This window comes from Diabrotica undecimpunctata, chromosome 4 (assembly GCF_040954645.1).
Source record: "Diabrotica undecimpunctata isolate CICGRU chromosome 4, icDiaUnde3, whole genome shotgun sequence".
Lineage (NCBI taxonomy): Eukaryota > Metazoa > Arthropoda > Insecta > Coleoptera > Chrysomelidae > Diabrotica > Diabrotica undecimpunctata.
This window is the reverse complement of record NC_092806.1, coordinates 105,006,427-106,159,859: the sequence shown is the minus strand read 5'-3', so window position 1 is coordinate 106,159,859 and position 1,153,433 is coordinate 105,006,427. Positions and strand designations below refer to the sequence as shown.

At 32.7% G+C, this 1,153,433-nt stretch overlaps 8 protein-coding genes across 9 annotated transcripts; 3 read left to right on the top strand and 5 right to left on the bottom strand.

The window, feature by feature from the left end:
- Positions 1-118,203: 118,203 nt before the first annotated feature.
- On the top strand, positions 118,204-120,843 carry LOC140438878 (uncharacterized). The gene has a single exon (XM_072528516.1). It carries the CDS (start codon positions 118,204-118,206, stop codon positions 120,841-120,843), a length of 2,640 nt encoding a protein of 879 aa, XP_072384617.1.
- Positions 120,844-338,331: 217,488 nt separating this feature from the next.
- On the bottom strand, positions 338,332-341,094 carry LOC140438876 (uncharacterized). Its single transcript, XM_072528515.1, has one exon. The coding sequence runs from the start codon at positions 341,092-341,094 to the stop codon at positions 338,332-338,334; it is 2,763 nt and encodes a 920-aa protein (XP_072384616.1).
- Positions 341,095-341,184: 90 nt separating this feature from the next.
- On the bottom strand, positions 341,185-343,383 carry LOC140438875 (uncharacterized). Its single transcript, XM_072528514.1, has one exon. The coding sequence runs from the start codon at positions 343,381-343,383 to the stop codon at positions 341,185-341,187; it is 2,199 nt and encodes a 732-aa protein (XP_072384615.1).
- A 37,168-nt stretch (positions 343,384-380,551) lies between these two features.
- Positions 380,552-381,355, bottom strand: LOC140438874 (activity-regulated cytoskeleton associated protein 2-like). The gene has a single exon (XM_072528513.1). It carries the CDS (start codon positions 381,353-381,355, stop codon positions 380,552-380,554), a length of 804 nt encoding a protein of 267 aa, XP_072384614.1.
- Positions 381,356-452,735: 71,380 nt separating this feature from the next.
- LOC140438873 (uncharacterized) lies at positions 452,736-453,119 on the top strand. Its single transcript, XM_072528512.1, has one exon. It carries the CDS (start codon positions 452,736-452,738, stop codon positions 453,117-453,119), a length of 384 nt encoding a protein of 127 aa, XP_072384613.1.
- Positions 453,120-472,853: 19,734 nt separating this feature from the next.
- On the top strand, positions 472,854-1,109,078 carry LOC140439834 (protein O-mannosyl-transferase Tmtc3-like). Its single transcript, XM_072529987.1, has 11 exons — positions 472,854-473,430; positions 593,590-593,726; positions 718,518-718,599; positions 789,532-789,631; positions 822,541-822,656; positions 856,036-856,461; positions 889,101-889,488; positions 943,692-944,056; positions 984,223-984,485; positions 999,527-999,731; positions 1,102,852-1,109,078. Exons 1-11 carry the CDS (start codon positions 473,245-473,247, stop codon positions 1,103,347-1,103,349), a joined length of 2,766 nt encoding a protein of 921 aa, XP_072386088.1. The 5' UTR covers positions 472,854-473,244; the 3' UTR covers positions 1,103,350-1,109,078.
- LOC140439835 (uncharacterized) lies at positions 539,069-540,713 on the bottom strand. Of its 2 annotated transcripts, XM_072529989.1 has the most exons (4): positions 540,455-540,713; positions 539,969-540,397; positions 539,261-539,497; positions 539,072-539,194 (listed from the first exon to the last, which is right to left on the bottom strand). In XM_072529989.1, the coding sequence occupies exons 1-4, from the start codon at positions 540,549-540,551 to the stop codon at positions 539,112-539,114; spliced, it is 846 nt and encodes a 281-aa protein (XP_072386090.1). In that variant the 5' UTR covers positions 540,552-540,713; the 3' UTR covers positions 539,072-539,111. The 2 variants fall into 2 exon arrangements, with proteins under 2 accessions (XP_072386089.1, XP_072386090.1); XM_072529988.1 differs by having other exon boundaries at positions 539,069-539,194; positions 539,969-540,713.
- LOC140438025 (uncharacterized) lies at positions 701,924-705,046 on the bottom strand. Its single transcript, XM_072527743.1, has 2 exons — positions 704,855-705,046; positions 701,924-704,428 (listed from the first exon to the last, which is right to left on the bottom strand). Exons 1-2 carry the CDS (start codon positions 705,044-705,046, stop codon positions 703,169-703,171), a joined length of 1,452 nt encoding a protein of 483 aa, XP_072383844.1. The 3' UTR covers positions 701,924-703,168.
- Positions 1,109,079-1,153,433: the final 44,355 nt, after the last annotated feature.

Sequence of the window (1,153,433 nt, the reverse complement as noted above, 5' to 3'; positions counted from 1 at the left end):
TATATATATATATTGTTATGATGTATTGTTTGTTTGAATGATGAGCAATGAGTATTTTTAATAATATAGGGTTTTTATCGCGGTTCTCAAAGAATTAGTTTGTAAGTACTTTTTTAAATTATCTTTATTATAACTATTATGAAACACACATATATATCTAACCTAGCCAATGTAAATTTAAAATAAACTACCTTTAAATTGATATTCTTATAAAACTAATTAAATTCTATAGACAATGTAAAATTTTAACAAACTATCTTCAGAATTGAAACTGTTATGACACTAACTAAATTATATTAACAAAATTTTGTACCTTTCTTTCACTGAATGCCTAAATGAACTGTTTTCCACTATATATATTCTAATCACCACTGAATGTCTTCGTACTTCGGTTATCCTTGTTTTTGTGAAATTACTTTTTCCAATTATCAGCTTCTACCAATTTAAGATATATTTTTCTTCACCAGCATTTATAAACCACCAAGCAAACCAGCAAACAGCATTTATATTTATTCTTCTTTTCAATATACCAATATCCAATTATTATAAGTTGATTTATACTAATCTCCAATCATAATATAATTTTAATTCCTTCCAATATCCATCCAATATTCTTCTAATATACTTTTATAATCTTCAATAATTATTTGTGTATAATTATAAATGTGCATTAAAATATATGCATAATTTTTAATCTTCATTTAACTCACTATATTAAACAATTGGACTATTTGTAGCTGATTGACTGACTCCAACTAACTTTCATATTTCTTACTAAACTTTCTGACTGACTGACTTCTTGAAAATTCTGAACAATTGACTTCACTAACTAAATGAGTCTATCTTCTACTAACTTTCCTAATAAACTGGCCATCTTGAAACCAAATCACCGGGTATTTATATCTTTTTTGATGTTCCAGAACCATCTGGTAAGAGATCATGTTCCATTTGTTCTATTACTTCTATATGGATGTTCTCGAAAAAAGCATATGTTCGTTCCACAGACATAACCATTATTTCGAGAATGTTCGACCGTAAACAATGGTCAAATTCTGCATTCTGGAGAATTCGTTAATTTTCTATTGATAATTTTGTTGACATTTAGGCTTTTCAGATCAGAATATACACTTAAATCATTAAATATAAATATATAAATTAAACATTTTAAACTAACATTATTATTATAACCCCACTTTATATTCGTAATTTATTTAAAATGTCACTTGGAGAGTATGTATATCTGTCTATCACTCACATGTATAGTTGGTTGCCTATACACATGGCTCACTTAAATATATTTACAACATTAAACTACAACTTTTTACAATTATTATATGCTAATTTCTTAAAATTGCCCTCACATAAATAATTTTTATTAAATTCTCTAGTATATAACTTATTAAAATAACCAAATACTTTTAATATCTAATATTATCTAGTATATAACTTATAAATTAATTTTTTTAAACAATATCATTTCAACACCCCAAAATTAAATTTAAAATAAATAATTTACTTATTATTTTTTTAAATATTAATTTTCTTATCCACATACCTTAGTAATTATAATAAATGAAATAATTTAATTTCCTATTTTAATTGTTCTATCAAATACATCCCTGTTCGCTGTCTTTGTCAAACTGTCATGTCAAATGGAAGTTTGTGTGTTGTATTATTGTGTTTACATTTTACAATGGATGTTAGGATACAAATCTAGGAATTATTTCCATTCAAAAGGCTTTCATCCATATAAATTGGTAAGTTCTACACTTTATTATATTAGAAAGACATTTTTAGCAAATTATTTATAGAATCTATTTAGTATCTAACCCCAAATTATGATTTTTAGGGTACAAAATAATTTCCATATGTACAAGACAACAAGTATAATGTCAAATTGATTCAAAATAATGAAATCTACCATCTATTTAACAAATCAAGTCTATTGAATAAAATGGATATATCAGTAAGCTGTTAGTGTTTTTATAATTAGTGTTAAGTTTATAATATATTACTTCTTTTTGAAAAAATGTACATTTTTCTTGATTTATTTTTAGTCCAACTTTATCTAATCTGTTTATTATAATTTTTAGATGTTTCTCATGATCTTCAGCCGTTTTAGAAAAAATTAATATATCACCAATGTAGTGAATTACAAAATGTTCATATTGATCCAAAATATCATGAAGACATCTACATAGAGCACTGCAAGATGATTGAAGTCCAAATGGTACTACTTTGAATTGATATACTACTCCATCTATCTGAAATCCTGTATACTGTCTACTTTTTCTTTCTAGAGGTATTAACCAAAAGCTATGCTGTAAATCAATTTTAGTGAAAAATGACATTCCTGTAATTCTTCCTAGTATTCCATCTATACTCATATTATTAATCGTTCTGTTTACTTCTTCTCTGTATTTATATGGTATTGGGTATGATTTTGTTTTAAAATCTTTTTCTTCTTTAACTTTTATACTATGGATATAATTTTGTGCAATTCTATTTTCTTTATTGACAAGTCCCTTGTGTTGCTGCAATATGGAAACGACTATTGATTTATATTCTTCAGGGCAATTAACTTTTATCACATCTTCTTTACAAATAAAATTATTCTTCATTATGTACTCATTATTCCTTGCTTCCAATTTTACGCACTCCACCTCGTAGGCATCCATCTGCTTAAAATTTCCATTCCTTAAATATTCACTACAATAATTATTCTTTACATTCTTTTGGGACATTTCCCTATCATCAAAATACATTTCTTCTTCATAAACATCATTATTTTCTTTTAATAATATCCTATCAACTCTTATTCCTTCTTCCACCTCATCTTTCTGCATAAATTTAATTATTTGCCCTTCCAAAGTTACCATTTTTTTTTTAAATCTATCTTTACTTTCTTCTTTTCCAATTCATCATTTCCCATTAATATATCAACACATAAATCCTTGACAATAAATCCTTGCATATTAATTTCTTTATTAAGAATATTAATTTTAAAATTGGCTAGTTTATCAATTTCACCCAACTTCTTATTATTTGCACCAATAATTTTAATTTTTGGAATCTTTATTATATCTGATAGTTTTAATGTATTAAAAATAAAATTCTCCGAGACTAAAGTACTTTCTGAACCAGTATCTATCATAATTTTAATCATTTTATTGTTGGCCAAAGCATTTATATAAATTAAATTAATAGATTCAATAATTTTATCTTCATCTAGAGAAATAAAGTCAGAAGGTTTTTCATAATAGCAATGGCCTAACTTGTAATTCAGAAAGTTTACTGAACAAAATTTTGATTATTAGAATTGTCAGATTGTATCTGACCACTTGGATCTGATGTCCTATGTCTTTCCCTACTATGACTTCTACTCACATTTTCTTGCCTTGTATTATTTCGTTCCCTGTCTTCGCAGCTTCTATTCCTTCGAACACAATTTACCTGTCTGTTATAGTTAGGTCGCTCTGTATTTCTTCTATTGTTAAAATCTTGTCTATTATTATTAGTACTGTTATTAAAATGTTGTCTATTATAACTAGTATTGTTATTACAATTCTGTCTATTTTGATTACTGTTATTATTATTAACATTTTGTAAACTATCAACATATCTATAATTATTATATGATTGTCAGTATTGTTGATTATCATTTTTATTATATTGAAAGTTATTATTGTTTTTTCTGTTGTTATTATTACTTGTCATATTACCTCTTTGTATTCTTTGAATAAAATTAATAAAACTATCTATTGTTTGAATATTTTGTACAGTTACTGTTTGCACCACATCAGCATCAAAATGTCTAGATACATTTAAGACTGTTTCATCCTCTCTAAGTGGTGGTTCTAAATATTTTGCAACTGTTATCAGTTTTAATGCATAATCTACCATCTTTGATTTTAAATTGTGATTATACTTTCCAAAATATAGAATTTCTCTAAACTTGGCTTGCTCTAATTCACCCCAATAATAATTTAAAAATTTATTTTCAAATGTTTGAAAGTTATCTAAATCATTTTCAATACTAGCAAACCAAGTTGCTGCATTGTCATTTAATGTCATTCTAATATAATCTTTAATATCATTAATATTATTCACAAATCTTAATTTATGTTTTAAACTATTTATGTATACTCTAGGATGCAAATTTTTTATATTACCAGAGAATTTAATCCCAGTCTCATTTGTTAAATTTAAGTAAGGTCTCCCTATGTCTCTCATTTGTGAAATATCATCTATTCTCTGTTCCACATTTCTTATTTGATTACTATTTATTTGGATATTTTGTTGTATATCGTCTAATTTTTCCTCTGTGTTTCTCCTGTCTTCGTTAATTTTTACTTCTAAGTTACATTTCTGCAACTCTATTTTCTGTTCTATATCTATCTTATTATCTTGAATAATCCTCTTTACTTCTGTCCTCTCATTGTCTATCCTTTTCTTGTAGTCATTCCGTATACTTTTTATTTCATTTGCTACTTTTTTCTCTGCAGTTTCAAGTTTTTTATCCATTTGTTTTTCTATTTGCTTTACAATTTTATTATTATTATCTTTTATTTTCTTTTCTAATTTTCTATAATTCTCTTCCAATTTCTGTTCCATTTTTTTCATGTCCTCTTTGACTTCTTTTGAATTCTCTTCCATTTTTTTTGTATTCTCTTCCATTTTCTGTTCTATTTTTTTATGTCTTCTTTGACTTCTTTTGAATTCTCTTCCATTTTTTTCGTATTCTCTTCCATTTTTTTCGTATTCTCTTCCATTGTCTTGTTCATCTGCATCATTAATGACATCAAAGCTGCCATATTGACATTCTCCTCTCTTTCTGGATTCATTTCTGCAGTATCTTGTGGAACTTGAACTAAACTCTCCTCTTGTATAGGTTGTGTTTCTACTTCCACATCTTCTTCATTCTTTTTGCTTCTTGTACCTTTCTTTCCTTGAGACATTTTGAGACTTTCCTTGTTCAAATATAATTAAAATAAAATCTATAATTTTTCCTTTCTACTGATAATTAATTTAATTATATGAGAGCACTTATCTTCCCAAACTAATTCTTTTAAATAGAGAGCCACCGCGTTGGGTGTCAAATTGTTATGATGTATTGTTTGTTTGAATGATGAGCAATGAGTATTTTTAATAATATAGGGTTTTTATCGCGGTTCTCAAAGAATTAGTTTGTAAGTACTTTTTTAAATTATCTTTATTATAACTATTATGAAACACACATATATATATATATATATATATATATATATATATATATATATATATATATATATATATATCTAACCTAGCCAATGTAAATTTAAAATAAACTATCTTTAAATTGATATTCTTATAAAACTAATTAAATTCTATAGACAATGTAAAATTTAAACAAACTATCTTCAGAATTGAAACTGTTATGACACTAACTAAATTATATTAACAAAATTTTGTACCTTTCTTTCACTGAATGCCTAAATGAACTGTTTTCCACTATATATTCTAATCACCACTGAATGTCTTCGTACTTCGGTTATCCTTGTTTTTGTGAAATTACTTTTTCCAATTATCAGCTTCTACCAATTTAAGATATATTTTTCTTCACCAGCATTTATAAACCACCAAGCAAACCAGCAAACAGCATTTATATTTATTCTTCTTTTCAATATACCAATATCCAATTATTATAAGTTGATTTATACTAATCTCCAATCATAATATAATTTTAATTCCTTCCAATATCCATCCAATATTCTTCTAATATACTTTTATAATCTTCAATAATTATTTGTGTATAATTATAAATGTGCATTAAAATATATGCATAAGTTTTAATCTTCATTTAACTCACTATATTAAACAATTGGACTATTTGTAACTGATTGACTGACTCCAACTAACTTTCATATTTCTTACTAAACTTTCTGACTGACTGACTTCTTGAAAATTCTGAACAATTGACTTCACTAACTAAATGAGTCTATCTTCTACTAACTTTCATAATAAACTGGCCATCTTGAAACCAAATCACCGAGTATTTATATCTTTTTCGATGTTCCAGAACCATCTGGTAAGAGATCATGTTCCATTTGTTCTATTACTTCTATATGGATGTTCTCGAAAAAAGTATATGTTCGTTCCACAGACATAACCATTATTTCGAGAATGTTCGACCGTAAACAATGGTCAAATTCTGCATTCTGGAGAATTCGTTAATTTTCTATTGATAATTTTGTTGACATTTAGGCTTTTCAGATCAGAATATACACTTAAATCATTAAATATATATAAATTAAACATTTTAAACTAACATTATTATTATAACCCCACTTTATATTCGTAATTTATTTAAAATGTCACTTGGAGAGTATGTATATCTGTCTATCACTCACATGTATAGTTGGTTGCCCATCCACATGGCTCACTTAAATATATTTACAACATTAAACTACAACTTTTTACAATTATTATATGCTAATTTCTTAAAATTGCCCTCACATAAATAATTTTTATTAAATTCTCTAGTATATAACTTATTAAAATAACCAAATACTTTTAATATCTAATATTATCTAGTATATAACTTATAAATTAATTTTTTTAAACAATATCATTTCAATATATATATACATATATATATATATATATATATATATATATATATATATATATATATATATATATATATATATATATTTAAAATATGCGGTACTTCTACGCGTATTGGATGGTCGGTATAACAAATGCAAAATCCACTTTTTTCACTTTTGGACCCATCTGTATAAATGTAAATATCACTGCTAGCGCATTCTTTTAATAGGACTTTAACATTAACAATATTTATACGTTGATAATTAGAATAATTGGTAAATATAATATGCCATTTATATAACATAGCCTGAAGCTGTTACTGATAGAATTGGTATTTGTTACATTGTTTGATATATTTATTATACAAATTGGTATCAAAAAAGGCATTAACCAACGAGAAAGAATTCTTTTTTTAATCCGGATTTGTAAGGTTCACGAGATTAATTGCTGCAATTTTATTTAACAGAAATGCATTACATGTTCTGTATTTTATTAACCATTTATTTGCTATATATTGTCTTCGTACAGATTAAGGAGGATCTTGTTGCATGATTTGGTGACGATTTTATTGCCCCTAAAGATATTGTGACCAATTTACCTGGCATTCCATCTAATTTACATAAGTTAGTATTTCAGTGTGAACCATATAGTATAAACCCATGAGTGTGAATAGTGAATATAAGTTTTGTAAAACAAGGATGATTGATGTATTTACGTCAAATTCCCATTTTTGTTTAGATATATTTTTAAAGTGTATTCATGCCTTTCTCACATTTTGCTTGTAGGTAGTAGATATGTTTCTAGATCATTTTTTGTCTAACACAATATCCAAATATTTGTAATGATTAACAATAGGTACAGTATAGCCATCACTGATGATATAATCGGATAAGCTTAACCTGCGTCTGCTGAAACACAGGGCAGCTGATTTTTCTATAGCTACACTTACGCCTTAATCGACCAACCAAAGTTTAATACAGTACATAATATATCGTAATTCATTTAAGAATTTATCGTATGACTCATGGCTTACATAAAAACAAATATCATCAGCGTATTTAATAGCATTAATATTGTCATCAAACAATGCAAGTTTGCCGTATAGTTTTTTAGAAGACTGGGACTAAAATGGAGCCCTGTGGTAGATCGTTATTGACAGCGTAAGGACCATGTAATGCATTTTTATTATTTCTGATATAAACTTTTCTGTTCACAAATGAATTAACAATGTTAGTTGATACTTTCTCGTTAATTTAGATATTTACTATGCATTCTTGGAGAATATTCAGATTTATGGCATCATAAGCGCACTTTAAATCAATAAAGACACATAACACTTATTACTAATTTTTTTAAAAACCAGTCTGAATGTCCAGAACCAACTGAGAAACCGCATTGACTATGCTATGCCATAGCAGAATCCGTACTGAGTGTGGGACAGAAGAAAATGTGGTTTTATAAAATGTTTTAGTCTAAATTTGATTACCATTTCGAAAGTTTTAGTAATGCAGGATAAAAACCGAATGGGTCTATAAGGTGACGGAGGTAATGGAGTTTTGAGGGGTTTTAATATTACACAAACAACTATATATTTTAAATTATCTGTGTATTACTGATTCACCCACAACTCGTTATAGATATTCAGAATTGACACATTCGCTATTATTGATAGATTATACAATATTTTGTATGTAAAACCATCCAACCCGGGGGACGAACTCCGAAAATATTTTAATGCTACTTCCAGTTCGCTGTAACAAAAAGGTTTAAGTAAATCTTCAGACTGAGTATGAAATACAGACTACTTGCCATTATTACAAGGCGGATGACCAGGAACATGTGGAGGTGCTAGTTTAGTTAAGAATACCATCCAACTCTGCTTTTGTTTTTGTTTGAAGATATGTTTCTTTTTAACGGCAATGTTTTCGTATGCACAAATGTTTTCGTAATTGGCTTGATGTTTATATTCATGTAAGGAATTCTTTCTTAAACTAACTAGGTGTGAACATTCCTCATCATACCAAATAAGTCTAGGAGTCAATGGTTTTTAGTTGACATTGATTTTAAAGCACAGGAAGCAATAGTAAAAACTATGAATTTAGCCTTATCTTTAATAGTCCATGAATTAAATTCTGAAACAAGTTCTAACAAGATAACATAACAAGAGTTCTAAAACAGGAATCCATATTTTCTTGAAATTCGTTTCAATATGATCTAAGATCGTTCAGCTTAATAGACAAGTTTATAAAAAAAAAGAGGATATTATTTTTATTTCAATACATATAGGAAAGTAATCGGATCTAAGTGAATCTGAAAGAACCTGCTATAAAACCTAATCAACTAAAGAAAAATGCATTATTATGTGATCAACAAAAAAACCACCACCATTAAAAGAAATTCTGGTAATACAGCCATTATTTAATGTAACCAAATCAAGTTCATCCAAAGCATTCATTAATTTTTTCCATTTATCTCTTCTGGGAGTGGAGTTCATGAAGAATGATGAAAATTAAAATCTCCTTAAAATATTGTACACACAACGAACAATTTAAAGATATTTTCCCAATCCCTATGAGAATACTTGACAGAAGGAGGTTTATACACCGAAGCTATTGTAAATTAAGGATAGTTAATTTCCACAGCACAAATTTCTTTCGCAGTATTGGAATAATTTTAAATTGGAACTTCTGTGTAATCAATGGCTTTACAGATGAGTATGCCGCTCCTCCATAGCCATCATCTCTTCTTTTTCTTCATGTGCCATCTCCTCTAAGAAGTTTGGTAACCATCATGGCAACTCGCGCTTTCGGTAACGCTGCTCTAAAGAGGTCAGCAGAAGTGCAGTTAAACCAAGCTTTCAAATTGTTTAACAAGGAGATGCGTCTTCTTTTGCGACTCCTTCTACCCTGTATTCTTTCTTGCATTATTAATTGCAACAAGTTATAATACTCGACCCTCATGACATGTGCCAGATATTGCAGTTTTTTTACTTGAATTGTATTTAAAACATCTTCATCATCTCTACATATTTTAATAAAGCTATAACCTTTTATATTATAATTTTAAATATGGTTTAATCATATTTCGGATTAAACTATAATATAGTAAGATGATCGAGAAATAAAATTTAAAAATTATAATAATTTCCTTGAAGCGATCAACGATTCCATTGCAAAATTTTAAAATTATTTCTACTAAATATTATTTTTATCTTCGCGTTTGGATTTATCTTCGTATTCTATACTCAATGTATCTGGACTTTTGTAATTATCTAAAAATAAGCCTAAATAATTTTTGATTTTCGTATTACTGTATTACTTCTCTTTAAATCAAAATTGATAAAACTTTTGACATTTAACCAATTATTTTTTCTTTAAATTGCATAAACTCGTCCCTACAAGGATTTAGTTTCTACAAGATTTACATGTGGATAAGCTTGTTGGCAATGAATATTTACCTTTCTTATTTGGTGCCTGTCTTTGTGGTTTGTTTAGCATATATAGTGTTGCCCAAAATCGGTCTTGGTCTTGCAGTCTTGGTCTTGTTCTTGCGTCTTCGCAAGACCAAGACCAAGACTGGCAGTGCAAGATTTACGCAAGAACAAGACTAAGCCTGCGAGACTCTTGCATCTTGCAGTTAGGACAGAGTGTCGATTTAGCGAGTATTGTAGTTCGGGTATATGTTTAAATACTCTATGAGACGCAAAAAAATATGTAATAAAAATTTAAAAAACTGGACTTATGAGCATTACGAACAATACCATAAACATACATCAAAATATTCATTAAAAACAACACATTTGACACGTGCTTAGAGATCATAATTACAATGTAAAAATAAAATATTTTGTACATTCTTTTCCAGCATACGACTTCTTCGCTCTGAAATTAATTGTCCAGATATATAGCCGCCCTCTAATCATAAAATAATCTTGCATTGATACGTCGACAGTAATATCGTATCGAAATTTTTTAAAAATATGTCACCTTAGCTATAAAAAATATAACACTTATTATTACGGACACCCACTTCCCACTTAATAATTCAATTTTTTTCCCATTATAATTTAGTTCTAGGAGGAATCTAAATAAACAAATCTTATCGGCCTAAGACTAAACATTGTTTCTGCTGAGTGTGCGATGAGATCATTCGGTTAAACCAAATTTGCCGAAAGAGCGATAATATTCAAAAGTTTATTAATAACAGATAATGTAGCTTACCGTGTAAACAAAATACCGAAGTAAGGATATATTATAATATTCGGTTTGTTATTAGATACTTAGGGTATTGAATAGTAATGGACATTTATAGTAGTAGGTACTTTTTCGACATCACTAAACTTCATTTGACAAGTTTACAATTTGACATGGGGGACAAAGATTCAAATAGTTGTAAAATAGTCGGAGTAGTGAGCGTTGGAATTATAGATATAAAAGACCTAAAAGCAAATTTGATGAGTTTTTCGAAATAATTTATGCATCCCAAATTGCTTTGTTTGAATTTGTTAAAATGAAAATGAAAAACAGAAACACTTCAGGTTTAAGGAAGCATATAATATCTTTTCTCAAAAAAGAATCACCTACAAATATTTCTTCCTGAAAAACCAAAATTCTGGTTCCTAAAAAAATATTACTACTACTTTATTTTGGTAAATTAATATATTTATTAAGTAGATATCTCCTTAATTTAAAATAACTTCTTTTGATTATCATTACTAACTTTCTTACCCATTCTTTATTTTTTCAAGTTAGTTTTTTATATAAAAGTAGAGCTAAGATTGTTAATAACATTTATGTTGCTATAATAAGTGGATTATAGTTTGTTATCTTATCACCTAAAGAATATGTGCCCTTGATACCTGTATTTGGAATTTTGCCACGTACCAATCTTTTTTAAGATTTCCATTTCATATATGGTGGAGGTCCATCAATACCTTTCTAGACAGAAAATGTTCTTTAAAGTACAGTAAAGTTTGTGTCATTAATTTGGGTTTTTTTGTGTTTTAACCATGTTTGATTGACTTTCATGGGGCATGGTAGATAGCTGGGTTAGTTAGAGCATAGGCACGGATCGCTTAGATCGTGGCTTCAAACTTCCCCAGTAACGTTTAATAAATAGCAATAGGCTAATAGGTAACTGCAAGACTTGCAAGACTCTTGCTGCAAGACCAAGACCAAGACCAAGACCGGGAGGGCAATACCAAGACCAAGACCAAGACCAGGTGTATTGGCGCAAGACCAAGACCAAGACTGTCTAAGTCTCGTCTTGTTCTTGCATTTGGGCAACACTAAGCATATATAAGGGTATTACACTTTGAGATGTTAATTGTTAAAGATCAGGGTAATTTTTATCATTATTAAATAAATTAAACCTATTGTTTGTATCTATTTTCGAATAAGATGGATTCCTAGCAATAATTTCTGCTTTTTTAAATGTTATATTCCGAACATATATTTCTTTTTTTATATTATATTGCTGATTATACAATTTTTAGATATTTTTCTGTGGTCCTCATTGTGACAATCAAAAAAAATTACTAATGGTGTGTTCTCGTTCCGAGTGTTGGTACACCTTTGACATTATTTGGATTTAGATTTACACAGTTTGGCAGTGTGCCTATATCTTAAACAAGTGTGACATTGTATCACTGGATGGATCTACCATAAATGAGGACAAATTTATTTTAATTTTATTTGTCGCTATTTTGCCTTCAAATGTAACTACAATGATTTGTCTATCGACCAATTTCATACTGCCATCATTTTCATTTACTTTTTATTAAGTGTCTAACTTCTGCGACGTTAGTGTTGTCATATTCGATATTTTTCAGTAAATAATTTTTACTAAAGTAAGTATCAACCATTCTTATAATACTTGTGATACTGTGATACTAAACAATACTTTTACCCTACTTACACCTACCGATACAATGTTTTGCATATCTCGTTTAAATGAATCATCTTTTAATAAATAATAATCAATTTTAACAGGAAAAAGTCGATTTATGCTTTTATTGATGTGTTCTATAATAACATAGTAAGCATTAGAATCGTTTTTGAATATTTAATATTGAAATTACATGTACTTAAATCTTTTATTGAATCATCGGAATTCAAACTGCTTGAAATATCAGGTGGTTTATTCCCACCTGAATCAACAAAAATGATTAGTATTTAACAAAAACTGTACTCAAGCAAAAATTAATTAAAACAAAAAGTTTTAACAGATTAATTAACTTCTCTTTGTATTTTTAAATAATAAATTTATCTAAGAATGCTAAATAGTATTTATAACTAAAATAAATCTCGCGAATACTTCCCAAGTAAATATCCGTAATCTCCAACACAACCACTTCACTATAGGTGTACATAGTTTGACTATGGATACGAGAATGAATATTTAAGTTACTTGGCAAACTTGTATTTAACTTATTTGGTCATAAAAATTAATACGAATACCTTTAAAATAATCATTATGATAGATGTAACTTTTACATTCAGTTAATTATGAACTCTCTCCTTCGAGTCGGATTTAAAATTAGCTAAAGTAATTTTTAAAACAATCAAAATACGAGTATTTAATTTAATTTTTTTTTATCGGTACCTCATCTTACTTATTTAAAGTACGCCTCAGCGTGTTTAAATTCAACTTTTAAAACGCGCGTGTTTTTGAAAATGAAATAAATAAATATGAATAAAATATTACGAACAAATTTATCAAAAAGTTTATTTAAATATTTTAAAATCTTAATGTTTTAAATCAATGTAAAAAGTACTGTTGGTATTTTTTAAAATATTCATACTTCCGTTTTTTAAATCAGATGAAAATCTGTTCCAATTAATACTATCGATATTCTCGGAAGTCAATGGGGTACTTCTATTAATGGACGGCTTGTACTGTTACGACATTTTCTGAAGGTAACCAATCACAACTCTTTCATCTGTATTTGTTACCTTTTTGTCTTCCATCCATTTAATGAACTTGTCATATTCTTTTTTATAAGAGTTTTCAGATTTTTGTGTTATTAACTGCGATTCTGCTTTACCATTAAAGTAATTAATGTTAGAAGTCATCTTTAAGTATTATGCAACCAGTAATAACAATGTTAATCTTATGTGACATTATTATTACATTATTAGCTCTTATTTAAATTTTTTGCAGTAATAATACATGATTTCAAAGTGTACCAATAAAAAATAGCGTAAAGTATTCGTGAATAACTGGTCTTTAAAAGCCTTTCTCTATTTCGAGCACTCCGGTTCGATCGCGCGTGTTTAAAGACCTCAATATCCACTTATACTTTAATATACTATTTACATCTCTTTACTAATCTTAAAGTCATTTAAGGCCGCTGCTAAATAGTTGCTTTTGCCCTTTTTATCTCAAGTGGGTAGGTGTTTTTTTAAAAGTATTATTATGAAGCGATTGTACATGTCAAACATATCAGATGAAATTGTACAAGTGTTAAATATTTACGGTTTTTAGAAAAAAACATTTTTTAACGACGTTTTGGCAAGGTCGCACTTGCCATTGCCACGCCAGTTAGTGCTGTGCGAATAAAGGTATGAGGTAGGAGGGGTCGTACTCGTCGATCTTCTTGATTGTTGAAAGTCTTTGGTCATCATCCCTTTGGTATAGATTTTTTTTTTATTTTTATTGATTTTCTGATATCACGTCTTTTTTTTATCTCAATGTTAGCTAGCATCGTCGTTTATTGTACGTACATTATTGTATATCCTGTATTTAGGACATGCTGTGTAAGGGTAGACAGTTTTCCTCTTTTATTAATGCCATTTCGGTGTTCTGCTCATCTAACGTGGATTCTTCGATTGGTCTCTCCGATGTACGATTTGTTACAGTCCCTGCATAATTTTCTAACAATATTTTTGTTTTTGTGAATAATAAGATATTTCTGTTTGTTTTAAGTATCATTTATATTTTGTATTTTATCCTGTTTTCTCTGTTGTGCCTTTTACATATGGTAGAATAATTTTTGCAATCGGTTTTTCGTCGTTTCTAGGTATCGTAATTCCTCTTTGACATTCTAAGCTTTTCCGATGATATATGTTGAGAAGCCGTTTTTTCTTCTTAATTCTGTTTTTACATTCTCCATTTCTTCCATCTTGATTTTCTCTGTCTGTCAGTCTTTTGGATCTTGTAATCAGGGTTTTAATGGCAGAATGTAATTTTGTAGGATGGTGATGTGAATCTGCTTGTCGGTATCTGTCAGTATGTGTTAGTTTTGGGTATACTGCATACCTATCCTATGCGTCTGTCCTTTTTCTTTATTATAAATTTAATTAAAAACGGTAGTTGTTGGTTTTTTCCAGTACCATAGATAACTTGATTTTATGTTGAATATTATTTGTGTGTTCTAAAAATACCCTGAGTTTTTCTTCTCCGTGTGTTCAGATAATAAAACCAATTATTTACATACTTAAGCCAAAGTATGGCTCGGTGATCGGCTGTTCCTATTGCTCGCTATTCTATTCTTGCATAAACAAATTTTCTTTTACCGGTAACAATGGTAAACCCATCGGTGCTCTTTCAACTTGTTTATATCTTACGAATCAGCTTTGTCTGGATGAAAAGCTCCGTAGCTTTTATCCAAAAATTTTGTTGGGCTTTGTAGACGATATCCGATAGAACTTACTTCTGGCCACAATGGTAATCTTGCCGTATGTACCTTGGGTAAACCGTAAAGGTTTAGATATTTAGCGCCTTCTCTCTAGGTATGATATGGAACTATTGTTGACTATGTCGTTTATTTTTGCTTCGTAGTTTTAAGTAATCATTGCTAACGTAGCGTTGTTTTTGTCAGCTTGAAGCACGATGATTTCTTTTGTTATTTTTTAAATTAATTGTGGAGTTCTTATTTTTTTTACACGTTAATTTTTTTGTTTATTGGCCGTTCATAATATTTTTAATAGATCTTAGTGTATGATCTTGGCTGTTTCTGCTGGGATATTGGTAATAGAGGTCTCTATCTCGGTAACGATATTTTCTACGCAAATCCGTGTAGGTACAACAGCAAAATTAAAACGTTTTGAGATGACACTGTTTGTGGATTCGTCCTATGTCAGCTTTTAAATTTATAACTTAGTTTGTTAATTTCTGGTAGGTAGTGGGTTTTCTTTCTTTCTTTGCCACTCTTGTAGCAATAAATTCTTAAACTTTGTATCCTGTTTTTTATTAGTGATAAGTCAGTTTATGCTTAAAACTTTGTGAGCTTATTATAAAAATTCCACGGTGTCAGATAAATTGTATTGCTCTATTAGAGTAGCAGAGACTTCTATTGCCAATCTCCCAGTAGAAACGGCCAAGATCATATGGCAAGACGTATCAAAAATATTAAAAACGGTCAAACTGCCAAAAAGAAATTTAACACGCGAAGAAAGAGAAGCTTCACATAATTTAAATAGCAGACATGAAATCATCGCACTTTTAGCTGTCAAAGGCATCGCTATAAAATATACAAATATTCAAGGCATTGAGGCAAAAACAAACTGCATAAACATATCTAGAGAAAATATCAAAGTCGAGGAATTAAGCCACAGACATCAAGAAAGTACAACAATTTTATCTCATACCTAGAGAAAAGTCGTCAAGATGTCCAAAACTTTACAGTCTACCCAAGGTTCAATAAGGCAGGATGATTACTATTGCGGCTAGTAGTTGATTATATTGGATCTCTAGTAAAAATACTGGCAAAGTTTCTGGCCAAATAGCTACAATTATATGCCGAAGAATCTGACTCTTATGTCAAAATGCAAGCTATTTCATTAAACATACAAGAAATGTGACTTTTGTGCCAAAACATTTGTAAGTCAGCTTTAATGTAATTTAACGTTTCACGAAAGTTAAAGTAATATACTTAAATAAAGCTATATAGTTATACATAATAAAGCTCGTGTAGTGATCCTTCGTAGTGTTGAGAGGTGAAGCAGTTTCCAAAGCTACAATTACCATTTAAGTCGCTAATCTTCAAAAGGAGATGGCGCAATAAGAAGAAGAAGTAATCCTTTTTCAAGTTAATATGCTTTTTTTCTAACTTGACTGCACCGTACTAAAGACTACCAGTAGTCAGAAATACGTATATCGAGGGGTTCGAGCGAAAACCCGATAACTAACAAAATCATTGTTCGGAGATAATCGCGATTAAAGATTTTCATAACATTGAAGAGGCTTTAAAATCGTCATAGGAAGCTATTTCAAATATTAGTTAAAGCCAAACAGTAGAGAATTTAATGTTTAGTTAGAATAATTTATTTCTAGTTTAACTTATTAAAAGGTATTTACAAAAAAAAATAAAACATGATTTTTATCGGGTTTTTCCTCGCTGAATGAGTACAACATTTGATTTTATTGGTTTTTATTTTTAATTTTGTTAATTATAAAATAAAAATAAACTGTATTTTGTTCAAATAAAACAAATAATAATCTACATTCTTTTTAGGAAATTAAAAGGTAATATCTTCTTCTTCCGATTCTTCTCCCATCATTGTGTTTGGAATTCGATCTACGACATTATTCCCTATTTTTAAACTTGATATCCAAGCATGCAGCTCTTCCGGAAAAATGTTTTCTTGGCACATCTTCATTAAATCCTTTTTTTGCTTCGCTTATTGGAAGAGTACTTTTGTATACCTTTGGTAAATTACCCGGAGTTGGTAAGTCTAGGGTTGCTTTTTGGGATAAAATTTGTTTTGGTCTTTTAGACCGTAGAGTAGGAGTTTTTTTTTTGAATTCAAATCAATATCTTCTGATATGTTTAAACACTTTAATTCTTCTGAGAGATCGTAGTTGAAAAAAATTTTCCTTCTTTCACCTTTAATATATTTTAGTCTCTTGATTTTTAACCACTGTATTACCGTCAGAATCTACTGTTCTGTTTTGCAATATATTTGCTGCAAGTGACTTTAAATTTAAAAATTCATTATATTTTATTTCTTTTACCTTGTATGGGCCTATATTATGTTTCACATTGTCTACTGTCTTCATTTTCTATTTTCTTGCTTTGAAATATATTTTTCCAGTCATTCATGCAAGTTACATTTACATGTTTACTTGCAGATTCTATTGCCGAGTGCATAGAATCCACTTCCATATAAGTATGTCCTGCTTCTAAGAACGTTTGTTCTATAATTTCCAATTGGTCAATATTTTGTACGATCCACAACAGTAGTACGGCTATAAACTGATTACGGTTTTGACCGCCACAAGTATCTGAAAAAATTGTTACATGCTGAACCTCAGGTCTTAAGCATTCACTTAAATAGTAATACATACACGTTCCGATTTCAGAACTACCCTTTTTGCCATTGATTTCATTCCAGCACAAGCAATATGCGTTATTGGGTAGCGGTGATTCCCAAATAGTAAGATTGTATACTACCAATTTTCTACGATAGTATAATTGACTAATAGATTCTTTGGGTATTTGTAAAATTGCTTGTAAATCCAATGTTACAGATATAAATGTCTTGTCTTTATTTGCTTTGTCTTTATCTATTCTTTTAGCGGCCTGACAAATTTTGTTTCATTTTCTATGTTCTTCGTAGATTATTTCCAGGTTTTTCTCTGCTCTAGATCAACCTTAGCATATTTGGCACAGATAAGACACTGGTCCTTTTTGGGCGTGAAAAAACTTAGATTATACTCTTCACAAAAAATAGATCGATATTTACGTAAAGCAACAGGGTCTCGATTATTTTCGATGCAGATATCTAAGTAAAGCTGGTACATTTTTTTGATATTGTTACGAACATACTTTTGGCATGGCCCAGGTAACGGTTGCATTGCATCTCTAATACTCTCGAAATTTCGCGGCGTATCGAGTGCGAGAGAGAATAACCGGTCACGTAGGCGAATTAGAGGTGGGACAACGCCAGAATATTCTCGAACCTAGTAACTGTAGTATATATATAGGTAACAATGTTAGAAGTAGAGTTTAGTTGATAATAGAGTACCGAACTGTAAACTTATAAATAAATATATGTATATAAATTTGAACCGCTCGTTTTATTTAATCACGCTACAGTTGGTGTTACGGTGTGAGTAAAAGAAAATATAAATTCAACAGTGACTTTTAAAAAAGACTTTAAAAAAAAAGTATTATTCGTCGGGAACATCCGCGTAGTGATCTTTATATAAAAGAACATTTAAAAAGTACGTGTGTGCCTGACCAAAGATGCTGCTAGTAGAACTTTCAGTAAAACAGTTGCGTGAGCAGCTAGAAGAACGCGATGAAGACTGCAGTGGGTCCAAGAAGATACTCCAAGAACGACTGAAGACTGTTCTCAACAAGAATGGAGAAGACCCAGAGACATTCCAGTTCCAGTCAGCAGACGAAGCCGTTTTAACTAAAATAATTGATGGAAAATTCGAGAATGTTTCCAAAAGATTCGATGAAACGTCTCAAATGATAGAAACAACTTCTAAAAAAACTGATGACAAATTCGAGACTGTTTCCAAAAGATTCGATGAAACGTCTCAAATGATAGAAGAATCTTCTCGAAAGAATGATGAAAGATTCAATGAAACGTCTCAAATTATTAAAGAAATAGCTAGACAAAATGACGAGAAATTTGAAAATGTGTCTAGAAGATTCGATGAGACTTCTCAAATAATTAAAGAAGTATGTAATCAAAACAATGAGAAATTTGAAGAAGTCTCGAGAACATTCGATAAGATACAGAAAAATGTAAACGACAAGATAGAAGACGTAGAAGAGAAGATCAAACAATTAGAGACCATGATAACTAATACAAAAGTACTATTACCAGTTAATACAATAGCCTTAGATCCGGTAGTGAAAGAAGAATCACCTAGAGACGAAACGACACATAATATGAGATTCAAATTGCCACCATTTGATGGAAAGTCTTCTTGGTCCATATACCTTAGACAATTTGAAGCTATTTCGACAGCCAATCATTGGACAGAACAAGAAAAAGCTGTTTCCTTGACTGCTGCTTTACGAGGTGATGCTGCAGATATCCTAAGATCGATTCCTAAGGGTCAAGAAAAATGTTACCAGACCTTGTTCACTCGACTAGACAAACGTTACGGAGATGCCCATCTACAACAAGTCTACAAGGCGCAACTAAGAAGTAGAATTCAACGAGCAAGTGAAAATTTGCAAGAGTTTGAAGCAGATGTTGCTCGTATAGTGCGGTTGGCTTATCCGGAGGTACCAGACAACATTTTGGAAGAAATTGCTGTAGATACCTTCGTCAATGGGTTAAGAGAAAGTGAATTACAGAAAGCTTTACGACTAGCAAGACCGAAAGTTCTAGATGAAGCGCTCGCTATTGCCTTGGAACATGAAACAGCTAGTCAAACTTCACGGAGTCATCGGGTAAGAACCATTGAAGAAGGCGACGAACCAAACAATGAACGTCTGGAAGAAATGGTACGAAAAGTAGTTCGTAATACGATGCCGAAGAGACGCGAGCCCAGATGTTGGAATTGCGGTGACGTAGGTCATATTCGCCGTAATTGCAAGAAAATGATACAACAGTCGGAAAACTAGAACGGGTCGACAACAAGGGGCAACTGCCGACCTCGAGAAACACAGCCCCCATAGTAACTGTGAACATTACGTCCTCAGGTGGAATTCATAGCTTGTACATAGAGGGTCGTATCAATAATAAATGTAGATCGTTTTTGGTAGATACAGGTGCAACGAGAACTATTGCACGGCCAGAAGTAGTACGAGGCCATCTTAAATTATTGCCTGCAACAGTAAAGCTTAGAACAGCAACTGGTGAGATAATTAATACATATGGCGAGGCTAATATGTCAGTATCCATTGGCCAGACCACAGTGGAACATACAGTATTAATTGCAGAGATCTCCGATGAGTTCATATTGGGAATGAATTTGCTAAGGAAAGTTGGGACTGTATTGAATGTCAAAGATGGAGTTCTCGAGATCAGTGGTGAAGAGTTGCCGTTTCATGAAGACAAAGAAGATGTTATCAGCTTAATAACTACTTGTGACGTAACAATACCCGGTAATAGTGAGAAAATTTTGATGACCAGACCTGATGGTTACTGCCGAGAGGGAAGTTTAAGGATGGTCGAAGATGTGAATAATGCCGAGTTCCTAACGGCAAAAGCTTTGGTGAGAATTCGAGATGTCGTTCCTGTAAGAGTTATGAATTTAATATACGAGTTTGTTCCATGAATACTAATGAGAAACCGTCGAAATCTAAGTATCCAAAGGAGCTTGTTGAGACGATGATTAAAACGTGCCAAGATCTTCATGATGAACGAACTAAAAAAGTGAAGTCTATGCTGATAGAATTTCAAGATGTTTTTGCCATGGATAAGAAGGATAATGGCAAAACAAGCATAGTAAAGCATAAAATTAATACCGGAGACGCTTAGCCAATCAGACAACAACCTAGACGACTTCCATTTGCGAAAAGAGATGAAGCCGAAGACATCATCAAAGATATGAACAAACAAGGGGTAATTGAACCATCAAACAGTCCATGGAGATCACCAGTAGTCCTAGTGAAGAAGAAAGATGGTTCAACACGTTTTTGTATTGACTACCGACAACTCAATGCAGTAACTAAAAAAGATAGTTATCCTTTGCCCAGAATAGACGATACTTTGGATACACTTTCTGGTTCTCGTTGGTTCTCTACACTCGATCTGAAAAGTGGATATTGGCAAGTAGACATGGAGCCAGCCGATCGTGAAAAAACCGCATTCTCGATAGGATCAGGGCTTTGGCAGTTCACAGTTATGCCCTTTGGTTTATGTAATGCCCCGGCCACATTTGAAAGATTAATGGATGCAGTTTTAAGAGGTCTAACATGGAAAACATGCCTGGTTTATTTGGATGATGTAATTGTAGTTGGAAGATCCTTCGATGAACATGCCAATAATCTAACAGAAGTCTTTCAACGATTGCGGGCAGCGAATCTGAAGTTGAGTCCGAAGAAATGTCACTTGTTTCGACGAGAAGTGAAGTACTTGGGACATATTGTAGCAAGTAATGGTGTAACAGCTGATCCTAAAAAACTTGCAGCAATTAAGAAGTGGCCAGTACCAAGAGATAAACACGAAATTAGAAGTTTTCTTGGCCTATGTACGTATTACCGACGTTTTGTCAAAGGATTTGCCAACATCTCCAAGCCATTAACAAAGTTGACAGAAGAAGGCAAAGAATATACATGGAGCGAAGAGTGTCAAAGAGCTTTCGAACACTTACAAATGGCTCTGATCAGCGCACCGATTTTAAGCTACCCTAGACAGACAGGAAAATTTGTGTTGGACACCGATGCAAGCAACAGTTCAATAGGAGCTGTTCTTTCCCAAATCCAAGATGGGCAGGAGAAAGTCATCGCTTACTTTAGCAAAGTCTTGTCAAAACCAGAAAGAAACTATTGCGTTACCAGGAGAGAATTGCTTGGCGTAGTGAAGGCTTGTGAGCATTTCCATAAATACTTGTATGGCAGAAAGTTTCTTCTTCGCACGGATCACGCTGCTCTAAAATGGCTCCTACAATTTCGTAATCCAGAGGGCCAGATGGCAAGATGGTTAGAACGATTACAAGAATATGATTACGAGATCGAACACAGGGCTGGCAGAGTTCATTCAAATGCTGATGCCCTTTCGAGACGGCCGTGCAGTGCAAATTGTAATCACTGTCTTAAATTAGAAGAACGACTTTGCCCCGTGAGACGAACCACAGTCATTAATGAGCAATGGCAGCCTCAATAGCTACAAGACGCTCAAGCAGATGATCCATGTATAAAAAGAGTATTGGATTGGATGCGTAGAAGTGAAAGACCTTCTTGGCAAGACATTAGTGCATGTAGTCCAGAGGTCAAGTGTTACTGGAGCCAATGGAATTGCCTAGTGCTGAAAGATGATCTTCTGTATAGAACCTTTGAGAACTATGATGGTACAGAAACTAAGTTTCAGTTAATTGTACCTAAAAGTAAAGTGTCAGAAGTATTGCGTCAGTTGCATGACGGTGCATCAGGTGGACACTTTGGTATCACGAAGACTCTGCAAAAGGTTCGAGAACGGTTCTATTGGGTGAACTGTAAAGATGATGTAAGAAGATGGTGCCGGAAATGTGAACTGTGTGCAACCAGTAATGGTCCAGCTGGTAAAAAGAGGGCACCCATGAGACAATACAATGTTGGTGGTCCTATGGAAAGAGTAGCAATCGACATTGCAGGTCCACTTCCAGAGACAAATGATGGAAATAAATATATCCTGGTAGCCATGGATTATTTTACGAAATGGACTAAGGCTTATGCGATACCAAATCAAGAAGCTGCTACCGTTGCAGAGGTACTTGTTAAAGAATTCTTTAGCCGATTTGGTGTTCCCTTGGAGATCCACTCCGACCAAGGGCGAAACTTCGAGTCAACCCTTTTCACAAACGTTTGTAAATTGATTGGTGTCAATAAGACCAGAACGACACCCCTGCATCCTCAATCGGATGGAATGGTCGAGAGAATGAACCGAACAATGGGTAAACACCTGTCCAAGGTTGTATCAGAACATCAAAGAGATTGGGACCAGCATATTCATTTATTCCTAATGGCCTACCGCTCGGCCGTGAATGAAACTACAGGCCAGACTCCAACCTGCCTGATGTTAGGTCGTGAAGTTCGTTTACCCTGCGACCTAGAGTTTGGCTGCAGACCTTCCGAAGAACATGTTGCAAGCGAAGATTATGTCGACCGCCTGAAGTTAAGAATGAACAACATTCATGAACTTGCCCGACAACACATCCAGATAGCCAGTGACAGAATGAAAGATCAATATGATTCTCGATGCAAGAGTGAAAGCTACGAAGCAGGTGATCTTGTTTGGCTTTATAATCCACAACGTCGTCGAGGCTTGTCTCCCAAACTGCAAAGACAATGGGAAGGTCCATATGAAATTAAAAAGAAAATAAATGACGTAATATACCGAATTAAGAAGTTGCCGAAAGGTAAAAGAAAAGTAGTTCACATAAATCGTCTTGCACCATATGCTGGCTCAAATGAAACAGAGGAAGCACGAACCCTTCAACATGAGATCAAAGATGACCGGCGACCAAGCTTTAATGAATTTATGTCAAATTACGCAGAGAGAAAGAGTGCTAGATTCGGCGTGACCACAGAAGTTCAGCAGGATCTTTTTAGTGTTCCGCATAACGTCTCTCTAGCCCACTGTGTTGCCCAAGATCTTGAGATGACTAAAGGAATCTCATCCGTATTTTATAAGAAATTCGGTCGTTTGGACGAGTTAAAAAACCAGCAGCCTAAAGTTGGAAGAGTACTGAGATTAGAAGATGGTTCTCGATCTTTGCTGTATATGGTGACCAGGAAGTCGTATACAGACAGGGCAAGCTACGAGGATGTATGGCGTGCTCTAACTAATTTGAAGAAAATTGTGTGCAATTACGACATCAAGAATTTGGCCTTACCCAAGATAGGCCATGCACTAGATAATCTGGACTGGAAGATTGTCAGAAGCATGCTTGAAGTGATCTTCCAAAACACCGGCGTACGAATTACTGTGTGTTGCATTAACCCGATGAGATCGTATCCTTCAAAGTCAGTAGACTGTTATTTCTTTCTAAAGGGTTCATGCAGAGCTGGAGAGTCCTGTAGATTCCGCCATGCTGTGCCTACCTATAGAGTTGCTGATCGGGACGATCAGATTTAAGAGGGAGCAGTGTTACGAACATACTTTTGGCATGGCCCAGGTAACGGTTGCATTGCATCTCTAATACTCTCGAAATTTCGCGGCGTATCGAGTGAGAGAGAGAATAACCGGTCACGTAGGCAAATTAGATGTGGGACAACGCCAGAATATTCTCGAACCTAGTAACTGTAGTATATATAGGTAACAATGTTAGAAGTAGAGTTTAGTTGATAATAGAGTACCGAACTGTAAACTTATAAATAAATATATGTATATAAATTTGAGCCGCTCGTTTTATTTAATCACGCTACAATATTTAGAGTGGGATCTAAGTATTTTCTAATGGTATCCTTTCGGGTATAATGAGATTCTATAACCGGAAAGGATTTAATATGACTTTTAACAAATAGAACATCTTCAGCCTTTGTTTTGTTAACTGGTTCCTGTTTTCCGCGATTTTCTTCTTTAGAATAGCAACCAGTAGAATCACTGTTAGTTCCATCATTTATTATAACATCTGGGGATATACACAGCGTTTTTGTAAAAAACTTTTGGCACACTGGAATCCTTTCGTTGTTAGCTAGTGGAAAGAAACATTTCTTGCTAAATTTCCGTTCCTTTCTTTTGGAAGTTTTAAGGACAAGTCTAGTCCTAATTTGTTTTACAGTTATATTGTGCAAAATAAAATTTTTTCTAGATTTAAAATCTAGGCTCCAGTAATTTCTACAGAGTTTGTTTCTATAATTTTCAGAAAACTTTTCAGTACACTTAAATTTACATTTATCACAATTGGCTTGCTGGGGTACCTTGGGAGCTCTGATTTTGTTTTTCGTTATATATGTTTATGTTATATATGACCTTCTGACCGTCTATTTTTCGCAATATTCAATTTCCATTCAGCGGGATTACTTTTACGCCACCTTTTTGGCTTTGTTGCCTTACGCAGTACTGTTTTTAAAATGCCTTCAATTATTAATATCACTAAAGATGTAGACGTCTCAGAGTATAAAATTTTCTTACGTTGAACTTTTTTTTGGTTTACGAGATCATTTTCAGATACACCAATATCTTCAGAATCCAAAGATTCTGTGCAGTAGTTTGGATCCACGTCAGAATAATCACCTCCAAATAAAGAAGTAGTATCGTCAAATTCATCAATTTTGTCGATGGACAAAATTCTGAAATAAAAACCAAAATAGAATACTAATACATTAACTAAAATGAAGTCACCTGTGTTAAAATCATCATCTTCCATTATATTTTCCATATACTCGGCTATCCGGCATTGATTTTCGTCTAGCGTAGAAGAAGTTTCAGATATGTTCTCATCCTCGGTATTGGAGGCTAAAACAATAAAAAAAGCATTTAAACGATTATACTTTACAATAATTACATGATTACATTTTAATAAAAACTAGGTAAAAATGTATGTAGCTTTTTAGGTCTTGATATCGAAAATGAATTTATTAAGATAAAGTGGATTTAAAATAAAACATCTCAATTTCACCTAATTACTCTTAAATTTAATGGATGACAATTCAAATAACTAAGAACTGTATAATTATACACATAACAAATAATATTACTTACCAGTCTTTAATAATGGTTTTTTGGTGACCATTTCCACTAACATCTTACTTCGATTACTCATTTTACTAATTTATAAAAATCAAACTGTTTATTTCGAAAACAAGCACAAATCACAATCACAATTCAACATCAAACTATACTTGTTGGAGAACGCAACGTCCGTAATCATGTCCAGACATGAGTGAACTAATCAGAACTACCGACCCAAAAAGGTAAATTATTGTACTTCGTGTAACCTAAAATTTATTTACTGGCTTCTCGCAGGACAAAAATGTGCCGAAATTTAATAATGTATCATAGTATACAATTCTTTATTGGATTTTCGCCTGAATATATTTTGTTAAAATTAACAGCTTTGTAATCTTCATATCCGATAAATGTATTTATATATTTTTAAAATCTTAACTTGTAAATTTCTTTTAAAAACAAAGCAGTTAAGTTGTTCTAGCTTATTTTTCCTAGAACTGATTTTATAGTTCAGACATTTATTATGAATTTCAATCTCCGATAAAATTAATTATCTGTTTTTTACTCAGAAATATTTCTAATAAAACTAGTAACTTTACACAGGAAAAGAAGATAAATGATTCTACCGGATTATCATATTATAAATATGTTTACTTCAAAGTATTTTTATTAGTAAAGTTATATTATCGGGTTGGTGTTATTTAAAAATATGAGTTAACGGTTTTTAACATGTTTGGTTTTTATCAATTATTGTGCTTAAAAATGTTAATATCAATTTAAAAAAATTTTCAGTGATAGAAGACGTGTTTTTAATACAGAAGAAATAAAAATACCGGATGTCATAATTTTGTCATTTATCGGGTTTTCGATCGAACCCCTCGATATATGGTGGTCTTCCACTTTTTCCTTGCGTATTCGCTATGGAGCGCCACATATATAACAGTCTAATATGGGTTTTAAAGTATGGGTTTGTGACTACTGCACTTTGTTCGTGGCTGAACTTTATTAGCAGATCTTCTCTATCGTTACGTTTCCCTAGTGACTGATCTGCCACTAATATTCCAGCCCTTCCTTTGTCAACTTTTGATTTTGTTGCTCTTTTTTATTTTCAGGTTCTCTTATATTATTTGATATATATTCTATGTTAGAAGAATGTTTTTACTTTGATATTGAATTCGTCATTGGCACATATACTTGGATCAAATTTAGTTTTGTGTGATAGGATATTCTTATTTGTACAAACATATAGAACGACAAAAACCTCTATTGCTCTGTTGGGTTCCGTATCGACAATAATTACGACTCCTCGTATATAATGGTTTTTAATGTTTTCAATATTTTAATGGTTAATATAAGGTAACGGTTTTTGTCAAATGTATCCTGAGTTAGGCCACCATATTTTGCTTATTCTTAATATATTTATATTGAGTCTGTCCATTTTCTGAGTTTTCCCATTTCCCATTTTACTTATGTTTCTTTCCTTGTTTGTTGACGCCCTTTTCAGTTTTTCCCCTACTGGATCTTGGGTTTTGATTCTTATAATCAATACCTTTCATTTTTTCGGTGCTCATTGCCATGATGATTTTACTAGAAATATCCAATTGGATTATTAATTCAGTGGTTTCTGCTTATCTTATACATCCCTATTCCGTTCACCAAATCTTTTGTTCATATGCCTTCGGGGCTGATTTCTCAACCCCAGAACAAAAGGGTGCCCTACTACTTTTCTACTTATCCACCCAAAGTCGTTAGTCAGTAAATGGGGATTGCTTCTATCGGCAATCACTTGGTGAATGAATCACCAGTCTGGTAAAACAGATCAGCAAGTAGTGGAGGAGAAAAGCAGACTTACTTTAACCCTTTAACACGCACATAATTTTTTCTTGTTTTTTTATTTTAAAGTAAAATCTAGTTTAAACAGAATGCTATTTTATGAAAAGTAACAAATTATTATTAAATTTTTATTACAAAGTGTTTTTGAGGTAGCTTTTATATGTGTAACTAACCGTCCTGATAAACCAATATCATGCAAAGTTGGTGGCTAGCCATATAGCCACTTTTTTTATATAAATAAATCACAGAAAGGTTTAAAAATATATTTATTTGAAAAGGAAAGAAACGAAAAAGGGAAATTTTAGAAACATAAGATTACTACAAATTCTAAATAGTAACTGTTCAAAATAAAAATCTACCCAGTCTTATAAAATTCTCTGAAACATTCTGAACACAGACCATTACTCTTACTACATGGTATTTTTTATTTCTTTACATTTGTTTTGGTGGAGCAATGTGCGCATCGCCTGTACTTCCCCTTTACTGCTAAATGCACCACAACTAACATTCGTTTTTCTAGTAACGTTTATTGGTGGAAATAGAACGTCCACCAATTTTGCGCATTTTTTGCTTGTAGTAGTTGGCTCTTTGTTTTCTGCCGTAAAAAGTGACCAATAACTTCATCAGCTAGTATGGATCAAAATCATAAATAAGACATTTTTTTTGTTTTAGCGGCGCTTAAAGCTTTGCGCATTATACATGTACATGTATATGCGTTTATAATCGCGCAATCTAAAAGGTAGAAAAAAATTGTCATCCAACCTAACGACTTTTCCGTGAGCTGGAGTTCTTATGTAGCAAATTGGACAGCAAGCAATTCGTTTATAAAAAAAATTATCAAAGTATAACCCTTAAAATAGTATAGCTTGCTTAAAGGCGCAACATTTCTTTTTCCCAATGTAACCCGAATGTAACTGGTTCCTTTTCTTCATACACTTTAAATAAAAGCGTATAACCTGTTCGTGCACAGGTCATTACCCAAATTTTGAAGCCCTGTTTAACAAGCTATATGGTCATGTTGTAACGAGTCCGTTACTTAAAGAACCATTTACCTTTTTGTCACTGGGATCCTTTAATTTAATTATAAATTAAATTCATTTTTGAAATATTCTTAAACCAAATATTTAAAACTCCAGTAAAATATAATTTTCGAAAGTTGGCATTAAATCCCGCCCTCTGTCTAAGACTCTGAAAGTACATCGTTTGTGACAGCGTAGCGTCAAATCGGCACTTGTTGCTGGGATCTCGTGGAGTGAACATCGTTTGTTCAAGGCGGCTGTAGGTGCCATTTTCATGAATTGGGTTTAAGTTTATTTTTTATTTTTTTTTGTGGAAAAGCTGTTGTGTTGGAAGAAGCCATTTGTTATTTAGTTTTTTTGGGAAAGTACTTTAATTTTGGACCACCTCAGCCGGTAAGTTTAAAGTTATAAATAAATTATGTGTAAAAACATGTCATATCATCCGCCATTGTTAGTGAAATTCAAATCTATTTTAATCCGCTCTCGATATATATTCTTAGCTATCTAGCTATCTATTCTATCTTATATATGTCCTATTTCACTTATTTCATTAATACCTAAATATATTACAAGTATTAGATTTTATCATTATCTCAAACTTTATTTCTTTCCAAAGATGAAAACCAACAATTATCTATTTCAATTCCATACCGTTAAACCGGCTAATATTTCCTTTTTTTTCTATTCTATAATATATATAGACCATGCTTTCTGAAAACCTATCTATTTAATATATCCTATAAAACATTGTCATACCATCCCAAGGTTATTTTTTACAGAAAAACAATATAGTTTTTATTTTAATTTAAAGCAACCTGTTGACCTTCTTGGTTTTTCTTTACTTTCTTTTATGAACAAAGGACTTGGAGTAACACAACTGTTTTTTTAGCCTACTTACGGATTCCAGTGCAAGTCAGGGAAGAATAACTATTTTTTTTTGTAAAGAAAATTTATTAAGACAAGGGGAAGAAGAATTTTAAGTTTATGGTTTTTTTTTTAAGAAGAATTTAATGGACTTGGTTTAAAGTACCTCCTTTTTTTTATATGGAACCCAGGTTTGGAGTAAATTTACCCACCTGCAGCTAGTTCTTCACCAGAGGACCTTCCAGGGAAACCTACGGAAACTGGCCGGAAGAACTTAGTTTTATCTTTTTGTTTCTTATTTAAATATCTTTAATAACATTACGTCCTCTTCAAGGTTTTAACTTTTACATCATTAATAATAATTACATTCAATTTTCCTAAAACAATAGTACAATTTAATTAAATTATTTATTGTCTACCAAGGGATGAGATTTTGACTCTCCCTTGAATCTCTCTTCATCAGGTTATCGTGTGCACACTTATCCGGAGAGGTTCATTTCATTTCAAACTTAAACATTTATTAAACGAAAACTAAACTATTATATTAGTGAGTAGTATTTTATATTTATATTATCTTATATTTTATTTTATATTATTTATACATAATTATTGAGTATAACCTCTGTCAAAATTTAACATTAATAGGTACGTTAGGGGGGGGAAATTGTTTATCATTACATTCTGGGATTTTACTGTAAATATAGATAAGTTAATTGTATATAAGAGGTGATGGGTCATATATAAGTGTTAAAATAGTCTGTACATAAAATTGGTATTTATTAAAGTTGGGTTAAAAATTTAATATTTCAATTAGTACCTATCTTTCTTATTTTCAGCAATACAAGATATCTCGGAAGAAAACATTTAACTTCCTGGCGCCCAAGCATTCACTAGAGCAGCTTTTATTTTTTTTCATCTGTTTATTTCTTGGTGGTTTTCTTGTCATTAATTCTTATATCTTACGGTCTCTGTAGGGCATGCAAATTGGCCGAATCCTTCTTTGAGTGTCAAGTGGTCATTCTCCTGCATAGTCGCTAGCCAACACTTAATTCTGTTATATTTTAAAATTCATATTTACTTCATAAAATTCATATTTATTTCTTTTACATAATTTATTTCTATCTAATCCCTTCCATCTTCCGTTATTCCCCATAGTAGTTCGTTGGTGTATCAACGTGCATTTTAGAGTTCACCCTTTTGCTACACTGCACATTTTTGCCCCACATTCCTCATTTTTGTTACATTGGCGAGCCCAACGTGGTGCCTTTTCTCAGTTCAGACCGTACATTCTGTAGTATATTTCTCTTTGCAAAATATTCTTTATTATTTCTAATTTGTTCCTGTTGCTCTTTGTTCATTTTTTTTTAACTTCCTTATTTATTTATCTTTTCTTATTAGATTTATATTTATAGGTATACTTGTATTGCTGCAGTTTACTTATATTCATATTTAAACCCTCACCTTCTTAATCATTGTGTACAGTTAACAATCTATTTTACTATCATTGAACCATAAGAATTTAATAATTTAGATATTACTATTTTTATATATATATATTAGCCAATATTGGTGGGTTTTTTATATTCAATTATTTGTTAATCATATACTTGTTGAAACCATTGTGTGTTGCTTCAAGGATTGTGTTATATTTACTTAACTTTACTTAACCATTTTAAAATTTTTGTGAATAACTTTATTCTTGGATTGATTTTGTGGTGTGTTGTTACATATTTATTTAGATATATATATATTTTTTTTAAACCTTAGATTATTCTTCGATTGATTTTGTGGAGTGGTAATACATTATTTCCTTTGTCTATTCATCTATTCATCTATTTTTTTTTTTTTCACAATGTCTGCATTCAAGGTAGAACATTTATTAGTCAAGGAATTAGATTATGAGTTGAGAATTAGGGACATCAATATTGATGAGTCTTCCAATGTGGATTTAAAACGCAAACTATTGCGTGGAGCTTTAAGGCAAGAAGAAGGAAACAGAAGCTTTCGACAAATTTCTGCCACAAGTATTCCTTTTCTAGAGCAGCAAGAAGAGATTGATGAGACTGTGGATGATTTGGCTAAAAGGATATCCGATTTTAGAGGGACTGTCCAAGATAGCCTATACTCCAGGCTGATATCACGTCTAGCTCATGTCTCAGGCCGTGTTCATTTATTGTCGTGTTCGAATGAGGAGCAGCAATCTTATAAACGCTCAATTTCAATCCGAATTCTTAGCCTAGAGGGTGAACTTGATTCACGAGTAAATCCAATTGCTACTTCAACTCCTATTTCTTCTGTCCAAGCAGCTAACTCATTTCTACACCCCAAACCTGTTCAGGTACATAAATGGGGCATTACATTTTCTGGTGAAGGTCATTATGACCAAGTAATTTCTTTTTTGGATAGGGTGGAATGTCTTCGAGTATCGAGAGGAGTAAGTGAAGATGATCTTTTTGCAGCTTCTGCTGAATTGTTTACAGGCGCAGCTTTTACGTGGTTTAGAAACAACCGCAATAATTTTTCTAATTGGTCTGATTTGGCTCAGAAACTTAAATCTGATTTTCTACCATATTCTTTTCAAGATGACCTTCTAGACCAAATCAAAAATCGTAAACAGAAGCCAAATGAGTCTGTTACGATGTTTATCAATAACATTTTGGGTATGTGTAGTCGCCTTGAGACTCCTCTAACAGATTCTGCAAAAATTAAGATTATTCTAAAATGTCTATTGCCTTTTTATCACCAGCAATTAGCTTTAGTAGACATCACCAGTATAGCAGACATCACCGAGAAATGTAAACGTTTGGAGGAAACTTTATCTTGGTCTTCTCAACCTCCCACCACTTCCAAACACTCTTCTGACTCTTTCGGTCACCAAAATCCTTTTAGGCACCGTTCTTGGCAATCTAAGGGCCCTGAGCGTAATATCTCAGTTGTAAGTTCTGTAGTGTGCTGGAATTGTCGTGAGTCTGGCCACACTTTTTATGATTGCGGCATCCCTCGTACCCGTATTTTCTGCCACGGTTGTGGTAGGGAAAATACCCTCAAACGAAATTGCTTTAAGTGTTCGGGAAACGAACGATCGGAGGTCCGTCCCCTGAGCGTTTCTCCGTCCACACCCCCATCAGGGAATCAAACCGTTACATCAAACGAAATCACTGGTCCAACCACGTCAAGCCACCCAAACCCATCTTCCAGTCGGAAAGGGAAAGGGGTTGTCCCCAAAAAAACAAACACACACCACACCAAGTCATTCCAAGAAGTAACTTCTCAATATAATACATTTGATTCTCATAGATTATCTTCCCCAAATATCTTCCCAAATTTTAGTAATAAACATAATAGTAGCAGTGTAGTAGTTCCAGTATCTATACCAGAGTCTACCACAATTCAGGAGGATTCTTTTATTTCTGATTCTTCTTGTTTGCCTATTGCATCCTCTGATTGTGTAGGTAGAGATAATAAGTTTAGTTTAGTACCACTTAAAATTTTTGATCAATCAGATAATAATTGTTTTGATTTGAATTCGTTATTAGTGAGAAAACATAATGATAATAGACCTTATCTTCCTATTAAGATTTTAGGACAATCTTGTTTAGCTCTTTTAGATAGTGGCTCGAACATTTCTGTGATAGGTTCACATTCATTAGCTTTACTGAAAAATGCTGAGATCTCTATTATGCCCATTTCTTCTCTGCAAGTGTCTACTGCAGATGGTACAGTTCAGTCTATTACAGGCAAATTTGAAACTGAAATCACAGTAGCAGATTTATGTAAACAAATTACATTCTATATTATTCCTTCAGTTCAGAATTCTATAATTTTAGGTATGGACTTCTTAAATGCTTTTAATAGCACACTAAATTGTTCTAATTTTTCCTTTTCTATTTCTCAATTTAATCTGTCCTTACTTAGTGCTATTCAGGATTTTACTAGTTTATCTAGTTCAGAACAAAGTCAATTAGAGAATATGATCTCTAAATTTACAACCCTTTCGTCAAAAGACAAATTAGGTCGTACATCCTTAATATCTCACACTATCGAAGTGGGAGATACCACACCTTTTAGACAATATCAGTATCCTATTCCTCAGGCTTGGCAAGTTGACTTGGAAAAGGAAATTGATTCCATGTTAGAGTTGAAGATCATTGAACCTTCCACGTCTTCTTACTGTAGTCCTTTGTGGTTAACCAAGAAAAAAGATGGATCTTTTAGGGTTTGCTTCGATGGTCGAAAGTTGAATAATATTACTACAAATCGGGATGCGTATCCTATTCCCCGAATAGACGTCATTCTAAGTAAACTCCAGAATGCTAGGTATATTTCTTCTATCGATCTATCTAAAGCTTTTTTACAGATTCCTTTGAGTGAGGAAAGTAAAAAGTATACAGCTTTTGCAGTTAGTGGGAAAGGATTATTTCAGTTTGTCACTATGCCTTTTGGTCTTGTTTCAGCTCCTCAGACAATGTGTCGTCTGATGGACTTAGTCATTGGTCCTCAGTTAGAGCCCTATGTTTTTTATTATTTGGATGACATTTTGGTTGTCACTCCTGATTTTTCTCTTCATATGGAAATTTTGGATAAGTTGTTTTTACGTCTCAAAGAGGCTAATTTAACTATTAATTTAGATAAATGTCAGTTTTGTCGTCCTAGTCTTAAATTTTTAGGATATGTAGTCGATAGTAAAGGTTTAAGGACTGACCCAGATAAAGTTACAGCTATCAAAGATTTTCCTATACCTAAGACTACTACTCAAGTCCGTAGGATATTAGGCATGTGTAGATATTATCGTCGGTTTGTGCCGTCTTATTCTACTTTGTTGTCTCCACTTACAGATCTCCTTAAAAATAGGAAAAAAGGCCAAACTATTACATGGACCTCAGAAGCCGATGATGCTTTCCGGCGTATAAAAGAAGCTCTTACTAGTGCACCTGTCATGACATCTCCGAATTTTAAAGAGCATTTCTATCTCATGACAGATTGTTCCAACACTGCTTCAGGTGGTGTACTGTTTCAAATGAAGGATGGTTCGGAACATCCAATAGCTTATACCAGCAAAAAGCTCAATAAAGCACAGAAAAATTATTCCACCACAGAGAGAGAACTTCTTGCAATTATCCATGGTCTTGATGCCTTTCGGTACTATCTTGAGGGTCGTAAGTTTACTATCATCACAGATCATAGTTCTTTATTATGGTTACATTCCATGAAAAATCCGTCACAACGTTTGTCCCGTTGGATTTGTAGGCTTTCTGTCTTTGATTATAATATTGTTCATCGCAAAGCCAATGGTGTTGTGGTTGCAGACGCGTTGTCACGTACATTCGATATCAATCTTTTAGATCTGTCCACTTTATCTCCAGATAATTGGTATCGAAAGATGATTCATAATGTCACCCAAGAACCTACTAGATATCCTGATTTCAAGGTAGAGAATAATATCCTGTATAAACATGTAATCAGTCCAGTTGAGTCTTTATCGAATATGTCTGATTGGAAAATAGTAGTCCCAACAGCAAATAGGGATGAAGTCTTGAGAACTTTTCATGATGATGTGACATCAGGTCACTTTGGTTTTTATAAAACATTTAGTAAAATAGCTGAGTTATATTACTGGCCTGGTCTGCGCAACTCAGTTAAGAAATACATCTCTAGATGTAGAGTTTGTGCAACATGCAAGCCGAGTAACCTACCTCAAGCTGGATTAATGGGTTCGTTTAGGAACATTAATTTTCCTTGGCAAATGATCTCTTTAGACCTTATTGGACCATATCCACGTAGTTATTCAGGTAATACGTATTGTTTGGTAGTTGTAGATTACTTCACCAAATTTCCTTTAGTTTGCCCTCTTCGTAAGGCTACAACTCCAGCTATTTTGAAGTTCTTAGAGGAGCAAGTGTTCTTACTATTTGGTATTCCCCAGATAGTATCATGTGATAATGGTCCACAATTTATTTCTAAAGCCTTTAAAGATCTTTTAAGTAAATATAAGGTCCAAAAGATATTCTACAATGCAGCTTATCATCCGCAAGCTAACCACACTGAACGTGTAAATCGTAGCATTGTTACTGCTCTTCGATCTTACACTTACACTGATCATAGAGCTTGGGATCAGTACATTCATTCAGTTGCTCAAGCCATTCGAACTTCTGTTCATGAAACCACTCAGTGCTCTCCAGCTTATGTTAATTTTGGTAGGCATGTTGCATTGTCAGGTGATTATTTCGGTTTAATTTCTGAAAATTCAACAACTCTTCCTCAAATTTCTGAGAAACTTCACCGTATGGAAGATCTCCAAAACTTACCTCCAATATTCGCTGACATTAGGAAGAAGTTGAAAGCTTCTTACCATAGAAATCAGCATCAGTATAATTTGAGGAAACGAGATTTGCGATTTTTTGTGGGCGATCGAGTTTTGAAACGGAATTTTGTAAAATCAAATAAAGGTGATGCCATTTCTGCTAAATTTTGTCAGAAATATGTTCCCTGTACTGTCGTTAGGGTAATATCTCCTTTAGTATATGAATTAAAAGACAATTCGACAAATAGACGAATTGGTCAATTTCATATAAAGGATTTACTCCCTGATAATACAACAGATGAGGCAACATCTTCATCTTCAGAGGAAGATTAACTTAATGTCTATTAAGTTAACTTATTCCTATGAGTGTTATTGTTTTGGCTCAGTTTGGTTACGATTTGATATTTTCTTAGATTTTTGTTATTAATCACCAGATTTGATATATCTACAGCTTATACTTTGATTAGTATCTGTTTATAATTAGGTAAAATTATTAAGGCCATTAGAGTGTTTACGTATATTAGATGTTGCATTGGTATGGAACTAAATATTGTAATGCTACTATACTGTGCTATATGTTTATGTGTGTATAATTTATATTCTCATTTTGCTTACTTGTTTTGCCAGGTTGGAAAGAATGTTGTAATTTTTTTTATGGATTTGATTCCGTTTATTGGTCATGATCAAGTTATATAAGAACATGTATCTGGATTTGCTATGGGGGATGGTTTTTTTTTATGTCATTAGGAATTTATATAGATAATCAGTATGCATAATTTTAGTACACTTCTATATTGTATAGACTATTCTGCCTGTGTATATGTGACTGAATATGTGGGTTCGAAGTTTTAGTTCAATTGTTGGCCTCAGTTGTGCAATGAATTTCGGAATTCACCATTTTCATGACAAGTTGTACAGTTATCTAGGCAGTAGAACGTCTTAGGATTTGAACATTTAGCTTTAATCCTTAATATTTTCAGACTTTGGTCTAATATAAGAATTGTTGTTCCTTAGCTGATTTATTATTCTTACTTATAAAATAGTTTATTCAAGTCATGGATTGCTCCCTTTACAGCTAGCATGTTTAGATTACAGTTATGGATAGTGATTCCATATTTTGGCAACAAATGACCATTTATAGTTATTTTCACTTCTTTCCTCAGGCACTTATCTATATTTTGGTATATTGAATTAGGAATTATCCTGTTCTCTTTTATTAGTATCAGAACGAATTATAAATTTGCAGTTTCTTCAGAAATTGGTCTACTCGTTCTTGATGTTCTGTTTTGTTATTACTTCTACCTTACTCTTACTATTTTGCTATGGTTGTTAGAGTTTACTGGCACATTAAACTCTTTTTAGTGCTCTTATGCTAGATATTCTTATAAATTTGTAGTAGCTACATGCTATAGTTATCGAGTATCAGCATAAGTTAATTTTGTTGTAAGAAGTTACCAGAGCAGTTCACATGCTTTGGTACTTTACCTTTTTGAGCTCAAGTTGTTCAGCTTGGCATTTGCTAGGATGATTGAGTTTATAACACCTCCTAGTTTTATTTCTGGTCTTTATTTTGGATCCCAAATGTACTGATGGCAGATCATCAGGATGGAATCGATTTTATGGCTGTCCTTTTGTTCAAGCCGTTAGTCCCACATTTTGATCCAATAATTTATTTGATGAATTTTTAGGTTAGGCACATATTACCGGATGTGGGTATATGTGGACCTACCCTATTTGGTTTATTTGGTTATAGTGTGAATTGGGTCATTATTTGCCTGATTGATTATCTTTGGATATGCTACTTTATAAATCTGTTGTCCACTGTATGGTCAATTTTGGATTTACCATCCAATTCGACACTTATATTGTTGTCTATACATTTGGTATTTTTATTGTTACTTATATTGTTTTATATAAGTACGTTGGTATTTTTATTATTACTTATTATTGTGTATCGGTCCACCTATTTGCCTGATTGATTATTCCTTGGATATGCTCTTCTATAAATCTGTTGTCCATTGATGAGTCAATTTTGGAACCAGGGTCCGATTTCACATTATTTTGGATTATTTGTATTGAGTATTTGTATTACTAGTCTATACTATGCTATGTTGGAGTTTTACCTTACTTTAACTTTACTCTAAATAGCATGACTTTGTACTTAGTTACATGTGGGTCTCTTTAGATGAAACCATATCTTTATTTCTACATCACTCATAATCTGTGGTTAATGATAATCGTGTGAATCGATGTAGATTGTTTTGGAAGTATTTTAGTGAGTTAATATAGTTTATAGCTGTACTTGGCAAATTGTTGCCATGGCTATAATTTTTTATATATAAGTTTATTTATTTTTTTTTTCTCGATTCTTGATTGCTCCACATATGGTTGAAGTATTGGTTAACCTACATCTAACCCATCAGTCAAGTAAAAAGAAAAAAAATTTTTCACTTAAAAATTTTTTTTCTCCAAGTAAGAGGGGAATGTAACGAGTCCGTTACTTAAAGAACCATTTACCTTTTTGTCACTGGGATCCTTTAATTTAATTATAAATTAAATTCATTTTTGAAATATTCTTAAACCAAATATTTAAAACTCCAGTAAAATATAATTTTCGAAAGTTGGCATTAAATCCCGCCCTCTGTCTAAGACTCTGAAAGTACATCGTTTGTGACAGCGTAGCGTCAAATCGGCACTTGTTGCTGGGATCTCGTGGAGTGAACATCGTTTGTTCAAGGCGGCTGTAGGTGCCATTTTCATGAATTGGGTTTAAGTTTATTTTTTATTTTTTTTTGTGGAAAAGCTGTTGTGTTGGAAGAAGCCATTTGTTATTTAGTTTTTTTGGGAAAGTACTTTAATTTTGGACCACCTCAGCCGGTAAGTTTAAAGTTATAAATAAATTATGTGTAAAAACATGTCATATCATCCGCCATTGTTAGTGAAATTCAAATCTATTTTAATCCGCTCTCGATATATATTCTTAGCTATCTAGCTATCTATTCTATCTTATATATGTCCTATTTCACTTATTTCATTAATACCTAAATATATTACAAGTATTAGATTTTATCATTATCTCAAACTTTATTTCTTTCCAAAGATGAAAACCAACAATTATCTATTTCAATTCCATACCGTTAAACCGGCTAATATTTCCTTTTTTTTCTATTCTATAATATATATAGACCATGCTTTCTGAAAACCTATCTATTTAATATATCCTATAAAACATTGTCATACCATCCCAAGGTTATTTTTTACAGAAAAACAATATAGTTTTTATTTTAATTTAAAGCAACCTGTTGACCTTCTTGGTTTTTCTTTACTTTCTTTTATGAACAAAGGACTTGGAGTAACACAACTGTTTTTTTAGCCTACTTACGGATTCCAGTGCAAGTCAGGGAAGAATAACTATTTTTTTTTGTAAAGAAAATTTATTAAGACAAGGGGAAGAAGAATTTTAAGTTTATGGTTTTTTTTTTAAGAAGAATTTAATGGACTTGGTTTAAAGTACCTCCTTTTTTTTATATGGAACCCAGGTTTGGAGTAAATTTACCCACCTGCAGCTAGTTCTTCACCAGAGGACCTTCCAGGGAAACCTACGGAAACTGGCCGGAAGAACTTAGTTTTATCTTTTTGTTTCTTATTTAAATATCTTTAATAACATTACGTCCTCTTCAAGGTTTTAACTTTTACATCATTAATAATAATTACATTCAATTTTCCTAAAACAATAGTACAATTTAATTAAATTATTTATTGTCTACCAAGGGATGAGATTTTGACTCTCCCTTGAATCTCTCTTCATCAGGTTATCGTGTGCACACTTATCCGGAGAGGTTCATTTCATTTCAAACTTAAACATTTATTAAACGAAAACTAAACTATTATATTAGTGAGTAGTATTTTATATTTATATTATCTTATATTTTATTTTATATTATTTATACATAATTATTGAGTATAACCTCTGTCAAAATTTAACATTAATAGGTACGTTAGGGGGGGGAAATTGTTTATCATTACATTCTGGGATTTTACTGTAAATATAGATAAGTTAATTGTATATAAGAGGTGATGGGTCATATATAAGTGTTAAAATAGTCTGTACATAAAATTGGTATTTATTAAAGTTGGGTTAAAAATTTAATATTTCAATTAGTACCTATCTTTCTTATTTTCAGCAATACAAGATATCTCGGAAGAAAACATTTAACTTCCTGGCGCCCAAGCATTCACTAGAGCAGCTTTTATTTTTTTTCATCTGTTTATTTCTTGGTGGTTTTCTTGTCATTAATTCTTATATCTTACGGTCTCTGTAGGGCATGCAAATTGGCCGAATCCTTCTTTGAGTGTCAAGTGGTCATTCTCCTGCATAGTCGCTAGCCAACACTTAATTCTGTTATATTTTAAAATTCATATTTACTTCATAAAATTCATATTTATTTCTTTTACATAATTTATTTCTATCTAATCCCTTCCATCTTCCGTTATTCCCCATAGTAGTTCGTTGGTGTATCAAGGTGCATTTTAGAGTTCACCCTTTTGCTACACTGCACATTTTTGCCCCACATTCCTCATTTTTGTTACAATGTATTGCTTCAAAGTGGAGCACCTCCTAACGCCCACCATGCTTTCATCTATTGAAAGCTTTGAAATAAAAGTTTAAATTCCTTATGTAGAAGATAAATAAATGACCTTAATTTATAAAGTTTGTCAAAGTTGTTTTTACCTCTTTTGGACATTGTTTATTGTCATTCTAATGGATATGACATAAAATCGCTAAAAAGTTATTTATACTTACCAGTTATATATACAAAACCAGTACATTCTTATCCCAAAAAGTTGATGAAATATCATGATTATCAAATTTCCAAAAAAGCTTGGAGTTCGTTTTTCTTAATTTAAAAATTACGCCTATTTTGCCTTGTATATAGATTAGTTTCCTTAACAACCTTGTTTAGTATCTTATCCGAAAACATTTTTTTTTAATTTTTACGGTTGCTTCTATGTTAAAAAAACTTAATCCAAAATTTTGATCAAAATAAAAAATTTTAAATTTGTTCTGGAATCGTGGGTTATGTTTTTATTTCTACGAAAATCACGAAAATTAATTGCCAAATTAGTAGTGTCAGGTAACATATATCATCTTGATCATCCTCGGGTTGAGCTTTTGAAACTATGGTATGGCTTTGCATCACTACTTTGACACGACTATACAAAATTCATTATCCCATCCTACGCAACATAAACTGGCAGCCTATTATAGCATATTACACAGATTAATAGAAATTTCAATGTTAAAATACAACTTTGAGAAAGAATTGAATATCATTACGCAAATAGCAGTAAACGATGGGTACAACGAACAAACAATGAATAAAATTTTAAATCAAAAACTACACAAAAAAGTCCTAAAATTAGTATTTCCACTACCAGAGAAAAACCCAGTATCTCCTGCTCGATTAAAAACAACAGGAGCCAAAATAAAAAGCACTTACACAGTGGTGTATACAAACTTTAATGTGACTTAACTTAACTGAATGTAACTGCCCAAAAACTTATATTGGGCAAACTGGTAGAACTTTTAACAAACGTACAGTAGAACATAAAAGGGTTTTCAATAATAGGAAAACAGTTTCTTCATCCGCACTTCACTTTTTAATTCATATTTATTCTTTTCATGACGAATTTCGAATTCTTTAGATCCAAAATAAAGGCCTTAAGCTATCTTTATTAGAATTTATGGAAATTAACAAATTAAAAAACACAGACATAATTCTGAATGACCAACTTGTGACAAACAGTTCTCCCCTCCTCAACCTATTTCGGTAAAGCCTATAAATTCTAAACACATCCAAAAATAGATAACATCAGAAAGGCACTCTGCCGAAACAGCTGTGGTGATAAAATGTTATAATAAATTTTGTGGAAATTTTGAAAACAAAGTTGTCAATGTTTTATTATTATATAAAATGAATTTCCATCAAGTAGTGGTATAATCCATCACTTCATTATCTAATCCTTATTTCTCAAAATCTAATAAACTTTTATTTCTTACTATCTGCCTGGAAGGACGAAGCGGCGTCAAAGAACTAGATGGATTAGTTGTGGAAACATTAGAAGAATGGGATATACCAGAACCTTTAAATGTAGAGATTAACAGATTGTCTTCGGCGTCGCTATCCCCCAAATATGAGATACTTCAGCCATATTACCTGTAATGCTATCAATAAACTCATACAGTTGATTAGCAGATAATTGTTTTAGTTTCTCTATAATGATGTTGTCTAAATTTAAAGTTATTTTCTGGGACAAAAATTAAATAACCTCACAAGTTCTCAGAACACAAAACATAACCTGTACTACGAGTGACTTATATTACTGCCACTAACTTTTAAAGGGTTAATTTACACCAGAAAAGCATTATTTTTTTGTTAATGACCTATAAAAATGTACATATGAGTATACAAACATAAGTAATATGCATCCATAAAACCGGGAACTCTTATTGATTTGATTATTAAATATTGTACAAACATAAATTATTCAAGTTTTCCCAACAACTATTAGCGCATTAGTGAATCGGCGTTTTATTTTTTCGTTACTTTATAAAACAAAATATATGTAATAGCATTTGTGCGTTATCGTCAAATTATGTTTAACAATGGTTGACAAATTGCTTAATTTGAGTTTGTAATCAAAATTTGAAATTGCTGTTTTTGTAATCACAGCTTAATTGCACATTGGTATCCACAAAATTATGGACTATGTAAAGATTGGACAATATATTATCAACATTAACAGAAATTCATTTAAATATTGAGGGATTTAAAAACTAAATACCTATTTAGAAATAAAGTTTAAATCATAATGTAGAGTACATAATACAAAATTATATTTATTTGTTAATCTATTTATTGTATGTATTCAAAATATGTCATAGACGTCAACAACCTTAACAACGATTTGGAAAACTATTGTGTATATATCACAGGCCAAGGGTGAAAAAATACGCATTTATTAGCGAATTTTGAAACCTCCTCTGTGCAATAAACGGCGATATCATAAACAGCTATCTGGTCCGTGCAATTTTTTAATTTATTTATGAGACTTAAAAAAGATAAACTATGCACTTTTTATTTAAAATACTACAAAGCATAAGGTATGCGACTTTATAAAATATCGCCATAAAATTATAGAAGTACATTGAAGAAGCTTTAATTTAAGCTTTATCTAGTATTATTGTAATCAATTATTATTGCATAAGTAGGGCTTAAAGTTGAAAATGGTGCTTTATTAAAATAAACATATTTTTTGTAAAAATGCTTTTATAATAGGTAATTTTTAATATACTAAATTAAAGCCCTAATAACAATTAACAACATGAATTTTTTTTTTTTATTTAAACACAAAACCACATCAACCGCACTATTAGTGGATATAACAAATACATGAAATATTACATTAAATAAAATTGAATAACTTGATGTCTTTTAAATAGCTTAATACTGTCGAAATTATTTTGTCTGTCTTGAGATCATCATCTGTGAATCCGTGGGATCTTCTTTTTTCCTTGAATTGAGGACAATCAAGCAGGATGTGTTTCACAGTCAGTGGGTTAGAGCATGAAGATAGCTACTCCGCCACTGGCCTGTTGTGCTACTCTGTTTTTTGGAAAACATTGATAATTTCGAATATTTATATTAACTTGTTTAAAATGAGTTTTTTGAAGACATAAGATCTTTGGGCATAATTCATTTATTAATAGTTTTAACTGTTCCAAATAGGTATAAAACTTATTAAGATTCCACTGTAAAATAAAGGAATTGGACATGTTAGAATTCTGCCTGAGATAATTGTTCATCTGTTTCTTCTGAGGAAGAGATATTATTGGACTTTAGTTTCTTTTTTTATCTAGTTATATTATTTTTTAATTTTGAATTGTGGGTATAAGCGTGAATAAAATTAAGGATCTCAATTAGCTCGGTAGTTTCATTCGAGTAATCTTTTGAAATTATTTCAGGGTGTTTGGCATATATTGTATTTTCTAGAAAGTCACATATTTCATTATAATTTAGGATAAACGGTGTTTAGTGATCTGTTTTCTATTTTGTCTTTAATTGACTCTAGTGAAAGTAAAAGTTCTTCGCGGGAATTCCTGGTTGACGTTTTTGACTGTTTTGACTTTTTTTTTGGTTTTCTTCCTACAGGAGAAGTAAATATCTGTGAATCGGTCTGTGGGATATTTTCGTTAGTGTCTGGAGAAGATGAGATGAATCTTTTTAGTTGATTAGGAACGTTTGTATTAATTAGATTTGATGTTATTTCTACTGGAGTAGGATTTCTGATGTTGTTTGAGGTTGATGATGTTGGAGTTTTTAAGGAAGATGTTTCACTTCTATTACTTATGGATCCTGTCAGGTTATTGTCAGTTTCCATAATTTGTCCTGTTTGGTTATTAAATGATTTTATTATAATTAATGTGTTTTGAAAAGTTTCTGGGTGTGCACTAGCAGTGGATGAATTAGCATTGTCAGAACTTTGTAGTTCTTTTTGGTTATTAGATGTATTTACTGTAGGTAATATGTTTTGAGAAGTTTCTGAGTATACATCAGAAGTAGTGGGGTTTGCTTGGTTAGAGCATTCAGCTTCCTGATGACCAATAGTCTTGCATTTTGTACAGTTAAATCCATCTATAGAAAGGTATAAAAGATAATTGGTATTATCATAAGAGATAATGAAAGAAGAATCAGGTCAATATCTATCTATCAATATATATATATATATATATTGTCTAAAGGTGTAATAAATATTTGCTTTCTAAAACTCAAGACATGATTGTATTCGCTTTCAGGCATACCTTCTCTTAAAAAAGTCATTTTTGTTCAATTAACGAGTTTGGAACAGTAGGACAAGCATTTGATATACCTAATCTTTGAGCTGAAGAGATAAGTCTTCTTATTTCTACTTGAGTTTCTTTTATATTAACATATTTGTGTGAATGTAGTAGTCAATCGACTGCATTTTTAGATGATAGATATAGACATATTCTATTGTTAGCAATTCTGGAAGCGAAGGATACGTTACGTGGACCAACTAGTGAACCAACGGCGATGATATAGTAATGAACTTTAGTTCCTTCAATACTGGAAAGTATTATAACTTGTTCTTTTGTTAGATCTTTAAATGTGTTGACAACACTGGAATATGAGACGTGAGATGAAGTGTGAGTAGTATTCATAGTTTCATTCCAAGTCATGGTTGATTAATTATAAGTCCGGCCCTATCACCGGTTCTAAAACCGGTGTGGATTTTGACCCAAAACTGGATTTGTTTCTATTTCTTCGGAACGTTATAGGTTATATTAATATTAATATAAATACTATGAAGTGATTTTTGGTACTCACGTAACGTTTACTCGGTTGACTTAAAGGTACAATAAAGATTTTCTCCAATAAGTTTACTACCTTTTTACTGCCGAAGTTTACACACTAATTAGTTTTTAACCAGTTTTACTAAATGAAACTGTGAAAAATACTTTAATATTAATTAATATTGAGTATTGTTAAAAGAGTTCTAAAATGAAATTTGTTAAATCGTATCGGTCCATTTGTTGCTATATATAATTATTTATTTATTTAAAGACAAAAAAGTAAAAGGTTATATTTTTTTGAATCACAGAGACCTGATCTAACATACATTCTCTTCTTAAAGACCTATATTTTATAATGATAATGTAAAAAAGAACTAAAAAATGCTTTAACCCCTTATTAATAACAATAAAAATATTGTTAACTTTATATACATTTGGAGATTTTTTTTAATTACCGCATTGCCAGAGTCAAGACACCCTCGCATCTATTGGTCGAGTAAAATGCTAGGCCAGAAGATTTCAGGGTAGTGCCAGATTAACCGTGTTCTGGCTACAACCTTAACCACCGTTCGAGAGTAGTGGTCTTGCTGCTAATAAACAACTTAAATCCTTATAATAACCGTTACTTTTAAAGAAGAATAACTATATTATATTAAAGAAAAAATTACAAATAACCGTACTTATCACCGTAAATCAGAAAAAAAGGTGTTTAAGAATCGCCGATTGCCAAAAGAAATAAAAAAGGCCATAAAAGTACTTATTGATTCTTGACTCCAGAGAAAACAGAAACAAGATTTCAGATATATATATATATATATATATATATATATATATATATATATATATATATATATATATATATGTTACGAGCAAAGCCCGAAATTGAACAATCCTAGCATTGTACGGAAATGATTGTCCACTTCTAGCATTGTACCACCAAACTGTACTCAGAAATGATCAAAATTAAAAATGATTATCGAAACACTCATCGATTCGAATCGATTATTATGACAAGCGACACACCAAATTAAAAATCGAACACTTCTTGTTAATTATTTGATATTTTTATATTCTCTATTTATATTATAGAGTTGTTCTTTTTCGAACAATGTGATAAAATGCTGTGTCAAACTAAAATATAAATAATAAGAAGAAATTGTTCTACAATAGAGTGATAATGTTAGTGAAACATTTCAGATTTTTAAGAGATGTGTATGATAATTTAAAATAATTGAATCCTACAATTCAGAAGTCAGAAGCCCTAATTAGTTATGGATTTATAACCTCATTGATGTTTGTTTGTCTTTACTAACAAATGGGGAATAATCGTAAAAATCGATATCCGTCATATTCCCAAACTTTGACGTATGGCTATTTATTGAAATTCGAACATTGTACAGCAATTCTTTTATACAAAGTCCGATGATTAGGTCTATTTCGGAGATTGTACAATAAAGGGGTACAATTCTAGAAGTGGACAAGATTTTCCGTACAATGCTAGGATTGTCCAATTTCGGGCATTGCTCGTAACATATATATATATATATATATATATATATATATATATATATATATATATATATATATATATATATATATATATATATATATATATATATATATTTATATATATATATATATATATATATATATATATATATATATATATATATATATATATATCCGCCCCCAATTTCCATCTTTGTCTGTCATATGCAGTTGCCTCTTCTAAGTCTCTTGCCGCCATTGCTTCATCAATATCGTTGCGCCAACTTCTCCGTGGTCGTCCTCTCTTACTTCTTTCAAGAGGGATTTATTTCAGTACTCTTCTTGGCGATCTGTACTCTGGCATTCTTTTAACATGTCCGAACCAGATTAATTATTTTCTTTCTATATCATCATTGATATTTCTCTCAATTTTCATTTCGTTTCTTATTTGTTCGTTTCTAACTCTCTCCAGTTTCGATCTACCGCAGCTTCGTCTCAGATAATCTATTTCTGTCGTTATAAGTTTGTTTCTATTAGCTTTGGTGACGTCCCATACTTCCGAAACGTAAAGTGTAATACTTTGGACTATACTACCGTAAATGTGTTTTTTGGTTTCTCGTCAAATTGTTTTTTGACAGAGAAGAGAGTTTAAGGCACGGGTCGCTGCTCTGCCCTTATTTATTCTTTTCCTGATTTCATCTGCGCTATTTCCCTTCTTGTTAAAAATGACCCCCAAATATTTGCAGGATTGCACGCCTTTGATTTTGTCGTCTTCCAAGACTAGGTCACATATTTCATCTGTTCCCACTGAGAGATATTTACATTTTGTCATATTCATGTTTAGACCTGCCACCTCATATTGTTCTTGCAGTTTTCTTACCATATAGCTAAGATCGTAGCTGTCTTCGGCAATTACTACCTGGTCATCTGCAAAGAAAAGTGTATATAGTTTGTTTTCTTCGAGATTTCAGATCACTTGTTTTTTTTAGATTTGTTGTCTATAATTATATATTTAAGAATACACCATTTTCTATTCTTCCAAGCTTTATTCGTTTAATTAAAATATACAATGTTGAATACCTCTTTACCTCGTGTACTACATTCTACTTAACCTATATCTCTCTAAAAACTAAATATTCGTCTTTTTGTATTATTATTATCCATATAATATACCCACTATCTAATAAAGGTTTTAACGTAGAGTCGATATATATTTTAACACCCCTCTTAATTGTTAACTTCCTAACATTTAAATGAAAAGCATTTAACAGTTTTTAAACAATAATCCTTCACTCACTGCTGCACAAAGAGCAACTATTTCCGCCTCTGTTGTCGAAAACGAAACACAGTTTTGCTTTTTAGTCACCCACATAAAAGTACAATCAAAAATCCTGAATAAAAAACCTGTGACTGACTTTCTGTCATAACAATCTCCTGCCCAGTCAGCATCAACATAACAAAGAAAGTTTGTTTTAAAATTATCACAACGTTTAAATTTCAGAAATATATCTTTTGTACCATTCAAGTACCTAAGAACTCTTTTAATATAAGTCCAAGCTATGTCTGATGCCTTATCTTGATATCGGCTAAAATAGTTCACTGAATAGCAAATGTCAGGTCTAGTACCTAAAACTAGATACATCAAGCATCCTACTAGTTCACGAAAAGGTTTCTCAGTTATAACTTTCTCAGTTATACTTTTCTATCAATATATAAATCAAATTTTCATTTTGAATCTATAGGTATTAATGATGTTTTGCAGTTTTCCATTTCAAATCGTTTGATTAAAGTTTTAATAAATTTATTTTGATTTATCTCTAAAATACTCCTTTCACGATCATATCAAATTTCAAGTCCCAAAAATATTTTAATTCACCTTTATCTTTCCATTTAATTTTTTTCATTATTACCCTTTTTATTTTTGTTATCAGTTCAAAATTTGGACCAGCCAATATAATATCATCAACATAAATCAGTAGATATAATATTTTGTTTTCCAATTTCAATATGTAAAGACAAACATGATATTCATTCGCCCTAGCATGTTATACACATATTCGATTGGGTTAACGTCTAAACTTAAAGCTGGTCAATCCATTACTAGAATGTTTACTTCATTTAAAACTGTTAAGTGATTTTCGCACTGTTAGGCTTGGCATTATCATGCATGAAGACCAAAGTCATTTCCAACAAAACTTGTATAAGGCACAATAAAATCTAGAAGAATTTCATTAACGTACCTCCCAGCTGTTATGGAGCCTCTCGGAACGATGTACAATCCTGTACGTGCCTTTAGAAAAATTCCAGCTCACACCATAATTGATAGCTTACCGTAGGACTAAAGTTACATACTGCAAAACGCTCAGGTGGTCTTCGCCATACTCTCTCACGGCTATTTAGAGACCGCAAGGTACACCTGGACACATCGGTAAATAAAACGTGCCTCCAATTATTTACAGTAAAATGAGCAGGGTTTCTGGTAAACTGAAGCCACACAACTCGATGGTGCCTGAGAAACTGTCTGCGACTACTTAAATTTGCTTCTCCAAGCCTCCGTCTAATTGTTCGTTCACTTACATTAGTAGTATTCCGGACGTACTGAAGTTGATTAATATTGATTATTTTTATCATTGTATATATGTATATATATATATATATATATATATATATATATATATATATATATATATATATATATATATATCACCATCATTATTTAACTTCAAAAGTTCACCACTGAACATCGGCCTCTTCCTCGTGTTTCCAACACCAGTGTTTATTTTGTCTTCTTAAATTGTCAGCCCATCGTGTAGTTAGTTGACCGAAGCTTCTATTATCTTCCTTGGTCTTCATTACAAAAACATTTTTGTCCATCGCCCATATGTTATTCTAGCTATGTGTATTGCCCATCTCAATTTCAGACTGACAATCCTTTCGATGACGTCAGTCACCCTGGTTCTTCTCCTGACTTTTTATTTTGTAGCGTAGTATTTCTATAGAATTTTTCATATAACAATCAATGCATGTTATTCAAGGTTTACGACGTTAGAACTCCACAAGATTGCCAAAATCATCTTAATAAGTGAGGCATTTTTACAAATGTCAATTATTTAAAAATACAATACATTAGTCAATTGAATTTTTAAAATGAAGAAAATAATCACATTTTTCAAATCTTTTTTTTGCTTTTTCAATAATGTGGAAAACGAGATAAGTTTAATCCATAATATTATAAAAATCCTATAAAAATATATCATTTTTAATACATTTTAATACTCAACTAGTGAGGCATTAAATAAATCAATAAGTTTTATTATGTATTATTGCATCTAAATTAGGGAAAATTCAGTTTGACATTAAAAAGGACAGGAGAGCCTGTGTGACAAAAAAGAAAATTGAAAGTGGTATATTAAAAGAAGAAAGGAGTATTGTCTGTATAAGATTAACCTAATCGAATTGCATTATGAAGAGGCCCTCCAAAAGAATCTGAAGTGTGCACCAGAAGCTAGTATTCAGTCTTTAGGTCTTGATGTGTAAACTATCATTTTTAAGTTATCTCAACTTTAAAAATAAATAGAAATGTTAAAACTTATTCTTCAATATCCGCATTATCCAGATACATCCACAAGGTAAGCAAACACCATAATAAATATACATTTATTATAAAAGAATAAAATTACACAGGCCTACATTTTTATTTTCATGAAAAAGTGTTTTAAGCTGAATAGGTGTCCTATAGTAAATGGGATGTGCTGATCACGAATATGTACTTAGTTTTTTTTTCAGCACGTCAGGTTTTCAAGAAAAGTGTGTTTAAAATTTTAATAGAAACTGCCAAAAATACTGAGAAAATATTTATTAAAACCTTATTTAATATAAAATTACACTGCAAAATTGAGTTGTTCTTAAAAAAAAAGAATTCAGTATAACCTACGTTAGATAATTTAGTTTTTTTTAATAAAATCGTTCTCGTTTTCCATGAAAACTGCATTTTGTGGTCTTCTTTTTATGGATTTCTGTAATCGGGTACCTCTTCAAGGTCCAGCAGTAATCAGCCATCATTCTTATATCCCATCTTTCTTGGTAACGTCTCTCCATCTCCTTTATATCTTGATGGAACCTCTCTTCCATCTCCTCGCTGACAACTCCAAGATTTTCGGAAAAATAGTCAACGTAGAAATTCAAAAAATGAAGTTTGACGGTCATATTGCATCCCAGTTCTTCTGCATTACTGTAATTTTCTCCATAGGAATGCCGAAGGGTAAAGAGTTACGTGTACCTTTTGTCTATTTTCTCAGTAGTTCGACACATTAAAAGCATACTTTGTGTAGAGCCCAAAGTATGCTTTTAGCCCAGACATCGAAAGAGAAGTTAAAACATGTGTGTTACCTCAAAAAGACATGTAGCAAGCAACGATATTAAATTTGTAAAAAAGCTTCCAATGATGGAACATTGTTAATGTAACAATGTCCCTTCTGGAACAAGTTAATGTAATCTATCATATACCTTGTGCTGAGTGTGACTCATGTTACATCGGTCAGACAGGGAGATCACTGAGAGGGCGTCTTACGACACACCGCAGTGATATCAACTTATCTAAGCATACTTGTGCTCTTGCCCAACATGCTATTAACTCTAACAAAGTGAACTTTGATGAAGTTAAAATTCTTGGCACTGAACGCAATCTCGTCAAAAGACAGTTTTTGGAAATGTGTTCAATACTAAAACACCCAAATACTCTTAATAGGAGAACCGACATTAGTAACTTGAGCCAAATTTATCATGCATTAATTCTAAATAATTAGGCTTAATATGTTATTTATTTTGAATTGAAAATTCAAGAAATTTTTCTTTTTCTTCCTTTAATTAACTTGGATTTTTTACAATTTTTTTAAATATTTTGTCAATATCACATTTACATATATTAAGTAATTATTTTTGTTGGCTGACTTGTTTAATAAAACCTTTTATTGAAAATGATTCAAAGAATCTTTTTCATTCACAGTTCTAAATGCTATGAACCTTGGACTGTAGAAGTTAAATCAATCTTCACCTGTTGGCTGGCTAACCAGTCACAACGTAGATATTATATTATATGATATTTTGGATTGACATCGCTTGCTTTGTTTTTGAGTTTTTAAACCAATCACTGGGGGGAAAATGGTGTTTTTAACCACCTTTTCCTTTCATTTTTTGTCTTTTTGACTTATAATGACAAGTTGTCACCCAAATTTACTATCATCTTTAAATATACCGCTCTACTACATTAGAGGTTGGTATTTCGCCTTGCTGTTCTGTCACTTGTTGACCTCAAGGCCATTGTATTTTCACGTTGTTAGCGTGGGTGTTATACCTGTGGATTCATTTACCTGCTGCATTCAGTAAGCTAAAGACTGGTAACTTCATTTTACTTTTAAATATTATATTTTAATCTCAACTAATTTATAATGTTACCTAAAGTCAAATTTAAATTTTACTGATAATACATTGTTGGAAGTGCATCTCATGATCTTTCTAGTTCTTTACACATCAAATTTTAATGTTTTTTACTTAAGTTTTTTATAAAAAAAAATTATATACATGTATTATTATCACATGTTCTTTTGCTGTGCTAAGTTTGTTAATTTGTAAACTGTACCTAGTTTCAATTAATTGTTTATACAACTTTATCTCTGAATGTTCCATCATTGGAAGCTTTTTTACAAATTTAATATCGTTGACTACTACATGTCTTTTTGAGGTAACACACATGTTTTAACTTGTCTTTGGATGTCTGGTTTTTTCACATTGTTCTTTTTAGATGAACTGATGATGCTTTCTAAACAGAAAGCGAAACGTCTTTAATAAATAGATGAAGTAGCCACCTTTCATTGTCTTTTATTTCTCCACTTTGACCGAAAAACCCACCACTCTTCGAGTGTATCTTAGCTTATTATATATATATATATATATATATATATATATATATATATATATATATATATATATATATATATATATATATATATATATATATATTGTTATGATTGTTTATTTTGAGTTCAAACTTAGTTTATTAAGCCAATAAAAAAGAATTATAACTTATTTGTTATCAAAAGTAAAATAATCCTTATATTACCTGTGTTCGATGGATTCAAAAGATTTTCTAGTTGTCTTTTATCGGGAGAGAAGAAAAGGATAATAATACAAATATATTATATTACAAAGATTTACGTTTCTTTATTTTATAAGAACGAATAAAACAATTATTAAATTCTGTCGTTATCTTATCAATCAGCATACAAGAAAATAAATCAAATTATTATGATAATAAGATTAGAAAATTACATACATTTATATTACGTGAAAAAACCAATTTTACTTAAAATTTTCTTTACTTGAAAAAAAAAGAAACCACAAAACTTTAAACTTTTGATTAGCCTAACAAAACCTCAGTTCTTAAATTTTAATGATAATGACCATGATGTCCAAACGATCCTTCACAGATATAAAATTCAATTGTACGAACACTTACAGTTTATCTTCTTCTTGAGTTGTATGTTGGAACATACCCAGAAAAGTCCAGTCTCCTCAAAGATGTGATCTCCCCTCTTTGGCACCTCGGCTCCTTCTTTACGTCTCTGCAAACCTCCTTCAGACTACACAAAAAAACACCTGATTCACTTCTCCAAAACTCCGCTACTTATTTATGACACCAGGACCTCCTTTTGTCAACTTGATGCCGTAAGAATACTTTTACATATACTTTATAAAATGCCCACGGTAGATACAAGGACCTCTTTTAATCTACTTGTTATCTCCTTCTTCAAACTATTCACTTCTTTTCGTTACGCCGGTATCCAAACTCACGAACCACACCCTATCTTGAGACACACGACTGTTTCCTTTCGATGACCAAAATATGACTATCTTCTCCTGTCTCATCATCGACTCCCAAATTCCCATTTAAAAACGACCGTCCAATCAAAAAGCTTAAATTGTGTTTACTATGATATTGGAAAAGCCTAATTTCGGTTTCAGAGAAAACTAGATAGCTTACTTTAAAATTGGTTTTTTTCAATAAATCATTTATACATATTTCAAAAGATTAGAATATGGTCATTTAATACTCGACTCTACAAACAATGAAGAGATTAACTTACAGGTAAAATGTCTTCTAATTCTAAACAAAGGTTTTTTGATAATTTTGTTTGCAACGGAAACAGGTCGTTTGCCAAACAAATTTCTATTCTTATCTACACTAAATCTTATCTTAAATTACTATATACAATTTGTTTATATTGATTTCTTAAAAATTTATTCCGATGGATATTTTTATTTGTTTTTCTTTGGTTGGGAAAGAAAAAGTATGACAAATCCCCGCCTTTGCATATGATAAAAATTACTGAATTATGCAGGGATTTTTCTCTATGCAAAAACAATACCAGCATTTTATTCATAATATTTGTAAACATCGTTGATATTATAAATTCCCCTAATCTTGTCTGATTCTATGTGCTTCAACTCATAACTATTTATCCCATTCTCATTGTTTACTATGTACGGACCCTCAAAAACAGGCATTAACTTTCCGCACACATTGCTAGGTATGTTGAACTGGTCTTCTTTTTCTATTTTGGTCTTGCCTCTGGATATATTTTTCGTTTGCTTTCCGCAATCTCCTCTGCACATTTTCCATTATCTGTGTGTATTCCTTTTGTTCTCTATCTTCCCATGGTCTTAGTGGCATTATACCCTTCATTATATATTCTGGGGTCTCTTTCGTTACAGTGCTCGGGATGGTATTTAGATACGTTTCTAACTTCGGCGACTTTCCTATCCCATCGTCGATGTTGACCCTCTGTTGTAATCCGTAGAAACTTCGTCACTTCCTGTATAAAACGTTCCGAAGGATTACTCTGTGGATGTCTGATGCTAACAAAATTTGTCTTTATTCCCCGTTTTTGAAGTTGTCCCTTGAAACGATCATTTCTAAAATATGTTGCATTGTCTAGAAGAATCCTTCTTGGTGTTCCTACGGTGGCTATAAAATTGTCGATTTTTCTCATTATTTCTTCCCCTTTCGTGGTACGGCAACTGTATAATTTTACATATTTGGAAAACACATCTACCATGACTAAAATATGTTTATTCCTCTTCGTCGTCATAATTAGATCGCTTAACATATCTATTGCTACAATATCTAATTTGTTCCGGGATATAATATTTTTTGTAACGTTTTCATTTTTAAAATTTCTAATTTTATATTTTTGACAGATCTGGCACTTTTGTGTAATTTCTTTTGCGATGCGGTAATCTTGTCGGCAAATATAATTTTCTCGAAAAACCAGCCAGACTTTTCTGCTACCGATATGTCCATTGTCTTCGTGTAATTTCTGTATGATCCTTTCTGCCAATGTATTTGTTACCACGTATAGTTCCTTTCCATCAATTCGTTTGAAAAATATACCGTTTTCCCTCTCCGCTCTTCTTTTTTCTCTTTCTTCCAGGTCTTCTTGATTTGTTCTAATTTCGTTTTACGAAAATACCCCTTCCTCTTGTGTCAAAATGTTCAATCCTACATGAAAAGCAATTGCTTCCTTTTTCCCCGAGTCTTCATCCCTTGTGAGAGCGTCGGCTATAATGTTGTCTTTTCCTTTTATATATCGAAACTCAAAGTCATACTCCTGTAGTAACAAAATACCTCTATGTATACGATTGTTAACCAGACGATTTTTCATTATATGTACCAAAGCTGCATGATCAGTTTCGATTGTGAATTTTGCTCCCAACAGATAAAATCTTAACTTATTTACACAGAAAAGTACGCTAGCAAACTCTAGTTCAGTCACACTGTATTTTCTTTCGTGTGTTCTTGTCACCCAAATCGGCACTTCTTGATTGTTTTGTATTTGTGACAAAACTCCCGCAAATTTTTGTATGGATGCATCAGTTCGTAGTATGAAAGGCAAATTGTACATGGGATGATATATTTTCGTTCCTTTCCTGCATTTTGCTTTGACTCCTTGTGGTCGACATGTTCGTTAGATTATTTATCCCCGCCAAATATTGAGCTTTGAAATTTGTGCAATAATATCCCCGCCAAATATGAAATTCGAGTAATGTTGCAAAGACGAAAACTTTTCCTCTTATCCCAAATGCAATAAATTCACATAAATGCAATAAAATTTTAAAACTTTTGTCGGTTGTAAAAATCAATCAAATATCATAAATTATATCATGTAAAAATTTGTACCTAGAGAAATTTGAAATGTAATGTCATAAAAGCAAATATTATAAACTTTAACCATCGGCAAATAAATTTTCAATCAATCTGCTTTCTTTCTCTATCCGTTTAAATTTTAACTAGAAATACTTTCTACGCCTTACACGTTGGGGGCCATTTGTTATGATTGTTTATTTTGAGTTCAAACTTAGTTTATTAAGCCAATAAAAAAGAATTATAACTTATTTGTTATCAAAAGTAAAATAATCCTTATATTACCTGTGTTCGATGGATTCAAAAGATTTTCTAGTTGTCTTTTATCGGGCTGGAGAAGAAAAGGATAATAATACAAATATATTATATTACAAAGATTTACGTTTCTTTATTTTATATGAACGAATAAAACAATTATTAAATTCTGTCGTTATCTTATCAATCAGCATACAAGAAAATAAATCAAATTATTATGATAATAAGATTAGAAAGTTACATACATTTATATTACGTGAAAAAACCAATTTTACTTAAAATTCTCTTTACTTGAAAAAAAAAAAGAAACCACATAACTTTAAACTTTTGATTAGCCTAACAAAACCTCAGTTCTTAAATTTTAATGATAATGACCATGATGTCCAAACGATCCTTCACAGATATAAAATTCAATTGTACAAACACTTACAGTTTATCTTCTTCTTGAGTTGTATGTTGGAACATACCCAGAAAAGTCCAGTCTCCTCAAAGATGTGATCTCCCCTCTTTGGCACCTCGGCTCCTTCTTTACGTCTCTGCAAACCTCCTTCAGACTACACAAAAAAAACACTTGATTCACTTCTCCAAAACTCCGCTACTTATTTATGACACCAGGACCTCCTTTTGTCAACTTGATGCCGTAAGAATACTTTCACATATACTTTATAAAATGCCCACGGTAGATACAAGGACCTCTTTTAATCTACTTGTTATCTCCTTCTTCAAACTATTCACTTCTTTTCGTTACGCCGGTATCCAAACTCACGAACCACACCCTATCTTGAGACACACGACTGTTTCCTTTCGATGACCAAAATATGACTATCTTCTCCTGTCTCATCATCGACTCCCAACTTCCCATTTAAAAACGACCGTCCAATCAAAAAGCTTAAATTGTGTTTACTATGATATTGGAAAAGCCTAATTTCGGTTTCAGAGAAAACTAAATAGCTTACTTTAAAATTGGTTTTTTTCAATACATCATTTATACATATTTCAAAAGATTAGAATATGGTCATTTAATACTCGACTCTACAAACAATGAAGAGATTAACTTACAGGTAAAATGTCTTCTAATTCTAAACAAAGGTTTTTTGATAATTTTGTTTGCAACGGAAACAGGTCGTTTGCCAAACAAATTTCTATTCTTATCTACACTAAATCTTATCTTAAATTACTATATACAATTTGTTTATATTGATTTCTTAAAAATTTATTCCGATGGATATTTTTATTTGTTTTTCTTTGGTTGGGAAAGAAAAAGCATGACAATATATATATATATATATATATATATATATATATATATATATATATATATATATATATATATATATATATATATATATATAAATTTGTGCTTTTTTTAAGCTATAATCGTTGTTTTTAACTTGTCATATTCTACTATTTCATTTGAATGGTATAAATTATATTATATAACTACTGTTTCTAACTAATTTAGTAAGTTTCACAATAAAAAACTTTTTAATACGCCTTTTATATTTTCGATCTATAAATTTATTTAGAATGCTTTTACAAAAATATAATGAAATAAATCTTTGAAAAACTCCCTTCTTCTGTTTATTACTTTGTGGGCAGGTAATTTATGGCGGTTCCTTTGGAACTTTTAAAAACGTCGAAGGAAATCTGAGTGAAATGTTTTCTTTTATAGCATTCGGTTAGGGAAATGGTGGAAATATTTTAGCGGCAATCACCATTACTCCATCGTTGTATATATATCGTTGTCACATTAGTCTCAGGAAAAGCACCGCCATTGATTTTGTGCGGTCTCAAAAGGGTTTTTGGGAGTTTCTGAATATTAAGTTTAAACTTTTAGATTTAGTATAGAGGATTGAGGAACACATATACTTACTTGGGTAATTGTATTATTTTGAAAGCAAATACGTGTAAAATTAAAGAATAAGAATAAAATATCATTTTTTGAAAGATAGTAACCTAATTTTATTAATATTCATTTACTATACAAACGATATATTCTTTTTATACCCTTTAATTTATATATCAATCTTGAATTATCTTGAGTTAGGGAAAGCTGTCAGTAGGCTATTCTTTGACTTTTGTCATCTCAGCTGTATTTCAAAATAGAAAGGGAAATATTTTTTATAAATAAACTTTACCTATAAAAAGGCATGTTTCTATTAAAAATTCATTTACATCGTTAAAACTTCTCTGGAGTTAGTTAAATTCTTTATATTTAATATTTAACCAATCTTCATAGTGTTTTTTTGGTCTCTTTTTATAATATTCTGTTTGACTTAACCTAAAGCTATACACCACCATTCATTTTTATGTATTTGTAATCTTTAATATAGTTAAGCTAATTTGTTTAATAATAATTTTATTTATCTTATACTTGCCAATTTACTACTTTTATTTTAATGTTGTCTTAAAATTTGCAATTCTTTATATGGCAAGAAAGTATTTAAAAAGTTCTGATGTTGCTAACACAAGGTTTATTATTTTAATTTTTTGGCCCTATTATTTTGTTGTTTTCCTTTTGGTCGGATATATCGAAGCCATATTGGTGGAACTCTCTGAGCCTCATGAAGAAATTTCCACAGCACATCGCCGACCATGCAATAACAATTCCAGCTGTTATGCAGAACTCAATGGCACCTGAAGATACATACATGCAAGTATCTAGATTCAGCTACATCTAAAATCATCAGCTACATTCTACAATCCTGTGTAACTACTTTAAGACAAAAATATTTGCCATACGTATCATTTTAAAATCTTTTTTTAAATCTGTAGCCAAGATTTGCTCTGGTTTTTTTAATTTAATATTAAAAGTTTGGTTTTATATTTTATTTATGTACAATAAATATTATTGAATAATATCTTTGCTTATGTTGTTCCAGTCAAGTTCAGTTTTCAGACTTACTTTTAACATAAGACGTTCTGATATATTAGAATCTGAACTAGGCGAGGCGTAACAATTGGCTTCCAACAAAAGTTGTTCGGTATTATCTTCCAACTTTTGGAGATAGTTTTAGTGTTACCCATTGTTACTTACCGTTTCTGATGGGTCTTTCGATAGTTACAATATAAAGGTTGTTTTATTTAAAATGTCATTGATTTTCTTTTTTGGTTAGGTTTTGATTCTTATTATAGAACAATCTCTATCTCATTCTTATGAGCCCGATAGACAACCTAACGAAAATGTGTTGTTTGACAACAAGTGTTGTTTTATTTATTGCAGAAAAAGTTTGTGTGCTCTTAGACTTAAAAGAACGAAAAAAGCTGACAGTCTGTAAATAAATAAAAATATTGCTTCGTAAGTGATGCCGACCTTACAGCGGCCATTCCGCTTCCAAATCGATGGATGACGGATGAGAGTCTGGTTTAGCAGGTAGGCGTTTATCGTAGACTCGTCGTCGACAAGGATGCGTTTTAAACTACCTCGACAACTATCGCCGAAAGTATGAAGAACGAATTCTGCACACAGTTAGCAAGCGTCTTGGATTGAGATGTCTTTTGAATATTTTAGACCCCCCTCTTTAAAGACAAAAATAAAAGACTTAAATGAACAAAATTATCAACAAATTTTGTAGTATTATGTTTAGTTGGAATATGATTCTGTTAATAAAATAATTTTTAAGGTATCATCTGTAAAATGCATTTAATTAAATAAAAAAGTAAAGATACAAAGTACAGATAAGAACATTTATCAATGTCCACCACTTAACCAACGTTTACCACTTTAACACAAAGTTCAAATATAATTAATTCCGCACATATAATAACTAATAAAAGTCCATAATTTTTGCAAATATAATATTGTAAATAAAGTTCAGAAATCCAAGCTAATGCAAAAGTAATATTTAATTTTTTCTGAAACAAATTATTATGTGTATATATTTTTGCATACAGAATTAAAAAAAAATTTAGACTTCAATAATCCAAGACAAATTTTTAGTAAAAAGGACGCAACAATTATAAACCTAACATTTATGCTGTTTAAAAAATATAAAAATTTTCATATGCTGATATTGTAGTATTTGTTATACCACGGTTAAATTACTCTAAATTTTTTGATATCCTTTTTCATTTTTCAATTTTATGATCAGTTATAATCTTTTTACTTAATTCTTTAATATAGAATAAAATACCATTTTTGAATCTCTTTAACTTTTAACACAAAAAGCTTTTAAGTTACTAGCAAACAAGATTAAGGCTCAGCAGTTGGACAGCTCTTGAACAAAAAAGTAGAAGTACTAAAGAGGTGTTACAAAGTAAAAATACAAAATACGAAATAATAAACACATTAAAATAAAAAAGTTATAATATCTTGAAGAGGTAATAAGGAGACAGCGATATGAAATGCTAAGATTGACAATACAGGAAAGATAAAAGGAGAAAGAAGCGTAGAAATAAGCAGAATGCTATAGGTAAAACATTTAAGGTACTAGTTTAGATGTAGTTCAATGAAACTCTTCAAAGCAGTGGTAGATATAGTAAAGATAGTAATGATGATATCCAACCTGATATGGGTGAAGAACCTATAGATCTTAAGCACGAGGAGATTCAATTCTTAACTATAAAAGAAGTAAACAGAGCAATTCAATATATAGTTAAAAACAAATCACCTAGATGAGAAAAATTGTTAGCAAAATTTTGCAGAAAAAAATCAAAAAAATATGCTGATCATCTAGGAACGTAGTGTTTTAAGAAAGATATTTGGGGAAATAAAATACTTTAAAGATGTTTGGAGAAGACGAACAAATGCAGAGATCGGAGAGCTGTACGGGAAACCAGAAATTAGCCAGATGGCTTCAGGGAAAACAAAGAAGAGAAGACAATAACCACGAAAACATTGGTTAGAGGTATGTAAGGAAGACCTAACAACAATTTGGATCACAAATTGGAGAATTGGAGAATATGGGCTGTTATATATATATATATATATATATATATATATATATATATATATATATATATATATATATATATATATATATATATATATATATATATATATATAAATTAAGGTTCACTCAAAGAGTGGTGGGTTTTTCGGTCAAAAGTTGGAGAAAAAAGACAAAGAAGTTGGCTACTTCATCTATCTATTTGAAGACGTTTCGCTTTTTAATCAGAAATCATCATAGAACAGTATGAAAAACCAAACATCCATAGAAAAGTCAATATAAATGTGTTACCTCCAAAAGACATGTAGCAGTCAATGGTATAATATGTAAAGAAGTTTAAGATATTAGACATAAAATAGTTAGGTTCTATAAACAATCAATTGAAACTAAATACAGTTTACAATTTGATTCGAACATAGCACAGCAAAAGACCATGTGGTTATTGAACATGTAATTTAAAAAAGTATGTACAAAAAACTTATTTAAAAAATAAGTATTTGCCGAGAATTAACATTTATATTGACCTTTCTATGGATGTTTGATTTTTCATATTGTTCTTTTTAGATGAACTGATGATGCTTTCTGATTAGAGAGCGAAACGTCTTTAAATAAATAGATGAAGTAGCCAACTTCTTTCTGATTTTTTCATTTTTTCTCCTGTGTGATCCTTAATTTATATTGGATTAATGGTCGTACTCCTTTTTTCAATATATATATATATATATATATATATATATATATATATATATATATATATATATATATATATATATATATATTTTATTTCCCAACCTGAATGACCGATTAAACCTCTGAATTCACTAGTCGAATACCTTTGATATATATATATATATATATATATATATATATATATATATATATATATATATATATATATATATATATATATATATATATATATATATATATATATATATATTGAGTGATAAATGCCATCTCGAGGAAGATGGATAATTATCAAATGGATAATTTAATAAATAAGAAATCAGATGTTGAACATCTGAGTGAGATTTATGCTTATTTATTACACATCGAAAAACAAACATTATAAATAGACACATGTAACTATTAAATAATTAATACAACACATAATGTAATTTCAATAAATTTTTCAACTATAACACACCTTACAGTAAATATTAATCAAATAAACAACTACTACGTCAACACCATGGAACTAATCATCTTCACAAAAGTCAATTAATAACATTCGATATTTGATAGTTCTAGTACTTAACCTTAATGACATTTACCGAACTAAACGTTGTGTCTGTTATATTTTTTATTTTTAATTTGAATTGTATTTGTTTCCTATATTTTAATTTGTAATCAACATCAACTACAATCAACATTATTCCAACAAAAAAATTTTTACTTGATGGTATTAAAATAAATCGCACTGCCATTCACCTCAATTAAGTAAGTATATAAACAACAAACTATTATTAAATTGTATTTTATCATGTTTTAAATAATTGTAGCTCTCATCTGATGATGCCAATGAAAATTGGCGAAATATAATGAATTGTTAAACAGAGTACACTTGGCTTTTAATCAGCTGTATACCCAATTAACCTCAACCCCCCTTTTTCATCTACCAGTTCAGCTGTTATTTTAGAGGATATATATATATATATATATATATATATATATATATATATATATATATATATATATATATATATATATAAACTAAGGTACACTCGACGAGTGGTGGGTTTTTCGGTCAAAGTGGAGAAATAAAAGACAAAGAAGGTGGCTACTTCATCTATTTATTGAAGACGTTTCGCTTTCTGCTCAGCAAGCATCATCAGTTCATCTAAAAAGAACAATATGAAACCAAACATCCATAGAGAAGTTACAATAAAAGTGTGTTACCTTACAAAGACATGTAGCAGTCAATGATGTTAAAAATATGAAAAAGCTTACGAAACTGGACATTTAGAGTTAAAGTTGTATAAAACAATTAACTGAAATTAGGTATAGTTTGCAATTTAACAAAATTAGCACAGCAAAAGAATATGTGGTAAACATACATGTATATAAAAAAGTTATTATAAAAACTTAAGTAAAAAACATTAAGGTTTATTTTAAAGTGTAAAGAACTAGAAATATCATGAGAATGCACTTCCAACAATTTATTTAATCAATTAGATTTTAATTTTAACTTTAGGTAACATTATAAGTTATTTTAGATTAATATAGTAATAAAGATAAAATGAAGTTACCAGTCTTAAGCTTACTGAATCTCGCAGGTAAATGAATTTACAGGTTTAACACCCATGCACACAACGTGAATGGATATGGCCTTGAGGTCAAAATGACAAAAACAGCAAGGCAAAATACCAACCTCTATATAATAGGGCGATATATTCAAAGAATGTGATAAATTTGGTTGACAACTTGTCGTTAAAAAACCAAACAATGAAAGGAAAAGGTGGTTAAGATCACCATTTACCCTACAGTGGTTAATCTGTCAACAAAGAACAAAGCATGCGAAGTCAATCCAAAATATCATATATTATAATATTATGACGTCACTGGTTAGCCAGCCAACAGGTGAAGATTAATACAACTTCCACAGTCCAAAGGTTCAAAACATTTGGAACCGTAATGAAAAAGATTCTATGAATCAATTTCAGTTTAAAATTTTATCAAACAAGTTCATCAAAAGGAACAATTACTTAATTATGTAAAAGTGATATTGACAAATAGTTAATAAAATGTAAGTTGATAAATCTAAGTTAAGGAAAGAATAATTTATTTTATTTTATTTTTATTTAAATTTATTATATGAAAATGTAATAAAAAAAACCCATTGTGGGACAAAATTTAAGTAAACAACATATCAAGCCTAATTCTGCAAAATTAATGCATGATAAATTTGGCTCAAATTACTAATGTCGGTTCTCTTATTAAGGGTATTTGGATGTTTTAATATTGAACACATTTCTAAAAACGTAAGTGTGTCGTAAGACGCCCTCTCAGTGATCACCCTGTCTGACCGATGTAACATGAGTCACACTCAGCACAAGGTATATGATATATTACATTAACTTGTTCCAGAAGGGACAGAGGTGTTCTAGTTTTAGAAAACAAATTCCTGACAGTCTTAGCATTCTTAATTGCAATTATAACCGGTACGTTGTTATGTTTGTACAGTTTAACGAGTTTCTCAGTAACTTGAGGAAAATAAGGTGACGATGAGTAATGGGTAGTTGGATTCCCAAGTACAGTATTAGGCAGAACAGTGTTGTTAATTGAATTATTTGATATTATTCTAAGTTGGTCACCATTGAGTATGTCATTTAAAGAAGAACCATAGCTTTGAACGAAAAGGTATTTATTAATAAGGGAGGATGGATAGGAATTCTTAATCAGAATATTCTTAAGTAATTGAAGGGATTCCCTTCGATTAATCGGATGTGTCAGTCTATTTAGCCTGCAGCTTAAAGCTTTAATAAGGTTTAATTTATATTTAAAGGGATGACAAGAGTGGTAGTTGAGAAACCTATTAGAGGCCATTGGTTTCCTGTACCAACTTGTAGTTAGGGTGTTATCTCCCATTCTAATGACACGCATGTCTAAGAAGGGAATACTATTTGTGTTAGAGTCCTCAAGTTCAACAGTGAACTGTAAATGTGTATCAAACTCATTGAATAAAGACAAGGTGGCCTGATTCTTGTCTGGAGGTAAGGCTAGTAATAGGTCATCAACATACCGTTTAATAAAAGGGATTTGGAAATCTAAAAGACCCAAACGGTCAGATACTAAATTATCCAGTACATAATTAACCAGGATGGGAGAGATTGAGGAACCCATAGGTGTCCCAAAAATTCGAAGGTAATATTTGTCATTGAAGACCAAAAAATTAGTGTCAAATATTAATTGTAAAAGTTCTGCAAATACATCCCAGGATACAGGACAGTTTGGTTGGATGGAGTTCCAATGATTTTTTAAGGAGGTAATAACGCTAGAAAGAGGTAAATTAGTGAAAAGATATACCACATCAAAACTCACTAAAATGTAGCCTTGTGGAAGTTCAAAATTATTAATAAATTCACTAAAATGAAAAGAATCAACAATATTAAAGTTGTTATTATAATTATAAGATTTAGATAAGATGTCAGTTAAAAATTTTGCAATATGCCTTGCAATTTTGCCTTGCTGTTTTTGTCATTTTGACCTCAAGGCCATATCCATTCACGTTGTGTGCGTGGGTGTTAAACCTGTAAATTCATTTACCTGCGAGATTCAGTAAGCTTAAGACTGGTAACTTCATTTTATCTTTATTACTATATTAATCTTAATTAACTTATAATGTTACCTAAAGTTAAAATTAAAATCTAATTGATTAAATAAATTGTTGGAAGTGCATTCTCATGATCTTTCTAGTTCTTTACACTTTAAAATAAACCTTAATGTTTTTTACTTAAGTTTTTATAATAACTTTTTTATATACATGTATGTTTACCACATGTTCTTTTGCTGTGCTAATTTTGTTAAATTGCAAACTATACCTAGTTTCAATTAATTGTTTTATACAACTTTAACTCTAAATGTCCAGTTTCGTAAGCTTTTTCATATTTTTAACATCATTGACTGCTACATGTCTTTGTAAGGTAACACACTTTTATTGTAACTTCTCTATGGATGTTTGGTTTCATATTGTTCTTTTAAGATGAACTGATGATGCTTTCTGAGCAGAAAGCGAAACGTCTTTAATAAATAGATTATGTAGCCACCTTCTTTGTCTTTTATTTCTCCACTTTGACCTAAAAACCCACCACTCTTCGAGTGTACCTTAGTTTATTTTGGATTGACGGTCGTACTCCTTTTCTCTCTCTCTCTCTCTCTCTCTATATATATATATATATATATATATATATATATATATATATATATATATATATATATATATATATATATATATATATATTCGTCGCCTGAGAATTATACTGTTCTATATCCACTTTTTGGCAGTTTGGAGTTATATACATAGAAATTTTTGTAAAAATTAGCTTGTTCTATATCCATTGAAATGATGATAATATTCAGAACCAATTAAAAGTTTTCAGTAACATTTAGTTCTATATCCCGTATGCCTCAAAATATTTTTAAAATTATTTTGTTCTATATCCTCTTTAACTTTTAGAATAAATACGTTACTAGAATTATAGTGTTCTATATCCATTACGCATAATGTGCTTAATACCGGACTGTACGTGTATGTACATCATGGCATGTTGGTAAATGATCTATTGTTTTTTGTAAAAAGTGAATAGTAAGAAAATGTATTTAAACTAAATAGTAGTGGGTATTCCTGAAACAATTTAAGTAAGTACGTTTAATATTATTGTGTTGATTTAATCATCCTTATTAAACGAATTTGCAATATTACCTAACCTCAAAATTTTCATAGACACGGATATTTTATTGAATAAAATGTAATTAAACCTATTCAAATCAATAAAAAATCTTGATAATTATTATAAAAAGAAATATGTTACACATTATTATGTATTTGTAACTATTAAATTACTAATACGGGTTGTATGTGTTTTGATATGAATAGAGTAGTACAGGGGTGGATTAGCAATGGATTAGCATGAATGTTTCAGAAAGTAATGTGGTCATATTTCAAATTCGTTCCTTTTAATTTTGTAAATTTGATTCGAATTGCATGTGTTTCTTACTACATTGATATTTAAATCAATTTCTTATTGCAGTTTATAATGAGTGCAAAACTTTCACCGTCGCCAACAAGGCCTTCTTCATGTCCAGTGACGTTTGGAAGTAAGCTTACATTAAATTTTTTGAGAAATAATACCACTAAATAATATCTTATTTTAGCTCTTTGTGGCATATTATCGAAGAGGATGTCGAAAACGACAAAGAAAACATTAGTAAAGAAACATCTCAAGATAAGCACGGACCTAAAGCGACACCAAATGAAGGAAAAGTTGTTGTTTTACAAATGGTTACTTTAAACACTATGGATACACAAAATTTACAATTTAGCACACTGCAAGAAGTAGACGCATTGGCACAAAACTATGAAGAAAAAGAAAATAATCTTCAATTACAAAAGTTACCTGAGAGTCAAATTGAGATGGCAGAGAAAGAAGAGTATCTTAACGAAGAAGTTAATAAACCTGCGGTGATTAGTCGAAAACGAAAAAGAAGACCATCAGATTGGAAACAAAATATAAGAAAACATAAACGACAATCTGGACAAGAATATGTTGATACAATGAAGCGGACCAGGGAAAAGAAATCTGTGAAAATAGAGACATGTCGATCTGAAAATTGTGTACTACAGTGTACTGCTAAAGTTACTCCTGACGAAAGAGATACAATTCATAGACAGTTTTGGTCTCTTAATGATGACAAAAAGAATCAGTTCTACTCAAAACATGTGAAGCGTATTTTGGCAGTAAGAAAAAGAACAAACAATGAAACCAGCAAAAAAACATTTTCATATCAATATTTTTTTTATGTATGTGGAGTTAAAATAAGAGTTTGCCAACATTACTTTTTTAATACATTAAATATTAGTAAACAGAGGATTTACTACTTTTTTAAAAGTGTAAAAGATGATGTTAGATGCATTGTTCGTTCCCCTATTCGTGGCAGGCATCGGAAGAAAACTATCTCCGAGGGAAAAAAACAAAAAGTACGAGAACATATTAACTCTTTTCAAAGAGTCGACTCTCACTATTGTCGACAGAGTTCTACCAGACAATATTTGGAAAGAAATTTAAATTTACAAAAAATGTATGATCTATACAAAACTCAAGAATCAGAACCAGTCAAATATCATATGTATCGGACAATATTCATTACTAAATTTAATTTGACATTCTTTTGTCCCAAGAAAGATATATGTGATAAGTGTGCAGCATATAATTCTCTTACTAATCCGACTGAAGCAGATATTTTAAAATTTGAAACTCACAAGAAAAATAAAGATTTGGTACATCAGGAAAAAAACCGAGACAAATTTATATCCTCCGAGGGCAAATGTGTTGGTGTTTTATGTTTTGATCTGCAAAAAGTTTTTTTCGCTACCAAAATCTAACGTAAGCAATTTTTATTATAAAACAAAATTTTCTTGTTATAATTTAACTGCTCATTTCGACAAAACTAAGATCGTATATAATGCCTTATGGCATGAAATGATTTCTGGTAGAAGCGGACTTCATATTTCTTGTGCTTTGATTAAAATACTTAAAAAAGTAGTACTAGACAATTCTGCACTTGAAAAATTAATTTTATGGTCAGACAGCTGTGTACCTCAAAATAAAAATTCAATAATGACATTTGCTTTGCAACATTTTTTGCAATCCAATTCTTCAGGTCAGATAAAAATAATAGAACAGAAATTTGGTGAACCGGGTCACAGCTGTGTACAAGAAGTCGATGCAGCTCATAGTTGTATAGAAAGATTTGTAAAAAATGTAGATATTTGGAGCCCCGTAAGTTTGTTAAAAATTTTAACGAAGATTCCAAACTCGTGGAAAATGAAATTTAAATTTTTTCAAATGATCACTGCAGATTATAAAAATTACCAAGCAGAATCAGAAAAATTATCCTATCGAAACGTACCTTACACTAAAGTGAAACATCTGATATACGAAAAAGAATTTCCTTTAATCATAAAATATGGTGAACTATATGAAGGGCCACTTATGGAAATTAAACTGGAAAACGTTAAAAAAACGCGATGTCAAATACATAATAATTTACCAGAAGTGCTGCAACTCGTTAATTTAACACCAAAATTACCTGAATTAAAGAAAAAGCATCTCAAAGAGATGATACCGTTCATGCCGGAAGTTGATAAAGAGTTTTACAATGTTGTTTTGAAGCACAATTCAAGTATCATGTGCAACAAAGAAAAACAAAAGAAATAGACAAATAAGGAAAGTAGCGAGAAATAGAAGATTATTGTTTTTTTAGTACACCTAATAATTGTATTTTTGTTTAAGTTACGGTCATATATTTAATAAATTTTGGTTTTTATTTGATAATTTGTCGTTACCACCAATAAAACATTTTAAGAATTGGTTAGTTCTATATCCACTATACATGTTCTATATCCCAAATATTTCAGTTAAATGTTCCTTTTGTTCTATATCCAAATAAATTTTTCCGTATTACATGTTAATGTTGTTTTAATTGGCAATAATAAAGCACTATAACAAAAAGTAATTTAATATGCAAACAGTGATCATGATCTGTAAAACAATTTTTCAATAATATCAAAAATATTTTACATTAAATTTAAAAACGCTCTCCTGTAAAATTGAGTTTTAGGAGATGGAACAGTATAATTCTCAGGCGACGATATGTTAAACAAATCGCTCGGAAGAGAAGGAGGAGATGACGTAAGTTCAGATTATCGGTGGTGTATTAATATATTGTGCTATGAAGGTAAATGAACTATTATATAAAATTTGCAAAAAGTACTAGATAGTTGCCAGATCATGATAAAAATTATGAAACTATCGCCAATAAATGGAATTGCGCGACGGGTTTTGTTTTTCAAATAAAACTTTGCAGTAAGTTCCTGTACTATAGCAAAATAGTTTCGATGCGGCGACGATTTGCAAGTCAAATGACTGTTTCGTTTTTCGTTTCGGATGAGTTGCTCCAAACGGAGCGAATTAAAATTTTATTCCAATGTTTACGGAAACATGAAAATACTCCAGATCCTAAGAATTTTATTCTGATCTTAAAAATGCTCAAACTGTAAGAACAAGAAATAACAAAATGCATGCAAATGCTAATATTATAAAATTTCAATAACCGGAATCGTATAAAATATGCTGCGGACTGAAGCCGTTTTGCTTGACAAAAAACTCAGCCCAGTGTGACACTGCATGTATAAGCGATTTACAGACCACAAAAAGCTACTCAAAATCAGTTCGCTCAAAATTTTAAATTCTGAATGTAGATAGTCAGAATATATGGTAAATATTTGATCACGTTTTGTAAAATACTAAAGTGAGGGATTAGAGATAAGCACTATTGGAAAATATTATTGATTATAACATTATTGATTATTTTAAGAAGCACGTTTTTGCAGAAAAAACTCGAGAACTAACTAATCCTGTATAATAAATAAATGATGAATAATCTCTTTAAAAATAATACTAAAAATGCTAACATTTTTTAAACACACAAAACTTAAGGTATAGCTAAAATATATAACTATAGTAAATGATAACATTTATGGTATCCGTTTACACTTTAAAGTGTTTAACTGAATAAGTTGAGGAGGGGAGAATAGTTTGTCTTAAATTCAGAATTATGTCTGTATTTTTTAATTTGTTAATTTCCATAGATTCTAATAAAAATAGCTTAATGCCTTTATTTTACAAACAGCGAAGTCCTTCTAATAATTTAATTTTATCTTCCACAAGGAAACAAAGTTCCTTTATTTGGCTGTATACCATATATTAAAAAATTTTGAATAAAATCCTTTATAAAAAGGTATATAAAAAACCCAGTTGGGCTATGTTGCATTGACAAAACGTTTTCGGAATAAATATTCCATCATCAGTGTCCTAAAATAGTATTTAACCACTTAATTAAAAAGAACATGAAAAGATTTAAGTTTTGACTAAGGTTAATGTAAAAGTGTGGTTAATACTTACAAGTTAATACATGGATGTAGCCACTAAATATGTGGGTAAAAACCCTTTAATGTATTATATGTATTAACTTCTTATTAACTTCGTATTAACTATTATATGTATATATTAACTATAAACCAAAAAAATTTCCTCAAATTAGATTTATACGAAGATCTTGAAATTCTTAAAGAAAAACAAAAAAGCCCAAATTGAGTTAATCGTCATGTTTCATTCAATCGAGATTTTCTCCCTCTCCATCGCCAACTATTCTCCTAACTTACATCCCCAATTTACTTCTACAATTAAATTCCATATTAATTATTAGTTCACCTAATACTCATCTCCCTTAGTTCACTCTAAAAACCTTTCTTCCAATACATCTTACTTTCTATCTATCCCACTCTTTTCTTTTCAACCCAAACTTCATGTTTTAATCACTATAACCAATACTTTCCATGCTTCTATTTCGACACTCCCAAATTCAGATCAGATCATCCATCATCCACCACCCATTCCATATTATTAAATTCTTATTTTACTTCTCTACACAATTCCCTCAGGGTTTGGCTTCGGTTCTCTGGGGACCTCAGCCTTTCGTAGTCTATCCGTTTATCACAATTTTCTCAAAACACCTTAATTTTCATTCTCTTTACTCAAATTTAACAGAGCCACATACAACAATTTCATTTTACTATTATAGTCAATATAGACCAATAGTTCATTCAACTTACCAACTTATAACTTAATCTTTTATCTTCCTATGTACCTAGTGTTGCTTTATAACAGATAGGGCTTTTTGTCAAGTTATAAGTTAAGTACTTTACGACCAATATATTACAAAACCACTTTCAACCATAAAATTTTGTCCATTTCATACTAGTCAACACACAAAATATAACCACTTCACTCAGTTTGTCAACATTCAATCAGATATTTATATTCATGAACTTACAACTCAAGAAGTTTTACATTTTCCAGGTACCAAATGTTGTTTTTTGACATACAGGGCCTAATATAATTGAGTTGTAAGTTAATTTTTACATGAACTTTATATCATAATAGTTTTATTTCATTCATTGAACAACATCCTCACATATTAAATATATCAATTCCTATATTTTTCAAGAACCCAACTTTCCACCAGTGTCTAGTTTCCATTTTCCAGGTACCAAATGTTATTAAAACATAAAGGGCCTTATATAAGAATCTTTTCATCACACCACTCGACACTGTATAGTTGGTTGCCTAACTATAATCACATAATTTTCTCACCACAATTTCATTTCACATACATAATTTAAAACAACAACATTGATGGTTGATACTGTTATAATTTTATTTTATTTCAACTTTCACAATTTTTAAACAACGTTGGCTTCTGTCTTAAATAGACATATACAGTTACACTGACTGCTCTGTCATAACTTCCGTCTTAACCTGCCAAGATTGTCATTTCAATCAGTTGCTTTGACAAAGTCCTCGTAGACATACCGTCTCAGGACTCACAACTAATGTAGAGTCATATGTCGCCCTGTTACCAATCCAACGGTAACTTTAACATCTTAACTGTAAATTAGACATAATGTAAATCAAATCTTATTTAATAATTTTTAAAGGGTTTTTACCCACATATTTTGTGGCTACATCCATGTATTAACTTGTAAGTATTAACCACACTTTTACATTAACCTTAGTCAAAACTTAAATCTTTTCATGTTCTTTTTAATTAAGTGGTTAAATACTATTTTAGGACACCGATGATGGAATATTTATTACGAAAACGTTTTGTCAATGCAACATAGCCCAACTGGGTTTTTTATATACCTTTTTAGAAAGGATTTTATTCAAAATTTTTTAATTTTATCTGACTTCCATTCTGTTTTCTTCTACTATCCATCTGCTGCACTCTAATATCGTATGTGTCACAGATGTTCCATTCTTTTTGCCATCTTTTAATTGACCTTTCTCTTTCCTGTCTTCTCACGGCCATAATAAGGTTTGGGTCTCTTCTCTCATACATCTCTTTTCTTTCCACTGCCAAAACATGCAGCGGAGCACATCCTGTGGTGGTCCAAAAGCTGTCGCAGACACAGTCATGTAGGCGCATGTCACTCGTAACAGACTTGTTCTGTCCACTCGTGTCATGAGCGTCCTGTAGGCCGTTATCTCTCCGGCCCCACTCCAGACTGGTGCTGAATAGAGGACGATCGACTGTACAACACCGTGTACGGGCATCACCCTCCCCATTTATTTGCAGCCTTCCGGGCTACCTCCCGCACGTACTGCCCCAATTTTTTATTCACGTGCTGCGTCACTCCTAGGTACTTCCTGTAAGCGCCATCTTGCACTCTAAATAGGCCTACTTTACGGTACATTTCAGCTCTATCTTCATTGAATCTATTACATTTAAATACACAATGCTTGGTTGAATGACTAACTACATAGTCCGCACATTTACCATCCATTACTTTACCTACTCTCTGGAGATAGACTCTAAACGATCCATGATCCGTTAATTGTGTAAAGAAGTAGTTCTTGATCTTGTAGTGTCAATTGATCCACTCCTCCATATCCAGGAGTAGCATCCTTGTCCACGTAGCATACCTTTATTTTCCCATTCTTCTTGTCACATATTTTTCCCTTCTTTCTGTTTTCTTTTCCTGGTTATTCTTGCCATATTTTCTCGATCATTCTTTCGCTTGTACATAAATTGGTGGTACTAGCGCTATGATCTGTAGAACTACAGTCCAGGCCATCCGATAGGCGCAGACGACTCTTAACAAAGCTAAATATTATAAGTTATACTTTTGTTTCAAATGAGCCCCAAATTCCTCAATGTGTATTCTATAGCGTTCCTATAGTTTTTCCATTTAGCTTCTTCACTTAATATACAGAATAAATTTCTGGATTTCGTTTACTTTATTTTAGATCTCCTTTGTCGCTTTAGCCAAACCTGTTGCTGCTTCAAAATGTTCTTTGTCAATTTCTGATATTGTTTTTATTTCCTCCCTAACGTATCAATGACAAAGTTTATGCTTCATATGCATTTTTTTTATTTTTTTTTTTTTTTAGTATGATATGATTCCATTTTTCTCTTCTCCTACTGAGACTATTACGTCTTTGTCTCCTCTTGGAAATATTTCTATTCTTTCTGTAAGTTTAGTAATTATATATACTGTCTTGAGTCATTTCTCCCCAGCATAATTCATAAATTTTTCCTCTACCAATTCCTTATCTGATAGTTTATTGATTTCTAATTCTTTTTTTGTTTTTTTGGTTTTTATTTCTTCTACTTTATCTTGTTTATTGGCTTGTATTCCCATTTCTTCTTTAGGTACTACTTCTTAATCTTTTGCTTTTTCTTTGTATTACTGTATTTTTTCGTGCAATCATTTAGATGATTTATACAGTTTTTTGTATCAACAACTTTTTCAGCTCTATTTTTGTATTAGCACACTTTTTAGTCATGCCTAGTAGCGTTTCCAATGCCTCTAAACCTCTCATTATTTCTGAGATTTATTATTTTTATTAACTTGAGTTTTTATATTTGAAATTTGTCCACTTCTTCAAAGACCTTCCTCATTGCCGCTTTGGTCATTTATTTCTTTTCTTGTACTAAGAATAACCAATTCCTTGCCATTTTCATCTTCGTGTATAGTTATTTGTTTGTTTGTTGGCTCCTTGTCTTTCATCATATCAGTTTCAAGATTTAAAAAGTCTTATGTCCAGCTAGGCAGTGCTTCCTAAACTAGTTAAGGCTGTTTTAGCAGTTCAAGCCAACTGCGATTTGAAATGGGCGTATCACTTACTTTTCTACACTGCTTACGCGAGACCATCTTTACTCAGTGCCGCCGGCCGACGGGTAGTTTAATGACAACAAATACATTATTCTCCATTCAAATTAGTTTTAACACGAACTAACTGACCGTACGTTCATGAGATTTGACGTCACGAAGGCGATAACGATGAAACTAAGCCCAATGATGAGTAACACGTTTCACTATTAGATTTCAGTATTTTTAGGCAATTTTCTTTAAAGTTGGAACACGCTTTTCTCGATTATTACTGGACACAGAAAGGTGAAACAAAAATCAACGATTACAGAAAAAAAAACTCTTTCGAGTGATTGGCGTAAAAAGTTTTGTTATAATAGAACGTTAAACAGTATATTCCAATTTTTCAACAGAAGTTTCAAAAAAATAAAAAAAGTAAAACCATCAGTTTAAAGGCAACATAATTTCGAATAACGTGTCCAAATTTCGAGACATTTTGTCAGTAAATAACAGAGAAAACACTGTCTCTAGGTTTTGATGCACCGATAAAACAGCCTTAAGGCTGACTACTGCCACTAGTCACACACATACATGCACACTTACTTTTTTGAATTTTTTTTAATATCGTATTAATATTATTTTGCTTTTCTTTTGTAAATTATTGTTTTTTTGTAATAATATTACCATTTTTTTTAAGTTCTACTTCTATACACGCGCTCCACGTTGGAAATTTATATGGGAATGAATCTGTGAAATCATTACATGTAAGATAATGAGTAAGAGAGAGACAGAAGATATATTTTCTCTCTCTTCCTCTCTCGAATATAAAAATGTTTCTTTTGTATATATAATTTAATATTATATATATTGTATAAAGATATATATACATATAATATTATATATATCTAATAAAATATTTATTAATGTTATTATTTATGTATGTTTATGTTTTGTATTATTTATTAAATGTTCATAATTAGATTAGTCTTTTGTATTTCAAAATAATAATCTCAATAAATCACTGTATGATTCGGAACTGTCAATTTTGAAATACGTTTGTGTCATGTCCTCGGTAGTATAGTGGTCAGTATCGCCGCCTCTCACGCGGGAGACCGGGGTTCGATTCCCAGTCGTGAAGGATTTTTTTAATAATATTATTACATGGTAAATGTATAATGGTAAAACATATATGCGTCAGTAGAAAAGTTATGTATAATATTGTCATTTTTAAATACTTATGAATGTTTAATTTTAATTTGTATTGTATTATTATATTAATAACAAAATAAACAATGAATTTTACTGCAGAGTATGTGTAAAAAAATTTTTGCATTTAACTCCTTTCATACACATATGAAAATAAAAATATACATTTTCATAAAAATATTGATTCAATCCTTCATTTACTTATTACAGGTCAAAAGTTGTTTATTAATTGTTAGTAAGTTGTTATTACTTCTGTTTCTCTTTCTGCTATATCTTACCTATATCACTACATATGTAATGATTGTGCAGATTGACTCCCAAATAAATTTGTAACGGCGAATGCGTGTATAGAAGTGCAACTTCCACCGGCAGTCCCACTGGACTGCCACACCCGTTTTTAGTATTGATGTGATAATATGAAATGCTGAATTAGAGTATCTTTTAATCATATATGAAAGACCACATTAATAATAATTAAAATAAACTTAATTAACATTCTAAATTTCAAATAAAACAAATTATGTTAGTTTATTATTTTGAAACAATCCAATTAATTTTATCCATCCTATCGTAATGTAACGATATTAAAATTTAGACTGTATAGCTAATAGAGTGCTTTAAGCAACAATAAATTTCTTTTCTTTATAGTTTCAGTAAATAAAGTACTATATTATTATTTTCTTATAATAATTAAGAGTTACGTTTCGCTATCTTTTGGGAATTACTACGTAGATGTGAACTGGAAAGTTATTAGAGGATTACGAATAGAAAATAAAGACAATACAGGACTAGATCTTATTTGCATTTAAGAATGTAAAAAGTATTAGCAGAAGCTTCTAACGAAAAATTGAATCGAATTTCAGGCAGATACTTCAGATAAAATCTACGAAGGGAATTTTCAACAAGGAGCAATAGTACCTGTAGCAAAAGTTCTAAAACTATGATGTAGCTAGTTTCATTAGTAAACATCGCTTCTGGTCTGGAAAATATAAATTATAAACTACTCAAAACAGCTGTGGATAAATTAATGGAGATCCTTGCAGTTATCTTTTAATAAGTGCCTAAACGAAGACGAGCCGCCACCCAAAGAATGGAATAGAGATATAATATCTTCCATTTATAAGCAAGGAATCCGAAAAGACTGCAAAAATTACAAAATAATTAATGTAATCTCTTGTGCAGCAAGGCTTTATGAACGAGCACTAAAACGCCAAATTGCAGAACCAGTTAAAAAACAAAAGATCAAAACAATTTTAGAACTGGCTGAAATTTTAATTTATATAGTATATAGCATTAATTTTTGAAGGTTCACGTACGTAGAACAAAATTTTAATAATCATTGTATGAGATATTTTTTATTTAAGATATTTGAGTGTGAATTTTATTTCAATATATAATTTTGTATTATATATGTTTATTATTCTGGTATTCCTCAGACCTTACCTATCATATGTAAAGCATAGACATTGAAGCACGAATATAACCCTGAGATAACAGAATTAAATAGTGTGATAAAATCATAATTGCATCATTTAAATAAGTTCAATTAATTAATTAATTAGCTAATTAATTGCTTGGCGCATCTCTGACTTTTAATATCACATTAATATATATATATATATATATATATATATATATATATATATATATATATATATATATAATATGTACATATATATATATATATATATATATATATATATATATAACATTTTATTTGCAGTATAATTTACTTTTACAAGTTTTTATGATATCTATAGCACAATAATTTCACAGATTCGTAATCGAAAATTTCATTGCTACTCAGCTCTTCTAATTTTTCACGTAAAACGCCTTTAGCCTGCTTGACTTTCCTAATGAGTGTACGGACAGGTAGCTGTAAACTCTGAGGATTTATGTACACCGTTGTTTAGTACTGTAAAAGCGTAGGTACAAAAGTGAGGATATTGGGATGAGAATAGTGAAAACAATTGGAAAAATGGGAATGAAAGGATTCGCATATATTTGTGATGAAATGTATATGGTTAGACTGGGATGCCCAAACAGTTAAAGGGAAAAGAGACTCATTACTTATGTAGTTCTCTACCATACAATTACCTATTTTCATAAATGAAGGCAGGTTACGGATATCCGCATGAAATCGTTGACAAAACAATCGCCGACTCGTTCTGGGTCCAAAAATGGCAAGCCAAATAAGTGGTAAAATGTAAATACATACTGGTCATTTTCAGACAAATGAACTTAATTCCATAAAATAAAGTCTTCTTTAATTTTAAAATTTTAATATTTTTAGGTTTCATGTGAAAAATTACTTTATTGAATTATAAAAAACAACTCATTTGAGGTTAAGTCAAAAAAATATTTGGATCTTTAGCTGGTATTGCAAAACTTATTATAAGAGTACAATTGCAATTATACACAGAAATTAGTTACTTACACTAAATGATTTTCCAATCCTAGCACTTCAAAAATATCTAGCAAGAGAAATGTAAAATATTTCTTAACAAACTTTAAAGAACAATATTGATATACATTTGTGTTTAGATTTAAACTTCTAAATATGCAGGGTTTTTCACTCCACGAAACATGAAAATTGTGTCAAGTAAGAAAAATAGCGATGTTCTCTACAATTAAGTGGTCTGTCACCAAAAATTATTTTCAGCATGTGGCATGATTTAGTTTGTTTCTCTTAGACCACCATCTTCAATATTACACTGATTCGCACTTATTATATGTTATATTATTATTATCCAGATTTACTCTCACACCCCCACAATCCCTCTGTATCAAATGGATTGTGTTCTGGTGGGACTCTTTCCGTATTATCGAGTCATAGGTGACTTGGTACGTCGGTGTATCTCCCAAAAATTTTCGCACGCATCTGGACGTCGATAATTATTATTATATTATTATTACCGTACTTTTCTTAAATGAATAAGGGATAAGTAACATATTTTATATACATACTTTGATTTGTATCTAACAGTTTTGTAAATAGTAATTTTCTTATTCTTATTGGAATTAAAATCCAGAAAATTTAACCAACAATCAAACTTAATTAATTAAATTGTGTCTGATGTAAAACTGTCATAATACAAAAAAAAAACAAAAATCTTTTGCGTCACATTCATAGGTTAAAAGTCAACGTAATGTCTGGCATACTTTTTGAGATATTCAATGTTTTATAATGATCTACCTAAAATCTAAAACTGTGACAATGTGACTTTACCAATTTAATTAAAAATCTAAAAATGTAATATCAGAAAAGGTAATCTACTTAAAGCAACAAAGTAATATTATGTCTTGTCTATACGAAACGTCTTGTACAGTTGACTTAAAGAACTTAATTAGGCTACTTTTTTCTGTTTGATCAGAATGATCCGCCACCAATTCAAAACAACTAAAAAACGGTATAAAATCTACTCACCAGTTGTAAAACATTTAGCCTTACACCCTTTCGTCGCACAAGTCCACCAAAGGCAATTCGATTTTAGAGTCTTTAGCAATTTAAATTTGAAATTATTGATAACTATTATTTTTCGTCCGCGTTGGCTTAAAACGTAATCAATGAGTAGTTCAATATCCATATTAAAGGAACAAGTGCCAATGAAGAGAAATTTTTCTTTTCGCATAGTTTTAGGTATTATAACGTTTTATTATATTCCACTATGCACCATGGTGACCACGTTGATCCTGTAACTAGAAAACCGGAATCATATCATTATAGCATATAACAGCACAAAAAGCAGTGTTGATTCCGTAAATAAATTATGCGCACAATATGTGGCAAGTTGTAGTAGAAGATGGCCTATGGTTGTTTTGTACAGCCTTTTAAATGTTACAGCAATAAATTCCTTTGTCATTTACAATTGTAACATTACAAATTCCACAAAGAACCAACGATAAGTTTTGACAAATTTAGCATTTAGCTATTTGTACAACCACTAGAAGAATCGAAGCCAAAATTTCTGTATATCCAAGATAATAATGATTTGACTAAAGGAGACCTGTCAGTTTGATAAAGATGTCGTGACAGTTTAAAGAACTCAGGAAGCAATTGGGAGGTGCGGTGACTGTGCATAAAAAAAAATCGAAGAACGAAATAATTTTGTTCAATTTGTAAAAATTAGTTTTGTTTGGAACATTTAAATCCAATTTACAATGAATGTAACAATATTCCGGCTTAATTCTATAATGTTTTCTGCCATCTCTTATATTTTTGTATAATAAGTCTTAGTGAAATATTGTTTTAAATATAAGGTTGAATGCTCGAATAAATGAACTTTGATCAGATAAAAGGCATATATCAAGCACAGTATAATTTAATCTTGCCCAAGTACTTTCGATCCCTAGATCATCTTCAGGGGCATTTCGTCAATTGCGGCCTATCCGACAAGAAGAAAATGTCATAAACATATAAATGTACATCACACTACACTACAAAAGGACAAACAAACACTTTAAAATTATTTAAGAAAGGCTACATTACTTGCAGATCATTGCATTCATTCTGTCTCCGGCTTCTGCAAGTAATGTAGCCTTTCTTAAATAATTTTAAAGTGTTTGTTTGTCCTTTTGTAGTGTAGTGTGATGTACATTTATATGTTTATGATATTTTGTTCTTGTCGGATAGGCCGCAATTGATGAAATGCCCCTGAAGGTGATCTAGGGATCGAAAGTACTTGGGCAAGATTAAATTAAACTGTTCTCGATATATGCCTTTTATCTGATCAAATATTGTTTTATTTTTGTTTAATTGGTTTTCGCGTCTTAATATATTAGTCTAATATATTAATACCAATTAAATAAAAGAGAATTCTTAGAAATGGTATGCATAAATAAATATCAATGCGTTAATAAAAAAACTGATATTGATAAACTAAGCAATATCTATAATTACATTCTATCTTACGAAAATTAATACTATAATTTTCCAATATTAGATTTTCTGACTATAAATATTAGAATTTCAAAAAATTTAAATATTCATATTTGGCGCCACTTTGTACGTAACCATAATAACAATCAAGAGCTAGTTATCAACAACAAAAATTATAATAAACAGAAACGAGTGTCTTTCTGACATAAATCAAACAATCAATGTCAAAATGAATTTTTACAAAATTAAATTAAATTGGAATATTGTACTTACATAACTATATATTTTTTAAAATAAGTTAAGTTTTAATGTTTTGCAAATTTGAAAATTTAATGAATTAACCTCATGTTGTAAGTTTTTTTTTTTTTTTTTTACTAGTTTTATACAATGCTATTTAGTTCTAATTTCGTTGTATTTACTGTTACCATATTTTAGCATATCCTGAAGAAGCAAATAAATTTTGCGAAAGCTTGATTAAAGAACAAAGAGTTTTACTTTCCTGCCCTATTAATGACTGCAACCTCAAAATAAAACTTTATTTTATATATATATATATATATATATATATATATATATATATATATATATATATATATATACATATATATATTGTTATGATTTTACGATACACAAGGCAAATCACAATAATTAGAAGAATAAATATAATGTGATAATTCACAATGCCCGAGGTATTCAACAATGATAATGAAAAATATCTTAATAATTGGTGGTGTTCAAGATATGTCATGATTTAAAAAGATGAGTATGATAACAATATTAAATAAATGTAGTGTAATTAAGGCACATTATAGTAATTAAATAGTTTGAAGACGGTTTTATAAAGTTATGCAATTCAAATGACTTAACTTTCAAAACAAGTGACCCTGTATAAAGTATTTTGATTAAATAATATTATAACTTGTAAATTTGTTTACTAGACATATCTTTATTTAAAATTTGACCAATCTCAAGAAGTTTATTTTCAATTTAATGCATAAGAGTTATATCTTTGAAAGATGATTGTTTAAACATTCAAAGTTTCTCGATGTAGTTTGGGGAGACATTTTCATTGGCAGGATACATACTATATTTTTGAATTTAGTTTGTATGTATATAAAATTAAGTTATACCAGACTTCAATCTTATAATACAAAACAATAGGTATATCCAAATTAGAATTAATTAGCTAAAATTTAAGAAATCATCATCAAATAATTTGTTAAAGTCATAATTTTGGGTAGCTATTAAAAGTCTATATAAGTTTGAACTTATAAAAATAAAGTTTCAGGCAAATAATTAATGCAAAATCAATTGATAGAATCTTTATAAACAATGTAACAGTTATATCAATACTCTACTTATTGTTTAAATATCTGAATTTTAATTTGTAGAAGTAAGAACAAAAACTATAAATTTTGGTGACATGATGAAGTTTAAATGTGTGTAAAATTTAAAAAAAGCATCCTCAAAAATGAGACACATGGAAAATTAATGCAGATTATGTAATGCTTGTAATAAATATAATTTCACTATTTAATTTTACTCAAATAATAAAATTTAGGCATATATATTTCGAAATTTTATATAAAAAGTAAATTTCTTATATAAAAACAGTGCATTTGAAGGAATAGAGGAGAGTCCTTTGTGAAACGTGTAAGGATGTACACCCTTTTTTTAAAGCTGCTTTCAAAAAATTGCCAAAATATGGAAAATTTTGTAAATTAAATATGAAAATATATCGCAATACTTATTCTTAACATTCATCCTCCATTTAAACACATTTGTGACATGTGACATGTGACATTTCAGTGGAAAAAAGTATAAAAAAGTGTTTCGGAAAACTGCAAACTAGTGTAGATAAACAAAATTGCTCCAGAGACTTAATATTTAGCTGTTTCCTGACTCCAAGGAAGTTCACCAGTAATGTAACATTCTGCTACCAGGTGATATCACTTTATTTAAAAATTTTGTACAAAATTTGTTTTCAACAGTTCACAAATAACTCACAGTGCCCTTTTAAAGAAAATATAACCGTATTAAATACAGATTCTAATAATGAAAGTAATAGTTTTGAATATATTCAATTTGAAATTCTTTTGTGTTGTTTTTAATCAAAAGTACCATAATTCTTTACTTGTTTTAGGCCCATTATCCTTTCATTGAGTTCATTATAATATCTTCAAAGAATATTTTCAAAGATAACCTAAAAATTTAAACGTTTTTTAAAATAAATCTTATCAAACATAAACAAATATATATTTAGTATGTAGAAATCGTAATTACGTATTTACGTATTACGTATTTACGTATTTACGTATTACACTACACAAAAGTGATTCTCGACTTCACCCTGACCGTTGTGCATTAGCCAAACATGTCCATTCCACTGGTCATCTCATGGACTATACTAACACCACAATTCTCCACCGTGAGAACAATAAATCTAAAAGAGAGTTCATTGAAATGTCTTATATTTTCCTTAACGATTTCTCCATTAATGTTAAGAGTGACATCAAGAATCTAAGCGATATATACCACCTGTTACTTAAATCAGATACCAAGAACAATACTATATCTCAGGTAACTAACTTGACTGATATATCCATTAACAACTAACATACCTTTATAATTACTTTTCATTAACAAAAAATATATAACATTCCCTTGCTTTTCTTAGATACGTCTCAATAAGATTCAATAATACATGAACAATATAATATAATTAAATAAAGAAAATCAAAATAATATTTCCCCTTACTGGGATTTAAATTCATTCGTTTTTTACCAATGAACCTTAACGACATAAAGATTCATACGACCTACTGAAGTTGTCAGCGCTTGCGTTCTGGCTTAAACAGAACCTCACTTTTAACTATTTTAAAATCAAAAATTTAGTTATTGCCGACAATTCAAAGAATTACCTCCTTTTAAATGTAGTTGCATTGGGTTTTTCGATTAACCTTGGGTAAGCCTTTACGTGTCAAGTTCGAAGCTACCATACATTTCAATCCTTATAAAAAATTTTTGTTGTACATAGTAACAAAAAACACCACTATGTTACTAGCAAAGTTTTTTAATATTCTAACTCTACAATTCTAAGTTACGGTAAGATCAATAATGTTTTAATAGATAATATATGGTAGCTAATTATAATTTATTCTCTTTCAGCCCTAAAGAAGCCAAATTAATTCTCTTTGGCGAAAACGTTCGGCGAAACAATTGATACACATTAGAGTATTTCTTGCAGATTTCCCCAATATTTAAGAGTTTACTATTTAACTAATCTGCAAAGATTAAATTTCTTTTCTATATATATATATATATATATATATATATATATATATATATATATATATATATATATATATCCTCTAAAATAACAGCTGAACTGGTAGATGAAAAAGGGGGGTTGAGGTTAATTGGGTATACAGCTGATTAAAAGCCAAGTGTACTCTGTTTAACAATTCATTATATTTCGCCAATTTTCATTGGCATCATCAGATGAGAGCTACAATTATTTAAAACATGGTAAAATACAATTTAATAATAGTTTGTTGTTTATATACTTACTTAATTGAGGTTAATGGCAGTGCGATTTATTTTAATACCATCAAGTAAAAATTTTTTTGTTGGAATAATGTTGATTGTAGTTGATGTTGATTATAAATTAAAATATAGGAAACAAATACAATTTAAATTAAAAATAAAACAGATATAATGTTTAGTTCGGTAAATGTCATTAAGGTTAAGTACTAGAACTATCAAATATCGAATGTTATTAATTGACTTTTGTGAAGATGATTAGTTCCATGGTGTTGACGTAGTAGTTGTTTATTTGATTAATATTTACTGTAAGGTGTGTTATAGTTGAAAAATTTTTGAAATTACATTATGTGTTGTATTAATTATTTAATAGTTATATGTGTCTATTTATAATGTTTGTTTTTCGATGTGTAATAAATAAGCATAAATCTCACTCAGATGTTCAACATCTGATTTCTTATTTATTAAATTATCCATTTGAGTGATAAATGCCATCTCGAGGAAGAGTCTTTTATTGAGATTATTTTCCATTGCAAGAATCTTTGTTTCACTGTATTTCATTATGTGGTGTTCATCATGTACGTGTTTTGCAAGGGAACATCTATCAGGATATAATCTGCTGTCACTCTTGTGGGAAGTGATGCGACTTTTTAGGTGTCTGTTGGTTTGGCCAATATATTGTTTGTTACAACTTCCGCACGGGATACGATAGACTATATTAGATAATTGATCAGTAGGTGTTTTATCTTTTAGTTTTGTGAATATTGAATTAATGTTTAACACTGTGTAATTAGCGATTTTTATGTTGTCGTCAACTGATTTGAAAATTCGTGTAAGTTTCGGTGTTAAGTCTTGTATGAAGGGTAATTTAAAGTATTTAAAAGGAGTTAAATTAGTGTTAGGGGTTGTGTCTAGTGTAGGTGTAGTGTTTTGTGGTGTGTGGTTAGAGATGGTTTGTGTTACAGATAATGTATCATTTGTTGTGTTGAATAGTATTTTAGTAAGTAATGTGTTTGGGTATGAATTGTCTAGAAAGAGCTGATGAAGGATTTTTAGATTTTTATAATAGAGTGATTGATCTGCAATCTGTAAAATTCTGTTTTTCATTTGTTTTATAAGATTAATTTACCAAAAGACATGATTAATGAACTCTTATACATTTTTAACGACTTCGACCGACATATAAAATTTACAGTTGAAACAGAAGACAAACATCAGTCAATCCCATTCCTTGACACCAAACTAATACGTAACAATAACAACATAATAACAACAGATTGGTATATGAAACCTATTAGTTCCGGAAGATACATTAACTATTGGTCATATCATAAGCATAGCACAAAAATTAATCTTATAAAACAAATGAAAAACAGAATTTTACAGATTGCAGATCAATCACTCTATTATAAAAACCTAAAAATCCTTCATCAGCTCTTTCTAGACAATTCATACCCAAACACATTACTTACTAAAATACTATTCAACACAACAAATGATACATTATCTGTAACACAAACCATCTCTAACCACACACCACAAAACACTACACCTACACTAGACACAACCCCTAACACTAATTTAACTCCTTTTAAATACTTTAAATTACCCTTCATACAAGACTTAACACCGAAACTTACACGAATTTTCAAATCAGTTGACGACAACATAAAAATCGCTAATTACACAGTGTTAAACATTAATTCAATATTCACCAAACTAAAAGATAAAACACCTACTGATCAATTATCTAATATAGTCTATCGTATCCCGTGCGGAAGTTGTAACAAACAATATATTGGCCAAACCAACAGACACCTAAAAAGTCGCATCACTTCCCACAAGAGTGACAGCAGATTATATCCTGATAGATGTTCCCTTGCAAAACACGTACATGATGAACACCACATAATGAAATACAGTGAAACAAAGATTCTTGCAATGGAAAATAATCTCAATAAAAGACTCTTCCTCGAGATGGCATTTATCACTCAAATGGATAATTTAATAAATAAGAAATCAGATGTTGAACATCTGAGTGAGATTTATGCTTATTTATTACACATCGAAAAACAAACATTATAAATAGACACATATAACTATTAAATAATTAATACAACACATAATGTAATTTCAAAAATTTTTCAACTATAACACACCTTACAGTAAATATTAATCAAATAAACAACTACTACGTCAACACCATGGAACTCTTCACAAAAGTCAATTAATAACATTCGATATTTGATAGTTCTAGTACTTAACCTTAATGACATTTACCGAACTAAACATTATATCTGTTTTATTTTTAATTTAAATTGTATTTGTTTCCTATATTTTAATTTATAATCAACATCAACTACAATCAACATTATTCCAACAAAAAAAATTTTACTTGATGGTATTAAAATAAATCGCACTGCCATTAACCTCAATTAAGTAAGTATATAAACAACAAACTATTATTAAATTGTATTTTACCATGTTTTAAATAATTGTAGCTCTCATCTGATGATGCCAATGAAAATTGGCGAAATATAATGAATTGTTAAACAGAGTACACTTGGCTTTTAATCAGCTGTATACCCAATTAACCTCAACCCCCCTTTTTCATATATATATATATATATATATATATATATATATATATATATATATATATATATATATACGTATATATAATAAAGGTAAAAGATATCGGCATAGTTCGCAACAAAGAAAAAAAAATATAATAAAATGATAAAATATGTGTATAAGATGGAAGGCAACCATATTTCTGACTACTATGTACTAAAGTACATCTTATTGTTAGAACTTCAAATTCTAATTAAAATTATCAACATAACAATGTTCCACAGGATGCATAACACAAAAATTGAACACAACTAAAACACAGAATTCTGGAAGAAATACCTTCGGGACTCGATTAAAGTTACTGAAATTGTAATTGTCATATTAAAATACGGTAGTTAAAAAATACACTAAATGAGATCCAAATACCATCGACATTGCTAAATTATGTAATTATATTTCTCACCAGACTACGAGATGGAGCCATCGAGATATTTATGAATAAATGTCGTTTCCTCCGGCGAATAAAAGAGATTTCATCTCTGATAATAATTAATACAAGTCGAGATAACGTCCTGGAATTGCTAAATATTTCAGAGTTTCTAATTGAATTCTGCCAGACCAATTAGTAAGTTGGGAGAAAATTTGTATGTAACATTCATTCGGTCTCACTAATGCAGACTAGATTTAAATCGCCATTTGTTTCACAATTTGTGGATTCCAAACTATTAACTTCAGAACTAGATTCCGGTTTATACTAGTCAATGAGATTGAAAAATAAACTTCGCTGATTTATGTGAATATTACAAATTATCTATGGATTAATGTTGAATTATTAATTATATTAAAACTTGTAATTATACAAAGAAGCAAAGCATTTTAAAATATTGGTAATAATACCCCGTATTACCTATCACTGGGATGAATTTCGAATAAAAAGACATTAGTATAGCATCAACATACTAAAACCAGACAGCTTGAATTACTGAAAGATGTGGGAAAAAAATAATAAGAAGAATTGGTTAATTTTAACTGCTGGTTAAGATAGTACCATAAAAAAAATTGGGTGAGTGCTTCATAGCTGTATTTCCTTTTTTATGGTAGAAATCTAACCAATCCCTTCCTAGCATAAATCGCAGACCTTTTATTCCGGTACATGGATTTATACGCCACAACTTTTAGATTAATATCTATAGGCGGTATCCGTAATAAAAAGAAGCTGTGAGAGTATTCCGAAGGACCCCTGAGATAATTATGCACGCCAATTTTTCCACTTTTTGGAGAGACTTTTAAAAATCTCCTAAATTAATTGCATTAGTCCAAATACACTAAACTCAGGCACAAGCGCGACAATAAATTTTTAAATCCAACGTTTTTTACATCCAACGTGTTTATTTTTGGTTGATATCCCAGGCCCTACCAATCATTCTTCTGAATTGCATCAGAATCGCTATGATAGTGCGAGTCCTGCTTTTCACATGTGGTTTTCATGATAGTCTACTCTCTGTCATTACTCCCAGATATATAATTGACCTTTTTGCACCGCGCAACATCATCTTACAAATATTTATCCTGCTTCCACTTAAGCAGGGTTAAAATATTTATAATTAGTTCTCTAAGACTAGGGGTATATGTTTTAATTAACATATTTAGCTTAGATATATCATTAAATAGTCAATAAATTAACATCTAAATAAAATAATTCCAAACACAGTACTCAAAGATACAAATGTGTGGATACATGAACGTAGGAATAGCCAGCAAATTGATTAAACAGATTATCAAAATGGTGGAGATCAAATAAAGAACCAAGCATATATGTAAAAAAACTTTCAATGAAGCAAAAACTTCTTTTTGTAAAATGGTGTAAATATTTTATTAAAATTTTTTAAAAATTTTCCAAAATTGATTTAAAAATTTTTAGAACATTTTCGATCCTATCAGATCATAATCAGTTGAAACTAGCCACCTAATGAGGTCAGATGACCCTTAAATTATATATATAATCGAACACCTCTCTACACTAAGGTGTGAGGTAACTACAAATACAGGTTACAGATATATACATTACATCTCAAATCCAATGAAAATACAGAATTTTTTTTTATTCTATTCTGTGCACGAATTTTGTCCATTCTTTCTTGTTTTTTGCCTTATTTTGAGCTTCTGACCATTCCATTCCCCTACTTTTCAAAATCTGCCCTACTTCGTCATCGCACGTTTTCCGTGGTCTGCCTTTGGTTTTAAACTTTTTCACTTTAGCCTTCCAGACTTGCTTAACGGGTCGGTTGTCGCTCATTCGGCACAGATGACCAAACCATTTTATTTGTTGTGTTTCAATAGCGTGTAGTACACATTCTATGCCCAGTTCTTCTCTAACATCTTCATTTCTTATTTTGTCTCGTCGTGTTATTCCTTTGACTCGTCTTAGATATTTCATATCAATGGCTTGTATCTTGCTTTTTAATTGCTTTGTTAAAACCCAGCTCTCGCTTCCATATATCAAGATTGGTCGGAATACTGTCATATAAACTGTCATTTTGGTTCTTGTGCTGATTTCAGGTTTACCTATGAATGCTCTACTAAGATTATGGTACTTTTGAAGCACTACTTATTCTTTCTGTTATTTCATTCTGCATGGTACCTTCTCTGTCTATTGTAACCCCTAGGTATTTGAATGCATCTACTTGTTCTATGAGTTGTTGTTTAATTTCTATGTTAACATTTTGGTTAGTTTTCGATATTAGCATCACCTTGGTTTTCTTAACATTAATCTTCATGTTTCTAATTGCCAGCTCATTATTCCATCTATCTATATTTTTCTGGAGGTCCCTCTCGTTGGAAGCGCATAACATGAAATCATCTGCGAATGCACACTCAGCTATACCAACCGGTCGTAGTTTACTATATCCGATATGTACTTTGTGTATACTTGCTTTTGTTTCCTTAATTATGTCGTCAATAATCAATATGAACAGTGTGGGGCTCATAACACCTCCTTGTCTTAGACCCTTGTTTATTGCAAACATCTCTGATTCCAAGTTATCCTTACGTACACAACTCTTGTTATTTTGTCAGACTTTTGATAGCACCTGTTAGTTGATGGTCAATATTTCTATTTTGCAGACTTTTTCAAACTGCTTCCTGGGACACTCTGTCAAATGCTTTCTCAATATCTAGAAATGCCATATATATTTCTGTGTTCTTTATTCTAGCTTTCTCAATTATTTGTTTCAACGTAAATATATGGTCTTGCGTACTGTGTCCCTTCCTAAACCCACTTTGTACTCCATCCAGATGTGGTTTGTATTATTAATTGCTTCTTTGACTTCTTCTATTTGAATATCATTTTCTTGTCCATGTTCTCCTTCTACTTCTATCATTACAGTTTCCTCTTTCGGTTGTCTTGGTGTTAGGAGTTCGCTGAAGTATTGTCTCCATCTTTTTATAATCTCATTTAGTCTGATAATCAGTGTGCCGTCTTTACGTTTCACCTGTTTCATCGTTGTTTCTTTACCTTTTCTTAGCGTCTTTAGTGCCTTGTAAAACAATTTTTCGTTACCTCGACTATCTGCCTCCATCTTAATTCCAAACTCATCCCAGGCTTTCTTCTTCTTCTTCAGTACCATTTCTTTCACCACCTTTCTTAGTCATTTATATTCTTCGTAACTATTTTCTGTTTTCTTGTCTAAGTATATTTTCCATTTCTTTTTTTTATATTTTATTTGGGCTTTTAATTCATCGTCCCACCATCGTGTTTGCTTCTTATTTCTGTTTACATGGTTTATTCCACACGTTTCTTTTGCTGTCGTCACGATGGTTTCTTTAAATTGTTTCCAAGTTTCCTGTAAGTTGTCAGTACTATGTGCATTCGTTAATTTGGCTAGTTTTTCTTCTATTTTACTTTTGAACATGGCCGCGACTTTTTGGTCATTTAGTTTATAGTTTTTAATATTCTCGTTCACTTTATTATTTTTCGTTTTTTGTTTAGTGGTTTTAGGGGTTTTTTGAGGTAATCTTATCTTTGCCATTACCAGATAGTGGTCACTATAGATTTCCGGTCCTCTTTTAACTCTGACATCAGTGACCTCTTTCCTAAATTCTTTATTAATGAGAACATAATCTAGAATTGATTTTTCATTTCTGCTCCTGACTTCTCTCGTGAACTTGTGTATATCCTTGTGTTCAAAAAAGGTGTTGGTGATAATCAAATTATTCTCCATGCAAAAGTCTATCATCCTTCTTCCATTATCGTTTCTTGTATCTTCCCCCTGCATACCCAAAATATCTATGTTATCATCGTCTATTTTACCAACTCTGCTATTCATATCGCCTAGAATGACTATTCTACCTTTCACATTTTCTATAGCATCCTTGAGCTCTTTCCAATATTCTTCTTTAACTTTCAATGGTTCGTCATTATTAGGGCCATACGTGACTAATATAGTTGATATTTCTGAATTATCTAGTGTTATCTCTATCTTTAAATTTCTTTGTGATATAAATTTCCAATTTTTAACATATGACATACAGCTTGCTCTCATTAGGCATCCTACACCTTCTGCCGCTCTACTATCGGTACTGACTCCACTGTACATAAATACATGTTCTTTATCCAATTCATCCATTCCTTGACCTTTCTTCTTAGTTTCCGTGATTGCCAAAAAATCTAATTGTGCTTTGTCAAATTCATCTATTAATTCTTTCTCTTTTCCATTGAGGGTTCTGACGTTCCACGTAGCCATTTTTATGTACGTTTGTAATCTATTTTCACCTTGATCTTGTATTAAATTTTCTTTGTTATAGTTTTTTTTTTGTTCAATTCAATTATATCGTTAAACCTTATTCTCGCCTTGTTTGTTATTCCATGTTGATCAGTTCTATTTGGCTGATGGTCTGCTATTTCCTCCTGGATTTGTTAAGAGCCTTTATCTCCCTGTTCTACGTCCATACTTCTCCATTTATAATAAGTTTTTGAAACTTCATTTGGACTGTATTTCCTTTACTCTTTTCTTCCTTAGCTTTAGTTCTAATTTCTTTTTGAATAATTCTCTGCTGTTCGCTCATATCATCATTTATATATACTTTGTGTTCTCTAATATTTCTTAGTTTGGCTTTATTGTTCATAAGTGTGTATTTCTGGTTACTATCTTTTACTTCTAATAAACAGGTCTTTTCTCCTATTTTAATTGCTCTTTCTATTTCAATCTCAATGTTCAGGTGCGTACTTATAAATCTTTGCATATTGCTGTTCACTGTTTCTACGTTATTTGTTTCTATTGGTAGTCCCTGAATTATTACATTATTTCTTCTTTTCTCGTTCTCAAGTCTTTTAATTCTGTCCATTGCTTGTATAAGATCTTTCTTGATCTCTTGATTTTCTTTCCTGATTTGCGTATTTTCCTTTTTCAGCTCTTGAATTTCTGTTAGACATTTTTTTTTGTTCTTGTTTTATTTCCTTCATTTCTGCTTCTATAAATCGTTGCAAGCCTTTGATCATATCCATTATTTTTCCTGAGTTATCTTCTTTTTTCTCTTTCATGTCTGGAGATCGTTTAGTTTTTGCGCACTTTCCAAAACCAAATGTTTGTGAGCTTTTCCTTCTTTTGACCTCATCCGTGGTGTACTCGTCTTCACTACTCATTGCTTTATAATTGTGCTCGTGATATTCGCTCAGTTCAACTACCCAATCGCGTAAAAAGTAGTTATTACGTAATTACGTAATTACTAGTAATTTAAGTAACTAACACTCAAAATTTGAAGACACTAGGTCGATGATAAAGGGTTACAGAGTAAATTGAGCGAAGAATAAACATCTATTTTGTTAGCATTGGACATCAATTTCAGTCTGTTTGCAACGTTGTCAAAAAAGTTCGTAATTCGTGAAATAGTTATTTGTAGAGTTTTTGTATAAAAAACTAATATGTGAAATAATTTTTTAATAAAATGAATAACGTAAGTGCCGTAAAAACTTGGATTCGGAGTTCACAGGCTCGTGAAATCATATACTCGGTAAATTAATGATATATTTATATTATAAAAAATATGTTACAACTTTTGAGCAACTTGCCTCTAGTTAGTGTAAAAGTGTTGTATAATGCACCGTACCATAATACACAGGAAGATAATAAATGTCCCACATCCTCATCGAAGAAGGCTTTAAGGAAAAATATTACATTTACTGCTTCTATATTGAAGCCTGATCTGTATAACATAATAAAATTGCATGAAATTCATTATGTAAAATACGCAATCGATAAAATTATACGAACATCAGGATATGATGTATTTAGACTCCCACCATACCATCCCGATTTAAACCCTATTGAAATGGTTTGGACAGCTTGGAAAATTGGAAAAAATAACTCAAAAAGTGACCACAACTGAACGAGAATTGTTATCAAAAGAGCTATTAATTGATGTTGTCGTAAATAATATGGTTATCAATGTAGACGAAGGTTCAGACAACGAAGATTTTCAATCAAATTCTGACAGCGAAAACAGCTATTTTGGAATATTTGAATAAACACTGGTAAGTAAATTTTTATAAGCTTTTACTAGTACCGTTAAAAACAATTTATTTTACCTTAATCCTTAATAGCATATTATTAGCTTTCTAATTTAATAGACTTTTGTTCATTTAAATAATTATGACGAGTACTTCACCTAATAACATATTTTATCAATTGCGTCAAACAACTTCGATAGTAGTGCTCTGATAATAAATTTATTACCAAATATATTATATCAAAACCATTACTGTAATTATGGAGTATTAATTATTTGAAAGTTCAAACACAAACCTCTAAAATAATAATCGATTAGGCAACGCCGCATAAATGACCCTTTATATCGCTTTTCTTGCTCGCGGTTTCAGATTAATATTTTCTGCTCAACGTTCCCTTAAAAAATGTAATCCTTTATCATCGACGTAGTGTCTTAAAAACTATAGTTTTTTAAATTTTATTGATAACAGCATTAATCACTTTTGGTTATTAGCTGTACTATAGTTATATAGTAGTTTATTACATAGATACTTAAATCTAAAACAGTATTTTTGATTAATTGCTTGGTTTACAATAAGGTTAAAATATCATATTTTACAATTTTTGATTGGGGTTTACACAACAATAATAGTTACAGTTTGTTTAAAACATTATTATCTTTCAGGTAGTTAAATGTATTTGTAAATTTACAATGTGCTCTTAAGACTGCTTTTATATTGTTAGGTAGTGAGTGTTTTTGTCTTTCACTGATATATTTAGGACACTCTATTAAGATATGTTATACATTAATGTCGCAGTTACATAAGTCACAAATAGGGAGATTTGATTTGGAGATTAGGTAGCTGTGAGTTAGTCTGCTACGACCTATACGTAAACGGGTTAGCTTAACAAACAGCTGGGGATTTAATTTTACCTCACACCAAGATTCGGTTGAGGGCTTTATGATGTGTAGAGTCGATTGTGAAAGATTCCATTCGTTTTTCCATTCATTTATCACTTTTTCTTTAAGAAACGATTTGTAATCGGAAACAGATACTAAGTTCACTAACACTAAAGAGGCACTGTATATTGCTTCCCTGGCATGAAAATCTGCTTGTTCGTTTCCTTGAAGTCCAATGTGCGATGGATCCCATATAAAGCGTGCTTGCTGCCTTGCATTGTTTAGCAAATGTAATTGTTCCTTTATTAAAATACCTATGGAATTACTTGTATATAACTGTTCTATCGAATATATCGCACTGAGAGAGTAGGTAATTATGACAAAATTTGAGGGCTTGCAGAATTGAGTATAGTTCTCCAGAGTAAATACTGTAACTAGTAGATAATTTAAACTATAATACAATGTTCGGACTTATAACTGCTGATCCTACACCATCAATAGTTTTGGATAAATCTGTAAAGATATGACAATGATCTGGGAAAGAATCAAGTATGCTTATAGTATTTAAAAACAGTTAGAATACAATAGATTGCTGAAGAAAATGTCCAGTGGGGAGGTGTGACTGTAGTTGTTTGATCAAAAAATTTTGGGAATTGAATACTATGGAGAGAGAGATATCTTCTGATTCGTTCGTTAAATGAAGGGTGTGTCCTTTTTTTATTTATATAAGTTTCTTTGAGACGTTCAGCGATAGTATTATGGAAAGTTGGATGCGATTTTATTGCAAATATGGATGATGCGTATGATAAGGATAAGTACATTCTTCTAAAATTTAAAGGTGTTTCTCTGGTGAAGCATTGTAGAGTTTTAATGGGGCTAGTACAAAATGCTAGCTATTCTTAGTTCTGTATTTTGTATGACTTCTATTTGCGCAAGAAGAGTCTTCTTTGCAGATAAGTATACAATTGATTCCTAATCGAGTACTAGTGATTTTTTAATATGAACTAGACTTTTAAAATCTGAGCCCCAATTACGATTGTCCAGTGTTCGCAATAAATTAAGACCAGATTGACAAGACTGCTTAATTTGCATATATTGTATTTCCAAGATAGTTTCTTATCAAAGATCATTTCTAAAAATTTTAAGTGTTCGTTATAAGTTGTTTCCATATACCTGAAGACCTGGATTTAAAGAGTGCCGTTTTTTTTTAAATAAAATATATTTGGTGTTGGTTGTAGAAAATTTCAATCCCAGAGCGTTTGACCTGTTTTCTAGGTGATTTATTGCACATTGTAAGTTTTTCTGTATAGAAAGAATATTTTTTCCTCTTGAATATATAACCAAATCATCGGCGTGTAATCTCGCCTTAACAAGTTTTATAAATGTAACAATAAAACACTGAAAACTTTGTTTTCAAAACTTCCACAAAATTTACTTTAAATTCTTATCACTACAGCTGTTTCGGCTGATTGCCTTTCTCAAGTGATCTGTTTTTGGCATGGGTTTACACTTTATAGTCTCTAATGAAATAGGTTGAGGAGGGGAGAACTGTTTGTCTCAAGCTGGTCATTCAGAATTATATCTGTGTTTTTTAATTTTTTGATTTCCATAGATTCTAACAAAGATAGCTTAAGGCCTTTATTTTGAATGTGTAGAATTTTAAATTCGTCATTAAAGAGATTATAATCATTATTTTAATGACGAATTTAAAATTCTACACATTCAAAATAAAGGCCTTAAGCTATCTTTGTTAGAATCTATGGAAATCAACAAATTAAAAAACACAGATATAATTCTGAATGACCAGCTTGAGACAAACAGTTCTCCCCTCCTCAACCTATTTCATTAGAGACTATAAAGTGTAAACTCATGCCAAAAACAGATCACTTGAGAAAGGCAATCAGCCGAAACAGCTGTAGTGATAAGAATTTAAAATAAATTTTGTGGAAGTTTTGAAAACAAAGTTTTCAGTGTTTTATTGTTACATAAAATGAATTTCCATCAAGTAACGGTCGAATCCATCAACTTTTAAAAAGTTTTCTAAGATTTTGTTAATCGCTACTAGGAATAGTGTTGAACTAATAACGAATCCTTGAGGTGTTTCATTTGTTTGATCTTTAGTGCTGGATATTGTACCATTTATCTTAACTTTAAATTGCCTCCTGTTAAGAAAATTATAAATTAAATATATCATGTTACCTTTGACACCCCAATGACTAAGTGTGTTAAGAATGTCGAAAAAGTTTTGACATTTTGACTTTTGTTATATCGAAAAAGACAGCAAAAAGACAATTGCATATGATTCATGTATTTTGGACTCTAGGTCTATTAAATTTATCTATGGTGGATCTGTTTCTACGAAAGCCGCTTTGTTCATTGATTACTAATTTATTATGATCCAGAAACCATCTTAGTCTATAATTCACTATTTTTTCTAAGATTTTGCATATTGTATTGGTAAGAGAAATTAGCCTATATTATACCTATGTTTATCGCACTTAAAAAGAATATGGTTGATGTCACATTGTGATATATTATCGCATTAGCATACCTCAGAAGACAATTTAACTTAGCCAAGTGAGCTGGGAATGCACCGTGATTAGTTTTCAGTCGTGTAATTGTGGATGTCAACTTCTTTGGCATTGCATATTTGAAAATATAGTCAACATCTTGTGGTAAGGTAGGGTGGATAGTATAATATTGATTATTTGAATTCGTTGCTATGTTTTTCCATTTTTCTTTCCAATTTATAAAAATTTTGTTATAATAATGTTGTTGTAAGTCCTCCAATGTCAATATGGGAATATAAAGTCCAACATGGGTCGCATCTTTAGCAAGCTGGTCAACCAGTTCATTTCTCTCGATACCAATGTTACTTTTAACCCAAATAACTGTAATATCTTTACTATATGTTTTATTTTTAATAGCACAAAGAATATTATTTCTTTTATGTTGAGTCATATCTGAGTTTAATCCCTTAATGACCGATAATGAATCCGATAATATTCCTGCTTTATTTAAATTGTGTTAATCTAGCCAATCTAATGCTTTTTTGATAGCTACCGCTTCAGCAATATATAGTGAACAATGTGATGGAAGTTTAATTTTCAAAGATTCGCTTTTATGTGGAATGTAAACTGCGCAACCTGTGGCACCATCCTCTTTTTTGGAACCATCGGTATACATTATTACGTTATCATTATAGTCACTCAATATGGATCTAAGTAAGACAAAGTTTATTTGTGGGGATTCTGTGTACTTTGGTATAATGACTTTTGGTTTATTTAATGTTACCTGAAAATTAGCTTTATATATTGGTAATCTTTTTTCTTTGCCATAGATATTAGGATACTCATTAGTTTCTAAGAGAGCATCAGCAAGTGGAGGAGAATTTTTTATGCGCCAGTATTTATTTGAGAGGTTTTCAATAGATAATTCATACAGTTGACTAAGTAGATTATTATTAATTAATCTTAGATTCAGGATATGTTTAATTGCCATAATTTCTCGACGATTTTGAAGAGGTATTTCATTACTTTCAGCAAGTAGTACAGGGCAAGGAGTAGACTTCATGGTGCCCAAGCATATTCTTAGACATTTAAACTGAATGCGGTCTACAGTTAATAAGTGTGTGTTACTGGCGGCACCATACAGAATGCAACCATAGTCTACAATAGATCGCACGTAGGCTCTGTAAAACATCAATGCAACTTTAGGGTCAGCACCCCATCTTCGATTAGTGACACATTTAAGAATGTTAATACCTTTTTCACACCTACTTTTTATATATTTCACATGTTTTGACCATAAGAGTTTGGGATCAAGAAGAATGCCAAGATATTTGTATTCTTTGACAATAGGTATATCATATCCAGACAACTTTATTTTGTCAGGCATACGAATCCTATGTCTAGTGAATATCATTGTGGCTGATTTGTCAGGGGAAATGGTCAGTCCATGATTTTTTACCCAGTTATTAACGTTTTGCATGATGAATTCCAGAGCCTCCAGGCAGTCAGTATACGAGTTACGCTCTGTATAGATGCATATGTCATCAGCGTATTGGATGCAATTGATTGTGTTGTCAAAAATGCCATGAATACTTGCTGAAAATATGTTGAACAATAACGGACTTAAAACTGGTCCTTGTGGAAGACCTGTATGAGCAATTTTAGGACCGTGTAGTTGGTTTAAATGATCTTTAATATATATAACATGATTATTATAAAGATGAACAATATTAGTCGCTATATTTTGAGGTAATCCGCTATATTTTGAGGTAATCCTATATCATATAGTTTTTTGTGTAAAATGGTTAAATTAACAGAATCATATGCCCCTTTTAGGTCTAAAAACAAACAAGCAAGATAATTGTTTCTGGAAAACGTTATTTGAATGTCGGTAACTAAATGTGATATTGCATCCAGTGTACCAACACTGGCCCTAAATCCATATTGTGTACTTGGAAGGATACTATAATGTTCTATAAGCCATTCTAATCGAGTCTTAATAAGTCTTTCAAATGTCTTGCATATGCAAGACATTAATGATATCGGTCTGTAAGAAGAGAAGAGTGTTTTATCTTTATTAGGTTTAAGAATTAAACAAATAACTATTTCTTTCATATGATCCACATATCTTCCATTAAAAAGCCAATCGTTGAAAATTGTTAGTAAACTTTGTTTAGCTATAAGAGGTAATTCATATATTATGTTATAAGTAATTTGATCGCGCCCCGGAGCCGAGGACTTTGAAGACTTGAGTGCAGCCTCAAATTCTTTCATATCAAAACTTTCCTGGAAAATATTATATTTACAAGTTTTACTGTTATCCTGAATAGGAAGGTCAACATATGGCGGAGCAAATTTGTCGTGCAACTCTTCTATTAGTTCATTTGGCAGGGGATATCGTCTTGTACGGTAATTTTTATTCACTAGTTTATTAACAAAATTCCAAATTTTACTGATGGGAGTGTTTTTATTTAAAGTATTTACAAAGTTAATCCACGAACTTTTTTGTTTGTTTGTAAAGAGGAGTTTACTTTTGGCTTGAATTTGTTTGTATTTAATATAGTTTTCAAAATTTGATGCTTCAATTTATCTTTTGTATGCAACTTTTCGTGAAATGATCATATTTTTGCATTCATAATCCCACCAGACTGGAATTCGAGATTTTGGCTGAAAGGAATTTTTGATATTCATAGAAAATGAGGCAGCATCGTCAATTGTCTTTAACAAAAAGTCAAAACGTTCCGCTGAAGTGATATTATCGGTTATATTTTCGGATAATGTTTTTTCTATATGACCTTTAAAGATATTCCAGTTTGCTGAAGACTCTTTCCATTTAGATGAAGGAATTATTGTACATGGGTGATAGTCCAAGTCGATGGTGATTACTATGGGTAAGTGAGTTGAATTCAGAGTATCGGGAACAGGATCCCATGTGGTGTATCCAATTAGTTTTGGTGTAACAAGGGATAGATCCACCATTAATGGAAGTTCATTAGGTCTTGTTACTTTGGTCGGTCTACAGTCGTTTAGCAGAACTAAATTACTGTTATCTAGCGCGTCTACTATACACTTGCCCTGAGCGGAATTCTTCAAGGAACCCCACCTACTGTGGTGTCCATTGAAATCTCCACCAATGACAACCCTACCACTAAATTGAGTTAAAAGCTTTTCCCAATCTCTATTATCGACTATTACTTTGGGTGGTTTATAAATACAAACGATTACCAATTTTATTTGTTCTATAAAAACTGCACACGTTTCAATACCTTTATTAAAGTTTTTCGTTACATTAATTTCAGTAAAACAAAGGTTATTTGATATGAGGATGGCTACACCACCGTAACCATCAGGTCTATCGCTTCTGATAACGTTGTAACCTGTTAAACCAAAATTTATATTTTTAGAAAGCCATGTTTCATTACGCAGAATGACATCAACAACATTGTTCTCGAGATAATTAAGTAAACTAGGTTTATGTTTATTTATAGATTGACAGTTCCACTGCAGTATGTTAAATGTCCTGTTGTTCCCCATCGCTTTCAATATCTGTTAGGTTGTTCAACACTTTTTCAATTTCTTCTTTTGTATTTTTTTGTAAGTTAGGTAAAAATATTTTAGGGTTAATCTTCTTGATAATATTTTCTATCAAGGCTGGAATTTGGCAATGAATTTCTTTTATGTAGAGTTTGTGTTTTACTTATATGTCTTTCACCAGCAAGATGGATTAGTGATATAAACGAATTTAGAAGTTCATCTATGTGATGATTTCCGGTGACTTCTTTTAAGGTATGGCAGTTATGTTGGATATACTTTTTGAACAAATAACAATCGGCTTTCTTTAGATTCCATTTTGGAATTGGGGTTGTATTAATATCTCCATAATTATAATTGAACGAGATTTTGATATAATAATGATCACTTCCATATAAAAACGGGATTACATCCTATGAAAACTTTGGTAACAGTACAGGATCACATATTGACACGTCGATAGGTCTCTCTATCTAATTAGCCTTTTTCGGTCCATCTTTGGACATAGGCCTCCCCAATCCTTTTTTATTCTTCTCTGACTGTAGCTACAGTCATCCACCTAGAGCTGATGAGGTAACTGTGTGAATATTATATCGTGTTAATTGTTCATCATTCAGCAAGTTTAGGTATTTTAAGGTAATTATGTTTCCTAAAATTTTTCCTTTGGAATTTTTCCGAGATATCCCCATATTGGATTGTGCCTATTAAAATCACCAACAATTATTCTGGGAGTGAAAATTTGTTTAAATACGTATGAAATGTCTGCTTCTGTGATTGGTAAGTTAGGTGGAATATATATATATATATATATATTACAGATATTTAGTAAGAGTATTATATTAGGTAGTATTACAGATAAGTAGTAGGAGTATCAGTGTCTTTTACTCCTACTACTTCTAATTTAATATTGATTAATAATTCTTTCGATTCATATTTTTGGTTAACATACTAAACAACTCCTCCACTAGCAATATTTGCGTCGTTTCGATTTTTATGGAAACAATAATATTTCCTCATATCATAACTATGCTGTTCTTTAAAGTTTGTTTCTTGTAAACCAATAATTAATGGCGAGATTATTGAACATAAATGTTTAAGCATTTCTAAACAGATACAGAACCCGTTAACTTTCCATTGAAGAATTGGATCGAAGATATTAGTTTATTTCTTGAGATGAATTTGTTGTAGTATCACTGTCTTGATTAGCGACATCATCTGAGTCTAGAATTTTTTTATTTTGTTTATTATTTTAGTGAATTTGAACTTGATGCTTTTTTTCTTTAAAATATGGCTTAGTTGTTGTTATCATATTCATAAAGTTGGGTATATCCTATGTGTTTGTTTGTAGTAAGCTGAGGGGATCAGACGAGCAAGAATATTTTTCAAAAAAACCAAATGCTTGTTCAAATGTTGAGTTAAAATTATTTGACATATCATGAAATATTATTTTTGTTGGCATCATCTTTTTCTGAATTGATATGGTCATTTAAGGTTGCTTGTTTTTGTTTCTTTTTGGTTGGTGTTGGGATTTTAAATTCTTTATTTAATTCTTCAGTTTTAGATGGAGTAGTATTGATTTCTGAAATTGGTTTCTTGTTTATAGTTGACTGATCTTTAGATATACAATTAGTTTCTATAAGTACGGGAGGTATTAAATTCGTATCTGTTTCTTGGTTAGATGTAGGTTCGGTACTAAAAATACTGACGAGAACATCTGGTTCCATTTCCAAGGGTGATTTGTTAGACTGGGAGGATTCTTGTGGTTGTTGTTGTATTGGCTGTTGCGGTTGGTGGACAATAAAAGTGGAATAATTTTGTAGATTATGACTAGAACAATTTGCTGCAATCTGATCTGTTTGTTTACAAATAAAACATGACGGTTTATCTAAACTTAAAAATGTGCGATGCGAAGTTTGTTCATACGTAATTAAGGAGGAAGAAGGTAGGTCTATATCTACCAATGGTTGAATATACGTTTGTCTTCTAAAACTGAAGACGTGTTGAAATTCTGGGAGCTGACTACCTATTCTAAGGAAGGTTAAAGTTGACAATAATTTAAGACCCAATTTAATTATCTTATTTTCTATTAGAGTGTATGGAATAGAAGGGCAAACATTAGATAGTAACAGTCTTTCGTTCGGAGTTATTAATCTTCGTGCTTTTAGATTTCCGCCTTTATTTTTATTTCTGCTGAATTGGACATAAAATTCTTAACCAAGGATTCGCTGAAGAGATAGGTACCTACATGTTCTGTTATTTGATAGTCTTGATGAAAATAAAATATTTAGTGGATGAACAACTTCACCAAGAGCTATTAAGTACTCTTCTATTTTAGTATCAGGTAGCGCATTAACTAAAATTGCTTGATTCTTAGAAGTAAACTGAATTGAAGTATTATTAAGCAGAGTATGATGTTTTGTTTTGAGATTGTTGATCGTCAGTCATGGTTGTTGACAAGTTTTTAGGTCGGATCTGATATTATTGGATAAATTCATTAGTACCTAATTAAACTAGTTATAGAACCAGAAATGATTCTGATAATATGCCTTTCGGTCGCCACTTCACCTTACAAACAGTATGCTTTGAAATGTTTTTGATATATAAAATAAGAATAACTCACTGTTGTACTCCGTAACGTAGATGCACTGTATACGATCACTTATTGTATTTCGATATAGATTATTTTAGAAAAGACAATTTTTCGCGACTGAAATGAAAACACAATTTGTATTACCATGTTCAGGACCGGTCTCCCCCAATTATAATGTTCGTTACTTAAATTATGTAATTTAAGGGTCATCTAACCTCATTATGTGGCTAGTTCAAAAAATTTGATTAAAAATTTTATACAAAATACACATTTTACAAAAATAAGTTTTTACTTCATTGTAAGTTTTTTTTAACTATGGTATACTGCCAACCACTGGAAATTTCCCTTTAAAATATATGTAAAACTTTTATAAAATTTCGGTGAATCTTAAATAATTGCAGTGTACTAATAAAATATCAGACTGTTATATAAATGTGATGCATAAGCGCTCAAAACAGAAACTTAAAAACAAACAAACGTCGCTGTTAAGATGACTTAGAAAGACATACAACAATTTATGAAGCCGCTATCTTTCGTATAGTTTATTTCACGAAAAATGGTTGAGTGCTTAATGATTGCAATAAAACCCGACCGCAACTACCCCAGCTTAGTCAACATTAGTTGAGCAGGTAAGTATTCAGGTAAAATTGAAACTACTGTGGAGTGTCGTTATCTTGTTTGTATAATAAATTCCTGGTAATATAAAAACCATTAAAAAATCGTATAAAATTATAAAAACGATTAGAATACATTTTATTTCATAAAGTTGTAAACATTTTAACAGTGAGTTTCACTATCAATGGTTGATCTTTTAATGACGATAATAAATTTGTTGATCGTTAAGTATTTCCTGGAATAAATAAACAGGTTCCCTCTATTCTGTATCATTTGTAAAAGTATATAAAACCGATGAGAAATTTTTAAATATACATTTCGTTTCATTTAGTTGAAAGTTTTACGAGTGGTACCAGTGTTATACCTATAAAACAGCATTATGTAGCGTCCGTGGAAAAACATTGATGGTGCTTGTTCCAGTTTTCCAGCAAAGAAAAAGCATTTATCTGCTGACGCTAGAGAAATTGTAAAAACAATATATAGTTCTTTACTTACAAGAGGACTTACTGCTAATACTGCTGCCAGTGAAATATCTGATTTAACGAAAATACCTCTAACCACAGTGAAAAGAATTACATCAAATCCCATTAAGTCAAGAAGGAAGCGTAAGGATGCCGGTTCTACCAAATGTATTGACGAAAGTGAAAAGGACTTAATAAGACGACAAATTTACACAATGTACGAAGAGCAACGGATACCTACATTGGATGCTTTAAAACAACGGCTTACTAATGATGATACACAAATAAACTGTAGCCGCATTAGTCTTTGGAGGATTTTGTCTAAAACGGGCTTCAGATATCGTACAATTAACAAAAAGCAAGTGCTTATGGAGTCCCATCGTTTACAAAAGTGGCGTACTGAATATATAACTTCCATAAGAAAGTACCGTACAGAAGATCGACTAATAATTTATCTGGACGAGACATGGTTTGACACTCATGAAACACCATCCAAAGGATGGTCCGATTCTTCCAACAGGTGTCAAACAAAAGCTCCATCAAACAAAGGGAAAAAATAACAATTTTACATGCAGGATCAGAAAATGGTTGGGCCCCAAATGCCTTATGGATTTCTGCAAAGAACATTAAAGACTCCTGCGTGGATTACCATGAGGATACAATTGCAGAGCTTTTTGAGCAATGGTTTAAGAATTGTCTTATACCTAACCTTCCTCAAAATAGTATGATAGTAATGGACAATGCAAGTTATCACAGTCGTCAATTACATAAGTCTCCAAGTGCAAATAACACGAAAATTTAAATTCAAAACTACCTGTTAGAAAACGATATATATTTTGAAGAAAGTTATTTAAAAAATGAACTGTTAGAAGTGTTAAAATCATTTTCTATTAAAAAAGTATATGTTTGTGACGCATTGGCCGAGGACATGGGACATACAGTGTTACGGCTTCCGCCCTACTATTGTTTATTTAATCCCATAGAGTATATGTGGCACCAACTAAAGTCAATTGTTAGGTCACAAAATGTTTCTCCGACTTTTAGTGGCAGTGCAGTCGAATTAATAAGGAAATGTGTTGATGATATCTCCCCAGAAAGTTGGAAAAATTCAGTACGCCATGTAATGAACGTAGAAAATTCATATGTTACTTTGAATTACATAATTACACCAATTGTTATTAATCTTGAAGAGGATAGCGACAGCGAAACAGAATTAGGTATTTAGGAATTCATCAATATATTTTGGTTATTTTGGGTATTTTTTTTTGTAAATGTTAACTTGTATATATTTTTCTATATTTTTTTTTAATTCATACATATTTTGTACATTATGTATTCGTTTGTATGTATATACTGTAAATAGAACTATTATTACTGTACATTTTTAACGATATCCGATTAGGAACAGCAAAAACTTTTAAACACGCCAGTTGTTTGCTGATAGTCCTAAGCCTGTAAAAAGTGTGAAGGAAAGTACCTTTCTGAATTTAGATCCATATACTACAATTATTCACGTTAAACAAAAAAACTACTTTCTTCATGTTAAAAATTGTTTAATTATCAAGTATATTCACTTGAACAACCTGAAAATACCATATGAAATAATTTAATAAATTTTTATAATCGTATATTACACAGCTACCAATCAAATATATTAAATAACAAATTTTCTGAAGTGCGACCATGTGTACTTCGGTAGTTTATTCAGAGACTCTTGTATACACAATAGGATCAACTCAGGTAACCATTAAGCACTCAACCATTTTTCGTGAAACAAACTATACATTAATAGTCAATTGATTCTACAGCTTTTGTTGGGATAGGGGTTTGTGGTTTTATTGTTCTTCAAATTATTTAACTTTTTTTAAGAATTTATTTTTAAAAAGACTATTTATTGGTATTTATATCTTATAGCTTTGCACCTCTAATGGAGAGTTATTTAATGTCATGTAACATGAGCACAAAAGCATTTTAAAATGCTTTAATGGCCGCCTTCGGGTTACTTGTTAATGCCTGTTAATGTAAATGAGTACAATTTGTCCTATTTTAACAGCTAAAATGACCGGCCTCATGAGAAATAAGATTCCTTATTCGTTTCCGCTACAGTTGAAACTAGCACACATATAAATCACGTTTATCTGGAAAGGTAAGTGCAACACTTTGCATGTTTATTACCAACGTTTCGTTTGTAAAAAATACGCATTTTTATTAGATGTTAAATATTGTGATTTATGCGCTAAGATAATCTGGTGAAGGTTTCCCCAAAGTCCTGATTTATATTTGCCAAAGAAAGTTTTTGTCGCACATGTGTCCAAAGGATTATAAAATTTAAAATTTACGGTCGAACATAAAGAAAATAAGAAACGCTTGAAAATTTATAACTTAATTTCGTACTGGTTTATACGCGTAGTTGTACTACATAATTTAGACCTTATTTCTTGCGAAATATGAGCAGGTAAAAATAAACTACGCCATAGACTCGCCGGTACTTAATTCCAATTTATTTAAGAGTAATATATGCTGCGAAGATTTGTAATAAACTTCTACAAAACAAATTATACATGAGGCATTAATGAAAAAATTGAAGATTTAAGAATTAGTCGACAACTGCAATCAATGAATATTATTATTTTTAATCGAATCAAATTAAGTAACATTTTTTTCTTTTTTTTTTATTTAAAATTAACGTGTCTCGACAGCTTATGGTCATTGACACGGGTACAGTTTACAACATAATACTATTTTATATAGGTACAAGAATTTGATATGAACATTTTTTTAATGGTTAAAACGATAAAGCTTATCACTGTGCACTGTTTATATTAGCTGAATTAAACTTGTTTCTTTTAAAAATCTAAGAACACTGTCAAAACGGTTTGGAACACTGAGAATGTCTTTTAGATTTCCTTTAAGGCTGTGCTTGTTTCTGGAAGAATCATACTGGCAGCAGTCCACTATTACGTGTTTGATGGAAATGAGACTATTACAGTGGTGGCATACTGGAGGGTTTTCTGATGCCATAAGGTATCCATGTGTGAGACGTGTATGCCCTATTCGTAGTCGGCGAATAACTGATTTTTCTTTCCTGTTCATAGAGGAGATATTGACGCGAGATAAGTTGGGTTGAACGTCATGCAGCTTAGTTTTTGTTTTACTCCACAGGTCCGCCCATGAGCTGAGGATTTTTTGTTTTATTAATATTTTAAGATCCGTATGGATTTGGACCTCTTTGAAGGCTATGTCAGAAGAACATGCTGCTTTAGCGGCTTGGTCTGCTTTTTCGTTTCCCAATATACCAACATGAGATGGAGTCCAGATCATTATGACTTTTATGTTAGCAGAATATAGTTGGTTACAGATGATGTGGATTTCCTGCACCAGTGGGTTTTTTGAGAAAATGCATCTTATGGAATAAATCGAGGAAAGAGAATCAGTGCAAATAACGATTTGTATGCTTTCATTTGAAGTAGGATGGATTGAAGTCTTTAATGCTTGGAGTATTCCATATAATTCTGCGGTATAGATACTACAACTTTTAGGCAATCGTACAGAGCTTATTGTCGTCGTCAGTGTGGACACAGCCGAGCCACAACAGTCTTCATTCTTGGACGCATTGGTGTATAAAATCTCATCAAATTGTGTTAAGTTGAGGATGTTTTGGAAGGATTTTCTAAGAATTGAGTTTGGGGTTTCTGTTTTGTTGAATCTGCATAAATCAGTATTGAATATTGGAAGATTGGGCATCCATGAAGCTGTCTTGGGGTATAAATAGAAGTAGTATTGGAAAGGTTGATGGAATCTAATAAAGGAGATAATATTTGTGGTAATGTGAGAGACTGATTGGATGCGTTTGCTGGAGGAGGTTCTATGGGATTGATTAGATTTATTACCGAGTTACTTGGGTTTGCTGATATTCTTACAAAGTATGAAAGTAGAAGCTGCTGCCTTCTTAGATGGAGTGGTGGCTCTGAAAATTCAATGCACACACTTTCAGCGGGGCTAAAAAAACATTAAAGTATTAAAGTAACATTTAATAATAATATATTAATGCATATTGATGCTGCTGTGAGACTTTTTCAGGTCAATAAAGCAAATTTCCTTATTTACCTTTATATCTAAAGCAAATATGTCTGTTATCATCCATAGTGTCATAAGATATGTCGTTTGTCGCTATACGTTCATTAATAACGAAGACTGTGTGAAGTGTTCTGTTGGTATTCTCTTTGTTTGTTTTTTCAATCTAAATATATTCGTTACGTCCTCCTCTTTTATGTGCTATGTCGCATGTTAAAATTTGATCAATTTTTTATTTTGTACTCAGCCTGAGGACTTCTGTAAATCAATATATTAAAATTTGTCTTATGGTAAATCTATTTTTATCCATAATAAACATGATGATAGACTTCTCCAAAAGAAAATTAAAGAAATGTGTGGGATTAGAAACGCTAGGCAGTGTGGCACAATAACAAGTACAGATGATAGAATCCTGACCACAATAGAAGAAATAAGCGTTGAATGGCGAACATACATACAAAACCTATTCTCAGACGATAGAACAATAAATATTGATAGACAAACAAACATCGAAAATAACGCCTTGCCCATCTTAACATCAGAAATAAAATACGCCTTAAAAAATATGAAACCCGGAAAAGCCTCTAAACCTGACTACGTTCATAGTGAAATTATACAACTTTTGGAAGAAGACAATTTAGAACTATTATCAAGACTCTTCAACAGTATATACAAGACTGGTACAATTACACAAGATTGGTTAACGTCTACGTTTGTGCCTATACCCAACTCAAACTACGCAAAAAAATGTAACGACTTTCGATTAATAAGTCTCATGCCCCATATTCTGAACCGATTTCTAAAAATTATCCATAACAGAATTTACAAAAAATGCGAAGAAGATATTGGTACAATATCAGGTATGCCGATAATACAGTAGTGTAACTACTGTTAACCAAAGTAGTGCGAGAAGGAGAACTATACGGCCTTAAGGTGAATGTAAAAAAAACCAAAACAATGGTAATTTCAAAAAAACACACACCAGTTATAAACATACTAGTCAACAACAATCTAGTTGAACAGGTGAAAAAGTTAAAGTATCTAGGCTGTTGGATACATCAAACCTTAGACCAAGAACAAGAGGTTAAATGTAAAATAGAACAGGCAAGAAACACCTTCTTAAAGATGCGACAGTTACTCACTACCCGTAATCTTGATTTGTCCCTACGATACCGCATGATAAAGTGTAATGTATATAGTATACTATTACAAGGCGTGGAAGCTTGGACGTTAACAGTTAGCTCGTTACGACGTTTAGAGAGCTTTGAGATGTGGGTATTTTGTCGTGTGCTGAAAATTCCATGGACCGACCGCGTTAGAAATGAAGAAGGCGTATGAATAGAGAACGTAAACTTACAGAAATTATCAAAAAGCGTAAAACGTTTTATATTGGACACATATTTAGACACGACAGGTATAACTTCCTTCAGCTTATTATAGAAGGGAAAATAGAAGGCAGACGCGGCCCGGGTAGTCGACAAATGACCTGGCTGCACAACATCAAAGATTGGACAGGATTAGACTTTCAAGGTTTAATAAGGAAAGCCCAAAATATAAAAAAAGGGAAGACTTTGCAGAGGTCATCGCCAACCTTCGCTAAGAGGACGGCACCTAAAGAAGAAGAAGATTTTATTTAAAATGTACGACGAACTGGTGTTCCTTTTGCACCATACTATTTGAATTAATTTTTACATTTTAGTGAGGTGGAAACTTTTAAAAATGTTGACTTGTTGTTTAGAAATGTTGTAAAGAATAAATCCGTTTGATTGCCGTCGCATTTAGGTATCTCTTCCTGCTCGAAGTCCAGACTAAAAGCTGGTATAATAATATCTACATATTCAGTCTCGTCTTAAGAACCTTGGAACCAGAATCATAAAGTACATTGTGGTAAGCCATTTCTTGCTTGTTCTGAAAATAAGGTATTCAAAAATAACATGGTGTACCAGATTATAATTATAAAAATTTCAATAGTTTAGCAAAATATTAAACATGTATGTCAGCACAAAAAAAGTATTTTATTCTGCTACGCTGAAGTACACGTATACCCCTTAATTCAATATCTCAACGATTAAAAATGCACAGCGCCTTATCAATATCACACCTAAACTTCCATCACGAAGGATGAAACCACCGAGGTGCACATTACCGCAGCTCCCACTACCTAATATTGGTGTAACTTTCAAACAAGGTTGGGGTAAAGAGTACTTTAATAGTATTCTAGGGTTAATATGCTTCTGTTAGTCTTAATGTGAATGATGACATAAACATTTTTTTCCGAACGAACCAATCGCTCAGCGCGCGCACATACTAATTCATTTGGTCAGGAAATGTCTCCGTTCCACACAGAATGCGCCGAACATTTTCTGTTTGCAGGAGATGCAGTTAAAAATAAGTGATAGAACGAAGTGGTGTGGAGAGAAATGTTTAAAAGTAATTGATCAATATGAAAAGTGTACAGTATTATGGAGTACTAAACATGGTTTATATTATAATAAAATCAAGAAAATTTTGACTGGGCCTGGCAGATACTGACAAAATAATGCAATATTCTAAGAGAGAAGCAAACTAGAAAATAGACAACATAATATCTAGTTTCTAAATAAAAAATACCAAGAGAAAGAAATCTGTAGGGTCTGGAAAGAAATGAAAACAAGGAGTAATAGAACACATATACATTAATTATTACAATTTTGTACAGTTCATAAAGTCAATTGAAACGATGAACATGGTTTATATTATAACGAAATGAAGAAAAATTTAACCTGGGCCTGGCAAGTGATGACAAAATATTGCAAAACTCCAGTCATCAGAGACGAAACTGCCACTAAACCCTCAAAAGCATACGAACAGTCTGAATTTTTCCAAATATATTAATTTTGGGACCACAAAAAAGATGCAAAAAAGTATATCACTTTTACCCCCGGGTTTCTCCCTAAAACCTCCCCTCATACGGGGGTAAAACCCCAAAAAAATCAATTTAACAAGAATCTGTAGACTGTAGATAAAAATGTTTTAAATAAAAAATGTAGCTAAGACCATTATAAAAAAAAATGTTTACAAGCGTTTTTTGTATAAAATGAACCGTTCTCTTAAAAACCACGTTTAAAACGACCGTCGATTGTTCAATAAAATTTGTATCAGGTCGACGGTAAAAATTCGATATCTTTTGATTCAAGAGACCTATCGACAAATATCAAGATGCTTTTTAAAGGTTAAAAGTTGAGCTTTCGTATACAGTTTTTGTATTTTGTCGCAAATATACTCAGATTTTATACAGGTGTTAAATAAATAAACGTGGCGCGATTTTTGCCATTTTGTATGATTCTCACGAGACCAATACAACCTACTGATTTCTTTGACTAGTCACTAAAAAGTTTTAATTAACAGAGCCTAACCTTTAAAAGCTGTAGCATGAAATTTTAGTGTTAAGTTTTGGCAACAAATGTGATGCATTTGAAATATGCTTAAAAAACACTGGATTTAAACTTTCACACAACAAACGATCCAAAACATATAAAACTTCTTTTTGTTGTTTCAAGAACAACACTTCTGCAAAAAAACTACACTTAAAACCATTTTCTTAAATGTATTTCCCGTGACGTGTGATCTTTTGTAATGTAAAACATTAAATTCGCCGTTTTTTACTGTTAAGTTACTTTAATGTTACCACAACTCAAAATTTAAATTTCATGTCATATGTTTTAAAGAGTAATCTCGAAAAATAAAAATTTTACTACAACTGATCAATGAAAGGGAATAATTTCATTGATCTCAAGAGAATCGAAAAAAATGCAAAAATCGCGTCACGTTAATTTAGTAAACTCCTTTATAAAAACTGAGCTCGACAAAAAAAAATTTCATACGAAAGCCGCACTCCTCTCCTTTAAAATATATCTTGATTTTTGTCGATAGGACATTTGGATCAAAATATATCGAATGTTTACCGTCGAGCTGATATAAATTTTATTGAACATTGATTTCGCACAAGTAACTGACATGCAAAATCGACGATCGCTTTAAGCGTTATTTCTAAGAGAACGGTTTATTCTACACAAAAAATGCTTATAATAATTTTTGTTTAAAATTATCTCAGCTACATTTTTTACTAAAAAATTCTCTGCAAAATTTAGCTCGTTTGTATGATTTTTAGGGACTATCTGGCAACTGGGCTATAATGTTGTAAGAGAGAAGCAAAGTAGAAAATGGACAGCATAATATCTAGTTTTTAAATAAAAAAGACCAAGAGAAAGAAATCTATGGAGACAGGAAAGAAATTAAACAAAACGAGTAATTAAAACATATATACATTAATTATTACAATTTTTTACAGTGCATAAAGTCTATTGAAATGACGAAAAGGTTGCTGATGTAAGCACATATTCATGAATGTTAGGTATTAACGTGTTGTACTCACAATCCGTATTAGGTTGTAGATTTTTATTAAACAAAATATTGTACAAGCGGTTTCGCTGTTTACAAGTAATACAGCATCATCAGGCCCTCAAGAAACTAAAACCTGAAATAGACGATATGTGTAAGCCAATATTGTATACAACCAAAGAACCAAAAATTGTTCAATAAAAGTAATACTTATACTATAGTAGTACTAAGAATAAATAGGACTTAGTCAACAGTCAGTTACATAAAAAACAACGAACATAAAAAAAATATAAAATATATTAAGATTTAAAATAGTCGTGAATATTCACTTTTACGTTGACGAAAATCTCATTTTCAAGCGGCCGTCTAGTCACTTCCTAATTTTTATTCCGTAGTCGTGACGTTAACTGCGTTTTCGGGTATAACCATTTTGCATATTTTGTTAGCGAACGCTGAAAATTTGTATTATCCATCTTATTTTCAACAATGGGATTATGATGTGTATACCCAATAAGCGCCGAAATTGCTATTTCGGATACTAAATTATGTTAGCTATGGTTAGGGCCGTGCTTCAGACGGCCGTGATAATTTTGTCTGAAATTTGAATATCAAAATTTTAAATTTATATTTACAATAAAAAGTTACAAAGTTCGCGTTTCAAATATAAACAAAACTTACCAACATGGCAATTTTAGATAATATAACGGCACAAGTCTGAAATCTATTTAACTAGCGACAATGAAGAAACCACACGTAGAAAGATAATAATATTAAAATAAAATGAATGAGAAAAACCCCGTAGTTGGCTGTATACCATCGTTTAAAAAAACACAGAAGTTAAAACACTTCACACTTGTATTGTGGTATAAAAAACATAGTTAAAACTTTATAAAAAGTGTCGTCAAAATTTAAGTATTAGCATAACGTTTTCGATCTGGACAGATCATCCTCAATGCCTTGTGTAATTGTAGCTAACAATAAAGTTATATGTGAGACCTCCTATATGGCTTTACATTATTCCAAATGTTACATTTTGATTATGTTGTGACTCTAGGTCGATGACAATGGATCAATTTTAATTACTATAGGGACTACATGTCTCCCTGCTCGATTTTTAACAAGTGGTACTTGTCAGTTACTTGTCAGCCAGTTGGTCTGTGTCGTTTTAACTGACAAGTACCACTTGTTAAAAATAGAGCAGGGAGACATGTAGTCCCTAAAGTAATTAAAATTTATCCATTGTCATTGACCTATAGTCACAACATAATCAAAATGTAACATTTGGAATAATGTAAACCCATAAAGGAGGTCTCACATATAACTTTATTGTTAGCTACAATTACACAAGGCACTGAGGATGATCTATTCAAATCGAAAACGTTATGCTAGTACTTAAATGTTGACGACACTTTTTATAAAGTTTTAACTATGTTTTTTATACCACAATACAAGTGTGAAGTGTTTTAACTTCTGTGTTTTCTTTTAAATATTAAAAACAAATGTTACACAGGGAGGCAAAATTAAGAAAGAAAGTCAAAAATATTAATAAACGTTTTAACATTGATTCGGAGAAATACCTAAAAAATATGCATTACCCAGAAATTTAAATAAAAAATTGTACGGAAATAGTAATATCTAACTTTTGATGAAAGCCCAAAGTGTGTCTTGGTAAAAAATAGATAGCACAGAGTCTGACAGATAAAGGACCCTTAAGCTAGCGGGGACAAATGAGCGAAATCCAATTTAACCTACGTAATATTTTTTCACCCATTTTTCACTAATTTATTTTGCTGGCTTACGGTTAAAACTAGTACAATTCCAAAAATAATATTTATGATATACCACAGTGCTCTGCTAGATTTTTATAAATTTATTATCACACTTGTAATTATTCACCGCTCCACTACTCCTTATGATAAGACACTAATTCTGTTGGGTTAATATTTAAGGTAATAAAAAATCTATTTTTACAATTTTACTGTACTCTTCTTGTAACTGAAAGTATAAGTTGCTTGCCAGGTTTTTACTGAATTTTATCCACCCTCATAATTTTTGACCCTTAAGCCACAGTTAATGGGAAACATTCAACAAGCTATGCATTAATAATTATTGTAATACGGAAATTGTAATGTAATTTTGGAAATACAAAAGTCCTCTGCTTGATTTTTACTATATTTTTACCAGCCTAGTCATTGTTTTCGTAACTATTCTAATTAAAAACATTCTGAAATGTTACTCTGTGCTAACTAATATTTATTTTTTAAATGTTTAAATATTGAAAATAGGAAAATACTTTATTACAAAAATGATAAATTTTAAAATTTTTAAAAAAATTACTCTGATTTTAGTAGTGTGTGCATTGCTAAGAGAAATCGAATCGTAAGCCCCTTTTAGGAATATAAAATAACTGAAATCAAGTTGAGTTTTAGTAAATACAATGGAATTGTTATATTTCACAGAATTATTACCAGGTAAGAAATATTCAAATTGAAATAAATTTATTGTGTCTATTATATTAATTATCTAATTGTAAAGGACGGTCGGTACACCTTGCGCACCTATTGTTAAAATATTAAAAGATTTGTATTTATTGGGTACATCTATAGACCTGAGCGAAATGTACCGCCAATTAAGGAGTGGGGGCAGCAGTCTTAAGATTTTAGATTGATACCGCATTTTCACTGTTATTTAACTTTGGCAATAAATTGCAAATATAGCGTCTCTGTACTATCCCTCAGTGTGTTTTCTGCTGAGTACAATAGTTTTTGAGTAGTAAACACCAGTGTACATTCATCTACGCACGATCACGTCTATAGTTAATTTTTAACTCTTGAAATGTGAAAACGTGCCTTTTTTATACCGCACGAAATAGTACGACTTTACGCCCCCAAAATTAAAACGTAAAGTGCAAAATTTCTGCCGTGTGTATTAGGTGAAAAATATGAAGATAGCAAAAAATAGTAAAAGGTTGAAGTAAAAGTACAATACAAAAAAATTACTAAAAATACCATTTATAATTTTGTTTAGTAAGTTCAAAATTCAACCTAGCAGAATTATTGGCTTCTTATAGAAAGGTAAACAATTGTGAAGGTGGTAAATGTATTGAAAAAGCTTTGTAGCATACAAGTGGTATTAAAAAATTTCTTTTTTTATTATAACGTAAGGTACCACGGGTTAGTCGAGAGGCGAAAAAATAGTGAAAATCGAGCAGAATCATGTGGTATTTCAAAATTTTTATTTGAATTAGCTAGCTTAATATTCGAGCTTAGGCTTAATAGCTTTATATTGACTTACCACAAGGAGTATTTAAGAAGTGAAAAATTAATAGGGTGGTAATAAATTTTTAAAAACCTATCAAAACTGTGGTACTACAAAAATATATATTTATTTTCTAATTCTGTTGGCTCGAATATTTAGTTAGCGGGAACCTTTGCAAATAAAATTGCTTTAGTGGTGGAAATTTATCAGGGTGGTGAAAGTGTTGCAAAAACTTACCGGAACACTTTTTTATTTCAATTCTAAGTAGAGTAAAGTGGAATATAAAAGAAATCGCCATAAATTTTAACCTAACAGAAATATTTATTGATAGAGTACAGTACAATTGTAAAAATACAGTTTTCATCACCTTAAATTTTAACATAATAATTGTTGACTTTTCACATGGGTTAGTTGAGGGTTAAAAATTACTAGGGTGGTAATAAATTCCTAAAAACCAAGCAGAACACTGTGGTATTTCAAAAATAATATTTAATAATTCTGCTGGCTCGAATATTAAGCTATCAGGAACGTTTCCAAATTATATTGGTTTATTGGTGAAAAATTATCATGGTGATCAAAGTTTATTCTAAACTTATCAGAACAGTTTTTTATTTCAGTTATAAATAAAGGAGAGTGAAATTGTAAAAAAATATTTTTTCACCTTTCCCGTGGAAGTTAAGTGGCGCAGTGTTTCTATCTTATCTTATTTTTGGTAATTTTACCCATCTATTTTTTTGTTTATTTCTGTATCTTTTTTAATATATCTTATCCTGTCCTATCTTTACGTATTTCGTACATTGGACCCATTCGCGCTTAAAAAAAACTAGTTTCGAACCCACGACTCGCTCTCCACCAACCATCTGGCTGGCGTCCGCAGTGTCTCCATTGGTGACCTTTCTAGCACCATCCAAAAAATATTTCCGAGGTTACACTCTCTCATCATACAGAACAAATAAAAAACCACCATGCAGGACAAATGCGAACTTCATATCTATATTCTTCTTGTTTTTTAATAATAGTCTAAATTGGTCCATTCTCCATCGAATATAATATAAAAACAATTTAAATCCTTTTCTAAAAAACTGCACTCTCTGCATTCCAAATAAACATATGTACGAAATCAAACCACATGTGAGACTATGACATTCATCAACAAATAACAAACAACCGAAAGTATATTAGTGTGGTATGACCCTTGAAAGAGCTTTAAAAATACATCCAAATGAAGCCATGGATCAAAATAAAAAATCACCTAAATATTAAATAAAGGAACAATGGTGCTTGCATACAGTTTTTCTTGTGTTTTTTTTTCTCGTTTGTTTTGTATGAAAGTGTTTTGTAAATATGAACCCTGTTCGATTTTTACTTATATTCTAATATCATTACTTTTTGCAGAGAACTGAGGATGCTTTAAACTAATAAAGTAGTTGACGTCTTTCATTTGCCAATAATTGACCAATCAATCCTCTGCGATTCACCTGTTGTACCTGTTGTAATTAACGGTCCTACTAATTGCAATATATATATATATATATATATATATATATATATATATATATATATATATATATATATATATATATATATATATATATATTATATTATATGTTACGGAGAATTAAAACATAAGTGCAGTTGCCGTGAGAGTAGGTGCAGTTGTCCACACCTTTAGTTGAGAAGTGACAGCAGATGAAAAAAAGAAGAAATAAATGAAGTTAGAAACAGATTTAATTTGAGCGTAACAATAGCTTTTGCAATGAGATTTTTGTAAGTTACTTTAATAAAAATAAAGTCTATACTAGTGTATCAGTTTTACGCAAGCGATTTATCAAACAAGCGATTTACCCCAACATTTTTTGGTCCAACGAGACGAATAGTGAGAAAAACCAGTGCAAGCGATTAGAAACACGTGTACATTAACCTCAACAACGGTGAGTTTTTCCTTATAATTTCCATTTAATTTACCGTTACCATACATTTCCTATATTTCGAATTGAGTTTTATTTGAGTTGAATTAGTACTAAGATGAATTCTGAAATTAACAGATTAATAAGAGAAAGGGGCATATTAAAAGGTCAACCGCCAAAGAATTAGAAGTAAGGTTAGACAAGGTCGAAGGTTTATACGTAGAATTTAATATTAAACAAGAAGCAATAGAATTAGCTGAGACAACAGAAACTGGATTACAAGAGCACGAGGACGAGAGGGAATGCTTTGAAAAATTATACTTTGGACTAATAAGTAATATGAAGTCAAAACTGGATAAATTTTATACTAGCAATAATGCAGTCTCTTCAGGTTATAATTTATGCGATGCTCCGATTCAACAAAATCGCTCAAGAGCTGTCGATTTGCCCGCGATAAAATTGCCAAAATTCAGTGGCAGTTTTCAACAATGGATAGAGTTCAGAGCTTCATTTAAAGGCTTAGTTGACGATAACAGTACATTGTCTAATATTCAAAAATTTTATTATTTATGATCATGTTTGAGTGATGAAGCATTAGGGCTGATAGAATCAATTTCAGTTTCCGAGAATAATTATATAATAGCCTGGGATTTGTTAAAAGATAGGTATGATCAAACGAGTTTATTAATCCATAGTCATCTAAAAGAATTATTTGAATATCCTGTTATACAAAAAGAAAGTCATGTAAGTTTGAGATCATTTTATGATAGCTTTACTAAGAATTTGCGAGCATTGCAAGTTTTAGGAGAAAATGTAAACATGTGGGATAGGTTATTGATTTATTTGTTTACTAACAAGTTAGATAAATATACTCGTAGAGAATGGGAACTATTTAGAATTGAAGGCGATTTGCCGACAATTAGTGATTTTAATAAATTCTTAAAACAAAGATGTGAATTATTAAAGAAGCTTGAAGTTTCAAATGTAGTTCATGATAATACAAAAGAAAAAGTTCAATTTAAAGGTTTTAATAACAAATTCAATAACAATAAAAGGAATGCATTTGTAAGTACTTATCAAGCAGGATCAGGTGCGCTAACTTGTTATTTTTGTAAAGGAAAACATACTATTTTTCGATGTGAAAAGTTTTTAAACTTATCCCCAGCTATACGGTTACCTGAGATTCGTAAATTAAGTTTATGTAAGAATTGTTTGAGACCAGGACATGACATTATGAGTTGTAGGCATTCAGGTTGTAAAGCTTGCGGAGGTCGACATAACAGTCTTCTACATGTCAATAGTTCTAGGGATACTAGGGCATCTAGCGATAATACAAGGGAAAATAATAATCATAAACAATCTAGCGATAATTGTAGAACTATTAACAATGACAATCGAACATTACAAAGTACATGTGAAAATCATAACAATACACAGGTAGAAAGTAGTCATACTTGTTTTAGCGAGAAAATTATGACATCACAAGTGCTTCTGTCAACAGCCTTGGTAAATATTAAGGACAGCCAAGGCAATGTACATGAGTGTAGGGCTCTGTTAGACAATGGATCACAAAGCAACTTTGTAACAAGTAGATTTTGTGAAAAATTAAATATAAGTATGGAGTCGGTTAATTTTAAAATAATAGGAGTAGGGCAAGCGGTATCCAAGTTAAATAATCGAGTGAAACTAAATATATCATCTTGTACAAGCGATTTCAATTCAATTATTGATTGTTTAGTGTTAGAAAATATTACCGACAAGCTACCTACCACCTCATTTAATAAAAACATTTTAAAACTACCAAAGGATATTAAATTGGCTGGCCATACTTACAATCGAGCGAGAGAAATTGATCTGTTAATAGGATCATCTGTATTCTGGGAAATATTACAATTGGACAGGATTCAATTAGAAGATAGCAAAATTGTTCTACAAGAGACAAAATTAGGATGGATCTTGGGCGGCGTGATAAGCTCAACGTCTAGCCAGGTAGAAAAGCATGCTAGCAATTTTTCCAGCGAGTTGAGCCAGGAGCAGGCTATTGATAAAATATTGTTGAAATTCTGGGAAATAGAAGATGTTCATTCTAGTGTAAAAACGATTCTTTCAGAAGAAGAGCAATATTGCGAAAATTATTTCAAAAATACATTCAAGCGATCAGCGGACAATAAATTCATTGTATCGATTCCATTTAAGGAAAATTTAACAGATCTAGGTGATTCACGTAAGAGTGCTTTACAAAGATATTTTTCACAAGAAAGTAGGCTCTTAAAAAATCCCGAGCTAAAACGCGATTATGATATGGTTATGCAAGAGTACTTACAATCGGGACATATGAGTGCGATTGATGAAGAAGGAGAGCACCAATTAGCTTACTATATGCCTCATCATGCAGTTGTTCACGAAACAAGTAAAACTACACGTGTTCGAGTAGTATTTGATGCTTCAATGAAATCGGAATCCGGTCTGTCTCTTAATGAGGTACAATGTGTAGGACCGACCTTGCAAGATGATCTTTTTTCAATAGTTCTCCGGTTTCGAAAGTATCAATTTGTTATGACTGCAGACATATCAAAGATGTATCGAATGATTCAAGTATCTCCCGAACAACGTAAACTACAGAGAATATTTTGGAGACAAAACGCAGCCGATGACTTAAAATGTTATCAGCTGAACACAGTGACGTACGGTACGGCTTCAGCTCCTTATTTAGCTGTACGCTGTCTAACACAATTAGCAAGTGAACATGAAAAGGATAATCCTAAAGCGAGTGAATCGATAAAAAGGTCTTTATATATGGATGATTATCTAGAAGGAGCAGATAGTGAGCATAAATTACTGACTTTACAAGCACAAGTGACATCCATTTTAGCGAGTGCAGGATTTCAACTCAGAAAATGGCTATGTAACAAAAGACGATTATTGACAAAATTCCAAGTAGATACAAGCTTGGAATCAAGTGTCTTAAATATAAACAATGGAGAGACGAACAAGACATTAGGGATATTATGGGACTCTAAATCTGATTCCATAAAATATTCCTTGCCAGTATTTAAAACTTACCAAGCTATCACGAAACGCGTTATATTGTCGTCTATTTCGCAGATTTTTTACCCTCTAGTCGGTCCTATTGTAATAGTTTTGAAATTATTAATGCAATCACTATGGCAAGGGCGGTTCGATTGGGATGAGAATCTTCCCGAAGAGATAGTTAATGTATGGTTGAATTTCAAGGACGACTTAATGAAGATTACTTATCTTACCATACCCAGAATGGTCACAGTATCTACGTATGTATCTGTGGAATTGCATGAATTTGGCGATGCTAGCCAAAAGGCTTATGGTTGTTGTATATATATTAGGTGTAAAGTTCAATCAGGCCAATATATATCCAAACTTTTATGTTCAAAATCCAGAGTAGCACCAGTTAAAACGTTATTAACTATACCGCGTCAATAGTCTCGTTCCAACCTTTGCTGGAGACGGTCGCATAAATTTGTTTTTCTAGTACAAAAATATCTATTATTATAGTAACCAGTTCTTATTGGAAACTATATCGTTAATTACTAATATTAATTATCAGTGTTGTAAAAACGCAAACAAAATAAAACAAGTGCTATTTCCAAACGCCAAATACCGGCAAATAAAAGTCATAGGCGTATCATAAATAATTGTTCGTGATGTATAAAATATTTAATCGTGATACAGGATGGACATAGACAATCCGTTCTTAAATTCAAACAAAGTGAGCAGATCTCCGCCGAGAAGTTCAACTTCAGAAAAACACATTGCTAATCTGCAAATAACTACCATGCAACAACCATCGAGCAACAGAACCTTGTCTAGCGAACAACAAAGGAATGAAAATTGCTCAACCAATATAGTACCCCAAGAGACAGAGTCAACTGAGAATCAACATGAACAACCAGGTAACTCTTTTCTTTCTAATCATGCTTCTTCTTCTTCTTATCTACCGTCACAAATATACATCGCTAATCCACAAGATAGCCAAGAAAACAGAGATCTAGAATGGAAAACTGTTCAAGCCCACAAACGAGCAAGAAATGACAGCCCTGGAGGTGATAAACAACTAAAACAAACAATAATGAGCGATTACTGGCTCAAAGCACCCACACCAACGTCTAATAGATTTGCTAGCTTAGATGAAGTACCTGATGAGACCAACCAAACCAGAACTGATGCAGTTAAAGAAAGTATTCAACCCCCACCCATATTCGTTTCAGATGTAGGTGATATACAACCTCTTCGACAATTGTTAGAAACAATATCCCCTCTGGGATATTCCATCAAATGTCTCTATAACAACCAAGTAAAGATCCAGCCCTCAACTTCTGAATATTACCGAAACATAACCAAAGCACTCAATGAGAAAAATACACATTATTACACCTACCAAACAAAGGAAGAAAGAACATTCCGAGTTGTGCTTCGTAATATGCATCAGACAACAGATAAAGACGCTTTAGTACATGAGCTAGGATTAATGGGACACGAAGTAACCAACATAGCTAATATATATAAGAATGGATCCAAAATAGCGCTTCCGCTCTTTTATATAGAATTAAAAACTAAGCCAAATAATAAAGACATATATGATGTGAGAGCACTCCAGAACATGATTGTGTCCTTCGAACCACCATATCCCAAACGTCAGGTTCCCCAATGTACCAAATGTCAACGCTACGGTCACACACAAAAATTCTGCCATATGCCTCCAAGATGCGTAAAGTGTGCAAGTAATCATCTTACTTTACACTGTCCACGAAAAGAACGCAGCAATAACGTAAAATGTGTACTTTGTATGGGAAACCATCCGGCCAACTATAAGGGCTGCAGCGTATACAAACAAATACAAAAAGAAAAATTCCCCCAACTCAGCAAGAATCAAGAGACCCACAGAACAGACACCCATGAAACCAATAGTCAAAGAGTAACCCCTGGTGTTTCTTATGCTCAAAAAACTTCAGGAAATAGTCAAGCGGATGAAATCACAAATCAACAAACTAATGTCGGCTCAAACCATTCAACGAAAATTGCCAACCTTGAAAACCTGATGACAAAACTAGTAGAGAGAATGGACACTATGCTTAACCTTCTTATGACTATGATTTCCAAAATGCACTAATGCAACACAGACTTAAAATAGCCGTCTGGAACTCAAATGGCCTAACGAACCACATCCAAGAAATAAAAATTTTTCTCGACGAGAAGAAAATTGATGTTATGCTTGTATCAGAAGCTCATCTAACAGACAAAAACTATATCAAAATTCCCAAGTACATTGTCCACTACACAAAACATCCAAATGACAAGGCACACGGTGGCACAGCTATTATTATCAAATCTAATATAAAACACCATGAGTTAAATAAGCTCAGTGAAAAGTACCTGCAATCAACTAGCATTGTCATCGAAGACTGGCTAGGCAACCTTACCTTATCTGCGGTCTACTGTCCTCCTGGTCAACCAATCAACGAAAACAACTTTAGCACCTATTTCAGTTCTCTTGGACACAAATTCATAGCAGGAGGAGACTTTAACTGTAAACATCATCACTGGGGCTCTAGGGTAATTACAACAAGGGGTAGACAACTGCTGAAGTCAATAACAGGAAACAACCTACAACACATATCTACAGGAGAACCAACTTATTGGCCTACAGATCCAAATAAAACACCAGATCTCTTAGACTTCTGTGTGATTAAAGGTATCTCTCTTAACTATTTAGCAATAGAATCATGCTGGGACCTCTCTTCAGATCATTCTCCCATTCTAATTGACCTAGACTCCAAAATCATACTCAAAAATAAGCCTCCAGTCCTAACCAATAATAAAACAAATTGGAAAATATTCCGAAGCGCACTAGCAGAACAAATACCAACGAACTTGCCACTTAAAACAGAATTACAAATTGAAAATGCGGTACAACAACTTACTACCTCGATACAAAAGGCAGGTTGGATTTCTACTCCTGAACAAACAACATGGAAGGAAAGCATAAACTGTTCGCAAAGTGCAAAAAACCTGATCGATGAGAAAAGAAAACTTAGGAAAAAGTGGCAAAACACACACGCTCCTATTGACAAACAAAATTTAAACAGAATTACCAGAAGACTTAAAAATCTATTAAAAGAAGAGAAAAACAGGGGGATCCAAACTTACTTAGAAAATTTGACTCCGTCCAAAGACACCAATTATTCTTTATGGAAGGCGACGAGAAAGGTAAAAGGTCCACAAGACGCCATACCTCCTCTAAAAAATGTCAAAGGTAAATGGGCAAGAACAGACACAGAAAAATCTGAGACATTCGCTGAACACCTTTCTACAGTATTTAGTACATTTAACAGAGTAGTGCCATTAGAACAAGAAGAACCATTTAATTCTTTTCTTGAGGCTCCATATCAAATGGATCTACCAATCACCAAGTTTAATATTAAAGAAGTAAAACAGATAATAAAGAATGAAATACAACCCAATAAGGCTCCGGGATTCGACCTCATAACGGGTAAGATCCTCCAGGAACTAACCAATGACTATTACAGAATAATCACTATGATCTTCAATGCTATGCTTAGTCTGCATTACTTACCTCTGCAATGGAAAGTGGCACAGATTATACTCATTCAAAAACCTGGTAAAGATCCAAAAGATGTCAACTCATACCGACCGATTAGTCTACTCCCAGTCATCTCTAAGGTCTTCGAAAAACTTCTACTACGAAAAATCAAACCAATATTGGACGAAAAGTGTCTCATACCTGACCATCAATTCGGTTTTCGTAACCAACATGGTACAATAGAACAAGTTCACAGACTATACACAACAATAAGAAGTAGTCTCGAGAACAAGCAATATTGCACTGCAGCCTTTTTAGACGCCTCTCAAGCTTTTGACAAGGTGTGGCATACAGGACTTCTGTACAAATTAAAGAAAAATTTACCTTACCCTTACTTTAAACTGCTTCAATCATACCTTACAGAAAGGAGATATCTGGTAAAATATAGTGAAGCCTATACAAAACTCTACCCCATCCTATCTGGTGTACCTCAGGGTAGTGTGCTCGGACCGATTCTGTACCTGATATATACGGCTGACTTGCCAATAAGCAATAATCTAACGCTTGCAACATTCGCAGATGATACTGCTTTCTTGTCCTCTCATAGCAACCCAATAATAGCATCAGAGAGACTGCAACTACATCTGAACAAAACAAATGAATGGCTTAAACTCTGGAGAATTAGAGTAAACCCCTCAAAATCTACACAAATTACATTCACTCTAAGAAGAGGTACATGTCCACAAGTTAACCTCAATGGACATCCTTTGCCCCAAAAGCATGACGTAAAATACTTAGGTATTCACCTTGACAAACGTCTAACTTGGACCAAACATATATGGACGAAAAGGCTTCAATTGGGAATTTTATACAGAAAACTTTACTGGATGTTGGGAAAAAACTCTCACCTATCGATTGACAACAAGCTGCTGATATACAATACAATAATAAAACCCATTTGGACATATGGCTCACAGCTCTGGGGTTCAGCTAGCAAATCTAATATTATGATAATACAAAGATTCCAATCCAAAACTCTGAGAACAATCGCTAATGCACCTTGGTATATCCAGAATGATGCAATACATAGAGATCTTCAGGTACTAACAGTCTCTGAAGAGTGCAAAAAAACTTCTGAACAATATCAAAACAGGTTGCGGGTGCATCCTAATACCCTGGCACACAATCTTCTCAACAACCAACAAGCGAAGAGATTGAAGCGACATGACCCCTTGGACCTACCTCACCTATCCTGACAGAGCCTACAGCAGTGGGAGTTACGCCTTCAACAGCACCCAGCCATTGTGATCAGTGCCGCTTTTAGTGCTCGCGTATCAGTGTATGTGCGCATCCTACCGGTAATAAGCCAATTTGTGTCGTGATGATTTGGTCACTGGACCTTACATCTCTCTGTCATCTAAAGACAAAAAATTTTACTTATTGTTTTCACTGCAAAACAGATTGTAAAAATCTTAAATGTTAATAAAAAAAAAAAAAAACTATACCGCGATTAGAGCTATGTGCTTCGTTGTTATTAGCACAGCTGGCACAGAGAACAATAAAGGATTTACAAATTAAGTTTGATAAGTGCTATTTTTATTCGGATTCACAGATAGCATTATCATGGATAAAAGGTCCAGCTAGTAAGTGGAAATTATTTGTAGCAAATCGTGTAAATGAAATTCAACAACTAACAGATGTGAGTGATTGGTATTATGTAGCGACTGATCAAAATCCCGCGGATCTCGTCTCTAGGGGTATGAGCGTTGATGAGATACTTATGTCAAATTTGTGGTGGAATGGTCCAAGTTGGCTAACTACAAATGATCTAAAAGAATTTATATCTAGTAAAATCCTAAATTTTGAAGGCTTACCAGAGCAAAAGGCTACTGCTCGTCACTCAATATTAATTGATAATTTTAATTTGTTCACACGTTTTTCAAATTTGAATAAACTTATTCGAGTAACAGCATATATTGCGAGATTTATATTCAATTGTCAATTAAGGCTAAAGGTGAAAGATTTATGCGATAAGGAAAAAAGAGTGGGCTTATTTACTAGTAATGAATTAAGAGACGCACTCGACATATTAGTTACCTTGACACAAAAGGAGTCTTTTCCTGAAGACTTTGAAAGATTAAGTAAGGGTTTAAGATTGAAACGCAATAGTACCATATTATCTTTGAACCCATTTTTAGAGAATGGTATTATCCGAGTGGGTGGCCGGTTGCAGAAGTCAACCTACGAATACGATAAAAAATATCCAATAATTTTGTCACCTAAACATGTACTAACACGATTAATTTTAAAATCTGAGCATCAACGATTGATGCATTGTGGGCCAACTATGTTGTTGGCTTCGATTCGAGAAAGGTTTTGGCCAATATCTAGACGTAATATTTGCAATATTTGCAAGGGAATTGTCAGGAACTGTATCTCATGCATTAGAGCAAAACCTATACCTGGTAATTACAGTATGGGAGAATTACCAGCTACACGAATAACACAATATTTACCTTTCATTAATATAGGAACGGATTTCGCTGGTCCGTTTTTGTTAAAAGTTCGATTGACAAGAGGTTCTAAATTAATAAAAAGCTATGTATGTATATTTGTATGTTTGTCGACAAAGGCTGTGCACCTAGAGGTTACATCTGATCTAACCACTGCTTGTTTTCTAGCTGCTTTTAGACGATTTGTGAGCAGACGTGCAACACCAAGTAAGGTTTATTCAGATAATGGAAAAACATATGTAGGTGCAAAAAGGGAACTACAAAGTCTTAATAACTTTCTTAAAAATCAAGCGATATCGGAAGAATTCAATAGTTACTTCACCTAGCAAGGAATAGATTGGCATTTCATACCTTCCAGAGCGCCAAATTTCGGAGGGATCTGGGAAGCCGGGGTTAAGAGTTTTAAATTTCATTTTAAGAGGGTTGTGGGAGAAGCACATTTAAATCTAGAAGAATTTCACACAGTACTGGTTCAAGTCGAATCAATTCTTAATTCACGTCCTTTATGCCCTATAACATCCTCTCCTGATCAGTTAAATCCTTTGACTCCCGCTCACCTTCTTCTGGGAAGAAGTTTAGTTTCGCTGCCAGACAGAGATGTCAGTCAGATACCAGAAAATCGTCTCAAGCGTTTCGAGCGATTACAAAAAATTCTCCAGCATTTTTGGAGAAGATGGAAGAGAGAATATCTTGCTGAACTACAAATCAGAAGCAAGTGGAAACAACATTCCGAGCGAACCATCCAACCAGGAGATATTGTCCTAGTGATAGATGAACAGACTCCAACCCTAAGTTGGCCAATGGCTAAGGTCGAACAAGTTCATCCAGGAACTGATGGAGTAGTGCGAGTGGTAACAGTCCGCATAAACAAGAAAATGTTTAAACGACCCGTATCAAAACTTTGTATATTACCGACTGAAGCACAGGACATAGTTGAAAGTGTTAACACGTTTCAAGGCGGCCGGTATGTTACGGAGAATTAAAACATAAGTGCAGTTGCCGTGAAAGTAGGTGCAGTTGTCCACACCTTTAGTTGAGAAGTGACAGCAGATGAAAAAAGAAGAAATGAATGAAGTTAGAAACAGATTTAATTTGAGCGTAACAATAGCTTTTGCAATGAGATTTTTGTAAGTTACTTTAATAAAAATAAAGTCTATACTAGTGTATCAGTTTTACGCAAGCGATTTATCAAACAAGCGATTTACCCCAACAATATATATATATATATATATATATATATATATATATATATATATATATATATATATATATATATATATATATATATATATATATTGTTATGATATGTAAAATCAAGAAAAATATTGGTTTGTTTAAAAATATTTCAAAGTTCAAAAACATTAAAATAATTCAGATAAGTAGGATAATATCCAACAAACATTTCGGAGAAGGAAAGTTATTAAATCCTTGGATTTCCTGTACTAAACAAAGTGTAAGCTTTGCATTTATTTCTTTGTTATACTTGAGTGACCCGCATAATTTTAAGTGAAAACAAAAAGACAATTGAACGGGGTTTTCCAAAATACATTAATGCAGTGATTAGAGACAAATAGAAGAGATTTTAGAAAGTGGTTTTTGTTAGTTTTAAGAATTATAGAAAATATTATTTGTAAATAAGTTTTAGGAAATTTTATAATTATAGGTAAAAATTTGTTTGTTATCGAAATGAAAAAATGGGGGAATTGTGACGAGTTTTGATTGGCGGAGATTGAAAAAGGTTGGATAAGTATGTAGAAAAAAGTTTAGCGAGATTGAGGAGAGAGAAAAGATAGAATCAGTTGGTTTTCCAAATCTGTAAGAGGAACAGGGATTGTTCTCTGGCGGTTCCTGAAATGTAGCAAGCAGTAGTGTTGAATGTTAGTGAGTTTTTGTGGAGTTAGTGTATCTGACAGAAGCTGAAGCAGCAAAATATTGTAAGTCATATTTCTCTACTTATATTCCAAGAGTCACTGTTCAGGCCAACAAGAGATTCAGTTTATCGTAAAGAGAAGATATTCCAAGAGTCATTTTTCACTCGGGCCAACGAGAGATTCAGTTTATCGAGAGGAGAAAGGCTATCTATCAATTTGAATGATTTGTGCTTTTGAAGGAGATCATTAAGGACGATATACTTGCAACAATCTGTGTAAGATTGCTAATTACATAGGGAGCGGTTGAGAGGAGATAATATAGTCTACAAGGAACAAGGATTTGGACCACTCATCATCAGAGAGAGATATTTTGTTTCTGCAGTTTTTTCTTTTATTGATAACACAATTTTTACACGTAATTTAGAAAGGATATAAATATTTTGATTAGGAGAGTTAGACTAGTTTGGGATTTTGAGTTTTCAATTAATATTGTTTGTACCATAAATTTTGATTGTTCACGTACGGAGAACAAAATTTTGAGAATCCTTATATGAGATTTGTTTATTGAAAACTTTTGAGTGTGATTTATTTCATTATTTTTATTTCAATATATAGTGTTAGATCATATGTGTTTTTTATTATTCCGGTATTCTCTGGACCTTACTTTTCACATGTAATAGCATAGATATTGAAGCACGAATTTTAACCCTGAGATAAAAGAATTAAAAATTGTGATAGAGTCATAATCATATCATTTAAATAATTTTAATTAATCAAAAAAATTAATTAGCTAATTATTGCTTGGCGCACCAAGACTTTAAATATCACAATAACTGGCGCCCAACGTGGGGCTTAAAAATATCGCAGCTTTACATTTGAAGGAAGGGAAAGAGATCTGGAATAAGTACAGGTGATCCAGAGATAAAAACATATAACATTGAGGGAATTTGAATTTGAAAGTATTTTGACAATTTTTCCAGGGAATATAAATTTGATTTATTGATTGATCGTAGTTAGTGGATATTTACTGCTATTGAATTATTTGATTTTATTTTCTTTACCAATCGTACATTTGATATTTATTTTGAATTATTTGAATTTTACTGATTGCATATTTGATATTTGTCGTGAAAATTTAATACATTTGGGGAGAAATATTGTCGTGTTCTGAAACATATAGAGTGTTGTAAAATTTCACATTTGGCGGGGACAAAAACAGTAACGAAAAGAAACAACATGTCGACCACAAGGAGTCAAAGCAAAATGCAAGAAAGGAAGGAGGATGACAGAGAAGAGGAAACAATTGTTGAAGAAGGATCGGATAATGAAGGAAATGTTACAATAGTTGAGGAGAAAAAAGAATTATCAGGAATAGATAAAATATTACAACTAATGCAACTCCAGTCACAAAAAATGGATAAAATGGATAGAAATCAACAAGAAACATCACAAAAAATGGATGAAACAAAACAAACAATGGAAGAAAACCAACGGGAAACAAGGCAAGCAATAGAACTAAATAACAGGAATATAGAGCAGCGTTTGGAAAACTATGAACAGGAAATTAAAGGATGTGTTGAGGGGATAAAGAAAGAACTAATACAACAGATAGAAGAAATAACCCTAAAGAATGCAAAACAAGAGACAGAGATTAAAGATATCCAAGATACAATGAAGGAGATACGAAATTTCCAGAAAAAGGAAATAGAACAGTTGGAAAAAAAATTTGAAATGGCGCTACAAGAAGACAAGAAAGAAATAGAAAAACAAATTGAGGATATCAGAAAACAACGAGAGATGGGAGACAGGAGAGAAGTACTCATCCAAAGTCCGGGTGACATAAAAATACAGTTTGGCGGGGATATTCGGAAAACACACCCAGTACCGTTTGTTAAAAATTTGAAAACCAAATTACAACATATTAGATATTTTGACGATTGCAAAGAAACAATTAGAAACCATTTGAAAGAAGGAGCAGCGTTATGATATGAAAGCAAGGAAGATGAGTTTGAAAATTGGACAGATTTTGAAAATAAATTTCTCAACTATTTCTGGGGGAAAAATAAACAGAGAGAAATCAACCAAGAGCTACAGAATGGAAAATATCACGAAAAAATGGGAATATCTGAAGAAAGACATGCTTTGCAGATATATAACAATTCAAAATATCTAGAATACAAATATTCTACCGAACAGCTGGTAGAAATGATCAGCAGACATTTTGAGGAAACGTTGGAAGATCACGTGATTTTGAGAAACTATCAAGATATTGATAGTTTGTGCCAATTCCTTCAATTAAAAGAAGCGAAAAGAAAAGAAATGAGAAATAGAAGACAACATGACCAATATAATGGACCGGAAAGAAGGTATTCATCAAATTATGACCAGAGAAACCGACATCCCAGATCAACAAACGAATATAGGCCGAGAAATTACAATAATTACAATAGACAACAAAATTACGATAACAGGAATGACACACAACAGAGAACATATGAAAATCACAACAGGAATAGAGATGCACAAAATCCTCCGAATAGGAATACTAACGAACAAAGGGACGATAGAAATAACCAGAGCTTTTAACAACAAAATAGAAGGGAGATGAATCATGTAGCAATAGGAAACGACAGACAAATTTCTAATTCTAATCTAATATTTTTAGATGCATTTATAAAACATAAAGCGATTAAAATTGTGATTGATTCTGGATCGGAGATATCGCTAATCAATAAAAAACTAGTAAAAGAATTAAATTTGGACAGATTTGTGTATAAGATTCCTAGGGTTGATTTAGTGGGTGCAAACAATAAAAATTTGACGACAGTAAACGAAGGCTTGGGAGTACAGATAAGAGTGGGAAACAAATTCCATATTATGAAATGTGTGGTGATTGAAGATTTAAATCATGATATGATAGCGGGAATTGATGAATTGAGGAAAAAAGATATCACCATAAATTTTTCGGAAAATAAACTGGAAATCAGAGCAGAACCAGACAACACAGGAGAAGAAAATCAAACAGATAGGAAAACAAATTCTGGAAGGATCAATGCACAGGAAACACGCAAAGAAATCGATATGACTGTAGAGGATAAACCGAAAATACAAGAACAAGATCTAACAGAAAAGAAAAAGAGAAGGAAGAAAAAGAAGAAGAGTTCGAAAAGAAAGCAGGAAAATAAGATGGAGACCAGAGAAAAACAGGAAATAGAAGGTACAGAAGAATTGTTGGCAACCGACGATAAAACAGAATGGAAGCAGGAAGAAAAAGAAGGTATCATCAGAGAAATGAAAGGAATAGAAACATGGTGCTCGGAATACCAAAGGGAATTAGAGGATAAAAATAAAACAGAAGAAAAAATGGCACTGATGGACGAGAATCCAGAATTTTGTGAAGAAGTATTATGGACAGTGAACACATGTGAACAAAAGGTGGATGAAAGAAAAATAAATTGTAGAAAAAACATGGAGAAGGAAATAGAGAAGATTTTAGGAAACCATGGAGATTTTGTTAATAAAGTAAATCAAGTGGTTAAAAATTATGAACTTTCTTCTAAGGGAAAATACTTGGAAAAATTTAAAACGAAAATATATCCAATCCCGTATAAAGACAGGCAATATACGGGGTATTTTAATATTCACGACATTTGTCAGTATCATAAGTAGATTTTAATAACATAGTGAAATAATTTGATCCTAGAAAACTTTTGTCATTTTTAAAATTTAACAAAGAGTTTTCGGCAGATCAAATGGCGGGGATTTGTTATGATATGTAAAATCAAGAAAAATATTGGTTTGTTTAAAAATATTTCAAAGTTCAAAAACATTAAAATAATTCAGATAAGTAGGATAATATCCAACAAACATTTCGGAGAAGGAAAGTTATTAAATCCTTGGATTTCCTGTACTAAACAAAGTGTAAGCTTTGCATTTATTTCTTTGTTATACTTGAGTGACCCGCATAATTTTAAGTGAAAACAAAAAGACAATTGAACGGGGTTTTCCAAAATACATTAATGCAGTGATTAGAGACAAATAGAAGAGATTTTAGAAAGTGGTTTTTGTTAGTTTTAAGAATTATAGAAAATATTATTTGTAAATAAGTTTTAGGAAATTTTATAATTATAGGTAAAAATTTGTTTGTTATCGAAATGAAAAAATGGGGGAATTGTGACGAGTTTTGATTGGCGGAGATTGAAAAAGGTTGGATAAGTATGTAGAAAAAAGTTTAGCGAGATTGAGGAGAGAGAAAAGATAGAATCAGTTGGTTTTCCAAATCTGTAAGAGGAACAGGGATTGTTCTCTGGCGGTTCCTGAAATGTAGCAAGCAGTAGTGTTGAATGTTAGTGAGTTTTTGTGGAGTTAGTGTATCTGACAGAGGCTGAAGCAGCAAAATATTGTAAGTCATATTTCTCTACTTATATTCCAAGAGTCACTGTTCAGGCCAACGAGAGATTCAGTTTATCGAGAGGAGAAAGGCTATCATAATTTGAATGATTTGTGCTTTTGAAGGAGATCATTAAGGACGATATACTTGCAACAATCTGTGTAAGATTGCTGATTACATAGGGAGCGGTTGAGAGGAGATAATATAGTCTACAAGGAACAAGGATTTGGACCACTCATCATCAGAGAGAGATATTTTGTTTCTGCAGTTTTTTCTTTTATTGATAACACAATTTTTACACGTAATTTAGAAAGGATATAAATATTTTGATTAGGAGAGTTAGACTAGTTTGGGATTTTGAGTTTTCAATTAATATTGTTTGTACCATAAATTTTGATTGTTCACGTACGGAGAACAAAATTTTGAGAATCCTTATATGAGATTTGTTTATTGAAAACTTTTGAGTGTGATTTATTTCATTATTTTTATTTCAATATATAGTGTTAGATCATATGTGTTTTTTATTATTCCGGTATTCTCTGGACCTTACTTTTCACATGTAATAGCATAGATATTGAAGCACGAATTTTAACCCTGAGATAAAAGAATTAAAAATTGTGATAGAGTCATAATCATATCATTTAAATAATTTTAATTAATCAAAAAAATTAATTAGCTAATTATTGCTTGGCGCACCAAGACTTTAAATATCACAATAACTGGCGCCCAACGTGGGGCTTAAAAATATCGCAGCTTTACATTTGAAGGAAGGGAAAGAGATCTGGAATAAGTACAGGTGATCCAGAGATAAAAACATATAACATTGAGGGAATTTGAATTTGAAAGTATTTTGACAATTTTTCCAGGGAATATAAATTTGATTTATTGATTGATCGTAGTTAGTGGATATTTACTGCTATTGAATTATTTGATTTTATTTTCTTTACCAATCGTACATTTGATATTTATTTTGAATTATTTGAATTTTACTGATTGCATATTTGATATTTGTCGTGAAAATTTAATACATTTGGGGAGAAATATTGTCGTGTTCTGAAACATATAGAGTGTTGTAAAATTTCACATTTGGCGGGGACAAAAACAGTAACGAAAAGAAACAACATGTCGACCACAAGGAGTCAAAGCAAAATGCAAGAAAGGAAGGAGGATGACAGAGAAGAGGAAACAATTGTTGAAGAAGGATCGGATAATGAAGGAAATGTTACAATAGTTGAGGAGAAAAAAGAATTATCAGGAATAGATAAAATATTACAACTAATGCAACTCCAGTCACAAAAAATGGATAAAATGGATAGAAATCAACAAGAAACATCACAAAAAATGGATGAAACAAAACAAACAATGGAAGAAAACCAACGGGAAACAAGGCAAGCAATAGAACTAAATAACAGGAATATAGAGCAGCGTTTGGAAAACTATGAACAGGAAATTAAAGGATGTGTTGAGGGGATAAAGAAAGAACTAATACAACAGATAGAAGAAATAACCCTAAAGAATGCAAAACAAGAGACAGAGATTAAAGATATCCAAGATACAATGAAGGAGATACGAAATTTCCAGAAAAAGGAAATAGAACAGTTGGAAGAAAAATTTGAAATGGCGCTACAAGAAGACAATTGTATTTCCTCATTAGTTTGTCCTCTTAAAAAGAAAAGACTCATACTACAAATAAACAAATCATCAGATAAGAAAAGTAAGATTGATTTAATAGCTATTGGACTTCCAAATTATATAGCTGATAGAATTGATCGAGACACTTTGAAAGAAACGGAAGATCTCTTCAATGAAATAAGAGGCTTAGAACACTTAATTAAAATTAAGACTTCAGAAAAGAAAAGAAAAATGTTACTTTGAAAAAAAGTCTGCAAAATTTGCGAAAAAGAAAGAAAAGGTTTACGCTACCACCTGGAATCAAGTTGCTGGTTCAGAAGCAAAAGTGATATTTCGAAAAATCAGCAGATAAGAACTGTCAACAACCATAAATTAGAATTAGAATTAAATGAAACAAATCCAAAGAACTGTTAATACCACCACTAATTAAATCAAGTTACTACTGAATGACACTTTAGAGATCTATAAAATATATGATTCAGGAGCAAACGTGTCATTGATTAATGCAAAATTATTACAGATAAAAGCACATAATAGAGGTGACCTTCAAATAGTAAACTTGAGGACAATTAATGGTGTAAAAAAAACAAATGGTATAGTAACACTTAAGATAAAAATCTATGACATTGAAAAATAAATGGATGTATTTATTGAAGATAATGAAAATCTCACTTATGATTTTTTAGTTGTGTTAGATTGTATTAAGAATTTCAGATTAATTCAAAATGATCTAAGTATCACACAATACAACAACTCGAAAAAATTTAAAAATTTGTCAATTATTGATAGTGTGAGCATTCCTGAGTATCCAGGTAACATATATTTAAATGCATCTAAAGAAAATATTAGTGATATATACACATATGAAATAAATTTTAATGAGAGTATAAATACTGACAATTTTGAAATAGCAATTAATCATTTAGATTTAAATCAGCAATCAGAAATTGAACAACTGATTAATAAATATAAATCAGCATTTGCTAAAGACAAATATGATGTAGGTACTATAAGAGAGTATGAAGTTCATATTGACTTAATTGTAGATAAATACTGCTCCAAACGTCCATCTAGATATACCATAGAAGATAGAAAGGGGATAGAAAGTCAGGTAGCAGAACTTTTAAAGAATAATTTAATTAAAGAATCATATAGTCCATTTTCGGCTCCAGTGACACTAGTATACAAAAAAGGAAAGGACAGAAAGACAAGACTGTGCATAGATTTCAGGGAACTAAATAAAATTGTTGTTCATCAATCGCCACCTTTTCCATTTACCGAGGACTTAATGGTAAAAACTAACAATTGTAAATATTTTTCTACTTTAGACATAAATTCAGCATTCTGGTCAATTCCAGTGAGAGTACAAGATAAAAAAAACAGCATTTGTGACACAAGAAGGTCATTTTCAGTGGACTTGCCATTTGGTTTGAAGACGGCTCTAGCAATTTTTCAACGGATTTTAAGCACCATTATAAGAAAATATAAACTCTCCGACTTTACAGTAAATTATATAGATGTGTTGCGATAGATAATGACGCTTCATATGACTCAAAACTGTAAACATGTTTTTCTAATAAGTATTTTTTAGTAGGCAATATCCAAGGGATCCCTAAGCTAAAACCAGTTTGATAACATTTTTTTAATACAAAAATGTTTTCAAAATTATAAAAATTTTCAGAGAAACATTTATTAGATTAAAACATTTTTATATTAATTATTTTTAAGATGTATTAGCAGCAATTTTTACTTACTAAACTAATTTTTATTTGGTATTTTATTAACAAAAATTGTTTTTTCTTTTTAGTTCAACCTTGTAAGATATTTTGTCTTTTTTAGCTCTTGGTAATAATTGTAAACACAATTGAAAGCTCGAGATTAAAAAAATAGTTAACCAATAGCCCTTTTATTGACTCCAACCCATCCAAAACAGTTATATATTTGTTCCAAACGAGTCACAAGTACTTCTTTTTTCTTATATATATATATCTTATATATATATATATATATATATATATATATATATATATATATATATATATATATATATATTTATATATATATTGTCGTACAGCCTTAGCGTCTTCCTGGTTTTCAGGGGTTTCTGGACGATCTACGACCGCCGCTCTCGAAGAGGATCTCAAGTTTCGAGAGTCCATCTTCGTATTTAAGGAGTTGATTGAGATACCGACCGTTACGGGCAAGAAGTTTCGCCGAGCCTTTGTGGTAGGTGAGGGGACACCGGCAATCAGAATTCTCTAACAGCTCGAGCTTTCTTACAGACAAAATATTCTTACACTGACTTTATGTATTAGGATTCTGATGCATGGTGTATATCTCAAGTTCCACAAAGATGTCGGCCTCCTCGCTTCGTGTAGCCGCGTTCCCTCTCCTCGAGAGAGGTACAAGAATGCCGGCAATATCGACTCTTCCTGCTGCCAATCGCTTCGTAAGCTACCTTTTTGTTAACAGTAATTCCTATAGTTACTATTTACATAAGGTTTCGGAGACGAAGTGTTATTGCAGCTCAACCTGATCGGAAAAGCAATTACAAGTCCCCGTCGGGGCTTTTATTCGCTCTTTACCGTGACAGGCCCAAATAACGCTGTGGTCAGTTCGACACGATTTGAAGTAGTTCTAAGACCAATGTCTTTTCCAACCAAATTACGAAAAGGTAAATTCCAAGACATTATTGGTGAATTCGGACTAGGATTAAGAAATGAAAGAAATGAAAGACTGACGGAATTCTGTCAGGAATTTGAAATGATAGCGACAAATACATTCTTTCAGTTACCACCATGTAGATTATATACATGGAAATCACCTATGGATAGCAAAGAAAAATATACCAGAAACCAGATAGATTATATCCTTATCAATAAGAGATATCGTAACTCCATCAAATCGGCAAAGACATATCCAGGAACAGATGTATCATCAGACCACAATCCAGTGATCGAAAAAAGTCGAAATCCACTTAAAGAAAATAAAAAATCAACAAAAGACACAACAAATAAGTACTCTGCTAAAACACCCGAATATAAAAGGAGAACTAACGTTGAAAATTAACGAAGAGTTAAATAAAACAATAATCAATGATAATGCAGATTTCAACGAAAAATGGGAAACATTTAACAACACATTAATAAAGCCAATTAAAGATAGGCTGAGTAGTCACAAAATCGATGAAGCTAAGACTCCATGGATGACAGATGAGATTCGGCAACTAATGGATAAAAGAAGATCATACAAAAGCAAAAATGTAAACGAATACAAAGCCACACACAAGGAGATCAGGATAAAAATACGGGCAGCTAAAGAGAAGTGGTACAACGACAAATGTTTAGAGATAGAAGAACTACAGAGAAATCATGACAGTTTTGAATTACACAAAAAAATTAAAGAATTAGCAGGTATAAGACGGCCCAACAATAGTAACACCCTGGTTGATACGAATGGTAAAATAATATCTAATATCAAAGGCAAACTAAACAGATGGAGAGAATACATACAAAAATTGTTTGAGGATGACAGGACACAACAAGATAGCATGAACAATTGGGATGAACATGATATAGGTCCAAATATAACTAAAGATGTAATACATGCAATAAATCTGGCAAACTCTAATAAAACTGCGGGGCTTGACACAATTCCAACTGGAATAATTAAACTAATATCAGAAGATCAGATCAATGTATTAGTAGACTTATATAATACTATATATAACACGGGTACTATTCCGAGAGATTAGCTCAAATCAACATTTATTACATTACCAATAAAAACCTAATGCAAAGGAATGTAATGACCACCGTATAATTAGTCTTATGAGTCACACACTAAAAATATTCTTAAAAATTATCCATTTAAGAATTTTCAAAAAAGTGAAACAACCTCACTGAAATCCAATTTGGATTTAGGAATGCCATGGGTACACGAGAGGCATTATTTGGATTTAAAGTCCTCATGCAAAGATGTATGGATGTAAACCCACCACTCTATGTTTGTTTTATTGATTACAATAAGGCGTTCGATAAGGTCCAACACAACCGTCTTATACAGTTACTGAAAGATAAACACATTGACAAAAAAGACTTAAGAATAATAACCCATCTTTACTTTAACCAAACAGCAAAAGTCAGGGTAGGCAAAGAACTTTCGGAGGAAGTAGAGATAAAAAGAGGCGTAAGGCAAGGTTGCATACTCTCCTCCTTATTGTTTAATCTATATTCGGAAGAAATAATTAAAAAATCACTCTAAAATGTAACAATTGGAATAAAAGTCAACGGCAGACCCATTAACAATATCAGATATACCGATTATACTATACAAATTGCAGAGAATATACAAGATCTACAGACACTTTCAGCTAATGTAGTAAATGCTAGTGAGGAAAGCGGACTAACGCTTAATGCTAATAAAACAAAATTTATGACAATTTCCAAAATACAACAAGACATTTTAAACATAAGAGGGGTTCTGATAGAGAAAGTAAAAAAATACAGATATCTTGGTACAATTATTAATGAAAATAACGAGTATACACAAGAAATAAAAATGAGAATTGGACAAGCTAGAGCAACATTTAATAAGATGAGTCAAGTATTATGAAGTAGAGACCTTAGTTTACAACTTAAAATAAGAATATACCGTTCATATGTGTTTTCGGTGCTGCTGTATGGGGTGTAGGCCTGGACGTTAAAGAAAGAGGTGTGCGATCGACTTGAAGCATTCGAGATGAGGACCTACCGAAGAATATTAAAAATTAGTTGAGTAGACCGAATAACAAATGTTTAGGTCCTCAGAAAGATGACAAAGGAAATGGAAATCATAAATACGATCAAGATAAGAAAGTTACGATATCTCGGCCACGTTATGAGAGAGGATAAATATGTGTTGCTACAAACCATAATGCAGGGAAAAATACAGGGAAAACGAAGTATTGGAAGAAGATGCATCTCTTGACTCAACAATCTGAGAAAGTGGTATAATTGCAGTTCCGTCGACTTGTTCAGAGCTGCAATCTCAAAAGTGAAAATGGCTGTGATGATTACCAACCTCCTTAGAGGAGACGGTACCTACAGAAGAAGAAGATAATTGCCATACGAATAGGTACGTTTTGATTCAGATTAGTCTCCTCATAAGTCTCTCTGATGATAGGTGAAGCTTGAAATATGTATAAGAGGGTGTTGAGAGACTTAAATTGAATCGAAGCGCAACCGTCTGTATATAATTAGTATATTTAGTTTAATATAAATAATATTTCAATTACAATTATAATTTTGGGCGTATTCCATATATAAAATTTTTTAATAGATAATAGATAATAAATATTCATCAAAGCTTGATAATTATATCAATTTAGTATAATTAGCATCGTTGAGTTTCAGTCAAAAGTTTTTAAACGACAGCAGATATTCCGCAAACTATTTGTGCTGTCGGTCCCAAATTATTTCAAATTATTTCAGCGAAACTTTAGACATTTCATGAGGGACTCTAATTCAACAGTGTTTTGATAAGTAACAGCCAGCGCCGGTCTGTATCTAGGTAATTTTGTAATTGCAAATTCCACTGAAATATCAGTCCAGCCAACTTTCAGAAACAACTATTGAATCATTCGATGGCAATACAGTTCCAGTTACAGGGCCCTAATCAAATTTGGTTAACCGTTGTCGCTTAAGCTGAGTAGTAACGCTAACAAGCAATTAGATCGGGAAAATCTCTATAGCCGATTAATCGAAATCGATAGTCACAGATATTTCTCTATGATATGTCCAATATAATTGACGAGCTCGTAGTACATATGGTGTAAATAATCAGAAACGGTATTAAAACTCTGAATTTGAGGTACATAAATTATTTCTTGTATATAGATATTATGGGTAATACATTTTCAAATTAGAAAGAAGTACATTAATAATAGTTATAGTGCCCGTCGGCAAAAAGGATTATAATAAATACTCTCTCCAAACTTTGGGTATCGCTTCATTAGAAAGAGTCTAACACGATTTTATTGGTTATGGGGCGTTTTTCCTTTAATTTTCCCGAAATTTACGGAGTGTAAGAAGTTTGATCTTCAGACATGTCATCATTATCATCATCATCATCATCACTGGCTCGACAACCCTTCTTGAGTCTTGGCCTGTTCCAGGATTCTTCTCCATTCTGATCTGTTTCGTGCTTATTTTTCTCCAGCTTTTTATTTTTAAGGTTGTTATATCATTTTCTATTTGTTGTAAGTATCTCAGCTTCGGTCTTCCTCTTGTTCTTTTTCCTACTGGCATCTGTTTGAATATTTTGTTTGGTATTTCGCCTTCTTCCATTCTTTCTACATGTCCTATCCAATGCAGCCGTCCTATTTAAATGAATGTTATAATATCCGGATCCTGATATATTTTGTATAGTTCAGAGTTGTATCTTCTTCGACATATTCCGTTTTCTTTTGTGTCCTTATATATGTTTCACAAGATTTTTCTTTCGAAGGTGGCTAACAACGTTTCCTCTCTTTTAGTGAGTGTCCAGGTTCCTGAGCCGTATGTGAGTACCGGCCTTATTAGGGTTTTATATATTTGGCATTTTGTTTTTCTTGCCACGTTATCTGATCTTAGTTGCCCAATTAAGCCATGGTAACATTTATTTGCAATAAATATTCGCCTCTTCACTTCCTTCGTAACCTTATTATCAGAAGTGACTAGGGATCCCAAGTATATAAAGTTTTTTACCCCCTCAATGTTGTTTTCTCCTATTGTTATATTTTGTGGCTACCTTATATCAATATCATCTGCAAATGCTAGTATTTGCACGCTTTTATTATTGATTGTTCCTCGTGTATTGAGTGTTGTGTCTCTCAGTATTCTCTTGAGTACGATGGATGTATCCGGATTCTACTTTCTACTTTTAGATACTCTTATCTAGTTATATATAGAAATATACTTTTATCAGTTCTCTTATTTGTGTTGGTATATTAAATTCTTTCATTGCTTTTATTAGGAATTTTTGGTTTATATTGTCATATGCGCTTTTAAAGTCTATGAATAGATGATGTGTGTCGATGTCGATGATATCTGGTCTATTGTTGACCACTTTGGTATTTACCAACTATTTTGTCAGCGTGTGGTCTAAGTCTTTCTTAAATGATTGTTTCTTTCTTGAACATTATTTTGTATGCTGCATTCAGCAGCGTGATTCCACGGTAGTTTCCACATTCTAACTGATTTCCTTTTTTATGTATGGGTACAATTATACCGCTATTCTATATCTTTGTTATCAATTCATGTATTGTTTTTTGTAGTGCGTCTCCTCCTTCCTTCAGTAACTCCGATGCTATTTGATCCGATCCCGGTGCTTTATTGTTCTTTAATTTGTCTACTGCTGCTCTAATCTCGGCTATTGTTGGTGGAGTATTTTCTCTGTTGTCTGCTTGGTCTAATGGTATGTCAGGGTTCGTCTCTCTCAGATCTCCTTCAAGCTTTTGAAGGAGAAAATGAACGAATCTTTGTCTCAAATACAGAATCAGATTTAAACTCTGAATTTGGACGACATGAACCCATCTCTGAACTTTTCAGAATAGAATTTTCTCTGAGCCCTCTTCTTGCTGTGAACTCTAAAAACCTGTATTATATAAAAGACGCATCAAATACATTTAAATTACTTATCGATACCGGAGCTTGTATCCCTATATTTAAAGAAAATACCGCGAAAAATTTCAAACCACGTTTTCCCGAAAAAATTATCATACAGGGTATTACAGATCAAAAGTTTTTTTATTACTGAATCTTAGGCCTCGATTTTTAAGAACATTACAAAGATACAATAGACCTCAAAAACAAACAACCAATCACAAACTTTAAAATATTACCTATTTAAAAAGTAGAAACTTATTCGCTTATCAATGAACCCCCTAATCAAATTAAAATAGATCCCAGATCTGAGCAAATATTCAAGTTAACATGTCATCTCTCGAATACAGATGCAATTTTGCACAAAAAAAGGAAAAGATAAAGTCCATATCCCCAACGCGTTAGTACACGTAAATGAAAAAGGAGAATTTCTGACATCTGTAGTAAATTCAAACGCAATTCCCAAAATTGTCGATTTTTCCGATATCGTAATTAAACCCTATTATCTAAATTTCCAGTCAAACGATAACTTGGTAAATTAATGTTCTGACAAAATTGACCGCACCAACAAAATCAATTCTCGACTTTGAACAGAACATCTTAACGAGGAAGAACAAGAACTAGTTACAAATCTTTGCTTAAATTATGAAGACATATTTTACTTGGAGGGAGACAACCTCACTTTCACCAGTAAGATTAAACATCAAATTGAGACTAATAACGCCAAACCCATTTTTACGAAATCATAGGGATATCCTTAGGTCCACAAAGAGGAAGTAAAATCTTAAGTGAATAAGATGGTCAACGAAGTTATCATCCGGCTCTCTACTTCTCCTTGGTCATCTTCTGTTTGGGTCGTTCCCAAAAAAATGGACTCTTCTGGAGAACAAAAATGGCGAGTAGTAATAGACTACCGCAAGCTCAATAAATGTCGAAAAATTCATAGTGTCGAAAACGGACACTATGAATTTACTCGCAGGCTTTTTGGACTTAAAAATACACCGTCCACATTCCAGCGTGTCATGAACAATATTCTTTTAGGTATTTTAAACGAACGATGTCTTGTCTACATGAACAAGATTGTAGTATACTCCCCTACCATTCATGAGCACATTTTTCATCTTACTGAAGTCTTCAAACGTCTTCGAAAGGCTAATCTTAAAGTCCAGCCTGATAAATGTGAATTTCTCAGGAAAGAGGTGGCGTATCTCGGACATCTCATTACCCAAGATGGCGTCAAGCCTCACCCTTCAAAAGTCGATTGTATCCAACGATTTCCGGAACCAAAACACCAAATGAAATAAAATCTTTACCAGGTCTAGCCGGTTACTATCGTCGTTTGATTCCAAATTTTGCCATACTTTCCAAACCCCTCACTAGACTACTCCAAAAAGATGTTGCTTTTAATTTTGATCCAGATTGCAGGCAAGCTTTTGAAGATTTGAAACACGCTTTAATTTCTGACCCGATCCTGACCTATCCAAACTTTGAGGAACCTTTTGTTCTTACAACAGATGCGAGTGCATTTGTCATCGGCGCTATATTATCCGAAACCCATTGGAAAGGATCTACCTATAGCATATGCTTCACGTACCCTGTGTTATGCTTGAACACGATATTCGACCATTGAGCGAGAGCTCCTTGCCATCGAATGGGCTGTAAAACATTTCCGATCCTATCCGTTCGGAAGAAAATTCACCCTAGTAACTGATCACCGCCCACTTACATGGCTATTTCTATAAAAGACCCTGGAAGCAGACTAGCTTGATGACGCCTCGTGTTTGAGGAGTACAATTATAAAATCATTCATAAACTGGGAAAACCAGAAAAATGCAGATGCCCTTTCTCAAATAAAAATCAATCATTTTAAAAAATGTGCGAATTTTTATAAGAAAATATCAATATTAGCTTCGAATGATACGGAATCTGGCAAACACTAAATGAAATCGATCAAGAAAAAATCACTGAATATTTTAATAGATTTAACGAAATGTACAAAACTAAATCACTCATTGATTATTCCAAAATTGAAATATCTAATGATGAATTACTAGACAAATCGCATAAGAACATCATCACCTTTCTTAGACAAAATAAAATGGAAGAGATACATCACAAAATATTAGACGACGTCTTCGACGAAGACAATATACATTTTAACTTGTCAAATATTAATATATTGGGTAGTAAAACTGTTAAAAATCGGAAATATTTTATCATTCCCCTTCCTTTTAATCCCGAAACGGTAGTACAACACCTATTCTATATCGTTTATGTGGCTTAAAATGAATTTAACCAGTCGCAAATCTATTACGTCGAAAATCAACTCGAATTCTAGAAATATTTTCATTTATCTTTGCCGATAAACAAAATAAAACTGAGAAACTGTCGAATGTTATTAAAACTCCAGAACAGGATTAAATATCCCAAATACTAGATCATTATCACCGTCGTAAAAGCAATCTCCATCGGGATATAAATGAGACTATACGAAGAATAAAAGAAAGGTATAATTGGCAAGGCATCACAAAAAATGTAGAACATTTTATAAAAAACTGCGAAATCTGTCAAGACGTAAAGTTTCGTAGAAAAAACTTAAGTTACCCGTTAGTCATCACCGAAACACCTAAAACACCATTCGAAAGTCAATAATAGATATCCCTGACCAATTAAAATTCTATCAGTTTCAAATCGATATGCTAAACTTCTGTGAATTAGTAATGGAAAGCTATTCGTGTATCGAAGTTCATCACCCCGTTTGATTTAATTGAATCGCTTAGGCATATATCACAATCATTACAAAAAAAATCTTTCATTATCACTCTATACTTCGACTCTAACTCAATATCTCGATATTATCGAATTACAAGCCTATCAACTAGACAAAAGAATTGTGTTTGTCTCAAATATTTCTTTCACTGATGCAGAACAATATACTTTATATGGTCTCTATCCAATACCAATACTGAATAATCTAAGGTCCTTATTTAATATTAACAACAACACATAAATACATTGCGCGAAAGATGATTCATTGTTATACCTTACAATAAATAGTCTTGAGTCATGTAAAACTTTGCGAGCTCGAACCAAGATCTGTTACAACACACTTCCATATCCGATCGACAGCAATGCCATATGCGAAGCCCAACTTAACGACAAGAACGCCTTCCCAGAACATGCCAGACTTCCGCGGTATTCACCAAAGATTAGAACGCCCAGAAGATCAACATGAACCTCATAACAGTTTCTGTTAGATTATCCACACCAACCCTGTACTTAAACTACAACCCATGTGCGATGCCTTTATTGGTAGTACAAGAGTACACTCTCAGAAATTGATCGACGTCCACGACAATGTTACTTACAGAAGTCACCCAGTCCAAATACCATTCAACTGATGCAAATACTTCCCAGATAAGATTCATCTTCCCGACTTAAAACCACTGAAGCTTAGCATGATCAATACTAAAGATCTGGACAAACTAATCAATAAACCATTCGTCAACAAACAATTGAGCTGACTCTTGTTGTTCTTTATGTCATATGTAAATGCAGATCCAAGAGAAGATACAACATACTCTCCATCAAGACACCCAGAGACAGCCTTCGCCAGGAATTGGAGAGAGATCCTTCCAAGATAAAGACCGAGAATCCACCTAAGCGACTTCATAGACAAAGAAGAGCAGATCCAACTGAATACCAATAATATCAGACAGTGTAAAAGTTGCTCCAACGCATCAACTTACATCTAAAAGAAGAGCTGTTATATGCATTGTACCAATAAATGTTCCTTATCACAACGACTCCCAGGTTTTAACTTCCTACTACAAGAGCCGATAAGGATCCCTGCACATGCAGTCAGCGAGATCCAACCTTTTTACAAGTTCCCACTGAGTCAGCAGTTACTAATAATATAAAACCACTTGTCGATCTTTATTCTTGTTCAGTATATTTAATATTTTAAGTTCAGTAATTGCTAATTGTATTTTCGAAATAAAATAATTTTTTAAAAAGTCAAAAAAGTATATATATATATATATATATATATATATATATATATATATATATATATATATATATATATATATATATATATATATATATATATATATATATTCATTTATAAAAAGGTCTGACTTTTATAGTAAATTAATAAAGTAATTTTAAAGGGTATTTGGTACATCTGCTTTTTGGGATTCGTTAAGTGTAATTTCTGAAGATTATTTGTTTTTCCCCACAGACTCTTTCCCTAATTTTGTTATAAAGCATTCAGTGCTTATAAATATATACACATATTCAACTTTTTATCCCTCTTAACATCTAGCACATATCATATCTCTTAATATAGGGTAGGACTTTTTTTTGAGATTCCTTTTAATTAAAAAATAATGATACATAATATGAAGCAAAAAATTTGCGTGGCAACATATTATTATTACATCAATGTCTACTATATCAGAACATGTAATTTAAAATTCACTTAATTCCATTTTCATAACAACCCCTAATTGATCAATTTGGCTTTTCGCTTGATTTGTTTATTCAGGAAAAATAGCTCATACATCTGTCCTTACAGACCCGAATACCGCCTTCTCAGCATTCACTTAGCTAAATTAGCTTTTCTTTGCTGGAAAGAAGAAGACGAAAACATAGCAATTGACTTGCTATTTATTAGAATGCCCAAACCAAAAAATTGGAGACAGAATATGTGTTTGTATTCGAGTTCTTTCATTACGTTCCAGCCATTCTTTATTTCATCTTTCTTAAATTTTAAAATCCTGTGGGTTTTGGCTTTTACCGGTTAGTCTGATAGTCAAGTCAATTTTAATAAAATTTGGTAAATTGTGGGGTATTTGAAATATTAATTTAATATTTTAAATTTATGGCAAAATATGATATCAATATTGGAAAACAATCGTTAAAAACATCCAGAAAAATATTTGCCAAAATTGAAACAAATGCTAGTCAAGATCATTAGTCGAATTTCATTTATAAATTTATTATAAATATAAAGATTGCAATTTAACATATATTGTGCAAAAATACCAATATCTGTATAGAAGGGTCGTTGCACACAAACATAGTGTATAGTTTGTTTCACGAAAAATGGTTGAGTGCTTAATGGTTACCTGAGTTAATCCTATTGTGTATACAAGAGTCTCTCAATAAACTACCGAAATACACAGGGTCGCACTTCAGAAAGTTTGTTATTTAATATATTTCATTGGTAGCTGTTTAATACACGATTATAAAAATTTAATAAATTATTTCATATGGTATTTTCAGGTTGTTCAAGTAAATATACTTGATAATTGAAAAATTTTTAACATGAAGAAAGTAGTTTTTTTGTTCTACGTAAATAATTGTAGTATATGGATCTAAATTCAGAAAGGTACTTTCCTTCACGCTTTTTACAGGCTTAGGACTGTCAGCAAACAACTGGCGTGTTTAAAAGTTTTTGCTCTTCCTAATCGGATATCGTTAAAAATGTACAGTAATAATAGTTGTTTTTACAGTATATACATACAAACGACTACATAATGTACAAAAAATAGATGAGTTAAAAAAATATATATATACAAGTTAATATTTACAAAAAAAAATACCCAAAATAACCAAAATATATTTATGAATTCCTAAATACCTAATTCTGTTTCGCTGTCGCTATCCTCTTCAAGATTCATAACAATTAGTTTAATTATGTGATTCAAAGTAACATATAAGTTTTCTACGTTCATTACATGGCGTACTGAATTTTTCCAACTTGCTGGGAAGGTATCATCAACACATTTCCTTATTAATTCGACTACACTACCACTAAAAGTCGGAGAAACATTTTGTGACCTAACAATTGACTTTAGTTGGTGCCACATATGCCCTATGGGGTTAAATAAACAATAGTAGGACGGAAGCTGTAACACTGTATGTCCCATGTCCTCGGCCAATGCGTCACAAATATATACTTTTTTAATAGAAAATGATTTTAACACTTCTAACAGTTCATTTTTTAAATAACTTTCTTCAAAATATATATCGTTTTCTAACATATGGTTTTGAATTTCAAATTTCGTGTTATTTGCACTTGGAGACTTATATAATTGACGACTGTGGTAACTTGCATTGTTCATTACTATTACACTATTTTAAGGACGGTTACGTATAAGACAATTCTTAAACCATTGCTCAAAAAGCTCTGGCGTTGTATCCTCATGGTAGTCCACGCAGGAGTCTTTAATGTTCTTTGCAGAAAGCCATAAGGCATTTGGGACCCAACTATTTTTTGATCCTGCATGTAAAATTGTTATTCTTATCCCTTTGTTTGATGGAGCTTTTGTTTGACACCTGTTGGAAGAATCGGACCATCCTTTGGATGGTGTTTCATGAGTGTCAAACCATGTCTCGTCCAGATAAATTATTGGTTGATCTTCTGTATGGTACTTTTTTATGAAAGTTATATATTCAGTATGCCACTTTTGTAAACGATGGGACTCCATAAGCACTTGCCTTTTGTCAATTGTACGATATCTGAAGCCCATTTTAGACAAAATCCTCCAAAGACTAGTGCGGCTAGAGTTTATTTGTGTATCATCACTGGTAAGCCGTTGTTTTAAAGCATCTAATGTAGGTATCCGTTGCTCTGGATACATTGTATACATTTTTCGTCTTATAAAGTCCTTATCACTTTCGTCAATAAATTTGGTAGAACCGGGATCCTTACGATTCCTTCTTGACTTAATGGGATTTGATGTAATTCTTTTCACTGTGGTTAGAGGTATTTTCTTTAAATCAGATATTTTACTGGCAGCAGTATTAGCAGTAAGTCCTCTTGTAAGTAAAGAACTATATATTGTTTTTACGATTTCTCTAGCGTCAGCAGATAAATACTTTTTCTTTGCTGGAACACTGGAAGAAGCACCATCAATGTTTTTCCACGGACGCCACATAATGCTGTTTTATAGGTATAAATAGATATAACACTGGTAACACTTGTAACACTTTCAACTAAATGACACAAAATGTATATTTAAAAATTTGTCATCGGTATTATATACTTTTACAAATTATACAGAATAGAGGGAACCTGTATAATTATTCCAGGAAATACTTAACGATCAACAAATTTATTGTGGTCATTAAAAGATCAACCATTGATAGTGAAACTTACAGTTAAAATGTTTACAACTTTATGAAATAAAATGTATTCTAACCGTTTTTATAATTTTATACGTTTTTTTAATCGTTTTTATATTACCAGGAATTTATAATGTAAACAAGATAACGACACTCCACAGTAACTTCTATTTTACCTGAATACTTACCTGCTCAACTAATGTGGACTAAGCTGAGGTACTTGCGGTCGGGTTTTATTGCAATAATTAAGCACTCAACCATTTTTCGTGAAATAAACTATACAAACCAACAAATTAAACACAACAGCATTGGACAAGGATTCTCTAGAAAATAGACATTCTTTTGATTTTAAAAATGTACAGATTTTGTGGAAAAGAACAAAACTACCACAAAAGGTAATGATTGGAAATGATTTACTTTAAAATAGATCTAAAATCTATCAATAATAAGACTGATATCAAAGATCTTTCCAACATGTATTACAATTTAATAAATTGTAAACTAATACAAAGGAAAATATTTGAATGTTTGTGAACTGAATAAAAAAATAATTGTTTTTTTTTGGTCAACAATAGTGTAGGCAAAACATCCACTTTGATCCATCTTGCGACTGGCAACACAATGAAAAATATAGGACGCAACAAGGTCCTCTAAATAATCAACACAAGTGCAGCCCATTTAGAAAAAGGTAACTTTAATGTCATGATAATTAGTTGGTTTTTAATCAACTTAATTTAATCATCTTAATTAAATTGATTTTTGTTTAAAAAAAATGATATAACTTAATTTGTCATTAAACAAAACATCTAATAATTCTAACGCGGTACAAAGTTTGCCGAATAAGCTAGTGATATTAAAATCATCTTCTCTTCTCTTCTTATTTTTGTGCACACATATTCTGTCTGTTTTTTAATGTGCCTCCAGTAAGTTGTCATTCCATTCGTTTCGTAGCCTTCCTACTGATCTTCTTCCTATTGGGAAACCGTCTCCCGCCATCTTAACTACTCTATTTGTTGTCATTCAGCTTATATAATCGTTCTATTCTACTCTTCTATTCTTTATCCAGTCCTTTATGCTCTTCACTTTGCATCGTCGTATATCTGTACTTATATCTCGGTCTCATAGTCTCTTACCATCGATTTTTCTAAGGGTTTTCATCTTTGCTGTTTCTAGCATTATTTTTGTTCTCTTTGTGTCAGGTTGTGTTTCTGCTAAGTATGTCATTGTTGGTCTGATGACTGTTTTGTAAATTCTGCCTTTTGTTTCTTTCCTGATATTTTCATTTTTCCATAGTGTTTCATTTAGCCCACCTGCGGTTTTGTTCGCTATTTTCACTTTATCTTTCACTTCTGTTTCAAGCTTTCCGTAGCTAGATAACGATGCCTAAATATTTAAACTCCATCACTAGTTCTATTATCTGATCCTTCAGCTCCAATTTACATCTTAGTTAATTTTGATTTTATAACCATGCATTTTGTTTTGTTTTTGGAAAATTAACATGTTAAATTTTTTGGCTGTCATAGTAAAATGGTGCAACATACGTTGCAAATAATCTCTACCTTGAGAGATTAATATTATTGAGTCGTCGTATAGCAGTTTCTTTTAAGTTGTTTATCTCCCATTTGGTGGCCGTTTTTTGTTCTTACTTTCCTTATTTTTTAACACATGATCGGCTTAAACTTTAGAGAACTCAAAGAATTTCCCTGTATTATTCCATTGCCAGCTTCAATTGGATTAGTTAGTTTTTCTTCTACTTTCACTTTTATTGAATTGTTCTAGTAGATATTTTCGATCGTTTTGATTATTCCTAGAAGTATCACTCTTGCGTACAATAAATGAATAACTAATAAATAACTTTAATTTGACCCTGTCAAATGCCTTCTTAAGGTCCATGATACATAAATATGGTGGTTTGTTATAATCTGTTGATTTCTCTTACACTTACCTCATTATAAATATATCGTCGATGCATAATCTTCCCGAACTTGTTGTTCTTTTGCCATTGTTGTAATTTTATTTAGTTTATTTGAATCAGTTATTTATGAAACATAGTAAGTCATAAAACTTAAACTTTATAGAAGAAACAAAAAACCGTTTCCAGGAGATTAGATGTTATAAATTATTTTAAATATATAAGAATAATTTTTCAGTTAAATGCTATGACTTAGTATGATTCATAAATAAACATGATTGTTGATTTATATTTTTTATCTAAAACATAAAAATAAGCTACTAAACGTGAAAAAATAACAAAAAATTATTGCCAAAAACATTTACTTATGTGCTTTTATAAACTTAAATTACATATTATTATGATGATATAAGAACATCTATTGTGCCCTATTGGCGAGTTAGCCTGTCTTGTAACTTATTATAAAATTATTTGTGCTCTTCTGGTAAGTACTGAAGTGTCCTCTTTTAATCTTCTATCTTCTCTTCGCATGACGCCAAAATGGGACACTTCAATTGATAAGCTTGAGTAGTAGGTAGTTGAACATCATACCGCCCTGGCTTTTTTAAAGTAAACGTACTCCTTATAGCGCCACCATTAAAATTACTAACAGTAACAGTACCTTTTGTTTTTGAGTCAAATACAAATTTGTTGTATTCTGAAATTTTAAAAGGCTCTGTCCTTTAAGCTTTGTTAGCCATACATTCAACAAAATTGGTTTTGTAGAAAGTGGTCCACCATTTTTGAAAATCAAGAATGTATGTAGTATCAACTAGCTTCACTAAAAACTTATTTTCTTTCCAGGACGTAGTATTAGTTCCATGACTTCTTTGACAGTATAATAGCAATGTATTCGATGTAATACACGCTTAATAAGACCAAATTGTCTATCTCATTCGAGAGGAATAAATGACCTCTAAAAGGATATAGAAATTTTTTTTAATCATCCCATATCTGTCAATGCCAAGAGGAAACGTATCACCAAATAACATTTGACATTTTATTTTTGTCCTGCACAGTTATCACTGTAGAGGTACAAATTTTCAACACTGGGACAAGCATAAATATTCAAGTAATCCAATAGGAAGGAGAAAACTTTGTTTGGTCCTTTATTAGCAAGGCCTTCATGGTATAAGTAAAACATGGCAGTTCCATCACCAACATTATGAATTGAGAATGGAAGCACGAATAATTGCCTAAAATAGTACATTTCCTGGATAGCAATGTATGAAAGTGAAATATTTTGTATATAGTCGAATATTAAACAAAGTGATGTGTCCTTACTCGCTTTACATAGTTCTATTGTATCTAGTGTTGTATCAATCGCGATTGATTCGTTCAAAGTATTTAACGACCGAATCCTGCTAATTCATAACGATCGAATTGTATGGTGACAAAAATCTATTGATCGACCGCTGACGGCGCCGATCGAGATCGAACCAAAACAAAATCCCACAGCCAATACTCCCATTAATTTCGGTCCTTGGTCCTCGGTCGTTCCTCACCTGCGACCAGGGTCGATATATGTCATGCGGCTGAATGATTGAGTTCGTTTAAATGATTATAATTGAAAACTTAAAATATTAAGGCAGCGACTTAGCTACAGACCGGGAATATTAGAGTTGTAAAATATTCTATCGGGCCCAAGCGATAGCTTTCGCTTATGTTGTCAATAGTTATTAGGTAGTTCAAAATTAGCAGGTATCGCAAAATTAAAATCTGCACAATGATAATAAATATTTATATTTGAATGTCGCACGTACTTTTAGATGTTAGTTACATGAAGAACCTAAAATGAAAAACATAATAAATTCTAGCTACTCGAATATTTCTTCTAAAGTCTAAGCTAAGCCCTACTCGCACTAACGTAAACGTATAAAGGACAATGAAGGTGAGTACACATACATATGAAATACGGTAAGCAATACTACCAATTTTAAATCGATTCAGCTCAATTAATCGGTTATTGTTATATGTTTTAAACGGCAACGAGAAGTATTGAGACGAACGAACGATTGAAATGATTTGACGTTTTCAGAGTCGGTCAGAGTCGATTGATTCGGTCCTTGTAAAATAAACGATTGACACAACACTAGTATCCCCTATAGATTTGTAAAATTTGTCACTCCATTAGTCGAATTCGATAAAATTGAACGACTTCGCAGTATCGTGAGTGACCGGCTTAACGTTAGTCTTGCACATTCACAGCACGTGTCAACTTGTGGCCGTCCAAAACAGTAGTTAAACCTCTCTCTTAAATTTTGTAATAGAATTGATATCCTTCTTTTTTGTCAGGGTACCTAATTTTAAAAAGATCGTACATAATTTTTATGTTTAAGGTTGAACAAAGATATTCTACTTTTTGCGTAAAATAATAACTTTTTGTAAGGGAAAACATTGAATGTGGTCTATTATTTGAGCAACAGTGTTGGACGTAATGGTTTTCCTGTTATTCTGCTGCCCTCTCTTATCTTCAGGAGTTTTTCCCAAAAGTAGTTAATTTTGTAAGCCATTAATTTTGATTGATGTTACGTCATGGAACCTTTCAAATGCTTCCTTGCAGATCATTATTTCACAATCTCTTAAATTAACGTTATAAACAAATGAACTGATCTCTCTTTAAATGATCTTTTGTTCCTTGTTGATCCTTTTGTTCACTAATTTTCTTGGTCTTTGATTGTTTGATTGTTTATAGGTATGACTATAGTAGACTCTGTAGGTAAATATCTTGTTCGTTTTTGGTCTTGAAGGAATATATTTTCTTTAAAATATCCTGATGTTGTTCTTCCGTAATTTTATAAGAGAATTTCATCTCGCAGCTAAAATATAACCTAATTTAACATAACTTACCTATATATATTAGTTACAACTATTTACCTGCACGGTTTTCCGGTTTTTCTTGCACGTACTATATTGCCTTTGTAATTAACATACTCTACTCCTCTACTACTAAAGCAACAATAATGCTTTAGAAACGACAGAGGACAAACAAATAAAAGTTAGGTTAGAGGTTGTATGTATTCTGTCAAATTGGTAGATGAACGTTTATTTATGAAACATATTAAGTCGGAGACTTAAAATCTTTCATAAATAAACTGAATGAAATACGGTCTGATAGTGAGGAACCTGTAATAGTATGTACTTAATAATGTTTTATCAGAAAATGATGCGCCTATATGTAAACATTGGCTTTCTGTCAAAATGTCAATTTCTGGAAATGGGTGATTTATTATGTTTCATAAATAACTAATTCATTTGTAATTACTTTGCTTTTTTAATTTAGGTTACATTAAAGTTAAAAGAAAAAATTTTGAAAAATGAACAAGATTTATAATTTTTTAACTGAAGAACTAGAATCGTATCCCAAATTGTATCCCAAAACCGAATCGGTAGTCTGTAGGCTTTCAGTTTTTACAAACAAATTAAAGCTGCTTGTAGTAGATTGATACAATATTTGGCACATATAGGGATGAGTTTCGGAAAGTTTTAATTATAAAAGTAACATAATTCAAAAACATACTAGAACAAAATTTTGTCAGTAAATTTAAGAAGAAAGAAGGATTAACCGGGATCGATATGTATTACAACGAACTTACGTATCATTTTTATTCCTCATAAATTGTAATGTGATCACGTCTCCTAAGGTCCCATTTAAAAGGGCAAAATTTCTGAGTTTTTGAAATCCTAAATTATATAGAGTACTACTACTTCAGATAATCCATCGCAACATTGTTTGCGGATATTTGTGCAGATATGTAGCAAAAATGTAAACAAGAGCGGAGAGATACATAGAGGAATTACTTGCAAGCAAACTCATTGTTGCAAAACAAATGGTACAACCTAAAGAAAATTTGAATTTTAATATAACACAGACCAACAAAAGTTACCGATCAAGAAGTAGAATTAAAAAATATTTTAATAATATATATGGGACAAGTTAATTTTTTTTATTTTAATAATATTGGTGCAAATAAACTTGATGAATTAATGAATGCTAATCAATAGTGCTAATTACCTGTTAAATATTTTGCTATTAATATGCGCCTTTTGGTTTTCTTACACCTAAACTGAACATTTTTTTTTGTTTTTTGTATTAACATACAAAAAGAATACAACTTGTTCAAAAAATGATTATTGCATATGTCATGAAATTTTACGAACCAACACCTGCAATTTTTGCGATAATTTCTACAACAAAATATGCTAATTTTTAGAAATTCAAAAAAGGATTACTGTAGAGGTAAGAAGAACTAAGGGGTCAGTCATGTTGAATATGTATTGCAAAGTTATAAAAATCGCATGATTTTTTATAGTTAAGTGAACTAATAACATTTTAACCGTATGCTTTCACCACTTTTACTTTATGTTCTCGTGTATTTATTTACCACTTCACCATTAACCTCCTATTAAAACGACAAAAATATCTGTGTGTGTGTTTGTGAGTTTTTTTAAATACATTTACTATCATCAGGACTAGACAAAATGCCTGGCATATTGGGGACAATTTATCTGTCATTGCTACTCTCCTTCTAACTGTCTCCATTTTTAGCCCGCCTCCTTTTAATGCCACGAAGATCCTGGAGGACTTCCATGGCGAATGTCTTAATTGCGTCCCAAGCTGCCTTTGATAAAATAATTTTTCCTACTATGGTCTTTGGTCGATTTTATGTCTGATAGGTGCTCCCAGAGTATTGCACAGTGGACTCACAAAGAACACGTGCTTTGTGTCTTTACTGACCCCGAAACAGGATGGGCACTCTGGAGAATCGTTATGTTTAAAGCGATAAAGACATGATCGAAAGCAGCCATGTCCTGAGAGCATCTGCATCAGATAGTAGTTGACCTCGCCATGTTTGCGGTTTAGCCAAACATTCATCTGTAGTAAGACGTCCACCTGCCCGTTGTTGCGGAATCCCATTGTAATTGCCATTGACGCATACTGTTTTTCCGTTCTCTTGTTTTAAGTTCATCAAGGCATATTGTAGTTGTGGTTGACTCTTCTTTTTTTATATAGGGTCTTCCTTTTTTCAGCTAGTACTTCAATGGGTCATAGCAATCCCAGCTATAACGTATATTATGTATAACTGGCTGTGTGTGTATGTGGTTGTGTGTGTGTATGTGTGCGTGTGTGTGTGTCTGTGTGTGTATGTGTGTGTATATGGTTGTGTGTTTTCGTGTTTATGTGTGTGTACGTGTATGTGATTGGGTGATTATTGACTTTGGAATCAATGTCCATTCGCCATCTTATCTTCATGGGATTATTTTTCTATTTTATGCGAAAGCTCTGAAGGAGTGCTTCTTAGGTATGTATACAATCATATCTCTGCTTTACTCTTTCAAAGATTAATAATTAGTTTTTTTTTCCTTATTTCATCGAACCAAATTTTTGATTATTTCTTTTTGTTATGTTTTTTCTTCTTTTAATTTATATTTTTTTCACATACCTATAGCTTTTGTGTGTTATATTTTTCTTTTGGTACAGTCGATTAGAGCTTTGAATTCCAAAAGTTCACGTCCAAAATGTTTGAAAAATCATGTCAAAAATCTATGATTGCCTTTAACTTCTTAGTTTAAACCATTTGTTAATCAGAAGTTAATCAGAAGAAGAACAGGCAAGTTTTTGCTTGTATTTGATGACTGTATTTTCCTTTAAACAAACTTAGTGATCAGTTCTATGTTTGGATAATAATGGTACAATTTTTGGATATGCTTTAGTCCAATTGTTTCAATTTGAACTTTTACATTGCTTATTACTTAAGCACTGACGCATAGTATACCAGAGTACGGCTGTTTTTAAAACTCTAACATCTACTTCTTCTTCTTCGGCTTTTACCATTATGAGTTTGCCGTTTTCGTCCTCCACACCACTCTATTCTCTCAGTCTGAGGTCTCTATTTATCATAGCATTACGTATGTTTTTCATTTTGTAGCAGGTCTTCATGTCCGTCCCATTCCCGGCGGGTCCCAGTTTAATATTTTTTTCGGCCACCTATGCTCTGGCATTCTTTGTACATGCCCGTACCACTGCAGGGCTCTGTTTTCCAACTTTTTTGTAATTGAGCATTTTACTTCCATTCTGTTCCATATTTCCTCCGTTCTTATTCTATTTGCTCTTGTGATTTGTAGAGATCTTCTCATAAAGTCCAGTTCAACTGTTCTTATTTTATTTCGTATTGTTGTTGTCATTGGCTATACTTCCGCTTCTTATAGGGTAATATTCATCACTATGCTTTGAAAGATCCTCTTTTTGTTTTCTTTGGTTAGAGCGTTGTTCTATATCACTCCACGAAGTGCTCTTGTGGCTTGTTTTCCCCGTGCTATTTTCATTTCTATATCTGTCATACAAGTACCATCTCGGCTAATCATTGACCCTAAATACTTAAAAGCCTTACAACTCTTAATAGTCTCTTCTTCTAAACTTAAGTTCAAATCTGCAACCTCGGGTCCAATACATAAGTATTCGGTCTTGCACATATTTATCTTGAGTCCCCAAAGTTCATATTCTTCCTTTAATTTTTTTATCATTTATTCCATATCCTCTCTGTCTTGTGCAAAAATGACTTGATCATCTGCGAAAAGTAGTGAATGTAATATATTTCCTTGTACTGGTATGCCCATTGTTCCGCATTTTCCATACCATCTTTTTAAAGCCTGATCTATATATAGATATGTAAAAAAGTGTAGGTGAGAGACAACAACATTTTTGCTATTTCATTACCTAACTTTATTTGCACTTGTGTTTCTTTATACAGTATTTGTGTTATATTTACCCATTTCTCTCTAACGCACATTCTTCTCATTGCTTCCCATAGTTGTTTCCTGGGCACGCTATCGTATGCTTTCTCTAAGTCGATAAAGGTCATATGTGTTTTAATGTTTTTTTCTTTGTTTTTTTTTTAATCACCTGTCTCATAATGAATATACTATCTAAACATGATCTGGCTTTTCGGAATCCGGCTTGTTTTTCGCTATAATGGTCTATGTGTTGTTCTAGCTTTTCTTTTATAACTGATGAAAAGATTCTTGCTATTGAAGGCATTACACTGATCCCTTTGTAGTTATTTGGTGACCTTTTGTCACCTTTTTGAAAATGGAGAACATGTATGATAAATTCCACTCATCGGAAAACTTCTCTCCTGCTTCGATTTTATTGAACAACATTCGTATAAAGGATATTATCCTTGCGCCTCCATATTTCAGCAGTTCCATTTTCATGTTCCCTGGTCCTGACGCTTTATTGTTTTTGGATTTCTTTAGTGTTTTATTTATATCTTCCTCTGTGATTTCTGCTTCCTTAGTTATTATTATCACAGGGTCGTATGAGATATACTCCGGCCTATTCTCCTGCAATAATTTTGTGTAATGCTTTGTCCACTCTTTTGATGTAATTATCTGTATGGTATTTTTACTTCGTTTATTATTTCTGATGTTTTTTATTTTTTTCCATGCTTCCGTTGATCTGTTATACCCTATCGTGTTGTCTATGTCTCTGCACATTCTCTCCCAGTATTCGTTTTTATCGAGCTTTATTCTTTGTTTGACTTGTTGTCTGAGGGTAACATATTCTCCCCGTGTTTCTGGGGTTCTGTCGTTTAGCCATTTATGAAATGCACTTTTTTTCTTTTAATCATCTCTTCTAAGTCGTCGCTGTATTTTTCCAAATATGTATTCTTATGTTGTTCAATACCCAGCACTTCGTTTGCCGCTTTGTTTATTTTTTCCTTTGGGTGTTGATACATTTCTGTTGGGGTCCATTCTTCGTTCATCTCTAGCCTATTCTGAAGCCTATTCTGATATAGTGTTCGAGTACTGAATTGTTGTAGAAGTTCTACCTTACACCTCGTATTTGCGATTTTTTGCATCTCCTCATCTTTCTGGATATTGTCTTTTTGTCGTCTTCCCGTGACTATGAATTTTAATATCACTAATCGGTTACTTGCACATTCTGCTCGTCTTTATACTCTTACATCTTGTATTATTGTTTTGCTGAGTTTTCTTACTATCATTAAATCAATAATTGATCTTTGGTTTCTACTAGGTTCTTCACATGTGTATCTATGTATATTTTTATGCTGGAATCTTGTGTTGGTTATGGCTAAATCGTATTCTCGACATATTTCGATTAGCCGACTTCCATTGTCGTTTCTTATTTCGTCTTCTCCGAATCGTCCCACTATATCTTCATCATCCTTTCCTATGTGGCTGTTAAAATCTCCAGTTAGTAGCATATCTTCTTTTTCTTTGTTCTGTCTAATACATCTTTTAGTGCGTTGAAAAAATCTTCCTTTTCCCTTATGGTCGCATTATAATTTATTGCATATACTCCAACAATTATTGTTGGTTGTTTAAATATGTTCATCCTAATTTCCATTATTCGTTCATTTATTTGCTGGTAATCTTGTATGTATTTTCTCTTTTCTCCATTTATTTTTTATTAATATTAATACTCCTTTTGCGGCTGTTTCATGTTTGCAAACTCCGCTCCATATGTGTGTATATTTTTCTATCATTTCCTCTTTTTGACCTTTTTTTTTGTTTCGCTTAAGACTATTATAAAAGAAAAAGAAACCAACGCTCGCATGGGCAGGGGCGCATCCCTGAAGTAGATCTGTCACCTATTGGGATCATAGATGAGTATCTACCCGCTACCGCTGTAATATCTAACGTAAATAATAAAATGTTTGGCTTTTCGTCAGTATACTCTCAAATAGCATTAAAACAAACGTATTTAAAATGGACCTCGAACTAAACCGAAGTTATCCGACAATAAAAGACCAACTCTAAAATCTGTAGTTATCGGGAAAAATGCAAAATAATTGATAAAATGAAATTCGTGACACGGATTTGATTAAAATAAAAGCATTTTTGAATATGCTAATTTAGTCCGCCGTTTTTAACTCAAATCATGAGTGTATTTGCACCATTTTTGCTAGGGACGGTACCGAAAGAGACATTTTTCGGTGTGTTATGAGTAAAGATCGGTTTGCGGTCGTCTTAGCATGTCTTCGTTTTAATAATTTTAACGACCTAAAACAGTGTCAACAAACTGATCTAACTGCTTAAATATCAGAAATATTTAATAAGTTTGTAATAAATTGTCAAAACGTATATTCAGTTGGCCAGACTGTATGTGTCGATGATATACTAGTTAGTTTTTGGGACAGATGGAAATTTAAAATGTTCATGCCGATACCGACAAATAATATGGTCTCAAACTAATGTGTCTCAGATGTAAAAGAACAGGTATTTTTATAATATATATATATATATATATATATATATATATATATATATATATATATATATATATATATATATACATACATATATATATATATATATATATATATATATATATATATATATATATATATATATATATATAACAATTCTAGCTACAATTCTTATATCCTTAATGCAACTTTGATTCGCAAACGAACAGAAATTGTATCATTCTACAATATGTCCAAAGGAGAAGTTGACTCACTAAATGAGATGCGCTCCAAAAGTACTTGCAGATGTTTTAGCGAAAGATGGCCAATAGAAATAATTTTCAGATTTGTAGGTATATCTTGCAGCAATGAATACATAGTTCATCAGGCATACAAAGACAATCTTGCAATATCTGAAAAATCTAATTTTCTAAAACAATTGACAAATCATTTAGTAGAACTACTTATGCCAAGACGGGAAATCATGAATCATATTCCAATGAAATAAAAATTTGTATACGTCGGGTATTAAGTATTCAAGAAACAACAGTTATTTATTATAAACATATTAACATTACACATTAAAGATTAAACAATATTATTATTATTTTTGACATTTATTAAAAATAGGTTATTACAAATGAATGTAATGAAGACGCTTAAAATATATTTTACTGAATTTCACAAAAACATGCAAAAATTGTTTTTCTTTAGGGAAGTCTCACAGACGACATGTCACTCATTGTGTTCCAATATTTATGTTAGTATGTTAGAACTTAAGGGTTATACTTAGTTTTATATTTACAATTCACGATATAATTATAAATATGGTTAACGAATAAATGTACGACTAAAACCACTTACTATATTTCTTAATACCTCATGTACTGAACTAACTAGTTTGTGTTTATTTCTTTTTCGAGCTTTATAACATTAGCTTTGCTAAATTAAAAATAGCATAGCGGACTTTTAGGAAATCAAAAACCTGTAGGATAAATGTGTGGGTGTTTAATAGAGCACAGCGAAAACAATTTCCTTGAAAAATGGAACGGTTATGAGGAAGAAAATTGTCTTCTATTAGGTCTTTAACCCTCAACAAGGGTAATATTATGAATTTTTCTTTTATCGTGTTGCTTTCGGACGCTGTTTGCCATGAAAAACTTTTTATAGTAGAAAATGTGATAACTTGAAACTTTTATTATTATTTAAATTCTGTACAAAATTTATAGTATCTCGTTTAAAAGAAATCCAGCTAATATTTAACATAACAGACATTACTAAATTAATTCAATCTGCTGCTGGATCAATAATGCCTGTAGCGCTTATAAATAGCAATATTATTAACAATGTAATAATAGGTACATAATCCATCCATTTTAAATAATAAATGTTAATATTATTCACTCAGAGAACGTTGGAACTGAAGTAAAGTTTATAGTGAGTGTTACAAAATTAACTAAAGATACTAAACAGATATAATATCATTATGTTTTCACTTAATAGAGATGAGTAAGCTGTAACAATTATTTGTTAAAGGAAATTTGTAATACGGCTTAAAGCGTGGGGCTTGACCTCGTAATTCATTTATAAAAGCATGTAACAGATCAGAGGGAGTAGCCGGTAAAAACCAAGCCAGAGGTCCTAACGTTTCAAGTCGTTAAAACCGAGTTCGTGTCAATAAAACGGTCAATATTGGGTTTGGTTTAATGGTTTTACTTCATCTCTCTTCAGATCAAAGATGTGCATAGTCTATCGAGCAAAAGAAAAACATCCTTTGTAGTAAGCCTCTTAGAGAAGAAAAGACAAGCCGCATAGCGACCATAAACTACAGTCCACTTCAATCATCAGCACCAAGACACAGACCAGACACTTAAGTACCTGGAAAAGAAAATAAATGCAGACACTCGATACATTTATTGGCAGCCACTCAATCCAGTTATTAGCAGCATTTAATCCAGAAGGAGCATCCAGCCAAATTAAAACTTATAGCATTTCAAATCACCTTGTATAAGTTAAAATACCGAAAAAGTATTTTCAATTTTTTGCATCGCTGGAGTTGATAATAAACACACTTTAAAGTTCTTTTATATATCACAGATGGGTATTTCTTCGGTATTCTTTGATCGAGAGCCACTTTAGGATATTATGGGCTTCAAATAAATAGGAATTTAAGAGTATACGTTTTGTTTATATCGAGTTGTGCGAATGAATCTTAAAGATAATTACACCACTCTCCGTAAAGCCGCTGTCAAGGGCAGTTGGTTTGGTTGTACACCGAATTCTTATCAAATTCGTAGTTTTTTCCGTTTTTCGTCTTTTATTGTGAAAAAAAGGAATAGTATTGTAGCAGTTCAATGTGTAGTTACAGTTTTAAGTGAGGTTTGACAGAGATTTTGATGAGAAAAGACGCGGTGAGTGTCGGCGTTAAGAAGCCGGCAAATTTGTTGAAAAAATTGAATTATACTCAATGTAATGTGTAACTTTTGAAAAGGTAATCACTGTTTATATATTTCTAAGTATCTAAGAGATTTGCGGCGTTTACAACTACTTTGAAAAATACCCACATGTGTTCCAGTTTTTAAAGACGTCCCAGTGAACAGCTTCCATCCTCATTTTGTTTGTTCCTGGTTGCGATTCCAGGCTATTTTGCAGTTTATGCATTGTTTGTGTGACAGAGAATCTAAATCCAGTTCTAACCCCAGAAATTTCAAGAAAAAAAAATTAACATTTAGTGAAATACCAGGTACCAGTTTATAGTTCAACTTTTTTCATGTAAAAATAAACAGTGGTTCATTTGTAACATTATAACATTTGTAAATTATAACCACATAAATTTTAACCTGTTTTGTTAAATAACTGCTTTCATAACAGGTTAGGAAATTGTAATAATTAAAATTTTTTATGTTAGTTTTTGGACTAGCTGTCATATTAATTATTTCCAAAGTTTCGAATTTAATATTGACATCTGACAGCTACTTTTATTTTTTGACATTAGGTTGTTTGTGTTTTTAAAAAAAGGTTAATCTCCATGTAAAATTTTATTTAAAAAGCTATCTTTGTAGATGGAGTTTGTAAATGGATAGTAATATAGTAAGTTTGTCATTGATATTTTGTATTTAATTGTTAATATTTATATTTGTAACTGTTTGTGGTGAGACAACAAAAAATATTAAATTTTTTTCCCTAAACCTTTTTCTTAATTTCTTTTAAAAAGTTTCTAACCCCTTTTTGTATTTTTTTAGGAAGGAAGAGCCTTTTCTTCCATCCAGTAGGAAGATTTTTCTAAGAGCGTCCCATTTTAAATAGCTTGAGAACCTTCTTGTGTTTTGTTTGTCCAGGAAACTCGTGTAAGTACCCATTTTGTTTCACTTTTTTTAGTTGACCCAATTCAATCCCATCTTGTTATTTACTTATCCACCATCCAGTTCTCAAGAGAAATCCTGAGTAGCCATTCGCAACGTTTTGGTTTTTGTTGCTTAACCTATCTCCACCCCAATAATTTCTGTCCCCACTTTTTAACCCCTTATATTAATAATCCATGTGGTAGGCAAAATAATCGTTACATACTGTCTTGGAATATTTTGTTTATACCCATAACAATGCATATTATTAATAATGCGTATATATGTATGATTATACCTTTGCTTACAAACATAAATAACCTACACAAGAATAAATAGGTCAAAGTCGGGGAAGTGCGGAATTTGTTTTCTGTACTTTGCATTTCAAAATCAGTAATATAATATTTAAAAATAATTTTGACGTCAGTACGAGCAATGCAATATATTTTTTTTCGTATCAACTATTAACACCAAATTTTATTGATAATATCTTTTAAATATTTAAACTTTAAATAATTAAAAATTAGTTCAACTAAACGATATATTTATAATAACAAGCAAATTTTTATTTACAAAATAAAGCAATAGCAATTTTTCATAAGTCGACATTGAATAAAGCACTAAATAATCAGAATAACAACGAATATGAAAAAGGAATCTAAAAAAAGGAAGAAAAGAGAATAAATACATTCAGGATAGGTCAGAAATTGGGAGAAATTTGAGAACAATCACGGGAAATTACTAGATGGGGTGCAACAGAAGATGAAGATTTTAAATTGAAATACCAGGAACAGATTTATAAACTATACATCTAAGAAAAAACGTTGTTAGAACAAACGGTAGGAGCTTGAAAAAAGGTAAACCACCTATAGATAAATTCACATTCAGATGGCAGCGTTCCAGAGATAGGCCTGTACTTTATATATGCCAGAAATAACTACATTGTTGTCAGTTTTTAATCGTACCTACAATCGTACGTTATGGGCCGGCTCCTATAAAAGAATTATAATTTCGGAAATATTTATGAATGTGAAACGGAAAAATACTACATTTTTTTAATTATATAATTTTTCTGTTGGTATTTTAAAAATAGAAAGTTACATTTCGGAAATCTGGTCTTTTCGGAATTATATCTTCTGTTCAAAATTGTTTACAATTCGTGGAAATGAAATAATTATTTGTATAATCCGTTTTTGATCTTAATGTCCTTTTAATGACACACTTTCTCTACCTGCATTTACAGTTACAGACATTAAAAAATAATTTAGAATTAAAAAAATATACCTATTTATAAATTCAAAATTATTGTCTAATGCCAGCAATTATAAATTCAGGTAAATACTTGAGAGTCATTAAAAGAATTTTCAGTTGATATCAGACGTTTGTGTCGTGTCAGTGTCAAAATGGCCGCGAGTGTAATAAAATTCAAAAACGGTAATTTGTTAGATAGTGAATGCAAAAAAATAGTGTTAAATGTTTTTAACTATTTATCAAACAGTAATAATGATAAAAGTGTATCAACAATAGTGCGGGAAGTTTCTGCTATGACTGGAGTCTCTGAGCGAACGATATTCCGATATAGAAGTGAAAGTAAAAATGGTCCACTCGTAACTCCTATAAGAAAAAAAAGAACCGGTTATTTGAATAGTCGTGAGAATAGATATGATGAAGCAACTCGGTCTAGAATAAGACAAGTAGTGCACGGTTTTTTTATGGACAATATTCCTCCAACCCCTGACGTAGTACTAGAAAAAATTAAGCAAATGGAGCATCTTCCGAATTTTTCCAAGAGTACGTTGAGAAGACTATTGCACGACATGGGTTTTATATATGGCAAACAAGGGAGAAATTCAATATTAATAGAAAAACAAGAAATAGTCGCTTGGAGGCGTCACTATCTCCGGGAAATAAAGAAACTGAGGAACGAAGGAGCCAATATCATTTATATGGACGAATCATGGGTTAATACTGGAATAACCAATGGGCAAGTATGGCAAGATACAACAATAAAAAATAGCCGACAGGCTTTCGTAAATGGACTTACCACAGGTTTAAAAACTCCGACCGGAAAAGGACCAAGATTTGTTTTAGTCCATGCAGGAAACAAAGACGGATTTGTTGAAGGTGCTGACATCACTTTTCTTGCCAAAAAAGGTGCTGAAGATTACCATGAAGAGATGGACGGAGATCTATTTGAAAAATGTTTTGAAGAGATGTTAATACCGAATCTCCCAAAAAATAAAAAGAATGTCATTATCTTGGACAATGCATCTTATCACTCTAGGAAATTAAATTTTCCCAAACAATATTGGGTGAAACGTCAAATTAAGGAGTGGCTCTATGAAAAGGACATTTATTTTGAAGAAGATTACTTAAAAAATGAACTTCTGGAAACTGCTAATGTATTTAAAAATATTTATGACAAATACAAAATTGATTGTATTGGTGAAAAATACAGGAATCACAGTGACGAACAATGCCGCGTAGATGTACATATCTTAAGACTTCCGTCTTATCACTGTGAACTGAACCCAATAGAAATGGTGTGGAGTGAAGTGAAACGGTACGTGTCCTCTAAGAATTCAAGTTTCAAACAAAACGACGTTAAAACATTGATTTATGAAGGTTATGATAAAGTGCAGAACAATGGACATTGGAAAAATTACGTCAACCATGTTATAAAATTGGAGAATAATTTTTGGACAGTAGACAACATTCAAGATGACATTGAACCTATTAGAATTTCATTAAACGATGACTCTGAAGATGAACTAGATTATGAAAATGAAGATGATTGAAAATTGTTTTTCGGGGGTATTCTTTTCTCAGTAAAGGTAATAAAATATTTAGTTGATCTGGTTGAAATGTAGCACACTTAAATAACTCATTAATCGACATAATTTCAAGTAGTTATATTAGACGTCATTATGCAAAAAATAAAGTTATGAATATTTAATAAATTAGTGCACAATTGAGGCCCCTAGAACACAAGGGGTGTAAGTGCCAAAAACAAAGTTTTGAAAAATCTTTGTTCAAAGTTCGATATAAATTTAAAAACCTAGGTAGCACTTTTTCAGTTTTCAGCATGTTTTCAATGACATGTAATTTTTGATGGTGTTATTGTTGTTAATGTAGAAAGTTTGAAGCCAAAAGTACGTGCCTGTTGTTAGATATCAGTTGCTAAGTGATAAGCAACTGCACTTACACCCTTGTGTTCTAGGGGCCTCAATTAGGGGTTTTTTGAAATTATCTCAGTCATTTGTTTATGTATTTTAATTTACAAACTAAAAATTTAAAAAACTGTTTAAGATCTGAAACATTTATTTGAAACATTTTTCCCTAAAATGCACGAGGAACAAAATAGGCAAAAAACCTCATCCATTTTTTCCAAACTTCATCTTTCTTTAAAAAATAAACAAAGCAAAATTGGCTGTAATTCTTCAAGGAATTATCATCAGTTATCCCTTATCTACCGTTTAGAACATTAAAAAACCTGTAGAATATTTTTCATATTTTTTTCCCTATTAACTGCGGTATTATGTATAAAAGCATTTTAGGAATTATTACCATTTATTTCATTCACGAATTTTCTATTAACAACTTTAGCTTACCTAAACATATCTTAGTTTACCGTGAGTTTGGCCCTGCTTATTTTACAAAAGTAGCAAAACTTACAATGGCAGTAGAATTGGCAACGCTGTTATCCTATATCCGTACACTGCCATCTCAACGTGACTTTTAGTATAGAATAATACAAATACAAGTAAGAAAACAAAAAATGAAAGAAATATTCCAAAAAAACATACAAGGAATATGGGAGAATGAAGAAATGCAGTCGAAATTAAACGAATATATGAAGGAAATAAATACATTTTTAATGGATGCAACCATAAATGACGAACTAAATGTTTTGGGGCTTACGCTAAATGCTTACGAATAGAAACAAGGAAAACGTTGAAAATGGGACGGCGGAAACTGACCGGCCGGAAACTATACAAAGAAGAGAAGTTCTAACTCTGCCACAAGTGGAAATATCTATATTTAATGAAAAATATGAGACATAGACAACGTTTCATTATTTATTTATAAAGTAAGTTCATGAAAATAATCAACTATCTGACGCGGAAAAAACTCAGTCTCTCAAAACACAATTAAAGGAAAAGACAACAGAACGAAACCCAAAGATGATATTGTTTAAATTAATTCACAGGATGCTTCAAGCACAAGAAGTAAAGGAACCATCATCTAGAGCCCTAACAATACACGGCGTATTGCATAAATGCCTAGAGGCAATTGGAGGTCTAGGAATTAACACGGCCTTCTGGAGCCCATTATTAGCCAGAATAAGTAGGTATAACAAAATGGGATAATAAAAGCAGGAGACTTTATGAAAATTACATTAAAGATAGTACACAGACACCGACAAATGCAAGCCTTTCTACAAAGAAGAATTAAAATGTTAGAGTTGTTGGAATCAGAAAAGAACCTAAGAATTCAAGGAGAAAAATTAGGGAAATAAGAAATATATCGTATAATGTGCAACGGGAACCACAACGTAACACAATGTAAGGAGTTTCTGAAGTAATAATGGAAAAAACGGTGCACAAATTGTCTATCGGATAGGAAAGAGTCACAATGTTTCTAATATCAGAGTTGAAGACAATGTAGTGGAGAATACCACACACTAATACATTTGAAACTTTAAAATTTAGGCAACAAAAGAAATTCAAATAAGAGAAAAAAAGAAAATATCTCTGAAAGAAACGAAAGGGAATTCAGAAGTTCGGGCAATGGAAAAGATCCAAAGAAAGGAAATCTATATTACTCTGATAGAAACAGGGAAGAAAATGGTTAGTCAGGCAATAAAAATGATCTAAATAACGGAAGGCGAGAATATGCTCAATTAAAAAAATATTTGGAACACACAGCACCAAGAACAGAACTCAGTAAACTGTGTAACCCACAACGATGGAAAAGCCTTACTTGCTACGGCAGTCGTGCGCATAAAGAATTTCAAAGGAGGCTCTTAATGAGAGCACTAATAGACCAAGGTTTGTAATGCTTATTCATTACGGAACAAGCGGTGACAATCTTGGGGGGAAAATAAAGAAAACCAATACATACTAGAATCTCAGGAATCTGTTCTGTAGGGGAAAAATATCGAAAATAGCATAAAGTAATCATTGAAACATATTTTCAGAGTGAATTTGACTTGCCAGAATAGGATATACAATGAATTGTATGCACCGAATAATTAACGGGCTACTAATTCAAACACACAAAATTAAGAGGAATATGAATAGTGTCAGCAATTACACAAGAAAAAAAAACAAGAAATTTCAAAGTGGGCAGTATTATATCCCGACAGAAAATGGACTCATCAATACAGAAATTTTGGGAACTAAAAAAAGTCGAGCAAGAAAACAAAACACTCATTCGAAGAGCAAGAATATAAGAAACACTATCGAGAGGCAGTTAAAAGAAATAATGAAAAAAGATACGAAGTAAAAATATAATTTAGAGATAATATAAGAAAATAAGGAGAAACAGAGCAACAGGCATTTGCCCGGTTGATGCACTTAGAGAGAACATTCGTAAAAGATTGTAACGTTATAAACATCACACCTCTATTAATTTATATTTAAATAATAATTTCATTTTTATTCTTTATTAATTTAATAATTTCTTTATCTTCAGTTTAATTTTTGCTATCTTTTATTTAAAAAGTAGTTGGCGCCCTCTGATTTTCTTTTATTTCTCTGTCTTTCTTTATTTCTCTTTCTGCCATGTAGAATAAATATTCGCCCTCTCTACTGTCCGGAAGACTAAAATATTTTGTTCCGTGTTGACAGACAAGCTATTTCTATCCCAGGCTTACGTCCTATGTCATCTGTGCTAACTTTATTTCAATCTCCTACTTAGTTTCTGTCAGTTAACTTTCTAACGTAGTGGGAATATAATTTTTTGCCTCTTTTTGAAATTTCTAAAAAAAGGCAAACATTATTATAAGCCTCATTTTATGGTCTACGAAATTCTCTTGGGGTAAGTACTTTCATTGTAATCTTTATTCTATAATTCTAACAGCGTTTCCGATATTTATAACCCTACTTCTTTCGAAACCACGCTTCTTGAATTGATTATGATTTTTTCTTAATTTTGTGCAGTAGAAATCTTAACAGAATTTAACTAAGTAGTAACAATTATTTTTCATTTTATCCTTGCCATACGCTATTTGTTTAATTGTAATTTTGTGAAATGGCAAGGAAGTTAAACCTTTTTTATGTGTCTCTAATGCAAGCTGTTTCTGGTATTTTAGTTTATTGGATTTATTGGGTTTATTGACCACATCGAGTTTATTGACCACATTCAAAATCATGAAAATTTATTGACCAGATCGAATTTATTGGCCATATTGGACATTCATTAACAACTTGGTCAAGACCTATATACACATATTACTGTAGCTCTCCAGAAGACACATCATTTAATTGGAAGACCTAACATCTACAACACACAAGAAGCCCATCGAAGCAATAAGTATCACTTATTAATTGTGAAGCTTTGGCAGGGTTAATTATTGTTTTTTATTCTTTTTAATAAATATGTTTAGTTAAAATTTGTCTTATTTGCTATCAGCTGAGAGTTCAGGTTTAATCTCTAGTTTAAGACAAGACGAACTCACACTTGAGATACTGAGCTATGCAAGGCATTAAAGATTAGCTCCCATGGTTGATTGAGGTATTATTTTTATAATAGTACTTCAATTCTCTTTGGTAGTCTTATCGTTACAGGATAGAAGACTACAATTGGATTACAGACAGTTTATGAAAGACTATAAAAAACAGGGACACATGGAGATAATAGAAATTCATGAGGGTGGTCCCGTTAAAAAGCAGGATAGTAAAATGAATAAAATAAGAGCAATATTTGACATTTGACGCATGGAGTAAAATATAGGTGGTTAAAGGCTGGTAAGGGGTCTTGGGGGCGACATGAAGCTGCCGATGCTTTTGTCGTAACAAAACGCTAAGAAATGCCCACTGTTTTCCAACGAATGAGTTGGAGGTTTTAGGAATAAAACTCAGCTCTGCCAGCAAATCCTACTCTCACGTCCACGAAGACATACCATGTCGCGTAACCACTGGGTGCATGGCGTACAATGGGAGTACGTTATGTAGCAGACGAGAGAGGGTAAAAGGCGAGTTTCTGGCGCCTAAAAACTGGAACATATCGGCTAGGGGAATAAACCCCAACAGAAAATTCGGTCCTCCAAGGATGGGGGTTAAGTCGTAAGGCCAGCGACCTTACACTTGTGAAAATTCTACAGTGCTAAAATACCCAATGAGCCTCGGTTACCGGACGGAAATTACAGTAGACGAAAACAGCAACGAAAATGGACCATGAATTACGGAATCTGGAATATACAGGGAATCCGGAACAAACAACAAGAAATTATGCAGGAATTTGTAAATCGAAAATTAGATATAGCCATTCTCTCTGAGACCAAGAAAAAAGGAAATGGAAGCGAAAAATTAAAAGACTATGTACATTTCTTCTCAGGAGTGGGAAAGGATCAAAGAGCAAGAGCAGGGATATCAATATTTGTACACAAGAAATTTGAAAAATATATTAAATCTTGGGAAGCATACAATGAACGTTTTATTAAAGTGACGGTTCTCCTAAGAGGAAAACAAATAACAATTCTGGGGGTATATGCCGTAAATGATGACTACTCAGTGCAAGAAAAGGAAGCTTTTGAAGAAGACTTTAGAAAAATCCTGAACGAAATTCCTAACAGCCATGAGATTATATGCGGAGGATACAAGTGAATGAAGCAGTTAAGGGAATGAAATTAAAAAAATCTCCAGGCCCAGGCGGAATACATCCAGAGTTGATTAGATATGGATCATCAAAACTGTTTGAGATGATCCGAAAATTATTCGAAAGATGCTTAAACGGAGAAGAAGTTCCAGAAGAATGGAGACAATCGTATATCTCTCCAATACACAAGAAAGGCACAAAGATGGATCCTAAAAACTATAGAGGGATCGCAGTGATTGCTACTATAGGCCGACTATACTCAAAAGTACTACGAAACCTGATAGAAAATGATATCAAAGACAAACAATCCGAAGAACAAGCGGGATTTAGGGCCGGACGCTCCACTATGGATAATATCTTCACATTAAAAATTGCAATGGAAAAACAAGTGCAGAGAAATAGAGAAACTCATATAGCTTTAATAGATTTGGAAAAAGCATATGACAGTGTACCGATCTCCCAACTATGGATAGAAATGGGTAACTTGAAAATAAACCCAATTCTTATTAACGCCACTCAAAAATATTACGAACAAAACTTTGCGAGAATTAAAATGGGACAAGAAATCACCTCTCCTTTTCAAACAACAAAAGGACTACGACAAGGCTGCTGTCTGTCACCCACCTTATTTAAAATCTATTTGGACAGATCCTTAGTGAAATGGGTAAAAAAATGTAGAAACATGGGAATAACGGTGGAAGAAAACAAGCTATATACACTTTTCTTTGCGGATGACCAGGTAGTAATTGCCGAAGACAGCTACGATCTTAGCTATATGGTAAGAAAACTGCAAGAAGAATATGAGGTGGCAGGTCTAAACATGAATATGACAAAATGTGAATATCTCTCAGTGGGAACAGATGAAATATGTGACCTAGTCTTGGAAGACGACAAAATCAAAGGCGTGCAATCCTGCAAATATTTGGGGGTCATTTTCAACAAGAAGGGAAATAGCGCAGATGAAATCAGGGAAAGAATAAACAAGGGCAGAGCAGCGACCCGTGCCTTAAACTCTCTTTTCTGGCAAAAAACAATTCGACGAGAAACCAAAAAACACATTTACGGTAGTATAGTTCAAAGTATTACACTTTACGGTTCGGAAGTATGGGACGTCACCAAAGCTAATAAAAACAAACTTATGACGACAGAAATGGATTATCTGAGACGAAGCTGCGGTAGATCGAAACTGGAGAGAGTTAGAAACGAACAAATAAGAAACGAAATGAAAATGGAGAGAAATATCAATGATGACATAGAAAGAAAACAATTAATCTGGTTCGGACATGTTAAAAGAATGCCAGAGTACAGATGGCCTAGGAGAGTACTGGAATGGATCCCTCCTGAAAGAAGAAAGAGAGGACGACCACGGAGAAGTTGGCGCAACGATATTGATGAAGCAATGGCGGCAAGAGACTTAGAGGAGGCAACTGCATATGACAGAAAAAGATGGAAATTGGGGGCGGAGAAGCGGCGACAGCCGTAATAAATCCGTTATTATATATAGTAAAATATCAACAGCAGTGAGTCCAAGTGACATTATGCACATAGGACCGAAACTGCAACAAGAACTAACAAATATACTTTTAAAATGGAAATCCAACAGATTGGCATATTCAGCGGATTTGGGAAAGATGTTTAGACAAATTAAGATGGCGGAGGAAGATCGACTATGGAAACACGACGTCAGCACGCCAGCCAAAGAATATCAATTAACGACAATGACATACGCAGCTGCAGCACCCTTTTAGTATTAATATTGGTACAATAACTGCAACAGGATGAAGAGACGAAATTTTCAAAGACTGCAAAATAAAAAGAGAAAACATGTATTTAGACAAAATATTAGCAGGTGCTCAAACCATGAAAGAATCAGAAGAAACCCAGAAAGAGCTCATACAATTATTTAAGAAAAGAAGATTTACCTTAAGAAAGTGGTTAAGTAACGAAGAATAATTAATGGGAAATGTATCGAAAGAAATGCGGAAAATGGATCCGAAATCATCAAGTCTACAAGAATTACGGAAAACTTTAAGGAATTTACTAGTCATCGAAGGAAGATACGATCAAGTTCAAAATAGAACGGGCGAAAAAAAAGAAAAAAACAAAGAGACAAATTTAGTCTAAAGCAAAAATATCTCAAATGAATGCAGGGAAATTAAGCCAGTTCATTTCTTATTTTTACTTTTATAGTAAGTTTTTTTCTATGTAGATTATTATGTATATTACTGTAGGTATACCGCAAGACCGTATGCTGTATTTATATACGCCATCTTTTTCTGTTTGTACACGCCAAATACTTTATTTCTTATTGTTTCCTACTTATTTTACCTTTCTCTATATTTCTGATTATTTAATTAAATCTTGAGGTTTTTTGTTAAATATATTAACCCTTTATGACCTATTGTTACTTTTATGTAACGCTTGCAAAGGTACTTAGAAAACTGTACATGAAGTTTCAATTTGGCTATAATCACGTATATGGCGGTGTAAGACATTCAAAACAAACATAAAAAGCATTCTGTGCAAAGCCACGCTGTTATTTGTTTTAGTTAGTGAGTAACTGCAGTCTGAATCAGATATAATTTATCAACTATCATGGAGCATAACATTCGTTTCGAGTAAGTGTTACAAAAATCTTATTTCTCAAGAACTCTGTTAAATAATGCTTTTTTGTTGTTGTCTGTGAAAATTTATAAAATACTTTGTGTATGTTTGAAAAAAAGGAGCTTTGAATTGTAGAGTTACATATATGTATGTAACTCTAGGCTCTTTGGAGTACGTTTCGTTTTTAACCTTGAAGTAAGTATACTCACTCTTTATTTCTTTATACACGAGGTTTAACTCTACAAGGAGCAATAGAATTAGCATATAGAGATGATGCAGATGAAATCTTCATTGATCCTCCGGATGCCAGTGAATTAACGGATGAGGATTCTGAAAATGAGGATGAGGGAGGCACATTAGACAATCTAATTGGCCGTCAACTTCTGTCCAAAGTGGAAATAAGATTTAAAAAATATAGAGATGGTGATGATGACGAAGTTTTTTTAGATGATGCATACGAACAAAATACAGACAAAGAAACTATAGAAAATGAGAATTTTAAAAAGCAGGAAGAGAGGGGCAATATCCCAAAAAAAAAAAAATTAACTATAACAGTAAAATCAACTGAAACGAGAATTGTGATTAAGTTCCGTTACATGCACGACCTTTTCTTGTGCAGAGTAATAAAAAAGACATCGAAGATCCTGTGGCTCTGTTCGAAAAAATGTTAGATGATAATATTATCCAGATGTTAGTAACAGAAACAAGAAAGTACGCCGAAGAAATCCGATGTTTCATTGCCATTCTAATCGTTAGTGGATACGACTGCAAACCTAGCAAGCGACATTTTTGGGACAGCCAGCCTGACATGCGAAATGAAGCAGTTCATAATTCCATGGGACCTGAAAGATTCCCTTAGATAATGCGATTTTCACACTGCGCAGATATCTCCAAAGTAAATGCTAATGACAAACTCTTTAAACTCCGACCGCTTGCAAATATAATAAAAAATAATTTTCATAAACATTTTTTTCCCGTTAAGCACCTGTCTTATGATGAGTCAATAATTCGATACTTTGGCAAGCATGAGTGCAAGCAATTTATAAAAGCAAAGCCAATTAGATTTGGTTTCTCGTCTAGTCTCGTTGCATCTTTTTTGGGGTTCCAAAATTTATATTTTCGACGTAATTGTTTGAGGTAAAATCTCTGACGACTGGACTAATATTTACATGTTTATAAATTCAATGTTTACATATTTTTTCAAATACTTCAGCAAAACATGTATATACTACATAAATGAGGCTAATAACAAAATAAATCTTATTTACCGAATTATAGTAGGTACTTGATACTACCCGTTGACATTTCACTAAGAACAATTTCTAATTGCTTCTACTATAAATAACTAAAAAGTCATCGAAGGTAAGTCTAAGACAACTGAAAGGTGAAGGTGACTTCGTCGTGCACGAAAGTTTCATATAAAACCCTTTTTATACAGGTCGACGTTGTTGAATACATATTGATTATTTAAATAATTTCGGTTCTTTGCAAGAATACAAAATCTTATTATAAAAATGAAAACTAAAGAGATAGAAACTGTTGAGAAATTGCAGTAGAATTTCTCTGCATGCACTAAAACGGATAAAAAATTCTAGTGGTGCTATCCAAAAATCTAGGTAGAAAAATTTTAACATACACCAATATATTATTTTTAAATTGCGAGAATTATAACACTGCACACAACGCAACAGAGGTGGATTAAATAAAAAAAAAACAATACATAACATATTTTTAAAGCACAAAAAGTAAACGTAATGAACGAGACGTGATGTGGACGCTCAATTCCTACAATGGACATCTTCTAGATTTTGAATTATACTTCTAGATTTTGAATTTGAATTATTTGGAAAACTTACTACTCCGCTGATAAAAATGTTGGAGCAGATACCACATAAAGAATATCCTTATCATTTCTATGTGGGTAATCTGTTCACCAATATAAACGTATTTAATTACTTGAAATTAAAAGGATATATATATAATATTACGGGAACCTTTAGGGATGACAGAATTCCTAAAATTTGTTCATTACTGAGAAAAAAATAATTAAAAAATTTGGACCGTGGTAGCTTTGCTTCATGTATCGACAGTAATCATGGTATTTATAAAGTGGGTAGAAAATAACGTTGTGGCTGCTGTATCTACAGCTCATGGTGCTGCGCCTATGGGAACTGTGCGTAGATATAGCAAAAAAGAAAAAAAAATATGTGCAAATTCCAAGACCGCAAATCATTGCCAAATATAATAATACAGCATAGCCCAAAATAAACAGTACTGAACTTGTAATTATTTTATTGTTTTAAAAAATATATAATATTGACACTTTATTACATGTTCTAAATGAGCTTCTCCTCTCTCAAGATAGAATTCATACCGATATTCCAGATTTCTCGTAATATTATGAAATACATAAAGGTTATCTCAAGTCCGCGAAGAAGGCTCTAACGGCATCCTTTAACTCATTGTTGGTTTGTAGTGCCCGTTTAAAAACGGCATTTTTAGCCATGCCCCAAATGTATGCGTCTAGAGATGTTAATTTTGGAGAATGTGCAGGATAGGGGTAGTCAGTAAAACGTGAAATGAATTTGTTTAAAAAAAGTCCCTGAAGAAATTGACGAACTGCGACAGCAGTATGGCAAGTTGCCCCAACCTGTTGGAAAATTGTTCTCGAAATGCCAAATTACGTGCACGGCAAAATTGACGTAGATCAGGGATAAAGCGTGTTAAAATTTGAATGTACCTTTGTTGCTTAAGTGTGATTTTCATACCATTTTCTTCGATAAAGTATGGACCAATGATTCCGTGTGCCGAAACTGCACACCAGACACTCACTTTTGCGCTATGTAAAGGAACTTCTTGAACTTCATCTGATCTGACAAAGCCCAGAAATCGATTTGTGCGACGATTTACATGGCCTAACAAATGAAATTGTGCTTCGTCTGAAAACCACACATTTTTCAAAAATTTAGGATTTTCATACTGTAATGCAAGAGTTCTAGCACAATATTCCACTCTACTGTGATAATCCCTAGGATGTAATTGTTGATGTACCTGAATCACATACATGCATCCAGCTTCTTCAGAATTCTTTGCAAGGAAGTTCGCCAAAATGCAACGCTGTTTTTGTCTGGCTGGCTTTCGGATTTTCCAAGATTCGCTCAAAAACACGTTGATGGCTATCGTTGTTGTTAACTGTCCTGGTACGCCCTGAGGTTTACGCCCTCATAATACATTACCCGTATTTCTAACCTTTTCAACAACCTTCAAAACTCACAGCATTACTTGGAAAATGTTTATTAAACCGTTCTGTCGATTGATCACACACGTATTGCAGACTTGCACGATACGTCGCCGATTCCGTATGAGCGAAAATAATGTTCCACAAGAAACACTTTCTCCTCTGCACTTAACACAATTTGTAACAATTAAGCCTTAATAATTAATTGTTTAAGGATTACTTGACAGGTCTATACTAGTTAATTTGAATATGACAGCGCACACGAAGTTACAGTTTCAGTACTGTTTATTTTTGGCAATACTGTAATATGAGAGAACGGATTTATTGGACCAAAAAATCTCTACATATAGAATTGGGATCCGTTCAAAGAAGGTGGTGGTGTATCTTCACATGGCTTATTGATGCAAGTATTAGTAGCAGCTCGTTACTCTACAAGCACCACTACCTCAAGATTTCCCAATTAGATTTCGAAAGATGTATTGCTCAGTCATATCTAAAAAATATACAAATGCTCCGATGCATGGAGGAAGATCCAGTTCTTCGAAATTTAGGGTCTCACTTAATATAATTTCAGACAATCTAAAGTACGATGGAAACAATCACCTTTTATTATGTATAACAACAAAAGACGTCGCTGTGCAGGAGAGGGGTGTAGCAGTAGTACTCGAACAATGTGTAGGAAATGTGATGTCAGCATGTGTATTAACTGCAATTATATTTTTTATATGAAGACATTCTGGTATAATATAAATTTCATTGTGTTTCTTAAGAATTTATTTTATTTTAGTTACGGTACTGTAATGGCCTGCATTACATTTATGTAACACATATTCTTTGGTAGTTAATAAGTTTTTGGGTTAAAAAATTGTTTATTTGTCTCTGATACATTTTGAATAAAAATATATTAGTTTATTTAATAAATTACAAAAAGAAATACTCGGGTAATATTGGGTTAATAACATGTTTTATTATATATTTTTTTTTGTCAATTGTCGTCGTTTTTATATTTTTAGTATGTTTTTTAGCTGCTGTTGTTTCACAAACTCTAATTCTTTTTTTTTTTATAAAAGTAATTACCTTTCGTGATTTTCCCATTCAATCAATCAATCAATATTCTTTATTTCATCTGACTTTTACAAATATTGAAATGCGGCAAATACAATCTATGCTCAGTAAAAAACTGTAAGTACATAAATGCAGTTAACATAAAAGCATATAAAATATACACAAAAACATACAAATTGTTAAAAAGATGCCGGCAAGTATTGCTCTATCGAATAGAAAGTGTTTACCAGAAGTAAATCCTTAACTGTTCTCTTAAATACATAAATATTTGACTCTTTAATATAATTAGGTAATTTATTATACAAACGAACGCATGTTGGGTAAGGACCCTTGCCTACAACGGAAAAGTGACGAACAGGGGTCACCAAATAACTTAATAATAACCACTCATTAAGGAAACATTTTTGTGACTTTACATAAACAACACAACTGAAAATAAACAGCGAAATTACAGTTAAAATATTTAATTGTTTAAAAACTGGTCTACAGGAATCTGAGAGACTTCGAAACGTCATGGTACGAATAATTTTTTTTTTGAAGAACAAGCACCTCATCAATTCGCGAGCAATTTCTCCAACCAACTAAACAATATTGCAAAATTGACTGTACATGAGCAAAAAGTCAAGTTTTAAGATATCTAGGGAGACAAAATTCCTAAGTTGCCATAGAGCATAACAGTAGACAGATAATCTTCCCACTAAATAATCAACGTGAGAGCTCCAAGACAAATTAGAATCCAGGTAAATACCAAACAACTTAGTGGAGTGGCTATTTACTACTGACCCATTGTCAAGTTTTACCAATGAACTCATCTGCATAGTAGAAGGTGAAAAGGTTACCATATTGGTCTTTGATCCATCTAAGATTAGGGCATTATTTAAACAGTAATGAGTCATACTTTTTACAAGACAGTTTGCTTTTTGTACTACATGAAAGAAATTATTGAAATTTAGTACAACTGTGGTATCATCAGCAAATTGAGTAACATAACAGCCTGATTGCTGTTTCACGTTTTCTACTCAAACGCTTGCATCAGAAAAATTATCTAATGGATTCCGAACCAAACATGTTGAGCTATCGTTTATCAGTTGATTTAAATCATTGACGAAAATCAAAAATAAAAGAGGGTCAATGATACTTCCCTGTGAAACTCCGGAGGGGACACTTTATTCTGAAGAAAATATTATATTCCCATTTACATTGACCTCAATTTTATGAAACCTTTTCGATAAAACACAGTTAACGAACTCGATTATAAAAAGCTCTGGTTTATTTTTAAGCTTCAGATTTTACAGTGAATCATCGACCAGCTTTTATTTTTTATTGCTGCTATACTGTTACATAATAAAAAAAGAACAAACAGTAGTAAACTTTCACGCGATTGATGTAATATGTTCTTTATTACCGACAATAAAAATAATTGAAGATAGTTTTGTAGGAAGAAGAAAGGAAACTATATCATGTTATAGCAAGTGTTGTTAAATGAAGAAATAAATATGTACCTAAGAAAAATAATAATGAATACGTTTTATTTCTTCAAACATTTTTCAATTGCTGAACACTTCTCGTGAAGTAGGGTTTAGAAATGCCTTAATAGTCTCATTTTGCTCCTTATATCACCTTTTTATTCGACATAAGATTTTTTAGTAGCAAATGTTTGGTTTGGGTAATTTCAGAAATATCTAAGGTTTCGATTATTCCCAATCTGTTTTATTGTTTTCTTTCTCTTAATATCTTAATACTCATCCATTTTCGGAATTGCTAACTATCTTCTTCTTTATGTATTATTTCTCTAAGAAGGTTGATAATCATCCATATAGGCATTTCTTATTTAGATGCCTCTCGTTTTCTAAGCATGTCACAAAAATTATATTCAAAACAGTTTTTGAAATTGTTTAACACAGAAATACTATTTTTTGGACTGTCCCCTTTTCTTTTGTTCTTCTTTGAATTATTATTTAAAGCAAGTTCTAATATTGGCCGCTCTTAATATCAAAAATTTCTATTTTTAATGGTTTTCAAAACTCCCTTTTAGGTTGCTCATTTTTCCAATACCTTGATTTTTGTCATTCCATAGCAAGTTTATAGTTGAAAGACTTCCAATCTATCTATAATATCTCTCTTTAGGCCGCGGCAACGCACATTCAACGCCTGGCAAGCGCGCACCATGTGAAGACTATACAAAAATTGACCACGCGTTTAACGCACGTCAGGGCTTCTCATGTGAAACTCCCCTAAATACACATTTACATATATGTACGTCACACAACAGAATCAGCCAATCACTAGACAGCCGCTCGACAACCGCCTCATCATAAAGTGAGGTTTGTGCTCCGGCTACTTCTTCTTCTAAAGGTCTATCTTTTTATGATATCGACGACCACATTGACTCATCTTATTCTATTCACAGCAGCCCGAAATAGAACAGTTGCCGTTAGACCAGTCCACTTCCTAATGTTGACCAACCAGGATATACGTCTGCGTTCAGGGCCTATCTTGCCCTCAATCTTGCCTTGTAGAATTAATTGTAAATGTGATTATGTATTATTACACATAATGTCACCAAAGTAAGCTAATTTACTGTTCTTTACGGTGTTAATACTATAGCGTGTTTCAATAAAACGAGCGGTTCAAATTTATATAAATATATTTTTTTGTAAGTTTACAGCACGATTATCTCTTATCAACTAAAAACTACTCCTAGAAAATACGCTAATATATAAAAGTCACTATGTACTAGAACATTCGGGAGTAGCCCACCTCTAATTCGCCCATTTGACGGGTTGATCTCTCTAAAGTTCTAGTCGTTTTCGAGATGCAACCGTTACACGGGCCACGCCGAATGCATGTTCGTAACGCAGTTTAATGCGCAATTCCTCTAACACCACTATGTTAAAGTTTTTCCAGCAGTATTGGAAGTGTTACAGTGTCAAAAGCTCGTGCTAAGTCAAAAAAAAAACAGATAACTTTATTACCCTTATCAAAGTTCGATAAAATATGATTGCACAACGCTAGTAGTGCATCTTGCACACTTATACCTTCTAGGAAACCAAATTGAGACCTTTCTATAATATTGTTCTTGTTAATATACGAGAGGAGACGTGTATGAAATGCCTTCTCATATATTTTTGAAAACACAGATAAAAGTGACAGGTCTCGATAGTTATCAAATTTTGATTTGTCGCCTTTTTTATGTATTGGCTCAACTAAAGCAGTATTTAGAATTTGAGGAAGATTTACTAGAAATGTTAATTGTTTATATATGTTATGAGATACGTGTGTTAACATAGAATACGGGATCTCATCCAGTCCAGCCGAGAATTTTTTTGAGATCTCTTTAATTATACTTTTAATTTCTTCATTACTAACAGGATAAAGGAAAAGGGAGTGTATAGGCGAAGAAAGATTCTTAGGATTGTAGTTAGGTGAAGTTTGACTAATTAAATTTTTTACGGAATTCGAAAAATGTTGACTGAAAAATTCTGCTATGTCATGAGGGTCGTCCACAGAAATTTCCAAATTATTTTTAAATTTACTTGGGTATTTACGAGAATTTCGATTTTTACCTCGGAGAGTGTTTCGATTTATGATGCGCCAAGCCTCAGCCGTACTATTCTCAGCGTTTATCATTTTATTATTAACATAAGTTTGCTTGGCTAACTTAGCTTTCTATTCATGATTTTTTTTTAGAAGGTTATACCGTATTCTGAGGTCATGACTTTCTAAATATTTTATAGATCTAAAAATGCCTCTAATAAAATTTCCCTCATTTATTAAAATAGAAGTCAACCAGCCCGTATTTTTAGACTGTTTAGAAAATCGTCTAGTATCCACCGTTTGTTAATGAAATGCTTTATCGAATAGTTCCATAATTTTTTTATAAAATATGCAAAACTTATTATTCGAAGATAGATGTGAGTCTAGAAAGCACCAAGATTCCCTAGAGACCAATTGATTAAAATAATTAATATTAAGAGCGCTATTAAAATCACGTTTATAAACAATATTATCTCCCGAAAAGGAAGTATTCAAGTTGAATTCTACTTTCTGTAAAAAATGATCACTCACATCGTTATATACCACAGAACAAGATAAAACTTGATATTTACATTGCAGAAAATATTATCAATCACAGTTTTAGAGTCATTATGTATTCTAGTATATTCAAAAATACATTGATTTAAACCATAAGAGGTAAAAACATTTTTTATCTTAGTGCATCTATATTATGCACCTTTGGAACAAAATTTATATTGAATGTTTCTTTATTTCATTTGAATACACTGGATTTTGTGATGTCGTATTTTGTTACTTATAAGCCCATCATTTTTGATATAATTACGTTGGGTTTGGTGTCTTTGTATACAATCTTTGTACGATCTTTATGACGATGTTGTATTTTGGAACATTTAAATTTTGTTGTAAGGCATTAAAACAATAAACAGTATCAATTATATAGAGACAGAGAACGGGAAGACAAAAACAAATTTTCTATTTTATTATAAATATTTATTACGGTTAATAAAAATAGAGATAGTGAGTACAATATTATAAAACCGAATTTTTAGTAAAACTTCTAACTTAAAAGTACCTACTTTCCTAATCTATTTTATTTTTAAATTCAACTAGTTTAATGTTGACCTCCTTTTCCTTCTACTTTATAAAATTGTACCACAAAATATAAATATTTGCTTTACTCGTTAAACAGAAGATTATATAGAGACTCAGAGAAATGCTACAACTTTTTTAAAGAGCTGGAAGAAAAACGTTAATCTAAATAATCCTTTTAAAAAACAGATACCGCAAAGCCCCGAGTCTTATACACATGCAGCTTCTCAGTATTTTTAAAAAATAAAACATTTCTGTATTCGGGAGAATATGAAAAGCAGATTGAAACGTTTTCAATTGAGAAAACCATTTATATGTTTCCTCTAGGTGAACGTGAAAAAAGTAAAAAGTCTTTGTCAGCGTCCAGTAGAGCTGTGCCGTTTGTGATTACAAAATTTTGTCAAAGAACTTGTATTGAAAGTATATCAAAGGGATATTTCTAAAAAATAAGGGTGTATCAAAAGGAGCGGATAAGGTAGTTTAAAGTGTTTCTTGTTAAAAGTGAGGCTCGTTAAAAGAGATTTTATAAAGAGTTCTTTTATTTCGTATTTTTTTCTGGTATTGACTTCCTAGAATTGGATTTTTACTAAAGTTGACACGTGTTGAGGGTAAGGATATATTCAGTCAGTAAATTTAATGAATAAATTTTTCTTTTACTCTTATCAGCATTATTTGCACAGTGTATTTCCTACGGATTCTACGGCATATTATAGTATATAACTAAAACAGAGTAAATATGGCCTCCTTTAAGGGTGTTAGAATAATGGTCAGCGCAATTTTAGTCCTCCACCTCCTTCACCCCCTACACAAAAACGTCAATTTTTCGTTTTTTTAGGTGGGATGAAATCATTTTTTTCTCCATTTTAGAAACTTCTAAAAGATCAAATCAAGCTTGTTTGTAGGTTATTATATTTTCTATATTAAACGAGACCTTTAGTACATTCAAAAATTAAGCGACACACCTTTAAAGCTACTCCCCCCTGAAAACCATGTTTTTTTTTCAAGTTTTTTAAGGGTGTTTTGCGGGTTAAATAATATTTTAACAACCAAAAGAGATTTATACAACCTAAAACAATTTTTTCATTTCTTACGTGTTATTTTTTCATTTCTTACGTGTTATGTATTTAAAACATAAGACCAATTTTAGTGCAATTTTAGCTCGCCATCTTCTCCCCCTCTTCTAAAAACTTTACTTTATCGTTTTTTTTTTGTAGGTTGCAATTCCCTTAAAAATTAATAAAAATGGACACGTATACTTGAGACTTTTAGTCTTTTCTAGTTTTTATAGTATCGTAGGTTGAGTATACGTAACCTCAAAATGCATTTATTTTAAAGAGCTCCAAACTCCTAAAACTCCATAAAAAGTCAAATTTTTGTGTATTTAACCAAGTTTTTTTTTTAATTTTTTTCGCAATTCTGTAGACTTCAAAATATATTAAATCCACTAAAAAATAGATTTCCCGATTTTTGAAGATGTCGCACCATACAGAATAATCTGAAAAAAATCAGAAATATAGTTTTTAATTAAATATACAAAATAAAAAAAAATTGTGTGTGTTTTCCTGTGCTGATGCCTTTGTTTCACGCACCAGTCATAGGACACTGGTTTTTCAATTGGGGAACAAGTTTTGTCCTTGGGGAAATAGGTTTACTTTGTACACTTCTTTAAAGTACCACCCAGAAAACTGGGACAAATTTTATTTTGGACGCCGATAACTTGCTTACGTTAGCTGATTTATGAAATTGAGTTTGAATTTATGTGCAAAAAACTAGATAATTTGTCGGTGATACAATATTAACACGAACTGAGTAAACTTATTAATATACCGACTGTGTTAAACCTTATAAGTTGCGGCTAGCGCGAACAAGAGCTTCGCGCTCATCTGGATTCGAACTGATGTCCACTCACCCCCTTGAATCACTCCGCTCGTAATCGTTTCTTAAATTTCAGAAATCGCCCCCCTGGCCCTCGACGTAGGATATGTTTACATTTAAATTACCTTCGAGTCGCCTTGGATTGGTGAAACTACCTAAGAAGGGTATTTTTCAATTTTCCTTACTGCTGGGAATTTTCGAATTACTCAAACCGATAATTTGGAAATTATTAATCTTTTCATTGTTATGATTCTTTGACGATTTTAGAAGCTTATGTCAACTAAGTTATTTAAATGCAAGCTTTCGGCGCCATAGAAATTACTAGATGGTACACAAGAATTTTATAAATCCAAAACTAATATACAGTGTGATATGATTATATGATACAAAATTAAATAAAAATATTAAATGTTGTTGTTACGCAACAGCCACCTCCAAAGAGTTATACGTTTTTTTCAAAAAAAAAAAAATGCGGATTGATAAAAATAGACTAATTGCGTTTAGCCTTATTTTCTTATTACATAAAAACTAAAAACATAAGAAAATTAATTTAGGTTGTGTCGTTGTCAAAAGCTATGGTTAACCCTGCCAGAACCTTTAAAAATCGTGAAAAGCATGGTTTTTTGAGGGGTTAAAAGGCGTTTTGTCCAATTTTTTAATATCCTAAAGGCCTCATTTAACTTAGAATATACAACCTTTAAAAAACCTTGATTTGGTCTGTTTTGTAGTACATAAAATAAATAAAACCTCCCAAACCCCTAAAGAAACAGTTTTTTTAAATTTTTGAAGATGGCGTATCATACAGAAAAACCTGAAAAAATCAGATAAATAGTTTTTAATCAAATTTAAAAAATAAAAAAAAAATGGACCTGCAGTAGCCTCCAAAAAAAGTTATATGCTTTTCTCAACAAAAAAAAAATGCATTTTTGGATTATGTACGCTCAACCTACTGGTCTATGAAAATAGACATTTTGTAAAAGCCTCAAATATGAGTGTGAATTTTTTGAAATTCTTAAATTAATTGCACCTCATATAAAAAAAACGGAAAACTGACGTTGTTGGTGGTGGGGAGTGTGGGGAGTGTGGGGAGAGGGTGCCTATCTGAACAGGGGGTACACTTTTTTAAACATATATGTAAATATGCAAACATTAATTATTATAGTCTTATTCATAAATTTTCCATTAAAAACCAATTATTATAATAATAATCTAAAATGCATTACTGCTAGTATTTAGAAAGTCGTATTTTTTATATAGAATAAAACTGCAGTGAGAATAAAGTACAATTTTACCATTTATTTATTTTATTATATACAAAAAACAATATTTCAGTAAATACAGTAACCATACCTAGTTATAGTAGATAGGTCATTTTACGAAATAGTGTTAGCATTAATGCAACAATGCGCTATAATTTGTTTTTCAAAATTTGTAATTAAAATATGCTTCTTATCTGTGTATAAATAATTTTTTAAACCAAAAAAACTTCTTTCAATAGCATCAGAGGTTATTAATACATTTTTAAACTTGTAAAGTTCGAAGGCAGTAGGTTAAGATCTGGTACAAAACCACATTTATGAACTTCTCAACTTTTTTCAAAATAGAAAATTAAAAAGTTTCATATCCCTTAAACGCCCGTTGTATACCCAAAGATAGACTAGAATATAATGTTTATAATGGAAAATATGTGCAGGTTAAGCGCGTAGAGTGCAATGCGTACTGAAAGACACATTCACTCTTTACGAATAAAAGAAGGTGACGCTAGGGAAATCAATTATTCGTATTTAAGAAATATTGAGTGAGTGTTGTTAGTGACATAGCGGACGCACAGCCTATTGATGAAGTAAGTAAAAAATAATCATATTTTTATTTTCATTATAAATTTGTGTTTTGTTATTTTAAACTATACTAGTACATAGTATTGCGAATAAATATTTTGAAGCGATAATTTTATTTTCGAGTGAAAAAATAACACTTGTCTTTTATATGTATCCTGTAGTACACATTGATCATTCAATTTCCTTTTAAATTATTGTTTAACCAAATAGATACTTAAAAACTCTAACTAAGTGAATCAATCAAATCATGGTAAGATGTGATTGGAATTAATTATTGTTTTTTTTTTACAATTTCCAGATATCAGTTACTACTTTCTACGGTCCACGTAAAAAGGTAATTGTCGTACTTCCTCCTAATAATCCATATATATCTGATATATGAGAGTCATCAGACAAAGAGGAAATTTATGGTAATAATGCTAACGATTTTGATCCAAACTATAAAGATCCTTTCTCTAAATTAAATAAGCTTCCAATTGCTTCGTTTAGTGATACAGAATCAGAAGACGACCAGCCGCTACCTTCACGATCTAAAACTGCGAAAAACAGGTCTAAACAATACAGATGAAAACAAACTGATTTTCAACACATTAAATTTTCAATAAAACCATCTTTCTATGCTCGGAAGACGAGTATGCATCTCTAAAATATTTTCAGTGAGTTTTTGATGACGATTTGTTTGCATATATATCAAATCAAACTAATGTATAGTCTACACTATCAACAGGTGTATCTATCAATACGGCCCCATTGGAACTAAAAACTTTTGTAGGCATGGAGATGCTAATGGGTGTGGTACAAATGCCTACTTTTAAAGATAATTGGAGTCTTAAAACTCGACATAAAACAATCGCTGAAGTCAGTGCCGGATTTAGTTCATGGACCGCCGGGGGCTAAGTCATACTATACCGCCACTGAAAGAGAAAGAAATCACGTTATCATCTGAAAGGGGTAGAGAAAATAAAAATGAGAAAGTGATGGCAAGATCTTCATAAGCTTTTGCTCTAGATTTCAGATTTTTTGCTAAATAATCAATTGTTTTATACAGAACTTGAATTCTAATCTTATTTTGGGGTGTAAGGATCTCTTTTGTATCTGCTTCGTCAAACTGTAATTTTCTTTTGCGACTTCTAATTTCTTTGCTGTATTCCGTTTGTTGTGATAAGAGCTGTCCCTTTTGTTCAAATAAATTATATTTATCATGAAGAGACTCGTAAAAATGTTGCAATGAGCTATACAAAGACGAACATGTATGTAAGTCCATATTTGCGCTTTGTAAATATTTACTCGCTAGGTAAGTTCTTTCTAGTATTTCGAACCAAAAGGCAACATAAATACCAAATTCTAACGTAGCCATTTTTTCGTGTAAATTGTTTGCTTGACAGCCAACTGGCATCTTCTTGTCGTCATTAGAGGATAATTCTAAAAGTGCTTGCTTTATATCTTGATAGCATAAATTAAGAGCTTTTAATGCATTAAATCGTCCTGACCATCGAGTCACATTATCTCTTTTTGGAACAAATGTTGTATGGCCACAATTTTTCAATAGATCAGTGAGTCGTTTCTATCTGTAAGTTGAAGCTGAGAAAATCAAATTTCTTCAGCAACAAAAAAAAAGTACTTTCAATAGTGCATTCTGTTGCATAATCAAATTTAGTGGAAGCACATGGTACGTATTTTGCCAAACTATTCCTAGATTTTATTCGGGCTTGAAGACCGCTATAAACGCCAGACATGTTATTCGCATTGTCATCTGCAGTCATCGATATTTATATTCAGGTTGGACAAAATTTTTACAATGCTAGCCGAAGATATGGAAATATCTTTGGCTTTGTGGTCAGTTTTGTCTAAAAACTGTATGAACCTGTATGACAGGTGTTTCGGTGTCCGAGAAATACCTAATAATGAATGTCAGTATGTGTTATATTAGGTGTAGAGTTAACACTGATTGAATAATATTTACCACAATGAATATGTTTTACAATTTCTTCTAATATGTGGTTCGAAAGCACCTGCAAACATTAAAAAAAAATCGTTTTTGATAAATAAAATACTGAACCACAGCCTTTTGAAGCATATTTTCTTTTAAACGAGGATCATATTCCGCCAACAACTCTAGTTATCCAAGGTAGTTGCCACTGCTAGTAGAACCAAAATTTTCGGTTCCTCTAAAAGGTAGTCCCCTACTAGCTACGAATTTTATTGCAATAACGACTCTTTGTAATATGTTTCGCCAATATGTGGTCTCATATTTAATCTGTTGCCACAGAGAATCATCGATCTTCCTCATACTCAATGAATTTCTTGAAATAAAATTTTTAAGATGTTCTAAATGAACGACTGACCTTTCGTGACTGTCACATTTTTCTTTAGCCTTTTTTCAGTCGTCAAATCCAGTAAAAAAGGAAAAAGTACAATTTCCACTTAAAAAGAGTCGACAATATAAGCAAAATAAAGAGCCTGTACTTTTGGAATAAACTAACCACTCACGCCGAATTTTTTCACCATTCTTTAAAACTTTATAGAATAATGATTTAGTGCAGTACCTGTTTTGTTTTCCTATTTTTCTTTTTAAGTTATGGAGAATCGTTGGGGCTCGGGGCTTAGGTAGTTATATACTTATGTAGAACAATTGCAGAACCAAACGAATCTGTAGTTTATTTTGATAACTTTTTCTGCTCTTTGAAGCTAATAGAATACCTAAAGAAAGAGAAATAGTTGTCGAATCTTGGCACTATTCGTAGTAGCTAGAACACATAAAGCAGTCCTCAAAAAAAGGTAGAGTAAGTTTCGATTACAAAGTTGACAACACAAACGGTATCGCAGTGTTTAAGTGAGCTGACTTTAAATGTGTCACTTTAACTAGCTCATATATTTCTTACAGTCCCGTACTTCAAGTAAAACGATATAGTAAGGAACATAAACAAAAAAGTGATGTGCAGTGCCCTTAAGTAGTAAAGCAATATAATATACATATGGGTAATGTTAATCTATCTGATACTCTGATGTCACTATATAAAATACCATTCAAATCGAGAACGTGGTATCTTTCCATATTCAGCCAGCTTATAGATATAGTAGTGAACAATGCTTGGTTGCTATATCATTGAGATATGGAGGCATTGGGAAACAGACATAAAAAACTAAAAAAATTTCGCGTCAATATTAGAAGATTCCTCATTTTCTTACAGCCAAAGAAAATAATTAAATATCCGGTAGCTCCTCGCCCAACAGATGACGTTCGATTTGACAACATATGTCACTTTCCAAGTTTAGTAGATAAGGGTAGATGTAAATTATGTACAGATGGACAAACTACAGTTTATTGTAAAAAATGTAAAACTCGTTTATGTCTGGCGTCAGGACAAAAGCCTAGAAATTGTTTCATACTCGTATCATAAGAAATGATCATTGTATCTTGTGAGATACAACTCGTAAGTTTTTCGTGTATAATTAAATAAAAAAAATGTTGTTTTCTTGTGTTCTCTGTCCGACAGAACAAAAACACAATCCTATAAATAAAATAAACGGCTATCAAGTTTATTTTTAAAGATGTTAACACTAGTTGCCGATATGGTGTCTTGATCCAAATTGTTCCAGATATTAAAGATTCTGTTTGGCAAGAAGTTCACCCTGGAGCTTGCAGTAGTTTGTTCCCTCTTTAATTTGTATCGATGGCCTCTTAATCTTTCGTCTTGACTCAAAGTGAATATGGAGCTTAGGTTCCCAAAATTATGTTTTAAAATACGAAAGGACATATTTAGATCACCTCGAAGACTTCGCTGCTCGAATGTCGTAAGATGAGCCATGGATAATATATCTTCATAGTTAGGTCTTACACGGCCGTATGCCAGTCTTGTGGCTTTACGCTGAACATTTTCAAGTAGGATCTTATCGCGAATGAGATCTGGATTCCACACTGGTCCGGCAAACTCAAGAATAGGTCTAACGTATATTGAGTAAAGTTTACTGACAGAAGTTAGAGATATACGTGTAAAACATTTACGGATCAAAAACAGTTTCGAGTTTGCACGTTTACACACTGACACTATATGATCAGACCAATTTGTCACTATTAATTATCACTCCGAGATCATTGTGGGAGGTTACCGAGTTTAAGGGATGTCCATTAATAAAGTACGGTAGTGATGGGTTATTTTTGCCGATATGTAAAACAACGCAGTTTTCAATGTTAAGCGGAAGTAACCATTCTAAGACCATTTGAATATTGCGTCAAGATCTTGTTGAAGAACATGTTGGTTAATAGTTGGATTCACATATAATTTCGTGTCATCAGCGTAAATGGAAACCTTACTGGATACGATGAGCGGAAGATCACTAGTGTAGACACAAAATAGTAGCGGTCCAAGTACTGATCCTTATGGGACTCCACTCTTGACTGGCTTATCTAGTGAGTGGTCTTTCCCAACACGAACCCTGAAGTATCTTCTTCTTCTTTGGGTGCCGTGTCCGTATTCAGACGTTGGCCGTCATCATGTTTACAATTTCCTGAAACCTTTCTCTGTCGGCTGCTGCGCGAAATAATTCTTCTACTGTGGAACCACAGCATTGTCTAATATTACGCCATGAAAGTTTCTTTCGACCAATCCATCTCTTTCCTTCCACTTTTCCTTGTATTATAAGGCGAAGTAGATGGTATTTAGGTCCTGTAATTATATGGCCGAAGTATTCTGTTTTTCTCCTCTTTATGGTGTTTATGAGCAGACGTTCTGAATTGATCATTTGAAGAATATCTTCATTGGAAGTGTGCGAAACCCACGATATCTTTAGGATTCGTCTGTAGCACCACAATTCGAATGCTTCTAACTTGTTTAGCATTGTGGTTTTTAACGTCCTTGTCTCACAACCATACAATAGGATGGACCACACATAACATTTCAGGACCTTCTTACGAATATTCATCGACAGGTTTCTGTTGCATAAAACTGGTTTCCAGGTCATAAAAGCCTTACGTGATATTTCGATCCTGGTTATTATCTCTTCATCAGAGTCACAATTTACATTTAACCAGCTGCCAAGGTATTTGAAATGATTTACCCTTTTGATCTCCTCTTCATTAAGAGAAATCAGACTTTGATCTATATTGATATTTTCAACTGCCATCCACTTTGTCTTTGAAATGTTGATTTTTAGGCCTCTCCGATAACTTGCTTCACTGATTAGATTTAGTAATGTTTGGAGATCTTGTAAATTTTCTGCAAGAATGGCTGTATCGTCAGAGTATCTAATATTGTTGATTACTTCTCCACCTAGTCTTACTCCCTCTGGTCTAAAGATTTCTTCACAGTACAGATTAAAAAGAGTTGCTGACAAAACACAACCTTGCCGTACTCCACGTTTGATGGATATTTTTTCAGTCGGACTATCTTCAATTTGGATAGAGGCTACTTGATTGTAATATAAGTATTTCAGCAGTCTTATATCATAGTGGTCAAGTCCTGCTGCCCGTAGGTAATCGAAAAGTGTATCGTGTTGTACTCTGTCGAAGGCCTTGTCGAAGTCGATGAAACAAACATAAACATTCTTTCGGAATTCACAACTTTTTTGTAATAGAACGCGCATACAGAATAGTGCCTCTCTAGTTCCTAGACCGTTTCTAAATCCAAATTGCTTATTACCCATCCTACTTTTGCATAGAAGGACTACTCGGTTTTGTATAATTCGTAAGAGTATCTTCAGTGGATGACTCATCAAACTGATTAGTCTAAAATCGCTGCATTTGGTGGGCCTGTTTTTCTTTGGTAATCTTATAAACAGTGACTCTAACCAGTCATCTGGTATTTTTCCTTCGTAGTAAATTTTGTTGAAGAAAATGGTTAAGCAGGCAATGCTTTCCTCATCCAAAAGTTTAAGTAGCTCAGCAGGGATTTAATCTGGTCCAGGTGCTTTATTGTTTTTGGCTGATGTATCTGTCGGATAGAAAATCTTTAATCCAAATGTTCGACTTTCCGCGGATACCATATGATCCAATTTAGCTAGTAATCGACGTTTTGGAAAACGGTCAAAAGCTTTGGAGAAGTCTAAGTAGACTACATCGAGAGAATTCCGATTGTTTAATGATAATGACCAATCATTTACACAATGAAGTAAGTTTGTGATCGTTGAACGACCTTTGATAAAACCATGTTTTTTTTGAGGGGTGACATTTTCTTGAAGAAGAAACTCAGACATAGCTTCCGAAATAATCGATTCCATGACCTTGCCGACAATAGAAACCAGGCCGATTGGACGATAATTATTGCAATCAAATTTATTTCCTTTCTTGAATATAGGAGTAACCGAAGCCAATTTCCAGGACGAGGGGAGAGAACCTTGATTAAAAGAAGCATTCATTATAAGAGATATATTGATGGCTACAGATTTTGCACATTGTTTGAGGAAAAAAGTGGTGAGTCCGTCTAATCCAGGTGATGAATTATTTCGTAGTTTCCTTAAATGATGTTTAGTTTCATCCGGTGTGAAAGATATATTGTCAATAGTTTTAGACAAACGTGGGCACATTATTTGAGGGATGGTATCATTAGGTTCATTTGTAAAAACCTAAGAAAAGAATAACGATAAACATTCCGAAAATTCGTTATTCGAAAAACATAAAGACCCGTCAGCTTTTTGAAGTAACGGTATGGAGACTTTAGAAGATAAAGATGTACGAATGTACCGATAAACTTTTTTACTATTACCACTAGCAATGATAGATTCTTCAGATTCTGTTCTTAACTTTAGCAAAGATTGTTTGATTCGGTTAGAAAAATTACGGTGGGCGAGAAAATCATCAAGGGATCCAGTAAGTTTATATCTTCGCCAAAGCTTTCGCTTATGTCGAATTAAATGGGTAGCTGAGAGGTTAATCCAAGGTTTTAGTCGGTTTCTGTATAGCTGCCGTTTGGTTGTATGATCAGAAATTGTTATAATAGCAGTATGAAAAAAAGAGTCTTACATTGACGATGGATCAGAGTGATTAAGAAAAATAGATTGCCAGTTTAACTATAAAACTGAATTTACATTAAAGAAATCAGTAGTGGCATACGCTACGAAATTATTTTTGCAAGGCGGTGTTAAACTAAATTGAATGTAAGCAGTAATAAGCGAGTGGTCAGAAAGACCCACAGGAGAGGACACTTCAAGTGTAAAAATTAGTTGATCGTTATTTGTTAAAAATAAGTCTAAAATTGAAGGATTATTGTTCGCTCTAAACCTTGTAGGTTCAGTTATCAGTTGTAATAAATTTGAGTTCATGACAAAGTTTTTAAACGAATTTTGGGAATTGATAGTATCAGTTTTGGAAATAATGGGCCAGCTTATGTCTGGAAAATTGAAATCTCCAACAACAATAAGATTTTCAAGGGATGATAATTCCTCAAGTTTGTTAATAAGCATATTGTCCTGAGTAAGTACTGTATCCGGAGGTCGGTATATGCAAACTGTATTAAATATGAAAGAGTTATTAGTAATAAGTAAGTGGATAATTTCTATACCGGGTACGTCTATTGTTTTATTACTGATGGAAAAAGTATTGGTAATTTCATTTGCTAAATAGATGCATACTCCTCCCCCACGACGAGTACCTCTATCTCTACGAAATATAGTGAAATTATCAATGTTTACAACAGCATCGGGAATAGAAAAATTAAGCCACCTTTCTGTTAGGAGAATAATGTGAGGTTTTAAAAGTTGAACAGTACTTATAAATTCATTAAATTTGGACATAAGTGAGTTTAGATTCGTATACATAAGAAGCCAATCCGTAAATTTTGGTGCAGAAGAATTATGAACGAAATTTCATTATCTTTGGACAGCCATTCACATATTTAATCGTAACGTTATTTTCTCCATTATTTTTACGAGTTTCAAGCTCAGTACGAAGTTCCTTTAAACGAAGTTGTTGCATAGGTGTCTTGTCATCAATAACAGAATAAGTTTCAGTAGATTTGTTTTCCAAAAGTTTATTTTTGTTACGAAGAATTTTTTGAGTGTGGTGTTCAGAACTCATTATCACTTTTATCATGCGGGTATAACGTTTATTTTGATCTGGTTTACTGACTTTATAAAATGTAACAGGACTTTCTTGACATCCAATGACTTCTAGGGCTAAATTTATTTTATTCTTATCGTGATCTTTTTTATTAAAGTTGTGTTTTGTCCTCGTATTGGACTCGAAATAGCGGTATTATACCGCCACTTTTTTGACATTATTTATCGAATCATTGACATGTGGACAATTTCGTCTTATTTTTTCTTTATATTATTATATTTTAAGCCTATGAGCTATACATGTTACATGAATTAAATTGATATAGAATATCTTTAAGTTATATGATCCTTTTACGATATAGCTTGCATTGTCGCTTAACATTAACACTTTATCGCATGATATATTTTCCGATAGAAAAAAAACGAGACAACTAATCTTGAACAAAATTATCCCTTCTCCTATCATTAAGTGCGCCCTTAGCAGTTAGCTCTCCATGAATGAATACTTTCATCCACTATATAATAAATCAAGTTACCGTCAACAATTTTACTAATTTTTCTTATAGTCTCATCTTAACAAACTTTGATATATTTTTTTAAAGCGAAGCTTATATATTACCTTTGTATTTATTTATTTTTCTCTACAGTAAAATGCTGAGGTGAGCGTCACGAAACTACCACCACAAGATGGCGTCGTGAAGGGTAGCTTTATAAAATAGCGGTTCTTGACATCGATTCACTACTCTCGATCAATTCGTTTCTAGTGATCACGTCATCATATATTTACTTTAAGCCAGTTTAAATTAAAAATTGCATGAAAAATAAATGACAAAATATAGACATTACCATTTTTTACTGCCGGACCCCTCAATTATTGAATAAAAAGTCCCGCAATTTGTTTTAGCATTTAACAAAAAAGTCAATAGAAAGGCTCAACTTTAAAGCGACAGGGTAGATTGAGAATAATAAGAATATTAGTCCAACTTTTATTTTCAATAAGGACTAAATTTTACAGTCAATTTACTATTTGTTTTTATTTATTTATTGTCCTGTTTCTTGGTTATTTTATAATATATAATTTATACAAAAAAGGCAATAAAAATACAATATTAAAAGGTAATTTCCAAAATCATCTCCCCACCGATCGACATACCGAAACAAGTATTTACAATTTAAAAAAAGTATTGATTTAAGAGATAATGTAAAACGTGGAATAAAAATATTAAATTATTGCTATCACCACGTAAAACTGGTTCCTCCAAAAATCTTTTATAGCAGTAAAAAATCATACTTGTAGATAAGCCAAGGATACCATGTATCCAGCCTCAATCCGAAAGAAATAACTGCATAGCTCTTTGAAGCTCGCGTGATATTAATGTATATGAAACCAAAAATCCACCAAACTTCCGATTCTGAATGGGGCGGCATTTACATCTTTTCGGTATTACGAAGGGAGTTGAAAAGTTCGGGTCAATGAGCAAACGGAGGTTAAATTTTGGACCACGTTCATGGCTCTGGTTTTTTGATATCTTGTAAAGATGGGAAGTTTGATCGTGGAAAGTAGATAATCAGATCTTAACAGTAATAAATATAGAAATTACTTTGTAGAAATTTTATTTTTTTTTTATTAGAGAAAAGGGTCGCATCCACCAAAAGGTTATTAGCGACGGAACAAAATATAACTAACAAGATTAAATAACTATAGATTATAGAAAATGTTTAAAGATCTTAGATATTTAATTATACTATCATAGGAACACTCCCGAGTTAGAGCTTTTGTTAGAGAGTTCGAGATATTGTAACGATGTTTTTCTTGTTCATATTTACAACAATTTGTTAAAAAGTGTTCAATTGTTAATCGAACCTTACACTGATCACATATGGGTGTGTTATTGTTTGTGAAAAGGTAAGAGTGTGTTAACTTGGTATGTCCTAGACGTAGACGCGTAAGTAGAAATTTTATGAAATTAAATAATATATTCGATATAGAGAAACTAAAATACCTACATCTAGTTTTGTTTAATTTAGGAACATAAAATCCACATCAACCATGCAGGGTTATTAGTGGAGTAACTTAGACAAGAGTTTAATTTATTTACAATCAATAGATGTATATAAACATTAATCTTTTAAATAATTTAATACATATATATATATATATATATATATATATATATATATATATATATATATATATATATATATATATATATATATATTCGGTATTTACAATTAAGGTATTTTTGATGTCATCTGAGATTCATCTGAGTTATATTTTCTTTTCGTACAATTCGTAGTCGGTTAATTGTTACTTGCTCAATTCTATTTAATCGATTATTCAAGATGGTCTTCATAAGAGATATTTCATTTAGTTTGGTTCCTGCAACTTTCCAGTCATCATTTAGCCTTTATTTATCACGTTCACTGCCAGATATAGGCCTCCCCTAAAATCTTCCATTCTGCACGATCTTTGTGTTCTTTGTTGCCAATTTTTGGTAATACGCCTGATATCGTCAGCCAACATGTAGGTGGTCTTCCTCTACTACGTTTGTCTGCTCTTGGCCTCCAATTTGTAATTTTGCTCGTCCATCGTGAATCATGCATTCTCGGTACATGGCCTGCCCAGTTCCATTTAAGTTCCGCTATGCGTTCCACAACATCAGCAATACTCATCCTTCTTCGCAGATCTTCTTTTCTTATTCGGTCTCGCAACGTCACCCCCAGCATAAATCGTTCCATTCATCTCTGTGTCACTCTCAATTTCGAAGCCGTAGTCTTGGTTAGAGTCATAATTTCCGCCTCATAGGTCATGACCGGTAATACGCAATGGTCAAATACTTTTCTTTTGATGCTAATTGGTATGTTGACCCTAAGTGTGTCTCGTAATTTTCTAAAGCTGCCCACGCTAAAGATATCCCTGCTTATTCTTATTTCATGACCCAAATACATATATTTCTCCACCATAGTTTTACCACTTTGTCTTAAATGGTTATTGGAGACCATATTTGTCATAAACTTAGTTTTGGTCAAGTGCCTTCTGAGGCTTACTTTCGAACATGCAAAGTAAAATTGATTTATAATATATGTGGCTTCTCCTAAATTATCTGTGATAAGAACAATGTCATCTGCAAAAGGGAGATGGTTAAGCTTTTTTCAGTCTATTGTTACTCTTCTGTGGTCCCAATTGACCATCTTAAAGGCATACTCTATTACCGGTATAAATAATTTTGGTTATAATGTATCTCCTTGCCTTATCCCACGTTTTATATTTATTAGTCGGGTTTATTCGTGTATCCTAAAAGTCGTAGTGGCATTTTTGTAAATATTTTGTAAATAAGTTCACTATATCTATGGTCAATCCTGCTGCCATTCATTCCTTCTATAAGGGATGTATAATGTATGGTGTATATTTATTCGACTTGTTTGCTAGGTTGTCCACTTTCTCATTTCCAGCTATTCTTACATGCGACGGTACGAAATTCTTTATGCGACGACGTTCTTTTTAAGATGATTGAATTATTTTTAACTTATTTTTTTATTGGCCGAAACATTGGATTTGTAAGGTATATTTGTTTTACGGCTAATAGGACATTTAATAAGTCTGTGATAGAACATATTTGAATCGTTTATGTCAGAAACCCGTCAAGTGCAATTTTTCATATTTTCGACAAATAATGAAGAAAAACTATTTATCCCACAAAACTAAAAATTGGTTCTTTTAATTTTTATGAATAATACCTAATACCTTTCCAAAACAGATGCCATAGTCGGTAGATACTTTAAACGGTATTGTTTGTTTCTTTGGATACATCTTCCACGTGTTTCACCAGAGATCACAGTCTTCTTGTAATCTTGTGTCCACTAAGCACTAAAATAAAATATCATATCAGTGTTTACCTTGTGGACAGTAAAGCAACAAGTTTTACTAGCTTTGAGGATCATTTCGGCATTGTGATTTGGTGTGTATACTCTATCAGCACGTCGTACAACACGTTTTATATTCCCAAAGTCACGGTCTCATGGTAAATACGAGTGTCCCCTGACTGAAAAATAATGCGTTACAGTCTCAAACAAATTCCTATGACACAGATTCATAAGAAACATCCCAACGCAGTGATTTTTATTCTGGTCAGATGGACCGTCACTCAAGAATACAAGATATTTTACTTTATTTGAAAAACTTCTGTTTGTAGATAAAGCAAGAGCATAGAACAAACCTCATCAGGAGACATTCGCTTCGCCTTCATAATATATATGTATATATATATATATATATATATATATATATATATATATATATATATATATACGGACCAAAAACTACCAAAAACTCTTTAGGAAACATGTCGAATTATAAAATAAACGGAATAGGACCCCAAGTCGGTAGAGTTACTAACTCGGAATCCCAAGCCGGGAAACCGCTCCGCCTCAAGGATTCTGGGGAGGCAAATATTCGACAAAAATAAATGTAGGAACGTATAACATCAGATCCTTGAACGAAGACACTAAAATCTACGAACTAGAGGAAGAACTGACTAAAATACATTGGGATATTATCTGCATATCCGAAGTGAGTAGAAAAGGCGAACAAAAAATACAGCTAAAATCAAGAAATTTGCTATACTATAAAGGTAATAAAGAAAATACCAACAATGAAGTAGGATTTATAATAAATAAAAAAGTAGTTAAACACATACAATCTAAAAGGGCATATCAGATAGAGGAGCATACACGACGCTTAAATTAAAAAGAACGTCCTTAAAAATCATATAGGTCTACGCTCCAACAAGTACCTACAGCGATGAAGATATTAAACATTTCTACGACGATGGAAGCTATGGAAGCTATGGAAGCTTCCATCAACAACAAGCTTTCTAACGACAGCTATGGAAGAAAGGAAATCAAAATTAACGCCAATAATCGGGGACTTCGATGCCAAAATAGGAGAACAACTATATAAATAAGATGACAAAGTAGGACACCATGAATACGGCAAAAGAAATGATAGAGGACACACATTAATGAATTACTTGGAGGAGAAGCAACTATATGCAATGAATACATTCTTTAAGAAAAAACCCCAAAGAAAATGGACATGGATTAGTCCCAATGGTAAAACTAAAAACAAAATTGATTATTTTCTTTCAACGCAAAAATCCGTGATTAAAAACATAACAGCCCTAAATCGCTTCTCAACTGGTAGCGACCATAGACTAGTCCGAGCCAAGCTGATCATTGATAGTAGATTTAAAACAGGAAAGAAAATAGAAAATTATCAGAAATTAAACATGGAAAAACTAAAACAAGAAAAACAAACGTACGAAGAGAGAATAAAGGAAATATTGCCGACACAGGAAGATATAGAATACAAATATATCGATGAAATAAACATCATATTTACTGAAACCCTAATGAAAGTGGGTAAAGAAATAGCACAGACAACAAAATAAAGAAAGTTTCATATCCCAGGAAACAAGAAGAACATTACTAGAACAAGGGGACAGAAATAAAATAGAATACAAAGAAATAAACAAAACTATTAGAAAAATATCAAGGAGTGTAAACAGAGAGTACAGGAAGAAAAGATAAAGAAAACAATTGAGAAAAATAGAAACATGAAGTGCTTAAAGCAGAACCTTGGAAATATACAAATTAATAGCATAAAGAACAAAGAAGGAGTGAAGATCAACAATATAAAAGAAATGTTACAGATAACGCACGAATTCAATATTATACAAATCTCTATAAAACAGAACGAAAACTAACTCAAGAAATCCGTATTCAGTTACAACTGAAAATATAGAACGTTAACTCTGACCTACAACCAGAAATCAGTAAAAATGAAATAAAAAAGGCACTCAAAGAAATGACGAATAACAAATCTTTTGGGAAACATGGAATAACTGTGGAAATGCTAAAAAAAATGGAAAACAAATACCCACCACATGGAACGAGGCAATAACATTATTACTATTTAAGAAAGGATAGAAGAATAGAATAGAAAGAAGATAGAAAAGATCTGAAAAACTATAGGCCCATAACGCAACTTAATGTAATGTATAACCTGTTAACTAAACTACTAACAAACAGATTAACAACTAAGTTAGATAATTACCAGTCAAGATAGCAAGCCGGATTTAGAAAAGGATTCAGTACAAGCGACCATCTGTTTACGATAAAAATATTAATTGAAAAGGCAAACGAATATCAAATCCTAATGTATATGGCATTTGTAGACTTTGAAAAAGCATCCGATAAGATAATTTGTATAAAAATATTTTTGCAAATTGGTGTAATAACACCATTTATTTTTATGTTATCTATATACAAAAGACGTATTTTTTATTCGTGAGGTTGGAGTTTTATCTAAGCCTAAGTTAGGCCTATTATTTTGATTTGGATTTTTGTTCACTCTACGCTTTATTTTAGTGGCTCCTATTAGGGTCTGTAAATATAAATCTTGCTCTTTCTTGTTATTCATAAAATAAAAAGCTTTCCAGATCTGATTTTAAATTAAAATATCAATAGATAAATAACATTTCTGTGGACATTTGCATATTAGGTTATCGGAAACAGATTTACATGGAACAATATAACCTTTATAGTTTGTGTATTTCACAACTCTTACTCTTGATTTACGTATTACATTACGTTTATATTTTACTTCATTAGTAATACCACGTTTTCTTTTTACTTCAGGTTCATCGTCAGAACTTCCACTATGCATTTTTTTAAGAAACTATTATTTATGTAACAAAATATAAAGTAAGAATGCAAAACACCAACTCTAACCTCAACCTAAAAAACAATTGACTGTTGCTGTCTGTCTAAATAAAAATAAACTCAATTCTACTAGCTGTGGAAATAGATTTCTACAAACCAGTGCTGTCAAAGTATCAAAGTAGAAAACTGAAATTTACTGAAGAAACCCGTTAAGTGAGGTCGCTTGACAGGTTTCTGCATAAACTCAATATTATTGTTAATATATAAACCACTCAGAGTCATGCCTTTTGACGGGTTTCTGCACTAAAATATGTATTTATACTTGAAGAATCAGAATCTGTATTAAACTCATTTTTAATAAAAGTGTCATGACAGGTTTCTGAAATAAACAATTCATTTATTGGCACCACGTATTTTGAATAAAATTAAGGCATACATTCCAAAATAGCTATGGTTTCCTGTGAGGATGCAGCAGTTTGCAGGTATGGATATAATGTTAGTAGTTTAATTGCAGTAGTATACAGCAGCATGTCCGTTACGAGTTTTAGAGGTATCATTGAAGATTTGAAAGTGAAAGTGTCATGATGATCGGATTTGTACTTTATTTGGGGTATTTTGTGAGGGTAGGTCAATGGTAAGTAGTAGATTGTCCATGGAAGAAAATTAACAGTTACTTGTAGAGATTAGCTGATCCATATTAAAGTAAGATTTTATTCGTTCTAGGAGGGGAGTGCTACTTTTATTTTGTGTCATAGAATATTTTTGTGCTATTTTCCTATATAGTTTAAAGATAGTTGTTGGTGTCTTATATATATATATATATATATATATATATATATATATATATATATATATATATATATAAGTGGTTATTTCGCTAAAACTTCTAAGCTACTTAAAGGACTAGTTCTGAAGGCACCCAGTGCTAATCTTAAAGCTGCAGTTTGTATGCTGCTTAGAATTTTTTATAAAGCGGTTTTGCTTGCGGCAGCATAACATATGCAACAGTAATCGAATTTACTTCTAATAAGTAATTTGTAAAGGTTAATTAATGTTTTACAGTCGGCACCCCACACTTTATTAGATAGTATTTTAAGTAGAGAAAAGGATGCAAATATGGCCTACCCATTTTGTATTTCTTTATAAAAAAGAATAAAGATTCTATTTCAATTCCAAAGGTACATAAGAATATCTATATTTAGTTACTTATAACCTGCCCAAAGTCCAAATTGATTAAAAAATATATAAGTGTTTTAAATGTACAAATAATGAAAAATTGTACTTTTGCATCGTTTGAATAATGATCCTAAGTATGGGCTACGACGAAAACTGTGTCTTAAATTTATGTGAAATGAGATAAATGCGTGATAAATATATTTTAATATCTTAAATACAAACAATATTATATCAAATAACGCATAAGCAATGACGTATGTGTTTTATTTTCTCATGTTTTCTTTTTTTTTACTAGGGGAAAAACTATTTGCAAAAGTCACACACATATTTTTTTTTCGTCCCCAGCGCATTCATTATGTGGCCACAAATAGCACATGAAGCACTTGACCCATATTTCACCAAGATTATCAAAATAAGTGCTTCGCAAAACATACACGTTACGTCAGCTGCGTCGTGTGGAGGCTGCGTAGAAGAAACCTCATTGTAATCGCTCTCATCATCTGCAGGCACATATTCCTCCTCATCTTCGCTACTACAACCCGATTTCTTTTTTTGGTTCTTTGTGACTTTGGTGAGGTATTACCAGCACAACACCAAGCTGTATAACAATTTGCTGACTACTTGGTGGACAACTATATTTCTGAAGAGGAAGACTTCCACCTGAGATGTGGGCGAAATCAATTCATCTAAACAAGTCACCATTCTAGGAAATTTCCATTCTTATTTCTGATAAAAGTCTTCATTCTAAATTTAATTCATTCCATCTCTCTCTCAAATTCTCAAGAAAATAAATATATTACAATAATTTTGCCGATCAAAATTTCTAATAAAATTTCTAAATCAATTACTAAAATTTTTCAAATTATGGACAAAAATGAAGTAAGTATAATCTAAATATGTAATCTAATTCTACTGTCTCGTATATACTAGATAAGTATTTAATCAATTTAATTAAAAGGTTTTTGATCAGATAAAAGGCATATATCGAGCACAGTTTAATTTAATTTTGCCCAAGTACTTTCGATCCCTAGATCATCTTCAGTGGCATTTCGTCAATTGCGGCCTATCCGACAAGAACAAAATGTCATAAACATATAAATGTACATCTCCGGCTTCTGCAAGTAATGACGCCTTTCTTAAATAATTTTAAAGTGTTTGTTTGTCCTTTTGTAGTGTAGTGTGATGTACATTTATATGTTTATGACATTTTTGTTCTTGTCGGATAGGCCGCAATTGACGAAATGCCCCTAAAAATGATCTAAGGATCGAAAGTACTTGGGCAAGATTAAATTAAACTGTGCTCGATATATGCCTTTTATCTGATCAAAGTTCATTTATTCGAGCATTCAACCTTATATTTATTAAAAGGTTTTTATTTTACCTCGAGAGAGAACTATTCACGTTTCAAAAATATGAGAAGGACAGTTAGTAGTTAAGGTTGCGTGTAATATGTCAAACCAGTTTACAGATAATAATGATCTTAGACACAGTTGATATATTTTTAGAAGGAAAGAGAAAATAGGATAGTTGAAGAATTTAAAATTTAAACAGAAACATAAAAGATTTAATATCCTAATTAATAGCAACAAAATTAAACCATATGCATTACTCTATAATTACGATTTCATCTGAAAACTCACACAAAAAACTTCTAGCAAACAATCTGGGACAGCTACTTTCGGTCTAATCGAATCACCCCTTGTCACACAAATAGTATATCCCTTTCAATTTATTGGCGAAGGGTTAACACCACGCCAAGTCATCCCCGCCGGTCGACTCTACAAATATTACACCTATAACCAATTACATCTCATTTGATAAGGGCCTCGCTGTATCTACACAAAAGTGGACAAAGGATTTTGGGGTCTAATAGTGTTCCTTCCTTGAGCAAATTAATTAAGGAGAGTTTTAGCAGAATCGGATTTAGGTGTCACTTATTAAAAGTTATTATTTCCCTGCGGTATGACGATAAGTTATTTCAGTAAAAATCAAAGTAAAAAATATAAAGATTTATCTATTTACTTAACAGTTTACAGGTTAAATTGACAAATATATAAGTTGATGTTGCTGGTGGTGTAAAACCGATTAATCCATTGAATGATTGATCTATTGATCCCTATTATTTGCTTTGAATATCAGTTGGCTCAGATATCATTAGCTTATCTTTTTTGGGAAACGCTTTTGTCTCTTATCATTTCTCTTGCCCTTCATTATGTCAATGTATGGGCCTGTTGTCAGATTGTCTTGACAGGTGCGCAGCCCAATTCAAATTTTTGTTACTTTTATTACATCTGTGACTTTGCTTATATTTATGATCTCTTTGTTTGTAATTTCTAATCGTTTGCAGTAATATTTTTAGAGTGGCTCTAAAGTTTTTTGTAATTCCGGACCTACTACTTCTCCTTCTACTTTTGTGTAGATATGGCTGTCTGTTTGTCAATGTGCCTCCAGTAAGTTGTCGATCCATCGTTTTCGTGGTCTTATTATGATCGTCTTCCTATTGAGGAACTGTCTCTTGCCGTCTTTACTACTCTATTTATTGTCATTCGGCTTATAGGATCGTTTCATACGACTCTTCTATTTCTTACCCAGTGCTTGATGTTCTCCACCTTGCATCTATCTTGTATATCTGTACTTCTGATGATATACCATAGTGTTTTTCCAACAATTTTTCTGTTTTCATCCCTGCTGTCTCATTTTTTTTATCCTCTTAGTGTGAGGTCGTGTTTTGGCCGCGCATGTCATTATTGGTCTGATAACTGTTCAGTAAATTCTGCCCTTCTATTAATTCACGATATGTTTATTTCTTCATATTGTTTTATTTGTTCTTCATACTGTTTGCACTATTTACTTGATTTTCCACTTCTGTTTTGAGCTTTCTGTAGGTAGATAATGTGATGCCTGGATATTTCAACTCCATCACTTGTTCTAATATCTAATCTTCCAGCTTCAATTTAGTCAATTCAACTTAGTAAATTTTGATTTTATAAACATGCATTTTGTTTTTTTGGGGGAAATTTATATGTTAAAGTTTTTGGCGGTTGTATTAAATTGGTACAACATACGTTATTAATCATCTAAACTTTAAAGAGCCGTTCACACGGGTGAAGTAATGATGCAAGTACTTGGTAGAGTAGAATAACTCTACCGTAAAAAACGCTTAGCGCAGTAGAGTAGCAAGTAGAGTGCATAGTAGGTAGTAAAGTAGAGTGACTAGTAACATGTGACAAAGTAACTCTACTCTACTACCACCACCACCGCCAAAATGTCCACTCGCCTGCGCACTCTACTCATGGAACGCGGTTAATTCTGGTAGAGTAGAGTCTGTAGGAGAGTGTAAATTTTGTGTAAATAGTGAAAATGAAGTTCATTGAAGATGAAACTTGAAAAGTTGTAGAGATGTATGGCGAATACCAGTGTTTATGGAATTTAGTTAGTGTATACTGCATAACTAAACACTGCCAGAATTGGGAGGTGCCTTAATTAAAACGTGTTTGCCGTCTATAGCCCCACAGCAATTTAAAAAGTTCTAATGCTCCTTTAAACCCTCAGCCACAGTGTTTTATTCGTTTCTGGAAGGAAGCTGAAACCAAAATTTTAAATTCCCTCTTAACATTTACTAATTTAGTTTTTGTTTTATTTTTTGTTTGTTTCGGGAAACAACCATTTCACACAATACAGAGTCGCAGGATCCACTTAACACAGAATCGCAAGAAGAGGAAGGGACTATCGATGATCCGGATCAATCAGTGGAAAATATAACTCTACCACAAACATCGAGCTCCCAACAAACACCATCTCGCGAGCAATCGGCATCGGAAATATTTAAACGACAGCCTGCAGGTAAAAAGAAGAGACTTGATAATCTAACACAAGCAGTGAAGGACCTTCAACACGTTAGCCAAAATATCCATGACGACCGGATGGACAGCAATGAGAACGAAGCATTTGTAAATTTTGTTTCAGCGAGCTTGAATAATTTACCACCGGAACAAGCTGTGGTGGCCCAACATGAGATTCAGGTAATTCTGATGAAGCACAAACTAAGCGTTTTATCCTCAGCAAACTGCTCAGTACTCCAACTCAACACACTACCAAGTTTACCACTGCACATGTCTCACAGCACCCCTGCATACTCCGTTCCATCAGGATGCAACTCTCAACATTCATTATACACCAATTCTCCACTTGGCAGTCCTACGAGTAGCAGTGCTCAGCAAATGGCGTCTTCGTCATGGAGAGTTACTCAACAGCAACAATATCCACATGGTAACAGTATCCATCTACAAGATGCAGCTGTGAATCCTGAAGATTCAGATATTCTGACACGTGCTATGCAAATGACTGATGGTTTACCACAGGTTTAATATTTGAGCGGGACTTGTTTCACCGAAGTTTCTGTGGTGTACCTCTTTCAACATTTATCTGAAGTACTGTTTTGTTATTTTACGAATTTTCAATTAAAAACTATTTTTTGTAATGCGTGTATCTGTTTATTTACCCTGTTAATGAAACTTACCTTTATTGACTCCCCCAATACTTCGGAGATGGCATCACACACTTAGTGGACCAATTTTGAAACTGCAGGTCTTGAGGCCCTAAAAAAATGAGAAAGGCTTCGATAGCTGTTCCCTGTAGCTAAAAAATTCAATGTAATCTCAAGCTTTACTCTTGGTTTTATTGCATCCCTCATAAACGGGTCTTGTCGTTTGATTTTGTCATGCGCCATATTCAGAAGTTCTTTGAATTGTCCTGGGGTCATCCTTAGACACATCTTATATTCCAACTCATCTTCTAAGGCTAGTTCTCTTAGCAGACGAGCTGAGGCCCCGTGTGTATTCCTTCTTTTAAGCCACTATCTCATCCACTTCTTTCTTTGTTTGTTTACCTCATCATCGATAGCTTCGGCGACTTCAGTTACAAATACATTTGCAACTGTGAATTCATTTTGCACTAAACAAACACCCACTCCACACTATACTAGCATCAGTACTATACTTGTAACTCTCCTCGTGTGAACGGTATCAAGCCATTTTTGGTAGAGTAGCGAGTAGAGTCGACTGTACTCGCTACTCTACTCTCCTCACAACTCTAATTGTGTAAACAAGTTTTAAGAGATTATTATTGCGTCGTCTTCATAGCAGATTATTTTAAGTTGTTTTTGTTTCATTTGGTATCCTTTTTTAGTTCTTACTTTTTTTTATTATTTCATTTATAATTGAGTTGAACAATAGAGTACTCTTCCTGTCTTATTCCTGAGAATCTTCTTGTCTTCTTGTTTTACTTTTATTGTGTTGTTTTGGAAGATATTTTTGATCGTTTTGATTATTCCTAAAAGTGCCACTCTTGCATACAATAAGTTTATTACAGTGTTATGCCTTGTTTAGGTCCACGAAACATAGATATACCGGTTTGTTGTATTCTAATAATTTCTCTTGTACATGCCTCATTATAAATATAGCGTCGGTGCATAATTTTCTCGACCTAGAACCTCGTTGTTCTTTTGTTAGTGTTATAATTTCAGTGTTGTATTTAATAAGTTAATTCTTTTGTAATTTCTGGATCCGATTTGTCTCTTGTTTTGAAGAGAGATATTAGGATGCTTGATCTTCATTCTTGAGGAATTCTGTTTTGTTCTATTATTTTTTTGGATTAGTTTTATTATTGTTTGGTCAGATTTGATACTCATTAGAAGTTCTTTTTTTCTATTTTTATTTTGCTTAATGGTTTCTTTACCTTTCTCCTTAATATTTATTTCTTCATCTGTCGTCATCTCTGCTGGTGATGGTTCATTATTGTCACCTTTAGCAAATAGTAATCGACTTTAGTAATCGTAAGTATATAATCCTTCTAAATGTGTTTTATTTTTATCAGTTTATCTCTTTTCTTTAATCCCTGATCATTTTCCTTAGATTCTTCATCAAAGTTATTCATCTTCTTCCAATAAACCTTCTATGATGTTATTTTCTTCACCCATAATATATTGCAGTTTTCTTTGTTTCATGTCCTTTTAACTTCTATTTGTTTCATAATTACTTTTACTTATTTTTTTATTTCTACCATAGTACAAATAATCTTGGACTATGCAAACCAAAAATTTCTCTCTTTCTGGTATTGGTTCCTGCGAACAACCGACGTATTTTTGCGTGGTCTCTGAGGTTAGTTGCGTAACCAACAGACGCTTTTTCTGCCACTTATTAAACTTTTCAGGCTATCAAAAGAGGTCTCCCGACTTTTTGTTACTTCTCGTATATATATATATATATATATATATATATATATATATATATATATATATATATATATATAATATATATATATATTATATATATATATATATATATATATATATATATATAAATTTCTGGCCATTTGTTCATCATCAGTACGGTGCAGCCAAGTTATACAAAGAGCATGCTTCAGAAATGATCACTACAGGGTCAATGCGACCAATTTTTGGAGCACTAGAGTTAAAAGACCCTAATTGTTTCCAGAGCAATAACTAACAAAACCCACGGAGGAAGCTACAGCTACCTAAAAAAAGGAATGTCAACTAAAATACAGGTTAAATGCAATGGCATGTCTCGTAAACAGGAAAACAAAAAAAAATAGGTACATCGATGGAAGGTAACGTAAATCGTAAATATTGGACATCGTAAATACGTATTTCTGACTATTTGGTCGTCATCAGTGTGATGCGGCCAAGTTATAAAAGGGTCTAACTAACTTGAGAAAGGATCACTACAGAAGTAATAAGACGAACTTGTAATATCCAAAGTTAGAAGACCCCGATAAATAACAATTACCACAGAGGAAGAAAGCTGAAGCTACCCGAAGATTCCTTTCCGTATTTTATAAATCCTTCTCGAGCTATTTAAATTCTGACATTTATTTCCTCATCTTGGTCTATTTGTGAGTTTATAAATGAGGTATTTATACTTATAGACCTACGTTTTTTCCTGCAATGTCAGATTTATGTTGTCAACAGGAGTTTTTGAGATCGCCATGTATTTGGTTTTATCTATATTCATTAATAGTCCCATCTTTTTGTTAATGGTTTCTGCCAGAATTTGTAAATCGTCTATATTTTCTGCCATTATTGCGGTATCGTCTGTAAGTCTTATGTTAGTAATGCTAGATGCTCCATAAATATTAGTTAAGAATACGCAATAATTAATTTTGGTGAATGCACACATCCCTATATATATATATATATATATATATATATATATATATATATATATATATATATATATATATATATATATATATATATATATATAGATTTTTAATTCAATTATTATCCTTGGGATATAGGTGTATGTGTTACCATGCATTATGAGTTTACCATATTAAACTCTGTCAAATGCTTTTTAAAAATGTACATAATATATGAATACGTTTTTATTACTGCCTGCATTTTTGTAATACTACCGTCATTGCGCACAATGCCTCTCTTGTTCCCATTGCACCTCTAAATCCAAACTGTGTGTCGTCTAAATTAATTCTCTACACATTTTTTTATATACACGCTGTTGAATAACTTCGAGTAGTATTCTAATATTATTCGAATAGTGTTGAATAACTTTAAGTACTTTGTGGTGTAGTAAGTCTGGCTCATGAGGCTAATTAATCGGTATTTCTCGCAAGATTTAGGAATATTTTTCTTGGGTACGGATAAAAAGATAGATTTTAACCATTCGTCAGGCATTTAACCGTCGTGGTATATTTTGTTAAATAATTAAGATAGACACTTTTTATTTTCGTCATTTAGAATTTTTAATATTTCTACTGGAATTTTTTAACTTTTCCGCTTTTACACTTTTCCACTTACTAAAATTTTAAACTCTGTCATCTAGTATTCCTATACCATAATTCTCTACAATATCTTCTACTTTCACTTTACCGATTTTGGCGTTAAAGTTTTTTATGTTTTTTTTTTAGTTGTTGTAAACCTGAATAGAATAAATCTATGTCATTGTCGGTGCTGCTTGATATTGAAGCAATAATTTAAATTATATTTATGTTTATTTTAGGTCTTTTCAACTGTAACATTAATATTCTTTAATTATAGGGAATAAAGTTACCGACATATAGTTATGGGTCTTTTTAATCATGATTTCTACAATTTTTGTGATCATCAGTATTGGTACCTGAGTAAAAAAGAACAATGTTATGATAATATTGTTCAACACTGCCTGCTGCTTTTGCAATTAGCCAGACTATTTGTGGTAGCAGGAAGTAATATGTTCGTATACACATTCAATTTTTGATATATTGACAATTTTTAATTTGAATACCTAAAACTACTTATAATTTAAATTTACAGGATGTTATGTATTCGTAGTTACATTTTAATATCTGCTTATTATTTGAAAAAATAATTTTATTTAAATTGACAGGCAATGAACAATCAATTTAGCCCAATTAGTTTTTCATACATCATGTTGATACTTTGTTTGTACTGTCTACACTCCAGTATAAAGTGCTGCAGATCTCCCACTTTACCACAGGAGCAATAAGGGTTATCAGTAATACCTATGCTGTGTTTGTATGCAGGAGTGAGTGCGTGGTTTGATCTTATTCTGTTTATTGTTTTTATAAATAACCTATTTGTCTCATATTTGAACCATCTCTCATTGGGTATTAGTGGTTGGCAAGCTCTAAAGTTTATTCCAGTTGTACTTTGGTTGTATAAACGTTGTAATCTTTGTTTGCAGTTATTTCTACTGATATTATCTATGTCTGCTACTGGAAGAAGTATGTTGTTTATATTATGTTTGGTTAAAGCTGCAGATTTGGCTAATTTGTCGACTTCTTCATTTCCTAATATTCCAGAGTGTCCTTTTACCCAACAAATAATAATCGAGCTACCTGCGCAAATAGTATCATAATGTAACTTCTTTATTTCTATCTCAATATGGTTTAGGTTTTTTGTGGTTTTAATAGAAGTGAGTTTGTCCATAATGCTTCTACAATCAGTCAGAATGATATAATTATTTATACCAATAGAGGCTATATATTTTAACGCAAGAAATAAAGCTGATAGTTCGGCAGTATATATTAAAGCTTCATTGAGCAAACGATATGATTCTTTTAATCAGAATTCCAGTGATATATTGCACAACCCGTTTTATTTTGAATTTTGGAGCCGTCAGTAAAAATATATTGAAATGCAGGCCACTTATCTTTAATTATTTTATTGATCATACTTCCTGGAAGATTTGAATCCACATAATATGTTTCTATTATCTTAGAGAAGAGAGTCTTAGGAGGTTGTGTATAAATTGGTGGTATTTTATTTTGATACAATTGTTCTTCAAATATTGTTAGTTTCCTTTAACTTTCAACGTATATGGGAGTTTTTTTGTTTCGCCAATATTTATGACTTAATTCTAATATATTCAAGTAAGGAATATTTTTTAAATAGCTGGAGTTTTTTGATATAGCTCTAGCTACAAACTTATCTGTACACTGTGGCAAGTTGTAAAGTTTTATATAATATTCGTATATTCCACGTTGCAATACGATTTATTTTGTTTTCCCGTCCGAAAATTCTTTGCACTTTTGTCCTATTTAACAGACGCCAGTTAGTCGGCGCCGTTTTGTAACTTTTCATTAATGTACCCTTAGTGTACTTTTCAGCCCATCCGCCCGAAGCCATTGACCAGTAAGCTCACTTAATTTATAGCCAGGAACCTACCTTTCACTGGCGTTGGTCACCCAATCTCCAGTACGGTTTTTCAGGTTACCACAGTTCACCTATATGACGATGATCACGCTCACTGAAGGTAAGGATAAAAATTGGGTAGGAGAGGTGCTATCTGGAAGCAAAACCTTATGACGCACATCACTTCCCAGGCGTGCTGGATACAATGGATACCCTGGCGTTGTATGAACGTAAACAAATATTGAAACAACAATTTGGATTACAAATAGGAAAATCAGCAGTTGATGCAATAAAATTGGTATCAAAACAGGTTAAAAATAATAAAAGAAAATAAGTAGCAATGCTAACTCGATAAAGTACAGCAAAAAATAAATTAATTCAGATGCTTAAAAATATAGGAATAGATGCAAAAAATATTAGTGTCATTGAATATCTGTACTGAAATTAAACTGCTATCGTAAAAATTGAAGAAAATTACACCGACGAAATCTCCATACAACGAGGAGTCAGACAAGGTTTCATTATGTCCCCAACATTGTTTAATATCTACTTGGACCAGCTATTTAAAAAGGCACTTGAGTGACAGCCATATGGAATTAATATCAACGGGAAACTAGTTAATGTAATTAGATAGGTGGACGATATAATAATTCTGTCAGAAAACATCGGTCTCCAAATTTTGCTTGATCGTATGTACGAGGTAGGAGAGGAAATGGGCATTAAAATAAACTTAAATCAAACCAAAGTTTTAGTCGTAATTACATCCACATGTAGGGCTTTAATTAAATGAAGTCCATGATAAAAAATTTACAAAATTACATATTTGGAAACTGTCGGACCAACGGACCAACTAGTTCCAGACATAGACACAAAGAATAGCAATTACTAAAACTACTTTTATGAAAATAAAGACATTTCTTTGAAATAATCATCTCAGTTTAGAACTAAGGCAAATAATGGTTAAGTGCTATGTTTTGTATGTACTTTTGTAAAAAGCAGAAGTGTGGACACTAAAGGTATCAAGCATGAATATAATTGAAGCATTGGAAACATGTATTTCATAGACGGATGCTGAAGATACTTTGAACAGCAAGAAAAACTAATGAGGAAGTACTAAGTAGGGTCAACAAAGACAGATAATTACTAAAGGCTGTTAAACATCGGAATATGTCTTATCTGGAACATATAGTGAGGGGATATCGATATAGGATATTACAACTGATCCTTAAAGTCAAAATATCAACTCTGATATGGCACGTGAAGAAGAAGAAGAAGCAATGCTAAATAATATTAAAAATACAGGATAAGCGAAATAATGAAAGACATGAATATACCTACATATCTAACAGACATTATGTATGACTATTTATGAAACAGAAGAATAAAAGCACCCAGTAAAAAATGGTTTGACACAACGTAGGGAGTTCTTCGGGGATCAATGTGGGGACAGATACTGTGGAACATCAATTAAAACAGGGTGTTGGAGTTAATCTTTTAAAAAGGTATGAAAATAGTAGCTCTTGCATTTTGATCTACTCATTATATTGGAAATAAAAATAATACTAATTAGAGACTCTAAATAAGGCAATACAGCACTACGCAACGTTTCGAGAACAAGTCAGGTAAGCTTGTGAACAAAATTCATGGTGGTAAAGTAAAAATGTTATATTGTGCATGAGGAAAATTTATTTCCAAAGTGCATAGTGTGATCAATTGTAAGTGAATGTGTTCAATTTTGTTACGCGGGAGTTTTTGAGTTCTCTAAATACAAATATGATAATGACGATAGTCCTCGAGCACCAAGCTTAGGGTGGACCTCGCCTCCTAGAGTTTCATGTTAATTTTATCTTAAATTAGATATCCTCCAAGGTACACAGCTAACGTACGTTTTTTTCTGCTTGATATATTTTAAATTATAAAAATTACCATTTTTTTGTATAAAATTGGAGAAAAGAGTAAGTCAGAAAAAAATTATTTATTAGTTCTTATTAGATTTATTGTGTTTACATTTACAAGTGTTAAATTTTTCTGCGTGTTTACCGACTTAACCAAATGAAGCCAAAAAAGTATATTATTTAAAAAGTTTAAAACATATCCAATCTGGTTTGTATCATATTTTATGTTTACATACCTCTAAAGGTTACGATACATAGCTTCTTTTAAGGGAAAACTAAATTTTTAAATCGTTTAAAAAATAAACCCATTTTAAACAAGTTGGTCTTTTTGTTGAGACGTTGGTTGAGCGTGGCTCACAATTACTTTTAGTCATGTATGGAGTCTCACTTAACTTCAGAAAGCCTAACATACCGGATGAATATAGACCATAAAATGTTCAGTTGATTGAAACGTATCGGTACAGGATGTATCTCATAACTATTTCCACAAATAAAAGGGATTGGTAAAATTCTGACAACTAGCTACCTGGGTTTTAACCTTGTTTAGGCCCGAGCCTCTTCAAGGAATATGGTACTCCTTTTTTTTTGTCAGAGTAGTGGGGGTGTGGTAAACGTCGATTTCTGAATTGTGAGTGTTGAGGAGTAGTGGACTACTAAGGAACAGGGGAAAGTAGAAGGTAGTGTGTGTGTGTGTGTGTGTGTAGACGACAGGGGCGCACAAAAGGAAGTGGGGAGTTTTTGCCCCTAGCATGCCAGTTCAGGTACTTCAGGGGTTACAGGCCATACAGTAGGAACGGGTCTTTATTGGTGTTTTTGCGCGCGATTTTTAACTGCGATATTTGATGGGGAATGATTCTAAGATATCAAAATACTCATCAGGAAGTTCATGTCCAGTGTTGTGGAGAAGTTTTGCTGGAGGAAACGAAACTTTTCTTGTGGGAAGCCTGGTGAGTATTTGCCCTCGGTGATTGCAAGGCGTCTTTAGTGTTTGTTTGGCTCTGTTGTTTGAGCCAGCTATGGTTCTTAGGACATACTTCCTGCTGAGGGATAGGATTCTGTCTTTTATTGGTGTCATGTTGGCCAATATATATATGTGGGCTGATGGATACGACCAGTCCTTCCTCATGCAGTATCTTAGGATACCACGTTTCGTTGTTATTATGGCATTAAGCTGGTGGGGTTTCAGAGAGACATAGACGCATGCCTTGTATTCGACGATTGGTCTAACAAATGTTTTGCAGGTGTGCAATAATGTTTTTGAAGATGTTTCACCCATGCCAACAGCAGATGAATTCACATAGCATATGAAAGAGTATATTTACAACTTCACACTTGATTGTACATAGAAGGTGATTTGAATGTAACAGACTGAAGAAGGGATATCCAAGAATATTTCTTTATCCAGTGAAGACGACATAGCTTCCTGGTTAACCAAACGATTATTAACCAAATTTGAATGATACGATTATTTTTTAATTATTTTTTTAATTGCTATTTTTTGTATTTATATTTAAAAAATCATATTTTAACTCTAATAACAAATTAACATAAAATTACAGAAGACAAGGTCCTTAGGCAGCTGATACCTTGGAGAGCATAGCCGTCGTAATATTAGTAATTGTAGTAGTAGTAGTAGTAACTGTTGACTGATTTCGAATCAAAGTAATATAAACCTTTTGGAGACGAGGTCCATCCTGGATACCAGGTACATCGAGGACTATCGCTTTAACAATATTTACGTTCAGCGACCTCAAAAACCTTGTGTTATGACCTTCGAGTGATTTCGAATGAAAATAACATAAAACTTCAGGAAAGAAGGACCAACCTGGACACCATATAACTCGAGGACCATCGCCTCTCATACCATTCGCGTATAGCGACCTCTTAAACCCATGAGTAATGACTTTTGACTATTGCGAATGAAACTGACATAGAACTTCAAGAGGAAAAACTCCATCCTGGGCACCAGGTAACTCGAAGAAAATCGTCGTTGTTCGTGTTCAGCGACCTCGAAAACCTCCCAGTAATAAAATTGAACTCATTTCTGTCGATTATTTTATAGCTGCAAATTTTTTATTTTCTATTCTCTTTGGAAATGTATTTTCTTTATGCACAAGCTGCAATTTTCATTTTATCAGCATGAATTTTTACAAACTTTCCTGCCACTTTCCTGAATAGATTGAAAAAAGTTACATTCTTCTTACTGTGTAAAATTATAGGCTCATTATTTCATTGCCTTCTCTAATCATATAGAAGATAAACAAGGCTCTGAACAAAGCATCTATATGAGTTAAAGAAAGTAAAAGTAAAAAAAGTAAATTGATCTTAGCAGCGGAGAATACAAAAGTGGTCTTACTAAAAGAAAAAAAGAGGTACTTTATGAAGTCCTGTAAGTGTAAGCGAGGTGTCTGGGAGTTCAATTCGGTGACCGATTTAATTTCATAAAATATATAGAGAGGGCTGTCAAGATAGCTGAATAGAAGACTGACGATTTATCATAGATAATGCCAAATGTAGGGGACATAGGTCATATAGAAGAAAAATATATTTACAAGTACTACACTCTACAGTTTTATATGCGGTCCGAGTCTAGGAGGAAGTACTAAAGAAAAAAAATACAAGGAAATTGTGATAAGGGCGTGTTTCTATAAAACAAATTCAGAGCACTGGTTTAATAATTAAAATATGAACGAAAAAATGTAGTGTGTGATTGTGAATAAAATTAGCAATTAACTGAACATAAGAAACATATCTGACATAATTTATTAATGTTATCTCTACAATGAAATCACTTACCATTTATTGAAATGTGTTAATCGGCAGGGTAAAAAATTAAGGTCGGCCCGTTTCGACGTGAGGAATGGATGCGTCCTAGTTAAACTGGAGATGTGCATATTCGGATTTTTCCGAAAACGGAAAAAATCGATTTACCAAGAATATGTACGCCGTCGACAAAAATGTTTCTAATAAAAAATGTAGCTAAGATAATTTTGAACAAAACTATTTTTATTAGTTATTTTCATTCAATAGTTGTTTCAATAGTTAAATCAATCTTAAATTAAATTGGTATCAACTCGACGGTAAAAATTCGATATCTTTTGATTAAAGTATCTTATTAACAAAAATCTAAATGAGTTTTAAAGGTGAAAAGTGCAGCTTACATATGCACACTTTTGGATTTTGCCGCAAATAAATTCAGTTTTTATAAAAGTATAAAATAAATATACATTGCGCGATTTTTGCCATTTTTTACGATTCTTATGAGATCAATAAAATTTAATTTTATTTTTAGAGCCTAATCTTCAGAACTTATAACATTCAATTTTGATTTTAAGTATTTGAGATATGCCTAAAAAATGTAGAATTTAAAACTTTTAAAGTACAAACAATCACACGTCACGGGAAACACCTCCTTCTTCTTTATGTTCCTCTCCTATCGGAGATTGGAAATCATTCTGGCAATTATAATTTCGTTGGTTACGCGCCTGAATAGTTCAATTGAACTGCATCCAAACCATTCACGGAGATTGCGTAGCCACGAGATTTTACGTCTACCTACGCTTCTTCACCTTTATTTTACCCTGCATTATATTCCTTAGTAGTTCGTATTTTTCACCTCTCATGATGTGCCCCAAGTATTCCAATTTCCTGATTTTTATGGAATTTAGAACTTTGCATTGTTTTCCTAGTTGTTCGAGAACTTGTTCGTTTGTTTTGCGATCCATCCATGATATTTTCAAAATACGTCAGTAACACCACATTTCGAATGCTTCTAGGTTTTAATGTTGGATTTTTTAAGTGTCCAAGCTTTAACCCCATACAAAAGGGTAGAGAAAATATAACATCGAAGCATTCTTATTCGGAGCGATATATTGATATCGCGATTACAAAAAAGTTTTCTCATTCTATTAAAAGTTAACAGTGCAATTTCAATGCGGCATCTTATCTCCTTTGTCTGATCAGTATCTTCTGTGATCCATGCTTCAAGGTATTTGTACAAAGATATTTGTTGAATTTCTGTATTACCTAGTACTAGCTTAACTTTGATGTTTTGTGCTTTTGTAAATATCATGAACTTGGTTTTCTTCAAATTTATTTTTAGTCCATAATCGTTGCAATATATATTTAGTTGTTCAGCAAGGTGTTGCAGTTCTTCTAGTGTTCCTGCCAGAAGGACGGTGTCGTCAGCATATCTTATGTTATTAAGTGGCTCACTATTTATTATAAGGCCCTCACTGACTTCGACAAGTGCTAATTCTGAGATGGCTTCACTGTATAAATTGAATAACAAGGGTGATAAAATACACCCTTGGCGGACCCACGGTGAATCTGGATATCCTCGGTTAGTTCGTTTTCAACTTTCACTTTTGCTGTTTGGTTCCAATAGAGGTTACATATGATTCTAATGTTTCTACTGTCTATGTTTTTATTTAATAAAATTTCTTTAAGCCGATTATGCTGCACTCTGTCAAATGCCTTTACAAAATCAATGAAACAGGCATATACTTTCTGATTTATATCTAAGCATCTCTGTGAAAGAACACTTACTGCAAACAGTGCATCTCGTGTTCCCAGTCCTTTCCTAAATCCCATTTGTATATTACTTATGCCTTCATCTAATTTCTTATGTATTGGGTATATAGTGGTATATACATAGTGGTATATATAGTGGTATATAAGCACCTCCACCAAGGCGATATTGGGTGAAGTTTGTATCTGAAATTGTGCAGTTTTGAAACACATACTTGAGCATTAAATAAAACGCAGTTTTAAACTTTTTAGATCGTTTAAAATGTGAAAGTTTAAATTCAGCGTTTTCTATTTATATTTCAAACGCCACACATTTTTAGCCAAATTTAAAACAAAAAATTGATACTATAGGTTTTGAAGAATATGATCTAACAATGGAAATTCGGTGGTGACCGATCAATGATAGTAATAAATGTTATTGATATTATAAGAATCATATGAAATCGCAAAAATCGCGCAACGTTTAGTTATTTAACACCTTTATAAAAACTGACTTTATTTGCAGCAAAATACAAAAAAATGCATAGCAAAGCTGCACTCTCTACCTTTTAAACTTATTTTAATTTTTGTCGATACGAGACTCTGCGCTCGTAACTGGCATTCAAAATTGCCAGTCGCTTCAAGCTTTGTTTCTGAGAAAACGGTTTATTCTACACAAAAAGTGCAATTAAACATATTTTTGATTAAAATTATCTCAACTACATTTTTAATTTAAAACTTGTTTTTTTATGGCGTGCAGATTTTTGTTAAATCAATCGTTTCCGTTTTTCTTCACCTTTGAGGCAGCATTTTACAGAGAAGCCAAGGACTAAAAGTTGTAAACCTTCTTTTGTCGAGTTTGGAATCCCGAAGTCCACATTCTCAGCAAAATTTAGCTTGTTCGTATGATTTTTAGAGCTTCAGTGGCATTTTCTTTTATTACGACTGAAGTATGGTAAGAGGCTTTGTATTTTAAAGCGTTTTCTGTGCTTGCAAGGCAAATAACCACAAGTATAAATCTTTGAACTTGCAAACAGATACCAATATGTATTATCCAGTTTGAAAATGAGAATTAAAAAACAATACACTGTAATCGTTTAAAGTAAATAAGTAAAAATATATAATTAAATAATATTATAGTATAAAACAATAATATAAATATAAGAACAAAATTTGTAAATAAATACTAAATACTTTTTCAAACAAGGCGCAAAGAAAACCACTACAAAGAGTTGTTAGTGCATATAGGACAACCTTAATAATTGCTTTACAAGTGACAGCAAGTGTTATACCAATCTAGCTAATGACAAAGGAGAGGGTAACAATAAGAGAGCTAAAAAAAAAGATCAAGAAGAAAATGAGAAAAAACTAGTATGAGACAGTGGCAGAGAGAGTAGTCCGATAAACGAAAAAATCTTTCACTTACGTAAGGCGGAAGCCGTAAGAACAGCAAAATATGAGTGTCATGACCTAAATGATTCTAGCAAAGTTGCGATCATCTTAGACTTGCAAAAAACTATGCCGACTTCTAATGTGTCAACTTCTAAAGCATATTATTTAAGGCAACTCTAGACGTATAGCTTAGGGGTCCACAACCTACAGATTGAAACGACCCATTTCTTTATGTGACACGAAGGCCAGGCGTAATATGGATGTCAGAAAATATCATCTTGTCTTCTAAAATATATCAGAAGCCTTCTCCCATCTGTAAAACACATAACTGCATTTAGCCAGAACTGTGAAGTTCAAAATAAGAGTAATCTGACAGTTAAATTTGTCAGAATTTGTCAGAAAAACTAATATTCAAACAGTGGATCATCACTTTTTCATAAGAGCCATTATTATAATGAGTGTGACCAAGACTGTGGTTTGATAGAGTCTAAAAAGAAAAAAAACTTATATATACCTCAACATTGGATGAAGCTGATAACTTCTTCAAGTAGAAAGTTCTTTACAGTGCAGATGGAAAATGTCGATTTTTTAGACTTTCAAACATTTACGCCATATTTTAAGAAAAGCGTAAGTGTCATACAGAGCATGCAATAGTTTCATTTTCAACAGAAGAAGCCTTTAAACCCTGTTTTACAATAAAACAGCTGGTGTTATCAAAGAAGAGTTTAGAGAGCTATCTATAAAACCCATTCGACCTGGAAAAAACTCTGCCCTTTTGCTAGATCTCTTGCCAGTACCGATTGACAAAAGACCTGTCATTAAGCAAGCTAAATATTCAAATCTTTAATAGTTACTCAACTACGTACCTCCAATTTGCCATGAGTTTTTGATAGATCTGCGACATGATGGTCAACAACGACACTGATGTCGATGAATCATAAGTTAATTGTGTATTAGCGTTGTGGTGAAAAATAAATTTGTACAAAAACTTTATTAAAATCCTTTATAAAGGATTTTATTAATTTTTTTGTGACTTATGGTATACAGCCAGCTACAGGAATTTAGTTTCCTTGTGGATTATAAAAACTTTATGATCTTTTTACATTTTTTACCTTTATGTTGCATTTCTTAAAAGTGAAAGGGTACAAGTGCTACTTAGCAACATAAAAATAGCTCCGAAATAAGTAAAGTCAATAAAATTGTTATTTTTTTTACCAATAATAATAATAAATAATGCCTACAGTTACTAAACCGGAGAAGAAAAACTAGCATTAAAAAAGCATGGCAATTACAGTGAAGGCTCAACTTTAAACTGCATTTACTCAAAATTTGCTTTTTGTCACTTATACCCCTTTACTTTTAGGGTCCTTAATTGGAATAACGAATATTAAAAAGTGGCAAATAAGGCCCTGGTTTTATAGTTAACAACAAGGGCTAACCTAGACCTGGAAACCGATTCCAACCCCACCGTGTTTTAGCTATTATTCCAGCTGACCAAAATCATGATTTATATTTGTTTTTGTCTGGAATTTACACCTGTCACCATGAATTATTACTTAAAAGGTAATTTTGCCGAGAACCGCGCCGCAACACGGACCGTCGTATAAAGATATCAAAAACGGCAGTAACAAATATCCCGCGTTATCAGCAATTGTGGTTAGTTTTTTGTTCTGATAACTGCGCATATAAATATATGCTTGGGGAAGTTAAGGGAAAACGCAGCTCGAGGAAAAATGGAGAACTAATTTGAAACAGAGCACGGGAAGCTATTGCGAAGATTGTATCTGCACTGTTGTATGTTTTAAAGTTCCTGATTAGGGAGCACCTATGGTTAAAATGTTTAAATGATTTAGGTAAAAACTTTTATGTGCCTATTGGGATTTAAATTTAATATTGTATAACAAAAACTAGAAATATATATTTCTCGATATACTATATATTAAAATACTACGCATTACTCATACTAATGTAAAAAACATATAAACTTAATAGATACTGTATGTAAAAAATGTTAAAATTTTAAAACAATATTGAGAATATCTGCACATCAATAACAATAAAATTAACAAACATATTTTACAAGTCATTGGAAAAGAAAAAGGAATTATGACAACTTAGAGAATGAAATGTGTCCATGTGAGTAAGTGTGAATAAGTGTCCATTATTCAATCAAATGTCGATTTGGTCAATGACACCTGTTATGATATTAGGATTTTCTTGAATGATCACAAAGAGACATTGATCTGAAAACAAGGGTATTAACGACTAAATTAATTTGTGAAGGTAGTTGATGGAAGATGGCATGCAAGTAGCGGTTGGTATGTGTGGGTTTTCTGTAAACTGGCTGATAAAAAATTTGAAATTAAATTTTCTTTATGAGAACGTCGAGTAACAGTAGGAATGAATAAGTTTCAATCTCCATCTTAAACGGTATAGTAGGATATACTGTATACTATTTAGATCGGTATGAAAAAACTACCAAAACTCCTCTGCAGTGGAGCCAAATTACGAATGTATCGTCAACATTTCGTAGCCAACATGTGCATTTAAGCATTGATGCGGACAGTTCTCGAGTCTCGAAATGTTTCATAAAGATATTGATAATTCCTGGAGAGGGGAGCACCATTTATTTGTATATAAAATTAACTGAGGAAGATTGTCGAATAATTAGTGTTTTCTCTATTGCATGTTTCTAAAGAGTAAAACGATGTTCTTAAATAGTTCGATAAAATAAAAAGAATTCTTGACAAAGAATGAAGCATTTTCCACAAGTTTGGAAATGATTGCGTAGGCAGTTACATGCACTCCGGGAGAACAAGGGATGAAAAGACGAGGGAGACCACGAAGGAAGTGGTTTAAGGTCATTTTCGGACCAACATAGGATATGGAAAGTAGAGACTAGAAAGTACAAGTGAAGGTCCGTAAAAGTTGAAGAAAACTAGTCAACTATCGAACGTCTAGGGCCTGTAAGGCTGTATATATATATATATATATATATATATATATATATATATATATATATATATATATATATATATATATATATATATACAAGTAATACTGGATATTATTGACTGTCAATATAAACAAACAACACAGTTTATTAGGGCTGCAGTCAGAAGGTTTGGCCGGGATGTTACAGAAACATTCTTTTGACTTTTGGTCTAGCTTTCGGAATTGTTTTATTTCTTCTTCAAGAAGTGTCTTGAAGACTATATCATGGATTTTGATAACATTAAAATTTTATGTAGTGAAAGTAATAAATTTAAAAGGACTGTTTTTGAAATGGTTTGTATTAGCAAAAGTGATAATAATTTAAACAAAAGATCAGAAATTCAAAATCTAAGCAAAATTTATAATTATATTATTTCTTTATAATTTATGTATAAAACTTATAAAATATCACATTTTGATTTAATTTTCCCTATATCTGTTACATTTTTTCAGATATCTATCAATGGTGAATAAATCTTCTTCTTTTTTGTTACTAAACAAAAAAGAATTTTTAAACAAACTTTTATTTTTGGCAATATAATTGTCAAAAATAAAAATTTTAAGTTGGCATTTATGACATTGAGGCTTATTTGTAATTGGTCGCTATTTTAACTTATTTATAGATTCAATTTTTTTTGTGTTAAGAAAAGGTTTTTAAAATTATATTAAAATTTCAGAGAACCATTTATTAGATTAAGACATTTTTGTATTTTTAATTTTTGAGATGTATTAGCAGCAATTTTATTTACCAAACTAATTTTATTTGGTGAGTTAACAAAAATTTTTTTCTTTCTAGTTCAACTTTGTAAGATATTTTGTCTTTTTTAGCAGCTCTTGATAATAATTGTAAACACAATTGAAAGCTCGAGATAATAAATATTTAACCAATAGAGCCTTTTATTGAACTCCAACCCATCCAAAATATTTATATATTTTTTCCAAACGAGTCACAAGTACTTCTTTTTTCTTACTCTTTTTTATACATATATATATATATATATATATATATATATATATATATATATATATATATGTATATATATATATATATATATATATATATATGTATATATATATATATGTATATATATATATATATATATATATATATATATATATATATATATATAATATTAAATATATATACGAAAGGAACATTTTTATTCCCGATAGAGAAAGAGAGAGAAAATATATCTTCTGTCTCTCTCTTACTCATATCTTACATATGTAATGATTTCACCGATTCAGTTCCGTGCAAATTTCCAACGTTGACCGCGCCTATAGAAGTATAACTTCAAAATACGTTAACAAATCTCAAAGGTAAAGTTATCAATAATAGTCAATTAAAATTGAAATAGAAGCAGATAGTACAACCAACTATTATTTATAATTGTTTTTTTATTTCCCCTGCGTTACTACTTTATTAAAATTTATATAATTAGTAAGACAAAATGTTGTTGAAAATGATGCTTAAATTATTAATGACAGATCTCTTGTTATTATAATTTGAGTTTTTTATCCACACAGTTTTTTTATTTAATTTGAGTTTTAAATTCTCTTTTACAAACATAATTGTCCTTTACCAAAATTGTTGCTTCTTTAAAAGTGACAACATGATACTTATTGATCACATGCTCTGCTTTAAAAATCTTCAAAGTGAACGGATGTAATTTTCAACACGAGCTGTAAGTTTTATCTAAATGTTAACATTTACAACGATAGATTTTTAGAATGTCTTAATAAAGGAAATAAAATTTCAGAAAGCTCGACTATGATCAAAAAGTTTTACTTCTTCTTCTTCTTCTTCTTAACATGCCATACACCAAAGTGCGTAGGCGACTATCTCATTACTAGAATTCTGTTCTTGGCGGCGTGACACAGCTCGCCTGTATTGTGTATTCCTGTCCATTCTTTAATATTCCTTAACCAGGATAATTGTTTGCGACCGGCTCCTCTCCTACCTTCGATCTTCCCTTGTAGGATTAACTGTGGTATTTAAGTATTTTACTTAGATTAGTCCAATCAATTGACAATTACTGTCAAACTCAATAAGCAGTGATAAAACAATGGTAAACGGGTGGAACCCCTTTCACACTGTAACTTTTAAAAATCTGTCAAATAAGGGGAAAAGAAAAAAGCAAGATATTACTATTCCATATATTAGCGGCAACGTTTTGTTTTGTACTTACAAAAACAGTATCAGTCCAAATCAGAAGGATAATAATATTTTAGATGGAATAGTGAAGCTCTTTAAATTAAAAGAGAAGACCAAAAAGTGATCTCTTATGTTGACTAAAATAATAATGTAAAATGTGACTTACATGAGCAGTAATACAATATCGATGGTAATTACATCTACCAGTGTTACAAAGACTTGGTGAAAAAATCAAAAATTCACATAGTGTAATCGTATTGGTAGAATTACAATCACTTACTTAATCCATGTAAATCAGATTTAAACAAGTATAGGTAAATAAAATGCCAGTAGCTAGGAGCGATCTAAACAAATGGCACAGATCAATTTTAACCTGGAGACCATACCAACACAAAAGACCCAGAGGCAGACCTCCTATGAGATGGACAGATGATCTGAAAAGGACTGCCGGGAAAAATTGGCTACAAGTAGCGTACAATAAAAAACCATGGAAAGGAAGACTTGAAGAGGCTTATGTTCAGATGTGGACGTGAATGGCTAGACGAAGAAGACGAAGAAGAAGGTAAATTATAAAAGTAGCCTTCATTGCTAAATGAAACTCGGAAAATAGCCGCCTGGCAACTAATTTCAATTATGGGAGCAGCTGGTAAAAATGCGAGGTATCAAAGATTAAGTAAAAGAGATCCGCAACGCCACTGGTTTGAAATGCCAGTTGTGTGAGATTTTAAATCATGCAGAAAAAAATTAGCTTTAATTTGATATACCAAACATGCATGTGCGTCACGAGTAGCGTATTTTATTTAAAAATAAGGGAATTAAATAAATATTGGTGTTCAAAAATTAATTACTATTAACTAAATTAAAAATATTTGCTGCCAATTTTTGACTGTTAAACTATTATCAATGTATTATCCTAATAAATCTATGAAAAAATGTGAGTTTGATTAACTACGGTATGAACGTAGTCATCTTGCAGTGGGATATTTAACCATAATAATTAATAAAACAAAATCAACATATATGAAACAAATTTTGTTAAAATTCTTAAGGGCCATTAGGTTGGAAAAAAATTAAAGGAATTTTAACCACTTTATTGGATTACCCCTCGTATGCAAGGTCACCTAATAGTTTGATTACGATCTCTTATTATTCATAATCGATAAAAAGCCGCCGAAACAAACATAATTTTAAAATTATCGCATCTGGTTACATTGAGATAAAATAAGGCCATTAATTTTCATGCTTATATATTTATGGGGTGCTTTTAGTGACGTACGGGTACTAACCACCGAGTCCTTCAGCCGATATCATTTGTTGAGTTGCGTGAGTTTCAGCTATCAACGTCGAGCAACTTTTGCCAACACTCCCCTATTGTACCGCCATTACTTGGATGCGGAATTTTGTCACAAATAATTAATTTTAAGTGTATAATAACTGTCTGAAATTCCAGCCAAGCGTGTCAGTCGATAACAGTGAAAAATGGAAGAACACATGCATGCAGGGATCATGCTACTACGTCAACATGTAGTCTAAAATGTTATCAGTAAGAATTATTGTGTAAAACTACACCGCAGTCAAGACTGTTTTATTGTTATCGTTATATACGAATCAGCGAAAGGTTGACTAAATGTTGCAGGCATAAATTTTTTTGCTTTGCATATTTTTAATTTTAAATACTGCTTAAAACTATAGGCACATATTCGTCATTTAATGTTTCTTGTATATTTTTATATACCTTTAAAAAACTATAATAATTTAAATGGAGTAATATTCTGTTTGTTTTTTTTTTTGTTTTCCCTATAAAGAATGCTAGACACTTAGAGAAATCGATATAATGATCATTAGACATAGGCGAATATGCAAAATGCATTATTAATTATATATGTTGCTTATTTTATGCAAATATCTGCAAATTTTGCATAATAATACAAAAAATTGCATAAAATTCATAAAAGTAAATTTATTTCGAATTGCAGATTTTAAATATTATTTAACTAACATTAGATAATGTTAATTGCAATGTTCATTTTATTTAGTATTTTGGTCTTCAATATTACCGATAGTACCCATATTCCCTTCTATGCTTGCTATTGTTGTAGCAAGTAACCGATTATAAACCCGTAATAAAAGGGTGTTTCAAAAGTTTATTGCCTGGGGTATGAATGGAATTGTCCTTTGGCAAACTATTTTGTTCTCAAAAGTGAAAGTGAAAACCTAATCATCGTCAGTCGAGCTTGTTTAATTTGTCAACTATTTTGATTTTAAAATGCTACTTCTACTAAAGCCCTAAATAATAAATATTTTCTCGACAACTCTTTTTGGGTTTTGGCCTGTTTCAGGATTCTTCTCCATTCTTATCTGTTTCGTGCTTTTTTCGTCTTAATCTTGTTCTTTTTCCTACTGGCATCTGTTCGAATATTTTGTTTGGTATTTCGCCTTCTTCCATTCTTTATACATCTACTATCCAACGCAGCCGTCTTGTATAGTTCAGAGTTGTATCTTCTTCGCCATATTCCGTTTTCTTTTTTGCCCTTATATATGTGTCGCAAGATTTTTCTTTCGAAGGCGGCTAACAACGTTTCCTCTCTTTTAGTGAGTGTCCAGCTTTCTGAGCCGTATGTGAGTACCGGTCTTATTAGGGTTTTATATATTTGGCATTTTGTTTTTCTTGCGATGTTATCTGATCTTAGTTGCCTAATTAAGCCATGGTAACATTTATTTGCAATAAATATTCGCCTCTTCACTTCCTTCGTAACGTTATTATCAGATGTGACTAGGGATCCCAAATATATAAAGATTTTTACCCCCTCAATGTTGTATTCTCCTATTGTTATATTTTGTGGCTGCCTTATTTCTGTGTTTTTACTTACTTGCATATATTTTGTTTTGGTCTGATTGATTTTAAGACCACTATTTTGTGCAGTTCGTTCTATTTGGTAGTATGCCTCTATCATTTCTCTTCTTGATCTTGCGATTATGTCAACATGATCTGCAAATGCTAGTATTTGCACACTTTTATTAATGATTGTTCCTCGTGTATTGACTGTTGTGTGCCTCAGTATTTTCTCGAGTACGATGTTGAACAAGATGCATGATAAAGCGTCTCCCTGGCGTAGTCCCTTTTTCACATCTATTGTTTCCGTTAATTCATTTTGTATCCGGATTCTACTTTATAGTTTTAGGGATTCTTTTATCAGTTCTATTAGTTGTGTTGATATATTAAATTCTTTCAATACTTTTATTAAGAGTTCTCGGTTTATATTGTCATATGCGCTTTCAAAGTCTATGAAGAGATGATGTGTGTTGATATTATATTCACTTATTTTTTCGAGGATCTGTCGCAGAACAAATATCTGGTCTATTGTTGACATCTGTCTACAGAAGCCACTTTGGTATTTGCCAACTATTTTTTCAGCATGTGGTCTAAGTCTTTCATAAATAACGTTGGACATTATTTTGTACGCTGCATTCAGCAGCGTGATTCCACGATAGTTTCCACATTCTAACCGATTTTCTATTTTATGTAATGGTAAAAATTGTACCGCTATTCCACTCTGCTGCTTGCTGTATATTCGAACATATATTTTATTATCAATTCATGTACTGTTTTTTATAATGCGTCTCCTCCTTCCTTCAGTACCTCCGATGCTATTTGATCAAATCCCGGTGCTTTATTGTTCTTTAATTTGTGTACTGCTGCTCTAATCTCGGCTATTGTTGGTGGAGTCTTTTCTCTGTTTTCTGCTTGGTCTAATGGTATGTCAGGGTTCGTCTCTCTCCTATCTCCTTCAAGCTTTTGAAGGCTCCGATTGCATAAATTAAGGTTAATAAAACGGGAATAGTATATTAAAATTTAATATAATATCTACCAATACCTATTTATGTATATTTAATTATAATATAAATATTTTAATTACCTGGAAATTTTGGAATTTCTTCTATTGATTTTAGTTTAAGGTTATAAACAAATCGATTCTAACTGTAGTTATTTATATTAAAAATCTATTACAGATTGTACAAAAAAGACAGAACCAAAAAAGTATTTTTGGTCAATTTCGAAAGAAGGAAACACACAAGATACTTTTAACCTTCCTTTATTAACGCACGGTGTGTGAGACCCGCCCTGTAAACAATTTCCAGTAATTTTGATTGTAGTGGCGATTTGCAATTGCTGCTTCATGTACTTCTTCAGTCCTCGGTCACTTATCGTTGAAGTCTGTGTGTAGTGTAAAAAGGAGCATTATAATTTTATATTAGGCAACACGGTCCGGTACACCGGGTTCGAGTATTGTGGACACATTGTTGTGCTTTGGATTAGACATTGAAAGTTTTACTCTGCAAGGTGATATAAATTATTTTTATTATTTTCAATGTTTATATATTTGTATATTTATCGGTATATGGATATGGATTACGAGAAGAAGAAAAAGATTATTAAAATTATTTGAGGAAGTATCGACTGACGAGGAAACGTATGAAGATGATGATCAACAAAATAAAATTAACCATGTAGAAGAACGATCTGAATGTAGTTATACTGAACAGGAATTTAAAGCCGATCAAACAGAGAAAGAAAATATTAGTTTCAGAAGGGAGCCGCACTTTATGGATAAAGATAAATTAACAAAGTGGAAAAAACATTGTCCACCGAAGAATGTAAGCACAAGCAGTACCAATATATTTGTACGATTGCCAGCTATAAAACAATTTGTTTAAACTCACTCAATACCTATTGACATCTGGAATTGCATATTTGATGAAGAAATGCTTAATCTAGTTGTTATCTGTACAAATATAAAAATTCAGAGTGTTACAAATGACTATAGTAGACAAAGAGATGCGAAACCTACCGACATTGTCGAAATCAAAGCCCTAATTGGTTTCCTTTATTTTGCTGGAATTAGAAAAGCAAATTACATGAATTTAGAGGATCTCTGGAGAACAGATGGCATGGCATTGAAACTTTTCGACTTGTAATGAGTAAGCCTCGATTTCAATTTTTTTTGCTATGTCTGCGATTTTATAACATTCACACGAGATATAAAAGAATACAAGTAGATAAACTGGCTCCAATACAAACATTGTTAGAAAAATTTAACAGCAACATTAAAAAATGCTATTCTTATTCTGGTTATGTTACCATAGATGAAGCTTTTAGAGTCATCATCATCCAGCCTCAAGAGTCCACTGCTGAACATAGGCCTCTTCCTCATGTTTCCAACCCCGTCTATCTTGCGCCGCTCCCATCCAGTTTTTATTGAGTCTTCTTAAATCGTCAGTCCATCTTGTAGGTGGTCGACCGACGCTTCTATTGTCTTCCCTTGGCCTCCATTCCAATAACCTCTTTGTCCATCGCCCATCTGTAATTCTGGCTATGTGTCCTGCCCATCTCCATTTTAGTCTGGCTATCTTCTCGATGATGTCAGTCACTCCGGTTCTTCTCCTGATGTCTTCGTTGGTTATTCTGTCTCGCAGAGTTATTCCTAACATGGACCGTTCCATTCTTCTCTGCGTGACTCTCAGTTTGGTAGCTGCTGCTTTTGTTAAGGTAAGTGTTTCTGCTCCGTACGTCAAGACTGGGAGGACGCACTGATCAAATACCTTTCTCTTTAGGCATGTGGGCAGCTCACTTTTAAAAGTTTCTCTCAGTTTTCCAAATGCTGCCCACCCAAGGCCGCTTTTAGAGTAGTTTCAGACAATATATTCCTAGCAAGCCGAATAAATATGGTATAAAAATGTTTGCTATTTTCGATGCAAAAGAATTCTATACCAGACAATTTACGTGAAGTTTACATCGGAAAATATCCAAATGGCCCTTTTCAGGTTAGTACAGCGACGCAAGACGTAGTAGAAAGACTTTATGTACACATTTATGGGAGTTATAGAAATGTTACTGTAGATAATTGGTTTTGCAGAGTGCCTTTAGCTGATAGCCTTAAATCAAACAAAATTAATTTATGAGGTACTATTCGTATAAACGAGTAGAGTCAACAGTACGGACTAAACATTAATACCCACAAAACGAAACAAATGATTATCAGCAAGGAGAATATAAATGGAGCTCATCTATACATTAATGGGACGCAGATAGAGCGAGTAAAACAGTATTGCTACCTGGGAACTATTATTAACGAACAGTGGAGCAATGTACAGGAAATAAAGTGCCGCATAGGAAAGGCAAGAGCGGTCTTTAACAAAATGAGCGCCATCTTCAAAAGTCGCAACATATCCCTAGATACAAAAATGAGATATTTGAGATGCTATGTTTTCTCTGTGTTGTTGTACGGGGCGGAGGCATGGACGCTTATAGACACCACTATTAAAAAGCTTGAAGCATTTGAGATGTGGCTTTATAGAAAAATGCTGAGGATATCATGGACAGCAAGGATCACGAACAAGGAAGTTCTAGAAAAAATGAACAAGGAACCAGAGATTGTGTTTACGATCAAACGCATAAAATTGCAATATCTGGGACACGTTATGAGAAATCAGCACCGTTACTTCCTGCTGCAGTCTATATTGCAAGGTAAAGTCAAAGGTAAGCGTGGACCCGGTAGAAGGAGAATATCATGGCTGCCAAATTTAAGAACATGGTTTAAGAAAACCTCAACGGAGCTGTTTCGAGCCACAGCGAGCAATGTCATGATTGCCAATATGATTTCCAACATCCGAAACGGATAGGAACCAGAAGAAGAAGAAGATTCGACAAAAAAAAACAGTTGCCATTAGAATTTATACAAAATTATGGCAGGTGCATTGGCTCTTCAATGTTTGGGTTTAATGACGGAATCACCTAGGTTTTGCATATTCCAAAAAAAAATCGAAACATCCTACATATCTCTATTTTTTCAACTTTTATTGATTAAATCAAATTTTAGTTTGCTTCTTAATAAGAATCATTAAATTTATGCTTGTTAGAAAGTATAGCCTTAAAAAAATCAGCTTGCCAAAAATGTTAAAGGTTACAACGAAAAATATATTTTTTTACAATTAGAAACGATAATTTAAAAAAACAAGGGTTTTTCGAAACTTACTGACGTTCTTGTTGATAATTTTTGAGAAGAAATAGAACCAAATATTTTTGTGAATTTAAAATATACTCTAAGTTTCTAAATTTACAAATATATGTACACAGATGAGCCATAAGTTTTTTTTGTACAATTTTGAAAAACATTTGGTTATTTATTGTTTAAAATAATTGATGGATTCGACCGTTACTTGATGGAAATTTATTTTGTTAGAATCTATGGAAATCAACAAATTAAAAAACACAGATATAATTCTGAATGACCAGCTTGAGACAAACAGTTCTCCCCTCCTCAACCTATTTCATTAGAGACTATAAAGTGTAAACCCATGCCAAAAACAGATCACTTGAGAAAGGCACTCTGACGAAACAGCTGTAGTGATAGGAATTTAAAATAAATTTTGTGGAAGTTTTGAAAACAAAGTTTTCAGTGTTTTATTGTTACATTTATTGTTTCCATAATTATAAGAAAGAGTATTTTAATTGTTTATTAAATTCATTACAATTAATTACAATTATCTACTTAGTTTTTAAATCTATTTATATTGTTTTCTAATTATTAAAACGAAGATAAATAATACACCATTATTATAGACCAGGTAAATAAGCAAAAAAAGTACCCTGCTTGTGAGACAAAAGTACCTTGATGTTTTTATCGAGAATATTTTAAAATAATACTAAAGAGTATTTACTGAAATTTTTCGTTTTATCTAAATCTGGTCAAAACTACCGGTCTCTAATCGCCAAACTGGTTAATAAAACAGGATTGTCCTCAGTTTTGTCAGAAATGGTAAAATTTTTATTTATTAATGGACCAAAACCATACTCATCAGTTACCAGTCAACAAAAGTAATCATCATACCCTTCAAAGAAACAAGCAGTAATCGTAACGTCAATCAATGAAGTCAAATTAGAAGACTATCTTATAACAATTGGATCCATCATCAAACCGGAAGACATCATATTTGCATCCAGAATCACAAACAACATAATATGTGTATATTTATCCAGCGAAGATTGCGTAAACAAATTTCTGATCAAATGCAACGGAACAATAAAAATCAACGATGAACAATCCGCAGACTAATCACACCCAACGAAAGATTATTACTGTCTAACGTGAGTCCATCAATACCAGATCAGTTTATAGAAGAGGAACTTACGAAATTAGAATTAAAAGTAACTTCTCTCATAACTTGTCTAAAAATAGGAACATAGCACCCCAGTCTTAAGCATGTTTTAAGTTTTAGGCCTACTATGTACATTTATCCTATAGAAAATGTTGTTCCTACTTCTATTATTATTACTCATGAAAACACTCATTATCGTATTTTCCTATCACACGAAAGTCAAGCATGTTATAATTGTAATCAACATGGTCATACCTCTACTAATTGTTCAAATCGCACTACAATCGTGCATAACAACACACAATCAATTTGTGAAGAACAAATTACTTCACTCACCCAACCCGTACCAAAAGAAATTCAACCAAATCCATTTCCTCCAGTAGTCCTTGACAGCTCTAAAACTTCCGAAAATTTAAAACTTTCAGTAAACACAAATCCTCAAAATATCATTACACACATCCTCATTCCATCTTCACAGAAAAGCTAGAAGATAACACGGGAAAAACACATACAAAAAGGACAGCTTCCGAAATAACTACTCCCACAAGTATATCGCAAATAGAAGATGCGTTCACTTTACCGAAAAATCCTGTAAATAAAAAAATCAAGAAATCGTCTAAACAAAAACAGAGCACTGATTTCTTAGAATTAATAAGGACCAACGAAAAACTCTTACAAGATGAAAGTCAGCCAGTAACATTCAATCAAGTCGTAGACTTTTTCGAAAATGCGCTGCGATTAATGATATATCTATGTAGTCTTCTGTTTTTAGTTGAATTGCTAAGTCAGATAAATTTAGCTGTGACATCAGTGTTCTTCTTATTCTTGTACTTAAACTTTTCATACGTTTACTTTGATAATATGGGTGCATGTTTGACAACATTTTAAAAAATTGAGATGTATTTTCTGTATATACTTTGGATAAGCTTAAAGGATCTGTTAATAGAATCATCATAAGAATAAAATGACGCATGTAGACACAATTCTGCAATGGTATATATTATTATAATAATACATGAACAATATAATATAATTATAAAAAAAACAAAATTTTCAATTAAGAAAATCTAAAATAATATTTCCCTATACTGGGATTTAACTTCATTCGGTTTTACCAATAAACCTTAACGACATAAAGATTCAAAAGAACTACTTGAATTGTCAGCACATGCGTTCTGGTAAAACAGACCTCACATTTAAACTTTCTAACAATTAAAACTTTAGTTATTGCCGACAATTTAAAGAATTACCTCCTTTTAAATGTAGTTACATTGGGATTTTCGATTAACCTTGGGTAAACCTTTGCGTTTTAAGTTCAAAGCTACCATAAATTTCCAACGTTAAAAAAAAACTTTTTTTGCACATAGTAACAAAAAACACCACTATGTTGTTACTAGCTAAGTTTTTTAACATTCTATCTCTACAATTCTATACTCTATACTCAATACAAAGTTACGGTAAGATCAATATTGTTTTTAATAGATAATATATGGTAGCTAATTATAATTTATTCTCTTTCAGCCCTAAAGAAGCCAAATTAATTCTCTTTGGCGAAAACGTTCGGCGAAACAATTGATACCCATTAGAGTCTTTCTCGCAGATTTCCCCAATATTTAAGAGTTTACTATTTAACTTATGATATATATATATATATATATATATATATATATATATATATATATATATTGTTATGATGTGTTTTTTGTTTGAATGATGAGCAATGAGTATTTTAATAATATATAGGGTTTTTATCGCGGTTCTCAAAGAATTAGCTTGTAAGTACTTTTTTAAATTATCTTTATTATAACTATTATGAAACACACATATATATCTAACCTAGTCAATGTAAATTTAAAATAAACTATCTTTAAACTGATATTCTTATAAAACTAATTAAATTCTATAGACAATCTAAAATTTAAACAAACTATCTTCAAAATTGAAATTGTTATGACACTAACTAAATTATATTAACAAAATTTTGTACCTTTCTTTCACTGAATGCCTAAATGAACTATTTTCCACTAAGTATATAGATTCTAATCACCACTGAATGTCTTCGTACTTCAGTTATCCTTGTTTTTTTTTTTGAAATTACTTTTTTCAATTATCAGCTTCTACCAATTTAAGATATATTTTTCTTCACCAGCATCTATACACCACCAACCAAACCAGCAAACAGCATTTATATTTATTCTTCTTTTCAATATACCAATATCCAATTATTATAAGTTGATTTATACTAATCTCCAACCATAATATAATTTAATTTCTTCCAATATACCTTTTTTTATCTTCGATAATTATTTGTGTATAATTATAAATGTGCATTAAATTATATGCATAATTTTTAATCTTCATTTAACTCACTATATTAAACAATTGGACTATCTCCAACTAACTTTCATATTTCTTATAAACTGCTTGACTGATTTACTAAAACTGTGAACAATTGACTTCACTAATTAATTGTGTCTATCTTCTACTAACTTTCAGAATAAACTGCTTGACTTCTAACTAAAAACTCTAAAAACTTCTTAAAACTCTTCTGACTGCACTATCTAAAACTGTTCTGACTAAAAACTTTCAAAAACTGCCATCTTGAATCCAAATCACGGGTATTTATATGTTTTTGGATTTCTAGAACCATCTCGTAAGATATCATGTTCTATTTTGTTCTATTAACTACTTGTCTGAATTTTCTGGAACAAACCATTTCGCAAACATGGCCATCTCCGGAGATCCAGAGAATTCCATTCTTTTCTATTAATAATTTTGTTTACATTTAGGCTTTTCAGATCAGAATATTTAATTAAATTAGTAACTTAACATTCTAATTTAATAAAATGCACATTTCAAACAATATATTATTATAATCCACTTTATATTCGTAAATATTCTTAAACGTCACTTCAGAGTATAAATATCTGTCAATCTCCGAGAGTATTTTTGGTTGCCTAAGCACATGGCTCACTTATATATATTTACAATATTAAAATACAACTTTTTACAATTATTATATGCTAATTTATTAAAAATGCCCTCACATAAATATATTTTTATTAAATTCTCTAGTATATAACTTATTTAAAACAACCAAATATCTAATATTATGTAGTATATAACTTATAAATTATTTTCTATAAACCCTAATCGTCACAATACCCCAAAAATAATATTTAAAATAAATAATTTACTTATTATTTTTTTAAATATTAATTTTCTCATACCTTATTAAATTTAATAAATTAATAATTCAATTTTTTTTTATTATTTAAAGTGTGTTAAATACATCCCTGTTCGCTGTCTATGTCAAAACAGAGAACAACGGATCACAGTTCAGCTATTCTATGGTCAAACTGTCATGTCAAATAAGAGAATAAAATATAACCTTAATTACAATATAATCGATATGGTGTTCTGTTTGTTTATAGACAAAATCTAGGAATTATTTCCATTCAAAATAACTTCATCAATATAAATTGGTAAGTTTTTCCACTTTATTATATTAGAAAGACATTTTTATAGCAATTATAGTATCAATTTTGTGTCTAACCCCAAATTATGATTTTTAGGGTACCAAACAATTTCCATATGTACAAAATTCAACAAGTATGATGTCAAATTTATTCACAACAAAGAAATCTACCATCTATCTATGAAATGGATCTATCAGTAAGTTACTAGTGTTATTATATTTGTGTTAAAGGTATAGAAATCATTATTCAATCTCTTCATGATATTGAAAAATGTCGTTGATATGAAATATGCCTCTTAGTCTGTTCTCTGCATCTATTAACACATAACTATTTAGTCCATTCTGATTTTCAATTGTATATGGACCTTCAAACATTGGTTGTAATTTCTTACAACGGTTTTCTTTAACATTACTTTTTCTAAGTGAACGAATTAACACTAGGTCTCCTTTTTGAAATGTGATTGGTTTTTTTATATTTCGATTTTGTCTTCTGATATATTTTTCAGCTTTCCTCCTAATTCGGTTATTCACTTTCTGCATTACTTGTTCTAACATATCCTGATTATATTCACTAATCCACTTTCTGTTTCCTATATGGCCAAACATTAAATATTCTGGTACTTCCTCTGTATTCAAATTATGTGTATTATTTAAAAAATACTCTACTTGTGGTATATGTTGCTGCCAAGTTTCGTGTTGATTTTGGCACAGTATCCTTAAATATTTTATAACTTCTTTAATATATCTTTCTGCAGGATTTGCCTGAGGATGTCTGATACTTGTAAAATGAATGTTGATTCCCTTTTTCTCACAAAATGCCCGAAATTTTTGGTTGTTAAAATATGTAGCATTATCTATTATGCAATTTCTAAATGGTCCTATTTCTTCGAAAAATTGATTAATATATAATTTTAATGTTTTAACATTTGTTCTAGAGCAGGGATATAGTTTAATAAATTTTGTATATAAATCAACTATCACTAGTATATGCTTTTTTCCTGTTGGACTGAGAACTAAATTTGAAATAAAATCCATGGAAACTGTATTTAGTTTTTCATATACAACATTAGATTTATATGTGTTCTGGTTTTTGAAATTCTTTTCTTTGTTTAGTTGACATATTGGGCATTGGGTAGTAATTTCCTTTGCTATACTTATGTCATTCTTTGCAAAATAATTGTCCCTAAATAGCATCCATAGCTTTCTTGAACCAATATGCATATAATTGTTATGTAAATTTTTCAATATTTTCTTTGCTAAAGTTCTAGTTATTACATATACTTCTATGCCATTTATTATTTTATAATATACCCCATCTTTCCTAAGGACTTTTTGTTTTTCACTCAAATTGATCTGATCTCTTATAATTTCTTCTTTAGAATATAATCCAGTACTTTCTACTAATTGATTTAATCCAATTTTTATTGTTCGCTGCCCTTTTTGTGGTGTATTTTCTAACCTTGATAAAGCATCTGCCACTATATTGGATTTTCCAGAAATGTATTTGATTTCAAAGCAGTATTCACTAAGTATTAGACTCCACCGATGTATTCTACTGTTTCCATATTTGTTATTTAATATAGACGTTAAAGCTTGGTGATCTGTTTCTATTGTAAATTCATTACCCAACAAATAAAATCTTAATTTTGTGACACAGTGTATTATACTTGCTAGTTCTAATTCTGAAACTGAGTAACCCTTTTCATGTGGCTTTGTAATTCTTGAAATGAATTGTATTGGGTATTCGACCCCATCATGTATTTGTAATAATACCCCTGATAATCTCTCTATTGATGCATCTGTTCTTAGTATGAATGGCTGTGTATAGTCAGGATAGTATATTTTCAAATTTGACAGAAAAATGTTTTTAATTTCTTGGAATGCTAGTTCTCTTCTCTGATCCCATCTCCATTTTACACCTTTTCTCAGTAGTTCAAGTAATGGAATTTCTTTTATACTTAGATCTGGTATCATCCTTTTATAATAATTAATTATTCCAATAAATCCTCTTAAAGTTCTTAAATTGTGTGGTGTTTTATATTCCTGAATGACTTGTGTCCGTTCTGGATCCATTTCGATTCCCTTAGTGTTAAGTTTATAACCTAGATATATGACTTCTTTTTGAAAAAATGTACATTTTTCTTGATTTATTTTTAGTCCAACTTTGTCTAATCTATTTATTATAATTTTTAGGTGTTTCTCGTGATCTTCAGCCGTTTTAGAAAAAATTTATATATCATCAATGTAGTGAATTACAAAATGTTCATATTGATCCAAAATATCATGAAGACATCTACATAGAGCACTGCAAGATGATTGAAGTCCAAATGGTACTACTTTGAATTGATATACTACTCCATCTATCTGAAATCTTGTATACTGTCTACTTTTTCTTTCTAGAGGTATTAACCAAAAACTATGCTGTAAATCGATTTTAGTGAAAAATGACATTCCTGTAATTCTTCCTAATATTCCATCTATACTCATTGGTGCTTCAAATTGCTTTTCAGTAATCTTGTTAATATTCCTTGCATCCAAACATAACCTGATTTCACCTGATCTTTTTCGTACTACTACTATGGGGTTAATAAAACGTGTGTCTGCCTTCTCAATGATCCCATCTTCTAACATATTATTAATTGTTTTGTTTACTTCTTCTCTGTATTTATATGGTATTTGGTATGATTTTGTTTTAAAATCTTTTTCCTCCTTAACTCTTATACTATGGATATAATTCTGTGCAATTCTATTTTCTTTATTGACAAGTCCCTTGTGTTGCTGCAATATGGAAATGACTATTGATTTATATTCTTCAGGGCAATTTAAAACTTTTATCATATCTTCTTCTTTACAAATAAAATTATTCTTCATTATGTACTCATTATTCCTTGCTTCCAATTTTACGCACTCCGCCTCGTAGGCATCCATCTGCTTAAAATTTCCATTCCTTAAATATTCACTACAATAATTATTCTTTACATTCTTTTGGGACATTTCCCTATCATCAAAATACATTTCTTCTTCATAAACATCATTATTTTCTTCTAATAATATCCTATCAACTCTTATTCCTTCTTCTACCTCATCTTTCTGCATAAATTTAATTATTTGCCCTTCCAAAGTTACCATTTTTTCTTCAAAATCTATCTTTTGTTTCTTCTTTTCCAATTCATCATTTCCCATTAATATATCAACACATAAATCCTTGACAATAAATCCTTGCATATTAATTTCTTTATTAAGAATATTAATTTTAAAATTGGCTAGTTTATCAATTTCACCCAACTTCTTATTATTTGCACCAATAATTTTAATTTTTGGAATCTTTATTATATCTGATAGTTTTAATGTATTAACAATAAAATTCTCCGAGACTAAAGTACTTTCTGAACCAGTATCTATCATAATCTTAATCATTTTATTTTTGGCCAAAGCATTTATATAAATTAAATTAATAGATTCAATAATTTTATCCTCATCTAAAGAAATAAATTCAGAAGGTTTTTCATAATAGCAATGGCCTAACTTGTAATTCAGAAAGTTTACTGCACAAAATTTTGATTATTAGAATTGTCAGATTGTATCTGACCACTTGGATCTGATGTCCTATGTCTTTCCCTACTATGACTTCTACTCACATTTTCCTGCCTTGTACTACTTCGTTCCCTGTCTTCGCAGCTTCTATTCCTTCGAACACAATTTACCTGTCTGTTATAGTTAGGTCGCTCTGTATTTCTTCTATTGTTAAAATCTTGTCTATTATTATTAGTACTGTTATTAAAATGTTGTCTATTATAATTAGTATTATTATTAAAATTTTGTCTATTATAACTAGTATTATTATTAAAGTTCTGTCTATTTGGATTACTGTTATTATTATTAAAATCTTGTAAATTATCACCATACCTAGTGTTATTGTTATATGATTGTCTATATTGTTGATTATGATTTTTATTATATTGAAAGTTATTGTTGTTTTTTCTGTTGTTATTATTACTTGTCATATTGCCTCTTTGTATTCTTTGAATAAAATTAATAAAACTATCTATTGTTTGAATATTTTGTACAGTTACGGTTTGCACAACATCAGCATCAAAATGTCTAGATACATTTAAGACTGTTTCATCCTCTCTAAGTGGTGGTTCTAAATATTTTGCAACTGTTATCAATTTCAATGCATAATCTACCATATTTGATTTTAAATTTTGATTATACTTTCCAAAATATAGAATTTCTCTAAACTTGGCTTGCTCTAATTCACCCCAATAATAATTTAAAAATTTATTTTCAAATGTTTGAAAATTATCTAAATCATTCTCAATACTAGCAAACCAAGTTGCTGCATTGTCATTTAATGTCACTCTAATATAATCTTTAATATCATTAATATTATTCACAAATCTTAATTTATGTTTTAAACTATTTATGTATACTCTAGGATGCAAATTTTTTATATTACCAGAGAATTTAATCCCAGTCTCATTTGTTAAATTTAAGTAAGGTCTCCCTATGTCTCTCATTTGTGAAATATCATCTATTCTCTGTTCCACATTTCTTATTTGATTACTATTTATTTGGATATATTGTTGTATATCGTCTAATTTTTCTTCTGCGTTTCTCCTGTCTTCGTTAATTTTTACTTCTAAGTTACATTTCTGTAACTCTATTTTCTGTTCTATATCTATTTTATTATCTTGAATAATCCTCTTTACTTCTGTCCTCTCATTGTCTATCCTTTTCTTGTAGTCATTCCGTATACTTTTTATTTCATTTGCAACTTTTTTCTCTGCAGCTTCAAGTTTTTTATCCATTTGTTTTTCCATTTGTTTTACAATTTTATTATTATTATCTTCTATTTTCTTTTCTAATTTTCTATAATTCTCTTCCAATTTCTGTTCCATTTTTTTCATGTCTTCTTTGACTTCTTTTGAATTCTCTTCCAATTTTTTTATGTCTTCTTTGATTTCTTTTGAATTCTCTTCTATTGTCTTGTTCATCTGCATCATTAATGACATCAAAGCTGCCATATTGACATTTTCCTCTCTTTCTGGATTCATTTCTGCAGTATCTTGTGGAACTTGAACTAAACTCTCCTCTTGTATAGGTTGTGTTTCTACTTCCACATCTTCTTCATTCTTTTTGCTTCTTGTACCTTTCTTTCCTTGAGACATTTTGAGACTTTACTTGTTCAAATATAATTAAAATTAAAATCTATACTTTTTCTTTCTACTGATAATTAATTTAATTATATGAGAGCACTTATCTTCCCAAACTAATTCTTTTAAATAGAGAGCCACCGCGTTGGGTGCCAAATTGTTATGATGTGTTTTTTGTTTGAATGATGAGCAATGAGTATTTTAATAATATATAGGGTTTTTATCGCGGTTCTCAAAGAATTAGCTTGTAAGTACTTTTTTAAATTATCTTTATTATAACTATTATGAAACACACATATATATCTAACCTAGTCAATGTAAATTTAAAATAAACTATCTTTAAACTGATATTCTTATAAAACTAATTAAATTCTATAGACAATCTAAAATTTAAACAAACTATCTTCAAAATTGAAATTGTTATGACACTAACTAAATTATATTAACAAAATTTTGTACCTTTCTTTCACTGAATGCCTAAATGAACTATTTTCCACTAAGTATATAGATTCTAATCACCACTGAATGTCTTCGTACTTCAGTTATCCTTGTTTTTTTTTTGAAATTACTTTTTTCAATTATCAGCTTCTACCAATTTAAGATATATTTTTCTTCACCAGCATCTATACACCACCAACCAAACCAGCAAACAGCATTTATATTTATTCTTCTTTTCAATATACCAATATCCAATTATTATAAGTTGATTTATACTAATCTCCAACCATAATATAATTTAATTTCTTCCAATATACCTTTTTTTATCTTCGATAATTATTTGTGTATAATTATAAATGTGCATTAAATTATATGCATAATTTTTAATCTTCATTTAACTCACTATATTAAACAATTGGACTATCTCCAACTAACTTTCATATTTCTTATAAACTGCTTGACTGATTTACTAAAACTGTGAACAATTGACTTCACTAATTAATTGTGTCTATCTTCTACTAACTTTCAGAATAAACTGCTTGACTTCTAACTAAAAACTCTAAAAACTTCTTAAAACTCTTCTGACTGCACTATCTAAAACTTTTCTGACTAAAAACTTTCAAAAACTGCCATCTTGAATCCAAATCACGGGTATTTATATGTTTTTGGATTTCTAGAACCATCTCGTAAGATATCATGTTCTATTTTGTTCTATTAACTACTTGTCTGAATTTTCTGGAACAAACCATTTCGCAAACATGGCCATCTCCGGAGATCCAGAGAATTCCATTCTTTTCTATTAATAATTTTGTTTACATTTAGGCTTTTCAGATCAGAATATATAATTAAATTAGTAACTTAACATTCTAATTTAATAAAATGCACATTTCAAACAATATATTATTATAACCCACTTTATATTCGTAAATATTCTTAAACGTCACTTCAGAGTATAAATATCTGTCAATCTCCGAGAGTATTTTTGGTTGCCTAAGCACTTGGCTCACTTATATATATTTACAATATTAAAATACAACTTTTTACAATTATTATATGCTAATTTATTAAAAATGCCCTCACATAAATATATTTTTATTAAATTCTCTAGTATATAACTTATTTAAAACAACCAAATATCTAATATTATGTAGTATATAACTTATAAATTATTTTCTATAAACCCTAATCGTCACAATATATATATATATATTATATATAAGTATATATATTTATGTATACTTACATAACGTTTATATTTGCCATCAGCCACGCCAATTTTTTAAAGAACTTCATTATAAAATATTACCTCAGGACTGTACTAACCAGAAGATTACAGGAATGTATAACCAACATCTGCCAACATAATTTCCTTTTGTACTAAACACATCATTACCCATGCAGCATCAAGGACACTCATTAACAAAGTTTCAGGTGAACATTGTTTTCTCACGGAAACCCTTGAAGGTAGAACGTTCGTAAAGTTAGTCTAAGTATATGTACGTAATATATGTAACTATCGTATAGAGTATTCCTTGCAGCTATCAGAATATGCTCAGTTTGAATTATTGCAAATGCAGGATAATAAAGTGAGCCGAATCTAATAGTAACTAGTAGGAAGTAGATGTTCCGCATTAAATCGGCTTACCTCTGTTTTCTTAACTCCTTCTCCCTGTCTCAAAGTTTGTTATGACAGTTTCGAGCAAAACGGCTCAATATTATTCCAAGAAGCTGATTATAACGGTGACATAATTTTGTGCAATATGCAAATATGTATTTGCATTGCTAAAAGGGAAAACTTAACAGGCAAATGTTAACTGAAAATATGTTGTTTTCGTGATATGCATATCTACCATATTTATCATTAAAATGATGAAAGTAATAAGAATTAAAATATACGATGATTTATTTACAGGTTAAACAGTACTTTTTATAACAAATTACTTGTTATTGTAAAAATTTACTCTACATATACCAATAAAATTTTGATGGATAAGATCCTATGATGCCTATATATAAAGGATAAAAACTGTATTTTACATGGTGTCTTAACTCTTTTTATTACTGTTTTCATTATAGCAAAATAAAATAGTTTAAAACTGTTTAACCCGTTATTGTTCGCGTATCAGGAAATGACGCTATTGTTCGCCTATGAGAGCTGCGCTCAGTCGCCATTTTCTTCTCATTTAATTATGTTTTGTTGTTGCTGCTTCTTTAAAAATTTTATTAGTAATAAATAACATGAATGTATATACTTTTAATTAATGAGATAATACATTAAGAAAAAATTGTATAACATAAAAGAAATGTAAACACTTTATTTACTCTTATAGCATTTATTGCAGCATATTGACATATTGTAATTATATGTTCAGCACAAATAGGTTTTGAACAATCTGTACACCTTTAAGTGGTTTTTCCATTTTTACTTCGAGGGCAGTAAAAACATTTGACTCTATCTTTAGTTTCTGCAGTTGCTACTGAAATTCCTTCATCAATAAGACCTGCTTCTTATCTTATTTGAATAATATTGATAATATTGGCAATGTTATTATTGATGCACGACTGTTCAGGTGGGGTCTGATGAAGTCTGTCCTAATTTCTCTTAGATATTTAAGACGTTCTAATTTAGTATTAGTATTGCTATAATAAATACTTACCTATAAAAAAATACCTGACTATTTATTTCTGCAATATCGATCAACGAAAAAAAGACTAAGAGAATATCGGTAATTTATTCGAGAAACAGACTAATTAAATTTCATCTGGTCCACACATCAATTTTGTCATCATCATGAAACGTAGATAGCATTAAAACATTTCTTGGGAACGTATAATAGTAAAAGGTAGTCTTTACCAATACCAATAATGCTGCTGTTTGGTAACCTTTTTTTTAACTAGAAAAAGAGGAGGAATTTGTGATCTATTCTTTCTCAGGGTTCCTACTAGAGCTATCCTGTCATTATGTAGCAAGTCAGTAGCCAGTGGAATGGACGTAAACCAGTTGTTGCAAGTAATGTTGCACCCAGTATGGGCAATTGGTTCTATCATACATTTATCCACACTACTAGGAGTATTATCTATCTCAAAAGGACCATTTCCAGTATATACTTCCAGCTTTGCTGTATAAAAAGTTCGGGAATCAATAAGTGCGACGTTTTGTATCCCATATTTTGCCGGCTCACTGGGTATATAATATATATAATATTATCGACAAAAGCTATTTCTCCGAAAATCTTCAAGCATCTCGATGCATCTTCAATGCAGCAATACATTCCAACTGTATAGCAAGCCATGCACTTTTCCAAAAACTCATAAAAACTTTTCTAATGGGTACAAGTTTGTCATGCTTTCGTAATTTTGTTATGGACTGGATATCGTCAAAGCGTACTGTACAAAGGATTATATAGAATCGCTTTTTTGACATAACTGTCCGAAAACATTCAGGAGCTGTTCCATTTGTAGCCAGAAGATTGTTTAGATTTACATAAAAAGCTTTGAAAGTACTAGCTAACTACAACAAGCCAAATAGTGCTCTAATTTCATTACCTATTTCTTATGTGTCCTTAGTGTATCGTTCTGTTTTATTCTAAAATTGCCTAGTCTTTTTTCTATTTTTATAGTATGTAATGTGCTATACTTTTCTATTTAAAATGTCTCCCTTTTTCCTTCATGACATTCTCCTTGCATATATTCTTAGTTTTTCATATATCCTTATATTCAAGCGGGAATTCATTTGTAGACATTCTAGCTGTATTTTTGCTTTGTATCTGTTGTTGAAAATCTTGGTCAAACCATTCCTCGTTTCTATTGCTTGAGATTCCATTCGTCTTCGATATTATTTTCTTCTCATCTTCTATGTAATATTACCTTTATTTTTTTGCTGGTACTTATTTTTCTTCTTAAGATATATTCCAAATTGCAATTGCGCCTTTATAAGGTCTAACATCTATTACGGAGGTCGATTATCACTTAAATAATAATATATGATCAATTTGATTGAATTTATTGTTACCTGTTATCACTCAGGTTCTTTTATGAATATGTTTGTGGAGAAAACATGCACTGATCACTCTGAGTTTATTTGCCATTGCCAACTGTGCCACGTTTATATCGATGTTGCTGGTAATATTATGTTGACTATGTCTACCAAAGGATTCTGTATATATTGGTTCTTTTCCCAATTTGGCGTTCTAATCACCCATCTATTACCCACTATAACTGCTCCCTTTTGTACGTTATCACATTCCACTTGTAGTTGGTCGTTGAATTAATAGGTTACTAGTTCATTTCCTGTTTCTGTTGGACATGGATATAAATTATTCTTTTATTAACTGGAGTGAAAACTAATAACGACGTGCGGCATTTATGTTTTACCATAAAATCGGGTAGGTCAATTCCTCCCATATATAATTAATATATATATATATATATATATATATATATATATATATATAATTTGCTTATTTTGTCTGTCTATCTATGTCTAGCTGTCCGTAACGTAAACCCTAGCGCCACCTATTCACAAAAACTACTACTATCTCTGCTCCAGGTCACGACCTCTGCAACGTGTAATATTTATTTACCTGAACCTGTGTAATTTTTTATTGTCGATTAACAGTTGTAATATTTTTGTACTGCAATTTCTAAAAATTTTTCGAGTTAGCCAAGAATCTTTTAAAAGAAAACATAATCCAAAAGACGTTACACAAAAAACACTAGTCAAAGGCGAAGTCATTGCAAAATAAAGAGATGGTGTAATATAATTGGAAAGTGAAAGGATACAAGGGACGTTTTTTAAAATCCGACCAAAAAAATAATAGAAACAAGAGTGAAAGAGGAAGAATTATGCGAAAATGGTGTGCAAAATGTGCTGAAAAGTGATCATGTGTAGAAACAGTGTTGAAACATGTTATGAAACATATGTTTATGAAAATATTTGTTTTCTGTTTGTATTCAGATATAAAGTTTTTTTTTAATTTTGAGTTTTTTACATTTCTTTGTGAAGGTAATTAAGTAAGTTCAGTTTCCTGAGATTTTTAACTCCATTCGGCGTCAGGTGGCATATAAGAATTATCACACAGTAGTCAAGTGCCAGTGCCGCTTTTATGCGTTTAATTGTTTTTCTCCTACCTCAAGCTTAAATTTAAATTTGCACTAACCTTGAAGATAATTGAGATATAATAATATACAGTCTTCAAATTTCGTACTGGCTTCCTACTAGTGTTACTGAATATGTACGTGGCATCAATAGTGAGTAATTAATAAATAGGTAACAGCGAATTTGCTAGGAGAATATACACATGAAATTCATAGGTAGTATAGAATGGAAAAAACAACTGGAAACCCATATTAAAAGAGAATAGAAGTCAATTAAAAAAAGAAATTATGCGAAAGCAGATTGATAGAAGAAGAATAAACGGAGAAAATAACGGTAGATGAGATAAAGTGATTTTATTAAAAAAACAAAAAATAACATTTTAATGGACATTGTAGCAGATTTCAGCTGTTACACGCGTCTTCTATTTTAACATAGTTGCACGAGTATGAGCGTAACTCTCACCTACAACAATTCCATTTATTTCGAAGAACAATGATTGCCAACATGTATAAAATTACATTTAATTTTAAATTAATATTTCTTGGGCTTAGGTTCAATAAGTGTTATTAAATTTGGAACTAGATTTTATTGTCCATTGAAATCAACGTTTTGGCAGGAAACCCTTGCCTTTGTCAAGATTCTAAAATGTACAAGATTAGGAACAAAAAGTTATTGTAAAATATATAAAACTTACTAAAACGTAAAACGGGACACTGACATTAATAAATTGTCAAGTAAAAATTAATATCTGATATCTCATGGTTTACTGTCATTATTGTATAATTATTTTTATATGGACATATCGTTACTGTTTTCGAAAACGATAAAGTGGGGATATATTATGACTTTAAGAGTTTTTTATGGTGTTATATTTATTATTATTTTAATCAGATTGAAATATCAACATCATTTAGGTTCTGTGTATCTTTTTTGTCATTGACTGCGTTGGTATTTCTTTTTAGATCACACTTAGAGTAAATAAACCTAAAGAAGAAAATGAAAGGGAGAAAGTAATACAGAAGAGGAATAACCTAATCAGCTTAGAACAAGAAAGCGTGAGAGAATTATACAGAAATAGATTAAATCAAAAGTTGGAAAATAAACAATTTAATAATAATAAAGAACATTACACTCACATAAAAAGGTGTCTCAGGAGGCAGCAACTGAAGCAATTGGATACCAAATCCAGTATCAAAGAAAACATCCATATTGGTTTGACGAAAAAATATAACAAGAAATAAAGAAGACCAATATTAAAAATTCTTAAATACAAAGAATATAACAGATAAAATAATCTACAAAGAGTCTCAAGCTAAAGTACGAAAAATGATATGTCGGAAGAAAAATGAAGCATGGCAACAAAAGTATAACATGATAAATTCACATCCAAGAGGACGAAGAGCACATAAAGTTGGAGAGTCTTAAAATCTTTACGACAAGGTAAGAAGAGAAACATAGTGTCAATAATAACAATGAATGACTGGAATCAATATTTTGAGAAACTCCTAAGGGAAGATAGACCACAGTTTAAAGACAACATCGAAACACAAAATATAAATATTTTAACTTCGCCCATGCGAATAACAACGAAAGAAGTGGAAACTTTATGTAGATCTCTAAGAAAATAACAAAACACCGGGTCCAGGTAACATCCCTGTAGAGTTAATTAAACACCGTACAACCAAACTATATGAGTCCGCTAGATGCAAAACTTTGTATTTACTGTATAAGTCAAACTGAGTTATTTGCAAAAAACTGATAAATTTTGCAAAAAACCTTAGACATAATAAATGGCACTTTTCTGTTATAGATAAATGCTTTATTAGGTAAAATATAATGATTTTTTTCTTAGAAAAGTTATTGGGTTTGCTAGAAAAGGAAGAAAAATTTGAAAATACCGAGTTTTGCAAGTGAACTATGTAAATACAGATTTATGCAACTAACATTTGCAAATACATGATAATAGTCAACCATTAACGATATTAGTGGTTGTTATATTAGTCTGTTTTCCAAACCTAGTGTGTTAGGAATAAGGAAGGAAGCATGTGGAAGTAAACTTTTAGTGAAGTTTATTTTTATCCAAATACAAAAGGTATTACAAATTATAATATGTATATATTTATATATATATATATATATATATATTGAAATGATTTCAATATGTTAAAAAGGATACAACTTAAATAGATTTTTATATGAGTTTGTTGTACATGAATTTCATGAAGCCATCACAATGTGGGTTCGACTCTGAAATAAAAGAGAGAAAAAGATTAGTAAATTGTTAAATAAATTAATTTTGACTTACCTGGTATAGTGTTAATAATTTCTGAATAGTATAGTTGCCTAGTGTATAGGTGAATCGTCTAAACCTTAAAAAGAACAAAAAAAAGAAGAATTCTTAAAAAATATTTAAACATAGAAATTTTGAAAACGTCAGAAAATAAACTGTCAAGCAAGTCTATGGGAGCTAAATTAATAGGGGTTTTGTTAAATAAGAAATTACAATGATGTGGAGATGAAAAGAATAAATTGTATTAGCATTGTAATAGAATAAGTTTTATATCTGAACATTTTTTTTATAAATTCCCAAATTAGATGTGATTAAAGTGATTATGAGAAATTAATGTGGATTGACAAATGTGTCAGAACAGGACAGTTTTATGGTTTAAAAAAAAATAGAAGACGAAAAGAAAAAAGAACGTTGGTTGCTGTTAGCAACGAATGATAGATTTGGCGAGGCCGACAAGAAATTTGGAAAGGAGAGTCCTGAAATTGTGGAATAGGTCGGGAGTGTTTTTTTAACTCGTCTAAAGAGAATTTAAGTTTTTCCACAGTTTCCACAGCAGAGATATCCAGAATTTGTTCCAGAGAGTAAGAGAAACAATTTAACTTATAAATTATTATTGGAGTACAGAAATGTCATTTAAATTGAGAAAATTAAAATTCATGAATTAACATAATTGCGATAGGCCTTAAAAAAATTGAAATATTAATGATCATTAAATTAAAAATAGAATAGTACGTACCTTAACTTCCGAAGAGAGGATTGATATTCCAGTTTCACCAATTATTTTGCGAGTAGTTAGTTTTCTTTAAATAAATCAGAACTGTTTTAAAGTAAGGTTGGATAATAATTTTGGGGATCATTTGAAATTTTGATTATATTTGAATGCAAGTTAAAAGTCAGCGGAATAAAGTGTTCATTTTCTTTTCTTTATAGTTCATTTAAACACTTTATAAAGTTGCAATATTTATTTAGTTTTTAGGTACTTGTATAGAGTCTCCACATTTTGTAATAAATTTTTATTGTCACGACTCTAAACCACATTAAGATTTATACGATTCCTATTTTTGTAAATTTTTAAAGGCAACCCAAGTTGCAGACGAATTTTATTGTTTATATTAAATTTGTTCAATATTAATAAATAACGTGCTTCATTTGGGTTAATTTATCAAAGGTCTAAAGTAAATTTTGGTTTAATTTCTTTTTGAACTCTACCAGGAGACTACAGAGTCGACGTCACACAGTGACAGATTGCTTAGAACACATAATTGAGCTAGCTGAGGTATATATTAAATTAAACAACGAACCACAGATTTTAAAAATTACAACATTTATTATAAATAAAAATAAAATTAATAAAATACAACTTTTTCAATATATATATATATATATATATATATATATATATATATATATATATATATATATATATATATATACCCGGTATTTAGGCGGCACACGCCCTTCCGGTAGGGATCTATGAAGGAGTATCACCAAGCCGCAAGCCCTTATCTCTTGCCGCACTGCTCCACCATAGGCCGATCAGATACCAGCTTATTCTAGACTAAGCCGCAGATTCATTTAGAATTTTAAACTGCTGCGTTAGCCTTTTTGTTCTCTGTACACCGAGCTGGGGATTGAACTGACATCTCTCGCAGTGAAGCGAAGGAGAAGCCAGCCGCCCAGCCCGCTTGGCTATCCGATCGACGGATATATTTATATTAATTCCTAAACTCTAAGTTCCTCTGGGTCCTCATCATCAATATGATCATTTTCTGCAGCACTCTCGTTATTATTTGCTTGTACGCCAGTATCTATAATTTTATAAAATTTGAGATCCGGCTGGTCTCTCCAATTTTCACCAAAATGGTTTCTAAGGAGAGTGCCTATGGACGATTTATCTCCTTTCAATGAACATCCAATCTGTTGTAACTTTGGTTTCAATAAAGAAATCTTTTTCCCTTTTCGTATTATAGACTTGCTGAACCCTATGTCAGAACAATAAAATATTTCTCCCCTTATCGTAGCCATATAATCTTTGTCCTTAGAAAATATAAATCGTTTCGTTGCATTACATTTAAAATGCCACGGAAGGTTTTTTAACAACAACGTCACTCGTCTTTCTCCAGTCTGATATCTGCCAGTCTTTACCAAGTCTCAGCACCTTTGAGTGTTTTCCAATTATGTCTTCATATTCTTTTCTGTTTATTACAACGTTCTTCTTTTTTATCTCCCTTTCTATCATACCGAAAATCCTATCTGGTGGCAAAAAGGAATGACCAACAACAGGAAACGTAAACTCCACTTCCTTGATGTGACCAGGTGCTTCATAAACCAACCAGTAGATTATCATAGACATCATCGTGCTATTTTTGTTCTGTCCACCACATCCATCTGCAAATAGGTGAACTTTTTCGATTTGATTTTTAAAGTTAAATTTTATGAGAGTATCATGTACAGCAGAGGCAACAGCATTTGAATCTTTTGGATGTTCAAACTCCAGCCACACATATGACGTCACATTTGCAGAAGAAAGATGGGATTTCGAATTTCCAGCCACGATGGTGAAATTATAAAAATTTATTTGCTGTGAGAAATAAGCCGCCTGGTCGGGAAGCTTTGGCAAAGAAAGATTTTTTGACGATCAAAAGAAAATATTTGTATGTTATGATTTGATTCATTTTTTAACAAAGAATAAAAGGCTTTAGCTCTTAACGTATGAACTCTCTGCTCTGTTATAAGTTATAACCTTTAACTTTTCTTCTTCTGAATTTTCTTTTCTCAAAATTTCCTTCGCTCTGAAACACGCAGAACAAGCGTCTACTAATGGAGTGCCGAATGATATGTTGTAGTGTTCATTAACGTATGTTCGGAAATATGATAACTTTACGGATTGATGTGGATGACGTTGACAATACATTCTGTAAAGCTTTGTAAAATTTAGATCACATGGTAAATACAATCTAGTCGATCGTCCTCTATTATAATGACTCTCTGCACTATTCAAATGCCCCATAAATGTTGGGATAGATAATTTTATTGAATCAAATCTATCTTTTGTTGTATCTCCCCCTCTTCTCTCTTTTGGTATTTCACCCCGGATAACAAACGTTCTTACAACACGCTCTATTCTTTCAGAACTTAAATGAGTTATTCCAAGAAATGCTGTCTTGCATGCTCTTAAAAGTCCACCCTCTACTGTAGGAACAAAATATTTAATTGAAATTCCATGTAGGTTTGTACCTGATCTCTTGGGCTTTTGACCTTCACAAAATTTCAGCAAAAAAAATATCTTGTTTTATTTTGTCAGTTGTTGAATACAGATTATTATGGAAACGCTGAATATCTCGCATCTTTAAATCTATACAACAATACACTTTCTTTGTATGGAAAACCGGGTAAATCCTTAGGTTTATGCCTAAAAATATTGACAATAAGTCCCAAACCTATCTAGTTAATTGTAGACACCTCTTACCTCTTAAGTTTCATTACATTTCGTTTCCATTTTTCTGTTTGTACAACTCGTTTTTTCCCTTTTCCTTTTTCACAAGGTCTAATATGGACATGAAGATCCATAATGTTAATTATTTGCAATAAACTTGGTGTTTTTAGTACTCAAATAACAAACAGTGAAACCGGTAATGGCGAATGATGGAATAATTGACATGTGCACATGAGACGTGTCATGTGACTCAAACAATGTAAGCGATTGGCCAATTGCAATTACACAGTTATGCAACTGGCATAGGCTGACAAATACAGAGTTTTGCGTCTGATTCAAGATTTCTAATGCCTTTTTCTTAGTAAATACCTTACTTTGCTGCTGAATTTTTACATCAGCAGATAGCTATAACATGTGACAAATAACTGTCAGCTAAAACTCAATTTTTTGCATCTAGCGGACTCATATACAAGTTTAGCAAAACTGTTCCAAAACTGCATTAATGGAATGACAACCCCATAGAAATGGAAGACATCATTCATATCCACTATTCACAAAAAAGGCAGAAGGGATGAATGTGACAATTACAAAGGCAATGTCGTGACAAACTCGGTCAGTAGAATATACGGAACAGTAATTAACAACAGAATAGGAAGCGAATATAAAGACTTAGAGTCTAAGGAACATGCAGGATTTAGGGCAGGTAGATCTACTGTTGACCATTTGATTTACATTACACAGATTATTGAAGAGAAAATAGCCGTTAATCAAGAAGTACATTTATTGTATGTAGTCCTACGAAAGGCTTATGATAGCATACCACATTATAAATTGTGCGAAGCGTTAGAGAAAACAAACATAAGCATAAATTTAATAAATGCGACAAAGGAACTGTAAGCTAATGCTAACTCCAAGTTAGAGGTTAGACATAATCTGTCAAGTGGATTGCAAATAAATAAAAACCTTAAACAGGGCTGCTGTCTCTCCCCAACATTATTTAAAATTTATCTGGAACTGGCTTTAAAACTGTGGAAGCGCAATTAACAACAATAGCATGTACACTTTGTCATTTGCAGATTATCAACTACTGACAGCACAAGATTATGAAGATATTGAGTATATGACTTGAAAATTAATCGAGGAGTATCAAAAATGGGGACTTGAAATCAATATCCAAAAAACCGAGTATACGTGTATCGGTGGGAAACAAGATGACCTCATATTGGAAGATGGAGAAGTTATCAAACATGGCAACACATTAATATTTAGGTATGATCAGCACAAAACAAGGCAACGTAAACGACACAATCGGGGAGAAAAACAACCAAGTAAGAAAAGCAATTTCCCTTCTCAATAGTATCCTTTGGGATCAATAAATCTCTAATAATAACAAGCACAAGATATATAATACAATCATTAAAAGTATAATTACCTACAGTAGTGAAGTATAGCAAATAAAGGAAAGGTACAAGAGCAAACTTGAGGCAACGGAAATGGATTTCTGGATTTCCCCAACAATTCTTAATCTGGACCCCTCACGGTAGATAAAAAAAGGGGAAGACCCCGCCTTAGTTGGAGAGAAGGTATCAATAGATAAATGAAAGACAGATACATAGAAGAAGACTTATGGATGAATCGAGAGGAGTGGCAACCGGGTATCGGAAGACGTAGGAGAACGTTTTAACCGTTTATTATATATATATATATATATATATATATATATATATATATATATATATATATATATATATATATATATATGTAAAAGATATAATCTTTTAGCGAAAGCCGCTATCGCTTTATTAAATTAAATGGCCAAATATATAGCCTAGGAGGACAAATTCGTTAAACTTCCCGTGCTCGAATCGGTATCAATAAAGTGTTATGATCATTTCGGCCTAGCCCAGCCTCATCAAACACTTTGGGCTGATACAAATTCAAACTCGGAAAGTCCAACGAATGTCTCCCTTAACTTCACTACAACAGTAGTTAGCTACAAAGGCGCCACCTGCTTTGGCGGCCGTGTTAGTTAGCTAACTAGTTAGCTAACTACTGTTGTAGTGAAGTTTTGGGAGACATTCGTTGGACTTTCCGAGTTTGAATTTGTATCAGCCCAAAGTGTCTGATGAGGCTGGGCTAGGCCGAAATGATCATAACACTTTATTGATACCGATTCGAGCACGGGAAGTTTAACGAATTTGTCCTCCTAGGCTATATATTTGGCCATTTAATTTTATATATATATATATTATTAGAATTATATATATATATATATATATATATATATATATATATATATATATAAATATATATATATATATATATATATATATATATATATATATATATATCTTGGTGCCTGAAGAGGCACCTCACTGAAGTAAGGCAAAACGCCTTTTGACGACAGTGACACCTGATTCACGCACGCAAAACGTCTTTACGTCTTTTGGCGACGAGGTGGCAGCGAATATGATTAATCTTATTTCGCCTATTTCTTCTTTAAATTGACTTATATTCTCTGTTAATAGGGATTTTTAGTTGCTGTTTCCATTCTACTTATGAATTCTCTGTGTATATATTTTATTTCCTTTTTTAGATTAGGTATTGTCTTCCACGTTTTTAAAACCTTAGACTCACCTTTCTCCAAGAGATCTCATCACATTTTTCTTATTATTTTTTTTTGTTATCTTACTGTTAACTTCTTTATTAAATCTTACATCTAATCATCTATTTTCAGAGTCTTTAGTAAGTAAATGGGCACGTTTTAAAAGCTTTCTTTCTTTTTTTTTAATTCTTTTATTTCTTTTTCAACACTTTTTATCAAGTGCAAATTTTATTGACATTATTATATCACCCATTTTTACAGCTTCCATTATTTATCTAATTATCTATTTTTAGTTTTCTTTTGATATTTGTCTTAATATATTTTCTCTAACAAAGAATTTATATTTTATGACGTAAGTTTCATTTGATTGAGCCCATACTAAAATTCAATAAAAAAGTTGTAATCCTAAGAGATACAGTTCTATTTTTTAATAATACACTACGTGATGTCTTTATGGTCTTTTTACGTCAATTTCCATGACATTTTAACGCTCAAGCGAAGTAATCGAAAAGTAGTTTCACCTAATATAGAATTTTTATGTTTAATAAAGAGCCACTGACCAAAAGAGAGCTTTGTTTTATTCGCTTTTGATGTTCATTTATACACAGATAACCTGCATTGGCTATTTTCCAAAGAGACAATTATTATGTCAATTGAACCTCACATGGAGCGGCTCCTATGGATATCCCATACAAGTAACTGCGAAATTGTATGCATGGAATACATAAAGTGACAATTACTTGCGAAGTGCACAAATTGCTGGTTGCCCAAGATGATTTTGCACATTTTGTCTGAAGTTGACATTATCAAAATATTAATAGATTTCTGCCAAATACGCCCTTAAAAACTATCGAGAAAATAATTTACTGTAATTTGTTTTATGTTAAGTCAACATGTCGTCATTAAAATGTTACCTAATAAAATAACTATTTTTTAAAACGTTTCTACTAGTGTAATTAATAATTGTTTTATATGTTTTTCTTTAAATGCTAACTAAGATTAATTTTAATAATATTACCATTATCTGCAACCACTGATAGCCCATGGAGAGCCATGGTCGCCCGTTGGGGTTTCCAGGCTCAAAAAGTCCAGCGGTTTATATTTATAATGGTTACTTTTTAGTTTTTCTTTGAGGAGATCATTTCTTGTGAATAAGAATTCTCCAGTGTCTTTTTGTGTATATTTTAGTTTCTCGACTATAGTTGACTATTGTTTCTTTCCTTTACTTATTTTCCAGTCTCCTAGTTCTTTTAAATCCTGGTTAATACCATCGATTCATCTTTTTCTAGGCCTACCTCTCTATCTGTTCCCATTTAATTCTTTTCTAAATACTGTTTTTTTATTTCTCTTATCATATATTCTTTCTACGTGTTCCAATCAACTTATTCGTTTACTTCGTATTTCTTTTGTCATAGATTAAGTATTCTATTTATTTCGTGGTTCATTCTCATACGCCATTCCCCATTCTCCTGTATAGTTATATATTTTCCTTAAATTTTTTTCTTTCCCATCTTAAAAGTTGTTCCTCTTGTTCACTAGTCAAAGTCTACGTTTCTGATGCATACGTTACTACGGGTCTCATAACAGTTGTGTATATTTTTATTTTTAAGTTAATAGATACTAATTTTGACTTTATGATATTCTGTAGGCAATAGAAACCTTTGTTTGGAAAAGTTGCCTCTTCTACTCAAATACGACTCACTTTCACGCTGGTGTCCCCTGTAGACCGAGCAACCGAACTGGAGATCCGGTATCCAACCTGTGTGGAAAGTTTATTCGGGAACTGACGAGAGCGGGTGAAATGGCCCTCCGAAAAGGGGGTTTGGCGTTTGCGAAATAAGGATAATGATTTAAAAATTTGCACGTGGAATGTCAGAAGCCTCTATCAGCCCAATAAAGCTAAAGCAGATATCATTGCTTTACAGAAAATAAGGTGGATTAGCTCAGGCATCCTCGAAAAATATAACTGCAATATTTACCACAGTGAACATCCTACCCGACACGAATTTGGTACCGGATTTATTGTAAGCACCAAGGTCAAACATAGTGTAATCGATTTTAAAGCTATTAATTATAGGATAAGTCGAATAACACTTAAAGGGAAGTTCGCTAATATTAGCATTATTACCATGCATGCTCCAATGGAAGAAAAAGAGGATGATGAAAAAGACATGTTCTATGAGGCACTTGACCGAGAGTACGACGAGTGCCCAAAAAATGACATCAAAATAATAGCAGGAGACTTTAATGCCAAAGTCAAAAAACAGAATATATTTTCGCCCCCCATCAGACAAGAAAGCCTACACGTAGTCTCTAATGATAACGATCTCAGAATCATAAACTTTGCGATGTGTAAGAACATGGTAATAGCTGGGACGTGATTTCCCCATAAAGATATACATAAGGGAACTTGGAAATCTCCTGATAATGAAACGATTAACCAAATAGATAATTTAATCATCGATGCAAGACACTGCTCTGACTTATTAGATCTTAGGTCTTTTAGATGAGCAAATATAGATAGTGATCACGATTTAGTTAAAGCACGATTTAAAGAGAGAATATCCATTTTAAAAAAGGAGATTGGGAGAAGGAGAAAAAAATCGACATTAATAAACTAAAAGATTCCGACATTACAAATATATACAGACAGCAAATAGAAGATCAAATAAGGACAAAAAACTTATAAGAAACAGAAGATATTAACTAACTATGGGCAAATATACTAGATATTGTGTTACAGAAATCGGTTGAAATATTGGGCAAAACCAAGTCAGAAAAAAGAAATCATTGGTTTGATCATGGGTGCCAAATGACCACAAATTAAAAGAAGGCAGCATATCAAAAACCCATCGAAGCAGGTTGAACAAGGAGAAAAAAAGAAGAATATAAACGTCTTAGAAGAGAGGAAAAACGTATCCATCCACGTAAAAACAGGGAATACGAACAGAACACTCTCAGTGAGACACAAAATTTATTCGATAAAAACGAAACGAGGAAATACTACAAATCCCTAAATACTAGCCGTCGAGAATTTAAACGAGAATTTAAACCACGATTAAAAATTTGTAAAGACACTAACGGTGAATAAAAATCAATTCCTAACAGATGGGCACAATATTTCAGCAAACATCTAAATATAAACGATATTGAAGGAGGTTAGAACATAGAAAATCAACAAAATGTACAACGTCAACTACACAGTGAAGACCCAACAAGAGAAAAAGTGTCAAATAAAAAAGGTGATCAACTGGAGTGTAAGAACTATAGAGGCATTACTCTGTTAGCATCTGCGTATAAAATTTTCGGCAGTGTATTATTTGAAAAACTTAAATATTTGACAAAGGATGTTGTTGGTCAATATCAATGCGGATTTACTGCTGGAAAGTCAACTACACATCAAATTCAAGCACATAGGTAGATTCTAGAAAAGTCCCTAGAATAACATAGATACACACCATCTCTTTATTGACTTCAAAGCAGCCTATGACAGTGTGAAAAGAACTGCATTATATAATGCAATGATAGACTTTGGGATCCCATCGAAGTTAGTTAAGTTGACCCAACTAACAATTCAAAACGTAAGTTCATGCATTAGAATTGAAGGAGAAATATCTACATTCTTTGACATTAATAATGGTCTAAGACAGGGGGACGCGCTGACGTGTCTCCTCCATTAGAATAAATGCAACTATTTTTAATGGATCGACGCAAATTCTCGCATTCTCTGACGATATAGTTATAGTAGGCAGAAGTACGAAAGACATGGTGCAGTGTTTTAAAAGGCTTGCGGACGCAGCAAGTGAATTATTACTTGTGGTAAACGAGGAAAAAACCAAATATATGTTGGTTTCTAAAAACCCTCGAAATATCTAACAGAGAATTCAAATTAACAACCATACCTTTGAGCAAATCAAAGAATTTACATATCTTGGATCGCTAGTAATCGCAACAAGCACGACAAGTAACGAAATAAAAAGACGCATAGCAATAGCAAACAGAACTGTTCACGGTCTCATTTAAACAGAAACAGAGAAACATTTAAAAAATAAAAATATAAAACGTGCAGTAAAGCTTAATATATACAAAACCTTAATAAGACCGGTTTTGATATATGGAGCTGAAACGTGGACCTTATCTCAAAATGATGAAAGACTTCTGGGTATTTTTGAGAGAAAAATTCTTAGAAAGATTTTTTGGCTGTAAATAAAAATGGGCTATGGCGTCAAAAATACAACTTTAAAATATATCAGTTATACACTGATCCAGATATTGTGAAATTCGTTAAAGTGCAGAGACTTAGATGGGGTGGACACATTGCTAGGATGTCAGATCACGAATACACGAAGAGATTAACATTTTAAAAACCAGAGGGCACAAGAAGCAGATGACGACCGCGAATGAGAGGGATTGATGATGTGGAAGAAAATCTACAGATTCTAAGGGACAAAAGATTGAGGGAAGTTGCCAGGAATTGACAGGAGGAGCGGCGACTTTTTGTGAGCAGGCCAAGATCCACAACGGATTGTCGAGCTACTTTTGACGATGAATAGAAACCTTTGTTTTCAAGTGAAATTCTCGCTGTTACTTCATCACATTTCTTTCTGTAACTATTAATCATTAATATTTGAAATGTTCTACTCTTTTGAATATTTGCCCGTTTAAAGACATATGAGTGCCTTTCATTTGTACTTTTTCCCTATTTGTTTTCATGTACTTTGTAAACATTTACCTTCTCTATCAATAGGAGTATTATTGATAACTTGTTCCAACGCAAGGTTAAAAGTGTTGTGAATAGCATATCTCCTTGCGTTAGACCTTCGTTGATATTAAATTCATTGGGCAGCTGATTTTGGATTTTTACTTTTGCTATAGTGTGTAGCATGAATAAATTCAAAAAGTATAAAATTTATTTGGTACGCCCTCGGGCTATGTATAAAATTTCGTGTGTCCTTGTTTATATTCCAATATCGAAGAAAGAATTCACTGCGTAATAAAATAAGTCATATTTTGCCTTTTAAAAATTCTGCGAATTTTAAAATGAAGCAATGTTAAGGTTGAATCTTCCTTGCAGCGCGTCTTTGAAAAGAATTTCGATTGGCTAGTCCCTGTGACTGATACAAGGGGTAAGATGCAGCAGAGGAAGTCGGTACATAGCGAGAGATCGAGGTCAGCTTCAAGTTGGGTTTGAGATTTAATAGAAGGAAGACGCGGTATGGGTAGTCTGAAAGAACCGGCAAATTTATTTATTTTGTAAAAAAAGTGAATTATACTCTAATGTAATTTGTCAATTTGTGCAAGAGTAATCACTGTTTTGTTTCGTGCCGTCTCTCACCTAAAGGATTTAAAGAACGGCGTTTCGAACAACTTTAAAAGATACCCACTGGATTCCATTGCGTTTTTATTTGGAATTGAGATTTTAAAGGCCAAGTTTCAAAGATTGCGTCGAGATAATCCAGTGCCCAGCTTCCACCTTCATTTTGTTTGTTCCAGGTCATTCCAGACTAATTTCGCAGTTTGAGATGCATTTGTTTGTGTTGCAGTGAATTTGAGTCCAGTTCTAACCCCAGAAATTTTAAAGGAAAACATTTATTAAAATTTAGGTATTTTTTTTTGTTGGACTTTTAAAGTAAAAATAGACATTTTCATAACATCATCAAGTTAAGAAAGTGCAATAAGTAAAAATATAAATGTTAGGGAATGGCTAACTGTCATATTAATTATTCTCAAAGTTTTAAGATTCAGTATTGACATATGATAGTTAGCAATATTTTCTTGACAATTGGTACATACCTAATCATAAATTAAGATCTTAAGATTCCCACCCAGCAGGAAGATTCTTGTAAGCGGCGTCCAAATTTAAATAGCTTAGGAACCTTCTTGTGTTGTTTTGTCCAGGAGATCCATGTAAGCACTACTTTTATAAATTATGGGAAGCGTTAAAGAAAACAAACATAAGCATGAATTTAATAAATGCGACGAAGGAACTGTACGCTAATGCTAACTCAAAAGTAAAGGTTTTAAATAATCTGTCAAATGGATTCCAAATGAATAAAGGCCTTAAGCAGGGCTGCTGTCTCTCCCCGACATTATTTAAAATTTATCTAGAACAATCTCTAAAACTGTGAAAATGTAGAATTATGGGAACGCCGATTAACAACAATAGCATATCCACTTTGTCATTTGTAGATGATCAACTAGTGATAGCACAATATTATGAAGATATTGAGTATTTTATTCTAAAATTAATCAAGGAGTGTAAAAAAAGGGGACTTGAAATCAATATCCAAAAAAAACAGTATATGTGTATCGGCGGGAAACAACACGACCTCATATTGGAAGATGGAGAAGTTGTCAAATATTGCCACACATATAAATATTTAGGTATGATTATCACAAAAGAAGGCAACGTAGACGACACAATTAAGGAGAAAAATAACCAAACAAGAGAAGCAATTTCCCTTCTCAATAGTATCCTTTGGGATCAATTAATCTCTAATAATAACAATCACAAGATATATAACATAATCATTAAAAGTATAATTATCTACAGTAGTGGAAGTCTGGCAAATAAAGGAAAGATACGAGAGAAAACTTAAGGCAATGGAAATGGATTTCTGGAGACGTTTAGCTGGAAAATCTAGACTAAAAAAAGTAAAGAATAAGAGAATAAGAGAAATTATGAAAGTAAAACATACAATAGTAGACGATATTGGTACCCAACAACTCAGATGGTACGGTCATGTACAGGGATGTCTGAAGAACGTCTCCCAAAACAAGTCTTAATATGGACCCCTCACGGTAGAAAAAAAAAAAGAGGAAGACCCCACCTTAGTTGGAGAGAAGGCATCAATAGAGAAATGAAAGACAAAGACATAGAAGAAGACTTATGGATGAATCGAGAGGAGTGGCGACTGGGTATCGGAAGACGTAGGAGAACGTTTTAAACCGATCTATATATATTAAAATTCAATATCTTGGTAGCAAGGAAGAAATTTTGAAATTCATAAAATATAATAATATTACAAATATTAACTACCCTAAAATTACCATTAAAAGAAGAATAATTTTTTATAATTAGAAAAGATTGTACAAATAAAGCAGGTATTTAAGTCCCTGGTGGGCGCATTTATGTTATCTGTTGAATATAATTTTTAATAATATCCCAGCGAGTACCGAGATTAAAATAGCTTTTAGGGATTAAGCTACAAAGTATATATTTTACAACATTCAGCGATTATATTTGTACCGCGAAATGTATACAAACCTCATGCAAATTCTGCAATATACCTTCTGAATTACTATTACCCGCATATATCAAATTGCAGGACAATTTATTGGTTCCGCAGTCTTATTTATCCAATCCAATTAGAAATTATAGCTTAGTAAAGGAAATATCTAGACTGCGAGTCGTTGCTCTATTGCTGTATAACGACCATAGCTCACATGTAAATTTTGAGATCGTAATTGTAGCTACGTCGTAAAGGCGCTGGATGTTGTTAAAGTTGGACTGATATTAAACCGGTGAAGGATAATAAATCTTTAATGTTATAATATTATCACAAAACAACATGATAGATGTGTTTTGTAAAATTTTACTTTAGAATTGTTCTTGATTAAGGATAGTTATTCTTATTTATTATGTAGAAGTAATAATTAATACTAACAGTAAATTTTGTTATAAAGTTTTTATAACTGAAGTTCAAAAGTTCCGTTTAAAAAAGAGCTTGAGATATTCTGGGATAACCGACAGAAATTTCTTATAATTTTTTATAGAATATTCAATTATTTTTTCTCTTATAACCTATTTCACAATAAATTCTTATATGTATACCCTTCACACTTTGGTTACTTTGTGTGACAGCGACGTCTATGGACATTGGAGTTATTGTGCATAATATGGCAAATCAATTTTGTGCTGTATTGAGATATTCTAAATAAAATGTTAAAATAAAATTGTCTTCAGTGACTACAATGTATCCTGTCGTCGAAATTTCCTGTCGGCCAATTCGGCCCTTTCCGTGTTATCAAGCCCTAGTTGACTAAATATTCTAAATTTGACACATTTGGACGTCGAGAGTAGTATAGCTTTCTGCATGGTTTTATAGAGATGTTCATTCGGATCAGCTGTTTTATGTTTTCTAGGAAGTTCTTCGAAATAACTTCAGTAGTAGAAAGAATAATAGGTATCGTCTGAGTACTTTTCATTTTCTATTGTCTCCCTATTTGTATTTCCAAATCTCTGAACTTGATGATCTTTTCGTTGTATTTAACATGCAGATTATTGTTGTTAGGTATCGCCACATCCATTAGTGTTGTTTGTTTCGTTAGTTTATTAACTCGTACGAGATCTAGTCTATTATCTGCTACTGTTTATTTGCGAGCACAGTAGGGTAACAATATAGCTTAAAGTTGTCATTTTTAAGCATACTATCTTGGATGTATTGATAATATGGGAGATGGTTTGCTTAGAGGAGTCCTAGTTTTATAGCTACTTCTTGTTTTCTACTGAATCATGTCGTTGCTTGCATTTAGTTGCAGTAAATGCTTGGCAGTCCCCAGTAAGATGTTGTATGGTTTCTTGGGCTTGACAACCATATAGTCATTTGTCGTTTTGGACTTGACGACCTTTGATGATATATTTGAGGTAATGTTTTGTTGGTATGGTATAACCTGATTCTGAATGGCAAGTAATAAACCTCGTGTTTCAGGGAACATTTTTCCTGATGTCAGTCAATAGCTCGATAATATATTGTCGACATAGTCTTCTCTAAGTGCGCATTTTTTTTATCCTTATAAAAAGGATACATGATATGGTTTATGCGCATTTCTGGTTCTCTCAATTTGATTGTAGGAAGTAATTTTCTGTTATCCAATCTGACATTAAATATTTTAAAAAGTTCAAGTATGTTATCATTGACTTTACATATTTTTATTATATCTATAAGCAATTCATACGACACTGAATCAAACGTTTTCTTGTAGGAAATAAAAGCAGTAAAGAGGTTTCTTTTTTTTTGCTATATGTTACGCCGGGCTACGCAGGATGTGGTCAATTTATACAGAGTTGGAAGATAAGTAATTGGGCGATACCTGGTTTGTTCTTTAATATTAAATAAGTTGTTCCCTGGGTTAGGAAATATGATATCCTACGGATTAAAAACAGTGTGATTAATTAATGCTGATAGGCATCCGTGAATACTCCAGAATTTCTTAAGCCAGAAGTTTTGAACGCCATCTGGTCCAGGAGATTTTAAGTTATAAAGCTCTTTGCTTTATTATTTTATTATTATAAAACTGTACCCTCTTTAATGACAGATTAGAGGTTACACAAAGAACGGTACTAGGCTCGAGCTTCAGTCTGGTAGAGGTATCTTGGTCGGGCCTCTTATTACAGCTTAAATATAAAAAATCAGTTAAAGAAGTACTGAAGATACAGGGACGAGAAGTTAGAAGATAAATAAAAGAGATGTTAGAAGACAAGAGAAGGGAAATATTTGGGCACAGCTCTATTTTTAGAGAAACAGGAAAACCTTAAGACATATAGAATAAGATAGCAAAAAAGGTAAGATACAGTTAAGATAATCACGCGAGAATAAAATAAATCGTGAGAGAAAAGGTATTATGATTGTGCGGAACACACTTAATATTTGGACACATATACACTAGTTATATGATAAAACAAATAATAATATAAATCAACAAAAATGCCTGAAAGAGATACACCATGCACAAAAATATAAATTTATATCATAACAAAAAAATAAAAGGAAAATAGTTCATCAACAAAGTTATATTGATGTATAGTAGTTAAAGAAACTGCACTATAACAATTTTTACTGCACAGTTAAATGGCACGAGATAAGTGATTACACAATTTATTATCGAATACAACAAAAAATATCTGTTTTGAAAAATAATTCTGAATAATATAGTATTCTCAAGAATAGAAAAAGAAACAAGGAATATTATAATTGTCAATATTCGTCAAACAAGTTATTTTTATGCCTTGAGAATATGTTAACATTTACTAAATTTTTTTTTTGGACAATCACCTCAAATCTATTCATAAAATTTATCATAAATATAACCTACAATAATATAAAACAAATGGTTTGTAATTTATACACGATTATATATCACAGTTTCCGTGGTCTAATTTATACTTTTGGCTTAACCATAAATATTAATAAATTAACTAGAATCACAACTAGATCAGCAACTTGTTTAGATAACATCTTAACAAACATAAGCAGTGAGAAAGTTGGTTGTGGACCCATGTATTTCTGATCATCTTGCTCAATTTCTCTACTTAAAAATAAAATCTGAATAAAATCATAGTGCTAATACATACAGAAGATATATAACAAGTAATGGCATCCGGATGGTAAAACAGTCATTAAACAACGTTGACTGGGCTTCAGTTGTTTCTCTCAAAACAGTACCAGAATTAGCTCAATTTATTACCGAAATATATTTTAAGTTAACTGAAATTAATTTTCCATTAAAAAAATCACGAACTCATAGTAAAGCACCAATTTCTTGGTTTGATGATGAACTAATAGAAATGCAAAAAATCTTTCCACAGTCAAGATAATTGCTGATGTTACAAAGGAATATAGTGAGTATAAAAAATTTAAGAAGTACTATAAATCAACAATATTATTAAAGAAAAAACTGGCTTATGAGAATTTTTTTTCCAATTCAGAAAATATATCTCGTGATAGTTGGAAAGTTATAAATTATCACAGAAATAAATTTCAAAATAAAAAAGTCTGTCCAAGAGCGATTACATCAAACGATTTCAATAATTACTTTACTTCAGTGGCTAAACATATTAGAAGTTCTTTTAATTCTACAAATGAAAATATAGCCATAGATTTTTTGAAAGATGTATACTCTCCTTGCTACTCTTTACTTTTATTACCCGTTAGTGATACTGAAATCAGGAATGCATAGATTGAAAAATTCACACTGCACGGATTTTTATTTCTTAAACAAAAAAATAATTGTGGAAACAATCGATATTATTATTGACAAATTAATTATACTTTTATAATAATTGTCTTACTGGGGGGATTTTCCCAGATGTTTTAAAAGTAACAAAAGTGCTACCAGTGTTCAAAAAGGGAGCTTTAGATGAAATTGGAAATTACCGTCCCATCTCAATCATTCCCGTTTTCGGCAAAATTTTTGAGAGTATTCTAAATGTTCGTTTGGTAGAATATCTAGAAAAATACAAAATACTTTACTGTAATCAATATGGCTTTACAAAAAAGTGTAGCACTACACTAGCTATACAGAAAATTGTAAGAGATATAGTTGATGGCTTGGAGAAAGGACATTGTGTAACTTATCCAAAGCTTTTGACTGTGTTTCGCATGAATTACTGTTGGAAAAAATGCATAAATACGGTATTAGGGGAAACACTCTTAATCTATTTAGATCATACCTAACAAATAAAAAACAGGCAGTTTTTCTTATTAACAGCTATTCTGAGTTTAACACTGTCGAATATGGTGTACCACAAGGTTCGATATTAGGACCCACTTTGTTTCTTCTTTATCTGAACGATTTATTTCACTACACTTTTCCTATAAAATATGTTTGCTTCGCAGATGATATAATTGTAATGTTTAAATTCGCCAAAAATTTTATATGTTTTATATGTATTGTCACTATTCCTTTGACTTGTTAAAAACAAAACTATTTTTGTATATTGATTAAATAAATTCTATTCTATTCTATTAGATACGTATATATTATATCGTAAGTTTATACCCGTGATAGTTCATCCGGTTAGAGTTAATTATAAATAGCAAAGTCACTAAACTGAATGTTGTAAATCAACTTGTTACGATTTAGGTAGCGAAGATGAGCTTTAGTCAATAAAAATTATAGGTACTCACTATACAGTAGGTAACAGGTGGACACGGGTAGTGACGTGCGTTTATAGAACGCTCTCAATAAAAGCACTTGACACTTTGTCCTCGCAACAGGTACTTAAGACTGCAGGTACGGTAACGAATTACGGTCTTCAATCCGTAATCTCTCAAATTGATTTAGGCAGACGAAAAGAGAAGCAGCCGGACAGGAACAGCACAGGTAGTAGTAAGTAGTAGAGATAAATGAAGAGACGAAAGAACGTAGAGATGAATGATTGTAGAGACGAATGAAGGCGTCGAACAGCAGAAATCAATGAAGGTAGAGATTAATGAACGGCAAACAGAAGTGACTTCGTTCCTTCGAATTGGAAGACGTCTGTTTGACAAAAGACAAAATAGTTAATATAGGAATCACTGTGTGAAGATATATATATATATATATATATATATATATATATATATATATATAGATAAGGGTGAATTAAAAATACACTTACCGCCGTTTGATGGAGACAAACCGCTTGCCACAGGAACTAACTCCAAAATGAATTCGAATTATGTTCTTAGACAAGCTACGGATAAAAAAGGGGTGGGAGTATTGGCTGAAGAGTGCCACGAAAAAATGATATTTAAATAGCAAGGCTATTGTGGTCATTTTTGTAACTGTCTCCCGACAGGAATTATACTTTCACCGAAAGCCAACTCCTCTGCTTTTCCCAGAAGGTAGGCAGGGTACTTCACAATAGGTACTGATTCCTTTGTACCTAGGAAAGGTTTCAATTTAGCAAATGATAGATAATAGGAGCAGGGAACATTTGGCGAAATATTTCATTGTTAAAAAAAGCGTGACAAATCGCTCGTTGCTGTTGGGTTATTTTTAAGGCTTTTAACAAAATATATAGACATAGGCTGCGTGAAAGTAATTTTCTACGGTGAATAATTTAAAGAAATTTTAAACATGCTTCAAAACCAAAATTGGTTTTAGGAGCAACGTGTGGAAAATTGATTTCCCTAAAACTCCTAAATTTCTTCTTGGACTGGATATGATTTATTGTTTCTGTAGTTAAATTGAATTTTTAATATAATGGATTTTCGTTTGTTACTAATTTTGTATCTCCTAAGTTGGCGCGAACAAACGAAGAAATTTTATTTTAATGTATCTAGGCACTGTTGTGCTGTGTTTTTTACTGAATCTGATTGTGAGTGTCTTGCGGTGGTTAGCATTACTTCTCGCTCTTCACATTACTTTTCTGCTTGTTGTTCCTCAAACATATTCCTTAATTTGGCCAATGTCCCTACGTAATGATTCAATTTTCCTTGGCAGCCGTTTTTCCCAAGGTGAATCTCTGTTATCTGCCCTTCCGATATTAGTACCCCGTCGTTTTCTGATCTTCATGCCCATAACATTAGTAATTTCTGTTGCTGCACAGTAAATTAGCCTATGCATATATTCCAATGTATGGGCTCATGCACATCAGCATATGCATATATGGGGGTAGTACTTAAGTATTTACAATTTGTATGAGCGCAGCTAGTTTCTTACAAGATTGTACTCTTGGTAGCGGTCGTCTGCTAAGAGGGTTTGTTCAATTAAACTGTTGTACGACGTGTGCCATTTTGTTAACCAGGCTATCGCGCAACTCTTTGTTGTCCTTACGAATGTGTCCATATATAAATGCTCTAATAGATTTTTTCCAATATGAGTTGGTTTCAGTATCAAAGAATAAGGATGTCTCTTATATTTTGATTTTTGATAAAAAATCGCATGAGTTGATATAATTTGTAACATCTTGGTCCATGTTTGGCCAATAAAAATGTCTTTTAAGTGAAATTAAATTTTCTTTTATTCCTCTGTTTGTTGTTTTTGTTTCATGATAGAATTGTATTTTCTCCTTTTGTTCATCTTCGGTTTGTACATCTGTGACCATTAAATTTGCAATTACCAACGAAAATATGTTATGTTTAAACTTTTTTGTCATATAATTAATAAATGGAATTTTTAAATCATCATTTTTAAAATGTAAACAAAAAGTGTTATGTGGTTTTATAGTTTCTCTTATCAATTTAATCCATTGTTCTTCTGTCGAAACTTTAGGAGTATACCAAAAATGTCTAATTTTATCAAAAATTTTCTCAAATGAATGTTTAACATTATTATCTTTGTTATTTAAAATAATTATTTGATTTTTATAAGTATTAATACTTTTTTCTGTAAATGAAATATTGATAATTGGATCCTCTTTATTTGTATGTATTGTATCATTGTTAGATTCTTTTGATGATCCTGGAGTTTCATTATTTGGTGGTATTTGTAAGTATTTATATCTTTGGTTTTTCTTTTTCTTTTGTTTCTTCTGTATTTGGTATGATGTCGTCTAATATATTCTGATCCAAAATTGGTAATTCATATGTTTTATCTATAAAGTTTTCTAATAATCTTTCATTGTTCTCTTCATGATCGATTTCTGCTATTATTGAATAATTATCATTTTCTATATCTTCTTGTTTTTTATCAATATGACTAATTTCGATTCTTGCTTTTGCATCTGCATTTTTATTCAATTTTCCTTTCTTATATATTATTATATAGTCAAATTCTTCTAGTCTTAATCTCCATCTTACTAATTTTGAATTTGGTTCTTTCAAAGAGAATAACCATTGAAGAGGTTTATGATCAGAAACAATGTTAAATTTTGTTCCAAAAAGATAAGGGCGAAAATATTTTACGGCAAAATTAATCGGTAAGAGTTGTTTTTCAATTGTACTGTAATTAATTTCTGATTGAATTAATTTCTGATTGATTAAGTGTTCTTGATGCATATGCAATTGGTAGATCTTTGCCTATAGGACCTTGAGATAAAACTACCCCTATTGCAAAATTTGATGCATCTGTCGTTACATTGAAAGGTTTGGAAAAGTCTGGATATTGTAAAATGGGTTCATTTGTTAGTATCTTTTTGCATGTCTCGAAACATTCTATAAATTCGTTTGTGTGTTTTACTTGGTTTCTTTTCTTTAAACATGTAGTCAATTGTTTGGTTAACTTTGCGAAGTTTTTAATAAATTTTCTATAATAACCTATTAGTGAAAGAAATGATTTAACTTGTTTTTGTGTTTTTGGAATAGGGAAATCTTTTATAGGTGAAATTTTATTGGGATTTGGTTTTATGCCTTCTGGTGTTATCACGTTTCCTAAAAATTGTACACTTTTTTGTAAAAATTCAGATTTATCCAATTGTATTTTTAATCAAGCCTCCTCAAGTGTTTTAAATATTGATCTTAGGTTTACAATATGTTCTTGCAAAGATATTGAGTATACTATTATACCATCCATGTATACTAGTGTTGTGAAATAGTTACAACGTCCTAACTTGTCTAAAATATCCGTAATGTTTGGAATTGGGTATTTATCATCAATAGTCTTTTCATTTAAATTCCTGTAGTCTACGACCATTCTTCATTTCTGCTTACCGGTTGCATCCATTTTCTTTGGGACAATTCATATTGGAGAGCTCCATGGTGAATATGATGGTCTTATTATTTTATCATGTAACATTTGTTCTACTTTTTTTTTAACTTCTTCTTTATGTACATAAGGGTAACGATATGATTTATTATGAACAGGAATTTCATCTTTTGTTCGTATTTAATGTTTAATGCGATATGTGAATGTCAGTGGTATTTCTTTATTATAAAAAATATTTTTATATTCATTAATCAATTTCATTAAAGCATTTTTTTCTTCTTTATTTAAATGTTCGGTACGAATTTGTGATATATCTTGGTGAGAAATATTCCTTTTCTCATAAGTTTTATTTAATATATTTTGATTTACAATTTCTGCATTAAAGCATTCATAGTTCTTTTCATTAAACTGAGATATGGTACATCCACTTAAAAAGTTTTCATTAATTTTTATTATTTGTGACTTATCCGCGTAATTTAAAATTTCTAGTTTTGCCAGTCCGTTTTCTACATGTACTACACCACTTGGTATAATTATTGTTCCATCATTATTCCACATTTCTGATATTAAGAAATCTTGATTATTTGGAAGTGATGTTCTTATTTCTTTAGTGACAGCACTATAAGGGCTTAGTTCAATACTTTGATAGCTAAAATCTTTCCTATAGTGAAGAGGTATTTGTATATTATTATTATAAAGGCAGTTATGAGGAATATCAAGAGTAAAATTTAGTTTTTTCAAGTCTTTAAATCCCAATATTCCATCAATATATTCATGGAAATGGAAATAATATAAAATTCAAAGGTTCATTATAATTATATTCTTGTAACAATGGAATCTGTGCTGCTGCTGATGCAACTTTGTTACCTGTACACGTTAAGATTGGTGTTTCTTTTTGATAAATTTTATCTGGAAAAAATTGTTCTGCAATTATGGGTCTTATTAAAGATATGTGACAACCAGTGTCTATTAACAATTTCATTTTTGGATATTCTAATTCTATATAGGGTAAAGAATTTTGAATTTCATTATTTATTTCGTGCTTTTTTAATCGTCCGATTGATTCTTGAGGTTTGGGATTTATCCTGGTACTGTGAAAATTTTCATTTTCAAAATAATTTGAAAAATGCGGTTGTTCTATCTCTTCTTCATATTCATTTTGCATGTAATAAGGTTCTTCTATTTGGACGTTTGTAGGTCTCGTTTGTCTAAAATGACCTGGTTTTTCATAATTATTTCCTCTATATGTATTTGTTGTCCTTATTGACATTGGTTCTGGCTGATTAGCGGGTTTATATGAATTTTTTGGAGAAAAAACATTTTTTGTTTTCCAAATACTTGCTCATTTGTAAAGTATTTCTTAGGAGGAAGTTGTCAAGGTTAAATATTAATAGGACCTCTTGGAAAATATTGCGGTTGGGAATGATTTTGAGAAAACTATCTGAAATTAGGATTATTAGAAAGTCTAAAGTTTTGGATAGAATTACGTGGAGTATATTCTCTACTTGAATAATACTCATTAAATTTGGGACTTTTATAATTTCTAGGTGTATTTCGGATATATTTATTTTCTTTAAAGAATGTATTTATTCGTTGGTCTTGATAATAATTCCTATTTACTACTTCATATGCTTTTTTTAATGTTTTTGGAGATTGTATGTTCAATAATGTTCGTAAATTATCATTTACATTTCCTAATAATATGTCAAGTGCATTTCCTTCATTTTGTTCAATTAACATTTGCTTTCTTATTTGAGATAATTCAGGATCTGTATATATTTTTATCTCTAATTTTGATTTAATTTTCTTAATTTTTGATATGAAATAAAAAATATTTTCTTTATGATTTATTTTCATACATAAAAATTCTCTAGTTAATGTTTGCCTATCAATTCTATCTCCGTATTGGTCTCTTAGTGTGGTTTTTATTAAAGGCCATGTATTTAAATCTGGTCTACACATTATAAAGTTCAAAGCGTCATCTCTTAATTTTGATGAAATTACATTAAAAACAAAATCATTAAGGCTATTATCCTCTGTAAAACCATAAGTTTGATAATATTTTTCGCATCTTATTACAAAACTTTCTAATTGTGATACCTCTCCTGAAAATGTCGGTAAAAATTTTGCTGCAGTTTTTGGGGCATATGTAGTAGGTTGTTGATTATTAATATTAATAGACATGTTTTCAAGTTGTCTTGCAATTATATCAATATTGAAATTATCTTTTATATTTATCATAAACAAAATTCTTTGTATATATAATCAAATTATTTAAATAATATTTTTTATTTTATCCAATATATGGAACTAATTTCAAAACTTTGCTCATATATTTCTTTTCTTTGTAGAATACTAATAATCAAAACTTTCACAATCTATTAACAATTTATTTTCGTTAAATTGTCAAGAATATGAAATAATATAAATTCTTTTTACACTTTATTTTTGAATTACTAGGTTACTTTCTTATACGTTATATAAAATATTAATATCTGAATGCTTCAAAAAGTTGCAAAGCAATAATGCTATAATTCAACTAATAATACAGTTCAAATATAAATATATCAAATTTCAAATGATAGACAATATATAAGGAATAAGTAACTCTTACTTACGGCGTATATTATGGGATAAATGGCTGAAACCAAAGCTTTATTCTTGAGCTTCCCAATTATTATTTTTTCTTTATATCTAGAGTGTTTTCTATTATACTATTCTTCTATCCTACTGACTGCGCCAATTAAGTTTGTTGGAAACACCGTGAGGTTTTTTAAAAACTATTTATTGAACTATTACACTCAATTACTTATATACATTAAATAATTAACAAGTGCTCTGCTTCACAAACCTCTAAAATAATCAGTCAATCCTTGAAAATTCATAATGCTAAGTATTTATAGTTTTTCTATGATAAAAAAATAATTTTAGAATATAAATATGTTTATCATAATTTGGTTAATTTTATATGATAATGTTGTTATTTGTCGGAAGATTCTTGTTTATTCGGAAAATGCCATTTCTAGAACATATACGGTGTCTACATAACTCTCGTTCGGATGCTCTGGCGTCGACTCGTTGGTGTACAGTACCGATCATATGAAAGAAAATACGTATGTACGAAAGTCGACTAGGGTGGTTCCTTTGTTCTTAGGACCTACGCGCTTAGCAATAAATTAAGCTTAAAATGTCATTTTCAACTTTCTACACAAAGGACGGGTACGTTTTCTTAAGGACACTGACGTGTTTTGGGTTCATAAATAGTTTCCCAAAAATATATTGTTTTTTCAGAAAAGTGAATTCTCATAACTTGACAATAATGATCAATCATGACAATATTTATTTATTATGACAATTATTAATACCAATAAGACGAATATTAATTATTATGACAATAATAATCAGCCAATTTGAGTTCGAGAATTTAAAAGATGTGGAAATAAAGCCATATTATAATTAGCTAATATATTATAATTAAATAAAAGATTTAAAACTAAATTAGGTCATATTCGGAATAATAAAAATAAAATATTTAAATAAGTCTTGAACACTTTTTTCCAAACAGTGTGCCAAGTCATGATTCAGTCGCAAAATTGTGGGTCTTAACACACTGAGTCTTCCTATTTCTTAAATAATGCTTAGTCTAAAGTATATGTCTTATGCACAATTAGTATTGATTGTTTTTCTTGTCTTGCAAGACTTATATTTAACTTCAAATATCGAATAAAAACAATATGGAAACTGAAGATATACTAATTAACCGGGCCAACTTTAAGTCCATTGTGGTTCTGTCTAACGATGCTACTGGTCTAGCTACTGATCTCTACTGACTCAGGGTGTCTACTTGAACCTACCTAGATCAGATGCTAACAACTATCGAACCGTTTTCGAACGATATCACTGTGCACTTTGGACCAGACAAGTGGCATGTTCTACATATGGTCAGAAAAAAAATTTACCCCTTTAGATATGCAAGCTTTAGATATGCAAGACGGACAGAATATCGAGACCATGGGTCAACTTATATGTAAAATATCTCGGAGTAAAGCCAACTCAAAAGAATGACCATAAACAAATGAAAACTAATTTCAGAATTCACATAAAGAGTAAAATAACTACATCACTCATATCTTAATAGTAAACATTTGCTTAAGGCATTAAATGCGTACACATGTTCCAAGCTTAGCTACGCATTTGGTATTGTAGAGTGGTACAAAGCTGATACAGAAAGTTTTCAGTGGAAAGTGAGTCATGGACTGTGACTACTGTGAGACCCACATGTGAGCTGTGTTTCGAATAAAGGGCGATATGTTTCCTTTCAGGTAATTCCAATAACATCGATAGTGTGTCACTTTTATTTTAATTGTTTTAACATTTAACCTTTTCAGTCATGTTGGGTATAATTGTACCCATTATTTTAAATGCATATAATATAATTTTACAGGAATATGTAACTTGAACCAGTTTAAAGAAATTTAAATTCTATAAGTATTATACTTTTGCGTTGTGTACCCAGATGGCGCATGGATGATTTTATTCTATAAGAAAATTAATGTCAAAAGCAATATGGCGGGAACTGCATTGTTCGTAAGGTAAATTGTACTTGTTTCTTCAAATATCAATTTGAATAAAAGTCAATCGCGGTTTATATTTCAGTGCAATGTTGAAAGTAGTGTTACTTCTTACTAATGTAATGTACCTACCTACTCACATGTAAGATAATTAAAGTATCTATGTATTTCTATATAGTTTTTAGTCACCTGGTATATGTTATTTACAATTATGAAAAGTTCTCATGTATAATCACTAATAATTATTTGCTGTTAGAAATCAGAATCAATACTCTTCATAAATATTTTCCTATTTAGAATAAATAAGTTTCGCTAGTTTATTCACCTAATACTTCGTATCTATGGAATAATAATAATTTATTTCTCTTATTTCTTTGTTCGATAAGCTATCCGTATTTGCTATTTTAATATTAATATTTGAGTCCAATCTCTTGTACTCAAATCCATCCAGAAACATCGTTAAATAATTGTAGATAACAGAACTTATATATTCATAGTTTTAAGAAATAACAAGCAGAGTGTAATTTTCATCCTCCAATATAATAAATTTATACATGTCAATATATTCTGTTTAATTCCAAAACAAAGAGTTAGTCCGGAGAAGAAATAAACGCATAGTATTCCATAACAAAATTTGGTGTCAGAACGTGGGATATTAGTAGCAGAGTTCCTCTGATTGCTGATAGAAGGAGAGCTGAGGAATTTTTGAATTGACTTGTTTCCTTCGAGGAATCATTCAAAAAAAAACTGTCAGTGTGGAAAAATCGCCACTACAACTAATTACATTGGGGTCCAGTACATCCAGTTCGAAATCCAGTTCCAGTCATAACCCAATTGTAGTTCCATCGGAAGTAGAGGTGAACCCGTGGAATAATAGACTATGCGACCAACAACAATATTCTACTTGTAAGTACATTCTATCTTAAATTCTGTCTCATATTTTAAAAATCTTGTAAACGTATGTCTACTTTATATCCTGATATAAGTAACTTATTTGACGAACAAATACCTTCTCCCGACTCAAATTCTCTTTCAAATTCTTCTACTTCTAATTCAAATAAAATGTCAGTATCAATTGAAATAGCTGAAAAACTTCTCATTCGATTTGATGGTACAAAATCAAAATTATACGAATTCATAGACAATTGTGATAAAGCATACAATTTAGTAAATCCGCAATCCAAACCCATCTTATTAGCCATTATAGAAACTAAATTAACCGATAAAGCTAGAGCCATAACTAGAAACAGAACATTTGACGAATGGAAAGATTTAAAAGACTTCTTATTAGATGCTTATTCTGAACGCCGAACTGAAGGTCAGTGGCAATTGGAATTACATTCCTTACGTCAGATGCCCAGTGAAAATGTAATGTCATTTGCAAATAAAGTTGAAAATTGCTATATAAAATTAATAAATACACTTGATCCAGACTTATCTCCAGATGCAAGAAATGCATGTACTAAACTCTTAAAAACTCAAGCACTAAATGTCTTTATTAGAGGATTAAACAAAGACCTCTCTATTTTAATCAAAGCCCGAAATCCAGATTCCTTAGAAAGAGCTGTTGCTATAGCAATTGCCGAAGAACAAGAACAGTTATCAAGACAAGAAATTTTCAGACCATTCTGTAATATTTGCAAACGAAATAACCATTCCTCAAATAACTGTCGATATAAAAACAATTCAGATAGAAATGTTAGACATCTTCAAAATTCTAGTTTTCAAAACCCAAAATATCCTAATTCAAATCTTCAAAGGTCAAATTCTCAAAATCAAAATTATAAACCTTCAAATTCAAATTCCAATTCTGATTTTCCTCCAAACTTAAGAAAAGAAAATACCAACACTTCCCAACGTTTTTGCAGATACTGCAAAAAACCAGGTCACGTTATAGAAGAATGTAGAAAACGCGAATTTAACAATAAAAACAAAAATCCAACAAATTCTTTAAACTTCCAGAATCCTCGACAACCAACGGTCGATTCTCGAGGAGTTCGTTCAGTTCAGGCCGTATCACAACCATCAACTTCTCAGTCACTTCCTATGTAGATTTACCCTTAGTAAATAATTCTAATCCATCCTCTTGCAAGTTTCTAATCGATACAGGCGCAGATATTTCTTTAATTAAATATTCAAAAATACTAAACATTCCAAAAATTTATTCTAAGTCTATTACTCTACGAGGCATTGATAAAAATGTCTTAAATCCAAATAAAACTATATGTAGTTGTAACGTAAATTTCAAGATAAAAGATTTTGTCCAAACTCATGTTTTCTATGTCGTAGAAGACGATTTTCCTCTTCATTTCGACGGTATATTAGGTAGCGATTTTTTTGAAATAAATAAATGCCAAATTGATTATAAAGAAAATAAATTAAACTTTAAAAATTGTTCTATTTCAATCGAATATATAAAATCTCCATTAAACAATGACAATGACGAATTTCTGAGAGATCAAAATATCGAGACAAGTTCTAATATCGATGAAATATTTCCTTATGATGCTAAATCCATAGAGGATCATTCTTATTTAGAAACCAATGATATCCAAATAACCTTAAGTAGTGAAGAACTACTATCCAATCCAATTCAATCTAAATCTAACTCTAAATCCAAAGAAAATTCAAGTCCAAAATGTGTAAAATCCACTGAGATATGCACAAATAAAACTTGTAACTCTTCACGAAATCATAAATCAAAATCCTGTTCAGAAGAAAAATCCTGTTCAGACGATCTTATACTAAATCAAAACTCTAATTCTAACTCAAGAAGTAATAAAACTATTCTATCCGCAAGAACTGAAACAATTGTTCAAATTAAAGTAATAAATAATGAATTAAGCGAAGGATTATGTCCCGAACGCGAAATCTTTAAAGGTGTATTTTTATGTCCTAGTGTTGTTAAAGTAAAAAATGATTTCTTTTTAACCTCAATCGTAAACACTACTGAAACGGATGTTGAATTAAACGATATTCAAGTAGCAATAGAAAAAATTCCAAATTTACAAAACAATGCAAATATACGAAAAATGTCTTCTTATAAAGATAATACGAATTCTAACAGAATTGCTAAATTAAAAAATGCCTTGAGAACAGATCATTTAAATAGTGAAGAAAAATCATCTTTAATTTCTATTTGCAAGGAGTACAATCATATCTTTTATCTGGAAGGAGATCAACTTACCAGTACAAATGCCATAACTTGCAAAATTCCTTTAAATTCTAATGTACCTATTAGCACTAAATCATACAGGTATCCTGAAGTACACAAACATGAAGTCGAAACTCAAATAAAAGGTATGCTAGATCAAGGTATTATCGAAGAATCAACTTCGCCATGGAATTCGCCCCTTTGGGTTGTGCCAAAAAAGGCCGATGCTTCAGCAAAGAAGAAATGGCGAATTGTTATAGACTATCGACGACTAAATGATATTACTATAGGAGATTCATTTCCACTTCCGAATATAGTCGATATATTAGACCAATTGGGTCATTCAAAATATTTTTCAACAATAGATTTAACATCAGGATTTCACCAGATCAAAATGGATCCTGAGGATTCTCCAAAGACTGCTTTCTCAACTCCGTCTGGACATTATCAATATTCACGAATGCCATTTGGATTAAAAAATGCTCCCAGTATTTTTCAAAGGCTAATGAATACTGTCCTCTCAGGAATACAAAATTACAGATGTTTTGTCTATCTCGACGATATAGTCATTCATGCCGATACATTAGAAAATCATAATAAAAGATTAAAAGAAGTATTCGAAAAATTGTCTACATTCAACTTAAAAATACAACCAGATAAGTGCGAATTTTTTCGTCGCGAAGTAATGTATTTAGGACATTTAATAACTGAATTTGGTGTCAAACCGGACGAAAAAAAGGTATGTGCTGTTACAGATTTTCCTATACCCAGAACACAAAAAGATATTAAGAGCTTTTTGGGTCTCACTGGTTATTATAGACGCTTTATAAAAAATTTCAGTGCTTTAACACAACCTTTAACAAAACTGCTGAGGAAAAATGTTGAATTTAATTGGACAAGCATTCAACAACAGTCATTTGAGAACCTGAAATCAATACTTTGTTCAGAACCAATACTTCAGTATCCAGATTTTACCAAACCCTTTGTCTTAACAACGGATGCTAGTAATTATGCAATAGGGTCCATACTTTCTCAAGGTAAAGTACCAGATGATTTACCTATTGCTTATGCTAGTCGTACCTTGAACAAAGCGGAATCAAACTATAGCACAACAGAAAAAGAATTACTTGCAATTGTATGGAGTGTTAAACACTTTAGACCATATTTGTACGGAAATAAATTTTTCATTTATACGGATCATAAACCACTCACATGGCTATTTAATGTAAAAGATCCCGGATCAAGACTCGTTAGGTGGAGATTAGCATTAGAAGAATATAGCTATGAAATTATTTATAAACCAGGTAAATTAAATCAAAATGCTGATTGTTTAAGTCGTCCTCCTTTAACCATATCTGAAACAAATATTTGCGAAGAAAACAAAAACCCTGCAACAATCACCTTACAAATAAACAAAATGAGTAAAGAAAATAATGACACTTATTCACAGTTCTTATCTAAATCCGAAACTATATTAATAACAAATGATAATATAAAAGAAACAAATGAAAAGATTACATCATTTTCACAAAATTTAGCATTGTTTGTTTCCGTAGATTTAAATTTTAATGAGATCGTTCAGAAACAAATAAATAAACAATTCAGTCATATAGAAAAATTGAAAGCCAAAAATCCAAGACTAAATGACATTATATATATTTCTGATCAAAATAAAAACTTTTATTACATATTTATAAAAAATAATTATTGGGACAATACCTCTTATGAAGATATATTTAATTCCCTAATAAAATTAAGAGACTGGTTATTAAACGATAAAATATTAAAAATTTGCCTACCCAGAATAACTTTTAGCTACGATAAATTAAGTTGGGGAAAAATTAGATCTATGATTAGATTTATTTTTAGAAAAACTGATATATCTATTATCATTTATCATGATATACTAACAAATCCTGAACCTGAGGAAATAACTACAATATTACAAGAGAATCACACTAGTCCTACGGCTGGACACTCTGGTTTTCATCGGACATACAATCGTATAAAAAAACATTTCAAATGGAATAATATGAAAAATGATATTAAAAACTTTATAAAAACCTGTGAATCTTGTCAGAAAAATAAACTCGTTAGAAAAAAATTCGTAAAGCCCATGGAGATAACAACAACAAGCTCAAATCCATTAGAAAAAATATTTTTAGATATAGTAGGTCCTTTACCTTTAACCGAGTCAGGTAATAAGTTCATATTAACATTACAAGATGACTTAACAAAATTTTCTCAAGCTTATGCAATTCCGAATCATGAAACCAAGACTATCGCTGAAAATCTGGTTCGTGGATTTATTTGCAAGTTTGGAAAACCCGATATAATAGTTACTGATCAAGGCCGAGATTTTACTTCCAAATTATTTTCTCAAATCGCCAAGCTTTTTAAAATCAGACATATAAATTGTACTGCTTATCATCCAGAATCAAATGCTGCATTAGAAAGGAGTCACGCTACTTTAGCAGACTACCTTAAACATTATATTAAAGCTGATCAATCCGATTGGGACGAATGGCTAGATTTTGCTATGTTTTCATATAATACAACTAATCATACTTCAACCAAATTCACACCATATGAACTAATATTTGGATATACACCTAATCTACCTAGCAGTATAATACGACCAGTAGAACTCAAATATACATATGAAGATTATTTAGATAATTTAACACTTAAGCTTAGAAAATCTCATGAGTTAGCAAAAACGAATCTATTAGAATCTAAAGTAGTCAGTAAAAAATATTATGACCAAAAGATTAATGACACCGTTTTCTTAGAAGGACAATTAGTATATCTCCAAAATGAGCAAACAAAGAAGGGTCAAACCAAAAAACTTACACAAAATTATAATGGACCTTATAAAATTCTAGAGATAAATTCTCCTGTCAATTGCACAATTTTAGTAAATAAAAAACCAATAAAAGTTCACATGAATAGATTGAAACATGCTTTTGTTTCAGGTATGCAATAATATGGCTGACAAATAGTGAACAAATTCACAAGAAATATACCAATACTCCTATCAACAAATCACCTGGAATCTATTACGAACACATAAAAAATGTTCAATTTATTGAAACTCATTGGAACATATTAAGTCATATTCCTTTACAACCTTTTACAGACAAATTAAATTTTGTAGATCTCACCTATCAAAAAACATTAAGACTGTGTCAAAACAAACCAGTTCTTATTGAATTACGATTATGCGATACTTCACTAAAACTCTTAGGACAAATCATACCTAGACTCTTTCAAGATGAACAAACTTTAAAAAAACATAATTCTGCATGAACATTTTAGACCAAAACGCGCTCTATTTAATGCAATTGGATCTGTTTTCAGGACCTTATTCGGTACCTTAGACAGTGATGATGCTGAAAATTTCAATAATGCTATTAACAAAGCTGAAAGTAACGAAAATCATCTTCTTGATTTACTAAAACAACAAATTCATGTAGTAAAAGCCACGATTGCAAATTTTAATAACTCTATTACAAATCTAGACCGAAACAAAGTGATTTTTGATAAAAATTTTGAATCAATTACCAATTACACAGATAAAATGAATAATAAATATTTTAATTTAGATTTAAAACAAAAAATTGAAGAACATTTTACCTTACTAACTTTCTTTATAACAGAATTACAACAAGAATATTCTACTTTAATAAACGTTATTCTATTTGCAAGAAATAATAACCTTCATCCTTCTGTTATAACACCTGAGCAACTAATTCAAGAATTATCTAAAACGGTAACGCATTTACCTAGTACATCGACTTATCCATTTCCATTGACTATCGATTATGCTCATAAATATTTCGATATCATTTTACTTAAATATATATATTTTGATAACAAGATTTTAATTACGGTTAGTATACCTTTGGTTAGTAATACTCCTTATTCTCTTTTTAAACTAATATCTCTTCCTATAATTCATCCAACATTAAAGAGACTTACCTTTATTCTTCCATCTGTCAAATATCTTGTTCTTTCAGAAAATAGAAACATTTATGTTACTATTGATACATTAGAAGACTGTTATTCATTAGATGAAGAAAAACTTATTTGCAAAAATCCTGATACTTTCCGATTTACACACACTAATCCAATTTGTGAAACTGAATTGTTAACTTCAATAACAAACATACCATCTAGTTGCGATACTCGTATAATTCAAACAGAATATGAAATTTGGCATAAATTAAACAAACCAAATTCTTGGATATATGTTTTACCCAAACCAACAGATTTAACTTTAAGCTGTCAGACTAGTACGCCAATATCTATTGTTCTTTCAAACACAGGTATTTTTTCTACTTCGAATAATTGCAAAACTTACACCGGATCAACTATTTTGATATCTGTCTCAAATCCAAAAGAAAGTAATTTTCAGTCTATCATTCCAGATTTATCCCTTCCAGAAGTCTGTTGTGATGATATTAAGATAAATAATGAATCCAAATTACACCTTGTTCCCTTACAATTAAATAATCTCGATCGAGATGCATTAAATTTAGCAAGCCATAAACTAGATAATTTAGAGAAAATGACCTCAGAAACAAATATTAATTTTTCAGACACAATAAAAAATAGTTCTTATTTCACTTATGCAATCTTATTTTTGATAAAATGTATGTTACTTTATATTTTATACAGGATAATTAAATATTTTTACCGACGATTTCGTAGAAATCCGTCACATAGTTGTCAACAAATTACAAATTGTTTAACACTAAATATATGTCAAAGTAAACGAAAACATGTACATGAGACAGATTTAAGTATAGATTGTAAACATAATAAAGACAATAATTATAGTGAATCCAAAAAGTGTGAAGAGACTAGTTTCACAGAGACTACACCGATAAGACGAAGTGAAAGACTATCGAGACTAAAAGAAACTATTTAAATGTGTTAAAATAAAATAATAATGTATACAAATGTTTTATACCATTTAAATGAAAATTCATTTTACAATTATTTTCATTCTTACAAAAGGAGGTGTAATGTACCTACCTACTCACATGTAAGATAATTAAAGTATCTATGTATTTCTATATAGTTTTTAGTCACCTGGTATATGTTATTTACAATTATGAAAAGTTCTCATGTATAATCACTAATAATTATTTGCTGTTAGAAATCAGAATCAATACTCTTCATAAATATTTTCCTATTTAGAATAAATAAGTTTCGCTAGTTTATTCACCTAATACTTCGTATCTATGGAATAATAATAATTTATTTCTCTTATTTCTTTGTTCGATAAGCTATCCGTATTTGCTATTTTAATATTAATATTTGAGTCCAATCTCTTGTACTCAAATCCATCCAGAAACATCGTTAAATAATTGTAGATAACAGAACTTATATATTCATAGTTTTAAGAAATAACAAGCAGAGTGTAATTTTCATCCTCCAATATAATAAATTTATACATGTCAATATATTCTGTTTAATTCCAAAACAAAGAGTTAGTCCGGAGAAGAAATAAACGCATAGTATTCCATAACACTAATTGTGAACATATTTTATTGAAATTTGGCTTTTTTTAAATAATGGAAGTAAACCTCAAATTCGATGGGCATAATTGTATCCAAAATTCTAAGTGTTTTTTTTTTATTTTCCGAGTAAAATGTCTCCAATAAAATATTGGAGAAGGAACTGCTAGAAGAGCTAAAAAAGCTGTCCGACAGAGAAGGATGCGTTGGTGATGACAGTGACTGCGAAAAAGAAATACGAATAAGACAGAGTGTTGGCCATATGATAGAAAATGTCTCAGAAAATCAAAACAAAGAGGAGTATGAGGAAGAGGAAGAGGATAATGAGGAAGAAAAGGAGAATGAAGATGAACAGGGCAAAACGATGGTAACTATGTTAATTTCATCACTCTAAAAAATATGTAAAATGATTACAGAATGTTCAATATCTAACCTTAACAGTGATTACCTTGACAATTATCTTGACAGTTACCTTTACAATTATCCAGGTGTCGAAGGAAAACTGTTATGAGAAATATCCAGTTAGATGTTTTCTAAAATATTTCCCCAAAAGTTTAATTGAAAATTTCGTTCAATACACGAATATGTATGCTTTGCAAACTGGAATTCAGAAATTTGTATCATTAACCTGCAAGAAATAAAATCGTTCTTTGGCCTTAGTATTCTAACAGGCTGTCTACAATTTCCAAGACTGTGAATGTATTCGGACAAATCTTTAAAAATTGATATTTTTCCATACACAATGGCGTTGAACCGTTTTTTTTAAACTTCGCACCCACTTACATTGTGTTGACAATCTCGATCCCAGAGTAACGACAAACTATGGAAAGTTCGATCAATCCTAAACAGATGTAGAGAACTTCAGATAAAAAGAAATGTTTGCATAGACGAACAAATCATGCCCTTCAAAGGGAGATTGTATATAAAGCAATACATCAAAAACATGTCCAATCCATGGGAAGTAAAACTGTATTTATTAGGTGGTAAAAGTGGATAGATTTACAATTTTCTAATCTATTATTCTTATTTAAAATATGGACAGGGTGCAGCTAGCTTATTGCAATTATCAAAACTACTTGAACCTAATAAGCATACATTGTACTGTGACAATTATTTTACGAGCCATAACCTTTTACAAATTCTCAACCAAAAATGAATACTTTTTGGTGATATTGCGAGGATCAATAGATTTTTTGAACGAACTCTAATTGATGTAAAGGATTTTTCAAAAAACGAGAGAAGACCAACTGAACAAATTATCTCGTCTGAGGGAATTGTAGTAACCAGATGGTTAAATAAAAAGCCAGTGATAATGGTATCCAACTTTGTTGGAATTCAGAGGTACAGAAAATGTAAAACGTTGGAATAAAAAAAACAAAATGTTTCATTGCCATAAGTCGACCCGAAGTTATACAGAAGTATAACAAGTCCAATCCATCTATAGGACATAGATAAAGCAGATGCTCTTGTTGCATTATACAGAACAAAAAATCGTTGCAAAAAGTGGACTGTTCGACTAATCTTTCATGCAGTTGACATGGCCCTAACAAACTCTTCGTTAGAGTATAAACGAGACATGCATACTTTAGGAATTCCACAAAAAGATATCATGAACTTTCTATACATAGGATGAAAGTTGGTGAAGCCCTCAATAAAGTCAACTCTTTTAATAACTGAAAACGGGAAAGACCTTTAAGCGATACATCCAGTCCAGTAGTAGCTGCAAAATGCCAAAACATTGAAATTAGACCTCTTACTGAGGTTCAATTTGATAATATTGGACATTTTTCAGAGCAACCACAGCTACCTTTACCTTTAGATGCAAAAATCCTGGTTGTACAGGAAAATCAGGATGAAAATGTCAGAAATGCAATGTCCATGTATGCCTTTAAAAGGAAAGAAATTGCATTTTTATGTTTCATGTGCTTTCATATTCTAGTTTTTTATTTGTACTTTTGGGTACAAATGAATCGATAATATATTTATATATATATATATATATATATATATATATATATATATATATACATGTTCTTCTTCTTCTTCAGGCTCCTTCTCCTATCGGAGGTTGGAAATCATCATCGCTATTTTAATTTTATTGGCCGCGTTTCTGAATAATTCTAATGAGCTGCAACCGAACCACTCTCTCAAATTTCCCTTGTATCTTCCCTTGCATAATTAACCTAAGTAAAACGTACTTCTCGCCTCTCATTATATGTCCCAGATATTGAATCCTTCTAATTTTAACAGTTTTTATGACTTCACATTCTTTATTCATTCTTTGTAACACCTCTATATTAGTTACTTTTTCAGTCCACGATATTGTGTGGATTCTCTTATAGCACCACATCTCAAAAGAGTTTAATTTTTTGATTTCAGACTGTTTTATTGTATTGTCCACGTTTCCATGTCGTACAGTAAAGTAGAAAAAACGTAAAAACGTAGCATCCTTGTGCGGATCTCTAGATTAAGGTTACGGTTGCAAAGTAAGTTCTTCAATTTTATGAACGTGTTTCTTGCCATTTCTATTCTAGCTCTGATTTCTTTTATTTGATCTCCATCTTCGGTTAGCCACGTTTCTAAATATTTATTTGTTGTTACTCTTTCGATCGTTGTATTATTGATGATCAGGTTATCTACATTTTGTGTTTTTTTTTGAGAATATCATTGATTTCGTTTTCTTGAGATTCATTTGCACTCCGTACCTTTCACATGCATTGTATACATGTTGTATTATGTACTGTAGATCTTCCATGTCACTTGCAAATATGACCGTATCGTCCGCATATCTAATATTAATAATGCTATTTCCGTTGACCAAAATACCTTCCACAATATCCAATAAAGCTTCTTGAAATATTACTTCACTAAAGACGTTGAATATGAGTGGTGAAAGTATGCACGCTTGTCGAACTCCTCTAAGTATACTTACTTCCTCTGTCAGTTCTCCTTCGACTCTTATTCTTGCTTTCTGATTTTGATACAGATTCGATATAATTTGTAGATTTCTACTATCTATGTTTTTGGTCTTAAGAATACTTAAAAGCTTTTCATGTTGAACTCTGTCAAAAGCTTTTTTAAAATCTATGAAGCAAGCATATATGTCCTGATTCATATCCAGACATCGTTATGTCAGAACATTCACTCCGAATAATGCTTCTCTAGTTCCTAGACCGTTTCTAAAACCCATCTGTGAATCACTTATTTCTTGTTCTAATTTCATGTGTATTCTGTTATGTATGATTTTAAGGAAGGTTTTCAATGTGTGGCTCATTAATGCAATTGTCCGATAGTCATTGCAATCTTTAGCATTTGTGATTTTTGGAATCGTTACAAAAGTTGAATTATTTAAATATACATGTTATATTTTTTTAATGTTCAAATTATATGAACTGTTTAAAGTACATTTTAGGAAAAAATATTTTTTCGTTTGCTGAAATAAAAAGCGGTACGGAAAGGGTTAAATTGTAATTTCAACAACTTCATACTGTTTTTGGGGGGCCTTATGGATAATAGTCTAATAGAACAAAATCTTTGTCTTGGATCATTTACTATTTGATTGTTTTTTAACAAAATATAACAATTACATTGGAAGTGATTGTATAAGTACTTTTTTATCTACTGTATACAGCCAGCCACTGGGTCCATTTTAGATTTAAGACAAGAATTTGTCTTATTGTTTGTTAATTGTTATAACAAAAAAAATCCCTTTTGAAAATTCAACTGAGCGTACATAATTCATCTAACAGAAAGCGCAATTAGCATTTTGCTCTATAAAAAGTTAAATGCATTTTGCCTCTTTATCCTAAAATAGAATTTTGTTACTATGGTCTATTTCCAGTAAACATAAATTGGAGTTTACTGTAAATATGCCAATCCGTTTTAATTGAATTTAAATGTACATAGCAAAACTCAGAAGAATACATTAATGAATAATTTCTCTAACGAATAAATAGAAACTGTTGCTACACTATGATTAGGTTAAAATTATAATCAACACAATTTTCTTAATTTAATTTATTAATTTACAATTTTAATGCATATAAAAACCATAACCTCTTTTACCTATATAATTTCTTAATTTCAACTTATTTTCGGTTTAAATGGTGTTTGTTCACATGTTTAACCCTTCGGGGTTCACGGTATATCTCAGAGATACATTCGTTTAAGTTTATTATTTCAATAAAATGGAAAAAAAAACTTATTGAGATCCGAAGAAACGTTTATTTTGAACATAACTAATTAAAAAATAAGCGGGTTTAAATTAATTTATTGTCAAGAGAAAATAAAGTAAATACAGTATTAAGAACATAAAAAAATAAAAAACATGTAATAACTATTATTATTGTTACTAATCTAAGGCAAAAATAATCCAAACACATAATTAGATTTAGCTAAACTTATTCAGATTCATCAGCGGAAGGATTAGTAAAAAGGTTATAACAGCTGTTACAAACAATATTGCTATGCTCAAGACATAACAATATGGTACAACATTTACAATAGTATTTGGACAAACGCGTCGTCTTTATCGCACAGCAAGAAGAACACTTTTTTCTTTTATTTCCCGTTTTAGCAACATCTGGATCTGCCCCGCTGGTTAAACTTTCCTCCTTATGTTTCTGAAGCTGAAGCTGCAGTGGTCTGTGATTATCTGTAGTAATCTCTGATCGTCGTTTTATTTGATCTGACAATAACTGACTTGAAAGGTTTTGAATGAAGATTCTACGTCGTATTTTTGAATTCTGATTTAGTATGTGAATGGACTGTGCGTTGATCCCAGCAACGTTCAAGACGACGTAAAATATCACCATAGGCTACCTTCTGCTGTTTCTAGCTACATTATACTAACCATCCATTTGGTATACACTGTCAACCCCTGATTTCTTCTGATTGTAATAATTGATTATCTCTGGCTTGTGCGTATCTGAATTTACTACGTCATCGAAGTGCATACTAGATACCAAAATTACGTTTTTTCCCTTCTTCGGCACATGTAATACAAGAGTACAATCTTAACTAAAAGCAAAAAAGTGAGATTGTATTGATTTGTTTGTCGTACTCACTAATTCAGGTGGTAGTTGACGTTTGTTTCTTCTGATTGTCCCTACCTATTGTAAACTTCCCTCTCGGCAGTAGCCATCAGGTCTGGGCATTAAAATTTTCTCACTATAACTGGGTATTGTTACGTCACAAGTAGTTATTAAGCTAATAACATCTGCTTTGTCCTCATGAAATGGCAACTCTTCACCACTGATCTCGAGAACTCCATCTTTGACATTCAATACAGCCCCAACTTTCCTTAGTAAATCCATCCCCAATATGAACTCGTCGGAGATCTCTGCAATTAATACTCTATGTTTCACTGTGGTCTGGCCAAAGGATACTAACATATTAGCCTCGCCATATATATATTAATTATCTCACCAGTTGCTGTTCTAAGCTTTACTATTGCAGGCGATAATTTAAGATGGCCTCGTACTACTTCTGGACGTGCAATAGTTCTTGTTGCACCTGTATCTACCAAAAACAATCTACATAATATATTATTGATACGACCCTTAATGTACAAGCTATGAATTCCACCGGAGGACGTAATATTAACGGATATTATGGGGGCTGTGTTTCTCGGGGTCGGCAGTTGCCCCTTGGTGTAGACCCGTTCTAGTTTTCCGACTCTTGTATAATTTTCTTGCAATTACGGCGAATGTGACCTACGTCACCACAATTTCAACATCCGAGCTCGCGTCTCTTCGGCATCGTGTTACGAACTACTTTTCGTACCATTTCTTCCAGACGTTCATCATTTGGTTCGTTACTTTCTTCAATGGTTCTTACTCGATGGCTCCGTGAAGTTTGACTAGCTGTTTCATGTTCCAAGGCAATAGCGAGCGCTTCATCTGGAACTTTCGGTCTTGCTAGTCGTAAAGCTTTCTGTAATTCACTTTCTTTTAACCCATTGACGAAGGTATCTATAGTAATTTCTTCCAAAATGTTGTCTGATACCTCCGGATAAGCCAACCGCACTACACGTGCAACATCTGCTTCAAACTCTTGCAAATTTTCACTTGCTCGTTGAATTCTACTTCCTAGTTGCGCCTTGTAGAATTGTTGTAGATGGGCATCTCCGTAACGTTTGTCTAGTCGAGTGAACAAGGTCTGGTAACATTTTTCTTGACCCTTAGGAATCGATCTTAGAATATCTGCAGCATCACCTCGTACAGCAGCAGTCAAGGAAACAGCCTTTTCTTGTTCTGTCCAATGATTGGCTGTCGCAATTGGTTCAAATTGTCTAAGGTATATGGACCAACAAGACTTTCTATCAACTGGTGGCAATTTGAATCTCATATGATGTCTCGTTTCCTCTCTAGGTGATTCTTCTTTCACTACCAGATCTAGAACTACTGCATTAACTGGTAATAGCGCTTTCGTATTAGTTATCATGGTCTCTAATTGTTTTATCTTCTCTTCTACGTTGTTTTTATTTTTCTGTATCTGATCGAATGTTTTAGACACTTCTTCAAATTTCTCATTGTTCTGAGTACATACTTCGTCGAATCTTCTAGAAACATTCTCGAATTTTTCATCAATTATTTTAGTTAAAACGGCTTCTTCTGCTGATTAAAACTGGAATGTCTCTGGGTCGTCTCCATTCTTGTTGAGAACAGTCTTGGAGTATCTTCTTGGACCCGCTGCAGACTTCATCGCGTTCTTCTAAGTGCTCACGCAACTGTTTTACTGAAAGTTCTACTAGCAGCATCTTTGGTCAGGCACAAACGTACTTTTCTAAATGTTCTTTCGTACAAAGATCACTACCGAACTAAGCGGAAGGTCCCGACGAACAATACTTTTCAAAAGTTCAAAAGTGTTTTTCAAAAGTCACTGCTGAATTTATTTTTTAAATAAATCAGTTATCCTCACACCGGACACCAACTGTACCATCTTTAAATAAAACGAGCGGTTCTAATTTATATATAAGTTTATTTATAAGTTTACAGCACGATTATATCTTATCAACTAAACTCTACTCATAACATCGTTACATATATATACCAAAAGTATTGTTCTAGAATCATCTGAAGTTGTCCCACCTCTAATTCGTTGTTTGACGGATTGACCTCTCCCGCGCTCGATACATCTATGAAAAGTTCTCGGCGCTCTCGAGATGCAACCGTTACATGGTCCAAACTGAATGCATGTTCGTAACAATATGTTAGTCTGTTCTTTTTCAAATCGCTGACGAGAGTTAGATCGATGAACCAATTTTGGCAAGTTATATTTCGTCCCGAATTATATAAAGGTTCAGCTAATCTCTTGAGTACATCTACCGGTTTATTGCTGACACTTAATGAACCTTTAGGCTGCGGTCCTGCATAAATTTCCATATTGCCTATGTAAAATAGGTTAGAATCAACCATGGAAAAAATTAAAGCATGCCAACATCTCGTCTATAGTTACGTTTTGTCTCATAGAGTATCCTTTTTTGCAATTTTCTACAAAACGTGAAAAGATTTGTCTAACAGCTGACAACTTATCAATCTTTAGTCGATCTGGTCGAGTCGTCTTGTCATCGAATCTTATACAGTTGTGAATAAATTTGAATCTTCGCATTGACATCGTAAGTCTAAATAATTCAATTCCACTACCATCTGTTATAAATCTTCCAAATTTAGTGCGGTGTAAGCCAGCTAAATACAAAAGGCCCAAAAATGATTTTAGTTCTATATTGTCGGTTTGTTTAGCATCTCTTTCTCTGGAACATCTACTTGAAATAAAGTCTATATATTTATTTGTATAATGTAAAATTAAATCTAAAAGTTTTTCCTGACACGAAACAGCTCCAGCATTTATATTCAGTTTTTACATTTTTTGCAGTATTCCTTACTAGAGGCAATTGACACAGAATATTTTGTTTCTGTCGATTAATTATATTTACGTAAACTAGCTTTTTCCCCACTTTGTTACTTTGTCTTTTCCGAAAAAGTACTCCCCGTTTTCATATACGTTCTCTTCGCTCTCCTCACTAGAAATGTCTTGTTCACTGTCCGAGTTTTCTGATCGCTCTTCGACATAATCGATTTCGTCCACGTGACTTTCATCTTCAAACTCATTTCTTTCATTTCCATCGTTAGAATCGAGAAACATACTCTAAAGCTCTTTAACATCCTTTGGATCATCCAATTTATATACCTTTTTCGACATTCTGAATATACATAATATAGATTACTCAACGAAATAAACACGAAAAAATATAGGTTCGATCTGCGAGGTCGCGGTATCTGTCAGATACAACTGTTGTTCGGTTACGACAAACGTTCACGTCTCAACTGCTAGAACTTTCCTGAAAGACCTGAAAGCCGACGTTGTGTGTTTCCCCACTCCTAAAACATAAATGTGAAGCTAGACAGTGCCGTAGAATTATACGATGCACTTCTTTCAAAATATTTATAAAAATGATTTAAATGTATCTTTTAGATCAGCCGCGACTTCCGGAGGGTTAAGAACAAGGTCACAAAATTTCAATAAAGTATTTGATTTTTGTCTCGTTCTAATTGAGTTTTTAAAATCATTAGTCACTATTTTATATTTAAACTTTTATCTTAGTTAAAATAACAATTTACCTACTTTATTATTGTTGTAATGTTCATCATGTAAGAATTTCCCTTATCAAGAGACATTTATTTTTCTGTAATATCAACGTTTTGGTCTATCTGTGCTAAAGACTTAAATATATCATTGTTACGGGTTAAACGAAGTTAAGCAACTGTACATGGTTTTTTATCATTGGATTATTACAATTCATTTTCTTTGACTTATCTATCCGATGTAATAAATTGATAAAATGCTAATTATTAATTTCCAAGTACATAGTCATAATTTTTCTATTTTCAAATGTACTGGCCTAATCAACAAGAAACATAAAACTGTTATAGTGTCTTTGATATTCGGTGCTATCAAGCCCTATTTAGGACCGAAATCAAAGGAAATCAGTCATGAAGTAGGCTTTAGGTATAAATTGCTACCTGTCGAGTGTAAATTTTTGGTCACTTTTGATTTGAACTTCATGAGGACCGTGCTATTTCTTATGAATCTCTTTGAGGATTATAGAAAATCAAAAATCATCCAACGAATTATTTAATAAATAATCAATTTGATAAAGTTATTTGTTATTTTTGGTTGACAAGAATTTGTAATCTCTGGATATTTGGATCTTCTCGACCTTTCTCTTCTTGGCCACACGCCACCATTCAGGCCTTTTTATTTATGTTGTTTAGTAACCCTGTTTCTTTTGAGACACTCTTTATAAAATGTTAGCAGAGCAGCAGCAAAGTTATTTGTTATTTTTGGTTGACAAGAATTTGTAATCTCTGGATATTTGGATCTTCTCGACCTTTCTCTTTTTGGCCACACGCCACCATTCAGGCCTTTTTATTTATGTTGTTTAGTAACCCTGTTTCTTTTGAGACACTCTTTATAAAATGTTAGCAGAGCAGCTTTAAAAAACCATGGTAGCAACAAAGCAACTTAAAATACCATTGGAGAAAAATATAGGAAAAACAGAGATTTGCTTCCCCGGAATAGATTGTAAACGATACCTCCAAAACCAAAAAAAAAAGTGAAAGCATCCCACAAAGAAATTGGTGTTAGTTCTAGTATTATAATAATCTGTAATATTATTCTGTTTTCTATAAATAGTCTGGTGTACGCTGAAAAGAACGTTCTTGTAGGCATACATTTTTTTTTTGTTTTTATCTTCTTTTAAGCTAGAATAAATAGAATGTGTTTAATTTATTTTCAAAGAAGATAAAAGTTTTAAACAAAATAGGTCAAGATGAAGGTGACTTATAGAAGATTATAAAAACAATCTTAAATATCTGGGTAATATAACGAGAGGTAGAAGATACTGCAGTTAATACTTTACGGAGAAGATCAAGGGAAAAAGTGGAATTGGTCGGAAGAATTATTCATGCACTGGATGCACTGGATTATCAGCAGACGAATTGTTATATGCCGCAAAAATTAGAAACAATATTGGCAAATAGTCATAGAAGCTACCTACGCCTAATTTGGACAGGGTACTCAAAGAATAAAAAATGTAGCGACAGTCTATTCGAAATTATGTCAATGCTTTTAGCATTTTCTTCTGGTTTGTGGTATCTAATGCTTTCTCATATAGTCCACGAATATTATTGCAAATAGTTTTTTGTATTCGGCAGACATCTCTATCAGGTTCTTTATTGGTCGTTAGTCGCGGGTGCACTGGGCTGATAGAAGTCTAACTTAGCCTCCAGTTTGTTTGATAATATTTGTGAAAATTTTTATACGTGTTCACAAAGCAATGACTGTGAAAGTTATTTGATATGTACTAGAACTTTGTGGCTGGTTAAAATCAATCAAACTCGGTATGAAATACTAAACACTTTATTTAAATTAACACAATAAGGAAATGAATATTTAAACGGGAAGGCGTCCATCCGCTGGATTGTGTTTCACTGAACTTTCTAATAGTAACGCCGGCACGTCTTTATTACGATTGTCTCCCTTAATGCTTGGGTATATGGATCAGTCGACACTGTGATGTTTCTACCGTAAAAAAAGGTAATGGAAACAAATATTCGCGTGAACAGACTTCATTGTTCCAATTAGAAGCGGTTTTTTCTTGGAAGATGTATTTAAAAGAAAAGTTTGGTGAAGAGAGATAGTAAACCTGATTTCTATAATCCAGTGGATATGAAACAAATGATTATATTTGATAATCTATATATTTTCAGAAAAATTACCGTGTTGAATTTGTCTGTTTCTTCATTGGTTTTTTTTTAATAACCATGGGGTCAACCACTAAGGGTTATTAGCGGAAGGACAAAACACCATAATTACAATGTAAAGTTATAGTGTTAATTACAATTTCAGTTAGTTTTTTATTAACATCTAAGATTTTATACAATATGTTTCACAATAAATGGGCAGGGTATGTGATACGCAATAACGACAATCGCCTTATAAACAATGTTTTCTGGGAAAGGCCAGAGGGAAGAAGGTCTGTAGGGCGGCCTAGAAAAAGGTGGAAAGATGCAGTCAAAGAATATCTAGAGAAAATGGGAGTGCTACAATGGGAATTACTGGCACAGGACCGACAAACATGCAAGGCAATAGTAAACGCGGCAAAGACTCACGAAGAGTTGTAGCGCCATTGATGATGATGATGATGATGTTTCACAATAAAACCAACAAAAGTTAAATTGGTTATCTGGTTATCTTTACAATGCCAGAGAGATTTAAGGTCCAGTAAACAAAGCATCAGAACACAAATATTTACTTGTTTACCGGTGGGATCGCGAACACTAATACTAAAAGCGACACAAATCACAATGGCTGGGCTCTGTTAAAGGCGTAGCTTACACTACATAGGCACCGTCATAAACGGTTTAGTAGGTCCAAGGGATCATGTTGCTTCAATCTTTTCGCTTGTTGGTTGTTAAGAAGATTGTATGCATCGTGTTAGGATACACGCGCAACCTGTTTTGATCTTGTCCGGAAATTCTTTTGCGCTCTTCAGAGACTGTTTGTACCTGCAGATCTCTATGTAAGGCGTTATTCTGGATATGCCAAGGGGCATTAGCGATTGTTCTTAGAGTTTTTTATTGAAATCTTTGTATTTTCATAACATTAGACTTGCTAGCTGATCCCCAGAATTGCGAACCATATGACCAAGCGGGTTTTATTATTACTTTGTATATCAGCAGCTTGTTGTGCTGTCGATCGATAGGTGTGAGTTTTTTTCCAGCATCCAGTAACGTTTTCTGTATAAAATTCCTAGTTTTAGTCTTTTCGTACATACATTTTTGGTCCATGCTAATAATTTGTCCAGATGAATGCCTAGATATTTTATGTCATCGTTTTGGAGTAAAGGATATTTATCGAGATTATTAACTTGTGGACATATACCTCTTCCTAGAGTAAATATTATATGTGTAGATCTTGAGGGATTTAATTTAATTTTCCAGAGTTTAAACCATTAATTAGTTTTGTTTAGATGTAGTTACAGTATCTCTGATGCTATTGCTGGATTACTATGAGATGGTAAAAAGCAGTATCATCTGCAAATGTTGCAAGCGTTAGGTTTTGCTTGTTGGTAAGTCAGCCGTATAGATCGGCCCGAGTATACACTATCCTATGGTATACCAGATATGATGGGATAGAGTTTTGTATAGGTTTCACTATACCTTACTAGATATCTTATTTCTATAAGAAAAGTTTTAAGCAGTTTAAGTTATTGTAAGGTAGGTTGTTCTTTAACTTGTTTACAAGTCCTGTGTTCCACACATTGTCAAAAGCTTGATAGGCATTTAAAAATGCTGCAGTAGAGTATTGCTTGTTTTCGAGACTAGTTCTTATTGTTGTGTATAATCTGTGAACTTGTTCTATTGTGTTGGTTACGAAATCCGAAATTGTTGGTCAGGTATATCGGTTTGATTTTTCTTAACAAAAGTTTTTTAAAATCCTTAGAAATGATGAGCGTAGACTAATAGTATGAGGTGACTTGTGTTCTTTACCTACTTTGGATCTTTTTTGAATGAGCTTAATCTGTGAGACTTTCCATTGCAAAGGGAAGTAGTGCAGACTTAACATAGCATTGAAAATCATAGTGATTATTCTATAGCAATCATTGGTTAGTTATTGAACGACCTTACCTGTGATGAGGTCACATCCCGGCGCCTTATATTGTTTTATCTTATTTTTATTATCGGTTTTACTTCCTTAATGTTAAGTTAAGAGATTGGTAGTCCATTTGATATGGAGCGTCAAGAAAAAAATGAAGTGGTTCTTCTTGTTTTTTAGGTAATACTCTAGTGAATGGACTAAATACTTCCGTAAGATGTTCTGCGAATATTTCGGATCTGTTCTTAGCATCTGTTCTTGCTCATTTACCAGGTGACATTTTTTAAGGGGGTATAGCGCCTGGCCACTTTACTTTTTTCGTTGCTTTCCAAAAAGAATAGTTTGTATCTTTGAACGGCGTCAGATTTTCTAGATAAGTTTGCATCTCCCTTTTTTCTTCATTAAATAGATTTTTAAGTCTTTGGTAATTCTGTTTAGGTTTGCTTTTTTAATAAGTGCGTGTGTGTTTTGCCACTTTCTCCTAAGTTTTATTTTTTTTTTCAATCAAGTTTTGTGCAATCGAAGAATAATTTATGCTTTCCTTTCATATTGTCTGTTTAGGAAAAGCACTCCATCCGGCCTTTTGCAGAAAACTAGTTAGATATTGTACAGCGTTTTTAATTCGTATTTATGTTTTGAGTGGCTAGTTCATTAATATTTGTTCTGTAAGTGCACTTTAAAATATGTTCCAGTTTGTTTGGTTATTGGTTAGGACTGTAGGCTTACTTCTGAGTATAAGTTTGGAGTCTATGTTAATTGGAATGGGAGAATGTCTAACAAAAGATGTCAACATGATTCTATTGCGCAGTAGTTAAGAGATATACCTTTAATTCTACAGAAATCTAAGAGATCTAGTCTTTTATTGGGATCTGTAGACCAGTAATTTGTAGGTAAGTTGTTGACAAGTACATTGTAGGTTGTTTCTCATTATTGATTTTAGGAGTTTTCTTTCCTTTTTGTAATTACCCTAGAGCTCCAGTGGTGATGTTTACTGATAAAGTTTCCTCCTGCTATGAATTTGTGTTCAAGAGAACTAAAGTAGGTATTAAAGTTGTTGTCGTTAATATATTGGCCGGAAGGACAGTAGACGGCAGATAAGGTAAGGTTGCCTAGCCAGTCTTCAATGACAATGCTAGTTGATTGTAGGTACTTTTCACTAAACTTATTTAACTCATGATATTTTTTATTTGATTTGATAATGATAGCTGTGTCACCGTGTGCTTTGTCATTTGGATGTGTTGTGGAGTGAACAATGTATTTTGGAATTTTAATATAATTTTTGTCAGTTAAATGAGCTTCTGTTACGAGCATAACATCAAGTTTCTTCTCGTCGAGAAAAATTTTGATTTCTTGGATATGCTGCGTTATGCCATTTGAGTTAAATACGGCTATTATAAGTCTGTGTTACATTAGTGCATTTTAGAAATCATAGTAGTAAGCAGATTAAGCATAGTGTCCATTCTCTTCATTAGTTTTGCCATCAGGTTTTCAAGGATGGCAATGGTAGTTAAATGGTTTGAACCGACTTGACTTTGTTGGTTTGAGATTTCAGTCGTTTGAGTAATTCCTAAGTTTTTTGAAGGCAAGAAACACCAGAGATTACTGTTTGATTACTAGTTCCCTTGGTGCCGGTTCTATGGGCCTCTTTTTTCTTCTTTCTTCTTAGAGGAATTTTTCTTTTTGTATTTGTTTGTATACGCTACAGCCCTTATAGTTGGCCGGACGGTTTCCCATACAAAGTACATAATGTATGCTATTGCTGTGTTCCTTGCTTGGACAATTTAAAGTATGGTGATTACTTGTACACTTTACGCATCTTGCAGGCAGGTGGCAGAATTTTTTTGTGTGGCCGTAGAGTTGACAATTGGTACCTTGGTGGTGGTTCAAAGGATACAATCATGTTTTAGAGTAGTCTTACTTCATATATGTCTTTATTATTTGATTTAGTTTTTAGTTTTACATAAAAAAGTGGAAGCGCTGTTTTGGATCCATTCTTATAATATTAGCTATATTGATTACTTCGTATTCCATTTTTCCCAACTCATGTTTTAAAGCATCTTTATCTGCTGTTTGATTTATATTACGAATCACCACTCGAAATGTTCTTTTTTCCTTTGTTTGGTAGGTATAATAGTGGGTGTCTATGTTTCGGTGATGTTCAAAGGTTATTGGCTAGATTTTCACTTGGTCATCCTAAAGACATTTGGTAAAGTATCCTAGTGTGGATATTGTTTTTAACAAATGTATAAGAGGTCGTATATCACCTACATCTGTAACAAGTGTGGGTGGGGGTTGAATACTTTTTTATCTTCAATAGATCCAGGTTGGTCTCATCAGGTACTTTATTTAAGCTAGCAAATCTATTAGACGTCAGTTTAGCTACTTTGAGCCAGTAACCGCTTATTATTGTTTTGTTTTATTTGTTAATCGGTTTTTATTGGTGTCATTTTTTGTTTTTCTGCTGGATTAAACAGTTTCCCATTCTTGCCCTTAATTTGTACTTAAACAGGACTTGAACAGGAAGTTCTTATCATTATGGGCGGTTTTAATGGCAAGATTGAAGCTGGAGATAAGACACACTACATTGGATTACAAGGACTTAGAGTCAGAAACGAGAGGAGACCTTCTAGAAAAATTCGCAGAAGACTCAGAACTAGTTGTCACCAACCCATTCTTCCAATTACCACCTCTCAAGCTGTACACGTGGAAATCCCCTCAAGACAGACCCAGGAGAATCGTTAGGAATCAAATAGACTATATTTTAGTAAATAAAAGATTCCGAAACAGTTTTACATCGGTCAAGAATTATCCTGGTGTAGACTTGGAGACAAACCACGTTCCTCTGGTGGGAGTATTTCGAGTCAAACTCAAAACAGTACAGAAAAGGAAGGCAAAATTATACGCCCTACGTATGTTAAAAGACCTTGATACGAGAATGAGAGTCCAAGCCACGTTAAACGAGCAAGTGACTGCAATTAGAGACGAATCGAACGGAGATCAAACGATCAAACATATTACAGAAATACTGCAAAATGTAAAGGATAAACACTTGAAGACAGATAGATTAATGAAAAAAAATAATGGATGACAGATGAGATCTTAAAACTAATGGACGAGAGAAGAAAAGTCAAAAATGACCCAGACAAATATTAAACCATAAATATATTAATAAAAACGAAAATCGGAAAAGCGAAAAAAAAAGAAGAAAGGAAAAGATGCGAAGAAATTGAAACTCTGCAGTCAAAGTACGATAGTCACAATGTAAATAGAAAAGTTAATGAACTCACACGAAGACTAAGACGAAGACAGAAAGGAAATACAACTGATTCTGACGTAAACATTGGACAAACAGAGTAATATAGGAACGTGGAAAGAATATCTAGGAAAACTATTTGAAGACCAAAGAGATAACACCTTTGAGCTAGAGAAAGAGGTAAATGATTTACCAAGAATATTACAGCAGGAAGTTTACTCCGCAATAACACAGTTAAAGGATGGCAAAGCGGCAGGCCCTGATAATATACAAGCAGAACTACTCAAACTAATGGACAACGAATCAATAGCAATAATCGCAAAGATATTCAACAACATATACAACTCTGGAGAAATACCAACACAATGGCTAAAATCTGAGTTTATTGCACTTCCAAAAAAACCAGGTGCCAAAAAATTCGAAGATTACCATACTATAAGCCTCATGAGTCATCTCCTAAAATTGTTCCTAAAGATAATTCATAAGAGAATCTACAAGCTGTGTGAAAGTCAACTTTCCCCCAACCAGTTCGGGTTCACAAATGCTGTTGGTACTAGAGAGGCTTTGTTCTCAGTACAAGTCTTATTCCAGAGATGCAGAGACGTCAACTGCGACGTATACGCATGTCTGGTTGATTACGAGAAAGCGTTTGATCGAGTACAGCACGCCAATATGATATACTATACTGAAATACTAAAGGAAACAGGAATTAACAACCAAGATCTAAAAATAATTAGAAGTCTCTACTGGAATCAAACAGCAAATCTCAGAGTTGAAATTAAACACACTGACTATGTGAAAATCATGCATGGAGTGAGGCAAGGCTGTATTTTGTCTCCTCTAATCTTCAATCTGTACTCTGAAAGAATATTTATCAAAGCTTTGCACGAAACTAAAAAGAGTATTCTACTAAATGGTTACCGGCTAAACAACATCAGATATGCAGATGACACCATAGTATTTGCGGAAGTTCTTATGAACAAAATACGTATTACAGTTAACAATATGGACTCAATATAAACGTTAAAAAGACAAAGCTTATGATAATAAGCAAGAAAAAAATAGCAGAAGGTCAACTCTACGTTCACCAATCCCTTGTAGAAAGATTGACGTACTATAACTACCTCGGTACCATATTAAATGAAGAATAGACCAACAACCAGGAGATTAGAGCACGCATCGGAAAAGCTAGATCCACCTTCAATCGGATGGGAGCCTTCTTCGAGAGTCACAACCTCTCTCTTGATATAAAAGTAAGAATGCTGCTATGCTACGTCTTCTCTGTCCTTTTTTATGGTGTTGAATCGTGAACCTTAAACGAAGATATGTGCTGAAAACTGGAAGCATTTGAGATGTGGCTATATCGGAGAATGCTTAAGATCCTGTGGACTGACCAAGTCAAAAATAAAGAGGGCCTCAGAAGAATGAATAAGAACCGAGAGGTACTGACCACCATCAAATGTGGAAAGTTACAGTTCTTCGGACATATTATGCGAGATGGATCCAGATATGCTCTCCTTCAAGCCATCCTGCAAGGAAAAATATTTGGAAAACGAGATCCAGGAAGAAGAAGAACATCTTGGTTAAAGAACCTTAGAATCTGGTTCAATACAACATCTGTGCAGCTTTTCCGCGCTGCTGAAGATAAGATATAGATTGCCATGATGATCGCCAATATTCGTAACGGATAGGCACGAGATAACGCACGTAACTGATAGCCATCAAGAAGAAGAAGAGATTGACAATCAATGGTAATGTGATACAACAAGTAGAAAAATATCAGTACTTGGGAACTTTGATCAATGAAACCAATGATCATACTGCATAATTAAACAGGCAAATAAAGATTGCCAGAACAGCATTTATACGAATGAAGCCACTACTAACGTGCAAAAATATAAATTTGGAGATCAGACTACGTACTATTCGCTGTTTTATATTTTTAATATTATTATATGGAGCTGAGACTTGGACATTAAAAAAAGAATCTAGGCTTTCGAACTCGGCTTTTCGGTTTTCTGGTTGTACCGCAGAGTATTAAAAATTTCATAGACTGATAGAATTACAAATAAAGAAGTACTGGAGAGGGTTGGTAAAGAAACAGAACTAATCACCACTATACAAACCAGAAAACTGGAATACCTAGGCCACGTGATGAGGGTACCAGAGGGGACCAGCAAGGTCAAAAATAAAAATAGCCATTATAATTACCAACCTCCGTAGGGAGACGGCATTCTAAGAAGAAGAAGCCCTTGTATTAAATAAATATACTCGTGATTTGTAATTCATACTTTTATTTATGTCAGTCATGTAAGTGAATCGTATGTATATTACAAGTTACAGCATGTCAGCAACTGACATTCTGTAAGTTCTGTATTTGTAAGTCAGAACTGTACTTTACAATGTTAAGAAGATATATCAGTCTTCTCCTCCTAAGATATAATACCATACTACAATTATAAACCTAACCTTAAATATAATACTATACTACCTCTGTACTAAAGGAACCTCTGAGCAAGGTAAGGAAATGATACTTGGATCGCCTGGACTATAAAAAGGTGATTTATTAGTATAAATTGGTTCTGATTTTACGTTGACGTTGACTCAAGAGCTGGTTCTCGCTATATTCATTTATAACCCTGTGTGCATAAGGCAAAACATTCTTTTCTGGCTGTCATGTGTATCTTTCTCTATCTTTCCCTATAGCTCTTAACTGGGCAATGTGTCATCTTTAGTATTGACCATTATCTAGTTTAATTGTATACCTAGTGTAGTTTTCCCAGTTTTTCTACGACCCGTCCAAATCTTTTATTTTTCTGAATATATATAATCTGTGGCTTCCACTCTTTTCCCCTCATTTAAAACTCTGTAACTATCATCTTGAGCTTTGTCATAAGCAATTTTTGGTTTAAATATATCTAATCTTGACCGGATAGCTCTACTAAACATAAGGGTTGAAGGACTTAAACCTGTAGTTGTATTAGGTGTAATTCGTTATTGGAATAAAAATTTATATAATTTTAGTTCCTTATCGCCTGTATTAAAATTTAGATTGCGCAGAGACTGTTTGACAGTTTGAACATATTTCTCTGCTTAACTGTTCGTAGCAGGGTAAAATGGTGTTCTTAACTGATGTAAAATGTCATTTTCGTTCAAAAATCTTTTGAATTAATAGGAAACAAAAGTTTTTTGCGTTATCCAATACTAAGGAAAATGGAATCCCGAAAGTTGTAAATATCTTCCTTTGCACATTTATTGCAGTTTTATTTGTCACATCAGTTACTATAATTGTGTACTTTAGTCTACCTAGTATATACAAGTATTAAAAATGCTTCACTAATATTGTTTTTGTGTTCGTTACAAACAGATCAGTTTTTGCACAAAACTTCAACGTATTTAGCACCTGGCCACCAACAATGGCTTCGTGCAATGGATTTTATCTTTACTATTTCAAAATGAGTAGTTTGTAGTTCCTGTAATATTCTCTTTTGAATTCTTTCTGGTTTTATAAAACAATTATTCCTTAAGATGCAACCACTCTGTACAGTAAATTCTATTTGGGTTAATCGTTGTGAAGGTTCAATATTTGTACCTCGTTTTAGTCCTTGTAGTGTGTTATGTCAATCTGTATCATTTTGCGTTGCTTTGCCATTTCTTTTACTGTAACAGGTATGGTTTCAATTTGCATAATTTCTAATTTATCTGCAACAATATAAATTAGATTTGAAATATTAGCTGCTGGTAATCTTGACAAAGAATCTGCGTTTAAGTGTGCTTTAGTATTTATGTATTTTTATTTATTATTATTCTGTATTAAGGGTTGCATCTTTGTCGTTGTACGTGTAGGCTAACTTTTTGAAGGTGAACAGATTTGTTTGAGTGGTTTATTATCAACTAGTAATAGGAAAGATCTATCAAATAGATAAATTTTTTTGTGAATTTGAACATATTTGTATTGTACCTTGCCAAGCAATTGTGATACAAATTGAATAAGATGTTCAGTCCATCCAAGTTGATGTAAGAAAGTACTGCACCCACTGCATATTGACTGGCATCTGTAGGGCAACTAAGGGTAAAGTTAAGTCAATATAAGAAAGAACCCTTTCTAAAAGAATCTCCTCTAGAGATATTCCAATTAAACGTTACACCATCTTTAAGGAGATTATATATTGGATATAAGATGTGACTTAGATAGTTAGTTTAATAGATCAACAAAATATCTAACTTCCCTTTTATTTGTTGGTGCTCTTACATTAGCTATTGCATCCACTTTATCTTTAGTTTTATGTAGGCTGGTATTATCGATTGCATAACCACAATACTCAATTGAATAAATTAAAAACTAAATTTTTCAAAATTCACCTGTGTGTTATATTGTTGTAGTCTGCTCAGGACTATTTCCAAGCTCTAAAGGTGTGTATTATTGTCATCTGACCCCGTAATTTTAATGTCGTCTAGGAATACCGATACCCCCTGTATGCCCTTAAGTAAGTTTTCAAAGTCCCTTTGCCAAATTTCCGGCGCACTGGCTAACCTATACAATAACCGTATACTTTGGAAAAGTACTTTTGGAGTGCTAAGTGTTAAATATTTTTGATCCTCTTCTCTTATTTATATTTGCAAACAAGTCTGTTTCAAATCAATTGTTATGAATTTTTTATCACCCGTCATTGAAGCAAATAACTCGTCGATTGTGGGTAAGGGGTATTCATCAGCTACTATGTATTGTTTAAACGTACTTTTAAAATTCCTGCATATCCTAATTATTATATATTCTACACTTCATTTTGCAAATTTTGTATCTCTTTCTACTTCCGGTAGTAATGCATGCGATACGTTTCTTAATTTAATAAAAAATAAATTAATCTTGGGTTTTATCTGAAGTTTTGCTTGTAGACTCACAATCTTTCCTATATCTTTTTTGAAAATGGTACTGTATTTTTTAAATAAACAATGTAATTTTGATTGCACATTTAAATCTACATTAAAGATTTCATTTTGTAAATTTAAACCTAATTGCTTAATCCACTCCCTTCCTAAAAGTGAATGTTTATTTGACTCTACTACATGAATGTTTAAGTTTTTGTATTCATATACACATATAATGTTAATTTATATTCTGTACTTTACCTGTACCTCCACCATGCCTAAAATATTTGGTGGCTGAACTCCATATGAAACTAATTTTAAATTTGTGTTGTATAACTGCAAATTTGGAAAATGCAATTGATAACTTTTATTATTGTAACTACTGCTTTCGAGTCAACTTCAAAGTTTCTTCTTTCACTTCCACAAAACTTACACAAAATTTATTTTAAACTCTTATCACTATAGCTGTTTCGGCTGATTGCCTTTCTCAAGTGATCTATTTTTGGCATGCGTTTACACTTTATAGTCTCTAATGAAATAGGTTGAGGAGAGGAGAACTGTTTGTCTCAAGTTGGTCATTCAGAATTATATCTGTGTTTTTTAATTTGCTGATTTCCATAGATTCTAAACAAAGATAGCTTAAGGCCTTTATTTTGAATGTGAAGAATTTTAAATTCGTCATTAAAAGAATGATTATGATCTAGAAGGTGAAGTGCGTATGTAGAATCTGTTTTTCTATTATTGAAAGCCCTCTCATGTTCTGCTATTCGTTTATTAAAATTTCTACCAGTTTGACCGATGTAAATTTTGGACAGTCAGCACATTTAAGTTTGTACACACCACTGTGTAAGTATTTTTTATTTTAGCTCTTGTTGTTTTTAATATATTTGGCTAGGTTGTTTTTTGTTCTGAAAGCTGGTGTTATTCCTTTCTTTTTTATGTGTTTGGCTATTTTTGTTGATATTTTTCCTGTATTTGTAATTGGGCAGAAGATACTGGGTTTTTTCTTTGGTGGTGGAAATACTAAATTCAGGGCCTTCTTGTGTAGTTTTTGATTTAACATTTTATTAATTGTCTGTTCGTTGTATCCATTGTTGAAATATAAAATATAAAATGTTAAATCAAAAACTACACAAGAAAGCCCTGAAATTAGTATTTCCACCACCAAAGAAAAAACCCAGTTCCTTCTGCTCGATTACATATACAGGCAAAATATCAACAAAAATACCCAAACACAAAAAAAGAAAGGAATAACACCAGGTTTCAGAACAAATAACAACCTAGGCAAATATATTAAAAACACCAAGAGCGAAAATAAAAATCACTTACACAGTGGTGTGTACAAACTTAAATCTGGCGACTGCCCAAAAACTTACATTTGTCAAACTGGTAGAAATTTTAATAAACGAATAGCAGAACATAAAAGGGCTTTTAATAACAGAAAAACAGATTCTACATATGCACTTCACCTTCTAGATCATAATCATTCTTTTAATGATGAACTTAAAATGATTCACATTCAAAATAAATGCCTTAAGCTATCTTTTTTAGAATCTATGCAAATCAACAAATTAAAAAACACAGATATAATTCTGAATGACCAACTTGAGACAAACAGTTCTCCCCTCCTCAACCTATTTTATTAAAGACTATAAAGTGTAAAAGCATGCCAAAAATAGATCACTTGACAAAGGCAATCAGCCGAAACAGCTGTAGTGATAATAGTTTAAAATAAATTTTGTTGAAGTTTTGAAAACAAAGTTTTCAGTGTTTTATTGTCACATAAAATGAATTTCCATCAGGTAAATTATAGTATTTTCCCTGTAATTTGATGATAATTTGTTCTCTGTATTGAGACTGTTCACTTAAAATGTGTAAAATTTCATCCAATTGACCTTCACCTTACCTTATTTACCTTACCAGTATTATTTCTCTTCATGCAGACCTTGCTCAAATTTCCCTTTCTCTTACATTTATTGCATGGTTAATCTTTTTGGAGCATTTATTTGCTAAGTGTTGCTTTGACCCACACTGTTTATAAAACAGTTTAAATATTTATTAACATGATTTAACACATTTGTTAGTGTTGTCTTAGCTGATTTTTCAGTCTTCTTTTCCGCACTTAGTTTATTCACTATCCCTGCATGTGATTGATGTAAACATGATGTTTTCATATCATGTAAAAATTCGCTGATGTAAAAGCTCCTTTCGATAGTTAGATTTTTTATTTCCAACAATCTACTCTATATGATTTCATTATATAGGCCAAATACTAATTGATTTTTTAATGGTTTCTTTTGGTAGTCGCCAAAGTTGCAAGTAATTCACAATCTTTGTAGAACTGTTAATTAATATTCTACACTTCCCCTCATGTAGTTTTCTCTGTAGTAAACAAAAATTTCTGCTATTTCTAGAGGTTCTGCGTTCTAACGCTCTTTCATGATACTGACTAATTCATCATTAGATTTCGTATCCGGTATTTGGGGAGATAAATTATCACACAGTATATCATAAGCTTCTGATCCCATGTAATGTATTAAGTAAGCTGCTTGCTTACCTTGTAGAATACCACATACTTTGAATGCGCTTTCTAACATTATTAACGATCTATAGAATTGTTTTGATGCATTGTACGATTTTATTGAAAATACGGTCTGTACTGTATGATGGACCATCTCAGTTACTGCACCTTGATTTGGGTTTGCTGGTATGTCTGCATTGTTGGGCATCTTTCACGTTGTTTCACACTTCAGTAATCTATAAAAAAATATATAAACGTAATTTATCCCATCCAATTTTTATTTTCTTCATTTGCAAGTATTCGAGTAAGAACCGTAACTGATTTTTGACAATTAGTTTAACATATCGGCTTTTTAAAACATGAAACAAAAAATGGATCCTTTGTTTACGTCAATGTGATATGTTTTATCAATGCCATATGTATCATAGATTCTAACTCGATGTTCAAATAGTTTTATACAGGGTGACTCATAACTATTGGGACATACACTAAGGACAGGTTATTTGGACCAAAATATGACTATTGGGACAAATATGCATTAATAAAATGTTGCTAAGAAAAAAGATACAGGGTGTTAAAGTTAATTTTTGTTTTTCGTTTTTTGCTCATACTTTCCCTGTATATTTATAAATTGCTACCAAAATTGGCACAGAGGCATAATCTTAGACAAGAAATACTATTTTATTTACAATTTTGCGTTTTTTCATAGAGGGCGCCACGTAGATCAATCCTAATGATTACATTGAGTCTAAACTTTTTCTGATAAAACTTTTTAGTAATTTTTATTAGAAAATATGACGTAAACACCATTTTTACGTAAAATTGGTACTCTTGTTTAAACATGATAATTTCAACCGTTTTACAGACGGTTGTACAACGGCACAGAGGCATAATCTTAGACAAGAAATACTATTTTATTTACAATTTTGCGTTTTTTCATAGAGGGCGCCACGTAGATCAATCCTAATGATTACATTGAGTCTAAACTTTTTCTGATAAAACTTTTTAGTAATTTTTATTAGAAAATATGACGTAAACACCATTTTTACGTAAAATTGGTACTCTTGTTTAAACATGATAATTTCAACCGTTTTCGATAAAAACGCAGTCGAACTGCTTAGAGTCTTATAAAAGGATTTCAAATATTATTGCATTTATGAAAAGTATGCTTTGGACTCTCAGATAATTGTTGTTGGTAAATGTCATTTGTTCAGAGTAAATTATTTTTGATGTGACAGTGTAGTGTAATGTTGCATTTTTAAAAAGTAATCATTACTTTTTTTGACTGAAATGCCTCGTCACAATCATTTTACTAATGAAGAAATGCGAGATATGATTTGCGTATACGCACAAGAAAATTTTTGCAGTCGCTCAGCAGCCAGAAGGTATGGAATGTTATACGCAAACACAAGGCAACCAAATCACAAAACTTTTGCAAGATTATGTCGTAGTTTAGGTGAAATTGGCTCATTTCACACTAAAAATCGGGGTGGTAGACCGAAAGAAATCACACCTAATCAAGAAGATGAACTTTTGGTTCGAGTAGATGAAAATCCTGAAATAAGTTTACGACATCTATCAGCAGCAATAGGAGTAAGTCAGTCGTCTATTGTTAGAATTCTAAAAAAAAGAGAACCTCCATCCTTATCACTTCACTCCTGTTCAAAATTTACTTCCAACAGATCTTCCACGACGGTTACAGTGTTGCCAACGTACTCTGAATAAACATCGCAATGACAGACACTTTATTAAGAATATTATGTTCACCGACGAAGCAACTTTTACCAGACGAAGGGTTTTTAATTGGCGAAATAGTCATTATTGGGAAGAAGAAAACCCGCATGTTATTAAAGCTAGACATTTTTAGCATGAGTTTAAATTGAATATTTGATGTGGCATTATAGGCGACCAACTACTAGGGTCTTATGTTCTTCCTCCGAATTTAAATGGAGATTCTTATTTATTCTTTTTGGAAAATACTCTTAGTGATATTTTAGATGATCTGTCACTGGATGTAAGAAGAAAAATGTGGTTTATGCAGGATGGAGCGCCACCTCATTTTACATTAGCTGTTAGAAATCATCTTAATGACGTATTTCCTCAACGATGGATTGACAGAGGCAGTGATTTTCAATGACCACCAAGAAGTCCTGAGTACAACCCGCTAGATTTTTATTTTTGGGGACATATGAAGTCCTTAGTTTATGCCAATGAAATTAATACACGAGACGAACTTTGGAGATACATTCAAAATGCAGCTAATCTTAAAATGGGATAGAATAATATTTTTTTTAACGTCCGAAAATCCTTTATAAAAAAAAATTAGAAAAGGCGTAGAAATCGGAGGAGACCATGTAGAACATTTAGTTTGAGTTTTTGTGAGTTCTTTAAAGTTAAAGTGTGTTTAGTTTTGATTTATCGTGAAAACGGAAACGTTACGTTAGTTGCAACTTTGTTTATTAGTTTGGTATTTAATAGTGGAATTGTAAATAAAATACTATTTCTTGTCTAAGATTATGCCTCTGTGCCAATTTTGATAGCAATTTATAAATATACAGGGAAACTATTAGCAAAAAACGAAAAACAAAAATTATCTTTAACACCCTGTATCTTTTTGCTCAGCAACATTTTATTAAGGCATATTTGGCCCAATAGCCATATTTTGGTCCAAATAACCTGTCCTTAGTCTATGTCCCAATAGTTATGACTCACCCTGTATACATTAAACAAAAACTTTTCCTACAATTTTTCTTCTCTTTATTTAAAAAAAAAATTAATTCCAAACTTAGTAACAAACATGTTTTTAATAGTTGGCATAAACTTTTTATTGGGAGCTAAAATTATTGATAGTTCTCTCAATACAATATTTTGACAGTTCTCCCAGACATTGCTGACATTTCTGTCGGCGCCATCTTTATAAATATTATTATTATAAGCTCTTTTATATACTAAAAATATTTTCATATTTATTGGACGTAATTTAGATTTTCAATCTCATATATTATTATTAAATACTTGAACTATATGTGGTAATTATTGCAGCATCCCATGATTAGTCGATACAGTGACACTCCATTTAACAGTACGAGTTCCAAAACATTCATCTCCCCATTAATGAACTTCTTGTATATCTAATATTAACAACCGGCATTTATGACGGAAAAACAGTTGTATCTATTACGTTCGCATTTATTAATTTCAGATATACATTTCGGTTCCATGTATTATCATTAACAATTTCAAACAACATTACAGTACTGATTACGGCACGGATTTAAACTAGGGTTGGTAATGGATATATATTGTATCCATATTTCACAGTATGTTAAAATTGTTCATATAACTTGTATGCAGAGGCGTAACCATATTTTCTATCTCTAAAAGCAAAACCAGGAATTTGTATCTCGAAGTTGTCGATGATAATAGCTACATAATACATATAAATGATTTTACCATCCTTATACCAGGGGATAAATTTTACTTATAGCGTGCATATTTCTGTTAATATTTCTGTTTTTAGTGTACTTACGAGGTTTAGCCCGTAGCACATTGTTTTTTAACAGTGTAACGGGTAGCTCTTTTAGACAGCCGACTTTGTAAAACTCAAGTTTAAATTAAATAAAAATATATTCGAAATAAATAAATAACAAAATAGAATTATATTCTAGGTAATATATACAATAAAAATTAAGAACGTCAATCCTGGCGACGACAGCAGCCACAGCGGTATGACCCACTGTTTAATATCAGCGAAAAATAAAATACACTTAATGATATAAAATCTAAACGGCAGTTATGCTGTGTTAATACACTTACACACAGGACACAGATGGTAGGGAATGGATCGAAGGAGTGGAGATGGAACAGGCCAATCAACACTCGGCCCGATGAGGAACGGATGGTGCCCAATCAGTACTTAGACACAGAAGAGAATAGGTAAGTCTCAGATCAATACTCCAAGACCCTGTACGAAACTTCCACTAGATCAATACTCTATCAGAAGCGGTTGGCCTTTAGTCAATCCCTAGGGACAGTGAAGTTGTTGTCATATCAATACTCCGACAGAACTCTGCTTTCTCTTAGAATAACATATTAATGACAGCCAAATTCAATACCACTGCACAATCAATCACACTATTTCCTTTCTCATTTCTTATTTCCATCCACAAACCTCCATAAACTCTTTTTATTCCCGCTCTTTCTCTACCAATATGGCCATTTAAATCACTTCCAATAAAACAGTTTTCGTCTACAGGAATCTCGAGCATTTCTCAATCAAGGGAACTCAAAAGTTCTTCCTTGTCCTTTTCTTCACTTCCTACCTGTGAGCCGTAAGCACATACGATGGTCACGTTAATATTGACTGTATTCAGATAGACACTCATTATTCCATCACTTCTGCTGATTACCCTTACAAGGTGTGCCTTTCATTCATTATTTAAAAAAATACCTACTCTATTTCTGTCATGACTGTTCGAACTTTCTCTCTCTCTCTCTCTCTCTCTCTCTCTCTCTCTCTCTCTCTCTCTCTCTCTCTCTCTCTCTCTCTCTCTCTCTCTCTCTCGACTTACCTTTCGAGGTGCAACACTTGGTGGGACTAGCTTCTTTGGTCCCTTCCGTCCTCTAAGAGGTCAAAAATAAATGAGTAACTCTCCCAAAATAGTTTAGATTTTAGAAAACTGGAAATATATTCTTAAATGACAAAATATACGTTGTTTTTTTGTTTCTTGTATGTAGATATTTAACTCACATATTTTACTCTTTAATATTCTATTTAACATATTACATACTTTGTAATTTTTTGTATATAAATATTTTGTTTACTTATACCTACTACTTTTTACGCGGCGTATTTTTGTATAACACAAAAAAGTACGGAATATGGAATAAAAAAACGGAATAAATAGCCCTATTTCCAAATGCATGTTACGGCAGAGGTAGGAAACTCAATGCAAATTGCATCTGACATTATGTGCATTTTGTTATATTTAGTTATGATTTCAGATAATATTTAAAATAAACGACAGTTATTTTTCTTTATGGGTAGTATTTTTAGCATTAAATAATATTCAAATATTTATCCAATTAAATTTGATTAATTTTGTTATACAACTCTGTGTAATTTTTGGATTTAACATAATTCTGATTTAACATAAGTATTAATAAAAGGGAAACCATGAAAGATAGAGCAATTGATGAAGACACCTGGAGAGATAGAAAAAGATAGCGATCGAAATGCGGGAAGCGGCAGAAGCTGTAGGATCCCCGCTTATATATATATATATATATATATATATATATATATATATATATATATATATATATATATATATATATATATATATATATATATATATATATATATATATATATATATATATATTAATAAAAGAATTAATAATTGTGACCACCGTTTCTAATAGTAAACATCAATTAGGTTTTTCAAATTAATTTGTATGTCATTTAGGAATAAGTACAGATCAACTCAATAACAAAAATAAATAAGATGTAACGGTTATTTTGCTTATCACATAAGGTATTATTATGGGGGATTAAAAATTGAGGACACAAATTGCTGGGTTGGGCATAGGGTAAGCAAAACAAATCGAAACGTTTGCGAACGGCTGCTCTTGGTTTGTTTGGAGAGCTGGGTCGTGAGAAAGTGAATGAAACAAAGCGACTGGAATGAGGTAACTACAAAAATTGAATGAAAAGGGGTACTTACATGGATCTCTTGGACAAAACAACACGAGAAGGTTCCTAAGCTATTTAAAATGGACGCCGCTTACAAGAATCTTCCTGCTGGCTGGAAAGATAGGTTTTTCTTTCCTAAAAACTACAAAAAGGGTTTAGAAACTTTTAAAAGGAAATAATAATCTTTCTTTTCGGAAGAAAAATTACATATTTATTGTTGTCTTACCACAAACAGTTACAAATATAAATAATAATAATAAAATACAAAAACCACTTACAATGTTGCTATCGGTTTACAAATCTAGACGTTGGGACACTATAAGAACTTAAACTGTTAATGAGCGACATCTTGTAGCGGAAATAAATGATTACAAATGAAAAATATCTTTTTAAATGGAACTATGCATAAAGGTTAACCTTTTTTTAAAAACAAAGCAAAACTAATTCTAAATTTATGATTAGGTATGTAGCAATTCTCAAGAAAATAAAGCTAGCTGTCATATGTCAATATTAAATTTTAAAACTTTGAGAATGATTTATATGACAGTTAGCCACTCCGTAACATTTATAATTTTACTTGCCCTGAAAGCAATTATTGATGGAAATTGTCTAGTTTTACTTTTTAAAAAATTTACCAAAGAAAAGTACCTGATTTTCACTAAATGTTGATATTTCCTTTAAAATTGTGGGGTTGGAACTGGACTCAAAAATTACTGCAACACAAACTGCGAAACTAGTCTGAAATGACCTGGGACAAACAAAACAATGATGGAAGCTGGGTACTGGATTATATCGACGCAATCTTCGAAACTTGCCTTCTTAAAAACTCAAGCTTTTGCCTGGAACCATCTTTTAAGTTGTTTGAAATGCCATCTTACAAATCCTTTAGATGAGACACAGCACGGAAACAAAACAGTGATTACTCTGACAAAAATTGACACATTACATTTGAGTATAATTCACTTTTATACTAACAAATTTGCCGGTTTCTTCAGGTGACCCACGCCGCGTCTTGTCTCTTCAAAATCTTTTTCCGACCTAAATTCACTTCGACCTGACGCTATGTACCGGCTTCCTCTGTTTTTTTATTTTTATTTATTTTTTACCCTATTTTTATTTCCAGACGCTTACGTCACAATATAAACAGAAACTTAGAAACAGATACATAGCCCAGGGGTGAACCAAATAAATTTTATACATTGAATATTCGATGGTTATAAGGAATTTATACATGCTACAAAGATAGTAAAACAGTTTATAGAAGACAATATTATGCAAATATCATCTGCATAGCTATTTTCTTATTTTGGGTTAGCCCAAAAAACTTCTAATAATGAAACAAACACCTCGTGATTCATTCGTCATCATCATCTTTGACTTGACAGCCCTCTGTGGATCCTGGCCTGCTCTAAGATAAGTCGCCATTCTGTTCGGTTTCTAACGTGTTGCCATCTTATGATCTTTAGTATCCCTAAGTCGGTCTCAATTCCATCTAACCATGTAATTCGCTGTCGGTTTCTGCTGCTTCTTCCTATAGGTATTCCTGTCATTACCTTTTTAGCAATCATGTTGTCAGGCATTCGTATTATGTGTTCGGCCTATCTAAGTCGCTATGTTTTAATGAACGTTACGATATCTCGTTCATTAAAGAGTTGGTATATTTCGAAATTAAATCTTTCGCGCCACTACCCTTAATCGTTTATAGCTCCTAACTGGCATGAAAAAAAATTTAAAAGATATATAACTGGTATTATATTGGTATAATAAAAACAGGGGTTAACACTAAAAACCAATAGTTATTAAATCTGTAAAGACGAAAGTTTCAACGAATAATATCTTGATTTGAAAACAGTTAATCCCATTTCAGAGTGACGTTTTTCTCATGAAATTGACCACAACAGTAGCTGTATCCCTAGAAAACGATTCGGTACTAAAGTTATGCTTCGGCATTACTATGCTTCGTCCCTCTTTGCGGATAATAGACCGAATCTGCCAACTACTTACTTACCCACGGAAAATTTATCCGGCCCTCCCATTAGTCGCGCCGAGGTGGAGTACGCTATAAAAGTAGCAAAACTAGGCAAGGCCCCTGGACCGGATGGAATAACTAAGGAAACCATAAAAATGTTGGTAGATGATAACATCGACATGCTGGTAACAATTTTCAATGCCATATATAACACCGGCCACATTCCAACGGATTGGCTTTATTCAACCTTTATAATGATCCCTATATCACAAAGAACGACAAAATGCAAAGACCACAGACTGATAAGTGTAATGAGCCATTTGATTAAGGTGTTTCTTCGCATCCTTTACACAATAATGTTCAGAAAGCTGGAAGATCTAAGCGGTGAGACACAATTTGGTTTCAAGAGCGGACTGGGTACACGTGAAGCAGCTTTCTGCTTGACTACGCTTGTACAAAACTGCATGGATCAACAAAAGGATATAGTCATAACATTCTTCGATTATGAAAAAGCGTTTGACACCGTGAAACATGACACAATGATAAAAATGCTACACAACGCTAACATTGACGAGAAAGATATAAGAGTTATCTAGAATCTCTATTGCAATCAAACAGCACTAGTGAGACTGTACAAATCAACCAACACAGAAGAATTTGAAATTTTAGGGGGGGTGCGACAGGGGTGTATTTTGTTTCTTATGCTCTTCAATCTCTATGTGGAGAACATTTTTGCAGAGGCACTGGAAGGCTCTGAGTGTGGAATAAAGGTAAACGGATTCCCGATAAATAACATTCGTTACGCCGACGACACCGCGATAATAACAGACAACGAACATGATATGCAGTTGATGTTAAATAAAATAAACATCGTAGGAAAAATATATGACTTGAAGATAAATGCTGGAAAAACTAAATGCATGGCAATAAGAAAAAACGCACTTTTAAGAATACAGCTGCAAGTAGATAATGCTCCAATCGATCAAGTAAAAACATTTAAATACTTGGGAATGATGATGAATGACCAATGGGATCCTCAACAAGAAATAAAGTCGTACCGAACAAGCAAGACAAGATTTTATCAAATTTAAACCGCTACTATGTAACCGCAATATTTCCTTTAATCTTCAGAATGGTTAAATGCTATGTATGGTCCATATTGTTATACGACATGGACACATGGAAGTTAAGAGTACCTTCCATTAATAAGTTAAAGGCCTTCGAAATGTGGACGTTGCGAAGAATGTTCCGCATACCATGGACAGATAGGGTGAGAAACGAGGAAGTCTTAAGAAAGACAAATACTGAGAAAGAACTACTTAATTTGATATATATATATACCGGTAATTTAGGCGGTACGGCCTTCCGGTAGGGATCTATGGAGGAGTATCACCGAGCCGCAAGCCCTTATCTCTTGCCGTACTGCTCCACCATAGGCCGATCAGACACCAGCATTTATTTGATCAAGGTACGAAAAATTTTATACCTCGGCCATATTCTGATGGGAAATAAAATACGCAATCCCTCAACTAATTTTCCAGGAAAAGATTGAAAGCAAGAAAGGAGTAGGTGGCAAACAATTGTCGTGGCTACGGAACATAAAGAACTGGACAGGCCTAAATAATACTGGCGATCTTTTGCATGCCGCAAACGACAGACGTCTGTCCTTAAGATAATTCGCCAACGCATTTATACATACTATCATTTATCAATAAATTACCGGGTTGAAATAAAAATTATTTGAAAGGCTAACGGTTTTCAATGAAGATAAATATGTTACGAGTTTAAAAGAAGTATACAAGAATTTCCTTGTACGGTGTTTACCGTGCTTGTTTTTAGTATAAGAGGAAACGAGGCAAAAAAATAAAAATAGACGATGAGAATTCTCGGTTTTTTTTTATCCTACTGTCTTAATGATTAGTCCTATTGCAGCTTTGACTGAATTCTTATTGGATGTCTATATTAACACTTTTTATTTGTTTCTATTTTTCTTCCTATACTTCTTTGGTCACTCGTTTATTTAGCTCGTGTTGTTTTAATTAATATGTGTCCTTTCATTATATTTATATGGTTTAGTAGTTTATAGTAGTTTTTCTTTTATATGTTTTCTTCTGAAGAACATCAGAAGTCGCGTTAGCTTGGAAAATTAAATTAAGATTTTAAGCAATAACAAAAGTAAAGCGGAAAACAAAAAATAGTCACAGACAAGGAGGTTATCGAAATTTGCAAATCTAAAAATGCTTTCCATTCTCATATTAACTGCATTAAGAAAGATACTTTGGAACCACCGATAAATCTGGATCCTTTGATCCCACCAAGAGTTAGATTAACCAATAACTCGAACAGTCGATATCTTCTAGCACGATTAAGGGAACCGGATATCTTGAAAGCCATTAAACTAAATCTTGCTTTTCTACACGGCCAACCTGCTTCAGTATGTTACGAAGGATTCATCAACACAAGCGTTAAACTCTTTTTGGCTTCCGAACGACTTCCCACTAAGACTGAAGATCTACGAAAAATCCTTCTAGAATTTAACGATGCCTATAGAATCGGTAAAAGTGAGGTGGAAGCTAATATTCCTGCTTTTAGGTTCTTTCTCATTTCGGAAAGAATTATTCACCTACAAAAATCAAGGGAAAGTTACCTAAACTACTATTCTGTTGCCTCTGCAAAACGAAATTTAAAAATAATAAGACTTGTTCTGTGGGACTGGAAACCTCAAATTATGTTAGTGATAACAAATTTGGCATAGTTCTGATTAATATTCGTTCTATAAGATATAAAACAGATGAATTATTATTGTTTCTAGAAGAATTAGGATTTCCCCCGATAGTTGCGGTTACCGAGCGTTGACTGAAGTCAACGAGCCTTTTTTTGTAAAAAAATATGCCACAATTGCTAGGTATGATCGTCCAAGTTCAGCTCATGGTGGCACCCTAATTCTTTCTACAAATAATAATTTCTCTCCTACAACAAAATACGACTTTCTGTTGAATGAATCCTTTTTTTGAGTTTTCATTGGTTGATAACAAGAATCTTAATCTATACATTCTTTGCATTTATAGATCGCCTAATTCTTTCACGAAACTATTTTTTCACAATCTGTTAAATTTGTTAGACGACCTATCCAATAAAAGCAGAAAGATTCTATGCGATGACTTGAATATTAATTACGCTGTTGCTTGTGCTACCCAAGTATGCAAGTCAAAAGATCACCAACTCTGGACTACCAAAGGTATCCGCATATCAGCCAGGTAAATGTGTTTACTACTGTACAACAAGAATTTTACTACCAACGTCTTTGTCCTGAATATATCTCCAAGTACAGAGGAACCTATCTAAAACTTATCAAAACAGCTAAAAAATGTACTATCACAATCGTCTGGAAATCTCTAAAAATGTTGCAAGAGAAACTTGGTCCATAATAAACGATCTTCGAAATAAAACTAACACAGCTCCAACATTTTCTCTTTCAAACACTGAAAATCTAAATGAATAGTTCGTTAGTGTAAGTAAAAATACAACATCAACTATTTTGCCACAACAAGATCCTACCTTTCCTCTCTCCTAAATTCAAAAAAAGTATCTAATCCAATCTTTATAAGAACAGTTGATAAATCTGAAATGATTTAAACCATTAGAAGTATCAAAAGCAAATCCTCCTGTAGTATTGATGGACTACCCATAAAAATTTTCTTAAATCTCCCAAAGAATGTGTTGGAAGTCCTGGTCTCACTAATTAACGATTCCTTTGAAAAAGGTATATTTCCAGAGTGCCTAAAGACAGCCATTATTATTTATTTTCATAAGGGTGGTAAAAAATCTAGTGTCTGCAACTACAGACCTATTGCCTTACTGCCTGTCCTATCCAAAATTATTGAGAGACTTATAAAAGCCCGACTTATATCCTTTCTCGTTGAAAACAACATTTTATCTAAATTCTTTTTATCTAATAAATGTACTAGCAATGCTATGTTTTCTGTACTACATGAGGTCTATTGAATCCAGAATTAAAATGACATGGTCTACATTTATCAATTTGAGATCCTTGCTGTGCTGCAGTGATTTCAGTTTGGGAATCAAGATGCGGATAGTGAGGTGCTATATGGAGTCGCAGCCTTAAAACTGACGCAAGTCACAGAAAGGCGGATTAAAGCCTTAGAGATGTGGATCTACAGGAGAATATTAAAAATATCGTATGTGGACCATGTCACCAACGTTGCGGTCCTACAGCGTATGACAAAAGAAAAAGAAGTGCTTAATTTAGTGAAACAACGTAAGCTTGAGTACCTCGACCACATGATGCGGAACGAAGAAAAAAATCAAATTCTTTAACTCGTTATGCAGGGTAAAGCATTTGGCAGGAGAGAACCGGAACGCCGTCGTACCTCGTGGTCGAAAATCTCCGACAACGGTTTGGTATGACCTCCGCAAAGCTGTTTGGCAGAGCAGTCAACAAAACCATGATAGCCTTGATGATCACCAACATCCGGACCGGATAAGGCACTGAAGAAGAAGATGAGGTCTATCAAGCACTAAACAATAATCTTTGTACTGCCACTGTTTTTTGTGATTATGCCAAAGATTTTGATTATGTAAATCAGGACATTTTGATAAAAAAACTAAATTGCTACGGAATTCGAGGTATTTCTTTGAATTGCTTCCTATCTTACTTAAGGAATAGGAAACAACTAGTTGGAGCAAATAATACTGACTCCAGTTACAAAAGCATTATATGTGATGTACCACAAGGTTCAGTACTGGGTTCTCTACTTTTCCTTATTTTTATAACTAACATCACTAACTTAAAAATCGATGGAAACATTTTTCTTTTTGCTGATGATACCAGTATTACCTGCAGGCACTCTAATATTGCAGATCTTCATGCAATTATAAGTTCTAATCTACTTAAAATAAAAATCTGGTTCGACTTTAATTTACTGGACTATTTAACGTCGTACTTGATTCTGTAAAATTTCTTTCTTATGTTAAATATGTAGACCTGTCTTTGCAGAGTATATTGAGCTATCAATATTGCGTTGTCTACGTAACAGAGTATTTTGATTTATTTGTTTCCCATTCTGTATCCCCTTCCTTTGTTAACGGTTTTGACGATTTCATCTATGATCAAATTGAAGAGCCTGGAGCTCTTCTTGTCTTATTACGCTGCCTTTCTATAAGTTGTGTAATTTGTCCATCTATTCTGGCTTCCATTTTGTTGTTTTGGTAGATGTTTTCGATAGTTTTAGTAATATTAAGGAAACTTCTCTAATATACAGAAGACGTATTACATCTTTGAATCTTACTCTGTCAAACGCTTTTTTAGTCAATCAGACACAAAAATGCTGGTCTATTATACTCTAGTGATTTCTCAGTAATTTGCTTTATAACGAATATTGCACATGTACACTATTCCACTACGAAAACCCTGTTGTTCATTTTCTAAACATATCCTTTGATTTACTAGCACTTGTAAAATTTTAGTTGCAAGTTTTAGCGTAGTATTTAACAAGTTTATACCACTCTAGTTTTCTGGCTGTTTTTTATCTCCTTTTTTGAATAGTAGAATTACTTCGCTCGTTCTCCATTCTTCCAGTATTTTATTGTGTTGTATAATTTTATTAATTATTAGTGTCAATTGTAATGTCATTTCTGCTCCACAATATTTCAGTAACTCGTTTGGTAGTTACGAAGTTGCTGTAATGAATGTATGGGTGCCAGGAAAGTATCAACTAATGCTTTCCAAACTATATTATACTGCTATAAGGATTGTTTAATTTATGAAGCAAAAAAAGGCGGGCCTTAATAAAACATATAGTATATATAACAAAATGAATATTATTGTTCTGAAGCTATTTTCTTGTGGCATTTTAAATTAATTACTATTTAAATGGGAATAAGCCACAATTAAAGGATAAAATACGTTTATTGACGTTTCAATTTCCCTTCGGAAATCGTTCTCAAAATACAAACATTAGTAAGTTAAACAAATTTTGTTTTTTGTTACTTAGTGAAAAATTCTTCTAATAATTTAATTTTATCTGACTCATCTATATTGACAATTCAGACATACATTATACATTTTAAAGTATACGACTTTAAATAAAATGATATTGCCAATATTGTTGAGTTGCGTTCCTGGGACGACTTTACTTATAAGATAGTTCATTCGATTACATGAAATCAACTTTAACTTGAGAATATCCGTCAGAAAAGATCATAACATGTAATTCGTCTTTAAAAAGACAAATACATGCCATGATGACAGTAAAATTCTCCTGTTAGTGATTCCATAGTAAATTATGAGGGAAAAACCAGGAAAAAAACCTCATAATACTATCCCGACATGGTAAGTATTTGATCGTTTAGTTTACCTTCAATAAACATCAAACTCCGATTTTATATGTTTGTTATTTAAAAAACATAAATGATGTATTCTCTATATGTTACTGACTTACCAACACTGGTATTTTCCTTTTAATAACGTCCTCTTTCAATATGGGTAACTAGATCCTACTACATTCTGCCGAGCAATTATGCCGTATCATAGTCCTAAAAGAAACGGATGGTAAAAAGAGAAAAATCAAAGAAGCGGCTCTAATTATGCTAAATGAGACCAATTGTGTCGCGAATTCCTCGGCAGAATGTAGTAGGATCTGGTTACCCATATCGAAAGAGGAAGATATTAAAAGGAAAATACCAGTATTGGTAAGTCAGTAACATATAGAGAATACATCATTTATGTTTTTTAAATAACAAACATATAAAATTGGAGTTTGATGTTTATTGAAGGTAAACTAAAAGCACGATCAAATACTTTCCATGTCGGGATAATATTTTGAGGTTTTTTTCCTGGTTTTTCCCTCATAATTTACTATGGAATCACTAACAGGAGAATTTTACTGTCATCATGGCATGTATTTGTCTTTTTAAAGACGAATTACATGTTATGATCTTTTCTGACGGATATTCTCAGGTTAAAGTTGATTTCATGTAATCGAATGAACTATCTTATAAGTAAAGTCGTCCCAGGAACGCAACTCAACAATATTGGCAATATCATTTTAAAGTCGTCTACTTTAAAATGTATAATGTATGTCTGAATTGTCAATATAGATGAGTCAAGTAAAATTAAATTATTAGAAGAATTTTTCACTAAGTAACAAAAAACAAAATTTGTTTAATTTACTGTATGTTTGTATTTTGAGAACGATTTCCGAAGTAGAAACTGAAACGTCAATAAACGTATTTTAACCTTTAATTGTGGCTTATTCCCATTTAAATAGTAATTAAAATGAATATTATTTAATAACAGTACCTTATTTTTAGAAATCGTACATTGATATGTTTTCGTCTCTATAAAATATATTTATCCTCTCGTTAATATATAGCTTTTAGCTGTGTACTGAGCAGACTAGTAAATATAAGATGTCGTAAGTACGATAAGGAAAATAAATTATATTCTTGCTATTGTATTCCCTTAACAGAAATACAGATATAGTTCAGCCGATAGCATTCAGAATTGGCCCTAAATTTATTGCTTGGATTGAATTTACCCGATTCAAAATTCTGTGCCCGGAATCCCTAATCTGTACTATTTTATTATAGAATAAAATTTCAAGCAATTACTGGTTTAATCTCGGAAGGGCCTGGTTAATATTTATTGGAATTATGTACGACACGCCTTTAGTAACTATTTTTTATTTGAACTTACAGTGAAGTTCAAAACTTATAGTGTAAAATAGTGTATATTTAAAATTTAATAAAAAATTAAATTTTACAAACGAATTATAATGTCATCAATGCGTTTTCGTTTTCACAAATATAAAGAATAAAAAAAAGTCAAAACGTTTTCGTTTTCACAAATATAAAGAATAAAAAAGTCGTTAAATGTTGACTGTTAATCTGAAAGAAAAAATGATTTAACTAAACACATCAAAAATGTCTAGAGAAGCCAAAGTTTATTTCTCATATATACGTTAATTTTGATTGGATTTTAAAAGATGATATTATACCGTTACAACGCTTGATTAGTCGGCAATAAATTGATCTTAATTTTAGTGTAATATAGTTTCTCTATGATGAAATAATCAAACAAAAGTTAAAGGATGCACTAATTTAATGGAAATTTTTAACATGAAAGTCAATATAAAACATAAAAATCTAACAACAAATGTGTTTATTATTCTGTGTTAATAGGCAGCATTAATTACATCTTGACACCGCCCTGTCATGCTTAAAATTAAAATAATTTATTTCGTTTTACGAAAATAGGATCGATTCTTATGTAAGAAGATCTTGAAGATATTGTCAACTATAAACATTGTGCAGATGAGAAGAAATTCGTCTCTGAAGCTTATCCCATACATGCTCGGTGGGATTAAGATCTAGTGATTGTACTGACCACGATAGAAGTGTAATATCCTCATTATCATCCTCAGAAACCAATCTCTAACTTTGCTGCAATATGTAGCCTTGTATTATCCTGCATGTAACGCAAATCAGAACCTCTAAGTGAGAAATAGAAGGACAACAGATTCTAAAATACGATTAGTATATTGGTATTGATTTGAAATAAATTACTTACTACACAAAAGTGAGAACAGTTTAATAACAAAAAAATTATTCCAGTCCACGTCATAACTATCACTTTTTTTTAATTAAGGTTAGAAATAAAACCTAGGTTTATATATGTGACTAATACAGAACCCCACTTTTCTAAGCCCTAATGCACTGTTGTTGCGCCCACCTTAATCTGAGTCCACGATGTTCATGACGTATGGGAACCTTCAGTTGGCATCTGACTTGCAGGTCAGCTTTATGTTATCTATTTCTTAAAGTTTTGTCACACATAGTATGTAATGTGGTTAGTTTCTAATGCCCCACAGACTTTCTATGCAGATTTCGGCGAGCTAATCCTATCACAGGTAGATCGGTAGATCGGTAGATCCTGTCGAGGGGTAGTTTCACGTTGATGACCTTCTTGTCTTTCAGCAACGTTACCAAGTTGTTCATATCGACGTCACAATTACGAAATCTCGCTCCTAGATAAGTCAAAATGTCGTGCAACATCAGCTAGTGAAAGACCATCTTCAATTATAGCTTTGTTCGCGGAGAGAGTCCCTGACTAGTTTTCGACAAGTTAGGCATTCTTGTTGTGCGCTAGCGTGGTTAATTATTAGTGTCAAACTGTAAATTCTCCTCGAACGATTTTCGGACATTTTTACTCTTTGTATCCTCAAAACAGACTAAAGTTTCTAACCTTAACCAGAAACGTCACATTTTTGAAAACAAATGGAAAGGTCTGGTCTCTCAGATGATTGTATAAATTGAATCCCTATGTATTTTTGTCATTTTAATATAAGATATTATTATTTAACAAAAAATAACCTTATTGGACGTTCTAAAAGTTGTAAATAACGTACCTATTCATTGTTAACATGTCATTAATTTATCAAAAAACACAGTTAACTGCAAATAAGATTATGGTCTGGAACAATCAATAAGTTTCCTCATGTTCATTTTTACTCTTTTAGTACAGGAATTGTTATGTTTTCTTGTGCGAGACGAAGACAAACAAAAACCTGACAATTTACAGTTTCTATAGTACTTGTGCTGACTAAAAATCAGCACTCTAATCCACAAACCTAATGGACCTGTTTCTGACTGATCATAAACCAGTTGGAAAAACTTCGCGAACATTAAACTTGCTGTGAAAGTCCCGGATTTTTAACATCACGAACGCTGAAAACGCAACTTCGCATGTGAATCAGTCAGAAACCAGTCATGGATTGTCAAAGCTCATATTAACAGCACTTACCTTCTTCTCCTTAGAGTTCCGTCTTCCTACGGAGGTAGTCAATGGCAATCATAATGGCTATTTTTATTTTTGAACTTGCTGCTCTAAACAAATCAATTGATCTGCATTGATACCAATCACGTAGATTCTTCAATCATGAGTTCTGCCTTCGGCCAACAGATCTTCTTCCTTGAATCTTTCCCTGTATTATAAGTCTCAAAATTTTATATTTTGGTCCCCTCATCACGTGGCCTAGGTGTTCCAGTTTTATGGTTTGTATGGTGGTGAGTAGTTCTGTTTCTTTACCAACCCTCTCCAGTACTTCTTTATTTGTAATTCTATCAGTCCATGATATTTTTAATACTCTGCGGTATAACCAGAGTTCGAAAGTTTAGATTCTTTTTAAATTGCATTTTTAGTCTCAACAAGTCCAAGTTGAGAGTTGAGTCCAAGTCTCAACTCCATATAATAATATTGAAAATATAAAACAGCGAATGGTACATAGTCCGATCTCCAAATTTAGATTTTTGCACATTAGGAGTGGCTTCATTCGTATAAATGCCGATCTGGCAATCTCTATTCGCCTGTTTATTTCTGCAGTACGATCATTGGTTTCATTGATCAAAGTTCCCAAGTACTGATATCTTTCTACTTGTACTATCACGTTACCATTGATTGTCAATAGTTGATATATATTTTGTGGTCTTTTTGTCATTAGCACGTACTTCGTTTTTTTAGCGTTTATAGTAATTCCCATCTCACCACTGTTCATATTTAAGATTTCGATAAGATGTTGTAGATCTTCTATACTCGTTGCTATGATCACAGTGTCATCTGCATATCCTAATTAGTTAATTGATTTTCCTTTAACGGTAACTCCCGCTTTGATATTATTGAGCGTGTTTTGGAAAATTTCTTCAGAATTTAAGTTAAACAAAAATGTGGCGATAAAACACATCCCTGTCTAACTCCTATACAGATCTTTATTTCTTCTGAGTGTTACTCATCGATTTGAACTATGGCACTTTGGTTTCAATATAATGTTTGCACTATATTTATGATTTTACTGCCAATGCGCTTGTTTATAATTATTGATATTAGTTTTCATGTCTTACTTTATCGAAAGCTTTTTCGTAGTCAACAAAGCACAAGTGTAGATCAACGTTAACATCCCGACATCGCTGAATTAATATAATAGTCCTTCTCGAAGACCCATTCCATTAGGGAACTCGAACTGCGTCTCGCTAATATCCTCCTCTAGCCTTTCGTATATTCTCTTATGTATTACTTTCAGCAGTAGAAAGTATGACTCATGAGGCTCAGTGTTCGATAATCAGAGCACTTTTTTGCTGCTTGGTTTTTAGGGATGGTTATAAATGCTGACTTGTGGTAATATTCCCGTATCGTACACCGTATTGAATAAATCTACCAATACTTCCAAGTTATCCTCTTCCACTATTTTTAACAGTTCTACTGGTATTTCATCATCTAATTCAGCTGCCTTATTGTCTTTTGTTATCAAAAAACTCTATTGAGTTTTTTGATAACATATTTGATTTCATTCATCGTGATCTTCTGTCTGTCTAAAGGATTTAATTCTTGTATTTTTTGCATTTCACCTCTTTTATCTTGGAAAAGTTCTCTAACGTACTCCTCCCATAGTCTGAATTTCTCTGGTAAATCTATTAGTAGTACTCCTTTTTTGTCTTTTATGTGTCCTTGCTGTCTATTTCGACCCATTCCGGTCACTTCTCTTATTTTTTTGTGCATATTTCTCATGTCTAAATATTTTGTTTCTAGTTCTTCTATCTCTTTACACTGTTTCATGAAATAGGTTTCCTTAGCTGTTTTGATTTTTTCCCTAATTATTCGTTATATTTCTTTATACTTCTGTAGATCTTTTCCTTTATATCTCCTTCTTTCTTCCATCTGTAATAGTATATCTTCTGTCATCCACTGTTTTTTAGCCTATGTTGTATCAAACTTTCTTGAGCTGGTTTTAGTTATGTGTTTTTATACTATACCACATTTTATTAACATCCATAATTTGTTTGTTGTCAGTTAGTGTTTTTTGCATATTAACATTCACATTATTTTTTAATTCGTTTTTTATTTCGTGGTTTCTTAGCATTCTTACATTAATTTTTGGTTGTTGTTTTCTGAGTTCAATTCTTTTTAATTTTATTTTCACGTCAGTAACTAACGGATTGTGATCTGTGTTAACATCTGCTCCAGGATAAGTTTTAACTGAGGTTATAGAGTTTTTATATCTGCTATTTACGAGTATAAAGTTTATCTGGTTTCTGACAATGTGGTTTTCTGTATGTAATGGAGACGTACATGTATATAGTCTTCTCTTAGGAAGCTGAAACCAAGTATTGGCAATACCATATTCTTTTCTTGGCAGAATTCTATGAGCCTTTCTCCTCTCTCGTTTCTAGTTCTTTATCCGAACTGTCCAATTATATTTTCAACTGTACCTACTCCAATTTTTGCATTAAAGTCTCCTAAAATGTAAGTAATATCTCTAGATTTTGTTAACTTGATTGTATTGTGCAATTCTGAATAAAACTTTTCGATCTCATCTTCGATCTTATCAGCTGTGGGAGTATAGACTTGGATCATATTGATATTACAGTTCCGTGCTTGAATTTTTAGCATTATTATTCTTTCTGAGATTTGAATCACACCTAGCACTGTTTGCTTATGATGAAAGCTACTCCGTATCGGTGATCAGTTTTGTCTCCTCCAGGGTAATAAATATTGTGGATATTTTTCTATATCTCTCCATTTGAACATAAGTACTTACCATTTGAACATAAATAACTTATTTTATTAAGATTAGTTTTAGAATAAATGCAATAACTTTCTTTAAAATTACAGGTTTTCACAACAATTTAAAGCAATAATTAATGATACGTATTTGAGGCGCAGCCACTTTTGTCTAAATATAACAGTGCAATTGGCAGATTAGTTTTCATGGCATACCTTGATTTGTAAAGAACAAGTTTACACATCAAATGGTGTGTATTAACGCCCCCAATAGGTTATGGTTTGTATCAAATTTAAAATACATTAGTATTTTAAATTAAACTAAAGTAAATAAAGTGATTACCTTTGTATTACAATAAACTTGAGAGTTAATTGTTGAGTAAGGTTATAGTTGCGGGAAGAGGTCCACAGTTATCTGAATAAATTAATGATTAAGGGAAGATTATGCATGAGAGTAATGACGTCATGTTGTCAGATAAATAATTAAAATAATACAAAGATATCAGCAAATTAGTTTGAAACATATAAAGTAAATATACTTATTAAAATGTGTAATAAATGTGGGTATTTTATTGTTTATTTATTACTAATAAATTTGTCCGTCGCATGCGACGGGGGATCCAACCAATTTACTACATTGAGAACATCTTCAACACTCTCACAAACCGCCAAAACTTTTAAAGCATACTTTGTATCAAGAACATAAACTATATTAACTATAACTATAACTATAAATAACTATATTAAACTATAAATAAATGATCCCCAACGACTTTAAACTGGCAGTTTAAAATAAGAGCGACCTTTGTTTCACATTTTTTAAGTTGAATTCGTTTAAAAGTGGCTGAAAAAATATGTGAGCTGTTGATTTTTTTCACCATGTTCAAATGTCACCAATCAACAAATTATACATGTGAGAAATACACCCATAAACAGATATATGTTTGTATTTCTCATAAATTAGGTTCCTGACCTTAACCATAGCATTATCAGTCACTACAGCTTGAAATTTTTGGGATCCTAGTTCTTCTCACATATTTTTTCAGACATATATTCTGCTTTATGTCGATTAGTCTCTGTAGACAAAGTTTTATAAAAGACAGGAGATAGAGAAGTGATAATAAAGTTTAGTATTGGCTCATTCCTTAGGTTACTCCAACCATCTCGCTGAAATCCAAAAACTGTAGATTCAGCACTATTTGTATCGACCGTTCATGCTCTGCATCTAGCAACTTGTTTGAAAGTAAATACGGTGTTGGCATATTGAAAGAAGGTCGTAATTGTTTGAAAAACAGTTGCCAGTGTTTATTTTCGACAATTGCAAATGGTATCCCTGTTGCATAAATAGCTCTAGCAAAAAGCTGATCCAAATTTTCTTGGTGGGGTTCTAAGGAGTAGTGATGCGCAATACAAGGTGTTGCTTCCTGATAACACCTCTAGCCACTCCTACTCGATTCCTATCCTCACCTCCAAGAAGTGTGGCTCAATCACACGGGTGAACCCCGGCAAACCTGAGCAACCTTACCGGAGATTGGGTAACCAACCCCAATGGAAAGTAGGGTCAGGGCTGACGAGGAAGGGAGAAATGGTCCTCCGAAAAGGGGGTTGGGCGATAGGCCAGTAACCTATTCTTGTAAAAAAGTACTACTACGAAACCTTCAGATAGGCCTCGGAATGGACGGATATCAAGACGACGACTCTGGCAACGGAATATGGAATTTACGCTGGGAACATGGAATGTCAGAACGCTAAATAGACCAGGAGCACAGAGGATCCTTCTACACGAACTAAAAAGATATAAAATAGGAATCACTGCAGTACAAGAGACTAAATGGTTAGGAAAAGGTATCCGGGACACTAAAACACACACTATACTGTATAGCGGTAAAGATGAAGGAAATAAAGAATTTGGAGTAGCCTTTATCGTAGATAATAAAATGAAGCACCTGATAACAGACTTTCAAGCCATCAATGAAAGAATCTGCAAGCTTAGGATAAAAACGCATTTCTTATCAAGATTTAGAACGAATCTATGACTCAATACCAAGAAACGACATGAAAATGGTGATAGGCGACACAAACGCCAAGATCGGAAAAGAAGAAGAATACACAGGGGTAATAGGGAAACATAGTTTGCATAGAGACACAAATGAGAATGGTCAGTTTCTAATAGATTTCGCAGCTGGAAAGAATATGATTATCAGTTCGACATGCTTCCACATCGGGACATACATAAGGGCACCTGGATATCACCTGACGGAAATACGATCAATCAAATAGACCATATACTGGCTGAAAAAAGAATGGCGACGAGTATATTAGATGTAAAAAAGCAGACGTGGTGCAAGCTGTGACTCAGACCATCTGCTAGTACAGACACGGTTTAGATGCAAAATCAGTCGACAGGTAAAGGAAAAATATACAAAACAAGAAAAACTAAACTTAGACAACCTAAAAGTCTCTGAGGTACAAGAAAGATTTGAGAGAACAGTGGATGAAAAATTACTAGAAGAAAACAGAGCAGACTCCACAATAGAAAACCAATGGAACACAATAAGCAGTATCATACTCAACGGAGCGAAAGAAGTCTTAGGAACAAAGACACAACGGAAAGAAGAAACATGGTTCGATGAAAAATGCAAACAAGCTATACAGGAAAGAAATGGAGCGCATAAGAATTACATACTCAGACGTACTAGAGAGAGAAAAACAGAACATGAGAACAAAAGACGAAGAGCAGATAAACTGTGCAGGCAGAAAAAGAAAAAGTATGAAAACCAACGGATACTAAACATAGAGAGAGAGTTTAAGGAAAACGAAACACGTAGCGCATACCAATTTATCAAACATCTAAGACAAGGATACAAACCGAGGACTAGCCTCTGCAAAAATAAGAAAGGTGAAATCATTAGCGATATGGACGAAATTAAGACAACCTGGATGACATTTTTTAAGGAATTACTAAACAAAGGGACACAACTACCATTACAACAACAGTGGCAGCAGCAGGCACGACAGGAGGTACAACAACAAGAACTGGGGAAAGATGGAGAAGAAAATGAATTAACTAGACCCCCAACGCTAGAGGAGATCCAAACGGCAATCCACATACAAAAAAGCCATAAAGCACCGGGAATAGATAAAATACCGGCAGAACTACTCAAGCAAGGAGGAAGGAATTTGACACAACAGATGTACCAGCTAATACGAGAGATATGGATAGAAGAAGAAATTCCCCAACAATGGAAGAAAAGTATAATCTGCCCTATTCATAAAAAAGGAGACAAACTGTTGTGTCAGAATTATAGAGGCATCTCTTTACTTTGTTCGGGATACAAAATACTCACAAACATCATTAATCGAAGACTACAACCTCTCACGGAAAAAATCATCGGGGAATATCAAGCAGGGTTTAGGCAAAATAGATCTACCATTGACCAACTATTTACAGTTAAACAAATACTAGCCAAAGCATGGGAATATGACATGGACGTTTACAATCTCTTTGTAGAGTTTAAACAAGCCTATGATTCAATAGATAGAACAATTCTACCTAATATACTGAAAGAATTTGGCATACCATCAAAATTAATACGACTAGTGCAAATGACAATGACAGAAACAGAAGCACAGGTATGTATTCAGGGACAGATCACTGATGCGTTTACGATAACGCAAGGACTGAAACAAGGCGACGGACTAGCTCCAACGCTCTTTAATCTTGTTCTGGAATATGTAATTAGACGGTTGACGGTGAGCGGAAATAACATACTTACAAACAAGTCTACCCAACTAGCAGCATACGCAGATGACATAAACATAATGAGCAGAACAATGAATGCAGCGGAAGAAACCTACGTTGAGTTGAAACAGAGTGCAGAAGCAGTAGGGCTAGCAATAAATACAAATAAAACAAAACTACTCATACAAACCAGATCAAATAGACCGGTGCAACAACACTTTATTGACGATATAGAACATGTAAATAGATTCACATACCTAGGAATGGATCTGGTCGCAAGCAATGAAGAAGAACCGGAAATAAATAGAAGGCTTGTGCTGGCAAATAAAGCCTATTTCGCGATGGGCCACATATTCAAATCGCGAGACGTACACCAGAAAACAAAACTCCGGGTCTATAAAACAATAATCAGGCCCATAGTAAGTTATGGTTGCGAAACATGGGTGGTGACACAGAAATCTGCCAATGCATTAGATGTGTTTGAAAGAAAAATATTACGTAGGATCCTGGGCCCAATAAGTGAAAACAACAACTGGCGAATTAGGTACAATAGAGAAATATACGAGCAATATAGCGAACCAACTCTAGCACAACATACTAAACTGCAGAGATTACGATGGGCAGGGCACGTGGTCCGCATGCATGAGAATAGAATCCCCAGAAAATTATTAAATGCAAGAATGCAGGGAAAAAGACCTGTTGGAAGACCTAAAAAGAGATGGGAAGATGAAGTCGATGATAATGCCAGGAACTGCCTGGGAACGCGTTCATGGAAAAGAACAGCGGTAAATAGAGATGGTTGGAGAAGCCTGTTGAAGGAGGCCAAGGCCCGATTTGGGCTGTAGCGCCATTGGATGGATGGAAATTTTCTTGGTCCTCTTTATATGATGAGACAACAAAACTACGCAGCGTGAACTGTGTGGATATGGAGCTGGAGCTGGAGCTGGAGACACTAACAGTGCCTATGTCATCACATTGCTTATTTGTAAACAAAAATACATTTTTCATTCAACAGTTCAAAAATCCATTTTTTAATCAATTACATCCTGACATCTCTTTTATAAAAGAGCCTATAAAATCTACGATTCAGTCTAGAATATTGTACGTTTAATAGGGTTATTTTTTATATTAACCCACTTTTGGAACACTCTATAGAACAACAAGTCGTTCAAGGTTTAGTTATTTAGAAAATCATCTTACCTCAATCTTTTAATTTTATGTAAAATATGAAAATAAAATAATATAATGGTGTCCCATTCAAAATAATTGTATTTTTAGTTTATCTGACTTTAAGCAATACCCTGTATAAATCAATAAACATAAATAGATTAAAAAAAAGTTCAGTAAACATATTATTAACTGATCCCTCAACAAAAAAAAAATTGATTTTAGTTGCAATTTTTATTCTATATAGCAAAAATGTCAACTGCTCTTCTTTATTAATTAACAGGGTGATTTGTGTAATTGACCATTTATTTCATTTTACTGTAGTGTTTATACGGCTCATTTGATTTTTTTAATTTTTGCATGATACAGTACACTACTATCAAGCATTCGACTGGTATTAGCTAAACTAAAAAATTCCAGGACTGGCTTTGGAAAAATTAATTTAGGGATTCGTATTAAATATTACACCCTGTATATATTTTTTTTTAAATGCAATAAGTGATTTTCAAACTACATAAATAGCCAATGAAAACGACATATGCGACAATGTTGTCGCGCTTTTATTAAATTTTTAGTGAACGATCAAATCTTACCAAAATAGAACAACCATAATAAAGTATCAAATTATAAGGTAATTAATTTAAACAAATTTCAAACATTTTAATTGAAATGATAAACTGAGTCACTGCACAACAAAAAACAGTAACTACTAACAATAACGAAAAACAATTTAAAAAAAAAAACTAAAAATATGTACATAGTTATGATAAACCCATAAATTAGAACTGGAAAAGATACAATAATGGTAACAAAATAAAAATAATTCAAAATAGATTTTCGAAATGGAACCCTGCAGCCTGTACACGTTTTTGTTGCCGAATTGTTAATTGACGTATTGAATTACGGATACTCTGGGGATCGTTTCTAATAGTATTACAACAATGTATAATTCCATCAATTAATTGTTGTCGGTTATTAATATTCACTGCGTAAACTAGTTGCTTCAATCGTCCCCAAATATGGTAATCAACGGGATTGAAATCAGGGGATCTTGAAGGCCACGAAATAGGACCTGCACGTCCTATCCACCTGTTGCCATAAACATTATTGGGATGTTGTCTCACTGCCAGTAAAAAGTGTGGGGGTGCCCCATCATGCTGAAAATACATCCCTCGGATAGCAACGTTCGCGTTGGCAAGCAAATTCGGCAAAATATTTTGTAGAAAGTTCAAATAGACCTGCCCTGTTAAAGGACCATCAAAAAAGTGGGGACCTACTAATTGGTTATTTATGACACCAATCCACACGTTAACCGAAAACCTTAACTGAGAACGACGTTCTCGAATAGCATGGGGATTTTCTTCTGCCCACATATGTGAATTTTTCGTGAATTATTTATCCCGTCTCTGATAAATTGGGCTTCATCTGTAAATAGTGTCCTGTATAGCGTTGGTCGATTATTGTTAATCCATCTACAAAATTCCAACCTATCGATCCCATCTCCAGCATGTAGTCGCTGAACCATTTGAATGTGATATGGGTATAGATTATTTTTTTGTAAGACTCTACTTACTTTTGATTGAGTAACATTGAGTTCTCGACTTACTTGTCTAGTGCTTATTGTAGGGTTCATAGTAACGGCGTCCATAATGTCATCTTCCTGCGCTTCATCTACATGTCGCTCTGTTGTTCCACTAGGAGAAGTGCCATTTTCTCGCAAATAATTAAAAACTGACCCAAATGTTGGATGACTGGGAGTTCGACGATTAGGAAATCTCCTGCGATATTCTCTACTAGCAGCCCTACCATTCCCATTACAGAATCCATAAACAAATATTATGTCTGCATATTCTGTGGTCGAAAACTGATGTGGCATTTTGAACGAAAGTAACAAAAGCTCTACCAAAACTAACACAATGTACTTAACGTAGATATGACAGAAGAAATATGTATTCTTGTACACATAAATAACAATTGATAATGACAATAATGACAATGGGTATAAAATATCAAGAAACGTCAAACGGTCAACGCCAACCTTCATTTTAAACTTTTTTAGATTTATTTTTATTTAGTACAGTTGATGTAATGTATTATTATTTGGCATAAAATTTTAATCATTTACAATCAACAAAAACTAACACATACAAGAGGTTTGACTTTTTAACCAATTTAATTTATTATTTATCGAAAATAATGCCCCAATACGATCTATGAGTAAAAATTTAAAATTGAAAAACAATTGATTCTATCGTAGAGATAATACAAAGTGACAGTAAACATGTTAATTTTCTACGTATTAGATTATGTTATAGGAACTCATTTTAATTAAATTGTTTGAAATTTATAACATTTGTTTAAATTAATACCTTATAATTTGATACTTCATTATGGTTGTTCTATTTTTGGTAAGATTTGATCGTTCACTAAAAATTTAATAAAAGTGCGACAACATTGTCGCATATGTCGTTTTCATTGGCTATTTATGTAGTTTGAAAATCACTTATTGCATTTTAAAAAAAAATTATAAAGGGTGTAATATTTAATACGAATCTCTAAATTAATTTTTCCAAAGCCAGTCCTGGAATTTTTTAGTTTGGCTAATACCAGTCGAATGCTTGATAGTAGTGTACTGTATCATGCAAAAATTAAAAAAATCAAATGAGCCGTATAAACACTACAGTAAAATGAAATAAATGGTCAATTACACAAATCACTCTGCTAATTAATAAAGAAGAGGAGTTGACATTTTTTAGTGGCCACATGATATGCTCTCTGAGGGACTCTACATATGGTAGAAGTATGTAAAGTTCCTCATGACTCACCCTGTATAATTACTTTAATTATTTTATATATTTTTCACATACCTTCATTGGACGAACCTAACTGTGTTGGCTGAAAAGCAGTTGATGCACTTTCCTTTTGATCATTTTCAAATAATTGTCTCGCTCCCACCGGGCATTTAACACATTTTACTATATGTTTTGTCATTCTTGCTGCATTTTTTACGTATTGACTATCACAAAATTTGCAAAAGTGTATTATTTTACCTTGTACACTTAACTTTAAAGTAATTTCAAATATTACTTTTATGATTTGTAGTAAATTTTGCTTTTCTTTGATCCACTCTAAATATTTGCACGTAAATATAGCACCAAAATAATAAATACTGACACTGTAAACACTCTAGCTAGTGGTTCGTGGGATTCCCCGGCTACTTCGATGTTCGGGATTTTAATCTAAAATCGCGTCAGCGATTCTTCAGCCGGCCAAAGCGAAAAAGCATTTCATGAGCGGAGCGGCAAGGAGGTGTTTGAGCTTCAAGAATAATAATGTTTGGGATGCAAAAAATATACTAGGTAAATTGGCAAAAACAAAATACACTTTTTTTAAACTATAATAATTTGACCCATACCTACCTAGTTTTTATTTTGTTTCGGTTTTTGTAAATATAGAAAATATTCGCCGAAAATTTTCTGGCCGAGAATATTCTCTTAACCCTCCATCACTCGCACCTCAAAAAATTACGTCATGACTCGCGTGTTAGATTTTATCTAACATATGGGTATAGGTCAAATTAATGAGTAATTAGTACTTATTGGTTAAGTTTATTGGCTATTAACTCACAAAAAACGATAAACGTATATTGTTTTTAAACAAAACTGCAAAAAAAACTACTAGGTAAACTAAAAAAATATACACATTACCCTAAAACAAAACAAATAAGGAGATTTGTTCCCAAAAAATGTACGCATTACGCATAAAATTAGATTTTTTTCTCTTGGCAGTGGCAGTGGTGGCAAGTAAAATTTGTTAAAGCAGTGTGCTCTTTACGTATCGGCAACTTACAGTTAGTACAATAATGTTGGGTAAACCTGTTCTTCCTTAAAGGGCAAAAAGAATATCTTGGTTTTATAGTTGGAGTTTCCCCTTGAGAAACTGATGGCTTTTCTCCGGTTATATTTTGGATCCTAAGTCTCAACTGAAAAGGCAGATTTGGGATATTGTAACGTCGTTAAAAATGGGACATTAAATGTTGCTTGCCAAGCTCCGCAATGTAGCTTCTTCGAGATGTTAGAATATTAGTGTTATTGTTGTAAATTATTTGGCTGCTTATAGTTGAAATATTTAGTAGGCTGCAAAAAACAGTAAACACCCAGCGATTGCTAAATCGAGTCACCGAGTAATCTGCCTTCATTTTATCAAGAACATCCACTCCGCCTTTTGTGAGATTGTAATCAGTAATAATCTCTGGCTGCATGGTATGCTCTTTGATGTTTTCATCAATAAAACCATCGCTGTATAGTGTTAAAAGTAGTAGTACATTCTTATTTTTTTTTGCACATATGATACAAGTACACACTTGTTTCCATCGTTTTGTTTTCACTTGTTTCCATCGTCAGCGTTTATGCTACTACATAAAGGTCTTCCTTTTACGTTTGTCAACTCAGGGGCAATTTGTTGTTTGTTCTTACGCAAAGTACTTATCGTTGTCAAGCAATCATCGTTCAATAAAGAGTTGGCTAAGGGTATAGAGGAAAAGTAATTATCCGTAGTTCCATTTCGACCGGTTCCACTTATGGGTCGTATAAGTCTTTTTACTACACTAAATGCATCGTTGGGTAGTTGATACGGTCCTTCAGGTTGTTTGCTGGGGTAAATTTCGAGATTTTGTGTAAAAAATGTTCTAGCGTCCACCAAGGCATAAATCTTGATTTCGTAGATTCCGAGACATTCTGTTAATAAGTTTTTAGGAAATTTGATTCATTTTACAAGAAATTGGCTAATGCATAAAATTCTATCCAATTCCTATGTCGATGTCAAGACACGGACATCATCCACAAGCGCTTGAAGCTAGGAAAGTGTACAGAATTTTACACAGAGCGAATTCAGTCATATTAAGGAAGAGGATTCAATACCACAGGCACAGGTTTAATTTATATTCTTTAAAATAGAAAATTGTAAGTATTGAAAACTCTCTTTATTACAAAGTATCAAATTATGAATTTAATAAAATGATACATTTTACACACATAGTATACATGAACACATACAACACAAGAAGAACTACACACATTAACAAATTCAACAACCATTTGAAAAACATAAGTTACACAAAAAATACAATAATCTACTGTTTATTGTATTGTAACTAGGCAAAATTAAAACTACGGTGGACTGTAAAACACTGGATTTAATGCTGTTTAAACAAAAACATGATCGTCTTTTGTAAAATGAAAACTGTTTCTTGCACGAATTTATTGTCTTTACCGAAACTGCCAACGGCTTTTCTGGTTGATGTCTAGTCTCGATCTCTCTCTGTCGTCTCCTCGGTGCGCGCACTCCTGGTTGAAGACACGCACACTGTTGCCGGTTGTACAAAAGGTCTAAGATAATTGTTTGCGGCGCAAACATGCCCCCGGCCTTGAAAGCAAAGGGCCTTAGCTTTCAATTGGTAATGGACAAATTTTCGTAAAGCTCCGCTTAACGAGTCCATCTTGGGTCTTGATTGATGCTACTCTTGCGACGTTATCAGAGCCTTTGAAAATATAAACGATGCGACCTAAACGCCATTGAGTAGGTAGAGTATTGTCCGACTTGAGTAAAACAAGAGAACCCTCAGATAGGCTGCCATGGTTGGTTTTCCATTTGGTTCTGTATTGAAGTTCTGCTATGTATTCGAGACTACAACGTCGCCAAAAATGCTGACACAATAACTGGATGTGCTGATATCTGGTAAGACGGTTTACCCTTTCTTCAGTAATGTTGCGGTCTGGACATGCAACCAATGGTCGACCAATTAAAAAATGAGCAGGAGTTAATGGAGTATAGTCGGATGGATCGGATGATAGCGGACAGAGCGGACGGGAATTTAATATAGCCTCAATTTGATTTAACATAGTATTGAATTCCTCAAATGTAAAATGAGTGTTTTGAAGAACTCTCTTTAAATGGTGCTTACAACTCTTAACACCCGCTTCCCAGATTCCGCCCATATGTGGTGAATACGGTGGGTTGAAATGCCATGAAATAGCTTCTTGAGTATATGCTTTCTGCAAGGTTAGTTCATTATTAGAAAGAAAAGTACCTAACTCTTTAAATGCCCCAACAAAATTAGTTCCGTTGTCGGAAAATATCTTTATAGGCTTGCCCCTCCGTGCAACAAATCTACGAAGAGCAAGTAAAAATTCGTTTGCTGAAAGACTTGAAACAAGTTCCATATGCACCGCCTTTGTAGTGAAGCAGATAAACAAGCTGATGTAACCTTTAATTATAGAACCACCACGCCCCTTGTGCGTTTTGATATTGAAAGGTCCAGCATAATCTACTCCGGTATAGCTAAAAGGACTAGACAAATTGAGGCGCTCCTTAGGTAAGTTACCCATCATAGGTTGTATGGTCTTTGGATTAAATCGAAAACAAGTGAGGCACGATTTAACTGTTGACCTAGCGAGTCTTCTGCCCCCGATGGGCCAGAATTGTTCTCGGATAATGGCTAACAAACCCTGAGGACCAAGATGCATTAATCTATAGTGCTCAAATTGAAAAAGAAGCTGACAAAACTTGTGCTTTGAGTCTAAAACAATAGGATGAATTTTATTAAATTCATAGGAAGAATTGATCAGACGACCGCCTACCCGCAGAAGTCCTTTATCGCCCAAAAATGGGTTTAGACTAGCTAGTTTGCCCTTAATTATTGATTTGTTATTGGTTAAGAGTGCAATTTCATTTGAGAAAGATTTCTTTTGTGACATTCGAATTAATGAATGAAAAGCTTGATCTAATTCATCAATGGAAATAGGAAATTTATTAAGAGATCTTTTCTCCTTATCTGAGAGCAGAGAATTTGATTTGAAACGAAAACACACAGCAACCACTCTTTTTAAATGACTAAGACGTGAAAAGCGCTCAAATGGAAATAACTTTGAGGCAGTGGCCAAATGAGTGAAATTCTGTTGCTTTAATTCTGGTAGGTCTAAAATATAGTCGAACTTTGAGGTGGGCCAAGAGGATTCATTCAACTGAAGCCATGGAGGACCTGACCACCATATCTCGTGATTCAAAATATGGCTGGGAAATAGACCTCTGGACAAGATGTCACATGGATTGTCACGTGATGATACGTGTCGCCATTTGCAATTGGAAGTGAGAGATTGAATTTCGGATACTCGATTACTGACGAATGTGTTCAGTAAATTTGGACTGGTGCGAATCCAGGATAGTACTATAGTAGAATCCGACCATAAAATAGTTTCGTTTATTGTTATTCTCAAAGATTGCTTCACTTTATTGAATAAACGTGCTAACAAAAGTGCTCCGCAAAGCTCTAACCTAGGGATACTAATTGTTTTTATTGGAGCTACCTTTGACTTGGAGCAAAGTAAATGAATGTGGACCTGATTGTCATGATCTAGACTACGCAAATAAATGCACGCCCCATATGCAATACTAGAGCTATCGGCAAATCCATGAATTTCAATGTATTTGTAATTCTTGCATATGGCATGCCTAGGAAGATTGACTTGACTAAGCTGGGCTAATTCAGATTGGAATTTAATCCAACGTTCTGCTAAATCGTTTGGAATGGGTGCATCCCAAGAAATCTTCTCGAGCCAAAGTTTTTGCATTATAGTTTTGGCTAACACTGTGCATGGACCTAAAAGTCCTAATGGATCAAAAATCTTGGATATTGAAGAAAGAACAGATCGCTTCGTAGGAATTTTATTGATGGGTAGTGTTTCCACCTCAAAATGTAGTAAATCCGCATTACATGACCATGTTAGTCCAAGCGTTTTTGCCTTTTCTTCTGGATCAAACTTCAAAATACATGCATCGTTTGAATGCTGCAAGCCATCTAATACTTTATTGTCATTAGAATACCATTTTCGTAGATTAAAACAACCTGCCTTTAAAATGTTTGAGACGGTTTGACAAATATGTTGGGCGTCTTCAATAGTGTCTGCTCCAGTAAGCATATCGTCAACGTAGAAATCGCGCAGAATAATTTCCGCTATCTCGGAAAAAGTTTTTTCGTTGTCTGTTGCGAGTTGGATGAGACATCTTATTGCTAAGTAAGACGCACATGCTTGTCCGTATGTAACGGTGTTTAGAACAAATGTTTTTATTGGTTCGGAAGGATCGTCCCTCCATAATATTCTTTGTAAGTTTTTGCACTCATCGTCAACAGTAATCATGCGATACATTTTCTCGATGTCCGCTGTTACGACAAATCGGTGCTGACGAAATCTAATTAGTATTGAAAATAGATCATCCTGTAAGGTAGGCCCGACGCATTAAATATGGTTCAAAGACAACCCTGATGTGGTCGGTGCTGAATAGTCAAATACTACTCGTAGTTTGGTAGTCAAACTTTGTTCACGAAGCACTCCATGATGTGGCATATAGTATACAGGATGAGGATAATCGTTTTCTTCTATCGCAGTCATGTGATTAAGCTCTTGGTATTCTTGCATGAACTGAACGTACAATTCACGGAATGATGGATTTCTTTTTAGTTTTCTTTCAAGGCTGTAGAATCTCTGTTCTGCTTGAACCTTGGATTCACCTAGTGATTCTGGTGACTGCTTTAATGGAAGACGCACAATAAATCGACCGTTGTCGTTACGACGTGTATTTTCCTTGAAGTGCTCTTCACAAAATTGCTCTTCAGTGGAGAGAATCTTCGTAGATTGGCATTCCTCCAATTCCCAAAATTTTGCTAATTGCATTTGCAAATCCAAATTAATGCTAGTGCTGAGGTGGCATCTGATATTGTTTAAACTAGAGAGGCCGACCTGACCCGATGCAACCCATCCTAGATGAGTCTCTTGGAAAACGTACTGGTTGATTTTGATTTGGTTGGGACATAATAGTTGCCAAAATAGATCTGCCCCAATTAAAATGTCAATAGGTCTAGATTCGAGAAACTTAGAATCCGCTAGGATAATATTGCTTGGGATATTCAAGGTTTCATTATCGACAAATGTTGCAGGTAGATTGCTAGTTATTTCCTTTAGAATAAAAAATGTAACATCAGCCTTAAAATAGTGATATTGTGATTCTATACATATATTGCACTTTCTGGAAGAACAAGAAGTCTGATTGCTGATGCCAGTGATAGAAAGATTGGTAGCTTGACCCTGAAAACCTAAGAGTTTGAAGAAGCGCTCGGTTATGAATGATTTCTGAGAACCTGAATCTAGAAGCGCACGCGCAATGTGATATTTACCCCTCGAATCTGCTATTTTTACACAGGCAGTTGATAAAATTGTTTGCTGCACAGAGGGCAATGCAGTTATGGTAGTTAGAGAAGTGTTATTGTTTGCTATAGTTTCATTGTTTTCATGTTTATTACTAGAGATTTCCTCATGAATAAGAGTATTGTGCCATTGCTTACATTTTCGGCAAGGCCCTAGTTTGCATTTAGAACGAATATGGCCTGTTCTTAAGCAGTTTAGACATAATTTGGCTTTATTGACAAAATTGCGCCTCTCAAAAATAGAAAGCCTAAGAAATTGCTCACAGGAATAAATTGAATGATCGCCCTTGCAGAAAACACAACCTTTGCTAGTACCATTAAACTCGCTTGTAGAAGTAAAACTTCGAGCATACCCTTTAGACCGTTGCTTGGCATCGAATTTACCCGATTTCTCTTGTATTGAAGGCTGCTTTTCAATCTTACCCTCTATTTTTTCTAAATAGTCTGCACGATCCCTTAGAAATCGCTTTAAATCGCTCCACGTTTCGTCTTGCATCTCTTTAGTATGTTTTTCCCAATCACGTAAAATATTGTTGTCAAATTTAGATGTAATCATATGAATCAAGAGTAGATCCCAATTGTCAGTACTTTTATTTAAATTCTCTAATGCCTGCAAATGATTAGAAACTTCATCAACCAATGCTCGTATTTTGTGTGAAGTTTCTTTGCTTATTGTTTCTATATTAAAAAGTGCTTTTACGTGCTTGTGAATTAACATTTTAGCCCTATCGTATCTTTCGCATAGTGAGTTCCAAGCACTGTTGTAATAAGAAGCCCCGAATTTAATTTCTTTAATGACTTGTGCCGCGGAACCTTCTAATGAACCTTTAAGATAATAATATTTTTTCATATCGTCCAATTTTTTATTGCTGTGTATCATGGCTATGTAAGTATCGCGGAATTCGATCCAGTCCTCGTAGTTACCGCTAAATGTTTTTAGATGCATTGGAGGCAAAGAACTCAAATTTATATTGTCATTATCAGGAATATTGCTTGAATTTGAATTATCGTATTTGCTTATCAAGTGTTTGGCTAGTGCCACAGAATCGAAATAATTATTTTCGAACGTGAACCTTTCGTTATCCTGAGTTTGTTGTAATTCTAGTTCTCCCTCAGCACTGATATCGATATCGCATTGAATACTATCGAATTCCCCACATAATGGTTCTATCTTTTCTAGTCTTAATTTTAATTTTAAAATGTCCTGTTCTGAAATATTTGCCTCATTTGCCATATTGTTAACTATGCTAGTAAAGCTTGATAGTTTAGAATTTAGCGATGTGCGGCGCGAAATGAGTTTTTTCAGTTCTGCTTTCATGTTTAATCGAGTGCAAACACCACCAAAGATCGTTTAAATATAGTGTAATGTTAGCTAGATATGTTTGAAAAGAAAGAAAATAAAAAATATTTAAAGTTGAAAATTGATTCACCCTGTATATTGAATTTGCAGTAATTTTAACCTACTTAAAATAAATATCGTATTTGAGGTGACTGTAATATAGTTCAAACTTAAATTTGTAGCTTTATTTTCAAAACAAATAAATTAAATTAATGAGGCTATAATAAAAATGTTATTGTTTGGAATAGATAAAAAAGGATCGCTCACTCACCAATTTGCCGGTAAAAAGTGTTTGTCTTGGGGTCGACACAACCGTAGAAACTTGAGTTTCAGCCTTTCTATAGTTCGTCAAGAAATGTTCCATCCGCGCTCGTTTGGACCAATAATGTTTATTGTATTGTAACTAGGCAAAATTAAAACTACGGTGGACTGTAAAACACTGGATTTAATGCTGTTTAAACAAAAACATGATCGTCTTTTGTAAAATGAAAACTGTTTCTTGCACGAATTTATTGTCTTTACCGAAACTGCCAACGGCTTTTCTGGTTGATGTCTAGTCTCGATCTCTCTGTCGTCTCCTCGGTGCGCGCACTCCTGGTTGAAGACACGCACACTGTTGCCGGTTGTACAAAAGGTCTAAGATAATTGTTTGCGGCGCAAACATCTACTAAGACATAATACCAACAGCACAACAGTTGTCAATCTATCAAAGAGACAGTTGAACAGAACATAGAACCCGATGTCCTTGTAACACGCCCTACAGTTCCTCAACTAGACACAATCTGTGCAGTTGGAAAAGTCTATTAAGTACTTCAAACACATGAAAAACAAGAATACATGGTACTGTGCAAAAAACTGTACAGAAACACAAAGACAAACTTAAATATTAGTAAAGAGAAACTCAAAGCTATCATAGCCCTAAAAGAAGATGCGTTCATAATAATATTACCAGTCGACAAGGGCAACGCAACTGTAATTATGGACAAAAGCCAATACTACAAGAAAATCCAAGAATTTAAATTTAAGTAATACCTGACAGACTACCAAAGAAGAATATTAACATGCACAAAGTGGCATGAAAAGGTTTTCTTGGATGAGACCTGGATATTCAGTAAAGGAGGATTCCACAAGAGCTGGCAGGATGGCAGTGTTAATGCAGTCAGAAAGAAAAATGGAGAAGATGTTCGATACATTATTCTTAATGTAGGTTTTGAAAATGGGTTCAATGAAATGATTCAATGAATTCTGAGAATTTTGAAAAATGATCAGTTTTTACCAAATTTAGAAGAACCATCATATATATATATATATATATATATATATATATATATATATATATATATATATATATATAGATGTGTTGTTAGGTTCTGACCATTTTTTTAACTATGTAACTTTGTATGTTGTGTACCTATGGGTATCTAGTTGATGCAACGAAACATCTTCAAATATATGAAATAACAGCTTACATAGTTGTTTCATTCATTGAATCTCCAAATTGACTGATATCCTCAATTTAGGACATTCAAAGAAGATGTGATCGAGGTCACCTAGCTTACCGCAATGTTTGCAACTATCATCATCGATGACTTTTATTTTAAATAAATGGTATGGGTAGCATGCATGTCCAAAGCGTATTCGATTTATAGTGGTAATATATTTACGAGGAGCTTTGAAATTCTGAAACCAGGTTGTTTGAGGTATAATTGGTTGTAAAGAGGTATCCCTTTTATGGTTTGTAGAACAGTAATGTTTCCATTAGAAGAATTCTGAAGAATCCTGAAGATATCATGGATCGAGCATGTAACAAACAACGAAGTCATGAGAAGAATCAACAAAAGAATGGAAGTATTGGAAACCATCAAGACACTAAAGCTGCAATATCTGGGGCATGTTATGCGTAATGAGAGATACAACCTACTTCAATTGATTATACAAGGGAAAATCCAGGGCAAGAGAAGTGTTGGAAGAAGAAGAATCTCATGGTTGCGTAACTTGAGGGAATGGTACGGATGCACATCAGTTGAACTATTCAGAGCAACAGCATCTAAGATCAGAATAGCCATGATGAAGAAGAAGAATGTTTCCATTGCTCTTTCCATCTAAGTTGCTGATTTTTTTTTTGAAATTCGTAGTAACATCTGATGTATTAAGCATATATTTCAACGTAGAGCCAGTTGTTACACTCATTTTAGCTAAATGATCTACATATTCATTATGTTTGAGACCAATATGTGCTTTGACCCAAATAAATTTTGTATTGACTCCAGTCGATGATAAATTATACAATCGATCTTTTATTTCAAATAATGTAGGGGTTGCTAAATGTTGAGATTAACATATATTTAAAATTACTATTTTCTTTATATTTATTTTAATTAACGTGTCTGTGTGTAAAGAAGGAAAGGATGAGCGTGTTGATCTTATACCTATTCCTTTGAATTGGGTTGTTGAGCTATACCGTTGATTTTTTTTAAAGGACTTAAAATTATGGCGATATTATAAAAATATTTTAGGTCACCACTGGCAATAAACGTTTATATACTAACACTTGTTGTAAACATACTTTTGTTATAGTTTTGGCTTGGTTTTAATTGAATTATATTATGGTATTTATTTTTCATCTAAATAATTCAAATATTTTATTAGAAATTATTACAAATCAAATGAATAACAGGACCAACTAGTAATTTGTATTTCTGGAAAGTCCTTATTTGTATACCCGTCAAATTTAATGATATTTGTAATTAGATAAAATAACAAAAAATATTTCAACCATAGAAATATGTCGCTATTGTTAGTTACTACAAAATAATACAGAGAATATGTTCATTTAAACATTGAAATATTCAATACTTGTTGCAGCAAAAATAAGTTCATTAGTATTAATTTATTTATGATTTGTTTACGTTTAACAACAAAAAGCTTTCGCTAATTTAACAAATTGGATATATCAACATGAACCATAAAGGGCATAGTTGCTAGGATGCAGGTCGTTCAAAAATAAATTATTTTAAATCAAATTGCATATGAATTCTTTTTTAAAATATTATGACGAAGTGTTGTTTTAAGAGCAATGTAGTACATTTTTATCATCATCATCCTCATCATGAGCCTCCTTTGGCATATTCGTTCTTTATTTTTGCCTACAATTGTCTTATATTCGCTTTTTTGTACCATCTTGTACCGGCATAATATATATCCTTATGTCAGAGTCCCATTTTAAATTTGGAGGTCTTCTTGGTATCTTATCACCACCTCTTGGAAACCCCAGTGTAATTCTAGTGGACTGTGTATTGTCAGTTCTTCTCGTTAAATGTCCTGCACACTACCTTTCTTAAGATTTAATTCTGTGGCTACATCAAAAAGTTGGTTTTCTGTCTGGTCCATTCTATTCTTTTTTTGTAACGTTAGGCACCAATTTGTAACGTTCCAACGAACATTCATTGGGTGCCAATTTGTAATCCTTCGAGGCTCAATTTGTAACTTCCCAACGTTGAGCTGCTATTGTCAACTTGTAACCGCCAACCTTAGTTTGCTGCTACAACCTGACTAACATCACTAACAACGTTGGAGCGACAAATCGTTTCCCGTTGGGACCAATTTTTAACGTCATAACCCCTAATGTATCAATTGCAAAATTGCTACATTAGACGTTATACGAAACACTCCCTGGCTAGCTCACTCAGGACATGAATATGGCCTACTCTGGAGCAACACACGCAAACAAGTAAAAAGAAGAAACAATACGCAGTTAAATTAACACATGTTTATTAAAATATTAAACAAAAAGGGCAGAAAAATACATGTTTAAAAATTAAATTGAATTTAAATAAAAATTATTCGACTTCTTGCTACAGTGTTACATTATAGTAAGGAAAAATGCTTGTCACCAAATCCTAGGTTTTATCCTGGTCTTTTCTGCTATGGTTGTTAGTAAGCCATGTTGTTAATTGTGGATTTTCTTGCCCTGGAGTCAACTCTCCTATCGGAATGATAGTGCCATTCTCAGGCCGGTTGGTCTTCTGGATGTTAATATAAATTGACCCGCACCTGAGAAATGTATCCCGGAGGTTGACTAAAATGAAGAAAAACACATCTTGCTTCAGAAAATGGTGAAACCAAAATGAGAGACCTTGCTTGGGGGATGAATAGGTGACCAATCAAATTTAACAAAATTTTATCATTATTCACCCAAGCAAGTCGAGAAACAATTCTTATTTATGTAGCAAATAAGTAAAAGTAAGGATATATAATCTTTTTAAGCAAATGGTAATTACTTTTTACTACTGAAATATTCTAATATTAATTACAAAGCGGATTCGGTAAAAATGACAAGATATATTTATTGAAAAGTTAGATAATTTAGAATTTAGAAACATTTCTATATAGAAATGGTAGTTTGTCAAAAGTTAATTATTATTAAAATCAAAAGATATTATTAAGGATTTAAATTTAATATTTAAAACTGTAAAAATATTCGTAAAACTTTTACATACTATGTATATTAAAGAAACTATATATTTCTTATCGCTAATTTTTTTATTATAAGAAATAAAAAAAAAACAAGAAATATTCACAAAAATATGTACCTACTTACATATGATAATCATAAATAATGAGATTAGACTTTTCAAAGTTAAAATTATAAAAAGATTTTTATACAACAGGTAGAATCAGGAAACCGATAAAATATATTAAACTCTTACCTCCTAATTCAGGAGACGACACAACAATTGGTTATTATACTAAAGTCATGAAGAAAATCGACATTTTTAGAAATAAAAGCCATTATATCGACTTTTGTATCGAACGGGAAGGGGGAAATGTCAACAAAAAGGAGTCTTTGTCACTAGCATTAAACTAAACAGAGAATAAAGATGGCACCTCTCGTTCCAAAGTAACAGAAATAGAGATGAAAATAAAATTCATTCTTTAGAAACTTGAGTAAAAGATAAAAATGATGATTATTAAGAAAATAGGAAAGGTAGATACTGAAATATATATGTGTAAAGAAGATAGATTTGGACGCCAACTGGTTTTTATACCAAATACCAGTAAAAATGAAAAGAGAATAATGAATCAATTAAGTAACGACATAATTCTGATACAATCTATATCTGAGAAAATATATAAAAAAATAAGAGATACAATGGAGGATATAGAAGAATATGAATTATGACAGAAGATATGGAAATTGGAGAATAGAATTAACGAAATATATTAACATAAGAAAGAAAGCAGGCAATGTAGCAGTTATAACGCTACACACTTCCACCACCCAGTAGAAAAATTTCTAAAGTACCTTGAGAAATTTTTCTCATCACTAAACTCATTATATGTTATGATCATCAAAATAATAATAAAGGTAATCTTTACCAAATAATAAAGTTATCTAGATACCTAGATATAGGTATAATAACTTGTAAGTTTAGGTACTATTATTTAAACAAAATAAAGTGAAAATGGTTAACTTGTGATAAGATATAAAAATTAATATACTTATATTAACCTAAGTCAAAAAGAATAAATGACTATCACCCAACGAATTATAGTATCCGTTAAACTAAAATTTTAACTACATAATTATAAACTATGTATTACAGTATTGTAATACTATATACACTAAATGACTTTAGAGTGAGCACTCTGGGTATTATTTCATCCCCAACGAATTATAGTATTCGTCACACTAAAATTGTAAGGTAAATAATCCTATGCTATACCTTATAGCAATTCCTTACAAGGCTTTAGAGTTAATACTCAGGATAATATTTTATCCCAACGAATTATAGTATTCGTCACACTAAAATTATGAGGCAAATATTTATGTGCTATACATTGTAGCAGCATGTAACAGGGCTTTAGAGTTAATACTCAGGGAAATATTTTATCCCAACGAATTATAGTATTCGTCACACTAAAATTGGTCGTAGACCAAGAGGGAGAAAAGCTACGTTAAGGGTTATCCGCAATCTTTGGTACTGTACATCGATTATACACTGGGCCGATTGAAATCATGTTGGTATGAACGCAGTAGCTCATAATCCATGGTTAAACCTCGAAAGCGCTCCTCAGAGACGACAGTCCTGTGTACTATGAACCCCCCGACGCCATACCCTAAAGACAACCTTACCATTAAAGGAAGATCCAGTGGTATAAATGTACATCTCCACCACAGTTCGGTCCCATATATATGTAATTACATAAATATCATACAAAAACAGCTAATATGGGGACGATGTATCTATCACTCATGGAGATAAACATCGTTAGAAAGACATTCTTTCAAGAATGTTAGTTCTTAAGGGAAGCTAATTTTAAACCAAGGTAATTATGATATTAGCAATATCACTAGATATGCATATAATCATTAAGTTATAAAAGATAAGATATCATAATCATCAGTAATGCAGTAGGTATATAAATCCAAATATTAGTTATCATAATACTAATCTAGATTTTAGTTGCATATATTGCATGAGATAGTATGAGTAGAACATTATAAGCAGTTAAGAAAGATAAGGTAAACATCAAAATATAAAAGAAATAAGTAAAAATTTAGTAAGACCAATCTAGACATCTATTAAGTATAAAATTTACACAAGATGAAAAGAAAACTGCACAAAATTATACTCAGTTGAACTGAAGAAGAAAAATTAGTCATAAATATACTTTGATTTAAATCCAAACGTTATGCACCTGTTAGAATAATAAAGTAATCTATACAGAAAAATTGTACAGAGCAAAGTTATACAAGAGGGTATAAAAAACAAAACCTTTCCATTGTCATTTCAAAGAGGCACAACCCTACACCAGATTTCTAAATAGTAGTATGCATAAGGTTAAATCTACCTTGTAAATGCAATAAAAAAAAATTTCATTAAAATATAACACTCAGGAAAAAGAAAATTCATTGTAGTTATGAGGGCAATCATTGTGAACTAAATCAGAGAAACTTATTATGACTAAACTTCAATAGACAGTATGGTCTGGAAACAATTACATTGTTTATTAAAGATAAGAAGATAATGAGAATGAATTCTCAGCATATTGCATATGCATATTTATGGACTAAGGCAAGTCAATAAAACAGCAAATTGACATTAAGCTAGTATAAGATAAAGTAATTTTTGTACCAAATAGTATCAAAAATTAAAGGTAGGTAAATATCAAGATAATTATGTAATACAAGTAATTTTGATTGTCAGATAAACATAAGTATATTCTTCACAATACCTAGTAAGTCAAAGGTCTACACAAAAGACATTAAAGATACTGCATAAAATTTGGCTTACTTATGATAAAGGAAAATACAAAGCAAAGATAAGATAAGTTGTGGTAATATCATATAAAATTGCTATAACACTAAACACTATCCAGGGATCTACACAAAAGAAATAGAACTAGAACTGCATAAATATAGACGTATGTATTTAAAATGTTAAAGACAATTCAAATGCAATCAAAAACTTCAAAGCTTCATAATCTTACACCAGAGGTTTCTATAAAAGAAGATATATGCATAAGATTACTTTCACTCCAAAAGATAAAGAATTATGCCTAACGCAACACCCCCAATGGGTAAATGGAAAATATTAACGCCCTTGTTAATAGTTTTCCTGCAGTGACCTCAAGTCCCGCGAAGATAAATCATCCTAAGCAATTTTTATGTGCTTGTCCGAACAAATCTCATATTTGAACCCACTCAACGGAAAAACAAGACACTTGCACTAGGTATGAAAATTAGACATAAGTTATTACCGCAATAGTTTTAATAACACCATAAAGGTAATACAAGTAGCTAACTTGCAAAGGTAAGAGATAATGTGTTATTAAACGAAGATAAAGATAAGTAAATAACAATCAAACTTGTGAAAGGTAGTAGATAAATTTTCTAGCAAAGGTTCTCATAACTAAATATTTTATTGAAAAGTCCATAAATAACGAAGATATTTGTTAACGCAGGTAATAAAAATATGTATAAGCTTAACAAAAGAGATAAGAAGATAATTTAAAATATATGCAATACAAGATATATGTAAGTTTAAATTACACTTAAAGGTAAGATATAATAGTATAACTGCAAGTTTTACTCAAAAGATATATTTTTAATATGCATTACTGATTTTCATCGTCACTAGAATCAGTGACATCTAATTTGATATCCCTGACATGAAAATTTCCAAGATCATTTCCATCTAGATCCTTTAAATTGTAGACTAATTTAGACAAAACTTTATTGACAATACAGGGGACAAATTTTGGCGCTAGTTTTGCAGAGAAATCATCGACAGCTTTTGATAGGACAAAATTTTTCTTCCAGACTTCATCACCAACGTGATATTTGACATCACGTCTACGAAGGTTATACCTGCTAGAATTCGTCGCATAAGAGTGACGTATTCTCTTTTGCACTTCTTTGAAAATAGAAGACATATTTTCTAGTGGTCTTGGGTCGAATAGCTTGTTATTAATATTAATGACATTGCTTGCTTTGTCTTCTATTGCACCAAAGAAGGAACCGTCCAAAGGGATATTTCTGGCAAAAGTTAGAAACGAAGGACTAAATTGTGTAACTTCGTGTTTGGCTAGGCGAATAGCCTGGGCAATCTTAAAGATTTCTTTGTCCCAATCTTTATGATTATCATGTATAAAAGAACGAATAGCTGTTACGATAGTTTTGTTAATTTTCTCAGTAGGATTTATTTGAGGAAAATATCTCGCATTATACCAAATTTTTTGTACTTTATATTTATTCATTAAATTTTTGAAATCATTGGAAACGAACTGTTTCCCATTATCAACTGCGAAAATTTGTGGTACCCCAAAGATAAGAAAAACTTGATTTTCAATAAATTTAACAATAGCTGTAGAGGTAGCATTTGCCATTGGATGGACAAAAATAAATTTCGTGAACCAGTCGACAACAACTAAAAGAAAACGATTTCCATTTTTAGATCTAGGATAAGGGCCTAATAAGTCAGCAGATAAAAACTGAAATGGAAAATTAATATCTCTGTACTTTCCCATTAAACCAGCAGGAGGTACATTTCCTGGTTTACTAGCAGCACAGATTTTGCACTTACTGATATAGTTTGCGACATAAAGTCTCATTCTAGGCCAGTAATACAATTCCGTGATTCTAGAGAGCGTTTTATATACTCCTAGGTGAGCAGCTGTAGGATCATTATGAAAGAGTTTCAAAATATCTTTTCTGTGAGGAGACGGAACGAAAATTTTCCATTCTGGGGAAGGATCTGAAAACTTATTCCTTGAAAAGATATGCTTGTAAAGAACATTACCATGAACTTTAAAAGCAGGAAATTGATCTGGATTATTTTGTACTTTTTGTACCATATTATTATACCAAGTATCTGTTTTAAGATTAGATAAATCTAAAAGAGAAATTTCAGGATTTTGTTCAGGTATTCTAGAAAGGGAATCAGCCACAACATTTAAAGAACCACTACGGTGAATGACAGTGAACTTGTGACAGGATAGTTTCATTATCCATCTGGCAATTCTAGGAGAAGGGTTTTTCATGGAATATAACCACTGTAAGGATGAGTGATCAGTAATCACAGTGAAGTTTTCACTTCCTTCAATATAACACCTAAATTTTTCAATAGATAATAAAATAGCCAGCAGTTCTTTCTCAGTAGTAGTGTACTTACGTTGAGCTTTAGAGAGAGTTTTACTAAAGAAAGCTATAGGATGCTCTAAACCATCTTCTTTTTGAAATAATACACCCCCAACACCAGTGTCACTTGCATCACAAGCAAGATAAAAATGCTTGTCAAAGTCTGGACTAGCAAGAACAGGAGCAGATGTTAGTGCCTGTTTAATCTGACTGAAAGCTAAGTTAGCTTCTGGAGTCCAAACAATAGACTGTCCTTTCTTTTTACCCTTGAGTAAATCAGAAATGGGAGTACAAATGGATGCAAAATTATTCAAAAATCGACGGTAATAACCTATCAATCCGATAAGTCTACGAATTTGAGTAGTAGTTTTTGGAACTGGATATTCCAAAATAGCTTCTACTTTAGCTGGGTCAGTTCTTAACCCTTGTTGATCTACAACAAAACCAAGAAATTTAAGAGAAGGTCTACAAAACTGACACTTTTCAAAATTGACTGTAAGATTTGCATATTTAAGTCTCTTAAACAACATTTTAAGAATTTTGATATGACAATCAAAGTCAGGAGTAACAACAATAATATCATCAAGATAATAGAAAACATAAGGCTCCAGTAAAGGACCTATAACTGAATCCATAACTCTGCACATAGCTTGTGCACTATTATTTAAGCCAAAAGGTAATACATTAAAACAGAACAAACCTCTATTTTGAACTGTAAATGCAGTCTTTAATTTGGATTGATCATCCAAAGGTATCTGATAAAAAGCTTGTTTTAAATCGATTGACGAAATAAATTTAGCATCTCTTACTTTAGATATGATTGAATCTATTAAAGGCATGGGGTAACTATCAGGAACTGTTATCGAATTAAGTTTTCGACCATCAAAACAAACTCTATAGGAACTATCTTTCTTCGGAACCAACCACAAAGGAGACAACCAAGGTGTACTGGTTGTTAATGGTTCGATGACTTTCAATTTAAGCATCTCATCAACTCCTTCGTTGAGAATTTTCTGCATAGCAGGCGAAAGAGGATATTGTCTTTGCCTAATTGGTTTCGCATCACCAGTGTCTATATGGTGAGTATACAAGTGGGTTCTACCAATAGAATCTGTTGGGCCTATTTCCTTAAACAGTTTGACTACCGAATGTAGTTGTGAAAGCTGATGGGTGGATAAATTCTCTGAACTTACTATAGTATTAACAACACAAGTTGACAGTTTAGCTGTACTATACGAAAAATTTGTGAAATCCAAAGAAATTCTAAACAATTTCATAAAATCCATACCTAAAATCATTTTATGTGAGATAGAAGGAACCACTAAAACTTTTAACTTTTGTGTGCTACCAGATAAGGTAACAGGTAAAAACACATAACCTAAGGTACTTTGGACATTACCATCAGCAGTAGTTAGCTGTACTGAAATATCATAGTGAAGATGCAAATTCAGCTTCTTAAGAAGAAATAAGGCTGGAGAGCCAATAATAGAGACATTACTACCAGAGTCTACAAGTGCAGATATTGTTTCACTGCCAATATTTATTGAAATATATGGTCGATTATCCTGTGTACGAATATCGAGAAGAGGATTAGTTCTACATAAAGTATCAGACGTTGAAATCAACGGAAAAGAAATATTCGCAGGATTTAAAGAAACATTGTGCGTTGTATCTATGGGAGTTTTGTCTATAGGTAAAGGATTAAAATCACAATTAGAATCAGAAGTTTCAGCTCGCGTTTTAATAATAGGTGGTAGTTGAAATGTTACTCTTGTCCTTTGTTTGAAGTTTTCTTCAAATTTTTTCCTGGTATGTTCTTGCCTTTTAGGTTTGATGCAGACATTTGACTGCAATGAGGTTGATTCCTGTCCACTATCGAACAACCTCGCGCTTCGTTTTTTGAACATTTGGGGCAATGTGCCTTAATAACGTTCTTAAAACCGCAACCATAACAAAATTTATTTTTCTGGTACCTGCACTGAGGATACACATGACCTCGTTTGTTGCAATTCCAACAAATTTCATCAAGTGAATTTGTTTCATATGAAAATTTCTTATTATTATTATTAAAGTGGGGTATAGATAACGCAGACTCAATTCTTTTACAGTAAGAGGTAAGATCAGATACGGTGTCTATATCGTGCAAAGCCAAAGCTTTGATGTAGTCTGGCAAAAGACCACGTCTAATTTCAGATACTTTATCTTTCTCTGAAACGACAGAAGGTAAACGGAAGAAAAGAGCTTCAAAATTAGAGATAAATGTAGATACAGGTTCTCGAAAAGATTGCCTTGTAGAACGAATTTGTTCCCACAAATTCCTCTCATAATCTGCCGGAAGATAAGTTTCCTTTAAAGCGGCAACTAAGTCAGACCATGACTGAAATGTCTTTTTAAGAAGATGATTATGCCACCAAGTGAAAGCATTGCCATCAAACAGATCTCCTGCAGAAAGAAACAGGTCATCATTAGAACAATTCCTGGAGATTTTAAGCGTCTCAATTTGTTCAAGAAAAGGAATCAAAGGCTGTTTGCCGGAAAACTTTTGAATTCCCCATTTATAAATGGGCACAGACTTCACTACTGAAGATGCAGTATGTGATTCTACCCTAACTGGAGTAGATTCTGAAGGAAGATTAAGTTTTTCCACAAGCACACCCTCAATTGACAATAATTTACTCCGTAACTGTCTTTTGAGTGTTTCCTGCGTTGAAGAAGTGGTCTTCAGACGAGATACACGGCCAGACAAATGAGTTAAACGAGAACAAATACATTTGTACCTATAATCAGACTTACTACCTGAAAATTCATCGATGATACTAGATAAATCAGCAAGAGTAGCCAAGGCCTGATTATGGTCTTGCTCAAATTCAAGAGGGACAACTGTTTCAGAGAAGCTTCTGTCTGATGCTTCCTGAGACAAAATTCCACTAAGGACTTTTCTTTTCTCATCGACAGTAGAAGGAACCTCAAGATCTCTAATAATTAACTCATAGGTTAACTCATCAGTTTTCAAATGCTTAGGGTTGATGGTAGCCATTTTGTAAGATTATTTAAAAAACAATAATTTATGTAAACCAACAAGTAACCAAATCAACTTTAAAGATAAAGATAATTAAATTTACGAAAATAATATAAAACTACTATTTTATATTTAATTAAGTTTTAACACTACCCAACAACACATGAACTTGTCAAGGTTAATGATAACCAGCAGACAAAAAAGGTTGGTGATCAAAAAAAACTATCAGTAAAAATTAGATAAAAAAATAAGTATAAAAAAGTAAGTAAGATAGAAAATAGATATTTTTACTGAAATTTAATAAATTTACTACTCAAAATAGGAAGAAAAATGTTAAAGATAATAATTGCAAGAAAATATAAAAGTATTGTTTCAACTAAATACAAGAATGTATGCATTACTCAGAGTATATTACGTTGGTGCGCCAATTGTAACGTTAGGCACCAATTTGTAACGTTCCAACGAACATTCATTGGGTGCCAATTTGTAATCCTTCGAGGCTCAATTTGTAACTTCCCAACGTTGAGCTGCTGTTGTCAACTTGTAACCGCCAACCTTAGTTTGCTGCTACAACCTGACTAACATCACTAACAACGTTGGAGCGACAAATTGAGCCTCGAAGGATTACAAATTGGCACCCAATGAATGTTCGTTGGAACGTTACAAATTGGTGCCTAACGTTACAAATTGGCGCCCCACGTTGGGCGCCAATGTAACTTCCCAACGTTGAGCTGCTATTGTCAACTTGTAACCGCCAACCTTAGTTTGCTGCTACAACCTGACTAACATCACTAACAACGTTGGAGCGACAAATCGTTTCCCGTTGGGACCAATTTTTAACGTCATAACCCCTAATGTATCAATTGCAAAATTGCTACATTAGACGTTATACGAAACACTCCCTGGCTAGCTCACTCAGGACATGAATATGGCCTACTCTGGAGCAACACACGCAAACAAGTAAAAAGAAGAAACAATACACAGTTAAATTAACACATGTTTATTAAAATATTAAACAAAAAGGGCAGAAAAATACATGTTTAAAAATTAAATTGAATTTAAATAAAAATTATTCGACTTCTTGCTACAGTGTTACATTATAGTAAGGAAAAATGCTTGTCACCAAATCCTAGGTTTTATCCTGGTCTTTTCTGCTATGGTTGTTAGTAAGCCATGTTGTTAATTGTGGATTTTCTTGCCCTGGAGTCAACTCTCCTATCGGAATGATAGTGCCATTCTCAGGCCGGTTGGTCTTCTGGATGTTAATATAAATTGACCCGCACCTGAGAAATGTATCCCGGAGGTTGACTAAAATGAAGAAAAACACATCTTGCTTCAGAAAATGGTGAAACCAAAATGAGAGACCTTGCTTGGGGGATGAATAGGTGACCAATCAAATTTAACAAAATTTTATCATTATTCACCCAAGCAAGTCGAGAAACAATTCTTATTTATGTAGCAAATAAGTAAAAGTAAGGATATATAATCTTTTTAAGCAAATGGTAATTACTTTTTACTACTGAAATATTCTAATATTAATTACAAAGCGGATTCGGTAAAAATGACAAGATATATTTATTGAAAAGTTAGATAATTTAGAATTTAGAAACATTTCTATATAGAAATGGTAGTTTGTCAAAAGTTAATTATTATTAAAATCAAAAGATATTATTAAGGATTTAAATTTAATATTTAAAACTGTAAAAATATTCGTAAAACTTTTACATACTATGTATATCAAAGAAACTATATATTTCTTATCGCTAATTTTTTTATTATAAGAAATAAAAAAAAAACAAGAAATATTCACAAAAATATGTACCTACTTACATATGATAATCATAAATAATGAGATTAGACTTTTCAAAGTTAAAATTATAAAAAGATTTTTATACAACAGGTAGAATCAGGAAACCGATAAAATATATTAAACTCTTACCTCCTAATTCAGGAGACGACACAACAATTGGTTATTATACTAAAGTCATGAAGAAAATCGACATTTTTAGAAATAAAAGCCATTATATCGACTTTTGTATCGAACGGGAAGGGGGAAATGTCAACAAAAAGGAGTCTTTGTCACTAGCATTAAACTAAACAGAGAATAAAGATGGCACCTCTCGTTCCAAAGTAACAGAAATAGAGATGAAAATAAAATTCATTCTTTAGAAACTTGAGTAAAAGATAAAAATGATGATTATTAAGAAAATAGGAAAGGTAGATACTGAAATATATATGTGTAAAGAAGATAGATTTGGACGCCAACTGGTTTTTATACCAAATACCAGTAAAAATGAAAAGAGAATAATGAATCAATTAAGTAACGACATAATTCTGATACAATCTATATCTGAGAAAATATATAAAAAAATAAGAGATACAATGGAGGATATAGAAGAATATGAATTATGACAGAAGATATGGAAATTGGAGAATAGAATTAACGAAATATATTAACATAAGAAAGAAAGCAGGCAATGTAGCAGTTATAACGCTACATTTTAATCTTCTTTATTATACCTAGCCTGCATAGTAGATAGTATCCAAGTTACACAGCCATATGTCATGATTGGTAGTATACACTGATCGAATGCTTTTTTTTTTAGGAACAGTGACATCCTGGATTTAAATATACCTGCATTGTTACCAGAAGATACCCAAACCAGTTTCCTTCTTCTGTTGTTTTCTGGGAGTAAGGACCAGATTTATGCATTAATTGTCCCAGATATACATACTCGTCTTCTGTCTTAAGTGCACTGTTGTCTATTATTACATCTTGGGCATCCTGGTTATGGTTGTGGTTAAGGCAGATCTGTACATGACCCATTTATGAGCCCTTTAGACACCTAGGGCTCTAAGACGGGTCCATTGTATCACCCCTAATATCCGAAATAATTCCATAAGGATCTATTTTTTGGCATTTCTAGGGCCCAGGCTCTTCCGAGATCCTATATCTGCAGTAATTAGCAGGGTTTTTAAGTCTGAGCCCTACCTGCCGTTCTGTAATCCTTTAGTAGCCTTTTGGCCTCATAGAAAGCCACAAGTCTTTTAAGGATAGATTTTTCATTTGGCTTAGTTGCGTAAAGATCGAACCTAGGATCTGCTACCTCTGGTAGGCTAGTGCCGGGCACTTTCAGAGGACGTGTGTAATTATGATGCTATCTATTCACCCGAAAGTTGCGATAATACCGATTTGGCATAATATCAGCATTCACAGATAAATTATGAAATGGGAGTGTATTGTATTGGCATTGTATTGCTGTTAGTCAAGCATTAATCATTCATTACTAAGTTATTACTAGTAAAACATTTTAGTAATATATTATTTACATTAATATTTGAAACTCGGTATGAGTGCCGCGAAAAAGAGTAAAACATAATTTTAATAATGCGTGAGAAGAAGAATTCCTGTTTACTATGGTCAAAGATAAGTGTGTTTGTCTTGTTTGTCGGTTTTCCGTTGCTCTGCCCAAACGCGGAAATTTAGAACGGCATTATAAAACTTTGCATAAAAACTATGAGCATGATTTTCCGCAAAACAGTTTGTTTAGAAAACGGAAAGTGCAAGACTTGAAAAGTAGTTTGAAGACGGAACAATCAATGTTCACTAGGCCTGTTAAACAATCAGTAGCTGCAACAATTGCGTCGTTCAAAATTTCTTATATATTAGAACTACATAAAAAACCATTTGAAGGTGGAGAGGTAGTAAAGGAAGCATTCATTGAGGCTACGAATGTATTATTTGGGGACTTCAAAAATAAAACAGATGTTATGTCTGCCATCAAAGAAATCCAGCTATCACGTCCAACGGTTACTAGACGTATTGAAATCATGGGAAAAAATTGGAAAGCCAAGTTAAAAGTGATATTATGAAGTGTATGTACTCTTCTTTGCAATTTGACGAGTCAACCGACTGATACCGCCCAGTTGTGTATTTTCATTCGGATGGTATTTTCTGATATGTTGGCTAAAGAAGAATTGTTAACAATGCTGCCTTTGAAAGAAAAAACTCACGTAGAAGATATATAAAACGTTTTTATAAATTTTGTGAAACAATACGAGCTACCGATTTACAAACTCGTGTGTATTACAACAGATGGTGCACCATGATCCATGACTGGCGTTAACAATGGATTAGTTGCATTATGTCAAGCTAACGATGACAATGAAGCTAAAGATAACAAAAATTGCGAATGTTTTACGCCTTTTTAAAGCACAATTGGAAGCTAGCGACTCTCTGGAACACACTGATTTGGCTCCGCGATCTGGCTTTCCTAACAGATTTAACAAATCATTTGAACCTCCTAATAATTAATTTAATAATTAAATAATTAATTAATTTTGAACTACAAGATAAAAATAAAACAATTATCGATATGATGAGTGCAATACATTCTTTTGTCAACAAATTGAAATTATTGATTAAGCAAATTAGCAGAAAGGATTTAAACAACTTTCCATCGTTGAAAAAAAGGGTAGCCGCTCATTTCAATTATGTTTATTACGAGATAGAGCTGCAATCACTTCATAGCGAGGCGAGTTTGAAAGACCCTTCGCTGATTTTAAAAAAACTGACAGATATTGTAACATTCATGTCTAATCCATTTTCTTGTCAAGACGTGGAAAAAATAGCCACTGAAATATTCGTTACGTTCAATATGGAGATCATTTCCGTCCAAAATGAGGCACTGAAAATAATTTCGGATATACACCTTAAATCCAGAGCTACGATACGAAATTTTGGTCTTTCATATCGTCTGAGAAATATTCGTCTTTGAGACAAGTAGCTCTGCAGCTCACAGCATTCTTTGGATCAACATACTTGTGTGAGTCTGCATTTTCCCAAACGAAGATAGTGAAATCAAAATATCGTAATCGGCTAACTGACGAAAATTTCTCTTCATGCTTGTGTTTTGCCCTCGGTAATTACGTACCATCATATGAAATACTTGTGGATGATATGCAGTGTCATGCATTAACATCCAAATAAAATTAATATGGAAAACATGACTTTAATTACAAATCTCTGTAGTTACAATTTTTTATCAACTAAAAATGTGCAATAAAGTTTTTTATTTTCAAAATTGTTTTTTTTTTACTATGCTTTATTTTAAAACCAGGAGGAGTAAACTAAAGTGACAGATTTACACCCAAGAAAGTCACTAGAAAAGTTACCACATACATCTTCTTTTTTGGTTGATCATATCGGCCTTCGGCGGTAATCCAAAAATAATATATTATACTAATATGTCGCTAAAGAGTTCTAAAAATAACTGTTTTTTATATAAAGGCAGACTAAAAACTAAAAATTTAAAGAATAACGCAGAAAACACAAAAAATCGACGACATAATTTAATTAACCTATAAAATGCGATTAGTGTCTAAATTTCATAACAGTGAAGTAAACTTGCCTGAGATTGGACCAATTACAAACAAACATTGCGGCGCGGTAAATTTGAATTACTTATCCTGGTTTAAAATCAGGGTATAGCAGTCGATCTCCGTACGCTTGCAATTTATGTGGTAGATCCCATGCAGTAAAAGTCTGAGCACCACCGGTCTACAGGGAACTAGTAGAAAACAGCTCAAAGACCAACATTGAACAGCCCACGTGTATATACTGAAACAAATCAGCTAAACAAAACTATCAAAGAACATATGCAAACGTGACAGCACATCAAACCAACTACGATTTAGAACCTAAAACTAATATAGAACGAGTTCAAAAACATGTTCTCGTAACTCATGAGTCAAAATAGTATAATGTTAAACATAATAACTCAAGTCATTAACCAAAGAAATTGCTATACTTAAAGTTGTCACATGGAACGCTAATGGCCTACTAAACCATAAGAAAGAAGTAATTACTTTTTTAAACTTGAATAAAATTGACGTTCGGCTTATTTTAGAAACTTACTTTACCGATCTAACTACGTTCAATATTCCGCTCTATACCACATACAGTACACCTAATTCCGATGATACAGCTCATGGTGACTCGGCGGTAATCATCCGCAGCTGCATATCACATCCTGTATTGCCGAAATATGCAACAGAAAAAATACAAGCAGCAATTGTTTAAGTAAATGCAACCCCATGGCACTTTAACATATCTGCAATGTATAGTCCACCTCATCACGCAATCTCCACAGATGAATACAAAGCCTTCTTCCAATTACTTGGTAGCAAATGTGTAGCCTCGGGAGACTGAAATACGAAACATATACACTGGGCCTCAAAACTAACAACAACAAAAGGTCGTAATCTTCTAAAAGCAATGACCGATAACAACTACAATTCTATTCTGATTTTGAGCTAATGAATGTTATGGAGTTATTTGTGGAGTTAATCATTGTTCCCAGATATGCATATTTGTCCACTTGTTCGACCTTGGTTCTGTTTATTAGAGGATTCTCGTTATTTCTTTGAGTTTTCAATATTCTCATTAATTTCGTCTTCTTGACGTTCATGGTTAGACCGTACTCTTTTCCATACTCCACTATTCTGGTCACCAGTCTCTAAAGATTTTCAATATTTTCGGCTAAGATCACAGTGTCGTCCGCATATCTAATGTGGTTAATGTGACCATTTACCTTTATTCCAGCTGTTTCGCCCTCAAGAGCTTTTTTCAGGATCTCTTAGGAGTAGGCATTAAAAAGAATTGGCGACAATACGCATCCCTGTCTCACTCTACGTTCAATTTCAATTTCTTCTGACAGCTGTTCGTTAACACGTACTTTTGCTTGCTGTTTATAGTATAAATTTGATATGATTCTAAGATTGTCATCCACAGATTAACAAATGCCAAGATTAGATGCTGCACAGCCAAGAGAGCAAGATGGCTTAAAAAGTGGATTTAGTACCCTGGATCATATCTATATGCTTCAAAAACTAATGAGTAGAGCTAAAGAATATAAAATACCACTAGCATTAAGGTTATTAGTTTTCGAAAAGGCTTTCGCTCCTATATATTCCAAGGCAGTAATAGAAGCTTTGAATAACCATAAAGACTATAGCAAATATATACAGACGGGCATCAACTAAGGTAAAAATTTATGAAAAAACTCAAGAATTTCCCCACTATCAGAGGCGTCCGACAAGGAGGCGCAAAGCTCTATACTGCAACTCTAGAAAATATATTCAGCAAAGTAAACTGGTAGAACAAAGCTTATCCAATTATGGAGTATACCTTAGCCATCTAAAATTTGTAGACATCGTTTTGATCTCGCTGATATTCGAGCAGAATTACAAGAACTTATAAGCGACTCAAATGTAGCTAGAAATGAAGTTGGCATAAAAGTGACAAAGTTGACTAAAACTAAAATCATGTACAATGAGCTACTGGATGTTCAAGACAATGAACGAGATATCTGGGATAATTACTTAATGAATCTGGCTCCTTACTCCATCTAAAAAAAGCATTTGACCACTGTATACTAGCAAACATGACAGACTGCTGGAAAACTTGTATACTAAACAAATAAAAAACAGCGAAGCTCAAAGTCACTCAAAGGTCAATGGGGCGATGCATGCTAGGTATGACAAAGAGAGATTGAAAAAGAATAGAACGGATCAGACAGAAAGCCAAGGTCTTTAATATAGATACAGAATGAAATCTTAAAAAAGGTAGTGGGCAGGACATTTACCGAGACTAACTGACAATAGACAGTTCACTAAAATTACACTGTGGTATCCAAGAAGCACAAGAGACCAAGAAGACGTCCAAATTTAAGATGGAACTCTGACATAAGGAAATACGCCGGTACAAAATGGCACAAAAAATCGAATATTTTACAATTGTAGGCAGAAATGAAGAACAACTATGTAAGGGAGGTTGCATCATAATCGATAGAGTACTCTGATAATGACAGTGATGATGATATACTATATTGCTCCTAAAAAACCTCATGGTCATAAACATTTTAAAAAAGAATTCGAATGCGATTTTAAATTAAAATAATTTTTTTTAAGTTATTTTTGAATCACCTGTATCTGCAACTAGGCCATTTGTGGTTCATGTTAATATATGAAACTTAATTAATTAGCAAGAGCTCTCTGTTGTATAAAGCAAGTTAAACATAAACATAGTATAAATAAATATAATACTAATGAACTTATGTTTGTTGCAACAAGTATTGAATATTTCAATGTTTTAATGAACATATTCTCTGTATTGTTTTGTAGTAACTAACAATAGTGGACATATTCATATTGTTAAAATATATATTTTTGGTTATCGTATCTAATTATTACAAATATCATAAATATTTTTCACGGGAATACAAATAAGCATTTCCCCAAAATACAAATTACCAGTTGTTCCTGTTATTAATTTGATTTGTAATAATTTCTGATAAAATATTTGATTTATTTAGGTGAAAAACAAATACCATAACATAATTCGATTCAGACAAAGCCAAAACTATAACAAAAGTATATTTTATTTGTAAATACAAATTTTGATTTTGAGGGAGTAAATAACAACTGTGGGTGTATAAATATTTAATGCCAGTGGTGGCTTAAAATATTTTTACAATATCCTCATAATTTTTAATTCAATCAGCACGAAATATATTAATAGTTTCTCCCAAAACTAATGCATGCAATTCATAATTTAGTTTCTGATGGAGTTTGAAAAAACACAAAAATAGGTCGATTTTTATGTTTTTTTGTTTGCTGCACATCGAAGTTAGTACGTAGTCGACATATTCAATAGAAAATCCTATATTTAACTAAAGAAATGAATAATCCTGTAAAAAAATTAATAAAACAGCACAACACAATTCAACTGTATAGATATAGGATCAACACACTCCTTCTTCCTTTCTTCCTAAGGGAATCAGTAAGGCGTGTTTACACAGGCAAGGCGATTATAAGGCAACAATATTTTTAATTTATCTTAGAATCAGTCATCAGTAAAAATATCCAAATTTGTATGCAAATTTATCAATTGTTTGATGTGCGTTGGGCCGTGGAATTTAGTAGCTGTACCACGTCTGAAGTCTTTCTCTCGCGATGTTTATATGAATACTGTCTCAATGCAGGACCGAATAGATTTCTAATAAGTATATTATTGCAACGTCTACATGACATATAAAGTTATGTAGAGTCGCAAAAATGGAAGATTACCCACGCGTCATTGATGATATGCATACGAATCAATATAAAGTCTAATATCTATAGTAAAAACCCTCAATTCAGAAGAGTGATATCATAGTTTAAACGCCGAATATCCTCAAATTTAAATGTACACAGCGGCCCTCGAAAACTGCCTGTTTTCTCGATTGCAATTTGCGTTTCCTCATAAGAAATTACAGAATATATAAAGTAGTATATTTATTTGTGCTTCTCTATAGTAGACTTGACCAGAAGTTGTCGTATAGTGTAGCCAAATCTTGTTCACAAGTAGTAATTATGGTCATACAAAACCTGTATTCTTCCAGGCAGCGATTATTACCGTCACAAAAATACCAAAAAAACATGATTTTTTCAATAGTAAAAATTAAGCACAAAATTGTAATAAAATAAATTTTATTTATATGTTCCGTTTCGTTACGTATTTAAATTTATAAAATAAAAATCGATATTTTAAAACATTATTTTTCAATCGTTTGGCAATGTTGGAATTAGCGAGGGAACTCGGTTTTACAATTCGGATCCAGACATGCAGTAAAACTAGTTTTTATTATTTTTTGCCGAAGAAATGAACGAAGAAAACATTGGTGTTTCTATGGGTAAATAGTGCATGTGTTTTTGAGAGTATATTTTATGTGATAAGTTTGTAAACTTATTGTTGTCAATACTGTTTTATCAATACTGTATTGTAGTATTGATAAAACGTGTTATTGATAATAAGAGTGTTATAGTTTGTCGTTTTATAGTAAATATTTAGTTATATTCTTTGAAATTATTGTATATATAGTATATATCCAGAATATTGAAATACAATGGACGAAAAACCGAGTTGTTCCAAGAGAAGACAGCAAAATTCTGATGTTAATTCCAAGAATGAAAAGCCGCAAAAGAGACGGAAAATGTTAACGTCCGAAGAGAAGGTAATGATACGAAACGTTTATGAAGGAATTGTCGGCAGAAAAATGGCATTAAACGTTAGCCAAGCGGTCGACATTTGTAGCAGTTTAACAAAAGTATCCGTTAGCTGTATTTATCGTGTACTTAAAAATACATCGGAAAATAAAAAGCAAGAAAAAGGTAAAACTAGAGGTAGGAAAAGCATTGTTTTGGATGACGAGACAAGGAATATTATACGTCGAAAAATTCATTCATTTTATTTTCGGAGTGAAATTCCAACACTGAAAAAAATTTCTCAAGAGCTCGAAAATGATGACTCTTTACCCAAGATATCTCGTAGGGTCTTAATCAGGACCATGCACGAAATGAACTTTCGATACGTAAAACGCAACAGAAAAAGTATGCTATTAGAAAAAAATGAAATTATTCTGTGGAGAAGAAAATATTTAGAAGAAATACGAAAAATTCGCAGCACTGGATGCAAAATATATTATTTGGATGAAACCTGGATTAACGAAGGTCATACAGTTGGAAAAGTTTGGCAAGATTTAAATGTAAAGAGTAAACGCGAAGCATTTATAGAAGGCTAGTCTACAGGATTAAAGGCTCCTTCAGGAAAGGGACGGCGTTTAATCATCACCCATATAGGAAGTGATACAGGGTTCCTTGATGATGGTTTGCTTCAATTTGAGTCGAAAAAAACAGGTGATTATCATGAAGAAATGACTTCTGAAGTATTTGAGCGCTGGTTTAAGAGAATCTTACCAACATTGGAATCTGGGTCTGTGGTTGTTATGGACAATGCGCCATATCATAGCCGCAGACTAGAACAATTACCGACGACGGCATGGCGGAAAGGGAGAATTCAAGAATGGCTTACAGAAAAGGGGATTGCATACGAAGAATCAATGCTCAAAATTCAACTACTTGACATTGCACGGTTACGGAAAAGTGAATATCTTAAATATGTTGTGGATGAAACTGTAAAAGATTATGGTGTTAAAGTTCTGCGTCTACCACCTTATCATTGCGAACTTAATCCCATTGAACTTATCTGGGCGCAAGTGAAAGGAGAAGTAGCACGCAATAACAAAACGTTCAAATTAAACGAAGTTAAGGAACTTTTGATTCAAGCAATCCTCCATGTAACTCCAGAGAAATGGGCTTAATGTATAGGCCACATAATTAAAGAAGAATATCGTATATGGGAACTTGACACTCATGTCGAAGTTTTACTAGAGCCAATTATAATTACACCAGGTGAAGATAATGACAGCGATAGCAGCACTACATCTTCAGATTTAGACAGCGAATAATATTTTCTAATAGTTTAGTAGGAACATCAGCATAAAAAAACCAAAAACAAAAAAAAACGAGAAGAACATAGTAAGTGTGTATAGTGTTTGTGTTAGAATAGAACAATGTTTTGTTACATCCAAAATTATTTTTATTTTGTTTTTATAGAATTTTATTTTCTTTTATAGGATTTTATTTTGTTTTGTTTTATACTGTTTAAGTGTTTTGTTTATTTTATTTAATGGGAAAATATGGCTCTTGGCGAACACCCATTTAAAAAAAAGTAACGCGCCACAAGACATACCTCTCGGGTAGTGTGGAAACTGTATTAAAATTTGTTTTAAAAACATTTCATTGTGTAACTCTTTAAGGGCGGGTCACATCAAAAGACGTTTTAGCGTAACTTCCGCGGCAACCGGGTGGCATCAGTAAGCTTTCTGCAAAATTACTTGTTTTTTATAGCTTTTTGTTTGTGGCATGCTGTATTTTTAGGAGACAGTAGGGAATAAGCCACAAAATATTTATTCATAGGTTTAATTTACTGACGTTTCGATCTCTATATAAAGAGATCGTTTTCAAATATACAAATATTTATTTTTTTTGTGGCTTTTTGCTTGTGGCATTTCGTATTTTTAGGGGGAATGTTGGAAATAAGCCACAATACATCTATTTACATGTTTATTTTACTGACGTTTCGATCTCTATTACAGAGACCGTTTTTAAAGTTAAGAAAAAAAAAAGAAAATAATATAAGAATATATAAATATATAATAATAAACAAATAAAATAAATATAACTATAATTTATATCTTTGAAAACGGTCTTTGTATATAGAGATTGAAACTTCAGTAAAAACCAGATAAATATATTGTGGCCTATTTTGAACAATAATATTTAAACAATATAATATAATTAACGTTGAAATAAAAGTGAGTGAACGCCACTGGATTTTCATACGTCTTTCCCCACTTCTACGCCTTTAAACGATGACTCACTCTCCCAAATAGTGAAAATAGAGTTTACCTAAAGTTAATACTGAAAATAAACGGATGTGACTACTACTCTAGCCTACGTTTATTCGCTACGAAAGACTTTACCAAACAATTTTTGTAATGTCATTCTTGTTCTGATAATATATATTTATTGGTGATAATGATGAATGTTACTATTACTACCGTAATTAGTTATTTCATACAGATTTATAATACAAAAATATTGAGTAAGCAAATATAGTATTATGAATTTCTCCACATTAAAGTTGCCAGTGGGCGTAAATAGTAACAGGACTTTAAAAAATGTCGTTTCCTTGTGATTTGAATTTACCGTCACCATTTTAACTTATTTTAGTGTTAAAACCGGGGTAGGTGAGACTGGTAGAAAAGCTCCAGGACCCGATAATATACCAATTGAACTATTGAAGATAATTAATGAAGATAATATTGATATCTTGGTAGACCTTTTTAACTCCATATACAAGACGGGACACATACCCAAAAAATGGCTTCTCTCAACTTTTGTAAAGATTCCAAAAATCACAAATGCTAAAGATTGCAATGACTAGCGGACAATTGCATTAATGAGCCGCACATCGAAAACCTTCCTTAAAATCATATATAACAGAATCCACATGAAATTAGAACAAGCAATGAGTGATTCATAGATGGGTTTTAGAAAGGGCCTAGGAACTAGACAAGCATTATTCAGAGTCAATGTTCTGACACAACGATGTCTGATAATGAATCAGAACATATATGCTTGCTTCATAGATTTTAAAAAAAGCTTTTGACAGAGTTCAACATGAAAAGCTTTTAAGTATTCTTAAGACCAAAAACATAGATAGTAGAGATCTACAAATTATATCGAATTTGTATCAAAATCAGAAAGCAAGAATAATAGTCAAAGGGGAACTGACAGAGGAAGTAAGTATACTTAGAGGAGTTCGACAAGGGTGCATACTTTTACGACTCTTATTCAACGTCTACAGTGAAGTGATATTTCAAGAAGCTTTATTTGATATTGTGGAAGGTATTTTGGTCAACGGAAATAGCATTAATAATATTAGATATGCGGACGATACGGTCATATTTGCAAGTAACATGTAAGATCTACAGTACATAATACAACATGTATACAATGCATATATTGCATTGGACGGACTGCAAATGAATCTCAAGAAAACTAAATCAATGATATTCTCAAAAAAACCACAAAATGTAGATAACCTGATCATCAATAATACAGCGATCGAAAGAGTAACGACATATAAATATTTAGGAACGTGGCTAACCGAAGATGGAGATCAAACAAAAGAAATCAGATCTAGAATAGAAATGGCAAGAAACACGTTCATAAAATTGAAGAACTTACTTTGCAACCGTAACATTAATCTAGAGATCCGCAAAAGAATGCTACGTTGTTACGTTTTTTCTACTTTACTATACGGCATGAAAGCGTGGACAATAAAACAGTTTAAAATCAAAAAATTAAACTTCTTTGAGATGTGGTGCTACAGGAGAATCCACAGAATATCGTGAACTGAAAAAGTAACTAATATAGAGGTGTTACAAAGAATAAAGAAATAATGTGAAGTAATAAAAACTGTTAAAGTTAGAAAGATTCAATATCTGGGTCACATAATGGGGGGCGAGAAATACGTATTACTTAGGTTAATTATGCAAGGGAAGATACAAGGGAAGAGAAACCCAGGACGACGCAAAATATCCTGGCTGAGAAATTTGAGAGAGTGGTTCGGTTGCAGCTCATTAAAGTTATTCAGAAGCGCGGCCAATAAAATAAAATAGCGATGATGATTTCCAACCTCCGATAGGAGAAGGAACCTGAAAAAGAAGGAGAGACTGATAAGTTTCATGTCAAGGTAGGATTACATGAGGGCTCGGTACTAAGTCCATATTCGAATAATTGATGGATTCGACCGTTACTTGATGGAAATTCATTTTATGTAACAATAAAACACTGAAAACTTTGTTTTCAAAACTTCCACAAATTTTTATTTTAAATTATTATCACTACAGCTGTTTCGGCTGATTGCCTTTCTCAAGTGATCTGTTTTTGGCATGGGTTTACACTTTATAGTCTCTAATGAAATAAGTTGAGGAGGGGAGAACTGTTTGTCTCAAGCTGGTCATTCAGAATTATATCTGTGTTTTTTAATTTGTTGATCTCCATAGATTCTAACAAAGATAGCTTAAGGCCTTTATTTTGAATGTGTAGGATTTTAAATTCGTCATCAAAAGAATGATTATGATCTAGAAGGTGAAGTGCGTATGTAGAATCTGTTTTTCTATTATTCAAAGCCCTTTTATGTTCTGCTATTCGTTTATTAAAATTTCTACCTGTTTGACCAATGTAAGTTTTTGGGCAGTCGCCACATTTAAGTTTGTACACCCCACTGTGTAAGTGTTTTTTATGTTGGCTCTTATTGTTTTTAATATATTTGCCTAGGTTATTATTTGTTCTGAAAGCTGGTGTTATTCCTTTCTTTTTTATGTGTTTGGCTATTTTTGTTGATATTTTGCCTGTATATGTAATCGAGCAGAAGGTACTGGGTTTTTTCTCTGGTGGTGGAAATACTAAGTTCAGGGCTTTCTTGTGTAGTTTTTGCTTTAACATTTTATTAATTGTTTGTTCGTTGTATCCATTGTTTACTGCTATTTGTTTAATGATATTTAATTCTGTCTCAAAATTGTATTTTGACATAGGAATTGCTGTTAATCTATGTAACATACTATGATAGGCTGCCAGTTTATGTTGTGTGGGATGGGATGATGAATTGTGAATAGTCGTGTCAGTATGGGTAGGTTTATGAAATATGGAGAAGTCATGTTTGTTTTTAAGTCTGGTAATTTTTAAATCTAAAAAATTTATGGATTGATTTTGTTCTGTTTCTATTGTAAATTCAATATGACTATGAAGAGAATTAATATAAGATAGAAATTGGTCCAGTTGCCTGTTAGTTCCTGTGAAACATACCAGTACGTCGTCTACGTATCTCCACCAATATAAAAACTGTTTGAATATGGGATGTTTTGAAATCTTTGTCTCTAGATGATCCATAAAAATATCTGATAACAATGGGCTTAGAGGATTGCCCATTATAAGTCCTGCACTGTTATTTGTATATAATTCATTATTAAATTCAAAGTAGTCCTGGTTTATGCAAACTTCAAGAAGATGTAAAATTTCAGATGTAATGATTGGATTTGTATTATTTTGGTCTAAAAGGTTTTTTACTAGAATAAAAGTTTCTGTTGGAGGGATACTAGGAAAAAGATTTTTTACGTCAAATGAAATTAATCTGGAGTTGTTAGGTAACTGAAAATGTTGTATTTTATTAACTAGTTCTATTGTATTTTTTATGGTAAATTTAGGTAAAAATTTAGTGTGTTCTAAAATAATCTCTAACAGTTTTTTTACACAGCTCCGTCATATAAACTTTCAAAAAAACTGTTAGAGATTATTTTAGAACACACTAAATTTTTACCTAAATTTACCATAAAAAATACAATAGAACTAGTTAATAAAATACAACATTTTCAGTTACCTAACAACTCCAGATTAATTTCATTTGACGTAAAAAATCTTTTTCCTAGTATCCCTCCAACAGAAACTTTTATTCTAGTAAAAAACCTTTTAGACCAAAATAATACAAATCCAATCATTACATCTGAAATTTTACATCTTCTTGAAGTTTGCATAAACCAGGACTACTTTGAATTTAATAATGAATTATATACAAATAACAGTGCAGGACTTATAATGGGCAATCCTCTAAGCCCATTGTTATCAGATATTTTTATGGATCATCTAGAGACAAAGATTTCAAAACATCCCATATTCAAACAGTTTTTATATTGGTGGAGATACGTAGACGACGTACTGGTATGTTTCACAGGAACTAACAGGCAACTGGACCAATTTCTATCTTATATTAATTCTCTTCATAGTCATATTGAATTTACAATAGAAACAGAACAAAATCAATCCATAAATTTTTTAGATTTAAAAATTACCAGACTTAAAAACAAACATGACTTCTCCATATTTCATAAACCTACCCATACTGACACGACTATTCACAATTCATCATCCCATCCCACACAACATAAACTGGCAGCCTATCATAGTATGTTACATAGATTAACAGCAATTCCTATGTCAAAATACAATTTTGAGACAGAATTAAATATCATTAAACAAATAGCAGTAAACAATGGATACAACGAACAAACAATTAATAAAATGTTAAAGCAAAAACTACACAAGAAAGCCCTGAACTTAGTATTTCCACCACCAGAGAAAAAACCCAGTACCTTCTGCTCGATTACATATACAGGCAAAATATCAACAAAAATAGCCAAACACATAAAAAAGAAAGGAATAACACCAGCTTTCAGAACAAATAATAACCTAGGCAAATATATTAAAAACAATAAGAGCCAACATAAAAAACACTTACACAGTGGGGTGTACAAACTTAAATGTGGCGACTGCCCAAAAACTTACATTGGTCAAACAGGTAGAAATTTTAATAAACGAATAGCAGAACATAAAAGGGCTTTCAATAATAGAAAAACAGATTCTACATACGCACTTCACCTTCTAGATCATAATCATTCTTTTGATGACGAATTTAAAATCCTACACATTCAAAATAAAGGCCTTAAGCTATCTTTGTTAGAATCTATGGAGATCAACAAATTAAAAAACACAGATATAATTCTGAATGACCAGCTTGAGACAAACAGTTCTCCCCTCCTCAACTTATTTCATTAGAGACTATAAAGTGTAAACCCATGCCAAAAACAGATCACTTGAGAAAGGCAATCAGCCGAAACAGCTGTAGTGATAATAATTTAAAATAAAAATTTGTGGAAGTTTTGAAAACAAAGTTTTCAGTGTTTTATTGTTACAAGTCCATATTCATTTTCATTGGTATTAGATGAGATAAAAGAGTGTCAAGGAGACATTCCTTGGTGTTTAATGTATGCAGACGATGTGGTGCTAGTGGTGAATAATCTTCTAACGATGCCTATCCGTTTCGGATGTTGGCGATCAACATGGCTATCCTAACTTTGCTTGCTGCTATTCTGAATAGTCCGGTTGTCGATGTATTAAACCACTTTCTCAGGTTTTGAAGCCAAGATATTCTTCTTCTCCCTGGTCCTCTCTTTCCAAATACCTTGCCCTGAAGAATTAGTTGCAACAAGCCGTATCTCTGTTCATTCCTTATAACATGGCCAAGATATTCTAGTTTGCGCTCTTTGATGGTGTTAATAATCTCGCATTCCTTGCCTATTCTACGTAGGACCTCAACATTAGTCACACGATCCACCCATGAAATTCTTAAAATACATCTGTAACACCACATCTCGAATGCCTCGACTTTTCTTAAAGAAGCTTCGGAAAATACATAGCATCTAATGAGAGAGATTTTGGTAGCAAGTGGTAAATCGAGACTTCTGAAAAGAGACTTCATCATTATGAACGCCGATCTCGCTTTTCCTATGCGTTGTTTTATTTCACTGGAGTGATCCTATTGGCTGTTAATGTTGGTACCAAGGTATGTGTAGCTGTCCACTCTGTCAATTGGATGTTGGTTAACCAACAGCTGTGTATTTAATATTTCGCGCTTACTGACTACCATGTACTTTGTTTTCTTCGTATTAAGATCAAGTCCGTGTTCTCTACTTATATCTGATATACGCGACATTATTCTTTGCAAACCGTCCAGACTATCTGCAAAAACTACTGCGTCGTCGGCATATCTAATGTTGTTTAGACGTATTCCGTTGACTAATACGCCTTCTTGTAGTTCGCCTAGCGCTTGCTCGAAGATATATTCAGAGTATATATTAAATAACACCGGGGACATAATGCATCCTTGCCTCACTCCTCTATCTATGTAGACTGCCTCTGTCAATTGGTTATCCACTTTAATATTGGCTGTTTGGTTGTAATATAAATTATAGATGATTCTTAAGTCCCTATCATCTAACCCCACTTCTTTCAAGATGTTTATAAGTGAATAATAGGGAATTAGAAATAAGACTGAAGCAGTAAAGACAGTGTCTGGAAGGAAAAGTTTTAAAATTGAGTAGGTCAAAAACGAAGTATTTAGAATGCCCTTTCAAAGATGAAGTTATAAACCCAAAAAGGATGGTAACCCTGAACAATGGGTCTATTGTGAAAAGTGGTAGGTTTAAGTATTTTGGATCTTTATTGCAGAGCAACAAGAAGATAGATAGATATGCCTGCAGTAGAATAAGAGCTGGCTGGGTGAAATGGAAGGAGGCGAGTGATGTATTGTGCGACAGAAAAATTTCTAGGAAACTAAAAAGTGAATTTTACTAGACGGCCATGATGAGACTAGCTATGGCGTATGGCACTGAATACTGGGCAATCAAAAAGAAAGAAGAACAATGTAGCATGTGGCTGAAATGTGAATGCTCAGGTGGATGAGTGGAGTAACAAGAAAGGATAGCATCAAAAATGAATATATTAGGGGAAGTTTAGTCGTGGTAGCTATTAGTGCAAAAATGAGAGAGCATAGATTGAGATAGGACACGTTTCACGTTGAAATGAAAATCACCCAATTCAAAAATTCGCTGTATATCAGATTCCATGAAGAAGGAAGAGACGAACACCCAACAAGACGTTGTAGAAGACAGTCATACAGGACATGTCATTGAGGGAGATCAATATTGGTATGACCCAGAATAGAAACCTATATAGAAGTGCAATTGTTGAAGCCGACCCTGTACAGGGATAAGAGCAAAGATAATGATGGTGATTTGGACTTCTTATTTGAAACAGTTTTAGTAAAAAAATAAAATATCAATATAACAACAATAAAATATTTTAAATGTTTATTGGTTATTATAAGCTAAATTCATATTCATTAGTTCCTTGACATGTTATATTTTAAATTGATTACTTAAATTTTAACTTTTCTAAAATAAGGCTAAAGTTTGAAGGTAGTTAGTCCTAAAATGAACAAGTTAATATATCAAGGAATTTGAGGTATCACTACTAAAATTTTAATTGCAAATGAATCAGTTATACAAACAAGAAAAACTAACTACAACAACTACAAAAATAGGAAATCAACTTTTTTCAGTTACAAAAAATTAATTGAGAACTTTGTTTCACATTAATGTCAGAATCTGAACTGTCCTCACCAATATTTATAACAACACTTTCAACATTAATGTTTGTCAAGTTCCGTGCCTGAGTAAACCAGTATTCGATAAGGTTTTCAGTGTGTCTCACACATTTTTGCCAAACTTCCACATTACAATTTTCTAATGACTCTCCCCACATGCTTAATACTTTATCGTGACCATATCCATATATCACCATCTACCAATATACTTATTATAGTATGATTAACAATTAGCCCAAATTAACTCAATAGCATTAAAATCACAATGATAGGGTGTTAGCCGTAATACTTCATGACCATGTTCGCGTAAAAGTTCATCAATAACATAAACATTTCCTTTTCGATTCATTTTGGCAACAATTTAGATCTTGTAAGTCTTTCACTAAAATTAATATTATTTGCTTTTAGTCAAATGATTATGTCATCTTTTCTAGAACAATGGGAGGATTGCTTTTCAACTAGCATACTACTACTGGAGCATTATCCATTACTATCAGTGATGGTTCCTCTAAATTAGGGATGATTAACTGTGTAGTAATCCACTGTGTAAAAATAGAGCCATTTAATTCGCCATGATAGTCTATCTACAAAGATTTTGAAGAAAACAGTAAACTTGCTTCTTGGACGAACTCTTTAGACGAAGTTACGTACACAATAATTAAACGTTTGCCATCGTAACCTTATGGTTTGCGTACACTTTGTACATTACTATCCTGCTAAGAATTTATTTTGGATCCTTTGGCATATATCCATGTTTCATCTAAAAAAAAATTACATTCCTTGGGAAAGCACTATGACGATTTTCCATATACTTAAGAAGAAAGCATGCCCTTTGACTAGCAATATTGGTATTGGTACGATCCATTAATGATCTTCGGTTGTCATCCTTTTTATCTTTAAATCCCAATTTTTTCAATACCTAATTCAATGATGAATTGTTTATGAAAACAATTTCTTTATTTTTTAATTCATCATTTAAACTTATGACGGTAACATGCTTTTCTAAAAAATTAAACATATAATTAGTACTTTTTTAAAGAAAAATTCAAATCAAATATACCACACAATATTTATAAATTCTTTTGTGATGTGGGTATTAGTTAAAATAGTTAGGTAATGACTGTGAATATTGATTTACACGATTTTATTAAAAGGAAAACCATGTATTACAATTTAACCTACATCTTACAACAACAAAACATATATATGTCTCTTGTCACCGTTCACTCTCGGTGGACACTGTTATGGTAACATCGGTGGTATTCAGCCATGGAGCGGTGTGGCTGTTACATCCTCCCCCTTTGCACCACCCTGGCGACTCGCGGGTGGGGCAACAGAGTCTAAGCAGGAATAGAGCTCTACAGGACAGCAATGACAACGTTTTGGTCGGGGTTGTCTACGTCTGGTAATAGGGTCAGGTTCACGTTCAGCTTCAATTTGAGCAAGGTCATCTCCAACAGGGGGGCCCATTTCGCTATCGTCTAACCCAAGGGTCAAAGACTCTGGGCAGGAGACCAGTGGAGCAGGAGGGTCGGCTTCTGAGGATTTCACTGGACGACCTCTTCTACGGAGAGATTGAACTGGAGCAGGGCACGGATCTTCTGGATCGGCATGGAAAGGCGTCAAGGCTGAGACATGATATTTTCCAGCAGGAACATCCGGAGTGTCGATGTGTGAAACTTCATAGGTTGTAGGGGACAGCATTTTGGTCACCTTGTAGGGTCCGTCACGACGCGGCGCGAACTTCGAAGTTATGGACTTAGACGCGTCACTTAGTGTATGCGAATCGACTAGCACAATATCACCTACTTCGAACGAAACCGAGCGGTGGTGGCAGTCTTTATACTTCTTACGTCTATCTTGGGATTGTTCATGTGTCTCGCGGGCTTCACTAAGAGCTTTACTCAAAGTTATTAGATAGGGCGTGATTTGTGGCACGAAGTTGTCCTTGGCTATGATGCTTCGAAAATCACGATTTGCATCATCAGGAGTTCGTAACTCGCGACCGAACGTGAGGTACGCAGGAGTGAAACCGGTTGAGTCGCACTTCACAGTGTTCATCGCGAACCGTATAGCGGGTAACTTTTCAGACCAAGACGAATGGTCATTATTTGTTAGAATAGCTAACTGAGTTTTAATGTCTCTATTTTTTCGTTCGACGGGGTTAGCTTCCGGGTGGTATACAGGTATAAGGTTCTGTTGGTACCCGAAACAATGCGCCACTTGCTGCATTACCGCACTCACGAACTGAGTACCGTTGTCACTGACGACTCGACGAGGGATTCCGTATCGTAAGATTATGTTGTCTATGAAACACTTGGCGCAGGCAGCGGCAGTAGCAGATTCTAACGGGAATAATTCTACCCAACGACTAGCAGTGTCTTCCACTACCAGAATCCATGTATAACCTTGAGGAGAGAGGGGCAAAGGCCCAAATAAATCAATAGATAGCACTTCAAACCTCTGGGATTGAACAGGGGTTTGTAGGAGACCAGCGGGTTTGAGGTTAGAGACTTTATAGCGTTGGCACTCAAGACATTTACTTACATGGTCAGAGATAATTTTCTTCATTCCAGGCCAATAGTAGCGTTTTATTATTCTTTGATATGTCTTCTCCACTCCATAATGACCAGCAGTAGCGGAATCATGGTACTCATGCAGTATGTGAGGAATACGTGTACTAGCCGCTACCAATTGGGGCTCTTCTTCATCTACTTCAGGAGTATAACGGTATAATATCCCATTGTTCATGATATATCCTCTTTCTGCCCACCTCTTGAAATCTACGCTTGTGTCAGAAGAGGGATCTTCTAAACATCTAATAATCTTGGCAACATCTGGATCATTAAGCTGCTCTTCTCGAACATCAGCAACACTAAGAGTTGGAAAATCTACTCTTACTAGATGAACTTCAGCTATGATGGGAACTTCTGTCATGGGAGGCCTTGATAGAGTATCTGCGATTACATTTTTTCTTCCTGTGATATATTCTATTTTTAGGTCATATGGCATGAGCTCTAAAGCCCATCGAGCTAACCGTCCAGTAGGGGACTTTAAGGTCATTAGCCATTTTAAGGCTTGGTGATCACTTTGCACTATTGTAGAAGCGCCTTCTAAGTATCCTCGAAATTTCTTCACTGCCCAAACCACAGCGAGAGCTTCTCGTTCTGTAGTGCTATAGTTTTGTTCAGCAGGAGTCAGAAGTCTCGAAGCATACTCTACAGGTCGTTCGTTCTCTTTCTCCCCCTGGAGAAGACATGCCCCCAAAGCATAATTGCTAGCATCTGTACGAAGTATATAAGGTAAATTGCAGTCAGCTTGTCGTAGGATTGGGGCGGAACACAATAATTGTTTCAGACATTCAAAGGCCTCTTGTTGTTCTGCTCCCCAGGTCCATTTCACATTTTTCTTGGTTAAATTCGACAAAGGTTTAGCAACATGTGAGAAATTTTCAATGAATCTACGGAACCATGAGCATGTTTGCAGGAATTTTAGCAGTTGAGTAACATTTAGGGGTGGTGTCATGTTTAATATGGCAGATACTTTATTTTCACTTGGCCGGATACCCAAAGGTGAAAGGATGTGTCCGAGATATAGGACTACCTCACAGGCGAATGAACATTTTGCTCTATTTAGACATAATTTAAATAGGCGCATCCGGTTGAATACTTGTTTCAAATCGTCTATGTGATCAGAGAAGGATGGGGATAATATTATCAGATCATCTAAATAAGCTAGGATATTCAGATTTTGAAGACCAGCACGAAATTTATCAATCATCCTTTGGAAACTAGCGGGACTGTTACACATACCAAAGGGCATGCGTGTGTAACGAAAGGTGCCAAATGGACACACGAAGGCTGTTTTGTCACGATCAGCTGTTCGTACAGAGATTTGATGATAACCATTTTTTAAGTCGAGGGTAGTCATAAATCGGGTTTCCTTTGCTGCATGCAAAATATCTTCAATACGTGGCAGAGGGTACTTATCTGCACGTGTTATTGCGTTTAAGCGTCGATAGTCTACTGTTAATCTGATACCTCCATCTCTCTTAGGCACAAGTACCACGGGTGAAGCATATGGGGACTCACACTCTTCGATTATGCCTTGAGCCAAAAGTTTATCTAATTCCTGACGCAGTAATTGCCTTTTGGGCTCTGACATACGGTAAGGTGAAACAGATATTGGTACATCATCAACCAATACAATGGAGTGTTCAGCATATGGAGTAGGGTCTATATTATATACGAATAAATCAGAATTTTCCTTAACAATGTTGTTAAGATTGGATCTTTCTTCTAAGGATAGAGAAATTCCTTCATCTACTTGTAGTTCTAAATGAGCAAGAGTAACGCTATTGACCTGGCAAGGAGAGCTGACCTGAGCTGGATCTGGAGCAAATGAGTAGGGGATATTAGGGACATCACCATAAAACCATGAGTCATTAGGAATGTCTAGAATGATGTTAGCTTTTCTTAAGAAGTCTGCCCCCAGTAAGGTACGACTATTTGTGTGTGTGGGCACAGAAATTAAGGAAATGCTATGAGAGCGGTTTTGTAAGATAACAACTAAATCAAAGACCAAAACAGTAGTAGAAGTAGTCCTACCATCCGCTAGGGTCATGTCTACACTTTTTGTGGAAAAGGGTACCTCATCCTTCAAGAGGATATCTCTTAGCTGAGAGCCAGCAATACTGCACTGTGCTCCCGAATCAAGATAACAATGACCTACATGACCTTCAATAGTGACCTGAACAATGGGTTTAGTTGATAGGTTTGTGGCAAAATGTTGGTCGACATTAACTGTTTCAGCAAGCATAAATTCAGATACTGCTGAGGATTTACTGGATGATTTGCATTTTGGACAATTACTCTTAATGAATCCAGGAGTCTTACATCCATAACACGAAATCTGATTCGAAGTGGAAAAGGTTGGTTGGTTTAGGGCTAGTACGAGAAGTTACTAGAGGAGGATTAGGTTTGGGCTCAACCGAAGATTTTCGAGAATCTGCTTCCCTGGTTCTGACTGCGGCCAATTTTCGACATTCATCCTTCACGTGACCTGGATTTTTGCAAAAGCTACACCGTACCCGTTTTGATTCGTTTTCGTTTTTAATGTTTATTTCCGGATTTTCATACGATTCTTCAGTTTGCCTCGATTCTTTTAAGAGTTCGCTAAATGTATTGATCTTATCACGTGCTACTTTTTCACGTATTCTCCTATGCAACAAACCGTATACCATATCTAATTGAGTGGCTTCGGTTAATGTATCTGCCGGTAACTGAGCTATTATCGCGCGCGCTTTGCATACAAAAATGTCACACGGAGTTTTAGCATCTTGTTCCGTCGAAAACAGTTCCCGATACACTCTGTAGGCTGGTTTTTGAGGTCCAAAAGTCGATCGTAATAAATTAATGGCGCTGGCCCACGTGTTTACCGTATTTTTAACACCTTGAAACCACGTGGCGGCGAAACCGTCTAGCAGCATGGGTATACCCTTTAATGCGTTCGCGTCAGATACGTGGGTGCACTCTTTATAGATCTCGACCGCATCTATAAAAGCTTTTACATCAGCCCCCTTTGATCCATCGAAGCGAGAAGCGCATTTTGCTAAACTACCTGAGTCCGAAATAGGCCTTGCTATTGTATTTAATAAGGCTTGAAACTGTTCGCTTGTTAAATTTACCGAAGACATTTCTGCTGATGTTGATTCGCTTGAACTAAAAACCGTCGTCGACCTAAGCGAATAACTGTGTTTATCGTTTGTTGCCGTGATTGCAAGTTTAACACAAAAATAGTAATAAAAATTAAAGGCTTACAGTTTCTGTTGCTTATTTCTTGTAAATACCCTTGAATGGAAGCTTGATATTCCCACAGGATGTTTCTGAATGGCCTAGTGGAAGATTGATATTCCCACAGGATGTTTTGAATGGTCTGTAGTGGAAGATTGATATTCCCACAGGATGTTTTTGGATGGTCTGTGCGGAGTTTCCACAGCAGTCACATACACAGTAGATTTATTGTTGTGAAGCACTAAACTAAGTGAAAATGTCCACTAATCACCTTACAATGGCGGGAGCAAAAACACTTTTTTCCTGTTCACAATGAAACTTTACGATTTTCACAGTACGAACTACACTTTAAACTATTTTGCCCAAGTTGGGTGCCAGTTGTGATGTGGGTATTAGTTAAAATAGTTAGGTAATGACTGTGAATATTGATTTACACGATTTTATTAAAAGGAAAACCATGTATTACAATTTAACCTACATCTTACAACAACAAAACATATATATGTCTCTTGTCACCGTTCACTCTCGGTGGACACTGTTATGGTAACTTCGGTGGTATTCAGCCATGGAGCGGTGTGGCTGTTACACTTTTGCATTTTGCAATTATGAATATTATTTTTTTTTTATTATTGTTACATTGCATGTTTACAATCTACTCTAGACACAGAGTAATAAGTAAATAGTCTGTAAGTAAATTAACGTGAGTTAGGTACCTCCAGTGACGGTTCTCTATACTATAAATTCAATAGGATTGTCAGGGCAGACATTTTGTAGTTCGTTACTGCAATACGGCAACATTGTGAAAACTCACCCACAAATAACCATTAAAATCAGGTGGGTGGTAGTATTTCATGAGCGTACCGTTGGGTAACATCATGGCATCAAAACCAACGTGCAGTACATCTGTTAATAAACAAAATAAAAAAGGTGGTTGTCTGTGAGAGAAAAGCAAATGATACAATCGGTTTATGAGGGATTGCGTAGAAGATATCCAGATATGCCTATAGAGGAAGTCGCGGCATTGTCTGGAGATTTAACGAAAGTGCCGGCTCGTACGGTGTTCCCAATAAATCAAGGTAATAAATCTATCCAAAAACCAATCCATAAAGGACGTGCAAAAATTATATTGGACGTTAGTACGAAAAGTATAATCCGAAGAAAAGTTTATGGATTTTATTTTAGGAACGAACTGCCCACGTTAAATTCTATTCAACGAGAAGTTAATGCAGACGCAGATGATACTTTAAATAAAATATCCATGAGAGTATTACAAACAACTTTACATGAAATGGACTTTCGGTATGTGAAGAGAAATCGAAAAAGTTTGTTGATCGAGAGAGACGAATTAGTGATATGGCGGAGAAAATATTTGCAAAAAATTCGTGATTTTAGACGACTTGGTAAAAAAATTTATTATACGGACGAAACGTGGTTGAATAAGGGTCATACGAAATCCAAAGTATCGCAAGACTTGAATATTAAAAGTGCGCGACAGGCTTTCATTGAGGGACTTTCAACCGGCTAAAAGCACCCTCGGGCAAAGGAAGACGTCTCATTATAACGCACATTGGAAGTGATTCAGGCTTTTTACAAGATGGTTTAAATGTGTTTACCTCAATCAAAACGGGCGATTATCATGAGGATATGAATTCGGATGTGTTTGAAAAGTGGTTTTCGTCTATACTGACTCTTGTAGATCCTGGTTCGGTAATTATAATGGACAATGATAATGGACAATGCACCTTATCACAGCCGTCGTATGGAAAAAATACCGACTTCTGCATCTCGAAAGGCAGATATAATAGATTGGTTAAGAAGTAAAAATATATAGATTTTGATGAATCCATAATAAAGGTTCAATTACTTGATATAGTGCGCGAACATAAGAGTTCATATATCAGATTTGCAGTAGACGAAATGGCACGCGAGCAAGGCATCACCGTATTAAGAACTCCACCGTATCATTGTGAATTGAATCCCATCGAGCTAATATGGGCACAAATAAAAAATGAGGTAGCGCAAAAGAATACAACCTTTAAATTAAAAGATGTCAAATTATTATTAGACCAAGCCATACAAAATATAACCGCTTCCGAAGGCAGTCATGCATTAAACATACATAGAAAGAAGAAGATAAAATGTGGGACGTAGACACGCGTGTTGATGTTCTTATCGAGCCCATTATCATTACTCCAGGAGAAGACAGTAGTGATACTGAATTAACAACAGGAAGTGATTCAGAATAAAAATATTTCTTTAAAGTAATAACTAATAGGTACAGTTCTAGAGATTTGTTGTTGCTACATTCGGAGACTACCTGTGAGATCCTTCGTCCTACCTGGTTATAATTTTCTAAGTAGGTATGTACCTAATAACTATATTATTATTATGGCAAGTTTGTTTTTTACAATTGTAGTTTACATTAGGTTGCTGGGTCTAGAATTATTATTTTCTGTAAAGAAGTTGGTATTTATATGTTAATATGGATTTTATTTAAAAAAAAAATATTGTACATTCTACCGATCTCAAAGTCGATCACAAAGCGACAAAGTTATTTCGAAACCTATTTACAAATTCATTCACATTTACTTAAAACTCTCATGTAGAAATTGATTGTAAATAAAAGTTCAAAAGAAAAAACAAGGTTGTTTCGGGAATTCTATTATTTCCATTTTAATCGTATTTAATTGGAAATTTCCAGGTATTATATTTGTGTTCTTGGAAATTGCTCAATTTGAATGCTACGTCGTGTTTAGTTTAAAACGCATATTATGACTAACGAGGGTTTTTCAAAAGGTTAATCTGACAATTCATCTACAGTTTGATGTCTTAACGGTGGAAAATTTTATAAAAAGCAGTGGAAGATATTCTATTGGGGAAATGCAAGACGATACAATAGTTATTAGTTATTTTACGTTTACTACTAAAAGTTTCGTTTATATTTTTAAGTTATTATTTTCTTTCTTGTTTGTTATGAATTTAAGATATTTATAAATGATAGGTTTTGTTTATTACAAATTATTACGAACCAGAAGTATATTCGTGACATTTCATTATTATAAGGGAGAAAGTTTTGAATTTAAAATATACCTAATTTAGCACCTCGACACCGTAAGGTACAAAAGGACGGCTCAAGTAAGTAAGTATAATTTAGCATTTGAGATGTTGTAAAATAAACATGTACATATTTCTTAAACTAAAAATAATATAAATGAATGAAAATATTGTGTGTACATCTGGCTTACACAATTAATTGTTAAGACGTAATATTTTGAATATAATATTTTTACTTAACATTTTAACAAAGTATATTTAACATAAATTAACAATTTTACCGTTGACGCAAAAATATTTTTATGTGCAAGTTTCCTATTATTTTCCTTATTTTAAAAATATACACGCCACCATTGAACTACACGCGTCTCTCATCTCGGACCCCTCGAGGATCTATCATTTCTAAGCGATAACCTGACAATCCTATTGAATTTCGACTATAAGTATTATTGCGGTAAGTCTTCTGGTCATACTCTCTTCAATCTTCTTTCGGCAAGTGGTTGGGTTTTTTTTTATTATTATTAACACCTGTGCGGTGTTTGTATACTGCTATCTGGTCACAAATGAAAAATTATCAGTTATTTTCTGATCTAACATAATAACAGCAAATGATTAAATCTAAGGCTTACCCTATGGCTTACTCTTATTTTATCTATTAACTAATGCACTACAACTAACATGCAATAATTTCACAGCACTATACTTTGCTTTTTACACTAAATTGTTACACATTTACACTGGCTCAAATGGTTTTGTCCTTATGAGTCTTCTCTTTAGTTCAGTGTTGTCAAGAAGCTGGATTGCATCGACATTCACATGACTATGCAGCCTCTGCTCGTGACTTGCTGCTGTTCTCTTGATTATTTCGATCACAGTTTCCATACCCAGGTCCTGGTGGAGGTTGCTGTTACGGATATACCAAGGAGCATCAACAATGTTTCTCAGTACTTTGTTTTGAAATCTCTGGATAATATGTATATTACTAGCTTTGGTACAGCCCCAGAGTTGGCACCCATATACCCATACTGGCCTCAGTACTTGCTTGTAGATGGATAATTTATTATGAATTGATAATGTTGAATTTTTTCCAATCAGCCAATACAATTTCTTATATCTAATATCAAGCTCCCCTCTTTTCTTTTTGACATGAACTTTCCAGCGAAGCTTCGCGTCTAGGGTGATGCCCAAGTACTTTGCTGATGTTGCATAAGGAATTCGGGTATCATTTATTCTAACTGGCAAATTTTCTATTTTTTATTTCAATTTAAAGTTAACGTGTGCAGATTTAGTCTCATTTAATTTTATTCGCCATTTTCTGGTCCGGTTATGTATTTTATATAAAAAAAGTGGTTGGTTTTTTATCAGTTGGTTGTTGTGATCAGTGGTGCGATTTTTGTATTTTATTGAGTGATTCTTTATTATGTCCTTAAGTAATGTGATATCCAGATCATTGTGAAGTGTTTGGTTAGATACATACCATGGAGCTTTACTTATCATACGGAGTATTTTGGATTGGAATTTTTAGAGTATCTTCGTATTTGGAGGTTTACTACAACCCCATAGTTCTATTACATATGCCCAAACTGGTATAAGTATAGCTTTGTACAGAAGAAGCAGTTTATTTTCAAGAGATAACTGAGACCTTCTGTTAAATAGCCAGTTCATATGTTTTAGTTTAAGATCTAGTTGTTTCCGTTTAGTTTTATTTAGTTTTAATGTGCGTTGTCCATGTAAGTTTTTCATCCAGGTGCAATCCCAAGTATTTGACAACTCGTTTTATAGAAATGGGACTATTATTAATATAAACTTGTGGACATGTGGATTGTCTTGTTGTTAAAGTAATTTGTACTGATTTGCTAGCATTAACAATGATCTTCTATTGCGTAAGCCAATTTTGTAATTGATCTAAATGATTTTGTACTTTTTGTGATGCTACATTAGGGTCGATATCCACTGCCAAGATTCCCGTGTCATCGTCAAATATAGCTAAGAAGGTATCATTGCTGATTGGAACGTCTGCTATAAATATCAAATACAGAAGTGGGCCCAAAACGCTACCCTTAGGTACGCCAGATTGTATGATGTGATAATTTGAGTAGCTGTCTTCAATTTTGATTTGGAAGTAACGGTCAGTAAGATATGATTTTAGTATAAAGTATAGTTTTGGTCTGTTAGTTGTAATTTCAGTTTGTAGAGGAGACCTTCATGCCATACTCTATCAAATACCTGTTGTATATCTAGAAACACTCCAGCGCAAAACTTTTTCTCTTCGAGAGCTGTTTTAATTATATTTACTATTCTGTGGCATTGTTGGATGGTTGAGTGTTCACGTCTAAATCCGAATTGGTGTTTTGGTATAATTTCGTTTATGGGAACAACTTGCTCGATTTTATGTAATAGCAGCCTTTCTAATACTTTTGACATTATTGGGAGTGGGCTTATAGGGCGATATAAATTTACTTGCGTTGCGGGCTTACCAGGTTTCGGAATCATAGTAACTTGAGCAAATTTCCATTGCATTGGAAAGTATGGAAGACGTAGTATGCTGTTGTATATTATTGTTAATAGCATCACTACTTTTCTCGGTAGCTTCTGAAGTAATTTCCCTGTTATCAAATCATAGCCAGGAGCTTTCTTAGGATTTAGTATTTTTATTTGTTGTTAAACCTCTGTCGAAGTAAATGTTGTCAGAGGAAGAGATAGTTGACATGGAGTTTCGAGGTACATTCTTATATCATCATCTTCATTGTTATTAGTATCTGGTGCTGCAAATACAGTTGCAAGATGCTTTGCGAATACTGTTGTTTTTTCTCCGTTTGTGCGGTCCCAGGTCATATCTGTTTTTCTTAAAGGTGAATTTGTTATTGTCGGTCGTTTAAACTTTTTTGTAGCTTTCCATATAGAGTGGTCTTCATGTGAAAGGTTCGAAACATAAAACTCGAAAAAGTCGTTTTTTTCTTCATGTAATGCTCTATTTAGTCTATGACTTATCCTGTTAAGGTACGTTTAATTTGGTGGATTTCTCGTTTGTTGCCATATGCGTCGAGCTCTTCTTTTTTCTGCTACCAGTTCTCTTATATGAAGGGGGATATTATGGTTTTCTTGCACACTTCTTTGGCGCTGTGGTGTTGCTTCCCATCCTGATGTTTGTAAAACTGTTGTTAAATAGTCTACTGCTTTCTCTACATCTTCGTTCTTTTATCCTAATATCTAATCTAATTTTTGTATTTACAGCATTTTGGAAAACATCTCAGTTTGTTTCTTTAGTTGTGAGTTTGGGTGGTGATTTTCTCCATATTGTGTGTATACCTAAAATTATTATTATTGCACTGTAATCTGATATTAAATCGAAGTTTAACTCAGTTGCACTATGGATGTCAGATATCCCTTTTGTTACAGCAAAATCTACCAAATCTGGAATTTTGTTGACATCCGTGGGCCAGTCTGTGGGTTCTTTCGTAGATAAGTATCTGAAGTTAGTTTGTTGGATGATACTCATTAATTAATATACTAATTTGGATCCAAGAGTTTGTATGAAATCATGATACTCTTCGTTTAAGATTGGATATCTAGGTGGGCTGTAGACTGCTGATATACTAAGGAAGGTGTTTGTTTCGATTTTAATGATTGTTGCTTGAATTTTTTTCGTAATATAAGGTTGGACTGCATAGTGTTTAATTTTTAATTTAGTAATAACGGCAGAACCAGCATGTGGTCCTCCGTCTGAATGGTTTGCATAATACGCAGTATAGTAAGGTATCTTAATAACCGCTCTTTGTGTGGCATGGCTTTCAGATATTAATAAAATGTCTATATTATACATTTTTAAAAACAGTGATATCTCTAATATATGGTTTAAAATGCCATTAGCATTTCACGACGCAATTAGTAGTGACTTGAAAGCTATTTTGTTATTTTGTTAATGACTGTAGTTAACATGGTTAAAATCATGCTATTTTGGTTTAAGAGTTGAGAGAACATATTTTTGAATTCGTTTAGAAAATTTAATAGTTTATCTGCTAATTTATTGTTGTTATTTTAGTTATCTGTATTTCTGTTTCCAATGGTAGCATCTCTATAACTGATTATGTTTAAATTATGAGCATGATGTTGGGTAGGTATATTTACATTGGAATTATTGACAGGATTTTGAGTGGTGATTTGTTTTGATTTGTCATGGTATCTAACATTTAGTAGTTCACGATAAACAGAACATCCTCTGTAATTGGGAGGATGGTCTCCATTGCAGTTAGTGCACGTTGCTGGCGTGTTTTTTGGTTTCTTGTGACCATATTCGTGACATCGTGTACATTGTGGTATATTTGTTTTAATTCTCGGTGGTTCAACCCTTATTTTGCAATGTTGTATATACTGTAGTTCAAATATTATTTCTTTGTTGTTCGTTTGAGGCTCGAGGTCCACAAAAAATAATAGTAATAGTTCACGGCTCAATCTGTGTCTGATATTTGTAACGTTCCTTACCTTAGGACCCTTTTTCTGGATTTCTGCTTTTATTTCATTTATCGGAAAAGAGTGATGTAGATCTCGATTAACTGATCTGTATGCTCTGCATTCCTTAGGTTGGTATGTATGGTGGACGATATTTTCCTCTCTATCGATTTTAATTAAATAAATATTATGGGAAAAATATATATGCTGTATTTATTCTCATAGTAAATTTAGCGTTAAAAGCACCAAAACATAATACATGAAAAAAAAGGTGAATTTTTTTTATTTGTAGATCAGTGTAATTATTAATTGCATATTAGAGACAGTGTTGCTCAAAATCGGTCTTGGTCTTGCAGTCTTGGTCTTGTTCTTGCGTTTTTGCAAGACCAAGACCAAGACCAAGACCGCCTAATTTTAGCAAGACCAAGACCAAGACTGACCGTGCAAGATTTAAGCAAGAACAAGACTAAGCCTGCGAGACTCTTGCGTCTTGCAGTTAGGACTAAGTGTGGTTTTAGCGAGTATAGTAGTTCGGGTATATGCTTAAAGACTCTATGAGACGCAAAAAAATATGTAATAAAAATTAGAAAAACTGGACTTATGCGCATGACAAACAATAAGATAAACATACATACCGAATCAAAATATTCATTAAAAAAACACATTTGACACGTGCTCAGAGGTCATAATTACAATGTAAAAATAAAATATTTTGTACATTCTTTTCCAGCAGACGACTTCTTCGCTCTGAAATTAATTGTCCATATTTTGAGAATAGCCGCCCTCTAATCATAAAAATAATATTCTTGCATTGCGACGCCGACAGTAATATCGTATCGATATTTTTTTAAATATGTCACCCTAGCTAATAAAAAATATAATTGTTACGGACTCCCACTTAATAATTCAATTTTTTCCCATTATAATTTAGTCAGGAGGAATCTAAATAAACAAATCTTATCGACCTAAGACTATAAATTGTTTCTGCTGAGTGTGCGATGAGATCATTCGGTTAAACAAAATTTGCTGAAAGAGCGTGGCTAATATTCAAAAGTACCGTAACAGATAATGTTAGTAATGAAGTATTTAGAATAACGAAGTAACGATATATAATTCTCGGTTTGTTATTAGATACTTACGGTATTGGATAGTAACGAACACAAAGTAACAAGTAGTATAGTAGTTACTTTTTCGACATCACTTAACTTTATTCCCAATTGAGCTTTCCATTGAGTCTAATGTAATAATTGTTTTTCATCTAATCCTTGTTGTTCCGGAGTGACAAGTTTACAATTTGACATGAGGGACAAAGATTCAAATAGTTCTAGTCCGAGTAGTGAGAGTTAGAGTTATAGATCTAAAAGACCTAAAAGCAAATTTAATGAGTTTTTCGAAATAATTCATGCATCCCAAATTGCTTTGTGTAAATTGTGCCTACATAAAAACGTTAGAATGAGAATGATCAACAGAATCACGTCAGATTTAAGAAAGCATCTAATATCTTTTCACAAAAAGGAATTACAAATATTTCTTCCCGAAAAACCAAAATTCGGTGGAGATATCACAAGCTTTTTAATAACCTCTAGAAAAGGTGGAGTAAAAAAATATAGTTATTACCTTATTACCAATTACATACATTATGTACCTACTACTTCATTTTGGTAAATTAATGTATTTATAAAGTAGGATCTCCTTAATTTAAAATAACTTCTTTTGATTACCATTGCTTTTTTAACTATTCTTTATTTTTTCAAGTTAGTTTTTTAAATAAAAGTAAAGATAAGATTGGTAAAAACATTTATTTTGCTTTAGTAAGTGGATTATAGTTTGTTATCTTCTGTTAAATCTTGTTAAATCTTGTTAAATCTGTGCAATTGATACATGTATGTGGATTTTTTGTCCATCATGTCCATCAATCCCTTTCTAGGCAGATAATGTTCTTTAAAATACAGGTATGCTTATGTCATTAATTTGTTTTTTTTGTTTTAACCATGTTTTAGCACATGTAAGCTTAGTAAATGCAAACATTTATTAAGAAATACATTGACTTTCGTGGGGCCTGATAAATAGCTGAGTTAGTTAGAGCAGAGGCAAGGATCACTTAGATCGTCGCTTCAAACCCCACCTGGTGTCAGTTGTTTAGACATTTATTAATTTGGTTAGTCTTTATTATGTCTATGTTAATTCAAGCTTAAAATGTACTTACTCTGTTACGTTGTTCTAAGATCTAAAGTAACGTTTAATAAATAGCAATAGGCTAATTAATGGGTAACTGCAAGACTTGCAAGACTCTTGCTGCAAGACCAAGACCAAGACCAAGACCGGGAGTGCAATACCAAGACCAAGACCAAGACCAGGTGTATTGGTGCAAGACCAAGACCAAGACTGTCTAAGTCTCGTCTTGTTCTTGCATTTGGGCAACACTAATTAGAGACCATTAAATTTTACTAAATTTTATTTACTGTACATACATTTATGGTATTTTTTATGGTTCATGTATATTCAACAAACAATAAATATCCCTGGAGGGAAAAAGGAACAAAAAGTTCAATGCATAATATCGAAATATTTTTTTAAATTATTTTAAATTATCGAAGTATTATTCAGAATTGTTTTAAATAATACGAGTAATAAAATGTAATCAATGCATGTTTAAAATATTAAAATATACAATATTTCTATAATAATTAATAACAAAATATTTAATAGTAGACTAATTATGCAAACTTTAATGAATTTGTGTATAAATTTTATTTTCATATTAGCCGTGATTCACTAACTAAGGTGACTTAATTTAAAATTTAATAATTTCTATTTATATTATTTTAACATGTTCGCTGCCAACGTGTTTTTGGAGGTAGATAAACTGGTGTTATGCTCGTTCCTGACTCAAAATGTGGATCCGCGTCCATGGACACATAGCGCATCGGCCACTAATCTTCTCTCATTAAGTACTTCCGCCAGTGAACGCGTATGCGCGTTTGTAGATAAATAATTGCCTATTTGTCATTATTTACAACATTGAAAATATTTAAAAAAAGTTATTTAATTGAACCGTATAAGTTTACGGTTATTCTCAAATTAGTGATTTATTATTTTGATAATTACACACATTTTACAATATAAATAACATTATTTTTTTCCTTTGGTTTTTTTATTAAGGACATTTATTCATTCGACATATGGGGTTTTTGCAGGAAATTTTCATTAATTTCACCTCATGATATCGTAAATATTGAAACAATAATGAAGCTACTTCATTTTGTTTTTTTCTTCCTAAGGTTTTATCGTAAGAGAACATAGTTGCAGTGTTATTTCCATCGTTGTGCACACCAAATACGTATAACCATAGCTGCCGAGCATAGAAAACTGCATTGGTACGTATATGTAGCATTGGAAGGTTTTGCATATAGTCAAAAGACAAGCAACTGTAGTTCTCTGAATCATCATGTGCTTTTAATTTATTTTTTCTTTTTACTTTATAAAACTTCTCAGCTTTCCATAGATGGAGTTCTTTCTCAGTATTTAATTTCCGCACGTCTTCTGGATTGTCAATTTGTTACAGATAGCGTCTCAGGAAGGTAGTAGGAATTCGAATTTTTTCTTCTTGAATAATGAGACTGTCGGTTTTTAAAAGATTTGATATGGCTCTTAATCAAAGCAAATGTATTTTCTGCCGTTTTATTTGGCTGGTTTGAATGCTTGCCTCGTTTATCCCTTAGTGCTGATCCACCATTAAAGACATTTTTTGTAGCCTTCGGACCCTTTCATATGTTATTCCATGAAGACCGCAAAAAGCCTTTACACATACTGGTTCTTCTCTTTTTTCCAACCTTATTTTATAATTATATGCAGCAGAATGTTGGTCTTTGAACATTCCTAATTTCAGCGTTTTTTATCCCTAATTTCAGCGTTATCTTGCTCGTTTTTAGTTTTCAAAGCATAAAAGTGATCGAAAACTCGATATTTCTCTTCATCAATAATTTTAGAATAACATTGAAACCGTGAACATCTAAAAGGAATATAAATGTTTCACTAATCATTTTACAATTAATATGTGTAGCGTATCTGCAATTGGCACCTATATGTACTTGTGCTTTTTCTATGCCCTTAGAGTTAACATTTTTTTGTCCCTTCACTTTTGCCTGTTTTATCTCTGTACTTCTCAGCACCTTCCTTTTTTTTAATGGCACATTTTCACTTGAATTTGTCGTTCGAGTTCATTGTTACTTGTATTTATTATAAAACTTATTTTACTAAATTGGTTTATGGGGTTTATTTATAAAATCACACAACACAACTATTCAAAGAAACGTTAACCTATAAAAACCTACCGACAGCTAAGCTATAAAGTTTCCTGCAAAACACCAATAGTAATTAATAACTGTGGTTTTTGCAGTAAATTGCGCTATATGGGGTTTATGCGGAATCGCCTAAAATTGTGTCGCTTATATCTAGGACTACTGTGGTTATAATGGAATTTTCTTACGCAAGGAACGTAGGTAATTAGTCAGTCCTTCAATCAATAAGTGGCGTAAGTCCATTTCCGAAAAAAACTGACATATGGGGTTTTTGCAAAGAACGCCCCAATTATCTCTTGCTTTTTTCTTTCTTTTTCTTATTTTTTTCTGTTGAGTGTCCATTCATTTATACACTGTACGTTACATTTTCTTCTATTGTCTTCACTTCTCTTTCGATCTCTTAGCGTATTTCCTTTAAATCTTCCCTGTAATCTCATCTATGCCATTTCAACTAGTCTTTGTGTTGTGGCTGTGTCGGGTCTTGTTACTGATGTATATATCATAATTAGTCTTGCTCTGGCTTTATAGATTCTTCGCTTTATCTCAGTGTGAATATGTCTGTTTCGCCATATAGTATTACATTCTGCCAGTCTATTTGCTGCTGTACTTGATCTCTTACTTTTTGTCTAGGTCTTCATAGCTGGACAGTATAATTGTAAGGTAATTTATTTCGATTACTTGTTTAATAAAAATGATATCGATTTATTTTTTACATCTGTTGGTTATTTGCTGATTACTATTGTTTTAGTTTCCCAAGTTAAAATTGTCATATAAGTCCCACTCTGTCCTATTTCGCTGCCTATACCTATAAGTTCAGTAAGTTTTCCATCTATTCTTATCTCTATTTTGTGTTTTTTTTTCGTAGATGTTTTTAATAGTTTGTATGAAGTCTAGGGAAACTTCTCTATTATACACAAAAATAAATAATTTTTTTAAATATTTTTTTACTCCGTGGTACCAACAAATTGCTTTAGTCTATGTTCATCTTTGGCTGAGCTTTTTGTACATAGCTGATGTTGAGCTAGCTACACAGCTGAGTAAAAAAATATTCAAAAAAAATGTATTTCCATGAATTGAAGACCTGAAAGTCAATAGATCTAAGTGCGAAAAGTAAAAAAGTTGGGAAAAATCAAAAACCTGTACAGATTTCAACAGAATACAATTTTATTTACAAAAACTGTTAATGTAAATAGATGGTTTTTTTAATTTTTGTACAGTTTAACAAAAACGAAACAGAGAAAACGCGTGTTAACTATATACTTTTCCAAACAGGTCTAAGTCCATTGATATCTTTCACTTCTAAGAAATGTAAGTTCATTGGTATGTTTTACTTTCTAAAGATCCAAGTGCCATCCCAGAGTATGTCATAGTAGAAATATCTGTTTTCTTCATCAAAGAAACCTAACATGATTCCTAAGTCCTTTTTTTTGTTTTCTGCTAGTGGAACCTTTGTTGGTAGAACAGTAAGTTTCATGGAAGCTATGTATTCAATAGAAATATTTTTAAAATCGTAGACTAATTTTCCAAACCAAATTCTTAACTGTCTTTTTCTTTTTAGAAATATTTTTCTTGGAGACGTAGCATTTTTTGTCAAACTCATACAGTTCGCTGAAGTGTTTCTTGGTAAGTACGTAGCCAGAATCTTGAAATACGACACTTTGGATATCATTAAATCTTTGGTGTTGATAGCAGCTTCGTCAAAGATAAAAAAATGGTTTTGATGGTCTGGCTGATCTAATTACGTGTTCCACATCTTTAACAGTTGGCATTTTTGCTACCTTAGATCTCTTTTCTATAACTGCGACGTGTCGGTCTGCTGCAGAAAAGCTGTGACCAGGTACCAAGAGAACTTTTGCTTTTCAGACTGAAATAGGCCCAAAGATACTGTGGAAATGTACAAGAAAACCAACATATGGTTTTTGACTTGACCACCGCAGTTGTCACTCCATACAACAAGTTTTTTCTTGTAAGCCGGCAACATACATGTATTTAAGGCTTGCAATATACAGGAAGCCATCTAGATCCCTCCTCTCCCTGATTGGCTCTCATGCTATATACTCATAAAACCGTCATTGGTATCGGTAATATGAATATTAAAAAATTGTATGATGATAATTGCCTTAAATAATATAGCTATGTGTAAGTTTCGGAAGAGGAAATATCCAAGCACCACATAACATACTCCACTATTAGGCATTGTGTTGTCAGATACATTTTTTTTAATGTACTTAAATTTTTTTTTCACATTTCCTATGATGTATTTTTAGCTCTGTCTTGGCTATATTTGCTGTAGCGACATCTCTGTTTTTGGTCTGAATATGAAGATAGTGGCACGTTTTACAAGTGTCTACCCTTGGTTTTTTGAACGATAAATTTGGGAAGTCTTATTTATTAGGGTATTTATATATACATATATATATATATATATATATATATATATATATATATATATAAATATATATATATATATATATATATATATATATATATATATATATATATTACAGGAAATATTTTTCAATAGAATTTGCCACTTACAACACTATCTGGATATTTCTATTTAAAAGCAGCGAAAAGCCTAGTCATGTTCAATTAGGGGCTTAATTACTCCTTTTGAGACTTTGAACAGCAGTAGTGGCCCTCTTCTCAGGCAAAAGAATTAATGTCGTTTTTAATCTGTTTCCTATCATGCTCCGTAAATTTAAATGGTAGTGGGTCCACCACGATTATCTTTAAAAACCACGTAATCACTTTTCTTCTTCTTCGCAATAAGTGAGATTTTTTGAGGTGAAACTCCTAAAATATTTAAAAAAGTTTTTTTACATACTTTAAGGAACTCCCCTTCCCCATTAGGTACCCTGTAACTTAGAGTGCTTTACCTTCAGCTGCTTTCTGGATTAATGTGAGAATCGTGTCGCCGTCTGGGAATAGGAAGAATGTCTATCAAACCCATCAAGTAAGAACCTTGTTTATTAAATCCAAGTTGGTGGTAGGAATTAAACAGTTTCCTCTTCACTTCAAATGACACTTGATTGCATGTTTTTACACTTGCAAATTACCTGAAAAAAAAAAGAAATAAGCTAGGGTATATGTTTTGTTTGGTAATGTGTAAAATGTGAATCGAATAGTGATACCGGTAATCAAAACCTATTCATTAGATTCTAATAGGTAACTGTTAAGATAAATAAACTTATCATCAACAATAACACATATACATAAACAGCAGAATGACCTAAATTACAAAATTTTGTAAATAACTATTATACTAACCTCTTCACATGGCAGTGCCTTTGATGAGATTTCTTTTTTTTTTTGTTTAGGGTAACATAGGATTTACCACTTAAACTGGCGGCTTTCTGTTTCTTCCTAAAGTTCCTAATTTCAGATTCATCAGAAAAGGCTGTACTAGTATTAATATCTGTAGAAATAGACATCTAATAAACATGTAAACAACTATTAAACGTGGAGAAACGCATTAATGTACATCAACAAAATGGTTGGTTGACATCTGGCACATAGATCAACTAGCACTTCCATTGCTCTGGGACTTGCGCCCATTGCATTCCGTTGGAATTTAGTTAAACCGTTTGGAGGGGGTTAGGCACTTAGATCTTTCAGCAGTGCATTGGCGTCAGGGCATAGATCATTTTGCATAAATAAAATGAAATTGGTAAATATGGCACTTAGGTCGATTAGCATTTTAGGTCTTCAATTATACTTATACCACTACATTAAGATAAATTATATCTTTGAGTCTTACTCTCTTAAATGCTTTCTTCAAGTCAATCAGACAAAAATGCTGGTCTATTATTTTCTAGTAATTTCTGAGTTATAAGTTTATACCTCTTTAGTTTTCTGGCTGTTGATTATATCCTGTTTTAAAAAGTAGAATTTGTTCGCTAGTTTTCCATTCTTCAGATATTTTATTGCGCTTTTTAATTATGTTAAGTACTTTTGTTAATTGTTCTGTTATTGCTGTTTGTTCCACAATATTTTAGTAGTTCGTTTTGTATTTTATGTTTACCTGCAGATTTTCAACTATTTTCTGAACTTCCTGTAAATTTATATTAACTTCTTTATTTGTAGTAAGTTCGTAAATTTGTGGTAAGCTAAGTTCGGACCATAGCTCTATAAGAATAATAATAATAATAAGCATAACACTATAATATGCAACTAATAGCTATTAAGACTATCTAATAAAAAAAACAAACTGGGAACAATTTGAAAACAACATTAACCAGAATATAACGTTAGATCACCGAATAAAAGAATTTGATGAGCTGTAATTTGCAGTGCACAAGCTAACGACTTTAATACAAAACGCTGCTTGGAAAAATACTCCTTCAAGTAAAAAGGGTAATCCTGAAGACAACAGTGTGCCATTAAATATCAAACAAATTCTAACCGAAAAAAGAAGAGCGCGTGCAAAATGGATAAGATACAGCTTAATAGAATAACACACCAACTAATATCAGCGCTAAATCAAGCTCATAATGACTCCTTTAATTTTATATTAACAATCTCTCTTCATATCCTGATAGATGCAAGGCACTCTTCCGATCTCATAGACGTCAAAAGCTACCGAGGCCCAAACATTGACAGTGACCACTTTCTTCTAATGGAAAAAATCAGAGGAAGAATATCAAACCTACAGAAAGATAAACACACGAAACAAGACAGAATTAATGTTGATAATCTGCGCATTGAAATCGTTGCGAGAGAGTATAGGAGACAAACGGACGAGGAAATGGAGAGCCTGGAGGTGGGGGAAAATATTGGGGAAAACCAAACCAGTTAAAGAAAACGAATGGTTAGACAAGGAGTGCCAAGAAGCAACAGATAACAAAAACAGGGCATACCTAAAGACAAATCAAGCTGGATGCACAAGAAGAGCAAAGGAAGAATACCGGACCCTAAGAAGAGAAGAAAAACGATTACATAGAAAAAAAAAGACAATTTGAGCAAAAGCAGTTGGAAAGCACATAATGGCTAAGAAATCAAAATGAAACTCGAAAGTTCTATAGAAATCTAAACAAAATGCGCAAAGAGTTTAAGCCAAGAATAAGGAGCTGTAAGGATGTAAAAGGAAACATCCTAAATGATACGGTCTCAATCCTAAACAGATGGGTTGAATTTTTCGATGCAAAATTTAATGGCCATCATATCGAAGACGCAGATAACACCCTAGCAAATCGAAATGATTGGAATCCTTTCAACCCAAACGAAAGACCACCTACCATCGAAAACGTTGCCCAAGCCATTAAAAAGCTTAAAAATAATAAATCACCAGGCATTGATCAAATTTGCAGTGAGCTCTACAAGAATGGTGGCGATGCCCTACTACAGACACTGCATAAGTTTTACTTCTTGTTTGGCATAATGAGACCATGCCTTGTTAATGGTCTCAAGGCGTGATATGCCCGTTACATAAAAAAGGTGACCAGCTCCAGTGTGACAACTATATATGTATAACCCTGTTAATAACTGCTTACAAAATACTAGCAAATATTCTCTACAAAAGGCTGCAAGTTTACACAGTGGACATAGTTGGTAAATATCAAGCTGGATTCACTCCAGAAAAATCAACAATTGACCAGATTTATTCAATAAGACATTTTCTTGAGAAAACATTAGAATTCAATATTGAAACCCATCACCTATTCGTCGACTTCAAGGTAGCATACGACAGTGTCAAGAGAACAGTGCTATACCAATCAATGCATGAGTTTGGTATACCAGAGAAACTTATCCGACTAACGAGAATGACAATGTCTAACTTAGAAGCCACTGTTAGAATACAGGGAGAGAATTCTAGATCCTTTGAGATAAAGGATGGACTCAGACAAGGGGATGCTTTGGCTTGCCTCCTATTTAATATTGCCTTAGAAAAGGCAGTCCGAGATACACGAATTAGGGACGGCGGTACTATTTACAATAGATCGATACAAGTCTTAGCATATGCTGATGACATTGACATAATAGGGCGTAGCAAGGGTTGTGCAATATCTCCTAGAATTGGAAACAGCGGCGAAACAGGTCGGCCTAGTCATCAACGAAGACAAAAGAAGTACATGTTGGTTACAAAGGATCCGATAGCAAATGAGGAACGAGAAACAGTCTTTGGAAGTCATACCTTTGGACGTGTTAACAACTTCACATACCTTGGGTCGCTATTGACGGCTACCAATAAAACAAGCGAAGAAATCAAAAGACGAATAAATCTTACAAATAGGGCATACTTTGGACTCCAAAAGCATTTCCACTCAAGAAACATTCAAAGAAGAACTAAAATTATTATATATAAACATTGCTAAGGCCGGTCCTCACATATGGAGCAGAAACATGGACTCTAACGCAGAAAGATGAAAGACTTTTGGGAATATTTGAGCTTAAAATACTCCGCAAAACATTTGGAGCTATAAACGACCAAGGGCAGTGGCGCAGAAGATATAATTTTTAATTGTATCAGCTTTTTGATGAGCCAGATGTCATAACGTTCATTAAAACACAGCGACTTAGATGGGCTGGACACATAATACGAATGCCAGAAAATACGATTGCTAAAAAGCTAACCACAGGAACACCTGTAGGAAGAAGAAGCAAAGGCCGACCGCGAATTAGGTGGTTAGATGGAGTTGAAACCGACTTACGGATATTAAAAATCAGAAGATGGCAACATGTTGCCAGAAACCGAACAGAATGGCGACGAATCTTAGAGCAGGCCAAGATCCACAGAGGATTGTCGAGCCAAAGATGATGATAATCTCTCTTCAGATGACCACTCTATATGGAGAGCAACTAAAAAATTCAAGAAACCGCCACTACCAATTCCTGTAATACGAAGACCTGATAGAAGTTGGGAGCAGACTGACAATGAAAAAGCTAATGTATTTGCAGGAATATTTTTTTCAACAAATCGATGAATTTAAGAGTATTCCAAAAACATCGTTTCACTATAAAGCAAAAACTGGACAGCCCTCTAAGTTACGACAGATTCCTTCCTAAAAGTGAAGATTCGAAACTATTTGATAAAGATAACTTTGCGTCGTTATATAACATACCACCCGAGCCAGAGTAATTATTGACAGTCAAGAAGACTCTTAAAATAAAGATGATGATTTATCAAGCGATGAATCTGGTACTAAACTAGCTACGGAATAAAAATCCATCAAAAAAGTCGAATGACATGAGGTTCTTCAAAAATTGTGCGAAATGTAAATAAACTGGATTTTGAAGGTAGTGAATTACTTCCAACCAATATGTTGCAACTCAATTTTTCTTACAAATTGTTTAGTTTTTTTGACACCAGATTTTATAATTGAGGTAGTTCGACAAACTTGTACATACAGCACTCAAACAAATCTACGCATGCCAATTACCACATATAGAACTTAAAAATTTTATGGGGATATTGCTGTGAATGTCTCTAATAAAACAACCTACTACAAGATGCTATTGGGCTCCGACAACAAGAATTATACACATTGCAGATGTATTGAAAAAGTCTTGAGAAAATATTGCCCCTGATTGGACAAATAAAAAGATCGTGTTTGCAGATTTCTTTAGAAGAACACTTGTTGTGAAGTACAAGTTATATCGTTTAAAGGGCGATTGAGAATCTCTTGGTTTTCATATAATTTTAAAATTTTGGTTTTTAGTTTAAAGCAGTGTCCGATTTGACACCTTGTATCTTTATAAATAATAAAATTGAAAAAAATATTGACTGCAAATTGTGTTAATGTTCCCTCATTTAATTATCATTTTACATTTTGTATATAAAATAATATTTAATATATAAGGTGATTCAAAACGGGATCTTAAAAATTTCTTAAATTTCTTAAATGGAGCTCTCTATATATTATGAATTGGAAAAAACTTATTATTTTTTAAGTCTTGTTAGCTACTTTCTTTACCTAAGTTCTACAGTATAATTTACGTACGTATTTCAAACATTTAGAGCTAAATATCTCATTAACTGTTAACAAAAGAGGTTACCAACTGTAAAATGCTAAAGAGTGAGTGTATAGCTAGTAAACACCGACCGGTGATAGTGGATACGGATATAAAGGTGAGGTGAAAAGGAAAGCAAGTGGGACACCAGAAAGTAAAGTCTTAGAAGTTAAAGCATACGGATTTGGCCTTTAAGAATACAGTACTGGAAGAGTTTGATAAAAATATACATAGGTACTTATAAAAAATATATAGATGACTGGTGGAAAGCTAACATCAAAGTTGTGGTACGAGTGACAGAGAAAGTACTAGAAAAAACATCTAGTAAAGGGCCTCCTGGAGATAAACAAACTTTATGGAGAAACGATAAATATCTTCATTTCGGATCGCACTTACAATTGCCAATAAAAATGGCAAGTGCGACTTGCCATTTTTGTAGACAATTGCAAGTGCGACCTGGCCCAAATGTCGTTAAAACAATAATTTTTAACTACATCTGTCTATCCAAATTAAGAAGAAAGACTGCATATTTATGCACAACGTGTCAAAAACCCATATGTTTGCAATGTTCTCAAAAATTTTTTATAAATTGTACCAGGGTAGAATAGATTTTTAAGGTTTTTTGTGATTTGCAGATTTTGTGCAGAATTGCAGTTATGTTTTTAGCAATTTTTATACGAAATGTACCTATTTTTAAACATACATATATTATATTTGTTTGTATATGTTTAATTTTTTTTGGAATATGACTTTTAAAAATTTTGTGTTATAAAACATGTTACCATTTTTTCTGTTTTTGTTATTAAGTCCTACAGTTTGATTTTTTTCTTTTTCTCTAAATAAAAATGACATTTCAATATTGTTTTATTATTAAAAACTGTTTTATTGCATTTTTTAGATGCCAGCTTGACAAAAACAGCTTTTTTAGCCAGGAGTCTGTCAGACTTATGGTCACCATTTATGTTATTAAAAATAGGATCTCCAGTTAAGGGTTAAACATTATGCCTTGTGCATTCAAATTTTGTATACTATTGACTTTAAAACAAATAATTTCAATATTATTATTTAAGAGTTTATGGGTTCCTTTAATTTTTATGTATAGGTGATTAAATTGCTTTAAAATAAATATTCTGTGACTTCGTAGGTTGGTTTTTAATTCGATTAAAATAACAAGAAATATCAGATGGTTCCATATAAGTTTGGTTGTGTGTATGTTTACCTCCCATAATGCAAACTACTAGTGTGATGAGAATATACGCGTCAAAAGGGTATCAGATTACCAACATTTTGAGTTCATGGTTGAGCAGTAACTTTGGGTAACATATTAATAGATTATCATATTCTACCTGGAAATTTAAATGGTGATATTATGTATCTTGATTTTTTAAATAATCACTTATTCGAGATATTAAAAGATTTAACGCAAAACGAGCGAAAATTTTTATTTTTTATGCACAGTGGTGCTCCGCTGCACTTTGATTGAAGGTGTCGTAATGAGTTGAATAACCATTTTCCCGAATCGATGGTTTGGTAGAGGTATACATGCTGCGATTCATTGGCCTCCTCGTTTATGTGATTGTAATCCTTTAGACTTTAGACTACACAGTTTGGTCGTATGTGAAGGAAAGAGTATATGCTACAGAGGTAAATTGACGTCAAGAATTGGAAGGCAGCATTTAATATTACTTTCATGATATCATAACTGATCGTCAACCGTTTAGAAGATTAATGGATTCTTTAGAAAAAAAAAAGTTTTTTAAGTTCTAAGTCTTTATTTTAATTTTATTTTAGAGATTTTTCTAATTAATAACTTTATCATTACCATATTTCAGCATTGGTTATTACTTGAAATCATGTTTAAGTTCACTTGAAATTTTGATTAATAGTTCTACCCTTTAAAAAGTTATGTTAAATAATGCTTGGTACAAACCTTGTAACTAGCGCCCTCTATGAGAGTTAGATAAAAACAAATTCGTGGGATGTATGAGCTTCCAAAACATATTCGTATAAAATTGCATTACAATGTTGCCTGTATTTCGGCAAAATCGTATAGAAGTGTAAATATTTTTTTCTTCAACGCCCTTTATTTTGAAAACGAGTGGTGTCCCAAAAATGTTTACTAAGCAAACCCCAAACATTTTTCAATATTTTACCTATCTTAGAGACGGTGTTACTTTTTTTGAAACACCCTGTACATGTCCAATTTTATTTATTTTTAATTTCATTTATAATAGATACCTACTTATAAATTTATGTATGCGATATTATGAACTCCCTGTTCATATTCTAAAATTTAAAAAACATAAAAATAGTAACAAAGCTAAACTATAAGAAAAATTTAAAGGGGAACAATTTTGGTGTTTTGCATCGTATCACTATTTAATTTATGATTAATGTTTAAAAATAATTTGTGAAGTTTTAGAAGTTTTATTAGATATCTCTAATAAATATTAAGAATATTCTTTTAATACAGAATGTAGTTAAAAATATTAATAGGAATATAATCATTACCAGACTTAATCATCCATAAAGAAAATTAACCGAGTGTAAAACAGTTGCTATCGTTTATTTTATTTTAATATTTAAGATTTTTCAGCTCTGCTGCCAACTTTGATAATCCTTTGATCAGCGAGATTCTGCTCTAATTATTCATTAAATATAGTCGAGGAAAAATAAAATGCATGAGCTAACTGGTTACGGTTTGCAGCGTCTGGGTTTGGTGAAGATTACAGTGTTTGATTAATTATATATTTTTTACATTATAAATGTAAAAAAAATTTATAAGTAGACGAACAAATTTACAAAAGAATTCTACGCAGATTTATTTATTTTTAATTTAATAACAACTTATGTGACCTAACTGTTGAGAAAAATTAAAAGTAGAAACAATAAGAATAGTGGAAGTCTACTATTCTTTTTCCGTTCTTATTGCTGCTTGTTGAGTAAAACATTTGCTTCATTCCAGTATTACTTCGTCACATATTTTTGTTGGTATTAAAATCCCTTAACAATATTAGTCCCTTATTTTGTTTTACTTCGTTTTCCACTAGCGTTTGGAGCTCATCATAGAATCCGTTTTTATCTATATGTTGCCCTTGTTTACTTGGACTTGGAGCTGATTAACCTCGTTTAAGTTGTTTTGGAAGATATAATATTTTATTTGAGCTATATTGGTACAGCGAACAAATTGCATCCTAACAGACAGATATTTTTTCCCTTTCGTAAGTTACTGAGTATTTAGAAGAACATTCTCTTCTCAACTTCTGCTTTTTACCTGCAGTACGAATTCGGTGTCTTGAAACATGGTTTGTGTCAGTGCTTTTAAATAAAAGACAGCTTTTAGTGATATTTTCTAATGTATAAAACCTTTTTAACATAGATTCTCTAGCTTCTAGGCTGAATTTGGTTCCACACTTTAATCTGCATGTTGCTTTATATAATACTAAATCTTCTTCAATTTTTTTTGCTGGTATAATTTTTTCATTTTAAGAAACATATTTTAACCCTTTTCTTTTTGAATTGCTGCTTTATTTTCTTCCATTTAACAGGGCTGCTTTTTTTTTACGAGCTTTTCTCTCTTTAACCTCAAAAATTTTTTTCGCCGTCCTTTGAGGTTTGGAAACACCAGGTCCTTGTCCCTTTGCGGTAATATGTACCTCGCTTTGACTGTCTTCAATGTTGGTTTTTATTTGAAATTCTTTTGTCTTATTTTCGGCATTTACTTCTGCTTGGTTGTCTATATTCTGTATATTTCGTTCCTTTTCTGCATCTAACATATTTTTGTTAAAAAGTTTTTTAGAAAAAAAGTTTCGTTTAGCATCATGTATTTTTTTGGAAACATTTTGTTTGTAGTTTCTTCATAGTAGTCTGATTCATCCGAATAGCCCGTACCTGAAGGAACGAATTCATCACTTGGCGATACATACCCGTCTGGTTCACTTCCTGACTCAATGTTTTAACTTCTTCTTCATGTGTCATCTCCTCTAAGAAGGTTGGCAACCATCATGGCAATTCGCAATTTCGATACCGCTGCTCTAAAGAGGTCAGCAGAAGTGCAGTTAAATCAAGCTCTCAAATTGTGTAATCAGGAGATGCGTCTTCTTTCGCGACTCCTTCTACCCTGTATTCTTCCTTGCATTATTAATTGCAACAAGTTATAATGCTCGCCCCTTATTGCATGTCCTAGATATTGCAGTTTTCTGACTTTAATTGTATTTAAAACATCCTTATCTTTTTCCATTTTTCTTAACACCTTGACATTCGTGACTCTATCCACTCAACTTATTTTTAATATTTTTCTGTAGGCCCATAACTTGAAGGCTTCTAATCTGTCCGAAACATCTTTCTTTAATGCCCAAGCTTCTAACGCATAAAATAATACGGAGAACACATCGCATCTCAGAAGTCATATTTTTAAAGAAATTAAAATGTTCCTGCTGCAGAGTACTTTTTTTAGTTTGTTGAAAGAATTTCTTGCCTCTCCTATTCTTGCCTTAATCTCTTCTGTTTACTCATTATTTTCATTAATTATTGTACCCAGATATTTATATTTTTTAACTTTGTTCTCCATGTACTGTTATGTTTTCTTGGCGCTGTTGGGCTTTTGTAGACACCATAAATTGTGTATTTTTTTTTTGTTTAGAGTCCGTTTTCTTCACTAACTTTTACCACTCCATTTATACATACAACCATTTGTTGTAAATGCTCAAGACATTCCGCTAATAAAATAGTGTCGTTGGCAAACCGTATATTATTGATTGGTCGGCCATTTACTTTTATTCCCATAGTTAGTTCTTCTAGTGCTTTCTGGATTATTTCCTCTGAACACAAATTGAACAAAGTAGGAGACAGAATACAGTCCTGCCTGACGCCTCTCTCAACCTTTATTTTATTTAAAAAGACGTTGTTCTCTTTTACCACAGCGATCTGATTATAATAGATAGCGCTAATAATCCTGATGTCTCTCATATCTAAGTTTTTCTTTTCAAGTAATTCGATAAGACGATTATGTTTGACCTTATCGAAGGCTTTGTTGTAATCCAAGAAACACATATATACTGGCTGATTAACATCCATGCAACTTTGCGTAATACATTCACAGCGTTCTTCTATTAACCGTATTATGTCTACAGATATTTCATCAGGACCTGTTACCTTGTTCTTCTTTGTTCGCTTTATCGCCTCTAACTATCGGTCTATGTCTGGACCGTTGTCGAACTTTTCCTGCTCTAGTAATATCTCAGTCCGTTGGTCTTTAAGTAGCTTTTAAATATATTCCTGCCATCTTTTAAGCCTTTCACCGACTTCTATAATTATTTTGCCGTTTTTATCTAGCAGTAGGTTTAATTTTTTCTTAATATTAGTGCCTGTTATTTCCCTAATTTTTTATGAAGGTTTAAGTTATCATGTTTCTCTACCAACTGTTCAATCTCTTCGTATCTGGTACTATACCATCTTTCCTTTGCATCTCCGATCTTTCTCTTTATTTCTGTGTGTATAATATTATACATGTTGTTGTCGTTGGTTTTATAGGATCTCCTTGCTTCCATATGCCATTTCCTGTTCGCATCTTCAGTAGGAATAATTTCTATTTCGGTGAGCTCTTCTTTAATTTTTGGTGTATTGCTCTTTTGTTCATGGATCTCTTAAACGCGATACTTGTATCCTCTCTACTTTAGTTTTAGCCACAAGCTTTTTTAGATTAATTCTAAACCTTCCTACAACTGGGTTCTAATCTGATCTCACATCAGCTCCGGGGTATAATTTTACTGATGTTATGGAATTTCGGTATCGTTTGCAGATAAAAAGGTAGTCAATTTGGTTTCTGATGACGCTATGTTGGTTGTCTGCTGGAGATTTCCATGTATAGAGTCTCCTGGGCGGCAGATCATAATAAGTATTCACGACAATAAAATCGGTCTCTTGGCAGAATTGAGCCAATCTGTCTCCTCTCTCGATACGGTTGCCCAGTTCAAAGTTTCCAATAAAATCACCTGGACTTTCTCTACTGATTTTTGCATTTAGATCTCCCATGACTATTGTAACGTCTCTAGACGTTTAAAGCTTGTTGTAATTCATTATAAAACTGTTCGAGCTCTTCATCCGACTTTTCTGCTATGAGACCATATACTTGAATTATATTGACTCTAGATCGAGCTGTTTTTAGTTTTACCATCATAACTTTATCCGAGATGGGTAACAAGCCAGTTACAAATTTCTGGGTAGTTTTGTCAACTAATATCGCTACTCCGTTCCAGTGATTTGCGTCATTGTCATTACCAGAGTAATATATCCTTGTTTGGCTTACTAATATGTCATTTGAATTAGGCCATCTGGTCTCACTTAGTCCTAATATTTTTATGTCAAGTCTTTCCATTTCCTGAATGACATTATGGACTTTACCTGCTTGGTATATTGACCTAACATTCCACGTGCCTATCTTCATACACTTTCTGTCGATTTTAGTCTTCTTTTTGGACGATGTGTTACTAATGGGTATTTCACAGGGATTTCGTTTGATATCGACCTAAGAGGCTCTGTGGTCTATGTGTGATTTGCCTCCCCTGCCGGATCTTTACCTCCGATATCCATGATCAGTAATAGAGTTACTTTTTTTCTAGCCATGACAATTGTACTAGCGATATCTGTGTAGAATCTTTAATGTAGTGGTTTCCCCTTGCCTTCTACATTCTTATACCTTTGACAGTTTTTTTTTTGTTCATCCGCCTTCGAGGCCGATTTCTCAACCCCAGGACAAAAGAGTGCCCTACTACTTACTAACTCATCCGCCCGAAGCCGTTGGTCGGTAACTGAGAGATTGCTTATACCAGAAATATATTAATATAAAACTATATAAGTAAAATTAAAATAAAGTTACTACATACTTCTACTTCTTTAAGTTCCATCTTCTATCGAAGGTTGGAAATCATCATAGCTATGCGGACTCTGTTAACTGCCGCTCTAAAAAGTTCTGCACTACTGGAGAATACTTAGAGAACACTTGGAGAATAATTTTATTAAATTTTGAATAATGCATAGTGTCTATGAGATCTTGAACCAGCCTCAATAACTGATATTGCAACAAAATAGATAATACAGATTAGAAAATATCTAAAAAACTTTGATATTATCTTAAAAAGAAAATTATTATTATATTATTTTGTCAACGAGGCTGGAAAGGTCAAATAAATATTCCCTTGCCGATAAAATTTCCGGAAGTCGACGGTATCTGAATATCCATACAATACTGTTTATTGAATAGTTTAACTTTTCGGGTATTTTAATCAGACGAACATGTAGGAAGAAATACATCTAAAACCAACAATATTATAAGTATGTGATGAGGTAAAAAGCATTAACTGACAGATATTTTGCATAAAACAAGTATTAAATATACTTATATGAAGCTTTATATAATGTAATATTACCTTGTTTAACAGTATTTTCTTCTTTCTCTTGAAGATATAGTCTGTAAATTATTTTCATCTACTCTCCATTATTTTTTTGTAGCTTTTTGACTAAAAAATGTTTGCACAAAATAAATTACACAGTTACACAGATTTCCATAACATAACCTACAAAGTAAAATGTCAGAAAACTAACTGCTGAGCTACTAAACATTTGAATGGATAAAGGTAATATGTCCGCGATTTTGGACATAATACCTTTATCCACTAGAATTCGAAAATCTAATGTGACATATTACTTTAAAACCTCCCTTTTTTTTTAATTGGCTAAAGATAGGTTATTTTAAAATTTTACAAGGTTAAACAGCACATAAGAAGAACAAAAAACCAATAAAACAATTTTTTCAAAAAAGTCACATATGACCTATATCCACTTATGTCTTTGATTTATACGAAACTTGATATATAGCTCTTCTATCACTGGTGCCCGCCACATTATCTGTCCGTTTGCCATTCCATCTTTTCCCGTAGTGTTTCTATTTTTCAGTTTTTTTAGGACTTTTTTTTCTGTTATTTGCATTGGTTTATTTAATGTTATTATTTCTAATGTAAGATTTCTACGAGATAATGATCTAGCTGTAATTGAGTTGTAGAATTTATAAATCTTCCCTAGAAAGTGCATATAATATGTCTAAATCTAAAACAAAGAATTAAATATTTTTGAGCTAAAAATAGACATTGCCTACACTTACTTTTATTATTTTATTTCTGCGCGGTATAAATGTCCAGTATAAAATCCACTAATTTCACATAACAATAAAAATATAGACTTATCTATTAAAATATTTTACACAAATATTATTGAAAAATGACTAAATAAAGACAAATGGTCTTAAAGCGTGTAGTGGTCGGTGGTGTCTGGTTTTGGCTATAGGTATACTAAGTTGCATGTATTATGTTTATATTGTAACGGCAAACAATAGCAAAAGCCAACTCCCATTGTTAAGCATTGTATATCACTCCTTAGTTTAGTTTAGTAAATAGAAGTAGCAGGTGAATAAAAGGCTGCAACTACGGGATACCTCTATAAATACGTTACAATGGGAGTTGAATTTCTGTCGACAAAACTGTAATAACTTTTGCGTACCTATTATTTTTACAACAGTTTAATCCTTTCCAAAAATTAATTATATAGTATGTTTTCATATTTTTAATTTATAATTTTAACATATCGCAATTTCCTCATTTCCATAAATATCTCTGTATATTAAGAAGAAAAATATTTTAATTTTTAAAAAAGCATCATTACAACTCATCTTCTTCTTATTGCGCCGATTTCTTTCAAAGGTTGGCGATCCAAATGGCAATTGTAGCTTTGGAAACTGCTGCACGAAAGATTTTTGTGGATGAGCGGTCAAACCATGTTCCGGGGGTCTTTCAGCCACGAGTTCTGGCGTCTTCTAACTGATCTATTGCCCTGCACTTTACCTTCCAATATGATCTGGAGTAATTCATATCCTTCACATTAAGACTCATAGTCTCATTTTATTCTTTAGTGAATTTTTGATTTAATCTGACTTTAATCTTATTATCTCATATTATTAACTTATATACCCGTATTCCTTTTATTAAACAACCAAAAAGAAGATTATATACATGGAAAGCACCTGGCGATAATCAAAACCGCATAATAAGCAACCAGATTGATTATATATTATTTGACAAACGTTATAGAAATGGAATCAGGAGAGTTAAAACATATCCCGGGGCGGACATCGGTTCCGACCATAATCCTGTTGATGGAAAAATTTCAATTAAACTAAATAAAATCAAATACAGAGAGAAGATAAAAAAACCTAGCCTCGAAAAACTTAAAAATCCAATAGTACAGGCAGAAATAGAGAAAACACTCAATGGTACACTCAAAGAAAGTCCAAAGTTCAATGAAGCACCCGCGGAAGCAGAAGAAACAATAGAAAATATTTGGCACAAATTCAAAACAACAATCACAACTATGAAAAGAGAACAACTACAAGACAACATCAAAAAAACAAAGAATACATGAATGACAGAAGAAATCCTAGAACTGATGGACATAAGGAGATCTTACAAAAATCGCAATGAAGAAAAATATAAAGAAACCCGGAAAATCATCCGAAACAAAATCAAGAAAGCCAAAGAAGAATGGATGAGCAACAACTGTGGGGAACTCGGAGATTTACTAAAAAAGCATGACTACTTTAATGCATACAAAAAGATTAAGGAAGTCACAAATATGAAGAAAAAAATCACTATAACAACTTTAGCAGATGATAACAACCAAATAGTATCTAGTCCAGAAAATGTAGAAAATATCTGGGAAAAATACATCAAAGATCTGTTTTATGACGAAAGAATAGAACCACAAATGAATATAGTACAAGAATCAATACTTGATATATTAACATCGGAAGTTACAAAAACAATCAATACGGCAAAGCCACGAAAAGCCTCAGGTCCAGATGAAATATACGTAGGGATGATAGAGCTTATCAATGAAGAAAATCTTCAGATGTTAACACTATTATTTAACAAAATATATACCACTGGAATCTTCCCAGAAGACTGGCTTAGATCGACATTTATACCTATACCCAAGAAAAATAAAGCAAATAGATGCTCACAGTTCAGATTAATTAGCCTAATGAGCCATTTTCTAAAAATTTTACTCAAAATTGTACACCAACGAATATACAGAGAATGCGAAAGAAACCTGAGCGACAATCAATTTTGATTTCGTATGAGGCTTGCTACAAGGGAGGCATTATTTGGCCTCCAGATATTACTACAAAAATGCCGAGATCAGCGAAAAGACGTGTTTCTCTGTTTTATTGACTACGAAAAAGCGTTTGATCGAGTAAAACACACAGAACTCATAGAAACCCTAACACAACATGGTATAGACCATAACACTGTAGCACCATAACACTGTAGCAAAAACTATATTGGGATCAAATAGCGTCGATCAAAATAGACAATCGTCTTACAACAGAATTGCCAATAAAACGAGGAGTTCGTCAGGGCTGTGTACTTTCTCAATACAACACTGTTATTCAAAATATATTCCGAAAAAATCTTTCAAAATGCCCTCGAAAACATTAAAGAAGGAATAAGAATCAACGGAGAATCCTACGTAAACAACTTAAGATACGCAGATGACACCATCATTATTGCGGACAGTGCTGAGGGTATACAACGACTTTTGAATGTCATAACCAGAGAGGGAGATAGCTTGGGACTAAATATAAACACAAATATAACAAAAGTAATGGCTGTTACACATGCACCAAATGTCGACGTTAATATTTGTATCTATAACAAACATATAGAACCAGTACAAAGATTCCAGTATCTTGGTTGCTGGATAACAAACGATCTTGACCACGAGGTCGAAATACGTGCTCGTATAGTATATACAGCATATAGTATATACATATATATACAGCAAAGATCAAGAGCCATATTCTAATCGCAGCACTCTTCCAACTTTTAGCTGCTGATTTTTCAACTCGTTCAAGCGACCGAACTTTTTATTGAATACGGACGAGATTCCATTAGTCAGCTTGACTAATGGAATCCTAAGGCATTGAGCAACACATTGTGCTATGGAGTCGTTTTTCAAAACAATAAAAAGATCCTGCTGAACGTCTGTGATCACGCCAAATCTATCACTTTTTGTTTCTTCCTAATTTGACATCAATTCAATAAAACTTGGTCGTCAGTCATTTTTAATCTTATGTTAAAAGGTTCACGCTTCTTTCGTTTTATTTAAGCCAGTATAAGGTGCAAGACGATTTATGTGAACAACTTGTAGTTTACCTTTTGGCAACGTTTTAATTTCATACGGACCTTCACATTGTCTTTGTAGGTTAGGAGACAAGCCTCGATGACATTGTGAATTACAAAGCCAAACATGATCACTTACTTCAAATTTTTTATTTTTTTAACGAGAATCATAATGATATTTTATTCTGTGCCTGGTTATCTGAATGTGTTGTAGAGCGAGTTCATGAATATTGTTTATTTTTTACATCAGGCGGTCAACATATTCTTCGCTTGTAACATGTTTTTTTCAATAATAAATGAATGTGCTGGTCCCAATCTCTTTGATGTTCGGATACGACTGTGAAGAATCCATCGGTTGATTTATGTTCTTAAGCATTTCTTTTGATTGAGAATGCAGGGTTGTCGTTTTGGTGTTTTTTACTCCAAATAATTTAAAAACGTTTGTGAAGAGAGTTGACTCAAAGTTTCGCCTTGGTAGGAATGGATCTCCAAAGGAACACCAAATCGGCTGAATAATTTTTTAACAATTACCTCTGCAACGGTAGTAGCTTCTTGATTGGGTATTTGGTATGAGAGATGCCAGTCCATTTTGTAAAATAATCCATGGCTAGCCGGATATATTTATTTTCATCAACCGTTTTTGGAAATTTACCTACTATGTCGATTGCTATTCTTTCTGTACGACTACCAACATTGTATTGCTTCATGATTGCCCTTGTTTTACCAACTGGACTACTAGTTGCACACAGTTTACATTTCCGGCAGCATCTGCTTACATCATTTATACACTTTACCCGATAGAACCGTTCTCTAACCTCTTGTAGAGTCCTCGTTATACCAAAGTATCCACCTGATGAACCATCATGCAACTGACACAATACTTCTGACATTTTACTTTTAGTATTATTATAACAAATAATATTTTTTATTAATGTTTTATATTGTAACAACGATTTCCGAAATGAAAATAGAAACGTCAAAATAAACTTATCTTAAATTAAAACTGTGGCTTACTTTCAATACTTTATAAAAGATATATTTATACGAAGACGGTTGCGTTTAGATTTAATTTGAGTCTCTTACCACTCCCTAACACGTGTTTCTGGGTCTACCCGTCACCAGAGAGAGTTTGTAAGAAGACTCAAACTAAATCAAAACTCACCGACTAGCATCGCTCTGAATGGCTTGATTAATCTTGGGTGTACAGTTTACTTTAATTGCTATCGACACATTTAACTTCAAAGATATATTTATTTAAAAAAACCCTAACGGACTAAATAATCCATCTTCAGTTCTGCTACTAGGTATACAGGTTTAAAACCACTAAATGTACGGTAAAAACTTTTTAAATATAATTTAGTTGGTAGTAAATTACATTGTTGCTAATAATTAGGTAGGATCTTAAAATTTCTTTTAAGTAAATTCACTTTACGGCAACGTAAGCTATCAGCGAGGGTTACTGGTCCGGAGACGTAGTCTATAAACGAACTTTAAGTAGCAACTGTTGCGGTATCTCTTCCTCCAAATATCGTTCTTAAATATCCAACCGAATATTTCTTTTAGGATCCTTCCTTTAAATATGAGCAGTAGGTTTTTATCTGTATTAGAGATTATCCACGTTTCATATCCATCTCTCAACACTGGTAATATAATGGTTTTGTATATCGTTATTTTTGTTTTCTGGTTTGTATGCTGTATGTTTCTACTTAGCTCAAACTAGCACTTGGTTATTAGAATAATTATTTCTTTGATTCGTTCCGTTATGGAGTTCTCATTGGTTATAAGGAAGCCTAAATATATGAATTATTCCAACACGTCAAAGCTAGAGTTGCTAACAGTAAATTGGTGACAGATGTTTCTGTTTCTGTTGTTGGGTGTTGATGCTATCATTTTGGTTTTTTTTTTTCATTTATTTGCAGGTCATATTTTTTGAGGCATTTGAGAGTGGCATGCATTTCTTTTTAATTAGCACTTTTCAATATTATATATATTATATAATATAGACCTGACAAAGACTTTCGATCGCATCCAAGTCAAAGACGTCTTACACCTACTGTATTAAAGAAACATACCAATCAATGTTATACAAACCATCGAAAACATCTACTTACATAATCGAATACATTCAAAGATAAATGGAAAACTAACACTGTATACCAGTACAAAGCGGAGTCAGACAGGGTGACTCCACTTATCTGTGGTTAAGTCCACTTATATTTAATATAATAATGGACGAAATAATACAAGTAGTACGTAAAGGTCGTGGTTACAGAATGAGGAACAAAGAAATCCAAATATTATGTTATGCAGACGATGCCGCATTAATCGCCGAGACAGAAGATGAGCTCTAAAAGTTAACACATATCTTCAATACAACAGTCAAGAAATATAATATAAAGATAGTAGCAGAAAAAACCAAATGTATGACAACATCTAAATACCCACTACGATGTAAAATCAAAATTGATGGCCAAATAGTAAAGCAGATGCAAGGTTTAGATATCTGGGAATAGATATAACTAGAAACGAAGATGTTAAAGAAGAAGTATGACAACAAAGCTAGTAGGCGCAAAAATAAGAGCAAGAATCTCAAATGCAAAAAAAGAAAAGGGCAAGAAAAGTACTCGCTACAATTTAAAACTCTTGAAAGAGCCCCGTGCACTAGAAAGGTATCAAAATTACCTTGAACATAAAAGCACAACAGATGAGAATTTAACAGCTAGCGAGCAATGGGATATATGTAGAAGAACAATTAAGGAAGCGGCAAACAACGTCTTAGGACCAGAAGAATCCACTCCACGCAACAGTTGGTTCGACGATGAATGTGAAGATATCACTAAAAGAAAAAATTATGCATATAAACTTATGCAACAAAGAAGAACACGGGATAAGGAGCAAATGTACAAAGATCTTAGGAAGGAGGAAAAACGCATACATCGAAGGAAAAAGCGGACCTTCGAAAACCAGATTATGCAAGAGCTTCAATCATTAAAGGGGCAAAATGAAACTAGAAAGTTCTATAATATCCTAAATAAGACAAGAAAAGAATTTAAACCACGGCTGACGATGTGTAGAGACAAAAATGGACATATAGTCAGTACCGCTGACGCAGTACAAAGCAGATGGGTTGAGCACTTCAAAGAATTACTTGGTACCGAAGTCGAAAATGATGCGTCACCCCAAAAACCAAGAAATAACACTCACGTAGAACCTCCTTCAATATTTGAAGTGAAAGACGCAATCACACGACTCAAAAATAGCAAGTCCCCAGGAGTGGATCGTATCCCCGCAGAGCTCATCAAACATGGAGGTAACAGCATTATGCACCAAATTCACAACATAATAGTCAAAGTCTGGGAAGAAGAACAAATGCCAGAGGAATGGTGCACTAGAATCATATGTCCACTGCACAAAAAGGGAGATTTGTTGGAATGTAAAAATTATAGGGGTATAACTCGTCTGAATACAATGTACAAAATATTCTCCAACACCCTGTACAGCCGTTTAAGTACGTACGTGGAAGAAATCCTTGGTGAGTATCAAAGCGGTTTTAGGCCAGGTAGGTCAACAATTGACCAGATTTTTGTGCTACGTCAAATCTTAGAAAAAACCAATGAATTTAATATTGACACGTTCCATCTCTTTGTGGACTTTAAGTCAGCGTATGATAGCGTCCTAAGAGGTAAATTATACGAAGCCATGAATGAACTTAACATTCCCCATAAATTAAGAAGGCTCGTAAAAACAACTATGAGTAAAGTGATCTGCAGAGTGCAAATACAAGGCGATATATCACAAGCGTTTGAAACATATGCAGGGTTAAGGCAGGGAGACGCGCTGGCGTGCCTTCTCTTTAATATAGCGTTAGAAAAGACTATAAGAGATGCTGAGTTACACAATAGGGGAACAATCTTTAATAAATCAACGCAGATTATGGCTTACGCTGACGATCTGGATTTGATCGCACGTACTACACGAGGACTTAAAGAGATGACGTCCACCTTCTTGACAGCCGCACAAAATATGGGCCTTAAAATAAACGAGGAAAAAACCAAAATGTTAGCATCTATTCCAAATAACAGAGATAGAGCTAGAAACGCCGAAGAAAACTTCAGTATAGACCAATATAATTTTGAGGTAGTAAATAAGTTTACATATTTGGGTTCTCTCATAACAAACGATAATGACACATCTGAAGAAGTAAAACGGAGGGTACTGCTAGCAAACAAATGTTATTTTGGACTAAGCAAGCAGCTAAAAAACAGAAATTTAAGCCAGAAAACCAAACTAATAATATATAGGACACTCATCCTACCAGTGCTGACATATGGGTCAGAAACATGGACCATCTCCAAAACAGACGCAAATCTTCTGCTCGTCTTCGAAAGGAAGATACTAAGAAGAATAATGGGCGCATTCTGTGAGAATGGTATTTGGAGAAGGCGATATAATTTTGAATTGTACGAGAAGTATAAAAAAATAGTAAATGGTAGAGATGTAATATCCTTCATAAAAATAGGTAGGCTTAGATGGGCTGGACATGTGTCAAGAGCAAATGAAAATTACCCACCCAGACGAACTCTATTATCGGTCCCAGTGGGAAATAGGAGTAGAGGCAGACCACGACTGAGATGGAGGGACGGTGTGGACGAGGACGCAAGGAAAATCGGCGCGACAAATTGGCAACGGTTGGCGATGAACAGAAACGACTGGCGAAATAGACTGGGGAAGGTCAAGGCTCAACTAGAGCTGTAGCACCACTGATGATGATGATGATGATGACAACAAAGCTAAACAGCATGTTAAGCGGCGGGATCTCTCAATGACACATTCTGGAAGAACAAACACCTAAGACAAGAATCTATAAAGCAGCAATTAGACCTATATGAACATACACGGCGGAGATAAGACCTGACACATCCAAAACGAGACAACTACTAGAAATAACAGAGATGAAAATACTTCGACAAATATCAGGAAAAAGTTTATTGGATAGGGAGAGAAGCGAAAACATAAGAAGAGCATGCAATATAGAAGACATAAATGGATGGGAGACAAAATGGAAACAGAAGTGAAACGAACACATTAGTAGAATGGCAGGGGATAAGATAGTATGAATAGCAGAAGATACGTTACCAAATGGACGAAGAAGTTTTGGCAGACCAAGAAAAAGATGGTGCGATATTTTTTTAAACAATTTAGGAGGCTAATATTGAAGAAGATACCTTTAAAGCCTACATATAAGAAGGAAGAAGCAGAAATAATAATGGAACTCACCCTACCATTTCTTACGCGTTCACCACCCCTGGAAAAAATACCTCCCTTAATTTAACAACTTTCACACCATTTACAACAAATATGATACCCCCCTCCATATTCTTATGATGGAAGCCTTCCTAGAAAGACTAGACAAAACACCGTTTGATTTAGATCTTTAACCTGATGCTTTCAAACATGTTTGCGGAGTAGTATGCGCAGTTGTTACGCGCCTTGTCGGTAACGAAACTGCTAATCATCTTGCTAAAGAAGCGGTTACTTCATCAGTTAGCCAAACAACGATACAACTAAGCAAATACCTTAAAGCTACGTTTAATGAAATAACTGTGATGCAGCCCTACGCAGAATTCAACCTAAAATTGCCCGATCAATTCTTACTTACCTCACTTGCAACTAATCACGGATAGTAAGAAGACTACGAATCGGCAATACAAGATTGACACATGGCTACTTAATGTCCACCTATGAACGTCCAAGATGTCAATAGTGCAATTGTGCCCCTACCATAAACCATATATTAACGGACTGCCAACAGTACACCAGCCATGCCCGGAAAAATACTTGACGTCGCATGCAGATAATCTAAACTATCCAAGTGAATACACCAAAGTACTGCAGTTTCTCAACGACACTAATTTTTTAAATAAAATTTAATACAAAATATGTAGTTTCTAAAAATAAATCAACTGTTCCGTGCCAATGACCTTAGTGGTCGAAGCTAAATAAATAAAAAAATTCTAAGGTAAAACTTAAATTAATCAGAAATACTAACAAAGTCTAAACCATTCATCATACCGTTTAAATGTTTAATTGTAAATCCAGCCAAAAAGTATATTTCAGTGATTCAAATAACACCCACTCCATACCGGATATATACAATTAAGTTACTGTTTTATACGAAATGATCATTAATCTCTTCTAAAATTGTATTCAAGCAGTCTTAAGTATAAATTAATTGTCTGGCTGGCGTTTAAGAATGAGATCATGGCACAAAGGTAGTGCCGACTTCCCGATAATGGAAATATACAGTAGAAATTTACACACGGCTTGACAGACCTATTTGTAATTCCAACCCTATAACTAGAAATAAATGAGTTCAATTCGAACACATATAAATCAAATTAGGAGCGAGTGGCGCTGCAAGCGGTGGCTGCCTTATCACCTAAATTCTCATAAATATTGGTGGCTACATGCCCGCCGTGCTGTAGGCAACAAATGTAATCTTGAGCGGGTTGGGGGACGGTGTTGGTGGATGCTTGCTTGCTACTCCGAGGGATGAATTATTTTAGAGAAATATTCTTCCCATTTTCAATTCTCGTTTACAGTAAAGGAAATTTAAAAATTGAATTTGCATGGAACGGTAAATCTTGTGGTAATAATAAGCAATATTGATTATAGATTAATTTTTCCGGCGTGTAGTCCAGTAACTGGAGTCTTAAAGCTTGTTTTAAAAGAATATATCAGTATTATTGAAATAGGGTGTTATAGGGAAATACACCGGAATCAATTAATGGCGATGTAGAACAACAGTGGCAATTCTTTAAAAATGCAAATATCGAACAGACTGCGAAGTCGCAGAGAACTCACAACAACCAGATTCAGGAAAGGAGATTGGATGACAGAAGAAATCTTGGAAATGATGGAGGACAAAAGAAGGCAAAAGAATATCAACATCACTCAGTATCAATAGCTGCATAATCAAATAATAAGACAAGCTAAACTTATTTCGCTAGGAAATGCCAAGAAATAGAAGACTTATAAAACAAATATGATAACTTCAATCTCCATAAAAAAGTTAAAGAATTAGCTGGGTAGCAAGAGAAAAAACCTCAAGCATACTAATAAATAAACAAGGAAACATTTTAGTGGAGACAGAACAAAAATTAGGAAGATGGAAAGAATATACAGAGGAATTATTCCATGACCAGAGACAGGAAAGTACAAATGAAAATAATCAGAGTAAAAACGAGGGACTTGAAATAACAAAGTCAGAAGTTATGCATTTAGTAAAGTCCATCAAAAATAATAAAGCTGCTGGTCCAGATGAAATACCAAGTGAATTGCTAAAACTGGTCAATGAAGAAAACATAGATCTTTTAGTTCAACTACTGAACACAATCTATTCCACAGGAATTATTCCACGTGAAATACTGACATCAACATTTATTTGTCTACCAAAGAAATTAAATTCCAAAGAATGTAGTGATTATGGAACGATCAGTCTATTGTCACATACCTTAAAAACCCCGCTAAAAATCATCCATAATAGAATACACGCTAAGCTAGAGATGGATATTAGTGGTTCCCAGTTTGAATTTCGAAATGGAATGATCACAACAGAGGCCTTATTTTCTTTTAACGTGCTGACCCAAAAATGTTTGAATGTTAATCGAGATCTTTATGTATGCCTTATAGACTACAACAAGGCATTCGACAAGGTAAAACATGACCGACTTATAGAAGTACTCATAAACAAGAATCTGGATGTGATGGATATAACATTGATATTAAATTTATACTACAGCCAACGATAAAATGTGAAAAATGGAAGAGAAGTGACAGAAGAAGTGAAGATAAGGAGAGGGGTCAGGCAAGGTTGCATACTGTCGCCGATATTGTTTAATGCTTATTCTAAAGAAATCATACAAGAAGCTTTGGTAAACGAGACACTCGACATAAAAGTGAACTGAAGTTTAATTAACAACATTAGATGCCGACGATACAGTCATAGTAGCCGACAACTTGGAAGACTTATAAAGAATAATGAACAAAATATTAAGGTATAGTGGAGAATACGGATTCTCTCTTAACATAAAAAAACCAAATTCATGAAAATTAGCAAGAACAACAATACAAACGAAATATTAACGGTAGGCGGCCAGCAGATATTGAGACAGTAAAAAGATATACTTACTTGGGAACGACAATCACAAAAAATAACAAATATATATATATATATATATATATATATATATATATATATATATATATATATAAATATATATATATATATATATATATATATATATATATATATATATATATATATATATTATGCAGAAACAAGAGTCAGAATTGAAAAAGCACGTACCAACTTCGTGAAAATAAAAAAGATTTTATGCAGCAAAGATCTGACATTAGCCCTCAGAATAAGGCTAATTAATTGCTATGTACACAGTGTACTCTACTATGGAGCTGAATCATTGACATTAAACCGGAATACAATAAATCGACTTAACGCGTTTGAAATGTAGACACTTAGAAAATTGTTAAGGATTCCATGGGTAGATAGAGTCACGAATACAGAAGTGTTAGGGAGAATAGGCAGAGAGAGAGAAATGGAAAATACAATACAAGAAAGGAAATTGCAATATCTCGGACATGTGATAAGAGGCGAAAGATACAACATATTGAGACTCATAATTCAAGGAAAAGTAGAGGGTAGGAGAAGCGTAGGAAGAAGACGCGTTTCCTGGTTGAAGCACCTGAAACAATGGTTTGGTTGCAGCTCAAGGCAATTGTTCAGAGCAGCAGCCTCGAAGGTCAGAATAGCCATGATGATTGCCAACCTTCGTCGCGGAGATGGCACTTAAAGAAGAAGGGAAATACTTCCTAAAATACTTGATTCAGAAATATTAAACATTTACATACTTTAAACATACTTTAAGAGCATCATCTACCCACCAGTAACCACCTATAGTAACTGTAATACGAAATACATACGTGCGGATTCAACGAAATATATAATTTTTTGTAAAATTTTAATTGTTTCACGGTATATTGCAACTTTTCCAAAAAAAACTATTTGCTATATTTCCTATTTTTTTCTACCTGTCCTTCTTTTTCTTTTGTTATTATTGTGAGGGAGACTAAAACGTATACAAAAAATATTGAGCGAAAAATAAGAATACTTCTTATAAAGGCATATAACAATCATCGTTGCAGTGCAATAAAGATGTCAACAGTACCACCCTATATATGAGGAAGAGAACTTTTTCATAGAGGAAGACTATGTGGATATAGGTGAGCCATTAATATTTTATTGTCTAAAGCAGGCTAAGACATCTATTCTACATCGTTAGTTTTATACAATTCCGTGTTGAGTCGTCTGTCTCCCATCGGACGCGTCCCCAGATGGTTAATAGGGGAACGCCTTAACTGATACTAGGATCGGTGGATAGGTGGGAGATAAAAATAACACCTGCGAACCAAAATAGTCTAAGGTATGGCAACCCTAACAGAAGACTCCCTGGCCTTCCAGCTTGGGAATTGGGCTATAAACTCTTCCTCTTAAAAAGCATATGTTACGGAACTCACGATGACGACTCATTAGGAACATGGAATATCCGAAACCTGTGCCGAATCTTTACTAGACATAGTGAACAATAAAAATTATATGTTTTAGCACTGCAGGAAATGCTGTGGACGGGAACTGACAAGAGAACCTACTATAATTGGTTTCAAATGAGTGTAGAGTAATAAATCATGAAGTGTCATAAAATTTGCCTGAATTTCGGTGTCGTCATGGGCGTAGGCAAATGGACGGATGTCAACTTCGTCGTCAAAAATTGATGTACCTCAAAATATCATATTTTGGATATTTTGTGATAACCAATTTTATTAAATTTTTCGATTAACTTATTCTTCAAACTCGTATTCCATTATATGGTCATTAAAGCTAATTACATTTTTATTTATAAAAACAAATTCACTTCCTTACTGAACGAATAAAAGCATTAGAAGAAACTGATAAGGGTATGACGCACCTCCTAATATTACTAAGAACTAAAATAAATCAACATGAAGACCAATAACGCGTAATGAGGTTTTACTTACACTTTCATTATAATCCCTCTTTTATTTTATTATTATCATTCGACATTCGACATTCGAGTTAGTAATTGTTACTACACCAATTAAACGTACAGTAATATTGTGATATAGAAATAGTGAAAAAGTTATAAAATGGCGACATTTACTCCAAAGAAAAGAGGTGTAAAAAATTCTCCGCTATCTGTTAGTGAAAAAGTTATAATTTTAAATGTATATGATTGCATAAAACACGATCACCCTAGTTTGTCTGTGCAAGAAAGTGTTGAGCGATGTGCCCGAATGACTGGAATTGGACAGTCCACGATTTTTAAATTATTGCGAGAAAGAAAGATATCAGGCCAGTTAAGTCCATGCAAGAGAAAATCAGGAAGACCAATAAAAATCTTAGGTGAAGACACCAAACGTGACATTCGAAGAAAAGTTCATTCGTTTTATTTTAAAAAGGAAATACCCACCCTTGACAAAATACTAATGGAGATAAGCCAAGATAACGATATTCTTTTGATATCCAGAAAACTTTTATGGAAAACTTTAAAAAGTATGAATTTTTCCTGGGAAAAGCACAATCGAAAGGCACTATTACTGGAAAGTGATGAAATCATTTGCTGGAGACGAAAATATTTGAGAACTATAAAACAGTACCGCAGAGAGCACAAGAAAATTTTTTATCTTGATGAGACGTGGATAAACGAAGGTTATATCCAAAAAATGTGGCAAGATAAAAATGTAACAAGTGCTCGCCAAGCTTTCATAGAAGGCCTTTCGACGGGTATTAAAGTGCCTTCGGGAAAAGGGTAGAGGCTTATAATTGCTCACATTGGAAGCGAAGAAGGATTTTTAAAAGAAGGTTTGTTAAGCTTTGAGTCGTGTCGGACGGGAGATTATCATGAGGACATGAATTCGGATGTCTTCGAAGACTACTTCGGGGAAATGTTAAAATTTCTTCCAGCTGATTCGGTCGTGGTTATGGATAATGCAAGCTACCATTCAAGGCGCATAGAGAAGGTACCAACTTCAGCTTGGAGAAAGCAAGAAATTATTAACTGGCTGTCAAATAAAGGTATTCAGTTTGAGACGAATTCAATAAAGAAGGAACTACTAGCCGTAGTAAAACAACATAAATCTCGCTTCATAAAATATGCCGTAGAAGATGTAGCAGAAAAGTATAAAGTAACTGTGCTACGCCTACCGCCATATCATTGCGAATTAAATCCCATAGAACTTATATGGGCACAAGTTAAAGGATATGTTGCAAGGCACAATTCCACATTTAAAATGAAAGATGTCAAGGTATTGTTTGATCAAGCCATTATGGAAATCACATCAGAAAACTGGCAAAAAGCAATCCAGCATGTTTTAAAAGAGGAAGATAAAATGTGGGAACTGGACAACTTGGTCGATCAGGTGGTTGACCCTATAATTATAACAGCAGGGGATGATGACAGTTCTTCGGATGAAGACTATAGTGATGTAGAATTGTAATAACGTATCCAGTAAAGTTTTTGTAGTTTTTGTGAATAAATTGATTTAAACTCCCCACAAGTGTTTCAATATGTAAAGTTCATTCGTGTGTGTTTGTGAGTATTTCCCGATTTCGGTTCGTATATATTTTATTGTTACATTTTATATTTTTTTAATAACACTGTTCTGCTGTATTACATTTTTATTTTCTTTAATATGATTTTTAAGAATGCATATTCTTTTGTCAATTAACCCACTAGCGCGCCTCTGGCTCAGTGTTTATCTGTCGATAACAATGGACTAATCCCTTAAAACAGGGTGATACCTACCTGCTCTTTATGAAACGACAGAATTTTGCAATGCGGACGGAATTTATTGACGGATTATTGACGGATTACCCTGTAGCGCTTTTGAATACTTCATGAGATTTTATTACTCTACACTCATTAGAAATAGATTATAGTTGTTTATATTGTTTTTTTTTTATGTTTTATGGAAAATCCCTCGATTGTGTTGTACAATATTATTATTTTATTCCTTTTGTTTATAATTTCGGGAAATCCTTCGACTGTATTGTACGTCTTCATATTTTGTTTTATATATAGAATAAAAATTGCCTGAACATAGAAGATAGAAGATAGATAGATCTGAAGAAAGAAGATCTAGCATAACCTAATCTGGCATGGTATAGCACTGACGTCCTTGAATCGCAATATTTAATAGCAATATTCAGTCGCAAGTAATTAGATGCGTGGGCGAATACTCCTGTTACCGTTTGAGGAGGGCATTTACATCTATCTATCGGGATCTTCTGCAGGTAGCCTGTCCAATCACAAGCAAGCTTATGGTAATTAGATCAGGCAATTAAATAAAGGATCATGCATGTTTTCACTACTTCTTGTGAGGTTGTCCGTTGATCTGTCGCCTCCAATAAAAGGATCTAAGCATGTGTCTTATGATGCCACTACATTGCAACCTTAAGAATCGAATATATGCAACCAGTAGGATCTATTTCACATATCATAGCCACTTGCTACCAAAAGTACAAATGAGCTTACAAATAAACATTCTCTTCGTCTGCTCTCCGGTTGCAATTGTTTTACATACGTACCTCTTTCTTCCATTTCTATCAACAAAAGATTCAGTATTTCTATCGGTTGAGTTACGAGATACCTTGGAGCAGATATTGGATCTGATCATAACCCTTTAGTCAGCGAGACAAGAGTCAGATTAAAACGAATAGAGAAAAAACATATTTAAAAGAATATTACTATTTCAGACGCCAACAAAAGTAAACTAAAGAAAAGTGGACGAAGGATAGAAGTTCAGAAATGGAAGAATTTGAAAAAAGCATAACACGTTGATTTTGCAGCACAAGAAAGTTCGTGAAGAGGCTGGTCTTTATAAAACGAGCCACTTTACGAACTTCACGAATACAAAAAATACCAATACTCTAGTAGATAATAAAAGAAAAGTTATCATTAACGAACGAAAAATATTTAAAACATGGAGTGACTATATATTTGTATTGTTTCAAGATGACAGGCCAAACAAGACAGGAAAACCTGAAATTTTAAAACCTGAATTTCTTTATTCAATAAAATCTGTCAAAAACCAATAAAGCAATTGGACCAGATAACATCTTGGCTAAACTCTTAAAACTGATAAAAGAGGGCCATATTAGTGCTGTTATTAAGCTTTTTAATGATGTATATACTACTAGTAAAACACCTGGGGAATGGCTGAAGTCTCTTTTGTTCGCATTATTCATTGTGAAAGTGAGGCACTGTTTGGCTTAAATATGCTTGTCCAATAATGCCTCGACCAACATAAAGATGTTTATATGGCTTTCATCGATTACAAAAAGACTTTCGACAGCAAGAAACCTGGAACATATTAAGAACCAAATGCATTGGTGGTACAGATTTACTTATCATAGAAAACTTATATTGGAAGCAGTCTTAAGAGTTGATATGAGATTAACCAGCGAATGCTGCATTCAAAAGACGTGAGATAGGGATATATTCTATCCCCGTTATTTTACATCTACTCAGATATACTTTTTAAGCAGGCTTTGCATGATAAAGATTTTGGCAGTAGAAATCAGTGATAAACTAATTATATCTTAGATACACTAACGATACTGTTATCTTATGCGATAGTTTCCGGGGCATGCAACAGTTGTTGCATCGATGAGTTGTTGAAAAATGAATCTTTTTAAGACAAAATTTATTATTTCTGTAGCCATTCTCACGACAATGCTTCCCTACAGATAGATTAACGACATATTAAGCAAATTACTTACTTAAAATACTTGGGACGCTACATTACAGACCAACTAGAGCCAAATTAAAAGATCAAGTCCATGTTTGAAGCAGTTCTCACAAAGTTTCGAAAAATTAAATTATTCTTCTGTGACCACAGGTTAAACCTAAAATTATGTCGAATAATCAAATGCTACATTTGGTCAGTGTTGTTACATAGCACCGAGACCTGGATTCTAAAGGTTTATACGATCAATCGCCTAAATGCGTTTGAGATGTTATCACACAGAAGAATGTCCGAATACCCTGGATACCCTAAACACACAGCGATACAAATCAAAGAAGCTGTGTTAAATAGAGCAAATGCTGCTCGTAAGTAAAATAAAATTATTATAATAAGAAAGATTGTATACTTAGGGCATGTTCTTTGAGGATACCGGTATAGAATCCTTCAGGTTATCATGAAAGGTAAAATCGAGGGCCTCAGAGGAGTTGAAAGAAAGATGTGAGTGAAGGTGTCTGTGCCGAAGAACTATTTCGATTAGTTGAAGACTATGAAAAATTGGCCAATGTAATTGTCAACATTAGATGGACCTAATATGGCACCTTATGACGCAGATACCAACTGGGTGATTTTATTTTTAATTTTTGTTAAAAATAAGATTTTATTTTAAATAAAATGTTTTATTTCAGTTAATGAGTTATGAGTTTATTTAAAAAAAATTAAAATAGAGGGATGCATGAGAGAAACAATAAGGTATGAAGCAAAAAATGTATGTACGTAACGATGTAGCCAAGTAAGGTAAACGTGAAAAATAATATATAATAGTAACAATACAATAGTAAACGTAAAAAAGTTTATTATTTCGAGTTATAACCTCTTCTTTTATTTAATATTACCTCAAATGCGATTAAAACAATAACAAAGTTATTTTGTCGAATTTTCAATACTTTTCGCAACATAACTGTTACTTTTAGGTAAGAATGGTTACTTGAGTGTTACGTAACATTTAGGTAAAGAGTATGAGTACAGAAAAACGTTAAAGTGCGTTATATTATATGAGTGGGCACAAACATCTTCAAAAATTGCGTTACGTAATACTTGAAGGCCCCCAACAATAGTAAACTGTTTAATATTTTTTCTACTCTCTTACTAGTAAATTGTATATTACCTATTATTTGAATGCTAAGTAAATACATCGAAACAGATACTGACACGTAATGACTAGCACGTAATAAAAAAAATTACGCTTCAGTTCTATAAAAATGTGTAATATCACATAAGACTTGTAAGTCAGTTGGTCGAGTTCTATGGAAACGAATTAACAGACGTTATTTTGACAGATTAAAAATTATTAATCTGTCAGTGTAAATATAGTAGTAATTTAAATAGAAGATAAATAAAATGAGTTCATCGAACAGTGAAGATGAATTTAGTAGCACACCACCCAATATTATGCAGTTAGCTGCCAACAGTACCGAGAACCTATTACCAGAAAAATCTAGAGGAAGATATGAAAAGGTATATCAGCAATTTATGGATTTAATAATAATAATAACGGATTTATTACGGCTGTCGCCGCTTCTCCGCCCCCAATTTCCATCTTTTTCTGTCATATGCAGTTGCCTCTTCTAGGTCTCTTGCCGCCATTGCTTCATCAATATAGTTTCGCCAACTTCTCCGTGGTCGTCCTCTCTTTCTTCTTTCAGGAGGGATCCATTCCAGTACTCTCCTAGGCCATCTGTACTCTGGCATTCTTTTAACATGTCCGAACCAGATTAATTGTTTTCTTTCTATGTCATCATTGATATTTCTCTCCATTTTCAATTCGTTTCCTATTTGTTCGTTTCTAACTCTCTCCAGTTTTGATCTACCGCAGCTTCGTCTCAGATAATCCATTTCTGTCGTCATAAGTTTGTTTCTATTAGCTTTGGTGACGTCCCATACTTCCGAACCGTAAAGTCTAATACTTTGGACTATACTACCGTAAATGTGTTTTTTGGTTTTTCGTCGAATTGTTTTTTGCCAGAGAAGATAGTTTAAGGCACGAATCGCTGCTCTGCCCTTGTTTATTCTTTCCCTGATTTCATCTGCGCTATTTCCCTTCTTGTTGAAAATGACCCCCAAATATTTGCAGGATTGCACGCCTTTGATTTTGTCGTCTTCCAAGACTAGGTCACATATTTCATCTGTTCCCACTGAGAGATATTCACATTTTGTCATATTCATGTTTAGACCTGCCACCTCATATTCTTCTTGCAGTTTTCTTACCATATAGCTAAGATCGTAGCTGTCTTCGGCAATTACTACCTGGTCATCCGCAAAGAAAAGTGTATATAGCTTGTTTTCTTCCACCGTTATTCCCATGTTTCTACATTTTTTTACCCATTTCACTAAGGATCTGTCCAAATAGATTTTAAATAAGGTGGGTGACAGAGAGAAGCCTTGTCTTAGTCCTTTTGTTGTTTGAAAAGGAGAGGTGATTTCTTGTCCCATTTTAATTCTTGCAAAGTTTTGTTCGTAATATTTTTGAGTGGCGTTAATAAGAATTGGATTTATTTTCAAGTTACCCATTTCTATCCATAGTTGGGAGATCGGTACACTGTCATATGCTTTTTCCAAATCTATTAAAGCTATATGAGTTTCTCTATTTCTCTGCACTCGTTTTTCCATTGCAATTTTTAATGTGAAGATATTATCCATAGTGGAGCGTCCGGCCCTAAATCCCGCTTGTCCTTCGGGTTGTTTGTCTTTAATATCATTTTCTATCAGGTTTCGTAGTACTTTTGAGTATAGTCGGCCTATAGTAGCAATCACTGCGATCCCTCTATAGTTTTTAGGATCCATCTTTGTGCCTTTCTTGTGTATTGGAGAGATATACGATTGTCTCCATTCTTCTGGAACTTCTCCGTTTAAGCATCTTTCGAATAATTTTCGTATCATCTCAAACAGTTTTGATGATCCATACCTAATCAACTCTGGATGTATTCTAAATATGGATTTGCTTACAACAAATAATGTAAATTCATTTTCTGAAAACGTACTCTTTGCTTATTTGGAGAAATCGCTAAGAAATTTAAACCATCCTCATTATACCCAATATATTATATGCTGAGAAGTGTTATAACTTTGAAAATTAATGTTAATTTTGAAAATTACCCGAAATTGCGAGCTTATCTAAAATGGCCATCAGAAGGTTTTAAAAACAAAAAATCTAAAATTTTACATTCTGATGAAATTAATCTTTTTTTAAATGGAGCTCCTGATGTACAGTACTTGTTAGTAAAGGTATGTTATTTAAAAGTATAACATAAATGTGCCTACTTATAATACTTTTATTTTAAGGTTATTGCAGTTATTGGAATGTATGTAGCTTGTAGGAAACAAGAGTTAAAAAATCTTAAAATGTGTGACATTGATGATTTAAGTACCTTGTTATTCATTAAAATTCCTGATACGAAAACCAAAATATGTAGATCTTTCGTTATTTCCGGAAATTTGCATAAAATCTGCAAACAATATATAGAATTTCGACTACAGTTTAGCGATCCGCAAATAAATAAATTTTTTCTTAATTATCAAAGAGGTAAATGTACGAAACAGGTGGTAGGATTAAAGAAAATAGGCGGTGTTCCTAAACAAACAGCCGAATATTTAAAGTTACCTGATCCCAACTCATTAAATTTGGAAATCCGTGAAAAGTTTACAAGATGTTACGTGTGGTCTGTACTTTTGTATGGATGTGAAACTTGGACTTTAAACGCCGATATCATGAATAAAATCAAGGCGTTTGAGACGTGGTTGTATCGAAGGATACTAAAAATTCCATGGACGAGCAGAACCAGAAACGAAGAAGTTCTTCGAAGAATTGGACATCAACGAACTCTATTAAATATTATTAAGAGGCGTAAACTAAAATATCTTGGACATATAATCAGAGGACCAAGATATGAGTTTCTTCGGCTAATTCTCAACGGTAAAATCGAAGGAAAGAAATGGATAGGACGGAAGAAACTCTCTTGGTTGAGGAATTTGCGGCAGTGGACAGGTTTGACAGCGGACCAATTGCTACACGTAGCGCAAGACCGAGATCAGTATAAAAATATTATAAGCATGGTAGTCGCCGACGTTCGTAGAGATATGGCACTCTAAGAAGAAGAAGATCCCAAAATGTACACTGGTCACTGTTAAAGACGAACTTCTGCCACTATTTTGGTAGATGCCGGTGGTGATTTAATGGCTCTAAACGATATGGCGAACGGAAATCTTCAACAACGGTCGAAGCATATGTCGATGAGTCAATAAATAATAAGACTTCAACAGCCAATAGAATTATAAAGTCAATTGAAAGTAATTTACAGACCTTTACATACACTGAAAATACCAATGTTCAAAAAGAACACACTGTACAGTTTACTTCATCTCACCATTCACCACGTATTATTGAACAACCGCCAAACTCGGATAAGCGTACCTATAGTTATAAATAATTGCCAAAATTTTACAATTAATTGTTATAAATAAATGTTTAATTTAAATTGTTCCCGAATTTTGTTAAATAAATAAAAGTTACTTGTTATACTTTCTATTTTTATAAATGAAAATAATCGTAGAAAATGTATAGTACACAACTTGAGTCGTAAGCTTATTACATGCTTGTAAAATTACAACTTTTTTACATGCATGTAATAAGCTTCTTACAACCCTCTTTATGTAATATACTATTAACGTATTCTAAAATAAAATTTTCATTTTATGAAAATTTTGCTTTTAGTTTGCCCTATTTTTTGTATATGTATATAATTTGATATTTACTTTATAACGATCAAAACGGAACCGAAGTGCAGGTAATTTTAATTTTGTAAGGGCCGCTTTAAAAAGTTTTCAAATTTCTTTTTTTATTATTTCAATTTTTTAATGTTGTGTAATATTTTTTATTCAAAGAAAACATTAATAAAGTTGTTTACCGCAACAAATAATGTAATAAAATGAAGTTATTTTGAATAAAAACTTACGCCGACGTCTCCTTATAAATCGCGAAACTCACGTCATACTCCATTTGTCGCATTCCTGCGCGCTGCGGAACATCCGCTTTTAACTGCATTTTTCTTTCGAGATAAAGATAAGTCCTTTGTGAATTTTTATAGCCATTTGCGTATTGCCTGTTTTTAGAAGTATATTCGCTTCAGATATTTTGGATTAGTTTAGGTATTTTAAAATTGTTATTTTGAAACTTTTATTAAAGAAATAAAAAATATTAAAATGAAATATGAACAAGTAGAATTTTAAAGTCTTCTTCTCCCTTTTATGTAAACACGACTCTGTTTTTTAATGTGCCTTCAGTAAGTGGTTTTTCGAAAGTTTTCATGGGTTTCACACTGCTCGTTTTCCTATTGTAGAATCGTCTTTCGCAGTTTTTACTAATATATTTTGTAGTTATTATCTGCAAAATTAACACATTATCTGCAAAACCAAAAATATTTCTTTTAATAAAACCAAAGGAAGAGTCTATACAATGGATACGCTGTTGTCTGAATATTTATACCACTAAGCGAGGAACCCGACGTTGACCACTAAGATTTTTTTAGCATTTTTTTTAGTCGTTGCAGCTTTGGCCAAATATATATATATATATATATATATATATATATATATATATATATATATATATATATATATATAATATACATGAATCATAATCCTAAACTAAATAAAAGTAATGCGCGGCGAATGTCTCATAAATCCACTTTGCATTGCATCCATTCAGACCCGCGCTACCCTTCCCTAGGTAGTAGAGAATTACTTTACCAAAATGACTATAGAAGCGTGTATTAAACATCAATTATTGCTACCGACAATACCAGAAGTTCAAAAAGACCACAACGTAATGCATCTTTTTTTTTTTCTCTGAGGGTGTAAATTTCTAAAAACCGAACCAGGTTCACCCATTTCTAGGAATAACTGGCATGTCTTGAATTCAGGGCAAAGGAATACATCCGAGCCTATTTTCTCTTAGAAGAAGAAGGCATTGCAAACATATGCCTTCCTGTTAACCTGCCTCTCAACTAAAACCACCCTCTCCTTATTGTGCGCAGTTGACTGTCGCACGTACCGTACTTCGAAAGTGGGATTTCTAACATCGAATAGCAGCAGGCCGCCCAGCGCTGTTCGTCCCCAATGTTGTGCAATGACTTGATTACACTCAAAATTGCGTCAACTGTGCTCTTCCCTTTGCAGAATCCTTCTCATCCCTCAATTGTGTCGTCGATCAGTCCTCGCAGCATCCTCTCGCACAACTTTGTGATGTATCTGGACACACCATCGTTGTTAGGAGTTGTTATATAATATGTCGTCTGACATTAAGGATGTGTTCTCTTGTGACTTTTTCAGGGACAAATCTAGCTTGTTTTTTGATATCTGAGGCAATAGAAAAGCTTTTAGTCTTTCATGTATTACATTAAGTATAACTTTGCTTGCATGGGATATTAGGGTTACCGTTCTGTAGTTGCTGCAATCTAGCGGAGTTCATTTTTTGAATATAGAGATAAAAGTGGATGTTCTCATCATTTACATTTACTCCAACATCTGCAGTCTCTTTTAAAACTTCTGCGGTGATCTGGTCTGTGCCAGGAGATTGTCTATTTTTTAACTTTTTGATTGTTTTTTCTACCTCTGACTTTAGAATGTTTGGTTCTCTCTCTGTAGTTAACTCGTTGTGATTTGCATTCTGGGGATCATCTGCATATAGACTTTGACAAAATTTTCTCCATACCTCTGCATATAGACTTTGACAAAATTTTCTCCATACCTCCGCAATCCCTTTCTCGTCGTTTATATTTTGGTTTTGATCCTTTATTGTTTGTGTGATTGGTTTAAATTCCCCAGATAGATATAGGACTTTTTTATATAGCTCATGGGATTCATACCGGTTTGCATGTCTCTCTAGTTTATCGCATTCTTCATTTATATGTTTATTTTTATCATCCGTACAGGCTCTATTAATTTTTCTATTTAACCTTGCTAATTCGTTTTTGTTGCTGTCGTTTTGATATATGAGAGATTTAATACTCCTTCGCTCTTCGAGAAGTTGCAGCGTTCTGTCTGTTATCCAGTGTTTTCTCTTGATGATCTTTTTTTCGGTTCTGACTCCTTCTGCAGAACTTTTTGTGGCATTTCTGAAACCTTTCCACATTTCTTCTGGGTTATCTTGTGCGTTCAACATACTAGTTTCCTTTAATGCATCTCTAAATGTTTTCGGATTTGAAATCTCCAGCTTGTTTTGATTTTGGTGCGGCATTACTCTTTTAAGCTTCATCTTAAAGCAAGCCCATAACAATTTATGATCAGATCAACATTCAGCTCTTGGTCTAGTTTTTACGTTTGTAAAACATTTCTTCCATCTGTTTCTTATCAATATGTAGTATTTGGTTCTTATATTCTCCATTTAGGCTGACTGATGTCGATAAACGACGAGCATGATATTTGAACATTGTGTTTACAATGGCCAAAGAGTTTTCGGTTGCAAAATCTATTAAACGTTCGCCCCGGCTTGAGAACGTTTCCAAAAGATTTGATGAAGTATTCGAAAATGTATCTAGAAGATTCGACGAGACTACACAAATAATTAAAGAAATATGTATTCAGAACAATAAGAAATTTAAATAAGTCTCAAGAACATTCGATAAGATACAGAAAAATGTAAACGATAAGATAGAAGACGTAGAAAAAAAGATCAAACAATTAGAGACTATGATAACTAACACGAAAGTGCTACCACCAGTTAATACAGTAACCTTAGATCCGGTAGTAAAAGAAGAATGACCAAGAGATGAAACGACACATCATATGAGATTCAAATTGCCACCATTTGAAGGAAATTCTTCTTGTTCCATATACTTTAGACAATTTAAAGCTATTGCGACAGCCAATCATTGGACAGAACAAGAAAAGGCTGTTTCCTTAACTGCTGCTTTACGAGGTGATGCTGCGGATATCCTATGATCAACTCCTAAGGGTCAAGAAAAATGTTATCAGACCTTGTTCACTAGACTAGACAAACGTTACGGAGATGCCCATCTACAATAAGTCTACAAGGCGCAACTAAGAAGTAGAATTCAACGAGCAAGTGAAAATTTGCAAGAGTTTGAAGCAGATGTTGCTCGTATAGTGCGGTTGGCTTATTCGGAAGTACCAGACAACATTTTGAAAGGAATTGGTGTAGATACCTTCGACAAAAAGTTTTACGACTAGCAAGACCGAAAGTTCTAGATGAAGCGCTCGCTATTGCCTTGGAACATGACACAGCTAGTCGAACTTCACGGAGCCATCGAGTAAGAACCATTGGTACGAAAAGTAGTTCGTAACACGATGCCGAAGAGACGTGAGCCTAGTTGTTGGAATTGTGGTGCCATAGGTCACATTCGCCGTAATTGCAAGAAAATGATACAACAGTCGGGAAACTAGAACGAGTCTACACCAAGGGGCAACTGCCGACCTCGAGAAATACAGCCTCCATAGTAACTGTTACGACACAGACCAACTGTCGTTTTAACTGACAAGTACCACGCGTTTAAAATCGAGCAGGGGACATGTAGTCCCTAAAGTAATTTAAAAGTTTATTCATTGTCATCGACCTAGAGTCACAACATAATCAAAATGTAATACTCGGAATAATGTAAACCCATATAGGAGGTCACACATTTAACTTTATTGTTAGCTACAATTACACAAGGCACTGAGGATGATCTGTTCGGATCCAAAACGTTATGCCAGTATTTAAATTTTGACGACTCTTTTTATAAAGTTTTATATGTTTTTATACCACAATACAAGTGTGAAGTGTTTTAACTTCTTTGTTTTTTAAACGATGGTATACAGCCAACTACGGGGTTTTTCCCATTAATTTTACTTAGGACATATTGTAGCAAGTAATGGTGTAACAGCTGATCCTTAAAAGCTTGCAGCAATTAAGCATTGGCCAGTACCAAGTAATAAACACGAAATTAGAAGTTTTCTTGGCTTATGTACATATTACCGACGTTTTGTCAAAGGATTTGCCAACATCTCCAAGCCAAAATTTCTCTCTCCCAATGTAATAAATTGTCAAATATTTTTACAAAAAATGTTATCAAATGCAAATATCAGATCAAAAATAAATAAATTGTATTTTAAGAACGATTTCCGAAGTGGAAATTGAAACGTCAATAAACTTACTCTTACCTATAATTGTGGCTCATTTCCATTTAAATAGTAATTAAAAATAAAACAATTATGAGAAATTGTACCTAGAGAAAAAAAATATGTCACAAAATTCAAATATATAAGGTAAAAGGTAAATTTAGTGGGCGGAAATAAACGGACATTGGCAATGATAAATGAAGGCATACTAATAAAGGTACGATTGGGCAAGAAATTTTATGCACTATGTGTGATCATTAAGGTTCTATCTGTTGGGCTCTAAATTCACAATCAAGACGGATCATGCAGCGTTGGTCCACATCATTAAGAATCGGTTGGTAAATAATCGGATACAAATACGGTTTATGTTATATCAAAAAATAAAGTGGACAGTACACATTAGGTTTGTTCCAGCAGACATTTTCAGAAATAATTCTGAACCGATACTGAACTATTGAGTGCGCATGTCAATTCTGTGTTATTTCAGAATTGTTTTATGTTTTGGCACTTGCTGGAATGCATTTTATTAAATTAAAATTGGCATTTGATAGGTGACATATGATATTAACAAATCATTATTTTCCGTTATTTTCAGGTGTTTGATCTCTGGCTGGAAGTTGTTAGTTAAACCCATAACACCATAAGGATTTATCTAGGTTATCTTATTAAAAAAAAACACAATTTTTAAAATGGATAGTGGTAAGACATTAGCGAAGTCTCAACTCAAAGTATTTATTATTTCTATTTGTAGGTAATTTCATAGAAGAAATTATAGTGTTACGATAAATATCATGGCCTAAAATAACTGTAAATATATTATGACTAATTCTGTTTTGTTGTAGAAATTTCGGCGAAGGATCTAGACCCAAATTATGATGAATCATCCGATTCGAGGTGTCCAGGTAGACCGAAATAAAACCGGTCTGAGTTTCTGGGGAGATTGCCGCCGTTCTCGAATAACAGGACTTCATATATAATAACGGAACTGTAATTGAAGGGGATCAGTTAATTTTGAAGAAGACGCGCTCGCGAGTTTAATTGTTACGTTCGCCTAAAATTAATTATGTATTCTTAGTGGTTAATAAACTTATATAAATTATTGTGCTTTTTAATAAATTAAAATAAGAACCTTTTAATAAAGACATTATAAATTAAATAAAGACATAGCAGTTAAATAAATTTCATTTCAATAGTTTTACCACCCACACAAAATGCTTGTGATCATGATTATACTACTGAAAGTACTGCAGGATGGACCAAAGATGATCGTGATCGTGAATACACTAATGTACAATGATCTAATAACGCTACAAAAAGTTCTCATCGATCTGTATAAAAAATACAGAGAGTCGGTGGGAACATTAGAGATGAAAAGTCTGAAAAAATGTGGCAAGTTTGTGAAAACCGCTTCAAAGTACTCGAAAAAAATTATAAAAAATTTGTGGATAACCAAAACAAAACTGCACGGGGAAGACGGGTTTTCGAGTACTTTGAAGAGATGAATAAATTATATGGCAATAAAAAGAGTGTATTTCCAAAACTATTATTAACTGCTACACAAAAGATTGTGCCAGTAAGTGTAAATAGCGAACCTGGACCAACCACGATTAGACCTCTTGAACCTGTCATTAGCCAACCCGAATCTACGAGTATAAGTGTAGAAAATGTAAGGGCCACAAAACCCAAGAACTTAAGATCCAAAAAGAGTATAAACATGACAGCTATGGAAGGAATAAGGGAGGATCTGAGAGGTTATAGGAGACGAAAATTGTTTCTTTTAAAGAAGAGATATGACCAAAGAAATAAATACGAGAAAGGCAAGATTACTGCAATAAATGCACAAACTGCTGTGCTAAAGAAGATAGCAGATAAGTGGCCTGGAAGCGGTTTTAGAATTGAATCAATAAAATAGAGATATTATATTGTAACATTTTATTGTATCTCAATTAAATATATTGCAACTGTATCTGTACTTAAGTTATTTCCTAACCCCTGGATCCACATTTTTTAATTTCAGTTCTGTAGTGAAAATCAAAAACCTTTTATGAACTCCTTGGTTAAACCCTCTATATATTCCATTATTATCATCAACTGAGATTTCTGTTGTAATATAATATCCAAAATTATGTAAATATATCTATATAGGTACTCCACATTTTAAAAAAGTATAAATATTGGATAACAAAACATATAATTTTAGTTAAAGAAATGTTTATATAATTCAAATTCTAGAATTACAGTCTCTGTTATCAAAACATTAAAAAATATATTGCCTTGGTAATGGTAAGATTATACTTATATTATATTACTCATACGTGTAGAGGTTTTGATAATGTTCAAATTGTTTTTAATCATAGAACATTAACATATTTGTGCATGATAATTAACCAACATAGTCCATATATCAGCTCACATTTATATAAAGAAAGGAGTCTTCAAAGGTTCATAAATTTTTGGGATATAAAATACTGACAAGCAAGAAATACTTGGTCTCTGAAATGCGTATTACACTGCAACCAATTAACATTTAAAAATATCAGACAAAACATCCATGGCCATCTAAATTCTGCAGTTTTATGCTTTTAATAACAGCTACTCTCGTAACTTCCACTGAAAAGAATACTGACTGGAATTTATGAAGCAACAAACATGAAGATTGTATATTCCTGGAACTGCACAACACGGGATATCAAACATTTCAAAACATAGTTTCTTTCGTAGGATCCTCATGAACTGACCAGATAAGAAAAACCACTTATTGATAACCCATTGGGATGTAGAACAGGAATATCTTTAAGTAAGGTAACTCAGACACAGATACAGAAACGTGGGAATATGTGTTTGGTTGAGGAAGGTGATAGATATGGAAAGCTAGGATCTACATATAATTATAAAGACATAAGGATGAAAATATTGGATATTTATTAAAATTCTTTCATAGACAAATAAATTTATTAAAAACTACTTTTTATATTTACAATATTTTTATATAGTGCTTTTTACATTAACATTTTTGCTATGTGGTTTCTTCTGTCCATACCACCCCTATCATCATCTGCTCTATTATTTGGATGGTCATCATTATCCCGTACATCGTCTTCAATCTCTTCAATGTCAAGTACATCATTTATATCTTAGTTGTGTAAAACACAACAAGCACGAATGAAATGACAAATTTGATTAACATCACGTAATTTTAGGTCTGTCAAAACTGTCAAAATTTTTGTTTTAGTAACCCAAAACAATGTTCAATTACATATCTATTTGCAGCTAATAACCTGTTTTAATTTGTCTGGATTTGATTCAACTGACCCCTATTTCTAAAAGGAGTACAAGGCTAGTACAAGGGTATCCACTATCTCCTAAAATAAAGTAATTATTTCCACATTTCTCAGCTAACTAGTCAGAAAGTAGAGACATTCTATATACTCTGCTATCATGCACTGATCCTGGGTATCCAATAAAAATATTTCGTATTTTCTTTCGGTGGTCACATACAACTTGCATCTACAAAAATACATTATATGACATTTGTAACTATGAGGTATAGAGTTGATCAATACTTGATCATTGTACAATTCATCAACTTACTTGGATAGAAAAAAATGCTTTCTGTTTAAGTAGGAATCTGGATCTTCAGTAGGCTTATCAATTTTCAATTATCAAAGTTCCATCTATGGCACCAAGTACCCCTGGAAATCCATCCTCTACCACGGAAATATAATTCAATCTCCTGCTTTTCTGTTAGATTTGGCCACTTTATGACACTGGATGCTACCTCACTTAAAAAATCAGTCATTTTGCCAATTATTCTATGGAAAGAACTTAAAGAAATATCAAATCTATCTGACACATCCCTAAACGAAGCAGCCTGATGTCCACAAAACCAAAGAAATACTAATACAAAATAACTGGCTGTTAACTTGCCATTGCCACCACTTCCCTCGGCATTAAAATATGGGCTTTCTGTAAATTTCTCTTCCAACTGATGATATACATTTCTCAACACTCGAAAATGTTCCACAAACATTTCGTCACGATATTGTGGAACAATTACTTCAATATAATTTTTGTTTCTAAGGACTGCTTCTTGATGATTTTCTAATAATAATAATTCTTCGTCACTACTCAAACTGTCCATGCCTGAATCGAAATCTTCCATTTTCAATAAAGCTCTCAAATTAGATAAACACTATGTAAGTATTTCCACAATACAGAAAAAGCTGACAAACTAATAATACTGACAGACTAATAATACTAATAATACTGAATACGTAATACTAATAATAAGACACACTAATAATACTGACTAATAATAAATTATAACTAATACTGACAGAAATATTATAACAACAACAAAATGATAAATGGGATAAATGTAAATGATAACAAACAATGACGTTCGACATTCGTTCATCAAGATTTACGCATGTGCGAACTGAAAATCCAGTTTAAAATTGAGGATCGAATTTACGATTCTAGATTGGTTCGGAATTAAAAGTTCTTTGGGCTAGAACATTGAAACAATAATCCCCTCGAACTTATAGTCCTGAACTTCTCGTTGCTGGAACGCGTTTTTTGTAAGGCGCACGCTCAGTACGATCCTGAATCAGTTCAAGATTTTGCTTTAACTTACTCCTCGTATTATAGGTATCTCTTTAGATTTTTGTTGGTCTAACCGTATTATGTCTTACTGATATCTGTATAAATTGATAATAATTCTCACATGCAGGTTATCTATTTCTGTGTTTTGTAATAGGTTTGTAAAACATGGTTTATCAAGCTGATCGTTCAACGTCCTTAACATTTCATTGCGTTGTTTTTTTGACATTGGGATGAACACAGATATTAGCCATTCTTTCGAAATTTCCCCAGTATAGTAGATATTCAATGAATAATAATCTACTAGTGTAGCATTATGGTCCTCTGTCTGTTAGTAGTCTTAAAATTTCTGTAAGTATTTCAGCCGATTTCATCGCTTTATTATTTTATGTACGTTTTAGTATTTTTTTAATTTTTCTTCTGGTAATTGCAAATTTATTTCTTCCTTTTCGATTTATTGCCTCAATTTTTTCGTGTCCCCAAATAGGGTCTGTTAGAATCGTATATTTTTCCATATATTTATTTTCTCTAGACTTTTAATTATTATATTGTTATTTTTATCCATGTTCCAATATATTTAATATTATATTTTGTTAAAATCTTTTTTGTGTATATTTTAAATCTGCCATGCTCTTTTTCCAATGTTTCTACTTCTGCACTTTTTGTTAAAAGCCATAATTCTTTCGCTTTTTTGATTTTTCTTTTGATTGTTCTATTTACATATGTGTATTGTTGTTCTTTTTTATTCCATTTCCTCCTTTCTGACATAAATGGCTTTAGTTCTTTTATTATCCATTGTTTGCTTTTAGGGGATCTATCACGCTTTACTTGGTGTTGTATTCTCGTTTTTGTTGTATGTTCCTAAAGGTCTTCTCGAACTCTCCCGTAGGTAATCTTTAATGGGTTGTGTATTTGATTTGGTCACTGGCATAAAAATTGCAATATACATAAAACCCAATTACTATTTAAGGTTTCAAATTGTACTATTAGCTTCATTGTACATAAGCACACATTAACAAAACATGCGATTTTGTTTACTATCTATCACAGACTAGTGAAAGTATAAGTATCTATAACTATATTGTTGTCTATTCGACTTTTATATATATCTAAGAATGTCATATATAAATCACTCTCTCCTACCTATCTCCACTGCAGTTATTTTTAAAAGCTTTATCTCATCCCATTAACCACTAATATCCTTGAGGTATATCAAAGGCGGAAAAGTTATCGAATAATTTCCACAGTCCCGAAGTAATTGAAACTAGCTATAAATCATTTTACAATTACTTCAAAAAGTTTAAGAAAGGATTAAGTAGCTCAACTCAGGGATTGGCATTCTTCGACAGTATTCTAAGTTGCTTTAAGCCAAAGTTTTCATTCTAAAGTTTGTAGACTTCAAAAGGATAACGCTTAATGAGATAAATGCAAAATTTCTGGTAAGAAACTTTCAAATTTCAAGCGAAAAGAGGTCCATGTAGGTAGGTTACTCAATTAGCTCGAAAAAATTTTATGCTTTCCTATTAAATTATTCCCAAAGATACGACTAAAGAGAATTTGGTTATTAATTTAATTTATCCAAAATTTTAAATCGGAAAACTTTTAATGGTTGTACAAATTTTACTGTTTTCCCAAAAATAAATCTTCGGAATACTTTGAAGTATTTTAATCACTTTAACTGGATTATATATCTTTTCAAAAACAGTACAAAAAGAATCACTCTCGCACATTATATATCATTGTCATTGGTATTGTTTACAGTTATAATTAAATAAGTTAATGTTGACAAATATTTAGCATATTCGTTTTCCACCCGTTTTACTTTTTCAATATCATGTTTTGAACTTGTTGCTTTAATATTTTTTATTCCTTTTTCAATTAATTGGACAGCCCATGAAAATTTAGGAGCCACATTTTTTCTTCTTATATTTCCTTTGAATTACATCCTTATTTATTCTATTGAATTTAATATATTATAAAAATTAGGAGGTAGTCTAAGCATAGTAGGTCTATTATTGAGAGCACAGTCATCAACAACAAATTTCTTTGTATGAGAATTCTTAAGTATTCAGTTGATTGAACCTACTGTAACGTTATAAACGTCACATATTTGTTATTCTGCTTTAAATAATTATTTTATTTTAATTTCTTTTGACTTTATTGATTTATTAACGTTCTCTTTTATTTTACTAGTTTTATTCTAAAAATAGTTGGTGTTCAACTCTTCGATCAACTTTCTATTTACTAAATATTTTCTCATAATATTTATTCTTTACTTTCATTGTTCACTTACTTCAGGTATATTTCTTCTATTCGATTCCATTCTGTTTTATGACATAGGCATATATAAATTATTTATGATATCTATGATTTGCTTCAAGCGACATGTTATTTGTCAGTTGAAAAAAATTGACTTCTCTCATGTCATACAAAAAACGAATATCAGAGAAGATTGCTGGAAATGATATATTAGAAAACGATAACATCGAGGAAAGCTGGGACAAACTCAAAAATATCATAATTAACGCAGTAACAGAATTACTTGGAGCAAGGAAAGTAACGAACACTAACATATCAAAAAACAATACTCGATGGTTTAAAGAGAAAGTTAAGACAAAATGTGAAGAAAAGAAGAAAGCCTTTTTAAAATACAGAACACATCAAACACAACAAGTATACAACCATTATAAACGAATCAGAAATGAAACGAATACTTTAGTTAGACAAATAAAAAGAGACAACTGAACACAAAATTTTCTTTTATTGTCCAATTTATTCTTTTCGTTTTTTAGGTCTACCTGTTCTGGTAAATATTTTTCATGTAAAACTGGAAGTTTGCCTCTAAGTCTACGACTATTCAAGAGTTGTGCTAGGGATCTGTCTGATCCTAATAGTGGTGTATTCCTTTTTTCTAATAAGGCTAACTGAAGGTCTTCACATTTCCTGAAAATATTTTTAGCTATCTGGACGGCTCATTCCTTAGATCCAAAAAGCATATTATCAGATACGACTTCCAAAGGGATCCCATGAGTGACAAACATAGTCTTAAACGAATTTGTTATTGCCTGGGATGTTTTGGACTGCAACAGAACAATTTTAATCCACTTTGTGAGGTAATCCATTACAATTAAATAAGATGCTCCTCCAAATTCACAAATATCAGCTGTTAGCATTTGAAATGGCAGTTCTGGAATTTTTCTTTATTTTTACGACTCTTTAACATTATTTCTTTGATATTTCTCACAATCAACACAATTTCTAACCAAATCCACTATGTCCATATACTATGTATTCATATTTGGCCACAACAACACCTGTCTCGCTCTTTGCTGTGTTTTGGTAACCCCAAAGTGTGTTTCACGAAGCAACTTTAACATCTTATGCCCCAAAGAATCCGGAACTATGACCCTGCCACTTTAAAACATCAAATCATTTAATGAGTAAACGTCATGCCTACTATTAAAATAATCTTTTATGGCGGCCCACATGACGGCCACCCTTTTTCAAAAAATCTTTATTTATTTGAAGCTTCTTATCCTGTTTAGTTTCAGCTATTTCAGTTATATTTCAGCTAAAGTTTTCTAAGATAATTCTTTAAAAAAATTCAGGAGCAATATTTAGTTCGAATGGAAGTCTTAAAATTCCAAATTCCAAAAGGAGTTCCAAATACACAAACTCTACTGTACCTCTCATTAAGCTGAACTTGATAGGACCCCTCTTTAAAGTCTAAAACATAAAAATAACATTTGTTTTCTAACTTACTGCATATCTCTTCAATAGTAGGTATTAAACAATGTTCCTTTTTAAGTGCTTTGTTTAAATCTCTAGGACCGAAACAAATTCTTAATGTTTTATCAGGTGTTTCAACTATATCCAAACTTCTCAACCACTGTGTAGAACCCTCACAGTTAAATATAATGCCACATTTTTATAAATCTAACAGTTGAATTTTTAATCTCTCTTTAATGGCTAAAGGGACTCTTCGTGGGGGCTTAGCCACCGGAACACAATTCTCTTTGAATTTTAGTTTACATTTTTGAGGACATTTACCTAATCCAGTGATTTTTTTTATATTTAAATCTATGTTATCTACTCTTTGTATCAAATCCAAATCTAAACATGATTTTAAACCTAAAATTGGCATAAGGTTATCTTTAACTATAACAAATTTTAGTTGAAATAATATGTTCCCTTTAAATAAGCATTTTAGTGTAATAATACCCACAAGTTTTATTTTAAATCCCCCATAAGCTTCTAACCTTATTTTGCATTGACTTATCTCATGATTTTTATTGATTTTATTCAAAAAGTACCTGTATCTATTTTAAAGTCTATTCCATATTGCTCAATTACTAACGTTTCAGGCCATTCGTTATTTCCTTTTATTTCATTTACCTTAATTGATGTTACCATAAATTGTTCCTGTTTACTGTCCATATCTACTTCTTGAATCTCCTGAACTTCTCTTATGATCCTATTATTAAGCTAGCAGCAGGCTTCATTAACTACAAGGCTGCGCCATGTAGTAATGTTTAATACGGACTGTGCATCTTAAGTGCTTTACCTCTATCTATGCCATGAGACCTTGTGCCGCCTGTCCCATGTCATAGTCCTGTCAAGACTTTACATTCATGAGCTATTCAGTCTCATGACAGAGACAAGTGCTAGAGAAATAATTAGAATACAATAAACCGGCATATCTATGTTTCGTGGATCTTAAAAAGGCATTTGATCTAGTCAAATTAAAAGACGTTATCCTAATATGGGAGACTTTAATAAAATAAATATTTTGTTTGAGCCCAGTGCTGTAAATTTCTTTAAAAGTTAGATTTATGACTACATATCGATTGCGAAAAGATTATAATTTTTTTATCTTTTCTATTTTATGATGTATATAATTGCATTTATTGTACCGCATATTGCTTATTTTATTTCCTAAATCTTATTTTTGGTGGACCCAGTCAAAGGCTTTTTTACAGTCAACGAAAACCTTATGCGTTTCCAGGTTACATTTTCTGCATTTCATGAAAACTCGTTTGATTATGAGTATATCGTCACTAGTACAGTATGAGGTTATTCTGCTAACAGAGAGAGAGGGGATATAGTATGAAATGAGTACCGACATACGAGCTTGTTTTTAACACCCATTAGATTGAATTCTAGTTTTATCAACGTCGCAATCAGTTTTGATAACGGAAACGTCAAATATACGTTCACTTTTTCATTAGTAATAATTCTGGTTTTATTCGCAAAAAAAACACAATAAAGAAATGATATTTTAAATTAGGAAAATGGTAGCCTTTAGAACTGACCATAAAATTCAAATATTAAATGGCATTATTTTGGACATAGTGCCGATAGAGACGATATAATCGGTAAGTTATCATTTTCATTCGAAGGCCCTGTACCAACAAAATCTACAATTCATAACAGTATTTTTAAATTTGAAAAAACTGATTGTATCAAGAATTGTAGAAAATGCACGGATAGTGATGAAGCTGAAAATCAACCAGCTCGTGAAATTAATGAAGAACGGAAACAGCGTGAAACAGCTGTATTTAGTCTAGCCGAAATCAATTTTCCTTGTAACAGCACCCTAACGTCAAGAGAAACTGGTATTAGTGCTAGAACTGTACGAAATATTTTAAAAACGGATAGGGTTTTTTTGTTTAAGACATAAAATTTTAGAAAAAAATATTGTTTACAAATGAGTTTTCTTTTTCTTTAACTGGCCATCACAATTAAGATGTTATTGTAGGGTACTCTACAGAAAATAAGCACATAAGTGTTTCTTAAAAAATACAATATTATCAAAAAGTCAACGTCTGGGCTAGAATTTTAGGTGACAACGTAATTGGCGCCTTTTTCATTGTGACCACTTTGTGTCGTAAATACCTAGATCTACTAAGAAATCACATAATTTCAGCAGTTCGAGCATTACCTATTAATATAGATGAAATTTGGTTGCAGCAAGAAGGCTGTTTAGCTCACAATCCATGGTGATATATTTTTAAACATTACGTTTCCATATAGAGTTATTAGTACAAAAGGTACCATAAAAATGCCACCTCATTCTCCTGATCTTGCACCTTTGTACTTTTTCGTATGGGTTTATGTGAAGCAACAAATTTACCAGCATGAGCATAAACCTGCAGGAAATTTAGACAAATTACATCAAAAAATCATTCAGGCATTTCAAAGCATAACACCCGAAATGTTGTCGAATACCCGAAGGCAATTATACAATAGATTGAGCTACTGCTTGGGTGAACGTAGTGGACTTTTTGAAAATTTATTTTAAAATAGTTTTAATTCAAATTATAAAATTGTTATTCTTTAGAGTAAATGGTTTTAATTTATGCCGTTCAGAATTTATTATGTTTTTTTTTATGAATTGAGATTAGAGAAACGGTTGATTTGATCCTGATTAAATCAGCCGTTCAAAGAAGTGAACCTGATTTTAAATCTTTTAATCACATCTAAAAAATAAACTTTCTTTCGGCAACAATGTATAACAAGACTGCCCATAGTGCTTACGGGTCTGCACATAGCATCACAGACATGTGGTTACATGTTATTCTCTCGGACATAAAATTTTATATAATATTTTTTCTCAGTTCGTTGTATTGTCCTAATGCCATATAGTCAGATAATTTTTTGTTTCATACCTGTATATACATATTCATCATCATCATGGCTTATTCACTCCTAGCGGAGTGTTTGCCGCCCTTTTGGGCTCTCTGATTCATTTATTGCGGAGAATCAGTCCGCTGTTGTTTTTTTATTATTATAGCAGCGTGTGTGACTTGGCCCTGTCTACAATTTTCCTCCATTCTTTCCGGTCCTTACAGCGCTCCTTCCAATTGTAGATTCTCAGCTTCTTTATGTCTCCTAAGACTTGATCTCTCCATCTTGTTTTGGGTCTCCCTTTGGTCTCTTTGTTGTTGGTCTCCATCCAGTTATTCGCTTTAGCGTAGAGTCTGAGTTAGCTCTTTCTGTGTGTCTAAGCCACCTGAGCTTTTGCGTCTTCACGAACTTGATTATATCTTTACCCTCGATGACTTTTTTAATTTCTTCATTGGTTAATCTTCTAAATTCGCCTACACTTATCCTCACCGGTCCCATTGTTCGACAAATTATCTTTCTCTCTAAGATTTCCAACCTCATTTCATCTTTTTGTGTTAGGCACATTGTCTCTGCACCATAGGTGATCACTGGCCTGATTGCAGTCTTGTAAATTTTTAATTTGGTTTTCTTACTAATGTGCTTTTCTTTCAGAAATTTTTGGTAGTTCCAGTAGGTTTTATTACCCAGTAGGATGCGTTCATTTATTTCATCCGTTCTATCATTTCTGTCATTCACCATCACTCCCAGGTATTTGAAACGGTGTATTCTTTTAAATGTATATGCACCAAGCTTAATTTCTTTCTCTATGTTCGTATTCTCTCTTGAACACTTGAGGTATTTCGTTTTGCTTTGGTTTATTACTAGCTCTCTCTTCTTTGCTTCTTTATCTAGTATTAATATTATGTTCTGTATGGTTTTTAAATCTCTAGTAACCAGTGCAATATCGTCTGCATACGCTATCAGTTAGGCTGAAGATTCATTAATCGTTCCCATAATTTTGGCTGCTCTTACTGCACCCTCTATGGCAATGTTAAATAATGTTGTTGACAGGGAGTCTCCCTGTCTGACACCTACCTCCATTTGTACTTCATCTGACCTTGTTAAGATTAGTGCCTTGGATTCCCTCATCGTCACTTTCATGAGACTTATTAGTTTTTCTTGGATGCCTAATTGATTCATATCCTTAATTAGCTCCTCCCCTATTTCACTGTCAAAAGCTTGCTTGTAGTCAATAAAGAGTATATGTAGATCTATTCCGTGCTCGTAACTTTTTTCGACGATTTGCGTTACAATGTGTATTACATCTATTGTTGACTTACTTTCTCTGAATCCATGTTGGTATTCACCTATTTTTGTTCTAGTTTTTTTTTTCTATTCTTTGTCTGATCAAATTAGTTAATATTTGATACATTGTATTTAATAACGTGATTCCCCTGTAGTAAGTGCATTTCGTCTTGTCGCCTTTTTTAGGGATTGGTATTATCAGACCACAATTCCAGTCGTTCGGCATGCGTTCTTCTTCCCATATTCGTTCTATTAGGTTGTGAATTCTGTGGGCTAGTTCCTCTCCCCCTTTCTTGAAGAACTCATTTATAATTTCGTCTGGTCCTGCTGCTTTCCTTGTCTTTAATCTGTTTATGGTCGCCAATACTTCGCTGTATGAGGGAGGCTCTGACTGTTCTCCATTCCTATTTTCTCCCAGCATCGTCTTTCTTTTTAAACAGTTCTCTATAGTGTGTTTCCCATTCCATTTTTCCAATATTTGCCGGTATCTCTTTTTTTCTCTGTCATTTTACGTATTTGTATAGTCTTGCATTGTCATTACTATTGGCTTCGAGTTCCTGCAGTGATTTTTCGATCCATTTCTTCTTTTTTGTTTTACAGCATTTGTCTGACTCTTTCTTCTTCTCTTTATAGTGTAGATCTTCTTGTTTCCCTGTGGCCACCCACCTGTGTCTTGCTTTGTCCTTGTCTTTGCTAGCTTGCTCGCATTCTTCATCGTACCAATTCTTTTTTTTATTGTCTTCCATTAGTCCTATCGTCTCCTCTGCTGTTGTTAAGATACTATCTTGTATGTCTTCCCATGTTTTATCTATGTTCGATGGTTTTAGGACTAGTAGTTTTTCTTCCAATTTAGTGCAGAATTTTCTGTTTGCATTATCTTTATTTAGTTTCGACCGATTCCACCTCTTTCTTTTCTTTCTGTAGTTTTTATCTTTAAGTATCTTTAATTTCATATCGCCTATCACCAAAATGTGATCCGAATCAGCATTGGCTCCCCTGTAAGACTTTACATTCTGTAAAATTGTTCTCCATTTTTTTGAGATTAGGATGTGGTCTATTTGGTTTCCATCTGTTGTTCCAGGTATTAGCCACGTTACTTTGTGCTCTTTTTTGTATTTGAATTGAGTGCTAATAATAAAAGTATTGGATGCTGCTGCTAGATTACATATTCTCCTGCCATTGTTATTCGTATTTTGATGGATCGTTTCTTTTCCTGCGATTTCTCTGTTCGTGTCTTCTTTCCCTATCTTTGCGTTGAAGTCACCTAACAGGATTAGTATGTCGTTCTTTGGTATTTCTTCTTACAATTTTTTAAATTCTCATAGAATTCATTCTTTTCTTCTTCAGGAGCAATCTCAGTAGGGGCATATATGTTAACAAATGTTAAATTTGCTTGTTTATTTTTCATTCTAATATATGGTATATACATATTATGTAATTATAATAATAGACGTCTATTGTAAATTTTTTAAGCAAAGCTTCTAAACTAACGTATTATTTTTTTTTCTATAGAAAAAATGCTGAGGTGAGCGTCACGGAACTAACGCCACGAGAAGGCGTCACAGAAATAGCAGTTCTTCACATCGGCTCACCACTCTCGATCAATTCCTTTATAGTCATTATATATTTATTCTACACAGGTTTAAATTAGATACTGCATAAAAAATATCAAAATACAGACATTAAATGAGAACTAAAAAATTAAAAGAATATCTGTCAATAAAAGATTTAATTCGTAACGATTGTCAAAATTTCAACGGCATAAATGACTCAATAACGGCATAATATTGAATCATCTGTTTAAATTTTTATCACACCTATCGTTTTAAAATGATTTCATATAAGTACAATTAATATTTTTAAATATCTCATTTAGTTTATGAAGTAATTAAATTTGCTATCAAATTATATTTATTTATATTTTATCATTACTTTAATATATCGTCTAAGTCTGTCAGAAGTAAACAATAAACAACGTATGCTCTGTTAATACGTTAGCAGTTGGCGTCAGGTGCAAACAATAAATTGAATTATTTCAATATAAAACAATTTGTTTAAAATATAAATAATAAATAAATAATAAAATTACTTTATTCAATATAAAATATTCAAAATAAAAATTATTATTTTATTTTATTTTAATTTTCTTCCTTTTTTTTTATAGACTACTATATAAAGCTGTGTTAAACTGAAAAATAGCCGATAAACATTTTACATGTATCAAGTATACCAAAGCATAAAAGCAATAATTTTTCCTAACTAGCTCTCGGCATATTTTCCATTTTCTTTTTTACATGTAAAGCAGACTTACCGGAAGGGATAAAACTCCTTGAAGCTCTAGCAAAAGATAGCTTTTAGTCTTGTTTTTTTCTAACAGAAGTGCCATCGGATTAAACAACGTATCCCATTAAACGAATTCATGATTTCTTTTTTCAAAATGCGAGGAAATTTCAATGGAAATGAGTGGCGTAAGCCCAGAGGAAAGCTATTGTAAACAATAGCGTGTAACCGCTTATGCATAATATGAAGGATTACAGGCACATTTCTAAAAATCCCGATCTAAACATTTCCACCAGAATCCATTTTGCATAAGCACACTTCTCATCTTTTTCCATCTTGGAGATCTGCTGTAATGGAAACACATATTTCGGCGGGCGCAGTTAAAAAGCTTTTAGTAATTTAATTCCGAATTGTATAATATAACAAGCTATAAGTCATACGATACACGGAAAAAGGAAAGAGATCAGGTTTGTAGATTTTATATTTATATTACGTATAATGTATTAGATATAAGAAAAATACTTGTCTTAGATGGAAAAATCTATGATATTGCAATAACCTTACATAACCTAAAGATAGGTACACATAGGCGAGCCGAACTGTTCGCGAACTGATCGTGAGCTGTTCGCGAACAGTTCGTTGAAAATATGTTTATGTTCGTTACTATCCAATACCCTAAGTATCTAATAACAAACCGAGAATTAGTTTAATTCGTTATTCTAAATATTTCTTTATTTTGTTTACATGGTAGGCGGCATTTTTTTTAACCGAATGATCTCATCGCACACTTAGCAGAAACAATTTATAGTCTCGAACACCGTCCAAATTTAACTGCGAACATTCTTTGTGTTCGTCCTAAAAACCGACAGGCCGTGGTTCCTGACGAGCAATGAACGAACAGCTCGCAAGCGGTTCGTCCCGTAGTATAAATTAACGAATATAGCGTTCACAAACGGTTCGCGAACAGTTCTGCTCGCATATTTGTACTCACCTTAATGTCGGTCTCTGATTGCACGTTGCTTTTGGTTTTTTGCTACTGTTTTTTTAAAGTGTTGTGTTACTACCTTTATACTTCCGACAATATTATTTAAACAGGAAATAGAAATCTAGCCCGGAGCTATATTTGTTTCGATCTTTTCTTCTTCTCCTTGTTTTCTTCATCTTCTTCTTTTTAAGTAGACATGACTCTGTCTGTTTTTCAATCGTCTTCCTGTTAGAGAACCGTCGTCTTTACTGCTTTATTATATTTGTTATCATTCTGCTTACATTATCGTTCCATTCTACTCTTCTCTTTCTTGCCCAGTCCTTAATGATGTCCACCTTGCATCTCGGTCATATCGATAATTCTAAGGGCTTTCATCTCTTCTGATTCCAGCATTATCTTTATTCTCTCTGGGTCGGGTCTTGTTTTTGCCTCTTATGTCATTATTGGTCTGATGACTGTTTTGTAAATTCTGCTTTAAATTTTTTTTCTTGATTTCTTTTTTTTTTTTCTTTCCTTCTATCCGTTATAAAAGTTTCTGCGTATTATTTCGTAATATATAACCAAACTATAAACATTAGCGTTTTGTTTAGGTAATTAAAAATGAGCACAACATCGCTGTAATTACTTGTAATCAACAAGAGATTTTGTGAACTTTATCAGATTCAGGTTCACATATGTACAAAGATAATCAACGCCAGAAACCTACAAATGCTGTTAACATTACCTTCTGCACTGCTACCATTCAGCATACATGGATTTACCACTGCTACTACTTTTTCAAACACTGTCGAAAACAAAATTACTTTTTTATTCACCCAACTTTTATCGTTTTCTATGGTTTAGATTTACCAGCACTCAATCTCTTTTTAGCTTTAAATATTACTCTTTTTACGAATAGGGCCAGATTGTCTTTTCCTCTGCTTTCAGTACCCCATCAAACATACAAATTCTCCTTTCCTCTAATTTTTACTAATAATCTTTTAGTATTTCAAACACATAGAATTTTTATTTTCTACCAAATCCATCAAATAAACATTTTCTTGTTTTCGATACATATCCAACAAGAGCATCTGCATAAATAAAATTTCTAAACTTTGACATTTTTGACTAGACAATAGCTGGATACGGATATTCGCTGTTTTATAATTCCCCCATTAAAAACATCTCATCTCATCCCCATCTCAAAAAATTTTTGAAAGAGATTTCCAAACTCCGCCTCTGGTAGTTTCTGGGTGAATTAAGTAGCTCTGTAACTATCAGTGCCGGTCCCAAACCCGGATAAAGAAGAAGGGTTTGCGTCAGAAAGGGTATCCGACAGTAAAAACCTTGCTAAAACCATAGAAAGAAGGAATATGGAAAAAAGTTTAGAGCCTAGGGCGTTCCCCGTAAGCGACCCGCAGTTGCGGCTTCGCCTGACACCTGTGAAAAGTGAGCTAGGGTTACTCCTTAAAGGACGGAAGATCCCAAAAAAGCTAGTCCGAGAGTTGCAACTTTCAACTTCGGAAGCATGACAAATAAAGGAAGAGAGCTCGCCGAAGTCATGCAGAGGATAAAGATTGTTGTACTTTGTGTGCAGGGAACTTGTTGGAAAGGTAATGAGTCAAGAAATCTTGGAGATGGATGCAAGTTAATATATAGTAGTTCAAACAGTCATGGCAGAAATAGAGTAGGTATTATTTTGAACAACGAATGGAAGGAACATCTTGTAAGGGTAACCAGAAGAAGTGATAGAATAATGAGTGTGCAACTGAATACAGGCAATACCAACGTGAACATCATATCTGCCTTGGCCCCAAAAGCAGGGTGTGAAGAACAGGAAAACGTAGAATCTTGTAGAGCCCTTGATTGCGAGATGCTCGAGATTCTTGTAGACGAAAAGTATTTTATTTGAGGTGATTTGAATGGACATATTGGTACAGAAAGAGTGGGAATAGAAAGAGTTCATGGAAGTTTGGAGATGGGAATAAAAAATGATAAAGGAAATAGTGTGAAGGACTTTGCAGGCATTAGATTTGGCTGTCATTAATACGTTCTTTATTTAGACTAAAGACCAGTATAGTATCTATAGTAGCAAGGAAAGGGAAAGTCAGATAGATTTTGTGCTGTGTAGAAAAAGTCAGCTAAAAGAGGTTACGAACTGTAAAGTGATAAAGGGTAAGTGTATAGCTAGTCAATACCGACCGGTGATAATGGATACGAAGATAAAGGTGAGGCGAAAAGGAAAGAAAGTAGATCACCAGAAAGTAAAGTGGTGGAAGTTAAAGGATGAGAATTTGGCAATAGTCTTTACGAGTAGAGGGCTGGAAAAACATGAGGTAAAAATATGGTAAATTATTGGTATGAAGCCAACAGTAAAGTTGTAATGCGAGTGGGGGAGGAACTGCTAGGAAATTTAACTGATAAAAGAGAGGAAGATAAGGATATATACAAGGTGGCGAAGAGGGAAGCAAAGCGAGTTGTAGCTACGGCTAAGGAAATATCGTCAGCATAGCTGTATAAATAGTTGGAAATACCCGAGGGAATGAAGTGGTTATACAGCATTGCTAAAGCAGGGGAAAAGTCATCAAAGGACTTGTCCCACGTGCGATAGATTAAGAGTGCAGAATGATGAATACCTGGAATAAAAGGATGTTTGGAAGGCTTTAAGAGAGAAAGTATTTGATTTTTGTGGCAAATGATGAGTCGGATATACGAGGAAGAAACGATGCCCAATTTATGGAAGAGTTTGTAATGGTATCATTGTATAAAGATAAATGGAATATTCGGGACTGTAACAACTATAGAGCGATAAAGATAATGTCACACACGATAAAAATTTGGGAAAGAACTGTAGAGCAAAAGTTAAGGAGAGGGACATCGATCGAAGAACAGTTTGGTTTTATGCCAGGAAGGATCGGAACGGATGCCTTGTTTTCATTGAGGCAGTTGATAGAGAAATACAGGGAGAAGAAAAGTTACCTACATTTGATATTTATAGATCTTGAGAAGGTGTACGACCCAGTTGCGACACAGCTATGGAGATGTATGAAAGAGAAATGGGTTGCTGAGGTGTAGGTATGCCTCGTGAAGGCTATGTATGAGGGAGCGTACACCAAAGTAAAGACTGCTGTCGGAGTGACCGAAAGTTTTTCAGTGATGGTAGGTTTGCATCAAGGCTCTTCACTAAGACCTTACTTATTTAATTTGTTATGGATATACTAACAGAGAAAGTAAGAAGAAGGTTCCTTGATCAATGCTCTTTGTTGATGATATCGTTTTAGTAGACGAGAATGAAGAAATGTTGGAAGAGAAGTTGGAGTGTTGTCTTAAGATTAGCTTGTCGAAAAAGTAGTATCTATGGTTCAAAGGAAGAGGAATGGTTGGGGACGTAGAATTGCTTGAAGAAAAGCTAAAATGGGTAGGAGAATTTAAATACCTTGGCTCCTTCATAACATAAAATAGCACACTAGATCGAAAAATTGCCCACAGGATACAGGCTTATTGGTTTAACTGGAAGCGAATGAGAGGAGTACTTTGTGATCGAAAAGTCGGGAAAGGGTTAAAAGGAAAGTAATACAAGGGTGTGGTGAGACCTAAGGCGGTGAAGTGTGGCCTGTAAAAAAGATCCAGGAGAAGAAGATGAAGGTAGCTGAAATGAAAAGGTTACGGTAGATGTTGGGTAAGACTAGAAGGAACAGGATCAGAAACGACTTAATCAGCGGAAGAGTTGGGGTGACTACAGTCTCAAAAAAGTTTCAAGAACAAAGATTGCAATGGTTTGGCCATGTCAGATGTAGAGATAAAAACTATGTGGGACGAAGTCTAGAGCTGTTAGAAGTTGATGGAAAAAGAGGTAGAAGACTTCAACCGAGCTAAATGTCTAAGAAATTTAATGAATTGTAAAATATAAATTGTATATAAAAATGAATTAAGAAATGTCAAAACTTATTAAAAAATGTAATTTTAATAACAATTATTTGCGGTTTAATACCATCTTAAAAATGTTTTTGTTAAACATGCCACAATAAAATAATTTTGAAACCAATAAAATGGATTAAAAAGTATACAATCGAGATAATTGAGATAAATACCACTAAGCAATGTTTATATTTCCTTCCTCTCAAAACTAATCCATATAACTTTCTATTTATCTTCCGCGATAGTACAGTGCACTATTTACATTTAAATACAGGACTAAAATGTAAACCAGACTTGGTATATTAAATGTTATTCTAAAGGAAGTTCTTGTTAGAAAAAGAATTTTTTATAGTTTCTTCGCCATGAACTCTGTGATTTCATCTCAGTTATATCTTAAAAACCCTTAGATTTATATGAGATCAACAATAAACTTACATAGAATATATTTATCTTTCCAAAATTGCTTATTTTCTCTCATAACTGCTTAACCTACATTCTGATTATCATTTTTAAAGCCTCTGCAGCGTTTCTGGTCATAAAAACTTGGATTTTTACAACTTAATTTTATAAGCTTTCAAAGGAACTGACAAGTTATTGCAGAAAATACAAAACATAAAGATATTCCATAAAATACTGGACCTTGGTATATAATATACATTGAGTCTATACGAGGGATGGTTAATATAACTTTAAGATGCATTGTTAAGTAAATGATATGAAACGTAGAACTTTAATTTATGTATTTGACAAGCAAATTGTTCTTCTTTTTCTTGTACTTGTAGATCTGAAGATCTGTATTCTGTTGCTGAAGTATTTCATGAGAGGTATCTCTCTTCGGTCGTCTTCCCGTTGATCGCCTGCTAGCTGTTTTTCCTTTTATCTGTTTTTACATAATTATATGGATTACGTTTCATCTTGTTTTTACTGATAATATTGCTCTTAGTATGTCTATTTCGGTTGTACGTAGCATAAATTTTGATTTAATTGGTGTCTTCTTCCGGTGATTCTATTTCATAGGTTATTACGGGCTATCTCCTTGTCTGATTACCGTTGGGGTTGGTTTGTTAGCCACCCTAGTGTCACAAAAAATATGTTTACTTTAGCTGTCAGGAGAGAAAAAACTTTATCTTCAAAAAAATTGGATAATAAAAACAGAAGAGACCTTTGGGATTCTTTAAAAATGATAGGTCTTGGTAAGGATGCTCAAAATACTATGCAACTATTAGGACATTTAAGTAATATGTCTGCAATTAATAAATACTTTATCAATTGTGTTCCAACTATAAATCTTGATTTAACCTGATGTCATTAAAAGTATCAAGAATGCTGCTACCGGATGCGACAAAACAAATATACTAACAATTAATATGCACCTTTCATTTTTATTACCTTATTTGACATATCAATATTTGCATTATAAAAGCTGAGCTCCAATCCATGTGAAAAGTTGATAAAATTGTACGATTACCATAAACGAATAATCAGACTGGATTTAATGAAATAGAACCAATTAGTATACTATCTACTTTTTCAAAAATTCTGGAGCAAATTTTAGATCAGCCCTTTTTAAAATAACTGTTGACATTTGGTGCCTGCGATAATGGCTTGATTACAGTGCTGATTCCTTTGGATTGTTCCAAAGCTTTTGGTACGCTTTTGAACCATTCTCTATTTATTTCAATGTTTAGTTATATTGGTGTGTCTAAGCGGGCATCTGATATGCTACCTATACTATAAATTCAATAGGATCGTCAGGGCAGACATTTTGTAGTTCGGTAACACTCGGTGGTAAGCGGCTATATATTTATTTCTTTATTAGCACACAAAACCACTTCTCAATTATCATTTTTGACGGTTACATCTGTTGGAAGTCCGAACTACAATCATCGCCAGCTAACTTGGCGAGAGAGTACGCACAACGTCACAGAGAAAAAAATTATGTTTACGCCGTATGATTCATCCTATTGGTTTACTATTTCTGATAAGTATATTCAGTAGCGTAGCGGTATAGGTCAAATAATTATTACACAATTAAAAAAGTAATATTTTTCGCAAGCTTTAATATATTATTAGAAAGATGAAATTGTAATTTTGTTTTATTCAATTTAAATAGTAAGCCATTGGTTTATAATATTTATTTAACTTAGTAAACAAATTATACAATAATGATTGAATTTAATTCACAAATCTACGTTGATATTGTGTTTCAAATTTAATGGAGAATATTGTATAAATAAATGCAACACAGTAATTATTTAATTTTAATATTTTGGTTTTATTATAACACTAAAACAAGTACCCGTGTTGAAAAGTGGTATCTATTTGAAAATAAATTGATTGTTAATAATTTTCTTCGTCTTCATCTTCGGAAGAAGAAAACTCTGTACTGGAAGAGTCACTGTCAATGTTTATAATAATTGGAGTTATTTGCGTGGCGTTATCAGCAACTATCTCGCTGTCCATATACTCATCTTCCTTCTTAATGACATGGTAACATCGTTTTCTCCACTCATTTGCATCAATATTAGTGAATTCTTCCTCGGCGAGTTTTTGTACGTCAGCTAGCTTAAATGTAACGTTTTTCTGCCTTATATTATTTTTGACTGTAGCCCATATTAGTTCAATAGGGTTTAGCACTTTTCGGTTGTTTTCGGTTTTCCTCCAACGAAATTGCATTTTGCGAAGAAATAACGAATAATTTAAATTTTTTGTAAGTGTGGTAAGCTGTCAACATTATTAAGTATGTCAAATATTCACCGATTTTTGATCTATTTTAATTTAATACAAGGTAGACATAAACAAACAAAATATTTCCACCAGTGGGAAGAAAATGCCTTATAAATAGAAATAGAACTATTGTGTTTTAAAAATAATAGATAATTAAAATGAAATAAAAATAAAGAGTTATTTTTGGTCCAAATAGACCACCGTAGTGCGGTTTTGTTATTATTTAGAAGTCGTCTAATTAAAATTAATTTATTGTAAGTACAAACTTACCTGTTGCTTTAGCTGTCTTTTCTTTCACAGTTTTTAGGGTCTCTGCTTTGAGTTTAATATTTTTGAAATAATTAAACACATTAAATATAATCTCCCGAGATTGTCCACTAATAACAGAATTATTCTTTCTACTATTTTTCAACGCCATCGTTAGAAATTGTCACAAATACACTTAACTATCCGAAATAATAAGAAGTCTGAAAAATAATAGCCGCAAATCACTTAAGTGTTACGCACCTGATAACTGGGAGGAGACTAAAGTCCACCACCTAAGCCACTAAGCAATTTTGGGTTTGTGCGCGCCGCCAAGTTAGCTGGCGATGACAGTAGAGAAGGTACACTCGCCTTGTTGCGAAATTTATTATTTAGTACCGCTTGCAGCTTATCCGTGCCATTGAGGTATACCCTGAATGCCAATAGAGAGGCAGGCGGGCACCGTTATTTCTTTTCAAAAGTAATATTCTTAATGCAATACGGCAACATTGTGGAAACTCACCCACAAATAACCATTAAATCTGGTGGGTGGTAGTATTTCATGAGCGTACTGTCGGGTAACATCATGGCATCAAAATCAACGTGCAGTACATCTCTTAATAAACAAAATAAAAAAAGGTGGTTATCTGTGAGATAAAAGCAAATGATAAAATCGGTTTATGAGGGATTGCGTAGAAGATATCCAGATATGCTTATATAGGACGTCGCGGCATTGTCTGGAGATTTAACGAAAGTATCGGCTCGTACGGTTTTCCGAATAATTCAAGGTAACAAACCTATCCAAAAACCAATCCATAAAGGACGTGCAAAAATTGTATTGGACGATAGTACAAAAAGTATAATCCGAAGAAAAGTTCATGGATTTTATTTTAGGAACGAACTGCCCACGTTAAAGGCTATTCAACGAGAAGTTAATGCAGACGCAGGTGATACTTTAAACAAAATATCCATGAGAGTATTACAAAGAACTTTACATGAAATGGACTTTCGGTATGTGAAGAGAAATCGGAAAAGTTTGTTGATCGAGATAGACGAATTAGTGATATGGCGGAGAAAATTTTTGCAAAAAGTTCGTGATTTTAGACGACTTGGTAAAAAAATTTATTATACGGACGAAACGTGGTTGAATGAGGGTCATACGAAATCCAAAGTATGGCAAGACTTGAATATTAACAGTGCGCGACAGGCTTTCATTGAGGTGCTTTCAACCGCTTTAAAAGCACCCTCGGGCGAAGCAAGACGTCTCATTATAACGCACATTGGAAGTGATTCAGGTTTTTTACAAGATGGTTTAAATGTGTCTACCTCAATCAAAACGTGCGATTATCATGAGGATATTATAATGGACAATGCACCTTATCACAGCCGTCGTATGGAAAAAATACCGACTTCTGCATCTCGAAAAGCAGATATAATAGATTGTTTAAGAAGTAAAAATATAGACTTTGATGAATCCATAATAAAGGTTCAATTACTTAATATAGTGCGCGAACATAAAAGTTCATACATCAGATTTGCAGTAGACGAAATGGCACGCGAGCATGACATCACCGTATTAAGAACTCCACCGTATCATTGTGAATTGAATCCCATCGAGCTAATATGGGCACAAATAAAAAATGAGGTAGCGCAAAAGAATACAACCTTTAAATTAAAAGATGTCAAATTATTATTAGACCAAGCCATACAAAATATAACCGCTTCCAACTGGCAGTCATGCATTAAACATACACAAAAAGAAGAAGATAAAATGTGGGACGTAGACACGCGTGTTGATGTTCTTATCGATCCCATTATCATTACTCCAGGAGAAGACAGTAGTGATAGTGAATTAACAACAGGAAGTGATTCAGAATAAAAATATTTCTAATAGGTACAATTCTAGAGATTTTTTGTTGCTACATTCGGAGACTACCTGTGAGATCCTTCGTCCTACCTGGTTATAATTTTCTAAGTAGATATGTACCTAATAACTATATTATTATTATTATGGCAAGTTTGTTTTTCACAATTGTAGTGTAGATTAGGTTGCTGGGTCTAGAATTATTATTTTCTGTAAAGAAGTTGGTATTTATATGTGAATATGAATTTTATTTAAAAAAAAATATTGTACATTCTACCGATCTCAAAGTCGATCACAAAGCGACTAAGTTATTTCGAAACTATTACCTATTTACAAATTCATTCACATTTAATTAAAACTCTCATGTAGAAATTGATTGTAAATAAAAGTTCAAAAGAAAAAACAAGGTTGTTTCGGGAATTCTATTATTTCCATTTTAATCGTATTTAATTGGAAATTTCCAGGTATTATATTTGTGTTCTTGGAAATTGCTCAATTTGAATGATACGTCGTGTTTAGTTTAAAACGTATATTATGACTAACGAGGGTTTTTCAAAAGGTTAATCTGACAATTCGTCTACAGTTTGATGTCTTAACGGTGGAAAATTTTATAAAAAGCAGTGGAAGATATTCTATTGGGGAAATGCAAGGCGATACAATAGTTATTAGTTATTCTTACGTTTACTACTAAAAGTTTCGTTTATATTTTTAAGTTATTTTCTTTTTTGTTTGTTATGAATTTAAAATATTTATAAATAATAGGTTTTGTTTATTACAAATTATTACGAACCAGAAGTATATTCGTGACAATTCATTATTATAAGGGAGAACGTTTTGGATTTAAAATATAATATAATTTAGCACCTCGACACCGTAAGGTACAAAAGTACACAATTAATTGTTAAGACGTAATATTTTGAATATAATATTTTTACATAACATTTTAACAAAATATATTTAACATAAATTAACAATTTTACCGTGGACGCAAAAATATTTTTATGTGTAAGTTTCCTATTATTTTCCTTATTTTAAAAATATACACGCCACCATTGAACTACACGCGTCTTTCATCTCGGACCCCTCGAGGATCTATCATTTCTAAGCGATAACCTGACAATCCTATTGAATTTATAGTATAGTTATCTAAATAATAGAAGTCAAGCTATTCGTTACAAAGGTAAGACATCGAATTATCTTAAATAGGGTACCGCAAATGTCTATATTGGATCACAAATTATTTCGTATATATACTTCAAACTTTCCTGTTAATTTTCTTTCCTATAATCAACTTTATTTTGCTGATGACACTAAGATCTACTTATCACTTAATCCAGATTAGTTTAAATAGGCAGTGGCTGCAATTAATTCTGATGTATAAAGAATTTCTTAATTTTCTTCTAGCCATTGTTTTCGTCTTAATAACAATAAATGTGTAGGTATAGTGTTTGGTTCAGTGACACAAAGAGAAATATTTCTGAGAGATTTTGCTCATATGATTACCATTGATAATTCTTCAATAGAATTTAAGGCAACTGTAAAAACCTTAGGATTACATATTTTTTGTGTAAAACTTATTGAGGTCGCTGGTTTAATTATTAGAATGTTAACAAAAAAAAAACGTAATATTTGGTTCCGAATAAATTAGTAATTAATGAAAAAATCTGAAAAATATGTGGCTTTACTCGATAAAGCTGTCTTACCAAAGAAAACCACTTACTCTTTGAGTGTGGTGTACTAATTGTAGCTAGGGTAGTAGAACAGTATCATCTGCGCATCGCGACATAAAATACGTATACGTCCTGGTTAAATTGGAGATGTTTACATCGCGATGTCTCGTCTCGATATGTGTTTGTCAGTGTGTGAACATAAACCCTCTGATCACTCTTCTTAGGTGGTCCATAGGTTAGTGGAGCAAGTGCATTCCCATAGTTCAATGCTATTGTGTTGTTCTTCTGAAACCCGTTTTTTTACTTGCCCTCAAATAAGCTCGATAGGATTGAATGTGCAACAATAAGGCGATAACCTCAAAACACTATGGCCATGTTGTATTGCAATAGTGTCCAGTATATATTGTTTCTTATAAGTTTTAGTACAAAGCACTTCAAGTAACTGTTTCTTATTATAGTTGTCTTCAAAATACAAATCATTGTCTGAGAGAAAATCTTTTAATTCCTGTTATGAAGACGAACTGTTAGGAATTTTTTTGAGAAGTCTTGAGTGGTAGCTAGATAGTCAGTGTGATAGTTATGGACTAGCATTGTCCATAACTATCACACTGCCCGGTGTTATATTGGGAAGTATTGTATTTTTAAACCACTCTTCGAATATAGTAGAATTCATATTCTGATGATAATCTACACTACATTTTTCTATTTTTTTCCGCAAAGCATTAAGCCATTTGGCACCCAACCATTTGCAGATCCACAGTGCACAATAATCATCCGAGAACCTTTATTCAGAGGTACGCCTTTCAACTGGCACCTAAGTGAACCATCAATCCAACCCTTGCTAGCGGCGTCATGCGTGTCATACCATGTCTCGTCTAAATAATATATAGTCCGCTGTTGGTCCTGATATTCTTAATTTTTTTTTAAATAATCTAAACGCCAGTTTACTATCATCTTACTTTTCATAATAGCCACCCGTTTATCAACGATTTTGTATTTGAAGCCAAGTTTTTTCAGCCGTCTACGTAAAATGGTTTTAGGGCAGCTTGTTCCAATCGCAACAAGCTTGGTTTATATAATATCAATTGTTGGTATTATATTTTTTTTGTATTCCTCGTAAACCAAATTCCTTAAACATTCAGCAGTCATGATATTAATTTGTTTAGGTTTTCCAGCAGCCGATCTTGTTTTTCTCTTTTTAACACCACTTTTCACGATGTCGCGCATGGTAGAATACGGAATTCCTGTTAGAAAGGTCGCTTTTCTTATAATACTGCCTTTACAACTATTTTCAGGATCATTTTGAAGATTTTTGTAAACGTTCATACAAATTCTCTTAGATTGTTCATTTAAATCCTTTTGTTTGGCAGTCTTAAACATTTTTTTGCAGTTACAGTCTCAGTGCCACTGTTTTTTGTATCACTTACAGTTAAAAGATTGTTGATTACTACACTTTCTCTACTACTACTTGGTTTCTCTTGCTCCCAGGCACGAAAATTTTTTCTTTATACACAAATAGACAGTTTCAAAAAAACAAACAACAAAAAAAAACTACAATTATTATAACTACTCACAACAAGGTGGATGGTCAGGCCGTGGAGTTGGAGTGCCTACATTGTAAAAATGACATGCAACCTACCCTCCATGCTATGGCATGCTGGACGAGCCATACAGTCTGTAGTCAATACCCCGAGGATTGAGCGGGAACACAAAGTGTATTAATACTCATACGCTTATGAAACGCACCTGGCGCATCATAAGGGCCTTCATATTTCACTATTTTTCAACTTGTCCTGAGTCAAATGTCTTTAATCTTTCCTATCAGCCTCTCTTGGCTAACTCTTGTTTCTTCCGACCACGAGTGGCTATTAGGTTTCCGAGGGCAGACAGGTCCCTATATTTCCTTCTATTACACACTCTAGAAACGCAACGGGAAACCACCTAGAGCCTAATTTTCTCAAGAAAAAATCATGGAAATGGCTGATAAATACAATGGCCCCGAGTACGGGCGCTCCTTAAATGGAGCAGGGGTGATAAGAATCTCCCAATCAGCTAGAAACATGAGCACATTTTCTAAAGAAAGAAAAATAGGTACATGGAATGTAAGAAGCATGTACGAACCAGGAAAAATTCACAACACCATTAAAGAAATGAAGCGTCTAAATATAAGTATCCTTGGAATAAGTGAAATGAGATGGCCAGGGTCTGGAAAAGTAACTGTAGATGATCACATTGTATACTATTCAGGAGAAGACAGCTCAAAACACAAAAATGGTGTAGCAATAATTGTGTCGAAGGAAACAGATAAAGCTGTAAAAAACGTCGTCCTATTCTGAGACAGGATACTGATGATACAATCAACAACAATCAATGTGAACATATTACAAGTATATGCACCCACACAAGACTATGAACAAGAAGAAATTAAAAAATTCTATCATGATTTAGAAACAGTATTAGCACCTACAAAGAAACACGATCTCAATATCATCATGGGAGATTTTAATGCAAAGATTGGTGAAGGTGAACAGGAAGATATCATAGGAAAATATGGTCTGGAAATACGAAATGAAAGAGGAGAAAAGTTGGGATCTTTTTGCGTAGAAAAGCAATTAGTAATAACAAACACAATTTTCAAACTTCCAAAACGTCGTCTTTACACCTGGAAATCACCAGCAGATACACCTGAACGAGTTGTTCGTAACCAAATAGACTTCATATGTATAAATAAGAGATACAGAAATTCAGTATTAGCAGTAAAAACATATCCAGGCGCAGATGTACCAACAGATAACAATATTTTAGTAGGAAAAATAAGACTGAGATTAAAAAAAGTTGCAAGGACGAATAAGCAAACAGTTACTATTGATAGAGAAAAGATGTTAAATGATACTGTAAAACAAGAAATAACTAGTATATTAGAACAAAAAATGAAGTTAACATCAAGCAAAGAGGAAAGTACTGAGGAAAACTGGACGAGAATTAAAGACATCTTAAAGACTGTTCAAGAAACAAAATTGAGTGCGCTAAAAGCAAGAAAAAAACAAGAGTGGATGACAGAAGAAATACTGAGACTTATGGATCAAAGAAGAGAAGTAAAAAATAAAGATAAAAACGAATACAAGTGGATCCACGGTATAATCAGGTAGAAGATAAGACACGCGAAAACACAATTTCATAGTAAAGAATGTAATGAAATTGAACAATATGAAAAGAAACACGATACATTTCATCTGCATAAGAAATTAAAAGAGGTCACTGGAAACAAACGGAAACAATTATCCCAAAGTTTAGAAGACAGAAACGGACACAGAATATTAGACATCAATGAACAGTTAAAAGAATGGGAAAACTACATTTCTGAATTATTTGAAGATGAGAGAGTAGAGCACTATACACCGATTGCTATATCAGGTCCATTTATAACAGAAAGTGAGGTTACACGTTCAATACAAACGGCAAAAAATGGAAAAGCATTTGGGCCCGATGAAGTATGTGCTGAAATACTAAAGTTTTGGGAGAAAATGGAATTAAAACTCTGTGTAATCTCTTTAACAGAATTTATGACACTGGGATATTACCAACTGATTGGTTAAAGTCGACATTTGTCACAATACCTAACAAACATCGTCCAAAGACATACGGTGATTATCGGACAATAAGTCTGATGAGTCACGTTTTGAAGATCTTCCTGAGAGTAATACACAGCAGAATTTACACGCTGTTAGAGGACAGAATTAGCAATACTCAATTTGGGTTTAGGAGTGGCTTGGGTACAAGAGAAGCCTTGTTTAGTATACAGGTGCTAGTACAGAGATGGAGAGATATAAATCAAAATGTGTACATTTGTGCAATCGATTTTGAAAAGGCTTTTGACAAAGTCCGACATAACAAAATGCTAGAAATATTGGAAACAACTGGATTGGACGATAAAGATCTACGAATAATTACAAATCTATACTGGCATCACTGGCAAGAATAAAGGTTGAACAAAAACTGTCGGATGAAATAAATATAAAAAGAGGAGTGAGACAAGGCTGTATATTGTCGCCTTTACTTTTTAACTTATATTCGGAGGAAATATTTAAGGAAGCCTTAATGGAGACAACCGAAGGTATTATTGTGAATGGAGTAACCGTCAACAATATTAGATATGCCGACAATACCTTAGTGCTTGCTAATTGCGGAGAAGACCTTCAAAATCTAATGAACAAAATAAAATAGACTTGTGATCAGTATGGATTAAAACTCAACGATAAGAAAACTAAATATGTGAGAGTTAGAAAACAAAATTATATACAGGATGACGGTATAAAAGTCGGCGATGCCACACTGGACAGAGTAGAGAAACTCGTGTATCTCGGCAGTAATATCAATGAGAGCTGGGATCCAACCGCAGAAATTAAAAGCCGAATAGAACAAGCCCGAGCTGCCTTTATAAAAATGAGAAACGTACTTTGCAGTCACGATCTTAGCATTGACCTTAGAGTTCGAATGACATCTTGCTACATCTTTCCTGTCCTGCTGTATGGAGTGGAAGCGTGGACTCTAACTGAGGCTATCCTTAGACGCTTGGCAGCCTTTGAGATGTGGGTATACAGACGACTACTGAAAATAAGCTGGGTCGACAGAGTTAGAAATGCGGAGGTCCTTAGACGGCTGAACCAAACAACACAACTGGTCAATATAATAAAGAAACGCAAGCTGGAATACTTCGGTCACAGTATGAGACACCCTGAAAAATATGATCTTTTACATCTGATCATTCAGGGAAAGATCCAAGGTAATCGTGGTCCTGGTAGAAGAAGAACATCATGGCTGAAAAATCTAAGGCAATGTTATGGAAAATCAACTACATCGTTATTTAGAGCTGCTGTTAATAAAGTTACGATAGCGAATATGGTAGCCAACATGATATCAAACGATCGATAACGGTCATGGAACTAGAAGAAGAAGAAGAAGACTCACAACAAAATTTTAACACAACTCAAAATTAAAGCAATGCACAATGCACAGCAATGCACGTCCACCTATAAACAAGCTAGTTGCAAAGATACGAGTACAACTAAACTAAAAATTTGCAAGTCCAGTCTCTTAGATAAGGCACATGCCGATATTTTTACAACCGGATATACTAATCGTAAATCAATCAGTTTAAAACTTGAAAATTGATTATTTTTTATATATATATATTATTGATTGATTGGCAATAGTACAGATAAAATTGTTAGACGATTATATTTAGACGAAATATTAAGCAATATACATAATTGAAACTTTTTTCTACTTTTAAGGACAAAAAAGCAAGTTCATTAGCGGAACGTAATTTAAAATTATTCTGCACATTATATTTGAAGTATTATTTGGTTAAAACATCTCATTTTTGGTGGTAAAAAATATAATACATATATTAATTTGTCTGGACTAAATGTGGTAAAAGATGGAAGTTATATTTTTGTTTGAATTTGCCGACGGACGATAGGTAGATGGTGTCAACTTTATTTCTTTAAACTTGAAAACAGATTACCATGTTGTGCAAAAATATACTGCAACCTTTTATCGTAAATAAGTAATTAGAATACATAATTAAATAAGATCATGTTATAATGCAGTAATAAAAATATTTAAGCAAAATATGTTAATAAATACTAAATACTTTCTCAAACACATATAGATTAAAACTTAAGATTTGGTGGTCATATAGACAAGTGTTTGTACAAAAGTTATTTAAATTTGAAATCTATATTCCAATTTCGCCATGTATTGACTAAAACCTTAAAATACAGCTGTGTGATACCTTGATGTTATCACACTTTAATTATTTCATACTATTTATAATTTATGTGTTACAAAACGTCCTATAAGAGAACGTGATAATTATCGTACCTATATAAAAAATCCAAAATTCTTGCCTGTATTTTATAAATCGTATCCGCAGAAATCAACAAATTAGTTACAAATTTAAAGAGACAGGATGGCTAAGTATGAAACTCAGACGATATGTTCATTTAGCTTGTCAATTCCAAAAAATCATCATTTTTTAAACCACACTATATCTCTATAATAAAATAAAATCCCTTACTGATGTACACAATATTAACATTAAAAATAAAAACACCATTTCTATGCCTTATCATCGTGCACATCACTACAAGCAATCTTTTACATATCATTATAGCCCATGCTATGAATAATTACTACTACTGCTATCAATTTTACTCAAAACAAATTTAAAAAGTTCTTTTTCGAAAAACTACGAAATGTTGCATAGTTAGGGTTTGATGATATACAGGGATGAGTACCTTAAGAACCGTCAAAATAAAGCAAAAGATAGAAAACATAATACGTTGTGAAATAAAAAGAGATGAAAGTAGTAGAGGTGAGAAATTATCGATATAAACCTATAATTTACTTTAGGGTAGATCGGGGCTAGTTGTGACAGGGGCATGTTGTGACAAATAGTTTTATAGACTAACCATAGGTAGCAGCGTCGCCCGGTTACCCAGAATTCCACGTCCGCATGTCCTCAGTCTGTTTGTGTAGTTTGGTTGTGATGCTATGCGTTTCTGCCGCTTTATAAAATTATATGTCATTTCGTTGTAACGAAGTAAAATTTTGCTGTTGTCTTTGAATTGTTATTTCACTTTCAAACCACAAGGTAAGAAACTTATTCTAGTTGTAGTAGATAGTTTGTTTATTTCTCTCTAGTAAGACACAGTTTGGTTTCTATACGACGTGTCAAGGTCTGTGCAAGTGGCTTTATGTAAAATGGCGTACGGTGGGGCTAGTTGTGACGAAAGGCTTGGGGCAGATTGTGACAGTGTCACAACATGCCCCTACTAATTTTAATGCATGTTTATGGGTTTGTTACAGATAATGGTGAGAAATTATAAAAGGAAAACGGAACGTGGTCGGAGTAATATAAACAGTTACGAGTCGGCTTCGTTAGATGTTAAGTCTGGATCGTGTAGTTTAAGGCAAGCAGCTGAAAAATATGGCGTTAACCGGATGTCCTTACTTAGATATATAAAAAAACAACAAACCAATCCAGATGGAGTGGTAGAAATGGGTTACAAAAGACCTCGAATGATATTTTCACAACAACAAGAAGAAGAGCTCTGTGAATATGCTGTTCAGGCAGCGAAAATATTTTATGGTATTAGCCCAAAAGAAATGAAAAGTTTAGCTTTTGAATTTGCTATAGCGAACAAAGTTCTTGTGCCTGAGAATTGGGTAGCAACAAAACACGCCAGTAATGATTGGTTTACAAAGTTCATGCAACGTAACAATAATGTGTCTATTCGTGTTCCTGAGGCTACCAGCTTAAGTCGGAGTACAAGTTTCAACAAGCACAATGTCGGACTCTTTTTTGATAACCTCGAATTAGTATTAAGTCAAAACCATTTTACAGCTAATGATATTTGGAATATAGACGAGACAGGGACTGGGACTGTCCAAAAACCGGTAAAAATCATAGCGAAGAAAGGCGAGAAAAGAGTTGGTGGTGTCACTTCAGCTGAGAGGGGGACCAATGTTACTATGGTTCTTGCTATTAACGCAGAGGGTAACTCAGTTCCTCCTATGTTCGTTTTCCACGTAAGTTTTACAAGGGGCATTTTGTACGTGATGGGCCAGTAGGTTGTTGTGGTACTGCTAACCCAAGTGGCTGGATAACAGGCCCGGACTTTTTGTTTTTTATAAAGCATTTTGTAAAAAAAGTAAGGTGCTCAAAGAAATCACCGGTTTTAGTTCTGTTAGACAACCACAGTGCTCACCTATATATCGAAGTCCTTGACTATTGTACAGAGCACGGTATTACTCTCTTATCGTTCCCTCCCCATACAACAAATAGACTTCAACCACTGGATGTTTCCGTTTTTGGTCCATTTAAGAAGTTTTTAAACGACGCCATGTGTGGATGGATGAAATCTCATCCTGGAAACACAGTCTCAATTTATGACATCCCAAGTATAGTGAAAACAGCATTACCTAAAGCTGTAACACCAACAAATGTTCAGGCAGGATTTCGTTCTACAGGAATATGGGAATTCAATAGAAACATTTTTAATGAAGAAGACTTTCTGTGTTCTTCGGTGACCGACCGACCTTTGAATAGGCCTATTGACATCGTAGATGGTAATGAGGAAGCCAGTGCTGGGCAGCTTAAAGAGTTTCAGCATCTCGATGAACCTGAACCGTCGTCATATTATGCTAACCAGCCAGGACCCTCCCATACCTATCAACCAGGACCATATCAACAAGGATCATCGCAGGCCAACCTACCAGGATCATTCCATGCCGAAGTTCTGCCTGTCAGCCCTATGGATATAAGACCTCTGCCAAAAGCTGGTCCTCGAAAAAATAAAAAACGCAAGAGCTTAACATCTGCAATTTTGACTAGCACACCTGTCAAGGAGACAATTCGCAGTGAAGAGTTAAAGAGGAAGAAAACAATAAAGTGCAAAGAGGATAAAATAAAGAAAAAATTATTTGACTCAAAACAACTGTTGCCTAAGAAAAAAGCAGCGCCAAAGAAAGAGACCGCAACAAGAAAAAGAGAAGACAGCTCAGAAGAAGAGGAAGAAGATTACTTTTGCTTAGTTTGTATGGGACCATATAAAAAGTCTAGGTTAGGAGAAGACTGGGTGCAATGTATGGAATGCAAGAGGTGGGCTCATGTAAAGTGCACAAAAGATGATCTTTATTATGTTTGTATAAACTGCCACTCTTCAGAACTACAAGTAGAATCAGCACAAATTGACGATAGCGATTAAGTTTTTTATTTTACTTTAAATTCACTAGATGTTTTTCTACACATTTGTTTCTTACATAAACATTTATCAAACATTTATGTATCTATACTTAACTATAAAATAAATTTATTATGGAAACTTTGTTATTATTCTCCAACTAAAGTTTATTATATTTAAAAATATTTACTGTCACAACCTGCCCCAAGTTCGTCACAACTTACCCCATATTGGGGCAAATTGTGACAATATGTGCATTTTGTAAAACTATTTACATACTGTAAGGTATTGCTTAAAAATTGCTGATGTTCCCAAATAATGATTCCCAATTAAAAATAGTACCTCATTAAAGTAATCTAACAGCCCTAAAAATTACGAAAAAAATGTTAAAAATTATTTTGTCCAAAGTGGCACAACTAGCCCCAGTCTACCCTACATTACATTAGATTTATCGAAAGTTTCCCATCTTTAGACGTTAGCTTATGAGCTGGTTGACTTCAGTCATAGTAATACGTATCACGTAATGTAAGTAAAAACAGTTTAAGTACGAGTATGTTTTTATCCAAAATTAAAGTATTGATCAATAATAAACTGTGATTTGAGACGTCGTATACACTCTTCTCAATACAGAATTATCATAGCTTGTTATTCTGTATTCGTCAACACAGAATTAATTATCAAATTACTACTAATTAAACTGTTTACTTACATTTGCTTTATTGCCTTCAATCAGTTTTTACTTTATGCGAAATTTAAAAAATGTTAATGTTTGACGTCATACTTATAATATTATGACTGAAGTCAACTAGTTCATAAGCTAACGTCTAAAGGTGGGAAACTATCGATAGTTCTAATGTAATGTAATGTAAATTAGAGGTTTCTATCGATAATTTCCCACCTCTACTACTTTCATCTCTTTTTATTACACAACGTATTATGTTTTCTATCTTTTACGTTATTTTGCCGGTTCTTAAGGCACCCATCACTGTATAGTGAGTAGAACATGCATCTATTTATATTCAATTTAATTTTATATTGCATTTTTATTTCGTTTTTATAGTTCATATTAGTATTATTAATTCGTTAGAATCCTAGATATATTTTGTTTTATTATTTGTTTGCCCAGGTTAGCTAAACAGACAGAACCTGTCTGTGCTTCGCACTGTACATTTCCTAAACTGAAACGCCTGGAGTTTTTTTAATATTAATTTATGTAAATAATAGTATATGATGAATATTTAGTCATATTACACCCCCTCTAAGGTGAAAATTTACTTATCTCAGATACCTACGGTATCAAAAGAATTTAGCTCTGGTGGGACTCTTTCCGTGTTATCGAGCCTAGATTACTTGGTACGTTAGTAGAGTATCTCCCAAAAATTTTCGTACACATCAGGACGTAGAGAGTAGCACAGATTTCTGCATGGTCTTATACAAGGGTTCACTTAGTCCTAGCTGTCTTATGTTTTTCTAGGAGGTTTTTCGGAGTAACACAAGTAGTAGATCGAATAATAGGTATTTGCTTTTCGCTGTAGACTTTCTATCAATTCATTTCAGTTCAGTTCAGTTTCATTAAGTTCATTTAATTTTACTTTACATAAAGTTGGTAGAAAGAACTTTCACACAAATCGTCCATCGCCTTCTGCATAAGATAATTAATTAATTTCTGCCAGCATAACTGTCAATAAAATAGTTTTTTTAATGTAAACAAGCAAATAGGTTTAAAAATAAAAGTTTACAAATAAAACAAAAATAAAGACTCTTTACTCATGAGTAATAATCAATTTTTTGACAAACACCGTATACGACTAATCAAATTTGATACCTGATAGTTGCATTTTAGATTTTTGACTATGCAGAACTTTTTATATGATATAAATTTGTTTCGTAAAATTAGATAGTAGTTTCATAAAAAGTCCATTTGCAATTGCATTTGCAATTTTGTCCTCATACTGAATTTTACCCATAATAATAGTGATTTATGATAATGCATTAATTTTTTTAAGTAAATTTCCGTGTTTCCAATTAAATTTGTCTAGCGGCCTTTTTGTTGACGTAATTAATCTTTAGATATTACACTGTCCAGATATTCATAAGTCGAATTTATGTAATTCTATAATAATATTTTTCCTCTTTCCTCTTTCAAAACATTTTTAAACGATGTGCTGTGACCCTACCAACCATTAGTATTTGTTTTCTTTTATTCTACCTGCTCTGTAGGTCATCGACACTGCAGTACCTACTCTTTTTAAAAAATCGCATCTCCTGCCTATCTCACTTATTCGCATTTAAAAAAAAATTGGAAAAATAAACAGAGTAAACCATATCAGTAATATACATCCTAATTCCTATTCCCATATTTATTCCAATGTGATCCCGAATCAACTCGGCGTTGCGCCTGGGCATTAGAGGAGCAGACACATGGGTCACGTGACGTACGAACGCAGTATGGCTGCTCCGTCGAAAGCTTAACTAGTCCAACCGAAACCACCAAGATATTTAGTATTCGTCTAACACTGTAGGGGTGTAGACGTGTCGTTGCGACAATAAAAGTTGCAGAGAATTCTTACGGAACACATATACAAAGTATTTGAATTCATTTCGGTGTTTTCTAAGTTAAAACGTTCGTGTTTTGGTGCGAGTTACCTGCTAGAAATGTCACGATCAGCTGATTTTGCCTCTGTGTTATCCGGCGCGTAAGTTAACGGTAAACAAAAGTTGTTTTACAGAATAAACACTTAATGTGCGACATAACCCTAATTTTTAACAAACATAATTAATTATGACAGTGTTTTTAATAAAAAACCGAAGATCAACAAATTCATTTGTTTACTAGTGAATGTAATAAGTTAAAATAGTGACAAAATGGCTTTAAATCACGCACTGAGTGCTATTATCGCACTAATCAGTGTTCTATGTTACTATAACAGTTGTTACTGTGGGTTCGTGTTCGACGATATTAGTGCTATCAAAGAAAATCGAGATTTAAGGCCGCATTCACCCTTAATCAACATATTTTTTAATGATTTCTGGGGAACCCCCATGCACAAGGTAAGAGACACAATTCTTTCTTAGATTATCATAACAATTATCTTTACATAAATATCCACTAAGTATGTGTAATGACTTAAATAGAGTAATAACTACGAATTTCTGCAATTAATTATTTCTTTGCAACTGAAATACATTCATTCTGCTTTAGTAAGTATTAAAATGATTAGAACAATTAAGAATCTTTTTTAGATTTTTAGCATTATTACACTCGGCCAATTTCCGTGAGCCCAAAATCTCTACAATCCGTTATATTAACAATATTTTTGTGTATGAAATATTGTATAACTTGGCTGTGCATCACTTAATAAGTCCTTCTTGAATTTGACCCTTGACACTTACATGACCCAAATGTTACAAACCTTCCAACATCCTTCTAATTATAAATTTTAGGTATAATCTCAACTGTCCTTTAGTAGTAGCTGAAGGAATAATTGATAATATGAACTTCTTTTCCCAATATATATACATCTTCATATTATTACATTACAAACAACATTAACATTCATAATAATCTACATTCCTAGCAATAATGAATGTTACGGTTTTTTCAGGAATCGTGCTGCGCTTTTATATTGTGTAGTAATTTTTCATCAGTCCATCAGCTTGGTGATCATTCTTGACTTCTTTCGGTTTTCTTTAGACCACTAGTTTCTTCATATTATAGACATGTGTGATATCTCTAAAAAAGAATGTTAAGATTCTGATTACGGAACGGAACTTTGTGAATTGATTAACTCTGTACGAACTTATGTACTTGTCCTTCTGGCTCTCCAAGGTATTCGATCTATTCGAAAACATACATCTAGGCAGTGACAATTCTATGGTTTTATAATAATTTTCTTGGACATGATTTAGACTTCTTGTTGGGATCATACTCTTTAGTCATCTCTATTGCTTTTTACTTCCAATTCCTTATTTATATTATGCTTTCCATGACTATTCGGAATATACGATTGTCATTTAGAAAACTCCTTTTGATCTGAAAGTCCGAACATCTAATAAAGAATTTATAATTACCTACTGTTACATGTACGGTTAAAACATGTTTTTTATTATCCTCTACATCCTTGACTTGCAGTGAGTGCTGCTCTTTCGCGATATTTTTTATTCCAATATTTCTGCAACATAAACTCGATCGTTGAAAACAACAGGGATGTATATCAAATTGAAATTACAAGATGATGATAATTAAAATGTGCAATCGTATTAAAAATCAGAAATAGATGACCAAAAACGTAAGTATTTGTAATGATTATGATAGATTAATATCCAATAAAAATAAGTTTTTGGTCACCTACTTATTTCTTATTTTTAATACTACTGCACATTTTAATTACCATCATCTTGTAATTTCATTTTGCCATAATATCTCAGTGTTGCTTTCAGCCATTGAACCATTTCTGGATTGGTATAGACATAGAAAAATAGATTATATTGTCCAAGGGAAGCAAAAAGGCTCAGACAGTATGCCGGTTAATAGGATATTCATCGAAACTCACTAGATAAGAAAATACTGATGTTTGATCCAATTTTTATGCAAATTTGAACATAAGAAGAACAACTTTTGGGAATATCTGTCGTAAAAGCATTGAAATATTATTATTCAATGTTTTCAATGAAAATTTTTCCGGATCGTCACCCATGACTTATCACAAATATGATCATCAGTGACATTAAATTAAAAATTTTGTTACTGTTTTAATTTTCTACCCTTTGTTTTTTTTGTTGGAACTATAAATCGTAAACTAAAAACCAGAGGGTTCTAAGTTACAAATGAGAAATTTTACAGAAGAGTAAATTTAAATTTTAGAACATCACAGTATAACAGTATATTGAAGTTTTCTTGAAATAAATGTTGCAAAATAAATTTTTAACATTTCTTTACATGATTCATTAAAAATGTTAAGATAAAATTTATTTTTTCACTAAAAATTGAGCATATCAAAATAATGTAAATATGTACTTAGAACCTTGTGGCACTATACATTGAATTCTGGTTATGTATGAATAAAATAGTTGAAAACGTTCATCATAAAAAAATATTTTAACCACACCAGTTTTCTTAAATCTTTATTGATATACATAAATAAATATTTATTCTTTATTTATATTGATATAAAAAATCAAAACAAACTACAATATACTTTTCCTATAACTACTTTAGATTATTGCTAAGATTTACTTAGAACTTTTGGCACTGCACATGCAACCTTCTGATTCTCAACGTATACAAATGCTTTCAAAAATTGAACAAAAAAGCAAATGTAACCTTAATCTTAAAACTTAATGAAGAGGAAACTAAAACAAACTGTGATTTACTTTTCCTTTTTAAAATCTGAAATCAATGCTGCCATATATTGCCGGTCTTCCGGGGCATATAGGGAAAGGAAAACTGAATATTTTAAATTTTCTTAGTTGTGAATGATTTATTTTGTTCTTTATTACAAGTACATATTGTAGGTACCTCTTCCAAGTTTCGTCATCTTTTCTTCGTAATTGTGGCTTTGGCAAACACAGAATTGTGTGCATTTATTTTATATTCCACCAGTAGTGGTTTACCCGAACGTATACGAACTCATCACTTTATAGCCCCCCATAAAATTATTAGACCCTCTGAGATATGGTAAACTTGTAGCAAAATACTGGGGTGTGTAGGAGGAGAGAGGTATAAGAAGAGTGGTCTATATATATGGGATAAAATTGATAGAAGTAAAATAGATAACAATTAAGTAAAGAAGTAAAAAAAATATTGAACGGAATGTGGCTAGGCTAGCAGTGTAGGCAAGAGAATGACCACTAGAAACTCAAGGATGGATACGGCCAATTTACATGCCTTTTAAAGACAGTAAATCAGGAAAATATGTATGATGGATAGAAAAGAAGATATGAAAAATAAATAGATATAATGAAAATTAACAAAGAAAACAAATTGAGGGCGCCAGAAGAGGGATAATACTCTAAAAAGAGTAACGGTCACTCTTCCAGGTATCGTGTACTGCTAATATTAATTAAAGTTGATTTAATAAACAAAATGCTGTAAATGTAAAAAGGTAAGGAAATATTAATAAAAAATTATATGCAAAACAAATTCAAGTTTATTAAATATAAATTCTTAGATTTTGACAATCTCTAAGTTACCAAAAAGTATATGAAAATTTCACAATATAATATTTAAAAAAAAATGTTGAAAACAACTATAATTATCTTTTTGCTCCGGTTTCTTATGCTGAAAGAAACTTTCCTCACTTCTTCTTTGATTTCTTTTTTATCAATGTTGAGATTAGAAGTATCCGGCATCCTTTGGAGATAGGTAAACTCATCACCGCAGATAGGTAAATTCATCACCAGCATTTTTGCCCCAAGGCGCTGGTTTCTAATACGGAAGATTGCCTGTTACCTTCTCGTTTATGTGGTAATTTATTAAATTTAGAAATTTTTTTAAGCAAATTTCTTTAAAATTGATATTAATATCGGGTTTCGTATATTTTCCGCAACTAAAATAATTATAGAAATATAAACACAAACTGGTCATTTTCGGACAACGGGACTTTATTCCATAAAATAAAGTCTTCTTTAGTTTTAAAATTTAAAGTTCTTTGCATATTTTTGCGTTTCATGTGAAAAATTACTTTACTGAATTATAAAAAATGATCAATTTATGGTTAAGTAAAAAATATTTGGATCTTCAGCTGGTATTGCAAAACTTATTATAAAAGTACACTTGCAATTCTACACAGAAACTAGTTTTTATACTAAATGATTTTCTAAACCTGACACTTTGAATTTTTATCAAAAATATCTAGCAAGACAAATGTAGAGTATTTCTAAACAAACTTTAAAGAACAATATTAGACATACATTTGTGTTAAGATTTAAACTTTTAAATATGCAGGGTGTTTCACTCTATACAATTGACAATGTGACTATAAAAATTTAATCATCATCATCATCAATCAGCCAATCCCGTCCACTGCTGGACATAGGCCTCCCTCAGTTCTTTCCAGTGTTCTCTACACTGGGCCGCTTGTAGCCAGCTACAAGTGGCTACTATAAAAATTTAATAAGAAATCTAAAATGTAATATCAGAAAGGGTAATCTACTTAAAGCACCAAAGTAATATTATGACTTGTCCACAACAAAAATCTTGTACAGTTGACTTAAAGAACTTAATTAAGACGATTTTTTCTGTTTGATCAGAATAATTCGCCACCAGTGCGAAACAACTAAAAAAAAACAAGGATACAAGGTTAAGCGAACAAGGGCAAATGAAGAAAATTTTTCTTTTCGCATAGTTTTAGGTAGCTATCAATGGAATTTTGTGGAATTCCCAAATAAAAACCAATAAATTGCATTTGCATTTAATACATCTATTTTAGATTTATTCTGTCAAATCACCAAATCTCACCGTTTTTTAAGGGGATTATGATCTATACCTGCCACGGGGTGCAGGTAGGCCAGTGATGAGTTTACCAATCACTCGGGGTCTATTTTAAAATATGTACCTACTTTTATGGCGGTGATGAGTTTGTACTATGTCCGAGGGTATTTATGCCAATTGGTGATGAGTTTACGTGTACCCGTTTACCCTGGGTGAATATTACCTCACAAATTTTCAAATATGGAACTTTACTGTAGTGGTACAGTTCTGCGATTTTTTAAAAACCCTTGAAATATTTTGATTGCATATTTATAATAAAAAATGGATGTCTCCTATCTACGCTTCTCGACTACCCCAAGAAAGAAATTCTTGTACACGCAAACAGTTTTCAATTTGAGAATGAAGGTTGTCGATTTCCTGGATACAAGAGTGTTCAGGTAAGAAATATTTCATTGGTATCGTCTTTAATTTTAAATATGTCTGTAGACAGTTAGCGATCGAAAAATTAAGAGTGAGGTCTAAGTAGCCCTTCTTTGAGTTTGCTCTCCAATAATGCTATTCCACTTGTACAAAGGATTAAGTGTGATATCTAATAATATATCTTTATCATATTTTGATACTTTATCCGTAGTATACTTTCCCCGTAAGGACTTGGCCGGAGTTCCAGTATCACCATTCTTTAAATGAACATTGTATACCTACTTACTGGTTTTGTAGTACTTTAGTATTGTCATAAAAAACTTTTTACATAATCTTATTTTTTCGGTGTTTTTAAAAAAATATAAAAAAAAATAAAAAAGGAAAACGATCGTTTGTAATTCATCTCAGCAAATTTTCTACGTTTTACTAAAATGCGTTTTGTGTTCTTCAATAGGTTGGTACTTTCCATTTCGATCCAGAGAATAGTAAGAGTTCTATTGTTTCTCACATTATTTTCAAACTAGTTTATGCTAGATATTGTTCTTTTCTTATGTTTTTTTTCTCATCCTGTAGGATTTCTTTTTCTTGTTACTTCCTTTTTCTTTTTTTTTTTAATTATTTGACTAATGTTTGTATCACATTATTGGCTTGGGAAGACCCTGAACTTTCTCCAATTTTAAATACAGTGAGGGACAAGATCTATGAGAAATTTTTAAAACCGACCTACTGTTAATCCGATATTGATACCTATTGTAACACAGACCTCCAGAGAGACATTTACAGAGTTGAAGTAATCTCATTGTACATTCAAATAAAATTATCGGAGAAAGTCTTGAATTTCGAATTATTAATTTGTGTACTTAAATGTTTTTAACAATCAAGAAACTGATTATTTTTAAAGTAAACTACCTACCTCGTAAAAAGAAATATTTAGAAAAATTTACCTTCAGCTTTTTTCAAAATTAAGACTGGCAAAATAAAATATTTTTTCAGTTACAAAAATAAAAATTTTCTTTTGGTGGATTTACCAGTTTTTTTATTAATCGTGCTAAGTTCGTCAATGAACACTTAATATTAATATATTATACAGTGAGGACCTAAAGTAAGGGATAAATGTAATTTCTACGTAATTATAAAGTAGATGAAAACTACTGAACCAGGTCTATTTTTACACACAAAAATATACATATACAATATACAAATCATCAGTATATATAAAAAAAAACAACAATATATTTTTTTACACTTTATTTGCATTAATACCTATCTTAAAAGATTTAGATGTAGCAACTAACTTCATGCTGTGAATATGCGCGTACTTCACACTACAATCTACTACATCGTACTACAATCACGCCTAAAGAAGTATAACTTCAAAAATAGTTTTTATTTACTTACATGTCACATGCGATGGCACAAAAAGTTACCCATTGGTTTTTTACTATTATAAATTAAATGGTATACTATTACACATCTTCGAGTTAGAGTTAACAGTTATTCCAACTCATCGTCATTATAGTTCTCTTCATCACTCTCAGCCAAATTAATAATAATTTTCTTCAAGGCTGGGATATTTTTTATGTAATCTTTTTCAATCTTTACATGTTCTATTGCATTTTGCCAGTTTTGAGCACTGATATTTTTGAACTATGTTCTTATTAGTTCGACAACACTTTGGGCATCTTTTGAAGATGTGTTGTTCCTCCAGACAAGGTTTTCTAACTGAGCCCATAGCAATTCTACGGGATTCAAGTAGTTTCATAACATACAGGACCTGTTAAAATCTTTAGTTCAGAACAAATAAATTTAGACACATGTATAGTTGGTTGCCTATCGATACCTACAAAATTTCACATACTCCAGTCTACCTACATTAATTTATTAAACAAATTTTTTCAATGTTTTTCAACATAAATATAGGACAAATTCACATTACAGACTACAACATTGATAGTTGATACTGTTATATTATTATAATTTTAACTTATTCAATTTTAAATAATGCTGGCTTCTGTCATTTTCAGACAACTACCGTAAGTTGCACTGACTACTTTGTTCCGACATCCGTCCTAACATGTCAATATTGCCATTTTTATCAGTTGTTATCAAGGGTTGTTGTTACCTTGAAGACACTTTGTCTGATTACCATGTTAACCTATGTAGAGCCATACGTGGCCATGTTACCAATTCCAACGGTAACTTGAACATCCTAATTTATAATAATATATAATGTAACATATCTATAAATTAATAACATTTAACGGGTTTTCACCCATTTATTTTAGTGGCTCATAGCATGTATACTTCGTAAGTATTAACCACATTTTGCTTAGTCAACATTTTAAATTTTACGTTCTTTTTAATTAAAGTGGTTATATACTTTCAGGTTACACTGATGATGGAATTTACATTCCGAAAACGTTCTGTAATGTATTTGTGATATAGCCCGTTTGGGTATTTTATTATATACCTTTTTATAAAGGATTTGAAATAAAATATTTTTTAGTTTTTATTTAATAAAGTTGGTAAATTTTGGGCTACCGGTTTCAAGGCTTACAATATTTGCGCCATCATCAGGCCGCAGTACGTTATTCTTATTTGTAATAAAAACTACGCGTTAAAACAAGCAATAAACAGCTGAAACACAATAAATGACACTAAATAATAACAAATTGAGTGAGCAGCTATAACATTAAGTGAGAGTGAAATTGACAAACCAAGTATTATCCACAAGGAATCTACGTTCCTGTATTTGGCTGTATACCATATATTAAAAAATTAATTAAAATCCTTTGTAAAAGGTATATATTTAAAAACCCAAACGGGCTGTGTTAGACAAAACGTTTTCGGAATCCATCATTCCATCATCGGTGTCCTAGAAAATATATAACCACTTAATTAAAAAGAACATGAAGTTTAAATTTTGACCAAGGTTAATGTAAAGTGTGGTTAATACTTACTAGGAGTACATGCATGTAGCCACTAAATATGTGGGTAAAAACCCGTTAACAAATAATTAGTTACATTTGTTTGACATTATATCTTATAAATTATTAGGATGTTAAAGTTACCGTTGTTACTATGGTACGGATGTTACCTAATCCAACGGTAACTTTAACATCCTAATAATTTATAAGATATAATGTCAAACAAATGCAACTAATTATTTGTTAACGGGTTTTTACCCATATATTTAGTGGCTACATTCATGTACTCCTAGTAAGTATTAACCACACTTTACATTAACCTTGGTCAAAATTTAAGCTTCATGTTCTTTTTAATTAAGTGGTTACATATTTTCTAGGACACCGATGATGGAATGATGGATTCCGAAAACGTTTTGTCTAACACAGCCCGTTTGGGTTTTTAAATATATAACTTTTACAAAGGATTTTAATTAATTTTTTAAACCAAGTATTGTATTGAGACATTGGTGCCATTGGTTGTCACCAATCTGATGGAAGCTGCACTAAATAGTCAGTCAGCTGTTAGTATAGGGTTTATCAGAGGCATTTTGTTTATTGAATTGAATTTATAATTTAAATTTCAATCTGAGGCGAAACAAATACTACTTAAGTACATATCAGATACAGGAAAGCTCTATAAATTAAAGTACTTCTGAGAATCACATTCCCCCCTAAGGAATACATTCACGCGCACTTCTGAATTTAAAACCTTATTTAAGTAAGGTTTTTACAATATCTAACATAAATTTTTTAATCATTAAATGATTTAATTTGACAAAATAAGCCTTTTTCTTCAATTTTGTGCTTTCAAAGGTAATGTAGACCTAATACGCATAATAACTAGTTGTAGATAAAAGCTTTCTGGGAAAAACAATTTCAATTTTGCAGTAACTGTTTAGCGAAACTTCTTGAAATGTTTATAGCTGACTGAATACATAATATGTATTAATACCATATTATGGTATTGTCCCTATTATCATGCGAAATTAAAGTTTTTTGTGTATTTTTAGAAAAGTTATTAATTATTAAAAAAAAACGACGTTTGAAAAAATTTTTGCAATAGCTAACAACAAATTAACAAAAATAACTCTACAAACACTTAAATTTTAAAGGATTGTCTATGCTTTTTAACCTTTCAGCGATAACGTGACATGATGGTGCATAAAGTATAACGTCGGACTAGCAGTCCACAAATCTAGAAAAGGTCCAAAAAACAAATATTTTCAGAAAAACGGTCTGAGAACTGGTCGATTCTTTAAATTATAATTAAAATAGACAAAAAAAAACATTTACACACAAATTTATTACAATTTGTATTTAAACTCATGCTTTGAAAATAAAAATTAACAGATATATCTTTTTCTCTTTTTGAGTACTATAAAACACAAAAACACTAATTAAACAAATAAAAAACATTTATTTCTAAGAAATTAAACAAAGACTAAATAAAAAACAAATGTTTAAGCTGCGTAAAGTAGATACATGAATGAATTTATAACTTGAAAATAAGTTAATCTTCGCTGCTGTCTTCGGAAATACCATCTTGTAGGCAGTCGGAGCAAATGCATTTTGCGTGTTCTAAGCATACAAACTTTAGGCATTTTTGACAGGTATATCTGGTTGGCATATTTTTTGTCTCATACAGTAAAAACAACGACCTCGACAATTAGATTGTGAATTTGGGGCTGGTACAATTTCTTTTTCAATATGGCAAATTTCTTTTATTCTTGACCTAATTGATCTAGGAATACGTTTATTCAAACATCGACGTTGTAGATGATCGTTTACTAGTTCCATACCAAGAGCTTCTAGAAAATGTCTTCTATGCGTTTTATCTATCTCATTAGATTTATATTTATTTATTACAAATCAATTGATACCAGCTACATTCATTGCAGAATAAAAAATAACCATAGACCATCTGCGAGTGGCTCGAGCGCAATTTTAGGCTGCACACATTTTATCAACTAAATTGCCCGTTAATTCGTCTAGCAAATCGTCGTGGTGCATCGTTTTTGTTTTTTCTGGGTATATATGACACAATCGTACATTTTTCTCTAAAACCAAACATACTTGTTTTTTTCTGGTCTCTTAGGATCAGTAAATTGAAGTGGAAGCTCTTTTTGTTTTTTCTTATAGTGCCTATCATAGTCAGATGGTGTTCGTTCAAAAGAGGATCGGCCAAGCTGAGGCTCGTAAAAAAATTGTCCATTGTTATATTTCTGTAAGAACCAGATATAGGACTGCAGAGGCGAGGATCGAGGGAAATATTGCTCGTATCAACTTTATATGGGTCAGGTTCTTTATAAAAAATACTGTACTATAACGTTCCATTTTTCCGGAGGTGAGTTTTGCGTTAGAGGGTGATTTTTGGGGACTTAAATAATAATAATATGGGGATAACTTAAATATTTGTAAATAATTACGCTTAGTTCAAACACCTGAATAAATTACAAATAAACATCAAAATAAGAAAAATAATAAACCACGGATTTTGTTGAAAAAAGGTTCCTACTCCAACGCGCTTTTGCAACAATCATGTCAAATTCATTATTCTTAAAACAACCTAAAAACAACCATATAGTTCTGTTAAATTCGTTATACATGGAGAGCATAATACATAATTAACCAATTCAATTTCAGTCTGCTGATTTGGATGATCAAATTTGTCCAAATTTTAGTTATACATTCACATGCATGCATGTGAACCACAAACATATATTAACATGATATTTTAACATATTTGCGTTTAACTAACGCCGACATAATTTGCATATTAACAGACTGATAAATATTGAATAGATAACAGAAAAAATAAAGTCATTAGTTCATTGGCAGTAGATTAAGAGTAATTAAGTAATATTTTTTAGTTTGTACATTTTAATCTTGTTAACCTATTAAATATAAATATTGTTCTGAAGCTATTTTCTTGTGGCATTTTAAAGTAGTTACTATTTTAATGGGAATAAACCACAATTGAACGTTAAAATAAGTTTATTGACGTTTTAATTTTGTTTTGAAAAAATTTTGTTTTTTGTTACTTAATGAAAAATTCTTCTAATAAATTAATTTTATCTTACTCATTTATATTGACAATTTAGACATATATTACACATTTTGAAGTAGACGACTTTAAAATGATATTGTCAATATTGCTGAGTTGTGTTCCTGGGGCGATTTATTGTAAGAGTTCATTCGATTCGAGAATATCCGTCAGAAAAAAATCATAGTATGTAATTCGTCTTTAAAAAGACAACCCCATGTCATGATGACAGTAAAATTCCCCTGTTAGTGATTCCATAGTAAATCATTAGGAAAAAACCAGGAAAATAACCTCATAATACTATCCCAACATGGTAAGTATTTGGTGTTACATTTAGTTTACTCTCAATAAACACCAAATTCTGATTTTATATGTTTGTTATTTAACAAAAATATAAATGATGTATCCTCGATATGTTACTGACTTTTTTCTTTTATACTCTTTTATAACTTCCTCTTTTAATATAGGTAATCAGATCCTACTGCATTCTGCCCAGGAATTTGCGACACAATTGGTCTCATTTAGCATATTTGGAGCCGCTTTTTTGATTTTTGTCTTTTTACCATCTGTTTCGTTTAGGACTATATTTGAATCATTTTATTGAACCCAATGTTCATTTTTCCATGCGTGTTTACATATTTGAGGTCTATCAAATTCTCCTTTTTTTTATATAAGATTGATGTTCACTTATTATAACATTTACTTAATGGCTGATGTTTCAGGCCATTAAGTAAATGGTAAATAAAACTGATCGCATTCACAAGGTATTTTATAAATACAATTCTTTGTTCTTTCTTGTTCACTATTAGGTTTAGTTTTAGATAAAATAGATCTCAATATGTTTGTTGTTTTGAATGTTGTTGAAATTTTGGATTTATTTACTATCTTTTTAAGTTTTTTAAATAATCCATTTATGTAGGGTATTGTTATTTTCCTCGTATTTTTCCTTGTGTATGCTGTAGGATCTCGTTCTAAGTTGTTCTGTTCTATTCGGTCGATGGTTGAAAATACAGATGTTAACAAATAACGTTTTTTCTTTAAGAACAAATTTTCATTAGAACAAGCAATTTAGGTTCTATCGTATAAGGATTTAATGATTCCCTTTTTAATAGTGATATTGTGATTTGATTTGTAATTTATAAATCTGTTGGTGTGTCTTGGTATTCTATACACCTGAGTCTTATATCCAGTAACATTCTTAAAAATTAAAACGTACAGGAAAGGTAGTGTGTATATTCCTCTTCCTTGGTGAATGTTATTCTCTCTTCTGTATCGTTTATATCATTCAGGAATTTGTCCATTAACTCTGATCCATCAGGCCATATTGAGAATACATTATCTACATATCTCCACCATTCTGTGGGTTTTAAATTTTGTTTAGACATAATTCTTTCAAAATCCTCCATAAATATACCGGTTAATAATGGAGATAAACTAGAGCCCATTGCTAGACCAAAATTTTGTTTATAGAATTAATTATTTAGTTGAAAATATGTATTATCGACACATACTTAATGTCAGTAACCCCATTATAGCTGATATATTTAGTCTTGTTCTAGTTGTCAATGTATCATTACTCTCATTATATTCAGTCTTATCTAATGGCACATCTGAATATTTTTTATTAATTATATTATATTATACTAGCGGACCAACTCGACATCGAGTTTTTTAAATGAAATTTTTATTTTGCGAGAAAAATTAAGAGATCAATACAAATAATATAAGCAAGAATATACATAAAATTCATCAATAATAATGCAAGTAAAAAAAAAGTGATTATGGAAGTCGACCTCAAAACCGGAATGCAATTTTTAGTTCATCAAATGTCGACATGGATATCATTCAACAGTTAATTTTGCATGCTGATCACGAATCCGGTGTCAGATTTGCTCTATCTTGACGTTTTATGCGCGTTTCGGGTCACTTCCGGTGTCGGATCGCAACCGGAAGTACATCTTTAGATTCGTCTCGACGAGACCTTTCGATGCATATATACATTGTGGGGTCTAAAACTTAAAGTAAATTTTAACTTCCGGTCATCTCAAAACCGGAAGTGAATTTTTTGTACCAAAAGTATATCTTGACAATCTCATACGTAATACTAATAATATTCCGAAAAAATATTTTAATTATCTAATATGGTTTTTGAGTAAAGTGGTGGACAAGAAAAGGGCTTAGCGTTTTAGTATATAAGATATTATATTTTTTATAAATATGTCATTTTTATTTGCAAATGGTTGTATAATATTTAGTAAAAATTTTGACAGTTTCCTACAAGGAGAATTCATGGTATAATTTACTACTATAATATATTTACTACAAATAGGTCAAAGTGGTATATTCGTTTTATGAACTTTTGGTACTCCATAAAAATCAGGTGTCTTACTCTAATGAGGTGTAATTAATCTTCTTTGATAATTTGTTGAATAATCTTTAAACTTGAATAAAGTTCTATATATTCTGTTTTCCAAAGGCTTTGTTGGATCCTTTGTTTATTTTGTAAAAGGTCCGTTTGTTATTAGATCTTTAATTTTGTTTTCATTTTAAATTTTATCCATTATCACAGTTGCATTCCCCTTGTCTGCAGAAATAATGATTATGGAGTCGTCATTTTTAAAGTTCTTATAGCCTTGAGTTTCTCTTTGCTCATGTTTTTTTTAATTTTAATAGACTTTTCCAATTCAAGTTTACGTAATACTTTATATTCTTCCGTTTCGTGAGTTGGTAAACATTGAGATATTTTCTCCACTGAGCTAATTATGTCTAATTTTGGAATATATGGATGAGTAAGAGCAAAGTTTAGACCCTTTGGCATTATTAAACTCTCCGTTAATATTATTTTAAAGTCGTCTACTTTGAAATGTATAATATATGTATGAATTGTCAAAGAATTGAGTCAGATAAACTTAAATTAGAAGAATGTTTTACCAAGTAACAAAAAAAAAATGGGTTTAATTGAATTTAATTAAAAGTGGAGATTGAAACGTCAATAAACTTATTTTAACCTTCAATTGTGGCTTATTCCCATTCAAATAGTAATTAAATATAAATATTATTAAATCTCATATGTGATATGCGTTGTAAATAGGTAGTGGAAACTCCCCTATAATATTTGAAGTTCTCGATTTCAATATTAAGCCATAAAATAATGTCGGAAGAGTTGGCATATCCATTTTACAAGTGCTAAATTATTGCTAATTACGGAATGAAATAATTTATCTGCAGCCGTTCCCGAGAATCAATGGCTATGCTAACTTTAAGGTAAAGCTAGCATAGCCATAGCTATTATCTCGGCAAGGAAAATGGTTGGACGAATCATTGCGGCATATTTTATTCTCAATTAATTGCTGTCGATTGGTATATTCACCATTTGTAAATATGTACAAATATTTTAAGGTTTTCCTATCACTAATGATCATTTAAGGACCGATATAAGTATATGTCAACAGTATAAAAATTATCTTATTTCTTATCAAGTTCAGGACAGTGATAATTTTAAAACTTAAGTATTATCAATAAAAGAATGCAGCTTATGATACGTCTTTTGCCAGACCGAAGAAGGAGACTGTATTGAATTTACTACCTACTTAGATTAGGAAAATATAAACATAAGAATACATTACTGTATACTTCATTTTCTTCTGCTTCTCTCTCTCCCTCTCTCTCTCCAATGGCTCTACAGACCAATGACCATGCCAGCGCATCGAAGTCTCTGAAGTTTAACAAATTCTGAGATCGGTGCCTCTTTAAACAGTTGATAGAGTTCATGGTTGTACCTGGTTCTCTAAACTCACATTTTCGTTAATAGGTCCAAATATCTTCCTTAGGACTTTTCTTTCGATGACTTTCAGCTTTCGTTTTGAGTCTTCTAGACTAACCAGCAATATATATTTTCTTTACTTAATTCTCTTTAAACTTTCATTATTATAGTAACTTAAATACTTCTAATAAAAATTTAACTTTTCAACAACGAACTGTTTCAGTAGATAACAATTTGAAAATTAAGCAAAAAATTGTAAGTAAATGTTGTAACAAAATCAACGCTCAATTAATGAAAACTTATATCATGTGTCCGGACAAATTGATTTTAATAATAAATGTTCCGTCCACGTGCTCGAGTTATTGCCTGAATTCTCCTTGGCATGCCTAAAATCAAATGAGAAATGACCTGTTGAGAAATTCCCATTCCTTTAAAACAGCTTCTCGTAACTGATTTAAGGTTAAATGGACAGGAAAAGAACTTTGTATCCTTCGCCCAAGCATGTCCCAAACATGTTCGATTTGATTTGCGTCTGGACTTAATGCTGGCCAATCCATTAAAGGAATGTTTACTTCATATAAAAACTATTGAGTGATTCTCGCACTGTGAGGTTTGGCATTATTATCCATTAGAATAGTTATTACCAACAAAACCAGCATAAGGAACAACAAAATTTTGGAGAATTTCATCGATCTACCTGGCAGCTTTTATGGAGCTTCTCGGAACGATGTACAATTCTGTACGTGCCTCTAGAGAAATTCCAGCCCACACCGTAATTGAGCCCCCTTGATAGCCTACCCTAGGATTGAAGGTACATTCTGCAAATGTGGTCGTTGCCATACTCAAGCATGCAAGCACTTTAATTAAACCTCGCCTGTGAGACATGTTCCCCCTAAGAATTACGTTCGGGTGTAACAATTCATTGGAGTGAGGTGTATTAACTTGAGTGAAAACAGGAGTCACTCCACCGCGCTCCAATACTCCAGATCATCCCTTTCTCTCCCATCGCACTATGATGCCCGATAGGGGCACAACTATCAGCCAAATGCTCTTCATGTGGGAGTCCTGCGAAATAGAACTCCAACATGGTTTCCTAACCGAAATCAAACTCAGGACAGCGCATTGTCGCTATGATCCTGTTATCTTAGTTTGGCTTATCCGCGAACTAAAAATTGCTTACTTGGGCCTCAAGTCTTCGCTCTGAGCTAGGCACAGTTCGGCGACTTGGTGCTCAAGGGGTTGGGCCCTACGTCCCCGAGTTTTTGACGTTTATCGTTAGTTTTTTTTTGTTGGCTTGCGCCGGTTTTTGTTAGTGTTTTTTAATTTTTTTGGTCGCCGAGGCCGTTTTTTGTTTTTGATTTTTTTTGTAGCTTGCCTGAAACAAAAGGTCATAATTGGTACACTATCTATACTATAATATTGAAAAATATATGCAAATATGTGACAATATGACAATATAGAGTTTGCCCATTTAAGGCAACTGGGCCCACGCTGTACTTTGCGATTGTGCACGAGTGTTTTGAGCTACGAACTATCTTCTTTGTGCGTTGTAGTTGTTGTTTTTTATAGTGTTTTCTCTCTGGTGTGACGTTGTCATACTCTTTCACAGCCATCTGGAGACAGCAAGGTAAACTTGAACTCATAAATAAATAAAAAGTGCCTCCAATTATTTACAGTAAAATGAGCATGGTTTCTGACAAACTAAAGCCGCGCAACTCGATGGCGCTTGAGAAGTTGTAGGCCTGTTGCAGGTACGCGAGTGCATAAATTTGCATCTTCGAGCTTTCTTCTAATTGTTAGTTTACTTACATTAGTATTCCGGACGTGCTGAAGTTGATTTCAGATTTGTACAGCCGTAGCATGACGATCTCATAGACTTTGTAAGAGGATGAACCGATCATCACGGGCACTAGTTCTTCGTTGGGGACCGGTTCTAGGTCGTCTAGTGTAACCTCCGGTTGTCAAGAAACGTGTTAAAATGTGGTGCAGAGTACTATTGGATATTTGATACTTTTGAGCAACATATCGCTCACTTCTTCCGTCTTGAAGCAACCCAACAATAGCAGCGGCTGTTTCGGGATTTACGACCATAATTCCTGAGATTAAATCAGCGCAATTCAACTTCAAATTATTTTTGACAGTTGATTGGACTTGACAGTTTACTCACATCAACAGGAACAAAAGAATAACAATAGAATACCAACAGCTACCTTTGCACTTTTACAAGTGATAAGAATTTTTCGGATAAGCACTTAAATTTTATTAGAAATTACTTAAAACAGTTTGCTTCGTTTGTGTTTACGTTATTATAATACTAAAAGTTTAAAGAGAATTAAAGTTTTAAGTTTTTATTTTAAAAATGCAAGTGCTTCGTTTTTCGTACCAGTGAGTGTATCATTACCCATGTCTCGTATCCATAACATACTATTGATTTCATAATAGCTTTGTAGACCATAATGTTCGATCTACAGTGTGTTTTGGACACACGGGCGAGTGAAAAGTAAGCTTTGTTTTGCTTTACTATTCTTCTTTGAATTTCTGGTTCTCTTGTTCCATCCGTGTTTAATGCAACTACCAAATATGTGAAACTCTCTACAGTTTTAATATCGAGCTCTAATTCAACTATGCGTCTGTCTACCCTACCTCTTGTCTGTGTAAGCTTTTTTGTCTTTTTAATATTTATTTCAAGTCCGGTTTCTCCTGCCCCTATTTTTAATTGTGATTCTGCCATCTCTCCTCTTCTGCGAGAAATAATGCTAATGTCATTAGCATAGGTAGTAAACTGTATTGATTTATTTCTTAGGAGATTATCTCTTCCTATATTCAGCTGTCTTATCACATATTCGAGAGTCAGTTTGAACAGTTGCTGATGATGAGTTCATTTTTGTTTTTACTAGTCGCGATGTATTTTTGGAGGATTTTAAAGCTTTTTCTACTTCTCACATCCTAGTAGACACTACATATTCTAAAATATACTTTATCTTTAATAACACTTTATCCATTCTTTATGATTAGTCGCCAAAAGTTTCATTCCTACTAAACTTTAAATTTTTTTCCTCCCAGTTCTTTTATCATATTTTCCCATGGTCTTTTTGTGTGTCTTTTTCTGTTTTGTAATTTCTCTTAGTTTCTACGGCTTTTTTATCATTCCTTAGGATATATCAAAACAATTAAATTGGTTTTATGTTTATTTTGTTGATTATAATTCTCGATCAGTTATTTCTCTATCCTCATTTTTATATAATATGTTTCATAATGTTTTACTAACAATCTATCTCATGCATCTTTATTGCTGAAAATTTCATGTTAATGAGTTTGAAATCTATTATATATAAATGGAAATAAAGCTACTGATTTTATGAAATTGAATAAAATGGACAAAATAAACAACAAATAAATTTGTTCAGTTTTATATTTAATATATCTCAATGATTTTAATTACAGTCGCCAAATTGTAAACTAGATGTTCAAATTAATTTTATCTCATGGTAATTATGTGCGTTCAGAAATACCTTTGTCTTTTTCCAGTGTTTAATAAACAGAAAAGCAGAAGAAGGAAATAAAAAATGCCAAAATATTCAATACTCTTAAATATAATGATAGAATCCCTTCAAAAATTTATTTACACTTATAAACAACTCAATCATAAATATCAATCAATTCCTATCCTGACAACTGAAGCTGCGCAGCCGAACTTAAATTCGCTTTACTAAATAACGTTACATAGATTATGAAAAAACATCGTTATAAATTAAATCATTTCTGTTCCGTTTCAAAACCTATATATCTCTAGAATATTGTTCTCCAAATTTAATAAAACCTATTAACTTTCCAATTAGTTTCAATTCTAGATTATTCATCTTAAATATTCTATTGTCATAATCGCTAACCAAACTCACTACTTGGTTCTGCTCACAAAACGGAATCTAGAGCACACGCACTAACAATTCTCATATTTTCTTTTGAATACCAAATTCTTATATCCTAAACTTTCCCTGATGCAAGTAATAATTTATTTGTACTTACAAACCCTGCAAACATTTATGTTTGCAGTTCTACCAATCAGCATTCATAGACCAGCCACTGCTATCACAAATTACGTTTTCTCCGTTCAATAATACCGGTATGCAATTCCTCTGTCAGGATTAGATGTTTTTCTTTTTACGGACAACAATTCATTCTCTTTTCTTCTGCGTTAAAACATCCGTCAAACATACAAATTCTTCTTCTGGTACTTAATTGACAAGTCCGGTGTGGTCTTCTTTCTATAATTTCTACTTTCTCCTGAGTCAAAAGATTATTTCATCGACGAGCCACATCTCAGCTTTTCTTAGAAAGTAAGCTGGGTTGTTCGACAATAGGAACAAACTTCTTTGTTAAGAGGAAGGGTTTCTATTTAACTAACGAAAGATAATAAGAGCAAGGACAACATACTGCGATCTATTTCGTTGTTGCGAACAGGCATGACAAATCGCTCGTTGCTTATGGGTTATTTTTAAGGCATCTAGCAAAGTATATAGACATAGGTGGCGTGAAAGTAATTTTCTAAGATGAATAATTAAGGAAATTTTGAACATGCTTCAAATTACGGGCAGTAATTCCTGAGATACAACCGCTCAAAGTTGACCGGCATTTGCGACGAATTTATAAAAATAAGATGATAAATAAGATTGTCTTTAAACCTTTTTCTTGCTAAGGTCTTTCTCGATAAAAAATTTTATGTCTTTAAGATATACCAAAAAAAAAATACCAAAAAAATTAAGTTGAAGAAAATTGAAGTTCAAAGTTCAAAATTGGTATAAGTAAAAAAACATATTTTCTCGGTTTCAAATGAAGCGGTTTTTTTTATTATTTTTTTAATCCCATATAAATGAATGGATACATCTAAAAAAACGCATTACCAGATCCCAAAGATGCTTTAATTTTGTTATAAATAAAATAATTTATTTATACGTATGTCGTTAGACACGAAACTGCCATTGAACCTCTAAAAATCATACGAACAAGCTGAACTTTACTGGGAATGTTAATTTTAAGACCTCAAAAAATATACAAAAAGTTTACTACTTTTACTCTCCGGCTACTCCATTAAACCACTCCACCTCGTAGGAGAGAAGAATATTTTAAATAAAAAATGTCTCTGAGATCATTGAGACAAAATTATTAGCACTTTTGTTGTAAAATGAACCGATCTCTAAGAAACAATGCTTAAAACGACCAGCGAATGTCAGCTACGCACGCGATCAATTTTAAATAACATTTGTATCAATTCGACGGTAAAATTTCGATATCCTTTGATGTAAGTATCCTATCAGCCAAAGTTAAAAAACATTCTAAAGGTGAAGAGAGCATCTTTTTTATGCATTTTTTTCATTTTTTCGCAATTGAAGTTAGATTCTATAAAAGTGTTAAATAAACTTTGCGCGATTTTTGCAATTTTTTAGAATTCTCGTGAGATCATTAAAATTTATCACTTACGTTAATGGGTCTCTAAGGAATTTCTATTGTTAAAGTCTAATCTTTATAATTTATTGCATGAAATTGAGGTTTTGATTTTTGGCAACAAATGTAACTTTTAACTTTTAAACATTTAAAACTAAATCATTTTGATTAAACGAGTACGATTTTCTAAACTACACAGCTCCAGCTACAAATTTCACCAATTATCGTCTTCGTAGAAGTATTTTCCGTGAAGTAATGTGAAAAATTAAATTCTGCGTTTTTTAGACATATTTCAAATGCCTCACATTTGTTGCCAACAACCAAAACCTCAATTTCATGCTGTAGGTTTTGAACAATAAACTTTAACAATGGAAATTTTATAGAGACCGCTTAATGGATGTGATAAATTTTAATGATCTCATGAGAATTCTAAAAAATGGCAAAAATCGCGCAACGTTTATTTATTTAACAATTTTATAGAAACTGACTTCAATTGCGGACAAATGAAAACAATACATAAAAAAGCTGCAATCTTCACCTTTAAAATGTTTTTAACTTTTGCCGATATGATAATCTGGTCAAAAGATATGAAAAGATGTCAAAAGTTTTACCGTCGAATTGATACACATTTTATTTAAAATTGATTTCGTGCTCGCAGGTGACATTCAAAATCGCTGGTCGCTTTAAGCGCTGTTTCGTAGAGAACGGTTTATTTTACAAAAAAGTGTCAATGAACAATTTTGTTCAAAATTATCTCAATTCATTAGCGAGATCTTTTATTTCAAAAATTTTTTCTACGACGTACAGATTTTTGATAAATCAATTTTTTCCGTTTTCATCTGCTACAAGGGGGTAATTTTAGGGGCAAGTTGGGGGTGGAAATAGTTAACTTTTTGCATATTTCATGGGGTCCCAAAATTAACATTCTCAGCAAAGTTGAGCTTGTTCGTATGATTTTTAGAGGTTCAGTAGAATTTTCGTCTCTGAAGACTGACACATAAATAAATTTATTTATTACAGAACTAAAGCATCTTTGGCATTTGTAATGTAATACCCAAAGGCCCGTTGGAGTTCTCACCAGTCCAGTACTCTGGAGGAACTCCATTCTCTCTTGCGGCGTACGTTGTTTTGGAGGGTAGTGGTCATCGTGATATCGCGTATTGTGAGCCTCCAAAGATCCCTGTCTCTGGTCATTTCTTTAAACTAATGCATAGTTCTTATCTATATTCTTGATATTTGATCGATCTATTTTGTTTAGAAACTTTCCCGTTTTGATTTTCGGTCGTCTACCTTTCCTTGGATAATAAGTCTTTCCACATATACCGGGTGCTCTAATAAGCCAATCTCTCGGCGATATATCAGAAACTATTCATGTTATAACTTTAGGAGAAAATACTTCTTAGTAAAAGTGGCCAAGATAAATTGCTGGAAATAACTTTCAAGTTTCTGGGTTAACCGCTAGGGGGCGTAACCTGTGAAGAAAACTTTGAAAACCAGTTTTTTGGGAAATATGCCCAATTATACCAAGTTCAAGACTTAAGTGGAACTGGGCAGGACACTTAGCCAGAACACAAGATGGACGATGGACAAGACGAATTATGGAATGGAGGCCCAGAAATTATAAAAGAAGCCGAGGACGACCACCGACTAGATGGACCGACGACATAAAAAGAGTAGCGGGAAACTGGCTACAAGCGGCCCAGTGTAGAGAACACTGGAAAGAACTGAGGGAGGCCTATGTCCAGCAGTGGACGGGATTGGCTGATTTATGATACCAAGTTTTAAATAGGTAAACTAGAAAGAAGCCTAAATTCCGCACAAAGTTGTTCAAGTACTTTTTTTTATTTATTCTGATAAAGGATGGGGAGAGTGGAAAAGTATTTGTGGATAAATACCTATAACTTTGGTTTGTATCAACCGATTTTAACGAAATTAGTTTCATTAGAAAAAGTGTGGATGAATTAATTTACATCTTCTATAAAATAATTGCATTTAGTTTTAATTGCCATAGGTAGAGGGTACTTTCGAATAGAAAAAATTTAAATTTTTTTTTCTTCAAAATGTTTAATAGAAACACCTATTTATTGTAAATTATAATGGAACTGGATTAAATTTGTAACAAAATGACGCAAACCGCATGTTATTAGCTTTTGTCGAACTCGAGATATGAATAAAAACGCATAAACATAAGTAAGTATAGTATTGTCTCACCATGTATTTTTTTTATAGCAGAAGAATCTTAATGTTGATACCTATTTTGATTATTGTTATTTCATATGATTAGAAATAGTTTTTACGAAACTAAGTAGGCTATGACAATAAATTTGACGGGGAGTTCATATTGTTTATTTATTGACAGCAGTCAAAACATTGTTAAAAATGGTATATTATAATTCGAATTGAAGATTGCACTTTTTTAATAGATATTAATATTAGTAATATTAGTAATTAATTATCAGTACTAATAATTCGTGATGAGTATATCAAATGCAGAATTGTATATGATTGGAGTTTATTTCGAATGCCACCAAAATGCCGCTATTGCCTCACGTATATATTTTGTAAGATATTCTGACAGGAGACGTTATGGCAAAGAAGTATTTGAAAGAAAGGCAAGAAGATTAAGAGAAACTGGTAGGTTTCATCGTCCTTGTTTTAAACGACGTAGTAGAGGTATGACCGAAGATAATGCAATTAATGTTCTTGCTTTAATTCAACAGAATCCACTTATAAGTAGTCGGCAAATCTCTATAGAATTAAACATACCCAAAACTACTCTGTTCTAATGATTTTAAAACATCACAGGTTGGATTTTCATTTTATAGTGAACGTTTAGGTCAGAAACGTGGAATTTCTTTTAAACTTTAGATTCATCTGTTATTTTAATATGCCGATAAAAACGGCAACACGGCGCTTTTATCCTTTTATCCCTTTCTTAAAAATACTTATGCACGATTTACCTTGTGAAACAATTGTGGATTTTTCAAGATTTTTTGAGTTTTAGTAAACAGTGGTTTCTTTTTCACCAATATTTATTCTGTTTTTTAGACTGCATCCTTATCATGTACTTCTCCACCAAGCTTTACATGAGAGAGATTTTGATGCAGGCTGGATTACTGCAATTGGATGTTAGGTCTGCTAGAAGAAGAACTGCATATCATGTCAAAGCTTTTGTGACAGCAGACGAGGCGAATAGTGCGGGTGGTGTTAATCTGCATAATATGCATTATTGGGCTGAAGAAAATCCGCACTGGATGTGCAGGTTCAGGGTAGATGGTGTCTTAATGTTTGGTGTGGTATAGTTGATGGAAAAATCGTAGATCCATATTTCTTTGATAGAACTTTAAATGGCGAAACATATTTGGATTTTCTGGAAAATTAGTTTTGTCTGTTTTATTGGAAGATATTTCCTTACAAACAAGAAGAGATATGATATTACAACATGATGGGTGTCCTGCGCACTTTTCGAGACGAGGTCGAGATTATTTGTAAGCAAGTTATCCAAATAAATGGATTGGAAGAGGTAGTATATTTTCATGGCCAGCTAGATCTCCAGACTTAACATGCCTGGACTTTTATCTGTGGGGAAGATTGAAGGACTTAGTGTACCAAACTCGACCAACCACGCGGGACGACATAAAACAGCGCATTATAAACGCAATAAATAGTATATCAGCAGCATATTGTTATGTCTACGCGCGAAAGATTACATCTTTGTGTGGAGAACGATCGATAACAATTTGAACATTTAATTGGGATAAGTTTTAATGATCGAGATATTTGTATGATCTTTCACATATTTAATTTTAAGTTATAATAAAGGGTGAGTCAATACTATACTTATGTTTATGCGTTTTTTATTCATATCTCGAGTTCGACAAAAGCTATCAACATGCGGTTTGCGCCATTTTATTACGAATTTAATCCAGTTTTATTATAATTTACAATAAATAGGTGTATTCATTAACCACTCTGAAGAAAAATAAATTTTAATTTTTTCTAATCGAAAGTAACCTCTGCCCATGACAATTAAAACTTAATGCAATTGGTGTATAGTAGATGTAAATTAAATCATCCAAGCTCTTTCTAATGAGACTAATTTTGTTAAAATTGTTGATCCAAACCAAAGTTACAGGTATTTTTCCACAAATACTTTCCCACTCTTCCCCACCCTTTATTTGAAAAAATTAAAAAAAGTACTGGAACAACTGTTATGTTTTTATTATTAATCTAATTTACTGTTTTTATTTATTATTTAATGTTCTATTTATAACACTTACAAATTAATAAAATCTTTATTACTAATTTATCTTACACTAATAATTATATAATTTATCTACATTTTTTATAATACGTGCGTTACATTTTAAAACGCGACGCGATGTTCAAAAACTAACTGTTCTGTTTACAACAAAATTCCTCTTTAAATATAAAATCCCGTTATTCGAGAATGCGGCGATCCCCATCGAACAGCCGAGAAAGTCACCCATTCTGGTTTTATTCGGCCTGTCTGGAAATTTCGAATCGTGGGTGACTCATCATAATTCGGGTAACAGGTCTTTCAACTGAGCGCCAAAATAACTAGAACAGAACAGATATTAGCAATAAATATGTTTACAGTTTTGAGTCATATGACACGTCATTATTTATCGTAACACAACTTTGTGCGGAATTTAGGCCTCTTTCTAGTTTACTTATTTAACACTTGGTATAATTGGGCATATTTTCCAAAAAAACTGGTTTTCAAATTTTTCTTCACAGGTTACGCCCCCTAGCGGTTAATCCAGAAACTTGAAAGTTCTTTCCAGCGATTTCTCTTGGCCACTTTTACCAAGAAATTTTTTCTCCTAAAGCTATAACATGAATAGTTTCTGATATATAATATAGCCGAGAGATCGGCTTATTGGACCACCCGGTACATATAATAAATTCGGAAGAACAAATTTGTTCGAATAGAAACTAAAGACTTAAGACCAGTGCAATATGCTGATCACCACAAAGATCCTGTAGAGTTCAAATTATACCAACCTACATTTCTCAATTATTTATTGTTGAAAAGTAAAGAGGTGATAAATCCGATAAAGAAAAAAATAAGAACAAATTATAGTCTAATTTTGGACATACCTAGCTAATTTCCAGCGGTTCTCACGAACACAGGCATAAATATCTATCCTATATTGATTACACACGTTTCATTAAATTAAAATTTATTTAACTTTCCTGATATCTGTACAGCATATCCTCCAAATATAAAACGTTTCATGCGGGATTTTCATTTACTTTCGGCCATATCCCAGTTGTAGTTTACTTTGCAGATTAAATAAAAAGAGGGTAAGGTTGTATTAAAAGTTGAGGGGGATTTAACATTAAAATCGATAGCAAACGAAAGAAGGAAAATGAAGTAGGGCACAACAATAATCTTGTCCGAATTTCGCCCGAAATATCCCTTTTTGTTTTTGACAATTTTCCCAAACTCTCTTGCAAATATATTTAAATCCTGACTTAATTAAGATAAGCGTTAGGCGGTTTATTGTTGCTTGGGCTAATAAGTCATTAAATATAGGAAGCAGCGGAGATTTGAACCAATTTATAAAGAATTTAAGTAAAACAAAAATTGTATAACAGTTAATGACACACAGATACCGCCTGAAATGTTTAGGGTGAAATAACCCTACCCTGGATAAGTTGGAAGTTTTAATTGATCGATTTAAGCCTTTGACAGCCATCGGTACTTTAAAGTACATACCCCTTAGAAAGCTAAACCCCTAATTATTTAGAGAATATGAAAATAATTCATAGAAATTGATTTCTATTTCATCCGTTACATAAAAACATCTTTTAGTTCAAAATTTCTCTATTTCTTCTTCGTTTTTCAGAGGCGGCACTCCTAAGTACCTTTGACTAAAAATGTCAACAAACTTTAGGTATCGAAATATGTATTTGACTGGTTTATAATTGTATCAATATAAAAAAATATTAAACTTCGTGATATGAAATAAAACAATTTTTATCTCATTAATACACAAGAACACACCACATAGGAAACAGGTAGAACGAGACTTGATTGTATACAACATGCACTGCACATCTCACATCTTCTTCTTCTTTCTTCAAATTTGGGCCAGTGGTTACCACGATTTGAAAGTCGAATAGTATCAGGTACACTATAGTTGTAACGTCTTCTGTTTGGACTTGGTCCACCTTGTGAACGTGAAAGACGCTGAGTGGTAGGACAGTCAGATATCCCGAGGAGTCACAATGTCAGATCACGTCGGTAATGCAGGTAACTTTTTTCTTTGTCTAAAAGCTGTTTGGATATTACGTATGAATTAATAAATGTAATTTCAATGCACACACAAAATATTCTGTGCCACAATTTGTTTGATCTTCTATCCAGTCCATAACATTGGCGAAGTTGATCATGGTAATCTACTCCACCCATGTACCAGTTATAATCATTCATAACTTGTGGAGCCGAAACTGGAACGGTCTTCCCATCTTTGAGTTTTCGAGAGACACTCAGAGTAGAGTCAGTTCCATGGAACTTTGATGCCAAATTTACCACTTTGTTGTCTTTCCATTTGAAAAATATAATATTTGTATTTGAGACCTGGTAATCAAAGTCTCCTCTTTTCATATTTTTATCATTTATTAACTTTTTGGGTTACCTTTTCTGTTTGAACGTATTGTACCACATCCTTATCCCTATTTATTACTTTTCCAGTAATTTTACAGTAGTAAAAAATCCTTTCATATAAGAAAGACACCATACCTTGAATCCTCTTTTTATGGGAGTGCTACGCACTCTGTTCTTGTAGCAGTATATAAATTTCCAAATTGTTTATTCAATATCTTTGTCAGTGGTCTTACTTTATACAATTTGTCTTTATTGTCCTTTGGTATCATTGAGTTGTCGTTTAAGTGCAAATTAGAGAGAATTTCTTTGAATCTCTTTCTTGTCATAGTTTTTGGCACAAGTGGTATTTGGAGATCAGAGGAAGTGGAACAATAACTTTCGATACTGGGCAAGATGTGGTATCCCATAAAAAAAATCAGACCTACAAATACTAGAAATTCATTACTCGCCATTTGCAAATTTTTTCCTTTTTGAATGCGTATACACTCGTAAAGAGGTTTGGCATTCGGCAAAGTTTGGTTCCCAATCATTTTCAGTCAAATTATAATCTGTTATCTTAATATCTCTCTCCTCTTTCTTCCATATTATTTCCAAATTGGCCTCTCTGGATGATGGACCTTGAATTTCTGTATGTTCTCCTTCAGCGACCGGCGAATTCTTCTTTAGATTGATGCTCTTCTAATTCAGGTGGTCTTCCATCAATTCGTGTCATTTGAGCAGCGGAAAATAAATCCACAACGTTCTCTTCCAAGTCAGATTCAATATCTGTATCATCATCATTATTGTCCAAAGGAAGATCATCGAAATCATCATTTTCAATGATTTCAAGTAGCTGGACATCGGATAGAGGAATTCTATTTCGATTCCATGCCATCTGTAAATGTAGAAAAGAAATCATGCATTACTAGCCAAAGGTACTTATAGGTACCATTTAACAAACGGCCTATATAAAAGCTCACATTACATTGAACAGTTTGTAAATTACCGAAAATTACAAGAAAAGTACTTACATTTAGAAATTTGTATCCTTAGCACCTGTATTTTCAAGCAATTTGTTCGTTACAAATAATAAACACAGCACGACCTTCACTATAAAAAACATCAGTGCAGTGCACACTAACCGTATGGTATCACAGAGAATATCGGGAGACAAAGCAGCGTTGCCGTTACTTTTAATCGTAAAAATACGAACTAAACATAGGACTTTAATCTATCGTTACCTAAATTCGCGTGAACTGAAATGTAATGTTGTTTAAACGACATTCAAAGTTGATGGTACTTAAATGTACCTCTGGATGTTAAGGGTCGGGAAAATTTATATTCTCTGGCCGTCAAAGGGTTAAATGATTGATTGATTGATAATACTGATATTTAGATCCATTTACAGGGACGATATTACAAAAGAATCTTATATTTTATAAAAGAAATAATATTTTTAGGCTTCAGTTTTAAATACAAAAGTTATACCCAGCTATTAATATACAAAATAACGACAATCAAAAAAATAAAAAAAATCGGTTGCCTGTAAAGTCGGTTTTACGGGCGAAGATTTTACGTGACAACGTCTTTTTCTCGGTAGAATATTTATTGATATGAATATTATTAAATTGCACAATAGGAACAAGGAATTGAATGAAAATAAGAATTGCACAAATTTTAACTATAGAAATATATTTTGTTTACTAAAACATTGTACATGTAAACTTAAACTTAACTAATTTCTATTTGAGTGATTTTGTTGAGGATAGGACGATGATAGGAGAAATATGAAATGAAAGGAAGTGTTTCTGCTGTAATGTGTCTTGAACGCCAAGAACGCTCGAGAAAGACAGAGACACAAGCACGGAAGCACGCACCGATTCAACGCGCCTAATTCTCTAGTGCTGCGCGCGCAGCGGACCGATCATGTTTGAGTGGGAGAGAGACGCAAGGCATTCGCCGGTCCGGCGGGCCTCTCTCTCGTTCGGTGACTCACTGTAACAGACGTGAGCGGGCGTTACACTTTTTCATGAATGACTCCGAGCCACAACCTAATTTAAGACGTTGTCACGTCAAAAAAAAAAACCTAATAAAATTAACATAATGGCAATAATTAGTAATATCTTCTTCTTTAAATGACTTGTCCTTCAAAAGCATTGGCGACAAGTCTCATGATCTTAAGTCTCTTTGTCCACAGCGGACCTAAATAGTATCGTGGTGCTGACTCCATACCACTAGCGGAGGATCGTGGACGTAGACGTTGAAGCCAGGATGTTCTTCATCATCCACGACCGCGTTTTCCTTCTATTGTTTCCTAAATAATTATCTCTTCGTTTAGACTTCTTTTTAACTGCCCCACATTCAGTTCCAGTTTTGATTCTAAATCTTTACTCTACTTGATTTCTAAAATTGCAGCCTGGCGATGCTTAAGTACAAGGGTGTAATTAGTAAAATTATCGTTCATATAAAAATCGTTTTTAATGACCAGTTCTTAGTACCTATCTTCTTGTATGCTACTACTACTATAGTAGAAAACCAAATAGATGATATCCTTATAAACAACAGATTTATCAACGTTATTTCATCTGTTAAAGAGTATCTTAGATCCGACATAGATTGCGGTAAGAATCCACTCATAGGCAAAATAAGACTTTGCTTAAGGACTCCCGCAGACCGAAGACTTTTTATCTGCCGATGTTTTAGTCGGGTTGGGCTTAAGTGCGCACACCGAGCCAACTAAACAGTCTGGTTGGTGAAGAGCGCGCAGACTAGCAACAGCCGACCGACTATTCCAGTATTCGGTCCATCCAATTCTCAGTGATAGATTATTTAGTGGAAAATTCTATGCAATGCATTCTAAATTATTTGATTACCCAAAAAGGTTTGTCACCTTTTATCGGATGAGCATAACAAGCTTCAATGAACTAGTCATGCTAATTGGACCAGCTGCAGCGAACCACTATAACTTTTTAAATATTTTTATTAGAATTAAAATAACACAGTTCGGTATTTTAAACCTTTTAAGTAAAACGTCGGGATCTCTTAATGACAAAATCTGGAAGAACAAACACCTAAGACAACAGAAAGACACAAAAACAAGAATCTTTAAAACAGCTATTAGATCTATATTAACATACACGGCGGAGACAAGACCTGACACATCTAAAACGGGACGACTACTAGAAATAAGAGAGATGAAAATACTTCGACGAATATCGGGAGAAAGTCTGTTAGATAGGGAGAGAAGCGAAAACATAAGAAGAGCATGCTATATAGAAGACATAAATGGATGGGTGACAAAACGGAAACAGGATTGGAACGAACACATTAGTAGAATGATAGAGGATAAGATAGTACGAATAACACGAAATAAGTCACAAATGGACGAAGAAGTATTGGCAGACCAAGAAAAAGATGATGCGATAATTTAAACAATTTAGGAGGCTAATATTGAAGAAGAAACAGGCTTTAAAGCCTACGTACAAGAAGGAAGAAGAAGAAGAAGCAGGTATTTTAAACAATTGTGTTGTTTACAAGTCGTATACTTGTGAATGATCGAAAAATTTAAGTACTAAGACTGGGCTGTATCGTTGGAGATTCCTAGTCATGATATATTTTAAATGGTTGTCGTTGGCAAATTGGAGGATGGTGTAGATCCTTGTTAGTCCCTCGATTAACAGGAAACAAGTATAGGGGTTGCTGTACTATGTTGTACCTATAACGGAGGCTGAGAAGAAGATTGATCACACCTAGCTAGTCTTATCTGTTTAAAATGTTGAGAATACTTATTTAAGCATGAAGTTTTTATACTGCCGTTAAATGTTGGAGTCAATGGACTAGAGACAGCAAGTTTATATCTTCATTAGCATTTGTCTCATTTAACGCTTTTAAGAATGCTTCATCCAAATCCGTACACTTGGATACATTAAGCTTCTTCCGCTGAAAAGTATTGGTGGAATTGAACGGTCCAGTTTGATCATCATTCTTATCGTTTTCTTGAGAATTGTCTTCTTCCAGGTTATCTTCAGTATATCGATGCGTGAAAGTAAAAAACAGTACCAGCTTTAAGTAGATATAACGCCTCTTGATCGCAGCTTAACCCGACTTAGTATTCTTTTATCCTTTTTATTCTTGATGAAAGCAAGTCCTTTAGTTAGCTCATTTTTTTGCCCATCGCGACCTGAAAAATATTAAAATATAATTAATTTATAATATAATTTATAATTTATTTGCTACCGGAGCTAGTTTCAATACATTATCTTTTGATGATCTGATGGGACAAGTAAGGAATATGTGAATATGAACAAATAAGGAATAGGCTTCAACCATTAGACATATAAACCAAACAAGAAGGCGCCAAAGATTTTTGCAACATTATTGGAGCTATAGATGGCCAACATATCCGACCGATACAGCCAAAACATTCAGGTTCATCATATTGTAAATACAAAAAAAAAAACCGGAAAATTCCGCTTCATCATATTTTCGTGGGTGTTAGTGGCTTGGACAGACGCAGATTATAAATTTGTATACATTGACGTTGGTTTTGATCGAACAGGTAGTGATTCGGAAATATTTAAAACACCAGAAACGGGTAAACGTCTTCCAGAAAACCGATTAAAAATTCCCCCCGGGGGCAATTGTCTAATGATGTTGGGTATGTTATTCCATTCTCTGTCGTAGGGGTTGAAGAGTTTGGTCTTGGGAATTATATATTATGTCATTATGCAAAACGAAATTGAACCTTCACCAAAAAAAAAAAAATCAACTATAGACGTACAAGAAAGCAAGGTAATGTTTAACCCAGCCTGAGAGACTTGCACACCACTTAAAAATGGCATTCCGGTAATACAATTCATTGGGGCGAGGAGGATTAATAGGTGTAAACAGGAATCACTTCACCTCTAGGGGCCCTCTTATCAGCAAAGTGCTTATGATGTGGGAGTACAAGGACTCCGACACAAAATCCTACCCCGAACAATGCTGGCCAGCGTAAGGCGCTTCATTCCCAGTATCTTTAGTGACTTATCTTCGATCTATCTTGCTTGCTCGGGCCTCCGGGCTCTGCCCAGTTGGGTGACTCGGCGGTCGAGGATGTGCTCTTATCCGTTTTTGGGCTTTGTTAGTACTTTTTGTGGCTTACGCCTTTTGTTAGTATTTTATTAATTTTTTTGGTGACCGAAGCTGTTTTTTGTGTTTTGTGTAGATTTTTTTTAGGGCTGTCTGAAACATATAAAGTCAACATTAATAAATATGCTACGATGTCATAGGTGAGCGCGTTGTCTTCTCTTCTTTTGATAAAGCTACGATTATCTAGACTTTAATATGCTTAATATTTGCTTAATAATATGTTTGCTAATATTTGCTGTTTGGGTCTTCTGTGCTTCCATCTATGGTGTACATCATACCTTAATATCTCTTGCGATTTTTTTCTGGCTTTTTCATCCATCATTATATAGTGTAACCTTATTTGTTTTATAAATAGGAACCGCTGAGCGACGTATCTGGATACGTTTGCAGTTTCTGTTAGGCAGTTGTTGTGTGTTACTTGAATCATATTTTTTGTTGATATGACTTGTGTATCCCCATGCAAGAGATCCATATGTAATTATTTGTAGTACGATGTTGTTTACCAGTCTTAATTTTGTTTTCATAGGTAATTTACTTCTTCTTCCAGTTAGTCCTCTTATTGCGTCTCTGGCCGTTGCTGTTTTCTGGACGTCGCGTTAACATGTGGTGTGAATGTTAGACATTGGTCCATTGTGAATTCTAGGTATTTATCTTCGTTTTTCCATTCGATGGGTCTGTCTTGCTCTGTTAGCTGTTCTTTTAGGTTATGTCTTCTCGTTTTGAAGATAACTACTTGGGTCGTTTCTGGATTCATTGCTATTTTCCATTGGATACTCAATTATTCTATAATATTCAGTGCCGTCTGTAGATTTCTTAAAGTTATATCCAGGTTTTTGTGTTGTGCACCAATTGCAGTGTTGTGTGCATAAAGGCTGATTAGTGTTCCGGGTGTTCTAGGCACATCTGCTGCATATATGCTATAAAGGAGGGGTGATAAGACTGCCTCCTGTGGTACTCCAGCTTCCGAGATTCCGTGTTTTTTTTTTTAAAGAACTGCTCCTATCTGGACCATGAATCTCCGGTGGCTTAGGTACAAGTAGCTCGAAGAATGGTTAAGTGTATTTTTGGGATATTCTCTATAACCAATTTATGTCAATATCAATTTTTGTGACCGAATTATTAAAGCTTGCTGTGTCGTGCATAATAATTATGTATGAGTCAAAGATGGAATACATTTCTCAGAAACTCCCTACAGTTGTACCTGATTAATTTAACTATAAATGAAAATAACCAAGGAAGAAATAATATGAATAACGTGCGAAAGTACTTGTCGTCATACTTTATTTATTCTTGCTGCTAAATTCAGTGAAGTGTAATATTGTAATAACATATATGTAATAATTCAGTTGTAACAATGTCATAACAGTTCTACGTAAATAAATAAAAATTCATATGAATCGTTAAAGATTTCTTTAATTAATTGGTAATTAACGATTTTATTTGTATTAAATTTGTTCTAAAGCTGTTTCTTTAGGGCACATCGTGTTTTTAATATGTCGTAGGAATAAACCACAAATTCTAAAATAATTTATTTGTTATTGACGTTTCCACTTCTTAGAAAGTCATTTCAAAATTGTTTATTAACTTTTGATACTTGTTAATAATTATTTTTTACACAGGTCGACGTATTTATCCTTTTATCAATGGTTCAGTTGCACCAGTGGTAAAAAAAATAATGCAATTGTTTTTCACATTGCTAACAATCACTCTTTCATGCGAAAAATACCGGTTCGGTCATATTTTATTTTACTTGTTTCTGGCGCATAATTGCAATTAATGTTTGCTGTTTTATGTTTATTCGAACAATGAGTGTTTATGTAGTGTTCAAACATTTTGGGTTGCATTGAAATGTTTTTATCTGACACTGGCAACGGATTAAACGGGAAAACCAAATAAATTGATGATACGATAAAAAAGTCACCATATATTACTGAAAGTCAAATATAAATCTAGTTAAAATAAAAGAGATTTAGATGAATATATACTTTAGAAACAATTACATTAAGCTTATAATGACGAAATGTATTTATTTTATCAAAACAAAAACGCTACTGAACGCTCTTTTCTTTCATCAGCCTTGACTCCAGGAAGGAGTCTAGGCCGTCGTGATGCAGGTATGGTCCATCTCCATAGCTCTCTGTGATCTCTGAAATTGTAAACATTTAAAATCAAATGGTACGTTCGATGGAATTATCGGTATAGGCGGGATCAATCGTTGCCTCAATGACATTAGTCATTAGCCTTTTCACTGCCAGTCTTATTTCAACTGGGTGGGAGTCCAGGCAATTCTAGTGGAGTTGACTACGTCATCCTGATTTATAACTGCTGTTGTGGATGTTCCTTTCCTCAACATAAGACGAGAGCCAAGATTCTAAGATGGCTGACTATGAAAAACTGAGGATTTTCAATCTTTGTCGAAGCAGGTACTAATTCGGTGTTGAAGTTAATTGTGTAGATTTTTGAGTTTGAAATTAACTTTATTGTCTTGATTACAACTATATGAAAACACTTTTATTTTTAAAAAACTTGTGCAAAATAATTAATTGAAAATTTAACTTCTTGCTATGTCATTGCGAGTATAATAATGTGTGGTGTAAAAGGTGTAAAAACGACGTATACTTGTACCACGTTGAGATTATCGCACTTGAGACGTTGAAACCTAAATGGAATGTTACTAAGTATTGTATATCGCATTAACTTGATGATCTTTCTTTGTGGTTGGATGTTCTCCAACTCTTAAAAATTGTATCAACGGTTAATAACGGACTTTTTCGGGAGCGTAACGAATGTTTTAATGGGCATTTTTTATTGTCTTCTATAATCTATTTCTAATGAGTGTAGAGTAATAAAATCTCATGAAGTATTCAAAAGCGCTACAGGGTAATCCGTCAATAATCCGTCAATAAATTCCGTCCGCATTGCAAAATTCTGTCGTTTCATAAAGAGCAGGTAGGTATCACCCTGTTTTAAGGGATTAGTCCATTGTTATTGACAGATAAACACTGAGCCAGAGGCGCGCTAGTGGGTTAATTGACAAAAGAATATGCATTCTTAAAAATCATATTAAAGGAAATAAAAATGTAATACAGCAGAACAGTGTTATTAAAAAAATATAAAATGTAACAATAAAATATATACGAACCGAAATCGGGAAATACTCACAAACACACACGAATGAACTTTACATATTGAAACACTTGTGGGGAGTTTAAATCAATTTATTCACAAAAACTACAAAAACTTTACTGGATACGTTATTACCATTCTACATCACTATAGTCTTTATCCGAAGAACTGTCATCATCCCCTGGTGTTATAATTATAGGGTCAACCACCTGATCGACCAAGTTGTCCAGTTCCCACATTTTATCTTCCTCTTTTAAAACATGCTGGATTGCTTTTTGCCAGTTTTCTGATGTGATTTCCATAATGGCTTGATCAAACAATACCTTGACATCTTTCATTTTAAATGTGGTATTGTGCCTTGCAACATATCCTTTAACTTGTGCCCATATAAGTTCTATGGGATTTAATTCGCAATGATATGGCGGTAGGCGTAGCACAGTTACTTTATACTTTTCTGCTACATCTTCTACGGCATATTTTATGAAGCGAGATTTATGTTGTTTTACTACGGCTAGTAGTTCCTTCTTTATTGAATTCGTCTCAAACTGAATACCTTTATTTGACAGCCAGTTAATAATTTCTTGCTTTCTCCAAGCTGAAGTTGGTACCTTCTCTATGCGCCTTGAATGGTAGCTTGCATTATCCATAACCACGACCGAATCAGCTGGAAGAAATTTTAACATTTCCCCGAAATAGTCTTCGAAGACATCCGAATTCATGTCCTCATGATAATCTCCCGTCCGACACGACTCAAAGCTTAACAAACATTCTTTTAAAAATCCTTCTTCGCTTCCAATGTGAGCAATTATAAGCCTCTTCCCTTTTCCCGAAGGCACTTTAATACCCGTCGAAAGGCCTTCTATGAAAGCTTGGCGAGCACTTGTTACATTTTTATCTTGCCACATTTTTTGGACTATATAACCTTCGTTTATCCACGTCTCATCAAGATAAAAAATTTTCTTGTGCTCTCTGCGGTACTGTTTTATAGTTCTCAAATATTTTCGTCTCCAGCAAATGATTTCATCACTTTCCAGTAATAGTGCCTTTCGATTGTGCTTTTCCCAGGAAAAATTCATACTTTTTAAAGTTTTCCATAAAAGTTTTCTGGGTATCAAAGGAATATCGTTATCTTGGCTTATCTCCATTAATATTTTGTCAAGGGTGGGTATTTCCTTTTTAAAATAAAACGAATGAACTTTTCTTCGAATGTCACGTTTGGTGTCTTCACCTAAGATTTTTATTGGTCTTCCTGATTTTCTCTTGCATGGACTTAACTGGCCTGATATCTTTCTTTCTCGCAATAATTTAAAAATCGTGGACTGTCCAATTCCAGTCATTCGGGCACATCGCTCAACACTTTCTTGCACAGACAAACTAGGGTGATCGTGTTTTATGCAATCATATACATTTAAAATTATAACTTTTTCACTAACAGATAGCGGAGAATTTTTTACACCTCTTTTCTTTGGAGTAAATGTCGCCATTTTATAACTTTTTCACTATTTCTATATCACAATATTACTGTACGTTTAATTGGTGTAGTAACAATTACTAACTCGAATGTCGAATGTCGAATGATAATAATAAAATAAAAGAGGGATTATAATGAAAGTGTAAGTAAAACCTCATTATGCGTTATTAGTCTTCATGTTGATTTATTTTAGTTCTTAGTAATATTAGGAGGTGCGTCATACCCTTATCAGTTTCTTCTAATGCTTTTATTCGTTTAGTAAGGAAGTGAATTTGTTTTTATAAATAAAAATGTAATTAGCTTTAATGACCATATAATGGAATACGAGTTTGAAGAATAAGTTAATCGAAAAATTAAATAAAATTGGTTATCACAAAATATCCAAAATATGATATTTTGAGGTACATCAATTTTTGACGACGAAGTTGACATCCGTCCATTTGCCTACGCCCATGACGACACCGAAATTCAGGCAAATTTTATGACACTTCATGATTTATTACTCTACACTCATTTGAAACCAATTATAACTTGTAATCTCGAAGCAATAAAACATTTTTTATGATAGATTTTAAGAAACCTTTTAGTAAAATATAAAGACAAAAACTAGAAATGTGTATGATTTATGGCCTACGGTTACATAATAAAATTGATAAAAAGCAAGAAATATATAAGGATACAAATCAGGCATAAAGGGTTGCCTTACGAGCAGGTAAGACGGTAAAACATAATCATTGTGATAAAATCCGACTTGCTGATAAAATTATTACTGATAAATATGAGATGACAAGAGCTTTTGTAAAGCATTTTACTACTTATCCTAAAAATAAAATCATAAATATTTTTAAAAATACCAATTTTGATCATTATACCACACAACATGTAGATAAATCCTTTTATTTTTTTCCTGTAGATGAGTATGATGTTAAAGAGGTTACTGACTCCTTGAAAAATGTTACCTCGGTAGGTATTGATTGCATATCAACTAAATTAATAAAGTCTATTAGTGAATATATAGGGCAACCCCTTGCAGGCTTAATAAACTTCTCAGTAGAACAGGGTGTTTTTCCACATAGCTTAAAGGTAGGAGTTGTAACTCCAATATTCAAGAGTGGAGATAATTCAGTTTTAGATAATTACAGGCCAGTTACGGTTCCTACTATTTTGGACAAAATGTATGAAAAATGTATATACAAAAGAATGTATAGTTTCCTTAGTAAATACAATAGGTATATTATGTTCCCACCAACACGGATTTCTATCTGGAAGATCAACAGAGAGTCCTACCACTGAATTACTTAGTTTCATTCACATCGCACTGGATCGGGGAGATTTTGTGGGGCACTTTCTTTGATCCCTTAAAAGCATTTGATACCATAAACTTAGAGTTGCTATAGAGAAGTTATAAAATATATTTTTTAGGTGTCAGTTTTCATTATGGCTGTCATCTTATTTATATTCTAGGAAGATCCTCTTTAAACTTGGCTTACGATCAGATTATGCTGATATTGATATTGGGGTTCCTCATGGTTCAAAATTGGGGCCAATAATATGCCTATGCTATATTAATGATATGCCCAGATATGTCAGTTCAAATAACATATTTATGTATGCAGATGACATAACTATTGCTACATCTGCTTCAAGTGCCGAGGAATTAACTGTTCAACTGAATGTTATATCAGAAGATTTTACAGAGTGGTGTAAAAAAATGCTTTGATTGTGAATGCTAAAAAACCACATGCATGTAATTCTACTATAGATCAAATGCAAGTTAACAGTTTCTATAAAAGTAAATGATAGCCTGGTTCATTCCACATTTCCACATCGTCCACCAAACTTTTAGGTTTGTATCTTGATATTAACATGAGCTGGGAATCTCAAATTATTCATGTTCGAAAAGAATAAATAATATGGTATAAGTTCACTATTTGAGAGAGTGATTACTGAGTGAGAACGTTAATTATATTTTGTTTTTCAAATATTAATGTTCGAAATAGGTCACAATATATTTATTTACAAGTTTTTACTGACGTTTCGATCTTTATATCCTAACACCGCTTTCAAAGATATAAATGATAGTTATATTTATTTTATTTGTTTATTATATATTTTTATAATCTTATATTGTTTATTTTCTTTTTTTTTCTATCTTTAAAAACGGAATAGAGATCGAAACGTCAGTGTATTAAACATGTAAATAGATATATTGTGGCTTATTTCCAACCTTCTCCCTAAAAATACAGAATGCCACAAACAAGAAGCTATAGAAAATAAATATATCTTTCATTTGTATGTTTAAAAACGGCCTCTTCATAGAGATCGAAACGTCCGTAAATTAAACATTTGAATAAATATATTGTGGCTTATTCCCAACATTATTTCTAAAAATACAGAACGACAAGCGAAAAGCCATAGAAAATAAATATTACATAGTATCATTTGTATAATTGAAAGCGGTCTCTGGATATAGAGATCGAAACGTCAATAAATAAACATATGAATAAATATTTTATGGCTCATTCCCTACATTCCCCTAAAAATACAGAATGCCACAAACAAAAAGCTATAAAAAACAAGTAATTTTGCAGAAAGTTTATTGATACCTACCGGCTGTCGCGGAAGTTACGCTAAAACGTCTTTTGACGTGATCTGTCCTTAAAGAGTTACACAATGAAATTTTTTTAAAACAAATTTTAAGACAATTTCCACACCACCCCAGAGGTATGTCTTGTGGCGCGTTACTTTTTTTAAATGGGTGTTCGCCAAGAGCCATATTGTCTTATTAAAGAAAATGAACAAAACACAAAACAGTATAAAACAAAACAAAATAAAATCCTATAAAGCAAAATAAAATTCTATAAAAACAAAATAAAAATAATGTTTGATGTAACAAAACATTTTCAACATTTTCAAACAACTCCCTTTCAATTTCTTTCATAATCACCTGTTTTTTTCGACTCAAATTCACCTTTGTTAATCCAGGTTTCATCCAAATAATATATTTTGCGTCCAGTGCTGCGAATTTTGCGTATTTCTTCTAAATATTTTCTTCTCCACACAATAATTTTATTTTTTTTTTCTAATAGCATACTTTTTCTGTTGAGTTTTACATATTCATTTCGCGCATGGTCCTGATTAAGAATCTACGAGATATCTTGGGCAAGGAGTCATCGTTTTCGAGCTCTTGAGAAATATTTTTCAGTGTTGGAATTTCACTCCGAAAATAAAATGAATGAATTTTTCGACGTATAATATTCCTTGTCTCCTTATCCAAAACAATGCTTTTCCTACCTCTAGTTTTACCTTTTTCTTGCTTTTTATTTTCCGATGTATTTTTAAGTACACGATAAATACAGCTAACGGATACTTTTGTTAAACTGCTACAAATATCGACCGCTTGGCTAACATTTTTAAGGCCATTTTTCTGCCGACAATTCCTTCATAAACGTTTCGTATCATTACCTTCTCTTCGGACGTTAACATTTTCCGTCTCTTTTGCGGCTTTTCATTTTTGGAATCAACATCAGAATTTTCCTGTCTTCGCTTGGAACAACTCGGTTTTTCGTCCAATTCCAATAAAACTTAAACCAAATAATCACAGAATATAACTAAAAATTTACTGTATAACGACAAACTATAACACTCGTATTATCAATAACACGTTTTATCAATAACACAAACTTATCGCATAAAATATATTCACAAAATGCAACACATGCCCTACCCTCAGAAACGCCAATGTAAATGAACTATTGTTGATGGGCACTTGCTCGACAAAAACTAGTTTTACGGGTTTCTGTGGGTCGGAATTGAAACGGAGTTCTGTCGCTAATTCCAAAGTTGCCAAACGATTGAAAAATATTGTTTTAAAATATCGATTTTTATTTTATAAATTTAAATATGTAACGAAACGGAACATATAAATAAAATTTATTTAATTACAATTTTGTGCTTAATTTTTACTATTGAAAAAATCATGTTTTTTGGTATTTTTATGACGGCAATAATCGCTGCGTGGAAGAATACAGGTTTTGTATGACCATAATTACTACTTGTGAACAAGAATTGGCTACACTGTACGACAACTCCTGGTCAGTTTTTCTATAGAGAAGCACAAATAAATATACTACTTATATATTGTGTAATTTCTTATGAGAAAACGGGTAGTTTTCGAGGGCCGCTGTGTATATTTAAATTTGAGGATATTCAGCGTTTAAACGATGAATCACTCTCCCAAATAGTGAAATTCTACTATAATTATTATGCAATATTTCAATTAAAAAGTTTTTTTAATTGGAACAGTTATTGAATGTTTATTATGCAATTATTTATTCTCACTTGGCCTTTAATATAAATCTTTGAAGTAGTGCTGTGAATACTACAACAGTGTTTGTCTCTCAGAAAAGGATAATTTGGTTAATTTTTAACTTACCATATAGACATTCATGTCGACAATATTTTAAAAAATAAAACATTTTAACAGTACCTCTATATACATTTTTAAATGAATACTACATGTAAAAGCCAATGTAACTACTTTTCATTGAAACTCTGATTATCACCAGTACTCAACTAGGCAAAATGACTTCATCTGAGTACCAAAACATAATTTGCACGATTTGAAAAATACCAGTATTATATGGGTATAAGACTTTTTATTGAGACAACTCTTTTATTGAGACAATTTGGCTCTTCTTCAATTTCTATGGCTTCAAATTCTTGGTTTATAGAAGCGGATGGGGGTTATGGTTCTGGAGTTTTCAAAATCAATTTTTTGACCTGTATGAAGATGGTTTTGACCTGTATGAAGATGAAATTGAAAATGAAAATGAATGAAATGAAATGAAATGAAATGTTCATAAATGTGTATGTGCAGATCTGCTAGTCCCAGCATTGCTTTCATTCTTACGGTTTTATTTATAAATACTAACTACGTCCTAAGCATAAATTTATGTACCTACATTTAGTAGTAAAAGTTGTCATTTTATCAGTTTTGAATTCTTTAACTTACATTATTTACATATAGAGATTATTCAGAGTGATGTAAAAGTATGGAATAAACTCATTAAGTATTTTACACAGAGACGATTTTTAAAAATGCTAAAACACGTCAATTCTAGTTTTGGAATGGCCATCAATTGCTATTTAAGATATTTAAGATTTTTTTAAAAGTCGTCTGTTTTTGAAATAATGAATTTATGACATACTTTTACATCATATATAACTAGTACTTAATTTTACATAAAACATACATCGTTGCAAAGGCGATTAGGAGAAATCACGTGTACTGTGACCTTAAAAAATTGTTGATTGCGTCATTACGCCAACCCTATCGTAAAAATTGGCGTGTGTAAGATTTTTTTACAGTCGTTTGTTTCTGAAATTATGAATTTATTCCATACTTTTGCACTATACTATATAACAAATTTAATAACATTTAAACGCTTTTTACATATATATTTTTATTGGTTTCATTTATGTATACCTAGTAACAGCACTGATGATGAAATTAACATTTCGAAAATATTTTGATATATCCCGAAAGGGTTCTGTGTAAATAAATATACTATTTTATAAAGGATTTTTAAATGCAGTTTTTAAATGTATTTATGCTATAGTGAATTTATACATTTACGTATTTTCAACTTTACATGTAACATAATATTTTATACGTAGATTACATCAATTCTATTTGTTATTCAAGTAACTACCCTTGGTATTAGAACTTCGATAAGCTAACAGAAACAATTCACGAACGTTGCATAAATTGCCAAGTGTTAATTTTAATAAAGTTCTCAAAACCGTGTATAAAATTTTTTATCATTATAAAATGTCCAACTAGTTGAGTAACGACCTCGCGTGGTAGTTTCCTTTCGATTTTTTTTGTGAACAGTTAAAATCAGTTTAGTTTAATGTAGGAAAAAGTAAACGCGAGAGGTCGTGGATATATTTGTATAGCATGTTACCAGACTCAATAATGTATTTATAATGTACTTACGACGGCTACTACCTCAGTTTTTAATATGTCGACACCGGTGTACCTAAGTCAAATTATGGCATAAGTTGTATTCGTTTTGAGAACATTTTGTGATATTCTTAAGTACTTACATATCTATCATTTTTACATTTTCATTAAAAAATGAAATTTATTCATGAACATTCTTGTGTGATTAACGTTTATCACTTTCAACATGGAATAGCACGTCAGTGTACCGGTTATTCCACCTTGCTGATTTAACGAGCTTAATATCGACTAATTTTATTTAATAATATAATATTTATCTAATAATTTTAGTCAGAAATAAGTATGATGGCGTATTGTATTCTGAGTTCATAAGCCTTGATCTGGACCAAGTTTATGAAGGTTCTTCTTGTTTCTTCCTAAGGTTTTAAATGTTATCAAACGCAAATGCCATGCAGCAGCGTCAAAAGCCACGTCGACATAGGCTGCTGTAGCTCTGGTCGTTTTAATGATTACTATCAGTCATCAGTGATATGCAATCTATAGATATAAAAATAATAATTATGATAGTCTTGGAAAATATTTACACTACTAAAAATCACATGCGACACAGTCAACGGTAAAGGGCAAATAAACGGAAAAATATGGTCAAGTTTTATGATCATGAGAGGAATAAAACAAGGGTACAGCAACAGCTCAGTAATATTTATATTGGTAGTGAATAGAATAATAGAAAGTGTAAAAGAAATGTCGGTAAAGTTAGCACACATATCCATTTTATAAGGCCTAATTCAGGACAACACTATAATTTATTGCTAATTTATTGCCAATTTATTATGGAAAGGAAAAAGTTTATTGCTCTAGCCGTTTTCGAGAAAAAGTGGGTATGCTAACTTTACGGTAAAGCTAGCCTAGGAATAGCTATATCTCGGCAAGGAAAAGGGGTACAGGGCCCATTTTGACAGCATATTTTATTGCTGATTAAATTGCTGTTGATTGGCATATTAACCAATCTCCAAAATCTACCCCATTATCCCCTAACTCAAAACTTACCCCCGGAAACACCGAAATATAGGCCAAAAAGCGAACCGCAAGGAATTGATTGATAATTTATTGCCGAAGTTTTACGCCCATAAACAATTTATTGCTTCAACCGTTTCCGAGAAAGAATGAATATGTTAACTTTACGGTAAAGTGTTTTTTTACTTATTGCTTCAGAAAAAAAATTACTCGAAATCAGGCTGGATCGGACAAGTAAGCTTTAAGCGTCAACTAAAAATTTACCAGGTGGTGGTTGAGTTACGCGTCGAGCACGCAATGATAACAATTAAAGAAAAAGGTTTTTGCAATAAAATAATTTTAAAAAACACATCGAAATCTTGTACATCTATATTTAAACTTCACTTTAAGTAATTTCTGAATTTAGAAATGATCTTTGACTGAGTTTATGAGCTTTGAAAATGGCCGATTACGCGTTTTACAAAAGTTCAAATGCTTATTATAACTCGATAAGATCAACTTTGAGAAAAGTTACTACGGACCTGTTTTCAGATTTACTCAAAAGTTGCTTTCCCGGGCGGAAAAGTTAATTTTTGAAATTTGTATGAAAAAATTGTTTAACAAAATCTCGACCAATGTGGCCTGTGGTTCCCTGTGGATTTTATATAGTCCAGTCGTCAGAGACGAAAATGCCATTCAATTTCTAAAAATTATGCGAACAAGCTGAATTTTACTGAGAATTTTAATTTTGGACCTTAAAAAAGTTGCAAAACTGTTTACCACTTTTACAAGATAATTTGGAATAAAAATGTCTATTAGCACTTTTTGTGTACAATAAACCTTCTTTCAGAAACAACACTTGAATCAACCGGCGATTTTGAATGTTAGTTACGCGCAAGAAATCAATTCTAAATCACCTAGAGTGCATATTAACGCAAACCTATACAATGAAACTTTAAACAATCTATATCAAGCAAGACGAAGACGTCCAGGGAAGCTTTACTGTAGTGTCTTTTTTCTGCTTAACAATGCTCGGCCTCAAGATACCAATGTAGTGAAAGAAATAGAGATTATAAGAGCTTTAAACCTATAGTCCCGATTTATTGCCTTGCGATTTTTACATCTTTGGGCCACTGAAAAGGGCGCTAAAAGGTAATCGTTTTCATTAGGACGAGGAAGTCAAAAATAGGGGTATTTAGTTTCCTGTAATTACTAAGAATGGCAACTATTTTATTGTAGTAATGGCACTAGTATGTCAAAATAGCAGCTGTACTTAAATGAGTACAGTGGGCACTAATGGGTTAAGGTAGTTATTTGTATTTTCATTTGATTGAGCATAGAGACAAAGTATTTTTAGAATTTATTATACCGAATAGAATTTTTTATATTCATAATTTTCAGTTTGGTTATATTAAATTTGTCGTAAATATAAATATATATTTAATTATTATTATATCATATTATAACATCTACATTTTGACATCACAGATATGTATATAACGTTCATATTATTTCGTTAAAATTTTGTTTTCGTCTTGTCTTTTTTTTTCAATTTTTTAGAATCTATAAAGAAAAAAATCGGTGGCGCCCTTTCGGCAATAAAATTTTCATTTGTTTCTTTGTTCTTTTCATTTAATATTTTTGGTTTAGCTTAAATAGTTATTATCTTTTATTCTTTTCTTTTCTTTTTCCCCAATTATTTCTCTTTAGTTTGTGTAACAAAGGAAATATCCAAAGAATCACGCCCACATGTCTTCCGATTCTGAGCAACGTGGCCTCGTTAATTTTATGTGCTTCAAACATTTCCAACTTTTTTGTTGCTACACTAAAATGGTGCCCACCGTGTTGGCATGACCTTTGTTCATATTTTCATTTGTTTCTTTGTTCTTTTCATTTAATATTTTTGGTTTAGCTTAAATAGTTATTATCTTTTATTCTTTTCTTTTCTTTTTCCCCAATTATTTCTCTTTAGTTTGTGTAACAAAGGAAATATCCAAAGAATCACGCCCACATGTCTTCCGATTCTGAGCAACGTGGCCTCGTTAATTTTATGTGCGTCAAACATTTCCAACTTTTTTGTTGCTACACTAAAATGGTGCCCACCGTGTTGGCATGACCTTTGTTTGCTAGTCATGCTAGTCAACCAAATTCAGATTTTTACTTTAATCTGCGCCTTCTAAGAATTGCAAGGCAAAACAGACGTTAATAAAGATGTTAATAGAGACATGGGGAATCTAAAAATTGCATTCCACAACATATCTCCTCAACTAAGCAAAAATTCTTAGCGAATTTGGTTTCTAGTACTCGTACAGAGTATATCGGAATAAAAGGAAAAAGACAGTTAAGATTTGATTTTACGTATAGTGTGTCTGTGTATCCGCTTATACGTATTTCGCCCTAAAAGGGCTCTTCAGAACGGCTATTCACAGTCGCTCTGAACGTGAAAATAAATCTCTTCTGTCTTAGGAAGCAACTCTAACATGGCTTCGTGTGGACGCAAATAGCGACATCTGATATTAAAATCCTTAAACTAATTTTCGAAACCAAATTCAGATTTTTGCTTTAATCTGTGCCTTCTAAGAATGGCAAGGCAAAACAGACGTTGATAAAGATGTTAATAGAGACATGGGGAATCTAAAAATTGCATTCCACAGCATATCTCCTCAACTAAGCAAAAATTCTTAGCGAATTTGGTTTCTAGTACTCGTACAGAGTATATCGGAATAAAAGGAAAAAGACAGTTAAGATCTGGTTTCACGTATAGTGCGTCTGTGTATTCGCTAAGGATTTTTGCTTAGTTGAGGAGATATGTTGTGGAATACAATTTTTAGATTCCCCATGTCTCTATTAACATCTTTATCAACGTCTGTTTTGCTTTGCAATTCTTAGAAGGCACAGATTAAAGCAAAAATCTCAATTCAGTTTCAAAAATTAGTTTACGGATTTTAATATCAGATATCGCTATTTGCGTCCATACGAAGCCATGTTAGAGTTTCTTCCTAAGACAGAAGAGATTTATTTTCACGTTCAGAGCGACTGTGAATAACCGTTCTGACGAGACCTTTTAGGACGAAATACGTATAAGCTGATACACAGACGCACTATACGTGAAATCAAATCTTAACTGCCTTAGAAAAGAAAAATCTGAATTTGGTTTCGAAAATTAGTTTACGGATTTTAATATCAGATATCGCTATTTGCATCCATACGAAGCCATGTTAGAGTTGCTTCCTAACATAGAAGAGATTTATTTTCACGTTCAGAGCGACTGTGAATAGCCGTTCTGAAGAGCCCTTTCAAGGCGAAATACATATAAGCGGATACACAGAGGCACTGTACGTGAAATCAAATCTTAGCTGTCTTTTTCAATTTGTAGATATGTTTGCCAGTAAGTTTTGCGTAAATTCTGGGCCAATGATGCGTTTTAATTAAACAATAACGCCCAAGGTGTTCAAAATGTCCTCCAAAATTTTTTATACAAAAAGTCAGTGTCTAATGAGTGGATAAAACGTTTCAATTTCTGAGACTGAACTATGTTGTATTGGATTTGGTATTAGTCCTATTGGGATTTTTCTATACGTGCACGTAATCTTCCATAAATTTTTGTACCTTTGTATGTATTTGTATACATGTTCTTTTTACTTCCATCAAACATAATATCTCACATGCCATGTGTTTTTATTCCTATTCTTCTTACTTTTGGATCTCGTACTTTGTTGGAATGAACTACTTCTTTGGACGTTGTGCTATTAATTATTTGTAGTCTTACGCTTATATTTGCTGGTAGAGTATTATGACTACATCAAATATCTGCTCTAGGGTATCTCTTAGTTTAAGTTAGTTACTTGATTTCTATAAATTTTTTAAACTTAATTCAACTACTTTATGATTTTTTTTCACGTAGTATATATACTCCTATAATTCAGTTTACATTTCTTTAGCAAAAACTGAAGTTAATCAACCTCTCGAAATACTCGTTCAAAAAACTAGTTAAAGTGAAAAATGCAACAGGACTTTATAACAACTTTAAAGAGTGTATGTGACATCCAGTGCTTCTCGAACGGCAGATTTTTAATACAGCAATTTTAGTTTGCTTTATAACTTAAAGTCTTTGACACAACAAAGTAAATGAATTTTGTAATTAAATATATAATAGTGTAGACTTTTCCAGTGAAATAAAACCATTTATCGGAGAAAAATACTTATAGGTAATTAGTTCTATTTCCTCTAACGTCACTGGAAGAATTTATCACTGAAATTTCATAATTGTTGTGAATTATGTAAAAATTTATGGCGAGAAATAAATTTGATTTAACAGTTGACACCATGGTATCCGGCAATATTGTCAAGGAGAGGCTTTTTTTAGTCGTTCCTTGATTATATTGGGTATTGACTGAGTTGCTGAGTTGCTTCTATAAAGTCCTCTTAGACACACCGTCTTAGGACTAGCAACTTCACGTGGAGTCATATGTCGTCATGTTACCTAATCCAATGATAACTTTAACATCTTAATATTTTATAATAAATACTGTAAACCAAATGTAACTAATTATTTTTTAACGGGTTTTTACCCATATATTTAGTGGCTAAATTCATGTACTCCTAGACACTGATGATGGATTATGGATTCCGAAAACGTTTTGTCTAACATAGCCCGTTTGGGTTTTTAAATATATACCTTTTACAAAGGATTTTAATAAATTTTTTATTATATGGTATACAGCCCACTACAGGAACGTAGATTCCTTATCATAGGTGTTCTCAGAATATTTATTTGTATATTTTAAAATCAATTAAAATATATCTTGTTTAAATTTTTGACATATTTTTATCATTTATTGTATTATTATTATTATTATTTTTGATTTCTATAGACTCTAGAAGCTCTCTCATTTTCCTGTTCTGTTCATTTGTCCTGTTATGGTTTTAGGATCTTAGTTTAGTAAAAATCAACTTTATGTTTCTTTTCGTCTTTATGTTTTGTGAGGGCGGTTGAGTTTTTTTGCCATATTTGTGGGAAAGTATTCTTGAGTTTACAGAGAACACATAAAAAAAATTAAAGAAAAAACTCACAACAATAGAACAAGAAAACCGGGAATACTGAAAGATGCAAATGGGAAACTTGTGTCGAATACCAACGACAAATTATTAAAGAGATGGAGAGAATACATCAATGAACTGTTCAAAGACAATAGAACAGAACAGATGGAGATAGAAGTAGAAGAGGATATGGTTTTAAAGATATTAAAAGAGGAAATTTAAATGGCATTAAAAAACAGCAAAAATGGTAAAGCAGTAGGTCCAGACCAAATCCCTATAGAAACCTTAAAATGCATAAATGATGAAACCTTAGACATTATAGTAGACTTATTTAACTCAGTATACAAAACAGGACACATACCGAAACAATGGTTACTCTTCACCTTTTGTGGTATCCTTAAAAATACAAACGCTAAATATTGCAGTGCAGACAGAACAATATCACTAATAAGTCACATTCTCAAATTATTGCTGAAAATTATACATGGTCGTATAAATAAAAAACTGCAAGAAGGAATAGATGATAGTCAGTTTGGGTTCAGAAATGGACTAGGAACCAGAGAAGCGTTATTTGCTTTTAATGTGTTAGCTCAAAGAAGCGTAGATATGAATGTTGATGTGCATGTTTGTTACGTTGATTTTGAAAAAGTATTTAACAACGTAAGACATGAAAAATTAGTCCAAATTCTAAAGGCAAAAAACATAGACCGTAGGGACTTACGAATAATAACAAACCTCTACTTGAATAAAAGAGCACAAATCGTAATAGATAACGAACCCAGTCCAGAAATTGAAATCGCGAGAGGAGTTAGGCAGAGATGTATTATGTCCCCATTACTATTTAATGTATCTAGTGAAGCCATTTTTGAAAAAGCATTACTTACTATCTCAATGTGAAGGAATAATAATTAACGGAAGATCTATTAACAACATAAGATATGCAGATGACACCGTGATTATGGCAAGCTCTGAAGAAACAACTCCAATTACTGCTAAACAAAACAAACAGTTTCTGTGAAAAATATGGACTAAAAATGAATATAAAAAAGACCAAATACATGATAATAACAAAGAAAACAAAGATACCAACAAACATAAATTTGGGAATTGTACCAATAGAAAGGATTGATAAATACAAATACCTAGGAACCTGGATTTCAGACAATAATGATCAAACAACCGAAATAAGAGCCAGGATAAAAACAGCAAGAAATGAGTTTGTAAAAATGAAAAAAATTCTCTGCGACAAAGACCTTAGATTAGATTTGAGAGTAAGAGAACTGAGATGCTACGTGTTTTCGATACTGCAATATGGACTTGACAGTTGGATATTAAAGCAAGAACACATAAATAGTTTAAAGTCTATTTTCTCTATGTAAAGTCAGGTCCAGAAAATGATTTTTTTTTCTACTAGTAGTCGAAACAGCATTAAAGTCAACCTATTTCCTATACAAAAACCAAATTAATCCAACAAACAGATGGATTTGCTATGGGTGCTAGCATATCCAGTGCCATCGCTCCAGTGCCAACAATAACCTAGAGGTAATTGTTCTAAATAAAATATACCTTTTTTCCATTGTTATATAGATGACTGTTTGGTGCAGCATTCGAGTATAAAATGGATATTTTGCTAAATGATTTAGCTTTTACCCAAAACTAAATTTCACATTGTCAAATGAATGGATAAGCCATGGATATCCTGCAGAAACGTCGAAAAAAGTCAATAAAACATTAAATTATCATATACAATCTTTTTTTATGAACCCAAGCCCAAAAAATTCTACTAAAATGTATATAAGTATATCTATATATATATATATATATATATATATATATATATATAACAATGTTGAAGGGCCGCCATAAGGGATACTACTTATTTAGTCAAGTAAACCAGAAGTTCTAGAGTCAGATAGAACGGCCAAAAATTAATAGACGTTTTTTATTGACTAGTTTTCAAAACCAAAACTAACAATAGCGTGCCTAATACAAGTCCAAAAGGTTTTTTCAAGTTTAGTTATGTTTTTATTATCTACTTTCCCACAACTTTCCAAAAGAACGAACATGAAAAGTTGGAAAACTTTGTTCCCACTCCCCTGAGCTTTACATTACTTTTAAAAATTCCTTAATATCTTTTACATTCAAATGACTATACCAGTATTGCATTTTCCAAGTTCGAGGAAGGAATTTAAGTTTTGTCAAAGATGAAAAGTTTTTGGCCTGTTTTTAATATTTTTGTTATTAAAGCGAGGTCGCAGTCAAAACTTTTTCAACTGAATAATTACTTTCGTTCTGTAGGGCAATTCGTGTGGATGTCAGGTCGTATCATCAGAGAGGTAATTTCACAAAAACAAAATCTTATTTTAGTCTCAAATATACGAGAAAACTTTTACCTTTGCCTATAGAATTTACGATGTAATATGTAATACTTATTGTTTATATATTTAGGATCGTTAAACAAGCTATAAACAAGTTAGAGCCTGGAAGGGGTTTAAATATAAAAAAGAAGTACTTTACTTGAACTACTTCTTCTTTTTCGTTAAGGGACTTTTTCTATGTGGAATAAATTTTACGGAACTTAAAACAAATAGAAATAAAATTAATCTGTCCCTCTCTCTTGTCTCTCTCTCTTCCTCTCTCCAATTGCACTACAGCCCAAATCGGGCCTTGGCCTTCTCCAAACTATGCCTCCAACCTTGCGGGCCCGCGCCTATCTTCTCCAGGTTCTCACGTCTAGCAAATTTTGCGTGTCCGCTCCCACTTCATCCTCTTATCTTTTACGTGGCCTTCCTTTTGGTCTTGCGCCCTGCATTTTACTTAGGGCTCTTTTCGGCAATCTTTCTGTCTCCATTCTTACTACATGACCAGCCCAGCGAAGTCTCTGAAGTTTAACGAATTCTGAGATCGGTGTCTCTTTGAACAGTTGGTAGAGTTTATGGTTATACCTGGATCTCCATATTCCGTTTTCGTTAATAGATCCAAATATCTTTCTTAGGACTTTTCTTTCGAAGACTTCCAGTTTTCTTTTTGTTTCTTCTGTCAGCACCCATGTCTCGCATGCATAACATTCTATTGGTCTGATAATAGTTTTGTAGACCCTGATTTTCGCTCTACAGTGTGTGTTTTTGGAGCGAAACACATGATCGAGTGAAAAATAAGCTTTGTTTCCCTTTACTATTCTTCTTTGGATTTCTGGTTCTTCTGTTCCATCCGTGTTGAATGCAACTCCTAAATATGTGAAACTTTCTACCGTTTCATTATCGTCCTCTAATTCAACTGTGCGTCTGTTTCCCCTAGCTCTTGCCTGTGTTAACTTTTTTGCCTTTTGAATATTTATTTCTAGTCCGGTCTCTTTTGCCTTTGATTTTAATTGTGAATATATTTCTGCCGCCTCTTCTGTTCTGCGAGACATGATGCTGATATCATCGGTATAGGCGGCAATCTGTATTGATTAATTTGTTAGGAGATTACTTCTTCCTATATTCAGCTGTCTTATCACATATTCCAAGGTCAGGTTGAATAGTGTCGGTGCCAGCCCGTCTCCTTGCTTTAATCCTTGAGCTATCTAAAAGGTTTCAGTGAGCTCATTTTGGACTCTGACATTTGCCATAGACGAATCCATTTTTGTTTTTACCAGTCGGATATATTTTTGGGGGATATTAAAGCTCTGCAATATTTGATATAACTTGTTCCTATTAATTGAGTCGTAAGCTTGTTTGACATCTATGAATATGTTGTGGACGTCAATGTCGTATTCCCACGATTTGTTTATTACAATTTGTTTCACTGTGAATAGTTGGTCAGTTGTAGATCTTCCTTGTCGGAAACCGGTTTGATATTCTCCGACAATATTTTCAGTTAGTTGTTGGAGTCGTTTGTTTAGTATGTAAGTAAAAATTTTGTACGCCGTGCACAAGAGGGTTATGCCGCGATAATTTTCGCATTTCATTTTATCCCCTTTTTTATAGATTGGGCATATAATCTCGGTTTTCCAATCATTAGGGATCTTTTCATCATTCCAAATCTTGTTCATGAGTACATGCTATTTGCTTTATACGTGCCATTATTTGTTTAGTATACTGCTACGGTAGTCGCTTCTTGGTCAGGAAAGGCTGCAATTTTAGGCCATTTTGAAAGGTACGACCATTAAATACCTGTTTCCTCTCTCTGTCATCGAAAGTGGACAGAGAATGTTCACTGCAAGTCGTTCAAAATGCTCTCCGGAAATATATTGTGCCATTTTACCACGGCGTCTTGTTCTAGAGCCTTTTTTGTCATTACATAAATCGGATTTCTTACACCAATCTTCCACATGTCGGCGAGATTTACTTAATATAGTACAGTCTCTCCTGAACTCTGACAAGGACATTTAACTCCAAAATGTTCTTCCGAAAGGTTGCTATGAAGTTCTTGAAACTATTTGTCTTTCTAAATCAAATTTAAAATCGTTTTGATGTTGTACTATTTTATTTTCTAATTTAGTTATTTATCATTTTTTATATTGTATTGTTTTTGTATTATTTTATATTCTAAATCGATTTTAATATCGTTTTCCTGTTGTTCTTTTAATTTATCTATTCTAGTAGTAATTTGACTTACTTCTAACTGAAAATTTTTGTGAATTTGAAATAAAACATTAATGAGTTCTACCTCTACTTTTCTACGCCTCTCCTTTTTCTCCCCGTCCCCTTGTCTACGCTTCTTCTTCAGCTTCTCCTTTTCATGTTTACACTTCTCCTTCAGCTTTTCCTCTTCTAGTCTACGCTTTTCCTTTACCTCCTGCTTCTGCTTTTCCTCTTCCATGTTTAAAACCATGCGAGGGGTCCGGACGTATCCATTTCAGTGAATCTAGTCTTAACCAGTAAAAATTACTTAATATATTCTTTATACCACCGCTGTCACCAATGTTATATTTTTTGAAAATATCACCATTTATTTAACACTAAATTGTTTACTATAGTTAATTCAGCTTTAACTGAATGACAAATATAAAGTTCAAAACTCAAAATACAACTACTATTCTAAACTGCCAAAAAAATATGTTTATATATATTTTCTGACCTTCCAAATTTCTCTAGACATTTCATGAATGTAATTTTGAAAGTTCTCGAACTACTTCTTTTTCCTCAAGGAACTCTATGTGGGATAAATCTTACAGAACTTTCGTAATAATATGTTAAAAAGCAAAAATATTGACAGTCGTGATTTTAAAATTATACCTATATATCTATATTGGAATCAAAGAATCAAACTGCCAAAGTAAGATTTAACAACTAGGACACGCGGAATATATCAAAATAAAGAGGGGAGTCCGCCAGAGTTGCATGCTGTCCCACTCCTCGTCAATGTCTACAGTAAAGCGGTATTTAAAAAAACGCCCTCAGATTCAATAGAAGGTATGATATCTATCAATGGAGAAATTTTGAATAACTTGCGTTTTGCAGACGATTCAGTAATGATTATGGATAATAAAAATGATTTACAGAATGCAATGCAACTCCTTAGTGAATGCTGTCATGAATACGGAATAAGAATGCATTTAAAGAAAACTAAATGTATGACCATAACCGAATCAGCAGATACGACATCCAATTGATTGTTAAAGATACTGTAATTGACAATGTGGATACCTACAAATACTTAGGAATATGCTTAACATCACATGTAGACCAAAGAAATAAAACACGTATTGAAATAACACGTGCATCATTCGTTAAGCTTAAAAAGTTTCATTGTTTCATTGGGATATAAGGTTAAAACTAAACCTAAGAATGCTTCGGTGCTCCGTACTCTCTAATCTTATTTATAGTTTGGAAGCATGGATATTAAAGCAAGTATATCTATATAGGTTGGCTGCCTTTGAATTTTGGTGTTATCAAGTGATACAGAACGTATGACGAATGATCAGAGAGGGATGCCTGTTCTCTTTTCTAATCTTTGACCTTTATTCTTGTTAAAATTAACCTTATTGTTATTATTAGTGGTCGATCACTTTAAATAATTGACATTATAACTTATTTAGGCTGCAAAATAAATAACGGTGAGTCTTCTTCTTCCTATGCCGTCCCCATTAACGGAGGTTGGCGACCACATTTTTAAAAGCTTCTCCGTCTTTTGCAACGTGGAATAATTCGTCTACAGTCATGTTTGTCCAGTCTCGAATATTTCGCAGCCATGACTTCCTCTTTCTACATATTCCCTTTTTGCCGTCGACTCTACCCTGCATGATGACCTGCAGAAGACTATATTTATTATTTCTTAGTATATGTCCAAGGTATGCAGTCTTGCGTACTTTTATCGTTCTCAACAATTTTATGTCTCAACCCATCCTTCTCAGCACTTCCTCATTGGTGACCCTGGGAGTCCATGGAATTCTCAACATTCTCCGGTATATCCAAAGTTCAAAGGCTTCAATCTTTTTAACTATTTGCGCTTTTAGTGTCCATGTTTCTACCCCGTACAATAGTTACGACCAGACGTAACATTCAACAAACCTCAGTCTCAGCGCAGTATTCAGATTTTTGTCACAAAACAATTGTTTGAATTTTAAGAACGCTGCCCTTGCCATTTCTATTCGTACCCGGATCTCTTGGTCTAGACCTAATTCTGTGTTTATGTAAGCTCCCAGATATTTATATTTTGTCACTCTCTCTATTTGCTGTCCACCAAGAGTTAGTTGTTCATTATTTATTGGACTCCTTGATACTATCATAAATTTGGTCTTATCTGTGTTGATGTCAAGTCCCATTTGAATGTTCACTATTTATTGCATCTAGTAAAGTTTGTAGTTCTTCTATACTCTCAGCCATAATTACCGTGTCATCTGCAAATCTCATGGTGTTTATGATTTTTCCACCAATTCTTATTCCCTCTTTTCTTTCCCATAAGGCTTTTCTGAATATGACCTGTGAGTACACGTTGAAAAGCGTCGGAGACAAGACGCATCCTTGCCTAACCCCTCTCGCAATCGGTATATTATTTGTTTCTATATCGTTCACCTTTACTACTGCTTTCTGGTTCCAGTATATAGCCTTAATAAACTCAATGTCTTTTTTGTCTAAATTGATGTTTTTTAATTCATCTATTAACTTCATATGCTGCACTCGGTCAAAGGCCTTCCTAAAGTCTATGAAGCATACATATGCACTCTTGTTATATTCCCGACATTTCTGCAAGAGTACCGTCAACGCAAATAATGCTTCTCTTGTACCCATGCCTCCTCTGAAGCCAAACTGAGTTTCATCTATCTGCTCCTCACATTTCTTATAAATTCGGTTTTGAACAATTTTCAAGAGAATCTTTAAAGGGTGGCACATTAGGCTTATCAATCTGTAGTCATTACATGATTTGGGATTGTTGTTTTTTGGTATAGGTAAAAATATCGATTTAAGCCATTCTTCCGGGATGTTGCCTTCTACATATATGTGGTTGAGAATTCGGGTGAGTCTCTTTATATTACCGTCATCTAAGGCTTTTAACAATTCAACTGGAATTTGATCAGGACCCGGTGCTTTTCCTAACGGTGAGTACATGATATAAATCTGAAACTGAAGATGTTAAAAAAATAGATATGTGACTTTCATTATAATCTAAGGAAATAAAGATTTGACTACAACTTATACCATGCTTAAAAATTCGAAGCTTTTGAAAGCTTCTAAAAAAGAATATACGACAGTAATTCTTTTTTTATATTTAAACCACTTCCAGGCTCTAACTTGTTTATAACTTGTTTAACGATCCTAAATATATAAACAATAAGTATTACATATTACAAGTAGTTCTAGTACATTCAAGATGACATCGAAAATAAATGATGTCGAGTGAAATTTGGATGTTATCTTGAATGTACTCGAACTACTTCTTCTTTTTCGTCAAGGAACTTTGGGATAACTTTTTGGAACTTTTGTAAGAATATTTACAAGCTTTTTATGTTGAACCTTATCAAATTCCTTTTTAAAATCTACAAAACATAAGTATATGTCCTGATTCATATCCATGCATCAGTCTGGGCCACCACATTCAAGCCAAACAAAGCATGTCTTCTTCGCGTAATATTTCTAAAGCCAAATTGTGTGTCACTAATTTCATATAAGTGTTTGACTCATTAAAGCTATCGTTCTGTGATCTGCGCAGGTGGTTGCACTTAACTTTTTGGGTATTGCTACAAGAGTCGATTTACTGTGATATATTAGATTAAAGAGACCATTACATCGATAACATCTTTATCAATGAGTTTTAATAATTCGATGGTCACATGAGAGGAATAGCTTTGCCATCTTTTCTGATTTTGATGCGTTACTTAGATGAACTGTATTATCTTTATTGAAGAAGCACTGGCTATCTTGCAAGCAGTATAAGTCTGTACAAGGAGATCTGCACCTCATCTCATGATGATATCTGACTTTTTAAATACACTAACAACTTTGCAGCAACTATAGCCATAAAATGAAATCATAATACTAATGAAAAATTAATTCATATAGGTACTTATACTATTAACAAAAAATAAATATAAACAAATTACGACTCCTACCCAAAAATAGTTTTAAAGTAATAATAACTAGATTGCGATTAGTACTTCAGTATATAAACGTAAAATACGTTGAAACTGTATTATTTTCAGTATCACCACCGAATTGCATGAAAATTTGGATTTAGGTTCTACTTACCGTCCATTTCACTTTTGGACTTGTGCTGTTGGTTGATTATTATTGATTAGGGACGAAAACTACCTCTATTAAAAAAAAATCGTATAATTGTAAATTAAAGCGGGTAATTGATTCAATTCTATTTTTAATGCAGTGAATGAATGTCAATTAACACTAAACAACATAATTTAAGGTTTTATCACAGTTTATCCACTAAATCTCACCTCCTATTATAATTATAATTAAAAAAATGTTATTGATTATTTAGACAATATAACCTAGATTTAGGTTATATTACCCTCCACTGGATTTGTGTCGTTGGTTGCTTTTAATTTTTAGGGATGAAAACTAACCCTATAGGAAAAATATTATATAATTGTAAATTCAAGCAATTTGCAAATATTTAATTATACAGTGATATTAAATTTAGATTTCTGTACTGTTTTAATTTGTTACCACATAATTTCTACCCTTATAAAAACTACCCCTAACTAAAAGTTATTTGAACGTAAAAAAGCCTTATTAGTTTGCAAGGATGAGTGAAAGTAACGCGTTCTGATACCTCCTAAAATATGTGATTGCTTTTTTAATCATAACTCGGTTAGCTTTTCTTTTACTTTAACTCATTTATGTCCAAAACTACTTTTTCTTTTATATATATATATATAGTTTATTTTGATATATGTTGAGTTTGAATGATTCAAATTATGTGGAAAAAATATTTAAAAAATTATGACGTCATTAGTAGTAGTGTCCTCCGGGGGAGTGTCAGCCGGGAGCTGACAGCCGTGCCGGACGCATCAAGGAATTTGGATATCGGTCAAAATACTTGGGAATTCCAAGTTTGGCCAAATCCAAATTTCTAATTGACTCGATGCAGGGAAATTCCACTTTTGCTACGTAAAACAAAGGATTTGTTTTACATAAAAGCAGGTAGATTTTCTCTCATCGGTCAGTCGAGCTTGCCTCTTCTACTGTAGACTTAGTCGGTGCTATTATTGTTCCTACTAAGTTATTGTTTTATTTCTGATTTCCTATATACCATTTTATTTTAGCATTATTGTATATTCAGACCTTTTCAGGTTAGAATATTACATTGATCTATATTTGTTCATGTACTGAATGTTTGATATTTTATTTGATTATTTTGATTGTTTATTTTTCTTGTATTTTGTGTCTAAGTTGTTCTTCCGTAAGTTAAGAACACTTAGAAATATTTATCTTGCTTTTTCTATTTTATATTTTGATTTGTACTTTGTCTAAGTAGTTCTTTCCGGTAAGTCAAAGAACTCTTAGAAATATTTCTCTGAATATTTGACTTGTTATTTTAATTGTGCGTCTAAGCCGTTCTTTTCCGGTAAGTCAAAAGAACACTTAGAAATATTTTCATAATCATTGTTGCATTATTATTTCCGATATTTTATCTAGATATTTTCTCCCTTAAGTTAAGAAAATACTTAATACATTTGTCTCTTTAATTTTCTATTTTATGCTAAGTTGTTTCTTTCGTAAGTCAAGAAACACTTATAAATATTTGTATTCTTATTTTTCCATATTTGATTCTCTTGTTTGTTTTCACTCTAAGTTGTTTCTTCTGTAAGTCAAGAAACACTTAGAAATATTTCCATACCTTGTTTCATATTTACATATTTCATTTATCTGTATTTCTTTCCTAAGTTGTTTCTTCCGTAAGTCAAGAAACACTTAGAAACATTTTCTTTGCATTGTACTTTTGTACCATTTTATTTTTCTTGTTTACTAAGTTATTCCTTCCGTAAGTCAAGGAATACTTAGACTATTTTACCTGTTCTGTTTTCTATTTTTGATCTGTTATTTTGTAACTGCTCCTTGGAACTGTTACCTATAACAGATACTTGTCACGGTAACCGTTATTTTATACCAGTAGCAGTATTAAACCATTTCATCAGTGACAAGCAAAGATGGTCAACACCCGGTCTAATTCCGAGGACAGGAAGAAGTCCGCAGAGCCGGCGATGGGTCCTACAGGCCCAAATGCCCCCTCTCGGCAACAGTAGACATATATACATGGGTCGTTATCGCCCCCTTGGACAAATGCGGCATGTATAAACATGTTTTTGCTTATTTTTATAGAAGAAGTAATTTTGAAATAAAAGAAAGGTTAAGATATATATTATTTTTTAATCGTTATTTTAATAACAAAGTATTTCGAAAAATATAAGTAAACATTTATACAATAATGTATCCAAAAGTATATAAAATGTGTATATATGTATATAAAAGTATACAAAATAATAAAATAAATTATTTGTGATATTCCTTGAAACATTTGTCGTGCAGAGGGATATTGCAGCGTTTATTTTTACAATGTTGACAACGATGTCTCGGTTGTCCACATATTATAAGGTGCTGTCTACTGTGTTTTAGAATTTCTGATATATAGCCCAGGGAAATAAACATTTTTTCATGACACTCGTCCGGCCAGTCAAACGACAGTTGTTTTGAGTAGTATGGACCTCTGTAACAAAAACCTATATGTTTCCTGTAGTCGATTTTTGGACTTAATTAGTTATTAACAAATTAAGGTCAAAAAACGGAAAATTTTCCCTTTTTCGTCCATCAGCAAAAAGTGAAGCATTTTAAACCGAAATTTTTGACCTATTTTGCGATTTCCTAAGCAACAAATAAGGATAGAAACATTTAGAACACGCCATTTTGAAGGTTTTTGTATGACTCAAAAGTTTCTTCTCTTGTAAAATTTGTTTAAAATGCTTCACTTTTTGCTACAACATAAACTACATAACAAAACGGCAATTTGGGACCCAGCAGACCCACTACGAAAAAATTCTAAAATATTGTCAACATTGTGGGAAAAGGTAGCCCTCGAAGTCAGATCAGATAGTAAATACACTTAATTATTAGTAAAAAATGCTATTACTTTTTTATTTAATAAAATACTTCGCTTTTTGGTTAGCACTTTTGGTACCTATAAAGTTTATTTTCACTTTCTTTTTACTGTAAAACAATTCTTTATGAAAATATTTTAAGCATCACGGGAGTAAAAAGAGCAAATTACAATGTAAATATATTAAGACTCGTAAATTTATCACTTTATTAGTGAAAAATAAAAACAACATAAAAACACATTAATTTGTACTGTTTTTACGAATGATATTCTGAGGTAGAACATAATCTTCCTGCCATTCGACTGAGCCAACACTATTAAAATAATCGCAGAATGTGTTTCTTGTTTTCAATCCAGCGGTTGGGAACCTGTGATGAATGGAATGATGCTGTTCTTCATTTGTATTCGATATTATTTCTCCTTGGAAAAGGCATGTTCGAATTAGTTTTTTCAAGTGTTAGGACAAAGTTATGCAAAATTCAAATAGCTTTCACCATTTGCACGGCATTTTCCAAATTCGCCTCAATGCTTTTATGTAATAGTCTCAACTTAGCAGTCATAATTCCAAATGCACATTCAACACTGTTTCGTGCGCAACTTAATCGGTAATTAAATATTCTTTTCTGGTCATCCAAGTTTCGAGCAGGATAAGACCGCATTAAGTACTGAAGTAAGGGGTATACTTCATCACCAAGAAGCACAAAAGGAACATGTATATTCGTAGATGAAAGAGGTTTACACTCAGAAATATCTAGATGTCAGCTTTCTAAAGAATCGTAGAGTGATGATGTTCGGAAATTCCCTCCATCACTTTGTCTTTCTGCAGTACCAACATCAACAGCAATGAATTTTTTGTCAGCGTCTGCCACTGCTTGCAGCAAAGTAGAGAAAAACTGTTTATAATTATGATATTTGAAACCCCTGTTAGGGGGACATTTTACTCTATGTTTTCCGTCTATTCTTCCAACGCAGTTGGGAAAACTCCATTTTTCATAGTACTTTTCAGATACACATTGCCACATTTCTTTGTTGAGAGTTTAAAGGTAAACGGGTTGCAAGGTATCCCATAACACTGTACATGTTTCATAAATAATCTCAGCTACAGTTGTCTTGCCCATTTTAAAACGTAATGCAAGAGAATTGAATGACTCCTCAGCAGCATGCTGACCAAAATTTAGCAGAAACTAGCGCATTAAGTGAACTGACGGTCGTCTCAGTTGACCAAAGTAGCTATGTACTATGCAGTACGCTTTTTGAGATAATAAGTCCACCTAAAACATCCTCAATTCATACGTCCAGATAATAGGCTCAGAGTTCTAGGAAAAAGTCAAAACCTTATCCTGGGTGAATACGAAAAAAGAAATTTGTTCGTGGGAGCTCTTTAATGTGGCCACTCATCGTTATCAAATTGTACTGATATTCCATGCTTTTCGATGGAACAACAATCGTATTGTAGACCAACTATATTTCAACAGCAAGATCCTTCTTTCCATAACTTGTAAATCAATATATTAGTGTTTATGTTGTAATGTTTATTTTCAATGATTACGTTTTAATGTTTTTTCGATAAAATTTTTTCTTTCTCTCTTAATCTTCTAATGGCACAATCTGGAAGAACAAACACCTAAAACAAGACACAAAAGCAAGAATCTATAAAGCAGCAATTACACCTATACAGGCTAGACATACACGGCAGAGACGAGACCTGGCACATCTAAAATAAGACGACTACTAAAAACAGTAGAGATGAAAATGATTCGATGAATCTCAGGGAATAGTCTGTTGGATAGGGAGAGAAGCAAAAACATAAAAAAGCATGCAATTTAGAAGTCATAAATGGATGGGTGACAAAATGGAAACAAAAGTAGAACGAATATATTAGTAGCATGGCAGAGGATAGGATAGTATGAACAGCACGAGATAAGTCACCAAATGGACGAAGAAGTATTGGCAGACCACAAGGAAGATTACAGAAAATAAACAGATTTTTAAAGCCTACATACAAGAAAAGAATTATTTTTTTATTTTTTTCAACGTTTAACTGTAAAATACAACTTATCTCACAGTGATGACAGGTCGTTCTTCTGCTGATATAGCTTCTCTGAAATTCGTTGAAGTTCTTTGCAATTTTCATTAAATACAAATAAAATGTGTCAGAGTGTTGTCGTACTTTTTTGTAGGCTCTCACGAATTCTCCGTCCTATTGCCGCCTCAAGTTGTAAGTATGCACCCACGATTTTTTTTACATTATTTGCCATTATAATTACCGAAGATAGTAACATTTTTTTCGCAACTTTAGAGAGAAGCAGGATGTCTCCTCAGCAGTCAGTTGGATACTGACTTCTGACTTCATTTCACTCTTTTCACTGCTTCCAGGATGCAGCGACCCTCCATCATCTACCTTTAAAATCCACCCTCCAAGCCACCATCTAGCATCCTACAGTGCGGCATCGGCCTTAGTGCAATGGATCGTTATCGAGACTACACTATAATGCACAGCCTAGGTTTGGCGTGATTGGTTGGTGGGTGGGTCCCAATTTAAAAATTGGCGGGTTTCATGTTTTTTAAAATGACAATTGAGGTAATGTGACACAGTATATCGCTAAAAAATTTATTAGCAGAGTACCAATCTACTGTGGTATTGGTACAAAGCGGATGATATTCACATTTTAGGATTAAGCTGGCTATTACAGTTTTATTAGAAATGTAATTATTTTTTCTTTTGAGATTATGTAGGTAAAATTAATTTCTGACTTGTGTTTTTTTATTTTGATATGCTAGTGATGCTTTTTTATTAGATATATAGATATTGTTTTAATTTTTTTTGATTAGGTAATTTTTTTATTAAGATTTAGAGGTTCTTCTTATTATTTTTATTTCTAGAACATTCATTAACATTATTATTCTCGTTAGCTTTCTCTATGTGGGATCGGCTTCTCTAATTATTTTCCTGTAAACTTTTCTGTTCTCTTCCAGGGACTAAGTACCTCTCCGCTTTTTCTCTGAGATTATGGTTTTTCAAAACATGCAATTTCTGTTCATCCCCTTTTTTACTGCCCTACATTCAGTACCATACATCATAGCTGGTCTAAAAGCAGTCCTACACAATTACCTTTTAGTTTTCTTCGTACCTTTTTTATCACACATCATTCAATTTGCCTCTTTCCTTTATCTTTAATTGAGTATGATAAATAAAACGGTAATACCGATCCTAAAAGCCGAAATTATCATCTTTTGTGAGTTCTTGTCTATTCAAGCCAACTACTCTATCTGGAATTGAATATCATATTTAAAAGAATATTCTAAATATTTTGTTTGTATCCAACTTAATTTTAATCATTTTTCATTAGGACTTGTCTCCGCTACTCTATACCAAGAGGTTCAGTTGTTATCTAATCCAGCACAAATGAGAATAAATATGGGCGAAACCTGGATGAAGCCCTATTTTCACACAAAATTGGCCAGTTTCACCTACAATTGTATAGTTCTAACACTATAATAGTTATTCTAACTATATATAGTAGTTCTAACACTATTATAGTTGTTACTTGCTCATACTCCACTCACACATTCAGCCGGCACTCCTTTCCTACTAAATCTCTGCCACAGTAGGTTTCTGATAACTTCATAATGTGCTTTCTCAAGATTAATAATACTATTCGCAAGTCTATCTCTTTCACTCTAAATTGTTAAATTAGCTGTTTTATAATAAAAATTGCTGATGTAGACCTGCCTCCTTGCATAAATCCAAATTGACATTTATCCATTTTCATTTTTTTAGAACACTGAATTATATTAGATTTCACCACAAATGTAGGATAATAAAAAGATATATATTGTGAATCGAGTACTATGAAAAATTGTCATTGTTAACAAAATGAAGCAGAGGTTTACTGGAAATAACTATTGCAAACCAAATAAAACACTAAACAGCTATGTTTAAAATGTCTTTATTCTTTATTAAAAATCTGGGAAATCAAAGGGGGGGGGGGGGCCGTTATTGATGCAATGGCGAAGGAAAACCCCTCTAAACCTCGCCTAGGGCCCAGTACATCCAGATTTAAAAATGCAATTCTAATATAAAAGCATACAAATATAACATCATTATAACATCATTACTTAACACAGCTTTAAAATTCAGGCCTAAACTAAGCATTTATACATATATTTTATGAAATTTTACTACATATATTACTAATTGTCGGGTGTGGATTTGACCCTCGGGAATGAGGGAAGGTGGTCCAGTCGCACTATCCATAGCTATGTTGGACCGGAGCATATAGGGATCACGGTCCGTGGACATAAAGGTTATATATGAACCCTAGCTAGCGGGAAAAATACCTTTATTAAAATACAATAAAATGTTTATTACAAGTAAGAATCTGCAATAAAAGTTGATTAGTATTATAACTAAGAATCTGCAAAGAAAGGGGTTAGATATCTTAATACTAAGAATCTGAAAATAAAGTGTTAATTAGTCTTAGAACTAAGAATCTGTAAAAGAAGGTCGTTAGTTATGACATCTAAGACTAATTAATGCAAAAGGCAATTTGCAATAGGTAAATAAGCCTATAAAGTGAGCTACAAGAATGGTTCAAATTTAATTTTTAATCAGTTTCTTTTTTTATTGGAAGGAAAATATTCCTGCTTTTCCATTTTTCGCTTCTTTGTAATATCCTTAGGGGTTTCCTGAAATTCTTTCTTCACCTTACGTCTTGCTTCTTGAACGTCTCTCATAAATTTGTCATGTAATTGTGTATAAGTTTCATCATCTAAGTCATGTAAGCTGTCTATGACATTTTTGAAGTTTTCATTTTGAAGACATCGTCTGGTGTTTTCCTGGATCACATTTGTCTGTTCTACCTTCCCTCTGACAAACTCATTAATTTCCTCTTGATGCCTTGATTTGATAATTGAAGTTTCTGCCAAACACCTTGCAGCATCATCTAAAACAGAGTTAGTTCCCTCGCGCTCCTCGTGCATTCTTACCAAGTGCACATGCTTACACAAGATATTCCTCACCACATATTCAGCACACTCACACTGATAGCGATGAATACAAATTTTACATACTCTACAATACAATGTCTTACATTCATTTTCACATACTTACCTTATATTTACATTATATAATTTATTAGGATCTCTAAATGACTTTACCTGAAATTGACCATATTCCTTCTAATTTTTCTTAACCTCCACTTTGTTTTTCATCGTTTCTGCCATTTTGTGTGCTTTTGCTATAACCCTATCTTGATAATTGTTCGCATTTGGTCTTTCGATGTCTATAATCCTCTTCCACATTTTAATGTCAACTAGATCATCTATTGTGTCCAATAACTTTTCAATTGTTACCCCAGCACTTCTCCTAAGGTGGTTGGTCTTCAATAGGTTGTTGAAAGATTCTATCGCCATGTTTGTATTGATTCCTGAATTTTTTCTGTAATAATGAGCCCACATTTTGATTCTCTCTTCATTCTGAAAGTAATACCTACAAAAAAAAATAGACTTAAGGATGACTTAAAATGTATGATTTCATATACTTATTTACCATGCCAGATAATTAAAAAAATCTATCTCATTTGCCTCTTGTAATTTGATTATATATCTATTGCATAACTCCATAAATCTATCTTCATCCGTTTCATTAATAATTCTTTTCATCTCAGTTTTCATCTGTTTCTTCAAAATTGGATCTTTTATTTTATTCTTCCCTTGAATGTTCCAATTTTTCACAACGTGCCATGTACATAAAAGCCTCTTTGGTTGGTTGCCCATAATCTTCACTCATGCATTATAATATTTTTTATCGTCATCACTCATAAAATGTTCTGCATGAATTCCAGTTTGCATTCTATTCTTGAGAGCACCTAAAAGTTTTTAAAAATTATTTTTACTTACCAGTCATAAATTGTCACTACTCATATAATACATACCTAAAAAAACTTCTTGAACTACTTGGTCCAATCGGTTTGACAGTAAGAATGCAACTGGAAATCCTGTATTTCTGTCATCTTTAATAAGCACCACTGTTAAATCCATTCCCCTCTTGTTCGTGCCATGTGTACCATCCATACAAATTATGCTATGGAATTCTCTTAATTTATCTTCCATTACAGAATTCATGAATCCTAAGGCAAAATCTTCTTTTTTAAGTACATCATGTTGTTCTCCTAATAAAAATAAAAAATTTATAGTTTAGAGATAATTAAAGATAATAAATTAATGGTAAGAGACTGAAATTTTATTGTATTTTTTAACAGGTAATCATTAGTCCTATTTTTTTTGTTGTGTTGACTTCTTATTTAACATATCATATTTATCAAAAACTGGAAAAGCAAAGTGTGAAATAGATCAGAATGGAGAAGTATTCTTTAACAGACTAAGACCCAAAAATGGTTGTCTAGTAAAATAAAAAACTAGTAAGTTTGCCCAATAAATCAGCACCTCCATTACAAAATTAGTTTTAATGTAAAAAACCAATGACTACAATCTTACGAGATATATTATTTAAAAATGTATATTGTTGATTCTGCTAAGAGTAAGGTTTGTTACATGAGTCAAGTGATAACAATTCACACAAGTCAAATTGGAATAGGATTAATTATAATTGTAGTAGGCATAAAAAAATGATAGGTCTTTACCTTCCTTCTTGAATAAGAAAGCATAATTCTTGTTGTTAGCATTCCATTCCTGAACCTTTAAAGCCGTTGCTACCATATCATTTTGATCTCGTTTCTTATATGTATTATACTTCCTGGACAAATTTGAGAGATCTTGACTTGTTAATACTGCAAGTCTTTCTAGTTTTGGTGTTTCCAATTTTCTTGAATCTTCTAAAATTCTGCTGGATGGCACCCCAGATATTAACTTCTCTACAATCATTTTTTCTTCTGCTTTTGCCAGATGCATGGTTCTTAATTCCTCTTTATGTCCAGCATGTGTTTTCCAATAACTGACTGAAACTTGTCCTTGATCTCTCAGTTTGCAAATCAGCCTGGAGGGACACACTCCTTTAATTTTAACTGATCCACCAGATTTCTCTGTTCTAATTTTATAGTTGGGCTTATATCCTAAATATAGATTAGTATAAGTTTTAAATATTACAAGTAACAAAGTATTGTACCTACCTTTAATGTTACTTCTGTTACACTCATAGTATAATGTCTTCTGTTCATTTCTATTAACAATTCTATTCATTGTATAACTTGTCTCAAATTTCTGCATGTCTTTCCATGTCTCATATTCTTGTAAACTAGAAAATTCAAAAGTTATTAATTCAATACTCACCTGGTGGTTCCCTTTAAGATGTTTTCGTAAGTTCTCATGGCTTTTGAAATTAGTTTCTTGTTCACATAAGGGACAAATAATGTGATTAATTTTCTTAATCAACATATCTATGTTATGTATTCCTTTGATATGACAGCTCTGAAACGCTCTGAACAGAGAGATACATAACCTGAAAAATTCAAAATCCGATGAAGATGCCGACCAATCCACAGCTCTTATGCTGTGACCAATCACGCCAAACTTAGGCTGTGCATTATAGTGTAGTCTTCGTTATCGACCCTCTGGGCATAAATGGGTTAAAACCAAATTTTTCAAAACGAAGAACTTTGAACCGGTCAAACTTATAGATCATATAAATAGTACATAAACAAAGTAAATTATAAAGCGGTTCCGATTAATTTTATTTAGGATACTAATTAGAGGGTGATTTTTACGATGTTTTTACCAAAAAAAAGAGCCAACTTTATTTTGAGCGTAACTTGCTTAGTTTTAATGCTAGAAACTAAAAAAAAACAAAAATAAAGCTTACATTTTCAAAAATAAAGCTTACATTTTGATGAGTTTTCCCCGAAAAGTGATTTATTTTTCCCATCCCTTTCTGCAACAACTACAATATCCCAATCAATCCCAACAATCTTTAAGAATGCAAAATATACATCAATCAGAAAGAATAAAAAACACCCTACCAAAAAAGACATACCAAAATGAACGATCTATTAAGCTGTCAGTTCAATCAAGTACTGAAATATTTATATTTAAAATAAGATCTTTAAATTATATACTTTGTAAAAAATTTAAAAATTTTATTTTGTGTTGTACGTTCCGCTAATAATTCACAGTAGTTGATGTAGAATTATTTTTGTTTAAATAAACTATTTTCGTTACGTGCCATTCTGTGATTCGCTGTACAGTTCATCTTAGTCAAACGTTGATTTGTTATGTCTGATTCACTAGAGTCTGTTTCGAGAAATATCGGTTTTGCGGTCATAACTCACTACAACTCGTGTTGTTTAATTCCGAAATTAAGCGTAGCTGTGATTGCACATACATATTAATAGCCGTGGCGTAGCATAAATTTTTCAGCGCACAATCTAAATCAAAAAACCAATTTATTACAATTCTCCCAAACGAAGCCGTCATCCGAAAACATTGATTAACGCTTCCACAAACATCCACAGACGAATTTGGAACTATCACCTACATCAGTGTCTATTGTAGTAATGATTTCCAATCAATCAACGCTATCAAAGTCATAACCGCAGTCTGCATGCCTTGGATCCGTATTTGCAGAAGACCAGCCCGGAACGCAGCTAGTGATGATAAGCGCTGTTTTATTGGCTCGGGTCAGTTTTTGTTTGCGTTCGCCGCCATCTTCATTAATGACTTTAGTTAATTACTAAATGTTTAGCGTTGTCAGTAATGCAGCGAACTTATGTTATCAAACTGACACAGTTACGGCGAGATTAAATTTAAATAACTACTCTATTGATTGAAATGAGCAAGTTTAGTCGGTGTGTAGAGCGTATGTTTGCGGTCGAATGTCAGTATAATTAATCTAGAATGTTGTGTTGATAAATTTCCTGATATAACACGAATTTCTGCCTAAAAACGACCTAGTTCTATTTACTATATATGAACCAAGCAAGCAGGGGTTTCTGCGCATTCAATGTGTATCGAGCTTTAACTAACCTATTATGTTACTAACCTATTATATGTAGATGAACTTTTGGGATATCCGATTGCTTAAATCTATTATGGATTAACTACGCGCACTTTTGAAATCTCCTATTATCTATATTTGTCGGTATTAAAACACACATTTTTAAATAAATTATTGTTAATGTTACTTACGTAAAAATAAATTAAATTAACTTTTTTAAGTATATCAGGTATACTTAACTTGACTTCAGGAAGTATGATTTGATAATGCCTCTAGAGCTTGTTAAAAGTCTTTGGAAACAAAGTAATGACACCATTTTCTTAAGAAAAAAGTTTTATTTATATCTAATGACCACCACATAAACAACGTTACCTTTGGTAAAGATGCGACGATAAAAATTTTAAGGAAGATTAAGGCATATAAGTAACAAGATTTATATTTATTTTGTTTATTATATTTTCTGCAACGACGTGGCATGCATGGACTTTACCGTTTATGTTTTGAAATTTGGCAACACAGGTTTAGAAATATGAAAACTCACATAAATGATTTTGCGGACGACCAAGTAGTAGTGGCAGCAGACAAGGAAGATTTAGAATTCATGAAGAGACGGTTGTTTAAAACATATGAAGAATGGAGCCTCTGTAAATAGAAACAAAACGCAATACTTATGCATCAGGAATGAAGTAGAAGATCTAATGGTCAACGAACATGAAACAATCGAGAACTGTGAGGAATATATATATATTTGGGTACAACAATCAACAAGAGTGGGCGCACCGAAAAAGAGATAGAGCAAAGAATCGTGAAAGGAAAAAGGGTAATAGGATGCCTAAACCCGATGCTATGGTCAAAAGAACTATCAAATCAAAGAAAGCATCTCCTCTTTACCTCCATCTTTAAAAGTATAGTGCTCTACGGATGCGAAACATGGCAACTTACTAAATCCCTTGAGCGACGCCTACTTGCATTGGAAATGGACTTCTGGAGAAGATCAGCTAGAAAATCAAGGCTTGATAGAATACAAAATGACCATATCAGAAATATAATGGGAGTCAAGTCAACCATCATTGATGAAATTCAAAGGAGACAACTGATCTGGTATGGTCATGTGAAAAGAATGGACGACGACAGGCTGCCAAACCAAATTTTAAAATGGACGCCAAGGGAAAGAAGGAAGAGAGGAAGGCCAAAACAATCCTGGCTGGGCGGCATTCAGAAGGCAGTGTCGGAAAGAAACCTTCACCCTGGCGAATAGAATGACCGACGTAGCTGGAAACTGGGAACCGGAAGGCGGAGAACACTATAAAAAACCGGGAAAAAAAAACATAAATGACAAACTTTGTCGTTTTAACGGTACGTGGAAGGAGTTGTCGTACGAAAGCTTGTTTACAGGTATCATTATTTAAATCTTTATTAGGATGAAAGTATTATTTTACCCTTGATATAAACATACACATTCCCGGATAGATGTCGGGAGTTGGGGTGTATACCATAATAGTTAAAAAAATTTACACTGAAATGAAAACTTCGATTGTAATAGGTATTATCATCACCCAGCCGCAAAAGTCCACTGCTGAACACTGGCCTCTTCCTCGTATTTCCAACCCTGTCTATATTGCGCCACTCTCATCCAGTTTTTATTTTGTCTTCTTAAATTGTCAGCCCATCGTGTAGGTGTCCGACCGACACTTCTCTTGACTTCCCTTGGTCTCCATTCTAATAACCTTTTCATCCGTCGTCCATCCGTCATTATAGCTATGTATCCTGCCCATCTCCATTTTAGTCGGGCTATCCTTTCGATGACGTCACTCACCTTGATTTTTCTTCTGACCTCTTCGTTTTTTATTTTGTTTCGTAAGGTTTATTCCTATTCCATTCTTCTCTGTGAGACTCTTCTTTTGTTGAAGTAAGTGTGTAATGGGTACATATTTAATTAAAAATTAAATAAAAGAATTCAAATGAATTACGGTAGTGGATTTTTGTGAAGAACGAACGTTTTCGGTTTTATCAGACAATCTTTAGTGAACTTGAAAAGTAAGTAATCCTACTAAGTTAGGAAAAATGTGTTAAAAATGGGGTTAAAATTATTTACTTTGCTTAGTACTTGCTATATAACCTCATCACTAAGCAAAGGTCGGGTGTGCATAATATTGCATACTTAAAAGTATTAAAATAAATGCCAATAATGTCGATGTTTACAGATTTAACTGTCGTATAATGGTCGTATATAATAGTTCCCTACTCGAAACAGCAATCAATTAAGTTTTGCTCTGCAGAAGCCAGTCACTGAGTTCAGATGCCGGAAATCGAAATTAACTATTTAAATGACAGTGACATACAAAACATTGTCAATAGTGAGGTTTAAGAAAACAAACAAAGGTCAAGGACCCGCTTGTTAATAATATAATTTTATCATCGTACCGAAAGACAATTTTTCTAAAATAATTTTTCGAATATTTTCCTTTTTATGTAATATGAAGATGTAAATATTAACAGAAATATCAGCCCCAACAATAATCATTCCTAATCGTTTTTCTGGGTGATTGAGGATCCGGGTATTGAAGTTAAAATATTTGTGTAATGTAGTTTTCACCGCTTCCTATGGTCACGTAACATCGTAATGTCTTCCTTGTGCGACTGTACCGCCGTATCGTAACTCATTTGTTGACGAGTTAGGTTAGGTTATATAATTAAAAATAGAAATAAAATATTAGAATTTATTCCAAGAATATACACTTACACTTACCGACTGAGATATATACACCTAATTAATTAGATTAAAGCTAATTATAACGTAACTAATAATTATTGTGATGTAAGGATTAAATCTGCTGCCGGCGCAATCGTGCCCATAGCTTAAAGGACCCTTTATCGAGGGGCGACTACGAACTCCTCCACGCTACCTAGATTTTAATGGGTTCAGTTTTATAGTAGGATTAAAGGCGACTACGAACTGCCCCACGCTACCTAGGTACTTATAATAATATAATAGATAATATTTTTGTGAACATATATAGTTTTTATTTTACTTTATTGTATTCAAAAAGGAACCCAATTCCCAAAGCATGAGCGAAAATTTTAAATGATTAAATAATGAAACCATAACAATATAATCGAATAAAGTTTATTTATAAATCTACATTAACTTATATACAATAACAAAAAATACAGTTAAACAATAACAATGCTTAATTCTAATGTTTGATTAGTGATTAAAATAACTAAGAGTGAACACTATATTTTAGATTTTAAAAGTTAGCTGCATACTAATTGCAAACTGACTTAATGAAGTCTAATTTAGTAATGTTTTGATTAACGTAATATTCATTTAGCCTATTTTCAATAAAATCAACATATCTTTTTGCCGTTTTATCAAGTTTTTTTTTCGAATCTATGTGCAGTTCTAATTTTCACATATACTTCTGCTTGAAAATTTAACAAAATGTCTGAAAATTTAAATATGTCAGGATCATCATCATCAGTGGTGCTACAGCTATAGTTGAGCCTTGACCTTCCCCAGTCTATTTCGCCAGTCGTTTCTGTTCATCGCCAACCGTTGCCAGTTTGCCGCGCCGATTTTCCTTGCGTCCTCGTCCACACCGTCCCTCCATATCAGTCGTGGTCTGCCTCTACTCCTATTTCCCACTGGGACCGATAATAGAGTTCGTCTGGGTGGGTAATTTTCATTTGCTCTTGACACATGTCCAGCCCATCTAAGCCTACCTATTTTTATGAAGGATATTACATCTCTACCATTTACTATTTTTTTATACTTCTCGTACAATTCGAAATTATATCGCCTTCTCCAAATAGCATTCTCACAGAATGCGCCCATTATTCTTCTTAGTATCTTCCTTTCGAAGACGAGCAGAAGATTTGCGTCTGTTTTGGAGATGGTCCATGTTTCTGACCCATATGTCAGCAAAAAATATGTCAGGATGTGATTTATAAAAACGTTCGTTAAATTTCGAGTGACATGATTCACATACGTTTGTAGTAAATATAAGAGATGATGAATTTGAAGCCCACATGTAAGGTGTAAATGTTGAATCTTCCGTTAAATAATTATCAACTAGGTAATCACAAAATTGCAAAACTCTGTCACCTTCATAATATTAAAAATTCATGAGAAAAAAAGTCACCAACATCATTTGGATCTAAATAACAAACAATTTTAAATATTTTCCAATAACAGTTTGATTTTTATATTCCGAGGACAAACCTAAATTTTCAATTTTTTGGACCAATTTTGTGTTAAATGAAATTTGCAACAAAAAATAATAATGTCGGGCCACACTAACTTGGCTGCGTTTTGAATTGCTATTTCAAAACCAGAAATTATTTGCTTCGGTTTGAAATTTAAATTCAAATCTGTACATATTGTTATTAATGTATTAAAAGTACTTTTGTAGGATTGCTGTGATTTATTTGTTAACAAACAAAATACTAGAGGAACATAAAAACCATTTTTGTAGCCATGTAGAGTAAACATCTGACAAAAACATTTAGAACAGTATTGAAAAGTTCCATCTACATACAAAGAATCTACATTACACAAAAAGTAAAGATTTGTGAAACAACTAAAAATTGTGGAATTATTTTTCGTAGATAATAAAAAGTTTTCACCTGTATTTGTTTTTAAATTTAAGTTCACTAAAACTTGTAGAACTTCTTCCTGTGACTTGGGCAATGATGGTGTGGATTTTCTTCTTGCAGCATAAATATTTCTTCGAACGCAAGAAATGTCTTTCGTCGTCAGCGGTAAATTGCTGAAATTTTCCTTCCTCAATTCCTTGTGGACAATCTTTAAAGGTCTTTCACATATATCTTCTACAGCTTTCCTCTGTAGAATTACTAAAAATTTGCCGGTCAACGTGGATATCTGGAGCATCATTATGCTCCACCGATGCTTTTTCAAGAATAACGTAATTTTCATCACCTTCCTTTGGGTACACTTTTTGTTGACACCCTTTTTTGATGAATCGCCATCTAACTTTTCCATCTTTGGAGACATGGGCCTTTGAATATTTATATTCATTAATTATTAATAAAAGTTCTCCCCTTTGACTAAACATAGTCGTTAAATTCGCCATTTAAAAGTTAAACACTAACGAATAAAACTAAACCGTAATACTTGCAACTGAAGTGAATAACTGAAAATATTTATATTCTTAATTTCAACTATAACCAAATTTGGAATTGCTGGTCATTAAGACTTAATCCCCAACTTTTTTTGGCGATGGGGCAGCAAGTACTTGGGATTAATGGGCCCAGGTAGTTCGTGGGGCAGTTAGATAACGCCGTTATCGAGACCGCATTCAAGCAGGTACCATCGGTACAATCGTCCGCTGCCTCTCCAAAGTATTGAGCACTGGTGGGACTTTTTAACAAGAACTACAAACTCTACAAGAACTACATTAAAACGTTTTGAAACTTAACTTATATAACAGAGTTACAACTCACATATCAGTCACAAAAAAAGGCTCTTCTAATGTAGAAAATTCTGTAGATCACCACAACCCTCAAGGAACCCATTAACTTAAATATGGGAATATGTATGTATATATTGTATGAAAATATACCATATAGTAATGTGTATGTAGGTAGAAGTTTTTCTCTACTTTTATTTAGTTATGGATGTATTTGTCAGCATATATGTAGTTAGAGTAGTAAAATGTTAAAACATAACGACATCACATACGTAGAATCCACAAACTTAATTTATTAAAATATCATTTTGTCCAGGATGTTATTATGGTATTTTGTCATGTTTTGGAGGTTAGGTTATCATTTTACTCGCTATTCTATGCTATGGTTGAGCAAAGTGTGTTCTTCAAAGTTAGTGGTGATTACATGGCCTTAATATTGTATTGATATTGTAATTAAACAGCTAATCTTTATAAATGCGATTTACAAGCTTGCTCATTTTTAATAGCCCCAATTAATAAATGTGCGATGTAACGGCCAGAAGAACCAATTTTTTCATCCACACGTACATAAAAATTATTATCTTCTATATCTAATTTTTATGTTACTCAGTACTGCTGAATATTTCTTCTCGTAAGGACCTCGTTCCTTTTTAAGTTTCTTTCACTTGAAATTTTCCATTTGCAGTATTTTGAATTTTTCAGGATGAATTCCATCCTGAAGTGAGAATCTAGAAGGGCTGCGAAATATGCTTCCACAGCTGTTATGATCTAATCATTTGGCGAAAAATGCTTTCAATGCATAAATTTTGTTAAGTATTAAAACAGATAGAAGTCGCTAGGTGCCAAATCTGGTGAATACGGTGTTTGTTACAGTATCTGGAATTGTATGTTTGAAAATCTCTTATTATAATCTCATTTTAGTTTTAGACGCATCTATATAGTATACTGTGTGATCGAAATAGGAGTAATTAGATCTACTTAAGGATAAATTTTGCTAGTCTATTTAAGTGTTCTTGTAATATTAACGCCATACGATTAATGTTCTTGCCTCTGATGTAAAGAATCTGTAGGTCATCTCTATATATAGTCTTACTTGAACAAGTGGTTTAGTATGTCAAAGTAAATTGCCATACATATTTTGAATGTTTCTAAAAGCTCTTCTAGCGTTTTTCAGATCTAAAATGTTGTCGTTTGTAGATCTGCCTGGTATAAAGCCAGCTTGTTCGACGGTAAGTTGATCATTGTGTTCTAGGTTTCACATATCCAAGGTTCCAATCTTTTGTTGACTATTTTTTTCCATAAGTTTACATGCAGAACATGTTAATGAAAGGTATAGGACGATATGATACTGGTTGTAATTTATCCTTATTTGGTTTAATAACAGGGATACCAATGGCATTTTTTCAGATTTTTGGAAATGATTTTTGTGGCCAAATAATATTAAAAATTTGTATCAGAAACTCTTCTGCTTCTATGGACAGTTTTTAATAAATTGTATTTATACATCGTCTGAACCTGGTGGAAGTGTCTTTCATGCTATTAAATGCTTCTTGAAACTCCCCATAACTAAGAGGTGTATTGATAGGATTGAGTTCGTTGGAAATTGTAATAAGTACTGCCTCCTCCTGTTGTTTGTAATTTTGGCGGGATGAGAATATTTAATAGGGATCATCTAGTTCATTTATAGGTCCTGTGGGTCAGTTAATAACGTTCTTTTATTTTCTAGACTTTAGACAATTTAATGCTAAGTTTTCTGTACTGTTATTTTTTGAACTTTTTCCAAATCGATGATATATTTGTGCTGCTGTGTATTCTAGATATGTATTTCTGCCAGGATTCGTGTTTGCTTTTTTTTATGATTTCCTTGCTTTAACTCATTTTTTGAACTCGGTTAATAGATGAATATTTTTGTACTTTTTGTCTCGGTTCGAAATTGTTTTACATTGTGAACTATACGAATGTGAGTAGTAGTATATTAGTAGTAGTAGTAGTAGTAGTAGTATAATCCGTAGTAGTAGTAGTATAATCCGTAGTAGTAGACCATCAAATATATTGTAATTTTAGAAAATAGCTATTTTTTTTTCGACATTCTGTTCATACCATCTCTACTCATAGTGTTGTTTTTCTCTACTTTGTTTTGTTTAGCTGTAATGACTGTGGAAATTACATGTCTATTTCACTCAAGATTAGAACATACTTATTGATAGTTATCAATCCGTACTGTATATCGGATATTTTGATAATAAAGTAAACTATCTCTTAATCGAATCGTTGTCCTTATTAGATGTCTTATAGTAGAAACACTTTTTTAGAATTAACAAAAGTACTAGAAATGTTTTATCTCACAAAATTTTCCACTCCATCTCTGTCGTATCAACTACTTCACGATTTAGTGAGCACGCCACTTCTAGAAATAAAACAAAAGCACCCCTATCGATCATTTTCTCAACCTAATTACTCCGAGACATATACTTGTAGCTATTGGATTGGAGTTCGTATCGATGACATTTTTGTTAATAGTATTTATGTTTGTAACGGTTATAACACTATTACCGTCAAAATAGTCATAAAATTAAATGTCAAATAGGGGTGGCATACAAAAGAAATTGTTTTGGTAAACAATATATGGGTATACAACAATTGGTTCATTCAGAGAGCACATTATTATTATTAACGTTATTGAGAGTATGTTTGGTTTAGATTTCACAGTCTTGCAAGTGGAAAAGCTCAGGGTTTCTATATTTATGAACCGTTTCATATTTTTATGAAACATTTCGTATGATATTTGCTTTATATTTCAACTTTTTGAAATTACAGCTTAATTTTAAGGTTGCAAACAAGTTTACCTACCTGGATTCCCGCATAACAAGTCATAATGCCACATCTTAAGAAGTAAAACAAAGGATACTGCAAGAATGGTATTTGGAGATGGCGATATAATTTCGAGCTATTATACTAAAAATAAATAGAAATAATAAATGGTAGAAATATAACCGGACATGTGTCAAGAGCAAATGAAAATTACCCACACAGACCAACCCTATTAGCGACGCCAGTAGGAAATAGGACTAGGGATAGACAAAGATTGAGATGAAATGATGGTGTGATAGACTTAAAAATAATAGCCAATCTGTATTGGAATCAATCAGCGGTACTCCGAATAGATGGAAAATATACAGATCAGGTCAAAATATTAAGGGGAGTGAGACAGGGGTGCATAATTTCACCACTGATATTAAATCTGTACTCGGAGTACCTTTTTGAAGAGGCTCTAAAAGATATTGATAAAGGCATCTCAAAACTGGAGTCAAGCTCAATAACCTGGAGTATGCAGATGATACAATAGTGTTTTCCAATACCACAGAAGGGCTGCAAAATTTAATGAACAAAATAACGGAAACAAGTAGAAAATATGGACTAGATATAAACACCAGCAAAATCAAGCTAATGATCATCAGCAAGGAAAACATAACTGGAGCAAATCTGTATGTGAACCAAATGAGAATTGAACGTGTCTCACACTGTTGTGGCATTGTAGCATTCCAACAACTTGTACGTAGAGAAACGGACGCAGAAGGGAAATCAAAAACTCAACAGGTGGGGAGAGATGACAGATGCCGCGAAAATTGAAAATTGGTAGTGTATGCTGTTCTACAAATTGGATGTACGAGTATACGATTGAAAATTTTATAAATTGCGTGATTTTAAATTAACAAATTAATAATATTTTAAAAATATTACTCCGTCTATCATCCAATAAATAAGGTAATAATTTTTAATATATTGTGTTATATAATAAAGAGGTGTAATCAAACTAGTGATTATGTAAAATCACTAGAATGTTTACAAATTGAAGACCGTGATACACATTCATCAATTTAAGTATTGTACTCATCCAAACAACAAAAAATGGTTTATTTTAATGCTATCTTGCTTGAGGAAAAGAGAAAATTTTCAGTGTTAAAAACATTCTAATACATAATCTAACAATATTGGTGAAAACCCCAACTCTACTTCTTGTGCAAAGTGAGTGAATGATACATTTCACTGAGATGGTTAATATCATTACGAATATTCATAGTTGAAGGCTGTTTGAGAATGTGACACATCTTAAGGAAAGTTCTTTTAAAATAATTATTTTCAGTAGCTAAAATCTTTGTACTCTCAAAATCAGCCTGATGGTTTGTTGATAAAACGTGTGTTAATAAGGCACACGTGTGTTTTGAACAATTGATATCACGTCTTTGAGAAATAAGGCATCCTTTCAAGGAACGACCAGTTTTTCTGATGTAGGACAATTCACAATCCTGACATGGGACTCTAGACTACATTGGTTTTATCTTATTTAGATAAAGGAGTCATTCTTTATGTCATTGATATTCTTTATCCCAATCTTGACAGGCACAATCCGTAGACCCAGGTGAAACACTAGAATAAAGTGATAAGCATCCGATCAGCCAAAGTTGGTGTATGTCTCTGATATGAAACAGTAATATATAAACAGTAATACAAATACTTATTAATGAGACAAAGAGGACCTATGTAGAAAAAACGACCAAATGGATTATAAATAAGTCTACTCTACAAAAAATCTTTTATACCCAAAGAAAAATCATCCCGTTTTCTAAGAATATACCGCCTGCCAAAAGGCCATAAGCCCAATCTGCCCCTAAAACCCATCGTCAGTGCATACGACTGCCCAATTCCAAAATTGGCCAAACATCTCGCCTTATCTTTACAACCATTAGCCGAGAACGCCTCGTCCTTGATTTTCTAAAAAACATCCTGTTTTACCCTCAGATATACTAGTTAGTTTTGACATTGTTTCTATATCCACCAACATTTCTGATGATGAAACCATTTCCATGTTGGACTCTAAACATCAAATCCCCGAAGATGCATTATCTCTTATAAAACACTGCATGTCTAATACATACTTTTCATTCCAAAATCATTTCTATTGCCAAATTAAAGGTGCCACATGGGAATCTCCCCTCTCTCTCTCTCTCGTAGTAGCTTATATATACATGAAACATTTCGAAACAACAGCCCTTTCCTCATCAAATCTCAAACCCACCTGCTGGTTATGGCATGTTGAGGACACCTTTGTCATTTGGTCATGTTGATAGATTTTTCTTTGATCGTTATATTGTACGTATTGGTAAATCAGTATTTAAGGAACGGATTGTCTATACCTTTAAATATTTTGCATATTTTCATTCATTACGTATCACAATTAAATATCATAAACATAATTATAAATTAATGTCAGGACGCTTATGAGTTTATTCTTTAAGACCTATTGAAATAACATATTTTTTCTTTTATTACTGTTGTTCTTTTATTACCACTAATACTACTATATCGTGCATAACTTAAAAACATTAACGATTCGAACAAAAACTGTTCGCTGGATATTTAAGTAATGCGATAGAACTTATTTTGTTAAATAAATATCACAGTATAATTCCCCAACACAATAAAATTGATATTTGGTAAAGGTTGTCTTCCATTAAGTTATTCTATCGGTAATACGGGAATGACCGCGGCTATAACTCAGCTATGAAAAAATCTAAGTAGTTACGAGTAGTGCCCATCAGGAAGAACTGGGTTATATTGATATGAATTACTTCATCTTATATTTTTATGGTTTAAAAATCGTTCTTTATTAGGATGATGGTGACGTTTTTTGAGTAACTCTAGCAACTATGAAGTAAATACGTTAGAAGTGGATATATTAATTTTTAAATCAACAAGTCAACAAACCAACTTGTATATATCTACACAAATCCCTCGTATACGAAGTCTTTGGGTGGTAAAGTACTCATAAAATACATCAAGATGTCTAGACATGGTCATAAAGTGTCCGGTCGATTTTCACATATTTCTCGTATTATTATAGTCTTCAATCTGCTTTATCGTGTCTCCAGTTGAATTATTACCATAATCCTGACAATCTGAGTATTATATGTAACATATTCTGGCTGATATCCTTTTTGCATAACGAAATTCACAAAATTTGGTTTTGATTGGTTTATGGATTAATATTTCAAGTGAAGTATGTTAAGAGTGAAAATATTATTAAAAATGTATAACATGCACAACAATTTACATCAGCATGTAAGCTTAAAATAACAATAATATGGAAAGATCGTAGTGGAAAACATTTTAGAGTTTCATTATGATATAATATTAAAGTTTGCGCGATAATAAAATTTCAATCAGAAGTGTGATTACTGATATAAGTTGAGGAAAAGTATATAAATTAGCAAATTTTGGTTTTCTTATTTTGGCTTTTGCGATTCCATTCTTTCTTTTTCTCTGAAAATTGTCTGTTATTCAGCGATCGTATTGTAACCAACTGGCTTATTATTAATACTTCTAATTGTACATATTCCTTCAAATCTTATCTATATCCTCGGGACTTCATCAGTTCTGGTATATAAGCTCTCTGCTAACATTCCATAGACGATTTACTTCGGTAGAACCATAATTGGGGACCATTAAGACCTATTTTAATCAGAGACGGAGTCTGCGACCAAGGTTGCATCTCTGCTCGTTTTTTTTTTAATTTTATACTCAGACAACTCACTTACTTCTGAGGCATCTTCTTGGCTAGCTGTTTTTATTTTCGAGTGCATTTTATTATCACGAGGTAAGACGGAATTTTATCAGACACTCATTGCGCCCATGCCGTACAAAAATTAAGATTATTATCTCTCAGAGTTTGCCAGTTCTCTGGAACATCGCTTAGGCAACAATTGTAGTCCTGTACCATGCATCCGATAGGTAAGATGCTGTTAAACTTAGAGATTTATTAGACACAAATCTCCTCGTATTATACGTCAGTTGTGGTGTGGTTTTCTGGTTATTTAATTCGTCTGTTGAACATGGTGTAATTGTGACGGTTAGGAACGTAGCTGCGGCCACTATGTCATGTTCCGAATTGTTGGTTATATGAATAATCTTTATTAGCAAAGACATGTACACGTTGTTTTGTTTTAACATAAAGTATTAATTTAAACTAAATGATCCTATACTGTACACTGAAAGGAGCATAATTGAAAATGTATAAAATATAAAAATGTAGAAATGTGCAGATAAAAATATATACAAGTTCCATTCAAAATATATTAGTTCAAATTATTAAAATACATTACATTACTTTATGAGCCAGTAGTTTGAGGCAGGACTGCACATTCAGCTTTTTTGCACTGAGCACTCAGAATTATCGGATATATCATTATGTTCTTTCCTGGCCAACGTGCAGCGACAGCCTTTCTAAACATCTTGTAACCATACTCTTTTTCTTGATTCTGTATGATTCTCTATGTGTGAAATTAGTGCCCTTCTAACTAACCTGTACATCTCCTACCAGGATTGCTTCATCGTGATAGAGAACGATGTTGTCCATCCTGATGACAACGGTTTCATTTTCACTGACCATCCTTTTGAACTACAGTGTTCTATATTTTTGGTGAATTCAATATTTATTCTGATTTTTCACCGTATACCCCTGGACACTGTTTCAATACGTCGGATATGGATTTCAACCTATTGCAGTCAGCACAGAGTCTTCTTTGTTCTACTGGCATTTAATGGTATTAAAGAAGTCAGTATATTGTTCGTACGTAGCTGGACTGTCTTTACAAAATCTTGGGTCTGTCCAACCGTTTGCTTTTCGAAAAAGCTAGCTCTTACTGGCATCCATCCAACATCCATCCAATGGCACTACAGCCTAAATCGCGTCTTGGCCTCCTTCAACAGGTTTCTCCAATCATCTCGATTTACCGCTGTTCTTTTCCATGAACGCGTTCCCAGGCAGTTCCTGGCATCCTCATCGACTTCGTCTTCCCATCTCTTTTTAGGTCTTCCAACAGGTATTTTTCCCTTACTGGCATATCTACTGGAAAAAGCATACTCTTGGATTTAAGAATACCCTTAGTGTCATTCTTTCAACAGTCTCAGCAGCCATCTTTTATTCTCAGTATTCTAAGGACACAATCATGTGACATTGAATCGAAGGCATTCGATGCATCCAGCGAGACTACATTGAACCCTGCTCCCCTCAACCTGAGTGATTTGATGTAGTAATCTAATATTGTAAGTACTGCTGGCACATAATATTCCGGTGAGATCAGCTCCAGGCGAACATAAACTATCTAAGCAACGAATAGATAATATTTTTTCGGACAGAAAATTGAAAACCAACCGTTTACTATTAACTTAAAGCAAAAATATGTATTTAGGGTTAATAAACAATCTAAACTCTGAGAGCTGTGCAGTAAATTTTTTTCAGCCGAACGAGTACGACATAAGTCTCAGAACTATATACTAAAGTGTATATTCTAATGTGTTTATAAACAATGAGTGAGAATATTATTATTGTTTATTTAAGTGTTGTTAAATGTCCCCCCCCCCCTCACAGGCACATACCACTATTTCGATTGTGCTGAAAGCAGCTTCTGTGTCATTATTAATTGTACCAAAGCTGGCAACTCTTTACCAGAGTTTTTGTGTTGATGTAATTTCTCACTCCTTTTTTTAAACCGAATGTGAAAATATAATATGTCTTATAGATTTTGGATATGTTGTATCCGCAATCTTGGCTCATTTCTAATAGGTCTGGAGAGGTTGCATTTATTCCTATGGATTTCTATTACTGAAAGGTATTCATTGACCACTTTATTTGTCTGCTTCTGCATATATGTGATTGATCATTTAAGTAACCAACCTGGTTCCATTTCTAAGGAACAAGTTCGCTTTCTGGGACGACGTTTCAAGTAAGGGTGTTGTTCTTTCCTCATTCACTGCGACGGTATTATCTGGCTTGCACAGAGCCATGACATTTTCAAGTCTTCCTCTTGACACAACTTGTAGTTTATCTGCAGTAGAAGAGTTGATTTATTTGCAGTATTTTCTAAAGTTGTTCCTTTTAGCTCTTTTGATCTCCTTATGCAGAATGATTAGAGGACAAAGAAAAGAGATCAGAGAACTAATAAAAACGTAACAAATTTAGTAGGAAAAATGGGCAGACTAATTTTGATCCCTATTTGCTAAAGGTGACAATAATGAACCAAAAAAAGTGACGACAAACGAAGAAATAAATATTGACGAGGGAGAGGTAAAGGAAGCATTAAGGAAATTAAAAAATCAAAAATTATTAGGGGAGGGACAGAATACCGAACGAACGGATTCCGAAAGTACGGAGGATCAGATTGACCAAACAACTATTAAAACTAATCCAATAAGTAATAGAACAAAACAGAATTTCTCAAGAATGGAGATCAAGCATCCTAATACCTCTCTTCAAAAGGGAGACAAATCGGACCCGGAAAATTACAGAGGAATTAATTTATTTAACACAACACTAAAATTAACAGCCAAAGTAATAACAAATAAACTGAATGAAATGAAAACACTTACAGAGGAACAAGGTTTTACGATGCTAAATTTAATAATGAGGCAAGTGCAAGAGAAATCATCAGAATATAGAAAACCGGCATATATATGTTTTGTGGAACTTAAAAAGGCATTTGACCAGATTAAAGAACGTTATGTACATATTATATGCAAGAGAGATGCCTCCAGGAATAATCAAGACGATCGAAAATATCTACTATAACAACACAATAAAAGTAAAAGTAGAAGAAGAACTAACTGACCCTATTGAAGCTGACACTGGGATAGAATAGGGAGATTCTAGGGAGAACTAAAAAAGGATATCAGATGGAAGAAAAACAACTTAAAATAATTTGCAATACAGACGACGCAATACTACTTTCTCATTGTGAAGGTGATTTACAACGTATGCTGCACCAATTTAATATATGTAACCGCCAGAGAATTTAACATGTTAATCTCTCCAAAATAGACAAAATGCATGGTTACAACAGCAAATTTACTAAGATGTAAATTGGAGCTGGAAGGTCAGATAATAGAACAAGTGATGGAATATAAATATCTAGGAATCACATTATCTAGCTATGGAAATCTCGAAACGGAAGTGGAAGATTAAGTGAATAGAGTAAACAGAGCCACAGACTGCCTGAATGAAACAATATGGAGAAACAAAAATATCGGGAAAGAAATGAAAGGCGGAATTAACAACATAGTCGTCAGACCAATAATGACATACGCAGCAGAAACACGACCTGACAGACAGGACAAAAAGAATGTTACAAACGGCAGAGATGAAAACGCTTAGAAAAATGGGTGGTAAAACACTATGGGACAGAACTAGAAGTACAAAGATACGACGTCGATACAAGGTAATACAAGATTGGGTAATAAATACAATAGTAGAATGGAACGATGATATAAGCCGAATGACAACAAATACAGTAGTAAAGACGAAAAAAACGGTTTTCCAATAGGAAGACGATCAGTAGGAAGATTCCGAAAACGATGGAACGACAACTTACTGGACGCACATTGAAAAACAAACAGCGTCATGTCTACATTAAAAGAAGAAGAAGAAGGATAAGTTAATCTCCTTGTACAAAGAGAGTCTTGTGCAGTCTTCGATTTGAGTTTCGACACATGATTGTTCCACAAAGTTGGATTAGTTTTTTTTTCGTTTCCATTTTTGCATATGACAACGTTGTTCGTAAGCATCGACTATTGTCTCATTTATGTCAGCTATTTGTACTTTAATTCTAGATAATGTGTGGCCCATCTGTTAGTAAGCACGAGTTGTAGGTTTCCTCTTATAGTGGTTTGTTTTTCTCGGATTCTTCCTAAGTGGTAGCTTAGGAGGTTCCTAAGTGAAGGTTCACTGGATTGTCTCCAATTTCCATCGAACCTCCGCACCTCCAGTTTCCACTATAGAGGGTGTGCATTATATTTGGTATAACGAGTTGGAGTTGAGGAATGTGACTGTCAACATATTCTGTATAATTTCATATTTTTACTTTTCAATAATCTTTTCTGACAACTTACTTATTCATTAAAAGGTTCATGATTTTACTTTTTAAAATTAACTTTTTTTTATATCTAAATCAAAATAAAGAAAACCCTTGGGAAAAATCTAATTGAATCAATTTTTCTTAAGTTTTTTGTGTTTGCACACTATACACGCCGCTGCGAATCTACTAGATACGAAGTACTCAAAGTGTGAATTCATCCACCTTGTAACATAACAGCTATAGCAATGATTACCAAACCCAAATCAAACGTAATACAGATTTATCTAAGTAAATAACTGAATAGTACAAATAGAGATTATTGAGATATAATCCCTCGACGAGGAATTACAACCAGTGCGATATGAGTTAATTACCGTTAAGGGATACATAAAACTATAACAGCGTGGTTTAATTAACGTAGAATTATTTATTTAACGGACTTTTTATACCCAACCTCCACTCAAACATCAAATCTCGAGGGATGGGGAATACATTTAGAGGCAGGGGCTGCTCAATTAAGGGCAATAATGCAAACGAATAAAAGACTGCAATTTCACAAAAGCCTACAGAACTTTTAAAAGAAAGGGAATCTAATTTATTGCAAATTATCCAGAATTTTCTTATCGGGATTCTTTAATGGTCTTTTGGGAGCTATTTCCTAAGGCGTACAAAGAAGGCACGATACCGTAAATGTTTAAAACTCGTCTGGAAAAGAACGCTGCGAAACGTTTATCGATGTTTACTAAATAATTTTAGGGTAAAATATTACGGCGATAAATAAACTCAAAGATACAATGGAGAAATTCTCTACCATTCTTAGAATAAATTTAACGGTATATAAGATGTGCATAGAATTGCCCACATATGTTAAACCAAGCAATTGTACTTTGCAAGTTCCAGGTTTTCTTCACCCAACGTGACCGAAAGTAGAACCAGAAGTCGATATTTGAACTGTTCGTTCATCGATCAGTCGATTAATATTACGTCTTACTTCAGAAAAGAGCTATTAGGATAATGTATAAAATGAAATTTAGAGATTCTTATAGAGGCATCTTTAGACAAAACAATATTCTTACAATTCCTGGTCTGTATATATTTTCGTGTATAATGTATTTACATAGCAAAATTTATGAATTTAATAAATTTCAATTTAACCATGTTTATTCAACAAGATTCAGAGACAATCACTTTATGCTTCCACAACATCGTTCTGTTTTGTTGGAAAGTAGCACACATTATACAGCCATAAGTTTCTTTAACAAATTACCAATAGATATACGAATGAATTTACATCAGTCAAACTTTCGGAGGTGTGTACATCAATACATTTGTGAGCTAGAGCCATATTCTAAAAATAACTTTTAAGTATGTTTTATCGTGTTTATGTGTGTGTATGTTTTAGCGCTACGGTCGGCGTTCCGCGCATGAGCGCTAGTTACGTACATCTCTTGTCTACGCACTGACGCCATTACAATCTGATTCTTCATTGTATACTTATACGATATACTGTTATACGATTTCTTAGTGCAAGAGGCGTAAAACCGATCGATATTCATCGTGAGATCGTTGAAGTTTACGGACAAAACATTATGAGTGATGGAACGGTAAGGAAATGGGTGAGAGCATTTAAAGATGGCCGCACAAATGTGCATGATGAAGAACGGAGTGGGCGTCCTTCGGTCGTTAATGAAAATTTGGTGCAGAAAGTGGACGAAAAGGTGAGAGAAAACAGACGCTTTACAATTTCATCATTGTCCGACTGCTTTCCTCAGTATTCTCGTAGTGTTTTGTATCGCATTGTTACCGAGAACTTGAATTACCGGAAATTATGTTCACGTTGGGTTCCAAAAATGTTGACGGATTTGCCCTAAACACAACGTTTAGGCAGTGCATTGACTTTCCTTGAGCGGTATCACAGTGAAGGTGAAGATTTTTTAGACCAAATTGTTACTGGTGACGAAACGTGGGTGGCCTACGTCACACCAGAATCGAAACAACAATCCATGGAATCGCGACATTCATCATCACCCAAAAGAGTGAAGTTTAAGCAAACAATTTCTGCCCGGAAAATCATGTGCACAGTTTTTTGGGACAGAAAAGGAGTATTGCTAGTGGAGTTTCTGCCTCGTAATGAGACAATCAATGTAGCGTCTTATTGTGAGACATTGAAAAATTTGCGTCGTGCAATCCAGAACAAAAGACGTGGCAAGTTGAGTAAGGGTATCGTTTTGTTGCATGACAATACCCGTCCACATGTGGCTAATCAGACCAAAGATCTCATCAAATCATTTAAATGGGAAATTCTAGATGATCCTCCATACAGCCCTGATCTGGCGCCCAGCGACTACCATTTGTTCCAGCACTTGAAGAAACACCTGGGCGGTCAGCGTCTTCAAGACGATAACGAAGTCAAAACATTTGTGATGCAGTGGTTAACAAGTCAGGCGGCAGAATTTTATCAGGAGGGTATTCAAAAATTGGTGCCACGTTATGACAAGTGCCTCAATATTCACGGAAATTATGTAGAAAAGTAGATTAAGGTACAGGCTTTCATGTAAAAATAAAATTATTGCCATATCTTTGCACGTCTTTTTTTAATTCCAAAACGGTACTCACTTAAAAAACACGCCTCGTATATATATATATATATATATATATATATATATATATATATATATATATATATATATATATATATATATATATATATATATATATATATATATATATATATATATATATATATATATATATATATATATATATATATATATATATATATATATATGTTATGAAATTAAAGCTCCTAAACAGTTTTTTTTTATATGAATAGTATGAACATAAAACAAAATGACAATATTGAATATACCACATATATATTTAACTCAAACAATTGTATTATTGTTGTTAATTTAATAGTTGAAACTAGATTCAACAATAAGAAAGAAACTAAAAGCAAAAATAAGCAGAATTCACAGACATGTAACAAACCAATAACGACTATGTTGTATCACCAGATTTAATTAATGTTTTCAAAATAATTTTATTATTATTATAATTAAAACCAGTTGGTTTATTATAAACAAATTTAGCATAATAGAAATAAGATTCTTTTAATACGTGAGTTATTATAGCCACTGAGTTATAGTTGGTTGATAAACACTTTTCAATTAAAAAAAAAATATATATATATAAAAAATTAAACCAAAAACAATTGTTGATCATGAAATTGATTATGATTTAAACTTAAGTTATTGTTCGTTATATATATTATATTATTTATGTAAGAGATACTTACAGAATAAGCTAATATAGCCACAACATAAAGATACAAAAAGCAAATATCAAACCACTTCGGATCGAGTGGAAATAAAAACCATAAATTTGTATTTATTAATTAATTTCATTTTTTATTATAATCCAAATTCTAATATATACAAGTCAATAGAATCTTCAACAGTCCTAAAACAGATAAAATATTTAAGTCATTTATTCACAAAGTAAGAAGTTTCAATTTGTTAGTAAACATACAGTTAACATGGATAGAGCTCGGAAAATAAAACGTGTTAGGAGGTGAAATAGGATATAGCTCATAAATAAGAGTTCAGAATGATATAATCTTTAATGGACAGGTAATCTGAAGACAATTCTCAGTGATTCAATATCAAAAGTGCTTTCAGATAGCTTTAAAATTAAATAAAAGCAAAATAAAAGCAACTAATTCATGTTAAAATTGGTGTATGTCAAATTTGTTAGTAAAAATTTTAATATTTAAATTATCATTTGTTGTAGAAATTATATGTCAAAAGAAAGCTTAAATTCTCTAGTATTTGTTTCAATTCATTTCAAAAGTCAATATAGTTCTCAAGATTTAACAATTTATTAAAATTTAAAATATTTTTTTTTATTTTAATCATAAATGTCAAAAATATACAAAAATCCTGTCAGATCTTTAAAAACATTGTCAAAATGCTTGGAGATCTGGTAAGCAATGAAAAATAAAAGATAGAAAATCAATAGTTACGAAGAAGTCCAGAAATTGTTTTTTCAGCAGTCACAATTTTTCAAAAGTATTAAAAAAACCTTGAAAAAGTCCTGAAGTATATTCAAATTACCTTGCCGATAAGAAACCATCGTTTCTGATTAAATTTTAGCAGAGCCTGCAGATTAACAGTATATTTTCCGATAAGAGAATTGTTAGCAGTCATCATAAAGAGGTCAACAGCTACCAGAAAGGTGAGTTTTTCCACTCATTTGAATTCTCGCTGAATAAAGAGACCGTTTGGTGTTTATTTTTGACTGAAGATCATTTAAAATTCATTTTGGGTACTTATAAATATTTCTCAACCATTGGAGAGATAATTCTGATAGTTTTGCGGCCCTAATCCATTAGAAGACGTCACTGAAAGATGCAATCTTTGTTATTGAAGATTTCCATAAAATTTTAGAGAAGGGATTATCTGAAAGACGAAAGTGAACTTTAATAAAGTTAAACGCAAGTTTTGAAATTTCTTTAGAAATAATCTTACCTTTTTAAACAGCCTATATCATTCTAAATCATCTTTGTTTAAAAAAAAATATAATTTGAAGTCAAGTTCACAAAAATTTTATTATCGCTTTTGTAATATTAACCAAATATAATTCACCGTTTCTTTTGCGTACTAAAATCATTAAACAAAACAGTTAAACGATATTAAACTAAAAATTGAAGGATTATAAACCTTTGTTTTCGCTCTAAAAAGATAGTAAGTGAGGTTATAAATACTTTGACAAACAAACACGTATTAGATCAAGTATTTCTTGTTGCAACTTCACAAAACACTAATTTCATATACTTACTTCAATATTGTATTACGTCATAAATCTAAATCCATTCATATTAGTATTAAACGGTTAAGTATTGGCTTATTTATTGGAAGAATCTTAAATAATTTTTTTGTATATTATACAAGATATCGTTGTGTAATATTTAATTGATCACTTGTGAATAATTGCACAGTACATTAAAAATAAAACTTCTTGTGTGGTGATTTTTGCTTTATATAATTTTGTATTTCTTTATCAAGCACTACAGGTCACAGAACTCGCTTGAGTGAAGAGTCTGCATGTTCTAAGAAAAATAAGTAAAATTTCAAATTCAAAATACAGCACGTTTCTTTCTATACTTTAGATAAACAAACGAAATTTTCTTTTATCAATAATAGAAAAGATTCACTTTGCATAAAAAAAAACAGTATCCTGTGAGATTTAGAGAATACAAGGTGAGTAGAATAAATGTTTGTCAAAATTTTTTTATATTTTCAGGCGTTCAATAAATTTTATTAAAAGCATTTCTAAATTTATCAATATTACAAATTAATCAACTTAAAAAAAAATTATTTTTATCTTCATAAAGCTAGCCGGTAAATAAGAGCAACTTGTAGTTTTCTTACATCGCATTCACATATCATAACAATTTGGCGAGCCCAACGTGTGGCTGTGTCTTTGGACGGTGACAGGTAGTGCATTATAACAAAGTATTAACCAGTGGTGTACCTTAAACATTTAATAACATAATATACAGAGTGTTAAGAGTATAATTTGTGTAGATAATAAGTTTATTGAGTGAATTGAAATTAAATAAAAATAAACATGGACAAAAGAAAGACTAGATCACATAAGAACGTAGAAGAAGAACAGGAAGTGACAGACAGAACCGAAGAACAAATTAAAGAGACTGAAGAAGTACAGGAGACGATGGAGGAGAAAAGACAGCCAGAAGAAGCACAAATGGAAAGGCAAATGGCAAGTGGAGACCAAGCTAAGCCCGTAAAGAAGGATGAATCGGACTTTCACAAGATGATGGCAATTTTGTTACAGGAAATAAAAAAAACTGAGCAAAATATAAACCAGAAAGTAGAAGAAAATAAACAAGATATGACTCAGAAGTTGACAAAAGAACTTGAAGATACAAAAAAAGAAATAAAACGGGAAATAACAAAAAGTTTTGACGACAAAATACAACAGATGGCACAACAGGTTGAGGATAAGTTGGGAAAGAAGATAGAAGAAGTAAAAGAAGAGTTAACCCTAGAAATGGCCAAGATGGAAGAGCAGTGCAAAGAACAAATGGAAGTGTTATCGGCACAGCTGGAAAAGAATAATGAAACTCAAAATAAAAAGATTGAATTAATGGAACAAAATTTAAAGCTCGAACAACAAAATAACCAAAAAAAGTTCGAAGATGTTGACGAACAAATGGGAGTGTTGGCAGTACAGCTGGAACATCATATTGAGCAGAAGGAAGAGATATTTCGACGAGACATTAATGAACAATGGAAGAAAAAAGAAGATGAAATAGATGAAAATATGAATAAGACCAAAGAGATAATGGAGAAAGAAATTGGGAGAGTACAAGAGTCTCTTAAAGAAGTGACACAGAAAGAATTGGATGCAAGGCCGGTAGTACAAACGGTCGAAAGAGATTGTAAAATCTATTTTAGTGGAAGAATAAAACAGCAGCATCCAGTACCTTTCATGAAATTCCTTAGGCACAGATATGCATCTTACAGAAATTTCGAAGACTTTAAAGAATTCATCAGAAACCAGATGACGGATGAGGCGTTACTATGGTTTTCGAACAAAGAAAATGAGTTGGTGGATCTGGAAGACTTTGCGACCAAATTCAATGAATATTTCTGGGGTCAAGCACAACAGCGTTCAATCAAAAACGAGCTGTTAAGTGGCAAATACAACCCAAATCGTAGCATGTCATACCACCGGTACGCCATGAAAATTTACAGCACGGCTCAATACTTAGACTGTGGTTTTAACGAAGAATACATTGTGGGTTGTATCGTGCAATACTTTGATCGGACATTGGAAGGTATCATGATGTTATACAACTTTAAAGAAATAGACAAACTGTGCCAATTTTTGATGATGCATCAGCAACGAAACCCCATGTATCAAAACAATGACCAAGCAAAGAATAATAATAATAACAACTTTAATGGGAACAATAACTACAGCAGAAACAATAATCAGAACGGCAATAATTTCAATAATCATCGTAATTTTAACAATAACTATAGACAAAATAATGGTAACAACAACTATAATAACTCGAACTTTAGGAATAATAATAATAACTACCGCAACCAAAATAATCAGAACTTTAATCGCCAAAACTATAATCGTAACAATCAAACGGTAAACGTATCAAAACGGTAATTACAATAATCAAAACAACAGAAATTTTAACAGAAATAATTACAATAATAACAACAGAAACTTTAACTCCAATGGCAATATGAATCACACATTTTCAAACAGTGCCATTCAACAGAATCAGACAAACAATTCACAACAACAGTCAAATCAAAACTACACAAACAATCGAAACCATAACACTAGAAGTCTAGAAGATATAAATAGAAATAACCAAAAAAGACAAGTGAATTTTCTAAGTCACCATCAATCATACACCGACGTCAGTCAACAAGAGTCACCAATTGAAACACTCAACACATCATCACCATCACAACCCTTTGACACACAATACACAACAGATTCACAATCACCAAATTTTCAATAGAGCACCTGCTAAATGCGGCCGTATGTCACTATGAGCATCCAAGGGAGTTCATAAAATTTGGGGAAGAAAAGAAAAATCAAAATTTGCAAGGGTTAATTTTAATTCAGGGTAAATTCTTTCAAAAACAAGTTAAAATTTTAATAGACACGGGTTCTGAAGTTTCACTAATTGACAATAAAGTTATTAATGAATTCAATTTTCAAAAATATTGTTATTCAATTCCAAAGGTTAATCTAGTGGGTGCAAACAACAAAAAACTATATGAAGCAAAGAAGGGAATAATGGGAAAAGTATTATTTGATACAACCGAATATAGTATGCAATTCAATAGAACCTGAATATGACCAAATTTGTCAAGATGTAAAACTAAGAATCATCAAGAATGGAGAGAAATATTTGAAAAGACAAAACAAAAGGAAGATGAGAACAAACCGAATATTTCAAAAAGGAGAACTAGTATTAATTAGAGCACATAGGGTAAGCAATTATAGAGATAACATTTGTAACAAACTTTTACCACCATTGGAGGGACCTTATGAAGTTGAAACAGAAGATGGAGAAAATAGTTATTTATTGAAATATCCTGAGAGTGGGTATCTTAGAGGAGTTTTTAACATAAAAGACATTTACAAATATGAACAATAAGTGAAGAAATAAGAAGACATTATTAATTTTAAGTTATATTTATAAAATGAAACAATTAATTTTTTATATTAAGTAAAGGACATGTATGGGATACAGAAGATGGAATAATAATAATAATAATGCGGCTATTTATGAAATATAAAATATGATGAAATATGAATTATTGCGGATATTATGATTATAAATATGATATATAATATAATATGAATTATGAAAGATTATAATGATATAATTATGCAGTATAATAATAAAACTTGGAATGGAATTACAGAAGAAGGATTGGAGAGGAAAAATTTGAAACGAAGATGGCAGAACTCTAAGAAACCAAGGAAGAAAAACAACTATAAAATGGATTCAAAAGTAGAATATAAACTCAACCCTCAACGAAAACTTATTAAAAATAACCGAATGATAATAAAGTCACATTCAAACTAGCTTACACTCTAACCACAATATTCAGCTCACATGTGCTTAAATAAAACTTAAACTCTATATTTTTTGTATATATTCAAAATAAAACATGCATTAATAAAACAAACTAAAGCGACCTAAGCTTACACATGCAAAATTAAAAGAACAAAACTAATTATTATTTTTTTTAAAGAGAGCATTCAAACTATCTGCAGCATAATTGTATACCATGTATATGCAACTGAATCAAAAATTTAATTGTTTTCAACCATCACACATTCATAAAATCACTGAAACATACACTTGTGTCGACGTTCAGAGAAACAATCACACAACTTGCAAAAACCAGTCAAAGAAAAATGAATATTTGATATTTGCCAAGAAACTTGTCAAATATGAAATATTAATTTTTGGAGAATTGTTATGAAATTAAAGCTCCTAAACAGTTTTTTTTTATATGAATAGTATGAACATAAAACAAAATGACAATATTGAATATACCACATATATATTTAACTCAAACAATTGTATTATTGTTGTTAATTTAATAGTTGAAACTAGATTCAACAATAAGAAAGAAACTAAAAGCAAAAATAAGCAGAATTCACAGACATGTAACAAACCAATAACGACTATGTTGTATCACCAGATTTAATTAATGTTTTCAAAATAATTTTATTATTATTATAATTAAAACCAGTTGGTTTATTATAAACAAATTTAGCATAATAGAAATAAGATTCTTTTAATACGTGAGTTATTATAGCCACTGAGTTATAGTTGGTTGATAAACACTTTTCAATTAAAAAAAAATATATATATATAAAAAATTAAACCAAAAACAATTGTTGTCATGAAATTGATTATGATTTAAACTTAAGTTATTGTTCGTTATATATATTATATTATTTATGTAAGAGATACTTACAGAATAAGCCAATATAGCCACAACATAAAGATACAAAAAGCAAATATCAAACCACTTCGGATCGAGTGGAAATAAAAACCATAAATTTGTATTTATTAATTAATTTCATTTTTTATTATAATCCAAATTCTAATATATACAAGTCAATAGAATCTTCAACAGTCCTAAAACAGATAAAATATTTAAGTCATTTATTCACAAAGTAAGAAGTTTCAATTTGTTAGTAAACATACAGTTAACATGGATAGAGCTCGGAAAATAAAACGTGTTAGGAGGTGAAATAGGATATAGCTCATAAATAAGAGTTCAGAATGATATAATCTTTAATGGACAGGTAATCTGAAGACAATTCTCAGTGATTCAATACCAAAAGTGCTTTCAGATAGCTTTAAAATTAAATAAAAGCAAAATAAAAGCAACTAATTCATGTTAAAATTGGTGTATGTCAAATTTGTTAGTAAAAATTTTAATATTTAAATTATCATTTGTTGTAGAAATTATATGTCAAAAGAAAGCTTAAATTCTCTAGTATTTGTTTCAATTCATTTCAAAAGTCAATATAGTTCTCAAGATTTAACAATTTATTAAAATTTAAAATATTTTTTTTATTTTAATCATAAATGTCAAAAATATACAAAAATCCTGTCAGATTTTTAAAAACATTGTCAAAATGCTTGGAGATCTGGTAACCAATGAAAAATAAAAGATAGAAAATCAATAGTTACGAAGAAGTCCAGAAATTTTTTTTTCAGCAGTCACAATTTTTCAAAAGTATTAAAAAAACCTTGAAAAAGTCCTGAAGTATAACAAAGTATATTCAAATTACCTTGCCGATAAGAAACCATCGTTTCTGATTAAATTTTAGCAGAGCCTGCAGATTAACAGTATATTTTCCGATAAGAGAATTGTTAGCAGTCATCATAAAGAGGTCAACAGCTACCAGAAAGGTGAGTTTTTCCACTCATTTGAATTCTCGCTGAATAAAGAGACCGTTTGGTGTTTATTTTTGACTGAAGATCATTTAAAATTCATTTTGGGTACTTATAAATATTTCTCAACCATTGGAGAGATAATTCTGATAGTTTTGCGGCCCTAATCCATTAGAAGACGTCACTGAAAGATGCAATCTTTGTTATTGAAGATTTCCATAAAATTTTAGAGAAGGGATTATCTGAAAGACGAAAGTGAACTTTAATAAAGTTAAACGCAAGTTTTGAAATTTCTTTAGAAATAATCTTACCTTTTTAAACAGCCTATATCATTCTAAATCATCTTTGTTTAAAAAAAAATATAATTTGAAGTCAAGTTCACAAAAATTTTATTATCGCTTTTGTAATATTAACCAAATATAATTCACCGTTTCTTTTGCGTACTAAAATCATTAAACAAAACAGTTAAACGATATTAAACTAAAAATTGAAGGATTATAAACCTTTGTTTTCGCTCTAAAAAGATAGTAAGTGAGGTTATAAATACTTTGACAAACAAACACGTATTAGATCAAGTATTTCTTGTTGCAACTTCACAAAACACTAATTTCATATACTTACTTCAATATTGTATTACGTCATAAACCTAAATCCATTCATATTAGTATTAAACGGTTAAGTATTGGCTTATTTATTGGAAGAATCTTAAATAATTTTTTTATATATTATACAAGATATCGTTGTGTAATATTTAATTGATCACTTGTGAATAATTGCACAGTACATTAAAAATAAAACTTCTTGTGTGGTGATTTTTGCTTTATATAATTTTGTATTTCTTTATCAAGCACTACAGGTCACAGAACTCGCTTGAGTTAAGAGTCTGCATGTTCTAAAAAAAATAAGTAAAATTTCAAATTCAAAACAAACGAAATTTTCTTTTATCAATAATAGAAAAGATTCACTTTGCATAAAAAAAAAACAGTATCCTGTGAGATTTAGAGAATACAAGGTGAGTAGAATAAATGTTTGTCAAAATTTTTTTATATTTTCAGGCGTTCAATAAATTTTATTAAAAGCATTTCTAAATTTATCAATATTACAAATTAATCAACTTAAAAAAAAAATATTTTTATCTTCATAAAGCTAGCCGGTAAATAAGAGCAACTTGTAGTTTTCTTACATCGCATTCACATATCATAACAATATATATATATATATATATATATATATATATATATATATATATATATATATATATATATATATATAACAATATATATATATATATATATATATATATATATATATATAATATGTTATTGGGTAAGATATGTCAACGGTTTACCAAAATAAAATAAAATTAAAACTATATAAGATTAAATAAAATTAAATAAAGGTAAATAGAATTACATAAAATTAAATCAAATTAAACAGAATTACGTAGAATTATATAACAATTAAATAAAATTAAGTAAAAGTTATAGCTGTAAAAACACTGCTATACCATTTGTGCTTCATATCCCATGTAAAATCACATAAGAAAATGCAAAGGTTCATTCTGCTCATTGTTTAAGCGTTTTGTGGTGGGAGTAGAATAGTTTGTCGGATCGAGACTTACGATACATCATTGTAAAGGAGAGGGGGTAGCGAATATGTTGAGATTGACAAACACACATTGTGGCATTGCAAAGAGGGCTATCCATCATATCTCCTTTGTTATTGGTCCGATTGAAGCGTGTGATACGTTAAATGAAAGGGAAGGATATCACGAATGTATTAAGATAGAAAAAACCAACAAGTCAACTAGCAAAAGGGCACTACACAGTGTCTTCATTATTAGTGAACTTATAGTTACATACGAGATGTCATAGGGCGCTATGGATAAAAATAGGTTAACTAAAAGACAAATTTTGATGTATTGACTTAAAGAAGGCCTCTGGCTGTATACAAAATAAACAACTGATCGAATTCTAACATGCTATATATCAAATGAAAGTGGTAGATATACCGAATATATTTAGATAACGATAGATTTTGCATAAGACCAATTTTGATTTATAGAATTATAGTACAAAATAAACAACCGATCGAATCTTAACATGCGACATAGTAAACAAAAGGGGAGGATATAACGAATATATTTATATAGAAAAGGTAAACAGACTACCAAACTGGCATTACACATCGTCTTCATTATTAATGAATGTATAGCGACAGACGACATATCACATGACACTATGCATGATAATAGACTTATATGCAGTACAGGGTGGTCCTTAGGTAAATAATTATACAAAAAGAAACAGTAGATTCTAAAATTATACACTTTAAAACATTACGATTTAAGCCAAATTGCTTTAATAAAATGTTGATATGAAAGATACAGGGTGTTAAAGTGCAAATTTAAAATTTTATTTTTCGCTATAACTTTCATGTTTGTAAACATTTATGTATAAAAATGTACAACTGGGTATTTTTAAATATGTGAAATTATAATTTGATTCACATTTTGGTGTAGCTGATAGAGGGCGCCACATACGTGGCATACATTTGCACTTAATTTTTTTGCTCTTTAAGTTACCCTTGTATTTGTGACAAAAAATATTAAAGATACATTATTTTAACATAAAAAAGGTATACCTGTCAATAACTTCAAAACCCGACAGTTTTCGAGATAATCGCATTTTGCAAATCAGCTGCATAACTCTGATTTAAGGCAATTACTCCAGGCAACGATGGAAAAATAGACAAAAACATTAATACTTTTGAATTTTAGTATAAAATACCTTTTACTAAAGTTAATATTTAACGAAATATTAAAGAAAATAAATATATCAGCAGGATAATTAATAATAGGATTTGACAAAATAACAGAATAATAGGATTTTACATCAAACATTCTACGTTTAATATTAAATTAAAGTCATAATCAAAACATTTTATTTACAAGCCAAATTAAGAAATAGTTAAACTAAATAACATACCTTTTTGTCAAAGTAAGTGTTCATCATTGTCTTTATCCAATGTTCGGAAAAGTTGTATTTAAGTATGTTCTCACTGCCTTCCCTCTAGAATGTTGTGGTGTACCATCTTGCATAAATCACATATTTTGGGTTTTCAGCATTTTACAATAGAGAAAAAGTAATACAACGCCAGTATACAAACTTAAAAAGCGATAGACAAGCGAAATTGTAAACATAATGACGGCCAACGTCTGAATACGAACACGGTACCTAAAGAAGAAGATGAAGAATATTTTCTCCAATAAGAAATTTACACCACAAATATCAAAACTAAGAATTATTATGCAGCTGACTTATAAAATGCGATTATCTCGAAAACGGTTGAATTTTAAGGTTACTAACAAGTATACCTTTTCTTTGTAAAAATAATGTATCTTTAATATTTTTTAAGAGAAATAGAGCTAACTTAAAGAGCAAAAAAGTTAAGCGCAAATTTAAGCCACATATGTGGCGCCCTCTATCAGTTACATTAAAGTATGTATAAAATTAAAAAATATCCTACCCAAAAGCATCCAATTGTAAATTTTTGTCCAAAAATATTTACAAACGTAAAAGTTATAGCGAAAAATAAAATTTTTAATTTCCACTTTAAAGACCCGTTTACACGGGTAGAGTAATGAGGCAAGTGCTTGGTAGAGTAGAGTAACTCTACCCGTAAAAACGCTCAGCAAAGTAGAGTAGCAAGTAGAGTGCATAGTACGTGGTAGAGTAGAGTGACTAGCAACATGTGGCAAAGTAACTCTACTCTACTACCACCACCACCGCCAAAATATCCACTCGCCTGCGCACTCTACCCATGGAACACTGTCAATCCATCTGGAGTTGTGTTTTGTGTAAATAGTGAAAATGAAGTTCACCGAAGATGAACTTCATTTCACTTTCCCTTTAAAACATGTAGAGATGTATGGCGAATACCAGTGTTTATGGAATTTAGGTAGTATACACTACAGAAATAAAAGTATGAGCAAGCTGCGGAGGATGAAATCGTCGAAAAAATGCCAAAAGGAGGCTTTGGAGTAAACGAGCTCAAGCAAAAAATTAAGAATATAAGGTGCACTTATAATCAAGAGTGTTTAAAAATACAAAAATCAAAAAAATGGGGTTCAGGTTCAGCCGATGTATACGTTCCGAACGTGAAATGGTTCACTCCTATGGAAGCAATCATGAAAGGTGCAAAAAGAAACAAGAAAACTGAAGGCTCACGGGCAAGTTACAGGTTTTTTTTACTTGTTAATAAAAAATACAATAAGAAATAAAAAATGTATTTTTATTAAGATAAAGGCCCCGTGTGCATTCCTTCTTTTAAGCCACTCTCTCATCCACTCTTTTCTTTGTTACAAACCGACCTCAGTTACAAATGCATTTGCAACAGTAGCTAAACAATTTTGAATCAATTTTCTTTTTCTTGAATTCATTTTGTACTAAACAAACACCTGCTCCACAGTATACTAGCATAAGTACTATACTTGTAACTCTCCTCGTGTGAACGGTATCAAGCCATTTTTGGTAGAGTAGCGAGTAGAGTCGACTCTACTCGCTACTGTACTCTCCGCACAACTCTACTCGTGTAAACAAGTCTTAACACCCTGTATCTTTCTTAGTATCAACATTTTATTAAAGCAATTTGGCTTAAATCGTAATATTTTAAAGTGCAGAATCTACGGTTTGTTTGTACAATTACTTAAGGACCACCCTGTATAAGGTAAATATAAGGTAAAATTGCTTTATTGACCTGAAAAACGCCTCTGAATGATTAAAAAATAAACAACTACACTAATATTAGCATATGATGAAACGTCAAATCAAACGACGTGAGACGTATAGTACCTAAATTATAATATATAGCGTAAAGACCGGCTCAAAGTCTAGATTTGAACCCGATTGAACATGCTTGGGACCAACTCAAACGAAGAATGGGAAGCTTTTCCTCGAAACGACATCCAGAATTTGATCAATTTAATGCCAAATCGAATGAGGAGTGTAATTCACAATAGAGGTTGTAATACACAGTATTAATAATCACGACTTAATTGTAATTTTATAAAGAAAACAGAAAAAATGTAGAATGTTAATTTTTTTTTTATTTTTCAATAAAATCATTATTTTGGTAAGTTATTTTTTGACATTTTTTATTTAAAAAATGGTTGCATACTGCATTAGAACATATTCTTAAACATTACATTAAAGTGTAGGAATATTGAGAAATAAATAAAGTAATAATAATTTAAGAGCATTTATAATAATGAAAATTTCTCTAATGATGGTTTTGACAGATTGTTTAGTTTGATTAAAAAACGTTTTCCACTTCTGAGTTATACTAAAGAAAAAAAAAGATAAGTAACAACTGATCGTACACACAATTTACACAAAACGTACAAAAACTGTCTTATCTTGATTTATATATTGCATTAATTTTATACAAACCATTATTGGTAAGATTTAACGAATATGGTTTGACGTTACTGTTACAGTTTTGCAACTTTATATAAATATTAATTACCGGTCCGCAACTAACATAGGTTTTGTGAACATTAAAGCTAACATCGGTCTAGTCATCATATATAATATGTATCTAGTGATTTTGTCCGTCACAGGGGATCCCATCAATTACTTCTACAATCACTCCACTTAATTTTTTCTGTCTTCTTCCTATTTAACGCTTGGACGACAACAGAATATATTAATCTGTTGTATAACTTTCATAACAAAATAAGTCACTTTTGAAGAGTCGCTGAACTTTTTACGTAAAGTCGCCAAATTTTAGTTTGGCAATTTATTTGTTGGGAAAGCTAGGGTTTTGTATTATATGTTCTACCAATCACCAAATTCGCAATATTCTATTAACTTATTAAAAAAACCATGTCCCCACCATCAATTTCTATTCATTTCACATAATAGATAAGAAAATAAAACTTCCATACCACTTAGTCTGTTAACACCCTATCAGATATTTAATTTCATGTACTTACAACTTAATTATTTTTACATTTACCAGGTACCAAATGTTGTTTTTTGACATACAGGGCCTTCTATAATCGAGTTATAAGTTAAATTTCACATGACCATTATACTACAAAAGTTTTATCTCATTCATGTAAGAACACTTTCATATTTTAAATATATTCATTCATTTTCCACCAATATCAAACAAAATTTCTATAACTCAACCTTCTACATGTGTCTATTTTCTATTTTCCAAGTACCAAATGTTGAATAAACATAAAGGGCCTAAATATAAAAATCTCTTTTTCATTACACTACCACACACACGCATAGTTGGTTGCCTAACTATAACCACATTATCTACTCTCCACATTTCATCTCATACACATAAAAATCAATTTTTAAAAAAACAACAACATTGATGGTTGATACTGTTATATTATTTAATATCAAAAAATCTATTACTTTAACAATTTAATTAACGTTGGCTTTTGTCTTAAGTAGACACATACAGTTATATTGACTACTCTGTTACTTGTTCCGTCCTAACTTGTCAACATTGTCATTTCAATCAGTTGCTTCCATTAAGTCCTCGTAGACACACCGTCTCAGGACTTGCAACTTCAACGTGGAGTCATATGTCGCCATGTTACCTAATCCAACGGTAACTTTAGCATCCTAGCAATTTATATAATATAATGTAAAACAAATGTAACTAAATTTTTGTTAACGGGTTTTTACCCATGTATTTAGTGGCTACATTCATGTACACCTAGTAAGTATTAACCACACTTTACATTAACCTTAGTCAAAATTTTAACTTCACGTTCTCTTTAATTAAGTGGTTATATATTTTATAGGACACTGATGATGGAATAATGGATTCCGAAAACGTTTTGTCTATAACAGCCCGTTTGGGTTTTTAAAAATATATACCTTTTACAAAGGATTTTTAATAAATTTTTTTAATATATGGTATACAGCCAAATACAGGAACGTAGATTCCTTGTGGATAATAATAATAACATTTTATGTCATGTGAATTTTTTAAACTGTGGTATACAGCCAACCACTGAGAATTTCTCTTTTAAATTATAGTTATATATCTTACGTGCTGCAAATTCAAATTTTCTAATTCAAAAGGGCATCAAAAGCATTTTAATTCCGATATTCACACAAGAATCGTATATACATACATGCTTACAATATTACAAAAACATACAAACGTAAAAGTATATTTCGAAGATAAGCCTAACCAATATAAAAACTGTAAATAAAACGAAACATTTCAAGACAAATAAGCGCAATTTCCGCTTCGAATAAATTCCTATCGAATTTTCTATCACGATAAATATATTTACCATTCATAGAGTTTATCCGTATATCAAATGCTAAATTTTTTATGGGCGATGTATAAAATTTCGCCAACGTTTTCCTGCCATAAATTCAGCAGGGTATTTGCTGCATACGTCGATATGAATAATTCTGAGTCCATTGGAAGGGGAAGTAATCTAAACATAGGAAATGAAAGTGAAATGGAAAATGGAATTGAACGATTTAGGTACATAGACTGTAGGGACAATCGATTAAAGTATGGTTTTGCTTCGAACTCAGCCCGGTAAATGTTTAAAGTTTTACTTTGGATGCCTTAAGCTTAAAATTTTTTTGAAAGATATCTCCCTGGTTAATAATACAGTAAGTTTAGTAACTTAAGTACTATATTATCTACAGGTTTGTGAATTTTTAAAAATGTATAGATATCAATTTAAAAAAACTCCTAAATCTCCTAAACCAGGTGCCTCCTTTACTGTAAAAGTACTGTTTAGTCTGGACTAAACAGTACTTTAACTTTAATTAATGAGTCTCTGAGTTTTATGGCTTCTATATTAACTTCTTATATTCTGTATAGGTTTTTTCTTTGATTTGTATAGCAAAAACTGATTTCTTTAAGTATTTGGTCATCTTTGGTTCGTTCGTGTTACGTTGGCAGTTGGCAGATTAGTCCATGCGTTAAAATGGTGCATCATTACTTTAATCTGTTGCTACTAACCTTAAGAACGGTGCGTATTATCTGAGAGAAACTTCGGTATGTCAGGTGTTCGTGAAAAAACCATTTACAGATTTTTAAGTGAAAGAAAACAAGAAAACATACTGAGTCAAAAGGAACTTGAAGGAAAACAACCAACGGAAATTAATTACTTTGATAGAAAACTTCTATTAAAGCCAATAAGGGATACTAATTTTCTTCACGTTGGCTGAGATGTTATAAAAATTATTTAAAGAAATCTTTTTTTACTATGAAAATAAAAAAAAACCCTATAGTATATACAGAACAGATTATTTGTTGGCGAAGGCAATATTTAAGAACGATTAAAGGATTTAGATTAGAAGGAATATGCATTTGCTATTTAGATAAAACCGTTTTAAAAGTACGGGTAGATAAAAATATTACAAGTTCTCGACAAGCCCTTCTAGAAGGATATTCTACTGGTTTAAATGCTACCGGAGGAAAGGGTCGAAGGTTAATAATCATGCACATTGGTAGAGAACATGGTTTTGTGGAGAATGGTTTATTTGAGTTCGTTTCAAAATCCACTAAAGATTACCACGAAGAAATTAACTCCGGTGTTTTTTGGGGACTAATTTTCTCATATATTGAATTTTCTACCAAATATTGCTGTCGTTGCTTTCGATAACGCTAAACTATCACTCAAAATTAGTGGAAAAGTTACCGAAGGTCTTATGAAAAACAATTCATATAATTTACTGGCTCCAACGCAAAGCAATACCGTATGATCAGACTATGCTTAAAACGGAATTGTTACGAGATGCAGCTCAACATAAATCGTACTATAAAAATTATGTCATTGACGAAATAGCAATAGCAAAAGGAATAACGGTATTACGTTTGCCACCTTATCATTGTCAGCTAAATCCAATAGAGTTAATATGCGCTTAAGTGAAAGGCGAAGGGGCCAGACAAAATACTATTTTTAAATTGAAGGATGTCTTTTATAAACGTCTTTTATTAAATTCAATAAAAAAAGTAACGAAAGATATCTAGACCAATGCTGTAAACCACGCAAAAAAACCAGGAAGAAAAATTGTGGACTGTTAATAATAACATTAAAGAATTTTGACAATCTATAATCATTTTAATCGGACAGGACTACGAATCTGACAGAGAAGAAGAGGAAGAGAGTAGAAATCCGTAATTCCTAAGTAAATCAGTAAGTTTTTAATTTATGTACATCGTTTAAATTTTGGATATCAATACGATGTATCCGCTTTAACATTAATTTTATTTAACATATAAATCCGTCTTATTTTGATTTTCCAACACTTACCCATTATCTTCCCAGTTTGACCATCTGCTATTTGCAGATTAGTGAAGACTTGGATTTGTAATGAGATGCCAGTACCAACACTGAGTATAAAAAAAGAGAGTTGAGATTTGATTTTACGTATAGTGCCTCTGTATATCGCTTATACGTATTTCATCCTACCATGATTCATCAGAGCGACTAGGACAGAAGCTCTGATGAATCATTTTAAGATGAAATACGTATAAGCTAATATACAGATACACTATATGTGAAATCAAATCTTAACTGTTTTTTCTTTTATTTTGGTTTACTCTTTATATGTACATGAAACCAGTTCACCAAAGATTTTTGCTTAGATGAGGAGATATGTTGTGGAATGCAATTTTTAGATTCCCCATGTCTTTCTGTAGATCTTCCTCATCGTCTGTTTTGTTTTCGCTTTCATCAACCAATAAATCTTCGCATTTCTACTTTGGTGTTTTAGACAGATTATAGTTTAGCAATTTAGCATTTTCCGTTATTTACTTGTCTCCACAACACCTTAAAATTGATTAATGCCCCTTTTTACTAACTTTTGATATTGTTTTGACATGTGGGGCTACAGGAGAATCCACAGAATATCGTGAACTGAAAAAGTAACTAATATAGAGGTGTTACAAATAATGAAGAAAGAATGTGAAGTCATAAAAACTGTTATAATTAGAAAGATTCAATATCTGGGTCATATAATGAGGGGCGAGAAGTACGTATTACTTAGATTAATTATGCAAGGGAAGATACAAGGGAAGAGATACCCAGGACAACGCAAAATATCCTGGCTAAGAAATTTGAAGAGTGGTTCGGTTGCAGCTCATTCGAATTATTCAGAAGCGCGGCCAATAAAATTAAAATAGCGATGATGATTTCTAACCTCCGATAGGAGAAGAAACCTGAAGAAGAAGATATTGTTTTATTTATTGCTTTTAAGAATAACTAATAATTTAAGAAGTTATATAAATATTAATAAATAAATAAATAAAAAAATAAATAATAAATAAATTAAATATTAATTTAAGAAGACTTACCAATACTGGTATTTCCCTTTTAATAACTAATAATTTAAGAAGTTATTAAAAGGAAAATACCAGTATTGGTAAGTCAGTAACATATAGAGAATACATCATTTATGTTTTTTAAATAACAAACATATAAAATCGGAATTTGGTGTTTATTGAAGGTAAACTAAATGCACGATCAAATACTTACCATGTCGGGATAGTATTATGAGGTTTTTTCCTGGTTTTTCCCTCATAATTTACTATGGAATCACTAACAGTAGAATTTTACTGTCATCATGGCATATATTTGTCTTTTTAAAGACGAATTACATGTTATGATCTTTTCTGACGGATATTCTCAAGTTAAAGTTGATTTCATGTAATCGAATGAACTATCTTATAAGTAAAGTCGTCCCAGGAACGCAACTCAACAATATTGGCAATATTATTTTAAAGTCGTCTACTTTAAAATGTATAATGTATGTCTGAATTGTCAATATAGATGAGTCAGACAAAATTAAATTATAAGAAGAATTTTTCACTAAGTAACAAAAAACCAAATTTGTTTAATTTACTAATGTTTGTATTTTGAGAACGATTTCTGAACTGGAAATTGAAACGTCAATAAACGTATTTTAACCTTTAATTGTGGCTTATTCCCATTTAAATAGTAATTAATTTAAAATGCCACAAGAAAATAGCTTCAGAATAATTCGAATTGTACCACAACGAAATCAATAATGTCAAAATATCTATGTAGTTGATTTAGAAAGCAGTAAATATAAAAACGCAGGTAATTACTTCATAACCAAACATCACTTATTCATCATTATTAAAGTTTGTTGGGAGATATAATAACCCAACTTATCGATTTGTAGGGATCTGAGGTAGAAATTAATAAGCTGTAAAATTATTACAGGACCTCTGTTATACCTGCTTTATACTTAAATTGGGCGTACATAAATAATCTCTTAACAATGGGAAGTTTATTTGTATTTATTGGGGGATTATAAAATTACAATATCATTCTCTCAAACAAACTTAATAGTTTTTTATATAACTGAAGTCTGGCAATGTCTGTATTGTTCTGTGCCTCAATCACAGTTTTTCCACACTTCTTACTCAGTTTTAAGTTAGTAGTATGGCAAATGCTGCTTTTATAAACAAATTTTCAAAGCAGATTGTAATTAAGTATAAAAATCTTACCTTGGGTTTAAATTTAAATTTTTCTTCAGTTATGTTAGTGTAAAGAGGGAAGGAAAAATAGGTAACTTATTTTAAAATCACTAAACCGTTGTTTTTTGGGTTTCGACTAATCTTACCTATTCGCTCCGTGTGTGACCAGGGTAGGTTATACCTTGAAACGATGCCAGCGTGCGTAGCGGCGAAATATGACAAAATTGGAACTTTTGGATTTTTTTACGCATAAACTTTATCAAAAATGGGAGCAAATACATGTTGCGTATTTAATTTTGCTAATAATAGCAAAAATAGTGAGTGTAGTTTTTATAGTTCTCCAAAGATTATATATAAATTACAGAAAAGAAAAAGATGGATTCGTGCTATTAATATGAAATAGTAAATATCACATAATTTTATTTTTATGCAATTGAAATAGGAAAAATTTAAATAATTTACCTTAAATGATATTTCATAAGGCTTCAAGCTAACTACAACCTGTCTGATGACTTTAGCTTTTATATCATAACTTTTACTATTACTGTGTTTAATTACATGCTCTTCCACATGCAAAAACTTGATTTGCCAGTACTAGATTTTCCCTTTCTTTCCTGTTTGTGGTTGAAAAGATAAAGTTGATGAATTTTTAGAAACCCAGTTTTTAATACTAAATTTATTTTGTACATAAACTGAAAAAATATAATTAAAAAACTAATTATTAATACTTGTCAATTTCGTATCTATTTAGCATATGTTTAACCTCAAATTAGGAGGTCCAAAACTGTCAGATTAATGCGGCAAATGTCGCGTCAGTCACGCACGGAGCGAATACTGAACCGGCGGTAATTCCTACTAGACTGCTACTAGGGTGTGGTTTATAATCAATGCTGCTACTGATCAACAACTACTAGCTACTGTTATAAACAATATTAATTTGACCCTAATTGTAGCAAAAAATTTAGTATGGGAATTTGGTCAAAATAAATGTAACGTGTGCTTAGAATAAAAATAATACAAGGAGGCAAAAACATCCTGCCCCCGAGTTTATTTTTAAAATAAACAAAAGTGGCAAATGATACAAAGTTTATATGACTGCCAAAGGCCACTGTTTAGGTGGAATAGTTTCATTTTTATTACAACTACCATTTCTTTTAAGAGAGGATTCGAATTATTGTTCCATTTTAAACGAGGCTGTATAGGAGACCAATATTCTGAATGCCATCTTTTCCAATAATGTTAAAACACTGCAATTTAGCATATAGATCGTTTTAAAATACTTATGTTCTTATCAAGATTAATATCAATCGAGGGTGGGGACACTGAAGCTTCCGTACTTAAAAAATGCGGTAGAGTCAGTGCGGCATGATTTTCAGGGTCGTTACTTTAAACACAAAGAGGACGCGACTTCAAAAGACACTCGATTTGTGTCAAAACAGTTTAAAATTCTTCATAAGTAAGGATCTTATTCCACACAACTCTACTTAAATGAAGTTTTACGCTTCTGATATTGCTTTTCCAAATACCACTGAAGTAGCTGCCATAAGGTACGTTCATTTTCCAAGAAATTTTGGTATTATTGAGTTCCTATGGCACCCACAAAATTCGTGCTATTATCTGAATAGAAAACCTTACAATTTCCACGGTGAGATAAAAATCTTTTGAAAGCGGCTAAGAAACAATCTGTAGAGAGCGGGAAGACTAATTCGAGATGTATGACTTTCGTACTTAGACAAACAAATAAACGTACGTAAGTCTTTCTTTTGTTTTTACGCCACGATATCTCCCTATAGTGATGGAAAACGCATCAGTATAATCTACACCAGTGTGCAAAAAGACCTTTGCCTGATTGGCTCTTACGGCGGGTAAGTCAACCATCATAGGATAGGTAGGTTTAGGATTAAGAGGATAACAACGATTATATCTCCAAATTCTATTTTTGATGGCCTGACGACTACACAGATTCCAATAATTTTTACTCAGGAGATTTTGCAACAAATACGCTCCAGCGGGCAAGTACAATTTATGGAAATAATCTATTAACAAAATGGTAAAAGATCGGCTTTGGGCAACAAAATCAGATGTTTTTGTTAAAATCTACATTGGAAATTGGACAAACGTCGACCTACTCTAATTATTTAACTTTCAATAAATGGATTCAAGAAATATAGATGGATCTTGAGAAAGGGCTTTACACTACTCTTCAGAAAAATGTTTTTCCTGAACAGCTCAAATTAATTTAATTTCTGCAATTTCTAAATCGAATATATCTGTTAATTTAAAGGTCATTTTTTAAGAAATCTCAATACGTATACCGTGGAATTTAAAAGTTTCGACCAAATGGAAAAATATTCATATAAGTGTATACAGTAGAGAAATTACACAGGTGAAATTAACAAAGAAAGTTTGTGATTTACATTTAGAATCACAAATCATAATTTCCTGTCAGTTGACAGACTTAATAGTTCAATATTGTGGCTCCAACAGTAACCAATTAGGACCAGTAAACCCTACGGGATGGTTGACTAACGAAGAAGAAAAAAAACTGGGATAGACGCAATCACCAACATTTTCCTTTCCAGGAACAAAAAACCAATACTGTGAAGGAACCTTTTTGTGATTTTAATAACTCTATTTTGAACAAATAATTTGAGATTTTCCTGAGGAATTTATCCAATTTAAGACAATCATTACATCACTTACAGCAAAAATATCAATATTATATCTAGGAGAAAGTTTTAATAAGCACTCCACAAAGCTCTCATCGAGGAAGAGGTATTTTAGACATTGGCGATACTTTAGATTGAGATATTGTTCTAAAGCTATTTTCTTGTGGCATGTTAAAGTAATTACTATTCAAATGGGAATAAGCCACAATTAAAGGTTAAAGTACGTTTATTGACGTTTCAATTTTTTTGAAGTGGAAATTGAAACGTCAATAAACGTACTTTAACCTTTAATTCTGGCTTATTCCCATTTAAATAGTAGTTACTTTAGATTGATAGTGCAGAAAAGTAACCTTAACTTGACCTGTACAATTAGCAACTCTGGAATAAACAATGGCAGCATATCCAGCAACACTTGTGTCTGAAAATCCTACAAAAGGCAACGATGAATTAGAACTGCTATATGAAGTGCAATTTGTATTTTGTATAGGATATGAAATTCCTTTTAAAACCTTTCCTATGCTATTTCAATTACTGTTAGAACAGTACCATTCCAACCTACTTTTAGAGTTCAAAGTCTTATTATTAAAATTTTAAGCAAGACGGTTATAGGGAGTCAAACATACGAGCAACAAGTGAGAGCGTGTTTCTTTTTGTACTAGGAGTCTATGAGGTCATTTCCAACCTAAAACTAAAATTATCACATTTTTCTCCCCATTGCAATCCTAAAACTTTGAGGCTGACTTATGAAATTGTTTGGTTTTGATCAATTGGAGGGGTTCGGAGATTATCAAAAGAAGTTCGTCCGAGTTCGACATCCATTTGGTTAATTCAAAACCACCTTATTGAAACAAATTCACTATCATTTGTTTCAAATCAGCGATGGTTGTGCTAGGAAAAAGACGAAAATTCAACAATATTGTGGTAGGATTATTTTGCACCCTTTATAAAGAATTTTATTTAATGACGGTCCTTTACTAGGTTTCATAGAGGCATCAAAGACTATTCTATAAAGACTATTGAAAGACACAATTATTAGGAATATAATACGACAACAAATCAACGGTTTTTATGGGAACTAAACTCATGTGCTTCTGGTCCAAATAGTCATCACATAAACAGATCGAAGCAAAGTTTCTTAAGTTCTGGATCTCTGGATCTCTAGATACATATTCTAAAAATAAATTTCATCCTTGATAAACTACTGAAACAGTGGGTAAATATTCTAATTTATACATTTTCTCGACCAAGGAATCTAAATTTAACAAAGGGTCACAAATGAAAGACAAATATGGATAGTTTCAAAATTATCATACAACCAATGAGACTTGAAAAGACAGATAAGCCCAAAATACCATATATCTTTCCAGGAAAAAAGAAATGTGGGTCAGCTAAATTCAAATGATCTATACTCTTAAAGCAGTCTTCATCAACTAGTTGATCTGGCAAATTATTAAAGATTTTATCTGTAAGTAAAACTTTTATATGATATTGGATTTTTTTTATCAAAATGGGAAAATATAACAATGTTGGATTTACCTACTATCAGCGATTTTAATCCTTCTATACCAGAGACTTTAAAATTTAATTTAGCTTAAGCCTAATTTTCGGGAACAATCAAAACTAAGCAAATTAGCAAAAGAACCACTATCTACTAAAACTCGAAACTCTTGAGCACTACCCCATTTATCAACCACTTTAATCATTGTTGTTCCAAAGAGACTAACATAACTCGATTTTGATTGATTTGGAGTATTTTTAGAATGGCGGACATGTAAACTAGATGGAAAGAGGCAAGCTCAGTACTAGTAGTGGAGGGAAAGGGAACACTTATGGGAAAGGCAACATCTTAGTTTATGCAAAAGCGAATGGGGACGAGATTTACATTTAACACAGGAACATTTTGATGGACAATTGGAAACTTGATGCTCTGTAGAAATACAATTTAAAAATAAATTCTTTCCTTTAACGATTTAACTCTTTATTTAAATGGTAGCCCTAAAACATGCTTACAATATTTAATTAAATGTGGCCCTTTATTACAAACAACACAATCTATTAGTAAAGACTTATTCTGTTCTTGCAAATCAAACGATTAGGTCGGTTTTTTTAACGAAAAATTACTTTTGGACTTCCGTGATCTATCATTTCAAATAAGACTTACTACTTTGGCGTAAAGATTTTAATAACTCACCATAGGCAGGTAAATTATTACTATTTGTTATTAAATCAAAATCTATGGTCTCCTGTGGTAATTTTAACACAGCTCTAAATAAGTGTATAGATTTTCAAACCAGATACACTGTTAGATTTCAAACCGAGAAAATTAACAATTCGATCCATATAGAGGCTAAACAAATATTTTTTATCGTTCTCATAATTCTCAGAAATGGTTTTATTAAGCTACAACTTTTCAAGGCTATCCCTGAAATACAACTTAATAAATACTGCAACTTACCTGATTTGGGATATTCTATTCTCTTATGCACAAATTGTTTGAAATTTTCATAGGAAACAGGCCACAGGGATATATCTTTACCAGCAAATTTAACTTATTCAAATTTAGGCATTTTATTATTAGAATTATTATTATTGGAATTACTTTATTACTGTATTATTGGAATTATCCGAAACAGCAGGAGTCTTTATTAGTAAAGGAGCTAAATATTCAATATTAAGAGTACATATCATCAAATACATCTAACTGCGTATTGTAAGCAACTTCAGCATCTGGATCCATCTCTTCTTTTAGGACAACAATTTGAACAACTTTCTCAATATTGTAATGAATGATGAAGTTTTTCCAAAGGTACTATATCTGACTGCAAAGTTACTAATTTTTGCTGCATTTTCCGAATCCTTTTCTAAGACAGACCCTGCATCATAGCATAATTAAACTCTACGAAAAATGAGTTACCTTTTAGGCTTAACTCAGACGTACCACTTTCCGACCACATTAAAACCACAAAAAAGTGGTTGTGTGTTGAGAGTATACAATTTGTATGAAATATCGTGGTAGCACTCAGACGGGCGGACAGACTGTAGTCGGTATCAACAACTGTCGTCGTCGGTGGGTGATACCGTCCACAAAACTATTGCAGATGCTGCCCGTCCTGCGCTCACACGGGCAATTCACCGATCACTACACAAGCACAAGCCGACCACAGGCACGGCATCACCACCAGCACAGCGATTCCCTAGCCAAAGCGTCATTCACTTTTCTATGCGGTAAAGCATAAAGTCGTGCTGGTGGTGATTGTTAAATATTTGTTAAATAGAAATTTTAAATGTTATTAAAAAATACTCTTTTCTGAACAAATGCAGACCTACAATGTTAGAGATAGAGGTTTCGATTGTTACCACGGGTATGCTTACAATACGACTAATACATATCAAGAGAGATCACAGCTGTTTCCCGAAGACCGCTATGGTATCCGAACTGACCGACCTGAGATCCGGCATTTCGAGATCCGATCGCCGAGAGTTCAACCGGAATGTTCACAAGGAAATAGTCTTCAAGCATCACTATCTCCAACAGACCTGGAGGTTTTGCTACATGAGAATCCGGGACAAGCTTTATCGCCAAGTCAACCGGAGTTTTCACCACTTTCCCAGGAGTGGCTTTTATCTCAAATTTTTGATCGGCATCATGTTTATTGTGTAAATATTTCAATAAACATTATATAATAAAATGGATTTACTGACATTAGAGCGATTGCGAGGCGTTCGTCAGGAGTAATACTTGTCCTCATGGATGTATCTTCTCGTTTCAAATTATCCATTAACTCTGTTAACAAATAATCGAAAGTACTTTTGCTCATTCGAAATAATTAAAAAAATTGTCATCATACAGTCTTAAATGATGATAACGTTGTTGAAATTGACATTCCTCTTTATTTTCGATGATAGGATGAACCCAATACAGTCTATTACGACGACGCCGTCTTTTTTGGCGCAGTAAAACCACAACAATGCTTCTTCTTCAAAATTAATCGCTGTACTCTGTGATTTGTGTGGTTCATTCGACCACAGCACGTCCACAAAATTGTTGACGGACAGTGGTCGTTTTGATCGACAAGTCAACCAACGTACGACCACTGTTTTGCTGGTGGAAAGTGGTACGTCTGAGTTAAGCGTAAGGGCGCAATATTTCTAATTTTAATTCGTTTTGACTTTTAGCCATATTGTTTAATGACAAACGTTAAAATTCTTTCAAAAAATGGTCAAGGATGCAGAAAATCTTCGCATTAGCATCAACTTATCAGCGAATAAGAGGTAAATCAATTTTACGAAGATGCGTTTAGAGCCATAAGAGGCAACACTGCTCATTACATTGTTATGGGTGGTGATTTCAATGCACAAATGGGCACACGATTAGGTGCATCGGGTTCACTGAAGTTCGGGTAGGAATGAAAGAGGTGAAAGGCTTTTGCCATTTTTGCTAGAAAAGAATATTTACCAGATAAATAGTTTTTCTATAAAAAAAGCTCACAGACATTTAATATGGAGAAGTTTAGACGGTAATACCCACAACGAAATGGATTATTTTGTTATAGACAAAAAATATATTTTTAAATCTGTCACAGTTCTTAATAAATTCTCGTAGCTATGGGTGGTGATTTCAATGCACAAATGGGCACACGATTAGGTGCGTCGGGTTCACCGAAGTTCGGGTAGCAATGAAAGAGGTGAAAGGCTTTTGCCATTTTGCTATAAAATAATATTTACCAGATAAATTGCTTTTTCTAAAAAAAGCTCACAGACATTTAATACGGAGAAGTCCAGACGGTAATACTCACAACGAAATAGATTATTTTGTTATATACAAAAAATATATTTTTAAATGTGTCACAGTTCTTAATAAATTCTCAACAAACACCGACTTATAGGATTGTTAGAGCGACCATTGAGTTATCAAACGATTTAGACAGATGCCATAAAATAAAAAAAGAAATATTTTTACTGGACACGCCCACAATACAAAGCAGCATTTGGAGAATAAATTTACAATACTCTTGAACATAGCACAATAAAAAGGGTTACAAAGTCGCACACTGCTGAGAGGAATAGGAAGAAGACCAAAAATAGTAGCAGAAAAGAACAATGAATGGAAACGAGCTACCGCAAATAATAAATCCTAATTTATAACCAAAGCAAATAACTTGGCTTAATATTGATTGAAAATAACAGACTTGAAATATGAAAGAGCTTTATATATACCTACTGTCTTTGTGCCGATTCAAAGCAATATAATGGTTATTAAACTGTTTACATAAATCAAACGGATATTTCCGCCTATATCAAAGAAGCAATGTACAAAACTTACTTTGAAGAGCCTGCAACAAAGACGTTTGTACTTTAATATTTTCCCTCTATAATAATTCCATATCAATTCCCCATTCAGGCGTAACCATTTCCTCAGGTTCAATACATATTCTTAAAGTGAATTCGCTGTCGTTTAGCTAACAACGCGGGGCGAACTAACCCCTTTACCCTTTAAGTGAGTTTAATATTGAATTCATTGAACTTGCTCGTCAGTGACAGAACAGCTTAGAAAATTATAGAGCGAGAGATTTCTAGTTTAATTACTGACACCGAGGGGATTTTCCAATCACACCGTATTTGTAATAGACTCAAAGTTGCTTGCTGGAATTTAATTCAGTCAGGGAAATATGAGTACGGGTAACAAATATTCACTTTAGCGTCTTGCGAATTTCCTGTACAGCGATACACTACCTTTATGAAATTATTGTAATAGAGTTTTTATAAAGAAAGTTGAATACATCTACTATCAAATATCTCTGTCTTTGTGACATCTAGTTTCTCAAATATCTTTCTGGGAATTACCCACCAAATGTAAAATAAATTAGTTATCAAAAGGTATTTTACAAGGAAATTTTTTAAGTTAAAGAAGCTGTCGTATATTTTTAGGTTTAAAACAAAATATAATAATTATATCGTATTATCTTCATTATCTCGCTTTTACAGATAACTTTGTCAGTGTATTACACTTTTACTAAATTTTACGCAGTTACAGTATTCAATTTTGACGTTGTCGTATTTTTCAGGTGCGTTCATGAGATGACTTATTTGATTACAGTTTATTTAATTGCATTAAATTAATTTTAGTGCGAACGCAAGAGTGATTTATTGATCAAGCAAAGTTTTCGTTTTCTTCTTACCACACGTTCCAGAATATACAACCACGACAACAAAACTCCCTTGTTAGTCATTTTATTATGTTACGAATTATGTCAACTAATATATATTTATATATACATATAACATATAAGATATTAATAAGATAAGAAAGAAATAAGAAATAACACTAAGATGTAAATTGAAGCTGGAAGGTCAGATAATAGAACAAGTGATGGAGTTTAAATATCTAGGCATCACATGTACCTATGGAAAGCCCGAAACTGAAGTGCCGCAGGCTGCCTGAATGAAACAACATGGAGAAATAAAAATATCGGAAAAGAAACGAAAGGCAGAATTATACAAAACAGTCATTAGACCAATAATGACATACACGGCAATAACAAGACCTGGCACAGAGAGGACAAAAGGATGTTAGAAACAGTAGAGATGAAAACAGTTAAATTTATGGTGAGACAATATGGGACAGAGCTAGCAGTACAAATATACGACGTATATGCAAGGTGGAGAACATCAAGAACTGGGTAAGAAATAGAAGAGTAGAATGGAACGATCATATACTCAGATAGAGTAGTAAAGACGGCAGAGACGGTTCCCCAATAGAAATACGATCAGTAGGAAGACCACAAAAACGATGGAACGACAACTTACTGAAGGCACATTGAAAAACAGACAGAGTCATCAAACAATTTTTTAGCAAAAGCTGCTATCGGTTTGTTGAAATAAATGGCCAAATATATGGCCCAGGAGGACAAATTCGTTAAACTTTCCTTATTCGAATCGGTATCAATAAAGCGTTATGAATCGTTTCAGCATATCCCCGCCTTGTCAGACAAGATAGGGATATGCTTCTTCTTCTTCCTATGCCGTCCCCATTAACGGAGGTTGGCGACCACATTTTTAAAAGCTTCTCTGTCTTTTGCAACGTGGAATAATTCGTCTACAGTCATGTTTGTCCAGTCTCGAATATTTCGCAGCCATGACTTCCTCTTTCTACCTATTCCCTTTTTGCCATCGACTCTACCCTGCATGCTGACCTGCAGAAGACTTTATTTATTATTTCTTAGTATGTGTCCAAGGTACGCAGTCTTGCGTACTTTTATCGTAGGGATATGCTGGAGACATTTATTGGACTTTCCGGGTTTGAATTTGTATCAGCCCAAGTGTCTGATGTGACAGGAATATGCTGAAATTATTTATAACGCTGAAAAATAAAATTACCAATAAAAATTTTTATCTACATGAGAAAAAGTATTGTTTATAAAATAAAATATATTTTGTGCCATAATGACTAAAAGACAATTGAAAGATGTACTTACATTATTACATGCGTGGCGTATTTTGTACACCACTGGGAACAACAAATAATAAACAGCTAATTACGATCTTCTCAAAACACCGATTCTAACGAAACTAAAAAAAGTTGTAAAACATGTTCCAGTGATAGGTTAGATAGATAAACAGGGTCGGTTTTTAAATTTTAAAATATATTTGCAATAGAATTAGCTCTTGTAGTTAAAGGTTTCAAAACAAATATTTTGTTTTTGCTCTCCTGTAAAATATCAATATTTTGAGTTGCTACGGTTTAGTACGGGGTGCGCGAAATATAAGTTTTTTAAACTTATTTTTCATAGTTTAAAATAATACACTCATGGACAAAAATATCGAATATTTTGGAATTTTCCAGTTTTTGTTTTTTCAGAATAAATTCGTGTCAATCAAGTCGTTTATTGTAAAATAGTATCACTAATATGTAGTGAAAAAAATAAATGTTTAATATTAGGTAAATAAGGTTATTTTACTCTAAACTTAAATGATAATTTAAATTGCTTAAACAAGTCCTTTTAACTGAAAGAAGTGCATGATTAGTAACGAGTATTCCCTCCTCTAGCTCTTATTACTGCTTGTATCTTTCTCAGCATGCTTGCAAGTACATTTTGGACATATCCTTAGGAAATTGCATTCAATGTATCCTCTGCAGCAAGTCGAAGCTGCTCTATCGTATTTGGAACGGGATTTCTTTGCCGTATGCTGCGTTTTAGGTGATCCCACATGTGCTCTATCGGATTTAAATCCGGGCTAAACGGTGGTCAATCCAATCTTCGAATTTGAACCTCGTTAATATAATTACTCACTATGGCAGCGGCATGTGGTCGAGCATTATCGTGCATTAACGTGAATCTTTCATATCCAATATAACCAACATATGACAAAACATGATCTTGCGGGATTTTTTAAACGTAAGAATCACTAGTCGTCCATCCAATTACTTCCACAAGTGCGGTACGTATCTCCCAACTAATACCTTCGCAAAGCATTATACCATTAACTCCAAAACAAACGTTCTGGGCGAGACTGCAGCTGGCGAATCGTTCTTCAACTCTTCTTTAAACGTAGTTTTGACCGTCTGGCTTCCATAATAGGATTCTGGTCTCATCAGTGAAAAGAACGTTTTTCCAGTTGTCGATATTCCACTAAATATGTGTTCTTGCAAATTCCAAACGACGAGCTTTATGATTTTGGACAAGACGTGGAACTTTGGCGGGGCGTCTGGGCTTTAAGTTTGCTTATTTTGATCTTCGTCTAACTGTTTGTGAACTCACATTAACTTGTCTAACATTTAATAGCTCATTTCTGGGGTGCAACGATGTCAATGAACGATTTCGTATAAAATTAAGAACCAAAAAATGGTCATCAATTGCGGTTGTGCACCTTGGGCGTCCTTGACCAGGTCTTCGTTCAAAATTTACTGTTTCGCGGTACCTTTTTAGAGTATTCGAAACTATAGATTCAGTTCTGCTGAGACGTCGTGCGATATCTTTTTGTGCATATCCTTCCTCGTACAAAATTACAATATGTGCTACTTGGGCTTTATCGCAGTGTCGAATTGGTGGGATACTTATTTTAAACTTAGTTAAATAAAAACAATATTTAATTAAACTTAATAAATTAAACTAAAAATAACTGAATTAGTATGATTTTTCCTTCATGTGAAGAAGGATTTTTATGATAAAATGTACGAATGACACTAACCACTGAGTAAACGTCAAAATAAACATCAAAATATTTTAAACCAGTTTAGTATAATACATCAGCCTACTATATAAGTATTCTCGGTAATCTAAAATTATTTTAAAATAATAGTGACTACAAAAAAAAATTTGAATATTCCAAAATATTCGATGTTTTTGTCCATGAGTGTATAATCTGTCTTAACAAAAAAAAATAAGCCACGGATTATGGAGATTCATTTAATCATATTATCTGGAAAAGCCATAGAAATTAGCACTTTTGTTCAAAAAATTAAAAAAACAAGTAAAATTTCGGAAAAACTATTTAACCAATCCGTCCTATCTTTTGCATACAATTCCAAATCAATAAGACCCTTAAGTTCAGGTATAAAACAAATTTTAATAAACAATAACATACTTGTTAATAATATTCAAAAAGAGTGATTTTGTTGTTCATTTTGCAATAATTTTTTTGTTTATTATCCGATTTTAATTTAACATATCCCATTTTGTGTATCTTTTTATCTGAAAAAGTTGTGTGTTCACGTCAAATGTCTAAACAGACAAATTTTTAAGTTACGAGCAAAATAATGAGTTTGACGTTTTGAATGTTTATTTAAAAATAGTTCCACTGATGGAAAAAAACTGATGAACTTCTAGATGAGAGTCTTTTTGTAATAACCCGTCTATACAGTTGTGACGAAAAAATGTTTGATTTGTACTAACTTGATTGGTCTATTATATGACTTTAAATCAGTTTATTTTTATATTATATTTCTTTTTTTTTGCATCTTTGCGATGATTCTTTAGATATATTACAAAGCTGTACAATAAATTTATCGCTACGACCAACCAATCTTAGCAAAGGGTTATCCTCTAAAAACAGTAGTTATTTAAGTTAAGTAAGATAGTTACAATCATTTTTTATTGTTTAGATAATCAAAAAGAGAAATCATTCTACAAAAAAATACAAATGTGTGAAGGTTACAACAATATACTATACTATGTGTTTTATGTATGATAATAATCTCTTATACATATTAAATGAAATTTTATTGCGTTGATTTTATTGTTTGTACAGTTTATTAGTTTGGCCGCAAAAAGTAGCGTTATATACTAACGACCAATTTTCCATTGTTTCAGGAACAAAGCCACAAATCCTTTCGCCCTCTTTGCGTTCTAACGTTCCGTTGGAACTATTTATTCGGGCAATTAGAGCCCATGGGGTATCATCTCGTAAATATGCTGCTACACTCCGTGGTGTGTCTCATTTATTTCAGGTACGTATTTTTTGTTCTCTTTTGTGTACGTCACTCTATTGCACACAAAGGCATTGAATCTAGTAGCCGTGGATGTTACACGTGAACACCTCGCGGCTTTGCTTGCAAAACAACTCTATCGTAATTTATTGTAAGGGCCAATTTATATGCAGGCATCCAAAAAGGAGGTATATACGGAAGACCTTTTATACGGAATACAGTTACGTGTATTTAAATTATAAGATTTATGCGATTGTCTACTCGTGTAGATGTGTGTATAAAAATTTAATTGACTGTATTAGTATCAAAATATTTGGTTGACTTTTAAAAATTGCTGGCTATAAACGACCCTTGTAATCCATTGCTTAGATAGGTTCGGAGCGATTTACACGCAATATACAGAGTTGGTCTTAACATATTTTAAGGCACTCCTTTTTCAGGAATACTGTATTTGCATTATTTTTGCAAAATACGACTTTTGAGTTTATATATTTACTTATATACTAATTAAATTGTTACACAAATATGTCTATCAGATTCAAAAAATATGTTTAAAAACATTAAAAGAATGTATATTAGGGTGGAACGAAAATGATCGAAAATAAAAAAAAGTTGAATACCGTTGTGTCATAGTTGAAAAAATATGCTTCTTACAATCAAAACCAAGTAGGATACAAAAAATAAAACAGGTGACTTTATATCCTGAGGTTCCTCAAGAGGATGACATATTTGAGAATATATGAACTGATATGCCTTTAAGATAATTTTTATTATTTTTTAAATTTTTGTAAGACATTCATGACACATATTTTATTATGCTGCTTAAGATTGTAGGAAATAACCTAACAATTCTCAAATTGAAATTTTAACATTTAATGCATCCTCAAGTGACCTGAAAAATAGCAAACTGGAACAAAAAGACGGTATTTAGTTAAATAACATTTTTATTAACTTTAAGTTCAGAATAATGAAAAACAAAACAATAACTCAAAAATGATCTAGTAGGTAACTAAACTGATTAACATTATTCATTTCTATTTTTAAAATAGTCAAATTTTTTTTCAAAATATGGCAACATTTGTCTTGACTGAATCCGGTTTTTAATAAACCCATCGCAATTACTCTGATCACACACTGCAGCTGACGCTTCAGTTACTAAGCGAACGCAACGTTCTACTGCTTGAGTATTACTAGGTAATAATGGAAAATCAGAAGTATTTATACCAGATATTAAATCAAGATTAATATTCATCTTCATTGTCAGTGGTGGTTCAGTAGCGCTTAATTTGTACCAAGATATCATCTCCGAATAATGGCCGGCATCAAAACGTAGCACAGTGATATTAAACTCCCGTATAGTTTGTCTACGTTCCCTCCTCGCCTTTAGAATACGTCGTATGCCAAGTTCTTTGTATTTGAGATCTTCATCCGTAAGCATAGACAACAATATATTCTCCGGATGAGCGAAAAATGCATTACGTTGGATAACGGGATATATAATTTTTTTAACCATTTCAGGTAGTGTGCTACATGATTTGATTAATTGGAATAAGTGTCTTGATCTGTCAGTACATGACGGCCGAAGTTTCACTCTGAACCAAAAGAGGGCATAAACTTTGGAAATGTAAGTTGCCAACAGAAAAAGACTTTCATCTGGAACTTCGGTTGCTACATAAAGCCTCATAATTCGGTTAGCTGTTGTAAGCCATCTAGCATGTGACAGTTTCCCTGGATTTCTTGAGGCCAAAGAAGCAGATACGTTACCAGTTTCAACTGATTGCACTATGTCCAATAAATACTGTTGATCAGTACTTAAATCAGACCCGTTGCGATTTAGCTGTGATAGATCTGATTCTATTCTTTTATACCGTTTTACTGGAAGATTTTCGGAGGATTCCAGTTTTTTCCCAATTGAACCTTTGTGTCCACAAGGACCTGAAGTTTCGCCATCAATTTCTTTAAACAGATGCCGCAGGGAAAGCTCATTAAAATGAAATAAGCAAATAAGCCACTGCAGGGGTAGCTTTAGTTCTTTCTCTAACAAACGAATTACCCCGTTCTTTGCTCCGGTATTTACTACCGTTCCATCTGATCCAACAGCAACTAAGTCATTTAAATTAAAATTCTGGCGTAAATAAACTATAATTGATGCTTTGATATTTAATGCTGAACTACCTTCTGGAACGACGTGTCCTATATATTGAGAACCTGGTTCACTAACAAGAGATATATGTTCTTCTGTAATACACCGGCGTTTATTTGCAGTTGTTTCATAAATTTGTGTTCGATCCTTTCTGTCGTCAAAGAATAATCCTATAATAGCAGGTGTTTCCGTGGGTTTGGCCATACAAAGTTCTCGTTGTGATGTTCGGGCTCTTCTGATTTTCATTCTATCTATTGTCATTGTTGCATTTCCTTTTGATATAACACCCGTGTCTTCCAAAACAGCATTAACTATTATAGCTGCTGCACGATCGGACACCCCAGTTCTGTCACATGCAAGTGCCACTGATGGTAACTTTAATCTCATTTGTGATAAACTTTTATTTTCAGACTTGATTTGTCTAAAAAGAAAAGTTTTCATGTTTATACTTAGGTACATGATTCAAACAAATTATAACCTAAACTTACCCGAGACCTTATCTGGACCTGGATCTGATCTTTTACCAGGAATATCGTCTTCCTCTTCTTGGCTAAGGGTAGAGGCTACCGATTCAAATTTCAGATTTCTTCTTGTTAAGGTCGTAGTTTTTGAATTTATTTCATCTAAACAATAAAATCAATATCAATGTTTTTACACATGGTTTGGTAAAATCGAGGGTAAACTTATCTAGAGATTTATCTAAACTTTATACTTATTCTTCTTTGATTGCCCTCCATTACTGGAGGTCTGCGATCACCACCTCAAAATGTACTCTATTCTGCGCCACTCTTAGTAATTATTGAACGTGCATACCCGTCTATTGAGAAGTCATGACATGGCTCTTCTGCCTACTCGTCTTCGGCCCTCTAACTTCCCTTCAATTATTATTCGTAGCACGTTATATTTCATTTCTCATTATCTTAATCGTTGGTAGTTCTTACTCCCTATTTCAGTTCTTGTTAATATTTCAAACGAATTAGGCGTGTATCGAGTAGCAGTGAAATTACAGAGGTTTTTATAAACTCATTAATGGCTGATAAAAACAATATGAATAGGAACATACCCCCTGAATCACTAGATTGAGGAAAAGTTTTGGGATTTAACAACGAAGGCGATATGGAAATGGAATCGGAAACATGCGGATTAGGGAGTATTCAGAAGATTACACAGGTAATAGAAACACATAGCAATAATTAATATTCAGAGGATGCGGTATGTCAAAATATTACTAATAATCAAAAACAGTAATTACGAAAAGATTTAATTTAACTACAATAACTAATAGCCCTATAATGAACAGTTCGAACAAAACTTGTATACTGAAACCAGCAATGGACCTTTGTCCATATCGAAAATAAAGATGGTAATATAGGTAAATTGCATCGCATTGGAACAGCAAGAATAATAATTAATTCGGTTTCGGAAATTCGAAATAATATTAATTAAATAATAGTTATAGATAGAAATAAACTCAAAGTAGAAATTAATTTTGGAGCAAGTACAAATAAACTAATAAAGTCAGAAAATTTGGCCATTAAAAATTCTAATGCATATTTACCAAATTTTGTTGTTCAAAAAGGGGCGTGATTAAGTTGGTAAACAAATATTTAGATTTAAAAGAATTGAAGTCAATAATTAAACCAAGCTATGGATACAATTTTGACCTTATAGACGCCAAAAGAATAAATAGAAAGGTTATAAATTCTGAGGGAAATGCAGAATTTATTCCTACATCTACCATAAATGTTTCATTTAAAGGGCAAATTATTCCAAATCAGGTAGTTATAGAAAAATTAGTGTACGTGGTAGAAACGTATAAACCGATATTAATTTAATGTTTTAAATGTTTGCGGTATGGTCACGTTAGTTCACAGTGTAGAGAAAATGACAGGTGTAGGTTTTGTGCTGGAGAACATGGGAATTTGAAATGTTTAGATAACGACTCACTACAATGCATATTACGTAACGGGAATCATTCCGCAATAGATATTAGGGCTGGATGTCCAGAAAGAAAAAAACAACAAAGTATTAAAAATATAATGAACGTAGAAAAAATATCGTATTATATTAAAATATCAGAAAGTGTTAATTCGATAAAAAAAACGACACGATATCGCAAGAAAAACATAAAGAAATAATCAATAAACAAAAAATAATAAAAAATAAAAACATAAAGTAATCCGAAACCACAGTCACAAAGAGTATAAGTGTGTGTGTGTGTGTGGAAGGATAATGGCACGGAATCAAGTCCATTTGCCACAGAAAGTTGTATACAGAACTTTTCTTATAATATGAATACAAAGTTGTGTGTTATGCTGCTTTAAATTTCTATTTTTACTTCTTTAATAAAATTTATTAGAAGTTCTAAGGTGTTTCTATTGGCAGTTGATAAAAGTTGTGATAGATTTAATGGAAGAAAATATTTCATTTTAATTAGTTTACGAATTAAATCATCGGATTTTTTTAAATTTAATGTTTTTTGCAACCGAAGAATATATGGTTGAGATCTCCGTAAGAGTTCTGATCACAACTGCAGGCCGATGACTGTATAATGCCCAGCTTAGCAAAGTGCGATGGAAATCGCCCATGATTTGTTTTAAGTCAGAAAACACTTGCCGAAAAGAATTTTGACGTGGAATAGTTGAAAATATATTGGGGTAGAGATGGTAGGGTTGGATATATTTTAAAATACGTATTTTGGGAGTTCTCTACAACGTTTTCCCACTGTCGTTCCCATTTTAACATTATTTTATTTTTTATCAAATTAGAGATGTCACGTATTGTACAAATATTACAATTAACTCCATTTTGTACTGCCTCCTTGGCCAAACTATCAGCTTTTTCATTACCTAGTATACCTATATGACCTTTGACCCATACAAATATTTAATTCTGCTATCCATTTTTTTTAAATTGCATAATATAGGGCATTTTATTCTTTCAAATTTTATGCTTTTTGTTTACTCCAAGGCTGACTTAGAATCAGTTAGTATTGCCCCCTCTCGTAAATTATTTGATATTAACCAAGTAATGCCCTTCAACATTGCTATAAGTTCAGCAGTATATATGCTACGTATTGATGGTAATTTAAACATAAATGATTGTTTTGTATTCTGAATAAAAACTCCACAATCAATTCCGTGTTTTGTTTTAGATCCATCTGTATATATAAATATCTTATTGACTAATCCATCCAATATAGATTTTAAAAGGGTATGGTTTATATGATCATATTCTGTATAATGGGGTATTATAACTCTGTGTGGTTTTATTAGTGAACTAAAGGGTATATTATACATAAGAAATTTTTTATTTTTACTAAAAGAAATGTGATAAGCATTAGTCTCAACAAAAGCTTCTACAAGTGGAGGAGAATTTTTTAGTTTCCAATAGCGGTTTGTTAGGTCTTCTTTTGCAATATCGCTTAATTTTTTGATCATGTTTGACTCAAGGGATTTTAGTTTTAAAAGATATTTTTGTGATAACAGTTGCCTACGTAAGTCCAACGGTAACTCATTACACCCTGCCAGTATTGCTTTCACCGGTGATGATACCATCCCACCGATTCAAGTTCTAAGACATTTATATTGAACTCTGTTTATTTTGTTTAGATTGGTATTACAAGAGGATCCGCATAAACAACATCCATAGTCAATGATAGAACGCACGTAGGCTCTATAAAACAATAAAGCTATACCAGGAGCTGCACCCCAACTTCGATTTGTTACACACCTAAGTAGATTGTAGCCTTTCTCACATTTTTTTATTAAGTGACTTATAAGGCTCGACCATAGTTACTTGGTGTGAACAATAATACCTAAATACTTAAACTCTTTAACTACCGATAGGGTACGTCCACACAGAGTTAATCTCTCTGGAGCACGTAGTCTATGCCTGGTAAAAAACATGATAGAGCATTTTTCTGTTGAAAGTGTCATGCCTGTTTCTTCTGTCTTTATACTTACCTTTTGCATAATATTCTCAAGAGCTTCCGTGCATGCTTCATAACTATTTTGGATGGTTTATATACATATATCATCGGCATATTGTATGCAATTTACGGAGTTATGAAATAGTCAATGAATATTGGCAGAATATATATTAAATAGTATAGGGCTAAGTACGGATCCCTGTGGTAACCCATGATAAACAATCCTTGGACCATGTAATACATTTCTCTGATCTCTAATATAGACATGTCTAGAAAAATATAGTTGCAATATCTTTAGGGCAGTCGTTTCACTAAGACCAATACTAATCATTTTTTGTTTAAGTATATTTATATTAACAGAGTCGTAAGTCTCTTTTATATCTAGGAATAAACAGGCTAGATACTTGTTACCAGAAAAAGTAATTTGGATGTCATTTACTAAATGAGTTACTGCATAAAAAGTACCATATCCCCTTCTAAAACCGTATTGAGTACTAGGTAAAATATTGTTATACTCTATGTACCACTCCAGTCTTGTTTTTATCATTTACAAAGAGTATAACTAATTTTGATGTTTCACAGTATCATCAACAGTTGAAACAGTTGAAAAATCGTGTTAGTTTCACAAATTGTAAAACAGTTTTATTTATATCTAAAATCAAGTCCATATGGTTAAAGATAAAACAAACATGCTAGAATATTTGTGAATACCTGTCAGAGTACTAAGTATTCTAGCAGTATGTAAAAAAATAAAAATGAAAAGGGTGCGTAGATTCACCTTTGGCTGTTAATGGGTTAATATAATAGAATTTCGTGTGTTCATAAGACTGTTCTTTCTAGTTTATATCACAAATACTCCTAGTTTCTTACTCTCCTACTTTCTACTTTCCTAGTTTCTAAGATAACTTTCTTAAATAAAAAATACAGACACAACCCAGAAACTAACCTACGAAATGCAGAATTATTTCATACCCTAAATTAAATGAACGTTTGCTGTGCTGTTTGTGCCTTAAAATAGTAGATTTATTTGTTTCTCCTCTCAGCGATACCTTAGGGCGTAAATCGTCCCCATTCAAGCAATAAAACTCAACTCCGAAATTCTTTCTCGAATTCCTAACTGAAATAGTAAAATATAAAAATAAAGATATTCGCATGCAGCGCCATTTTCAGCATCACGTTTGCGAGGATTACTGTAGACGGTTTTATGAAGATTAGAAATAAACGAAAGAAGAAAAATGAAAAAATGTTAAGTGGAGAATAATTCGCCAAGTCGTGCAAGCAAAATGCAAATTATAAAAGAATCTGGATGAAGCAGCGGTAGGTAGGTAACTATAGTGCATTTCCAACTTAATTAACATATAATATTGCCGTTGCCTGTGAAAATTATCCATTTTTCCGAGCTTACGACATCATGAAACTGCTTCTTTCATTAAAATAGCTTGCATTATTATTTCAGGCTTTTGGACGTCAACCGGTTCTAATTTTGACATTCACTGGAATCCCCCTTAAACGGGTTATTAAATTTCTACTATGTAGTAGCAAATTTTCTTCATTATGTAAACAAAATATATGTTTTCGCTTTTTGACATACTTTCCTAGTGTGTTAAAGCTTGACAGAAAATTGTATATATAAACATTTGAAACATCCTTATTAACCCATTAATGCCCGAAAAATTAAGTTTTTATTAAAATGAAATCAAAACTTTAGCATAAAACAAAGAAAGGTCGTTTTTAATAACAAGGTGTAAAATTATAAGTTTTTTTTTGTAACTTTTTTTTGCCGTATGATACGCTCGACAATGAACTACACAATATTTCATAAAATATTAATTTATTACAGTTTTTACGTGTAATTTTTAACTACTAAACATTGCTCGCCATGAAGTCCTACATTACATATAATGCACCTATATTTGGTGCATTTGCCGCACATTCGTTGTTTTTTAACGATATTTACCAAATGATTTATTATCCAAAAAGAATTGGACATTATCTAAAAGAATTTCCTCAGCAACATGTTTTGAAGATTTTAGTAGGTACTCCACGTGCTGTTAGAATATCTGGAGCTTCCCAAGAGCAGGGTCTTCCCAAGTTACAAAATAAAAATTGTTTTTTTGCATTATCTCCTAAACTACTTGACATTGTGTAATACAAATGGACACGTTACTTTCTTGTTCTAAAATAATTTTTCATAAAAAAGAAACAACAAAATCTAAGCCCACAAAAAAATTTTAAGGGGAGTGTGCAGCCCTAAATCCCCCAAACTTTTGAGTACGTTCAAATCAAATGAATTTTCTGGCATCATTAGTTTAACACATTATTAGTGTACAAAAAAACTACAAAAAATGTCTATAACTTCTATAAATATATTACAATAAATGTTCAAAATGACCCCCATTTTCTTCAATACACATTCGGTATCGTTTTAATAAGGAAAACCGAATGCTCTGAAAAATCATATTTTTCTGACGAAATTGATTTGCAGCTTTAATTATTCTAACCCTCAATTGTTGTTCGTCTTTTATTGTTACAGAATACACTTTCTCTTTCATAAACCCCCAAAAGCAAAAGTCCATGGGGTTAAGACCTGGACTTCTGGGTGGCCAAGAAATAGGTGCGTCACGACCCCTTCCAATCCACCGTCCAGGATACTGCCTGCAAAGGTATTCCCGGACTTCATTACTCTAATGCGGTGGAGCGCCATCTTGTAGAAACCACATATTTTGCCTTATTGCAATATTCACTTCTTCCAAATACTCTTGTAAATCGTTTGCCAAGAACTGCAAATAATTATCACCATTTAAATTGTTGGGAAGAAATACTGGGCCTATTACATTGTTATCCACAATTCCTGCCCAAACATTAACTTTGAAAGTCCTTTGGTTTCGGCCCAAATGTGCTCGTTATGATGGTTTTTTATTCCATTTCTACTTAAGGTAGCCTCGTCGGTAAACAAAATATTTCTAATAAAATTAACATTTTGAGTGTTTTCCATTAACAACCAATCGCAAAATCCAATCCTTTTAGGATAATCTTCAACCAATAACTCTTAAACCGTTGTTAAGTGATAGGGTTTAAGCAGCTGATCCTTCAAACGCCTCCAATCCCTTACGTGAAGAACATTTAATTGAGCAGCTATTACCCTTGTACTTGTTCCAGGGACTTCTTCAATGATTTCTAAAATGTCTTCGTCAGTTGTATCCATTATTGGACGACCACAATTGCCAGCAACTTGCGGTTGGAATGTTCTCGTTTCCCGTAAACTACGATCAATGGTCAGAAATAATCGTTTATCGGGTGTATTTCGATTGGAGTATTTTACTGCATAACGCCTTGCGGCTGCTGCACTATTTCCTTGACACTCACCATCGATATTCCCGATAGTTTATTGAAATCATAGTTTAATCTGATCCAACTTATCCAAAGTTAAAGGTATATCTGCCATTTCCTAAAAAGTGTATGCCATTTTAATATCAAAATTTTTAATATTAATCCTATTCACACAATAAATTATAGCTTCAAATTATTGACTATTATTGATGGAACTGTTTGTAATTATTGTATCCGTAGAAACTAATTGTAATTTTATGGCCAACTAGGAAAAAACTAGTTTTTAGAAAAAGTTATAAGAGGCAAAAAAGTTTTAAAAGTAATGTGTTAAACTAATGATGCTACAAAATTCACTTGATTTGAACGTACTCAAAAGTTTGGGGAGATTTAGGGCTGCACACCCCCCTTGAAATTTTTCTGTGATCTTTGATTTTGTTGGTTCTTTTGTATAAAAAATGCTTTCAGAACAAAAAAGTAACGTGTCCATTTTTATTACAAAATGTCAAGTAGTTTAGGAGATAATGCCAAAAAACAATTTTTATTTTATAACTTTAAATGGCTGTAACTTTTTTTGTGTACACTTTTGTACTAAGATAAGTTGGATTCAATCAATTTATTATTGTCACCGGAATGCGTGATTTAATTTATGACATACCTTTTTGAAAGACCCTGTACATTTGCACAACGTTCGGTTGAGGAACCACTATAATGTTTCTAATCTTTTCTGGATTATTTCTTAGGAATTCCTGTAGTAAATTTTTCCGAAATTGAAGTCTTAGTTACCGTAGTAACTTCATTATTATCATTCCAGCGAACAAGAGTGAGCTAATGTTCTTCGCAATGTAAAGCGTGGGAACTTAAACGAATTTTTTTTATATCTTTTAGTCCCTCTTATCTATCAATCCTTTTCTAATTGTGGCGATATAGTGTAACTTTTGATCCCTCAACCTTGTCAGTAAAGGTAAATATGTAAAACGATTATTAATTAAGATAACAGATTCCTGTGATGAAAAGCCTATACACATATTTTCTGTTACAGAACTTTATAACGAGATACCCTGTAATTTACCTCCACTTCCAGTATAGGAATGAAGTTTTGCAAGGTGACCGTTACTGGCCGCAATGCACCAGAATTTATATCCATAACGCATGCTTTTTCCACGAATAACTGGTGTCCAGTTATTGCCTTTATTGTTTCTTCACCTTCACCGCTTTCTGAACTGGAATTTGATGTATCTATCTCCGAATAATCCTCGTCACTACTGTAACTGCATGTCAAATGTTTTAAGAATTAACTTTCAGACTGTTTTTTTTGTTTTTCAAATACTGCATCTTAGCTGGAAAACAAAGTACTTTTATAGGTATGTTCGGTAACGAACCTGTTATTAAAAAATCGACGTCGCTGAGTTTTTCACAAATGTCGTTGCAGTTCTTGATAAAGCCCCTGTTTTATTTTAGTGCGGCCACCATGTATATTGCCATTTAATAAATTTGAATTAACAATAAACTAAGTAATATTCTAGGATATTGTGAAAGTATTATTTCGATGTTAATTTCTAAGAATTTTGTAGCAGCTAATTTCATATATTGCAAAACACAGTAAATTATTCTACAATAGCTCAGGAATCCGCAAAAAATAGGCCCCTTACTCTGATAATCTGTAATAATTGCCACGATTAGATGACAGATGAGATAGTATGGAGATAATATTAGCATATTTTAAGTTAGGTTATAAGAATTTGTTAGGTTATTTATCTATGAATAGTTTGTACAGTCTAATTGTAAACTTAATTGCAATATGTTTATTGGCTACGTCACATGTTGCGTGAAGACCAACAATAATTTCTGTGGCGACTGAATCTTTCTTTGTGGTGCACTAAGCTTTCATTTTCAACCATTTACTAATTTTGTCTATTCCTAAAGAATTCACAATACCATTACATCAAGGACAGTTTTTTCTAGAAACGAGCTTATGCACTGACCTAACAATTATCGTAATTATAACCTGAACTAGAAACGTCAATCATGCTGCTCTTTTTGAGTTAAATGAACAAACACGTGTAGCGAAAAATTCCAATAGATGTGCGGTTTTTCTATTACCGTGAACAATTTAATAATATAAACTAGAAGTTCTTTCTTTAGATAAATGTTTCGAATACAAACGAAGTTGTGTGAAACGAACTAAATTTTATTTTTCCTCTTTCTATTTTCTGTCTTTCTATTCTATTTATAAACGTGACAGATCTATACACTATATATTTACCAAAACCAATAAAAAAGAAAAATAATTAATAGTTTTAAACTACTATTATTTTTCAGTTTAAACTATACTAATATGTGTCAGGTGTATTAGGCAAGATGTCAGTTAGCATAACTTTTGACATAGAAGTTTTGGGGAAAGGTACCCCAGGTGGGTAGGAATTGTATTCCACAATCCCCCACCGAAGCAACGTTCCGCCCCCAAGTATTCTGGGGTGGGGCAAGTCGATATTGAAGAAGAAGCAACAAACAACATCATATAGCATCATACAAAAGATGAAAAACCCTAGATTAGATTTAGAGAGGTGGATTTTTGCCCTATTCCACTGCGACCTTTTCAGATCTAGTGTGGTCCTCCAATCCTAGATAACATTCTCTAGACTGACCCTTTTTATTTAAGTCTAGTAGCTTCGAGACTGTACCTTCCATGTAGCTATTTGCCGGTGGATTTTCTTCTCCACCCATGAAAAACCCTACGAACTAGAAGAGAAATTGGGGAACATTAATTAGGACATAATGGGAGTATCAGAGTTTAAAAGAAGAGGTGAAGGGTATGTGGACTTACATTCAGTACAAAAGCAAAGAAGATTATATCTACGATTGAGAGGTTTCTTAACCAACAAGAAGAGAAAATCATAAATTCAAATAATCATAGCATCTCGAAAAGGGTTACATACATGATCTTAAAACTAAATTTCAAAAACCAGAATAAAGATTGGACAGGTTTATGCTCCAACTGAAAAAGCAAATTATGATGAAATAAATACTTTTTACGAATGCCTTAAAAAAGCTATAGACAAAAACAAAGAATTTAAAATAATAATAATGGGAAATATTAACGCTAAAATTGAAAGAAAGATTGAAGACTTTAAAAGCAAGATTGGACATTTCGGATTCGGCACAAGAAATGCAAGAGAAGAGAAAAACTTAAGGAATTCCTGGAAGAAGAAAACATTTACGCTATGAATACCTTTTAGAAAAAGAAACCCCAGAGGAAGTGTACATGGATTGCACCTAGCGGAACTACCAAGAAAAAAACTACCATTTTATCTCAAACAACAAAAGAATATTTGAAGACGTCACAACAATAAACAACATAACAACTGCTACTGACCATCGTATAGCTAGAGCGAAAATAAATATTAACGTGAAAGAAGAGAGAGTAAGAATCCTTAAAAAACAACGCTGATAGATGCCAACGGAACATATCCAGAATAGATTTGAAGAAAAAATGATAACAGGCCTAGATTTCGTCGTCATGGCGCTGCGTTCGACACCGTCAACCACAAAAACCTGCAGCAGAAGGTCTATGCCGCCCATAAGGACTACTAACTCGCCAAAAAATTGGAAGCACTACTACAAAATAGACGATTCTAGTGAGTCTTCAGTGGAGAAAAAATCGATGGTGAAAAACAAATAAACAAAAAAAAAGAAGATTTCCATCTCCAGTCGCGATTGGTCTAAAGTAAACTTAAATCTGGAATAACACCAGGCTATAAGCACACCGAAAAACTAACAAATTTCGGAGTCACACTAGACCGCTACATAAAAGTAGTTAGATGCGCTTACCAACATTTTAAGGAGACTTAGAAATAATAACGGGGGCGCCAAACCTACAGTACTAAGATCAACAATGCAGGCGGTATTCTCCTCAATGGCATGTTCGTTATGGAAGAGATTTGTAAACAACAGAAAAGGTCCAAACAAACCTTCGACAACAGCTACCTTTTTTTACAAACCGTATCGTACAGACTAAAATTAAGAAAACGCTTCCTTATCGCCCTACTGAACAAACCATCAGCCTATTTCCGACTAATAGAAAACCAGGTCACTGCAACCAGTCAAGTGTGACTGCGAAGCAGTACAGAACATGGAACATCTGCTAACCTGTTCAAATTGGCCGCATAGCATCTAACGGTCGACGTCTTATGGATACACAACCAACAAGCATTGGATAAAACTTAATACTGGGCCAAAAAATAGTTGTTAGGTACAAAAAAGTAAAATAAATGTTCTTGAGCGTCTTTTTATATTTCATAATATTTTATATAAGTAGATGGTATTTATTTGAATTTTAGATTTTACAATACAAGTTACAAAATCTATACTCATTTTAATAATTCTTGCAAATCCCACGATTCCCTGGTGACTATTTAATTTTGTAAAATTTGACCACAGAAATATTTACAGAAATCCGATTATTATTATTATGATAGGTAGCTAATAGCAAGTTTCTTGGTACTCTTGGTTATTGTTTCGAAATCCAAACTGATCACTTACTGTTTTTTCTTTACCTTTATACCAAGCTCGTTTATAGTTCACTCCCAATCATCTCCTGAACTATAAAACTTCTAAACCAATGCAGCTGTACATCGTTTTTATGATGTATTAGTGACACAATAATCAAAAAGAGGGGCATATTTGAAAATTATTTTATAAGGGATCATAATGCAAGTAATACCTCAATTGAAAGCTCTTGTATTGACCCGTAATAGTTTGATAGTAGCTTTATAAATCTTTTTTTTTTCATTCTTCTTAACAGATAAACTGTCTGTTTAATCTTTGGTAGCTTCTAAACAGTCACACCTGCGTTTTTAAGGTGGTCCAATAATACTTGGATTGAATGACTAACAATGATTGGATTTTAAAGTTTCTAGTATCAATTTAGTCGGTATGATTTGTGGTCGAAATAATTAAGAATCTGGATGATAGACATAGTGGCATTGTAAGAAGGATACATTTCTAGCTACAATTCTAGCTATTTAATAAATACTTAATAAATACTCTTTTAACATCAATCTAAATTGAGGTGAGAAAAGCTCACAGCAATGATTTTATCGTTTAAGGAGATGAAAATATATAACATTAATCCACCTTTTAATAAAAAAGCTTTTCGCGCATATTCAGCATTATTTCATTTAGGTTTTTAAATGATTTACTACTATTACTACCAAGAACCCTATTTATACCACAGTGATTTTATGAGGCAAAATTCTATCATGAATATTACCATGGTTCTCTGATGAATCACTGAGCGTGAAAAATGTCCTCCTTTTACAATCCTGTATGAATGAATACTAATATTCATATGTAATTAAGTGGCTAAAGGTTCCAAGCCAAAGCTAATAAACAAAAAAAAATTACCATGGTTAAATTGTTGATTATTATCAAAATATGCCTTGATTTAACGGTCAGATTTCAACCAGATATACTCTACGGATATTTATTTTCAACTATGAATTTTATGTGACTGAAGTATAATTGAAAAATTTTATGACTGCGCCACAAAGTTATTTATTTAAACTCGACACGCAAAACCTCTCTTAGAATAGATAAGCGGCTTCTATGTTCGAGTAGTTGTTGGGAGAACTTTATAAAACCACTACCAGGGACGACCGCGTATTGCCGCTTTACATCGCTCAGTTTAATTACGACCCGGCGGTTTTTTATTCCAGATTTACAAACACAGCATAGCATTTTAACTTTTCACTCTATTTGAAATCTGTACTACAGTTAGGTTGCCAGTGATAAACACGTTGGTAATACACTATTTCTGTATTTGCTGACCGAAATTATTCTGTATTTCGTAAGTAGGTTAAGTTAAGTTACTCTGCCAGATCTGATCGTAAATAGTTTTAGTTCGTTCAAAATAGTTGTTGAAAATCAATGCGAGCGTATGTACTCGCGGAGAAAATTTAATATTTTTTTATAAATAATATTTTTGACAAAGAGGTGGAGATATTAATTATTTTTCATATATATATATATATATATATATATATATATATATATATATATATATATATATATATATATATATATATATATATATATATATATATATATTGTACCGCTTTTCAATAGAACGAGCTATATAAATATATTTATTTATAAGTTTACAGCAGGAAAATATCTTATCAACTAAACTTTGCAAATATCGGAGCTAGTTATACAGTATAGGTAAAAGTTTATGGTCGGTATGGAGCTTACGTGAGATGGAGTGAGAAATACCTGTTTAAAAAGAGAGAGATACTCTAAACCAGTACAAGAAAAAGAAAATGATAAAGATGACTTAAGTCCATGGTGTATTTTGATGAATTAATTGGATATGACTCATCTAAATATACACCTGTATCGAGAGATATAAAAGAAGTCGACATGTATTTGTCTGATGATATATTACCCACAAAAAATTTCGAACGGAGATTGAAACTGTCCATTACCGTGTGGAAAAACCATCGCCAGGTATATCCTAACTTAACCACTATATTCATAAAATATTGTAGTATTGTAACAAAATCTGTTCCTTGTGAAGTCATGTTCAAAATCTGGTTTAATTTTAAATAAAAGAAGAAACAACAAGAACAGTGGAAAAACGTATGTTTTTAAATGTCAATTTAGACGATTCGCGATTTAATAATGTGTCATGTAAATGTAAGTACTATTTGTATTGTTTAATTTATTTTTTAAGTTATAATAAATATATCCTTCGTTAATTTCTTTCAATATAATAGCCAATATGTTTTTTGTGTACTCGCTTATTTGAAACTACTGATAAACAATCAACTATACTCCGACAAGAATTTGAAGACGATGACACATACATTTGTAGCTGCTGATAATGGTTAAATTTGAGAAGTGTCAGTAGCGTACTGTAGTGCACAGTGAACGTGAGTGAATTTTGATACATTACAGCGGAAAGTTTTCACTGCAAACTCGTAGATTATTATTGTTATTTTAGACTATTATTATTGTTAGAATATTATTATTGTTAACAACTACCTATATTTCGTTATTTCGAGGTGAGTAAATTAAACAGCTGTGAAATTTAAATCTATTGATTTGCCGTATTTGTCTTAAATGAAATCATGAAATGACAAGTAAACACATTAAACGCATTGTAAGATTTAAAACAAAACGATTAAGACTTGGATTTGTAATAAAAAAATCAAGAATTAATTATTATATTGTAATGAAGTAAAACCATTAATACTTAAATTTTTAATCGAAAAAGTCAATAATTATTGTATTATCAATAATTAATTTTTAAAATCAAGAAAATTTCGAAAAGTGTATGGAACATGGTTCAGCCAATAATGTTCTAAGGGGCCCGGACACTGTTAAAAACTTTTATCACTTGATTTAAGTTAAGATAAGAAATATTGTTCATTATGGCTTTTCAATTTTTGTTTCCTGGGTAATAAAGCAACACTCTATAATAAAAATACTATAATTGACATTTCATTTACATTGTTAAACACAGAAGTTAAAACATAATAAATAAAACTTTGCAATATTAATGAAAGTATATTTTCGTCTTTATAGAATAAAAATGGATGCAGCTGTTGGCGCAGGTACCACAAAATCTCATCGACACAAACCTCTCTCAAAAGCTGAGAAACAAATCGTGTGGAAAGTGTATGATGGACTTAAAAAAACACATTCTACAACGGATGCTGTAGATCGCTGTTCCTTTTTAACAGGGGTGTCAGCCTCGACAGTGGAACGGATTGTGCGTAAAGTTAAAATTACAGCAACTTTAAGTGCGCCAAAAACTCGCCAGCGTGGACGAAAACCTCTAGATCTAGATGAAACACAACTGAATTTAATCAGGAGGACTGTACATACATTATTTTTAGAAAATAAGCCCCCAACGATCAAAACAGTTAGGACCAAGTTACTGGAAAACAATATGATTCCTCAAATGAGCGCCGAAACGCTAAGAAAAGTTCTACACAAGTTAAATTTTCGTTACATGAAACGATCTCGAAAATCAATTTTAATAGATAAAGAGGAAATAGTAGCATGGCGACGAAGATATTTGCGCTCTATTAGAGATTATCGTCTTTCCAAAAGAAAAATTTATTATCTTGATGAAACTTGGATTAATGCCGGTCATACAGTTTCCAAAATTTGGCATGATACGACTGTAACAACTCCTCGTCAAGCATTTATAGAAGGCTTATCAACAGGATTACGAGCACCATCAGGCAAAGGTCAGCGTCTTATTGTAGCTCATATCGGTAGTGATACAGGTTTTCTGCAAAATAGTGCTCTCATTTTTGTATCAAAGAAAACAGGCGACTATCATGAGGACATGGACGCCACATGCTTTGAAAGATGGTTCGAAAACGTTCTTCAGCGTATTGAACCTAATTCAGTGGTAGTATTAGACAATGCATCCTATCATAGCCGACTTGTTGAACGAATTCCTAATATGAGTGACAGAAAAGTAGTTTTACAAAATTGGTTAAAAGAAAAATCCATTCCATACGGCGAGGATATGGTTAAAATGGAGCTAATGAATATTATTAGACAACATCGTAGTACATATCGTCAGTATGCTGTGGATACAATGGCTAGACTTCATGGCATTACCGTCTTAAGACTACCACCTTATCATTGTGAACTAAACCCAATAGAATTAATTTGGGCACAAATGAAAGGATGTGTAGCTCGAGAAAATGTCACTTTTAAAATTATTGATGTCCAGCGCCTCTTGCAAGCCAGTTTGGACAATATACATTCAACTGATTGGAACAATGCGATAAGCCATGTTATTAAAGTAGAAGACGATATGTGGAGATTGGACGGCATGGTGGATACTGTTATTGAGCCTGTGACAATACACTTAGGATCAAATGATTCAGACAGTTCAACAGACAGTTCTGCAGAATCAATGGAGTAAAATAATTTGGAAAATTATGAGGTACATATTTTCTTCTTCTTTTTGTGTAAATATGACTATCTGTTTTTTCAATGTGCCTCCAGTAAGTTGTCATTCCATTGTTCTCGTGATCTTTACACTGATCCTCTTCAAATTGGAGAACCGTCTCTCGCCGTGCTTACTACTCTATTTGTTGTCATTTGGCTTATGTAGCCATTCCATTATACCTGTTTTTTACGCAGTTATTAATGCCGCCCACCTTGTCTTGTCATCGTTTTTTCAAAGGGTTGTCATCTCTGCTATTTCTAACATTTTTTTGTCCTTTTTGTATCAGGTCGTGTTTCTGCCGCGAATTTATTGGTCTGATGACTGTTTTGTAAATTCTGCGTTTCCTTTCTTTTCCGATATTTTTATTTCTCCATATTGTTTCATTCAGGCAACCTGCGGCTCTGTTTGCTTTATTCAGTTGATCCTCCACTTCCGTTTCGAGCTTTCCATAGCTAGATAGATGAGGTACATATGTGCTTTTAAAATTAATTGAAACAGTCACATTTACCAGTGTTGTGAAAAAATTGATTACTCTTATAATAAAACAATCTCATTTAAATTCATCTCAGTCAGAAACAGACTCTGAATGAATATTGCATTGTGGATTAGGCCTATTGCGGACACCACGTACAAATAAAACTCACCGAAAACTTTACCCCATGGGTGGTGTGGAAACAAGTTAATTGGAGAGGTTATAACTCCACCTCTTAAGATTATTAAAAATTTGGTTCAGTTGTGATTAGTTTATTGTATATTAGCTTATTTATATCATCATAAATTGAATAGTTTATAGAAACACTAAAGATTTTATTGCATAAATTCATGAAACAAAAGTAAAATACCTGAAAGTTAAAACCTATTTATTTTAAGATTTTATTTCAGTTAATTGATACGCAACAAATCAATTACTTAAAATTAACACGCATTCTGTAATTGACACTACAATTGGCTAACTTACTTTTTAATGTCACTCGTTAATAAGCAGAGCCCTTAGAACATTCTCAAGCGATTAAAATCGGTTTTTAAGTCTTGTAAACCACATATATAAACTGTACCTAGTACACTAGTTTGACCAAAATAGTTTTTCCAATTCAAAACAATTTTATTTAGAACAATATTATTTAAGATTTACAAATTCTAAAATCTTAATACCTCAGTACAGAGCCTTTACGATTAAAAATCATAACATAAATACGTATAAATACAAACGTTTTTACTAACAATTGTTATATTTGTTATTTGGCAATAAATTATCTAAACATTTTATTAAAAAAAACGTAACTGTTTTTATTTTATTCAATAAATTCTCAAATAAATTCAAATTTTAATACAAGACTTTAAGCACGCTTTCATGAAACGCCACTGATAAGGAGTGAATAATTACGAATTCGGATTATTTGTGGTGACCAAATATTATTTGCTAAAACGTATCGTGAATGCATTTGTTGTTACAGCTAGCTCACTGTAAAAGACCGCATATCATCGAGTAAAATGTACGGAGATCAATAAAAATGTTGTGAACTGATATTGTGTTGATTTTCTTATTAGTAAACGGCGTATTTGATTTAGACCTCGTACAATTCGGCTGTCATATTAAATGTATTAGTCACCTTTTTGAATATCTTGTAGGACTTTAGTTACAGTTTACAAAAAACGGTTTCGATAAAAATGTCAACGACCCACCTCTAGTTTCTTAGGATCGGAACCAGAGATATGTATATCTCAGATCGGAACTAATCGAAACTAATCGGAACTAATCGTCTTACTACTGGGCAATGGGCAGCAATAAGAAATATGGAGGGGAGACCAAGGGAAAATATGATTGTTATCTTTGTCTATTCGCTGAAAATATGATTTTATATCTGTGTTAGATATCCTGTTAAATTTTACCATACCGACCATAAACTTTTAACTACACTGTATATAGAAGTTATGTACTATAATATTCTGGAATAGTCCACCTCTATTTTGATCATCGAATGCGCATCGAAGACGGGCGCTATTGAAATGCCAAAATGCCAACTCTTGAGTATAAAGTATATATAAAGTAAAAAGTAATGGCATGTCTCGCAAAACAGAAAACCAAAAATGGTATATCGGTGGAAGGCAACCGTATATACGTATTTCTGACTATTGGTCATCTTCAGTACGGTGCAGCCAAGTTAGAAAATGAGCATATTAACTTGGGAAAGGATCACTACAGGAGCAATGCAACCAATTTGTGGCATTAGAGTTAGAAGACCAGGGCAACAACTAACACCACCTACGGAGGAAGCTACAGCTACCTATCCTTTTCTATATATATATATATATATATATATATATATATATATATATATATATATATATATATATATATATATATATATAGCGATATGGCAATTTTTTACCTACCGTATACGTTATTCAGTATGTGGAACAAAGATAACACTTCATTGTTTGAATAGAAATGAGAGTCAGTCACCATCTCGAAGGAGTAGGTATGACTTTTAAACATTGTTGCTATATTTCTGTTACATCTTTCCTTCTAAAATTTTAGTTCGATACATCAGTGTAAAATAATATTTAAATCCACTGCAGTTGATTATAAAATGAAAATTTAAATTGTCCCAAAAAAAAACTTAAATAAAGTAGTCATGTAATTGTTATTTTCTAATCGATTCTATCAATTACTTAATTATTTAACAAAAAACAGTGATTTACGGAATTGATGTGTGGCAACAACGCATTATTCCCCTGACGAGTTGAAAAATTTTAAGCAAGTACTTCCTTCAGAGTGCGAAGATCCAAGATACATCCGGCTATCCGGTAAGTATCAGATACTGACGAGGAGTGTGTAGTTCTTTGCACAAAATTATTTTCTCGCCATTTCCGTTGCAACTTTCCATCGTTAAACATTAAGAAAAACTGAAAAACTTATATTCCAGTTTTAAATGCAATTCTTGCAGATTTTTAACTGTGGTAGCTTGGAAATAATACAATATTTAACATTAACAAAACGTAAATATTATTTTTGTACCAAAAAAAACCAACTAAAAATAATTTTCTAAATAATTAAGTTAAAATACAAGGCATTTTTAAAAAAATCTCTAACCAATTAAATATGCGAACAAACCACCATTTTGCGCCAAACAAAATCCGAATCTATCAACTAAAGCAAGTCTCATTTCATTCAGTTGATTTGGTTGTACTCGATTAGAGAGTTAAACGATTTTTTCTTGCAATTCTGCTATATTGGTGGCTCGTTCGAGTTCGTGCCGATATAATTTTGATTTTAACATTCCCCATAAATAAAAATCCAAAGGTGCTAAATCTGGTGATCTAGGGGGCCACCACAATAATTTGTATCTTCGATTGCATTATGTGCAGGGCAACCATCCTGCTAAAACCAGACATCATCGAAGTTGACCGCAAGGTTTCGAACTGCTGAAATAATCTGCGTAATAAATCTAGATACTTACGTCTAGATACGTACATATAAGCACCGCCTATTCCATTGAGGAAAAATCATGCACTCATCGAGGGAGTACACCGTTTATAACGGGTGTTTTTTTTAGAGGTATAGAACTTTAAAGTGTAATAACAACAAAGATTATTTTTTATATGAACAAGGAATTAACTTTATTTGAAAGATAATTTTTTGACATTATACACTCGCGATCATAAAATCCGGGTCACCTTGAAAATCACCGATATTTCATTTTTAACGAGCTTTATCGTAAATAATAGTAACGCAAATACAAGCTAATGCATGTTTCTGAGAATTGTTGCGGTTTCCTTTGTAACAAAGAATTCCAATAGTGCCAATTTCGCGGTAAAGTGCACACTTCCCAAAATGGACGCTACCTGTAACTCCGCTTGTTTTAAATGTCTCGTTTGTTCTTCAACTTTCTCTTCAAATGCAACGGACAAACGTTTATTATTGCCACCATTAGTGTTTATTAGTGCCATTATTAGTGTTTATTTTTTGACAAAAATGCCTTTGACTGTTGAAATGGCACAAATTGTTGCACTTGTGGAAGACGGTCACACTCAACGGCAAGTCGCAAGAACTGTTGGCGTAAGCCTTTCTACGGTTCAACGAGTGCTTCAACGCTTTCAGGAGGCAAGTTTGCTAACCAGGCGACCTGGCTCTGGACGAAGAACAACGACCACGGCACTAGATGACCGTTTCCGTGTGTTTCAGTCTTTACGAAACCGGACCTCAACAGCGGTTATGCATCAAAATAGTCTAGAGGAAGTGCGAAATCGCAATTTTAGTGTTGCAACAGTCAGAAGAAGACTCCATGCTTCTTGACTATCTTCTCGGGTAATGGCTAGAAGACCGCCACTTCGCCGGGTACCTCGAGTTGCACGACTAGCTTTTGCTCGACAATACGCGCGTTGGGGAATTAACGATTGTAGCAAAGTGTTATTCTCAGATGAATCTCGTTTCTGCCTAACTGGATCCGATAGACGTGTAAGAGTTTGGAGGAGAACCGGTGAACGATTTTCACAAGCTTGCATTGCTCCTAGAATGCCATTTGGTGGAGGCTCGGTCATGGCTTGGGGAGGTATATCTTCCGACTTCCACACAGAATTACCCTTCATCGAAAATGGGTCCCTAACTGCACCAAGGTACATTACGGAGATTCCGGAAGAACATGGTATGCCCAACATGGCACGGCTTGGAGAAAACTCCGTTTTTATGCAGGACAACGTGCGATCGCACGTTGCCAGGATCAGTATGTAATGCTTGGACGAAGTAGGAATTACGAGGGTAGCCTGGCCAGCTAGGTCTCCGGACCTGAATCCCATCGAACATCTCTGGGACCATTTGAAAAAAAACGTATTCAAACCCATACACCTCCTCCTAACAACGCACACGAGCTTAAGGATCTGTTAGTGAGTGAGTGGAATAAGATACCACAACATGTAATCCGGAGAAAAATTGAGAGTATGCCCCGTCGTCTGCAAGAGGTTATTAGAGCAAGGGGAGGCAATACACGATATTGGTCATTAAAATTTCACTGATTTTTTACCACGTTCTGTATTTTCCATATTTTTTCGTATGTCTGTTTTATCAATAATTTGATTTGTTTTCTGTTTTTTTCAATAAAAACAATAAAAAACCATTTTTTTTTTCTTTCAAAACAAACATTGATGACAAATAAAAAATACATTAGCCAAAAAAAAGGTTATTACTGCACCAGAGGCAAAAATATTGAAGAAACTTGAAATTTTCAAGATGACCCGGATTTTATGATCGCGAGTGTATTTTAAATATGATTTCTGGCATATGACCACCAAGGCTGGCTCTGACGTAGTCTAATCTGGAGGTCCAATTTTCGACGACTTTTTCCACTATTTGTGGCCGTATATCGGCAATAACGCGGCGAATGTTGTCCTCCAGTTCGTCAATCGTTTCAGGCTTATTGGCATAGACTAGCGACTTCACATAACCCCACAGAAAATAGTCTAACGGTGTTAAATCGCACGAACTTGGAGAACAATTCACGGGTCCTAAGCGCGAGATTATGCGGTTACCAAACGTTTCCCTCAATAAATCCATTGTGCACGAGCTGTGTGATATGTTGCGCCGTCTTGCTGAAACCACAGCTCCTGCACATTATGGTTGTTCAATTCAGGAATAAAAAAGTCAGTAATCATGGCTCTATAGCGGTCACCATTGACTGTAACGTTCTGGCCAGCATTGTTTTTGAAGAAGTACGGACCAATGATTCCACCAGCCCACAAAGCACACCAAACAGTCAATTTTTCTGGATATAGTGGTTTCTCAACATACACTTGAGGAAATACGGCAGTTTTGTTTGTTGACGTAGCCATTTAACCAAAAGTGAGCTTCGCTAAACAAAATTCGCTTGTGAAACTCGGGATCAACGGCAATTTCGTTTTGGGCCCATTCACCGAATCTACGCTTTGCTAGGTGATCGTGTGGCTTCAATTCTTGCACGAGGTGAATTTTGTAAGCACGCAAACCAAGATCTTTTCGCAAAATCTTCCATAAAGTGGATGGACACATATCCAACTGCTGTGCACGATGGCGTATAGACTGATTCGGGTCTTCCTCTATACTACGCTCAACAGCAGCAACATCTTCTGTACGCACTGTACGACGTCTCTGTGGATGCGTATTATCATTAAGAGTGAACGTGGTGCGAAAACGTTCCACAGTTGATCGAATTAATTGCTCTGATGGGCGATTATGTATACCATAAAATGGACGTAGTGCGCGATACGTATTCCGAACAGAACTATGATTTTCAAAATAAATTTGCACAGTTTGAAAGCGTTGTTCAGGCGTCAGTCTATTCATATTGAAATGTCAAACTAAAGTAAATAATAATCACCTGACAGCTGTCAAAATGGCCGCCCCTTAAAAACGTGTTGCCAACTTGCTATTTCTATACCTCTAAAAAAAACACCCGTTACTATCTGTCTACTGAAGTGGGTTAGTTATTTAGCCAACGCTGTTGTTACATATCAATCACTCAATTCTTTGTTAATTAATTAAGTTATGATATAATCGTTTAAAAAAATAACAGTTAGGTACATGATTAATTCATGTAAGTTTTGTTGATGCAATATTAATTTTCATTCTACAATATTGGAACTGTAGGGTATTTAAATATTATGTTACACTCATGTATCCAAATCAAATCCATCTATAATCTAGGAGCCTGGGGATTAGGTTGGGGAGATTTATTGTGCACTTTTATGTCCCCTCAACACCTTACGTTTTTTTATGTTTTTTGGTGCGTTAATTCGATTTGTTGACGGTAAGAGGCTGCAAACCCGTAAGATACTTTGTTATTAATAATTTAATTATTTAAATGATTGTATCTCCTAATCTATTAAGAGATATTTAATTTTGCCAAACTGAAAAATTGTTCCTTTTGAAAAAATGAAAAAAATGGCCTTGGTAAACTTTGATCGGATTATTATAACCGAAGTTATAACAAATTTCATGAAAAACAATTGCAAAGTAGGCATTCGATGAAGGTTTCCAAGTAGAACTCAGTTTTTATTACGCACTTACGTATTATTATTGCACTGCAGTACGTGCAATTAACTTTTAAAATCCTCTCAATTTAAAGATAATTGTTTCAGCTTTAAAAAACTTTAAAATTACTTTATCTTAATTAATAAAAAATTTTAACAATTAAACATTATAAATTTGAATTAAAAGTTGCGAATTAATTAGTTTATAGGGGATTTAAACGAAATTAAGCTATAAACTAAAAATGTGGTTCATGTAAGTTATAAAATAACTCAAAACGAGCATTTTAAGGATCGATAAATGTTTCTATGTTAATTTTTGACCAAGATATGGAACTTTTAAAAGGCGCTCTGAGGGAGGTGCACGGTTAGATTACAGCGAAAGCAGGCTCGCTTATATCAGTTTTCAATATCTCTGCAAAAAATTAACATATAAAAATTTAACAAAGCTTAAAATGCTGTAAGAAAAGATTGCATATTCAATAATGTACTTTAGAAGAATAATTATTAGAATATCTTCTATAGCAAAATTCAAATAATTTATATCGTCTCTACTCAAAAATAAAATAATACGTCACAATATAAAATTATGTTTAATATATTAAGCTGTCAAATTTAAACAAACAGGAATTACAAAATGAAAACATTTTTGATTAACACTCAAAAATTGTATTAATAAATACTTAACAAAGAAAACATTATAATACATAATAATATTGTCATCAATAATCTCATACTTTAAACAGATTGCAGTCTTTTATATAATTTATATGATAAAAAATACGGAAATTACTTTAATCAAAACTTTAATGCCTCAACAAAAATATTATAATCAGATGAATATTTGACTGCAATCTGAACAAATTTCATTGGCCATTGTTTCGTTTTATTCTAAAATGAACGTTACAAAATTACAATGTTACATTTAGTAACATACTAAAAAAAATTAAAAATAAACTCTTAACAAAAGTGATAAAAGTTACGGCAAAACAAAACACCATTATAACTTACGTACTTTACATTGAATCGAATATATTGATAAGGATTTTTTTTCAACATTTACATTTTGATTGTTGTCTTTATACCTCATTCTTCATTAATAACAGTAACATTATTATATGAAGTTTAATAAGAATGCTATGCCATTTTCCAAGTTTTTAATTTTGCAGTGAGTAAAGTGTATTTTCTTGAATATACCACCCCGTACATACATTTCTAGAGCCATTCATCCCTTAAAAACTGAAGGGTAAATAGATATTGAATTTAAACAATTGCCCGGTCGATCTATCAATCTAGATGAAAGGATGCCCTATGATGATAGAATAAACAGCCGGGCAGTTTTATAGAAAGAGGGCTTTTCAAATTCTCTAAGGGCAAACCCTATCCCAACCGTGAATTCTGCTTGAATTTTATTCATAGTCGACACTTATCAAAGGGTTCACTAAGATTTTGACGCTGATTCTAATTGAAAATTACAAAAGAAGGTTGAACAATTATTAGCCTGCCCATCAATTTATGGAAAAAGCGTTACTTCACAGTGAAAATACTGTTTGTTTTATTATGTTAGTAGATAATATTTAAAAGTTTTTTTTTTCTGGGAAAAGTATTAAATAAGAAAAATACTACTTAACGTTAAAATAGTATATTTTTTAGATATATTAAAATAACTTCTTTAAAAAAATGTGTTGATGTACAGTAAAAAATCAATCTGAAAGAGAATGAAACAAGAAATCTTAAGATTAATATCTTCTTCTCCTTTTGTCTCCATGAAGATTGTCACTTCATCTTTGCGTGGTTGTACGATACTTCTTATACCGATTTGTCTCTTGCTATTTTGACTACACGAATCTCCCCCCTTCTGCTTATGTGAGTATGCCATTATTTTATTCTGGAAAAGAGATTTTAAAAAATAAAATAATGATATAGCTTATATAGGACAGACAACTCAAAAAAAGGCGTATGGGAAACTCCAAAACAGAAGGACAACACAAAATCAAGAGGAGTACAAACAGATGAGACAAGCAGAGAAAAAGATACTAAAACAAACGAAAAAACGACATTTAGAAAACCAGCTACAGGAACTAGAAAGGCACAATTCAAAAAGCGAATCGCGAAAATTTTATAAAAATGTGAAGCACAACAAAAAAGAATTTAAACCTAGAATAACCATAATAAAAAGTAAGGAAGCCGAAATTATCAATGAACCGGATTAAATAGTGGAGAGATGGGCGGAGAATTTTGCTGAGAAATTAAATATAGGCAACCGAGAAGTGACTGATATAAATGACCACAGTGGAGACGTAGACGATGAGAGGGAGAAAAATAATATAACAACAGAAGAAGAAGTTGCCAAGGCAATAAAAAGGTTAAAATACAACACACCCCCTGAAGAAGATGGTATACCCCCTGAGCTGTTCAAGTATGGAGCAACCGCGCTAAAAAATACATAATAAAAATTGTTGCATCCATTTGGAGAGAAGGAAAACTCCCAGACAGTGGGAATGTAGGTATTATAATACCTATTCGCAAGAAAGGGGATCCACTAATATGTGACAACTATCGAGTCATTACCCTCTCAAATACGGCTTACAAAGTACTGGCTAACATACTTGATGACATACTTGATGATTACATATGATCGTTTACTAGTATATACTGAGGAAAAAACAGGCAAATACCAATGTGGATTCCGAAAAGAAAGGTTAACAATTGATCGGATTTTCCTTCTCAGACAAACCTTAGAAAAGACATATGAATATGGAATCGATACCCACCACCTCTTCATAAATTTTAAAAGCGCTTATGACAGTGTAGACAGGAGCGCACTTTATAATGCCATGGCAGAACTAGATATTCCGTCGCATCTAATAACATTGGTAAAGGCAACTCTTTCGAAAGTTGAGTGCAAAGTCAAGGTACAAAACAGAGTGTCAAGATATTTTCAAACACATACTGGATTACGCCAGGGAGACAGTCTATCGTGCCTATTGTTTAACATCGCGCTAGAAAGAGCCATAGAGAAATCGGGCATAATAACCAGAGGTATGATCATCAATAGAAGTGTACAGATATTGGCTTACACAGATGATATTGACATAGTAACACGGACAAAAAGAGACCTGATACAGGCTTTTGAAATATTAGAAAAAGCCGCGAAGACAATGGGACTGCAGGTCAACGTATCCAAAACAAAATACGTGAAGGTCACGAACAGCACACAGCGGCACCACAAGATCTGGTGACAGAAGCACACACATTCGAAGGGGTCTCAGAGTTTATATATCTTGGAACACAACTAAATAACAACAATCTAGTCAACGTAGAAATTAAGAGAAGAATATACCTGGCAAACAGAGCTTACTTTGGACTAAAGCAGCTCTTAACATCACACATAATTAACAGAAAAACCAAGATACTAATATATGAAACTCTTATTAAACCTGTCCTGACATACGCGTCAGAGACATGTAATATGGTAAAAAGCGACGAAGAACTGTTAGGTCGCTTTGAAAGAAGAATACTTAGGCACATATACGGAGGAGTACAAGAAATGATGATGATGATGATATAGCTTATATTATATATATAATATAATAATATAATATTGTCTAAAAATACAATTTCAAGCGGATATGTACTGTTTCTGTTTTCCATGTATTTACCTAAAAAATACGCTCGTTGTGCTGCTTTAAGAGTTCTTTTGATTAAAGCGCTTTCATGACCATGTTTTTTTTAAATTTAAAGCCCAAATCTATTATTATTCTACTCAAGTTACATGTTTCTCTAAAAAGTTATTTATTATAATATACTACTACATGTTAAGTTCTACTCGTAATTCCCATCCAAAAGTTAGTTAATTTACTATCCTGGTACATATTATATATTGTATTTTGAATTGGAATTTTACTGCCATTTAACAGTAAAAAAAATGTTTTTTTGTATTCTAACATTTTTCTGTATCTTTGTTAGTTTTTTAGTTATTTTGAAAAAAAAAAGAATTTTTTGAGAAATTCCGAAAATAGTGTCTTTATTTTAAACTCGAATGTTTTCCAAACTAAATCTTTTAATCCACTTAAACTTCTAGAATGTAATGTTTGTATACGAATGAAGTAAATTCTAAATGAACAACCTTATTGATTCCTTTAAAAAACGATACGTTTTGGTACACTATACGAATTTTTAACTTGCAAACATTTTAGCATTTTTTTAATTCGTTTGTTGCAAACCATTTGTACATGTTTTAGTTATTCATAATATCCATTACGGAATTCATCAATAATTTAGTATTATGCAGTCATGCAAGATACGATTAACTATTTCTGGGTTCTGTGCTACAGTCTACCGTTCTTCTCCATGGCTCCAAGGCTCCAAGAAACAGTCCCATTGTCTGCAGATGTCTCTTAACTAGTGCGTGTCTAGTAAGGATGTCTGTTATGACTGAGCTAATTTTTGCTTGTTTTATTAGCGTTGAATTTCCCAGTGAGACTTATGTCGTGTTTATATCAAGGTTTTCTTTTTCGGACGCGAAAATATTTTGTAGCTCGTGTAACCAATGAATGAAACAGCTCTTTAATTGCTGTGTATTCTCCTATGATACTGTTAAGTTCCTTTAGTATGTCGTGTTCTTCTCGGCATTTCCACACTAGCTATATAAAGGTACTTTATGCCTATATGTGGGTATTCAGTTTTAGGAATTTAAGTAAGATTTAAGTGAGAGATCAAGTACAAAAAGCAAATTAACACTGAGATGAAGTCAAGAATTTATAAAGCCAGTGTAAGACCAATAATGGCATATGCCTCAGAAACAAGACCCGACACAGTCACAACATAAAGACAAATGGAAACGGCAGAGATAAGAGTACTGAGAAGAATTACAGGAAATACGCTGAGAGATCGAAAAAGAAGTGAAGAAAATGTAACGTACAGTGTATAAATGAATGGACATAAAATAGAAAAAAAGGAATAACCACATAAACAGAATGGGAGACTCATGTCGTCAAAATAGCAAGAGATAAGTGACCAATCGACGACCGCACACAAGATGAAATAACAACCTTCCATAGAGGTATTAATCGGCCAATTAACAAGCAGAATTGCTTATAAAGAGGAAGAATAAGACGAAGATCTGCTTACTGTATGGTCGGAAGTCATTATACATACGGTAGTCCCGAGCGGTTGGTGTACACCTCACAGTCCCTGTAATTTCAAAGCTAGTCTTTTGGTTTGACCTTAAGCTAAAAATCAACAAAAGGATGAAGCTTCTAACAAGACCAACAGATAAGAATATAGAAGCTTACCATAGAATTATAATAGAAATGAGAAAAGTGTTGAGAAGGAAGAAAAAACAATACCTAGAAAATTGGATATTAAATCAACTTAAGAGCAACCACAGAACAGGTCAGTATAGGCAGTTTTATAAGAAAATTAAAACGTTAAAGAGCAATAAGGTAAATATTTCAGGATTAAGAAAGGTAATAGAGGAAAAAATTTTAAGGAAAATACGGACATGAGCCGATAATGAAGAGAGTGTGTCAAACAATTATTAAATACTGATGAGTCAAAACCAACATACGAAAAAAAAATAGTACCATTCAGCAGAACTCGAAATATCGTTACCAGCGCATGAGGAAGTAAAGGTACTAGCACTTATAAATAACAAAGTCCCAGGCCCAGATAGTATCCATGCAGAATTGATTAAAAAGGGGGTTCATGTACAAACACACCACCTTCTAAATAAAATATGGCAAAAAAAAGAAATGCCGATAGAACGGCATGAAAGCCATGTAGTACCTTAAAGGTAGATTAATTTAGGTAGGTTGGACTGGTTAGTTGGTGGATTAACTTGGACGATATAGTAATTTTGTCAGAAAATATTGAAGGTCTCCAAATTCTGATTGATCGTATTCACAAAGTAGGCGAGGAAATGGGCATTAAAATAAACTCTAACAAAATCAAATTTTTAGTCTTTAGTGGTAACCCATATCCAGATGCAGAGCTTCAATTAAATTTAGTTCAAGTTGAAAAAGTTCACAAAATTACATATTTGGTAACTCTTATAATGGACCAATTAGATCCAGACATAGAAATAAAACGAACAATAGCAATTACTTATATGAAAATGAAGCCATTTTTATGCAATAATCATCTTAGTTTAGAGCTAGGATAAAGAATAGTTAAGTGCTATATTTGGTCTGGACTTTTTGTATGGAGCAAAAGTGTGGACACTAAAAGTATTAAGTATGAACAGAATTCCAGCATTTGAAATGTGGATTCATAGAAGGATGCTGAAGATACGTTGGACAGCTAGAATAACTACTGAAGAAGTACTAAGGAGGGTCAACAAAGATAGAGAATTGCTAAAGACTGTTCAACATCGGAAAGTGTCTTATCTGGGACATATATTGAGGGGGAATCGATATAGAATATTACAACTGTTCCTTGAAGACAAAATAGAAGGCCGTAGATGTGTAGGAAGAAACAGGTTTCTTGGTTAAAAAAAATTCGTGAATGGACTGAGATATCAAATGCAGGACAATTATTCCAAGTGGCAGAAGATCGAGAAGCCTTCGCAATGGTGATTGACAACGTCGGATAACTCTGATATGGTACATGAAGAAGAAGAAGAAGATATCAGATGAGTTTCAAAAACAAGGCGATCCATTATCCCCTTTGTTATTCAACTTCGCTTTACAACTCGCAGCTAGGAAAGCAAAAGCAGAAGTAAGAAATGACTTAACTACCCAGCGATCAAATTGCTAACGATGTCGACACAACTGCATAACATACCAGAAATAAGAAATAAGTTTTTACCCTCTTTAAAAGCGGAACTGGAGAAATAGGACTTAAGGTCAACGAAAATAAAACCAAGTACATGGTAGTTACCATAACTCCAAGACTACGATTTAGACAAAACAATTCGATAAATGAATACAATTTCAAGTTGTTAAAGAATTCAAATACTTGGCAGCAGTGATAACAGCCAAAAATAGTTATGAAAAAGATGTAGCAGAATAGTTATGAAATAGTAACAAATCTAAATTGCCATTAAAGACAGTTAAAAAAGATACCTATGTAAAACTGTAATTTACTCATAATAACGTATGAAAGTGAAACGTGGACACTGAACGAGCTTAAAAGAACAAAATTATTAGTCTAACGGAAGGTCCTCCGAATATTTGGGAGTTGTAAAGACGAGATAACAGGAGACTGAAGACGATGATATAACCAAGAACTCCAAGTATTCTATCGAAAAGAAAACATATTACTATACATTAAGGCAAATCGGATAAGATAGGCAGAACATGTATTAGGATCGAATGATGAAAGTTTACTAATACAAGCTTCTGGCAATGGCCCGATGGCAGAAGGTCAGTTGGTCGCCCAAGAAAAATATGTAGTAACTAGTGATCTGCTTAAGATGAGGGTGTAACAATGGAACATTGCTACGCAAAGCCGGTAAGACTACAGGAAAATAGTAAACGCTGCTAAGACTCGCTTAGAGTGGTAGTTTATACCTTTTCTATGTCTGCTTAAAATACTTATAAGTCTGAGAAAGGAGAGTTACGATAAGTTTCCTTGATAGGCTAGTTATCTGTTGTCTGATACATTTCACTTTGTATTCAGTTCTAGTCACGCGAGTCGTGGTCACTGTTATATAATCAATTACCTTATTTCGTTGTATAGTTACAGAAGGTGGTTTGTTTCCTACAGTTAATTTGTATTTTAAAGATAGAATAGACGACGAGGCGATGCAGTTTTGATTGCTGATAATGCGGAGGATCTGCAAACATTAATAGACCGTGTAGTGGAAGCCTGTGACAGATACAGCATTAAACTGTAAGAAGATCAAAATTCTTGTAGTAAGTAAAAACGACGTAATACAGCACCAATTCACAGCGTATACTGAACCCTTGAAAATAATCGACAAAATTACATACCTTGGATGTAGCCTAAATAAGGAATGGGACCACTCACAGGAAATAAGATGTCGTATAGAAAAGGCGAAAGCTGTCTTCAATCGCCTCAGGAAGATTTTATGTAATTTTTAATTTCTAAACTTTTATATCGAGTCGAAGCCTGGACCTTGACGGAGGCAACATCCAAACGATTAGAAGCCTTTGAAATGTGGTGCTACCGCCGCATGCTCAGAATTCCCTATATCCATCATGTTACAAACAACACCGTGATCCAATGTATGAATAAAGATCTGGAAATTATGCGTATCGTGAAACTCAGAAAGTTGATATACTTAGGGCATGTGATGCGCAATAAGAAGTATCAACTAATTCAGCTAATTTTACAAGGCCAGATAGAAGGCAAAAGATCTCAAGGGCGCAGAAGGACATCGTGGTTGAAAAACATCAGACAGTGGGCAGGAATGACTACCATAGATTTATTTAGAGCAGCTGTCAACAAAGTTGTATGGACCAACGTGATTGCCAACATCCACAGAGGATAGGCACCAAAAGCAGAAGAAGAAAGATAGGATATTGCGAATGTTTTCTTAAAAACTAAGAGTTTTCTATGCTTGGCTTTGTTCTACTGTGTTCTACATCTTGATCTGTTTGTTTGCATTTACTTTTTCTAAGATTCATACCATTACGCATCGTATATCCGGTCTTCTGCCAGACATGTCTTTACATATAATATCTTATGTATATGATTTTTTCTGTAACCATCTTATCGATATTTTGATTCTACCAATAATTATTCTGACTTTGTTGTGAGTGGTATAAATCCTGTAAGTTAATATTTAATATATTTTTGCAAAACCAGTATAAGACCGTTACAAAGTTCTTAGTAAATTTGATATGGATCAATATTTAGATGCCTGTTGCGGGTGGTATATTTTTTTGCAAATCCAGTAATACACTTACCGTAACCCACAGACCAAGCCCCTAAACGGGCCGCTACTTACCCCAAGACATCAGTATCCTTTGAACCCTGGAAGGGTTCGCGACCACTGATTTCCATTGTCCTTACGCACTCATCCTTTCGTTAATACTAGAAATTAATAATTCAACCGCCAGATACCGCCACTGAGCGGTTTACGTGGAATAGGGTCGGAGTTTTTTAATTAACTTTGGTTTTCACCACGGTCGGTGTCACATTGACTAATACATAATACATTTATCAAAGAAAATTTTGTTTAAATTATCTACATAAATAAAATACTGAAAACGGTTGATTTTCAAAAGATATTTACAAAATTAAGTGATTTACTCACGTCAATTGTTTTTTTAGATATTATATTCAATGATATTAAATCACAATTTATTCCGATGAAAATATTAAAAAACAAAAGATAACAAAAAACACCTCTCAGAATTTCATTAAAAACATGGCTGACGCCTATGAAAACGTGGTCAAATTATGTCAAATAAGTGTACTGTCGAACTGTACTGTCGAAAAGAGTAAATAAGCTTTCTGATCGGTATAAATTTGTAATGATTTTTACATCCTTATCAGATATTTCTGTGTTTGGTAATATGTTTGCCAGCCTTCAGTGTTGTATCGTTCTGTGAGTTTTTGTATAATAAATAATGCCTTGCTAGTGCAAAACCTTTCGTAAATCCCAGTCCTCAGTAATCCCAATTGGTTTCCTGTTATTCTATTGTCTAGTCTTTTGTCTTCTTCTTCAAGTGCCATCTCCGCGGCGGAGGTCGGCAATCATCATAGCTATTCGGACTTTTGAGACGGCTGCTCTGAAAAGTTCATTTGATGTACATCCGTACCACTCTCTCAGGTTGCGCAGCCATGACAATCTACGCCTCCCTATGCTTCTCTTTCCTTGGATCTTTCCCTGCATAATCAGTTGGAGCAAGGTGTATTTCTCTCCACGTGTAATATGTCCGAGATATTCTAATTTTCTTGTTTTTATTGAATTTAAAATTTCCATTTCTTTGTTCATCCTTCCCAGAACCTCTTTGTTTGTGACGTGTTCTGTCCATGATATTTTCAGAATTCTTCTGTACACCCACAGCTCAAATGATTCCAGTTTTTTCATTGATGTCGCATTCAAGGTCCAAGATTCCATTCCATAAAATAAAGTCAAAAAAACATAGCACCTCGCCAACCTAACTCTTAGTTCCAGTTTTAAATCCCTGGTACATAGAACTCTTCTCATTTTGTTGAAATTTGCTCTAGCCTTTTCTATTCTTATTTTTATCTCCTGATTGTAATCATTTGTGGAGTTAATCATTGTTCCCAGGTATGCATATTTGTCCACTTGTTCGACGTTGGTTTCGTTTATTAGAAGATTCTCGTTATTTCTTTGAGTTTTCGATATTCTCATAAATTTCGTCTTTTTGACATTCATTGTTAGACCATACTCTTTTCCATACTCTCCTATTCTGGTCACCAGTCTCTGAAGATCTTCAATGTTTTCGGCTAAGATCACAGTGTCATCCGCATATCTAATGTTGTTAATGGGAACTCCATTTACCTTTATTCCAGCTGTTTCACCCTCAAGAGCTTTTTTCAGGACCTCTTCGGAGTAGGCATTGAAAAGAATTGGCGACAATACGCATCCCTGTCTTACTCCACATCTAATTTCAATTTCTTCTGACAGCTGTTCGTTAACACGTACTTTTGTTCGCTGTTTATAGTATAAATTTGATATGATCCTGAGGTCGTTGTAGTCAATCTTCTTTGATTTCAGGACATTCATTAAATGTTTATGTCGTACTTTATCGAATGCTTTATTATAGTCAATAAAACATGCGTATATATCTTGATTGACGTCCAGGCATCTTTGTATTAGTATATTAAGTGAAAAAAGAGCTTCACGTGTTCCTAGGCCTTTGCGAAAACCAAATTGTGTGTTATTAACGTCTATGTCCAGTTTGTGATATATTCGGTTATGGATGACTTTAAGTAGTAACTTTAGCGTACGAGACATTAAGCTAATGGTGCGGTAATCGCTGCATTCTCTTGCATTTTCCTTTTTAGGGAGACAAATAAAAATAGATGTTAACAACTCTTTGGGTAATACGCCTGAACTATAAATTTGGTTCAAGAGTGTCACTAAAACATCAATGTGCTTCTCATCTAGAATTTTTAGGATTTCTATAGGAAGCATATCAGGTCCAGGGCTTTTCCCGCTCTTCATTGTTTTTAATGCGTGCAATATTTCTTCTTTTGTAATATATGGACCTATTTCTTCTGACGTAAGTTCTATGTGCTCTAGATCTCTTCTTTCATCATCGAACAATTCATCGATATATTCTGCCCATCTTTGTATTTTCTCGTCCGTATGTGTTATAGCAGTACCGTGTTTATCCAGAATTGCACAAGTGGGATTTTGTTTTCTTAGTCCTGCCAGTTCTTTGACTTTCTTGTGTAGGTTAAACATATATTTATTTTGAAGGTCTTCGATCTCTTTGCATTGCTCTTCAAAGTATTTTTCTTTTGCCTGCTTTATCGTCTTTCTAATCTCGTGGTTTATCTCTCTGTATTTATTGTTATCCTTGTTTTTAAATTGTCTCCGTTGTTCCATCATATTGAGTATCTTGTCATTCATCCATTCCTCTTTTCTCCTTGAGGAAGTCTTTAGTATTTCTTTACAGGGTTCCAGTAGACAATATTTTAGTCGATTCCAGTACTCGTCAATATCATTGGTGTTTGTGTTCAATTTGTTGCAGTTCACATGCAGTTAATGTTGGAGGCATTCTTTTACTTTAGGTTCTTTAAGTTTTCTTGTGTCTATTGTAGGGATTCTTTGATGTCTTTTAATATTTTTAAGGGTGAGTGTAATTTTGGCTATAAGTGGATTGTGATCTGAGGCCACGTCTGATCCAGGATATGCTTTTACGGCTTTAACAGCATTACGGTATCTTTCATTGATCATAATGTAGTCTATCTAGTTCCTGACTACTTTCTCCGATGTATCTGCGGGCGATCGCCATGTATACAGTCGTCTGTTTGGTAACATAAAAAATGTGTTTGTAATAATAAAGTTCTGCTCTTGACAGAATTGTAACAGACGGTCTCCTCTCTCGTTTCGATTTCCCAGACCATAGTTTCCTATACACTTTCCGCTTTGTCCCTTTCCAATCTTTGCATTGAGATCACCTAGGACTATCGTGATTTCTCTTGTTTTCGTTATTCTAAGTGCCTCTTCGATATCTCCATAAAATAATTCTACTTCTTCTTCTTCGGCATTCGCCGTAGGCGAATAAACTTGTATCAAATTCAGTTTGGCATGAGATGTCACTAACTTCAGTACCATTACTCTTTCTGAGATAGGGAAATAGCATTCCACCGCTCTATTAATTTTTTTTATTAACTATTACTGCCACGCCTTGTCTGTGTTGGTTATTCTCGCTACCGGAATAATATATTGTGGCTTCGTTTGTTGAAAAACAACAAATTTTTCAACAAACAACAACAAAACAGTCTTTTGTAGTTCATTAGTTGCTGATCGTTCTATATTCTCCACATTTCATTACATTTAATATTTTTGGGTATTGAGATAAACTCAGATAGGTATTACTTATTCTTTCGGAATTTCCCAGGTAGGTTTTTGTGAGTAGCGTTAAGATTTCTGTAGGTATTTCATCGGGTTCAATGACTTTATCATTTTTTATATGTTTAAGTGCTCTTTCAGTTTTTATTTGGTAACTATATGTCCATTTCCACCTCTTGATTCTATTGTCTTCATTCTTTCGTCGTTTTCAAATAGCTCTTTTATATATCCTTCATGTCTATGTATTTTCTCTGACTTTCGATTATTATTTTATTGTTTTTGTCCATTATGTTTCCAATACCGCTTTTTGACATATCCCAGCTGTTTCTTTAATTCTCCTGTATATGTCAAAGCTGTCATATTGTTTTTCTAATTTTTCCATTTCTGCACATTTTTCTGATTGCTACAATTTCTTTGCTTCTTTAATTTTTTGTTTGATTGCTTTATTTACGTTTTTGTATTGTTGTTCGTTTTTATTCTTATATTTTCTGGTTTCCGATATCAATAACTTTATTTCTTGTGTTATGCATTGTTTGCTTTTACGGAATATCGCCCTTCAGTTGTTGTAAGATGTTCCGTAGTGTCTCCTCTAACTCCCTACATTTTTCTGTAGCGTTAAGTTGCCCTTGTCTTTCTACTTTCTGGACTTCCTTCTCATCACCTGTAAACTCAAGGTGTCTGTCAGACTCGCTTACAAATCGGGCTCTCACATATTTAGTTGAGTACGTAAAGTGTTCTCTGTATGTTTTTCAACAAAATCGGGGAATATTAAAGAACCGCCTATGACCATCACATATCCCTATTCTAAGATTTGACGTTAAAAAAAAAACGAAAAGCAGATCAAGATAAACTGGCAAAACAAATGAAAAGAACGTTGGAAAATAATTTTTTAACTGGAGATGGAGAACAATTGCAACAATCGTCATCATTTTCACAAATTTCACCTGTTTAAACTCCAGAAACATCATTTGTGTCCGAAACTATTCTGCAAGACCAGCCGGAAAAACCAAGCATTTCCAAATGTGAAGATGAAATAAAAGAAGAAAATATAAATTTAACATCATATCCAAATAATGATGAAACTAAGAGTTTCGTAAACGACATTGCATTATGGCTGTATACTTAACAGACGCCATGCGAGAGTATTATATAAAAAGTTCACTAAAATCAATAAATGAATCTTTGGAATCATCTTCTATTCGATGTAACGAAGGGTCAAAACAAATAACAAGAAAATTAACTATTGCCTCCTTCTTCTGAACAATGAATAGCGCGGAAAAAGTTGAGATTGTTTGGATTATATTGAAATCAACAACTTACTGTACTATTAGGTCTGTAAATTATTTTCCAAGCAAACAACGCTAATGGCAAAACGGACGAATGGTTTGAAAAATGTACATAAAAAATTGTCAAAACATAGAAATTTCATTGACTGTGATTAACATTTAGATAGTTTTTTATAAGAACATATTATTTCGCCTGTATCCATGTGGTCATTTATTATTTATTTATTATTGTCACATTCCCAAATTCAAACACAATACTGAGAATTTATTTAATCATTCCAATTTTCGCTTGGAATCCCATAATTAAATAGAACTACGTACTATATGCTTTGAAACCAAACTAGCAAAAGGAAAATATGTGTCATGATTGAAAAATAGGACCGGAATTACAATGTTGCCTAGAGCTCGATTTAGCCTTAGTCCGCCACTGGATTTGATAGTTAAAATGCCAGCTGACGGTTGCTGATAAAAAGAAAATTTGACAGATGACAAGAGGAAGACTTAACACGAAAAGAAGAAGAGTTGACAGAACAAATAGAAAAGAATTGAAAGTTGCCGTCTGCGAAGAAGAAGAAGATGTAAGAGTTAAAATGACCTCTGACGGCTGCGGATAAGAAGCAGAATTGACAGACCGAAAAGATGAATTTCCAGTTGACATGACAGACTCAACAGAAGAGGCGTTCCTCTTGGTGGGCGGGCCTTTTGACGTCAGTGGGTGTGGCTTCATTCTCATTGGAGGAACGGGGCTCGGTGGGAGGAGCTTGTAAAATCAGTGTGGGAGTATCGGGGGGTGTTCAAAGTGGCTCATATTCTAGGGATCTCAATGTCAGGTTCCCGATAAGGTTACTTAACCGCTATAAAGAGATGTTACAGTTCTTATAGATTATGAAAATTATACTATTATTAGGTTTATGTTAGCTTATTATTTGAAAGTTATGAATGTACTGCAAGAAGTATACTTACATAACGATCATTATTTAGATATAAATTTGGTACATTAGGATCTGTTCCAATTTTCTAAAATTGTGATTCTGTTTTTTTACTAGCTCTTTCTTACACCAATACTCTACTCTATGATAAAAATTAATTGCTTTACTGGCATTATTTTCATTTTCAAAACCAAAACTCTTGTTAAAATATAAATGCAATATAAAAGTTTTAATAAAGTTAGCCGTATACGATTTCGTCCACTGTTCCACCCACATCTCTCGCACGCTTAAATCGAGGATTAAACCTCTATTTGTATGAGTTAATACTTGACACCCCTTTCTAATTTAAAATGTTTGAAAGGGTTATACTGTATAGGAAGGGTTAACGTTAGGGTCACAGACAAAGGGCAACTGTCCCGAGGTATTTCTTATATCTGTGATGAACACTGGAGATAGTGATGACTGTATTAATAGTTGTGCAAAACTTTGGCAATGTGTTTCTGATGAAATCGTGCAAGAATTATATAGTAAGTATGTGTAATTTATATTTATTTGATTTGATTATAATTGAAATTCAAAATATTTGCTTCTCCTTAAGTTGCAAAGGGAGGTGGTTTATTTTTAATATTTGAAACAAATTTTTAAGATATTTTTTTTTCAAAAATTGTTTAACATAAATTTATTTATAACATTAGTACATTACATATTACAGTAGTAATATTTGAAATTTGGGTACAAAGTTTTAAAAATCAAAAAAATCATAGATAACTTTTTAAGATAAAAAAAGAGTTACTTTGCGGTGTTCATTGTAACTTACAACTGGATTATCTATTGATAAAAAGGCAAGATTTTGTTAGCTTATGAGTTTCCCTAGTTCGCAACGTAGAGATATTGTGCATTTTATCGTTTTTTAAAATTTCAGTAGTAAAAAAGAGAAATTTTTTGAATTTTCGAAAGTTTTTTGTAAAAATTTGACTAATTTGATGTTGTAAAATCAATTATAATAACAAAATGGGCAATTGCTCGATGTGGCGACGTAACAACTTATCTATTAAAAAAGTGTGCAAAATTTGAAAAGGATCGATCAAGTAGTTTTTGAGAGACAGTGAACACTGACTGAAAAAAATTGTTCCAAGAAAAACGTGTTTAAAAAAGAGATTATTTTTTTGTACTCGCATAGTATCGTCTTTGCTCCTGCTTTCGACGAACTCTGACTTTTATTGTTGTATCTGCAGCCATTTCATCCGCTCGAGTAATTCGATTGTTATCTGCCGCGAGTGTAATTTTGAGAACTTGAAACTGGGCTTATTCCAATTTCTATCAGTGGTCACTTACCTCACTTACTAATCTCGCTCCCTCACCAAGCTCACTCATCTCACTCACTCACTCACCCCACTTACTCACTTCACTTACTTAACTCTTACTCACCTCACTCACTCCTAAATGTCTACAACTCAATAAACTTTGCTTAGATCACTCTGAAATTTTAACTGGATACTCTTGAAGAGTTATATATCGTAAAAAAAATAAAAAAAGCAAAAAATACCATACCTTGCCATGGGGCCAAATGACGAATGTATCGTCAACATATCGTAGCAATATGTAGGTTTGAGCACTGATGTGGATACTGCTCAGGTCTCGAAATTTTCCATAAAAATATTGGCAATTACTGGAGATAGTGGGGAGTTTATCGGAACACCATTTATTTGTCTGTAGAATTGACTTTGGAAGATGAAATAAGTGTTGGACATACAATGTTTAATGAAAGATAAGTGGTCTTGCTGGATACTGTATTTAGTTTTCAAAATGTTTAGAGTTTCGTCTATAGAAATGATCTGAATAGTGAAACGATATCGAAACTTGCTAGAGTGTCTGATGGTGAGAAAGGGTGTTGTTTAAGAAGTTTGATAAAACGAACAGAATTTTTGACGAAAGATAAAGCATTTTTGGCGAGAGGTTGTAGAGTTTTGGCCAAGTATTTGGCCAATGGTTATGTAGGGTAGTTATATACACTGTCAATTAGACGTAAATGAATATTGAGTTTGTTAATTTTTGGGTGGGCCATATATTCGAGGTGCTCTGGAGGACTTTAGCTTTGGGGCTTTGATGCTTTGGTGTTTTTTCAGACCCTCTGAATGGTGTACATCCTAGTATACAGTTCACGATGGAGGTGGAAACTGATTCATCTCTACCGTTTCTCGATGTTAACATAAAGAAAAATCAATTCCAAGGTTTTCATCACTCTATTTATCGAAAACCCACCCATACCAATCGTTACTTGCATCCCAACTCTCGTCATCCCCCTTGACAAATTAATTCAATCGTTAATACACTTGTCTCTAGATCAAGAAGCCTTCGCTATGATGCAAGTAGACCCGCTGAGCTCTCTAGTTCAAAACAAGCCCTTATCCAAAACGGTTACCGTGAAAATCACATCAACAGGAGCATCCGCAGACATCATTCTCGACCCAAAGACTCAGCTCCTTATAATACGCAAGTTTTTCTTCCTTACATCAAAAATGTCTCTGACAAAATCGACAAAACTCTAAAATCATAAGCAATAAAGACAATATTTACCCCCCAACAAAAACTTTTATCTCTTGTCCGATCAATCAAAAACAACATTCCAAATGAACAACACGGAGTTTATGAAATTCCTTATGCAGACTGTCCCCGATCCTATATAGGCCAAACAAATCGTAGAATCTGAAATAGGATTTATGAACATTCCACATCTGTTCGCAATTACTACTCAATTTCACCTCTAGGATGAAACACCATCTTCATACAGGTCACAAAACATATTTTGAAAACTCCAGAACCATAGCCCCCATCCGCTTTTTTATGAACCAAGAATTATACGAGAAGCCGTCGACATTGCAAAAAGCCAAATCGTCTCAATAAAAGAGATGACGACGTACGCTTATCTTCGACTTGGAGACCTCTCATAAAGAAAATACCGTCCGTTTAACCCTCAATCAAAATCCATCAGTCAGAAATGTTTGCGCCAACCCTCGCCCCAATCCCCATACGCCAACCTCCACCTAAGCCACGTCACGATCGACGGTATAAATGACCCGTCATCTATTTTCAGCGTCAGTAATGCATTCATTAGTGATCAGTGTAGAAGTGTGGTACTACCGACCTATGTTGAGGGGTCTCATATATACTCAACACAAGTAACAACTATTCTCCAGAGACTAGGAAACGACAAAGAAATTATTAACATCTTAAAGAACAGAAAATTGACTTACTTCGGTCATATCATGTGTAATAATAAATATCGACTTCTACAATTGATTCTACAAGGCAAGATTAAGGGTAGAGAGGCCCTGGCCGTAGACGTATATCCTGGCTGGCCAATCTTAAGAAGTGGAATGGTCTAACGTCAACTGATCTATTTCAGGCTGCTGCGAATATATACATGTTCGGAATTATATATATATATATATATATATATATATATATATATATATATATATATATATAATAATGCAAAGCTTCTTTATAGAACCATACTACCATACGAATACCTTATGTTTTTTCCGTAACGATGCTTTTCCTCTGTCACCACATGTCTTGAAACCTTATCTGAATATGTAAAAAAGTATCACGTAAGTAAATATTTAATTATCGACTCTCAAGAGTACGAAGAGTGTCAGAAATTGGATTCGGAATATTATCATTAGGTGATTGTAACTGCTTGTATTTGTTTACACAATTATTTAAGAAAAAATACAAAACTGGAAAACCACGTACAGTCCAACTGGAACTTTTAATTGTGAAGACAAATACACTGGTATTAGTTCTGGAGCTGGAAAAATAACATCTAAAATAATACACCCTTTCACAGTTGATAACAGACCTTGGTAATCAAGAAATGCAGTAAAACACGTAGGACAAGAATTTGCAGAGTACTTTATGTCTGTAGAAGGAAAAGTTTCTGAGCAAAATATTTATTGACAACTATACTAATACTAGGTAATATGTTAATATATGTGACGTATTTTATTTTATAAACTCGCGTAATTAATAAAGAACATCCTGTATAAAGCCAAATATTTTAAAAAAATGTGCTAATATAGGTATAGTGCTTCATTTTTGTCTTTGAAAAATGTATGGCTGGTATGTGTAGCCCAATAACATTCATCGATTAGCCTATATTTGTCCACTGCTGAACGTAGGCCTCCCGTAAAATTTTCCACCTATTTCTATCTTGTGCTTCTTGCATCCAGTTTGTGCTGATGCGCTTGATATCATCTGTCCATCTAGTCGGTGGTCGTCCTCTGCTTCGGTATGCCTCTTGCCTTGGTCGCCATTCCAGAATCTTTCTGGTCCAATAACATTACCTACTAATCATTTTTCAAGAATTCTTTAATTTTTTTTTTAGATTTTTTTCTGTTGAATCCCAATTAAACAGATTGAGAATTATATAATTTAGTATACAACAATATAAATTGCGTCTCCGTTAATTCTTTTCTCCACACGACCGCCATGTTTCGTTGCAACTGATTTAACTGCAACTACCTAATATTTCCAAATGACCACAGAGATTACACCGGGCGTATCACCAACAATAATATTTCCAGAACGACTATTTCTTATGATGTTTATCTTCCAAAATACAAACACTGTTCTTGACATTTTTTTACAATTTTTTGTTGCCAATTTAAGGCAATTCTAGAAACTTTTGTCACCAACGTGCGTTGACAACACAAAAGTTGACAATTTTGCTTAGCTTAAGATCGTTAAAAGTGCAGCAAATTATTTGTTATGCTAATATGATCGAATTATAGTTAATAGGTATTAATCAGACTAGTAATTTGTATTCATTAACTTATATTAAGTTTAACTTATATATTACTGATTATAATCTTGTTAACTATTCCTGTTTTTGGTAAATTTTTTTAATTTTAAAAAACAGTAGTTTTATTCTTTGATCCATTAAAAGAGACCAACCACTAATATTTTCTTTTGTCCTTTCTGAAATTTTCCTAATGTTTGCGAGTCAAGCAGTTCATAATTTACCTTACCGTTAAGTATACAAAGCAGATGCCGTGATCTAGTTTTTTTGTTGTAATTTTGTAGAGTACATCATCTCCTCTTTACGTCCTATACGTAATTCCCGTCCGTGGTATGTAACACAAGCCCCCATTATTTCCTTTTTCTCTTTGTAAACGTTGTTCAGCACATAAAAGAGCCAAAAGAGCCACCCCCGAATGTTATTGATTACGGAGAGTAGAAGACAATTTGGAGAACGAAAATGGCCATCATACGTTTTTGTAAAAGAACCTTCCGGATAAATATTGCCCTAAGATATTTCCTAAACTGTTATAGTCCATGCCGTAAAATAATATATCAACGTAATGGATGAAACAAACTGACAAAATTGTTCGAGAAGGATTTGACTTTTTTCGTAGAAATGTGTTTTCGACTTAGTTTTATATTGTGAAAAACGCTGCTAGTTTTGTGTTTACGATTTTTAAATAAGAAATTATATGCACTTTTTGAATTGCCATTAAACTTGTAGATTTAATTATATGTATATATATATATATATATATATATATATATATATATATATATATATATATATATATATATATATATACAGAGGGATTTATTAGTGTGATTAAGCTCAATAGCTTAGCTCAATAGATAGCAAAAAAAGATTGTACCAACTGTATGAAACTTCAAGATTCATGTTATAATGTACCATTTTAAATCAAACGAGCGGTTCTAATTTATGTAGATATATTTATTTATAAGTTTACAGCACGATAATGTTTTATCAACTAACTAACCTAATATCACTCAGCCTATATATAGAAGTTGTTATGTACCAGAACAATTTGGAGTAGTCCATCTCTATATTCTTCCCGTCGGAATCTTTCTAAGAATTGTGATACGTATCACGCATCGGAGATGTGTTATTTGGATACAATGCTCCCCTCTTAGATCTGAGCGTCCCGATCAGCAACTCTAGATGTAGGCCCAGGATGATAGAATCTACAGGACCCTCCAGCTCTGCATGAACCACTCAAGAAGAAATAACAGTCTACTGACTTTAAAGGACAACATTTCTTCGGGTTAATGCAACACACAGTAATTCGTACCCTGGTTTCTCGGAAGATCACTATAAGAATGCTTCTGACGATCTTCCAATCCAGATTTTCTAGGGCATGGCATATCTTGGGTAAGACCAGATTCTTGATGTCATAATTGCACACGACTTTTTTCAAATTAGTTCAAGCAGGCCATATATCCTCATAGCTTGCCTTATCTGTATACGACTTCCTAGTCACCATATACAGCAAAAATCGAGGGCCATCTTCTACTCTCAGTACTCTTCTAACTTTAATCTGTGGATTTTTTAACTCGTCCAAACGACCGAACTTCTTATAAACTACGGATGAGATCTCAAGATCTTGGGCAACACAGTGGACCAGAGGAACGTTATGTGGAACACTAAAAAAATCCTGCTGAACTTCTGTGGTCACGCCGAATCTAGCACTCTTTCTCTCTGCATAATTTGACATAAATTCATTAAAGCTTGGTCGCCTGTCATCTTTGATCTCATGTTGAAGGGTTTGTGCTTCTTCCGTTCTATTTGAGCCAGCATAAGATGCAAGACGATTTATGTGAACTATTTTTGGTTTACCTTTCGGCAACTTCTTAATTGGGTATATTACGTCATTTATTCTATTTTAAACTTCATACGGACCTTCTCATTGTGTTTACAGTTTCGGAAAAAAGCTTCGACGACGTTGTGAATTATAAATCCAGGCAAGATCACCTACTTCATTACTTTCTTGCATCGAGAATCATATTGATCTTTCATTCTGTCACTGACTAACTGGATGTGTTGTCGGGCAAGTTCATGAATGCTGTTCATTTTTAACTTCAGGCGGTCGACATAATCTTCGCTTGCAACATGTTCTTCGGAAGGTCTGCAGCAAAACTCTAGGTCGCAGGGCAAACGAACGTCACGACATAACATCAGGCAGGTTGGAGTCTGGCCTGTAGTTTCATTCACGGCCGAGCGGTAGGCCATTAGGAATAAATGAATGTGCTGGTCCCAATCTCTTTGATGTTCTGATACAACTTTGGATATGTGTTCGGTCCCATGTACGTTGTACCCATCGTTCGGTTCACGCTCTCGACCATTCCATCTGATTGAGGATGCAGGGGTGTCGTTCTGGTCTTATTGACATTAATCAATTTACAAACGTTTTGGAAAAGGGTTGACTCGAAGTTTCGCCCTTGGTGGCAGTGGATCTCCAATGGAACACCAAATCGGCTAAGAATTCTTTAACAAGTGCCTCTGCAACGGTAGCAGCTTCTTGATGTGGTATCGCATAGTCCTCAGTCCATTTCATAAAGTAATTTTCGTACTAACTTTACTTTTAGGTACAATCAACTGAAGCTTAGATTCTGTACCATCATAGTTCTCAAAGGTTCTATACAGAAGATCATATTTTAGCACCAGGCAATTCCATTTACTCCAGTCACACTTGACTTCTGGACTACATGCACTAATGTCTTGCCAAGTAGGTCTCTCACTTCGATGCATCCAATCCAATACTATTTTTATACATGGATCGTCTACTTAGGCGTCTTGTAGCTGTTGAGGTTGCCATTGATCATTAATGACGGTGGTTCGTCTCACGGGTCAAAGTCGTTCTCCTAATTTAAGACAGTGATTACAATTTGCATTGCATGGCCGTCTTAACTGAAGATCAGCATTTGAATGACTTTGTCCAGCCCAGTGTTTGATCTGTTCTAGCTTTATGACTGTTGTATTATTTTCTTGCAATTTACGGTAAATGTGACCAACGTCGCCACCATTCCAACATCTGGTTTCGCGTCTCTTCGGCATCGTGTACGTGTAAACTACTTTCCTTACGATTTCCTCCAGACGTTTATCATTTTACTCGTCGCTTTCTTCAGAGGTTTGTACTCGATAGTCGGTCTTGCTAGTCGTAAAGATTTCTGTAGTTTACTGTCTCTCAACCCATTGATGAAATTATATACACCAATTTCTTTCAATATGTTGTCTGGTGCCTCCGGCTAAGCCAACATTGCAATACGAGCAACATCTGCTTCAAATTCTTGCAAATTTTTACTTGTTCGTTGAATTTTACTTCTTATTTGTACTTTGTAGACTTGTTGTAAATGGGCATCAACGTTTGTCTGGTGGAGTGAATAAGGTCTGGTAATATTTTTTCTTGACCCTTAGGAATCGATCTTAGGATATCCGCAGCATCACCTCGTAAAGCAGCAGTCAAGGAAACAGCCTTTTCTTGTTCTTTCCAATGATTAGCTGTCGCAATAGCTTCAAATTGTCTAAGGTATATGTACCAAGAAGACTTTCCATCAAATGCTGGCAATTTGAATCTGATATGATTCAATAAAAGTAGTTTCGTCTCTACGTGATTCTTTTTTCACTACAGGATCTAAAACTACTGTATTAACTGTTGGTAGCACTTTTGTATTTGTAATGTTCTAGAAACTTCTTCAAATTTCTCATTGTTTTTACTACATACTTCTTTAATTATTTGAGAAGTCTCGTCGAATCTTCTAAAAACATTTTCGAATTTCTCGTCATTTTGTCTAGCTACTTCTTTGATAATTTGAGACGTTTCATCGAATCTTTTAACCTTTTTGTCTAGAAGTTTCTTCGATCATTTGAGAAACATTTTCAAATTTATTATCATTTTTTGTAGAAGTTTCTTCGATCATTTGAGAAAAATTTTCAAATTTCTTATTCATTTTTGTTAAAACCGTTTTATCTGCTGATTTTAACTGGAATGTCTCTGGGTCGCCTCCATTCTTGTTGAGAACATTCTTCAGTCATTCTTGGAGGACCTTCTTGGACCCACTGCAGTCTTCATCGCGTTCTTCTAGTTGCTCACGTAAGTATTTTACTGAAAGTTCTGCAAGCCGTATCTTTGGCGCTATTAAGAACGCCAACGATTGAATATTCTAGATTTATCCTTTTAAGAATTATGACACGCATCAGAGATTGGCTATTTCCTTACAATAAAATTAGAATCTTTCAGGTTGTTCGATCAAAAAGTCGCAGACCAAACTTGTGTTTTTTTTAACAGAACACCCTGTATTTTATTTTCTATTCAAATACTTCTTCACTTCTTGATCACAACAGTACCTATATAGTTTTATTACGTTTTACAAGGTATTTACAATGGTATAATCGATTTTAGATGAATATCGTAACAATCTCAACTCTCTGTTAAATTAAAAAGAAGCACAATAGCAATAATTTATTGCTGCCATATTTTTTTATTAATTGTAAAAATATTTAAAAATGATTGGTTATGCTAATTTTTGTTATATCCAATACAGGGTGAGTAAAAACGCAAGCACGTTTTTAATTTTAATACCGGAGTTTCATCGTCTGTATAAAAAAAACGGGTGTAAATTGGGTATAATATATTACTCAATATAATGAGAATTATTAGAAACCGTTATTTCTATGTTGGAAGATCTAGTTATTTCGATCCATAAACTTTTGTAAAAGTAAATATTGTCGCTGTTTATTTTTGTGTTTATTTAGGGGTTTATTTAAAATGATATTTTTTGTTATTTGGTTAAATTGAATCAAGATGTCTTACGTGTACGACTTACTTCGGAATAACCCTTTGACCCATTTCCCACTACGTGCGGCGCTGTTATTTTCAAATCTGTATTCATCTATTAAGTTTTCACCGCAATCAGTACGTTAAGCCTTTATAGAGTTGACTCTAATTCGATTTGGTTTATGATGTCGTAGATTTAGTATTAATGTAGGCAATAGGAATTTAATTAGTCGGTTGCTTGTTGACTTAACGCCGATCCAGTTCCTCAACTAATTAAATTTTCCAACATTGAGCCATCAAACATTATCTGGCTTGCATATTTACTAGATGGCTTCGTTGTTTATTCCGCTGGAATAGTAGGTTAAAAAACATTATGATTTATTTGTAAACCATATGCGAAGAGCTACAATAACGTCGATAAAGCACAAAATTAAGTTTAACGAAACAAAGGAATTATATAAACAGTTAAGCTGCATAAATACCACATCAATTCTGTAGCTAAATGAGATGCATTACAGACGTGATTTTGGAACCGGATTACCCATAATTCCTCACCATTCTCTCTGCTCTTATCCATATACAGAGTCCGTTTTTTAATTAACTTTCTCCATAGTTATTTCTCTGTAATACTGACACTTGAAAATTAAAAATATTACTTATAATATGTAATTGTTTTACTACCATTCTTATGTCATGTTCAATACTCCATCTTTAATTGAACTTTGTATCTTGTTATGACTTACTAATTTGCATTCCTTTTTATTTAGTTACTAATTTCCGACCAATATCTGCTATCTGATCCAGTACCAATGAGAGTAGATATGGATAATGTTCCAAAAGCAGTTGTTACCTCAGACCATAAAAACGGTTTTTATGGTCTAAGGTTGTTACAGCAAAATCCCCTTTTTATTTATTGTCCACTACAAAACTTGTCATGATTTCTATATATTTTATCATAATTTCTATATATTAATAAGTACCCTAGATATGGATTATAATTTTTTTCTTGTGGTTTCTTCTTCTTCGCAGAAGATCAGCGGCGGCCGGCCAGGTGAAGTAGGTGAAGGTGAGGTTCACCAAAAAAATATAATTAAATTGAGACAAACAAATAAAAAATGAAAACAACATTATTATATCTAAATTCTGAAATCAATTATTTATTCTCTTTTAATTAATCTAAAAATTAAAAAAGACAACTAGCTTTATTAGCGGTACGTACTTGACGGCCAAGTCCTGACCTGTGTCATTAGCCGTGTATAATAGGATTCAGGAAGAGGTGAATATAATTTTTGAAATGCAAAATCCATCTGCATCAGCGTTCACGGTTGCCATGGCAACGTGACGTCAGCCTATCCTTAGTGATAGCTGAGAAAACTGGTACGTGCAGTTCCGCTTAAAAATATATTATTCGTCTTCACCCACTGTTGGATGTGTATTTGGTGTTCCTATTTTTTGGAAATTTCTCTAAGCGACAATATTTTGAAATTTAGTCCATTATATATATAGATATTTTTATATAGTATAGTGTATGGTATAGTATTTATTAGTTTAGTTTAGTCACAATATTAATTTTATTTGTTTAGTGCACTTTATTAATACATTTCTCTGTGGTTTGTTTCGGATTTCGGATATAAAGTGTTCTCGTGGATTTAGTTTGGACAAAAATATTTTTAGACTTCTTCTTCTTCTTCCTATGCCGTCTCCATTAACGGAGATCGGCGACCACATTTCTAAACATTTCTCTGTCTTTTGCAACGTGGAATAAATCGTCTACAGTCATGTTTGTCCAGTGTCAAATATTTCGCAGACATGATTTCCTCTTTCTACCTATTCCCTTTTTGCCATCGACTCTACCCTGCATGATTACCTGCAGAAGACTATATTAAATGGTGGCTAAATTAATGACTTGGTGTGTAATATATTAGAGACTCCATTTAGGCATTGGAAAAATGAAGATAAAAGGGATGTTCTTTTACATTGTCGACCAACCAGTATTTTAAACATCTGCTTCTGATCCAGGGTGGTCGGCTGCAATCAGCATCTGACTTAGAGTGAGCGGCTGAATCGAAACTCACCAACCCCAGGCGTGGTGTTTTAATCGCCAAAAAACCCTCAATGAAATATCGAGGTTCAGAACTAAAATACCCCAGGCAAGCAGAACTGAACAAGAAAAACTGTTTTCAAGTTATTAGGGCCATAAACTCTTAAACATTTTTTTTAACTAATTTTTTATGAGATTTGGGCGCAAAGTAGGTATCAAAACTCCTTTTGGCTCCGGCAAGCTTTCCTCATCTTCACTACTTTTTTAGGCCACGAGCCGCCGCTGCAGAAGATTGGCTACAATTTTGGCAAAACTTTCTTGGTTTTGAGCGATCATTTAACGTGGTGTTTACTGCTTTTGAGCCATAAAGTATTTTTTATTATTTTCATTTTATTTTTAATTCTTTCATTAACGTCTATGTATGTCTTATATACGTAAACAAATACGGTTCTGTAGACACCGCCGCTAGCATACTTAAAGGACGCGAAGCTATTTTGGCGTACTAATAATCAGTATTAGTATAACCGCTGTGCGACAAAAACATCTCCCCGTGTAAACAAAAGCTGTCCAACCAATCTAGTGCACTGGAAGAAGAGGAAGACTTAATTCATCATCGCAGCTATCGTAATCTAATCTACGTACAGACAATATTGAAATTAATTGATAACTTTACATGTTAGTTTTTTTGCATTTAAAAAGTAATACCAGTACCTATAAATAATCAGTTAGACAAATTAATAGTTCTATAATTATGGATACAATCTTTACTTGGTCCTTCGTACCGAATTAATTTTAAGAACATATCAAATTGTTCATTAGTATTTAATATAACAACGTAAATGAAACTGTATTATACAGGTGACCATAAATACCAGGGCGTAAATAAGGGAATTTCAATTTATAACGGGTTTGGGAAATTTTGAAACTATCCGTTAGTACTGGTGGCCGCTTTTGACAGGTAGCTGTTGACACAGGTTTTACGGTATATGAATTAATCAGAAATTGAACGGCACAGTATAACACACAAAACATTAAATCAGTAATGTAAGGACAATCGACATTAAAAACTTAAAAGCGTTCCGATTTTTTATTACAGTCTATAACGCTGACGTAAAATACGATGGCATATCACAGGCGCTATAACAGTGTCATCGGCTAACCAAAGTTACGTCGCAAACGAATTGTAAACGGGTTTATGTTTATTGCTTATCAAATGTTTATTCGTTCTGTTTGATTCAGCCATTATTTACGATCTAGTTCAATAATTTCATTAATCGATAAACTAGTTGACCGAAGGCCCTATCATACAACAACAAATGTTGACAGATCCTCACCCCATTATTAAATATCCAACCGTCATTAAAGACTATTTACCATATTGATATGTTTTTTTATAGAGCTATCTTCTTTGCCCATAAAACACCTTTAATGACCATCTTTATTTTCTTGGGATCGATTTAATTAAATCGATCCGTTTTATTTAACATCGTTACCGTTAAAAGTGTAATTATGGTTTAAAATTCCATTCGCTATTAGAAATGGCAATTAAGGACCGTCAATCCTATGTAAACACCATTAACGATTTTCAAAACACCTAAAACAACATTTAACTAGTGAATATTTTATACGCAAAGACCCTTATCAAAACTGGATTACGAATCAAATAAAAATAGGTTTTGCTTTAAACCCGGAAGGAATAGTTGTGTCTTCTTAGACGGATTATTTATCCTAGACGGTGAACTTGAATAGGGAAGGGTTCTTTAGTGCAGATGAATAGAAAAGGATAATGGGTAAAATTCGCAAAAAATATAATACAATGTTAGCAACGAAGTCATAAGATAGGAATTTTAAAAACTCGGTTTATCCATAAAATTTAGTATTTTAACATTTTCGGCCCTTGCGGTGGCATTTGTTGCCATCAATATTTAGAATGCACTTAACCCATTCGTGCCTAGAACTATTTTATGCTTATTTTTTTTTTTAATTTCTAAAAAAATCATGCTTTAAAAGTCCCAAAATTAACAAAAATATATGTTTAAAAAATTAAACACTTCAATTTTTTTTGATAATTGGGCAGTTAGGTTTAAAAAAAATTAAAATTCGTTGTTTGGAATGTTTTATTAAATCAGATAAAAGAGTTTTAAATAAACTGACATTAAAATAATATAAAAAAATATTGCGTATTACTATGAAATTTAATAAAACCTGTATTTTATTAGTTGTTAAGTGACAAAGTTCGGGTTCGTTTTTCTTGGGTACAAATAAGATGGGTGATGTTGTCGAATCGAACATCTTGTGTAATGTTGTTTATGGAAGATTAAAATGGACCAGGTCTTGGAGGAGCTCCGTACATCGTCAACAAGGCTTTGACTATAATTCGACGAAACTACAGCAAATCCAGCAAATCCTTGCACATTAAATACCTAATCTAATAAGGACATGTACAGTATGTTTTGTTTATTTATAATTTATAAAGATAATTTACAGAGAGTTTTGAAAAAGTATTTATGCAATTATCACCAGGAGGTGTAAATGGCACCAAAACGTCAAAGTTCCTTACGTGTTGTTAACAGAAAGTGAATTACCAGTAATTAGATTTTACGGGCGAAATCGATTAAAAACTACTTTGGTACGGCAATATATGTTCTGAAAGATGATTCTTAAGAAATTGAGTTCACTTCAAGTAAGTAAGAAGAATACGAGGACAAAAACTAATATGCCAACAGTAAAAGTGATGATAGCGAATATGATGAAAATGAGAAAGAATCTTATTTCTTCTTATCTTTAAAATCTCCATTTCAGTACATCTTTCGTTATTTTCTTGTAGAGATTTTTACTCAAATGTCCGATTACATAAATATGTATTCACTTTACAAAAATGGAAATTACATAATCACTAACTAACAGGGGATTAGACCCTTTTTGCGCTACACATTATTATGGGTATTATCAATTATCCAAGACTGATATGAATATGAACAAAGATAAAGACAAAAAGATGAACTATGAAAAGCAAGACTCATTAGAAAGAGTTTTGAGAAATGGGGTACATGTAAACTCATCACCAATTACCATAAATACCCTCGTACATAGTACAAACTCATCACCGCCATAAAAGTAGGGTTTTCAAAATAGACCCTAAGAGATTGGTAAACTGATCACTGGCCTACCTGCACCCCGGATCAGGTATAGACCATAAAATCCCAGCAAACGGCTAGTTTTGCCGTTTTTTGTAAAAAAGTTTTTACAAAAATTTCACAGAATAATTTTTTAATTTCACAGAATAATCCAAATCCAAATGTCTTAAATGCAACTGCAATTTATTGGTTTTTATTTGGGAATTCCACAAAATTCTATTGATAGCTACCTAAAATCATGCGAAAAGAAAAATTTCTCTTCATTTGCCCTTGTTTCTTCAACATAAATAGTGAACTGCTAATTGATTACGTCCTGAGCCAACGCGGACAAAAAATAATGGTTATTAATAATTTCAAATTTCAATTGCGAAAGACTCTAAAAAAATCGAATTGCCTTTTGTGGACTTGTGCGACGAAAGGGTGTAAGGCTAAATGTCATACAACTGGTGAGTAGAAATTTTATACTGTTTTTGTTTAGTTGTTTCGCACTGGTTTTCGTGAATCATCCTGATCAAACAGAAAAAAATCAGCGTAATTAAGTTCTTTAAGTTAACTGTATAAGATGTTTCTTGTTTGTAGGCAAGGCATAATATTACTTTGTTGCTGTAGATTACCTTTTCTGATATTACATTTTAAGATTTCTAATTATTTATATATATACAGGGTATCCCATTAAGTCGGCACCATATGTGAAACCTTTTTATTTTTAGTTTTATGAATTTTGTTATAAAAAATAATTATGTTACATAAAAAGTTTTGAATGATCTAAAACCTAGAATACAATGATCAGATATTATAGTAATTGTATATAGTATAGTAATAGTAATAATTTTTTTAGTTGTATACGCGGTTTGTCAAAAAAATGAATTGTGGATATTCTCAAGTCTTAAAAAAATTCATGTTGTTTAACGAACCGCGTAAATGACTGAAGTATACTAATATCTGATTCTGATGATTGAAGTTCTAGATCATTCAGAACTAGAGAATAAATTTTTTTTCATAAAACTAAAAATAAAAAAAATTTCCATATGGTACCGACTTAATTGGACTCCTTATGTATATATATATATATATATATATATATATATATATATATATATATATATATATATATATATATATATATATATATATATATATTGTTATGATATGTAAAATCGAGAAAAATATTGGTTTGTTTAAAATATTTCAAAGTTCAAAAAAACATTAAAATAATTCAGATAAGTAGGATAATATCCAACAAACATTTCGGAGAAGGAAAGTTATTAAAGTCTTGAATTACCTGTACTAAACAAAATGTAAAGCTTTGCATAAATTATTTCTTTGTTATACTTGAGTGACCCGCATAAGTTTAAGTGAAAGCAAAAGACAATAATTGAACGGGGTTTTTTCAAAATACATTAATGCAGTGATTAAAGACAATAGAAGGGATTATAGAAAGAGGTTTTTGTTAGTTTTTAAGAATTATAGAAAAATATTATTTGTAAATAAGTTTTAGGAAATTTATAATTATAGGTAAAGATTTGTTTGTTATCGAAATGAAAAAATGGGGGAATTGTGACGAGTTTTGATTGGCGGAGATTGAAAAAGGTGGGATAAGTATGTAGGAAAAAGTTTAGCGAGATTGAGGAGAGAGAACGTGGAATCAGTTGGTTTTCCAAATCTGTAAGAGGAACAGGGATTGTTCTCTGGCGGTTCCTGAAATGTAGCAAGCAGTAGTGTTGAATGTTAGTGAGTTTTTGTGGAGTTAGTGTATCTGACAGAAGCTGAAGCAGCAAAATATTGTAAGTCATATTTCTCTACTTATATTCCAAGAGTCACTGTTCAGGCCAACGAGAGATTCAGTTTATCGTAAAGAGAAGATATTCCAAGAGTCATTTTTCATTCGGGCCAACGAGAGATTCAGTTTATCGAGAGGAGAAAGGCTATCATAATTTGAATGATTTGTGCTTTTGAAGGAGATCATTAAGGACGATATACTTGCAACAATCTGTGTAAGATTGCTGATTACATAGGGAGCGGTTGAGAGGAGATAATATAGTCTACAAGGAACAAGGATTTGGACCACTCATCATCAGAGAGAGATATTTTGTTTTCTGCAGTTTTTTTTTTCTTTTATTGATAACACAATTTTTACACTTAATTTAGAAAGGATATAAATATTTTGATTAGGAGAGTTAGAATAGTTCGGAATTTTGAGATTTCAATTAATATTGTTTGTACCATAAATTTTGATTGTTCACGTACGGAGAACAAAGTTTTGAGAATCCTTATATGAGATTTGTTTATTGAAAACTTTTGAGTGTGAATTATTTCATTATTTTTATTTCAATATATAGTGTTAGATCATATGTGTTTTTTATTATTCCGGTATTCTCTGGACCTTACCTTTCACATGTAATAGCATAGATATTGAAGCACGAATTTAACCCTGAGATAAAAGAATTAAAAATTGTGATAGAGTCATAATCATATCATTTAAATAATTTTAATTAATCAAAAAAATTAATTAGCTAATTATTGCTTGGCGCACCAAGACTTTAAATATCACAATAATATATATATACTGAAAAAGCGATAAACGCTTGTAGTCAACGCTGATCAGTTAGACTACAAAACACAACTATTTGGGTGTGCAGCTGAAGATAGGACAAAGAAGTACTCTTTTTAGTCTACCAAGCTTTCGCAAATCTTTATCTGGACCATCAGGGTGCTACAATAAACAAAATTAGTACAAATTACAGAATAAAAATTATTTTGTATCTTACATTAATTGAGGTTAGTTGTCATGATGTTTATAAAATTAAATGAACAAATCATCTGACTCCTACAAATAATGGCGAAATCTAACCAAAAAATGTAAAAAAATTGCTTTTAAAAGCACTCTAATTGTGGGATCTTTGTACAAGTCATTGAATGATAAAGTACAGGAAACTGTACTTAAGCATTTTGATGCATTCTGTCATAATAAATGCATTGCTGATTACTTCAAATTTAAAAATTTTCGCCTATGATGCCATAAAATGTAAAGTTTTGCACGTGTAAAAAATTAAGTTTCCTTCGACTTCAATGCAATAATAGCACACTCAAGTTTTTAGGTTTTCCTATTTTTTAGACATTTTATATTTACTTTCTGTCCAAAATCGTCTATTATTTTTAAGATAGTCAAATAACGCCAAAACAGTAAGACTTAGACCGAATGTATGCTTAACAAATTATTTCGAGAATTCAATGAGAAATATAAAAATGCAATGAAAATCAAATAACCAAGTTGGGACTACTTCCGATATAAACAAAAAAGCACATGTTGACAAATATTTTCATTTTAAAGTTCACTATCGAAATCCTATGTAACTAAATTTTTAGATCTCAAAACCATTTAGATTGGCAGATACGTCTAATAGGCCACACCGTGAGACATATTAATATCTCAGTTAAATTTTAAATCAACTTGCTTAAAATAAGAATTTATTAAATTATCACATAAACGAGAAGTATAATAGGTAAAAGGCAATTTTTCGCATTAGAAACCAGGCAAAAATCCCGGTGATGAGTTTACCTATCTGCGGTGATGAGTTTACCAATCTTCAAAGGATGCCGGTGATCAGTTTACTATATCTCCGAGGGTCTAATAATTTTATGGGGGGCTATATAGTGATGAGTTCGTACACGTCCGAGAAAAGATACGAATATTGCCGACAGAAGAGAACCTGATAAAATATAGCCATCATTTTACACAACAACTAAAAATACAATAATATATACAGTGTAACGTTGAAAATATCAAAGTAAATGGCGACTTCCGATTTCACCGGATATGATATGGATTTGATAGCTATCTGTAAATACTAAAGACATGTAGATCAGTTACCGTAAGACGGAAAATAAAAATTTTCAGATTTCAAGTTCGAATGTTTTTACCTAATGTGCGGTATACGTAAAAAATCCTGTATATTTTGTTATATCGTCTTGAAGTAAAAGTATTGATGGTTGCACCCATCTTTTTGGTGATAAAGTAAAAATATATTTTCTTTAAATTGACCCAGGCATAACATAATATCCAAACTTATTTCATAAAATCATGAACCTACCGGTGAAGGGTTGTTACTGCTCTTACCAAAAGAGAATGGGAGAACGTGTAATTGCTAGTTCAAATATTACTACAACGAGAACATTCTAGCAAGGTGCAAAATTAACCGATCCACACGCGAAACAGATACGCTTCCGCTCGTAATTCCATTGTTGGCTCCCTCTTCGGGATAATGATTGTACTGCAAATGAAACTTTGATAATATATATCATATTCGTGTAGACTGAAAATATTTTATGTAGGTCAAATTAAATGAAACTCCCTCCATATACATGCGACACCTGAGGTTTGCTTCGTTAAGGCTTATTAATTTTATGTCTCTTTCATGAGTAGGAGCACATGTACTTCTAAGTTAAGACTCGTTAGTGTAGTACATTTTTAAGCTAATTGTAAAGCTATTTGGTAAAAAACTTAAAATAGTATTACAAATCAAAATAGTATTAAAGAAGGTAAATACTTAATTACCGACATATTTCTACTCTAGATGAAATAATCCATTGAAACATAATTAAAGTTGGAAAAGTTTGTTGCAAATTTCAAAAAAGACGTATTTAGAAATAGATTTGCAATTTACACACATATTAGTCTCATTTTTCTAAAATAGATAGGTGAGATAATAGGAAACCGTATGGTTTGCTCATGACACATTCTTTAAGAAGCAGACATGCATACCACATAGGATTATCCAACCTTGCGCATGTGGCATGTTGTAACGAGTCCGTCACTTTAATATTTCTTTAATCACTTTTAAATAAAATTTTTAACTCAATATTCAATTAATATTCTTTATTTTAATTTCTAAACTCCAAGCGGCAATTTTGGCAGACATGCTTATCCAGCTAGGATTTAGCTCTGACTCTGGGTTTGAATTTTTGGAAAGATAAGTTCGGTTAACTAAAAAAGTAGGCGGCTGGAGCCGTGCTAAATTTGTTTTAAGAAAAGTAATTTTTTTTGGGAACAAGGAAAGATGAAAAAGTTTTAGTTGTTTTTTTGTGTACCGTTTGATTTATAGCCACTCTTAGCCGCTTACTACAGAAGTTGAACAGAGTCAAGGATTCCTTATTTTTATTATTTTTTTTTTTGGGGTTCAGTAGAAGAAAAAAAGAATTAAGTTTTGGATTTGCACCTTTGACCGTCACCCTTAGCTGTTCCTTCAGAGGTCCAGATCTCTTTAATACTATTCCCGGACCACTTCAGGGAACCAGCCGGAAAGACCTCCCTCGTTTAGAGTGTGGAACACTGGTCATTTTTATTAAGTTCTATTTATCAATTTTAATAATCTTTTTATATTTTTTTTTTCAACTTTACATCAACTATTTCAGGCTGATGTTTTCAATCCCCCCTATCAACTCTGTTGTAAGGTTTTATGTGTACACATTTAAACGAGAGTTATTAATTGATATTTTATTATTATATATTTAAACCTTTGGGCATCTATCCCTTCAGGATAGTGTCCTTATTACTTTATTCGGACATTTAATTGAAAGCCGAAGTACAGAGTTACATCTCTAGTAGGCCAGTAAATTACCTGTTTAGGTAAAGTCATTGAATTTTTTCTTATATTTTGTTATTTGTAAATTCAGATCATCAAGGATTAATTGTGTATAATCAGGGAATTTTTTTAGTATATAAGTAACTAGGCTAACTGTATATAAATGGTGGAGGGTAGCATATAAATTATACTGTATATAGTTGGATAGGTATTAAATTTGTGGTGAAGACTAAATATTTCAATGAATACCTGTTTTCCTTTTTATTTCAGCAAACAGCGTTACAAGATACTTTGGAAAGTATATGTTAATACTTTCCTGGCGCCCAATCATATCTTAGAACAACTTCTATAGTCTATCACTTTCATTTACATTATTCATATATATATTTTTTTTATTACCTTGTCATTTATTTTCTTATTTTACTGTCTCTGTAAGGCATGCAAATTGGCTGAATCTTCTTTTGAGTGTCAAGTAGTCACTCTCCGGCTCCTTCTGCTAGCTAGCCTTAATTTATTTGTTTTTTGTTACATTGGCGCTTTGTTGTAATTTGATACATTAGCCCAAATACTTGTATTACATTACACATACATATTTTTGTTACATTGGCGTCCAACACCCCCATTCATATTTTTTGTTACAATGTGCCGACTGTATCCGAAGAGGTGGAAAGTGGTGTGGTTATGCTTTTTATATAATTAACGGCACTGAACGGTTAACGTTGCGCTACTGGCAAAGTGTACAATTATGTAAACAAGGCGCTCGGATCGAATCGGTACGAAAATAAGGATTTGCGCTAGTTCTTCGTATTTGGCGCCTGCTTGTATGTTATTTTCATTTAAAATATATAGTAGAAGATCCTATTGCAAGATCACTACGTTCATAGCGTCACGTCATTCATCAAACTCACATTTTTCCATGCATTTAAAATTTTTTAATAAAATACGCTGCTCATGACGTATATGCATGTTTTTTTATATCAAATTAAAGCTAATTTGTTTCTTAATATGACGATATAAGGTTGTTTGGGAAAAATGGTCGCAAATTAGGGTTTTTAGCTGTTAAAAACTAGAGGTATCAAAGATAAAGTAAAATAGAGTTACCGCAGCGCAAATGTCGTCGCGTTTAAAAGTTTCTCTTATTATTTGATGACAAACAAATTTCCAATGTCATTTTCGTCAACAATTATTAATCAGTGTCTCCTCCTTGATTTTCTATACACTCAGTGACTCTATTAGCCATTCATCGAACTAAGTGGTCTATACCATATTGCGGAATAATCATTCAAATTCTTCTTATGCCGTACTACAGGTCTTCTAAGTTTGCTCGAGGACGTGGCAATCGATTTATGTTCGATGTCAAATCAGATGATCTTGGTGGCTACTCCAAAGTCTCTTTACCAGATTCTTGCATAAACTCCATGGTTTCACGAACAATATGAGGTCTTGCGTTATCTTGTTAAAAGATGGCATTTGGAATGGTTTGTAGATAGGAATGTAAAACCGGTTGCAGTAATTCACCATTATATCGTTGAGCTACCAGAGTGCCGTTAATAAGAACTAGAGGTGATATGCTGCCCAAACATATAGCACCACAAACCATAATGCTTGTTTGTCTTGCTATATGATGTTCAACAGCAAAGTCTTTATTTCATCTCTCACCTCGAAAACGTCTTACTCTTATGCTCCCATAAGTGTCTCCCAAACAAAACCTAGATTCATTACTAAAGCACACACAATTTCATTGGCCATTCCAAATGACGAAATTTCCGACGACCGCGTACTCTAGGTCTTTTAATTTTTTTGGGTAAATCAAAAACAATCCAAAATGACTAAAATTAACAAATAAATTAAAGTTAAATACACAGAAATAAACTTGCTTATCTTTTTTGTTTTTGAAAAAAAAAAGAAAAAAACTTCAGTTAAAAAAAAGATAGCCACGTACAAACTTTATCACGTATACATTTTTAGATATGGCTTACAAAGAAATACTTTTGATCCAAATAGATAACCGTATAAAAACTGTTTTTGGCAATCAGTATATTACCGCGATTATATACATATATACAACATAGATGTTACTAGTGCAAAATTTTTTAATAAGCTACCATCACTGTCCAATCGCTTTCGTAAGGATAGGTCCAAACATCAAAGATCATAAATAGAAAATGTTAAAACAGACCGTTTAAGATATCCTTAAAAAAGTTATGACTTAGTATTGTACAGTGCAAAATAGACGTATATTTTTTACTCAGAAATAACAATGAATAATACCTTTTTTAAGGATATCTTCATCGATCGATTTAAGATCGTTGTAGCCCAAACGTTACAAAAGAAACTTACTAAGAACATCAGCTAAATTTACAGACGACTGAAATAGAATAACAGGTAATAATATCTACCAACTTACGTGACTTTTTGAGTGGCGAAGAAATGTTAATTTTAAATTGTATTAAAAGAACTACAGTCACATGAATATTTAGATGGTTTTAAATGATAAATATTCCTTTATATACAGAAATATTATACCAACTGACTATTTTATTATTTTTGATTTTTTGATAACATTTTATTTTTATCTTTTACTTGTTTTGGGTCAGAGTAGTAAGTGACACAACAAAGCTTTTGCAGAGAATACTAAAAAAATGCTGAACATCCTTTATTTGTTTGGGATGAAAAAAAATTAAACGAGACATCAAACATCAGAGAGACGCCTACTCTATTTCCAAAGCTTTTTAACTTACAATAGACTCTCCAGAGTAAAAAAATACAAAAGCAAAGTTACGGCTAACCCTGCAATGTAAATTCGGTTTTTAATTTGGTAACAAAGCGAGTTTGGTAAAAGTAAATAAAGAAATGAAGATTTGATATTTAGAAAAGTAATTGTAATAAAGTCTTTGTTTGTGAGTATTGGACAGTAGGAAAATGTTTGGAAATTATAGTAGCAGACGGCTAAGAAAAAAATAATGATTGTGTTTTAGCTTTTAACTGATAGAAATGAGTAGACTTTTCCATACTAAACGCTTTTAACTTTTTTAACTAATTGTAAGCTATTTGGTGAAAAACTTAAAATAGTATTACAAATCAAAACAGTATTAAAGAAGGTAAATACTTAAATACCGATATATTTCTACTCAAAATGAAATAATCCATTGAAACATAAATAAAGTAGGAAAAAATTGTTGCAACTTTTAAAAAAGACAGATTTAGAAATAAATTTGGTCTCATTTTTCTAAAATAGTTAAGTGAGATAATAGGAAACCCTATGGTTTGGTCATGATACATTCCCTAAGAAGCAGATATGCATACCGCATAGGAAGATCCAACCTCGCGCATGTGGCCTGTGCCGACTGTATCTGAAGAGGTGGACAGTGGCTTGATTATGCTTTTTATATAATCGAACTGTTAACGCTGCGCTACTGACAGAGTGTATAATTATGTAAACAAGGCGCTCGCATCGAATCGGTACGAAAATAAGAACTTGCGCTGGTTCTTCGTAACTGGCGCCTACTTGTATGTTATTTACCTATACATGGATATTTTTTAATGAAAAAACTTATTTAAATCCTAACTATTTATCATAAAATTATAACTCAGTCGAGGAGAAGTGGGAGGTGTGGGACACTTTTTGAATAATATATTTTTTTAATTATTTATTTGCTCCTCGTGAAATAATAATGCTAGGATATGTTAGATTGCCCTTTGGACTACTCAATTCTTTATAGACTAAGCGTCTATATTCTTTGGTGTGACGTTTCGCTTGAAGCGTTTCGAAGCCGAACGTAATGCTATCTATCGATGATAAATACTACCATTGCCTCAGATGGAGCCATCTCCCTACATTACAATTTGAAGGCGGCAGTTCAAGACATAATTCTTGTTTAACGAGATTTTTCATATGTTTAGGAAAAAATATTTAACTTTTTGTTGCAAATATTTTCCACTTTTACAGTTTTATATACGTTGTTATTAAAAAATTTTTCGGTTTCTTACCGGTAACTTTATTATAAGCCGAAACATATTATTTTTTCCTATTGGAACAAAACTGTAAATTCAAAAATTTTCAAAAAATTCATAAATATTTCTTATAACCATATCTTGATGCCGTAAAAAAATTAACAAAATCCTATGTTTGGTTTTCCCGCTTTATACTTGGAAAAAAGTAGTTTTTTTGAGTTTTTTCAAAAACGAAAACATGAAGTTTGTTTAAAAGTTGTCAAAATACTTCTAGTCGTCACATATACCTTCTTAAATTTTTTCAAATTTTTTGAATTCGGGGTTTGTCTTTTGGGGGGTGCAGATCAACCTTAAGCAATATATCCTGTTTCTCAATAACGCTATTATCCCCCACATTCGAAAAATAAAATTTCAAGATTTCTCCATTTTTACGCATGAATTGAACTTCAACTTCATCAAATGAATGACACTTCAATACTCTCCCAACATAGTAAACAACAAACTTTTATTAAAAAATTTAACAAGCACAAAATCGTCAGTCTTAAGATTCACAGAACTATTATTCCAATCTGTTTCTTCCATTTCATCCAACTCAGAACTCAGAGATATTTCTAGATCGTCATCTGTATCTTGATATGGAATTTGAACTTTCTCGGACGAATACTCAGAATCTTCACAAACTTTCTTCTTATTAGACAGATTGCGGATGGCTACAGATAATTTACCAGACTACTTCCTTTCTCTCTCGAGAGCTATTCTTTCAGCCTCTGCTTTCTCTGGTGTACTAGTTAAAATATTACTTCTCTCTCTTCCGTCCTCTTCGAGCTTCTTTGCGTTGTGCAGCTTTAGGCGAATTTGCTCAGGTGTAATCAGGATTTTCATTTTCATCGTAAGTTCTTGAGTGTCGTTAGAGTCTTCAGAAGTTGATGGTTTTTCAAAAGGGCCGGTCAGTTACTGAAGACATTAGAAATTCTGCTTCGGTGAATTGCTCACTGTTGAAAGGGTAGATGCCAGTCTTTTGAAAACCAGCAATAATATTCTTCTGCATTACAGTCAAAGGGTAAGCTTACCCCACAAGATCACCTATGCAGTAGATGGATATGGTTTTGCCTGGATGATTCAGTAGCCAATCATTACAAACTCTGTTATATTGATTTTTAAATGGGACAAAAGCAAACATCGAGGGGCTGCAGTCTGTGACTACAATGTGGTGGAAACGTTAAAAGTATAACTCCCTTTTCTTTTGCTGTCATTATCACTTCTAAACTCACATGGCTCTCGTGGTTGTCTAAAATTAAGAATATTCTTTGTTCCTTGTGCATTTTGTGTGATGAATTATGTGTTCTAGACTCTGTTTAAAAAGATCACTTGACATCCAACCTGTCTTGTTCGTTAGTGCAATGCTGCCTGGAGGTGCACCATTTAAGAAAAACTTATTATGTCTGATTCTGAGAAACACAAGTACAGGTGGTAAAGCATTTTCTATTACATTTACTATAAAAAGGTCAGTGATTTGCTCCCCCCTTTCAGCCGATGCCACTTGTCCTGCTTGCTTTTCACCACGCTCAGCCACAACCTTGAGTGGAATATTGACTGTATGCTTCGTCACAGTTGAATATATGATCTGGGGTGAGATTATACTTTTCATAGATAGTTTTTAAGTTATTTAGGAACGTATCAACATTGGTTTTGTTGAAGCTTGTTACCCTTCCCAGACTTGTAGCTTCTGGAGACCTTAGCGAAAGTTCTTTGTGACGTTCCATGAAGCCCCTGAACCAGTCATATCCTGCAATTTGGTTAACTTTCCATGAATTGCCTACTTTACATTTCAGGGCACTTGCATATTGCCACGCTAGAATTCTGACCTGAACTGATGTTAAACCATGATGCATTCTACTTGAAGCCAGGATGTATTCTACTAGAGCCAATTCTTGCTCTTTTGAGAATACCATACCGTATATCAAATTAGAACAAAAAACAACGCATTCCGTGTTGCGAGCTTTATCATGTTTCTTCAAATGGCGTTGAACAGCCGATTTTGAAATACTATAAGTCTTTGCTACCTGCCTTATGCTGTTCACTTCTTTAATTTGCTCAATGGCCTCCACAATGCGCGACTTTAATGGAGCAGCCCTCTCTGGATTTTTTTTCTTCCACTTATGAGGCATCTTACATTATAACAAAGCAAAAATGTACAATTAAAAGAATTTAAATAATATCAAATTAAAAGTAATACAACGGAAAAAGGTCTGGGACAATCTCCCAGTCCTCCCAGTGGACAATAAATCAGTGAACAAACGTAACCTCAGGGTGCCCCAGCATTTTGTATTATATAATTTACACACTTTAATAAAAGCTTATTATTATATTGGTTTCTATATTGCCTTGAAATATTATAATAATCAGAAAAATAATTTACAAGCAAGTTAAATTCCTACCTTTCAAAAATGAAAATCAATAATGTTGTCTCTTTATCACAAAACATGTGCTTCTCCAACGCTAAACGAATAGGAAATGCTACAACCAGTAATACATCGAGTGAGAATGTACAGAACTGATAGTTCACATATAAAGGTGGGAAAATTGAAATGTCACACTTCATTTGTCTCAGACCTCCCACTTCTCTCCTACTTATCATACTATCGAATTATGTGAAGTGGCACATTATGCTTTACCAGACGCAAGTTTTTTCGAATGTCTTCCATAAAGTCCAGGACGGAATCCAGATCAATTTTTCTCAGATTTTCTTAAATTCGTCCTCTTAATTGTTTTTCACCTTTCACCTTGACAGTAAAGTCCAAAAATCCTCTATTAAACAAAAGGTATGTGGTATTCTCGAAGCCAGTTTTGGGTATGTCTTGAGTAATGGTATAATGCTAGGTCCGGCCAAAACATGATATCGTATATTTTTTCACTGCTAAACGTAGGCGTCCCGTAATATCTTCCACCTATTTCTATTTTGAGCTTCTTGCATACAATTTGTGGTGATGCGCTTTATATTATCTATCCATCTAGGTCCATTTATCATCCCTCAATCTAGCAGCATGTCCGGCCCAAGCCCATTTACCCACGACTATTCTTTTAACTGCATCCGTGACTCTTGTTTTTCTTCGTGTTTCTAGGCTTGATACTTTATCGCGAATGGTAATACCCAACATTGATCTTTCCATAGCATGTTGTGTAACTTTTATTTTATTTATTGTTTCTTTTCTCGGAGTTAGTGATTCTGCACCATATGTAAGGACCGATAAAACACATCGGTTCAAACTTTTCTTTTTAAACAGACTGGAATATTAGACTTGAAAATGTTGTTCAAATTACCAAAGAAAGGAGACCTATCTTTCTTTGTATTTCAGTTCACTGATTATCTCGGCCTAGGTGCATCTCATGCCTTGGATATTTGCAAGCAATTACTTGTTCAATGCTATTGCTTTCAATCTGAATTTTCTCGCTGTCTACAAGGTTGGTAATACATTTCGTCTTTAAGGTGTTAATTTTAATACCAATTTTTTTGACGCTTCATAATGTTTTCAACATTTTTGTAAGTTTATCAACTGTATTAGATATTACATCGATGTCATCGGCAAATCTTAGATGGTTCAGTTTATAGCTCTAACTATTCAAAGCTTCACATCTCGCTCTTCCCGCAAAACGTCGGAGTACACTCCTCTTAGAAATTTCGCCCCATACAAGGATTTTATCTGCAAATTTTGTTTTATGTTTGTATCTAACATTGCCAGGGCATTCTTCCATGTTGTCTGTATGAAATCCATCGTTTTACTTCACTTCAGAATTATTTTAAATGACGAAAAGTTGAATACTTTTCGTCATCTAAAATAATATTTTGGTAAATGAAGGAGTTGAGCTTGAGATTATTTAGGGCACTTACATTGTATTCGATATTTAATAACATTCTTTCTCAATTCTAATGATATTGTACCCTTAGAAGATAAGTATTGACGGTCAGTCTCCTCGTTGACATTCAAATCCAATTTGTTTGTTCTTCTCACCAATCTTTCTGACCTCTGAGCAGTAAATGGAGGTGGTCTTCCACTTTTTGAGACGTTCAGGCATGGTATTCCTTGCTGGCACTCTGCTATTGTTCTATAAATGGTTCTGCGTGAAATGTTTCCTTCTGGAATATTCGACAAATTTTTCTTTACTCTAATTTATAGGTACGTCATCTTAAAGCAAACGCTTTATAATAAATAAATCTCAACTGACAGTAAATAAAGTTTTTTTTTTCCAAAATCAAATTGATATTATTTTGTTTTTGTTAATATTAACCCGCAATCAGTACCGCCGTTAGAATTTATCTAACCTTTTTAATTTTTTTCGTATTACTTTTCTTTCGCGCCTCGTATATTTATTTCCGACCAGCTATGCCCCACTCAATGTTTTTTCTAGTCACTCCCATGTTTAATTTAGATTGAAATTAACAAGAATCTGTTCAATGCGCTATAAAAGTTATGTAAAAATATTTTTTGTGAGCTAGACTAAATTTGGACTTTCTTGTTGTTTGTGATGGCGTACGAGAGGAAACACTAACGGTTACTAGCCCTTTGGGAGGCTATAGAAAATGATATGCAACAAGATGAAGTCGATCAATCGGACACAGATGTTTCAGAGGCCGCTTTCTTAAGTGACGAAATAGATAAAGAGAATGGACAAGGCCCTGCCTCTACACAATCAAATTTAGACAAATCTGAAAGAAGTGGCCCCTATTATACTGGTAAAGATGGTACTAAATGGTTAGAGCACCAAAATCAAAACAAAGTTGGAAAAACCAGCTCTCAAAATATTGTTACACAGATACAGGTGTAAAAGAAGCCAAAACAATATTTGATTGTTGGAAACTTTTTTCTCGGATGAAATCATTCAATAATATTACAAATTGTACCAACGAGAAACTTTAATAAATTAGACTCACCAAAAACGCAAAACATTACAGTCCTACAGATTTTGACGAAATGAGTGCATTTGTCGGGCTTTTATATCTTGCTGGTGTAAAAAGAGCCCAACATTTAAATACTTCAGAACTTCAAAGAACGTCAGAACGTCAAAGAAGATCATTTGGCGCCTGTGCGATACGTTCTGGATAACTTTGTTGGGAAGTGTTTACAACATTACTCGGTGGGTAGTTACATAACAATGGATGAGATGCTTGAGGGTTTCAGAGGGAGATGCAAGTTCCGCCAGTATATTGCAAATAAACCTGAGAAATATGGCATAAAAATCTACGCTGTTGTACACTCTCGAATATTTTATACACATAACATTGAAATTTATGCAAATAAACAACCAACTGGTCCATATGAACGAAAGAACGATGCCCATAGTGGTGTAAAAATGCTTTTAAGATATTGTAGTGGTACTGGACGAACGAAATGTAATTATGGACAATTACTTTACAACTGTATCTTTGGCTAATGACTTGGTACACAACCACTATATAACGTTAGTTGGCACATTACGTAGAAACAAGCGAAAAGTTCCCCCAACTTTTTTAGATACTAAATTACGAAAAAGAAATAGCAGCATGTTTGCTTGGGGAGTCGATCCCAATAAATGCGTTCTTACCTCATATGTACCAAAACCTAATAGAAATGTGCTGATGCTGACGACGTTTCACAAAGATGATGAAATTGATCCAGAAAGTGGCGATGCAATGAAACCTTCAGTCTTAACATCCTATAATCTAACAAAAGGAGCTGTTGATGTGGTGAAAAGGATGAAGGTAGAATATTCGGTTACAAGAGTGAGAAACCGTTGGTCTTTAACTGTTCAGAAATTGTTTACTACAGCAATACAGACACAAAGCTCAAACGAAGAATATATCTGACATATCTTGCTAAGCAACTTATGAAGCCCCATATTGTTCGTCGGTCAAATACTATATCACTGTCAAATCCACTAAGGCAAAAAGTTTGAAATATTCTAGGAAATAAAGCCATTCCAGTTGATGCTGCCGAACTAACTGATGCGAATGCGAAACTTCGTTGTTTCTTTTGCCCGAAGAGAAAAAACAGATTTACTCAGCACAGATGTCATACATGTTTGAAATCCGTATGTAAAGAGCATATTGTAGAAACAGTTTTGACTTGCGCTGACTGTATTTACAGAGAAGATTCCTAAATTAATACCTTGTTATTTTTTTATGTTAATTTTTTTGGTTGTAAACAGTTCTTTAATAAAACCGTTAAAAAAATTGCATAAAGTTGTCATTTGCAACAGTTATACTAAATTATATTTTATCATACCAGTCGTTCAATTTTCCAATAAATATATTAAATACAAAAATAAAATAACAATATAAGCTATGAAAAATACTGCCAAGTACCAAATACCTTAAAAAAGGGAAGAACATTATTATGTTAGATAAAATCTAACACGGTACCTATGGCGGGAGATTCATAAGCGGTACCGATCGCGGGTTAAAGACAATGAATTTTGTGCCAAAACTTTTCTACTTTCTTATTCGGTAATTAACTAATTATCACTTTTCCACGGAGCCCACCCGAGAACATTGTCTAAAAGTCTCGTTTCTCTGTAATATAACAATAACGTATAGTTATAGAACTGAAATAACTACTCTAGCGAAATAGTTAATAACATGAATAAAACAAAATTGCGATAAAAAGTTAAAAACGAAATATAAGAAAATTTTATATTGTTTATAGGGAAGCTATTATTGTAAGTCAAATGTGTATTGTAAAGCTGGACATACAAAGCAACGTAGAACAGGTATAACTTTTGAAATCTTCTTCAAATTTAACACCTATGACCAATATTCAGTATGGAATGTTATTGAAATTCCAACAATGAAAACAAAGAAATAGTAATAAACGGAAGAAATTATTCTGTTTATTTTTTCTTTCGAAAATTAAATTAAATTTAGATCGTTATTGGGATATATTCATACATTCTATTCACATTTAATAAGCGTTAAACGATGCTACATCAGGTGTCTTAAGTAATCAGTAACGTATACACCAACCATTATTTGCAAAGCAGAAACATTTAGAGCACAGCTTTTGCGACCGGATGAATTCATTAATAGCAACTGAGACTAAATTTACGTTTGAGGGGATAGACATCAGCCATAGACACTTTAATGATATTACAGCAAGTCGCTAAGGAAGATTTATAACGAAGTTAGGTGGTCCTGTTTAAGCTATTATCGGATCAGGAAGTGGGTATTACGTAAAAGCTCAAGCTAGGAATTATCTGCTACTCTGATGGTTACTACTAATCGAAATTAGAACTTTTCTTAGGGATGAAAGGGATGTTAAATGTTAATATTAAAATTTAAATTAACTCAAACAGAAACACGTGTCGTGTCTATGGTACATAATGGGAAACATCCGGTCTTAGGGACCAGGCATACAAATATGTACATAGAAATATTTATTTTGATTTTGGATGCATAATTTTATGTTTTTATTTGTAAAAGAAAATACTGATGATACTATTCTGAAAATTTATTTTTTAGCATAGTGGTACTTACAAAAATATTAACACAACTTGAAACTATTTATAGTAAACACACCGATTTTTAATAATTACTATTAAGTATAGTTATACCTCCGTTGTTGTACGGAGTTGAATCGTGGACTCTCACAGACGCCCCTGTAAGAAAATTGAGGCTTCCGAAATGTGGCTTTATCGTAGAATCCTGAAGATATCCTATACCGACCACGTTGCGAACCAGGACGTTTTATTAAGAATGCAAAAAGGAAAAGATTTGTTAACCACAATAAAAACAGTCAAACTTGAATACCTCGGTCATATTATGAGGAACAGAAAAAAAGATGGGTTGCTGCAATTAATTCTTCAAGGTAAAGTAGAAGGAAAACATGGCCCAGGAAGGCGAAGAATTTCCTGGCTGAAAAATCTACCTATGTGGTTCAACACAACAACTACAAATCTTTTTAGAGCCGCAGTTTGCAAAATACAGATTGCCATGATGGTTTAGAACACCCGAAACGGATAGGCACTACAAGAAGAAGATAGTTATACCCCATTACATCAAAATTATTGCATACTGCTGCACTACTTCTTCTTCTCATTGCGCCGTCTCCTTTCGAAGGTTGGCGATCCAAATGACAATTGTAGTTTTGGAAACTGCTGCGCGAAAGATCTCTGCGGATGAGCGGTCGAACCATCTCCTCAGGTCTTTCAGCCACGAGTTCTGGCGTCTTCCTACTGATCTTTTGCCCTGTACTTTTCCTTCCAGTATAACTTGAAGTAATTCATATCTTTCGCCTCTCAACACATGACCCAAGTATTGCATTTTCCTCTCTTTGATTATTCTGCTGCATTACTATCTGTATATTTTTTGTTACACTGCAAGCAAATAGGATTGCTACATTATATGCATTTATCTGATGTTTTATCTCTTTATGAGGTGGACAGAGATAACATGTTTTGCGTTTCTGAAGTTTGTCGGTTGAAAGTTCTTCGGTGGGATTTTTAATTCTTCGGGAATGACTTCACGTATAAGTGGCCTTATTTCTCTAGGAAGATTTAGAATTAGTAGACGTTCTCTGAGTGTCGTAGTCAAACTTTGAATAAAGTGAATCTCTTTTCATTAAGGGAATTTGACGGTAACACAAATATAATATGAAACTATTGACACAACTTATATTGATTAAAGTTTCAAATAGTACTAACGGCCATTTCCTGCATCTTCTATTAGATGAAGTAGTTTATAATATATGGATCCAGAATGTCTACACCACTTTTTGTTTTGTTATAATAACAGACAATTTCCGGTTTATTTTTATCAGGATCTGTTTTAACCCTATATGGACGATGTAATCACAACGGATCTGTTGATTTTCGTACAAGTTAATAACAGAGTTATATGTATTATTGTGATATTTAAAGTCTTGGTGCGCCAAGCAATAATTAGCTAATTAATTTTTTTGATTAATTAAAATTATTTAAATGATATGATTATGACTCTATCACAATTTTTAATTCTTTTATCTTAGGGTTAAATTCGTGCTTCAATATCTATGCTATTACATGTGAAAGGTAAGGTCCAAAGAATACCGGAATAATAAAAAACACATATGATCTAACACTATATATTGAAATAAAAATAATGAAATAATTCACACTCAAAAGTTTTCAATAAACAAATCTCATATAATGATTCTCAAAATTTGTTCTACGTACGTGAACAATCAAAATTAATGGTACAAACAATATTAATTGAAATCTCAAAATCCCAAACTATTCTAACTCTCCTAATCAAAATATTTATATCCTTTCTAAATTAAGTGTAAAAATTGTGTTATCAATAAAAGAAAAAACTGCAGAAAACAAAAATATCTCTCTCTGATGATGAGTGGTCCAATTCCTTGTTCCTTGTAGACTATATTATCTCCTCTCAACCGCTCCCTATGTAATCAGCAATCGTACAACAGATTGTTGCAAGTATATCGTCCTTAATGATCTCCTTCAAAAGCACAAATCATTCAAATTATGATAGCCTTTCTCCTCTCGATAAACTGAATCTCTCGTTGGCCCGAGTGAAAAATGACTCTTGGAATATCTTCTCTTTACGATAAACTGAATCTCTCGTTGGCCTGAACAGTGACTCTTGGAATATAAGTAGAAAAATATGACTTACAATATTTTGCTGCTTCAGCTTCTGTCAGATACACTAACTCCACAAAAACTCACTAACATTCAACACTACTGCTTGCTACATCTCGGGAACCGTCAGAGAACAATCACTGTTCGTCTTACAGACTTGGAAAACCAACTGATTATCTTTTTTCTCTCCTAAATCTAGCCAAACTCTCACTCCTACATACCTATCCCACCTTTTTCAATCTCCGCCAATCAAAACTCGTCACAATTCCCCCATTTTTTCATTTCGATAACAAACAAATTTTTACCTATAATTATAAATTTCCTAAAACTTATTTACAAATAATATTTTTCTATAATTCTTAAAAACTAACAAAAACCTCTTTCTAAAATCCCTTCTATTGTCTTTAATCACTGCATTTAATGTATTTGGAAAACCCGGTTCAATTGTCTTTGGATTTCACTTAAAATTATGCGGGTCACTCAAGTATAACAAAGAAATAATTTATGTATAGCTTACATTTTGTTTAGTACAGGTAATCCAAGAATTTAATAACTTTCCTTCTTCGAAATGTTTGTTGTTTATTATCCTACTTATCTGAATTATTTTAATGTTTTTGAACTTTGAAATATTTTAATCAACCCAATATTTTTCTCGATTTTACATATCATAACAAATCCCCGCCATTTGATCTGCCGAAAACTCTTTGTTAAATTTTAAAAATGACAAAAGTTTTCTATGATCAAATTATTTCACCATGTTATTAAAATCTACTTATGATACTGATAAATGTCGTGAATGTTAAAATACCCCGTATATTGCCTGTCTTTATACGGGATTGGATATATTTTCGTTTTAAATTTTTCCAAGTATTTTCCCTTAAAAGAAAGTTCATAATTTTTAGCCACTCGGTTTACTTCATTAACAAAATCTCCATGGTTTCCTAAAATCTTCTCTATTTCCTTCTCCATGTTTTCTCCACATATTATTTTTCTTTCATCCTCAGTTTGTTCACATGTGTTCACTGTCCATAATACTTCTTTACAAAATTCTGGATTCTCGTCCATCAGTGCCATTTTTTCTTCTGTTTTCTTTTTATCCTCTAATTCCCTTTGGTATTCCGAGCACCATGTTTCTATTCCTTTCATTTCTCTGATGATACCTTTTTTTTCTTCCTGCTTCCATTCTGTTTTATCGTCGGTTGCTAACAATTCTTCTGTACCTTCTATTTCCTGTTTTTCTCTGGTCTCCATCTTATTTTCCTGCTTTCTTTTCGAACTCTTCTTCTTTTTCTTCCTTCTCTTTTTCTCTTCTGTTAGATCTTGTTCTTGTACTTTCGGTTTATCCTCTACAGTCATATCGATTTCTTTGCGTTTTTCCTGTGCATTGATCCTTCCAAAATTTGTTTTCCTATCTGTTTGCTTTTCTTCTCCTGTGTTGTCTGGTTCTGCTCTGATTTCCAGTTTATTTTCCGAAAAATTTATGGTGATATCTTTTTTTCTCAATTCATCAATTCCCGCTATCATATCATGATTTAAATCTTCAATCACCACACATTTCATAATATGGAATTTGTTTCCCACTCTTATCTGTACTCCCAAACCTTCGTTTACTGTCGTCAAATTTTTATTGTTTGCACCCACTAAATCAACCCTAGGAATCTTATACACAAATCTGTCCAAATTTAATTCTTTTACTAGTTTTTTATTGATTAGCGATATCTCCGAGCCAGAATCAATCACAATTTTAATCGCTTTATGTTTTATAAATGCATCTAAAAATATTAGATTAGAATTAGAAATTTGTCTTTCGTTTCCTATTGCTACATGATTCATCTCCCTTTTATTTTGTTGTTGGAAGTTCTGGTTATTTCTATCGTCCATTTGTTCGTTAGTATTCCTATTCGGAGGATTTTGTGCATCTCTATTCCTGTTGTGATTTTCATATGTTCTATGTTGTGTGTCATTCCTGTTATCGTAATTTTGTTGTCTATTGTAATTATTGTAATTTCTCGGCCTATATTCGTTTGTTGATCTGGGATGTCGGTTTCTCTGGTCATAATTTGATGAATACCTTCTTTCCGGTCCATTATATTGGTCATGTTGTCTTCTATTTCTCATTTCTTTTCTTTTCGCTTCTTTTAATTGAAGGAATTGGCACAAACTATCAATATCTTGATAGTTTCTCAAAATCACGTGATCTTCCAACGTTTCCTCAAAATGTCTGCTGATCATTTCTACCAGCTGTTCGGTAGAATATTTGTATTCTAGATATTTTGAATTGTTATATATCTGCAAAGCATATCTTTCTTCAGATATTCCCATTTTTTCGTGATATTTTCCATTCTGTAGCTCTTGGTTGATTTCTCTCTGTTTATTTTTCCCCCAGAAATAGTTGAGAAATTTATTTTCAAAATCTGTCCAATTTTCAAACTCATCTTCCTTGCTTTCATACCATAACGCTGCTCCTTCTTTCAAACGGTTTCTAATTGTTTCTTTGCAATCGTCAAAATATCTAATATGTTGTAATTTGGTTTTCAAATTTTTAACAAACGGTACTGGGTGTGTTTTCCGAATATCCCCGCCAAATTGTATTTTCGCCTCGCTTGTTCCATGGATGACCATTTCCCTTCTTTCCCCGGAATTTTGTTCCTTTTTTATTTCCTCCATTTTTCTTTCTATTTCTCGCATGTCTTCTTGTAAAACGTTTTCAAATTTTGTTTCTAATTTTTCTAATTCCTTTTTCTGGACAGTCTTAATATCCTTCATTTTAGTTTCTATTTCTTCTCTCTGCATCTCTAGTTCCTTTCTCTGGCAATTTTGTATCTCCTTCATTGTATTTTGGATATCTTTAATCTCTGTCTCTTGTTTTGCATTCTTTAGGGTTATTTCTTCTATCTGTTGTATCAGTTCTTTCTTTATCCCCTCAACACATCCTTTAATTTCCTGTTCATAGTTTTCCAGACGCTGCTCTATATTCCTGTTATTTAGTTCTATTGCTTGTCTTGTTTCCCGTTGGTTTTCTTCCATTGTTTGTTTTGTTTCATCCATTTTTTGTGATGTTTCTTGTTGATTTCTATTCATTTTATCCATTTTCTTTGATGTTTCATTTTGGTTTTTCTCTATTGTTTGTGTCTGTATTTGCATTAGTTGTAATATTTTCTTTATTCTTGATAATTCTTTTTTCTCCTCAACTATTGTAACATTTCCTTCATTATCCGATCCTTCTTCAACAATTGTTTCCTCTTCTCTGTTATCCTCCTTCCTTTCTTGCATTTTACTTTGACTCCTTGTGGTCGACATGTTGTTTCTTTTCGTTAATGTTTTTGTCCTCGCCAAATGTGAAATTTTATAACACTCTATATGTTTCAGAACACGACAATATTTCTCCCCAAATGTATTAAATTTTCACGACAAATATCAAATATGCAATCAGTAAAATTCAAATAATTCAAAATAAATATCAAATGTACGATTGGTAAAGAAAATAACATCAAATAATTCAATAGCAGTAAATATCCACTAACTACGATCAATCAATAAATCCAATTTATATTCCCTGGAAAAATTGTCAAAATACTTTCAAATTCAAATTCCCTCAATGTTATATGTTTTTATCTCTGGATCACCTGTACTTATTCCAGATCTCTTTCCCTTCCTTCAAATGTAAAGCTGCGATATTTTCAAGCCCCACGTTTTGGAAGCCAGTTATTGTGATATTTAAAGTCTTGGTGCGCCAAGCAATAATTAATTTTTTTGATTAATTAAAATTATTTAAATGATATGATTATGACTCTATCACAATTTGTAATTCTTTTATCTCAGGGTTAAATTCGTGCTTCAATATCGATGCTATTACATGTGAAAGGTAAGGTCCAAAGAATACCGGAATAATAAAAAACACATATGATCTAACACTATATATTGAAATAAAAATAATGAAATAATTCACACTCAAAAGTTTTCAATAAACAAATCTCATATAATGATTCTCAAAATTTGTTCTACGTACGTGAACAATCAAAATTAATGGTACAAACAATATTAATTGAAATCTCAAAATCCCAAACTATTCTAACTCTCCTAATCAAAATATTTCTATCCTTTCTAAATTAAGTGTAAAAATTGTGTTATCAATAAAAGAAAAAACTGCAGAAAACAAAAATATCTCTCTCTGATGATGAGTGGTCCAAATCCTTGTTCCTTGTAGACTATATTATCTCCTCTCAACCGCTCCCTATGTAATCAGCAATCGTACAACAGATTGTTGCAAGTATATCGTCCTTAATGATCTCCTTCAAAAGCACAAATCATTCAAATTATGATAGCCTTTCTCCTCTCGATAAACTGAATCTCTCGTTGGCCCGAGTGAAAAATGACTCTTGGAATATCTTCTCTTTACGATAAACTGAATCTCTCGTTGGCCTGAACAGTGACTCTTGGAATATAAGTAGAAAAATATGACTTACAATATTTTGCTGCTTCAGCTTCTGTCAGATACACTAACTCCACAAAAACTCACTAACATTCAACACTACTGCTTGCTACATCTCGGGAACCGTCAGAGAACAATCACTGTTTGTCTTACAGACTTGGAAAACCAACTGATTATCTTTTTTCTCTCCTAAATCTAGCCAAACTCTCACTCCTACATACCTATCCCACCTTTTTCAATCTCCGCCAATCAAAACTCGTCACAATTCCCCCATTTTTTCATTTCGATAACAAACAAATTTTTACCTATAATTATAAATTTCCTAAAACTTATTTACAAATAATATTTTTCTATAATTCTTAAAAACTAACAAAAACCTCTTTCTAAAATCCCTTCTATTGTCTTTAATCACTGCCTTTAATGTATTTGGAAAACCCGGTTCAATTGTCTTTGGATTTCACTTAAAATTATGCGGGTCACTCAAGTATAACAAAGAAATAATTTATGTATAGCTTACATTTTGTTTAGTACAGGTAATCCAAGAATTTAATAACTTTCCTTCTTCGAAATGTTTGTTGTTTATTATCCTACTTATCTGAATTATTTTAATGTTTTTGAACTTTGAAATATTTTAATCAACCCAATATTTTTCTCGATTTTACATATCATAACAGTATATTAGTAGCAAATTCATAAAGTGTTGATCCCACTGATCTAGATTTATTTGCTTTGAACTCTGGTGGTATAATTTTGATTCAACTTGACGGTGCTGACATATATTAGTGATCTTTTTTAAGTTCTTCTACCAGCTCTAATGAAATGCCCAAAACCAATTGTCGGCCGTAATATTTAGGTTCGATCCTTCAAGCAGTTTACATAGACGTAAAACTGATTACGTTTTTCTTCGGAAAGTCCAGTTCCGTTACTATTCTTTACTGTGTAAATATAAGCATTGTAGAGCTAAGAACTATACAAGTCAGCAAAGCATTGAATCTCTATGACATATTTAGCTGGTTCTTTAGCATGTACATTGGAAATACACATTTACCTCTAAAAGCTACAGGCATTTTATCCACTGTTACATTATCACTAGGACAGTACATTTCTTTAGTTTTGAATAAAAGCATTGAATATTTTGGAGATCGGGGCAGCACGGTACGTTTTCAATGGACATGGTTGATGTTGGGCATAAGAAAACCGATAAATGCGTGTATCCCCACAATGTCAGTATCTCCAGAATTTGATTTACTGCATTCAAGTTTTAGTTTGCTTTTAAGCGATATTAAATTAACATTTGTGCATTGGACAATTTTATCAATTTCCAATCAATTTAAGTATTTCCAAATTTCTAATTTGCCAGAGTTTACTATTTGGGTAGCTTTTCTGTTAAGTATGGGAGATTGGCAAATAATTTTTTTCTACAGAAGACGATGCATTTTTATTTTTTATCAATATATTGTTACTCAACTTCAAGAAGGTCATATTCTCCAATACTACTTTCACTTTCTATATGTATTTCGACTTCTTCTTATCATACCTTCTGCTCTTCATGACTTTGTACATAGTCCGGATCTATATATCAGAGTGGTCAACTTCCTCGTACTCATCAGGTGCATCGTCGTTCTCCAAATACTACTCCATAACTCGGTGCTTAAAATATTTGTCCCCGAAATTAGCTCCTTATCTGGTTAGAAGTTTTAATGAATTTTCACTACTCGTGGAAGAAATATCCATGGTTCTTCTCCTTTGAGTGCCTCTCCTATCGGAGATTGGATATCATTAGGGCAATTCTAATTTTATTTACTGCTGTTTTGAATAATTCGTTAGTGGTACTGCCAAACTACTCTCTTAAATTTCTCATCCAGGACATTATTCTACGGCCTGGATTTCTGCGTCCTTGGATTTTTCCTTGCATTATATTTCGTAAGAATGTGTACTTTTGTCCTCTCATCAGGTGGCCTAAGTATTCAAGTTTTCTCTTTTTTATATTCAGTATAACTCCTGGATCGTTATTTATTCTGCGTATTACCTCTTCCTTTGTAATTTTATCCACTCAACTTATTTTTAGTATACGGCGGTAGCACCACATCTCAAAGCTTTCAAGATTTTTAACATTCCTCTGTTTGAGTCCATGTCTCAACACCGTAAAGCAAAGTACTGAATACATAGCATTTTAACGTTCTAGTTCGTAGCTGAATACTAATATCACGATTACAAAATAATTTTTTCATTTTTATAAAGGTAGACCTGGCAATTTCAATACGTCTTTTTATCTCGTGATTTTGGTCACCTGTTTCATTGTTGAGGGTTCCCAAGTATTTGTATTCGCTTGCTTTTTCGAGTTGGGTACCGCTTATTGCGATACTAGTGTCATGTCTTGGATTCTTACTGAAGGTCATATATTTGGTTTTTTTGACGTTCATTCTTATGCCGTAGTTATTACATATCTCATATAGCTTCTTGGCATATTTGTTCGCTGTAGATAATTAACTAGAGCGGTGACAATATACAATCCTGTCGTACTCCTCTACGTATATCTATTTCGTCCGATGTTTGGTCTTCTATTGTTATATTAGCTCGCTGATTCCAGTACAGATTTAATATTATTTGTATGTCTCTGGTGTCGATGTTCTTACCCTCCAGGATTTCTTTGAGTTTATTGTGGCGTACTTTTTCAAAGGCGTTTTCAAAGTCTATAAAGCAGGCGTGTGCCTCTTGGTTAACATCTAGTTAATATCCATGCTAATTGGCCCTAATAATAATATAAGGCGTTTTTGGAATTATTACCACCAAGCCTAATGATGTGCAACGTACATAATGTGAAACATCCAGCCTTACGGACTCTTATGATTACTGGCGTAATGCGAAATACTCGGCCTGTGAAACCGGAGCACTTTCAAACACCGACTTGTACCTTAGAGTTGCACAACATATACTAATTGTGGTTGCGCGCGTTACATACCTCGGTAGTTGATGGAAGCATATTTGGGAGGGGAGAACCGCATCTCAAACAGGGTTGCCAAAGTTGAGCATAATGTGACACTGCATAAGACTACACTACGCATAAAACTTTAGGAGACATTCGTTGGACTTTCCGAGTTTAAATTTGTATCAACCCGAGTGTCTGATGAAGCAGGGATGCTGAAATGTGTCATAACAGTCTATTGATACCGATTCGAGCACGCGAATTTTAACGAATTTGTCCTCCTCTGCCATATATTTGGCCAGCGATAGGAGCTTTTGCTAAAAGATTTAATATTTTACATATATATATATATATATATATATATATATATATATATATATATATATATATATATATATATATATATATATATATATATATATATATATATATATATGTATATTGTTATGATGTATTGTTTGTGAATGATGAGCAATGAGTATTTTTAATAATATAATATATAGAGTTTTATCGCGGTTCTCAAAGAATTAGTTTGTAAGTACTTTTTTAAATTATCTTTATTATATCTATTATGAAACACACATATTTATATCTAACCTAGCCAATGTAAATTTAAAATAAACTATCTTTAAATTGAAATTCTCATGAAACTAATTAAATTCTATAGACAATGTAAAATTTAAACAAACTATCTTCAAAATTGAAATTGTTATGACACTAACTAAATTATATTAACAAAATTTTGTACCTTTCTGTCACTGAATGCCTAAATGAACTGTTTTCCACTATATAGATTCTATAAACCACTCAATGTCTTCGTGCTTCGGTTATCTTTGTTTTTGTGAAATTTCTTTTTCCAATTATCAGCTTCCACCAATTTAAAATATATTTCTTCTTAAGCATTTATAAACCACCAAGCAAACCAGCAAACAGCATTTATATTTATTCTTCTTTTCAATATACCAATATCCAATCACCAAATATATTATATAATTTTAATATTCAATTAATTCTTCTTCCATTATACAATCACCATTTATACATAACATAATTTTTAATCTTCAATAATATTTTCTTTATACTGTTTCTTAATCTTCATTTAACTCACTATATTGAACAATTGGACCTTCTGACTTACTGATTGACAGACTCTAAAGTCTTTCTTTTCTTTTTTCTAAAGCTCAATATTTCGCCATTTATTTAATAGCTTCATCGAGAGTAAAGAAATTAAAAGATTATACTCATAAATAAAATTGAATATTAAAATAACATTATTGCTGATGAAACTGTACATTTAATAAAATGCATGTTAAAATTTAAAATATCTTTGAGCACGTTCGTTAACAATAGTTCCATCTTATTTACTTTTCCACAATTTCCACAATTTCCTACAACGAATCCAATGAATTCTATAATAGATATTCTTTCACATTTAGTAACTTTATTAATAATGTTAAAGTTCCGAATAATTATATATTGATTAGTTTAGATGTTGTGTCACTATTTACAAACCTACCACTAGATGCTATTCTCAACAGCATCAAAAATAACTGGAACAGCATCTCTCTGCATACCAAGATCAGTTTAGATGATTTCATAAGAATTTTAACATTCATTTTTGACTCTAACATCTTTTTGTTTAATGGTAATTTTTGTAAACAAATTTTTGGCACTCCAATGGGCAGCAAAATATCCCCCATACTATGTAACTTTGTATTGGATGAACTTATAAGAACATATAAGGAAAAGATACCTTTTCACATACCTTTTATCAAACGATATGTAGATGATTTGATCTCATCTGTCCCTGAAAACAAAGTAACTGATGTTCTAAACACTTTTAACGCCCAGTGTGAACACTTAAAGTTTACGGTTGAGAGAGAAGCTGATAATATGATTCCGTTTTTAGACATGCATTATACATCGTGGCAGTGATGGCATGCTAAGGACGGAGTGGTATCGTAAACCTTGTTTTAGTAACCGTTTTATAAACTTTTATTCTCAACATCCATCTAAGATGAAAACAAATTGGGTTTTGGCCCTTAAAACTAGGGTTATCAACTTATCACACATCGAGTTCAGGGACAAGAGACTAAAAAAGTTGAGATCTATACTACAAGAGAACTCGTATCCTACAGGGCTTTTGAATAAACTCATTTTTGGTTCTCCTTTTCCTTTGCAATTTTCCGACAACCAAAATTTTCATAATAATGAGGTGAATGAGGTCCGACAACTGACACAGAACACAACAGAGCTACCACAATCTAAAATAACGTATGGTTGTCTACCCTATATTCCAGTTCTCACACCTAAGCTAATGAACATTTTCAAAAATGTTAGTGGCTTAAAAATTGCAACTAAGAATGTGAAAAAGGTATCGAAGTTGTACACAAAGACAAAGGATCCTTTCACAATACAGGAGTCATCGAATGTTGTTTATTCTATACCCTGTGCCAATTGTATAAAAGTGTATATCGGACAATCATCTCGTCATTTTCACAGTAGAGTAATATCACATCGCAGCGACATAAAAACCAAAAAGATAAACGCATGTGCGCTCACAGAACATGCATTAACTTTAAAACATGAATTTAATTTCGAAGATTCCTGTATTTTGGCAAAGGAAAAAAACCATTCAAAACGTGTTTTCCTGGAAATGTGTTTCATAACATCCAATCATCATCATCATCATAAGTGGCTCGACAATCCGTTGTGGATCTTGGCCTGCTCACAAAGAAGTCGCCACTCCTGTCGATTCCTGGCAACTTCCCTCCATCTTCTAACCCCTAGAATCTGTAGGTCTTCTTCCACAGCATCAATCCATCTCATTCGTGGTCGTCCTCTGCTTCTTGTGCCCTCTGGTTTTAAAAATGTTAATCTCTTTGTGTACTCGTGATCTGACATCCTAGCAATGTGTCCAGCCCATCTAAGTCTCTGCACTTTAACAAATTTATACGTCTTGTATAAATAAAAAGTCAGACATAGATAAATTGAGCAACATTTATTGTTACTTACTGACAAAACATCAAAAATAAAATAAAGATATACTTTTACATATACACACCATAATACACCTGCATACAAAACATGTTTGCATACTATCAAGACAGGTTTAATATACTACTTCCATTAATATAATAGCAAGAACTCCTAATTACTTTTTAATCATACTATTTTTGTTTTTTTTTTCTGTTCTCCGTGGATCAGTCAAAACACACCATTAAAAGATGTCACTAACAAAATTTTAACTATCCAACTAAATTTTAAAATGTATTTTGTCCATTATTTTACATGTTATATTTATTTTATATGTGTGTTTTTAATGTTGAGTGTCATAGCTTTACACAAGTAATCTCAACAACTAGTAAGTTGCAATGACAATTTGTGATATGTTGTAAATATTTACACATTCTTCTAATTACAGTGTCTTGAAGAAGGAATAAAAGAATTCCAAAAGTTCGACCAAAAGTCAAAAGAGTGTTTCAATAACATCCCGGCCAAACCTACTGAGTGCAGCCCTAATAAACTGTGTTGTTTGTTTATATCGACAGTCAATAATATCCAGTATTTCTTTGTTATATCTATGTTATATTTATTTTATATGTGTGTTTTTAATGTTGAGTGTCATAGCTTTACACAAATAATCTCAACAACTAGTATGTTGCAATGACAATTTGTGATATGTTGTAAATATTTACACATTCTTCTAATTACAGTGTCTTGAAGAAGGAATAAAAGAATTCCAAAAGCTCGACCAAAAGTCAAAAGAGTGTTTCAATAACATCCCGGCCAAACCTACTGACTGCAGCCCTAATAAACTGTGTTGTTTGTTTATATCGACAGTCAATAATATCCAGTATTTCTTATATATATATATATATATATATATATATATATATATATATATATATATATATATATATATATATATATATATATAGATTATCCTTCGACATTCATATCTATTTCCGTGCTTTGCTTTATATTTAGTAGTTGCACCATTTTATCTCAAGCTACATGAAAGCTAACCGCTACAAAGCATCACATTTTCATTGAACAATGGCTGCTTTTATTGCCATCGAAAACTATCTCACAAAATCACCACGAACAAATTAATGTTCACATAACAGAATTAATTTTCGTTTGCATCTATATTTAAACCTATTTAACTTTACCAAACTATTAAGTATTCAAATCAGCCAATATTTCCAGTAAAATCAATATATTCTATTTTAGCTGAATTTAGCGAGTACAGGGGTATCTACATAGAGAAACTACTAAGTTTCTCAGTGAAACGACGGAGCTTGTTGTCAAAACTTCCAGGTTTCTAAATGGATCTAGCTCGGTAAATAGGGCGGAAAAATGTCTTGTCTTTGTTAAATCCAGCGACTGTTTTAATATACGGTATAATTACTAAAACTTTGAATGTGTTCAATTTAAACTTGACTTACTGCTAATTTTAACTGTTGCAAAATCGCATTGCGTTAAACAATTTCATTGAATTTCTTTATGGTCGCCTAATGTTTGTTTTACGCCATTGTATCAATATATTTAGTTTGTTCTATTTGTCTTTGGTATCCATGTATAAACATTTATTTATTTTGCACGGTCTTTTAATTTTGTCTCTGATAATATTTCTTATTATCGCTGTTTACAAATGTATATAATCTACATTAAGATTTACATCTGTCAAATATTTATTTAAACGTTGCTGGTTTTAAGGATTTAGGCACCACGCCCTTCCGGTAGGGATTCATGGAGGAATATCACCGAGCTGCAAGCCCTTATCTCTTGCCGTACTGCTCCACCATAGGCCGATCAAACACCAGCGTATTCTAGTCTAAGCCGCAAATTTGTTTTAGAATTTTAAACTGCTGCGTTAGCATTTTTTATTTTTCTGTACACCGAGCCGGGGCTTGAACCCACATCCACGGAACCATTCGACAGTGAACCGAATGAGACTCGGCCGCCTGGGCCGCTTGGCTTTCTGACCGACGTGGTTTTTTTATTTGATGACGAAATAAGTTTAATTCATTGTTACGTTACCTTTGATGCAGCCTGTTTCTTGTCACTTGGTGTTTTCGAATCTCGTGGTTGAGTAACACTTAGAGTTACACTGGTTGGTGGGTTATGTCAAAAAGCTAAAGTGTTACTCTCACTTTGGTTAAACGAATACTGATATAGCTCTGTACATGCGGAATAGATTTCTTATAAGTATCTCGTTAAGAATGTTAGAGCGGTGTCTACACGACAACCTAAAAATATACACACACGTTAATTAAACTAAATAGAAAGTAAATAATAAGAAAACATATGTGTGGAGGGACGGAATATCCTGTCATATTAAATTTTGCCGGTTACTCTTCTATAATAGGTTAGCTATCCTACCAGAAAGTTATACGTGAAGTCTAGGTTGATAAACCTAAGGTAAAATAGAAAAGCTATTATAAATAACGTGACAATAGTCTAGTATAAATAATATACATGTAGTGTTTCAACACTCGGATTAATACCTCAATGGAAGGTTGTCACTCCATCTTTTGCGCGGTCGTGCGATACTTCTTCTGCCGATTGGTGACTTCTTCTTCTTCTTCTGGTGCCTATCCGTTTCGGATGTTGGAAATCATATTGGCAATCATGACCTTGCTCGCTGCGGCTCGAAACAGCTCCGTTGAGGTTTTCTTAAACCATGTTCTTAACAGGGAGTAACGGTGCTGATTTCTCATAACGATTGGTGACTTATCTCTTGCTATTTTGACGACACGGGTCTCCTCCGTTCTGCTTATGTGATTATTCCATTCTTTTTTTTCTATTTTGTGTCCATTCATTTGTAGACTGTACATTACATTTTCTTCTAATATCTTCACTTCTCTTTCGATCTCTCAGCGTATTTCCGGTAATTCTTCTCAGTACTCTCATCTTTGCCGTTTCCAGTAGCCTTTGCGTTGTGGCTGTGTCTTGTTTCTGAGGCATATGCCATTATTGGTCTTACACTGGCTTTATAAATTCTTGACTTCACCTCAATCTACATCTAGATATATATCTAGGTATATCTAGATACAGATACTAATTGTCGCTGACCTGAGGCTTGATCACAAAAAAAACAAAATTTGAAAATAATCACTTTACAATGAACTAAATTTTTAACTAAAGCTGTTTTTTTTTCAAGGATGCCATGTGTTGTAAACCGGCCGTACTGCAGCCAGTTGGCTTACTGAATATCTTCCCTTCCTTTTCATTCTAGGAACTCAGATTCAGATTCAGAAATGTTTATTGATATTAGGAGAGCTGAGTAATATATTTATTTCCCCATGACCAATGGTCGTCTGGGTGGTTGGTCAGAATATAAAACATTTTTTTACTTAAATAACCATAAAATTAACAATAATTAACAAAAAATATCATTCCGAACTTATCAGTAATGTAAATAATTATATCCTGCAGCGATCGTTTAAATAACATAATTGTAATATTCTATTCCTGGGATATGATTATTTCAGATACAAGAACACGTAATGCTAAGAATATTAAGAATAAATCGATGTAATATAAAGGAAACGATTTAATTTTACATTTTAGCATGGCATGAGGCTAATAGTTATATTCCAACAAAAGAATATACCTTTCAAAAAGTGATATAAGGTTGAATGCTCGAATAAATGAATTTTAATCAAATCAAAGGCAGATATCGAGCACAGTTTATTTATTAAATCTTGCCCAACTACTTCCACTCCTAGACCATCTTCAGGGGCATTTCGTTAAATTTGGGCTATCCAACAATATATTGAGAATGTGATAAACATTAAAAATTATACATTAACACGACATAAGGACAGTTTAAAATTTTTTAAAAAACGACGATGCTACATGTTAGTTGGCATCAAGAGAGAGAATATACTTTTCCTCCAATCCAAACCTCTTATAGGTTCTATTAATTCTACCCTTTTCAATCTACTTTTTTCCGAACCACTTCATTCTGTATTCACGTAGAGCATCGTCGCATGAAATGCAAAATATCTTCCACATTCCCCTCATTACACAAAGCACACATTTTCTTATCAACATTAAAAATTATACATTAACACGACATAAGGACAGTTTAAATTTTTTTAAAAAACGACGATGCTACCTAAAAACCTCTTATAGGTTTTATTAATTCTACCCTTTTCAATCTACTTTTTTCCGAACCACTTCATTCTGTATTCACGTAGAGCATCGTCGCATGAAATGCAAAATATCTTCCACATTCCCCTCATTACACAAAGCACACATTTTCTTATCATCAGCCCTACCAGGTCTATCATTGAGATACAGTACACTACATCTAATCTTTACCTTCGGAGTACGAAGTCTGGGTCAAGCGTGACCCGAAATTCACTTATGTCTTAATATGTGATAAAATATTTTTTTACAAATCCGATTGATCGTAAGTTCTCCTTATTTATTTGAATGTATTTTTTCTTGTATCATTCGTGAGCATACATATTCCAGTTTTTCCTCTACGTAACATCTATGATGCTGGGTCAATCTTGATTCGGTTTTCGGATTTCGAAGAATATTTTCAATATGTTTGTACGTACACGAAAAACGCTGTCGTCTCTATTTACCGGCATACACATTCAGTGCCAAATGATTATATTTGCAGAAATATTAGTAGCTAAGTGAAAGTTAACCTTCGGAGTAAATGTAGGTTCTAGGCTAAGGCATATTCTACGAGAGCGTCCGAGACCTCTACTTCTGCTTAAAGATAAGTTGTATACCTTACTAATTACTAAGGTAATTTGTTAATTACTGAACTCAAGAACTAGGAAGTTTTAACCACAACTGAAAATACAGATAGTAAACGATCTAATGCATCCGATGTTATGTGCAAAGGACGAACATGACGTTATTTAGCTCCAAAAAAAGGGTTAGACATGGGCATGTATTTTTAAGTACAGAAAAACATAGGTCTCACTACGAAGAGTTAAAATATTGAGACATGCATGGATGCCTTATATCTATTTTTTTCTGATAGTGTAATTTCAATAATTCTTGAGTATACCGATAAGAGTCAATATTTAAGAACACCCAATGGCAAGATATGGGCATCAATATAGATGGAGAAAGATTAAATCATCTGAGGTTTGCAGATGATGTCGTATTAATCGCAGATAACTTACAGGATACGGTTTCTATGCTACATTCGCTTAAAAGTCTGTCTGAAAGAGCAGGATTAAAGATAAACTTTGAGAAAACTAAACTTATGACAAATCTCGTAATGAGTGGAAATATAACTATCGACAATAATACCATACAACAAACAGACACTTACAAATATCTGGGACACGAGATCAAAATAAACAGAGACAATCAAACAAATGAAATACAGAGGCGAATAGGCCTGACATGGGCAGCATTTGGCAAACTAAGCCATATTCTAAAAAGTTCAATTCCCATGTGTCTCAAGCGAAAAGTTTATAACCAATGTGTTTTGCCTATACAAACTTATGGAGCAGAGACTTTAACACTCACGCAGAAATCTGCGAATAAACTAAGAGTTACACAACGAGCCATGGAACGTGCAATGCTGAATGTGAGCCTCCGAGACCACATAACAAACCGACAAATCAGGCAAAGATCAGGAGTTCAAGACGTCATCGAAAGAACCACGAGACTTAAGTGGAACTGGGCAGGACACTTAGCCAGAACACAAGATGGACGATGGACAAGACGAATTATGGAATGGAGGCCCAGAAATTATAAAAGAAGCCGAGGACGACCACCGACTAGATGGACCGACGACATAAAAAGAGTAGCGGGAAACTGGCTACAAGCGGCCCAGTGTAGAGAACACTGGAAAGAACTGAGGGAGGCCTATGTCCAGCAGTGGACGGGATTGGCTGATTGATGATACCGATAAGAGAGCTATTGAGTTTATAGCTACGTATAACAGTAAGAACGAGAAAAAATGAAGGATTGGATTGAAGTTGATCTAGTCGTGCTTTCTTTGGTATACTTATATTATGTGGAAGGTTCAGAGAATCTTATGAGAAAGTGCATAATTTATGGTCCAATACAAATAATGCATTTACGCGTCCTATTTATAAAAATCGCTGATCTATTTGCCCAAAATTGTAGGGAATCATGAACCATCTGCTTTGGATACTAGCTGCGAGCAACTAGATTTTAGGGGACGTACTATGCTTCTATTACTGGAGAAGAATTATAACATGGCCTTTAACTGCAGTATTTTGAGTTTCAGATGAAACTGGTAAGATTTGTGCCGGTTACACTGGACGGCTTCCGGGGGAAGCACATAAATACAAGAATGTAACAAGGGGATAACAACCACAATATGGTTTTGACATGCCTCTTCACGTGGTAGTAGTAAACTGATGCTAGGTTCTATACGAGTCAAAAATGGCTTTAGACGGAATGACTTCTACGAATTAGAAGTAACTGTAAACGAAAGTTAATGGGTGGGGAGGAAATAGGTTTGTAAAGTTAAGTAGACTATCGTAGCTTGACCAAGTAGAAAGATTGCCCCGGAGAGACAACAAAGGTTAATTTTGTACAAAATAATGTAATAATGGAACAGACCAGTAGGAGAGGTAGACCAAGGAAGCGATGAATGCAGGACAAGATGTGGATTTGAGATCGGTGCAGGTCAATTGATGAATACATGTGATGAAGAGGAGAGGATATTAAATGAATATTTTAAAAGAGGTCAAAACCCGACACGGGTCGTAACACCAAGGATGATAATACGCCGAGTAATAATATTGGGTTTTTATTGGGCATTTGTCTTTCAATATTTAAAGAATTTAACTTTAAAAAAGATAAAAAATAAAAATTTAAATATGGTTAACTTGTTTAATAAACTTGGTGACTACTATTTTAATCTTGAAAATAGATATAAAAATAAAAGTTTAATTATTGTTACTGCTCCCATTTCATCTAATGGATATGTTCGTGGAACAGATCTAGAATCAAACTTTTACAAAATTTATTATAAATTCATATCAGTACAGCTATTTCGGCAGAATGCTTTTCTCAAGTGAACTATTTTTGGTATGTGTTTACACTGTATAGTTTTTAATTGAATAGGTTGAGAAGGAGAGAACTGATTATCTTAAGTTGGTCTGTATTTTTTAATTTGTTGATTTCAATAGATTCTAATAAAGATAGCTTAAGACCTTTATTTTAGATGTAAAGAAATTGAGTTTGTGTTCTACTATCTGTTTGTTAAAAGTTCTTCCAGTTTGACCGATGTAAGTTTTTGGGCAGTCGCCACATTTAAGTTTGTATACACCACTGTGTAAGTACTTTTTATTCTGGCTCTTGTTGTTGTTAATATATTTGCCTAAGTTGTGGTTTGTTCTAAAAGCTGGTGTTATTCCTTTATTTTGTATGTGTTTGGCTTTTTTGTTGATATCTGGCCTCTATATATAATCGAGGAGAAGGTACTGGGTTTTTTCTCTGCTGGTGGAAATCCTTGTTTTTAGATTATCCATAAAAACAGTGGACTGACAGTGCAGGACTTATAATGGGTAATTCTCTAAGCCCATTATTATCGGTTATTTTTATGGATTATTTAGAAACAAAGATTTCATAACAAATGTGGCTTTATCGTCGAGTCCTAGAGCTATCTTATACCGACCGCGTTACTAATCCTGACGTTTTATTAATAATACTGTTACGTAAAAATATGAGTCATAGTTTTAACCTGTAAACATGTTTTTATTCACATGTTTATGTTTTAGATTTTACGAGAGGCTTCTATTTACCTGAAGGGACCTTCCAGAAACGGTCGAGCCGATGTAAAAACACCCGTTTGCCTTACCGTTATAATTTCGCCGCTAGTCGAGAAGGCTGTTCGATGGTTCTAGCGTAAAGGCAATGGCATATATAACAGACCATTTTATTTGGAAGGGACAGTGAATTCTGAAGACGCGCTCGCGAATTTAATTGTTACGTACGGATATATATAAATTATTGTCAGATAAGTTAATATAAATAAAAATAAATTAAATCCATAAGTGTTATCAATATTGAACCTTTTAATAAATTCACAACAAATGGTGTCAGAAGTGGGATACACAAGCCGAAAAGGGTTGCTTTAAGAAGAACGACAAAGTCTGGCTGTATAATCCCAAGAAGCGGAAAGGTTGTTCTCCCAAATTGCAGCAGTTTTGGGAAGGTCCATACCTCATCATGGAGAAGATCAACGATGTCATCTACCGAATAAGCAAGATTCCGAGGGGAAAGCCGATGATAGTACACCATAACCGGCTGGCGTCTTTCGAAGGTGACCACGACGTAGATGAAGAAGTGGAAGTAAACCAAGTCCAAGATGTGTCTGACCTCACGTTTGAGGAATTCATGGGTGCCTATGGAGGTACCGGTAAAGCGAGACATGGTGTTACCACTGAAGAAAAGCAAGATCTACTCGCGCTCCCCGATGACTACTCGCTGGCCCTTACCATCCCGGCCAGTATCAAAGACGCACCAGGGTTGACATCCGTCTTTCGAAGGAAGTTTGGTCGAGTTGCAGAACTTCAATGCCAGGTGCCAGCTCCCGGTAAAACCTTGAAACTCCAAGATGCATCACGTTACCTTTTCTACCTGGTAACAAAAGACACTGCCTGTGACCAACCTACCTACCGAGATGTATGGGAAGCCTTACTTCAACTGAGAGAGCACGTACTAGAGTCCGACGTGCAAAAGTTAGCCATGCCAAAGTTGGAGTGCCGCCAATTAGATTGGAGGGTTATCCGAAATATGGTGGAGGAGATCTTTAAAGACACCGAAGTCCAGGTGTTAGTCTGTTGCAATCCGCATAGTTACTGGTACGTAGAGAAAACCGTCCCTTGTCATTTTTATACAACTGGAAGTTGTAAAAGAGGGTCCAGTTGCCGATACCAGCATACCGTTCCAGTTCTAGTCCCGACAAGGTTCCAGGAGGAACCATCTTTTGAGAGGGGGCAATGTTACGTAAAAATATGAGTCATAGTTTTAACCTGTAAACATGTTTTTATTCACATGTTTATGTTTTAGATTTTACGAGAGGCTTCTATTTACCTGAAGGGACCTTCCAGAAACGGTCGAGCCGATGTAAAAATACCCGTTTGCCTTACCGTTATAATATCGCCGCTAGTCGAGAAGGCTGTTCGATGGTTCTAGCGTAAAGGCAATGGCATATATAACAGGACATTTTATTTGGAAGGGACAGTCAATTCTGAAGACGCGCTCGCGAATTTAATTGTTACGTACGGATATATATATATATATATATATATATATATATATATATATATATATATATATATATATATATATATATATATATATATATATAAATTATTGTCAGATAAGTTAATATAAATAAAAATAAATTAAATCCATAAGTGTTATAAATATTGAACCTTTTAATAAATTCACAACAATACAAAACGGAAAAAGCTGTTAACCACAATAAAAGCAGCCAAAATATATATACTTCGGTCACACTGAAAAATCGACGCACATGGTTCAACACCACAATTACAAATCATTTTAGAGGAGCATTGTGCAAAACACAGACTGCCATGATGGTCGCCAATACCCGAAACGAATAGCCGCTACAAGAAAAAGAATGAGCCTCCTAACGGTGATATTTGGAACGCCAAAATGTTTTATATAAATTTGTCTTGGTCGACGTAGTCATGATTTTTTCCCGTCATTCTATATGTTGCAGTTCCAAGGAATAAACTTTGTTGGGATACTCGGTATATGACTGTCGGTTAAAACTAAAAGTTCATTATAAATAAGCTATCGATCGTCCGGAAATGACCTCTACATGAAAAATGACTTTTTCTGAAACATTAGAGAGGATATTTCTCTCGTGTCCACACTACAATACTTTATGAAGGTAATTTATCACCGGCTCTATTGACAATTTCCTAATTCTTTGAATAAACAAACTCGTGCTATGCGCAAGGTAGTAATACCACCGCATATTTCCCTGATATGACAATTAATATTATGTTTCGTGCATGATAAAATATATAATAATATTGAGAGAAATAATTTGTCGGCAAACGTTTAGAAAGTTCTGAGGAATTTGTTCGTTGTTTTTTTTTGTCAAAGTCTTAATGAGTTTTTATTATAATATTCTTAAATTCTGAATTTATAGACAAAGCGAGAAGCTCGGTTTTGTACAAAAAAAATAATCACATAAGATTTTTTTGCATAATCACTTTCATTAGATACCCCAAAATAGGGTTCAAGAGGTCGTCCAGGCGAAAAATTGTTTTAATTTTTTTTAAGCAATTTTTTGTTAAACAAATTGTAACAATCAATTTTTTTAGATCTTTTGGATCATTATGAACAAAAAAGGTCTGTTGTAAGTTTTTTCTAAAAATGATCGCTTTCGAGTTATAAATAATTTAAAACTGAAAAAAACGCAAAATGACGATTTTCAAGGCTCAAGAACGCAAGTAAAAAATATTATTTTTGATATCATCAGTTATCTTAATTTAACCTCAAGCCTTATTCTATGGGCTCCCGATGAAAAGTAGGGCTTATTTTTTTGTTTACTATAACATTATTTTTTAATTGTCAATGAAGCGAGTATGGTAAGACAGTCGCTTATTTGTACCACGATAATTTAAACCAGCAAAAATTGGTTTCATAGATCTTGTTTCTTTCTATTACGCACGCCGCAGCCCGAGCGCCCGTCCTGTTCTAAGCACTTCATTAACCTTCCGCTGATAACGTTATGTCTCTCGCACCGACTGATTTAAATTTTCGCAGTGTAAACCCCACTAATTTTTATTTTAATCTGCACTTTACAGTACTTTTCGAACGTACCTGTGTCTATTTAGTCGTAGTTTAGCAATTGGTCAGTGTGTATCATTTACTAGGAATTTTGAATATTATATACGACTCGGTTCCACAAACCGACGTTATAGTTGCCGTTACATTTTGAGATAAGACTGATTTGTTTGATTTTTGTTAACAGTACTGATTTATATTACATTTTAGGGCATACGTTTAAAATTAATTACGAGAGGGAACAAGAATGGCTGTTGTGGCTTCATTGGGACGTATTAACTGATTTAGAGGCAGAACCAGATGATGATGATGTGAATTTGATAGACGACCATATTATAGAAATCATTGAGGATATAGACTCGGAAGAGGAGTTTAAAAATGGACAAAACTTACTTATTCTTGAAGAAATGTTAGTCGAACAAGTTGCAAGAATACCCTGTCTTATAGGTAAATATAAAATTACCAGGTGGCGAAAATATCCTGCATAAGCACGGAATGTTCAAACACGCGCTGAAAATATTTACACCCATTTACCTGGACCTAAGTAAGATATAAGGCATAAAAATAAAGCTTTAGAAATTTGGGAATGCTTCTTCTCTCCAAACATATTGGGAAAAAATGTTACTTACACCAACAAATTTATAGAAATGCAATCCTATGGCATTTCGCAAAATCGTTCTTTTAGACCAACTGATTTATTAGGAATAAAAGCATTATTGGGACTTTTATATATTTCTGGTGCTAGTAAAAACAACCGGAGAAACGCTGAAGATTTATTTAATACAGACGGAATGGCTATGGACATATTCAGTCCTACCATGTCCCGGATACGATTTCAGTTTTTTTTAAACATATTCGTTTCGAGGATAAAGCTACCAGGCAAGAAAGAGTACAAGTCGGCAAATTAGCTACAGTTAGGGAAATTTACGATGAGTTTGTATCCAATTTGTCCCAATATTACACTATGTCAGCTCATACCACGATTAACGAAAATCTCGAAGCATTTCGAGGTAAGTGTCGTTTCAAAATGTATATGCCTAAAAAACCGAATCGCTACGTAATAAAATTGTATGCCTTATTAGACGCCAAAATGTTTTATACTGCGAATTTGGAAGTGAGGGGGCCTTGTTACTGGCTCCCTATATTCGAGAGTTGGAAATCCTTTGATTCCAAGCCTTACTTCAAAGGACTTGTGACTGGATGTATCTCCATAGGTTTGGTTCTTCAGTGACCGTTGAAGGATAAGGATTGTTAATGGGAGCAAATATAACTCCAGAGAAATAAAATCACCTTTAGTTTATCGACTTATAATTAACTATTTTTAGATTAAAGAGGTTCAAAACGACGTAGCTGACTATACAGTATCAAATAATTCTTTCTTTATCACACGTAAAAGAGAAAACCGTATTTATGAGAAAAAATGCCCGATTTCGGCGTAGAGAAATATTTTATACGTGAATTGAGAGTGAATTTAAAATCCGATGCCTCAAGGGCGATCTGTGAGAACTAACTGATAAAATAATACTACTTGATGCGAACTTTAAGTGAAGATTACCCCTCTTGTATTTAGGTGTGAAAACTATTTAAGAGGCTGTGGTGCCAATACGTCGGCTGTGACTATTTTACTTATTCTACACTAAGAAAAGTGTAAAGAACTATATTTTTATTTTATATTTTAAAATGATATGTTCATTTCTGGAACATAGACTGCCCGCGTTGAAGTATTTACTTCAAAACGAAAGAAAGAGTGATTTGAGAAAGTAAGCAAACTTAACTTAAATGTAATTTAAGAAATAACTATTCCTAAACTAGAGTAATACATATAAATGTGACAAAATTTAAAATTTTAATTTTCTACTTTGTCCACAGGAAGAGGACAGAGTTTTGTAATGGGTCTGTTAAAATATCCATCTCTAGTCTTTATTTTAACACTACGGACCTTATCGTCCTTACCAGTAAACAATTCAACAATTCTTGCCAATGGCCAGTGTAGGGGTGGAACTTTATCTTCCTTTAATAGAACTAAGTCGTTAACTTCAAGATTCTTCTGTGGTGTTAACCACTTGGGGCGATTCTGAAGTTGATTAAGGTAATCAATTTTCCAGCGTTTGGCAAATGATTGCTGAATCTTCATGTAGTTTTGCCAAATTGTTAATTTATTGTCAGGTATTTCCGTCACTATCTCTTCAGGAAATGACGTAATTGGTTTTCCTATTAGGAAATGTCCTGGAGACAATGTGTTAAAGTCATTTGGATCATTTGACATAGCACAAAGAGGGCGTGAGTTTAGTACTGCTTCTATTTGTGCGAGAACTGTGCTAAAGGCTTCAAAAGTTAAAGTGGTATTGCCTAAAAGCCTTAAAATGTGATATTTGGCACTTTTTATGGCTGCCTCCCAAATTCCACCATGATGCGGAGAATGGGCTACAATAAATTTCCATTGGATTTCAGAAGAGGAGAGAAAATTGAATATGGACTCAGAGGTTTCCTTTTGTTTAAGAAATAGTGCAACTTCCCTCAAATGATTTCTAGCTCCTAGAAAATTAGTGGCGTTATCTGAGTAGATAATTTGTGGACAGCCTCTCCTACTGATGAATCTTTTTAAAGCAAGTAAGAAACTTTCGGTAGAGAGACCTGTGACTAATTCGATGTGCACTGCACGAGTAACCATACATACAAACAACGCTATGTAGGATTTTATTTTTGGAGCCTTTCTTAAATTGGAGCTTTTTATAAGAAATGGACCACCAAAGTCTAGACCAACATTGGTAAATGGAGGGGAGAAACATGAACGTTCCCGTGGTAAATCAGCCATTAACTGTGTGGCTGTCTTTGCTTTAAATTTAAAACAATCGTGACATTTATTAATTATCCTTTTAGTTTCTTTGAGCCCATTTAGACACCAATATCTTAAACGAAAACTGGAAAGAGTGTTTTGAGGGCCTGCATGACATAATCTTATATGTTCTCTATGCAGCATTAATTTTACTATGTGATTATGAGAGGGTAGAAGTAATGGGTACTTCTGTTCATATGGGACGTCTGAGTACCTTAGACGACCACCTACACGAATCATTTGCTGATTATCTATGAATGGGTTGAGTTTTAAAATTGTTCTATTTGAAATTATCTCCTTATTCTCAAGACAAGAAAATTCTCGAAAAAAGTGTGCCTTTTGCAAAAGTTTTATTATTAAATTTTCAGCATTTTTTAATTCTGAAACAGAGAAGGGTCCAACATATTTTTCATTTGGAAACTTGAAATTGTGAATATACCTGAGAATAAGTGTGATACTGCGTTGTAGTTTTGAGAAGTTTGAAAATTTGAGAGATAAATTTTCAATGAAACTTATTGGACTTTCTTGTGCTAGATGAACTATTTTCTTTTCCTCAGGTATTTTACTTACATTTGGTTTTGAATCATAAGAAGTTAAATCTAAGTCATAATTAAGTAGAAATGAGGGACCTTGAAACCAAAATTTTGAGTTTAGAAGTTCAGGAGCAGACATGCCTCTTGACGCAATATCTGCGGGGTTTTGTTTTGACTTTATATATCGCCACTTAAATTGTGGGTTTCCTTGTATTTCAGAAACTCTATTTGCAACAAACTGTGACCATCTCGAGCTATGTGAGCCCAACCAAGCAAGTACGATTTCTGAGTCCGTCCAGCAGTTTATTGAGTCTATTTGAGTTAATTTATTATTTAGAATTTCAACTATTCTTTTAGTGAGTTTGCTGCATAAAACAGCACCCATAAGTTCTAACTTAGGTAAAGTTAATGTTTTTATTGGAGCTACCCTACTTTTAGAGGTGATGAGTGTGGAAGAGACATTCCTTGAGCTATAAGTAACTCTAATATATATGCAGCTGGCGTATGCCTTTTCACTAGCGTCGGAAAATGCGTGTATTTGTATAGTACATATATAATTTTCAATAAAAAAAGGTCTGTGAATTTTTAAATGTTTTAGTGCTGAAATATGTTTGAGAAAATTTAACCATTCATTTAAGAGTGTAGAGTCTAAACTTTCATTCCACTGAATTTTTGAAAGCCAAATTTTTTGCATTATTATTTTTGCAGTTACTATTACAGGATTAATTAATCCCTTGGGGTCGAAAAAACTTGCGATTATCGAGAGCACTTGTCTCTTAGTGTAGGAATCTTTTATTTCGATTTCTGGCACTGAAATAGAGAAACTATCTAATTTAGAGTCCCAACAAAGACCTAATATTTTATTGGAATGATTTTCTGAAGATATAACATACGTAGAGTCAATTGAAAATTGTGAAATATTTTCTAAAAATTGTGGTGAATTTGAACACCATTTGTGAAGAGATATGCCTGCCTTTTGTAGCAGTGCAGTGATTTGCTCATGCGCAAGTGTGAGTGTTTCAATACTATTTGTACCATATAATATGTCATCAATATAGCAAAAATTAATGAGCATATCATGAGCGAGAGGATATTCTTCCTTATGCATGTTTGCGAGTTCAATTAAACATCGTGTGCTAAGGAAGGTAGCTGGTTTCGTTCCATAGGTAACCGTTTCCAATTGTATACATTTTAACGGCTCCGAGGGAGAGTTGCGCCACAAAATATTTAATAAGAAAGTTTGGTTGGGGTTTATTCTGATTTGTCTAAACATCTTTTTTATATCAGATGTGAATACATACTTGAAGAGTCTAAAGTTGACTAAAGTGTCAAATAGTTCTGGTTGTGTGGTATAACCCTTTAACATAATATCATTAAGGCTAAAACCAGAAGTGGTTTTCATGCGTCATGCGTCAAAAACTACGCGCAAACGAGTTGTGAGAGAAGTGTCTTTTTCTACACTGTGGTGAGGCAAGAAATATTTGTTTTCTGAGTGTACATTCTGCAGAGACAACGGAACATATTTTGCATGTCCTAATTCAACATACTCATCTATAAAAGATTTATATTGTTTGTAAAGAGAATTATTTTTTGAGAATTTGTTCTCCAAATTTAGAAATCGCCTTCGCGCCATTTGGAAAGAGTCGCCCAATTTATTATTTTCATTAGGCGTGCATAGGGGTAAATCTACTTGGAACTGTCCATTCGGTAGGATTTGTGTTGTGGCTTTAAATATTTTCTCAGCCTTTTCATCATCAGGACTTAAACGCTTTATTTCGGGAACTTCTTCAATGTCCCAAAACCTTTGGAGAAGATTATTTATATTTTCTTCTTCAGTGTGAGATTGAACAAATAAAGAAATATGATTCGAGTGTGAATAGTTACAGTTTGAGTGAGAGTGCATCTTTTTCTTAGATGAAACTTGTGGAGATAAGTTACCGAACATGACATATCCTAAATGAGTGTTTTGAAGCACTGGAAGACCTGCTCCAATATGAATTAAACCATCCTTTAATAGATCACAGTAAATTTCTGCACCTAATAAGAGATCGATTCTCCCTGGGGAGGAGTAAGAGGGATCACTGAGCTTTATGCCATCTGGTATTTTTATTTTGCTACGATCTAGAGGTACCTGAGGTATTTTACACGTAATATTATCCAAAACTGCACATGATACTTCAAATTTCATATCATTGTTTTTATATGGAAAAAATTCAATGTTTACCATTTCATTTGAGATGGAACAATTTTGAGAGATTGTGGAAATTTGTAATCTTTTATTAGTGGTAGAGTAATTTAGTTTATTTACTAAATCCTTTGTTGCAAAGCTCGATTGAGATCCATTATCGAGAAGACATCTTGCGTGTACAGGTTGTCCACTTTTAGAGTAAATTGTTACCAGCGCTGTGGCTAGCAAAACTTCGTTTTTTGGATTGAAAGTGGAGAGAGAAGAGATGCAAGATGAATTTTGACTTTGCGTGTCTGAGAGTAGACAATTTTCATTTGTCTGAGTGCTTAAGTGAGTAGAAGTGTTTGGTGATTCATTATATGAATGTGGAGAATTAATTGTTTGAGTAACTTGGGCATTATTACTCCTTTGAGGAACATGAAAATGACTTTGAGAGATATGTGGTGCACTATGGCGAGTTTGTGAATCACCCTGTATACTTGCGGAGGATTGAGAGGTTTGTGGTGCATTAAAGCGTGATTGTTGCCTATTGGCGTGACTTTGATTACCATCATGTGAATTTGAAGCACTTTGATTGCTTCGAGTGGGAGAGAATAAATTATTTTGATGAGTGTGAGAAAAATTATTTTCTTCATGCAGAAGTGTATTGTGCTTTTTATTGCAAATTTTACATGTGTATTTAGAGATGCATTTATCAGTAAAATGCTTAGTGCCAAAACAGTTTCTGCAAAGCTGTGCTTGCTTTACAAAATTAAACCTTTCTCGAGAATTTGTGTCTTTAAATAAGTTACACTGATATATTTTATGACCAGTTTGTTTACAAAATATGCAATTTTCATAGCTAAATTTATTATTATTTATAGTGGAAATATGAGCAGTTTTTTGAGTGACTTTATTATTAAACTTTGACTGAGTTTCAGTGTAATTAAGTTTCTCTAAAACATCACATCTTTTTTCTAGAAATTCAAAAAATTGTTTGAGTGTTGGAACATTCTTAGAACCTACTTCATATTCAAAAGCCTTGTGAGAAGCAAAATCTATTTTTTCTAAAAATATTTCTATTAAAAGGAGGTCCCAATGTTCAATTGGAACTTCGAGATTACTAAGAGCTTGAAGCGTTTGCTTCGTGTGTACAAGAAAATCTCTTAGTACCTGAGGAGTGCATTTAACTAGAGATTGAGACTTTAACAGCCTTTTTATAAGAGTACTAATCACTCGTGATTTGTCATCATATCTTTCTTTTAGGGTTTTTATAGCGATAGCAAAATTTGCATCTACTACTTCGATACTGCTAATTAAGTTTAAAGGTTCTCCTTTGAGGAAGGATTTTAAATATATAAACTTTTGTACATTATTTAAACTTGAATTGTTTGTGATCAGAGTTTCAAATAGTTGAAAAAATTCATTGAATTCTGAGAAATTGCCGGTAAAGGTTTTCATGCTAATTTCAGGCAGCCTCGCACTGGAAACAGCATTATTATTTGAGCTAGGTACTTTATTTTCTGTTAAATTTAATTCTATTATTTTTCTTTGTAAACCTTTGAGTGTGTTGAAGTATTTTTCTTCAACATTTGCTCGATCAGCTGATTGTTGGTCGCTATCATCAGTCTGTTCGATTTCTAATTGAGTTTGTTCATATTGTGTGAAAAAATTAAAAAGTTTTTCTTTCCTATTTTCAAAATCAAGTATTTCGTTTTCTGTATCTTTATTGGCTATAAACCATTCTGAGATACGTGTAATTGATGCTTTAAGTGATTTGCGCTTTTTCTTTAAAGCTTCCATTTTTTATTTAAAGTGAATTTATTTGCAAATATATGCTGAGCGAGAAATAAGAGTGAATGATTTTGTTTAGTGTAAATGTCTTTTTCAACTAAGACGCGATTTTAATTTTAATAGAGTATTTTTACTAGAGTGATAAACAAATATTATTCGTGAGAGCGGGCTGTGAGACAATCTGTATAATAAACAATTGTCAGCTATCTTTAGCGATATTGAGAAGAAAGATCTGATGTCAAATCAAAGCCATTAGTTAATGTAAATATTAATAAACAAATAAAAGTCGAGACAAATATCTACCAATATAAATTATGTGCATGCAGTGATTATAGAAATATATAGAAAGAGTTTTAACCTCACCAAATGTTTTTCAAGTATCCAATTTAATTACCGCTGTCGCTTACCAGCACATAACGCACTTTTCACAAAACACACGTGTCTAATCTTGAACGAAGGTCAACTTGTGCAATCTTTCTTCTAGGGACGAGAAACCATTATTCTTTCTTCCGGTTGCTCTCCGGCGTGTGTAATCCTTTTCTTTCTTCAGTCCTGTTTCATCTAAAAGAGTAAAGAACTATATTTTTATTTTATATTTTAAAATGATATGTTCATTTCTGGAACAGGAAGTTTATGTAAAAATTTTTCAACGGGATGATTCGAATTTGGCATTAGTGCCTCGTCTTTGCTCACCTATCTTGGGATCAAATAGAAATGTCATGCTTGATAACTTGAGATACGAAGGCAACACTGTCTTACTAGAGTTTGGACATTACGTTAAAATAAACGTGAGATACCTCCTCAAATGTTATCAGCAAGACCAGAAAAATCCAATATGTTAACTTTAAGTGTTTGCTCGTTTCGTATTCTCCAAAACAAAAAAGAAATGTCCTGTTGACTGAATTATGCTGTTGACGTTGAATAAGAAGGTGTCGACGGTAATGAGAAAATGTGCGAAGCCTACAATTGCGCTCGTGCAACTCGTAGTTGGCCAATGTTCATTTTTTTATAGTGCCATGAACGTTGCTGGAATAAATAGCTACGTCATTTACACCTCGAATACCCAAACAAAAATCGATACAAGAAAATTCCTAGAAAATTTAGGATTTCAATTACTTGACCCACATATTCGTCGACGAGCACATCAAAACATTCCCAGGATAATCCGTTTGCGTCTTTCTAAAATATGTGGAATAGAAACTGAGAATGTTGCTTCCCAAAATCAAACTCATGGACGATGTACTTACTGAAGCACTAAAAAAAGTCAAAAAACAAGATATTCTTGCACAAACTGTAAAAAAGTTTTGTGTCTAGAACATCTGACGGGATTATGTAGGAATTGTTTTGAAAATCATGATGCTCAAAATTTGGAATAGTTCCAATAATCTGTATGAATTTCGAGAGTAAATTTTTTATTTTTCCTATTTATTAACATCCAACTAACTGTTTTATGCTTTTAGTGGAACCAGAATTTTTTTTGTTAGAAATATTTTGATTTTATTAAAAGCCTGTTCATAAAAATGACACTTTTTTAATACCCCCTTAAAATTGTTAAAATAACAAAAAACATTATAAATTTCATAATATGTGTATAGAGAATAAGGTACACAATTATATTATTACAATGATATATTAGTCACCTACAGCTAAATGTCTATTTTTTTTATTTTAGAAAAAGTTAGACCGACGTTATCAAAAATTTAAAATTTTTTCACGTTATCTGCGGAAGGTTAACAATTAGAAAATAATGTTTTAAAATTAAATAAGCACAAAATACTTATCAGGAAACAAGGTTTGAACTCGAATTTAGGTCCGTGGTGAATTATTTTTTACTTGTGTTTTTGAGCCTTAAAAATCGAAATTTTGCGATTTTTTTAGTTTTAATTTATTTAAAATTCAAAAACGATCAACTTTAACGAAAAATTACAAAATACCTATTTTGTTTAGAATTATTTAAACAATTAAATTTATTCGGGCCGAAAAAATTGATTGTTACAGTTTGTTTAAAAAAAATTAAAAAAAAAAACTATCAAACAAACCTGCTTTGATCTTCTCAAATGACAAAGTTGGAAGGGTGAAACCTGTATGTTGATCTCTGTTAAATATCTCAACGAATTGCTTTATTTAACCAAGTTTTAGGTAAAGTGGAAGAAAAACAATATTCTCTCTAATGATAATTAGATCATTCAGAAGTTTGGCATCTCAGTGGTTGACGTTCAGACTAGTTCGACTAAGTTCAATATTTATCTCTGGCCCTACTGTCCACCAATCAAAGGTAACATGAAAATCGTGCCCCCGAGCCTGTTGTAAGAGAAGAAGTTTATTTATTCAAAAATAGGGAAAGCCCTAATACGTACAAAGTTAATCAATTTATAACATTAATACATAAGATAAAAATAACAATTACACTTAAAATATAGTACCTACACTTATTAAAAAATATAAAACAATAATACCTATATAACATAAAACATAACTACAAAACAACTACCTAACTATTCTTGCTTTTAATATGGTCCATTAATTTGCTTTTAAACATTTGTAGAGATGAACAACTTTTAACTATTTGAGGAAGCTTATTAAAAAGATCAAAACCCTTAAACGAGAAAGAGTTTCTTGAAGCCGGCCTTTTTGTTGTCACAATGTGTAAATTGCACTTACCTCGCGTAGGGTAATAGGGAACTTGCATAAAATTTTAAATTCGAAAAAAATGCCTTAAATCATAACAAAACATAATTTAAAATATATATCAAACAAAAAAAAGTTGTTTTTGTCTTTAGTTTGGCCCCTAAAAACGATTAAAATCGAGAGAAAATTCAAATTATAGCAGCCACTCCAAAACGCGTCCTCATTGGTCGTGACGTCATATAGTCAGAATGTTCAAAGATTGGCGCTATTAATTCATTACGTTTGACATTCGTTTACTTGTTATAGTAATTTTATGGTGTATTTCAGTTTTATAAATCTTTAGATAGTTGCTGTGAACTATATATTTAATAATATTTGAGTGTTTTTGTTCAGATATTTTTTTTAAAATGACCGAAGAGGGTTTTTCCAAAGGCCAGTCTGATAACTTGCCCATTGTAAATATGTTTATGGTAGCCACATATTTTCAAAACGGTGAAAATTTTTCCCTGGGAGAAAGGGGAAGTTTTTCGGGGAGTTAAAGCAGATAAGTAAGTACATATACTCCTATTACATTAATTTTATTGTGATTATTATTCTCATAATAAGTATTTAATGATAAAACTTAGTACTTTATATTAAGTAGTGTCAATATTATATGGTTATGCTATTGTACTGAAATTTAATCAAATTAACTTATTCATCGTTTGCATTTAGATCTGGCAGAGAATCATATGGAGATGCAGCTGTAGGATGGGTTCAAGTAAAAAGAAATAACATGATCTGTACTGTAGGGGCAAAAATAACACCTGAACATAATGTTAAGAAAAAACAGTATGCTGTAAGTTGTGAAATTAATGAAGAAACCGAGGAAGTACTTGATCTAAAGTGTTATGATTGTGCTGCTTCATTAGGTAAGTAGGTATTTTTATAAACAGATATGTATTTTGAATATTTTGAATTAAGAGCATTCTTGAAACATAAAAAATTCTGATCTGAGACAAACATCAGCTGAGCTAAATTTTATACTGCATTTTGCAGTAAATATGAAGGAATAAACACTCTTTCATGGAAATTTATTTTAGCCCATTTTAATTCTGATAGGTAGTATCTAAATATACAGCCTTTATAATAATTTTGTTCTTGGTTTTTAAAATAAATATCACAATAATCTTGAAATGACATTTTAGTTAAAATATATATATATATATATATATATATATATATATATATATATATATATATATATATATATATATATATATATATATATATATATATATATATATTTTACTTACATTCGATAGTAGTTTTGCTTCTCTAAAAATATATGGACAATTTCTAAATTTCAAAACTTATGTTATAGGTGGGTGCAAGCATCAAATAGCTTTTCTGATGTGGTTGCACAGAAGAAGTGAAGAACCGTCAAAAACAGAAGTGACTTGCTATTGGGCCAAAAGTAAACTATCAAAAGTTGGTACAAGTATAAAATATTTAACACTTAAAGACTTTGGGGCCCCAGAGGAGTTAAGCTCAGATGAAGATAGTAACCAGTTCCTTCAAGAAGTAATAGACATGGGCATTAAAAACCAGTCTGAGAGCCAGTTATTGCAACATTTTAAAGATGATAATATAAAAAAAATAGGGATATTCCAGCTGCTGTTAAAATTTATTTCTACAGAACAGACCACATATAGTGAGTTTGTTGAATTTTGTTCAAATAGTATGAGTGAGCACATATGCTCAGAAGCTGCCATCAAAACTAGCACACAGTCCGATAGCAGTTTATGGTTCGAGTTACGATATGGCAGAATAACAGCATCAAAACTTTATGATGCAGCTCACTGTAAAAAATGCGATGGGGCATTTGTTGAACAAATACTTGGGGTCTCAAAATTTAAAGCAACTTCTGCAATGAATAGGGGTAAACAGTTGGAAGAAAGTATGATAAAATGTGTGCAAAAAGTATTTCAAATAAAATTAAACCGTATTGGCTTACAGTTAAACCCCAAATTTCCAATTTTTGGCGCTTCACCTGATGCCATATGTGAGGAATATATTGTGGAAATAAAATGTCCTCAGACTAATAAAACTGTAGCTAATTATTTAACAAAGGACAATAAAATAACTGCTAAATATAATGCACAAGTTCAACTTCAAATGTTTATGTTTGCTAAAAAAAAGTGTTTATTTTGTGTTGCTGATCCGGAATTTGAAAATAATTCTAATTTCAATTATACATGGGTGGACTATGATGAAAATCATTTGGAGAGTTTGATGACAGCTGCTGAAAGTTTTTGGATGCATAATATTTTTCCCCGTTTATTAAAATCTGTAGATAAAAAATAAGAAGCAGAGGCTGACCACACATTAGGTGGTTAGATGGAGTTGAGACCGATTTAGGGATATTAGAGATCAGTAGATGGCAACACGTCACCAGAAACCGAACAGAACGGCAATGACTCTTAGAGCAAGCAATCCACAGAGGATCGTTGAGCCAAAGATGATGGGGAGATAGAAAATAAAATTATTATTTCTATCCTTGGGTAACAGTTTGTCCTTCAGGCAGTTATAGCTGTAATATTTGAATTTAATTAACAACCATATCAGCAATTCAGAGAAAAATCACAAATTAACAGTTGGTCGTTGTGTCACTTCTTTACTTTTTCCATCAGTATTTCTTTGTACACTTTTTTCTGAATAATCTTATTCGCTACATTTACCAACATCTGTAAGGTAACTTTGTCGTACTGACTAGGAGACAGAAACACATGTCTACAGCTGCATTTGTTTTATAGGCTGAATCCAATATTTGTTCAATGTATTTATTGTTATATACTATTTTTTGTTGATTATACTGTACTCTTTATATAATAAAAATAATTATAAGGCTTGGTAATGTATTGTAATCTTTATTGTATGAGTATTAGGGAAAACATATTACAGGTTCAGTTTGAAAAATCTTTATTAAAGGTTTTGTTTAATTATCTACATTATTTCTAAAACATAAGTCAACATCACTGTAAATTATAACAAAACAGCAAAAAAAGAGTGTGACACTTGACTGAAGTGAATACTTTTTATAGCGTGTTATTACTATAATGTATGTTAATGAAATTTTATATCCGCTTATTATTGATTTTTTAATGTGTTATAATAACAATATACATTTAAGTTCTTTATAATTTAAAAAATCTTAAGTTCTTTAAAATCTAAAAAAGTTTATATAATTTTATTATATAAGTATATCTTGTACAAATACTTTAAAATCAAAATTAGCCAAATCTTTCAAGTCGTTCAAGAGTTAATAGAAAATATATATTATGTAAAATTATAAGTATACATGTATGTATATTATGTATATTACAGTATACTGCAAGATTAACAAGTCTTGATTTTTCGAGTCACGCTAAATAGAATTTTAGACCCATGCAAAACATCATACAGAGCGATAAAAAATATTCACTTCAAAATGTTTAAATTGTAAACGGTTTTGATTTCTATATTAATATTTATTACAAAATACAATATTAGTTTTTTCGAAAATATACAGTACCTAATACATGTGACTACAAAGCTTAATATAGGATGTACTAATAAAATGTGACATGTTGCATACAAAGAAATAAAGTCAAAAATACAATATGAAGTTTAAGTTTAATAAACTGTTTTTAAATTTTTTTTTTAAATATTTCTTGCTATTTTTAAAGAGATGTTATCCTGAAATTAGACTGACTTACAAATTAACTAAGCAGTTAATATGGAGTCACAATATTTGTCCTCATATAGGTACTTATGAGGACTTATATTGAACTCAAGTAGAAAATAAATTGTTTGTTATTTATTATGTATCTATTGTACACATTTTAAATAGTAATGTAAACTGCATTGTATATAAAGGAAAAAATATAGGTTTATTATATGTATAGGTTTATCTACATTATAACATAAATCAAAATCAGTGTAAATCATTACAAACAATAAAAAATGTAAGTCAAATATTTAAACTCTAAGGTATTTTAATTTCTATACCCATCTTTATTGGAAAATACAATTTAAGTAGTTAGTTTTCTAAAATTTACAGTGACCAAGTACAAAGCTGAATATATAAACTAATAAAATATGACATACTGGGAACAAACAGTACCTAGTTTCCTAGATGAAAGTAAAACATACACAATGAAGTTTTTAAAGCATTACTTTCCTAAAATTAGACCAGACTGCAAATTTACTAGCCCACAAGCTATTTTTATTAGATGGTCCATATAAGGTATCAACTTATTGTCAACACATGCATGGGGAGCCAAGAATGCAAATTCTCTTAATCTGCGTATGACTCTTTCAACATGAATCCTTAAACTGGCAATGCGCTTGGTTTATATCACTTCAATTGGACTTAATTTTGTGTTTGAAGAGACACTTGGTGGTCTAATTAATTTGCACCCTTTAGCAACCAATAAATGTTCTATATGTTTAAAACCCCTATCTGCCATGATAGACACCTTGGGAGGAAGCATACACAAAAACCCACTGTTCTCTATAATAACTGCATCAGATGTTCGACCACCAAAAGCATTAGAAATGAAATTAATAATGCCATCAGGAGTACAAGATATTAAATATTTTAGTGTATTACACTTCTTATACTCTGACCAAGTTAAAGATTGTTTAATAGAATCTAAAGGTTTTTCTATTTCAATCTCTAAACAATCAATAATACATAATACATCACTGTATCGAGCTCGAAAAGCTATTGGTAAATTTGATTTTATGCTGTTAATGTTGGGTGTCAGTATAAGCTTTCTTACATATTTACTAATGATTGGTAATGATTTTGAAAAAATTCTTGATGCATAACTCTCACTTATACCAAAATCATCCCCTAGTAGTGTAAATGAATGCCCTGTTCTAATTTTTTTTAAAGTTAAAAAAATATTCCAATTTGGTAACTTACAATAATTTTGTAATAACTGAAAAGTATAATATGCATATTCAGGTAATCCTAGATATATCCTGGGTCTCTTTTCCATCTTCATTAGGGTACACTTTAATGTCAAGTTTTTAAATTGATTTTCAATATCCTGCACTTCCTCATCATATGATTGATGATCACTTACACAACCAGCACTATAACTACTATAAACAGATTCTTCACTTTCAGACTCAGTTTTAGAGGTATCAGATCCAAATTCGTTTTGTGGACAAAAGGTTGGTACATTGAGTTTCAGTGGTGATGTCCCAATATCTCTACTAAAAACTATGTTTAATGATAAATTACTAACAGAATCACCACAATCTAACTTGCATTGTACACTTTTACTCCTGAATTTTATGTGAGTCTGAGTTGAAATATCACTTTTTTGATTGGTTTCAATGACACTATCAATATTTAGAGTGTCTATATCATTTTGCAGAGTACTCCCAAAACATTCTGAAGACTGTGAAGAAGTTGAAGCAACTGCATCCTCAATTAATTGATGTTTAACCCTCTTAAGTGCTGTTATTCTAGGATAATGAGAATGTGCCCTTTTCCTATCTGGTTGACAATTAAATATGTGAGGGACAACATTTAATTTCATCCTCTTTTGGCCACCCATAAGTTTGAATTTAATATAGTTTTCCATATCATTTTCCAACTGAAACAGAATATTATATTATATTAAATTATTATTTTTATCTTTTATATTATATATACCTATATATATATATATATATATATATATATATATATATATATATATATATATATATATATATATATATATATATATATATTGTAGGTAGATAACATGAAAAAGTTCGAATAGTTTATGTGATTTTCGAATACCTATTTTTATACATTAAGTATTTATTTTAGGTTATGAACATAAAACTTTATTATTATGATTACCTTATTTTAATTTTACAGTAAAAACAGTTCTAGAAAAATACTGTCTAGGTAAATATTATTCAATATGTAATGTACATCTACCAAATAGAGATACCAAGAGTTCTATCAAAAAAACACATGATTATTTGTTTAAAAAAAACTATTAAGCAGACAACAGATATTAAATACTTACATTAAAATGATCTTCACATACATGAAGAGCTTGAGCAGTAACTGAAATATCCCTTCGACAGGCACGTAACCAGTTTAAACGCCGTTTTTTATCGACTGGTAATCTAATAAATATTTTGTTGGGGGTTTTAATGGTTGTACTTTTACACAATGGTACTAAACAACACTTGTAGTATTTACTTTTACTTTCCATAGTAAAAACACAAAATTCAACACTCTCTCTTCAAAAACTGTATCAAACACCAATATAAACAAAATAGTTTATACTTTTATAATGCTTTTATACAAGACAGGAGACCTGACATATGCCTGACATACAGACAATACCACTAAGTGACGTCACAAGGGTTCGCGCGCTTTTTCGATCGTTTGAAATGATTTTTATACAGGGAAGATTTTAAATTTGAATTGCTAAGTCATTATGAGTTTTTGAGGCGTGAAATTTTGGAAATCTTATTGTTAAATGAAACTGAACGTTATTATATAATAAAAAAAAATGTGCAAGTTCCCTATTGTGAATATCACAATTCCGTGTAATAAACTCACAAAAGTAAACAGGGGCCAAATTATTTGGAATTTTATAAATAAACACCATTTTAAGGTAACAGACCCTTTGTTGAACTAAAACCCACTGCAGCATGCGAAGCATTGTTGCTATAGGTGTATATCTGATTCCACCAAGAATGATTCTCATTCCACGATGTTGTAATTTTTGCAACTGGGCCGATTGATTTAAATTGAAGAGAAAAATAACTGACGAGCAAAAATCGATGTGAGGTTGAATAATTGCATTAAAAACTGTAATTTTAGTTGAAGTTGACAAATTTTTAGATATTCTTGAAAAAAAGTATAACTTTTTAGAAATCTTTTTTAATATGTAATTAAAATAGTCATTAAAAGACAATAAATTATTCAATTGAAAACCAAGGTACTTAATTATTGTGATGATTTCTATTTTGTCATTGCCAATTTGAAGATTAATAGTATTTATATCAATATTTGAGTATTTGTATTTAGTTGTTATTATCATAACCTTTGTCTTTAACACATTTAACTTTAGTTTGTTGATCTTTAAATATTTATTAACAGACTGCAATGCTGAATTCATTTAAGATACAGCATTTTCTAAGTTTGAATCAAAACATGCAAGTAGGGTGTCATCTGCATACAAATTAAAGAAATCACATTTAACAAACAAGTTTATATCATTTAAGTACAATATGAACAAAAGGGGTCCTAAGATACTACTTTGAGGTACCCCAATATTAACACTAATTGCAGAAGAAGTAATATCATCAATCCTCACTTGTTGCTTTCTATCCAATAAGTAATCTTTAAACCATTCAAGAACATTTCCTCCAATACCATAGCCAATACTACTAGTAAATAATTATATCATTGTCCAATTAAGACCTGACTTTACAAAGTGAAAGTTGCAGTGCAGTTTCGCATGAATACTTTTTACGAAAACCTGACTGAGTATTCATTAAGATTTCATTTTTATCAATGTGATCCATGACTTGATCATATACTACTAATTCTAATAATTTCTCAATGGACGGAAGTATATTTATAGGTCATATAAATTCATCCGCCTTAATAGTATTATTAACTTTTGGTATTGGAACAACTGTACTGATTTTTAATATATCTGGAATTTTTGATGATTTAATAGAAGTATTTATAAAATTTAAGGTAATGTAACCACAAGTTACAAAAAACTCTTTTAATATTTTGGAGTTTAGTATTTCATTAATGTTAACTATGACTACCAAGTCACTCAGTGACAGTAACCGAAATTCATGTATACTAGGATAAAAATTCGGATTATTATAACTCCATAATTCTTCGTCGATAGTTTCAACAATTTGCTGAACACTAGAGACGAAATACTCAACAAACTGACGCACCATTTCAACTTTGTCACTCAGGATGCATAATTGATTCTGAACCTTAAATTCAATGCGATAAGGGAATTTTTGACAATTATTGTTAATTAGTGTTTTTGTGTTTTCCACATAAATCTAGAGTTATTTTTATACCTATGGATTTTATCAAAATAATATTGTTCTTTTTTTGCTTTTGACATATTAACTACCACATTTCTTGCTTATTTAAAATCCTCCCATTTGGCATTTCTGTCACTTATGTTAGCAGTTTTAAAACCTTTGTATAATTTTTCCCTAATTTTAATTTTACTATTAACTTCATTATCAAACCATGGTATGTTACTTTTGATCTGACATGTTTGAATAGGTGCTATTTTATTTATGACAGACTGACTGTTTGATAAAATTTCATTGTAAATAGTATTGACATCAGTACAATCTAATTCCCAATCACAAGAGAGTAAATTCATTTAGATTTGATATATTTTTTCCTCTTTAAGACATCTGTAAAGTTTACTAGAGGCATTAAAATTTTGAAAACTATTACTAAAACTGACCGATTTTATTAAATAATCATTCAACTTGGGAGTTGAATGAACAAAACAACTAACCAGATCATTATTAACAAGAACATTATCAATTAAGGTTTCACTAACATTCGTAATTCTAGTAGGTTCCGTTACTAACTGCTTAATGCCACATTGTAAAAACATTGCTTTAATTGTCTGGGTGTAGAAGTAAAAAAATCCAAATTAAAATCACCAAGTAAAATAAAATTGAAATTACTTTTAAAGAATACATCAAAAATATGCTCTAAGTTATCTAAAAATACTGCATCCGAACTAGAAGGTGAGTGAGGTGATACATGCCACCCAAAACAGTCTTGTAAGAACCAATATCTACTTTAATAAATTTACACCAAAAATTGTCTTCTTTAACAAAAGTTTTAGCAGCAGTACACTTAAGGTTATCCTGTAATATAGTACAACACCCCCTGTAGATCGTTTAGTTTGGATGAATTGCAGCGTATCACCTTACCTTAGCGAACATATAGTACCCACACAAAGCAATTTCAGGATCTTCAATTTCACTTCAACTCGAGCTTCGCTAACCACTATTATTTTAGGACAATAAAACAGCAGACTTGATTTGATCCATTTTGTTTAACAAGCTCTGTGCATTTAAATATAAATAATTAATATTAAATAATATACTAGGGCTACTTACTAGTTTTTTTGAGATAAAATTATTTTTTTTTGTATTGTAGGCTTATTATTAACGAATTCGATTGTTTTAGAATTAAGTATCACTTTTCTTAACCATATCATCTAATTTTAATTTTATTTTCTTGAAATACTCTTGCTGGGCTTTTGTTTGATCCAGGAAAATTCTGACATCCAGCACTTTAATTAATCTTTTATTTTTGACAACAGTTTTAGCATCTTCAGCTGTATTTAATACTACTTTAATGGGTCTCGTTCTGTTAGCAAGTTTTCCCAATCTAAATAGTTTAATATTATTTTTGTTAATATTAAAATCAGTCAAAATATTTAGTACCGCTTGTTTGTCCTCTGCATTACGTTCCGATTGATTATTTTTAACAGATTCATTAACATTAAATATAATTATATTGGAAGTCCTATTTTGCCTCTCCAGCATTTCGGAATTAATATCCTCAATATCTGGTGCAACAGATGCGACATTTTCCTTATGTAGAATTTTATTTATACTTTCCTTAAGCTCACTCCCTTCTTTTAACATAGCTGGTACCTTCTGAAATCCCATTTCACACTGTTCACAGATCTTGTTAGATTACCACATTCCATACAAAGCACAGTTCTGCATCCATCACAAGGAAAAACTTGATTTAAGTCAAATTGGTTATTACACTCATGCGCATGTATCCATTTTATTTATTAAAATATAGAACAAATATAGAAAACTTCCTGGACTATAATCACAATCTCGGAACCACTTAGCCTTATCAGCACATTAAGTTTTTATTGTCACTATTTAATTTTATTCATCAACTTTTTGTAGTAAAGAAAGGATTCAACATCACATCAGTTATTTAATCAAACAGCCAGTTACACTTAAAATTTTCTAGGAATTTACTTATACATAATTTCAATTTTAACTTGTCGAAAAGTTTGAATGTTTTGGCCAGTTTAAACAATACAATACAATACAATTGGAATACAGTTTTTTTTCTGTTTTTATGCCATATTGACCAATAGATTAACTACTCTATTTGGCAATAGAGTGGTTAATCATTTTCAAATTAGCACATGTGCTCATGATATTGTAATAATTCAATTACTGTTTTTATGCAATTATACTCCTCTCGTATGTTCATTGAATGACCTATTGGAATTGATGAGAATATATTGCCATTATACAATAGCATATTATAATTCAGATTACTGCCATCCAAAACCAATCGCCGTTCTTCAGTGCGATGTGACAACTAAATGCTGCAAAATACCTGAAACACCCTGACTGTAAACAAATTGCCGACTTTCTGGAAACACAGATCAAAAGCGTTTATGTCTTTTCATGAAAGAAGAAATTCGGTTAGGCCAGTCAAGTAGATTTTTGAACAGAAACTTTTATACTGTCTTTTTTATAACTTTGTCTTGCAAAATACTGTCTTGCAAAATAGCCAAATGCTGATACGAGCGTCACGAAACGGCGTCACGGAATCTTGCAAAATAGCCAAATTCTGATACGAGCGTCACGAAACGGCGTCACGGAAGTAAAGTCACGAAATAGCTGTTGGAAGTAACAGTAGTAACAGCAGTAACAGTAAACAGTTGGAAGAGTCCATTTACGCGACGAGGAGAATCGGTTAAACAACGTGTAAATTTTTCAATTTTATTAAAATCTATAAAATATAATAATAGACAAATAACAAAATTACTTGATCATCATTTTACAAACCTGCGTGGGTCCTAGCCTCCTCAATAATTTCTCTCCAGTCGTCCCTATCCATCGCCGTCGTCTGCCAAGCACGTTTTCGCATATTTCTCATGTCTTCATCGATGTTATCAAGGAACCTTGTTCTGGGTCTTATTCTTCTCCAAACAATGGGTCTATCAAGAAGCGTTTTTCTAGCTGGGTCATTTTGTTCCATCCGCATTACATGCCCTATCCACCTCAGACATTCTATCTTAATATGTTTTTCGATGTCTGGTTCCTGGCATATTCTATAAAGTTCGAAGTTGTATCGTCTTCTTCACACCCCATTGTCATTCCCTACTCCATATACTCGCCTTAGTACTTTTCCTTTGAAATATCGTAACGTGGTTTCATTCCTTTTTATTAGAGTCCAGGTCTCTGAACCATATGTGAGGACTGAGCGTAGTATTGTTTTGTAGTTTTACTTTTGTATTTCTCGATAGAATTGAGGATTTAAGAAGGAGATTGAGCCCAAAATAGCATTTGTTGACCGTGCAAAATCTGCTGTTTTTGTCTGCGGTAGTATTATTTTTAATGTTAAGGAGTGCTCCTAGGTAAATTACTTTATTCAATTTTAAGGTATTATTTAAATTTTAAAAATACCGAAAGCATAATACGAAACTTCGCGTTAGTCTACAGTACCGCCTACTATACCACTTTTTTTGTAATCTGGAGGCATAAAACTCAGCGAATTTTTTGAAGAATGTCAACTCACGAAAAAGATCATTTAGTTCAGCTGGAATTAAACTTCTGAGTTTCACTCGACGATGAGAAGTCTTCACTTGTTAAAATACTCTCTGTAATTTATATCACCTGATGAGTTAAAACCTTGAAATACTGGAACTTAAGTTTAGTCAGAGTGAGGAATCGGTTGGAAAGCAGACAGAATATTCCTTTGTGTTGACCATGCAAAAATGTCTGGAATTTACATCTTCGGTGGGTTTTCGCCAGACCATGGGAACTCCAAATGACAAACACTTCCGGTTTCCTTTAGTAAAATCACGAAGCATTTTCTTACAATTGTCGTACACAACGTAAGGATTTAATTTTTTCTTGACTATCCAGTAACGTTTTAAAAAAGTATGCTTAAAAAACAGTGTAATTTCGCCTTTGACTAGTGTAGCAACGACATACATAACAAAATAAATCTGGACTATTCAAATAACTAAATCTAGTTGACTAAGCCTGTTCAATTATTCACATGCGAAAAACAACACTTTATTTGCGGCTATATCAAATCCTAATTTCAAATCATTACGTAAACCAACCCTTAGTATTAATTCTTAATACCTATTTTTATCACTACATAAGGACAGACATTCTTGGACAATGCAAACGAAAATACTCTCTCCATCTCTCCCTGATGTTGGCTCCCGAAGACAACAGACGTTGTTTATTATATCTCTGATTATGGTTCCCGCAGACAACAGTTGTATTTTTCGTGCTCTCTAGCTCTCTGAATTTGGTTGCCGTAACAAACAGATGCTTTTTCTACCTTCCTTTGTGAGCGACTACTCATCAAGAAACTTTTTTTACAGTATAAAATATCACGAATAAACTGCTAATCAGCTAAAGACAATTAAAACTCGTACGGGAAATAACCAGCGCGTGTGAAACCTACTTATATGAATACTGCGAGTGTCTTCTTCTTTTGGTGCCTATCCTCTGTGGATGTTGGCAATCACGTTGGTCCATACAACTTTGTTGACAGCTGCTATAAATAGATGTATGGTAGTCATTCCTGCCCACTCTCTGATGTTTTTTAACCACGATGTCCTTCTGCGCCCTTGAGATCTTTTGCTTTCTATCTTGCCTTGTAAAATTAATTGAATCAGTTGATACTTCTCATTGCTCATTACATGCCCTAAGTATGTCATCTTTCTGATTTTCACGATACTCATAATTTCCAAATCTTTATTTATACGTTGGATCACGGTGTTGTTTGTAACATGATGGATATAAGAAATTCTGAGCATGCGGCGATAGCACCACATTTCGAAGGCTTCTAATCGTTTGAATGTTGCCTCCGTCAAGGTCCAGTCTTCCACTCCATATAAAAGGGTACAAAATACATAGCATCTCAAGACTCGTGTTCTTATATTAATGTTCAGGTGCATATAAAATAAAATCTTCCTGAGGCGATTGAAGACAGCTCTCGCCTTTTCTATACGACATCTTATTTCCTGTGACTGGTCCCATTCCTTATTTAGGCTGCATCCAAGGTATGTGATTTTGTCGATTATTTTCAAGGGTTCATTATTAGCTGTGAATTGGTGCGGTACTACGTCGTTTTTACTTACTACAATAATTTTGGTCTTCTTACAGTTTAATTTAATGCCGTATCTGTCACAGGCTTCCACTACACGGTCTATTAATGTTTGTAGATCCTCCGCATTATCAGCGGAGGATCTGCAAACCGTATCGTCCGCATATCTTAAATTGTTTATGATTTCACCATTGATTTTTATACCTTCTCTTAAACCATCAATAGCTTCCCTGAACAGCATTTCCGAGTAAGTATTGAACAACGTCGGTGATAAAATGCATCCCTGACGTACCCCGTTTTATCGTGAATTCTTGTGAGGTGTCGTTGTCTACTCGTGCAGTTGCCCTTTGCTGTAAGTATAAATTTTTAATTAGGCGTAAATCTTTGTCATCAACTAGATTCTTTTAGTATCTCAAATAATTTTTGATGTTGTACCTTGTCAAATACTTTTTCAAAGTCTATAAATCATGCGTAGACTTCGCAATTTACGTCTTGAGCTCTTTGTATCAATACTTGTATGGAAAATAGGGCCCCTCGCGTTCCCAGTCCGCTTTTAAACCCAAACTGAATACTGCTAATGTTTTCTTCAAGTTTTCTATATATGCGAGAGTGAATAACAGAAAGAAGGATTTTGAATGCATGAATCATTAAGCTTATAATTCTGTAATCAGAGCATCTGGTGGCATTTGCCTTTTTGGGGAGGGGATGAAGGTGGAAACTAGCCAATCTGTAGGAAATTCTGCAGTTTCATAGATTTTGTTCAGTAGACTCATTAGGAGTTTGAGTTGGTTGTTTCCAAATAGTTTCAATATTTCAGCTTATATGTTATCAGATCCAGGTGCTTTGTTTTAGTCTTTTTATTGCATATCTTACTTCACTTAGCGTTATATCTGGTCCCGAACATCCAGAAACACTGACTTCTGTCTCTTGCTCTTCCTTGAATATTTCTTCCATGTATTGCCTCCATCTCTCAAGAATTCTCTCATTTTCGTAGAACAGATTGTTGTGCTCGTCTATTATTAAGTTATGACTTCGTGATCCGTTTCCTCCCGTTAAGTTTTTTATCTTTTTATGTAGGTTAAAAGTGTCATGCTTCTGTTCTAGGTATTCTATTTCTATGCATTGATCTTGTAGCCATGATTATTTTGTTTCTTTAATCTTTTTCTTAATGATTTTATTTATTTCTTTATACCTTTTCCGATTCTTATTTCTGTGTTTTCTTCGTTCTTCCATTAGCTCTAATATTTCTTGTCTCATCTATGGCTGTTTATTTATATTATTTTTTGGTTTAAGTTTATTAACGCTCACTGAATTACAAATATTTTTGATTTTATTCCACATATCATCCACACTTATGTTTTTTGATTAATATCTCTGAGATTACCATGCTGTTTATTTTGTTGTTAATCTCCTCTTCGGCTTCTTCTCTTGTGGTTTTATCTTTCAACTTCTGGATGTCCAGACGTTTTTGTGCTTTTATTTTATGGACTTTTTTCATGTGGAGTTTGAAACGTCCTAGTAAAAGATTATGGTCTGATGGAACATCTGCTCCCGGATATGATTTTGCGGATTTTACGGAATTCTGAAATCGTTTATTGATGATGATGTAGTCAATCTGGTTTCTAATCATTTTTTTTTGGACAGTTAGCTGGAGATTTCCAGGTGTAGAGTCTTCGAGGTGGTAATTGGAAAAAGGTGTTCATTATTGCACTATCCGTGTCCTAGAAGAACTGAACAAGGCGGTCTCCTCTATCACTTCGCGTTCCTAGTCCAAAGTGTCCCAGAGTATTGCCAACACCTCCTTTGCCAACTTTGGCGTTGAAATCTCCTAGCAGGATATTCACTTCTTGTTTTTGGGTATGTTTTAGGGATTCTTTGAATGGTTCATAGAATATTTCCGTTTCCTGCTCTGGGCTTTTCCGAAGTTGGAGCATAAGCTTGAATAATGTTCACGTTAACTGGTTTAGCATTTATTTTGAGTACTGCAACTCTATCTGATATTTCTATAAAACTCAGTACACATTTGTTAATTTCTTTATTTACTATTATAGCCGCTCCGTTTTTGTTTCTTGTTTTAGTATATCCACAGTAGTATATTGTGTGGTTTTCTATTTCGCACTGGCCTAAATTGGGCCATCTAACTTCACTGCATTCAAGTAGGTCAATGTTGAGTCTTCGCATTTCTTTAATTACGTTATTCTTATCATGCTTAAATCTAAATATTTGTGGCAACCGGGGATTCTTAGCACCCTCTTCCCACTTAAGGGGTGCCCGGGACTAAGGGCCGTTTCTATATTGACTTGATCCATTCTGGTTATACTAGGAAAAGTTAATTTTGGTGGTTTTCCGTTACCTTCCCCAATGATTTTTTTTTCTTTCGTGTAAGGTTTACTTCATGGGAATGGATATGTGAGAGGATTTATTTGTTTTTTGGTAGGGATCTTGGGTTGGGGACATGACTTCCCCCGGCACGGGTTGGGGGATAGCCATGGCTCGCGTGGGCAGAGTTGCATGCCTGAAGTAGATCTATCTCATATCGAGATCGTACTTAACTTCGTAAACTTTTTTATAAACCTAATTTAGCTATTTTCAGTATAACATATAGCTACCTCTCCTAATTATTTTTAACCAATTTTGCACAAGTACATGCCTTAATTCTACAAAGCAGTTTTCACAAATAAAACGAACGTCTAACTCTATTTAACGAACGTATTTTTTTGAAAAACAATACCGCCAATGAAACTTGCATTAGACATGACACTGTAAACAGTTAATGTCTCCTATAACGTTATCTACAGCAATCTATAACATACTTTATGAAAATGATCACTATAAACTATTTATTAGTGTTATTTTTTTGCATATACATAAAATATTAAACCGCAAAAAATTAGTGCATTCAAAAAAATTTCGATTAGAAATTTCAATTCAGTGACCACAAAATAGCCCAAATTAGTTTCAAAACAGAACTAATTTATCTCAATTATTAATCTCAAACCTGAACTACGGCCGATAAAATAATTTAAAAATGCTTTACTCAACACCGCTTTTCTATAATTATAAATAATTGAATTGCGATAGATATGTCAAATTTATAGATAGTTGTGTTAACTTTTGTATATACTATTTTTTTAATTAGTACTTTGTGTGCTATGTATAAACTGGTGTATTGGCATGACAATATTTTGGCTAATATGCATTTCCATATCTTGATTACCCTATTAACGTCATTGTAACAATGCCTTTGACCTGATGTAGACCGTTATAATTAGATTGCTCAATTTAGGATGTTTATTGACCATTATAATTCCGGTAATTTCGTTAGGTAGTTTTATTGGAGATATTATGGGGCAGTTCTCTCACGATGCGATGACAAACAATTACATATATGAATATGGTGAATAGCAAATATGAATGATGTTAATTCTTGCATGTACCAAGGTTAAAATATTGAAGTGTCTACACATTAATAAATTTCCTAAAGAAGTTTTGGACTCTCAGGGATAAATTTCGGCATTTAACCCTTAAGTACTAACATCTTAAATCAATGGCGTAAACACTAACTAACCGCCTGACAGACGGGTTTAACATTTTAGTCGATATTTTTTTTTATTTTTTTATTTTATTTTAATGCAAAAACATATTGCGATGACTTACTGAAAGTATTAGTTATCTAAAAAACACAGTAATTAATATAGTTTATCTCTATTTATTAAAATAAACAACATTTTAACAAGAATGGATCGATTTTTTGTGTACATTTTTACGCCTGGAAAAAATTGTGATAAAAATTAAACAAATTAAAGAATCTTGATAAAAATTTATAATCCGGTTAAGCAAAGTAAGAAACATTAAAATAATAAGATTTTTAAAAAATGTTAACACAAAAAAAACTGACAAGACACTAAAGTTGGTAGAGTGTAGCGCACTCCAAACAAATCTTTTTCGCACATTCCAAGCAAATTGATTTTTGACAATGAAAGCATACATAAGCTGTTCTTCTTTTCTTTTTATAGTGACAGTAAGAACATTCCTTTACTTTTTCTAATTTTTCTACTTTTACTTCTGGACGCCGTTAAGGTTCATCTATACCCAGTATCTCGCATATGCTCAACTTTAGTTTTCTAGGTAAAGAGGAACTTTCTAGTCTTCTGTTTAGCTGAGATTGGATAAGTTGAAATGTCAGTTTTTCAATAAAATTGGGCCTTTCTAAATGAGTATTATCTTTAAAAGACTCGTAGAGAATATTAGCATTTACTGTACTTATATCAAACATTCTGAAAAATATAGCCATATGCCAACGGCGAGTTCGACGACTGCTTGTAAATTTGGAACATTTTTCGTCGATTGAATCGACACCACCCTTTGTTGAATTATAATCCACTATTATGTGTGATTTTTTAGTGTCTGTATCCTCAGTGGCTGCGTGATGAGATGATGATACCAAAATTACGGCTTTATTTATATGTGTTGAGTGTGAAAGTAAAGTAATGTGTTTTGTAAAACCGTAAATTGCCGTTCCCATTTCTCGTCGTCTGGTGTTTTTTTTTGTGATTTATGCTATACAGCCAACTACATGAATTTATTTTCTTTATGGAGAGGAACAAATGTTATCGGGGGTTTAAATGTCCGTCAGTACTTGTCTTATTGTGTTTCACCAAAAGGGACTATCCCGTGGCAATACGAAGAGGATTAAAGAACTGTTATGATGTATTTCATAAGTTTCATAGTATTTCATAGTCAAATAAATGTTTAGTTAAGTGTATGCGCGAGGCCAATGAAAAAACGATGGAAAGTCATCGTTAGCTCGACATAATGCAACAAATCCATTGTTAACGGTAGTCATGGTTGGTGCACCATCTGTTGTAATACACACGAGTTTGTAAATCAGTAGCTCGTATTGTTTCACAAAATTTATAAAAACGTTGTATATACCTTCTCCGCGAGTTTTTTCTTTCAGAGAGAGCATTGTTAACAGTTCTTTAGCCAACATGTCAGAAAATACCATCCGAATGAAAATACACAACAGGGTGGTATCAGTCATATCGGTTGACTCGTCAAATTGCAAGGAAAAGTACATACACTTCATAATATCACTTTTAACTTGGCTTTCCAAATCTTTGCTCATGATTTCGATACGTCTTGTAACCGTTGTACGTGATAACTGGACTTCTTTGATGGCAGACATAATATCTGTTTTATTTTTGAAGTCCTCAAATAATACATTCGTAGCCTCAATGAATGCTTCCTTCACTACCTCTCCACCTTCAAATGGTTTTTATGTTGTGCCAATATATAAGAAATTTTGAACGACGCAATTGTTGCAGCTACTGATTGTTTAACAGGCCTAGTGAACATTGGTTGTTCCGTCTTCAAACTACTGTCCAAGTCTTGCACTTTCCGTTTTCTAAACAAACTGTTCTGCGGAAAATCATTTTCATAGTTTTTATGCAAATTTTTATAATGCCGTTCTAAATTTCCGCGTTTGGGCAGAGCAACGGAAGAACGTCAAAGGCACTTATCTTTCACCATAGTAAACAGGAATTCTTCTTCCCATGCATTATTAAAATGATATGTTTTGCTCTTTTTCGCGGCACTCATATCGAGTTTCAAATATTAATGTAAATAATATATTACTAAAATGTTTTACTAGTAATAACTTAGTAATGAATAATTAATGCTCGACTAACAGCAATACAATGCTAATACAGCACACTCCCATTTCATAATTTATCTGTGAATGCAGAGACGCCGAATTGGCATTATCGCAACTTTCGGGTGAAGAGATAGCATCAGCATCATAATTATTTCGATCATGCACGTGTGGTGAGTCAGGACAGTCCACGTATTTTCTCCGTGAATCGCGATCGAATTTAAAAACTTTGGTGATCGACCGGTCGATCGCGATCGACTCTTTGAGCACCGCTGCTCTACTTGATACAGTATCGTTTGACAAACAACTAAATATTTGTTCGATTAAAAATTGATAGTATGCAGGGTCTCTAAATGTTAGTACATTTAGGGGAGTTACAAAACAAGAATTTAAATAAACAAATAATTTACTAAGAATTATTAATATTGAGAATTGCTAAATTGTATATTTACTTTTAAATAAAATTGAAATTAAATTAAATTGTAACATATTACTTTCTAACTAGGCCTAACGGCCCCCCTGGACAATTTTAAATTAGTTTAAATATATCCTTTTTTGTTAATAGAAAAAATACCGTTGCCCTCTTATGTATACAAAATTTGCACCGGAGATGGCGGATATAACCTCACTTAACAAGAACAGCTCTTTACCAAATTGCTTTCCATCCGGGATAATAGTTTACCTATCAATTTTATAGACCACTTTTTTAGATATTGTAATAAAATCTAAACTTACATAAACTACTGTGCTGTTTATTTGAGTTTAGTTACGTACACATTAATTTAAAAAAATTATCTATACCGTGCTATTCGGTTTTTTAATGTTTATTGCCATATATCCTTAACTAAAACTTTAATTAAACTTTAAATCAGTGCTAACACAGTTTCTTACTTTCCAGAATGTGCTCGATGTTTCTTCCAGAACTATCAAGTTTCGTAGCAGCGATGTTGTTCGCCGTTCATCCCATTCATACGGAGGCGGTAAGTTATCACTGTTGTAGCGATATAATTAATACTAAGAATATTCCTGCGATATTCTTGAAGTAATCTTGAATGTGAGTGGTGTCAACTGCATTTCAAACTCTCGTTTTGGAGTTTCATTTCAAACTTAAGGCGGTAGATCTTAAAAGGATATAATGTTAGCGTAGAAGTTTGTATTTGACAGTGATAAAAAGGCCTGGATCTAGTAGATTTAAAAGATTATAAAATAAATAATAAAGTTTAATTTAGCTGAGCATTAACGCTATGCACAAAATATTCACTTAGGTTAAATTTCAGAGAGAGAGATAGAGAGAGAGAGAGAGAGAGAGAGAGAGAGAAAGAGGGAGGGAAAAAAATAAAGAGAGAATAATCGACAGTTCTTCTATTGATAAGTCAGAAACAAATTAAAATCTCTTCTTCATTAGGGATGACAAAAAAATTATACATGCATATATCGTATTATATGATGCATTGAATAAATGTATCGATATACAATATATATATATATATATATATATATATATATATATATATATATATATATATATATATATATATATATATATATATATATAAACTAAGGTACACTCGAAGAGTGGTGGGTTTTTCGGTCAAAGTGGAGAAATAAAAGACAAAGAAGGTGGCTACTTCATCTATTTATCGAAGACGTTTCGCTTTCTGCTCAGAAAGCATCATCAGTTCATCTAAAAAGAACAATATGAAACCAAACATCCATAGAGAAGTTACAACAAAAGTGTGTTACCTTACAAAGACATGTAGCAGTCAATGATGTTAAAAAAATGAAAAAACTTACGAAACTGGACATTCAGAGTTAACGTTGTATAAAATAATTAATTGAAACTAGGTATAGTTTGCAATTTAACAAAATTAGCACAGCAAAAGAACATGTGATAAAAATACATGGCCGTCTGGAACTCAAATGGCCTAACGAACCACATCCAAGAAATAAAAATTTTCCTCGACGAGAAGAAAATTGATGTTATGCTTGTATCAGAAGCTCATCTAACAGACAAAAACTATATCAAAATTCCAAAATACATTTTCCACTACACAAAACATCCAAATGACAAGGCACACGGTGGCACAGCTATTATTATCAAATCTAATATAAAACACCATGAGTTAAATAAGCTCAGTGAAAAGTACCTGCAATCAACTAGCATTGTCATCGAAGACTGGCTAGGCAATCTTACCTTATCTGCGGTCTACTGTCCTCCTGGTCAACCAATCAACGAAAACAACTTTAGCGCCTATTTCAGTTCTCTTGGACACAAATTCATAGCAGGAGGAGACTATAACTGTAAACATCATCACTGGGGCTCTAGGGTAATTACAACAAGGGGTAGACAACTGCTGAAGTCAATAACAGGAAACAACCTACAACACATATCTACGGGAGAACCAACATATTGGCCTACAGATCCAAATAAAACACCAGATCTCTTAGACTTCTGTGTGATTAAAGGTATCTCTCTTAACTGTTTAGCAATAGAATCATGCTGGGACCTCTCTTCAGATCATTCTCCCATTCTAATTGACCTAGACTCCAAAATCATACTCAGAAATAAGCCTCCAGTCCTAACCAATAATCAAACAAATTGGAAAATATTCCGAAGCGCACTAGCAGAACAAATACCAACGAACTTGCCACTTAAAACAGAATTACAAATTGAAAATGCGGTACAACAACTTACTACCTCCATACAAAAGGCAGGTTGGATTTCTACTCCCGAACAAACAACATGGAAGGAAAGCATAAACTGTTCGCAAAGTGCAAAAAACCTGATCGATGAGAAAAGAAAACTTAGGAAAAAGTGGCAAAACACACACGCTCCTATTGACAAACAAAATTTAAACAGAATTACCAGAAGACTTAAAAATCTATTAAAAGAAGAGAAAAACAGGGGGATCCAAACTTACTTAGAAAATTTGACTCCGTCCAAAGACACCAATTATTCTCTATGGAAGGCGACGAGAAAGGTAAAAGGTCCACAAGACGCCATACCTCCTCTAAAAAATGTCAAAGGTAAATGGGCAAGAACAGACACAGAAAAATCTGAGACATTCGCTGAACATCTTTCTACAGTATTTAGTCCATTTAACAGAGTAGTGCCATTAGAACAAGAAGAACCATTTAATTCTTTTCTTGAGGCTCCATATCAATGGATCTACCTATCACCAAGTTTAATATTAAAGAAGTAAAACAGATAATAAAGAATGAGATACAACCCAATAAGGCTCCGGGATTTGACCTCATAACGGGTAAGATCCTCCAGGAACTAACCAATGACTGTTACAGAATAATCACTATGATCTTCAATGCTATGCTTAGTCTGCATTACTTCCCTCTGCAATGGAAAGTGGCACAGATTATACTCATTCAAAAACCTGGTAAAGATCCAAAAGATGTCAACTCATACCGACCGATTAGTCTACTCCCAGTCATCTCTAAGGTCTTCGAAAAACTTCTACTACGAAAAATCAAACCAATATTGGACGAAAAGTGTCTCATACCTGACCATCAATTCGGTTTTCGTAACCAACATGGTACAATAGAACAAGTTCACAGACTATACACAACAATAAGAAGTAGTCTCGAGAACAAGCAATATTGTACTGCAGCCTTTTTAGACGCCTCTCAAGCTTTTGACAAGGTGTGGCATACAGGACTTCTGTACAAATTAAAGAAAAATTTACCTTACCCTTACTTTAAACTGCTTCAATCATACCTTACAGAAAGGAGATATCTGGTAAAATATAGTGAAGCCTATACAAAACTCTACCCCATCCTATCTGGTGTACCTCAGGGTAGTGTGCTCGGACCGATTCTGTACCTGATATATACGGCTGACTTGCCAATAAGCAATAACTTAACGCTTGCAACATTCGCAGATGATACTGCTTTCTTGGCCTCTCATAGCAACCCAATAATAGCATCAGAGAGACTGCAACTACATCTGAACAAAACAAATGAATGGCTTAAACTCTGGAGAATTAGAGTAAACCCCTCAAAATCTACACAAATTACATTCACTCTAAGAAGAGGTACATGTCCACAAGTTAACCTCAATGGACATCCTTTGCCCCAAAAGCATGACGTAAAATACTTAGGTATTCACCTTGACAAACGTCTAACTTGGACCAAACATATATGGACGAAAAGGCTTCAATTGGGAATTTTATACAGAAAACTTTACTGGATGTTGGGAAAAAACTCTCACCTATCGATTGACAACAAGCTGCTGATATATAATACAATAATAAAACCCATTTGGACATATGGCTCACAGCTCTGGGGTTCAGCTAGCAAATCTAATATTATGATAATACAAAGATTCCAATCCAAAACTCTGAGAACAATCGCTAATGCACCTTGGTATATCCAGAATGATGCAATACATAGAGATCTTCAGGTACTAACAGTCTCTGAAGAGTGCAAAAAAACTTCTGAACAACATCAAAACAGGTTGTGGGTGCATCCTAATACCCTGGCACACAATCTTCTCAACAACCAACAAGCGAAGAGATTGAAGCGACATGACCCCTTGGACCTACCTCACCTATCCTGACAGAGCCTACAGCAGTGGGAGTTACGCCTTCAACAGCACCCAGCCATTGTGATCAGTGCCGCTTTTAGTGCTCGCGTATCAGTGTATGTGAGCATCCTACCGGTAAAAATCCAATTTGTGTCGTGATGATTTGGTCACTGGACCTTACATCTCTCTGTCATGTAAAGACAAAAAATTTTACTTATTGTTTTCACTGCAAAACAGATTGTAAAAATCTTAAATGTTAATAAAAAAAAAAATAAAAAAAAAAAAAAAAAAAAAAAAAAATATATATATATATATATATATATATATATATATATATATATATATATATATATATATATATATATATATATATAAACATTATGTAACACATGTAAATATTATAATTTAATGAAATAACATAAAAAAACTAAATGGATGAAACGGTGGTGTTTATTCAAATTTCAAAGGTAAATATGGACTTACGTATAAAATCCCTTTAATATTTTTAATACAACAAAATATATATCAAATAATATGTTTATATGCGATTAACCCACATATGCGATTAACCCACAATTGGTTGTAATAAAAATAACATTTTATATTTGTTTTTGACGTTAAGACTTCAACTCTTTTTCACAAAAATTAAAATTAAAAAATAAAGAGGCTATACACACATTTGTTATGTATTATTAGCGGTTAAACAAATTAACCGGCAAACTCAATCGACCTCTGACTCGTAGGCAGATAGCCACGGTTTAAATTGTTTTACCTTGGGGATGATATAAAATGCTGATTTGTTTTGAGTTTATGTATTGTGTATTTGTGTATTGTGTGTTTATGAATTGTGTATATATAGATGGTGTGTCTATGACCTTTTATTAATCTATTAACTTTTATGAACATAAGTTCTTTAGCAGGTTGTGCGTTACTTAAAAGTTCTTGACTTTAAGTTACACACTGTGACTTATTTTGAATATTTAACTCATTGTCTTTTATAGCATCAAAATGACTTAAAAAATTTTCACTTTAATCCATGTTTTCCGTCTTGTAATAACGGGTTCTGGAGGCAAGTTTTCACCTGGTAATTTTTTTTTTATAGATTTGCACACGTAAAGGTGCTTTCCAAAATAATTTTTTAACGTTTGAAATTAATTTATTGACTAAATAAAATTCACTTTTAAGAACTTCTGCTGCTCTGTTTATACCATGTAAAAGGCAGCGAGTGACGTGTACCATTATTATATAACAGCTCTTGAGGCTGGAGGCCCATGACTTCTATTTTCTTCACTATTGTTTTTCACTCATCTTTGTTTTTCGCCTTTTCCTTCCAGTCCGGTATGCTTAGTTTTCTTCCACCGGTTTTAACCTCTTCTAACCGATTCTTTTTTTGGTCTTCCTCGTCTGCGCTTTTCACCCACTCCTCCTGTTAATATTTTTTTTGCATGTCTGTTTCTAGACATCCTGTAAACACGTCCCATCCAATGTGCTCTTTGTGCTTCTACTTTTTGTATGATGCTTGGTTGGTTGTAGAGTTTGTTTGTTTTTTCTCTCCATATATCACACGTAATATATTTCTTTCCCATCGTTTCAATTGCTGTGTATTTTTCTGGCTTAACACCTAAGTTTCGCTGCCATACATAACCGAAGGTTGTACAATCGTTTTGTAAATCCTGATTTTCGTATTCCTGGATATTAGGTTAGATTTGATTATTCTGGTTAGTGCTCCTACAACTTTACTTCCTTTAAGTGATTATTTTTTCTATTTCAGTATCTTCTTCGGCTCTATTTCTAATCTTAGTCCAAGGTATTCCACTTTTTCAAAACAATATTCTTTACTTCCGCTACTTATTCTTTGTCGTGGGATAGCTTCTAGATTAAGGTTAAATAAAGTTGTGGACAGTGGATCTCCTTATCCAAATCCCTTCCAGAAAGTATCTGATGTCGTTCCTTCCATGATCTCTTTATTTAATGTAGCCTTTAAGGTCATTTCCACCAACTTAATTAGTTTGGTAGATATTTTTAACAGATTCATCGCTTCGAATAAAATGTCATTAAATGCCATTTTAAACAGTTTCCATTTAGAGTCCATACTGAGTAATCGTCTCAGGGTCAGCAGCCCTATTGTAAGTCTTCCGTTGCCATACAGGGCATCTGTTAATAACTTCAACATCACTTTAACTTTTTGACAAAGATGTAATAATAAACTTTGTAATAGTTTAGGGGTTTTTATACACATCTGGTGAGTATTTAACCACATTGCTGCTTAACCTTAGTCAAAATTAAATCTTTACGTTTGTATTCATTAAAGTGGTAATACTTAATCCAGGTAAATGCACTGATGATGGACTAAGTAAGTCCGAAAACATTCTGTTGTGATGTAGCCATAAAGGGTATTTTTAATTGTACACTTTATTGTTATAAAGGAATTTTAAATATATCAAACACTTCAAAAACACTAAACATGTTACAAAGTTTACTTAAACCAATGTTTGCCGAAAACTGCCATATATAATTATTAGATCTTTGCTACGCTAGTGAAATAATTTTTTTCTTGGAAAACCCATAACTGTTAAATGCAGGTAGTAACGGGAAAATACAGATAAATAATGAGCGATAGATAATGAGCTCTTTTATATCCAAGTTATAAAATTCCAAATAAGAGAGAAAAATTTTAAACTAATATATATTTTAGTTTTAAAAACTGCAAAATAAAATCGTGTTTAGCTTAAATCTTCAAGGTTTTTTGAATTAAACAAAATATACAATACATGCATCTATATGCACTTGCATTAATAATTCCGCTCTCTATTAATCACACAATTAAATCACTCTTAGGTCAGGTCCTAAAATAGTACACCAAACAAATTATATGACATGAATTTCTTATTCACCAATGTCATCGCTATCAAAGGAGTGCGTTGTACATTATTCGGCCAACGTCATAGTAAATTCTGTGCAAATAACTTCGAAACTCATTGTATTCAAAACTAGTTGTATTTATATAGCGTCGGACTTTATACTGACACATTTTATCAAAATTACGACAATCCCACAAAGTAAACGAAAAATACGTATAAGTAATAATTTTATATTAAAATATATATCTAACATAGTAAAAAAATACAAAAAAAAAAAAAAATAATTTTGAACTTAACCATCGTCTACATTTAAATCACTATCATCGCTATCGTTTAAATCTATAACTACTCTATTTATAATGTTTTGGAACTGTAAGTATTTTTCTTCTAGTTTTTTGACATGCTTTATACATTTTTTTCAATTAGCTGCTGTAATAATATTACATTCGGTCCTAATTAAATCTACAACAGTCGAAAATTATTTAGGAGAATTGAAGGGCTGAGTGAATGAAGGAGGTATGTAACAAAAAGTAAGTTTTGAGATATTTGACCCCAAAGTTTCATTGTAGAACTTTTTTGTAATTATTGATTTTCAAATGCTTAACTAATCATACTGTTCCCATGAGTGGTGAAATTATTACGGAAGTTAAGAAAATTTTTAAATATCTGCTAACCAGACAAAAAAAAAGATGTTGTATACATACCTCTTTCTTCCACAAAGATTTTGTATATTTCGTCTTTATCTAAAGGATAAAACAGGTTATGTGCATACAAGTGAAAATACTGTTGTGTAGATATTCAAAATGATATTTATTTTTAATACGTACACATATTTTAATAACACCAAGGATATCGAAAATTGTCACCCCTTAAGTTTATTCATTATTTTCACGCAAAATAACCTCATAGAACCACCTGTGTTGTTCTGGAATGAAGGGAAGTTGTTGTGTTAAGTTATCAATTTTCTCTTTTGATAGTGCACCGGTTTTCCTGAAAAGTCTTGGAATGTCAAAATCTTCGGAAAGTGTGGAGGGGTTTTTCAAATTTTTAAGAATATTGACTTCTTTCAAAGGAGTACCATAATCGAAACTCTCCTTGAAGAGGTATGACCCATAGGTATCTACACGGATCCATTTAATTAGAACATCTTTTTTTCTATTCATCAGTTGCATTTTATTTAGAAGCTTCTCGGTGTCTTTCAAATGATGTTGCATATCAATAACCATATTATTCTTTTTATTGGCAGAGGCAATAATTTCACGGTATTGTTGTGGAGTACAAATAGTTTGATGTTTCCTTAATATTTTTTCAATTCAGCGAAAATGCCGGTCTGAAACCAAGTAGGAATGACCAACTTCAGGAAACTTATGGTCGATTATTTGAAATATTCCTTTTTGTATAAGATACTCATAAACACACACCATTAGGAAATTTTTGTTCTGCCCTGCACACGAATCTGTACAAATAATTAAGTGATTTTTTTGTTTAAGTGCTCAACTTCAATGGTTCTTAAAAGACAACTAGCGATCTCACTACTAGCCCTGCATGCTTGGTCTTCGGACCATGTACCAAAAATTATTTTATCAACTTTAGTTATAATATATATGCCTAAATTATAGAACCACATTTGGCGGAGGTAAAATGCTTTAGAAGTACTGAGTCTAGGCAACGGCATCGTTTGTTGGACGTCGAATGTCATATATGCAACACCCTCTGTATTTTTGGCTAGTTCCCTGTCGATATTCTGAGCCGCAAACGCTGCTTTATAATTTTCAATATGTTCCTCATTTGCAGCACCAGAGCACTCAAGTGCTGCAAGTGTCACTTTTCGGGTGTCCAATGCACAATTTTTGGTGACGCAATTTTTACTACCATCGGTCCAACATTTTTTAACTATATCGTGGGTGTCGAACCAAATAATACTAGTTCTTTCCTTCACTCCTAAAAGACCTTAGACTCTCCAAATAATCGAACCTCCACTTTATTAAACGGCTATAGTTTTAGTCATGCTATATTGTGTGAACATTTTCAACTTGGACTCCATATAATTAAAGCTCTACATATGGATGTGAATTGCGACTACAGACTAAAAATTTGCTTTTATTTGAGTTTATTTTATTGCCCATTTCCTCTCCTACTTCGTTAAAACGATTAAGCAGAATTGGAGACCTGCAATATTTTCTGATAGAATTACTGTATTGTCCGCGTTTTTAACTAAATTAAATAGTTCCCCGTCGATTTTTATTCCATATCGCTGTCTGTCAAGTGCCTTTTTAAACAACTGATGCGAGTAAACATTGAACAATGTTGGGGACAAATTTCATCAGTTTAGTTGTCTCCAATTCTTACGATAGCAGTTTGGTTGGTACCTCACAATGTTATGTTAATAAATATTATATCTTTGCTGATATTTTACCATTCTATATTGTTTCCTCCATGACACATATATCGATTTGATGATATCTTAATTTTTCCCTATTTTGCGATCTCTATTAGTTGGGTTTTATTGTAGGGTATTATTAGTGCCCACGTAGGTAATAAGTGATCACTTATTTTATTATTATAACATTTCCTTGAAGCATTCATTATTTTTCCTAGCCAATTATATCAGTAAAAAATAGAATTTTCTGTAAGTTTCCGGTGGCATAAGTTTTCAGCATTTTAAAGAGTCCACCTTTCCCTAACGACCAAATGTAACATATTTAGTTTTAATAGGATTATCTAATATATTATATCAAAACCAATGGATTCTTAATTTTTGCTGAATAAACAGACATTTTGCAATACAGTGGAAGTGTTCTTACTTCTGAAAAGATCATTGGTGGTTATGATTTTATAATATTCACGCATACTATCACACCAACACGTAGCAATAGCTGTATTTTAGGTTGCGGGATATCACTAAAAATTAAGACAATTTGTAGATATAAATTTTAATTACTTTGTACTTCTACACATCCAACATAATTTTGATAGATTAATAATTAAAATCTTGGTGATTTTGTATTTTACGATGTAAAATTTAAAGGCTTGAATTTGCTGTTTTGTATTTCTCTTTATTATTTAAGTTTTCTTTTTTGAGCTCTCGACGGTTTCAAAATAATAAATACAACTCTTCATTCATTTGTGAGTTTTCTGTCAAACAGGAATGCTGATGAAGGCAATTTAGAACTGTCGTCGAACCCGCTTATTCCCTGATAGATTAGGTCCGGGATCAGCTCGTCCAAGGACAATTAGTCCTCGACATTTTCGTTTTTTCGAAATTGTGTTTTGGTACAAATTACCGGGAGCGAATTGACACAGAACGAATTGTCGACCACCAGTTATCTCTTGTACGCTTATTCTTTTCAGAAATTAATGACCAGAGCGACAGCAAAAAGACAATTTACGTCTGGCGAAGTCTTTCAACAGAATGTCCTTTCAAGGGATTGAGAAATAGTTTGATTCAACGATTGCGATTGGAAAAAGATTTTGCTACGAATAACGTGCTCTCTCGTGACTGTTACGGCTAATTTTTCAAACAATTCTTTGTTAAACTTAAATTATACAAACTCTAAAATTTAGTAAAAATGTACTTTCATCGAAGTTTATTTCATTACAAATATATACTCGTATGTATAATGCTCCTGGTTGGAGCTTAGTGACGACTATCATCAATTATTTTAACGAAATCTTTTCACTTTAGTAAGACAATCACTGTTTGAATTTGTATATATCAGATTTGCTTGAGTTTTCTTTGGGAATGACTGCCGTTTTAATCTCAGTAAGAGCAGCTTTGGAGTTGCCGCTGAGTCCTTTAAAAATGGCAGCAACAGGTCTGCTCTTTTGTTGTTAATTTTTTCTCGGGAATGTTTCTATTAGACACCGTCCGTTTAACAACCTGCGTAATTTGGGTACGCAATGGACTATTATCTTGAGGTCTGTGAGGTAATTTTACCTTAGAAGTGTCAATATCCCGATTCCTTAAGTTCTGCAGCATCCTCCTCGCCATATACAGGTAGAAGACATAAAATAAAAGGGGGTGCGGCCTGGTTAGCGCAGTCGACCTTCTATGCCAGTTCTATTTAGACACAGAACTGCCATGCAAGTCTAGGCACGATACAATTACACCTTTACTTTGTGTGGTGTGTTATGGGGTGTAGATAAAGTGGAAGGGAGGATGAAGGTAGGATAATCTTTTCTTAATTTTACGTAAAGTGTAAAATACATACTTCTAATAGATATTTTTGGGTCAAGTTGACCATGCGTTGGCGGCGACATGAGTAGTGCAGTAGTCTGAAGATGGCATTGAAGACCAGAGAGTCTTCTATTTGTATTTCCGCCAGGGTAGAGGTACCAGATAGGGAAACGGGAAAAGAATATGAGAGCGTAACAGATCGCGTGAACTCTGGTCCAAAAGGATGCTTACCTCCTTAAAAGCAGTTTTTAGCTTGTCGCTTCGCGCTCGGACAAACCGTCTGCTCGGTTTAGTCACCTTTTACTACAAGCAGGACGAAAACTGTGAGTATATTCTTCTTGAGTGGCCTCGCCCACACGAGGAAAGATGGAAGCAAAGTAAGTCGAAAGTTTTAAGAATTTATTTACCGACAATTGACAAAAACAAAATTTACAGCTTGTATAAGTTTTTACAATTAACAAATGAAAATGATTTCAGAACTACATTTACTCGTTATCTCTTTTTCAACTATTTGTAGATCTTCCATATTTCTATGAGCTACGTCCGGTTCCACCAACGCGATATAAGTAAAATCTTTCATAAATTTTACTTATTTTAAAAAATTTCTTAGTTGAAATTTGCGTTCCACTATACAAGTTTTTACTTAACTTCATTTAGAAAAACTTAAGTTATAAAAGATACCAACATTGCAAAATTGTTAGAAATTCTTAACATGTTGACTCGTTTATAATGAAGAAACAGAAAAAAAGAAAAAGAAGATCATTTGTGTCATTCTTGAAGCTGTCTTTAACGCCATTTTAATATTTATAGACTACCTAAGCTCCGACGTCACAATAGGCGGGGCTTAGGAACTTCCAAACATTTCTAATTCCTGTATATTTGTCCCATAAGAAGTTGGGAAGTTTTTTTAATTGTTTGAGGAGTAACTAAGGACTTTTGGTTATGAATATTCATTCTGTGCAATTGGTATTATTTACTGTTCGTGAATTTGTGAGGCAAGAATATCAAAGTATTGATAGAAAGGTTTCCACAGAATGGTAAAATACAACTAAAAGTCCTTATTTACATTTTAAACTACGAGAAATAATATCTTTTGTCTTTTACAGGATAAAATCACCGCCAACGAAAAAAGAATAAAACATTAATCCAAATATTTTTCAACTTCGTAAATAAATTCAATGATTTATTGATTTATTTTTAAATTACCCTGATAAAAAATACCTTAAAATACCGTAAAAAATATATTTAAAGTTTAATTCAAATAATCACATAATACTCGTAAGTATCTTACTAATTTGATATTCTTACTTCACAAATTCACGAACAACAATTAATACCAATCGCACAGAATGAATGTTCATAACCAAGCGTCCTTATTTATACTTCAAACAATTTATAAAAATCAATATTTCCAACTTCTTATGATACAAATATATACTTAAAAGACTGCGAACCAAAGTGTTTAATTCCCGTATCCTACCCGTACTTACATATGGACCTCGAACCTGCACATTCACTAAAATAAACATGGAGAAGATCAGAAAAACTCAGAGAGTTATAAAACGACAGATGCTGGGTATCTCACTTAAAGACATTCGTAATAGAACAAAAGTAAAAGATACTGTCGAACAGGTAGCTAAACTGAAATGGAAATCGGCTGGACATAACGAACGTCTTAAGGATGGCCGATGGAATAATGAAATCGGGAATTGGCGGCCATATGAAGCCAAAATACCACGAGGAAGACCATGCAAATGCGCTGGAGTGACGATATTAAAAGAATGCAGGACAAATGTGGAAACGTCTTCTTAGAAAAAACAGAGATGAATGGCAATAATTAGGAGAGGCCTATATTCGGCAATAGAGAGAAGGGCTTTAAAAAAAATGATACAAATACACAGGAATTAGAAATGTTTGGAAAGGTTTTCTAAGCCCTGCCCATTGTGACGTCAGACTTAGGTAGTCCATTGTAAATGGTGATGGTTCGCGTGTATTTGCGAATTTTTTGTGTTGCTATTTTAAAATAAATATAGTAGTTCAAAATAGTAGTTTTGTTTTGTCAGAGTGTGGAATATATATATATATATATATATATATATATATATATATATATATATATATATATATGTATATATATATATATATATATATATATATATATATATTGTGTATATATATACACCATAAACTATACACTTTGGTGGAATTTACAACAAAAAAAAAATATAAAAATAAAAATCCTGTCCACACCATAACATCTCCTTCGTACTCTCTATATACACTATAAACGTCTATATACTATATACTACTTTATACTATAGATTGCGGTAGAATTCACAACAAATAGGAATATGAAAATCAAATAAGATCAAATAAAAATGCGAAACCTAACGTAACATTGACAGAAACAATTTGACCTCATATATAAATGTATGACAGATGAATTTCAATGCATGCTCCAAGTTAAAATTTTTTGCTTAAGCGTCATAGTAGGTGAATTGAGGTTGAGCAAAAATATTTGTACTTAAGTAAATATTAGCTGGTGGGACGAAACTCAACGGACTTAAGTAAAAATTATTTTTAAGATCAAATTTTCACGTAAATCACGTTGGTGGAACTTACTGCTAGTGTAGTATGTCTGATAAACCAATGCCTTGATAGACCCCTAGTTGGAAAGGAAGTTTTCTTGTTCTCCTAATCTCGATTTAATCATAATATTGCATTAAATAATTGAGGTTCGGTGTAACCATGGTTACTGTTTTATTCATTGTATGTCTTACTGTATAATGAAATTTCGTTGTTATTACTGATAAGTTAGACGCCATAAAATCTGATCCAAATTCACATTTGAAAACAGAGTTTATTAAAAAGGCAATTTTACTTTTAACTATGCAAACTATTATATTCTATTCTTTTAAATACTTTAAAAATAAAAGATAATTTTGTGCAAATAATTTGCCGTAACAGTATTGTCAAACTAAGATGCCGCAAAGAAATAGCGTTCAAACGTTATCTTATAATATATAGGTACTCATACTTGTACAGGGCCAAATTTATAGTTGTGAATCTTCTATAATATATGCTTACGGTGGATTAAGTGTAAACCGTTTACTAGGTTATTGTGACAGCCTTCCCTTTAATTACCAACCGTGAATAACGAAGGTATAAAACCCTTCGCCTATTAACATGACAGGAAATAATTAGGAACACCTCCCAAATTGAATCTAACGGATTAAAACTTTCTTCCTTCTGTTCTAGTTTGTTGCTAGTTTGGTTCCGTTTAGAGCTGATGTTGCTTTTTTGTTTTCGAGCATATTATGAAATGTGTCGGGTAAATTTGCACGCTATAGCGAAGGCGATTATGTCTTTATTTAATATTTGTTCTTATACTGTTTCGTAGTGATGGCGGACAAAGATAGTTTTTTTTTAGATTATCGTTGTATGCAGGGTAAACATCAAATAGGACTAGATAAAACAAATGGATATAATCTAATAATAAAAGACGCGTATTATACCAAGTGACAAAAAAAGTAAACACCTACAAAAATGTTAATCCGATTTGAATAATTTTTGGCACATCTGTTCATTGTCCATTACTGGTAAAATTATTAAATTTTTGGACGTGTACGAACTCATCACTATATAGCCCCCCATAAAATTATTAGACCCTCGGAGATATAGTAAACTGATCACCGGCATCCTTTGGAGATTGGTAAACTCATCACCGCAGATAGGTAAACTCATCACCGGGATTTTTGCCTGGTTTCTAATGCGAAAGATTGCCTCTTACCTGTTATACTTTTCGTTTATGTGATAATTTAATAAATTCAGAAATAAATTATCTTAAGCAAGTTGCTTTAAAATTTAACTGAGATATTATGTCTCACGGTGTGGCCTATTAGACGTATCTGCCAATCTAAATGGTTTTGAGATCTAAAAATTTAGTTACATAGGATTTCGATAGTGAACTTTAAAATGAAAATATTTGTCAACATGTGCTATTTTTGTTTATATCGGAAGTAGTCCCAACTTCGTTATTTGATTTTCATTGCATTTTTATATTTATCATTGAATTCTCGAGATAATTTGTTAAGCATACATTCGGTCTAAGTCTTACTGTTTTGACGTTATTAGACTATCTTGAAAATAATGGACGGATTTTGGACAGGAAGTAAATATAAAATGTCTAAAAAATAGGAAAAGCTAAAAACTTGAGTGTGCTATTAGTGCGTTGAAGTCGAAGGAAACTTAATTTTTTACACGTGCAAAGCTTTACATTTTATGGCATCATTGGCTGAAATTTTTAAATTTACAGTAATCAGCAATGCATTTATTGTAACAGAATGCATCCAAATGCTTAAGTACAGTTTCCTGTACTTTATCTTTCAATGACTTGTACAAAGATTCCACAATTAGAGTGCTTTTAAAAGCAATTTTTTACATTTTTTGGTTAGTTTTCGCCATTATTTGTATGACTCAGATGAGTTGTTCATTTCATTTTATAAACATGATGAGAACTAACCTCAATTAGTGTAAGATACAAAATAATTTTTATTTTGTAATTTGTACTAATTTTCTTCATTGTAGCACCCTGATGATGCAAATAAAGATTTGCGAAAGCTTGGTAGACTAAAAAGAGTACTTCTTTATCCTATCTTCAGCTGCACACCCAAATAGTTGTGTTTTGTAGTCTAACTGATCAGCGTTGACTACAAGCGTTTATCGCTTTTTCAGTATATATATATATATATATATATATATATATATATATATATATATATATATATATATATATATATATATACAGGGTACACAATGTGACTTTAACAATTTAATTAGAAATCTCAAAATGTAATATCAGAAAAGGTAATCTACAGCAACAAAGTAATATTATGCATTGCCTACAAGAAACATCTTATATAGTTAACTAAAGAACTTAATCACGCTGATTTTTTTCTGTTTGATCAGGATGATTCGCGAAAACCAGTGCGAAACAACTAAACAAAAACGGTATAAAATTTCTACTCACCAGTTGTATGACATTTAGCCTTACACCCTTTCGTCGCACAAGTCCACAAAAGGCAATTCTTTTCGCATGATTTTAGGTACCTATCAATAGAATTTTGTGAAATTCCCAAATAAAAACCAATAAATTGCAGTTGCATTTAAGACATCTGGATTTGGATTATTCTGTAAAATTACCAAAAACTAGCCGTTTGCTGGGATTTTATGGTATATACCTGATCCGGGGTGCAGGTAGGCCAGTGATCAGTTTACCAATCTCTTAGGGTCTCTTTTGAAAACCCTACTTTTATGGCGGTGATGAGTTTGTACTATGTACGAGGGCATTTATGGTAATTGGTGATGAGTTTACGTGTACCCAAATTTTTAGCTTCATTCGTCAACTCACTTCAGAAACTGGTTCAATAATGTGGAGGATGTACTAAGAATACAGGATTTTACAAACGAAGTAAAAGAAATAGCTCAGATTATAAACCATATAAATAATAATACAAAACGTTCAGTTTTAAGTACGAAAAAAACAGAACTAAGTCAGTTTTATAAAGATATAAAAAATGTTACAACAAAATATTTACAAAAAATATACAAGTGTATGTAACAGAAAATCATTGCAAAAGGGAGAAAAGATAGAACTGATATTATTTAATACTAAAATAATATGATTTAATAGGCATTAAGTACTCATGATTTATATTATATAAATGTAGATGATTTAAATTTAACTTTAGGCAGCAGTCTTTAATAAACTTGTTGCAAATAAGTATATGGCAAAGTAATATTACCAACGAGGCATCAGTGTTAGTAGTTCAAAGGCTAAATAGTGTACTGAGTTTATTAGTCAAATTTATTCTTCTTATTCAGTGCCTTATCCGGTCCGGATGTTGGCGATCATCAAGGCTATCATGGTTTTGTTGACTGCTCTGCGAAACAGCTCCGCTGAGGTCATCCCATACCATTGTCGGAGATTTTTCAACCACGAGATACGACGGCGTCCCGCTCCTCTTCTGCCAAATACTTTACCCTGCATAACGAGTTGAAGAATTCGATATTTTTCTTCGTTCCGCATCACGTGGCCGAGGTACTCAAGCTTACGTTGTTTAATTAAATTAAGCACTTTATCTTCTTTTGTCATGCGCTGTAGGACCTCAATGTTGGTGACATGGTCCACATAATATATTTTTAGTATCCTTTTATCCTTCTATCTATCTAGCATAAGATATGCAGATGACACTGTCCTACTGGCTGATACAGACACAAACTTACAGAGGGTTATAGACCACCTTAAGGATGCTTGTCGAGAGTTTGGAATGAAGATCAACGAAAAAAAACAAAAGTAATGGTGATCCAAAGAAAACAGAATATCCCCTTACCTATAAAAATAAATGGGAATATTTTAGAACAGGTAAACCAATACAAATACCTTGGTTGTTGGATTAATTGCAAGCTGGACCCAGAACAAGAAATTAAAGCGAGAATTGCTCAAGCTAGGGATAGTTTCTTTAAGATGCGCGTTCTATTCTGCGATACACATATAAATATTAAATTGAGATTAAAACTTGTAAAATGTTTTATCTGGTCTGTTCTTCTCTACGGAGTCGAAACATGGACTTTAAAAATAAAGAGCCTGAATAGAATCGAGGCATTTGAAATGTGGGTGTACCGTAGAATTTTAAAAATTCCTTGGACAGCACGAAAAACAAATGAAGAAGTACTAGCTAGACTCAATTTAGAAAAAGAACTATTGAGAACAGTCAAAAGAAGAAAAACCAGTTATTTAGGGCATTTGTTGCGCAACGAGAAATACTACATCCCTCAGTTGATAATAAAAGGCAAAATAGAAGGAAAGCGAGGAATTGGAAGAAAAAAATTGTCCTGGTTACGTAATATCAGAAACTGGACAGGACTTGGATTTGAGGAACTCTTAAGAACAGCTGAAGATAGACAAACGTTTGCCACCATAACCGCTAACCTCCATTGATGGAGACGGCACTTGAAGAAGAAGAAGTATCCTTCTGTATATCCACATCTCGAAGCCTTCGATTCGTTTTTCAGTGGCTTGCGTCAGTGTCCAGGCTTCAACTCCATATAGTAACACTGGAAGAACGTAGCACCTCACTATCCGCATCTTGGTTCCCAAACTGAGATCACTGCAGCACAGCAAGGATCTCAACTTAATAAATGTAGACCGTGCCATTTCAATTCTGGATCTAATCTCTTGAGCGTAGTCCCATTGTACGTTGAGGGTAGTTCCGAGGTAAGTGAATCTGTCGACTCTCTGGATCTCTTCGCTACCTGCCATTAGTGCCCCGGGATCTAAATTTGTACGGCTGACAACCATGAATTTAGTTTTCTTAATATTAAGGTTCAGTCCGTATGTTACGCTCACAGTTCGCACTCGGTGTAGTAAGGCCTGCAGATCGTTTAGGCTGGTTGCTAGTAACACAGTGTCATCGGCGTAGCGGATATTATTGATGTATTCACCGTTCACTCCGATTCCCATGTCTAGGTTTGTGAGTGCTTCATTAAAAATCTCCTCAGAGTATATATTGAAAAGAGTCGGCGATAGCACACATCCTTGCCTTACTCCTCGCATGATCTTCACTTGGTCGGTCAGCTGGTCTTCGACCTTGACTTGAGCACGCTGGTTCCAGTATAAATTCATGATGATCCGAATGTCCTTCTCATCCAATTCTACTCTTTGTAGTGCGGTGACCATCTTCTGGTGCTGACAACGGTCAAATGCCTTGGCGTAGTCAATAAAACAAATATAGACATCACAACTGACATCGCGGCATCTCTGAAGTAGGACTTGTAAGGTCAAATTTATTAACTTTATTTATTATTAAAATATTCTAACACTTAGTTTATTAAAGTCTTTATTTAATTTATATATACAATATTCTTACACTTATGACAACTACTTTAATTTATATTATTTATTTACAATATTTATTTCCGCGTTACAATTCGAAACTCGACGCTATATTATTTTTCAGACTGCCTCACATAATGAAAATTCCGCTATTTCTATGAAACAGCCGTTAGTCTGGAATCTCTCGAAGTCCATGGATGTTGACCTGTGTTGACCCTTGAATTGTCTCGAATACCGTGGAACCCAGACTGGTTTCTAGCGGGTCGGAGAAAATACCAGAACAAAAGTGAAAATAAAGAAAATGTTTACAGGTTTTTACTATGACTCATAATATTTATCGTAACAATAGGAAGAGACATTCTATCCAACAGGTATGTTGGTTAAAAGTGTGATCATGACATACGAGTAGATACTTCCGAAAGCCAAGAATTTGTTAAAGCTCTAAACAACAAAGCGGTAATTTTAAATACGTTAACATACCAAGGTGTTACCAGAGTTGATTTAAGTTGACATCAATGAAGCAGGAAATAAATCCTAGTGGTTAATATGTGATTGACAACACTTATAAAATTAAGGTCTATGTAAACAGAATTAAGTAGTATGACGTGTTTATTTATATTTAATCATATTATATTCAGTAATTTATTTAATTATTTACTTAAAGAATCAAAAAGGTATGTAACTATTTAAAAATAATTAATAAGTTAGCTGATTAAAACTGAAAGAGAAATCAAAACTATAATCAATTCTGCAAGATTAAGTAGTGATAAATTTGACTCAAATTACTAATGTCAGTTCTCTTGTCAAGAGCATTCGGATGTTTAAGTATGAAATACATTTCCCAATACTGTCTTTTGGTGAAATTTCTTTCACTACAAAGAATTTTAACCTCTTCATAATTGACCTTAGGTTTAGAAGTGACTAGTGATAGTTTAGCATGTTGTGCCAGAGCACAAGTGTGCTTACATAAGTTAATAGCACTACGGTAGGACCGGTAGGTAAGTGACCGTCCAGTCTGACCTATGTATTACGAATTATATTCAGCACAGAAAATGTGGTAAATCATCATCATCATCATCAACCTGTATGCGTCCACTCCTGGACATAGGTCTCCATCAGCTCTTTCCATCTGTCTGTCTTGTGCGGCTTGCATCTAGTTATTGCTAACACGCTACAAGTAGTCAGTCCATCTAGTTGGTGGGTGTCCTCTGTTCCGTATTGCTTCTAGACTTGGTCTCCACTTGACAATACGTTTTGTCTATCGGTTGTCTGATAATCTGGCGACGTGTCTTCCCAATTCCATTTTAGCGATGCGATTTTTACGATGGTTGTCTGTTGTTTTTGTTCTATGACGTATTTCTTCGTTTGGAATTCGATCCCCGAGAGAGGCACCCACCATCTGACGCTCCATAGCCCTCTGAGTCACGCGAATCTTACTCACTAGATTTTTTGTGAGTGTTAATGTTTCCGCTCCATAAGTGAGTATAGGTAACACACATTGTTCAAAGATTTTCCTTTCGAGGCATAAATATAGGTAGATGCGATTTAAATGCATAGTTTAATGTACCAAACGCTGCCTAGGCTAATCTTATGTGACGTGGGAGCTCACATATCTGGTTATTTCTGCCCAACCGAATTTCATGTTCCAAGTACTTATACAATGTAGCCTGTACAATATCCCCTCCATCAACAGCAATATTTCAATTTAGCACCAGATTAGTCATTATTTGTGTCTTGTTCATATTAATCTTTAGTCCGACCTCCAAGGAAGCGTGATATAATTTTTCAAACGTTATTATTGCATCACTCATACAATCGGCTATAAGGACTATAACCGTTTAAAAAATTTCAAGAAATTGATTATAATTTCGAGTCAATATTTAAAATAATATTGCTCACGACATATATCCGCCGATTACCTCAAGAACCCTACTGTAGTTCCTAATATCAACGATAGATGAGAGCGTTCGTTAATTCGTCTAGAGTCCCGAGCGAGTTTTTTTTCTCCATCTTTTATCTCCTTCAACGTCAAACAGTCAAGACGTTATTTTGTTAGCCGAAAAATTCCTTTTCTCATGTATATTTTCAAATAAATATTTATTTTTAGACCCTTACCCGGAGCCCTGATAGTTACTAATCTATGTTTATTGGCCCCAGGTTGTATAAATAGATATATGGATTTATGATATGTGTTCTGAAATACAACCCTATATATTTTTATGGTGTATAGTATGGTCCTGCTAGATAGACCCAAGGTTTCGGTCAGCCAATTACGTAGAGTGTAAAAAGAAAAAAATTATATCCGTTCTTCATGCCCACCAGCTTTTGGATAAATCAAGCTGTACCTATTTTATATTTTTTTTATTGAACAGTGACGAATATTTTTATGAACTAAAATATAGTGAAATGATTTATTATTGATCTTTTAATTATAATAGGTATCCTACCTAATAAACAAATGTATTATTATGTGATCGAATTTCGAAATTTGGGATAAAGTATAATTTTATTTTCATATATTTCTAATTTATAATCTAACGCCATGATATAAAATGTTTGTTTTCTTCCGATACGATTTTAATTTTAGTTTCGTATAAACACTTCTTAAGGTAATTAAATACTGTAAACACAAATTGTCAATTTCTTTTCTGGAATGACATAACTTTTTAACGTAGAATTTTTTAATAACTTTTTGTTCATTACAAAAATAATAAAAGAATAGTTTTGTTTAAATTTTTCTTTTAAATGTTTCGAACTCGTTCCTTACGAGAATAAATATAAGGATGGTGTCCGTTACATTTTACTTTTAAAGATAATACAAACGGCTTCAATATGATTTTTGAAAGAAGCACACCCACTCTTCGACCTGAGCGAACGGCCTTGATCGCTTGTATATCAAAGTAAATAGTTTGCTCAGGTTACAGGAAGATGTCACCTACAAATCTCAGATGACTGAGCTTCTTTCCATTTATGTTGATACCATGCTTGTTCAGATGTGCCTTCTTACAAATATGTTCTTAAAGCGTCGTGAAAGCTTTGGAGAGAAGGTGCCTCCTTGCCGTACTTCTAGTTGTATACAGAATTTATTCTTACGCTAGCTGTGGAATTTTGGTAGATATATTTGATTTTGTTAGTGTAGCGGTGGTCAGTTCTGTCTTTTAACATTTTCTGATGGCTTATGTTATCGAATGCTTTCTCGTAGTCGACAAATATCAGTGCTAATGGTTTGTTGTATTCTGCAGACTTCTCTATCAGATTCTTTATCACTATTAAGTGGTCGTTAGTACTGTATTCCGATCTAAATCCAGCTTGTTCTCTATGCTGATAGAAGTCTAATTTAGCGTCAAGTCTTTTTATGATAATTTTTGTGAAAAGTTTATATATGTGTGAAAGTAAACTGATAGGTTGGTAGTTTTTGAGATCTGTTGTCTCCTTGCTTGTGTAATAAAATAATGACTGCATTATTCCATTTGGAAGGAGTTTTTCTTTGGTATATGCATTCGGTGAAAAGCTTGGCCAAAGCCTGGATAATTTTATTTCCACCTAGTTTGATCACTTCGATCACTACTCCGTCATCGCCAGGGAATTTGTTATTTTTCATTTCTAAAAGTGCCGTTTTGATTTCGTGTGGAGTTATTTCTGGCAATAATTCTGATCCCTGGTTTGTGATTTTGGGCAGCGGCTGATCTTGCCTTTCATCGGCAAACAACAGAAACAACAGAAAATGTAGTAAATAACATTAATTTTTTCAAGAGGGGACAAAGGTGTCTAAGGTATGCTCACACTGGTGGAATCTTCTAATTCACAAGTGAATTGTTAGTAAGGATCAAAATCGTTAAACACTGATCATAATTATCATCGTCATATATATATATATATATATATATATATATATATATATATATATATATATATATATATACAAAGAAAGTTTTAAATATGAATCGCCGCAACGATTTATATAAATTTCTGGCCCATCTTATGGTAGTATTTACATTGTTATTATCAGATTTTCTGTTTTTGTAAAGATATAATGTACTTTTTTGTTTCAAATAGGTCACCCTGTATATTTTTTTAAATTTTTTGTTGTATTGAAACAAACAAATAACATTTTAAGCGTCTACAAGAACTGCCTTTAATTTATGTTTTCTAAATTTTCTAAAGTTCTGTAAAGTTATTTCAAAGTTGAACCATATAGCAACAAAATCAGGGGAGCGATTGTCCACTTTTATACTACTGGTTAAATATATGTTGGTGGCTATAATAGAAAATATTACGAATATCGTAGAATAGATATATCATTAATTAAGAAGTACTCTATAAAAACCAGAACTGGGGGAATCATTGACATACAACCCCAATTAACTTTTTAGTATTATAGTAGATATTATTATTATTACATTCAACCTTCAAACGGAAACAACGTTATACAAATAAGAAAATGTTCCTCTATTTTCGTATTATTTAGAATAAAAATATGAGTAAGATGTTATTGACTGTTCAACTTTGGAGACTCACTCGATGGCATCCGTCAACTGTAACTTTCGGCTTCTGTAAAAGTTACAACTTAAATTGCTCTCGTCGTACGTTCCTTTCTTTCTTATTATTTAACTCTTGTTTGTTCCTGCTTCTACTCGACAAATTTTAAGAAAACATACTCAATTTTGCGATGTGGAGGGTTCATTAAAGTGTTACCTGACGTGGAAAATCTCAGAGCTCAGAGAAATAAGCAATTCTAAACTCAATACCGTTTCGTAGCTGATTAAGTTTTTCGTACAAGTTGTTTTTACTAAATTTCTATGGTAGATGTTGTAGATTAATTAAAATTTCCAACAGCGGTAGTTATCATCTGGAATATAAAGACTACGTAAATATGTAATAAAAGTTTAACCGGATGAAGTTTTAAGTTGATATATTTCTCTTAAAGTTGTTGGATTTATATTTATTACGGTTATTGTAATTAAGATTAAGAAAACTATAAATAATGCGATAGTACGTCGGTACGTTTAATAAATCGTGGTATTTTTAAATAGTTTACAGAATAGCAATAGATTTGAGCTGCATGTAACCAGAGGACGGATGCAGAATTTGTTTTGGCTTACACTACAGGGTTGCTACAGTTCCCATAAATATTGACTGATTTCTTTGTATGTACACAAAAAATAGAATTGAGAATTAAACCAAATCCTTATTACTGTCATAAGTGTCTTCACCGAAATCAATATTAAATTATTCTATGCAATCTATAAAAAAATTTTGAACCTTTATCCAAAGACGATACAGCTATCTTTTCCCTAAAACTTTTTAAATTGGCTCCAGATTTCGCCGCGCTGTTTATTTAGTATGCACGATTGCAGTTTCCTGCGCTCGCTAATTACAACCACTCTTCTTCATATAGGAGTGGGTGCGGACTGTTTCGCCCCAGAATCCATTCATAACGAAGCCAGTGGGTATAACAAACAGTGCCCTTACACTCTAGGTTTTGGGATAAAATAGTAAACGCCAACTACTATATAATAAAAACTGTGAATCCAACTAATGCATCCAAATCCCAATAATATTTTTTTCTTAGGCCGCTTGTTGTGTTTAAGTCTATGATACAAAAATACTCGTAGAGTCCTTGAATCGTGTGACATGTTTTTTCAAGACAACTACCTTGAATAAAAGTGTTACTGCGAATTGTGCACTTCAGTTGTATCTTTGTTTGATACATTTTGTATGCCTAAGGTCGTGGCATATTATCGTGCACGTTGCGTTTCCAGCACATAGCGTTTAGTTTCCGAAAAATATAATTTAAATGGTTTTAAATATGAATAACGCACACTGTCCGGGACATAGGTCGTAACCGATTGGTAAGGATAATGTGCATTAGATGTCCGTCGTTCTCCCCTTGTTGTTTATTTAGGAACTTGTTTGATTTTGATATAGAGTATTTAAAAAAATAATTTTCGAGGCTATTTTGTCATTTATGCATGTGTTTTTATTGCTTTGTGACAATTAATCACGGAAGTGATAAACAAGTAGGACTTTTGTACGGAAGTGATACCTCTTCTTTTTAAAAATACTTTTTGGTTTGATATGTATGGCTTCGTTAAATGTAGTATTTTGTTTTTTAACTGAAGGTGAAATTAAATTTAAAACATATTTAAACTGAATCCTATTCATTCTAAAATAATTGTTAAACCTATTAATTATTATTAAATTCCTATTAAAAACAGCCTCGAAAATTATTTTTTTTAAATACTCTGTATCAAAATCAAACAAAGACCTAAATAAACAACAAGGGGAAAACGACGGGTATCTAATTAACATTATCCTTACAAACCGGTTACGACTCGTTACGCAGCCGTCGGCATCAGTAAAATATTGTGTTCGAATATACTGAACAAGTGTCTGAAACGCAATGTTCCGGACAGTGTGCGTTGTTCATATTTAAAACCATTTAAATTATATTTTTCGGAAACGATATGTGTTGGAAACGCAACGTGCACGATAATATGCCACGACCTTTACTTTTAAGTCATACAAAATGTAAATGTAGACATGCATCTAACATAGAAAGGTGGAGTAACCTGCTTCAGGATCTAGAAAGGGACATCTGGGGACAGGGCTTCTGTGTAACGAATTGAAGGGGAAAAAGAGAACATTTAGGAGAGTTTTGGAATCTGCCCCAGACAAGGAATATAACTTTGAGATAGTTGGACAGTTTCATTATTTGGGAGTAACGTTAACAAATAGAAATAAAGAAAATTAAGAAATCGAAAAAAGAATGGCTAAAGCTAGTAAAAGTGCTGCAGCACTAAATAAGATGCTAAGATCAAAGAAAATATCTAGAGGAGCAAAAAGAGGCGTATATATAACGGTTATCCGACCAACGATGCTTTATGCTAGCGAGACCTGGATCTTAAGCAAAACCAGAGAACTGAAACTAGATAAATGGAAGCGAAAGATACTCACAAGAATATATAGAGGTATAAAAGATGGTATAAAAGAGATATAAAAAATGGGATTATCTGGAGAATAAGAACAAATAATGAAATATTGTAAATATATGGACAACTGAAAATTTCAAACATTGCGAAACATTAAAATGCACCAAGGAAGAGCTGGCACAAAAAGGAAAAGATGACGACCACGAAGAAAATGGATGTAATGGGTAAAAGAAGACTTGGGAGTGTTAGGAGTACAAAACTGGAGAAACCTATCACAAGATAGAAAGAAATGGAAGAAAGCGATTGAAGCCTTGGGAGTGTACCTCTAAGGCCTGTTTGAGCTGATCTATATATATATATATATATATATATATATATATATATATATATATATATATATATATATATATATATATATGTATATATATATATTTGTTATGCTCTAATTTGAACTCTATTAATGATTGTGGATGTAATCTACTTTTATTAATTAATCAAGTAATTATCTAATTAATCAAAAAAAATCAAACCTAAATAAATTGTATATTTTAGGGCTAAATCACACTATCAATACTTACTTTCTTTCGTGGCTTCAAAATATTTCTCAGTGTCTTCTTAATAAGGATAAAAAAAATGAATAAAATAATATACACAGGAATTTCAATCCTTAATTATAAAAGTCATTTATTGTATCAAACTGCAATAAATGTTTAATATTGTAAAGTTTATTATTTATCTATCTTTATTTTTATATGACAATTACGAAACTAGGAATCTTATTTTCTTTTGTCTCCAAATTTTGTTTGATATTAAAATTTTATTTTATCAATGTTCTCTTACAAAAAGAAACTGTAATGTTGTCTAAATAACAAATTATCCTGAGGTTAATGATTTTATAATAATGAAATGTGTAGTTCAATATGCACTGTGGTATTTAATACGCAAATCATACATTCATGTCAAAACAAAATTACACTGACCTTCGCTGATGATTAGCCAATGAATTCGTTGGATCCTTTGTTAATTTTGTATAAGGTCCGTTCGTTATTAGATCTTTAATTTTGTTTTCATATTATCCATTATCACAGTTGCATTTGTCTGCTGGCAGAGTAATTATGGAGTCGTCATTCTTTAAAGTTCCTAGAGTCTTTAGTTCCTCTTTGCTTATGTTTTGTTTAATTTTATTAGACTTTTCTAATTTAATTTTACATAATACTATATATTCTTCTTTTTCGTGGGTTGGTAAATATTGAAATGTGTTCTACACTTAGGCCCTTTGGCAGTATTAAACTCACTGTTATACATTTTAAAGTCGTCTACTTTAAAATGTATAAAATATGTTTATCCTTTGTGTCTATATCCAGGTACCTGGGTATCCTTGGTAATTGTTTTATCTGAATCATTGACGATAGTATAAATATTTTTATTCGAGCTTCTAGTTATTCCTAAAATTATTTAGAACGAAGAGATTTATAATAAAAACCAAAGAAAAAAATGCATATAATATATTAAAATTACCTGTCCGGTGTGTTTTTACACCATTACGTCCACACCCGTGGCACCCGGGTAACACTAATGTTTAGTAAATTATGAAGCTCTGTCTAGTTTTTTTTATAATAAAAGTGATATGGAAACGTAAATAAAAGTTACATTTTAAACACATTGTCCACACTTACTTATATTTACTGAGTGTTCGTTACATAGTGGACGATTACAAACATTACATGATTTTCGTGTCTTTCTTAGCCGCTTTTTCGCTAAAGACATACAAATGTAGCAGTTTCCAACAACTTTGAGGCGTCCAGTGGAATCTCGAAGTGGTAATGACTCTGCAGTATTACTTGAATCTGTAGGTAGAGGTTTTCCTAACATACACTCAATTCCTGACCTTGATGAAAAATTTCGGTATACATTTGGTACTTTAGATCTAGCAGAAATTGCAGGCATCACTAGTTGTTTCCCTAAGTCTTGTAGAAAAATTCTACGCTTACTGGTTTCAGTAGAACTCTGTGGATTATTCTCTGTATAAATTATATAGGTTGCTAGGCAAGCTACGTCTAGGATATTGTAAAAGAAGGCTACTGGCCAACGCAAAGTTCTGCGTTTAGTGGAATAATGAGAAACCATTTTGTCCATGTTGTCTACGCCTCCTTTAGTTGTATTATAGAACTGAATTATTTCAGGTTTATTTTTTGGGCCACTTACATAACATTATCGTTGTCATGCATTGTTGACAGCAAGATAACGCTTTTTTTCTCTTTTGATGTGATGATGTGTTTTCATATGAACAAATAGTAACACGATCTGCACTGAATCCGTGTAATGACGATTCAGGCTCACGCTCTGACGAAGGCAGCATTTCTTGTGGAATATATCGTTTGTTTCTTTTCAAAGTACCAACTAATGATAAATTCCAAGACAACAGGAGACGGGCTAGTGGAAGAGTTGTGAAAAAATTATCCATTGTTATGTTTCGTCCAGAATTTTTGTATCGGTAACACAAATCTTTTACTACGCGTTCACCTTGATTAGTTTCACGTCCAGTCGAATTTTTTCCAGTATAAATTTGTCCAGTAAGTGGATACGACTTATTGGCGTCACAAACCCACCAAACCTTGATGCCATACTTGGCAGGTTTTGCTGGCATATATTGCGTGAAACGTGTCCTACCTCTAAAAGGAAATAACTGTTCATCCACAGTAAGAGAATCCGACGGTAGATAGTTACGACGTAAATTATCATTGAGAAGATGGAATATATCTGTAATAGCTGCAGCTTTATCATTTTGCAAACTTTCTGCACGTGTTTTGTCATTGTCAAACCGTAAGAATCTGCTGATGCTCCAAAAGTGATTTATGCCCATACTTGCTCGGTACAAAGGATGAGAGTCTGTTTTCCATAAATCTTTCGAGTGCTCTGAATTTGAATGCCGTACTCCTGCTGTAATAAGAATACCTAAGTATGCATCAAATTCTTTTGTTGTGAGTGACTTCCAAACGTTTTGAGGCTTGTCGGGGTTTTCAACATTATACTTTTCACAAACGCTATTAGCTTTTCGATTGGTTTCGCGTATAATTATGTCACACATTACGTCACTGAAAACACATTTGAATGTATCTCTAATCGAACGAGTTTTAGTAGAACGTACTGGGCCCGTTTTTTCACGCAAAAGGTTACGTTTCAGTGTTTGACTTGCAGTAAACGGTTTTCGTTGCCAAATCGTATTATCTTTTGCAACCAGACCATCACTTTGGAAAGAACTTTCTTGAAAATCGTCAAAATCTTCATCACTACTATCGTCGCCGTCGGTATCGATTTCAATCTTATTATTGATATCAGTAAAAACGACCTCTACATCAGAAGCTTCATCTCCATCCGGTTTGCTTTGCGAAACATAGTCCTCATCTGATTCCTGGTTTTCGATATTTTTGTCTACTTCCTCATCTATATCGTCTATAAATTGTTGCAAGTACTTCTGTTCCTTTTAATACGTCATTCTAAAATTGAATGATCTATGTATAAAACATTGTAAAAATAAACAGTAATAACTTACCTTCTAAATTCGCACTCACTTCTCTTCTTGCCATTATTACAAGTAATTACAACATTAAACACGCATATAGTCACAAAAATATTAACAACTTGTAAGCACAGTTAAATAAACACTGATAGCAAACAAAGGAAAATCCCAATTGTCTGTTATTTTCGGAATGTACAAGCGAAGTTTACCGAAACAATGCCGGGTACCTGGGTAGCACGGGTATAGACTCCCGTATCAGGTACTTGGGTATTGACATAACGGTTAAATTGTCAATATGAATGAGTCAAATAAAATTAAATTCTAAGAAGAATATTTTTCACCAAGGAACAAAAAACAGTTTTTTTTTAAATTTATCAATTTTTTGTATTTTGAGAACCATTTTCGAAGTGGAAATCGAAACGTCAAAAATAAACTTCTTTTAAACTTATATTGTGGCTTATTCCCAATAAAAAAAGTAATTGAATTAGGATGGTACACAAAAATAGCTTCTGAACAATAATAATTTTAACTAGTTAAGCCTTTATTCGGCAAGATAGAAATGGTTTTAAGTTTCCGGAATGTTTGTTATAGAGTAATTTGGATGTGACAAAAACGAATCTGAGGTCAGTTTGGCGACATTGTGTGTGTGTGTGTGTGTGTGTTTGGTCGCCAGCTCAATAAATGGTAGACCGCCTGCAGACGTTCTTGTGGTTCAGAAGGAAAATTTATGAAAACACAATAATTTATTAATTGTACAAAAATAATATTTTTATTGAAAAAAAAAATTAAGTAAATAAACAAAAAGGTATCAGACTTTGATGTGATACTGTGTGAAGCAATTTTTACCTTTTTTGTACACAAATGAAGGTTGAACTTTGTACAAAAGGAATAAGTGTCAGACTTTATAAACAGTTTACACGACTTTTTTGATTCCCTTTCAGACCAATGACTCAACTATAGTATCTTATACTATCCATCTGATGAACAACTCGTCTACCGACGGCAGAACTGCTAGATGGCTATGGAACGGACGGTGGTGGTCCAAAAGAATGCTTTTCAGTAGTAGCATACAGCTCTTTAGCCATTTTCAATCGAAATTGTTGCATCGTCATGTCTTTTTGTTTTTGACCTTCATCGGCGACATTTCGATTTTTTTTCGACATTTACGCGTCGATAAAGAACGAACGCATTCGTAATCGCCACGTCCAGTGGATGGTAAAAAATTCTGGTGGCCATGTCCATTGTTTTGATATGAAGTTCATTTCAACCCATATATGAACTCATGAGATCTACACCTCTTATGTGAGAGTTGTATTCTCGAATGATTTGTGGACATCCAAACTCGATGTTTTTGTTTGCTTTCTTATCATAACGAGCCACCTTAGCCGGTTGAGTAACTGATTTAGTTTTCAAGAAAGGTTTTACACCAACATAAGTCGAACAAAGTCTAACATTTTCAGCGTCTTTCCATAAAACTGTGCTCAGATCGACATCATAAGCTGATCCGCAATATTCGACAGAATAACCTCTTGCTTCTTTTTTTAGGTGTCTCCTGGCAATTTGCAGATAAGAATTCGATTGCTTTTAGCAGTACCAAGAGCAAAAATGCCACGGGCTCTCAAATAAACCATTAGATGTAATAAGGTGCAGAAGTTTTCAAAGTAAATGACAATATTAAGGAAGTCTGGCATCGTCTGCAATAACCTGGTAACAACTTTTCCTAACCATGTGTCTGGGGTGTTAGGCAAAATGATGTTTCTGGTTTATGCTATTTGAGTAGCATCGTTCGAACTGAGTGCTACTGATATTCAGTGATAAGTTTGCACCCTATACAAATGTAGCGGTTGATTATATGTTTTACATGCATTCAGTTATCATTTCATCATCTTCATGAGTTATTTCATCACACTCGTAATTCGGGTCACTGTTTACGTCGTCGACATCTTCATCTGTAAACGATTCCATAATGTCTATTACTTCTTCTTTACTTAGAGTAGGGACATCGAATCCTTTTCCTGTCGAATCTATATAATCATTTTCTACATAAAAAAATAATAACCGCACGTTTATTAGGTAAAATAAAGAACAAAAATACACATAATAATCAGAAAATAGTAGAAAAATTTTGCAACTAAGCGACAAGACCGTCTGCAGGCAGCCTTCGCTAAATGCGCAGTATTTCAAGTACACTGCTTATTTTCTCCACGCACAGTAGTAAATCAATAAATATACATAATAACTACTAACCACAAAAATTTTCGTGCTTATTTTTCAACTAGAAAGTATTTTTTTTTAAATTTATAGTTGTTCCCTGTAACACAAATAATTTTAGCGTCTGAATCATACGAATGTCTCAACACAAATGCCAGCTGCCGTATAAATCAAATAAAGCTACAGCGTTCAAACTGGTACAGTTTGTTTCGTATTTTCAGTACCTCCAAACGGTTTTGTCATCCAGCTCGATCACACCAGTTCAAATATAATCAAAAAGGATCAAATGTGGATGTATACAAAGCTTTACTGAAACTGTTTTCAGTGCATCCAAACATGACCGGAACAATCAGCACAGAATACGGAAAGATGCATCAATAATAATGAAAAAACAGACATGATAAAATGTGTAACAAACCCATTAGCAGAATGTATATTCTGCCAATACTAAAAGAAAAAATCAGCAACATGAAGAGTTTAACGAAATCAGCACAACAATAAACACGATGAATTGTGGCTTAACCTCATATAAACGTTTACTTAACTTGGATTACATAGTTTTCAACATTGTTATTTTATTACTGAATGTATTCCGAACCGCGGAATAATTTCTGATTAAAAATTTGTAATATTTTAGTTTAACTGATTCGCGTATACATTTTTGTTGGATTTTATAAAAATTATTTACATTTTGTTTTTCTTCGTAGATTTGTGTAAACAAACTGTACTGCATAGTATACTGATGATGATACCAAATATTTTACTAATGTTCACAAAAATATTTACAATATTTTGATTTTTTTATGTCACTTCGATATTTGTTTTTAATTATTTTTTTAACTGCACTTTATGTAAAATTTGAAAGTGAGATATGTGAAATATTATCCACATGTTAATTTTAGTTTACCTAGATTTAGATTTGTTTTTAAATTTTATTATTTCGATTCTGTTGGCAATATTTAGGTTTTATGTATGTTATTTGTTTATTTTTTAATTTATAATATGTTTTTCAAAATTGTTTTATAGTAATATTTATCGAGAGTTCTATAATAAGAATATCCCGGATTCCTGAAAACCATTCAGTAAAATATCTGGATCAGCCTTAGAAATTAGCTCATTTTTCAAAAATCTTATAAACAAATTAAATTTCGCCAAAAATTAGTCAACTGAGTTGGCCCATGTTTTGCACACAATTCAAACATAATTAGACTCTCTAGTTCAGGTACATTTAAACAAATTTTAATAAATAATAAAAAAGTTATTGATTATGCTCAAAAACAGTGATTTTGTTTTTCATTTTGCAATAACTTTTTTGTTTATTATTCGATTTTAATTTAACTATCTCATTTTATGTACTTTTTTTTCTGAAAAAGTTGTCTGTCGACGTCAAATCTCTAAAATTTCTTTTATCGACATCTCAATTTATTAGGTACAATCTGCATTTTTTACAAAGTAATCATTAAGTAATATTTATGTCGGTTAAACTAGTGACATGTGACGAACATATCCATTAATACGATGCTCTTAATGTTAGTCTATTACACTATTTTTGACTCTGGGAAAAACATGATGTTAGCACTACACTTTTTATTTGCTTACGCTAGATCACAAGGCACTTTCCGTTTAAACCTATGCACTGTACGCTTCTGCATCAAATTCCTTGCTAGGTATTTGAGTGTCCCCGCAATCGGTCCTTGTATTTTTCATCTAGATATGTAGTTTCTTCCTTTACATAAGTTATTTCTGCATTTTGATGTACGGCGTTGTTGGTGATATATCACGGTATATTTAAAATCATCCTTTTATCCAGTATTTTGGATTGGAACCTTTGTATGATTTCTATATTAGAATTTGCCGCTGTTTCCCAAAGTTCTATCCCATAGGTCCAAACTGGCTTCAACACCGCTTTGTATAGGAGTAATTTATTTTGAGTTGTTAACTGCGATTTGTTTCCCATTAGCCAGTATGTCTCTCACTTTTTGACCCAGTTATTTTCTTTTGGAAAATATGTGTTTTGTTCAGGTCAGTTTTCTATCCAGATGAATCCCAAGGTACTTTACATCATCTTTTTGTGGTATGTTTGCGGTTAATACAAACAGGTGGACATGTTCCTCTACGGGTTGTAAATGTTACATGTATCGACTTTTGCTCATTCGGTTAAATTCTCCATTTTCCTAACCGTTTTTTGACTTCATGTATATTATTTTTCAGGAGATCTGATACGATTTGTGGATTCTTATAGCACTATGTGTTGGAGCATAAGATCGCCGTGTCATCTGCAAATATAGCTGTTGTTGTGGCAGGTGACATTGGCAGGTTGGCAGTGTAGAATAGGTACAGAATGGGACCTAGTTCAGTTCCCTGTGGGACTCCCGCTGTTATGGGTTGAAGTTATGTTATTTCATTGTCGTTTTTTACTTTCAAATGTCTATTTGTAAGGTATGCCTTTAGTAGTGTATAATAATTCAGAGATAAACAACTCCTCAGCTTATAGAGCAACCACTGGTGCCATACCTTATCAAACGCTTGTCCTATGTCTATGAACAGGGAGGAACAATATCTGTCCTTATGGATTCTGTTTACTATTCGATGTACTTGTTGAATGGTAGAATGTTTCTGCCTGAATCCAAATTGGTGAGTTCTAATTATTCCCTTATCTTCGAGAAGAGGTGTTAGTCTTGTTAGTAAAAGTTTTTCGAACACTTTGGAAAGCACTGGTAGTAGGCTGATGGGCCGGTATGATTCTACCCTTTGAGGTGGTTTAGCTTGTCTTAAAATGGATTTTATTTTAGTTACTTTTCATTTTGGTGAAAAATAGCTGATTTTCATGATTGAATTGAATAATTGTGTTAGTTATGTATATCTTTTTTCCGGCAAGTCTTTAATATTTGTCCTGTGATGAGGTCGTGCCCTAGGGCTTTTTTAGGATTGGTATTGAATCATATTGTGGTTTTTATTTCACTTTTTTTAATCTTTTTTTTTTTGGTAAGTTTAGCTGGTATGATTCTTTAAGTGCTGGGGTTTATTGTTTTCTCTCTTTTGGGCTCAGTTGTTTCATTGGGAATGAATACAGTTCATAGGTGGTTTGCAAATGACTGTGCTTTTTCTTTTGGTGTTTTTATCCATACGCCTTGCTCCTTTTTTAATGGCGGTATATTGTATTGGGGAGTAGTTTGTTTGTTCAGTAGTATCTAGTTGTTTTAGTTAATTACTGAATTGTAGATTCTTTTTCGTTGCTATTAACTCTTTTCTCTCCTTTTAATTTCCTTTAACTTCCTCACAGCATTGTTTAGCTGCATATTTGTTTGTGGTGAACTAGTTGCTTGCCACTGTTTCCTGAGTTATTTTTTCTAAATTATTTTTTCTCTTATGGATATCGAAGTGTATTCACTCTTCTTTTCATTGTTGCTGGATGTTGTTGAGTCCCAGGCAGCCTGTTTTATGACTAAGTTAAAGTGTTCTATAGCATGTTCCATCTCTTCGTTGGTCTTTAGGGGAATGTTTAGTTGGAGTCTCTTCTCCGCTAGATATTTAAAGACGTTCCAATTTGTTTTTCGATTATGTAATACAGATGGTTTTTCCCTATGGAAGATTTTTTTATTTAGTCTTATAATAACTGGCGAATGATCGTAAGATAGTTCATAACATGACTCAGTATGCATATAGTTCTTGTTAATTAGTTTAGTTATACCAAATTTCAGAAGATCGGGGGTTAAGTCGGTTGGCCAGTACGTTAGTTCTAGTGTTGTTACTACTTCTAGATTATTGTTTTATATTGCTTTGTATAGCTCTCTTCCTCAGGTAGTATCTAATCTAGAACCCCAACTCTGGTGCTTGGCATTATAGTCACCGCCACAAATGAATCGGTTGCCTAGTTCGTCGAAGAACTCTGTAAAACTTCTTTTGTTATTTTATGCTTTGGAGGGCAATAAACCGCAGAGAAAGTAATGGAGCCTGTCCAGTCGTCTACAACTATATTTGTAGCTTGTATGTATTCTTTTGCAAGACAAGTTGCGAGATGATGTTTGGTTGTGTTTTTAATAATGTCTGAAGTGCCACCGTGTGCGGTTCCATCAGGATGCATGGTATGGTAAACTATATAGTATGGAATTTTTTAGACGTTCTTTTTGTGAAGTGCGTTTCTGATATTAGTATGAGATCAATTGTATGACTTACCAAGTATAAACTACGTTCATGTTCGTGTTCGGCTAAGCCGTTCGCATTCAAGATCATAAATTTTAATTTGTCGGCCATCACTTCATCTTTGCTACAACGGTGATAAGAAGGTTGAGTATGGTGCTCATGGGCTCAATGAGACCCTTCGTCACTTGTTTTAACTCTTGTATGTCGGTTGGTTGTGTAGTAATTTGGTTTAGTTGTTGATTACTATTTGCGGCTTGACTATATGTAACATCTGGCATTATGTAATTTTAGAATGCTCTTCTTGCACTTTTTTCGGACTCCTTCTTTCTGAGCGGTAAGTATCTTTATTTCTGCAATTACTTGTAAACAGTGCACCCTATGAGTTGGCAGTGTGATTAACATTACTTAAGACACATATTATGACATTTTCTGATCGAGTTTTGTGTGTGCATTCTTTTGTTGGGCAGTTAAACGCACATTTTACACATCTGGGTTGCCTTACACATATATGCCTTCTTCGTATGCCATATCTTTGACATATTTGGCATTGTGCTAGATCCCTTACTGGCGTTAGTGGTAAATTTTACTCTTGCATTTTGTAGTGAATATGTGTCATATATCTTTATTGTTAGAGCTTGGTTTTAGATTTACTAAAAATAATGGACGAAGTGGGTTTTTTGTTATTCTATATCGTATATTAGTGATCTGGTTCACAATATCCCCTAGACTCTCCAGTTCCACCTTTACCTCTTCTAGGTTGGTTGAGATATTGTTGTCTCAGAACGACTTTGAATGATCTACTGCTTTTTTTTGGTATGTTTGGTATTCGGTTTTCTTTTCATCTAATGCTTTTATAATGATACTATACTTTTCAATTGTTTTGGATTGAACTTTTACTTGAAATCGTAGGCTTCCACGGCCAGAGTCAGAATTATAGTTTATTCGTCTTCCGGGTTTGGACCGTGTCATTTGTGAGTGACCCAAAAGTGGGTTCATCTCGACGTTTCGCTACAATTGTATGTAGCTTCTTCAGGAGAACAAAAAGAAAAAGAAAAACAAGAGACAGGAAGATGGGTAGTTAGCAACGGTAACTCAGTTACTCAACGCAACCAGAGGCGAATACTAACTACCAAGATGGGCATTTGGTCACAGTAACTCAACTACTCAACGCAGCCAGAGGTGAAAACCAAATGCCAGGACAGGGATTCACGTCCAACAGCTCAGAACACTAACGCATCGAGAGGCAGGGAGTGAATCCGACGATTACTCCGCTACCGCTCTATTTATAGTCGCGGTGACCTGTCGTGTCGGGACGTATCGGCACACTCCGTGGCGCGAACGTCAAGAAGCGCGCGCTGGCCAATCATGTGGCTGCATCGTGGTAGCGGGACCGGACGGCGGCTCTAGACTGAGATTCCAGATGGGAGACAAGTAGTATCCTTCCTCTCGATTGATATTATGTGGATTTTTTCGGATCTCTAGAGATTCGCGGATTTTCCTGGAATAAAAGAAGGGGCTCTTAGAAATAATATGGGTTTTTTCGAACAATATGGAATGACCGGTTTCTTGGCAGTGTTCTGCAACTGCAGAATGGGAGAAAAGACCTGATCGAATGCATCTTTGATGCTCTTGAATCCGAGTTTTGACGGAACGACCAGTTTCGCCAATATACACTTGTCCACAGGAACAAGGAATAGAATAGACACCACAGGAAGATAGGGGCGGTAATGGGTCCTTAGGAGAGGGTAGATATTGTGAGATTTTCTTGGGTGGTCGAAAAGTAGTCCTGATACCTTCTTTGCGAAGAATTTTGCCAATCCTATCGGTGACACTTCGAATATACGGAAGAAAAGCCACAGGAGTATTACCCGAAGATTCTGAATTTGTCGTCCTAGGGTGTAAAGGGGGATGTAGATGTCGGTGTGTAATATTTTGAATTGTGGACTTGGAGTAACCGTTGGCGACAAGGGTTTTTTGCAGATGGCCAAGTTCTTCTCTAAGGTTGTCAGGTTCAGAAATCGAATCTTGGTAGTTAGTATTCGCCTCTGGTTGCGTTGAGTAACTGAGTTACCGTTGCTAACTACCCATCTTCCTGTCTCTTGTTTTTCTTTTTCTTTTTGTTCTCCTGAAGAAGCTACATACAATTGTAGCGAAACGTCGAGATGAACCCACTTTTGGGTCACTCACAAATGACACGGTCCAAACCCGGAAGACGAATAAACTATAATTCTGACTCTGGCCGTGGAAGCCTACGATTTCATTTGACCAACCTCTACGGGGAGGTTATATTCCGCAAAACCTCAGAGTTCTCCAATCTTCGCTCTAAAGTTTCATCTCTACTTTCTTCGCTCACCTTCCTCTCTAGATGTCGTGATAATAACTTGGTTCCCAATTTTCTTGTTCTAAAACATCACATTTCCTCTTCATCTTCTTCCCGAATTCTACATCGAGCCAGCCTATCTCTACTTCGTGAACGGATTCAACATATTCGAAAAACCCTTAATTTTCAATCCCACAAACTTTTTAAGCTGCATCTTGAACTCTCCAGTATTCTTAGTGTCGATGATTGGTCACTTTTAGACCGGATTTCCTATCATCAAGCCGATAAAATCCTTCTTCTAAGCAACGAAACTCACAAAAAGAAATTCCAATCCCTTGTATCTAAGAAAAAATCACATTCCACCACTTCTACTTCTCATTCACCTCTTACTAACACCGTCGTTAATCTTTCTTCTCACCAATTAACAAGTGCAGAAAGCAGTCTTCTATCTAAAGGTCTTAATTTTGCTATCACTCCTTCCAGAATTCCTACCGAAGAAATAGTTTCAAATGTGGAAGCTGCACTCCGCACAATTCCCAAAATTCCAGCCGACCGTATCCGCTTTGACGTCGCTAAATGTCTTGATACAGCCAAAATCCCTACTTCCAATATATCTCGTGAGGAATTCATAGCTCTCAAAAATCTCCGTTCTCTTTCTGAGATAATAATCCTTCCTGCAGACAAAGGTAATGCCACAGTCATCCTGGATACTCCTTCCTACATAGAGAAAGTAAACGACTTACTTAGGGATACATCCTGTTATAATACAATTTCTCGAGACCCCACTCCTAGAGTCGAACGCGAAATTTCCCATGCCATCAAACAATCCGATCTTTCCGATGATGTTAAGAAGTCCATAGTTCCGAAAAACTCCATCTGCCCCAGAATTTACGGTCTTCCCAAAATCCATAAAGACAACGTACCTCTTCGTCCCATTGTGACTACGATTAACTCTCCTACCTACAAACTCGCAAAGTACTTGTCGAATCAGTTTAAGACCTATACTGGTCGTACCTCTTCTTATGTCCGAAATTCCACACATTTCATCACCTTAATCTCCTCCCTCACGGTCGATCCCCAAGACATTCTCGTCAGTTTCGATGTATCATCCCTATTTACCAATATCCCCATACATGACTCTCTAGTTGTTCTGCGAGATCACTTGACCAATGATAACAAGTCTTTGGTTTTGGCAGATCTTGCGGAAAAATGCCTCCTTTCAACATATTTTTCTTTTAGAGGCAATTTCTACAAACAAATATCTGGAACACCAATGGGTTCTCCGCTTTCCCCTGTCATTGCTGACATGTTCATGGAAGCCTTTGAGTCTTTAGCCCTAGAATCTTACCCCTTAAAACCAAAAGTCTGGTTCCGCTACGTTGATGATACATTTATCATCTGGCCCCATGGTCAACATACCCTTTCTCCCTTCCTAGATCATCTTAACTCACAACATCCGAGTATAAAATTCACAATGGAAGTAGAAAATAATCGGTCCCTTCCCTTTCTCGATGTGTTAGTCACCTCCAAGCCCAATGGCCGATTGGGTCACTCTGTTTATAGAAAAAAGACTCACACGAATCGCTACCTACATGCTTCATCACACCACCATCCTGCCCAAAAGAATTCTGTGATCAACTCTCTCATCCATCGGGCCATTTCGATTTCTGAACCTGACAACCTTAGAGAAGAACTTGGCCATCTGCAAAAAACCCTTGTCGCCAACGGTTACTCCAAGTCCACAATTCAAAATATTACACACCGACATCTACATCCCCCTTTACACCCTAGGACGACAAATTCAGAATCTTCGGGTAATACTCCTGTGGCTTTTCTTCCGTATATTCGAAGTGTCACCGATAGGATTGGCAAAATTCTTCGCAAAGAAGGTATCAGGACTACTTTTCGACCACCCAAGAAAATCTCACAATATCTACCCTCTCCTAAGGACCCATTACCGCCCCTATCTTCCTGTGGTGTCTATTCTATTCCTTGTTCCTGTGGACAAGTGTATATTGGCGAAACTGGTCGTTCCGTCAAAACTCGGATTCAAGAGCATCAAAGATGCATTCGATCAGGTCTTTTCTCCCATTCTGCAGTTGCAGAACACTGCCAAGAAACCGGTCATTCCATATTGTTCGAAAAAACCCATATTATTTCTAAGAGCCCCTTCTTTTATTCCAGGAAAATCCGCGAATCTCTAGAGATCCGAAAAAATCCACATAATATCAATCGAGAGGAAGGATACTACTTGTCTCCCATCTGGAATCTCAGTCTAGAGCCGCCGTCCGGTCCCGCTACCACGATGCAGCCACATGATTGGCCAGCGCGCGCTTCTTGACGTTCGCGCCACGGAGTGTGCCGATACGTCCCGACACGACAGGTCACCGCGACTATAAATAGAGCGGTAGCGGAGTAATCGTCGGATTCACTCCCTGCCTCTCGATGCGTTAGTGTTCTGAGCTGTTGGACGTGAATCCCTGTCCTGGCATTTGGTTTTCACCTCTGGCTGCGTTGAGTAGTTGAGTTACTGTGACCAAATGCCCATCTTGGTAGTTAGTATTCGCCTCTGGTTGCGTTGAGTAACTGAGTTACCGTTGCTAACTACCCATCTTCCTGTCTCTTGTTTTTCTTTTTCTTTTTGTTCTCCTGAAGAAGCTACATACAATTGTAGCGAAACGTCGAGATGAACCCACTTTTGGGTCACTCACAAATGACACGGTCCAAACCCGGAAGACGAATAAACTATAATTCTGAACTTTTACTTAGTCATCGTTTCGAACTCTGATCTTGTGATTTTCTTTCGCTATGCTGTTTAGTAGAAGATTTTGTGGTTTTATATCTTTGACACCTGCAATAAATATTGGAGGAGGTTTTGGTATTTTAGCATTTTCTTTTGTCTCTTCATCGCCATCGTTGGATTCTTCGTTGAAAGAATTAAACCGGTTTGACGTTGACGTCAAACCGGTTGTGTGTAGCCAGCCGGTATGTACCGGTTGGAGCCAGTAGTTGTCTGTTTTTACCTGTTTTAGTTTGTTTTGATAATTTTCGGGACTATTTCTGTTGCGTTTTCTATTTTCTACAGTTTGCCATTCTTCATCTTGTTGTCTGGAAGTGTTCGGTGATGCTTGGTAATTTGGTGTATATTATTGTTGATTTCCCTCTGGTTGTCTTTGTTGGGCAGTGTATGCTTTTGGGTATTGTATAACTGGTGGTGGTATTTATTGTATTGTTTCCGGTGTCATAAATGAATTAATTTGCTTTGATTGTACAATCTCCAAATAGACAATTTTTTATGTTATGAGCAAAATAATGAGTTTGACGTTTTGATTGTTTACTTAAACACTGTATTTCCACTAAAAAATTGATAACTTCCTAGATGAGAGTATTTTTGTAATACCTTATACTACACATTTTAACTCTAAAACCTGTCTATACATTTGTGTCGAGTAAAAACTAACTTAATTGTCGTAGAAGCCTATAAAACTATATACAACCAAAATATTTAAAATACAAATATAAGCAAAAAATTAAGAAGAATTTAAATAGGCTAGATATATCCCAGCCGAAAATAATAAAATATAGAAGTGAAAAGGGATCTACCAAGCCGTTTGTACAAACACTTTGATAATTTTTTAATTAACCCTTTCCGACACGAATTTTTTAAAACGATATATAATTTTTTTTAAGTTTTAGCGATTATTAGAAATATTTTTCTACAATTTTTAAGCTCCTCACAAAATTTGTCAAATTTGACATTCTGAAGTTACGTCATGTACACTGCAGTGTACACAATGATTAACAGACACATATCAATATGAAATGATTTTTATTTATAAGACTGTCATTGACAAAAACTATTTATTTGGTATGAAAATCTGTAAAACAGTTTTGATTTCGAGCAATACATAATGATACTTGACATTTTGTGCAACGAATATATGTTCTTGATCCACAGTTGCTTCCTTTACAACGAGCGATTTTGTCACAGAAAGTCGGTAAATGGCCAAAGATATCATAACGAATATCTTCAATCGGACGCACTTGTTTACCAGAAGGACCTGCTGCGTTACCTACAGGAGAACTACAGGATTATTTAAAACTGGTCTCCCCCGTTTTTTGCTGGGTATTTTCCTGCCAAAATAAGTGCCTCAGCAACGTGTTGTCGAAAATGTATAAGGTCCATGACATTTTTTTGCGGTATTTTCAGCTCCTCCGATTGCTTTCTATATTCCAACCAGCTGTTGGTGACAGCCATGTCAACAGCATGTGACATTAATAGAGCAGTCCATTTCTTTGTTCTGATAAACGATCTGTACAAAGAAATAAGAAAATCGCACTTGTCAACACCACCCATCCCATTGTTATAAAGAGAAACTACTTTGGGGCGTGTCACTTTAATATACTCTTTTATCTTCTTATCCCATCTTCGACATACATCAGAAGAACTTACTCCAACGAAATTGGAACCCAGAGTAACAACTCCGCTATCAATCCACTTGGTTAGTACAACACCAGATTTTCTGCAGATAACGTTCTCGACGAAACCCCTGGTAAGTTTCTTTTTATTCTCTTGGCACATAGTAAAAGGTGGTTTAGAAAAGCGGTCCAACCGAATTGTACCAGCGGCATATATTGGTTTCTTTGACAACCATTGAAATAACCAATAAGAACTGAAATGATTGTCAAAATAAAGTTGTGCTCCTGGAGGTATTTGCTCGGATAGGTGCATTACTACAGCCGGAGACTGGCCAAACAACATATACTCTGCCTTCAGTTCTGTATTTGCACCTTGGTAGACGATAAAATCATATATTGTTCCACTTATCCCACATAATAGGAATAATTTTATACCCCATCTCGTCGGCTTATTTTTAATGTATTGTTTAATATTCACAGTACCCTTAAAAGGAACCATTTGTTCATCGATACTATATACCTCCTCCGGTTCCAACTGCCTGCATCTTTCTCTTATGGTATTGAAAAGGGGGCGTACTTTCCACAGTCGGTCTTCCGGCTGTTGATCTTCGTTGGAAGTGAAATGCATCGTATTTCGTATTTTGAAAAATCTGTTAACTTGCATATTTTCAGATATTAGAGGAACTGCAAATTTTTGTTCTCAGTACATTCGGACTCTCGGATAATTCAAATTACCCATTATTAACAGAATTCCAAAAAATGTCTTGACTTCTGCAATGTTTGTAGCGGGAAAGTTTGGCACAGAGCTAACAACAGCATATAAGTTTGTTTTTTCTACGCAGATATTGAGGAGCTCATCCGTGAAATACTGGTAGAAAATTTCTACTGGACTGGGTAAACTTATCACTTCTTGTTTCTTACTTTTATAAAACTGAATATTTTTTGACATTTCATAGATCCCCTTTGTCCAACTGATCTGTTCTTTTTCAATTAAATTTTGTGACTTCAGGTATTCGCTTGCAAATTCGTGTGCTGTCTGACATGTGTGTATTTCTTGCATTGGCGTGTCTTGAATATCATGTGATTCGGACACAATTTCAATTAGCGCAGCTTCTTCTGGTTCCTCACATATATCGCCTTCCACCAATTCATTCTCATCTATAAACAACAGTACTCTAATATCACACAATTTTGCTAAAGAAAAAGGAATAAAAAACTAGGAAGAGTCCCACTTACCCCTACACTGCATATCACGATCTTCAAAGTAATTATCCTCTTCCATATCTAGTTCCTCTAAATCGGAATTATCTCCATTGATGATTTCATAAAGTTCCTTCTCAGTTAACGGTTTTTTCCAGTACCGTCTGTCAGTCATCATGTACACTGTAAAGAACATATTTGTAAACCTTCATGCTATCAAAATATTAGAAGATTTCTAAGAAACCAATAATTCATAACTTACCTGAAATTACAATAGACTCGAGAAAAATATAACAGTTTGATAAATACGCAAAAAACACCAGAAACACTTATAACTAATTTGAGGTTATACGCCAACGTGATATTCACTGTACTAAGAATGGTCACTTTACACAAAACAGTAGAAGGTAAAAGTTTTGATGTGATGCGTCGATTTTATATGCAATTTGTCATACGACAATACAGTGTGCCGCATGACTTACAGAGAGTTGATTCGGAAATAGCCCATTACTAGCATTTGAAGTATATGTACACTACAGTGTACGCCGTGTCGGAAAGGGTTAAATAATTTTACAAAACACCAGTACTTCTTACCTGCGTACACCCGATGCACTAAAAAAAATCTACAGTTACTGGAAATAAATGATAATTTTGCTTAAAAACACGATATGTGTAACGTTTAGATTTCCAAAAATTTTTATTAAAAATCCTTTATAAAAGGTACATAATTTAAAAACCCAATCGGGCTATATCACAAAACGTTTTCGTTTCCTGTTCGAATCCATGTTCCATCATCAGTGCACTAGGTATACATGTATTGAGCTACTAAATATGTGGGTAAAAACCCGTTAAAAATTGTTGGTTTAAATTTAGTTTACATTGTATGGTATTAAATATTATGATGTTAAAGTTACCAGTGGATTTGGTAACATGGCGACGTATGACTCCACGTGAAGTTGCTGGTCCTGAGACGATGTGTCTACATCATGATGTGAGAACATCATATTTAAACCAACAATTTTTAACGGGTTTTTACCCACATATTTAGTGGCTCAATACATGTATACCTAGTGCACTGATGATGGAACACGGATTCCGAAAACGTTTTGTGATATAGCCCGATTGGGTTTTTAAATTATATACCTTTTATAAAGGATTTTTAATAAAAATTTTTGTTATATATGGTATACAGCCAACTACAGGAACTTAGATTCCTTGTGGAGTTTAGATTTCCATGTCAATAGGGGAACTGTTCGCAAAATATAATAAATTAAATCTGGTTTTAATTTGTATTTTGACAATAATTTCCGAGGTAGCAATCGAAACGTTGAAATATAATATATTTCCAATTAACATTTTTAGAAGAAAATTTTAGAAGAATAATCCTTTTCTTGGTATATAATGCTTTCATGATTACTTCAGTATATCCCGATTTGCATTTGACCGCTTTTCTATAACTAAGGTCGTTGTTAGTTACTTATTTATTTATGCGAGAAGACTGAATTTCGCTTAAAATAAAAGGTTGCGTTACGAGGAGAATGATTATCTCTGGAAATATGGATTATAAACTCGGAGTTTAACATAAATAAATTAGTGAGGCTAATTATTAGCTTGGGATTATGTCGCTAAACAACGACGAGTTATTGGTTAATGCGATGTTTATGCTTAATACGAGGTATTAAGGGGGAAATGGGGAACGGGTATAGATGTGAAAACTTCAGTGAGACCAACCAAAGTTTTTTTGAAAAAAATCATTATATGATACTGTCTATCCGGAGTCATGTATATACCAGCTTTGATACTGTTTATCCGAAGTGGTTTTAAATAATTTTGTTTATCTTTTTTCGAGTTACCTATTATTAGTATTCCTTAATACAGTTATACAATATTAAAATTATAATATCGTCTAAAATTGGTAAAGTTTATTTCATTCTCTGTCAACTGTTGAATAATCCTGTTTGAAATAAAACACGAACAATTGGTTTAGAGTACAAAGCGTCGGTTTGAGTTGGAGTAGAATTGTTGGATTTTACAGAACCTGAAATCTCGCCTGCGATGATGAGTCTGGTTTTGTATTTTGTATAGAAATGGTGTTAAACACCGCCTTTGTTTATTCCAGGATATGTCAAAGTGAAACACTTCTGGAAATTAAGGATACGTTACATTTCTAAAGCACTGTATACATTTAAGATGTCTGGTATAAATGGACAGATCAACATTATGTTCCCGTCGTAGTAGACATGTAATAATGCTTGTACAAATATATGAAAATGTATATGGCTGGTTTATATACATAACATGCACACAAATTAAATATAATTTGATATTTTTTTGCCTCTGTGTCTTATGACAGTCTTTTGATCATTCAAATTTTGTCGCAATTCTTCTTCTTTACGTGCCATCTCCGCGACGAAGGGTGGCAATCATCATTGCTATTCTAACTTTTGACGCTAAAAGAGTATCAGAGTGCCCGAAAGAGTTCAGTTGAGCTGCATTCAAATCATTTTCTGAGGTTTCTCAGTCAGGACATTCTTCTTTTACCTATGCTGCGTTTTCCTTGAATTTTTCCCTGCATTATTAGTTTTAGGAATTCATATCTGTCACCACGTGTTATATGACCCAGATATTGTAGTTTTGTTATTTTGATGGAATCCAGTATGTCCCTTCTGTTCTCTATTCTTCTTAATACTTCTTCATTGGTTATTCTGTCTGTCCAGGAGATTCTCAGCATTCTTCGAGATGTCCACATTTCAAATACTTCCAATTTATAGAGACATTGTTTATTTAAAGTCCATGTCTCCACACCATACAAAAGAACAGAAAATACATAACACTTTAGTACTCGTTTTCTATGATTTAGGCTGAGGTGTCTACAACATAATATTTGTTTTATATTATTGAATGCACTTCTAGCCTTTTCTATTCTAACTCTAATATCTTTGGTATAATTGATTGATGTATCTCATATTTTTCTTTGATATAACCATGAATTTTGTTTTCTTTATGTTTAGTGACAGACCAAATTCTTCACTCGCTGCAACAACCTTATCTAAAATTCTTTGTAGATCTGTAATATTTTCTGCCATTAGTATTGTATCATCAGCATATCTAATTTCATGTATGGGTAGGCCATTTATTTTTATGCCTGCCACTTCATCTTCTAATGCGTTTTTGAATATATCTTTTTGAGTATGCATTAAACAGTGATGGCGACAAGACACAGCGCTGTCTAACACCTCTTTTGATTTTTATTTTTATTAGTTTTTAAAATTATTATTCCTATGACAGCTTCTTGTTCATAATACAGATTATTTATTATTTTTATATCCCGTGTGTCCATGTTCTTTGTTCTCAGTAGTTTTATTAACGGATTATGTTTCACTGTATCAAATGTCTTGTTATAATCTAGGAAGCAGACATAGATGTCCTGGTTTACATCTAAACATCGGTGTATTAGCACATTTACTGCATATAATGCTTCTCTGGTTTCTTGAGCATTTCTAAATCCCAACTTAGTTTGTCCAATCTCTTGTTCTAACTTTTTAAATATTCTACGATAAATAATCTTCAGGAATACTTTTAGTATATGGCACATTACACTGATGGTACGGTGATCGCAACATTTTCTAGCGTTTTTCTTTTTCGTTATAGTCACGAATGTTGATAGAAGCCATTCTTTATGTAATATACCTGTTCTGTATATTATATTAAATAATTCGACAATAACATGTATATTGCAGTCGGCGATCAGTTGCAATGTTTCTGTCGGTATTTCGTCTGATCCTACTGCTTTCCCAGTTTTCATTTCTTTAATTGTGTGTTTTACTTCACTTTCTTTTATTTCTGGTGCGTATAACCGTAGAACGAAATGGGAAACCACTAGATTAAAGATCGTCAGATTGTCCTAGAACAATAACCATGCAAAATACGGTAAATCTATACGGACCTTTAATGGTCGAGGGGTGCTAAGAACCTCGCGGGGAGGAGCCACTCGAATGTGTCAAATAACATTTCCGAAAGAGAGCGAATTTGGGGCACATACTTAGAAATGAGAAGTACGAATTGTTGCAACTGATTATGAAGGATACAATCTAAGGAAAAAAGGGTTCTGGTAGACGAAAAAACATTCGCAGCTGGACCAGGTTAAACACACCGACGCTTTTAAGAAAAGCAGAATATAGAGACGAATTTGCATTTGTTTTCGCCAACCTTCATTAGTGGAGTTGACACTAGAAGAAGATGGTGTGGGAACAAGAAATGCTAGAGGCGACAGATTGGCTTAAGTTGGTCAAGAAGAAAATCTGACGAATATGAACACATGGTTTTGATTATGGTTTGACATGGTACAACTTCCTACGACTTATAATGGAAGGGAAAGTGGAAGGAAGAAGAAAATGCTCCTGGTTGAAGAATGTAAGAGACTGGACAGGCATGGACTAGTGTTGCCCAAATGCAAGAACAAGACTAGACTTAGACAGTCTTGGTCTTGGTCTTGCGCCAATACACCTGGTCTTGGTCTTGGTATTGCACTCCCGGTCTTGGTCTTGGTCTTGCAGCAAGAGTCTTGCAAGTCTTGCAGTTACCCATTAGCCTATTATTATTTATTAAACGTTACTAGGGGAGTTTGAAGCCACGATCTAAGCGATCCGTGCCTATGCTCTAAGTAACCCAGCTATCTACGATGCCCCACGAAAGTCAATCAAACATGGTTAAAACACAAAAAAAAACCAAATTAATGACATAAACTTGACTGTATTTTAAAGAACATTTTCTGTCTAGAAAGGTATTGATAGACATCCACCATATATGAAATGGATATCTTAAAAAAGATTGGTGCGTGGCAAAAATCCACATACAAGTATCAAGGGCACATATTCTTTAGGTGATAAGATAACAAACTATAATCTCCACTTATTAAAGCAACATAAATGCTATTAACAATCTTAGCTCTACTTTTATATAAAAAACTAACTTGAAAAAATAAAGAATGGGTAAGAAAGCAATGATAATCAAAAAAAGTTATTTTAAATTAAGGAGATATCTACTTAAATAAATAAATATATAATAAATAAATAAATACATTAATTTACCACAATAAAGTAGTAGGAACATTTTTTTAGGAACCAGAATTTTGGTTTTTTAGGAAGAAATATTTGTAATTCTTTTTTGTGAAAAGATATTAGATGCTTCCTTAAACGTGAAGTGTTTCTGTTTTTCATTTTCATTTAAGCTTTCTATGTAGGCACAATTTTAACAAAGCAATTTGGGATGCATGAATTATTTCGAAAAACTCATCAAATTTGCTTTTAGGTCTAATTCCAACGCTCACTACTCCGACTAAAACTATTTGAATCTTTGTCCCCCATGTCAAATTGTAAACTTGTCAAATGAAGTTTAGTGATGTCGAAAAAGTAACTATAAATGTCCGTTACTTTCAATACCCTAAGTATCTAATAACAAACCGAGAATTATATATCGTTACTTCGTTATTCTAAATATTTCGGTATTTTGTTTACACGGCAAGCGACATTATCTGTTATTAATAAACTTTTGAATATTAGTCGCGCTGCTTCAGCAAATTTGGTTTAACCGAATGATCTCATCGCACACTCATATAATGTTTAGTCTTAGGCCGATAAGATTTGTTTATTTAGATTCTTCCTAACTAAATTATAATGGGAAACAAATTGAATATTATTAAGTGGGTATCCGTAATAATAAGTGTTATATTTTTTATTAGCTAAGGTGACATATTTTAAAAAAAATTCGATACGAATTACTGTCGGCGTAGCAATGCAAGATTATTTTATGATTAGAGGGCGGCTATTCTCAAAATCTGGACAATTAATTTCAGAGCGGAGAAGTCGTATGCTGGAAAAGAATGTACAAAATATTTTATTTTTACATTGTAATTATGACCTCTGAGCACGTGTCAAATATGTTGTTTTTAATGAATATTTTGATTGATGATTTTGATGTATGTTTATGGTATTGTTCGTAATGCGCATAAGTCCAATTTTTCAAATTTTTATTACATATTTTTTTGCGTCTCATAGAGTCTTTAAGCATATACCCGAACTACAATACTCGCTAAAACAACACTCCGTCCTAACAGCAAGACGCAAGAGTCTCGCAGGCTTAGTCTTGTTCTTGCGTAAATCTTGCAGGGTCAGTCTTGGTCTTGGTCTTGCTAAAATTAGGCGGTCTTGGTCTTGGTCTTGGTCTTGCGAAAACGCAAGAACAAGACCAAGACTGCAAGACCAAGACCGATTTTGGGCAACACTAGCATGGACACACATTCGATACTAAGAACAGCTCAAGATAGAGAGCAATTTGCTCTAGTTATAGCCAAACTTCAGTAATGGAGAAGGCACCTTAAGAAGAAGGTTTTGATTACCACCCCGTAGACTCTATACCTGGAGGCCACAACAGGACCATGAACAAAATTGCATTAGAAATCAGGTAGACCTTGTACTAAACAATCTAAAATTTAGAATGTTTTAGATTCAGATATTTCATCAGACCCTAACCTCCTTGTCTCAAAAATGAATCATAGGGTAAAACGATAATAAAATCCAAAAGTTGTAAGACGAATACTCAGTTGTTCAAGATAAACGAAATAGGCTTGGGCTTCATCTTGTATAAATTAAGAAATAAAAATATTACCATAAGAAATGAAAAATAATGAGAATGTAAACATTATGTGGAGCAAAATCAAAGATTTTATTGTAAAGACAGAGAACGAAACTCTACAAAAGAAAAAAGAAAGCCTAAAATCTTGAATATCTTAAGAAATACTGGACTCAGAAAATATTGGAACAAAAAAGCAACTATAGATAAATAGCAATAAGAAGTTAGATAAATACAATAAGTACAGAGAAAAACATAAATTAATAGGGAAGAAAATAAAAGAGGCCAATTAAAAGTGGATGATGGAACATGTATTGAAATGGAGGAATTGCAGGAAAAACATGATCATTATAATTTACATCAAATCATTTAGAGAATTATGTGGAAAATCACGAACAGTAAACAGACACACCTATTTAACTAAGTGACAAAAATAAACCTCTTTATAACCCAATTGAAATAAAACAAATGTGGACTAAATATATTGAAGATCTTTTCATTGGCACAAGAACGGATCCTACACAAATTGATAACCAGAAAGTTCCAATAATATTGAAATCTGAAGTCCAACATGCTATAAACAACTCAAAATCTGTCAGAGCTTCTGCTCCAGAATAAGCTCACTATCGACCTTTGTTCCGCTACCAAAAACCAATAATAATAAACACTGTAATGGCTATAGATAATGATCAAAATATCTAAAAAGTGTAAAGCGGATATGCGTAATAGACAGTTTGACTTTCATAATCGCTTCGGAACAGTAAAAGCTCTGTATAGTTTCACAACTCTTGCTCAAAAGTGTCATAAAACTCATGTGATGTTAAAAATAAACATAGTGATAAATGTCTATTGGAACCAACAGACTTTGGTAACATTAGATGGAAATAGCACAGATGCGCAACAGGTAAGTAGAGGTGTGAAACAAGGCTGTGTACTTTCACGATTACTATTTAATATATACTCCGAATAGTTATTTACATAAGCACATAAAAACTGTACAGAAGAGATCATGATAAATGGTGAAAATATACATAATGTTCGTTATGTCACCGACACATTAACGCTGAAAGTGAGAAAGGCCTGCAGACGCTACTTAAGACAATTTGTGATACTGGCGAACAATTTGGTTTAACATCAAACATAAAGAAAATAAAAACCACGGTTATCAGTAAGAGGGGTTAAGTCATAACAAGGATCCAGATAAAAAATAAAGATATTGAGCAAGCGGACAAAATAAAATACTAATCTAGGAATCTAGATTACTGTAGATCTAAATCTGAAATCAGAAATTCGATCAAGAATAGAACAATTAAGAGCAGCCTTTTTGAAGAAGAGGAAAACTCTGAGTAACCAAAGACTCAATCTGCAAATTCGATGCCGGATGTTAAGATCTTATATCCACTCTATTCATTTTTATAGACAGTGCCAATAATGCAAGAGAAGCAATGAGAGTGAAAATAAATCTTTTAAAAACCAAAGTAATGATGTATAGCAAAACCGATGAAAATTATCGCAATGACCTAAACAACACTCAATTATAACAAGTTCACAAATTTAGATACTTAGGAGTAATACTAAATGATTAAGGGATCGAGATATAGAAATAAAAACACGAATAGAGCAGGCTAGTAATATGTATATAAATGGAAGTAAGTTATCTAAAACCGAAAACTAAGTTTCGACATCCGAATTAGAGTTATTGAATGGTACGTTTGGTCAGTCATTCTGTATGGAATTGAAGCCTGGACATTAAAATTAAATACTATGAGACGGCTAGAAGCCTTTGAGATGTGCCTTAATCGCAGAATGCTTAAAATATCAGGGACACAACACATTACGAACTTAACAGTATTAAACACCATAAATAGAGAGTTACAACTTATAACAACGATTAAAAAAAGAAAGACTTCGTGCCTAGGTCACATAATAAAAAATGAAGAGTCATTTCATGGCTTCGCAATATCAGAGCTTGGACGGGCACGAAATTTCAACAATTACTAAGGACATTTTGATGTAGTAATCCCAAAGCTCCAGTGATGGAGTGCACCAGAAGAAGAAGACTAAGGATGGAAAGGTGGCATCACTATCGGTGGGAAGAAGAGTTGCAACTTGAGATTTGCAGATGATACAACCATCCTCACTAGTTTCGAAGTTAAACTGATTCAACTGCTACAACGTATTGAAGAAGTAAGCTTAACGATGGGTCTTAAAATAAACAGAGATAAAACGAGAATCATGATGACAGAGCTACCAACAATCAAAATCATCTAACCATGATACACAATATCATTGATATAGATAAATTTGTGTATCTTGGCACTTTAATAAATAACGAGGGGGGCTGTACTAAATTACAATTTAAAAAATCCATGAAATAACTATCAATACAAAAATATGACTTATAAAAAGTCCAGTTTTTTCAGTTTTCACTTATGCATCGGAATACTGGACCCTACTGAAGAAAAATAAAAAGATTATAGATGTATTTGAGATTTGAAGAACAAATGAATCTATACTGAACCAGCTAAACATAAAGAAAAGATTAAGAACAGAAATATAAGAACAAATAATAGACTATTTTGAATATGTACTTCAAAGAAATGGAATTAAAAACGTTAACACACAGGGAAAGGTAGAAGGCAAAAGAAGTCGAGGTAGATCTCCCACGCGATACAAGTAACATATCGTTGCTACTATTGTCGCTCCATTGTCAGAATGTGCTAGAATGGCAGAAGAGAGAAAGACAGTGAAGGTGGATAAATTTCTGTTAGAAATGTATCCAAGTGTTGCTACGCCACTGGTAGCAATTAACTTACACGTCTTAAATTCTACCTAGTAAATTCTCCAGCAAATTCTCATGCAAACCGAAAATGTATTCAAAATATATTTTTACCCACAGATTAACTTTCTCCGACCAATTCCCAAAATTTCCGTATTTAAAAGAATTCAAAAGGTGAGTTTTACCTACCTCTGTATAGAAATATCGACGGGGAAGTCCCCGTCCTCTGCAAAACCCTTGCAATAGTCAGGCATTGAAAAATCAGAATATCAGAATTAGAAAATCAGAAGCAGAATTTTAAGTAGTCAATATAATTGTATCCCAATATTTTTTTATTGGGTTTAGGGTAAATACCCACACAGCCGGACACAAATTTTTAAAAACAGATACAATTCAAGGATTATACAAGGATTACACTCTTCTCGCCCAGGGCCGATCAGGACATTTTTATAAACGATAAAAGGAAGGCCTCGGACATATAGGTATACATACATTACGAAAAGACAGATAGGTATATCAGGTATCATATCATAAGACATGTAGGTATATCAGGTATCAACAAAGGTGGTTATATTTGTATATTCGTTGTTCTGACGAAAGACAGCAAACAATCGTAAATTTCTTTTCTGTCTAAAGCAAAAAGATGCAGTATATTATATGGGCTTTCAATGTTTAATTTTAAAAGTTTTCTAAAAAGCTCATTAGATTGAGCTCTATATTTTAAACAGTCAAAATAGATGTCAAGATTTAGGACTTCAAGCACTAAGTTTTTACTACCTGATAAGAGAAAAAGAAAGACTGGATGACTGCAGACATCCTTGACATGATGGAAGAGAGACGGATATATAAAACTAAAGATACTGCCAAATACCGTGAAACCCATAGACGAATAAGAGCTGAGATAAGAAAAACTAAAGAGAAATGGTTCTCGGAGAGATGCGAAGAAATCGAACAGTGCGAAAAGGTATACGACTATCACAATATGCATAAGAAGATAAAGGAACTCACAACAAAGAAGAGCTACAATATTTTATCGAAAGGGCTGTGCGATGATAATGGAAATCTACAACTAGACCCCGACAAAATAGTTAGAATCTGGGAAACTTATGTGGAACAACTGTTTAATGATGACCGTCCTATTGGGTATACACTGAGCAATAATGATACTGGCCCTTCTATTCTAAAATCAGAAGTGGAGAATGCTATAAAGGGTCTTAAAAATAACAAAAGACCAGGCAACGATAACGTATACGGGGAAGTATTGAAAATGCTGTGCGAAACAAACAGTCAATTTCTAGACTCACTCGTCAGACTCTTTAACAATATTTATAACAGCGGGGAGTTTCCTGAAGACTGGCTAGAGTAAACTTTTGTTGCCATACCGAAAAAACCAAAAGCAAAGTCTTGTGATCAACATCGGATGATAAGTCTAATTAACCACATTTCGAAGGCATACACCAAGGTTATTTGCAACAGAATAAGCAAAAAATGCGAGGATAACATTGGAGATTCGCAGTTTGGGTTTCGGAATTCTCTTGGGACAAGAGAAGCACTTTTTAGTCTACAGGTACTCATCCAGCGCTGCAGAGATATGAACAAAGACGTGTACATATGCTTTATAGACTACGCAAAAGCATTCGATAACGTAAAGCACGAAAAGATAATTGAAGTTCTCCATAAGATCGGAGTCGACTACAGAGACATTCGAACAATAGCGAGTCTCTATTGGGGTCAAACAGCTAAAGTGAAAGTAGGATCTACATTGACCAATAAAATTGAGATCAAGAAAGGGGTACGACAGGGCTGTATCTTGTCTCCTATTCTCTTTAATATATACTCAGAAGAAGTATTTAAGACAGCGCTGGAGGAAAGCACAGAAGGCATAAAGATAAATGGAGAAATAATTAATAACATAAGGTATGCTGATGACACTGTGATTCTAGCAAGTAGCATGGAGGAACTGAGTTGCCTAATGAGTAAGATACAAAAAACAAGTGCACAATACGGACTTAGACTAAATATCACAAAAACCAAATGGATGTTAGTAAGCAAAACCCAACAACCACCACAGCAACTGATATTAGACAATGAAAGAATTGAACACGTGGATTCGTACATCTACTTGGGAAAAACAGTTAACTCAAATTGGGATCAAGCGAAGGAAATACGTATAAGAGTAGAAAAGGCAAGAGCATCGTTCACTAGCATGAAGCAAATTTTCACCTCTAAAAGCCTCACCCTACCTCCCAAAATTCGACTTCTGAAATGTTATGTATTCCCGGTTTTGTTATATGGAATGGAGGCGTGGACAATGACGGCAACATTGATGAAAAAAGTAGAGGCCTTCGAAATGTGGGCTTACCGACGTATATTACGTATATCCTGGACTGAGCACGTGACCAACGAAGAGGTACTACGCCGGATAGGTAAAGAGAGAGAGGTAGGAATAAATATAAAGAAAAGAAAGTTGGAATACTTGGGTCACGTTATGAGACATAATAAATATAGAGTACTACAACTGATCGTTCAAGGGAAAATAGACAGCAGAAGGGGTCCAGGGAGGAGAAGACATTCGTGGCTCCAAAACTTGCGGCAATGGTTCGGATTGTCATCTGCTGAACTATTCAGATCTGCCGTAAACAAAGTCAGAATAGCCATGTTAATTGCCAACGTTCGGAACGGACAAGGCACATGAAGAAGAAGAAAATAGATGTGGTCCAGGTCACCGATTTTATTACAGGCTCCACAAAGATCACTCTCAAGTATTTTTATTTTAAATAAATATGCTGGATAACATACGTGACCAAACTTCATTCTGCTGATAGTGGTTATACTTTTTCGACTGTAATCGTACTCATTGTACGAAGGTTTTCCCCTTAATTTGGTATCAAGTCGGATGTAACGTGTTGGATTTGTAAAGCTGTATTCTTGCCATAAATAGGACCTTTTCTTCATCATTTTCTGTTTTGCTATGATTATTTTTTCATCTGTGGTTAATTCGTAATTTATTTGTTCCCCCATTACTATGCTTTCTTTGGAAATTTGATCTGCAATTTCATTGTTTGTTATTTCTGCGTGTGCTTTGACCCAGAAGAATTTTATATATTTATTTTGATCTTGTAAATGTTTAAGTATTGCTTGGATGCTAAAAATAATGTCATTGGTTGTGTTTGAGTTTGATTTTAAAATTTTAAGAACGGAAAGTAAATCGTAAAAGATTATAGCATGCTGATCCTCTTCCTGATGAACATATTCTAGTGCTTTTAGAATTGCTACTGCCTCAGATGTGAAAATAGATGTGTTTTTGTTTAACTTATATTTTTTCTGTAAACGTTTAGGTATTACGAAAGCGCAACCTGTACCATCGGTGTTTTTTGATCCATCAGTGTATATAGTGACGTAGTTTGGATGTTCCTCTAAAATTTTATTTATGACTATACTACTAAATGATGCTAACTCTGAATAAAGGGGTATATTCACATCACAGGAAACAAAGTGATCAAAGTAGTCGGTCCCTATCTTTGTTGGTGGTTTTAACGTCACGTTTCTTAATCCATCACAAACAGGAGGACAGTTTTTATGAATCCAAAAAGGCTTAGTTAGGTCGTATTCGTTTAACTTATATATGCTGCTAATGAATGGTGAGTTTTTCTTTAGCGACTTAATAACTATTTTTTTTAGCTAAAAATGATCTTTTCAGCATGGAGGTTCGATTGCTTCAGCTCTTAACGGTTCAACTAGTGTAGATTTCATTGCTCCCAGACATTATCCGAGTGATTTGTTTTGTATAATATCCAGCTGACGTAGATTTGTTTTATTGGCTGTTCCATAAAGTGTACAACCATAATCAATTATTGATGTTATGTAAGATTAGAGCTGTTTGAGGTTCTGCACCCAATCAAGTTCGCATAATGGATTTTAAGAAGTTTATTTTAGTCAATATGAAGTTTCCAGGTCAATTTTCTATCTAATGTGATTCCTAAGTATTTGACATCGGTATCCACCGGAAATTCTATACCATCTATTGTAATTTTCTGCATCGGTTTCATGTTATGCCTGGTGAAGATTATAAATTTGTATTTTTCTGCGGAGATTTTTAGCCCTAAATCACTTATGGATATTAAAACGAGTTTCGAGCTTCAATTCAAACGATTGATGCATTCGTCGTATAGAGTTTGAACTCTCGCATATTAGTTATTGTTACATAGCTTATAGTTAAAAGCTGAATGCTCATTCTTAATCAAGTATTCTAATATTGAAGAAAACATCCTTAGTTGAAGTGATAATTATTAGTAACATTTTAATATCTATCAGTGCGCGTGTAGTGTGGTGCTAGTGTAAGCTGGACAGTGATCGGAGGTTTCAATAAAATAACTTGCGCTAAAACTTTGGCTAGATATTAACTTAGTTGTAGTAACATCCAATTATTAAACTACGTATTGTTTAAACTGCTTGTGTTCTTATTTCCCACGCCAGTGGGGGGTCCTTCAAGTTGGAAGTAATTACATTACTTACTACGCTTTAAATGGTAGCAAGATCGCCATCCTAATTTGTTGAACAAATGTCCGTTTAATTTTACCAGGAGGAACAGAACAGAAAGTGGAGGAACATTGGAAAAATCAGCTAATAGCTTCATGATATCACGATAGCTGCTTTAGGTTAACGACTGTGCAGAAAAAGAAGTATACCAATATACTGAGCAAAGCGGGAATTTGCCCCTTCTGGATCAGACTCTTTTTCGGCAGCCGACTCTGGTTCATATGCCACATTACTATGTAATATAGTTACTAAATAGTTTTAAGTAATTCTTTAGATCTAATAATATTAAAAACTGCATTTTTCATATTTGATTTGTTTTTACTGAAAACCAGAATTTGAAAGTCTTCTTTAGGTGATGTACAACGATAGGTAGAGTAATATTTTTAAATCATATTGTATGTAACAAAGGACTTCTTTTTTTTAGCCAACTACCATTAATTTAAATGATTCAGCTTAGGGTATATAACTTAACCTTCGAATAAAACAGTAAGCATAACACGAACAATTAAACTTTGCGAATACAAAAGAGGCCGTTTCAAAATTTCCCCGAACGATAGGATTTAACGGTGACTGAAAATCTTTTCAGACACACTGAAAATATTCAGATCTGCCGGATTTCACAATAGGCTATTTTCTGTTCCATTCAATTTGAATAAAAAATCGACTAAGGGTAGAATCTGAATACTTCCAAAATGTCAAGTTCAATAAGTCCATTAATTCCGTCGACATGAGATAGAATTTCGAAATTATATAGAAATACATGCATCGGAGGTAAAGCTCTTTTCATATTTGCTTCGACACAAATGGAAAATGTAGGAGTTTCCAATTACGGTTTCGTGTTTGTCGGCACAAATTTTGACGTACAACGAGGAAATAATAACAACGGAGTAGTTGTGTATGCGAAATGTTTTATTTATAACAAAATGTAAAAAAATATATCGATAGATCAAAACCTAAATTTAATTGGAATTTCTAAATGAGATTGTTATTAAAATTAACAGTTTTTGGTCTGAAGCTTTCACATACACGTCCTAACAAATTTATTTAAACCTATGCACAAATGGTTATGCGCGAAGCTAACATCATGGATCAATAAATGTCTATCATCTATGGAACTAATAAATACCTATTATATCCGATCACCAATACCTTTTAAATAGAAAAAATCGTGATATTGGATTTAATTGTTCTGTGTTTGATCTGAAAACCATTAAAAGTATAATTGTAACGATTATTAGAATTTGTGGTGCTAATACTTAGCGTGGAACTAATATTGGATCTCACCACAAGAATAATATAAAAGTCATCTAAAAACTCTTAAAGAATCTGAAATATGAATAGAGATAGAGAATATTCGGGATGTTAACTTAAAAAATTGATAAAACGAGCGCTTACTCAATCCATAGTCGACAATCTCTGGCACACAAAGGCAAAAGAAGATTGGATGAATAACAAATGTCAAGAACTGAAAGAGTTATGTGAACCATATATATTTTTATGCGCATTTGTTTTAGCTTTTGCTACAGATATGTTCAATTATTTTTTGAGGACCTTATTATTTGACGATATTTATCATACCTACCTACTTTCTTGTTCTTTCTACAATTTTATCTCTTCTCTTTTATTTTTTCTTAGATTTGGTTAGGATAGCTCCAGGACTAATTATTCTCATATGTCTTTCGTCAGGTTATTTTAGCTTACCTTTTCTTCTATTTTTGTTAATCAAATACAAATCTTAAATCCATTTAATTTTTTGTGCTCTTTTTAAAATTTTTTTCTCACTTCACTTCTTTTTTTTCTAGAAACTGTCTTGTACACACCAGTTGGTCTACCACCAATTGGTTTATTATATAATTCTTATTTACTGTAGCAGATCTGCCATATAAAGGTCTCCACCAATATGCGATAGACGTTTTGTTTTGTATGGCAGAACGACCTTTTTGCTTTTACCCTATGTATTGTTCTATTCTAAAGAACACGATACTTTCTACAGAACACGATACTGGTATGTCACGAGTGAGGAGAGTAGGCAGATTGAGATTCCGAGCTCGAAAATAACCTTGTTCCTCTTCATAATGGCTCCAAACTGGGTACTGAAACGTCGAGTTTCAAATTCTCAACGCGGTTTTTCCCGAGAACTTAGAAATTTTCATTTACCCTACCGCGGTAGTTTATCCGAATATATTGTTATGGTAACGAAAATGTAATGTTAAAATACAATATCTAAATAGATTTACAAAAAAACCAAGACCATATCATATAATTATCAGTATAAATAACAATCATAATAATATGATCCTAATGTGTTATAAATTTGTATAAAAAAAACTGTCTCTATTCAATTCTATATCCAAAAACAATACTTCGCTCCGAATCTCTGGGCCTATCTTTTGTTTTCAATAAAACAAACTAAACTTTATGTTGATTCTCTTTATGCTGTTTCTCCACACCTCCTGATCTCGTTTACTCTCGTACCAAAACATATGCGGCCTTACTTCAAATAATTCTTATATTAAAAGAAAGACTTACAAATTATTTGAAGATCTCTTCTTACACTGTCACGGCTTTCTGCTGCCACAAACAAATTCTCAAACTTTCTTTCACGATTCACCACTTTATCTCGCAACGTCCACACCTTTTTTTCTTATCACAGGAAACAACCTTTTCTCTTGCAGTTCTATCTTAGACTCCTCGTTTTTCCTTTGCCCAAAAAAGACCAAACTAACTTCCCTTTTCTCTTACTTCTCCAATCCTTCTCTCAAACCAATCAAATCACTCAAAACAAAAATATCTAACCATCTCCTCTCTTTCTCTCGTCAAACTTTCCTTGACTCACCATACTGTTTTTATTAGAATCCACTATCAAATTCCTTTGTCAACAAAACCCTAACGACCGTTCATTGTTTTTTGAATTCAATAGATAGCTTTCATTTTTACACAATTTACATTACCTGTAAAAACCGAAGTTCATGTTTAGGATATGAACGACAACACAAACGACCTTTCATTGTTTGCACAAGTTTTTAAACACTTTTCATTGTTTGATGACGTACTTTACCTACATTAGTTACATATTCTTAATCTAATAACCAAAAAATGCAGAGATGAACACAATATATAGCACAACTTTTTGAAGACAAAGAGAGAACAGAAGCACCAAAAGAATTTAAGGATGATACTGGGCCTGACATTATACGAGAAGAAATTGAATATGCAATGAAATAAGCTAAAGGTGGTAAATCTCTCGGGCCTGATGAATTCCTATCGAATTACTCAAAATTGTGAATACTGAATCTATTGATCTTCTGTTGGATCTATTCAATACCATATATAGAATAGGTATAATACCTAAAGAATGGCTCCAATCAACATTCATACTGCTACCCAAAAAAGCCAATGCAAAGGAGTGCAATGAACATCGCACCATAGCCTTAATGAGTCATGTCTTGAAATTGTTTTTAAAAGTAATTTACAATGGAATACATAAGAAATTAGATGCAGGCATAAGTAATACACAAATGGGATTTAGGAAAGGAGTGGGAATACGAGATGCACTGTTTGCAGTAAGTATTCTATCGCAGAGTTGCTTAGATATAAATCAGGAAGTATATGCCTGTTTCATTGATTTTGAGAAGGCATCTGACAGAGTGCAGATAATCGGCTTAAATAAATTTTATTAAATAAAAACATAGACAGTAGAGACATTAGAATCATATCTAACCTCAATTGGAACCAAACAGCAAAATGAAAGTTGAAAATGAACTGACCGAGGATATCCAGATTCGCCGTGGGGTCCGCCAAGGGTGTATTTTATCACCCTTGTTATTCAATTTATACAGTGAAGCCATCTCAGAATTAGCGTTTGCCTAGGTCAGTGAGGGCGTTATAATAAACGGTGAGCCACTTAATAACATAAGATATGCTGACGACACCGTCCTTTTGGCAGGAACACTAGAAGAACTGCAACACCTTGCTGAACAACTAAATATATATTGCAACGATTATGGACTAAAAATAAATTTGAATAAAACCAAGTTCATGGTATTTACAAAAGCACAAAACATCAAAGTTAAGCTAGTACTAGATAATACAGAAATTGAACAAATATCTTCGTACAAATACCTTGGAGTATGGATCACAGAAGATACTGATCAGACAAAAGAAATAAGATGCCGCATTGAAATTGCACGGTCAACTTTTAATAGAATGAGAAAACTTTTTGTAATCGCGATATCAATATATCGCTCCGAATAAGAATGCTTCGATGTTATATTTTCACTAACCTTTTGTATGGGGTTGAAGCTTGGACACTTAAAAAATCCAACATTAAAAACCTAGAAGCATTTGAAATGTGGTGTTACCGACGTATTTTGAAAATATCAGGGATGGATCGCAAAACAAACGAACAAGTTCTCGAACAACTAGGAAAACAATGCGAAGTTTTAAATTCCATAAAAATCAGTGAAAAATACGAACTACTAGGGAATATAATGCAGGGTAAAATCAAAGGCAGAAGAAGCGGAAGAAGACGTGTGAAATTTCGTGGCTACGCTATATCCGTGAATGGTTTGGATGTAGTTCCATTGAACTATTCAGGCGCGTAACCAACAAAATTATAATTGCCAGAATGTTTGCCAATCTCCGTTAGGAGCGGAACTTGAAGAAGAAGAATCTAAAGAAACAGATGCCTGCATGTTTCAATTTCTTTAAAATTTCAGAATATATATTTATATATATATATATATATATATATATATATATATATATATATATATAAATATATATATATATATATATATATATATATATATATATATATATATATATATAGATCATACTCTGCTGACGCATCAATTATAGTCCAGCCGGGATGTCATTTGACCTTGCATGGCGAGCTACCTCAAATTTTATTGTTTAACCTTTAGGGGTGGTCAATATTAGGGTTTATTTAAAATCGTGACCCAATTCCACCGTTGCGTTGGCCACCATCTTACCACCTTTAAAGGAGAACCATTTTTGCTCAATATCCTAGCTATTTTCATATTTTCGACAAAAATGTTTAAAACTGGAATTGTTACATACGCAATTTCCCACAATTTTTTTGTGCAGTTGATATTTTTCTAGTTAATGAGAAAAAGAGTGGAAGTGTGAAAGCATAATTATTCAATTATATCATTTATTATTAACTTTATGGCATTAACGTACGTAACCAAAAATGAAGACTTATATTTTATATAATTTTAATCTCTTTAATTCTTTTACTTAAATCAATATTAAAGGTCGTAATATTGTTTCTTCTATGGCTTTCTGGTGATAACTTTAGCATCTAAGGTTCGTTAATCGCTTGTTTTTCGTTAGGCTTGTCATAGACGTAATACCTTAAATTTTGATAATAGCACAAACAATTAAAGAAATCAAAATTGTATAAAATGTAATTTTCTCGATTTTTTATGTATGCTTATGCTATGAAGTTATTAATAAACAAGGTAATTCAATAATTATACTTAGTCACTATTTTCCCCTTAACTCGAAAAATATCGACCGCACGAAAAAATTAGCAAACAAAAAATTGTAGGAAATGGGAATTACAACAATTTAAGTCTGTATTATTTTGTCAAAAGTTGAAAACGGCCAAGATATCGAATAAAAAATCTTCTTGTTAAGCCAAAGGTCTTACGCTTGCGCCTTAACCGCATACGTACGAAATCAAATATTAATTTCAGCAAAAAATGAAGGGGATCAAAATTGTATAAAATATATTTATATCCATTTTTTTTATGTACATTCATATTGTAAAGGTAATAATAAACAAGATAATTAAATAATTATGCTTTCTCCCTGTCTCTATTTTCCCCCTTAACTCGGAAAATATCGACCCCGCGAAAAATTTGTGAAAACAGTATTGTAGTAAATTGCATTAGCAATAGCTTCAGTCCGTAACATTATTGTAGTAAAGTTGAAAATGACGGAGAAATTGAGCAAAAACGGATTTTTATTAAATTCAAGATTGCGGCTAACGCAACGGTGGGATTCAGTCGCAATTTTAAATTTTCACTAAAATTAACCCCACTGTAGTTTAAAAAAATAAAATTTGGGGTAGCTCGCCATACAAAGTTACGCCTTTTTTTCGTCTAACCTAACCTAACCCGACTGACCTATCAGTAGTGTATTTATAAAGCCATTCACAGCTGAAGTCTTTATCTTTGGTAATAAGTACGTCAACGCCGAAGTTTTAAACGCGGTCACTTAGTGCGTATGATATTAATTTTTATTATAATGTTTGCTATCGATATCAATAAAAGGAATTCCATTTTAAACGTTCCAACTAAAAAAAAGTACACTGGACAATTCAGCATTATGAAATTATATAGAGGGGAATCCCATTACACAAATCGAATACCATTTGAAACCGAAACTTTCCAACTGAACGCGACCTGTCAAACTTTCAGACAATAAACCGATAGTGTAAACCCTCCGGTTTCATATCCTATTCAGGTTGATTCTGTTAATGCACAGCGGTGTAGAATAACACAGAATTCATCGGCTGACAGCATAGAAGTTGAATTAAATATTTCGGTTCCATTAAAATTTTAAATTAACTACATGCAAAAAGTCTTTGAGGCGTAAATAAATGCGCTGCCAAAATAACAAAACACAACTTTGAACAAACTGGAAATATATCACGTTTTAATAGCATTAATTTGGTGAGCCAAAACCACTACAACTTGTTTAGCTTTTTTAACTTTTTCTCTACGTTGATTTCGTTGTGTTTTCTTCGTATATAATTAATTTTAAAATGTTGGGAGAAATAGCTAATAAGTACAGTTCTGATACGTCAAAGTATTTAACATTTTAGTCTACAATTTTGCATTTAGTTATCTGCCTTTTATATTATAGAAAATATTTTAAACATACGCATAAAAATTGGCAATCTATCTTCATCGTTCCCTCTCCATTATATAAGGTTTGTTCAGCATTACATAAAGGTAACCTCTATATTTTGCTATCCTTACTAATAAATGTATATGCCTGTCAAATATTTTAAACGTTTTAGTATTGAGATTTTTCTTTGCTGGCCTCTTGCTCTCTCACTCTTTCCTACAATGGGAGACGTAGGAAGGCTATATAGGATTTCGTCATTTGTAAATTTATTATAAAATGTAACAGTCATTTCATTTCTCTATAATGCTTCCAAGTTCTTTGTTAGTTTTCATAGTTTATAATAGATGTGGAATGTGTAATTTTGGACGTGTACGAACTCATCACTTTATAGCTCCCCATAAAATTATTAGACCCTCCGAAATATAGTAAACTGATCACCGGCATCCTTTGGAGATAGGTAAACTGATCACCGCAGATAGGTAAACTCATCTCCAGCATTTTTGCCCCAAGGCGCTGGTTTCTAATGCGAAAGATTGCCTGTTACCTGTTACACTTCTCGTTTATGTCGTATTTCATTAAATTCAGAAATTATTGTTTTAAAATATATATTAATATCTGTGAGGCCTATTAGACGTATCTGCCAATCTAAATGGTATTGAGATCCGAAAATTAAGTTGCATAGGTTTTCGATAGTGAACTTTATAATGAAAATATTTATGAGCATGTGCTCTTTTCGTTTATATCGAAAATGGTTAATATCAGAGCAACAACGTAATATTATGCCTTGTCCACAAGAAACATCTTGTACAGTTGACTTAAAGAACTTAATTAAGCTGATTTTTTCTGTTTGATCAGAATGATCCGCCACCAGTTCGAAACAACAACAAAAAACGGTATAAAATCTACTCACCAGTTGTATGACATTTAGCCTTACACCCTTTCGTCGCACAAGTCCACAAAAGGCAATTCAGTTCTAGAGTCTTTCGCAATTGAAATTTGAAATTATTGATAACTATCATTTTTTGTCCGCGTTCGCTCAAAACGTAATCAATGAGCAGTTCACTATCATGTTAAAGGAACAAGGACAAATGAAGAGAAATTTTTCTTTTCGCACAGTTTTAGGTAGCTATCAATAGAATTTTGTGGAATTCCCAAATAAAAACCAATGGATTGCAATTGCATTTAATACATCTATTTTAGATTTATTCTGTCAAATTACCAAATTATGGCGGGTTGCAAGGGGTCTATGGTCTATACCTGCCACTGGGTGCAGGTAGACCAGTGATGAGTTTATCAATCTCACTGGGTCCATTTTAAAATCCCGATTTTTATGGCGGTGATGAGTTTGTACTATGTACGAGGGTATTTATGCTAATTGGTGATGAATTTACGTGTAACTGTAATTTTAGCTTCTTTTCACAATCTTTATTTACCTGCGTGTTTTGTTTACTCTAATCATAAAATAAACTTCATTGTTAGGTTATTAATACAATATTGGTAGAGCGTAGGGGAGAGTGTTGTACCTTGGGTCAATTTTTAGTTTTTATTTTTTTCTAAATCCTAAAATTATATATTTGCAAAGTTTATCCAATGTATTAGTTACTTTGTCTATTTGGCTACATGCTTTCTTTTTATTGACACATTTTAAGCTTAGTAGTTAGTTAAAAAATATATTTTAGCAGGCCCTTGCATGTTGACCCAAGGTACAAACTGGTAATGCACCTTAGACCAGCATATATTGTACCTTGGACCAGCATTATGTGTGCGTATCGTGACGTGCAGTTCCGCTTATTTTGTGCGGTTGTGGAAGTTTACGTACAATATCATTGCGTAAAAAAAAAGTCTCGGTTGAGTCGTTTATAAACTTACTGGAATCTAGAATTCTACGTAAATATCTAAGTTCATTATTAATTCCACTGTTCAGTATCTCGGCAACATAATAAACAAAAGATTTCTTCCCTGCCACTTTCACTAAAACAAAGTCTCCTTTTTTAATCTCGTTATTTTCAGATAAGTCATATATTTTTTGGTCATTTAATAATTCTTCTTCTCTAGTTACCAAGTCCTCAAATGTACCTCCATCACTTGAACTTGATTCACTATCATACTTAGCAGCTCTCTTTGGCACATTTTGTATATCTTCTGTCGCTATTTGCTTTGTAACTGCCTGCACTTTCTCAAATGATACCGTCTTTCCCTTTTTAATCGTAGCTATTTCATCTTTCTCTGGAGTATCGGTAAGTATTCGTGACTTTCCTCTTGCTCTTCCTAACTTCTTTTTGCGAACAGGTGCCTTTGGATAGGGTCGCAACATTTCAGGTATAATAGAACTTCCTGAAGTTCCTGCTTGACGAATATTTGAGGTAGAAGGAGTAGAGACTTCCATTTCATTAACTGTAGTTTTAGTTTTTTCCCCGTCCTGTTCAACATTGACTTGCTCGCGACTGTCAGTAAGCTGGTTTAAAGGACGTTACATACGAAGACAGAAACTCATTATCTTCAAAAATGTTTTCATTGACGGGATAGAGACCGCTCACCTCAAATCCCTTCTGGATATTAGATGTAGTAAATGCTTTTGGAATGCCTTACCTGCAAGTTCGACTATATCGTAAATCGTAATAGGTTGTCCAGGGTGCATAATCATCCACTCACTACAGGCGGTATTATAGTAAGTTTTCATCGGTCCAAAAACTGTTCGATCGAGCGGTTGCATTTTGTGGCTGGTGTGGGGATGAAACGTTATCGGTAGAATTCCATTCTTCTTACAGAAATTAATGACACTTACATTCACGTGGCTATCGTGATTATCCAAAAGTAATTTAACTGGATTTTCAACTGTTGGTTTCACATGATTTTTAAAGTGATGTAGGTATTCCAAAAACAATATTTCGTTTGACCAGCCGGACGAATTTGCACCTCCTATAGTTCCAACTGGACAACCTTTTAGCATGTGAGGCTTAAAATTAACCCTCGGAAATATCATCATTGGCGGAATATGATTTCCGATTGCATTTATTGAGGCTATCAAGGTTACATTTTGACCTCGCTCTCCACTTGTCATTTGACCTAATTGTTTTATTCCCTTAGGTCCTACAATTTTTGGTGGTACATGGACAGTCGTTAACCCTGTCTCGTCACAATTCCAAATTTTTTCTGGGGAAAAATCTCCACGAGACAAAGCTTCTTTGTAGTTCTTAAAAAAGGAAGATATATTTGTTTTATTGAAGGATGTTGATCTGGTCAAACTTGTAGGTACTGGTTTACGAAGTGATAAATCTTCATGTCTTCTAAGAAACTGCCTCAGCCATTCCTTGCCAGCTATCTTTTTTTGGTCCCAAGAAGGCGGATAAGACTTGTTATTTGCAGTTGCATACTGGTATGCTAAAGTACGAACTTCCATTTTCGTCAAACCATAGTGGAGGCGTGCAGCAGTGAGAAGATATATTTTTAACTCAGCTTCCTCTTCTTTATTAAAAACTTGTTTTACATTATTGGCAGCAACATAAGAAAATTCTGAAGCCCCCGACTGCCTGAAGGATTTTACGTGCCTGATCAGCGTGGTTTTTGATATGTTATAGCACTTTGCTGCTTCGCTAATTGATAATTCACCACTTATACATTTATTTGCGACTGCAGTTAAATCCTGGGCATTTAAATGTGGTCTTTTGATACCCACTTTACTTCTCGGCATTTTAAAATGACTATCTGAAACAATAATAAAAGGTTTTTTTGGTAACAGACACACCAATTAATTTAAATAAAAGTCAAAATAATGTTAATTCGCAATAAGATTGTACCTTGGTCCGGTCCAAGGTACACGACCTACCGGTGACCCAAGGTACACAACGTAACAATTTCAGCTGTTTTTTGTTTTCTAATAGTAGGTTATGCGTTTAGACAAAAAATACATTCATGATTATCAAGCGTAAATATATATTGTCCATTACAGATAATAATAAAATATATATATTTACATTTGAAGCGGATTTTAACAGATAACAAATAGGTAAATAATTTACTTACGATCAAACAAAACACAAACCGCTCTGCAAGTCACCACGCTGCAATTTTTTGATGCCATCTACCGCTGATTATTAAACCTTATTATTAAACCACTAATTCAACCAAATCGAAGAGAAATCTGCAGTGGGTAAGAAAGAAAGTCAACTGACCCGAGGTACAACCCGGTCCGAGGTACAACACTCTCCCCTATGCCTACATGCTTATTAAAATTAAGATAGTTGCAAACATAAACACACATTTTTCATACTAAATCGACTCGCGCAACTATTTTTAGTACTGAAATTAGCATAATGGCAAGCGGTCCTAATAGTCAAAAATTAACGCATTTTGAACGAAGTTGGCGGTAGTTATTTGATAATTCACATTTAAAGCTTTAAAATGGCGATTTATCAATGTTCATTGAGTAATTTGTTGCTTAAACAACTGTAAAAAACCTAAGAAAAATCCTAATTTTAAATAAATGTTAATAAACATCGTAAACTGAATCTACAACCTTGATATTGCGTCGAAAGTTAGTCTTGTAATGTCAAAAATCTGGATAAAACTGCAGAGTGGTTCATTTGTTAGTTAAATCTAAAGTTATTCTATTTGTTTTTCCCAAACAACTTTTTTTGCAATAAGTCCTCACATAAGAAAAAAATGACGTCACAAGCGTAAGCAAGAAAGAGAGATTCTATCACAAGAATTTAAAAAAATTAGAAAACACCATTTCCAACATTGGAAAATTTTTTGATTATAAACATTTGGAATAACTTTTTCGGTATTGGCTGGGAAAGAAATATTTTTTATATTCGAAAAGCTCACATTTTTTTACAAAAATAAAAAAAGTTGTCCTGTGGCAATTAGGGACGAAGTTGGTCACTTTGTTTTAATTCATAGCTTGTTTGTTTAGAACAATTAAGAAACCTAATTAGCGGCATTTGAAAGATCAGGGACTGAATGTTTAATGTACAAAGTTTAAAAAAGATTTGCTTTGAACAGAGTCGTCTACAAAGCTTCAAAATGTGGAGTCCAATTCGTTTAACTTTTCGTAGTGGATGGGTACTTTAAAATTAACACTAAACTGTATCTTAGGTTCTTGTCAATGGATTTTGACATTTATTTTTTAATTTGTATGTACGCTTTTCGTTAACACTTTCACTGCTAACTTTAAATTGCGACATTTGCCAGGAGCGGTAATATTTTTTGGTGGTTGTGATTATGGGTTAACGTCAGAATTCCATTTTTGTGAGTGACAACTCAACTCAAAGCAACAACATGTACAAAAAATTTTTTATTATAAAAACAAATTCAATATCTCTCCTACAAACTGAAATAATATCATTCGCGTCAGCAAAAAAGTATAAAAACAGAAACAAAACTAACTAATTGCAAATACTATAAACAAAGTAACAAAATCTATTACTCCGAATGGTCATTGTCGAAACATTCTACACAGAATCCTGGTTTATTAGGACACATTTCGCAATGGTATGTAGTATCTTTTCGTATCTTTTTTTGAGAACATACTTTGCAACGTTGATTCTTCCGCCGTCACATTTCGAAGAAATTTTTGTCAGTACGTGCCTTTTCCGTTTCCTTTGGTGGATCTGCTTTTGGTTCTTCTTTCATCAGAAGACTACCCAAAATTGATAGTCTAAAATCGTATAGAGTCCTTGTTCGACCAGAGTATTGTTGAAACAATAAACAGGAATTAAGGAGCATTAGCAGCACGTAATGGATTCCCAATTTTTTGTACCACCTTAAAGTTTTGCGTTGACTAAAATAATAAGCGTTTAACTGATCCTGACCATTAATACCACCCATATGCTTGTTATAATGAAAAATTGAAGCCGGCTTTGTTCTTTCTCGCCGCCTATTGTCAACGTACTCTACCATTTCTGCGTTATGTTGTTTATAATGAATAATACATCCCTTTTATCACGCCATTTTCCGATTGTTACATTTTTTTAATGTGACACGGTAAACTCTCCTTTTTTTAAATTTTTTTTCAAAACATTTACTGGATTATGCCTTCTTTTGACATTCAGGGTATCCACAGCATGTTCGACGAATCGTTAGATGCCGGGCCAATTCAAATGGATTGTAAAAATTATCCATATAAATGGAGTGGCCTGAGTCAAGAAATTTTTTTAATAATTCGAAAACAACTTTGGTCGTATGACCTTTTTTTCCCAGATCATCTAATGCCCCTGTATAAATCAACGATTTCAAAACGAGCCCGTTAGGTTCCGTCAACATATACAGTTTTATACTGTATTTGTGCCGTTTGTTTTTTATATATGGACGGAAAACTAACTGTCCACGAACCGTCCATTGGCCTTATTTTCATTAGTCTATTATAGTAAATATCTTAATACTTACTTTGATATTCTTACCTCACAAATTCATGAACAACCAATAATACCAATCGCACAAAATGAATGTTCATAACCAAAAGTCCTTATTTATTCTTCAAACAATGAAAGAAAACAATATTTCCAACTTCTTATTCGACAAATACACACAAATTAGAAAAAAATTAGAAAGGTTTTTAAAATACCCGCCCATTGTGACGTCAGAGCTTAGATAGTCCTTACTGAACGTGTTATTCCATGATTAAAACCAACAAACTTTACAATTTTTTTCTACTTTTAATACAATGAGAAAAAAATATTTAATGCATCTTTCTAGCAATAGTTTAATTAATATTTGGTTTGGACCGCCATGTGAAATTAAACATTCACAAAAAAGTAAAAAATACAACACAAATAATCAACGCAAATTCTTAAAACATACATTTTGTAATAGACAGCACACGCAAGTGTTTGCGCTTAAAATTTAATTGTCGGCATTTTATTTCCAGGTGGCTGGCGTGGTGGGAAGAGCGGAAACGCTTTCATCAGTCTTCTTTTTGGCAGCCTTCATTTTGTACAGCAAAGCGACGAGAAATAAAAAGTATACAGGTAGGATTTTCCACAATTTCTGTTTTGTCTTTTGGTTTTATTTTGTCTGTATAAAATAATAAATCGCTTTTTGGCGACATTTAAACATATTAATATTGATAGTATGTTTTCTAAAGTTTATAACTACAATTAAAACTAATACAAAATAACACACGAATATACACCATTCCTGTATATTTAATTCTGCGGTTGTCTTGATAAAACATTAATGGTTGCACCAAGTCTCTGGTACCCAACATGCTTGGTTTCTGACATGCATAACACAACTGTTTGTGTATTCTATTAGAAACTGTCATCGATCATATGATATTAAGTTTAATGTTTAATTGCATTAATTCTGTTATTAGTTTTGCAATTCTAGTTTTTTTATTAATAGTTTTGCAATTTAACACAATATGAGATCTTTGTCATGACTTTCAGAGTTAAGCTTTAGTTCTATATATGTGTGGGTTGACGAATTCTAGTCAATTATGACATTGAACTCCCAATGGCGGAAACTTACAGTAGCGATCCTCGCTGTACATGAAAATGTAAGCGAGTGTGGGGTAATACTGCACTTTGGTTGCATTGGTAGTTTGTTGGACACATCGTGCAGTACATGCTGCTGATATAGAAGGCATTCAGGCATCAAATGTCCAAAAATCTTTTTAGACCCTAATAATAAAAAGACCTTCTTGAGTATAAGAAAAATATTGGTAAAACGATGGCATCTCCTGAAGTTAAATGTTTCGAAAACAAAGGTTAAAAAATCAGGATAGGGTTCTGGAATTTTAGAAGTCTTATCTTTGGAATGTGGAATCGGCAGTTTCACTTAAAATATGGAAAATACAAGTAGCTTGAATTCAATAGACGAGTAGAGAAGGACAAGGAGAGAAAGAGTTAGGTTAAGCATACAAATTGTGCTGTGTAGTTAAAAGTAACACCAGGAATGGAGTTGGTATAATTGCTAATAAAAAATGTAGCAGAAGTTGTAAGAACGAGTGATAAAATAATGTCAGTAAAATTTGCAGTTGAGTACAAAATGCTAATGTTGTGTGGGTTTGCTTGTGCTAGATAATAATAGAAGAAAAGTTTTCTATGATCAATTAGAAGACATAATGCACTTGTGAGTCAATCCAGAACTAGAAGTTATGTTCTGAAGCTATTTTTTTGTGGCATTTTAAAGTAATTACTATTTAAATGGGAATAACTCACAATTGGTTAAAGTAAGTTTATTGACGTTTCAATTTACACTTCGGAAATCGTTCTTAAAATAAAAACATTAGTTTGTATTTTGAGAATTTATTTAAGTATTTCCTTATATTACTTAACCTTTAATTGTGGCTTATCCCCATTTAAATAGTAATTAAAAATTGTGCTCGAGATGAAATGCTGGAATTAGCAACATCATTAGATATATTTTTAACACCTACTGCCAAAAGAGTGAAAGTCAACTTATCATGTACAAACGTTAATAGGTCTCTCAAAAACTCTCAAATAGATTATTTCGTGACAAGAAAAGATGATATACATTATAGCGTATCAAAACGTAATGTCAACTAATGTTGAAACAATTAATCCTCAAGATATATCAAAATTGCAATATGTATCTAGGAATTGTGGTGATGCAGAATATTAATGATAAATTAACACAGGATTCTTACGAAAGATGCAAGCGTTTACGATTACAGCTTGTATGGAAGTAATAAAGGAAATGATGTTGTAAAACCGATCATGGCAAGATATATCTAAATAAAAGTAGTTTTAGCAGTTGCCAAAATCTTTTACCACTCATGTCAAAATTGCCCTGAATTTGTAATCCTCAAGACCCACAAATGATACAAAACATCGATGACGAATTGAAGAAACTTCAACAATACCAGAATATTTCCATAAAATTCTAAAATCTGGATGAATTATATTTTAAAGTGAATCAAATAAAAATTTTGACGGTAATCACCTGTTTGCTAATTTGAGTGACTTTGCATCGCCTGTTTTAACTTTAGCTTATTCAAATGCAAGTTGTGAAAGACAATTTTCAAAAGTAATTTTAATTAAAAAACAGTGCCAGAACCACTTGGTAACAGACATTTTATATGGCCTTATTCATCGATCTCAATCAGTTTATCTTTAAATGGGTGGTTCCAATTTTACACCTTCAGAAATATTGGTTAAAACTATGAATACAACTTATACAATAATGAAGTTGGTAATCAACTGCAAGAAGTTGAGTTCACATTAACTGAATAGTGAATATTTTTTATTTTTTTTTTTTTTTTTTTTTTAAGTTTTTTTTCTTTTAACACTACTTTTAACACCCTTTTGAGGGCCAGGGCCGTCAATTTGACGGTTGTGCTTAGTAAAATGGAAATATCCTTTTTTCTATGTTGGATAAAGTTCATGGTATTTATTGAATTTTAATGTTTTAGTTTTTTATGACCACTGAAAAATTATGCCAATTCCGCTTTTACATTTTATAATATAATGGCTTATACCTAGAAGAGCCGGCACCGTCATTTTGACGGCATTATGTTTTCTTGCGTTCCTGAATTCCTGTAACTCGAATAGTTGTTTATCATTCCAGTAGGATCGCTTTATTTTGAACATTCTTTTTATTCTGAACTTTGCTGTATCAGTGTGCAGACCTAAATAGTTTTGTTTTATTTTGTATTTTAATATGAGTTCACGTAAATTGTTGACTGAGGTGGAAATGCCAGAAGAATTATTAAATTTTCAAAATATATGCCGTATCAGGTGACGAGAGTGATAATGATAATGGCACAGTTTTACATGATGTCTTCCTTCGAGATACTGATTTTTGCCTTAGTTGAGTGAATCAGAGTCAGATAAATCTTTGCTGGAATTCCTCGTCCCAAGCACATCCACTGCATCATCCACTGAGCATAGTTCTAATCAACAAATAATTATTCGGGGTTCAGGTACACGTGGTAGAAGAGTTGGCCGATCTACACGTAGCAGGCAACGATCTACCCCATACAATTCAGTTTCTGCTTTCGGTAATCTCCTTATTTCCAGTGAAGGAACAGGGTGGACTTATGTTGATTCCAGCGGGTAGGACGTCGCAATCAACAATATTTTGTAAGACAATCTCCGGCTCCTACAGCTTTTGCAAAACGATATATTCAAAGGAATAATGTGCTAACGTCTAGGCGATTATTTATTAACGATTCAGTGCTACGTCACATAAGGATCTGCACAGAGACTGAAACCCGCCAACAATCATATAATGGAACGTGAAGCCTTTCTCTTCCAGAACTAGAAGCATTTTTTGCTTTGCTTTATGCTCGTGGTGCCTATAATATGAGTCATTTGTATATTGATCTCTTGTGGTCCTATGTATGGGGAACACTTGTTTTTAAACAAACTATGAGCAAGCATAAGTTCAAGGAGATAATGATGTACCTACGATTTGACTATCTTTGAGGAGTATCGATCGAGTACTTTAAGGAGTACCCGATACTTGTGAATTACTAAAAATACGTTTACATTAGCATTAGAAGTTTGAAATAAATTTGTTGAAACTATGCTATATTCCATGTGCAAACTTGACCGGCGACGAGCAGATATTTCCTTCTAACACTCGCTCTCCATTTCTTCAATACCTACATTGCAAATAAACCTGATACATTTGGCATAAACTTTTGGCACTTAGTAGACGTTGACAACAAATACCTTTGTAATTGATTTTCGTATTTAGAAAAGGATAACGAACGCAAAACTCAGTCACTACCAGAACACGCTATTCTAAAACGTCTCAGCCATTTGTAAAAAAAGGGAGAAATGTTAGTACCACACTTTTTTACATATTTGTTATTGGCAAACAAGTTAAAAGACCAAAATATTAATATCGTTAATACGCCGTTTAAGAAAAGAAATTCCTTCTTTATGCAAAACGATTCGAACCCATCGTTGTGAGTTGTTTATTTTGAAGGCGAGCAACGGCACAACCCTTACTGTCTACCAAGGAAAGGTGACAAAAAATATAATGGTCTTAAGGACAATGCATTCACAAGTTGAAATTGGCAAAAATGCTAAAAAACTTTCTGAAACGATAGCTTTTTATCTTCTTTTTCTTCAGTGTCTTATCTGGTATGGATGTTGGCGATCATCAAGGATATCATGGTTTTGTTGACTGCTCTGGGAAACAGCTCCGCGGATGTCATCCCAAACCATTGTTGGAGGTTTTTCAACGACGAGGATTGACGGCGTCCCGGTCCTTTCCTGCCAAATACTGTACCCTGCATAACGAGTTGAAGAATTCGATATTTTTCTTCGTACCGCCTTACGTGGCATTATCAAGCTTACGTTGTTTCACTTAATTAAGCACTTCCTTTTCTTTTGTCATGCGCTGTAGGACCTCAACGTTGTTGACATGGTCCACATACGATATTTTTCTTATCCTCCTGTAGATCCACATCTCGAAGTCTTCAATCTGCTTTTCTGTGGCTTGCGTCAGTGTCCAGGCTTCAACTCCATATAGTAACACTGGAAGAATGTAGCATTTCACTATCCGCATCTTGGTTCCCAAACTGAGATCACTGCGGCACAGCAAGGATCTCAACTTGATAAATGTGGATCGTGCCATTTAAGTTCTGGATCTAATCTCTTGAGCGTAGTCCTATTGTAAGTTGAGGGTAGTTCCGAGGTAAGTGAATCTGTCGACTCTCTGGATCTCTTCGCTACCTGCCATTAGTGCCCCGGATCTAAATTTGCACGGCTGGCAACCATGAATTTAGCTTATAGGTTTTTATAACGCACCAATATTTGGTGTTAATATAGTCGATCAAATGCAGGCAAATACACAGTTGGAGCTGGTAGCCGCAGGTGGCCTATGCATGTGTTCTACAACATGTTAGATTTGACAGCAGTTAATTCGTGTATTGTATATAAAGAAATAACAAAAAAAACATATCGCACCACAATTTTATTCTACAAACTATTGACGAACTTCAAGCAGAATATTTGAAACAGAAATCGGACTCCAGTAGTGTTTAAATTTCTCAAGCACCTGAACACTTGACGGTAGACGATAGAGCTGTAAATGATAAGAGGAAGCAATGTCAAATAAACATTAATTGCAAAAAAATCGAACATGTGAATCATGTCATATTTGCAGAACATACGCAAGTGACAAATTACACTGCGCGTCACGAAAAAGAGGCCACCTAAAATTTTTGCCCTTATTTAATTTTTATAAATCATATCACAAAGTGATTGTCATTAGATGTTTGTGTAATGTTTAAGAATATGTTCTATACTAAAACAGTTTTTAATTGAAGGCGATTTTTTAGCAACATCGCATTTAAAGCGACGAAAGGATATTTCCCTTATTAACTTTGTAGAGGCGTACCAAAATAAGATTTTAATTATTTATTTAAGTACGTAAGTAATTACCTAAAAATTAAATCTAAGACCGATATAATTATTAAATTATTATGTGTGTCTTGACGGATAAAGTAAAAGCCATGTAAGAAGAAAGGTTAGTAATTAAGCAATGATCAATGGGCATCAAACAATTTTTAAAATTTAATTTCAATCACTTAAAAAATAAATTATGTAATTTCATATATTTTATTATTGTTCTGAAGCTCTTTTCTTGTGGCATTTTTAAGTAATTACTATTTAAATGGGAATAAGCCAAAATTAAAGGTTAAAGTAAGTTTATTTTATATGTCACGTTTTCACGAGCTATGTAACCCTTTATTTGAGCCCAGATTAATTCTATCGGGTTCATCTCGCAATGGTAAGGGGGAAGTCTCAAAATAGTGATGCCTTTAGCACGAGCCATTGTATCTACATTCATGAGCATTAAAACATTTTTTACAAGATCAGACCTTAGCCTACAGCTTAGAATTCGAATGATCAGATGTTACGTTTTTTCTGTCTTACTGTATGGCTGTGAAAGTTGGACAATGGACTCTGAAATAGAAAAAAGAATAGATGCCTTTGAAATGTATATATACAGACGAATGTTGAGGATTCCATGGGTACAAAGAGTTACTAATGTTGAGGTACTTCGTCGCATGTGTAAACAAAAAGAATTACTAAGAATAATCAAAAAAAGGAAAATGCAAAACTTGGGTCATGTGCTGAGAGGCGAAAGATATGAATTACTTCAAGTTATACTGGAAGGAAAAGTACAGGGCAAAAGATCAGTAGGAAGACGCCAGAACTCGTGGCTGAAAAACCTGAAGAGATGGTTCGACCGCTCATCCGCAGAGATCTTTCGCGCAGCAGTTTCCAAAACTACAATTGCCATTTGGATCGCCAACCTTCGAAAGGAGACGGCGCAATGAGAAGAAGATCGTACCTACAACATGCTGGCGATATCTGTCACGATGCTGTCTAATTACATTTATAAGCTCAGCCTTAACCATGTCATCGGAAAATGGAATTCCTTTTTGTCTTAACCAACTCTGCATATTTGCTTTTCTGGTGGCCATAGTTGACAAATGTTCTACTAATCGGCTATGATAAAAGGCGTTATCCATCACTATTATCGAATTAGGCTCGACTCGTAAAAAAAGGGATTCAAACCATTTTTCAAAATGTTGGGCGTCCATGTCTTCATGGTAATCCCCCGTTTTCTTAGATAAAAAAATTAGTACACTATCTTCTAAAAATCCACTCTCACTACCTATATGGGTGACAATCAGTCGTTGCCCTTTACCCGTTGGTCCTCGTAACCATGTTGATAAACCATCCACAAATGCTTGACGATAACTCGTTATAGTAGTATCTTGCCAGATGTTAGATACTCTTTGACCAGCATTTACCCACGTTTCGTCCAAATAATAAATATTTTTGTGGGCAGAACGAACCTCTCTAATAGAGCGAAGAAATCTTCGTCGCCATGAGACTTTATCTTCTCTTTCTATTAAGACAGATTTACGGGACCTTTTGGCATATATAAATTGTAATCTTCTTTTATTATTATCCTTAACGTCTCTTTGCTCATTTTTGGAATCAGACCATTCTTCTTCACTTTTGTCCTAATGGATTCGAGGGTTGGCGCTTTATTCTCAAAAAAGAAAGAATGAATAGTAGAGCGTACAAAATTTTTCTGGTACTCGTCCAATTTAATTTTTTTTTCTACCACGACAATGTACTTTTGGAGCTTGCACAATCCCAGTCAACTTCTTTTCACGTACAATGCGTTCTATTGTCGACACGGATACTCCCGTTAAAAATGAACACTGAGCTACAGCTTCTACTGTATGAAGTGTATCTTTTAAATTTTCATGCACTCTACAGACAATCTGCTTTTCTTCTACCGACATAAACTTTGTACATTACTTGGACCCGCTACGTCATCCATCTTAATGCTCTAAAAAGAATAAACATCAGATAAATTTGTAAATGAGTCACCTTTAATTGAAATCTGTGCGACTATATAAACTTAAAGTTATTGAAAAATTCTAGGTGGCCTTTTTTTCGTGACACTCAGTGTATTTTGCAAACTATTTGTGCAAAATCTCAGAATTAGTTATATATGTATTACGCTTTTGTTTAATTTAGATATTTAATTATAGGTATCATTATTGTTATAATATGAATTTATATTTAAATGGGAATAAGCCACAATTAAAGGTTAAAATACGTTTATTGACGTTTCAATTTGCTAGGTGGCTTTTTTTTTCGTGACACTCAGTGTATTTTGCAAAATATTTGTGCAAAATCTCAGAATTAGTTATATATGTATTATGCTTTTGTTTAATTCAGATATTTAATTATACTTATTATTATTGTTATAATATGAATTTATATTTAAATGGGAATAAGCCACAATTAAAGGTTAAAATACGTTTATTGACGTTTCAATTTCCACTTCGGAAATCGTTCTCAAAATACAAACATTAGTAAATTAAACAAATTTTGTTTTTTTTGTTACTTAGTGAAAAATTCATCTAATAATTTAATTTTATCTGACTCATCTATATTGACAATTCAGACATACCTTATACATTTTAAAGTAGACGACTTTAAAATGATATTGCCAATATTGTTGAGTTGCGTTCCTGGGACGACTTTACTTATAAGACAGTTCATTCGATTACATGAAATCAACTTTAACTTGAGAATATCCGTCAGAAAAGATCATAACCAATAATCATGTAATTCGTCTTTAAAAAGACAAATATATGCCATGATGACAGTAAAATTCTCCTGTTAGTGATTCCATAGTAAATTATGAGGGAAAAAAACCAGGAAAAAAAACCTCATAATACTATCCCGACATGGTAAGTATCTGATCGTGCATTTAGTTTACCTTCAATAAACACCAAATTCCGATTTTATATGTTTGTTATTTAAAAAACATAAATGATGTATTCTCTATATGTTACTGACTTACCAATACTGGTATTTTTCTTTTAATAACTTCCTCTTTCAATATGGGTAACCAGATCCTACTACATTCTGCCGAGGAATTCGCGACACAATTGGTCTCATTTAGCATAATTAGAGCCGCTTCTTTGATTTTTCTCTTTTCCATCCGTTTCTTTTAGGACTATATTTGAATCATTCCATTGAACCCTATGTTCATTATCCCATGCGTGTTTACAGATTTGAGATCTATCAAACTCTCTATTTTTAATATAGGATTGATGTTCACGTATTCTAACATTTAATGGTCTTGATGTTTCACCTAAATAAAACTGATCGCATTCACAAGGTATTTTATAAATGCAATTCTTTGTCCTTTCTTGTTCATTGTTAGGTTTGGTTTTGGACAAAATAGATCTCAACGTGTTTGTTGTTTTGAATGTTGTTGAAATGTTGAATTTATTTCCTATCCTTTTAAGCTTTTCCGATAATCCTTTTATGTATGGTATTGTTATTTTCCTCGTATTATTCCTTGCATATGCTGTAGGATCTCGTTCTAAGTTGTTTTGTTCTATTCGATCGATTGTTGAAAATTCCTTATTTATAAACGATAAAGGATAATCATTTTTTAATAAAACAGTTGTTAACAAATGTTTTTCCTCCAAGAACGAATTTTCGTTAGAACAAGTAATTTTGGCTCTATCGTATAAGGATTTAATAATTCCCTTTTTAATATTAATATTGTGATTTGATTTGAAATTTAAATATCTGTTGGTATGTGTTGGTTTTCTATACACCTGAGTTTCGTATCCAGTATCGTTCTTAGAGATTAAAACATCCAGAAAATATGGCCCCATGGATCAGAGTTGTTGGACACATTCCTAAATGATATAAACGATAAAGAAGAGACAATAACATTTACCATGGAAAAGGAATATAATAACACATTACCTTTTCTGGATGTTTTAATCTCTAAGAACGATACTGGATACGAAACTCAGGTGTATAGAAAACCAACACACACTAACAGATATTTAAATTTCCAATCAAATCACAATATTAATATTAAAAAGGGAATTATTAAATCCTTATACGATAGAGCCAAAATTACTTGTTCTAACGAAAATTCATTCTTGGAGGAAAAACATTTGTTAACAACTGTTTTATTAAAAAATGATTATTCTTTATCGTTTATAAATAAGGAATTTTCAACAATCGATCGAATAGAACAAAACAACTTAGAACGAGATCCTACAGCATATGCAAGGAATAATACGAGGAAAATAACAATACCATACATAAAAGGATTATCGGAAAAGCTTAAAAGGATAGGAAATAAATTCAACATTTCAACAACATTCAAAACAACAAACACGTTGAGATCTATTTTGTCCAAAACCAAACCTAACAATGAACAAGAAAGGACAAAGAATTGCATTTATAAAATACCTTGTGAATGCGATCAGTTTTATTTAGGTGAAACATCAAGACCATTAAATGTTAGAATAAGTGAACATCAATCCTATATTAAAAATAGAGAGTTTGATAGATCTCAAATCTGTAAACACGCATGGGATAATGAACATAGGGTTCAATGGAATGATTCAAATATAGTCCTAAAAGAAACGGATGGTAAAAAGAGAAAAATCAAAGAAGCGGCTCTAATTATGCTAAATGAGACCAATTGTGTCGCGAATTCCTCGGCAGAATGTAGTAGGATCTGGTTACCCATATTGAAAGAGGAAGTTATTAAAAGAAAAATACCAGTATTGGTAAGTCAGTAACATATAGAGAATACATCATTTATGTTTTTTACATGTTATGATCTTTTCTGACGGATATTCTCAAGTTAAAGTTGATTTCATGTAATCGAATGAACTATCTTATAAGTAAAGTCGTCCCAGGAACGCAACTCAACAATATTGGCAATATCATTTTAAAGTCGTCTACTTTAAAATGTATAAGGTATGTCTGAATTGTCAATATAGATGAGTCAGATAAAATTAAATTATTAGAAGAATTTTTCACTAAGTAACAAAAAACAAAATTTGTTTAATTTACTAATGTTTGTATTTTGAGAACGATTTCCGAAGTGGAAATTGAAACGTCAATAAACGTATTTTAACCTTTCATTGTGGCTTATTCCCATTTAAATATAAATTAGTTTAAAATGCCACAAGAAAATAGCTTCAGAACAATGTTATAATATGGTTTTTTATAATAATTTGCATTTAACTTGAACTAAAGTAAGGAACGACTTCTTTCTAAATTCGACTAATTATGCGTGAAGCGCCGGTACTTTAGTGTTAAATGATTTGTTTATTATATTTTTGTTCGTTTATTTGTCTTCATTTTTTTCTTTAACAAAAGATTAAATATATTTGGCTGAAGCTATTTTATTGGTGCACCTTAATGCAATTACTATTTTTATTGGAAATAGCCACAATTTAAGTTCAAAATAAATTTATTTTTGACGTTTAGATTTCTATTTCGGAAATCGTTCTCAAAACACAAAACATTATTGTTTTGTATTAAATATATTACATATATACATTACACAATATATATATATATATATATATATATATATATATATATATATATATATATATATATATATATATAGACTTATGTATAATATAGCTAAAGCTTATATATAACTAAAATCAGATCGAATACTCGTGATAGCTTCTTTAAAAATGCATCCGTGTCGTTTCGCCTCTGCAGCATCATACTTCTACTGTATTAAATTTTAAAAATATTGTACTTGTAAAATAAGACGGGAACTATGCAAGGATTTTTAAAATATCTCACCACGCTATAAAGCGCGAACTGGAAATCCTCAAACAGGTAAATTTCCTTCCAAATTCCCACATTTTTGTTTATTTTGCGTGCCGGAATCGATAAAATGTATTCGTAGCGTATTTTCCGCGAGAAGTGCCATACAACAGATATTTTACTTATTCTGGAGACTCGGAGGTAGCTGATATTGCTGAAACGTTTAAAAAATATAGTGAAACTGGAATGTTAAAATTAAACTTTATATTATGGTGTACCTCCATTGTATAATGCAACAAGCATAACCTAACCAGACAAACGATTACATTTTTTTGAAAACCTTTGGTAATTGTAGATAGACAGAATCTAATAAAACGTAACAAATTATTATGGCGCAAAGTATAATAAATCATTATGGCGGTACAAGTTATTCCGTTCTGAAGTTGACTTCCAAACATATAAACAGTTTTCCTATAACTAATTATTATACATTAGAACAGTTTAATTTACCTCGAGAGAAAGTCAATTTCGGATAGAATGCCAAATATTTATATAAGTACGTCAGATTTCACTTGTATAGCTTCAATATGTTATTATTCCTCAAATTCGAATATCCGATAGCGAAATCTCTCAATATGGCTTGACTAATTTTTGTGCCTGGGCTTTTTATAAAACGTTTACTTTATCAGATTTTATAATAAGCATTATGTGGTGACAAAACAGCGTCGATGTTGGTTAACATCAGGAAAGATGTTTCCAGAAACAAAGGATTTCCTAGTCACAATTCGGGATCAGTTTCTGTTGACCAAAAATTACCTGAAATACTTCGTTAAAGACCCTTAGGTCCAAAACAATAAATGTCATTGAAGATGACAAGAACAAAAACAACATCTTGCCGAGGGCTGCTAGGCGTTTGTCGGAGTTGATTTTAAAGAATGGCATGACTTAATAAGAAAAATTGTTTACAAAGAAGTAGTTGACGAATTGGGACTTCTCCAAACCAACCATCTGTCGTATTACCAGTTCGATCTTGATAGTATGCTTGAAAATAACAACTAAAAGCTACATGGCGACTGTACTATACTCACCGAACAACCAGTGGCAAATAATAGACCAAGAGTAGATCTCATAATAGTAAATAAACCAACCAAACAAATAACAGAAATTGATGTGGCGATACCTATCAGCAATAATCTGCAATATAACGAAACGGATGGAATGCGGCCATCGGCGTTTGGATAACTTCCTGACGCAGATGCTCACAGGAGTTGCTTCAGGGCATACCTTTACAGATTTGGAAAGGTAGAAAATGATAAATGCCTGTATTGTGAAATATCAGACATTGTCTCAAACACTGTATTGGTATGCAATAGATGGATAGGTGAGAGGAGCCTGTTTGAGGAAGAGCTAGTAAGTAGGGTGAAATCAGTCACGGAACTGGTGGAGGAGATGCTTAGGTCGTCAGATCGGTGGAGAACAGTTCAGAGATATGTGAGGAGAACATTGGAGAGAAAGGAGTGAAGGAAGAAGAAAGGCGACCCGAGGAGAGACGCCCAGGAGCAAGCAAGAAGATAAGGCAGAATGAGAAGGGGTGAGATTGAACATGGACAGGGAGGAACAGAGGGAGAGAAGAATTCAGTCGTAGTGAGAAAGTGCTAGAATGCGTGAAAATTGTGCATGAATGAGAGATTGGATAAATGCCGTGCCGATGCTGCGTCCCAATCAGGGCGATCCGGCCGGTAATTCACTGTCGAGGAGAGTGTTTTTTTTAGCAGGTAGGTCTCTAGCATTGACGGCAATGGTGTCCGAACAACCGTTGCGCGCGGCCTCTGGTATCATCGTTGCCATGCTAGAGGAGTCCTCGAGTCTTGCCTAACCGAGGCTGGAAGGCGGTTCTGCCCACCTTCTAGGACCTACTTATGTTTCGAACATTTAGACCACCCCCCTCATAAAAGAAGAAAAAAAAAGATCTCATAATAGTAAATAAACTAACTAAACAAATGACAGAAATTGATGTGACGATACATATCTACAATAATTTGCAATACAACGAGAAGATTGCCAAGTATAGAGATCTTGAGATACAAATGAGAAGACAATGGAGAATGTAAAGTACCAGACGATACTTATCATTCTCTTTACTACTGGCGTCATTTAGAAGGTCAGTGAACATCTCTATAAGACCATACAGCAAACGGTACTGCTCTGACCATCCAGATGTTTAAGAAAATTTTTGGTTAGATAGTCCAGTATACTAGTTCACAACAATCACAAGCATTAGCTATCTCAAGTGGAGCGACCGAGGCATTGCGTGAAACGCACTGTGTCAATAAATGAAAATATTTTGCGCTTCTATTACAAGGTGATAAACCTCGGCGCTAAAATGATTAGCTATCAATACATGTATGCCAAACTTTCCAGAGATTATCAGAAGTTAAAGTATCTGAATAGCCAGTATCAGATCCATACCGGGTAATTATAAGAAACAATGTTTCGGCGATACGGGCGAAGTCAAACGGGAGATGCATAGCCAAGAAGTAATTGTAGATCAGGTCCCTAATGAAATAGATAAGCAGATTCCTGATGTTACCATATAAGAAACTCAACCTGATCGTATTGAGTAGGACAACAACGATTTGCTGGGTAGACTAGTAAGCGAACTGTCTAATGCCGTACAAAAGTTTAATGAAACAAACTCAGTAGACCCACGATTTTAAAACTAAACTCTTTTAATCTTCCAGCCAGGACGCCATGTCTCACAAACCCAGACGCTTAAGTACCTTTCTAAATCGAGTATTAGTTCACCCATAGAAAGCCTCAAGAGTATATGCGATTTCATTTAAAAGCTATTACGATTAAAGTTTAAGGGGCCCGGCCTCCCGTTTTGGTATATTTATATTTTTAAACAGCTAATGTAAATCTTATTTGGGAAGTTTAAGGAGGGAAGGTAAGATTAAATAATGATTTTAGTTGGTCAATGATGAGTTAGAACAAGAGAAACTTCGCAAACTTTGGGAACAAATTCTATCAGAGGAAGAGCCTGATGACGGAGAAGGTGAACTCGCCTTTGATGAAGGTGCATTGGAAAATATAAATGAATGAATGAATATTATTGTTCCTCCTTGTAAAATGTCAAGAATTCCAACTTTTGTCGGTAATAATGGAAAGACTCATTGTCCTAATAAAGCAGTTCGAACAATAACAATAAAACACTGAACACTTTTATTTACAAAACTTCCGCAAAATGTATTTTAAGTTCTTATCACTACACCTGTTTCGGTGGATTGCCTTTCCCAAGTGATCTATTTTTGGTATGTGTTTAGACTTACACTTTATAGTCTTTAACTGAATAGGTTGATGAGGAGAATACTGTTTGTCTTAATTTGGTCATACAGAATTATATCTGTATTTTTATCTGCCTTTATTTTGAATGTGAAGACTTTGAATTTCGTCATTAAAGGAATGATTCTGGTCTAAAAGGTCAAGTGCGTACGTAGAATTTGTTTTTCTATTATTAAAAGCCTTTGTATGTTCTGCTATCTGTTTTTTAGAAATGCTGCCCGTTTGACCGATATCAGTTTTTGGGCAGTCGCCACATTTAAATTTGTATAACCACTGTGTAAGCGCTATATCTTTTGGCTCTTGTTGTGCTTGAGATATTTGCTTAAGCTGTTCTTCGTTCTTAACGAAAGCTGTTGGTATTTCTTTCTGTTTTATCTGTTTGGTTATCTTTGTTGATAAGAAAGAAAGGAATAATACCAGCTTTCAGAACAAACAACAACTTAAGGCAAATAAATTAAGAACAACATGAGCCAAAAGAAAAGCACGTAAACGGTGGTGTATACAAACTTAAATGTGGCGACTGCCCAAAAACATAAGTCAAACTGGTAGAACTTTTAACAAACAGATTGCAGAACACGAAAGTATTTTTTCGCGGTTTTATTGCTTTTAAGGAAAATTGGATTTGGGTATATTCATTTTTTCGGAATTAAGCATTTTTTTATACCCTGAAATCTATATCTCGGGAACTGCAATATTTACATATGGAAAACGTCTAATAAAGTTCATTAAAATTTTTATTCCTACGCTTAAATTGAAAATTAAGTAATATAGGTTGTACCGTAAGAAAACTTTACGTTTAATGCAGCACATTTTTTGCTGACTCTCATAGGCCACCATGTATATTTTGAAATTTTAAGCTATTCGTTTAACCCGCATATCACTGAAAAAAAAGGTTTAAAGTTGTTACTGTTTGGCTATAATAGACCGTGGCGTCAACTATTACTCACTCTGTATAGTCAGGGGAGACTTGAATTAATGAATTTTAATATTCTATTTTATTTTTACTTAATATATTTCTAATAGACTATTGCCAACTTTTTTATGATTTTTAATTTCTGCTGTACAGGACAGTTTGTAATCCCAGTTTTGTAATGACAGTTTTCAAGTGGCAATATCTCCTTATCTCACCGATTTTAAGCTTCACCAAGAACCTGAGTGTTATTACCATCTTCTTCATTGCTACTTAATATTTATAACTGCCTTATGCTTCAATAAGTCAACAAGGATACGGAGGAACGAGAAAAATCGAAGTTGATTGATTGCCTTAAATACATAGGAACAAATAAACTTTGCTCATTATCGTCGTCAAGAAAGTTCTTATTCTGAAAATTATGATTGATTATGTGGCAAAAATCGATAGTATTATACAAAAATAGAGAAAGGCATAATAGACACTTCTGGTTAAAGTCTTTGTTAACTTATTAAATTATCGGTAAAAGCGATTTACAAGGCATCCTGTAAATGATAATCGATATAATAAACTTTATTATTCATCAGTAATGGAAGTAATAATTAGTGATAACAAATAATAAATGAAATAATAAAGTTCTCAATTGCATAAATTATCATAAGCTTTGTCTGTAATATATCTATTTTTTAATAATAGGAATATTAGTTATAATTATTCTTCAGGTACAGAGACACGTACACAGGTACACTTGCATATAATGTAATATTTTCAAAATTACCCACCAAATCTATTTTTTTTAACAAAATACTTTATTATATATATATATATATATATATATATATATATATATATATATATATATATATATATATATATATATATATAAAACTGTATGTTTTGAAAAAAACAATAAACAAAATTTAAAGGATTAACAATTTATTATTATTATTTATAATATGTATTATGAATATATTTTTTTAAATTTGTACAGCTATAGGAACTAATACTTAATATGCGATGAATGCGATGTCCCATGCTTCTTATAAGTGTATTAATGTAGTTCTGGTCCATGGTGCCCCATTCTTCAATCGCTGCTATTTTAAGGTCTTGTAGTGTCCTTGGGGGTGGCTGCCGGGACTGAATTTTTCTTTTGAGCATATCTTATTCCTGCTCAATGGGATTGAGGTCAGGTGAGCAAGGTGGCCATTGTAACCTGACGATATCTTCTGTCTCTAAAAAATCTGCCACATGTCTCGTACAATGGGGAAGCGCATTGTCGTCCATAAAAATAAATTCTGGACCAACAGCTCCTCGCCACGTATTAATCTAAATTTGTCCATTCATGTTACCAACAATAGGAATTAAAGGAGTTTTATTATTTAGCACGATGCCGCCCCAAAACATTATGGAGCCACCTTGATATGAGACTCTTTGGACAGCTTGGTTGAGTCTATCCTGTCGATTGGGTTCCTCCAAATCCTAATTCGGCGATTCTCCGACAAAAGATTAATTTTCGTTTCATCAGAAAATATCACGTTTCCCCATCTTTTGTCATGCCATTGTGAATGTTCATTGGTCCATTACAGTCGAGTCCTTTTCTGGTCTAACCTAAGCTTTGTACAAACAATGGTCTTCTTGGAAATAAATTCGCCGAATGTAACCTGTTTCTACTAGTCTGATCGCAAATTACAATATTATGAGCTTGCTGGAGCTCTCTTCTAATAGCTGGGACAGTCATACAGGGGTTTCTCCGGACATTTAACGTTAAAATGCTTTCTTGGACATTGGTTGTAATTCTGGGTCTTCCGCTTTTTGGACGATCGCTAACAGAATTCGTCTCTCGATATTTTTTCACAGTCCGAGACACATCACTCTGATTAACTCCAACCAGGACAGCAACGTCGACTTGTGTGTGGCCTTCCTCAATCAAAGTAACGATTATAGCTCTGTTGAACTCAGATGTCACTTGTCTATTCATATTGTTCACTACAAAGTGAATAAAACGCAAACCAATTTTTACAAATATCTATTTTCGAAAACTGATGAACGCAATATGAATACGGAGAATGTTTGCGACGATTAAGAAATAAAAAACAAGCAATAAAATACATTATTTTAGTAGACAAAAAAAAATCAGTGCAAAAAATTTCAAATGAGAAACGTTCAGGGGCGTTCAGGTAATATGCAAAACATTTTTATATATATATATATATATATATATATATATATATATATATATATATATATATATATATATATATATATATATATATATATATATATATATATATACAATTTGTCTAATAAGTCGGCATCATGTGGGAGATTTTTTTTATTATTAATTTTACGAAAGAAAAAATGTTTTCATAAACTTTATAAAAAGTTAAGCATAGTCTAAACCCTAAGAAGCAAACACCGGATATCAAATTTTATCAATCTTATACGAGGTATGTTAAAAATGTGAAATTCGCTCAAGATTAAATTACCTTTATGTGTGAAAATAGCAACAATTGATATTATGAACAGTTGTTTTTAATGGATATGCAACTACCTCATTCTAATAAAAAAAAATATTTTCCTCGGATTACCGATACCGAACATAATTTTTTATTTACTACTCATGTAAGTCTTCCGTTCGATAGAAAAAAGGTTATGATGGCAGCCAGTGAATTAGGACTTGTGACAAACAAGGAAAAAACCAAATATATGTTGGTTTCTAAAAACCACCTATATCTTGGATCGCTATTAAACGCAGCAAACACGAAAAGCGACGAAATAAAAAGACGCAGAGTAATAGTAAACAGAACTGTTCACGATCTCCAGAAACATTTAAAAAATAAATAAAAAAATAAAATAAAAAAATTAAATCTTAATATATATATATATATATATATATATATATATATATATATATATATATATATATATATATATATATTTAAGGAATATGACCGTTTAATTTAATATAAAAAATGTGCACTCGTAAGTGAATGGGATATTTTCGGTCAATTTGGAGATTAAAAAAGAAAAGAGTTGTGCTACTTTATCTTTTTATTGAATACGTTTCGCCCACTGTTCAATGGGCATCATCAGTTCATCTAAAAGAATGGTATTAGCGATACATCTAATATAAAAAACAATTAAGTAAACGATCTTACCTTTAAAAGATCTGTAGCATTAAGATATTAGTATGGTGAAGACACATCAAAAATTAATTTACTAAATAAAACAGCAAAAACACAGAATGCCGGAAGATTCCCAATTTAAGTAATTTTATATTAATTAGTTTTATAATTTAACTTTTAAAAACATTGATGGATTCTAAAATCTATCAAAAAAATGTAATTGTCAATGTAAAAAATGTAAGAGACAATTACATTTTTTTGATAGATTTTTAGAATCCATCAATGTTTTTAAAAGTTAAATTATAAAACTAATTAATATAAAATTACTTAAATTGGGAATCTTCTGGCATTTTGTGTTTTTGCTGTTTTATTTAGTAAATTAATTTTTGATGTGTCTTCACCATACTAATATCTTAATGCTACAGATCTTTTAAAGGTAAGATCGTTTACTTAATTGTTTTTTATATTAGATGTATCGCTAATACCATTCTTTTAGATGAACTGATGATGCCCATTGAACAGTGGGCGAAACGTATTCAATAAAAAGATAAAGTAGCACAACTCTTTTCTTTTTTAATCTCCAAATTGACCGAAAATATCCCATTCACTTACGAGTGCACATTTTTTTATATATATATATATGTATAGTTTGAGTTTAGTTCTTGAACCTTAATATATATTTCTTTACATGTAGTGACTTAGTGGGTATGTCCTATGTTTTTAATATTATTTTAATTGTGACGTCTACTTGTTAGTAACAAATTTTTACATGCTAGGTAAGTCAAAAGTTTAACTTTTAAATCGTATTATGTCTGTCATAAAATGTTTTTTTAGTCAATATTACTTCTTGAAAAAGGCATGGATTTCCTGCCGAAACGTCGAAAAAATATATGAAAATGCCTTAGTATCAAATCAAATTTTTTTATGAACCTAAGCCCAAGAAAATCCACTAAATATATATATATATATATATATATATATATATATATATATATATATATATATATATATATATATATATATATGTATATATATATATATATATATATATATATATATATATATATATATATAAAGCTTAATATATACAAGACCTTAATAAGACCTGTTTTGATATATGGAGCTGAAACGTGGACCTTATCTCAAAATGATAAAAGACTTCTTGGTATTTTTGAGAGAAAAATTCTTAGAAAGATTTTTGGGGCCCTAAATGAAAATGGAATATGGCGTCGAAGATTTGAACTATATCAGATATACACCGATCCAGATATTGTGAAATTCGTTACACACATTGCTAGGATGTCAGATCACGAATACACGAAGAGATTAACATTTTCAAAACCAGAGGTCACAAGAAGTAGAGGGTGACCACGAAGGAGATATATTGATTATGTGGAAGAAGACCTACAGGTTCTAAGGGTCAGAAGATGGATGGAAGTTGCCAAGAATCCACAGGAGTGGCGACTTCTTTGCGAGCAGGATAAGATCCACAACGGATTATCGACCCACTTATGATGATGAATTCTTCAATGTTCAATAGATTTTTAATGTCTTTTGTTTTGTGAAAATATGCTTATATTCTAATTAAAATGAAAGTTATTATATTTGTAATAAATAAAAATAATATTGGGTATCGGTAATTTGAGAAAAATCAGCAAAAATAATTTTTTTTACAATGAAGGATATACTTAATTGCATATTAATATATTGTTTTTAATTTTAATTAACTTTTCATTATAACAATTTTCGATATTGTTAAAGGTAAACTTTCTCTTCTAAATAAAAATTGATGGCATCAGTATTGAACAAGAAATGGGAAATAGCAATGGACAAAGAAGTGAGAGATCAAGTACAAAAAGCAAATAGACTGGCAGAATGCCTTCATAACACTATATGGCGAAGCAGACACATTAACATTGAGATGAAATCAAGAATTTATAAAGCCAGTTTAAGACCAATAATGACATATGTCTCAGAAAAAAGACCCGACACAGCCAAAGGCTACTAGATACGGCAGAGATGAGAGTACTGAGAAGAATTACAGGAAATACGCTGAGAGATCGCAAGAGAAGTAAAGACATTAGAAGAAAATGTTGTTAAGTACGGACCTGCTCGCGCACATTGTAGTTTAAACCCTACGAATTGTGCGCCTGCGTCCCTATTCAACCCGATCGAGCCGAACGCGCTCCATCCACAGAGGGAGGCTTACTCAGAGATGAACAGAGAATGACTACACTCCCGCTTCAATGAAGACAAATTTAAATTATATTTAAGTTATTATATTATACAGTTAGTTTATAGTGTTTGTTTAATAAATTTATACGTGAAATTCTCAAAATCTTTCACACGCGCTCTTCTAAATGTAACGTACAGTGTATAAATGAATGGACACAAAATAGAATAAAATAATGGAATAACCACATAAGCAGAATGGAGGAGACCCGTGTCGTCAAAATAGCAAGAGATAAGTCACCAATCGGCAGAAGAAGTATCGGACGACCACTCAAAAGATGGAGTAACAACCTTCCATAGAGGTATTAATCCGTCAATGAACAAGCAGAATTGCTTATACAGAGGAAGAAGAAGAAAAAGAAAAAGAAGTTAAAGATAAACTTGCCTTACTCTTGAGCGAAATTTATATTCGTTGACATACCTCGTACAAGATTGATAAAAATTGATGCCATGCACAACTTTTTATAAAGCATAACTTTTCCTTTTATAAAGAATAACTATTCATCAGTGTCTAGTGACGACCGGTCTTACCCTGTGTAGCTGCTTTTATATTTTCTGCGCGGGATATATAGTATGCGCAGGAACAGTATGCGTGGATACGGTCTGTGCGGGAGCGTTGGGGCGGGGGTTGCCGAAGCAGCGGTCGTAACGTTGCCAGCAGTATTTTATCGTCATCGTTTGTGTTTAAGCTGTTAGGTCGGTTTTCAATTTCGATGGCTTCATGAATAATTCTCGATTTTAAGGAGCAGATAGGAGCGATTTTTTTTGCTTTTTCTAAATCTGTGTGACCTGTCGGAATATGATTGTGGATTTGTCGGATTGTCTGTCCTATGTATGTACGTGGGCAACTGAAACAAGATATCTCGTAGATACCATGGTTTTCATTGGGGATATGGCCTTGTACGGATCTGACAAGATTGGACAACTCGGAGTGAGTAGTAAAGATGGTTTTGATGTTTGATCACACTGAGACACTGAGGAAAGGGGCAAATTAAGACCTCAGTACCGTTTGATGGTTCTCATATTATTCCTTGAAAACAAATTATTTTCTTGAAGAAAGAATACTACAATACTACAAGAAAGAATGGAGAGAGAGAGAGAGAGAGAGAGAGAGAGAGAGAGAGAGAGAGAGAGAGAGAGAGAAGATTGTATTGCTGTAAACGACCAACTTATAACCAATATTAGATATGCAGACGATATTGCATTGCTGGCTGATAGTGCGCAGGTGCTTCAAAGGATGATACATAATGTTTTAGAAACACGTTACAAGTACGGCCTTAAACTACATTGTAAGAAGACAAAAAATGATCATTAGTTAGAACACCAACATGAACGCCCAAATTACAATAGATGATACACCGTTAGAAAGAATGGATAAAGTGTGCTATCTGGACCGCAATATTTAGGACATCTGGAATCAAAGTTGCAAAATGAAAACTCGTATTGAAAACTCCAGAAGCTCCTTAACGGTATTAGGAAGGTTATCTGCAACTGATCTTTGCTATGTGGTGCTACCGACGTATATTAAGGTTCTCATATATTCACCACAGAACTAACCTAACGATTCTACAGACGGCAAGAAAAGACTAAAACACCGTAAAGAACAGACAATTGGCTTACTTCGGCCACATTATGTGTAATAATAAATACCGACTTCCACAGTTGATTGTACAAGGCAAGATTGAGGCAATATAGTCCCTGGACGTAGACGTATATCCCGATCAATTCATTCTTAGGAAATACACTGCTGTAACGTTAACTGATCTATTTCGAGGTAAGGTTAAAATACGTTTATTGACGTTTCAATTTCCACTTCGGAAATCGTTCTCAAAATACAAACATTAGGAAATTAAACAAATTTTGTTTTTTGTTACTTAGTGAAAAATTCTTCCAAGAATTTAATTTTATCTGACTCATCTATATTGACAATTCAGACATACCCTATACATCTTAAAGTACACGACTTTAAAATGATATTGCCAATATTGTTGAGTTGCGTTTTATTAATTTTTATTATTATTTTATTATTTTATTTTATTTTTCACTAAGTAACAAAAAACAAAATTTGTTTAATTTACTAATGTTTGTATTTTGAGAACGATTTCCGAAGTGGAAATTAAAACGTCCATAAATGTATTTTAACTTAAACGTAAAAACTTAAAAAATAAAAAAAAATATAATATTCTATTATAAATCAGTTCCGTTATGAAAAACGAAAGAATTCACGATCGGGCACTCAAATACTCAAACAATTGAAAATAATAACTAATAAATGTTTGTATGATCGACCAGTTATGTTTTTGGAAAGGGAATTAAAAGTATATAAGATTTATTTGCTTCTGTCACTTTCTATTGGCAAGAAAATTCATAATTCCTAAAAGTGGATAACTTTAGTAATAATTCAGATATAAATTGTTCCTCTTGGCCCTTACGTCTCTTATCCTCCCACTCCAGGATTGACCTGTGCTTGACCTAGTCGTGGGGATAAGGCTTGTCATTTATTTTATACTTCAAACGAAATAAGCTGAATTTCAGCATCAACTAGATTAGAAGCAATTATTCGCTCCGTGCGTAACTATGGTAGGGGTACCTTGAAACGATGCCAGCGTGCGTAGCGGTGAAATATGACAAAATTGGATCTATCTTTTTACGCATAAATGTTATCAAAAATGGGTGCAAATAGATGTTGCGTATTTAATTATGCTAATAATAGCAAAAATAATGAGTGTAGTTGTTATAGGTTTCCAAAGATTACATATAAATTAGAGAAAAGAAAAAGATGGAGTCGTGCTATTAATATGAAAAATGTAATTGATATATGAAAAATTTAGAAAATTCACCTTAAATAATATTTCATGAAGCTTCAAGCTAACTGCAGCCAGCCTGATGACTTTAGCTTTTATATCATAACTTTTTCTATTATTGTTTTTAATTACATGCTCTTCCACATGAAAAACTTGATTTACCAGTACTACAAAACTGTCAGATGAAGGCGGTATGTGTCGCGTTAGTCACGCACGGCGCGAATAGAACAGCATTGCAAATTATTTCCTTTAAATTATTTATTATCTAAATAGCTCTAATTTTTTATTTATCATTTTTGCCGCACATCAGATACTCGTTTTTATGTTAATAATGCTCCATTGTTTCGAAAAACGTTTCCAGTGATGTTTTTTATTCTTTTTACAAGTGCATGTGCTTCGTTTCTTAATACCTTGTAATTATCGTATGCTTCTTGAGTTTTTTTAGACATGTGTTTCAGGTCTTTTCTTGTTCTTTTTTGTACAAAACCTTTATCATAAATCATCATTTAGATTAGTAATTTCAATAAATAACACATATTTCAAAATGTACCTCTTTAATAAATATACATAACTTTTTAAATAATATAACATCACATTTAATTTTCAACAAACAATTTACATTATACCTACATTCCTAGCCTAGTTGTTAATGTCAATTCCCCTCAAGAAATATCCCTTTACTTGTTAAATAAAATTTAAATTTTCACTAAGTCGTTTTTCACGTAATTTTTATTATATTAATTTAAATTCATATTAATACATATTCACATATAATATTGGCATAATTGCTATTACCAGACAGTACCCTAATACGGGTTATTATATTTTCAGCGTTTAGTTTACCATGTACTATTGACGTGAAGATGCATAGCAAATTACAGTATGCGAAACCGGTCATTGGTTGTAGAATAAATTCATTTTAAGTATTATTCATATTTCTTTTTACCTATTTGTTGCATTTTATATTTATATCTTCAAAATTAATTATATTGGTTTTGATTTTTGTCGTTTGACTCATTTTAATCTTAGTTTCATATCTTCCACAAGCGGTTGGTGATCCGATCCAATATCTCCTCCTGGAAATGTAGTGACTTTTTGACGACATGTCGGAAGCGCTCACTTACTATAATATATTCTCTATTTGGTTCCTTTAAGACCCAGGGCTGCTGCAATCATCAAATGGTGCTTTCCAAGTATATAGTCGTCGCTTGGGTAGTTTATACCAGGTATTTACAATGACCAAGTCGTTACCTTTACAAAATTCACACAATCTTTGTCCTAGATCGTTAGATTATCCAAGACCTACAGCATGATCATAAGGACCTACAGAATGATCTCGTCGATAGGACCTCGTTTGCTTAAGCTTCTGCAAGATGTCTAGGATTTAATCATAGAGCTTTTCTACGTCATCGTCATATTTTTTATCTGCAGTCGAGGCATATATTTGAATTATATTGATGTTACATTATGTTTTGATATTACTAATAGACTTACACCATTTTTGTGATGCTGGTCTTCTATGCTAAAATAATAATACTACGGAATAATATAAAACACACGTCCCTGACTCTGGACATCTCAATTCGCCGATTCCCAGTAGATCTATTTTCATTCTTTTTATTTCTTGAATTGCATTGTCAAGTTTTCCAGCCGCAAATAGACTTCTGACATTACATGTGCATATTCTCAAATTAGATTTTCTTCTTTTTAGGATTTCTTCACAACATTTTCGTATGTTTACGACCTGAGAGGTCTCGTGGTATAAATATGTTTTCCCTCTCCTGCCGAATCTTGGCCTCTGCTTTCCATGATTAGTAACGGTTTGCAATTGATGTGTCTATTCCATGGTGATTTTCCTGAGGGATTTTACTGTTGTTATACTTAGGTTTAATTTTTGCATTATTGTTCTTATGATACTTTAACGTAAGTTAGTTGTTTCAACAGTTATTGAATGTTTTCTGTGTACGTTTTTTATTATTCAATGGATCTTTGAATACTGTAGAATCTTCCACGAAATATACTAAAAGGATTTAAGGATTTAAGTTTAGTTGTCAAATGGTTTTTTACGTGAGCCTCTGATGGGAAAAAAACTTTTTTGTTGAAATTTTGGTTTGGGATATGTTTCTTATGTTTTTTAATACGTTCATTTTACTCTTTCTAATAAGCCACAGATAAATTTGTTCTTGTCTTTAAAGTTTTATATTAAAGTTAAATATTATAGGTAAATTTATGGATTATATTACAAGAAAATACCATATTCGTTAATACTATTTAAATGGGAATAAGCCACAATTAAAAGTTAAAGTACGTTTATTGACGTTTCAATTTCCACTTCGGAAATCGTTCTCAAAATGAACGATTCTGAAACAAAATTTTGAGAACGATTTCCGAAGTGGAAATTGAAACGTCAATAAACGTACTTTAACCTTTAATTGTGGCTTATGTCCATTTAAATAGTAACCACTTTAACATGCCACAAGAAAATAGCATATTCGTTAATGGTTATATAAATAAAATTCATTTATCTGATTGATTTGAAGACACTTTTATACAGGTTTGGAATCTACGAAGTGAACATACAGCAGTTAAATCTTGTAACGTCGCAACCAAAACACTCTATATCGGTCACAAATTAATAGACGATATCTGCACTACCAAAAAGTCTATTAAGTTCGAAATTATATCGCCTTCTTCACAGACCCTGTTCGTTAACTTCGCCATAGATGGTCCCTAATATCTTTCTTTTAAAGATTCGTAGTAACTCTTTATCTCGAGTCATCATTGCCCATGTTTCCGATCCGTAGGTGAGCACTGGGCATGTTATGCTTTTATAAAGTTTGCACTTTGTTGGTCTTTCCATATTTTTCGCTAATGGTTATATAAATTAAATTCATTTATCTGATTGGTTTGAAGTTAATACTTTTATACAGGTTTAGAAGTCTACGAAGTGAATATACAGCAGATAAGTCTTGTAACGTCGCAACCAAAACCCTCTATATAGGTCACAGTTTATAGACCGGGAGCTGGTAAATAATGTTTTATAAAACTTATTTAAAAATGTAAATACTTATAATATATTTATAAGTATTTTTAAATAAAAAAGAGAGTGCAAAGGAGTAGGTTGAAATGTGAGAGAGCACATAGGTATATATTATCGACCGGCTGAGTTGAATCGTACTGAATCGACTTCGTAAAGCAAATAACAAGCAACATTAAATTACTGCAACAAACCACCTTCTCGAAAATGTAAAAATGTTCATGTTAAAAAATCTGAACTGAGAATTGTCGTGTCTGACAAACAAAAACAAAAAGAACCAGCAGAACATATTATACTATGCAACTGCGTAGCACTGTTCTGCAAACGACTAAAAGACCTAGGAGAGGTCAGTCTAGCGTCCTCTGAAATAGGAAACAAGTCAGTAGGAAGCTCATCAACTTCATTAGAAGTATTGGCATCCTAGAGTTCAACTAGAATAAGATATGCACGGAAATGGGCGCCATCCTAATGTTTATCGTGTTAAGGAAACGAGTTCAAATAATTGAAAAGAAAAATTTAAAACAAAACTATCCTTTTATTATTTTTGTGATGAATAAAAAGTTAATAAAAGATTCTGCGGTAAAAAGTTACGTCATCCCAGAAAACAAATCATTAATTTGTGTACTTGAATAGTGTTTGCAATATTCAATTACACATGAAAAGTGTTTATACGAAACTAAAATTAAAATCGTATCCTAAGAAAACAAACATTTTATATCATGACATGAATGAGAAATATATGAAAATAAAATTATACTTTATGCCAAATTTCGAAATTCATTCACATAAAAATACATTTTATAGTTTATTCGTCTTCCGGGTTTGGACCGTGTCATTTGTGAGTGACCCAAAAGTGGGTTCATCTCGACGTTTCGCTACAATTGTATGTAGCTTCTTCAGGAGAACAAAAAAAAAAGAAAACAAAAGACAGGAAGATGGGTAGTTAGCAACGGTAACTCAGTTACTCAACGCAACCAGAGGCGAATACTAACTACCAAGATGGGCATTTGGTCACAGTAACTCAACTACTTAACGCAGCCAGAGGTGAAAACCAAATGCCAGGATAGGGATTCACGTCCAACAGCTCAGAACACTAACGCGTCGAGAGGCGGAGAGTGAATCCGACGATTACTCCGCTGCCGCTCTATTTATAGTCGCGGTGACCTGTCGTGTCGGGACGTATCGGCACACTCCGTGGCGCGAACGTCAAGAAGCGCGCGCTGGCCAATCATGTGGCTGCATCGTGTTAGCGGGACCGGACGGCGGCTCTAGACTGAGATTCCAGATGGGAGACAAGTAGTATCCTTCCTCTCGATTGATATTATGTGGATTTTTTCGGATCTGTAGAGATTCGCGGATTTTCCTGGAATAAAAGAAGGGGCTCTTAGAAATAATATGGGTTTTTTCGAACAATATGGAATGACCGGTTTCTTGGCAGTGTTCTGCAACTGCAGAATGGGAGAAAAGACCTGATCGAATGCATCTTTGATGCTCTTGCATCCGAGTTTTGACGGAATGACCAGTTTCGCCAATATACACTTGTCCACATGAACAAGGAATAGAATAGACACCACAGGAAGATAGGGGCGGTAATGGGTCCTTAGGAGAGGGTAGATATTGTGAGATTTTCTTGGGTGGTCGAAAAGTAGTCCTGATACCTTCTTTGCGAAGAATTTTGCCAATCCTATCAGTGACACTTCGAATATACGGAAGAAAAGCCACAGGAGTATTACCCGAAGATTCTGAATTTGTCGTCCTAGGGTGTAAAGGGGGATGTAGATGTCGGTGTGTAATATTTTGAATTGTGGACTTGGAGTAACCGTTGGCGACAAGGGTTTTTTGCAGATGGCCAAGTTCTTCTCTAAGGTTGTCAGGTTCAGAAATCGAAATGGCCCGATGGATGAGAGAGTTGATCACAGAATTCTTTTGGGCAGGATGGTGGTGTGATGAAGCATGTAGGTAACGATTCGTGTGAGTCTTTTTTCTATAAACAGAGTGACCCAATCGGCCATTGGGCTTGGAGGTGACTAACACATCGAGAAAGGGAAGGGACCGATTATTTTCTACTTCCATTGTGAATTTCCTTTTGTTTTCTTTTTTTGTTCTCCTGAAGAAGCTACATACAATTGTAGCGAAACGTCGAGATGAGCCCACTTTTGGGTCACTCACAAATGACACGGTCCAAACCCGGAAGACGAATAAACTATAATTTTGACTCTGGCCGTGGAAGCCTACGATTTCAAAAATACATTTGTTTATTAGGTAGAATACTTATTATAATTAAAAGATCAATAATAAATCACTTCACTCTTATTTAGTTCATAGATATCTTAACTGTTCGATAAAAAAATGTCAAATAGGTACAACCTGAATTATCCAAAAGCTGGTGGGCGTGAAGAATGGATATAATTTTTGTTACCCTCTAAGTACTGGGCTGATAGAAACTTTAGATCTGTCTAGCAGAAACATATTGTACACCATGAAAATATATAGGATTTTGTTTCAGAACACACACCATAAATCCATATCTATCTATGCAACCTCGGGTCAATAAACATAGTTGTAGTAACTATCAGGGCTCCCGGTAAAGGTGTCATATAAATATTTATTTGAAAATATATAAAAGAAAAGGAATTTTTCGGCTTGCCCCATTAAGAGACCACTCAAAAAAAATAATGTGATGGCGTGAGCATTATTATTTTGAATATTTACTCGGAATTATAATATTAACTTTTTTGAAACTTTTGAAACGTAACTAAAATTAAAATCGTATCCTAAGAAAACAAACATTTTATATCATGACATTAGATTATGAATGAGAAATATATGAAAATAAAATTATACTTTGTGCCAAATTTCGAAATTCATTCACATAAAAATACATTTGTTAATTAGGTAGAATACCTATTATAATTAAAAGGTCAATAATAAATCACTTCACTGTTATTTAGTTCATAGATTTCTTTACTGTTCAATAAAAAAATGTAAAATAGGTACAACCTGAATTATCCAAAAGCTGGTGGGCGTGAAGAATGGATATAATTTTTTTTACCCTCTAAGTACTGGGCTGATAGAAACTTTAGATCTGTCTAGCAGAAACATATTGTACACCATGAAAATATATAGGATTTTGTTTCAGAACACACACCATAAATCCATATCTATTTATGCAACCTCGGGTCAATAAACATAGTCGTAGTAACTATCAGGGCTCCCGATAAAGGTGTCAAATAAATATTTATCTGAAAATACACTCGTGATCATAAAATCCGGTCCACCTTGAAAATCACCGATATTTCATTTTTAACGAGCTTTATCGTAAATAATAATAACACAAATACAAACTAATGCATGTTTCTGGGAATTATTGTCGGCTTAGCGGTTTCCTTTGCAACAAAGAATTTCGATAGTGCCGATTTCGCAGAAAAGCGCACACTTCCCAAAATGAACGGTACCTGTAACTACCGCTTGTTTTAAATGTCTCATTTGTGCTTCGACTTTCTGTTCAAACGCAACGAACAAACGTTTATTATTGCCACCATTAGTGTTTATTAGTGCCATTATTAGTGTTTATTATTGTTTATTTTTTTGCCAAAAATACCCTTGACTGTTGTTGAAACGGCACAAATTGTTGCGCTTGTGAAAGACGGTCACACTCAACGGCAAATGGCAAAAACTGTTGGCGTAAGCCTTTCTACGGTTCAACGAGTGCTTCAACGCTTTCAGGAGAAGGGTTTGCTATCCAGACGACCCGGCTCTGGACAAAGAAGAATGACCACGGTACGAGATGACCGTTTTCTTGTGTTTCAGGCTTTACAAAACTGAACCTCACTTGCGATGATGCATCTAAATTGTCTACAGGAAGTACGAAATCGCAATGTTAGCGTTGCAACAGTCAGGAGAAGATTTCGTTCTTTTGGACTGTCTTCTCGTGTAATGGCTACAGGACCGCCACTTCGCCTGGCGCATCGAGTTGCACGACTAGCTTTTGCTCGACAATACGCGCATTGGGGAATTAACGATTGGATCAAAGAGTTATTCTCAGATGAATCCCGTTTCTGCCTAACTGGATCCGATGGACGTGTAAGAGTTTGAAGGAGAAACGATGAATGATTTTCACAAGCTTGCATTGCTCCAAGAATGCCATTTGGTGGAGACTCGGTCATGGCTTGGGGAGGTGTATCTTCCGACTTCCGCACAGAATTACCCTTCATCGAAAATGGGTCCTTAACTGCACGAAGAGACATTACGGAGATCCTGGAAGAGCATGTTATGCATACCATGGCAAGGCTTGGAGAAAACGTCGTTTTTATGCAGAACAACGCGCGAACGCACGTTGCCACGATCAGTATGCAATACTTGGACGAGGTTGGAATTACGAGGTTACCCTGGCCAGCTAGGTCTCCGGACCTGAATCCCATCGAACATATCTGGGACGATTTGAAAAAACGTATTCAACCCCTAACATCTTCTAACAACGGGCAGGAGCTTCAGGATATGTTAGTGAGAGAGTGGAATAACATACCACAACATGTAATCCGGAGAAAAATTGAGAGTATGCCCCGTCATTTGCAAGAGGTCATTAGAGCAAGTGGAGGCAATACACTATATTAGTCATTGAAATTTCACTGACATTTTACCACGTTCTGTATTTTTCATTTTTTTCGTATGCCTGTTTTATCAACAATTTGGTTTGTTTTCTGCTTTTTCAATAAAAACAATAAAAAATCGTTTTTTTTTTTCAAAACAAACATTGATGACAAATAAAAAATACGTTAGCCTAAAAAAAGGTTATTACTGCACCAGATGCAAAAATATTCCAGAAACTTGAAATTTTCAAGGTGACCCGGATTTTATGATCGCGAGTGTAAAAGGAATTTTTCGGCTTACCCCATCGAGAGACCACTCAAACAAAATAATGTGATAGCGTGAGCAATATTATTTTGAATATTTACTCGGAATTATAATATACTTTTTTGAAACGGTTACCGGCTGAACGGCCTTAACAGTCTCAAATATTCTAATCTAATACCTGTTTATCTTGTTTTTTCTGCCTCTACTACCTGAAATGTCGATGATCATCCCTGCCATTTCTTGAATTGCATTATCAAGTAGTTTTCTAGATGTTACAAAGATGTTTCGTATAAGTTCCAATTCTTTTTTTCTCTTTATCATGTCAAGCCTGGGGATTCTTATCACCTCATGGTAATCTAACACATGTCGGGTCCAAGGGTCATTGCTTTGAGGTTCTTTGTCATAATAAAAAAAATATATATGGATATTGGCATCCTGGTGATTTTTTCATATTTGTTTTTATTTTTCTTAGGTTCCCATTACTTTCGACAACATAGAAGATAACATTTACTTTATTTTCCATTAAAGATTGTTCTGCATATACTCGATCGTCAGAGCCTCGCTTATGCAAATAGGATTTATAAGCGAGAAACTAACGTTTGACATTTGAGTAGAAGAGGCTATTTTGTACCGCATTACTGCATTGGAACTGTTTCTCTTGAGCAGGGGAGGATTGCGTCGATGGTACCTGCTATAATCCAGTCTCGACAAAGGATCATTTAAACTATGAGCACGATTGCGCCAACGCCATAAATAATCCTGACAGGATGATAATTATTAGCTGCTTATAGCTTTAATCTAATTAATTACGTTTACACAAACAAAAATGTTTTATACTTATTACATATAAGTTCGTAAGTGTATATTCTGGGAATAAATTCTTATATTTTATTTTCATTTCTAATTATAGAACCTAACCTATTTTGTCTGTTAATGCATTATGGTGCTGCAGAATAGTGACACAAGAAAGATATTAATATATTATGTCACCGGGGAAGGCGGCGCAATCATACCCAGTGATTAGCCTTCCTAGACATGCCCTTCCTCCTATGTGTACCCCATTACTGATAGGAGGCAGGTTTTTAGTTATTTAAATCTTATTTAATTTAATGTAAAACATACACATATTTACAATCGAAGAATTTCAGCGACAGATGGAAACAAACAAAAAATAAATAAAATATTTATCATTAAAAAAATTATAATGTTAAGAAATTAGAATAAAGATAGACGATAGCAGTTGTTATCAAATTTCAAATTGTCAAATTTCGTATTATTGGGAAGGATCATACGTTTTATAAATAAGCTTTTATGTATCTAAAGATGTTAAATTGACCAATAATATTAAGCTATAAATATATTTTTTATCATTAATTTTATCCTACACTTCTCCATATTATTTAATTTCCCACTTTCACCCTGTATATACAACTGAAACTAATATACATCTAAATTCACAGCATTTAGAAATTGCTATTTTACACGTTTTCCTTTATTTTCAGGTTGGAGATATCTTCTGCTTTCAATGATATCCATGGCGACAGCGATGCTTTGCAAAGAACAAGGGATTACGGTGGCAGGAGTTTGTGCAGCATATGAAATTTTCGTTGCCCAAAAGGTAAATTTCATTTCTCTGGCTGCTATTTGATTGCTTCGGATTTAACATGAACGTGGTGTATAAAGCGCAAGTAAACAAGCGAATTTGACTGTTGCGTTTTGTACAGGTAGAAACAGAAAAATCTCATGTTATGTCTTAGAATATATAATTATTTAGTTAGTTCTAGGTCTATGGCCATGTCTTCAAAAGTCAATAAATTGTTATGTGAGTGTAATGTTTTATAATAATGTTTTTTTTTTTGTAAGAAAGATTAGCTTTTATGATTAAATTTGTTTATTTTTATTGACAGCAAGCAAGGTTTTTTTTAGAGTTTATTTTGAGTTTTTTAAGTTCCTATTTTACTAGATGTAACGTTAATTTTAGAAGAAAACGGAACAACGTCCAACGCAGTTCGTTCTGCAGTCAAATAATAATTTGATTATCATTTTTTGTTCAGATAATAAAGTTTTAATTAAAGTAATTTGCATATTTAGTCTATATTGAGTAAGATTATTGATGACAGTATGTGTCATTATCTGTTTTTAATTTAATGTATTTTATGTATTTATTTATAAAAATTTTGAGAATTAATAAACAATGTTTATTGTTAATTTTTTTTTCACAATTCATGTTTGTTTAAATTTGACAGTTTAATAAACATAATTGTTATTGTGATGTACTATTTTATTTTTGTAGAAGATAATATAGATCTTAAAAGAATTTAATTGAATATATATATATATATATATATATATATATATATATATATAACGTTGTTTTACAGCTTCTCTCTCTCTTGTCGTTTCCTCATTGCTGAGGATCGTGATTTCCTACAATGCGGGCTGTCAATTCTCTCCATCTCTTGCGATTTTGGGCTGCTCTCATGAACTCGGAAAACGTCTCTCCAGTGGCTTTCTGTACTTGATCTGGCCATCGGATAGGTGAGCGTCCTCTGCCTCTACGTCCTTCTACGTTTCCGCATACAATTAGTCTTTCTAAGTTGTCATTGTCTCTTCTCGCAATGTGGCCAAAAAACTTTAAAACATTTGCAAGACACTGAGAGGAGAGTCTGGTCTGAATGTTTAGCTCTTCGAGAATCGACTGATTGGATCTGTCCTCCGTCCACGAGACGCGTAGCATTCGTCTCCAGCACCACATTTCGAATGCGTCAATCCTTTTCCTATCCTCTGATTTTATTGTCCATGTTTCGGCACCGTAACTGAAGATTGAAAAAATGAGTGTCCGTGTCCTTTACAGCTTATGGTTAAATATGTCAATTTTTATAGTTTTTTGTAATAATTCTCTCATCTGGTTTCTGACGTGTATTTTCTGAAGTCTGAGAGAATGGTTTGTTTAGTTTATTTAATCTTGAGTTTCTTTATGAGTTTCAGGTTACAACTTATTGGCGCCTATTTTGTTTTATAGTTAGAGTTTAGCTGAATACCATGTTTCATGGTTTTTCTTTGTCAAACTGTTTTATTTTGTTATCTATTTACTATCTAGCGCTATGTTATCTATTTACTATCTATGTCTCTTTTCTACACTTTTCTATTATCTATATCATTACCCATCTCAATGAAGCTCCCTGACTTGAGTAACTTGGTCTTTGATAAGTATTAGTGGTTTCGTCTAAAAATACAACTTTTCGTAGATATGTACTACTTCTGTCTTCCGTGTGTTTACGTAAGAAACACGCTCGTTTTACTGCGATGTGAGTTCTTTCAGTTAAAGTTCTTCGATGATCATATTTTTTAAATTTTAATCCTAAATCTGTTAATATTTTTCTTAAGGATGTTTTACATATAGAAACAATTTTGTTTAGCCTGCAGCTCATTGATTAACACTTTTACTCTAAAAAGTTATTTATTTTAATATATTATAAGATTTTAAGCCCTACTCGTAATTCTTATGTAGAAACAGCATAAAATTTCTGCCAATCAGCCAGTACATTTTTTTTTGTATTTTAATCAGAATTCTTCTCTTTTCTTCTTTACATGAGCTCAGTGTAATACCCAAATATTTTGTAGGAAAAAAAGAGCCATGGATACAGCCATGGAATAAATGTTAGTTGCTGTAAAAGAAGAAGAAAGTCTAGCACGAGAATGGGGTGAAGTTGATCCAGAAGATAGCAAAGCTGTAATAGCTGATGGTGCATGGGAACGAAGATTAAATAAGTCTGTATTTTTGGTCAATTCTGGTGTGGCTTTTATTACAGGGAAAAGAACTTATAAGCTATTGTACTGAGGCGTAAAAAACAAGTATTGTTGTGTGTGTGCGTCAAAAAATGCTACTACTCAACACCTACGTAGCAAAAATTATAACGGTACTTCAACTGCGATGGAAAGTGCAATTGTTGTAAAAGGCTTTAAACAGAGCATAAAAATACATGGCTTACAATATTTGATTGCTGATGGCGACAGCAGCACGTAGAAAAAAATATGTGAAGCCAAGCCGTACAGCAACAACTTTACGCAATTTTGTCAATCGATTTAGAGAAGAATCCATAAAAAAATACAGTTTTACGGGAAAACCTATTCCTTTGCGATTAAGATCCGTACTAAAAAGTAATGCACAACTCTTACGAACGACAATCGACTGTGTTCTCAAATATCGCCGCGAAAACAATTCCAGTGACAATATATAAAAATAATTGATTTAAAATACGATATTGAAAACACTGCGTATCACGTGTTCGGCGATCACAAAAATTGTGCCACTTATGTTTGTAAAAAACAAAGTTTAGACCATCAAATTAATTATATTCCTGAAATGCAAGAGTGTGGTTTGTTGTCAGATATTACATCATTCAACAATAGGCTTAATTATTATGCAACAAATTTGATAAAAAGCGCCCGCCACCAATAATAACGCCCAAAGCTTCAATTCTGTTGTTGCAAAATTTTTTGGAGGTAAATGTGTAAATCAAACTATGAGAAGTGGCTATCAATTAAGGTATTTATCCCAGTCTGGGTAAAAAAAGGCGAAAAATTTTTCGCAGATATCTGAAGCTTATAAGACATAGGTGGGGGTTACTAGATGAGGAATAGATGAAAAAGTACTCGTATTTTTACCTTGCGTTTTTTTTAAACAATAATTTATGGTCACAATTTGATTTTCTGTCTATAAATTTTTCTCTTATATTTTATATAAAAAATATTTATATAGGCTTAGGAGATCGTTTAAGGCTTACAGAATCCTATGAAATTTGCTAAATGTGTCTAGCATCATTAATAGATCAAGTTCAATAGTTTAAATATTTAGCCACAGAGATAAACAAATTAAATAACTTTGACCGATCGGGGGAAAATTTCATACAAATTTAAAAGAGGGTAATTCCTCGATGTTCAAATGTATTATTAACATTTTATTTTGTTAATAAAAAAAATTAATAAAATTTATAAACTAGTGCAAAAAAACTGCTTTTTTTGCAAATATCTCTGTAAATTATTTATCAATTTGAATTTAAAAAACGGGAAAATAAAGCTATTCTTGATATAAAAAATGATATAAATATTGTTTATGTAAAATATAAGGGAAAAAATTTATAGACAAAAAATCAAATTCTGACCATAAATTATTGTTTAAAAAAAAACGCAGGGTAAAATTACGAGTATTTTTTCATCTATTCGTCATCTAATAACCTCCACCTATGTCTTAAAAGCTTCAGATATCTGCGAAAAATTTTGCGTGAAATCAATGATTTTTGCATAACCAGACTGATCTAATTTGGCAGCACCAGTATGATATAATTCACGTGGACATTATTTAAATAATATATTACAAAATATAGCAAAAGTGTAACTGGTTATTACCAAAATTTATTTCCTAAAAAAAATGTAAAAGATGGATACAAGAAAAACAAAGACAATAATATATATAAAAAAACAAACAAGTACTTATAAACCACATAAAGACTATGCCGTAAATGCAGAAAAGTTAGTTCAGTTGTCGCATAAAGACTTTGAAGCAAAGTACTCCCAGCACAGTACTCCCAGATTTTCCACATAGCCAACATAGACCAGTTGTAATAGAAGTTGGCATCAAAATACCAATAATAACATCTTTTCCTCGACCTAGGTGGAACTTTAAATGAGCAGACTGGACAACTTTTACTGAGAGATTGGACAAATGTTTGGGATGGATAACCCCAACACGTGAAAACTACATGAGATTTGTTGATTTGAGAATTGCGGACGAACTACTGCACAGTTTGGATGCAGCCAGACGACAAAAATGGATGGAAACTGTGGAAAAACTAGACTTTAGTAAATCAAGCAGAAAAGCATGGTCATTACTTAGAAAACTTGGTAGTAGCAGACACACAACTAGAGATAAAGTACCAATAGTTCCCAACAGAGTGGCCTCCCACATTGTAGCTACCTCAAGAGCACCTAGAGATCGTGACCACACCACCAAAGTAAAGCAAGAACTAAAAATACTGAAGTCTGAATGCCCGCTTACATCTCAATACTCTGAAGCGTTTACTCTAGAAGAAATTAACTCAGCAATATCAGAAGTTAAGTCTGGAAAGGCACCCGGCTTCGATAAAATTCATCCAGAATTTTTACTCCACTGTGGCAAATATGCTAGGAAATGGCTGGTTGATTTCTATACAGATATGATAAAATCAGGGGAAATCCCCCACTCACTAAAAAGGGCCTCCATTATAGCCATATTAAAACCGGGAAAGGCAAATGATCAGCCTCAAAACTACCGACCGATTGCACTGCTGAGCTGTGTCTATAAACTGTTGGAACGATTAATCTACAACAGAATTAGTAATAACATATTTGAATTGATACCTATTGAGCAAGCAGGGTTTAGACCTAACCGCAGCTGCACAGATCAGATCCTATCCCTAACAACACATATTAAAGCAGGTTTTCAAAGAAAGCAAAAAACATTCGTTGCTTTCATTGACCTATCAGCTGCATACGACACCGTCTGGAGACAAGGACTGATCTGCAAACTAATCCGTGCCATCCCGTGTCAAAAGATAACTAGACTCATTGATAGCATGCTCACCGACAGACCTTTCTAAGTCACAATGAGCAACTCAAAAAGTGTCCAAATGAAGCTCAGCAATGGACTGCCACAGGGATCTGTTTTGGCACCCTTACTGTTTAATTTATACATCGCGGACCTACCTAGGACAAATTCGCAGAAGTTTGGCTACGCTGACGACTGGGCCATTGCAGCAAGACATAATAACATGGCAGTTACAGAAACAATACTAACGGATGACCTTGCCATTATGGGAGAATACTTACTTATGAGAGAATACAAAACCGAAGTGTGCTGTTTTCATCTAAATAATGCCCAAGCCAACAAAAAACTGTCCGTTCACTTTGAAGACAGACTACTAACTCATAACTCAACACCAAAATATCTTGGAGTGACTCTTGACAGAACTTTAAGTTTTAAAGAACACCTACAAAGAACTGCAGCAAAACTGAAAACGCGAAATAATATAATCCAAAAGCTATGTGGTACCACATAGGGGTCCTCAGCCTCCGTACTCAGATCATCTGCTATCGGACTTGTATACTCGACAGCTGCATATGCTTCCCCAGTATGGCTCAATAGCAAACACACGAAGATTATTGACACCCAATTAAACCAGAGAATGCGAATGATTTCAGGTACAATTAGACCAACACCCAACTATTGGCTTCCCATCCTGAGTCACATTCCACCGCCGAAACTACGAAGAAGTCACTCCCTTCTCAGAGAATATCGAAAAATCCAGTCTAATCATCAACTACCCATCCACCAGGCGTGATATCGAAATGAACAGACTGCGCTCAAGATATCCTGTCATGTTAAGGGCCACCTCCTTACATCAGGAACACTTCGACCTCACCAACGCTTGGAGAAGACAATGGGAGCGCGACTCACCACAGGAAGCACAGCAAATGGCCTGTATCGAACAGAAACCGCCAGGCTTTGAACTGACCCGGAGTACATGGACAACGCTAAACAGTATTGTATGCCATACGATAAATAAATTTGAAGCAAAAAATGAGTAATTTTTAAAAAATCTACAAAAAAATATCTTAGAAAGAACAGATTTTTAATAATAACAACGGCTCAAAATAACAGTGCTGCTTGGTATATAGAACTTCAACAATGGTTAACGTCCAGTGATTTCGGTAAAATATCTAAATTACGAGAAAAAGCAGACAGAACTAAAACTGTGGAAGCAATATTGAATTCAACGTTTTGTGAAAATAGATTTACAAATTATGGAATTGCGAACGAACCCAAAGCAAAAAAAAAAATATTAAAAACAATTTTAAAAATGAATATTGATCTATCAGGACTTTTCATACATGATGAATATCCTTTTCTTGCAAATAGTCCTGATGGTTTAATAGGCGACTCAGGTATAGTCGAAAATAAATTTCGGTCTAATGGACGGTCAATTGCATTTAAAAAGAATTGATTTCTATTACTATCAAGTGCAAGGACAGTTTTTATATCGAATAGAGAATACTGTTAGTTTGCGGTATGGGCCCTAAAAGGTATTTTATTCGAAAATATTGATATAGAATTGTGGTAAAATATGCTACCCAAATTGCAAAATTTTTATTATTTATTATATTATTATTATTTATATTATTTTATTTGAAACACCTTCTAAAGAAACATTACACAGAATTTTATATTTATATAGTTTCATTAAATCGATTTTAATGGTCATGATACTAATCAAATTATTATAATATATAATTATAATCTTTTTTTATAATTTTTTATTTTCGGTGAACTTTAATATACGCTAAAATTGAGATTTCAAAAAAATTTAGTATGTATCTTTGTTACCTCGTAAATTTATTAATAAATAATATTACTCTGGTCTGTTATTCTAATTACCCTTAACATCACTAAAACACATAACTAATAACATCGAGTAAAAGATGAAAGCATTTTGATCTGGACTTGAGAGAGATATCTGAACGACGCTTATAATATTACTTCATGAACAGATTTTGTTTTTGTAAAGAAAGAAATTTTTGAACTAGAGACAGCCCACTTAAATGCACCGTTAGGATTTTTTAGAATGGGTCTTAAACGAGGTCTGCTTTTTTCCGGAGAAGATAAAACAGGATTTTTTTCTTTTCTTTTTCGTCTATTGTATACTATTTTTCTTGCCAATTTAAAAGCAGCTGCTTCCGTCTAAAACAAAGTTAAAATTGAAAAAAATCTAAAATAAAAATTTATAATTTTAAATATTGTGTTATGTAACAAAGTTGGCAAGTAAATAATATTAATAATGTATATGCTTGTCATCATTAAAGCTTAGTAATAGTACACATTTGAAAATTGTACTTTTAGTACCTCTTGAACAGATGACAACGCTTCCAACGGTCTCCTATTCCTTTTTTCTAATTCAAAGTACTCGATTAAATCGAAAACGAAATCTTGTGCTTGTGAGGTAAGAGTTTTTCCAGGCAAACTTTGAAAAAATTCAATCAAATATTTTCGTTTTGTCATTTCTTTCACTTTTGTGGAGACTTAAATATAACCATTCCATAACTGTGTAAATGGGGTTAACTTTTTATGTTAATTAATGCAAAATGAAATATAGTTACCGTAAAATTTCAAATTCCAATATAAAATTAGTTGCAAAAACAACTGTTAATATAAATAACTACTAAATGCAAAGACAGGACAAAAAACAGCAAAAATACAATATACTGACAGTCAAAAGTAAACAAACCAGAACCGTCACAAATTGTACTTAAAATCTCAAAACGCCCCTAAGCGTCTTTTTTGTACCTATCTTATCGATGTACTGAGTCTAGAGCATTCATAAAAATAGCATGAGCTGGTTTGTCTTTAGTTTCATGCGTGGAACACAATGATAGATAAAAAGTGTGCGTTTTATTCCGCCAGGTATTAATGACGCATGGAGACGCATAAAGAACCATAGATTCAACTGTTTGTAGATTTTTTTGTTTTAAATAAAGTTTGCATTCGTTTAACGACTTGCAGATTTTTTCGGTTAATTTGATCTATATTTATGGACATTGTGACGATGATACTGAACGTGAAGGGTATAGGGATTAGGTTAAAAATCTGGAAATTAGTTTTATGGTTTATTTCTTTTTCGTTAAATCGCCGAAAATCAGGATTTACATTTTTTCCACATGTGGTAATGTAGCATCACATCCTGAAAACCATAATTTTTGTTATTAAACACAGATGGCGATCCGTATTATTTTCTGCAATAAAACTAAATATGCTATATCAGTATTATAGTGGGAGACTTTTAATTTCCAGTTGTAGATCTCATCGTCCGACAAAGTATAATTATGAAATGTTTTGAAAAGTAATTCACCGTTTACTATTTTATATATCCCAATTCTGTTGATAATTTATGCATTCAGGGTGAATTCGGCGTCCTCTATTTTCAAGGAACATGTGAAATCGATCAAGATAGAATCAGATTTATTTGCAAGTCTAATTTTAATTACTCAAGCCGCATATAAAGACGCATTGCTACCTCGATCTTGAGTTAAATTAACTGCGGAGTAGGTCTCACAGAAACTATTAAGGTATCTGCCAGACTAAGATCCAATTGCGTTTTAACGACAAACAGTGAGTAAAATATTGCTAAAAGAGTTTTATTGGAATCTTCACACTCGTGCTGTAGTATTCATTGTAGCACGAGTTCAAATAAAATTTGCCTATTAATTATTTGGTGTATTTGATAAGAAAAAAAAAAGACGTAACCAAGAGAGATACTTTTTCTGTGTATATTGTTTTGTAGTATGAAAAATTTGACTGTCACAACACTCATTTGTTTACCTTCATAGGCTACCAATTATACGGTGTGCCGTATAAACATTTATCTATACTATTTTTCATATAAAAATGCGTGCACGTCATTCAAGATTTACGACGTCAGAATCCCACAGCATTGCTAAAACATCAGAATAGTAAGTAAATGAGGAATTTTTAAAATGTCAACCATTTGTTAAACTATTATATTAACAATAAGTACACTTAGTTTTAAGATTACTGCAACACACTAAAATTCATAAGAAAACATTTTAATACAAAATTATATATTCTAAATTTTAAACTTACCACTTTTAGAGCATTAATAGTAAAAACGTTCCGCCATTATTTCTTGTTCAAAATAATCTATCTTATATGAAAGCTTATCAGCTTTCTACAGACTATTTAGTTGTTTTGGCATATCACAATCACAATACACAACAATAATTAGTTTTTAAAGCTATTAATCTAAATTTAATATGTATTTATAAATACAATTTATTAATATACCATGCGGTCCATATGTATGGAATAAATTCATTTTTTGCGTTATTATGTACTATCTAAAAAAAAACCTGAAACAGGTCGATTTTTGTTCTTAAATTGACAACTTACAGTATGAAAATATTATCCCCTTCCAACACCCCCTTTGAATTATAACCACCCCCTCGAAAATTTTAAATAACAAAGGGGGTCGTGTGACACCTTGTTAGAAAGGGATTTTAGTCCTCTATTCAACAATATAAAGTTTTTTTGAGTTTGTGCAATCATAACTGAGAAAATTGATTTTTACAATTAAATTAAACGTTCAACTTTATTCACTTCTTGACAATAACCGAGGCCATTTTGGAATTCTCGTACAACATTTTGTATGACCTCGAGGGTTATTTTGTTAGTTTCTTCCGTTATCCTAACTTTTAAATCAGCAGTATTGCCTGATCTGTTAAAATATACTTTAGAAATAATCAGGTATTTTCGTATCTGTTCTGCTAAACATTAGGGGAAAAATATATAAGGGGAAAATAATAAAATATTAGTCAAAATCACAAAAATTCACGGCCATCATCTAACTTGTTAAACTGTTTGTTCGGGCTGTTAGGCCGTTGTCTTACGAGATTAGTTCTCGACGTTTCGCCAACACTAGGGGTTGGCATCTTCTGGAGATGTTACTGTTTGCTTGTCCTGAAACTGACCTGAAACTGTCAGGTTTTAGGTCAGTTTTAAGTTTCGCAGTCTACAGTTAGAAAAATTGAAAAAAATTTCGTTATACTGGACATATAAAAAATATTGTATAACCAGGTAGAAATGTTAAATTTACTGATGAAAAAAAGTTAGATATACTTCTAGAGATTGAGAAAAATCTTCATAAGACAACTCGAAAACTGGCCGCCGTCAATGATGTAAGTAAATCATTTATTTTGAGAGTTTTGCATAAAGAAAAATACCACCTTTACAAAATTCAGTTGGTTCAGGAGTTAAATGAAGATGACTCCGATAAAATGCAAGAATCCTGTGAAATGATGATGGGCAGAATTAATGCAGATTTGCAGTTCATAAACAAAATAGTTTTTTCTGATGAAGCAACGTTTCATTTAAACGGAACGGTTAACAAACTCAGAGAAAATCCTTACTGGGTATGTGAGACTCACGCAATATCCTAAAAAAATTAACAATTGGGCTGGTATCATTAACAATAAAATTATTGGTCCTTATTTTTTTGAGTTATTATAGTTGATGGTGAGGTTTATCTAGATTTTTTGATAAACTTTTTACTGCCTACATTACGAAAATTTTTTCCTGATGTCAATCATCCAAATAAGATAGACCGATCTATTTAATACCAACAAGACAGAGCTGTTCCGCATTTTGCACGTATAATTAGAAATTATTTAAACGAGGTTTTTCCCAATAGGTGGATTGGAAGACGTGGAACGATCGAATGGCCGGCTAGATCCCCGATTTGACTCCTCTCGATTACTTCTTATGGTGTTATTTAAAATCTAAAGTATATTTTAATAGACCAAACAGTATCGCTGATTTAAAAGTTGGGATAACGGAAGAAATTAACAAAGTAACCCCCGAAGTCGTACAAAATGTTTTGCAATAATTCCAAAATCGCCTCGGCTATTGTCAAGAAGTGAATGGTGGTTATTTTGAACATTTAATTTAATTGAAAATTACATTGAAAAATACATTCTAAATATTATGTGACATTATTATCTTCATTCAACCTAAAGTTTTGTGATAGAGACATTATCAAAATTTTACATCTTAAAAATCAATTTTCTGAGTTATGATTGTACCAAACTTAAAAAACTATATATTTCTGAACAGAGGACTAAAATTCCTTTCTAATAAGGTGTCACACGACCCCATTTGTTATTTAAAATTTTCGAGGGGGTGCAAAGGGGGTATAATGCAAAGGCGGTGCTGGAAGGGGATAATATTTTTATACTGTAAATTGTCAATTTAAAAATAAAAATCGACCTGTTTCAGGTTTTTTTCAGATAGTACATAATAACGCCAAAAAATGAACTTATTCCATACATATGGACCGCATGGTATAATATATTATGATCAAATTGTATAAGAAATCAAAACATAAACAAAATTCTTACTCTAAAAAAGCGGCAACCCTTTAAAACAATTTTGCCACACGCTAAACTGTCAAAAAATTTGAAATTTTTCCTTATCAGTTGCGTACGATTGTTTAATCTATTTAATGAAAATTATTATTTTGTGGAATATTAGACTTATAGAGTTATTTCATAAAATTTATAATATTATTTTTTTCAAAAACGGACAAAACCATATTCTTACCTTTCGAAGGAAAGTCTACATAATCCCACCGAATGATAACTACGTGATCCAAACCTTATTAGCTATTCCTTTTAAAAATAATGCATACTACATGTTTTTGTTCACCGATAAGATATTCTTTTTTTATGGCAACAATTTGGACATGTAGCTAACAATTGCCCACATACAAATGTTCTTTCAGTTCTTACAGCGAATCCATCAACAACCGAAACACCATCATAACCTTATATCTGGAATGAAGCGAGTTTCTTTAAATTCAGTAGATTCCAGCGTAATCAACATTTCCAAAACTTAAGAAGAAACTTTATCTTCGATGGCTCTTCCTGATCAAGATACAAATAAAAAATCAATGAACCAATTCGTGATCAAGATACAAAGAAAAACCTTAGAATAGGTTAAAAAAAGATTCCGTGGATAGTTCAAAAATTTTTGATGCCTCCAAAGGAGTAATAGAAGATGGTTTTAATAAGTCATCACATTCTTGTGATGACCAAATTCACTATTATTGCACTACTGGATCGACAGTAGGAAAAGGGCCAGAATTTTTACATTTAACATTTAAAAAAGGAAATAGGTTTGATAATATGAACGATACAATGTATCAGGCTTCAAAAATGCAAACAAAAATAGAGAATATGAACAACATATAAATATCAAACTAGAAAACAGACTAAAACATAAAATCATAAATGAAATAAAGTTTGAAAAGAGTACAGAAACAAAATGAAAGAAGCAGCTGAAGATGTACTAGGCACGGAAGGTAAACAAAGAAGAACAAAAACGAATGACTCTTTTAACGAAAAATGTCAGATATAACAAAAAGAAAAACAGAGCATATTTACTGATGCAACAGGGGCACAGAACCTGATAATCTGAGATTAACATATAACTACGTAAGAAAGAAAATAAAATCAACGGCAGAAAAAAGAGATAAAATATTAACAAAAAATGTAGGCCAATAGAGACGAGATAATTTTATTAGAACCTGAACAGAAACAAGAAATAATTCAAACAAACGAAATGAAGAGATAAGGAGAGTAATATATTGACAGAACAGCAAGAAAAACTAAGAAGACGGAACTCTGATTCCTGAGTGCGGCCGAAATTTTTTTAGATTATATTGATACATTAGATGTTCGTTTGTAATACTCTCTTTAACGTTTTTTATAAAAATATTGCTTTTAATTATGTGTTCTTAATGTGCTGTACGCTAAATAAAAAATAAATACTCTGCTAGTAACATGGTTCTTGGTTAAATTAATAGAGACAGCTAAATTATAGAATATCTTAAGATATCACGTGTGTGACTCATTTTATTATTTCTTTACTAGAGTATATAATACTAGGAAAGAAACAACAAAGCTTTAGGTCGGGAAGCTCATGCACCGACGCTATATTTATAATGAGGCAAGGGTAAGAAAAATCATTAGATTTAGAAACAAGCTCTAAAACTCTAACGAAATAAAACCTTCTCCGACTATAAATATTTGAAAAATATTTACAAACAGACGCTACAGCGACATCTACTAATGAAAATATAAATCGTAAATCGAATTCAGGATTCAGCCTAAATCTGTGCTTTCTAATCGTTGGAAAGCAAGCAGATGACAAATTGCTTGCCATAAGTTCGCTCGGAAGAATCCAAGAGGCTGAAATATGCATATTAGCGAATGGTGGTACGCTGTAACGAAATCAAACCTAAACCGTCTATTTTATTTTTACTATTTTACTCTTCTCTTCTTATGGTGCCTATCCGTTATGGATGTTGGACACTAACATGGCTATTCTAACTTTGTTAACTGCTGCCCTGAAAAGTCCGGTAGTGGTTAGGTTAAACCATTTTCGCAGGTTATGCAGCCAGGATATTCTTCTTCGTCCTGGACCCCTTTTCCCATGCACTTTACCTTGAAGTATGGTCCAAAGTAGGTCATATCGTTGTTCATTGCGCATTATATGGCCCAGGTATTCTAGTTTGCGACGTTTTATGGCTGCTACTTACTTCTGCCACTCTGAACACAAGTATCTGGCATTTTACTCTAGTATGGAGTATTAGGAAATCGTTTTCACGAAGTGATTTCTATCTAGACAAATTTTCGCGACGTGGATACAAATAAATCCCCATGTTAGTGCATTTTGTCGTCTGCTTGCATAGAGATTCATTTAGAAAGCACAGATTTAGCCTGAATCCTGAATTCGATTTCCAATTAATATTCTATACAATTCCCCCGCATAAAGATCATATTAGACAGACAACAATTATTATCATCATCTAACAAACATAAACAATATTACCGTTGTTGAATTATCTGTTTACCTATGATACTTTTTAAATAATTTTAGAGGGTACACTCGAGAAATAAACCGGGTATCATCAATTAAAGGGGTCAATACAAAAAGTGCCTTAGTAACAAATAGGTAATTGTGAGATATTAAGGTTTAAAAGTTTATTTTTGATTATGAAATAGTACTGAAAATTTTGTGGTCGAAATGTGTGTTGCGATTTATTCTTCTTGTACAATTTCTTGGATTTATATGAATTAACAGAAAATAAAGCTTTGTTATTTTCTAAAATTAAATTAAATACTTAGGCACTGTAATTTAGGCACTTATTGTGTTGCAACTTGTTATTTTATCGAAAATTAAAGATATATCAAAGAGAAAATTAGCGTTTATACTGAAATAATAATACTTCTTATGTAACGCCGTAAGAACATACAAAATGTTTGAATAAAACTCAAGATAAAAAAACTATAATCATTGTATGAATTACAAAGAATGCTTGCAGCAGAGATTAGAATATGATAGACAAGAAGGCTATTCTTAAACCGCGCAGCCTCCTTTACCTGATGAAACCCTTCACTCACAAGGTTTTTTTGTTGGATTGTACTCCCATTTTCAGACATGGTTCGAGCAAAGAATTCAGGGTCCAATGATATAATGTGTTGTCAAATTTCAATTGTTTAATTTGTAGGTACTCATCATTCGCATATACATATTGACCCACTTTGTAAAGTTTGATTGGTTACATTGACCCAGAATGGGTTGTATTGAGCTGTTTTTGCTCATTACGCGAAAATTTTATGCGTCTAGCTTTCGAAAGTCCCGGCACAGTTTTTTTATGTGGGTGTCTAAATATAATTTATATTATTTTACTTTTATGCTATGATCGGTTTCTTTCAGACATTCATTAAACCTCATCGAATCCTGTACAAATACGACATCAAATGGGTTTTTCTTTCTGCAGTCTTTTATCAGATTAATATAAAGTTGAGGGTTGTCAACTTTGTCGTACTTTAATCTTTGTTTTTTAATCACGGTCAAATCTCGATCGACTGGCATCATACTGTGACCGGGTATTTTATACCAGATTTTTATAGTTTCAAAATATTATTGAAACAAAGCTGATTGAAAAAGACAAACAAATATCTATTTTTATTCTGGCTGAAGCAGTTGTCGCAAAAAGTTTCAAATAACGGTATTTTGGCTTCTTATTTTGTGTAATATAGTCCTACAGGTAAGTAATAACCTCGTTTGGTTCCTTCTTAAGGGTTTGTGTCTATTTCTCATCATAGGTCACTTCAGCTTGTTGTAAACGTGTCAGAAACAGTGCATTCTTTACAGATATCTTTTCTTGGGAATCTAAAGGATATGTTGAATTCTTCTGTAAAAATTCTTCGAAACATCACATATGACAGTTTTTTATCTTAATTCTTTTTTAAGAAGTTTCGGTGAAGTTTAGCAACAGATAAATGGGAACCCAAATACTTGCGAAGTTTATTATCAGATCTGTTGTGATCGTGAGACTCTAGAGCCGGCAGTTCTTTTATAAATGTACCTCTAGAATCATTAGGATCTGTATCGTTTTTTTTTTACTCTTTTGGTGCAGTTTTTATAGCCCTTTATTCCGTGTACTGCTAAAAACGCCGACTGACATGGTGTTATCAATTTTTCATCTTAATTTATATACAAAGCTTCGACACCTATGTCGTGGATCCATAGATTTTTTTAATCTGTTCCGTTTGACATCCGTAGAACGTACATAACCTTCAAGATATAAATTTTGTTGTGTAGAAGATGATAAGGTATGATAGGTCTTGAAATTTAGTTTTGTTGTTCCTAGTTTAATTTTAATGAGCATTTACAACGACATTTTTTTATTGGTGTTCTTTGGTGCTTTAGAGAAAACAACACCTTGCTTGTAATGGTTATTTTCCATGCATCCTTTTGAGTTTGTCTCTTCTTGCTCTTCTTTACATAAGAGTGCTAAGATTCATTGACTTCATACACCATGTTTAAGGTAATAGTATGTATATTGCTTTGTGTGGAGGATCCAGGAATGTCCATATTTTGTGGAACATATCCCATCGTAACACAGGAACTTGAGGTTTTACCCTTCTTTAAAGTTTTATTGATTCTCTGGTTTGCTTGTGCTTGAAGCAGGGTCATCGGTTTAGAACTATTTCGCGTTTGCTCTTCGGTTTATATTCACTGCATAATGCCACTGCATTCACCATCATCTGAACTAACATAATAGTTATAAAATGCGAGACTGGAATGTAATTAATGATGCATAACTACAAAATAAATCTTATATCTATTGTAAAAACGATCAGTAGTACCTGCATTAACACAAGATATCTATTCCACTTTGCTTACCTGCCATGTTTATTTTTTAATAACATATACACCTAGGATTCGCAGAGACGTAATATACACACGTTACATATCCTTATAATACCGTGGACTAAGGACTACCAATTTGTACTGCATATTTTTGTGAAGTTAGGGACTTAGGTACTTTTTTCATTGAAAACAAGGGGGACTCCTATCACAGGAAATGTAAAATAAGTGACTTAGTTACAGATTTCTGCAACTTTCAAAGTACCATCTGAAAGCTTATAAAAAACGCCACTTTATAGGTGGTTGTACTAACCCAATTCCGTAAAAAAAGTGACTTGAGAATTTTTGCATTGACTCTTTCAATTGCAAAAAGAATATGGCTAAATTAACAAAAATCTAGGAAATAATGAAATAACAGTTGACGCCAAAATCAGGGTCATAAGAAGCTTGGTTTCCCTTATTCTTCAAGTGCCATGTCCGTTGCGAACGTTGGCTATCAACATGGCAATTCTGATCTTGTTTGCGGCGCTTCTGAATAGTTCGACCGATGTGAGTCCGAACCACTGCCGCAAATTTTGGAGCCACGAGTGTCTTCTCCTGCCTGGCCCTCGCTTACTGTCTACTTTTCCCTGGACAATCAATTGCAGTAGACGGTACTTATCGTGTCTCAATATGTGGCCTAGATATTCAAGCTTTCTTTGTTTGATTGTGCTCACGATTTTTTTCTCCTTTCCGATTCTTTGGAGTACCTCTATGTTTTTGGCATATTCGGTCCAGGATATACGAAGAATGCGTCGGTACACCCACATTTCGAATGCTTCTAGTTTTCTCGTGAGCGTCACTGTCGGCGTCCAGCCTCCATACCGTATAGTAAGATCGGAAAAATGTAGAATTTAACTAGCCGCAGTTTTAGGGGAAGAGACAAACCCTTGCTTATGAGGAGCTTTTTCATATGGTTAAATGCTGCTCTAGCTCGTTCTATTCTCGCCTTAATTTCTGTGGCCTGTTCCCATTTTGCATTTAGGTTGGTGCCAAGGTTTGGTTTCCCTATTTGTCTATATACTGCTGAAATTAGAACTCTTAAAGAGAGAGTAACAAGGCTCTAGATCCGTTCGACATGTTGAAGGCGAATGCTTAGAATTCCCTGGGTGTCTCGAAGAACAGATGAGTTAATACGAAGACAACCTAAATATCAGGACAGTACTAAGAACACAAGTAACAGAACAAATAAGAGCAAGTAACATAAGTTATCTTGAACTAATGCCTTAATAAGGACTAATAAGATGTAACCTCAAGAAGCTTACCGTACAGTGTACGTACGTGAGGTGAGTAGAGAAAATAAAAGAGCTGGGTACTGATCCTTCACAAGGCTTACTAAGTGTTCCGCTATCAGAAAAAGCATATAGAGCAATAGGGAACATCGAGAAAATCAACTCATGAGATTATGACATCATGATACCTTAACATGTTGATAACAAAGAAGCAAAAAGACGAATTTTTAATCGAAAATTGTTTTATTTTAATTGAGCAATTCTGTAAAGTGTACATTAATCAAATGGAATTTGTGAAAACCTCATTTAAATAAAATGGAAGCTCGTTCTAACTCCGATTGATATATTTTGCAAACGACTGATCGGTAAAGTGGCATTTTCGATCGATGATACACCTCTCATGCATAAATAATTGTTTAGTTGCTGTAGATCTTGAACAGGATTTTCGTTTATATACAATGGTCTCCAACGGATACGATTCGAATGTAAACGATCACTTTCTCTGCTCTAGTTGGTTGTGTAGTTTAGTGGAACTTTATGATTGATAGGTTTAGATGTCCGCTTGGCCTATTTGCAACATCTGAATTTGTAACGATTTAACGACGGGCGAGTGCCTCTACATATTAGATAACATAGCCGGTCGGTATGTTTTACCTATACAAATAAAGTACAAATGTTACAATAAATACTTACACTGTGTTTGAAAATTATTGATAACACAGTTTGTATCGTAGAGCTGATACTCAAGATACAACAATAATTTTAAAATTATTTGAAACTCTCTTGTCTCAAATGTGGCAGTAATTTTAATAAAACAATTCATTAAGAGCACACAAGTTTTTTTAGAAAGGATTAAAATTTTCATTTATTTAGCTGTTTAATCCTTTAAACATAACGTGTATATTCGTTAGTTTTGTACTAATAGCTACAAAAAGCAATATTAATTGAAATATTCTTCTTCTTTTTTATTTATATAAACAATTTTACTTGTTTAGTGCTCGATATAGGTTGATTGTGGTACTTCTCATTAAAAAGACGTTCCTCTGCATGGATATTGTTTCTACATTCACCAAAACTGTTAAAACAGGTGCTACTTTGTCGGCTACAGTACATACAATTCTGCATTTTAAACTTCTAATTACTCACTTAATAAACTTCGCAATGTAAAAACAACTAGCGAATTAAAAAACGTTAATGTTTTTGATAATGTAGCGAGATTAAATAAAACGAGCGGTTCGAATTTATATACATATATTTATTTATAACTTTACAGTTCGGTAGTATCTTAACGACTAAACTCTACTTCTAACATTGTTACCTATATATATACCAAAAGTATTATGTTCGAGAATATTCTGACATAGTCCCACCTCTAATTCGCCTACGTGACCGGTTATTCTCTCTCGCACTCGATACACCGCGAAGCTTCGAGAAGGGTATTAGAGATGCAATGCAACCATTACCTGGGCCATGCCGAGAGCATGTTCGTAACACTGCTCCCCTCTTCTGATCGTCCCGATCAGCAACTCTATATGTAGGCACAGGATGGCGGAATCTACAGGACTCTCCAGCTCTGCATGAACCCTTTAGAAAGAAATAACAGTCTACTGACTTTAAAGGATACCATCTCATCGGGTTAATGCAACACACAGTAATTCGTACGCCGGTTTTTCGGAAGATTACTTCAAGCATGCTTCTGACAATGATCCAGTCCAGATTATCTAGTGCATGGCCTATCTTGGGTAAGGCCAAATTCTTGATGTCGTAATTGCACACAATTTTCTTCAAATTAGTTAGAGCACGCCATATATCCTCGTAGCTTGCCCTGTCTGTATACGACTTCCTGGTCACCATATACAGCAAAGATCGAGAACCATCTTCTAATCTCAGTACTCTTCCAACTTTAGGCTGCTGGTTTTTTAACTCGTCCAAACGACCGAATTTCTTATAAAATACGGATGAGATTCCTTTAGTCATCTCAAGATCTTGGGCAACACAGTGGGCTAGAGAGACGTTATGCGGAACACTAAAAAGATCCTGCTGAACTTCTGTGGTCACGCCGAATCCAGCACTCTTTCTCTCTGCGTAATTTGACATAAATGCATTAAAGCTTGGTCGCCGGTCATCTTTGATCTCATGTTGAAGGGTTCGTGCTTCTTCTGTTTCATTTGAGCCAGCATATGGTGCAAGACGATTTATGTGAACTACTTTTGGTTTACCTTTCGGTAACTTCTTAATTCGGTATATTACGTCATTTATTTTCTTTTTAATTTCATACGGACCTTCCCATTGTCTTTGCAGTTTGGGAGACAAGCTTCGACGACGTTGTGGATTATAAAGCCACACAAGATCACCTACTTCGTAGCTTTCACTCTTGCATTGAGAATCATATTGATCTTTCATTCTGTCACTGGCTATCTGGATGTGTTGTCGGGCAAGTTCATGAATGTTGTTCATTCTTAACTTCAGGCGGTCGACATAATCTTCGCTTGCAACATGTTCTTCGGAATGTCTGCAGCCAAACTCTAGGTCGCAGGGCAAACGAACTTCACGACCTAACATCAGGCAGGTTGGAGTCTGGCCTGTAGTTTCATTTACGGCCGAGCGGTAGGCCATTAGGAATAAATGAATGTGCTGGTCCCAATCTCTTTGATGTTCTGATACTTTAGACAGGTGTTTACCCTTTGTTCGGTTCATTATCTCGACCATTCCATCTGATTGAGGATGCAGGGGTGTCGTTCTGGTCTTATTGACACCAATCAATTTAAAAACGTTTTGGAAAAACGTAACTATGGCCGTCTTGACTGAGCCTCAGCATGTGAATGTCTTTTTCCAGCCCAGTGTTCGATTTGTTCTAGTTTTCTGACAGTTGAATTATTTTCATGCAATTTACGACGAATGTGACCCACGTCGTTACCATTCCAACATCTGGGTTCACGTCTCTTCGGCATCATGTTACGAACTACTTTACGTACGATTCCCTCCAGACGTTTATCGTTTTGTACGTCGTTCTCATGAGAGATTCGTACTCGATAGCTCCGTGAAACTTGACTAGCTGTTTCATGTTCCAAGGCAATAGCGAGCGCTTCATCTAAAACTTTCGGTCTTGCTAGTCGTAAAGCTTTCTGTAGTTCACTGTCTCTTAACCCATTGACGAAGGCATCTACAGCAATATCTTCCAAAATTTTGTCTGGTACCTCTGGATATGCCAACAGCGCTATACGAGCAATATCTGCTTCAAATTCTTGCAAACTCTCACTTGCTCGTTGGATTCTACTTCTTATTTGTACTTTATCAAATGTTTTAGAAATTTCTTCAAATTTCTCATTGTTTTGAATACATATATCTTTAATTATTTGTGAAGTCTCGTCGTTTTGTCTAGCTACTTCTTTAATAATTTGAGACGTTTCATTGAATCTTTTGGAAACAGTCTCGAATTTATCATCAGTTTTTTTAGAAGATTCTTCAATTTTTTGCGAGACATTTTCAAAATTTCTCGTCGAATCTTTTAGACACATTTTCGAATTTATCATCATTTTTTTTAGAAGATTCTTCTATCATTTGCGAGACATTCTCAAATTTTCCATCAATTATTTTCGTTAAAACTGCTTCTTCTGTTGATTGAAACTGGAATGTCTCTGGGTCTTCTCCATTCTTGTTGAGAACAGTCTGCAGTCGTTCTTGGAGTATCTTCTTGGACCCACTGCAGTCTTCATCGCGTTGTTCTAGCTGCTTACGCAACTGTTTTACTGAAAGTTCTACTAGCAGCATCTTTGGTCAGGCACACACGTACTTTTTAAATGTTCTCTTATATAAAGATCACTACGTGGATGTTCCCGACGAATAATACTTTTTTTTTCAAAAGTCACTGTTGAATTTATATTTTCTTCTACTCACACCGTAACATCAATTGTAGCGAGATTAAATAAAACGAGCGGTTCGAATTTATATACATATATTTATTTATAACTTTACAGTTCGGTAGTATCTTAACGACTAAACTCTACTTCTAACATTGTTACCTATATATACCAAAAGTATTATGTTCGAGAATATTCTGACGTAGTCCCACCTCTAATTCGCCTACGTGACCGGTTATTCTCTCTTGCACTCGATACACCGCGAAGCTTCGAGAAGGGTATTAGAGATGCAATGCAATCGTTACCTGGGCCATGCCGAGAGCATGTTCGTAACAATAATTAACCAGAGGTTAAGGAGGAGAATAATGTATTCATCCAAATCAGTTTAAACCCAAACAAAATTTGTATGGTTGAATAGGTATGTTCAATAGTTTGGAACGGTTACAGTGGCGTTTTAATGTCATCTATCACTATTACGTCATCATATGACTAGTTGAGAAACCTACGTTCGTTTATTTCCACCCTTTAAATGTTACTATGTATATTAAGTATAGCCGTTTAAAAAATACTAGGGGGGAAGGGACTTTTGGCTAGCACTTTATATGTTTATTTGTTTCATTTTCATTCTTTTATATTGATGAGCTATTTCAATTTTACTTTAATCAAAAAGTAATCGTCCTAATATCAGATGGCTGAAATAAAAAGAAGAATAAGATTAAATTCGATTTTTTTTTCTAAATAAACAAAAAATTATGTTTTTTAAGCTTTTGAATATTGCTTAAATGTGATTCATAAACATGAATTCCGACATAAATTTATATAACCCTACAAAGCTTAATTTTTTTTATTTTACATTGAAAAAAATCATATGTATAACTAGTCTATAAAAAAATCCTAAAAAAATAATTAAAAAAATGTAGTTTTTTATTTTTAAATTTTATAATATTTTTGGTAATGTATCAAATTTAGGACAAAGTGCATTTGGCAAAATTGTATATAGGAAATAAAATACTTAAGTACCTGTATAATACAATATTTTTATTGATGGAAGTCAAAGAAACAATATGAGTCTTTATTAAAACATAAGTGAAAACCACATTTGTCACATTTAATAATGTAGGTTCATTTTTTACAGTTTGGCTTTTTGCATCGGGTTCGATTGATAGTGTAGATTGGCCAGTGTCCTACAGCATCTGTACAAATATCTTTTAAAGAGATATAACCTGTTGACCCTCTCTTTTTCTTCAATTTTATATCCTGTTTAAAAGAGATTGTAGATGAGCTTCCTCGCTTGCTTGATACATTTTGCATAACTGCTCTACACAGTCAGTCATCTAACTCAATTCTAAAATTTACCAGCATCGTAGATTTGTTTCCATTTTCTTTGTTTACTTTTTAATAAAGAATCCAACTATTTACTTGTGTGAGATCTACAATATGAAAAAAAACCGTACCACTTATTATATCCAACCAGTATGAATGGATAATTGATGTAGATATTGAAGAGAATTGGTTCTAAGTTTAAGACTGTTCCTTGTGGGACTCCATAGGATATAATTCCTCCCTTACTAATTTCTCCATCTATATGAACATTTTGATGCCTGTTTAGAATATAACTTTGTAGTATATTATATGCAAGCGCTCTAATACCATACTTTTGAGTTTATTTAGCAATATTTTATGTGAAACAGTATCAAATGTCTTTGATAAATTTTCAAAAATAGTCCAGTCGTCAGAGAGTTGACCTCTAAAAAATCATACGAACAAGCTAAATTATGCAAAGAATATTAATTTTGAGAAAAGTTTACACTTTTACCCCATGGCTTTCCCCCTAAAACCACCCTCGCTGAGAGGTTAAAACACAAAAAAATCGATTTACCAAGAATCTGTACACCGTAGAAAAAAATGTTTCAAATAAAAAAATGTAGCTGAGTTTTAAACAAAAATGTTTATAAGCTTTTTTTTTGTGTAAAATAAACCATTCTACTAGAAACAACGCTTGAAGCAACCGTCGATTTTGCATGTCAATTACTTGCGCGAAATCAATGTTTAATAAAATTTATATTAGCTCGACGGTAAAAATTCGATATCTTTTGATCCACATGTCCTATGGACAAAAATAAAGATGCGTTTTAAAGGCAAAGAGTGCAGCTTTCGTATGCAGCTTTTGTATTTTGTCAAAAATAAACTCAGTTTTTATAAAGGTGTTAAATAAATTAACGTGGCGCGATTTTTGCCATTTTTTACGATTCTTGTGAGATTAATATAAATAAAATTGATCACTTTCTTTGACCATTTGTAGTAAAATTTCCTTTTTAGAGATCAATCTTTAACACCCATGACATGAAATTTCAATGTTAAGTTGTGGTAACTAATATGAGACCTTTGAAATATAAATAAAAAACGCAGAATTTAATGTTTTACATTACAAAGGATCACAAGTTTTGGGTGTAATTTATTGCAGAAGTTTTGTTCTTGTGAAAATCGTTCTAGTGTAATTGAAAAAAAAAAAAAAGTTTTAAATGGTTTAGATCGTTTGTTGTGTGAAAGTTTCAAATGCCTCACATTTGTTGCCAAATCTCAAAACTAAAATTTTATGCTATAGTTTTTAAAGGTTAGGCTATAGTTATTAAAACTCCACAGTGACCAGTCAATGAAAGAAAATCGCGAAGTTGATGTACACATCTCCATAAGTTTTTTGACATATTTTTGTTAGGCTATATAAATATCTTACATAAACCAAACTATTAAATTAACATGCCTAGCTATGTAATATAAAAAATTAGTCAATAAAGTAAGATTATAAAAAAATAATAAACTTAAAAGAACTGTTTTTATTAATTACGGTTAAAAATGGATACAGACAACAACAAACTAGTATTTAAATAAATTTCGGTCACGAGATCAGATAAAAATAGGCGATATTTCAAGAAAAGTATGATTAAGAGTGATATGGACCACAATTTTTATTCCAAAAAAGCTTTTGTTTCATAAATTACATTGGAAATACACTCGCAATCATAAAATCCGGGTCACCTTGAAAATCACCGATATTTCATTTGTAACGAGCTTTATCGTAAATAATAATAACACAAATACAAACTAATGCATGTTTTTGAGAATTGTTGTCGGCTTAGCGGTTTCCTTTGCAACAAAGAATTTCAATAGTGCCGATTTCGCGGAAAAGTGCACACTTCCCAAAATGCACGGTTCCTGTAACTGCCGCTTGTTTTAAATGTCTCATTTGTGCTTCGACTTTCCGTTCAAACGCAACGAGCAAACGTTTATTATTGCCACCATTAATGTTTATTAGTGCCATTATTGGTGTCTATTATTGTTTATTTTTTGCCAAAAATACCCTTGACTGTTGTTGAAACGGCACAAATTGTTGCGCTTGTGAAAGACGGTCACACTCAAAGGCAAGTCGCAAGAACTGTTGGCGTAAGCCTTTCTATGGTTCAACTAGTGCTTCAACGCTTTCAGGAGAAGGGTTTGCTATCCAGACGACCTGGCTCTGGACGAAGAAGAATGACCACGGTACGAGATGACCCTTTTCTTGTGTTTCAGGCTTTACGAAACCGGACTTCAACTGCGATTATGCATCGAAATCGTCTACAGGAAGTACGAAATCGCAATGTTAGCGTTGCAACAGTCGGGAGAAGATTTCGTTCTTTTGGACTATGTTCTCGGATAATGGCTACAGGACCGCCACTTCGCCTGGCGCATCGAGTTGCACGACTAGCTTTTGCTCGACAATACGCGCATTGGGGAATTAATGATTGGAGCAAAGAGTTATTTCCAGATGAATCCCGTTTCTGCCTAACTGGATCCGATGGACGTGTAAGAGTTTGGAGGAGAACCGGTGAATGATTGTCACAAGCTTGCATTGCTCCAAGAATGCCATTTGGTGGAGGCTCGGTCATGGTTTGGGGAGGTGTATCTTCTGACTTCCTCACAGAATTACCCTTCATCGAAAATGGGTCCTTAACTGCACGAAGGGACATTACGGAGATTCTGGAAGAACATGTTATGCATACCATGGCAAAGCTTGGAGAAAACGTCGTTTTTATGCAGAACAAAGCGCGAACGCACCTTGCCACAATCAGTATGCAATACTTGGATGAGGTTGGAATTACGAGGTTACCCTAGCCAGCTAGGTCTCCGGACCTGAATCCCATCGAACATATCTGGGACGATTTGAAAAAACGTATTCAACCCCTAACATCTCCTCCTAACAACGCACAGGAGCTTAAGGATCTGTTAGTGAGAGAGTGGAATAACATACCACAACATGTAATCCGGAGAAATATTGAGAGTATGCCCCGTTGTCTGCAAGAGGTCATTAGAGCAAGTGGAGACAATGCACGATATTAGTCATTGAAATTTCACTGACATTTTACCACGTTTTTTATTTTCCATATTTTTCGTATGCCTGTTTTATCAACAATTTGGTTTATTTTCTGCTTTTTCAATAAAAACAATAAAAAACCGTTTTTTTCTTCTTTCAAAACAAACATTGATGACAAATAAAAAATACTTTAGCCTCAAAAAAGGTTATTACTACACCAGAGGCAAAAATATTCCAGAAACTTGAAATTTTCAAGGTGACCTGGATTTTATGATCGCGAGTGTAATATACATATACTTTTAATATAACTAGAAAACACTGTCGTAAAATGTCCTTTAAATTTATGTCGAAATTCAAGACCACTATCGCAATCCCAGACAAAGTATAGTGACTAGTGCTTTTAATAAAAGGTATATACAGCCCTAAAGTCGAAAAGCCAATATTTTCTGGTCAACGTTTCAAACCAAGGAAACAGTGAAGCAGGAAAGGTAACAACGATCTAACAATGTAGACCGTGCAGCTTCTAGATACGTTCCCACGGTAGAACTCTAGAACTATAGTATTTCTATATTTTGACGATCAAATAAAAAGAAAAAAATATAAACACCGCTAATACAAGTTATCAATACTATACAATACTTAAAAGACGCATTGGTCTCTTAACATGTGCCTCCTTTGGACATCAAAACAAATCTGCTTCAAATCTTCTTGTTTGCTTATTGTTTATACTTACCAAACTGCTTAAAGTGACTCCTAGACTCAATATTAACGTCAATATATTGTACAGTATGTTGTACAATAATATTAGTAGGTCAACCTACACGATACATTATTATTGCACAATAAATTAGTTCCCAGCTGAAACTGGTACTATCAACATGCAGGATAGAAAGACAACGAGCTGTGTGGCTATTGCATTCATTGCAGCTTCAAAAAATATAAAGAAAAATAAACGCAGGTGGATGAAGGAATGGTTAAAAAAATAACAACACCCATAAAAATTTGTTAAATGATTTAAAAATTAGTGAACCAGGTGATCTTCAAAACTTCCTGCGACTAGATATTACATTCTTTGATGAACTTTTAGAAATGGTTATACCTGAAATTCTAAAAAGGGATACAGTGATACGAGATGATATTTCACCAAGTCAGCGTTTATCAATAAGATTTCGTTACCGATAAAGGTTAATAAGATTGTTTTAATCATAAAACAAAATTTATTTTATATGTATAGTTTATTTTATAATATATGTATATTTTTATTGATAAGTGAAAAAATAGTGACAAACAGTAGATTACTCTGAAGTGTTTTTATATTACTTGTGTGTTGTTCGCTTAGTAAGCGAACAACACACAAGGTAAAGGTTTTGTTCTGTCATAATAGACAGGAGTTGATTACACATTACTATACGCAGTAGATGTTCCACTAAAAGTAGTAATTTGCACAGAATCCCCCATTTGGCCTTTAAACATTTCGTATGTCGTTAATGGCTTTTTTCGCAAAAATTTGTTGTGGCTTCATTTTCTGAAGTTCTAGTGCTCAAGCAGTAGCAATTTTTTCGTGATCTGTTAGAGGTTGTTCAAGGTGTTAACGTGCTAATGATTCATTGGATTCATCGAGTTTTCTTTTCTATATTAATATATGGTATAAACGATATATATGATATATATGATATATATGATATATATATATATATATATATATATATTATATATTATTGTGATATTCAAAGTCTTGGTGCGCCAAGCAATAATTAGCTAATTAATTTTTTGATTAATTAAAATTATTTAAATGATATGATTATGACTCTATCACAATTTTTAATTCTTTTATCTCAGGGTTAAATTCGTGCTTCTATATCTATGCTATTACATGTGAAAGGTAAGGTCCAAAGAGTACCGGAATAATAAAAAACACATATGATCTAACACTATATATTGAAATAAAAATAATGAAATAATTCACACTCAAAAGTTTTCAATAAACAAATCTCATATAATGATTCTCAAAATTTTGTTCTACGTACGTGAACAATCAAAATTAATGGTACAAACAATATTAATTGAAATCTCAAAATCCCAAACTATTCTAACTCTCCTAATCAAAATATTTATATCCTTTCTAAATTAAGTGTAAAAATTGTGTTATCAATAAAAGAAAAAAACTGCAGAAAACAAAAATATCTCTCTCTGATGATGAGTGGTCCAAATCCTTATTCCTTGTAGACTATATTATCTCCTCTCAACCGCTCCCTATGTAATCAGCAATCTTACAACAGATTGTTGCAAGTATATCGTCCTTAATGATCTCCTTCAAAAGTACAAATCATTCAAATTATGATAGCCTTTCACCTCTCGATAAACTGAATCTCTCGTTGGCCCGAGTGAAAAATGACTCTTGGAATATCTTCTCTTTACGATAAACTGAATCTCTCGTTGGCCTGAACAGTGACTCTTGGAATATAAGTAGAAAAATATGACTTACAATATTTTGCTGCTTCAGCTTCTGTCAGATACACTAACTCCACAAAAACTCACTAACATTCAACACTACTGCTTGCTACTTCTCGGGAACCGCCAGAGAACAATCACTGTTTGTCTTACAGACTTGGAAAACCAACTGATTATCTTTTTTCTCTCGTCAATCTAGCTAAACTTTCATTCCTACATACCTATCCCACCTTTTTCAATCTCCGCCAATCAAAACTCGTCACAATTCCCCATTTTTTCATTTCGATAACAAACAAATTTTTACCTATAATTATAAAATTTCCTAAAACTTATTTACAAATAATATTTTTCTATAATTCTTAAAAACTAACAAAAACCTCTTTCTAAAATCTCTTCTATTGTCTTTAATCACTGCATTAATGTATTTGGAAAACCCGGTTCAATTGTCTTTGGATTTCAGTTAGTGTCCGGCGCATTGTGGAAAATGAATTTGGGATATTAGTATCAAAGTTCGATGTATTTCAACGACCTCTTGCGTTATCTCCTGAGAAAACTCAAACCATTGTCTTGTCATGTTGCTATGCACAATCATTTAACCCTTTCGCTCACGACTTTTTATTTCGTATTCCAAAAAATGTATTATGTTGGTATCATTTTTGTTTATTTTTTTAAGATTTTTAAATGTAATTTTAAAATTTTTTGTTTACCCTTAAATGGGTTAGGGGTTGTCCCCATACGAGGACATTGTAAATAAGAGAAACTAAAATGGTAGAAACTCAAATTTGTAGTAAATTTATTGCAGTGAATTACAAATAGTATTATGTTGTGTGATAATCAAAAAAACATTTTTTCTGTTTATCCAGGCACAAATGAATGTTACATTTGCAGCAGGTATACTTTGACTTTCCTTTACATCCCGGCTTTTTGCACCTGGAAAATTTTTCCGTTACTTTGGGTAGATGTCCTATATTATCGAGACGAACTTCCTTTACTGGACGAACTTACACCATAGTTCTTTTGGAAATTGGCTGTTCAAAGTCATTGGATGGACGAGCTCTTTTCCTAGTAACAGTTTGATTAGCCAAAATAAGTGTGTCTGCCATGTATGCCCTAAAATGTAGTAAATCTAAAATGTGTTTTTTGGGAACACCAAGAGACACGTCGCATTTTGTATACTCAATCCAGACATTTGAGCACGCCAAATCAATAGCATGGCTAAACATTTTCAATGTCCATTTACGAGATCGAATGGAAATACTGTACAATGTAATTATAAAATCAACTTTATCAACACCGCCCATATATGTGTTGTAATATTTGATTACTTCAGGTCTTTGAACTTTAATACATTTTTTCTCACCTGAATCCCACCGATCGCACATGGAAGGTGTACCAGAGCCCATATAATTGGATGCTACGACAACTGATTTGTTGTCATACCACTTAGTCATAATGACTTCACCATCCCCACTAACTACTTGCTCGTAACATCCACGGCCTCGTTTTTTTATTTCTTTGTCATTACTGAAGGGTGGATTTTTGAAGCGATTTAACCGTGCTGTACATATTGCATATATCTGTTTATTTCTCAGGTATTGAAAAAGATTGTAGCTTGAAAAGTAGTTATCAAAATAAATCCTGAAATTTTTTGAATTGTTTAGTCTACGGCTAAGTTGTGCAACAACAGTAGCGGACTGTCCAAATGTCTTTAGCAAAGTATGATCAAACTCTGTTTTGGAACCTTGATACAATATAAAATAAAACATCTAGCCGCTGCTTCCACAGATTGGAAAAACTTTTATTCCCCACGGCTTTTGTTTGTTCTTGACATACTGTTTTACATTTAGCTTTCCTTTGAAAGGAATCATCTGCTCATCAATAGAAAGATTTGGTTCCAAAGGAAGAGAAAGTAGGTGAGCTCTTATAGTGTTGTAAAGAGGCCTTACCTTCCAAAAGCGATCGTTAGTATTCTGTTCCGCCTCTTCATTATTGACAAAATGCAAGTTTTGCCTCAACTTATAAAAACGGTTTATTGGCATGCTTTCACAAACTAGCGGAACAGCAAGCTTAGGTTCCCAATAACATTTAATCCTTGGGTAGTATAAATTTCCCATAAGAATATGAACACCAACGAACGATTTCCTTTCTACTATATTTGTAGGTGAAAATAGGTTATTATTCTGCACAGCATATAAATTTGCAAATTCCACCATACGAGAAAATAAATCGTCCGTAAAGTATTTGAAGAAAAAAGTAGATGGGCTCTCCAATCCTACAACTTCAATCTCCTCCTCTTGATGATGAGGAAAAGTAGGTGTAACATAGATAATACCTGTACGACATTTGATGTCACCATTTGGTATTACTGAACTTATAAATTCATCTTCTTGGTAACTACTTCCACCAGCATAAGTTCCTTCATTTTGTTCATTAGCGACTTTTTCAACTATAATGTCATCAATTTCGTTAATATTTTAATCCAGTTGCTCTACAAAAGAATCCCTAATTGATTTCTGTATGGTTTAGTTCGGTAGTCATAAAAATTACTTGTATTGCTCTGCATTTCCCACAATTATTCGTCTCTGTCATCTGATAAACATTCAACGTCCGACAAGCCTCGTTCCAATTCTTGAAGCATTTCTTCATATGTAAGTGGCTTTCTCCTGCTCATTTTGAAGGACTAGTACTTAATAATAATAATAATAATAAATGTCTTTATTAACAACAGATTAAATTTTCTTTACAATGAAATATAATATCAGTAGGGCGAGATTCAGTTTGTGTACCACTGTGCAACTGCGGCACACAACTGCTCTTCCACCTAACCCCCCTTGACTAACTTGAAGAAAACAGCAAATTAATTATTTTATAATATTCATCGCAAAAACTAACTTACCTCTAATTTAGTTCACTTATTCACACTGTCCTCATATGAGCACAATACTTTTCAGACAACAAAATCAACTAAACTAGCATAACTTTAGTCAAGTCTAATTATCTGGGCTTAAGGCTGTTTTATCGGTGCACCAAAACCTAGGGACAGTGTTTTCTCTGTTATTTACTGACAAAATGTCTCGAAATTTGGACACGTTATTCGAAATTATATTGCCTTTAAACTGATGGTTTTACTTTTTTTATTTTTTTGAAACTTCTGTTGAAAAATTGGAATATACTGTTTAACGTTCTATTATAACCAAACTTTTTACGCCCATCACTCGAAAGAGTTTTTTTTTCTGTAATCGTTGATTTTTGTTTCACCTTTCTGTGTCCAGTAATAGTCGAGAAAAGCGTGTTCCAATTTTAAAGAAAATTGCTAAAAAATACTGAAATCTAATAGTGAAACGTGTTACTCATCATTGGGCTTAGTTTCATCGTTATCGCCTTCGTGACGTCAAATCTCATGAACGTACGGTCAGTTAGTTCGTGTTAAAACTAATTTGAATGGAGAATAATGTATTTGTTGTCATTAAACTACCCGTCGGCCGGCGGCACTGAGTAAAGATGGTCTCGCGTAAGCAGTGTAGAAAAGTAAGTGATACGCCCATTTCAAATCGCAGTGTACTTGAACTGCTAAAACAGCCTTACACTTCTTTACTACCTATATCACGACTGTTACAGCATATCAAAACAAAACACTAAAGTTACCAACTAATATTCTGTCAATGTCAGAGGAAAGTTCCACAATGGTTTCTACGTCACATTTTCAAATCCATTTTGTAGTGCTTCTACCCACAAATAGGTGGCGATATGTTTTAAATTAAAGTTTCTTGTGTATGGGGAAAACATGAATAAACGGTCACCACAGTTGTTCGAGTAATACAAAAAATGAAGAATTTTATGTCCTCATATGAGGACACTATGAACAAAAGGGTTAAGAAGAGACCAGCCTTAATCATACATTTGTGGTTATTCTGTGAATGTAGAAGATTTTGAATCAGGAAATATTGTTGAAGGAACTTGGAGAATAACAACTGGACAATAATATCACTTTGTATAACCAATGCCAGAAATTCACCCACTATAGCCAAAAGCGTCAGGGATGGTTATTGCGATTTTTTAAATAATGCAATATAAATTTGCTTTATATACTAACACTGATTTTTGAATTGGTCTTTGAACTATCACTGTCCACATTTTTGATATTATTCTCGGCTTCTTCCTTGTTATCATTCTCTTCCTGTATAGCACTTTTTGTAACATTAAGCCAACGAGAAACTGCATTTCCGTAAAATATTATAATGTTGGTTGTATTATATCGCCTTATATGGATAATATTCCCTATATTTTCGGAGCAATTGATCTTACTGTTAATTTTTTTTAAATTTCGTTACTATAATCTTTACTGTTGATATTCCACAGTAAATAAACTTTCTTCCTATTTTCATTTTGCAGCCATCTTTTTTATTTGTTCACAATAAGAGTGATCAAACACAACTGAGCCAATATTGTGCATTATTGCCCACAGACGCCGTAATAGTTAGTATTTTGCACAATAAAAGTCAAAATCGGGTTGATTGACACATTATATTGCGCAATCATTCAATTTGATCTACAGACGATCAATATACTGCACAATATTTAATATTGCGCAATATATTGGCAAAAATATTGACCGTCTAGGGGCCGCTTAAAACGAAATGGCAATACTAACATTTTAATAGGTAATTCTAGAAATTTCTCCGTATTTGTTTATCACACAAATGTGCTTGTAAGGCAAATAAATGTTATACATAATTTTTAAATTGATTAAACATATAAGACATAAGTTTATCGAAAATTTGATACATGGCATGATATATCATGATACATCAGAATCAAAATTACGTTTAAATATACATATCATAAATAAAAATATAAAAATAAAAAAAAATAAGTTTTTTTAATGCTTTTAATTTTGTGAATTGATTTGCCTTTTTACCCTTTAAAATAATTTTTGCATTTTTAAATATATGGATGCAGATTATTATAAAATGCGCATCAAGTTAGCTATACATTAAATAATTGTCGCGTACCAGTATGATTTAATGTTGTCCAAAATTTCAATAGCTATTAACCACTTAATCATTACATTACTTATACTATCAATATATTGTTGTTTTCTACTTAAAAAACTAAACACCAAGACTAATTTCAAGCGAACAATCAAACTTTCCCTATAATGAAACCCTTCATCTCAATGTGTTTACTTTGTAATTAAATCCTCCAACCCTATTAAAATTAAACATTGACCCTTTCGGTTTCAGATCCGTCTCCCCGAGCTCAAATATATGCTGAAGACCGCAATCATCTCGAAATCGTCTTACCCATGGTCTGGAAAAGCCACAAAGAGACTTGCAGTTCTTGCCTCGACCACGCTTTGTCTGCTGCTCGCCAGACTTCAAATTATGGGATCTCAACTGCCGGTTTTTACCAGATTTGACAACCCTGCCTCGGTGGCCGTTACGCCCACTAGACAGCTGACTTATCACTATTTAATTAGTGTAAATTTGTGGTTGTTGCTGTTTCCTTGTGATTTGTGTTGCGATTGGACTATGGGCACTATCCCTTTAGTTGAGACATTTTTTGATATGCGAAATCTAGGCACCCTTACTGCTTACGGATTCGTGGCAGCTCTGTTGGTGAAGGCATTTACCACCGAAAATAAGCTTCAGAGTACCATCTTGCTTATGGTAAGTGTTTTTATAGTATAATTTTATTTTTAGACAATATTGTTTAACAAGACAAAATAATTTACTAATAAATAATCTTTTAATTTGATAATTTTCGCTCCGTATAGGCAAAATAAAAATTATAATAAATTAAAATGTTATACTGAAAATTACGAAATTCCATAATTCAAGCGGCATCGATATTTCATTACTTTTTTTTAGAATTTAAATATTTTATTAGAAATTCATTATATCGTTATGTCTTTGTACGTGTCTTTGTCGTTCTGTGAATTTCGTAATTATCCAAGTCTTGCCTTACTATTACGAATATATAGGTAGTGTTTAAATTATCGTTGTTATTATAGTATCCGCTGTTAAATTTGTGTTACACGACTTTTTATTTTATTAGTTTTTGTACTGATTTTGTTAATTAGTTTTTATTGTGTAGTAAGACAAAATAGGTAAAATTTAGACGATTATTGCCGTATATTGCATTAGTTTTTCGTAGACTAAAAATGGATATAACCAGTGGTATAAGCACACGACATCCACGTTATAGACCCGTCTCACAACAGGAAAAACAAATTATCTGCAAGGTATATGATGGACTAAAAAGAGCACTACCTTCAAGGATAGTTGTTACTCGTTGTTTTTTGCAACAGAGGTATCAGTGGCAACAGGCTGGTTGGTGTTACTGAAAGCGAACGAGCGAAGTACCCTATGATCGAAAAATCGGGTAAGGACTGAAAGCAAATATATACAAGAGTGTGGTGAGACCTGCGTTGGTGTACTTTCGTGAAGTGTGTCCTATAAAGAAGATTCAGGAAAAGAACATGGGGGTAGCTAAAATGAAAATGTTACGGTGTATAGTGGATAAGACTAGAATGGACAGGATCAGGAACGACTTGATTAGGAAAAAAGCCGGGTTAACTAAAGTTTTAAAAAAAATTCAAGAACAAGAAATGGTTTGGTCGTGTCAGACGTAGAAATGAAAACTATGTGGGACGAAGAATAGAGCTGTTAGAAGTTGATTGAGGAAGAGATAGAGGAAAACCGAGGAGAAGATGAAAGGACTGTGTGACCCGATGGACAAAAATGTTTATTAATACTTAAATAAAAGTACTGTTAATAGATGTTGTTATTTTGTTTAACCCTGAACTGATGAGGTGGTGCCATACACGACCCCACCTTTACCAAATATTGGTGATATCTCAAGGTTACGGTTATCTATCGCCAGACTCGTTTAGGAATGCCTCGTTCAAGCAGTTTTATGAGAGCTGTTGCGAGAAGAGCGTCGTGTGAATTATTATTTTACTTTTATTTCGTGTTAAATATTTGCTGGGGTACGTGAAGGCACCACATTACCGTAAGTGTAATTTTTTTATTTTGTAGACAATTATGTAATTACTGTTTTTTTGTAGAGAAATGGCTAGTGAGTCATCAAAAAAAGCATCCTACAACGATCCCAACTTTGAGGAGACTTATAAAGTGGTTTAGCGATTTAGATAGCGATACAGAAGAGGAAACAAATAATGTAGCAGAATTATACGACTCTAATTCCGACACAGAGCAAAGCGAACGAATCAATGATGAGGATATAACGGTGATGGAACAGTCTTCTTCTGAGGATAGTGAAGAAGAACAAGCAACTAATGAAAGAAGAGCCTTTTATGGGAGGAACAGATACAAATGGGCAAGGGAACCTGCTCAGAGAACTCATACAAAAACTCCTGCTGCCAATCTACTCAGGCAACTTGCTAGTCTCAAAGGTAGTGCGAGGGCTTTAGAAAATCCAACACCACTAACTCTTTGGCAGTGTATTTTTACAGACGATGTTCTCTTTGAAATAATGAGAAGGACAAATGAGAAACTGGCACTTGCAAGAATAAAAGATCTTGATAGTCTTTATACCACAGACGGAACTGGGAGGGACATTCTTCGGTGTACAATTGCACAAAAAAGGGTTCAAGTTTTGTTGGTATCTTTGAGATTCGACTGTGCTTATAGTCAAAAAGAAAGAGAGAAGACAGATAAGACAGAAGCAATATCATGGATTTTCAGTAGAATTGTTGAAAACTCTAAAGAAAACTTTTGCTTGCATGATTTGGCTTGTATTGACGAAATGCTTATTGGCTTTCGAGGCAGACGTAGATTTAAAGTATATAGGCCCAAAAAGCCTAATAAATATGGCATCAAAATTATGGCCTTTTGTGACGCTCGTACATCATATCTATTCAACGCGTATATTTATTCGGGAAGAGGTAATGATTGTCAAGAACTAACAATAGATGAAAAGCAATTATCAGTTCCAACTCAAGCTGTTTTGCAGTTATGTAAACCGATCTATGGTTCTAATCGAAATATAACTGCAGATAACTGGTTCAGCTCCATTCAAGTTTTTGATAAATTATTAGAGAAAAAGTTAACTTACGTTGGAACGCTAAAAAAGAATAAAAGGGAGATACCTATTGAATTTCTGTCGTCAAAAAATAGAGCTGAAAACTCATCCCTATATGGATTTACATCTAATAAAACACTTTTGTCTTATGTTCCAAAAAAGAATAAGGCAGTTATAATGATTTCTTTCATGCACAGAAACAAGGCTACTGAAGCAGACACTGGAAAAGAAGAAATAATTTCCTTTTATAACTCCACTAAAGGTGGGGTTGATAGTCTGGACCAAAAATGTGCTACTTTTTCGACAAGCAGACGAACTCGAAGGTGGCCGATGGCGATTTTTTTGCAGCTCCTGAACATTTCTTCGGTGAATTCATATGTTTTATATACATGCACAAAAAATAGTGAAAACAAATCTAGATTTCAGTTTATCAAAGATCTTGCATTTTCTCTCGTAAAACCTCAACTTTTTAGAAGAATCGAGAACACACGGGTGTCACGAGAACTCCGAATTTCTATAGGAAAAATCTTGCAAATTTCGTTGCTCATTACTATGGATGAAAACATTTTAAACAAAAGAAAACGCTGTGAAAAGTGTCCCAGGTCCAAAGACAAGAAAACTATATTCTCTTGTACATTTTGTAATACGCCAATATGTGCGGAATGTACAGAAAAAATATGCAAGGATTGTTGTGAATTTGGTCCAATAGATCAAGTGTCATTTCTTAATAAATATTATTTTTTAGAATTGTTTTTAACTTTTTTTATAAGAATATACTTTCATTTTCTAATTTTTGAAGTTAAACTGTTAAAATTTTCAACAAATTTGTTTTAGTTACTAATAAAGTATATGTTTGTCAAAATAAAGGGTTTTATTCAGAATGTGTTAAATAATCATGTAATAATCAAGTTAGCTCTTTAAAATGTAATATTTTTGTATTTGTAGTTTAAAGTAATATGTAAATACACAATATGTAATCAATTATTCAATTTATAAAAAAAAATATTCCGATAAACATTATTTCAAAAATGGGGTCCGCTAAGGCACCACCTCACCAAGTACGCAACATATTATGCACTTCACCAATTAAGGGTTAAGACCCAACCAAGAAGCGCCACTGAATGTCACATTGGAAAATAAATATGTATCAGCAAAAGCACGAAAGTTAATTTATTACTGTCGATACATTGACAGATTTTTCAATGTTTTACTTTGGTAGATTAACGGTAACGCGGTTAGAAATTTATAAATATTTAGAGGAGAATAAAGTATTCAAATTTTAAGTAAAGAAATACCGGCTTTTAAAAAAAGATAAGCATCAAGAAGCACCGACAGAAATACTAACAAATATTGACGGACCACACTACAAAATTCAAAGCTTGTAAAATGAAAGCACATACATAATTATTTTACAAGAAAAAAACGACTAGATTAAGCTCCCTTATTGAATATGAGCATGAGACAAGAGATAATCTGTATAAAACAACAATCAAGGGAATACACAAAGCCTCACAAGAAGCTTTAGATACTACAGCCAAGGAACAAATTATCTGAACTTACTTCTGGAATGATCATCTAGAATAAATGAAAAAACATAAATAAGAAATATATGACAAATGGCTAAATGATAATCACAAAAAGTAAACAAATGTGAACAAGCTCTCGTTAATAATAAAATAGAAGTAATAAAAGTCAAAAACCAAAGTTGGGAAAACAAACGCCAGCATCCGGACAGATATATATTCTAGGGCAAAAATCCTGAGAATACTAAAGATTCATAAACAATCTTAGACAAAACAAAAAGGAAGAATTGATGATAAACCCCATAACAACATCGAAATGGGAAGAACATTACAATCCATTATAGGAAGAAACAAGACCAGAATATAGTAGTTCATCACACAATTTTATTCACGTTTTGCAACAGCCGATTACTGTAAATAAAGAAAAGATTAAAGAAGCAATAACCTTTTTTAAAAAAATGGCCCTGCTCCTCGTTCTGAAGAATACCTGCACAACTCAAACAAAATGGATCCACTAGATTTATAACAATAATCACATTATTAACAAATACATGAATGAACTAAAGACATGGAAAGAGTGATGGATACCATCAATACACAAGAAATTGAGTAAACAATACCCTAATAATTACACAGGAATAACCGTAACTACCACGCTAAGACTACTATATGAAAGTTTTAAAAGAACACATAATTTGAAGATTACAAAAACTTCAACGATCTTTGCAGACGATAAAGTAGTGATTGCACAAGACCAAGACGACCTCAGCTACATTATGAAGAAACTACAAGAAGAATATACCAAGGCTGGCCTAGATATTAACCTCGCGAAAACAGAGTACCTATTTACAAGTGAAGAAGACATAGAAGATCTACAGATTGATGACAACGTAACAATCAAAGGAACGGATAAATTCAAATACTTGGGGTTTATAATCAAGAAAAATGGCAACAACAGAGGAAGAAATTACACAAAGATTAGGACAAACAAGAACAGCAATCCGACAACTTAACTCAGTATGGTGGAATAGACACCTAAATATGAAGGCAAAAACACAGATTTATAAAACATTAGTGCGAAGTATTATGACATAATATGGGGCTGTAAATTGGATCATAAACAAGAAAAACAGCAGTAAGATAGTAGCAACAGAGATGGAATGCCTGCGAAGACGCTGCAGAGTAACAAGAATGGATAGGAGAAGTAATGACGAAATAAAGCAAAGAACATCAATAGAAACAGACATACTAACATATATAGAACAAAAAAGACTAAAGTGATATGGACATGTAAGAAAAACTAGCGACAGCAGATGGATAAAGAGAATAACCGAATGGAGCCGCATAGGAAGGAGGAAAAGAGGACGACCCTGAAAATCCTGGAGGAACGAAGTAGAGGACGCCATGAGTAAGAGAGGCCTAAACGATGGAGAATGGTACAACAAGGAGAGAGATGGAAACGGTTAAGCGAGGGAAGGCAGTGAATACTGTAGAATCCCTGAATATATATATATATATATATATATATATATATATATATATATATATATATATATATATATATATATATATATATATATATATATATATATATATTGTTGTGATCTGCTTTATGATGTTTTATTATTAATTAACACTAATTTAATTAATCCAATTATTTAATTAATTAATTCACTAATTTATGCAGAGTCATACAAATCAATTACTATTAAAATTTCTCAGGGTGCCTTTTTAATTTTACTTTAATCAGTTTACTTTATATATCTCTTCTAGTGGGTTCAGTATCTCCTAGTTGCTCATAATCGGGATAGAACAGGAAACGGAACTAACATTAAAACAACATAAATATGCACACAAATTATTATTTATTTTCAATAAGCAATACGATGAATATTAATAAATAACTTTTGTGGGCAATTATCTTTCCCAACAAACTCCTATACTCTAAATTTAATTTTAATTACAAACTATCTATTGATCTGTTTTATAATAATATCTACTAGAAAAAAATGACCATATAAAAATATAATTTATTCACAAAAAAAATATCTCTTTGAAACTTGGAATCTTAGTTCGTATGCTTATATTTGATTTTATCTTTAGAATATCTTAGATTTTTCTTTCATTCAAATTATTTGACTGACCTTTATTTTTTTACACCAATGATGTCTCCTCTCGATCAAACCACAGTTCTTTCCTTGATAGATTATGTCCGGCTACCATCAAATCTTTCCCGTTCTCAGCATCGATCCAAACTGCATACCAGCAAACTACTCCTCCGAAAACACAAGCCCAAGCATCTTTTGACCGGTATTCTTTATTCACAAATTCTCCTTTCTTTCTCAATTATATCTCGTGGACTATGCAGACTCAAAAGAGGTATTAATCTTCTCAATTTTGATCTGCTCTCAGCTTCCACTTTTTTCACTAACAAACGAAAACACTGGTACTCAGATTGACTACACAAAAACACGTCTTCTCTTCTGGTCTGCCGTTAACATAATAAAATTTTTCAATCTCCCCAGACAACCTTCTCAACTCTCTCATTCCCCATCATTCCTTTTTAACCAATCATAAGCATTCATCTTTCCCACTTATTTTCGATTTAGAAAATTTCCAACATAATATTTAAAACAAATAAACTACTTTCACTCAAATTACTTTTCAGAAACCATTAACAATTTTGCCTTTTTCAACAGAAATAAGTTTCCAAATTCTTGTTATCTCATATCTAAATCTAATTCTTATTTACTTTCGAAAAATGCCCACCGCAAAATACAATTACAAGTTTATTCTTAAATCTATAAAATTATACGGGTTCCATTGTCCTTTCACTATTCACTCAGTCTTTCAAGGAAAAACTCGTCCGGGTCCCGTCACGGAACAATGTCTTCTCTTATTCTAACTATTACAAATAAGTACAGGGTTGTATTTTAACTTATATGCCCGCGGTATATTAAAATAATAAAAAAACTCTTTATTCTATTTCTGATTCATAAACTGATCCATAACAATATATATATATATATATATATATATATATATATATATATATATATATATATATATATGTATATGTATATATATATATATATATATATATATATATATATATATATATATATATATATATATATAATACTTCATATCGACCGACAATATTTTTGGCATAACCCAGCTAATAGAGAAAATGATATACGGTTAAATGCTCGAATATATGGACATTACAAACAAAAGACAGTTATTGAGCACAGTTTTTTATTAAATCTTGCCGAAGTACTTTCGCTCTCAGAGCATCTTCACTCTCTATCCCTGGATAGTCCTATCCAAGATCTACAGTTAACGTTAATAACACTCTTCATGTCTTTTAATTTAGATATACCATTGCACAGTTGTATATTTTAGCATCTTCCACTGTGTTTCAGTTTATGTTAAGTAATGCTTTGACATTTTCAATTTTATAGTTTTTCCATTGACTTCGATACTTACTTCAATTTCTTTTTTTCTATAGTAATGGTAGTGCTTGGCAGACATTTTTATTGCAGTCAACCAACCACTCTCTAACAGACTGTTTAGTCTAGTTTCTTACACCTAGTAATTAATATAATTTTATATTTCATCAGTTGGTTTTTTCTATATTAGTGATCAGTTTACCATAGAATAATTGTTCCTGTTCATCTAAGTTGTCATATGTCAACTGAGGATATAAATCGGAAATCGAATTCTTACCGAAAACTTACCATGAGTTCGCTCTAATGAAACCAAGAGACAAAAATATGAATATCAGCAAGTGGTGGTACCTTCGCTGTAACGAGATCAAACCTAAACTATCTATTTTATTATTAATTTTTAAACTGTTTATTCCTTGTCTAGTGTTATTTTTTTGTGTAAATGTATTTAATGTGTGTAGTATTAATTGACGTACTGGATAGCATTTTTGACGAATTAAGTCTAAAATTTTATATAAAATTTTTTATTAACCATCAACCTACGAGTTTGTTCTAACTAATTTTCTCTCAATTGAAAAAACGTTTTTTGGCTTATTTCAGATGCCCCTGAAGATGCTCTAGGAGCGAAAGTACTTGGGCAAGATTTAATAAAAAACTGTGCTCGTTAACTGCCTTTTATTTGTAAAGTTAATGGAGAAAATTAGAAGAATAAACATGTTTTAGTTCTAGCAGTTCTATCAGACGCAAGTTTTATTTATACTACTACAATTATTTTTGTATGCTATCCGGCTGTTTTATAATAAATTACACCGAACTGAAAATTACAAAAAGCTCATTACCGGTTCGAAGCCCTTAAAGGTTTCTGCGACCCTTTATTAATTGTCACGGCATTCTGTAATTAGTTCATGTCCTTTGAATTATTGATTTGTTTTTACGAAACGCTGCGGCTTATCTATAAAATGATAAAATAGAGCTGGACGCTGGAATCGACGAGTTTTGTAGGTCAGATCCGCAGATCAAAGAAAAAAATATTCGAAATTCACAGAGAAAAAAGATCGACATGATTTTGTGGCTGAAAGGAAATAATTGGGTCGGAGAGCTTTAGTGGAAATTTTACACTTAAATTCGTGTTTTTGTCCAAAAATGATATGTTGTTATTTTTGTTAGATAAAGAGGCTTATCGCTTCTATTTTGGGATCTCTTCCCCCAATATATGTTCGTAATAGGTATTAACTTTGTAACATTTTTTTTCCATTTTTCCGCACAGCTCCTTAAGCTCCTTAAAAAATTTTCTCTAACGTATTATTTGTCTAAAGGTCGTGGCATATTATCGTGCACGTTGCGTTTCCAGCACATAGCGTTTCCGAAAAATATAATTTAAATGGTTTTAAATATGAACAACGCACACTGTCCGGAACATTGCGTTTCAGACACTTAACGTTTCCGTTCAGTATATTCGAAAACAATATTTTACTGATGCCGACGGCTGTGTAACGAGTCGTAACCGGTTTGTAAGGATAACGTTAATTAGATATCCGTCGTTTTCCTCTTGTTGTTTATTTAGGTCTTTGTTTGATTTTGATACAGAGTATTTAAAAAAAATAATTTTTGAGGCTATTTTGTCATTTATGCATGTGTTTTTATTGCTTTGTGACAATTAATCACGGAAGTGATAAACAATCAGGAATTTCATAATAATTAATAGGTTTAGCAATTATTTTAGAATGAATAGGATTCAATTTAAATATGTTTTAAATTTAATTTCACCTTCAGTTAAAAAAACAAAATACTACATTTAACGAAGCCATACATATTAAACCAAAAAGTATTTTTAAAAAGAAGAGGTATCACTTCCGTACAAAAGTCCTAATTGTTTATCACTTCCGTGATTAATTGTCACAAAGCAATAAAAACACATGCATAAATGACACAATAGCCTCGAAAATATTTTTTTAAATACTCTGTATCAAAATCAAACAAATTCCTAAATAAACAACAAGGGGAGAACGACGGACATCTAATGCACATTATCCTTACCAACCGGTTACGACCTATGTTCCGGACAGTGTGCGTTGTTCATATTTAAAACCATTTAAATTATATTTTTCGGAAATAAACGTGTGCTGGAAACGCAACGTGCACGATAGTATGGCACGACCTTAATACCTATTAAATATTCGCTGTCCACAGAACTATTTCTTATATACCTTACAAAACGTAAATGAACGTTTGAAAATATAAAAACATCCTTTTCAAATTAAAAATCTTTATTATTTTATTTATCCACTCTCAATTTATGACGATATTTCGCCAGGCATATTATACACAAAAAAACGTATCTATTTTTACTATTTTGGAACTCAATGCAAAAGTACTATATTCTAGAACAACTCTGCTCACTATACTAACAAAAGTTATAAGCAAATGCCTAGAAATCCCAGTTTTATCATACGGAATAACAAGAGCAAGTACTGCCAAATATGGACCTGGAAACGATTTAAAAGATTCGTTATAATAAATGGTAGTTATAATAAAAACCGTGATTTTAAAAATTACTTTGTTCTCTTTAAAAATATTCCTCTTTAGCAGTTAATTATTTTGTATGCCTTTCGATTACTTGCCAAAGCAGTTAAAGCATTTAAAGCAAATGTCACAATTATTAAAAACGTTTTTATATACGTAATAGAAAGTTTGGCTTTCGTCATGGATTCGGAACAGTAGGAGCTTTGTATAGTTTCACATATAGTTTGAGCTATTGCTCAAAAATGTCAAGACCAACAAAAAGATCTATTCGTTGCATTTATAGACTATGAAAAATGAAAAATCTTGCGACAAAGTTAAACATAACCTTCTCATGGAATGTCTAAAGCGATAAGGACTCGACAAAAATGATATTTACATATTGAGATATCTCTATTGGAACCAACAGGCACTGGTAGATGGATGCGCAATACATAAGTAGAGGAGGCTATGTACTTTTACTATTACTATTTAACCCTTTCAGTCACACCACAAGAAATACTACAAATAAAAATTTGGCTATAGCCCTTTTGGTTTTTGATTTATTGAATGCCCTTCTTCAAGGACAGAGTTACTTTAGGTACTCACAGTAAAACCACAAGAAGAAAGTTAAAACTTAACTACATTAAATGATTACAAAAAGAAAAGGAAATACACAATTATATTATTTTTCATGATATGTATGAATCCGAATTGAAATTCGAATTGAAATGGCACTGTCTACATTTATTAAGTTGAGATCCTTGCTGTGCTGCAGTGATCTCAGTTTGGGAACCAAGATGCGGATAGTGAGGTGCTACGTTCTTCCAGTGTTACTATATGGAGTTGAAGCCTGGACACTGACGCAAGCCACTGAAAAACAAATCGAAGCCTTCGAGATGTGGATATACAGAAGGATACTAAAAATATCTTATGTGGACCATGTCACCAACGTTGAGGTCCTACAGCGCATGACAAAAGAAAAAGAAGTGCTTAATTTAATTAAACAACGTAAGCTTGAGTACCTCGGCCACGTGATGCGGAACGAAGAAAAATATCGAATTCTTCAACTTGTTATGCAGGGTAAAGTATTTGGCAGAAGGGGACCGGGACGCCGTCGTATCTCGTGGTTGAAAAATCTCCGACAATGGTTTGGGATGACCTCAGCGGAGCTGTTTCGCAGAGCAGTCAACAAAACCATGATAGCCTTGATGATCGCCAACATCCGGACCGGATAAGGCACTGAAGAAGAAGAAGATATGTATGAATCTAAAAACCGTAAAATACTATCTAGAAAAATACATAGAGGAAGAAGGTACTCCAGAAACAATTATCTTAGATCATGCCACATATTTTGAAAGTCCAAGATTAAAAAGAGTTTGTGAAGAAAAGAAAATCCAATTAAATTTCATTAGTATCAGAAGACCCGCATCTAATCCTGCAGAAAGATACGTCAAAGAGGTGGTAAAATTCGTAAGAATTTTGTGTGCTAGACAACATTATTTATGGCAGGAAAATTTGCCACAAGTTGAAAGATTTTTAAATGAGACACCACATGGAATCACCAAACAATGCCCATATTTCCTAATGTCTGGAAAGTATCCAGAAAGACCCTGGGAAATCAGTAATACAGGGGACATTCAAGAAGTAATGAAGAAGGTGAACCAAAATTTAATAAGAAATGCTAATCGTTATGTAAATAGAATCAATAAGAAGAGAAGGAAAATAGTTACTTTTGAAAAAGGGGAGAAGGTACTTATCAGGTCACTACAGGTGCCTAAAAGGGATGAAAATCTGTGTGGAAAATTACTTTTGCCATTTGAAGGACCTTATGTCATTAGTACTGAACATGGGGTAAACAGTTATGAACTAAGACATCCAGAAACTAATAAAATTAAAGGGATATTTAATATAGAGGGAATTTATAAGTATTATGAATAAACATACAAGGGTAGGCAATATTATGACACGAATTTGGTATTATAAGATATAAGTTTTGTAAATAGAAGGATAATTAATAAATAAGCATATCTTGAGATAAATTTGATAATTAAATAATTTATTAGGAACAGATGTACAGAATAATGATGAATTTATATAAACAAAAAAGGTTGATTTATTTTCAAGTAGATTTATAGGAGTTAAAAGTATAAATAAATGAGCAAAGTACTATGGACAAATCGATATTTTGTAGAAATTGAGAAATAGGGAATATTATAATGATAAATAGTATATGCGGAAATAAGATGAAAAATAGAATTATATGAAATATTGAAATATGAAATATAGAGAGTTATATGTAGAGATGATGAAATGAATATTATATGCGGATATAAAAAGAATAAATAATAATGCGGCAATGAATAAAGATACTGAAATAGTATATGAAATAGTATATAGGGGAACAATTATAAGAATTTCTACGAAAATAGTACAAGAAATAAATAGTACAGGAAAAGAAGTAAAGAAATTGGGAAAGTACTTGGAAATTTGATTCTGAAGTTGATATAATTAGTGAAAGATTTGTACATTTTGTTTGGAGAATTCTGTATTTGTCATAGAGTAAATTATAAAAAAAAATATTCAAGAGATATGCTGATTAATAAAAGTCAGTTTATTGTTATGTTAATATTAATAAAATATTTAAGTTTACCGGTAAGAATTTAGATTTAGTAAGTGCTGATAGTTAGCACTGAACAAAATCCGAATTGGGGGGAAGTTGAAATGATTTCAATATGTTAAAAAGGATACAACTTAAATGGATTTTTATATGAGTTTGTTGTTCATGAATTTCATGAAGCCATCACAATGTGGGTTCGACTCTGAAATAAAAGAGAGAAAAAGATTAGTAAATTGTTAAATAAATTAATTTTGACTTGCCTGGTATAGTGTTAATAATTTCTGAATAGTATAGTTGCCTAGTGTATAGGTGAATCGTCTAAACCTTAAAAAGAACAAAAAAAGAAGAATTCTTAAAAAATATTTAAACATAGTTACTTGCGACAAAGTTAAACATAACCTTCTCATGGAATGTCTAAAGCGAGAAGGACTCGACAAAAATGATATTTACATAGTGAGCTATCTCTATTGGAACCAACAGGCACTGGTAGATGGATGCGCAATACATAAGTAGAGGAGGCTATATACTTTCACTATTACTATTTAACCCTTTCAGTCACACCACAAGAAATACTACAAATACAAATTTGGCTATAGCCCTTTTGGTTTTTGATTTATTGAATGCCCTTCTTCAAGGACAGAGTTACTTTATACTAAGCGAAAATTCAAGCTTATCAACTCCTCTCATATTTTGGTTATACAACCTGACAACCTCAGGTTAAACGACATTAATATATTGTATTGTTTAATGTTTTTGTACCATCTTTGGCAATTACCCAGTTGTCCTATATGATTAAAGTTCGATGCAGCAATCACTGGTTTATTATCCAACTATTTGGTGATGACCATTCTTCGTACTTTTAAGTAAGAGAGGAGATAGAAAACGATGCGAAAACTACAGAGGAATAAGCGTAATATCATCAATAGGAAGATTATATGGGAAGATACTGCGAGAAAAGATAGAACAAGCGATAAAAGGCAAAATCGGAGAGGATCAGGCAGGATTCACGGCAGAAAGATCATGCATAGACCACATATACACACTGGAACAACTGTTGGAAAAGAAAAAAGCAAAAAATAGAGATATACACTTGGCATTTGTGGACCTGAGAAAGGCGTATGACTCTGTACCAAGGTCAGAACTATGGGAGGCAATGTACAAATTAGAAATACAGACGGAACTCATAGAAGCTACAAAAGCTCTGTATAAAGAAAATAAAGTGTCCAATAAAATGGGAACAAGAATCATAGGAGACTTCACCACAACAAAAGGGCTCCTGCAGGGTTGTTCCACATCTCCAACCCTATTCAAAATATACTTAGAGAAAGCCTTGACTACATGGAAAAGAAAATGCGAAGGCATGGGAGTACCGGTACGGAACGAATACCTATATACATTAAGTTTTGCAGACGATCAAGTAGTGATTGCACAAGACCAAGACGACCTCAGCTACATGATGAAGAAACTACAAGAAGAATATACCAAGGCTGGCCTAGATATTAACCTCGCGAAAACAGAGTACCTATCTACAAGTGAAGAAGACATAGAAGATCTACAGATTGATGACAACGTAACAATCAAAGGAAAGGATAAATTCAAATACCTGGGGTTTATAATCACGAAAAAGGCAACAACAAAGGAAGAAATTACACAAAGATTAGGACAAACAAGAACAGCAATCCGACAACTTAACTCAGTATGGTGGGATAGACACCTAAATATGAAGACAAAAACGCAGATTTATAAAACATTAGTGCGAAGTATTATGACATATGGGGCTGAAAATTGGATCATAAACAAGAAAACCAGCAGTAAGATAGTAGCAACAGAGATGGAATGCCTGCGAAGATGCTGCAGAGTAACAAGAATGGATAGGAGAAGTAATGACGAAATAAAGCAAAGAACATCAATAGAAACAGACATACTAACATATATACAACAAAAAAGACTAAAGTGGTATGGACATGTAAGAAGAACTAGCGACAGCAGATGGATAAGGAAAATAACCGAATGGAGCCCCATAGGAAGGAGGAAAAGAGGACGACCCCGAAAATCCTGGAGGAACGAAGTAGACGACGCCATGAGTAAGAGAGGACTAAACGATGGAGAATGGAACAACAGAGAGAGATGGAAACGGTTGAGCGAGGTAAGGCAGTGAATACTGTAGAATCCCTAAATATATATATTAAGTCTATTATGAAATATGCCCAGATGATGATTGCAAAGTAAATTAGAAATAAATCAAATAGAATAATCTAAAATTGAAAAATGTTACTCCCACAATTTTTATCATGAAGTACATTTGTCCTTCCCCCGTGTAAATAAATTACCAATTTACACGTGTATGGGTCTTGGACAGTGCGCGCGAAACTGACGTAATCAACTTTAGGCCATTGGTGCTAGGCTCGCGCCGTGGTAGCACCATCTTTCATAAATGAGTAACTTAACTGCCCTTCTACAGAGAACATGTTAGCCTAGAATAACAGTGTGTTGGGTTGTTCTCTGATGTTAGTTCGTAACGTTAGTTCGTAACGTAAGGTTAAATGCCACTATTGGCAATATAATGCTTATTAAATTTATATCCTCGTAGGAGGACGCTGTGACCGATATACTTCGAGGAGTTATTAACACATGCACTTGAAAAGTGTACATAAGGGATCAAGATGGTAAAAATAGAAATAACATTCGTTATACCGACAATACAGTAATTATCGCTGAAAGTGAGAAAGACACGCAGACTCTACGAAACTAATTTTTTTATAATAGGGAACAGTTTGCTTTAACAAACAAACATAAAGAAAATAAAAATCATGGTTATCAGTAGAGATGTAAAGTCATAACAAGTATCTAGATAAAAAATGAAGATATTGAACAAGTGGACAAAATGAAATATTTAGGAGTCTGGATTACTGAAGATCTAAATCCGACATTAGAAATTCAATCACGAACAGCGTTTTTGAAGATAAGGAAATTTCTCAGTAAGCAAAGCCTGAATCTTCAAATCCGATATCGGATAGTAAAAAAAATGTTATATCCAGTCTATTCTTGTTTACAATGCCGAAGCGTGAATTTTTAATGTTAACTAATGGAAGCTTTTGAGATGTGGCTTTTTAGGAGAATTTTAAAAGTACCATAGACCGATCATATTACGAACGAAATGGTGTTGTACAGAATGGGAAAAGACAAAGAACTTTTGACGACCATGAGAAGGAGAACGACAACATTTCTTTAGACACATACTTACAACCGATACGAGTTGTTGCAGCTTATTATAAAGGGTAAAATCGAAGGAAAAATTGATCTAGGTAGACGACAAATATCCTGACCAAAAAACATTCGCGACAGAACCAGATTAAACACACAGACTCTTTTAAGAAAACCAGAAGATAGAGACGAATTGGCAATGATTATAGCCAATGGGCAGAGTAAAGAAAACGCTACAACTGTATCATATAATAGTTTTCAAAGCAGTTTATAAACCTGTCCTGACGTTCGAAAATGAATCATGATGTACTAACGGAACAGCCAAAGAACAAGATGATTACAAAAATTTAGTCAAATAAATGTTAAAGTCTTTTTAAGACTTGAATTGTCTTACAAAGCTAAAGGTGCATTTTGACCACTCCCACATGGACTATTTTCCTAAGAGTTTTACAGTAGGTGCAGAACAAGGATAAGGTTTCCATAAAAATATCATGAAGATGAAAAAAATATTTCAATGTAAATGGAGCACAACGACGATAGCAGAAATGAATATGATTAAAGATTAAAACTAAGGGCTTGGATGAGGATGATTTTGTATTTGAATGGATGACAAGAATAAGAAATTAGTATCAAACACTAATTGTAGTAATTCTGCAAACACATCCCAAAAATCAGGTGATAGAACTCCAATGGTTACTTAAGGAAGACAGGACACTTGTCAGAGGTAAGTTAAAAATCGTAAAATTCTACTATAATAAACATACATATTTTTAAATATACCGTACTATAATGAATATGTTTAGAGGACTCACTAATAGAATAAACCAGAAATTTGGTTCTCCACTGATAGAAAAAATGTATTCAATTTAATTAAGACTAGAATTAAACTAAACCACCAGAAATATCGCAAAGAATAAAAGGGGACATGAAGGGAATTATAGAAGGGACATGGAAGTATTGTGTGGCCCTCTGATGTTTTTAATTTATTTTGACAGCGACGGTTTAAAAGTGAATGCCATTGACTATAAATTGTAAAAACTTATTTGATAATGTTTGTATGTTTAAGAAGGTAAATAAAGTTTTCTGTTCAGAATTACAACTTGTTTATGCACGCAACCTCTTTTCCTGAAGTAGTTTCTGGAACAATTGTTGCAATATTTTGTACAGCAACGTATCTACAGTTCTTAATGTACCCGGGTTTGAATAATTAATAAATATGGAGTAATAATTGCTGTTCTTTTACTAAATTGACTTTAACGATTTTTACATTATCATGCAATTGCATTAGGGTTTTAAAGTAGCGACAATCAAATTACCTTATAATTTACAGTATCTGGTTTTTGTCCGATCGTAAAGGTTTATGATTTTTACACGCAAATGAACCATTACGGTTATTTTCTATTTTAAAATTGGTCATTTATCCACGTCAACGTTAGGTTAACTACTACAAAGTTTTTCTTGATTAAAGTCAGACCTATCAGAACCAATAATGTCATATAGAGATAAACTGAAATGGATTTTATAACTTGTTTCCATTAGATATTTTCCATTAGATAAATGCAAAAATAATAGAAGAATCTTAATAATATTATCGCATGCGATTTTGTGTAGCTGATAGTCATGTTTCCTCAGTTGTAACTACTATATAGATGTAGCTTGCAGCTACAAGTTGTCTAAGTAACACCATAAAATAAAAGAGAAAGTTTTATCGAAATTGTATGTTAAAATATTTTTATTATTCCAGTGGACTTCCCCCTTGTATCTGTTGCACCTTACTAACGACTCATTCTAAAACAATGTTTAATAGAAATGAAGATAAAAGCTCTCAGATAAAAGCTTCGATGATTTGATCGCCGATTTTGACACTGAAGTAACTTGAACAAGTAACAATATCGACGAAAAGTATTACATTAGAAAAAGCAGCTTCGAGACGATAAAGATCATCATAAAGAAAAGTCTGAGATGGTCTGGAGGTTCTCCAATGAAATTCTCAAGACGCAAATGTTTGCCAAAGAGATTAAACAGGCAAGACTGACGCTAATACTTAAACCTGGCAGGTACCCCGAGGCTGCCAACTCTTACAGGCCGATTTGCCTTGGAGACAGCCTGGAGAAATTTTATGAAAATCTAATTAAAATTTGCCTAGAAGACGAATTACAAATGAACAGAAGTATATCTGACAAACAGTACAGATTCAGAAAATCTAGATCTTCCATCGATACGGTAAAAGAAATAAATGACACTGTCAAAAGAATGAGGAAGAAATGGGCCGTCCCCGTGATGTTTAATTTCATAAACGTATTCAATTTAGCCAACTGGGGTCACATTATCACCGCAATGGAAAACGGAAATGTGTTAGACTACTTTATCAATATAAATAAAAACTACCTCAATAAAAGATACATCCAAGCGGCAAAACCTAAAAATCTGAAAACATCATCAGATGTACCGCAAGTATCCGCACTAGGACCAACGCTTTAGAACATTTTATATAATAAAATACTAGAAATCCACTATGGAGCAGAGACCAAACCTATTGCATACGCAGACGATCTAGCTCTACAAAGATCTAGCTCTAAAAGTCAAACAAGATCTAAAGTTGGCAACAGAAAAAGCAGAAATTCTGATTTTGAAAGAACCTACATCATGTCCAAATCTGACTTTTGTAGTAGGTAATACAAGGATAGAGCCAATGTACGGTGCTAAGGATTTGGACATGCCCCTAGACACAGGTCTAATATTTACAAAGCACCTGATGAAAGTAGTCCATAGAGCACAAGAGAAAACTGCGGCATTTATAATAATTATGCTAAACATTGGCGGTCCAAGTACTATCAAAAGAGTTCAGGTTGTACATTCTACCCTGTTCTGCAGCACGGTGCCCCTATATGGTACGAAGCCTTCAGGGCTAAATATAAAAAACTGCTCACAAAGGCACAAAGACAGTCCCTACTAAAGCTAGCGAGCGCGTACCACACTAGTTTTACGAGTGCCCTACAGGCCATAACAGGTACGATCCCCATTCAATTCCTAGCTAAAGAAGAAGAACTCTATATGACAGACAAAACGATTATCTATCAGAAATAAAATCCATTTTCCATTTCAATTTTCCATTTCCAAGTCCAATATTTTGTTTCTTCACAAGACTGTATCTGAATGTTATTTAAAGTAGTTCTTATCGCTTTTAGGTAAAAATCTTCTTCCAGGTTTTGCTCGAATTTCCACACTGCGCAAAGCATCCTAATGTTTCGTTTACCGATTAAACTCGTCCGGGGGTGCCTTGTCTGACGAAGGGGTGGTTTTAGTTGGTAGGCGACTGGTCAGTCGTACATGCGACGCATATAATCCATACTTTTGATGCTATGTCCTAGCATGTGTCCTTTTCCGGATTAAATCCAACATTACTAGGGATATCTTTTCAAGTCCCAGAGGGTAGGTTTAAATTTAATATTACATATTTAAAAGTATTAAAATAAAGGACATAATGTCGATCTTTACGGATTTAACGATTCTGGTCCTGGAACAATATTATTGGGAATAAGCCACAGTTGAGGGTTAAAATAAGTTTATTGACGTTTTAATTTCCACTTCGGAAATCGTTCTCAAAATACAAACATTAATAAACGTTAATGTTTGTATTTTCAGAACGATTTCCGAAATGGAAATTTGAAACGTCAATACACTTATTTTAACCTTCAATTGTGGCTTATTCCCAATAAAATAGTATCGTGTTTATATCTGGCACTTTGATCTGTCAAAGGATTTGTTAACCTTTCAATCATTTCTTCGTAGGTTTCAAATGGATCCTAGGCTCTTCACTAACTATAAACCGGTTGAAAGCAACTTGCTTTTTCAAAAATTTCACCTTGTAGCCATCTACAACAACTTCTTTAATTTTAACGGCATAATGTCGAACAGATTTTTTTTTCAAACACCTTACAAACCATGAAACTATCAATCGGAAGTCTAGTAAGGTCCTCTTCCTGATCTTCATCATTTTCCTAATCTAAATCTGAAGATGAGTCCCTGTAAATCACTTCTTCCTCATCATAAGAAGACTCGCTCATTACTTTCCTCTTTACTATCTATATATTTTTTTATTAATTTGTGGTGTCTCTTTTTTCAATTGCGATGACACCTCCACATTTGGATTTAATAATTCACTTGATGAATAAACATTGGGGTCTTTTGATGTTGAAGAAACCATTGTGTCTGTTACAAATGAGCATAGAAAGTCTTTTTCACCAAAAATATTTTTATCGAATGTCCAAATTCCAGTGCAACGAAATCCAGATATTATGTTGGAAGGAGTTGCAGATCGATCCCAAGCTTTCATACATATTGGTGCTAGGTCATACATTAAAAACACCTTTTAAATTGCCTAGAAACAGTCCTATCTAATGGTTGCAACTTGTTATATGTGTGGGGTGGAAGAGTTAGAATTGTAATTCCATTATCTTTGCAGTCATAAATAGTAGAAACAGATAAATGGGATTCATGATTATTCATTAATAAAATAACTTGGTGTTCTTTAGAACACCGAACATAAGTTACAAAATGCTCTAAAACTTTTAAAAAGTTATCACTGGTCCATCCATCCAGATGAATGTACTAAACTGGTTGCGCCATACTCTTCTGGAATACCATTTAGCATTCTATGTTTGTCAAATATTTTCCTTGGAAACACCCACACTGGTGGAAGTGCTATTCCGTTCGCTTCAATAATACCCACTTGAGTAATCAGTTCTCCTCTCTCACCCGACACTACTCTACCAACTTGATGCTGACCTTTAGTAGCAACGACTTTTTTAGTTTTTTTTACTGTGGTTACGCCCGCCTCGTCCAAATTAAATATGTCTGATGCAGTAAAGCTGTGCCTTTTTAGAATCTCCTTTAACTTACCTTGAAATTTACCGACTATAGATTTATTGAAACTGGAAATTCTCGATAAACTTGTATTCTCCGGGGTTCGTAAGGATAGTTCAGATGGTCGACTTAAAAATCCTGTAAACCAGTCTTTCCCAGCTGATTTGTTTACTTTCCAATGCTTTGGAAATTTGACTTCGTTTGACAAAAGTCGCTTTTGGAGTTAAACCATGGTACATATTAGAACATCTATTTAGATACAATGCAAGAGAGGCTTCCATTTTCGTAGAAAACACTTGGCGTGTGATAAAATGTGGAGAGAGTGTCGTATTGTCAATTCCTTCTTCTCTAGCTTTTTTAACAATAAAGCTAGTAATGATTTTTTAACTTCGTATTGTTGAGCGCTTTTTCTGATAAAAAACTTTCTAGATAAAACATAAGCTTTAGTACTTCGCATGGCTTTTTCGGGAAGTCGTTCTTCGGTTAGTCGCTTATATTTATACGGCATGTTTTCTGTAACAATTTTATAAATTAGGGAGAGTTTGGACACTTGGGGGAGGGAAATATAAAATTTTTTAAAGCATCTTTATATATCGTAAAAATAACATCAAACTTTCATTATTTAGGCTTACCTAATAGTAATACTCAATCAGTATCCACAAAAACAAACAAAACCAGCTAATTATAAACATAATTTTGAATTGCTAAATATTAGAACAACAGCATGGAAAATTTCGAAAATGGTCGAGAATCAAAACAAAGTATCCTGCCGGCTTGGTGTCTAGACAGATACTAAGAATACAGAAATGCACTTCAAGTTATATTTGCGGTTAGGCTTGTTATCTAATGGAATGGGAATTATAAGAGTATTTAATGTCTCCCGCTGTCCAAACCCCCTCGGTCCTCATCTACCTACTCGAAACAGCACTCACATGAGCTTTGGTCTGGAGTTGGCTGGCTTATGCAGACCAAAACATATTGTTTCTGAACAATTAAATCTGTAAATATTGATATTACTTAATTTATTTTAATACTGTTAAGTGTGTAATATTATAGTTAAACGCACTCTCTGCTTGATGATGAGGTTATATAGCATGTACTAAGTTCATTAACAATGGTAATAATTCCGAAAACGTTCTCTCTGAATATAAATTAACTAAACTTATTTTAATCAATTTCAATTTAGTAGATTATTCCTTCCTGAGTGTTTATTCTCCTGATTCGATCCAGCGAACTCAGCGAACTTCCTGTATATCGCACATGTCAATTTTGTACCTGTTCAGTTGCTCTGTTAACTGTTGCACTGCTCCAGGTTTTTGTAAGGTTTGTTCCTACATAAAGGAAAACCGTCACGTAACTGTCACGCTCCTGCACAGTAAACAAAATATGTGCCAATAAAAAGATAATCGTCATCGTATTGTCCTTCTGAGTGTTCCAATAAAAAATTACAAATGACAAACATGCTCATAAAACTAGGTACAAGCAGTTTCGTGACGATTTCTGGTCCGTACAAAAATTGCGTATTGGATCAAATCTATTGTGATCGTACATTCCATATTTCAAGTCGTAAACCACTTTTCGGTAACAGCTTTCGTCCCCTTTTTTCCGTCCTTGTTGTTGTAAAAATAACCTATTTATAATATTGTAGTCGTAATATAGTTATTTTATCAACTTATACCCGCAACTCGTCAGCTTTCGTGTTAATGTGTTTGCGACCCTCTCCTTCATAATCTCTCTTCACCCCGCGTTATAGGACTTAAGACAAGGACACGACAGTGCGAATTGGCCTCTCGGCAAGTAAGGACCGGGTGTCGAAAACTGCGTCAGCCACGTATGCGCTAACGGGAACCGGTGTTTTGTGTTAAAACGTATAAAGGTTTGTTTCTCCCAACTCTATGTATCTCTGTTACTGCCTCCTAGCACTGTAAAGCTAATATTTGTATAACTCTTTTTATTATTATCAGAATTGCGATAATTATCAATGTTGAATCAGCCCTTAAGTTCACTTTAAATAAATCGAAGGAAAAATACATCTTAAGTGTTTTATTGCTTCAGTGGTCCTTAATAAATATTTTGAAGCAATCAGGTGTTCAACTACGCCTCTCTTAAATGTGGAAAGTTTGGTAATAAAGTTACCCTCTCCATCTTGTGGTTGTTTCGATGCATATTTGAGTTTCATAACAATCACATACTTACAGGGAAGGGTTGTTATGCCAAACCCTCCTCCTTTATCTGAACATGGGATCTGGCCATGGCCAGTAGTGGCTCATTACAAACCACTGTAGGAGACTTTTCTCTTTTCCTTTTGCTTGTTATTGTTTCGTTTATTTTATCAACTGTTCATGCTTATTTTCTTCAAAAGTAGTTGTTTATAACTTATAAACCTATAGTTTCAAATATGGCAACTATTCAGAAATATATAAATGCAATAAAAATAATCTGATTATTAGTACGGTTTTACATAGGATTTAAGAGCCCTGTTCTAGAAATAGCGATAAAGATCCTTACTGCTTTAAAAAGAGGCCAATTAATTAATTAATCTTTTCAATTAAAAGGGATTTACGAACCTTTTGGACCCTACAATAAAATCTGAAGTTAAAATATTGGAAACCAAAGTTAGAGTTCGAAACGAAATTAGGAACTTTGATTGTGATTTATTTACAGACTCCGGAATTCTAACTGGAATTTCTCAAGTCGTTGGGTCTACAAATAATTAAAGAAATAAGAAGTCACGGATTGAATGGAGCGTCGAAAGCGAAAGGGATCTTTTACCTCTCATTTTAATGTTTTACGTTCGAAATTCGTGAGCGTTGTGGAATTTGGATAATTCATCTGTAAATGATACCTTCCCCTTAAACTTGATTATTTAAGGAATTGTAAAACAAATCATACGGATATTTAAACAAGGCCGATCGTATAAACGAGATTATAGTGTATGTTTAAGAGTGAATAATTTTTGATTACTCTCTTATAATTTAAAACAGACTAGAAGACCAACAATTGTCCCTGTGTACGTTTTTGTACGTTTTTCTTTGAATATTTCACTTTTAAAGATCGTTGGTTTAAAGTTATAGATAATACAGATGACAGTGGAGGACGTCGATTGGTAGGGCCAGTTCGCATATTCACCGATCCCACTACGTACAGAATGGGCAAGTGCCAATTACCAATGGGCAAGTCCCCCAATACGGCCCTGGGATTGGTGATAAATATAGCAAGGGGATATTATGATTTGGCGCCAAATACAATTTGCTACGCAGTAGCTAACAGTGTCGTTTCTAGATTTATAATGGGGATTTGTTTAAAATCTTCTTGTTATAGTTTTTTACGTAAAATTCAGTAATATGGGGCGGATTTTTTTCCAAATGGGATATTTTCTGGTAAACGGGCCAATTTGAAGGGAATACCATGTTCATTGTTTAACACATTCACTGCCGGTCACGCCACTGTGACGTGCTCGGCTATATACGCTCTGTGTCGACCACACCATAGGTGAGTCGGCACAGTCGGAGTTAAGTAGTCGGCACTTGCTTTATAGCTATCAGACTTCATCGACACTGCGAGAAGGTTTATTGTCTCAAATTTCATATCGGTTCGAAAGTCATAATTTTGTTTTGTAAGTAATTAACAGTGTTTGATTATGGCTTCTGGTAATAACCCTGTTCCGTCTGGCGTTAAAAAAAGAAGAACAGAATTCGACTTGAAGAAGCCTTTAACGCATGAAGAATTACGACAAATACTGGAAGAATCTAATGATGACAGCTTTGATGATTATCAGTCGAGTGGAAGCGAGTACGCCGACGATGAAGATTTATGGATTTGACGGATTCGGGTTGTGAATCACAGCATTCTAACCATGAAGATACTGATATCGCTGCTGAGGAACAGGTACCGATATTTACTAATCAAAATAATTATGTATGGGACGATCCACTTCTGATCAAACAAAATATCATTTTTACGGGAAATTGTGGATTATTAGTTCAACATTTAGGCAATAATCCGATAGATTATTTAAATCTTTCGGCAGATGACACATTTTTTTAACTTATCGTTAATGAAACAAATAGGTATGCTGAAGAAATTTTCGAAAAAGAGAAATCTAGAATAACGGAGTGGAAACCAATTACTATAGGGGAATTGCGTATATTTTTTGGTTTGGTTTTACATATGGGAACAATTAAAATTAATGAAATAAATGATTACTGAAATAAACGCAATTGTTCAATCTTACTTGCATCAATAACTATATGGGAAGAAATCGTTTCCTGTTAATCTTACGTTGCCTACATTTTGTAAAAAATCCAGGTGTTGGAGATACATTTCCTCAAGATCGATTATATAAATTGAGACCGATTGTCGATTACTTCAACCAAAAAATGTCTCAAATATATTATCCGTCAAAAAATTTATGCATTGATGAATCAATGGTTTTGTGGAGAGGCCGACTGCAGTTCAGGTAGTATATAAAGAGCAAACGGCATAAGTACGGGGTGAAACTTTATGTTCTGGCTATACCTAACGGATTTACTCTAAAAATAGCTGTGTTTACTGAAGCAAAAGTTCAATATAGTGAAAGGGGGCATAGCTCAGACGTTGTTTTTCAACTAATGGAGACATATCTGTAAAAAGGTCATTCTTTATTCATGGACAATTTCTACAATAGTTACACATTGTCGGTTGCCCTTTTCGAAAGGAAGACTTATTGCAAAGGAACATTACAACTGAATCATAAAAGAAATTCTCATGAAGTTTTAAGTTCTAAACTCAATAGAGGTGAAATAATTCTAAAGTGTAATGACAGTTCTGATGTTGTTATGGGAAAGTGGCGTGATAAAAGGGATGTTTCATTTATTACTACAGAGTATTCTGGTGATTTCGTGACGGTTTCGAACAGGAGAGGCATTGAAAAAGAAAAGCCTGAGTCCATTGCACAATATAATGAAAATACGTCGGGTGTAGATTGTAAAGATCAAATGTTGGCTTACATCCCATGTGAGCGTAAAAGCTTACGGTGGTACAAAAAAATATTAATCCACTTTTTTCAAGTAATGCTCATAAATTCTCATTTTTTAATCAATGCGTATTCAGATCAAAGAAAAAAATTTATATGATTTTCGTTTGGCCATTATTGAGGAACTTTTGGAGGGAGCCCAAATATTAATCCACTTTTTTCAAGTAATGCTCATAAATTCTCATTTTTTAATCAATGCGTATTCAGGTCAAAGAAAAAATTTATATGATTTTCATTTGGCCATTATTGAGGAACTTCTAGAGGGAGCCCAAACTAAAATTTGTCCCAAAAAAACTATAAGAGCAAATGAATCACACCATTTGCCGTCAAAATTTGAACAAACGGTTGACCATAAACGAGCTCGAAAAAAGACTGTAGAGGGTGTAAAACTCAAAACAAGAGATAGATGACTCGTAGATGTAATCTATGAGTTGGTCAACCAGGATTATGTTTACACCTTGTTTTAAAATGTGACGTTCAAAATAATCTTGTATTTTATATTTTTAATTTTATTTTATGTACAATTTAGTTTTTATGTTCAAATTTTGTTTTGTTTAACTGTTTTATTTTTATTTAAACATTTCTGTCTGACTTGAATTATTCTACCCTAAAATACAATATAAGTAACTAAAACACAACTCGGCACCTAACATGCAATTCTTTGTTCGGTGTCGACTACGCCACGTATGCGTGATGACGTAATTTGATAATTATACCCCAATTATCAACTAGATATTATTCAATTAAAAAACTATTATACAAAAGAAGCTAAAATACTAAAAATATGCTAACGGCACCTGAGGGTCCATTCAAATTTTATACCGGCAGTGAACGTGTTAACAAATTGTCTATTACTAACTCGAGACTAATCATGTGTAATAATGTTTTTTTTTTAGTTTAGCCATCCTATAGTACTGACAGTGCTATACCGCAAATAAAGGGAATATAATAATATTAAGCACCCCATTTAAGATATATAAAGGATAACGAATTTTTGTTGTTACTAACTAGAGAAAAAATAAAACTTATTTAAATATTCTTTTTATTTAGGTATAGTCAAAATTTATATTGGTGTTATATTTTTGCTTTTTTTTATCATACCCAATGATTTATTGCCATATATACAACTTTCCAAATTATGAGGAGCCTTTCTTTTCCTGGAAGGTAAATGTCCGAAAGTGTTATAGCTGTGTGGCCATAAAGCCTTTATGGTAAGTCGAGATCCTGCTGGCCGACCCGCTCTTACTTGTAAAGTTCACTTATTTTTTTGCTCTACTTCACTGTAACTTCCAAAAGTGTAGAAAGCAGAAACCAAACCTGTCTCGGTGTTTGTGGAAATATAGTGGGATTTAATTTAGCTCCATTTTTTTTTCAGTCAAAGAGATTTTCTAATTGAGTTAATTCTTGAAAAAAGAGTTTTAGGTTCTTCAGAATCAGCATCATTTCCATGGTCTTCCGCGAGTGATATATTATATTTTTGTGTCCCAGATATTTCTGGAAGAGTTTGCATATTGCTGTCTAAACTCTTTTTCAATGAGCAAAATCATTCTGGTGGTGGATGAATACCATTAGCTATATATAGCGTATCCCTCTTGGTAATTATACATACCAAATTGTATGCAATTTTTATATCATTTTCATGTGAGAATGTTGTGGCAGGTGAATGTTTACATATTTTTCTTGAGCAGCTTGGTAGTCTGGTTGTAGCCTGGGCTACAGGTACCGTTCGCGTCATAAAAAACTGGTACAACTCTTATTACCGAAAATCATGTTTTTCAAGTTGTGTAAGTTGATCTTGTCACATGTGTCATTCTAATTTCTAGGGCACTGTTGCCAGTTCAACGAAAATATTATATGAAATCAGCTAAAAGCAGGGCTCTGTGACAGACCGCCAGTTTTGAGTATTCTAAAAACTAAAACATCGAGCATTCTCGATCCGTCAGTCACATTAAATTTGTTTAAACATGCAATCCTAAAAAATTCTCATATTAATTTTGTAATTTTTCATTATCTCAATTAAGTACTCATACCTTGATTTGTATTTTATTATAATTTATGAAAATATTTCAATTCAAATATAGTGATAGATAAAATCAATCTAGACATAACTTTAAATTATTATATTAAAACATTACAGTGAGGTATTGGATCTGTCACTTTATAATCTACGTTGGATAAAGTATAATGTTAGTTTTTGTTAATGTTATCATTCATATAATAAATAATAAATTAATTTTGGTAGTTGGCCTGTGACTAAACTTATTAATACAAAATACAGTTCGTGTTCGCTAGGTAATTAAAGTAAAATATTAGAATTAGATACAGTAGATATGTTCCCTGTGCCCATAATCTAGGTTTAAAGATCCTTCAAATATTTTGGATATTAGCTGAACCCTATATCTGGTTATTAAATTTATTAAATACGGTTTTTTATTGTTAATGATAAAAATAATACCTATCTAATAATAACTTTATTTTTTTTTAATTAGATTTAGTGCAATTCCGTTATCTGTGATGGCAACAGCGAATTAATTCACGAACCACTGTATCCAGTCTGAACCCAGGTTTACATTGGGAAAAAAAAGTGTACCAGTTTTATATGACGGGAAGTGTACATACACCTCTAATGTCTACTGTTTGTTCTTCCTGTAAACTTTATATACGTCTGGTGTATTACATTACTCCTCTACAGAAAAGTCATTCCTTCTTTTAAATACAAGCATTTTGTTAAGGAGAGATCTAGAACATCTTCCATTGCTAAAATACGTTTCTCTCTGTTTCAAGTACAATTCATAAAGAGTTATGATAAAATCTACTACTTAATTGTGTAAGATTTAAAGCCAATGTTCTTTAGTATACAATCTCTTAAAATTCTGAATACTATTTCAATAGCAATAGAAAATAAAAAAAACATAAAACGTAAAAATTTCAAGGTACGGTGACTCGTAAATGACGTTTAAATTAGGACCAATCGGAGGTTCGTATTTATTTTCCTATGCCATACGTTGTGGGATCGGCGAATATGCGATTCGTTCTCATTTACCCGGACGGTCTCTTTTCTTGGTCCAGCTGGTATTTCATCATATATGGTGTAATTCAATTATTAATGTTCAACTTTCTTTTGAAAAAAATTTAGCACTTTAACTTTCTCATCTGTTTAGGCCTTCGCGATATCAAGAGATCCAAGTGTGTATCTATATTCTGCCTCTTTTAAATGTGCAAATTTTTTACGTTGATGTTACTTTTTTTAATCTTCTTTGGTTGCCTTTACTTTAGCTGCAAACATATTACAATTATCGCAAATGTTTACCTCTGAAGGTTTAAAACTTAAAATAAATTTTAAATATTTATTTAATTGTTAAATATTTCACGATATAACCAAAGTTTAGCTTGATTGATTAATAGAATTTATGTAACATGTAAGTCAGCCCTAAATAGCTTTTTTTAACTTTCACGGTTGTAGTGACATTCTTATTTCGGAAAAAATTAAATAGTATGGTACAATTGCTCCAAAAAAGTCTAACCCCGATATCCAAAGTAAAAGTTTTCCTCGAACATTAAATTGTTCTATATGGTCCATATATTCTTCACTAAAAAGTTATATTATTTTGAGCGTCGGGTTAGTGGTGGGGGTAGATAGAGAAAAGTCGATAAATTAATAGTTTTTTACGTTTTTCGTCAATATTTCTAAAACTGTGCGGTATAACGTGAACAGTGTTTTATACAAAAATATTCTACATTAAATTGGAAACAAAAAAGGTACTATGCACACTACTTCTAAAACAAATAAATACGAAGTATTAAAACATTAAAACACCTAAACTCTCTTCCTTATCAACGGTGGTTATAGGAAAATGAAAACGTAAACTGTGATAAAGCGGTTGAAGTCAAAACCCTGGCATTAAATCATATTGAAAACAAAACATGCAATGAGATACACTTAAAAAGGAAATTACTTATTAAGTCCCTACCCTCTATAACCAGGTCGACTACATTAACGCCACCATGGTACAACCATGTAAACCTAAACACTCTGTTACATCGGATGGTTTGCTCAGTAAGGAGCGATGAGAGACATACTCATTACGGAACAGCGTCTGTTGTAATTGATGGATATCAGCAAGGAAATACAAAAGATGAAGAACACCTACGCAGTGCACGTTCTAGACTTAAAGTAAAAGTTGAAGACTCAATGTATAGTCTATGTCTGTAATCTATTCAATCTATGTAAATATAAACCAGAGTGAAGTTTAGCTAACGCTAACAACAAAATGGGACTTATTTCACTTCTTACAGTACACTTGCAAATATGTGGTTGTACAGTTCATCAATCATTGGGTGACGCTGACTTGACGGCGACTGATCTTGTGTAATTGGTAATAACACGGACTTACTAGTTTTGTTGACTGTCCACGCATCATAAGAAAATAAATTCAGCAAGGCATTGGGAATATGAAGGATGTGTTCCCTACAATATACGCATTTACAGAATGTGACACGGTATCGGCTATCTATAAGAAAGAACTAAGTCTTCAACGACCCCAAAGCTGACCAAAGTGAAGTAGCTGACACCGGAAAGCATTTCCCTCTTGCGATGTTTGGTGCCAGGAACATGAAAGATCTAGATTGTTTTCGATATCAGTCTTACTTGAAGGCTATTGCAAAGCAGCCTATACATTCTTTGCTCAAGTTTGCACTATCCTCCACTTCAGCAGCTTTCAGCCAGAATTTATTCAGAACCCACCACCAAGTACAGCAGTGGCTGAATGAGAAGAAGAAGCCGTGTGAGTGGGGTTGGAAGAAAATTAACGAACACCTGACACAAATTACAACAGTACTTGCTGCAGCTCCCGAGAAATTACTTTTCCTCATAATGAGTACTTGCAAAGACGAATGCATCCATAACTGTCAGTGTAGAAACAGTGGTCTAAACTACTCAAGCATATGCACCAATTGCTTAGGCCTAGGATGTGATAATAGGGGCACAACCATTACAAACGAAGATGTAGAAGGGGAGGATGTTGTATTTGAAGAGGACTGATAAATACGTTTACTCGAACTGATGAAAAGTTTACTTAATATCATTATTTTGCCAAAAATGTTTTTAAAATTAAAAATTATTTTGTTGGAATTTACTGTTGGACATATATTCATGCGACATTGTCCACAGAAAGTTCAGAGTAAGTTTCTCCTTGCCACAGGTTTATATGGCCTAGGCTGTGGAAACCTCTTTACACTTAAAAACTAGCGCCCCTTAAGAAGGTGGTGAGGTTTACGTTTCTTCAAGAGCTTATCACTTACATACCACTGGCCACGGAAATAGCAAATTACATTTACAAAACACAATCCTGTTAAAAAAATTAGTTTCCACAGTAATAATATTATTATTTGCCCAAAAAATATAAAAAATATGGAAAACCTAAACTTGTTCATCCTCCGTAACTCCGGAACCGTTGATTTTAGAACAATTATGCATTTGACCTTTCTTCTTTTAAATTTGACGTAGAAAATTTTTGTATTAAACCTTTTTTACGCTAAACAGCATAGTTTCCGAAATATTTGCGAAAAACATAAGAAATGACTAATTTATCGACTTCTCCCCCGCTGCCCCCTCCCCCAACTTGAAGCTCGAAAAGTAGTGTCCCTACGATCTTGGTCGGCTCTTTCTCTTTCTTGGCATTTGGATAAAGCCTTAACTACTTGTTGTGAGACATTAACTTAGAAGTATTATCTTACAAATTACAGTACTTACGCCATCAATTGTAAAGGAATACACTAATGTGTTGAATCTTAACTTCACCTGGCCTTAATATTTGTCATACTGTAGATCCCGTTTGATCCCAAGATAACATAAATCGCTCTTTACATTATTGTTATTTTTTTGTGCCAATAAAACGTGAATATTTCTTGCTCTTTTTCTTCAAATATTTTCGAATTGCATTTTCTTTGACAAGATGTTCTACATGCCGACTTCAATTTCTTGTAAAGAACATCTTTACCCTTTTTACTTAGATAAGCCTCTCCAACAGCATATTTTCATTTATTTCATTTGTAGTTTTGTTAAACACTTCGTTTTTCTAGTAGATTATTTCGATTTCCTTCATTGGCTCCTATTTTGTTGGATGTTGAACTTAGTGTAGCAAAGAACAGTCCATATACTTGGACCACCTTCTGATAATGACGGTAAACTTCTTATAGGAATACTTTATTAATATCACTATCGCTCAGATAACTTTCAGCACTTAAAAAATTGACTTGATTTTCAAACTAATGTGGTATACTACTAGTGTTGTTCTCTTTTTCTACATCTTGATCATGCCTATTGTTAAGTTCTTGTTCATTTAAATCACACCAGTTTCGTCTGCACCTAATAAATAAATAACCAACAATTCTGTAAATTCAAGTCACAGTTGTCACAAATTTAAAAAGACAAACATCAGATAGAATTCACGAAATTCTAATTTATAAGCACGTACTGTCTCTATGTCTAGAATATCGTATTATATTACATATTGATTACATAGACATATAATACAACATAGACCGATTCTTGCAATACAGTCGCGTTCCCCCAATACGACAGAGAAAACTGACGCAAAGCAGTCCCTGCATCTCTGTCTAATGGGCCTGGTTTATCGACCACGTTACCTTCTCAGTGGTCATTGTGGTCACGTGGTAATATATTCGTTATATCCTTCCCTTTCAGTTAACGTTTACCACGGTCCAATGGGACCAATAACAAAGGAGATATGATGTAATGCCCTTTGGCAATGGCTCAATGTGTGTTATTTCGGTCTCAGCATATTCGCTATTACCTCTTCTTTCCAATGATGTACACGTCACGATCCGACGAACAATTCTATCTTCACCACAAAACACTTAAAAAATATTTGAATCATCAATATGTAGAATGAATTAGCAATAAATCATCCGTATCGTTTCAAGAACAAAATATAATTGAAATTAATTAGGCGGTAATTCGAACCTAGCTATATACATATTTACGAAAAAAAATTATGTTTAATAAACTTTATTTTAGGAGCTATATTATTATAACATTTTAATGTTATATATTATTTTGTTTCAGAGCACATCGCTAATGGTGTTTCCCTTTATACCAGCGTCAAACTTCTTCTTCCCAGTTGGTTTCGTTATAGCAGAAAGAGTCCTTTACATGCCTTCGATGGGTTTCTGTATGCTAGTGGGATATGGTTTCCACGTTTTATCTCAGAAAAGACACAAGAAACTCTTTTATTTCCTTATGTGTCTGCTGCTTGCATCTCACGCAGGAAAGACTTATTTAAGGAATTGGGATTGGGAAAATGAGTATTCAATATTTATGAGTGGACTCAGGGTAAACCAGAGAAATGCCAAGTTATTTAATAACGTGGGTCATGCACTGGAAAGTCAAGGAAATTTTGAAGATGCCTTGAAATTTTTCAAGACTGCTGTTAGTGTACAAGAAGACGACGTGGGTAAGTTTCATTTTAAGTAGATTTTGTGATATATTTCAATAATCGGACACAACAAACAATTAATTCATTTAATCAGTATTCTATTCCAAATATATCTCAATTACAGACACTTTAAATCAAATGTTTAAATTTAATCTCAGGGTTCCTTTTTGAGTTCTTTCGGCTGTCAAAGCCATATTCGAAGCTATGGTAAAATATTAAGTATCCTACTAGAAGCGAACGACAAATGGATGGCGTTCTAACGACGTAATGATGACGTCATCGTAGGTACGATTATTAAAAATGAAAGGAGAACTAAATATTATATATATATATATATATATATATATATATATATATATATATATATATATATATATATATATATATATATATATATATATATAGTAAACTCTTAAATATTGGGGAAATCTGCAAGAAAGACTCTAATGTGTATCAATTGTTTCGCCGAACGTTTTCGCCAAAGAGAATTAATTTGGCTTCTTCAGCTTCTTCAGGGCTGAAAGAGAATAAATTATAATTAGCTACCATATATTATCTATTAAAACATTATTGATCTTACCGTAACTTAGAATTGTAGAGTAAGAATATTAAAAAACTTTGCTAGTAACATAGTGGTGTTTTTTGTTACTATGTGCAAAAAAAAAAGTTTTTTTATAAGGTTTGAAATGTATGGTAGCTTTGAACTTGACACGTAAAGGCTTACCCAAGGTTAATCGAAAAACCCAATGTAACTACATTTAAAAGGAGGTAATTCTTTGAATTGTCGGCAATAACTAAATTTTTGATTTTCAGACAGTTAAAAGTGAGGTTCTGTTTGAGCCAGAACGCAAGCTCTGACAACTTCATTAGTTCGTATGAATCTTTATGCCGTTAAGGTTCATTGGTAAGAAACGAATGAATTTAAATCCCAGTAAAGGGAAATATTATTTTGATTTTCTTTATTTAATTATATTATATTGTTCATGTACTATTGAATCTTATTGAGATGTATCTAAGAAAAGTAAGGGAATGTTATATATGTTTTGTTAATGAAAATTAATTATAATTAATTTTCATTAACAAAAAATATATAACATTCCCTTGCTTTTCTTTAAATTATGGAAAATTACACAATAGATATCCTTGATCTGCAAGAAATGAAATAATAAAAATAGGAAAGAGCACGCTGTTCAAGAGTTGGGGTACCAAGAGATATTTTGGATTCATGGTATCAAAGAAAGTCAAAGCAGCTGTAGATTTTCAACCAATATCAGATCGAATATCTTACTTAAGAGATGAAAAGTATTAAAAAATCCATTGGTTTTTTCGTCGAGAAGATTTGACGTAACACAAAAATCTGGCCAATTGTTGACCTACCTGGCCTAAAACCGCTTTGGTGTTCACTAGGTTCTTCTACGTATGTATATAAACGGCTGTATAGGGTATTAGATAACATTTTATATATTGTGTTCAGAAGAGTTATACCCCTATAATTTTTACATTCCAAAACCATTTGTGCAGTGGGCATATGATCCGCAGTTCACCATTCCGCTGGCGTTTGATCCTCTTCGCAGATTTTAACTACTATATTGTCAATTGTGAATTGTAGTTTATAAGACGTGATTGCGTCTCTCATGTTCAATACTAAAGGAGTTTCTACGTGGGAATGCTGTCTTTGTCTCTGGAGCGACGTATAATTTTCAACTTCTGTACCAAGTAGTTCTTTAAAGTTCCCACCTGCACTCACCTGCTTTGTACTATTTCACTGGTACTAATTATATGTCCACTTTTATCCCTACACAATCTATCTACCATGATATCTGTTTCAGGTTAATCAATAAGAATGTTTAATGCTATCTCTAAAATTTTATTTAAAATAAACAAGTAGTTTAAAAAGAAAGATGCATTCATACAACGAAATGCAGAACATGAGCTCATTACGAAATTTAAAAATGCTGCATTCATTTCTAAGCACCGTTTCAACTTTTCACAACTGTGCCTAATTATACCGATTATGTGTAGAACATCCCTCGTACCGTTCACAGGCCGCTCTCATTTATATACATACGCCATATGACGTAATTTATGATGCTATACCCGAAACGATGAAGCGTAAAACTTTTGACTATTATAAACGACCTTTCTCAAATTAATACAATTCCACATAAATCTTGCGACATCTACTGAAACACTAAATCGTTAGATGTTATACCGTGTTACCAAGTTGTCACTCCATTTAATAGGGAATAGAACATGAATACAGCGGGACCTCTGTAAGAGCATGATGGCAATAATGGTTGAGGGATCGGGAGGATTAATATTATTGTGCAGTTGGTATAGATGATAGTAATATTTGTAATCAATATTGAAAGGTATTATTTGTGTTTGTAAACTAACGGATGCGCTTTGGATGGATCCGTATTGTGATAACTTTGTCATAGAAATTGTCCGTCAACATGTTGATTCATTATTATGCGGATACTATCAGCTTCCTCATTATTCATTTTTTATTTACTATTCGTTGTGTTAGTTTTTTATCTTTTGATTTTGACGTTGGTATCAGCTCTTAACCCATTTAGGCCCACTTGTAGAAAACATTATAAAACCAATGATTTTTATTAAATATATATTTAATTAAACACAAATAAAGATAATTTAAAAGCTACATGAAGACAACAAAATTACACGTCGATTTTTTTTAACGTTGCGTTAACGCAATTATTTTATTTATCGTATGGCAATTACAACACATTTAGAACAAATACACAAACACTAGTAATATAGGTATTTGACAAACTTTAAATAGTTACAAACATCAAGTGTATTTATATAATCAATTGACTCTGAAGTTGCAAACAGGAAGTCTTCAGGGCTACCATTGTAGGATCTTGAGGGACACTCTTTAATAATGTGGTCGATGGTTTGGTTCTCCCCACAGTCACATTGAAGATACGGGTTCTTTACCCATTTATGTAGCATGTATGCACATCCGTCATGTCTGGTTCGGATCCTATTTAGAGTGGACCATGTTTTGCGTGGAAGATCAAAACCTGGTGGCTTGTGGGTAATGCAGGGCATGTTATTTTGCCATTCGTTCCATTCTTGGGACCATGCATTCGTGATGTTGAACTCCTCATGTATCATTCTTGCCGTTTTCATTGGTGGTTTTCTAGAACGGAGACGGGTATTTCGTGCATCCTCGGTATCTTGGTGGATCGGCAGGTTTATATTGTTCATGATCTTTTTGTATTCACGTGTAAGTGCGTCGACTCGTCGTAAATGTGGAGGTGGGATGTGACTTAATACTGGAAGCCATTGGGTGGGAGTTGATTTAATTGTACCAGCTATCATCCTCATAGTGCAGCTGATTGTCGACCTTTTTTACGTGTGGACTGTGTAGCCAGACTGGAGCACAATATTCAGCGGTCGAGAAAACAAGGGCTAAGGCAGTAGAGCGGAGAGTGGAAACCGATGCTCCCCAGGTGGTACCGCAGAGATTCTGTATAATGTTATTTCTTGTACTCAACTTTTGGGCAGTTTTTGTTAAATGCTCTTTAAATGATAGCGCTCTGTCTAGTGGTACGCCCAGGTACTTCGGTGTTTTATTGTGGGTAAGTGTGGTATTTTCAAACCGTATGTTGAGTTCCTTTCCAGCAAGTTTATTGTTCAGGTGAAATCAACTAACTTCTGTTTTGGATGCATTTGGTTGAAGTCGCCACTTGCGAAAATATTTGCCCAATGTATATAAGTCTGCCGTCATAACTTCTTCAGACGTTTCTAGTATTCTGCATCGTGTAGCGAGGGCCCAGTCATCGGCGTATCCGAACTTTCTTGACTGTGTTTCCGGCATATCTGCTAGGTATAAGCTAAATAGTAGTGGAGAGAGCACTGACCCCTGTGGTAGGCCATTCTTAAGTTTCTTTGGTAGGCTGATATCTGTGCCCATCACTACTTGAAACATTCGGTCGTTGAGCATGCTATCTATTAGGCGTGCTATTGGTTTACAGGGGATTGCACGGAGAATTTTGTATATAAGGCCCTCTCTCCATACTGTATCGTAAGCTGCTGAGAGATCAATAAATGCCGCTGAAGTTTTAAGTCTTCTTTGGAAACCCACTTCGATGTAGGTGGTGAGTGACATTACCTGGTCTGCACAGCTTCGTTCTGGTCGAAAACCCGCTTGTTCGACTGGGATCGCCTGGAACAATTCTGTACTGATTCTATTATATATAAGCCTCTCTAATAGTTTGTAGATGGCAGAGAGAAGCGCAATTGGTCTGTAGTTTTTTAGGTTGTCGGTGGGTTTTCCTGGCTTTAGTATGGCTATTATCTTAGAGCGCTTTAGTTCTTGTGGAATATTTCCAGTTACCATGATGTCTGTGAAAAATCGAGCCAGCCAAACTTTTGTATACTTGCCACAATTTATTAGGAATTCAGGGTGAATATTATCAAATCCTGGTGCCTTTGCTGGCTTAACGTCTTTAAGAGCCTTTGATATGTCTTCGCTGGTGAAGGGGAGGGAATGCTCCGTTTCTGTGGCTACGTGTTTTAAAGTTTTAAGTTCTCTCTTTACGAAAATGGTGTGTGCTTTATCCTTTGGTGCCCTGGATGTTTTTACTATATGTGTTGCTACGGCATCTGGCTTTACGGCTGCCTCTCGGCGTTTCGTGCGGACACCACTCACTAATTTTCTCAGTAATGACCATGCCTGTCTGCTTGATTTCTAGAAGTTTAGACTTTTCACTGTTTCGGTCCACTTTTGGCTTCTAGCGGCGTCTAGGCTGTACAGTAGTTCATCCGCTATTTCTTGGTCGCCAGTTTCAAGAAAGCTCTGATATAATTCCTCGCTATTTTCCGACCAGCCAGGGATATATTCTTTGCGATAGCCTCTTGGTATGTGTTTTTGGCTACACTTAGGACGGCACCAACAAATCTGTGGTAGTTTTTGATATTAGGTGTAATCCACCCTAGGCATTTATCCAGATGCGCAGAGAAGTCAGTCCAGTTGGCCTTTTTAAAATTCCATCTTGGACGTGGGATAGAACTAATTAAAGGGATTTGCGTCCCTACTTCTATTAGTTAACGCAATATTGGGACTATACGTATAACATAAAAATATTTTTATTTTCACTTGTGGTAGTCTTTACAACAATGTGGATGCAATTGTATATTACATTTTTTACACATAAAAATAGTTGTACTTTTACATAGCCTACAACGCGTTCTACAGTTTTCATTATTGCATTCAATCATGTGGTCCACATTATCCAAACGCGAGGTAGATAGTAAGGATGAATTAGATCCACGAACAGATTTTGTGCTACTTTTGTTAACAATAACAAGGCTTCGCACAAAATCTGACCTAAAATCTAACTGCGAAATTGGATTTTCCTCATGTACAATTCTGTAGAGTTTCCAGGCATTAACGACAGCAGAGTCTAACATGTTTATAAATAACGGCCACCACCATTTTTTGCCACGGATATTAATTATATAATTAGCCACTCCATTTTCATGTAAGTCCACTTCTCCCATGTATTTATTATATTTAGCTATCATGTTGGGTTGTGGGATAGCGATATCTTTTCTAACCTTACGATTGTATTGTTTTACGGGAAGCACAGGCTCTACTGGATCACAATGGTTGCCACCGTCACCACAGAATTATCATTCCAACGCACCACACTTATTTTATTAGTTTGATCGTAGCGACCATCCACAGTGCCGCGATCTTTTTTTCCAATGGATTTTGTGTTCTCCAACGGATAATTTAGCAGCCTATTTCCGCGTATTGGTCCGGTGGCAAAGTATCCAAAAAATACAGTCGTATTGATATTCGATACGACCGATAAACCGAGCATACGCAAGACACAATAACAAAAACCACGTGTTTATTAGGTGAGTCAGGTTTACACAAGAAATTAGTGTCTTCTATGTATTATTCTTATTGTCCCATAGTTGCGTTAACGCAACGCTATATTCAAAATCCTGAAACGAAATTATTTTCTAAAAACAAATAAATTTTACGTTTCGAGAATTATTACTTTCTGTCCCGAAGCCATGAAAATATCCTATGAATGATAAAATAATACAATACCTAAATATTTTAAAGCATTTTTTGAGAATGTACGTCACTTGTATTAATTTCTATAATTATTTTGCTATTGTTAACGCTATTTCGAATTATATTTTTTTGCGTCGAAATTTTTTTTCTGAATTGTTAAATTTTTCATAACACAATACTATCCGCAATTTTTCTCAAAACCAAATATTTCTTCTTTTATATTTGTCAATCTTTCAAAACAAAAACACTTATCCACTATTTGTTTGTGCATTGACTATTGTTTTTAGATATTTTTTATTTTGTATTGTGGTGATTGTTTTAGGATCTGCTTCGATTCCTTCCTATCCTCGTCATGGTTTTTCAATTTCGTAATCTTATGACTCATAAGTCGTTTTCCACCTGGTCCTTAAATCTTCCTCTGGCCTCTTCTCCTCACTCCATAGGTCTTTGGTTATAAATGTGTTTGACGGTTCCATTTGGTTTATTTTCTCTGTGAACTAGCCACCGCAGCCTATTTATTTTGATGAACCTACCAATACTAGGTTCACTATAAAGGCGGTAAAGCTCAAATTTATAGCGGCTATGCCATAATCCGTTTTCCTGTACGCTTTTATAAATATTTCTGAGGATTTTACGTTTAAAACATTCTAAACGTTCGTCATCGCTTTTTGCCATCGTCCAAGTTTCTGAAGCGTAAGAAGAGTTCTGTATATCAATATTTTCGTTCCTTTTGTGACTATGTTTGATGTTAAAAGATTCTTTAATACATAGTACGCTATATTTGTTAGATATATACGTCTGTTAATTTCTGCAGTGACTGTATTACTTTGGTTGATTAGTAAGCCTAAGTATATAAGCTATCTTACTCCTTCGAAAGTATATATTCCAACTGCTAGATCTTTTTAGTAATTAGCAAAGAGCAAAAATCGCGGTTTTTGCTAGTTGCTTATTATTTGTCACCTTTATATACTTAGTTTTACCAGTATTAACGTGTAGCTCCATTCTTTTTGCTGCTGCTTTCAATGTTGTGAACGATTTGACCAGATTCGCCTTTCTTCTTGCTACGGTATAGATGTAATCCGCTTATGTTAATATTTGTAAACTCCTATTAATAATGATTTCTCTTGTTGTTATTCCAGATTCTCTAATAGCTTTGTCTAGGGCAATATTGAATAGAAGGCATGATAGGCTATATCCCTGTCGAAGTCCTATTTGTGTCTGGAAAATTCTTGATACTTCGGCACTCTAACCGTGTACTCGACTGTTAAATGGGTTGCTTTCGCCACTTTCAGTAAATGTATTGGATTATTGAATTTTTGCATGTCTTTGTACAGTGCTTTTTTCTCTACACTGCCATAGGCACAGCTTTATTCCAGAAACAAATGGTGAGAATCAAGTCCATACTCATATGTTTTTTCCAAAGCTTGTCTTAGAAGGAATATTTGATGGTTAGTTGATTTTGATTTGCGAAAGCTACACTGGAATTGCATATTTTCAAAATATGTAATAAATGAAATAAATCATTTCTACTAGCCTACTACTATGTTTGCTGCCCTCGTCTTGCACATACGTCTATTATGTCGCTGAAATGTCTTGCGTCGACCACTACATGGTCGACTTGATTTACAGTATTCCAATCAGGACTTCCCCATGTTCCCTTATGTATATCTTTGTGCATATAGTATGTGCTGGCAACTATCATGTTCATTGCGGCGGTTAAGTGTATCAGGCGAGTTCTGTTGTAGTTCGACTGTTCGTGTACACTGTGGTTTCCATAGTTGGAGCGTGTTCACTCTTCTTACCTATCGTTGCATTAAAGTCTAGTAATACCCCTGCGTCATTTCTAGGACAGCCTTGTTAATACTTCCAGTTGTTTCTAATTTTTTTTCTTCATCCTACTTCTCCTCGGTTGGTACATGAGGATTTATTATTGAATATTTAAAGAATTTACCTCTAATTCTTATTTTGAATATTCTTCTGTTGATAGGTTGGAAGCATATTATAAGGTGTAATTGTAACTCTTTTATTGGCTATGAAGCCCGTCCCTAATTTATGATCTGTCGAGTGGCTGCTTAAATATATCGTGAAATTTCTTTTTTCAAAAATTTTGTTTCTCAACCAATTCTTTTTCTGAAGTGCAATTTTATAGCTTCAATATACACTCTGGACCAAAATTAACCGGCCACCTTAAAAATGGGTAATTTTTAATGTCTTATATCTCCTAAACCTAATGTCCGATTTAAGAGATTTTTTTAATATGTTATAGCCTTATTCCTTGACAATATAGTTATAATAATGGTTGCTAAATAGGTAAATTTTCATTGTATACCGGGTGTACGAATTAAACTGTGTTTTTTTCTTAAAGTTTGCATCACCCTGTGGAATATTCTAGCATTTATAAAATATTGAAATTAAAACCTAACTATAGCCTCATGTTTTCTCAACATTTTGTTTTTTGATTCATTCGCTTATGTTGGATAATACAAAAGTTAGGTAGTTTAATAACTAGCCATGTTTTTCATCAATACAGACGATTTAACTCACCAGCAAAATTAACCCCACCACCTTTATTATTGTTTTGTTTACATTAATTGTAACATTTTGTTTCCTAAATTTGTGTCATCGAAGGATTTTTGACATATAGTCGTTGTACGACATTGTTGCAAATCTGTTTCCGTGTTAATAACAATTCTTGAACAATTTGTAATTAAATTAAATTTGTAATTAAAATTGTTATTTTATATCATTGTGAGCGAATATTGTTTAAGTTGAAATTTTAGTGCTTATTTATTGTTTGTGATTTTAAAAATGCCACTCGTTCCAACTGATGCTGCTAGAGCAGTGGCTTTAGTTGATGCTGGGTACAGTCAACGTCATATCGCTGGTATACTCGATGTACCCAGAACTACGATACAAGATGCCATCAGACAATTTCGGGAGACAGGATCGTATAACTGCAGGCCAGGTCAAGGCCGAAAACGATGCACTTCTGTTCGAGATGATCGCTTCATTGTCACTAAAGTATTAAGAAATCGTTTTTCCACCGCTCCTTAAGCTCGTAGGTTTCTTCTTGAGGTGAGAAACGTTATTGGTAGTAGAAAAACGATTAGAAGAAGACTGTCAGATATAAACTTTAGAGTTTTTCGTCCAGTTGGCGCACCATAACTGCTCCTACAACACCGTAGGGCTAGACTTCATTTTTCGCGAGAATATGCTAACTGGACTATGGCGGAATGGAAGAATATACTGTTCTCAGATGAGAGCAGAATAGCCCTAAAAGGTCCAGATGGACGCCAACGTGTCTATAGGTATCAAAATAAAGGTTTGCCACATGCGCTATAACCGAAACAGTGACTTACCGAGGAGGGTCAATAATGATTTGAAGAATACTGATCTTGTTGTGTTCGGTAGAGGTAGTGTGAATGCCCAAGTATACGTGCAAGAAGTTCTCCAAGACCATCTCATGCCTTTGGTCCATTCATTGGTGATAACTTCAGACTAGTGCATGACAATTCACGTTGTCATACAGCAAGATCTACCCGTGAGTACTTTAATGAGGTCGGGATTCAAGTTCTACCATGGCCAGCACACTTAATCAATTAGACGTAATCAATTAGACTTTGATTTCCAAAATATTGTTAATTTGAATTTTCGTTGAAGCTTTTATTCACTGGATTTTTACTGTAACAAATGACTTTTTTTCAAAAAGATTATTTTTTTCTCTCCTGTGGAGATAAAAATTGATAAAAAACATGTCTAGTTGTTAAAGCACCTAACTTTTGTATTATCCAACATAAGCGAATCAATCGAAAAACGGAATGTTGAGAAAGCATGGGGCTATAGTTACGATTTAATTTTAATATTTTATAAATGCTACAATATTCCACAGGGTGATTCAAACTTTAAAAAAAAACACAGTTTAACTCGTACACACGGTATACAATGAAAATTTACCTATTTAGCGACAATATTTTTATAGAGATTTTGTCAAGGAATAAGGCTATAACATATTAAAAAAATCATTTAAATCGGACAACAGAATTAGGAGAATAAGAAATCAAAAATTTCAAATCAAAAAAAATTTGTTTGGTTTTAATTTATTTAGAATTAAATAAATTAAAATCAAACAAAAATGTCATTTATGTAGATATGTTAAAAAAATTTAAATTTTTACTTATAGTTGTAAGTGTTGAAATATTCACTTTGTTAACATATGAATATTTATTCTAATTACTAATTATACAGTTTTCTCCTGAAGAAGTCACAAAACCGTGACGAAATATTATTGAGACATAGAACAAATCGAGTTTTATTTCCTACAGACCGATTGCTGATGCTATAAATCAATATTTAAAACAGTACGGTCAAAAATAATTTGAAAAACATATTTTTTCATATATATATATATATATATATATATATATATATATATATATATATATATATATATATATATATATTAATATGATATCAAGAATTTATTTTAATTTTAAAACTTTACAAAAATATATATAAAATATTATTTAAATTTTTGATTTATGATTTATATCACACCTTTCAATTTTGTTATCTCAGGTTTTACTCCTGCTTCAATATCTATACTTTACAGCTGATGGGTTAGGTCCAAAGAATAACGGAATAAAACAACATAATATGATATGAAAATAATGTAATAAAATAAACTGATTAAAATACTTCCAAAAATTATTAGCATACAATGTTTATCAAACAAAATTCGTTCTACGTACGTGAACCTTCAATAATGCATGGATAATATAATACAATTACAATCTAAAATCCAGCTTATTATTCTACATAAACAAATCAAGTAATATTCAGTGTCCTTTCTAATGCAATTTTGGTATATCGATTGTACCAAGAAAAATTTGTATGAATTATCTAATTCTCTCCACAGCTCCGTGTTCCCTCTCAGAACAAATTTGATCTCGTTCGACTATCGACAACTTATTCACACGTTATTAATATGATATAATATTATTTGACCCAAAATTCTCAAATTGAATATATTATGAATGTTTCTCTCGTTGAAACGCTTCCTCTGCCTTGAGTTGTCCAATTCCTCGTTCTATGCAAAATTACCTATCAGTTCTCAGCAGCCTCCTATGTAATTGGCAATATTAAACAACATATTGCAATTTAGTGTCTTCAATGCTCTCCTTCGAATGCACGTACCTTTCCAATGATGCCAGCCTCTTTTATCCAGCCAACCAGAAATACCTACAAACTTTCCTAATTCATATTATTTCTACAAGGACACTTAATTTCTACTGGGTATTTACAGATTCCGACAAACCATTTACTTATTAACCGTTTACTTATTAACTATTTTTATTGTCCTGTTCATGGCGCAAACCTGGATTACGGAACACTTTATGGCTTATGGGAAAAAACCATCGTTAAGTTCTATTGATTGTACCCGCACTATCCACTTGTTATATTTATACAAAAGATTATTTATGACTAAGCTAAGATTACCTTTGGTTAATTCCAGCCAGTTCGGAGTATTTTTACTTTCTATAATTTCTGAAATATTGATTTCATCGTACATTTAATATTTTTACTCTTCAATTTTGAATACCACAACAATATATATATATATATATATATATATATATATATATATATATATATATATATATACATATAATAAAACTCAAAAGAAACCTGATTTGTATTGTCTGAGCCAAGTGAAAAGAACTTCAATATCGATGAAAATTGTGAGTCGAAGTAATTAAAAACCGAACGTTGCATTGAAAGAACCTAACAACTAATAGAAATATTTTTGTTTTGTGCTAATATTAAGTCCTGCGTAGTTTTACAGTGAATAACTTCTACAAATTTAAATCCTTCCGTAGATATTTCCGTTCATTTATCTGTATAAAATCTGCGGACGTGTTCGGGCATTAATCGATGTGATTTTTAATATTCATGAAGATTTATTTAAAAAACGTAAGTGCAATTAGAAATCAATAATTCATATCAGTGAATATTTAATATTAAATCAGTATGAATTAACGACGGGGAAATAAAAGGAATTTGTAAGTGAAATTATAGGTAAGCAAGGGTGCGCAGTTAAACAAGTCACTTGTGATACAGTCCCTTGTATACATGATTTCGGAGATAAAAATAGTTAATTAAATGTTGCAGTACTTACGATGAAAATAAACAGTTTTTCTTATATTTCTTATATATATGTATATATATATATATATATATATATATATGTATATATATATATATATATATATATATATATATATATATAAAGGCGGTGGAAGGAAAAGTGATGTAAGTCATCTGAGCATCTTTTGAGATACATCTACGTAAAATTTATAAACATGCTTGTGGTATTTTTTTATTTAATAAGAACATATGTAACTTTAATATCATTTTTGTACAAATAAAACTATATTAGGGGTAGTTTTTAAGGGGTGAAATGACTTACACCACTTTTGCTTTAAGAGTTTAAGGAGAATGTACAGATAGCAAAACATGTTTATTGTTTTTACATTAGAAAATCAAAAATGAATTCACTAGCTTATTAGTCCTTATTTTCTTCTACATTCAGGAAGTGGTCCAGCTTCGTCATTAACTTCATCAAATGATATAAGATTTCTAAAATAGGAGTAGTGGACTAGATTAATATATGATATTAAATCACACATATCCCGTTTTTTTTCTGGCATGGTCTGGCTGACTGGCCGAGGTGTTGTGTACAGACAATCCAGTTGAAGGTTTTTCATTGTTGGTCTTCCCTTCTGCTTGCTTCGAAGGATATTAATTTGTGAATAGCAAACATCTTGATTTAATGTTTCTTTATAGATTAGTGAAAATGGCTCATCTTTTTTGACTATAATCTACTGCATTTTTAACCATGGCACTGATTGGTTATGCGTATTGGTTTCTTCTTTTGTAATTGATTTAGTGAGTTGTGTCAGATCTTTAAAGTCTTCTCTAAGCATTTTTGTGAAAATGAAAGCTTTTTTCTTTATACACCGAACTTTGACTGAAAACCAATCTTCAGGCACATAAATCTGTTTACCTTTAGAGTAAATTTCAATTGAACCAAAGTCTGAGTCGTTTGGTAAGTATGAGTGTCCGCTTACCGTAAACTTGTGATTAACTATTTTGATACTATTATTTTTACTTTGACCTAACTGTAACAAGGCCAAAGCAAAATTCCAGTTTCTACTTTGGCCGGTGCAGCTGTCACTGTACAGTACAACATGTTTTGAATTGGCTATACGTAAATCTATGTGCTTTGTTACACAGGCACTCATTTCCGGAGATCCTCTCGAAGCTGTTATTTCATCCCATACATACATATACACACACTAAGTCAGATGACAGCTCATGGCAGCCCAAGTTGTAAACGTAAATGTATTACGTTTATAGTATGAGATAGATGTTGTTAGTTTTTGGGAAAGCTAGGGCTTTCTCTAGGTCAATCATCAGTCTCTGCCTTTTCTGTATAATTTTTCATGGAAGTGCGTGCAAGCTCGGCCTTTCTAAGATAAAATTCATTCTCTACTTCAATCTGTCTTGTATCAGTTTTGTGGGACATGAAAATGAAGATTGTACTCATTATTGAATGTACGGCGATACGGTATCGTCATCCATTGTATTCAAAAATCACAACCCTAAAATACTAAATAGTTGCCTTAGGAATGAAGGAATAGTGATGTAAGTCTGACTTGCACCACTATTCCCGCTACTACTACAGATACTTTGTTTCAAGTTTGTGCTGCGATCTGTGAGAAAATAGAAGAGGTATGGCTTACACCACTGTTGCTTCTGATAGATTTAAATATGGAGATTTTGAATATGCAATTATCTCTATTGTATGAAAAAGTGACTTACACCACTTTTCCTTTCACCACCTCATATATGCAACCTCAACGGAGCCTTTACGAAAACTTTTTTAATATATCCGTAAAATAGTTTCGAAACACAACACATTATCAGATGTCGCTATTGTGTCCGTTTCGAAGTCATTTTAATGTTGCTTCTTAAAGACAGGAAAGATTTATTTTTCACGTTGAGAACGCCTATGAATAGCTGTTGTGATGAGCCTTATTAAGGCGAAATACGTATAAACAGATACGTAGACGGTTTGTACGTGAAATCAAATCTTCACTGTCTTTTTCATTTCATTTTTTTAATACAATTTAATACAAAATTCCGAATATGGTCCGATCCATGCACTTAACTTAGAAGTTATTTTTCTAAACAAACGTCTAAAACTTTTTAAAATGTATATTCTTTGCTTGTCGGCATACGCAACAAAACTAAACTCTAATACAGTAACCGATTGTACAGCTGGTAATTGTTTATTAAACAAGGGACAAGTGTTAGATATTTTCGCATAATTAAGCCTTAAGTCTCGATCACGTACATTTTCCTAGAAATCTATTATAAACAAACCATTGATATTTGATCAGTGGCGCACCTAGAATTTTTCTGTGGGGGGCTTCGGTTGGGGGAATTTTTTTTATGCTACTTCCATTTTGAGTCCTTAAATAATTTTTGAGTAACAGTGTCGGAATAGTGTCCTGGGTGGGGGGTTGGTGTTTTAACCCCCAAAACCCCCCTGGGTGCGCCACTGTATTTGATTATTGATCCAAAAGTTTGTTATAGAAAGGTTTAGTAATAGTAGTATGAATAATATCATGAGTAGTAGCATACAATTTACAAAAAAGTCACAAATAGGAGGAATTTACGAAATCATGCAAAATGTACAAAAATACCTAGAATAGGCTACTAGGCAAAAAAAGGTATTTTACCTATAATCCGAGCTTTACATATAACGTAGTATCACTAATGCTAGGCGTAGGCATTGATAATATACATTTGTAGGAATTTCACAAATAAAAGGCAGATAAGTAAAAGGCAGATAAGATATAATTGTCGAAAGTTCCATATCCATGGAGGATCCATCATCTACATCAAAACTGATATTAAATTCAAAACATTAGATGTCTCTAACTTTAGTGAAAAAATGGTGTGTGAGTGCTGTGCGATTTCTCTGTTTATAGCCAATAGGAAAATTTGTGTTATTAGTGTTTATCGTTCGCCATCAGGAGAAGTTCAGAGTTTTCTGTGTAAATTACATAATATATTGGAACTATGCAGTAAGTCATATCATGATATTTATATTTGTGGGGATCTAAACATTGATTATCTTGTCATGTCTAATAATAAGCAATCTTTTAACGAGTTTTTAGTAAGTTATAATCTGAGAGTCACATCTGAGGCTCCTACAAGAGTTTTCGTAGATAAAGTAGGTAAAACATCATCTACAAAATTGGATTACATATTGACAAATATCGAACCACATCTTTATAAATCAAATGTGTTCGAGGGTCACTTCAGTGACCATAAAGTATTTTCACTTAGTGTAAATTTGCAAGCCAATAAAGTATCGAAAAAAGATAAAAAACCCATCAGTTACAGGGATATGTCAGATGAAAATATGCTGATGTTTAAAGCAGGGATTTCTTCTACAGTTTTTGATGAAGTTTATTCACAATTGAATGCTGAATATGCCACAAATTCATTTGTTAGCATTTTAGATTACAATCTAAATTTATATTGTCCAATAAAAACACGGTATAAAGCACACAAAACAAATAAGGCTACATGGGTAACAAATGAGGTAAGACACGCTAGTGAAAAACTAAAAAATCTACACTGGATAGCAAAAAATATAGGGAGTCTCGAGTCTCAAGATACCTATAAACAGGCAAAAAAAGAATATAATTCTCTATTAATAAATACTAAAAAAAACTTTCATAGTGACTTAATTAATCAATCTTACAATATACCAAAAACAATTTGGAATTTAGTAAACAGTGAAACTGGTAGGCAAAAGAACAGGTCTGATATTATTCTACATTATGATAATAAAATTCTTGTGATATTGCTAATTCGTTTGCCTCATATTTTTCTACAATTACAGAATACAATCTTCAAACTCATTTTGGCACATCCTTACCTTCTTCTTGTACTACCTCAAAAATGTGTAACAAAACATTTTTCTTTTTACCCGTAACTCCAATTGAAATAAAAAATACAATCGACCAACTAAAAAATAAGCCTAGTACTGGTATTGATAACATATCTGTAAAAATAATAAAACTGATAAGTGATCATATATCGATTCCTTTAACCCATTTAGTTAATCTCTCAATAACAACCAGCCAATTTCCATCCATATTTAAAATGGCAAAAGTTATTCCAATCTTCAAAAAGAATGACCCTCATGATATTTCAAATTATAGACCAGTATCTGTCCTTAGCATAATTTCAAAAGTAATAGAGAAGATTGTATACAACAGAATGTTAAATTTTATAGAAGAATACAATTTATTAACTCCAACCCAACACGGCTTTAGATCAAAAAAGTCAACACTCACGGCTGCATGCAGCTTGTTTGAGCGTATTTATGATGAATTAGATAGTAGAAACCACGTGGCAGGACTATTTTTTGATCTATCACGTGCTTTTGACTGCTTAGACATAACATTTATTCGTAATAAATTATATAACATTGGTTTTAGAGGGATATTTCTAGAATGGATAATAAATTTCTTAAGTGACAGGAAGAGTGTTGTTAAGATGAAAGAATCAAGCTCAGAACCATACACAACAAATAAAGGAGTACCACAGGGATCCGTGCTTGGACCATTATTATTCCTAATTTTTATTAATGACCTACCAGATCACATAAAGGCACTTATATTATCAATGTTTGCTGATGATACCTCGTTAATAGTCTCTGCACATACACTAGAGGAATTAAAAATGACAATGAAGACTGTTGTTGACTGCTTTATACGCTGGTGTAATACCAACAGACTAATATTAAACATTGACAAGACACAAATTATTTATTTTCTTTCATACAACTCATCTAAATATGACTATATCTTAACCATCCAAGATAGAAACAATATGTTATCTTCCACTCACTCTACAAAGTTTTTGGGTGTATTCATTGATTGTAATCTCAAATGGTCAGAGCAAGTGAATTCAGTGAACATGAAATTGAATAAAGCTTTTTATGCTATATCTAGAATTAAAAACACACTACCCATCTCGGCATTAATGAACGTTTATTATAGCCTTGCTTACAGCCACATGTGCTACAATGTAATTTTGTGGGGGAACTCAGTAGATAGTAACAAAGTGTTCATTAACCAAAAAAAAATTATCCGTAAAATTTTTAATTTGGATTATCAACAGTCTTGTAAACCAGTTTTTATTAAACATCAAATTTTAACTTTCTACTGCCTATATATCTATAAATGTTTACTTTATGTCAAAGAGGAAATCAATAAATTTCCAGTAAATTCAGACAATCACTACTACAATACAAGAAGTGCTGAATCTTTACGAGTTCCTAAACACAGAACATCCAAATTTCAAAATTGCTTCAGATATATGGGACTGACCTTATACAATCATTTGCCAAAAACTGTGAAAGAAATACCACTTATCTCTAAATTTAAAAAAAATGTTAAAGATTTACTCTTAAGAAAAGCATATTATTCTATAAATGAATATCTTGAGGACAAACTGCAATAGCTTCATAGTTTACTTGTAAAAAAGTTATTTTATATATTTTATGTTTTATCAATTTTTTTTACACTGTGAATGTTGTATTATACACATTAATGTTTTTATACCACATTCTGTAGTGACGTATCCTATACATTTATTTTGAATGTCTTAAAGGATCAATAAAGATGACTATGACTATGACTATGATATCGAGCACAGTATTTTTATTAAATCTTACCCAAGTAAAAACAACAAGAGAAATAATAAGATTTCTTACCTGGCGAAACTGAATTTAATCCTTTACCACTGTGCTTTCTACAACTTGCAAAGCAAACAAATTGATGAATTGGTCGGCAAGGGAATCTAAAATATGCATTCCACAAGCCGCTCATCATGGTCAAAATTTGTAGTGAATTCAGTTTCTGGTACTCCAAACAGAGTAAAGAAATAACACATAATGACGGTATTAGATTTTTATTTCGATGCAGGGCGGCGGCAAGCCGCTTATACGTATTTCAAACTCTTTAGGTCTCATTAGAGCGGCATATCTAATACCGTCATTATGTTTTATTTCTTAACTCTTCCACTTTCGCTACTAGAGCATCATCAGGAACATCTAAACTTTTAGGGACATCAGGGACGTTTTTTAAGTGAAATAAAATTTCGAAGACAAAAACTCGAACTTGATGGTTGATAAAAAAATATATAACGCTTTAGACTTAACACTTAAAAACAGTTATACAAATAACGAACACTGGCACTGGACAAAAAAGGACAATCAGTTAAAAAATTAGTGTTTAAATTAAATTAGTAAAATTTAAATGTTTATGGCATGTATTCAGGATTTATTCTCTTAATCCACATGTTCCAGTGCACTATATAGCGCACCCTCATTGTACGCCATGCACCCAGTAGCTACGCCGTAAAGCCTTTGGAAGTGAGAGTAGGATTTGTTGGCAGAACCTGAGTTCTATTTCTAGAACCCCCGACTCTTTCGTCGGAAACAGTGGAGATTACTCGGAGGTTTGTTACAGTATGCGAATCGGCACCCATACTGCCTCCTAGATCCTTTACCAACCTTAAACCACCTCCCCAATGTGCTGGACAGCCAAATTTTTTGACTAAGTAAGCCTAAGCGTTATATTATTTTTAATCAACCACCAATTTCGAGTTTTTTAGAAGTTTACTATATTTCTTTTTTGGTTTATTTCTAAAGCTCCTGAAGATGCTCTGAGAGCTAAAGTACTTGGGCAAAATTTATATATTTGAACATTCAACCATATCTTAAGTTAATAGTATATTGGATACTAATCAATGTCGTGAAATGTTAGAAGTAAGGACTCGAGTTCAATGTGTTTTATCGTTCACACTTTAGCTGACCATGTTCAAGCCACTGATGAGAGTTTTGGATTACGTTTGGCCAGTAATTTATCTGTTATCATCTTTAAATATAGCACAAAGACGTTAAAGAGTGACTAATTTTTTGAAAGAAATTAAATTATTGCAACTCCTTTATTCTTCATGTCCTTTCGTTTTTATGCTTGTTTAAAAAATCATTTGTGCACAAAGTTTATGCTGCCTTTTATACATGAGTGACAAACACAATACGTAACCGTTCCGCAGAAATTGAAATATAGTAGATTTTATAAGTGTGGTATACACGTCTACGCATTTTTAGCGATATCCAATAGCAAATCAAAGAGAAGTTTTCGTTTTTGATTAGTATATCCACGTAAAGCTTTACACCTATGTAGCAGATTTTACAAAATATTTTCTACATGTCTAAGCAGTTGTAATAATATTCGGTAGTTTTTAAAAGATTGTTGCATATATTAAACTAAAATCAAGAAAAAGTTTTACCTATCAGTCATATTTAGTTATTACCATGCAATCAGATATAATAATTTTTATAAATTTAACCCTAAAAGCTGGTAGCTAGCTATGATGTCTTAATTCTTTTGTACATTTAACTACATCATAAAAGTCCTTATTACTCCAACCATTCATTTTGTTTGAAGTATTATGCCCTGCGGAGATTTTATACTAAAAAAGTCCAAACCAAACCTGTATTTCAGGTCATTCCTGGGGGCTGAAATAACCGCATATTACCGTCATGCGTATTAAAATTTGAATTTAAGGGTTAAAACACCGCCATCGGAGTAATAATAATGTGCACAAAAACATTGAAGTTCGTATATTACGCATTGTTAAAAATACAGTGGTGATTTTATATACAATGCTTCATTTTACTAACCAAATCCTGTTTGAAAATATTAACGAGAGTAGAGAGAAAAATATATGAGAAACAAAACTATCATAGTACTGTTAAATAATAGAAGAACCGAGGTAGATTTGTAAAAAAGGTCATAAAAAAACGGTAGTTATCTGGATTTGGATTAAAATGGAATTAGGTTTATTAATAGAATTGCATCACCTGTAAGTATATTTTATTTTAAAAATTATTACTCTACTTTTATCACGCATTCTTGTTTTACATCACGCCAAGCAATACTTTCTCAAACTTGGTCCTAAGATATTTGTAACAAACGTGTCCTTCCATTTAACTTCATGATAAAGTCCTATGCTCTTAATAAAAACAGGCAATTTGCTTAGTGAACCACCAACACCAGAAGTGACAACAAAAAATGAAGAAGTAAATATTGAGGGCGAAGATGTAAAGGAAACATTAGGGAAATTAAAACATAAAACATCACCAGCAGAGGACAGAATACCGAACAAACTAAAGTACGGAGGACCAGATCTGACGAAACAACTATCAAAACTAATCCAAAAACTAATAGAACAAAACAAAATACCGCAAGAATGTAGATCAGGCGTTCTAATACCCCTCTTCATAAAGAAAGACGAATCGGCCCCGGAAAATTACAGAGGAATTAATTTATTAAACACAACACTAAAATTAACAACCAAAGTGATAGAGGTAATGGATTTTTCAAAGAGCTATGACGTTGTAAATAGTTCTAACGTAGATCTAACTAGCAACGATGCACTAAAAGTTTAAAGTCTTCTTCTTCTTCCTTCTTGTATGTAGGCCTTAACGTCTATTTCTTGTTCAGTATTAGCCTATAAAATTGTTCAAATTCTCTCAGTTTTTTCTTGGTCTGCCAATACTTCTTCGTCCATTTGGTAACTTAACTCGTGCTATTCGTACTATCCTATCCTCTGCCATTCTACTAATGTGTTCGTTCCACTCCTGTTTCCGTTTTGTCACCCATCCATTTATCTTTTCTATATTGCATGCTCTTCGTAGGTTTTCGCTCCTCCCCCTATCGAACAAACTTTTACATCTCCGTAACTAGTTATATCTATTTCCAGATATCTAAACCTTGCGTCCTGCTTTATTATTTTCCCATAAATTTCAATTTTACATCGTAGTGGGTATTTAGGTGTTGTCATATATTTGCTTTTTACTGCTTATATTATCGTATTGTATTTCTTGTCTGTTGTATTGAAGATGTGTGTTAATTTTTGGAGCTCGTCTTCTGTCGCGGCGATTAATGCGGCGTCGTCTGCAAAACATAATATTTGGATTTTTGTTTCCCATTCTGTAGCCATGACCTTTACGTACTGCTTGTATTCTTTCGTCCATTATTATATTAAAGAGAAGTGGGCTTAACGAGTCACCCTATCTGACTCCGCTTTGTACTGGTATACACTGTGTTAGTTTTCCATTTATCTTTGCCTGTATTCGATTATGGAAGTAGATGTTTTCGATGGTTTGTATAATATTGATTGGCATGTTTCTTTTATACAGTAGGTGTAAGACGTCTTCTGCTTGGATGCGACCGAAAGCCTTTGTCAGGTCTATAATTAGTACAAATACGGCGTCTACGCAGGATCTTTCGGATCTGAGTCCTTGTTGTTCATCTGATAAAGTAGTTTGTTGATTTTGTTGGTTAGGACTTTTGTGGTAAGCTTAAGTGCGGTGTTTAGTAGATTTATAATTGTTGGGGTCTTCTTTATCTCCTTTATTGAACATTGGTATCATTATGCTGTTTCTCCATGCGTCTGGTATCTTGCAGTGCAATATTAGTTTTTTTATAAGTTTTGTCATCTCTAGAGTTATACTTTCTCCTCCGTGTTTTAGAAGCTTGTTGTTATTCAGTCTGGTCCTGTTGACTTTCTATTGTTGAGTTAATTTATGGCTATTTCTACTTCCTGAAAACTTATTTCTATTTTGTGTCTTAATTAAGGTACGTTATCGTGTTGATTATTATTTTCCTTTGCTTTAAACAGTTCCGTCAGGTATCTTTCGCATTCGTTTGCTGGTATGTTATTGTATTTCTTCAATTCTGCCATTTCTTTTCGTTGGTTTCTTATGCGTCTCCATATTTGTTTTTGTGTACCGTTAAAGTCACTTTCCATCCATTTTTTGTTTCTCTTACCAACTGCTTTGTTTCTTTTCGTATTCTTCTATAGGTGTCTTGAGATTCTGGGGTATTTGATGTTTGGTACTTCGCGAAGGCCTCTCGTTTCTCTTTACATTTCTCTTTTATTTCTTTTCTGAATCATGGTGTATTGTTGTTGTTTCTTTTGTTCAGTATGACTTTGCGTTTTCCTAGAGCTTCTGTTGCTGCTTCTTATTAATTAATTAATGTTATTTTTAAATTTTGTACCAACTTGCGTTTATATCTTCAATGTCGTCTATTTGTTTCAGCTGTATCTTCTGTGCTAGCCTCTTTAGCTACATTTCTCTTGTAGAGTCGTTCCACAGTGATTATACATTGAATTTTTCCTCGGTGATTTTCTGTAGAAAATAATTTGATGTTATTTTTATTCTTATCTTTGCTAGTACTAGTTTGTGTTCACTCCCTGCGTCTGCTGAATTTAAAGTTCTGATATCTAGAATTTGCTTTGGGTGGATTTGAAAGTTTAAAGTAAAAACTGAAAAAGTCCTGACACATTTGGGATTCCGTATGCTAGCTGAGGTAAAGTGGATTAAAAATAAAATAAGAATTTGCTTGCAAAATATAATTTAAACAATGAGATATTTAAAGAAGAAAAAGAGGAATTAGAATTTGCTTGCAAATAAGAATTTGCAAGCAATATAATTTAAACAGTAAGATATTTAAAGAAGAAGAAGAATTGTTATCATACATCAAATATAAAATTACAAATGTATTAAACCTAATAAATAAAGATAAACTTCTGGTTAATTATAAATCTTAATGTTTACTAATTCGTTAAATCAATGAGCAATATACGGAGGTGTGAAAATAGATAGTCAATGGAGAAGAAGAAATAATAAAGAACTTGAAGAACTATATAATGAACCAAAAATAACGACAATAACCAAAGCACAGATAATAAGATATTTACAACACATTGAAATAATAGGAAAGGAAAGAATGCCGAAATATGAATTATGATAATACCATAAAAGCCAATATAAAAAAAAACAAAAGGTAGACCAAGAAGAAGATGGAAACTACAGCTTATATGAAGACTTGCAAAAAAGCAATATTGAGAATTACAAAGAAAAAGCTTTGGACAGAAATCAATGAAAGGAAGTGGTAAAGAAATGTTTGGAAAGACTAAGAAATTTTAAATGTATTTTACATGAATAAATATAAATGGTAATTTTAATATAAAAATAAACTTTTTAACCCTAGGCTTCAATACCTGTTGAGCTTTATAAACAAAATAATAAATATATAAATAAATAAATTTGTTGAGTATTTAAATCTAATGCCCACATTACCAACAAATTAGTATATTACAATATTTTAATGACAATGTAAAATTAGCTCGAGACAGCTTGTAGGTGTTTCAGAAAAATAATTTGAGGAAATGTAAGATCATTTAGGAGTATAGGATTTAATTAAATTAATATTACATCTGCTATAAATAGCTATTAAGAATTATATAAATTTTTACATTTGATATGCATATTTCGTTTTTGGTAAAAAAAGTTTAATATCATCTACTCAAGTGGATTGCAACCTAAGTCGTCATCATCATCCGAAAATTTACTTTCACTGTCACTTGTATCCTCTCCTAAGTTTATAATTAAGTCCGAAACTTTATCCATAATTATGTCTAAGTATTTTTTAAAATTATTTTCTATAAAAGTCACTAAACGAACAATTAAAAATCAAAACGATAATAATTAGTTAAAAAGGAAACAAATTTTACTGCAATATTCAAAGTATTCTACGTCTATATGACTTATAGATCTTTAGAAATTCCATTGCCTTTAATAATAAACAGAATGAAATAATTTATTATTATAATTAGCAGAAGAATAGCAAGGCTTTAGGTCGATAAAACATGCACCGACCCTATATCTATAATGAGTCATGGACCTTAAAAAGGCATTTGACTGGTTCAAATTACGTTATCCACTTATTGTATCACAAAAGAGATACCTCTAGGAATAATCAAAATGATCAAAAATATCGGTAAGGTCAGATAATAGTGATGGTATTTAAACAACTAGACATCACACTGTCTAGCTGTGGAAAGTTCAAAACAGAAGTGGAAGATCAAGCAAATAGAGCAAACAGAGTCGCAGTCAGTTTACCTGAATGGAACAATATGGCGAAATAAAAATATCGGGAAAGAAATAAAAGGCAGATTTGACAAAACAGTCATCAGACCAATAATGACATAGGTGCCAGAAATATGGCCAGACACAGAGAGGACAAAAAGAACGTTAGAAACAGCAGAGATGAAAACTCTTGACACAGACAACGAATACAATGGAACGACAACTTACTGGAGGTACATTGACAACAGGACATAGTCATGTCTACATATAAAGAAGAAGAAGAATTTTCTTATGAGTTTTAAAATTTCTCCTAACTCTACATGAATGAAGTCATAATTATTGGGCTTGGCGATTTTGCTAGAGTACCTAGCACACATTAAGTTCCTCTTGATAACATCTCTTTCCGCTGCTACATAAGGTTCGAAAGTTTCTATAGCCTCTCTGACCTTCGTCATCATCATAATTTGCTCTACAATCCCCCGTTTTCGTCCATTCCTAGCAACTTCCCTTCATCTTCTGGCGTTTAGAATTTTAAGGTCTTCTTCCACATCATCAATCCATCTTCTACGTGATTTTCCTCTATTTCATCTGACTTCTGAGTTTGAGAATGTAAATCTCGCCTTAGACAATTTCTATTTAAGGCCTTAAAAATATTTTGAAGTATTTTCCTCTTAAAGAGACTAAGAAGTCTCTCGTTGTTTTGGGATAAAGTCCATGTTTGAACCATATATATCAAAACCGGTCTTATGGTGCTCTTGTAAATTTTAAGCTTTACTGCACGTTTTAGGCTTTTATTTCCCAGATCTCTTTGAAGATAATGGAAAGTTCTGTTTGCTAAATAGTATAGGTGAATGATCAGACGATAATTCGTAGCATGATGTAGCTTTTGTATTAGCGCTAGGGATGTTCTTAACCACAACATTCTTGACCAAATCGGATGTTTTATTTATATCCGAGAGCCAGAATGTTGGTTCGCCGGTTAGAGCATAATTCATATTGTGTGACTCTATAATATTAAGGAGAACTCTATCCCTTGGAGTAATAACTCTTGATCGTTGGTGTGTTTTTGATTATAGTCCCCTGCTGCAATGGAGCAGCTCCCATGTAAATTGTAATAATTTTTAAATTTTTTCTTGGTGATCGAGTGATCCTGGGGGACAATACAGAGATTCAGAAATGAATCTAATTTGCTCTGTATGTGAAACATTCTACGTAGACATGCAAAATCTGTACACTCAAACAAGTATTTAATGTAATAAACATTTTTGTATACATTTTAATCAAAATTAAGGTGATAAATAACTTTTTATATAAACATTCGGGCTCATAACAATATAGGTATACGTATACGTATAGGTATAGGTAACAACGAAGGTATAAATATGTTCATATTATTAATTGTCCACTGTTTCTAAACCCATACGATAAACATTGGGGTCTCACTGTCCGATATTAATTAAAATGGTAAATAATATCGCCAAAAGTACAACAAAGTGGCTGTTTTTGATGTTTTAATTAAAAAATATAGCCGATGTCACGACCAGAAGCAATTTCAGATGGAATATTAAATGTCGGCGTAATGAAATATTCATAGAACAGACTCTAAACTTTGTTATTCTGGTTTGTCTAGATTCTAATCCTTTTCTTTAGACGCTGAAAGTTGCAACTAGTTTGGACGTTTTGTAGCCATTCTAAAGTGCTTTCAATGTTGCATCGCGATCGTTTAACTTTTTTTACGACGGATATCTCATTTTTTAGGAAAATTGTTTATTTAGATACTTGTATTGTTAACAAAATTTGCAGAAAATCAAATGAAAATAAATGATCATAATCAATCATAACTCAAAGAGGAAATAAGCATTGCCATCCATTATCTAGTTTCTTTTGGAGAAAATGTTACGATAATCGGATAGAAACAAAACATATATTATTTATAATAAGAAGTAATATTGCCTTCGCTTTGTTTGGTATTTCTAGATAACTATAAACTCCAATTGTGTGCACAAATATATATATATATATATATATATATATATATATATATATATATATATATATATATATATATTCTTGGAAAGGGCTTTAGTGACTAGGTGATTATTAATATATATGGATATATTGGGTTTAGTAGTCAAATACTACCCTTTAAGTAAAATTCTTTTAGGTTTGCTAAGCTTTCGAGTTTATTTGACTCTTTCTCAAAACATACTAAAAATTAAAACAAAAAACTATACTAGACAATGAATTTGTTGTATCTTCAATATTCTTACCCTTGTGAGAATTGTATTATAAAATTAGCAGAATTACCTAACATTTGATATTATACATTTCTTATGCCGCTATACGTTCATTAATAATGAAGATACTGTATAGTGCCCTTTAGTTAGTCGCGTAGTTTGTTTTTTCTTCCTTAATATGCTTCTTATATGCTCTCCTTTTAGTCGCGTGTTAGGATTCGGGCAGTTGTTTATTTTATGCTCAGCAAGTAAGTAAATCTCTTTTTATTTATAGTATCTATGCTATCTAGTATGTCTATATACGTTCATTGGGTAGTCGCCTTGTTTCTTCTATTTTCATAAATTCGTTAAATCCTCCTCTTTCATTTTTCATGTCGCATGTTCAGATTAAATCGTTTGTTTATTTTGGACTCAGCCAGAGGCATTGTTTTTTTAAGTCAATTAATCAAAATTTCTCTTTTAGTTTTTATCCATAGTGTCCTATGATATCTCGTATGTAAATATACGTTCATTAATAATGAAGATACTGTATAGTGCCTGTTTGGTAGTCGTCGTAATTGTTTTTCCCATCTTAATATTATATTCGTTATATCCTCCCCTCTTATTTAACACATCACACACTTCAATCGGACCAAAAACAAAGAAGATATGGTGTAATGCCCTTTTGGCAATACCGACGTTTGTCTTTTTTCTGTCTCAAAATATTCGCTACCCTCTTTCACATCTATTGATGTATCATATATGATGATCCAACTAACTATTCTACCCCCACCACAAAACGCTCAAAAGATATTTTGGTTAATAAAAATCTTACAAACACAGTAACCAATATTTTTAGCAATTTTGCGAAAAAATTAATTGCTGGTGAAGTAGTAAAATTTCCGAGTAAGGATAATTAAATCATCAATTTGTAGAATGATTAGCAATAAATCAACCGTATTATTTCAAGAACAAAATATGATTGAAATGTCAGTTAGTAGTTCAGATTTATTTCCTATAGTGGGGCTAAGAGTTATCGTACCGAACAAATAGCTAGGGGTTGTCGTCCTAGCCGTTTATATAGATAGATTAATATTTTTTTTATAATTACACTACACATTTAAATTCTTTAAAATTTAAAAATCTTATATTTTTCTTTAAAAATTTTGTTTAATGATTTTAGTAAGTTTTGTATTTTGATAACGGTTTCCGAAGTGGAAATTGAAATGTCAGTAAACTCATTTTAAACTTCAATTGTGGCTTATTCCCATTAAAATAGTAACGGTTTCAAAATTTCTTAAATATAAAATAGAATTTATTTATCATTTACATTTTTATTATTATCTTGTAGTTATGTGTAATTACTTTAATTTGATTATCATTTTATTTTATTATAATGGTTTTAAAAAATCAAAAAAAATGAAATATGTTGTACTCTGGGAGTGGAAGCATAGCTTTCTCGCATCGTCGTCACCCTAAGCCGTGGTTATTAATTTAATTTATTAGATTCGATTGCATTTCTAGTCAAACTTTCTTTATTTTTACTCGTATTCTTCACTCTGTAAAAGGTCCGAATCCAGTATTAGACCAGAGAACTAAGGATTTTTTCGTGATATTTGTTGATATAATTATCTAACAGCTGCATGTGATAAATTTTGTGATAATTCTATGTAATAAACAAAATATGTAAAAGATTAAACTTAATTTTTTAATTACTATTTAAATGGGAATAAGCCACAATTAAAGGTTAAAATACGTTTATTGACGTTTCAATTTCCACTTCGGAAATCGTTCTCAAAATACAAACATTAGTGATTAAAATTAAAGTTCTTATAGACTTTAGTTCCTCTTTGCTTATGTTTTGTTCAATTTTAATAGACTTTACCAATTCAAGTTTACATAATACTCTGTATTCTTCCGTTTCATGGGTTGGTAAACATTGAGATATTTTTTCCACTGAGCTTATTATGTCTAATTTTGGAATTGATGGCTAAGTAACAGCAAAGTTTAGACCCTTTGACAGTATTAAATTCTCCGTTTCATTTAAATGTCTATTTGATAGATTGACAACTGTCGCTAAAATGTCATTATTTCTATTTAGGTTATCTAAAGTGTGTATACTGTTTTGTTCTAATAGAATATTAAATTTATTTAAATGTATATCTCTTTGTTTAATATATGAATTTTCATATACTATATGTAAACTAAAAATAATTTGATCAAAATCAGAATTTGATATCACATCGAAAAGCAAATCTTCAATACTTACAATATCTTGTTCAACAAAAAATAAATTAGATCTATGATATTGTAACCTTTCGCGGATCATGGACAACCTGGCTCTATGTAGAATGTTGTTCAACCTTCTGCTTGAATATGCTGGACGTAACTTTAAGCCCTTTGGTATTAGGTTGTTGTCTCTACATCTTCGTAAAAAGATTGAATTTTGACAATGTCAATTTTCACTAATGTTTGTATTTTGAGAACGATTTCCGAAGTGGAAATTGAAACGTCAATAAACGTATTTTAACCTTTAATTGTGGCTTATTCCCATTTAAATAGTAATTAATTTAAAATGCCACAAGAAAATAGCTTCAGAACAATATTAACATTTTACTTATAAACAATGTAAGATCTCTATTTGCTTTTAAATACTGAAGGTGAAGACCGCTAAGTTATGTGGAAAAGTTGCACAATTTTACTGAAAAACCATTGAAAGTCCTTTAAAATTAGAGTTTGTAAGTTATTTTTGTTAACTTATTGCTTAATTAATGCAAAAGTAGATTCAAAAGTGAAAGATATTAATAACTTCTCTAAAAATGCACAAAAATCTTCCGATTTTGCTTGAGAATGAGGACAATATCACAAATATTTAGCTTTAAAAATTTCAAGAAGTTTCATTTAACAGTTATTGCAAAATTGAAATTGTTTGTTCCAAAGCACTTTTATTTACAACGTTATTATACGTAAAATATTAGGTCTATATAAATTCTGAAAGCACCGACTTAAAACAAAACCATATTTTATCAAATTAAATTATTTATTGAATTAAAAATTATGTTAAATATGTTGGTTTGCAAAAGTACTGCGATTTTAAGCTTAAAAACAATTAAAATAACTCAGATGTAATAACATGTAGGAAGTTAATTTTTTTATATTCGTTATTGTGCCATTTTTAATGAATAAATTTAAAAAAAAAAACATAAGATCGACCTACGACCCTTAAAATCCGAGTTAGCCCCTTGTTTTTCAAAAATTCACCTGGGCTTTGTTTATGAATAATTAGCAATCCAAATAGAACCATTTTAAGGATTAAAAGTTTGAACAAAAAAAATTAAAATAGGATATCCAAAAATAATAGGTTTAAAAGCGAAGCGATTTTACAATTACAAATTCGGTTAAGTCCGGTTCTAATCAACGAAAGTTAATTTTTTTTTAATTTGGGGCAGAGTTCATAAAAGTGCATTTAGTTAACCGAGTAATTTGTTTAAACAATTTAAAATAAATATTTATTTTGGAAAATTTTACTTTATCTAATTATTAAAAGTATAAAAGGTTATGAAATAATAAGCAACTTAAATATTTATGTATTATAGTTATAAATAATATCTTTTAACAATAGATTTTACAAAAATAATTTTTTATTTTTATATCAAATCTATACGTGTTAATATTTTTGCAATTACTTGTTCTCAATAGCATTACATACATTTTACATAAATTAATAATTGTTATAAACTTTGTATAATTATAAATAAAAATTATGGAATAATCTGTATATATAATTAACCTATTTCAATTTACATACTTACTTTTACTCTTTTTATTTATAATTGTACTATTAATATATATATATATATATATATATATATATATATATATATACATATATATATATATATATATATATATATATATATATATATATATATATATATATATATATATATATATATATATATATATATATATATTATATGTTTTTCAGTCAAAAAAAGCAGAATTTAAGGGAAATTAACATGTTAAGACTGTTTGTTTGGGCTGTTAGGCCGTTGTCTTCTGATATTAGTACTCGACGTTTCGCCAATACTAGGGGTTTACTGCTTCGCTTGCAATGACGCCACGTTGTACTACTGAGGATATTTTTATATTTTCTACTCGGCTCCCTTCCACTGGTTTCGGCGTGAGAGGGCGTGTCGTCGTTTGTATCTTTTCTTTTTCTATGATTCGTAGGAAGGGTGTTTGTGAATTTTAATATTGGTATCCATGTTTGGTTAATTTTTAGTCCTTCTTCTCTTCGATTAAAATTATTTGAATGCCTATATATTTCCATCGCTTCCCGATAAAACCGTAGGTAGTACTGTGATGTTTTATCCAACATCTGCGTTTCTTTAAACAGTATCCGATGTTCTTCGTTTCTTAAAGCGTGTTCAGCAACGGCAGATTTATCGATATGTTCAAGACAGTGGCTTTTATGTTCATTTATCCTTGTGTTTGTGTGTCCTTTCGTGGTTCCCACATGTACCATTCCACGTGTGCATGGTATTCTGTATACTCCGGCCGTTGCTTACGGGTCGCCTTTGTCCTTCACCGATCTTAAACAGTCCTTGATTTTCTTTGTTGGCTTGAAAATGGTCTTTACATTGGCTTTTTTAAGTATTCGCCCAATTCTGTCTGTTACCCCCGATATACAGGGCAGGAACGCTTTGCCTATACATAATGTTTCTTCGTCCTTTCTACGACTAACAACTTTGAATAATCGTATGTATCATACCGTTGTTTACAATTTTGTTCCAATATGAAGGCAGCACTAGCATTTGGTAAAACATGCTCGTTTTCTAAGAGTGCGCAGTCATTAATATTGTAAGAGTACGCGTGCACTCTTATTAACCAGGTTTTTTTTATAACGGATTAACCGTATTTTTTCTTTTGTTTAAGCATGTCTGACAGAAAACGAACTTCTCAGCGTGCTTTATGCTCACCGGTGGTTATGGAGGCAGCAAGAAAAAGGATTGAAAATTAAGAAAGTAAGAGAAGCGTGGCAAAATCTATAGAAATGGCGGAAAGTACGTTAAGAAACAGATTAAAAAGAACAACTTTAGCTACAAAGCTGGGAAGATACGACATTACTTTAGCAGCACAAATGGAAGAAGAGCTGTGCAACTATATAAAAACAATAGACAACAATGTTTTATGGGTTAACTTCTAGAGCTCTAAGAAGTCTAGCGTTTAAGTTCGCTGAAATAAATAAATTAGAACATCGTTTTGATAGAACTTAAAAAATGGCAGTCAAGAGCTGGGCTACGTGGATTTTTGAAACGACACAAAGATGTTAGTTTGAGGTAACCCACCGCTACTAGTGTCGCCAGCGGTTTAAGCGTTTATTAGACGTAAGCGGTTTTATGAAAATCTCTCGAAGTTGATGAATACGTATAAATTCCCGCCACATGGAATTTACAATATGGATGAATCGGGATTTTCCACTGTCCCAAACAGGCCTCCTAAAGTTTTCTCTACAAAAGGAAAAGTATGTGTCAATAAAATATCTAGCGCAGAACGGGGAACCAATGTTGGAATGGTATCTGACAGTAGTTTCATCAATCAGGACCTGTTTGTTGATTATGCTACACATTTTAGAGATCACGCTAAGCCGACAAAGAAACAACTAGTCCTATTGATAATGGATAATCACACTTCCCATTGTTCTATTGCAGCAATTGATTTTTTTCGACAATATAACATTATCGCATTAACACTTCATCCTCATAGTAGTCACCGTATGCGGCCACTTGACAGATGTTTTTTTAGCCCGCTGAAAAAGTTTTATTCCAATGAATGTGAAAAATGGCTGACGAACCATCAAGCGCGGGTAATTACGGTTTACCAAATTGCTTCATTTGCTCCTGCATACTTTAAAGCTGCTACTATAACGAATGCAATTGAAGGTTTTAAAGTGACGGAGATATGTCCCTTTAATAATGACATATTTACTGATGCTGACTTCATTGCCACTTTTGTCACAGAACAAAAAGAACCTGCTACAGTTACAGTAACTACGGAACTAGAAGCGTTTAACGTACAATCAGGAGTCGCTAAAAACTACTACTACTAAGGATTTCCACAGTTTTCACTGTCTTCCTTCACTCAACCGTTTTCTCCAATTTTCCCTGTCATTCCAGTCTCCATCTCGCAGGGTTCTTTTCTCCATAGCCTCGTCGATTTCATCTCTGAATGACCTTCGGGGTCTTCCTCTCTTTCTTCTTCCAATCGGGTTCCATTCTGTGATTTTGTTTATCCAGCGTCCTCTGTCCGCTCTTCTGACGTGGCCGTACCAGGATAGTCTCTTCTCCTCTATATAGTCGATTATGTCTGATTGCTCTCCCATTCTCCGCTTAATCTCTGCGTTTTCAATTCTGTCTCTTTTTGTAAGTCTACAGCTTCTCCTCAGGAACTCCATTTCTACTGCTCTTATTCTACCTCTATTTCTCTTGTTTATTGTCCAGTTTTCGGACCCATATGTCAGGATACTTCTTGTCAGGGTGTTATATATTCTCTTTTTTGTCTTTATCGTAATGTTCTTATCCCACAACACTGAGTTTAGTTGTCTTATACAGTTTCTTGTTTGTCTCAGTCTGTTGTTTATATCTTCTTCTGTTGTTCCCTGGTTCGATATTATGGTTCCTAAATACTTGAATTTATCTGTTCCATTTATTTGTCTTCCCTCGTCTATCTCTAGGTTTCTCATATCCTTATTTTCTGTTGTTAGGTATTCGGTTTTCTCTACGTTTATTTCCATTCCGTTGTTTTTATATTCATCTTCTAGTTTTCTGAGCATAAAGCTGAGATCTTCTTCATCTTGTGCGATGACTACTTGATCGTCGGCAAAAATTAAGGTGTATAGGTATTCGTCTCTTACTGGTATGCCCATTCCTCCGCACTTTCTCCTCCATGGTTTGAGTGTCTTTTCCAAGAATATTTTAAACAGAGTAGGGGACGTAGCACAGCCTTGTAGAAGTCCTTTTGTCGTCTTAAATGGATTGTAGGCTTTATTTCCACATTTAATAGCTACTTTTTTTTCTTTGTATAGTGCTTTAACTGCGTTTATTAGTGTTTGTCGGATTCCGAGATCATTCATTGCTTCCCATAATTTGACTCTAGGTATTGAGTCATATGCTTTCTTTAGATCAACAAAGGCCAGATGGACCGGTCTACCTTTTGCCATTTTCTTCTCTCTCAGTTGTTCTAATGTGTACGTATGATCTAGGCATGATTTTCCTACTGTGAACCCTGATTGGTCTTCTCCAATTTTTCCTATTATTTCAGTTTCTAGTTTTTCTTTAATAATTTTCCCGTAGAGTCTACCTACCGACGATATTATACTAATTCCTCTACGCTAAAAACTCTACGTCTGAAATCGCTATTCAACCACATCAAATGTCTGAATCGGCCTCTGAAAATACTCCCAATGTTCTTGACAGTCTTACTATTGTTCTTGAGAATTCCACGACTAAGGAAAATATTTAGGTTAATGAAAGAGATGCCATAATCAGCGAAATACCTACATCTGAACTTGATTGCACGAGAAGGATTTTACAGATGAAAAACAATACCCCTCGTCTTACAGATCTGGTTTCCAACACATCTGCAATAACTTTGGAAGAAAAAGTTGATATAGCTCCAAAAATAGTAACATTTGATTTATCAAACACTCCCGCAACATCATCAAGTTATATTAAATTAACAACCATTTCTCCATTACCTAAATCAATTGTGGTTAGATTTAGAAATCGCAGAAGGATGAATCGGAGAAGAACTCAAACTGGATGTTGGCGATAACCTACCACCACCGCAAGCGCTTCTGGGAGGGAGTTTAAAAAGGAAATCAGACGTGAACCTCAGACTGGCAGAGAAGATACAAAAAAATGAAAAATCTGTTTTCACAAAGCCAAAAACAACGACTCATAAGAAAATTTGGAGCTGTCCAGGGTGCAACGAAACATTTAAAGAACCTATTGCAGAAGACTGGATTAAGTGCATATCACGTGCTGAATGATGACATGAAAAGTGCAGTGCCTACGCAGGTTTTGGATCTTATAAATGTGACCTATGTTCATAAAATTACGCGCGCAATCTTACAATCCTAAATGCGTACTTTTAAAAAGCGGGTTCAGCTTTTATGTTGAATTTATGAATTAAGTTTTTGAAGTAGTAAAATCGAGAAATAAAAAAATACTGCTAACTCGTGTTCTTAGGATCGTAGGATATTGACTTTTGTTGAAAAAATAAAATTCTTTTACTAAAAAAATACTGACATGTCTGAGTAAAAAAAATTACTTTTTATATGTTGATGCGTCTGCGTTAAATGTTAAATGTTTATAAGCTTAAAATCACAGTACTTTTTTAAACTTATTTTACAATATTTAATATAAATTATTTAATCACTGAATGATTGAATTTGATAAAATAATTCTTTCTCTTTAATTTGGTGCTTTCAGAATTTATACTAAAACAATTTTTAATTGAAGATGATTAACTGGCAACATCGCACTTAACGATAACTTAGAAACGAAATCATATTCCACTTTTCCACAAAAAAAATTTAAGTATTTATTTAACCACATAGTAATTACGTAAAAATTAAATCTAAGACCGATTCTTCTTCTTCTTCTTTTGGCATCATAACCCTGGATGGGTCTTTGCCTGTCTGGCTATGTCCTTCCATTCAGATCTCTCTTGTGCCCTTCTTCTCCATTGTCTTATGTTCATTGTTTTCAGGTCGTCTTCCACGTCATCCAACCATCTCGTTCTGGGCCTTCCTTTTTTTCGCCTTCCTATGGGCTTCTATTGTAACATTTTCTTTGTTGTTTTTGCATCGTTTTGTCTCTGCACATGTCCCAGCCATGACAGTCTTTGACTTTTCACAAATCTTACAATGTCATAACCTTCATAATCTAAGACCGATATAATTATTAAATTATCATATTTCTTTTAACAGGTATCTTATAGTTGTTTAACAAAATAAAGTAAAATTTTATTGTTATTACAGAATACCTAATATAGTACTTCAAACTTTTCAAAATACTTAGTTTTTCATTAGACTAAACAATCTGAAATTTCAACATACGATGTCGTCATTACACTTCATTCTCTATTTATAGAATTGCTGTGTGCTGTAAACATTAATTTGTTTTTTTTTAACTTGATTTGAAAGTTTCCTTCTGTTTATATGTTTTATATTCCATATAAATTAAAATTAAGTAAGGTAAACTATTATCATGTGAATGCGTGTATATAGTAGTGCATTATTTGTTTATTTGAGTAAATTCTCGAAATATGAAATGAAGATGAAACTAACTACTAAAGAGTTAATAGCTTTGTTAGAAGAAGACTCAGATTGTGAAAATGATGACTCACTTAATGAGATTATTTGCAGAATTAGATGAAGTTTCCGATGTGGAAGACATTGATGATAATATTTGTAAAGAATCAATAAAATCGGATATTGCGGGTACGTATAAAATACAAGTGATTGTATTTCATCCAAATTTGCCTCAAGTTATTAATATCAACAACAGATACTCATTCGTACTCAGTAGTAATTCAACATCAGTCTGATTGATATTTAGTTAGACAATATAAAAGTCAACCATGGAGGCAAGTCATATATTGAAGTTTTTTCACTATTTTTTGATAAACAAGTAATTGAGAGCATTCTATATTTTACAAATATTTATGCATCGTAGAATAACCGTCACAATTTTGAAATGAATGACATAGATTTAAAAAAATTTATTGGCATATGTATATTATCTGGTTTACACTCTGCTTCAAATTGATATATATTGGTCGAAAGATGAGGATAAAGAAGTGCACATTATAAGAAAAAGCATGAGTCGACATAGATTTATAATTTATAATAGTAAAGAAACCGCTACATCAGTGTCAAACTTAGTACATCAACATCAATCTAAATTTGCTTTACTTCTAAGATTTAACATGCTTGCCGTTAGCTCTTAGTTCAATTTGTGGATTAGTCACCTTTAATTAAAAATTGTCGGACTATATACAGTTACACTTTTGATATTCTCTGCAAAATTCAACATGTTTGTATGATTTTTAGACGTTTAGGGGCATTTTCGTCTCTGGCGAGTGGAGTAAGATTGTTTCAAAAAAGTAACTTTTGAACGCATATTTGCCACAGAACAACTTGTTTTCTAACTTATTTATCGAGAGCGTAATATAAGAATATTTATAAAGAGCAATTGGAAAGCAATATATTTATTTTAGATAAAAAAAATCTACTTTACTTGTCTCCCTCATAGTTCAAGCAAGATCGAATTATAATTATTGGCGCTTGTAGCAATACGCTACCGTAACCTTAGGCATTTCCATATCAATTAATGTATCGAGCAAAAAAAGAACTCTAATTATACGGACTAAGTATTGAACTGAACGCCTTGTTTGAAATGAGTGCTAGTTGACAAGCGATTTAAAGCAGAACTAGATGGGAATAAACACAAACGATATTAAATAGAAAACAAAACCGGCCGACGAGAGGCACGATTAATAAAATAAATTAAATAAAGATGTGGAAATATTTAAATGAGAATTCAGAATTCAGAATATTCATTTCAATATGTAGATAAATTATTTATTTTATTTGATAATAATTCAAATTTAGTGAAGCTAATGCTAGAAATTTATTACTCAAATATTATTTTCGAGTTTATTGTGTGGGGTGATTTTTCTATATGCGTGGAAGAATACCGTTCAGTATCTTGATAAACCGGTCTGTCTCACCTTGTATCCACGGAAAAAATTTTTAGATACTTATAAGAACTTCTTTTTAGCCGTACTTAGTAAATGGAAAAAAGCCACAAGTAAGCCTGTATAAAATAAACCGCAGGAAAAATAAAAAAAATAAGGAAATTAGAAGGTAAATCTTACCGATCACCCATTTTCATAAGGAAATCTTATTGATGTAAGTGGACTACAAACTACCATTGATTGGGAGTAGTAAATCGCTTATGGCCGTTATTGAGCTGTATAGCAAGTATTCCCTGTCTGGAGTTGCATTAAGATAAGGGTCTCTAATTCATTCTTATGTACTGTACTTTTGGTTAAACAACGTAAATACTTTAACGTCAGTGTTAGTAACTAATCTATTTGAAGTTTTAAATTAAAAAAAAAGAGGTTAATCTTTGTATATGGGTATATTTTATAAAAACCCTAAAAGGGCTACATTAAAAACACGAACGTTTTCGGAACAACAGTTCCATCATCAGGTTAAAATACCTAAAATAAGTATAGACCATTTAATTAAAGTAAACGTGGTTTAAAATTTTGACTAAGGTTAAAAAAGCAAAATGGTTATACTTACAGGTTACCATGCCTGAGCCACCAAAATATTTGGGTAAAAACCCTTTAAAATATATTGTGTTACCAAAGATAGTACATAATGTTGATAATATTATTTGATGTTTAATATTTTAATTAAATTTTACTTCAGGTAACATACACCCATGCTTTAAGTGAGTTCCAGTGCCCGGAGAGTAAACCTCTTCAAACGGACTTCAGCTGGTAACTGATTGACAAGATACCCATGAACGGTGTCAAAAACAAAATGTCAGTGTACCATGAAACAATATTAGTTAAACATAGGATTACTACAGCCAAAAGATTCAAAATTTGATGTTAAAATGATAACAGCAATCTAGATGTTGGGATTTAAAAATTTTTTTTAATTATTTAATATTGGATATAAAAGATGTAAAATTACTGATGTTGTTAAAGGTCATGTTTGAGAGAATGACGTATGCATTAGGCAGCTTATGTTACTCTTTGTCGTATGGAGTGTGGTCTAAAAAGTGTAATGTGTGACAAATTAGCTTAAATATATGGAATTGGCCTTTTATGTTGCTCACATCTAGGACAAGGAAAATCGAATAGAATATATTTGTAGCTAATGTAAGACTTCGTATTTAAATGAAATTGTTTAATACTGCTCGTATGGTAAAAAGGTTTAATATAAGTGAGTCCAATAGATTGAGAAAAGGGATTAAAAGATCTTCCGGCTGAAAGAATTAAATTTAAAACACATGGAATTAATTTACAATTGAAAAGGATGAGCTCCTCAGAGACTTGATAAAAATAAAACTAAAGGAAATGACTAAAGAATAAAGGAGAGGGGGTTAAAGGAAAATAAATGAGTTAATCAACAAATTAGAGATAATAGAGGTCCTATGCTTAAAGCATCTAGCACCCTGAACAAAATATATTTTGGTTGTATTAAAATCGGTACATAAAAGCCTGAAATTTTATTTATGAATGTGCTGTACTAAGTTGTTGACTAATAGAGTGGAGCAATGGTTGATTAAGGGTTTTGGTAAAGTGGGAAATAGTGAATTCTGATGAATTGTTGGGTTGTGTTTAAATGGTTACTGAGTTTAGAACTAATGAGTGGATGGTAGATATATGAAATGACAGAGAACTAGCAAAAGAAAAAATAATGAATAGGAATATGATGTAAGCGTGAAGATTGTAAAAATGATGGAATAGTGAGGTATGATAGATATGGTAGGTTATGAAGTTAACAATAGGGGCGGAAAAATTTTGGAGGCAGGGTTGTGACAATAGTGTAAAGAGAATGGTTGTTTAAAAGCGACAATTGTTGAAAAGGATTAAGGTGTTGACGTTTATAGAGGAAGGTCAGATAAATAAGATAAGGCGAATTTGAGAAGTGTGGGTTATGAGAAGAGTTGTCGGTGTAAGGGTTGAAAGTCACGGTTGAAAGAAACATGGCGATTAACGCAGTTGGGGCTTCTTTGCTTTTCTTTGACTATTTCCAATTTTCTAAAATTAGATCTATATGAAGACTCTTTTTGTGATACGTGGTATACAGCCAGCTGCAGGAATTATTTTCCTTGTGGATTTTTTACGTGACAACGTCTTAAATTAGGTTGTGGCTCGGAGTCACTCATGAAAAAGTGTAACGCCCGCTCACGTCTGTTACGATGAGTCACCGAACGAGAGAGAGGCCCGCCGGACCGGCGAATGCCTTGCGTCTCAGTCAACTACGTTAAAAGGAACAACCATCGACTTGACTTTCGCAAGACACATTACAGCAGAAACACTTCCTTTCATTTCATATTTCTCCTATCATCGTCCTATCCTCAACAAAATCACTCAAATAGAAATTAGTTAAGTTTAAGTTTACATGTACAATGTTTTAGTAAACAAAATATATTTCTATAGTTAAAATTTGTGCAATTCTTATTTTCATTCAATTCCTTGTTCCTATTGTGCAATTTAATAATATTCATATCAATAAATATTCTACCGAGAAAAAGACGTTGTCACGTAAAATCTTCGCCCGTAAAACCGACTTTACAGGCAACCGATTTTTTTTTAAATTTTTCTTCTTTAGTTCGATTTAATCATAAAGATTTAAATCAACTTTATCTTTGAATTTTACTTTATATTCACCGTTTTATTCATATATTTGAATTAATACATTACACGATATTGTCTTGCATCACCGAATGCATGTAAAGGGGTATAAGTACTTATCAACCTAAGCATTGGTATTTAAATAAAAACCTTTTATTAAGCCAATTAAGTGTTGTTATAACTATAATTTTTTATGGTACAACCATGTATCCGCTCAGTTACTAGCACTCAAAATTTTATGTCTGTATTTTGTTGAAGTTTTGATATGGAATCACTCAGGTTTTCTGTTTGTATATTGTAAACATTTCTTGATTTAAAACAAAGGGAACATTATAAAAAAAAGAATGTATCAAATATTTTTATTTTCTATACATTAAATATTATATAATCAAGCCATTTTTTTACATTTTTCTATAATAAAACCACATATTGTACATATTGCGTTTTACTTTACCTACACCTGGTATCTCTCAGCTACTTGGGTTTTAAATAGTTTTTAGGATTAAATCATACTTTTATCGTTTATCACTATACTTTCTAGTACTCCCACTGTAATATCAACGGAGTAGAAGTTCCAGCAAACCTTTACTCCTGGCGCCCATTTTTTTTTTTGTTATCAAATCCTTTCCTCTTCAGTGATCTTCGGTTTTTATCTGTTGTTTCTTTATCATTATCCATTTTATTCTAACACGGCACGAAAAGCCAGTCGATCTCCATTCCCTGAATATCTACGTCTCATCTTCTTATCGTACTCTATATCTCTCTCACTCACTAAACTTTAGTTAACCAGCTTGACCATCAGGTCACTTAAATTCCCTTCCAATTAATATCACTTGCCTCTAATTTTTCTTCATTTTCTTTATCTCTCGTGTGATCAAATTGTTAAGCCTGGTTTTTAGTTTTCTTTCTTTCTTTTTCTTTTCTTTCTCCAATCCAGTCTTTTGTCTTTATTACCAAAAAAAAACCTTATAACCCCAAGTTATAAGGTTATAACGCTCTAATTTAAGTCTAGTAAGACATTGTAGAGCTACAATATTTTTTAAACTCTTTTATAAAATAGGATATTTATTAATTTATTATTTAAGGCTTATCCTCGAAAATCCTAACGGTAATATTCAGTGCGATATCTATTTCAAAAATATCTTTCTTTACAAAAGCAAAATCCATTCACGAAGAATAGTCTAAACGTCATCTTGTACTAAAGTTGGGCTTTTTACCTACTTACAACCGGACACCCACCCCCTGTAGTGAAAAGTCTTGGGTCTATACAATAAAGCGAGCGGGAGGTCTTTTATTCAGTGCGGTTATGGGGTAATTAGAATAATAGGAGTATACCAGAGTAATATTATTTATTAAATAATTAATTCACAACTTAGCAAAGGTACATACAAGTATGTATAACAAGATATTTTGAGGTCACAGTATTGCCGAATTCGTTTTTTATGTCTTATATTTTCTTTTGTTTTTTTTTTTGTTACCTTTGTACTGACAAATTGGCTTTTAACGTAGAATTACAGTTTGATGATAAATATTCTGAAATGGAAAATGTTGATATGTGGCGAATAAAAACATTCATGAAATTAAAATGAAAGGATTTACGTCTATTAATCATGCGATTTATAAAATTAGTACTTGAAGCCCAAATCGCGGGAGGAATATGTGCATCAGTTTTCAGATATTTATTATTTACTATATAATTTCTAAATTGAACCACTTTGACTTCTTTAGGTAATAATATATCTGTTTTGACAACTAAATAAGTAATTAGATAAAATAATGAGTATTATTTTGAAATTATTAATTTCAAAACTGGAGTTTAAAGAATTAAAAGGAGGTAGTCCGGGCCCAGTTGAACGGTCAAGCTTATTCCAGTGGAATAAGTAGGAAGTGCCAAAACTTAATCATCTACATATCTTTTAATAAAAGGAATGAAAAAAATGCAATTGTTGATACAATCACTGATGATGAACATCATCCATGACATAGCTACTTAGAATGGGTGAAAGACTAGATCCCATAATTTAAACAAAAGGTCAGAAATTCAAAATCTAAGCAAAATTTATAATTATATTATTTCTATGTAGTTTATATATGAAACCAGTAAAATATCACATTTTGATTTCATTTTCCATGTATTTGTTACATTTTTTCAGGCATCTATCAATGGTGAATAAATCTTCTTCTTTTTTGTTACTAAACAAAAAAGAATTTTTATACAAAATTTTATTTTTTGCAATATAATTGTCAAAAATAAAAAATTTTAAATTGGTATTTATGACATTGAGGCTTAATTGTAATTGTCACTATTCAAATTTATTTATAAATTCAATTGTTTTTATGTTAAGAAACTGTTTCAAAATTATATTAAATTTTCAGAGAAGCATTTATTAGCATTAGTCTTAGTAATTTTAATTATTATGTTTACTACTTTTATAGTTTATTTTTATGAACGAGAGAGTAAATTAGCATAATTTTAACTGGTAACTCCGACCACTCCATGGGCGTGCTCAAGATTAATTGAAAAATTACTGTGAATAATTGTAAAAAATAAATGAATTATTTCAGTGTTAGAAAGTGTTATGTGTATGTAAACAAAAGTGACCTCTTTTATCACACACTATATTAGAACTGACTGGCCTACATTAAAAAGGGTTTTAAAAAATTCACATTTTTTTTTAATTTTTAAAAATTACAAAAGAGAAAAAGAGTTTTTAAAACCGTCTAAAGTATGTTAAATAGATGAATAAAAATATTAATATAAAACTTACAGCTACTTGTTACAAATCCAAATCAGATTCAGAAGATGAACTTTCAGAACCAAGTTTTATAATAACTGGCTCGATCATTTTATCAGTAATATTGTCCAGCTTCCACATTTTCTCCTCTTCTTTAATAGTGAGATTTACTGCCTTTTCCCAGTTTTCAGGTTTTACATTATTTACGGCCTCCAAAAACAACTGTTTAACATCATGAATTTTAAAAGTGGTATTTTTTCTTGAAACTTCACTCTTTATCTGTGCCCATACCAGTTCAATCGGGTTTAATTCACAATGATATGGTGGGGATCTAAGTACTGTCATTCCACGATTTTTGGCAATTTCATCAATTTCGTATTTTTTTCTTTATGAAGGGCACACAACGAATAAAGTTCCTTTCTTATAGATCCGGGATGGTACGTAATATTTTTTGAACTCAGCCAATTCTGCAAGTCTTTTTTTAACCACTTGGTTGTGGGCAGTCCTTCTATAAGTCTGGAGTGATAACTTGCATTATCCATTACTATTACACAGTTCTTAGGAAGAAGATCTATCATTTGTTCGAACCATTCTTGAAAGACATCAGCGTTCATGTCTTCATGGTAGTCACCGGTACGAGTTGATTCAAAAGTTAATAAACCACCTTCAACAAAACCGTCTGAACTGCCAATGTGTACTATTATCAGCCTGCGTCCCTTTCCTGATGGTGGGTTTAAACCAGTAGATAAGTTATTTACAAAAGCGTGCCTTTGACTTGTAACAGTTTCATCCTGCCAAAATTTATTTGGTGTATGACCCTCGTTGATCCATGTTTCATCAAGATAAAATATTTTTCTTTTTTGGTTTTTCATTTCCTTTATGGTTCTTAGAAAATGTCTTCTCCATATGACAATATCGCTTCTTTCTAATAAAATAGACTTTCTGGGATTCTTTTTCCAGCGGAAGCCTATTTCTTTTAAAAGTTTCCATAACGTACTTCGACTCATTTCTGGGTAATCCTTATCATCTCAAACTGAGACAAGAACTTTATCCAATGTTGGAAATTCTTGTCTAAAGAAGAATTCATGCACTTTCCGTCGAAGTCCTTCTTTAAAATGATATTCTATTTGCAATTTTGGTTTCCCTGGAGCATTACGTGGCATTTGAAAACTACCACATTTCTCTTCTTTAATAACTCTGTAAATCATAGATTTCCCAACACCAAGTGTACTGCTAACTAACTCAACGGTCTCATCAACACATTCACATAAACGTTTGTCTGTAAATGATTTAAAACAATTAAATATTAATGTTTTTTCATTAACTGTTAGAGGACCAATTTTTCGGCGTTTACACGGCACTTCCAAATTTTCCATAACACTAGTATACACAATAAACTGCACCTTGCAACTGAAGTACCTACTTTTAGTGAACTGTTAAGAATTTTGAATACGCCACTTGGACCTTCCTATATACAAAATGGAAAAACCCACTATCACATTTTCTGTGGAATAAGTTTAGAAGGTAATTATCTAGTCAATTACTGTCGTAGATTCCTGGAATTAAAGAATTAAATGTTTGATTGTTGAAACCCTTACTTCGTGGAATGCACTCATTTCAGATAAAATAAAACGTTTTATTTTATCTAAAGAATTAAACTTTATTTTGCAAATAGGCAAAGAATTAAACTTTATTTTGCAAATAGATAAAATAAAACGTTTTATTTTATCTAAAGAATTAAACTTTATTTTGCAAATAGGTAGGTACTTATTAAACTTTTATTGGTTATATATAACCAATAAAATAAACATCTTACATTTCTTGCAAATTCATTAGTACCTGTTAACCTCCATCACTCCGACACTGGCAACCTTATTTAGGGATTAGTAACTCTCACAACTATTGTATTCTATTCTGCTCCAACCTTTATACCTGGTGGTCATACTCAATTTAAAATTGTTTTCCTATATACTTCTGTAAACTTGTTGACAAATATCTGTTTTTCATTGAGTCACCCGTATCAACAGTTTAGGGATTTGCATACATAATTTATTGTTTTATTACTCTCTCATGCATAAAAATACACTATAATGGGAATTAACCACTGTTTGAGTTAAAAATATGTTTATTTTGTCGTTGATAATGATTTCTGAAGTGCAAATCAAAACATTTAAATTGTCGTTAAATTGAGATTTAAAAGAATTCTGAGATCTGAGGTCAGATAAATCCAAGAAATGAAACTCAAATTGTTCAATTTCCTCCATCTTCAGAACTTAGCTTCATAACTAAAAATATTTTATTAATCTCCAGCGTTAATAACCTTTTTCGGGTTTATATTTCCCATTTATGGGCTAAAACATTATCTTCGACAATTTTATTAATACAGGGGCATTATAATTAAATATCCATAAGACATAATCGTTTTATAATATTTAAGGTCACCGTCCCTGATAATGATCGTTTTTTTGGTCGCTTCACTGGCTAACGCTTTGATGTGAAAAAAGGTATTAGCTTAATTTATCTGGGGTGACGGTGTGTGTAATCGAAGTTCCGTATTTTTGGATACGCAATTAGGGATAATGTCCTTGCCTATAACAACAGTTTGTAATCAATGCTTTGTATGCTTTAAAATAAGTGTGCAAGATTCCCAACTTCTGTCTTGTAATATAAAACAGCTTCGATTGGGTCATTAAATGGATGAGAGGACCCAAGATAAAGGAATCAGGATCGACTTCAATGTTTATTTAGGGGATGGTGTAAAGTACGATCGTTAAGGAATAATAAGCCGAGAAATTTGGTTATAAAAATGCTTATTTACTGTCGAGATCATTAATGAGACAAAAACATTAATATAGTTAGGCATTATTGGTATTTGTAGTATAAAATTTATTTAGTCAATACACAAAAATATTGTTTTCGATAAGTCAAAGGAATAGTGACAATTATTACGTACATACATTAAAGCGAGAAAATAAGGCACTAAAACACACTAAACCTAAAAATTTTCCGCAGCAAGATGAATGTGAACTGTGAACTTTTTGCATTCGATTCAGAAAAGTGTCCGGAAAGTTTGTCAATAAAATTCTTGGTGGTAAAATGAAAATTGCATTTTGTCCACAAGGAAAATGTATTTCAAAAGTACATAGAAAATTAAAGATTTGCAACTCACAAGATATCGACAGGAATAAGTTCAATTTTGTTAGTGTTGGGGGGTTTTCAAGGTAGCTGAATTCGAATATAATAACGGCAATGTTTCTCGAGCTACCTGATTCCGTCAGAGGACCTCGTCTCTGACTTGATTTGGAGTGAAAATAATATAAAAATCCAGGAGACCAAGTCCACCCTAAGCACACCTGGTTGCTCTAGAACCATCGTCGTTATCATATTTGTATTCAGTGACCTTAAAAACCCATAAGTTCTGATTATCAGCTGATTTGGAATGAACTTAATATAATCCAGAGGACGAGGTCCACACTGGGCACCAGGTAGCTCGAGTCCGATCGTCGTTATCATAGTCGTATTCAGCGATCTTAAAAACCCCCGACTAACAGAATTAAACGCATTCCTGTTGATTTTTTTCTAGTTGCAAATTTTTTTGATCTCAGTTGGAAAAAAATACAGATAAACGTTAAGATGTGGCGTGTAATGCTGTTGGCACGGGAACTGTTCATAGCAATAGCAATAGAACAATAAAGAAAACGCCACGGTTCTGTACAGAAATTAAGCAAAAATATAAAGAATGAAAATAGGCTTATCTTAACCCATTAGCGGCGAAGTTTTTTTTGAAAATCTTTACTTTTAGGGTTAATTAGATGAAAATGTTAATAATTTAATCCAAAAAAAAACAAGTTTTTCTGTTTTATGTTTCTTTTTAAAAAAATTATATGGTGTTACCATATGGTAACGCTGGGCGCTTAAGGAATTTTTAGGATCGTTGAAATCAAAATTTTTAATTTTTTTTTTAAATATTTATTTGATAATATTTTCATCGTGTGGTGTGCTATTCTATAAAACAATGAATACACAAACTAACGTATTTTTGGCACATTGTTCGTCCAGATGTTGTACATTCGTCACCAATACATCGCCTTCTACTGCATCGCTCTCTATCTATGTAGACTAGGTCTTCCTGTATATAAGGGAGAACTTCCATATCTTTCGAGAAGAACTTGGGCCAATTCTCTCCTAAATGATAGCAAGGATATATATTTTTTAATTTTTTTATAATAATGTCATGAATTATGTACTGCAACATCTAATAACCATGTTATAATTGACCAGTACAATTTTTTATAGTGAATTGCTACTGGGTAGATTGAAACACCTTGATCCATCAAGTCGGGACCCCCCCATATTTTGATTGTATTTAGCAAAACAATAAGGCCGACTTACTTGACTGTGGCGTTTTTCTTCATGAGAAAATCTTTTTACCGTGCCCAATGCTGAACCACCACAACTCGTAGATGCCATTCTGCCATAGAATTCTGTTTTCCCTTATTGTTCCAATTCTGCCGTATCCCAAAAATCGTAGGTAACTAAATAAATTAAGTCCTGAGAATAAGTTGTCAACGTGTAAGTTGTAGTGTAAGTCTGACTGAGTTATCTCTTCAAACATTCGCACCAAAGAGGATGAACACTTGCCAAAATGTTTATCATATTTTTCATTTGAATGTGGATTTCTTCCTTGGTATAGGTCAAAGTTTACCAGATATCCAGTAGAAGTATTTACCGACCACATTTTATAACCAAAGCGTATTGGTTTATTTCGTATGAATTGTTTACATTGATGGCGACCATAATACTTTATCATAGACTCATCATATGATAGATTTTTTGTTGGAACAAAATTTTCAAGACATTTTGTTTTTATTCTGTCAATCAATGGCTGAATTTTCCATGCTTTGTCACTAACATTAGGTTTTGTATTATCTGCGAAATGCAAAAATCTTTGAATTTGCAAAAATCTATTTCTTCTTATTGAATTAGTAACTAAAGTGTTCTTTACATCATCATGGGTATCCCAATACATTCTCTTCGATGGTAATGGATTGTACCCCGATAGCAGGAGAATACCTATAAAACAACGTATTTCTCCAGATGTAATGCATGGGTCACTTTGGTTTACAAAGTGTGCATATCCTTGTGTTTCTTCCGGTAAGTAGTTTACTTTCTCATCATCAAAAAATATACTGAAGATATCAAGACATGATAAATTTTCATATTTAGAGTAATCTTCTGGAAACGAAAAACTTGCAGACTGTAAGTCTCCTTGCACCCAAGCACATTTTTTCATTACTGCATCTTTTCTTTCATTTTGCAATAGTTGAAACGATACTCTAGTTTCTCTTTCGGGTGTCTCCACTACTGCTTGTGACTGTAATAGAAATAAATTTTAAACCTAATTAAAAATTAAAAAATTACTGGTTATACTTACCTCTGTCTGCACTTCCTCATTGTCAGTACCGATCCTTTCATTGCTGGAAAGTTATATTTCTGCTTGCGTTCGTAGCTGCCTACCTGTAAAAATAAACAATTATAATATGTAGGTATATCATTATTTGTACAACTAAGCACCTGTTAGTTTATTTATGAATCCACTTTCATCTTCATTCGCAGAATCCTCGTCTGTATTAGCACCATTTACCATCAGCTCTGACGGTGTTATAAAAATATTATCGACTTGCTCGGCTAATTTCTCGTCACAGTAAACCATTTCTAGCGCTTCTGCTAACGAAAATCTACGACTTAAAAAATAAGGTAATGATTCCGTAACCGCCCACCGCAACCATATGATAACGACTTACTTTGACTATTCCTACCAAGTTCGGTACATTGAATTGTTGATAAAATACAACAATTTATAATAAGTTGGGGTATAATAAACTTGGTTTTTTTAAATATGCAAATATAGTTACTAGAAGACTATCAAAAATTACTTACGCAGAACGGACGTCAATCTTTTTCTATAAACTTAAACCACTCTGTCATATGATTACCTCGCGACGGTTGAGAGAAGATTAAAATACGAATCCGTTACGTTTTCGTTTTATGGGTGCCTGAAATATTCCATGTGGCTGACTAGTTCCATGGGCGTACCGCAGAATTTTTAAAAATCATGTGTTTTACGTTACCATATAGTAACGGTGGGCGCTAATAGGTTAAATATAGAGTAGCGGGAACGCCAGACTCGCACGCTGAATACTGGAAGACAAGAAACGAAACGTTGACTTTGGTGAAATAAGCAAAAAACAATACTGGGTAACCTTTTCCAAAGGGATGGAAAACTACTTCTATGGTCTACAGAAACAAATGTAAATAAGGATCAGATCACAAATAAAAAAAGCTTGTGAACTAATTTACAAGAACAAAATCCCTAAGAAAGAGAAAATCGATTTATCTCACTGAACTATACAATGTAGAAGACATGGAAGAATTGAAAAGAAAACACCAGATAATAGTAAATTAGAACCTAACTCAGTATGGTGGGATAGACACCTAAATATGAAGACAAAAACGCAGATTTATAAAACATTAGTGCGAAGTATTATGACGTATGGGGCTGAAAATTGGATCATAAACAAGAAAAACAGCAGTAAGATAGTAGCAACAGAGATGGAATGCCTGCGAAGATGCTGCAGAGTAACAAGAATGGATAGAAGTAATGACGAAATAAAGCAAAGAACATCAATAGAAACAGACATACTAACATATATAAAATAAAAAAGATTAAAGTGGTATGGACATGTAAGAAGAACTAGCGACAGCAGATGGATAAAGAGAATAACCGAATGGAGCCCCATAGGAAGGAGGAAAAGAGTACGACCCCGAAAATCCTGGAGGAACGAAGTAGACGACGCCATGAGTAAGAGAGGCCTAAACGATGGAGAATGGAACAACAGAGAGAGATGGAAACGGTTGAGCGAGGGAAGGCAGTGAATACTGTAGAATCCCTAAATATATATATACATATATATATATATATATATATATATATATATACATATATATATATATATATATATATATATATATATATATATATATATATATATATATATATATATATATATATATATAGAACCTGGAACCCGAACCCTAAAACATACGATTAGACCTCCAGCCATTGTTGATCAACAAAATAAAACTGCATCTGTTTATAGATTAGCATGTATAAATAAAAAACTTTATTCAAAATTTATTCTTCTTTTTTTAATGACAAAAGTTAATCTTAGCTATTAATAAAGGGTGATAAGAATTTTTGTATTGTATATTTCCGATAGCGATGCTGTCAATATATTCTTAACTAATTATATATCTAAGTATATCTAACTATCCTTTATCAAAGACTAAAATTCTCAGCAATTTAGTAGTAAATTTCCATAATAAAGTTTTCAATAAACGAAGTTGTGGAAGTTGCCAAAAACTCAGTTTGCCTCTTTCGATTAGATATAAATTGCGCATATTTGAATCCCTTTTTTTCAAGACCTTGTTCTTAATTTGAACTCTAACTGTGTAATTGTATTGAAATTATAGTTTTAACAGAACTTCCTTTTCAAAAACTTACTGGTCAAAAATATAGATAAACTTAAACTAAAACACTGCTCTTCCAAAGTCGTCTTACCTCATATATTAATAAAACTATATACCCAGTAGAACTTACCTAATCGTGTTGGGTAAACTAGTTTGGTGACTTCGTTTGCAATATGCATTTCTAACAGCAACTAAACCTTTCCGAATATCAAAGAGCTTATATGATTGAGTCTAATAGCTTTCAAACTACAACAACTGACTTAAAGTACTTGGAAGCGATCAAATTGGTGTGTACATTTAATGATCGCTTTAGTGTTAAAGTCGGTTGACATTATATAGATTAATTAAATGATCTTAACTTTAACTTTTTTGTATTGTAATTTGGATATACTCTAGCTCAATCTAATAATACAGTATAGTAGAAAAATACAGAAAAATGAAAAACAAATATTAATAAATTTCATGAATTAATCTTTTCGGATTCTTTGTACTTCATAACTTAATTCCATATTGTATTTAGGTTAATTGGAAAGTCAATTCAATTGGAAATAAAAAAACCGAAATAACAAAAAAAGAATATTGCAATATAAAAAACAGAAAATGGATCATACACGAAGCAAAAATTCACACTAAATATAAGAATGCTTTACCAAATACAAAAAAAGAACGTTGTGCTAATAGTTATCTTATTAGATTAAAAACTACTTTTTGACAGTATTATTAACAATTCTTTAAATATTAATAGAAAAATTTCAAATGTCCACAGTAAACGATTTGTAATGATTTTCTTGTTTAAAAAAATGTATAATTTTACACCAAAAAGTTGACTTTTTAACCCAATCTGAGACTCCAGTAATTTAACATGTACAGTTCCTTTCAATATAAAATAAAGACAAACTTCCCAAGAAAAACAATTAATTTCTGGCCTCTGATATAAAAAACACTCTTCTTGCAAAGAAGAAGAAGTATATCGAAGCAAAAAAAACACAATTGTTTATCACCTTTAGACCCACATCTCGATCATAAAATTTCAAGCCATATCAAAAGGAAAGCAAATATTTAAAATTGTATCTCAGGGGTCAGCTGTCTCCAGTCTATCCAGGACTCCCGTAGACTTTCACTCACCCTTTTTTTGTAACTAATTAAAAACTTCTTTCAAAAATGATCTACTTATAAACTTTGACAACCGGATTCTTCCAACATTTTTTTTTCTATGATAATCCCCCCTTCCCCCCTTTCTTGATTCTCTTCTTTTTGTCTTTTCTCCTCTCTCCATCTAAAATAATTCCTAGCCAATCAACTTCTTCAATTTTCACCCCTCCAGACTTTTTCTATGTGGCAGTAATTCTTTCCGAAGTTAACATGATCTTTTTCTAACTTGGCAGCACCGTACTGATGACGACCAAATAGTGAGAAATACGTAGAGAGCTACATGTGCTTTCTGTGATTTTCCGGGTTTGAATTTAAGTTGAATAATTTTACATTATTTTGGCGACGTTTAGGCAAAGTCGCACTTGCCATTGTCAAGTCAGATATTAAAGCTTCTTTCTGGTGCTGAAGTAAACTGACTCTCATGGTCGATACGGTTATTTATATAACTGATCGAGGCGCTCTTCTCTCGAAAGGTCCTTGGCAAGTCTTCTTGTTGTTGGTCCTGTCCATGTGTATGTAGGAGGAGTCCTACTGGTCCTTTTTGTGACCTGATGTATTTCTAACTTTTTCTTGAGTACCATTTTCCATGTTATTGGCAGGCTTTGAACATCGTCTCTTTGGTTTAGAGTATTGGGATTTTTTTCTATGACTAGTGATTCTGTGATTTCGCGTTTTTTTTTTTTTAATTTCAATGTTAGCTAGCATCGTAGTTTGGTTTAGGTTTATTGTATGTTCTGTGTTTGAGACAAAATATGCAAGGGACGAAGTTTTTTATCTCCTTTCGATGACATTTCGATGTTCTTCTCTTCTAACATTAATTCTTCGGTTGGTTTGTTCGACGTACAATTCGTCACAGTCCCCACATGGAATCTCGTATACTCCTTGATTTTCTAACGATATTTTTGTTTTGGCGGATGGTAAAATAGTTGAGATTTTTCTGTCGGTATTAAATATCGTTTCTATTTTATATTTTCTTAGCACCGTCTCTATTTTCTCTGTTGTATCCTTTTGTATGATCCTTTTTAATGGGATATGTTTAGAAGCTGTTTTTTCTTAGCACTGTTTTCAAATTCTACATTTCTTTCTTTTATGTTCGTCTAACGGTCTTTCGGATCGTGTCATCAGAGTTTTAATCACTGAATATAATTGTGCAGGAAGATGATGTAAATTTTCATGTAGGTATCTGTTGGTATGTGTCGGTTTTCGGTATACTGTGTCTGCTATGTGCCTGTCTTTCTTCTTTAATATTAACACATCTAAAAATGGTAATTGTTCGTTTTCTTTCAGTTCGGGTTTGGGTTTTTGTTCGGCTGTTCCTATTGCTCGCTGTTTGATTTCTTGTATAAACAGGTTTGCTATTACCAGTGACAGTGGTGAACCCATTGGTGTTCCTTCAACTTGTTTATATATTTGCTCTTTATATATGTGTTATTCTTATAACACATTTTTCTATTATCTTTGCATATAATATATGTGTTATTTTAGCAGTGCTTTCTTAGATGCAGAGTATTCTGTGGTATTGATACTGTTTGTTTATAATTTCTAATGATTCATCTATAAAAACATTCGTGAAAAGTGAGACTACATCGAAGCTGACTAACAAATGTCTCGAATCCAGAGGCACGTCTTTTATACGCTCGATGAAGTGGCTTGCATTCTTGACGTAAGAATCCGCTTCATCTTCATATGGTTGTACTTCTTTAGCTAGAAATTTTGCCACAGTTTGTAGGGGAGATCCGATATATCAGTTACATCTCATACTTAGAGAGAAGTCGTCAAGATGTCCAAAACTTTACGGCCTACCCAAGGTACATAAGGCAGGATTACCATTGCGAGCAATAGTTAGTTATATCGGACTAGTATGGGATAATAAAGCTTTTTGCGGCCATAGATGTAACTACATGGGTCTTTAAGAAGTTATTTCATTATTACTTCCTTTAATTGAAAATATTTGATTTTACGCTTAGAGTTTCCTAATAAGGCGCTCTGATGAGTCCTGAAAGGTCGAAATACGTTTAAGCGAATTGTAGAAGGACTATATGTGAAATGAAATATTACGAAACTGCCTTTTCTATATCTTTATTTACTTGTATTTTGAGTATTAGAAGCCAGTTCATGAAAGGTTCTTACTTAGATGAATCGATATGGTGTGGAATGCAATTTTTTATTCCCAATGTCAGTTTATTCATCGTCTTTTTGCTTTGTAGATCGTAGAAGGCACAGATTTAGGTGAGAATCTGAATTTTTTGGTTTCGAACAAGTAGAAATCTTTGGATTTTTACTTTTTGCTTTAAATCTTATTGTATTTATCACAAACCAGTAGTTATATTTTTAGAATATAATGATAATAAAAATGAAGTAATTAAATATAAAACTTTAAGTTAATAATGGAAATGTAAATGATGAATAAATTCTAAATTTTATTTAACAAATTCTTAAAATTACTAAAATCTGTAAACAAATCTTTGGAAGAAAAGTAATTAAGATAATTTATATTTTAACAATATTTAATGTGTGGTGTTATTATTTATAAATATTAACAATTTAGTAATAAGTAGACCTAAAATTTAATTAACCCACATATTATTATTGTAATAATGCGCTATAAGAAGTAGTCTCTTCTGTCGATACTCCTTATGTGCCACGTGCTGTTTTTTGAATTGTAAGCCACATTTTGATTGTAACTTTAAACTAGAATATGCTTCACTTGCAATCATCGAATACCTGCAATTTACAAAATAATGTTTACTGAATTTATTACACTTTGTGTTAAAAAAGTGTGTATTAATAAATTACTTGATTCATCTACGTTTTCGGCTTGTCTATCCAACAATTTAAATTTGGCCAGGTTGAAGTCATTTACTTGAAAAATATTTTTACTACATTAGTGATTGCTACGTGTTTTGACCAAAGTTTTTAACCTTGCTCAAAACACGTATTTTAATGTTTCTCATCCAGTAACCATCTTTTCTCTTTTCCAGGTGCTCACATAAACGTAGGACGAACTTACAATCATCTGAAAATGTTCAAGGAAGCCGAGGAAGCATACTTGAAAGCCAAATCCCTTCTACCTAAAGCTAAACCGGGCGAGAGTTACCAAGCCCGGATAGCACCCAATCATTTAAACGTTTTCTTAAATCTCGCTAATTTGATATCGAAAAACTCGACACGACTGGAAGAGGCCGACATGCTTTATAGGCAGGCTATAAGTATGAGAGCGGATTATACGCAAGCTTATATTAATCGAGGAGATATATTGATAAGGTTGAATAGGACCAAAGAGGCACAGGAAGTATACGAGAGGGCCCTTCTCTACGATAGCAACAATCCTGATATCTACTACAATGTAAGTATAGTTTTGAATTATTATTATAGGGCTTTATTTGTATGAAAAGCTGAGTAAACTAATGAGAGTATAGAGTATTTAAAAAATTTCGTATAATCTGAAAACATTTACATTTTACAATTTCGTAAATTTTCGGTAAATTTGTTGCGTCAAATTTCTACACTGTTTCAGATAATTTTTATACGCGGTAAAAAGTAAATTTATACTATTTAAAATTACACATTCACGAATATGGAAAAATTTAAACAAATGAAAATCATATAGAGCTCGATTTTGCAAGTGGGTAAGTTCGATAAAATGCAGGGTGTCCCAAGATGTTTTTAGCAGCCTATAATTCAGGAAATAATGTATATTTTTATTTGAAAATTGAGATATGTCAATTGGACCTGCAATATTATCAATTCATGTATACATGAGATAGGTGATGTCATCACGGGTGCTGAAATGGATCAGGGACTTAAAGTAAGGTCAGATGAAAGGGTTTTCATCCCAAATTCAATGGTGTACCACAATGGAAGTATTAATATAAATAAGTACGCTAAAGTTTTAATTTAATGCTTAATTTTAACAATAATAAATAAAATTTAAAATGTTCTTCATTATAAACGATTTTTTTAAAATGGTCCCATACAAAAAATCTAATGGTGATAGCATAGGCAATTTTCGAGGCCATCGGATGGGTCCTTTAGTTCCAATCGATCTTCTTGAAAATGTGGCATTAACGTAATTGATTACAATACCGCTGTTATGTGGGGTATCTTTTTGCCATTCTATAACTCCTCTTTGTCGTAAAGGAATATTCTCTAGTAACAAAGGTCTTTTTTTAGGAAATTCAGATATCTCTGACAATTCAAATATTCTTCAAAAAAATGTGGACCTATTAAACGCCCATTAGATACCCCACACCAAACAATAATTTCCCACATAGTTTAAAAGCAATTGTCTTTTGACCAGCGGGGGTTTTCCACTGATTACAATCCCATTATTATGGAAATGAGCTGTATTCTTCCACAAAATTCCAGTTAAGTCTGGCTTACATCTCTTACATTATGGCGATAAAGGTTAGTCTTCGATCCAAATGGGTTGGTAACAATTCATGAACCTAACACAGTTTAAATGGATGCTAATGGTTTTTTTAGAATCCTTTGAACTGTAGTTGAAGACGTTGCAGTTTCTGCAGCAATAGACATAATATGTTAAGTTACATATGCTAAAACATTCACCAAACTTTGTTCGGTCTGTATTGGTTTAACATAATCTCTATGTTTATTGTTCGAAATAAACCTTGTATCTTCTCTTTTTCGGAATAAATCTTCTCATCAACCGTAGCAAAAGTTACATAAGACGGTTTTTTTCTTTCGGGAAAGCGTTCCGTGAATATGTGCATTTCGAGCATTTTTTCTGCATTCTCCAGAAATCAACACCATATCTACGTATTCATTAGGTATAAATAGGAAAGGTATTTTTACTCATGTATAAAACTATTTCAAAATTCTGTTGTAAAACTATAATGAACGTATCAGTAAGAGAACACAAGAAATAACATTAGCTGCTACTATTTGTAAAATCAAAAAATAATTTAAATAGAGCAAGTTATCTAAATAATAACTCGCTTTTTTTGTGAATTTGCAAAAACTCTTAAAATATACTAGTTTCAGGTTAATTTGAATAGTTATTAACATTAATACCCTCATTTTGGTACACCTTTAAATTTGGGATAAGAAAGCCTTTCGTTTGATCTCCACCCCCATGATCCACTTAATATTTTCCATTGTAATGAGGTCATAGTGGACGTGATGACGTAATAGATGTCATGTATACATTATGATAGTATTGTAAGCCCAATTGACATTTTCCAATTTTCAAACAAAAATGTTTATTACTTCATGAGTTATAGGCTGTTAAAAACATCTTGGGAACACCCTGTATAGTTGGAAAAAATGTTACAGTAACTCATTTTCAAGTGTTATACTACGTTGATTAATTACCATTTACTATCTAAAATGTATGATTTTGAATATTACCCGATCATTGTAGGTTCAATGTCATTTCCATTATAAATAATTCGTATATTGGCTTATTCTTAAACCAGAAGCTTTTATTTACCTTTAAGAAGATATTTTTAGAACTTAATTTACAATTTACGTTATTTCAAAGATTGTATCTACATAATTGCTACGTTTATTTTAATGATCGCTTTCTTAATTCCAGTTTGTACTTCTTTTACTTGACATTCATGACAATTTAATGTATATTCTTACATTTTTTTATACTCTTTTACCTAACTTTGTTTCTAGTTTTTCCTTGTCTGTCATTGTCTTAGATACTTTACAAATATATATTTCTTTAGTTTCTTTAATACTTTCTTTTAGAGTGTATATTTAATTTATATTCATATATCTTTCTATAAAAATCTTATACATATCTTATAAACATGAATAATATAAATATTCTATTTATAATATTCATATTTCATACAGCATACATATAACTTCATTAACATTTATATTTCATATTCATGTATCACTTATTCATTTCTTTATTTATCCCATTTCATGTTGATATATCACTTGTATATCTTTCTTCATTTCATTTTCTGCACATCATAATTCTAAATTCTGCTTAGATCCATATGCACAAGCCTTAGCATGATATGGTTAACTCAAAAGAACAGAATCGACATATCATCATCATGCAACCTCTTCTGTGTTCTGTGCGGCCTGTTGCCATTTTTTGGACATTCGTTTAATGTCGTCCATTCAGCGTGTTGGTGGCCGTCCTCTGCTGCGTTTGTCTTCCCTTGGGCGCCAGTCAATTAGTTTTCTGGTCCATTTTGAGTCTTTTATTCTCGCTATGTGACCTGCCCAATTCCATTTCAGCTTGGCTATGCGTTCGACGACATCAGTGATAGCTGTTCTTTTGCTTAGGTCGTTGTTCCTTATTTTGTCTTTTTTTGTCACGCCGAGAATCGATATTTCCATGCACCTTTGCGCCACTCGCATTTTTATTGCTGTTGTTTTTATGAACGCAAGAATTTCTGCTCTGTAAGAAGATCAAAGAAATATCGAATATACACAAAAGCCACCACAGAACAAGAATACGCAACGACAGAAACAAATACATAGAGTCAGAAGAGGAGATAGCAATGGCGTGGAAAGAATACGCAGAAAGACTTTTTAATGACGAAAAACCAACACAACCAACGCGCAAACTTCCTTCCGAAAACTTATCAGGGCCATCAATAATGCGAAGTGAAATAGAATATGCAGTTTGAACCACAAGGACGCATAAAGCAACAGGTCCAGATGAAATTAATATAGAAGCAATAAAACTACTAGACGAGGAGAGTATCGAAATCTTGGTAAAGCTGTTCAATAGAATTTATGATACTGGTTACATTCCGCGAGAATGGCTGCAGTCATCCTTTGTGATGATCCCAAAAACAGCTAATGCCACAAAATGCAATGAACACCGCTTAATCAGTTTAATGAGTCACTTGCTGAAACTCTTGCTTAGGATATTACACTCAATACACTCAAGAATGTACAAGATACTAGAAGAACTTAGCGGGTCAACACAATTCGGTTTTAAGGGAGGACTAGGAACAAGAGAGGCAATTTTATGTTTGAACACTTTAATACAAAACTGTTTAGATCAACGAAAAGATGTCTACCTCACCTTCATCGACTACGAGAAGGCATTTGACAATGTTAAACATGATATCATGATGGAACTACTACATAGGGCCAACATTGACCAGAAGGAGATCAGAATTATTCAGAATCTATACTGGAACCAAATGGCAAAGGTGAGAATTGATCAAGACTAATATACGGATGTTCTACGGAATGGAGTCATGGACGTTGAAAAAGATTGATACCAAAAAATTAGAGGCATTTGAACTGTGGATGTATCGCAGAATCCTGAGAATATCATGGACCGAGAGGGTCACAAATGTCGAGGTCTTGAGAAGAATGAATAAAGAAAAGGAAGTCATATTTACGATCAAAAAACGAAAACTGCAATACTTGGGACACATTACAAGAGGCGAAAGATATGAACTGCTTCGAATAATTATGCAAGGGAAAATAGCAGGAAAAAGGTCCATAGGAAGAAGACGAAACTCCTGGCTAAAGAATCTACGGGAATGGTATAGCTGTAGCAGCAACGAATTGTTTCGGTCAGCAGTTTCGAAAATACGTATAGCCCTGATGATCGCCAACCTTCGGAACGAAGATGGCACTTGAAGAAGAAGAATATACGGATGAATTTGAGATCCTGAAAGGTGTCCGCCAAGGCTGCATACTCTCTCCGATGCTTTTTAATTTATATGTTGAAAATATATTTGCGGAAGCATTAGAAGACACGGAATTAGGTATTAAGGTGAACGGCATACCAATTAGCAACCTACGCTATGCGGACGACACAGTGATTATAACTGATAATTTGGAAGATCAGCAGTTATTACTTGATAGGGTGAATAGCATAGGTAACAAATATAGCCTCAAAATCAACATTTTGAAAACGAAATATATGGTCATTAGCAGAAACCCTCCAGAAAACCCGATAATATGCATAGGTGACGATCGCATAAATGCGTGAAAACTTTTAAATACCTTGGCACCACAATCAATGACCAATCGGATCCACAACAAGAGATAAAAACCCGAATACAAATGGCAAGACAAGCTTTTGTGAAATTCAGACCGCTCCTATATAATCAAAACCTAAATTTCGAAATACGCTACAGAATGGTCAAGTGCTACATATGGTCCATCTTGCTTTATGGCATGGAAACGTGGACTTTGAAAAAAACATCTATCAACAAACTTGAAGCATTTGAAATGTGGTCATTAAGAAGAATGATGCGCATACCTTGGGTGGATAGAGTTCGAAACGATGACGTCCTTAAGAGAGCCGGCGTGGAAAGAGAACTCTTTAAATTAATTAAACAACGCAAGATTGGTTACCTTGGGCACATATTGAGAGGAGCAAAATATGAAATACCACAGTTAATCCTACAAGGGAAGATCGAAGGTAGGAGAGGAGCCGGCCGCAAACAATTATCCTGGTTAAGGAATATTAAAGAATGGACAGGAATACACAATACAGGCGAGCTGTGTCACGCCGCCAAGAACAGAATTCTAGTAATGAGATAGTCGCCTACGCACTTTGGTGTATGGCATGTTATGAAGAAGAAGAAGGTCATAATAGGAAGAACGCATGTCTTCCGTTTCATGGCTATTGAGATGTTACTCTTAAAGATGTCTCTTAGTGTAGAAGGTATAATGTGGTTTTACACGGATTGTGGTGTTTTGGTGCAATGTTTGTACCAATTTTGTAAGCCAGTAGTCTATTCCGCTATTGTTCAGAGCAGTTATAATGCTGTCCAATTCCACGGTATTAAAGGCTTTGTGAAAGTCTACGAACATAAGTACTAGTGATCTGTTATATTCTATCGATTTTTCTGTTAAGGTTTTTACTGTTTGTAGGTGATCGTTTGTTCCGAATTTTGAGCAGAAGCCAGCTTGTTCTCGGTGCTGGTAGAAATCCAAGTTTTTTTTCTATTCTTGTAATTATTCGGGTAAATATTTTATAGATGTGGTTCAATAAGCTGATTGGTCTATAGTTTTCTAGGTGCGCCTTATCTTCTTTCTAGCGTAGTAAAATTGTTTCTGCATTGTTCCATGTTTTCGGTATGCAACAATCTGTTAGGCAAAGGTTAAATCTCCAAACCAGGTTTAAGGCAAATACCTCCCAACAAAATGTCAGATTTTAAAACAATCGACAGAATTCTTCTTCGATAATTCTTCCAACTCTTAATCCACCTTTGATTCATATGCTTAAACTAACTACGGTAACCTTAAAAAACTAGAATGGGTAATATATAAGTTTCTAAGTTTTATTATTTCTTTTGTAAAAGGAGCAGTGGGTTTTTGACTATGTTTTATTGTCCAAGTTTGTCTTACAACTCAGCTTTCAAATATACTTTTTCCATAGCTAATATTAAAGTGTTGCTATAACAACTGTTTTGAGTAGATAAAGTATCACTTTAACCGCAAGGGTAGATAAAGTGACACTTTAACAGCAAGAGTAGTACTGGATTGATTTTCTGGTCCGCCAAGTATACACTTGGATACAGCAATCTTATTGCTTATTGACTCTTCAATGTAAGATTCTGCAACAGATGATATTCCGTCCATTTCGTATTTATTCACTTTGCACACAAAACGCAACAATATTCTCCGCAAAAACCAAAACGTAATATTTGTTTGACATTTGTTGACAGAGTAATTCATATCCCTAGCAACGGAGCAACACAATTGCGATTTTTGTGCTAAAAATTACAATTTTCTTTAAAATTCCATTTTTCTCCTGAACTTGAAGTCTTGCTATAGAAAAAAATGTTGTATTGCACACGACGATAAAATCGAATTATCTTCTCGAGCATAATTGTATTGCACACGACGATAAAATCGAATTATCTTCTCGAGCATAATTAGCGTCTCGACTGACGTCTCGACGCTAAAAAACGCTCTCGAAGATAAAGTACAATTTTATCGTCTTGTACTAGGGATGGGAAAAACCTACCGGTTTTAACCGAAAACTGGTTTTTTTACTTCGCAATAACCGGTTTTATCGGTTGTTTTTTTGTCCCGGTTATAACCGGTTTTTTATTTTTAAAGTAAAAACCGGTTATTAGGTTTTTACGGTAATTAGGATTAGGTTAGGTATTGTTTTATATTCCAATCATAATTATTATTCTCAAGTAATTATTCCAAACAAAACCATAATTCAAATTTTATTTTATTTTATAATTACAGAAGCAAACTGAAAGTGCAAACTTGTAACCTATTGGATTAAAAAAACCGAAAACCGGTTTTTGGAAAAACCGGTTTTTTTGGCCGGTTATAACCGCCAGGTTAAACCGTAAGCAAAAAAAACCGGTATAATCGAAAACCGGTGTTTTGTCAAAAACCGCCATCCCTATCTTGTACAATAAATAACTATTTTTTTTCTAATTTAAATAATTCTTCTTAAAATTTATTTTGCAGTATCTGACATTTGCTTATTGCAATGTTCGACTTAATGCTCTTAAAGTAATCACTAATCGTTATATTATTAAAAAAATCATTTCGATCTCATTTCTGTAAACAATATTAATATTCAGATCCATATAAAAACACTGACATACAAATCGATAATAATACAGAATAGGCTTTGATAATAATATAAATATAAAAAAAATCAAATAATCAATAATAAAACATTCAGTAATAAAAGCAATTCGAAAGAGTGTTTTCATAAAAAAAATTTACTTACTTATTATGTACACTGTGTCTCTTCACTGGTCCTTTTCTTCTAAGCCATCTGGGTTTGTCCAATGTTCATTTTTCCGCCTTCGTTTCCAATTGGTAATAACTATTTCCATCAGAGATCGCCATGTAGTATTAAATAGGGTTTGGTATTTAGGTTAAGGTGCCTTTTCAGACCTTAGTCAATTAAACTAATAACGAAATATATTTCAATTAACGTAATTATATTACGTTGTTTTACATTTCATGACTAACTCGAAACAATATTTATAAATACAGGTCCGTGACCTGCACTAATGTTGCAAGACAATATTCTACTATGTATATTTTACAATGACTATTATTGATTGATGACATGATTACTATTCTAACACGTCATTCTACGTCTTGGTATTTATAGTTTTAGTTATAGTAACAAATGTGTGATTTTCAATGTTGTATACCAATATACTACATTGTAGGTTCGATATCATTTTCATTATAAATAATTCGTATATTGACTTCGTAAACCATGAACCTTTATTCGCTTTTAATGTTTAAGTGTTAAAACCCTACTTTATCTTGCAACTCATGCTAGTTCACTTAAAGTATTCCTTCTTAAATTTTAATATCGAACATGGCCTGTAGAAAGTCTCCATGTCTAACAGGAGAGTTACCGCTCCATTTAAGAAAAATGTATCTTAGTCTATCTTATGCTACAGCAGTTCTCTTAAATTCAAATAATCTTGTCACACATAACACTGAAACTGATTGTTTTACCAAACTCCTTCTAGATAAAAGTAAAAATATTCTTTACTATGAAAGGGTTCGACAGTATCTAAATGCGTTATCAATTGAACTACCATTAATCTTATTCTCAGTTAATAGTAAGACACCTCCATCCTGGACAATACCTCTTCCACACAATAATCTCAGTCTATCTGTTTTCAATAAAGATAAAACAAACCATACCAATATACTTCAGTGCTTTCTCTCAATAATTTCAAATTAAAAAGATTTTCCTTCTTATACATCTACTGGCGCATCCAAAACTTCAGACAGCTTAGGAGCTGTCGTTATAGATTCTAATCAACACCACAGATTCACATTATCACTATTAAATACTGTTCACACGGCTGAGATTGGTGCCATCCTACAAACGTTGATAATTATAAAGAAGAATAAATATAGTACGACAGTAGCTATCACTGACTATTTAAGCTTCATTCTGACAATCAATCAGTTGTATCCAAAACATCCAATTGAATTGAAGTGAAAATTGAATTAGATATTTTACACCAAAAAAACACCGACATCGTAATACTTTTGGTCCCATTGCAGGTAGGTATTCGAGGAAACGAAAAAGCAGATTTCTGTGTTAGAGATGCAGCAAACAACGAAAAGTCAACAATAGTGAATGAAGTGGTTGCTAGTTCATTAAAACAGTGATTAAATACAAAATCCAGTGTAAGTGGCAAAGTGAATGGATAACTCCCAATCGAAGTTAAAATAAATTAAACTATCTATAACTATAAAAACCTGGACGAAGCAAAATGCTAGTCTGTCCAACCAGGTTAGAATTGATCGATTGCGCTTAGGTTATACGCGAATAACGCACACATATTTATTTGACGAAAAGATTCAAGTCAAGGGGCAACCCATTCACACACATACACATAGTCTGGGCAGATCACCGTTCCGTCAGTCTAGTTCACCGTTCAGGTCGATCAAGATGTAAAAAATGTAAAAAAAAATTTACTTGTAATGTAAAACAATTTTTTAAATTGTTTATTTTGCATTGTTAATCAAATTAATTTAGACTAATTAAATTATACTAAATACAGTGCATTCTCAACATAACGAAACTGAAAAGAAATTAAAAAATATTTTCGTATTTTTGCGACGCGCAACGGTTAAGGAACACTTTTTTCGCTTCTAAACCTTTTTTATTTTATATTAAGTACTTAACTTTTAACAATAATTATTGTCTTACAAAAAATTGAACATGTCTGAACCTGCCGAGACATGAATTATTGTGAAATTTAGTGTAAATAATTGTTACAATACGTCATATGAAAGTTATAAGTTGACAAAATTCGTTACATTGACGGTCTTTATATTAAAGTTACCCTGTTTTTTTCTCTCTTTGGGCCCGTCTGATCAAAAAGACCTTCTTTATAACTGAAGCTAAAGTTTATTGTGTGTTTGCTGCCCATTGTTTTTTCCTACACCAAGTGTAGAATTTTTGTACCCTGTAGAAGTTTGTACAGGTCTTTTGCTTGGTGTGTCCTAAATATACCAGAGTATCCCCTTGGTTGCTCATACAGTCTTTTCTTTTACGATCTATGGTTCTAGTTTCTTATCACAGAGTCTGCAGTTAAGTTCTCCATTGTAAATGTCTATTTTATCCTGGAATTCTCTTACTGGTCCATGCCCGGCCAATACTCCTGTTACTATTCTCAGTTTATTCCTGCCATGTAAAGCAGTTCCTCGGTTCTTTTTCTATATGATCCACCAATGAAGATTTTTTTATGTGTTTGTTTTGGAACTTTCCCAATATTGCTTATATCTTCCTTTCATCCAGTCTTTTACAACCCTACGAACTGCCGCCTTTGGTATTCCCAGAGTTAGAGCCGGTTAGTGTGATTCGTTAAATCCTCTTTTTATAAGTTGATCTGCTGTTTCGTTGTTCTCGATGCCCTGATGTTCTGGTACCTCAATTTTGACGGTCAAAAAATATATGGATCTGCTCCTTTTCAAGAGCTCTCATTATTTCCTTTTGCACATTGCAGTATTGCATAAATCTCCGCTTGAAAAACGGTGAAGTTCCTCCCCACGGCAAAACTTTCACTTATGGTTATGGTATTCCTTGTTTCTCCATACATTCCTGTTTGGAATAGACATCCTATAGGAATTCTTAAAATTGTATTTTTTCGTCATGTGATCTGGTTTCTCATTAAAAATGTCCTTCGTCACAGTCCTTGTGATACTCAAGGTTACACTGTATATACATATTAATTTTTCCTGCCATGTTTTTAATTTTCTCTGAGAATCAGAGTATAATGGATATGCGACGAGACATTTGACGAAAATATGATACAACAACTGAAAACAATTGGCGGACTACTGTGTCCTTCTTCTTCTTGTAGTGCCTATCCGCTTCGAATGTTGGCGACCATCATGGCAATCTGTATTTTGCAAACTGCGGCACTGAAAAGATTTGTGGTTGTCGTGTGGAACTACGTACGCAGATTTTTCAGCCAGGTAGTTCTTCGTCTTCCTGGTCTTCGTTTTTCTTTTACTTTTCCTTGAAGAATTAATTGCAGTAACTTATACCTTTTGCTCTCATACCAACTCATACCATGTTATATTACAACAATTAAATGCAGTTTCAGGAGCGGTAGGCTTAAAAATGAACTTCAGTAAAACAAAAATACTGAACCGAGACCAGACAAATATAGCAATACAAAATCATACTATAGAAAATGTTGAACATTATTTATATCTAGGTCATGTCATCAAACTAGGAAAACCAAATCAAGATGCTGAAATTAAAAGAACACAACTGGCATGGGGCGCTTTCGGCAAACTAGCATATGTCTTGAAAAACACCTCCATTCCTGTAAACTTAAAGAAAAAGGTGTGTAACACATGTATACTACCAGTTTGTACCTACGGCTTGGAGACAGTAGCCCTTACCAAAAAATCTTCTAAAAAAATTAGAAACAACGCAAAGAGCAACGGAACGCATCATGCTTGGAATATCACTGAGAGGCAAGATTAGAAACACCGAGATAAGACGTAGAACGAAGATTAGGGATATTGTGGAAGAAATTACAAAAATGAAATGGCGCTGGGCACGTCACGATGTAGTCCGATATAATGACAACAGGTGGACGCGGAGAATTCTAGAATGGAGACCAAGGACGACAACAAGAAGCATGGGAAGACCTCAAAAAAGATGGGTAGATGACGATAAAAACAGTGGCAGGCAAACAGTGGATTAGATTGGCGCAAGATAGAGAAAGATGGAAGCAGTTGGGAGAGACCTACATTCAGGAGTAGATGGAAAATGGTTAACAAATAAAGATCTAAATTTAGTCTGATTAGTAGTTTGGCCGAGAAATATAAGTAGTGATTTAAAAAAATTGATGATACGCCTTTCTAATGAAACATAAACAATATGAATCAAGCTGAAAGCAAAACCGAAACTATATTAGTAATTACATCCTGTAATTTGTTGCTGTAACCTTTCATAATACAGATGGTTAAAATAAGTTTAGTGATGTTTCAATTTCCAATTTTAAGTGGAAATTAAAACGCCAATAAACTTATTTTAACCTTTAATTGTGAAGTGTTCCCAATACCATAGTTAAAATTTTAAAATCAAATCACTTACGCTACATAATGATGCATAATATACGCTGATTATGTCAAACTTGTGCAGATAGGCTTAAAATACCTTTCAGGGAATTATTCCTATTAGCCTTCCACCTTTAAAAAGAAATTTACTGTAAAATCTCTAGCATAATTACAAAATCCTGATAAATAGGAAGTATTTTTCCTAGCGATCAATTCGTGTAATTTGAAAGCATATTGGTATGTATCTACGTCAAAACCCTCTTCCAACGTAAACAAAGGTTACAAAAAAGCATATATCAGCAGGGGAGATGTATTGATAAACTTGAATAGGTTCATAGGGACGTGGATGTTTATGAAAAAGCCTCCTTTGTATACCAACATCTCTGATGTTTGTTATTAAAGAGACGGTCTTCTCTTTTGCTGAAATTATAGCTTTTGTTGAGATAAGTGCCTTTGCTGTGGTTGTGAAAAAATATACAAACATTTAATAAGTATGCATCTATAGCGCGTTCGCTGTATAGGGCATTGTGTGTTTTAACGTTTTGATAGAGGAATACTCTTTTTGCAGTTTATGAATTTTTTGAAATCAATAAAATTAATAAAGTTATAAAAGGAGATGAGGGTTTTACGAGCTATCTATTCGCATATACTAATTTATTTTAACAAGCATTTAATTGAAAATAAAAAAATACTATATTTTCTATATGATGATAAATATTATCCAAACAATAAAAAACGTATCACTTAAACATTGAATGAATTGAGTTTCACATACATAATAAATTAATGAAAAAATTCTGATGTCAGATAGGTAGATCTTCAGAATATGTTTTAGTAGAAGATGGTTAAGACAAGTACAAGAGCTACTTATCTGACTGATGTGATATGCCTTACTAGGCAAGAAGAAAAATAAGTTACAATAGCGCAATATGGTCTATAATGACTGATACATCGGAGATGTTACCAAAATCATCAACAACAAATTTTACAAACAATAGAATAGCAAATTAGGCACTGAATCCACTTGAGAATAACTACGAACTAACACTCTTTGAAAGATAGTAGTTTATGGAATTGTAATGGTATTACTATTATTGCCTAGTTTGCACTATGCTAGTATTTTAGTCCAGTAGCAAGTAATTTAGTAGCTGAAATACGACGCAATAAAGTAAATAAACTAATAAAACTAGTCGTAATGCCCCCACTACACATTGGCAGACGCGTCTGCGGACGCATCTGCAGAGGTATCATCACAAGCTGACCACACATCTGGACACATCTGTAAATCGTTCAGTCTGTGTTAATACTTGGGAGATGTAATATCTACGTGAGCATTAAAAAATGGATGTTGATGTTGAGACCATAGCTGCCTCAGCTATATGCCTATTTAGAACGTTCAACTACTACTTGAGTGTACATCGGAATAGAATCATTAAAAAAAATGATCGGAAAAGAAGAAGCCAGAAGTCAGATGTGTGGAAAGGCGTGTCCGCACCGAAACCCTTTGATCTGTGCTAAAAAAACCGACAACAATCGGATATCTTGCAGACGCATCAAATCAAATATGAATAAGTAAATTTGTGTGATTAATAAAAAAACTATGGATACGAAATTGGATACCTACTGTCTGTGTCAAGTTAAGAATTCATAAAGGAGCCTTATGGGAAGCGGTGATGCCAGAACTACCGATAGACTGAGATAGGCGAGAGTAGTGGAGTTGCAGCGAAAAAGCAGGGCCGAACTGCATGTTATATTGCACATTAGACGTTTTTTCACTTAGGTAACTTTAAATTTTTTTTGTTTTTTTGAAAAATAAAAATTAAAGACATGTCTTTTTCTCACAACAGTTATTTATTAAATTTCGGCTTAGGTCATCATCAGACTCTTAAAAATATTCTTAATTGTTTAATGAACAAATTGAGTGAGTATTGTGGTAGATATTATTAGTGTCAGTAAAAAACATAAAAAAACAATAAAAACTTCTGTATATTTTAAAAAAAATACAACAGAACCATAGAAATGTAACAAATTATTTGGTTTTTTAGTTTGACATTTATATATTTACAATATTACAATTATCAAAAACTATGTACATTCTTCGTCCATATCCAAATCGGAATTGTCACTACTATCATATAAATCTATAACTATGGGAGTTACGTCTTCCATTAGACCGTCCACTTCCCAAAATTTTTTCTCCAGAGTCATTACATGTTGAATATAGTTTTTCCAGTTATCAGACGTAACATTTGAAAACGCTTTTTTTATGAGGTCCTCCATATCCTTCGCTTTGAAGGTGCTGTTATTTACGGCCACATGCCTTTTTACTTGGCTCCATACCATTTCAATTGGATTTAATTCGCAATGGTATGGAGGCAAACGAAGCACTTTGACATTATTTTGTTGTTTACAAAGTTCTTCAATTTTGTAATTATCAAAATTTTGTTTAAATTGCGCGACTACCTCCAAAAGCTCGCACTTCAGATAATTTTCTTCAAAAAATATGTCTTTTTGTCTTAACCAGTCCATAATGTTATTCTTATTCCACGATTGGTTAGGCAACAACTCGGTTTTTACACTATGATATGGAGCATTGTCCATAACAATAACCGTTTTTCGAACTAAGTTGGGCAACAGTTTGTTTTCAAACCAGTTCTCAAAACACGGACCGTCCATTTCGTCGTGATAATCAGCGCTGTTTTTTTTTGCAAGGAAAAACATTTCAGCACCGTTTACAAAACCATTTTCACTTCCGGCATGGACAAGGATGAAACGTGGTCCACGCTGAGTGGGATGCTTTAGTCCAGTACTTAGCCCTTTTATGAACGCATCTCTTGCCGAGGTGACGGTTTTGTCTTTCCATTCTCTGGAAACCGAGTGCCCCACATTGACCCATGACTCATCCAAATACACAATGTCATAGCCCTCAGCCCGATATTGTTTAATGGCCCTTAAATATCCATGCCTCCATGCAATTATATCAGGACGTTCTATTAGCACGGCACTTTTATCACGTTTTGCATAAACAAAGTTCATGTCTTTTAACAACCTGTACATTGTACTGCGGGTAAAATTTGGCAAGTTTTCGTCTTGGTTCACTTTTGGCAGAAGACGATTCAAAGTAGGAGGAATGTTTTCAAAAAAAAACTATGCACTGTTCGACGAACGCCGATACGAACACCTTCATCGTAAGTATAGTCTCTGGAGTTGTTTCGGCAACGGGTTCTTTTTCTGTTTGTTTTTACCTCAGAAAGCTCACCTTCTTTGTCTTCCTGTACGATTTTTTGAATCGTACGAACTGACACTCCTGTCATCGCGGATACTTTGTCGAATACAATACGTTGACTTTCATCTCGAAGCAAATTAATGTGGTATCTCACTACGTTTAAGATCACTTTTTTAGCACTCAGATGTAAAATTTGACCACTTTTAAACGGCAAAACTGGATCCATTTTAACAATATAATTTTTTACACTTGAGATTTGAGTGCGCGATGGTTATGCCTTAACCCTTGTCCGGGCAGAAGAATTTAAAAACGTAATCGGGCAGTTTGGGCTTATGTATACAGACAAACATATAATCTCCACTTCACCTAATTACACTATTTTGAAAAACATACCGCTCATTTATCTATAACTCATAAATCTGTCTGCTTTCCAAATGTGCTTTCCAAATGACACTATTGTTTGGAATGACTAAGTACATAAAGAGAATTAGAAAACTATTAATAGTCAATTATAAAGTAATCAATATTGTTTACTGTTAGGGCCTGTTAGCCCGGCTTGCCCGATAATGGAAGTTTAAGCACAATATCTTAATTATTATTGCTTTCTATTTATTAACTATTGTGAAAGTAATATTTTATAAATAATTTTGAGAGTTGACACCTAAGCTGTCAGAATTACCTGTGCCATAATAATTAACCAATTGCGTAAAACCTAATATTTTAACCACTAATAAAGACATTTTTCTAATAATCTTTAAAATCACTTCCCTGAAAATGTAACCATATTTATAAGTAATTGTAGTCGTTAAGCTTATTAAATAGATACGTACCTATCTTTTTAAAATAAATTTGATTAACATTGGAAAATATAAATAAAAATTTGAATATAAATAAAGAATGGGTTATTTCGGCCGGCCCTGCATAGTCCCGTGAACTATTGGCAACATACGCCCGTAAGAAATGCACTGGCCTATCTGTTCAGTTGTGAATTCTTAACTTGAAACAGTCTTTAGAAGAGATATACTAGGAGCTACCAATTGTCTTTTGAAGGAATTATCATTGAAAGATTCCAAAGAATACTGTTATAGTTTTAGAATGTTTAGAATGTAGAATAGTTTTAGAATGTCTGAAAGTTGTGCAAATTTTTTGTTAATGAAAATACACTCTCATATACAGCGGAAAGGTATGTGTGATCCTTTATAGCATTTATGTTTTAAATATTTAAAAACGAATTTTGTAGGTGTTTCTCCGCACCAGTGAAACGACATTATTGTGGCAAGTACTTTGCTTAAGCCTTAAGCGGCCACTATACCACTCGCGAAGTTGATCGAAGTTCAGCGAGTACGAGAGTGTACTTACTTCATGCGATTTCGCTGCGCCTCGTTCTACTTTCGTTCTGTGTCGGTTTTTCGCGTCCGAGTCAACGGGCCCGAAGTTCGAATAAAAAGTGTTACACTACACTACATTACTTGACTTCACCAGTATGTAGAGAGTCACCTCTCCTCGATTAACTTCACTTCGTCCGAAGAACTTCGATAGAGATTGTAAACGGCGTTTTAAAGCAAAGCCTAGTTCGCACTATGCTAGTGTTTTTCGGCGAGTAGCGAATAATTTAGTAACTAAAATACACAACACTGCCCAAAAATCGTTCGCACTTGTTCGAGTCACAAGTGAGTTGTGTTTTGCAAGATGAACAGATTACAACGCAATAAAGTAAATAAAATAACATATGTTATTCCACAGGCATGTGGAATGCAATTGTATATTCCCTTGCCGAGTAATTTATCCAGCTGTTTGTTTCGCAAGTTTTAGGAAACACAGTGGTAAAAAAAAATTGAATTCGGTTTCGCTAGGTAGAAACCGTTTGATTTCTCTTTTTGTTTTTAGATGGCGTAGTTACGTCCGTATATAGTTATTTTGATAACTATTGTCTAGGAAGGGAGAGATTTTTGTTTTGGTTCAGAGCAGTGGCTATACCGTTCTGAGGAGACCTAAAGAGGTCGAAATACGTATAAGCGGCTGTCGCTGCCCTGTATCAAAACAAAAATCTAATACCGTCATTATGTTTTATTACTTACTTCGTTTGGAGTACCAGAAACTGAATTCACTACGAATTTTGACCAGGATGAACGGCATGTGGAATGCAATTTTAGATTCCCTTGCCCAGTAATTTATCCAGCTGTTTGTTTCGCAAGTTTTAGGAAACATAGTGGTAAAAATTTGAATTCGGTTTCGCTAGGTAGAAATCGTTTGATTTCTCTTTTTGTTAAATAAAATAATTAAAAAAAAAATTTAAAAGGCTATTTTAAAGGGAATCGATGGGGATATTTGTTTAATTAATGAAAAGAAGCTATGGATACGAAAATGGATCAATACAAGACATAAACTAGGAGCTATCAATTGTCATTCTGAAGACATTAAGATTGAAAGATCACAAAGAATACTTGACAACTAATGAACTCGACTAATTCGAGTGGTTCAGAGTTGTTTATCTGGTGCGCCAGTGAGCACTGACGCATGGTTGGAGGTACTACTCGCCCGAAAAATATTGAATAATTTTGATCGACTTGACTAGATTACTTACTAATTTACTCCTCTACTAAATTTTTGTTGTTCAGACACGTTTAGTTACTAAATTACTCGCTACTCGACTAAAATACTAGCATAGTGCAAACTAGACATTAATGTCAATAAATTTAATAACACATTTATATGGGATTAAACCACAATTATTGGTTAGAAAGTCACATTTTTAATAAATAGACGGGGAAGCGCACTAATCTTACCAATTTTCCGCATCAGGATGAATGAAATTAAAAAATTTTGCAACTAAGAAAATATCGAGAGGAATACGTTTAATTTTTTCCTAGATGGTTTTTGAGGTCGCTGAACGCGAATATGTTAACGACGTTGGTCGTCGAACTACCTGGTGCTCAGGGTGGACCTCGTCTCCTGGAGTATGCTGATTTCATTCTAAATCAATCAACAGATATAATTCGTCGGTCTTCGATGTCGGTGGATACAAATATGATAACGACGATGGTCCTTGAGCTATCTGGTGCCCAAAATGGACTTTTATGTTATTTTCGTTCGAAATCTGTCGAAAATCATAACTTGGGGGTTTTCGAAATCACTGAACACGAATATTATGACAACGATGATCCTTGAGCTCCTGATGTCCAGGCTTAACTTCATCTTCTGAAATTTTATGGTACTTTCATTTGATATCAGTTAACATTCATTACTCGAGTTGTTTTCGAGGTCGATGAACACAAATATTATGGCAGTGATAATCCTCAAACTACTTGGAGCATAATAAGTTTTACGTTATTTTTATTCGAAATCAGTCAAAAGTTATTACGACGGCGATGGTCTTCAAGGTATCTAGTGCCCACCGTGGACATCGTCTCCTTAAATAGGTCTTTACTTAATTTTTATTTAAGATTTTTATGGAAGTGTGTTATCAAATAAGAGTTAAAATATGATTTCTTGAATATAAATATAACAATTGTTTTTAACTAAGTAAAAAAAGACGATTAACAAATAATTGTAATATTCAAATTTATTTCTTCATCATCTTCTTTTTTGGAAGTCCACCACTGTATTATGTTTCGAGACATAATGAGGAAACATATAAGATATGCGCTCTAGTAGGAGAAGAGCAACAAGGATTTCGGCACAGGAAAATATCGAAAACCAAGAGAATTTTACCTAGACACGCACACTGTATTAACAGATTTTGAAAAAGATTTCAACCGGATTGATCTGCGCAAACTATTTAAAATTATGTGAAAAAAGCACGAACAAAATTAAACAGTCAAAAGTATCAATACAAATATCTGTACTAAAATGAAGTCAGACTACAGGCATTGTGCGCTCCATAAGAATATTAATATTATTATTATTATTATTATATTACAAATAAGGGCAGAGGAGCGAGCTCCTATTATGCCCAAAAATCAAAAATAAAAAACATCCTTATAAAACTAATACCAATTATAAAGTTAAGTAAACATAAACAATTAAGTATATCATACAAAAGTTGAATGGTGAGACAATAAATAAATAAATAAATAATGCTGTCCAAGAAAAAAAATCCTATAAATAAAATAAACCACTATCAAGTTTATTTTTAGAGATGTTAACACTAGTTGCCGATATGGTGTCTTGATCCAAATTGTTCCAGATATTAAAGATTCTATTTGGCAAGAAGTTCACCCTGGACCTTGCAGTAGTTTGTTCCCTTTTCAATTTGTATCGATGGCCTCTTAATCTTTCGTCTTGATTCAAAGTGAATATGGTGCTTAGGTTCCCAAAGTTATGTTTTTAAATACGGAAGGACATAATTAGATCACCTCGAAGACGTCGCTGCTCGAATGTCGTAAGATGAGCCATGGATAATCTATCTTCATAGTTAGGTCTTACACGACCGTATGCCAGTCTTGTAGCTTTACGCTGAACATTTTCAAGTAGGATCTTATCGCGAATGAGATCTGGATTCCACACTGGTCCGGCAAACTCAAGAATAGGTCTAACGTATATTGAGTAAAGTTTACTAACAGAAGTTAGAGATATGCGTGTAAAACATTTACGGATCAAAAACAGTTTCGAGTTTGCACGTTTACACACCGACACTATGTGATCAGACCAATTTATAGTTTATTTTTATGAACGAGAGAGTAATTAGCATAATTTTAACTGGTAGCTCCGACCACCCCATGGGCATGCTCAAGATTAATTGAAAAATTACTTTGAATAATTGTAAAAAATAAATGAATTATTTCAGTGTTATAAAGTGTTATATGTGTATGTAAACAAAAGTGACCTCTTTTATCACACACTATATTAGAACTGACTGGCCTACATTAAAAAGGGTATTAAAAAATTCACATTTTTTTCAATTTTTAAAAATTACAAAAGAGAAAAAGAGTTTTTAAAACCGTCTAAGGTATGTTAAATAGATGAATAAAAATATTAATATAAAACTTACAGCTACTTGTTACAAATCCAAATCAGATTCAGAAGATGAACTTTCAGAACCAAGATTTATAATAACTGGCTCGATCATTTTATCAGTAATATGGTCCAGCTTCCACATTTTTTCCTCTTCTCTAATAGTGTGATTTACTGCCTTTTCCCAGTTTTCAGTTTTTACATTATTTACGGCCTCCAAAAACAACTGTTTAACATCATGAATTTTAAAAGTGGTATTTTTTCTTAAAACTTCACTCTTTATCTGTGCCCATACCAGTTCAATCGGGTTTAATTTACAATGATATGGTGGGGATCTAAGTACTGTCATTCCACGATTTTTGGCAATTTCATCAATTTCGTATTTTTAAAATTTTTCTTTATGAAGGGCACACAACGAATAAAGTTCCTTTCTTATAGATCCGGGATGGTACGTAATATTTTTTCTAAAAGTCTGGAGTGATAACTTGCATTATCCATTACTATTACACAGTTCTTAGGAAGAAGATCTATCATTTGTTCGAACCATTCTTGAAAGACATCAGCGTTCATGTCTTCATGGTAGTCACCGGTACGAGTTGATTCAAAAGTTAATAAACCACCTTCAACAAAACCGTCTGAACTGCCAATGTGTACTATTATCAGCCTGCGTCCCTTTCCTGATGGTGGGTTTAAACCAGTAGATAAGTTATTTACAAAAGCGTGCCTTTGACTTGTAACAGTTTCATCCTGCCAAAATTTATTTGGTGTATGACCCTCGTTGATCCATGTTTCATCAAGATAAAATATTTTCCTTTTTTGGTTTCTCATTTCCTTTATGGTTCTTAGAAAATGTCTTCTCCATATGACAATATCGCTTCTTTCTAATAAAATAGACTTTTATTGGATTCTATTTTATATGGATTCTTTTTCCAGCGGAAGCCTATTTCTTTTAAAAGTTTCCATAACGTACTTCGACTCATTTCTGGGTAATCCTTATCATCTCGAACTGAGACAAGAACTTTATCCAATGTTGGAAATTCTTGTCTAAAGAAGAATTCATGCACTTTCCGTCGAAGTCCTTCTTTAAAATGATATTCTATTTGAAATTTTGGTTTCCCTGGAGCATTACGTGGCATTTGAAAACTACCACATTTCTCTTCTTTAATAACTCTGTAAATCGTAGATTTCCCAACACCAAGTGTACTGCTAACTCAACGGTCTCATCAACACTTTCACATAAACGTTTGTCTGTAAATGATTTAAAACAATTAAATATTAATGTTTTTTCATTAACTGTTAGAGGACCAATTTTTCGGCGTTTACACGGCACTTCCAAATTTTCCATAACACTAGTATACACAATAAACTGCACCTTGCAACTGAAGTACCTACTTTTAGTGAACTGTTAAGAATTTTGAATACGCCACTTGGACCTTCCTACACAATGGAAAAACCCACTATCACATTTTCTGTGGAATAAGTTTAGAAGGTAATTATCTAGTCAATTACTGTCGTAGATTCCTGGAATTAAAGAATTAAATGTTTGATTGTTGAAACCCTTACTTCGTGGAATGCACTCATTTAAGATAAAATAAAACGTTTTATTTTTTTTTTAAGAATTAAACTTTATTTTGCAAATAGGTAGGTACTTATTAAACTTTTATTGGTTATATATAACCAATAAAATAAACATCTTACATTTTTTGCAAATTCATTCATTCATCACTCCGACACTGGCAACCTTATTTAGGGATTAGTAAACCTCACAACTATTGTATTCTATTCTGCTCCAACCTTTATACCTGGTGGTCATACTCAATTTAAAATTGTTTTTCTATATACTTCTGTAAACTTGTTGACAAATATCTGTTTTTCATTGAGTCACCCGTATCAACAGTTTAGGGATTTGCATACATAATTTATTGTTTTATTACTCTCTCATACATAAAAATACACTATAAGTCACTATTAATTATCACTCCGAGATCATTTTGGGAGGTTACCGAGTTTAAGGGATGTCCATTAATAAAGTACGGTAGTGATGGGTTATTTTTGCCGATATGTAAAACAACGCATTTTTCAATGTTAAGCGGAAGTAACCATTCTGAGGACCATTTGAATATTGCGTCAAGATCTTGTTGAAGAACATGTTGGTTAATAGTTGGATTCACATATAATTTCGTGTCATCAGCGTAAATGGAAACCTTACTGGATACAATGAGCGGAAGATCACTAGTGTAGACACAAAATAGTAGCGGTCCAAGTACTGATCCTTGTGGGACTCCACTCTTGACTGGCTTATCAAGTGAGTGGTCTTCCCCAACACGAACCCTGAAGTATCTATCGGATAGAAAATCTTCAATCCAAATGTTCAACTTTCCGCGAATACCAGAGTGATCCAATTTAGCTAGTAATCGACGTTTTGGAACACGGTCAAAAGCTTTGGAGAAGCTTTGGATAGCTTCTGAAATAATCGATTCCATGACCTTGCATATTATTCCATAATATGAAGCGAAATCTGTTGCTGGAACAGATAATAAATATTTACATTCTAAAATTAAGAAGAAAACAATAGGTTGAATACCCTATTTCTTAACATCTATGTTATGTAAAAGTTAATGTCCCTATATCGTTATTTTTCAGTTAGCGGCATAGAGATCCGTCGGTTGAATATAGTAACATCCTGTATTATGACATGTGGGATTATTTCCTATATGTAGTTCCCTAATTATCCCCTAAAAAATTAATAACTTCATTATTCTGCTAAAATAATTCCCGCAATAACATAATAATATAACGGAACCTCTAACAATAGTCTCTAAATTTATGCAATTATTATGAAAATTAGGAATCCACCATAATTTTGATGTTAAATTTATTAACACGAACAATCTGCTAAACACTAAAAATTCATTAACGGGTTTAAAATTAACTGGCTGCTACATTTGTATAATTTACTTTTAAGTAGAAAAAAAAATATATATGCAATTAATTATCGAATCCCTGCCTAAATGCAAATTAATGATTATTAATGCAGTTTAATAAAAAAACTTGAACGTGATCGACATAATTGGAACTTAATATACGGAAATTAATACATAAACGGTCTGTAATAAAACACAAAATACAATATTGTTCTTAACTTCTACAGAATATTGTGTAAAATTAATACAAAATGGTTGCAAAATAATCTTTTTGAATCTTTTTCAATCGTTACTTGGTTTCTACACATGCGAAGGAGCTCTACAAAGTCTCATTTTAAAACTTAATATATAAAATTTCAAACAAAATTTGTTAAATAACTTTATCTTTAGTTGTATTAAAGTTATACCCGTTTGAAGTTGTAATTTTCTTAAACAATTTGTAAGTTAAAGGAACGTTTTAACCTTGAGAAAATGTTTGTAGAATGATTTTTGGCCACGATATCGATATTTTAATAGCGTGCTCAGAGGCTCAAGATCGGTACGCAGCGAAAAGTTATCTTCAATTTTAATGATCCTTTTACAATTTTCTCATATGGTTATAAGAATTAAATCATTAAAAAGTAGCTCCCTTTCATTATATCTACTTTTTACTTAAATTTTTTGTACTTGAAATGAAATGAAAAAAAAACATGAAAAGTAAGATTTCAGAAATATAACTTAAAAGGTTAGTGTCCTTATTTATTAATATTATTTTTACATTGAGTATTTACTACTATTGATGAAGTTCTAGGTATTTCGAATAGAAGTCATTTGATTAATTCAAAATTACAACGATTGGAAATCGGAGAGGCTGATCTAATAATTATGATTCATTCCTCACCATGCTATAGTATAGACTGAAAATTTTGAGAACATTCTCATTGCATCGTCTGATACATATGTAATTGAATGCTCTTATAATTTTTTTTAAGACTTTTATGGCTAAAGGTTTAAAGGTAAAAATAAAAAACAATTTATTAAATTGGTATATACATTGGTATATACATATACATTGGTATATATATATTGGTATATTGGTAGTATACAGTGAGGTCCGAAAGTAACGGACGAATTCATTTTATACAATATTATAAATTCAAGTGGAAAATCCTGAACAGGTCAATTTTTATATATTAAAATACACTTTCCCAATGTATCACATTATTCAAATGTATCTTGAACTCTCTAGGGGTAGTAGTTACACCTGAAACAATTTTAAATGAAAGGGGGAAGCGTGTGATACGGCGGTTAAATGGTTTTCAATGCTCTATTCAGCAATGTAAATTTTTTTCTTTCTGGTACAGGATAGTTAATGAAAAAATTATTTTATTTCATTCCATCAAAAAGTAAACGAGTCACATATCTTTTACGATTGACTGGTACATTGATTGTTTTGTTGTCAAAAAAGCATCGAGTTAGAATCTATGGTGGAGCTATGAGCATATTAACGTGTGTATTAAAAACGGCGTCAGTAGGTGTGGCTAACGATCATACCAATATGGCGGTGGGATCAGAGCCTGACTCAATAATATTAAAACTACTATACAAATATGACTAGTTATTCAGAAGATTTAATCATAATCTAAAAAAGTGCAATACATTTTTAATAAACCATGATTTATTTATCCCGCGGTAAACACTAAAAACACGACATATTATACATAAAGATAAGTTAATATAGTCAAATAACAAGTTGTATCTGAAAGAGATAATAATATAAATAATATTTTAAAGGGTAAAATGATTATACGATATGAAATATAAGAAATACGTTCGTTTTACAACTTATATATTATTTGATAACTACAAATTAACTGACACTTTAAAATTTAGTTCAATTAACAAAGTTAGAAAAGTTCAACAAACCTGATAGATCAAAATTAAATGATCAAAAGAAATTAGATATATTGTTAACTGTTGAGGAAAATCCATATAAACTATCAAGAGAATTGGCTGGTGATAATGATATAAGTAAAACTTCTGTATCGAATATTTTGAAAAACAATAAATACAATCCGTATAAAATTAAACAAACTGCAGAAACTAAATGAAGATGATTCAGATCGTAGATTACAATTTTGTGAAGTAATTACGAATAGATGCCAACGGAATCCGATGTTTCCCAAAAATATTCTTTTCTCAGATGAGGTAACATATACCCTACATGGAACGGTCAACAAACAAAATTGTCGATATTGGAGTACACCAAATCCTCACTGGACGAGGGAAGGCATACTCAGTATCCTGAGAAAGTGAACGTTTGGGCTGGCATATTAAATAACAGAATACTTAGACCATACTTCTTTGAGGGTGCAGTAACTGGGCCGAGTTTTTTGAACTTTCTAAAAAATTTTTTGGCACCTGATTTACCACCAGAAATTATGAGAAAGATATGGTTTCAACAAGATTAAGCTCCACCACATTATGCAGTAGCAATACGAACATTTTTTGATGAAACTTTTTCTCATCGATGGATCGGTAGACGTGGCGAAATTGAATGGCCACCCCGCTCTTGCGAACTGACTCCACTGGATTATGTCTTGTGGGGCTATTTAAAAATAAAATTTTCATGATGAAACCAACCAAACTTGATGATTTAAAGCACCGCATAACGCAAGAAATTAATGAAGTCACCGCAGATATTCTGCAAAATGTTATCAAAGATTTCCAACACCGTCTATTTTTCTATCAAGAGATGAAGGTCAGCATTTGTAGCATATCGTTTAGACTAAATTATTGTAATTATTGTTAGTAAACTTAAATTCGTTCTCTGGCACTATTATTTTACAAAATAAATAAAAAGTTCCGATGTTACTTTTTTGACAACAAAACAACTAATAAACAGTCAATCGTGAAAGATATTCCACTCGATGGCTTTTTAATGGAATGAAATAAAATCATTTTTTTTTGACTATCCCTGTACAAATAAGAAAAATATTTATAATTATTTATAAATTTTATATTTTTTTATTTTATTATATTATTATATTATTTATTTATAATACATTGCTGAATTGACCATTGAAAACCCTTTTAAATGGTGTATAACACGTTACACCTTTTTATTTAAATTTTTTTCGGGGGTAACTACTACCCCTAGGTAGTGCAAGACACATTAAATGTATCTTGAACTACCTAGAAATTCAAGGGTTTGAATAATGTCGTTGGGAAGGTGTATTTTTATATATAAAAATTGACCTGTTTAAGGATTTTCCATTTGTAGTCATAATATTGTATAAAATGAATTTTTATCCGTTACTTTAGGACTTTACTATATAATCATAAGGTACTTTATTTCAGACCTTGTGGGTTCGTACGGAAACTGGTAAAACTACAAGAAATATACCAATTTATTCTTTGACTTCATTTTATGGTGAAGAACTGTATTAGGTACTACCAGTTTTGCACCATTTTACTAATACAGATTTCACCAGTAAAGTCAGCACAAAAGCTAAAGCATTGAAAATAAGCTTGAAAAACATTTACATTTTGGCAAAGGTATAATTTATGAATTTTCAATAATCTTTAATGCTTTGCCATCTCGAAAAGTAATCGTTGATCCAAAATAATTAAAATTAATTTTTAATTTTAATAATTAAATTAAATAAATTAATATTTTAAAATAGGTTTTTTTACTATTGTTCTGAAGCTATTTTCTTGTGGCATTTTAAATTAATTACTATTTAACTGGGAATAAGCCACAATTAAAGGTTAAAATACGTTTATTGACGTTTCAATTTCCACTTCGGAAATCGTTCTCAAAATACAAACATTAGTAAATTAAACAAATTTTGTTTTTGTTACTTAGTGAAAAATTCTTCTAATAATTTAATTTTATCTGACTCATCTATATTGACAATTCAGACATACAGTATACATTTTAAAGTAGACGACTTTAAAATGATATTGCCAATATTGTTGAGTTGCGTTCCTGGGACGACTTTACTTATAAGATAGTTCATTCGATTACATGAAATCAACTTTAACTTGAGAATATCCGTCAGAAAAGATCATAACATGTAATTCGTCTTTAAAAAGACAAATACATGCCATGATGACAGTAAAATTCTCCTGTTAGTGATTCCATAGTAAATTATGAGGGAAAAACCAGGAAAAAAACCTCATAATACTATCCCGACATGGTAAGTATTTGATCTTGCATTTAGTTTACCTTCAATAAATACCAAATTCCGATTTTATATGTTTGTTATTTAAAAAATATATAAATGATGTATTCTCTATATGTTATTGACTTACCAATACTGGTATTTTCTTTTTAATAACTTCCTCTTTCAATATGGGTAACCAGATCCTACTACATTCTGCCGAGGAATTCGCGACACAATTGGTCTCATTTAGCATAATTAGAGCCGCTTCTTTGATTTTTCTCTTTTTACCATCCGTTTCTTTTAGGACTATATTTGAATCATTCCATTGAACCCTATGTTCATTATCCCATAAACATGCATGGGATAATGAACATAGGGTTCAATGGAATGATTCAAATATAGTCCTAAAAGAAACGGATGGTAAAAAGAGAAAAATCAAAGAAGCGGCTCTAATTATGCTAAATGAGACCAATTGTGTCGCGAATTCCTCGGCAGAATGTAGTAGGATCTGGTTACCCATATTGAAAGAGGAAGTTATTAAAAAGAAAATACCAGTATTGGTAAGTCAATAACATATAGAGAATACATCATTTATATATTTTTTAAATAACAAACATATAAAATCGGAATTTGGTATTTATTGAAGGTAAACTAAATGCAAGATCAAATACTTACCATGTCGGGATAGTATTATGAGGTTTTTTTCCTGGTTTTTCCCTCATAATTTACTATGGAATCACTAACAGGAGAATTTTACTGTCATCATGGCATGTATTTGTCTTTTTAAAGACGAATTACATGTTATGATCTTTTCTGACGGATATTCTCAAGTTAAAGTTGATTTCATGTAATCGAATGAACTATCTTATAAGTAAAGTCGTCCCAGGAACGCAACTCAACAATATTGGCAATATCATTTTAAAGTCGTCTACTTTAAAATGTATACTGTATGTCTGAATTGTCAATATAGATGAGTCAGATAAAATTAAATTATTAGAAGAATTTTTCACTAAGTAACAAAAACAAAATTTGTTTAATTTACTAATGTTTGTATTTTGAGAACGATTTCCGAAGTGGAAATTGAAACGTCAATAAACGTATTTTAACCTTTAATTGTGGCTTATTCCCAGTTAAATAGTAATTAGGTTTTTTTACATCATAATAGTCCTTTTTGAGAAAACATGTCATATTTATACGTTTTTATTACATAATTTCATTTGTTCAAAATTTTTTTACCTGCGTTATCTGCTTAAGAAAATCTTAAACTAGTGGAACATTCTTTGGTAAAGGTTCTGAATAGCTCGGAAAATTTGAAAAGTTGTGATGAACTACGCTTTTGTTTACATGACCATGGAGGTGTTTCTCTCGTTAAAGATATGCAACCAACATCTAGCTCAATCCAACGAGTATTTTATGTAGTGTACACACAACTGATGTGCCTTGATGGTTCCACAAAAAAACTTGATCCACTTTTATATGGATATCTCATAAATAATGAAGTTTTATTTCTAAACTTAGTTTTTCATGTGTTTTTTTTTTTCATTTAGTATAAAAAATAATGAAAGTAAAATTAAATAGAATGAAAGGGATCTACTTTATGATGATTTAATTATAAGAATTTTATAAGAAAATTTTATTAGGATTTTTTAAAATAATGATAACGTATATATACTTAATAAAATAACTATAATTTGTACCCATCGCATCGGTTCGCGCGCCTACATTTTCACTCCGATCAGATCCTGCTTCTCAGAGGAGAAGGCTTCTATTAAAATATGGAGATCTTGGCCAAAAGTAAACCTATAAAAATTTTTCCAAGATCAAAATGTTCCTCTTTTTGAGTTCTTCTATTATTATTGTTAATTCAAATATAAATGTTTATTGCTCAAATTTGCAAAACCCTTTTTTTTTAAATTACAACTTCAAACGGGTATACAACTTTAATACAAACAAAGATAAAGTAGTTTAACAGATTGTGTTTAAAAGTCTATAAATTAAGCTTTAAAATGAGACTTTGTAAAGCTCATTTGCCTACGTAGAAACCGAGTTACAATAGAAAAAGGTTCGGGAAATACTTATTTTACAATTATTTTGCACTAGTTTATTTATTTATTCTATCTCGAGTTCTAATTATTGGAATAAAATTTAGTAACCGCAATATTCTTTGTTTTTTTAAGGGATAAATTGGATTTGAAAAACATTTTTTATTTCCATTTAGTTTCGAGATAGCTCCTTAGAAAATCCACAGTCGAAATGTATAATCAGCAGTCAAAAATAAATTAAAAAAACTTGGGTGGACTCATCAGAACTAAAAAATTCACAGAGGTCTAACTGACCCCTAAACTAATCAGCTTGACATGTCTTACTGTACAACAGCTTCCTTAGAAAGGAAATTTGAAATTTTCATGAAAAAAATTTTGCAGTACTCATTAACAGACAATGGTATTACTCTTTTTTCTATCAGAGAAGGTCTTTTTAAAAATGTTTGTTTAAACTCTTCTTGTTTTACTTTTTGTTGTCTACTTTTGTTGTTATTTTTCTACTTTTCTCATTTTCCGAGTTATTCAGAAACTTTACCAAAAATTCTTCCGCTAGTTTAAGATTTTCTTGAATAGATAACTCCGAGCAATCTATAAATCAATTTTGTAAAAATGAAAGTAACTAATAAAAATATCAATATCATCAATATCACAAAATGCTTTCTCACAAAGGACTAGTTTTATTATGATTAAAAAAAAACTATTTTAAAATAATAATTCTTTTGTATCAATGATTACTTTTCAAGATAGCAAAGCATTGAAAATTATTGAAAATTTATAAATTATACCTTTGCCAAAAGGTATATATTTTTCAGGGTTTGTTTTTATGCTTTAGCTTTGTCCTGACTTGACTGGTATAATCTCTATACTTTGTCTCAAAGTGACTAGTCTGTACAGGGTAAGATATGCAATGCCAACCTTATGGGAATTTCGCCAAGACGTTGCCAGTTTTATGCAGTGAGCGATGGCGTTCTCTATTGTCTATCTTTCAAAATAAACGGAATAGACCAGGAGTTCTCAACAAGTCCTCACGTACAATTTTATGTAATTTACAAATATCGTTTGCTAATAATTTTACATAATACTATACATTATTTGTTTCTAATAGTAACTTTGATCTTTTAGTAGTAGCAGTAGTAAATAAAATTACTTACACACGAAATTAAATACAATGACTTGTTTTATTTTGAACTTATTTTTTAGTTTTATTTTCAGATATTTCTACGTTTTGTTACTGCCAACATATACAGTGCGGTTTTTAAAAGTCATTCCCCCCTTTTGAACAGAACAATACATAAATAAAATGTTTCTTTATATTTTAGGTTTATTTTATTCGATTTTATTTAAATCTATAAATAAATGGTTTGTATCGCTAGCACATACTGTAGAATTAGAAACAAACTGCTTGTGTGACATAAATAAAAGGCATTTTTTAATTTCTATTTTATTTTAATTTAACGCAAGTATGTTGTAGCAAATATTATTTATGTTTGAGAACCACTGACAGAAGGAAGCCAGGCAGGGTCGTTAGTGGGCATTAGTACTTCAGCTACCCTCAACACAAAAGATGGATAAGGCTAAGTGGTAAGAAGTGACGTTTATTTTAATACAAGTTTGCAAAGAAATATGGCATCGATGTTGTGCATTTGCCCTGTACAGACTAGTCACTTTGAGACAATCTATACCAGTAAAATGGTGCAAAGCTATTAGTACTTGATATAGTTCTTCACCATGAAAAGCCAAAGAATGAAGTGGTATATTTCTTGCAGTTTTACCTATTCCCATACGAACCCACAGAGTCTGAAATAAAGTATGTTATGATTATATCTGCGTATAGTGGGAATAAGCACATAAATCAAAAAATCGCATTTTTGTTTTAAGTCATATTCGTCGACAATAACTACAAATGCATGATTGTGTAAAGTCATATAAGTCAATAACGAAACGTAGATAGGTTAAAAATGATTGTGTGTATACACATTAGTCGAAATGATTATATTACGTGATACTAATTTGATAACTTTTTCTCTTTATTCTTACCGTTAAACCTTTAGCCATAAAAGTCTTGAAAAAAAAAATATAAGAGCAAAACAATCACATCTGTATCAGATGATGCAATGAATATGTTCTCAAATTTATCTAAAGCATGGTCACCATGAGTTATTATTTTTAGATCAGCCTTTTCGATTTCAATTCGTTGTAAATTTGAATTATGTAATTAAATGACTTCTATTCGAAATACCTTATTAATACTAAAATACTAAATGTATAAATAATATTAATAAGTAAGGGCAATCTTCTTTTAAGTCTTTAAAGTAAAAAGTAAATAGAATGAAAGGTATCTACATTATGATGATTTAATTATAAGAATTATAAAAAAATTAAGAATTGTTGATAAAATTGTATAAGAATCTTTAAAAATGAAGGGCAAGCTATTAAAATATTGATATCTTGGCCAAAAATAAACCTATGAACATTTTCTCAAGCTCAAAATGTTCCTTTTGAGTTCTTCTATCATTTATGTTAATTCAAGTATAAATCAGTATAATCAGTTTAGTTTTGTGGAAGGCAGATCAAAATAGAATCAATCAGAAAGAATTTCCCGGTGAATATATAAAGATTGTGAGAGACATGTATGCGGCAGTGACAACTAGTGTTAGGACTGGCGTGGGAGAGACTGATAAATTTCAGGTGAAATTAAGATTGCACCAAATCTCGGTGCTTAGTCCTTATTTATTCTCATTAGTTCTGGATCAAATAACAGCGAAACTACAGAGTAACATTCCGTGGTGCTTAATGTATGCTGATGATGTAGTGTTAGTAGGAAGCAGTGAAAGGGATTTAGAACAAAAACTGGACCAGTAAAGACAAGCTCTTGAGGAAAAATGTATAAATCTTTGTAGGACAAAAACATAGTATTTGGAATCTTGATTTAAAGATGACGTTACTACAAAAAATGATAATTTGGATGAAATGATTGTGAAACGTAATAGTTTTAAGTATCTAGTATCGGTATTACAGAGTAATGGGGAAATAGATGGAGATATGGTGAAAATGGGAATATGATTAAGTGGAGTGATTAGAACTACGAGAAGTTGAAATCTACGGGTGGCACCAATTGATTGTGTGCTTCGAGTAGGTTGTAATACAGTGATCTTTAAATATCGCACTGTATAAACGTATCAACATATAACTACGCGAGTATTATTAAAGTAATATAAAAGGTTAAATGTAACAAAATAGAAAAATCAGAAAGAAATAATACTGTTACAGAAATTCGATGCAATTAGATGCCAAAAAAATTAAACTAGGATACTGTTTTTAATCATATATCAATAGACTCAAGAAAATATAGACTTTCTTATTGCGTTGGTAGCGATCTTAACTCCACTTTTATATCACCCACTAAACCTTTATTCCTTTTAAATATACGCTGGTGTAATTGTCCATTACTTATTATAAATCGTTAAATTTATCACTAAATTGGAATTTTCAAACAGACTAGTCGACATGTACATTAATCTCATCAATAGATTAATTCAGTACCTACTTCATGAATTATGTATGTGCAGAGTTTGAGTATAAAATTAAAGCACGTTCATAGAAAAAATTTATAAGCGAAACAATCCGTAAATACTATTTCTGCTTAGAAGATGTTTGCATTGTCGAAATTATCCCGTATCGATCAGACATCCAACTCGACTTTTTATTTCCTTTAAAGAAAATTGGCACCAGTATTTCTAAATTGTATTCCGAGATATTTCTCCACGTAGAACAGTGCACAACTAGGTCAGGCTCCAGATTTTATTCCACAATAATTGAAGTTATAATCTGGCGTCGGTGAAATGCAAAAAGATTAAATCATCCCTAAAATGCAGTGATTGGAAATTGGTTTCACGCCGTACAGCAAACTTTATTGTCAGATTATTTCGCATTACGGATTTTTTTATTTTTTTAATGGGAAATTGGGAGAAAAACTAGCATTTGAGTTTCAATTTTTCATTTGTATGGGCTATCCAAATCGACTGGTGGTTCCGAGCGTCGAATGGGGAAAACTAATATAATTTAAGGGCACTTGTGTCGAATAGTGAACGCTGCGCTGGTTTTATTTACATGACGAAATGTTATTTTTTTGACATCGCTGGCTACAAACAATAAAGATATATTGGAGGTAAGTTTAAATGAATCAGAATTTAAATGGAACATTATTTATCTACATATACTACAAAATATTGCTTGTTTTAGACGAAGGATATTACTTATTTTATGTACTGAAAATTACGATAGGTAGTTAATTCGTTATTAAAGTATTTTTTCAAATGAAGTTTTTCGACATATTTATATATGAGTCAGGCGAGGATGGGATATAGTGGACAGTGTACTACAGTGGTCAGTTTCAATTTTTAAATAATTCAAATCTAGGTGCATGCTGACATCTAGTTATAGAACTTTGCATCTGCTTCTCTTTCCAAAATTGTGTATTATATTTATGATGATAATGCAGTTTTAGGTAAAATTCATTAAAAGTGATTTATGAGGTGGCGATTAAATTTTATCACGTGGAAAGAAAGTGTAATAAATACTTGCTTATAAATCCATATTTATAAATTTTGTGATATTTCATCATTTGAAGGTACTTTTAAGGTAAATTTACAGTTAATCACTTTCTTATTTAACTTAACTGTCCGAGTTGTGCATCGGACTTTTTTAAAGGTTATGAATAAGGTACAGTGGAGACTGCTCACAAATAAAATGTCGTCAGTACTGAAATTTTATAAATGGGTAGTTAAAAATGGTAAGAAATCAAATACAACAGACTGATATTGCCAGACATCGCCCGATAGGATCTGTGAATCAATTAAGCACCATTTAAACGGAGATTAATCAATAAAGACCAAGGACGACAATAAGAAGTATGGAAAGATCTCAAAAAAGATGGGTAGATGACATAAGGGCAGTGGCAGGTAAACAGTGGATTAGATTTGCGCAAGATAGAGAAAGATGGAAGCAATTGGGAGAGACCTACATTCAGGAGTGGATGGAAAATGATTGACAAAGAGAGAAGAATCAATAAAACCGTTGATTTAATATCCAAATATTCGGATATTCAATCAACGATATAACGTACTGCTACAACTTATGGCATTTCCAAAACAACATTCAAGAGATACCTACATAGTGTTCCAGAAATGAACATATTGTTTTAAAATATAAAATAAAAATGTAATTCTTTAGACTTTTCCTAGTGTAGAATAACGAATAGTCACTTCATCAAGTTTGTTAGCGACACCCTGGCGTCGTCTGACCCTCTTAAATATGTTTTCACACCTAAATAAAATAGGAGAAATCTTCACGCATCAAGTAGTGATTTTTTTATCAGTTAAGTTCATTCTCACACATCGCCCTTGATGCATCGCATTTTTTAAACACACTTAAAATACATACGGTTTTTTTTACGTGTTATAAAGAAAGAATTTTTTGATTGTATAGTATTGTATAGTACGCTACGGCCGTGTTGGGCCTCTCTACTCTAAAAAGATTTAATTATAAATCGATAAACTCAAAAGTGATTTTATTTCTCTGGAGCTATATTTGCTCATATTAAGAATCCTTATCCTTCAACGGTCACTGAAGAACTAAACCTATGGAGATACATCCATTCACAAGTCCTTTGAAGTAAGGCTTAGAATCAAAAGATTTCCAACCCTCGAATGTAGGTAGCCAGTTACAAGGTTGCCTCACATAGCTAAGTTGAAAAATATTGAAATTGACTGGAAAACTGTGAGAACTGTAAATGACATACACGTTAGAATGCAACCGAATTACACTCTAAGACAATTTTTTTTTAATTAGAAAGAAGCGAAATTATTAGAATATCTAAAAATATGCTCAGCGTTACGTCATGGTTTGACACCCAGTGCACTGCGTAGTTTGGCCTGAATTTGCAATGGCAAACAACAAACATGTTCCAGAATCTTAAGTATCTAACAAAACTGATAAAAAAGATTGGTTTTAAAAAAACAAAATTTTTTATAAAATGAAATAAGGATATTTCTCTAAGAACACCAGAAGCTCCACCACTTGCACGAAGAATGGATTTTAACAAACCTGTGGTTAATCAATTTTATGATCATCTGCTCCTGTATAATAAAAATAAATTTGGTCCGCACCAATTATTTAGTGTAGATGAAACTAGCTTAGCGACGGTCCAGGCTCTATCTAAAGTTATAGAAACAAAAGGTGTTAACCAGATAGGTCAAATAACGTCTTCTGAAAGACGCTCTTCATACTTTGCTGCGCCATTAACGCCCTGGAAAATTCAATTTCACCTGTTATGATTTTTCCGCGAGTTAATTTTAAATAGCACTTGACAAATGGAGCTCCTCCAGGTACAGTATGTTTTGCATCACCAACAGGATGGAGTACATCGGACATTTTTGTGGAACGGTTGGAGCATTTTATTTACTATATGAACCCTTTAAAGGGGTCTCCTGTTTTGCTAATTATGGACAACCATGAATCCGTTATTAGTCTTAGAGCAATTAGACATGCAAAGGAAAACAACATTGTCCTACTTACACTGCCGCTACACACAAGTCATCGTCGGCTTTAACCTCTCGACAGGAGCATATGGACATCTCAAGGAATTTTACAATGCTTTACGATGCTTGTAAATTGTGGTTGTTACAAAATCCTATTTTTCTTCTTTCCGTCGTTCTTTCCATTAGCATTTACCACAAAAAATTGTGCATCTGGTTTTAAGACTACAGGAATCTTTTCTCTCAACCGCCATATATTCAAGCATCATCAACGTCAACAGATGCTGAAATGATGACATTAAAATCGTGTGCTTCTACCAGCAATGCTAATATAGATGAAACCCAAGCAACGACCTCAACAGCTGGTTGGGCTTATCAAAAACTGACATCAACACAGAATAAGCGACTTACCATAAATGTAACTCCTCCCATAGATATTATATCTCCCAAAAACATATGACCTCTCTCCAAAGCTAAGTATAAGGAAAACAAAGGAAGATACATTAGAGAACAAAAGAAAACCTGTAAATGTAAATCAAGTAAAAATATCTTAGTAGCCTTACAAATAGTGAGATGAAAGCAAAATTAAAAAATATAAGGAAGAAACCTAAAGATTTAGACAGTAGCACCAGTAGCATATCAAACGATGACTTGATAGATTTAGAAGATTTTCCCTGTAGTTGTTCTGACACATCTTCTGGGAACTTAATTTTGGTTGCAGCAAAAATAAACGAGGGTATTTTGTATAAGTGAAACTCGCTACAAGAAAGACAGTTAAATATTATATAGGGCGCTTGCAACAAATTAACGATGATGATGACTATCTTGTAAAATACTTGCGTAAACACGGAAAACACTATGTATACCCGGTAGTAAAGGACATATTATCTTGTATTGATTAAGAAATCATATTGCGTGTGCTACCCTCTCCTGATACAACTGGTAGTACAGAAAGAGCCCAAAGTTTATTTTCCTTCAAAATTGACTTTTTTGCATACAATATGGATTAATTAACAATAAACATTATTTAACAAACAAAACTGTATTCATTCTTGGTTATTATAACAATAAATGTTAATTGTATCAATGTTTGTTTGTGAATGATTCCAATGTCCGGTGTGCCCCTCGATACTGACCACTCTACCCCATCCATGTGGTGCAGTGGATACATAAGTATTTTTATTTAAAAATACTTATTGTATAAAAATAATGCATTTTTTTTCTACAATTTAAACATTAGCATTTCCACTTTGTACCAAGAGCAGCTTGATATTGTGGACTATCTATCAACATAAAACATTTTATGGTTGTGAATAAAATATAATATTCTCTTTGTCAACCATTTTCCATCCACTCCTGAATGTAGGTCTCTCCCAATTGCTTCCATCTTTCTCTGCCTTGCGCCAATCTAATCCACTGTTTGCCTGCCACTGCTCTTATGTCATCTACCCATCTTTTTTGAGGTCTTTCCATGCTTCTTGTCGTCCTTGGTCTCCATTCTAGAATTCTCCGTGTCCACCTGTTGTCATTATATCGTGCAACGTGACATGCCCAGCGCCATTTCATTTTTGTAATTTCTTCCACAATATCCCTAATCTTCGTTCTACGTCTTATTTCCGTGTTTCTAATCTTGTCTCTCAGTGATATTCCAAGCATGATTCGTTCCATTGCTCGTTGAGCAATATAGCAGGATAAAGTCTAATTAGGGAAACCGACCCCGCTTAGAGTTCGGTTATCTAAAGGAAATCTACACCCAGCACAATTCAAAGGTACCTTTCACTGCATGGAATATGTCAAGAACTTGCATAGGAGGATTTATGGACGCCGGCACTGTGCTGTAGTTTGACCTATGGAACGCTGATTTTGCATCATAATTCATTGAACTTTAGTAATAAAAGTAAAATAATTGTTTTTACTTTTTTTTACTTTAATAATTGCTTTTAGTAATTGTAGTTATTATTTTAACAGTCCATTTTGACAATAATTTTTAAGTATAGAAGAAAACCTAATTTTTATTTTTATTTTACCGGTCTCTTATAGTTTTTTAATAAAATAACAATTTTAAAAAACAAGTTTTCCTGTGGGAAACTTTAAAGTCTTGTTAATGGTCCAAAGCAAACTAAAATAGCTTAAAATTTTTATTTGCATAGATTATAATATTTGTGGAAAATATGATTACAAAATCCGAAAATTGCATTCGCATTATAGGGATTATCGGATAGTGTTTATATATAGTAAATGGTTTATAATTATTCCTCCCAGTAATTGACCACCAAGAACCAGGTCGAGGTAACACGTAGCTTGAGCAGACTGGACAAACTACAATCGATTTATATTCAGTCAATATACTTGCACAATTACTTTAAAAATAATTAGATTTTTAGACTGATCGATGTAGATCTTGATGTAGATCAAGATATACATTAAATTTTTGGTACCTATATTTCAGATCGAGTGAGTATTTATATTATAATTAATAAATTCCTTGTGTGAAATGCACACTGCACGTTTTTTTTTTTACAATTGGTTTACAACCTCTAATCCATTAGCGTTCTGTCAATCATTAAAAAATAAAGTATACATGCGGATTAAAAAAATTATACTTATGGTTCGCAAATAATAGATATTCTGTTTTGCAGGAAATATTTAGTTCATGTTCACCTTATCTACCCACCTCACTCATTTTTAGCTGTAATTTTATCCTTTTCGTCAACGATCAATTTCTATTGTCGATATCTCGGTAACTTTGCAAGGTGTTAAGAAAGCTAGGTTAATTGGTTTATTTTTTTTTTATCTAGCCTATCTTAAACAAACTTAACAATACCAAACGTAAACTAAATTAACCAAACTTTACTAAATCTAACTAAGTCACACAATCTCACTTGTTTTAGTCGCTTTCACTTCGAAACTTATACATTTTTCTGCAAAATAGTTCCCCATGCCTTAATAACATTAAGGTCTGAACTGTTTGAAGGCCATAAGAGCACTTTAATGTAATTGTCTTTAGACCATATTTTAGTTGTTTTAGCTACATGGTATGAAGCACCGTCCTGCTGGAATATAAAATTCAGGTCCTGCTAGAGATCGTGGGCACTTGGTACAAGACTATTTTTCAAAATTTCTTGGTACCTTAATTGCTGCGGTAATTGTGCCTTTCATTACCTCGTATCTTTCTAGACCAGCTGATAACATGCACTTCACAATCATAATTCCTTTGAGACACCTCACAGTTCTTTTGAGGCAATCTTCAGGGAATGCTTCATTTTTATTTCTGATAACTCGTTTTCGAAAGTCTCTCATGCAAATATTAAGTTTCGATTCGTCACTGAATATGACTCTGGCCAAGTTATCAACGGTCCATTAACTCTTCGATGTTGTCCAATTGAAGCAGTTGCTTAAAGTTTTCGTGGACAGTTGATGACCGAAGCAGATTCATATTAAGTCACAAATGGAAATTTGATGTTTGCATGGGAGACTTTTGAAAACGGGTTGTCAGAACTAAAAATAAATCATTCTGCACAGATTGTCTCAAAAGAACTGTGAAGTGTCCCAAAGGAATTATGATTTGGGTGTGCGCCTCATCAGCTGGTCTAGGAAGATATGAGGTGGTGAAGGCAGAATTAACGCAGTTAAAGTTTCAAGAAATTTTGAAAAATAGTCTTGTAAGTGGTCACGATCTCTATCAAGACAGCTAAAACAACTAATAATGGTTTGAAGACAATTAGGTAAATTATGGGATAGTTTCGACTCTTAGTTGTGCACATTCTTAGTACGAACAATGCCTGACAGGCAGACAAAATAGTAATTTCTTGAATTGCCCGAACGTTTAGTTGTCACGATGTTATTCAACATTTTCGTTTATTTTGCCGCCAATGCTGCAATTAAAAGTTTATAGAGACCGAGGCATTTTAATATTTTGTTATTATTATAGAGCTTAATTTATTATTGCTCTCGTTCTTTGGTTCAAGAAGAAAGATCGTGAAGATGAACGTTTTCAATAAATTTATATTTGTCCGAACATTTAGTTGTTAAAGCTCGTAATTTTATAAAATTTTCTCAATAAACACGTACTCTAAACTTTCAGTCTATAGTTGTGACCCTTCCTAAAGATTTTCTTGACTGATTTTAACTAATTTTTCCTTTTTTAAAAAAGCAACATATTTTTTTAGTACCACATCATACTCAGTACCCAAAACCCATTGTTCTTTTACCAGCCTTACCCATTATAGTTCTTTTTTTCACAATACGTTCTACTCCATAATATATGTGATATTAACAATAAGTAACTGAAAATCTGTGATAACTGTTGTCGCTGCTGTCACTTATTCATTAGACTATATAATATAACATATAATATACACACACACACACAAACTTCGTTTAACTGAAACGAAGACGTACCGACTTTAAAATATAATTTTACATTAAGTCCATTACTGTAGTTAAAATTATGAATTATCCTATATGACGTATATTATACGAACAGTTGTTTAATACCCATATTAAAAGACTACTATTGAAAACGCTTAAATTGTATTTCGCTAATAATTACCCACAGCCGCGGTCATTCACTATTAAACTAGAGAACCGTGGGAAAACTCTGAGAAACATGTTTATGTCCAACATATTATCGTTACTTTATACACAAAATGATCTAACCAAAACTACTTCCTATTTCAGCTGGGAGTGGTATTTCTCGAACAAGGAAAAGCCTCTCAAGCCTTGGCTTACCTGGACAAGGCCCTCGAATTCGACCCGGAGCACGAGCAAGCCCTTTTGAATTCAGCAATACTCCTGCAAGAATTCGGAAGGGCGGATCTACGGAAAATCGCCAGGGAACGATTGCTCATTCTCCTAGGCAAAGATCCGAATAACGAGAGAGTGCACTTTAACCTCGGAATGTTAGCCATGGACGATAAAAATATTGAAGAGGCCGAGAACTGGTAAGTGTGTGATTACTTCGTTTTGATGAACATTACCTCTTACTAATAACTTAAATAACAGTTAAAGCTACTGTTTTAATGATTCATCATTAGGGTAAAAGGATATTATATAAAGTGTACCAATAATACTGTTTAAAATAAATTCAGTTAAATTCTACATCATGATAACTATATATGTTTTTTAATATCTTTATATATTTTACACTAAGAATGCTTTTAATTCTATAAATTACAATATTAACTTGGTAGCTAGACTCAATGTAGTTACGATGATCCTTCCAATAAAAGCATCATAGTTTATTGCCATGCTATTTCTTATAATTTCACATAATTTCTTTAATATTTGGACAACTTTCGGTTGTATGAAATGTAGAAGTAAGTAGGTATTAATTTCCATATGTTTGCTGTATTTCTTTCATGAAAAAAGAAAGATCAAGTACTGATGGATCGTTACCTTCGCTAGGTACGAATTCGTGTTAATCATGAGCAGTATTTGCATTTTACTTATTTGAATAATTATATCAATGAACTTCGATCAAATCCGAGCATTCAACCTTATATTTATTAATTATATCAATGTCTGATTGGCTTTTATATCCCCAGACTTCATATTCATACACCAATATAGGCTTAATTACATATTTATATATTAATATTTTGTTTTTCAAGCTTGGTTTTAATTTCCTTCCCATTAACCGGTAGTGTTCTTGTTTTATGCCGATATATTTTCTTTTGTTGATTATACTTATATTTCAAATAATACTGAGCAAGTCTTAGTTAAATGTATGGCAACGTACTTGTTCCAAAGAACAAAAAAAATTGTTCTCCAGAATTAATATTAATGCTCAAAGACGTTGCTGTTTGGACCTATTTTGTTGTTGATGTAGTCATAGATACTCATCTGTTCTAGATATGTCAACACGGATGGATGCAGTCCTATTTATTTAGATTTTCAACGTTGTGATCAAAGTTTTCAGTTCCTTAGTAATTTGCAGGACGTTGGAAGCTTTCGCGAGATTCTGGGATGACGGCTTCATCCAGGAATATTCCTTTAATGGTGTGTGTAGAAATATCGGCTGAAAATAATACGTAAAAAATACCGTGGAACTGCAAAATTGATTGAAAATTTTGGCGAAGACATTATCTATTTTTGTTTTGAACTGTGGGTGAAACAGATATAATTTTGGAGTAGGAGACATAATGCAAGTGGAAATATTTTTGTAATCTTATGCAGCAGTCCATCATGCTAAATTTTGTTGAAGGCCTAGCTGAATACCGATAGCCAGTATTTCCTTAGTTCTATTGCCAAATTTATTGGATGTGTTACTCAGTCCTTTTGCTGAAGGTTTGAGTAACCTTGTGTAAAACTGACGTTTTGTGATGAAATCAATTAATAATCCATACTTAATAATTATATTGTAAGTCGTTCTAGTACTTTAGATAAGATTTGCAATAGACATTAGTAGTCAATATGAAATATAGTTTGGGTTTCTTTTTGTTTTTATATTAAAATTTTTTCAGTAGTACTAAAATACACTGCCAAGCCTAGTATAAAATTGGGATCACCACGTAGTTTGAATATATTTTAGAAATTTTTATTCTTTTTTAAATATTTTTGATTGTAATATATTTTACTTATTGTTTAAAGAAAACACTCTTTGATCTGTCAAAGTTTATTCAAAGTATTGAAAATGAACAATTTTACTTTGATATACTCAATATTTAAAAGGAACAATTTTAATTTGATGTGCTTTTTGTTTAAATAAAAGAAATTTTAAGAATTTTAGTAGCAAGTATTCCCTCCTCTGGCAATGATAACAGCTTACAAACGACGTGGTATGCTTTGGATCAGATTGTGGATCGCATTCTGCGGTAGATTGTTCTATTACTACATTAATATGTCGCAAAACTCTCTTGAATTTTTGTGGGCAAACATGTTCTATGGGTTTGATATCTGGACTGTGAACAGGCCAAATAAATCGAGTTATTTTAACTAGGTCAAGGTACTCAGTAACTATTCGAGCAGTGTAGGGCTGTGCATTATCAGGTATACATGTTGCATCGTCTTTAAGAATATTAATAAATGGTAAACCATGGTCTTCTAGAACCTGTGTTAGGAACCTATGCATAGTCAATCTTTCATTCTTGATAGTGACTAACTCCATGCAAGTGTCAAACGATATGCCTCCCCATGCCATAACTGATCCTCCATCAAATGAAAGTCTCTCGGCAATAGATGCTTGAGCATATCTTCGGCCTGGACGTCATCGTACTCCTACACTTTTGTCTAAGTCTGTAAGACAGAATCTCGATTCATCGGAAAACAATACACGACTCCTACCTTGTATTGTCCAAGCCAAGTGTTCCATTGCAAAATTCAATCTGCCAATTCGGCGTTCTCGGGAAAGCAGTAGTCCAGTTACTGTAGTTCGAGAAGATAAACCAGCAGCATGAAGTCACCTCCTAACCGTCAATTCACTTACGTTTGCATTTCTCACTTCTTGCAGATAGTTTCGAAAGGAAACTGCCATGACTGTTCGGCGCTGATATGCATATTTTTGTCTCTTGGCTGTCTCAAAACGAACTCATGGTAAGCTCTAACGAAATAAAACCTTTTCCATCCATAAAAGTAAATATTTAAAATATTTACCGACAGACGCTAGAGCGGCATGTTCTAACGAGAATCTTAATCGGAAATCGAATTAAGAATTTTTCCCAAATCTGTTTTCCAAACAACAGAAACAGACGACGAATGCACCAAAACGTGGATACAAATTATAAATCCCCATGCCAGTGAATATAGGTGCATTCGTCATCTGATGAAGAAGGTTTTATTTCGTTAGAGCTCACCATAAGTTCGCTCTGAGGTAGCCAAGAGGCAGAAATCTGCATATCAGCAAATGGTGGTACACTGTAAAGAAATCAAACTTTAACTGTATCTTTTATTTTTATTCCTTTACTCTAGCATGGAGTATTTGGAAATCGTTTTTACGAAGGGATTTCTGCCTAGATGAATTGGCATGACGTGGATACAAATTATAAATCCCCATGCCAGTGCATTTCGGCTATTCGTTGTCTGTTTTTTGCAGCTTTTAGAAAACACAGATCTGAGCCAAATACTGAATTTAAAAAACTTCAAACGTTTCTAACCGATTGCATATTTGGCAGACCCTATTAGAAGACATGAAAGGGACGATAAAGGTGATGTCTGTTAACAAAGTTGATGTTGTCGAATTGTGTACCCATTTGCCGTAAGTCTTATAATTTGATAAACAGAAACACGTTTATTTCTTTGCGGGCACATATTTAAAGAAGCAATCGTAGCATTTTTAAAATGTTATTAAAGTCCTAGTTAATGCCGCCTTTGGCAAAAAGTTCGATTTTAATTTATTAATATTCTTTTTTTTATTAATTTGGAATTAAGTGAATAGTTGGCATTATTATCGATGCAGATTAGTTGGAAACGATTTCGACACGTTTTTTGTTACTTAACACTACTTATATTTAAAATGCACGAAACAAGTGATTCCTCCCAGTCAAAGTTAAAAACGTAGTACAAAGTATTTAAAAGATTAGAAGTTTTATAACAGAAGCTGTTCCATGAAGTATTCTGTTTACTTGGGCATAAATTATAGTAAAAGCGGTGAATTTTTCTAAAACTAATTATCAGCATTTTTTTGTATTTCTCCATGTCCAGGGTTGGTTTTCGAATTTCAGTTATCTATAAGGTTGTAACTAACAATACACTAGCATTATTTATCCTGTTCACAGATATGTCTTGTCTAAGTGTTTCCCACCAGGTCTTTGTTGGTTTTCGTATCCTATTACTTCGGGTAACTTTCAACTAAGCGAGACTTTGTATTGGGTTTTATCGTTTTGGCGTTAAAGTGTAGTCATTCTTAGTTGTATCCTTTTGTGTCACTCAACTCAGACTTCCAAGCGTATCAGTTCCGCTACATGGATTCTTGTTCTTTTTTGTTTTTAACTTTTAACATTTATTGCAATACATTTTAGCTGGCTTTATTACAGTTTTACATAATTTTTGTTTTATTTTCATTAGAATTTGTCTATGACACTACACACCCCTACCGTCCTTAAATTTTAAACATTCTGCTATTTACTTCATTCCATAAATCGCTATCTATTTCCCAATTTCTTTGTAATACCTATACTAGTTATTTAAAACTATTGCTTTTTACAACTGAGGGAGAGGTAGCTGATATTTATCGTTGGATTATAATTTCCTGTTTCGAGCGGATATCTGTATACTCCCTTAAGTGAAATCCTACAACATCGACTTGTTTGGCATTTAACAATATGGTGTTAGTGTTAAATGTATCTTGTTTTTGAATACTGAAATCTACTACGAAAATTAGATGTTGACCTACAGTAATGGTAATACATTCAGCGATCAGACTTACTTTTTGGGGATATTGTTACTCTTTTCAACAATTCCCATATGTCATTATAAATGTTTTACAAAAAATAAATGATGTATTACTAACATGGTATCTTTTGAATCATGTTGATGAGTTTGATCTATAGGATAAATGTTCTGAAATTCCGTCAGTTACTCGGTCTAACGAAGTTATCCGAAAGAAGCTACCTTCTTTGGAACGGTGTTCTATCTCGCTATTTTGCAAATACCTATCATACAAATACCATTATCATACATGTATTACACAAAAATAAATAAGAAATATGTTTACCTATTTCTTATTTTTTACCTTGTTTTACCTTATAAAAATAAAGTTAGACATTACTATTTTTTGTTTTTGAATACCTAGCTTGTTTGACTTTTACTGTGGTGTCCGGTCAATAACCTTACGACCTTGATCGGTCATTGAATCTACGACTTCAACCGGTTGTTGATTGGCTCTACCAAAGCCATTTTTCAGAAAAAAAAAACCGGTTGTTGACCTCTTGACCGGCAATTGATCTTTTGACCGGTCATTAACCTCTTGCCGTGACCTCTTGACCGTGACCCCTTGACTGTGACACCTTGACCGTTCAGTGGAAGTCGGCGGTGGGGGGTATACGAACGGTGCTTCCAGAACTCTCATTATTTTTGTTAGTGGTGGGCTTGTGCGACCAAAACTCTTACCCCTTACCTAACCATTGAATGGGGTATACCAATGGATTGGGGGTCGATGGTGGGGTGCACGGTGCGACCAGAACTCTCATTTGACCTTTACTCTGGTGTCACAACTAGTAAATTTGAAAAAGACTGTATGACTTATACACACTTCTGTAATGATACGAATAAAAATCCACCAATCTCAAAACCCCCTCCAATTTTTATATATGGCGTGAATGACTATAGCAAAATGATAGATAATTTAGCTCAAGCACTAGAAGTAAAAACTTACTTTACTAAAGCCTTAAGAAACAACGCAATAACAACATTTACTCCGACAGAGGTTCGACAACCAATAAAGGTGCTAAATCCTAAGAAAGCTCCTGGCTATGATTTGATAACTGGAGAATTACTGGAGAAGCTACCAAGAAAAGCAGTGGTGTTATTAACAATTATATACAACAGCATACTACGTCTTCAATACTTTCGAATACAATGGAAAATTGCTCAAGTTACTATGATTCCGAAACCTGGTAAGCCCGCAACGCAAGCAATTTTATATCGCCCTATAAGCCTACTCCCAATAATGTCGAAAGTGTTAGAAAGGCTACTATTACATAAAATCGAGTAAGTTGTTCCCATAAACGAAATTATACCACAACACCAATTCCGATTTAGACGTGAACACTTAACCATCCAACAATGCCACAGAATAGTAAATTTAAATAAAACAACTCTCGAAGAGAAAAAGTTTTGCGCTGGAGTGTTTCTAGATATACAACTGGCATTTGATAGAGTATGACATAAAGGTCTCATCTAAAAATTGAAATTATACCTAACAGACCAACTATACTTTATACTAAAATCGTATCTTACTGACCGTTACTTCCAAGTCAAAATTGAAGACACTTACTCAAATTTTTTCGGAACACAGACCCAACTAGGTTGGAAATGAATTTTTTTGGTACTATATGCAGGGTGACAATTATTGGCAATAGGACGATTTTGAACTACAGGATACACAAGAAATTTGCAAGAAAATACTATTTTATTAACATCAAAATGAAGCTTATATTATTCCATTTACAATCTAATCAAGTTTGGAAAATAATATCATCAAGATGGTGACCATCACGTTGGATACAGTTTTCGATCGTCTTTATTAAATCCTCCGTAACACGTTTTAACATCGCTCGATCAATAGTCAGGATTTCCTGGCGAATTGCGTTCTTCAACACGATCAAATTATGAGGATTGCTAGCATATACACGACTCCTTAAATACCCCCATAAAAAAAATCACAAATTGACAGGTTTTGAGACCTCGGAGGCCATAGCAAATCTCTGAAACGTGAAATGAGTTTTTCTGGAAACAGGTTGCGGAGAATATTCATTGAAGCATGGGCAGTATGTGCCGTTGCACCATCCTACTGAAAACACGCATTCCTTGGGTTTATCCCTTTTCTACGTAGTTCTGGAACCAAAAAATTTTGGATCTGTACAGTACAGAACCTGTAATTCTGTTTATTAACGGTTACGTCCAAATTGAAATGAGTTTCGTCGCTCATTAGAAGATGCTGACCTAAGTTATGCTCCAAAAGAACTTGCCTTCTCGTAGCAAAACCCTCACGTTGTTCAACATCTCTTTCTTAAAATTTTAGGTCCTTATGCAACATTTTTCTAAACGATTCCCGATTAATGTTTAGCTCAATTGCATGTTTTCAGGCGGACCGTGAAGGGCTTCTGACGACGGCATCTCTTACTGTTCTATTCGGACTTTGTTGCTTTTTTTACTACTAGTACAGAGGTACAATAGCATGGTACAATGAACACAAAGGTATGATACATAATGTTCCAAAATCGATTCGCGTCGCGCATGACGTAGTCAAGACCGCTTCTTCACGCAACATTTGAATGTAGTAGCAAATCGATATGAAAGAACCATGTAAGGTTGCTGTCTAAAAAAATAACAACAATTTTACAATTCATATGAATTCTGGGTCTTCGTTAATAGTTGCATAACTATGCACATCACTTAGTTTATCCAAATGTTTTTAAAAGCACCTATTTTTAACAAACATTCAAAAATAGCGATGGTTCATGAAGAATAAAAATGAATTATTGCAGAGCGTAGATATCGTTAGATTTGTAAAGTCACAAAGACTAAACTGGCTTGGTCACTTAAAAAGAACGCCAGATAATTGAGCTGTACAAGTAATCCAGAGATTAAAACCCCAAGCAAATAGGACAAGAGGTAGGCCCAATAAAAGGTGGATAGAGGATATAGAGGAAGACCTTCAAACCATGAACATCAGGCAGTGGTGAAGCAAAGTATTCAACATGGTATTTAAAATTTTACCCATCAAATTTTTTAAGCCCTTGCGAAGTGGATATTTGTATAAAGAGGCATATGTAAGCATATATCTAAATTATTTTTCTATTATAAAAAAGATGACTCAGTCAGTATTGAGTTACTTTAAACTATATTTATTATCTCATAACTTGCAATTTGCAGTCATTACCATTGATAACCGATATTATTGTCGAACTTTTGTTTTTATACAAGCCTTCTGTCTTGCCGGTGTAAAGTCGTCTGAAGTCGATATTTATTGTGTTTTGCGTTTGAATTAATTTGTGACTTATTTTCATATTATTATATTGTTTGGTAAGTAAATTTTGCATATAAAAATCGGTGGGTTATAGTAATGTGTATAGTTTTTATTTTACTAAATTTAAAAATAAATAAATCTAAAATCCCATATTAAATTATTATAAATCAGATTTTTGTTTATTGTAATCTATTTTGTTTTTATTTCAATAAAACTGCTTGGAAATGAGTGACAGTGAATCAAAATAGGCAAATCTACTACTATTTACCTATACAAAAAGAGTGCGTATATTATTAGTATATGTATGAAAACAAAAATAAATATTTCGCCTGAACCCTCAGGAAAAGTAAAGGTTTTACGTCACTGAAAATATATTTTTTATTCAATTATAAACAAAACAAAACATTTAAAAAAAATCGATTATTTTTTGACCATAATTTCAAAATTAATGTGTACGTTAAGCTGTAATAATGGGTTCGAGCGGTCTTGAATACGTCACACTCCTGGGCCAGCTGTCAAATGTCATGCGCAATAGCATACCTTGTATTCATTGTACCATGGTACAATAGTAACGCCGCTTTTGTTCCACTCTCGTCCCCTCAAGCTTTGTATTATGCGTTCTAAAAATATCCAGTTCCCGATTGTCACCCTGTACTTAATAAATTATAATACAAAATGCCTATCACAGTTCGGAGATATATACTGCCCTATTAAGAAAGAACCCCGTATCTCCACTATAGGGAGTTTTGAGAAAAACGCGTTTAAAGATTTTTGTTTTAAGCCCTTGTGGTTTTGGTACAATAATAACACAAAATTATTTAGGGTAGAGTGTGTAGCATCTTAGTTAACTTTTTAAAAAAAAATTGCAAAATTACCATATGGACATTAGTTATGCGACATACGGGCTAACAAAGCAAAGAATTATGTCAAGTTTACTTAGCTAAAACCACGTATTATCCAAATTTGTCTTAAGCTTGGTTTTAACTATGTAATTATTATAAAATTTATGTAACTGCCTCGAAAGGCAAAACATTTAAATATTTTAATAATATTTTTTATGAACATTTGTTAAATAAAATATAAATATTTACGAAAAACGTTTATTTAAAAATACAAAATGGAAATTATTATTAATCGGAAGTTGGCAATTCTTCAAAAATTTGTGGCGATTCGCCGGTATAATTTGACCTAAGTTTTTTATTACTAATTTGTTCTTTTCTCTTCTTAGCAATCCCAGAAGGTTTCGTCACAGGTGTGGAGTTCTTTATCCCAGATTTTAACACTCTGGCCTGCAAAAAGTCCATCTCTATCAACTCCTCGCTAACGTCAATTTTAACGTGTAAAATCTTGCTCTCTCTTTTCACAATTACTTAACAATTTGTGATAGGTAAATACGTGTGACTCTGTTTACTTTAATTTTGACTGGGATGATAAGTCTTTCCAGATAAGAAAATCGGAAACCCCCATTTCTTTCACCACCACACGATTCAAATTACACGTGTTAACGGCCTCGACGAAATAATGATAATCATAAACTTTCTTCTTTTTCTTTAACGATAGTTTCACTTGGTGGTGGAAACTATTAGCGGTGGTATCTGCTGTATACCAGGTTTTTACTACGAAGCGTTAAATGCCAGGTTTATATTAAGCATAATAGTCATTTTTGGCGTTTACGGGGAAACTATTTTCTTTCATAAAATATTTAGAAATGTAAAATACGGGTTTTTCTCTATGTGAAATTGTTATATAAATCATAATTATTCATATGGTGCAAATATTCCAATTTTTCAAATTTTGTATTTACGGGGTTCTTTCTTAGTAGGACAGTATAATAAATATTAACAAATAAGGGTCTAAAAATGATAGTTTTTTCATTTAAATCGATACAGGTAAAAATAAAGCAATAAATGTATTATTTAGAATAGTTATCTTTTACTAGATGGGCAAAGTTTAAAATGGCAGTTTTTGAATTTTGGTCCGATCATATATTTGGAAATTGCAAAATAAAGCCAAAATTTCGAAAACAAAAATTTGCTGTAACTTTTCAAAAATAAACTTAGTACTTTAATATTACATAAAAAATTGAAACAAGTAGTTGTTATAATGCACAAAAAAGACAATTCGTCAATTAGTTTAAATTTTATTTAATTTATTTACTCCACAGAGCTTTTTGCAATAATATTTCTCAGAAAATAATAATGATACAGTGATTTTGTGGGAACCACCTGAAGGAGGAAGACTTATATTTTCAATATATTTAAGAAAAAATTAATAAAAGTCATTTTTATGTTTCAAAAACAGTTTATTAAAGTAGAGTTATTTTTGGCTTATAAATAATTGGAATAAATTAGTTAATATTTACTCCAGTGTAAATCCACGTTGATATTTCAAAAGCTTTTAATTTTACTTGAATTAAAAAAAAATGGCCTATTTTAGATTTCAGACATGCGGTGCAGTGTACGAAGGATAGGGTCATGCAAAATAAATGATCTTTTTTGGCAACGCCACCGCTCTTCACGGCAGCAACCGTACGAACAACATGCAATCAGAGATTCTCAACAATTCAGTGTCACAAAATTTGATTTTCAGTAATTACATAGATAGTAAACAATTTCTTTTTAATTATTGCTATAATGAATAATGGGATTTTAATATGTTCATAATTGAAGAGGTGGGTTCCAAGAGGTCCTATTTTTTTCTATGTTTAAGAATATAATTAAATGTTACTTTGGAATAGAATCAGTCATGTAATTTGCAGGTTCAAATTCTTGTTTCAAGACAATTAAAAGTAAGATTTGAACACAAAATCATGGCTTTTAAGAAGTTAAACTTTTGTTTTTCAAAACGACCTAAGTCAGTGACTTTTGGAAAATTCATGTGGGAGACAACTTCATATTATTATTCATTTGTAAGTTTATTGACAATCAGAGCTTGTCTCTAAGATGTCAGCAAAGGTTTAATAACTATTTAAGTACATAATTAAAAATTAATTTCTATTCATCAAAATCAATTATTCACCTTTATGTCAAAATTTTAAAAGTAAAGTTGAAAAATCATTCAAATAAAAGGCTTTAGTTCATCATACAGTATTATTATCGTTGGTACCATTTTCCACATTGGTAAGTGCAGTATTATAAAAGTCTTTTGAACTTTCAGATAATGAAATAAGTTTGAAAAGGTTTTCCACATCTTTTTTCTTCTTTTCACTTACATGATTCACTAATGGCATATACTTCACTGTACTGTACACTCCCAGTAAATTGCATTCTTTTTTTAGTACTTTAAAAGTACTAGAATTACCACAGTAGATATTTTTGGCTTCAACTTCTTTATTACTTTTATTTGAAAATGAAAAAACTCGTTGTTCATGCATCAAAAAAAGGGAGCTTCTTCAATACAACTCATTTTGCAGCATCCATGAAATCCACAAGGTCCCAGTCTTTTCCTAAAACTTTAACTGTAGCTGAGGATGCAAACACTTCTCTGGTTCAACTATTATTTCTTTTCTTGTAAATATTTTTTTCAAAACGTTCAAATACTCTATAAGGAGACATACAGCTACCTCCCATTATTAGAAATCAATGCTGAATATCACTTAACGCTCTGAAAGTCTGCACATAACTAAGTATGAAACCCAAAATATTTTGACATTTATTTTGTCCACTGGAAGCATCAGAAAATAGCTAAAGTGTCAATGATTTGTCAACTTGTCTTCCAAAATCCCGAAAAAGTTATACAGAGCTGAAACTACTTCTTTGGAGCCTCGACCACTCTGGTTTTTAGTCCATGTGTACACAAAAGTATTAGTAAAAGTAAGGTTATAAATCCAAATTTGTCGAGAATAAAATACCTCACCAACTCTTAGTTTTGGAAGAGGCTGGTTTTGTTCCATGGCAAAAGATACCTTATCTACATTAGCTTCTGTTCTTTAAGTAGTTCATAAAATTTCTTAGCTCGCAACGTGTACAATTGGTACTTAGTAATAAGGGAAGCGTTTTCTTGAAGGTCGTTACATAAATTTATTTCACTTTTTGTTAGATCACAAAATGAACAAACGTCTGTCTTTTTATTGCCAAAACTTAGATTGAATTTCGTCTGGAAGATCTTGAAGAGCTTTGTGTAAGACTTACTCTGTTCTTTTGAGTCTGTTTTAAAATAGCCACAATTTTTTAATAAATAATTCTGGGCTAAGGTAACCGCGGACGCTTTTACCTCGACCATAATGACTTTCACAGTGTGGATTTTCTACTGCCGCCAAAATTATGTCTTGTCGAAGATTTTTATTAATTTTTGGTCTACCTTCGCCTCATATGGCCTAATTCTCAGCGGCGGCCGGCCAGGTGAAGTAGGTGAAGGTGAGGTTCAGCAAAAAAATATAATTAAATTGAGACAAATAAATAAAAAATGAAACCAAAATTATTTTATCTAAATTCTGAAATCAATTATTTATTCTCTTTTAATTAATCTAAATTAATCTAAAAATTAAAAAGACAACTAGCTTTATTAGCGGTACGTACTTGACGGTCAAGTCCTGACCTGTGTCACTAGCCGTGTACTGAATCTTAGTATTCAGGAACGTGACGTCAGCCTAGCTTTAGTGATAGCTGAGAAAACTGGTGAGTGCAGTTCCGACTATAAATATATTATTCGTCTTCACCCACTGTGTATTTGGTATTCCTATTTTTCGGAAATTTCTCTCAGCGACAATATTTTGAAATTTAGTTTATTATATAGATATTTTTTATATAGTATAGTGTATAGTATAGTATTTATTAGTTTAGTTTAGTCACAGTATTAATTTTATTTGTTTAGTGCACTTTATTAATACATTTCTCTGTGGTTTGTTTCGGATTTCGGATATAAAGTGTTCTCGTGGATTTCGTTTGAACAAAAATAATTTTAGACAGACATAAATCCAATTAATGACTTCTTCTTCTTCTTCCTATGCCGTCTCCATTAACGGAGATTGGCGACCACGTTTCTAAAAGTTTCTCTGTCTTTTGCAACGTGGAATAATTCATCTACAGTCATGTTTGTCCATTCTCCAATATTTCGCAGCCATTATTTCCTCTTTCTACTTATTCCCTTTTTTCCATTGACTCTATCCTGTATGATGACCTGCAGAAGACTATATTAAATGGTGGCTAAATTAATGACTTGGTGTGTAATATATTAGAGACTCCGTTTAGGCATTGGAAAAATGAAGATAAAAGGGATGTTCTTTTACATGGTCGACCAACCAGTATTTTAAACATCTGCGTCTGATCCAGAGTAGTCGGCTGCAATCAGCATTTGACTCAGAGTGGGCGGCTGAATCGAAACTCACCAACCCGTTTAAGCAGGCGTGGTGATTTAATCGCCAAAAAACCCTCAATGAAATGTCAAGGTTCAGAACTAAAATACCCCAGGCAAGCAGAACGAATCGTATCTAGTATAAGTGCCCTAAAAAACTGTTTTCAAGTTATTAGGGCCCTAAACTCTATACATTTTTTTAACAAATTTTTAATGACTTTTGGGCGCGACGTAGGTACCAAACCTCCTTTGGTCCGGCAAGATTTCCTCATCTTCACCACTTTTTTAGGCCACGAGCCGCCGCTGCTAATTCTTTGTATATTTAATCTATTCTCTTTACCGTAGATTGTAAAATAGGTTTACAATCTTGGTGCCTTTCATGAAAAAATTGGCATATTTTTTGTCCGCATTTTATTCCCAATACCAATCATTGTTAATATTTTAATCCTATCGCTTTCGGTTAAAGGCATTTTGTAAAAAAAGTTGCAAATGATAAATTGCGTGAATAGATTTCACGTAAACGTACCCTCTGTAAAGCGTTAACAATACAGATTGGTACTTTAATATGTCTGTCAGTTTTATGACAACTTTAAAAAAATGGTGATGACGTCATCACACGAAGGTGTTTCAACCTGCATATTAGAGTATAATTTAAAAACAATAAAGCAAATTAAAATCAAACATCGAACTGTTTCGAGAATTTCTAATAATGCTGTTTATTTAGCTAATCATGAATGAATTTATGCGTTACTTTATGGCCGCACTGTACATTTATGTGTTCGAACCGCGACGGGCGTTTTTGTACATAAAATGTATTACGTATTATAGTACCCAATAAACCCATTTGCAACGAGGCTGGGTCAGTGTCCCGAATATGTTATTTTTTTTTATTTCTCTAACGTATTATATAATGTATCTAAAGCTGGAATTAGTATGGCTCTAATATGTATTACTTAAAATTAGAATCTTCTCAGCATTTATTTTTAGGTTTATTATTTTCATTAATAATTACTATATAGTTAATCGTCATGCTCTAATAGCACCCTGTTTCTTGTATTTCATATCACATAGATATAATTGATGGATTCGACCGTTACTTGATGGAAATTCATTTTATGTAACAATAAAACACTGAAAACTTTGTTTTCAAAACTTCCACAAAATTTATTTTAAATTCTTATCACTACAGCTGTTTCGGCTGATTGCCTTTCTCAAGTGATCTGTTTTTGGCATGGGTTTACAGGCAACTCGACCAATTTTTATCGTATATTAATTCTCTTCATAGTCATATTGAATTTACAATAGAAACAGAACAAAATCAATCCATAAATTTTGTACAAACTTAAATGTGGCGACTGTCCAAAAACTTACATTGGTCAAACAGGTAGAAATTTTAATAAACGAATAGCACAACATAAAAGGGCTTTCAATAATAGAAAAACAGATTCTACATACGCTTCACCTTCTAGATCATAATCATTCTTTTAATGACGAATTTAAAATTCTACACATTTAAAATAAAGGCCTTAAGCTATCTTTGTTAGAATCTATGGAAATCAACAAATTAAAAAACACAGATATAATTCTGAATGACCAGCTTGAGACAAACAGTTCTCCCCTCCTCAACCTATTTCATTAGAGACTATAAAGTGTAAACTTATGCCAAAAACAGATCACTTGAGAAAGGCAATCAGCCGAAACAGCTGTAGTGATAAGAATTTAAAATAAATTTTGTGGAAGTTTTGAAAACAAAGTTTTCAGTGTTTTATTGTTACATCACATAGATATCCTTGTCCATTTTTAACCTGTACACTTGTGAGTCAATTATAAATTCCAATATATTGGAGTTTTATAAATCATTGATATTGCTCTATATTGTACAATTTTAAATATATAATACTCTTGTTATCGTGTATATTTGGTAAACTATTATCTAATGTCTTTTTACAATTAACAGTTTAAATCACAATTAAGATTAAGTATTCTTGGTGTATGCGCCTCTATGTAAATAGCAATAGCAATTTAGGATGAATTTATATCAATATTAATCGAATACATTTCCAGGTTTCGTAGAGCGGTCCATCTCAAATCAGACTTCCGAAGCGCCCTATTTAACTTGGCCCTCCTTCTCGCCGACGACCAACGACCTCTAGAGGCAGCTCCGTTTCTAAACCAACTCGTGAAGTATCATCCAGACCACGTCAAGGGACTGATATTGCTCGGAGATATTTATATAAATAACATCAAAGACTTGGATGCAGCTGAAAATGTAAGTATTATGTCGTAAACTTACGAGGTAAACTTCAACAAACGTCGTCGGTTCAGATTTTCTTTATATTTTTTCCTTTTTACGGGGTCGTAAAAAGGGGAAGTATATTTGTATGTGGAAAATCAATTACCTGAAAAATGTTGAAAATGCTTATTTTCGGCATTTGGTCGTGCCTGCTTTGTTATCTGATCTATTATGTTATAACTCAAGTCTCTTAGAATGTTTATACGTACCTGTAATATAAGAAAGTATTTCGTAAAAGATCAACTAACATTTTTGAAAATTTGTACAAAATAAGAGAAAACAAATTTTAGGTTATTTTTAATAATAAATACTGATTTGTATTATTAGTTAATAGATAAATTTCTTTCAAAGTAACGAAAATTATTTAATTTATAATCACTTTAGGGTAAATTAATATTCTTCTTCTTTAGGTGCCATCTCTTTTAATAGAGGTCCTTCCATTATGTGTTAAAGCAAGTTATAACATATGTCCAAGATAAGATGTTCTCCGTTTTTAATAATGTTTTACAAGTTAACGATCTCTATTCATACGTCTTAAAACTTCGTCATTTCTAACATTATCAGTCCATGGAATTTCTTGTATGTGACGGAATATCCATATCTCAAAGTTTTCCAGGCGTCGCGTCATAACGAGTTAATTGTCAGCGTCCGTGTAGTAGGCTACTGTGTATTTAGTATTTTATCATACGATATCGTAGAGTTAGATCAAGATCTCGGTTGGTAAAAAATTGTTTTAGTTTTATAAATGCTTGTTTGGCCTCTTCTATTCTACATTGTACTCCTTGTTATGAACCTAGGCTAGATGTGAGCCTGGGGTATATATTCGATACACCAGCACATTCTTGTCTAGGTATCAGACTATTTAGACTTTATACTTTTACGTTAGCCTTTTTGTTTTCTATCCAGGCTTGAACCATCGATCCACTAGATCATTCTGTGAAGTCTGGCTCGCTTGGGTATCGGACTCATGATTATATTCTAGTCGTAAATAAACATTTTACGTATTTTAGAAAGATTAATAAATAGTTGAACGGCACAAGACTGCTGAGATCAGATGCTTTATCCACTATTTTGACATTTACATGCTGAAGAATGTTCTAAAATCACTTCTAGCATATGAAGTTTATGTCTTCATGATAATTCCAAGTTTTCTTCGATATAAAAACAAGGGCACTGTCGATAAACCTTTAACAAAGGCCTGCCGTGCATTTTTTTACTGTTGTATCATGCCAAACTTAGACGACTATCCTGCTTTAACCCAAGTTTCGTCAACGCAATAAAATTTTCGTTTTGTCATACAATATTTCTGAACTGAGCGAAGATAATTACGTCGCCATGATATTATTTCCTCCTTAAAATGGCATTCCGGCATCCTCATATAAAAGATATACTAATATTTTTCATCGTAATGCACAGGTTATTTTAGAAACATCATAGATTTCACCTATTTTACTTAATATAGATTTGAGACTTAGAGCTCTATTTTCAAACAAAAATGAATGTATAGTCCTGCGGAGGATATTGTTTTGGTCTTTATACGACTTATTAGCGATTTGTATATGGATTTTTTGAAACGTCTACAATACGTTTAACTGTTGCCCCTGATACTCTGTTAAAAGATTTTTTTCCGTTTTTGTATAGTCCGTCTTATACCTTCCAATAATTTGTGTTTTCTCTTGTGAGATGGATCTAGACGTGGATATCATGTACTTGTATCACTTGTTATATCCATTTTTATTCTACGATCAACTGATAGAATATACTGCCAATCTTCTTATTTTAACCTAATATATTGTATAACTTCACAATCAAAAACTAATTAAGAAAATAAGAAAACTATCTATATCGATATCTAATATCTATATCTATATATATATATATTTAATCTAATCTATATCTATATCTAATCGAACTCAAATTTAACAACCAATACTAAAACAACGATAAGCTAAACACTGATGGTCAAAACTGTTTGCTTGTTTTAAATAACATTTTTGCGGATTGACCATTTATCTACTATGTAATTCCCATTAAATAATAAATAATACCAGATCATTTCATTTTTAACGAAGGAATTTGATTGATCTCTTGTCGCATGCGGCGAGCAAAATTATTAGTTTACAGTATTTGCTTATTATCAAGCATTAATAGAACTGCCCAAAATATTCTTACGCCAAAGATGTACTACCTCTCTAGTTACTTTTTGCTTTTTTTAATCAGTGACATAATACAACTGTGGAGACGATAATTTATTTATATGCATTTATAGACATCTAGACGAATAGAAGATTTGCCCTGTTGCCTTAGGTCTAACAAGCTATAGTAGCTTATAAGTAACTCCGAGAAACTAGAGGCTAGACGATCTGGAAGTTAATTAAAATATTCATTTTTCAACATTGAAGAAATCACGTCGAAGAAATTAGTATTAAATTTTCATAGATCATTTATTGTGAAACATATTATAAGAAGCTTATCAAGCTGATCCAAAACAAAAGTCGAAGACATAGCAACAAAAATTGCCAAAATTAAATAGAGCTTCGCGGGCCACACTGCTAGACAAAAAGACCAACGTTGGAATACTACAATACAACATTGGAGACCTTACGAAAGTAAACGACCAAGAGGAAGACCGCAGATGAGATGGGTTGATGATATTAAAAGAATAGCCGGAAGAAATTGGAAATATGTTGCTCAGGATAGAGACCGATGGAAGGGGTTGGGAGAGGCCTATGTCCAAACATGGACGACAGAAGGCTAAGAAGAAGAAGAAGATCAAGCTGATGGAGAATAATGGGATAAGACAAGTTTGCTGTTCTTGCTCTTGAGTTCATCTAGACCCCCATTAGATTAAAAATGGTTTGATTGATATTAAATTATAGAGTATAAATAGAATCATTAGTGACTTTTTCAAAAAAATATGATATTTGGAAATATTTGGTGTATTTAGTACTAGAATATCTGAAAATTTAATAATCTAGTATCACAAATGCTTAAAAATTACAGACAAAAAAGTTATCCGTTAAAATACTCGTTGACCTACCCAAAACGGACCCCTATGAACGGTACTAGAAATTTGCAATTAATGGAGTCGATTCAACTCTGGAGGATAAATAATCGTACCAGTTTTTATTTTTCTAAATAGAAGAGTTCTCAAGTTATTAAAAAAAAACTACTTAAATGGCGCCATCTTAAAAGAGCTCTAGCTGACTTGTGAAGCATTTTTGGACTAGATAAATTGGGTTAAAGCATCTTAAAATTATCTGAGGAATCTGCGGTCTTCGTTTTATGGACACCCTGTATGAAGAAAGCATATCTTCTCCTAGACATTATGTTGAATTTTGGAATGAATATTGATTGAATATACAAAAAATACGTTGAAGCAATATTCTTCTTCTTCTTCCTTCTTGTATGTAGGCTTTAAAAAAGCATGTTTCTTTTTCAATATTAGCCTCCTAATTTGTTTAAATTGTCGCACCATCCTTTTCTTGGTCTGTCAATACTTCTTCATCCATTTGGTGACTTATCTCGTGCTATTCGTACTATCCTGTCCTCTGTCATTCTACTAATGTGTTCGTTCCGCTCCTGTTTCCGTTTTTTCACCCATTCATTTCTTCTATATTGCATGCTCTTCTTATGTTTTCGCTTCTCTCCCTATCCAACAGACTTTTCTCTGATATTCGTGGGAGAATTTTCATCTCTGTTGTTTCTAGTAGTCGTCTCGTTTTAGATGTGTCAGGTCTTGTCTCGGCCGTGTATGTTAATATAGGTCTAATTGCTGCTTTATAGATTTTTGTTTTTGTGTCTTGTCTTAGGTGTTTGTTTTTCTAGATTGTGTCATTAAGAGATCCCGCCGCTTTAATTGCTTTTACGTTTTGTTGTCGTACTTCTTCTTCAACATCTCCGTAACTAGTTGTATATATTCCCAGATATCTAAACCTTGTTTCCTACTTTATTATCTTCTCATTAATTTCGATTTTACATCGTAGTGAGTATTTAGATGTTGTCATACATTTGTTTTTTTCTGCTGCTATTATCATATTTATTGGCTGTTGTATTGAATATGTGTGTTAATCTTTGGAGTTCGTCTTCTGTCTCGGCGATTAATGCGGTGTCGTCTGCATGACGGAATATTAAGAATGTTAAAAATTGTTACAAACAGATAGATAAGAGCTAGTTGCGGATAAAAATGTAAGTTAACGTTAGATGTGTAATGGTAAGTGTAAAGAAAGTTCACCTTATTTGATTCGGAGTATGATTCGGAGACAGAAACAAAAAATACAATAATTCTTTGTTAAATATTATTTCCATTAATAGAAGAACTTCATTTTGAAGACTTTTTTACAGTGTAAAAACATCTGAACGTTGGCCTTTCATGTTCTTTTCTTGCAGTTTTACGGTGCAATAAAGTGAAAAGTTTATTCTCGTGAAGAGGAAAATCGATAGATGGATGAAGAATAAAAATACTACCAGCTTTTTTGGTAGGAACGTTAAAATTTAATCCTCTTACCAATAGTTATTTCGTTTGGCATCCGGTCAATGTTAAAGGCAAGCGGTACTTATTTTTTTTGTATAAGATTATAGTGCAGTTGATAATTTTGAGAATCATTGCTATTTTATTATCGCTGTTATTTGATGAAAATATATATCTTTCTGACTAATAATTTGCAAATGAAATCGGCCACAACTACCCAATTTAAAACTATTTTAAGTTTCAGTTTTTATTCACGCGTCATTCTTTAATGTCTTGTTGTCGATAGTAGAAACACAATAGCCGTAAAATATTGTTATTTTAGTCATAATGGGGAGTTATTTTAATAGATCAATTACGGGAACACAAAAGAATCTATAGAAGGAAAATTCCTACAATAGAAGGATTTGAACCAAATAATTATCTTTTTATTGCACTTAATGCCAAACATTCTAGTATTGTACAGTGCGTATCAAAGTCGTCTCCCAGAACTATTTGCTGAGCCATAACATTTAAATTAAAAAATTAAGATAAGAGCATGATATGTGGGCTAAGGATTGTGATGTGAGAAAAGAGTTTAAAATACACATTGGAAAAGCCAAAGATTAATAAAATTCTCTTAATAAAAGTAATACCTACAATAAAACTAAATATCAACTAAGTTTGCTGCTGCATATTCTCCACATTGCTGTAGGGAATGTGTAACGTTCCATCACGTTTATGGAACTAAGAAAATGTTAGTGGTCATAAGAATTCCCAATAAGAATTCATACTCTCAATTTTTGTAACTACTGAGAGTTAGGCAATCCATATTACATACCAAATAGGTAAATGCTAAGTTCCTAGTGTCGGAGTACTTGTCAAGAAATGCGTCTTATCGTAGAAGCGACTTGTGATTTTTGACATGAAGCGGTATTAAGACTTCACTTTGGCCTAAGAATTCAACCTGATCGGTGGCAGGTAAAATGCAGTTTAGTTTTTTTTTGAAGAATATGCATTAATTTTAATAAAAGTTGTTTAAATTTGAGAAGAAAATTATGTTGTTTATTTGAAAGGGGAGAGAATTATTATTTTAGTTTGTTTTGATGGTGCTTGACACATGATTGCTCGGTAAGTCGAAATTTTCATTCATTAACCAGCCTTTGTAAACTTTACACACCAGCCAAAAATCAAAACGATTTTATTATATCATATTATTCTACTGTTTCACTAATAATGCATTAACTATCATTTTCTATTTATTATTCATATATTTGATTCCAAAAACCATATAATTATTTTAAATTATCCAATTTCAAAACACCGTATTTCAACAGTCATAAGTCTTTTCGGCTCTAAATCAACTTTTTATCCAAATCTTTATCTTCTCTACAAGGTTAAAAAGCCAATGTTTTTCCCTTTATATCGAAAACGAAAACTAATGGAATATCTCTTTTGTAGCCAACGACACCACTCTTAGAAAAAAAGAATATTTATCTGAAGTCACAGAAAATAATTTAATTTGGGGTTTGGTTTTCTAGTTTTTTCATCAAGAATTTTAATTTGGTTTGGTTCTCCAAGAAATGGAGTTAAGTTGAGAGCTCCACCACTACCCTACCATTCCAGAGAACTTTCCTTAGCGAGTTTGTTTCGTTGAATTCTTATACGACACATGCTGGGTATTATCAGGTTGAGTTTCTTGTACGACAAGCTTAGGAATCTGTTCATTTATTTCATTTGAGACTTGATCTGCAACTGCCTCTCGGTTGAAAATCTTTCGGTCGACTTAATGGTATCGCGTCTAGTCTCTGGAATAAAATTGTTTCTTATAATTACCCAGCATTGATCTGCCACACGTTGTTCAGATACTTAAACTTTTGGGTATTCCTTGGAAAAATCGGCATCCAGGTGTTGTAGGTAGCCGATCGTTTCTTGACCGAATTTTGCTACCTTATAATAGGAGCGCGAAATATTTCCATTCATGAAGACAGTCCATTTCATGTGCTGTCTCGACGTCCCGCATACTGTCACTTCCAGCGCTGGCTCCAGACGTGCCCTGGCTATCTTCACGCAGCGATCTTAAACATAAATAATATTCACAATTTTCTTGGATGTGCATATTAAACCTATGCGATGTGTCACTTTTTGTTCCACGGAAAGTATTCCAGTGTCGGTGCTATCAATATCCAAAGTGCATCCCTCACTCGCAAGGGGCCGCGTCCTATAGAAGAATCGTTATAAACTCCCACAAATCATTATTACCGCATTTTTTTAATAACCTCAAAATATAGATTGTGTATTTCACATTATAAACCAAAAATATTTTGGCTCTCTGTACTGTACTTTTATATCTGGATTTAAAGAAAACCTGTATTTCCTTCTGCACATCTCGATTTATTTTTATATCCAACTGCAACCATATACAGCTTTTATTTCAATTTGATATTTATACTGCAGCTACATAAACTCCTATTAGTTGGTTACTTCTAAATCCGGTTCCGGTCCTGAAGACGCAGTCGTATTGGCCAGTATATAAAACCAACTAACGTGTCAGGGCGACTTTTGTCATGAAACAAAATCACTGACATAAAATTTAACGGTATAGGGGCGGCAACCGACAAATAGTTGCTTTTTATAAGGATATAAAAATCCTTTTTAAATGGTTGTTTTTTGTAACTTTCTGCTTTACTCGACTTGATTATAGTGTCTAAATTCTTTTATAGTCTGCCATATATTTTAGTAAACACTTACCGATATTAAACCTGTATATAGAACATAATTCAATAGACTGCGCCATTTTTATAGGCATATTTTTATAATATTAATTTTTATATACAAGCATTATAATAGTGACATTTACGAAAAAAAAAAAAAAAAACGATTAATAACCACAATACACAGCATAGTGTGTCTCTTCCTTTTTCTCACTTTCACCACACAATTCTTTGACACATGTCCAAAGAGCCATTGAAGTGCAAGTATTTTTATCAATTAAGTCATTAAAATATTTCTTTTTTGCTTTTATTAATAATCTGCTGAGATAATTTTTGGATAATTTATATTCGTTACTGACATGTCACTGGGGTGTTTCTTAGATTTTTTATACGAATTACTTTTTTCGAATTTGTGGGTCTAACTGAAGAGTTGAAATTTTCTAATATTAATGCAATGGGACTAGGATCAGTTATTTCGTAGTTAAAAATGTAAGAACTAAGTTTATGTTTACTTTTTGTGAATTTTCAATAAAGAAATGATCAAGGCACGTTTTACTGTAACGTCTTGTAATTTGGTTTATATATGATACATATCCATGCATGTTAAATAAGTTTTTATACTCCGATACTTAGCCATCATCAACTAATAACTCGATATTAATATCTTCTGCAAGTCCGACCTCTTTGTATGACGTAAATAATATTGTTAAGGCATGAATTAAATACCTTTTGGCATGAGCTTGGTGATCTGTATGTAGAAACGATTTTAATATTTTCAGTTTTTTCGTAGATGTTTAATTCGATTGCTGTCATTTCAGAGACCTTAATAATGTTTTATTTATAGTTTAGATTGTTTTTTACATATACAATAACACCATCATTTCTGTTAAAGTTACCTCTACTGTATATGGGTTCGTATTCCTGTGTTTGAAATAAATTGCAATCAAGGAGCTGTAAAGTTTCCGTTAAAATAATAATTTCAAAATCAGATGTAAAATGATTTAAAAAAACCATAAATTCATCAAAGTTTTTTTGTACGCTTCGATATTCATATGCAGGTATTTTTAAGGGTAAATTTTTACTAATATGATTGAATTCTACTATTGTATTGATTGTTTGAGCTTTATTTTCATTGTTATTATAATCACGTATAAATGGATCCATGTTCAAACTTTAATAAATACGTATATTAGTATAAATAAACCTATTTATTAGATGAACGTAACCTAGAAAACTGCCTTGACTTTTGGTTCTTAGTAGACTTATTTTTCATTTATTTTTCTAAATTCTTCTTTGTGTTGTTATTCTTAATCGGATTTGATGGGGTGTTCCTATTGGTTTTTCTTCAAATACTGGTATTTCTGCTTCAGTCGTCTTTTTGATGGTGTATTCGGTTCACTATTTGTTTGGTATATATTTTCCTCTGTATCTTGCAAGTTTTCTAAAGAGTAAGAACTTCCGTCTACAAAAAGTTTATTCTCTTTAATGTTGCTTCTATTATTAGAATTCTGTCGGGCAAGTTTAAGATGGTATTTTAATATTTTTTGCCCTTCTCTTTGTTTTTGGGTATAATAGTCGTGAGTTATGTTTATGGTCGTTCCTTTCAATCGATGGCAATTTTTAAGAACCTCTCTTTTCGTTATATTTGAAACTACTTCTATTTTAATCGGGTTATATATATATATATATATATATATATATATATATATATATATATATATATATATATATATATATATATAACCCGATTAAAATAGAAGTAGTTTCAAATATAACGAAAAGAGAGGTTCTTAAAAATTGCCATCGATTGAAAGGAACGACCATAAACATAACTCACGACTATTATACCCAAAAACAAAGAGAAGGGCAAAAAATATTAAAATACCATCTTAAACTTGCCCGACAGAATTCTAATAATAGAAGCAACATTAAAGAGAATAAACTTTTTGTAGACGGAAGTTCTTACTCTTTAGAAAACTTGCAAGATACAGAGGAAAATATATACCAAACAAATAGTGAACCGAATACACCATCAAAAAGACGACTGAAGCAGAAATACCAGTATTTGAAGAAAAACCAATAGGAACACCCCATCAAATCCGATTAAGAATAACAACACAAAGAAGAATTTAGAAAAATAAATGAAAAATAAGTCTACTAAGAACCAAAAGTCAAGGCAGTTTTCTAGGTTACGTTCATCTAATAAATAGGTTTATTTATACTAATATACGTATTTATTAAAGTTTGAACATGGATCCATTTATACGTGATTATAATAACAATGAAAATAAAGCTCAAACAATCAATACAATAGTAGAATTCAATCATATTAGTAAAAATTTACCCTTAAAAATACCTGCATATGAATATCGAAGCGTACAAAAAAACTTTGATGAATTTATGGTTTTTTTAAATCATTTTACATCTGATTTTGAAATTATTATTTTAACGGAAACTTTACAGCTCCTTGATTGCAATTTATTTCAAACACAGGAATACGAACCCATATACAGTAGAGGTAACTTTAACAGAAATGATGGTGTTATTGTATATGTAAAAAACAATCTAAACTATAAATAAAACATTATTAAGGTCTCTGAAATGACAGCAATCGAATTAAACATCTACGAAAAAACTGAAAATATTAAAATCGTTTCTACATACAGATCACCAAGCTCATGCCAAAAGGTATTTAATTCATGCCTTAACAATATTATTTACGTCATACAAAGAGGTCGGACTTGCAGAAGATATTAATATCGAGTTATTAGTTGATGATGGCTAAGTATCGGAGTATAAAAACTTATTTAACATGCATGGATATGTATCATATATAAACCAAATTACAAGACGTTACAGTAAAACGTGCCTTGATCATTTCTTTATTGAAAATTCACAAAAAGTAAACATAAACTTAGTTCTTACATTTTTAACTACGAAATAACTGATCCTAGTCCCATTGCATTAATATTAGAAAATTTCAACTCTTCAGTTAGACCCACAAATTCGAAAAAAGTAATTCGTATAAAAAATCTAAGAAACACCCCAGTGACATGTCAGTAACGAATATAAATTATCCAAAAATTATCTCAGCAGATTATTAATAAAAGCAAAAAAGAAATATTTTAATGACTTAATTGATAAAAATACTTGCACTTCAATGGCTCTTTGGACATGTGTCAAAGAATTGTGTGGTGAAAGTGAGAAAAAGGAAGAGACACACTATGCTGTGTATTGTGGTTATTAATCGTTTTTTTTTTTTTTTTTTCGTAAATGTCACTATTATAATGCTTGTATATAAAAATTAATATTATAAAAATATGCCTATAAAAATGGCGCAGTCTATTGAATTATGTTCTATATACAGGTTTAATATCGGTAAGTGTTTACTAAAATATATGGCAGACTATAAAAGAATTTAGACACTATAATCAAGTCGAGTAAAGCAGAAAGTTACAAAAAACAACCATTTAAAAAGGATTTTTATATCCTTATAAAAAGCAACTATTTGTCGGTTGCCGCCCCTATACCGTTAAATTTTATGTCAGTGATTTTGTTTCATGACAAAAGTCGCCCTGACACGTTAGTTGGTTTTATATACTGGCCAATACGACTGCGTCTTCAGGACCGGAACCGGATTTAAAAGTAACCAACTAATAGGAGTTTATGTAGCTGCAGTATAAATATCAAATTGAAATAAAGGCTGTATATGGTTGCAGTTGGATATAAAAATAAATCGAGATGTGCAGAAGAAAATACAGGTTTTCTTTAAATCCAGATATAAAAGTACAGTACAGAGAGCCAAAATATTTTTGGTTTATAATATGAAATACACAATCTATATTTTTTGAGGTTATTAAAAAATGCGGTAATAATGATTTGTGTGAGTTTATAACGATTCTTCTATAGGACGCGGCCCCTTGCGAGTGAGAGATGCACTCTGGATGTTGATAGCACCGACACTGGGATACTTTCCGTGGAACAAAAAGTGACACATCGCATAGGTTTAATATGCACATCCAAGAAAATTGTGAATATTATTTATGTTTAAGATCGCTACGTGAAGATCGCCAGGGCACGTCTGGAGCCGGCGCTGAAAGTGACAGTATGCGGGACATCGGTGGCAGCGTGTTGAGGAGCCAGGCCCCTGTCATCTGTCATATAATTAACTACAGCCAAACAATAACAACTACCATAACCAAGCAAAATAAGATCTCCACTCGCTGAGTGGAGCGCTTACTCAAGCGAGACAGTCGAGACAGCACATAAAATGGACTGTGTTCATGAATGGAAATATTTCGCGCTCCTATTATAAGATAGCAAACTTCGGTCAAGAAACGATCGGCTACCGACAAGACCTGGATGCCGATTTTTACAAGGAATACCCAAAAGTTTAAGTATCTGAACAACGTGTGGCAGATCAATACTGGGTAATTATAAGAAACAATTTTATTCCAGAGACTAGACGCGATACCATTAAGTCGAACGAAAGATTTTCAACCGATAGGCAGTTGCAGATCAAGTCTCAAATGAAATAAATGAACAGATTCCTAAACTTGTCGTACAAGAAACTCAACCTGATAATACATAGCATGTGTCGTATCAGAATTCAACGGAACAAACTCACTAAGCAGACCACCGATACCAAAACTAAGTAAGTAATAAAATAATGTAAGAAACTAGGTGGGCTCTTATTATATATATATATATATATATATATATATATATATATATATATATATATATATATATATGTATATATATATATATATATATATATATATATATATATATATATATAGTTTTTAATTCCTGGTCGGTTTGTTATAAATAAAACACTCAATTATTGTTTAAACATTTCGGCTGTATGTCATTTTCAATAAGCACTTTAATTATATAAACATTACTTCATTCATGTTTATGTATGCATTATTTGATAGTTTGCGATGGAATGCAAAAATTTTATTTTACCCTAACATCACATGGTCAACATTTGAAAATAAAAATGATTTGAGTCGTAAATCATTTTTCTATTTGAATGCAAACTAGCAAATAGTAAAGACATAAATATGAATTGTATTAAGTGGTGTTTATATAATTTAGGTGCTTATTGAAAAATAGCATATAGCCGAAACGTCTAAACACTGATTAAGTGTTTTATTTATTATAGACCGATAAACCCAGGAATTAAAAAAGTTTCTATTTAAAGATTCACAGTCAGGAAATAAACAATACATATATATATGTATATATATATATATATATATATATATATATATATATATATATATATATATAAGAAATACAGGATATTAGTAACTGTCGATATAAACAAACAACCAGTTTATTAGGGCTGCAGTCAAAAGGTTGGCCGAGATGTTAGAGATACACTCTTTTGACGTTTTGTCTAGCTTTCGGAATTGTTTTATTCGTTTTTCAAGACCCTGTAATATACATAAAAAAAAGTGTAAATATTTACAAAATATCACAATTCGTCAGTGCAACTTACTAGTTGTTGAGATTATTTACAATAAACTTTGACACTCAACATTAACAACACAAATATAAAGTATAATAATGGACAAAATATTCTAAACATTCTAAAATTTAGGTAAGGATAGTAAAACTTATTTCATGACATCTTTTAATGGTGTGTTTTAACTCTGATATATAGAGAACAGAAAGAAAAAACAATATCTATGTATCAGAGTTAAAAGACACCATCAAAAGATGTCATGAAATAAACTAAGTTTTACTATCCTTACCTAAATTTTAGAATGTATTTTGTCCATTATTATATTTTATATTTGTGTTATTAATGTTAAGTGTCAAAGTTTATTGCAAATAATCTCAACGACTATAAATAATAGTAAGTTGTACTGACGAGTTGTGATATTTTGTAAATATTCACACATTTTTTTATCTATATTGCAGTGTCTTGAAAAAGGAATAAAAGAATTTCGAAAGCTAGACAAAAAGTCAAAAGCGTGTTTCTCTAACATTCCGGCCAACCTTCTGACTGCAGCCCTAATAAACTGTTTGTTTGTTTATCTAAAAAAATTCTAAAAAATTTAATAGGTTTATTTGTAACTTGTGGAAAATATGGTAGAGAAGAAAAATAGTAAATTGACAAAGTCAAAGGAGTCCCATGTATTGCGGTTCGCAGAACTGTACTTTCAATCATAAATAATAACAGCCAATAGTTCTTGGAGAAAAGATATTTATTTATTTATTAAGAAAAGAGGATAGGAGTTTGCAGTAAGAATACTTCTTAGCGAAAGAAGGTATTCCTTTTAATTTAGATATAAATATAAAAATATATCTTGAATCTTGAAGTTGCCTGTGTGAGTCCATTTCAAATCAAGTAAAAGAAATAATAATGAAACTTACTCCCAATCAATTTATTCTGCGATAGACGTCCGATTTCGCATTCTATAATTTACTATGCATCCTCAGGTCAACGGTACATGGCTAACTAAATGCTGAAAATATAATAACCCCTATTAGGGGGCTGTTCGGTACAAAATATATAGCTGTAATGCCATGAATATTATGTGTGCAATTTATTAAATGTAAATTGCAGTTTAATAAATAAATAATTATGTTTATGTTCTTTAACTACTAAGTAGAGCATAGAGCTTCGGAGAAAATGCGCCAACTCCCCATTTTGCGCTAAGGCATTCTCCTCATTTCAAGGCTTTCCTTGAATGTTTCCTAGTTGATCTTCTCCAAGTTTTCGGTGGGCGTCCTCTTTTTATTTTTGCTTGAAGATTCCGCTATAGGACATTCTTTGCAATACAGGAGTTATTTTTACGAAGTGTTTGGTCGATCCAACCATACTTTCTGGATTTCATTTTATTCGTTTTCTATACACTTCTCTTTGGTTAGGTGTAGCAGATCTTCATTTCTGATTTGTTAGAAGAGTCGGAAGAGTACCAGATCGTACTTTAGATTTGCTCAGTTTACATGCAAGAAGTTTATTATTTTAAAAATTTAACGAGTGACTGTAGGTGGCAATTGATTGAACCACCCGACGCATGCGACGGGCAAAATTACTAGTATATCTATAATGTTTAAGTCGGGGTTATAATTCCGTTTATATCAATGAAGCTAAGTGTTTTTGTGTTTTGAGCTTGTGATATTCTTATTTCGACCTTTACTCCAATTTTTCTCTAATATAATGTCCAATATATTTAGAATGATTGTTTCTTTTAATTTATTATATGGTAAATCAACAGTTTTATGAATTTAACGTCTAACTCAACTATTTTTATATTTATGTTCAGATTTTTCTGTTTTGTACACATAATTTGATAGGCCACAGATCTGCACAACTTTTGCTTCCTATACAGCCGGATCCGAGTATCTGATTGTGTTCATCACTTTTTTGTTTACCAAGAATAGTGTTCAGTATAGTTATCATAAATAATATTGTATATGAATTATTTTAACCACATTTTTACCGACAAACTATCACTGGTTATCTTGGTTGTTATCTTAAGAATGCACTGGTTTAACACATTGCTCCTCAAGTATTGAGGTATTTTGCGGTTCTTCAGTATCCAACTTAGTTTTTTAAATCTTGCCCATGCCAGTCTTGCTCTTCTACTGATTACCGCACTTTTTGATTCTGTTTGTCACCGCAGTTTTTGGTTCTCTTTGTCAAGTTTCAGAATTTGGCCTAGGCAGAAATATTTCTGGACTTGTTCTATCTCACTACCTTCTATATTTAGTTATACGTCTGGTGTTTTCTGACGTATTCAACGTTGTCAGTCTGGTAATACGAAATTTTATTTTTATGTTCTATGTTGTATGTATGTAATAACTTATGTGTCATACTAGAATTAGGCTTGTAAATTTTCAAAATTATCATTTAAAATATTAGTTGACTAAAATTGATACTCTTTAAATCACTAATTAATCTACAGTAAGGAGATACATATTTTCCTGGTTTTTGCATCGTCAGTTACAATAAATTTTCCCCAACGTACTATAGGTTCCCAACAAATCTATGAATAAATTGTTTATCGTTAAGTATAAATATAAATGACAATTTTTGGAGAAAGAAAAATACATAATATATTATTTGACGACATAACTAAATACTGACTGTCTACAAAATTGATACAAAATCTACGAATTCAAACTATTTTCACATATCCTGTATTTTACTAGGTTTTTCTGCATCTTATATCTTATTTTCTGAAGAGTAACTCACAAAACAAATGCAAAATATTTCAAGTCTCGCTCCGTTCCTGTTTTTCGCAAGCTTTACTTTTTTATTGCGAAGGATGGAACAGAAACGCAAAATGGTTTTCTTGTTTTGTGATTTTCAGGAAATTCGCATGTGTCTAGTTGACCCTTCTTCTGAAAATTAGATTTAAAACGTGAAACGAATTTTTAACAAGGAAGTCGGCTGACTATGTGAACTGTAAGGATTTTTTAAATTTAAATCCCAAAGTATTTTTCTGGTAAATTAGAAATCTACATATTTGATATATGAATTTTAAGTGTTTATTTTTTGTATAGTTTTGTTTTAATAGACAAATAGACGACACTAATAAATGAGACGTGGGAGTAGAAAAAATCCGTTATCCTTAATTTTTTTTTTTAATTTTTAAATATTTCGTATTTACTTTTAAATTTCGTACGATTTCTAGACTTTAAAATTGTTGTTTTAGTCGTGGTACTTTCATTTGACCTTTCTTGATCCGTAGCTTCGAATTATTCGTCATTTTAATATTACTAATATTTTTTAGATTTAAGCGATATGGCTCTGACTTCCTGTAATAGGAAAATTTACCCATTCCAGATACCTGAAGTATCAAAATTATTCATCTCTGGGGGGACTCTTTCCGTGTTCTCCAGCTCTAGGTGAACTGACAGGTATCTCGCCGTGTTGTTTGTCTAGTTCAGAGGTTCCCAAACGTTTTTCTCTCGTAGATCCCTTGTCATGTTTTTTAAATTTAGATAGATCCCTTGCTATTCACTTTGAGAGATTTAAATTTCTAAAATTAGCTCATTTTTACACATTTATTAATTGAATTTAAATAAAAATATATTAACGGTTAAATCAAAAAATGTAAGCAAAAAATAAATTCATTTAATGGGAGGGGTCAACTTGATGGTTTAATGATAAATTATCAACATTTCGCATTAATTTAGTTAGGTGTAATATTAAATCTCCTCGGTTAATGATGTCCAGTTTGCTACTTTTTTTGTTATGGTAACTGCGCTGAAACCTCTTTCTGCCAGGTATGAAGAAGAAAAAGTAATTAAAAACATTCTCACAGTATTCCATAATACAGGCTAAGATACAAATACCTATGTCTTTTTGAAGTCAGAATTGTTGATATCCGCTTCTAAACTGTACCTTTAAGTTCTTCGTTAGTGCTTATTCCAATCAGTTTTCCTTGCATTGTAATCCGTTTCTTTAATGTCACCAAATAAGTTGATAATCATTGCGGTATTACCAGCCTTAAAATATCCTCAAATATAGTCAAAATCTGAATAGACGGCATTCAAATGTTGGACATAGATTGAAACATTATTTTCCTGGTATATTACCTGGAAGAAATTGGAGAACCGGGAAAATTCGTACTGTCCAATGTTTTGCTTTATCAGTTTAATTCTGAGAAGAAACGCTGAACTTTGTTTTTATCATATTTAAACTGTTACCTGGTAACTGCAAGTTCGCTATATTAAATTTAGTAAACAAATTGTGTAAATAAACAATGTCTGTTTTTCTCTTTAATGTTTTTTTTTTCAAATTTTTATCTTTACTATTGAGATCCTTTAAAGTAGTTTCAAATAGTGTCAAAAATCTTGTCAGACATAAGCCTTTCGACAACCAGCGTACCAGCTGTTTCTTCACACAACTGCTTCTTCACACATCAATGAAAAATTGGAGAGATTGATGCAATTTTAAATTCAAATTTTTAAAAACTGAATGTTTTCTTTGGAGTAAGCAGTGCAGAAAACGATCATGTGCCAATAATAATGCCTTATTACCAGGTAAAATTAAGTCGTCCAGCTATATAAAGAAATAGTCTTTTGCAAATAATAAAAATGCATTTTTATGTAAAACAGTTTTTAAAACCACTTCAATGGCGGGAAAAATTAACTGTTCTCCGATAGTATGCGGTTTTTCGGATTTTGCTATAAGCAGCAAGATATTGTAAGACGCTCACAAATCATCATCGTCTGTTTGTGACGTCGAAGCGAAGATTTTGACCAGCGTGGGTATCTTCTGAAGTTTCTCTTTAAATTTTTAAAAATATTTCATATCTTTATCTATTTCATCAGGGTGACATATTTTCAGATGATCTTGCAGCTTAGATGGCTTCATAGCGTCATTGGTAAAAACTTCGTTGCATAAAAGGAACAAACGCATTTGCTCGTACGACAATGATTGATGATTAAAATTTCTTGCCATTGCCCCTATTTTCATTTTATAGATCCCCAATTTTTTTTTCCGCCCACATAGACCAGTTACAGGTTTTCATCAACCCCTAGGGGTCGATATAGACCACTTTGGGAATCACTGGCCTAGTTAATTTTTTAACTATAAGGATATTCAACTGACCTAAAGGAATCAACCGGTAAGGGTCGACGACTCACATATTCATATTGGTAGTGTAAATGGATTTCTCGCGGATGGTTTACTTTTGTTTGAATCAAGGAAAACTTGTGATTATCACGAACGATTGAGGTATTGAAATACTTAACTTACCACCCCATCATTGTGAGCTTAATTGGATAGAGTTGATATGAGCTTAAGTCAAAGATAACGTTGCTGAAAATTGGAAAAAATGTACTAATCACGTTATGGAACACGAAAAAAACATTTGGGAACTTGATCATATTATTGACTGCAGAATAGTGCCTACAGTAATTTCTCTTGCAGCGGACGACAATTCATCTGGAGCAGAATATGGCCTCAGAGCTTTAGAAGTATAACTTATAAACTGTAGCTCAGAATTTTATTTTGCTTTAGTAAACAAACATACCAAACGATAAGTTGCCAGCGACGGAATTTATTCGTCTAAACGGTGTGTATGTATGTGTGTAGAATTTTATTTTATATTTTCTCCAATTGACATGGTGTAATTAACATGGTGTATCTGGTTTTAGGTAGTCACTAAATAAATCGGAATATTTTACATATTTTTCGTTTATTTTGTTTTACTATAATTATTCAGTTTTTGTTAACGTAGCGATGAAATAAAGTTATGCACGCCTATGTATTTTAGATGTCGGAGATTAATGTTCTGATAATTTACTCTCTGTTGCTTTTAAAGTACGTAAAGTATTATTATAGTATGAGCTCCAGTCTATGATTCGTCACTGCATGATCTGTAAGCAGAGTGCATTTCCAATATAGTTATCTATCTCAAACATACTGCCAGGAACACGTTGATAATAAGCGAGATGGTTCGTGTTGAAATCCCAGTTTTTAAGCATTAAATTTTGAACTGTCATCCAAAATTGATTGGTTAGACATTCAAGAATATTATTATGTAACCAATTTTTTTCGGAAGCAACACTTTTTTTAACTGGTCGTACTTCAGTCAATTGGCTTATTGTACATCTTCCATTCGTGAAACCTTATGGATCAGGTTTTAATGTTGACAACTACTTACGCTGAGAAATACGCTGAAAGTTCAAAAGAGAAGTAAAGAGATTAGAAGATAATGTAACGTACAGTGTATAAATGAATGGACACAATAGAAAAAAAGAAGAAATAACCAGAAAAGCAGAATGGGGGAGAACCGTGTCGTCAAACCAGCAAGAGATAAGTCACCGATCGGTAGAAGAAGTATCAGACGAGGGCGCAAAAGATGTAGTGACAACCTTCCGTAGAGGTATTAATCCGCCAATGAACAAGCAGAATTGCTTATAAAGAGAGATAGAGTGAGAAAGAGAAAGAAGAAGAAGAAGAAGAACTACTTACCTAGTCGAGACCGAAGTATTTACGTGTAAAGTACGGTGGCGGCTTAGTTAAATAAGAAATTGAAACATTTTTAGTGTCTGCCGAATTGGTCAGTACCTAGCCTCTTCAGGTTAGGTTTAAGTAAAAGTAAAGTAATTAAAGTAGTTGAAGTAAAGTGTAGTTTGTTATGTCGATTTTTTCAACTAAATACTTCTTTTTCTTCTAGTGCTGACTCCACTAATGAAGGTTAGCTACAACCATTGCAAATTCATATCTATTTTCGGCTTTCCTTAAAAATATTTAACCCGGTCTAATCGCGAATATTTTTCAGCCAGGATATTTGTTGTCTACCCAGGACCTAGTTGTGCTAAAATTTTCTTTGTCTGTTTCTACTTTTAATGGCGATCAAAAGTATTCTGTCTCTTCCTATTCTGTGTAACGCCATTTTGTTCGCAATATCTATCCATGGCTAAAAGTCTCTCAAAAAGTCACATTTTCAAAGCTTCCAACTTTCTTATTAAGTCAGCATTGACCAGAGAGAAGAATAGAGTGGATATAACATTTTGCTATCCGATATCGCATTTTCAGATTGAGTCTTTGGTTACTTAGAAATTTCCCCTTCTTAAAAAAGGCTACTCTTCATTGCTGTGATCGAATTTTTTATTCTTGATTTAGATCTTTAATAATCCAGACTCCTAAGAAGTATTGCATTTTGTCCACTTGTTCAATATCTTCATTTTTTATTTGGATCGCTCCTAACATAACTGAGAATAATGGTGTACCCTCAGATTGATATTAAATTCTGATCTTTTATATGTAAATTATAAAATTATAAAGTCACAAAACACAAAGAATACTATTAAACTAAATACATTTCATTCTGAGTTTAAAGTCCATATTCAGGAACTGTTTTTTCCTAACCATTCGTCTACAACTGCGGTGTACAAGATTAAAGGGGCTACAGGACCGGAAGTAGACATACGCTAATGAGGTTCACATCACCTTATTAACGATCTTCCTCTAGTATCTTCGGTATTGGTAGCCATCTTGTGCCCTAAGTGATATGTCGTTCAGTCTAAATGGTTATTGGAATTTCGGTGTATCTAAGAAAGTCTTTTATTCGTCGAATACAAGTTCCTGTTATATTGTTTTATGAGATGTTACGCAACAGCTGATTTTTGACAGTTGCCAAGATGATAGTACATCTTGTGTCAGCTTTGTTGAAAGAAACAGAAGTGTTTAGTAAAACATCACACTACTAGTCACGTGGCTTCAGAGAGGCTATCGAAATTAAAATACTACTAATTACCTTTACTTATAAGAGCGTCTGCATCTAAAGAAGATATAGTTTTCAATCCCAAGAAACACAAAACCTCTCCTCAGACACAATGAAAATTTCAATACCGCTTCGTACCAACCGACAGATCGCAGGGGCCACATGACGGTGACAAATAGCTCAGAACCTCAGTAAGTGACAAGAACGACAAATCCTTACGTCTACGTCCGTTCTCTCGTCGAGTTGAAATGAAGTTGCTTAGAGCCTATTTAAAATTTAAGAAAAAATAGGCGAATTTACTACTAACCTAACCTAGCCACTTTTTTGTTAACTAGTATTGTTAGGAGAAAGCCTTAAAACCTTAATTCCGATAAGCATTAATATTGGTTTTGTATAAGTTTTCTTGTATACCCCAAAAAATATACTTTTACTCAGGGAAATATGCATATTATTATTTTCCTCCTTTACAATTCGCCTTCTAATTTAATAAGACTAAGTCAAGAATAAAGACAAACGTTCTGCATATATTTCCATTTATATTTCCACACCTTCTCAAAGCTCATGACTATTAAAATAAGAAAATATTCTGGCTATCCAGACAGCCACCCGTGAAGTTCTTAGTTTACATTTTTTAGGGCTCTCCCTTCCGTGACCGTACACTTTTCCGCTAGCAGTGCATCTAAAATGTGGGTTTCAGGGCCAAAGAACTTCTCCAAAAACAGATCAATGAAAACGGACGCCTTTCGACTACATTTTCTCCACTGCTGTGCGGAGTTAGGGCGGCAGTTGCTACTAGCTCTTTCTCTCGCCCTGGCTGGTCTTTCGCTACACTATTAAAACGAGTTTGGTCTTTGCAATTCACTTAGGGTTTTGTTTCCTTTTTGTTAGTTGTATCTCTTGTTTAACCTAAATAAAAACCAAAAGTTACTTTTAAAATACCACACTCTCCTAAAGTTTTTTGATATCTATTCTCTAATATTAATGTTTACGCAATTGTGCTATATTATGAAGTGACATGATTGTCAAAAAACGCTAATTAAAGAAATACCAGGTAAGTGAAATGTCGCTCTTTTCTACCGAACACAAGACAGAACTAAAAATTACAAAAACTGAAAAACAGATAAGTACATTTTACCTCATATCCTATTGTCGGTTTTAAAATATACTCAGGTGCAAATAATCAATCCATGCCTATTTTATAGAGAAGATAAATTTGGAGATACAACTTATAGATTCGGCATAGAGTTAAGAAGAAATATTAAATGTAAATAAGAAGTACACTTATGCAAAATAAACTATTTATTTCTAAAAACATGGTATCATTATATAGCAACAGTTATAACAAAATAATGTTTTTGTAATTTGTTATTAATACCTAGTATTTCCTTCTCGGGATCTCATAACGAGCTACCCTCGACAGGCTGTTATAATGTCCCGAGAACGTCAATATCTTTGTGTACCTACCCATTATCTGACATTCTAGCAATTCAATATTGCATGTTGAACTGTTTGCAGTAGACGACGAACGCTGTCAGTTGTTATTATAGAAAACTAGTGTAATAAAAAGACTAGTTTTAGTTGCCTTTCTATTATAACTTAAAGAAAAAACTGATTATATATATTCTTCTTAAGGTGCTGTGCATTTCTACGTATGCGTCCACCGAACATTGTCTGGTAATGTGAGGTGTTAGGTTGAGATTAAATTGTTCTAATTTTAGCAGCTTTGAGAAGCCTTTTATAACTGTGGATTTCTGTCCATTGGTAAATATTACGCAGCCATGATATTATTTTACGTCCTAGAGCTCTCTTACCTCTCATGCTGATTATAAGGAGTCTGACTTAAAATTTCTTTGTATAACTGAGACGTGGTCAGGAGATGGCGAGGTGATCCATTATAGTTTTCCAAATTTTAAAATTGTAAATTCTTTTAGTAGATCTCAATATAAATGTGGTGGCGTTGCAGTTTATGCAAGGGATGATATGAAAGTTAGTTCCATTTTACTCGATCAGTACTGCGTTGAAAAAGATATTGAGGTATGTGGGCTGAAGTGGCATTATAATTCAAATCAACACACAATTTTAGTTTCCTACGGATCTCCTAAAGGTAAATTTAATGTATTTTATGACAAACTTATTCTTATTTTAAATTTAAATTTTAAAATAAATCAATTCATATTTTGAACAGGCGATTTTAATGTAAATTGCATGACACTAAATAATTCACACAGATTTTCTGGCCTTCTAGCATCTTGTGGGTTGTCACCCAGGAACTTTATACCTACAAGGTCGACTTCCATATGCGGAAATATTTTAGATAAGGTATATACAAATTGTGATGATTGTATAGGTACTGTAAATGTAAATACTGAATCGGATCACGATATATTCCTTTTGAGGTTAAAATTTATTAATCTAACTATGACATCAGTTCGAAATACTTTCAGAGTAACACATGAAGGCGCTATAAATGCATTTAACAATCTCTTGAGTAAAGAAACATGGCAAGATGTTTATCATGCAACTGATGTTGAGAGTAAATATAATGCCTTTCATGATAAATTACAGTTTTATTCCGATATTAGTTGTCCTATTAGAAAAACCAAACATTACCAAAACCAAAAAAACATGGATCACACAAGAAGTAAAATCTTCTTCAGATAGTCTGAAGGATTTGTATATTTTGAGTTAGGCATACCCTGAGCTAAAAACTCTATATAGACAAAAACAATATCAGCACAAAGTTACTTTTCAGACCACAAAGGGTCAGTTTTATTTTAACAAAATCTCTTAATCCTCTAACAAAACAAAAGCACTTGGGCTGTTATAAATGAACTTTATGAAAAACAAAAAAACCACAAAAATATCTGTCTAAAAATAGATGATACTAGGATTACAGATTCAGATATAATATCAAGCAAATTTAATAATTACTTTATAGATGCACCAGTAGATATAATTGGTAATATAATTAAACCAAATTTTAATTATTAACATTCCAACGATTTTGTTCAAAATAGTTTGTTCCTATCTTATATAACAGAGAAAGATATCTTAGACATAATAAAATATAAAATTAAAAACAAAGCATCGTTTGGTTGTGATGAAATATCAGGTATAGCAATTAAGAAAATTGCGTCTCAGATTTTGAGACCATTTGCTCACATTATAAATGCTTCTTTCAATACTGCTGTTTTTCCCAGTATGCTGAAAACTTCTGTCATTTTACCAGTATTAAAACAAGGTGATCCTGAATTAATGTCAAATTTTCGACCATTATCTGTTTCATCTGTAATATCTAAAATTATTGAATATATAATGCTAAAACAACTTTTATTATTGTTAGATATTAACCAAATTATCATAAACCATCAAAATGAATTTCGAAATAAATGTTCTACTTCCACAACCACTAACAGGAAGTTTTAGTCTCAATTGAAAACAGTGAAAATTCAACTGCCATTTTTTGTGACCCCAGCCGTGCTTTTGATTGTGTGCAACACGATGTACTCCTCGATAGATTGTACAGATATGATGTTAAGGGAGTTGTCCATAGTTGGTTTGGTTTATCTGAAAGACCGGCACCAAATAATTAGAGTAAAAAATAAATAAGATTTCAATGTCTGGTCCGATTGTTAATAAGAATGGAGTACCAAAGGGCTCCATATTGGAACCTATATTATTTATTTTATATATTACTTACCTACCATATGTCGTACCTGATGCGTTTGTATCAGTTTATGCGGATGACTCAATAATGCTATATCTCAATAAAGACATAAATTTTTTATAAGATAAAATAAACTCATTGTTGTAACCTGCTGTAAACCTTGTTGTAACTTACAGTTAAATAAACTATCTATCTATTTATCTACCCTCTTTCTATTCTCTCTTACTATCTTTCTTTCTACTGCCAGTTACTATAAAGTGTATCGTTCTCCTCGTAATATGTGTCCTAAATATGCACTCTTCTTACTTTTATATAACCGAAAAATTCCCTAGCCTGGACGCCCGCTCTTCTTAATACTTCCTCATTTCTGACTCTGTCCTTCCATGATATTCTAAGCATTCACTGCAGTCACCACATTTCGAAAAGTTCATGTTTAACAATGGCTCTGGCTTTTAACGCCCAAGAAAAACTAATAATATATATATATATATATATATATATATATATATATATATATATATATATATATAAATATATATATAATATATATATATATATATATATATATATATATATATATATATATATATATATGTTATGGTGAGCAAAAATATAAATTATAAATTATAATATATTACTTCAAAAACCTTATCTATAATTCAATTGTCTCAGGCTGTATTCTCGTGGCTCAGTAGCTCTGTTGTTGTATTTGCAAGATGACCAAAAGGAATAATATACAATTAGTAGAGTAAATAAGATAGAGTAAGAGTAGAGTAGAGTAAATAAGATAAAATATATAAAAACTTTTCAAAAAACCCTTATCTCCCTATGACTGTCTTTTCAAAATTTAATCTGCAAATTGACAAGGCTTCCTCTTCTTAAAATTCTGTTTCTTCTAGTTTAAAGTACTCTTCTCCTGGGTCGATATTTGCCCAAAGAAATTATCTCTTATCGAAACAAATATTGACAATCAAATGCTGCTTACAACTCTCCAAATCTGGTGGCCTCTCAAAAATACATCGACAACCTCGCCTCACATAATTTGTTTTATTTAAAAAACTGAACGTACAATTCTTTGAAAATATCTGCTTTGCACTGCTTGGATGCTACCACAAAAACTTCACGACTTTTTCCACTATTCACTTTTTCTCCAACCGGCAACCACCAAAATTTATTTTTCTTTGATAATTTTACGAAGAGAAATCAAAACAACCTTTCTCTTCCAAATCTAGTATCAAACTCCTAAAATTCTTTTTTTTTTCGAATCAAACCTCTTGTTTTCTTTTCTACCATTTTGTAGATTTCTAACATTTCCTCGTTGGCCAATCAACACACTCCAATAGAAAAACATATCTTTCTCATTTCTGGCTTGACAACAAAATCTACGTAATACAATCATTTGGAATACCTCGAAGTCAAACTCTATTGTTGTCAGATGTCTTATAAACCAAAAACCCGAAACCGTATTTTAATTTTTAATATTCATTGTATCGTAAAACTCTTATACCCATATTTTTCCTTTCAAATCTATTGAGGATTAACAGCTCTTAAAATCACTTTAAATACTATGACGCACTTTTCACTGGAGTACAAAAATATCCTTATTCATATCTTAATTCTAAAACAGATGTGTGCATATATAATTTTTAAAAGATTTTTCTAAATTTATAAATGGAGGAACATAACGATATATTGTGTATATAAATCCGTTTTCATAGCTATACATACCTGAGACTGCTAATAAGAGCCTACCCTTCGTCAATTTTTGCAGTGTATCACAGACTCTCGCCCCGGCTGCTCTCTTACTAGGTTACTGGTGTTTCTGGTGATTTACAACAATGCCATGATGACATAATACCGTCGAAATTGCCTGCGAACGCGTACGGCACAACCGCCATTAAGCAGAAATGGCGTTGTAAAAGTATAATTATTGACCACTTGCGGGCGTGTTTCACATGTCATTTTTTGAATGACAATACGTGTAAAAATCCGGGGTGAAGCCCCTGTTAGTTTCCCGATGAGTGAAGGGTGGTCCGAATTAAATTATGAGCTATTATTACACTAATCGATGTGTATACTCTACGTTGTTAAAATCTTCCACCATTGTTATAATATAAATAATACACAACTTCGTTATGTTCAAATGATGTTATTATATATTAACGAATGATAAGTTATTTACATTTGTGTACTTTGTGTACATTTTTGCACAATCTAAATAAAATAATATCCAAAATGGTATCATTTAATAATAACAAGGAACAAAAATATTTAATGTATATATAGCAAACCTAGTGATCTTTATTGATCTTCTTGTATATTCATAATTTATACGTTTATTGCCATATAATTTTGAATATCTAGGTATAGATTATTGTTTACTTAGGGAGTGTCTTACCATCTGATTTCACTGATCAGAAATCTATGTAAAATAACTTCAATAACGCTAAATAAACTACAACCCCATTTAAGATTTTTAATGGGTCATTTGACCCAGCATGTATCCCATATTTGTACGGCATTTATAACTGAGATAGGTAATACAAAAATAATGACCTGCGACCTGATGTCGTACAAAAATATTGGTGCCAGGAGCATGGAAAATTTGACACAGTACGGTATTCATACACAAGGTAACTTAGGCATTCTCGGAGAACGAAACATCCAGCACCTTACGATAGTCCATCAATATCTCTAAAAATCTTTCTCATAAAGGTAAAACTGGTGCTTTTAAAAATTGTCAATAATATTTTTCTGAAATATCAGTTTTCAAACTTGTGGACTAGGACTAAAATCTTTAAAAATTCTAAACGGCATAATCTAAAAGACATACCACATCTTCCCAACCTTTCTTTATCACGTATACGACATAGAAGCTTCTAGAGAAAATTTTCAATTACCCATGGTTTCTGGAAAACAAAAAGTGCCTTACTCCAGTTTAAAATTGTTACAGTTACTTCGTAAAAGAAAATATGTGACCGATAACCCTAGAAGGGCTCGAGTCATTCAAACATGACGCTTTCTTGGAGAATGAGAAGGTTATAGCTGTATTCCTTGACTAAATTAAGCATTTAATATAACCTGTAAGTACCATATATAAAATACGTTGAATGATTGTGGACTAAGACATTTATATAAAAGTTTCTGTATAAAAGAGTCGGGGGAAAACCTAGTGAAAGGTGACAGTACCTAATATAACAGTCGAAAATCTCTTTCGCACACCTTGTAAATGGTTAGAAACAGCGAATGATTTAAACGGTTCGGCCACATCTACTGTAAGTAGCCCTTGATGTACGCCAATGTTAGTAAGGGTAATAAAAGAACAGTTTGGCAACTTTGAACAATTCAGAGGTGACAGCAGCTGTCAGTAAGCCAAAAAAATAGCTCAAGATAGTGGCGCATCTACAATTTTCCTGTGGGGTGGTTTTGTTTGGGCACCAAAATCTTTAAATATTTTTTATGCTACCTCCATTTTCAGTCCTTAAAATTTGTGAGTAACAGTATCGGAATAATGCCCTAGGGGGGGGGTTAACCTTCAACACCTCCCCCCTCCCTGGTTGCGCCACTGGCTCAAGAGAAAACAATAAAAATAAGTCAGTCTAGAGCAGCACTCGTATGCTAAGTTAAAGCCGGTTTTCACGCTACATCTTATTGTACGTTTTGTTGGACAGGACAAATCCTATACATTAAAACGTGGCATGTATACAGCAAAACGTACATCTTGTCGAATCGAAATGAAATCCAAGGTCATATCGCAGAAATGATGAGAGAAGCATAGTTTTTCGAGAACTAACAGAATAAAACGTTTCGTGAAAATACATGTTCAGACAAGTCGTCCGATCTTGACTCAGTTAAGGACTAGCTGCACTGCAGTTCGCTTCATTTTTCCCAAAAAAAGAGCCTAATAATGTCAGATTTGCGGCAATGTATCCACGATTTTCTCTGGGAATTTATTGAATTGTATAAAAGTTTTTAAGTAGTTCTGTTTTAAAACCAATTAGATTGCATTACAGGTTTCAGGAATTATTTGGCTTAACGCTGGTTTGGATATTATGGTTGTGAACTCCAAGTCCTTGAAACTGCGTCCTGTTGCAAGATATCTGAGAGTTGGCGTGTGTCTTTCATGGTGTGTAATGGATTTTCTAATTCAGGTGTCTTATTTCAATATGTATGAAGTTAGTAAATCTAGCAATTGACAATAGGCTGAGGTGTCCATTCGCAAATAATTGCGCCAGTCATCTGGTTCGCCTCTCAGTTCTTTTAGTAACGAGACGTAGAAATGCTGGCTTCTTTTCAGAAGCCCACTCTCATGACCATCTTGTCTTTTCCCTCTTCATCTCCTTTTTCCTCAGTCGTAGTATCGTTATAGTTGAAAAAATAAAAGAAAAGCCGTGTTTCCTCCATAATAAAAAAAACACCAAACAAACTTCACACAACTCAATACTCTGAATTAGAAATGAGAATGAAAACGGAAGGGAAAACGTAGTGTGTATACACTAGACAAAACGTACATTTTGTCGTACGTTTTATATGACCCACAAAACGTACAAGAAAACGTAGCGTGAAAACCGGCCTTTAGGTATGTAAGCATATGTTGCAAATATCTTGAGAGAGCTAGCGCAGAAAGTGTGGAGTTCATAATATAATTCTTTTATCCAATAATAAAAATCCCAAGGGGAATTGATTAAAAAATATAAGGTAAAATTTTACAACCATGTGACCATTCTGGATCGAGGATCAAGTAGACATCAAAATACTAAGCACCTTTCTCTTGGTGATTGACTGGCCTACATCAAAATTTAGTGGTGGAAATGAAAATATATCTGATATCGGATAAAGATCATCTAAATGATTAATTAAGTGGATTGAAGGCGTGAGGCCGTGACTCAAAAACTCTTCGTTGGTAAAAGAAATTTTGTGGTGATTAAAACCGTGCTTACCTGACAAGATTTTAAGTTGCAAAATAAAAGAGTTCTAATTTGTCTAAAGAGTCATATCCACCTAAAATATCATCTACATAAGTCGAATATAAGAGACTATTAGAGGCTAAGCGAGAATCATTATTATTGGCCATTGGCCGCAATGTGTTTGCGGATCCTCGTGGCGTGAAATGGTGATAAGCATAAACCAAAGGGAACTCTGGTGAGCTGAAATGTATTAAATGGTTTTCTCGTGAGTCACACTTGAGTAAGTAAAACTGGGAATTTTCTACGCATTACATAGATTGGATACTTGCTATTAAAACTTGAGTGAATGTGCGAAACTTAGAAAAATACCTATATTCTGATGTTAGAGGCTTTAGCGGTACCTACTCTTTGAATCTAATTATTAGCTAAGTAATCTTGAATGATCTTTAGGCAACTATCGAAGAGTTGTGCATTTTTATGGATATGCTATTAGAGGCCCTGCCCTAAATATGTATCTTGCACTATATAGTTTGATAATTATAATTGTTACAGATTTACTTAATACATTACCTACATAATCAGATAAATGACAGAAATTAAAATGCACTACAGTCCATAATACTGAAGTCGAATTTATTTGGGTTCCATCGCACATGGGAATTAATTAAACGCTATCAGGGATGACAAAATTTACACAAAATATAAATACCCAATTAGCCACAAATCAAACCTCGTGTGCGGTAAAATCGGCCATCGGTCAAAGATTTGGAAATGTTTAAATACATAAATGTTTATTACAATTAATTGTGGCATAATCCCATATAAAATAATATCTGTATTATTAATAATAAACTCTTAGCCGTTTATGCGGTTTTTGTTGTTGAATTATATATTTAACAGCCGCATTTAAAATATTTCATATTATATATTCGACAATCTAGTTCGGACGATAGATTTTTGTGGCATTTTACGTTTTAATTGGTTGGAAAATAGTACTATAATAGATAACAAAATAAATAATTTTGTCAATTGGTTACCAATTTGTATTTTGAGAACCATTTCCGATCTGAAAATCAAAACGTCCCTTAGGGGAGCTGTTTTTAATAACATTTGTGGTTAATTCCCAAAATATATATAATAAGTACCTAATGAAGTTTTACATAATACACAAATGAGGAAGAGGATCTTGAAATAAATTTCTCTATTAAATTGTCGTGTTAGGTACGTGTACGTACCATATTAGAGATCAAATGTACAGGTTTTAATTGAAATGCTTTCTACAAAATACGAATTTACCATTTGTTTTCTACTTTTGATGTTCCTTTTAGTTGTCAGTTTATGTTAACCATTATATTAACTCCCCATTATTAACACACCATTCAAATTGTTGCTTACAATGTAGGCGTGCTCGTGTACTACTATTGTTACCTACTGGTTTGTATACAAAAATCTATGCTCCGCCCAATTATAAAACCTGACTAGGGACGTCCTATTAGCTGACCCTATTTGCCCATTATTTATACTTAGAATTAAATGGTTTATTTCAAAAACAACCAATGTCAATAAAATAAATTGTCAGAAATTAATAAAACTTAATAAACTGGTAATATTTAAGCCAATGTTTTTTTTCTAATTTTTATAAATTATTCTCTGTTCACAAATTGTTGAGAGCACCAAATATGCCTCAAACTCATAAAACGGTCGTAAATCATAGGCGTTCCTAAGGTGTTTATTTATTAAATAATAATATAATGTTTTAATACTGTTATATATAATATTGATAATATTTTAATACTAATATATTTAGCAAAAAAACAATTAAAACTTTCACGACTAATGTTGGTTATTACATTATATTAATAAAAATAAGAATTTAACCATTAACAATTCTGTAAATGTTAAGATAATTAAGATGGAAATTTCCCAGATTTTTAATAATATAATTATATTCGAAACTTAACTTGAAAGGGTGAAGTTATTAAGAACGAAAACAATTTTTTTGTTTAGTACGTTTTTGATCGCATGTAATTTACGGCTTGTCGGTGTTTCCGCGTCTACTGCAGTAATTAGCGTCTCGAATATTTCTTTTGTGAATTATATGCAGTGCGTGAGTAATTTTTTATTCCATGTACCTACGAACATATACGTACCTTTCGCTCGTGTTCGTTTTGTTGGATTGTTTGTGATGGCTTCATCATCAAGTTTTACACCGGTACTGTTGCGTACAGTCAGTAAGTCTGTCTATTCACCAAGAGAGAAGACTATTGTCCTGAATGTTCACGATGCTCTGGTTTCTCAGAATCCCACAAACACTGTTCGCAACATAGTCGAAAGTTGTGCCAACATGACTGACGTAGGAGAGTCAACTTTATATAGGTTCCTATCAGAAAGAAAAAAACACGGTATAGCTAACCTAAACACAAACGAACACTTAAAGAGAGGGAAAAAGCCTATTGAAATTGATGAATTTGCCAAAAATGGTATTCGAAGGAAAATTCATGGATTTTTTTTTTCAAAAAAGAAATACCAAACCTAAACAAAATTTTACAAGAAGTTAGAGACGACCCGGATTTGCCTCATATCGGACGAACTAAATTGTGGCAAGTTTTATAAGATTCATACGAAAATTCCGGGCTGAAGAAAGGCCCATCTTCTACCAGGATGAAACGTGGATAAACTCAGGTCATACTCTAAAAAAAATTTGGCCAGATAAAAATATATTAAGCTCCAGACAAGCCTTTATGGAAGGTTGGTCTACTGGTATCTCCCCACCTTCTGGTAAAGGCAGTAGATTAATAATTTCTCACATTGGCAGTGAAAAAGGATTTGTTAAGCATGGTTTGTTGGAATTTCATTCCAAAAGCACAAAAGACTATCACGAGGAGATGACAGCTGATGTTTTCGAAGAGTATTTTGAGCAAATGATTGAACACATACCACCAAATTCAATTATAGTATTAGATAATGCACCTTATCATTCACGACTAGTAGAAAGACTTCTAACGAATGCGTGGAAGAAACAGGATATTCTTGACTGGCTGCGGAATAAGTATCTGCCTTACGAAGATGGAATGGTAAAAGCAGAACTTTTAAAAATTGCCCGGCAACACAAATCTAAGTTCAAGAAATACGTAGTTGACAAAATGGCGGAAAGGCGAAACATCACAGTCTTTAGACTTCTACTCTACCACTGCGAAATAAATCCAATTGAACTCATTTGAGCACAAATGAAAAGTTATGTGGCTAGAAAAAATACGTCATATAAAATACAAGTTGTACGTGAATTGTTATACGAGTCTTTATAACATATTACAAAACAAAACTGGAAAGATGCAGTGAGACATGTAATAGAAGAAGAACAAAAAATTTGGGATCTTGATAACATAATTGATGCGACCGTAGAGATTATTAACCTAATTATTAACCCTCAAGACGACTCGGATTCCGAAGTTGATCCTATTTATTTTGAATTTGAATAGTTTTCTAATCGTAATTATATAAGGTAAGTAATAGTAGTTGTAATCGTAAGGTATTAAAGGGGAAAGGCGTAAAATGTCGCCTGTCAAAATGTTCAATGTGTTTTAAATGTATCCATTTTTTTTTTCAAATCCTGAGAAAACTAAAAAGCATTTTTGAAAAATTTAAAAGCAGAATGAAATATTTTTTAGAATAAATAAAAAGTTTCTTTTGCATGCAATATTTTAAATTAAAAATTATACTATATTTTCTCTTTTATTTTCACCCCTGTTACATAACATATTAAAATAAACACTGTAGAAGTTTTCAGGGACTTTCTGCCCTGAGTAATAATGTAATCTTTCATTCTGGGTTTAAATTTTTCAAAAATATTTATTAGTTTTCTCCGGATTCGAAAATAATGGATACATTTAAAACACATTGGAAATTTTGCCAGGCGACATTTGGCGCCTTTTTCCTTAATTAAATAAATGTATCTTTTACAAATGGCAAGAAATTTTTTATTTTTGAATAAAATAAATAAGTTTTATTAAAAAATACAATTTACATAAGTACAATTTAAAAAATATATTTATTTAGTTCAAATAAATGTTTCAATCATATACTCTACGACACTGGTCGTTCATATCTAACCATCCAAAATACCCCCGTAATAGGATTATAGGGTATTGTATTCCTTCAGATATAAGGTGGGTTAGTCGAAAACGTCTTAAACCGTCAGTTTTAGGTTGGTTTTTACTATTATATCGTATTACTTATCCTCTCTGTATTTCAGTTTTCTAATTAGGGTTAAACTTGTAGTGACTTATCAACAAATTGTGAACCGGGTATAGGATATAATATATAGGATATAATATACAAATATTATTTAGTATACTAGATGCCAAAAGGGTGTTTACTTTTTGAAAAAATAATGAAAAGCACTTTGACATTAGCTGTTTTTGACTGAAATACAAAAAAAATCCCACGTTTTGCTGTAAATATTTTATTAACCAGAACATAGATGACAACGTAGTATGTTTTTTTTTAATTTGAGTTACTTGCATCCACTGCTAGGGTCATCTTCATCAATGTCCACAGTTGGTGCCGTTTCAGTGACTCGAAGTTTTTGATGAAAGGGAACGCTTTTAGGTTTTTTAAAAATTCAGATAGTGATACAATATTCTGAATTTTCACAAAATAGTAATCGGACACTCATATAACTTATCTAAGTCTATAGTATTGACCAATGCTCTCTTATTCCGAACAGCACAGTGAGTCCATGGACCAGAGTATGTACTACGCGTTTTAACGTATTAGAATATATAGATATGTTGATAATATGTGCTTCTCTAAGACTCAAACTTGGTCTTGGGCTCTTTAGAAATAATTGGGAACATGCTTTATTTATATCGAAAAAAAATTTCTGAGTCATATTGACTACCTTAAATGGAGATGGCTTTCCTTTCCTTTAATGGGAATTTTCTGGAACTTCTGGACTACATATTCTCTTTTTTTTTTCTCAACCAAGGCAAAGTCCTGGTCATTCGGAAGGAAGGAATGGCTCCTGATGGGAAATGTGTGGGTTATTTTTTAAAAATCTTTAAAGAATGCACTAGTATATATTTTAAATAAACCATAACAAGGTTTTTCTTCTGGCCAGAACATCCATCACTAAAGATAACTAAATAATTATTAGATAGATCTTTATGATTAAGATAATGCAAAAGCATAGAAGTTACATCGTTGGACCCTTTCTTTGCAATATCTTCAGTATAGACGCACCATCCACGAAACATCCACCATGTCGTGAATGCCAAATAGTACCACACTTGGCTTTTAAAAAATACATCGCTAGTTCTTATACTAAAGTGCCATACCACATATCGTACCAAAGTGCTTACGAATATCACTTTTTCTCGGCTTTCTTTTACGTTTAACCGGTCACTCAACATTCGATTCGGGGTCTCTTATCACTCTTAATAACATAGCAATAATAATTCTTACTTATACACCAAACAATAAGCAATATGATAAACAAAACTATAAATATGCACGTATTTACCTCAGTAACTCAGGCTCTACTAAAACAAACATAAACATTCCGAATTAAGACCAAAAACTGCAGATGTGAAATGACATTGGTTATTACTGACAAAATATATGCTGACATTGCTTATTTTATCAAAGGACATTTTGGGGTATTATGTGTAGGTATACAGTAGGATAGTATAAGAAAGATAATAGAAATGTAGATCATATTGTTTCATTGACAAAGAAGTTTGGTATAAATCGTTTTTACGACTAATATACACTATGACTAGAGAGCTATTATATTTTAGAACTATATATTTTAATAACTGGATATTTAAGGGAAAAGAAATAAGAAAAAGTAATAAACAACAAATCTCAAGGCGAATAGAGTTTTCAAGGCTATGTGCTCTTGTGAATAGATAAGGCTAAATAAAACGGGCGGTTTATAATAGTTTGTAAACTATTTACAGCACGATATTCCCCCCTCGTATCTTTTGTATGGTTATAATAGTGAAATTTGAAAGGAGGTAATAAACAGTCGTAGGCTTCTTAACTAGTCATAACAAGTGACGTAATAGTGATAGATAATTTTAAATGCAACCTTATGGCAAGTGATACCTCGTTTGAAAGGTATTAGAATAATTTTGTTTAAGTTTAAGCTTATTTTGATGAATAAATTAAATAAATACTAAAATTGTGGTTTCACATTTAATTAATAAATATTAAAACCTCCGCCTCGGGTTAATTGTCAAAAAGTTGACGTTTTTCAATTATCTAATTGTTTTTACGTCAACATCAACTTTTTTGGCAATTAACCAGAGGCGAACGTTAGAATATTTATTAATTAAATGCGAAACTACAATTATTTTAATATACCTATTTAATCCTACTAATTTTGTTTGAATTTTGATTTTGTTTGGAGATGATTTTGACGAATAAATTAAATAAATACTAAAATTCTAGTTTGGCATTTAATTAATAAAAATTCTAACTAGTGTCTTTGGTTATTTTTGTCAAAAAAGTTGACGTTTGTTAATTCTCTAGTTGTTTTTAGTTTGCAAAAGCGTTTATAGCTCAATATTTAGTTGCTGTTTCTGCTTACTTTAGTCAATTCTCTAGTTATTTTTAGTTTGCAAACGCGTTTATACCTGAATATTTAGTTTCTGTTTCTGCTTAGTTTAGTCAAGTTGTTTTTAGTTACTTGTTCTTAGTTAATATTTAGTTTAATTATTGTTGTAAGGCGACGTTTAAATTTTTACAAAGGCAGAATGGTACGTACTGTAGCCGACAAAGTAGCAGCTGTGTTAATAATTGGTGAATGTGGAAATAGTTTCCATCATGCAGCGGAACGTCTTTTTAATGAGAAGTACCCCGATCGCCCAACATCGAGAGCTTATTTGACGAAGCTTCTTCGGAAGTTTAAATAAAGAGCTAGTGTTCAAGATGTCAAACGATCTGGTCCACCAACAGTTAGTGATGACAAAAAAAAATGACATAATTTCAGAAATTGTTAGTGAACCTCTTCTTCTACGGCCCAAGTTGCATCTATCTACGGAATCGGTCAAAATACAGTACACCGACTGTCGACTAAAACCAAATTTCATCCATACAAATTAAAAATTGTGCACCACCCCGACCGAAGACTAGAATTCTGTGAAAATATGTCCAATAAAATTAACCAACAGCCCGATTACATAAAAACAATTTGTTTTAGTGACGAAAGTACTTTTTCTCTCAATGGAAATGTTAACACACACAATGTGAGGTATTGGAGTGACACAAATCTCACGTCTTTCGTGAAATACATACTCAATTTCAAAAAAAAATAAATGTTTGGGCAGATATTTTGGGAAACCATATACATAGTTGGGCCTGTTTTTCTCAATATTAACTTAACCGGTGAAGTGTATCTGGAGATGTTACAAAATGCAATTGAACCGTTAATACTTGAAATTCTGGAGGATAATCTAGATGAATTCGGCAGCTTGGAAATAACGTTTGAACAAGATGGTGCTCCTGCACACCATTATGGGGCAGTAACACGTTCCCTAGATGAGGAATATCGTGGTAGATGGATTGGACGACGAGGTACGATAGAATGGCCAACTCGGTCACCGAACCTCACACCATTAGATTTTTTTCTTTGGGGATACTTTAAATCTAAAGTTTAGAAACAACGAATTGTTGAAGAATGTAGGGCAAGTTCCCCCGACACGGGGAACTTGCCCTACATTCTTCCCCGTTGAACGAGTACGGCAAGAGTTTAGAAATAGGATGCATTACTGTCAGGAAGTAGATGGACCACATTTTGAACACTTGCTATAGGAACTGGTTGTTAAATATTTATTAAGTAAATGGGATGCTACAATTTTAGTATTTATTTAATGCATTCATCAAAATAAGCTTAAACTCAAACAAAATTATTATAACTGAATAGATATTTTCAATACCTTTTATACGGGGAATCACTTGCCATAAGATCACATTTAAAATTATCTGTCATAGTGGCGCTGTAACGTCATCTGTCACTATTACGTCACCTGTTATGACTAGTTGAGAAGCCTACGTCTTTTTATTACCTTCCTCCAAATTTCACTATTACAACAATAACCATTCACAAGATGCAAGGGAGGAACGGACTTTTGATTAGCACTGTACAGTGTACGTATATACATACCTATATAATAGTAAAAATAATAATTGATTTCAAATTTAAGTTGCACTCCTATATCCCTGATTAATCACGTTAATGTCTTATTATTAGCGCCCACAATGATGATATCCTCGGAATTTTATATATAAACTGATTTAAATTGAATTCATCAACTAAACGTTTATTTATTAACGAAATTTTACAAATTGTTTACCTTTAATAAAATCATCAACCAAAATTATTTTGGTCAATTTTTGATCGTCTTACTTATTTTCCGTTAATTTGATAAATTCGTTTGGATGACAAAAATTTCGGATTTGCTTTGATTCTTATTTAGTGAACGCCTTCGTGAATAGACGAACGTGAGATCTGTTGTATACCGGCATATCATTTCGGATTTCCTCGTCCTCTTCATGATTCCGTTGTTATGTGATTCATCTCTCTTCTTTGGGGTCTATTATTTACGGTCTTCTCTGTTATGATTGTATGACTACTTCTATTATTGTTGTGGTGATTTTCTGAGATTCCTCAATGTCCTACTGTTTGGTTGTGATGGAAAGTGTTACCATTTCTATTTTACCTTTGGTATTCTTGATTATCCCTGAATCTATTATTTGGGATACTATTCGTAGGTGTTGATGTTCGATTCCTATCGTGACTTTTCTGCTCCTTTCTTTTTTTCTACGTGCTTCCTGCATCTGTAAAAATTGGCATAGGCTTTTTAACACGAAAGTTTTGGAGCGTCACTTGATCTTTCATGGTTTTATAAAAATGACGCTATCAAATCCACGAATTGTTCTTGCGAATAATTGTATGTATTGTTATAAATTTGTAAAGCGTACCTCTCTTCGGATACGCCTTTCCTTTCATCGAACTTTTCAGTTTGTAATTCATTGTTAATTTCTAATTGTTTTGTTTTGTCTCAAAGTTCATGCATGAGACTAATGTATTTTCCTTGCTTTCGAATCAAACCCATTTCATTTAATCAATATTCAATTCCATAAATGTCTAAATGATCTTAATTACAGACGCCAACTTTAAATCAAATGTTTAAATTTAATCTTAGGATTCCTCTTTGAATTCTGAAATACCTTTGCCTTGTAATTGGGTGAAAATATAATAACAGGAGCAAACGAAAATAAAAGAAATGTAAGTTGTTAAAAAAAATCAAATATATTGATAAAACACCTTGAAAAATATTATTAGGTACACATATAAAACAAACCAAATATAAATATCCCTCCGCCCCTATCCTGACAATTGAAAAGCTGCGCAGCCAATATTGATTCTCTTTACTAAGTAAGCTATACTATTTTACAAAAACTTATAAATAAAAAACAAATTTATAAATTTAATTAATAACTATTCCGTTTCAAAACTTTATATCTCTGTACCAAATTCTAATAAACCGCTTAACTTTTAATTTCTTTGAATACTGAAATTTATCTATAATTGGTTCACAATTTGTCGATAGCTCACTACAAGCTTAACCCTAATTAGAGAACTGAAATACAGAGTGGATAGGTAATACGATATAATAGTTAAAACCAACCTGAAACTGACGGTTTAAGATGTTTTCGACTAACCCACCTTGTATCTGAAGGAATACAATACCTTATAATCCTATTACGAGGGTATTTTGAATGGATACAGATGACCGACCAGTGTCGTAGAGTATATGATTGAAATATTTATTTGAACTAAATAAATATATTTTTTAAATTGTACTTATGTAAATTGTATTTTTTAATAAAACTTAGTTATTTTATTCAAAAATAAAAAGTTTCTTGCCATTTTTAAAAGATACATTTATTTAATTAAGGGGAAAGGCGCCAAATGTCGCCTGGCAAAATTTCCAATGTATTGTATCCATTATTTTCGAATCCAGAGAAAATTAATAAATATTTTTGAAAAATTTAAACGCAGAATGAAAGATTACATTATTACTGAGGGCAGAAAGTCCCTGAAAACTTCTACAATGTTTATTTTAATATGTTATGTAACAGGGATGAAAATAAAAGAGAAAATATAGTATAATTTTTAATTGAAAATATTGCATGCAAAAGAAACTTTTTATTTATTCTAATAAATATTTCATTCTGCCTATCATTTTTTCAAAAATGCTTTCTCAGGATTTGAAAAAAAATGGATACATTTAAAACACATTGCACATTTTGACAGGCGACATTTTGCGCCTTTCCCCTTTAATACCTTACGATTACAACTACTATTACTTACCTTATATAATTACGATTAGAAAACTATTCAAATTCAAAATAAATAGGATCAACTTCGGAATCCGAGTCGTCTTGAGGGTTAATAATTAGCGGTTGTGTCTCTACGGTCGCATCAATTATGTTATCAAGATCCCACATTTTTTGTTCTTCTTCTATTACATGTCTTACTGCCATCTTTCCAGTTTTGTTCTGTTGTAAAGACTCGTATAACAATTCACGTACAGCTTGTATTTTATATGACGTATTTTTTCTAGCCACATAACTTTTCATTTGTGCCCAAATGAGTTCAATTGGATTTATTTCGCAGTGGTAGGGTGGAAGTCTTAGGACTGTGATGTTTCGCCTTTCCGCCATTTTGTCAACTACGTATTTCTTGAACTTAGATTTGTGTTACCGGGCAATTTTTAAAAGTTCTGCTTTTACCATTCCATCTTCGTAAGGCAGATACTTATTCCGCAGCCAGTCAAGAATATCCTGTTTCTTCCACGCAGTCGTTGGAAGTCTTGCTACTAGTCGTGAATGATAAGGTGCATTATCTAATACTATAATTGAATTTGGTGGTATGTGTTTAATCATCTGCTCAATATACTCTTCAAAAACATCAGCTGTCATCTCCTCGTGATAGTCTTCTGTGCTTTTGGACTGAAATTCCAACGAACCATGCTTAACAAATCTTTTTTCACTGCCAATGTGAGAAATTATTAATCTACTGCCTTTACCAGAAGGTGGGGAGATACCAGTAGACCAACCTTCCATAAAGGCTTGCCTGGAGCTTAATATATTTTTATCTGACCAAATTTTTTTTAGAGTATGACCTGAGTTTACCCACATTTCATCCTGGTAGAAGATGGGCCTTCCTTCAGTCCAGAATTTTCGTATGGATCTTAGATAATTTCTTCTCCAACATATTATCTCCTCCCAGTCAATCAAAAGTGATTTTCGGTTTGATTTTTCCCACCGGAAATTTAATTCTTTTAAAACTTGCCACAGTTTAGTTCGTCCGATATGAGGCAAATCCGGGTCGTCTCTAACTTCTTGTAAAATTTTGTTTAGGTTTGGTATTTCTTTTTTCAAAAAAAATCCATGAATTTTCCTTCGAATACCATTTTTGGCAAATTCATCAATTTCAATAGGATTTTTCCCTCTCTTTAAGTGTTCGTTTGTGTTTGGGTTAGCTATACCGGGTTTTTTTATTTCTGATAGGAACCTATATATAGTTGATTCTCCTACGCCAGTCATGTTGGCACAACTTTCGACTATGTTGCGAACAGTGTTTGTGGGATTCTGAGAAACAAGAGCATCGTGAACATTCAGGACAATATTCTTCTCTCTTGGTGAATAGACAGACTTACTGACTGTACGCAACAGTACCAATGTAAAACTTGATGATGAAGCCATCACAAACAATCCAACAAAACGAGCACGAGCGAAAGGTATGTATATGTTCGTAGGTATATGGAATAAAAAATCACTCACGCACTGCATATAATTCGCAAAAGAAATATTCGAGATGCTAATTACTGCCGTAGACGCGGAAACACCGACGAGCCGTAAATTACATGCGATCAAAAACGTACTAAAGAAAAAAGTTGTTTTCGTTCGACAACTTCACCCTTTCAAGTTAAGTTTCGAATATAAACTGAACAGACAGGGGCACGTAGCCAAAGCCGGCATCTTTATACCCATTATATTATTAAAAATCTGGGGAATTCCATCCTAATTATCTTGCAACGAATAGTACCTTCGGATATGAATTCCAGGTTTTCTAGTAAAGTGATTAAACGCGAAGATTAGTATTGAAATATCCAAAGAGATAAGGTATTCTTATTTACAAAATTGTTAATGGTTAAATTCTTATTTTTATTAATATAATATAATAACCAACATTAGCCGTGAAAGTTTTAATTGTTTTTTTGCTAAATATATTAATATTAAAATATTATTAATATTATATATAACAGTATTAAAACATTATATTATTATTTATGGAATAAACACCTCAGGAACGCCTATGATCTACGACCGTTTTATGAGTTTGAGGCACATTTCGTGCTCTCAACAATTTGTGAACGGAGAATGGTGGTCTCTTGTTATTTCGCTAGCTAAACTCCCTTCTTTAGACCTGCTCCCAAAACGAATCTCTATCTCTCGTCCTAACCAAAATTTATAATTATTGGTACGTACAAATGCTGTTAACATTAACTTCTGCACTGCTACCATTCGGCACAGTTACAAGGAATCGGCAATGCTATCCTTTTTTTAAACACTTTTGAAATCAAAATTACTTTTTTATTTACACAACTTAATTTTCTTCTACCGTTCAGATTTACCGACTCTTCTTAGATTTCGATGGTACTGTTTTTACGAATATGAACCGACTGTCCCTTTTTTCCACTTTTAAAATCCCATCAACCTATCTACCCACCTATTGTTTGTAGATTTAGAGAAGGTATACGATACGGTACCTTTGAAAAAACTGTTTCAAACATTGACGAAAGTAGGTCTCAGTAGAGAGTATGTGGATGATATTGCAAATATATACAAAAATGCAAGAAGTGTCGTTAAAGAAGGAAACTTTATATGTGAATCATTTCCAATAACAAAGGGGCTTAAACAAGGATGTTGTCTATCTCCAACCTTATTTAAAATATATATTCAATCATCGCTAGATCAGTGGAGGAAACAAGTATCCGGAATGGGAATAGACATAGGCGATGGTAAATGTCTAACAACTTTATTTTTCGCAGATTATCAGGTAGTCGTAGCGAATAATGAGGAAGACATGGACTACATGTTTAGAAAACTAAACAAAGAATATGCAAAATGGGGCCTCAATATGAATATGTCAAAGACAGAGGATCTTAAAATAGGAGATGATGAAGAAGATCCAGAGTTAGAAATTAGAAACACAAAAACATGTAATGAAAATAAATATCTCGGATCTATAATATCTAAAGAAGGCACTACCAAAAGAGATATCGAAAACAGAACGCAGCAGGGAAAAAAAGCGGTAAACATTCTTAGACAAGAAACGAAATTGACAATTTATCATACCTTGCTAGAGCCTATTATGACTTATGGGGCAGAAGTTTGACTGATCACCAAAAAAGATAGAAAAAGAATAGAAGTAGTAGAAATGGATTTTCTAAGTAGAGCGTATGGTGTATCCAAAAAAGATCATATCAGGAATGAAGATATTAGAATGAGGACAAATACTGTATATTCCATTGTAGAAGGAATTGAAATGGGACAACTAGTGTGGTATGGTCACATGAGGCGAATGAATGAAGATAGATGGCCAAAGAAAGCTTTAAATTGCATACCCCAACAAAGAAGAAGAAGAAGGGGAAGGCCTTTAGTTGCCTGGGAAGAAAATTACTGGCACATAATGAGAGATAGAGCCATTAAAGAACACGAATAGATGGACAAAAAACGATGGCGGTCAAAATGCGAAAAGCGGCAGAGGCTGTAGGAACCTCGCTTATATATATATATATATATATATATATATATATATATATATATATATATATATATATATATATATATATATATATATATATATATATATATATATATATATATATATAATCCCATCAAACGTACAACTTCTCTTCCCTTTTTTATTTTCCACCAATGATTTCAAACAAACACACGGAATCCCTAGTTTCTTCGAAATCCATCAAATTAATATTTACTTGTTTTCGATAAACTTTTCATATTGGACAAGACAATTAATAGCTGAATATGGTTAATCGTTGTTTGTATAATACCCTAATTAAACAAAACTATCTTAAAGGTTTTTACCTGAATTTTATAACACTTTTTATTCGTACATGTTTCTACATAATATTTTAAATCTGTTATCTATTACAATCTAAACTTTGTTCATTGAATTTGCTTACACACAAATTTTCACCGTAAAGTTATTCTTAATATTCACTTATATCATATATGCTTTATCTAGAAATAACCGTCTTTGTCAATTTTCTTCTTCTCTTTATGTTAAAAACTCCATGTATATTTCCTAATTATAACAATATAGAGATCACGACATTGTTTTATTGACCATACAACACAACGGCAATCGCTGTGACATATTACACGTGTCCACCTCTATATTCATTTTACAGTAGGTACGAATTGTCGTAATTGTCACATTGACATTAAAAATTTCAAACGAAGTTCTGAAAGAATAAACAAAATAATTAATAAAATGTCTATTGCGTTGTATACCGTCCAAGAAAAAATGCAACTTGTAACATGGTACTTTAAGGGTCATTCGATACGCGAGGTAATTGATTTATTTATTGTTGCCTTCAAAAATAGACCCTCACCAAGTGTAACAACAGTTAAAAATACCATTAAGCATTTTCAAACTTCGGGATGTGTGAACAGTTGTAAAAAGTGTCATGAAGGTAATGAACCACGTGTTAGACCTGTCGATGAGAAGCGTCAAAACAGGGATATTGATATTTGTGCTTTTGTGGAAGCTTTGCAACTCTGCAACTTTGCAACTTTCTGGAACTCTGCAATAATGTAGACATTGCTAGGGAAGTTAACGTACATGCTGGAACTGTCCAGCGAGTTCTCAAACGGAATGGGTATCACTGTTTTAAGATACAACCAACAACACAAGAACTGTTTCCGGAAGATAACTTTAGGCGGAGCTTTGTGAATTTATGTTATATAAACAGAATGAAAATGTACACTTTTTAAAAAATGTTTTATTTTCTGTCGAATCTTCATTTTCATTACATAAAAACACAATGCATCCGTTGCAAGGTATTATTCTCGGAAAAATAAACACCTCAGTGTTACAGTGCAAAAGCAGCATCCGCAAAAGTTAAATGTTTGGACTGAGATGCTGGGCGACCATATTGTCGGTCCATTTTTTATCGATAGAAACCTAAACGGGTCCAAATATTTACAACTTTCACAGAATAAGATCATTCCGTCAGTTCGACGCCTTCCCGTTAATTTTCACGAGGTTTATTTCCAACGGGATGGGTGTTCGGCTCACAACTCTAGAGCAACTATTGACTTCCTCAATCAAACGTTTCCTGATCGACTGATAAATACACGTGGTACAATTAAATGGCCCGCTAGATCCTGTGACTTAGCGCCTTCTTCTTCTTGATGTGCCTATCCGTTACGAATGTTGGCGATCATCATAGCGATCTTTATCTTATCTGCAGCAGCGCGGAAAAGCTGCACAGATGTTGTATTGAACCAGATTCTGAGGTTCTTTAACCAAGACGTTCTTCTTCGTCCTGGAACTCGTTTTCCAAATATTTTTCCTTGAAGTAGAGCATATCTGAATTCATTTCGCATAATATGTCCGAAGAACTGTAACTTTCGAGATTTGATGGTGGTCAGTACCACTCGGTTCTTATTCATTCTTCTGAGGACCTCCTCATTTTTGACTCGGTCAGTCCACGGGATCTTAAGCATTCTCCGATATAGCCACATCTCAAATGCTTCCAGTTTTCTGCACATATCTTCGTTCAAGGTCCACGATTCACCACCATAAAAACGGACAGAGAAGACTTAGCGCCTAACAATTTCTTTTTTTTTTGGGTTTTCTCAAAGAAAACATTTATAGGCATCAGTTTGAAAGGGCCACACACCTAGTCGAATTAATGACAAAAACACTTCATTTCTCTAAAAGTATTACACCAGCCCTACTCCAAAATATGAGGAGAAATCTGTATGACAGATTTGGTTACTGATTAGCACAAGGAGGTGGAATATTTGAGCCCTTAATTCATTAATCTGCTTTCCTAATTTTTATTTTTTGTAAGCTACATTTTGCGAAGTTTGTAGGTTCTTAATTAGGTAGTATTTTTTATGTTTAAGTTTGGAAGAATTTTATTGTTTTTTGTTTATTTAAAAGTACAAACGATTCTTATTCTGATTTTTTTTCTTCTTTCTTGTCTTATTGTTATAAGCTTTGTCCATAAAATTTGTACAATTTTCAGTGACAATAAAGCATATTACTTATTTACATACTTATTTATTTGCATTGCTATTAAGGCTAAAAAATAACCAAAAAATTAGTTTTAGAGCATTATAATAAATATACTCTATAGATGGGATTGAAATGAATCTTAATTCATATAGTCAACAAAACAATGTCGTTATCTGTATATGCATATTTACAAAAATACATTATTCTAGAACATCTCGGATCAGTCCATCTCCATTCGTTACTAACGCCGTATATTCTGGAATGTCATGGTCACTATTTAGAACGCTGACAGAAGATTTTCGTATTTGAGTCATCTTTCTGGTCTATGATGGCTGAATTTACAGGACTATTCAGCTCTGCGTTAGTCCTTCAAGAAAAAATAATAGTCTATTGTCTTTGACTGACAAGATTTGAAGATGGGAGGTCATGTTTGATGTTATTCGACCGATTTTTGAAAAATGTTAAACACGATTGTTTCTGCTTTTTTAACCGATGTAAATTTCGCGAAATATTCGACCGTCCCGCTTTCTTTGCACACTCGGTATACAGTTCAATGTACACTACATTATAAAAAGTATCTAAAACTTAATTAAAAACTAATATAAAACTTAATTATTCAAATGTTTAATAGCAAGATTTTTTTTTCAAATACCAGTGTTCCAATCTGCTTACTGTGTAAATGATTGTAAAAGTATGAAGCAAAAGAGATCCAACTATATATCTTCTCTTTTTGGTCATTCAAGCTGAGTGCTAAAAATAAAAAAGAAATAACGCACTTATTGAATTATATAAAAAAAGTTTTTATTGCTTTATATATCAGCAAAACTGATCAATTATGCACTAAGAGCTTAAGAAGTAACAGGGAGACGTCTAGACGCCAAGGCAATTTTAACCGACGCCTGCCTTTTTCAAAGGATCGATTAATAATAAAATATCAGAAAAACAGATATTCTGTGATTCGTAATATTTCTTTCTTTAAAATACTTTTAGGAAAGAAGCGAAGTTCTTACACGTTAAAAATTAAATATAAAATAGTATTTGTTTTGTTCTTAAATTTGGTTGATTCCCATTTAATGAGTCATAGCTCGTATCTTTAGATCTTTTGTTGACCAGAACTTTATAATTTACGATATTGTAAACGAGTTTATAACGTCTAATTGAGTAAAAGTGCCAAGTACCAAAAATAATTGTGCTTGTGGACAAATTTCATATGAGCATTCAGGTTCGTACAATGTGTCATCACATATTTAACTCAAAAGCTCAATGTATAAAATATATAGTCAAGATAATTTGACAAGTATTAATAAAACATTCCAATCGTATTTCGTAATTTTTGTTCTTTTGAAAATACTTATCAAAAGCTTCACTCAATCCTTTCAGATGTTGAATAATTTCTTCAATAAATGCCTCTGACATTTCAACCCCTTCTTCTTCTAAAAAGCCCCTTATTGTTGGAAAACAATCGAACTCGTTGGAGCGCATACATATTGTCCAAAAGTCATTTTTTTTCTTGAAAGCAAAAATTTTTTCGTGGGCAATAAATAAATTTACTTGTTTGCCCAGGAGGGTTAAATTAAGTTCATTTATTTTTGCAAAAATGTTGCCCTAATAGGCAATTTTAAGTAACCAATTAGTATTGAATTATCGACATTTCAGTTTAAAATTGTGTTTAAAAAAAAGCACGCACCTCCTCCCTTAACTCAAGAAAACGGGTTAGTATCATTCCTCGAGATAATCATCTGACTTCAGTGTATAAAAGGAAGAGATATATGTACACTTCCAGTCTCCTCACAGAGTATTTCAAATAAACGATTATTTAGCGGCCGAGATTTTATGAAGTTAATAATTTTTATGACCTCATAAAGAGCACTCTTATAACTGGGGGATAATTTTTTAGCAAGTGCCTGTATATTGATCATGCAATGGCTACTAGAACAGTTGTTAGCTATATTTTTAATAAGCTGTACAGTCCCATTAATTACGGCAGTCATGGCCTTTGCTCCATCGGTACATTTATCATCACAGTTGTCCCATGGTATTTTATTCTCTTCAAGAAAAGTATTTAAAAGACCAATTATTTCGACTCCAGTAGTACGTGTTGGTAGAGATTTACATAAAAGAAGATCTTCCAATAATTCGTTTTCGTGCTGATATCTAAGGATTACAATTAATATATATTAATATTTAATATGATTTTCCGCAATTGAGTATGCTTCACCAAGATGAGCTATCAAATAGCTGACTAAATAAGAAGCTTCAGTTGCTTTTTCGTTCACCGTTTTTGTGTTTTTTGTCAACCATAACCGTTTTTATTTTTAAAAGTTCGTCACGCTTCCGAATAAAGAATTCAAATTTTTTTCTTTGAGCTCGCCATGAACCGATTGTAAATGACGACGCATTTGAGCTGGAGCCATAGAGCTATTTGGTAGAACTTTGTTACATACAACACACTGAGGATTATCATTACTGTTGTTACCATATAACTTTCATCGTAATTCCTTAGTTCTTTAGGTCCTGGGTTGATTAAGTGTAGAGTCCATTATATGGCATAATTTGGTTTGTGGCGATTTCAGTTGCATCACTTTTATTATTATCACAGTTACCTTAAGCAAAAGAGCTAGTTGCTGGGTCCGAAACAGAAGAGTCAAGTTCTGCAGCAGAACGCTTTAAAGTGCCTTCTTTAATCTACCTCTCCATCCTTCAACAAGAGATCGAAAATGGTTTTAAGACAAAAATAACAGCACCAGATTCCTTTTAAGAGGAGTTCTCATTTTTTTAAAAAACAGTTTTTTTTTATTTTATTATCCTAATGTTAAATGTTTCTAGAATCTAAAATAAATAAAATCTCTTAGAATAATCTAAAATCTCTAAAACTAAGTAAAAATTTTTAAAAAGTTTTAGCTTTATGTATCACTTGTATACAAGCTGTATACATCACTCGTATAAAGTTTAAGCAAATTTTTCCAAAAATGATGTTTCTGAAATTGATAACAAAAATTTCTCAGACGCTAATTCACCAATCTAGATCTAAATCTTTTTGTAGTATGTTTGTAAATCTTTACACCAGTGGGCAACCTAGGATCTTTGATTAAAATGCTGTATTTTAGTTTTAATTTTGCTTTTGCTTTTCCCTAAAGGTCCTGTCTTTAAATTTTAAGTAGAATGTCCACTGTTCAGTCAACTTTAACTCCCTCTGCTACGGAGGCAAATTAAAACAAAATTTTGTTTTTGGAAAGATATGCCTAACGCCTTTTAAAAGTTTCTATATATAAAAAAACAATCCTCTTAAAAAAAATATTTCTTCGTATGTATTTTTATTTAAAAAATGACAACTCCTCAAACCCATTAAGGGCCGAGACAATAAACAAAGAGAAATTTGACAATTGATTTATTAGATTGGATTAAAAACACATAAATTAACACTTATTTACAACCAAGAAGAATTTTTTTTTCTCATGAAAGGAAAAACAGGTGGGTGCGTATACGCACCTTTGGCCGAATACGCATACAATTTTTAAAAAAGGAACATATTGTATCTTAACTGTAAATTAAATTTTAAGATGAAAATTTTCGAAACATTCGGGGTGTAGATGCACTGTACACTTTTTACATAAATAAATAGTATTACTTTTGCACATCCGACATTTTCTTCTTGCAATATTATCGTCTCTTTTTATAATGTGGCCAATATTGTCGAATCTAGTTTCATCTGGTAAAGCAAATTTAGATGGACGTCCATATACTGAGTTTGACAATGATGTAGCGGTTTCTTTACTATTCTCTGCATGTCCACTATTTAGTAAGTTAAGAACCAATCTCGAACAAAACTCCAGTTGGGAAATTTTAGAATCATTCGCAATTTTCCAACTATTGACCACCATACTGTCAATCATGTTAGTAAACAACGGCCTCCACCACTTTTTTCCTCTTATTTTAATACGGTAATTCACAATGCCATTATCATGCAGATGCACTCCACCCATGTATTGGTTATATTGGTGAATTACATTAGGCTGAGGGATAAGAATTTCTTTGTGTTCTTTACGGTTATAACGTTTAGTTTGCATAAGGGGTAAAACGTCACATGTATTTGTCATTACAGTCACTACTGAATTATCGTTCCATCTTGTCACCAAAACTTCTAAATTGGAATCGAATGCACATGTATATGAACCTCTTTCCATTTTTTTCATAATTTTGTTTTCTTCTAGAGGACACTTAGCAGTGCGATTTTCCCTTACTGTTCCTGTTGCAAAGAATTCTTTTTCTTTCAATAGTCCAAAAAGAGCATATGACGTAAAGAAGTTGTCGAAAAAAGCCTTATGTTGCTGTGAGTTTTTAACTATCGAAAGTAAATTCAAAGCAACTGCCGTTCCTAAGCTAAAACTATTATCTGTTTTCTCAGTTTTTCCTCCATATGGAATAAATTTGAAAAAATAACCAGTATCAGAACATAAACACCATAGTTAAAAAACAAATCTAACAGGTTTTCCACTGATGAACATTTTGCACGAATGTCGCCCGAAATATGGAACCATTTCCTCGTCAATGGAAAGATTTTTTGCAAAGACTCCAAATTGTGCAAACTTTCGGTTAATTATTTCAAAAATTGGTGACAATTTTGCAAATTTATCATTTTTATTCAGTAAGGTGTTATCTGACAAATGTATGTTCTGTTTGATTGAACGAAATCTATGTCGGCTCATGCTTTCTCTTACAATGTGCACTTCTTTATCCTCATCCTTCGACCAATACATATCAACTTGAGGCAGAGTGTGATAACCAGATAATATACATATGCCAATAAATTTTTTTAAATCTGTATCATTCATTTCAAAATCGTGACGGTTATTCTGCGATGCATAAATATTTGTAAAATATCGAATGCTCTCACTTACTTCTTTATCAAAAAGAGTGAAAAAACTTCAATAGGTGACTTGCCTCCATGGTTGGCTTTTATATTTTCTAAATATTGATCAGACTGATGTTGAATTACTGCCGAGTACGAAGGAGTATCTGATTTTACCCAACTTGGGACAAATTTGGATTTATTATTTTTGCCTGGTTCTTTCTTTGGACATTTTGATCTGTGGTTTAGAGGAATATCATCATCAGAATCGTCAGAATTCCCATTCACTTGTATTTCATATGTACCTGCAATATCTGTTTTGGTTCCTTCTGTACCAATAATATTATCATCAATGTCTTCTACATCGGAAATTTCATCTGTTTCCGGCGGCACATAAACCACATCAAGTAAGTCAGCATTTTCACAGTCTCAGTCTTCTTCTAACAAAGCCATTAACTCTTTAGTAGTTAGTGCCCTCTTCATGTCATATTTCGAGAATTTACTAAAATAAACAAAAAAATGCACTACTACTACTATATACACGCATCCATATGATAATAATTTAGCTTACCTCATTTCAACTTATATGGAATATAAAACAAATAAACACAAGGAAACTTTCAAACTGATTTAAGTCAAGAAAAAAGCAAATATAACGTTTACAGCACACAGCAATTTTATAAATAGTGAATGAAGTGTATTGACTATTGACGAGATCGTAATTTCAGATTGTTTAGTCTACGAAAAAAATATAATATGGTTTCGGCCAAAGGTGCGTATACGAATCCATCGTATAAACATGCAATTATAGACCTTATTTTTAAAGTATGAATGAATAAGTTTTTAGAATAATAACAATTTCAACATATTTGTATAATTATAGAATAAAAATATGAATTAAGTTTATAATTAGTATCGGAAAAATTTTTTGTATGAAGATGTGCATAAATCATTAATATGCAAAATTATAATAATCTTAAAATATTTAAAAAGTAATATTTTTGTCAAAAGAAAAATGATACTATATACCTCAATCTATTGAGATGTTACTTCAATAAAAAAAAAACATTAAAAAAATTATTTTCGGGCCAAAAAAAAATTAACAATAAAGGTTGCGTTTGCGCACCTTTGGCCGTAAATGGGTTTATTTAAAAAATGACAACTCCTTATTAAAACCGAATAAAGTTTAAAGGTTACTTACTTTGATATATTACCTTTAACAGTGAACTATTAAACACAATTACAATTGTTAGGTTTTAACTCGTAACCATTAAAGTTTATCAATAAACAAAATCACTATCAGTAACTTTCAATCAGTTTATTTATAAGACACACACCGGCAAGTGACTAATATGTAAAATACTCCAATACTCGCAGAGTAATGATAAATATGTATTACATATCAATAAAGAATTCAGCCGAGGAATCTGATACCGAGATTTCCCTTAATTATATCACCAGGAGGGCGGCTTTAAATACCAAAAATGATTGTGCTGATGGCGCCGTACAATTCGTGACGTCAGACTATCGCATTTGTACCGAATAAGAATATACAGAATAATAACTGGAATTTAGTTGTGTTTTTTAAATTTTTATTACTTCCTTAAATGTTATTAAAAAAGCACGTAGCTTTCGCGGAGGCCCTGAAATATCCCCACGGAACCCTGGGGTTCCGCGGAACACAGTTTAAGAAACGCTAAATGACATTGAACCTCTAAAAATCATACGAACAAGCTAAATTTTGATGAGAATGTTAACTTTGCGACCAAAAATATGTAAAGAAGTTTACTGCTGCTACTCCCTTGCTTTTCCCTAAAACTTCCTCTCGAATGGAGGAAAACAGAGAAAATCAATTTATCAAGAACCTGTGCGCTGTAGAAAATAATGTTTCAAATAAAAAATGTAGCTCAAATAATTTTTAACATGGTTTTGTAACAGTTTTTGTGTAAAATGAACCGTTCACTCAAAAACAACACTTATAGCGACCAGTGATTTTGAATGTCAGGCGCGCGAAACAATTTTAAAATAAACTTGTATCAACTCGACGGTAAAAACTTGATGTCTTTTGATCTGAGTGTCCTATTGACAAAAGTCAAAATGCATTTTAAAAGTAAAAAGTGCAGCCTTTGTATAGTGGTTTTAAATTTTGTCGAAAATAAAGTAAGATTTTATATCACTCTTTACCTTTAAAATGTATTTTAAAAAATTTTATAAATTGATTTCGCGGGCGTATTTGACATTCAAAATTGCCGGTCGCTTCAAGCGTTATTTCTGAGAGAACGGTTCATTCTACACAAAAAGTGCTTATAAACGGTTTTGTTTAAAATTATCTTAGCTACATTTTTTATTAAAAGCATTTTTTCTACGGCGCACAGATTCTTGGTAAATCGATTTTTTCCGTCCCTCCTGGCAGTAGGAGTTTTTAGGATCCCAAACTGGCATTGTCAGTCATATTCAGCTTAGAAGTATGATTTTTAAAGGTCAAATCTCTGACGACTGTACTATAAAGACAATAAACCACAAATTTTATTATTTCTTTTACCTATATATATATTTTCTCCAAATACATTTTTAAATATTTTTCTCGGACCAAGTTTATACAATTTAAATTTATCGACATATACGGCTTAATTTAAGAAGAAAATATAAATCCGTCTGAAACAAAGTATTTTAGCCTTAGGTAAAAGAGATATAAAGTTCTATCCATTTTTCCTTTTTATTATCTTCCATCAGGTCTTCAATAAAAAGATCAGATATGTTTTGTCGAATCATAAATTCCTTTATTTTTCTTTGACATGTACCCGTGATAAATGGACTATACAAATTTTTATGCCCCATTACTTCACCTCAAAATGTAATTTGACTTAGATTTTTGATATAAAACCATTCAAGCGTTTTCTATTGAAAGTGGCTACGTCAAGGAAGTATTAAGTAATGGGGATAAATAGGAAGGAAAACGAGCGTTCAGCAAATACTACTCGCTGTAAAGTAAGTATACAATAATTCCAAATAGTTTTTTTCAATATTTTAGAAAAAAATTCGTCGCCATTGATAAATACGCTCTTAATAACTTGTTTTACATAAAAATGATTCGTCGCCATTGATAAATACGCTCTTAATAACTTGTTTTACATAGGTAACTTAGTTATCTGACTTTCTGATAGTTATTAGGTTTTCTTACGATTTATTAGACTTTAGTTTCAATACTTAATAGTCTACGGGTTATTTAAATAATGCTCTAGTGCAGTGATTTTCAAACTTTTTTTACACATACCATTTATATAAATTCTACGTCAATCGCGTACCACATATTAAAAAAATAGATAATAAAATTTACTAATTTTGGCAAAAATGTATTTATTTAAAAAAGGGCATTATAAATGTTACAAAATAAAACTTACAGTCTAACCCAGTCCAAAAATTGAGTGAGAAGGATAGTTCTGCATAGCTACAACAAGTAAATCGATATCAGGATCAATTGTGCTTAGTTTCATTCGTAAATTTGGATCAAGATTAAGCCTACTGCGAAATTTATTTTTCACTTGTAGCATAGCAGAAAATTCAGTTTCACACAGGTAGGTGGTCGTAAAAGGAAGTAAAAGAGAAAGGAAGTAAAGAAGATAGTTCTATTAAAGACTCTTTTTCATCCTGTTTTAATTTTTCAGGAATGCTATCCAAAATAAATGATTGTCGTATCCAAAGAAACTGAGCATAGTCTTCGTCAAAATATTCTTTAAAACTATCAATTAGCATTTGACAATGCTGTTTTATGTTAAAAATAAGATCATCTTTAATCTTTATTTCATGATCAACCACAAAATTTTCTAAATTGGTAAACGACTGCAAGTCTTTGTTTGAAACACTATTTTTAATCATATAACATTTCTTGATAAAAGCATTTATTTTGCCGTTTACAGAAAATCGATTACGTGATTTACCTTGTAAGCTTAAGTTTAGGTCATTTAATCGATTAATCGTGTTTGTTAAGTAAGCTAGTATTGTGAGCCACAATTCATTAGTAACCGATCACGCTGTTCAAAATTGGTTTCCATTAAAAACACATGTACTTCAGAACGCAACTTGAATAACATGTTCAACATTTTTCCTTTTGATAACCATCTTACCTCTGTGAGTAGCAATAACTGAATATGATCCCATGGCAGTTCTGGGTAATACAACTCCAACATGGTTTCCTAACTGAATTCAAAACTCAGGACAGCGCATTGTCACTATAATCCTGTTATCTTACTGTGGCTTATCCACGAACTAAAATTGCTTACTTGGGCCTCAAGTCTCCGCTCTGAGCTAGGCTCAGTTCGTCTGCACCACTGCTACTTGGGACGGTCTATTTATACCATCGTTGGTAACGTGGTTGAATGACGTGGCGTTTAGATGGGAGTTGGCCAATCTCACCCTCAGATATTGTAGTAAGTTTTGACATCGTTTTACTTTTTACAAACATTTGTGTAAACGAAACCAAAAGTATTGTGAAAACTAAATACAATATCCAGTAAGACTACTTATCTCTCATTAAATATTGCATGTCCAACGCTTTTTTGATTTTCCAAAATCAATTTTTTAGACAAATAAATGGTGCTCCAATGGGCTCCCCACTTTTTTCAGTAATTATCAGTATCTTAATAGAAGACTATGAGACCTGATCATTATCAAGATCAACGCACAAACTCTCACGTTGGCTACGAAATGTTGACGATATATTCGTCATTTTGTCCCACGGCAGAGATGCTTTGGTATCTTTTCAAACTCATCTGAATGGAATACATTCTAGTTTCCACTTCACGGTGGAGATTGAAACTAATTTATTCCTACCGTTCCTCGATGTTTTCATAAAGAAAAATAAACTCCAATGTTTCATCAATCTGTTTACCGAAAACAAATCCATACCAACCACTACTTACCATACAAAAGAGAGATTGAAAATATAAAAAATCAGTCAATCAGTTCTTACCTGAGAGAGTTGATATATGATAGCAGCACTGAGTAGTGTCTATGGAAAGCTAAACATGCCAGTAATCCTTCTCCACTCATTAAACTGAAAGACGGTAGGTGGACTAGAAGCAATAAGCAGAAGGCATAGGAATTTGCCACATATTTAGAAAATACATTGAAACCGCTTTCTTATTAGTGTTCTGAAGCTAGTTTCTTGTATTATCGTAATGCAATTTACTATTTTTGTGGGGAATAAGCCACAATATAACTTTAAAATTAGGTTTATTTGACGTCTCGATTTTAACTTCGGAAGTCATTTTCAAAATACAATTCGAGAACAATTTCCGAGATGGAAATCGAAACTTCAAATAAACTTAATTTTAAAGTAAAATTGTGGCTCATTTCTAACAAAAATTGTAAATTACATTGAAGCTGCATGAAGACCACATTAATGATCAAATATCTTGAGGGCCCTAATCAGACAGCAAAGATAAAAAAGGCAAATATCGAGTACAGTTTTTTTTTATCAAATCTTGCTCAGATCTAATAAAAGAGTGTGCTCAATATCTGCCTTTGATTTGTAAAGGTAATAAAATAAAGGAGAAGATATATCCGAAGAAAGCACCAGGATATGGTTTAATCACTGGAGAATTACTAAAAACCTGCGTTGTAAATCTGCATAGTAAAATTACATCCTAGTTAATTCTGTATTTAGATTGAGATAGTCCCAAATTTGTGGAAAATATACCATAATCAGGGAAATCGCCAAAGAGAGAAGTTTTCTCATATAGACCAATATCACTTTTACCAGTGACGTCGATGCCGTTTGAGAATCCCCTGTTTTAGCTAGTTTAGCTGTTTAGAATTTGCTAGGTTTATCGACCACGTGACCTAAATGGTCAATGAGAAGGTCACATAGTCGATAAACCTGGCCCATTAGAAAGAGATAGAGGGACTGCTGTGCGTTAGTTTTCTCTGTCGCACTGGAGGAACGCGACTGTATAGCAGCAGTCAGTCTATTTGTATTATATGTATATAGTCAGGGCTGGAACAGGCAAAAAGGTTAGCAAAATTATCGATTAAGACACGGCTCAAAGTATCCTGCTAAAATGAGCAAAAAGACATTAAATTGCAACAGGTCTTCTCATCGGATACTGATCTCTGGGGTACCATCCCTATAGGCCGAGTAAATCAAGAGAATATGATTATGCATAAAAAATCTCGTTAATCTTTAATGAATAATCTAATGGATATCTGCCTTTAATTTTATCAAAGTTTAAATATATAATAATTGTTTATTTCAACTTAACGAGATCTTTTGTGCATAATCATATTTTCTTGATTTACTCGGCCTATAGGGATGGTGCCCCAGAGGTCAGTATCCGATGAGAAGACCTGTTGCAATTTAATGTTTTTTTGCTCATTTTAGCACGATACTTTAAGCCGTGTCTCAATCGATAATTTTGCTAACCTTTTTACCTGTTCCGGCCTGACCATATACATATAATACAAATAGACTGACTGCTGCTATACAGTCGCGTTCCTCCAGTGCGACAGAGAGAACTAACGCACAGCAGTCCCTCTATCTCTTTCTAATGGGCCGGGTTTATCGACTATGTGACCTTCCCATTGACCATTTAGGTCACGTGGTCGATAAACCTAGCAAATTGGAAAGAGATGCAGGGAGTGCTTTACGTCAGTTTTCCCTGTTGCACTGGGGAAAACACAGAACTGAGAGAACATACACATGCTAGAGGTTATTTCAAATCGAGTGGTGAGCTCTTCCACGAAATAGTTAATCGCGCAGACAATAGAATATCTATAATCAGACCCATGCAGTGGCGTTGCAATATTAAACAAATTAGATTATTTGAAATCGCATTAATTACAAAATTATTACACACTTAAATAATAAATGGAGTTTGATTGTACACAGATTGTTTTATATATACCAAAATTTTTGTTTGTTATAATATCATCTTTAATAATTGATACTCTATAAAGTTTGGTAAAAGTTATTTTCTAATCTAGTATCAGTAACCTTAAAACCGTAATTATAAAGTCATTATTAATGACTTCTTAACGACTCGTTAAGGACGTACAAAGACCTCATAAGAATTATTTCCGAGAAATTTCTAGTCGCTGGATTTCCAACGAGTTCGTACGTTATTCTCATTATGTTATTGACTCTCAACAAGAGAGGTGCTACCACGCGCATTAGAACTATAAAGGATAAAAATCAAAATATAGTTTTCAGTTCAGATCGAAGACACATTTTTGGATATAGCATCAAATTGTTAGGGATTTTTATGGATGACAACTTAGATTGGGGCATCCATATAGACAACTTAAGTTCTAAACTCGCCAGTACAATATTTGTAATGCGTAACCTGGTTTATTTGGTACCTAAAAGTACCATTAAAATGTGTTACTTTTCATTGTTTCATAGTCATATACAATATGGAATAGCTGTTTGGGGCAACTCTGGTCATGCCGACAGAATATTTAAATTACAAAAGAAGGTGGTGAGGATACTTGCTGGAGCGGATTTAATGGATCATTGTAAACCATTATTTTTGAACATGGGTATTGTGCCTCTACCTTCGCTTTATATGTATGCAACACTGTTGGAAATTCACGATAATAAAAATAAGTTTACTATAAACTCCCAATTACATGATCATCTAACAAGATCGAGGGATTTAATTAGGTCACAACGATTCAGACTATCAAAGAGCACAAAGAATTCAATTGATATTCACTTGTATAACTATCTGCCTAACGAAATAAAAATTCTGTCTCCACCACTGTTTAAAAATAGGATCAGAAAGCATTTTTTAACATATTGTTTTTACTCAAAGACAGAATACCTCAATATACCTTTATAACGTGTACCCAGTTTGGTCAGAATACTGTCGATTTACTATCTACATATCACATTGTATTATTGCTATTAAAATGTACTAAGTTTTATGTATTAGTTTATTTAGTCATCGATTCGGGAATATTCTTAATTATTTGCACATTTTTGTTACTTCCATATTTCAAAGATTTTTTATGTGACAGTTTAGGTTTGTTTTTTTTTGGTTAGAGATTTTTTTATCTTAAATTTTTAATTTTAATTCTTCTGTTAATACTTACATATGTATATTACTTTAGCCAATATGGTTAAGTTAATTTTAAGTTTACATTATTATATCTTTTATTGTATTTTTTATACGGACTTCAAACTTTATGTAAAGTGGTCAATAAACGTTCTATCTATCTATCTATCTATTTTGTAGAATGGAGATGGTTAAGTGTAGTACAAGTAAACAGATCAGATTGACACCAGAATCCAAAGAAAAAGTTTACAATGTATTTAGATACATGCAAATACTATTTCCTGAAGATGATCGAACCAGTATTAAACAACGTGTGAGTGAAGCTATTGGAGTATCTTTACGTACAGTAGAAAGGATCATTCAACAAGCGAGTACGTTAACAAACGCAGAGTCAAATAATACACTAAAATTTTCAGCTACAACCTTTGCTAAAAGGAAAGCAACCTTGACACACTTGAGGGAGTATGACAAACAGTTCATTAGAAATACCATTCATCGTTTTCATGAGACTGAACGTTGTCGTGTGTCATTGAAGATTTTGCAGAAAAGGCTTGAAGAGGTGTACGAGTGGACTGGAAGTGTGAGTTCTCTTTACAGAATTGCGAAAGGTTTGGGATTTAAATGGAAGAAAATAAAAGATAATCGACGTTTATTAATTGAACCGAATGATATTCGTGCTCTACGCATTAAATATTTGGACAAAATTAAATATAACAGAAGCGAAGGTAAGTCAATTGTATATGTTGATGAAACCTATGTACATGCAGGACACACTACGCCAAATAGCTGGACAGATGACAGTGGCAAAGGATTGTTCAAAAACATTTCAAAGGGAAGTAGGTTGGTTATGGTGGTGGAGAGATGGGTTTCATTCATAATACCCTTTGGATTTTTAAGTCAGGAGCTAAGACAAGAGATTATCATGATAATATGAATTCAGAAAATTATGAAAAATAGATGAAAGAACAGTAGTTAATCCCCAATTTGCCTGTTGGATCTCTTGTTGTTACTGATAATGCGTCATATCATAATGTATAAATTAATAAAGCACCCACCAGTAATTCTAAGAAAATGGATATGATATCTTGGTTGATAGAAAAAAATTTATCATTTGTAACGTCGATGTTAAAACCACAATTGTATGAAATCATCAAACAACATAAACAAGATCATATTTAATATAAATTTGACAAAGTGTTGCAAGAATGTGGACATGTTTCTTTAAAACTTCCGCCATATCATCCAAACTTGAACCCTATAGAAATGGTTTGGGCGCAAATAAAAAATAAAGTTGCAAAACAAAACATTTATTTTAAGAAGACGTAAGCGTTAGTGGAACAGGAATTTGTTATAGTAACTGTAGATAACTGGAAGAAAGTGTGTGAACATGTTGTCTAGGTTGAAGATAAGTGTTTGGAAAGTGAACGTCACATAGATGTAATTACTGAAGAATTAAGGATTGATTTAAATGATTCTAGAGACGACGACAGTGCATCTGATTATGAAAGTGAATATTATAATTTAACATTACGATGTACCTATGTGAATATACGTTTTCCAAACTGTCCTGTACGTATGTATTATTTTTTTACTTTATTACAATCATTTTGTATATTCTTCTATTTAATTTTGTGACGTTTAAGTGAGTAATAATATAAATAATAAAGGTTTTAAAGATAAAACAATCTTTGGAATTAATATTTATTAATACTGTAATCTATAATACGTATTGTAGCGAGATTAAATAAAACGAGCGGTTTAGTAACGAGCGGAAACAGTATCTATGGTTTCACATACAAACAATATATGCATGTGTTATATTATAATAGTATGTATTAAAATGTAGTACAATATTGCCCAAAATATAATCTAATGTCATTGTTTAATAAACTGTGTGTATTTACCAATCTTTAACGATTTGATTTAAGTATTTTTTGGAACGCCACTGCTTTGTTTGGTGAGGCTTTACTGTTCCTAGAAATTTTCGACACTACAGTTGAAACATACTGTATTACAAGAATAATTAGAAGAAAAACCCTAGCAAAAAACCCTTGCAAAACTCCCCCTTGGAGAACATCAAAAAACACAGAGGGGTGATATTTGAAAATGTTGTCAGATTGAAATCAGGAGAACTTTAAAAAGGAGTATAAAGAAATAGAGTTAAATAATAATAATACAATAATAATAATAACTTTGTTTTATATTTAATGTTTACCTTCTATTTATGTAGGAAACATTATAAAACTCATTAATTTTAATTGAAATACGTATTTCTGGGATTTTGTATAAAACATTTAATAAAGAATACAATCTATTTTTTTAAATTCCATACCTATTGTTAATTAATATCATTGAAGAGTCCAGAAATAACAAATTGTGTATTGTTTATATAAAAATTTTTGTGGAAAGCGCTCCTTAAGTTTTCCAAAAAAGAAAATATTGCTTTCAATCTTTCTTTCCTTATTTTTCAGAACAAATTCACATTAATTATAACTACAGCGGTCTGTACAATTCGGGTTACGTTTCATTCCATTTCTCAATTTTCCAAGGAATAGCTTTTGTTTCCCAAGTAAGTGCCCAGTGAAAAGCTGATTTATTCTTTTAGTAGCAAAAACCTAAAACTGAAATGTAGCAAAGTCAATTAAAGGCAGCAGTTAGCGCTAGAAACGAAAAAGAATAAGGGTATACACTTCGATGGACGTTTAGTTCTGTTGGAAAATTAGACCAGCTGAACAATGGTTTTTGTTTGAATGTAAGAAGACAAAAAACGATACTTATTTCAAGATGTTTCCGGTAAAGTTTTCCGTTACGGGAAATTTTAGTTGGAAGGATGTCCTGAACAAAATCATTTAAATAAGTTAGTGTGGCAAACTCTCATAGAATACAACTTAAATTAATTGTCTAAAAACTATTTGACAATTATATATGTATATATATATATATATATATATATATATATTATAAAAGTTTACTTAAAAGGTCTTGGATTTCTATATTTTTTATGAAAAGAACAAAATAATATGATTCACCAAAAATCCTACTTAATACATCGGACCGTACACTTCATCGAAATTGTTTACAAAATTACTACTGTCCATTTTTCTCCGAAAGCCTCTAAATTAACTATTATTCACTAAATTTAGAAAACCACTAACTTTCTTTTCCCGTAACTGGTATATCATTAAAAATAATATATTTCTATTTACAGGGTGTGTTCTGTTTACTGTCGGTGATATTTATTTTGTTTAAAATTTGGAATCTTGCCATCAATATATATATATATATATATATATATATATATATATATATATATATATATATATATATATATATATATATATATATATATATATATATATATATATATATATATATTGATGGCACATTATATACAATATATGTACTATACGTCTCACGTCGTTTGATTTGCTGTCATATGCTAGTATTAGACTAGTTGTTTATTTCGTAATCAGTAGGCCCTTGTCAGGTCAATAAAGCGAATTTACCTTATGCTTTATATATAAAGCAGATATGTCTATTATCATCCATAGTGTCATGTGATATGTCGTATGTCGCTGTACGTTCAATAATAACGAAGACGATGTGTAGTGCCCTTTTGGTAGTCTCTTTGTTTGTTTTTTCTATCTAAATATATTCGTTATATACTCCCATTTTTTGCTACGTTAGGATTCGACTACTACTACTACTACTACTACTACTTGTCGGTTTATAACATTCTCCGCCGTTTTCCGACTTCCAATCGCCACTTAGACCGGTTGTTCCATAGATCTTCTTCTATGGCCCTCTCTCTCAGTTCTTTATTTATTCCTTCGCTCCAACTTTTTCTCGGTCTACCTCGTTTTCTCTTTCCTTCTGGTTGCCACTTTAGAATTTCTTTTGGCATTCGTTGTTTGTCCATTCTTTGTATGTGTCCGAACCAGATAATTTGTTTTGTTGTTAGTTCATCTGTGATTGTTCGTTTGATTCCCATTATTTCTCTAATGCGTTCATTGGTAATCCTTTCTCTTCTAGCTCTTCCTGCGACTCTTCTCCAAAAATCCATTTCCGTCGCTTTCAGCGTTGACAGTGTTCTTTCTTTCAGTGGCCATACCTCACAGCTGTATAAAGTGATACTTTTTACTATAGTCTCATATATCCCTTTTTTATTTTCTTTGCTGATGGATTGGTCCCATAAAATGGTGTTTAACACTGTGATGGCTTTTCTCCCTGACGTATTTCTCTCTCTTATGGCTTTGTCTAATGTTCCATCTTGTGAAATAGTGATACCTAGGTATTTGTAGTCACAGCAGTGCTTTATCGTAGTGTTATCGTCTAATATGAGATCTTTTTGTTCTGCTCCAATGCATAGGTATTCGGTTTTCTTTTTATTTACTTCTAGACCCCTTCTATCATACTCTTCAATTAATTTTCGTGCCATATAGTTTAAATCGTCATAATCTTGAGCCATTATTACTTGATCGTCTGCAAAGTTAAGCGTAGGTATATACCATAATATTGGTGAGCGGTATCCCCATTGTCCTGCATTTTTGTTTCCATCTTTTTAAAACGCTTTCGAGGTATATTTTAAATAAAGTGGGAGACAAGCAACATCCTTGCTTTAATCCTTCTGATGTTATAAATCCTGTTGTTATTTGTGTCCCTGCTTTTATCTTTGTTATTGGTTGGTTGTATAGCACTTTGACGGCTTTTATTAATTCTATATTAATATTTGTGCTTTCCATTGATTGCCACAGGTTCTTCAGTGGAACGCTGTCGTAGGCTTTCCGTAGGTCGACGAACAACATATGAATCTCTTGATTCCTTGCCATCTTTTTTTATTATCTGGGTTAAGGAGAAAATGTGGTCAATAGTAGATCGACCCGTACGAAATCCTGCTTGTTCTTCTGCTTCATAATCTAAGTATTCTCTCTCAATTCGGTTCTTTAACACCTTTCCATATATTCGACTCATAGATCCGGTTAAAGGTATTCCTCGGTAATTATCACAATTATTTTTATCACCCTTTTTATGTATAGTGCTGAAGTATGATATCTTCCATTCCGTAGGGATTTCGCTTGTATTTATGCATTCTTGAAAAAGTTGTCGAAGACATGTCGAAGACTAGGATTCGACCAGTTGTTTATTTTGTACTCAGCCTGAGGCCTTCTGTAAGTCAGTAAATCAAAATTTGTCTTATGATAAATGTATTTTTATCCATATATACTATATACTAACACGCTATATTATTTAGTTAGTTTAACACGATTAATTAACATGATTAGTTGTTTGTTTTTTATACAGCCAGATACCTTCTTTAGTCAATAATGTAAAGTCAAAGTCAATAAATCAAAATTTGTCTTATAGTAAATCTGTTTTTATCTGTAGTGCCCTATGATATCTCGTATGTTGCTATACGTTTATTAATAATGATGATACTGTGTAGTGCCATTTTGGTAGTAGTCTTGTTTGTTTTTTATATCTGATATATTCGTATATCACATAATATAATTCGTTATATATTATAATATATTCGTTATATCCTCTTCTTTCATTTGCTACGTCGCATGTTAGGATTCGATTAGTTTTGTATTCAGCCAGAGGACTTTTTTGTCAGAGTCATTAAATCAAAATTTGTCTTATCATAAATCAATGTTTATCTATAGTGTCATATGATACCTCGTATGTCGCTATACGTTCATTAATAATGAAGATGCTGTGTAGTGCCCGTTTGGTAGTCGCCTTGTTTGTTTTTTCTATCTGAATATATTCGTTATATCCTCCCCTTTCATTTGCCTATTCTTGTTATTGTTTATTTTGTACTCAGTCCGAGGCTTTCTTTAAGTCAATAAATCAAAATTTGTCTTTTAGTTAAACCATTTTTATGCATAGTGCCCTATGACATCTAGGATGTAACTATACGTTCATTAATAATGAAGATACTGTGTAGTGCCCTTTCAGTTAACGTATTACACGCTCCAATCCTACCAAACACAAACGAGATACGATGAAATGCTCTCTTAGCAATGCTGCAATGTGTGTTTTTTCTTTCTCAACATATTCGCTACCGCCTCTTCTTTTCAATGATGTATCATACGTCACGATCCGACGAACTATTTTACCACCACCACAAAACGCTTAAAAAGTTATTTAATTCTACATAATTCTGTTTTACTTAATTTAATTTTATTGAAATCTGTTTACCTTAATTTAATTTTGTTTAATATTAATTAGTTTTCTATTTTATTTTATTTTGGTAAAGCGTTGACGTTTGTTAAACGTCTTTTATTTTTATAGAAAGTGTATATTTATCTTACCCAGTGACATTATAATAAATTTATTTATATTATACGTCATTGATCTTACCTTACAATTACAGTAACCTATATCTTTAGCAATTTTTGTCAAAATTAATTAATTCAGATTTTTTTGTTCAGATGACGGTAGGATTTTATCTCTAAATTAACAAAGCTTTAAATTATTTTTTATTAAATTCCACCTTAAAAATATTGAAATATGGTGGTTCATATTTCTTTACTAGATGGCGCCGTTAGTTTACTGAACAAACCGTGTGACCTGTCGTCATAACCTTTTATATAGATAGATTGCTGAGGCCATTATTTCCTAAATCTATATTACGTAAAACTACAGAATAACAACAAAATTGAGGATAACAACGTAGACTCCTTATTAGAACTATATTGACAAGATAATGATGATTATATAATATAATGTTGTACTGTGTATTAGGTTTTTTTTTATTTATTCTAGTCGTTGTGAAAGAAGCTGTTGTGCCGTCGACTTGTTTTTAATTTGTTTTTGTTATCTGGCGATCCTAAAAATATTTTGTTATGAACTTGCAGTATCGCAATATAACCAGGAAAACATTGTAAGTACAACGTCAACAAGAAAATATCTTTAATATCTATCTCGGCAAATATTTTCCAATGGCCACGTAAATGTCTTTGTCCTATTTTCCTTCCGCATCTTGGAAAACATTCTACGATTTATTATTTTTGAAGGAAAGCGCATTCCGAAAAATCCATCTTTCAATAAAAACGTTATTGATAACGTATAAAAGCCCGTTTAATAAAAATTTCAGTGTATTGGAATCCATTTGTGACAACAATAATAATGATGGAGCGCCTAAAAAATACTTGTAGGTGAAAACACAATAAAAACTGTTACAATTTCCATACTGATTTCAGGAAGATGTGCGCCCATTTATAACTTATAATATTGTCGTGTCTTACTAATAAGCAAAACAATTATTTTTATTAAAACACCTTCACGGACACTCTGCAAATTACACTTCTGTCGCTTGAATTAATTCTTTCAAAGGGTCTAAAGAAACGTTTTAGAAGCTCCTTTCGTTTTAATATCCCCAAATAATAAACGTCAAACACCGCAAGTAATGAACAAAAATTTTACCACGTAAGCATTATTTCATTCATAAAATAAATAATTTGGTATGGTATTTAAATGTGCTTCGTTTATGTTTTGCTCGTGTTTTATCAACCAATTTATACAATTTAAATTTAAACATTTAAGTCAGTTAGGACAAGGCCATCCCGTGACAGGTTTTTGATTTTTTTTAATATAATTTATTTAATTTTGAAAAGTTAATACAGATTTAAGAAAGTAAACGAGAAATCGACTCGCATTTCGCTAAAGCGGAAAGCTCTAGTCAGATTGCGTTCGGGTCCTAGCCAGTGTACATTAAAATTTGTTAGCTAAAGTTTCTCTTAAGCATAGTGTCCGAGAGAGACTGATGTGTTATGTCACTGCACCAGTTTTCAAGATGGCGTTAAATAATCAGCATAATCAAAGAGAGAAAAATACAACACTTGGGTCATGTGTTGAGAGGTGAAAGATATAAATTACACCAAATCATATTGGAAGGTAAAATACAGGGCAAAAGATTAGTTGGAAGAGGCCAGAACACGTGGCTGAAAGACCTGAGGAGATGGTTTGACCGCTTATCCACAGAAATCTTTCGTGCATCAGTTTCCAAAGCTACAATTGCCATTTGGATCGCTTTTACTTTCGAAAGGAGACGGAGCAATAAGAAGAAGTTAAATAATCGTCGCGAAGGTTTTAAAATTATTAATAACATATACGCTTATGACACCGGTATAATGGCAGAAAGTCTAGAAGATCTTCAAACCCTCTTGTAAACAACGAATGCACTAAAAAGGGCTTAACAATCAATGTAAAAAAAACAAAATGGATGATGGTCGTAAATATTAATATCGAAGACTCAGTACTAAAATTAAATAACAAAATCGTGGAAAGGGTGGAACACTTTAAATATCTGGGTAACTGTATTGAAAACCATAGAGTACAACCGTCCAGTAGTACTAGTTTTTGTTGATTTTCAAATGTGTGAAACTCCATGAAAAAACTAATAAGTTTCCTTTGGATAGAGATGGTAAACAAGGAGAAATTATGTCTTTTTTTTATTATTTACTTAACCAGACTTGTTTTTGCTGGTTTTTAAAATCGACTGAATTTTTAATTCAGGTAAATAGAATATAACATAGATACACACCATCTCTTCGTTGACTAAAAGCAGCCTATGACAGTGTGAAAAGAATGCAATGATAGACTTTGGGATCCCACCTAAGCTAGTTAAGTTGACCCAACTAACAATGCAAAACGTAAGCTCATGCGTTAGAATTGAAGGAGGAAACTCTACGTTCTTTGACATTATAAAGGTCTAAGACAGGGGGGCGCGCTGACGTGTCTTCTCTTTAATATTGCCTTGGAAAAGGCAATCAGACAATTAAATATTAGATTGAATGGAACTATTTTTAATAGATCGACGCAAATTCTCGCATTCACTGACGATATAGTTATAGTAGGTAGAAGTGAGAGACATGGTCCAGTGTTTTACAAGGCTTGCGGACACAGCAAGTGATTTAGGACTTGTGGTAAACGAGGAAAAAACCAGATATACGTTGGTTTCTAAAAACCCTCGAAATATCCAACAGAGAATCCAAATTAGCAACCTTTGAGCAAGTCAAAGAATTTATATATCTTGGATCGCTAGTAAGTTTACTCTCAGCAAAATACAAGAACTTCATACGAAAGCTGCACTCTTTGCCTTTTAAACGCATCTTGACTTTTGTCGATAGGACATTTGGATCAAAAGATATCAAATTTTTACTGCCGAGTTGATACAAAGTTAAGCGCTATTTCTAGGATAACGATTCATTCTACACAAAAATGCTTATAAACATTTTTGATTAAAATTATCTCGGCTACATTTTTTATTTGAAACATTTTTTTCTGCGGTGTACAGATCATTGGTAAATCGATTTTTTTTCGTTTTTAACCCCCTTCCTGGGAGGTTTTAGGGGGAAGCTCGGGGGTAAAAGTGGTAAACTTTTTTGTATGTTTTTTGGAGTCCTAAAATTAATATTCTCTGCAGAATTCAGCTTGTTCGTATGATTTTTAGGGGTCAACTCTATGACGACTGGACTATTAAATAAGCAAAAGACATTATTAAAATTAATTTCCTTTTCTATTGCATTATACCTACCCTACTTCTGCATTAAAGTGACATGACAGGGCAGAGTTGCCAACTGACCGATATACTGTCCATTGAAGTGAGGCATAGAAATTTATATACGTTCTATCTGTGTGACATAGAACAGACTCGAGTCAAATACAGGAAATATAACCGAAATAAATGAACATTGTAAATAAAAAATAAAGATTAAATAGCATATTTAGTAAAAATGAAAATTAGAATTTGGATGACGAAATATTTATTAAATAGAAAGTTGATCGAAGGGTTAAGCGCCAAATCAAAAGAGATTGGTATAAAATAATTATTAAAAGAAAAATAACAAACATCTGACGTTTATAACGTTACAATGCATTGCGAATAGAAAATATAGCTTCAGGATGATACCGCATTTAATTTTTCACAATACTTTTATTGACAGATTTGATTCATAAATACTTTCAGAATTTAAATATTATGTTTATCGTTTGTTGCATCGAATTGTATGCAAATTAATCTAGTAGCTTACATTAGAGATTTTATATATATATATATATATATATATATATATATATATATACATATAGTAAATTTTTAGTTATATGTAGTAAATTTTTTAATCACAAACTTCTCTGCAATTTTATGTTTGCTTACCTGCATATTTTTTAATTACTTTAAAAATATGGTTTCCAATGGTTCTGATTCGTTTTGATCAGTAAGTTTTGTTTGTTGATTTCTTAGATAAATTGATCTCCAAACTAAAAGTTACTATCTGGATTTATGTTTGTTTCTTGAATTCATCTGTGTGACTCCATCCTGAGCTTCAAAAAATAATAATTCGAATCCCGTTACTAATCCGAAACATAGAAACTTGAAATATTGTAATTACCGTAAATGAAATATTTTGTTAAACATAGATATTTAACAATAAATTGTTGCTTGTTTTTGATTAATACATAGTTTTGTATTAATTTAAATGACACACATATTTCGCAAGATTTCATTTTTTTTGTATTGTTTAATTTACTTTTAGCACAATGGTTCTGCTTATACTTCAATACGTTGTCGAATAAACGCACGAAAAATAATAATGATGGCGAAGCGTCCAAAAAGGAGAGACCGGAGTTTTTTAATCGCCGCAAATTCCACTATTAAACTCCTCTAATCTATTTTCTCCGTTTGCCAAGGGGCCGGACCGGCAGAGCTTCTGATCTACCGAATATTTAATAATGTTCTTCGTGGGATAACATCCCTTCGTTATTATTAAAGTAGCCCTCGTCGTTGTGGCAATGGAGGGTTCGTTTTTTCATAATTCAAGGATTTTAAAAAACCTTTGTATCCTCTCTTCTCTAATTTTTGCTTCGACCAAAATCAATTTAAATTTTTTGGAAGCTATCCCAAAAAAATTATTTCTAAGAGCACTAAAAAAGAGGCTGTATAATGCGACCAATATATACAATAATAAAGAGTGTTCTTATAATTGCATATCAAATTTTTATACCCGTAAGTGACCAGTAACGGTAACCGGTTTCGTATCGTAAAGGTAGAGGATAATGAAGGCTAATGTGCTCAGTCAAAAGTTAAATGGACAAAATTCAATAATTATATTATTTATATAATTACCTTACTTGGGTTTAAGTTCAATACTTACTCTTAAATTTTAAAACCAGATTTTTGTTTTTTTTTCTCTAAAAAAATGGCTTTGAAAACATTTGCCAATTAGACATGACCAGATTTTTGTTATTCCATTTAAATCAACGTTTTGCCAGGTAATCCTTGCCTTTGTCTATATTCTAAAATGTACAAGATTAAGAACAAGACGTTATTGTAAAACATAGATAATTACTTACTAACAAGTAAAGCGAGACACTAACATTAATGAATTTACAGAGAGTAAAAACTGAGATATGTTACAACTTTAAGATAGTTATTATTTAAATCAGACTGAAATATATTTTATTTAGGTTCTTTCTTTTTATTTCTATTGATTCGTATATCTCCATCTATTTCATAATTCAATCTATCCAGAATTCGTTTCCACAAATACGACCAGAACCACACCACCGCCCTCATAAAGCATGAGAATGAGAGGAAGCATAAATTTGACTTGAAAGGCATCAAAATTTCAAAAACCAAGCAACACAGTAAGAAAAACACATAAAAGACAGCATATAAGACTCCACAAAAACATATTAAAACATTTGTTTATGTTTTGGTCGGGTCGGTCGGGTGCAAGAATCCGACCATTTGATTGGAGTTAAAGCGGCAGAGAGTGGCGACAGTTCTGTCTAATTAATGTTCTATCTTGTCTTTTTTCGAAGAACGTTTTCCAAGTTTGTTTAACTTTTAAAAAAGAAAAAATTGTATATTTTACACCAACGGGATCCGTCTCTAGTAGTGGTGCTTTAAAAACTTGACCATAGCAGCTCTTAGGATGTCTTTGTGAGCCGAAAGCGCGTAGCTATTTATTAAAAAAAATGTACACTTCAAAATACTGTTCTTTTCCATTCTTTTATCTGTCATAGTGTGTACAAAACATATCAGTCTTTTCAAATTATTAGAAAAATATTTCTAGTGATTATTGACAGGAATTATTATTAATCATTGTACGTCTAGGATGTAAGTTTTTATACTGTGGTTCTGAAACTATTTTTGGGTCACTTATATTATCTCTACTATATTTAATGGTAATTAAATTCTTCGAAAATCGTTCTCAAAATACAAATTAAAATCCTCATTAAAATAGTTAGAAGTTTGATAGCCTGTTTGATTAGATGATTTTGATAGCCTGATCTAGTCAGAATGCAGGGGTAAACTAATAGCTGGTGAATATTATTAACAAACGGCACAATGTTATTTAGTTATAGATTTTGGAGAGACATTAATTTTGAAAGAAAATTACAGCTTCGTTGGACAGCTACTCAAATTAGAAATTAATAACTTGTTCAGATATCAAAATGTAAGTCACCTAAACATTTATATAGGATAGCAACTGCACTACGTTGTGTTTTACCACAATATATATTCAAGAGACATACATAAATCTCGATAGAGAAATGTAGATAGTAGCCAGATGTAGCTAGAAAGATAATGTAGTAGAAATTGTAAAAAACGAGTGATATGGTGATGTCTATGTGCGTGCGTGTATCTGTGTGTGTTTGTGTGTGTGTCTCTATACCTCTAAAGTAGTACTGGGTGAAAATAAAATGAAAAAACTTTCTAGGATCAAGTAGTATACACACTTAGAGATGCCCGACATAGGCGAGAGTGATTGTAGGAGGTGGAGATAATGTACATATATGTCAATCAAGTAAAGGATATAAAGCCATACAAGAAGGAGTGAGCTGTCAAACTATAAATTATATAAAACAAAACCAAAATATCGGAAAGGACCACAAAGATGTGAATGTATCTTCTTCTTGTGGTACACTTCATTACTAGAGGTTTGCGATTACTACATCAAAATCTTATGTATTTCTATTACAAAGTGTTTATTTTCTTAATCGTTGTTATAACTAAGTTTTAACTCTCTATTTATGGTGGTTAATACTGTTCGATTCGTTATGTGTTGTGTCCATGATATTCTAAGCAGTCTACGATAACGCCACATTTGAAAGGCTGTAACGTGTCAAAATGACGATTAATATATTTTGTCTAAATTTAGTTTTTCTATTAAGTAAATCTTAAATCATCCTATATATACACTTTCTTATAAATATATTCCAAAATAGCTTACGACGCATTCAATTTGACCGATAATAAAAACCTTTTTCAAACATATATCGCTACCGAAATAGTATCTTGTAATTCTTTAGAAATGCTACCGAAGGTATACATAAAATACTCACCGTGTTATGATCGTTTCTGCTCTATATAAAAACAACCGTCAACAATAAACTCATTGGTTATGATAATGAATGAAACGAATTGTCTGCAAATATCGAAAGATAATACATCAAAGAAACGTTGCACTATTATGAAATATTCTTCCGCACGAAAATGAGATCACATAAAAAAATTACCCATACTTTGTTATTGGAATATTCCTCTGAGAAATAGGTGAACTAAAGCAATCCCTTTCATTTTCCGTTAGATTTTAAGTTGAAAAAATGCGTTCTTGTCCATTGCAGAAAAAACTGTAATTTGTGATTTCTGTCAACGCCTTTGTTAGTTTTGAATTACCAAATTTAATTGGTAAGTTTAAATGCATGTATTTCTCACTATGTCCTTTTTATTTTTATTTTTTTCTACTTTTGCCGTCCAAACTTTTATTTTCGTCTTTCGGTCCATCCGAATCTCATTATTACTGTAATATATGGTTCAAGATTTGACGGGTGCGCAAGCCAAATTCATCTTTAATTAAGATCCGTATTCCTCACTCCATTCATCATACCCATCCATCAAAATACATTTGAACTTTGAAAACATATACAGAATTGAATAAAAAGGTTTGGTACGATAGAAATGCAAAAAAAATTGGTCCGTATATTCCGTTTCTATTAAGCGTATTTTTAGGGATAAACCGCTGGCCTACTGAGGGAGCTGCTAGAAATATTGTTACATTAATTTTAACTCGTTTGCTGAATATCGTATTCGTCATCACTTTCATTATATTTGTATTTTTGTAAAGTTTCTATTTTTAAATTCTTTCTCTAGATATTGATTCCTCTTACAGCATTTAGAATTGAGATTATTAAAATATGATAAAGGGTGTCACAAAATTAACGCAATATTCAAATTGAACAGAAAAGACTGTTTTTTTTTAGATTGTAATTTTTTTAGTGAATTATAAAGATCATAAGATAGGGTAATATATGGAATATTACATCCGGCAAAGGGCCTTCACGGTTATGCTGGCACATACGTACTCTTTTGTCAATATTGTGTACCGTTTTGTATAAATGTGGCTGAATTTCGTTGATGCAGCATTGAATGCCCTCCTTTAATGCGCGGGTGGTTGGTTGTAGGTTTGTTAGAGTAGACCTTTGATTTCACATAACTAAATAAAAAGAAATCCAATGGTGTTATATCACAAAACCTAGAGGGTCAATTTTGATCACCGAAACGAGAGAGTACACAACCAGGAAAATGTCTCATGTTGTAATGGAATTTTTTCACGGTCAATATGGCATGTCTTATTGAAACCACATGTCATCCACGTCAATATTATTTAGTTTAGGCAAAAAGTGGTCTTTTCTCATGTTCGATATCGAGCACTGGTAACAGTCACTGTTTGACCAACCTCATTTTAAAAGAAGTACCTATGGTCCAATGATGCCTCCAGCCTAAGCTCCGCACCAAACAGTGACACGTTGCGGATGAATTTTTTAGAAAGTCACATGTGGGTTCTCCAAACACCAAATGCGGCAATTTTGGTGACTAACTAAGCCATGAGGTGAAAATGTGCTACAACGCTAAGGATGAGGTTTCTCGAAAAATCACCACCTTGTTGATGTTCAATAATCCATTCAACGAACTCTCTTCGCTATGCATGGTCATTATGCTTAAGTTCTTGTGCCAATAGAACTTATAAGCATGGAGATGAGATTTTCAGTGAGTATACGCTATAGAAAGCTCTTGAAATTTGCAATTGTTGTCTACTACGCTGAATTGGTGTTCCCGGACTTTCACCAACACTCTTACGCATTGCTTCGATATTGACATTTGAGCGGCTTCTTTTTGGATGACCAGTGTTCAGCATCACCAGTTGATCCAGTCTTGCTGAATTTTTCAATTACTCTCTTCACAGTTGACGAAGTTAAATCAATATTTTGACCATATTTTGCACTAAATTTTGGAACTGTGGCCGCCAAACTTTCAATATTTTTAAAATATTGTTCGACATTAAAAACGTGTGTCTTAAAAACTAAACTGCCAGCTGTCAAACTGATGTTGCGAACATTTTACTGCACAAATGACGGCTAATTCAAATTTTGAGTGAATTTTTGAATACCCATTAGTTCACTGAATAATATTGAATTGTATATAAAAACAAAAACGTTAATATGCGTTCCCAGTGTGATTCAGCGAAAGGTGAGAATAAGTAAAATTCGGTATTTGATCATCTGTTCTTGTTTATAGGAATAGCCCGCTGGAGTTATTTATCTCCCTTAGAGACAAACCAATTTTAAGAGAAGCTTACTATTTGTATGAAACTTTCTCTAATATACATTGAGTTTACTTTTTATCTTTCAATTTGTCAATACGCTCCTGAGCATCTTTAAATTTCTAGATGTGTTCGTTTTGAATACGACTAGAAAAATCCCAGTCATGATTAATGCAATCCCAAGAAAATATCAGCTAATTTTGTTTAATGGGAGGAAGTGACAGGATGGAACATTACAGAAGAATGTTCTTAGTAGAATATGGAATGGAAAATTGTCGGTTATTATACCAGACAATTACAGCGTTTTACAAAATACGTTTCAGGGATACTATAAAGAAATATATAAAGACAATTGAGAATAAGTTGTGTATGCTATCTGTACATTTAATATTTTGTGTAGAAAATGTATAATGAAAATGTATAATGGATATGTATAATGTGTAGAAAAACTAAATCGAGAAACATACATAATACACGTTTTCCAATTTATTAGGTTTTTAATTACATATTTATCTATCTTTTGTTTGTGTAACCAGATGCTATTTATGTGCTATGTATACTTAATACATTTAAAATATCGAAATAATCTATAGCTATAAAAACCTGAACTTTACAGTTTAATTTTTGAATAATTAGACTTTGTAAACTTTTTAATATAATGTCGCAGATAATGAATTCAACTTTATGGTACTGGTACAGCGGATTGAAGCCAACTCTTGACTTGGCTTCAAGCCTTGCTGTTGGTGGTCTATGTCCATGTCAACTATGTCTATTGCCATGGCCCTGGTTTATTTTTTTTTAACTAATACTTTTACCAAACGGGTATAAGTTCAATTGAAACTTTTATTGTAGACCAATTATTAATACAATTTAACAATTTAAAAGTTTTAAATTTATAAACATAGAATGGGATAGATCCCAGTGGTTGGCTGTATATTATAGTTATAAAAGTTTTACAACTAAACAAAAAACTTCCAAAATAATTGATAAATTTAAAAAAAAACATTAAAAATGAAGCATTCAAACGGATTACAATTGTTCAAAACAATTTCAGTCTTATTAGACCATTATCAGTGAAAACTTGAAAGTAAGTAATACCACTTAGTGAAGCAAACATAGCTAAAATTTTGACTATTAAATTAAAACATGTGGTTAAGATTATTTACTTAAGTACTCACTTACTAACCTATCATAAAACAGTAGAGTAAATAAATTTACATTTTTGCTATTTAGTTTTCAGATTTTTTTTTGTAATTTCTATACATTTCTTTAAGAAAATTTTCGTCTTGGGAATCTCTTGATTAATGCCACTTTTTCGCGTTTTTGTTTTGATGATTTTTGTTAATTTTATAGAATAAATAATTTTCATAACATCACCCTAGAAACTGGAGTCTTGTATCCTGTAGATTATAATCTAGATCAAATATATATATATATATATATATATATATATATATATATATATATATATATATATATATATAATATATATATATATATATACATATAATAACTAAAAACCTTAATCCAGAAACAGAATAAAAAAAGATTAGATATGGATCAACTTAGAAATCCAGAGATAAAAGTCAAGCTTACAAATAGCATTAATACATAGTAATGTTGCTTTAACAATCAATATTGATGATATTGAAAGAGACTGGATCAACTTAAGGGACGCTATATGCAACGGTGCGAAAGAAGTCATTGGTGACTACGAGCGGAAGAAGAAGAACGAATGGATGACAGATGAAATACTACACCCTATGGACAGAAGGAGGGAAAATAAGAATAATCCCGATCAATATAAAGAACTGGACAGAACTGTCAGCAGAAAGATAAAATAATCCAAAGAGAAATGGTTACAAGAAAAATGTCAAGAGATAGAAGAGCTAGAACAAAGACACGATAGTTTTAATATGCATAAAAAAATCATTAGTTTGCTTATACTTACAAGAAAACACTCTTAGAATCGCGATATCTCAGGAATGGCAACTATTTTTGTAGGGAATTTTATGATCTACAACTTTGGTTTAAGGTTTTTTTTTTGATAGAACTTACCGTTTCCGAGAAAAATCCAAAAAATCTTATTATATTTATAAATACCTGTAAGTATTATGAAACTGGGTGGACACTTTTGTTTAGATTGTAATTATCAAATCGGCCTAATTTTCATTTTATACACTTCTCAAATAGCAGTCACAGTAAACAATTGGAAGAGTCCATTTACGTGACGAGGGGTGACCGTTTAACAATATGTAAACTTTATCAATTGTATTAAAATCATATCATATCATAATTAAAATAATAAAATTACTTTATTTAATTTTAAACATATTTAAACTTAAAAGATACAGAAAGCATAGTACCGCCTACTGTACCACTTTTTTCTTAGATCTGTAGACAAATAAGTTAATTTAGCTTCCAAAGGAAAATTGCAATCTGGTTTTTTAATATTATCTGCTCCCAGTCTGTATACTTTTCATTTAGATCTCTCGTATGATATATCTCTCCACGATATTTCAGTAACAACTTCTATTGTTTTAATTCAGATTATATCTAGGTGGACAATATATGGGCTTGCATGATTTGGACGCTAAATTTAAAATTTGACACTGAAAAATAAAATTACCTGTTTATGCATACATGATTTGGACGCTGGGTGTAATTGAAATGTAAATGGAAAGTCAGGTAATAAAATTCTAGAGATTAAGCTTGATAAGGTTTATTTGTCACTTTGAAATAAATACGACATACTTTTACGAAGTGGAATCGATCGATACAGTTAGTTTGATACTCATGTATCCTATTTCTAACGAACATAATTTTTTTTTCTACTCTTTGGATCTTTAAGTCTGTTACTTTCACTATTACAAGACACTATTAATTTTAATGTAAGTTTCAGTTTGAAAATTTTTTAAAACATCAATAAAATGGAAAATATTTGGATGAGCATGGTAAAAATTATCATTAAAACGCGAGTGGAACGATTCACAAGCATTAGTTGTTAATTGTAAACTCTCACTCATCGCAGCCCACATCTCCGACGGAAATGTTGCGTGGTCGCCAATGTAGTTGTCCAATAAGTAGTCGGAAAACTTTTCAATTTTTGAATCCTTTGGTTGAATAGCCATAAAATCATATATGAAAGATTCTTCGACTTCTGAGGGAGGTAAAAATGGCAGCCCAAAAATATATTTCAGCCATTTAGAAATTTCACTGTCTGCCAATTTATATTCCCGAGTTAAGCCACAACCACTGATATTACGATACTAAGCTTGCATAAGATTAAAACGGCACCCTTTAATGTGCACATTTGGAAATTCAAAACGCGCAGCATTGTGGATAGCAATTTCAAAACATTAAATAGTTTTATATAGGTTTGTTCCGATTTGTCGGGAAGTAAACAATAACACAATGGTATATAATGTCCATTGATAAATACATGTATGGTAAAAAATTGGTTGAAATATTGAGCACAGTAACTAAATGTACCGTCCATATAAATCGTTTCACTGCCGCACAGAAAACGCATGTTAGTATTACACGAGAAGATGATAATGTTAGAACTTAGTTCAACCGCAAATATAAAATTCTCGTCTTTAAGTGTTTTGATATTCATAATATTTACCGCAGCAATAGTTTCTTCTTTACTTTTGGGCAGTTTCGGTTGAGCCATTCGCCGTTCACTGTATATTTGATTTCGTATTAAATTAACGTCTTTAACAGACATGTGGCTTAAGCAATCTACATTTTCTTTCAACGCACTATGTATGATTTTGGACGGCCTTTCGGTCAAATTATCCTTAGCCTTCCTTTTGGCACTGCTACGCACAATCTGTCTATTAAGCGTCTTGATATCACACTCGTGATTACGTTCTAGATTACTTCGGATCACTAACTTTTCTGGCTCTTTCGTGAATATCTTCGCTTTACACGACCGTTTTACGCACCTCCAATACGTTTCTCCCGATTTTAGTACTTTATCTTGAGAAAAAGTAAAACTGTTCACTTTGAGCAAAATTTTACCACGATTACTTACTAACGTTGAAATTTCCATGTTCACTTTTCACTATTCTCTGACAAATTAATAACATTCTAATAACTAGTAACTAAGTAAATTTCAATGACCATCATTAAACCCTAATTATATCTAATATCTGGTACCTGCGATAATCCTTCCGGCAGCTTCCAAAACAAGGGTACTTTTAAGACCCTCAGGTACTTCAGCGTCGAAAACATGCCCGCCCCAATATATAACATCAACAAAATTTTTGTTTTTTTACCATTATAATACGCAAAGTTGACTATACTTTAGCTAACTGGAGATGATTTTTTAATAATATCACTACAGTACCTCCTTATCTGATTCTTAATTATTTTAAATGCAATAATGTGTACTTTTGTTAATTGCGGAATTGCTTTTAATTGTCTACATTGTCTAATCTTTTGTTGATGACGTTCATCATTCCGCACAACTCGATAATTTTAAATATTTGCATACATTTTATGGTTTCGTATTAAAATAGGAGGAATCACTAATTAGTTGAAACTGGGTTAAACAAGTTTTATAATTTTGTGCTACATACCTGTCAGAGATAAAATATGTGAAAAGTTTAATATGTCATTTTGCTAACGCGTCATCCAAACTTTTAGACGGGAAAATAAAGTCTAAGTTCGAGAAAGTTTCCACATCTCCCTCAACGTAACGAAACCTTCATAGATATAGAAACAAGTACATTGTAAACCAGTCACAATAATATTTAAGCAGATACTGTATATAGCGCGCACGGTGTAATAACGGATGCTGAAGACTTTTGAAATAAGGAATTGTATGTGATACAAACTCCGTAAGGATTAAACCATAATCTCTCTAAACGAAATTAGAAAATTAGGTCAGACGTACGCCAGCGCTTAGAGCAACATTTTGTAAAGTAAATCATAATTTCAATTAACGTATCAAAGTGTTTATTATCCAATATATTTACTTCCTACGGATCATGAGTAAATCCAAAACAACAGACTCCGTCCAACACGCTCTAAAACTAAAATGTAGATGGGCTGGACATAATGAGATATTTGAAGATGTAACATAGAAAGTATACGCAAGATACAATATACTGGAAAAAATTAAGATATTTATGGTACCAGTAGCTGCCTACAAATACAATTAGGCCTTAGGCGTCAACATTAAAATAAGGACATTATCTACTACTAATAAAAACTATAAAGGCAAATTATAAGACTATACAGGGTGGTCCATAAGTAATTGTACAAAAAGAAACAGTAGATTCTACACTTTAAAATATTACGATTTAAGCCAAATTGCTTTAATAAAATGTTGATATTAAGAAAGATACAGGGTGTTAAAGTGCAAATTTAAAATTTTATTTTTCACTATAACTTTTATGTTTGTAAACATTTATGTATAAAAATTTGATGCGCACTTTGATGTAGCTAATAGAGGGCGCCATATATGTGGCATAAATTTGCACTTAACTTTTATCTCTTAGTTACCTGTATTTGTGACAATATTAAAGATACATTATTTTAACAAAAAAAAGGTATACCTGTTACTAACTTAAAATCTCAACAGTTTTCGAGGTAATTGCATTTTACAAATCAGCTGCATAATTCTGATTTAAGGCAATTAATCCAGGCAACGGAGGAAAAATAGACAAAAACATTAATACTTCTGAATTTTGATATAAAATACCTTTAACTTAACGTTAATACTTAACGAAATATTAAATAAAATAAATATTTTATTATGAATTAAATAATTTCATTCTGAAAATATAAATAAATATCATTTGATAGTAAATTTAATTATTATATAAACTAAATAAGATTTTTGTAAATAACAAGTTATATTAAAAAAAGTGAAATAGTAGCATAGTATCTACCTATGTCGACTAGCTTGGAGCTTCATACTGTTTTCTGTATTTTTAAAATTTAAATAATACACCTATTTAAAATTTAATAAAGTAATTTTATTATTTATTTTTTTGTTATTTTATTATTTATTTACTTATGACAAACCTGTCAAATTCAGACCAAATATTGATATTAAAATATAAATAAATATCATTTAATCGTAAATTTAATAATTCTATAAGCTAAATATGTTTAAAAATAGTAATTGTATTTATAAGAAATTATTTTAAAACGATTGACTTTTATTAAATTTTTACAATCGTGACGAATCGAATCTTTTAGTGACAGATATTTTTTAATTTTTTACTTCTCATTTAATGTCTAATATTTTGTTAATTATTTTTCATGTAGTTTTTATTTTAAACCTGCTCAGACTAAATATATGATGCTAGAAACGAATTGATCGAGAGTAGTGAATCGATGTCAAGAACCGAATTCTATGACGCTACCCGTGACGACACCTTCTCGTGGTGCTAGTTCCGTGACGCTCGCCTCGGCATTTTACTCTAAAGTAAAAAAGTAATACATACAATGTCAGTATAGAAGCTTTGCTTAAAAAAAAATGTTGAGTATGGATGTGGAAACTGTCATTTTGTGTGGAAATTAATAGTATTGATTATCATATTGATTTTGATGATGAACTAACGATTTTTTATTGATGTACAGAACAAACTGCGTTCGTCTTTGTCATTGTAGAATTTGATATGCTATATCAAAAAGATAATGCTTTTTTACAGCAAATTTCTGCAGGTAACGTGATGGTTCTTAGTTTTATCACTATTAACCGGTATCCAAACCGGTCAGAATATGCAGTTGAATCAAAAAAATGTCGGTCTCAACCTGTGGCGGGAAACGTAATTGTGGTATTTTTTATGACGACCTTATGCTGCTATTGTATTTTAAAGAATTTGGTCTTAACGTTAACGTTGAGGTATAGTCTGATATCCTAAAACTATATTGTTAATATTAACATAAACATACTTAAAAAGCTAACAAGTGGTGTCATTTCTCTGCATAATGATGGCCATCCCCGTAAAAAACTTAATAATATAAAATAAAAGTTATCTATTCTACCATGTAGTCTTACGTAATGTAATTTAAAGAATAAATTTTGTACCAACACAGTTTTATAAAATTTACGTAATGCCGCATCTTGTTTTGTTTTGTTAATAAATTATTTTAAGCAGTTTAAATTATCTCAGATCCAGTAAAACAACATTAAATCTTCACATTTTATTATCGTTATACCTTGATAAATAACTGAAGAGAATTATGTAGAAGGGCGTGTTAACCCTCTTTTCCGTTCGTTGACTCTGCAACATAAATTGTGTATATTTTCCACCAAGAAGATATAAAGATGCGAAATACAGCATCCAGCTTGCGACGTATTGATCGGCTCAGGTCTAAGAAATTAAGGTGTTTGGTGATTCGAGTTGTCGGGAATGTTCAGCCTTAATTTACATAGGAAATGAAAGACAGAGAGGGAGAACTTTTCGAAGCTCCAATGCCCACATATTATAAATTTTTCATGAACGCATGAGATCATCGAGGGTATTATTAATATTAGAATTATTATTACTTGAATATAACATGACCTATATATCTATATATATATATATATATATATTGTGACAATTAGGGTTTATAGAAAATAATTTATAAGTTATATACTACATAATATTAGATATTTGGTTGTTTTAAATAAGTTATATACTAGAGAATTTAATAAAAATATATTTATGTGAGGGCATTTTTAATAAATTAGCATAATAATTGTAAAAAGTTGTATTTTAATATTGTAAATATATATAAGTGAGCCATGTGCTTAGGCAACCAAAAATACTCTCGGAGATTGACAGATATTTATACTCTGAAGTGACGTTTAAGAATATTTATGAATATAAGTGGGTTATAATAATATATTGTTTGAAATGTGTGTTTTGTTAAATTAGAATGTTAAGTTACTAATTTAATTATATATTCTGATCTGAAAAGCCTAAATATAAACAAAATTATTAATAGAAAAGAATGGAATTCTCTGGATCTCCGGAGATGGCCATGTTTGCGAAATGGTTTGTTCCAGAAAATTCAGACATGTATTAAATAGAACTGAATAGAACATGATATCTTACGAGATGGTTCTAGAATGTCCAAAAGATATAAATACCCGTGATTTGGATTAAAGATGGCAGTTTTTAGAAGTTTTTAATCAGAAGGGCAGTTTTTAGAAGTTTTTAATCAGAAGGGCAGTTTTTGGAAGTTTTTAGTCAGAAGTCAGGCCAGTTTATTATGAAAGTTATTAGACACATTTAGTGAAGTAAATTGTTCAGAATTTTCAAGAAGTCAGTCAAAAAAGTTTAGTAAGAAATATTAAAGATTATTTGGAGTCAGAGAATCAGGTACAAATAGTCAAATTGTTTAATATAGTGAGTTAAATGAAGATTAAAAATTATGCATATAATTAATGCACATTTATAATTATACACAAATAATTATTGAAGATTATAAAAGTATATTGGAAGAAATTAAATTATATTATGGTTGGAGATTAGTATAAATCAACTTATAATAATTGGATATTGGTATATTGAAAAGAAGAATAAATATAAATGCTGTTTGCTGGTTTGGTTGGTGGTGTATAAATGCTAGTGAAGAAAACTATATCTTAAATTGGTAGAAGCTGATAATTGGAAAAAGTAATTTCACAAAAAACAAGGATAACTGAAGTACGAAGACATTCAGTGGTGATTAGAATCTATATACTTAGTGGAAAACAGTTCATTTAGGCATTCAGTGAAAGAAAGGTACAAAATTTTGTTAATATAATTTAGTTAATGTCATAACAATTTCAATTTTGAAGATAGTTTTGTTTAAATTTTAGATTGTCTATAGAATTTAATTAGTTTTATAAGAATATCAGTTTAAAGATAGTTTATTTTAAATTTACATTGACTAGGTTAGATATATAGGTGTGTTTCATAATAGTTATAATAAAGATAATTTAAAAAAGTACTTACAAGCTAATTCTTTGAGAACCGCGATAAAAACCCTATATATTATATTATTAAAAATACTCATTGCTCATCATTCAAACAAAAAACACATCATAACAATTTGGCACCCAACGCGGTGGCTCTCTATTTAAAAGAATTAGTTTGGGAAGATAAGTGCTCTCATATAATTAAATTAATTATCAGTAGAAAGAAAAAATTATAGATTTTATTTTTAATTATATTTGAACAAGTAAAGTCTCAAAATGTCTCAAGGAAAGAAAGGTACAAGAAGCAAAAAGAATGAAGAAGATGTGGAAGTAGAAACACAACCTATACAAGAGGAGAGTTTAGTTCAAGCTCCACAAGATACTGCAGAAATGAATCCAGAAAGAGAGGAAAATGTCAATATGGCAGCTTTGATGTCATTATTGATGCAGATGAACAAGACAATGGAAGAGAATACGAAAAAAATAGAACACAAAATGGAACAGAATTCACAAGAAGTCAAAGAAGACATGAAAAAAATGGAACAGAAAATGGAAGAGAATTCAAAAGAAATCAAAGAAGACATAAAAAAATTGGAAGAGAATTCAAAAGAAGTCAAAGAAGACATGAAAAAAATGGAACAGAAATTGGAAGAGAATTATAGAAAATTAGAAAAGAAAATAGAAGATAATAATAATAAAATTGTAAAACAAATGGATAAAAAACTTGAAGCTGCAGAGAAAAAAGTAGCAAATGAAATAAAAAGTATACGGAATGACTACAAGAAAAGGATAGACAATGAGAGGACAGAAGTAAAGAGGATTATTCAAGATAATAAGATAGATATAGAACAGAAAATAGAGTTACAAAAATGTAACTTAGAAGTAAAAATTAACGAAGACAGGAGAAACACAGAAGAAAAATTAGACGATATACAACAAAATATCCAAATAAATTGTAATCAAATAAGAAATGTGGAACAGAGAATAGATGATATTTCACAAATGAGAGACATAGGGAGACCTTACTTAAATTTAACAAATGAGACTGGGATTAAATTCTCTGGTAATATAAAAAATTTGCATCCTAGAGTATACATAAATAGTTTAAAACATAAATTAAGATTTGTGAATAATATTAATGATATTAAAGATTATATTAGAGTGACATTAAATGACAATGCAGCAACTTGGTTTGCTAGTATTGAGAATGATTTAGATAACTTTCAAACATTTGAAAATAAATTTTTAAATTATTATTGGGGTGAATTAGAGCAAGCAAAGTTTAGAGAAATTCTATATTTTGGAAAGTATAATCACAATTTAAAATCAAATATGGTAGATTATGCATTAAAACTGATAACAGTTGCAAAATATTTAGAACCACCACTTAGAGAGGATGAAACAGTCTTAAATGTATCTAGACATTTTGATGCTGATGTTGTGCAAACCGTAACTGTACAAAATATTCAAACAATAGATAGTTTCATTAATTTTATTCAAAGAATACAAAGAGGCAATATGACAAGTAATACTAACAACAGAAAAAACAATAATAACTTTCAATATAAAAAAAATGATAATCAACAATATAGACAATCATATAACAATAATACTAGGTATGGTAATAATTTACAAAATTTTAATAATAATAACAGTAATCAAATTAGACAAAATTGTAATAACAATACTAGTTATAACAGACAACATTTTAATAACAGTACTAATAATAATAGACAAGATTTTAACAATAGAAGAAATACAGAGCGACCTAACTATAACAGACAGGTAAATTGTGTTCGAAGGAATAGAAGCTGCGAAGACAGGGAACGAAGTACTACAAGGCAGGAAAATGTGAGTAGAAGTCATAGTAGGGAAAGACATAGTACATCAGATCCAAGTGGTCAGATACAATCTGACAATTCTAATAATCAAAATTTTGTGCAGTAAACTTTCTGAATTACAAGTTAGGCCATTGCTATTATGAAAAACCTTCTGAATTTATTTCTTTAGATGAAGATAAAATTATTGAATCTATTAATTTAATTTATATAAATGCTTTGGCCAAAAATAAAATGATTAAAATTATGATAGATACTGGTTCAGAAAGTACATTAGTCTCGGAGAATTTTATTTTTAATACATTAAAACTATCAGATATAATAAAGATTCCAAAAATTAAAATTATTGGTGCAAATAATAAGAAGTTGGGTGAAATTGATAAACTAGCCAATTTTAAAATTAATATTCTTAATAAAGAAATTAATATGCAAGGATTTATTGTCAAGGATTTATGTGTTGATATATTAATGGGAAATGATGAATTGGAAAAGAAGAAAGTAAAGATAGATTTTGAAGAAAAAATGGTAACTTTGGAAGGGCAAATAATTAAATTTATGCAGAAAGATGAGGTAGAAGAAGGAATAAGAGTTGATAGGATATTATTAAAAGAAAATAGTGATGTTTATGAAGAAGAAATGTATTTTGATGATAGGGATATGTCCCAAAAGAATGTAAAGAATAATTATTGTAGTGAATATTTAAGGAATGGAAATTTTAAGCAGATGGATGCCTACGAGGCGGAGTGCGTAAAATTGGAAGCAAGGAATAATGAGTACATAATGAAGAATAATGTTATTTGTAAAGAAGAAGATATGATGAAAGTTTTAAATTGCCCTGAAGAATATAAATCAATAGTCATTTCCATATTGCAGCAACACAAGGGACTTGTCAATAAAGAAAATAGAATTGCACAGAATTATATCCATAGTATAAGAGTTAAGGAGGAAAAAGATTTTAAAACAAAATCATACCCAATACCATATAAATACAGAGAAGAAGTAAACAAAACAATTAATAATATGTTAGAAGATGGGATCATTGAGAAGGCAGACACACGTTTTATTAACCCCATAGTAGTAGTACGAAAAAGATCAGGTGAAATCAGGTTATGTTTGGATGCAAGGAATATTAACAAGATTACTGAAAAGCAATTTGAAGCACCAATGAGTATAGATGGAATATTAGGAAGAATTACAGGAATGTCATTTTTCACTAAAATCGATTTACAGCATAGTTTCTGGTTAATACCTCTAGAAAGAAAAAGTAGACAGTATACAGGATTTCAGATAGATGGAGTAGTATATCAATTCAAAGTAGTACCATTTGGACTTCAATCATCTTGCAGTGCTCTATGTAGATGTCTTCATGATATTTTGGATCAATATGAACATTTTGTAATTCACTACATTGATGATATCTTAATTTTTTCTAAAACGGCTGAAGATCATGAGAAACACCTAAAAATTATAATAAATAGATTAGACAAAGTGGGACTAAAAATAAATCAAGAAAAATGTACATTTTTTCAAAAAGAAGTCATATATCTAGGTTATAAACTTAACACTAAGGGAATCGAAATGGATCCAGAACGGACACAAGTCATTCAGGAATATAAAACACCACACAATTTAAGAACTTTAAGAGGATTTATTGGAATAATTAATTATTATAAAAGGATGATACCAGATCTAAGTATAAAAGAAATTCCATTACTTGAACTACTGAGAAAAGGTGTAAAATGGAGATGGGATCAGAGAAGAGAACTAGCATTCCAAGAAATTAAAAACATTTTTCTGTCAAATTTGAAAATATACTATCCTGACTATACACAGCCATTCATACTAAGAACAGATGCATCAATAGAGAGATTATCAGGGGTATTATTACAAATACATGATGGGGTCGAATACCCAATACAATTCATTTCAAGAATCACAAAGCCACATGAAAAGGGTTACTCAGTTTCAGAATTAGAACTAGCAAGTATAATACACTGTGTCACAAAATTAAGATTTTATTTGTTGGGTAATGAATTTACAATAGAAACAGATCACCAAGCTTTAATGTCTATATTAAATAACAAATATGGAAACAGTAGAATACATCGGTGGAGTCTAATACTTAGTGAATACTGCTTTGAAATCAAATACATTTCTGGAAAATCCAATATAGTGGCAGATGCTTTATCAAGGTTAGAAAATACACCACAAAAAGGGCAGCGAACAATAAAAATTGGATTAAATCAATTAGTAGACAGTACTGGATTATATTCTAAAGAAGAAATTATAAGAGATCAGATCAATTTGAGTGAAAAACAAAAAGTCCTTAGGAAAGATGGGGTATATTATAAAATAATAAATGGCATAGAAGTATATGTAATAACTAGAACTTTAGCAAAGAAAATATTGAAAAATTTACATAACAATTATATGCATATTGGTTCAAGAAAGCTATGGATGCTATTTAGGGACAATTATTTTGCAAAGAATGACATAAGTATAGCAAAAGAAATTACTACCCAATGCCCAATATGTCAACTAAACAAAGAAAAGAATTTCAAAAACCAGAACACATATAAATCTAATGTTGTATATGAAAAACTAAATACAGTTTCCATGGATTTTATTTCAAATTTAGTTCTCAGTCCAACAGAAAAAAAGCATATACTAGTGATAGTTGATTTATATACAAAATTTATTAAACTATATCCCTGCTCTAGAACAAATGTTAAAACATTAAAATTATATATTAATCAATTTTTCGAAGAAATAGGACCATTTAGAAATTGCATAATAGATAATGCTACATATTTTAACAACCAAAAATTTCGGGCATTTTGTGAGAAAAAGGGAATCAACATTCATTTTACAAGTATCAGACATCCTCAGGCAAATCCTGCAGAAAGATATATTAAAGAAGTTATAAAATATTTAAGGATACTGTGCCAAAACCAACATGAAACTTGGCAGCAACATATACCACAAGTAGAGTATTTTTTAAATAATACACATAATTTGAACACAGAGGAAGTACCAGAATATTTAATGTTTGGCCATATAGGAAACAGAAAGTGGATTAGTGAATATAATCAGGATATGTTAGAACAAGTAATGCAGAAAGTGAATAACCGAATTAGGAGGAAAGCTGAAAAATATATCAGAAGACAAAATCGAAATATAAAAAAACCAATCACATTTCAAAAAGGAGACCAAGTGTTAATTCGTTCACTTAGAAAAAGTAATGTTAAAGAAAACCGTTGTAAGAAATTACAACCAATGTTTGAAGGTCCATATACAATTGAAAATCAGAATGGACTAAATAGTTATGTGTTAATAGATGCAGAGAACAGACTAAGAGGCATATTTCATATCAACGACATTTTTCAATATCATGAAGAGATTGAATAATGATTTCTATACCTTTAACACAAATATAATAACACTAATAACTTACTGATATATCCATTTTATTCAATAGACTTGATTTGTTAAATGGTAGATGGTAGATTTCATTATTTTGAATCAATTTGACATCATACTTGTTGAATTTTGTATATATGGAAATTAATTTGTACCCTAAAAATCATAATTTGGGGTTAGACACAAAATTGATACTATAATTGCTATAAAAATGTCTTTCTAATATAATAAAGTGAAAAAAAAAACTTACCAATTTATATTGATGAAGTTATTTTGAATGGAAATAATTCCTAGATTTTGTCTATAAATAAACAGAACACAATATAGATTATATTTTTAATTAAGGTTATATTTTATTCTCTGATATCGCATCCATTGCTCCATTTGACATGACAGTTTGACCATAGAATAGCCGAACTGTGATCCGTTGTTCTCTGTTGTGACATAGACAGCGAACAGGGATGTATTTAACACATTTTAAATAAAAAAAAAATTTTGATTTATTAAATTTAATAAGGTATGAGAAAATTAATATTTAAAAAAATAATAAGTAAATTATTTATTTTAAATATTATTTTTGGGGTATTGTGACAATTAGGGTTTATAGAAAATAATTTATAAGTTATATACTACATAATATTAGATATTTGGTTGTTTTAAATAAGTTATATACTAGAGAATTTAATAAAAATATATTTATGTGAGGGCATTTTTAATAAATTAGCATAATAATTGTAAAAAGTTGTATTTTAATATTGTAAATATATATAAGTGAGCCATGTGCTTAGGCAACCAAAAATACTCTCGGAGATTGACAGATATTTATACTCTGAAGTGACGTTTAAGAATATTTATGAATATAAGTGGGTTATAATAATATATTGTTTGAAATGTGTGTTTTGTTAAATTAGAATGTTAAGTTACTAATTTAATTATATATTCTGATCTGAAAAGCCTAAATATAAACAAAATTATTAATAGAAAAGAATGGAATTCTCTGGATCTCCGGAGATGGCCATGTTTGCGAAATGGTTTGTTCCAGAAAATTCAGACATGTATTAAATAGAACTGAATAGAACATGATATCTTACGAGATGGTTCTAGAATGTCCAAAAGATATAAATACCCGTGATTTGGATTAAAGATGGCAGTTTTTAGAAGTTTTTAATCAGAAGGGCAGTTTTTAGAAGTTTTTAATCAGAAGGGCAGTTTTTGGAAGTTTTTAGTCAGAAGTCAGGCCAGTTTATTATGAAAGTTATTAGACACATTTAGTGAAGTAAATTGTTCAGAATTTTCAAGAAGTCAGTCAAAAAAGTTTAGTAAGAAATATTAAAGATTATTTGGAGTCAGAGAATCAGGTACAAATAGTCAAATTGTTTAATATAGTGAGTTAAATGAAGATTAAAAATTATGCATATAATTAATGCACATTTATAATTATACACAAATAATTATTGAAGATTATAAAAGTATATTGGAAGAAATTAAATTATATTATGGTTGGAGATTAGTATAAATCAACTTATAATAATTGGATATTGGTATATTGAAAAGAAGAATAAATATAAATGCTGTTTGCTGGTTTGGTTGGTGGTGTATAAATGCTAGTGAAGAAAACTATATCTTAAATTGGTAGAAGCTGATAATTGGAAAAAGTAATTTCACAAAAAACAAGGATAACTGAAGTACGAAGACATTCAGTGGTGATTAGAATCTATATACTTAGTGGAAAACAGTTCATTTAGGCATTCAGTGAAAGAAAGGTACAAAATTTTGTTAATATAATTTAGTTAATGTCATAACAATTTCAATTTTGAAGATAGTTTTGTTTAAATTTTAGATTGTCTATAGAATTTAATTAGTTTTATAAGAATATCAGTTTAAAGATAGTTTATTTTAAATTTACATTGACTAGGTTAGATATATAGGTGTGTTTCATAATAGTTATAATAAAGATAATTTAAAAAAGTACTTACAAGCTAATTCTTTGAGAACCGCGATAAAAACCCTATATATTATATTATTAAAAATACTCATTGCTCATCATTCAAACAAAAAACACATCATAACAATATATATATATATATATATATATATATATATATATATATATATATATATATATATATATATATATATAATGAACCACAACGTAAGGAAGTAAACGTTAAATAGTCGGTTTGCAGCAATAAAAATGAAACGTGTACTCTTTTAAATTTTTATTCCAAGCTTTCGGACATTGGTTTTGTCCTTCATCAGGGAGCTACAAATGTGATTAATAAATTGTTGGTGTTGGTATAATTAATTAAAAATTGTTTCTACTTACAAACTTAACGAGTTTATATCTATATATATATATATATATATATATATATATATATATATATATATATATATATATATATATATATATCTATATACATATATATAGATATATATATACAGTAGACTCCCTCTATAACGAGAACTGAAATGGCAGACTAATTACCTCGTTATAAGCGGATCTCGTTATATCCAACAACAATAATATTGTGCATACATATGAATATGTAGTTTTCTAAAACATTAACTTTCTATAGTGAAGCCATTCGGAGCAATATAAGATGCTAATAAATATTGTTTGAATGGCGTTTTTAAAACAAAGTTGTTTACTTTTATTGTCAATGAAATGCATTAAAACAAAAACGAGTCGTTTACTTTTACTGTCAATGATATATGTTAAAACAAAAAATCTGTATTCTGTAAATATGTATAAAGCGTATAAAGTTATTTTGTCATTTTTGACTGCTTTAAATTGTCCAGTATTCTATCTATCATATTTATTTTCTAAAGATGTGAAATAGTTTTATGCTTCTTCATTTGCGTTTTGTCCTTGGATAAAGTTTCTGACAACCTTTAAAACACTTTCTACATCTTGTCTATTAGGACCCATATTATTAGGTGTGAATGGTCAACCCAATACAATGACACTTGTGAATCATAAATTTTACATTTCCGACTAAGAATCATAAATTGTAAGAAGTTTATTGCGGGCGGCACGCAGTTAAAAAGGGTATTTATTTATAGCTACGGCCGGGCAAAAACGTAAAAAACACGTTTTGCAATCTTATTTTCTCTCGTTATAAGCAAATTTACCTCGCTATAAAGGGTTATAGTTCAATAGAAATTTCACGGGACATCTAATGTACCTCGTTATAAGCGAAACCTCGTAATAACCGTGTTCGTTATAAAGGGAGTATACTGTTTATATATATATATATATCTATATATATGTATATAGATATATATATATATATATATATAGATATATATATATATATATATATATATATATATATATATATATATATATATATATATATATATATATATATATATATATATATATATATATTTTAGTGGATTTTCTTGAGCTTAGGTTCATTAAAAATATTGACATGATACTAAGACATTTTTATTTCTATTTTTTCTACGTTTCGTCAGTGAATCCATATCTTTTTCAAGAAATAATATTGACTATGAAAACATTTTATCAAAGACATTATAAGGTCAGGACAGACCCACTAAGTCACTACATGCAAAATGTATTTTAAAATTTAGTATGTTGTTTATTCATGTTGGTTTATCATTTAAACAATCAGTTATTTTAAACGGTTAAATTTTGAGGTTACTAATGGGTATACCTTTTCCTTGTAAAAATAATGTATTTTTAATATTTTTTAACACAAATAGAGCTAACTTAAAGAGCAAAAAAGTTAAGCGCAAATCTATGCCACACATGTGGCATATGTGGCGCCCTATATCAGTTACATTAAAGTTTGTATAAAATTTTAATTCATACTGCTTTATAGCATCTAATTATAAATTGTTGTCCAAAAATATTTACAAACGTAAAAGTTATAGCGAAAAATAGAATTTTAAATTTCCACTTTAACACCCTGTATCTTTCTTAATATCAACATTTTATTAAAGCAATTTGGCTTAAATCGTAATATTTTAAAGTGTAGAGCTTACAGTTTTCGTTTGTACAATTACTTAAGGACCACCCTGTATACTCGATCACAATTCGAGCAGGAAATTTCATACACAACATGCGATTTTTTTAATAGAGGGGTTTTTGTTTTTAGTCTTGTAAAATTCTTTTTCAAAAAATGTGTGCCCTTTATGAGCAACCGTAATGTTATGTTTAGACAGAAGATTTGCAAGTTGTTCTGATAAACCTTTTATATAGAAGAGAGACATATAGTTTTTCATTACCGTCTTTGTTTTATTGTTATTATTGTTATGGTAAAATGTATGCAGTCGCGATTTGAAAGTGTTGTCGATAAGGTGGTGTGGGTAAAAATTAAGTATTAGTGCTATTTTTGCTTTTTTATTGGCACGAGGTCTATTGATGGGATCGGATAATCTGATACCTCTATCGGCGAGTCCGATAACTACAGATTTCTTTTGAGACAAGGGATGATGAGAGTTGAAATTCAGATATCTCGACGACCAGGTTTTTTTGGTGTACCATGAAGTAGTTATAGTGCTGTTTTATCTATGTAAAGTCCGGTCCAGAAAATTAATTTGATAATTTTTTTCAAATTCGAATGTGAAATTTAGTTTTTGGTGAAAGTTATTGAATTCATCTATTAAAATATCCATTTTATCTCTGGTGCTGCACTCAAGCAGTCATCTATATAGCGATAGAAAAAAGGGTATATAAAAATCTATTTTACTTAAAACAATTTCTTCTAGATGCTCTAAAACTAATTGAGCGATGGAACTGGATATGCTAGCACCCATAGCACATCCATCTGTTTGTTGGAAGATTTTGTTTTATATAGGAAATAGGTAGGTTGACTTTAATGTTGTTTCGACTGCTAGTAGAAATTCTTCTAGTGGGATGTCTGTGAACATTTTGATTTCATTCCACTTTTTTTAATAATATCTTTCGCTAAAGCTATTGGAATATTGGTGTATAAAGATACCACATCGAGAGAAACTAATGTATAATTTGGAGTTAAATGTATATTTTTGAGTTTTGATTTCAGGTGATCAGCGTCTTTTAAATAGTATGGATTTTTATTTATTACGTTGGAAATAATGTTTTTCAAGTATTTTCAAAGGTTTTTAAAAGAAGACTGAATGCATGAGACAATAAGACGCAGCCGCATACCCTCTTTATGTGTTTTGGGCAGACCGTATATTTTTGGAGTTACAGCATTATGTATCTTGAGGGAATTAACAGTGTTTAGTGAGATATAGCACATTATTTTCCATCTATCGACTAATTCGTTGTTTCTTTTTTGGAAAATATTCTTAGGGTCATTTTTAATTTAACATTTGACATTTCAATTATATTTCGTTCTTGTTGAAACGATACGGTTGATTTATTGCTAATTCATTCTACAAATTGTTGCTTCAAATATTGGTAATCATAAATTTTACTGCTTCACAGTAATAAATTTTTTCGAAAATTGCTAAAAATATAGGTTACTGTAATTGTAACGTAAGATCAATGACGTATAATATATATTTATTATATGTCACTTGGTAAGATAAATATACACTTACTAAAAAAATAAAATGATGTTTAACAAACGTCAACGCCTTACCAAAATAAAATAAAATTAAAACTTAATAAGATTAAATAAAATTAAATCAACTTAAACACAATTACATAGAATTAAATAACGATTAAATGAAATTATTCATTTCCCATGTAAAATCTCATAAGAAAATGCTAATTTATTCTGCTCATTTTTTCAGCGTTTCGTGGTGGGGGTAGAATAGTTCGTTGTATCGTGACGTATGATAGATACATCATTGGAAAGAAGAGGGGTAGCGAATATGTTGAGACAGAAAAAACAGACATTTCGGCATTGCTAAGAAGGCATTACATTATATCTCATTTGTTATTGGTCTGATTGGAGCGTGTGTTACGTTAAATGAAAGGGAAGGATATCACGAATATATTTAGATAGAAAAAATAAACAAAGAGACTACCAAAAGGGCACTACACATCGTCTTGGTTATTAATGAACGTATAGCGACATCCGACATATCACATGACACTAGGGATGATAATAGACATATTTTCTTTATTATCCTGAAAAGGGCCTCTGACTGATTACAAAATAAAACAACTTACTAGTTTGTAAATAAAACTCCTTTTTTCTTTACGTCTCTAATTTAGCTAATTGTTTCTTAGCTTCATGAGGAGAAACTAGGATATAATTTGAAATAAAATTAATAGAAAGAACAATGTTATACATTATTTTAAACTCACAAAATTAAAAAGTATTTTTGAACAGGTCCATGTTCAAAACTGTACTGACAGACAATATCGCTTGGGTGTATAATTATATTTCGTAATTAAAAAACACAAAAAACAAACATAAAAAACATATTTAATAATAATAATAATGTTTGTTTAAGATGCTTACATTATAATATAGATTACAAAAAACAAAAAGCATATTAAAAACTAAATAAATAATAAAATAAATAAATAATAGAAATAGTCAGTTTTATACATGTTAATAATATACAGCATGGTTAAAATATCTTATTGTTTATACAGTAAAATTAATATAAATTATTTAGAATCTTACAGTAGATATTGCTTAACTATCCCGTGTCTGCCTTGTAATTTATTGACTCTTTTTCTTTATTGATGTGGCAATTTTTTGGAAATTTGTGGACCCTGTGTTTTTGATCAATGATCACAGATATATAAGCTTACAATCTCAAAATGGTCAATCGTGGTTATGTGTGGATGATTGTTATGTATATCCATTATCATGATCTTTGTTTTTTATATATCAAATATTTGACTTTTGTTGTCAACTAGTCGTATGAGATCAATTAACTCTTCTTGACTATATGCAAGAAGGGCTGAGTCTTTTTCACATCCTTTAAGCGCTTTTTTCATAATATGCTCCCCATATATATTAAATAATTGTGGAGACAGTATACATCCTTATCTGACAACTTGTTCTTGAATGAAATTAGTTTGAGAATGTGTCAAGTACTTTTCAACTATTTCTGTAGTGTGTTCGAATAGGTCAGTTATAAGCGAAATTAAGTGTTGTGGTACGGCCACTTCTTTTACTAAATGCCATAAGTGTTGCCATTGTCGCCCGCATTGTCGAACGCCTTGCGATAATCTGTACAAAAAATTTATAGTGGGAGATTGAATTCCCTAGATTTTTTTGTCTTTCGTTCAGAAGGTGTTCTTGAGCACCTCTGCCTTTGGTAAATTCAGTTTGCTTTTAGGGTGTTTCTCTTTGTAGGAAAGTTTTCAGTCTCTCATTGATTATGTGTAGCATTATTTTGCTGTCCTGTGAGATAAGAAAGATGGTTCTGTAGTTATCGCATTTATAAAAGCATTTATTCTAGCTGGACCTGGTGCTTTCTTATACTTGAGTTTACTGATCGTCATCTTATTTAATTCTCTAGTATATTAGGTTCTTCTTCGATTTCTTCAGGGGTTTCATTAACAAATTCCCGACGTTGATCATCTTTATATAGATTCCGGCAATATCATCTTTATGTCTCTGTTATATCTTTACTTTTGGTTCTCAGGATTCTTGTGTAGTCTTTAACAGTCTAAAAGTTTCGTGATCTATAGCGAATTCTCCTAAATATATCTCGTGGCTGATTCTGTTGATCTTGACTGTCAGGTTCTTTGCATATATTGTGATAGTACATAGCTTCATCTATTAGCCTTGCGTCTTTGTTGTATTTCTTGAATCTTTGGGTACTCTCTGTAAAATTCGACATACATGTGTTGTCCAAAGCCAATAGTTTCTTGACCAATATTAGTCACCTCGTAATTATTTATTATCTACCAAGCTCAACAGACCTTGAAGGCCTAGGGTTAACTAGCCTTGTAGTAGATGCTCACAATATTTTTATTTATGGAGACAGTTCATTTCATGTGCTGCCTTTGTCGTCCCGCTTGGGTTAGCGTTGGCTGATGTTCCAGGGCAGCACCTTCAGCAAGTGGAGCTCTCGAAATTGTTTGACTGACTTGTGTTTGAACAAGTGTTCATGTTTAGTAACCAAAAAATAGTATTATTGCTAAAATGAGATTATTTATAATTAAAATATAATTTACAGGTTTTTGGACTGAAACTGCTAATTATGTAGGATTGTTTAGACAAGCACTGTATACTGTATAATGTTTGTCTTTTATTTGAAAAAGTCATACATCCCTCTTAGCTTAATTTTTAGTTCGTTCAATCAAGACAATCTTAGACATAATATTTAAGTATTATATTATCGATTTTATACTACAATAACAATAGAGTAACATAATATTGTACTCATTAAAGGAAAATATCCCTAATTGCATGCAAGCCGATATTTTATTTAAGAGTAAGTAATACGAAACTGTTTTCATTTTAATAAGTCTGATAGTGAAAATCAAATATTGACGTGTCTAATACCCCTAGCTAATATATGTTTTTAATTAAAATGTATATATAGTTAAGATTTGATGATATAGAACAAAAGGTGGTGCTAATTTTCATCATATGTATTCGTATTAGCACTACTATTTTTGATATGTTAATATGTTTACTACAAATTATATTAATTATATTACAATTTTTTTATTTGTTATATTTGTTTTACTTCATTTCTATTTAGAATTTTAGAAAAAAAACTTGTTTTTTAAGACGGATCGGTAATTTAAAATTAATTATATATGATACGTATAACCGATAAATTTGGCATAATTTTTTTTACAACTGTTTATATTTGGGTAAAAAAAGCCTTATCTGATATTTATAGATTCGAAATCATTCACCATACAAACATCACCGAGTATACCAATGACACTCACGTTCTATGTCAACTGTCATAGCGTAATTAATAGTTTTTCTAGTAAAATTTTTAACCAGATTTTCTCGTTGGCGACAAGTCTTATTTATTGCCAAACTCAGAAACAAAGAATAAATTGTGTATACAGACAAACTATTTACTTGATTGTGCCAGGTCAGTTTTGGTATGGAAAATACCTTTCGCAACATCGACGTAGGGGATATTTCTGGATTAGAAGATATTTAGAATAAGGGATGCAAAGTTGTATGCTGTGTGTGCTAAGAATATTATATTTTTTTGTATATAATTATCGTATAAATTTATTTACTTCATATAAATAATTATTTATTTGTTAATTTATTTAAATAATTTAATTTGTAATTTATTAAAACACTAAGATAGTATTATAATATTAAACCTTAAAACATACGTATGATTACTCAAATAGCATAAACATCAAAAAGGGAATCATAATATTACTTTAATAGAGCCCAAAACATCTGCTCCAACGAAAATGCGTTTCTGAAAAAAAAAAACTTTCTAATAAAGATCTTAACAAAAAATAATGATTCACTGTGATTTATAAACAAAGAATTTCACAAGATTAAAGAAAGGAAAGAACAAAATACCAAATACACCAACAATACCATATGTAAAAGGCTTATCAGAAAAATTAAAAAAGATAGAAAATAAATAGAACTTCACAACAACATTTAAAACAACTAACACACTGAGGGCTATTCTTTCCAAAACCGAGTACAACAACACACAGATGAGATCAAAGAGTGCAAACACTTTTATCGCTGAGTGTTAAGATAAATGAGCGTGAATCATATATTAAAAAAATAACTTTGACAGGTCCCAGAAAAATGTGTAGCAAACTAATTAATAGAATGTAAGTAAGTCAACTGTAAAACCCATAAATGTCTTAATAAGAACGAAAATCAGAGAAGCGAAAGAAAAAGAAGTAAGGGAAAGATGCGAAGAAATTGAGACTCTGCAGTCAGAGTACGATATTCACAATGTACATATGAAAGTTAAAGGGGGACTAAAACGAAGGCAGAAAGGAAATATAACTGATTCTGATCACATGAATATTTGAAAAGGAAGAAGAAGAACATCTTGGTTAAAGAACCTCAGAATCTGGTTCAATACAACATCAAGAAGAAGAAGAAGTCAACAGTCAAACTGGTTTACAGGTTAAATATAATATTTTCTTAACACGTTGAGCGCCATGGCGGTCATCAGTGACCGACATACCCCATTACAAATTTAGGTTCTGACAGTCCAGATGACCCCTAGTGTAACTATCTCAAATGACCGTTATGGTTCTTTGGAACACGAAACATTGGATTTTTACTGCTAATATTTATTAACAAAAAAAAAGCTGAATATCTAAAAGTTCAACTAAATCTATGAATAATGATATACATATAAAATAAAGCACAAAACGTATAATAATTAAATCTTTCATAATATTTATTTGCTGATATGTATTAATGAAGCACAAAATAGAAAATATTTTTCAATAGTTAAACTAAATGTATTTATAATTATTATAAATGTCATAACATGGAACCTTAATTTTTTATGATATTTAGTAAAACATTTCAAGCGGAAATGTGGCTCCCCGTCACAATACACACAATAAGTATGTAGTCACTTTTTTGACAGTATTTTTGCGGGCGTTTTCATCTTGCTTCTATGCGTAACATCCGCGACAATTATTTCTAGTTTTCTCCGCAGGTCTATCTTGCTTTGAAAAAGAGTGTGTTTGGAGCTTTCTCTTCTGGGCATTATTTGGACAAGGGTGAACATGAATATTTTTTTATCTACATCAAGCAGATTTTCAACAATTTTTTCCCGGAATTCCGTTATAAAAATAAGCTTTCCAGATATTTCTTTATAAAGACCTTGAGCATTTACGATGGCAGTCCCTCATAGTATCTGTATCGCTATTTTTCGATACCATTTTAAGGTTTTTCGAGAGGAATATTGTAGCTCGACATCTGGTCCGATAAGTCGATTTAACTTTTTCCAGTATTGTAATCTAGAATCGCTAAGGGCTTTTGGAATATTTCTTGTCTTCTTTGTACTTTTTTTGTGTTATCCGTATGACGAGTTGATAGAACATCAGGTGTAGATTCAAGGACAACGTCTTTCGATCTAACTGTACCTAACAATGAGCTTTTTAATCCAGCAGAATATTTGCCAATTCAATGCTTGTATAAAAATTGTCAATTACCAAATTAAGGCAAGTATTCAATAAATTATCTGATAAATTGATTACTACCTTAGTTGGAACTGAACAGCTCACGTCGGCTTCTCGTTCTGCATACTTCCGGATATTCCAGGTATATCATTTTGAACAACACAATTTGAACAGTTTTATTCCATATTTGTGTATCTTTTGGGGAATGTATTGCTGAAGTGCCTCATTTTGAGTAATAACTCAAACCTGTTTCGACTCATTTTGTTAGAAATTACATTTATACTAAACATGGGTTCAGTAGACCAATAATGACGAATACTAGGCATTTTAACAATTTCCAAGTTCGCCCGTATTCCAAGAAAAACTTTTAGTTCTCATTTTCTTGTAGGTTTTCATTTATGTAATCGAAATGAACTAGTTACATTTTTATTGCTATCTAAAACTTGAATAGCAAATAGGTTTGTTTGCAAAATCATTTCATCTAAAATTTTACAATCTAGAAACACTTTAAAACAATCCATTGGCGTACAGCCTGAAAGTGCAGCTAAATACATCGATAACCGTGTTGACCTTGTAACGAGTCCGTCACTTCAATAATTCTTTATTCACTTTAAATAAAATTTTTAAATCCATATCCTCTTAAGAATTTTCTTAATTTTTAAATTCTAAGTTGGTATTGAACAGCGACACCTGCGGCGCTGTAGCGAGACATGATTATCCGGCTAGCAATTAGCGCTCATTCTGGGTTTAACTTTTTGGAAGACAAGTTCGGTTAACTAAGAAGGGTAGGCGGCAAGAGAAGGCTAAATTTATTTTAAGAATATTAATTTTTGTTGGAAAAGAAGAATATGGAGGGTTTTTAGTTGTTTTGTGGTGTATACTATTTGATTTATAGCCACTCTTAGCCGGTAAGTTGATTCAATTATAAATAAAAAGTGTAAAAACCATCAGCCATTTTAACTTCTATGATATCGTCATTTTTTCTTCGTTAGTGATATATCTATCTGTCATTTCTCACATTATTTCATTAAGAAACATTCTGGATTCAGCTATAGTAATGTTATAAAATCATTTTAATTTTCTATTTTACTTCCCGGCCTTAAAAACATAATTATCCATCTTTAAAACTATCTATTAAGACTATCTCTGTAAAAATATTCTGCCTCATACCGTACTTTTATATTCAAAAATATATCCGTAGCAAGCTTTTCGTTAAAAATTATCTATTTGATCAATCTATTTTACATAAAATATTGTCAAACCATGCGAAGGTCATATTATCTACAAAATCATTAGAGCTTCTTGTTTTGATACGAGCTTCCCAGCAACTTTTTGTAATCTCTCTTAAGTTATTTCATTTGTTCATAAACCTTGTGTGTTTCCCTTCTTTTTATTAAGCGTAAGGAGAAACTATAACACAATTGTTCTTTTTAGCCTACTTAAGAAGTTAAATCCAGAGTCAACGATTTTTTTTCATTTATTTTTTTTGGGATTTACTAAGAGAAATAACAAGAATTACGTTTTGAATTTACACATTTGCCCGCCACCCTTAGCTGTTCCATCAGAGGTCCAGATCTCTCTAAGACTATTCCCGGACCACTTCAGGGAACCAGCCGGAAAGACCTCCCTTATTTAGCGTGTGGAACATTGTTCATTTTTATATTTTTTTATTCATTAATTGTTAATATTTTTTTTTATATTTCTTTTTCAATCTTAAATCATACTATTTCATTTAACAATAAAGACCCGTCATTTTTTTTAAATAATTCTAAATAACATAAACACTAATTGTCAACTACAGGTCGAGGTTTTAAATCCACCCTTTTTACTCGGTTGTACGGTTTTATGTGTACACATTTAATCAGAGAGTTGTTTATTGATATTTTATTATTATTATATATTTAAGCCTTTGGATATCTATCCCGTCAGGATACTGTCCTCATTACTTTATTATAATATTTAATTGAAAGCCGAAGTACAGGGCTACATCCCTAGTAAGCAAGTAAATTACCTTTTTAAGTCAAATCATTACAATTTTCTTATGTTCTATTATTTATAAATTCAGATTATCAGGGATTAAAATTTGTGGTGAAACTAAATATTTTAATTAATACCTGTTTCCTTTCTTATTTCAGCAAACAGCTTTACAATATACCTTGGAAAGTTTATGTTAATACTTTCCTGGCGCCCACTCACATTTTTGGAGCAACTTCTATAATCATTTTTATTTACATTAGTTATATACCTATAGATTGTTTATTACCTTGTCATTCATTTTCTTATTCTACGGTCTCTGTAGGGCATGCAAATTGGCCGAATCCTCTTTTGAGTATCTAGTAGTCACTCTCCGGCACCTTCTGCTAGCCAGCTTTAATTTATTTGTTATCTGTTACATTACTCCAATACTTGTTACACACATACACACTTTTATTACATTAGCGTCCTAAACCTCGCAGTCCACACATGTGTTTGTTACAACCTGTGAATTCAAACTTCGTGTGTTTTCCCATAGGTGCACACCAAAATTGGGCTGAAGCAAAGGAACTGGAAATATATTATTTTCATGGTCACTGTCAAGGTGGTCTTCTTCTGGATTGTTTTCTCTAATTGTTTGTTCCTGAGAGATCAAAGAAGAGTCAGAATAATTGCTATCTTCTGATGACTCATATTTAACGTGCTTATAAGTTGGATCTTCCAAAGGGTCGTCAATTGATTCAATAAAGAAAGTATTTCCTTGTCGTTATATTAATGTGATATTTTTTATTATAACTGGAATATTTTCTCGTGAAAAGTAATGTATGTTGATTTTTTAATGTACTTATAGTTTAATTCGTCAAATAGGTAAAAATTTTTATATTATTTCAAACTTACTTGATATTTCTAACATACGTTAAAAACGTATTGAAGGACGTGCCACGAGAAAATAAGGTAGCCCGAAAGAAGTTCACAAACAAGTTTTTCCCCGGTATTTTTGTGAAAATATCCGCAAAAAATGCAATAGTTACAACGTTTTCTGTGTCCAAGAGGAAGCCCAAATGGTCATTTGCAGCTTCGTTATTAATAGTGGACAGAATGTTTTTATGTTGTCAAGTATTGCAAAGAATCTTTCAAGCACTAAACCTTTGCTTAGCCATCTCACCTTGTTATAAAGAAGCAAATCGTCAAACTGAGCATTAGTGTCTTCTAGGTATGATTTGAATTGATGATGCCAATGACAATTTTCTTTTCTTCTTATCCATATTGATATGAATGGAAAATATAAACAAGGCTAGAAGTATATAGAAAACAACACTTGAAAGTATTAACTAGAACCACGATAAAAAGAATAAAAACGTAAACAATACGATATGACGACTGATTGAAGATTGCGATGCGACAAGCAAAGCTGAGACTGAGACTAGGGATGCGCGATATGCATCGATGATTGATAAACATTGTATTCCTTGGCTCGATGGTCGGTGTTCTGCCATCGATATTTAGGTATAGGTGTTCGATAACATCGATGCTAAATCGATGTTAAATGAAAATATCCAACATCAACCCCAGTAATCTTTAGTTTTATTAAATACAATAGAATTATTATAAAATTCCATAGAATGGTTACTCTTAGAAATATGTTAATTGAAACATTGTTGAAAATTATTGATAAAGAAATTTTGAAATTTATTTTTTTACAAAAGAATTTCAAAATTTGAAATACAAAAGAACTTCAGTTTATTATTCAGATTGCGAGTACTTCTATATAGTATTAGTACTATGAATTTTAAAAATGTAAAGATATTTATATATTTAGATTTGATTATAATTTTACACGATAATTTTATTACTATATTTTGAATTTAACGGCGGTCCGCAAAAAACAAGCTCACGGTCCGAATGCGGACCACGGTCCGCCACTTGGTGACCCCTGGTTTAGACAATGTTTTTTTGGTTATGTCTACAAATATATTATTTTTTATTTCGTATTACGATCTTAAAATACTTAAATGGTTAAAAGAAATAAATAAAGTACACGTTTTATTAAATTTTTGCGTTACAAAACTTGTTTTTAAATGCTATGCAATAAATACTAACATATTATTTTTAGTGTTACAGACGAATATTGGAACTGGAACCAGAAAATATTCAAGGCCTTCACAATCTCTGCGTGGTTCATGTGGAACGAGGAAAGTTAATAGAAGCCCAATCGTGTCTTCTGGAAGCTCACAAACTAGCACCTGGAGAAGACTATGTCTTACGGCATCTTCAGATCGTCCAAAACCGAATATCGAAGGTACGTGTAAATCCGAACGAGCTGAGCGAAGCAGAAGAGAATCCGAAAGAGAAAAGCAAAGTGGTTTCCAACAAGAGTATTGACGAGACGGATAAGAAGACCAAACCTATGGTGTCTGGGGACTCAGAGGAGCAAAGATACAGCAGCAGGGTGGTCAATACAGAACCTATGTTCGTGAAAAACGTTGAAAATATCAATGAGTTTGTAGATTATAGTATGAATGAGGAAGAGTTTGTAGAAACGACGGAAAATTCGAATAATTGGAACGAGGTAGGAAACGACAAAGATGATCCCTCTTCGGGAATGTCTTAGGTTGTATTCTGAGAAAAAGTCTGGATATATTTAGTAAAAGATGTGTGGATAAATATTTTGATAAATTGTTTAAATGGTGGAATAATAAAATAGTATTTTTTACCGTCATATTTACTTTTTACCGATCGGTTATTTGTAATATTATAAATTATAACGTATAAATGTGTTATAACTAATATATTTATATGTTATGTATATATCAATTTTACGCAATCTGCAACATTCTAAGGTCAATGTCTCAGTTTATTCTCTATATCTTGAATGATAACTTAATATGTACTAATTTTGAATCAGTAGTACCATATTAAGTTTAGTGGTTTGTTCGAAGTTTTAGATTTTATTTTTAATTATAATCCGTGTATTATTGCCATAAAAAATGCAATCATTACCTTGATCAATTGTTTCTTGTTTTCTGATCTACACAGACATTTGCGAGCAGCCCTATTTTATTTATCAGTTGTAATACTTACTTTTTAGTCTTAGCCTTCCGTTTTTGTCGTCATCATACACGAATGTTATGACATTATTTCTTAATATCTCTTTTTAAAGTTTAGGTTTATCTTTCGTCACTTTTTTGTATCTTTAGTTATTGAACATACTGTAATTTTTTATGGTCCATTTTTTATTTTATTATCTGACTAGTAACTCTAAATGATAAGCACAATATTCTACGATTGTTACTGTTCCACTGATACCAAATTTGCCAAATACTGACACAATTTCTTCTTTTTGAGTTACGGCTTATCATCTTTTATTATCTTTGCTTTTTTCAGTAAACTCAAGTATAACAAAGCACCAGGTTCAGATATGATAAGAGCAGAAATGCTCAAAGCTATAGACAAAACCGCAAGAAAATTGGTTCACTTGCTCTGTATCAAAATAGGGTATTCCCAGCAATGGCCTGACGACTAGACCACATCTACAATAACGATAATGTGGGCAGCTTTTGATCATATGACAAATAATAGAAAAATCTAGTGAATTCAATATCCTTTTATACATTTGTTTTATATATTATCGCAAAGCGTTCGACAGGGTCAAATGGCAATACTTATGACAGATACTAAAAGAAGTAGGCGTACCACAACACTTAATTTCGCTTATAATTGAACTATATATAAGGTGTCAAACAAGGATGTATACTGTCTCATGAATTAATTAATATATATGGAAGCGTATTATGAGAAGAGCGCTTGAAGGATGGGAAAAGGGCATCTCAATAAAAAGCTGAACAATAAACAACCTACATTTTGCAGGCAATACTGTACGTAGATTAATTTTATTCAAGAGGTCTCTTCATTATTACCTTAATTTTACCAATCTAACCACATCTCCGTTTAAAGGTATTTTCAGAAATACTGCTTTGTATTTGAGATGAAGATTTCTATCTGAGATCTGAACTGCTACTGAAGACTTTTTTTTTAACATACACGATTATGGTTTATATTTTTATGGTTATTTGGTGGTCGCAGATATTATAGTTCTTTTGAATATTTTTTTCTTTCGTTTGATAACCGACAAAGTTTTGGTGAACGTTGTTGAACGGTAGTTTATTTGCCTTATTTAATTAAACTGTAATTCATAATCATAACTTAATAATTATTGTTTTTCTATTTTACTAGTTCTAGTATTATTTTACTATTCCTATCAGTTTGAGAAAGTTTCAATTAACGGTACTTACTATTATTCCCAGATACCTTTGTCATATTTTTTCTTGGAGCTTGGTTATCAAAAAGTGCTCAATTTTTAGCTAAACATTTTTATTGTTTTTCTGATAATGATGGTAAATTACTATTATTGAAATTGTTAATTTACCAAACGGTGTTTATATTATTTTACTGCTTCCACTATTTAATAGTTGATTGTTTAAAATCGTTAAGAAGAGATGTCCTGGAGTGTACTTTGACGTTTTCTTTATAAAATGTATAAATATCTGTTCCTTAAGCTTAACGTTTTAAACAATTCCACATTTATACATCTTAAGAGATATTTGATAATATTTGAAATTAAAAAAATTGTGAAACATTCGTATATATGAACTTTTTGTACGAGCCATTAGATGTAGTGTTCATTCTGTGATACTCAGAATAATCGTTTATAGCTATATTTTGATCCTAAAGTACATTGAAAAATTTGACTCTTCAACTTACGATAGATTATAAAAAGCATGAAAACCCTAATGTGACTTAAAGTTCACAATCACAATCATTCTATTTTATAACTGTATGATATAATACTTAGATAAACTGATATCCGGGGATGATGAGTTTTTTTTGTGGCTTTTGAAGCTAATATTGGATTTCATAGCACAATAGAATATAAAAACTTTTTTTAATATCGATTTATTGATGCCACATCATGTATTGGCAGATAATGACAATAACTCTAGATTTTAAATCTTTATTTAATCTTTTTTTATTTTTTAATTATATTTAATACGCCGTCACTGGAAAATACGCAGATTAATACACTGGTAAATTTTGAATGTAAAATTTTATGTTCAGATCTACACCCTTTATATTGGTCCCATGGCCAAGATGTGTATTTTAGATATTAGATTAGAGAATCCTCTCTCTGCAGCATTTCACATGGCTGACTGCCATTGTTTTTATTTGTTTATTCTTTGTTTAATTCGATCATCAAGAATGGCGGTTCTTTGAACTTTGAATTTGTATACCTGGGAGCGCTCCTTAATACTAAAAATAATACTACCGCAGCGATAAACCGCAGAATTTGCACGGCCAACAGATCGTATTTTGGGCTCAATCGTCTCTTTAAATCCAGCATTATATCGAGAAATACAAAAAATAAGACTATACAAAACAATAATACGCCCAGTCCTAACATATGGTTCAGAGACCTGGACTCTAACAAAAAGTAATAAAAACATGTTAGGATGTTTAAAAAGAAAAATACTATGGCGAATCTATGGAGCAGTGAATGTTAATGGAGTTTGAAGAAGACTATACAACTTTGAACTTTATAGAATATACAAGGAACCAGATATCGTAAAACACATTTAAATAGGACGTCTGAGGTGGATATAGCATGTAATGCGGATGGAACAAAATGACCCAGCTACGCAATATGCTCCTTGATAGACCCATTGGTCGTTTAGAAATGCTTAAACATTTGTTCAATAATCTCGCCATCAATTATTTGTTTACAAGAAACAAACTTTAAAGTACAGCGTAGTTATGACATCAGGAATTATTCTTGTTTCCCTAGTGGAGGAGTTGTTACTATTTGGTAATGAATAGTATTTGGTATTGGCAGTCAATAGTAATTTAGAAGTAGTAGGAGTATCAATGTACTTTCCACAAAAAATAAATATCTGTAATATTTATATTCCACCTTACTAATAAATCACAGAAGCAGATATTTCTGATGTATTAGATAAGATTCTCACTACCAGAATAATTGTTGGTCATTTTTTAATAATATTTTACATAATAGTCATAATCCAATATGGGGATCTCTCGGAATAAATTTCAAAGGTAAAATTTTAGAAAACAAAATTACTAAAAAAAACTAAATTTGCTAAATGATGGACAATCAACACAATATAATATTCATACAGGTACATCATCAACTATCGACCTGTAATTATGTGATCATGTTCTGTCACCAAAGTTTTCATTGGATGTAATCCCGTTTTTATATGGAACTAATTTATTATATTAAAATATCCTATTTAAGCCTCTTTCAGTAATAATTGTGAAGATATTGTAACAACTCCAATTCCAAAATGGAATCTAAAGGAAGCCGATTGGTATTTATTCAAAAAGTATATCCAATAGAACTAGAAATAGAGACGAACTTCTAAATTCGTTTATACCATTAATCCATTTTGCTGGTGAAAGTCATATAGGTAAAACACAAGCTCTACATAAAAGAAATTCATTATTATGGTGAAACACAGAGTCTACTGACATAATAAAACATATAAAAAAAACAAATTACGTTCCAAAACCCATGAAAATACCATCAAATACCTGGCTCAAGCTAGATATATAACTAAAGAACAGACAAAAATATTCGCAAAAATTTGTCTTCTATTACTACCACTATGCCTCTAAGCACGAACTGATCCTGAATCCTATAGGCCAATTTCTCTTATCAATACAATGTATGAAATCTTTGTACCCAAAATTTTTTGTTCAGACAAATATAGTCACACACCTCCCTCTGGATCTTTCCTCTTTCTCTATGTGATTTAACTCTTTCTAAATACAATAAGCTTGAGACTTTCTATGTTGCAAATTATTCAATCATTATACAACAGACTTACTTCTTTCCCAGATCATTGTCATACCTATACAGATTTATCCAAAACTATTGATGGTTTGTGATCAGCAGTTATAGCTCCGAACATTATGCTGGATTTGGAATCCCAACTAAAAAGTGATATTACGGAATCTATATACTGTTCTTTGCAGTTTCATGAGTGCACCGATATGATATATACTGCCCAGTTATGTATTTTCATCCGATGGTATTTCTTATTAAGTCGACTTAAGAAAAATTATTAACAGTGCTACCTCTGAAAGTAATTCGTCTGCTAACAGTTGGACGGGATAACTGGACCTTTTTAATAACAGATATAGTCTGTGTGTTATTTTGAAGTCATTAAATAATACATTAGCCGCTTCAATAAGTGTTTATTTCACCATGGTTAAAGTATTGCATGAGATTGCTCTCCCTTTAAACTACTTTTCAAATCTTAAAATTTTCTTCATCTTAACTTACTCTTTGATGAAAATCGTTTTCTTATTTTTTTTTATACAAAGTCTGATAAATTCCATAAAACGAGGCAAACGCACTGATTCTTGAACATAACATAACAAAAGTTCTTCCTCCCAATCACTAATAAAATGGCATGTTTTCCTTTTTTCTCCATTTACATTATGTAAAGCTCTGTCGCCGCAGCTTATTATATATGAAACAGGCATTTGAGAAGAATCGGTAACACTGCCTAAGAAGTCTAAACCAGGATCTGATTTATTTTGAATTCTTTTGCAATCGACTCCAGAAGCTGTCGTGATCGACCGGTCGATTGCGATCGATCGTTTCGGTACTGCTGCTCAACTACCTTGAAATAACAACAATATTTGCCAAAATATACTAAGAGAATATACGCAGAATTTAAAAGATAAATGAGCTAGTACAACGTCAGAAGAGTGAGGTAGATGAAGGAAAAATTATTTAAATAGAACAAAAAACAAATATCCAGACAAAACACTAAGATACATACTCATTTTTTTTTAATTTTCTATCATGCATTCTGTAATTATCATTACAGAGGATATGTATCTGTAATTAAAAAGCTAGAAATAAACATGCACGTTGAAAATATTCAACCAGTTAAAGTTTATTTAAATTCCTTTATAAAAGGTATATAATTTAAAAATTATAAGATAAATAAAATTAAGAGATAATTATTAAATTATATACCCTTTTAAGAATTTTAAATAAACTTTTGTGGTTGATGGTATACAGTCAACTAGAGGAATTTCATTTTCCTTGTGGAATTCAACGAATTATTTAATCATATTGATAAATTTAAATACATATCAAAGAAAACCAATAGTAAGACAGAATTACAAAAAAACTCTGTAAGTGTCAAAAAACTACTACTAATAATGGTCTCCAATGCCATCTGCCAATCAAATGAAGGAAATCATTGGCCAAAACACTAAAAAAATCAAAATTGATTTGTTTTACCTTTATATTTTAGAACTGATTTCAGGATTAGCCACTAAGTATTACCATAGGTCTGAGTTTCACAATATCTACCGCCATTTACAAGAATTGCAAAATATAAATACTCTTTAGAGCGGTTGTCACTAACTTTAAACAAATATCATAAAAAGTCAAAAGCTTGACAATAAACATTGTGATTTTGTTGATATTCCCTAGTAATTCATAATCGAATAAATATTGATCATTTTTTGTTATAATGGTTAACATAAGTATAAATTAACTCGAAATTGTTTTAACACATTCTGCCCAGTATTCCCTGGATATCAGTTTGTTAAAATTTTGTATTAGTTAAAATGTATGTATATATAGGAACAAAAGTAAGTTAACATAAACAAAGTCAATTCATAGGTTACTGATAAATTTAATATATGTACTGTTCAAATAATGAATAATTTTTTGGCGTATAGAAACGTAAACATATACACTTGCGCTCAAAGACTTGCGCTTAGGGTTAATTATGTACCTACTGTTATTAAATTACATTAATTGTAACTATATCATTTAGCATAGTACAAGAGACAAATCAAAAAACTCCATGAAAAGAATCAAAAAGGTGTTCATAAAGAAATTTGTTATTAAAAACGTGAGAGTACGTCAGATACTCAATAATTACTTTTAACTATTTTAAAATTATTTATTTTTCACTTGCATATTATTTGTTTATTTTACCTTGGATATGGTTTCCATAAACTCACTTGTTATATCCTAAGGGATAATAAGCGGGAGTTATAGCCTATAACGCCCTGCTGTATAAGAAAAAAGCAAATATTATAGAACGAGGTTTTTTTATTTTAAACAATTTTCAAATAAGTAAATATTATACAACTAACATAACACCTTGGTAAATATCAGCATTTTCGTTAACAATTAATGTGGATTTCAAATTGGAATATTTAGTTCACAAGGAATTTGAAGAATACTTTTTGGACTAAAATTTGTGCATATATTATTTTCTAGGCACAGTAAAATTAAAAGTAAGAACATCTTAAATTTAGTTTTTATATTATGTGAAGTGAAAAATAAAATCAGTATGTACCACTGGTGTAACCAGATAAATACGCCCATCGAGCAATATCCATCCCTCGGGCCAGAGGCCCTCTGGCTGGATTATGTGGCTCTCCGGGCGCAATTATCTTAATAAGACCCTTGGTGCATAAAAAGTATTATTTATCTGTTGGAACTGACGATAAAAAATCCAACAAATTTTATTATTTTGCATCAGTAATGGAATTTAACTTTTATATATGGGTATGGCCAAAAGCATTTTGTTTGCAGAATGTATTCTTGAAAACGGAGTATCTTGAAAGGATTATTTATGACATAAATTGTTTTTAAATTATATTTTTCTACATTTTCATTTCTATATTGCATTCATTGAACATTACGCCAGTTGAATAAAATTGCTACCTCAAACCTCTTTCTGCAATTTAAAAAATCTAGCTAATTAATATCAACAACTTAAAATTTTATATTAATTGGCCACACATTGATTTCATTCGTATGATAAAAAACCTGTTTCGTACTTTACTTCTATCCATTAAAGAATGCGCAGCATTGACTTCCATGTGACTGTGCTTCGGAATCATAAATTTGTGATAGATTACACTTACGTTATATTTTTCAAAACTTCTATTAACGTGGCAACAACATGTGAAATATTATTTTGATTACACGTGTCTAAGTAAATCGTCAGCTGCGTTATTTTACTTGGTAGTGCTAATATCATTGTATAAAGGCTAGTCTATTACAGTTATATTAAAGGCCCCAGTTGGCATTTGTAAAATGCCACCAATGATAGTAGTGTAGGGATCGATAATCACTGCTGTATGACACTGAATTTCCAAAAAATTGTGAATTTTTTTGCTTAGTACTTATCTTCTGCTTCTTTAATTGTGGATTGTTTTCCAGAAATAGCCCTCTTGCCTTCTCACTTTCATATCGTTATGGAATAATGATAACATTTATGGCAATTTGTTCATAAATTGTAGATGATATGTCTGCGACATTCTTTAATCCGTTATTGTTTGTATGTTTTTGTTGTTGACTTCTTCTTTTAGTATTGGTAAGCAATGTCTGTTACATTCTACTGATGGGTTTGCTACACATTTTTCTTCATTAAGTAGGATTAGATCTGCTTCTTTGAATGTTATCTATTTCATGTCTGGTTCTTTCATGATTATTGATACATATTTCCATTGTACTCTGTGATAGTTGTCGAAGGCATGTTTGTATCTCTGAGATTTGTCGAAGTCTCGGTTCTTAATGTATATTTCATGCTCATTTGTACTGACACTTAGTGGTCTTGTAGTTTCTCCCAAAATCCTTCGATCTTTCTTGTGTGTTGTTTGGTTTCGTTTCGGACAAAATAGATCCCAGTGTGTGGGTTCTTTTAAATGTTCTTTTTTGATGTTTTACTTATCTCCTATCACTTTTAATTTTTCTGATAAGCCCTTCACTTATGGTATTATTGTATCCCTTCTTGTGACTGTTGCTTGTAGTGTTTTGTTGTTTCCTTTCTTTAATCTTGTGATATCCCTTGTTTATACAATTCACAACATTGTATTATTAAGAAAAGATTATCTAACATAAAATAAAACAAAGTTTCACTGAGATTTAATGGTGGTTTTGGTAAATATCAATTTTGATTATCTGGAAAAGCTTTTGGATGTGTTATTTGAATATGGTGAAGACATAAAATCACCAGAAAATCGTATGCAAAATTTGGATGTTGATCTATAACTTCAGCTTTTTCAGCAATTTTAAAAAATTTTAAGAGAAATGGTTTACGAAAGCGTTATAACTATATGTTTACTTTTCTTTTTAAAGTTACTTTTAATACAATGCAACAGGTTAATATTATGCATACAAAACTTACTTTTGTTCCCCATAAAAAATAATATTATTTGTGATGGCTGTATTTGTGATTTGGGCTGTTTTTTTGTTTAATTTATATAATAGGTGGCGTTTGCAACTACTTTGACTGAAACGTTAGTTTGATATATATATTATTCGCCTAATAACTCAATAGGTTATTTTTCTGCTTAAATACGGGCTTAAATAATAAATTTCTAAATGACTTTCATACAGTTTTTATGACAGATCCTTTGAAGTTAATGCTGTAGACTATATAAAGTTTTTGATTGTTTTTATAGACAAACAAAGCTGACTAGATACAAAACCAAAACGAGTGACTTTATTATTTTGAGAGTATTTCACGACTACGTAATAGCTCTTGTCATTCAGGTGTGAATTGATCCACATCTATTCTTTTCTGATATGTTCCGCATGTACATTTCTTTATGTCTCAAATTCCCCAAAGAAATTTTGGAGAAATCAATTTGTGCTTTATTGACTATTTACTCCATATTGTTATTGATTTGTTAGTTCTTTATCTGACTCGACTTCGAGGTATTTTATTGTTTCCATCCAATCATTACCTGTCTGATATATTTTTAGGTTCATAGTCTTTTTAGTACAGTGTAGTATTTTATATTAGGCGTTTGGGTAACTGACTTGGGAACTGATAGAGAGGATGATAAAAGAATCAAAATTAAGTATATTTATGGATCTACTTAAAAACATACACTGATGTATTATTTAAACAAAGATTTATTAGAAAAATTTTTTGTAACGAACTTTTATATAATTCTTAAATAGGTGAGAAATTTAATCTCCGACTTCCGATTCCAGAGTTGCTACCAAAAATACTATTTTAAAATCGCCGAAATAGTACAAGCGATATATTATTCGACGCAGCTTAGCAAGACGAGAACAAATATATACTTCTGATATTTATATCACTTCCGGTTAAAACGTTGTAAATAGAAGTGCCACATTATAGTCGCAAAAATAGTACATGTGATATATTAATCGACATGTGTTGAAAAGTCTATCTCGAATATTTAGTTCTAGTTTTGGTGTCATTTCCGGTTAAAAAGTTGTTACCAGAAATTTGGCAAACTTAACTCAAAATTAGTGAAATCGTATATCAAACTATGCAAAGTGACACGATATGAGTTCTGGTTTTACTGCCGGTCACTGTGGATGAAAATATACGACTTACGAAGTCCAGTTGCTTGTGTTAGGAGTAGTCTTATCTGAGTTTATATATTTTAGTTTTTTTTTATTTTTGGACATATTCCTTGATTGCAGTTATTTTGATAGACCAAAATATCAAGTAGTATTTCTCTCTTTATTTCGTTGTTCATATTATTTTATGTATCGACAAGAGGGCTAAACTATACAAATCATTGAACAGCTTCGATGGAATAATTAACTTCTGCCTCTGTCTTTGAGGAGTTGCTGATACTGTGTAGCTGTAAGAATCCTTTTAACTGCAGATTTGCTTCTTCTCATAATATGAGTGTCATTCTTTATATGAAATGAGTTAAAGGCTGTTATTAAATATTGTGCCATTCATTTTAATTAAACAGGGGGCTAGAGAGTGTGTCACCTTGTCTAACAAGGGACAAGTCTCTACCTAGCCGAATTTTGCTTCTACAATTTTGGTAGTTACTTGTATTAGGTTTACTAAGTAATTTGTTATTCCAATCTATGGCATAAGTTGCCTCAGTGTTGATATTTGATTTATTGTTAATTTTTCTGCCCGGAAACTATATAGATCATGTTCATATAGTGACATTCAAGCAAATCGCCTTGTTCTTGGATGGAACATATTCCAATATATATATATATATATATATATATATATATATATATATATATATATATAACAACAAGAAAAAGGATAATGCGAGTTAATAGTAAAGTCAAGGTAAAAGATATCGGCATAGCTCGTAATAAAGAAAGAAAAATATAATGAAATATGTGCATAAGATGGCAACCGTATATACGTATTTCTGACTATTGGTCGTCTTTAGTACGGTGCAGCCAAGTTAGAAAAGGAGCATATTAACTTGGGAAAGGATCACTACAGGAGCAATGCGACAATTGTGGCAATAATGTTAGAAGACTCTGAGATTTCCAGAGCAAGTCTTCTAACATTATTGCCACAAATTGGTCGCATTGCTCCTGTAGTGATCCTTTCCCAAGTTAATATGCTCCTTCTTAACTTGGCTGCACCGTACTGAAGACGACCAATAGTCAGAAATACGTATATACGGTTGCCTTCCATCTTATACACATATTTTATTATTTTTCTTTCTTTATTGCGAGCTATGACGATATCTTTTACCTTTAAATATATATATATATATATATATATATATATATATATATATATATATATATATATATATATATATATATATATATATATATATAAAGTAGTTAGGTATTATTGACTGACACGTTATGTAAAATAAAGTTTTATATTGAGGTTGCAGTCATTAATAGGGCAGGAAAGTAAAACTCTTTGTTCTTTAATCAAGCTTTCGCAAAATTTATTTGCTTCTTCAGGATATGCTAAAATATGGTATCAGTAAATACAACGAAATTAGAACTAAATAGCATTGTATAAAACTAGTAAAAAAACTTACAACATGAGGTTAATCCATTAAATTTTCAAATTTGCAAAACATTAAAACTTAACTTATTTTAAAAATTATACAGTTATGTAAGTACAATATTCCAATTTAATTTAATTTTGTAAAAATTCATTTTGACATTGATTATGTTGATGTTTGATTTATGTCAGAAAGACACTCGTTTCTGTTTATTATATTTTTTGTTGTTGATAACTAGCTCTTGATTGTTATTATGGTTACGTACAAAGTGGCGCCAAATATGAATATTTAAATTTTTTGAAATTCTAATATTTATAGTCAGAAAATCTAATATAATTAATACTATAATTTTCCAATATTAGATTTTCTGACTATAAATATTAGAATTTCAAAAAATTTAAATATTCATATTTGGCGCCACTTTGTACGTAACCATAATAACAATCAAGAGCTAGTTATCAACAACAAAAAATATAATAAACAGAAACGAGTGTCTTTCTGACATAAATCAAACATCAACATAATCAATGTCAAAATGAATTTTTACAAAATTAAATTAAATTGGAATATTGTACTTACATAACTGTATAATTTTTAAAATAAGTTAAGTTTTAATGTTTTGCAAATTTGAAAATTTAATGGATTAACCTCATGTTGTAAGTTTTTTTACTAGTTTTATACAATGCTATTTAGTTCTAATTTCGTTGTATTTACTGATACCATATTTTAGCATATCCTGAAGAAGCAAATAAATTTTGCGAAAGCTTGATTAAAGAACAAAGAGTTTTACTTTCCTGCCCTATTAATGACTACAACCTCAATATAAAACTTTATATTATATATATATATATATATATATATATATATATATATATATATATATATATATATATATATATATATAGGTTTAAAACGTTCTTCTACGTCTTCCGATACCCAGTTGCCACTCCTCTCGATTCATCCATAAGTCTTCTTCTATGTCTCTGTCTTTCTATTGATGCCTTCTATCCAACTAAGGCGGGGTCTTCTTTTTTTTTTCTACCGTGAGGGGTCCACATTAAGACTTGTTTTGGGAGACGTTCTTCAGACATTCTCTGTACATGACCGTACCATCTGAGTTGTTGAGGTACTATTATCGTCAATTATTGTATGTTTTACTTTCATAATTTCTCTTATTCTGTTGTTCGTTACTCTTTCTAGTCTAGATTTTCCAGCTGAACGTCTCCAGAAATCCATTTCCGTTGCCTCAAGTTTTCTCTTGTATGTTTCCTTTATTTGCCATACTTAACTACTGTATGTAATTATACTTTTAATGTTTGTGTTATATATCTTGTGCTTGATATTATTAGAGATTGATTGAATCTAATATAATTATGTATAAATTAAATATAGTTTTCTCTGGCTATTTTAAAAAATGATAAATTGTCTGTCCCTGGGGTTTTATTGTGAGGCAGTTTTTGGCACTTATTTTTTTATTTTATTTATATTTTTTTATCTCAGTTAGTTGTTAATTTTTTATCTAGTTTATCGAGATATCATTGATTCAAAATATTCAGCCCAGCAGAATTCTTTATTTTTGAAATATATGCAAGCTACTGTTATGTTTAGAGACGCTGTCAGTTTTACGTTGCTTGGCTCCATTATTATTACTCTATTTATGTAGGTTATACGGTTTTATGGTGGGACGGTAAATAGGCTCTTTTCCGATTTTTTGCATTCATATCTCCACGGTGATATTTACGAAATTCTTTCTAAATTTCTTTTTCCTGTCATATTTTCTCTTCAATTGAAGCGTGTGCGTAGATTATGCGATAGTTGAAGAATTTCTTTTATTCTTATTTTCAGTATTCAGTGGTTGATGGTTTTGATGTCTACTAAAGCTTGTTTTTGTCTGGTTCCAACAATAGTGCCAAAATTAAGTTGATTTATATACCAATGGAACTAATACCATTTCCTTTTTATCTCAACTTTTGTACATTTTGTACATATCTAGCATATATGTATCAAGAGTGCCCAATAATATTCTCACTGTACCAGTAAAATGTACTTACATTTGATGTTCCCAGTTTTATGTCCTATTTCGTTTGGCAAGTCGTCGTTATAGGTACTGTTCTGTCGAATTTCCCTTTATTGATGACGTAATCAATATATTTTTATGGATGCAGGTGGTTAACCCATAGTCCAACCCTCTTAGCGGAGCACCGTTTCTTCCGCTCTGATTCATCCTAACCCTGCTTCCAATCCAACTGGGATTGGTTACTCCAGTCTTCCACAGAGTTGCTCAGGTTTCCAAGATTTACCGTTGCAGGTGAGAGTCGCAATTAATTAGGAGAGATTATGTGACACTAGTAGTAGGACACCGTGTCCTCTATTACACATCACCAACCCATTTTAATCCATGTACTAATGACTATAACAGAACCTAAACACTGAAAGTAAGCTGCGTGTCTTTAACAATACTTTAGTCATCCACTGCAAATTTGGAGTTTTGAAGTTGTTCATAACTGATTTTGGTATTATTTAAATTCTCGTAACAAGTCGGTGATTTTATATTTTTTCTTTCTCTATTAAAAAAAATGGAATCACTTTATAATGTTATTTTATAAGTTACTATTTTTGTAGGGAATTAACCACAGTTTTAGTTTCGAATATTTTTATTTTGACATTTCGATTTCCACTGTGGTATTTTGTGAGCAATTTCCTAAGTGGAAATTGAAACGTCAATATAAATATATTTTAAACTAAAATTGTGTTTAATTCCCCATAAAAATAGTAAATTACAATCAAATGTTACAAGAAAATAGCTTTAGAATAATGTTATGTTAATTGACTTGATTTTTCCTTTCCATAACTATTGGTTTTTGTCATTTAATAATGTATATAATCTTATATTTCTAACGTTGAAATTTCTTTGCTAATATAAATAAAAAAGAGTCTGACCCAGTTTACAGTATCTGCTTCAAAAGATAGTTGATATTATTAGCTACCCTGTGTTTCTTTTGATTGATTATTAGTATTTGTTTAGATTATTGTATTATATAAATAATAAATGTATCGATGTAAGGCTTTATAGCCATTAGTTTAGGCGATCCACGTGGCCAAAATATATTTCTAGTTATCGTTAGCTCTTGTGTGAAATCTTTTGACAAAAAAATAATAAAAGTCATTATTTTGCTACCGTGGATTTTAGTTTATTTTGTATTGTGTAAAGGTGCCTTGGAAAACCTTAATTAAGGCAGATAATTTTGTATTATAGAATATAAATATTTTTCTATGTTGTCAAACTGTTCATAGTTATAAAACAATGTAAATCTAATGTGAAAGGTATATTTATCCTATGACTGAGTTTTTCGTGTTTTCCTTTCAAAATTTTTCTAATGTTGTTACCCCAAAAATATACACATTTTATAATAAAAAAGAGTTGTCGTATAAATTGCAGTTTTTATTTTGTATACAAATTGAATACACTTACTATATAGGAATTAACTAAGTAAAAGCAAATCAAGTAGAAGATCATACATGGTGTTTTGAAAGCGACAGAATGAATTTGATTTTAAATACTGGATTGGCAACTCAAGAGTTCGCCCTGATATTTGGCAATAGTAATTGGATTTTGTAAAAAGCCTATAACAAGTCAATTTTTATTCATAGGGGAATGCCCTAACCGTTCCTAGAACCGGTGGGTAGCTTGGAAATAAAAATACCAACAGCGAACCAAAACAGACTAAAGTATGACATCCTCAACAAAAGAGTCTCTGGCCCTCCAGGTTGAGGGTTTAGCTAGATGCCGACAACCTCTTCCTGTAAAAAAGCATATGTTACAGAACCTCAGAAACTATTAGCTTTACGGAACTCATGACGACGACTCTGCAAACGAAAAATGGAATTGAGATAAGGAACATTGAATACTCGAATTCTGTACCGAACTGGAGCACTCACATCTTTACTAGACGTAGTGAACACATCCAAAGTAGATGTTTTAGCACTGCAAGAAATGCGGTGCACAGAAACTGTCACTCTTGACAATAGAACCCATTCCATATATTATAGCTGCAATGAAATCCAACACATGGATGGGGTGGCATTTACTGTAAACCAAAGAACAAAAGGCCTATTTGCGCTTAAAAGGGAAATTGCCTTAACTGATGACAAACCAGAGGAAATAAAAGAACAGTTCTTCGAAGACCTAGAGCAGGCCTACAGAAGATGTCTCAGTAATGACATTAAGATTGTATTAGGTAACATGAATGCAAGAATAAGACGAGAGCGAGTTTTCATGCCCACGATAGGAAAGCATAGCCTACACAACATCAGTAGCGATAATGGATTACGACTAATAAACTTAGCAGCAGCACTAAATATGACAGTCGATAGCACCTATTTTGAGCACAAGAACATACACAAGGTAATCTGGACCTCTCCTGATCGAAGAACAACGAGTCAGATTGATCACATTGTAATAGATTCAAGGCATGGAACAGACATAACAAACTGCAGAAGTTATGGAGGCGCAAACATAGTCTTAGATCATTGCCTAGTGATCTCAACATTGAGGGCTAGAATTTCAAACACCAGTAAAGAAAATAAAATATATAGAAAAAAATGGAATGTGATAAAGCTGAGAGATGCGACAATTGCAGAACGGCACTCGTAAAACATCACCAACAGGCTAAGGAATCAAAATGTAAGTAAAGAAGGCCAGACAGATATAGATTCCTACTGGACCAGAATAAAGCAAGACATTGGAGCAGCAGCAAACGATGAAATAGGAACAGAAACTTATGCTAGTAAAAATCATTGGTTTGACAATGAATGCAACATAAGATAATAATGAAGCCTACAGAAAGTTTTTTCGTTAATCTGGTAATTTTATTTGTTGTGAAAGTAGCAGTGAATAAAGTTAAGGGTATAGGTAAATTCGGAAAGTTCATTTGAGTAGTCCTTTGAGATAATTTCAGGTTGTGTATCATGAGGATATTGACTAGAAAGTCGTATATTTCATTATAGTTTAATAGAATGGGGTGATCGGTTTTTAATTGTCTTTTATTGATTTTAGTAAAGAAATAATGTCGTTATTTGAGGTTTTGGTTGGTTTTTTATGTTTTTTCTTTTGTTTATGTGTGGTTGGAGTAAGGAGGGTAAAGATTTGTGTATCCGTTTGTGGGTTATTTCGGTCAGCATTAGGTGAGGTTGAGATTTGTCTTTTAACTTGAGTAGATACTTGAGTAAGTTGTTTGTTAATGTTAACTAAAGGTTGCAGAGATACAGTTTCAGTAGGATTATTATTATTATTTGGATTTAATGATGTTTCTTTTGGTAAGGAGGGTGGATTTAAGCTTTTTATTATAGATTCAGTTATGGTATAGTCCATTTCCATATTTTGTTATGTTTCAGGGTCTGTATCCTCTGTTTTAGGTGTCGTATTTGGAGCGATTTCTAAGGGAACGATTGAGGTGTTAGCAATTGTTATGATGGGAAAATCTGTACCATGATGTCCAATAGTTTTGCACTTAGAGCAGTTAAGTCCATTAATTGAGAGGTATAAACGATAAGTGGTATTGTGGAATACATTGAAAGAGTCAGGAATGGAATTATTTTCTATGGGAGAAATAAATGTTTGCCTTCTGAAGCTTAGAACGTTATTCGGTTTTAGTCATGCCCATTCTTAGAAAAGTCATATCTGAAGTTGCAGCGATGCCGATTTTTTGTAATTCTACTACAATGATATTGTTTGGATTTGTAGGGCATACGTTTGAAATTATAAGTCGTGCTTTTGGTAGAGAGGTAGATGCATATTCTATTGTTTGAAATTTTAAATGTAAACAAGACGTTGCGTGAACCAACCAGTGATCTAATAGCTACGATGTAATTATAGAATTGATGCCTTCGATAGTGGAGAGGACTATGCTTGATCCTGTGTTGGGTGTTTGAATGTATTTACTATTTCCTGCGTTACAGCAGGTCCGGTCCTGGCTCGGACCAAAGAACTGGCGTGGATCAGTTCCGAAGGGTTCCAAAAAACCAGTTGTAGATTTAACTTGATTCAATTTGTATATGTTATAATATATTTACTATTATATATATATATATATATATATATATATATATATATATATATATATATATATATATATATATATATATATAAGCGAGGTTCCTACAGCCTCTGCCGCTTCTCGCATTTCGACCGCCATCGTTTTCTATCCATCCATTCATCTTCTTTGATGGCTCTATCTCTCATTATATGCCGTACATTTCCTTCCCAGGCAACTGAAGGCCTTCTCCTTTTCTTCTTTGTTGTGGTATGTAATTTAAAACTTTCTTTGACCATCTATCTTCATTCATTCGCTTCACGTGACCATACCACACTAGTTGTCTCGTTTCAATTCTGTCTACACTGGAATATACAGTATTTGTCCTCCTTCTAATATCTTCATTCCTAATATGATCTTTTTTGGATACAACACACGCTCTCCTTAGAAAATCCATTTCTACTAATTCTATTCTTTTTCTATCTTTTTTAGTGATCTGCCAAATTTCTGCCCCATAAGTCATAGTAGGCTCTACCAAGGTTCGATAGATTGTCAATTTCGTTTCTTGTTTAATATCTTTAGACCATAGTAGAGAGTTTAGAATATTTATCGCTTTTTTTCCCTGCTACGTTCTGTTTTCGATGTCTCTTTTGGTAGTGCCTTCTTTAGAGATTATAGATCCGAGATATTTATATTCATTGCATGTTTTTGTGTTTCTAATTTCTAACTCTGGATCTTTTTCATCATCTTTTATTTTAAGACACTCTGTCTTTGACATATTTATATTATATCATTTTTTATATTCTTTCTTTAGTTTTCTAAACACGTAGTTCATGTCTGCCTCATCATTCGATACGACTACCTGATATTTACTATTTTAATATTTTATATAAAGGTTATTAATTTGTTACACACGTCAGGTTAAGTTGGTTGGCATCAATACTGCACTATAATTTGTTGATAGTATTTACGAATATCAATTTTTGTTTAGTATTATACTTTCAAAAATTTAAAAATAATAGACCGGTTTAAAAAGTGGTATGATTATGCCACCATCAGGGCCGTCTCCTTAAAATTTTTGTTGTGAAAAGTAACGTTTTAGCAGGTTAGTAATTATTTTATTTTATTTAGATTATACTTTATATGTATCGCTACTTATGTTTTATTAATTCGTTGTTGTTTTGAGCCCACAAAACAATAAACGTTAATGTAATTAACTATTCAGTGACGCCGAATTCTTGTATTTTACAACATGGCGCAGCTGTTGTACCCGCGGACAGGGCACAGTGACGTACCCACGGGCATCCGGTACAGCATATACAATATATGAATTTTTTATTTATATTTTAGCTATGCCCAATAGCACTATTAGCATTACAAAAAGTATGCCAAGTTTACAGACAATGTCTTTTTCCTAGAGTGCCGTCTCCCTACGGAAGTTGACAATCATAATGGCTTATTTTATTTTTGAACTTGCTTCTCTAAACAAATCAATCGATCTGCATTGATACCACTAACGTAGATTCTTCAACCATGAGTTCTGCCTTCGGCCAACAGATCTTCCTTGAATCTTTCCCTGTATTATGAGTCTCAACATTTCATATTTTGGTCCCCTCATCACGTGGCCTAGGTATTCCAGTTTTCTGGTTTGTATAGTGGTGATTAGTTCTGTTTCTTTACCAACCCTCTCCAGTACTTGTTTATTTGTAATTCTATCAGTCCATGATATTTTTAATACTCTATTTTTCAATGTCAAAGTCTCAGCTCCATATAATAATATTGAAAATATATATCAGCGAATGTACCAGACAATGTACCTTACAGTAAATGAACATCTCGATGGGACATTTTCGTGCGTTCCCGAAAAAAATACGGATTTTCCAAGTCCTCTATTGCAAAGTACGCTAAAAAATGAAAGGATTCTGGTGTAATATCTACAGGTTAGTTAAATTTTGACGTAAGTAAAAACTATAGTCTATATAGGCTACTTACCAAAAGGTTTTGTCCAGGAAAAAGTAGCTACCGTAATTGATATTGAAATCCATAAATTTACATAGTAATAAGTCTGTATTTTTGTTTACAGATTTAAAATAAAATTATAATGAGGAGTGGTTGTTTACAGTTGAAGAAGAGAAAAATCTCTTCCAATATGTTAAACAGGTGGTGCAGATAAATTGTGGAATGACGCTGACAAGACTGGGAAAGCTCGCTTATGATTTTTCCATGACCAACAAAAAAAATTTATCCAAAGTCATGGGATGGAAACAAGTTACCGGCGGAATCGTGGTTGCAACACTTTCTTAAAAGGTTTCCGTCCTTTACCGTCGAAGACCTGAACTCACAAGTCTCGCAAGGGCAACTGCATTTAATAAGCACGTCGTATCGATATGATACAATAACTTAACACAAGCTTTTGACAGGGGCTTCTTCACCACCTCTTCAATTTAGAACCTCGATGGGACGGGATGCAGTATAGTACAAAAAGAAGAAAGGGGCATTAATTTTACGATAATTGTTGCTGCAATCACTGTTCATGTTCTCTGGAGTAAATTTCAAAGGTCATAGTATGGTTTAGATAATGCAGCAAACGTTATTGGCTGATCTTATCAAGATATCTTACTTGAATTTCTTCGTCAGTTTATAAAAAACGTCCGACCTAGTAACGATTGTAAACAATTAGGGATAATCATGAAACCCACGTCTCGATAGAAACCAGTGAACTAGTAAAGGTAACCACATGGAGTTGCTAACTCTTCCGCCACACACAAGTCACAAACTGCAGGCATTGGTCATCTCAGTTTTCGATCCGTTTAAAAGATACTACCATGAAGAGATAAATAATCACATCGAAAATCCAATAGATGCTGGAAAACCTATTAGATTGTACAAAGTGGCGGGATGAAAGCCAGCATTCGAGAAAGCGTTTTCTAAACAAAACATTGTTAGCAAATTTATCAAATCGGTAATTTGTAAGTTTAACCCAAACGTTTTTCCAGAGTCTGGCTTCTTAAGCTCCTATGTCACTGATAGGTCCAAAGGAGAAACAAAATAGACACGAGTAGGCAAGGAGAACGAATAGAATTCCGAGGTCACTTTCAATAATTCCGAAAAGGAGAAGTGGAGTTACCTGGAACTTTATCTATGTCACCATACAAGGTACTTCACTTCTCTAAAGCGCTGCAACTTCGAAAGGCACAACAGACAGGACGTAAAAGGGGCAAATCTTTATTACTCACTCCTACACCTGTCAAAGAAACGATTAAGGCAGACCGTGATCTTAAGGGAAAAAACCAAAGAAATATTACGATAATAAATTTCATGGCCTCTAAAACTGTAAATATATTATGACTAATTCTGTTTTTGTTGTAGCCATTTCAGCGTTTGTTTACCAGAAGCCTCTAGACCCGAATTATGATGAGTCATCCATCTCGAGGGTTCCAAACAGTTAAATAAAGACATAACAGTGGTGCAGAAGTGTGATATTTTAAATAAATTGCGAAAATGACGACGATTTATGAGCTCACAGTGACGAATTTAAGAAGACATCTCGGGGATAGAGAATTAGCTTCTACCGGAAAAAAGGCTGAGTTAGTCCAACGACTAAAGAACGCTTTACAGGAAGAAGGGCTGGACCCAGAGACATATATATTTGAAGATGCTGTCCTCTCGTCGATTTCGAAAGTTTTTTCTGATGTAGCCAAAGTTTCTGGTGACATCGCATCATTAGAGAACAAAGTTTCCGGCGACATCGCTTCTTTGGAAGACAAAGTTTCTAACGAGATTTCTTCGCTGGAAAGTAAAGTCTCTGCTAACATCTCTTTGGAAATCTCTAAAGTAACTTCTGAGATGTCCGCCCTCGACGATAGAATATATTCGTTAAAAAACCAAGTTGCTGCCGATATGTCGGCCTTCGAAGAAAAGATTAAACAGATGGAAAGAAAGATGGGGGAAACAGGGACAGCAGAGAGAGGAAACAATCCAATTACAGTGGAGACAAAAGAAGAAGTGACGAAATGTACGTTGGAAACACGGCCGAAATTTGAAGGAAGTGGAGGTTCTGTTCATGTGAAAGTCCCAACTTTCGATGGAAAATCGTCATGGAACAACTACATAAAACAGTTCGAATCAGCTGCAAGAGCAAATGGATGGTCTGAAAAAGAAAAGGCTGTAAACCTGACTATCGCTCTTCGGGGAGATGCCTTAGATGTGCTTCAGACCATAGCCGTAGAGGAGACCGATGATTTCGAACAACTCAAGAAGAGGTTAAATATGCGATATGGCCACGAACATTTGGAGCATGTATATCAGTCGCAGCTTAAAAATCGTAGACAGAAGAAACATGAGGCTCTTCAAGAATATGAGGTAGATATTGCCAGATTAGTACGATATGCTTATCCAACAGCTCCCGAAGACATGATGGAAAAATTGGCCGTTCAAACGTTTATTGATGGTCTTCGTGATCATGAAATGCAGAGAACACTGCGATTAGCTCGTCACAAGACGCTGGTTGATGTCTTATCCGCCGCCCTCGAATACGAGTCAGCTACGCAGGCCTCTGGCGGGTACAGTAAAGTTCGGACTATAAAAGAGGAAGGAGATGAAGATAAACTTGACCAGCTTGTTAATATGATGAAAAGTATGACATACAAGAAAACGAAGACCATCAGATGCTGGAATTGTGGCAAAATAGGACACGTACGAAGCTCCTGTAAGCACCCTAGGTACGACGCAAATCAAGAAACTCACCATCAGGAAAACTAGAACGGGTCGGCCTTAGGGGGGCAGCTTCGACCCAGAACTTTTCCAAAGACCCTCTCATACTAATAGCTTCTTTGAAATGTCGTGAAGATAGTGTATATGTAGATGGAGAAATAAATGGTAAAAAGCATACGTTGTTGGTGGATACTGGAGCGACCAGAACCATTATACGCCCGACAGTTATAAACAGCCGTAAGAAACTGTTACCAACGAGGTGGCGACTTCGGACCGCTACGGGTGAAAATGGCAACATTCGTGGAGAAATCCAGATACAATTAGGAATTTGGAGCAGAAAAGTTCGTGCGTACTGTTATAGTTGCTGACATCGAAGAAGATGTTATATTAGGAATGGACGTAATGAATACGCATGGATTCCAATTGGATTTTAAGAATAAGGTAATCAAAGATGGTAACGAGGAGGTATTTCTTTATCCACATAATGACAACACTATGCAAGCAGCCGTTAAAGAAGATACAGTCGTGAATGCGAGAAGTGAAACAATCATAGTAGCGCGGCTACAGGGAATTGTGGACGAAGGGACACCCGTTATGATGGAGCCTTGGAACCATGACGACGAGGTTGGCCGAGGAATCATAATTAGAAAGGAATTGGTGACTGCGGCTAAAGAAATTCCTGTGAGACTTATCAATGTCAATGACTACCCAGTAACCATCAAGAAAGAGACAAAAGTAGGAACTTGTGTACCTGTGACATCCATAATCCGTCAGACGACAACATCTGATAATTCCAACGACAAATTCGACTAAATGGTTGCAGTTGCTGGAAAGTCTCTGAATCAGATTGAGAAAAGGAAATTAAGGGAATTTCTTCGGCAGTATCGTGATATTTTCGTACCGAGAGGAGGAAAGACGGGAAGAACTACCGTTGTTAAGCATAAAATTGATACTGGTAATGCTAAGCCAATTCGTCAAACAACTCGACGATTACCACAGGCGAAAAGAGAGGAAGCCGAAACGATTGTTCAGGAAATGAAGAAAGACGGGGTGATAGAACCTTCTACGAGCCCATGGGTCTCTCCGGTGATCCTGGTTAAGAAGAAAGACGGAACGACGAGGTTCTGTATGGATTACCGTTTGCTGAACAACGTTACTAAGAAAGATAGTTATCCTCTGCCTCGGATCGATGACACATTGGACACATTGGCTGGAAGTAAATTATTTTCTACTTTGGATTTGAAGTCTGGATACTGGCAGGTAGAAATGGACCCGGTAGATAAAGAAAAGACAGCCTTTACCACAGGATCTGGATTATGGCAATTCAACGTTATGCCATTTGGACTCTGTAATGCTCCTGCGACATTGGAGAGGCTTATGGAAAATGTGTTGAGAGGGTTATCTTGGAAAACATGCCTAGTTTATCTAGTTGACATAATCGTATTGGGGGAGACATTTGAAGATCATTTGAGGAATTTAGAAAACGTTTTTAATTGACTTAAAGCTGCCCAATTGATGCTAAACCCCAAGAAGTGCCAGCTATTTCAAGGTAAAGGAGGCAAGTACATGTTGGTAGTAATGGATTATTTTACTAAGTGGGTCGAGATTTACGCACTCCCAGACTAGAAGGCCGCCACCGTTGCAGATAAGTTGATCCAAGAATATATCAGCCGATTTGGAGTGACTTTGGAGATCCATAGTGACCAAGGCAGGAACTTTGAAATCGATCTATTCCAAGGAATATGTGATAGACTAGGCATGAAGAAAACAAGAACTACAGCATATCATCCGCAATCTGATGGTATGGTAGAACGGATGAATAGGACAGTTGGCAAGTATTTGACAAAGATGGTGTCCGATCATCAGCGAGACTGGGACCAATATCTTCCGTTCTTCACAATGGCCTACAGATCTGCTGTTAACGAGTCGACAGGTCAGACACCAGCCAGAGTCCTATTCGGACGCGAGATGCGACTACCTTGTGATCTAGAGTTTGGGTGTCGACCTGGAGAAGATGTAGTAGGTGAAGATTATGTGATCGAATTACGAAGAAGGATGGACAATGTACACGAGTTGGTCCGTTCCCACCTCCAGATCGCTAGTGACCGAATGAAGAAACGGTACGATACGCAAGCCGAAAAGGGATGTTTTAAGAAGAACGACAAAGTCTGGCTCTATAATCCCAAAAAGCGGAAAGGTTGTTCCCCCAAGTTACAGCAGTTTTGGGAAGGTCCATACCTCATTATGGAGAAGATCAACGATGTCATCTACCGAATAAGCAAGATTCCGAGGGGAAAGCCGATGATAGTACACCATAACCGGCTGGTGTCTTTCGAAGGTGACTACGACGTAGATGAAGAAGTGGAAGTAAACCAAGTCCAAGATGTGTCTGACCTCACGTTTGAGGAATTCATGGGTGGCTATGGAGGTACCGGTAAAGCAAGACATGGTGTTACCACTGAAGAAAAGCAAGATCTACTCGCGCTCCCCGATGACTACTAGCTGGCCCTTACAATCCCTGCCAGTATCAAAGACGCACCAGGGTTGGCATCCGTCTTTCGAAGGAAGTTAGGTCGAGTTGCAGAACTTCAATGCCAAGTGCCAGCTCCAAGTAAAACATTGAAACTCCAAGATGCATCACGTTACCTTTTCTACCTGGTAACAAAAGACACTGCCCGTGACCAACCTACCTACCGAGATGTATGGGAAGCCTTACTTCAATTGAGAGAGCACGTACTAGAGTATGACGTGCAAAAGTTAGCCATGCCAAAGTTAGAGTGCCGCCAATTAGATTGGAGGGTTATCATAAATATGGTGGAGGAGATCTTTAAAGACACCGAAGTCCAGGTGTTAGTCTGTTGCAATCCGCATAGTTACTGGTGCGGAGAGAAAACCGTCCCTTGTCATTTTTATACAAGTGGAAGTTGTAAAAAAGAGTCCAGTTGCCGATACCAGCATACCGTTCCAGTTCCAGTCCCGACAAGGTTCCAGGAGGAACCTTCTTTTAAGAGGGGGGCAATGTTACGATAATAAATATCATGGCCTCTAAAACTGTAAATAAATTATCACTAATTCTGTTTTTGTTGTAGTCATTTCGGCGTTTGTTTACCAGAAGTCTCTAGACCCGAATTATGATGAGTCATCCATCTCGAGGGTTCCAAACAGTTAAATAAAGACATAACAGAAAGATAAAATCCCACAAAAAAATACTTGTATCTTCTAGTGAAGAAGAGAGTGGTGACAGTGATCACTATGAGGAAACGTCGAATAAAGATGTCATTGATAAAAAAGATTATTTTGACACCGACCTCAAGCCTAGCCTGGGATCATGGGTGCTCGGTAAATTTATTGGAAGAAAAAACAAGCTCTACTACGTTGGGGTTGTGAAAGCCGTTAACAAAGACGAAACCTTTGTGATAGAATATTTAAAATTAAAGAAAAACTGTTTTGTCTTAGATATTACACCTTTCTTAAATTCCCAACATATTTTTACCTTTGGTTTAATAAAAAATGCACAGATTGGTGATTTTTTATTTATTTCAATCCTGCCCGCTGGTACAAAGGGGGGTATCTTCGGGAAAGTTACCGTGCAGTACCCGTGGACAGGTTGCAACCTTTTAAGAAAACGCTTACCTATTAAATTTCGCTACGAATTAGTGATTAAAACACTTTCCATTGTGTGGTCATTAAGTCAAGCTATAGATTAAGCTTTTGCACCTCTTATAACATTTGAAACAATGGAATAAAAACTGAAAAGTGTCCTCAAGCACAGCTGGCTCCCCTACCCTTTTGGTAATTTTGAAAGAAAGTTTGAACGGGTATTGTAAATTTTAATTTATAATAATAGATGTAAATAGTAAAAATCTCAATAAAAAAGTATTTCTATTAGCCTAACGCCTAACGAATAGTTCGGTAATAAATTGTTACTTGATGTATTTATTCATTAAGATAAAAAAAACTTCTCGTTTATATAAAATTACATTTTATGACCGATACTTTGAATAGAGGCATCTATAGATTTTCAATTCCTAAAAAACTTAAATTTAGATCAATAATGAACCTAAGTTACTGCCATCTATAACTTTGTGCCCGAACTTCGTTGGTGGTTTACGTAGAATTATGTACTCGGCGTAAAATTGGATCCAGTGGTTGGCTATATACCTATTTAAACAATGTATATACTATAACGTTGATTGAAATTTCAATCAATGATCATAATAAAAAAAACAAAAAGGAAATACACAAGCTTCTTTTTGTTGGTAGTAGTAGGTACAGTGAAATAAAAAAAATATCCAAAATTTGTTTATAAGTAAAATCAAAACTTTTCAGTCCTATGCAGCCCGAAAATCAAGATGTTTAAAATCTTTTGGTTTACATATTAAATTTAAATTAATATTGTTCTAAAGCTACTTTCTTGTGGCATCTTAATAATTATAATTTACTATTTTTATTGGCACTTAGCCACAATTTACTCTAAAATAGTTTGACGTATCGATTTCCACTTCGAAAATCGTTGTCAAAATATAAAACATTAATAAATTAATAAATAAATTTTAAAAAATTTGTTTTTGTTACTTAGTAAAAAATTCTTCTCTGCGTTTTTCCCATAAACTAAAAATAACGTGTATGTCTATTCAGTGACGTAAAATAAAGATTGTTAAAATCAAAGAAAATCCGATAAACATATGTTTTAAATAATGAAAAAATTAAGAATTATATAACAGTTTATTTATTTTTGATTTTACATTATGTGAATGAATTAAAATATATTTTTTTCCAGTTTTAATAGTAGTAAACTCTGAAATCACATCTTATAGGAAATGTGCCTATGATGGATCCATTCAGGAAAAACTCCATAATAATTTGAATTATTTACTTAGCAGGCTTTAAATATGACCTCATAACGTCTTGTTATAAAATCAAGATGACAAAATTTATTCATAGTTTACTAAAATCCTGTTAAGGTTCCATCATGGGCGTATATGCTCTCATGATAGACTCTTTGATACGTCCATGATCGACATGTTGCATTTTGTATAAAATAAGTAAATACCAAATTATTTTATTAAACCAAAATATATTCTAAACGATAAATAATATTACAAATAGGTATTTTTAAGAAAAAACATTCACACACAAATTGTTTACCTCCAGGATTTACATCTGCACAATTCTTACACACTTGACAACGAATCCATTTTTCTTTGGATCGTGAATGCGAAAATAGTTCGTTACAGTAAGTGCAAGCTGCATCGTCCCAGCCGTCTTCTTCAAAAGAAGATTCACAATCGTCTTCAGAAACTGTTTATAGTTGAAACACAAACTTGCCTTTTTACTTTTCTTGCGTCTTGTTTTCTTTTTTTTTTGCTTCTTTTTCTGCATTTTTTTTATATCATCAAATGCTGGCATTGAATTTAAATATCCTGTTTAAACCCGTTTTTTACCCCTTTTCTGAGTTACTTCAGATACTCCAGCTAAAGGAGGAGGACAAATATCTTCGACCAAGATGTTAAGGACTTACGATGATGTTGATTTCTGATCAGTGATTTTTGATAAACCTTCAATCGAAGAAACATTTTAGTTCCAATGTTCCGGTAGTGAGTTCTCGTCAGAACATCCTGGTAGTGGGTTTTGTTCATAATTTTCTCTATCTGTTGTTATAGACGGCAAAAATTGCCAATCCTCGAAGACATCTAGATTGAACGGTTCTATTCCTGTCTTTATAAATGCATTTATTGCATTTTATGGAAGAGCACTTTTTAAATATGCTCTATTAAAGATACTGGCTACTTTAAATTAAGTAACTGTTTTACCTGGATTTTGTCGCAGCCATAATTGAATTTCTTGGTCGTAGTAAGTTTGAAGTGGTCTAAAAAATCCTACGTCCAAGGGTTGAACGTGATGAGAGCAGTGAGCAGGAAAACAAAACATAATAATACCGTTTTCTTTTGCAAACTTGAGAGCTTCAAAACTTTTATGACTACCATCACCATTGAGTAACAACAAAACTTGGTTGATTTTAGAAGCCTTTGAATACCTTAAAAAATATTTTGCAAAAAATGCAGCCAGAGACATAAAATGTTGGAAGTCATCCATCCTTCGTTCATCCTCATAAGTTCGTCTTTCTTTCTCTGTCGAGGAAAAATCAAAGCAGGAGGAGCATATGTTCCAATTGCATTCATTGCACTTACGACCGTAACATGTTCACGACTGTAACGCTCTGCACTACTTAAAGCACCAACTGGTTTGCGACCTTTACTAGCATAAATATTCTGCGTTCTCTTTTGCACAGTTGTCATACCGGACTCGCCCATGGTATAAATGTTTTCCGGTTGAAATTAAAACTCGTCTAATATATGTGCTAATGCTGTAAAATAAGCAAATATATTTGGTTTATTAAAAGCTTGAGCCCTTGCCAACGAAGTATTGTCTGGAGTTCGTAATAATATTCGAGGATTTCGCTTTAAAAAGCCTTTGATCCATTTTCAGCCTGCCATCTTGGTTTCCTTATTAAAACTGTGGCTAATATTAATTCTTTCAGCAATTTCGTATACAAGTTTTCGTAAATCTTTACTGGTCAGGCCAAAAAAACGAGCTTCCATGGTGATAATATGGTCAGCAATTTTCTTTTCAATAGCAGTGGAAAATATTGGTCTTCGTCCTCCCAAATCACCTTTGGTACTTCCTTGTTGCTTATTAAAGCACCTTTTGAAAGTCGTTTTTGGAACGTTAAATGTTTTTACTTAGAGCTTAAACCCCATAGTTTTTTCTTGTATGCTTTTTAAAGCTTGCTGTATATTACTCTCATTCCACTGTTGCCTTTTATGACGATTCATCCCTGAAAAATGTATTATGTTAATCGTTAAGTAGCAACTTATTTCCTTTTTCCTATGATGGACCCCTAGTCCGTCATAGGTAACAACAAAGGGGTCCATCATAGGCAAATAGCCTAAAACAAAGTATAGTATTTGACAAAGAAAGTGTAGTCATTTTATACAAAACAAAAGCAACACTTAGCTTAACTTATGTTACCAGTAAAATATTACTTACTAAAAAATCAGCAATGCCAAATTTTAATTTTATTTCACAAATTTACTGTTATAACCGCCACGGGTCTGAAACTTTGCAAATACTAAATTACAAACTTTGTGCACAAGCGGCAACCGATGTGCATGTAACCGCGTCATATTTGAAATTACAGCAGGGGGTCCATCATAGGCAGGGGTCCAACATAGGCACACTTCCCCTATATTTTTGCTTTGTGTTGCTTCATGTTCGATAGTTAATAAACCAAGGTTATTTAGCCTTGTTTGCGTCATTGTTGCTCACAAGTAATTGTTGATTAATTTTAGCTTACTAAAATTTTTCTCACATAAAACAACTGATACTCAAATGGTCATAAATAATTTTACTGCGACCATTAAGTTTGGGAGAGATTCCATGAAATCTCATTCCACAATGAATTTTATAAAGTCTACACCATTTAGAGGCTGTACTATTGGCCGCTTGTAAATGTCTTCTGAGCCTTGGTTTTTCTAGTAAGAGGTCTGTTTCTGATACCTTTTCATGGTAAAAGTCACAACATGTTAAAACATCTAATCTCGACTGTTCACTGTTCGAGGAAAGCAATGTGTGGGTGTGCACAACCTCGAACATTAAAGCCACATCATGAATGGACTTGGATCTGGTTTTGAGTTCAACATTGAGTCAGTCAAAACATTCCAACATACCCATTTGAGTTTTGGCTCGAATTTTGAGTTCTGTATCGGTAGCTAGCTCATCATCCATTCGTTTCGACGTGGAATTCGTCTTTCGGTGAGAATGTCGTAGTCCTCACATTTTTTCGTGGCAAATCTATTGCTTCATCTGTAATATAACGTTTTTCTTCAATATAAAGACAAAGTGGCTAAATATTTGGTCGCTGATTGATCAACGGTTATGGCTTTATTTTGATATTTAATCTGCCAAAAATTAATTTCTCCTAGTACATCATTGCATAGAAAAGATGACAAAGAAAAGAAAAATTACACACACCAAGAATGTGCAGAACCTCTGGTGTCTAAATTTTCTTGTTGATGACATAATTCCTCAATTGCAGTAATAACATTATTAAAATGTTCTGCCAATACTTTAACTGCAGCATAGTGAGCACTTCAACTTGCTATGTTTAATAAGCACTTCCCAGTTGCTAGTGGAAGCAGAAAAAAATTAAAAATTGCGGTTTCATGTGTTCACAAAATAATATCGAATTGTATTTTGATTGTAAACTGAGTATAGTTACAAACTAACGATTCATTCTTCTATGATCAAATCTCACCCCGCCAGTGTATCTATCCAAATGGGTGGACAACAAAACAAAACTCAAATTTTTTGCTTGTGTCCACCCAATTGAGTGTACAACAATGATTTATTAATTAAATTAGTAAAAAGACATCTGTCCGCTTGTTGTTCTTAGGATTAAATAATATAAAAAAATTAAATCATCTGAGTATGAGCCACCTGATTAGCAGAATTAGTTTTAGGTTGTTATAAACTAACAAATTGTTTGTAGGTTGACTAACTTGTTATTCTTAGGGTTAAACAATTAAGAAAAAAAAACTATAAAATTACATACGTTAGCAGAAACGATTACAATTCATACTTGATTAACCCTGTAAGGATCAGTGGTAGCTATATTTACCAGTGTTGCTAGAGGATATTTTTCAAACTGAGTTTTAGACCGTAAGCACAAACAATACTGTTTTAAGGGATTTTTGGTGGAATTAAACAAAACCCGACTAGCGTAAGCCTAGTTGGGCGGTAAACATAGCTACCAGTGATCATTTGTGCAGGGTACTTTACCGGTGTTAATATCATATAAATAGTAATTTATTCTCGTTTTTCATTAGTTTATTCTTTGAAATATTGGATAATAACAAGTGTGTTAGTGTAAAATATAGTGTGAAGAACGTTTTGGCATAATAAATAGTAAGTATTATTAATTTTTAGAAGTTATTACAAAATATTTAACATTTAACATTGCCAACAAACCTAACCAATTTTTTTTTACAAACTTGACAATTATTTTCCATGAATAAAAAAATAAATTGAGGAATTGCATGTTGTGAGAATGTTAGTGTACCTGCTAGTCTTTCATATGAAAATTAGTTTTCTTTTGTAAGTTTTTGCAAAAAGATGTTCTGGGTGAATACTGAGATAAACGTTTTTTTTCAGTGAGCGAAAATAATGTTGTGAATTTATTAAAAGGTTCTATATTTATAACACTTACGGATTTAATTTATTTCTTTATTTATATTAACTTATCTGACAATAATTTATTATATCCGTACGTAACAAAGTCGCGAGCGCGGGTCTTGAGTATTAACTGTCCCTTCCAAATAAAATGTCCTTTATATATGCCATTGCCTTTACGCTAGAATCATCGAACAGCCTTCTCGATTAGCGGCGAAATTATAACGGTAAGGCAAACGGGTATTTTTACATCGGCTCGACCGTTTCTGGAAGGTCCCTTTAGGTAAATTTCTGCCGGCTAATAGAATACTCTCGTAAAATCTAAAAACAGAACAGCATTAGTCATAATATTTACGGTTATTTTAGGCCAGGATAATTATCGTAACATTGCCCCCCTCTTAAAAGATGGTTCCTCCTGGAACCTTGTCGGGACTGAAACCGGAACTGTATGCTGGTATCGGCAACTGGACCCTCTTTTACAACTTCCAGTTGTATAAAAATGACAAGGGACGGTTTTCTCTCCGCACCAGTAACTATGCGGATTGCAACAGACTAACACCTGGACTTCGGTGTCTTTAAAGATCTCCTCCACCATATTTTGGATAACCCTCCAATCTAATTGGTGGCACTCCAACTTTGGCATGGCTAACTTTTGCACGTCGGACTCTAGTACGTGCTCTCTCAATTGAAGTAAGGCTTCCCACACATCTCGGTAGGTAGGTTGGTCACGGGCAGTGTCTTTTGTTACCAGGTAGAAAAGGTAACGTGATGCATCTTGGAGTTTCAAGGTTTTACCGGAAGCTGGCACCTGGCATTGAAGTTCTGCAACTCGACCAAACTTCCTTCGAAAGACGGATGCCAACCCTGGTGCGTCTTTGATACTGGCCGGGATGGTAAGGGCCAGCGAGTAGTCATCGGGGAGCGCGAGTAGATCTTGCTTTTCTTCAGTGGTAACACCATGTCTTGCTTTACCGGTACCTCCATAGGCACCCATGAATTCCTCAAACGTGAGGTCAGACACGTCTTGGACTTGGTTTACTTCCACTTCTTCATCTACGTCGTGGTCACCTTCGAAAGACGCCAGCCGGTTATGGTGTACTATCATCGGCTTTCCCCTCGGAATCTTGCTTATTCGGTAGATGACATCGTTGATCTTCTCCATGATGAGGTATGGACCTTCCTAAAACTGCTGCAATTTGGGAGAACAACCTTTTCGCTTCTTGGGATTATACAGCCATACTTTGTCGTTCTTCTTAAAGCAACCCTTTTCGGCTTGTGTATCGTACCGTTTCTTCATTCGGTCGCTAGCGATCTGAAGGTGGGAACGGACCAACTCATGTACATCGTCCATTCTTCTTCGTAATTCGATCACATAATCTTCACCTGCTACATCTTCTCCAGGTCGACACCCAAATTCTAGATCACAAGGTAGTCGCATTTCGCGTCCGAATAGGACTCTGGCTGGTGTCTGGCCCGTTGATTCGTTAACAGCAGATCTGTAGGCCATTGTGAAGAACAGAAGGTATTGGTCCCAGTCTCGCTGATGATCGGACACCATCTTTGTCAAATACTTGCCAACTGTCCTATTCATTCGTTCTACCATACCATCCGATTGCGGATGATACGCGGTAGTTCTTGTTTTCTTCATGCCTAGTCTATCACATATTCCTTGGAATAGATCACTTTCAAAGTTCCTGCCTTGGTCACTATGGATCTCCAAAGGCACTCCAAATCGGCTGATATATTCTTGGATCAACTTATCTGCAACGGTGGCGGCCTTCTGGTCTGGAAGTGCATAAATCTCGACCCACTTAGTGAAGTAATCCATTACTACCAACATGTACTTGCCCCCATTTTCACTTTCTGGAAATGGCCCTGCAATGTCCAAAGCTATTCTTTCAAACGGGCTTCCAACATTATATTGTCTCATAGGAGCTCTCCTTTTCCGGTGAGGCCCGTTACTCGTAGCACAAATAGTACATTTCTTACACCAGTCTTTTACGTCGTCGGAACTGTTCATCCAATAAAACCGTTCCCGAATTCGCTGAAGGGTTTTCCTTACACCAAAATGCCCTCCCGATGGACTGTCGTGTAACTGACGAAGTACTTCGGCTATTCTGCTCTTTGGGATCACCAACTGTCTTCTTTTCTCTGAACCGTCATCATTTTCCAGGACTCGTTTGAGCAAGCCATCTTCGATGATAAATGAGTCCCACTGGGCCCAATACGTCTTAACTACTGAGCATAGGTTTGATATTTCCTGCCAAGGTGGTCGACGGTTTTCCTCTTTCCATTTTCGGATTTTCTGTATAACTGGATCTCTCTCTTGTTCTTCCCTTATCTTAGTAGGCGTCCAGTCGTCGTTGACAATCGTCGTTCTTAGCACTGCTGCTTCCTTGGATTCCGTTTTGTTGAAGTGGGAACACTCTGCGGGGCATGGCCTTCTGGAAAGAGAATCAGCATTTCTGTGGCTAACTCCGGCTCGGTGCTCAATCTTAAAATCATATTCTTGGAGTCGTTCGATCCACCTGGCTATCTGACCCTCTGGATTCTTAAACTGCATCAACCACTTAAGGGCGGCATGGTCGGTTCGGATTAAAAACTTCCTTCCATAGAGAGTATTGATAGAAGTGCTCTACTGATTTAACTACTGCTAGAAGTTCTCTTCTCGTGACGCAATAATTCCGCTCAGGTTTTGAAAGAACTTTACTAAAATATCCGGGGACTCGTTCCTGTCCTCCTTGAATCTGAGACAGCACTCCTCCAATTCCCACATTACTTGCATCCGTATCTAAGATGAACTCTCCTTCTGGCAGTGGATACCCCAAAATTGGTGCTGTTATTAAATGCTTTTTCAACGTTTCAAAGGCATTTTGGCAGTCTATATCCCAGCGGTATTCTCTTGCTTCCTCTGTAAGTCGCGTTAATGGCTTAGCGATATCTGCAAACTTCTTAATAAACCTCCGGTAGTAAGTACATAGTCCAAGAAAACTTCTCACTTGATGTTTGTCAGTTGGTTTTGGCCATTCCTTAATGGAATCGATTTTTCCCTTATCCACGGCCACTCCTTCTTTACTGACTATATGACCCAGATAATTGACTTTATCTTGAAATAGCTGGCACTTCTTGGGGTTTAGCATCAATTGGGCAGCTTTAAGTCGATTAAAAACGTTTTCTAAATTCCTCAAATGATCTTCGAATGTCTCCCCCAAGACGATTATGTCATCTAAATAAACCAGGCATGTTTTCCAAGATAACCCTCTCAACACATTTTCCATAAGCCTCTCAAATGTCGCAGGAGCATTACAAAGTCCAAATGGCATAACGTTGAATTGCCACAATCCAGATCCTGTGGTGAAGGCTGTCTTTTCTTTATCGACTGGGTCCATTTCTACCTGCCAGTATCCAGACTTCAAATCTAAAGTAGAAAACAATTTACTTCCAGCCAATGTGTCCAATGTGTCATCGATCCGAGGCAGAGGATAACTATCTTTCTTGGTAACGTTGTTCAGCAAACGGTAATCCACACAGAACCTCGTCGTTCCGTCTTTCTTCTTAACCAGGACCACCGGAGAAACCCATGGGCTCGTAGAAGGTTCTATCACCCCGTCTTTCTTCATTTCCTGAACAATCGTTTCAGCTTCCTCTCTTTTCGCCTGTGGTAATCGTCGAGCTGTTTGACGAATTGGCTTAGCATTACCAGTATCAATTTTATGCTTAACAACCGTAGTTCTTCCCGTCTTTCCTCCTTTCGGTACGAAAATATCACGATACTGCCGAAGAAATTCCCTTAATTTCCTTTTCTCCATCTGATTTAGAGACTGTCCTGCAACTGCAACCATTTGGTCGAATTTGTCGTTGGAATTATCAGATGTTGTCGCCTGACGGATTATGGATGTCACAGGTACACAAGTTCCTACTTTTGTCTCTTTCTTTATGGTCACTGGGTAGTCGTTGACATTGATAAGTCTCACAGGAATTTCTTTAGCCGAAGTCACCAATTCCTTTCCAATTATGATTCCACGGCCAACCTCATCGTCGTGGTTCCAAGGCTCCATCATAACAGGTCTCCCTTCGTCTACAATTCCCTGTAGTCGCGCTACTATGATCGTTTCGCTTCTCGCAGGCACGACTGTATCTTCTGTAATGGCTGCTTGCACAGTGTTGTCATTATGTGGATGGAGAAATACCTCCTCGTTGCCAACTTTGATTACCTTATTCTTAAAATCCAATTGGAATCCATGCATATTCATTACGTCCATTCCTAATATAACATCCTCTTCGATGTCAGCAACTATAACAGTATGGACAAACTTTTCTGCCCCAATTCCCAATTGTACCTGGATTTCTCCATGAATGTTAGCATTTTCACCTGTAGCGGTCCGAAGTCGCAACCTCGTTGGTAACAGTTTCTTTCGGCTGTTTATAACTGTCGGGCGTATGATGGTTCTGGTCGCTCCGGTATCCACCAACAACGTATGCTTTTTACCATTTATGTCTCCATCTACATATACACTATCTTCACGACATTTCAAAGAAGCTATTAGTATAAGAGGGTCTTTGGAAGAGTTCCGGGTCGAAGCTGCCCCCCTAAGGTTGACTCGTTCTGGTTTTCCTGATGGTGAGTTTCTTGATTTTATGGTCTTCTTTTTCTTGCATGTCATGCTTTTCATCAAATTAAAGAGCTGGTCAAGTTTATCTTCGTCTCCTTCCTCTTTTACAGTCCTAACTTTACTGTACCCGCCAGAGGCCTGCGTAGCTGACTCGTATTCGAGGGCGGCGGATAGGACATCAACCAGCGTCTTGTGACGAGCTAATCGCAGTGTTCTCTGCATTTCATGATCACGAAGACCATCAATAAACGTTTGAACGGCCAATTTTTCCATCATGTCTTCGGGAGCTGTTGGATAAGCATATCGTACTAATCTGGCAATATCTATCTCATATTCTTGAAGAGCCTCATCTTTCTTCTGTCTACGATTTTTAAGCTGTGACTGATATACATGCTCGAAATGTTCGTGGCCATATCGCATATTTAACCTCTTCTTCAGTTGTTCGAAATCATCGGTCTCCTCTACGGCTATGGTCTGAAGCACATCTAAGGCATCTCCTCGAAGGGCGATAGTCAGGTTTACAGCCTTTTCTTTTTCAGACCATCCATTTGCTCTTGCGGCTGATTCGAACTGTTTCATGTAGTTGTTCCATGATGATTTTCCGTCGAAAGTTGGGACTTTAACATGAATAGAACCTCCACTTCCTTCAAATTTCGGCCGTGTCTCCAACTTAAATTTCGTCTCGTCTTCTTTTATCTCCACTGTAATCGGATTGTTACCTCTCTCTGCTGTCCCTGTTTCCTCCATCTTCTTTTCCATCTCTTTCCATATCTTTTCTTCGAAGGCTAACATATCGGCAGCAACTTGGTTTTTTAATGAAGATATTCTATCGTCCAGGGCAGACATCTCAGAATTGACTTTAGAGATTTCCGAAGAGATGTTAGCAGAGACTTTGCTTTCCAGCGAAGAAATCTCGTTAGAAACTTTGTCTTCCAACGAAGCGATGTCGCCGGAAACTTTGGCTACATCAGAAGAAACTTTCGAAATATCGTCAGAAACTTTGTTCTCTAATGATGCGATGTCACCAGAAATTTTCGAAATCGACGAGAGGACAGCATCATGTTTGTCTTCAAATATATAAGTCTCTGGATCTAGTCCTTCTTCTAGCAAAGCGTTCTTTAGTCGTTGGACTAACTCAGCCTTTTTTCCGGTAGAAGCTAATTCTCTGTCTTCAAGATGTCTTCTTAAATTAGTCACTGTCAGCTCATAAATCGTAGCCATTTTCACAATTTATTTTATATTCACTTGTATTATTATTATAAGTCTAATTTATGTTCGATCTCACTCTGACACCATTTGTTGTGAATTTATTAAAAGGTTCTATATTTATAACACTTACGGATTTAATTTATTTCTTTATTTATATTAACTTATCTGACAATAATTTATTATATCCGTACGTAACAAAGTCGCGAGCGCGGGTCTTGAGTATTAACTGTCCCTTCCAAATAAAATGTCCTTTATATATGCCATTGCCTTTACGCTAGAATCATCGAACAGCCTTCTCGATTAGCGGCGAAATTATAACGGTAAGGCAAACGGGTATTTTTACATCGGCTCGACCGTTTCTGGAAGGTCCTTTCAGGTAAATTTCTGCCGGCTAATAGAATACTCTCGTAAAATCTAAAAACAGAACAGCATTAGTCATAATATTTACGGTTATTTTAGGCCAGGATAATTATCGTAACAATAAGAAAAGGCGATGGCAACCAGCTCTTACTGCAAGACAACTGGAAGAGCTTCTAAATAAAGGTCTGAATGATAGCGATGATGATAATTATTGCATGTCGGACTATGGAGGTGATTCTGATGCAGAAGACAATATTTCATTTGTACCATCTTCAGCTAAGTGCAGCACTCGATCCAATTCAAACATAAATATTTCTTCCAGTTTAATTTCAAATATTGCTTCAACATCAAACAATCCTGAGGAGTATCAACAACCTTATTCAACTTTGGGTTTTAGAAGACAAAAACATTTATATATTCATCTGATAGTGACACAGAGCCAGAAGTAAATAGTAACAACGACCATGTGGATATTTCATCTTCCAAAAACTCGGAATACAAGTGGTCCAAAAAGATAGATCCAATATTAGACTATGATCTATTTTATTTTAGTAAGAATTCAAAACTTAACATTGACTTTTCAGAAGGTGCCACCCCCTTAGATTTCTTCAGTGCTCTTTTCAATGATGAAATATGTAAAAAAATTGTGGAGGAATCAAATATTTATGCAGTGCAGCTAGGAAAATCTTTAGAGCTCACTACTTTTTTTGGAATCCTGATAATTATGGGCTCTCATACGTTACCTACGATAAAATCCTACTGGTCAACTGACAGAAACTTTTTTGTACAAAGAGTCGCTGATGTCTTTACTGTGAAAAGGTTCTTAAAAGTGTTGAGGCTGTTACATATCAACAATAATTCAGAAATGCCCCACAAAGGAGACCCTATGTTCGATAAATTATATAAAATTCGACCTCTCATAACGTATTTCAAAACAAAATTTTCTGAGGCTTACACACCATCACTAAATTTGTCAATCGACGAAAGTATGATCCCGTTCAAAGGCAGAACTAGTTTGAAGCAGTATATGCCAATGAAGCCAGTGAAGAGAGGAATAAAAATATGGGCAATTGCCTGTGCAAAATCTGGTTATCTCATCGACTTCGAGATCTATCAAGGCAAAACTAACAAAGTTATTCAAGAGACGCATGGCAAACGAGTCATATTAGAATTAAGTCAGTAGTTTCAAAATCGTGGATATTGTATTTATTTTGACAATTTTTTTCCACACTGCCAATTTTCAGTACCTACTCTGTTTGCTTGTGGCACATTCCGAACAACTAGAAAATACTTCCCAAAGCAACATTTAGCTGATGACAAAAAAATTAAAATGAGTGGGTCTGATTGTGTAGCTAGTGAGAACATTTCCGTATACAAATGGAAAGACCGTGGGACAAAATGTGTTACAGTTGTTAGCAATATGCACAATTTGAAAGAAAAAACCAGTGTTCGCAGAACAACAAAGGATGGAACACGTGAAGAAGTAGCTTGTCCAAGAGCTATTGCTGATTACAATATGTATATGGGAGGAGTTGATCACTTTGATAAAATTATGTCCACCTATTCAATCCAATGGAAATCAAGAAAATGGTGGATTAAAGTTTTTTATTACATCTTTGATGCATCAATAGTAAACAGCTATATTCTGTACAAGCATCTGCATCATCAAAATCATCCTCGCGAGGCAACTATCACACAGCTCCAATATAGAAGCCAGTTAGCTGACCAACTTATCGACTTGTTCACATGCAGAAAGTGGTCTGGACCGAATTCTGGTCAAGTTGGCAAGGCAAAAAGGGCAAATCTTGTTGATGTTGGTTGTCATCTACCAATCAAAGGCACTTACCGTAGATGTGCTAACTGCAGCTCAAGTAAGAAACAGAAGAGGACCAATATAATTTGCCAAAAATGTGATGTAGCATTATGTAAAGAATGTTTTTCCATATATCATCAGATATGAATGTCATCGGAAATTTCAAATAAATATTTTTCTCTTCTACAACTTTTGTTTTAGTGTGTAATAGATGTAGCGCTAGCAATGTTTACCAGTGATTTGCAGGTGATGGCAAATACCCAAATGATCTCTGGTAGCAATATTTACCACCCCATAAAAGAAAAAATTGAAAATAATTTCGGTTTTTTCTATCAGGTAACTTATTACATTCTATTTGATTTCATAATATTAAAGAATATTCGTCTTAAAAAGAACAAATGAGTTCTGCGCCTTAAAGGGTTAATAAGTAATTTTTTATTTTACAACATCCATTTATCCTTTTAATAATCTACAAAGCATTATTGGTCTAATAAAGGAGTTGACTCTTGAAAAATAATTAGTCTTGCGTTCGGCTGACAGATGGCGCACACTCAAAAAACAAATAAGCAATTTGCTAAATTGTTAACCACCCAAACGACTACAATATTTTATACAACAATACAATTTTTTACAATATTTTATATTAAGCTACAAACGATTTCCCATCTATTACATTAGTTTTTTTATTTTAGAGTAATTTGTTTATTTTACAAACAGTCATCTAATCGCTCTGCAATAATCTACAAACGATTTTATCCATTTAATAAATGAATTAGTGCTTTAATAATAATTAATCTGGCATTCTGCTGGCAGATGGCGCACCCTTAGAACAATAATTAAATTGATTTTTCTTAATTTTTTAATCCTCAAAATAACTAAACAGCCGACCCTACAAACGATTTTTTAGTTTTATAATAACGAACAGACGATTTTCTACCTATTAAATTAACTTTTATCTAAAAAATTAGAAATTTTTATTTTGGTGTGGGTTAATTAATTGTGAACTAATTAATTGGCCTACAAGAAACTGGACACATTACAATTATCTACAACGACCTACACTTGGTTGCATAATATTCTCATTATTCTTATCCGAATATTTGTGGGCCTACCAAGATTTCTAAATAGCATCTTTCTATAAATCTTCCACATGGAGGTTCATTACTTTAGGGAGTCCATGCTACCGTTGAATTAGAGGGAACTGAAATTATTTTAGGGGATTAAAATATTATAATTATATCCAATATTTCAATCAACGATTCTACATAAATAAAAAAAGAAAATCGAAAATGGACTGACATAGAAGACATCTATAAAGATTTAAGTAGAAGTAGTTTTATACCGCTAGATGGCAGCAGTACAAATACAGCTAGATAATTATTATAAAATGTAATAATATTGATAATTATAATATTATAATTATTATTAATGTAATATTTCTGAAATATTTTTTAAGAATAAAAAGTATAAAGTCTCACTATAGAATAAATATGTCTGCTCTTTGTCTGTTTTTTAATATGAAAGTACTGTTGCTGTTTATAGATTTGTAACATTTTTTTATGTTTAAAAAAATCGAAATAATGGAAAATAAGTAGTTTGAATCTTAAAAGCAATGATAAATGTAAAGCACAATGTCGATAATCAAGGTATGAGGAATTAAAATCTTTGTTACAACACCTTTTATGATTACTGATAACCATGTATCCGTTGAATGAAATATTGAAATACCTCTATAATATTTCAGTCAACGATGTAATAACTAAGACATTTTAGTAGGTATTCGCGTTCTCAAATGACTATAGCTGGCAGCACTTGTTTTGAAAGATGGCGGACGAAATAGAGCTATCGTTTTTGTTGACCTTGTAAATTTGAAAGGGACTTTTAAAAGACCCCTAGTTGAAGGGCAATTTTAGATTCCAACCATATTATTACTTGTGAAATATTATCATGTAGTGGAAAAACCGCAGTGATACAAGCGTTGTGCCTTCAAACGAGCAATTTGAGAGGAGTACCCCACCAAATACAACTGAAAATTGAAGTGATTGATAATATTAAAAATGTTTGTAATTGTACATGTAAGGCTAGAAATTCAGGAAAAGTAAACGAACCATTTTGCTAAAACTTCATTTTTATAATCTCTTTTTCTTACTTACAGGCATATGATGGAAAAATTGGAAAAATTAAGCACCACAGACATCAAGCAACCAGTTTTGTCACATGAAAAAAAAAACACTGCAAGAAGAGAATTAGATATATAGATATATAGACAAAACCAGCAGATACTGCGATATTAAAGATATTACTCTTCGGAGCAGAAGGTTCAGAATTAAGTCTGACTTTAAAAAGTGTGGTTCCTTTACATCAAGACACAAATTTCTATAAGGAAGAAATGCTTTAGATATCTCTGTGTCACAGTATTATTGGCAACACTAAAGTTCTACCAGTCTTTGCTGATATATGGACTATTGATATTGCACTAGAATATGATTTAGCTATATTTAATACTGTTTAATAAGTCAGCTACAGTATTTCTGTTGAAATGTGTTTAGCTAAGCTAAACCAAACTGGAAAAGCGTGGAAAAACCTGAGGCTGCTGAGAGTAAGTGGAATCACTTGTTACCATTTATTTACATATTTATAGTAAAAATAAAAACCCAAATTGACCACTTAAGGTCAACCAATTGTATAATTTAAATTTTAAAGGAAATACTGCAACATTACATGGGAAAAAGTATAAAAATGTATGAAAAAAATAATTCGAAGTAAGTTAAACATTTGGGAACTCTTATCTCATAAAATGTTATGTAGAAATAAAGTGCCCTCTGGCAGGCAAACCAAAATCTGTGCAATCAATTTTACGTGACCTTAAATATTTATGCATAATTGAGAAAATAATATTATGTTAAAGAAAAATCATATGTATTATGGACAAGTACAATTATTGCAAATATTACCGGAATACAAATATGTCATTTTGTAGTGTTTTGTCCATTGTTATTATCAAAGTACCATTTGATGTATAATTTATAAAAAAACATGTTAAAAGTTTTGGTAGGATTATATTTTTACAATGTATAACCAGTTTTTCTCCAATTATATAAATAAAAAATTTGTGTTAAAATATTGTTTTTTTCTTCTTATAGGTCTTTTTACTTAAAAAAAATATTTACACTTAACTACACTCACATCTGTTAATTTAGATATATACAATTATAAATTAATATTTTTTATCATTACTAAGTATGGGTGCAGTAAAGTTTAACAATACCTGAAATAATATTTAAACAGCGTCCATATAAGGAACTAGGAATAAATTAACTCTTGCTTAAATATATGTAAAGATTTTTAGTAGTTGTATAGTTCTTTCAACGTTTACTCTTGCTGAAGAAATTTCAACAGTACAAAGAGCATCATGCATTGACAATGTTTTCTTTTTCACAAAAATGGCGGTCTTATTAATTCGATTTTTTTTTCAATGCATTCATCCTCATTTGGTGCCAATTTGTCCAATAACCTTAAATCTTGACTGAACAAAATTTTTTTTCTGAGGTACGGCTACCATAAAGAGGACTTTTAAATATTATTAAACCAGATGCTGCTATTCCAATAATAACTTTTAATGTATGGTCCCCTTTGTAGTGAGAATAAGTCATTACACGACACTTGTTTTTTTGTAAAGTAATTCTGTGCAGTCCAACACAATTCTTGTTTTAGGAAATTTCTCAAAACTAACAGGTATCCTATTTTGAATCTCGTCTTTTCCTGTCCAGGGGATTGCAGGTTTTAATACTTACTTCAGAAAGAGCTTACAACGTTATCTAAAAATAATTTCTACATCATTTCTAATATAACAGAAAGGCAAAGAAAAGTGAGGTCAGTTTTTTAACTTAGCAAACAATAGAACAATATGTTGTTTTAGCTGAAGTAATAATGGTTTCGCATTTTTGTTTTCTAACAAACTAGCAGCTTCACAATTTTATTTTAGCAAATTCAGAGTAACTATTCCAGTGAATGTATTTAAATTGCGATTTGTTTGTATCAAATCACACAAAGTAACTTTTTTGCCTTTACTTAATACAGATGGGGTCACTTGGATAGCCTTCTCTTCTGTGCTGATTTTCAGTAAGTGATCCCGTTGTAACTCTGGACTATTTCGGATGGCTTCTAAAACTCCACTAATCGCTGTACCTGTGTTAATTTCGATTTCATCTTCCGTAATTGTTGACGTTGTTGGCCCTGAGTCAATCTTTTGAAATAGATACTGTACTAGATATATATGTCTTTGTTTTGCTCGTTTTGATCTTTCTTCTCGAGATGATCTTTGTGAAGAGGACGCCACTTTGTCCAAAGATCGAATAGGTAGATTCTCAGATGCAATGGAACCTTTTTCAAAATTATTTACCACTCATCACATCTAAACAAATAAAATTTATTTCAACGATTAAGCAAGAACCAGGCTGAGACAATATTACCTAAATAAATTTGCTATCAAATATGATTTACCTAGAAAAAAGTAATACGATTTCTTAAGGTGTTGGCTGCATACATTCATGAATTTTGTCATAGGTTTTGCAATACGAAGAGCTACTTGCCAGTTTTTCCCTAATTTCTCATCATTTGGAAAGTAGTTTAGATGTATATCTTTCGTACAGCGAGTAGAACATTGTGGGACTGAACAATATCTATTACTTTTCTTCTTATCGCTCATTATTTTTAAAATTTGATGAAATGTGTATCAGTTTTAAACTTTAATTTATTCAATTTTTTGATATTTATCCCTTTTTTATTAGTTGTCTATTTTGGCAGCAGGTAGCAGCACGGTCGTTTGAGAACGCGAATAGATGGCGGTGTGTAAAAATACCAGTTTGAAAGTTAACTTTTTTTTTCTTCTTCCTGGATCCATCTGATCTAAAAGATTTTCGTTATTACTGAAGCTGAAGCTTATTGTGTTTCCTGCTCATTGTTGTTTCCTACCTGTTTATTGTTGTAGTGGACTGTATTCATTGAAATTAATTAATAGTCTAAAATACTGCATTTATTTATGAATTTGCACAAAAATATGAAAACAATAACAAATAGTTCTATGCTTCTCAACGGCTGGTGATGGAATGTCATTCTGTCATCTGTCGTCTGTACCGACTAGCTGGCTGGCTGGGCTGCAGTGGCGGACCATTCAAATACAAAATGGGTTGTCGTCGACATACTCCCGGCCTTGAAAGATCCTGAATCTTTCAATTTAATGGAAGGAGAGGACATATTTTGGAGAATGACCTCGTGATGATACCTTCTTGAGTCCTTATTTTTGCAACTCTAGCGGTATTCTGCGATCCGTCATGTATGTGAGTTATTCTGCCTAGTTTCCACTTTGCTGGTGGCAGACAGTCATCTTTGATAAGGACTAAAGTTCCTTCTACTAATTCTCCCTTGGATATTTGCCACTTAGAACGTCTCTGTAGCTCGACGACGTATTCGGAAGACCATCTCTTCCAGAAACTTTGGAAAATTTGTTGGATGCGTTGAAATCTATTGAGTCGTTGTGGAATCTCTTGGAGTAGATCTGGTTCTGGAGTACTGCTTCTATTTGTGATAGTATTGTTGCAAACTCCTCAAATGTAAGATTTGTATTTTTAAGTGAACGTTTTAAGTGAAATTTACAAGATTTTACTCCGGATTCCCAGAGTCCCCCGAAATGTGGAGAATATGGCGGAATTAAATGCCATTCAATACCCTCATGTGTACATGAATCTTGTATGTGTGCATTGTTAATTTTTAAAAATCTTTTAAGTTCAGACATGGCACCTACGAAGTTTCTACCATTATCTGAGTACAATTTGGCTGGCTTTCCTCTACGAGCGATAAAGCGGCGCAAGGCAAGCATGAATGTTTGAGTGCTCAGATTGGTTACGAGCTCAAGATGAATCGCCTTTGTAGCAAAACATATGAATAATGAAATATAGCATTTATTTAATTTGGCACCTCTGCCCTTATTTTTATACAAAAACGGACCGGCGTAGTCAATACCAGTGATGGCAAAGGGAAATGTGTATAGTAATCGGTCACGTGGTAAATCACCCATGATTGGTTGTATAGGTTTAGGATTAAATCGTAAACAAGTAGTACATTGTTTAACAGTCAACCTAGATAGGTTTCTGCCTGATATAGGCCAATATGTCTCCCGAATAGTAGATAGAAGCAGCTGAGGGCCTGCATGATATAGACGCAGGTGTTCATGACGGAAAAATAATATCGTGAAATGATGTTTTGAATCCAAGACAATGGGATGTTTTTTGTCATATAGAAAATCCAAGTTAGCCAAGCGACCACCAACACGTATTAAACCATCCTGGTCAATAAATGGGTTTAAAGAGAAGAGCTTGCTGTTGGAACTAACGCCTTTTTGTTTTGACAGCTGATCATACTCTTCGCGAAAAGAGTGTAGTTGTATGATCTTCAATAAATAACGACGAGCGTCATTAATATTGGTTAATGTTAGAGAGCCACACTCTCTAAGAATTTTGGGTGTTAATAAATTATTTTTAAATCTAAGGATGTATGCAAATGCGCGCAGTAAACGCGAATATTGTGAAAAGGCCTTGAATGGAAACCATTGTTCTTGCTGAGAATAGGAAACAAAATTGAGAATAGTTTGAGATTTTATTTCGGGTAGAATGTCTACCTTTGGATTTAAAAGGGGCCAAAATTCTTCCATTAAAGACAACCATGACGGACCGTCCCACCATAGTGAAGAATTTAGTATTTGAGAAGGAGATAATCCCCTTGATAGATGGTCTGCAGGATTATCTTGTGTGGGTACATACTTCCATGTATAGGACTTTGTTAAGACCTGAATTTCGGAGACTCTGTTAGCTACGAAGGTTTGAAGATTGTTAGGAGAAGTATTGATCCAAGCAAGGGTTATTGTGGAATCTGACCATAAATAACATTTATTGAGGTCTATATTAATGGATTCAATTACCTTAGTTAAAAGACGTGAAAGTAATACAGCTGCGCAAAGCTCTAGGCGTGGAATGCTTAGAGTTTTGATAGGGGCAACCTTTGATTTAGCACATAGAATTTTAACCGAGATATTTCCCTTGTCATCAGTACTTCTTAAATAGATACAAGCACCGTAGGCTTGTTGTGATGCGTCCGAAAAACCGTGTATTTCTATATCTTTAGCATTATTGCACACTGCATGACGTGGTATACTTAATTGTTTCAGATTGGCAAGATCATTTTTCAATCTATTCCAAGTATTTAGTGATGAACCGCTTAATTTTTCATCCCAATTCAGTTTTTCAGTCCATAGCCTTTGCATTAGAATCTTCGCAAGTATGATACAAGGACCTACTAAGCCTAGTGGATCGTATATTCTTGCAATTAAAGAAAGAACATCTCTTTTGTTACAAGTTTCCTTGTAATTGTTATATTGTACATTGTATAATAGTGAATCACGTTGGGATGACCAAATAAGTCCTAAAGTTTTTGTGACTCCATCTTTAGAGAGGTTTAGAATTCCAAAGGAATCATCTTGATTATTTACCCTTTCTAAAACTCTTGGGTCATTTGAAATCCATTTTCTGAGTGGAAAACAACCTGTAAGTAAAATACGTGAGACTTCACGGCAAATGTTCGAAGCTTCAGTAATAGTATCCGCACCGGTTAACAAGTCATCTACGTAGAAATCCTGACGTAATATCTTCGCGATTTCTGGTTGCGACAATTGGCATTCGTTAGCTAACTCGAAAAGGCATCGGATAGCAAGAAAACTAGCTGATGCTTGGCCATGTAACCGTATTTAAAGCAAAATGTTGTAATGGATCTGAAGGACTTTCCCTCCAGACTATTTTTTGAAGACTGCGTTGGCTGGGATGAATTAACACCTGCCTGTACATTTTGGTTACGTCTGAGCTTATGATGAATTTGTGTTTTCTGAATCGGATGAGAATTGAGAATAGATCTTGTTGTATACTGGGTCCGACGCATTGAATATTGTTTAATGATAACCCGTTGCTTGTTGGTGAAGATGCGTCAAACACGACACGAAGTTTTGTTGTAAGACTGTCCTCCTTTAGGACACCATGATGTGGCATGTAGTAGTCGACAGTAGAGTTTTCAGAGATATCTGCTAACGACATGTGGTTTAGCTCCTGATATTCGCGCATGAATTGTATATATTGTTCGCGAAGAGGATTGTTTTGTGCTAATCTTTTTTCTAGATGATGAAATCTTCTTTCAGCTTGTATCCTTGAATCACCCAACACATGCGGATATTGTTTTAATGGCATCATAACTATGAATCTACCATTTGGATCACGTGTAGTAGTTTTTTGAAAATTGTCCTCGCACAATTGCTCTTCTTCAGATAGATGAGGAATATTTGGCAATTCCTCTACTTCCCAAAATTGCTGAAGAAGTTTAGTTAGTTCCAGATTTGTGCTAAGATTGCAAGATATTGTATTGTGGGGAACCGATCCCAGTGGGCCAGAAATTATCCACCCAAATATTGTTTCTGTTAAAATAGGACCTTGATCTAAAGATATGCGACCTTTACAAATCAAATGCCAAAAAATATCTGCGCCGATAAGAATGTCAATAGATCCAGCATTGCCAAAATTAGGATCTGCTAACCGAATTGTATTAGGAATGTTTATAGCGCTTACATCAATGTTTGTATGAGGAAGAATATTTGTTATTTTTGGCAATACAAAACAGTTGATTATTTTTACAAATTTATTATTAGATGTGCAAATCTCTAACTGACATTGACCTGTAATAGTTGATAGTTTGTTGCCTATGCCCAAAAGATTTAAGCTGACATCTTGTGGTTTGATTCCTAGTTTGTTACACATGTTTGTTGTGATAAATGAAGATTGAGACCCGCAATCCAATAGTGCACGAGCCCTTTGCATTTTACCATTCATATCTTTAACACTTAAGATTGCTGTTGAGAGAAAAACATAGCCTGTATCAGAACAAGAAAGCATGCTGTTACCACAAAATGTATTGTTACTTGTTACTGGATTTATTGGCTCACTTGTACTTTGCGATGGATTTGTATTAATACTGCTATTGGATATATTCGAATTTCTATTGAACGTGCCCGAATTATTTTGGCCTATAATGATGCTCCTATCATTTGTATTATTGTGTAAAAGTGAGTTGTGACGTGCTTTGCACTTGCGACATGGCCCGAGTTTGCACTGTTTATTGGAGTGACCCGATCGCAAGCAGTTTGTACACAATGATTTTGATCTAATAAAATTCCACCTTTCGTTTATTGGATAATTTAAAAATGTTTCGCAAGTGTAAATGCTATGGTCGCCTTGACAAGAGACGCATGTATAGTTTGTTTTTGTTGCTAAGAATCCCCTAGTCGTCCTGTTCTCCTTACTTTTATTTTTTGTTTCAATGTTCATTTCAATTGCCTCTAGAAAATCTGCTCTTGATTTTAAAAATCCTTTTAGATCGGATAAAGTTGGTAGTTCCGTTTGAGTAGCAATATGCTTTTCCCATTCCCTAATAGTAGTTTCGTCTAGTTTTGATGTTATAATGAATATAAGTAAGGCATCCCATTGTTCACACGGCTGATTTAATTGTTGAAGTGACTTTAAATGTTTTGAAAAATCATCTACTAATTTACGAAATTTTACAAAAGATTCTTTGTGAATAGATTCCAATGAAAATAAAGCTTTAATATGATTGTGTATTAAGAGTTTTTTATTATTGTATCGATCACATACAGAGTCCCATGCCAAATTGTACCCGTTTGCGGAAAATTCGATAGGTTTTATGACTGCGGCGGTATTTCCTTGTAATGATGCCCGAAGATAATGATACTTCTGAATATTTGTAATACTATCATTTGTATGAATGAGTGACTCAAAAGTGTCTCGAAATTCTAGCCAAAATTCGTATGTGCCGTCGAACTTTGGAATTTGTATTGTTGGCAGTTTTACACCTTGTAAACGATAAGCCCCGTCAGAAATAGAAGTGTTATTGTTTGTATGCTCGCTTGTCACCGACTTTTTATCATCAATATCCGAAATGAATTTATTTAACAATGCTTTGGCATTAGCCGATAGTGAATAAAAATTGTTTTCAAGTTCTTCCCTTATCACAAAGTGTGGTTCGGGATCGTCTGCCAATTCTTCTATTTCTGATTGGATAATTTTAATTTCTAAAAATGTATTTTCTAGTTTATTTATTCTGTCGCTTAGTTCGATTTTTTCAACATCATGTAATTCTAATTTGCATTTAATAAACTCTAGAAATTTGGAGAAAATTGTAAATGAAGCTTTATGACCAGCACGTTTTCTAATTAATCTTTTTAAGTGTTCGTCCGACATTGTTTATTAATCAAATAGATTCGAATTGAATTTAAATAGATATATAGATTGTAAATAGTTTTATGCAACTTACACAAACAAAAACAGTATAAATAGGTATAGGAATCAGATGGGAACTCACCGGTATTTTTGGCTGTATATTGTTCGGCAATCCCACGTGTTCTTTCACTTGACCGTTAACTGTGAATCACTTTTAGCACTGATTTTATCACAAATATCGGGTCGAATGGACCAATGTTTATTGTTGTAGTGGACTGTATTCATTGAAATTAATTAATAGTCTAAAATACTGCATTTATTTATGAATTTGCACAAAAATATGAAAACAATAACAAATAGTTCTATGCTTCTCAACGGCTGGTGATGGAATGTCATTCTGTCATCTGTCGTCTGTACCGACTAGCTGGCTGGCTGGGCTGCAGTGGCGGACCATTCAAATACAAAATGGGTTGTCGTCGACACTACCCAATCTGAAATTTTTGTACCCTATAAGGGTTGCATATATAGCAGGGTCCCCTCTTAGTTACTCGTACTTA

Coding starts and splice junctions, on each gene's coding strand:
- LOC140438878 (XM_072528516.1), top strand. CDS start 118,204: ATGTGGGATAGGTTATTGATTTATTTGTTTACTAACAAGTTAGATAAA.
- LOC140438876 (XM_072528515.1), bottom strand. CDS start 341,094: ATGTATCGCATGATTACTGTTGACGATGAGTGCAAAAACTTACAAAGA.
- LOC140438875 (XM_072528514.1), bottom strand. CDS start 343,383: ATGGCAAATGAGGCAAATATTTCAGAACAGGACATTTTAAAATTAAAA.
- LOC140438874 (XM_072528513.1), bottom strand. CDS start 381,355: ATGTCTTCGGTAAATTTAACAAGCGAACAGTTTCAAGCCTTATTAAAT.
- LOC140438873 (XM_072528512.1), top strand. CDS start 452,736: ATGACAAATAAAGGAAGAGAGCTCGCCGAAGTCATGCAGAGGATAAAG.
- LOC140439834 (XM_072529987.1), top strand. CDS start 473,245: ATGGCTTTAAATCACGCACTGAGTGCTATTATCGCACTAATCAGTGTT. Junction 856,462..889,100: donor AGAGTACCATCTTGCTTATG/GTAAGTGTTTTT, acceptor ATTTTGTTTCAG/AGCACATCGCTAATGGTGTT. Junction 984,486..999,526: donor ATTGAAGAGGCCGAGAACTG/GTAAGTGTGTGA, acceptor ATACATTTCCAG/GTTTCGTAGAGCGGTCCATC.
- LOC140439835 (XM_072529988.1), bottom strand. CDS start 540,551: ATGCAGAAATTTGAGACAAGTTATACAATGAATAGAATTGTTAATAGA. Junction 539,498..539,968: donor TTTCTTATTCAAGAAGGAAG/GTAAAGACCTAT, acceptor TATTTTTATTAG/GAGAACAACATGATGTACTT. Junction 539,195..539,260: donor AGTTCAAGAAGTTTTTTTAG/GTATGTATTATA, acceptor AAAAACTTTTAG/GTGCTCTCAAGAATAGAATG.
- LOC140438025 (XM_072527743.1), bottom strand. CDS start 705,046: ATGGAAAGTAAAAGTAAATACTACAAGTGTTGTTTAGTACCATTGTGT. Junction 704,429..704,854: donor TATGTGAAGATCATTTTAAT/GTAAGTATTTAA, acceptor ATTCTGTTTCAG/TTGGAAAATGATATGGAAAA.